An 871,945-nucleotide genomic window follows, 5' to 3' on the forward strand; every position below is an offset into this window, starting at 1 on the left:
ACTTTTCTTTATCATTAAAATTACATTTTTCTGTATGTAGAGTCCCTAAAAGAAAAGTCTAGCCATTGCGTTTTATAAAAAATAACATCTATCTAAAGTTAATATCTAGATGTGATCCTTAAAAATCTATATTTAAAATTGTTTCGTTATTTATTAGGCGTATGCAAAAGCTTTAGTTCTTTTTTCCCTATAAAAAAATTTTTTCCAGTTAAAAAAATTTCTTTTATATTAAAGAAATTTATGCATTGCTATGTAATTTTTTTGATTTAAAGAAATTTTTTGGTTGTTTCTTTCATTAAAATTAAAAAAATAATTTGATTATGTAATGCAAACATTTTTTTTTTTTTAATTAAGAGAAATATATTTTTAAAAATCAAAATAACTAAATTATGTTTTACATTTCTGTCACTACTCTCTTTAAAATTAAAAAACCATTTGTTTAAATTAAGTAAATGATTTGAACAAATAATTTATTTAAAATAGTTTAAAAAAGTCTAATAACGTAATTTCTTGACATTAAATCAATTTTTATTTCTTCGAAGGTATTTTTACTTCAACTTAAAAAAACCAAGTTAACGAAACAATTTCATCAATTTAAACTTTATTCATAACTTTTAACTCATCGTTATAAAGACGGTTATCGTGAGTGATCGTTTACGCTCTGAAACGCCATGAAAGCTAGAGACTGATAATTTGGAAGCATTATTGAGTGAAAACTCATCCCAAATGCAAGTAGAATAGCTTGGAGTCGACCTAGCAACAGTTGCAGGACAAATGAAAAGAGAAAATTCTAGAAGTCCGAAAATGAGCATGAATTGTCGCAAAACAACATTATCTGTCGGTTAAGTACGTGAGAGTCATTTCTAGACAGCGCAAAAAAAGATTTTTTGTAGAGAACTTTTACTGGCGATGAAAAGTGGATTATGTACGATAAGCGTAAACGCAAACACATTCGTGGGTGGACCCCCAACAGCCTTTCGGATATCGATGAAAAAAAAAATAATACCAAATATTCACCGCAAAAAATCTTTTGTGTATTTGATAGAACGTGAAAGATGTAATTTATTACGAGCTTTTTCGGGTGAAAACGGTTTATACTGAATGCTACAGTCAACAATTGAATGATTTGACCGATAAAACTGAGAAGAAAAAGCCATTTATTGGGAAAAGAAGTCATTTTGCTGCACGACAATACTAGGCCGCTTATTGTGTTCAAATCACTTTTCAACTATCATTAACTTGGGCTGGGAAGTTTTTTTTACACACAACATCTCTTTGGCGCCTTCGAATCATCATCTTTTCCGGTCGATGCAGCATTTCTTAACAAGACAGTTTCGAAATGTGGCAGAAATACGAAAATTGTTTGATAAATTTGATATCTTTTTTTACATACATACATTTCTTTCTCAAAGGAATTCAACAGTTAGCCGAAAGGTGGCAGAAGGTTATAGAAATGAAGAAAAATATTTATAATCACTGATGTATAGTCGCTATACTTTATGATAAACAAAAATAAAAATCGTAAAAAATTTTTTAAAAGACTAAAACTTGCATACATCCAATTTTATCTCTTTCGTTTAAATTTATCTGATTTTTAGTTTTAATTGATTCCGTCATTTTATTACAAAGGTTGATTAGGCTAATACGCGCGAATCCGATTAGTGACTAGACTCTTACTTTTATGGACTTTAGACTCAGCGAAAAAAAAAAGAGCGCATGGTGCATCTGCGTCGGTATCTCGCCGATATCTTTCCCACCGAATGACGGAAGAGCGCATCGCGCGAAGGAGAGCTGCGAAAAGATATGGATCATGGACGCAAATCTAAACTATCGATCTAAATTACGTTGCGCAACCTCCGCGATTCTGGCCGGGGACCGGCGAACCTTTGCCTCGCCGATCCGACTGAGATTAGGCGCGAAATCCCACGGAGAAGAGAATCGCCCCTTCCGGTTCGCCGGAGCGAGCTAATCGCAAATACTAACGACCGCACCGAATTATTCGACCACCACCATCGCCACCACTACGGGTCCGATGGTTAAGCATCGCCATTCGCTGGATTGTCCGCGAAGGGAACAGCACTGATTATCTTCGAAAGAGATATCCGTCGTGATTAGCCCGCTAAGCTCTATATTGTTGCGAGACAAATTTATCGAGCACCAAATCGTTCTCGGCTACTTGACTTCACTTTGGTTTCTAATGAAAGAATTAATTCTATCATTCTACACATTGAAAAATGTTAATTCTATACTGTTAAGAAAAGCAATTACTTAATTTATATATTTTTTTTTTAAATAACAAATATCTTTAACAAAAAATATTTTTTTGATGATAATCTTAAAATATATTTATTCTACAAATTTTTGAAAAACTAGTTATCATGTACTAAAACAAAAACAAAATTTATATTTTTTCAAAGTATATTATAAAATTTTATAAAATATGTTTTATATTACAAATGTTTTATAATACTTTTATACAATCAAAGAAAAATCAGAGTAATAAACAAAACTAATTTTTGTTTTAATTTAGTATTTTTAATTGAAATATTAAATTATTAGAATAGAATATATTTTGAATTTTAACAAACTTATAAATTTGCTAATATTTAAACTTATAATATACTTGTAAAACAAGTAATATTTACTTAATTCAAGTAATTTGCAGGACGCATTTTTCTATGTGTATTTTATACGCAGGTGGATTAATAAATAAAGTTCCTATCACTTTACAAATGTAATGGAGATAGAAATATTGATAATCAGCATTCAAAGTACCTTAAGTATTTAGTCTATGCATTTAAAGTTTTAATTTGTTTTTGTCGTTGTGTAATAGTCGCATTTAGTCATAGGTTCACACAAAGAAATGAAGTTTGGTTATTACTAGTAAAAATAATACTGTTGGCAGAAATAAAAATTACTGGCATTGCGTTTTGTTTCGCTCTTATTTTCTTTTTTTAATTTTTTATTTTAAACTTTTTTTTTAATTTTTTTTTATAACTTTTTTTATACAAATAAATTTTTAACTTTGGTACAAAGTTAATAAATTAAAGTTTATGTGTTTCAAAAATAACTAATTAAAGTTAAAAATTAAATTATTTAAAATTAATTAAGTTAAGTTAAAAATTATTAACTTTATTATTTAACTTTTAATTTGTTAATTACCTAATCTTGCAAATAAGTTACAAGACTTTGTAACAAGGTGCGATGCAAGAAGATCTCCCTAAAAGTTCTTGCGGTAGTCTCGCGCAACGAGACTCCGCTAGTGCAAGGCGTGCGTGCACGTCTCTGTTAAAGCCTCACTCGGGTCATTGACCGCACATGGCTTCATCAGACAAGCGCACGTGCTTGCCGGCTGGGCCGCCTCCCCACTCTTCTCGATCGACGGAGAGTGGGGAGGCGGCCCAGACGGCAAGCACGTGCGCTTGTCTGACGAAGCCATGTGCGGCCAATGACCTGAGTGGGGCTTTAACAGAGACGTGCACGCCTTGGGCTACCGGAGTCTCCCTGCCCGAGACTACCCTAACGACTTTTATAAAGAAATCTTCTTGCATCGCACCCTGTTACAAACTTTGCTATCCACAAACAACATAAATGAAATGTATTTACAATGAATCTGCCGCAGCAAACCTGCCCGCATTAAAGAAAAAATAATTCCAATAAAAGCATATTTAATGTTAAACGGGTGCAATTCCATTTTAAATAAAATAAAATTTGTTTTTATTTAAGAATATCTTTTCGCTTTGTTTTAAGAATAATTTATCCTTAATCGAAGATTATTTATTATTGGTGTTATTCTAAGCATAAAATATTCTTAGATTAAACTATTTATGCATTTCTTTAAGAATTCAATTTTTTGTGTGTTCTTTTTTTGTTCGTTCCGTAGTATTTTTAAGATTAAAAATACGTCTATCTCAACTTTGATTTTTAAATTTCCTTTTCTAACGATAACGGCAATGTATTCCAATTAAGAAAAAACAAAAACAATTATGAATCTAAAATTTGTGATTGTTCTGCACCCTCTATATAATCTAAATTTATTGTAAATATAACTTCCAAAACCCTCTATTTTCATAATTAGAAGGTGTTGAAAGATTAATTCTTTTCGTTGGATACCAATTTGTCATAAACATAGGAAACTCAAAAGATGGACGGAAAGAGAAAGAGAGAGAGGACAATAAAAACGGATTAACTTATAAAAAATGTGTTTTATTAAACGGTAATTATATCAAACAATAAATTTGTAATTTTGCAAAAAGATACATTTTTACATTTTAAAATCGGTCTTGTGTTTTTTTTATACCAAACTTTTATTTTATAAACATGAAGCGGATTAAACTTTGTTTAATTTAATCCAACGTAGCAGTTCATAAAATTAATTACTACACCGAACCAAAACTGTTTATAATGCAATCAAAGTATTCACTGTATTAATGAAAAATTCATTATAATTGGTCCAACAATGAATTTTATTATCATAATAAATTTTATTATCATAATTTAGGTTTTATATAATTTGAGTTATTAAACTACTACTAGAATTCATTATAACAACTATGTACATTGTACATACTTTAAATTATATTTTTTACATCAATATTTAAATAAAAAAAATATTTTTCTCTTTATTTCTTTAATAAATCTTATTTTCTTATATTTTTATAGATTACTAGACACAAAGAACGCAGTTTTAATTTTTAAATCTTACGTTTGTGTGTTACAGTATCACCGCAGCTTCGTGGCCGAGTAACTCCGCTCATTGCGCATCAGTCGGTAAGTCAAAAAACAATTCTTATTTTCTTATTTTAATGCTATGTAAATATCCTGCGCAGGACAAAAAAGGACATTAAAAAAAAAAGTTTGATAATAACTATAAAATATTAAGTGAAATAAATTTTAATAAAATTAGAATTGAGACAGATAGAAAAGATATTCATGTAATTGGGACTTTTGCTATTTGTGGAGACAGATCACATAGACCGAACAGACTTGACAGACTTTATAGGGAAAACATTTGTGCTCACGCTTTAGAATAAAATGGTGCATCGGCGGGGGGTATGTAGACCCTACTGAGAGGAGATTCTATCTCGTAAATCGTGCCACGCATTCAGGATTTTTCAGGAGAATCCGCAATATTATAGCCGCACGCCTCATAAACTGTTATAAATAATAAACCTTGTCACCATATTCTGTACAGATCAATAGTGAACACTATTTACGAGTTAGTTGATTCTTTTCATTTCTTTTTAGCTTTAAAAATTGACCATTGCAAAGTTTTTTTGAAATTTGGCCCGCAATTGATCCGAGGCCACGGATTATCTGTTCGCCTAAGAATTTTTTTACATCTTCCGACCTTTTTTAAGAGATTCACTTTTTAAGCTACGCGGTACGTAGAAAAGCGTACTCTCCGAGGGACACGTAGGAGTTTCTTAAAAATTTCTATTTTTTTTGTACCGCTATGTATTTGTAACAGTATTTTTTACCAATTTCTAATCTTTTGTTCCTATTGTTCTAATTCGTACAAATTCCAATTTTTTTTCGGGTCAAAAAAAACGTACTGATTTATTGATCGTGGGCAGCTTCGACCTAACGTTCATGTAAAAATACGATCAATTTAAAAGAAAATCGTAGTCTCTCAATGCCTCCAGAGGATCTTTTTAATACCTAAACTTTTTCAGGTTCCGCGAATTTTTGATAAAAATAGTTATTTAGAATAAATTTTGAAATCACGTTTACGATATTGCGCTTAAAAACTCTCGTTTACACATTCGTTGAATCCAATTGGATGCTAATTTATCTTGATCGTACATCAAAATCACGTGCTACAATTATCGTTATTTATTATCGAAATGCGCAATTATGCATATCCATGCCGAGCATAAATGTGCGAATTTGCTGGAGAAGTATCGAACGGAAGAGGGATATGCGAGCGTGCTCGAAACCGCTCGGATCTGTGTTGAGTTTAAATCCCATAAGCGGCCATAAATCTGGACGCGCTAAGCGCATTATTGTCACATAGTTGCATCATAGAAAATCTGCATTTACGACACGGTTTGCAACAACGACTCGATGATCCTGACAGATGGCCGCCGAAGAGAGAGACATTCTTACCGCTAACTATATAACTAATGCAAATCTAGATAAAGTATCCGTAATTGACCATTAACGTATATTTTAGTGCGTCTACTTAGCACTCTGTCTTTCAGTGACTGCCGTGAACAGGCATCCAATTATTCTTCGTATAGCTATACGAAAATAGAAATCTTCATCAAAATTCGTAAACAGAATTATTCTTCAAATCCATAAAAAAATATTATAATCGTCATTCCACAAATAAAAATAAATACATTACAAATACAGAGTATTAGAAAGTGTAGGATTAAATGGATAGAAAATGATTAAGAACTTTTTATATGTATATAAGATGTAGTTAATATAATAACGAAATTTTGTAATTATATTTTTCTATGAAATTTTACGAAATAAATTTGCTACTCGCTTGTCTATTTCAATGTATTTGTAATGCAAATGTCTATAACGATTTTTTCGGGCATTAGAAAATTAAAATACAACCTATTATTATAGTCTACAGCTGTTAAAAAAAAATTATTGCAATAGCGTTTTTTCGGAAGATTAATTTTTCCTGATGAATAATGTTATTCGACTGAATTAATCGGTTAGAAAATTTGATCTACGATAAAAGCCTATTTATGCTATCGTCTCGCCTAAACCGTAGCTAGATTATAGCTCTTCCAATTATCATCGCCGGCTGACTTCGAGGACAGTTAATTCTTCTCCGTCTCGTACGAGCAGGTGCGAAGAACGACCCAGCTGACGACGAGGTTAATCGCTGCTCTCGTTATTCTCTCTTCTTCATCTTCCATCGGTCCTTCGAAGTTGCCGTTCGAGCGGCATATAATCTCTTAAACGAGCTAATTAATAATCTGTCGACTGACTAGCAAACTCTGCTGGATCGTTCTCTCTCTTTCTATTAGTTATTTGTTCTCTCTGCATCTCTCTCTCTCTCTCTCTCTCTCTCTCTCTCTCCCTCTCTAAACAGTTTTATATAAAATACCATTTTTGCTCAAGGCACTGATTTTCTATCGAACTGAAATTAATTTAACAATTAATGGGGAAAAATACACGGGCAAGTAAGAGTCGGCGTAATAAGTACGCAGGAATTTTTAGTAAAGAATAAGTAAATGATATACTTTAATCATTTAATACTGTAATTAAATACAATATTAAATCATTAAAGTTTTCAACATCATTATAACGATGTGTCAAATTTATTTGTTGGATTACTTTATCTCATGAAAATCAATCCTGATGCAGTCTCAATAAAAAATCAAGGATCGCACACGCTGGATGGTGCAATCCAAGAGATAAATATAAATAATTTACATACATTAATTGTTATCGGGGTACTAATGATAACAAAAACCTGAAACAAAACGTTTAATGTAATATTTGATTATAAATTAAAGAATGACATTTCTTATTAAAAATTCTTGCACACTCATTACAGCGCCGATTCTCATTTGCCTGTATTTGTTTAAATTTGTTGGAAGTCATTTATTATTAAAATTATTTTATAAATGTTGTAATACTTTGTTTAGGGAACTTTATAGACAGGGTGGCGCGCAAATTTGTATCAATTTCGCGTAATCACGATCGATGATGAGTTTCTGCGGCTAGAGCATGATCAGATTGTAATTGATCGCGTTTCACGGTTACTTTTATAGCGTGAAAGAATGCGTCGTAACCACCTGACGAAGGCGATGAGAATAAATTCAGTATCGTGGCTCGTAAAACATATAATAATACGAAAGTAATAAAGTCTTCCTGAAACGTTTCTCTAGCTCATGCACAAATATATTGTCTGTATAATTTACATTTGAATTTGCGCCGCAATAGAAATTTTGCATCATTATACTTCTGTAAATTATCACAATGTGTTTGCGGTGTAAATTATTACGAAAACTAATGAATAGAACGCGTGATGAAGTATTTAGACAGTCGGGTCATATAAAATGAAATAATAATAAAAATTCGTTTCGCCAAGTTGTCCTATCTTAACAATCAAACATGATGCGCAGTATCTTTATATTTTTTTTTGTTCTAGCATTGTCTCGCATGTTGGATTCTTTCGAATTTTTCCCATTTAGTAATGCGAACCGACTAGGCGACACAAGTATTGTTCCGTCTTCGTTATTTATGGATTATGCCAACAAAGACAATTTGTGTCAACCTAAAAGGAAAACGCCCATTGTCGCCTTCGTTTTACGATTTGTAGCTGTTTGCATAATTCTTTTCTCTGTATAATTCGGCGTTTGAGCAAAAAGCGACAAAACTATCAGGCGTCACCTCTTAAGTAGCGTTAAGAGAAACGTCGCCGACTCCGCGAATGTATGCATATGTGCGAAAGGAAGAGAAAAGAAAAGGGAGATCTCTCCAGTGCCACCCATGGAGTTTCTGGTGGCTCCATTCCTTGGATCCTACCGTTCTCATGTTCTCCCCTCGCGTTCCATTCTTGCGTGTTTTCGTCATTCTTTACGTTTCTTTCATCAACGATGATTGCAATAATATAAAACTGGAGTTCTTGAATTTTGAGACGATAATTATCAAAAGTCAATCTTTCAAAAAGATACCAGGCGGAATAGCTACTTTTTAATTATTGGCTTATTATAAAAATTATTTTTTGTACGAAGATCTTATTAAATATGTTCCTCGTTAATTAAAAGTAGATTGACTTGTGATATCTACAATTAATGCTTTATTTATACGAGTTATACTGATTGCATTTCTTTTTTTTTTAAATATTTTACGAATACTGGGATAAATTCTCTATCTCCTTCCTAAAGAATGTTTAATATAAAAGTTTGACTAAAGAATAGACCTACTGTTGCGTTGTCGACCTGAAGCTTATTTCACAATAGTAAAAACGTAAAGTCGTAAGGTTGTAAACCGCGATTGTACGTCTATTTCTACCAATTAGCTTCTAGCTTTAAATTACAGCCTTATGGCCTTATGTTATGTAGAATAGACTTCAGTTTGAGAATGAACTTGGACCAGAACGTTTCGGGAAACTTCCTTGATGTATGCGCGGCCGTATTATATATGGAGTGAGTATATCTTTTTATACTATAATTTTTTCTCTTTATTTTTAATTAATTCTCGTTTATATTGAAGAGATTTCATGAAATATTGAAAAAAATTGAACTTTAAGCAATAATTTTAAATTAAAATGCGAGAAATGTCGGTATCACATTTGCATTAAATGAAGAAATAATATTAGCCATTAAATGCTATAAATAATATTCAAAACTGTTTTTTGTAATTAACTTTAAATTTTTGTAACTCTTTCATACTCTTTTTTTATAAAATACATTCTTTTATTAATAAAATTGTTTAACATGTACATGCAATGCTTTTAATTTATATCTATTTATACATATTAAAACGTCATTTTACTGAATAACTTACTTTTTTTTAATAGTTGACGTTTAAATTATTTTTTTAAATAATTTGTATGTTTCTCTCTCTTTTAATTTTAAGATATGATGAAAGTATTTTTATCTTAAGTCGTTTTTGTTTTAAAGTTTTGAATCTTATTTGAAAACGTGCATTTCTCTTATCTTGTCGATTATAACAATATATACATTTAAACATTAGATACATATATAATTTCTTTTAAATAAACAATTATATAAATACTTTCTAGAAATGTTAAGTATCTATATACAAGAGACGAAAGAATTTTTTAATACTTTTAAAAGTAATAAAAATTAATTTTAACGAATAATCTTACGCAAAAGATTAAAAATAACGTGTTGATTGTGAGTTAAGGCAGTCAAATATTTGACTGATAAAATTTTGTTGGGCATAAAATCAAGTGGGAGTGCATTCGAACAAAATTTTACTAAATAAAATAAAATAAATTTTTATTTTTTTTTAATTTTAGATTCAACGTTAAACGTACTTTTATGCCTTAAATCAAATTAGGAATATAATTTTTACCTCTAAAAGGCTACGAGTATAGTGTAATATAATTTAGGAACTCGAATTCTCCATCCTCATACCGATGTCGTGATCGACCAACATTTTTTCCCCGACATTTCTCCGACGATCTTGTGCACCACGCGGATGAGCCGCGGTTGGTGGCGGCATTAGCGGGACACTGGTATTAGTGATGCGTATGTATATACTTACAGAAAGAGAATGAGAGGAGGACCCGATCCGGACGCGCGATCCCCGCGCGTCGCTACTTACTGATATTTATTGCGCCCAGAAATGTGTACGGGCCGCCATAAATCTCCGCATTCACACGAAGTTCCTAATTTACATATTCTCCGCCGAATGCTTCTCTCTATTTCTCCCGTTCTCTCTCACACTCTTTCCCTCACTTCTCCTTCCTCCATGACTTTCTTGCCGTCCTCTTTTCTCCTTGTTGCATCCTCTTTTCTCCTTCTGTACGCGATGTTTCGTTTTTTTTTTATGACTCTCTTCTTGAATTTTCTGTTTTTCTCGTCTGTCTTGCGTCGACACTAACTTAGTTGTTCTATGTCAAAAAAAACCTTGCTCACTAAGTCGAGAAATGTCGCCGAAATTGGAATGGATAAATGAGATAATACGTGAAATGAAGAAGCGCTTGGTTAGACGAAGCAACTCGACTCTCTTCTCTCTGTCTGGCTACAAATGACGCTTGCCGAAATTGCAATTTCGTGTGATCACCGAGAATGGCGAGTGCCAAAATTTAGCCGAAAAACGTCAGACGTTTGGCGGACGAGAGATTTCGAAGACAACGAGAGTGGACACCGTCTTTCGTAAACGCGCTTCTTAATGGTACATTAACCTTTGCCGGCCCTCGAAATAGCTCGTTCGATTGCAATTAAGGTATCGATCGTAAATTCGTTCGCCCCCGAAGAACAACTTGTAGCGACGCGAAACGAGCAGCTCGTAAGAACTCGCCCCCACCGTACACTTCTCTCCGTCTCGGAGCTGTCAGAAGCGGCGAGAGTCATTTTTACAAACCGCTAATTCGTTACCAACTTTTATCACTGCGCTCGTAATTGCATGCCGCGCCGTCGGGCCTTCATTACGAACCTAAGCACTTTCAATGTTCATCGATCAATCCCGTAGCTTCTAATTTTTCCCGCGTCAACGCGCGTATACGTTTATTTCCCGTTAGGGTACGATCCTAGCTTTTGTCGGCTTTCCTTTCTCAATTTCTTAATCCAATAACAGATTATCCTACTTTACATATTCATCGTTACATTTTATTATTAAAAGATACGAATAATCAAGTGTTACAAATGTTAAAATATATAATGCCCTGACATTTGAGGCGGCCATCTATTGGATATAAATGTTTCTCGTAATTTATAAAAATATCCGTCAGCATAAATAGGAAATGACTGTTAATTTCGTCGTCGGCTTCGTACCGTATCGGCTTCATCGCGATTTTATCGCAGTTAATCACCGGCAATCTCAACGATTAACCCTTCCGCACTTGCAACTTGCGGGAGGATGAAAACGCGTCTCTCCCGCGCGAAGTACGACGAGGTGGGCAAGGGTTAATACCTCACCTCCATCCTTCCAGCCGAAATCATCGCGGAACGAGGCGTGAGAAAACGATTATACCCGGCAAGGCCGCTCTCTCTCGTCGAGGGGCACCCGCCGATACATTATAATGCGTATTTATGCGTTCGATGTTGCGCGCGGGTATACGTCGCACGCGTGTGCGGCTGGCGCGAGAAAGAGAAGAACAAAAGTATAGTCGTGAGAAAGAGAGCATGAGAGATGCGACACGACAAAGAGAGAAAGAGAAAGAGAGAGAGAGAGAGCGCGCGGGAAGGAGAGGCGCGGATGCAGGACAGGCTGCAACTGCTCGGGGGTGGGAGTGCATGGATGCAGCGCAGCGGGTGGAGAAGCGTCTTCCCCGAGAGAGCCTCGTAAAATGGAAATCAATTATATCTACACTTAACCACTTAAACTGGTTTCGCCACGGTCCTAAAGCCCGGTCCTCTCTCTTTCTTTCTCTGTCTTTCATTCTCGTCGCGTGGGGATGAGCAATGCGCACGGAGAGAACGTTACACGCGGTGTCAAGGAAAGAGGGAGGTGGTGAGGAGAAAACGAGGGGAGGAAAGTATCGAGAGAAATGAGAGGTAGAGAAAGAGACAGAGAGAGAAAGCAAAAATATGGGGGGTACGTGTAGAGCAGCCGGTGAGCACCGCTAGAGGCTTCACCCTTTTCTTTCTCCTTTTCTTTCTTCTCCTCCTTCCACTCGTCTTCTTCTTTTTCTTCTTCGTCCTCTCCTGTTGCTCTTCGTCGGTCTGCGGCAAGCCGCAGATCATTCGTATCAACATAATTACAAGCTCGGGAGCCGCCTCTCTGTTTCTCTCACCTCGCTCCACCCATCACGACGTAACACACGATCGCTTTCGCGCCCCGGTGAAACCTCCGTTGTCTTCTTCTTCTTCTTCCTCTTCTTCTTCTTCTACGCCGTCTTTTGCTCCTTTCGCGTTTCTTCCGACCGTGGATTCTTTCTACCTGGCCGCCGCGTCCTACGTCGCTAACTCGAATCCTTAAAAGACTCTCTCAAGTACTCGCTGAATGTCTTTGGAGTAATTGGTGAACGTCCTACATGCAATTTAGATGTTCAACTTTGGTTTCCTTGTTTTCGCAAACCAAAAGAATATTAAGCTATTCTTTCTTCATGGTGAAGATTTTAGATTGTTGTTTATCAAGTTGAAAGGAAGATGCAGAGATCTTTATCACGAAAACTTTGAAATCCTTTAGATAATAATTTTACTATTTCGTAATTTTATTATTTTATAACCTTTAAAGGTCATTAAAACTTGGTATTTTTAACATTCTAAGTATCCTGTATAACTCGCTTAAACAATAAAATATGACGCGGAATGGAAAATGTATAATGCACTTCGCTTACCGTTCATTAATTTGATCACGCTGTTCCCCTTCTCTAATTGAATTACTTGTTATGGCGGGAAGTGTCATCATATATGTGAAACAATGTTGATGACTGTGAAACAATGTGCGTTTTCGTTATTGGCATTCGGTTTAACGCTTCATATTTCGCTTCACGTTCGATGTGAAGGATTAAAGGGCACCTCATGTCGCCGCGGTTGCGCTTGATCGCGCGAAACAGTAGGTGCGGCGATCCGACATGACCTACGAACGCGACGTGAAGCAACCGTTGCCAGAAGGACTGTACATTGCCATACGGCGATAGCAACATGCTCCCGATGCTGGACCGAGAGTTCGAGTGACAGAAAGAAAGAACAAGAAGAAGGGAGAGAGTTGGTGAGAAAAGGTGTTAGTCATGGAACGAACCGAGCCCTTAAAGCGACCGCATCTGAGAATAATTGCTCGCTGACAGGCCGTGAAATGAATTTATTTAATTTCAGATAGGTATAACAGAATTACACGGCAGTTGGAGGTGCGATGAAGCCTGGGTGGCGTGGCGAGGGCGTACATTGGGTGAAGAAAGTGTGGGTGACAGAAAGGACGCACGGCATTCGCGAAATGAATGTAAAACGTACCAAGTGCCGCGATCGTAAGAAAGACGATATTGACATGATACACGGAGGAAACGATTTCTTTAGACTCGATAAATTTTATTGTAGCCAAACAAAATTTCGAATGGTCCAAACAAACCAATGCAATGTTTGAATTAATAAGTAGGATTAGTAATTTATTAGTTATTTTCGTCGAATAATAGATGTTTGAATAAAACAACTTTCAGTCAAATAAATAGGAATAGTAATTCCTGAAATTCATGAAATCTTTTTCTTTGTGTAGAATTTACATCCTCGCAAAAACTTGAATGAAAAATAGAATAATCCTGTTACTAATAATTTTGCTCAAGCGATATAACGCTTCGTCCATCAAAAAATATTTCTCACATTAAATTGGCATGTAAGTAGAAATTAATTGACTAATGCTAGTGAGTTTAATTAATAGGAATTTCTTATATTGTATTAATATTTTTATATCAATATTTTAAGGACATTGTTCGTTAGGGTTTAAGTAAAAATAAACTGCATGCACTTAGATAAGTTTCTCAATAACGATAAATAATTTATTTATAAACGAAAAAAATACAAAGAATATAAATAATGGAGGAAGGAGATCGATAAGAAACGCAAAAAGTACAGGCGATTGAGTGATCGAAGCCGATTAATGAAAATTCATTTATTTTCGTCGTGCTACATCGAGGAGATACGGCGCTGAACTATTCGCTATCATAAGGTTCCCTTATATGTACAAATTGCACCGTCCTGTGGCAAGACGCGCGTTAATACTATCGCGGTATATAATACAATTACGTCGAATCGTTTACTCTTTCACGCACGATTTCACGTTCGCCGTTGCATTTACATATTTAGCATACATACATACATACATACATACATAGTCAATCGTCACGTTACAACAGATACTTGTTCGTTCTATGATGAGCACGGAATTATTATTTACAGTTCGAGATCGAAAACCAGAGTACAAAGATCCGCGTGCTCCGCGATCCTTCTCTGATACTCGCAAATCTCTACGATGAGATATTACGCGGACACGGAGCGAGACGCGTCCTGCCGCTAAACCGTTCGCAGCGAGACGTCGAGATTTATGACAACACTGATCTGCGAATAAATTCGATTCTCGCAACCTCGAGTATCCGAATTGCTCAGATTCTGTATATATTTCCTATTTTCCTCAAATCTTTGGATATTTCAATGCTTGTTTCTCAAACATATTTTGATGTAACTTTCTCGATCATTAAAAATTCGAAATAAATATGCAAACTCGCATTTTCAGTTCTGTGGGACTTCTCGATGCCCAAGTCCGCGTATTCGGATACTTGATTCGTGTTGCTGACACGGAAACTTTAGCTGCCGATACGCTCGCCCAGCGTATAGTATTAATGGAACGACACATGTATACACAGAATTACATTTATATATTATATAAATATCTACGCGTTACACACACGGTCCGCAGTTAACACACTGGGCGCTAGGGATAGTTCTTTGGTTGCACGTTGGTGTTGAAGAGTAAACACGAACGTTAAGAACACCAGACACGCTTAGCTCGCAGTCGCAAGCGACGCGCTGCGACACATCGTCCTCTCTGTATACATATGCGATATGGGACTAATTATAAGCGACATCACAAGGAATGGGAGCAATCGAGAAAAATCAGCTTGAAGCTTATACTCCTCTCGCTCTTCTTTATAAATTGATTTAAAAACATATAATGTGCAATCCTTTATCTCATTAAAGAATTAAATCACTAATATATTATTAATGATTACACACAACATTATAAAATTATACAATCATACATTATAACATGATAATAATAATATTAATTCTAAAAATTATTTACAATAAAGGATATTTATATTAAATAAATATAAATTAAGTTCATATATTCAATATAAATTTCCTTTCTTAATTCACAATTATTACATGATATAATAACAGAGAACTCTGAAAGATTAAAAATTGAAATATTATTTTAATGCTGATAAATTCATCACCGATAAATGGAAATAATTTAAGTAAATTAATAAAATTTACGTCTTTCAGAGGCTATAAAATTAATTGAAAAATAATTTTTTCAAGATGCGTAACACTGAAAAAAGACTTAAAAATTTATTTGTGAGATATACATTTATTTCACATTTAAATAAATTTTTATTTAAATTTGGCGAAATAAAATTATATCCTTAGCAAATAAATCAATTAATTAAAAAAATATTTTACAAAACTGAAATATGTTTCAGAAATATATATATATTTTGTCATCACAATCAAATTTTCTTATAATCACAAATATCAAAGAAAAGATCACAAGTAACATTTGCTCTTGAATATTTCGATTGTTTCTTTTCAGTGTAGGAAAACGATTTAGTGCCTTTAACAAAAATGTTTAGTTGCATTTTTTAATAATAATCAAATATTTTGTTTTATGTACAAAATTTAGTTACTTCTGCAAAATACACGTAAATAAAAAATATTTATTTATACTAACTAAATAGTTTTGTTCGGTACATTTTAACCAAATAATTTTGTTCTTACAACAAAACATTTTTTTTCCTAGAGTGCAAATGTCAGTTTAATTTTCTATTCAATCAATTTCAATAATAATAATAATAATAATAATAGAGACTAAAAAAATGCAATAACAATATATAGGGTACGTCACGGAACCGTAACAGTTGATATCTGCATTTTTGATGGTAGAAAAAAATGGTATAAGAAAAGTTGGAATGGCATAACAAATTCCATTTTCTCATGAAGGTGTAAAACCATTTTGTTGACGCAACTATGCATCAGAAAAGTGCAATTGCATTTTTGTTGCAAATAAAATCCCACTGTATTTTATAAATCGATTCCTTAGAATATTTCGCGTGAAAAAGTAATAAGGTAAGATGAAAGGAATGAATATTTGTGACATATTTTAGGTCTTTATATTTTATTAGAGAAGTTGTTCCGTGGTGCGCACACTGCATAAAGTTACATTCGTAATATTTGTCATCAATTGTAACCGATAATGGTCACGTTCAGCGGACTCGACAGTTGAGTGAGCGCTCGCTGTTATTGGTATATGCTTCTAAATCTATAAAGGTTCGATTGGATGATCTAGAAGAATACTTCAACATGTGGCATCTGCTGAACGCGGCCATTATTTTTTATTTACATCTCACTTACGGCTACAAGTAATTTGATAATCATTTTTCGATTTATTTTCCATCCTGAATTTTACTAATATCACTACAACAAAAAGTGCAACGAGATGCCACTTATTTCCATATCGCCACCAGCGATCCAATTCGTCGACGATAAAATGCGTTGTACGCGTGCCACCGTACCCCTAACGAGATAAAAACGTGTCGGGACAATTCCGATTCCCAATTTCGGTTGCCGGTTCCATGATCACAGAGAGAGGGAGGAGGAACGATAATGCCGCAGTCGCCGAATCGCCAGCGCCAGCGGGGATCGCTAATTGGGGGTGGACGGGCGTGCCCGTAGCGGCGGGGGTGTGCTGGCCGTGGGTGGATAGGGGACATACCTCAAACTGGTGGGGGGCGAGGATCGTCGCGAGATCATCGCGACGGAGGGTGGTGGTTGCCAGGCCCACGACAGCGTCGACGGATACGGGAAGCTGGGGGTGGCGGCGGTGGGATAGGGCGATGGCGAGCCGGCCGCACTCCTGGTGCCATACAAGAGTGGCGACAGCCAGGGCACCAACACGTGTCCGTTGGTCTCCTGCTGTTGCTGCTGTTGCGCGGACGGCTGATGGTGTTGCTGCTGCTGCTGTTGCTGCTGAGCGTTCAGCGTCGCGGCCGCGGCCGCGGCCACCATCGCCGGTGATGGTAAACCGATATGATCGTAAAGTCTTACTGGGGGCACGCCGCCGCATCGTACTAGTTGCTGTTCCATGAGTTCCATGGGATCTCTGAAATAATCAAAGATAAAAGGGTATCTTTAGCGTACAGAACGGATAGAAGTGCATTCGAAATGTAGAGCGACTTTCCTGACTCCTTTCCTTAGTTTCCAATTTTACAAGTGGAAAAGATTTTTTTTTTCACTCTCTTTGTTTTACAAGTGATATAATTTGCATACTGAATTGCGCGTATTATGTACACTAGCGGTTTCAGATATTATAATATTTCTATTTACAAACATTGAGCCTTACGCACAATAGAGAAATATTAGATTAAAATCAGTTTTCTCATTGAATATATTAAACGTAACGCACAATAAATACGAATAGAGTGTAAAACAAATATGCCGTACAAGATACCACACAACTTATTATTTATCTGTGGTGTTTATTGAGGAAACTGATTCTAAAATTTTATATTCCTATTCCTAATATCTAATATTCTTCTATCTCATATTGTGCACAGAGTTCAATTGCAGCATTTATGAATGTAATACTCCAGCGTACCTTCACCAAAAGATATTGAGCGAGAAAGAAATCTTCACCGTCATCAATAATATTAACGGAATAATCGAATAGACAGATAAAATCGGATGGACGGATAAAAGACTCGTTTAAAATCTGGCACACGAATCGTCTGGGCATCGGTGCTCGGTCGAGACCAGGATTAGACGAGGAATCGAACGAGCGACCTGCGCGATCGTGCGACCGAGAGGTCGCGATCCTGCACGCGGCGCGGCGCGGCGGATCGACCGAAACGGCAAAGATCGCGCCGGGCGAGCAAATAAATCGTCTGAAGCCGCGGGAACGCGAGACAGAGCGAGATAAAATCGTCCGTTCTTAAGGCGCGAGAGGCGGCCCTCGCCGGCCGGCTGATTAATCGATCGACCTTATCGGCATTAATAGCACTTAAAAGGGAGTAAATCAATGAGATTCCTTCACGGACGCAGAGTCGACAGAGAGACAAGACAGAGAGAGAATGGCGGGTAATTAAGACGAGTTTTTCTCTCATAGAGAGACGTACGCGCGAGGAGCGGCCAGAGGGAGGGAGGGAGGAGGGGGGGACGATCTCGCGAGAACCTCTTTCTCCCCCAAAGCAACAAACGTGATGGATGATTTCGTGCGTTAGGTACGGGGCTTAATTAGGGTTAATTACGCGCGATTGTGCGCGGACGCGCCTTCATTGCTTCGTTGCTATCGCAGGAGAAACGCTAACGAGCGGATTATTGGCCGATCACGGATGAAAACGCGTCGCGAACGGCGAGAGGGTCATTTTGTATTTCTTTCTTATTCCTTCCTTCTCTCTTTCTCTCTCTTTTTTTTTCTTTCTTCCTCTCCGTTGACGCCGACGATAATTAACGACCAAGTCTCATTGCGCGCGGAATCACGGCGAGTCACTTCCTACTTTCGTGATTACGCGCGGGAGCGGCGTGTAGAGACACGCCGATTATCGGCCGGTCTATCTCAATTATTAAGGCTTCATTACGATATCGCGAATCCGAGGCGCGAGGCGGCGCTTCGTAATTGCTTTCGATTTCAAGCCCGGCGAGGTAAGACCGATTGCGCAAAGCCGAAGACCGTAGGAGCGAATCAGAATGCTTGATGGATTCCCGACGTGGTCTGAGAAAAGTCTCTGTTGTTTTCCGCCATTTAAAGCGAACGAGTCAAATCGGTTTGACGCTAGGTAAATTGAGACGTTCATTTTGTTTCAATTAATAAATATCGAATCAATAAGCCGTTACTTAAACTTTTACACTCGTTTGATTTCATAACTGATTTCTTTAATCATCCTTTTTCAACCCGTGTAAGTTCGTAAGACTGAAGAAGGCACTCTTCTATATTTCTGCTTAATATTAATACAGAGGTTGATCGTGAGTGAAGAATAATTCAATGATGTTCTTATAATTATAGAAAATAATTTAGTAATATAATTCTTAATAATTAAAGAACAGATACAAAAGGATGAATCTATCCTATGAATGTTTTAACGTTAAAGAGGTCAATGAGATTTGGTCAGAGAGAAAGAGATTATAGCACTCTAACTTAACCAATATTTAACTTAGGGAAGATATAAGAAGAGCATATGCCTTATTGTAAAGATTAAATGTCTTTTAAATAGCAAGATATTTATTCCGCGTACTTTTAACATCCTTCCAGATTTACCGCAAGTCTCGTTGTCTGTTTGATCTCAGATCTTAAGACGCAGGCAGTCGTCGATGGATAGCTGCCGGTTCTTCGCGCTTCTCGGAAGTCAAGTGGTTGAGAGACAACTTGATACTAGTATTCATTCTCTTTCTCTCTCTCACACCCTCTTTCTCTCTCGGCAGAATAATTTGAGCACAGGCTGCTCACGAATGATACCTCTTATCGATCATCCAGTTCCTCGAACCGGCGGCCGTCGAGATATCCGAAGACGCCTTTCACAACCGGCGTTGTTCGATAGCTCAGCATTTCGTGCATAAAATAATTTAGGGGTGTGCATAATAAAGAGATTCCGGAAAACATTTGTTTTCACTCTCCTGGAACTTTAGGTCATGTCTTCGCAATCCGCGCTCTCGTGCAAATTTATATACATACATGAGCTTTTACTCGTTTTAAGAAGTAGTCGTAAAACATATTCACAATTCGCAGGCAAGATATATGATAAAAAAAAACATAACAAAAAGATGATTATTTCAACAAAAAAATTATTACTCTATGTAGAAAATTGTAAAAGAAAATGAAAAAAAATTAATGTTTTTCATATAAAATTGTTGGCTAGCTTTGTTACGTCGAAACGTCATTCGTAAAACATTCGGCGCAACGAAGCACTTCATCATCTCGCGCGACCGACGTCGTCGGGACCATACAATTCAATCCCGGCCAACACCCGTAATGATTCTGTCTCCATGGACCGAAGCCAAGGGGAAGAGGGGGTTGACTCTCGCGGGTCTAGTTACCCTGGGGGTCACCGGGCCGGGCGACACCCAGTCAAGGAGAGAAGGGTCAACCTTCGTACGGTAGTTGCGAGCCGGCACGTCGACGACGAGAGAGTCCCGAGTCATAAAGTCGTAAAACCATGGTGTGAGGGCGAGACAAAACCACCGTGACTGTGCGAAACCCGGTGCAGGAAAAATAAGAGAGTCGCGAGAAATAAGGCCTGCCAGAGGTGAACTCAATCGCAATGAAAATCCAGAAAGATCTTTAACTATGCTATACAAGGTACTTGAGACAAATAAGGTCCAGTACTAAATAAGACCCACTTAAAAATTTAAAAGCACACTTTGTGAGTGTGAATGAATGCTTAAAAGATGGGTCATAGGAAGCAGGTAAATGAGTCGTTTTTATAAAAATTCGCTGTAAAGTTTATTAAGTATATATTATTTTATGTTTTATTACAGCATATTATAATATTATTTATCTTCCTAATTATAAAAAATAATTAATATATATATTGATTTTTCGGAATAAATTTATTTTTTTTAAATTATGTACTTATTAAATACAATTCACTTATACATTTATTATTATAGCCAATGTCATTTGTTTGTGTGTGGTTTGCATAGAGAATAACGATTTTCAATGCTGCAAGCATTTGAGAAGTTAAAATTGCACTCACATGGACAAGAATTTTCAAAAGTTAAAAAATTAGTTACAGACAAAATTAAAGATAATTGTGACGTTTAACAGTAGAATAAACCCTGAGACATTTTGTTTTTGTGATTAATAAATCAATTTAAGAGTGATTAGGAAGATAATGTTTAGTTATTTTTTATTTATTTTTTATTTAAGACTTATTAAAAACATTTACAAATGTTTTGTATAAAAAATATTTTTATTTTTGTTAGTGATTAAAACAAACATTTTATTCTTGCTTAATTTATTTCAACATCTCCATAGAGTTTAAAAAATAAAATAAGTTAGGTGGACCTCGTTCAGCTCAGGTACCTTATGTCTTTATTAGAATTCTGAGAGGAAGAGAGTATATGTTATTTAGATGTGAACAAAATTAAGAAATTTCAAATAATTTCAGGAAAGTTTCTACAGACATAGAGTATAACAGCTAAAATGTCACAATCATACTTTTCGCATGAATAATTGTACAAAACTAATGCCGTTACTTTCAAAGATTATATCATGGCGCAAAGGCGGCTTTATCTTAACGTTCTTTCGAAAAAATCGCCCGATAGCTGAAAATGCAACGGTAACAGCTATTCGCATCCGATGCCTGCAATATTCTATACCGCGTACAGTATTGATACCCGATCAAATCGAGAGGCGGTGAGGAAGCGAGACGGCAAAGAGCAAATCGACTCGAACCAAAAGACCCATTCGCGAGCCAGTTTGAGGAGCGCGACGAACATGAGCGGGGGTGGACAAGGGAACACGGCGGTCAGGCGGGAGCCAGGCGGTGAGACGTAAGGAGGCCCTGGGAACAATGGGTCCGGTGTGCAGTCCGCGTCTCGGTTACCGTTCGGTCGTACCGCTTAGCACGTAACACGACACCCGAGGAGGCGCACGAGCGTATACACATGCACACACCCTCGCATCACACAAGACGCGCACACACATACACACACAAAGCACGTATGAATGCACGTACGTGCACGCGATGGTACATGAATGCATGAGAGTAAGCTTCGAGCGGGGAAAAAGGAAGAGGCTGGGTGGAAGAGGAAGGAGCCTGGGCCCCGGAGGGTGAAACCAGTGACGGGGAAACGAGGGAGGGATTAGGGGGCCCGGGGCTAATCGCCGTCCACTCGGACGTGCCGGACCACACACACCGGCGCGGCGCGCCCGTCCGCGGCCATTCCTCTTCTCGTTCTCGTGAAATATCGCTGTCAAGGGCCCGAACTCTATTAGCCGAGTTCCGCGACTCTACTGGCCTCGCGTATCGATTCGCCCGGATCGATCGTGATCCGAGATCCCGCGGATAGCAGGGGATCGCGAGGGGAGGATAGGGCGGGGCGAGCGAGCCGGTGATTTAGGCGGATCCCGAGCATGGATCTCGATCGCGATTACGCGAGCGCGCCTCTTTGGAAGTCTTAAATGTGTATACGAAAGTGTTAGAACTCCGCGAGGCAGTCGACAGTCTCGCGCCGTGTGATTTAGATATACTAAAAAATTATTGTAATTTTTAATGCACGATGTACGTAATAACACCATGGTTCGTTTGAAAGTTGCATTAATACTACACCGTACATTGATGCACGTGTAGAAGCAATTCCCTCCGCACGGGATAGCCATAACTATAACGAGGAGAAACTACTGACGTTCGGAATAGTAGCAAGCTAAAGTTTCGAAGGTGTAGGGGATGCGAATCCGAGGCGCGCGGAAGACGTTATAGGCGCTGCCACCGTTCGCCAGCGGCGCGCTATCTCTCTTAACTTCGAAAATAGCTTAATCACACGGGGGCTCGCAGAAAAATCCAGAAATCAAATTACACTGTTCGTACGCGGAGAGGAACAGGTAGAGGCAATCCCTGTCGCACACCCAGAAGAGGGGCTCACGTCGCGCCGTCGCCCGTTCCCGTGTGTATGTGTGTGTGTGTGTGCGTGCGTACGCAAAACGGAAATGACGCAGCGCGGCAACGCGGTCTCCTGTGCATTAAGGCCCAGGCTGCAATTCACGGCGGAGTGTGCTAGCGCTGCGCCTCTCCCCGGCCTTGAATTATATCCTTAATGTTTTCATAAAGCTTCCTTATGTACAGACAATAAAAGCCCTAATTACAGTCGTTCGCCGGGCGAGAGAGCGGCCTCCGGGGCCGGCCGCCTATTACTATTCGCGCTATGCCGGGGCTCCCGTAATTGTTACACCGCGATAAATATTCCTCATCGATCTGACGAGTCCGCGTTTTCCCCCGTAATGGCGCGGTTACGGTCGAAACGTTCTAATTAGAGGCCACCGCCGTTACCCATTAAAATGTCCATGACGTTCTCGCGGCTACACCCCTCGAGTGTCGAGCCGCTGCGCCGCGCCGTTCAGAAAACGGAAAGGAGGAGAGAAAAAGAGAGGCTAGTTTATAAATAAAAAGAAAACATCCGGCACACACAGGCGACTCCAATTTTTCCCCAATCGCACCGCCACAGCGCGTTCGGACAATTAAATCTATTAGCAAAAGTGTCCTCTGAGATAAAGCTCAAAATTATTGCTAGGGAAGATTTAGTTTATGTGGGACAAGATAAAATTTTTAACTTGAAAAGTTTCTTCGAAAATATATATTTGAAATTGTTACGTCTATTAAGTTAACGTGCACTCGATAAATTCCTCTCAACTCTAACTGACTTACAGGATCGCACTAATATAGAATCCGATAAGCTAGTCGACAGCTATAATCGGGGGAAAAAACATTTCCTGGGCGTAGCAAGCAATAAGGCGTTTTTTAATGCGTAATCACGTACGCGCTGGTCCGCTTTTTCTATCGAGAGGAGAAAGAAATAGGAATGGATCCGTGGAGGGTTAATTGGAGCAAAACTGACGACTTCGTGACGGCTTTTAGTCGTTAATGGCCACATCCGTAATTTCCGAATAGTATCTATTCCACGTTCCCCGAAGCCGCTCTGACAAGGAAATATGGCATATTCTCGCATGGCTTAATGTCCCGTAATTTCTCGGGGCCCTCTTCTCGGCAACGTCGTCCGAGGGCCCGCGGTGCCAAGTCAGGTGCTACGTGAGCACCGCAAAAGGGAGGACCCTTTTCGGGAAACGAAATCCATCGTGTTCTTTCTCACGCGAGCCTCCTTAAGTCCCCGATCATCGCATCGGCGGCGCAGAGCAGCGTCTAGCGGAATCCGAGAGAATGCCGTCCTTGCCGCTCTCGCCTTCTGCGTCGCTCTATCGCGTGATGAAGCCTCGACGTAATTTAATTAGCGATCCAATTACACGCGAACCGCACCTCTCGTCTCGTCTCTCGGCCCCGCGAGTTTACGCGTTTACGCTGATAATTTGCACATAATATTTGCACGCCCGCTCCGTGAGCGCGCAAATAATAAAATTGCGGTCGACCGACGCATAAGAATGCAATCACTTATACGCGCCGGTGACTACTGCCAAGTCGATGTTAATTGCCGAGAATCGCTACCGGTGATTATATCGCGCACGAAGATTATCCTCGGTTAGTTACGCAGACAGTTCGAATTAAAACCCCACGAGTCCTGCTTCTTAACGTAAAAATTTCCTTGAATCTTTATCTTAAAGTTCAGCGCAACGAAAAAATGCAAGTGTATTAAAGTGAAAACTAGCTACTGTACGTGTAAAAATAATTGATTGCCACACCCGATATCCAACCTCGATTTGATGACAAAGAATTGCACGGTGTTTCGTGCTTCTCGATATATATTTCACGACTGCCCTTAATTGATCATCTTTTTGACACCTAGTCGATAAATTCCCCAAAATCGCGCGCTGCTCGCTCAGGCGACGTGAAATGGCTTACGATATTAAAGCGCGGGGAATTCCGTCGAATGGAGAGAGAGCCTGTTATTCTCCGTCTACCCCCGGGCTGACACAGGGCATTAGGTAAGTGGTAGATAATAATAGGTTACACCCCGCTGATGGCCGAAGGTAGTTTATCGAATGCTGCGGTTTGGCTCATCTCGGTTCCTCTCGCACGCATCCCACGGGGACTATCGAGCACTCTCGTGGAATGCTTCACCATTCTGGTGATACTACCATGATTCTGGAAACGGAAACCAGCTCAGGACGTACGAGAGACAATATTCCGAATATAATCGAATGAATAATGCGCACTCTAATCCGACATCTTAGTTTCAATGGTGTTCTGGCGCAACTAAAAAAAAAGTAGCTGCTTAATTGCAAGACTCGGTAGCAATTTTAAACCCATATATTTTAAAGGTTTAAGAAGATTAATATCTAAATTTTATTTCCTCGACCATAAAATTAATCTTTTTTAACCGCGTCTTCTTTTTTAAAGCGAGAAAATATCAATCAGTAGGCTAAAGTCTATAATGTCCAAAAAAAATTTCCTAATACTATTTCCTAATAACATATGTGGAGGTCGCGGGCCGATGTCTACGAAAAGGCGGTCAATTAAATTCAGAGGAAAAAAAAGAGAGGAAATGAGGAAGCTACATTAAAATTATTGAGAGATTTATGACTAACAACTCCACTCACGGTACTAACAGCGAGCGAGCTGTCGTCGCTCAGGATGAGATTTCGTGATGACGAAACGTGAAGGGAAAAGCGAAACGCGAAGAAAAGAAGGGAGGGTTGGCTCACAGGCGAACACTGAATGTCTCGGCGAGCGACGTATCGCGTGAAGACTTCGACAAAGGAAGAAACCCCGATGGGGAGAAAGAAGTGCGAGGCCGAACAAGTCCCGCGGATTCTTCCCTCGACATGGAATGCTGTTAAGAGAGAATATTAGGAGGTAGATGAAAAAGAGGGGGAGAAAGGTGTAAAGGAAAAAAGCGAGGACAGAAGCCGGCAGAAAGAGACACTAGAAAGGTGGGGGGAGAGGAGGAGCACAAGAGGAGGCGAGAGGAAGGGTACAACGCGAATTGGGGAGAGGCAAAGAAAAGAATTGCAGAAAAGGAGAACGGAGCCCAGAGGAGAGGGTCGAAGATAAAAAAGAGATGGAAGATAGAGAAGACAGTGGTAGAGAGCGAGGTGAAGCGAGGAGCGGCGAAGGGGGGCAAACGGGCAGAGAGCGAGTGTAACAGCGAAGAAATTAATAGCCATAAAATATGAATAGAAATTAGCAGGTTCGGGGTGGCGTGACGCGTTTGCTCGCTCATTTCCTTTCGGCGCGTTGAAAAACAACAAGACAACACAAAATACGGTCGAGCCTGTAATTTACCCGGCTGCCGCCGAGCGGGCCGACGCGCGATCGCCGCTGCGTCGAACGGACGAGTGTGCGAGTGCGCGCACACCTACACGCACGTACGCACACGTGAGCGAACCCACACTGAAAGGTACTGAGACGTTAACGCCCGAGACGTCGAAGCTCTAGGTGTGAGTAGAAACGCGCCTGTACGTGATGTACGTATTAGCGTGTATGTGTGTGTGTGTGTGTGTGTGTGTGCGAAGAGAGTCTGTCGGTGGTGCTCGCAAGCTCGGGCCATCATCGTCGTCGCACAGTAGGTATGGTAGGTAATGATCCGGTAATGACCCTGATGCCTCGGATAGCCGGCCGATACATGGTACGCGGAGTGCGTGCATGTATGCATGCATGCATAAATGTGTGTGTGTACGAGTCTTCTCTCCCTGCTCCATCTCCTCCCTCTTGCTCTTTCTTCTTCCCGCGGGTACCCCTGGCCGGACCTAAAGCCCCGATGATGCACGGCGAGACCTTTGTTTTTGCGTTTTAAACGGCGGTTATTAGCTCCGTAGCAGCCACGGCCACTGATGCTGCCTCTCCACCTCCCGTGTCTTCTCCCCCCTTCTCCAACTCCCTTCCTCTTCTTCTTCTACTTCTTTTGCAGAGTTTTCTTCATCCTTGTCCATCGCCATGCCTCGCGACTAGCTCCGTCTGTCTCCCTCTGGCACTTTGATAATGCGGCCCGCTAATGGGCCAGCAAGGAGACTGGCGGTATCGGTCGAAGGTGTCTGCGTTGTCGGAGTTGATGCTGGTAGTTGTGTCGAGGTGGAGGAAAGAAAGAGAGAAACTGAAGGAAGATGCGAGCTGCGAAGAAGAGGTAGACCGAGCGAGACGGAAAAGATAGAGAGACTTCGCGAGGAGAGGTGAGGAAGAGGAGGAAAAAGAGGGCCAGAGCGGCAGCGGTAATGACAGGCCGTCCGCTCTCGAAGCTAATATAGATGAATGCCCTGCCCTCCTCTTGCCCTCCAGAACAGGGGGAACGTGAAATCGCTCTCTTTCTCCTACGTTACCACCCGTTTCTTTCTTCGAGGCGCTTCCATCCACGGCGAGCCGCGAGCCCAAACGACCGGGCCTCGAGACTTGCGACTGGCGCGAAACTGCGAAACCGAAATATATGAGATACGCTGGCGAATGCGTATCTCCTATATAGACGCAACGTGTAACGAAACGTCGAACGATGAAAATATAGACTGATAGATTTACGTTCGCGTGTTCAGAACTTTCAAAGTTTGGCCCCGACGATTCCATAACGTTCAGCAAATTCTAACGTTCAGCATGCTCCCTATTTCGACAGGACATATTTTGTTAGAGTGTCTTGTTCAATATAAATAGAAAAGAATCGAACATACGTTAATGAGATTTAAATTTCTTCGAATGTGAATACAACGCTTTTGAATATCATTATTTCGAGCCACGCCGCATAACACCGTACCAACTTCGGAGTCTACTTTCGCCGCAGACCTTAACGACTTTACCTAGACCTGAACCATCAATCTGTACCGCGAAACGGCGCCTCTCGGCCGCCATCGCGCTTTCGCATGGGCAGCCGCGGGTCCCGCGATCCTCGACTGACCGTGCTGATGTTTTCACGACGTTGACGGCGGTGCCGTGCGCGCCGCGAACACGTACGCAAGGAGGAGGCCGAACGTACGGCGCGAGAAGGGAAGGCAGAGAAAAGGGAAAGAGGGAGTGAAAGAAAGAGGGCCGGAGGGGCATCTATCTATCAGCGCCGGCGTGAAGTGGGCGGGTGCATGCGCCGTATTGCTCCGTACGGCCGCTCTCTCATTAACTCCGGACGCCGCCGGAGCGGCGCATCCGTGTACGGCTAACGTGGAGGCGACTGCCGGCGTTCCTCATCGAGAGCCCTCTCCGATCTTCGCGGCCGTACGTGCTTATCTGGAGCGAGCGCGGCAACGGCCGGTGTCATCGGCTGATGGAGAACGCGAAGACGCGCGCGAGTTCCCTCAATAATTTCCGCGCCTGGAACGCCCGACCTCTTCTTCGGCAACCTGAACCCTTCGTCGAAATTACTGTACTGCCGCCTGTAGACTTATGGATTCATCGGTGCATTTCTAATGTCGTATATTATTGTATCGCGTTGAAATAGGGCGCGATTTTGGTGGCCAGAGAATATCGATCGATCGACGAATTTTTACATCTATCGAATGCATAGCTTGGGAAATGTAAATCATTTTGGTTAAATCACCTTGATTCATAGATCGCTAAATATTCCTAATACTCATATATCTTTTAGATATATATAATCCCAAAGCGGATCCATAGATTATTGGACGACGTATTTACGAAGCGCTTGCTGCCCAAGGCTGTAAATTTATATACTGATAAATTACAGCGCGTCTAAAAGGCTACGATGATGCGTACTGCTACTTTCTCAAACGCAGTTTGTATTTTCCTTCAATATATTTCGTTAAATAGAATCGAATAATTAATTTGAAATTTCTAATTGTGTCTTTGCGCCAACTAACATTTGCCAGCAAAGCATCGCTGGCTCGAATCGGCGAGGCGCGAGGGTGTAGGGAACTGATAAAGAACCTGCATCGAACCATCATGCCCCAAATTAGTTCTGCGATAACCCGACCACCCGGAATGATTTTCGCCTATCGATAATTTCTGATCAGCTATGCGCACGCCAGCACCAGCTACGAAGCGTTGTCGAACCAACAAAGTTGGGATCCCAAGCGGGCACACCCAGCGCCAAGAGCGACGTAGCGTTATCGCGGTAGTGCCGGTGACCCTAGAAGATTTTATCGGCCACGGAGTCTCACGGTAGTCTATCTCGAGCGAGTTTTACGTCGGGGACGTTTCCACGTGTAGCAATTTCGAAAAACGAGGGGTAGGGTTGGGAGCAGGCGTATAATTCTCGATAGGAAGGCGTCGATAGCGGTGCAGCTCGATGGTCGTGATTCTCTTCACCGACGACGCCCGGAATGCAAAGCGGCGTGCCGATCGACTTTTCGAGAGCTCGAGAGATAACGGACGAGTCAACGGACGAGTCTTAGAATGACGGTGCGGGATTTAGGCGGCCGCCTGTTAGGCAGGTGCTGATTTGGGGAGGATCGCGATGTGGCAGTGATTCCGGGGCGAGATCATGCCCGCGTGCAACCGAGATACGGAGTCATTAAAATGCACACGCTGCTCGTTGTTATTTGATTCGCCGTGAAATCGTCCCGATGCAGCGATGGAACAAAGCTGGATGCGTGAGCAAAAATATACACCGATGGTGAACCATTCCAAAGTCTCGCGGTCATCCAGATGAAAGAAAATATTAGTTTATTAGATAATTATTGCTGATTTTTAAATAATACATCTCGTTAGATGAAATTAACTTGTATCATTTAGTAAATCTAATACAAAAGTAAGTAATATCACAATTCTGTCGCTCACGAATGTAAAGCGAATTACTCGCTGTCAAATGGAAAAAGAGATTAATTTGTTACATAATTATTGCTGATTTTTTAACAACAAGTTCTATTAGACAATTATTTATCGGAAATGCAAAAAATCTGGAAATGTGAATAAAATAAATTACTCGCTGTCAAATAGAAAAATTGTATATAATTATTGATTTTTAAATGACAAGCTTTATTGGATGAAATTAGATAATTGTTTAAAAAAAAAAGATCTGGAAATGTAAGTTATATTGAAAATCATAATATCACAATTCTGTCGCTCGCTAAGTCAGCGAAAAGCAACAGCATCCATTGTGCTCATCTCAGTTCAAGAGAACCCTCTAAAACCTTAGAATATAATTGGTAGAAGAATATAATTACTTCTCTCTAAATAGTTGGTCTAGGGATCGGTCCAAGGGACGGACCAAGGATTTTAGCATTCACGGAGCCCGGGGACCATTACCATAAATTCATTGCGACCTCTGGTGTTTACATCCTGCGATCCTTGGACCCGCGTTTTCCGCCGACCTCCCACGCACGCCTCCTTTTAATAGAGAAGCGGCATAAATTCGCTTTGATATACGTCCGGGGCGGTAGCACTCGTACATGAAAATATCGCACGTACGGCTCGATCCATCACGAAACTTTCCTTCTGCGCGCCACGCGCAGATCGTCCAGAGCGGCGAGCACGGTTCGCGAGTGGGAAGATCGCGCGCTTCGGCTATTAATAATCGTAAACGAGAAGTTCGCGTGTTTTTGCCGGACGCGCTCGCGCGACTTAATTTTTTAACGACCAGCCTCGCCGCGCCGGCCCCGGCGACGAGGCGCGCGGAGCGCGGAGGATCGAGCTCGTCGGGGAGATTTGAGCAAAAAAGATACGCGAGACGATAATCCGATGCGCATACTTGACAATAAACCCAGCACCCGGGAGAGAGAGAGAGAGAGAGAGAGAGAGAGAGAATCGCTTTAATAATATTCGCTCCAAGGGCGCGCAGCGGGACGACGGTGCTGAAATCGGTTCGTAATTAAAAGCCGCGTTACTTTTATCGTCGTGCCCTTCCCCCTCCTACTCCTCATCTCTCTCACCGGCTCGTAGGTTTTTCTCGGGGGTCGATCGCCTCTTCGCGCCGAGGACCGACTTCTCCATCCTCGTGGCGAGGCGGTTATCGGGCCGTTCGGCCTCATTTAATAAGTAAGAACGACACGCCGGTAGCCGGGCGCGCATCGACGCGAGCAACGCCCACTAAATTGTTAACGGCGCGGTCGACTCGCGGCGATCTCTCGGGGATCGCGATGCAAGGTTTTTATGCAAATCGACTCGTATATACTGCGTGTCCGCGAATCGATAACGGACACCCAATAAAGTCGTCTCCTACCCTGCCTAATGTGAGCTTCTCGTTCCTCGCCGTGTTTCAGCCTCCTTTTTCCTTTTAATCTCGAATAAACTTTGTGTCGCGCAACTCTTTTGGAGAGATTTTCTGTGTTGGGTTAATTTTTACATCTATTTGACTATGCATTTGTGACGGAAGTGCACCGTTCGCGACAAGAGCTGAGAGATAAGAGTCTCGTATTTTACAGTTTCGAATTGATAGTCGAGAACCGCATGAATTTATTATAGATTTCGACGTTCGGAATGCGTAATTCTGAATTAAACCCTCGAGATTCAATAAACAAGTCTCGAGATACGGGAGAGAATTAATAACTTAAAAATGGAGGCTTCACATACGAACAAATTTCCGTTCGAAATGATTCTATTTAAGTTATCTGCGTTATCTCAAGTATCGTGCATGTTCCCCGGGAATTAAGTTGTGGTCTTAGGGCATTAATATAAACTGCGTCTCTCTCTCTCTCTCTTCTTCCTCGTTTCTCCTCCTTTCTTCGGACGCTCTCAATTTTTTGTTTGTTGCTGCTCTCATCGCTTTTGCGATCGCGAGAACCATCGTCGTCCGCGTACCTGTCGTGAGCCACCTGCTCCGCGAGAAGCAAACCGCAATTAAATTGTTTATCCGATCGTAATGAGGCGGTAATCGCGACACTTAAATGCGCCGTTAGGGTTTTCGATGCCGATCGAGAGTGTCATTAGCGATACCACGGCGGGGCTGTGTGTTCGGCCGAGTTTCGCTCGGTTTCGCGGATTTTTCAGAGAAGGGGCCGGCCCCTGAAAAAAAAAGCACAGCCGTGCATTAATTGCGCGAGTTACGAGCGGCGGCGTTCTGAAATATGAGCTTAATTAATTGCAAAACGATCTCGCGCGGGAGATAGGTGCGTTCTCGTCCCCGACCGGGGAGAAAATTTTCGTGAAAGTGGCATCCAGCGGCCCAGCTGCGATCACGTGCAAATTGGAAGAGGCGTGACGAGAGTCCCTGCCTCGCTTAACGCGCGCCGCGTTCCTTAATATATTTCTGAGGATCGGTGGGCGGTGCGAGGGCACCAGACGGTTTTTCGTAAAATATGGTACCGAATCCGAGACCCCGCGACCGAGGCCCTTGCCTTCTCTCCGAGCGGACTAATCAATTTTTAAACGCGAGGCTATGCGGCGAGAAGCCTGGAAGTCGAACATAAAACTCTCAATCTTGATACGATACGGCGTAGTTTATAACAATGCGAGAAGAGGTGCGTCTATCGTGCGCTCCTTTCGAGTGGTTACATTTAAAATCACTTTACATTCAAAATCGATTATTCATGCTAATTTGTTTTAATGTATTCTATTTCTATACTGAAAGAATGGAAAGAACGATTTTGTTGAAAATTATTATGTGAGACACTCAAACTGATTGCTACAATGTTAAAGTTTTTTACAATGTTACTCATGCTTCATTCAGAGAAAAATTTCTTCGAGTTAAAGAATATTTCTTTGAATCAAAGAAATTTGTGCATTGTTCAACGATTAAAGAAAAATTTCTTCAATTTGAAGAAGTGTTTTGGTCGTTCCTTTTAATAGAATTAAAGAAATAGTTTGGTTGTACAACGCAATCTTTTTTTTTAATGAAAGAAATATATTTTTAAAACAAAACAACTAAATTATTTCTTATATTTCTGTCAGTATTTTCTTTGAAGAAAAAATTATTTGTTCAAATTAAACAAATACTTTGAACTAATAATTTATTTACTTTGAAAAAAAACTAGTGTCATTTCTTGAAATAAATTTTTATTTTTTCAAAGATGTTTTCATTTAATTTAAAAAAAAATCAAGTTAAAAAAACGATTTCATCAATTTAAACGTAATTTTTCTCTGGGTATTGAACGTCCTTCATAATTATTTTGACAATCCAGCAAAATTATTTTCAGATGTGTTCAGCTAAATCTTTAGATATTTTATAAAACTCATTATGTCTTTGTCTGAATTATGCGATTTAAATACGTACATTTAAAAATTTTTATAATAAATAAAAAAATCTTAAGGATTCAAATTGATTCCTCCGTGAATAATATATCAGTGATTTTTCATGTCTGAATTCCAAAATCAAAAAGTGTAAATATCCCGTTGAAATACTGACAAATTATATAGGACCGAAAAAATTAAAATACTTTTTTTATGCAGACACGATGACGGGCGAACAACGTTGATCATCGATTAATCGTACGATTAGCAACGTGACGTCGGTATTAAAGATGATCTCGCGATGACGGGCGATGTGTATGTCGAATAAAAAGAATATACAATACATTCACATATATATAAATATATAGTATATATTTTTTTGTCGTGCGTGTATCCGCCTCGTAGCCGTAAACGCGGAGAAGAGATAGAAAGAGAGAAGGAATGCACACGAGCGGGCAGGTGCGTCGTCATTCATGCAGATAGATGATCACGGATAATTCGGAATCGGCCGCGTGCGCACGTCCATTTCGGCGCCGATCTCGTCGCTCGCTTCGGCGTTTAACGTTGTTGTAAATTTCCGCCTCGAACGCGAGAGATCTAAGCGATAATTTAGCCGGCGCGGCATGCGATTAAGGTGCCGACGTTCTAATGGGATGTAATGATCACTCGTGACGCCACGATCGAGAGGATCGCCGCGTGTCGATAGGTCGGGATCCTCGCGATGCGAGGCGCGATGCAAGAAATAAGAAGCGAGCCGGATGGTCGCGCAAAAACCCATCCCGGAAATATAAAATGGCGGAATGCTAGTTGAAACGTGGGGCGTATATTATTATAGGTGGAGTTGAGAGAGGAAATATATAAAAAAACGAAACCTCGATCGATTTTTAGAGCCGATCTGATAATCAGCTTTTAATCGCCTCGAGTCGTTTGATCTCGCAATTTTGTCCGAGCGCTTTTCAAGGGCAATTAATCCGTTCCCTGGATCTGGAGGTGATTCGCGTGAGAAAAAAATCGAGGAAATCGCCGCGCCGAATGACGTATACGCTGACACTCTAATCGCATTTTAATTAACCCCTTCCAGTAGGACGTCGGCGCCGTGCCGACACGGGAGTTATAGATATTTCATTCGAAAATATAGGTTTTAATTTAGCGGCCGCTCGATCAACGTCCGGCCGTTATAAATGGACGCTATGATTGCTCGTTACACCGCTATGCAGAAAATACGTTCGCCGGGACCGGAACGGTTTGGAACTCCCGGCGGAGGAGAGACGGCGCGGCGCAGACAGATTAGCTGCTAGCCAGTCTGAGGCATATTTTAATCGAGTTTTGTGAATTATTATTCGATCAGTTACCGATATGACTCCGGCTTGAATTTCAAGCCGAAAATCCCTTTCTCGGCCTCGATTCCGAATATAAATAGAATCGAGAATATATTATAATATTATTGCGTCCTTCGAGAACTACTTACCGATCGAAGTCGGTGAGTCTAGACGAGTCCCTAAAACCCTTGGCGAATGGATTACTATCGATCTTCAATCTCGTTATCTGCAAGAAACATATTTTTTTGTTAAGTTTGATATTTTTCTCAAGACATTTAAATAAGATAATTGAAATGCAGAGAGAAGAAAGTTTTATATTAACCTATTCAATAACAGGAGGTTTTTACGGTCTTTTCTGTTTTAAATCCTTGTAACTCGAGTTCTAATCAAAATTTTTGGACCGTAATACGTATTTGAAAGAAAAAGTAATGAGTTTTCTTGCTGAAAATTTAGTCGACGATAAGGTGGAATATCTCAAAAAAAGATTTGAAAGCGTAGATAAAGAAGATAAGAGATACCAGTCTTTTTAACTTTTAACTTTTTTAAAATATTCAACAAATACGAGTAAGTGATTTTGGCTATATTTTTTAGAAGAATGACTTGATATAATTATTATATAAGTGATCTAGTAAAAATTATAGATACAAAAAGATGGAAAAGGATAAAAGTGAATAAAATTATAAATTTTTTATGCATTTCGATGTTATTTCAATAAAAATTTTGAGATTAAAATTTGTTTCATCCTTTACCTCTATAGGAATTGAAAAGGATAAAATAACTTTTTTAATTTTTTTATGCATTTCGATGATTGAAAACTTCAAGAAACAAAAAAAATATTTTATTTTATCCCTTTTCTTAGTTTTCTTCCAACACATATAAAAAGTAGAAAAAAACTTTTAATCTAAAAATTTTTATTGATTTAATATCAAAATGCATATAAAAATTTTTAAAAATTAATTTTACTCTCTTTTTACTACATGAATTTATAATTTCTCTTATAAATCACTTAAGTAATAATTAATCTATTTAAAAAATAGATAAAATTATTTATGTTAAATATTTGGCAATAAAAAGAAGAGAATTTCTTAAGAATCTCCTTTTCTATTTCCATTTTCAATCTTTACTTTTTTCTTTTCACCTTAGATATTCCACTTTATTTCTAAATACCAATTACGGTCTAAAAGTTTTGATTAGGTCTTTGCGAATTTAATAGGTAAAAAAAAGAAATATTATTAATTATTATAAATGTGTGTATATATATATTTTTTTAAATATGAATTGTAAATTTTAATAATTTATTATTATGACATACATATTATTAAAAACTTTTTAATAAATAAAAAAGAAAGAGTGTATTTCTATCTAATGCGACAAACTGAAAATTAAGTGGCGTAAAAAAATCGAGGCTCTCAAGAATTCTCCACGTCGAGAGCCATGGCCTCAATCTCGCGATGCAGATATTCAGCGGTCCGCTCGTCGAGAGTTAACGTTACAGTGTATAAATTGACTGTTATTCAACCAGACGCATCTGGACTTACCAGCTGATTCTGATACGCCGTGACGGCGGTGAAAATGGCCTCCTTGAAGACAAACGTCTTGTGCTCCTCCTTCTGGAGATCGGTGATGTGCAAGCCGTTGTCGTCAGTGTGTTTACAGCGGACCAAGTGTATTCTCGGCTGATACCTGTGCATCGAGTTCAGTACGATCTGCAACAACGAAGAAGATCTGCTATTCGATTATCGCTTCTCCCAACAGGATTAAGCGCGAAAAATTGATTCCCGCGGTCTTCCCCTAATGAATTCCGTGAGAGCGGGATTGCGCGGTGGTACTGCGATATCCCCCCCCATAACAATAAAATACGATTATCATCGCGATCGGCGACGATGTTCCGCGCGAACGCGCGCCTTAAGTCGCCGATTATCGTAAGTTACCGGGTAATTATTTAGCCTATGTGTCTCAATACTTAATTGCGCGTTAATATATTTCCCGTCCCAAGGTGGCTGCGGTTTATCGCGAGTAGATTATCAGCGGAAGGCAGCAGCGGACGCCTCTATCTTGCTCGCCTGACTTTTACGTTTCTAGAAATGGGTCACAGTGGTCCACAGTGTAATCTTCCTAATGGATACGAGAGATAATAAATACAGAGGTCGAGAAAACTTGTATACGACGGCACAGCAACGCGGAGCGGTCGCTACCGAATTTTAAGCCCGCTTCGCCCGCGGCTTAGCGAAAATGCCTTTCCATGCGCAGCTGAATTTCAATCTACTCGAAATTAAGCGGGAGCAACCATTTTGCTACCTCGTCTCGCAAAGTCCGATTCGGGACCTTTAAGTTGTCGAGGAATGGATAAGCGATCGCGTCTCGTTAGAGCGCAAGTTTTTCTCGAATATCTCGAGACCTTCATGGCGCGCGTGACTTGGAGAAGTCGCGCAGATAGGTGGGTTAAAGTTTCAAGCGGGAATCTCGCTGCCGCAGAGAGAGAGAGAGAGAGAGAGAGAGAGAGAGATGCTCTGTCGCAGGTAGATACCGTAGATAGCGCGCGGCGCTACGGCCGGGGCGAAGTTCCGTATCGATTTCCTGTCCGAAACAATGTGGCGCGACGAAACAAATTCCCCGCGACGGTATCGTGTAACGCGCGAGCAACCGCGCGCGCATCGCGTCCCGCGTTGCCTCCGCCTCGCCGTTTTCAGGGGTGATTCGCGGGGCGGGACGTACAGGGGGTGATTAGGATCCGGGGGATGGTTCGGATTAAAATTAACTCCTGAGAGAAAGAGAGAGAGAGAGAGAGAGACAAAGGGAGTAATTAGACGTTGAGGATAAAACGCGAAACTCGTATCTTGCAATCTGCGAGAATATCCAAATTGTGCTTTCGAGCAAATTACGCGAAGCAATCCGCGGCAAGAGAGAAATCACGAAATTAGAGGGGATCGCATTCCGTATCGCTTGTACGCGTATTCGTATAAACATACTTTCGAAAACAGATGTGAATTCAATAGAGCTCGGGACGATGAGCGGCGGGCCGCTAATTACCGAAATCGAGCCGGTCGGACGGGCTCGTTAGCATACATCGGGAATGATCCTAGAAGCGAGAGAAGCCGGGGCCTCGCGCGACGAGAACGAACGGACGAACGGAGGCCGAGAGCAGGAGCGAGTGGGGAAAGGGAGAGTGCGACGGTAGCCGGACTTATATATTATCGCTAATATGAAATATGGAGGCGGCTGCGGTGCCGCAACTGTTGAGACTTAACGGCTGCAGGTGGCCCGGTAGAGTCTTTGGGCATTTCTGGCCCTTCTCGCCCGGCCCTGACTTTTTAAGTCCCGTTCGCGCGACCGGCTTCGATCCCGGGGCCTATATGTACACGCATACGCGCGTCCCGCGCGAGCGAAACGGGCAGCGGTGATCACGTATTATGCATACATATGTACGATCGGTTGCACACGAGCGTGCATATCCGCGACACGGCCGCCCGATAAACCTGTCGCGCGCACGTCCGATCGGATAACTTATTCCGGCGATCGAGCGCGGCCGGTTTGGAACTCGATTATCTCGATTTCCCGGGGACACGCGTGCGAACAACGCTTCGCTCATTCAGGAAAATCGCTATTGTCAGCGATCGAGTCATGAAAGGAATACGTTGGCTCCCCGCCGGAGTCGAAAGGTATACGATCTCCCCCTTGTCGCAGTGGAGCTGTTCTACACGGAAAGAACGCTTTTGCTAAAGTATCTAAAAATTTAGTTGGACACAGATCTAAAAATAATTTTGTTAAGTCAACAAAACTATTAATTATGTTAAACTCTCAAATTGAATTGCTAGAATGTCAAAATTTTTTCAACATTGCGTCATGTTTAAACGTCCGTCACGAGTCACGATTATTTTGATTGTCCAATAAAATTATTTTCAGATCTGTATCCAGCTAAATATTTACACTGACAGAAAAATTCCACAATTTTAATAAATATTTATTCGAACAATACTAATAAAATATTTACTTGTGGTACATAAGTATTTCCTATTAAAAAAAAATGATACTTAAATTAGTGGTTTTTGGACTAAATAAATATATATTTACATTTAGTAAATATTTCACTAATACTATTCGAATAAATATTTATTAAAATTTAGTAATTTTTCCTTTTGGTTTAGATACTTCAACGAAATCGTTCTAGTCTTTTTTCCATCTGATCTTTTAATTGCATTATCGCTATAATTAATTCATAATCCGGTTGATTGTTATTAGCCCTTATGAAGTCTTGACGCGTACAAATTGCAACTTGGACATCTTTAAAAATAAAGATTTGCTCATCGTCGTACGGGATGCGGGAAGACGACGGCTCAATGCGGGTATACGTTTTATTCCGGCAAATTGTTATCCGTAGGAGTTTACGACACATTGTAGATTACAATCATAAGAACACACCTCGTCGATATAGAACGTGTTCTCACCACGATCATCCGCGTTCAAAATAAATAGCCACGAATACATTGTACCAGCATCGAAAAACACGGGTAATAATTTATGAAGCACAGCTGACACACAACTAAACGATAGTGTTCATTAAAATCAATTTTTCTGTAAGATAATGGCATCTGGTCTATAACGATAATTATGATATACATATTCAAAACTCTTTTTTCACAAAATGTTTAAGTATCAGAGATACACGGAAATAAATTATTATCAAATCAACAATCATATTCTCATGTATAAGCAAGAGTATAAAATCTTTTTGAAAAAATTTGATAACCTTAAACAGACATTTATTTCTTACATAAAGAATTTTATTTCTTCATGTAAGCACAAGTCTGTTTAATGCTATGATATTCTTTCAAGAAAATGTTATTGTTGATTCGATACTAGTTTTCTTCTGCGTACGAAGACCAAATAAATTTAAAATAAAACTTGAATCAGTCAATTCCAAAACAAAAAACAATCCAAGATGACGCGACTTTTAACGAATTCGAAATTAAGAATTTTTAAATTTAATATATATTTGCTAAGATTTTTTTGTTAAAAGTTTTCATACGATATTTAATATTATATAACGATACGTAGATAGCCTATATCTCAATATAAAATTCATCGGAAAAGAATCGTGTTGTTCGACGAGATTTCCTATTTTTCCGCATCGTCAGGTTTCTCACGTAAAACCGCTTTCCGGAAAAAAAGAAGTCTCGCTTTGCGTATCGTAAGCCGTAAACGACGCAAATACTTTTTTTTCTTCCGTTCAATCGATTAGAGTCCATTTGTAATAATTAGCTACGAAAGGCTACCGAGAAACCGATCCGCTCTCTGTCCGTGATTTGCATGTGGCGATTTATCAAAGATCGCGTCATCCACGTAATACATGTTGATAGCGGCATTACACGGGCGATTTATTGGCATTTTTCTCCCCGCGCCCGTTAGATAGCAATCACGACGGAATGCCAGGTCGATCGTTAATCCGAGTCTCAATTAATATAAACGTGTTTCTAGATATGTATACTGTAGATAGCGTAAATAGGTGGAATATCCCGGCGGTGATTTGTAGCGAAAATCAAAATTTAAATAACGCCGCGGATGAAAGGAGAAGATCAATCACAGCGGGGCTAATGATGATTTAAAAGACTATAAATACCGCAGAATCCGAAAAAATCAAGAGGATTTAAAAGTCTGTTAAATTAAGAATTTAAGGTTTTGCGGATTAAAACAGACGCGGAAAAAAATTATACTTGTAGGATCTAAATTACTTAAAAATTATGTAGAAATTAACTTTTGCGGAATTTTTTAATTAAAGAAGATTCTGAAAATATATTCTAAAAATATAAGATTATTACACACAAAATTAAAAACTTTAAAATTACGCAGGCAGAAAAATATTATTCTCGTGATTAGTAAAGCGATTACTTAATTCTAATCTTCTTTTTATGTAATGATAATCCTTAAACAAAAAATATTTTCTTTTAATAATAATCTTAAAATACATTATTTATTTATTTGAAACAAGTAATATTTACTTAAACATAATAAACATACAAAAAAATACATATTTAAATTAAATTAATATTATTTACTTTAAATATTTTATAAGTTTATTTGTAAATTGTTAAAAATTCATCATAAGCATCAAATTTACTCAAAATATATTCTAAACTCTTGTAATTCAATACTTTAGTCGAAAATTAAGTTAAAACAAAATTCTATTTGCTTCTTATTCTGATTTTTCTTTGCTAAAATTTTATAATATACTGTGAAAGAGTATAATTCTTTTTTTAGTATATGATAGTGAGTTTTTCTAAAATTTATGAATATATTTTAAGACAATTATTAAAAAATTATTCCTTATAAAAAATAACTAATATTAAAACAAAAAATAAATTGAGTAATAAAGCAGAATTAAATATTTTTTGTGTGTATCACGAACAAAATGGTTTCGTTGAAGTATCTAAAAATTCAGCTAAATACAGATTCTATCAAAACAATTACGTAAAACGCTCATGATGATCAATGTTGCAAACATTCTTGACGTTTTAGCAACCAGCTTGAGCGTCCTACATAATTATTCTAATAATCTAATAAAAAAAAAATATTTTTTTTTAATCTGTCTAGCTCAATTTTTAGATACTCCAGCCAGAAAACGGTTCTTTTCGTGTACGAATATGATTACAATCTAATGTCGCATCTGATTGTCGCAAAATATGCAGAGTGCCGGAACGCGCCGCGGTAGGGACTAAAATTTTCGAGCCTGTCACGAGCCGAAATAAATGACGGACGAAGGCCCGCCCGAGACGGAGGAAGTCGCGTTTAGGGTACAACCAGTGGAATCTGCCGAGCGTGCTCACTTCGGTAATTTCGCATTAATATCACACACGCGATTCGCCGGCAGTGCGAGGCAGGTCGCACACTACCGGGCGAGCGCAAACTCGCCGCGCTTCGGCTACCTGTCGCGAGCATTAAACCAGTTTCAAAAATATCGCGGCGCGGCGATCTCGCGGTCAGGCGAAAAACAAACGTCGCGTCGCGTCGCGACGTCCGGAATACGTACGCACACACATACGCGCGCCTGCGTGCACCTGGAATGCTCGCGAAAGCGAGCTCGGTTGTGTGTTGCGGCGACGGAAATCCTTCGTCTTCTTTTTCCTCCATTCTCACGAGATCTCGCTCTTGCCTTTCCGTTCCGTTTCCACTCCCTTACTCACTACCCTGTCTCTCTTTCAGGGCAGGCCGTGGATTATCCGGATCTACACGCAGGGTACCCACATTGTAAGTGTATATAATTACGCAAAGGCCGCGAATTATAGGCGTATTAATTAAACGGCCCAGGGGCGTAATTGAGCGAGACCTCGCTCGCAGAGAGGTGTCCGGTGCCACTTCATTGATTACAACGCGCGTTAAATTCACGCGGTTTCGCAAATCGCGCTCGCCGCCGCCACCGCCGCCGCGCTGGTCTCTATCGTATGTTTCAGAATCCTTCGTCAACAATTTTGTCTCTTGTCACTGCGCGATTCTCTCTTCTCGTTTTAAACTAACCGAGAATATCACGTAAAAAAAAAATGATGCTCAGAAACCTGCGGATTTTAGGAAGGTATTAATTATGTTAAAATATCTCATTTCGCAACGGACTAATGGAAGGAGAAAGGCTCTCATTGGAAAGCAAGAAAGAAAGAAGTAAACGTGAGCAACTATAATGGCAAATATAATCGCGCGAAGCGCCGCGAATATCGTTCGCACCACGAGGCGTTGGCTGGAATAATGTTTCCGGTCGATGAAGATCCGAATTTAATTTTACGAAGAGAAAAAAAGAAAGAGAGAGAGAAAGAACTGGCTTCCATCGAGGAAGGTTTGTTTCCGAAGGTAGCAGCTTTATGGCGAGAGAGACGATCGCGTTGCGGTATCCCGGGGTGTCCCTATTCGTTTTCTGCGCGGCCGCCGCGTGTGGGACAACCCGCGGTAACCTGTCGGGACAACAATTCGCTTCGCTCCGCTTGGCCCCACCGCGGGGCAACGTGTGCGTACATACGTACACTACCGGTCAGCAGGCGCGAGTAGCGAGCGATATTATGTACGCACACGCGAAACGCGTTACGCGCGTTTCTCTCCGCTTTTTTTTTTCCTTTACATAGCTTTTCGCTTAATTTATCAACCCCGCCGCGCCCCGCGCGCGCACGGGCATTCCCGCGGGAAGCCGAGGTAGGAAACCCAATACCTTGCCCCTCAAGCGAGAGGACTTACTTCTCGTGAGATCGTGAGAACGCTTTTCCCGATAGCTGGGATACTCGGCGAGGTCGATCGCGTTTTTTTTTCTTTTTTTCGAGTAAATCGCGAACGTAAGAAACCGCGATTGCTGCGTTTTATTTTTCACCGTTTTCTTTTTCTTTTTTTTGCTATTTTTAGATTATTAAGCAATTATTACTGAGCAATTAAGCACTGTACCTGTATATTTCCGAGTTAGATTGTGTACCGATTAAAAGAATTAAAACGTTATTGTCGCTATTAATAAACTGCGCGGTCATTTCTTTTCGTTTAAAGACATTGACAATTTTATACCATGCCAGAATATGGGGATAAATTAATTTTCACGCTTGTGCGTAGTAGGTAACTGCATAATACCTCATAAATAAGTTATCAGATGCATTGAGCATTACTTTATATTATTCAATATATTATTTATTCATAAGTTTACATTCCAGTGTATTTATAAGACTATATATATATAGACGTAGGCATGTGCGTAGAGCTGTCATTAATTTTTTATGTGCCTTACGGGCAAAACTTTATCTCTAGCAGTCTCTTAATTTTTGGAAAAAAAAATAAAAATGGAAAACAAATACGATGTAATAACTGCTTGAATCGTGTTTAAATAATTTTTGTATACACAAGAAATGTAAGATGTTATTCACATATGTTAAGAAATACAAAAAAGAATAATTATTTCAATTGCACTCTCTTCTTCCTTTTATTTCAGTGAATTCATTGATCGTATCGTCATAATTAGTATCTAACGATATTATATTCAATTAAAATTACAGAAAGATTGGATAACCGTTCTTGTCTGATAGTCGATCTAAAATAATTCTTAATTAAATTTAATGTGCTAAAACTTCTCCTTTACGAAGCTGTAAAAACAGAAAGAAGTCTGAGAAGTATTCGAAGAGCAATATTAATATTCGAATATGACTTAATTAATCCAAAGTCACGAAAAACCTGTAAAGTATCAAACGGAGTTACAGTTTTAATATTTTGTATAGTGTCAAGGCTTCAAAGTAAAAGTACGGTGACGTAATTGAAAATTTGAAAATATTACGTTCGATTATTTTTTAATCGATTCCATTTTAAGGCCATGGGCACTTGTCCCTCTGTGTTGTCTTCGCATAGTTACGGCTCTGCACGTACACTGCTAAATTCTCAAATAGCCCGCAAATTGCTAGAAGTTTTTCAACTTATAAATTAATAAACCGCAAATTCTTGAAGTCAGTTTCTCAAGTGTCTTGAAGCTCGTCTACTCGCAGCTCGGCGATTCGTCATTGCAAAATCCACTCGTCCGTAATACGTAATTCTCATAGCAGTCAACAGAACTATCTAAATTACGTATAATATGATAGGCACATCGTCGGTACTTATTTATTAGCTGTTATTTATGTACTGCGGATTTGAATACACACACCGTGCCCGCTCTCCGCGGTCGGCTCGTAAAAATTCCGTCGCTCGAAAATGACTTTCTCCTCCGTGGCAAGACCGCGAAAGGGATCGAAAAAAAGGAAAGAGCGAACGAGGGAGAAGGAGGGAAAGACGGGGAACGACGGGAGGGAGGGGACACGGGGAAGTAACAACGCCACAGAGTTTCGAGAAACGAGTGTATAGGACAATCGCGCTGTTACGTTTTTCCCACCTGTCGATCAGCGTTGCACCGCGCGCACTTTATCCGCGTGTTTACCGAGCAACCGGTAATTACGGCAAATCCTTCTCGTCCGCGATATTTCAAGGAGATTAACTTTACATCTCTCCCGCTGTAACTTCTTTTCCGCGCTCGGAGAAGTACCGGTTTCTTCAAAACTGAACGGTGCAGCGGCACCGTCCACATTGAAATAAAACTTGCCGACACCGTGGAATAGAAGTCATTGGTATTGTTGGCTCGCACTATTGTTTTCTATTCTCAGACACATGCTCTTTAAAACGCTTACGGCGTTACTGCCCCAGTCGACGAACAAAGAAAAAAAAAAAAAAACAATTTAATAGAATTACATTTTCGAATAAAAAATGATATTTTAATCAAATCTAAAAGGTATTAGTTAATTTGGAATTTATTATTTTGCAGTCTTATTATTTTAATATTTTTTCAAACAGTCATTTACTGGTGATTATTCAGCGACTGACGCAGCGAGCTACTCTTATTGATAAAAAAAAAGAAAAAATTGAATCAATAAGTATGTCTTAATCAAAAATCCTGTAAAAAAATGGTTTGTGTGATTTATTAGGAATTTTATTTTTATATGAAAAATATGGGAAAAGAGATGCAGGTCTGGTCTTTACTTATCTGTCCTGTCATAAAACGCGAGCGTGGCATGGCGCACGCCATTCTTGTAATGGAGGCGCTACGCTATGACCGGAAGTGGAGGATTAATACTCGCGTTCCTATGGTACAAAAACACGCGTCGAACTGACAGCCGCGCGAATAATTTCTAGATGAAAGAGAGCAGCTAACGAATTAGCAGCGATAACGGAAATAAGTAGCGGTAACTCTGGCAGCGGTATAAAAAAAAAATAAAAATAAAAATACGGACAAAACTGCGCCGGCGTAGAAACGAAGGTGAAATTTTACACCGCGCTCGCCGACATTGCGAATTCCTTCCGTTTCGTCGAGGGTAGCGGGAAGAAAAAGATCCGAGGGCGTTCGACTCGGGAGAGAGAACTCGCAGGTGGATGACCGCTTTTGGACCACCGTGTAGTAGCCGAGTCGCGCAGGCGGGGGTCTTATAATATCGCGTCATACGAAACGATGAAATAGTGGCCGTAGCGAAGGAATGTTCCCTACCACTCGAGTCGTCGAGTTGAGTTGACTGGCGCGTTGCGTGGTTCGCCCGGCTCGACCGACCGCTTTCAACCGGCGTGTCTGTTCTCCGTTCTTCGCCAGTGTTTCTCTGCGCGCGTACAGGATGTTTGGCAATTGCCCGGATACAACCGGGAAGGAGTAACCGGGTTCCCCCGGTCACGAAGCCTCGACTCGATCTCCCCCTTCGATCTCCTCCCCCTCGAGAGCAATCCCCTTTCGTTTTCTGCCTCTTCTTTTTTTTCCTTTCCTCTCTTCCTCCACCCTTTCCCCTTTCGCAGCCTCGACAGCACTTACGAATTGTTTCCGATCGCAGTTTAACTCAAATCGACCGTGACGGAGAATCAAAACGTCTTTGAAGGGATTGTTACAAGAACGATTGAACCTCAAACATCTCGAAAAGCGCGTCGGGAATTATGCTCAGTTTCTTAACCGAGAGAGGCCGCGCTTCTCTCGGACCTACTTGTTATTTTATGCTTATTGACAGTTTGTATTTGCGTATTCGCCCACTCGACGGCGGGGAGAGACCGTAGAATTCATATACTGACGCGTATTATGACTACTTTTACGAGCGGTATCAATGAGCGAGCATCGCGACGAGCATTACGATACTGGACGGCGATATCGCCGTTAAAGATAACGCGTGTGTAAAGCATTAAGTCGAAACGGCAATATCCAGGCGAGAACTGTTAATAATCTTCCTCTCCCGTATCTAACGTCAACGTTGATTTATATGTAGAACGCCATTAACTGCGTTCAGTTACACGTAGATTACGCGGGATTATTCGAGGAAAAGTGGATTAAACGAGACAAACGCGTTTGCGCGGAGAAAGGTCCCGGACTTTTGTCGAGAAAAGAAAGAAGATTTTCCATTCCTTGATCTTTCTCGCGGCGAAAAGAAGAATGAACGTTGGACAATTAACTTTGACTGTTTCGATAAAAGGGATAAGTCTACGAAAATTTCACGAAAATCTCTTTGGTTCGTTCCCATTCGTCGGAGGCACTGAACTCGCAATCCTTCGCTAGATTTCACAAAGTTAACAAAAGCCTCTGCGCGGCAATAAATCGAGGCACCAATGGAGTCACGTTCGTTTCCCTCGCAACGGCGCCGAAGAGCACCGCGATCGCAACAGTTATCCGAGTCATCCGAGTAAATCGCGTAAAGGAGGAGGGAAGAGGAAGAAAGGGGGAAAAAAGGACATTCGAGGCAGCGAAGAGACAGGAAATCGCCCATCGTGATTATCATTTCTACGATTTATCCTCCTCTCTCGCGGATAAAGCTCCGAAAAGCATTCACGCGCGCGTTTACACGCGCGTCCTCCGCTCGTCGTTTGAGAGAGAGAGAGAGAGAGAGAGAGAGACGCGCCGAGGCGCGGGCGCGGCAAGGAACGGCCGGAGCCGTCTCGAGAGAGATTCAAAAGGTGCTCGACGGGGCCAGGCGTGGGCTACCCGTGATCATCATGACAAAAGCTCGGGGCAAACATCCGTTCAATTTATTAGCTTATAGGCAACGCCGTCTTCGTACTACCTACTATACACCACCTACGACACCAGCCACAGACCGCCTATAATACCGGCAACATTATGGGCATGCTCCCAACAAGCTAGCGCGGAGCGGAGTCCCTCTTTTCTGCCTTCCTGTCGCCCGGTGGCCCGCTGCACCCTCCCGAGGCGAGCGATCCCGCGCTCCCAATAGAGTCCCAGTTTTTACGGTCGCGAGAAACCCGTGACATCTTCCGAATCCCGCAGGGCGGGAGACTGTCGCGCTCGCTCGGGGATTAACCCCTTGATAATATTTTGTGATAAATTTGCGTTAAATGGAGCAGCGTAAAGAAGAGAGAGAAGGTGATCTTTTTTTTTTTAATAAATTGAAATCTTCTTTTGTTAAGGCATTAATAATTTTCAAGTTGAGCCTGGGAGTTTTGACGGTTGTTATAATTATTAATTACTTGGATTATTAAAGTATGATATTGTTTTGGGATTAATCGAGAATTTAAATAAAAGTCGAAAGTTAGTAGCGAACATCTCGTGGACAAACAGTTGAGCGTATAAAATTATCTCTCGGACATATTTCATCGTCTCGTTACTCGTAACGAACGTTACAAGCATCATTGTTTTTAACAAACTCGATATGTCTCGGATTTAACAATCTCACGATCGTTCCTCGTCCACGTTCGTGCCATACGGACACGCGTGAAACACGTGTTTCCAATTAAGGGATAAAAGAGATATTTCAGGCTGAGGATTAACTTTTATCGAACGTTTACAACGGGACGTCGGGAGAGATAGCGGAATATTAAGTTTCGCGCGGTTTATCGCCACTTCTCGCGGTAAAGGTGGGAATCGCGCCGTAAATTTGCGCATTTATTCTACGCGGTTTCGAATTCCCACGTTAATAAGCAAGAAAACGCGTCGACGAAGAATCGACGCGCGTATCATTCATTCGCGAATTAAACCACATCGCCGCAGTGACGAAATTTGTCGAGGTGTTTATTTCATACGATCGCGCCTTTCATAACGCAAGTGTCATTGAAAGCTTTCGTATGAAAGATGTGTAATACATGAGAAACGTGATAATCTTTTTTGCCATTAAAATAATTAATAATGCAAATCTTAATCCATCTGAGAAGAATCTATCAAGTTAAAATTCCGTACTCAAAGAAAAAAGTCGTACCGGCAGTTATAAATTTGTGAACAAATTACTCCTCAACTATGTGTTATAAATGTTGTAAAATAATAATAAGTTATATGAATTAAGAACATATAATAATATTAATCATATGTAATAAATTATTGGATAAATTATAAGAAATAATAATTACAAATGTAAGTGATGGAAAGTTTGAACTGAGATTCGAACTCGCGAGAGCCTCGTTTTTGTTTCTAGCACTTAAGATACTACAACCGCTGTTTCTCTGTTATCATAGTTATTCCGGTCGTATATTTAATCGGCTGTACGTAAACTGAAAGAATGTAATTATCATCATTTATTTGTTCAAACTGTATATAATTGTGTAGTTATAAATGAGATGCTGTTTCACTGTAAATTAATAGTTGTACAAATGCCGTTGCCATGGTGATACATGCTATTTTATAATTATTGCAACTAAAACTTTACTACGTACGTATATTAGTTCTATAAAAACTTGTATATTTGTCACTTTTATAGTTGCCATCACTGTGAATTTTTTTCTAAGTGCGGTAACTCAATATTATTGCAATCTTTTATTGGTAAAAACAGAGTATTTGTTAAATACTTATTGACTCAATTCTTTTGATACACTAAGAAAAAAATGATTACGATCGTCATAATTTAATTTTAATTTATAATTATTTTTGGTGCTAACTATATATTTCTAGTTATTTCATCTATGTGAATTATAGTTATTATTACTATATAAGTAATAAGCAATATTTAAGAAAAAAATATTTATTTTCATTATAAATGCGTAATTGCATTTACTACATAGAAATGTTTATTTTATTTTCACTATCTGTATCTCGATATTTTATGATATTAATATTTAAAATTATCATAATTTATAGTAGTTTTGTCACAGTTGGCGGAACTATAAACGTAAGGTTACTACTAACATTATAACAGTAATAACTATAAAAATAAAGCTCTTAGCTATAAGTATTTTACCACAATTGTAGTCACAAATACCAAACACTTTTTTCTCGGTGTACAAATGCGCAGGAAGAACAGTTTTATTGAAGTGTCTGAAAGTTTAGCTAGAGATACAGATCTGAACATAATTTTGTTGGACCGTGAAAATAATTGTGCAAGACAAATTGGTTGCTAGAACGTCAAGACTTTTTGCAGCCTCGCTCTTCACGCTTGAGCGCCCTGCATAATTATTTTGATGATCCAACAAAATTCTTTTCAAATCTATATCTAGCTAAATTTTTAAGTACTTCGGCTAAACCATTCTTTCCGCTCTTTCCGTGTAATTTTATACAGATAGTTTTAAGAAAGTGCGCGCGTGTGTGTGTGCGCAAAATATTTTCAACTCGACATGATCTAAAACTGCTCATCTGCGACAACTATTCAATTAACAACACTTCCCGTTGTAATACCCGAGTTCTGCCGTCGAGCGCCGTTACTCCGCCTCTTTCCCATGAACTTCAACTTTTCATTATCGCGCAGTGACTTTGCGTCTGCCTCTTTATCGGGAAAGGAGACGGCGTTTTATCGCTGTGCGGGCTCGCGCGCGCGGTCTGAAATTTTCTTCTCAATATCGGCTTATCGGTAACGGCGACTTTGCGCGTAAATGCTCAAAATTATAGGCGATCGACCGCGATTTCGCGGCGGAATTTTCGTCCCCTTAATCCTGACCATGTGTAAACAGCTCGTCTGTTTTTTTTTTCCCCACGAGTCGCTTTATCACTTGACTATCTTACGCATAACTTTAAATCTTTTCCGTTACATTGCGGATTACATTTTTGTTCCGAATGAGACGCGTTTCCGCGGACGACGAGAGATTGGTCCGTCATCGATCGGCCAGCGACGACGTCGACAACGGCGAGGACGGAATATTATGTTCCATAGGACAACATCGACGCCCACGATTAACGAGCCGCGCCGATGATAACCCACGGGCCCACGCACCCACCCTGATGGGGTAATGTCCCGGCGCATTCGTTTTACGAGGCCATTTTCGGCGCGCGCGCGCGGCCACTCGAGGACCCGTCAACGATCGCACGGGCGCGTTGAACGAGAGGAGGCCGAGGGAATTGATATGAGGGCGTGAAAAACGACGCTATATGCGAGCAACTCGACAACTTCGCTAGTCGTACGTTAAACTGACCCACCCGCAGGTCGCTTAAGTTCGCAGCCATCAAATTTACAAAGGCGATGATCGCGAGCGTCCGAAGAGTCGATTATTTCAACAATGTTCCATTTTAAGGCCCAATTTAAGATTTGAAGTTGTGCGTTTCAAAGAATCGTGAAGAAAGTGATCGAAATTTTCTCCGAAGGAAGCCCTGCTGCGTGGTCCGTTTTACATTTTCTTAAGCCAGGAATTTCTTTAAAATCTGAATATAATCGTCGGCGGCGGCGGTGTTATATTCGCGGATTATATATCCCCGAGGCGGTAATCGAACGCGAAGGGAAGAGGGTTCGCCGCGTCACGTAATAGCGGTAGCATGTCCAACGGTTCCGACATTTCGCGTCCGGCGGCCATTGTGCGCTAAACTCCGAAATAAAGGGGAGATACGCCGCGCGGCCCAGGAATTACGCATCCGCTGAAAGGCAGGCGCAAATTACAGAACGGCGTAATGGCCGGGGTGCATGAAGCGCCTTATCGCCGACAATTTCTGCGCGCGGGCCGCCGGAGGAGGAAAATCTTGCGAAATTATTCTACGAAGATTATATATGGAGATCGGTGGTCGATCTTGCACGCTTCGTTGGCGACGCGTGAATGTTTAACCGTTTTGACGCCGAACTTGACTCGCTAGAAGTGTATTAGATGCACAGTAAATCTTTAAAAAAAATCGCTCAAATATTTAAATCGCATAAATATCTTATTGAAAAATCGTAAAATAAGTTGACATCTATTTTGCATTCGTAAACTCCCACAGGAAAATATCATTCTCGTGCTAAGAAAAGCGATTCTATTTTAGTTTTTTTTTCTTTTGAGTAACGATTATCTTTACAAAGAATAATTTTTTTATAATGGTCTGAAAATACACTCGTCACTTTGCAAAACTAGTAATGTTTACTTAAAATAAGCTTCTGTTAAAATACTTGCACTTCAAATAATTATTTATTGCATAAGTTCATATATTCGCAAATTTATTTATAAATTTATCATAAGTATCAAAATATCAAAATATATCCTTTCTAGAATCTAAATAATTTAATAATTCATTCAAGAATATTAAGTTAAATTGATTTGCTTAAACATAAAAAAGAAAGAGCCAATGTATCTTGCGGTGCAGGTCTGCAGCGATGCCTAATAATATTTTGTGTGAATTTTTGCGCCTTTTCTTCTTTATGTTTTCATCATAATTTTATTATTATTCTATTTGCTTATTATTTTGATATGTTTTTTCGATAAAGTTTTTTAACATTCTTCAAAAAAGTAAAAATTTATTTTTGGTTATGTAATATTGAGTTTTTCTAGAATTTGTGATGAGCATTTTGAGACAATTATCAAGAAGATATTTTTAAAGATTAATTACTAAAAGAGAAAAAGAATAAAATAATTTCTTATCTCAACAGTTGAATATTTTTCTGTGCCTAGGTAATAGTAAATGAATTAAAATAATCTATCATCTAGTTGAAAAAATATTGCTACAGAAATAAATATAAAAATATAATAAATATAAATATATAAATATAAAGGTGCCAATATTTCTTCGCAGTTAATTGTCATTCAATTTTAAAGATTCAAAGATATACTGTCGCAAGAATTAAACTCGTAGACACCAGGAGTTGATTACAGGTGGGTAATTTAGATAGATCTCTTACCTGGCCGTGCTTGTCCATGTCGTTGTTCGTCAGCTTCACTTTTTCGAAGGAGACGACCTGTTTCCGCAGTTGCTCACCGGTGAAGGGTGAGTCGGGATGAACGTAAAGTCGGGCGGGTGCCGGCGGATCCGCTTTGCCGGCTTCCAGCCAGCAGCTACGATGATAGGCGTACCGATACCTCTTGTTGTCGACCGGTATGATGTCCATCAACACTGCGTAACGGCCCTCGGACTTGAGCCCGGTGAAGGATACCCGGCACGTTGGAAACATCCGTCTGCGAAACAATGCACATGCAGCAATTATATAACAAATGAATAACAATCGCTGTAAATTAAGTCCATTTGAATAACATTGAGAATTTCTTCTGATAAACAAATTATATTTCGCAAGAATTAGAATTTTCAATTATCTTTTTAATTATTATTATTAATTTTAACACTTCACTTACGCAAGGTCATATTGAATATTTTAATTTTAAAAACAGAATGAAAAAAACTTAAAAATTTTAAATTTTTTCAATGTATATACGTAATTATACTTATGTAATTATATATATTTGTGAAACGTGATAAACTCTAAACTTCAAAGCGACAAACAAAAACGAGTTTCGATTTTTATCGTGGCAGATTGATATCTGGCGTATGTAACCTAGTAATCGCAAAATGACGTAGCAAAATCAAGGTAAAACCTTTGCACTTCGTGACCGCTTTCACGATCGTTGCAGTCTCGCAACGGTAGAAGTTATTAATTATAGAACACAGTGCCTGCAACAAGTTTTCCTCAGCGACGTAAACGTTTCACCGCGCGTGCAGTATAACTTTCTGCTTAACAGTTAAAATGCTCTTTTAAATTTTATAATCTCGCTCCCCTTTCTAAAAGCGGCGCGGACCTAACGGATCATTCATTCGTCACAAAAAATAAGAAAACCTCAAATCTCTTTATCCAAAACTCTTTACATTTGTATTCGTCATCTTCGTTATATTTTTTTTTATACTTCTCGGCGCAATTGTGTCAAATTTACGATTAACTGTAGACAATTTCGATCAAAGAAAACGTCCTCGAATTTGTCGGGTTTCGCGTCACAAAAGCTTCGTAACCGGTCGCACCTGCAGTTGATCTTTCAACACTTTAAGAAACGTTTAGGGGACTGCGTGCGCCCCCGTCGACTACGCAAAGGCGTGCTCAAAATTTCCCGCTGACGTAGCAGGGAAGACTGCAGTCTGACCTTCGGTCCTTGAGTTCCCGACCGAGAGCTTTCACTCACAATGTACGTCCTCGTTGCGACCGCACGCAACGGACTCACGCCTGTGATTTACACAGCGCCTCATGGAAGAACGCCGGGCAATTTTCTGCGATTATACGGCCAGATACGTCAATAGCGATTTTTTTCACAGTGAAAAGCCGGGTTCCAGTTAGTTTATCGCTGAAAGTGCTTGGGCCGGGCGCAAGGGACAGAGAAATACCGTTCATTCTGAAACGCAATCGCGCTATAATTCGCTTCGTAATATTTATTACATAATTGCGCACTATGTGAAACGTGATACGATGAATACTCGGTGTAATATAAGATCCTTCATTATTTTGTTTGAGAGAACACTGTATTGTACGCGTATGCAAATTCTTGATAACTTCGCAAGGAGCGCGCGCGCGCGCCATAATTCTGATCTAATTATTCTTGCACCAGACGCAGACTTGATCGAACGCAACAGGGAAGATTGAAAATGATGGATCCACCTCGACATGCCTGTCGAGGTCGGCCAATGGTGTGTCCAGGTCCGTGCAATCCACTAAAGGCTCATCATCACCACCGTCATCAACGTCGTCATCATCATCATCAGAGACACGATATAACTGGGGTTGCCACATCGGGAAAAGACACACTCTTGCCGGACGACGAGTTTTCTCAAATGACGCTAGAATCTTTGAAGGCAGACACTTCTGTCACATTCGTGACCTCGACGGAAGACACGTCGATCTCCAGAACTTTATCCTCCACCAGAATCGCTCTGATCAGAATCCCGAAAACTCCTCGAGCCAAAAGAACCGACGTCCCTGCGATCATACGGCAAATCCTGCCACCGAGAAAATTAGAGATGTTCGAAGAACCGTCAAGACCAAGAGCTGAGAAAACGAGAGAGCTGCCAATCTCGAGAAAAAATGAATCGCCGATTCCACCGATACCCTCCGCGAGAGAAACAGCTGCGAGTACACCGGCGTATCAAGCACGGAGGCATCTGAACGACGTGACAGGCGCGATTATGACGAGACTGAACTGGCTGACGCCGAAGACGCCGAAGTCGCCTCTTTTTCTGTGTCTGACAATCCTGGTTATCTACGCGGGAATTCACGTATTATTTGCCGTAATCGCCTGGCGAACACCTGCGTACCAGTTTTTCGCGTCCAGTCAGATCTGCGGGGTCCTCGTGTTTCTTATGTGGCGACTGACCGGCACGATATTAATCTGAGCCTTGCGAATAGATAATACATCGAGATAATGCTCTGCCAGACAAACACCGAAATTACTCGACGTGTCTTATACTAATTTATCATAATTACATATACATACGTAAAACAGTTACGTAGGTTCTTAAAGCGAGGATTAATTAATTGATGATCGGTGCTAAATTGATGAGTACCTACGGAAGTATGAGATAAATATTCGAGGGCCTAACGAGCAAGATTATATTTGGATACCAAGAATACAAACGTCTATGAAAATCGATTCATTAATATATCTTAATTATATTGAAGAACGCTGTGATTAATGATGCTACTGAAGTAACCACCATGTTCCATTCGCTCTTTGGCATCCGCGGTTGAAAAGGTACCTTGGTGGTGTTAGAATGTACAGAAAAATATTCTCAAGAAATATATTCCCTCATCTCTCAATATTATTCAATTACATAAAATAAGCTTCTACTAACAAGTAGACCTAGCTTTGTGTATTTGTCGAATTTATTGAAAGTAAATCAGTACATTTGTAGGGATTGTAAAAATAATAGAAATATATTTTTTTATTGACAGCCAAACATATTTAAGAAGTGAAATTAGTTCTCAATTATCGGCTAAATTTTCTTTTTTTGACTAAAAAAGTTTTTACCAGAATAGCTTTCAAAATTCTACATATTTCGTACATTTATTGAATTATATTATCATGCTTTGTTCAGAAGTAGCCATAGTTAAAAAGCTTTAGCCGATTTTCGAGATCTCATTATACCTCTTAAATGTTTGATTGCAATAAAAAAAAATGCGTGTCGATTATTTTTCGAGTGCCCTACATGTGTGCTCAATTTCAATAAATTCGGTAACACAAAAAAAAATAATTTTCAGCGAAACATTTGTTACCCCCCGTGTGAAAGAGCTAAAAGCACGCGCTTTTGTTCGCCCCGAGTCCTTGTCGCGCACGAACGCTCGTTTGCCAAGACCGCAAGGGTAATTGTCGCGATTTTCTAGATCTATTCATACGACGACAGGCGTCCTCTTTTCGCACGACGAGGGGCCCGAGGCTACGAGATGCGTTCACGACGGAGCCACTGGACAAAAAAAAACGAGATTGGGATACTTAAGCGAGCGCAGATAAGAAAGGTCCGCGTTGCGTCACGCGAGTGTTGGTCCTGTCGTCTCGTCCATTTGTGGGGCCCCAATACTGCGGGGGAGGATGGTCCCCCGCGGCCTCTCAGAAATCGGTTTTATGGTTTTTGAACTTCGCATAAACGATTCTCCCTTCTCCGCGGCACGTACGCGTTCGGTTAGGTTCGTGCGGTTTTTAACAAGCGCATTGTCCAACCGCGCTGAATAGTATCGTCGTTACGTCGCCCGGGGACTCGACACACCTTAACGATACGATTGTCGGCCCTTAGGCGAGGAATTAGCTCGAGCGGTGCATTCGAAATGCGCACACATCTCTCTAGCGCGCGAGAGCCAAGCTCTTTATTTGCCAAGTCAACGCCGATGTCCGCGGGACTCTCCGCGCGTCTCATCTCTCCGCGTATGTAATTCGATTCCGAACGCGTCATACCTATGAGATTTAGATTCGCTTCTCGATTTCACGGTGACGACGACACGACATTTGATACGTAAAACTCTAAATTATCGCGATTGACTGGCGACGATGTCGTGAAGTTTAACTGTCATAAGGAAAACGTTTAGGGAATTGCGTAGCCCTGAGCAACTAAGAATTCATTTCAGAGATCATAAAGAAAGAACGAAAAATATTTTAATTCCTGAATTCAAATAAATTTTTATTTTTCTCAAAAGTATTTTTATTTTAACTTAAAAAAAGGCAAGTTAAAGAAATAATTTCATCAATTTAAACACAACTTTTTTCTAGGTGTATGTGCCATATTTCAAAGTCTCAAAGCATTGTGAAAAATATAAAAATTTCTTAGATTGCTCTTAATCATTTGAGTATCTGTGTAAAATTTTTAAGCATAATTCTCTTATTAATTTACAATAAATATTATTCATTTTTTTATTCTTAATTTTTACGGAAAATCGCATTTTGTAGTATTTATTTGCAAATTTGATGAGCAAGTAGCCTCGCTAATTAAATTAAATTTTTTATATACTATAATAAAACTCTGATAAATATTCATGCAAAAGTTTATTTGGATTACTCGTTTAAAAGTTATTTACTAAAAACTGCAGCAAAATATAATCATTTTCGCTATATAAGCTAAATTTTTCATCATTTTGTTCATTGCAGTTAGTTTCAAGGGCAAAATTCGAGTGTTTATTTCACGACCAACATTTTTTGTCACTGATAAAAAAAAATAAAATTATAAAACCTGCAATTTTTTAATTTTGATAACTTTTAGTTTGATATTTTATAGTCGAAGTATCCTTAGACTTAAAAATGATTACAATAATCTCTTCTTGATGCACAGGGTAGACTCTGTTAATTAGCACATACAGAATTTTTGTTGTTTACTTAAGGCAGGTGCGCTAAATATTCGTATATCTCGTGCTTCATGTACGATTGTTAATATTACAAAACGAATAGCAACCATCTGTGGCCACGCACGTTGCCGTAACGCGAACATTAATCTCTCTGTCGAAAAACGTCGCGGTCGCGCGCACTATCGTAATTACCCCGAGTTGACACTCTATAAAATCATCAGGATCGTTTACACCTCTTTCAGCCCTGCACCCCGAGGCAGCTGCAGCTAACTCGCTTATCGCCCGAAGCCGGCCTTGACGTGGTCCGACGTTTCCTCCGTTCCGAGGTGCTCGATGCTCGACTTTCACCTGCTGCACGCGCGCGCGTGCACGTTATATGCTAAGAATAAATTTCGCAATCGTGCGTACATGCAACGCACCGCCATTCTCACCGGATTGTACACGCGCGGTTGTGTTACGCGATCGTGGCGTTTCCGTAAACTTTAGGCGTGCGACGCGCAATAAATCATCCGGAAAATTGCCATTACGGGGAGCGGACTACGGGCGGATAAGCGCGCCGACTATTTAAGTATCGATGGCGAACCGATCGACGCCTCGTCCCTCGGGATCCGCCACCCTCGTGATCCCTATCGCGCATTACGCTTGTACCCCATGAATCCCGTGCTTAGTGACTCATGTTTTTACGAGAATCGCGCGGCGCGGCGAACGAGTCAATTTGTGCGCGGCGCGTGTCACTCTCGGATGCGAAACGCGTATCGCTATCGAAATTGCCGCGACTGTATCAAAGTTGCGTTTCTCCCCGTTTCCCTTCGCGTCCTCCGAAACGGCGGCTCTAAAAAATTAACATTTGTAAAGGAAATTTTGCTTCGAAATAACGTTTTAAAAGAATCGTCAGAGCATACGATATTTAAAAATTAATTGTATGATAATGCAAAGTTTATTAACATATGAAATAAAGATTTTAATGCGCTCTCGATTCAATTCACTTAAAAATTAATCGGCTCCCAACTTCCATTAATTTCAATACGTATTAAATGGCTCTGTAAAATTAACTCGCGACGTTATCGTCTTAGTAAATGCGCATTCGTTCCTCTACATTAATTTTTTCGGCAATCAATTACGTCACCGTCCGGGTTATTAAGACCATAATAATAGCTGCAATTAAAATGAAACCTTCGCTCGCCACATGGCCCTGCCTTATTGCGCCTCGAGAGGAATTATCGCGACTTAACCAAGTATTTTCCACCGTCACTTTTCACCATCGCGATAACGAACGTCCTAATTTCACCTGCGGCTAATTTATTTTTGATTCCCGACGCCAACGGCTCGTCCACCTCTAATTCGTCGTAGGCTAGGCTCCGCGTCCAATGACATTACGGCGCATTTCCCCGTCAAATTAGGCGAGAACAAACAAGCCCTCGATGGCCCGTGGCTAACGAGGCCGTAATCGCAGAAACACCTCGATCCCTCGAACCCCCTTGAACCTCTCGTATATCTTTTCCGTTTCGCGAGGGGAGACGGGATGCAAAAGGGACCGACTGCCCTCTCCCCCCTCCCCCTCCCCCTCGAGGAAAGGTCCGTCGCGCCAGTGAAGTTAGTACAAATGAATTACGGAAGTGCGTTGGATATTATACCGATCCGACCTGAGCCTGAGTCAAACCTAAAATGTGTTTACCGAGCTAACGACTTCGTGCGCCAGGTGGGATCGTTGCCTATTGTAATTATGCCGCGGCTGTCGCGCGTTTCACGTCCTGACGATCGTGACATCGCCCGGCAGGATATTCCTGTCGCTATATGAAAAAAAAAGGGAAAAAAATAACGAGGAGAAAGCGACTACTGACTACATTGTACGTGCATACGTTGCATACGTTCAAACTGTTCACTGTATAAAAGTTAAAACATTGTTCTTTTCGAATTGAAAATGGAAGAAGTAGAATTAATTAAAAATATTAATATTAATAAGTCTGGAAATTAATATGGAAATTTATATTCTACATAGGGGCAAGTTGCCGAATGCATACCATTTAAGTTATTTTTTATTATATTGGATCGAAATAAAAGTTTGTAGTGGTTTTCAATTATTTCGTCGCTCAGAAACGTGCCAAGTTCTGAGAGGATGAAATCACAAAGTTGTCTCAAAAATAGTGAAACATAATGGCACATATGTGATTGAATAAGTCTATGTACAAATTTCTACATTATCTTTGAATTTAAAAAAAAATGCTATAGACTTTTGTTCCGACCCAATATTTATTATATTTCATTTGATATTAATTTACACGCAAATAAACATTCGAAATTTATAGCTTAATGTTTCATGCACATATTAATACGATATTTAATCGTTCATTAAATTTATTTATTACAAGCCCTGTTTGCCTTATGCTGCAAAAGGTACGATTTTAGACAATTAGTCTGTTAATCGTATCACTTTTGAAAATAAAATTTATGAATTACAATAATTAAAAATAAAAATCGTTAACAAATTTTATTGACAATTTATCAAAAATATAGTATTATATACATGAACAACTCTTCTCTACTGCAGACACGTTCGCAAATTAACAAAAACGATTTCTAATTTGTCGATCTCTAACCATTAGTTTGTTAAAATTATAATTGTCTAAGATCAACGTCAGATAAGTTTATCGCTTCAATAATAAATTGGAAAAGATTCTACACTTATTAAATTCCGCTGAGCTACACGAAACACGCGAGTGTTCCCGATCGCGCTTGGTATACGCCGCGCCGCTTTGATATATTTGATGCGAGACGCAGTCTCCATCCTTAATCCACCGCGAGTTTTCCCAAAGATATTATCTCTCGTATTTGTTACGTGCATTAGTGTGTTTAGTCCACTCGGAGGCCTTCTAAGGCTGTTATCCCTCGTATTTATTATGTGCACTTCGTGTAACCGCGCGAAAACGGGGTCTAAAATGAAGAGATGTCTATCTACCTCTCCCCTCTCGCTCCTCCCTCCCTATCTCCACCTCCTCACGGCTTCTCTATCTTTTATTCCCTCTCTCCTTCCCACCTTCTCTCGACATGCTGTTCTCTGTGCATGTTCTCCGCGGTGTAACGTGCACACGATCGTCCCAAGCCAGGTCGCGTGTGAGTGTATAATGTAGGTTGCTGGCACCTTGATGAAGGGTTCGCGTGACGAGTACCCTCTATCCGCCGGTATCCTGTCTCTCTCCTGACCTGCTCGTCCGCACCTCCTATTCCGTGCGGTTCACAGTCCACGGTTACCCACTTAAACGTTGAAAAAAACGCATAGCCGCGACGACGGCCTCAACGACAGCGATAGCGCTCTCCTCGCGTATAGTAGCGACCATTTCGCGCGCGCTTTCCGCCGAGTTTTTGAAAAAAAAAAAAAAAAAAGAAACGGTTTAACCGATCGCCGCGCCGCTGCGTCATCGGTAAATTACAACGCGGCACGTTTCGATGAGTGGAACGCCTAATTGGAGCGAACGTCGTCTCTTCGTCAAATCGTGGAAGAAACGTGATATTCGAAGAAACGAGAAACTGTGTGCCACTTATATGGTTCAATGATAATGTAATAGGTTCCACTCGATTATCTTCTGTACCCTTCCTTTTTTTTCCGTTTAAATTACAAATCGGTTGTTTGTACAACATTCTTTGTCGGAAGATCTGCCTTTTCTTTCGGAAACGTTTGATGTTTATTTACCGTTTAGTCGAGTTTATATATGTATTCTTCGTTTCTAAAATAGCTGAAATATAGAGAATGCAAAGGAAGCGATAAATATTGGAAAAGGAGGCCAGGGGGAGGGGAGAGTTTCAAAACGTGGCGAGTGCGAACGTGGGAAAGAAGGAACCCCCGGGACGCTCGAGATGAAACCAAAGGAGTTTACGGTCCTGGCACCCCGTAGGGCCAGACAATTCCACCTGATTGGTCGAATCCGAATTCGTATTGTCACCCGTCGGACTGACGTTTTAGCTCGCTCAGCTGGGATTTCGTGCCAAGTCGCCTCGTGCTAACGACGCTATTCGTGCATCGCCACGTTCTTGATATATCGATCGTCGTCGCCCGGTCGTGGACGCGGCGACCGGAGACACACCCTGGGATTACCTCGAAATTTTTATACAAAACTCAGTAGCGCTTTGTACCCAGAATAGCCCGACACCGTACCTCTTCCGTACCTAAATGCCTAATATTCGAGGATCATCTATATCTGTAAGCAGCTAGTTCTGACAAAAGGGTGAGGCATCGTTCGTTAATGCGCTACAATTTGTCTTCCTTTCGATCATTCGTTTCCACGATTACTCGAATGAAAATGCGTGAAATTGAAAATTTTATTTGCTATAAAAAATATGCGTATCATCCAGCCTGCTCCCGTAGCACGAGAGCTTTTCGCACGAGAGTGTAAACTACGGGAGCAGGCTGATGACGCGCATATTTTTGACAAGTATATCTTTGACGAAGTTCTCAATTTCACGCATTTTGCTCGAGTAATCGTAGAAATGAATGATCGAAAGGAAGACAAATGGTAGCGCATAACGAACGATGCTTTCCACTTCTTTGTCAGAACTATATAGCTGGTTAAAGATATAGATGATCCTCGAATATTAGACATTAGATGTCAAGGTTTCCTGGATACAAAGCGCTACTGAGTTTCGAAGAAAAATTTCGAGGCAATCCCAGGGCGTGTGTCTCAGGTCTCCGTGCCCATGTTAGTTCGAGCGATATCGCGAACGGTTTCTAAACTCGCGATATCGCTTTCCACTTGCCGACGACGATAACGTCGGCAGAGCGTGTTTCGCGCGACGACGTCTCAAGGTTGCACGGATTGCGGCGGGTTATATTCTCAGGCGATCATCGCTCCTCCCCGCCCGAGGCTCTCTCGCGGCGTTTTGTAATTACGCGCCGTCCGTCTTATCCGAAATCATCCCGCGCGTATAACGCGGCTTATCCAATTATCATCTGCTTTCCGCGCGCTGGCGTAAACACACACGCTTCGCGGGGCTGCTATAATGTAGCAGTCCGCCGCCGCCGATCGCGCCGCGCCGTCCCGAAGTTTCTGCCCGCTGGAAGGTGGCCCCTCATCCCCGACACCTTTACGTTCGACGATAATTACCCGGCTCCCCGAGAGCCGCTAAGTATTTCGTAATTAGAGGCCTGCCGGCTTATCCGAAATCGCACTCTCGATTACAAGCTCACGCGGCTTATCGATTATCATCTCTCTACCTCCTGCATAACGTGCGCGCGCGCGCGAGAGAGCGAGCGAGCGAGCGAAGCCTCTTACTCTTACCTTCTATAACTCGTACCCTTCCGATTTCACTGTTTCTCGCACGGCTGTACCTTTTATTACGAACACCGAGGCAGCAAGAAGCACGTCACGTCAATCAGTCGAAACTCGAGAATGATTCGAGGGTCATTCGTTCGTTGCTTCGCAGCTGAAGATCCGGCAAATTTGCCCGCACACCGCGAAGACCGCTATCGAAGCGATCGCAATGACCAAGTCGAACGAATCAGCGTGTAATTTATCTAACACACGTCGCTTTCTCCTCTCGATAACGTAATTGTACAGCGCGTGTCACGCGTCACACAATTGTTGCGCATAGAGGAGGAGAGGAGTCGTAGGCGTTATATAATGGCGACGGTTCGCGGGGTTTATCCGGAGTACATCTAACACTCCGAGCGGGCTCTCGACGAACACACATGTGGCGTACACTCGACGTTGATCACCTCGACGGTAACACCTCAAGGTTGCACTACGCTAACAGCTACATTTCTACCGACAAACAGCCCGCGGTTGTACGGCGAGCCGCGGGGCGCTCGCACCACACGTGAAAGTACACATTCATAGAAAGAATTAACTCGTATAATGCCTTTAGAGCGCAATGGTGGGCTTATCAAGGCGGCAATCTGAACAGTCGCTCGAGGCCGCTCGAGGAGCTTCAGGCTCTTCCCCGATCTCGTAATTTGTTGCTTGACGAGCGATTTAAATGAACGTAGAATAGAAAGATTAAAATGAATTGGGTGGATCTTATCGATAGAGCTTCTTCTCTCAAATATGTGAAATATTTCGCGGAGAGACGCGGAGATCTCTCCGAGATGTTGCAAGTGGATTCCACGTAGGTAAGACTCGATCGGCAGGCGCCTGTTTGCGCAATTCTCGGAGCGCAATTCTCGAAGCGCGCCTCGTAATTGCGCATAGCGCGACTTAACCGCAATCGCATTCACAGTTACAACCGCGGTGGCTTATCGGATTATCGTCTACTTTCTGCACCGCATAAATATATACCGCGGCGCCGCCGCCGCCGTCGCTGGTGTACGTCGCGTTACAAACCTCGCGGAGCAAAACGCTGGCTGTGTAAAATAAAACGTCGGTGTCCAGCGGAGCACATAATTAATACACATTTAATTGTAATTAAAGTGCGCGGCCTAAGTGAATTAAACGGGACGCTCCGCAAAAATCAAGTCACAGAAAGATCGTAATTGGCGAAGAAATTTTATCAGCGTGGTGGTTTCCATCGTAAATCCAGGTTTTGGAATTATGAATGGCGTATTAACTGTCATTATTCGAAGAGGATATTGGAATCAAATACTGGAAGACATACTAAAAATAATATTAGGTGAGAGTCACAAAAAAAGCATTAAACATTAATTTCTACAGAATAAGAGGTTATTATTAATTTAATATCTCAAGTTATATAAACTTCGAAATTAATGAACTGCAGTCTCCTGCAAATATTGGAAACGGTTTTTCTTCGAGACTGAGACGACGTTTCTGATATACTTATTAATTATAGTAATCGGAACGAGATGCATCCGGATAGTAAATATCTCGATACCGAATAAAATATAGATCTATCTGATACGTGGCCTAAAAGAATTAGACGAGACGCTTCGTAAAAATCAAATAATGAAAAGATTACAAATGGCGCAAAAATTTTATCGGCAATATCGATAAAATCCAGATGGCTTTAAGATTATAGATAGCAGGTCAACTATTATCATTGGAATAGGTTACACGTAAAAAATACTGCCAATTCTACTAATAAGAAAAACGATTATTCAATTTACTTCTTTTTCATTTGACATAAAATAATATTTTCATAATTGTCTTGAAAAATTCATAATAAATTTAAAAAAATTTATTATTATACACTTGAAAAGAGAATTTATTATTTATATTCTTTTGAAAAACATAAAATTGTTAAAAATTAGAAATAATAACCAAATAGAATGTTCGTTTTAACTTAATATTTATAATTAAAATATTAAATTACTAAGATTCAGAATATATATTTTGAATAAATTTAATGTTTATGATAAACTTATGATAGATTTGCAAATATATGGATTTATTTGATTATGCATTTACTGAATTCAACGTACGTATTTTTCTTGTACAGAAAAAAAGTTGTTAACTTGACTGAATTTTTCAAATTGATTGAATTTCTCCAGTTCAAACATTTGCATATTTAAATTAAATATATTTGTTAAATTAAATATGTAAATGCTTAAACTGAAGTTTAAATATTCTTTGTATTCAAATCAAATACATATATAATTGAACTGAAAAATTTAATCGAGTAGAAAAATTTAATCAAGTTAATAACTTTTCTCAGTGTATGTATACAGAAGTTTATTTTGAGTAAGCGTTAAATCTTTCAAGTGAATGATGCATGTATTTTTAGAATGTTATCAAGAAAACATTCTGTGTGAAGATAACCGTTATTTAAAAGAACAAAACGAGAGAGCAATTAAAATTGAGTAATTACTTTCCTTATCGCGAGAATGATATTTTTCTGCGTGTAAAAATCGAATATTGGCGAGATATCAGAGATAACGTTGGAAGTTATACAACATAACGAGTATTGAACATAAATTTCTGCAGAGAAGAGATTAGATTATTTATTTATCTCAAACTACATAAACCTCTAAATTAATGAATGCTCTCTAACGATGCTCTCTACAAACATCCGAAACATTTCTTCGTCGTGACTGTGTGCAAGAGAGAAAGAGAGAGAATACTCTTCCTGGCCCTTATTAAAAATAATAATAATTGAAACGCGCGTCCGGTTCGCGAACCCCTTAACGCTGATGAGCAAGAGGTACAGTTCGGATCTACCTGCGCGGTATTTCGCAATTAGCCTGGAAGCTTATCTCGATCGCAGCATCTACGGGAAGTTTCTAAAGAACGAAGATCCGACGTTCCGCGGATTCTCGATCGCGATCGCGGACATCGGACGATAATGCGACGCATCGATCATCGCGGTAGCGCCTCGAGTCGTACGCGCACGCACACGCACCGTCGCCGTCGTCGTCGTCGGGATGGTCCGATGGTTAAGCTTCTGACTAACCCCGTGCCCGTGCGCACGAATATCTCATAATTCCGACGTGGTCACGCATCCCTGCCGCAGCTGCGGCTCTTGCCGGCCGAACTTTATTAGCATACCTATAAAAATGCGCGCGTCCGCGCGTAAATGGGCGCGATAAATTATGCCTGAAACTCCCTTAAATATCTCGTAAAACGTCAGTCAATGAAATCCATTAGTTCAGCTACGCCGACGCGACGTAGCTGGTCGCCGCCGCTCGTGCCGCTACCGACAGCGTCGTCTCGTCGGCGTCCGGGGGTTCTTGCCCGCGTCTTTTCCCCGCTATTTGCTCGCGAGTTGAAGGCGCTCGTTTCGACGTCGTGGTTTTTAAATGCGGTCGATCAACGAGCGCGTGAATATGAACGTTTGGAAATCGCGTTACGATAATTGCCGAATACCGATGCAAACGGTGACGCTGAAAGAGCGACCTGAATCTATCTCTGTTCAATCTACGTTAAAAGTGAGATTAATCCTCTGAGACTAGTCCTATCAATTTACAAAAAAAGTTACTTGAATAGAAATTTATTTGCAGACAAATTGCTGCGCATAAAAGCAAAAGCAATAAAAAATAGGCTACTAATATGTAATAGGGATTTATTTTTTAACGAAATTACTGTATTCAAGTGGCAGTCGTCGAAAGTTGCTGCAAAACATGCCATAATGAATAGTGAAACTTGTGCGGTAACAACTTTCTTCGATACAAGTACTTATTTATTTTTATTGCTTTTAAAGATGTCATAGCATTGCAGCATGGTCTCAGTCGTGTTCCCACAAGCTCAAAGTAAATTTTTAGATGTTTAGAGTGTATATGACGCATCTACAACTTAATTTAAGTATTATTGTGTGTGTAAGTATTATTCTGCAGCGTGTATACCGGAGGTATCTCGTTTTTGAGACATTATTTTTCACTCATTTATTTTTTATTAATATTGAAGTTGGATTGAATGTTGGAGACTTTTATTAATTGAACATTACAGCTAAAATGTTTCTTAACACTTCTGTATAAATTGAAAGTCTTAATCTCTGCTTAAAATCTGCATAGTAAAATTAAGAACAACAAATTCTTACGGAACAGATAAATTATATGTACGACTTGCGTATTCTCTCGAAATTCTAGAATCTCTGTAAAAGGTGAAGTATTCAAATTACTGATTCTATAATTAATTAAAAATAATTAGAAAAGAGATAGAAATGAAAAAGAAATTTTGGGACACCATCTTTAAAGAGATTCATCATCGAATTGTACGATTCTCTCGAAATTTACCCCGCGTGTTACTTAGCGTGTCTCGCTATCGAGTTCTTCGAACGTCTTCGAATCGAAACCTTTCTCCCCCCCCCCCCATACTCTCCCGATCGACACGCGTCACTTACCGGCCGGTCTTCGTGATGATCATCTCCGTGCCGAGGTCGTTGAACTTGTCCCAGAGCTCTTTGGTCTCGAGGTGGCACTGAACGTCGGTCAGCTCGACGGAGTTGCAGCTGGTCCTCAAATGTTGCTTCTTGTCGTCCGCGTTGCTACCGCCGTCCGCGCCGCGAATCCGCGAGGGCGTACTCACTCCGGCAAGGTCGTCGGCCACCTCGTGGACCGGCCCGTCGTCGACGCTGCTGCACTCCTCCACGTCGACGTCCACCTCCTCGTCTTCATCGTTCGCGGACTTCTCAGTGCTCTCGCTCTCACCCTCGCAGTTCTCAGCCTCTTCGTCGGCCAAGAGGGCCTCCTCCGTCACCACCGTCGCTGTCGCGACAATGTTCACTGGTGACGCTTCAACACCTGTAATAAAAGATCCGCTATTGTTAACGATCGACGCGAGAAAACTGCTGCGCGAAAAAGAAACTCAGGTTTTGTTACGCACACGAAAATGAATTTTTACAGTAAGTTGTAACAAATATTTTCATCCAGAGAGAAGTTTTTTTGATTCAAAAAGTATTTGTTTGAATCAAAGAAATTTGTGCATTTCTATATGGTTAAAGAAAAAATTCTTTGATTTGAAAAAATTTCTTGGTTGTCCCTTTTATTAAAATTAAAGAAATAATTTGATTGTGCAACTCAAATATTTTCTTCAGCAAAAGAAACACATTTTTATAAAAACAAAACAACTAAAATATTTCTTACATTTCTTTCACTACTTTCTTTAAAAATTTTTTTGTAATAAATTAAACAAATAATTTATTTACTTTAAAGATCAAATAAATTTGCTTTTTCCTCAAGGGTATTTTTACTTCAATTTAAAATCAAGTTAAAAAAATGATTACATCAATTTAAACATAACTTTTCTCTGAATATACAATTATGTACAGTGAACATTGAAAGAACGATGTTGATAAAATACAGATGTGAAAATAATTATGTTGAATTAATAAATAATTACATTGCACTGAAAAAAAGGATTTGGTAACTATTACTAAATTTGATTTTAACGATACGACATAATTATTTTCGTACGTATATTTCAACAAAAATGATTTTTTTTTCTATTCCTCTCAGTGAAGCGAATAAATTTTCGCCAAAACACATGTCTTCGTAACGGAGTGAGATCGAACGCGGCGAAGGGTGAACTCGAAGCAACACTATAGTACGCGACTCGACGGTGGCACCTGCGACAGAATTGCGACAAACCGAGAGCTTTTATTATCTCTCGTTTTTCGAAGTCTTACTGCGCGGATCTCGACTCCGATAAGTCTCTTGATCTCCCCAGGTGCTAATTAAGGCAGACATTATCATATTAGTAATGTTATTACTCGAAAACGGTTAGCCTTCGAGTACCGCTATTAAATGTTATCATTAAAAACATGTCCTCGCTGACTTTGTACGTGTAAGTGAAACGCTACCCGAGTTTTTAACAACTGTGTTTGAGTGTGTTAACTCGTAAGCTCGTAAGCAGCTCGTAAGAAATACAGTTTACGAGAGACCTACTATTAGCATTCTGGTGATTGTGGCATAAGAGAGTTGCGCATCTGCTCTCTGGATCCAAAGATCCAGGTCAAATCCACCCGGAACATATCAGATTTTTAATTATCATCTTAAAGGCAATGGCAAATCCCCAAGAGTACCCTTGCCGAGACAGTCACAAGAGCATAAATGGCTCTTCAGTCATGAAAGACTTAAGAGAGACAGACTATTAGAATTAATTTAGTAACATTATTCATTCATCGTTGAAACGTAGCTTCCAAATAATTCTAATTTTTATTTTAATTGTAACCCTTGACGAATTTAGTACGTTTGTAAGATCAAATAATTCCATGTTTAAATTTCCACCTCATAAACACTTCAATAAATATTTAATAAATCTATTATTGTCGCCAGGGATGTTGATAATAAAATTGATAAATCATCTGTTTCTGATAAAAATTTTCGTCCAGCGATTTCCTCGAGATTATAGTCGATCGATCGGGACTCGCTAGGTCGAGATTTATCGCGAAATAACGGCGTCAACGACCGTCGCGTAAGACGCGGAAACGAAATCCCCGGAGAGCAGGCGCGCGATTATCGCGAACCGCGTCGATTTAAATGAGCGAGATGAGCCGGGCCGATATCGGAGGGGGCCGCCGCCTGTTTAATTAATCGACCAGGCCCCGCATCTGCCACAAGGTGGTGGCCGGCGCCTAATTAAACCGTCAGATTTTCAAGAAAGCCGATCCGCCGCGCCGGTGCCGGTGTGTACACAATGTTAATTGCGCCTGGCCCGCGATATCGATCTGTTAATTTGTACTATTCCGCGCGAACAATGTGCCTTCCGCTTGCGCGCGTTTATCTCAAATTGGATCCGCCGGCCCGCGTTGTTCGCGAGCGCGGTTCACGCACGTGCGTGAAAATTTATCGACGCGGTTGTCGTCGAGGAGAAACCGGCTCTTCTCTTCCTCCACGAACCGCCTGTCCACATGGAAAAACACTGTTACCGCCCGTATTCTTATTTCCATTTAACATCGCTCCCGCTCCTGCCGCTAGATACGGCCGTCCGATACGGAGAATTTATTCGCTTAATGTGAAAATCGCGTATCGGCTTGAGAGGGTTGAGAGAAAGATTCGTATTAGTGCCTGAACGCGCGAACCTGAGCCTCTCGCTCATCTCGCAATCAAGATAGCATTCAATGTTAACTGGAAACAAGACGTAATAAATATTTTTCAAATATTTTTCAGGGGCTAGAGGGGGGAGGAGCAGAAGGGAGAGGATAATTATCCGCGATACAAGTATACCTGTCGTATCATTTATGAAGATGGTTCTCCGATAAATGCGGGCGAGTCTCTTTCGTTTCCGGCGAGAATGGACTTCACGCGCTAACGACTTAATGTGTTACCGGGCGCGCTTCTCCACTGAAACGGGATAGGGGAGCTTCTGTTTTTCGATGGAGTAGTCGAAGATGCTTTCTGTCGCGCGGTGGCTTTTGCCAAGTCAGAAAACGCGACGATGATCGGCCGTCGATCGCGTCGACAGACACATTAATTCGATGAGCGGTGTGTCGCTCGCTGTTTTCTTTCTAAGCTTCTGGTCGCCACGCTAACTTCATCACCTTTCCTCCCGATCGCGCTCAAACCGGTTCCGCTAAATTTTCGACGATAATATGGCGACGACGACGACGACGACGACGACGACGACGACGACAACGCACATTCGACGGCGATTACTTTCGCCGTCTCGTGCGTCGCGTTGCAGCGCGCAAACTCAGCAATTTGCATTCCGTTTAGGTGAAACGAGTTGTCTTCTTACGGGACTTTATCGCAGACTGCCGGGGATTACTTAATTGTCGCGAGATTATCTTTCCTCGCTGCTTGAAATTCATAAGAGAGCTATATATCTTTCACGGAGAACTTTATAAAATTTTTATTCCGAAATACGAGAACTGTTTGAATTTAGATTTTCAGAACAACTGGCGTAAACAAAAATACGGTGTCTTTCAAACAGAAAACTAGAGGAAAAAATACTTAATATTAAAGGAACTTTTAACGCTCCAAGGAATTGGAGTTTTTGTTAATAATTAATTTTGTAAATAATTTCACATAAAAATGCTTTGTTCAAAACGCGTGTGATTACTTTAACTACAAATATTTCGAATAAAAGATTATATTTTTATATTATTTAAAAAACTGCGCTCGGAGAATAGTATGTATTACACGCTTTCATTAGCCTTCTTAGCAATTCGTTAACAATTTCATTGTAAAAACATTTTTCCGCAACACTAGAACTACGAACATTAACATATTATATGTTTCTGTTATGGAAATATGCTACATATAATACTTTTTTTTTCAAAGCTGAAAGGAAAAAATTAATTGACCGATTTAATCACTTACATATCACAATGAAAAACGCGCAGCAGCTGCACAACTGCGCCGTCATAAAAAGAATTATAAACCAATTGTTTTAATTGCTTTAATAATTCTGATATTAAACGCTTTTACATGTGCGTTGATATCTGTTTTCCCAAGAAGAAATTATTAGCGAGCGAACAAACAGAACGCTAGGAGTTAGAGCTCGCGCGTGTGGAAAATATTTGCGAAATGTGTGCGAGTAGAATGTGCGAATTTCACGAGATTTGAACGCGAGGTGCTGGTAACGCCGGGAGGCGAAGCGCGCCTTGAACGCGCACCGTAGTTACGCGCATCGCGTGCTGCTCGCGCGTTGCGTGCGCGCACATCTGCGTGCACGCACGCACGCACGCACGCACGCACTCCCGTATTCACGCACACACGCGGCCGGCTAATAATAATGCGCCGCGGAGGCCACGTCCGTGGTTCGCGTCGCGGCACGCGTGTCACGTCGCCTCGCGAGTTACGTGTAAAGAGGCGCGCGAACGAGCGAGCGAACGTGAACATGTATACACACACGCACGCGTGTGCATCTATGCATTCCCGGTTCATTTCTTCTCGCGAGGTTTCGAAATCGTTCGATTTATCCTCGTCGAGCTATCGTTACGGCGGCGCCGAGGACTGCGCGATTCTGGGGAGGAAGGTTCTCGCGCGCGAGAACAGCCGGTGGACGCGCGCTCGATAGGGGGAAAAAAGAGCCCGGTGTGTTTAAAATTAACACCTCGACACGCGCGTCTCTCGCGTGAGCCGCGAATGCATCGTCGAACGTCGTCGTCGTCGTCGTCGTCGTCGGCGGCGGCGGCGGCCTTCCGCGACGTCACGCACGCAGAAATTGCCCGGACGTGCATTTTGCCCCGACGCCGCTCGTTAATTTGCGAACAATCGGCTTTCCGGTAGAAAATCTAGCTATTCCAGCGACGACACGTTCTCCCCCGTTTTTCCGAGAAAGAGATACATAAACAGATAGTGAAATAAAAGGAACACTGATAAACAGATAGTGAAATAAAGAGTGTTGTGTGGAGAACAGCAACGGCACATTGTAATAACTGATTAATTAATTTCTTGAGAAAACACAGGGTATATCCAAAAGATTTTTTAGAAACATCATTAGATTAGACTTGCGAGTCGTATAAATATATCCGACATCTTCACACACATTAATTAATACTTTAGCAATGTGCGCCTGTAAATGCAAAGTTTTCAGTTACTGTAATTATAGAAAACAATCTTTTATAAACACAAAAAATTAATACAGCTCGTTCCAAATTAGTTTACGTAAATTCAATAAGAGATGCAAACTAAATATATCAAACTAGTAAACACCCCGTTAAACACACACACACACACACACACATACTGTTCTCTCTCGATAAATTTTTGTTACGTTTATTTTTTGATGCGATTATTTTTGTTATAACGCTCAGTCAGTCAGTCAGTCAGTCGCTTACAATTGCTCATCTTTTTATTTCTTTTCCATTTTCAAAATTTTATTTCTTCATTTTTTTGTGCGTTATTACGATTTTTATTGTATCTCACTTTATCTTACTCATCTCTAGTTTATTGTAAATCCGTATAAAGTCCGCAAAAAAGATTTCAACCAATCAGAAGTTGCGAAACCTATTGCCCGTTGTTATTCGCTGTTCCCATTGCCTGTGCTTTTCGCTGTACAATAGGCTTTACTCTCCAGTTTAATATATTTTGTATATTCTTAGAAAGTTTGCCCTAGAATTCGTTTCATTTCATTCATTCGCTCTGTCTCCCTTCTCCCCCCCACGACAATAATGTCCCTCTGGAGAAGTCTGCTGGTCTCTTGGTTTCTTTACGTTTAACAATTGTTACCCATTGTTACAAATCGGTTACAAATTGTTTCGTTATGCATTTTTCAAAGAAATAGAAATAAACTCTAATAGAAACAAACGTGTCAATATGATATATTGATTTTTGGCGTCTTACTTCATTCACTTACAATAATCAGAATGCGTATTATGAAACTGTTCGAAATGAAATTATTCTGTTTCTCTTTATTTCTGGAAAACATTTATCCCTCCTCAGGAAACCTTAACCACAGGGAATAATTGGGTAATCCCGATCTTGCCGATCGGAATTTATTTCAGTTGCATACTGCGCGTCCCTATTTCTCTTTTTCCTTCGACTCTTTCATTTCTCTAATAGCCTTAACAAAAATATATAAACGACGAATATATAACTTCAGGCACAATTTCAAAAGACACAGCGTGAAGACTTCGTATGAAAACCGGGATACCAAAACACATTCCGCCTTTATTTAATATTCAGTGAGAAACAGATGATTCTTGTGTGCATTTGTGCCTCTTATTGGGAAAATTCTCAAAATAAGCCTGAATCACGCAAAAGGGACACTTTCAAGTTTTTCCATGAGAGAATCGACCCACATAAGTATACGAGCACATAAAACAGCACCGCGGAGTAGACTGAATACTCGATCGGAAGCTTTTCAGGCAAATATGCAGAAGGAGTTGAGAAAGAGAGAGAGAAGAGGAGGGAGGGAGCAAGAGAGCCTTGCACAATGTGTGCGCGCGCGCGTGCGAGAAGGTGGTCCCATGTTCCATATGATCTTTTAAGACCAGAAGAAATATGACCGCTACTGACGTAAGCTTCCTTTTGCTGAGACCGACGGCCGACGACCACCCAGAATCCTGTCACCACCCGGGCCCCGCTCCGAAGGACGTCGCCGCTCGAGAGGATCGACCCAAGCAATCCGGCAAACGATCGCGTTACCGGAATCGCCGTTTTATCCCGGCCAGAAAAAGGGGAACACACCTCCGCGTCGCGAGAATTGGGGTCAAGCTCCAATTCCGCGCGGAAGGAATGACTCCGAGAAGAATGTATCGACTCATTCAGACTCGAGTGGCCTCTCTGTGAATCAGATGTGGGTTTTCAAGCCGTGGCTGTGCTTCAAACCGAGAGACGAGCTGATCCAATTTCGGTGACTTTCCGTGTCACGAATTCGATTAACCATCTCGAGCTATTTATGTGTGCACAGCTGGAGCTACAACCTGGAGTTGCCGTTGATTATTTGCGGATTATCGCCGTTCGCGGAGAAAACGATTTTCAAATTATATAGTGCGTAACGCCAGTTGCTGCAATTACGCGACGGAAAATTGTGATAATTATAATTCGTATCGCCGCGGCGAACGCGTATTAGCCGGCGTTCGATGACGATGCGATCCGAAGTGTGATGACTCTTAATTAGGGTGCTTTTAAAAGAAATAATCGACGTGTCGACGGAAACGAGGCAAAAAAAAAGAAAAAGAAACGGGACAGCGCGCGTGTAAAGCGACGGAATTACGCTTACGGTTTCGCAACGAACCGTCAACACGACGCCATTTACCGCCGACGGATTAGAGAGAGAGGGGCGCGTTAAAAAATAAATTGCATTTCATTTAGATCGCGAGACACGCCGCGCCGCTATACTCGATCACGCGAACGCGACTCCGCGTCTAATTACATCGCTATAATCCGGCCGGAGATGGAGTTTAGATCGAGTACATGTGGCGTTCCTCCGTCAGGATTGGATTAGTTTTAAGAGATTCCGCATGACAATTAAATTACGCGCGTGCTATTCCTGGAGCGAGTTATTTTCGCGCCGTGTGTTATTTTCACGTCAAGTTCAGCTCGATTTTCAGAGCTAACCCGGAGTGCATCTCATATATCTCTTGCAATATCAATCGCCGTATGGAAACACGGCTGTCATCCAGAACTCGAGAAGATCGAAAATTAAGTTTCTATAGTTTAACATACATCCATACGTACAAATATACATTCGTCCTTATTTCGACAGCTCGCTCCGTTAAATTCCATAAATATTGAATTGTGTACGTGATAAACGAGTTAATTAAATGTGATTCATCTCTCACGTGTTGATTAAGGATGTACAGAACATTTCCCAAAATATTGCAGGCCCGTCTTATCGCAGGCCCGAGAGCGAATTTACGTAATTCCTTAATCCGAGTGCCCCCTCCTCCCCCCCCCGTGCACGGGGGACGCGCTCGCAGGGCGGGAGAGGGTTTAAACCGGTTTGTAACGGATCCGCTAATTTCGCGCATGCGAGGGTCCCTCTCGGCGAGCGGGTCCGATTTCGCTAGCTGGGAAATTAGACGAGGAAGCGCGCGGGGATGCCCCCCACATATCCACACCCGAACGTCCGTCGTACACGCGAACCGGTTTCGGATCTCGCGCGCACGCAGGAAGCGCGCGCTCCGCCGCGCGATCTCGAAAATAACACGAAAAAGGACGCGATATCCTCAATCCGCGCGAGGAAGGAACGAGATTTAAAGGAAGAAAAAAAAAGGGAGGGAAGGAACAGGCGAGGAGCAGCTCGCTCGGGCTCACCTCGTAATCGATTCAAATCTGGGTTAAGCCGGCGATCGTTATTCGCGCGCGGCGGACGCAAATTTTTTTTCTTTTTTTTTTTTCTTGCCTTCCTCTCGCGACCGCGAGAATAACGGACGGATTCGCCGGGAACGATTGCGATCTCTCGCGCGAGGCGACATCGCGGATCCCATGAATCTTTAATTGCGCGCGACCGCGGTATTTAAATGGCCGCCCACACCATACCTCAGAGCGCAGCCGAGAGCGCCCCGCGAGCGCGGGCGACGATTAAGAATCCTTCGGATCGCCGGCGGCGAGCATAATGGCGTCGTTAAGTGCGCTAATGTGATTACTGGCTGAAAGGCGATGGACGAGTCTCTGCCGGCGACAAAAACGCGCCGATGCGATTTACGTTCGAGCGAGCCGAGAGCGCGCGCGGCCTGCAAAAGTGCAGGTCGCGTGGAAAAACTCGGAGAGAACTCGCGCGTGTTCTTCTTATTTCTTACTTTTTTCCCTTCTCCTCTTATCGTCGCTTCTTCCAGTTCGCTTGTACCAGATGCAGATAGCGCGAGATTATCAAGCGGGAAAAAGTGTTATTAGCGAACCGCTATCGCGGGAAAGACAGCTTTTTTTTTACTCCAAGCTTATTCCGCAAACTCGACAACGCGACGTGCGCGCGGTTGCGCGTTTCTTGCCGCTCTCAGCGGGTGTAATTCCTCCTGCTATTGTGAAATGTTTTTTCGAACGCTACGCGGAATTGCTGGCGCAAATTGTATTCGCGTGACTCTTTCGCGAGTGCCGCCGGAGATAAAAAAAAAAAAAAGAAACTAGGCACATTGTAAACATTTTTCAGAAACGCTGAAAAGAGAATGGAGTGATAACACGTACCAGCGCGCGCGATCCCCATTTGAATATATTAACACATTTCTTATCTCGTAATTTCATAATTACGCCACGCGCATCGATCGTTATACACATCGAGCATAAACATGAGAGAATGCACACGCGACAATAATTTCGCAATGTTGATAGGTGCGCGCGATGGAGCTTACGCCGCTACGGCGATAGCCCCAGCAATGGCGGATGACAAATGCTACTACCGTCTGGCCGCATTACTTGATTTTTATATTCGTACTCACGCGCGCGTCTTCCGATCGGCGACCAATTGTTTCTCGCTATCTCGTCTCGCAACAGGTAGCTCAAGAATTCTTTTGCAATTAAGGATGTATGGAACATTTCTCAAAATATTCAGAAAAGTGTGAAAACATTATAGATTATTTTATATTACGTTTGAAAGTAGTAGAAAAAATTGAACGGTGATTTTCTATATTTGGATAAAAAATCAATTCAATAAGAAGTAGACATGTGCTCTAATAAAAACACAATTAATAATTAAATAATGAAATAAGAAATAATTTTAACAACTAGAATTTTTTTAAGTATTTTAAATATTCAAGTCCGATAAATTTTTAAACGCACAATTTTTCTCATTACATAATAAATGATGCTAACAAGCATTTAATGTGGCAATAATGACAATGAGAATCCGTTCTCCCTAAAAAAAATTTATAAAATCATAATAAATCAATAAATCTAAGAATTAAAATCTAGCTACGATTAATAAGGCATTTTGGTTGTTTATATTGGTAATTTTCTAGCAAGAGACACAAATCATCACGAAAGTCACTTTATCTTTGTCTCTCGATCATTGAATATCAAACAGACAGAGTGACTTATTAAATGATTTATTTACTAGAAATAAAATTCCGTTTCATCCTATTGAAATAAAGATTTATTTCAATAAAATAAATTTATATTCCACAAAGAAATTTTTAAATATCTCTATCCTTTTTTCCGTGCAATATTATATATTTTTAGCATAAAGATACCAGATCGCGAAATATGTACAATAAAATTAATGTAAGATAGATCGAGTCGGTCATAGCAAGATCTTCGTGCTGAAATAATATGTTATATATTTCTATTTATTTTTGAACTGCGCGCCGTTACTTTCAGATTCAAGCACAGTTTTTGAAAATAAAACATAATTAACTTGAAAATTAATTTAATAATTAAACGGATTTCTTCCCTCCTTCCTTCTCTTTTCCCCGACATGTATTTCTTCAGATGTGTTTTTTGCTGCGCTTAACTAAGACTACAGAATTTCTGTAAAGCCTATTGTATAATGAAAAACACAAGCAACAGAGACAGAGAATAACAACAGGCAATAGATTGCGCAACTTCTTATTGGTTCGCGGATATTTTTCGCAGTTTCTGATTAATTGAAATCTATTGCCCGTTAGTATTCCTTGTTCCTGTTGTCTGTGCTTTTCATTATGCAGTAGGCTTAATTAACTCTGGAATTTTTTGTCGGACTAGTGCGCAGAATAGTGCGCAGTTTCTGTACATTGAATACACAGTTAGTAATAATAATCAAGCCTAGATAATAGTTTTGGTGAAATAATTTTAATTAAATATTCAGTTAATAATAAAATCAAATAATTATTAATATTTAGTAATCATGTGATAACTTAATCGAATATACTATTACTACATTCAGTTACTATTAATATAATTATTAAATATGACTAAATATTTAATTATATTAATGAAACGTTTAATTGAAATTATTTCACCAAAGCTTGATCATTATTATGACTAAATTCTTTTACTCTTTTTTAGTATATCCCTATCAGAAAACGATATTTTTTAAATGTTTTTTTAAATATTTAAAAAACGTCATAATGAAAAATACATATTTAAAAAAACATTTAAAAAACATTGTCTGCTGATAGGGATATGGAAACTTTTAGAAAACTGATACTCTCATAACGCATGATATATTTGGTTTCTCTCGACAATGGTCAACTCTAAAAGTAATGTATGTGTAGAAGTTCGTTTGGGAGTATTTAACTCTCCAAAGAATTGTTCAATCCTCCTCTATTTATACGGCATATTTCTATTATACGTTCATGGAAGTTTTGTAGAAAGATAGGCCTTCAGCACGCACATTAAGGAATAGAAAACTTCCATATTTCTAAAATATATCTAGTTATGAGATCAAGATTTCCATAAACTTCGCTATCGTGTATTTTAAGTAATGACACAAAGCGCATACATTACAATAAATAATTGTATATTATTATTAAATATTTCCATACAATTTGTGCGTTGATATCGACTCTTGCTTCTTTTTTTATTTTAACTTTCTTAATCTCAATTTTTGTTTTTTTATTTTTATTTTATCTTTTGTTAATTACATATTTCTGTTTATTTATACTTTAATATTATATTTTATTATTATATTTAAACAGTGTCAATCTTAATGCTGTGTAATTTAATTGTGTAACTCTTGCACGTCACATGAAAAATAATCAAAAGGGATAACTACATTTTTAACTCAAATTATACGAAGATAAAATTTTCCACTGACAACGAATTTGTAACAAGGCCATTTTTATCTGAGGAACGGCAAAGCGCTTGCGTAACTTCACAGCTCTGCACGTATGTTTCTTGGCTGCCGGTCCCGTGCCCAATTTGCATCGAGTTTCTTTCGTCACCGAAAAGCACCATAAATCTATGAAAGGGGCCTCGAGTATCCGATCTCGCTAGATCACTATCTGCTTAGCGTGTCTAGCGGACGCTCGTTAATTCTGGTGCGAACAGGTAAAATTTACGCGCGATTTGCTGGCAACGATTCGCCGGTAGCAGCCGTGGCCCGGCGTTCCCGTTGCATGAGCATGACCCGCTATTTCGGACGCTAATTATCGCACGGCTTGCCAAACGACGCTTTTTTTCTCCTTCCTGCGAGCTCGCTCGATGATTCGCGTATTCCTTATTAACGGGACAGCGCGCGATCAACGCTCTTAAGACCGGAAAAACCGAAACCGGGCTGATCTGCCGCTTATCCGACTTCACGATCGCGGTTTTAATTATCTGTTATTTTGAATTTGAATCCTTTCATAAAGTAATTATTTGAGATAATTATCAAAGGATTTTACAAATCTACACTGAAACAAAGTTTAGTAATTTTAATCAGACTTTAGTGAAATAATTTTAATTAAATGTTTTATTAATATAATCAGATATTTAATAATATTTAATAATTATATTAATAACAATCAAACGTAGTAGTAATAACCAATAGTATTACTAAATCGTCACCAAATGGTTCCTAAATATTACTAAATATTATATTAAGCGAACATTTAATTAAAATTATTTCAGTTATCAAAGCTTAGTAACTACACAGTTGGAAAATTTCCGTTAAATTTAGCCTCTATTGTATGTCCCAAACGGTCCACTTCTTTTTTTGTGTTAATTTACCACAAGATGAATATATTAGGCAGTAACATAGATATTATGTAAAAAATTAACATGAAAAGTGAAACATTTCGCCATGGTTTGGAAACAAAATATGGAAATATATTTCTTCCGTGAAATTAATATTAACATGCTGATATGCACATATATTTCATTCATTTATGGACTCTATTGTTTTAAACCACATTATTTTTATGTTATTTGCTCATTTGCTCATAGTTGCATTATTTTAATACTAATAAATGTTAAATATTAATTTAGCAAGAATTTTAACAAAAACCGCGGTTCTAACACAAAATGTTTTCTACTATGTACCATCTAGATTTTTTGATTACTATTACTAAACTATTTTTTCAGTGTAAAAAGGAAGAAATTAAGAGTCTCGTGACCTTGAAATCACTAGACTTGCATACTCAACTAACTACATTTGATTTGATTTACTGATAAAAATTTTATTAGAAAAGTTTCTTCCGATAACGTTTGCCTCACTCTTCAAATCGGCGTAAACAATAATTATATGCCGATTGCGTTTGTGAAAATGTTTGCGGATACATTATCGGAGATGACTATAATTATCTTCGACTTGAATATGCCAGCACGTTTCGCCAACAGTTAGGCTAATAGCTAAAATGTTGAAGTTAACAGATGCGAAAATGTAATAGCCCGTACGCTCGGACGCGGAGTCGCAGGCCGTCGGATGGAAAAGCCTTGCCTGTAACGTGGTGGACAGAGCTGCGCCGTACACTCTCCAACACCAACAGACTCTAAATAAGCTCGTTAAATCGTAAACTCAGTTACCCCTAAGATGAACCCGTAACTTAACCTCTTGCAACCCAAAAAGACTTTTACGCGGCGCTAACAACCGCGAGATAGTTTGATTCGCTAAATCGAATTTTCTGTGATGACACATGATGAAGTACGCTTCCCAAAATACCAGACGTATGAGCAATTAGAATCAAATTATTAGGAACAATAATAACTTTTAGTAGAGTAGAATTGATAAAGTAGATAAATAAGGCAAGAGAGAGAGAGAGAGAGAGAATGAGAGAAAAGAAGAGACAAGAAAAGAATCAAGATGAAAGAAAATGCTACACATTTCAAGATTACGACTGCGTTCGCTTTGACGTTTATTGCACTTTAAGCATAATTTCATCCTTGTTGTTTGTCAAATATTAAACAAGAACAAATGATGTTTGCAAGTGCTGTGAGCGCCAAAACCTAGCTTATGTCTACATGGATTATTTACGTATTGTTCATGTTATGTTTATATATCTCTTCCATGTATCTCTTCCATGTAGGTAATACAAACAATGTAAACTATCTTAAATTGAGATAACACAAAGAAAAGTAATTATTTTTCACTTTCTTGGGAGGGGGGGGGGAGAGGACTTTAGAAATGCAAGTTTGCATCAGCATTAAATTAATTTTCAAGTTAATTATGTTTCATTTTCAAGAACTATGTTTAAATCCGAAAGTAACGGCGCGCAGTTCAAAAATAAATAGAAACATATATAAAACATTATTTCAGCACGAAGATCTTGCTATGACCGACTCGATCTATCTTATATTAAATTTATTGTATACATTTTGCGGTCTGGTATCTTTATGCTAAAAATATATAATATTACATGGAGAAAAGGATATTTAAAAATTTTATCTATGGGATATAAATTTATTTTATTGAAATAAATATTTAAATAGGATAAAATGAAATTTTATTTCTAGTAAATAAATCAATTAATAAGTCACTCTGTCTGTTTGATATTCAATGACCGAGAGACAAAGATAAAGTGACTTTCGTGATGATTTGTGTCTCTTGCTAGAAAGTTACCAATATAAACAACCGAAATGCCTTATTAATCGTAGCTAGATTTTAATCCTTAGATTTATTGATTTATTATGATTTTATAAATCTTTTTAGGGGGATTCTCATTGGCATCATTGCCACCTTAAATGCTTGTTAGCATCATTTATTATTAAATTGACTTTCAAATCACATGAAAAACAGTGTTTTGCTAATTCTAAAAATTTAGTTGGATACAAATCTGAAAATAATTTTGATAGGCCATCAAAATAATTATGTTGAATTCTTAAATTGAATTACTAAAGTGTCAAGATCTTTTGCAACATTGCTCATCATATTTGAACATCCGTCACAATTATTTTGATGATAAATGGTCCAATAAAATTATTTTCAGATCTGTATCCAGTTAAATATTTAGATACTTCAACAAAATCATTTTTTTCCATGTACCTGACTGATGGGGTCATAGGTATTTTGATTATTTATATAGTTTCTATAACTTACACTGTACATGTATGTGTGTAATGTAGATTATTTATACACTTATATTGAGCGTAAACACCCAATCCATCCAAGCCATGAAAAAATACTCTATGATTTAGTAACTCTTTGTTGACAAAGAGACTGATACTTGATTTTCAAAAGAATTGGACATATTTCATGAACACTTTCCAATATTACATTTTTAACAAAAATTATGTAATGTATTTCAACAAAATATAAAGAACTTTTTCGAAAATCGCTGTGCTTCTCGTGTCATCTCACTTTTTCATGCGGAATTACGCAGATTACTAAAAAAAAAGTTGTTAATCGTCTGCTCTAAAATTGCCGTGAAGTCTTTTGTGACAATGTATTGACACCGTGAAGGTTGCTGGTTCACTGTGAGACAGACTACAGTCGCGCGATGAAACTGAATATAAATTTACTTGAGCACATTTTCGTCCTCGACTGTACGGAATTAGGACCTGTCTTCGTGACGGACTACATTTACGGTGCCTTACGACACCGTGAAGATACGATTAAATTGTTTTACGACGATGTTGCAAAGTGCGTTCCACCGTTTACGACCATCGCTGCCGGCAGCGATGCGCGAAACGCGCCGCGCTCGCGTTTATCACTTCGGCGTCTGACATTTCCATCAGCTCCGCTTCTTCCTCCTCGCGTCCGCGTTTCGTTTCACGACAGTTTATTTCTCTCACGCTTTCCATTGTCGCAACCGCGCCTCGGAAAACTGTCGAATGTATAAGTGCCACGGTAAGTGTCTCAGAACTAACGTCTCCATCTTCGACCGACGGCCAAACGTTCACAAGATGTCGATTGATAACAAAACGAAGTGTAAGTTATAAACGAGATAACGGCTCCAACGAATAACTCAATTAATAAGTATAATAGCCAATGCAAACTAAACGCGTATATTAGACCAAAAAAGAGTCTGGTAATAGATACCAAATGTGGACTAAAATGTCAATTAAATATTTGGTTAATATAAGCAAAATAATTTTAAAGTAATAGAGAGAGATATTTTGACCGTTGCTGTATCAACACATTGAACAAGAATGCCTACTATGGCTAGGTAGCTAGGTCTTCGTGCTCTGTATTGTCTATGTGATTTTATATACTTTCTTCACTCTTGTGTAAATAATTTTACTTTTCTGAATATTTAGCAAATATTATCAAATTTATAAAATATTTAGAAAAATGTAATTATTTTTAGTTATATTAATCAAATATTCAATTGGCATTATTTCACTTAACATTTAGTAGCTGTTGCCAAACTATTTTTTTCAGTGTAGAGCGTAGCATGAAAGGACAAAAGACTCTTCTATAAATAATCAAAATTGTATTGAAAAAAAAGAAAAATTGCACAGAAAAAAAATTAGTACTAAATTAATAATTTATTGTTTCATACATAAGCAAGAATATGAAATCCTCTTGGAAGAATTTATTATCTTAAACAGACATAACTTGCTTACAATAAGAAACAAAATTTCTTCACGTTAGTTCATTATTTTTCTGTTTAAAATTACGAAATTCCTTCAAGAAGATTTTAATTTTCGTTGGATACTGATTCTTTTCTGTGCCAAGTGTATAGACGTTTCAATCCTCAGAGGCCCCAAATTCTAGAATTTCCATTGACAATGTACGTATTAACCCAAAAGAAGTATTGACTCAACTTCTAACAAAGTGACATTTACGCATTGAATGAATGTCTGCAAAACGAGTGAAGACTTCCTGTTTGCGAATGTTCTTATCTTATCGTTCGAATGGTATTATGTCAGCGTGTGCTATGTCAATAATAAAACGATGCACAAAGGATTAACGTGTTAGCCAGATGATCGATAAGTAACGGAATAATCTCCCTGTATAATCGGGCTACTCCGAAACGCGGCTGTTGCTTCCGCTTTTCGAAAGATCTGCCATGAAACTGAGATAGAGTGGTGGGTTCATGAGAGAAACATTGCGTCTCGTGAAGTCGACTGAAGATGCAAACGCTCAATTTCATAATGCCGCGCTGAAAAAAGTTGAAATATATAGAAACAAATGTTACGCGTGACATTTTCTTTGATATAAAAATGTGTAATAACGGAGTATACATTTTTCTGTAAAATATATTTCAATTCCTTTACCATCTGGTTCGTTTGCTGGAAATAAGATTTTATTTCATCTTTGAGTAAAGATTTATTTCAACGAAGCAAATTTAAATCGCGCAAGTTAATTTCAAGCATCTTTTTCTCAGTGCGCGTGCATTTTCACGAACGACACGTAGCGCGACGGAGGAAACGGAATTCACCAGGGTGCGAGGGAAGATCGCGCGCATACTTTCCCGACAATAAAAGTGTTCGAAGAAATGATTGTTTACGATTAAAGGAAAACAAAGGACTCACGGTGATCCAAGGTAGACCCAGCAACGAATTCCTTGCCGGCTTGGCATTCTAGGCTGGTGTCAGCGGTGGCAGCAGCGTTGCCGATGCCCTGCAGGTGGTAATGCCCGAAGGACGGACCCCTGGGCGCCATGATGGCCGCGATGCTGAAGTCCGTCGCTTTTCCCCTCTCCCCCTTCGTAGGCATCCCTCCTCGCGCGAGCGACGACACTTACTCGTACGCGTTCAGTCTCTCGTTACTCCGATCTTCTTATTGCGATCGATCTGTGCTCTCTTTCTCTCTATCTCTCCTCTCCTCCTCCTCCTTCTCCTCCTCCACCGCCTCCTCCGTCTCCTCCTCCTTTCGCGTCCTTTCGATGAATTTTTTATTTCACCGTCGCGCGCGAGGTCCTCCACTTTCTTCTCTTCTTCAAGGAAAGTCGAGAGAGAGAGAGAGAGAGAGAACCACCACCCTCACTTAGGCATATTAAGTCTTTGTACCGTTCTTCTTCGTGTCGACATGACGGCTCGCGGCAGCCAGAGAGAGAGGCGCCTCGCCTCCACCTCTCCCCTCGAGGCAATCGAGAGCGCGCTTCTCGTTCTATCTCGCGATCGATCGATCCCTCGAGATCTCGCGCCGGACCTACCCGCGCGAACAACCGTCACTATCCACCCTGACTGCGAGAATACGTCGTACGTGCTTCGTCACGGCGATTGATCGTCGTCGCTGTCGATTAACTGCAGCAGTTCCCAGGAACCTTGCGAGGAGAAACGTAAACGGCGCCACAACGCGTCTGCGCTGCTCGACTTCCCGGACTCCACTGACTCGCCGTGCCTCCTCCCACGCGCACCGACTGCCCCACCACCGACGGCCGCGAAGGCACCGGTGCACTTCGCGCAGCGTGGCGCAGCCGAGGCCGAGAGAGGAGCAGAGCTTTGCGCGCGCAGTATCGATCGACTCCGGAGGCGGGATTACGACCGGCAGGCAGAGACGCTTTCGGCCACTCGAGCCTCTCTTCCTCCCCGGCGCCGGCGAATCGTTGGGCGAGCCGCGCGGTCACGTGACCGCGATAGAGGCGCTTCCCCTCACGCTCGCCACACCCTGTAAAATCAGTGACGGCAACCACCACCGCCGCCGTAGCCGTCACGGCCGCCACCACCACCACCACCACCACCACCACCATCATCGGCAAACCCCCGACACCGACCTCCCTACCAGCGACGACGACGACGACGACGACGACGACGACGACGACGACAACACGGATACCTCGGAGTGCGGCGTGGCAGCGACACGGTGGCCGCGCAACGACGAAAGAGAGATCGATCGACCTCTCGCGCCGGATGGCCGGCGTTCCGTACGTATCTACGTATGCACCTCCGCCGCGCTCGCAGTGGCGTAGAACGTGGCTGCGTGGCGCGCGACGCGCGGCGCGCCGGGGAAATTGCATGATTCGCGTTGTCTGTTGCAGATTAACGCGAGCACCTAAACCAGCATCGCGCCACGGCGCGGTTTATAGACGCGGTTTATATCTCTAATCAGGCGATTCACCTTCTCTTATCAAGGTAAGACGAAGATCGGGAGAGAGGAATGATCGTTGGCAACTTGTTCGATCCGACGAGCAACCGCGGTGGATCGTTGCCGTTGCCCGAATTCGATTATCGCCTACGACGTTATTCCAACCTAAAAATTGATCCGCGTGAGATGAGAAAGCGGGTCTGAGGATACGCTCGAGAAAAAAATCGACTCTAACAGCACGAGATATCGTTTGAATATTTTAGATATCGTACAGTATCGTGATATTTGTTACGATATCAAGATATTCGTTCGAGATCATGTGTTATCGTTAGGGGACACTTTCGGCAGAATGAATTCTCGACGTTGCGTACATGACCGTACTCCACTCCGATGAAGATGTTCCCGCGTTGATTTTCGCGGAGAAGGCAGCGATAGCGCGAAGAGAATTTATTTAAGCCGAAAACCAAGAATGCGATGGGCTACGCCGGCACGTAATACGTAGCTAAAAGCTTTCGCGAAGGGTTCTTGGAAAACGAGGAGGGTTGTTTGTGCCGAGAATAATCATGAGGCGCTGCCCGGGTGGTATAACCGTCGACAGTGCACAATCCGTTTACGCTAGTTGTATACACCGTAATTTGCACAGAAAAGATCTTATCTTTGGAGTTGGACCAGCGTAATACGCGTGTCTCTCCCGTCTAGTTTTTCCGTTTGACGCTAACTCACGTGTTCCATCGTTACGCGCCAGGATTGCACCCGACCTTTCCATCATCTGCGACATGATTGATAATGCCCTCAACGCGATTTCCATCTTCTGGAGTATTACGAGACCGACTTGTCCCTTTATTACACAAAGTATACTTATTCATGTGCCATTTAGCTATCCTTAATTATTCAATGTAGAGCTCAAAAGGTAGACTTGAAATGTGCAGGAAATTTCCATATAGATAATAAAGTACGTACAGGCGGAAAATTGCTGAATATATGTACCGATCTCGTAAAGCGTATTCAATATTTTATATTTTTATAAGTAACATTTAGTGACAGAAATAGAAAGGAAATAAGAAATAAGTAGTATAAGCAAAAATTTAACAGGGTTCATTTTGTTTTATGCTATCAACATTTTAGAAAATTAGGTACATCTGTAAATTTTTTATCTACTTATATATTTGATAATAACATAATTATGCAATTTTATTTTGAGTTACTTATATTTTCATAAAAAAAACTTGTAGAATATTTTACATTCATTTCATATACACATATTTATAATCATTATAAAAATTAAATCGTTTTATAAACTCTATCAAATTCTCTAAACCGTGAACAAATTTTACTATAAAGAAATGATACTAATGTAAAATTGTTAAGCGATTATGATAAAACTAGTACATGCTATAAATATACGTTAATGGCAAAAATTAATTCAAGCCAAATTTCAGTGTTCTTACCTTTTTATTATTGTTATTTATTAATTATTAAATATTTGATCACTTTTTTGATAATAAATATTAGTTAATGGTTCCTTATATTTATAATTATTGTAATTCACGAATTTGATATTTTCGAAAATGATACGATTTAAGAGAGATTTAGGTGGTCGATTTTCTAAATTATCTTCTGCAGCATGTTACAGAAAAGCCTAAAACATTAAATTGTTATCACTGAACAGTTTAATATGTAATAATAGAAAAATCAAGCTACAATTTGAACTTTGATATGTATTCAAAACAGCATCAATGCAAAATATAATTAAAAAAATAGCTTAAGTGGCATTTGCTAATTCTCCCCTAAGAACTTTTTTCGAAATTATGTTGTATATGAATTTGTTATCAAAATTTTAAATTTAATAATGACGATTTTGATATAGCAAAACATTTTTTGCAAAATTTGTAATAAAATAAATATCAGTAATTATTTCGTTTATTTCGTTCAATAATGTATATTTAATAATATTTTCGAGATTGCTAAATACGAATTTTTGAAGAGTTGTGATATTTAAAAAAAATGACGATTACTTTTACAAAAAAATACACCTACGTTGTTAATCCTCAAGTTGGAGATTTATTTGTAAAGTTTATTTTTAACACTCAATTTGAGTGTCATTTCGGATTGCCAACGCCTAGTTGGATGTATTTTTTTCATAAGAATAGCTTTATGATGTCTAAAGGTTAACATGCATCTATTCTATATCGTAACCATTGTAAGATCACTGAGTTAATTTTTCAACTTTTATGATTACGTTGCTACAATAACCAATGAGAATCAGTTCCATTTCACCATTAGTCCCGGTCTATAATAGATGTGATAAGCCTTCAGCCGTAAGAAATTGACTAATCATGGTCGATTATTCTTCTCATATTTAACTGTGATTGATCAATTTCTTACAGCTTACAGCTTACTACACCTATTGTAGACCGGGACTTAGCAGTCATAATATTTTGCAATTTTACATAAACAGACAATGAGTGAATTCAAGCACAGCCGGCGAAACGACTTGTTTGCCAAAAGATTGAACCTGATTAATGGATAATTGAATCTATAAATAAAAATTAATCATATTTGGTCATTCGATAAGCAGATCTATCGACTTTGCTGACTTGAACTTGCCCATTATTTAAGACAGATTCTTTCTTCTTTTTACGATCATGATTATTTCTGATTAAAGTGTTAGTTGTAATCTTTAAAGACGTCATGTACATACTATGGTTTAACATTAAAACTGTCGACAATTTTTTATTTAAATATAAAACTATAAAATACTACAAAATATTAACATATCTTTGAGAAAAGGGTAGACAAAGAAAAGTTATAAAATTCATCATTTAATCATTTACATATCGCGAGAAAAATCACGAAAAGTTTCAGAAAATGTTTTATAAATTTAATATAACATTACAAACCAAGTGTTATGATTGTTTTGATAGTTTTTAGTATTAACATATTGAGCTAATTTAATACAACAATTATGCAAAGAAAAAGAATAATAAAAATAGTTTATCCTCTTGAAATATCTGCAGCTAATTTTAAAATGTTAATCAAAAATTGTAATACTTACTGTAACATCTATAATTATAAATGGTTAGAGCTATTAAAAGTTGATGAATACGTCACACTGAAAAAAGAGTTTAGCAATAATAATCAAATTTCGCTGACAATTAAGCTTTGAAATAATTTTAATTAAATGTTCAATTAATATAATTAAATATTTGAAAAGATTTAATACTATTATTACATTTTATTGCTATTAATATAATTACTGAGTAGTACTAAATATTTGTATCTATATTATAAATTAAATTCGAGAATAGTAAGCTCAAGAACCACGCTGGATGTCGGGTGCGAGTAAATAAATAACGAATAAATGTAATGTCAGACAAACGTTTCGACCTTTAATGACGGTCTTTTTCAGTGGTATTACAAGTCGAACAGATAGAGATTGTGCATAACCGCGGTGTACATCTTATTTCAACGTCTTAGCATAATAATATTGTGAACGACCTCACAGAGCGTGTGCAGAGACAAGAGTTTCGTAAAACCACGTAGATTGGTTGCTCTAAGCACCGAAACTCGTGTCACAGCCTTGAGATGGGGTGTTACATCTCGGTGAAAATAGATACAAAAAAAAATGACCTTCGTTTTGTATTGTTTGTTAAATATTTGTACTATATTAATCCTACGTTTAATTGAAATTATTTCGTCAAAGTTTGATTATTATTACCAACACTTTTTTTTCAATATCGTAGCGACACCGTCGACATTTCTCTACGTTAGAAGCTGATGTTTCCGCTCCAGTGTTTCGCGGTGAATTTTTACTCAAGGCACGTACCGCGGATATTCGCCGGGAAACGGTAAAACGCAATCGAGTACCGCGAGCATTATCGTCGTAAGCGAGACGAAACGGGGTGGCGGCGGAGGGACGGAAAGTTGGATAAACGTTACGGCGAGCGGTAATAAAACCTCTATCGAAAACGCAACGGGGACCGTTCGAGACTGCGTCTGCGTCCGAGGTGCATCTCGATCGATCAAACCCCACAAAGTGGGCCTCGACGAGACAATTTCGGCGGATCGACGAGACTAGCCTAGAGAAGCGGAGGCAGGGAGGGGAGATTTACAGCGTGTGTTTAGGCACTTAGACGCGCTTTACCTAGAGCCCTTTATTATACTAATTTCTCGGGCATGTCAAAATACCTATCGCGTATACTTATATACATACACCCAGCCTTCTGAATTCTATTCGACACGCTGGTTGCCCCCGTAGTCGAGCACATAAAGAGCCCCCTAAATACATACAATACGAAGCCCGGGCAGTCACCCTCAGTCTCTTTCCCTTCATCTTTCGGGATCGCCTTCAGGTAGCCGAATAGAGGAGTTGGGTCACGCGCGAGTCGTCAAGTCGTCTGTCCTCGTGAACCGCAGGAACAAGCCAGTTCTTCAGAGCAACCACCCTTCTCCCCTCCCTCTTTGCTTCCTGTCCCCGTGCCCTGCAACACTTTCCACGATGTTTTTTGAAACGGTTGCCAAGACATGTCACCGTCGTCTTTCACAGTCGCCATCCGTGGCGAAGTCTGCCATTTAACGGACTACTGTAACCACTTAACTGCGCGCACGATCGCGCTTGGAAGTCGTGTGGGTTTACTTGAAGCGCGCTGTTAATCGGATATTACGACCGTGTGGTTACAATATCGATTCAGACAGATCCTTTTCGTGGATTATTGGCGTGAATGGGTTTTGTCACGCGTGAACGTAAACATAACGCATAATCATCCTTCGAAACTCAAATTCGACACCGCTATAATTTTTTCAGTTATAATGTAATAAATTACATTAGAATTTGTTTTGTATATTACATTAGAATTGTCAGAGTAAATTGCATCTGTATTGTCAATGCGAAACGCGTTGACGAGATACCGATTTAAAATAGATAGAAAACTCATCTTGTACTTATTATTACAATAGCGATCATCGCTGATTGCGTGCCAATTGTTTTTTCCCTTGCACTTCATAGCGAAAAAAGTAATAGGACAATTCGCATGAACGTTTGTAATCTCTCGATCAAATTTACTAAAATTTTCTTTTCTCTGACAAACAATTTCCCCTGGTGGTGAGTCGCTCGCTTCTACGTCGGTTGTTGCTCGCGGCAACCGGCTGGGACGGCGGCAACAGCAGCAGCTCGGATGCAAATTGCATCTCGACGGTTCGCGGGTGGGAAAAATAAACGAGAAATAAAACGAGCGTGCCGGCAGAGGGAGAGGAGGCGAGCGAAACCCACCAGAGCGAGGCTGCTGCTCGATGACGGGGTCGGGGGATGCGAGAGGGGAAGGTACATCATGGTGGAATGGCGCGGGGGGGAAGGAAGGGCGGGAGGGCTCTGAGCGCGTTGGCCGAAGGTGGACGCGGAGAGCCGGTAGGGCCACGACAGGGTGCGAGTCGCGTGGAGGAGGGGACCGGGGGTTACGCGGGGATCATTCATCATCCGAGGAGAAGAGAGGCCTGCGCGTACACACCACCGTACCACACCACACGGTCGATGGTGGTGGAAGGCTGCGGCATTGGAGGAAGTGGTAGGCCACCCACGCGGAACGATCGGGTTCGGTGGCGATCCCGTAGCCGAGTACACCGACACCAGCGAGACTGATCTTATCGCGGCTCTCTACGTACACGGCCGGCGCCGTGGCCAGGTGATCGGCGTGTTACGCGACGCGCGTTAGGCCTCTGATAAATTATTTAACAACTTTCGCGTTATCGTAGAAGCCGTGCCTGAAGCCGTAATTCAGAACGATAACTGAGACTGTATGTTGGCCATCCCGTCACCCGAATCCGACAAGCTGAAATAAAAATATTAGTAGTCGATAGTAGTCACATTCTGTGACTGAAGTATATTACGATAGAATGTCCGCCATGTAACTGATGTTGAAGATATAACGGGAAAACTACTGTACGTACACGGCCATTCCGTGTATCTGAAATAGTCGAAAGTAATGTGCTATTAAAATTTAACTTGATGCGGATAGTTTTTTATGCTGAGCAATAAAGAGACGTTACTTTATCAGTCGCACTTAAATCAGGCCTATTCACAGTTGGGCCTCTTCTCCCAAAACGACCGCGCGCCAGAAACCAGTCGAGCGGAGCTACAAACTCCGAGCTCTCGTGGCACGAGCTTCTCGGCTGCTCTTTCGAGGAGTTTCCAAAGAGGGTAAACACACGGTTCCTCTTTACCCGAGCCACCCCCGCTCAGCCTTGGGCGCGATCCTAATAATAACGACGAAATTGCCATTTGCGGCGATAACGAGGAGACGATGTCGGGAAAAGACAACGAGTATTCTGTCGGAGAGAGAGAGAGAGAGAGAGAGACATGAAAGCGGAAACGGGGAGGATAGAAAAGGGACGACATCGGCGACTCGTGGAAAGACACGGGACCGCTTTTGACGACTCGAGGACCGCTAAGAGGGCTCGATTTTGCTCGAGAGTGCCGCGGCGCCAGCAGCCCTTTCCAGAAAGCCCCCGGAAAGTAAAACATAACGCCGTGTAAAATGAGAACTCGTGTACATAATTCTTGAGGAATGTGTCTCCCGTGAGAAAACTATGGCCCTAGAAAAAAAAATAAACTCGAGGGCACTTTGCTTAATTTTTATGTAAAAAAAAAGTACGATCCGAAAGATACGATTACAGTAACTACAATTTATTCTGACTGGGAAATAAGAATTGTATGCTAATTAAATGCTAATTGAGTCACACCTGAAAACTAGAGTATTATAATAAGTAAATTTCGATTAGTGCGTTGTTTACGTTTCTCGAACGTGAAACTCGATTTAAATCGAATCGAAAACACGTAGGGGAGAGTTGCTAAATGCGTACCACTTAAGTTATTTTTTTATTATATTTTGTATTGGGCACTGCTTTGGATGTAAATCAAAAATTGAAATAGCTCGAATTTTCTATTATTACATGTTAAATCTTTCATTAATAACAATTTAATTTTTTATAAGCTTTTCCGTAATATGCTGCGAAAGATGTGATTTAAAAAATCGATCGCCTAAAATATATCTGTGGTCTCTTAAATCGCATCATCTTCGAAAATATAGAATTCACGAACTAATTATAAATATAAAATAATTATAAATATAAAGAATCATTAACTAATATTTATTGAAAAAGCGATCAAATATTTAACAATTAATAAATAACAATAATGAAAAGGTAAGAACCTTAAAATTACACTGGCTTGAATTTATTTTTACATTATTGGCATATTTTTATTCATAGCAATTATTAGTTTTACTACTATCACTTATCAATCTTACATTAGTAGTATCATTTTTTTATAGTAAAATTTGTGATGGTACGAATTGGAGAATTGAATAGAGTTGATAAATTCAATTTAATTTTTATAATAATTGTAAATATTTATATACAATAAATATAAGAAAATTTGTTTTATTAAAGAAATATGTTTTCACAATCTCTTAATTATATCGAAATGTTGCATTTCATAAATTTTTTTATATGATGCTTATGTTATTTTCTAACATATTCATTTTATGTTAAATTAACATAAAAATTTGAATGGACCGTTTGCGACATGCGATAAATTTTAAATTCAGCAGATTTTTTAAATATGTATACGCTCAAATGAAGTAAACGTAAAAAAAGAGATCGGAGAAAGTACGAAGAAGGGGAAAGTAAATCGAGGAAGAAAAGAAGAAGGAGATGAGACAGAAGAGGCGTAAGAACACGTGTAGGGGGCAGGAACCGGGCTATGTATCCCATGAATAACACATGGCGAGGCGCATACAGAACGCTCGCTTTCGTGTATATCCGCAACCATAATCATACCGGGGAATGGTAGCACTGGTACTCGCCTCGCATTGACGCCGCGACGAACGATGTGGATATATGGGAGCCATCGGGGCGTACGCGTTGCCATAACTCTGCTTAGGTGGGTGAGAGGTTCGCCACGCGGAGACGAGATCGACCCCGAAGTACCTGGAGAGAAACGCTGACGAAACCTCCTCCTCCTCTGTTGTGACTCGTGACGCACCGTGAATCGCTGAATCTTGATGATCGAACCAACCTCGTCGCATTTGTTATTCCGATGAAACGAAATCCAGATATGAAATAAAAGCTCGATTCTGCGACAAACTAACATTATAACGTGACAAAATTAAAGCGTAAAAGAAATGATAAAACGACAAACATCCGGGAAATATAAATTATATACTAATTAAATGCTAATTGAGTCACATCATATATAAAATTAAAAATCACGCTTTTTTGCTCTTTTAATAATGATTGGAAGTCAAATAAATTTTTTTTAAACTCTATGATTATATATATTTCTGTCGTTTCGGAAGTGAGGCTTCTTTTACCGCAGTCATTGGACTGGAAAGGGTTAAATACCTGCCTAAGTTTGCGGTGGACCGCATCATATACTACAGTATACCTACCTACACCTACCTGCTGGCGTTGTTGCTGGTACATAAGCGCATCACGCCGGTAGGTATATCGCCTTGGGCCCATTCGGAATCATCTACCTGCCACGACGATCGCACGCGGGGTCCAGTGTATTAAACGTCGCACGATGCTTATCTAGGACCGCTAGCGCGAGTTAATCCTGTGTACAAATCTACACTCACGTAAATTTGCAACACAAATTGTACATGAGCAATGGATATCACGAAGGTAGCGCGATTACTTAATCGGTTCGTTAATTCGCGCATCTTTTCGACTTGATTCTGTCGTTACTTAGTCTTTCTATTAGATGCTATAAAGCAACTTGGAATACTCGTCTAACTATATTATAAAATACATCGGGCAGCGTTAGGCCAATTAAATAGCATCACCAGCTCTAAATTCGGAGATGTTTAAAAACAAAAATAGGAGGAACGAGCTGTTAGTAGGAATGTTAAATCGGAGCACGACTGCGCCAGTCGAAATAATATCCGAGATGCCTACGTAGAAATGCTTCGTAATATGTGCGAAATATTTTTATCCGAGGAGTATTCTTATCATTTTTCCCCTCGATTCTGCCTAGAACGAATCTCTGAACGCGATAAGAGCAAATTAATGTTCCGCGAGAACGTCGTAAATAGTAGCGTTGCTATTATCGTCTACATCGTATAGCTCGCACCGCATCGGTAAAAGTTTGAACGACAATCGCGAAAATACCGCGAAGTTGAATTTTTCATGCATCGCGTATTTATGAGAGAGCCGGTCGAAGATAAAATCTCACGCCGCAGTAGGCTCGCTCATTTTCACTGTCTTTCTTCGACATCCCTTGCGGACTCTGAATAAAAATCAACGACAGTGCGAGGGTCATTACACAATCGAGATTAATACCGGAAAAAATACATTAAAATATACATAATAAATAATAATAATTTAATTGATGCAATAAATTAATTTGGTACGAAACAGAAAGAGAGAGAGAGAGAGAGAGAGAATTAATAAATACGAAATGCGGAGATTAAAATATTAATTTGGAAGACGGAAAAAATGAATAAACTAGAATTTATTACACATCCGAGGACATCCATCGGCACGAAACATTTTCCAGCGAAATATTTTAGATTGGAAAAATAAATCGTAAAAGAATAAAATTCGGAGAACGAGTAGGAGCAATGATAAATCCGCCTTTTTATTGAAAAAATAGAAAGAGGAGGAAAGAAACGAAACGCGCTGAGCGGATAGATATCACCGAAATCGACGGAAATCCTTTCAATGGGCACAAAGCCCACGGTCACGTGGGTGAGCCCCGCGGGAGGATGGAATTCCAGGAGGACCGGCGTTACAACGTGTTTCACACTTCGGGTTTCACCCGCCCACGCCCAAACAAATATATAATGCGACATTAGAATAACAAATGGCGGCTGAGGCGTCCACGCCTGAGAGCCACGGGGTGCCGTAGGTGCACACCTAACATAAATACTAATACGGACATAAATAAGTGCATGCTTACCGCGCCTTCTCCTTCGTGGCTCGAAGAAAAATTCTGCGTAGAGCAGTCTCTGGGGGGAACGCGATAAAGAGAAAACGCGGAGGAAAAGTTGTGAGAGGTTGTCTTGCATTCGGATAGGATTAAATTCTAAAACCTCCACGAAAATCTATTCCCGGAGGAATTCCGGGAATGTTTAAAAATGTTGAATCTTGAACAATACGAATCGGGTTCTCTTTTCTCAATCTGATTAACATTTGAATAGCGATCGTTTTACAAGCTAAAAAAATTTCTGACCAGTCACAAGACGGTTTAACTTAATAAAAATATCCTAATCGGATTTTATTTAATTTGATATAAACTGAAAGAATGTATTAAATAATTGCCAACAAGTATCACATTATCATAAAATTCGCTACTAATTTCACAAGATTTTACTTATATTTAAGTAGAGAAAGAGTAAATATTCATTTCTTTCTTTATTTTCTTTGCAATCTGATATTTTATTTTGTATTTTTTATTACGAAAAAAAAGAGAACGTTAAAAAATTCTTCCACAGACGTGACGAATAAAGCTCGACTGTCTCTTTTCGTCTCTCGCCTGAATAATATCCTAATAAAATGCAATGTATATTCCAAGATGTCAAATTTAGGTGTCCCCGCTGTTAGAATGCTACTAATGCACGCCCAACCACAGGCGGATGATAAAACGCAACAACGACGGACAGAAGTCGCGGCGTAAAAAAATAACGCCGATCATTTTCCTCCCTTCGTCGTCCCGGGGCATATCGCACTCAGCGACTTCCCTTCCATTCCTGCCAACCCTTCGCCGCTGCTATCCTGCGGGATGTAGTTACACGATGCCAAATGGCCGCCCGGGGACTCTAATCGAAATTAGTTTTTTAATTGAGGGGACTTATTTAGTCGTTAAGACCTGGAAAGGGCGAGGGGAGAAACGGAAGAAGCGCTGAACGACGCGAACAAGCACTTCGACTTTTCTCCTCCGGTCATTTTCCTTCAACCGCTCAATCTGCTTTTTATTTAAACCGCCGTCTCCTTTTTACGCGCGATATCTCAGCTGGATTGTAATTATTGTGGTATCGTTATGGCCGCTTATCGCGAGGTACATCCGCGTAATTATTAAACTCCTTACGTCTATGAATATAGTTAGAGATATAAGTTAATACGAAGTATGTATAAATAAAGTCTGCGGAACGAAAAATAATAGCATTGAAAAAACTGATTGAATTATCTTTCCAAAAAAATAGCAGATTGATATTTATAACCATTTTGATCGAACAAAAATCCAGTTTATTACATTGAAAAAAAACAATTTTTAATGAAAAAAACATATTTTCTTAAAACTATATCCTTTGATGCAAGTGTTTGTTTTGATTAAGTAAAAATTTTTATTTTTAAGTAAATAGGCATATTACCTTAAGTATATAATTTTGTATTCTTATACTTAAATAATGATTTTACAACGAAACTAATGATATTATTAAACTTGATTAAATTGTTTTTTTCTTAAATTAAAAATTAGTTTTTTATTTTTTTTACATAAATATTTTAATTAAAAAATTTTGAACTTGACTGCAAGTAAACAAACTATTAAAACCCGTCGATTGAATCATTTTTTTGTTTTAAGATATTTTTTTCTCTCAATGTGAAAATGAAATCATCGGAATAACCGGAAATGAATGGATCATTTGTTTAAAAAATGACGGACAAATATTTCTTTTGTCCGATTTAAATGGATCGTAAATATCCATTTGTTACGTTTTGACGGAAAATCCGATCGTTACTCTTCATTTTTCTCAATGAATGCATTGGATATTACGTTGAAAATATGAAAATTTGTAGACATTTGAAAATTTTGTCATTTGTCTTTACTTTCAATATTTCGTTTATTTTTGAAGATTAAATAGGATCTTATGTTATAATTTTATATACATCTTATTTTGTATTTTTATGACAGTGTATTGTAAAAGTAGAACTATTATAAACGCTCTGTGGCTGTCATAAATATTAATTTTAACATACAGACTCTTATGATTTTTTATTTCATAAATTAAGCGATTGGACGTTAATTTTTAAGCAGAATTTTGTGAATCATTCATTGAAACATTTTCAGTCAATATTAATTATTTATTTCTGACGGTGGCTTGTTTACGGCTTAAATCGCGAATCAATTAGCATAACTCGCCGGGCCGTGCTCAAAATAGTCTGCGAATTTCACGAATGTTACGGAACAAGGCCGGGCCATTAACCGGATAAGTTTCTCGACGCCAGGACGACGAGGAGAGAAAGGTCACGAAGGATGAGGTCGGCCGGCAGGACGACAAGGAGAGGAGAGCGGGGAGAGGAATAATGAGGAGGATGAAGAGAGTATCCGGCATAATTCTCGCTCAAATATCGCTCCGGAAGATGGAAAAGGAGGACGGGCGAGAGAGAGAGAGGAGCCCGATGGTACGGGACGTTCCTGGGTAATTTCATAATTAGCGGGAGGCAAAAAGCGAGCGGGTCTCGACGAGTTCCATCAAGTGCGATCTCCAGCCTCGATTGGACTCGGACTATTAAAACCAGAGGATCTCAAAAATTAATAACGCGGTCTTCACACGCGACGCTTGATTGGATGTGAAAAAATATACGCGAGATGATTTACATCCTCCGGTAAAAGGAGGAAAGGAAAGGAGAACTTTCTTGTCCGCAATTATTTAACGATTTCTGAAAAGTAGAGAGAAAATTATTTTTATTGAATAATTAAAAAAAAAGAATTACAGGAAACCATCTTAATTTCCAATAAAGACTTACTAAACGGCTCACGTCTCGTTCCGCGGACAAATCTGTTGGTTACGCGTCTCTTTAGTTTCCGTAATGAGTTCGCCGAAGATACCAGTCGCACCATTTCGAACCTTTCCACCCTCGAGCGAAATTAAAGCTACCACACCTCCGTTCGAGGCCTCGCCTCTCTTCGGGCTTTTTTCGAACCAACGAGAAAACAAGCGAAATTTACTTTACGAGTCCTCGCCAGCCCCCCGTTTAGAATTACTCGTAAATCTGTGCCACGGCTTGTCCGAGGGGGAACCAGCTCTCGACCCTCTGTTTCTCCCTCTTCGCCACTCTCCCCCGTAGATTCCGCCTTGAACGGGACAGTCCGGTCGATAAAACAATTGCCGGGGGGATAATCGGCATTATTTACGCCGGATTCGGCGTAAGATACACAACGGCACGGGGAGGCAGCCAGGGATGCAGGGGTAAGGGGTAACGTTTCGTGTGTGTAACCACCACGAGGGTGAAGACCCGCGGAAGAGATCTCTCGGCCGGTTATAAGCCCAGGAGGGGAACGACTGATCTCCCAGCGGCGGTGGATGGCTCACGGTTTATCCCACCCTGCCCGCCCTCGTGGTTAAAGTGGCTCCAATTAGACACGTCGCTAGATCTCGATGTCAACCGAGTGTGCAAACCATTTCCCCCCCTCCCTTTTACCCGCAAACCTTCGTTGTGCCGAGTTGTCCCCCGAGAACGACGCGACGAGCGGACGCGATTTTGAAAGCGATACTCTATTCCGCGCGCCGGATATATCCACCTACCGCGCGCCTATGCCCTCCCCACGATCCCGAAAAGCCGAACTTTACGAGGATTTAGCGGTCGCGCGTGTCTATTACCGACGCGCATCGATCAATTCGCCGCTAATGGGTCGCCGTGTGTAATCACGCGCGAAAGGGGTTGCAATTAGCTCCGCAATTGAGTCCTCGATGCGTAGGAGAGGAACAACGAACGGAGATCATTGTCAAATCCTGCGCGTTAATAATAAACGTCCTAGACGTATTTCATCAGTTTGGAACCAAATCCCAGTCGCAGTTATGTGTTCACTGTAGAATGTAGCTACAAGCTGTACATACTTTCAATATTACATTTTATGTAACGTGAAAGTTGTTACAATGTTATATTATAATTTCTCCTTTTTTGAAAATAATGACGATGGTATATTTATATAACTTCTTTGTGTTATGTAAATAATATGTAGCATTTGCACATTTATATTACATAAAAGGAAGCCTTAGATACATCTAACTGTGATATAAAAGTATCAAGTATATTTGTTACATAAAGTATAATTCCCAAATATATAACAGTTACACGGTGAGAACAATTTTAGCAGCATCTAAAACTTATTTAATTACACATCAGAAAATAATTTTATGTTAGGCTATCAAAATAATTATGTAGGATGCTCAAGCATGAAAATATTGCTGCAAACAGTTTTATCAACCAAGTTAAACATCTGACACAATTTTTTAAATAGTTACATAAATATTTGCAGATCTGTATATAAACTTATACTTACTACTACACGGAGAAAACAATTTTCTGCGTTATCTAAAATTTTAGCAAGCTACAGATCAGAAAATAATTTTATGTCGAGCATGATGACAACTCTGTAGAAAGTTTCGACATTCTAACAACTAGTTTAAACGTCCAACATTTATACATTTTTTATTATTTCAACATAATATTCTGATCTGTATTTCAGCAAGATTGTTTTTTCCGTATGTAGATACCATCATCATCGTCATAAAGTAAATAACTATGACGGATTCATTCCGCGCGCTCTACTGTTGCCCGCGATCCTCAGACCTGTTCCCAACCGGTGGCTTTACGCGCGTCACTGCATTCCTCCTGCACCGTCGCAATAAAATCCGGGTCCAGTGGACCCGGAGCATCAGGTCCCCGCATTCGCGGTAGTCGCGTGAAAGCTGCCGTGAATTATTTTCAGAAACTATAATGCCCCGTAAAAAAAAGAATTCAATAGAAAGTGTTGGGCGAAAGCAGTCCCAACCAGGTCTACGAGTGCAGAGTGTTCATTATAGTCCCTTAAAGATATAATTAGTCCTGACATTATTTCGAATTTTATCTAATAATTTAATGCAAAGAAATGGAAATTTTGCAACATCTTCAATTCTATAGTCTAATGGATTACAAAATAGTTTTATAGAAACGAATTATATTTGCCTAACAATATAAATTTATGTGTAAATTTTCCAAATGCAAAATAAAATCTTCTAAGAGCATAAATGAATTAAAAATTTGAGAATGGAGAATTCATTAGAGATGATAAAAATCCAAGATTCTTAGAATCTCGTCTTTTCGAGCGCGGTAACGTCGGAGATTCCGAGGACTCCGATGTATTATACGAATTCACAGGATTCAATTTAAGAGAGAGGACGTTATTCCTACGCGTCGCGGTTTTGCAGTCTCGCAGCGCTCCGGCGCCGACAAAGGGCCGGCCTTTTTCTAGTCGTCGAGTATCACGGGAGACGGCTGACAGATGCCACGGAATCGCGTGTCGGTGTTTAGCAGTTGGGCATGATTTTCGTTTAAGCACATGGCTAAACGGCCGTGCGAAAGGGCCGTGCGCGGCCGGTTACTCGCGGCCATTGTGTCGGCCATCTTTGTCGATCGGGGCCCTATTACGCCGGGTATCAAGCCGGTTAGGTTTGCGAACGCGAAATGATAGGTTTTGACAGCCCGCCGGCCACATTACCGGCGACACGCAAAAAAATCCCTCGATTTCCTCTTTTATCTACCCGACGACAATGGTCCTTCGCGGTTCGCTCGAAAATGGCGGTCATAATTGGCGTGACGTGGTGGCTGCTTCCGTTATAGATCGCGTGTCCTAATCGTTTGTCGCCCAAAATTGCCGCCAATTTCGGGTCGCGCACCGTGTGTCGCCATTATGCATCGTAATTGGGCCGTAATTGCGGGCATCTAGTCAGGAAGTGATCTTCTTTCGAAAAAACCCAGACGCCGACGGAGGAACATTTGGCGGTCCATCAGCTACTTTGTTAACGACCTGTTAATCTCGTCGACGCTCGCCAGACTGTCCATTATTATTATCGCACTTATCACGCTGTCTACTATTGTCATGCCAGATGCTATTACAGTCATCGGAATCTGATACATTAGTAATACTTTATTCTGTATTAATAAGTAGTCATATATTGATTTTTATAGATGCCATTAAACGTTCAACATTAAAATTTTTTTTCATAAAACACGCATTTTAAATTGTTTGATATATATTAGAGTTACATTTAAAAAACATAAAAGAAATTTTATTTAAAATTTTATTTAAAAAATTATTTTTTATTTAAATAAATAAACAATTTGTATTTATTGTTCCAACACAAAATTTTAAATAATATTACAAGCAAATTGTGTGGTATATTATCTAAATTTCTAGCAATGTCCTTATAGAATTTTTGTCATTGTTTTAAAGTAAAATTCATATGTCATACATATTAAAACAAGGTTTGTTTTAATTATTTTAACCTGCAAGAATTTGATTAAAACACAAATCGAAATAAAGCGTAAATGCGACGACATGAACGTAACGTTCGATTTAATAAGAATCTCAGATGCATTGTTAAAAAGTCGCTCTTTATCTTTTATCTTCGCTACGTCAGAAGGTGTCTCTCAACGTGCGTAATTGGCGTTAAGAAAGATCCGCGATACTTGTTCTCAGCTTTCACCCCTCGGAGGGGTGAAAAGGTCCGCGCGCAGTGAGGCAATTTCCGCGAGAATCTGCCGGAGCCGACAAAGAGCGAGTCTTCGATCGCGACGCAACCCCGAACGCGCGCGGGAGAGATTGTCGAGGGGGTGAGCGCGCTCGCGCACACCGGGACCCCATTACCCAGGAGATTATGGTAAAGTGACTAGCTGCCAGGACTGGTGCAATTAGGGCGCCGCAAGGGTGGAGATGGAAACGGTGAGGAAGACTGTCGAGGGTTGAAGGATCGAAGGGAAGAAAGGAGAGGAGGGAGAGAAGGGGTGGAAACGGTTTACACAGAGGGCGGATCGTGACGCGCCTTAGTGGCGGTTTCGCCAAAATTACTGTATACACACGTCGCTATTTTTGTGTCGGGGTTTAGGTAGACACGCATGTGTGTCGTCTCTTAGAAAGAGGGAGTCTATTTAAGTGCTCATGTGGCTCCGACGATTCAATTCTCATCAGAATTTTCCTTTCTTTGCAACTCAATTACAACTTTTGAGTTACGTCGTTGTTGGGCGATATATCAACGCAATAAAAAAAATATCTAAAGACGGGAGTGTGAGATATTTATATACCACAGAACTTAACTTACAAGTTGTGGTGATAAACATAACAGGCAAAACAGAAAGCCTTCAGATGCTACTACGAGTTACAACTTTGACTGATATCTCTTAATAGCTATAACAACGACGTAACTCGAAATTTTCTGGTCTGAATGTTTGGAATAATAAAAATTTTGCAATAGTACTTTCAAATATGATTTTGATATATTTGATCTACTGATTGTAAAGCAATAAAAGTGTCATTAGCTCTTTACTCATTTTCAGTGTATTCAATTCTCATTAGATTTTTCTTTTCTTTGCAGATAACCCAAAAATGTCAATTCGGAAGAATGGAAAGCGGAAGAGAAATCACTATAAAACTTGCGAAGTAAGTAAAACGTAACAGGCAAAATGTCTTTAGACATGAGTGTACACTGAGAAAAAAAAAGTTGTTGATTTGATTAAATTTTTCAACTTGATTAAATTTCTTTATTTCAAATATTTATCTAAGTTGAATATATATGGAGTTAAGTTAAATATATAAACATTTAAACTAAAGTTTAAATATTTTATGTATATAATACATAATACATAAATACTTCGTAAATAAATATTGAAAAAATTTAAATTAAAAAATTTAGTCAAGTTAACAATTTTTTTTTCTTAGTGTGATTTTGCAGCAATGACATCTAGTACGAAAATAAAACATTCTTTTCAATCGCTTCGTATATCTGACACAAATATATTTTGACGCTTCAACAATTCAAAAAAATTAGGACAATTAACAGTTTAAAACTTTGATATAATCACTCATTTGCAACAATAACGACATAACTTAAAATTTTTTAGTTTGAATGTTTTGAATCATTAAAATTTTGTAGTTCTATTTTTAAATGCGATCGGAATGTTATGATTTGGTCCACTGATTATAGAGCAATGAAAGTATCATTAGCTTTTAATTTAATGTATTTAATCTTTATCAGAATTTTTGTTTCTTTGCAGACAACTCAAAAAATTAGGTTTTATTAGAGTTACGTCGTTATTGTAGCAAAATGAGCGATATGTTAATACAATAAAAAAGTATCTAAGCGAAAGATACTACCAAAGAACTTGTGACATAAGTAAAACATAACAAAATGCCTTCAAACATGATCACAAATGTGTCTTTGTAACAATTACGCCTAGTATAAGAATAAGACACATTCTTAAATTGCCAGTCGCTTCTCGCGCCTGTCCGACAGATTCGATTACTCCGAATCTTACATTCAATTACAATCAGATATCCGGAGTCGCGTTCCGTCGCTCCGGATTTTCCTGTGTCTTCCAGCCAGAATTTGCACCCCGCCCCTCGGCGCCGCGTGAAAATGAAACCCGACGACGCGGCGCTGCCACAATGCACACCGTGTGCACGACCGCATACCGGTCCTCCGCGTACATACGCGTAACCCCTAACACTCGACAAAATAGGCGTGTCTGCGCACGTGGACGCGCGCGTTCCCGCTCTCACGCGTGAGTGTATGCGTGACGAGGAGGTACGTCAGTCAGTCACTCACTCTCGGACCCTTCTCGCCCGGGGTGCATGCGTAATGAGGCATCCGCGCCATTTCTCGCCCCCTTTTTATTCTCGCCCCTCTGCCGCCACCCTCCCTCCTCTTCCCGCCATCGCGCCGTGGAGGACCGAGAAGATCCCTCCTACGACCCTTATCCAAACCCGCCGCCGCCCTTCGTCGACGATACGGACGAAGTCGACGGAGTATCCAATTCACCCTGCGGCCCGGCTCTCGCCGGGGAAATCCTCGTGCAAATACGCTCGCAACTGCCAGTTCTACCTATGTAAACATCCTCCTCTCCCTCGCGAACGCGCGCGCCTATGGAAATTGGACCTCCGAATTCGATACCGCGAATTTCCATACGCGGGAGGAGATGTTATGGCTGCTCCGGCTTTATGAATTTTTCACCATTTGCAGTCGGACTGCCGCCTAACGATATCCCCAAGAATCGAGCGAAACTGCAAGATGTTACAGCGGGCATCAATTAGATTATCTTTTTATTAAATTATTCGCGAGCCATTGTTGATTGTGAATTCTCTGTAACCGGGACCGGGAGTCTTTTCGTTACATAGATAGTAGGTTTACCTAGATTAACTTCGAACCCATCGAGGATCATTTTCTAATCCGTCAAATTACTACGCCCTTCGTTATTATGCAGTCGGTTTGCTCTCGCCCTTTGTTTGGACAAACACGATCGGCGGGATGTCGCTGTGCCGAGCGCAGAAGTGCAAATAATAAACTGTCGGACGGCCGTCATACAGGCAGATTGACAGGAAACGATCGCGTAGCAAAATCGACCTCTCATACCCTCCGTTTCAAACTGATGGAAGTACTCGATACATGCACGCAGATACATTTAGAAATCGTTATTTTGTATTTTTGAAAGAGGAGGCTCGAGAGGCACGTGCGACGTGAAAAAATTATTCGACGCAATCGTTGCAATATTACGTTGCAAATTGTTACGTTATAGTCACACAATATTATTCTATTTATTATAGAATACATTAACATAAATTATAATGTATTAAGCTACGGCTGATTAATATTAATGCGTGTTGCTAGTCGCGGATTAACATTTCGCATTGAATCGTTAAGCCACCGGCGGTTTGAATTTGGTTTTTGACTTTTGCTCCCCCTAAGACGAATAATTCTAGAAACGCAATGCAATCAACGTTACTGCAATTTGAAGGAATGGATTTGCGACCTAAAAGATAAACGAAAAAAACGTAAAAGGACGGGACGGCGCTCCGTTTCACGGCGTTTTATCGCAACGAGTTTTCCCGATGATGGGAAGCATCAGTTGCAATCATCGCGCGCGTGCAATTGATATTTTAATTAACATACAATGGACAATACACCACTTGCTGGCACTCACGATTGATCGACAGGAAAGACGCAATCTCGCGTTATCCTTACACTCCGTCTTTGTTTTTCTTTTCTTCAAAGCAATTATTGCGATTAATTTCTACGCTATCCATTGAGTTGCACGATTACACATTTTTTTTGCTGCATTATCGATGTTCCACGAGTTATCTCTCCGAGAAGTCTTGAATTAATGAGATCGTGTTGACTATAAATCGTGCTCATTTCTTTGATAGTTACGAAATGAGAGTTCTGCCATCAATAATCATTCTAAAATTAGGTGTAATTATTTTAACAAATTACACTTGAATGAAATCTACTAGACTAAAATCTCGTGGCCATTTATATAAATTGAGATAAAAAAAATTGTTAACTTGACAAAATTGATTGTTACTTTGACTAAATTGTCCAACTTGATTGAATTTCTTCATGTATTTATGCATTTAAGTTAAATATCTAAATGCTTAAACTGAAGAAATTCAATTTAACTTAAATACATAAACACTTGGATTGAAAAAAATTCAATCAAATTAACAACAGTGTAATCCTTAAAAAAAAGAACTGATAAAGTATTTCAATAAACTGATATAGCAATTAATTTGTTGAAACACTTTATCAGTTTTTTTTCCAAGAAATTACAAAGATTTAATTATTTCTATAAAAAAAAATCTTTTTACTAACTCTTCTCTCAAGAAAAAATTACATCAAACTCCTAAACATTTTGCATCATCAAAGAAATAGGAAAATAATTCTAAAATTCAGAATAGAAAAATATTACAATAAAACGTAGTTTCAATGTAAAATAATTTGCGTCATACATTAGAAATGGAAGACAAAATCAGTGCGTCAGGATTTGATAGCTAGATGGAAACGCAGTCGCGCGAGAACTCTCTACGATGCGAGGTGTCTAATCGCCTAATAAATGACGGAAGGAGAATATGTGGCCAAAAGACACTTGGCCAGATTGACATGTCGACCGTAACGAGTGAGCCATTATGGATTATTGGGGTCACGCGCATTTGATGCCATCCCCGATTACGGTTGTATATGATTGGCAATAAACTGTCAGCCGCTCGCGGTACAGCCAAGCCTCATCGCTGATCGATCGACTCGCGCTCGGACACTTTCGGAAGCCATTTCGCTCCTCTCTTTTATTCGCGAGAGAGACGAGAGAGCGTGAGAAAGCATGAGAAATCGCGGAAGAGCCCCGTAAAATCGCGATTATCCATCCTCGTGATTATCCATCAAAGATTGCAATCCGAGCGTTTGTAAATTTCACGAGTTACTTCATTTTGAAGCAGTGTCAGGAAAGACGTCGCGAATCTATCACTCTAGCACTCTAGCAATCTTGACGCTTCACAGATGCAAGATTAACTGTATATGTGAACGCAATTTGAAATTCATGTATGCAATGATAACTTTAATAAGAGTGTTTTTGTTGCCAGAATTAAATTCTCGTAGTGTTGCAGCATTTGCTGTAAGTATTATGTGCTGCCATCTAGGAACAACTTACGGTACTAAAATACGTGAGCACCAAAGCGATCAAATATTTTACAAAAATTTGTTTATAAAATTTCAGTAAGTGTAAAAATTAAGTAACATTTACATTATTTTATACTTGCGTTTAATTAAAAATTATGTTAAACGACAAAGATCTATTTAAAGTCAGTAAAGCCATTTGGTACACCTACCGGAACATCTACCGGTTTTCATCTTTTATTAATTGGTACCACATTCTCGTGACTATCACACTCCGCTTGAGTGGCATAAATCTCTTTGTCTCTACAAATTGAAACGACCGAACCGACGATCTCGCTCCGACGAGATAACTCATCCGGGAGAATTCCGGAGTCGATGACCAATTTTCCCAAACCCGTCGCTCGGTCCGGGGGCTCTCCTTATTCGCCGGGTGCATGCCGGGGTGAGCACCCGGATTATTTATATCGCAGCATGCGCTTTTCTACCACGGATCAACGTCTTTCGTCGTTCTCGTATGAGGCCGAGACAAGACGAAGACAGGTACAAATCTACAGGACGACGTTTCCCGAGCGTGCTTATCCCTCTGACCCCGCGGCATTAATAACATTTCACGAGATCTCCTCGAATTCCTTCTGCTCCTACCTCCACCCCTCACGGGGCCGCGAGGACCCCCCGTCGAAGAGATCGCGTCACTGACGTGTACCCTTCGCGCGGCGATCCTGATGGATACGCGGGATTCGATGGGAACAAAAGGATGTTGGTTTAACGTGGAAGGCGTGTTTGTTGTTTTGATGAGGTATAATGGGATGGATCCCGGGTGTTGATGCATAGCGCGTAGCGGGGTGCCGCGGGCCCCGGCCGGGCCCCCGCTCGTCGAGACCCCCGTAGACAGCGGCCGCAACACGTCCATCACGTGTCACGGTTATGTATTTAGACATATCTCACTATCATCTTGCTATATCTCCCTTCTCTTTTTCTCTCTCCTTCTCTCTTTTTCTCTCCCTCTCTTGATCACTCCGCGCATCCTGCATCCTTGAACCCTCTCCCACGATTCCTTTTACCTCGCTTGACGCTTCGTCATACGGCCGTTCTGTCGCATGTTAATCAAAATTTTGTCCCGCGTAGGAGAGAACCCATCCACTCTCAAGGAATCGGTTTTGTTTGAAAGACAGTTTAGAGAACAATAAACGCGATAATTTAAAGGTCGGTGCTCGAATATGGAATGTTGAAGACGCGTGAAAAAAATCGTAAATTACGCACTGGAAAAGATTTTGCTTTGATACATTTTCAGTCTGGCAGTAGCCTGAGGATGATTCGCGGAGGATAAATAAAGCCTTACTCGCGATCAATTGTGAAGCATAAAAGCTGAGCGCACGCGTTCACATTTGCTTTCCAATCACTCGTCCAACCTGCTTCCTTTCATCACTCATCCCTTCAACTCTCTGTCCAATTTGCTGCGCCGGTATATTCCCGTCCCCTTACTTATTTTGCCCGACGATTCATTAATCGATTCCATAACAATCTCGTCTCCCCTCTACATCCTCGGCTGTCGTGCAATCCTCTTCTTCGCCACTCTCTGCGCGCTTTCTCGTTGGTCCCCATTGGTCCCGCCTGGGCGCCGCGTATCGTTCATCCAGGCCCATATTTCAACATTAATTTCCCGGATGGTGATACATCGTTCGCATCAGCCTGGCCTCGTATCAGCTCGAAGCTCATCATCATCCGCATCCCCTTTTTGCTCCCTCCCGCTGTCGCGCGCGCGTAAGATTCTGCTCTTCTTTTTCTCTTCTTCAGGGACGAATGGCAACTTTTCTCTTATGTCTGAAGCTAATAACTTTAAAGAACTTCCAACAAAAACACAACTAAGAAGAGAGAAGTTAAGTCAACCGCCAGCTACTCTGTGAAATATAATATAAAACAATATTATCATTTTATTTGGAAATATCAACCATTAACATCTATCTGAGATAGAGAAAAATAACTTAAATTCATAAACATTGAATGATCAGATTTATTTTTTTACTTCATTTTTCCTACTTATATTTTTAAGATTTTAAATAGCAACTTCAAATTTGATACAAATTGCTCTGCGTAACTTTCAATAGTTAGTATGTATTTCCATCTAACAGGATTAGTCGGCGAGAGCCGATCCGAAATCAAATTCCATTAAGTTTTACATGTATCCGTCCCTGTCCTTACTCTTTATCTTCTTCTTCTCTGAATAATCACGCACTCGCCACAGCGACCCTCTCAATTGCCGGTCGTTAATATCGGCCGCCAGGTAGTCTCTGTCGATTGAATTTTTTACTGGTGCCCACCGCGGAAGCCGCGGCTCGGGCCGCTGCCCCATTCGTGCAGTTGCTTCTTAAGAGTAACTGACGTTCGCCTTAAACGCCTGCCATTCGTCATCAGGCCCGCGATGCCAATACGATCTTACAGGAAATAGGACAGTATGGCTGCGATGGGGTCCCTCTCTTCGAGATCGCGCAAAATGTGTGTGGCATTGACGATATTTCCCGTCGTTATTTCAATGATATCTGCGTCCGTTAAGCGACTCGCAATTTACAGAGATAAATGCGTCCCCAAACGATCTCTGACACCGATCGTAGACAGAACGTCAACCGTTCCGAAAGGATGCATGATTATCATCAAGGTTGATCGGCCAATGAGAAGGTCAGGTTGCAATCGAAGCAAAAATAATAAACGTGAACGATCAAATGAGTCAAAGATTATTTTCTTCACGTACAAAATAACGCGTGTATGTTAAATGTTGCGATTTTACATTCTATGAACACGTAGAAAAATATAATAACGACTATCATGCAAGATAAATAGAAGAAAAGATATAATAATACATTAAAAATAATCTTCATTATGGCTCGGCTTACCTAATTCACGCTAATTAGCATACACATACGCACACGCATATACGCACTCTGTTCACATTTAGAGTTTTAATTTTTGCACTCAAATTGCAATAAATAAATGAATATTTTGCGCCTCTCACAGCTTGATACTTTCTATAATATAAAACAAAATTTTTGGCAAAATGTTACACTCATTTTCTTGACTTTACATTTTCACGCTTTCTTTTTTTTCCATTAAAAAAATATAAACTTGATTTATCTCTAAGAATTAATTTTATAATTTCAGAAATTCGTGCAAATTATTACACAAAGTGTCAATTTTTTTGGCATCGAGCAATTACAATTACGAGTCTATGTTAATTTATGTTCTTTTCGCACTGAAAAATTATTATCACATTATTAATGAACATATAAAACTAAATGTAAATATAAATCGAAAGTAAAAATATAAAAAACGCGACATTATTTGCTAAAAATATCATAGAAAATACATGAAAATCACTCATAGTCAGAATTACTGATCGCTCTCGTCGCTTTAACTATAAAATTGTTCGAATGTCCGTCAACATCCTCCAATTCCCGCGAATAAAACTTCGCTGCTATCCTGGCGCGTCCTTCTAATTTTGGCATCATGGAGAAGCTACACTCCGCGTCTGCGTCCACCTCGACGGGTTCCGATAACTTCAGCTTCAACTGCTCGTCCAGACCGGGTCCCTCGATGAGGAACCTACCCTTTCTCAAAGGAATCGGTAGCGGATTGCGGAACTTGGCCGAAGCGTGGAGAGTCTGACCGACGACTGCGTCGTTATGCAACTAAAGATCGAAAAATTCAATTTTTTTAAATAATATTTACTATTCTCCCAGCTTTACTCTCATCGCTTATAAATGTTGGTTACACGCGTTCCAATAATTACCATGATCCTAATGTCGGGTTTTCTAACGCGAAAGTCGTCCTGTGCGAAGTATTCAAAGTTCGTATCCTTTACGGTAGCAAGACAGGCGATGTTGAAGGCGCATTGATCCAACAATCTCGGACCGTATTCCTCCCAGGAAACGTCCATGCGAATTTCGTCTAACACCCCTGGTCGGACCAGTCTATCGATGTGCAATCTCTTCACCGGGTCGCCTACTCGACCGGTGTACAGCACAGTCTCCACTCTCAGAATTACAGATACACGATATTCCATCGTTGGGTGTCGATTTTTTATCAGTAATACGACGCTGTCGGAAAATAAAAGAAGTTGCGAATGAGTATCAGAGTGCAGTAAATAAGAAAGAAAGCGTTAAAAGTAAATGGAGACGACTAAATTAAATTTTAAAAGAAAATAAAATAGATTTAAAGAATTTTACATCATCTTTATGTTATATTAAAACGTTATATTATCACATATTATCAGAAATCTTACCGTGTAATTTGATCAAATAATCGCTACATTATTTAAAGAGCACTTGCGGGAATAGTAAAGTAATTCAATCAAAAAGCAAATACCTGAATGGCTGCCCGATTATGATGTCATCGCGCAGTTCGAAAGTGAACATGACGTCGTTGAACTCCTCGTTGAGATAATAACGGCTAAATAAAGATTCGCTCTGGCGCAATGCCTTCAACATAGCCGCACGTTCTTCATCGGACTCTATTAATATTAAGAATGATTATTACTACATTTACATTTGACATTAATAATCAAGCAGATGTCGCATTACATTGATATTTTGAGATTAGACAATCCAATACATCGCAAACGCTATAAGAATTTAAATAAAATGATAATCGATAAGGTAACATGATCCTCTTTATTGTTACAAATATAGATCAATGCGAGTATCGAAGATTGAGAGGTGGGAGAGAAGAAGGGAGGAGGTAGAAATGTTCCACTTACTTTCTGGATACTTGTAAGTGTGCGTGATGTCTTCTCTTGTCCATCTACCAATCGCTTTCGTGCTGATCAGCTGGCCGATGCTACGGAGTCATCATCGACTCATTATTCAACGCAATCAATGCTAATAATCGTTACGACGATTAGTACAATAGAATAATTCGTCATACGTACCCGTACATATCCTTGCGAACTAACTTCAACGGCTGCGTGGGCCCGTTGTAACGCCAGTAGACTTTATCGGCGTTCACCTCGGCGAAAACGAACGCGTTGTCGTAAGGACGCAGGACTTCTCCCTTCTTCACGGCGGCCACCGATGCCGGCCCGCAACGATACGCGCCCTCGCTCAGTTCCTGAGGAGTCGCGTCGATCACCTGCCATCCCGAGTAATCCGGCGACAAATCCAACCGCTTCATCCAAACTTCGTTCCAAACGTGGAAATTCCTATCACGATAAAATCAATCCCGTCAATATTTTCTAAGTTTCCAATTTAATTTAAAATCAACTGTATCGAAGTAGCATTACGCTGATTATTTTGAATAATAAGATTAAGATCGCTTAGTGTTTCTATTTTGATCTTGACTTAATCAAGAGATTGACCGTTTTCAGTCTTCGAATTACCAGATAGAGTCGCTGTTGAGCTCCTCCATGATCTTGCCTTCCGAATTCACGAAGTAGTCCACGGTCAGACTGCTCTGAGTATCGTGCGCACTCGAGTAGTTGGTCACTACTCGACATGGTATACCGAGAGTACGGCAAATAGTCGCTAGCACGCCGGAGAAGACCCAGCACTGTCCGTACTTGACCGGTTTCTTTGTCTTGTAATACTGCTGGAGTATCTTCTGCGAGCCCATCCATCTCGTAGGTGGTGTCCCGCCCCCGTAATCGTCCGTCCAATTTCCCATTACCGCCCCATTGTCATCGGGGGAGTTTACCTAAAACCAATGTCGTTTAGCACCCCGGAAATTCCGAGACTTTGTTACACGGAAAGAATAATTTTACTGCAGTATATAAAAATTAAAAAAAAACTAGATATAAATCAAAAAATAACTTTATGTTGAATCATCAAAATGATTATATTATGTAAGACGTCCAAGCATTGTAATATTGTTGTAAAAAATTTTGATATTTTAGTACAACCAGCTCAAACATACAATATAAATACTGTAATGCTACAGCATAATAATTTTCAGATCGGTGCTTTAATAAAATCGTTCTTTTCGAGTAAATCGAAAATTTGAATTCGAGTATTGCTTTTCTTAAAATACAGCTTATAGTTTGCGGAGAAAGTTGTTTCGCGAATGGCTTACCGCGGCGGATAGACAACGCGTTATGACGATCGGGTCATTCCTGCCGGAGACGCGAACCCTGCCAACCTGATTCATCAGGTGCAGGGCGCAGTCCAAGATATCTCGTTCGAATTGCGCGTACTTCCACACACTGGGCCGCATACGATTGTGACTGCCGCGCCAGATTAAACCATCCTCCGCTAATACATATTCCTGACATTCGGCCTCACCGTCCAAGTACACTATGTCGTCTAAAAAGGAGAAATACCTCGTAAAAATCAGGGAACATTAACACGATATCGTTATGCAATTAGAAAACCGAATGCTATAGGCCACTATTTATTTTTAGCAATTATACACAATATGTACGTTTTCACTTATGCACACATAAATGTAGCAAATGGACAAACGGAGTATGTGACATAATGTGTGACAGACGTATGTGACGTCTGTTTTCAAGAGAATTGGTGTGTCACGCATATGTAACGTGGTCGCAAACGTGTTAAAACATAAATCTTTAGCTCTCCGACGCGTGCTTGGACGAAGAATGTCTCTTGTTCATTGTTTCCCTAGAAGAAGATTTTGCTAAAGTGTCTGAAAATTTTACTAGATACAAATCTGAAAATAATTCTTTTAGGGCCATCAAAATAATTATGTGAGATGTTCAAACTGAAGTGTGAAGAATTTTTGTCTCATCAGGCTTGAACTTCGTTTGTAGTTATTTTGATGGTCCAACAAAATTATTTTCAGATCTATATCTAGCTAAATTTTTAAATACTTCAGTAAAACTGTGCCTTCTCTGTGACGCTGCTCGAATCTTGGAGAGGTTGGGAAACGAAAGATTAGAATATCTGCTAATACGCACCTTTGCACCAGGGATTACAGATCAAGTAAAACGGCTGATCCATTGTGTAACTGACAGCACCTTCGGATTCCTTGTTCTTGGTATCAATTTCCATGTTCCATTTGCCTATAATCGCATTTGCGGATGTCACAACCTGAAGGGCGACAGACTTTGTTAACAAAAAGCTTTTTCCATCTTATTTCTTCTCTCGCTTCGCACGCTTAACGTTCCCAAATTAATCAAGACGAATGTCGACGGTTTTAATATTACAATTCGCGAGACATCGGCGATTCAATATGCAAATTTAATTATTTCAAGTCTATTTTACATTAAGAGAGAGAGAGAGAGAGAGAGAGAGAAACTATAATTCTAATTTAATTGTAAAACTGTTTCATATATCGAAATTATAAATGTCAAGCACATCAAATTTAATCGAGATCAAATCTTCAGCAAAGATCTTGCAAGATCTCGCAACATTTTCTACTCGCCCTTATTCTCAAGAAATTTGGTCCTTTGGCGTCTATGGTGGTCTGCCAAGCGGCTTCGGAAATCTCTCCGGGATGTAAGAGGGCGGTTGCCACTAGTGTCCCGTGTCCATGTTGCGGTCTCTCGATGCCGTCCACGGTGAAGACGAAAGAAATACCGTCGATGGAAGAATTATAGTCTCGAGATAGACTGAGGTGCAGATAAAATTCCTGACCACGTCTGACGACGAGTCTTGCTCTGTCATCCTGACGGGTCATCAGCTCATATCTGGATGTCCGATGATTCTCGCCGTTCTCTTCGATGCAAGTGTCTACATTGTCAATCGTTAATACTGGAACGCCAAAATCCTCCCCTGCAAACGACAACTTTTTTTAGGATTACGAACCATCTCTCATACAAAAAGAAGAAAATTGCAAAAAAGCAGAAAGCTATGAATTCGAGGAGGATAATATTAACTAATAATTAAATTGGGAAAGTTACTTTTTGAAAGATACTTGTTACTATTACTTGTTACCGAGTAGAAAAAGTAATTAATTATAGTTGTACTAATTATTAATTTTAAAAAGTAACTCATTTTCATTATCGTTAATTAAAAGGTAACGGTCAAATTAAATATATTTTTTTGTTAAAAAATATTAATGAAAACAATGATACTTTGTATCTTAAATTTGCAAGACCACAAAAAATTGAAAAAAATATTTAAAAATGTCTTAAATAAAAATTTATAAACGTAGCGAAATTTATACTGACGCCCTCAAGATTATGTTTAAAAATTTTAACATGATAATTTAAAACTCAAAATTATGAATACGACGCAATTTGCGTCTTATTTTTTTTATACGATTGTTGGTATTATACAATGGTTCATCCGCGAAGAACGCGAGGGACTCACAATAGAATCTGAACGGAAACGGTCGGGTACGCCGATCGTTGAATATCCGGTAGCGATCGTAGAATCTGTAAAACATCCCGCGGCGGTCCGGGTGCACCGGATGCACCGGATGCGGATACGAACGAAAGGGCGCGGGATACATGGTCGAGGAACGCGAACGGACGCGAGTTCACTGAATGACTGAAGTGCCCGCCAACGACGAGGAGGAAGGAAGAACGTGCAGTTAAGGTGGGCCGGTGCATTCTAGGAGCAATCTCAAGGACGCACGTGCTGCAACATCTTGCGCGACCATACATGGCGTCATCGGTGACACCCGCTGTCAGTAGGAGTCACCCACTTTTTCGTTCCCATAAATTAGTCGGCGATTTACAATTGCGACCGAGTTGTTATACATTTTCCACCATTTACCACCATATTCTCTTGAGTTTCTCGAATAACATTTAATTAGGAGATAGAAGGAGATGAGGATTAAGAGGAGATTGCAAATTTACTACCTACGATACTAATTCTTAAAATTGTTATATGAATTTTTATATTCAATTTAACGATCGAAATTATTTATTATTGACATTATACCTAATATATATTAAAATTTATAACAATACAGTGCAAAATTTAGTTTTACGAGATGAAGATTTCTATATGTATCAGAATCTATCAAAAAACAAAGAGAACAAATTTAAAATTTATATTTTGAATTGTTATGTATGTCTCACTCAAGAATAATATTATTACGTAAGTTTTATTGAAACTATAACATATATTATTTATTTATGCATAATTGTAGGAAGAAAGAGATTTATAATAAAAAATTATAATAAAAAATGCTCAACCCTTGTTTTTAATATCTCACTCAGAGACATTAATGAGATGCAGTATTAAAAAATTAAAGCTGCCGTCATTCTTGGCACCTATTGTTCTCGCAACTTACAACTAGAGTCCGGGAATATATTTACAAGTTACGAGTTGCAAATGCCAGAGAAGTGATTCTACCAGATGAATCGGCTCAACAACATATAACTTTACAAGCTAAATGAATTACATATTTTTTTATTTAATTCTGTATTATTTTATAATCTTAACTTTCAAGAATTATCTTCTTCTTTGAATTGCAAACTTGACATTTTTATTTAGAATTTACAAATATTTTTCTGAGATAAAATTTTGCGAGTCTTTATTTTTTTAATTACTTTTGATTAATTAATTTCGACGGGCAAAACGTAAAAATAATTAATGTTTGTAAAGATGCCAATGGCGTTTTGTAATTATGGATTGCATACCTATGCAATCGGTTTAATATCGTAAACCTATATTCATTAATTATACCTATTCATTAAAGGGAAGCCATTAAAACCCACGATTTGAATAATATGGTATTAGTTGTTTTCGAAATCTATAAACAATCGATTTCTTAAATAGACACATCCCACATGTTAAAATGGTATCTCGATGATTAATGATTAGAAAAAAGAAAAACATCGATCATTAGCCTGGAATGCGTGTTCTAACATGCAAGATTCTCGCATTTAAATTGCCACGATAACAAAAACGACAATTAGGCTTCGATATCTCTGTGAAATCGCGCGTTACTTGCTATCGGATCTTTGTTCAATTCATTTGTTTCAATGCAGCAGGCTCACTTCTCTTCAAGAACACGTGTAAGAAGAAAATCTCTTTATCACCGCCGACTCTCGCAATTTCCATTTCGGTTGACGTGATACGACTCAATTCGGTTTGTAGGATTTCAGGTCAATTAAAGAGATCAAGTTCTTTACCGTTTACGGGAAGACAAGGCGGTATTCCGTATTAGTCAGGACGATGTGCGACAATTACGTGCGATTTGAAAAAAAATGCCTTTCTCAGCGAGACGGTTTTCAGTGATGCTTCTCATTGACACTGATAATTCTCGATGCGTGACGCGAGATCTCATTCAGCTTTTATGCGACAGTGTAATAGCTTTTGATTTTCAAATTACTTCTCGCGCCGACACAACATCATTAAGAGCAATTGATCGACGTCATGTACTTTTTGCTTGCATTAGTCGACTACAAGGTGTTGCTTAAGACTTGAATTACTGCAGATTGTTGTTTGAAAAGAAATAAGGTATTGATAGAAAAGGAAGGATGGTAGAGATATCTTAATTAAGTGGAAATACTTTAGTATGTTTCAAGTAGAAATATTATTTTATTATCAGATATTGTATCTTAAGAAAAAGGACAAATGTTAATAACGCGGCAGGTAAATACGTCAGACGAAGTCACGCTTGTATTCAATCCGCTAAAAATAATGCTCCAATTGTCATTGTAATCAGCTTACTTCATCGGTCTTAATACAAAAATGATGGTACTCGAATGACTCAGTCACGAGATACATATCACAAGCGTGTATACATAAGTATTGTTATGACAATAAAAATCGATCGATCGTACAGAATCCTCCAGATTGATTGCTTGATTTCTGTCGATTTTCTTTTTTCAGTAAAGTTAAATTTAAAAATTTGACTTTTTCAAATAACGTTTTAAAATAACAGGATCATAAAACTAAATTTGAAGCTAAATAAAAAATACAGTCATATTTTTGTAAACTGCTACCTGTAAAAACTGCGTTCGCTTTGGCGCAACCAAAATGCTATGCTCATTTTTTTTTGCACGATAAATGCAACACAGGACGTGAATAATTAATTCTCGGAAGGACGCTGCAGTTTTTACGATGCATTATCTGCGTCAATTCCTTCCGAGTGTTGCAATTAGAATTTCTATTGAGGTGTGTCTTCTACTGAACGACGTACAAGCGAGATACCTGTCTGCGAAAACTTGATATGCTCTGATAATAGATGCATGTCGGAATATCTTAACGATTGTGCGTAATGAAGAAGCATTGTCTGTTATTAGAGATGTGTAAATCAAAGTTTTTATGCCAAATCAAATTAAATTGAATCAAATCGTTGAAATATGACTTTTTATTAACAGCTTGTTGTCGATTAGAGTTTTAATATACGTTGTTAAAAATGTTATAAAATTTAATGTATTTTTAAATTTTACATATTAAATTTAATGCACGCATGAAATTTGGTACACTTTTCACAATGTTAGAATTTACATTAAATGTTTTACATTAGATGTTTTAATGCGCATTTAATGTAAGAATTTATATTAAATACGCATTAAATGTTTTTAATGTATCTGCTTGCAATTTGCTTCCGTGACATTATGTTAAATTCTGCTATTGATTTTTAACATAAATAAAAAATTTCTATGCAAGAAAAGTAATTGATTATATAATATAGAAAACATTTTTTAATATAATTTTATGAAACATTAAATATGTGATTTGTCTTTAAACTTCTTAAATTCAAAATTTTCGAATAATTCGAAAGCAAATCATAAAGATTCAGTTCAATTTGTATTCAAATAGATCTGACACCTCTACCTCACGCGATAATGGTATATAAACTTCTTATCTCAGATGAGAACCAGAAGCGAAAGGATAAAGTCCAAATAAAAATACATACGTGTCTAACGTCGCGCGTATTTACATATTTATATAGAAGAGGATGAATCAACAAAGAAAGTTATCTAAAAAAGCGTGACATAATGAAAAGAATCTCTGATGAAGCATCTCCAATGAGTAACCACGAAAATCATGATTCGGTGAAGTCTGATTCATCTTCCGGTCAGCTTGCAATCCATGAGAGAAAGCACTAAAGAATTTTGTAGAATTATATCTTGCACAGCACTTTATTACTAACGTAATAAAATATTAATAATAATGTAGTCATTTATTTTTAGAAATGTGATGAATTAGCAACATTTACAAATGCTTCTTGAGAAACTCGCATTTTCATGTCCTGTTGGAGATACATAAAATATCCTTTTATAAAAAAAATTCTTTTTTTATTCCTTTTGAATTTTTAATTGATAATTCAAATTTATCTAGCTTGTTCAAGATTACTTCGGGAAAAAGTGTCGATAGTAAAAAGTTGATAACGCAGCTTCACGTCTCGGCGTGAAAGTGACGTCACCGTTTAGCGGTCACGGCACCGCTTGCGTAATCTCACTTTCATTCATAGCAATAAACGAAGCCACTAACGCGTAAGTTCAACATCCCATTCTGATAGGTCAAATTTTGAGCTATACAAATTTTTTCGCGAAAAAAACGCGTAAAGAATTGATTTACGATAACACGCACACACGTACATATTGATTTATAATAATACACACACACATGCATACATTTTTCAAAAAAATTTGCGGATTCTATGCACGTGTATCTTTAGCGCCTGTGTGATGAACGGGAAACGGTAACTAATGAATAATATTATCGTTTTAAATGCACATAATCATAATGAAGGCCGGCGCCTCGCAAGAGAGGCGGAAGTTAAACACTTCCCATGCTAAGTATATTTTCTTAAACGGAGGACGCGCGATAAATCCAGAGTGCTTGAATGAACAAATCGCGCATTGTACCAATAGAATCTGTATTTATTTACACATGATCGAAATACTAAAAGCGCTGAGAAAATATGAAATAATTCAATATCTCTTCTCATGTTATTTGAAAAATGTATTTTATTAATTTAAAGAGGGGAAAAATTTTTCTAACTAGGGCAAAAACGAAAATTTACAGTTTATAAAAAATTGATATCTTAAATGTCTTATTTTGTCGCAACACTTTATAATATCATACTTTTCAATTTTTATTGGTACATTTAGATTTATACACATTGATTAATGTATGCACTTAATTTTTTTCACTTTATGTTTTGCGACAATGGAAAATCAAAGTTACATAATAGTATAGTCAAGTTGACACTTGAGACATGAGTGTGCGATAATAAACGAAGGATATTCTACACCTACTTTTATGTCGACACTCATCTCATCAATTGTTTTCGTCGATCAATTCCTATAATCACGATAATAAAATCATCGCCTACGTATCAAATTACCGACCTTGCAATTTTTTCTTTTTCTATGACGACATCATATGCTACATATAGTCCAACACCAACTGTTCTTTGTAATTTTTGTCATTCCAAAAATTGTTGACTAAACACACACGTTTCTTCGGCACGCGTCGCATAAAACTTATAGTATATCGGCGGCCTTGACCAATATTCTGAAAATAGGTTTTAGGGAGAGTACTTCGCATCTTGACTGAAATGTTGAAGTTAATACGGTTGTTCAATTCTTGGTCATTATATTCAAGTTATTTTTTTATGTTTTATAGCAAATCTAAAAACTTGTTTAATTTTTATTGAATGACGTTCTAATTAATCCTCTTCGTGCGCTTACGAAAAAGAAACCAAATGTATTTTTACGAACAAAAAGGAAGCGATAAAATTGGTGTACCAAGTATTCTACAAAATTTTAACTAGCGAAATTCAATCGAGATAAAAACTTGTTTAATTTGCACGTTTTGATTAATGTCTTTTTAGCATCTAACCTATTTATTGAAAGAAATACGATATATCTTCAAGGAGGTAGAAAATAAAACTTCGATAATCCAAAAACAAATTTATTCAATAAATCAAAACTTTTATGTAGACAATTCAAAATTTTTTTAACTAACGAAATTCTTGAATATTGTAAATAAAATATATCCTAATCAAAAAATTCTGACGCGTTAAAAAAAACCATCTCGTGATAATTTGCATCGCGTTCGTTTACACATTTTACATGAAAAACAGGGAGCTCTCGCTTCTATTTATGGACTATTACTTTTAGACATATTTATTTTAAGCAATAAGGACCACATTATTTTACGCGCTCGTGATTCATATCTCCGACATTCGCCTATCTTATCGTTTTATTAATTGATTTCTATCCCACCCGCGCACGCGAACTCTGTCCTCAGAAGGGTCAATTGGCTACGTGTGGTGTCAAGCGAGATATCTCTGGGAGTGTCCCTCGTTATCGAGATTCACTCGATCGTGGATTTTGCAACGTAAAATTGCATATACATTAAAAGCAAAAAAATTGTTTATGACAAATGCAATTAACTAAAAAACACAATGTTGCGTTTCCGCGAGAAAATAAATGAAAACTTTTACATTATAATACAGCTTCTAAATAGATAGATCAATATATATAAGCGCATATCGCTATTTATGACTATTCTGGATGATTAACAAAGCTATAGCTTGCTACATAGAATTAAGATTGATAATTAACAAGGAGAAATTTAGATAAATTGCGGATTTTGGAAAGTTCAATATTAAGATAAAGAGTTGAATATTATAAAAGAAATATGTAACATTTTCAGATACAACGGTCAGGGGATTGAAATTACAAGATTTTAACGTTTTAATTGACTCAATGCGTGACAGATATCACAGTGAATGACCGAAGCTTCACAGAATCAGTCTAGCCGTAGTGCTTAAGTGCTAACTAACTAACTTTCGAGCTCGCAGTTTTTAATCAGTACGTATTTAAGAAATAATTTGATATGTTTTGATCTTTTTAAATAATTGGTTTTATTTTTGTTTTTAATTTCTAAATAAAGAAATTTTAATAATTAAATTAATTAATTAGAAAAATGTATTTTGTAGACTTGTAAAACAAATTGAGAACACACACAAAGAAAAATAAATAATCTAGGAAAAAAAGTGATATCAATCAGTCAATCTCGAACAGTAAAGAAAAAACCTTGAAACTTCAGCACTTAATGTTATAACGATAACGAAGCTGTCATTAAGAGTTACAGAATAGATCTGCTGATTTATTTTTTTTTTCTGTGTAAGATTCTTTATGGATGCGTAATCACTTCGCTTTTAATATTCTTAAATGTATCGTCAGTTCTCGGTAACGTGAAATGAGACGTCTCAGAGAGAGTTCTGTAAAAATTCATTGAATCACGTACTGGAAGCGAGCACGCAAGAACCATTCAGAATGAGGGGAACAAGAAAGATATTCTTATCTTTCTTGCGATTTTTTAACTCCTCTCTCTTAATGCGATCCGAACTTTCAGTAGATATTCGGCAGATAATCGTAATCCTGCAAGAATATTTAGCTCGCCCCGGGAAAAAAACATTAAGGATGTAATCTATTCGAAAAGTTACTCCTTTCTCCGGAACTTTTTAATCAGCATTAATAACAGCCTTGTAATTAGGATTTTTTCCTACACTTTATATACAAATACGAAATACAATATACACACTGATATAACAACATTAAAATGAATATAAATTATATTATAATATCTTTAATATGTTTTCAATATTTGTAATCGGTACATTTTACTAATAATTAATAGTAATTAAATTACAAAATTAACTTACCAGGGGCAATAGAAGGCGGTCGTGGTCTCTCCCAAGGCCTGATCTGCTGCGGCCTGAATATAGAGAGGCACGAGCACGAACAACACCTTTTTATCATAATTAATTGAAAATACAAACGCTATTTGTATAAAATGATGTTCTCAATATCACAAGTTGATCATGTGTGTTACAAATTGTGCTTCACAAAATGTTTATTTCATCCATCATTTTCTAAATCTTGTAAGCTTCTTTTGGACATCAGCATTTATGAAAATTCTACATCCCCCCCACCAGGCGTGAAATTCTAGAAACATTAAACAGTTTCTAATTTGTAAAATTAGAAATGATTAAACGATGTACTTGTCGTGTAAATATCATTTAATTATCTTTTTTTTTAGTTTAATTAAAAACGTTTCTTAATTTGAATATAATGCAATAACAATGTGACTCTTGATAAATTTATTAATTCTAAACGAAAACGGCACTTTCATTTAAAAATTGTTGACTGCGTAATTGACAAATCATTTAATGTGCTTTACGAAACGTGTCATCAAGTAATAACGATATTATCACAAGAATGAAGAATATTTTTAATACTATTTTATTTTATAATATTATTTTAGTAATCTCTTTTCTGTATGACTTCAATTATAATCTATCTTAAGTAAAAGATAATAAATTACAACGTAATATAATAATCTATTTTAATAAATCACTACCTTAATAAATAATAAAATAAAATTTACAGAAGTTTCTAAAAAACTTTAACTTTTTGCAATTTGCAAAGATTATTATCAGAAATGTGTAATAAAATTTTTGAACAAACATAAATATTAATTTTTCCAATATCATCAAATAAAATAAGTATCCCGCAATAAAATTTCTTTTAAAACAACTTTGAAATATAATTTCGTATCTGCAAAATAATAATCTAAAATATTTTTCTTTCATAAATGAGACTTTGTACGATATCACATCACTATGCACATCCCGAGCGCGTGTGTGCGAGATGATTAAAACAGCGTGTCAGTCTCCGTGCCGAGTTGTCGAGCGACTGTCAGTGAAAATCGACTGCCATTGGCAGCGAAGCAAACGATAATATCTCCCGCCAGTCTTCGGTTAACTTTTAGGAGAGTCATTTAACAGTAATGATATGCGAGTGTGCACTAACGTAGGCACCTTTTATGCAACATTGCGAGACACGCCTCTTCAAATAGTAAAGTGGATGCTGTGCTCGTTAATGACTCCGTTGCATAGTTCCTATGTACTTTTTGTCCTGTTTCTACTGCCGTTTATAAAACAAGCACTCGTAAATAAATATCAATCTTCATCTAGAAATTGGATCGTACTTTATCATTAATGACAAACCGGCATCATTAGTGATGGCTTTATAAATCAAAGGCTTCAAATTCATGTTGCTTATTATTAATAGCACATACAATTAAATTAAGAAATTTGTTAAATCAAGTTATGTTAAAATCAAGTCAAAATAATTTAAGTAAAAAATAATATTAGGAAAATATGAAATGTCGATTCACAGAACTTCTGTTCATTTCTCTTGTATAGGATGAAAGATCACACGCTTGCGCGGGTGCAAAATTATTATTCAAAGTAATGTAGGTTCCTATAAATAACGATTTAATATATACATTAATATATACAATGAATATAATAAATAATAAAATATAATTAATAAGCACAAAGAAACAAAAATAATTTGTATAATATATACTACTAGTTTGCACATATTAATAATTATTAGCGTCTGATAAGGCGAACACTAATGCGAGCGCCCGTAACGGCATGAGTAAATGATAGCGAGGATAATATATATTTTTAGCTCTCGCGTAATACACCACGCAGGAATTCATTCCCTGAAAATTTCGTAAGTCAATTCTGTTTTCGTAGGACAGACGTGCCGATATGCTTACGAGTTTCTCCCCTATTACTCTCGCGATCAAATTTAGAACTAGAAGTGCCAAATGATGAAAGCTCCTAAATAGTTTCACAAAAAATCGAGAAGAAATGATCTTTTTTTCATATAATGAGAGGTGTTACAGAAAGACTAGAAAAATGAGATAAAAAAATACGAGAATTCTCAATATTGATTGACTGTTGCTTGTATTTAAAAAAATGTTTATTTTCACCAATGTAAATTGACTTTGATCTCAGTTTAACTTTTATTTTTTTTAGTTCTAAAAAGAAAGACTGAAATCAAAGTTAATCAACATTAGTGTAACTGGACATTAATCAAACTTTCTTGCTTAGGAAGTAACGATTATTTAGCAATCTTCTATCGTCTTATCAATACAATATAGAAGAAAGTAAATAAAAAAATTAATTTTTATATCAAATTTTATTTTATTTTAAAAATTAAATTTTATATCAAATTGCAATTTAGCAACGTTATTTACATATCAACGTAATATTATACACTTAATGACTATCTAATACAAGGTCATAACCTAGTGTGGATTCATGATCTTGCCGTGCTGTAGCAGTGTTTTGGTTGTCCTCAATCACAATCGTTCCAACATGATTCACCGTAACGTACAAGTATGAATATTCGTAACTGCCAGACGCGTTCTGTAATTAAAATCGAATGAGCGCATATGTAAGTATAAATAATTCTCGACTGCAAACCATATTCGCAAACTCACCTCCTTCACTTCTGCATACACTGTTCCCTTTCTTCTCGTTCCTTGCACATAAAATCTTATTCTCATGTACTTGACGCCATCCTTCATGTAATATATGTGACTAAAAAAACAAATTTGAGGTATTAGTTCAAATGTCACTTATATATTTTAAATAGACAGATAAGAAAATATTCTTTAATTTTGAAATTCAAATTAGTGTCATGATTTATTATCTTATGATTCATAAGGTATCCAGTAGTAATAACCACTTAAGTAATCTGAAAATCCATTGAATCAATAAAATGTGATTGTATCTAAAGATTATAAATATTTCAAAATCGTACTTATGATGATCTTGAATCAAGATCAGTGAATCATCTCTTGTGGTGATCACTGATTTTGTATTTAAATTAATTAATGCTCATGAGAGACGATGCGATTATTACTAGACACCTTGTAAATACAAAATGTTTAATATTAACAATGCCATAAAAAATCTAAGCATACGTAATGTGTCTTCTACGTCCACGTCGAGTTTCCTCTCCATAAGCCTTTACAGGTGCTCCGAGAACATCCATAACCTTTGGATGTTCTATGCAACGAACACGAGCTTCGCTGTAGACACCATATGGACTTTTGCTGGAAAACAGCTCTGAAAATAGAGTATATAAAATCAAAGCCGTAATCCCTATGCCACCTATTATTACACCAAGGTATCCAGCAGATTTCAGGTTTTCTTTAACTGAAAAAAAGAGAAGGAAAGAATGTAGTCATTATATGACGGTAATATGTAACATAGATTTTGTGAAATTTACCTACTTTCGCAGTGCCGATCTGTACCTGATTATTGGTTTCATTGCAGTCGACCTTGGTCACAGATTTCTTTGTCGAGTAACAAGCACTGTGTTTAATGCTGGGAACAATACTAAGACAATATGCTGTATTTGGCATATGGGTGATCAAGTGCTTTCTCTGAAGAAGATGATTTAGTGCTCTCGCCATGTTCTAAAATATAAATATCTTTTTTAATAATGAGATATATATATTATTCTGTTACAAGAATTTAATTTAAGGTTAGCCGGTTCTTTACCAAAAATATTAGCAAGCCAATATAAATACAGTATAATCCTTCGTTCTATTTAAACTATATTATTCTTATTATCATTATTCACACTTACGCGATATAACTAACGTACTAACTCGTGTACAAAAAAAGAGCAACTAAATGTAAATTCGTATAATACAAGTGCGATTTCTATCCCCAAACATTCGATTGCACTTTGCAGCAGCCAATGGCCAATACTGTACTGCGTTCGCTTTCATGCGGGCAATTTTTACATTCAAATCTAATATTTATTATAAGATTATCGTGTGATGTTGAAATATAAGAATGATGGATTATGAATACCAGCCTAAGATCTTCTCAATGTAAGATCAGATTATTATTAATAATTCAAAAATTTTATGATCAATCTTAAGTGCAATTAATCTTAAAATTCTATCGAACCCATAATAAAATGATCGTATTTCAACTTACGATGATCTTGAATAGATCAAGTCATTGCTAATAATTATTAAGATCGTGTCTCAAAATATTTCAAACAACGATCTTGAGGGAATCCCCCTTCTAAAGCAAATTACCGACATTTTTTTATTAGAAAATATCTTTGAATTAACTTTACGGAATCCCAAAATCTTTTATACAATTAAAATACGGACAGAAATGAACACAGTAGAAGGTGATTTCGCGTTAATAAAAAAAAATTTTTTAAAGATAAAAAGATTTTTTTGTTATTAGCACAAAATCATTTCTTACGCTGTTTATCTTTGTGTATATTTTAATTGTGTAAAAGAATTTTGAATTCTATAGAGCCAATTTAAATATATTTGCTAATAAAAAAAAATGTCGATAATTCGCTTTAGAATTTCCTAATATACCGCCTCGTGTTATGGCAGTGTTGAAACGGAATCCAGTGCATGCTGATTGGTTACAAAGTACAAACCTGAAAAATCCTATAAATTCCCTATCTCATAACCAATTAACGAATTCCGAGTTGAAATACCGGCTTAATTGTTACCTTGCGACGCTTGTGACTGCTTGCGACCTTGGCTGCGTTCCAAAATTCACTGCCAGTACTGAAAATCTATAGTATACGTAACGTGAACTATAGATTTTCAGTACTTGCAGTGTATATCGGAACGCAGCCCTTGCGTATCAAAACAACTGAACTGCCTTCAATCGCCTTGTTTAACTTCGTTATTGTTGCTGTTATTGCATTATTAACTTGATAGACGGAGCTTAACGACGGAAAAATAATTAACCAAAAGCCACGTAAAATAAATCACGCAGACCAGGTTATTGATGAAGACACCACATCAGAGATTAGTTATGACTGGCGATCGCGATGGGTAAATACAATTGTCAATTTTGTATATTTTCAAGATTTGTTAGCTTCGAATAACTTTCGTGAAAATAAATCCCGCTGCACGAATTTTGTAATATTATTAGTCAGAATTTTTGCCAATATGTCCATGTCTACTAATGTAGGTTAACTTTACTCTTGGTTTAATTTTTTTTCTCTTTTGGTCTATTTTTACCAAATATAAATTAACTTTTGATTTAATTAATTTTTTATCTTTCTAATTATTAAAACTAGAAAAGAATAAAGAATAAGTTTTAAACCAAAATTGATCTACATTAATAGAAATGAGCATTAATTTTCAAGTAGTCATTTATCAAAGGCAAAATGCTCCATTAATACTGCATATCTGTATAAAATTGATTTGTAGGCTGAAAGAATTGTTGAGGCGCAGACTGGTCGAGTGTGGATGGCGAGACCAAGTAAAGCTGATTTCAAAAGAAATAATAAAGGAGCATGGTCATGATGTCACTTATGACACGCTGCTGTCCACAGTAACTAGCAGGGCTCGCACACTTGTGCCAGATTCAGTGAAGAAAGAATTGCTGCAAAAGATAAAGAATCAACTGTTGGCTCAAGAGGAGAAGCTGAAAATTGTGACAGATCGTTAAGAATCTTGTTCAAATTGTCAATATTGATCATCAACAATTTAGAAATCTTATTTGTAACACCGATGTATTTTCCATCGACACAATCGTGTTCAGTACACGTAAAAAATTGTAACAGAAATCTCTTCGCAAATCATTCTCCTAACAATTTGCTATATTACATGACACATTTGTTACTTTAAGTCACATCTAACACAAACATAATTTTTAAAAGGCGCAAAATGTGATACTTATTTAACAATAAATAACGGGAATAATTTAATTATAATAGGAATATCTATATATAACAAAATAAAATTAATTATATCTAATCATATTTAAAATTAGTGGAGTAAATTTGGAAGATATTTTATATATGTATCTATATTCTTAATGACTGTACAAATTATAAAAATAAAATACGACTTAATTTCCTAAGTAAATTTAATTCACATTATCGCGGCTTCAATATAAAAAATAAAAACTAAATATTCGTTAATAGCGTTTGTTGCCGGCAGACGGCGACGCGCCGCAATTCTGATTGCTAGGTTAGGTTTTAGTCGCGCGGTTGTGACAGTGCGACTCATAGAATTTTTGCTCGTCCGATTTTTGTGCGACGTCGGCGTCTCGGCCGGTGACTTCATCGATTATAATTTAAACGTAGTCGTCAATAGCAGAAAGATGTTGATAAAAGTGAAGGTAATTATGCTGATCGCGACCGTTTGCGCCTCTAACAGAGATTCACGCCGGCAATTGTAATACCGATTTTAATTGCGTTTCAGACCCTCACGGGGAAGGAGGCAAGTATCCCGAAGTCACAGACAGGTTTTACAAAGATCAATTGACGAACGTGATCAGGATACAAAGTAGTTTTCCTATTGGTAAAAGGCTTCGAAGGAAACGACCTGACACTTCAGCCCATTTTGAAAACGTTGATTGTAGCCTGAGAATTCAAACTCTAGATTTAAAATATTTGAAAATTTGTAAAGCTTATATGTTGCTACACGAAAACGGATAGAATCAAAGTTGTCCTTTTTGCCACATTGAGGCAACCTTTTTTTGTATTAGTCAAAAAGCAAGTTACATGTAAATTGGAAAGTTACACTTCTGTTTTTTTTATGTTTCCTTAATTATAATACGCTAGTTTTCGTGTAAACGTTTTATTCATTAATTTAATATTGATTGATAAGTGAAAATGTCTATTCATACAGTCTTTGGTTACTATAAATGTGTATTATACAATTGTTTCAGATTGAAATAGATATAGAACCTACAGACAAAGTAGAAAGAATTAAAGAGAGGGTAGAAGAGAAGGAGGGAATACCACCGCAGCAACAACGATTAATATTTTCTGGCAAACAGATGTACGTATAAATATTATTTTGATTTCGTGACTTAGTTATGTCACCATGAAACAAAATTTCTGTGACTTGTGATCGGCGAGGAATTCAATTTGTGATCCTGGATCTGCTGTATTAATGTCTATTTCTACTAATGTAGATTAATTTTAAAGATAAAAGTTTGTTACATTGAGATCAAAATTACTGGAGTTAAACGTAGAACGCGAAAAAGTTTGCCTATTTTTGGAAATTAAAACAAACCGCTGCATATATTTTTTACGCTTTTACATTATATCTACTTTTATATATTTAGTAAGTATTGACAAATTTTGATATAATTAAATGTTTATTAGTTTATGTTATATAAATTTAAAAACAAACACATTTTTCAAGTCAACTAACATGATTTCTCACAACCTACTGAGATTGTTGATTTTTTCATATATGTAAAATATATATGTCTGTTTATTGCATAAACTAGGATTATTCTGTCTAAATTTTTTTTCACAAATGTTAAATTCAATTGATCCTGTTAAAAAGGATTGATACTTGTTCTTTAAAGCGCCATTTTAATAATTTGTCATATTTTTTATTTATCGTCGCTTGTGCTATAAACAGACACGTATACGTAAAAGTTGAAGTCGGATAGTAGCTGTACTACATAGGTATATCCAAGTAGATATATAAAAGTATAAAAAAAATATATGCAATATTTTTAAATATTTTTTTAATTGCTTTAAAGAAATTTAAAAAAATTCAGGAATTAACTAATTTATTAATTTTTTCGTGGCGCGTTTATTTTCACGTGAAACTCCTTGAAACATGGCGTTACGCACAGTGCAACATTACAGGTAACACAATAGTAACGTGTCTCTTTCCTAAAGCCCTTCGACGTACATACTTTGCACTTTCTCATGGCACAGATCTTCCTACGAGTCGCAGGTATATACTCCGGGTAGTGATGCACTATGCTCCATTCCTCCATTTGCGTTCCTTTAACAACAATATCCACATTATTGAATTATTGAAATCACGACGTGTATGTGTGGCCAATTAATGACAAATATAAAACATTGAAAACAATATGAGGAAATGTTGTATTTTTGTCAGGAACGATGAGAAGACGGCGCAAGATTACAAAGTCCAGGGCGGTTCAGTGCTGCATTTGGTGCTCGCGTTGAGAGGAGGCTGCAGATACAACATTCCTCATTTATAAACGACAGCGAGAGGATATTAAAAAATTGTGAGGGCCGCACAGGAAGAAAAAAAAACAAAAAAAACATGTTTATCATCAAGTATGTGCACTCGAGAAGGATAAGCTCTATGTTATTTTCTCTAGAATAACATGGTCATGTGATCTTTACAACCTAAATAAATATTTAATAAAGTAATTTAATCATAACAAGTGCATATTTCTATTTAAAATAATTTTTCATGTAGGGGAAAAGCATGTATGCATTACTTTTTTTGTTATCTTTCTATTATTTTTGCATTATGCCATATACATCTATTTTACAGCATTAAATATGTGAGAGATTTGAATTATTTATTTATGTGGAATAATGCAACATTCAAAATCAATTTTATATTGGGGGGGGGGGGGAGCATTATATTGTCCAAACTTGGTAAACTATTACATAATTATTTAATATATGATCATAATGATAGATACAAATTATAGCGAGCATATAAATAAAACCTAAGAATCATTAAATTATAATCTTTAAAACATCATTAATTTTTCTTCTTCTGAAAAGAGAAACTATCACATTTACAATATAAGAAATTATTTAAGAAAAAGAGATAACCCGACTCGAATTCTATAGCATTAAATAAAAAACTTCTACGAGTAGCTAAATCCCATCATTTTTAGAATTTATTGTTTATCACTTCGTAAATAATAACTAGCCTCAATTTATGTAATACTAGGGAGCCTTGTTAAGTCACAAGAATATATGTAACAAAAAAATTAATAACAAGTAATAGCAAATATCTACAATACTAACAAATTACTATACTAACTAATATACTAACAAATTAATGGTTTTAAAATAATTTAAATAATATTATCTATAATTTCAAGAATCATGATTCAAGGAATTGCTAAAATATTGAAATTGTGAGATCAATTCGTAAAAATCTTGAATATTGTCAAAAAATGTTAAAATATTAGAATAATATAATTAAGACAAGAATACAAATTAAAATTCTAAGCAATATATTTTTCCAAACATTTATCATTTCCTTTCTATTGTCTCTGTCTATATTATGAACATGATCGTTGGCCTAAGAGGGGCCAAAATGCATAAATTAACTGCAATATGTTTTCAGTCTTTTCGAATGATTATTATAATATTATTCGTCACAAGCAGAATTTACAAACGATTTCTTGTTCTTAAAACGAGAAAAATAAATTAATGATTGGTGTTTCGCATAAGAATAAGCACTCTTCTCCGTATTTTTTTTTTTCCCCTTAATAAATCGAGACTTATTTTACGATTTATTTAAATCGAAAGTATAATAATAATATACAAAAAAATTCTGATTATAAATTTTTCTAATAATACAATTTATCGACAGTTTGGGACAAAACTGGACAAAGGACGGGAAGAGAAATAAAGCACTTTATTAATTATTTATAGAATCGTCGCCTTAATTCGCTGTTAATACTACACGTTGCAAGGATGCTGCGCGAAGCGTTATAACGTCTCGGTCGTATCTCGCATCGCGAGGGAATCGGCTTGAACTTCCGGCTCAGTTTCTGTGGTATCTGCTGTTGTGCGTCGCTCGACTCCACTTGGTCTTAAAGACGCGCTGGCAGATGTAGCAGTAGACCGCAGAGTTCGAGGAGTCCTCGTGTTTGGACGTGATGTGCCGCAGAAGTGCGTGCTGCGTCGTGAACGTGACACCGCACTTGTCGCAGTACGTCGTCGTGTGGACGTTCCTGACGTTCACCGTCGGCGCCTTCGACAATTCTATAAATGCATTCCTTATTTTACCCTAGGTCTTGGTTCTCTTGTTCTAAGCTACGTCCGCTGGCTACCGTGAAATACTGTAAACATATCAGACCCGTGATATCGAAATGATCATCTACGAACGAGTCCTCCGCAACTCGCAGAAGAATAGAGTCCCGGCAAATTAAGTACCGCACGAACAGCAGAATCTTGTTCCTTCGTTAATTTCAAGTGAGCTTTTGGCAAGGGGACAAGTCTAGATAGAAAAAAGATCCACGATAATTAATGCGAGAAAATGGGTAAATTATTTCTTTTTAGTGCTGCGGGAGAGGGCCAAAAATTAAAACAGATTAATAAAAATATTTATTTAAAGAGTATATCAATAAAAATTACTGTTTGAAATAGGTATTTTGTATAATAAATATAAAGAGAGAAAATAATATTTAGTATTTATACATATATACATTTACTTGAAATCTTTTTTTTAAAAGAAATATATTTTTAAAACTAGAACAACTAAATTATTTATACATTTTTATCAATACTTTTTTTTAAATTTAACAAATAATTTGAATAAATTATTTAAGAAGGCCAATAACGTCATTTCTTGAAATTAAATAAATATAATTTTTATTTTTCTCAGAGATATATATGTTCACTTCAATTTAAAAAACCAAATTAAAGAAACAATTTTATCAATTTAAACATAACTTTTCTCTAAGTGATATATCATGGATAAATAAGTTTTCTTTATTTTTTATTCTTTTTTTAAGAGTACAAAATAGAAAATAAAAAAAAGCAGCACACATTTCACAGATAAACGTAACTCACTTTTTAAAATAATAAATACACTTGTTATTAAGTAGTTAGATAGCTATACTAGGTAATTATTTTAGCTTATTTTCTGTTTTGTATTCTTAATAAAAAATAGGAAATAGTAAATAAACGATGGAAAATAGAGAAAATTTATTTATCCATAACGAAAATATAAAATAAATATCTTATTTCAAGTAAATGTACTCTTCGCTTTTTTATATTTACTACACAAAATATATTACTTATAAATATTAATACTTATTTCAAATAGTATTTGTTATAGATATATCCTTAAATTATTATTACTGTTACTATTTTCTATTTCAATTATTTTTTTCAACACTTTCATCCCCAACGATGTTAAAAATGTTAATATTACATGGTAGTCATGCGATTTGATGGCAATCTCGAAAAAGAATGATGGTCGTACGATATTAATTTATTTCTTTCAACACATGTTGCAAATAACAATATTGGTTTACACGAAAATTAAATTATATTCCAGTTAATGAAATATCAATTGAATGTATTTCTACATTTTAATCTCGTTGTGCTCTCCTTTTTCTTATTTGTAACGTTTCGTTCACTCAACGTCGTTCATTCCAATTCATCGTGCAGGTGTCCTAGCAAAATTCGTATTTTTTAAAATCTGATAATGTAAAATGTGAAGCAATTTCTATTACCTGTTGGCCATAATAAGATTCCGTAAAAGTCCCGGCTGGTCATCATTAGCTTGTCGCCGTTCTGAATTTACGACAATTCTTTCAATTGCCGTCGAAAGAAATGGCAACGCGATTAAATCATGATCATAAAATGAGTTTATTTATTGAAATAATTAGAATGTATAAAATTAATTAAAGTCCAAAGAAAAAAAAATAATGGAAGGATGAAACATTTATTCGTCTTTTCTCTGAAAATGATTAATAGGCATTTCTGAAAATAATCAATTTAACGTATTAGGGGCGCAAAGCAATGTTAATTGTCAAGCACTAATTCTCGGTACACGGGTGTCCATCAGAAATTCTTTTATTTACATTACTGCGATAACATCTGAAAGCGTAGTCTTACACGATCTTTTAATTAAGTTACAAGCTCACAGTTATGATACCGAACGTAACACGTACCTGAATAGAGAACGCATGTTTTTTTTCGTGCTACACAGACAATGTCTCACGATATCTACAGTTAATTTCTAAAATCGCTGCAACTTCCGCTGTATTTTCCTTAGAAAGAATTAACCCTTCCGGGCCGAGACGGATATAATTTTTACTCTGAAATCACTTTTTTGCGATCTTCTTGTTTGAATCCGAAGTTTGAACACTCGGTAGATTCTGTCGACCGGGAGATCCGAAATTGTTGGCTGAAACTGCGCCTCGAAGGGTTAAACAGCTTTTTCTTGCGACAGCGCGTTCCCGATTTCATAATCGCAACATACAGAATGGCAGCATGTTCTATCAACAATTTTTTGGGATCGATAAAGATGAGTACGATACGAACGATCTTTGTAGAAGAGTAAAATTCGCATCCATTCATATAAATCTATTAAATTGTATTATATCTTTGTATCGATTTCAATGAAAGTCCGATATTAACATTGCTCGAAAAATTGTTTGTTTTCATGTATTTTTATCGATCCGAGAAACTTATGGGTAGAAAATTTTGTATTCTGTACGCTGTACGTATAAGTGTATCCATGTCTAAATATTCTTTATCAATTCTAAATTCTGTAAATTGTTACATCTCTCTTTCTACGATACACTAATTTCCTGAATCTTTGCATCAAAAACTTCAACTTCGAAAACACGCCCGCGCAGGGCCACGTTTCGGATGTTCCTCACAAGACCGAAGACATTCCTCCGCATATTCGTTTCTTTCCCTGCGATTTGCGCAAACTGTACCTCACGCTACGCGTGTCCTCGTAATTTTATATACGCTCATCGATCATTTTATTTTTACCTCCGTTTATCTTCGCACGTCTCGTCTTACCAACAGTATGATGCTTTTCCGCTTCGTTGGTCAAGATTTTCCGTCGAGATTCGTTTGTCTTGATCCTTTATGTATCTTTTACTCTTCTCGTGCGTTGAAATCTGTACACTTTCTTACTATCGCAATACCGCTATCATCGCGACTTATCTGTTGCAGGGATACTTAAATCTCATTGCACAAAAAGTCTTTTTGATGCTACTTTTATGAGATATGTTCAGAATTTATATACCTTTTAAATTCTTTTATATTATTAAAAAATTAAAAAAAATATTTACGCCAGGTACATAAAAAATACTGAACCTCTATGAAAAAAATCTTTCTAAAAATGTTTATTAAGACTGTTTAAAAATGAATATTAGATCATACAAGTATTAGTCAAATATTTGATTAGACACAAAAGCATTTTATACACAACTTTTATATTTAATTTTGTTTTTATTATTAGCCAGTATTTTTTCTATCATAAAGAAAATGTTACTTTACGAAAAAAAAATAAAAGGAAATTAAAACAACCTTCTACATATACAAAATTAATATTTCTATACATGATTGACTTCAACTCCAAAAAAGGTATGAAATAAAATTAACAAAATGATTCTTAATAAAAAAAAATAATAAGAAAAAAAGAAAGATTAATTTTGTTGTATTTATATAAAAGCTTTGGTAATCAATATTTCCAAATAATAAGTTCAAATTAATTTGAACTGAGCTTGAGGATCCCTGATACAGTTTTTTCCACGTACGGCCTTAGATACTTATGTGTGTTTTTACGCGTGTAGCTTTGTATTAACCCATTAAATGCCAATTGTTATCACGTCGTTCTACAGCGTTTGGTTCAGGACGTAATTACAACTGCGTCCCGCAGTGCGATTCTCTAAGCGGCAATTAATGAGTTAAACGAGACATCCGTTCTAGACGCGGACCTTCGTGCTACGATCAACAACTATGATTACGTTCACTTATACCTACGAGTAAATAGTTAGGTGCACAAGTGCAGTGTCACTCTCGAAAAAACAAAACGAAATGCAAACGAGCGCACACCGTGCGCGTCGTATTCTCGATTATTGTACTACTTGCATAATACTCTTGAATGCGCTCGCTTTTAAATATCCTCGCTTACGATATCGCTCCCGTGTATGTAGATTACTTATTTAATAACAACAACAACGGTAACGACGACGTCTTATATTCAGATCTGTCTTTGGATATATATTGACGCATTTCGCAGACGGTCATTTCGAAACCAGCGTTTCCCCAAACGTTAAACTGCGTATTAATCTCTCAAAGATTATGCGTGCATCGTCGAACAAGTAAAATAACGGCTTAGAAATAATGCGACAATAATATGCGACGTAACAAATAAATAAAAAATAAAAATAAAATAAAAACAAATTCAAAATATTTCAATTGCAATCTTCAAAAATTAACACGTGCAATTCTTTTTTCTATGAGATCGTATATCTCTATACCTAACAATAAGATTTACATTTCTTGAAATTTACTTTCAGAAATTCTTACACACTGAAGCGTGAACAATAAGATTAATTCTTTTCGGCGGTATTGCATTACAATAAGTAAATAAAAAAAAACTAATAAATTAAACGAGATTCTAACTTAATTTTTAACTTATAATTAAATTGTAACACAGATATCAGCGAGTCTGGTAAATATCTTTAGATTCGCATTTTTGGAACTTTTTGGTTTTTTTTCTTTCTTAAGAGCACGAGATGTAAAATGCGCGCGAGATTTTTCGCGGGGTCGAGAAACGCTGCTTTCGCGCTTTTTTCCTTTTTTTTATTTTTATACAAAGACAATGTTTACACGAGGCCGGTAACAGAATTAACGGCTACTTTCCGGATGCTTCGCACCGCTAGATATATTCTTGTCTATGGTAAACATCTGGAGAAGTCAATGCGTAAAATGTAAAACCAGATAATTGTATAAGGCACTGTATCTATGCTCTGTCTCGACAGCTGAAGCTGAGGCTCGATGTACACGTAAAAGCTCTATCACCGAGAGCTACGAGAGCCCTCGACGCACGTTCAACGTTAAAAAACTTGTCCAAAATTGTTTTCAATTTGAGTCTACTGTAGAGTAGACTGTCTTGTGTGCGTTCGCAAAATTAGGCTTAACAAAATCATACAAAATCGAGTAAAGCGAGCTTTTTAGGTATATACCGAGCCCAAGAATCGTTCGCAAAGAAACTTCAGCACGTGGTGTACGTAAACGTGTAAACAGAGTCCGTGTAACGTGTCGGGAGTTGTGGCTGCAGAAAGAGAGAGAGAGAGACAGAGAGAGAGAGAGAGAGAGAGAGAGAGAGAGAAAGAAAGGATTACGACGCTGCGATGTCCTGCGAAGACATGACGGCCGCGAAGAGAGAGAGCTCCCGGGTGCATCGAGGAGTATAAAAAAATAACTTCGATCCGTTATAGAGACCTGTGTGAACGAGCAATAGAGATCTCGATAATTTAATGTCCCGTATAATAGTGACTAGAATTCTTCAAGATCGCTGATTCTTGTTAATCCGAAGGAGAGGCGACTCTAACTACGGGCTCTACATGAAAATATCAGGCCTTTCGCTCTACCCCGAAAAAAATCCTCGAGAACGCAAGAACTTTGCAAGGAAAATCCTTTCGCACAAGAGACTCCTTCGCGTTTCTCTTACAACGAAGGATCCTTGCAAAAGAACGTTTGATAAATGCTTTCACCTATCGCGCGCGAGGATTTTACTCCGCAGCGTATAGCTATTACTTAATATGCTTAATTGTACTGAATTCTTCTGCGTGCAAGATCTCCCTTTTAATCCGCGTTCGTGCACCCTCCGATAGAGTCGCCTCCTGCCTTCATCCGCGACGTATACGATACTTAGATCCTTAAACACGTATCACTTAATCCTCACTTCTTAACACGCCTAAGGCGCGAATTTACGCGGTCCGCTAATGTATAACACAATCGCCAACTGCACACTTAGCAGAAGATAAATACGCGCGTACAGCGAAGCTAGACACATTAATTTTCTCGCGGAAAACGCTTCTAAATCGGGGCCGTTCGGCCGCGCGCGTGCTGATAAAATTTACCGAGAGGGTGACGCGCGAAGCGTCGCGATCGGCCTCTCGCCGAAATCAAATGTCGAAAAGCGCAACTATCCACTACTTTTCAGCGAGTCGTGGCACACATACGGAGCGTATCTACGAAAATATACAGCGATACTCCAACGCGACGTTCCACGAGGGAAAGACTCCACGGTAGTGAATAATGAACGATCAAAGTATCGCTGTCTATCGGATACGCTCCATATAGTTACGGCGGATGAACAGGCTCGGCGAACTTTAAATTAAATCGGATTGTTTAAATTTAAGAAACGCTCGCTCGCTCGGTTACTTCCACTCACGAATCTTCCCCCGAAAACCGTCCACTTTCACATTTCATTCACGTGTCTTTCCCGGGACATGAATTTTTAACTTGTCCTTCAAGTTCATTCACCCGCCGTTTTCTTTTCCTTCTTTTTCCTTATACTCGTTAAGACATAACGAATACGCCGATGATTCTCGCGGATCTCAGCGCGTTTAAATGCGTCGTCAACGAAGATGCACAGAGTTTTTGCGCACAGCTATATAAATACTTAGTACTCCAGTAGAAATCCGTTGCATTAAAATTTTCGACTAAATTAAGACGCACGTTCAGACAAAGCACAATACCACTCATCGAATCGGCTTGCTCTCGTAACAATATCTCGAGTGCCGCTTGAACAATGTAAAAATCATTTTAAAAAAACTCCACTTCCAAAATACTTAATTTTTTTTCGAGAGAGGAAGAGGATACAGGACCGAGACGTCCCGCACTCAATCACGATCGCGTTTCGACCGTGAACCTCCTTTTCTATGTTATCTGGAGAAATGAATGCTGTTTAGCGACAATTGTATCCAATAAAAAAAAAATCAATGTATCGAATTAATAACATAACTCCCGAGGAGAGCGCATCCTCCAAGGTTCAATCTTACTCGCTCGCACGCATCGCGAGAAGAAATTAGCAAGCAAAGAGGCGCGTAAATTTTTATCTGCGAGAGTCTCGTTCTCAAAAAGACTTACATCTCTGAATAATTATGAATATGAATGATCGTCATCTTAACACTAGCGTCAAGCCGCAGTGCTGCTCGCACGTTTATCTCTAATCTCGAAAATATAGGTATCTCTTTTTCTCTTATTTTTATTTATAAAAAAGAAATTAATGGATTGGATCTCTACGCGTAAAATGTGAATAGTCTAGATTGCGTGCATACAATGTAAACTACGTACGATCAAAGATTCAGATTGTATCAGAAATAGGAAACTGAAATATTCTGTAAAATTTTTTTTAATTTTTATAATTTGTAATATTATATATTACATTTTATTTAATCGATAAAGTCAAATTAACAATCTCAAAATTTAATTATTTTTTCTCTTTACGTTATCAATTGTGTAATAACTTTAATGATAATAGCGTGTTATTTGTATTGTCTACGTGAAAAAAATGTATGCAAATATAAACGTAAACACGTAAATGACAATCTACTAGGTGTAGACAATCCATGTAGTAATCTCGTTTTTAAAATGTGCGGCACAATCCTGAGATCTTAAACTTCAAGTGTCGATGTGGATACCTATCTGTCCTGTCGATAGCAATATTAAAATCGATCAAATTTGAATTATTCAGATCGCGATAGAGAAACACAGTATTAAGGTGACGAGATCGATACACACAGAGAGAGAGAGAGAGAAAGAGAGCGAGCTCTCGCATTGGCAAACGCACAAGGTATCCGCGGCTGGGAGCGGAGCAAGAAGTGATGTCGCTCGAGCGTTCAACAATAATAGTGAAATCGTCACGACGAGATCGATATCTATTATCTCAGAGAGAAGGGGCTATAGAGAGAGGGTGCGTGTGATCTACGAGTCCAATTCGCTTAGCAGGTTTCCCCTACTCGGGTTGCGCTGCCGCCGCACGATCGTTTTTGTCCAGGGTACTTGGTGTTTCAGGCGCATGTGACGCCGCAAGTCGGTTCTACGACTGAGAGTGGTGTGGCAGACGATGCAGGTCGTCTGGTTGCGATGCACTTCGAGGTGCTGGGTCAGCGAGGCAAGGTGCCTGTAAACGTTTCCGCAGAGTCGACACGGAAAACGCCCCGGCCCCGCAACCTTCTGCCAAGTTGCCTCGCCAAAGTTCTTCCGATTGCGTCCCACCCCCCCTGCAACACATTAACACAGCCACGTGACCCGCCGGTTCCTCATCATCAATTATCAACGGGATCATGGTCGGTGAGGAGATCACGGGTGGAGGAAAGGGCAGGACGGGGAGATTGAGAGAGGGCAAAGGGGAAGAGGGGACACGGTGGTGACACGTTAACACAGGCCATCCATTGCGAGGGGATCGTCAGTCGATTACTGGTGAGACTCGGATGACAACATGTGGAGACCTCGGGCGTGAACTTTAACCCTTTATCGCGATTCTAAACGGTATCTCTTTCTCTCTCTCTCTCTCTCTCTCTCTCTCTCTCTCTCTCTCTCTTTCTCTCTGATAAGCCACCACTATCGCGAAATCCATCGTAACGCACCAAAACGTTTCTAAAACTCGACTGCATAAATTACAAAATTATCATCCAATGTTTTGTTACAACAAAAAGAAATTTCCCGTCAATGATCACAAGTATAATCGCAAATAAATTTCAACATATCAACCGTTAAATAGAGCCACATAAATTTTTATATTTTACCGTGCTCTTCTCAGTTTACTGGCCTCGTGGGGAATCGGGTGAAATTACTCCCGCAGGTAAAGGGTTAAAATCGCGCGATTGGGTGCTCCAGTGTGTCGAGGAACGCGCGTTCAATCATTGATCATGGTCATTGATCCATATATACGTGTGGGGTCAACGTGCACTGTATTAGCCGATGTGTTAGCAGGCGCCGGGTAGGACGCCCCCGAAGAGCGCGCGATCGACTGATGATCCTCCTCGAAGTGTATATCTGTATGTGTAAACTACTCCCTTCGATCGGATCTCACCAAGCTTAATTAATCGGGGCCCGTTGCGCCCGATTGAATCCCGAGCGTCGGATTCGATTACACACAGTACAACAGTTAGACTGTCATGCACAATGTCGCCTCTCCCCCGTCAACTTCTTATTCGATTGCGACCCTTGAAAGCAGTTTTGGGCAAACGTCCAATTATTTTCGCGATCATTATTGCAGATAATGAATGCAGTAAAAATCGTAATTAAAGTAATCAGCATTAAATTTATAAGATGTAAGGCGATTCGACAAAATTGCTCCTGTCTTTTCGTATCCATCATTGATTGAAATTAGATGAATCGTACGTTATTTGAATTGTACAATACTACATAAAAAACGAGTTATCTAATTAAAAATTTTGATTATATCAAGATTAGTAGTATTCGTCTCACTAATAATGCTTACTGATTACTTTAATTAATCATCATAATAACTAATCATTGACTCGATTACTCGTTAATCGGATTACTTTCTGCCCACAAGCTTGCTTGAAACATATACGTCACAAGTATATACCAACACCGCCTGAGAAATGTTAACAATGAACAATCGTTATGATACAAGACGCAGACGTACCGCAATAAGTACTGTAATAAATACGATTATAATTATATACTTCACATCGGGGACAACGAGACCGGCGTGATCGTTGTGTGCCGATGAGTTACTTGCTGAAGCGCCGGGCACAAGTTAGCACTAAGAGCGTAAGTAAACTCATTTGAAATTCACAACGGATTAGGTGAATTAGAAGGTGTCGTGGTGCAGTGCTGCAGCTTGTCATCTAGTCACTTTGTGTCACTTCGACACATGTGTATGTATGTGTGTGTTGCGTGAACGAAAGCGCAAAAGCGGTCCATTCCAGTCAACCGTTATCTCGCGCGCAAACTGTCCGTGCAATTTGTGCTCGGGGAAAGAAACAAATTGAATCGGAGATGATTCTCAAGCGAAGTGAAACAAAGTTTCGCGCGCGACCGTAAAGTCGTCGCGAGTCGTCGGACGTTTCACGAGAAGGAAAGAGGAGAGTCTCTCGCTTATGTGAGTTGATGGTTTTTCCAACTTTATTCACACATATGTCCACTTACATTATTTAGCCTGCATAAGCCAAACATAGGATTACGTAATAATATATTATATATATATATTTTTTTTTCATATTTTATGTATACATATATATGTCTCATCTCTTTCTTCTTTTATAAATAATCAACTAAGGGAATATTAATTCATCTAGGACAATATTAATTGGCGGTGTTGTACTTATTTCGCATTCGTGGCTTTTCGAGGAATGTGCACATTCGTTTTCCCACATCCGTAACAGAATAATATTGTAATAGTTCGTGTTCGTACGCGCGCGTACATGATCGTCGCTCGATTAATTAACGCGCGGGATCGTATCACACATACGCGTATGTATATATGTGTATAAATAAAACGCGAATAATTATGTATATATACGTAATATGTATACGTGTATATATGTATAATTCTCTCTTGTAGCTCCTCGAAGAATTTAAAACAAGTGACGTCACGCAGGACAACTTAAATAAGAGATAAATTTCAAAAACATAAATTATAACGTTTGTGTAAATTAACAGCAACCGAACCCCGTTGTTAGCCCGAATCGTTGTAAATGGCGCGCCGTTCCGCAACGATCGGATATTATAAAAAATACAACGGAAATTATGCGGTTTATAAATTTATAAGAATTATATGCTAAGACAATTTATTCGCACGAAAACCAATTCCTTTAAAACTTCCTCTATCTCCTTTTCTTAATTCTCTCTTTATTTATTAGAAATTAATATAAGAAACTTTCCAATATTAAAAAAATATTGCGACAATTTTCGGGCGCTACGGGTCTTCAAGAAAAACCGATTTTAAATTCATTATGGAATCTGAAAAATAACTCTATGCGCGTAAAAATATTCCGTATATTGTATGAACGTTTTTCCCTAAACCAATATAGATAATTGCGAAACACGAAATCCATCTCGTACGTCTCATTGCACCAAGGTGTAAAAAAGGTGAGAAAACTAATCCGTAAACATATGAACTAGATGTAATTGCACTAAATTGCAATCCATTCGTAAACTAGCGTCAATTTGTACATTCCCACTTCGTTTCAGAGATTCCGATAACCGTGGTTATCGGTGAATATCGTTCTCGAAAAAGAAATCAAAGTGTGGGTATGACCTCATGTAATCATTCTAAAACGAAAAATATATAGCCTCTCTACGGAAGAATCTCTTGTACTTATCGATAGCCACCTCGTGATCGAAAATGAGTACTGCGCATTCGATTTCTCTTCTAATGTACAGCGTAAAATTATATTTGCACTCACACATACAATACTGTCCACAAAGTCCATAAAAATAATTTATATTATTATTATATATATATATTATTTAATTTAAATATAATTTGGTAGATTTAATATTATTACATTTACTACATTTCTTTAATTTAATATACAGGGTGCATCAGATCATCCGCCGTACATCCCTTAGAAATGAAAAATAACTCTTTTTTTATTTCAGATTCGGGTACAAATAAATTAAAAAAAAAAAACAAGAAACTTCGTCCCAAAAATTTTTTTCTGAAAAATATCTCCATTATTCTTTCATTTAAGTTTATTTTTTCATCACATTTATTTTAAGATTATTTTAGGTTTAAAAAAGACATTTCCAGCAAAAATGTTTAAGACAAAAGTTTCTTTTCTTTTTGCGTGTGATACAAATCTGTAATAAAAAGTACGTTATATTAAAAAAAATTTAACATTTGATTGGAACAGTAACTTGAAAATATCGCTATTCGATAGAACATATCGACTTTCTTGTGAAAAATTTTGTGGAATTTTTAATACAAATTACTTCCTTCTATTTTAAAAGGGATGTACGGATGGTCTTGGACACCTCTTGCATATAATATTATATACAATATATAATATTATATATATTTAATTTTTTATTGTATAATAATATTAAATACATATATTATATACTTAATATTATTATTATATTATAATATTTAATATTATTACTTTAAATATAATTTTAGCTTTCTCTAAATCTGTTAATGTATAATTTTATATCTTTTGTATAAATAAATTACAAATATTAATGTATATATATATATATATATATATATACTTTTTAAATAATCTTAGGTAATCAATTTGTTTTGCTTATGGACAGTAAAGTAATGCGTAAATAAATAAAATAATTTAAAGCTATCATTATAAAAAAGACGAGCTACATTCACATAGCCTTATCGATTCATCAATTTAAATTTAAAATTGCGAAAGAGCACATATAGGCATGACTATCGATGAACTCCGAGACTCTCTAATGGCAAAGTAAAATGAGCTCATTGCACCGTTCGTTGCATAATAATGCTATCGCGAAATCGGAGCTGATAAAAAAAATAGAACAAACAATAACGACAACAAAATAAAGAAACGAAATATAATATAGTACGAGATACTAACTTTATTGCGCGAAACTAAAATAAAAAATTAGGATGTACTCTATACATTAGGTATAATAGATATTTGGCAAGTCTCCGAGACCTTAAAAACTAGTGCATGTGAGTATGCATAATATCATGTAGACTCGCGGTCGGAGAGTGATAATAGAATCCGAGAAACATTATGACACGTCGACTGATTGACATTATGACTTGTGACACGGCGAAAAATTCAGCCAGTTGTCGAGACGTTGTGAAAAACAAAATTCGACATGTTGACACATCAACTTAAAAAAAAAATGGCACTGGATAGGCTAATCGAATGTTATCTCGAAGCGGTATCTCTCAATCATGGTAAAAATGCACCAGTAAATGTGTAAAATTATCACTATTGCTTAATGTATCATATGTCAATTAAAAAGACACAATAAAATATAATTTACAACGTATGAATAATAATTTCAAAATCGTATTGTAGCGAATGTGTAAAAGTAATTTGCTTCTGTTTTGCTAATTAAATTTAAAAATTCCTTTCTTTTAACAAAATCTCAGATTAATAGATTAATAGACTTCAATATTGCTGCAGCAATTTTACCACAATTACGTACACTGAAAAAAAAAAATTTGATAACTATTCCCAAATCTGGTAATAATTAGCAAATTCTTTTTTCAATGTAGAACGCCGATTTTTGGCGATCATCGATCGCCCACGAATCGATGACCTAAGGGTAGCGAAATTACATCGCTGAATCGCATCGATCGCACGAAAAAAATGCACATTCCTCCTTATGCTATTAAGTACTGAACTTTCGAAGAAATTTGACTAGATAAAATAAATCGTTTCTGTTCTCCCTTCGTGTCTTTGGTTACAAAAAAAATGTATACGCACATTTATACGTGTACGTGTGTGTGTATAAGTGTCTCGTGTTCCTTCTTATGTGCATTATACACATATAGATACATATATATACATATATATGTATGTGAACGAATGACTAGGTTGTGTGAAGTTCAAGACAGGTATAATATAAATTCCTCGTCGACGACCAAAGCAGGATAGGCCCAATACGTTAACGTCACAGCAAAATAATAATTGCTACGATTTTCGCACGTGCTCCCTTTCTTTGATTAAAAAAAAAGAGGATATACCACGAAACAATAAAAAAAAATCGGACGCAAAAAATATGGCACACAAGCCGGGCTCGCTCGTTAAAAATTAATATAATGATCGCCACGCTCACGGATATGTCAATCTGATTGCAATTAGCATGATCAATGATTATCGACAATAATCGAATTCACTGCTCCGAAAACTGAACCTTTAGCTTTACCTGGCGTACCACTGCACGAAAAAAATCGGTTCTTTCGCATAATACTACTTTGACACGTATCAATTTTACTGGCGCTTATTAAATGCTAACTAACACAATGACAGAACAAAAATTCTACTTATAATTTGCTGTTTTTATCACGCTAATCAAACGATTTCGTGACGGCCGATCGTAGCTTCTTCTTTTCCACTTGTCCGACTCAATCGCAAAAGTTCTACTGCGGCAGGCTACGCTTGCTCTTTTCACTATTTTATTAATACCATGGTTACTTCACTGCAGTTTTCTGATCAGTTGCGACCGTAGATACTGATGCGCATTATCAAATTGAATATTAAGCAACAAGAAACTAATTTAATAAGAATCAGAAAGTGTGAGAGAAAATATTCAAGTATTACCTCATAATTCAACAAAGATCCTTGATTATTAAATAAAATAATTTTCATGTTTTTATTTTTTTTTAACGAACTGTTTAATTTATGTTACTTTAATCCCATTATTTAATAATGTTAGAAAAATCTTAATTCTCGTGGTCCAGCCGAGGATTTGAAAAACCTAAGCGAGTCTTCAATTTTTAATTATTCTGCCTCAAATTCGGACGTGTACGTAAAAAAGTGAAAACCCGTTTCGGGTCAAACAATTCTGAAATCGTATTCTGGAATGTTGGAAGAATGTATTTTTTATCAGATTTTTTATAGTCCAAAAACCCTTTCAAAAATATTATCAGGCACCAGTGACTCAGTTGGACTAGAAAAGCAACGGAAAAAAAAAGAAAAACGTTGGACCACTAGTATTTTCAGGTTCAATAAATATCGAATAATTCTTTACATTCGTGCATTTCCGAGTCTAATAAATTATCGAGCGGCTTTTGAGAAAATGCTGACGATCACAACCGAAGTATTTAACGCGAAACGCGGCACGTTCTAAGAATCGTACGATCGCGAAAGAATCAAATTGGAATGAACGGCGAGGGCCGATCGCCGGTCTATCCTCCCTTGCGTCGACGGGATTCTTTCTTTGGTAGGGCGTCTTCGCACTAAGGAATAGGACTAGAGGTGATTCTCTCCACGCTGCTCTCCCTAATGCGTATCGTCGTGAAGGTCGCGTTCGCGTCAATGCTCGTCGGACTGCTGGCGTTCTGCTGGGCGAGCGTCTGGGCGGTCGACGACACGGAGATCGGCGCCGGCGTCTCGACGCCACCGACCGGGGCCACCCCGACGGCGGCTGCGGTCGCGGTCACGGAGGCGGCAGCGGCGGCGGCGGCGGATGCGGTCCCGACCCCGCTGAGCCAGCCGTGGCGGTTCTTCAAGTGGCGCTTCATATGCGTGGTGCGGCTGAGCACTTTGTGGCACACCGGGCACTGGGTTGTGCCCTTGTGCATATTCATGTGTTTATACATCGAGTCTCGATTCCAAAACGATTTACCGCAGAGTTTGCACGAGTGCGACGGCTGTTCGATGACCACCGTGTGTGAATCTAAATCAGACACAAACGTTCATGCTACGTCGTGGCACGCACGCACGCACCGGTTACGCGGCTTTCGCTCTCTCGCGATGCCCTACTTCTGGATTTCGTGTTACGGGACGCGCTACCGGTTCGCTCATCACCTGTACCCGAGTACGCGAGAGTATCCTCACGACCGACGACGTGACATTTTTTTTTATCCTACGAATTCTAAATAAATTCTCACAAATTTTATATTTCTATTAAAAGTATATATATGTTTATCTTCTTATAAAATTATTTAATTATTAATATAAAATATACAAATAGGTATATATTATAAAATGAAAATTATATTTTCGTATATGCAAATGTACATGTATGTGCCTGCAATTTCAATAATTGCTATTAAAATAGAAAAAATTTAGCACGTTGCAGAGTTTCAAATTCTTTTCCTTTACTTTGATTCCCTCTATTAGAATTTTATTGTTTCCTATATATATATATATATATATATAATCAAAGAGTTAGGACAAATGCCTCGTCGTGGATCACGCGGTACGCGACGCTGCGAGTACAAAGGTGCCTTCAACGTTAAGAGGAAAATAGAAGAGGAACATCGAGAAAAATCGCATATCAGTAGCAAGCTATTCGTACACTCTGAAGAATCTCGTCTCACTTTCGTTTCTCTACCTACTTTTCCACTCGTTCACTCGGATCTGAGAACAACAGCAGTAGCAACAACAAAAAAAAAACAAAAAAAAAGAAAGGCAACACACATGGTGAGACTTACAAACAGGAGGAAGAGAAAGAGAGAGTAAAAGAGAGACAGTGATCATGAGAATGGCGACACACAGAATGGCAGTAAATTGTAATGTAATCTCGGAGCGAACATGCTACTGTGAACTATGAATATGCAACGGCATAATATGAACAACAGCGAAAAGAAAACGGAAACAAGAAACGAATACACGTAATGTTCAATATTCATGCACAACATGGTTCGAGGGACCAAGTTCGTGAGTCGTGATTGAAAGCCGAGTATCAGGCTCAAGGTTTCGTCAGACACGAGATATACTGCCAACTCGCATGTTATGTGTAGTGAACCGACAATCATGTATTCCTTTGATGAATCGCTATTAATCGCACGTGAGTCGTGTGCCGTACTTTAGCACACGTGGAGCGATGTATCATGCGCGAGGAGTCAACAATTCGTAAATTGACATTCGCGTGTCTAAAGAGGATGCTTCACCACTGAAAATGCTGCGAAATTTCGTTATTACGAAATTTCACTTTTGCGTCGAATCATGCGTAGATTCGATTATCTCAATGAAATAAAGTCCTTTTAAATTCTTTGTGATATTTCAAAGATCCTTATTAGCATCGGTAATTATTAAATTGATCAATTTAATTTGCGATGTTATTACTTCAATTTTTCAGTATTGGATTGTGTTTTAAGACGAAAAAAATATTCAGCGCGCAATCTGCTGTAAGAAAATGTATATAAATTTTTGCAGAAACATTATTGTAACAAAAGATCACCGAGCAAAGCTCAGTTCTATTTTTAAAATTTTTTTATTGAAATCCTTATTCAATGAATCGTCGTTATCAAATCCGTAATCATCTCAAGTAGCACATAAAGCTTTAAAACATCTGCGATAGCAGTGTTGCAAATTATAATCGCAGCATTTTTGTTTAGCACACGTTTCAAGCATTAAAAACATGTTTTAAACAAAAACTATGTGCTTAAACAAAAAAATAATAATATCTTGTTCCTAAAGTTTTTTTCCAATCCTGATTTCTATCTATGTGCATTTACGGTGCACGTGTATAATAAAATTGCGGTGCACGTATATAATAAAATTGCTGTAACTGAATTTTCGTTATTGTTGTCGCGACTTCATATCAATTAATACAGCTAAAATAACAGTTTTTTAGATAGCTCTCACAGCGATTTTATTATTATAGCTAAAATAGCTGTGTGGTTGCATTTTTACTTTTTTATTAACTGTCACATCACTTTGCAGTCAAATCAAAATAACATTTGCTGGCAAATAAATAATTGTAATTAAAGTTGGTAGGATGCTGTACGAGCCAAACTAGTTTTTGTCGTCACATCGAATATTGCCAAACTGTATTATTTGGGAAGATTTTTGGAGCATGATCTCGAAAAGTTGTTCGATCGTTATATAAGAGAAAATAATTCCACGGGTCAATAGACGCACGGTTTCGATATAATGACTTTATTTTTCTAATTGCAAAGTACAAAAAAAATATATAACTCAGCGCTTTCTTCTGTATATTCTATTCGTCAATTTGTCACACATAACGTCCTATTGATTACAGCGGAAATTATCACATTGTAAATTATGAATGAAACTACTTTAAAGACTTAAATAAAATCCCGGCTTAACGCTACCTATTTAAGAAATTTTTTTATATATGCTTCTAAGAAAAAGTTACTTATTACGAGAGGTATTTATCCGGCCTCAATTTTCATGAAAATAAAGTATTCTATCTCTGCGAATTATGATATGAGCTATATAAAACAATAAAATAAAGAGAGTAATGAAAATTGACAAAGTTAATAATGAAAGAATGATGAGTGAAGAAATAATGAAAAATAATTCCCTCATAAATGAGTTCTCACGATTAAAGAGATATTTTAGCTAAAGTATGAAAAAATTATTTATTTTTAGGAATTTTTTAAAAGAAAACTGTTGCATATATTCTTTTACTCTTTTACACAGCTACTTGTACATATTTAGCAAATATCTACAAATTTTGTTTATTATTTGTTAATATTTTATTTTTGTTTTTATGTTACGTAAATTTCAAAATACATTTTTCAAGCTGGCTAATTTCTCAGTAATTATCATCAACATCAAGTTTTGCATATATATTAAAAAATGTCCATTTATTATTTACTAGGATAATTGCAATCAACTATTTTTTTTACGTTATTCAAATAAAAAACACATTTCCTAAATATCTACAAAAGTAGATATATATAAAAGCGTAAACAAATATGTGCAGTAGTATTCTTTTAAAAAAATTCGTAAAAATATGCAAATTTTTTCATCGTCTAGACTAGAACACCTGCTTAATACGCTTTGTCACTGATTATTACCGAGTATACTTGAAAAAAGTGTGTCATATAGTTTTGTCAATTGTCGAAGATTATCGCAATTCAATTCTGTACACTAAGAATCTATTCTGTTTGTATTGATGCTTCGCAATTTCGTACCGATAAACAATAGTCACATTAATTAGATATACAATGAGATCGATCGATCCGACTGCGAGCAACGATTGTCTAATTAATAAGTTTTGCGCCGAAACAGAAACATAACATAAATGACAACTTTATATATATATATATATATATATATATATATATATATATATATATATATATAATGTACATATGTATATAAAGGGTGTGTTTTGTCAATGGTAATTTAATCGTCTCGTAAATATACGACGATTACGTTTAAAGGAGGACGACGGATGGATTTCGTGCTGCCTGGAAGATGTCGCCCTAGATAAATTGTGCACGTTTAACAAACTAATGAAGTTTCAAACAAAATTGCTGCTGATGTATTTACGAATATTCGCGATGCTCTGATTTCGCCAAGTAGTGTGGTGTAGTAACACGGTAACCCCCTTTTTGTGCAGTTAATCGAGAACGCTCGATAACACTTAATACGATCAGTCTGGTTACGTAGAGTTCCTGTGATACTCGAGTATCATCGTTTATCGCAAACTCGTTCGTCGTCGAAAGAGAGGAGAGTTTTTTTATCTTATTTTATATTTATTATACATGTATATGTACATACGCATATCTCGAATTCTTCTCGCGTGTATGGAAGAATGTGAACACAATTCTGTAAAAAGCAACCAATCGAATATCGATTATTAAAGGAACAAGAAGATATAAAAAGATTCTTGTACCCATGAAGAAAATAAAATTGTAATTTTGTGCGATGTTAAAAGTAATAAAAAAATACTAAATCTCTTCAGACACATATGCATTAAAGCGATTATTTAATTATGTACAAAACAATACAAGACTATTGTAAACCATTGATATAACAGCCGTCGACGTATGTCACAATTGTTATCTATGGAATATTTTTATTGTACATGGACGTGCGTTTGTTAATACAAAAAACGCACAAAAAAATTAAATCAAAATCTCATTTCATAAAAATCTGCGTACAATCAACTTCGTAGGAAAAAATAATCGTGATACATTTAAGTAATAATATTACTTAAATATTTTAATTTTTTTGTTGTACTGTTATTATAATGAAATCTAGACTTAATAAGATAAATGTTATATGACCGCGAATAGAACTTTTTTTTCAGTATGCACGATTCATATATAATTTTAATGTATACATACATATATATACATATAAATAAATTATATAGTATATATATTATAATTATATAAATAATATTATTATATAAATATAGTATATTTCTATTATATATCAAATATATATGTATATATAAATATATATATAAATATAAAATTATTAATATTATAATTATAATGTCTAATCATTTAGATATGTTTGATTCCTCAGTGCAGTATTAATTTGGGATAATTAACCTTTATATCATGTAATAATTTTTGAGGAATCATATTTAAATTAATCTTGAAGAATTTTTATAAAAAAAACAAAAGAATTTAAACAGCTAAATATTTCAGCTTCAAGTTTTTAACTTGAGCTCAGTTTATCAAGATAATTCAAAATTGCTGTACAAACGAACATTGTATGTTCTAATTACCCAAAAATTTCAAATCTCCGATCCAGACCGTTTACGTAATTGGCTACCACCCACGAAAGACTAGTCAAAGTCCAAAATGAGTGTACGCTACGTCTTTTGACGTCGATCGTACATTCGTGCATAAGTACGTTTAACATAATCTATCGCCTTGCACAGGCGATGCAGCTTAATATCTTTTTTAGGCGTTCCAATTGTTCACTAATGACGTTAAAAATTAGATGAACGCTAAAGAGTCCTCAATTCTGTACGAAGACCGCGACCTCATCCCTCGAGTTTCTCTATTACGTCCCCGTTCCCACAACATTCGTCATTCGAACGATTATTACTTGACCCCGTGCACGTTCAACATGTGGCAGCGCATGGTGTATTTTCGCGTGAAGACGGTCTGACAGATCGGGCAGATCGTGTCGCCCCTGTGTATACTGCGATGATGGGCTAGGGAATCGCCACGATTGTAGGTACGGCCGCAGACGTCGCACACCCAACGACCGCTTTCCACCACGTAGTGCAGCTTAGATCTGCGCCTGATCTGCGCTCCATCGAGAACGAGGCTCATTTGCTGCGGTGGCACAGGTGGTGGTAGTTGTTGTTGTTGTTGTGGTTGTTGTAGTGGTTGCGGTGGTTGATGCTTCCCGTAATTGTGCTCTGATTCTGCGCACACAATCCAAAGTGTTTCCCATACACACACGGTCTTATACTTTTATTGTAATAATTTCGTCGTGCGCGAAGAGATGCTTTTCTCTGGTCTTTTCTTGTCTGTTTTTTTTTTTTTTTTTTTTTTCAAATGCCTCATCAGTACGCGGTTTCGGTGTGTTGATTGTTGTTTTCTCTCGGAGACACGACAATGAGACAATCCCGATAAGCACACATCGGTCCCGATAGTTTCTTTTAGTTAAAACACCGATATTGCATGACATTCAAAATATTAGAATGTTAAAGACTAAAAACAATAATATGCTCAATAATATGAATTAAACAAATTTAACATCGAAAAAACCGACAAAGTTAATAAATCACTGATTAAGTTTTGTGCAATAATTCAAAATATTTAAAAAAATTAAAAAAGTAAATTATTGCAGTGGCATAATAGTATATAAATAGTACATAGCATATAAATTTGTTATCAATTTGTCTAAACGTTATTATATGCCATTAAATTAGGACATATATGTACGATAGAATATAGATATTAAATATCGAGATAAAAGATATTATTTAGAAATCAAAGGAACTTAAAAACAAGATCTTGAATCTTTCTATATAACATTTTCTACGTAAAATCTTAAAAGATTGCCAAATCCAAAAAAAAATCCAAAGACCACTTGAATGAAATGTTTAAGTTGTATAAAAGATGTGTGCTTATAAGATATTAATGCACGGTTAAAACATGAATGTTGAATTTAAATAATTAATTATTTAATTAATTACGCTGCATCGCACTGAATCGTGCTTCATTTTTAGTGCGGATGCGTGAAAGTTTGGTCTCAGGCCGTCAGGGACATGTTCGAAAAAATAAGAGGGGACGACCCATCGTGAAAATTTAAAAGAATCATACAATGTATAAAAAATACATCTAGTGTATCATAAAATAAATTATAGAATATTGCTATATTTTCGGAAATTTGAAAAAATCAGTAAAAAAAAGAAGGAATGTAATATAATATATTGTAACAAATTGACTTGTCTTAACTCAAATTAATTTAATATTTTAATAATTGAATTATAAAACATGTACATTTAATACTGACCTTTCTAAAGATACAAGTACTTCAATAAAGATCCATTATAATTAAAATTTGTACTACTATAAGTGTGTATGGGGGTGTGTATGTATCTAAAAAAAAAAAAAATAATAATAATAAGAACCATTAATGTGTAATTTATTATTGTGTTAATTTCAATAGATAGGTCGGCCCCTCATACATCGTACTGGCCAACGCATTCTGTGTCGAGTATGTGTACCGTACATTGATACAACTGTCGGGATTCTGTGTTAAAAGTTCGTAACCAATGTAAGTAGTAGGTACAGTCCCCATAAGCATATTCAATGAAGCCTCCAGCCAGAAACGAAAAGGAGAATTCTTTGGGAGTGCCGAAATGTCAAAAAGCTTGCGGATACCGAGACATGCGGAGTTCAATATATAATCTCCTGTACATCAATAAAGAAACAAACTCTTCTCCGTACAAAAGTGTAACCTCTTGAGATTCTTACGACAGACCCGGCGTCATTTTTAAGCATCCAGGATTCCTGTCATTAATTTATTTTATCCCTAATTCATCGTTCGCCGCGCGCTACTACTCCAATTAGTCCAACAATGCATTAGATTATGCAGTTTTGTTCATTGTTAACTCAAGAGATACAGTTTCTATTTTACAATCTTTTTATTATAAATCATAGCAATACTCGAGGTAATTGAGTATCGTTAAAAATAATCGCACTTCCGATAATACGCAAAATCGTGTACACAACTTACTAAATATGTATTACTACTAAACATACAAAAAAACTTCCAAACGCGCGACGCAAGATCATTATGGACACACGTAGGATATATGACACAGCAACATTCTGACAAACATATTTATATACATAATATATATTCAATTCAAGTTGTTCTCTAAAAGTAAAATATCCGACGTTCTCGCCTCTGTTTTAAAGATTTTGTAACGCTATAACACACGGTTCACCTTTTCATTACACATTTATAACTAAACATAGCTATATCTTATTGATACTATATTAATCCACTGAGTCTCATTATTCCATTTTATAAGAAGAAATCTTTCCAATCTTTTTTCTCCATGTATATCTAACAATCTTTCGAAATACGTTTTTTAAGGATCATTATAAATATCCAAAAAAATTGGAAACTCGTAAGTTAATTAATATTGCATTAATATATTACGTTGTAAGGTAAAAAAAATTAAATTCCAGAAACAATGTTTAGCTTTAAATATGCAATGACAAAGAGTACAAACCAAAAATAGAATGAATAAGTATTTATAAAAATTAGAGGACAAAATTAGATTTATTCGCGTTGCTTAAAATCCTCGAAAAATTTTGCACTTACAATGAAATAAATATATATTCGAGTATTGGAGAAAGAAAAAAAAAATACTGGCAAGGGAAGGATCGGAACTACTCTTCATCGATTTTGATGAGCTTTGGATATGTTGTAGAACAAAATATTAGACTCATATTTTTTTATCTGCTTATCTCAAGATTTATGGGTAAAACATCACTTCGAAAATAATGGATTCTTTTCGCTTTTAGCGAATATCTTTGAAACTATGAGAAAATGTTTCATACAAAAATTTTATAGCTTTTTTATACTCTGTATAAAAATAGCATATTCATCTTTTTTTAAAAAAATCAATTTTTTTTTTAAATCCAATATTTTGAGGGGGATGTTTTAACCCCTAAATCTCAAGATAAGCACATAAAATATATAAATCTAATATATTTTAATGTTCTACAACACATCCTCATCAAAATTGGTGAGGAATAGTTCCTTCCCTTGTAAGTACAAAAAGTACAAACAACGCGAACAGACCTAATCTTTACGTATTTACGTTTTGCAATATTATGCGCAGTTTTAAATACCTCTCTAAATATTACAAGAATAAAGTCCTGCGTACAATGGAGGAAGATATTAAAAATAAGACTTAAAATTTAAAAATCAGTTTCCTCAATAAACATTAAACACAATTACGAATAAAATATGAGGCATAAATGTGTCGTACAAGACAACACAATTTATTATTTATTATTTATTATTTATATATAGTGTTCACTGAAGAAACTGATTTTTAAGACCGGTATTCATAGTCGATTCTTATTTCAAAGCCGTCTTAAGCAATGTCTTAAAATACAGTTAATATGGCTTTGCAATTTGGTTTAACATCTTAAGACAATGCTTAACACAATCTTAAATATAAGAACCAACTATGAAAATTCTAATTCCTAATATTTAATATTCTTCCATTGTAAATAGGGCTTAATGCATCATTATACACCCTTAAATAGACTTAACATTACATTTCCATTCATGGCACGTCATTTAAATTGTTATACATTTTTGCAAAAGAAAATTTTAAAAATAATAAACATAAAAATATTTAAAAATAAATACAAATATTTCAAATAGAACTTGGCAAGAATTTTTTTAAGCGTTTATGTTAAAATATAAACAATTTAGTTATTTATATTAATGAAACAAATCTAATCTCCTTCTTTTGCTATTAAAATTAATATTCAAGCTATTGTAAAAAATAATCAATGTACTTGAGGCAATGTAAGTCAGCTGAATTTCAGCTGAAATTTCTATTTCAATGTGTAGTACATTTTTAAGTGCAAAAGGATTGCAGTATAAGTATAGTCTTTTATAAAATCTTTTTTAACACTTGGCCACTAGTAATTTTCAGCTCATGTTCTGTCTTTATAGAGAAGATGTCTATTATTTTATCACCAAGATATATTTTGGTTATATTACTCTTTTCTCAAAAATCTCTGGAATAAATCTGCCCTTAGCTCATATTATTGAACGAGATACCTTAACTTTCGATATTAACATGTTCGCTGCCATGGTAATCATATCATCGAATAAAATTAAAGTATTCACGCACATATATGTGCAAACAAATATATATATATATATATATATTTGCGCGTTTCCGTAAAGATAATATCTAATGCTGCAAAAATAATATCTAATTCTATAAAAGTAAAAATCCAATCGACGTGTCAAGGTAAAAAGTGCGATCTTAAAATACAGCGGAGCAAAGAGTAGAGAATATTAATCGCTTAAAGAGATTTCTCGGAGGAACTTTCAATCGGTCGTGATATGATGCACTATGTTGAAGCAACGCAGACAAAAGTGGGGTCTGCCAGCGCAATCCGTACAGTACGTAGTTACTTCGACAGGCTTATTATTTTTGAATACCGTAATGTTGTTCTCACAACATCTCTTACAGGGTTTCTTTACTTGCCTAGCCGGTCCCTTCTTTCTTTGAATCTTATGATGTGACATATTCCTTCTTACAGGACTTGAAGATCTATCATGTGGCTCGTCTTCTAGAGTATCTTCTAGAGTATCTTCTAGAGTATCTTCTAGAGTATCTTCTAAAGTATAGTAGGTATCTAGGTGGGATCTAGTAGGTAGACATCTACTCAGGTAGATTACCAATTCTTTTAGAGACTCTACAACAGACATACGATTTCGTACCATTATATGCTATGTATAATAATTTAGAACGTTATGTATGATAATTTGGAGGCTACAGATTTGATTGGAAATACTATCGTACGGTCTAATATTTTAAAAAAGAATTTTTGTTCGTTGTAATTATAAGGAACTTTTAGCCTAACACATGAATTCATCTATCTTTTGTTTTTCCCTTTAAGCGTAATTCTCTTCTTATCATAATGTAATGAAGGGTACATCTCGCTTGTTCTTTCATTTTCAAATACCAACGTTGTAATATTAATCTACTTTTATATATCATCGATGCGAAAATTGCTTGACAGCGAACATATCAAATACGTTAAAAATTAAGCTCGTTCTGCTAAATTTGTAACTATCTGGAGAATAAATCTCCGTTATTTGCACTCTGTTGAAACTTGGTTATACTTTGAGTTGTTCAAACTTTCATTATTTAAGTACTTAAGCCTCTTATAATATATCTAACAAATACTCGGCTAAAAATACCACAAGAAATCTGCCATTAATGAGTATCTTCTCGCGACAATGAGATATTCCGCGTAACAATCAACTTCGCGTAAAATCGTCACGAGAGAACCGTCGATGGAAGAACCCGGAAAAGAAGCCCGGGAGGCGAAGGACAGAGTCATGTCATCACTTTCGAAAGTTTGACTGGACGTCGAACACACTGAACGTGTGCGGACGCTTGTGGATGCGCAGCAAGTGTGCCTTCATGTCGTAACTTCGACTGAAGATGCGCTGGCAAATCGGGCACCTGGTCTGGCCCGTGTGCAAGTCCTTGTGCAGTGTCAACGACATCGGGTGCTTGAAACCCTTCCAACAAATTCTACAGCGAAACAAGAGGCCAGCGTCCGCCGCAGCGCCGGACTGACCGTAATCGTCATCCGGGACGAGCTCGGCGACGCCGCTGGCAGAAACGGCGTCGGCGTCGTCGTCGTCGCCATCCGTGGCATGTTCTACAAAGAAAACAACAAACACACAACGTCACCACGCATTGTTAGCTGCACAACGCCGGCGAATGTAAAACGCGCGCGCGCTCATCCTTTCCGTCTTCCGGAGCAGAGTCTCGAAGGCTAAATGGTAACGCGTGTAACATCCTCGTCGTGTGTCGTTCCCTCTTCCCCTCTCGGAGAAGCTAGATTCTAATACCCATCCCGTGAAAAACTGCGTAGCCGATCGTTGGAGCGAAGGATGTCAACGCCATCACGACTGCTTGAAAGACTTGAGCTGTGTTCCAAAATTTACTCTGCGAGTACTGAAAATCTAGCTCACGTTACATACACTACAGATTTTTAGTACTCTACACTCTAAATTTTTGAGAGTGAAATTCTCCACACTCCAAGAGAATGAAATGTCATTCCTAGCGATTGTGAAAGTTGCGCCAGTTCGGCAGGAGTGAATTTTTACTTCAAAGAGGGAGTGAAGCAATTTTTCACTCTGCTAGGAAGTCACTTGAAAAAACATTTATTCTTATCAGACTGAAATTTCACTCTTGTAGGAGTGAATGTTGATCAGGCATCTAAACATCGCTTCTACAGTAGGAATAAGTTTGTTCACCATTGCAAAGAGTGAATACATTCACTCCGTAAGAGTGAAAAATCAAATTGAATGATCTCCTATTCACTCCAGCAAAGAGTGACACATTTCACTCATAAAAATTTAGAGTGTGAGTGAATAACGGAACGCATTTTTGGAAGCACTTATCGGCAAAGGTCGCGAAGTAACGAGCTGTAGATATAAATGCTGATCTTTTGGCATTCGTCATTTAAAATTACATATACGTAGCTGTTTCATATCTTGTATATAAAAAATCAATTTATTATAAGTTTTTCTATTTTTCGATAATATATAACTGTTTGTATTTTAAAGAATGATATTTCTTATTTTCTTTCGTTATAAAAAATTATATATTCTTGTTGTGTATTAAATAATAAATTTCTAAACCAAAAATAATTTGAAAAATCCGCGCGATTACATTTACATTACATTATAATCATTTATTTGATACTTATTGAAACGAAAAAATATCTCGCGTAATCTATGAAACACAATTTTTGTATAAGGAAACGCAAATAAAACGAGATAAAAAAAACTGAGTTACAAAGTGCTTCCAAATATTTGCAAGACGATGATATCATATCTCGCCTCTCTCGTCAGTTTCTGGCGCCTTTTTCCTACGACGTGCGTGACAAGCGCAAGCTAAGTAGAGCCAAGCCTAATCAGATCAGACAGAGGAAACAGAAGACACACGACACCATTGAAGAGAGATTCAGAAGCTCGTTAAGCCCCCAGGCGTTCGAAAATATCAGAGAAGGATTTGTTCCTCGTGATTTCAACGTTTTAAAAAAACGTTTGAAAACGTAGTTCTTAAGAAAAGCAGTATAGGGGTTCTTAAGAATACTCGTAATACTTTTATTAACATGTTGCGCCTCGTATATCTCGACTGTATATATTTCACAAGTCGTTCTCATAATCATTTTGTAAAAAAAAGAGAGAAGATTTCATTGTCCCTGTGCACGCTTTTAAATAAAATTTTCAACTTAAATCTAACAATAAGAAAAGAGAAATTCTCAAATTATTTTCCCATATTTGCTTTAAAATTACAAGACATCATTTATAATAGATAGTACGGTAAAGCATAAGTGTAATAAAAATATCTTGAACAAAATAAAAATTCACTTCAAATATGATTTAGAATTTTAAAACAAAATAAAAAGTAATTTAATCTAAAACATTTAATCTTTTATCCTTCTTTCAGTGTGTAAACAATAAAAATATTCGATGAACATTTTAGTAGAAATATCAGTCCACAATTACTTGTTGCGATAATACTGCAATGCGTGATTTGTCTTACAGTTAAATCCGATGCTAATACGAGAATCCAAACGATCTTGCTTCGCAGAATAGCCGAACTTAATCCTAATGGGAGATCTTCGGAACTGTGCAGAGTATTAACGGATAATACACCAGATTAATTTGGACGCCAGTTGCGTTTATATATACCGTACGAGTTGCTTGAAACTATCTTACAAATATAACGAATTAATGGTAGCTGTCTTAATCTGTCTTAGCGGATAGGAAATTGCTATACTTTGTACTTAACATTTTCTTAACAAATCGGTTACATCTAGATCTTCAGGGTAACGAGATTCTATACGATCCTCTCCAGCAAACACCAAGTTACAATTATATAACTGTTAGTTGTAACTTCCCATTCAACAATACAATACACTCGCTATATGTATATATTGAGTAGAAAATTATAACTAACAGTTATACAACTGTAACTTGGTGCTGGATCGGCAGATCCTGATGTATTCACGCAATAAACCTGACTGATAAAATTGACGAAAACGTCAATACGTTCGCGCGTATCGATAAGGCTATACATATACATAACAGTCTTACAGAAAGAATCGAAATTAAATTGACTTTATTTTATCGTAAGCCAGAAGTTGTTCGCACTTTGCTGTTGAATTAAATTTGTTAAATTTATTAAAATTAAATTCCAAATTTATAACGTTTCGATGACAAAATACAATAAAAATAAAACTAGTAAAGTACAACAGAGATGATCTTTATTAAATGCTTGTGAAAAATAAAATGCTATTTTATTAATCTGTCTTTTATTTTGATGTAAATGTCTACTTCTTCGAATAAATGTCAAATTAATTTCGACCATACTTTTGAGCGATGAATGAAACACTAATCTTGTAACTTACAGCGCAGCGTTATAAATATCATAATTCGTTAAAAATCGTCTATATTGTGTCGATCGCGATCAACTATTGGTCGCAATCAACATGTCCATTAGTCGTATAATATACATTAACAATATACATTATTGACATGCACGGAATGTTTACGAGATGTCACGTAATTAATGTTTTACCTTGATCTGAATAGCATTCCAGTACATAGTATTACAAATACAACTGTCGCAAATTATAAATACTAGTTTGGCATGAACATCTTGTATGGAGTACACGTTGCCTAATGCCTAAGTGAGGTACTAAGAGCCAAAGCGCGAAGGGAGAACTCAACAAATAATGCTGATAAATTCGTGTTTAAAAAAAAAAGTATCATGGTTTAAAAAGATTTAATATAATAAATAAAAAAATATTTGTCACATCTTTTTGACTGCGATAAAAATTTCTCTGGCTGCAATATAAATTCGGAGGTCAACGATACTCTAACGATATTTTCAGCCGATAAATTTTTAACAAAACGTATACTATCACTGCCAAATCACGTCCTGCTGGACACAGGTTCAATTTATTAATTCGATCCTAAATGAAACGACATTCTAGAAAATGCTCGTTTTCGTAAAAAAAAACACAGAAGAGGCTCGCGTCATATAATAGGCAGACCAAAGCTCTCTCTCTCTCTCTCCCTCCCCCTCTCTCTCTTTCTCTCCTTTCTTCTTTTCTCTTTCTCTTTCGGTGTGACGGACCTGTATCAAGGGTGTCCCTCTCATACCAATCTCCTCCACTCGTGGTCCGTACGATTGGTCGATCGCGCGGAGCGGACGGAACGTCAGTCTTTTTTTGCTGCCGGCGGGGCGCTAAGATGGGGTTGGTGCTAGGGGGGCGGGATGTGCGGAATCGCGCGCATTTTGTGATAGTCGACGAAACATGGCCAGCGGCACAAACAGGCATTGCAGGGCCAGCATTTGAAGCGGGTCTGCCTGAGCTTACCGCGTGACGTTACCATGCCGCGCTGCTTGCAGTGCACGCACACTTTCCCGTGGCCGTTCGCTTTGCTGAGGCTATGCGGCTGACCAGATACGTACGTAAACCCTCCTGGAGAGAAACACAGTGTGGTGGCCAACAACAACAAACACAATGCGCGGTCGGGCTGTGTCGGGTTAGTCAGTTTCCTTAAGAAGTAGTAGGCGCGGTAGGGGCATGCAGGCAACCATTAGTTATTTAGTTATACAATGAAATGGAAAAAAAAAATAATAAAGAAACCTCTCCGTACATCATCCACCGGGTAATAAGAAACCGTGAACGGCATCAACAGCAACAGCATCAGCAGCAGCACCAACCCCCAGCACCAACCACAACAATCCCATAATCGCAGCAGCGAGGTAGCCGCTTAGAAAGCTGTGTCTACAGAGCGTGTCTCATCGGTGATCTGACATAGACCATCGGGCGCCTGCCTTTCTCATATCACGATCGTCGCTACATCGCGCTAATTACGACGCGTTCGCGCGTAAATTTCAATCAATGTGCGGTTTCTTATTATTGCAATGTCTCACCCCCGTCTTCCGCCTCTGCGGAAGAGAACTCACACGATGCTTCTTTTTTTTTATTACGTCCCCCTGTATGCCAATCTAGTCGATAGGCAATCATTAATTTGTTCGGGAGCGATATCAGTTTTTCTTCGATTAACACGAGGACACGTGGGGACACGTGGACGCATGAGGATTAGCGCTTCCGGGTCGTTTCCGACTTCCGTTCCCTTGAAATCTTTCGATCTTTTCACAGATCTATCGTCAAAATTGTTGTACAATGGCGGAAACGATGGGTAGGATAATTTAAATCGCCTTTTCTGTCGATCGAATGGTCTATCTAGTTTCATTGTTCGTCGCAGAAGCTTCAGAAGAAGACTGCCTTCTTTGCTCATCGGCCATCACAATAAAATGCGGTTCGAGAGAAAAATTATCTTTTTCGTGCGGTCGATGACGCTGATAACGAGGACGCTGATTGCACGTTATTGCTTAGGACGTTCGCGTATCCAGTCTCCCGTGTTTTTCGACGGTGAGCTTTGTCGACCTCCTGCTGCGCAATTCGCGAGAGATCGATACCCCAGACGCTTTCGTCGCGAACAAAAAGACGGTGTCGATCGGCTTTTATCGTAGGTTCATCGTTGTACCTCGCCTTGCGATAGCAGGTGACTCAAGTCGGCTCTTCCAAATGCAAAACGCAAACTTCCACACAAGCACTCATCGTCCGTTTTCAGTATGTTTGTTTAATTTTTCCTCAGTCTCAATCGTGACCTCGACCACGCGAATCTCGAGACAGCCGCAGGACTCTCGGCTAAACACTCGCGTGTCGACGAAACGATTTTCAAGAACAATTCAATATCTTGGAGATAAAGATATAATAGCGATTTGGAAGTAGGAGGCAACTGTGCGTTCGATCACGGAGCGTCAGTTCTCCTACCTCCAAGCTACAATTGTGACCTAAAACTCTTGCAATTTTTAATTTCCATCTAGAATTTATCCAATGGCGTTTCCGTCTCTTCACGAGATAAAGATGGGTGAACCCATTGTTGTCTCATGATTTAGATATGGCGGCAGATATTAGAAATTTATTCTTTTTTTTTTATATCAAAGCACATTACTTAATTAAATATTCCACATCCAAGGTATCGTATTGTTCAGTTAATCCGCAGCTTCATGCTCATAGATGGATTCACAGTCGAGATTCAGCAAGTGAAAAAGACCGCGCGACGAATCGACTTCGAGGCGTAACGCAACGGGTCACATTACGCGGAGACATTAACGACGTTCACGTGAGTGATAATAACGTTAGCACTTGAAATGAAGGAACAAGCTTTTTGATATCGTCGTGACTACTAGAAGAACTCGTGCTTCTGCTTTAGCGATCGTTGCTGAGATCTTGTATTACCTACCTGTCGAAACAGTTCTTTCTTTCTTTTTCCTTTCTCTTTTTGTTCTTTCTCCGCCCATATCCATATGCAACCATAGAATTTCGAGTCGGGTCAAGATACGTTCGCAGATTTGTGAGATTTTCGAAGAAATGGACCAAACATCGATATTTCTCCGAAATCCGTCACTGCTTTCGACTAGTGCATTTTATTTTCGATTTTAATCCGAACGTATATAGTACTGTAATTAATTGACAATGAATGTCAACGTTTCAATAAAGTGAGAATGTATAATAACGCAGGAGGCAACCAAGTTTCCTTACACATTCACGTTAATATACAATTTATTAATAGGAGAGATTAAGAGAAATTTTGAAACTTACGTAGGCGACAAATTAACAGCGAGCCAAAAGTCCGAGATTTTTATCATCCCCCGTTTTTGGTAAGATTCATTCTTCGTTGGAAGATCCACCTTCATTCGCGCAAATAAATATTTATAATAAACAAAGCTACACACACACACAGACGTAATTAATCTGACAATATCTGTCTATTTCGATACAACTTTGTATGCAGTTGTTGATGCAATCTTATCCTATTGTGTCATTTAAACTTGGATTTCCCGTTTAATCATGTGAGAAAAGATTTATTATCAGTATCTTTCTAGAGATCTATCTTTTCGATAGAATATCAGCGATTAATTAGAGTATCGATGAATACCGGAAATGACGGATTCCGGAGAAATATCGAGCCAACTCTGATCGCTGAACTACCCATACGCATTATCCGTTAACCATGTGGAGTTTTGCATCGTACAAGGAGGGAAAGAATTGATCTCAAGTTACTAAGTATTAAGGAAAGATTGCACGCGCATGCCACTGTCACCAGAGCACCACCACCACCACCTGACTACTTCAGAATTAGTTTTGTATTTGCACGAATGTACATCTCGCGACTGAGTAACGATACATTCTGCAAGTTAATCTCCACATTAATCGATCCTAATCCGGATGCAGCAATCGTTGCGATTGCTGGAAGCCCAAAGAGTACTCGAACGAAATTCGCAATTATGTCCAGGAAGTTTTCATAAAATATCATATATATATAAATAACTAACTTATTCTTGTAAGATTGCGTTAAAATTATCTTGAAATATCTTCAATCATATATATTATTTTAACGCTCATAAATCTATATTTCGAACTAAAAGTAAATAAATTTGGACGAAGCTATTCACCGGATCGTAAAGTATAGTTCTGGTTTGAAAACATTCATTTATATATCGAAATAGTTGTATTTCAGAAAGTTGGAGCATGATTACTTCATTCCGAAATAAAACAAAGGAATTTTAAAATAATAGCACATTGTATTCGATCATATTTATCAATTTTCCAAAAACAAGCTTCGCCAAAACTCGCAGCAAATATTAATTCTGTAAATTTGACTCGCAGCGTTTCGTTCTAACGTTCATAAATCGATACCCGTATTTAACGTTTCATGCAAATAAACAATGTGTGTGTATGTGTAGTAGAATTCGCGTTATACACACGAATTAGATATTTTCACGAAGAAGTTGCCTTGAACCAGTATCAAAAGGTATTTTTTAATTTAGTATATACACAGAGGTATGCTTACAGTTAGTGCGTATAAGGAATATAGTGGTGGCTTTGATCGAGTTATTAAAAAAAAGGAATTGATGATTGTCGGCACACATACAGCACTTGGCAATGCTTACTAGTATCTACAGTTCAACCTACACCCGAGTGCCTGTACCATACATTTACATCCAAAACACCATGCACTCTGTACATTGAAGGTAAATCTCGATATGATCGGTGGAAATAAAAGTAATCTTCCCTGTTACAAAGCAGGGAAAAAAATCGTAAGTTTTTCGTTCAGAAATTTGCTTAAAATAAGATTACGAACCTGATTTCCAATTTAATAATCAAGTCGAACAAGAAAACTACAATTGATAGCATTTCACAGAGCATTGCAAAAACTAGTAAAGTTTTAATAGCGATTAAATTACAGGATAAAATGTGATGCCATTTTTGTATAAAATTGTGAAAAGCGTTTGATTTTTTATGTTTAAATATTTCGTCATGCTAGTGAGAACCAGGTCCACGCGTGAAAAAAAGATCATGATTGTGACCTGAGATATTTTCTTGAAATACTCGTCGTGAAGTAATAGTAAACGTTTCCACTGTAAAATCTTACGCATTATTGTGTTTAGATTTAACCTAATCTCTTCCTCTAATTATCATTTGTGTGCGTGTATAAGTAATGCAAAGCTGCATAGCTACCAAACCATCGTACAGTTTGATGTGAAAAATCAATCAACTAACTACCCCTCAAACTTAATAGATCACAATGTATCGCAATAGGAAAGAATCCCGTTCTTCCTTCTTATTGCGAAAATAATCGTTACAGAACCTTAATCCATGAAACCAAGTAACTTCCATGTATCAAGGTGTGTATACTATCGTTTTGGTTTTGTACCCACAGTAACATGCAATTAATCCATCACCACTAAAGTTAAAATGCAGTTTTGTGTATCACAGAGCAGTTTTCATAATTGAAATGTATATAAAATTTTCTTGTATATCAATATATTAACATCAGGTGCATACAGATGCATGTTTTTAAATATTAAATAATTGCAAACTTATAACTAAATATGTGGATCATGTGGATACAAAACTAGATGGAAGTTTGTTGTACTGCCATTACCATCACATTATTTACTGATATATGCATACGTTGTAAACGATTTCATGAATAATAATAGACTATATTGGACACTGAATTTAAATGAAAATAATTTGCTGTATATATTACAATTTGTAATATATTACAGATTGTAATAATATATTACAAACTGCTATGTACGATACAATTCATCTTAAATGCTAATTACAAATGCTAATTTTGAAACGTTATATAAATGAATGATAATTCAAATAAAATAATAATAACAAATGATTCTATTGAATCTGTTACAATTTAATGTTATAATTACATCGTAATGACAGAACAACAGACTATATCATAGAATTTGTACGTAATAAAAAAGAAGAGGAACAATCACTTACCCTGTACTGCATCCTGTGAAGCCCTCTCTCCCGAAGTACTTGGTTTAGATAGCAGGTGTCCTATAAACAAACATAAAAAAAATTGCGTAAAAATTGATGTTACACAAGATAAATAGATAAAATATATTTCAGCAAATTCTAGTAATTATCGGATATACAAAGATACTTACCAACATCTGACTGATGTTTGCCGTCCAAACCGTCCGATGCAGATTGACTCGAATAAAATGTTTGACTGATATCGGGCTTCTGGTCGTGTTCAGGCGTGGTCGACGACGTGTCGTCTATGGCAATTTTATTCAGTGTGTTATCGCCTATACTCTGATCTTCGTAACTACAACTGCTACCGTCTTGCTCCAGATATTCCGGCATCTCCAGCTTCAAATTCGGCATGAGAGGAATTATTTCGACCGGATCGGAGCCTGGTCCCGACTGACTGTCCGACGTTTTGCCATCGGAATCCTTCGCGTTAATTCCCGATGAATTCTTCTCCGCGTTCATATTCGTACTCTCTCGAATTTTTCTTCTTTTGTTTGGCGGCACTTCAGGTTGTAGGTCGACGGCATGGTATGGCATCGGAGACGACGGGGACTTATTCCTTTTGTTGTCCCCTGTGGATTTACCAGAAGTATTCTGCAGTTGAACTTCAGGCTCGTTGGGAATTTCTATGTCATCCTAAAAAAATGTGACATAATAAATAAAGGAATTACCTATAAAAGATTCTAGTTCAAAATTTGTCATTCTATCGGTATAATACTAAAATTTTTAAGCAAGAAAATATGAAAAATATGTACAGATGTATTTAATCCCAAATATGTATTTAATGCCAAGCTAACTGAAATAAAGGAATTACAATTATATAACTCCTTAAACAGAAATTTTCAAATAATAATAAACTAAAAAGAAAAAAATTGGTCCAAATCTCCCAAATAAAAATCAGGCAAGAAATTTATATTCCCTTTTTCCAAAAATTGTAATAAAATAAAATTTTTTCCCAGTAGATATAATTAAATAATGTCTGTTGAACTGTATATTCTTGCATTACTTTATACACTCACCTCTGCTAGATTGTCATCCTTTCCTGTGCCATCTGTAAGACCCTGTACTGCAAGAAGCTCTGCTGTTGTGAGAAAACTCGCTAATTGTTCTTGGACAACATTTACTTCGCCTTGGTACATGAAATCGACCAAGGCAGCCAAATCATCAAATTTTACATTACGGAATATTATGACGGGGTGCTGGCACGGATTTTCCTATGATATAACAAGTAATGGTTACAAAAAAATATCTCCACATTTAAAGCATGTGTAACAAAGTGATCAAAATTGCATTTACCTTAAACAAATCTCTAAAGTATGTACTACATGCTGATAAAAGCATTTTGTGTGCCCTGATCCTCTTGCCTTCACAGCTCAAAGTGACATCTACGAGATCTTCGTCTGTTCTTAATGTGTCGAAAGCACAGGTAATGTGTTTCAAATAATTGTTCCATCTAAGGGAGAATTGTTGACTGGAACCCATTCTGCTTTCCTGAAAATAATAAAAACAAAGAACATAAAGCTAATGGACTATATGGATCAACGTTCCTAATATATTAATTTATATTATGTCCGATTTTAGCAAAAATGTGCAAAATTTAATTAAATCAGATTAAAATAGAGCTAATCAACAATGTGTCGTTTGCATTTACAATGCAATTATCTTCGGTCTATATTAATCGTAACATTGATGCAATATAAATTATTCAAAAACTCAACTTATATATAGAAAGCTCGATACTTATGAAAATAATATTAAAACATTGTTATTTGAAAAAATAACCATCAGAAAAGGTAAAGATATCATTGTATACAAAGCGAGACTCGGACGAGGGTCGACACGAATTGGAGCAATGGTATCCAAAAGGTTATCCAGAACACTAACATTATCCAACAAAAGTTTACCTTAATTATTTCCTCGCTGGAGGAGTGTAAAAGCGAATCGAGAGAAATCCCAATGGGGGAGGGCCTTGTATCGCGACAGCCACGCGGGGCGAGGAGTATCGGGAGAGTCTCGCGGCTGCCGAGAGACCGATTCGTGAGCGGATCGAAGTGAAGGAGGAGGAGGAGGAGGAGGAGGAGGAGGAGGAGGAGGAAGAGGTGGCGACGGCGGCGGCGGCGGCGGCGGCGGCGGCGGCGGCGTACGATTCGGCCGCGTTACCGCGCGACCAACGACGGACTAGATTAGCCGCGCACTTCACGGAAAACGAAAACCAGCAAACAGCCGCGGAGCTGGCCGCACTCTCATGGCACCGTGGAGACAACACCGTCGGAGCACCGCCGTCTCGCCGAGCACACTCTGCACTCTCGCGTTCCCCGCTTCGTTTTTTTTTTTCTTTCCTTCCTCTCCTCCGTTGTTCGTTCCCTCTCTCTCACTCGCGGCGAATCACCCGTGCGATCTCGGCCAACGTGTCGTCACACAAGTGCATAGCGTCGCCGCGGCGTGCTGCGCGTCTCGGAATAACCGTTCCGCGACGAGTCCGCGTCGTGTTCCTTCACAACAAGCCACACTTCGCAGGCGAGTGACAGCTGGCGGCCATTTTCAGTACGGGGATACGCGTACGGCAGCGTACGGGATGCGCAAGGAAGCCCGACCACCCTCCTTCCCGTCTACCACCCAGGCAACGCGCAGCCAGCGATTCGTGCGATGTCACGTGATCACGGGCAGGCGCACGGGATGCGTGCTCATTGGTCGACACGGCGACGTTTGCCGCGCTTCTTTGAAATGCGAATTAAAATGATTTTTTGTTCTAAAAAAAATCTGCCAAATTTTTCACGCTCAATTTCTTTCCAACGCCAAAAAAACTACTATATATTAGAAGATAATTCAACACAAAGGCACAATATATGCAATTTAATAAATCAATTATGTAAATTTCGCTAAAAATGTGATTATATTTTATCAGTCAAAGAATATAATAGCATAATTTTTAATTAACGTTTACATTGTTAATGATTGCATTCAGCAGAAAAAACAACTTTTCGACTATTGGAAAATTTATTAGTATCATTGATTTTTGCTTTTAATTCTTGCCGGATCTGAACGTATCAATCATATTTTACAACATTTGTAAAGCTTTTTCCGCTAAACGTAACCGATTTTAATAAATAATAAAATTATATTAAAATCGCATAGACGTTATAAAAACTATCGTTGTATAATCAACATTAATTTTTTAGTCGTCTAATGTTTAATATGTAAAATATACAAACATTTGATGGAAATTGTAAAAATTTTCTTATAATCTTGTGCTCTTTGTGTACTTACTTTTTAATTAATATTTTCTGTAAGATGCAAATGCCTAAGTACAAATTATATATTATCTACGTTACGCTTTCATCATTAAATATTATAACTTAATTCATATCACTTTTGAGTTGGAAAGTAAAATAAAAAGTTAAAAGTTAAATAATACAGATAAAAAGTTATAACTTTCGATTTAACTTGATTAAGTTTAATTTAATTTTTAATTTTAACTATTAACTTTTTTCGTAAGTTAAAAATTTATATTCTATATTTAAAAAAAATTATAAAATATATTTCCATATAAAAAACAATATTTTCTTGCTATTTCATATAAACATAATTTAAAAATAAAATATTAAATTTGATGATCAATATTATAATTGTTTTATTGAGTGATTTAACTTTAAAACTTGCAAATTTTTTATTTAATATGAATAATGTTTTTCAAGATTAACTTTTAACTTAATCTGATGTTACTTTTGATAAATAAAACTCAAATAGTGGTATCTTTATTTTTTTAATAAAAGACAAATAGTAGTATCTTTAAATTGTTTTACAATAAAACCCATGTGATATTATCTTTGTATATATGTATTCTTATTTAAAAATCTTCCTATTCTAACACAAATTGAATGTATTTAATTTTAAAAAATTTCAATATAACATTTAATTTCAGAAATTAAAGAAAAAATAGTATAAAATGAGAAAATGTTATAGAAATAAAAAAATTTTTAATGTACAAAAACTTGGCGCTGCTTGATATAACAAGATTGTAAAATCTATATTGAATAAGAACAATGAAAATATTTTAAGGAAAAATACAATAAATATAATAACAATATGCGTACATGAGCGAGTAAGCTTCTTCATTGTCGGTATTACAAAATTCTTGGCATTGACGAATCCATCCGTGCTGTTGAATGACAGGCGACAAGTTTCTCGTTTGCTTAGCTTTATTAGGTATGGTGACGTCTTTCTTGATGGCATTTATAAATGACAGTTTCTGCATATCTCCTTATATCTAAACGGAAATTTTGCACTAATAGTATTAACCGAACTCTTTAATTCCCAGTGCTGCAGTACAAACCTCAATTTTCTTAACAGGTTTCTCTCGGTTTCGGACCCATATGACCGTTTTGGTGCAGACTGTTCGCTAAATTCACCATTTTATCACATATTATTTCTTTTCTTTTATCTAAACAAGGAACAGAATGGACCGCTTCGCTCTCAGGCACGGTCTTCTCTTTTGTGTAATTGTAAATATCTAATATTTGTCCAAACAGTAGTTGTGTGACATACTTCACATTCCCAATTATAAATTACCTATCTTCTTTATCTTAGGATTTAAATTAAAACATTAAAAAAGATTGCATAATTAAGGATTGTGTTGTGGAGATATAAGACGCGCCTATTTTTCTTTATCCAAAGAAAATGAAATAAAAATAAACTCGCAATGTGACAAAATTAATCAATCAATTCTTTATTCATCTTCTTGATTTTCATCTTGATTTTCATCTCGGCTTTCATCTCGGTTTTCATATCGGTTTTCTTTTAATATGTGTCTAGTAATACGTTCGGTAGCATGGGCTAACCATATTTTAATTGGAGCTGAGATCTGGTCATCAGTAACATCTGGATGTGATTTTCGTATCACACCTGAAAAAGAAGACACATTCATATTACTTCTATAAGGTTTCTTGATAAATTCAAAATAATATTACTATAGTATTGTATAAATAAAATAACATTTTTATGCTACATTTGTAATGTATATAAAAGATAGAATTGCAAAACATTAATATTTAAAAAACCACAAATTAGAACTTTTGAAATTTACAAAGTAAACAATAAAAATCACAATGAGAGCCAAACACGGAAAAATTAAATATACAATTACGTAATTTTATAATTCATAGAGATATAATATATGTAACAATTTACAAATATATTTGCGTATTATGCGAGCTTGGCTCTTGCTTGTCGTGATTTATATTGCTTATATTTATATTTGTAAACATGTACCATTATTCTTTTAACAAATGATATAGATATTCATAATGCTATAAAAATATTGTATCATACAAATCATAACAGATTTAACAGATTTCATTAATAAAACAATGAAGATCAAATATTTAACTTACTCATAATAACTCTGCATATATGCAAAGTAGAAAAAATCTGTTTCTTTTTTGCTCCATACCAACTATATTTAGCAGCTAGTTCGTTCGAAAATATTAGCCTCATTAGACGAATACAAGAAGTTTTCATTAATCCGCTTCCTACACGAGACAATTGTTTAATCTAAAATAAATTGAAATTTACATTATTAATGTTATAAAAATAATATTATAAAAATAATTATAACAAAAATAAGAAATATAACTGTATGTACAATAAAATGTTTTAACAACTATTTTTAGTGTACGACTTCCAAAAATGAAAATACCAGTTTTACAATAAAAAAATATCTATAAATATATATTTAAAAAATACTCTTTTTGATACAAAATTGCTATTATAAAATCGAAACGGTAATTGTTTTCAAAATTTCATTTTTGCCATATACTAAAGTATTTTATCTTTAAAAAAAAAAATACTTTTTAATCAAATATTAACGTTATTGACTTACCATTTCATGTCGATAACTTGCATCATTTTGTAATTTATCTTCTAAAGTATCTAATTCGGTTTGGTCCTTTAATGGAAAATCTTTTAATGTATCAACGTATTCATTTTCTTTTTTGTCAGAAGAATCAACTGACAATTTTTCTGAAATAAGCTTTATGCTTGTTTTAATATCGTTTATCGCTGACTCCAAATTTATTATTTTTGTAATAACAAACGGTGTAAAATTTTCTATAAAAAGAAGAGATATTTATGTTAGAATAAATGGTTTTTAAAAACTTCATATACGCACGTACACACACGCAAACACACACGCAAAAAAATTGCATTTATATATAAATGTATAAATGCAATTTTTTAATATAAATGTATAATTGCAATTAGAAGCCATTCAAGGATACTTGCTCCAGCAAGTATTATTATCAATCATCTAATACCTACAATGATGGAGTAACATCCAACATTTGTATTCCTAAACTTCTTTTCAAATGCGACATGTCTTTACAACTACAAAAGACTTCGCATCTTTCCTCCGATATCTCCACCTTTTCCAACCTGAAGGCATACCTTTCTATGTCTTTCCAAAAACTCCAGAAATACTCACTTTTTCATTTCAATAATTCAGACTTTTTATATAACGACTTTGAAATACACCAATACTCTCTAAATTTGAAACAGCAAAATCTTACTGATTTACAAAGTTATACTTATAACTGTAATCATTAGTGATTATTCACTGTCTTTCAATGATTCTGCTTAAGAGGAGGGTACCCTGATCGGAATCATGTATTAACTAATCTCACTGATCAGTATGTTATCACTGAAAAGCATCACTGTCATCGATATTTTTATGTTTATAAGTCTATATCTCAAACTATTAAAAATAAATAAATTTGAACAAAGCTATTCCCCGGATCGTAAAATATAGTTTTGGTCTGAAAATATTCATTTATCGAAACAGTTGTATTTCAAAGATATGGAGCACGATTATTTGTAAATTTGACTCACAACGTTTCATTCTAACGTTCAAAAACCGATATTCATATTTAACGTTATTTGCAAATAAACAATGCAATATGCAGTATATATGTGTAATAGGATTCGCGCTATACAAACAAATTAGATATTTTCACAAAAAAGTTACCTTGAACCAGTATCGAAAAGTATTTTTTAATTTAGCATATACACAGAGGTATGCTTACAGTTAGTACATATAAGAAATATAATGATGGCTTTAAGTTATTAAAAAAAAGGAATTGATAATTGTTGGCACACACACACAGCACTTGACAATGCTTACTAGTACAGTTCAACCTACACTCGAGTGCCTATATCATACATTCACATCCAAAACACCATGCACTTTGTACATTAAAGGTAACTCTCTCTGTGATCAGTGGAAATAAAAGTAGTCTTCCTGTTACAAAGCAAGGAAAATATCATACGTTCAGAAATTTACTTATAAGATTGCGAACCTGATTCAATTTCAGGGGTTACATACTTTCTCGACACTGAAAAATTATCGATTTTCGGAATCTTTTTTAAAAACCTGGGAAAAAATTTCTCATATATGATCATGTTTAAAGCGTCGTATAAAATTATATATAAAATATGTCTATATATAATTATTAATTATGTATACCAGTGGATTTATATACAATTATATATATTCTTGTATATTTTTGTATGGATTGCCGCTTATACATAAGGAAAAATTTCTGCATTTTATTTAAAAAATAAATAAATTTGTAATTTGTATTGAACATTACATATAAAATACAATACTTATGAATAAAAACATAAATTTATTGCTATATAATGTATTCATTTATATTTTAAAGTTAAATGCTCAATCTAGTTCATTGTAGTAAGGTAAATATCTCAGTGACATATCCCTGTACCCGGACACTTACGTGTAAACTTATTATTATTAATCTTAAATGTATTTTTATTGTAATATAAATATCATATAAATATAATTATAATCTGCAAATACTTAGATATTTATGATCATTATAAATATTATAAAAATTAACATAAAAAAAACTTAATTTATTAAACAACTTAGATCAAGATTATATTTTAATAATGTCCTTACAATTTTCTTAAGAAACATCGTTAATTTGTTTAAATAATATTTATTTTATTTTTATCATTTATCGCTCATAAATCAAATAAAAATGTATGTTTCTTCTACACTGAATCACAAGATGCGGTAGTGTCTCGCGCTAAATAAACGCGCAGCGCGTCGAATTTACTGTGATGTGCGCTTTTTATGTCTCTTAATTTCGCCTATACGTTGACTCATTGCGTGAAGAAGCGATTTTGTTGATTGTTTTTTCCAGCCTCTTTTTTTTGCAATGCTTTGTGAATATTCTAAAAGTTGAAAAAATTATTTACATATGATGTATACATTATAAAGTTCAAATAGTAATGTATTTAAGAAGGAAAACTCACTTATTATCGCAAACTTAGCTCTGCCATCTAATGAAAATAATTGTGAATCATTTTGTTCACGACCAGCAGTACGTGATGCCCGTCCCGTCAGTGTTAAGTGACAAAAGGCATCTTTCCTAAAGACTCCTAATAGAAGACGCCTGACTAAATGTGACGCTTTCGAAGAAGCTCCAAGAGCTTCATAAAGTACCGATTGGCAACAATAAACTTCGTTCCGAATCATAACCATCTGAAAAATTAGATGGTTCTTTAGTGTTTAAAAATCGATATTATAGAAAATTGATGCCGTGTGTAAAAAAAGCAAGAAAAAAAAATATCGGTTTCATAAAGTTAGAAAGCAAAAATTATAGAGTGTACACAAGTAGCTTGTACTAGTAGATTATAAGAGTAACTCTATGGGATATATCAAATTCTTACAGTGTCGTTAGGCCAATCTTTTCCATATAACTGTTCCAAATGTCGAATTTCGTCCTCTCTTGGATCCAAATTTTGTGATTGCAATTTATTTCTCTTAGGGGTGTTTACTGTGAGAATAAAGTCAAGATATGAAATGAGCACTTCTTTAAAGAAATAGAAAAAGATATATTTTTTTAATTTTAAAAAACAGAATAATACAATTCTCTTCAGGATCTTCGTTATTTGGTGAAGTAAATCTTATTTCATGAATTAAATCATGGGATGTCTTCAAACTTATAAAATAAAAAGCATATAGGCTAGTTTTTCATAATCAATTTTAATTTCAAGATCGTCTTGAATAATATCTTAAGATGCTAATACAGCTCTTTGATTAGTTGATGATATCTTAAAACGATATTTGAGACGGTCTTAAATACAAGAATCGAAAATAAATACCGGCTATAGAAAATAATACATTTTATTTGCAAAAGTCGCTTCTTATTTTAAGGTACCTAGAACTTTAGAAGTTGATGTTGTACATGGTATATCACTTTTCGGTGATAAATCTTCGATAGAATTATTTTTTGTGGAAGTTGAAGGTTCAGTGGAGATTAAATGAGCAGATACATTCGTAAAATGTCTAGTTGGAGTAACATCTATATATTGAAAAAAAATACAGGCTGTATTATTACTGTGGATATGTTTATTTAACAATTATACAGTTTTTCAGATTTCTATCATATTAAAATGTATTATCAATACTAACGATTCATGAATATTGCAATTCATCACAAATTCACTTCACTAGACCCAGATATTTGTTATCTTGATAAAAAAAATTGCAATATTTAAAAAATATTGACACTAATCTGACATTTTATGCTTTTGTAATGTGGATAAATATTCAGTCTGGTTTTGGAATTGGCATTCCATCCTTCAAGGATTTCTTTCCAACGTTTCGTGATATTTCAGTTTATTTCTTCAAGAATGGTCTGAAACACTTTTAAATTGTTTTTTACCCTAAAGAAGTAAATTGAAATGTTTACAAAACGTCGAAAACAAATTCATGAAGAACGTAGCACCAATTCCTAATTAGATTGACTCTAATAATACATCTTGATATAGTAGAAACCTGTCCGGTAAAACTGTAAATAATTATGTATAAATTGCATATTGAAATTATGAGAAAGAATCTAAGACATAAAAACATTTTTACCGTTTTCTGTGTTATTTTTAGTTTTTGTAATCCTATTTTCTAGTTCTGCAATGGTTGATAAAGCATCTTGCAACATTTTCTGTAGGTCTTCTTTCTTTGGACTCTTATTATTAATTTTATGCTTTGATGAATTATATTTATTTTTTAATGTTTCATTTTTCTTTGTTTTTTTCTACGGAAAAATGAAATACAAAGTTGCAAAACATTGTCAAATTTCAACAATGTAACTATTACATACCTTCTGCGTTTGCGAGAGGACTTTATGTTCATAATATTCGTCGGAGGATGTAGAGGATAATTCATCCATAGATGTAGAGGATAATTCATCCATAGATGTAGAGTCTCCATATAATAACTCAGTCAGTTGAGTATTTTTTGCATTTTTTGTGTTATAAACTATGTCACATTTAGACTTTTTCTAGAAAATAAAAAAATTCGAATCTATGTAATATCTTTTAGCTATCAAATATATCTTTAAATATTTTTAATATTTACAACAAGATATTGTTAAATGAGAAAATAAAGAAACCTACTAATTTTTTTCCCATATTCTGTTGACTATCTGTATTGCGTTTAGACACAGATAGCATAGAACAATCCTTATATTTACAATTTTGTGTACAATTTCTTTTATCACGAAGATCTTCTAATTCTTTTTCATTTTCTAAAACATTTTAAAGAAAAATGCATGTAGTAATGTATGTTGAATATTGTTTGGACATCAAAAAGTTAAACATCTTTTTAGAAAAAAAAATTAAACCGTAAGATATACATGAACTATACAATACAAATAAAACCTTCTAAAATATTATTACTTCAAAAAGCTTACGATTCAGTATATATTTTCTTCCGTATTAGTAACAGAAGTGTCATTTTAATACTCAATCATAAAACTTCTACTGTTATGAAACAAGAAGTACATACACAACAGAAAAAGTAGCTTGGAGAGTGAGAGCTTTTCGCTACACTGCTAACAGCTTTGCAATTATTATAAAATTTTCTTTTAAACAACACTTAATTACGAGTTGAAAAAGTGTAAAAACATAAACCGTCAGCGTCATCCAACAGGAAATTTTACAAAAATTGTAAAGCAGTTAAGAACATCGCAAAAAGTATGTACTTTTTCTGCTATACGTAGCCATTACTTAGACTTACCTGAATGTTAGATTAGTATTCCCATATATTCTTTTTACTATAAAGACATAACACTACGTCACCGCCCAAGAAAAAAATTTTATATATAATAATATGTCTATATATATATATAAATATGTATAATTATATATAATTATATGATATGATTATATATAAAACATATTCATATTATATTTTAAAATATATATAATTATACATATTTTATATATAATTATACATAATTATGCATTTTTTATATATAATTATATACAAAAAATTTTTTCTGAGCTTTCTTAACGTCGTCTTAAAAAATAACATGTGATTCACTAGATACAAATTACAAGTAAATCATCATCGTCACAATGTAATAGAAACATTGTCACACTAGAAATCTCTCTCGCCATGGTTTTTAGGGCTTAAGTAATCATCTTTTTTCGATAAATTACAATAATATGCCCATTTTTGTATAAGTACACTAGTAATAATTAAACATATCCTTTTTTTAGATATCAAATTTATTTATTATCCTTCTCAAAAAAATCCAATAAATCGGTTATTTTTCGGCGTTGAGAAAGTATGTAACCTTTTAATAATTAGGTCCGCAAGAAAACTACAATTAAATAGCATTTTAAAAACAGAGCACTGCAAAAACTAGCAAAATTTAAATAGCGATTATAAATTACATAAAATGCAATGCCATTTTTGTATAAAATTGTGAAAAGTGTTATTAATTCTTGTCTTTAAATATTTTGTTACGCTAGTGAAAACCAGATCCACAGGTAAGTAAAAGATTATGATTGCGACTTGAGATATTTTCTTGAAATACTCATCATTATGATAGTAAACGTTTCCACTGTAAGATTTTACGTACATTGTGTTTGGATTTAACTAATCTCTTCCTCTAATTATCGTTTATGTACGTATAAGTAATGCAAATTTGCATAGCTACAAAACCATCAGTTTAATGTAAAAAATCAATCAGTTAACTATCTCAAACTTAATAGATCACAACATATCGCAATAGGAAATAAGAATCTTCCTTCTTATTGCGATCAAAAATAACTGTTACAGAATCTTAATCCATGAGACCAAATAACTTTCTCGAGAAAACTTCATGTATCAAAGTGTGTATACTATTATTTTGGTTTTGTATACCCACAATTACATTCAATTAATTTATCACCACTGAAGTTAAAACGCATATCCCCTCCGCTTTTACCAATCTTCGGTTGGCAGCAGTCGGTCGTAAAAATGCAGTTTTGTATATCACAGTAGTTTTTATAATTGAAATGTATATAAAATTTTCTTGTATATCAATATATTAACATCAGATGTATATAGATGCATGTTTTTAAATATTAAAAGATTGCAAAATTATAACTAAATATGTGAAATATGTGAATACAAAATTAGATGGAAGCTTCTTGCACTACAATTATTATTGATATATGCATACACTATAAACGATTTCATGAATAATAATAGACTATTAAATAACAAATTTAAATGAAGATAATTCGTTGCATATATTATAATTTGCAATATATTACAGATTGTGATTTATTATAATCTGTAATGTACGATGCAACAATTCATCTTAAATTATAAATAATAATTTTAATATTTTATATAAATAAATGATAATTCAAATAAAGTAATTATAATAAATAATTATATTGAATCTGTTTGCAATTCAATGTTATAATTATATCGTAATGACAGAGCAACATACTACATCATAGAATTTGTATGTAATAAAAAAAAAGAAAAAATAGTCACTTACCCTGTACTGCATCCTGTGTTGCTCTCTCTCTCGAAGTACTCGGTTTAGAGAGCAGGTGTCCTATAAACAGATACAAAAAATCATCAAATTTCATGAAAATTGATGTTGCATAAAGTTAAATGGATAAAATAATTCAGCAAATTGTAGAAATTATTGAATACAAAGATGCCTACCGGTATCTGATTGATGTTTTCCATCCAAACCGTCCGATGTTGATTGACTCGAATAAATTGTCTGACTGATGTCGGCCTTCTGTCCATGTTTAGGCATAATCGACAACGTGTCGACTGTGGCAATTTTATTTAGCGTATTATCGCCTATGCTCTGATCTTCGAAACTACAACTGCTACCGTCTTGCTCCAGATATTCCGGCATCTCCACCTTCAAGTTTGCTATGGGGGGAATTATTACAAGTGGATCAGAGTCTGGTCCCATCTGACTTTCTGATGTTTTCCCATCGGAATCGTTCGCGTTAATTTCTGATGAATTCTTTTCCCCATTCACATTCGTACTCTCTTGGATTTTTCTTCTTTTGTTTGGAGACACTTCGGGTTGCGCGCCAATGACATGGTATGACGTCAGAGACGACGGGGACTTATTCCTCTTGTTGTCTCCAGTGGATTTACTAAATTTACTGAATTTACTAGAGGTGTTCTGCAGTTGAACTTCAAACTCGTTGGAAATTTCTATATCATCCTAAAAAATAATAACATAATAAATAAAGGGATCGCTCAAAGATTCAGATCCAAAATTTGTCATTTTATTAGTATAATACTAAAATTTTTAAGCAAGAAAATACCTGAAATATATATATATATATACATAAATTTAATTCCAAGCTAATTGGAGATAAGCAAATTGCAATATTATGTCCTTGAACAGAAATCTTCTAATAATGATAACTAAAAAAAAGAAATAAATCCTAATTTTTAAAATGAAGAGAGAGAGAGAGAGAGAGAGAGAGATTAGGCAAGAAATTTATATTTCCACTCTTCATAAAAATTATAAAAGTAATAAAATCAAAATCTTTTTAGTAAGTATAAACAATGTCTATTAAACTTGCATTATTTTATACACTCACCTCTACTAAACTGTCATCTATTCCTGTGCCATCTGTAAGACCTTGTACTGCAAGAAGCTCTGCTGTTGTGAGAAAACTCGCTAATTGTTCTTGGACAACATTCACTTCACCTTGGTACATGAAATCGACTAAGGCAGCCAAATCATCAAATTTTACATTACGAAATATTATGACGGGATGCTGGCATGGATTTTCCTACAATATAACAAGTAACCATTACAAAAAAATGTCTCTACATTTTAATATGTGTATAACAAATGGACTGAAATTGCATTTACCTTAAACAAATCTCTAAAGTATGTACTACATGCTGATAAAAGCATTTTGTGTGCCCTGATCCTTTTGCCTTCACAGCTTAGAGTGACATCTACAAGATCCTCATCCGTCCTTAATGTGTCAAAAGCACAGGTAATATGCTTCAAGTAGTGATCCCATTTAAGGGAGATCTGATGACTGGAACCCATTCCGTTTTCCTATAAATAAAAAAAGCAAAGTTATTGCACTATTTAAATCAACATTCTTGATATATAAATTTATAGCATTAATGTCAGCAAAAATAAAATTTAATTAAATCAGCTTAAAATAAAGGTAAATAGCAATGTGTCTATTTTTAGCATTTACAATGCAATTATCTTTATTCTATATTAAATATAACTTATAATATTGATACACTATATTTATGCAAAAACTTCACTTATATATAAAAAACTTGATATTCGAAAAGTAATATGTATATTAAAACACTTTTATTGCTATATGTTAAAAAAAAAAACGTAGAAAAGATACAAACATTGTTATATACAAAGCAAGATCAGCGCAAATTGGAGCAACCCAAAGGTTATTCAATAAATGATTACCTTAATTATTTTCTTGCCAAACACACTGTGTATTCTCTCCGCTTCGTTTTTTTTCTTTTTTTCCTTCCTCACTTCGATTTCTTTTTTTTTCTCACACTCGTGCCTGCTAATCACCCGTGTAAACTCGGCACGTCGTCACACAAGTGGATACTGGATAGTGGATAGCGTCGCCGTGGCGGATCGGCGTATTGTTCCTTCACAAGCCACACTTCACACTGCTCCACATTTTCACAGATGAGTGATTATTCGCAATTATTGGCGGCCATTTTCAGATAAGCCTATTATTATTTGAAGAATTTCTGAAAAATTCTGAAATTTATATAAAAATTCCGAAAAATGATATGAAAACTTTTGAGAAAAATTTTCACCAAGGCCACAGAATCAACTTTTACTGAACATCATATTTTTCTGCAGGTATTGTTATTATGCAATAAACGTATTAAAGAACGTTTGAGAGAGTAGAACTTGTAAAAGTATATTGGAGTATGCGATGGAAACAATAATGTTTTTCTATTATTTTTGAAGTGTGGCGTTCACAAAGCAACCGCAGACATCCCATCAAATTGGACAAACCATCCCAGCAAATAGAAACCTGTTCTTTTTTAGCTGAACTGGCTGCACTATTTCAGAGTTTATCTTTTTTCGATCAATGTGAAAGAAAAAAGATAAACTATGAACTAGTGCAGCCAAGAGTAGAACTTTAAGTGTACTGATCACACCAGGGAAAAGTATCTTCATTTTTGTTTACAATGCGATGAACGTGTCAACGTGGGCGTAATAATACGTGGAAAATGTCAATTGCTCCAATGCTATAAAATAAAAAATTGCCAATTAATTAACCCACTGATAATATGGATCTGTCGGTGAACGAAGAAAATTTGCAACAAATACTGGACAAGTTGTCAGAAGATGAGGTTTGAATACAATTGCACATATTAATTTTTAATTAATATTTCTAAGACATAAATCTGTACAAATTAAAATTAAGATAGTTTTTGTTATTCTCTGATATTTTCTCTGGATTTGTTGCATTGCATGTACTACTGAGGAAGCTGCATTAGACATATTGCAATTTCTCCTGCAAATATTCTACTGTATATTTTTCTTACTGAAGACAAATTTTAACTACAGGTTTCTATAAAGAAAAATCTGGACACGATTCTTGCCCGGCGATGTCACGTGGAGGCAAAGCTGCAGAATATTGGCAAAGTATTGCCAAATGTTATAGTGATACGGACAGAAGGAGAAAAGTTTTGCGACATGATCGCTCGTACTAACGAGTTAGCTAAGAATGTTAGCGCTAAAGTGAGACAATTGGATTTAGCAAGAGTAAGTTACTATGATTGAAAGAACATACTTAGATATGTTATTTACTTACAATTTCTTACTAGCATGTAAATAATTCTGTTTTACAGAGCAGAGTTTGTGAATGTCAAAGTAGAATAAATGATATACTAGATTTGCAATTATGCAGTGAAGGGGTAGCCACTGCACTGCGCAATGAGGATTACGAGCAAGGCGCCGCGCATGTTCATCGTTATTTAGCAATGGACCAGCAGTTGCTGGAGAGAACAGCTGAAGATGTATCAGGTGATCACATTAGTATTAGCAGTTCTCTGCTTACCTTGCAACAGGCTGCGATGGAATTGAGAGCTGTTGTTACACATAAATTTGATGAAGCGGTGAAATCCGAGGATCTAGCATCCGTTGAGAGATTTTTCAAGATATTTCCATTGTTGGGGATGCACTTGGAAGGATTAAAGAAATTTTGCAGTTACTTGTGCACCAAAGTAGATACATTAATTTTGTAAAATTTTATCGTCCAAATTTTGTTAGGAAAATGGCACTTTAATCTTTTATTTTTGATATTAGCTACATGAAACTGCTCAGAAAAATCTACAAGCAGCACTAGAGATTAAAAGTAATGACAAGAGAGCAGCTGTTATTTTTTCTGACACCATGACTCTATTATTTGAAGGAATTGCACGTATTATAGAAGTGCATCAACCAATCATAGAAACTTATTATGGCCCTGGTCGACTGTTAATGACAATTTCGATTTTACAAAAGGAATGTGATAGGTAAGAATAGCACAACAAGTACATTATGGCACATCAAATTTTAGAAAAACTAAAAAACTAAACTAAAAAAACTAAAAAAACTAAAAAACTAAAAAGAACTAAAAAAAAAAATACTAACTTATTTTTAGGCAAGTCAAGAAAATTGTTACAGTATTTACGAAACATAGAAGTATATCTAAGAATGTACAAATGATAAATGAGTATTTGCGAAAACCAAGTCCAGAAAGACTCGATCCTAAAGAACTTGATCTTCTGTTAGGAGAAATTACTATAATGCATTCGAGAGCAGAACTTTATATACGTTTCATAAAAAGAAGGGTTAAGGTAAAAAAAATTATTTACCATCAGTCATGCAATGTTAACAGAAAACATTAGCAATGCAGCAATGTTTATGTATTGTATGTTTTACAGAATGACATAGAGATCAGCACGACAGATGAGGCACAACGTACAGAGTTGCTTAACGAATTTGAAATGACTGTAAACAACTCTGAATTGGCACATGGCATGCAAGAGCTGCTCGGTGCTTATCTTGCATTAGAGAGATACTTTCTCGAGGAGAGCGTGAATAAAGCTCTGGGAATGGACGCGTTAGATCCAGATCAACAAACTTCCAGTATGGTTGACGATGTATTTTTCATAGTACAAAAATGCATACGGTATATATCGCCAGTTGATTTTACGCAGCTGATATATATTATTCAAAATTGTAATGGCATATAATTTTTCTACAGGCGGGCTATGTCGAGTTGGAGCATAGACGGCGTTTGCGCTGTCGTCAATATGTCTTGTGGCATCTTGGAAGGCGAGTTTGCGAACAGATTAAGAAACCGACTGCGTCAAGGTTATCCAGCAGGCTATCTGGACCTAGCACAAGCGTACAGTGCTCTCCAGACAAGCATACAGCATGGTCGTTTACAAACATCAGATACAGAATGTGCCCGTCTTATGTTCTTGGTACAATTCTTAAAATTTATCGTTTTACATGTTATTCATTATATATTTTAGTACATTACTAAACAATTTTAATATTCATATATCTATAATTATTATCTGTGTTTACTTGTTATATAGGCATATTTAAATAACACTGATGTAAGCACGGAGTATGTGGAAACGTTATGTAAAAGTCTCGGTGCAGAGATAGACGCGACGTTTCCCAACATGCAGAAAAAAGATAGAGGCAAAATTGACAGCTGCTTATCCAGTCTGAAAGGAGTTATATTGATATTACGAGGCATTATCGATTGTGGCTTGGAGCAGTTACGCGTCAGTGCTGTAAAACCCAGAGTTACTCCATGGGTTGATGCATTTCTATCCATAGATCATCACATCAATGAGGTATATTCTGTAGGAACAAGTAAATTTGATATATATATATATATATATATATATATATAAATAAATGATTTATATGCAGGACGAGTTATTAAGATACGAAACGGATGAGCCATTTGTACAGACATTAATAATGAATTTAGAGGGTTTACTTGGAGGATTCAAAGATAGCCTAACAACCTCTAATTACGATGCACTTATTGGACTTCTGACTGCGGAAGTTACAGCCCGTTTAGAAAAGGTGGTTTTGAAATCAACTTTTAATCGGGTACGTCTACCAGATTCAAAAGCTATTATATTTTTTTAATAATCCGTTATGGATAGTTTATCTCAATTTCATCTCTACTCGTAAATTTAATTTCTCGTGTAAACACAATGTTAACGAGTGATCTACACATTTTAGGCAGGAGGTCTGATATTGGATAAGGAAATCAGATCGTTAGCCAGTTACTTGGCGGCTGCTACGTCTTGGTCAGTGAGAGACAAATTTGCGCGTTTAACGCAGATCGCCACTATTCTGAGCATAGAGAAGATGGAGGAATTGGCCGATTACTGCGGCGCGGACGCAATAGCGTGGCGATTAACGCCGTCGGAGGTACGGCGTATTGCTTCCTTGAGAATAGACTTTCGACCAGAAGACATCAAAAGATTAAAGCTGTGATTTATTCTTCCTAATTAAGCTGCGATATCGAAAGCCACGTGCTTGCACAACTACATCAATTATTCATATATTATGTTTTACATAGAATGTTTTACATACATTGTACATACATACCTACGTTCGAACCCGTAACAAAAGTCTATTATATATTATGTGGAATTTAGAAAGGAATATAATTATATTTATTCTAATTCGGGTCTATCTACCCGAATTAGAATAAATATAATTATATTCCTTTCTAAATTCCACATAATATATAACGTCATGACATTGTACGATTATTCGTATAACATCATTTGATGATATGTGGTGTTAATAATGTTGAATAATGTTGAATGTAACCGGAAGCCATCCTAAGCCGCAAGGCAAACGGCTTTAAATAAAATAATAATATAGATGATTCAGCAATGGGCAAATGAATCAAATACAACAAACGTTAATGATAGCAAAGCTCGTAAGTTTATCAATATTTTATTCTTTTGCCTTGTAGTATTGTATAATGCTTCCAATGTAGATTAAAAATAATAAATTGAGAATTGTATTTAAAATACTTTTATTTTCTCTTTTTTATTTCTCTTTTATCTTTAACATTATATATTTTATTTGTTCAAAATTTATTTTTACCATAAACTTTTAAAATAATATACATAAAAATTATCACTATAAATATATTGATAAGTAATTTATACAAACCTTTTTTTTTTATATAACATTATAGATAAAAAACTTGTGGACATTTTAATGAATTCAACTGATAAAGAATTCATAGAAAAGGAAATTTTCTACAATTTGTTTACGATGTTAGTAACGGTATGTAGAATACGTACTCTTTAAATTTTTTAAAATTAAATGTCATTCAAAAATTATACGGACACAATTTTCACTCTGGTACTGCAGTGACAAAATTTACGAGATTTAAAAAGTATGTAACTATTTTCAAACTAATTATAAGATATTATTTTTATTTTTTATAGGCCAGTGACACCACTGCTGTTACGATGTACTTTGTGATCTTTATGTTAGTAAACTTCCCAGAAATACAGGTACGTATGCAATAGTATTGTTGCCCTCAGGTTGAGTCGGTTCTAAAACATTGTATTCATAATGCTAAAATCGGTGCAAAATTTCAAAAAAAGAGAGAATTCACCAATCGCATTTGTACAATTTAACCAACTAATTAATACGACTGATTAATTCCAATAATTAGTCTAAAAGTTAAAAGTTAATTAAAAAGTTAAAAAGTTAGTAATCTTAATCTGTTATCTTAACTTAGTTAATTTTAAATTATTTAATTTTTAACTTTAATTAGTTATTTTTAAAATACAAACTTTAATTTATTAAATTAAATAAATTTAATTTAATTTATTAAATTAATTTTTAACTAAAAAGTTAAAAATTTATATATGTAAAAGAAAAAAATTACACAAAAAAACACATTTTCAAATAAAAAACAATATGTCTTTGTTATTTTATATAAACGTAATTTAAAAATAAAATATCTGGTAAAATTTTTTTTACCGATAATTATACATATATCGTTACACTTATGCATATAATTATGTAATATTAATTATATGTCCACATATATAATTATATATAATAATTGTATATATTTTATATAAAGATCATACATAACTATAAATGTATAATTATACATACAGGGTGATTATTAATGAATGTCCCCACTTTTTACCATTAGAGCACGCATTTGTAATTTCTAATATAATAATATGTGTGAAATACGTATCCGTCGGTAAATCATGCTCCTATGATAAAAAATGGGGACATTCATTAATAATCACTTGTATATAACTATACATATATAATTATATATACATATATGTACAATTTTTTACGGGGTATTAAATTTCTTTGATAATCCATATTATAATTGCTTTGAGTAATTTAACGTTAAAAATTACAACTCTCTAATTTAATATAAATAATATGCTTTTCACAATAAACTTTTAATTTAACTTAATTTAATGTAACTTTTAATTGAATTAGTTTTTTTGTACATATAACTTTAAATATAACTAAATTAATTTTATAAGCCATTAACTTAATTTTCCTCAAAATTATGATGTGATAGTCTTTGGCCGTCGGATTTGTTTTTAGCAATCAAAAATTCATCGGAAAAAGCTTTATTACATTTCAAAAAAATGTTAAACTATGTTTTAAAAGAGAAGAAAATTTTAATATAAGTTAATAAAAAATGTATTATTATGTACATATTTACTTTATTTAACTTTATAATAGGAAAAAGTATACAAAGAGTTGTTGGAAATTTATGGTACACAAACTCCAAAGGCAGCACCGGTTAAATATGAGGATCTACAACATATGAACTATTTGGAACGTGTTATTAAGGAAACTTTGAGAATTTTTCCTACTGTTCCTATTATCGCACGACAAGTGACGGAAGACTTCAAAATAGGTTTACTAATTTTTATAAATGAGCATATATTAATTGTTAATTTTTCTTGAAATTTATTAATTTGTCATAATAAAACATGAACAAATTAAGATTCAAAAATCTTAATTTGTTCATATTTTATTACGACAAAAATTTCAAAAAAGGTTAACAATAAATACATATTTTCATAGAAATTTATTTATTTTAATTAATATACTGGTATTGATTCTATTATTCTAATAATATGACTATCAGAATATTAATTTTTATTTTATCTTAATTTTATTTTAATAAGAAGATTGCTACGTTTCTATCATACTTTTCTTTGCAAAGTTTATATCTGGATATTATTTTTAAAAATGTTTTAGGAGATATGTTTTAGGAGAAATCTATCCGGATCAAACACCAATGGATTCGGCCAATACTTTTTATTTCGATGCATTTGAATAAATGAGATAAGAATATCAGTATGTTTTACCAAAATTTAATCTTTACAGGTTCTACAGTCGATAACACGATGTCCATATTTAATTTTATTTTATCTATTTCAATGGTTTCATTTACTTTAAATATGAAACTTCGTATCAACGTCGCTAGAATAGCTTTCATAGACATCATTCCATATTTCATACCTGCAAGTTTTTCAATTATATGTAAATCAATCTCATTATAATACATAATAATTTATTTATGTTTACCTATGCAATTTCTTGGCCCGTCGCTAAAAGGAGCAAAATAAAACAAATGATAATTTTTTATATTTTCCGGAAGAAATCTATCCGGATCAAACACCAATGGATTCGGCCAATACTTTTTATTTCGATGCATTTGAATAAATGAGATAAGAATATCAGTATGTTTTACCAAAACATACTGATATTCTTATCTCATTTATTCAAATGAGATAGGCCAATACTTTTTATTTCGATGCATTTGAATAAATGGGATAAGAATATCAGTATGTTTTACCAAAACATACTGATATTCTTATCCCATTTATTCAAATGCATCGAAATGAAAAGTATTGGCCGAATCCATTGGTGTTTGATCCGGATAGATTTCTTCCGGAAAATATAAAAAATTATCATTTGTTTTATTTTGCTTTTAGCGACGGGCCAAGAAATTGCATAGGTAAACATAAATAAATTATTATGTATTATAATAAAATTGATTTACATATAATTGAAAAACTTGCAGGTATGAAATATGGAATGATGTCTATGAAAGCTATTCTAGCGACGTTGATACGAAGTTTCATATTTAAAGTAAATGAAACCATTGAAATAGATAAAATAAAATTAAATATGGACATCGTGTTATCGACTGTAGAACCTGTAAAGATTAAATTTTGATAAAACATTTGGTATAACATCATATGATGATATGTGGTGTTAATAATATAACAGCTGATTGTCTCGCTTTTTCTTCATATCTGAGTGCTCTTTTGATCGCCTGTATTCTGATCTCTTCCATTTTTGTCTCCTCCAGCAGTATATAGTTCGGTGTTCCTCTGTCCAGATTTAGTATCCATTTTGCATATTTCCTTTTTATTCCGTCTAATGTTTTTTCGTCTCTCCAGCCCCATACTTCTGCCCCGTATAGGGCCACGCTTCCTACTAGTGCTTCAAACATTTTTATTCTTCTTCTGAAGTCTTCTTTGAATATTCTTTCTCCTAGCTCCATGTCCTTTTCATTGCTATTGTTGCTCTTCGTAGTCTTTCCCTTGTATGTTTCTCCGCGCCTCCGTTTTTTTGTAGCGTGTAGCCAAGATATCTTATCTCCTTGACTTCCTCTATGTTTTCTTCTTTCCATTTCCATTCTCTCTTCTTTCTTCTTCCTCTTCCGTTTTCGAAAACCAATATTTTCGATTTGTCTGCGCTTAGGCTCAGCTCCTTCTTCTCTAAGTATTTTCTGAATCTCTTCATCATCTCTTTCAGTTCCGCTTCTCTCTCTGCCAATAAAAATTTGTTGCATATATAAATAGTCATATTGCTGCATTTGTATTCTATTTTGGTGCTATCAAATATACGACAAGAAATATGTAAGGACACATGCAACAAATTAGTTTGCTCGATATACTATATCGCGATTATCTAAAAAAGTGATTTAGATTTTTTATTATAGGTTATCACAGGTCCCTGTGAGATATTTTAATTGCAAGTTTATTGGAATGAAGTTCCAGATAAAAGTTATTTGCGTTCCACTTAACGCTTAATTGTAACGCTTGCAGACATTACAAAAAATTCCATTTTATTAAAAGATTTTTTGAAAGAGAGTCCCCAAAATTGGACTTCAAATTAAAAGAGAGTAAAACAATTTTAACAGTTCCATTAAAGTTTAATTAAATTAAATATTTTCCAAATATTTTCACTCTAAAATTATGCTAAAGTTATACTAAAATTATATTAAAATTTTGTTAAAATTTTACTGAAAAATGTTGTAAAACGTGGAAAAAAATTCAGAAAATTCAGAAAAGTTTTATGGTTATTTCTCCAAACCTTTCTTAAAAGTTTATTTGCTAATTTCTGTACAATTTCACCACATATTTCTCCGCAATTTTTACATAAATGGATTCTATTTTTAAACAAACTTTGGAGAAATATACAGAATATACAGAAAAAGTGCAACAAAAATTTCAGAGAAATTTTTCATCAAAATACATATATATAATAAAATATTATAAATGTTATTTCTTTACCTGTACTTCATTTGGTTCATATATGACGATGATTAGTTGAGGACCCATCCAAAATTGAAATGGAGAAGAATACTTCTTACAGATCAGCATGATAATATCTAGAAAATCTAAAAAGTTTTGAGATGTTAGAAATTTTATATTGTAAATAAAATATTTTCATAAAATGATTTTCTATTTATTGTATTGTTTGGATTACATTTAGATAGATAGTTTTAAAAAGTTTCAACATAGCTTAACTTGAATCTCGGTTTAATTTACTTTCTATTTTTTTCTAACTCTTAGAACTAGAAAAAAAAATAGAAACTTAAACTGAGTTTCAAGTCAATTTACGTTGATGTTACATATTGTAACATATGTTACATATTCTATTACATTTTGATTTGTTTCTTTACGTTTATTAAATTAAAATTTGATAAATATGATGTTATGTTTCTATAACATTAAAATAAGAACAATATAAATATATACCTTGTGATTTTTGTTGCAAAAAGATGTATGAAGTACCGACAAGTGGCAGTCGGACTGGACCTGGTAATGTGTTCAGTGCTTCAAAGAGAAAGAATTTTCGAATAAAGTAATTTATTATACACGCAAGAGTCACAATTAGTGCCACAATAATGAACAACATTGCTCTTAGTACATATAATGACGAAATACTAAAGTAATATTGAAAGTTATTATTGAAATGCGAACACTACTTACTTGCTAATGATCTTATATAATTTCCCCGGGCGGATCCCGATAGCGCACAGGACTGATAGACTGATAGCACACCATCACTCTCAGCGATCGATGTTTATAGAGATTTTCCGTTGATTAGGTTAGGGCTGTGTTCCGTTTTTACTGGCAGTACTGAAAATTTATAGTTCACGTCACATATACTATACATTTTCAGTACTGGCAGTTAATATCGGAACACAACCTAGGGTGTTTACGATAATTAATCGGATCTCGGATTGGATTGAACAATGGTACTCAACGTAAGTATAGAAAATTTCCCTAGGCTAATCGGATTGACGATCTCTGTCTCAAATGTGATCCGATTGATGACGAAGCGTGGAGACGCAGAAGCATGCTTGAAAAGTAAGTCTCTTTATTTTTTTAAATAATCACACAAAAAATCAAAGATAAAGTTAAAAAGAATGATTTGAATTTAGATTTATTGTAATATTTTTTGTCTAAACACTAAATTTCGTTTAAATTTCTATTTGTAAAAATTAATTAATCTATCCTAAAGTTTGTGGTTATATCGGAAACAAATCAAAATTAATAAAACAATTATTAATTGTTAGGTACAAATTAAAGCATATAATATTTTAAGCACATCATATAAAATTCCTGTTTATTATAAACTTAGTAAAAATAACTTTGAAATCATTCAACTACATTACACATTAATCAATATTAATTTATATGTTAAAAATCAATAATGTTTCTAAAAATGTTCTTTTTATTCTTTTCCAGATCGTAAATAAACTTCAATTCCTTGAATAAATAAAAATTACTGGAAAATGTATTTATATGAAGAGGGCATTATTGAACAATATCAATTTGTGCTAACTTAAAATTTATAAAATCTACTTTTCTTTATTAGTTGTTTATTAGAGAGTAATAATATACGCATCATATATGCATACAATTATATTAATTTTATTTATGTATATTCCGTTCTTATATTATTACTCTCTAATGAACAACTAACAAAGAATAGCAGATTTTACAAATTTTAAGTTAGCACAAATTGATATTGTTCAATAATGCCTTTTTCATGTCAATCCATTTTCCAGTAATTTTTATTTATTCAAGGAATTGAAGTTTATTTACGATCTGGAAAAGAATAAAAAGAACATTTTTAGAAACATTATTGATTTTTAACATATAAATCAATATTGATTAATGTATAATGTAGTTAAATAATTTCAAAGTTATTTTTACTAAGTTTATAATAAACAGGAATTTTATATGATATACTTGAAATATTATATGCTTTAATATGTACCTAATAATTAATAATTTTTTATTAATTTTGATTTGTTTCCGATATAACCACAAACTTTAGAATAGATTAATTAATTTTTACAAACAGAAATTTAAACGAAATCCAGTGTTTAGACAAAAAAAATTACAATAAATCTAAATTCAAATCATTCTTTTTAACTTTATCTTTGATTTTTTGTGTTATTATTTAGAAAAAATAAAGAGACTTACTTTTCAAGCATGCTTCTCGGTCTCCACGCTTTCGTCATCAATCGGATTACATTTGAGACAGCAATCGTCAATCCGATTAGCCTAGGGAAATTTTCTATACCTACGTTGAGTACCATTGTTCAATCCAATTCGAGATCCGATTAGTTATCGTAAACACCCCTAGATAAGTCAAGATTGGTTGGTAGACTATAGCACCGTGCGCTATCGGATCTTGTCCAAAGATCACAGCTCTTTTTACAACAACATTACGTGATATTTATTACATATAATGTGATTCCTTTATTCTGCACATAAAAGTATTATCAAGATAGATTTACTGAAAAATTAACAGTTTTTTCGATTTTATATTATATTCTGGTATATTTTGATATAAAATATTATGTAAAACATCTCGAAAACTATTAATTTTATAGTAGTTGTACCTTAACTTACTATTTTTATGCGCAAAATAATGAGATAAATCAATTGATGTAAAGAAAACATCTATAACAAAAAAACATTTGCGAAAATTAAATTATTACGCAAATAATTCTTTTAAGAAAGAATTTCGCTTAGTAAACTAATAGCAGCAGTGAATCAAGAAATTAGAAACAAACTAATACTTTGCTCAGCGATAACAGTGGCGATATGGCTTGAAAACATAATATTTTATATGTAGGTTCGATTTCATGTGGGTTAGAAAATATCCTACTTTTCTTTTTCTATAAAATGGTATTCCTAAGTTGAAGTGATAAGAAACTCGCGAGATTGTTTTTCTCATTTTAAAATATGTAAAAGATAAGAAGTTATTAATATTCAACAATCTTAATCTTTAATATTCGCACTTAAATCTCAATCGTTGAAAATAAAATGACATTTTCAAGTGGAAATGATAAAAAACTCGTGAGAGTGTTTTTGTCATTTTAGAAATATAAAAAACAAAGTTATTAATATCCGACAGTCTTAATCTTTAATCTTTGCATTTAAATCACAATTCTTGAATTCAAGTAGCCATTAAATTAACCTTTGCATTGGAAATTAATCCGAGTAAAGGTAAAATTAAATATAAACAAATCAAATTGATTGAGTTAATTTTTTATTTGAGTAATCAAACTTTAACTTTTACGATCCATAAATAATAAATACCATAAATAAGTATATATACTTCTAATGCTTTAATATATTATATAATACATTATTGTAATAAAATTACAATTCTTTTTAATCAACATCCTATTATGAATAGAAACCCACTCGGCACAGAGAACTCAAAAAGAATTCAAACTTATGTCGTCATTCAAAATTCATTTTCAAATGCAAAAAAAACTCTTTTGAGAAAAAGAATTCTTTCTGCTTTTCAAAATAAACACTAAATTGATGACATAAGTCTGAATTCTTTTTTAATTCTTTTTGAATCTGTGTGTCGACTGGGAAGTGTATAAATTTAAATTAAAAGAACTCTGTCACACTGTGTGTTGTGCCCAAGTTGAAAGTTGAAAACAAGGCAAAAGTTTAAAAAATTTCACGCAAGAAAAGCCCAAAAACAATACTGTCGCATATACGTGAGCAAGTAAAAAAAATTCAGTTTGAATAATAAACTAAAAAAAAATTTTATACAAAAAAAGAAAAAAAAATTGAAAGTATAATACAAAGAATATTCGACACGATATGTCTCGCGCGCGTTAATGTGCCATCAAGAATGAATACTTCACAACATCTTATATGTTTCTCAGTTCTTTGCGAATGCGTTTTATTCTCTACTCTCTCGTAATTCTTTCGCAAAGCAGTGTACATATGTATGTACATAGAATAATATATGTAATATATTATTTATTATGCTTAAAAAATGCATGTACTTATACTCTTTAATCACTTTAAAATATCATCTTTATTTTAAAGCTTGTGTTCTTTCTACTCAACATTAATCTAGCAGATCGAATTTTGTATTTATGTAGAAATCGTTAAATTACAAATTAACAAAAAATATTATATCTAAATAATTTTTTTATTTTTTAAAAACTTTTGGAATTTACTTAAAAAAAATTTTATATAGGAATGTTTTTTCTTTTACAGTTGTGAAAAAAAAGTTAAAATTTGTGTTTTTATTGATCGTCGGTAATATAAGTTTCGACGATGTCGACACTTGCAATTTTGAAAACAGAAAAAGCGCGCATGCAAGTTCCGGTTTCTCCGATTAACCTAATTGATCGATTAATTTATAAATTGCTAATTGCAAACCTTAAAACTGAAAATTAAAATTTTAATTTTTTTAATTATTTTAAAAAATTAATTATTAATTTAAAGCATTATATTTTACATAAATAAATTACAATTTGCAGAAAACGGACAAGAAAAACAAAGTAATACGATCTATTTTAAGTTCTGCAATTGGCTGTTCTTAAACCTAATCGGCCGATTAAATTAAACGGAAATGATGAAACCGGTTCTAATTAAGTCTAATTTTGCCGATTTTGATGGAACTGCGTTTTGCAATTGGCGACCCTGTTTCGATATATTGCGCCGCCATTTTCCGTGTGATATTCTGCGTGGTTCTGTGCTTCGACATTCCGGTGATTACAGCGAGAGCACGATGTCCTCAGCGAGCGGTGACGAGTCCGAGGTCGCGCTGGTCGAACCAGGTAAAGAGATAAGCTTTAAGAAATGCGTCGATCACCTGTGATCGATCGTCAGGTTGTTGCCGAGAAACCACTCGTCACAAAAGGACAAGACGGTGCCGCCCGGCGCGGTCGCCCAGCCCACGAGACCGCCATTTCGACGAGACGGCGGCGTCTCTTGCATTTGGAATATTATAAATATTTGGCTGTCTTTTGCAGTGAGACGTACCAGGTCGGGTCGAGCTCGAAAGACAGCGGTGGTAGCTAAAAAATCGCCCGTGAAAAAGCTCCTCGCCCGGGCGACGCGCTCCCCGAGAAAGATTCAAGAGATCGAGGAAGTTGAGGTAAGGGTTGAACATTTCGACACCGGTTGCATTGACACAGACTAACATCATTGGTGATTGATGTCATCTCCATCGTCTGACGATAAGACTAAAAGCAAAATAGCGAGGCGTCTGTCAAATCTTTAATTTCTCTCAATGTCAATATTTGGAGTTGCAATAGAGAGTAAAGGATTTATTAATTGGATATATTTTATTAAAATAAATATAAAAGAATGTTTATTTAACTTTAAAATATTAGATGATTACATTAATGTTGCTCTTTGTATACATATTGCCATACAATATATGTAAACTATAATTTGTGTAACTGCTGTAGAAAATAATGTAGAGAACAGTTTTTTTATAACTAATATAAATAACTATTTGTAATTGTAGGAAGAAACTGCATCTACATTGGAAGAAAACGTGATGGAAAATATACCTGAAAATGGAGTACAACGTTTAACAGAAGTTATTGTGGACCAACGCAGTGAAGAAGACACTCCCATGTTGCACTTGGAATTGGAGGACGAGTCTGAAGATGCTAATATACATGAAATGAGTATGACTCAAAGTGATGAAATAGAGCAAGATGTAGAAGACGTGGTAAATATTATATACAATATTTAATCTAATTTTGTTGATGTTTACATCTAAGAAAGATTATGTTACTATTTTATCACTGATCATATTTTACTTTAAAATACTGTTTATTTTTAGCGGCATTCCAATATAAGATCAGAGGGCATAATTATAGAAGACAGCAGCATGGACAAGGTAGAGATGCTGGCAGAACATAGTGAAGACATTGAGATGGAAGGTCAAGATGTCAGCAACGATGACTCAAATCAGCAGCGTGTGCTGATAGATTTTCAAGATGTTATCAATGAAGATGGCAGCACAATGACACAAGAGATTCTAGAAACGGAAGAGATAGACGAGTCAGAGAACATACCCACGCATACTGGTACCACAATCCAAATTATGGAAATTGATGATTCGCAGCAAGAAATATCAGAGGATGTGGACGCGGTGATGGGTAAGGTTGAGGAACCAGACATGGAGATATTACAGAGTGATTCCCTGCCACGTATAGAAATCACTGAAGCTGAAACTGAAACAATACATGAATATATAAATGAAGATGAAGCAAAGAAAATCGAGCCTGATACAGAGGCTGTATCAGAGGATGAGTTACCTACTGAAGCCACGGCCAAGGTTAATGTCATTCACACATTTTTGATATACATAATTATTTTTTTATTTTATTTTATTTTTTTTTTTTTATATAAGTTGATGGATTTATTAATATACTACTGTGTCCAAAAAGTAAGGTGACATTGCATTTATTTCGAAAATTCTTTATTTATTCTTGCAAATCAATTTCGACACTCGAAACGGTGTCCCCATAGCCAGAAGTCGCATGGAGCCAAATCAGGTGAATACGGTGGTTGTGGAACGATATTAGTCGAGTTTTTGGTTAAAAAATCACGAATCACCGTTTCGAGTCGATAGAAGAGATTCAAGCCGCTGCGAAGAAGGAGCTAAAGGCCATTCCTGAAATCGATTATTACAACTGTTTCGAAGATTGGAAAATCCGTTGGAATAAGTGTATTATATCAGGGGGGGATTACTTTGAAGGGGACGAAATTGATTTGCAAGAATAAATAAAGAATTTTCGAAATAAATGCAATGTCACCTTACTTTTTGGACACAGTAGTAAGTTTTGTGGATTGATAACATACATAAATTTGAATGCACAGGAACCAGAAACTGAAGCAGTTTCTGATGAGGAACTGCCGGTTACTGCTCCAGCAGACTTAGGTGAAACCGAGTCTGTGTCCGAGGATGAATTACCACCGGACAGTGACAAGAAGAAAAAAAGTGGGGTGAAATCAACAAACAAAACACCTGAAAAGAAGACTAAAGTGGAAAGTGGAAGTGAGTGTACTTCTTCACAGTGTTCTATAAAGAAAGTTACAGTCTAGAACTAGTTGTCTTATGTTTTCTTATGCTTTTAGCCAAACGTAAATTGAACGCGGAAGGAGAATACGATCCCAGCTCTCCGACGTCTGAAAACAATGATGAGGCACCGGCAAAAAAGCTCGCCTTGTCGAGCGAAGCAGAAGCGGGAGATAAGCAAGAAATCAAGCCAGCATCGCCGAAAAAGAAAACATTGCCCGAATTAGAAAAGTATTGGAAAGCTGTTAATGAAGATCCATCTGACTTCACAGGGTGGACATATCTCTTACAATATGTGGATCAAGAAGTAAGTAAAAGATTCAGAAATGATTTTTCTTCAGCGCATCTATATCTAATATAAAATACAAATTAAATCTTTTGTGTTTAGGATTTTTTTTTTATCCAAACGTTTTTTAAAAACTAATGGTATTAGACTTTAGATAACAGAATTTACATATAAAATTTGAATTATTTTATATTATTTTGTTTATTCTTTCAAGCAATTATAAAATAAAGAATATGAAAAGCAATTTCTTAATAAATTTTTAATATTGGGTCTATTTTGAACCTGAACATATATAAACATATTTAAAAAATAGAGAAATATTTGAAAATATCAAATGTAATATATGAAAATGTTTTTTAATTAATTGAAACTAACATTTGAGTTTTGCTGTTTTTGTCACAGAATGATGCGGAGGCAGCGCGCGAGGCTTACACAAAATTCTTGGAGCGTTATCCATATTGCTACGGTTACTGGAGAAAGTTCGCCGATTACGAGAAGAAGAAGGGCAACCCCGAAAATGTCCAAACGGTGAGTCCGATCGTATATTATGTTTGTTAGGCTATATCTCTCATTATATGATATCATTATAATTAACGCAATCTAATGAAAATAGCTCGAGTTAGGAAGACGCGTGGGCAGTGTGCACGCACATAAATATGGTTTTCCCTTCCAACAGCATAGCACGTCTTGCGGCACCTATTCGACTTTCTTCGTTTACAAAATAGTTACTTATTTAATTAATATCCTGCGACAAAAATGCTATATTACATATTTTACTATCTTACCGATATATCAAATACATCAAGTACTCTATCGTACGATACGTAAGTCGAGCGAGATGGCTTGTTTCCGAAGCGCCTTTATCGCGATAGAAAGAAAGAATACTATGTTATACTTACTGTAAGCATTTGTACACATAGCTTACTACAGAAAGTATTGTAAAACTTAAGCATAAGATATATGCGCTACTCTTACTTTATGTAAGTAAGATATGTCGGGTTGGGTGTTAAGTCAAAGTCAGAAACAAAGACTTAGGACACGCGCACGTGCCAGAATGGGAGCAAGAATGAGTGGCGGAAGACACTGTGGCGCCCAGATCGGAACACTCCCTGACTTTTAAGGTGAATGCACAATGATCTGCAATCTCTGTGTTAATTAAATCTCTTTATTTACAGTACGCGTACGATATGTGAGTATACGTTGCTAAAAAAAAGACCGTAATGCTTAACGAAAGCTAAAAGCAAAATAGGTATAAGATCTACCCGCCGATAAGCCCGACCCAGTTGTAAACTGTTCTAAATACGATCCACGAATCCGTTACCACAGGTGTTCGACCAAGGTCTGAAAGCTATTTCGCTAAGTGTCGACCTCTGGCTCCATTACATCAACCACTGTAAAACCGTCTATGAGAAAGATGAAGAGAAGCTCCGGGAGCAGTACGAGCGAGCCATACAAGCTTGCGGACTTGAATTCAGGTAATTAAATTTAAATTTTCTTTTCTATTTGCATAGATATACATATTTCTATCATTGCCCACAGAAAAGTTATCAATTTTTTTTAGTATTGTATCTGTTACAATATAATATACTAATAGATTTACTTTGATACACAGCTAGGATTAAATGAAATAATGTAACGATTTATAATGTAAAACAGATCGGATCGTCTTTGGGAGAGTTACATAAAGTGGGAATCAGAAGCAAAACGCTTGAGCAGAGTGACAGCACTGTACGATCGTTTGCTATCGACACCTACTCTTGGTTACACATCCCACTTCGAAGCCTTCCAAGAATTCGTGTCGTCTAACTTGCCGAATCGTATCCTAAGCGTGGACGATTTTCTCGCGTTACGTGCAGAAGTAAAAGCCCTTCTCAAATCAGACGATGCCACCGCGACATCAGCTGCCGATGACGCACCACCCGGTGAAGAACCACCACCTCACGAGGTACCACCTACCGATGAGGAGACCCGTGCCATCCGTGAGAAGATCATTAGCAGCAGGCGTAAAATGCACAAAGCGAACGTCAATGCGGTGGCAGCAAGATGGTCCTATGAGGAAGGGGTACATAACATTCAATTATAATTTATATATGCTCATTATGATCACACTTGATTATTAGGAAAATGAAACTTTTTAATTTCAATTACGTTGAAATGTTTTACTGCTGTAAATAGAAAAAAGTTTTCACTCATTTCGATCCCTCACCGTAGCTCTAGAACTACCTATTCGCGCAGTAAATGTGGATTCGTTGTAGTACAGAAGTCAATCTTTTACAATGTTTTATGTTGTAAGTAAAAAAAGTATACACCAAATTAAACGATTTGGATGCATTAATTAATTTCACATGGAAGCAAAATTCAAATTAGTTTACAGCCTAAAGAAATTAATTTATAGTTTAATTATACATATATTGTATAATTAACAGATAAAGAGACCATATTTCCATGTAAAACCATTGGAACGATGCCAATTGAAAAACTGGAAGGAGTACCTAGATTTCGAGATTGAACAAAAGGATCAAAATCGAATAATCATCTTATTTGAGAGATGTCTAATCGCTTGTGCACTTTATGATGAATTTTGGATGCGAGTAAGTTAATCTATGTCAATACTATTGTTGTATATAAGCTTATTTTGCCAAAATTAACAATCGCCTATGTAATTACATCTTATTTCGAATGATACTAAACATTTATTATTTTATATATTTTATATATATTATACATTTCATAATTATATATATCATAGCAATATAATTATGGTATATATATATAATATTTGATATGTAATTATATATATTATAATTTTTTCCATTTGAGAAGTATTATTACGAATCGTTCGGTACATATATAAATAATTTTTGTTTTTTTTATTGTGCAGTTTGTGCGCTATTTGGAATCGCTAAAGGGAGATAACACAGAAAAGATCCGAGATGTATATTCGAGAGCTTGTATGGTTCATCATCCAAAGAAACCAAACTTACATTTGCAATGGGCCATCTTTGAAGAAGGGCAAGATAATTTCGAGAAAGCTGCTGCCATATTAGAAAATATCGATAATGTATTACCAAATATGCTACAAGTGGCGTACCGACGAATAAATTTGGAACGCCGTCGTGGGGATTTAGAGAAAGCGTGTACCTTATATGAGAATTACATTAGCAATAGCAAAAACAGGACGATCGCCAATAATATTGCTGTGAAATACGCGCGATTCTTGTGTAAAGTCAAGGATGACGTTGACAAAGCAATTAAGGTGTTGATGAAGGTATGTTTTAATGCAAAATTAATTTTTTTTTTTTCAACTATTATATATTATGGCGATTTGTGTCGAGATTAATATTGTAATACATGTTGCATTTTTTATACAGGCCACAGATAAAGATAAAGACAATCCTAGACTATATCTGCAATTAATAGATTTGGCAATGCAACGAACACCAGTCGACACTCAAGAAATAGTAGGCTACATGGATCTGTTTATAGAAAGAGAACACGCAGATCTTGAGCAGAGAGTGCTTTTTGCGCAACGCAAAGTAGAATTTCTAGAAGATTTCAGCCCTGACATCCGGCAAGTGTTGAAGGCTCACGAACAGTTCCAGAAATGCATTAAGCAAGCGAAAGAGAGGAAAAAGACGAAGGGCGACGATAACAAAACGTAAGTATTTATAAAAAAAACTGAAAAATAAAGATTAATTAGTCTTAAGTAATTAATTGTCTTACAAAAATATTAAACATAAAATATTTTAATGATAAAATATTCGCAATTTTAGCAAATGTATTAATTAATGTATGAAAAAAATGTTACTACTAAATATAATTTATCATTTTTCTAAGTAAAATTGTTCTAAATTTAAAAAAATCTAATAGTTTTATCATTTAGTTGAAATTGACAGATGCATTTACTTTTTATATTTATAAAATTTTTAAATATATTGAAATTGCTTTCATTAGAAAATTATTTTATGATACCGGGTGTTGCAGCGATTCTTCACCTCCGAAGAAGAAAGCTGATCAATCAAATGTTCCACCTTCGCCGTCCGTGGGTTCACAATCTTCATATCAATATAGCAGCGGTCCAAGCGGGCCTTATCAGTCGCCCCAACAGTTCCAGGGTGGACAGTATGGCGGTCAGAGTGGCTATCAACAAGGTTACCAGCAGTATCCACCTCCATCGGATCCCAATTATGCTAACTACCAAAATTGGCAGTATGGTCAAGGCGGACCACAAGCTTACGGACCTTATAATCAGTGGGGACAATACAATTATTATTAATATCGATCAAGTAATCGCCCCTAAGGATTATCATACTGTTAATTGTGTCCTGTACTGTACATTCTCTAGTGTTTTATTCGAAGTATACCGATTTCGAAGTTCGACAGACAGAAGAATTATTAATTGTTTAAGTATTTTGGTATCCTGACATGTGAGAGCTTAATGCTGTGTTTCTCTCTCTCTTTCTCTCTATGTATATCGATAACTGATACCTTGCATGAATACTGTATGTGTTGAATAACTGTATACCGTTAACAGAACTTTACTCTTCACATTACTCCTTTATATTGCTATTTTGTATAGTAACGATCCGAGCAGGTCTTATCAGTTGCCCCAAGAGTTCCAGAGCATTATTAATGATCGACTAATATAATTGTTTTATTCTTATTTTATAGAATTTAAATCATTCTTATAATATATATATAATATTAAAAGCTCTGTAGCGCGCGCCTGTTTTGTTCTAGTATATAAAAAAATGCTAGATATAATAATATTCAGTTTTCACACTGAGAAAATGAATAATTAAAATTTCTGCTACTGGTGTACAGTTCTTCTAGAACTTTTGTGTGTTCACATAACTTCAAAGCATGGCGGCTTTATAGTATTACATGTGAAGATTTGATGAATTTCGCGAATTGTGTCTATGGCTCTTAATAAATTATGGATTCCGAAATGACTGTTGCATAATATTACATTTAAGAAATATGCTGTTATAACACACTGCATCATGTTGAATATGACATAACGCATTTCCAATTCTCTATATAAATTGATAGCTACTTTTCTTGAAAAATCATAATCGTAGCTTGTAATTTTCTGTAAATTCCTCATTAAATTTATTTACTGTACCAAACTTATTTTTTCGAATTAGCTGTATTCGATGCAGAATATTTAGAATTGTCTTTTTACATCAATGTTGAAAAAAGTTTTTTGTATTATTTTGAACCTATGATTCTTTTATTTTGACATGTCAAATATACAAATATTACATGTCAGTGATGTATTTATAAGTAACGCAATGCGAATTAATAAAGAGTTCATAATATCCAAAAATAATTCTTTCTGCTTGTATAAGATAATGAGTTAATAGTTTTCATAACTTTATGATTATTTCGATTTCAATTTTCTAATATATACCAGAATACAACTTATAATTAAAATTAGACTTATAACTAAAACTTTGTGAGCCTAATAAACTTTAATCATTTCTGCTTTATGTAAATTTTGCAATTCAGCGTAATCACGTTAAGAAAATCAAATTTTATAAATTTATTTCAAATACGTTTCTCATTCAACATTTTCACACACATGCTTTTATCGGGAATTTCAATGACATATCAATTTAGATTTCAAATATATTTACTTCAGAAAAGATTTCAGGTATATTAAATTGACATAGTTTCGCACAGTTACCTTTATTGCGTTCAATAAAAATCAAATCCCTACTTATTTCTTTGTTTCGCTTACTTTCTTATAAATGATTTCTTTCGTTTCTTAAGTTAATACATTGCATATATAAAACTGTTTTCCAAGGCCTACGCAAAGTTAAAAAGTTGTAAAACTTTTAAAAAATACCAACAATCTATAACAAACTTAAAAACTGTAAAATATAGAAATGTTTCGGGGAGAGGAAAGATTACATTTTCATTTTTTACTTACTGATTTTTATACACGCAATTAAAATTTAACGAAATTAATTAAAACATTTAACATCTTTACTATAATTTTAACATTATTGCATATTTTAACACACTTTAAATATTTATATATTATCTATATTATTTTATAAAGAGGTTTGCAAAAGATTAGTGAACTATATAATTTAGCTTTGGACTTTTTTAACGAACGAATGAGATTGTCGTAAACGAATTACATCGTTTTTATCCCAATATAAATATGCGGAGAACAAACCTAGCTCAAATCGCACAACATATGTTTAACTGGCTCCAGACGATTCATACGCTTGTCAGATACTCGCGCAATTAAGCCAATTATCATATTGAATGGATACTATAATACATAGTGTAGATTGACAATGGGGTCAAGTTGCATTCGTCAAATATTTGGCAAGCGTATGGATTCAGTTTTAAAATCGACATTAATTAGTAGAAAATGATATTCTATGTATATATCTATATAATATATAACTTCGTTTGGAACGAGTATAAGTTAATTATGAAAAACTTATTTACGTAGTCAGTATTAAAGAACCACGGCGCTCGAGGCCATCGTGTTAAGTCCACAAGTACCATCCCCGCGGTAGACTCTATAGTATCCTTGTTCACCCCAGGATTTTCCCCAACTGTTCTTTATGATCCAATACGGTAGTTTTTTGTGGAAAAGCGGATAATCTGAAAAGAGAACATTAAATATATCTTTTATTATAGTAATCAATATTCAATAATCTCTTAATAGTGTAATCTCCAAAAAAATGCAAGTTAAAAATGTTTTTTAAAAAGGGCATTTATCCTTTAAAGTTAAACATGTATCCTTATTATTAGATTGTATATGGTGTTATTATTAGTAACTGTAAAGATATGAGATGGTTAAGTTATAAAACTACAATTATTAACGATGATGATTAAAATTAATTTCTCTGGATCTCTGTGGGAAAAAAATACAATGTAAATTCCGCTTTCTTTTACTGTGTTTTTCTAATACTTTCCAGGGGTTCGTTCAAAACTATTCTAGCGTGATACGTACTGCTTGTGCCATATCCGACGATCAACACACCGTGGTCCAGATTTTTGGGATTACACAGAAATTTGAAAGGATGCGAGACGCCGCCCATGTAAAACTGCATAGCATTAGCGTTAATGCCGATGGAGATTGGACCGTTTTGCACCAGCCACTGCGCCATTTGCGTCTCATCCGACGTAACGTTGACAGCGGAGGTCAGCTCTACCTTGACCAAATTCTTCTTAAAGTGACACTTCTCGTTCTCCGCCTCGTATGGATAGTCCGACTCCAGCTCGAGACCACCCAGCTTCTCAATGGCTCTGTACGCATTGTCTGGTAATCCTCCGCCGCAGCCGTCGTCGAGATCGTCGCAGTCCACCAGCTCCTGTTCGGACAGAGACAGCAGTTGACCGTGCTTGATCGCGTATTGACCCTCGACGTTGCCCGTCACTGAGAAAGCCCAGCACGAACCGCATCCGCCTTGATTCTTCACGGGCGTTACGACACCCTTCTTTCGCCAGTCAAAGGTGGGCGGTAGCTCGATATTCGGAAACTTGGCCTCTTGCAGAGGGATTTCGTTCTCCGACTGCAGGTCCGGTCGCAGGCCAAGATAACGCGTACGGAACTCCTCGCGCGACATGTCAGCGAACATGTTCACGCCGTAGCGGCCAGTTGCCTGCTCGGTCTTCTGCAGCAACTCTATGATCCCGAGATTCTCACGGAATATCTGAAGTCGCAGATTCCTTTCGTCCGGCGAGGAGTACGTTCGATTATAGGTCGCTACGAAATCGTCGAACAGCCGTTCGGTTCTCACGTCCTCGGCGATCTGCAGCATCTTCCTGTTGTAATCAACGCCGCGCAGGGATCGCTTCCTTCGGTTGCTTTCCGATGAGGGACACTCCACCGTTATTTCGGGTGAACCTTGATCGATCCATGGTCGTGACCACACCGTTACCAGACACTCCTTCACCTCGCTTCCTGCCTGCAACTGGCAGTTGTCCTTGGTGCCTTTTGGACAATTACTGGTGCCTAGTTTAACTTTGATCTTATAAAGTTTACCGGCAACCACTTGAACGGTTGCCTCGGTGATTTCTACTATTAGAGGCTCGTTCGAACTGTTTGATTCCGCAGAAAATTTGTGCAGCGCTTTATTAGCATAGGTTTGAATCTCGGGATCGTTTATGGACGTTGTCGTGGGAGCACCGACGCGCTGCGACCGTTTCCTCCTGTTATTAACATTTCCTCTATCAGTCGCCTTTTCGAGGTTTGCCTTATCCTCTATGACCTTCTTTCGTTGAAATTTCTCTTCTATGACTTCTTTCATAGTTCCACTTGTATTAGGTGTAGCATCTTCCACCTTAAGATCAAAGTCCTCCAAGAACTCTCTGAACTCTTTTGCTTTGTCTGTAAAGCCCAAGATCTTTTCGTCGTTTTGACTCTTGTTCAACACCACCTTTGTGACAGCGGGTTCTGTTACCTCGGTTTCCTCGGGCTCCTTCGAGGGCGTCGAAGGCGCGTGGGTATAATTGTCCAGCATTTCCTTCAAGCTCTCATAGACGTCAGCCATCTCGGTGCCGATTTTCGATTGTCCCTCGTCATATTTGATCGTCACCAAAGATTCGCTCTCCAAAATCGATCTCTGCGGTTGGCCGTTTGCGCTGGACACGTTTTCGGGATCCGTACAGTTGTTCTTAGTGATCCTGAGGGACGTTTGCTGCCACGGTCGTTGCTCGAACGTGACCAAGCACAACCTGGTAGGAACGGTTGTTCGCAATGAACATTCCTGTTCCTGCTCGAGAGCGTTCTTCAGGCATTCGGATTCGCCTATCAGCAGCAACAACTGATACTCTATCACGTTAGATGAAACCGGTACCGAGCGAGTGACCCTAACAATGCTCATCAACTTGTGCTTGTAATCGCTCGTGGTCTGCTCGTCCATCGATTTCAACGCTTGCTCGCCAAAGGTAAGAAGACCCGGCAGATTTGGATTTAACTCGTATGGACAACCCGGACAATAATTGCCAGAGGCTCGCATGGCGATAAATGGCCTGACGTTCTCATCACCGGTCTCTTGAATTTCATGATCCAATTCCACACTCCGATTGTTGTTCACCTGTTCGGCCAGATTTTCCTGAGTAACTTGAGAATCCTCTTGCTCCTGATAATTCTGCTGTTCTTGTGACATGTCATTTTGTGCGTCGGCTGGATAGAAGTACATGCACTGAATGGAATCATTCAGCGTTTCTATGTCGCCGTGCTCGTCTTGCTTCAGGTCAATAGTACAGGCCTCTCTAGGACAAGACTCAGTGCCGCATATTGGACTCAAGTCATATGTAAACTTGTACACTTTGAAGGGTGGCTCCTCCTGCAATAATATAATAATATAAATACTGGAACTGTTTATATGAAAACAAAATGCAAATCATCTTACAATTTAATCTTGCTTAATGATATAATTATTATTAAAATAATAAGCCTTATTTGTAACTCTAGTTGTGGCAGGGATTATTTTGTTGCTATGTATAAGTAGAAAGCATATTTTATATAATTAAAAACAGAAATATGATGCGCAGTAACGTCTTTCACATTTCTTCAGCTAAATGCATTTCAGCTTGGCCTGAGAGTACAACTTGGGCTGATAACCCAGAACGTTATTATCTCAGTTTATCATTGCCTTTGGAATACATGCACAGAAGTGTATGTACCTTGACACCCATTAATAGAATACATTCTTCACATATTGATACGCATGATCAAAAATAAAATAAAAAATTATCTTATCCATGTTTTTAGAAGCAGTTTCGTTCAATATTACCCTGAACATAATGACGCGCCAGAATTCAAGACAGTTACATATTAAAATCTCAAAGTTATTTATTTACATTTTTTAGCTTTGCTAAAATCAACTTTATCAATTCTGACATATTTCTTTTTGGTTTTTTTTCTCTGAATAGTGTTGATTATTTATATCAGCTAAACATTATATGAACATGTTATGCAAAACATTAGAGGAATACTTAAAGATAACACATCTTTAAAATCTTATAGACACGCAACTCTCATTGTCAGAGAGAAATATTCATCACACATATCCTTCCAGGAAACAAATCAAAATCATTATAATGATGCAATCAGTTGATACTGCAATCCTAAGTTTCTTAGATTTTTCATCCTATAAGATTATATATAAATAGCAGGCAATATGTGCAATACCTATAATTTATTTCTTATTGCACTGACAGACAAAAGGAATCTTTATCTTTAGAAATTTATGAATTTTTCCATTACGTCCTGAATATTGTTAAATAGTTATTCTTAAAAAAAGAAAATATATTATATTCCATGTTGACAATAATCTAATCTCTTAATAGGTTTATGTACTAAGTCTGTGATATTTACCAAATTTAATTTTCAATCTCGTTGATAACCCAGTGGCAAACAGTTTAACTTGATTTGCAATTTAATTTTCGTCAGTGACACAATCAATGACACAAAGAGTAATTTAATTAACTTCATTAATTTTATAAAAATCTCTGTAAATATTTAATTACTTATTTGAAGAAGATAAACTACCCAACGAATAAAATCATTCTTCACTTCCGGATGCTACGTGTTGTTGCAGTTTATGACGCATTATATTTGCAAACAAAGTCATTTTTGCTGCTGACAACAGTGATCGCTAAACAAAGAAGAATTAGCTCATCGGCTTGGCTCTCATGACAGAGCGTGACACACACAGCTACGTCAGAAATAAAACACAAACGCTGCGAAGGGCAACACGATCGGAATTTCCTGGAGCTTTCCTACCCTCCTGGGAATATCCTGGAGGTCCCGCGAACGTCCGCTGAGAACTCACCAATTCCTGCGCGTTTATCAGATTGCCGTGCGCGTAGAGGTGATGCGTCGGTGAGTGATCGTTCAGAGCCCTCCACGCCTTCTCCTGCAGCTGCGAGGACACGCGGTTCAGGGGGATGTTCACCGGGTTCGCCCGCGCAGCCTGCGCGACTAGGCAAGCCAAGTAAAGGAGCGCGAGACAACTCGCGCGGCTTCGTTCTGCCATTTTGCGAAAACGCGCGTCGTCGCGCTCGGACTTCTCTCCTTCGGATCGACCGTACTACGCACTCTTGAGTGATCAGATCAGGACTGGACACTGGATCAGAACGATCCTGAGCTGTCAGCGACTGACCGCCGCGCGCGCGGCCACTAATTCCCCCGCGGACTACTCGTCCCTCTCTCGACCCTCTCGACTCGACTCAACTTGACTCTCACAATCAGCTCAGCTGCGCTCGATCGCCCATCCAAACGCTTGGAAGGAGACGGGTGATGGAATGTATGTGGAGAAAACGAGAAAGACAGAGAGTAAGATGAGGAAGTGCAAGAGGTGCACCTAATGCATTTTTTTTTATGATTGTAATGATTGGAAATCGTTTACTTCAGCTGCACATTTATGAATAAATTCTTGCGTCATTTATGAAATTTAAATGCATCATACAGATGTGATTCATTCAGAAGAGAAAGAATAAGATATACAGTTCAGCGTTTGATTTTCTGTCCCATCATTTTTCCTTTTATCCAATTGCAATTTTCCCTGTAGAAAAGATGAATAATAAATAATTAAAGTTCTCAAGACTTTCTTAAAGGTGATTATACATTCGATTCTAAAATGTAAATATTAACGAGTAAAATGGTTCTGATGTCTTTCTAAGATAATTAACGAAGAGAGAACCAAGGTGACGACGTATGTGATATATTTGCGCTAAGTTACCAATACCATTGCAGTCATATATATGTCACGCACAAGGTAAAATGGAATGTACGTTTAAGCAATTTATAGCCAAATCCAATTAACGCAATCAGACAATTGGCGAATGCGCATAATATGCGAGGAAAACTCAATTGTCCGCGTTAAAACGAGATTTATTTGCATAATATAGGTTGACGGATTTCCTCTGTTTATAATAATTGTTAGGCAAATATCACACCGCGAATAAAAGTATGAATAAAAGCGTATTTATTAAAATTGATGTATTTGTGTCTCACGAATAAAGACTTTGTTATCACTGCTTTGATTACTATAATTTTCTGAAACACGATAACAAAAACTGCTGCTTTGGGATTCTTTGTTATAAATGAAAGTATAAACATTTCAGTATCTTTATTTCAAAAAATTAGTTTTAGACAAAATTTGGGTAGTAACTAAATAGTTTTTGTTTATATAACTTTTAACGTAATTAAATTAATTTTATAAGCTATTAACTTTTTTACCTTAATTTAATTTAAAAAAATTATTAATTTACCCAACTCTAATTTTAGATGTTTTTTTTCCAAACAGCAAAACATTTATCATAAATATTAATAAATGTATTTTGAAAATTTATTTCAAAACAACGATGTAGTTCAGATTTTATAGAATTTTTTATTTACGTATTTTTAAAATATTTAATTCAATTTTTCTTATAAACGTTTTAAAAGTATTTTATCAATTGCTGCCCGGGTTTCATATGCTTCATCTTTTTTTTCCTCTCTGAAATACAAACTGAAATATTTAATTCGTGCTGCGCCGTATACCACATTTCCGCCCCGCAAAATAAAGTGCGAAGATACGATTATTATGATGTCTGCAGTTTCGCGTGAGAAGACGGAGATCTTGGCGTGCGCTCTGCTAAAAATAATGATTCGTCGTCTCTCGTGCATGACACGTGTCGTCAATCTGCGTGTTAAATATAATAGCATAATATCTGGAATCTGGAGTGTGTCATCGAAAACATGAGAGAGCAGTATCTGAAATAGGAGAGAATAAAACGATACGACGCGGTAACTGTCATGCGCTAATTATTTCATTTATCGACAATTAATTTTTCTTTGGAGACAATAACAAAATGATCGATAAAATTGCTTGTAACAATACATATACCTGAGTAAAATATTTTTAATTATAAAATTGAGAAAAAAAAGAGAGAAAAAGAGAACAATTATTTTATGATAACCAATCATTTTTCATGAAATATATGTAGAACTCTTCGATATCTCATTGTTCAACTCGATGAATTTTCTGCAGTACCAACTGAATTATCCACTGTAAAAATTAATAAAAAATATTTGTTAAGTACTCTGCTAGATGGCAGCACACATCTGGTTTATAGCCGCTCGTACAGCTTCGCAAGCACGTGGTAATCGTGGTTATGTCAGTAACCACTGGAGTAAGTGTGTCGGATAATATCACGTACCTTCTATCAGTACCAAGTAAGCGATTATATAAAAAGATTATTTAAATAAGGGCAGGAGTGGAACGTGACTCGGTGCGAGAGCACGACCGACTCGTAGATAGCGAGTCTTGGTAATGATCATGTACTTTTTTCTCTTGGGTAGAAATGTAACAAGTGAATTTTTACCATTGAAATTAATGAAGAACTTTTTTACTTTTTACATTTTCACCTTGGAGAAAAAGGTATATGATCATTATTTCATGTCGATTTTCCTCCCTTCTATGCCTTATTTTATAAAGAGTTGATTGAGGAACAAAAGAAATATCGAAGTGTTTTGATACTCTCAGTGGCTCAATGGCCAGTGTGCTATAGGATAAAAGAAAAATAAAGGAGTATTGAAGAAGTATGACATAAACTGTTTTGGGATATATATCAATAAGATGAAAAAAAATAATTTGTGTATACAATGCGACTAAATAAAACATAATTTTATCAATCTTTGACACGTTCCCAAGTTTTGTGAATGATTATTTCTAAGATTATTATTAAAGATTATTTCTGAAATGATTTGAATGTATATGATTGAAGATAATGGAGAAGTATCTTGATATTATATTTAAACATATAATTGAGAAGAATGTTGATATAGATTTTGATATCCGATTGAAGAAAGAGAGATAGCGAGGAATCTTGATATTACAGTTTTTAATTCATAATTAAAAAGAATTATGATATTACAGATTTTATATACATATATATAATTATTTTTTTATCTTTTTGAAATTATCTTATGATTCTCAAAACAGGTTGCAGAATTCACTTTCATTCTCCTTTATTTTCCTTTATTAAACTCTTGTAATATCAAAAAATACGTGGGCCAAAGGAGCAAATCTACCAACTACGAGTGGATTCTCATGGAGCTACACATCATCCTTATCAAATTATTATTATTAGCCTTAATAATGTTGAAAATTACCTTAATGAAATCAGGAATTGAATGTGCATCTCATTGCAGTGCGATCGAAGACAGAAATAAATAATGCTGGTGCAACACTGGCACAAAATGATAACGAAGATGACAGTGACTATGAAGAAAATGAAAATGAATTGGATAGTCCAGAAATGGAGGATGATACGAGTGAGACATCACATGATGCTGGATCCACTTCAAATGCAGGCTGGGCTGATGCTATGCAAAAGATTCTAAAAACAAATAAACCGAAGAGAAAAAAGACAATTGTACTTGCCAAGGCAAAGAGGTTGTGCGATGTAAAAGTACAGGAGAAAAAAGATTTTTCTTTTGAGATTGATAGCGTCAAAGAAGAGATCAAAACTGAATCAGAGGATGATACTGAGGAGACAAATGCAGCGAATATTGCAACAATTAAATCGAGAGTAATGAAGAGAAAAAAATGTGGCATCAGAGTGAAACCGACCATTACAGACCGGGAGCACGAAAGATTGTTGCAAAAGATAGCTACAAAGTAAGTTAGATTATAAATTTTCTGTCTTTTATTGATAAAAGACATTACATTTGTTATATAAATTTTTCGAGCCTTGACTGTAGGATAGAAAATTTCTAGAGACTGGAGAATTTCTTTATCTTATAGCCAATTAATATAATTAAAAAATTTGAATTTGTCATACAACAAATATAATAGTCCCCAAATTTTTTTATTATGTATTTTACAGAGGAGTCGTGCAACTGTTCAATGCAGTAAGACAGCAACAATTGGAGATTAAAAAAAAATTATCGGATGCAGGGCCATTAGAAAGAAAACGTGAGCAAGTATTCAAGAGCATTGACAAAAATGCCTTCCTTGATGTTCTCATGGGTGGCAGTAAAAGCATACCAGTTGATAACACTGTTAAGTTTGAGAAGCCTGTTGAGCAGAAGGACGATAAAGACAAAGTGAGTAAAGATTTCATTTACATATAAAATAAGTTGATATTAATATATTTAATATTTTTATATTGTATTAATATTTATATATAAAAAAGTAGCTATAAAGTGCTACTTCTTACTTTTTTTTTTTAATGAACATTACATTTTATAATGCGTTTATCAAGGCCATATATAATTGTGTTTATTGATATTGGTACATATTCTGTTTTACATTGCAATGTACAATTGTGTATAACAATAAAAACATATCTATTTTAAGGATCACAAAATGTGGAGTGTTCTTCGAGATGACTTTGTCATGGGGGCTAAGTTGAAAGACTGGGATAAGAAGAATCTAGAAGAAGAAGATTCTTCAGCTCCTGAGGACATGGACAGCGACGTAGACTGAAAGTAAAATCTTTTTCCTATGAATTTTTTTTATATATGACAATTTTTTTAAATAACTGTAACTGACATAAAAATGTCAATATTGCTTATGTGTACATAGTTAACTGCATTGATATTTCTTTGAATAAATATGTAAATATTGTAAATTGTAAATGAACTGGATCCTCAAAATGAGTACTACTCTCACTTCATATTCTTCACACTCATAGCCTTTAATTTTCCAGTCAATCTCTTATAAAACCGAGGCTCGATATCTGTTGACTACAAGCGACCGCTTTCGCACCGAGCTATACCTAAATATTGTGAATTAAAAATAACAAATCATCAGTTTATTAATTTGTGCATTTGTATAATTGGCCTTGCCTTCCGTTTTTTTTTATGATCCAGTGTTTGTTTTAATTAAATATAACAATATATATGTACAATGTAAAGTATGTTTCTCATTAGGGGAAACCATTTATATTGATATCGTTTATTAATTTATTGATATCGCGTCTGTATTCGGTATTCGATTTTCCATAGAATAACATTATGTCTTACAAAGTAAGTTGCTTCTTATCGTTTTATTACATTCAAAATAAAGGAAGAAAAAGAGCTTGGTCAGAAAAATCGATCAGTAAAACAAAAAGTTCTGTTGTGTCTACACTGTTCGTTTAGCAATCTAAAAACTAGGAAGGCACACAGTATCATATATACTTCACGCAGAATTTTTTTTTATTCTCTTAGTATCTCTCGGTCAGTGATTTGTCCTTATAATACACGGTAACAATGATAACGTGTACACCTTTTATCATTTCTTTTCTATATTTATCTCACACATATATGTGTACGTAAGAAGTGTATCTAAAGCCCAACCGTTGTTCACTTTCTCAAATATCTTTGGTTCGGTTTGACATTTTGATACTTTGCTGTGTCCGATTATCTAGTCACAATACAGATTTTTCTTTGGTTTCTGAAACTTTCACTAATATGCGATACATTCCATTTAGTCTTTATTTTATTTATTTTTTTTTTTTTAGTGTAATTTTTGCGAGTTTTATTTTATTTTTTGTTTTTAGTTACCACAGATTTATTTTCGTCCTGTCACTTTTCGCAAATAAACTAAAATCATTCGATGTATCCAGTAGATAGTACCATTCAAAATTAGTGAGGAGAGTGTATTATAAATAATATAAGAAGCATACTATTTTTTAATGGTCATGGCATCTGCTTAGCTTATCTATAAAATATCAAAGGGAAGGAAACCGCTAATCATGATTAAATTGCTATCGGTGATGCTCGTAAAACTTAAGTGCGCTTGTTAAAGCCTGGACGGACTGAACTAACTTCGCTATGATTCGTTTGTTATATTTGACAACACAATGTTTCGCGTGTAAACTCACGTTTATATAAAAAAAAATCGTTCAGCTTTCCCTAATTTCTTGCGATCGATGTTCTTTTTTTATTAGGAAGGATTTCGATTATGTAACAATTTATCGTACGATTGAAATCTTTATCTGCGTTATTTTGTAAGAGAATAAAAATTATTTGGTATTTTTCGTCATTTTGCTTATCTCAAAAAAACAAGTGGTTTTCTTTACTTAGTTTGTTCTCCTTTCTCTTTCTCTTTCTGGCTTTATGTAAGAGCTGTACTTTCAAGATTCCGTTGAAAAAACTCGTTCAATTTCACACTGTACGATCATTTGTCAGAAATACGTTGCATGTGTGTGTGTATATATGTGTGTATGTGTATGTACGTGTATGTGTAATGAATTTTACTAGACTGTCACGTACAATTATATTGTCACATATATATATATACATATACAGTTATAACATCATCTTATATTTTCTGCACAATGCAATATTTATCTTGTAACCATAACTTCTCGACTCAATTTCCATAATTTTTAATTTTCGATATTAATTTGTTTCGTATGTGAACATGATTGAAATATCCTAATAACTTATCGTAGAAATTTGTCGCGGATTCTTTATCCGTCACGCGAGATACTGTATAACGCTTATCAAATTCACATAAAGGGCATGAACCAATTTCACTTTTTACGAAATTAAAAGAAGACATTAACATCAATTACAAATTAAAATGCTATAGTTTTTTCAATAAAGTAAAAATCCTAATAAAAATGATAAAGATAAAAATTGTTTTGTGGCCATAAAAGTATTTCTTCAAATTTAAACTGTGTCTTATTATTTGAAAGAATCAGACGAAACCTTCTACGTACTTTTAAACAACACAAATTTAACGATATTCGGTTTAAGCCCTTTTCAACAATCACACGAAAGAATTATACACAATTAAAAAGTCTGGATTACACTCTGCTCTCACGAATATCAGCGAGCGCGCCGAAATTGTTCGCCTCTTCATCGACATATTGGATTCCCCCGGCTTCGTCTTGATTCCTATCTTCATTTTCCAGTCGCCTGTTTCTCGCGAAATACCTGGGATCGTCGTCGACGATGTTGCGATTGATCTCGTCTTGCAACTGGGGATGATCTAGGTGCAGATTCCTGGCGTTCTGATCTTCGCGGTACGCTCGAGATCGCTGATCCTCATCGATACGTCTATCACGCGCGGCATCTTCGGGCAACCTGACGAAAATTTGATGTTGATCCACGTCACGATTCAACGAACTCCTGCGACTGTCCTGACTCAACCTGGAAGCGCTGCGGGCGCGATTTCTCGTGTTCATCAGCTCGTTACCGGCGACCTGGTAATTGTTACGACTCGCGTGCCGATGGTTCTCGTTCTCGTCGAGCGGAACGCGGAACGACATCTCGTCGTGAGACGCGCGGAAGGTCTCGAGGTTCGCGTCGTTACTGGAGACCCGCGGCACCGCCTCGCGACTGAGCCGATAGAGGCTTAGCTCGTTGTCCACGTAAAAGTTGTCCAGCGGATTACTGATAATGGACGGATTGCGCGAAACGTTCCGTCGCGGGTAGGTCTGTAGACTGGACAGGCTCGTCACCGTGGCGTAAGGGTGATAGCCGGGTATCGAGTTCAACGGGTTACCAATGATATGCGGACAGTTGTCTAGACTCTGCATCTCGATCTCCTCCTTGCCGTAGCCGTGCATGTCAATGTCATGCGGTAGATTGGCGAATCTGCGAATAGAATTGAATTTAAGATATAATCAGTAGTCTTTCCAGCTTATGTAAAAGTGATGTACCTGTGTAGAAGAATGTCGGAATAAGAGGGAGGCATGTCGGTTTCCTCTTTACCGTAAATACTCTCGTAGGTGGGCGGCGGGAAACATCCGACGGAATCCAAGCTGTCCTTGCTAGGTGTCTCGGCATCCATTTCGAGGATACTGCCTTGACTGTTTTGTAACTGGTGACGATTTACGCTTCGCGGATTTCTCTGAGCGCGCAGCACGCTATCGCCAAGCTCCACCAAGTCTAAACCTGCCAAAATTGTTATGCTCGTTTATTATTTGTCTTAAAGAATTTATTCAAATTTTATAGGATACAAAGTATATGGTTACGCAGGATTCCACGATTTTTCTTTTCGCGAATCTAGCGATTTCTTTAGAAAATAGTAAATTTTACCTGTGGGATCAGTTTGGAACTGAGTGAAAATTGTGCCGTCGACGACGAGCATTCTGCCATGCGGCAGGAGGATGATCGTCGGCGTCGCTACCATGGCTTGATCGCTGCCGCCGAATCGCGGATCCGGGTCGGGATCTTCCAAGCGGCAGCAGCAATGCCGTCGGCATAGGGATCGGCAGAAGGGCGCACCCCAACAGCAATACGCGAAGATGAAGCACAGAACGGCGAGCATCACCATGAGGGCGGCCACTCCTTGGCCCTGCTGGGCGGCTGCGAGGGCCGGCCCGCCGGCGACGCCGACGCCGACGCCGACACCCAATCCACCACTGCTACTCATTTCACCTGTAATTAAATAAGTTGAACTTACTTGTAATTTATGAATAATAATATATAATTAATAATAATGTAGAGAAAAGTCACCAAATTGACATATTTGGCGACCTTTCTCTACTTTATTATTATTAATTATATATTATTATTCATCATTCCACCTTTGTTGTGATTTAGCCTTATTTTGTATTAATTTATAGCCTAAATTGCTATAAATTGAATAGATAATAGATGTTGTAGATTGAATAGATGTTTTGTTCGTTTCTTTCGTTTAATATTTTTTTCAGTTTCTCTTTACTTTTTTCAGGTAATATTAATTAAAACTATACATATACACACACACACACACACACACACACACAATGTCTTTAGATATTAATACATTATAGAACAATCTATAATATGAATAATACGTAGATAATAGCGATGACTTTTAATTGGGGTGGAAAAATTACCTCATGTGATCATTTCGCAAAAAAATGGAGTAACTATTCCCAGGTTAACTGATACATAATATTATGTCATTTATATTCTATTCTATATGGTTTTTATTATTTTATAATCGATCTTATTAATAGATGTACAGTTTACGTTACACCCTGATTTTATATTTAAAATCATATTATAAGAAAAATAAAAAAGAAAAAAATTTGAATAACACAATTTTAAGACGCTACAAACATGTAAAATGATCTAATATTATCAATAATGTATTTACTATTGTTTAAATTATGCAATTTGCAAATGAATATTAATTAAATTTTATTCTCGCTTTAGAATTCATTTTTAGCAGATTTTATATAGAAAAGAACAGATATATGAATTTATATTCTATTTATAGTTTAAAATAGGTTTCTACTTCTTTAATTATTTAAGCAGATCGTGTTTTTATTTTAATATTAATAAAGTATAATTTAACAAGAAATTCGAAAAATAAGCGAGTACCGTTTTAGCAGGTTTCTATCGGTATTGGCGACTTTTCTCTAATTATTAGTAACGATATTGTAATTATTATATAATTATATATAATATCTTAATAAATTAAAATTTTTTTAAAATTAATTTGGAACAATTTTCAAATGGAGTCTTAACATAAAAATTAATTGAATATTTTATTCTTTTCATGATTTTACATTTTTTGTGAAAGCATTTAAATTAAAATAAATTTTAATTGGAATAATATGAAAATTAAGATTTTTGTTTACTTTTTATAATTATATACTTGAATTGATATTTTATTATCATTTATCATTAAATCATTCATCTCAAAAAGGTCTTTTTCATCAATTTCTTTATATAATTATCATTTAATTGTGTATATGTTATAATTGTGTATATAATTTTGAACAAATTAACGCTTAAAAATTTATATGTATATAATTTTCTTGTAACTATTTTAATAGACTATAAATTCTCTAATTTTTTAAATCAATTAATTTAAATAATTTTTTTTTATTTGCGTGTTACAGATAAAAGTGTAATTTTATTTGTGATTATTAAAATAAGGCTATTAAAAGTGCTTTAAAAATCACTGCTAAACGAGATAACTCATTATTGATTTATAATTACACATTAAAATTTTATATATGTCATTTCCTGTTGCCGTGTACCTTATGAAATAATGATGGATATTACGTAAATGTGGACGAAACTGTTTTACGTGTGTGACTCTCTCTTATGCTAATAGGCCGAATTTCATAGTTCTCCCCTTTGACGACGGTGAAAGTAAAGCTTTTGTGCGATCATCGTAATATATTACATAGGCACCGAGAGAGTAGGGCAAGCATCGGACACAGTCGATCAATCTTTATGCGCGCTCGCGTGTAAAGTTTTACAACACCACCTAATCTCTATGGCCGGCTCTCTATACGATTAAAGATAACGCTAAAAGACACAACTTGATAAGAAATTGGTCAATCTTATAGCTCATGAAAGCAACGATGCGAGTAACTTGTATATTATTATTAATCTATGATATGGTAGCTACGAAATTATCACTTCATCAGCTTTAAAATTTATAACACGAGCAGTTATTTTATACAACGCATATTATTAATATTAAAAGCATTATGTATTGTAATAAATCATAGTAAGGATTTGTTAATAAATAAATTTTTTTCACGAAAGTGATAAAAAGTTAATCAGAAATATATACATTATTAATTCGATAGCAATATTAATATAATTGTGCTAATCTTTGTTCGTTAATATTCTTAATATAAACAGAGCACATGAAATGACTTCGTTAAAAATCCATGAGGAATACCATATAAAATTTCTCATACAAACATTTTTTATTATTATATAAATAAAATAGAACACGGACATAAATAATTTACCTTGAGTGGTGATGTTGTAGAGCCAAGCGATCCCCGTGATGGTTGTTGACTCTGTGACTCTGTGCAATCCGTAAACCATAAAAAATGATTGAAGATTGTCAGATTGTTGAATTTGTCACGGCTCGAGAGAAGACGGTTACGTTTCCCTGAGAGAAACGGCGGTGATGACACGATGATCACATTTGACGGATTTCTAGTTTTCAACACGTGGACGACGACCGGTTACGCTTGTGCCGCGATAAACGATGCATCTCTCGCGCGATGCACCGCCGCATGCAGCGAGCTAGTGTACCTCGTTGTGATTCTCGTTGTATTTTCGATGATCTCGAGTTTGTTAAGTCGTATAAACTAGTTCTTTGGCATCACTGCATTTCTTTTAAATTCTGTTCTCTTGAAATTAAAGGTTTGTGTTTTCATAGTTGAACTAGTACACTTACAAATAGATAAATGCCTGAAATTCAGCGAAAACAAGAAGGGAAGTTCTAGTGCAGAGTTCAGAACAGGAATAGAAAACGATTCTCAACATCTAGAATAATTTACGGACTTTTAATCGACGATGGAATAAAAAAGATGCTAAATACAGTTCGTGTCACTTGAAATTTAAATCAATTTAATTCATGAATTTTTTATTATCTTCTATTGGATCAGTTAATAGAAATAGTTATTTAAAGATTTAATTCGACTGTAACTTTAGTTAATTTCGTCAAGTCACAAAAACCACACAATTTGATCAACGTTGCATCAACAGCACTGTTAGGATCTCCCATCCAAGAAAGAATCCGCCTCTATTAATCCCCGCACTTATAGCGTCCGATGTAACGCGCGTACCGATTTCTCGCACAATTCAACGTGGGACACGTTAAGTAGAAGCTGCCACACTGCCATCGTCAAGACACTCTTAACCCATTTCTACAACGTCCCCACTTTGTGTGTATCAACCTGCTATGCTGCTTCTCCGGCGATATCTCTATTTCTCAATCGAGAAATGGCCACTTGTCTCGATCTCTCTCTTTCTCAACACTTTTGCCCCTCTTGCCAACCCTGCACTTGGTACACTGCAACCCTTTGGAACGCTTTGGAACTCTCTGTCTCTCTATCCCTCTGGGATTTATCTTGATTTATCTTTACAGTTGTCTCTTAGGTGTTACCGTCCTATTATTGAGATAGGATTGAGATTTGAAGTCTTTCAAGTGAAAAATCAATACGTTTGGCTCGAAGATTATCTTCTCTCTTAAGAAAGAAACTTCCACATTTATTTTGCGTAAGTATAAAAAGAATTCTGAAAATGTCTGTGAAAATTGAGAGGGAAAGATTCTCTCAAAAAACGCAAGATCGATCGTATCACTTTCCTTTCTTCTCGTACAAAGCTCGTTAATATTCTTTAAAATATCACAGTGCTCAAGTTTCGTTATTTGTAGAAGTGTTAAAGTATTTAAAAAAAAGTACCGGGAGATGAACTCACTCTAATTTTACGAAATAACGAACGAGGAGTTATCTCCTTTCTATTCGGAAGTGGAATTCTTCCGAAACAGCTGACGCGTGCACTCTCTAATTTACAAATTATTGGGAAAGTTTTTATTATATATATTATGATCGCCGCGAGAGCCCATTTCTCACCCCTATTTGCGCAACGCGATCGCCGATGCCTCTTCCCTTTGGGAAATTTGTTTTCCGTCCTTTGGGAAATTTCGTTGTATCCACTTTCGTTGCCCAGCCTCTTTCACATCGAACCGTCTACATGCCCCTTTCGCTCCTTGACGTCATCAACTGCGGACTAACACGCGCCATATTATTTACCGTCGATACTAATCACCCAGTGTGTCCTTGTACTCGGAGGATGATACAAAGGAGTCGCTATCTCGACGCGACGAACGTTACAGTGGATATCATTTGTCTTGGTCCTATTTTCACTGCGTTAACTTCTCTGCTGATTATCCCGCGCCATTTGTACGATATATCGTAATCAAATAACGTGATAATTAATGTTATTACGAGTAAATGTAATTATTACTTGTAACTGTCACTAATAAATGTAGTTAATGGTCTTTCGCGTCTTTCACTGTACATCCTGTGAATTTATTTTAGAAAGGCTTATTTTAATCTTGGGATGTACAATACGGTTCTCCGAACGTCCGACGTTGTTTTCTGCGTCCTCTTGCTCTCGTAGATAAAAACACACTTCACTGACCTAAATCCAGTTCCAATGTGCTCAATAATGCACCCAATTGTATCCACTCCGGCGCGAGTCGGAGTCAAATTTTCACCCGTTTACTTTGGTAGAATAAAAAAAATGTTCGTTCTATTCGTCGATGAGAGATCCATTCACGATGACCCAGATTCACCCTCGACGACACTTCGTTTGAGCTGCATCCACCACATAATCACTTTACAGCACGAGCATGTACACGCTCCCTTCTCTTCCTAAAATGTTATGGTTCACGTTCTCACTCTGCAGAACTTCTCATCGCTAGTATCGATTCTACGTTTTATAACACGCGTCCACCCCGCCTATGTTTAAATGTATATATGTATTTTGTACGTGTGCGTATGTGTGTATATATGTATATATATGCACGTGTATATTGAGTCTTCTTTCTTTTTAAAGATTTCTTCCTACAGTAATATTCTTAGCTCAAGGGACGCACCGATTCATTCCCCTTTCACGCGCCCGTTCTCCAGAGGCGACTCGTCGTTGAACATCGATCCCCCACGTCAGGTGTACGTCGCGAGGTGTGTTGCGTGTCGCGCGATTGATAGCATATGCGTTTTACATCGCTCTCGCTCGAGTCGATAGTACGACAAAACGTGAACGTCGGTGTCACGACGCGACGTCGGTGGCGAGAACGACGCCAGGCCACCAGTCGGGCCTACCTACCACCCAACCCACCCTCCGCGAAGCCACTCGAGGGGATGCAGGCAATCCCGTCGCAGGTCGCCCCGTTCGTTTCACTGCGCACACGTCGCACACGGTGGACTCGCCGGCGCGATTCCACCTTCCTTGCCCTCGTCAACGTCTTGATGCTGATGTTAGAAGACAAGAAATAAATTGAGAAGGTGCATACTAGGGATGGGCAATTTTTTTAAAAGAATCGATCTTTTGGATCGACCTATAGATCGGAAAATTAAAAATTGATTAGCTAAAAAATCGACTGACAAAAATTGGTTCAAAAATTGGTTCATCAAAATTCGAGCTTTACATAATATTAAATATTACTTGAGATAATTACACAATTTTGAATAATTACAGCATATTTTTATTTAAATATAAATCAAATGTAAAATATATTTATTTTATATTTTATTAGAATATCATAATTTTTTTTTAAAACTAGTTTAATCTCAATAATAAAACAATCGCAATATCATTAAATCTAAAGCGCCTTATGTCTACAAATGTAATGAATTAGTAATCGCGGCGACTAAACTCAATAATATTTTTATTTGGGTTGGATAATTAAACTAATTAATAATTTGTAACTTAATTTAATAGTTAATTTTAAACAAGTTAATTTTTAATTTCAATAGTTATTTTTAATTTATAAATTTTTTTTAAGTTAAAGATTCATCTATAGAAAAGTGTGGATATGTTATTTATATCAGAAAAGAAAATATTCTTATAAAAACAAACAATTTTTTTGTAATTTTATATAAATATAATTTAATAAATAATTTAATTTAATTTAATAAAAAATAATTTAATTGTAATTTACAATATTAAATTTATTTAATAATATTTTAATTGTTTTCGTTATTTAGAGTAAATTAATTTACCAATAACTTTTTCAAAAAATTACGACATTTTTATTTAATATACATATAATAAACAATACTTTTAAAAATTAATTTTTAATTAAATTTCATCCATAGCAAGCTGACGCTATTTGTCACTTTAACGTCAAAATAATGTCTTTGACGATATTTGACGTCAAAATGATGACAAATAACGTCAGCCTACTACCTAGAAATTAATTTAATCTTGACACAACTTTTACCTGAGTTAGTTTTTTATTCATGCACTTTTATCGTAATTACTAACTATTAGAAGCTAAATTAATTTTATAATCCATTAACTTTAATTTAATTTTGTTAAAAAATATTAACTTACTCCCAAAACTAACTTATTTTGATTTTTATACATATATACAAAATGAATCGTAAAATATATAAAGTTAATAATATGATAATCGAATTAATACAATAATATTTTTATACAGGTATAGGTATTTTCCATAAATATTGTGCACTTTTATGTAATTTATAAGACAAAGTAAAACCTGTTTTTTTATTTGACGATATGCATTAGTTGAATGAAAACGTTCTGCTTTTAAACTGCTAACATATTGCAATTTATTTTAATAATCGATTGGTATTAAATGTTGAACATGTAACTTGAGAATTTCATTTGCCTATATTGGAGAGATAATCCATAAAAGTAAATATTTAAACACATGAAATAAATATCGTATGCATATTTTATAGACTTGAGGTTCTGATGAAAAAAATCGCGTCACTCATGCTTTAGAGAAACAATAGTGTAAAAGTCAAAAAACAAATTGATTTAGCGAAAGATTGCCTGTGATAAAAGCACGTAATAAACGCGAGTGGTCAACATTATGGACACGCTCGTTCGTTTTCACGTAAAAAGCGGGTCAAGTGGATAGCATCGATTTTATTCAAATTCCCAGTTTTACCTAATGAAGGCTGAAATTTAATAATGAAGGTATTTGCCGAAGAAAAATATCTAGATTCTATGTAATTACGCCAACAACCCAGACAACATTAAATCTCAAATCGGAACGTCTTAAAGATACATTTCCGAAAATATAATCTTAAAAATATCTTATGATAATTTTAAACTCTGTGTTGCCGTGGAATGAGCTTCAGTCATTTTTACTAGCAAAAAATTGTTAAATCACAAATCTTGCGACAGATCTTTTTAACTTTTGAATCTATTAAGTCGATTAAATTTTTTAGAACAATATTATCATTTTTAATTCATCATAAAACAATATTGTATTAACATAAATTTTTAATATATCTTGACATATTTTGCTAAAATAACATACTATCTATGTCTTACAAAAAAATTAAATTTATGTAAAAAATAAAATGAATTAATAAGATGCGGAAAGATTTAAATATTTTGAAGGTCGGAGCCAATTTATCGATCTTGTGAATTAACATTATTCATGACATGCATGTGCCATATAATCATCTAATGATGACATAATGACACGATTCATCTTGTCATCATTGTAGGAGTCAGGGTCTTTCTTAAATTTATCACTTTTCAGCAATTGATATGGCTCTTGCGTTGCATTATAACAAAATTCGATTTATTGTTATCATTACATATATATTATTTATCATAGATATAAATTTCTAAAAACAAATAAAACAACAATTGCACTACAATTCAGATTGTAGTACACCAACAACGATTTTAAAATCAGTATTTAACAATTTATCAATTGTCCGGCAAGATATCGAGGAGCCAATTTTTCCAACTTTCAATCTCCTCGCGGCTCAACTCATGTTCAACATTTTTCAGTGGAACAAACTTCACGTTCACTCCAAGATCCTGCAGATTCTTAGCACTCTCCTCTCCCCATTCAATAGGAACCAAACTATCTACTGTGCCATGGTATTGAACAAGTGGCACCTTACTATGCTCTGGATTCATTTTTAAATACTGTAAATGTAAATAATAAATAAGAAATAAAATAATATTAAAAATTGAGTTTTAATACCGTGAAAATCTTTTATAAATCTTCTAATAAAGTTAAGTATTTTATCTTATATGTATGATTCTTTTTACTAAAGCATACTTTAGGAGTAAAATATTTCCTATTATGTATCCTTATTGTACATATTTACCTCATATATTATAGATTTCTTGTTCAGGAAGGAAGACATGGCAAAACAGCCAGCTACGTCTGTTCGATGCCTGTATGCTAAATGCAACGCTAGACAGCCGCCCATCGAAAATCCACCTAAAATTATTCTGCCAGGTGGAATTCCGTCAGCTACTTCTCGGTCGATCAAATCTGATACATTCCCGCACATGGAATCAATCGAATTTAGATGTTCTGGTACCTGATTAGTAATCGCTAGGCGATCGAACCACACATTTTGTTCCTACAACAAAATTTTTGTGAATCCTATCAGTTAGCACAAAAAGTTGCTGAAAAAAAAGAGATCTTAGAACCTTGACTAATAAGATCTCTGAGACTTGCCTCTGAGACTTCAAAATATACATATATATATATATATATATATATATATATATATATATATATACACACACATACATATATATATTTTTCTTTTTTTTATGTATATCAATTAAGAACTCTGTCAAATCTTCCAAGATTAAATAATCATAATTACAATACATCACATTACCATTCCATTAATTGGTGTGTAAGGCTGACTAGGCGCGCTAGGATAAATTAACTTTATATGTGGAAATTGCAATTTTCCTCTGTTAAGAATGTTAACCCATTCTTTTAAATCCTCTGCTGTTCCACCTGTAAGAATAAAATTAATTGAAGGCAATTGGCAGTTGCAGCAAAAGGATCTGTGTTATCTTATTTTATAAGTTCGATTTCATTGTCTTGCTTATTGATACGATTAAGAAAAATTATTTTATTTATTATCTTACCCGAACCATGGAAGAAAAATATGGTTGCAGTGTGTTTCCGCGTGGCTTGCACGACATTTGCTTGTGAGATTCTTGCGATCGCTGCCATTCTCTTAAAACTACTGATTTTTTGCTTATTGCTTAACTTAGCATCTATTTTTGAAGACTTTTATGGAAGTACAAAGATCAATTCTGTATTAAATAAAATTCTCAAGGCTATATGCTTCACAAAATGCATAGTGTAATGTAAACACAAAGCTATTTGACCAATAGTATTCTTTCATTTTACTTGCACTTTATGCACATTCATCTCGCATTGACTGCAGATAGAGTGCAGATAAAATCAATAGTTTTAAGACCTACACTCAATGGAACAATATAGATGTATTATGTAGACAGTATTAGAAATAGGAGTTTAAGTTTTTTTTTTTAGAATCAGTTTCATCGATGAACACTGTAGATAATTATGTTGTATTTTGTATAACATGTTTATGTTTTACACCTTATTTATTCTTTTTGTGTTATATTTAATTTTTATTGAAAAAACCAATTTTAAAATTCTAATTCCAATTCTTAATATCTAATATTACTCCATTTTGAGCAAGGTCTTATATGCTAATAGCAGAAAAACGTAAGCAATCAGCGAATTGACCAATCATAGTTGAGAACTTAAGTAGTAACATACATAAATTTCTTATCGTTTCCTACTCAAGTTGTTCTATGTGCTCCGAACGTTATTACTGCCAGAGAGAAGTCATAGCGATTCAGACTTTAGGTTTGTTCTTTTTTCATATCCTAGAGGAACTTCTTACACGGTTTATATTTCACGCATTTTTTTCTGTCCAGTGTGAAAAGAAGGAGAAATTCTTCATTAGAATTTAAACTTTTTTTAGGACATCAAGTATCTTGAGTAAAAAGTTTTGTTTAAATTATTGACAAAATTTTCCAATGCAAAAAATATAAAACAATAATGAATGTTTATTCCTCAAAAAGTTTGACTTATGTGATTTCATGGACGATTGTTAAGATATCGGTTTTTAATTTTTTATTCACTGCGTTGAAAGTTTTTTTCATTGAGCTGCTTTCTAATTTGCTAGAATAAATTTAATTGTGTATATATATTAGTTATTGTGTATAGTTAATAGAAATGATGTAATTACATTATAAATTATATAAACGAGATATATTTATTGTCATCAAATTGAATAATAATACTAAAATGAACAGTCATTCGAAAAAGTTGCTAATATTTATAATTAAAAATCAACGGTTGACTAATCAGTGCAATTTTTTACTATTAACCTAACAAAAATCTCTTTTATTAAAACTTGCTAAAAATTTAATTATATTACTTACATATAAATATAAAAATAAATATAAATTTAATTTACTGGTATTCAATGTGGAAATAGATGCACTTCAAATTAAAATCAAAGCTAAATTGGGTTTCTCTTTGCTGCGACATGATTGGTTCACTATGACCGTCTCGATACTTACGATCGAGAGTCGCGATATTCGATACTGCGATTCTCGAAGCGGCCATTTCCACTTCCCGCCGCGGCGGCCGTACACTCGGTTTCGTGTCGGTCCGTGTTCTTGCAATCGTCCACAGGTCCACAGGTAATTCCACGCGTGCAACATTATAGCGAATGTCTCGTTAAGTGTCGTGCCTTCGTCGTGATGTATCGAGTACCATAAATCGCCGCAAGTGTACGCCAATACCATCGATGACGTCAGGATACCGATAATCTGCGCGTCTGTCGGTCCTCGGCGCGTGTCGCAAATGGCTCTCTCGCCGAAGTGTATTCAAAGCGCCCAAATGCCATCAGGTATGTCGCACATCGTCGCAAAATATGATATATCGATCGCGATCATTCATCACAATGTACTACGACAACGCGCGGACGCGTAACCGTTTCGTCAAGTGGACCGTAGCGTTTCTTTGCATTATAGATGTCGGTCGGTAAATCCGTAATGGCGCTGCGCTTCACGTTCCATACGTGAATTCGTCGTTTTCGCGAATGCTTATTTCACAAGCGTTCTGCTTATCAGTGCCTTCATTTATGAATGTTTCATGCGCGTTTTTATAAGCGTCGTGTGAAATACACAGTATAATAATCAGAGACGGGAAGTGACTCGTACCGGGTTTTCCCGCAACATTCATTATGCGGACAAGTCTGTCAAAACACGCGTGATAATGAACGGTGATCGTGAGCGTTTCCTTCAACGGTCACCATTATCATTTTGATATTTGTTCTACCGATATTACATGAAATAGCGCGACCATTCCAAGTGAACATTCGCGCATTTGCAGCGGTACTTGGGATGCATTTGAGTTAAGGTGCGATTTCACGTAGCTATAATATCCAGATATTTACCTCTACTCTACCGAAATTTCCCATAATTCCCCATAAATCTCCATAATTTCAGTAGAGTGGGGGTAAATATCTGGATTTTTATATCTACGTAAAATCGCACCTTTAGGCTCGCAACGTTCGTGTACATACGTCATTTGTTTAATGTTTGTTGATAAATAGTAAGAATGAAATGATTCCAAAAGCTTTGCGAGCGTCAAGTAAAATGCGCTCTTTGATTCCATCCGTATTTGTGACTGTCTCTATTTTTAATCTTTTTGTCTTATTAATACTGAACTTATTAATATTGCATTTTTTATTATTATTCAACAGTACTTTAATTCAACAGTACTGTCTCTACTTTCAATCTTTTTGTCTTATTAATACTGAATTTATTAATATTGCGTTTTTTTATTATTTGTTGTGAATTTAACAGTACTTTTTTTCTATGTATGCATTTGGTTACAAAATTCGCTGTAAATTTAAAGTCTATTGTTAACGGTTTTTACAATAACAGTGATGTCGTTTGCGTAATGCTCAAGTTGCTTTTTTTGAAGACTTTGTAGTTAGAATCTGAAAAAAATATAAACTTTGAAAAATCTTTTTTTCTAACCAGAGTGATACGTATAAATTCTCAAAAATAATAATGGTATCACAAAATTGTGCAATCTAATTCAACCTAAGTAATATATATATTGTTAAAAAATATTTGAAATTTTTTAATTGCGCTAATTACAAAAAAGATATATTATTCTTTGAAATATATAAACTATCGTACAACTTTTAATAAATTTCACAACTTTTAATAAATCCAAGTGGTATGTAGTAAACTAAATCCAAGTAGTAGTCTTTGTATTTTGATTCAAAATCTTCTGAAACTGTGATATTATTTTAATAAAATTTAACCAATATGATTATCTTTATTTTTTAAATAAAACATAAGTGATAGTATATTTAATTCATTCACAATGAAATTTAAATGGTACTATTTTCGTATTCTGATTAAAAAATTTCCTATCCTAACATGCGAGTTGAATGTATTTAATATTAATTTAGAACGTTCCAAAAACCATCCTGGAGATATACATTTCAAAGGATTTTTCGACTCTAAGCTAAGATCAAAGTGTAGTGAAAATGTCCACAGAAATTACAATACCCCCTTCTCCTTTATTATAAACTATTTTTTAGCATAAGTCGTTTATGGAATTAACAATTTAGAAACAGAGAGATTGTGAAAAAAACGTTAAAGAACTTTTTTAATTTCAAACAACTTAACTTTTGCAAAAACAATACTTAAGCTTGTTTTCTGTTGAAACAAATAAAATTATTGCATTTGAGAAAAAATTATATGAATAAAATTTGGAGCGCAAAAAAAAGTTCTATTAAGTAAATCAAATAATAATATTTCGGTATTTTAATATCAAAATGAATATTTATTTAATGAAACATTGTTTTCTTTTTCATCAAATATCAAAATATTATCTCATTAAGAATCATTAAAAAATTATTTTATTTTTTGTTCTTAATGAAAAATTTCATTACTTTATTTGTTTATTATCCTGCATATACTCTTTCTTTTTTATTTATTTTTATGTATTTTGCTCTTCTTCCATCCTTGTCTTCCTTACATAATTTAAACTCCTTCTTTCTTTTCCGTATTTTAAAACGCCTTTCTTCCGTCTACTTTCTTTTTTCATTAACTTATTCTTTTTTTATATCCCGCGTTTTATGTCTTTTCTGTTTTATATCTAACATTTTATAATGTCCATCTATTACATGTAATTTTTATTGAAAGACAGAAAAGAAAATGTTTTATTAAATAAATTTTTATTTTTGTATTAAAATTTTAATATATTAAATCTAATTCGGCGGTTATTAAAAATTTATATCATTTTTTAATATATATTTGCTTTCCTATTTTCTTTTTCTTTCGTTCATTTTAAATTCTTTCTTTTCTCTTCTTAAAATTTTTAAGTTATAGATAAAAAGTTAATAAATTAAAGTTTATATATTTCAAAAATAACTAAAGTTAAAAATTAAATTATTTAAAATTAACTAAATTAAGAGTTAAAAGTTATTGATTTTATTATTTAACTTTTAATTTTCTAACTACTCAACCCTGCAAATGAGTTACGAAAGCCTGCAATGTGATACGATACAAGTAGATCTCCCTAAAAGTCGTTGATCAAGAGACGCAGTAGTCTCGCACCAAGTAGAACGCGCAGAGAGCTCCGCATTACCCGAGGTATATGCGCACTCGGGTTGTTGACTGCGCTAGGTCGCGTAAGCAGGCATCACGCCACGGCCGTCTCCCCACTCTTCTCGTAAACAGGTGCCGCGCCGGCTCGGGCGCCTCGGCCGCTCGCTCATTCAAGGCCGAGGCGCACGTGCTCGCTGTCGGCTGACGGGTTGTTGACCGCGCAAGGTCGCGTGAACACGCGCTCCAACGTGCCTCGCTCAGCCGCCTCCCCACTCTCCTCGTAAAACAGACGCTGCGACGACTCGGCCGCTCGACCATCTCCGCCGGCGCTCGGCAACGATCGCCGAGCGCAGGCGCCATCGCCGCCATCGCCGCCATCGCTACGCAGTTCGCTGTTACCGCCAAAACCGCCGCCATTGCTCGTGTTCTACCGGGTCTGTCGGGAGTTGGACGTACGACGTATCGTTTCCGTGCCTCTCGTATGTTCAAAGTTTTGATTGTGCGCGAATAGTAGCGAGTGATTACGGTCGGTTACTCCGATACACAGTGTCGTGCGTAGAAGTGATCGTATTCGTTTGTGAAGCCCAGGCAACGTGTGATTGTCGAGTGGCTTCGTCGAGATTTCGCGCACGGGTGTTCGCTCGGATACGTACAGTGGAATATCGTGAATGTCGCGTGAAACGTCTCTAATCGTCGTGTTAGATACAATAAGATCGGGAGTGAGTGTGTTTCGTTTCTACGCATCATGTTTACGTGTGCATTCGGACCACTCTCGTTGTCTCGGTTGATGTCACGTACCGGCCGCTCGTTTCTCCTTGTCCTGTCATATTTGGTGTTTGGTCGAACGTGCCGTATTTTCCGTGTTTTTCAAGTACATGTATGCACTGTCGAAAATCATTCGTCACTTACGAATATAGCAACGGACGATTGTGATACACGAGTTAGTATGATGCGTAGAAACGATCGCGATCTAAGTTCTGTTAGTACCTGGTGCATCGCGACAAGCTGAATTTTCGCCAATTCTCGCGTGTGTTTTGTGTTCGTTTGTGATATGTTAGACCGGTATTATATTTATCGTACGGTTCGAGAAGAGCAGTAAAGCATCAACAGAATTTAACGAAAAGATGATATTAGTGGAGCAATTCGAGGGGGGTGAGTGTATTATTTTATTAACGTATCTCTATGTTTCCTGCAATTCTATTTTCACAATTTAGCAAAAATAATAAGAAGCATTTGTATATCGTTTGATAAAATTTAGAAAATATAATATACAATATTTGTATGTGAAAAGAGTCATAAGATTACAGTATTGTTCGTTTCGTCTCTCCTGGGTCTACTAAGTTCATCTAGTTCACTTTCTGTTCTACGATTCATTTTCAAAGTTCTTTTATCTTAACTTAAAGATAGCCAAGTCTACTGGGTCTGTTCCGAGTAGACTCAGAATGGAAAAAATGAACAATACTATAATATCATAAATTAAATTGATTGTTAATTTAATAATGATGCTACGCAAACATCATTACCTTAAAAAATTGTAAATAATTGTGAAAATTCGTTTTATTTATGTAATAATTCATTTTTATATTTTCAGAATCAACAGGAAAGGGAATACAGCAGCAACAGTAACAATTGAGTGAGTAAAATAAATTAGCAATTTGTTTAAATAAAGCAGTTATTATTTGATTTTCCTTCTGTTCGAAAATAAATATGGTTGTTGCCAGTAAGGTTATGTCTTGAAATTCACTGCCAGTACTGAAAATTTATATTATACGTATCATGAATTATATAGACTTTCAGTACTGGTAGTATATATCAGAATGCAGTCTATAAGTAATACAGTTGTTAGAAAAATTACTGGCGTTTTTGTTTCATTTTTTCCATCAGTAAAACCAATAAATTGATATGATTCCAAATGGTCTAAAACAAAAAAATTATTTTTAGGTTACACATTGTGGACATTTCAATGTTATACACAAGCTTGTAACATTGCAGAAATCTTTTGCAGCTTCCATGCAGTTTTACAACAATATTTTAATATAAAGTTTATGCAATATGTTTCTGCAATCTTTTAGTACTACATGCGTTGGTATCATTCTAACTTTCACTTTTTAAACAAATGTATTGATGATTAATATTATTAAAATATAAACTATTACAATAAAGTAATGCTATTATGATGATGATTATATATTTTTGTACTTGTATCATATTTTTTACATTAGTTACTTTATCAAGTAATTTTAAGTCAAGCAATTATTGTTCCGTTTATCATGTAAACAGATACTTTTGATTTGTACAAATGTTTCCATTATTTTAAACTTTTAACACATGAAAAACAAATTACACATATACTTCTAAATCTAACAATTATCTTTCTGACACACTTGGACTATTTGAGACAAATGTAGAATATATTATACTAAAGGAAATGTATAATTGTGCTCATAATTTATATTTTAATAATATTTATTATTAATATATTTGTTATAAAAAGTGAAAACTTAGAATTATAAAATTCATAACCCAGCACTGAAAGATTCAAGAAACATTGCATAAACGTATTGAAACATTGTAATATTGTATAAAAATTGCAAAAGATTTTTGCAATATTATTACAAACTTGCGATAACATTAAAATGTCCACAATTTTAAATCTAGAATCTTTTTAACGTTTTGGACTGTTTGGGATTTTTTACTTGTTTTACTGGTGAAAAAAACGCAATGCCAGTAACACTTCTGCCAACTGCATTACTTTTACAGGTAGTAATCAAATCCATTTTCGAACAGACTAAAAGGTACGATGATGAAGAAATAGATCCAAGATCTTGAATGAAGAAAGAATAGACCAATCATATTAGTCAGTTGGCCGAATTGTACAAATGTAATTGGCTAATTCTCTCTCTGTTCGAAATCTCTAATCATTTTCCAGTATCGTAGACACAAAGTTTTATACATATTTTTAAAAATATTGTAATATTTTGTTTTAAACTTTTAGGTGCTGAAAGAAGTAAAACTGTATAGTTGTAGAATAGTAAACTTTTAATAAAAATTTAAATTATTTAAAAAATATGAATAATCCCTTGATTTATTATAATTACACGATTTTATTTTTTATAAAACGTGAAAAATACAAAAATCACTACTACAAATTATTTTTTATAATTACTTTTAGATCAGAAACGTAAAAATGCTTATTTTTTTCAAATGTAAAACTATTAAATATTTGATCAATTACTTAACATTTTTGTGTTAGAATTTTTTACTTTATTTTATCTCCAAATTATGCTATTAAAATATTGTACGATGACTGTGAGGCATCCTAATAGATGTTATGGTACAATAATTTGTTAAAATGTTATACATACATATAAGGTATATTATAAGGTGTATATATATGCGTGTGTGTATTACTGTTTTTATGTATCATTGCAAAACAATTTCTATAATGAGTATAACATGGAAAGTTATTAATATAACAGATATTTACATAAAGTAAATTATAGAAAGTTTATAATAGAAAGTAAGTCTGCATATGTATACATTAAAAAAAATTTTTTTTTTTTAGATGACGTTTGTGGGACAATATGTCGACTGCTACAACTAAGTAAGTAAAATAATGGAATTTGGCATAATATCAATTATCATATGACTTGTCTACACAATTTATTTTATATACTTTTTTTATCATTTCCAAGAATTTTATCTTACTAATGAGTAAAAAGACATTAAAAATCTTATGTAATAATAAATTTTTAATAATATAATTTTGAATTATTTTGTAAATAATTTAAATTAAGTATATTTTTTGTTATATATTACTTTGTATCTTATTCTATAAATATTTTGTTTGACTATTTCAAGTTTTTAATTATTATTATGAAAAAATCTCTTATGGTAAGTCAAAATATTCATGACAAGTCATGTAATAATAGGTAATATGAATTTATAACACAATATTTTATAGTGATATTATTTTGCGCGAAGAAAAGCTAGAAAACAATATTGAAAAATACATTAAGAAATGAGAAACTAATTCTATAAGTTTTTATTTTTGTGTGATTAATTATCTGGAATGATTTCGTAATATGACCCGCGACGACTGTTATAGTCTTTCGTCGGTGTATAAAATAAATAAGACATATAGTGACAAGATTGATGGTAATAAAGGAATTATCCATTTACAATATTTTAATATGAAATATGAGAATGATAACGGCGAAATTACTCTGATGAAAAAATTCTACAACCTTAAGAAAATTACTATAAAAATTCAGGAAGAAATGCTAGAATTGATACACTTTTAATTAATTAATTTGAATACTTAAATGGTCTACAAATAAATAAATATATGAAAAAGAATATTTTTAAATTATATGAAAAAATATAAAATTTATATGAAAAAAAAATAATTTTAGAATTTTCTATTTTTAGTGAAACTTTGTACTTATTCTTTGAAATTTTTTCCATTAAGATAAGCTACTTAGAAATATGTAGCTCGTTATATTATAGTTTAATGTAGTTTCACCGAAAAATATTGAGAAATCTCCAAAACAATGCACTACAAAAATACAAAAATTAAAAAAAATGTTCTAGCATTCTAATTTTAATACATTTTTAATTCTAACATTTTTATGTAGATTTTTATAGCATTTTTGAAATTTGTATAGGATTTTGTAGAATTTTTTTCCGCTAGGATAAAGAGGGATTGCGCTGTACACTTCGAAATTACGTAAATTATTTACATATTATCTAAGTTATGTTTACTCGAAATTTTTTTATATAGACAATACAAAAGCAATGTAAACTATTAGATAACACAGTACAGAAAAAAAGAAATTAAGTTCTAAGATTGTTAATATATATCTGATTTTTTAGTATTGCTGAAATGAAAATGTATAATATTAAAAATTAAAAAGTGGAATAAATTTCTTCACAAATTTGAATATTCTATGATCTATTAATTATTATTTACATCAGGGTTGGGTAAGTTAATATATTTTTTTAATTAATTAAATCAAATTAAAGTTAATGGCTTATAAAATCAACAATTTTGTTACGTTAAAAGTTGTACGAATAAAAAACTAACTCAATAAAAAATTACATTAATGTTAAATTAAGTTGAATTAAAAATTAATTTTGAAAATCATTATTTATATTAAATTAGAAATTCGTAATTTTTTAAAGTTAAAATACTCAAAATAATTATAATATAAATCAAATAAACTTTTAATATCTTATTTGTTAATTAAGTTTATGAAATAACAAAGAAATGTTTTTTTACATAGGAATATATTTTGTCTTTTATCATTTTTTTTCTTTCACATAGATAAATTTTTAGTTACAAATTAAATCATTCAAAATTAGGTTAAAAATGATGAACGTTTTAATTTTATTATTTAACTTTTTAACTAGTTACTACTCAACCCTGATTTATGTAGCTGACACGAAAATATTGTTTCTATAGTTTATATTGCAAAAATTCAACTCGTGATTACAATTTTGTCTAGGTCGATAGGTCGATTAATCGTCGATATCGAGCGAGGTTATAGGAACGTGCGCGTGCCTAGCCCTCGAGATGGCGCCACCATGTCCGTCGGCGTCGCGATACGGCCGTGACGATACGCGTACTACTCCGCCGTGGTGTTGCTAAAATGGCCGCGACCGTTTCCGCGAATTCGAGTGCAGTGTTGTGAGTGTGCGTGCATTTCGACGAGTGGACCATCGCCTGGCAAGGACCTCGCCGACGCGGGAGGCTATCGCGAGGCGTGACCGACAGTTCTGCGCAGCTGGTGAGTCATGACATTTCGTACGAGACGAGATCGGGCGACGTGACGGCCGCGGTACCGCGGCGAGGCATTTATCAGCTGTCATTGCGACGCCCTCCGCGGTCCCCGTCGCTCCGCGCCGATGACACGCGTGTAACCTCGCTGTTCGCGAATCGTCCCCCTCGGCTCGTCGTATTTCTCACGCGTGGTATCGCTTCCGCCCGTGCAAACATCACGTACGTGCATATTCCGTCCCACGTACGGCACACGGGCTCTGCGCAAACTCGCCGGTCGAGGTTCGATGTCCGCAGTCCGCTCCGCTTGACGTCACTCGCTGACAGCGGTTGTCACCTGTTCCCGGTGACGTCACTGACAATGATGACGCCAGCAGCGGTCCTGCAGCCTCCCGGTGCACCGTGGCGGTTTTTTCCTATCCCGATCCCGGCCTCGTTCACAAACCTCGCGCCGTCAACAATGCCGGTTCCGTCAACAATGCCGGCACACCAGATTTCTCCAACGTATCAATTTTATTAATATTTTACAATATCTTCGAGCTGCTCAATTGACGCTATCAGAGTAGGTTTCTTTTTTTAAAAGATTTGAAAAATTTGCCAGAGTTGAAAGATGAAAGGTACGGTCGTTATGATTAATGAATAATATCGCGAACATGACAGAATTCGATGAGACATCGATGATGAGAAAGGGTGAACTTGTTTCTTATATTATTCGAGAAAAAGATATTTCAAAACTGAGACAAAAATTAAGACTAAGGACACGAAAGATATCTTAATTAGAAATAATAACAAATTTTAATTAGAGTTATTTAAATTCCGTGAATATCGCATTGATCGTCACCCTATCTTTCATCATGTGATTCAACATGTCGCTACATTATCTAATTCGGAGCATGACGAAATTGTCAGAGACACGCTGCACTGCGCGAGGGCGGGAAGAAATTTCTTCTGAAACAGGGCACGTTGGCTGCTGTAAATAGCCGAAGATTAAGTGTCTCGCGGATTATGCGAAACGTTATGTAGTCAGAAGTGACAGAAGTTCTCTACTGAGCTATGACATCATACCCGTGGTATGACGTAGGCGAGAGAGCCATAATACAGATGATGCTGGCATTACGCGATGCTTACGTCAGATGGCGATGTACGCGATTGCATCACGGGGCGTCATGATGTTGCATAAGGCTAAGCAACATTCTTGTTAAGGGCTGTTATGCACAGATGTTGGACTAATGCGGTTTTACCATATTCTCTGGGAAGTCGACACGCGCTCTGACACCTTTGCTTTAAATTTTCGATAAAAACAGTAATTTTAATTGTGCAATTTTTTCCAAAATTAAAAACGGAAGCATCGATGTATTGACAAATTCTGATAGATTATTATAGACTTTTTTGATACTTAAAATCAAATGGAACTCACAAGAAAAGGCCTCCAACTCGGAAATTTAAAAAATTATGAAACTTTGGCAGCATATAAAGTAGATCCTGACATATAATAAACAATTTTTTTGCTGTCTGAATTTACACCTTGAACACCGTGAAATCAGTCTCTGAAGATTAATCTGTTTTTCATTTTTATTTTATTATTTATCAACAAAATGAGATAGAACAAAATTTTAGAATGAAAATTTCTTTTAATAAGGTTTATCGATTAGGAAATATATCAATTATTTAATTAATTTTAAAAAGTGTATAAAATTAGAAACAATGTCAGAATATTAAGAATATTTGCTCCTGTTTTTGTTTATATATTGTTTTTACAATTTTTTAAACAGTTGATAAGTTTCTTAATAAAAAAAAGTCTTATTAAAAGAAATAAATTTTTTTTTAAATTTTGTTCTATCTCCTTTTGTAGGTAAATAATAAAATAAAATGAAAAAAATGAGTTAATATTGAGAAGTTGATTTTCACCTCTTCAGGATGAATTTGAGCAGTAAAAAAAATTGTTTGGTACAGGAGCGATATACTCTATACACTGCCAGTTTTATAATTCTTTGAATTTTTAAGTTGGAAAGTTTTTGTTAATATAAAATTAGTATGATTGATAACGTTAAAGATAATTTATTTAATGTTAAAGTTGAAAAAGTATATATTTTTAAAACAAATAATACAAAATTCATTAACATTTGCTATATCGTTTTAAAGTTAACGGAGCTTCGTTTAGATTTGCGTGATGTACGACACGAATAACGGTTTATTTCTCGGGGAGGATAGAAACGCTAAAACAACGCTAACATGGGTGTACATACGAAGAGTGTACGGGGGATGCGAAATTATGGACAACTTCCTATCGTTTGGACATGAGAAATTTACGATTAGCCGCCGGTATACCGCGGTTGCAGTAATATTCCAATTCACGGTCCAAGATATTGATCTGAATTTGAATCTGCTGGACGCCGCCTTAATTCGGATCAATTGACCCGATCAATTAATAGGAGTGTAACGGTCGATTGACCACTGTGGGAATAATTAGGGGACGACTGCGTAGCCTAAGGCCGCAAAAAAAATAAATATAATTGTGTCTTCTCACGTTTCCCCTCGACTGTCGTCGAAACGTGTCGATTATTACCGATTAAATTGATATTTACGTATAATTTAATTGATATTTAAATAAATAAATTACGCAGTAGAAAACATTTTGTATTTATGCTAAAATCGGTCCTCGTGAAAATTTTTATGTTAAATTTTTGATACATTTAAAAGTTAATTTAACATAACGTTTCTGTGTTTGAATATTTTGTGTTATTGATATTTAACATTCCTTAGTGTTAAAATAACAATCTATAAGTAAAGAATAAATAACGTAAAAGTAATGTAGTTTGGAAACGCAATTTTTTTTTAAGATAAATAAATAAAATGGTTGTACCCATATTATAAATGTTAATTCTACTGAAGAAATATATTTCCGCAATCTGTTTCCAAATTATGTTGAAGTGTTATATTTTTTCACATTAATTTTTTACATAGTATTTATGTTACTTTACAACATATTCATCTTGCGTTAAATTAACATAAAAATTTGAGTGGACCGTTTGGGATGTAGATACGTTAAATTTAACACAAATTTTTCAACTGTGTAGAAGTAATGCACAATTATAAATGTGTGTAATTTATGTTTCTATGTTCGTATTCGCGTATACGCAGTCATCTCCATGGCTCTGATTTTTTTTCTCGAAACGTAAAATTAGCGGTAAATTAGAGTTAATCCATTTTTATCTGTGAATTTAATTTATTAGTTTTTGAAATCCGTCTGGAGGGGTTTCTCTTCTTAAGCTTTTCTTACCCAAGCAAATATCGTGATTAAATTCCTTCCTTCGTAGTTTATCCGGAGACGCTGCAAAACGCTCGGCATGCATTTGCCATCGTAGAACCGCAATGTGGTTATACGGCTCAGAGGAAAATCGGTATGGAGTGATTTATCGCAGTCGATTTAAAACATCGGCTCCGGTATAGCTGGATTAGAAATTGCAGTTAGTTTACTTCGGCGAAACGTACGGGATTTCCGGGTTGCCATTAAGAGACAAATTGCGTGACCATGTTAGACAAATGTCTGCGAGCTATCCCGCAAGATTTCCGGTTTATCCGAGGCTTCACACTCGAAACCAGTTCGATCAGGGCGATTCGAATACCGAGGCGCGAACATTTTTAGCAAAGAATCGCAACGCGAATCGCGCTTCGGCAAGCCCCACGTAGATGCCGCCACGATCATCGAATTCTCAAGCTTTGTAGACTTAATTTAAAATTGTCTTAATCTAAGTGACACGATAGAAATTTTAATTAATATGATGAAATGCTTTGCTGGTTATGATTTAGTGTGAAATAAAATGGCAAGATTAAATTTAAACAAAATATTAGTAACGCGTTCCAAAGGACAAATTGCAACTTTGTCATTTGAATTATCATGTAAAAATTGTTTTTAATAGATTATTTTTATTATAATAATTTACTTGCGAACTTTTGGATTTAATTTATTAGTTCTGAATTTATTTAGTTTTTCTTAGCATCACTCGAGTATAGCGTCCTTAGGTCTCTTTAAACGTTTACCATTTGAAACTATAAGAAGATACAGCCACAAGGTTTGACGAACGTGATGCACGAGTACGGTAATCGGATTTAGGTAAAGGTCGGGGAAAATAGTCGGCCGCGTCCAGGTCGCGTCGGGGATCGCGTGCAAGACTGAGCGATCGTCAGCGTTTTCCAACGAGAGATCAGCCGATATAAAGGTATTCGCGCATACGCTTATCGTTATTGCCTACACGATGATGCTTTATCTTATTACTATAATTAAATAACTGTACTCCACACTGAGAAAAAGAATTGTTAAATTAACTAAATTTTTCAACTTTATTAAATTTCTTCAGTTTAAGTGTTTGACTTAAATATTGGGTTATTGTTTGGTTGGAGCACAAGTTTGTTCGGGTTTTTTTTATCTTTTCAATTCAAGCGTTTACTATATTTAATTTAAATACATAAATATTTAAGAAATTATACCGAAGAAATTTAATCAAGTTTTCAAGTCAAGATGACAAATTTGTTCTCAGTGCTCAGTGATTTCGTTCTAATCGTAAGTAGTTTTATCAAGAAACGAATCATCCTCTTATGATTGGTATCGTTTTAGATGGGTCACTATTTTCCGTTTCGTGGCAGTTTCGAACTATTTGCGATCGTTGAGATCCGTCGAAACGCGATTTACGACTCGCGAAGATAATTTTCATTTGTACGCTGTTGTCGTGAATTTTATCCGAACGACTTGTCTAGATTGTACAAGAAGATAATACGTTTAAGAACGGCAGATATACACGTTTCGCGACGTTAGAAGAATGGGAGTAAAAGTGCGCCGGAAACGGCGCATGTTATTTCAGGCACCAGTCACGCTAAGTTATAAGAGATTACATCGTGATTATGTGACGTAGAATATAGATCGCAGAAAATTGTGTTCTTGGAACTTGCCCAACTTGAGATGCTTTTCGATTAACAGCCGACAATTTCTCTTTTATTGTTACGCTGAAATCTCAGCTATATCAGAGTATCATTCGCGTTATGAAATACTAAATTACATTTTAATGCCCTTCCGACGCGGCTAGTTAATTTCCTCCGAGCGAAATAGTCTCGAATTCACACACAAGCCCGTTTCAACGCTGCAGACGCAGATTCGACTTCTGCTTGAATTTACCGAATAAAAATTCAATCGCGACCTGATAATTCGTCGATCTCGAATTTCCTCAGTTTTTTCTTCCCCACCGTCGAAATCGTGAAGATTTCAGATCCTCGAATTTGCATTTCGCGTACGCTCAAAGAGGAGAGGAGAGAGACTCACTGGAATCGAGATTTTCGCTCGATACCTTTCTTCGTTAGCGCATTAGGAAGGACGCGGATTGCACGAATTGGAGCAGATGGAAACGTGATGAGGAGCCATCCCGGTTTCGCGTTCGAGAATCGTGGGCTTCGATAGAAGAGACGTGGCCGTGCTCTTCTATCGGTTGATTTTTCTCTCTCTTTTTTATTTTCTACCTGTCTGCTTCTCTCTGTCTATATCTATCTATTTATCTATCTCTATATATCGAGACGCCCGTACATGTACGGACGCCTCCGCACTGAATGATGACGCTCGCTTGCGCAATCGCCGTTTGCGTTTCGCGTGATTCACTCTCGTAAAACGTTGGCGGCGTCATCGATGTCGGTTTCTCGAAAACGAGGTCGTACGGTGATTGTCACCGGACGGATCTGTCGATGATTCCCCCGCGGCTGATGCATTCCTAGCGATGATCGGCTGGAAATAGCGACGGCGCTCCGCGGCGCATACAGGGTGTTCGTAATCGACCTGACCTACTTGAAATTCGAAAGCGGATGTTGAATCCGAGAGAGCTATCCCCGTTTGAAAGGAAGATTCAGCCGGGGTTTCCGACGATATCCTCGAAAGAGTCGCGGCTTAGCTTCGCCATTTATTACGATGATTAATGTATTGTATCGCAAGATATGGCGCGCCCTTGCGAAAGATTTACGCGGAATTTGAAAAGGAGAGGGAGACTTGTATAAATTGTGGACTAGATACGCCTTGATGTCCCCGCGTTTAATTCTCAATGAATCGTATTTGCGTCTGAAAGCGAAATTCGCTAAGCTCTCACGAGTGCTATTGAATTAATCTCTCGATGAATATTCCTCAATATATATTTCTCTTGTATTCTTAATTGATATACGAGTGTCGTTTGTATGCATTGAGCTTTGTCAAGCGAGAGCTCGCAGGCTCTTTCGGTATTAATACATGTCTGGGCGTACTCTTCTCGAAGGAGAAGTACTAATTGTATTTAATATTTCGTCAAGTGGAAATAAGGAAGATCCCTAGCTCTAACAACGCGCATAAATTTTAGATATCGCTCGTGTCGTCCTTTTCAAATCCTGAAGTCGTTGCTCAAAATTGCAGCTCTATCTGTTGAAAATGTATCACAACCGTCGGGGGATACCGCGCGCTTTTTATTCTATAGACCCAGAAAATTATCTCAAGTACCAAGTGCATTTAGTTTCGGTCTTCCACTATCAATAACCGGCTCGATAGCTGCAGCTATCGATCAGAAAAGTGCGACGTTGTGATAAGGGAGAGAAAATATGGATGGGACAGCGTCGCCAGGAGTGATTCAGAAGCTTCTCTCAGCTCCGCCGTACCATCTCGATTCCACGTATTGCATCTGCATGTTAAGTTAGATTGACTCCGAGAGAACTGAACCGTGAGCCACTCGAATACGCGCGCGGTCTTCATCGTCTCTCTCTCTCTCTCTCTCTCTCTCTCTCTCTCTCTCTCTCTCCCTCTCCCCTCCTTCCTTCGCGATGCACACTCGCCGAAGCGTACGCACTCTCGCGTCGCGCGCAAATGCGTGCATCAATTGTATTTGCATATTTCAAATTATTTCGAGGAAGAGACGCTAAGTGGAGCGTCGCCTCTGCGCAATGGAGCGATCCACCCGGTTTATCTACGCCGGTCCTTTTTTTTTATTTGTTTCTCTATCTCTCTCTTTCTTTCTCTCTCTTTCGCGCTCTCGTTCGCGTAAGTACGCAGATGCACGCGGGGCGACCCATCGTGTAATCGATACCACAAATGGAGCCCATCGTATTGCTCCGCGAAGCTACCGCGCCGCTACTCGCCCACACGCGAGCACATTTTGAACGAAAGAGCATTCTCGCGCGCCTACGTAATGGACAACTCTCGAAACCGTACTAGCGTCATTTAAATATTTGCTCGCCACGGCTTTGCACTGCGAATTCTATTTCGCGAAATCTTGAAGAGAGCGCGCGCCCGAGGAGTTTCGCAGGTGAGTTTTCGCTTACCTAAATGTTGAGGAAATTTTGTTGAGGAACGTCAACTCAACGCGCGCCCGCGCACGACTCTCCCGCGCGTTTATTTGCGTTTTTCGCATCCGCCGCCAGTCCCGGCGAAAATAAATAAAAATTACGCGACGACGACGACGATGACGACGATGACGACGATGACGACGACGACGATGGCCCGACGGGCCGTTGCTGCATCCCCGGGCGAATTTATATTTGCGAATTTTCACGCTCGACGGCCGAAGTCGTTATGAAGTTGTTTACACGCCGAGTTCTCGTCAAGCATCAGGCACGTCTACCTCGCGTATCGGCACACAGTCACGGGAAAACGATGAGGCGCGATTTGACGAGGGGGAACGACAAGGCAAGGGCGGAAGGGAGACAGGGAGGAGATTACGCGGTATCGGTTCCTTCTTTTTTTTTTTTTTTGCCCGCGGGATATTTCGGCGGATTGTGTCTGCGAAAAAGTTACGTGGAAATACTCGCGGCGTGATCCCTGAGATGGAAACTTGCTCGCTCGCGTGCGCGGGTACAAAAGAAACTTTTCTCTCGCGAAAAAATAACATGTATCGCGCGCGCGGTGTCTTTTATGTGCACGCATCTTATCTGCTATTCAACATGTATAACGTTCTCTCTTATTGTCGCGGAGAGCGTTCCTGCAAGAGACAAAGTCAGGTTTTTTTTTCGAGCTATGACACGTACCCCGCGAATTAGAATGACTCGTTCGATTTTTCGTCGCTGTGAGGTTAAATATTCCAGTAATCGAACGTGTAATGATACTGATGCCAAGATTGTTGGATTTTTGTAAGAATTTAATGATTTAAAATAAAGTATAATTAATTGAAAAAGGAAATATAAAACATTGTTATTATAATAAACAAAAATCTGAAAAATTTTTAAATTATTCTGGAAATAATAAAAACATGCAAAGCATTTGAATGAATATTCGAAGAATTTTAAATGTTTGTCTTTAATGTCTAAATATTTGTTCCTAATATTATTTATAAAGTAAATACAAAAAATATTATCTTGACAACTACATAATGTTTCTTAAAAATTAAAAACATAAAAATATAAACTGTAATCTATTTATGTAACAAATTAATTTTTTTTTATTTTTAACGTTTTTGTAACGTTAATATCTTAAAGTTTGTAAAGGTTACAATTAAATTAAAATTTTATAAAATAGATTATTTTAAATATAAAACTATAAGAAAATCACATTTAAGATTTAAAATAAATATTATTTTATTATCAAAAATATATTTAAGTTTAATAATACAAGTTTTCGTATAAGTGTCCGGGTACAGAGATATGATCTTTGGGACACATTTACCTTAGCATCTTTTTATGTTATCTGATCACCGCGACGTTATTGAGCAAAGCAGTGCGTTACAATCGTCGGCCTCTTTTCTGATTTCGTAACACTTTGTTTTTCTCGCGAACCAGAATATAGGACAGCTTTCAAGGGAATGCGGATGCGTTGTTGCCTGGCACGTGCCGCATAATCTCCGTGCGTTATGCAGCATATTAATAGCCGTGAAAATCAAGAGGTAGAAATGATCGAAATGTTGGCGCCAACGGAAACAAATCTTTATTGCGGACAATGTCACACGGTAATCTCATTCTGCAACGGTCGCTCGGTGAAACCATCCCGCGCGTCATTGAACATCGTGGATGCTGCCCCTTGGCTCGATAATATCTGTTTGTAAATTAACACGCGACACCGGGCCAAGTCGCCTGTTCAACGTTTCTATATTTGGCGCACACGTCGACGCTGCTGTGACGGAACGGCATTTGCAGGATGGTGATGTCGAAGTCGGTGTTGACGAGAATGGCGTTCAACGAGGGTAGCTGTAACTTGTTGACGATGTCGTCCTCCTGCAGCTCACCGGTCACCGGATTCATGTAGGAGCAACGGGTCTTTGCCAGCACGCACACGGTGATGTTGAGGAACAATTGCGCGAGCTGCGCGTCCGTTAAGTTGACGTAGGTGTTGTCGATGCTAGGAAACACTGTTGCGGCTTCGCGAACGCATTCCCCGAGCTGCGGAAAGTATTCGTCAGCGGGGAATTCATTGCACCCTCGCACTCTCGCGTCAGATTTTGCGGTGCAGAGATTTCGGAATCCGGTAAAGTGCCCTCGTCGTGCAAAGAGAGAGAAAGAGAGACACAGAGAAACTGTACAATATAGAGTATGATACAGGCGATTGCGGAGTTCGGAGAATCGTTCACGAAACATCCTCGTGGCCGTGCGATCGTCAACTCGTGCGGAGATACCGTCGGTGCATTCCCAACGGAGGAGGAAAGTGTTGCGTGACCTCGAAAATACGTGTAGAGATTACAGTAAAAAATCGCGCGGATCAATAAGGACCCCTCCGGGGCGAGGGGTCGTTGTAGTCGTCGTAGTCGTCGTAGTCGTTGCAGTCGTTGCAGTCGTTGCAGTCGTTGTAGTCGTTGTAGTCGTTGTAGTCGTTGTAGTTGCATTAATCTCTTTAATTATGCAGACACTGTTCTGTATTACACTTTTAACTTTCAAGAATTTAAAAGGTCTTCGCTGTTGAATTTGCCTTGCTGCTCCTTGTTGCCAAGCTGATCTGATGTCTCTACTCTGGATAATATTTGTAATAGGGGTTTTCTCATTAGCTATACAATATTTACAATATTATTTAATAAATTTCTAATATTATCGAGCATTAAAAATAGATGAGTAAAAAACAGATTAACCCTCCGTGGCCCAACGGTTTTTTTTTTTTGCTACTTTTCTAGTCCAATCGAGTGCTTGAGTGTTTTTAAAAGAATTTTTGAACTTTAAGAAATCTGAAGAAATTCTACACTTTTCTAACATTTCAAAATACGATTTTACAATTGTTTGATCCGAAATGTTTTTCACTTTTTTTTTGTACGTTTCCGAATTTGAGGCAGAATAATTCAAATTTGAAAATTTACCTGGATCTTCAAATCTCCGATTTGTTTAACCACGCAGGGTTAATAGATAAGACTTAAAAATTATTTTATTATTATAAAAAAATAATATATAATTAGTAAATATATGTATAATAGTTTTCTTTTTAATATTAGTTTGTATGTGTTGATATTAAAGAAATTCGTGAGTACGTAATGTGAGCGTAATGTGAGCAGAAAGATAAGACGATAGCGTTCAATGAGGAGGCGTTGTATTAAGAGCGTTGAAGCATAAAGAGAGAGAGGCAATCGTAGAATGGCGTATCGAGTAACACGTCTAATAGCTATTGGTTCAGAGTTCAATCTTACCAAAGTGTTCTTATTGACTTGACGAATGCATTCTAAGAACGAGCAGTATATTAACGAAGGACTCCGTCCATTGGGCACGCTGGTCACATTCTAGAGAGACAAATCGGGACGCAACGAATTGTAAAATTTGTGTTCGGGGAGAATTACCGAAACTTTTATATTAGAGAACGAATGAAGATGAATGAACGATCGTTTCATGCACGTACTCGCAAATAGGCCTGACAGTGGCCGTAGCTGGTGTTGTTGAGATAAGTGTTGGCGCACATGGACATGGATACTAGCATGGGATAACCCTGCGGTAAGACGCTGGCACGGTAGAAGCAACCGTAACAAGCGTCACGTAGCGTCGCGTTGGATCCCTGCGACTGATTGCACACCTGATTCAGCAAATCGGGTATCTTCACTCTGAAAAGGAAAGTCACGTTGTTACACAACGCGAAATAGGCGCACTCGACTTTTTTTTTTTTTACGTTAAAGGTAACAGTATATATAAACAATCGGGATGTACTGTTTAACTGTGCCGCCGAAGGTCCGCAGAAATTTTCCCACGCTCTCGTGTACCAGCAAGGAGTCGACAAAACTCACGCTGAAGACCGAAAAGAGTATTAAAATCACAACTAACGTCGCTCTCGTCATCGTTGCACGCGACTGTTTGACGATTTCCCCGCAAACCGCATCGGGTCAGTACTTTTATACCGATGCCTAAATCTGATAAGACGCGTCAGGGATGTATTTGTAACCGTTCGTTTGTAAAAGTGTAATTTAGCTCATTTCCGTTGTATTCGTTTTAAATTAATTTTTTTGTTGAAGCATCTCAGCGATCTACTTAAAAAAAAAAAGAAATGAATAATTTGCGAACGTCAACTAACAGCTATGTCTGAAGAGCTAAATTTTCTTTCTCTTATAATCTAGATTACGATTTAGACTGCAGTTTGGTAATTCCGAGTTTGATAGCGCAATTTATTGCACGATTTCATTGACCTCGTTTAGTTTTAACTCATAACTCCACTTTACTTCTTCTCTCTTTCAACTTGTTAAAAAAAAATGTAGAGTTTGATTCGATGGTTGTAAGGTTAAAGTTAATCGACGTTGAAACGAGTCTTCAATCTGACTGCTTCTCCGTTTTATTTTTTTTTTTTTTTTTTTTTCACGACCGGTTGCTTCGCGGCCCTGGCTGCGCCGAAGTTGCAGCTAAAGCGTAACGATTCCCATTACTTGCGACCTCGCACACGAGGCCGTGACACGTGGTTGATCGTCGTTGTCTCGTGAAAATGGACCGTGAATGGGATATATCTGGGACAGCTAGTGAATCCCACGGCTACGCCGACGCAATTGTAATATCGGACGAAATATGGCCGGTTGCATTATCGCTAAATCGTGGAATGCATTCAGCGTCGGCCAGTCATCGCGCCGCCGCATTTTTGCATCGACACACGCGATATGGCGTGCACGGACGTTTCACTGTTTATTTTCCGCCCGTAGCCTCTCTCTCTCTCTCTCTCTCTCTCTCTCTCGTGCACAAAGCCAAAAATCACCTTTTTCCCAACGATTGTTTCACGCCGGAAGTGGGAAGCTCATGTCGGCCATGGTCAAAAATACACGGAGACGGAGTAACATTGTTGCAATCTTCGGTAACATTGTGTCGCCTTGCGTAACGAACGGTAATCTTCCCTAATTAACTTAATTCATTCAATATTTCGCCTGTTTCGAAGGTCGAGCACCGTGAATCGGAAACGTATTACGCTCCTCCCCCTTCTTTCTTTCTCACTCTCTCTTTCTCTCCCACGGTCGGAAATACCCGTATGGTAAACTTTTTTCGAACCGCAGCATCTATGTAATAACAGCGTGTCGCGTAAAATGCACGCAGGGACACAATTGTTGATATCTCACGCACGTCCCGCCGACGCGGGAACAAAAGGCGCGAAAGTTTCTCCATTCCGTCGCTATCTAGGGAGCTTTTAATTAGATACTACCGAGCGTGCCATTTGGGAAGGATGTCAGGAAATCAGCGCGTTGGCCACGACGAAAATGAATAGGCGAACGCGGCGCTCCCGTTGCGGGCGCTCTCTAATTTCAGGACCCACGTGGAAAAGTGGGCCATCGTGTGTGCGAGAGACACGACACACGCGTCGCGGCTATTTGTGCGCCAGACGCAGCCGGCGGGGCGGGAATGGCGGGATGAAGGCTGAAAATGCGCAAAGGAGGGAGGATTATAAGAACATGTAGATAGGTAGAGGGGCCGGGGAGACGATCAGTGGAAAGCGGTGCAACCCCACCGGACAAAATTAGAATGACTCACGAGATTATTTAGGTTTATGTAATCCGAGAAATTCAGCGCGGCAACCGTCGTCGCGACCGCCGCCGCGCCGCGCCGCGCCGGTGACGTCTCCTCTCGGTATCACTGCGTCACACCTCGGCGTTCAGCATCGTCGGCCGCCCGCCGAGAGCCCGCTGGAGGAGTTCACGGTATCATGTTGCATCTTTGGTACTTGCACGAAACGACCCTTCGTGATCACGCTCGGAATAGATTCGGATAGTCGCCGCATCGTCAGGATAAGGCGACACGGACTCGCTAAAAGTATCTCGCGAAATCTCACAGATTCTCTCGCAACTCGATTATAGTTTGTCCTTAACGATGACGTACATAGGAAACTGCCACGAATCCAATTCGCGTCCGTATAATTATTGACGCAGATCGCGTATCGGATGACACAAATGCTCGCGAGCATTTGAAATCGCATTTCGTCGCCGATCGCCGGTCGGTACTTAACGAGCGCAAAGCGGCGAAAGCACATATCGCCGCGTCGTAAAAATATCTCGCTCGCATTCCGGTTTCCGCTTAGCACACATTCGCGTTCGAGAGCGTCGCGGATCTTCGAGGCATAATACACTCACACACACAACGCCTCTCTGTGTTCTCAACCTCCTGCCTTATCCGATTCCTGCCGCCGAAACTCGATCAAAGCGCAGATGAGGCTTAAGGATTCGGGTTGCCGCGCGTGTAGCGTAGCGACATCGACGATGCCTTCCGTAATTGCTCTTTGGGCCGTTCTCTGCGACGGAATCTAATTACGACGGCGCGTCTCAAAGAAATATTATGTATATGCGTCGTAACGCGCCCACGCGACAGCTGCATTCTCCTCCCAATTTCTTCGCGCCTCGCGTTCTTTGAGCTCTTTATCGGGAAGGACCAATTAAACGGAGGCGTCTTTGAACGATCGTCGCGATGACAGGTGCGTCGGTCAAATGTCCCGTGATCATGACTGTCTAATTCGGTAAGCTAATTCATTAGGCGGTAGCTCTCGAGATCCCACATCACTGGCTCTGCGAGCTCTTTATCTCAACTTTCAGCGTGAAACTCGCGTCGCACACTTTCAGCGCGTAGGTAAAAAAAAAGGGTGAGCAAGGAGAGGGTTAAGCCAAAGTTTACGAACGCGTTTACGACACGAATGAAAGATTAATTCCCGGCTGAGGTTGTTCGAGAGCGAAGGGGATGCTACCGGGGGTGTCGTCTCCACTGGATACTTTCCAATTACCGGGGACGAGAGTTCGCAACTCTGTTGATCCGTCAGCAATCTCTCTGTTGGGCGTACCTCATTGCCGAATTAGGATGCGTACGCTCGTGATTATAGAAGGTTAAAATTCGTTTTGCTTTTTACCGCGCGCGCCGCGTCCTCCTTCCTCGCCAACCGCGTCGCTTTCTCCGGCCGTGACGAGAGAGGGACGTCTCAATTATTTTTCCTCCCCACGGGCCTTCCTCTCGGGATCCTTTCTGGCCGTCTGATAAGTGCATTAGTTGAACCCGGAAATTGGTCGACACCCCGTGGCGTGTGCGCGCATTAACCCCACCATTTGGTTCCCGTCGTTTCAGAGGCGCGAGAAGCCGAAGACGAAAAGAGAGAGAGAGAGAGAGAGAGAAAAGAAACAAAAAGAATCGCGCGTACGCGAGAGGAGACAGGAGGGTAGACGATGTTACGTGGACGAAGGAAAAGGTGATCCCACGTGTGAGCTGTACATCAACAGATTTTAACCTACATACACTGGTCGCTTCCCTTCGCGCGCGTTTCGCCCTTGTGGAATGCTTTTAGCTGCATGGTGCGCGCAATGCCGAGTGCTTTGTGTCGAATCGTTGAAAGAAGTAGCCAGCCAACGGCCTTTAACGTCGCGGTTCTCTCCTCTACGCGGAGGCAATCTTAAATTACCACCGAATCGATATATTTATCGTTTATTTTGCCGCGGATTCGGAATAAAGTTCTAAAGCTTATATTCTCGGATATTTGGAATTTCAGATGCACAATTTCCGGTGTGCAGTTTTGTTTGACGACGTTAATATTAAATACAAGTTTCTTCGCACACATTCTTCGCGTTCTCTGCTCGTACACTTGTGTGCGCGCGCGCTTTTCCTTTATTTCTCTCGAAATATCTTGAGTTCGCGCCAGACCATTTCAGAAAGTCGCGGGGTATTTGCCGCCATAATTTCCCTCGTCATTCTTTAACGTAACGCTCAGCGAAGGAAAGAAATGTAAGTCATTCAGGTGTTCTCGGACCCGAACGTCGGAATCGACGTTCCCGAACTCGATCGTGGGCGGGGTAAACGCAGATAAATGCGAACATGTAATGTGGCGATAAAGAAGGCAGACCTTTCCCCGTAATACAACCATATTCATCACCGCGCGACCTGACATATATATATATAGTATATATCGTCACACGTGCACATACATTTTCCTCGGCCGCATGCACCCTAATTCGCAGGGATCCCCGGCCTATGGGCAACGGCAGTCTCGTTTTACGCGCACGGGTCGTTAGGTTTTCGAGAGAGCACGGCCCAACCCCGTCTATGAGTATTATAAGAAATTGGCGGTGTAACGTATGCGGTGATAAAAATCAGTTGGCCACGCAAAGGGTGCTCGATATTGGCCCTAAGAGCGTAATTCAAAAACGCGATTTATGTCGTTACTCTTGATAGATGTATTAGAGATGCAGTAAATCTTGCAGCAAGGTAAATGTTTCAATAACGTGTAACGGTGCAGAGGAAAGATTGTTGAATTTTTGCTGAAAATTCACGCTATATAAAACGATCTAATTATATAATTAATTGAAATACGAAGTACAAATTCATGTTATTATTAACATACACAAATACGAAGAGAATTTTTAAATTATTCCGAAAATAATAAAAACTTTTAAAGCATCTGAACGAACCAATGTCCAAACAATTAAAAATTTAATCGTTAATGTCCTAAATACTTGTTCTATAATAATGCAAGTCAGTCCTACACTGACTGAAAAAATATTGACTACATTTTTTATCTCAATTAAATTTTTTTGAATTAAATATTTATGTATTTAAGTTAAATATTCTTCACTTCAAGTAATTTATGTATTTAAGTCAATACGTAAATACTTGTACTGAAAAAATTTAATCGAGTTGAAATTATTTGATTTTGATTAATATTGAAAATATTAATCAAGTTGACAACTTTTTTTTCAGTATATGTATATGTTATTTACAAAATACAAAAAATCTCATTTTGACAAATACATGTTTCTTCTAAGCTAAAAACTTCTAAGAACATCAAAATATAAACTCCAATCTAGTTGCAACAAATTTATTTTTATACATAACATGAATTTTTATAATATTTCAAGTATCCTGCCTTGTTAATATTTTAAAATATTCAAAGATGACAATTAAATTTTTATATGACACATTAAAGATTATTAATAATAAATTTCTGTGCAATAGTGCTTGTACAGGTACATATTCATAGGATGTTTATCTTTAACTACTCGCGCCGCGAGTAGATACCCGAATCTCGCGTTTATGTAAAATAATTGTAAATTATTGTAATCTTCATCGTGCTCGTAGGTTACTGTATTCATAACTCGACGGGATTTTACCGTAAATACGTTATACCGCGAAGAGACTCCGCTTTTATTGATATTGCGAAAGCATTACCCGCGATGAGAATGTCCCGGTAGAGCGCCGGAATTTTTAACGAGCAACATAAATTATATCGCTCTTTGCGCTACACACCGTTCGTATGCGTCGAATGGGAAAATTTGACTAAACGTATTCACGCATGCGAATTACGTTTCAAGGAGGTCGCGTGCAGATTATTAAGTCGACGTGACTATATAAGCCGCTAATAGATGACTGTTTATTACGTAAACCCGCGGCAAGATTAGCTAGCTCCAAGGCATTCCGCGGGAAGTCGACACTTTGTACGAAACGCGTTACACGCCGCTGTATTCGACGTTGACGCATACCTGGACGTTGCATCGAATTAACATTCTCAGTGACGGTGCACATCCAGCGTTTTGATGTCACGATATTTGCGCGCCCACCAGCCTTATACTTTGCGTAAAATCGCATGTCATGTACCGGAGGCCGTGCATTGTACACCTGTCTTTGGAAACGCCGGATTAACAGCAGCGTCTCGATATCCATCAATGCGACATTATTTTCGCCGTCTAGCCGCGCTCAACGCGATGACTTACCCTCCCGAAAATGACTTACTCGCCGTTCGTTGTACGAGAAAGAGAGAAGCACGCGACACTTTCAAGGAGCTGGAGTACGTGTTCGTTAATTTTAACGATCCTATCGACATGGCAGCGACGCGCACATTCCCGTCTCTCTTCATTTTCGTTCGCATTTCATTTCGCCCTTTTCACTTTGCCTTTCGCCGCTTACACAGTTTTGTACATGCGAAAGTAGAGACTTTTCGAAACTCCGCCGTGAAACGATTTTGCCGTCCCCATCGGACGAGTCGGTAGCTTTAAGTATTACAACGACGGATTTCTCTTTGATTTTCGTAGAGATGATTTCAGCGCTCAAAGCTGAAATTATACTTTTCAACGTATACTTTCTAAAAGCGGATCGCTACGCAGCATTTCTGTCTCTAAATAATTACGGACCAATTTTCATTTCTCCCCTTCGACGCGACAGGTCGATCGTTTGGCACGTGACTAAATCTTCTCTATTTTCGCCGAGAAGAAAAAGACGAGAGACGTTGTTTTCGCGTCGCTCTACATCAGCTGTCGCCTGATCCACGCGATAGGGTCAGATCCCCACCCCCAAAAATTCTCTTTAAAAGTTTACACAGGGTGCCGCGGCAATTTATTGAGATGCCTCACGAGTGCTCTTAACGAAATTAAAGCTGTTCAGAGAAGTAGGTACGGCAAAGAGAATATATTTCACGCCCGTGGAAATTTACGAAAACGCCCGCGTAACTTCCCGGACGATGCGTGTGTTATGGTCTTCGAACGGCGGAGCGGTTCGTCTCGCGACATGTAGGAATCTCGTGCGCCCTCGAAATTAGGCTCGCAAGAGCCCTCTTATCGCGGGGGACGTGAATCAATTTCAACACGCGCGGCACATAACTGATTTGATGACTTTCGTTTTATTCCGACATTAAGGATCTCGCTAAACAATATTAGTCGTCGACACGTGTCACAGGCGTGTAGCTGTGTACGGCTGTTCCTCGACGATGGCCCTTTTCTGACGATGGTCCTTACACGCGCGGAAAAAAAAACGATACCCGAAATCGCGGGTATACCCTCCAAGTCCCATTGTTATGGTTACTGTTATAGCTCCGCCGATCCATCCACCCGGGATGAAGTGCTATTCCACTTCATTCTACTTCGTGCCGCGCTGTCCGCTTTCGCACGAGTCATCGGAAATATTTCATCTAAGGGACGAAAGCATTTCTCTCCCCGCCCACTTAGTTTCTTCCTCCTCGCTCTTTTCTCATTCCGTATGACAAATAACGTGACGCGATTTACTTCGCGACGAATTATCTCATGGGAAAATCCAGATACGCAGGACAAATAATGCGGATGATTTATTAAGTGAAAAGTGTTCTTATTAACTGAGCTGATGATTATTGCGTTTTATTGGCGAGTGGAAAAATTTTGATGGATTTTTGGTAGATGTTATATGTCTCTCTCTCCTCTCCCCCCCCCCTTTTTTTTTTTTTTTTGCTGAAAGGCGATCGATCTGTCAACGTTTGATTTATCAGTGACCTCTATCAAAATTCGTAGGTTTGTATCCACTAAATTGCACGTTGTCGTCAATATCAGAAGACTGTCCAGAGCGTGATTTATCTTCGAGGTTGAAATCATCTCATTTAATTAAATGTAGCGAAATATCTTTCGAATTGACACAACATTCCGAATACGTCACAAATATTTTTTCACGTTATTTTGAATATTTGTTTCTTTCCGAGAAATTCATATAACTTTATAACACGTATACCAAGCCTTTTATCGCTGATTTTTACTTTTATTTAAAAAGAGCATAATTTATTCGAGTTTAACCAATTTTTTTTTTTTTTAACAACAGTTGATAGTGTTGTCTTTTTAATGGCAATGATAAATAATATTAACATATCTGCAAATAGTGCAATAAAAAAATACTTGGTTACGACATTTGTTAAAAATCCATCAAAACTTCTGTAAAATTGATCTAATAATTGTTTTCGTTTACACTGAAAAAAATACTGTAATAAGAATTAAAATTAGGACTGAGCAAATTACTTTATAAATATTTGAAATACAAAATATTGGCAATCTTAGTATTTGAAACATAAAATTGGATTTGAATTGTATTTGTATTTAAATCACAAAAATTTTGCATTTCAAATTAAAGGATTAAAAGTATGTTGTATTTTGTATTTCAAATACTTTAATGATGTATTTTGCTCAGCTCTGATTAAAACGTTATTTCATTCAATTAAACGGGTTGCGTTGAATCACTACATGTAGTTGATTCAACGAAATATTTTATTCATTCAACTATATTTATTATTGCCTTAACTTTTAATCTTTTCCTTTCATTATTACTGTTATTGAATTAAAAAAATATTTCCAATTAGACCGATGCTGTTGTTGCAACTGCATTTTTTTTCTCTGTGCATTAAATTCTATCGCCGTCTCGCCAAATTATCGATGCAGTTTTGAGAAAACGTTTAATGTTCGCATTTCAGAGTTAAACAATACGATCTAGTCTGGCAGTAACGTCCGAATATAATAGAACGCCTTCGCGACTCTCTTTTACCTCGTAGAGATTGTTATGCAAAATTCATTGAATACGAGTTCGCAAAATGCGTATCAGTTTTCAATTCACCTATGACCCCGTCTTTCTCTCATCTCTTCTCTCCTCTAATATGGCGGCGGGTCAGCTCACCGATCCGGGTATTAATAACGCACAGGGGGATACAACGTACCGTAATGTAATACAATAAATAATAACACGCCGCATTATAAAGAGCGAGCGGCGCGCTGTACCCGGGACGCCCTAGGCCGGGATGCATCGTAGCTTTGTGCGCAGGTACTTTTGAATAATGCACTCGCCGATGCGATAGCGGTCGGCGTCATATTATCGCGATCAAGAAACGTTGTAATGTACGCTGCGCGCGAATATGCAAGCGACACAATTCGCTCTGGCAAAATCCGGAAATCGCTCCATTTATTCGTCAAAGCTCTCCCATTATTCGACTTCGTGCGATCGATCGCGATGATCCGCGGCTTCGATATCTGTTTAACGCTTATCGCACGCCGGATGTTTTAATTTTTGCACAAGAGATTAAACGAAATTCACTCGTTAAGCGCGTATATACGCGCGCGTCCCTTTCGCGTGAATGCAGCCAGGTGCATTCGCGCAAACGCACTGTGAGCGATGCGTCGCGTGACGTGAGGACACTTAAATCGCGGTAATTAGGGGAGTAACGAGGGAAGGGAGGGAGGAGGGAAAAAAAAGCATACGATAGAAGTGGAGGAAATCAAGCGAAACCGCACCATCACGGCATTGCGACACGTGTCGCATGCGGTTCACGTGCCGTTCTGCGTAGTGCATTTGCAATGTAATAAGGGTGGAACTATGTGGATTCAACGATTACTAATGAGCTCTAACGGGAGGAACGGTCCACAAAGCGAATTGCTTCGTAGGCTACTGTGTGGCGATTTATAACGGCACTGTCCACGATAATGAAGCTGTCGCTTGTCACTGGAATATCTGCCAGCGCTGACCTGTTTGTATCATACTATTTTGATAAGCGTCACTTTGCTTATTGAGAGACGTAATTTGAGGGGAAAACTACTTATTGTTAGTAAGCATCTACTTTGAAATGGCGATTATAAGAATGTTAATTATCACGTTACCCTTTCAAAACATTTTTTTAATTCAAAGATTCTACTGGAAGAGGGAACACTGTTATGTAAATAAAGAATTTTTAGGAGATTAAACTTCTTAACAAAATAGCTTTATAAAGTTTACAAGCCATCGCGGCGAACGCTCGAGCGCAGGGCAAGCTATAACATTATGTCGCGCACGCATCTCTCCCGCGCGTTTAAAGGCTAGGTATTTGCCACTTGTCATCGATAAAAAGCGCGAGGATTCATGCACCAGCCGCGTCTTAATTGTTTTCTTTCGGAAGCCGCCGAACGTAATGGAATATCGACGATTTGAGAGACGGATAATGAGCAAAACAAACGAAGCGAGGAGAAACAAAAGACCCAGCCCTTTCCTTGCATCGGAGAAGGGTTCGCGTCGGTGTTGCTGTCCTGCGAGAAAAATGGAGGGCGAATTTTCCCGCGCTCGCCCCCTCGTCAAGTCGAGTCACTCGCTCTCTTTCTCTCTCTCTCTTTCTCTCTGTCTCCCCTCTCCCTCTCTTCTTCCGCCGTTCCCTCGCGGCTGCGCTCGCGTTTATCCTTCTTCCTCCCGCGTGCGCCAGAAAGGGCGGGAAAGGGCGACGAAGGGTGGCAAAGTGCGGAGAGAAACTACGGCGGGAAGGTACGACGACGACGACGACGACGACGAACGCGGTGGGGGTAGAAGCCGCGAGTGGGGGGGACGAAGCCGATCAATACTTTTGCACTCAAACTCCCTCGGGTTCAGGGCCGTGGTGCCCCGTGGTGCTCTCGCACCTTCCGCAGCACCCTCAGAGATACACATTCTTAACCCTTATCTCCAGTTATTGTCGGGGGCTTATATATTCATTTAAGTATGAATAAATCCGCGAGAGCGTCCTTGAGAACGGCCGCGCGATTTATCAAAGGAGGACGTCGCTCAGGGAGGATTGCGAAATAATCTCTCTGAGGATTTCCCGTAAAGCGCTGTCAAGTACACGCGTCCATTTGTATAAATTTTTCACGCATCGTTATATATATGGGACATTTTATTGTTTCGCACGTCCCTCTGGAAGCTCGCAAAAGTGGATATAACAATTGCTCTCCTAAATTGGATCTCTCGTGGAACGCGCGCTATATCACTTGTGGCGTCTCCATTACGGGCACACCGTATTCGCGCAGTTATTAAGGCGAGCATACGTCTCTCTTTATACTGAAAACGTTGCATCTGCAAGTAAGGGTTGCTCCCGCTCCGCGCGCATACGTCCCGCGGTTATATCACCGTCGGCACCGTTGCAGAGCGCAACTCCCGTCGTACGCGACGACTCCTCTCTCGCGCGCGCGTTTACTGTCTTTAAAAAGGACCATTGAGATGAAACCGCGAAATTCTCCCCGAGGCGATAAAACGGGCGCGTAGCACGACCGCGCCGGCCATCCCGCGGGCGTTAACGCATCTGATTCCGTATAACTACCGCCGTGGGATTTTCGCTGAGCTTTCTTATCTCTCGTCGCCTCGTGGCATAAGTAAAAATTGATGTCTGTCAAATCACACGAATAATCGGGTTTATAGTGAACGCGCCGTGAGTCCGCAATAAAAGCCGGCGGTGGTCGTCGCTCTTGGTTTAGGATCCTAAATCCCCACCCCGTTCAACCCCGTTCCAGAAACTCGCTACGGCACTGCGTCAACCACCACTACCATCGCACACCACCTCGCCTCGCCTCGCCTCGCCGACGGCGAAGCGGCGGGGTATACGTGACGTAGTTTAGTGGGGATGAATGACGTCAGTGGTCGATACACGCGGTTCTCCTCCTCGAGTATTACGCCACCCCCGGTCTGACGTGGGCGGAGGGGTTGGTCGGTCGGTCGGTCGGTCGGTTGGTTGGTTAGGTTCGCGCTCTCCTAGCGCGGGGCGCTCTCGCGCTGTCGCCCCGCACCCGTTCTATTCCACGCCGCAATACGAGGAGTCTATGAATGGCCCGAGAGCTACCTGTATTTCGCACTTTTTCGCGACGCGAGTCAGCTCGGCCTTCATTATTACGCCTAGAGTGTGCTGCGAACGGAAAGAAACGCTTTTACGTATTCCGCGGGAGAGCCACATCGCTTCGCATCGCATCGCATCGCCCGTCGAGAGGGGGTTACCGAACTCTTTCCCGCTCTCTTCTTTGCGCGTGAGAAACTCGCTGAAATTCGTAACATGGGCGCGAGAAATAATCCGAGCGTAAATTTCATTTAGATATCACGCCCGGCGGATTTATACTTGTAGGATAATTCATAATGGATACGACGTAGCCCCACGGTAAAAGTTAATGGGAACCGTGGTTAATCTAGGATTATCCTAACGCACGCGTGATCCTCGGCACCCCCCGCGGTCCAATAGATCATAAACGCGCGGGATATGGGAGCATAAAATCATCGCGTAAAAGCGATCATGATTTCGACTACTTTCCCTGGAGTGGATAGAAATGTCGCCGCGCCGGCACAATTGGCAAATCGCGAACCCCGGCGCCGAGACGTTCGTAAAATCTAAATTGGGCTTTTTAGGGCCCACTAAAGCCTCGATGATCCATATACATCCCGGTAGTGGGCTGGATCATATTTGCCGCCGCGTTCCCGGCCCGGAACCACCGCCATCCGCCGAACATCCTCATAATTGGACATAAAATCTGTTTTCCATGATTGACTGGATGTTACTGCCACGGCCGTGGTCGGCCTACGAGGCGATAAAGCCTGTAATCGAGCTTTTAAGGTTTCGCCGAGTCGCTTAATGAACGATCAACCCCTCCTGCCCCCTTCTAATTCCTTCCCCTTGGCCGTTACACTTTTCTTCCTCCTTCCTCTCGCGCTCGAACATCTCGCCGTTATCCAAACTTCGTCTAGAAACGCGCGCAGAAGGTCGGCGACTAGAGGACACTTTTAACGAGGTCTCGCCGCGCGTACTACGACGCTGCCTGCCTCCTCCTGCTTCTACACCTCCTTTGTTCACCTCCCCCGTCGCCGTATTCCGCTATAGCGACTTTTTTTTCGCTTGCTTCGCACCCACATGCCGGCGGACGATTTCGTTGCGCTCGAGTCTGGTAATTTGATGGTAACGACGGTAATCAACGGTAACGACTGCGCGATCTCTCGAATCTCCCGGAGAATTAGGTGACTCGACTCTGATCGCGGACATTCCCGTAGTTCGAGTACTCGCGGACGATAAAGCGCGAGGATTCGAGACATTGTTATTCTCGAGGAAACTCCCGTCTTTAGTGCTGCTTACGTATCAGTGTTGCGTCACGTTTTTCTTCGACTTAATCTAGATGCACTAACGAGTGTTTGTATTGCATAAGAAACGTTGCTAAATGACTATATTTCTCAATAAACAAAAATTCAATTTTAGCTCAATTTTTTTCTCCTGTCATTTGTAACTGTGTGCAATAACATTTGTCTACAAAGATTACATTAATTTTAATGCAAGAAAAGGAAACGACATATTTAAATCTATCTTGGAGCGCTGCGTTCGAATCAATCGCCAGAAAAGTTCCATCGGGTCTTTTTAAGATAGTAACATGTTGATAGCACTGTTTGATTGACAGTAATATTACAATGTGTTATTGTTTTTTATTTTATAAAAATATCACAGAACAGCGTAAAGTTGTACTTGTGAATAATGCGATTGATTAATCGATGAATGAAAAAACTTGCCTTATAACACGAAAATGTCGAGAAATTAGACTAAACTATTTTTGCTATGTTTGTGGGCAATACATTATTGGAAAGAATTGCTGAAAGTCGGCTATTTACATTACTTTTTTATATAAAAACAAATTAGACGCTCATCATTCCACTTGTTTTCCAGCTTTAATAAAATTTCACTATATTGTGAAAAAAATGTCTTATATTTAAAAAACCGGATTTGAACGGAAGTATTGATGGCAAATTCGGGCTTTAGCATAAATTATCTTAGTTTTCATACTCTTGCATAAAATCTTGTAAATTAATGTAATCGAATAATAATAAGTGTATTATGTTCTCAAATTAAAAAATAAAATGAGATTGTTTCGTGGAGTCAATGAAATAAACCTTTTGATCACTTGCTAGTGCATCTTCTTCATTCTATACATGTTTCCAATTGTGAAGAAACACAGAAAAAAGGCAAGTAAAATTACATATAATTATTAACGAATTTTGGAAAATAAATTAGGTTCTTCCTATCGTATTATACTTGGGCACTTTAAGTGAAATACAGTCATCTCCGTCGGTTATGAAAACATCACGTTGTAATATACGGTCTCGAGACTGTATTTTCGGAAACACCTGGACGCATAAGTGAATTCGTCATTAGATTGAAGGGCCCACCAGGGATAATACTAAGTTTTTGTCCCTTGGCTAAGGATCATTAGGTTCCTCCCCCCCTCCCTTTTAGCCTCGCCAGTGTGTTTCGCGACCCTTTCCCGTAGGGTCACGAAGATAGATACTCTGCTGAGATTTCAGTATCGTTCACCGCCGATTTCCTCGTCGATGTCGGCAGCCCTCGAGACTGATGACGACTATTCAACGTGACGCTCAGACAATATAACACGCTTCGTTTCTCGGATCTTGATGAACACGTGTCCTTTAGGTCGCTCCCGAGATAGAATGAGAGCGAGAGCGTTAAGGTTGCTAAAGATACGAGAGGAGAATACGTCACGACGATAATTTCGATGGACGTAAAATGTATCATTATCCGGAAGCACGGGCGCTGGGTTATCAAATCATCGTAGGGCTCACTCCATTATTATAGTCTCGGATTCCCGACAATTCTAGCTTAGCCCGAAGGGGGATCAGTCGCAGAGCGACGGAGGGTTGCCCTTTGCGCGCCGCGGCGATACCGTGAGTGACAGAAAATGATACCGCGATGATGATAATGCTTCGCGGCGGAAGAAAGGAAGATGAAATGGCGGGCGCGCGGCGGAACGAGATCTATTGTGCTCTAGGTCCGATTATACGCTTCTCGCTCGTGTGTGGCCGCGCTATATAGATTTCTAGACTCATGCGCGAGTAGAACGGCACGGCAGCCTGGGCGTGCTAATTCGCACCGGCGGAACGGTGGATGATCTACGGCGGAAATATCGCGGGAGGTAAAACACGCGAGATGCAATTTTATTAAGGGTTAAGTCCATTTTCTCCGGACGCGTACCGAAATTTATATCTCGGCGGCGGCGCGAGCCCGCTCCAAAAACCCGCAATAAACCTCGCGCAATCATCGTCGCAAATCCCGCGAAATTATTATTGCCGTCGTGTGAATATTATTAGCGCCTCGTAGCAGAGAGATGGTACACGTCTGTGGCGCGACACGCGGAGGAGAGGGATGGATTTACGATGGCTAAGTGCGAGTGCCGTATTCTTAGAAGTGACACGTGGCACACGCACGAGTGTAATCTGCTCGGCACTTGTGTCTCGTGTGCTATTCAAAGGGCGGCGCACGCGAGAATGCGCACGGAATCGTAATTTTGGACTTAGCCGAGGCTTCCCCGTGACCCTCCCGTTCCCCCCCCCCCCTCAAACCCTCACGCGCCGTGCTGGTTTTTTTTTATCGACGACAAATTTGAGTATTCAAATGCGACGTATACCGGGTCACGTGTGTGCTTTGGAAAAATAAGCGGCGGATGGCCGTCCCTTCGTCGGGTCTTTCCGTCCTCGATAGATCGATTATTGTGTGTGTACTTACGGGATCGTCCCCTTCCGACCGCTCGGTTGTGGTTTGGCTTTCACGGGGCAATCCCGGCGGCTACCTTTTTCCCAACGTTAGACTCGATCGATACGTAATAAATTGACTGAGGTAAAACTTTAAAAAGTTATCTCGAGATCGCTTAAATATAAATCGCGTAATCTTCTGTAATCTTTTTCGTAGTATATCGAGCCTCATTGTTCCCCTCCCCTCTCCCCCTCGTCGATCTTTTCACGATTATCGGACTCGGAACTACGTCCATCCCACCATTCAATCACAATGACACGTCTGGATGGATTTGACAATGCCGTGGCCTAAATCAGGGAGCATTAGTCCTAATCGCCGCCATTCATAAGCAAATTTGATTTCCTTTCTAGTCGTTGGGCATTCCTAATGTTTTCGACCAACTCTCCCCCTTTCACGCCTCATTTTCCCCGTGCCAATTTTGCTAGGCAGTTTCCTTCGAATTTCCTCTTTAAGGCGCGTTCGAGTTTTGGTCATTGACCCAAAAAATAAATGACTCTATCCAAAATATTCCCTCGTTTAGTCGAACGTGTAAGCCTAAGACATCGCAGTAAATACGTGATTTAACAATGGGTTTGCAGAAAAAATATTTCTAATATTAATTGAATGTTTTGAAAATATGATTAAATGTACACTTAATCTCTTATTTTTTATTCAATTATAAATGTAATATTTAAAATCTATAGAGAGAAATATAGAAACGCGTTTCAAATTAATATTGAAACTTCGTACAGAGCTTGATTCAATTAGTTCACACCTAAATTAAATCACATCTTGGTTAGATAACGTCAAATTTGCGTTGTCAGTTAAGGGTCGTTTGTCGCTGCTGTTTCTTACGCGGTTTCGCACGTCAACCAGCGGATTGAAGATATCCCACGATATTGGATAAAGTGCGTGTGCTCGCAGATAAGAAAGGCGAGAGGGGCACGTGGCAGAGGATAAGCCGTAGACGAATGGGCCAGTCACGCAATTTCGCATCAAACGGAGCCCCCCTCCCCCTTCCACCGTAGTTCCCTCTTACAGTCCTCTCTGCGGTCATTCCAATCACAACCTCGCCGCGCGATAGAGGCGTCCGAGCATTTCTTACCCTCATCGTCCAGCGCCGCACCGCACCTGGCGTCCACCCCAAAAACACCCGGTTCCGCGAAGCTTCTCCTGAAGGATTACGCTGTAACTCATGTCCTGGCGCCGAGGCGCCCTGCCTGCCGGGAAATGTGCTGTATTACCGTGTCCCGAGCCAGTTAACAATTAAATAGATAGCCCGGACTTCCCCCCATGGAATTATAGACTGCGCGTGTTAATTAAATCCGGCAGCAGGTAATATCGTGGTTAGCATCGTACGTGGGGTCTTCAGATCGAAATTATCCTCAATTCTTATACTTCGACATACGTGCTACTTTCTAAATTGGAATCGGTGAATTATTCTTAATTTACAGTTCTATACTTATAATTATGATCATCAGTGACTATTCACTGTCTCTCAACGATTCCGACTGATCCATTAAGTTCCAGAAAGCCCCCAACGTGCTTTTCTGTTTTAAATCCTCGTAATTCGGGTATTAATTTAAATTTTTAGGTCGTAATTAATATTTAGAAGAGTTGCTTTTTCTGCATCTAGTGCAGCAATAAAATAAAATATCTGGAAAAAAGTCACAAAAGTTACAAGCAGAAAGAAGTAAATAAAAATCTTTGTTTTTTTTTATTGACAAATATTCAATAAAAAGATTTTATTTTTCTTTTTTAGTAGAATTTTATATAATTATTATTTGAATGATATAAAATAAAAATTATTGATTCAAGAAAGTGGAAAGGAAGAGAAAGAACGTAAAATTATAAACAATTATTTTTTCGCTTTTTTGTGTATTTCGATTGCGGTTTAAAAATTTATTATTTGATTCAGGATCCGAGTTACACGGATTTAAAACAGAAAAATAGGTAGAAGCCTCCTGGAAAAGACAGTACATATCACCGATTGATTATAAATATAGCATTGAAATCAGTAAAATTTCACTAATTCCAATTTAGATAATAATCTGGCAGGAAATATTTTTTAAATAAAATCTTTCGTATAGTTCGACAAGTGTCTCTTCATCAATGTTCAGCGCCAGAGTACGCGTGAATTTTCTGCGTATTTCTTGAAAGAAGCGGGATATCAAAACTTAGAAGCGATCGTCGATATAGAAATCTTGAAAAAAAAAAGGAAAAAAAATGAGACGCGCGTCGAGAGTTCAAGAACGATTTTGCGAGTGAAGAGACTCTTCGTCTTCGCGAAGGAAGTGAGGGGAGACGTTTTACACGGTTGTTGCTACGTTTGACCCGATTCTCGTTCGCTTATGACATCCGTATCTTTCGTGGAAAACGGAGGACTTGCCACGTTTCGTAGAAGATAGACGGTGGCCCGGAGGATGAGATTTCCTCGGGGTGTTCCTCCGGGCGAGAAAGGGAGAGGGGAAAACTATCCGGAACTGGAATAATATGTATAGCTCGCGTAGTAAGGACACGTAAATTCGAGACGCGTATTTTCCGAACGGGTGGGACCCGATGCTAACCTTCCTCTTGCTGAGAGGGAAGGAGACGGAGATAGGGAAACTGTATATGCGCACGCGGAAGTGCCGAACGCATATGCATGAATTTCAATCGTAAAAGTGGCGCTGCCTGCATTCTCATCTTGGAGAAATGTCCGAACGAGAAATCGATGCCCCGATATTGTTAGAATTTTATTGCAGCGTGACTCGCGGCGACACTACTCACGGCGGGGGTAACCGCAAGGGATGGTATATAGTTACGGCCCGGGGACTCGTGTTTACGAGACCAAACTGCCCGGTAAATTGATACACGACCAAGGCGGGGCGTTTCGTACGGTTTAACCCTTCTGCAATCGCATAGGAATCCGTAGGAAAAATATCGGTCCTCCCGCGCGCTATTCGATTTTTACGGGCGGAAGTGTGTTTTTGGGTGCAGCTATGAAATTGTCGAAAGTCGAGAAGAGGGTATATCAAGCGGTACTGCATCTCGGATGCAATAAACGTTAATGCCGCGTGAATGCTCAGAATTATTAGTCGCAGTAATTTCGTTTATTTACGGATCGCACAAGCGATTTTATTTATGTCGCGTTTAAAACGCAAGCAGGAAGTCTCCACTTTGAATTGTAAAAGAGCATCAATTTTCTCGTTACATATAATTGACGCTAATTAAACGCTCGATTGAAATATTTAGACACATTCGCTTTTTTTTCGGATAAACGGATGATTTACCATTTAATGCTTTCATTTATCGCCGCCCGCGGCAGATACGCCCGCCGTTGCACGTGTGCATTATTTGAATTATCCACTTTTCAGTTGCCGGCAAAGAGAGGCTATCCGATACTGCGGAAGTAGCGCTTCCACTGACCCAGATAATTATTGCACGTTCGGCTCTCTCGCCGTGGCATTATTAAATGAACGCGGGATCTCTTTTATTTCCTCGTGGCGCTTTTGATCTCGTTCGTTGCGCGCTCGCAATGAATTTACCAATTGGTAGTCTCGGCAAAATGCATCTGCATCCGCATCGGCGCGAGGCGGCTCGCTGCGCACGCGAACGTTCGGACGTTAGCCCGATCGATAGCGCCGATATACGTTATTGCTAAACGGCAATTGCCCCTTATCTAGATTATCTCGGTCAATATTACCGCCGATCACGACAGTTATTATGTCTCGAGGTCAACCGGGTGACACAATCGTCCGGAAAGACACTCGCGCTCTTCCCGCGATTCTGCCGCGATCGCGTCAGCACGCACGTCCTGTCTGTGCGGCGCCCTGACCTCGCACGCCTTCGCCGATCCTACTTACGCGTGCGTGTGCAGATATATACCTGCATACGCCTACGTATCCACGTGCGTGCGTGCGTTGCACATGCGTGCGTGCGTGCGTGCGTGCGTGCTCGCTCGCTCGCTCGCTCGCTCGCTCACCCGCCCGCTGCGTGACATCTCTGCCACGCGCGTTACGCGCCTGTGGGAATGCGGATGCCCGTGGTTTCCCGCTGGCTTTCATAGAGCCATTGTGAAATTACCTTGCGCATTGCGCAGCTGTCCAAAACAAATTCGCACCGCGGCGCCAGTGAAATCTCAATCGACTCTGCGTCTTCCGTTCGTTGTATCGTAATCGTGATTAATTCCCAGAGACTGCGGACCTACGGAAAATGAGATGCGCGTCTCTCTCTCTCTCTCTCTCTCTCTCTCTCTCTCTCTCTCTGTCTCTCCCGTAACGCGTGCTACGTCGAGATATTATAGCTGGCGTTGTTGGTGGTACATTAAAGTACATCCACGAGTGAAAGAAAATCGATATGTATAAAATTAAGATACGATTCTCTTGAGAAGTGGACTATTATATGAAACGGATATTACAAACCTTTGCGATAGTAATTTGTTTGAATGTAACATAATTATTTTATTTAATTTACATTAAATATGCGCTGGCACAAATATTGAAAATTACAGTTATTAAATATATGTAATTATAATTATTTAAATTGTGCACATTACATATATTTCTTTGTATTTTCAAATCAAGCGCTATTAAAATGTACTATTCCGTTAATGCATATTAAACGTTAATGTTAACGCAAAAGTAATTACATCGCTGCGTTAACGATACATATACGGACAAGTTTCGAATATTCTGTGTACTACAGCTTAATTATACGAGGGATGATCTGTTAGTTTATTCCCTCCGAAACTTTCCATCGTTGATCTTGATCGCGGTAATCTCATAAGCTCGGGAAGGCCACGCCTCATGAGAAAAAATCGGTAGATCGAGGGTGCGGAAGATGAGCGAAGGGCGCACGCTGGGCGGGGGGGAGATGGGGCATTAAGAAACGCGGCCTCGTCCTTCGTGGAGATTTGCATAAACGCTTCGAAATTAGGACAACCTTGGGCAACCCAAATTATATTAAATCGACCCCCATTCGCGTAAGCCGGAGAGCAGGGGAGCAAGTGTCCAATTACGAATGTCTGCGATACCCCCATGCGAGCCACGGGATTTTGAAGCGGGTCGCCGACCCGGGGATCGAGGGATATGACTGTCGCGTCTCGGTCCTTTGGGGCATTTTCAGCCTCTAATACGATTTATCTTTCGACGTCGCGTTAAAATATCTCACGATCTGGACATATATTTTCCTATATTTTTCGCTCGTCGTTCGAAATGTTATTGTTCGAATCCGTGATGCCATTAACTTGCACGGAACGGGACGGGCTTGGCGTGCGAGCGCCGTTTAAATTCTCGACCCCGGGCAATTCGCTTAAAACGGCAGATTGATGAAAATGCACTCGTAATACCGGCAAAACGAGACGGAAGCGTCTCGTCGCAGCCAACGCAGCGGCGCGCTATATCGGAGTCAGTGGGTCGGTTTCACGATCGGAAAATCTGCGAAATTTAGCTGTGTCTCGCGGAAAAAGCGTGGCTGCCATAACAGTCACGAGTACCGTTGCGAATAATGCGTCACAGCTCCCCCTCCCTCCCCGGCCGGAATACTTGCAATAACGATTCACCCTATGGCTTGCTAATGGTCTAAGTTAGGCGGGTTTCCGCCCTGCGAGCCTGCGTCACGGGCGGTAGATAGGAATCTTGGAAGTTGCCGAAGAACTTTGAGACCTCCCATATTTGGAAGCGAACCATGGTTTTTTTGCATTGGCAATACGACACGCGAGCTTTGCGGGCTTCGCGGGCCCTCGAGGATGCCAAGGCAATTTTGAATCGTGCGGACTTGATAACGGTTTGATTGACCGTTTAGATACAAATCGTGAGGTTACGTTCAACGACGCGTCATCTCTTAATAAATACGATCGATGATTTTTAACTTGACAAACGACGATTCATCACTGTCCAGATTTTTTCTGCCGTTGTTGCCTCGTAGAAAGTTGACGAGCCCGCTTCTTTCCACGCGACGATTGCGTCACAAGCGTCAAGCGGTACATAACGTAAGGAAATAACAAGCATCATCGTTAATATCCACTCGTCTCGATGTAGTTGCAGATCAATGTCCATTGTATCAATTTGCGTGGCGAACATAGGCGTGACTCATAGCGAACTTCGTTCTCAGCGCATATTACGAACGTGCCGGATAACGGTTGTCCGGCGTAACCGGACCCAGAAGTGATCCCGATTAATTATTAATCAAGCGTGTAAGTGCCCTCGTATAAGGCCGACCCACTGCTCGCGAGGTGTGTCCGCCTGATTGGCAGCGAGGATGATTTCTTCGGGAACGGATGATGCGCGTGTCGCGCGATTCCGGGGAATTAAGCAGGACACACCACCGTGCGAGTACAGCCACGAGCGGTGGCGTCGATTTCGCCAGGGGTTTCTGGGCAGGTCGGATTGTTGGCAGAGTGCGAAGGGGGGTTCGCGAAGTCGCCATTCTGTCTGGGTCATTGCGTGCCTTCCGCGATCGCCGGCGCTGTTGCAGGTTATACGTCGCGACGTGGAAATAATGCGGCGCATTATTGTCGTCTCGTATTAAGCTCCACGGGCGGCTCCCCGACCGTGATAGCGAGAGGTCGGACCGACGCGCGACGTCTCGTGTGCTAGAGGGTGTTCAAAAATGTCGCGATTCGAAAATCTCGCCTTACGACAATCGCATCAATCGAATTATCCGCTCGTTGCGGCGCACCCGCCTATAATGGCACCTTCGCCGACGCGGATCATTTATTTCGCCGAGTTAAATGCTGTTATATCGATAACACTATATCGTGTCGGTCGACCTATATCTCCGCGATAAAAATAGGCCTCGGTCGCTTTTATTATTTTCACCGACGCGACATTCTCCCTCTTTCATGACGTCGGATTCGCGTACGGAATTGCGTGCTCGTATAAATCAATCATACGTCTATGAATATCTCCGCGAATATCTACAGCGACGACGCGACACGTTGCGGAAACACGAACGTACGATGGCATTTTGCGCGAGGGCTCTTTTTTCCACCGGTGACCACAAAGGTTAGCTGTAAACGAATTTCTCCGATAATTGAAAACAGCTGGGGACAACGAATGGCGCGGGAGGAGTGCGTCGAACCTGAAAGTTCACGGGTCAATAGGAAAGGTGTTACGTGAACACGATGGAAGTTCAGAGTTCATGGGGACGACGAGGTTGCGACGAGTTGCACGTTACAATCGATCATTGGACGCGATTGAATTCTCAAAGATTTTCTTTTCAAGTGCACACGCGAATCGCTCTCGCAATCGTTCCTTTTCGCTTCGTTTTAAGCATCGAAAAAAAAATGTTTACATTTTACGTGCATCCAATACGTCTCTCTCTTGTTGAATCTAGCCTTAAATTCTCCGCTAATGATCTTTTCAAAATAATGGAAAATTATTGCGACATGGTTTTAAATTTATTAAACTAAAACATGCTATTTGATTTAATGATTAATTAGGAAAGTTTTTGTATGTTTCTACCCAGTTAATCTATTTTTATCCGGTCCGTTTATACCGTATTGTATTAACGTAGCTAAGGAATCATAAGTCGTTTAATCCTTCTAACCTGCACCGTCTCTCTTTCTTTTTCACTCTCTAAACATAGAGAGCAGGAAACAATTATTCTCATTTTACATTTAAATACCTTTACTTGATCTCTCTTAAAATAATGAAAAAATTTATAAAGTATTTTTTAAAAATGTAAAATATTTATGTAATAAATTTAATTTTAATTTATATTGAATTAATATTAAATTTACGCTCGACTTTAGCAAAGCAAAAGGGAAAAGTGGTCGAAAAACGAGCAATGATGAATAATAATAATAATCATTGTTTTTAATTTATTAAGTTACTATTTAATTGTAACCGATGATTGAATAAAATCGAAACATACCGTATTTATCATTATTAAAAGTATGGGTGAATAACATTTTATTTTATATTTTAATCATTGTTTATTTTTGACCTTTTTTCGGGTTAATATTTAATTAATTTAATTAATAGTTAAGCATTGTACATTTTATTTATACATATTCCACATTATTAAAATTACTTTTTTTTCTAATATACATACTTACCAATTCTATTTTAAAATTAACATGTTATCTAATTTGAAGCCTCTAATTTCAGGCCTGTTTTCCGCGTTTCTGATTGGTTAATTTGTTAATTTAATAATTGTTTAATTGCTTAATTAATATAAATATAATAATTGTATAATCGATTTTATTACTATAATTATTAAATTAAATTATTATGTAGTTGATTATAATTGTTATAAATATTTATCAAACTTGTAAAAGAATCATTGTAGGAAAAGAAGGCGCCCGTGTAGCACGCGCTGTTATGTTCTGGTACAGTACATATTTCATAAAAATCGAGGAAATAGAGAAGACGTCAAATTGCTTAATTGAAATCGTGAGAATCTTTATGCGGGAAAACTGTATTAAGCACGTGCGGATCGTGCGAATTTAATACGCCTACAGAGTGTCCCGGTTGCAACCGAGCGCTCGTTATTCCACATTCCTGATTAAAGACTACGTCTTTTTCGCGGCTGCACGGTGCACCGTTAACACCCACACAATTGCAGAAGGTCATCAGCTCTGCACGCCCACGGTCCCGCGCCCACACGCACGCTAGTGTGCAACACCCCTCAGACGACATCGTTCGTCGCGGGGTTGCAGGATGCGAAAGAAGCCCCACCGATGCTTCGCAGTATTTCTTCCCTTTGCGTGGGCCGGATCAATTTTACGGAGGAAATTGCATAGGCTATTGCAACGTCGTTGCTTCAAACGGGAGAATGTCATGCCTCCCTCGATGGAATTGTCTCCCTAATAACCTTACGCGAGACACTTTCATTACGAAGAAACGTGTAATGCGATGCACAAAGACGCAATCGGGGCAAACTTTATTACTGCCCCGAGGATAGAGTCCCCGCTTTAAAATGTAAGAAACGCCCGCGCATTTGCAATGATAATAATGCCCGTTCGCTATTCGACAGCTCCCTGCTTTGCTCGGTAGAAATCAAAGCGCAGTTTGTTCTCGAGTATTTCGATACATTTAATCGATGAGCGTTATCAGGGACTATAAAGATTCTAGAACGGAATAATTTACGACTCCTTTTATTAGTAATTTGTTACCATCTTTAGTGGAATCTTTACACGGTTCGTTGAAAATTTCGATCGTCGATCTTGTAAAGTCATATTCGTAAAGCGACGTCGGAAAAACGGTAAAAATCTAAGGAGCTTTCTGCCGATAAAAACTCGCAGGATACACTTTCGAAAAGTTCTTCTCATTTTATCTCTCTGCTTAATCACTCTGATCAATCTTTGATTCTTTTGCTTCGAGGCTGCTTCTTATCTCTCTCTTTTTTTTTTACAGTCGCGCAGATCACATTCTAAGCGCCATCAAACGGGTTATGCACCATTCCGCTGAAAGTTTTTAAGTATAAATGCAAATTTGTTTACACTTTTATGCGGCCGATCCATCGCCGGGGCATAAAATGCGCAATGGATAACTCCTAATATCGCAATTTCGTATTCATCGTAATGCCGGAATGGCTGGGCTTTATGTCGCGGACGGAGTAGCGTCGCACTTGTGTCGCAAACAGGAATTCCTGTGTCGTCGGACGCGTTTTACATCGTCGGGCCCATCTGCTGGCCGTTTAAAGACAGAGCGTCTGATGTACTCGTCCGCGCTTGCTCGCATCGTCGAACGGTGATGGCCTGTTCGATCGTTATGACGGATGCTTACTCGTTCGCATAACTCGTCGCGAGCTTATTATTCCGAGTGGTCGTCCATGTATATGTGCCAGACTCGTATACTACGCTCCCTCCGCACCCCCTCGTTGCGTTCTCCTCGCTCGGCTTGTAAATCAAGTGAACGCAAACGAATCGTGCCGCCGCTGTTAGCGGATTAAAATCGTACCTCTACGTATACTGCTGGCGACCGGCGGCGGTGGCGCAGATTTTACGCGGAACGTAAGAAACGTACAAAACGCTCGGAGTTACACTCCGGGATTCTCGTAAAGCTGCCTACTGTTTTCTCCCCTTTGCCTCCAAACAACCGACCTCTTACCCGTCCCCCACGCCCGAGGTCGCGACGCATAAAACGGGAGCGGCGACGCCGATTGGATTTCCCGGATTTTCTTCGGGAAACGTAGAAATGAGAAAGAAAGAGCCGGGCTAACGCTGAGGAACGGTATATTTTGATAAGAAGCCGCGTAATCATCGTAAAAAAAAGCGCGCGTAGTTATTAAAGTCGGAAAACGAGGGTGGTATCGTGAGCTAGCCCACGTCGGAAGGGGTGGACCCGACGACAGGTTATATTTACCGTGCTTTATTCTTTACGAGATATATTACGAGCAAATTAATTCTAGTCCGCGTTGGCGCATCGTGAATACAAAACGCTGTCAGGGTTACACTTGTGTTACCGACCAGGGATACCCTCGTCCGTGAAATAGAAAACCGCGACCACATGATTACGTTACGCGTATCTGGACAGGAAAATATTTTCCGACTGATTCCTAATCCCCCAGAGTCGGTATGTATTTGAATGTTTGTAATTGAACGTTTTTCACGGCTATCGTGTGCCTTCTCATTCCCAGATTCTTCGATAAATTTGCGATCGTCTTCAACGAAAAAATAATTTTTTATATAATACGTGACGTTTATATAAATGACAGGGTATTTCATTTAAAATTAAGAAAAAAGAAAGAAAATAGAAACCTCAATTTACGCTTCGGGCTTGGCACACACATACGCGAAGCAATTGCCGTTCCTTGCGCGTTCTCCTTCTGATAAAGTTTATCTGGAAATCTTGGCGCCCGGTATATGGGACTTAGGTGACGGTCGCAAGGTACCTCCCTCATTGTTGAGGTCAATACAGAAGGTGGAAGATGAGGGATGGGACAGCGAGGTGCGGCCAGGGTATGACAGAGATGCGCAGTGGAAGCACGTTACAGGGAGACGCCCCAACATAAATCACCGTAGATTAACAATAAAAAATATATTACCCCACGCGGACTGACTTACTTTCCCGTCGGTTAGAGGAGGCGTCTCTCGCCTTCTACGGTGTATCTAAAATAGTAAACGCCGACGTATTTTCGCGTACGTGTCGGCGTATAGGTTTTACGTGGAGGGCCGTCGAGCACGTACGGCCCGTAAAGGGGACCGTAACGAGGGCCGTGAACTTAGTGCGGGGGGTCGTGCGACCGTGTTTCCTGCGCGGCTGCAAATTCTCGGTGACGACAAAACTGCCCGAACGCCCGAATTCCATCTCTTCGATCGAACGTGCAATATTTCCTGAAATTGTCTCGTTCGATCTCCGTGAATTATTCGGGGACACCTTGCTTAACCCTTCTAGTCACATAGCCGATACTCGAAGCGCCTGGACGCGTCCTAATTGCTCCGTATGAAATTTTAATCGTTACCCGGCCCGTTACTTATCTCGTGCTCAGCATACCGTCGATTGCCTGAACACCCGGACCCGGTGTTGACTCGAAATTATTCATGTCCGTCGATGTGACGAGGAAGACGACACGATGGTGGGTAGATGGGTTATCTCATCTCTTTTCGCACCCATGGGATGATGTTGAAGCTAGCAGCGGATTCGCAGCAGCAGATTCGTCAAAGCAGGGATTCTCATTCAAAATAAAATACATAAGAAACTTTGACATATAAAGGCAAACTAGCAAGTAACTGCACAAAATACACTTATACGCTTCTAAATAGATCAGACTATCCAGAACAATTAACAAAAATGCGCAGGTCTACTAAATTGTTTAAATTATATAACGAGTTATTGCAGAAACAAGGGAAGGAAGCCTCGGTCGGGGCTGCAAATTTTTTTAGAACATCTTTATAGCCTTCTAAATCAATCCCGACTAGCAAGAAAAATTAAAAAAAATGCGCACTCCTACGAAAAATTATTTAAACAATATAAAGTTTATTGCAAAAACAGGAAAACGAAGTCGCGGTCGGGGCTGCAAATTTTTTTAGAACATCATTATAACCTTCTAAATCAATCCCGACTAGCAAGAAAAATTAAAAAAAATGCGCACGCCTACGAAAAATTATTTAAACAATATAAAGTTTATTGCAAAAACAGGAAAACGAAGTCGCGGTCGGGGCTGCAAATTTTTTTAGAACATCATTATAACCTTCTAAATCAATCCCGACTAGCAAGAAAAATTAAAAAAAATGCGCACGCCTACGAAAAATTATTTAAACAATATAAAGTTTATTGCAAAAACAGGAAAACGAAGTCGCGGTCGGGGCTGCAAATTTTTTTAAAACATCATTATAACCTTCTAAATCAATCCCGACTAGCAAGAAAAATTAAAAAAAATGCGCACGCCTACGAAAAATTATTTAAACAATATAAAGTTTATTGCAAAAACAGGAAAACGAAGTCGCGGTCGGGACTGCAAATTTTTTTAGAACATTATTGTAGGCTTCTAAATCAATCCCGACTAGCAAGAAAAATTAAAAAAAATGCGCACGCCTACGAAAAATTATTTAAACAATATAAAGTTTATTGCAAAAACAGGAAAACGAAGTCGCGGTCGGGGCTGCAAATTTTTTTAGAACATTATTGTAGGCTTCTAAATAAATCCCGACTAGCAAGAAAAATTAAAAAAAATGCGCACGCCTACGAAAAATTATTTAAACAATATAAAGTTTATTGCAAAAACAGGAAAACGAAGTCGCGGTCGGGACTGCAAATTTTTTTAGAACATTATTGTAGGCTTCTAAATCAATCCCGACTAGCAAGAAAAATTAAAAAAAATGCGCACGCCTACGAAAAATTATTTAAACAATATAAAGTTTATTGCAAAAACAGGAAAACGAAGTCGCGGTCGGGGCTGCAAATTTTTTTAGAACATCATTATAACCTTCTAAATCAATCCCGACTAGCAAGAAAAATTAAAAAAAATGCGCACGCCTACGAAAAATTATTTAAACAATATAAAGTTTATTGCAAAAACAGGAAAACGAAGTCGCGGTCGGGGCTGCAAATTTTTTTAGAACATCATTATAACCTTCTAAATCAATCCCGACTAGCAAGAAAAATTAAAAAAAATGCGCACGCCTACGAAAAATTATTTAAACAATATAAAGTTTATTGCAAAAACAGGAAAACGAAGTCGCGGTCGGGGCTGCAAATTTTTTTAGAACATTATTGTAGGCTTCTAAATAAATCCCGACTAGCAAGAAAAATTAAAAAAAATGCGCACGGCTACGAAAAATTATTTAAACAATATAAAGTTTATTGCAAAAACAGGAAAACGAAGTCGCGGTCGGGGCTGCAAATTTTTTTAGAACATCATTATAACCTTCTAAATCAGTCCCGACTAGCAAGAAAAATTAAAAAAAATGCGCACGGCTACGAAAAATTATTTAAACAATATAAAATTTATTGCAAAAACTAAAAAAGAAAAAAATTCTAATACCAAAAACGCAAATAAATTTTAATATAAAAAAGTCAAAAAAATTTTAACATTTACAAACAGTAAAAACAAAACAATAAAAGAGACCATATTCTCGCCACCCCCTCGTTGGTTGGTCTTGGGTAGCGCAAAGAGAGAGAACAATATGTATGTTTAGCAGTCAAATTATATTTCTGATCTATAATTTACATTCAAGTAGAAAATTGGGAAATCATACTATTTCTTTTCTATAATGACAATATTATATTCCTATACGGCGCAAGCAAGCAACCTTAATATGATTGCTAATAAATTTCCAGCGCCGACCAAGCCCTTGTTTCTGCAATAACTCGTTATATAATTAAAACAATTATTAGCCGTGCGCATTTTTTTTAATTTTTCTTACTAGTCGAGATTTATTTAGAAGGATATAATGATGTTCTAAAAAAATTTGCAGCCCCGACCGCGACTTCGTTTTCCTGTTTTTGCAATAAACTTTATATTGTTTAAATAATTTTTCGTAGGCGTGCGCATTTTTTTTAATTTTTCTTGCTAGTCGGGATTGATTTAGAAGGTTATAATGATGTTCTAAAAAAATTTGCAGCCCCGACCGCGACTTCGTTTTCCTGTTTTTGCAATAAACTTTATATTGTTTAAATAATTTTTCGTAGGCGTGCGCATTTTTTTTAATTTTTCTTGCTAGTCGGGATTGATTTAGAAGGTTATAATGATGTTCTAAAAAAAATTGCAGCCCCGACCGCGACTTCGTTTTCCTGTTTTTGCAATAAACTTTATATTGTTTAAATAATTTTTCGTAGGCGTGCGCATTTTTTTTAATTTTTCTTGCTAGTTGGGATTGATTTAGAAGCCTACAATAATGTTCTAAAAAAATTTGCAGCCCCGACCGCGACTTCGTTTTCCTGTTTTTGCAATAAACTTTATATTGTTTAAATAATTTTTCGTAGGCGTGCGCATTTTTTTAAATTTTTCTTGCTAGTCGGGATTTATTTAGAAGCCTACAATAATGTTCTAAAAAAATTTGCAGCCCCGACCGCGACTTCGTTTTCCTGTTTTTGCAATAAACTTTATATTGTTTAAATAATTTTTCGTAGGCGTGCGCATTTTTTTTAATTTTTCTTGCTAGTCGGGATTTATTTAGAAGCCTACAATAATGTTCTAAAAAAATTTGCAGCCCCGACCGCGACTTCGTTTTCCTGTTTTTGCAATAAACTTTATATTGTTTAAATAATTTTTCGTAGGCGTGCGCATTTTTTTTAATTTTTCTTGCTAGTCGGGATTTATTTAGAAGCCTACAATAATGTTCTAAAAAAATTTGCAGCCCCGACCGCGACTTCGTTTTCCTGTTTTTGCAATAAACTTTATATTGTTTAAATAATTTTTCGTAGGCGTGCGCATTTTTTTTAATTTTTCTTGCTAGTCGGGATTGATTTAGAAGCCTACAATAATGTTCTAAAAAAATTTGCAGCCCCGACCGAGACTTCGTTTTCCTGTTTTTGCAATAAATTTTATATTGTTTAAATAATTTTTCGTAAGCGTGCGCATTTTTTTTAATTTTTCTTACTAGTCGAGATTGATTTAGAAGGCTATAAAGATGTTCTAAAAAAATTTGCAGCCCCGACCGAGGCTTCCTTCCCTTGTTTCTGCAATAACTCGTTATATAATTTAAACAATTTAGTAGACCTGCGCATTTTTGTTAATTGTTCTGGATAGTCTGATCTATTTAGAAGCGTATAAGTGTATTTTGTGCAGTTACTTGCTAGTTTGCCTTTGTATGTCAAAGTTTCTTATGTATTTTATTTTGAATGAGAATCCCTGCTTTGACGAATCTGCTGCTGCGAATCCGCTGCTAGCTTCAACATCATACCCATGGGACCAGAAATTTATGCCGTCGCGGGGATCCACGCGGGGTGTCGCGTCGACTGCGTTCTCAGGGGCGGGGTTGAGAGACTTTCTATCCAACCATCTACTGTTTTTTTTTCTTCGCTCACACACGAGAGCCGGAGACGCTCGGAGAGATAATGGCACAATAACTGGAACAATGTGTGTTGCCGAGGGAGGATGCTTTCGCCATCACGGATCTTTCGCAAAAGCACTGGGCGAAACGAGCCGTCGTCCACTTGCGGACCTCGTGCTGGACCATGGCTCCCGCGAGGATACGCGTGTCGTTATTTCGAAAGAAGCGTGACGTTAAACACTTTCTGGGTATGTGCTATCACGCGCAATGTGCGTAAAATATTATGGATAGTAAAAAGAGCAAAGTCGAGGGGGCTAACGGAGATTATGAACGTAATATATAGTAACGTAGAGTAACGCAGTGCTTTTTTTCTTAGTAATATACTATCAAATATCGAAGGATCAAATTTCAACCAATTTCTTGAGTTAAATAACATTTTGTTATTTTTAACTTTTATGTGTGTCGATATTTATAATTTTAATACTAAATATGTAAGAACAACCTCATCTAAGGGTGTACTAAATCTAGGGTACAGGTCGACGTTACAAATTTAACAGTGTAAAATTAGATGATACTGCTATAGATAATGTTATAATATTCTTGAAATATCATGATTATTACATAAAATTTTATCGAACTATCTTCTTTATCTAAAAGACCTCTTTTTTTTCAATTGCCTTCTGTTAGTAGTTCGTAATCTACCGTAATTCGTAGTCTAAGGCTTGACAGAATGATGATTGTTTCCGGACATAGAGCGGTCTGCATATCGTTTCACGGAACAAACGAGGGATACCGTACTCGGCTGCGAGAGAAAAGCCTCTACAAGATATCCGGCATATAGACCCGTAGGGTTATTCGTTAGAATCGATTGTGCGGAGAGTATCGCGCGTGTGACTCCGTGTTACGTCGGCGGCGACAACATTTCCCGACGCCTTTTGAAAAATCATTCGTAGATTCTATTTCCGGTGGTCGCAGCTTAAAGTGCGAGACGCAGTGGCGAGCGTAATCCCGGCTGGCACGGTAATAGACTGGAACTTACGCCGAGTTTAAGGGCGCCGGCACCGACGAAGCAATGTTACGAAATGGGGCAGTTTTACAGGCAGTAAAATGTTGATTGGAATCCTGCCGATCGTTCCCCTCTCTCCCTCTCGCCTCAACCGCCGAAACCCTTCCACTCTCGCTTTAACCCGTTACAACCGACCTCAACCGCCACCATCACCGCCACCGCCGCCGCCGCCGCCGCCGCCGCCGCCGCCGCCATCGCCGCCGATGCCCCCGGTCCCCGTGCCCTTCGTCTTGCGCCCCCTCGTAACAATGCACCCGTTGCGCTGGGTTTCCAATGCATACCAAGCGTGCATATACCGCGTATCTACGTGATACGTAATACGCAACGCCATGGGTACCCGAGTAACGTTATAGAGAGAACTCGGATCTCCCGTCCTACCGTATTCCAGAATATCAAGACAAGAACGTAACCTCGGCCCGGATCTACGTGGCTGCGTATGTGATATCAAATTTCACACCATTTACTTTACATATTTCTAAGCTTTTCGTTGAAAAGATGATTTAAAAATGTGTCTCTTGCGCGCGCTCAGGGTATTTAACGATGATTCATTCAGCTGAATCAGCGCGTGCAGCATTTTCTGATATCTCTTCTCCTTATAATTTTGATCAAGACGATCTTTTTTTTTACACTAGGCATTTCGATTTTTTAATAGTCTCGTGCACGATAAAATAACAAAATTGATAATATAATTAAGCTTTCTATTAAAACGAGATAGATATCGGTAATTTTCAATTTGCACGAGAAAGTGCCTTCCGTTAAAGGGGATTAAAAAAGTAGGGCTAATAGAAACAACAGAGTAAATAAAAATAACATATAAGAGAGGGGGGCGGGTTAATAGCCTCGTGGAATTAGCAAACGGGAAACTCGAATGTTTCTCGGCAAGTTGCACTCAAGACTCAGCCTTATAACAATGTTTCAAGAGCGGTTTAACGTTGTACGGCACGATATCTGCCCACTTCCGGCGCACGTGTACGAAACCTCGTATTACTGTACGTGTACGCCCGACGCCGCTCATTGTCTTGGATACGCTCGGGCGTATTTCGTTGTCATCTCTCTTCGTAACGCCGCGACGTACGGCCGGCGGGTTGGAAGAAGGGGAGGGGGGCAAGGAGGGAGGCAGGGTTACGTGAGCATTGACGCGAAAACGTAAGCGACGAGAGAAAACGCGAAAACCGGGACGTGGAAACGGGATGTTTCTGACAGGGTAGGGGCCCGCCGCCGCATCCTCGCTTCCTTCCTCCACTTTGTTCGACACGCCATGCGTTCGAGTGTCCCGTCGGGGTATGACGATACGTGTTATTGCGCCCAGTTATTACCGTGGTTATTACCGCGACACTGAGTTTTACGATCTGATCGTCGCTACGGGGTTGGGCGCGCGAGCGGTCTACCCAGAAAAGCTTTGCATTCGCATACCAAAAAAAAAGAACTTTAGAGGTGGTTGGAATCTGACTCCGCGTCTGTCTCCACTCCGTCCCCTTCCGTTCCGCCTCAATTTCGAGCGCAACCTTTTGGTACGCGCACTAAAAACTTTATAGAGGGATATTTCGCCCCGCTGTAGCGACGTCGATCGGGGAAGATCGTCATATAGACAGGATGTATCAGATATCGCGCGATTTACCTTAAGTACCGATATTAGATGCCGAAGTAAAAGAAAACTTGGCTACCGAAGGATCGATAGGCGAGCCAACTTGGACTCTCTTTCTCTTTCCCCGTAAGTTTAACAGAATTTGAAAATTTGTGGTTTAATTACTAAGATATTTAAAAGCTCGTGCCCAATCACGCGGCCTCCGTCAAACTTTCGTCAAGGAATCTGCTATAAAGTACCAAACTTCTGACGTAATACCCTGCGCGTATTTATTATCAACAAGCATCACTTATGTATGTAACGCGGTGCATGCTCCTAACAATGCTGTAGGGGGATCACAGTGTAATTAAGGCGATCCTTGCATCGGCGGGGCATTAATACTACTAAACCTCCCGTTGATCCGCATACATCTTCGTCGAGAAATTATTCTACCGTACGCGTGTATCTCTCTCGAATACAAAACTCGCCTTCTTGATTATTATCGTCTCTCGCGTTCTACGTCGCGACGCACCTGGTGCGTGTCGCCGGCGGAAGCCGACCGATGACGTTGGGGGTAGGGGTGGGGGGATCGTTAATCGAAAGTTCTGTCGCGTACGCGCCGTATCTACTTTCATCTACGGAGGGCCTTCGTCTACAAACGCCCGGCGGCGGCGGCGGCGACGACGACGACGCGACGCGAGGCGACTCGGCGCGTGGTACGTGCGAGTGCGCGCATGAAAAACGACGACGGCCATTACTCTCGCATCGGAGAAACCGTCTGGCGTCTACCGACCGGCGTGGGGGCCATTAACAAAGTAGGGCTCTGGCGTAAAAAGGGTGGGAAGACAAAACAGGTGAAACGCTAAAAAATGGGTCACTCCGCGCGCGGCCGCCCCTTTGCGCCCACGTGTACCCTCCGTGCATACACATACACGTGGCGTAGGCGCGCGCGCGCGCGCGCGAGCGTACGTACGTATCGTACATAGACAGACTCGTCTCGAGTACGAGAGCATACGTCTCCGCGTGCAACCCCCCCCCCCTTCCCCGTTATAAAGCCACGAACGCGCGCACACCGTCGCAAGCCCCTGCTCGTACGTGTGCCTGGATATATATGTGTATGGTATCTGTGGGATGCGTATAGGGATGGTAAAAGCGGTCTCACGGCGGTGGAACAGAGAGAACAGCACAGCAGAGGAGAGACAGATAGGTGGGAAGCGAGGGAGGGTGCGGGAGAGGGTGAGTTTGGAGTTGAGTTGTCGGCGAATGAGGGCACTGAGGCTGGCGGCAGAGGGTGAGGCCAGACAGAGGCTATTGATCCACCAGGATCCACCTACCAACTCACGTTAGTGGGATAGGCTCGGTCTGAAACGTCGATCTACGCTGTGGGGGAGACGTGGAAAATGTTTCGGGCGAGCAACCCTTCGCGAAGAGTACGCCGTGTTGCGCGCCCGCAACGATGATGTCGGTCGCGACGAATACTCCGGCGAGGATCATTTTTCTAACGCGAGATAGAGAGACGCATCTGCGTAATATCACCGCGTTTCCGCCACCTTGTCTCCTAGGGATGGAAATAATTTGCTCCGTGGTAGGCAGCCTCTCTCCCCGGAGGCTTCGAAGTCGCCAAGATGTCGGCGAGATCGTTTCCGCGTTTTTCTTTTCGTCGCCTCTTCGCCTTTTTTACAGTCCAGAAGAGAGAAGGCACTTAAGGTGGTAAAATGAAATTTGCATGCTGAACGCGGCGAGGTTTTACTCAGTACTTGGACGAAAAAATAACAACCGCCGGCGGTTTAACCGCATACGCGCGCGAGCGTGCCTACACACATATAGACACACGCGCGCGCGCACACGTACGTACACGTATTCACGTACACGCGCACACATATATTTTTTCTATTACGATAGCCAGTAACGAGCTCCCCGCGGGATACGAGGCCTGGTCTTGTCGTGGTGTATCACATAAAGGAACGGGTGTTTTGCATAAATAACTGTCCCGGGAACGGATTCAATTTTCTCTAGCCGCTCTTAAGAGGTCAGGCGGTATTTAAAACACGGGGGCAATGGGTTACGAACCGCCGTTCGGAAAGCTATATTTTTCATTCTTTCGAAACGTGACCTCACGATGCACTTCGGGACTCAAGATGTTCTTCTCATAATTTCCTTATCGCGCATACGCGACTTTCGAAATATTGAGATTTATTTTATTTCACATTCATGGGATTATCTTTTGTACGCTGAAAGAACGATTTTGCTAAAGAATCTAAAAATTTAGCTGGATATTGATGTGAAAACCATTTATTAAACCATTAAAATAATTGTGTATAAATATTTTTTTGCAGCATATTGCTCATTAGTTAAATGATGAACTTCTTTCACAATTATTTTGATAGTCTACTAAAATTATTTTTAGATTTGTACCTCAGCAAAATTTTTACTTTAGCAAAACTGTTCTGTCCGTGTATATGACTATTATAAAGATTCTATTGTATTAAATTATGTAATTTTTAAAAATTTAAATTTCAAAGCGTATGCGAGAATCACGTATCATTATATTATCAAATATGAGATCAGAAATCGAGATCGATGGAAATCATAACATATCTCGCGATCTCCCTTTCTATATCAGTTCGGTTTCCCCCTTTAATTGGGCCGCCATGTGATATATATTCACGAAACCGTCTTGCCGGATCTTAATATCCTCGTTATCGCCAACACGATATTTCTTCCGCGCTCTGGGCAGGCGACGTCTCCTGACAGACTGACAACCCTTCACTGGAGAACTAAACAAATTCGAAGAGGTCTTTCGTTGTCCCTACGCCCCATGGGAGAAAGAGTAAGATAGATAGATAGATAGAGAGAGAGAGAGAGAGAGAGAGAGTGCAGAGATAAATAAATTGCGGGGGCGAGCACCCTTGTGTCAAGGGGAGAAGGAGGGCAAATTGCGTGCCGGAGGAGACAAAGGAAGCGAGACTCGCGGCGGAAAGGCGGAGAGATATAACGTTATGAATTTATTTATGCAATACAACTTGGCCCATTCGGATTACAATAGCGCGAAATTTAATTGGATCGTTTACTCGCTGCGCTCAAGGTACGATCAGAGTAAACGCGAATCCCGGCCCGCCGCTGCTTGTCTCTACTTCGCTTCTTTTTCACCCAACCCTGTCCTCTCGTTGCCGAGAAACAAAAGAGATTTCATCGAGTTTCCTCGGAAATCTTGGGAACGCCTCTTAAACCAGGCGCGGAGAGGAGGAATCGGTCGTCTTCTTTCGGTTCGAGGACATACTTTTCGTCAATTTTGTGATTTCGCGTGCAAGGAGATCTTAATTAGGATCGGCCCGCTTAAAGGGTAAAACGTTTGTCTTTTCTTTATCGAAATTGATCCTCTGTTTTGCCCAATAAATGAATAATTCTTTCAGCAATTGAGATACCTCTAGTTTGTACATATAAATATATACAATGTCAATCTTGAGTCGAAATTTGATTTCTATTTTTGACCTCAAATCTTTTACTATTAATAGTTATTAGTCTATTTTGATACTTTAAAATAACTCAAATTGAGTTCTTTTGTGACTGTATCTAACGACTATAATAGGATCTGTAGAGAGTTTCAAGGATGTATCAGACTATAGTCCCTGTAAATAAAAGTAAATTTGAAAATGTGTTAATATTAACACTTTAAATAAATTATGCACATGTGAAAGTTGTGCGAACAAGATAATATTTTTATTTAATAACATTTTTATAGTTTATTTATTTAAACTTTACATAAATTTATAAATAATCTTAAATATTTAAAGAACTTAAATAAAAAAATGCAGATATTTTCATTATTTTCATTATTAATTATATTTTTATTCATGAGCACATGTCTGCTTTTTGTTGAAATAACTTTTTATCCAGATAGAAAATCGCCGCCAATTTTTTTCCTGCTACTTTCAAATGCAATATAAATGAATCTGTAAATTTTTCATAATTTTCTTAATATTTTGAAAATGTCCTATACATCCTTAAATTAAGTGATTTTACTGAAAATTTTTTCGATAACATTTTGAGGCACAAAATAGAAGCACAAAAGGTTTAATTGAAATCGACAGTAAGATTAAAATTTCATCTCGAGATGAACTGTGTTTTAACGAAGAACGTGCTTTCTAAGATCATTAAAAAAAAAATGATTGCAGTTCCGTAGAAACTCCTCTCTCGCCTATGCTTCTATGGATATTACTTGTAATATATCTCTAACCTGCGTTCAGTTTCACTCCGTCGCGCTCGTACAGTCATCCGTTTTTCGTATAGTCACAATTTTCTCTATCCTCCTCGCTATCTCTTCGCTCTGGTTTCCCTTTAGTAACCGCGACGGCGGCAGCGGCAGTTATCCCTCCCGCGTTCCAGTTTCATTAATTTTATCTGCACGTTTTACGAGCGGCATCCGCAGCTCGAAACAAATTAATTGCGCCACGCCACTCGAATTAATTGGCGAGCTCGTGATTCTCAGTGGAAACTTTCGGCACAAGTTTACCGCGTCTTTCTCTGTTTCCCTGCGGATTGAGACCGCTTGTCGTACAATGGCGCGAATGGCCCCTCCATCCTAAGGTAATTTGTAACGTGTTAAGACGGCATGCGTTTGCGATTTAAACAGTGGTTAGACGAGAGGAAGCCAACGTTCTATTCGCGTGCTTCGCATGCGGGGCGTATCTACGCGTAAACAACGATGATTAGAATCACGAAATGAAAATTTTTTCATTAACTTTTATAGCCAGAAGAGCGTATCTGCGTGAGATCTGCATATTAATACAAATAAGCGACATAAATATTTCTGAGTCGTTATATTGTATCTTTCTTATATTTTTATCTTTTTAAATTTATTCCGTACAACAAAAAGTAATGTATGCAAAATAATATTTATTTAATAACTAGTTTACTGATTCACGAGCTTGTAAGAATTAAAAACGTAATTAATTTTCTTGTTATCGATATTAAAATAAGATGACGCGAGTAATCTTTCAACAAATTTTTATAATCCCTTTGCGCGTCATAATGATAAGGGAATGTTACTCGACCCTAGCTATCTCTGAATATTAATTTCTGCGGTAAAACCAAGAATTGAAATTGCCGAAACGGGCGTAGCGGAAGCGCGAATGGCCCATCTTTCGTAACGAGAGCATATTTTTGGTTAAAGTAAATTTTAGACGGTTAATCACGGTTATTAGGGCAGTTGAGACGACAACGAGGTTCTAAAAACGTAATTCTGAACGGCAATACCGAGGGGACGAGATGAGTTGAGTTGGGATCGCCGAGGCAATAACTGGGCATGACCCCCGGTTTACATCCGGATTTACATGTAAACGTACGTGGATCGTCGAAACTGCTTTCGCAACTAGTCTCGGACCGAGTAAATTGGTAACTAAGTGCTGGAGTAATATCGGTAACAGTTTGCTGCGGAAGCTTGTTGCTGCTGTTAGAGCGCATGTAGGTACCAGCACACATCGCGTTCGGATGTTCTCCGAAGAAAGTGGTAGAGCCGGCGAGTAACTAACTAACGATCGTCATGAGACTCTGCGTTTACGTTAGAAACGGTTCGCAATTGCAATTACTCCGGGTAATCGACGCCGCCGCCGCCGCAATAGTGGCAACGGACGGCGCGGCGGCGCATGTAGCAACGAATTCGTGCCGCGAGCGTCGTTTGCGCGATGCATTGTATGCATTAGTTTTTGCATTTCGCTCTTTTACTGCTTTCTCGTTGATTTACATAACGATCGTGATAGGCGGCGTGTGCCACATTGCAATTCATCGTTTCGCGATTTCGATTTAATCGCTCGCATAATCAGGCCGTCGCGTGCAAGGTGTATGCTCGTACGCGTAAACAAAAAACATTTCGCGTGCAAAATAAAGCGATTTGTCTTGTTACATATTCGTGGCCGTGCCACGCGGTAAACGTATACGGCTTTCGCGGATATTTTCGCGATCCGGCTTGGCGGATACATTCGCAGATATTACCCGGGTTACGAATATTTCCGTTACTGCACAATGATGTGGCTGCACAATGAGATCGTTCTGCTTTTCCGACAGAACGGTATCTGATTGCAGTGACGTTTCGGTACTTTGAAGAGGGCACCTTCCTCGATTACGACCGCATGAAAAAGCCCATTAATGAGCGGCACGCATTCGTCACAAAGAACTGGAATAACGGAAGCGACGAGAGGAGAAATAATGGAGAACAACGATACGTAGTTACGTCGAACGAGAGTACTTACCGTGATAGATATCCGAAATTTCGTTATACGTTCCGCTTTTATCGTATTATAGCTACCATTTCGCTGGCATGATAAAACGAAATCACACCGCAGCGGTTTAATTTGTGTGTTTAAAGTATTTATAAGTAAGATGGAAAATCACCGAGCGAAGAGAGTTAACTAAATTATATCTATATATTCCACTTTCGTTATATCTGCACAGAAAAAAATGAGTGCCAAATCAACTGTATCTATTAATACATGTAAGCAAGAGTACATAAAATCTTCTGGAAAGATTTGATAATCTTAAACAGACGTAACTCGCTTACATGAAAAATACTTGATAATCTTGAACAGACATAACTTGCATAAAGAACAAAATTCTTTCTGTAAGCAAATTACGTCTGTTTAAAATTATCAAATTTCTTCAAGAGAATTTTATACACAGAAAAAAATTCGTATCAAATTAACAATCCATTGTTTTTTCATATTTTATAATCAAGAATATAAAATCTTCTTGGAAGAATTTATAATCTTAAACGAACATAATTTACTTACATAAAGAAAATTGTTTAAAATTATAAATTCTTCCAAAAAGATTTTATATTCTTGCTTACATATGAAACAATGAATTGTTAATTTGATACTAATTTTTTTCCGTGTACTCTTGCTTAGATATAAGATAATGATTGTTGATTTGATACTAATTTTTTTCTGTGTGTATAAATTTATTTGTTGTAAAGTATAAATATCTATTGAAATTCATATACAACTCTACGTTTGACGTTTCGTGCATTTAAATGTATTCGTGTGACCTCGATCTTTTTATGTTCAAAACCCTGTCCGGTAAAACAGCCAGAATCGAAACTGGAGCATAGACACTTTTAATCTGCCGAATAAAAATACGATTATTATTATAATTAAATATTTATCATGCTATTTGCCGAGGAAGCAATAGCACGATGCAATAAAGCTCTAAGAAAACTTGATCATCTGACTTAAGGCGGTGACGGCTGCATCCGTCGCATACAAATTCTCACATAACCGGCCGCATTCGATGCTCTCTTCTCAACCCCTCCTCCGTCTGTCTCCTCTCGTCCCCGTGTGTACCCCGAGGATGGCGAGTCGTTCTTTTATATGCCCGTCGCTTTTCCTCCCCACCGGTCGCAACCCCTTCGCGTTCCCCCTCGTCCCGTCCGCCGAGGACCTATCCTACCGCGACAGGATATCGCCAAGTAACTTCCCGCTCGTTCGTGCGGAGTCTCAATCCAATAACCATTTAAGAGCCTTACACTCGTACCTTACACGTCGAGGGAGCCGCTCTTACACGCCGCCTTGCCGTCGCTACCCTCCGGCCACTCCGTTCTCTTCTTCCCCTAACATGCCCGCGGATGGCAATGCCGTCAGATAGCGCGCATGTAAACGTACATAAGTGTGCCGCCGAACGAGCGGCGGCAACGGTTTGCGAGATTAAAAGGCATTTGTTTCGATATCGAAGATGCAGCGTGATTAGGCCTCGTAAAACAGCCCGCGCGAATGCGTCGTTTGTGCCCTCCTTTACTCTTTCGATAAAATTGTGCTTATGACGTTACGATGTATATACAAAAATATATCAATTCTGCTGCTAAGAAAGGCGATTATTCAGTTTACTTTTTTTTCTTCTTAATAAATAACGGTCATCTTCAATAAAGAATATTTTCTTGATAATTGTCTTAAAATACATTTATCACAAATTTTAGAAAAATTAATTGTCCATTGTACACTTAAAAAAGAATTTATATTCTTTCAAAGAATGTTATAAAATTGTATCAGAATAATAAACAAATCGAATTGTTATTTTAACTTAATATTTTTGATTGATGTATTAAATTATTAGGATTCAGAACATATTTTGATGCTTATGATGTATTTATGATAGATTTGCAGATATATGAACTGATGAAATATTTGAAGTAAGTAATATTTACTTAAATCAAGCAATTTTTATAGGATGTATTTTTCTGTGTATACACGGAAGTTTATTTTAAGTAAATATTACCTGTTTCCAATAAATGATGAGTGTATTTTGAGACTCTTATATTAAGAAAATACTGTTTATGCTGTAACTGTTATCGAAAAGAAGAAAGTTAAAAATTGATTACTCGTTTTTCTTAGCACATTTTTTGCATACAAAACCTTGGATGCTCTCACAAAATCAATTTTTTCTATAAAGCGGTCAATCACTATTAAATATCTTTCTTTAATTTTTCTTTGAAAATAAAGGAAGTAAACAAATATATAAGAGATAAGGAATAATTAAATGGAAATTAGATAAGCTGTTAGATTAACATATGCTAAATGTATTATGTCTTCAACATTTGGAAATAATTTGAGGATGAGAGGATTTAGCATGCCACCTTGCAGAAATTTTATTCGAGGATTGCGCAAGGATTTGCTTGGCTACTTATGTAAAATTATGTAGGAAAAGAATTTAATCTTGCGCTTATATCCAGCGCTTCATTCCGCGCCCTCCTTGATTAGTTACCTGCACTTTGTCTAATGCATTAAACGTTGCTTGTTGACGACTACACTCGTCTACTTCATCTCGTTGAGATATTTCAACATTTTCGCAGTAAATATTATTGACGCCAATATCGCCATTTCGACATGAGAAATCCCCTTTTCAATTAATAACCGCTGAGTCAATATTTACGATCCATCGTCCACGCAATTAATTAAATACTTCCTATCAGCTATTGAGTAATTATGTTACGATTAAATTTTTTTCTGTCGCTGTATAACATAATTTCGTCAAACTCGTCTATTATCTGTCGAAAGACATCTACTCATAATAAAAAAAGGCTGACCGGAATGGCACAACGTGTTTAATAAATTATCTCATAAATTATTAACATCGCTAATATAAAGTTTGCCGCGAATTTCCTTTCGTAGGCTATATTTCTACCGAGATATTTTTACGAAGTAGTCTGTCGCAAGCTTCTCTCGTTATTCACGTCGAAAGGACGATAACCAGTGCGTACCGAGGCAATGAGTTATCGATCACAATCTATATGATAATAAAGAGCCGGCGAAAGCCGTTTCGGTGCCCCGTTCTCTTTGTTTGTCCCCCGTATTTGCCATGTATGACAAGTTGCGCCCGTTCGCAGAATCGAAAAAAATGAGGGAAGGGATCTTTGCCTGTTATACAGATTGCTCCTTTCTCTTGCCGCGTCCAAAGTTTGATATTCTTTTTCTCCTCTTTTTGCTCTCCTTGCTCCGGTCCGTAACGCGTGACGATGTCTTTTGATTTCACGAGCAAATCCTGCATCCAATTTCGGCGGGTCGACGAACGGGCCGTCCCTTTCCTGTCCGAGAACGATTGGGGATTTCTGCCAGAAGTCAAACAAATCTTGTCCATCGCTAACCGTGAAACGAATTTCTAGCCCTTTCTAAGGAGATCAATCTGTAGTTCTCGACGTCTGCACTCGATCAATTCGATGGTTGCTCCGTTTCGCGTCGACAGCAGCTGATGGAAATTAATTGAGGGACAGGAATACCGAAGGTGGAAGCGTCGTAGAATATGACCCTTAACTCTTTTTTTTTTTCGACTTTCTGACAAAGTTCTCGCAAATAGAATCACAGAAAATATAAAAACTTTGCAACGGTAACGTAATAATTAGAGGAGAAAACATGTGCGGTTTATAAATAAACGACGAAGAATTTCCTTTGTAATTATTTGGATGGATCGAGGTTCTTTTGAGGAGGCTCGAGATGATGAAAGACGTAATCGCGTTTTGCCGGGGAGAAACATCTTCGTCTCGCATTTGATTTATCCAGAAGCAACGATAGTTAACGACTCGAGTGACCCCACCGGCAACATTTTGCTCGAACTTTGAGAACTCTAATCAGGCTTGAGACGCTTCTGATCTCCGTGTTCTCGTACTTTCGAGTACTTTCCTCTCCATGTCAAAACCTTCTTCCTAATTAAGGAGCAGACATTCAGTGGGAGTCGTCGTCGCCTCGCGAAATACGATTTTCATTTCGGCAAGCGAATATGGCACGCTTGACGAAAATGTTCTCTTCGGCTTTTTTTTACGGAGGTTAATTTCCTTAAGCACGATTTCCTTAAGCCTGATGCTTTCTCGTACGAGGAAACAGTACGTTAAAGTACGTAGCCTGACTTTATTGGATGACTTTCGGACGAGAGAGAGCGCAAAGTTTTCACGGTTACGCAAGGGGAAGTCTGAGTCGTAAAAATAAGTGTACTGTGAGGTGGTTTAACAGTGTCTTAAGCAGCGAGCAACGTCGCGTTAAAATTCCTCAAGTATGCCGAAAACTGGTCCGCGGGGAAACTGGCCATAAAAAAAAGGGCGCCGTTTTAGCCGCGTCCTTTTTCACGAAATCTCTTTACAAATTATGCCAAGGCTTGTCCTTTTTTTTCTCGCGATTCTCAAGAAGCACCCTCCTGACTGTGCGAAATCGTCTATTCGCCTTCTGGCAGCCGTACGGTAGATTCAACACTGTCACCCGTACGATCACGTTCGCGGCGGAAACTTATTCTTTCAACATTTATGTATACATATGTATTTATGTATACATATACATATATATATATATATATATATAATATACATACATACATGCATATAGATATATAAATGTTGCATACATATGCACTGGGTACGTTCCCTCGCGAGTTTTCAAATAAGCGGCCCTCCAGGAGGAACGAATCGACCAGTGACGCGGAAGGGCCTGGAAGCTCCGCCATTAAAGTTGCACGCGCTTCGCCCGTTGCCGTCCTCGCATCCTCGCGGCGCAGGCAGGCATTGCCAGTCTGATATCCATATGCAGCAGCCCGAAGAAATAAGCTCGCTCGTAAATAAGAAAAGTTCTTACCACCCGGGTACCCTTTCTCTCTCTCTCTCTCTCTCTCTCTCTTTCCCCGTCTCTTCGAAGGGTTCGCTCGAAGCCGGCGCGGAGCGCGCATGGCTTCCAAGATATCGGATGATTTGTTGCGAGTCGCCCTCTTTTTCGCTCCGATCCGGGACGCATCGCTTCATCCCTATGAGCACCATGAATACGTCCGATGTCTTGCGTGCGCGCACGGCGATGTCATTTCCCGGCACTTTAACGCCATAATGGTCGGAACGGTCACTTAGCTCGCATTGTCGCTTTTTGTCGCCGCAAACATTATTGGGGCGGGAACCACGCCGTTTTGTTGCGTCTCATTGTGAATTATGAGAAACGTTTCTTTAGAATTCTCGTCGGAGTGCATGGGGCGAGGAAAGAATTAACAATAATGTCGTTTAAACTCTGTAATAATCACACTATTTGTTACATTCTCTTAAAATCATTAAGCCTCTTAATAATCACGTTGTATATAACATTTCCTTAAAATTAATAAATGTATATTAAAAAATATAATATTAAAGATTAAGAATCGCAAGAAACTAGGCTCGAACGAATTAAATTAAATTAAACGAAATATAATGGTTGATTAAAATATTGCAAATGAGAGTCAACGTCCATAAGTTAGTTTATCTAAACTATTGTTACTTGATACTTGGAACGTAAACTATGATTCAAAATGTCAGCCAAGTTTGTACAGTGAACAATGTAAATGAAAGTCAAAAAGTGTTAATCTGAGCAACCGTTAAACAGTGCGTAATACGCACATCAATTTTGAAAATGATCCCAACTTGGGATATGTCAAGATAATACATATTTTGTTGTACACGCAAAGATCTTGCGGTTTACTTGTATTGGCGTTATATCCCGTTTAATTTGATTAAAGATTATAGATTCAACAAATTGTATTCGCGTTAAAAGCGTTAATGTCCCGTTGCTCGGAAGAACGCGGAACTGGAGGAAAGATTGAAAAGATGTGATCCAAGCAGATGGAGAACGGAATTGAGCTCGAAATCGAATTCGCATTACTGATCTATTTTCGAGCTGGCGTTTTTTTTTCTTTCGACCTCAAAAGAGGATAACCGTCCTCGCGATTGGTCAGCCGCGGCCAGGTTACATTATGGAACTAGCAAGATTGATTTACGAGTCGCAGTATTTCATTCGGATTTCATTCGAGTGTCCTCTTGCATCGAGAAAGCTCGCGTTCTCGGCGACGAGGACGCTCAGCGTCGCAATATCGCCTCTGTCGCGTTGCAGCGCGCGGCCTCTTCGCGCCGCAAGATTTATGGTTTGCGCGGTTCGCCGATGTCGCGCGAAAGTCGGTGAACGATAATCAGATACAATCGGGACAACGAAATAGTATTGCGGCACGTGCGCGCCTTGACCGGCGAGAATCCATCAAACGCGGCTCGCCGGCGAGACGCGCGTCTCCATCGTTAATTCAACGAGTTGGATCCCGCGACATTGCGCGCTCCCGCTTTATTTTTGCCCTCTACGTCGTTTATAATACCCTCGGTCGTGCCGCGCCGCGCCGGTCGAGGTTCCGCGCCAAAGATAGAAATGAAGCGAAAGAAATCCCGTTGGCGAGACGGCGTAGGATACGGCGACGCCTCGCGCGCTTCTTATCGCGCGGAATCTCGTGAGTGATCGCCGGTGATTTACCGGAACCCGCCGACGGTATCTCTCAAATCTCAGGACTTATGGCACCGTCATGGCGCACCCGTCCTCTCCCGCGAAAAATTTCGATTCCTTTTCTCGGCCGAGCCGCGAGAAACCGCAAGTCCCGCGAAAGTCGCACGAGCAAGACGATCGCGACGCGTATGTGTACAGCCGACGCGAACCGTATCCATACTTGGCGTATCTTTAACGTTAAATTAAATCCTCAACAATTCTCGTGTCGTTCGATCAACACGCGAGCTTCATACTTTACGAATTAAATTGACTTTCCCGAAAGATCTTTATGTCATCGCATGGAACTAGTTTTCTTTCTTTATGTAACCTACGACGTCGGGGAAAGATTTTTACTTCGCTGTTACACGCTCGTTTTCTAACGTGGCGTGTCCACTGACACAGTGATAGACAACCCGATAAGGGTTAATAAACGCGTCCCCATTTTCCCGACACGAACACGAACCGCGGCTTGCTGCGTCAGGAGTTCGCGGAATTCCCCTCCTTCTCTTCGCCGACAAAACCGCGGATGGGTCGAAGGGAACTTCGACGTATCGATAGGTGATTTCGCCGGGCGAGAGTCTCGTGAGCGACGACGACCGGGGAAGTCCGCGGTGTGTGTGCTCTGAAGAGAGAAAGAGAGATAGAGTGAGAGAGGAAGGGGGGGGACTCTGGATATATAAAATAATCCCCAGAAATGGAGGGAATAAATCACTCGTGTCGTGAGAGGCTTTCCTGATCAGACGGAGGGGTTCGAAACGGGATAAAAACGTTCTGCCTCCCTTTCGAATCGCAAGGAACTTTGCTCCTGGCCGACCAACATACCCTTCAACACGCTTCGTCCGCATCTCTCTCTCTCGTTTTTTAAGTCACCCCTCCTTCGCCACCCTTTGTGCCCATCGGCAGCACTCCATTATTCGACCACGTCAATTACAGCCTCCGCGGCTAACGACTGAAGAATTCGATGTAACGGGAGGGGGGGAGCCCTTACGTTCCTCTCGCGCTGGCGGACAGCGAGTGCGTCGGTGCAATGAGAGAACTGATAGGCGAAAAGGAAAAGGGCTCTTTCGGCCCGACGATGGCGACGACAACGACGAAACAATCCCGTTCGGTCCTCTTTCGTTTTCCATCGAGCGTTAATTTGTTTTCCGGTTATTTGTTGTTCTGTATTGCTGCCCTTTCTCGGCCGAGCCGAGCTGCGTGCAAATATTTGTCCGAGTCAATCGCCGGGGATTATTTGAGATAAACATTCACGGCGCGTAATAAACCCATCCGCCACCCTCCCTCCCCCATCCCCGTTACGTACGAATTTTACGTGGCTACGGATTCGCGACGCGACTCAGCTTTGAGATGTATCTAACGCCGGCGCGTCGCGCCGCGGAGTCCCCGCGTGACAGAGCTCATTTTGTACGCGGGATTAACGACAACGAAGTTATCCCGGCGACGACGTTGAACGCGCGACGCGAAATTTCTTAATACGTGTCGCGAAGACTTATGAGGACGTACGGACGGGCCCCGACCGAGCGAGAGCACCGTTAGACAGATCATTCCGGTTTTTCATTTCGACGCCCGCGCCTCGCAATTTGTTTAATCTCGGCGTCTAATGAAGCCTATCGCGGCGAAGGGAACGTCGCGTCGCGCCGTTCGATCCTAATCCGCGTGAAATTGCGTCGTTCGATTTTCCTTCGTCGAATTAAATCGCACCACGCCCTTTCCTGCTGCCGTCCACCCTCGCGTCCTGTGTTGTTCCCTCCCTCCCCTCCCCCGTTCTCCTCCCCTGTCCGTCCGCCGACCCGTCGACCTGGCGACCCTTACACCCGCTTGTGCATCGTCGACCTACTTACCTTCCCTCGGAGCGAAGGAGGAAAAAGTGGCGCGCATAGAGGAGTGCGTTAAACAAAGACACCGGTTTAATTTTTCAAAAGAAAATCGTTTTCCGGCGGGACGGAGACGCGCGAGTCGCGCGTGGGGACTGTCGATTTGAAAAATAATTGATTAAGAGCCACGAGGGTGAAGACAGGGCACGGGACTACCCTCATTACTTTGTTAGCGCACTCTCCCTCCCTCCGCTCCGTTTTCCGTTCCGCTTGTTCTTCGCTCCGCCACTCGATCCATCTGCTACTCTTAAGTGGCTGCTACGTCGTGTCTTTATTTATGCAACTTGATACTGTACTTTATCGTGCTTTAACTCTCCTCTCTTTCTTCGAAAAGAATAACAAAACAAAAGAATAACAAAATAATAAAACACGTAACTCTCATATCGTACTTCGGAAAGAATAAACATGTAATACTTTTATTTATAACTTGGTTTTAATATTTCGTTATTTACATGTCTCATACACATACGTAGCTCGTAATTATAATTTTATAATATACATTACCTATATAATTTTAAAGAAAAGACAATTTTTATTACAACGTTTCAAAATTTAGCTAAATACAAATTAGAAAATAATTTTATGTTGAGCCATCAAAATAATTACGTAGGATATTCAAGCGTGATAATATTGCTGAAAATAATTTTGACATTCTAGCAACCAAGTCAAACTTGCAATTTTCTAAATGGCTCAACATAATTATTTTCAGATGTGAATTTCAGCAAAGTTGTTGGAATGTAATTAAATGTTACGCGAATATCTAACAGTTTCTATTTTTGAAATATTCATTTATTAGCCACGGTAAAAAGCTTCTCTAATTCACGTTATTTCATCGCGGGCTGCTCTTTTATTTCTTTTCCCACTTTTTTATATGCGTCATACCTATCGTATTTATTAGCCGCCAGCTTTCTGCTGTACGTGTCGAGAATACCTTGTAAATCCATCTAATTTAAAAATGTGGTGCGAAGATTTTCGCGCACAGATGTTCGCGAACACGTTTCTCTTTACCGGTGGCTCATTAGGTAGGGATCCTGAACTAACATCCGAGCCGCGTGATATTTCTAGCGCGCGAAAAACCTTTCGCCGTCACCTATTATGGCTCGCAAGCTGGCGGGGATACGCCGCCACTCCATATGTCGCTATCCAATATCGGTCGAGCATCGATCATTTCCGAGTAGCTCCCGTCGGTGGACAGTTGAGGCGATTTGGGGCACCGTGTGGAACGCGCGATGCATATTCGGGCCAATCTAACTGACCGGTGTCCCCCTTTGGGTTTTTCACAAGAGCCCGAGGAGGGAGAAAGAGAGAGAGAGAGAGAGAGAGAGAGAGAAGCAACCGATGAAAGGACGCGTCATTGGAAGACTTGATGGATTATTTGTCCGGAGAACGCGTTGATTGCTACCTTCCCGGGGTTTCGGGGCCTTCCGCATTATGATTACATCGATCTTGTATTTGCAGCGCGAAAGGTCCCTCGTCCGTGTCCGGAATCCTAATCGCTCAGCCGACCGCCCGCGGCCATGTATACGTACGCTCGCACACGCACGTCTGATTTATGCGTCTTACCATCGGAATTTATAGGTTCGCGGTGAGCGAACTTGTAGGAGGATAGAGGGCAAGGGACGAGAAAGGACCGGGGAAACGAGGTGGAGTCGGTTCCCTCCTCTCCCGAGGAAAAGTCCGAAAGTCGTAAACGAAGGCGAAGGTCACTCGACACACATCCCCGCGCATAGCGCGCGACGAACTTTCCGGCTCGGCTGATCCCAAATCGGTCGCGGATCCTCAAATTTCCCTTCGACTTATCACAGTTTGCAACTTTTCGCAAAACCCTTCCCCTCCCCGCGCCCCCGGTCTGCTGTTCTAGCGAAGAAATACGATCGTCCGTTTTCGTTACTTCGCGACTGTAATCGTCGGTCCTCTTGTTTCTTATTCAACGCGTGTAACGCACTTTTGCGCGCCTCGAGGATCTCCGTCTGAGCAAAGTCCGCGCGGAGGAGATACGCGACTGCTTTGCAGAGAAACGAGGGAGAATTCATGGGAATTGGATAAAGTCATAAGGTAGAATAAGGGTGTGAGACTCGGTAGCGCGTAGAGTCCCCTAACGTAGAGTCCTCTACCCTTAAAGGCGCGGAAAGGACCTTAAGCTGTTTTCTTCCGCGCTACGTGTTACATTGCGCGGGAATATACGCCATTCGTATATACCTACTTCACCATTTTATGTATACGTGTGTACATAGGACGCGGAAGAGACTACTGTGCCTACTAAAATTCATATTTCGCGCAGACGAAAATATTCGAAGGAAATGGAAAAAGATCATTATTGCACTTTAACGTGTGTGCGACCCGCAATAAACTATAAAAATATAAATTTTACCTTTGACCTTTTCAGGTTCTTTGAAATGTGCAAAAAGATAAGAAATGTTTTGATTTTTAATTAAACGGAATCAATTTTTGTTCACGTAAAACTTTTGACTCACGTCACGAACGTTAATATCAAAGTTCACGTTTATCAAACAGGTCATCGGTTTGAATATTTCACGTTCCTTTTTGGACACAAGACGCAAATTTCAAATATCGTCGAGAGCCAATGTAAATGCAATTTTCAACGATTACGGATCTATTTATTTTAGTCTAACTTAATTGAGTCTCTTAATCTCCATCGTCGCGGGTAAAGTCGATATACGAAATACTACGGAGTGCAGCGTACTATTTTGTTCGTTCGTTTGTATTGTAAGAGAAATTTGACCCGTGCGCGAGACCAGATTTGTCGGATATTGGATCGTACAAGTGCCTCCTCTCTCCGTCCTTTCATCCTGCCGGCGGCACTGCTTTCCCTTCTCAACCTTTTGAACAAGCTCTCGTAAGAAGTTTGGCAATTTGTAAGCTGACGTCGTCCGCGGAGAGATCAGGGATACACACGCACGTGCTACACGACCGCGCGCGCCTTCATACATACGTACATGAATCATGCATGTATGCATAACACATAATATACCCATGTACATGTACACGCGCGTGTAAGTGGCTGCCTCGCGGATATACCGAGAAGGATCACTCTCGGCAGGATAACCGCGCGAGAAGTCTCTCTCGAAAGTGTCTATCAAATTCTCATCTCGCGTATATGTCTCTCTATAATTCGATACAGCGGACACCCGGAGTCGCTCGTAATAATTTCGTTATCAAAATTTGAGACACGTCGCCGTGTCTCGCGCCGGCGTATTTTTTTTTCTTTTTTTTTATACCGCCGAATAATACGAGCACTATAAAATTCTGGTACGGCATGCTATACGGTATATACGGCACGACATGCGTTGCCGAATTGACGGTAGTGCGGCATACAGAAAGCAATTTGCGATTGATTCGACTGGCATTGTCAAAGGGTAGCCATACGAATCCGCGCGCCGATGCGCTTTTATCGTGCTCGAAAGCAGATAAACGAAAAACAAATAAAGCAAAACGATCTTGTGTTAATCGACGCTGTCCAGTTCGCGGATTTGCTCGGCTGCTATTTCCATGTTGGCCTCTCGCATTCGCCCGGCCGTGTATATCCTACATTTTTTACCGGCGCGTTCTAAAATTCCATTGCCGTTTGCTCATATCGCGAAAGGTGTTGATTGCTAATATTATTACGCAGCGTGACCCAAGTATTCCGCCTTTTTGTTATCTCACTCGATTTTAAATTTATCTCAATCTATTTCTTTTTCGTTAGAATAATATAAAAATTTAAATTACAATTTTTTAGGGGAAAAGGGTACATTTATTATTAAATTGACTCTCAATTTAGTAACGTGATATTACTATTTCTTGTTCAACTTAGAGCTGCGTGTTAAGACCGAAAATATTTATTTCGGAGCGCAGTTTTGCAAACTTGAAAAGGTATATGAAATTACACAATAGATATCAGAACTAAGCTATGACCGATAAGACGTTTCGTTTATATTGTGTTTTCACATATCAGTCCAAGTTTTCTATTTATTATGATGAAAATTCAATCTTTGACAATAACTTTTAATTTTTGAGCCATGAATGATAGAAAACCTCGTGGCTCGTAGATTTATATAAATATATAAAAATATGTAATTGTGTTTTTTGCAAACGTTTTCGAAATCTGTGAAATCGTAAGAAAGTATATTTAAATCCTTCTATAAACTTTGGTTAAAATATGAACTAACACATTCGCGTATACGTGTAGGTGAGAAATTATCTCTTTGCGCTGGAACAATAGCGTAGCGCGGGCGTAACCGTGGATTTCGCCTTTATTAGACCAATATTGTACGTTTTCAGTTCACGTAGAGCAGTTTCGCGAACGCGCGAGCAGATGCGAGTAGTCTCGGTAAAGCACGTGTCGGTATCGCCGCCATTCATGTACGCCACGAGTAGTATATGTGCATACACGCTGCACTTTTTTACGACCAGGCGCAAAGTGTTCGACCGTTGCGATTTCATTCACATAGACGGGGCACACGAGCATACGCCGCGCCTCCATTCTCCCTTTCTTCGTTCGTAATAATCCCAGATGAACGCTGCCGGCGCTTCCACCATGAAATTTTCAACGGCGCGACACGCACTGACGAGAACGACTGGATATTAAAGAAAGAAGGGCGCGATCGTTCTTAGAATAATACAGTGTCGTATCCTTTTACGTTCTCACTATCAACTCGGATACAGGGAAGTGCGTCCTGAAGACGCGAGTAATCCGCATCGCTATCCATTGAGCTCTTCACGCGGACTCTTTCAGAGTTAGCGGAATTTTTATTACGGCTTAACTTTAATCGCTAAGGAAAAGATGGAGGAAGAGGGAAGAGAGAGAGGGGGAGAGAGAGCTCCTTAATTTGAAAAGTTATAACCAAAAATGAATATTTCTTACGCGTTTCTATTAAAGAAACAATTGATTCCAATTTTCTTAAAATATTTATCTAAAATTCAATAATAAAACCCCATGTTGGCCATAAACTTTCAACAGCTTGTCGATAGGAGCATCGAAAAGCAATTAGAGCAGACTTTCGCAAACTTGCGTGAACCGCGACCCATTTTTAAAAATGGCAAACATCCACGATCCAATTTTAATGAAAATGGAAAAGCGCGGGGAGGGGATAAATTGATTACTTATTTATACCGCATACCATTTTACTCTTTATATTTTTTATTAAATATAATTTTATAAATTTATTTGTCTAATGAAGACGTAAAAAATGCGGTAATTTTCAATTTCTGTCGACGATGCAGCTTTGACGTTGACACTGATGCGAATCAATTTCACACACTAGGCGTTTGATACAATTGCAGTTTGTTTCGAAATTCGGTTTTCATTTCTATTATCGCTGAAACATTTTTCACGACCCATACTTTGGGAATACCTGAATTAATGAACTTAAAAATCCTCTTTCTCCCCTCTCGATCACATTAACACTTGCTATCATAATTTCTGCGTGAATAAAAATGAATAGCTTTATTAATATTATGATTAACTTTAATCACTCAAAGGAAAAAAATAGAAAAAGAGAGAGCCATTTAATTGGAAATGTTACGACAAAAGATGAATATTTCTTAGGTTTCTATTAAAAAAACCAATGTTCCAAATTTCTTGGAATATTTATCTAGAATTCTGTAATAGAATTTCTATTTTATCCTACATTATTCTGTTTTCGACAGTTTGTCGACATCGGGATATCGAAAAGCAATTAGATGCCAAAATTTGTTCTTGTCCCGATCAAATTATCGCTTGCTGCCTGATAACGAGTATTACGAAATTACATCCACGAAGCGTACTTATGAATGAGATTACAAGAGCGCGGTCCTGGCGGCTGGCAGCTGACGGTTTAAGAAGAACTGCCACCGGATATGAGCCGCCATAGTTCGTGGTCGGTGGGATACAAGAATGTCACGTGGCGAGCATTTTGCTTGTCCATCCGTGCATCGCGCCATCAACTTTGGCCGTAAAGCCTCGCCTGCTCGAGAAGTTGGACGCTTCGTCTTGGAACGCGGATTCTCCCTCCGAACTCTTGACACACATGCATCCACCCACGACCGCGCATTGACGTGTTGTCCGTCCGTTCGATCTACCCTTCGACCTTGCCTAGATTGAATCGGGGATGCCGGCGGCGCCAAATGTAAATTACATATATGATAAAAAAAGAGTACGCGCGTACATAGTTGGCTCGAATTCTCCCTCGAGTTCCGTCATATTTTTTTAATGCTATTGATAACTATTGATAGAAAATTTTAACTGCGATACGCAAATTATTCAGTTTTTTTCAATCTCATGTCCTTTACTTTCATTTTTAGTTTCGAATAATGTAAGAACAAGTTATCGATAAATAATATATGAACGGAATTGAGGCGATAAATTTGTGACAATTGTATGAATTGTGTATGGCTATAAAAGATTAGAATAGACTTGGCACGTTATAAAACTAATGCAATCAATCATTGTGTAGACCATTTACAAGTATATACACATCTCATAATTTTCAATGCAATACATTCGCATACATACATCGAACTGATTTATAGTGCAATCTGGCAAATACAAGTGCTAAAGTGAAATCTTTCTGTTTCTTCGTCATAGAGAGAAATCTGTGAAAAATGATAATCTATGATAGAATCATTGTTTAATAATCAAGAAATTTGATAAATATAATGACATCTGTATTTATACGTATTATATTATACATGGCTCAGATTTTCAGAGAACAGCAACTTCAATTTCTGAACTTTATAAGAGTTTGTTTTAATAATATTAAATGATTAATTTTATTAATGAGTTTTCTAAAAATTCTTTAATCTTTAATTTTCTTTATTTCCACCTAAAGTCAAGTATTAATTAAATATAAATTGACGCAAAAATAAATTTTGTATATTTACAGATTTTTTTAAATACATCTCTGTCTTAAATAAAAGAAAATATTTTACAGTATAACAAAAAAACTATTTTAATCATTTTATTTAATAAAAGATGTATCAAAGATTATTTGTATCTTGTGTTATATAACGAGTGAAATTTATGCTAATTTTTTGTCATGTCTATTTACCTATTTATGTTTTTGATAACTTATTTTGATGTATTATATTTCTATCGGCAGACAATATTTTTTAAATGTTTTTTAAATATTTATTCTTCATTATAACATTTTTTTTAAATATTTAAAAAACATTAAAAAAATATTGTTTCCTGATTGGGATCGTACATATTTGCTTGAAGCAATGAGGACTTGTCTTTAAGTATCGAAAAGGTTCTGAAAAAACAATTAACCGATAAATTGACAAACATCTTACCTATTTTTGCATTTGTACATTACGAGTCGCCCACAAATCGTGCAATTCTATTTCAAGTACATCGATAACAACCTCTGCATTTGCAATAAAGTAGGCATTCTCGATGAGTCAGCTCATACACATTGCGGCGCAAAACTGTTATTACACGGAGGCTATTTCTGTACGCATCAGATCGTAGCAACGTTGTATTTAACTGGTTTAAAAAGTATTCCGTCCGTCCACCCGTCCATCCGCCCGTCCATCCGTCCGTTCGTCCGTCCGTCCGTTCGTCCATCGTCCATCTTAGCGTATGCCGTTGGTAGATATGCGCCGAGTGACCACGGCGAAACACGTAATTACGAACGTGTAACGCTGAATTAGCCACATGCTTTTGGCGTGGCTGCAGTTGCGCGATTGCAGCGAGCATGATTTCCCTCGAATCGCGCGCGCCGGTGGACGGTGACGAATTCAATTTCAATCGCCATAATTTTCCAGCGAAGTTGATACGCGCTTAATCACGAGTCCTATCGCTTTCTCTTAATATACGTCCTGCATTTAATGCGAATTAATGCCCGCGTATTTATTTCGACGCTGCGCTCTTGATATTCAATGGCATCGTTTTTATGCGTCTAGTCGCGCCTTACAATTTTTATCATAGCGCAAATAACACAATTTTAACGTTCGCGTAATAACGTGGAACCATGGATGTAATTGATAAATCCTTGAGACTGAAATTAGAATAGCTCTTAGGCTCGGCACGTATAAAAAGATTCTCATAAAATTATCAGCGTCGTTTCCTCCACCAGTGCTGGAGAGCTATGCAAACGATCGAATGTTGCGTCGGGTTTACTTGCATTTTTATGCCCCTCACGGTTATGCAAGCATATCATTTACCGTATGGTATACGCGGATAGACAGCAACGTTCTAGACCCTTTGCATACGTGTGCATACACCAGCGTTGCATGCAGGTACGTACGGGCAACCTGTTGCGGCGCAATTTTTACGGAACTTTCCGCCTCGTCTACCAAAACTGACACTTACTGTAAATCACTCCCTCAGAAAGGTCTATGCATCTCCGAATCGATTCCCGATTTATGACGCAAAAACCGTTGCGGCCGGTTGCTCGGTTATTTTCATCTTTATGACACCTCTGAAACATTCGCGCGCCGACCATCATTTTTAATCGCCAAAAAAAAAGTTTCCACTCGTAAAAACGACGCGTAGAAATGAGAGAATAATAGCGTTAGAATCAGAGGTCTCGCGCCACTTTGCAGTCGTGAGCGTTGTATTAAGCGGTATCGGGCGAAACGTTAGGCGTTAATCACGGGAGAGGCGTGATCTGGAAAAATCAAGAATGTATAATTTCGCGAAGGAAGAGACGGCGAGACTCTCGCACACCTCGGACGATCGTGATAACTCACTTAGGCGAAATAATGGATTTGGCACCCTTCCGCGCGGGGGCGGGGGCGGGGGAGGGGAAGGGGATCGCTCCTTTAATTCAACCTGGTAACACCGAGGGAGGATCTCTTCTTCTCGAACTGGATTTAAGGCCCTGAATAAGAACGAACGAATTAACACTCTCGGAGGCTTTTAATTATGGACGTGAAGCCAGAATCGGCGGAGATTGGCGCGGGCTAATCCTCTTCCTCGCGCGGGAGGAGCGACCGCGGCGCGCGGCGCCGCTTTCGACGTTTCGTCTCTCTTTTCGCTGCCATATTTGACGCGGTCGGCTTGAAGCGGCCGTCGCCGTCGCTCGTATATCCGTAGGCGAGAGATCAAAGTTGCGAAGCCGCGAAGTATACCGACGGCCAGTGTCTTAATAATAGGAAATAGGTCGCGTGCTCCACGTGCCGCGTTTCCAACGGCGGCAGAAAAGCCAGGAAGTGTCACTCAAGCGCGCCGTTGGGTCGCGTCACTCCGGAATTCTCGATGTGACAGATGCGCTCTCCCTCGCTCGCTCGTTCGCGCGAGATGTTTCTGCAGGAAATGCGTCTCTCTGTCTCTCTCTCTTTTTCCTCCGACCGCGCGCTGGATCCATTACGGGGATGAACAGATCTTTTTCCAGTGCCGATATTCTTAGGTTACTTGCGCGGGCGGGGTCAGAGCGGCGATCGATCTTGTCTTCTCGGGTGTCGCGATAAAGCACCTAATGTCACGCTGCGTTTCGGAACGTTTCGACGGAGATCGGGTATCGATTCCAGTTCTCGAGATGACGTCTCCGTAGAGATCGCGGGGGACGACGAATCGAAGAAAGGAGGGAATTATGACGACGTTATAATTTGTTCCCCTTTTTTTCTCTCGTATGCCATTAAACGCTTGTAGCGAGGGAGAGAGACCGGGATGGAGACGAGAGCGTTTGCTCAAGAAGGGTTTCGCCGTAAAATTGGGAACTCAGTTGCGAGGACGACGGTGCGTGGTTTATGCTCATAGTCGCGACATATATCGCCGGCGCAGTAGAGACATAAACGCATAAAGAGGGGCGTATGCAGTCATCGGCGAAACAGCGCATCGCCCCGATCGGTCGGCCGATCGGCCGCGTACGCTTGCACCCGCGTACGATTTTTCCGTGTGCAAGGGGACGTCGGGCGTGTGTAGGTATACACAGGGAGATATGTAAGTACGCGTGTAAGGCCGCGGGATAAAATCCTCAAGTGTCACGTTTTACTGCCGCGTCGCCTTTATGCCGGCTACCCTTTATACCTCGTGGGACGGAAGGAAGAAAGAAGGATACTATTTCACGAGTATTACGATCCGGCAAGCATCAGCGTCTGCGAATGGCCATCCTGGTCGCCTCTCATCTTTTTCTTTCTCTCTCTCTCTCTCTCTCTCTCTCTCTCTCTCTCTCTTTTACTTTGCTTCCTCTTTTACCCTGGAGCAACCACCCCCCTCCCCCTTCTATGTTTCATCTTCGGTTTCTCCTTGCCAAGACGCGACTTTGCAAATTCTCGTGACCGCCGCACGTGTGTGGACGAGTGTGTACGTGTTTAATGCAATGAGATCATCGCCTCTCCTCTTCATCCGCTTTGCACGCGACTGACATTTTACGGTTGTCAAGCCGGATGACTTCTGCCGCAATTCATTTATCACGGACCCTCACGGATGCTGGACGAGACGAATTTTGTTTTATCGGTCGCTATCGATGTCCGGCAGCGGCTGGCCGCACATGAAAGTATTATATACGCGTGTTATACCGATTGCTCTAGTCGACATTTTTCTGCGTCAGCGTAATCCCTTCAGCCGCGTAGGAAGGGAGGGGAACGGCTCCGGTGGATCCGGGCGTGATCTTCGGCCGAGCTCTCGGGATCGACGCGATCGATCAACCCGGCAACCAGTTCCAAGCGGCAACGTTTGGTTACCTTGTTGCTGGCATATTCCGCTTAATTAGTCCGTCTCGCGAGATGAAGAGCCCCGATTAAAACCTGCCAGCCGATTTGTTGCTCCTCATCGCCGCGTTCTCTTGCGGACCCTTTTTCTGAATACACCCTGCCACCAGCCGACCGGCCCCGATGTGATGCAGGACGCGCTCCTCGCCGTGACGCGGGATCTAACTTTAGATGCGCCACATCGTTGCAGCTCGCTCTCTTTCTCCACCTCTCTTTCTTTCTCCTCTTAGGGCGTTAAGCCGCGTGTTATGACTGCGAATACTCTCGCGATAAATTTCTGCGGCGCGTCCGCGTCCAGGAGCGGATCGGTCATCGGGACTCGGAGGAAGCCCTCTCGGCCCCGGCCCGAAGCTTAAGGGTCATGGGGTCAGCGTGATCTGAATATTGCACAAGTCGCAAATGTACTTTATCTCTTGATGTCATTTGACCTTTGGACCTGTCGCGGGGGAAATACAATTATTCAAAGTAGTTTTAACCCACGACTTTTTTCTACCTCTCGTAAAAAATTCAGAGGGGTGGGGAGGGGAGATCTGCAAATTTTCTACGCTAACAATTTCTTGGCCAGGTCGCCTCTGACCGTCTTTTAGCTCGGTGCTCTTTTCGGGATCGAGGTTTCGCGACTTTCTTCACGTCCTCTTTCGAGTTTGTTCGACGTGGATTAGCGTAGCTTGAGGGAACACTGTTGTAACGTACCCTTTCTCTCTCTCTCTCTCTCTCTCTCTCTCTTTCTCTCTCTGTGCGAGGGCGCATAATTATCTCACTCGTAATTCACGGCCGTTACGGAGGGCGCCTCGGGTTTACCATCTGAGAGATTTCTCGGCTGTCTCGTCGAGATACAGTAGCGAGCGGATATGAGAACGTTGCTTAACGAGATGCGGTTTTAATTACGATGCGATTGTTCCATTGCCCGGACTTATCGCGAGGACTATTTTGATCGCGAGGATTTAGCAGTTCCCACGTAACGCAGGATGCGATTGGGCTGCGCAATTTCAGTGCGGTACGCACGTATCTCGCGTATGATAATTTCACGTATTGACAATCTTTATGTTAGACATCCGGATGTCGTTTCGCGTGCTGTAAAGAAGAGTACCTCCCGTCTTTATCCGCGCTTTTGTATATTGAAAGATCATATCGTATTACATAGAAATGCAAATTAATTCCCGTATTTGCGGATTACCAAGGGAGACAAGTTCACCGCAATTTTTTACCGGTTACGCAATGCCTCGATGTTTACCATCTTGTCTCGTTTCAAAAGGTAAAGTTTGAGTGGGTTTGGGTTAGAAGTGTAAGCTTCTCATTCGCGTATCGGTGCTGGCATTCCCGTCATTTGTAGCTCGCGGCGAAACGCTTCTGCTTTATTTATCCTCGCATAGCCCACACCGTTAACGGTGAAAGAGAAGAGCTTCTTAAACGCTGGGGCTGTATCGCATCGGGTTCATGACCCCGCACGTCTAGACCCACTGATTCACGCAGACGTACATTTGTCGTTCTTTTTGTCAGGCGTGCCACGCGTTTTGAGAGGCCAGACGATGATTTCACGTGGTGCTCCCCTCTTTTTTGCTGCCACGAGTACAGAATATCGCTGACGGAGTTAGCGGCGGGAAGGCGAACTTCGTCGCGTCGCGATTTCGACGCGTCGACAACCACGAGAGAGCGATGGACCGTAGATTATATTTAAATGCCCCGATGCCCCCCCCCCTCCCCGAAAACACATTGCAAATCACGCGCCGGATCTCGTGTCTCGCTCGCATCTCGCGTAACGTTCGAACGCGATTAGGTACTCTTTTTTTTTTCTTTTTTTTTCCACCAAAAAGATACGCTGAGAAATATATCGAGTTCAACGTGGACGTGAAATGTTCCACGCGTGGTTCCACGCGAGAGAAGTTTGAAATTGCAGGATCTCGCGCCGCAGGAAACGAATCGCCGGTTGGGATGGCCCGATTGCTAATTCCTTCCGAGTTGAGGAACCCCTTTCCATCCAATTCATTGAACTGCTCGTCCTTTTCCTCCTCTCCCTCCGTTCTACGTCGGCTCCTCGTCTTTTTCGTCTCACCTTTCCCGACTATATACCTCACTCTCTGCCCGCGTCGGTATTCAAAGACCTCATAACAGACTTCTCACTCATTCTATCTTTCTTCCCCTATTCTCTCTCGCTCATTCTCCGCTTTTCTCTCTCTCTCTTTTTCTCTTATCCACTCTCGGCGCTCTTCTCCTTCCACCATCGCGCGTCTTGGCCGCATCTTCCATCGGCACAGGAATGCGGTCTTCCCCTTTCTACGGAAGAGAAACGAGATTGAGGAGGAGAGGAGGTAAAAGGAGGAGGCGAGAGAACACGAGAGAGGATCAGCGGAGATGGAGGAGCACAGCGACGGCGGCGGCAGCGGCAGCGGCGGCGGCGGCGACGGCGGTGGTGGATAACGAGAGAAGTAGGAAGGCACGCGGACGACAAAGAGGCCGACACAATGACTGGCCTTTTCTCGGCAAGGTTTGAATATATCGGCAGCCTATGGAGGGGCATGAATTGGTAATAGAGGAAGTCGAGATCTCTCACCTCCCGCCCCCTCCCCTTCCCCTCTCTCGCTTTGCCCCCTTTCTCTCTGTCGCTCTCTTATTTTCTAAGAGGTCGACCTGACTCCTATCTCTAGACAATTTGTGCCCTCTCTCCTCCCCCGTCCTTAGCGCTCCGCCACCTCCAAAGACCGTTTTCTCACGATCTTAAAGGGAGAAGCTCGTGTGAATCGTACCTGTCCATTTTCTCGCTTAATTGATGCACGCCGGAATAACTTGGGTCAGATTTATGATAATGAAACGAGATGTGATAACGAGAGAAAGAGAAAATCGCGACTACTTCAATTGCTTTATGCGCTTAAATGAATAATATTTGTGCCATATCTATCTTTGTAACGTCATCGATTTTTCTTGAATATCACTTTTCCGAAATATTTTTAAAAATTTTAATGAAATATGAATGTGCTCAGGAAATATCAATGCTTCCTGAACTCGGCCATTTTCTTCGATTTGGTGAATTATAATTGCCGCGCGCGCCCGTAATTAAACGAATGTCTCTTAATGCGAATCGAGATCAGATAGTTCGCGGCGCTATAAATTTTTCCAAAGAGCCAGTCGAAGGGTATATACCTGGATGAGAATCCCATTTTTGCTCTTAAGAGGGTGCCGTCTACTCCATCAGGTAGCGAGAAACGGAGACTTCGCCAAAGAAGCTGCTCATTATCATAACACAGATCGCGCATTCGAGCTGCCCCTTTTATCTGGGAATTTTAAGGGTATGGAAATGAAATTTATGCGCGTCGAATTCTTATCCCCATCCGCATAGGCCGCCCTTCGTCTTTTCGACGAAGTCAGTGAAAGGAACTCGCATGTATATAACATGTAAAATTCAATAACTGTGTGATGATGACCTACGAATCGCAAAAGGATACACTCTCGAGTTGAAGAGAGGAGAAGAGAAGTGAATAATAACTTGAAGGACGGAACCGTAATATATTTTCTGCTATTGAAATAAATTTATTTTTCACGCTGTCTTTGAAGAAATATAAATAAATATACATTGTTTTAATTATAAATTAAAGTTTCAAGCAATGTTACGTAATTTTCTTTTTTAATATAATAACAAAAAATAAAACAACTTTATTAATTATTGATAATATCGATATTAACGTTATTTGATCTATGAATTTTATCCTACGAGAATGTCAGAGAAAAGGGCAAAAAGGAAATTTTATCGGTACTCAAGATACAGAATCGATCGATCGGAAGTGGCTCGAGTTTGGTTTCGATAAGTGGTTGTTGAGAGAGTAAAAGGTGATGGGGAAGGACCAGATTCGAGAGGTAAAGGCTAGCAAGAGACGAGGATTCGTTTGTAGCTCTCTTTTCGCAGCGAAATTATTATCGGATTCAAGTTTCTCGATTCTAGAATAATTCGCCGGGTAAATCTATCCAGTTTGTGTAATCTTCTGCGTAAATTTGAAGATGGTAGCAAATGGCGCGTATCTCAGATTTTCTGGTGGTCTGATTTGCCAAAGGTAGAAACACGTTTCACCGTGAAAAGGACAGCTTTAAATAGCGAGAAATTCGAGAATGTAGCGTGCGCAGTCCCCACAAAATATTCACTTTTTTTATACAGTCCTTTCCCCAACCCTCCCGTAGCCCGCATAATAAAATTTTGTAGAATGGCAGACGCACGGAGAGGATAAAGTTTCTTTTCTTAATTATCGTCGCTTCGTTAATTCCTATGCCGGGGTCATACCGCGAGCCCCGGCCGGAGTTAGTCCGCAAAAAGGACGGACGGGCTGGATGGGGAAAGGGACGAGATGTGAGGAAGAAACCGGAGAGCGAGGACGCGACGCTAGAAGGTAAATGGCCACGCTTTCCGGAATTAAGGGTTGAGGAACGTAAACTTGGATCGCTCGACTATGAGTAATAAACCCACGCTTCTCGTAGAGAAACGCCCCGTTTATGAGACGCCGGAGAAAGTATCGTCGCGATATCGTTCGCCTCCGTATGCGGAACACTTACAAAAATCGAAAGTTTATCTCGCGACGAAAGTATATTCGCCGGATATATTTATCGTCCCGTTGTAATCGAACCGCGCGCGCACTGTGACTTTGGCCTGGCCGAGGCGAACAAGCGCGCATGTATTTGCTGTGGAAATTTAATCAACGTCGAGCACCGAACGCTCGAAAACAATCGGCGATGCTTTCGATTTACGGTCTGAAGCGACTGAATACGTTATTATGGCTATGTTAGGAGTAAAAGAAGATGGGATTAAGTGGGCGACTGAGACTGGTCGGACGAGGAGCGTAACGCAATTTATTCAATGATGAAATTCTGTTGTAGAGTCGACAAAAATTGTATTTGTTTAATAGCCATTGAAGGAAATGTTAAAAAAGATAACTGTTAAATTTGCCGTAAAGAAATTATCTCGGCTTATTCCGGTTTTATTTATTCTCGATCAAATCGCTCGATCGATATTCGAAAATTGTAAAAATCCGAATTATTCAAAATATAGATGATGTTTGGTTTATAACAAAGATTTCTTTCGGGTAAATAAAGAGCCGGAAATTGATGTTCCGTGTAAAGAAAAGCGCGGTATACATATCTAAGCGATTACGGAAAGTTAGGTCATAGGATAAAAAATTCCCGGAGATTTAACTTGCCCCTCGAAGAAACCGCTAGCTCGGTGCTGAAAGAGTACGGGATGAAGAAGTAAGAGGACTCCGATCTGAAAAGGATGAAGCCGGACGCTGGGCTTGCGGAATTAAGGGCAGAACGTTGTAAAAGCGGTAGCCCTTGACTTTGTCGTTCTCTCCCTCTATTTTCTCTTTTCCTTTCTACAGCTCGTTTTCAACCAATATTATGATAAACCTATAAACTATTTGGAAAATGATCTTTTCCATAATCTCGGATAAACGAGAGCTGCGCGATGCATTATCCTTTTATTTTTCTGCGATTTTTCGAATTAGAAATTAAACGTTGTGTGATTATATCACTTTCCGTGTAGCGTCTAATGCCGTTGCTCGGTTTACTGAGATGTAATTTTATCGCCTTTAGCGAACAGGTGACAGCGAGTATTTTAACGGGAATCGTTATATCGAGGTATAGCAAGGCAAAAATGTGTCGTCTGCTTGGAAAAGCACACTCCCACGGATGCACGTCGCTGTGGATAATCCGGTGGATATGTTTGCGCTTGTTTCCTGCTGCGCAGACAGCGCGACAAAAAAATGCGGATGCGTGGACCCTCGCGGAGATCTTTCTCATGAAACAGGAGTTGATATTAATACTCCTCTCGCACAATCGATGAAATTACATTTCAGAGGAAGAATGCAACCCGCGTAATACGATAAGCCGATTAACGATCTATTACACGAACACACTACTTGAGAAGCATATCGTTTTTCGCATGCACGAAACTGTAATACTATTGCGCACGTATATCGTCATCTACAAATGGCCATACGAATCATTTTTACAATCTGTTTAAGATCGTGTAACTTCAATACGAGTCATATTCGTCATGTTCATTAATCAAATTCCGCGGATTATAAACGCGTTTCAAAAGCGTATTTAAAAATTACATCATATTTAGTACTCGTTTTATTCTCTAAATTGTTTTTGAAGGGACTTTTTCCCTTTTAATATTGACTGTAATAGCGAAGTACATGTTTTAAGTACATTTTTTTTAAATATTGTAACTTATAATTTTTTTTAAATTATTGCATCAATTGTCATGTTTACATATTACATTTAATATCTATTTAAATTTCTAAATTGTTTCTCAAGACTTTTTTCCATTTAATGTTAAATACAATAGCAATGTATATGTTTTAATATTTTTTTAAATTGTCGCACAAATCATCATGTTTACAAAGTAAATATTGCATTTAATATCTATTTAAATTTCTAACTTGTTTTTTAAGAGATCTTTTTTCCATTTAATATTAAATACAATAGCAACGTATGGTTTAATATTTTTAAAAGTGTTATATAAATTAACATAAAATATATATTACGTATCACATTTAATATCTATTTAAATTTCTAATTGGCTTCTCAAGGAACTTATTCCATGTAATATTAAATATGACAACAATGAATATGTTTTAATATTTTTTTATATCATTGTATAATCTTTTTCAGCATTATGAATTGGAATGAAGAAGTACGTAATTTTCTTGTTTATACAATTATTATTGATCGAAACCTCATTTCGTTTCATTTATATATTTTTTAAATACATAGCTATACACAGGTTACTATAGTGAGATAATTAAACGAATTGTATACACGAATTTAAATTGCAATAGGAATATATTCATGATTTAATGTTCACGTTCAAAAGCATAGATTAAGTTCTTTTCATGCGATTGAAAATCTCCAGAACCAAGCTGGCAGAGATGAACGTCACAAATGAATGAACGAGCGTAGCGTACTCTTTTTCTTTGACGCACCAAAAAGATGTAATATGTATTCGTCGATGCAAATTCGGGTTTTCTACTCGTTTGGTGTCGTCCTCCTCACTGAAAGCAAATTCGTTCGTTCGCGCTCTTTGCGGATTCGGAAACGCGACATACGTACATACGTACTAACTGCGTACTATACGTGCGACACACGTCTCGTGTCTCGTCAGCATTATTTTAAGGCATGTACGTCAGATAGATCTCTTCTCGATATTAGCGAAGCCACACTTGATGACAAAGTAAGGCGAAATAAAGTTCCGGCTAATTGACAAAATTACATTTCCCCGTAAGGCTAGAAAAAGCTTACATCCCCGGGAGTAGTCGGATAATCCGATTATCTGGCAGCCACCGGCGAATATACTTGAGACTGAATTCTCATCTCCAGACGGGGGACGACGCCCGCGCGCGTCCGTCCACCACCTTGGGATGTGTATCCGACACCCGTCGCCCGCGTATCTACGAGCTCGCGGAGGGAGGAGGGGTCGCGCAGGACAAGGGGGGAGAGAGAGAGAGAGCGCCGCGCCGGTGCGTGTATGCGTGGAGAGATGAGTTTTCCCGCGCGCGGCAACCTACGCCTCGTTGCCATTGGCGGATCGAAGTTAGCGCGGGAGGCCGTGGGTGCTCGTGTTGCGCCGACGAAGGGGGCGAAAGGGAGAGAGCGAGAGATAAAGAGATAGGCAGAGAGAGAGAGAGAGAGAACGAAGTTGCGCGAATATAGCGTGAGGTTGCGAGAGGGGAAAGTGCGCAGTCGGCGAGCGGCGGCGTCGGCGGCGGCTGGTAGAAGAAGAGAGGGACGGACCGGGGAGATGAGAGGAGACGCGCGCGGGACGGACGGACGGTCGGCCGGTGTAATAGCGGCGGGCGTAGTACGTAGCGGCGGGCATAGTATTACTACGCAGTGGCGGGCTTACTACGTAGTATCCAAGAGAGTGTAGTGCCCCGCGGGGTTGCGTCCATTGATCCCCAGGACCTCCCTCTTCTCTCCGCCGCCGAACGCGTCTCGGACGGGCTCGTTCGCTCGCTCGCTCGCTCGCTCGCTCGCCGCCGCGCGGCTCGCACCCCACCACCACGTCGCGTGTTCTTCCCCGCCGTTTCTTCCTCGCGTCCTCCCTTGCCCACCCCCTCGTCACTGGTACCGCTGTGCACCCCCTCCGGCGCCCTGACCATCCTTCCTGGTTTACTTCCCTTTTTACCGTCTCGCTCTCGCACTTGCCCGCGCCTCTCGCACACACCGGCTCCCACACCGTCGCCGCCGCCGCCGACTTCTCTCTTCCGGCGATGCCAAACCCCACCATCGTCATCGCCACCACTATCCCGACGGCGGCGCGGCGTTACTTCGTCGTTCGATAGAGGCCGATGCCTTGAGCTCGAATCACGCCGAGTCAGACGGATCCGACGAACTTTTGCGGATCCGGGGCTGGATCCCTCGGCAACCCTTCGAATGGAGATCAAAGCCGGGCCGCTGGAAACGAGGGAGAAGCACCGCACAGACGGGACTTTGGCTTCCTTCCAGAAGACGATTGCGTTAAATTTTTGCGGCGACCCGATTTTAATCCCGTTCATTGAAATTAGATATACCAAATTATACTACTGTGTGCATGGATTATCGAGATGAAAATATTTACTTTTCTGCTAAGATCACTTCTCATGCTATATTGACAAATGTTTGATGCATTTGGCGTAACCCTATACACAAGTCATACAGAGTGAGGAAAAAATATGAAACTGATAAAATTTCTCGAAATCAAGGCATCTGAAAAAGTGTTTCATACAAAAGTTATATTTTATATTTCTAACAAATATAAAATGCGATACTCGTTTGACTTTGAACGTAGGTATGAAGAAACTATTAAAGTCAACTTAAAAATTTTTATTATTAATTATTTTTTGCAACGAATTGTTTACAGTTTTTTGAGGGTAGGGGAGATCGTTGAGATGCTTATTGGCGACGGTAATATTAAATTGATTTTCAATTTAATTATAATATTACACAGTTCTAATTCAAGCTCTAAGAGCTGCGTTTGAAATCGAAAGTAATGGCACACAGTTCGAGAGAATTAGAAATTGTATATAAAATCCCACAAGAAGCATTATTTCAGCACTAACAAGATGTGACTGTTTAAGCTTGTTAATTATTTGTGCTTATCACGTAGCGATTGATGTATTCTTATTAAATTTTTTTTTAGATCTCCGTTTTTTTTTTTTTTTTGTATTTATGTAGTTGATATTTGAATCTTTTCAAAGCACTGTAACGAAAATTTTTTTTGGAAATTTTCAAGCAATTTCTGAGATGAGTTGACAAAGTTCAGATACCGCCGGCATTAGCATTATCCAAGGTGTACCGGCGTGGAAGTAGTTCGATCAGATTTACATCTTTTGTGCGTGTGAGTGTATCAGCAGAGATAAGCATCTCACGCCGGTTTGTCACTTCCATAGTATTTAATGACTTCAAACCATTAGTTACGCGACGATACCTGAACTTTGTCAACTCATATCTCGGAAATTGTTCAAGAATTTTTAAAAAGAATTTTATTGGAGCATTTTGAAAAGATCTCAATTACGTAAATAAGTATGCCGAGTAAAAAATGAGAGTTTCTAAGAATTTTTAAATTGACTTTGAGAAACTTTTATCTACCTGTTCTCAACGTCAAATGGGTATTGCCGTTTCATGCATTTGTTGAAAGCTTACAAATTTTTGTATTCAACATTTTTTCTCAGCTGCCTTGATTTCAAAATGTTTTTCTTAATTTTTTAATTTTTTCTCACCTTGTACATACATGAGAACAATTTATGTACTGAAATAAATCAAAACTTTAATTAGAGACATATTTGATTATTATTTTGTCGAACTATCAAAATATATATATAATTGTATTTTCCAAACTTATCTGGATCATGACCTATTTTTTAAAACTAAATATCCGCGATTCATTTAATTATATATAAAAGATATGAAAAAGCGGAAGGAGGGCAAGGGACAGAAATAAATTGATTGTTTATTTATATTATTTTATTTATACTTTTTCATTTTTTTATTCATTACAATTTTTTAATAAATCTATTTCTCAAAATATGAAAAAGAAAGGTAACAAATTTGCATATTTCTTATTAATGATATTTTTGACATTGCAGCGAAGTGAATCATTTGTATTTACAAAGAGTTTAATAATAGTCTTTATTTTTTTCAAAAATTGATTTTAATTTCTATTATCGCTGAAAAATATTTCATGTTCCAACAAAAATTAGCTTGTGATTCAGCAGTGAGTCACGATTCGTACTTTGGGAATCCCTGATATAAGAGTACGCTCAAGTACAATGCTATAAAAAGTTTTGACATTCTGGTTCCGGTTCGAGTGTCTTGCACAATTATTTTGGTGATCCAACAAAATTATTCTCAGATTTACATCTACACTGTAAACAAATTCGGTAAATTTACATATAATAGTTTAAAAAGTTACACGATTAGTCCCGTAAATATAAAAAATCATGTAATTTTATAAAAATTATGTAATTCCACAAAAATACGTAGATTTGCTTTTATTGAATACATATATCCTATTTTATACGGAAAATTACGTATATAACAGAATATTTAAATATTATATATATTTAACTAAATTTTTGTAACTTTACGTAATACAACCACATTTCATATATCTCTGTGAAATATGATACGATTAACGTTCACTGTGCATGTGTGAAAACTCTGCCCACCTAGCATCACTATGCACAGTAAGTAGTTATTTTATTGTTTATAACATGTATGATAGAGAGACAATATTTGAATGTGTAATACAATTGCAAAACGTATTGACCTTATCATTTCTATAACTTTCCATACATGCAAATTTACTTCTGCAATCTGTTTAATTACAATTTACAAAATTAATCTTACCCTCGTATATTGGAAATTTACAAATGTACGTGCAAATTACAATTATTTAGTAATATTTATTTACACCTATTACAGTGGGTAATATTGAGAAACATTTTTTACAGTGTAGCTAACTTTTTAGATACTTGAGCTAACCATGTAACGATTTACCTTTTTAAGTCGTATTTTCTAGGAATTTAAAATAACTCGACAACTTCCTGTGCGGAAACGCAGATAGCATAGGACGTTTGTTTCTTATTGACGCGATTTTAAACGCGGGCATCAATGATATTCTTACGAGAGATCGAACCACTCGTAGAATGGAACGTATCGACGCTCGCTGGGCGACACGAGATTATCTGCGTCCGGTGGCAACGATCGATCGTCCCCTGTTACGCTGAGTTTTCCTGCCGATAGCGTTACCGCGCGAATATTGCAGAATCGATCGTCGATGAACGATATCTCCTCTACGACATCGACGTCTACGATGAAACCTTTCGTTTTTGCTCGGTTCAAGGCGCCTTCGCCGTGCGCTCGTAATAAAGTTCAAGGCGAGTTCAGGGATTAAAGGCGTGCACATGTATGAAGATAGAACTTTATGCAAAAGTTGGCGAGCGCCTTGTGTGAAAACTCAGGTCAATATTTCAACGCGTCAGTGCTTGCGTAACAAACGTACACGTAACCGTGCCGCTTTAATCGCCTTGTTTATGCACCTTAGACGCGTTGCGCACGTGGATATTTGACCTATCGAGTAATTATGTCAATCGATCACGCTGTACGTCTTACTTTTTTTTTACGTTAAATTAAAATCCCGATTGCTACACATTCTATACGCAAGAGAGAAGAGGAAGTAGGGAGGGCGGGGAAATGGTGCACGTCGCAATTTCCCGTACTCGTTACACAGAATTTTAGTAGCTGATATTGAAATATAATCTCGCCATGATATATTTTATTATCGCGCAGAAGAGAGTACCGTCGTAATTGCGCAATTACGCCGGTAATGGGCCGGCATTTAAGTTTGCATAATACAGTCGAAATCTTGATACATTAGCGACACCCTCGGGGGACTAGCGGACAAAAGATACCAAGTTTTTGTCTTAAATTGCGATGACTTGTCGCCGTTAAGCGAGATATAAATTACGGGATTCTCGACACCTCCCGGCGAACTCATCGCGCCGGGTCGTCCGGCTATCGAGGTTGCCTCGACAATCTAAGTAAGCAGCCGTTCAAATTAGCGTAACTTTTTAATTGCTGTTTTCGCCTGTAAGCAGGCACATTACCCGTCGAGTGCCTATTCAGATCGCGATACGGAAATACACCAAATTATACGAACGTGGAATTATCACAACGGGATATTGTATAAATTATCATAGACATAATGTGCCTACGGACGCTACGGATTTTGCCCTTAAAAATCGATTCTGCAAATTTTCATCCGGCACAAAGTGTCCGTGGCCTGTCACACGTATACACGTCACACGTGAGCGTCATATTGAAGTCATATGCACCCTGGACGTGACGGCTATCGTCGCTGAAATGGAGCTGCATTCGAAAGTAGCACGGCTGTGTTTACAAACAGCAAAGAGGCCGGGCGTGGGCGTGAGAGGGTCAGGGAGGGATGAAACGGGGCGCAAAAGCCCGCCAGGTCTATGGCCTACGTACAGCCGTTTATTGTCCCTTCCTTTGGTGGAAACGTTACAATGGTGCAAGAGAGGCCTTTTCCTATCTACCACGTTTCGCCACGGTCGTTATTCGAAGCCATTTCCAATATTTTTCCGACGAATTCGCCCTAATAATAAAGCCAACGAAGGGCTTCCAACGGCACCTCTTCAAGGATCTGGATATGTTTCAGTATTCCTAAAAAAAATATATGCTACAAAATTTTGATACGATAGAGTACTGTTGGAAATTTTACAAGTCATTTTGTAAACTTAAAATGATTTTAGGAATTTGCATATTTAAGAAAAGTTAGAGATTTAATTAATTAGACTAGAAATTTATATATAACAGAATGAAAATTTTATTTCTTAATGCATTTTTGTTTATTGCTTTATTTATTAAATTACTAGATATTACGATCCAAGTAAATATCTGTTGATATCATTACGATAGTTTCCAACTTTCATTATGTTAATACGCGCATATGTAAGCATCCTAAAATTTCTCTTTTACACGCTCTTATCTATGTTCTGGAGTATTAATAAATTATGCTACTTCTCTCTCTCTCTCTCTCTCTCTCCCGCTTTCTCCTTCTGTCTTCGATCGGCCGCTTTAAAAATTTTATACAATAATTAGCACGCATTACGATCCTTGTAGTTAATTCGTGAGGATCACAGATTGCCTATATATAACATTTGTCATTGCGGTTGCGCGTTAAACGCTGGATTCCAGGCGCATAAACGTCCGCCGAACGATGCATTTAAAATATTAAAAGGACTTACGACCTTGCCTCGTTCGGATTAGATACACATAGAAAACCAGTTTGCCCGCTCGCGAGCTAATCGCGCGATTTATCGCCGGCACTCGCGATGCACCTGTGCTGCGTGGATTACCTATCGCCAGCGCGCGGAAGGCGTAAGGACGGAGTCGCGGCAGAATGGAAAGATAAAGCGATCTCTTACGCGTATATTTTGCGGCGGGCAGTCGTAAGCGGGACAGAAATTGGCGCTACGCGGAATTTCAATATAGCGTTCCTCGTAAATGTAATCTCCCGGCGGTTTGTCCGATCCGCAAAAATTTTAAAGGAATTTAATCGAACTCCGCGCGCGCGCGCGTGTGTGTGTGAGTGTGTCGCGCGATATCCGCGCGACGCGCGTGGACCCTTGTGGAATACGGCATTTACGCAATGGCGCGTGCGAGTCGTAATTCGATTGGAATATCTCCTCTCCGTTCCGAGAGGTAACTTTAACGTCGGCGTTCACGGCCATGTAAAACATGTAGTTGCGTGAAAGTTGAAAACTTTCCGCTATATATGTGCGCATCGGGAACTAATGGGAAGGTTCATACCGCGCGGGTATATATAGCACTTGGTTTTCAACTCGCGCACATTGTCGCAAGGGGTGATTGTCCTCGGACCCTTCCACATCAACCCTCCTCGACCACCGATCTGTCTCGCTCCCTGCCCATGTTCTATATCGCATCCCCAGTTTGCTCAATTTCTGACCTTCTGCGACCCAGCAGCGGCACTCCACTTCGTTATCATAACATTCGCGTTCGAGCAAACGAAAATGGCTGCATCCCTCGCGGGCGACGGCAACGACGACGACGACGACGACGCAACGCAACGTGTAATACAATTCCCATATCGAAGCCAAATAAATCTAAACGCGCGTGACGCTCGGCGCGCCCCTCGCGTTTAGATTTAGCGGAGCGATGTTTTTTCGATTTTTCCGTAATTGAAACGCGGTAGATAACGATTAGAGGATAGGAAGTGCGCGCGTAGACGCAGACGATGATACGGGAAACGGCCGGCCATAAATCGAAGCTCTTCGCGCGCCGGCCTTGTTGAAACTCCGCGATATTTATGGCGGTTATTCGTTTGGCTTACACCGGCGAAACTCACCGAGAGAAGCCTTACACGCGTGGTACCGCGTTACTTTGCATTCGCGTTTACATTATTAGGACCGCTTTCATAAATCGCCTCGTTTACGGGAAAACTTTGCGCTTATTCCACGAGCCACCCACCCGGTATATTGTCGCCTAAATTTCGCGCCTTATACCTGCCGTTAATTAGTCGCCGCCTGCTTCCCGACCGAATCGATTACACTTTCAAATTCTTGAATCACGGTTGGAAGTCTGTCTCCCAGAAGGGCAGAGAATGAGATTCCGTTTTTTTTTCCAACTGGACCTTCGACACTCATTTTCGGAAGAACAGATTTAACTTCAATAAAATATAAGTTTATCTTTATCAAAATTTTTATTTGACTCTTAATCTATTAGAGAGACAGTAATGTCGTTTGTATAAGTGATGTAAACAGTATATACGTAATTTGATTAGTACCATATAATTTACATTATAATCGTCATTATTTTCTATAGTTATTCATCTATTTGTTAATTTTTTAATTACTTTCTTGTAGAAATTAATCGGCTTTGATTCGAAAAATATAGATAAAACAAACATCACTTTTTCAGGAAAAAAAAATAAAAAGATTAATAAATAAGTGAACGACTATCGTAGAAAATTATTATTATATTATTTAATAAATAATAAATTAGGTGAATAAACTACATATTGTTTTACATTATTTATAAAAAAGACGACATTACTTTCCATCCCCTAAAAAATTACAAGTGCCGCGAAAATGAGACATTTCAACAAATGTCAGCCATAGAAAATCGAGAGATTATTAAAATCGTTGCGTCTCTATCGCTGACTTTGAAGCATCGTGTGCTCTGTATCTCCAGGCAAACTCCAAGTCTGGAGAAGTTTCGACTTTTCGCGTCGCGATTCCGCTTATGGGGAAATTTACCGGCGGCGTTATCGATGAGTACACAGTCGATAGTCGCGAGAAACGTGTTGGCCACGCGCGAATAAATCTAAACATATTGTGAGGGAGAGAGAAGCACGATGGCGAAACGGAGGAAGAATCGGCTGGGCGCGTTCTAAGCCACATCGCAGACGCGCCTGTGGGAATAGAAAATCCCTGGTGGAACGGGCCTACACCCCTCAACCCGCCACCGAGACTCCCTTCCTGCCGTTTCATTTATGTCCAGGAGTGTAGACACCTTGCGGAGTCTGTCGGAGCTCCAGAGGAAACAGAGAGAGAAAGAGAAAGAGACGAACGGACGAGAGGGAGAGATCGGCGGCGGAGAAAGAGCGGATGTAGACAGGACCGAAGTGCCTTGACGGGAACGAGACGAAAAATCGTCTGTGCGCAGGGGTTCTAGGGCGTTCACCCTAGGGTGGGTCCAGCGCCAGACACAACACTCACACCCCCGTTTTATGGGGTGGCAAAGTACCTATCTTCCTCTCTCTCTTATCGTATCTCTCTTGCTTCACCATCCTCGCTCTCTCTCTTCTCCCTCCCCCCCCCTTTCTCTCTCTCTCTCTCTCTCTCTCTCTCTCTCTCTCTCTCTCTCTCTGTCGCTCGTGCTCTCCCCTCGCTGACTGTGTCCCTTCTTCTCTGCGTCTACCCTCCGTCCTCTCCTCTCCCTTCTCGTCCACTTACTTCATCCCTTCCAGAAGGGTGGAGTACTCGCGTTTACGTTGCGCCATGCGTTATTGCGTTTCGGTGCGTGGCACAAGCGCAAAAAGCGTGTCGTGCTCCACCCTTTTCACTGCTTAGAAAATTTCTTAACGGCCGTTATCTCGCGTTGATTTTCTCTTATTTCTGGATTTGCAAAAACTGTATCGACCTAAATTTCAACAACTCACTTTCTGCACTTCCGTCTCACTTTTTTTCTCGCGTAAACGCGCTTCGAGTCTCGCCTTCCGGAAAAATCATAGATGCCGAGTTGAGAGCCCCTGTAATTAAACACCGGCAAATCCAAAGCGGCGGCCCATTAAAACATCCCCTAACGAGTGCGGGGCTCGTAGCCGCCCTGTCTGGCGCAACAATGACTCACGTGCACCCCCGTGACTTTTACACGGCGTCGATCATTAACCGCTCGTCGGGTTAGACATTGCAAAAAATACGGTCGTCTAGTTGCGCCTAAGACGGATGAAAGAGCTAAAAACGATGACTTTAATCGGTGTACGACTTTGATTTTCCTTTTATTTTTGTCGTTTACTCAATTACGTGTATTAGCATCTCAAATCTCTTACGGCTACAGGTGAAGCGGGGACTTAACACGGTTTAACGGAATCATGGCTCTGTTTACTTGATTTACGCGCACGAGACATGCGCGCGAACGTCAAGTGGTAACGTGCACGCGTAACTCAAGCGCATGTGTACGCACTCCATACGAAGCGACAAAAATCGCTCGCATCGCCAGGAGTATTATTTACTCTCCTGCAAGACATCGGCTATATTTATACGCGCTGACCACACGGCGACCACATACGTTCTCGGAATCGCTCCTCGCACAGTTACCTGGGTGTACATAGCCGCGCTACCGATATTTCTGCCCGTTCGTTCGCAGCCCTCACCTGCGGCGATGGCGAAGGCAGTTTGAACCCGTACTCTCTTGCACGGCATAAGTGATGTAAGGAAAGGTGCTCGCGACAAGCATGGCCGTTCGGGAACAAGCGCAAAGCGATTCTTGGAATACATTTGCTATAATCAGACACGGAAGTAGGGTGGTAAGCTTTGCGGAAGTAGCGAGAGGAGAGGAATTGGCGAAAATGAGGAATTAACCGACTGTTGATTCTGTTATGTTCCTCATGGAATACTTTCTTCTTTACGACTGTTTAACTGATTCCCTCTGAGAAAAAAAAAGCTGTTGAATCAACAGCATCAGTCTAATTGGAAATATCTTGTTAAATCAAAAACAATATTAATGAAAGATTTTAAGTGAGAATAATAACAAATATAGACATAGGATGAGTGAAATTTAATCAATTATTTGAATCAACTACTTATTTCCGTGACAACTTGTGATTCGATGTTTAATTGAATCAAACTACGTTTTAATTTGTATTGCAGCACATTTTTTCAGTGTAATTATAATTAGACATTTTTAATTGCAACTCACAAAAGAATCCTGTACGATAAACATCTATTTATCTTGATAAGTTACAAATTATAAGAACCAAGATCACTTTAATACTATTATTATATTTTTCGAGAGAACTTTAAAACGCGAAAGCACCGTAAAGTCTCGGCGATTACGTGTACTTCTAATTAAATACTTTTCTCTCGATTTGAGGGCTGGAAAAAAATTATACCAGTAATTTTCCGGCATTTTGCGATTGCACCGGATGGAACAACTGCGTGGCGGAGAGTTTATCGCGGTATATTTTTACAAACGTTTCCAACGTAGTCGTTGTCGTTATTCGCTCGTTGAACCGTCAGCTCGCACCTTAGCCCTGGCTTTTCCATCTCAACCCGACATCGCGTCCCTTCTAGTCCACCCATACCTCGCCCCCCCCCGCCCCCCCCCTCCTCCTTTCTCTCTACCGACGTATTTTTTGTCGTTTCGCGGCCCTCGCGTGATTTATATCCCCCGTGAAAAAGGGTCCGTTTCCTAATTACGGGATGAGAAAGAATTACCGCACCGCCGGTTACGCGCGGCTCTCCCTCGAGGAGGAACCCGGGCCGTCTGCGATGCGCGAAAATGTTACTGAAAAATAATGTATATTCATAACTCGGCATTTGCGGTGCGGGAGCGTGTGTGATGCGCGCGCGGGTTAAACGCGGCGAAAATAAATATGCCGGTCCCTGCGGATGAACACCGCCCGCGTTCTCGCGAAGTGCGTTACGTTTCGTAGAAAAATATTATCGCGCGAAAAAAATAGAAGCGCGCGCTTATCCGTGCGCTTTATCGCTAGAGTCGACGTCAGCTTTTGTTAATATCTCATAGAAATTGATTTTCTTGAAGAACGGAGGAAAACAAGCCGTGTCGATTGCAAATAGAGGAATGACGCCGATGTTATCGCGTCGTTAGAATGGCATCATTTTTCTTTTTTTTTTTTCTTTTTTTATAACAGGAAGTTGCCGCATATGCTAATGTCTCTTGTTTTAGCGCCTTCCGTGTCTATGAACAAATGTGTCGTGCACACGCGGCAATTTGGGGCTTGATAAGCCGTCTAATTAGGACAGCGACAGATGGTACTTAGGAGCTGAATTGAGAGAGGATTCGAAGGAAACTCGGAATTTGCTGTTACCCGAGTTTATCGTGAGGCTGCGCATGAAAGTGTAATTATATTATACTCAAATTAATGATGGATGATGACAAGACTGATGATTAATATCATGCCATTAGTATGAAAAAAAAATATATATAATAAAAAGCCGTATGTAGGAGATGAGACGTCACGAAGTAGAAACACGAATTCCATTACACATAAATATATGAAAAGAACTTACTCTAGTAAGGTAAATGTCTCAGCGACCGAACATGTCTCTATACTTGGCCACTTATTATTAATTTTAAATGTATTTTTATAGCATTAAAATTTAATTGTAATCTTTAAATATTTAAAGATATTTATAAGGTAGATTATTTTAATTATTATAAAAACTAACGTTAAAGAAATTAATTTGTACAGAAGTAAATTAAAGTTTATATTTTCATACATTCTTAAAATTGTTGAAGAAACATATATTTGTTATAATATTTTTGTATTTTTATTTATAAACAATACACGCATTTAGGACATTAAAGACAAGCATTTTAGATTATTCGAATGTTTATTCAGATCACGTTATAAAAATTTATTGTTATTTTTAGAATAATTTAAAAATATTTTTACACGTTAATAACATTTTATATTTCACGTTTCAGTTAATTTCTAAATAATTACCAATTATCAACTTTTGGTAATTAGTAAAAGTTAAAAACAATTACTAACAACCATTGTATATCGTGAATTTTTAAAAAAATTCAACATCTTAACTCTGTATCGTTCCGGGTCCAATTATTGGGATATTTACTTTAGATGCGGATCCATTGATCGTCGAGAGGATTTAAACGTAGTTAAGGGGTCAAATCGATCCTGCTCGCTTCAGCGCTAACATAAGGGAACTGTCACGAGCATAGGGGGCTGCCGGCTGTCCGGTCGAACGTTCCGCGGGATAAAATCCATACCGCGGCGGCGTTCCTTCCCCGAGCGATCTGCATCGCCGCGCGTCCGCAGCTTCGTATGCAAGGCACGAAACTGCATGCTGGCAGCAATCCGCCTCGGATACCCCATACATCGAAATCGGCGACCGCGTCGCGCGCGCGTTGCCGACGCTTCCCGGAATCTCCGGACCCGAGAAATGCGACGGGGCGCGGTAATAATGTCGGTGTGCAGTAATAAGCCGGGTCGGTCAGCCGAGGTCAGACGGACATACGAACGGACGTGGTGTTTCCACGGGGAGGGTGGCTCCGATGGGATTCGAGACTCCGTTGGCCCTCTTCCTTCTCTCACCACCGCCACCGCCGTTGCCGCCGCCACCGCCTCCGCCGCCGCCGTCGCCACCGCTGCCACCCCCGTAGAGTAGTAGGTCGTCGAACTACGTGGAAACGAACTTAACCCCCCTGATACGCAGCCCGAGAAGGGGAGAACTGGCTGGCAGACGTGGTGCCGCGCTCCGGAGGGATTCTCGTAGCAATAAAGCAACCGGATTAACACCCTCCTGCTTTCCTTCTCTGTCCCCTTCTCCTCCTCCCCCCCTCGCAGCTCCGCCATCTCGACCTCCCATTCAACGCTCGCTCGTCTTCGCTGGCAGTTGCTGGTAGCTCGCTATAATTTACCTATCCTAAACACACCGAGCGCGTCGTACATGTGTACTGACGAGTAGCAAAATTGGGGGGAGGGGTTGAAGAGAGGGATGGAGAGAACACGGAGAGAGCAACAAGCGAGCTGGGGGCGGGGGGTGTTGGGACCGACGGGGCGACACGTCGACGAGCAAGCAGTTTCACAAAGGTGATTTAACCCGCGCTAACTCGATCCGGCTCCTGTCGCGCGCTGCGAGAGCTACTTCGCGGGAAAAACGGTGGAATCGACTCGAATTTAACACGATTCGCGTTTAACGATTGCGCCTGGTGCGTCTGCAAATGTGGGGGGAGAAATTAACAACAAAATTAAAAAGATAATTTGTCAATGTTATTTAGGCACGATAAAGAAACGTTGCTTTAAATGATATTCCAAAATACATATGTTAAAGACATAAATAATATTTAATCTTAAATAATTCGATAAAATTTACGTATACATTACGCGCGTGAATAGATTTTGAAACAGATTATTTATGATTATATAAATTATTTTACTAAATGGTCTTTTTATAAAGTTCAAATTTTCTGACAGAAGATTAATCGTGGCATCACATTGTACTGCGTTGAATGACAGGGGGAAAGCTTTTTTCTTAATAGTATTTTATCTAAAAACGTACATCAATATAACGATTTCCAGTATATTTTATTGCATATTTGATATCTAATATCTAGTTGTTATCTTGCCATTATATTAATTCCAAGATATCTTTGCAGATGGTCTATCCGTTTCGTGGAAGGTAATTAATAGCGGCTGTTTAATTTTATCCAGGAATGACTAATCGAGGGGAGTCGGCCTTGTTTGGACTCTCTTCTCCTTTTTTTTTAATCCACCGGCAGCCTTATTCGAGTTTGCGATGAGTCAATTTTTAGGGAACATCCTGCGCATTGTGTCGGCCGAATGACCGAAGAACCTACTGTTAGTCACTTAGCAGGCGGATCCGTGATGATTTTAATTGATGCTCCTTTATAGTCGTAATACGGTCGTAATGAGACCTCGAGTGATTGATAGCTACTTACAGAAAAGGGGCGGAAGTCTTTCTTCCCTCAATCCGGCTTTAATGAATGCGACCGGGCTCGCCTAATAATTCATACCGAAAAAGGGAACGACATTTGGTATATTTACGTGCATTGATAATATATTAGATTAACCCTATATTCCTATTTTCCATTCTCCCCTTTACCCCTCTCTTCCTACATTGTCCAATAAAACACGCGATGCTCGCTAATATATGTACATAATATAATCGCGTTCAAGAGACAGGAGTTAAATTATGAAAGTAAACTTCGAAACAGCGGTTATATCAAGATACAATACGTACGCGGGTCTCATATGTTGAAAAAAAAATTGCTGAGGTTTTCTGTTGTCAGTCTGAATTTCCATAACAATACCGCTGCGCCGAGTTGACTGACTGCTGTGTCGGTATGCCGCAGGTAATAAAAAAAAAAGAAAAGAAAAAAGTGCTCTCGTCCCGAAAGAATGGTAATCAACGTCTAATTATTTAATGACGCAGCCGAAGACAATGGACGTCGAAAGGGTCGTTCGCACATCGGTGTGCTCGTCACCCTCCGCGGTCGTAGACCACGCCAGTCGTTTCCCGCCTGCAGTCTGAAATAATCGTCGTACCCCGAAAAAAGTTGCCGCTCTTTTTTTCTGCAACAAAACCACCCTCGCCGTCACCTCGGGCGGCGGCGTGGGTGGTTTGCCGCCCCCGTGGGACTCGGCGCGCCGGTTGGAAAACGCGCGACGGGGCGTCGGACAAATGCCGTAGGCTTTGTTTTAATTGCGGCGTTTGTTCGCTCGCGTTATATAAATGCTCGTCGTTCCGCTCCACTTTTCGTCTCTCTCTCTCTCTCTTTCTCTCTTTTTTTATTCTCCCTTTCTCTCTCTCTCTCTTTCTCTCTCTCCCGTCGGTATGCCGCTACGCGCGGCGCCATCGTGAAAAATCATCAATATGTATATAATCGCATGGAGAATAGAAATCTTTATCGCGCGATCCCCACTAGTTATTCGTCATCGCACATTCATTAATCACTTTAGCATCTACCCCCAGCTTTGTACATGGTGCGAATTAGTCTGGCTCTCTTCCATCTCTTCTTCGATAACGTCGACCTTGCGACATTCCTCCTGGTCTTTGATACTCCTGTCTCGGGTACTTTCCAGAAAATGATTCTGGCCGCCACGAGGGCCCCTCCGGTGATGTACCATCAGACACGTTCCACTTCAAAGGTGTCTCTTCGTTGGTACGAACAAGTTAAGTGATTAAATCAACTGACTTCGTCTGAGAGGTCCTTACTTCTGCCACGAAGTACGAGGCGCCATTAAGATCTTATCTTGAAGGATTCTTTGAAAGTATGCCTAGAATTAACTGCGTTTCCATCAACGACAGAGAAATGCAATTACTTTTGACGTCACTCCCGCGTGTGTTGCCCGTGAGAGAAGTATCGCAAAAATTCGCGAGCGTAAAGTGTCTCCTCGTTTAATAATATTCTCGCTATGTGAACGAGAAGAAAGCAAGAGAGAAAACGTTGCTCTTAAATCTGTCTTTACATTTCATGTTTAGTGCTAATTTTCATCATTTCATTCCGAGATCCGGTTTGATATGAAAATCTTACCGTCTGTTATATGTCACACGCAAACGCGGTGCGTGGAACGCCTTTACAATGCATGCCTACTCGGTACTCTCTCTATCTCTTGTTTCGCAATCAGCTAGACCCGCTTTATGATCAAGGTTGTCTCATTTCCATGGAACAAAGACCTCGGCAGGACCGGCGGAGGAGAGGTTATTCCGGCTTTTTTCTCTAGACCGCTTTGGGGTCTCAGATTCCGCTTAGTAGCGCCAGACCAATAAATATCCTTAATTTCGGCCGATGCGAAGTGCGTTCTCGGAAACCTCGTCGGCGGATCAGGCCTGCGGAACAAAGACCGTAACATGCGGGACCGTGGGTTAGGCCCAAAGAAAAAATTTCTCAAGGCCACGGCGGCCGAAATACGAAGACGGAAATCGCCTGGCCTAGATGACCGCGAGGGAGGTAGATAGAAGGATGTGAAAGCGAAAGTATAATATTGTATGTTGCTCGTGACCCACTTCTTTAGCAATCAGCATAAAAAGTTTGTACTTTTTTTTAATTTATAAAGGTTAACGTAAAATTTCTTTCCTTGCAATATACAGATACGCTGTGTGTGTGTATGTGTGTGTGTATGAAAGAGAGAGATTCAGTAGAACAGAAAATTTTACACAGAATTTGTTTGTTTTTTGAATTGAATAATATTATTTCTATCGCTGTAGGTTTCTTTCTTGGAAAACGCGACATAATTTACTTATTCTATTTTCTTCGTTTATCGCCGCACTTATCTCTTTTTAATACTCCACTTGGAAGCAACGGAGGTGTCCGTTATGCAAGCCTCGTCCAAAGATTAAGCGATACCTCGCAATAGACGCGCGCCGTTCGCGGAACGTCTAATTTACGAGGTTGTGGAGTCGCGGCGGGTTCGTCCTATTCCTTGGCGGCGCGCGGCGGAATGATTTATCGTGGAATTGATACGGCGTAACTTCGTGTATAATGGAACGCCAGTACCGGGAACGGAGTGAGGCAATCGTAGCGCGGTTACGCGAGACCTAGACACGAGCCTAACTGCAAGCCAGTTAGAAGCGCGAGCGCGTAGAAAAAGTTGGCCTGTACCAAGAATAGAGCCGAGAACGTACACTACCTAACTAGGCTATCTATTTCTAGCGGTAAACAGCTCAGCTCTTTCGCTATTGCGAAATGGAGAAGGACGGTGAAACGGACGTCGAAGGTCTCCGCAGCTATTCGCCGAGGCACCTTCGGGCAGGCTCGTTGTACAGTACACGCTCGAGAGACATAAATTGCCACGTCGTCGATGACGAGTGGAAGCCTTCGCGCCGGCCGCTTCTATTATTATTCGCTAATACGTCTCGCAATCAATGTCACCATGAGTTAGGTCATAGGATACCGAAAAACGGACGCGAGCAAAATTCAATTTGCGCTCGAAGTTATCTCATGTCGCTGTTCACGTTCAACTTTGCATAGAAACAAACTTACCTTTGAATAGCTGTCCACATCGAACCTCGCATTAAATGGCTTAATTTTTATGAACACTACTTTTTTTTCATCTTTCGAGATAAACGAGAATTGATTATTAAATTAGGACGTGAAGTAGAAGCGTTTAATAAGCTAAGCGGGCGGCGATTTGCACATGAACAGGTCGTTTCGCGGATCCCCAAGGCAATTGTTTATGTACCTGCCCATACCGACAGACGATTTCCTGTTGCCTTTGCAAATACAACACGGTTGCGTTAACACGTGGCGCCGAACGGCGGTACGTTAATTAGCTTTTACTTGCATATGTGCATTTATGTATACGTGTACGGACGGGAATTTCGCTCGCATAGACGTTGCTATGCCCCTACGAAGCTCGTTTCGTTGAACCCTTATAGGACAAAACGTAAAGACCAGACAGACAGATTCGCGAATCCATTATGGCCGCTGGAATTCCCGCGTACCCCTAATCCTAATAAAAGCCCTCCGTACGCCGCGGAGGACGACAACGGGGTCCCATTATACGCTGAAAATCTTTCCCATGGGCGATCGAGAATGCTCGCTCGCAGAATGCATGGAGGAGCCGACGTAGGGAGAAATAACTCATTCGTATTCGTAGTCGTACCAGTACCGTAGCAATCCCAGCTACGATCCTTATCGCCCGTTTCATCCTTTTTTCAGAAGACGAATCACGATATAATTCGTATTAAACCTCTCGGGGATATTGCGTAGTATATTTCACCCTTATGTCACATCAAATTTTAATGGCGAGCTTTCTCGTTCCAATTTTTTTTTCTCTTTATGAAACATTTGTAGAGGGTCTTTTATATTTACTCGCACGTTTCTCTCGCTTTACTTTAATCACATCGAAAGTAGAAAGTCAAGTCAAATTTGTATCAGAGTCTATTTAGAAATTATTGCGAGACAGGGGATTTCGTTATACATTAAAATCTCCCGAGGCTCGATTCATGAGAAACTTTTGACTTTCAATGTCCAAACGTCTCTTTAATTTGAGCTTTTCTTTGGAGCCAAAAAAAAAGAGTGTCATTAACGATTAGTCCCTTTGTCTGATACGAAAATTTATATATTTACATCGACAATGCTGGTATAAATCTGCGATCATCAACTGCCTTCTGGCACACGTATCGCGTATCCACAGAGCAAATATCGATTGTAAGCAGAAAGCGTGTTCGAAGTTAAAGGATATAAATCGAGACGTGGCGACCCCGCGTCTCTCCACTGGACTCGGTCGGTCCTGCTCGCCGTTTGCGAGCGTTGAAGCAAGGCGTATGCGTCTCTCCTCGTTCCATACCCCGTAAGTATATTCGCATGCGTATTGGTAGCCCGTCTGACCTCTGACCCTGAGCCTCCTCGGTACAAGGCGCAGGTCGTTAAAGTGGCACCAGACTTCCTTTGAAACGGTGCAGTGTCGTTGGCCCGACGGTGACAGAAGGTCGCAGGTGATGAGGACCGTGAAACCAGAACCGGTTGTTTCGATGGAAAGGAAGCTGTCCGCTATCCCCGTCCGCCGATTGCCTTTCCATCATCCCTTCATTACGAGCACATCGTTGCCGCTTGCAAATTACGCGATCGGCTTTACGATTGCGATCTCAAATTATGTAATGTTGTTAGAAACCGCTTGAAACGCGCGACATATTATCGCGATAGCTCGAGCCACGAGACGCAAATGAATAAACTGTTAGCTAATGAGAGTTAATATCTTGGAACGATAATAGACAATGTTGGTTTTTAACTTTACGAAGATAAGAGAGGAGGAAGGGTTCGTTGTACGTGTAATATATTATTTCCTTTCTCGTATATTTTCAAGTCGTATACCATTCATAATCTTTATTATTACAGATTATGTAATACTACTAGATAATGTACATAACCGTAAATTAATAAAGAATGTATCTTTATTCCGAGGTATAGAAATAAATTGTTGTAGGAAATTGCAGTCAGCCATCTTAAGGCAGCATTTGTATTCATGAAAGAAAAATGAAGTGGGGCATCGTTCGTCTTCCTCCGAACGCGCCTTGACTGGTCTCGCGTAAATTAGCGAATATTCACACCTGACCCGGTTCGGCGCCGTCAAGAGGAGGGCCGCTTCCACGTAAAATCATCTATGACCTTCAACGAGGAGAATCAGAATCGGGCGCGCCCACTTTCGGTGATTCTCTCTCGTTTGCGCGGAGGAGAGAACCGTTCTGAGAATCATCCGGCTGCCCGCGCATCCGGCGGACACGCGGCGTTACTGCGACGTATCGTCTTCGAGTTCAAGGTTCCGTCGTGGACGACCTACGTCGACGCACGCGGGACGAGACACATCGTCGTGGGGCATTTGTCACGCGATCGAAGAGCGTCTCGTCGTCGTCGCGCGGTGGCGGTCGATGAAGGGCGGCGCGCGCGATTGGGGAGAAGAGCAGCCGGTCGCGGCGCGGCACCTCGTCGAGTCGCACGCGTGTGAATGACCGACGTGTGACCGCCGCCGCCGCCGCTGCCGCCGCTCTTCGGTCTAGACTCGTCGAGACCGAAGGTTCGGGATTGCGGTAGGTCTGGAACACAGAGTGGAACATAATGCAACACGCGGCGTGGCGTGGCGTAGCGTGGCGTAGCGTGGCGTAGCGCGGTACGGTATGGCTTGGCGGCGCGGAAAGAGAGAACGACAATCTCGCGCGCGCGGCGAGCCGCGCAGACAAAGCGCCGAGTTGTACCTTCTTATTGGCCGCACGCCGGCCATTTTAATGGCTTGACCTCTTTCTCTCTCTCTCTCTCTTTCTCCCGAGCTATTTATACCTTAATTGAATTTCCGTTGAAAACGACGGGCCCGACGTTAACTGTCCACGAAACGAAGGAACGCTTGTCGGGGCGGCCGCTCCGTCGAAACTGCCGCGCCGCCAATCGACTCCTCGATTTCCGAGTGCTCGAGTATCGTCTTCCCTCCGACCGATCGACCGAGTCGATAGGATTCGTTTGACTTCTCTTTTTGGGCCTCTTTCCCACTAACTGACGCTCGCGGCGGTCTTTTTTGGCGAAACGCATTGTGTCTGTAACCTTATAGAATTTGTCTTGAGAATCGCGTTCTTTGTTTCCTAATTGAGAAACAGTGATTAGCTCTAGATTTACTAAGAGGATAACACTGTGTGTGCGCCTAATTTGGAATGAGAAAAAACTCTGAAGTTTTTTTAAAAAAAAAAACCTCTTGTTAATCATAAGGTTAGCAGGCCCGTGTCAGTCACCGGTTCTTAGTGCTGAATAATAATTTCAATTTTATTTTTTAGCCAGGATTAATATTACGTATTGCTAACCTTAACCTTGTGTTTAATTTCGACAATCCGATGTGACGTATTATTGCTTCTTATTAAGTTGTATTTTTATGGAGGAATCGACTAATTAAAAACTGATCTTTAAAGGTTATAAATATTTCAGTCATAAAAAATTACAAAGAAAATTTTGTTCTTTGATGCTTTTGTGAACATAAGATAACTATCCAACATGACCTACTTGCCGTTTGTAAGTAGTCACATGGTGATTTGAATAAATAACGCTAGTATGCCATAGAGGCTGTTAATATGACTTGTTTGCAAAAGTTGACTGTTCAGTTAGTGTATTCCTTTGTTGACAGTGAGGTCAAAAGTAGAAATGTCGTGATTGAGTTTCTCATGATATTTGCGTAAGTAAGTTACTGCTTTCTATAACTACCAAGTGATTATTAATTTCTGCAGTTCATATTAATGTAGCTCTATATTTATGTTTACTTTATAACACTATTTAATTTACATTCTCGTCACAACGTTCCGTTTATAACGGAAGAAAGAGAGATTTATTACAAGGTATCGGAACCAATATGGCCTGTCTAGATCAATAATAAGCTCACGCATCGATTGCAATATTTTATTGATACTTTTATTATTCCAAATTACAAGTTCTAGTCCATCCATTAAACTGCTGTTATTCATAAGCTGTAATTTCTCTAACATTTCTCTTTCTTTGTTTGTAAAAAAAAAAAGGAAAACGTATAATTAGGTCATATTAAGTACACATGTACTCAATACAACTTAAATACTCTTTCTAAAAAAATCTTTACTGCATCTATGTAAACATTTGAAATTGTCCCGTATTTTAAATTAATATTTTCTACTTTGAATTCGACCATCGGTTTTCAATTTTGGACTCGGCAAAAAAAAAATTCGTAAAAGTTCGCAAAGCTTAAGTAGGCCATGCAGGGGGTACAGTTATTTATTACATCTATTTCGAGCTAAAATGCTTTTATATTGGTATTTGTCTTATATATAATACTATCGTCTTAATTATATACAAAATATTACTATTGTCTTATATATATAATACTCGTAGCATACGCGCTGTTAGTCTGCCATAAATCTCTTTTAAAGCGTAATGATTATACTTAAGAGATTATCTCGCAATAAAAATGGGCGCGTGCGCAAGCGGTAAAAGATGCAGATTGGCCGGACTTTTATTCGGCAATATGCATCCGACGCACAAGAACCTCTTCCTGATTTGAAACGACCGTTATCCGCGTCCATCCCTGTCAGGGTCAAAGAAACCGTCGTCGCCTTCTCGGGAACGGGAAGCGGATAGTCGGTCGTCTCGAAACTTTCGTTTTGATGAGATGAGAGGCGAGGCGAGGCGAGGCGAGAACGAACCGAGCAGAGCCGAGCCGCGCGTCGCTCGGGAGGCCCACGGCGTGGGACGACGACGTAGTACTACGTCGCCGCGGGTGGGAGTCCTTTGTTCGAGAATGGACGCCATGAGAACCACGTGTCTGGTTTCCCGCCAAGTTGCCGGGAGGTCGGTGCGACGGGTTGGGGAGAGGAAACGGAGGAAGAGAAGCGAAAGCGGTGAGACGAGGGGGCCAGGGGGCGCGATGTGTGCGCGCGTAACCGTGTGTGTGCGTGCGTGCGTGCGTGTGTGTGTGTGTGTGTGTGTGTGTGTGTGTGTGTGTGCGCGTGTGTGTGTGTGCGTACAGTGCGTCGGCTGTTGGTAGTACGTCGTGTTGCCGGTACGGAGGGAAGAGGAGAGGAATCGGGGTGAGAAGGGCCGACGCGCGCGCGGGTGCGGGAAGGGAGAGAGAGAGAGAGAAAGAGAGAGAGAGAGGATCTAACTAACCGGCGTGCCTGACCGCATGACTTCTCTCCCCTCGTCCTCTTCTCCGCCCCTGTACACAACGCTGGTGCAACGTACTCGAGGGCTTCTCTCGTCTGCCCGCGTCGGCGAGCAGCGCGCCCCGAGAACGGGTTCGGGAGATCTGCTTTGTGCCCGCGCTTCTGTGTTCGCGGCGAAAAATTAATCGTCGGATTCCTGAGCCGCGTACTTGGCGCAGGGTCGTCGCGCGTGCTCGCTCCTCGTCCCGTCTCATTTGGCTCGCACAGCGAAAGAGCTGGGCCGGTTGCGCCCGGTTGCGTTTCTCGCCCTCGTTCTGTAGCTTTAGTTAAATAAGTTTTCGTTTTCTGCCGTATCACGACTTGGGACTACAATGTGCTGAGCGAGAGAGAGAGAGAGAGAGAGAGAGAGAGAAACGACGAATCGCTAAAAGCCGGGGTTACTTACCCGGGATTGTTGCCTCAACCGAGTTAGGTTCGAGTGCAGGCAGACAACAAAGAGCGAACCGCGACGATCGGACGTTAGGTTTCCGGAGCTCCCAGTCCGCCTGGGGCCGACCGGGGCAAAAAACACGTCTAGACGTCAGCTCGCCCTCTACGATCGTTCGGGGTTTATCCTGACCCGTCGCAGTTAGAATCTTTCAGGTCTCGTATCGTTCTCGATGATTTACAAACACCGTCACCGTGTTCGCTTTATCGTTTTTCGCATTCGAGAATGTCGCTCGTTCGCACGCCATTCGTTCGATGCGATATTCTCGCGTATTCCTCTGCGAATTGTTCCTTGTCGCCAGCAGGTCCCTACGCGCTCACTTGTTAAAACAGGATGTCGCACATGGACGGACATTCGATCTCCGTTTTAATTATCGTTTATAGTCCAGCAACTATTGTCCAATCATTCGCGTGTCGACGCGCATAAATTCTCGCACCGCCTTAATGATGAATCCTAATGGAGCATGTAAACATGTCGCGATGTTCTTGTCAAAGCACATCCATTATTAATGCGGATCGATAATAAAATATTGCGTCCGGAGCTGAACTTTCAACGTAACTTCATTATTAAAACGCGGATATTTCCGTCGCCTACGTCCGAAGCGTCAATTGTTAGTTTAGTATTAGACATTAATTATTAGTTGGTTCTTCATTCAGTAGTAAAAGCCAAGTATCGGACAGCCTAGAGTAGATATCGAATATTTAATCTGGTAGTAAAAGGTGCTACTGCACGTGCCAAGGAATCTTGCCAAGATTCTATACAATTTTCTAAAAAAATGAAACATTTCAACGAGAAAGTAAGACTCGTTAGATTCAAAAATAAATAAAAAATGCAAGTAAAATCTCACGCGGACGACGTTGCGCAATTAAATTTTCTAAATTAATAGGAATTCTAGATCTCCTCACGGTTCATCATAAATCAATGTTTTTATAATTATTTGTCGTATTTTTTTTATTCAGTTCAGTTTCGAAGATTGGGATGTTTGGGATGTAGGGAGTAAAACAAATAGCAGGAACGCAGAGAGGGAAGAGATTATAAAAGGCAGTCTTTTTTTGATACCATTTTTATCGATGTTATCGCTAGGAGTAATTTCGCCCGGCAGTTTGTATCGCGCGGCCGAATGGTCGGGAAACGCCTCGGGGCATCGGCGATGACCACTTCTCGGCTGCTTTGTTGTTCCCGCGACGAGCAAGGTTGAGTACCATCGGCGTTTCGCGTTCCCGCCAAGAAGGTGGTGCTTTCTGCCGGTTGTTGGCCCTTATTGTTTCCCGCCAAGTTGCGCGCGCAGATGCGTGCCGTGCCGTTCCTCCGACGTCCCTCCGGCCGAGACGTCGGCCGCTTCCACGATCGCTACTATCGTACCCTCCTGCCTCCTCTCGTTCCCGCCGTCCCCTCCCCCAATTCCCCTGGCCCGTCTGCCGTCCTGCCGCCAAATAGGGCAACAAACCGCCGACTACGCATAGGAGTTTCGTGCGCGCGGTTCGATCTTCTTCGGAGACCTTGAACCCGATCACGTGTGTGCACCGTGGACAGAAGACGTCTTTATTCGCGCCGCATAACATACGACGCCCGGCCACCCGCTCCGTGGCTGCCGCGTGTAGACACGCGAGTGCATCGAACCGGCCGATTATGCGCGTGTTCTGGCGTTGATTTTGGCAACTTCTTCGCGCGAGACTACTTTTATCGCCGCCGGCGACTTTTTTCTTTTAACCGGTGGCGATGCCCCCGTTTGGACGACATACGTCACGTATTTCCGGTTTCTGCGCGCGAGAGAGAAATTAAATTACAAATAAATGCTGCGAAGACGTCGAGGCGTCACGCGTCAGCCACCCTTTCGATTTCGCAGCACATAGATTATTAACCCGTGAAGAGTCTTTTTTTTTTTTTTTTTTTTTTTTTTTTTACGCAATTACCTAAGATGATTTTTATCTCAGTTAAATGTAGTTGTTAATTACTAATTACATATTGCATTATTCATTGTTCTGTAATTCGTTTAAATATAACTAAAAGGATATTATGTACCCGGAAAGAACAATTTTGCTGAAATACAGATCTGAAAATAATTATGTTGAGTCATTAAAAAAATTGCATTGGATATTTAATTGGGTTACTAGAATACCAAAACTGTTTGTAGCAACATTATGTTTGAGCATCCTACATAATTATTTTGATGGCCCAATATAAAATTACTTTCTGATTTGTATTTGATTTTAATTTAGCTAAATTTTTAGATGCTGCAGTAAAATTATTCTTTCTATATAGATTTAATATTATTCTGGAAAAAATAAGGAGAAACCAAGAAAATGTTAAATAAATGGAAGAAGCATATTAAACAGCTTATTATGAGAGCAGATATTTCTAGAAAATGAAGGCGATTAATAAAATGTTTTTATATTGCCATTAGAAGAAAACAAAATATTATATAATGTTCATTTTATAGCAATTTAAAATAAGGCTAAGTTGCCATCGTCTAAGGTTATTTATATTTTGCTTGCTCTTACAGAATTGTTAAAAATGGTTTATTTTTATTATATAGATATAGAAATTATATTTTTATATTTATATAATACAAATACATCATTTTTAATAATAAAAGTAAACCTCAAACCTCTTTCGAACTTGTATCATTATTTCGAATTTATGATACAAATTCTTATTACAACATTATTTGAACTTTAGATTACGTAAACGATCAGCTGGGATAATTTCTACACCCCAAGTTTCAACAGATTAATTTTATGAATATATAAATCACAACTTGTTTTTTGTACAAATTGGGTCTTAGAATCTTTAAATAAAAGATACATGGATTTTGGATCAGTGAAAAAAATTACTGTGATGTAAATTTTATTTTTTTCTAACCCCAAGATGTAGAAAACACCCCAAATGATTATTCTCAGATTAATTGAACGTAGAACTCATTAGAAACGACTATAATCAATAGATATGAATATCAGATGATACACATTCAAGAAAATTATATCAGATTTCATGAAATTGTTGAATAAATTTATTTTTATACAACATTTTCTTAATAAGCGTTGAATAAATTTTTAGATTAAATTAATCTTGTATTAAGGACATTGGTTGATATTCGACCGCTGAATTACTTTTTGAAAGAAGCGGCAGGATGTTTAATCACTTTACTTTAGCGAGAAGAGATTCCGGTCGTCTCTTAGATAAGTTATCAAAGCATAACGTTCACCACTTTGATCAGAAAGAATTTTCGGGCGTAGATAGATCGATCGATTGACAATGATTGATTGGCGAAGGAACAGGCGCGGCTCTCTTATTTTTTCTTCCTTCTTTTTTTTGCAAACCATGAGCTTCCATATAGGGAGGGCGAAAAATGAAGGGAAGACTGATGATGAAAGTTAGGGCACTGCCGCAAGCGTCGCGCCTTAGGGATTTCATGGTGTAATCTTGGCGCCATTTGCCAAGTTATGCAAATCGCTAATTTTACTTTGGGGTGTTATAACGGGATTTATAATCTGCAACGTGCCGCCGCGCCGTTGGAAATTTCGCTGATTGATTTCGACTCGATTTAATTTTAATTCAATTTTAATTCAATTACGGAATTAATGATGACCCGGGGCCGTGCCGCCATGTGGAAAGAGCGTACGTGAATACGCGGAATAAAAGCGCGGGGTGAGAGGGGGGAGGGGGTCTAAAGCCGCGTGATGTGGCAATGCAATGCTTTTAGTAGATGAAATGTCCCCCTGCGAATTAACACTTTCGTGCATCGCCTTAATCATCGGACTGATCTTGAAAAACCAGAGCAGAGCTCATCTCTCGAGTTCCCTGTTCCGCTTCTCACGGTCGGGACTCGACTGAAGTATTCATCGCTGTCCAATTTTCGTTAGCGGCCATTAGGCTCTCTCTTCCCCCCCCCCCCGCTGCTGCTTGCCCTGCAAGTTCGCGTACGTCAAGTTCCGCAGTCTCGTGCCGCAGTTCCCGGCAATAAGAAATGAAGTGGGCTCGCGGAGCATTATAACGAGCTTCACGATGTCGCGCACGTATATCCACCGCGCACCCTCTCTCGCTCCGCGCCATCGCCCTCCGAAGGAAGTAGTCGTCGGTATCCTCCGAACCACCACCCTCCCGCCCGACTTTGCGTTTTAAAAAGTTCTTCTGGCCCTTCTGGCTGGCGGAGGGGTGGGCAGAGGCCGGGTTAACCCGAAAGCAGCCCCGCCGGCCCGAGGGAAAAAATTAAAGTTGCGACGCGTACTGCTCATCCATCTCCCCTCGGGCGCCGAGTTAACGCAACATTATGTACTCCTCACGGCTCACCGACGTTAATGTCGGCCCAAGATGACGTTACCGGCGCCGGGGATCGCCTTTTTAACGACCTACAAACCACCCGGTTTCCCTCTTCCCCGTCACCGACGAATAAAAGTCGCGCAACTGCGCGAGGGAAAGAGAGACAAAGCGAATTTTCACGACGCATCTGACACCGCGAATAGTGTTGGCCGCGACTCGAATATATGCTGGAACCTCGTAACGTTTTCTTAGTCTTTTTTCCCCTTCACAGCACGAATACGTATTAAAAAAAAAAAAAAAACGTTACGCTATCGTATTGTTCAAATGGAATTATCTTCTGCTTTCGATAGGACAAATTCTTTTTATGTGTAATAGTAATTTTATATTTGTCTTTTTTAATACTTAAAATTTTTTTCCATCGCGCATTTACGAGTAATCTCTAATCAAAGTTATAAATTAATAAATCGGAAAACATTTTGTACTCGTGGTATAAAATCGGCGTAATTGACAGGCGCGTAAAACGAATTACAATAATCGCGATCGCCGATCGTGTGAAATCGTAACGGTGCCATAAAATTTTTCAGCGTTATGTACGTACTTCGTAGCACGGACGTCATTCTCCTTAATCAATCGTGGCGTATCTCCGCGCTTAAATGCGCGTATATACGTTTTATGGTGTCTATAAAATCCCGCGATGTCACTGCGGCGCTTCTGAAAAAAATTGCCGGGAAACAGTCGTAAACGGCGAGCGCGGGGCACAGTCGCCTGTATTTTCACGTAATCACGCCGCATGCGGTGCTTATTGTATCCAATCGGTTTCACGACAATCCGTCGATGACGCGCGCGGGTAAGCCTTTAAACATGCACTCGTCAGGCAGTATTAAAAGCTCACCGTGACGCACGGCGTTCGCACTTTCCTCTCTTTTTCCGGTCGCTACTCGTTTTCGCGTGTGCGGACGATTTTTCTGCCTTTTTCTCTCTTTCTCTCTCTCTCTCGCTCTCTTTTTTTTTTAAGCGGCCACTAGATAGAATCCGGCTGGTCCCGCGCGTCGAAAACATTCAACGAGACAAGCGGAAAAAATATAAAACAAAAAAAAGAGAGGATCTTTACACTCCGCGTACCAGCGCGAATATTGCTGACAGGCTTGTACAGTTTATCAGCTACGACAAATAGCAAGTTTGATTGGTATAAACAGAGAAAAAAGGCGCGACCGGAGAAGAAAAATGAATATCGGCCGCGTGAATGGGAACTTTCGGTGTGCGATTGTCGATCGAAAATTGCCGTCCTATAACGAAATCGCAAGACTCGGCCGGTTCGATCCGTAATTTATCAGTCCGACTGGGGAATTGAGTTATTAAAGTTTCAGTGATTGATACCGCGCAAAAATGGAAAGTTGAAACCCTAAAGCGGAGTCTCATGAAATTCACCGGCGCTCTCTTTGTGCTATATTTTAAAGAATCACCGATACACACGCGGCGTTACTGCAACAAACCGCATTAGGCTATTTGTATCTATTGGTCTTGTTGCCGATTAAGGCTACGCTCGTTCCACGCGATTCTTCCTTTCTCGGCGACTAGAGAATGTCGTCAGATGAAGTCGTTAAGAGGCCGTTGTTAGGCGGACCGTGGGAGAAATTTATCGTAGGTCGTTTATTAGAACAAATCGAGTTTTCATGCGGCCGATTGGCCGTTGTTCAAGATGATCGACGAGCGAGGACCGTTCTCGCGTCAAGTCGATTCGGGAAGCGATCTTTCTTTTCCTCCGCCGAAGCAGCGACAATTTTCTAGTTCTAACGTAATAATAGCACGCAAACGGGAGAAAACATGACGTAAAAGTATTATAGGTTGTAAATGTTACGCCACGATTGTGATACGCTTTCAATTCTATCCCCTTTTTTTTTTTAAGAAAGAATGCGCCACAAAAACTAGTGGACGTTATTTATAAAAGCACTTCTAATAAAAACAGCGTATTTTTAATTCATATAAAGATGGAGAATAAATGTTATGTAATATGTATAAGTGAGAGACTTTTTTATTTTTACGCTTTAGCGCTCAGATTTTCTTTGTCAAATCCATGCACGCATTTTTGAATTGTCTTTAGTCGACTCGGGGAAACATTAGTATCACTGACGTACGTGTAATACTGTCGCGTCCACTCAGGGTATCTTTTTTCCTCTCTATCGCCAGTAGGATTACAAGGGCGATTATGATCGAGCGCGACGAGCACTGGAAATTCTATAAGATACCTCAACGAGCGCGTTTACTCGTCGTGTAACTTGCGCAAGGGTGTGTGTTCGTGTACGAGGGGATCCAATGTCGGTCTGTCAACTTGCAGGTGGAGGTGTAGAAGGAGGGGGAGGGAGGGGAATTGGTGAGAGCAGAACAGAATGAGAGAGACGGGTGAGAGTGAGAAGGAAAGAAATTCGCGGGATTCGAGCGCGAGGGTGAGACACGGAGGGGTGGGTCGGGTGACTGGAAAAGCCGCGGGCTCTGCTGGCGTGTGCACGACGGATACGTGCCTGGACTCCATTACGGAGCTCGGGGAGCCACTCTTTTCTTCCGATAAAAACGGAAAAAACTGACCCCTTCCGTCCTCCGCTTTCCCTCCCCTCCTTTCTTCCCTTCGCAAGTCCACCCGCGTAAGTCCTCCTCCTTCTTCATCTCCTACTCTACCCGTCGTATCGGTAACTGCTTCGAGCCACCCGATGCCGCCATCAACCACCCTCTGTTCGACCCCTCTTCTTTTTCCTCCTCCTCCTTCTTTTCCTCCTCCTCCTCCTCCTTTTCCGTTACGGTCATCCTTCCTTCTCGAGATACGTCTGCAAAGTCGGGGAACACGTTCGCGGGTGGGTTCCGAATGGGTAGAGGTCTCGCTGACGCGTTCCACAGCTTTATTTCTTCCGTTATCCACTTATTTCCGATCCGCGGTCTCGACCGGCGCGGCGCGGCGCTCGCAAAAACGCGAGTGCTCCCGCTGAAACATTTCGATATGTAGTGACTGCGATGGCAAATATATTGTTTAATAATTTCTCGACGATTAGACGTGAAATACATAAAGCGAAAAGGCCGAGTAAGGAGAGAAGCACGTTTTGGTATTAAATAATATATTTCGATAATTAGCGGACATCTCATTTATCTTGCTTTTGTGTTTCCCTCGTATTCCGATATTTTCAAAGGCATCTGTTTACGGTAGGCTTATATCCCCTCAATGGATTCTCATTGCCTGAGTTGAGAAACCACCACGGTTTCCTTCCCCTTTCGCGCGACCGCCTTTCTCCGCCGGGTTTTCAATACTTCACGAAGTCTGGCGATACGTTCGTGTACTGGGTTTCGAGTAAGCCGGCATTTCTGACGTTATACATCTCTCAGCTTTCTTTTCCGCACCACTCCACCTTGCCCCCCTTTTTTTCCCTTTTCCCTTCGCCGTCCGCAGTTCTTTATTTCCTACTTACAGACGATGCTTGTCTCGATCAGCATTCATTGCGCGAGACACGTGGAGAGTGAAAGACGTCTTTATTGAAAAGTTGCGCCGCTACGACTCAAGTAATTTAACTGTTACGATGGGAAATGCCGAGAGACAAATATGAAACGTGAATTTTTGCGAAGTGCTCAACCACCGTTCCTCAGGAAGACGATACGCTTTCACCAAGCACGGGAGCCGTACGTCACAAATAACGTCGACATTAATTTCGTCCTGAAAACGACTCCTCGATATTTTATACGGTGCAACCAGTTGTAGCCACATTAAATTACACAATTACGATTAACTAGCGTTCGCTAAATTATGAAACATTTATAATGTTTCCCAGACAGTCTGTCCCATACGCGCGAACATGTACACATCTGCAAGATTTATAAGAATTAAAGAAAAAAGTATATACTATTTTGTCATTGCCTAATATGTTGTCCCAGTCTTCAACTGTTGTTTATTATAGCCTAACAATGTCTCAGCAAGTTTTATCGTTTGACTAATTTTACTGTTTGAAAGTTGGAAAATAGCATTATAGCTAATTAGGAATCTCCTGACACAAACATTTTTGGACACGGAAAATGTAATCAAAACCAATTATGCTATCAAATCATCTGGCAAATATAAAAGTTGCTTCTCTTAGCTACGTTGCACTGAAAAAAATATTTTTGTATTATTTAGAAATCTAGTAGATTCAACCAATACGTCTGTTTAAAATTGACGAATCAGAAATTTTGTAAGTTACCAAATTATATAATAACAAAATTTATCAAGTGTTCTGAGTATAAAATTTCGAGTCCTATCATAATAATCAGAAATGGTTTCATTAAAACGCGCTTAATCATAAAATTGTCTTGATATAATAATTTAATTTCTCTCAGTATAAAAAACTGGTTAATAGCTCAACTTAGCTAGATACAGATCTGAAAATAATTTTGTTCGACATTAAAATAATTATGTAGATTACTCCAGCTGGTTGCTAGAATGTCAAAATTTTTTTACAGCGTCGTTCATCATACTTAAGCATCTTATAATTATTTTGATGATCGAACAAAATTATTTTCAGAAATAGGACATTAAAATATATGTATTTTAAAATGATATATATTTTGTTAAAAAATTCTCATAAACTTTCTTGTACAGATGCGTCGTATACGCTCTTGTGGGACTGACTAGAAATCGATTTATACAGATTTTGCGCACGTTTTACTTGCAGCGAATACGATAAACAATTTAGGACGTTAAACGAGCGTAACTATAGCGTCGCGAAACTGCGTTTCCATTTCGAACACGTTGATTGACGTATGTGAGACACATTCAATCGAAGGCACTTCCCAACTGCGCGCGGCGATTGACTTTTGGGTAGAAATATCGTATGCGGATGTGATATCGAAATCGAAATAGCTCTCACCCTTAAACTGTCAAGATAACGAATTACCGTGGAATCAGGTGTGCGTTCTACTTCAGACGCTCCAAAAAGAATTCTTTGACTCACACACATAAAATACATCCGATTTATCCGCGTTTGATGTATAAAGCGCACTCGCCGTAAGCGTCCATCCTGTGTATCATAACATAAATCATACAAGGTGGCAGAAGTGATAAATAATTTACGAAACTGTAATTTAATACAATGTATAATATATGAGATATAATTTTATGTTATAATAATTATAAAAAGTTGCAGACGTATAACGGTAGCAATTATCAATTATTAATAAACTATATAAATTACTTTTACTCGTGAAACATATATATATAAAATGTATGTATGTATGTATATATAATCGTGTCAAAACGCATCCACGAATTTACTGCAAGTTAAGAGTTGATCCGCCAGATCTCTCGTCCAAGTTAGAAACTTGACGTTTCTTGCGATTGGTGGTTCGGAGCCATTTCCGTGGAAGCCGCACGCGCAGAAAGGTTTTTGAACTCGCGAGTGAAGAATCCAGCGGATGCGTTATGCACGAGAGAGGAAGGTGCATGCCCAGAAAAAGAGGCGGAAAGAACGAGGAACGGCGAGAGAAAGAAACGGCGAGGGAAGAGATAAAGATGTTCGGTATTTCCTTTCGTCGTACACGCGGCCAGAACGTCTGCGCGCTTCCGTTATTTTTTCAGAAAACAATGTCGGACAGCTACGGTCGCGTAGAATCTTTTTGACTTTCTATTTCCGGTAAGAAGCTCTTCCGACGAGTTCGGGAGAGGGGGGGAGGAGGAGAGAGGAAGGGGGGGGCGGATCGATGGAAAAATATAGCCGCTAATAGTCCCTCTCGAAAGGGTTCGACAGTTTGATCGACAGACTTTTTGCCGTCAATTTCGATGGCGCTCTCTTCTAGTCGAGAGACTCGAGGACGAGGCGTCCCTAGCGATTTTAATATTCGATGAATTTTTATTCTCCCCAACGGAGATGACGCAAATAGTGTCGCGAAAAATATCGAGGAAACGAACACTTAAAGTAACACTTGGCTTAAAGCGGAATTACGCGCGTATAGATGCGCGCGCCGCACATATGCGAATGCTTTTAATATTTCTACTTTACGAGTACTAAATTTTTATTATCAGCGAAGTCGAATTTTTCTCTCTCCCTCTTCCCCCTTTTCCCTTACTCGCGTCGTAAGCTGCCTCGACGGTGACTAAAGTCCGTGAGAAGGAATCTGTCGGTTCTCGCGATCAGAACGTTAAAAATTGATTGCACGAATGAACTTCTGCGAATCGCGATAGATACCCGGAACGAGCGAGCGCGTCAAAAATTAATGCCCGTGATTAAACTTATGTCCCGAATGAGAGAGAAGGAAGTAAGTGGTGAGGTATATAGCCATTAATCGCACGTGCGGACTTGTATTTTTAGGTCGATTCTATACTCGATTTCGCGTCGCGAGGTGGCACATGCACGAAGGTATTCTACCATGACGCGCGGCTTATTGAGCTGTCGGCAAATTGGAAGCTCTAAATTTTTAATTCCGCGGAAAATTTTCCGCCCTCCCGCTTTGCCCGATATTAGAAGCTACTTCCCCGAACCTCCATAGATATTAATGCATGCTAATCCGCTGTCATTACAGCCCGCGAGTTTTCAACCCTTGCACTCTGCCATTCTCTCCCGCGGGAATAACATTTCCATGATCGATCGCCGATCGCGGTTAAGAGGCGTATTAATTGCCCGTCGATCGGTACCTCTAATTATCGGTGTGCACCGCGCGGGCTGATTAATTACTATCGGCTGCCCACGGGTGGTAACCAAAGTGAGATCAATGTTCGACCGAGGGATTCTCTTTAATTCGAGTCGATCGAGTGATTATTTTTCAGTCCAACGTCCGCACGGCCGTCTCCTCCGTTATTTCGCATTCTTTTACGGCATGCTCTCTTTTTCCCATGCCCATCTTCGATATATTGGTATTTTAATGTTTCGCGGTCGATCCTCTTCCGCTTCGGCCGATTAAGCGGCCATTTAAGACGCGGCCGTTTAAGTGTAAAAAAAAAGTGCCGGAGCATTTCTGTGACGTAATTTTACTTGGAATTTAATTTTCTCGAGGCTCTCGATAATTACGCCGAGAATTTCCAACTCCCCTGTTTTGATTGCATCGAACCAAGTTATCGCAGTTTGTTTACAAAGTTCACCATTTAAACGAAAAATACCGCTTCTAAAATTTACAATATCTACATCGCGAGAGAGTCGGATATTTCCTTTCTAAAGAAATCGTGATCTAACTGTAAACAACAATCCAGCTCATAAGTACGATTTTCGCAAACTTTAGCCAACTCCGGGGAGTTCTTCTATTTTCGCTTGAAAAGCATTAACGCACGGTGAGCGCAAGAAGAATTTCTTGCTGCGCGCGCGGATTCCGTTAAAGAGAAAAATATAGGAAAAAGAGAAAAGAATTTGAAAAGACACACGAACGCGCCACCGCCACCGCCCGCCGTTGCCGGCCGCGGAGAACGCCGCTAATTTGCGTACTCGGCACCTCGGCTTTCGGGATTCTCGCGTTTCCGCGGGTCGCCTGTCTTTGTCTTTTTTAAAACGTGACTCACGGAGAGTTCATTAGCACCTAGCCACGCGCCATCGGATGAACGAACGAGCCCGGGCCGGACCGGTTTCAAAAGAGAAAGAGAAACGGAGAGAGAACGCGCACTTGAGATTCGGTCTCGATGTACTGCCTACGAGAGAACGACTATCCGTGAGATAATTCCATTACTATTGTCTCTCTTCATTGTTATTCCCCACCGGTACGTACCGACGACTGTTTGAGTCCTCTTCTCGGATTCCCGTTCGATTACGGAGGGATTTTGAGGAGAGTCACGTCTCCGCCGGCGATGCGACTGAAATATGGCGTAAGAATCCCGAAATGTTCGCATACACAAAGATTGCTTGAAATTGCGGTCTTACGCGATTTTTTTTTCTCTTCTTCTCTTCTTTTGGTCGTCTGGTATACTCACAGTCATCGGCTGCTTTGCGACACAGAGAACGTTCGGCCATTACGGAGAAGTATGATGACGGATTCTCTGATGATTAGAGTCGCTTTTTTCACGAGATGGCTATTTGAATAATAAATTTACAATCCTGAAGATTCCTTCTCGCCACGAACTCTTCTTTTATCACCAGACATTTTCGTCCTTTTATCGAGAAAATCTACCAGGGCGAGCGAAGTTCTCGTTAGTGATCAAAAATAAATTTTGTGTGAGAGGGAAATGGACATTTAGTATTTCAAACATATATTCCTTTCAACGTATATTACCACGAACTACTTCTATTACTGTTAGACAGTTTACCTATGTAATGATATCATTAGTAATTGAGATCCATTTCAGTAGAATAGAATAAAATTATTACTTCAGCTTATAAAGCCATTAAAGCCAAGATGAGACTTGATTTATAACATTTCTTAACCATACACATACCTTAACTTAATTTCAATTTAATAATGATGATATCAGTCTATCTCCCAAGCCTTGTTTTTGCCCATACAATTCTCTTTATTTTATTCACTTATCTAACACAACTTTAACATCTATAATATGTCTAAACTATATTACATTTTCTTTATCGTGCACTGAGAAAAAAGAAGTTATCAACTTTACTAAATTTTTCAACTTGATTAAATTACTTCAGTTTAAATATTTATGTATTTAAGTTAACTACATAAATACTTGAACTGAAAAAATTTAATCGAGCCGAGAAGTTTAGTCAAGTTCACAACTTTTTTTTCTCAGCGTTATTATTGCAATATTAACACAGACTCTACATTTCCACCCTGTTCTATTATAGCAATATTTTCTAGCATATACACGACCTTCGGAATTTTATCTGCGCGATAAAGCTCGCAATGTATTTTCTCTAATACGATATAGAACGCGCTAGGCGTTGCATCTGTCCATGCTTAATTTACTGCTTATCGATTGAGGAACGCATCTGGCGGTTTCGTCACGAACGCGCGGAATTTAATTAATAATACTGTTATCGCGCTGTCCTTCGCTCAAGAATTTCAACTGAACTATCCAATCGCTCTCTCCGGCCTGTTTTCAGAATTAACGCAACGGAGAGTTAATGCATTATATATCACAGATGTGTTAAATCCGGATGCAAAAGAGCCTATTCAAATAGACGTTAGATTTAGAAATGATGGCGGCAGTGAGGGAGTCAAGGAACAACTTTACCGTTTTGCAACGATGATTTATTCAATTCAAACTCCCGAAGTTGGTTTATTTGGCTTCCGGAATTACCGCGCGAACCTTCACGCACGCATACGAAATTACCACGTGCTTTTGGGTAACGTGCTGCCGAAGTTCATTAGCACCGCCACGCGCCAACGACCACGGTCGTTGCACGCTGATGTCGAATACGAAGGTCTGCGGACGTTGGCAGGACAGCAGCAGAAGAAGCGGGAGGGAGGGATTGACCGTGCAGAAAAACGTCCTTCTGTTGCACGATATGTCAATGATCGTTAAATTCCATCCGTAAGGAATTTCGCGACACACGGGAATGCCTCACGCTCCTCCTCTCGTCACGTTTCCGTTTCTGCATCAGTAAAAAAGACACGAATTCGCGCTCGTATCGAATCCGATTTCGAGGTTCGTTGACCCGCGTTTGCCATTGTTGCGTCTTATTTCCATGATCAGTAGATTTTCAACGCGTGTTCTTTTTATCGCTTGGCGAGTAAGTTATGTGATCCGCGTTTTATCTCTATCCTCAAAGGTATTTTACTTACATCGTTTCTCGCAGCAATAATGTTCGCATGTGTAATTCAATAACCTTCTTTTTTTTTATTAACGTCAGTTTTTTCTTTCGCTTACAGATCGAGTATTGCAGCGCAACGTGCAGCTATCCAGTTAAAGTGAGTCCTCATCAATATTCTCTTTATATTAGAATTATTATAGCTTCTCTGAGATTCAGATAATTTTGCGAGTATATCAGTACCATAAGTGTCGGAGTGCCAAAGTGATGCATTTAATAAATTCAGAATGAAACAAAAACATTTGCCAAGAAAGAATATCGCTGCTTTCTTACCTCTTTATTCGATTACAACGTCAAAAGCGGTGTTAAATAATATCTCTTCTGCAGTTTTGTGCCCCATCATTTTATTGTAATACAGTCTCTCCATTCTGTGCGATATCGTTTGATCGCTTTATATTAAATATAACTGCACTCGATACATGCCGCGTATCGTCTTCGAGTGGCTCTAGGAAATGCAATCGCAGGCGTATCGACGGCGAAAGTAGGCCATCCCTTAAGAGACGCCGCTCTCCTCAGGGGTTGAAAGGGGTTGGGACGACGTTCGCCAAAGGACGCGGTGAAAGAGAAGCTCATACAGTCAGTTGTACGCCCCGGTACTTCTCTGAAGAAGGGCCCACTCCGAGAGACCGAGTGCTGCTCGAGGCTCTTCTACCTGTTAGAGAATATCCACGAGGTATATGCGCGCTTATTTTCGCTTTAGCGGATCCACTAATTGACCAAAAATACTAGACTCACATTTAAATCATTCGCAATGTCGCCGCTTAGACCCACTCGATCGTTGTTTTACATATATTTTTTTATTATATATATTTTTTAAAATTAAAGCATCTGAAAAATTATTCACTTTATTATTTACTAGACTTTTTTCCAAATTATTTGGACGATTTATTTCTGTTTTGTTTGCGTATAAAGTATTCCTCGGTAAAATATATCTCTCGTTCGATTTTGAAGAATGCGGCTCGCTTCGAATCGAAGCTCCCGCCGAAGCAGTCCTTGAATTACTGTAGCACCGACACATCCCTATTTTCTACCCCTTTCGTACGCCCGTCTGCGTCTCCCAAGCGTAAAGTATGACGCGCGGAGTAATTTTAATTACACGATGCAGCGGCCCTGAATTGTTGCTACCTCGGGGACCTCAGACATATTGGACTAATTCACGTCATTCAGGCGACACTTATTAAACCCGGGAATGCCGTCGGCCTTAATCCTAGCAGAATGCAGGACGTAGCCGGGAAGGGGATGAAGGACGCAGCGGCGCCGGTACGCGATGAACATCTCCGCGTCGTGGCTGCTTCTAAAAACCAAGGATTCAAAATTACTATCGTAGCTTGTGATTACTAAATCGAGAATCTCGTCCTGACTGCCATCGTGATTATCTTTCACGTTAGAAAAATGAAACGAGTCCGAATTAAAGCGATCCGAATTGAACGTATTGTCTAGATAATTGTGTGTATCATGTTAATTTTGGTAGAAAAAAAATAATATCACAGAGGAATGCGATATCGCGAAAACGGAGCGCTCCTTGTGTCACAGCATAAAATTCGCGAATCAGTTAAATTTCTGAAAAGAACTCATCAGAATAATCGTTTACAGCGCGAAAGACCAAAGGAGAAAAAAAAGCCGACGTCGTATTCGGGTACGATTTCACACAGCGGTAATCAGAGCCACGCATGCTGAGCATTAAAAAGCCATCGTCAAAAAACAAGGCAGAGAGGAGGAGCGGGGAAAGAAGGAAGGAGAGGGGGCAAGACGATGAATTCCTTCTGTAATCGTCCTGCTTCGGGGTTCGGTAACGAAGGCGAAACAAAACGCTGCACGATATAATCGGCGAATAATAATCGGTGCCGCTGCGCCGTTATCGGATGGGCATAACGAGCGCTATCGTTAAGTTTTAATGAGCACTAGCCCTAAATTAATATAACGACCTGCGTGGTCTCGGGACCGTGACGGCCCGTGCGTAGGACCCCATGACGTGACACAGTGACTAGACTGCCGTGACGATTTTTAGACGAGCGTAGACGTGGCGAGAGGCACGTTCCTGTTAATATCCATAACGATTGCCGCAATTAGTGATAAATTATTAATTGATTGTCGTACGACGCAATGGACACGCAATTTGTTATGATTGCTGATAATGATAACATTGGTAACGATAATTTGATAATGACAACTTTGGGGTCGCTTAGACGATCGCAGGCTTACAATTAGACGATCCCTTCCCTCTTTTCCACGTGTCATTCAAAAAAATATACTACTGGAAAGAGTAATGCGACGTCAATTAACAGTGCGCTTCTTGATTGAAATTATCAGTCGGCAATTAATGATTAATTAAAGGAGCGTCTCTTAAGGGAATACTACTTTTGTGGCAAACGAAAGAAATGTCGCGAATCGACTGCAAATTGATCGTAACTAGCGAAAAATAGTCGATTTTTCGTGTTATTACCGATTACCGTGATTCTTTACAACAACTGACAATTTAATTACGTTGCATAAATAAAAGAAATGGAATGCGAGAGGGAGAGAAAGAGGAAAAAAGAAGAAGGAGCGGAAGGTAAATGGATAGCCGCGGAGGAAACGAGCTTTCTCGTTTCTTGTTGCTCTTTGCCTGGCAGATTCATTAATTAATAGTGTCGTATACGCGAAACTTGATGCATTCATGGTGCGTTGACTTGGTGCACAAATGGTGTACCGCCACGTTGCAAATGCATTTTTGGACTATTCAGTAAATAAAGGTGTTGGAATCTGAGGTACGAGTACAAGAGAATAATACTACACTAGCTCTTTTTGGTCGGTTTATATTCTTGTATATATTTTGAAATAGTATACATACTGTTTCAAAATATATACAAGAACATGATATTATTACTAATATTGTTTCAATTTAATTATATTATTGTTTCATGTATTACAAGAAAAATATTAATTGCTAGAAATAATATTCGATGCTTTGCTTTTTTAATAATAATTTAAGGATATATTATACATATAGTTTATGCAAAAAGTAAATTAAAGTTGGAAATGTGTTAACATTTATTCTGTAAATAAACTATATACATATGAAAATAGTGTGAACAACATTTTATTTTTAACAACTCATTTTTATAGTTTATTTGCTTGTTATTAAAAATTAAGATCTTTTAAAAAATAATGACAAATCTCGATTTTGTTGTATTTGAGTATTTGATGATTTATGCAAAATTTTATTACGATTCTGATTTTATTTCTGTAAATAAATAAATGAATAAATTTTGTACAGAACAATCTTTGCATTGCAATAAAATTTTTTGTAAATTATCTTGAATACTTAAAATATAAAAAAATTTCAGTTTTTGTCATTGTCTTTTAATTACATTTTTATTATATCACATTTCTATTTCTCATTGAAATAATTTTCTACGAAATCGTCATCAAATTTTTTGTTTTTTACTTATTTTACTTTTGTATTAACAATCCTTTCATAATTTATCATTACTTTATAAGTTCATATAATACAGCCTTAAATATGACATATATATAATCGTTCTTGAAAACGCGACAGCTTGCTCGAAACACAATGACTCATTTGATAATTAATTCAGATCTTAAGAGAGGCCGTGTTATTCAAATTACCGTGCAGTATTATAAAGTCGATGAAAGAAAAAGAAAATAATTTCTTGCCGCATCAGCAGCGCATCTAGGAAGATTTTCCGTTGCAACACCGCGTAACATAGTAGCGAGGAATAATGTGCAGTTTGATGCAGCCGGTACATGCTGCTCGAGACGGCACGCAAGCCTGCACTAACATCAGGCTTTAGACGTCGTTTCCGGAGGGTGGGCGAACCGACTTCCCTTCTTTCCGAGTCACCTTGTATGCTCAATCTTGTTCTCCTTTTCCTGTATGTATGCATGGGTAAGCGTCGCGCGCTACGATGCGTTGCGTCGGAGTAAAGAAAGGATGCTGTCCCCACTCTTTCTCTTCCTCTCTTTCTCGTCCATTTTCTCTGACGATAATCTTACCGCGAACTCGCGCGTCTTTACGCATCGTCGTAATCTTGAGATATCATTGAGATTGAGTAAAGAGAAAGGTTGCTGAATTCATACAGATCGTTCCTCATCAATATTTGAATAATTTTACTTAATATAAGCAACACTTATTGTTAGTGACGAAAATATAAAATAAATAAGAAGTGAATAATATAGACAAAAATTTAACAGATTACATCTGTTTTCTACGTGCTAACGACACTTTTAATTTTTGATCAATTTGTGCTATAATAATAACGCAATCATGCAATTTTATACTGAATTATGTTTTCATAAAAGAAGAATTATTATAAAATATTTTACATTTATTGTACAATATATACATATTTGCAATTATTATAAAAATTAAATTGATATTGTTATAAAATTAATCATAAATTTTATTACAATAAATCATATTAATGTAAGACTGATAAGCGATAAGTAAAACTAGTAAATAATAAGAATGACAGTGATAATAGTAAAAATAATAATTAAATGAAAATATGTCGAGTGCGAAAAAATTCAAATGGAAAATATAATAAAAAGTAACTTGAATGATACGCGTTCGGCAACTTTTTTCTACATTCGCGCGAGATAACATTATACGTTTGGATTTCATCATCTCGTGTTTAACTACGCGAGATTGTTAGATATGATTTATCGTAATTATCGACGGCCCTGATGCATCGAAGTGCGCCGTAATCAACAAACAAAGATGATTATCTCAGATTTCTTAGCATTACATGGGCACTCAGGCACCAACTTTTTTGCATAACTCTGTATACCGCTGTAAGAAATTTTAATATTACTCCACTACTCAATGTTTAAGTATTATATCACTCGCAACATTATTTCAATCTGATTACATGTATAGTACTTCCTAGAAACTAAAGTTTTCTCGGAAGTCGGGGTAATTCCAACTAATTATAATATTAAATAAATCGACGGAGATTTATCGTAGAATTACACGCGCCGAGGAACGCACGTGCGTTGCCTAACCTAACGATGACTTTTCGTGACCGAGAGATCTAATTTTTCTCGACGTTCGCTTTATCGATCAAACTGTATTTTAATATTTTCTGATATTCATACGAGCTAGATGTCAAGATTAATTGTAAGTATTAAGACGAACCTCGATCCAGCGAGCGCTATCGAACTTTCAGCGTCACGATAGCGTCACAATATTTTCGCTGCACCTCGTATATAATTTATGAAAGACTTATGGCATTACCAACCGACATCGCCGCATCGTACAAAGCGCGCTACCAGCGGGCAATAGCGCATCCTAATGCGTCATGATGCACAATAATGCATCATAATGCGTCATGGTACGCCATAATGCACGAAAATGATTCTCCGCCAGGAGGGGAGGGAGTTTTCTTTATTTCCTCGCGACTATTAAACGCGATTTCCCACCAATTTCACCGCCGCAAAGTAATCGCATTTGGCGGACCGCGCTACTAATTATCGACTATACGATCACAGGCCACGTCGGAGGGCGACGTGAAAAAATGGCCTTGTGGCTCGCGCGCGAGCGTCATATATATCTATCCTATCAGTCGGGGAAGGTTTTTCTTTTTTTAAGTATACCGAATTATCGATTCTATTTTTAATTGGAAGCTGTATCGGGCGAAAACGGACGAGCGATATTTAACCCGATTATAAACAGTTATCCGACTTTTTATCCGTGGGCGTTTTTACCGTGCGATGCACCGGCCGAATTAACTCGTAATTTCCAAAGCGAATTCACGCATAGATCCATCGCATCGGGGCGGGTTACGCGGGGCGCGCGCGGACGGATGTATGAAATGCATTTTAAACGCTCACGAGCGCGAGCACGTCGCATCGAGCGCGATTTATAGTCCCCGCATAGTAATCTCCTCCCGCACTCTCTTGTATGTGTCACAGACCCCGGCGTGATGTATACGTCGTAGTAGCGAGACGAGACTAGCACGTACAAATACACACGAGCGCGTGATAGTACGTAGCGGCCTCCCCTGTATACGCGTCGAGCGCATACTGCATTACTGTACGAAAATTCATAGCACAGTACGACCATGTTAGCGTTGCCCACCCCCTCCCCCGCCCGTCCGCCCGCCCTCTGTCCCTCTCAAGTTAGTCCCATTATAGAGTCCCCTAAGTACTGATCCAGCTTGTCACTTCTCGCGAGAACGCTTGAGATATGTATTTATGCCCGCTCTATCTAGCAAGCGGCCATACTGTAAAGAAAATCCTGGTACAGTATTACCGAGCTCTCGCCCGGTCCGTTGTCTAATATTTTCTCGTCGACAACGCCGGACGATATCTCATTTCGACTCTCGCGCTCAGAAGAGCGCGCCGGAAGAGAGGCGAGCCCCGGCCGCGGTTACACACGCGGCACGGCGGCGCAGCCGACACGACGACGGCTTTGACCATGAGACGAGCAACGATTACGTTAATCGTGGAGCCAGGCCGTCGTGCTTCCCATGGGAATCGCTGTCGTAACGTGCTGGGTGTGTGGGTGTATGTGTGCCACACGTGACGTCATCGGTCATACTGTTTTCTAGTCGATGGTCACGAGGATGTTGTCGCCACGTGTGACTACGAGGCTTGCTGTACGATTAAGGTTTTAATTACAACGTTTAAACGCGACTGGCCTCGGCCCCCGAGGCATACACACGCACACGTGGCGAACATGCAGAAGCGCGCTGCTTACGAACTATTACACGCGCGCGCATCGTTGATAACGAGCAAATTCCTCGCGCGTGTTCGACACGTCGCGGATAGATGCAGTTTGCGTTTTCTCTGCGGTTGCCCGCCTCTCCGGGCGCGACGACGACGGGGATTAAATCGACGGAACGATCGGCGTTTCCGATCAACGATCAACGACGACGACGACGACGACTACGACGACGAGGGGCGGCATCGTCGTCGTCGTCGTCGTCGTCGTCGTCATGCGACTCTTATTTTCGTCATTCGCGTACCGGCACGTCGCGTCGTGTAAATTGGATTGGCAGCGGCCCCGCCGCCGCTGGATGTGCCACCGTGTTGTTGTCGGTTCTATTAATATGCCAGCGGTGTATGCTATAAATTCTATTCCAACCCCTCCCCCCTTTCCGGGAGGGTACAGCAGCCTTGAGAGGCAAGGACAATCGATCTACCACCCTCCACGTGGACGAAACACGAGTGCGCGCCGCGCACACCTACACGGTAAAATACTAGGTGGAAAAACGCGGGCGCACGTATACGTGGGCCGTATATACGTGCGCGCCCCGTCCGCGCCGCAAATTACCGAGCACCACAACCCACTTTTTAAAATATTTACTCTCGTTGCCCGGTTGGAAAACCAATCGACCGGTACTCCCGCGGTGCGCTCCCGCCGACGATTAACTGGACTCTTTGTCGGCGGCTCCATCGAAAATCGCCGCGATGCGGTATTTAGCTACCGCCACCTGTCGAAATTAATCGTATCACGGTTTCCGCGTCCGACCGTGATCTACGAGCCCGATCCTTTAAATCACCATGTGGATCCGCGTAGTAAGCGAAGCGCTCTCGTGTATTCGCCATTGTGCTCGCCCCGCGATAAATAGCCGTCCGAGAGAGACAAAAGTCCGCTAATGCGTTGCCAAGGAAATCGGTATCTAAGATCGAGCAATAAATAGTCATCCCTTCTCACGCGGCCATGTCTCGAGCCAAACTATATGGACATGCGGCACACATGTACGGCGAGAAAATGACATGGGATATTTAAATTTTCTTCTGGACGCATGTCCATTCACTCGAGAGTATGTTATCATGCCCTTTTTTTTCGCATGGATCATTTTTACTTGTCGCCGCAGCAACTATACAATAGATATTACGCGAATGTCTGCGCGGCCTGATTCGACGAAGCAGCTAGCCCGCTTCTATCGCCGCCGCCTTGCCTTTGACCAGGCCCATTAGCATCGACGAGTTCCAATTGCACGACGTCAATCCGCCACCGCTGACGTCATCGTGCCACCGCTCCTTTAACGTGCATCCGCGCAACGTGTATTTACGCTTTCACATACGTGTCCGCGCGGTACGGTCAATCGCGACACGCGTGCCTGCACGCATTACGTGCAAAACTCGTGGCAAAACATGGCTATTTATAGCGAGGCGTATGCGTCCCACTGGCGTAAGCGTGCTCTTCAATTAACGCGAATGCATTCCGGTTGCACCGATAGCGACAGCCATCACTCGATCTGAATTGCTTTATAAACGTACATATTTTTACAAGCATTCCAAAACTGAATAACTGCAGTTTTGAGTGATTGAACCTTTGTTATCGAATCGAATGCCTGCGAACCGTTGTGTTTGGCGAAAATTGGTTATCAATGTTAAAAAAAAAAGCAGTAAAAAATGTAACAAAAAAAACGAGGTATTATAACGTTATTTCAAACATGATTGCGGTCAGCTTCATTTGATGAATCTGCCTTTAAATATGAGGTAATTACTCAGGAGAATCATTGATGAATTAATACACGGACAGAATGGTTTTGCTATTTAAAAATTTAACTAAATACAGATCTGAAAATAATTTCGTTAGACCATCAAAATAATTATGTAGGATATTCAGACTGGAAGTAGAAAGTTGAATGCTACACTGTCCAAACTTTTTATATCATTGCTCATTATGATTGAGCGTCCTACATAATTACTTTAATGAATCAGCAAGATTATTTTTAGATCTATATCTAGCTAAGTTGTAAGATACTTTAGCGAAATTATTCTTTCCGTATAAAGAATTAATCTTTTTAGACATCGAATTATCATCAAATGAATTACATCCTATCGATCTTTATTGACCAATAAATCACCAATAAATCTCCTATTTTAATTTTTAGGACCAACGTTGTAATTATCACTAGACGTCAACCATAATTGTCCAATTTTACTCATTTGAATGTGCATAATTAATATGTTTAACGGACGAACAAATTCGTTTATTCATACATACCATGTACGAAAATACGCACAGACAAATTAGCAAATTCTATTCAGGTCAAAACTAACGGAATTTTAGGTTTGGTCGCGTGAAATGAGAAGGAGTTGGGCTCGGCTCGCTTTGGTGAGATACGTAACGCAAGACGTGCCATTCCCGTTGGACAAACCCCCTCACTGGTACAGACATCGAAATGCCGGTTTCCTTTTAATCGTCGTAAACTTTCGCGCGACGGCCCGTTCATGCGAGAGCGGCGCGGCGCGGCGCACGGGCCTGCATCGCCGAATGGAGAACGAGCCGGGATATCAAAGATCAGAAAGACGTCCCACGGCACGCCTCGCTAATTTCAGCTGAAACGCGAGCGCTTCCCTGTGCTGCAACAACACATTGTATCGCGGCGGCTAGTGAATACCGCGATCGATGAACTTTCGAACGCAAGGATGCTCGCAGACAATCAGCCTGAGATCGTGACGCAAGATGAATTCCCCCGCGATCGTTCCGGCTCTGTTAAGCGTAAATTTATTCGACTATCGAGAGGCTTCCTTCCATACTCTTTGGAGACTGATTTATACGTTTAGTACGGCGACGCCTTAACACAGCGAGTAATTCTATAAATAGATCTTTGTTTCCTCGGAACAGAGAGGAGTTTTGAAATGAGAAAGAACGGATAGGCGAGAGGAGGAGAAAGCGTAGCAATTAAAAAAGACGACTATGCATTGTCTGAATTTATTAAACATATAAAAGCGATTTACATTAGTATGCATTGTTATCTTTTACGCATGGTTGTGTACAATATAGCGTGTGGAGCAGCACGCATGTATCATGATCGCTAATCAGGATTTTGTGCGCTAATACCTTCGCCTCTAAATCGATCGCGAGATCGAACGAAAAATCGCAGACGAAATACGTCAAATTGATCATTAAATCTCGCTTGCCGGATTCGTCGTTGACTCGGACTCGTCGTCCGTTGGTTGATTCGGTATTCGTTAGAAAATTCCGGCGTTCACTTGTCACAATTTATTCGATGAGACGTATCACGATCACGTGCGCTCCGCGAGAACGCGCGCTAAGCGCGAAGAAACGAGTCACGAGGCAAATCATTGTCACTTACGGGCCGGGAAGACGGCCCCCCTCTCCCCCTTTGAGGATGTTGTTATGTTTCTCGTGATTTCATCATTAGGACGCCACTCAAACACTTAATTTATTAGCTCGTCCCGCGAACTCGCGGTACATCGGCGGCGCTTAGCTCTGCCTAGCACGTCCTGGCACTAACACTATCTGCCTTTGACCAGCTGTATCTGCTTTCTGGCGCCACGACACCTCCTGAAATCAGAGCTTGATTTGGTAATGACGCTAGCAAGTGATAGCTCGGTACTGAAAAAATGATGGAGGAGACTGTGCAGTTTATTTCTCACTCCTTCCTCTGATTATGTAATAGATGTAGCTTTAATCCCCGAGAGACACAAGAAATCACGTATTTATTATTGTTGCTAATTTAATATTCATGAGCCACCTCAGACTTTCAATACAACTAAACTTCAATTTTATTATCATGTGACGTCGCAAATGTTTGCGTACTGAGAGAAAAGAAAGAAAAAGAAGCAAGTATTATTTGTGACATTTTCTTTAATATTTACTGGTTGTATTGTAAAAGAATAATTTGTGATGATAAAATATGGACTCTATAAAGCTCATTTTTCTTATTAATTATTTATTTGCCAGGAGTAAAATTTTATTTCGTTCTCGTATTTAAATAAAGATTTATTTTGTTTTTAAATATCTCTTTCTCAGTGCACGAATGAAAAAAAGGATCTCACACGGGAATCAATAATTATAAATAATACAATAATAATGTAATTGGTACCGCTGTCCCATTTTGCACCTTTTGATATCTTCAAGTCAGTTGGGCAAAATCGCTGTGAACAGTGGATAATTGAGTCCAACACGGTAGTAAAATGTAACGAACGGTATCTTTTTATTGACGTTTGATGATCGCTTCTAATGATTCAAACGATTCACGATCCCATTAGAGACGAGTCGCGCTAACCGCGCGAGTCCGCTCGACCGAATCTTATGCGCGCATCTGCATAAGAAATGCATAGGGACGAAACGGCAGCCGCGTAATTAACGAGCGAAGCCGAAGTCACGTCATCACCGGCGTCGTGACCGGAAAACTTGGGCGCTGCAATTTCCAAACGATACATATGCAGGCCGCGATAACGTCCGCCCCGATTTACTCCCTGGTCTGGTAATTTATTTGTTATGGCGGGATTAACCTTCTTCTCCTTCTGTGTTAGACCGTGGTTGGTTTATCCGGGCGTACCAGAAGGTGACGTAAGGGACTGTTGGAGGGCGGGAGTGACCGCGAAAAATAAATGACTTTGCGTGTTCGTCGAGAGGTAGGTGGGTGGCCCTCTCTTCCTCAAGAAGAAAGAACGGTATCCTCCTCTTCCTTCCCTCTCCCTTTTCTCTTCCGCCTTCTCTCCTTTTTTTATTCTCGCGTGCCGCTAGATTTATGTCGACGCTTCGCCCTTTCGGCCGACGATTCGCCTCGACGGTCCTCCACTGATAATAAATATACCGGGCCCTTATCGTGTGTGCGCGCGCGAGCTCTTTGAGAGCATTGAGGCGCGAGCGTGCGTGGGAGAGAGAGAGAAAGAGAGAGAGAAAGAGAGAGAGAAAGAACGCGCACGACAAGTGCGTACGTATTAACGATGCGTGACTTCCGTGACACGCGATAAATGCAAATTCGGGGGAGCCATCCGTGAAAACGGTACCACGTGGCGCTGAATGAAAAAGAGTTGCTGGGAGGGAGCCGGTACAAATATTATGCCGACTGTCTATATGTAATAAAATGCGCGGTGGCACAGAGGGATGCGTGCGTACCGCTCGTTATTGTTCCGCTTTTTATCGACGGGCATAAATCCCAACGCAATTAACGGAAACACTGATTTCCGATTCGTTTACGCGTCAGTCACTGAAAATTAGTAAAATCGTCGTTATCGAGGGGATCCCTAGTCCCCCCTAGAGATTACGATCTCTTCTCCGACGTGAGTAACGAACCGCCGCCGTGCCGGGACCGTTCCGTGAACGCATTCCGTTCCAGAACACCCTTACGCTGCGGAATAACGTCAACGCTTGGCGCCACGACGTTGCCGTTATTGGCCGTTACCGCTGGAGAGTAATAACGAGCGCGTCGTGGCGCCAAGAGTAGTCGGCTCTGCTCACGACGAGCATCATACGCCGCGGCGAATGAATAATTTTCCAATCATCGGGAGGTAATTATCCTAACTCGTTCCGGCAAACCAGGCTGCCTCGCGAAGAAAGCGGGAAGCGATCGTTAGAATCCAGAGCAATCATTTTCCACGCCATACTTCATTTACTGGATGGCCGATAATCGGCAGCAAATGACAGAGAATAGAATAATGACTTGTTATACCTCGGAACCCGTAAAGGCATCGTTACAAGAACATTCGTAACATTATCTTTACGCTGTACTTACATAAGGCATTTACTGCATATTCATTCAAACTTATTAATATTTACGCCTAATAAATTCCCTCTGTCAGCTTGTTTTACGTGCGTCGCAGATATTAATTATTTTTACATATCTTTTTTTTCTACGCTGTTTAATATTTTATGCGACGTTAGAGTACTAAATTTCTCCCGAGTACTAAATTCCTCCGCTTATCTGCGACTACATTTGCCGTATCCATTCAAACATTACGGAAAGTACTTGTTTCGCCGGAAACTACGGTATTATGAGGCACGAGAATAACAGCGGAAAGCCCCGCGCTTGGAAAGATAGTGCGTAGATTCACGTGTAACGGTATAACGTGCCCGGGAGAGACAGGGAGATGACAAGAGAGAGGTAACTCGTGATATTCGAGCCGTGTTCGCGAATAAAACTATCGCGGTGGACGAGCGTCTGAATGCCGTCGTCGTCGTCGTCGTCGTCGTCGTTGTCGCCGCGACGCAGATGCGATTGCAGCAACGGAAGGAACGTCGGATCGAGGAAGAGAAGAGGAAGGCGATGAGAATAGCACTTAAATCGTTTTACGGACGTCGTCGGTAACTATTTCTATCGCGTCGCCGGCACGAGCCGAGACGACACGCGACACGACGACGAGATGGAGAACACACGAGGCGGTAGGAGAGGAGAGGAGATGAGACGAGACGAAACGAAATGAGACGCGGGTTTTTGTCGCGCGAGATCGCGCCTTTTACGTCTCACGGTGTGAGGCGGAGGGCGATGTGCGTACGACGGCGATGACGACGACGACGACGACGAGTGGCCCCGGGGCCGCGACGCGAGGTGCATTCGTTGTCGTCGTCGTCGTCGTCGTCGGCGGCGGCGGCAGGGTGACGGCGCAGCCTGCAAATGGTGGGACGGGAGATTAATGAGGTTTGTGTCGCCGACGTGGAAACCAGACACCTACGGCCCTGTTTCCATTTCACCGCCGGGGAGACATACGAGACCCGGTGCTCCGAACCGAGATCGCGCAGCGTGCGTAGGCAGACGACAAATATCGTAATCGCACACGGCAATTAAGAGTCGAGAAAAGTGTCCGTCTGTTGAACGGGCCGATCGACACGGACGTCGTCGTACGAAATCGTTTTTTTTTTCTTCCCCTCGAGGCGACGCGCGACGTCGAGGGGGGAAAAAAAGAGAATAAAACGAGACGGGCAATAACAGCCGCGTTTCGCGTAACATCCAATTTTGTAGTTTCTTCCACGTTCCAGGTTTTTCCTACGTTCATATTTCATCTTGTTATATCGACTGATCGTAATCGTACGTTAATTGTTGGCGATTGCGATTGTAAAGATGCGCAATAAATATCGCGTTTTATTCGTTTCGTCGCTGTAACGCGTATTTTCTATTAAGCACGGTGCCATAACAATGCAAATTGACGATAATTTTACGTTAATATTCCGAGTCTCACCGCGTATTTTTATACGTCGCAATTGAACATTGCCGTCGGTCGATAGATAATCTCTGAAATTTACACGGAAAGAACGATTTTACTGCGGTATCTAAAAATCTAGCTAGATACAGATCAGAAAATAATTTAACGTTGAGCCATCGAAATAATTATGCGGGACGATCAAACCGACAAAGTTGCTGCAAATACTTTTGACATTCTAGCAGCCAAATTAAACGTCTGATGCAATATTTTAAATAGCGTAACACAATTATTTTCAGATCTGCATTTCAGCAAAATTAATCCTTTCCGCGTACGAATGTCTCGAGGACTAAGCCGCGCTATAAATTTAATCGGAAACGACATTGGGAAGAGGGAAGGGGAGGGCAGGGGCGACCGTCGACGGTTTTGCGATAGTCGCTGCGTGTCTAGCAAGCAAAACGTTTAATTGGTATTTGTTTGGCCCAACGGAAATGTCACTGTTGCGAAACGGTGCCTCGTGAAAGTGCAAAACGCTCGTTGGGCTTAAGCTCGTGACGCACGTATATACCGGGTGTCTGGCTTAAGTCCGCCTGGAAGCGGGTCAAGGTGTAAGTCGACTATCGCGGTAACTCGCGCGGACGACTTGCATAAGACGGCCGCCGGGGGCCGGCTTCGTCGCGCGTGGATTAGCGCGGCAGGAAAGAACGCGGCTATCGCGCGCCCAAGATGAATCGTTGTCCTCGTCACGTCTTCGCGTCCGGGCATTCAATCTTCTTGTATTATCGAGCGAATACGGGAGAGAATCTTAATGCCGATACTCGCGTCATTCCGCGTGCCCCGCGTCAGTTTACTGAAGAAAATCTCGCCGCTCGTGATTCTAACGGAGCGGCCGGCGCGGCGCGCGGCTCGCGTTCATCGTCGAGATTTAATCGCCGCGAGGCGATTTGAAAATTGAAATGTTGCGAACGACGCCGTCGTAAAATTCCCGCCGGGAGAAAACAGGCGCGAAAGAGCCGCTCATTGAAATTTTAACTAGCGGTTGTGAGAAATTTCATGCGGCCGCGCTATTCATCTTGGATGAGCATTCATAACGGTAGATCGAGACGCAATTGTTGCATCGCGCCTGTTTACATCGTATTTCATTAGCACGCGTGGTACGCCGCGCGGCAAGAATCTCGCATTCCTAGTGCGCAGATCGAAGCGGAGTGCCGTCGTCGCGCGAGGCCAAAGAACGGGAACGATAATTGAAATAACTGCAGCGGTGATCGGCAAACGTCTCTGTCGGTGCGCACACGCGATACGCACGTAGTACGGCCGAGTAATGGGGATCGCGTTTTGTCGTTCGGCCGCCGTGCCTCGAACGGATCTCGTTGCTTGTTGCCCGTGAAAGAAATTCGATTCAATGGAAATTGAAGCGGCCGTTGGAATTCCCGGTGCGTAATATCGGCGCGTTGCGCGAGGGTGAAACGAGACGGAGAGTGGAGGAGAGTGACATGAATGGAGAGCACACCGAGCGCGCCAAGAGAGACAGAGAGAGAGAGGGGGGGAAAGAGAGACGGCACGACGACGATGACGATGATGACCTACTCGATAAGAAACGGGGTGGAATAATAACGTCGTTATCCGCATTGCACTTATGAAACCGAAGCGAGAGCGAGGTCGCGCGCGGGGCCCTGCGATTGTTTCGAATCGGACTCACCGATGAAGCGGAAATGTTCCCAGCGAACTTTAGAACTGTTCAATTGGAATGATCTGTAACGCGCGTGTAATTGTAATTTTACGCAGCCCACGTACGCCGCCATTCTCCGCGCGTTAGAACATTTCACGTGATATCTCGTATTTTTATGACATTAATAGGCACTATCATTTCAACGACTAGAAAAAAAAAAGGATATTTTTATGTAAATTTTTTTTGAAAAGTATGCGTTTGTTTTGAATTTTATACACATAATAATATATCTTTTTATTTATAATTAGAAATTTTTGCAAGTGAAAATAATGAATATTATAATATTCACAAAAATGTGTTCGAGCGAGATTAGAAACAAAAAAATAAATTATTAAAGATTATTAATTTACAGTGGTTCGGTTATCAAACCAACTATTTTTGCAATAATTTTTAGGCATATAGAAATTGCATTCACAAAAACTGAACAGTTTTACAGTTAGATATAAAATGAAAGAAACAAACTGTGTACACAAGTTTAAAATAAATGGCTGTCGTAGTTTCTGAAAAAATAAATAAACTAGTAGTTTCAAATAAAAATCGGCTTTTTCCTAGCTCTCGAAACGACAAAGTGCCTCCTTAAATTATTTCGTTCAATCATTTTTATATCGAATTCGTCCAGTGTCGTTTGATATTTGCGATACTCTGAAAATAAAGCAGAAATCCCAGTCTGTTATCGCGGCACTTGGCGGCGTGGTCACGAAGGAGTTGTAAAAATATTTCAAATATTAATTTTGTATTTTAGCACCACAGATACGACGTGGGGTGACGTAAATTACATACATTGACGGTCGCCGCGTGTACACACGCCAGCTTTTACACAATACCGTTGGCAAATCGCTCCTGTAAAAAATAGACCCCTGCGTCACGATCTAACGACGACGTTAACGCGTGCACCGATCCAGGAACTTTCCAGCCATCGTTACGTTGAAATTGTTTGGGCTTTCCGACCGGCCTCTCGCAGTGTAGCGCGCATACAAATGGTCACCAGTTAGCGAAACGATGTAGCCATGAATAGGTGCACGGCCGTAATGTTGTTCCAGGAAAAAAAATGTTACTGCTACTTCGCAGGCAGCGTACTGTTCGGGGTGCGCGATACGCGCGCAGGATGTACAAATTCGTACAACTTCCGGCCGTGCAAACGCATCCTCTCGACTCGCGCTCTCTTTTACCCTCTCTCCCTCTCGCTCCTTTAGCCTCTCGCTTCTCTCTCTCTCTCTCTCTCTCTCTCTCTCTCTCTCTCTCTCTCTCTCTCCGTTGCACCGACGACCATGTTTCGCATGTAGATGACCATTTACGCGGCGCACGGACACGCGCGTGCTTCGCCCGCGAGCGTGTACACGCGCGTGTACGCATGAGACACGAGCACGAGGCGGTCGCTGCCGATGCGACCAATCCAATGCATTTTAATATAGGAAGCTTTAACGACTTACATAATGAGGCAATTTGTTTCCTCTCTTCGCGAGCGCGCCCGGGAAGGCTCTCGCGCAACAGAATTAGAAAGTATATGTATACCTACGTGCCGAGATGGCATCCGCGATATCAGCCAGCCGCACAATGCATGTAACACCCTGGACGCGCAGTTGCATCCTGAAGCGGCGCATTATTTCCACATGGCGATTATATTACAGCTAGGACGATAAGGCGAATAGATGCCCCTACATTTTTTTCATGACATTTTAATTTTTTCACGACGTCCTCGAGCGAAGAAGCCTCTCTACCCACAGAGTTTTTATATTTTTCCTCACTTGCCGACCGACGCTCAAACGTTTTTCCCGTACACGAATATCGCATTTCGCATTTATAACTCTGTCTTATTAATACTTCAAAGCGCCAGTGGAAGAAATTATTAAGCTTTATTTCAATTCGAGTTTAATTTCAACTCATTCCGCTCGGTTCGTACAGCTGTTGTTTATTTTACAGGAAAGTAGGTTTATCAGGTAAACATTAATCGTTGTTTACGCAAGCCTGCGCTAATCGCGAATGCGTATACACGGACTTCCGGTTTCCGTCGATGAAAGAACGAGCGGAGGAGGAGAGAAAGAGAGAGCGAGAGAGAAGAAGGGAAGGAAAGAGGAATACGGAATCAACCGTCTCGCTCTTTACGCTGAAACGGAAGTCGAACCGCTTCGACAAGTTCGGGACCGTCCGCTGAACGCAATTCCTGTGCGATTCTTACGCGGCACGTCCGGTTTCCGGCTTGTTAGACAGTCCGGGACCGTTCACCTCGCATTCCTTTCATACTCCTCGTTTTTCATATAGTCTCCTGACTTCTTTTTCCAGCTAAATACGGAACACAGAACGAGCGAGGCATTTTCGGCAATTTCTTCTTCTCCCAAAACGAATGAAAAATAATGTATCAATCTAACACTTTGCACACACGTTGTTTTTCGGCACGTTCTCTACCAAAATTGAGTCGACTTCTCTAAGTTACTTTTCGTTACTTTTACAAGCGTGAAAAAAATTTTCAGTGATCCCCTACTGTAACTTACATGTAACATATCTGGAAAGTATTTGCCTGATTGTCTATTAGAAAAGAAATTGTACATAAATGTTAAAATGAATTACAGTGCTCTTAGTTTTTTCAACGACGAGAGGTTTGTTGGACAAAATCGTGTGTGCAGAGTGTTAATTTCTCGTAGGAAGATTGACGCTGATGACAATGTTGCTTTAGTTTTTTTTTCTTTTACGAGAAATTGCCTCTTTCCTGTTTATACTCCAATCTCAGACTGCACGTGCAACGTGTCATTTAATTTCACATGTTGTACGTGATCCAAATTCGCGCACGTATGCCCTCGCGAAACTGTTTGGCTCTATGACTCTAATAATAAAGCGTTATTCTATTCTATTCTATTTTCGCGTGCGCTGCTCCGACTTTTAGCGCAGCGTGCATAAAACTATGTATAGATTTCGCGAGGTGTAAGCTAGTCGTTCCCTTGGAGAGGCATCTGCGATAAGATCGCCGTTTTTAAATAGCGCACACGCGCATAACGATTGTCCCGTGAGATTTTACGAGACGAAGCCAGTAAAAAAAAAAGCTTTTTCTGTTTCACGATTTTTGCGTCATAATGATATTCCGAAGGTCCCTTATGTCAGACGTTTATCTTGCCGGCGAGGTGAATATCAGCGAACTAAACAAATAAAATATTGTCGTGTGCTACCTTTTCGCAGCCTGATATAGCGAAGGTTATCCAGTATCGTTTATCGATTCAGGCTGTGTTGTACTTTGTAAAACTGCTCTGAAAAACTACGTTTCGTTCTACATTTCACGCCACAACGAAATCCCGAAGGTCTGCCCGCTCCTACGTATTTACGTTGTTCGCGATACGGAATATTTGTAGATCGCACCGATAAACCGCCTCCCAACTGCACCCGATGGCAGAGATCTGATTGCAAGTGCGACATGTAGATTACGGCTGCATACAACGCGAGTGAAAAAACTCCCGTTTAAAAAAAAAATAAAGAGAAATAATCGCGCGAACGCATCGCATTGTGCAAGCGCGCGACCGCCTTTTACATAATGTCGAATGTCTGCCGGAAACGTATGTATTTTTAGAAAATAAGGAAGCCCACGCACCCAAGGTCTCGAGAGCGCGTAACGACAGCGTATAAATATTAATAGAACCAGATAAGAGAATCAATCAAGTTTAACGACGTGCGTGCCGACGAATCGTTAACGTGTACACCTGGAGTAGAGCCGGAAGGATTTTATTTATTCGCTTTCTTTCGCGTATGTGTGAGTATACATTTTTTGTAAAAGGCGCACGCCGTCCGAATTATTCTCTTATAATCGTTATCGTTTTTAATTTGTTACGTCCGCCACGGGGGAGAGCAGGTTTAATTTTTTAGTGTCACTCGCGCCGACCCCCGATCTACACCGGTGCGCGTCGACAGGAACTCCTTGTCACGCGAGGGAAATCATTTTTCGTTTCGCCATGAAGGATCGAACGCTACGCGTCTACGACATCGGCGATCCATTATCGCTGCTCTATGGCCGGCTATACATAATGCATCGAGACTCACATACTTTCGATTCTGTTAATAAGGTCGCGTTTCTATTTTCCTTTGAAATGAAAATTTTATTCCGGCCAATCGTCCGCAGAGAGACAGATATTTGATTTTTGGCACGCTTTACGTCTACTTTCATAATTTATTTAGACATTTAAATCGTGATGCGATCGTTGAAGCGACTTCCAACGTGTTAAATAATTTAAATCTATCTCTCGTAGAGGAGTTGCCCAACTGTTGTATATCAAATTGTCATGCGTCCAGTCCGTACAATGTCGTACAGTCAGATTTCGCGACGTTTTGCTCGGGGAAGTTTTCACGGTCCGCCAGCGGCATGAAAGCTTTAGAAAGCGTTCGCGAAGGAATGTTGAAAAATATTTACGCTGCGGCTCGTCCTGCCGTGACCGGCGACTTTCCATGCCTCTGAATGGCCATTGTCCCTAAGGAAGAACGAAAGCCGTGTGTGTAAACGAAGAAAGAAAATGCGCGTTGCTCTTTCGCACCGTGTTAAACACGCGGCAGCGCCGACCTGGAACAGCCTTGGGCCGAAGGAAGGAAGCAACCATTTGTTAGTGCTTAGGTAACGAGCGCGCGGCGGCATGTGATGCCTCTGTGTGTGCGAACAGCTTGGCTCAACGTTGCACCCGCCTCTCCTCCTCTCTCACTCTTTCGTCGGCCCGTCGAGAGGACCCGCGATTTAGTTTAATCTCCTTTGCTGGCGTGTAACGAGCCCGTAACGCATCTAATTGTTGTTATTATACGCGAACAATTTCGCATATCCCGACATTCATTATAGTAACGCCGCGTCATTCGCGGTTATTGCGCGACTAGCGTTTGATGTTTCGAAATGTTATCTCCGCCGTTTCGTATCTGATCCGTACCGTTAAACTACTTAGAGGATAATGACGCGTTGCGAATCTCGTCAAACGTTCTTAGTGTAGGTAGGTATTCGCGATGAGGATTCTACGGGAGCTAAACCGCTAATCGAAAATACCCTAAATCTCTACTCACTCGTTGTACACTAACTTCTCATCAGTAATATGCAATATATTGTTATATGAAATAACCCATAAGAATTCCATAAGCAATTTTTAGGCTATATTTACGCATCGATTATGATGGAGATTCTCTTTATAATTGAGAAATTAGAAGCAGATGGTATTAAGAATTAACAGGCGAAATTATATGCCAGATTACTAGAATTAATATGCGAGGAGTTACCCAAAAGTTTCCAGAATTTGAATCTCCCGTACTGGAACTAACTCAGGGTTATTCCGCTATATATTTCGCAAGTCTACAGTATTGTGAAACGGTCTACCGCATATCATTATACTGAGAGCATCTTATATCAGAAGCTTCTTTTTCATCGTGACTGCAATTTATACTCAATGATTTTCTCATAAGACCCAAATGACTAATATTAAAAATATTTTCTATTTCCTTTTGAATAATCCTGCTGAAACTTATTCAGCTAACTATCAACAGTACTCGAGAGAAAATTTGTAAGGATATAATGTCGTGAAAGAAATTACGAAAAATATATACAAACTAAAAATAAATAAACCCTTTGCAATAGGTAAGTAGCGAAAAATCGTTGCTATTGGGAAAATTTCGTTAAGAAAAATTTATTGACCTTGATCTTTGATTCTTTTATGGTCAACTGACTTGACTCATATTTTGCTTCGGTTGAGCTAAGATCCTTGGGTTTTAAAAATTAATCTGATTTCGAGAAATCTTAAACTGACGATTAGATATAAAATTATAAAAGTAGTTTACTACACTGCCCCACTTAATAAAAAGAATATGAAAGAATACGAAAATAAATTTAAAAATACTATTTTTTTTTAACAATTCCAGAAACTTTTAGATACTCCTTCGTATCAAAGAAATTAGTACTTTTTAAGTAATCTTACTTTAAGTAATTAGTACTTTTTAAGTAATCTTGAAATGGTCGTTCATTTATCTACTACCACCATGATCTTCCGTGTCAAAACTTTCTGGAAACTCTTATCCTCCGAGAGGTTCCCAATCGAATTAGTCGAATTATAAATGAGCTAGTACATCTCGTTTAGAGGCACTTGAAAAATACTCATTTGTCAAAAACGTCCGCAGTTAATGAAACAAAATCCATACGCGTCCGTCGATCGTATCGTATCTTTGGCGCGATTCTCGCGCGCTCTCCTCGAATTTTGACAAATTTCTTCACTCTCAGATAACCTCGAGACACCTCAAGGTCCCACGAGGCGACGCTATCTCTGAGAATAAAACGTGACCGTTCACCGATCGTCGAGGGTATCGCAGTCTCGAATCGGGATTTCTTCTCGAATCCCCCTCGACTTATCGATGTCCATCTCCATTCGCTCGCCCGGCCGAACCTCTGGAAACTCGGGATGCATTGTGGTCTATCTTCATTCAATGGAACGCGCAATGCGGACCATCGCTCCCCGTCCCGCAGCTACTAGACTCCAAAAATGGAAAATGGTCGCGCGACGGAACGGGAGGTTTCCTTGCAGCGACGTGCGCTGATCGCTTTTAGAATGTCGCCGATCGTCTTTCCGCTGGATACAAACGCGCGGCCGCGAGCGTCCAAGTGATGCTTCAATAACGACGATTTTCGCAGTCTGCAAAGACGACGTATGTCGTACACGATGTACCCAGAAAAAGATAAACACATTTTTATGTCACGATTGTGAAACTGAGACGTGTAAAACCGTATGATGAATTGACTTGTTTCTCGCAGAGATTCGTATAGCTTCAGGGAACATTTTCCGTAAGGAGATGATGCGCCAGCATTCCCGGGGCTTCTTCACACCCACGGTCGGCCGAAACTCGGTCACGTCGCGTTAGCGGATCGGTATGACGACAAGATCGTTATCGATGGCGTCATTGGCCCGGCCACAGTCCGCCTCGGTTCGGATCAACGTGCGCTATCCGTTCATCTTGTCCTAAGCCCGAAAGACCCCTCGTTCCTCGAGGAAATAATGGGCCATTCACCGTAATGCAGCTAGCGTACGGCCGACCGGCCAGCCGTCTCTGTATCAACGTCTCGTGATTTCGATCTGAATTGAATCGACGAATACGCGCGCCAACGACCGACCACTACCACCACCACCACCCTCGCTCTCCCTTAGCTCCCGGGGATCACGAAGCGTTCTTTTTGCCTCTCGCTTCTTATTTTCCCACTCGAAAACCCCCGGTCAGAAATGCTGCCGGGTCGCGACGCGGCACGACGCGCGGGGCCTGGACGTTAATGGAATGAGCTCGGACCGTGCTGTGGTAATCCAACGGGAAAGGGCCTATCCATCTCGCAGTACCGGACCGTGGAAACTCGAATCCCCAAAGTTGCTTCACCCTACACGCGCGTTAACTCCTCCCCGTCTCATCTTTACGCGACTTTCTCCCGTTATGCGGCAGCGAAATGTCAGAATGTGGCGTGGAAATAAGGTACAATGAGAAGCAACGACGCACAATTTCGCAGAAATTCGCACGGAGAAGGAATACGCGTACCGCTTTTAACAGAAATATATTTCACTTATATTAAGAGATATTTTATGTGTTATGTTGCAAGTATTACGTGCATTAGAAATTACGATTGATATTTCACAACTTTTTATGTTAATAATAAAACGAGTGTTGTAGCTGATAATTTTTAAAAATAAACAAATTTCTTAAGTATTTAAATGATAAATCTGCCGCTTCTGAATACATAGAAAATTTCCTTAATATAATAGTTTATACAAAAAAATATATTTTTTTTTGTCATGTTTAAGATTACATTGTTTAAAGAGACCAATATAACTAAGCAAAAAAAAATTTGTTGAAAAACTAAAATATTTCGTCCGATACATGCAACTAAATATTGAATTGATTTAATTAAATATTGGTTAAAAATATTGAATGGTTGACACGAATAAACTACACCTTTTTTTTGTGCAACTAAATAACTGTGAATCAACCCAATGGTTAGTTGTTCGTAGTGGACTAAACATTTTAATTTTTTAACCAATTTTTTTTTCTTTGTGAGGAAGCAATTCACATATACAGATATTTATTACAGGTATTTATTTACGCCATTTACAAATTTTTCTTTATAAAACGCCAAGGATCTCTAATAGTAAATGTAATATCAGAATGCATGTAAGTTAGACGAGGGATACATTTCTTGTCTTGAATCGTCGTTACGTTAAAGCACCTGTACAGGTTTGCTAGAGAATTGTTCACCGCGCGGGAGCTACGTGCCTCTTCGCTAGCCGAAGCGCAATCTCCCTGTATAACCCCAGCTTGTACCCGGCTGTACACTCCCTCGTCTGCATCTCCCTCCGGATGCCACCGTTTGGCTTCCATCGTAACGAGCTTTGATCTTGCAGTTCCCGTATAGGCCACTCGACACCTTTGTGTACTCGCGACATTGGTAAATGCGCAAACAGCTTCGAATGAAGTGGAACAACGCAAATTCTGCGGTCGCGGCCAACAGTCCCCAATTGTGCTATCCCGCGTTTGTGTACGAGAAAAACAAAGTTCAAGGACCGGAAATGGGGTGACGCAAAGTTCGCACTTTCTCGCGGGGATGAATGAAATTATTGGGTAATCGCATCGATCCTCCGAGTGCTGCGAATCGGAACTTTTTACGTCACGTTAATACCGAAGGTTTTCAGGGTGTCAGATTCGTAGCGGGAAACACTATTTAGTTAGATTTTTTAATTAACTTGACTTATTACAACAATAAAGCATCTTTCAACGTACTTAAAGCTTGTAGGGCAATTGTGAAAGCGTATTTTAAAAGTCACATCTCTTGAGCTCTGAGAGAGAGAGAAAGAGAGCCTCTTAATTCGTCAAAACCCTTTAATCCTAACTGGGCGGGCTAACCATCTAACGCCAACGGTTAAAGGCTTAAGTTCCCTTTAAGGGCCTGTTCACCGAACGACTCTCGTTCTTTCTCTCTATCTCTCTTTCTTCCTTCATCTCTCCTTTCTCTCTCTTTCTCGCTCTCCTTCTCTCAAGTCTCTAATTGAAACATTGCCCGGGCCCCGTGGGGTCCGGTGCGAACCAGCTTGTTCCAGGAATCGAAAGAGATGAACAAAAACGCCTTTGGGCCTTCCATCTCGTGCTTCCTTTCTCACTTGTTCATGCTCTCTCGACCCTTTATCTCTCCCTTTCTCTGAAAGAAAAGAGATTGGACCGTCGGTTATGTCCGAATCAAGAGAGAAAGGCAGGGAAAAGGAGAGAAAGAGAGGACGACGGGAGAGAATGCGGACAGGAATGCGTCGCACCACACACGGCGTTGCGTTCGAGGCTCACATAAAGCTCCATTCACAACCAGTTGCCTCGAAATGAACTCTCGTCTGTTAAGTAATTATGGCTGTTGCGCTGGCTTGAGGAGCTCGAAAGCAAGTGTGCAAGAATATGCCGACTTTTATACCTGAGCTCTCAATGTGCAAATAAAAAAAAAAAAAATAACTCTTGCAAATAATCCCGCCGTATAGTTTGAATACATTTCAGCGTTCTTGCTCGCACGAAAGGATTTAAAACCCAGCTACAGAAATTACTGACTTTCGGACTAATTTTGTGTCTGACGATCAATTCACGAGGCAAGACACTCGTCTTAAGCATGCTTTGTTACGCAAATATTTTAATTTTATTGTTCAGGGAAAAGAGATGAAGCATTTTTAAATTTCAAGATTTATTTCAAAAGCAAGTTATATAAATTTAGAAATGCTCAAATCGCAAATGAATGCCTCGTTTACGTCATTAGTCTAAAAATGGTGCGGTTTGTATTTCTCGTGCGTGGGTACGCTGGAAAGCCTAGAAGTAACGATTCCCGATTATAAATTCCGACCAGACCGGTATCGGTTTTCGCGCTCTAGTATCACCCGCACCTACGGGGGATTTAATAGAAGTGAACTCCGACAAGCGAGTAACGCGAGGGAGAACCACCGCGCGCCGCCGCCTACACTGTCTCGCGGTGCTGCATTCCGCACCGTTTTTCCATCACCTAAGAGACCCAAGGGATCCACACGCGTATATACCCACACGCACACGCACACGCACACGTACCGACACACGCGCGTGTGTACGTATTTTTCGCGTGCGCGGCGTACGATTGCGTGCGCGCCTTTTCGAGGGATTTCGCAGAAGCTCATTTAGCTCGATCCGCTCACTGATGAACTCTTATTTATTTTTGGATCGAGTTCCATCGGAGTTGCGCGCGGAGGCGCGCGGAGGCGCCCGGATCCGCTCGCTTTCCTCTCCCGAACACTGTTCGCCGGCACCGGAACTCGCCACTTTCGGCGATCGTTTCTCGTATTTCCATCGCGTGCTCCCGAGATCCCATCGCTAAAGCCCCCGGCATTATTATTTCGCTTTAATCCTACATTAGCAGAGACTTAAGCCACTGGGGTACGCGAGAGAGTCCAGTGCATTCTTTCGCAATTTCCGTAATTATACGTAAACAACATATCGTGTCCCACGAATGCTACTGCCGACTTTGACACGCTACATTGTTGCTGTTGCGTTACGTCGCTCCGAGGGCCGCACGAAACGATTTCCATTTCGCTATCTTTCGCATTGCTAAAAAAAAACTCTCGCGTTCGTGTATACGGCGTGGCGTGGCGGCGCGCACGCGATTGAGAACCGCCGGCGCGCAGTATGACGAAAAGAAGTTCCTCGCATTGTCCGTACTTCCTTATTATGACTTGACCGGTAGTCCACGCTCGCGCGGTCGCTTTTGTGTGTCACTTTAGGTGGCACGCCGGCTCTGAATAGACCGGCGACGCAGCCCGAGTCTCGGTGAAATGTCGTCGGCGACGCGACGCGGTTGCCCGTGGCCCGTCCACAACCGATAACGCCGCGAGAAGAAATCCTCATCTTACCCGGGCTCTCGAGTTTTCGCCGAAAAGCAAAAGTACAGCGTTGCGCGCACGACCAGCCACCGATCGCCCACACGCGGAAGTGCACACGCCGAGCCGTCTCGGTTCGGTGGACGGTTCGGTCGAACGGCGAACGGCGCATTTTGCGAACGCGCGTATCCGGATGCATCGCGTCAGCAGCACGCAACCACGCGAATTTCACCGGCTTACTTGGTCGTTACTTACTCGTTAGACACATTACGCCTTCGTCGGTCGACCGACCGGATCGTGAATCGATCGTTCGTAATCCCACGCGAACGAGTTTGAATTCGCCGACGCTCCAACTGTCAAGTCGCTGGGTCTCTCCTCGGAGTTTAATCGTGCTCGAATACCTCACGAATAATCAGCCGTAATGATGTCACAAGGTTAATGAGCCTTGGTAGCGGACTATTAATTAATCGCCATGCAAGACCAGACCGAGACGCTGTCCCTTCGTTATTTCTCCCAGTTTCTTTTCGATACGTACCGAACGGCGTAAATTAACGTAGTTTCGTCAAACGTAGGTAACCAGCTGTGTGTTAATTAACGTGCGCCGCTTTTACGTATGCCGCTCTTTTCTTATATATTGCGCAATAGTGATTTTGTAATGAGGCGGACGAAGCGGAACATTCTTTGTTCTCTACTGTGCTTTATATTCGATTTATCGATTTATAAATAAATAAATTTTATGTATACGTATATAATTTATTTATTTACTTTCATAAAATATATTTTAAAGTATAATGCAAACGATATCCAAAATTATTATAAATTATTATAATATAATTACATTATATTATAATAATTATAAAATAATTTTATTGGGTCAGCAGAATTATTATAAAGGATATTCAAACGTAATGAGCAGTGCTGCAAAAAGATTTAACATTCCAGTAATCAATATGAGCATATTTCATAATTATTTTAATAATCGAATTAAATTATTTTTACATCTGATTATCCAGTTAAATTTTTAGATATTTCAACAAAACTGTTTTTTTCGCGTTTAATATATTAATGTAATATTTTTGAATGTGTTATTTTATTTTATTACCTGTAGCCTACATCTGCGCAACATATCAATCGATTTAACGTTTTCTCTTCTTTCCGGAAAGAAAATTAATGTAAAAGGGAAGGGAAATTTCCAGTAAATGGAATATTACTTTTCGAAAGTCTCATTACAGCAAGGAGGATGACGTTAATGGACAATGACATAATCGCGCGGAAATAAAACGCGGCGAATCTCCGACTTCGAGGAGACACGACCAAAATCTAGGAAGATTCCTACCGGGATCGATCGATCCCATTACCGCGAATTCCTCATTTTCCTGCTCCTCTTCCTTCTCCTCTTCCTCCGCTGTTTCTCCGTCTCTCTTTAACACACACACACACACACACACACACACACTCTCTCTCTCTCTCTCTCTCTCTCTCACACACACACACACACACTCACACACGTCCGAATGGGTGCGACCGACGACGGTGAGTGTGTGGCTCCACCTAACTCGTACAACGTGCAGACCAGAGCTCGCCATTCAGGTTTTTAAAGGCCATTACAAAAGTGACAAGCCGGACGGAGTCATTCCTAGCGGGGAAGCGGAAGTCCGCCATTATGCAATGGAAACGTCAATTTCCGGTGGTATTGTCGCGACGATCTGTTTCTCTCTTTCTGCGCGTCTCCCGCGTCTCCCGTGTCTCCCCGTCAACGAGCGGCGGCAGCGACGACAACGATGACGATAGCAGCAGCAGCGGCGGTGGCGGCGGCGGCAGCGGGAACAGGGCCGGTGGCCGCGACTTTTTTTTTGTAGGAAAACCAAAGGAAAATTCCGGGGTCCGGATACTCCCACGTTTTAATGCACGCCGGTCCCGCTCGACGCATTCCATCGCAATTTGCGTATCGACGGTACGATGCGATACGATACGTTCCCTCCGTCGCGTCGCGGTGAACGCGCCATCGCGCGCCCGATCGACGTCCGCAAAACCGACGACGCAGTTGAAGCCCCTTCCGATGAATGAATACAAATTGCTACGGTAACTTCGCGTCTACTGGCGGACGTCTACGTGTAGGCAACGACAGTCTACACGTAGCCTATCTAAATCATCACTTTATATGCGCAAGCCAAGTAGACAAACAGTAAGTAGTCGTTGCTTCTCATTGCTTTGTTTACTTAAACTTGCCCGGCAAAAGCGATGGTTTAGATATATTCTACGCGTATATTACGGATACTTGGCGCCAACAGTTGCAGTCGATCGCAATCTGCTTTTCACGTTCTCGCGAAATTGGGCGAGAGACCGGGTGGTATATGTGTCAGAGAAGAAATAAGGTCTTTGCATATCATTAGAGTTTTCGTTAATTACTTCACTGCAAGGAAGAAATGAAACATAGCCGAAATCTACTCTCGGCGAATTCTCCGAGTCGATAAAATGCAGTCGTAGTACAACGAACGCGAAGAGCGAGATGATTTTTCAGGCTGACATTTCTGACAAGAGCAATCCACCCTGAAAAAGAGGATTTGGTACACCGAGGAAAAATTTACTAAATTTTAATAAATATTTGTTTGGTACAAGAACTATTAATTTAATTTAAACATCTTTTTCTTATAAACATTTATATGCCGTAAATAAATATTTTATCAATATTATTCGAATAAATATTTATTAAGATTTAGGAATTGTTTTCTTTTCAGTGTAACTATTACCAAATTTGGTAATAATTACCAAATCTTTTTTCCAGCGTGCCACATCGCACGGAGGCGTTTCCGCCTTCCTTATTTCCGCGTCGAGCTTTTGCGCCGTCTCTCGCGGCTGCGATCAACGCGTTATGCGCGTCGCAACCTTCTCGCGCCAAGTTACAAGAGAGCTCCCCGAGGAGAGCCTTTAGCCTACCAGCGGCGACATCGACGTCGCAGCCAAGCATTCGCGACAATAGTGGCACCGGTCCCCGTCCGCCCCCGTTCGTCCCCGGCGACTCAACGCGACAGTTTATCATCCGGCAGTGTTGGCTGGCCCACCTTTTTCCCCGCGGCGTAGGATCGCACCGGCGAGACCCGGGTGTTTGCGTAGGATCCCGCGACGAAATCTTCGAATACACACTCAACCTGGATTAAGGATCAACGCCCTGCTGCCTTCGACGACGCGCAGCTGTCGCGCGTCCGCCTCTCGCTCCTCGCCTCCGCGGTGTTTTTCTTTTTTCTTCCTCTCCATCTCTCTCTTTTTTCCTCTTCGCTCCTTTCCGCGTTTTTGACGTTTCTTATCCGGTGATAAATCTTCGTAGTCATAGCCCGGCCGAGATTTTGACGCGCGGAGCCGTGTGAACGCGCTGACGACGACATTCTTGGAGTCCATTAGAGCGATCTTGTTGAATTTTATTAATAGAAATCAGATACCGAGGTGTGATCTCTTGTAGCTACGTTCTCAAAACCAAGTGCGAAACGACGTGAGACGTGGGAAAAACACGTCAAAAATCTCTCATAAAAGTTTGGCACCAATTGCTTTCATTAACAATTACAGATTAATCGGTTAATTTGTGTCGCTGCACGGATGAGGTAACTCAAATCCGAAAGTCGCTTCTCATTTATTCCTCATATCTATAGTAGCGTAATTTTGTAGGATGCAGTTTCGTCATAATATCGTCATAATACCATGCTCGTTCGGTGTAGCATCCGAGAAACGCCCACGATTGAGAACCTCTCAATGGCTGAGGACGCGCTATCTTACGCGGCGCGGCACATCCGACCATATAAAGTACTTCCAGGGGCCTCCTCGCGTGGCGGGCTTTGATCCTCACGAATACCGCATCGCGCGCGGAAGGCTATAAAAAGACTTGGGGTCTTGCCGAAGATTACCTAGGCGAGTGCCTAGGAGAGCGGCGCCTAGGCGATCTTTCTCGCCGCCAACGTCTCGCGAAGCAGGATGCGCGTGTGCGTCGCAGGACGCGCATCACGCGGACATCGACGGTGCCATTTATCATGTCACGTCATTCCCATGAAATGACAAGCGATGTACGCATGCCGCGGGGTTCCCATAAAGGGGCGCACGAGCGCGTTGCGCCGTAGAGAAGCCGTGAAGGAAGAAGTCGCGTTGCCGGACAGCGCATTATGAGTTCGCTAGGAGGAACGTCAGGTAGAAAGTGCGCTAATGTGGCAACAAATGGCACCGCGTGTCTCCGAATGACCGAGCGCGGATCTATCAAACGCTATTAATAGCTCGTCCACCGGACTGTCCGTAAGATATTATCATCGATGTCATTAGACCTCGATGGCACAATGAGCTTAACGTATCTGCAAATACGCGTTTCGATTCACACGCTGCTGAGAGACGCCTAGAATGAAAAGGTTTTGTTGAAATATCTAAACATTTAGATCTGGATAGAGATTTGATAATAATTTTGTTAAACTGTAAAAATAATTATGATGGACCATGTTGGATAATGTGGGACCAGCTGAAGCTGACTGCTAAAGTGTTAAATCTTTTTGTAGCATTGCTCATTACGCTTCAACGTCCTTCATAATTATTTTGATGGTTTAATAAAATTATTTTCAGTAACTCTATCTAGCTAAATTTTTAGATTCCTCAATAAAATCGGGTAAATGTTTAATTAGAATTCTCGACGTTACAAATATATTATTTGCAGGCTGCTCGTACGACGCTTTCATTCATTTCGAAGAGGTTTAAAGTCCATTTCGACGTTAATACTTGGCGACAATCTACGTCATTTGCATAAGCATAAATTGTCGTTTGAAATAAGCTCAATTGATTCGCATTGCGGGACGATACGTTACTTCATTATTCCACCTAAGATGTTAACATGCAATTACTATTGCTGAGTCATTAAACGCATCGTTGCTACGTATCGTTAAATTATCGTCGTTCAGACATCATCGCGTTCACAATGTAGCGCGTACATACGAAACGCTTGAGCCGAGCTGCGCGATAATCGAGGCCGCCACGCTAGCAAGCTGGCATCAATATTTAAAGAGTCCGTGGATACGAAGTGAATTTCCATCGTCGTGCGTCGTCGACGCGACGGCGTCAATGGCCGGTGGTTATTTCGCTAGAAAATCGTATCGGACGGGCGCCGTGCGCGCGGACAATACTGCCGACTTTATTTACGGCTCTCGTTTACTCCTTTCGTGCGATTTGACCGCCGGTGTGCTGGCGGTACCGCGGGGAACGCGAGAAAGAAGAGTGGAAAGAGAGGCGGGAGGCGTGCAGGTGTGAGAGTTAGAGTCGGGTTGGCGGTGGCCGCTGTGAGAAACGTCGAAACCATAAATTCCCTCGGGAGTAGCCACTTCTCTCGAATATGCCGTACACGCGCTTATATTTGCTGCGGTATAAACTTGCGCGGGCGTTTTAATCCCCGCCGCTTGAGTGAGAAACGCTCCCCGCGAAAGTATCTCGTGAGAATGAAAGGAGATTGTTGAGTTTCGACCGTTTTTCGGCTAACGTGAGCAAGTTCCGAGATGTATACACGATGACAATGCTCTCTTATTCACCTAAAATTGTCGTAGTTACATTCCAATATTTCATAAACTGTACGATAACCACATATTTAAAATAAATAAATAAATAAAAGACATATGAACATTTTAGGACTTTGTTTCTACATGTTTCTAAATCAGTTGGTGACTGTTAGAAGTCTTTGCATTATGAAATTTTCTTCAATACCAAAATGAAATACTACGTAGTTTTCTGATAATTTAAAATTATGTTAACAAATCCTTGATTTAAACCTGAAATAGATTTGAAATAATAAAAAATGAAAACTGCTATAATCTGAATAATTTTATTTAAAAAAATAAAATAATTCTCACAAAAATAAATTTCCATAAAAATTTGCTCATTAGTATGACGTGAGACATTAGAAAAGAACTTGTCGTAACATTGTTAAAATAAAGAATAAAATTAAAATAGAGATAAATCTGAAAGAAATAAATAAATTACAGAAAGAACAATTTTACTGTAGTATCTAAAAGTTTAGCAGATACAGATCAGAAAATAATTTTATGTTGAGTGTTCAGAATAATTATATAAATAAGCATGATAATAGTGCTGCAAATAGTTTTGACATTTTATCAACCAAATCAAATATCCGATACATTTTAAAATGTTTCGACATAATTATTTTCAGATCCGTATTTCAGTAAATTTGCTCTTTCCGTATAAAAAAAAAATAATAAATCTAAAAGTCCTCAATCTGAAATAAAGGACTTGCAATGAAATGGGTAGACATTTAATGTAACAATTTATCCCCGTCTAGACACAAATTATATATCATATTAAAGGATTTTTTAAGCGTAGTCGAGTAATGTATCACGTACCTTGGAAAAACGTCAGGAATATTGGAGAAATCGTTATCAAAGACAACACGGAGACAACTACTTTACTAAAGTACCTAAAAATTTAGTTGGATGCAGCTCTAAACATAATCTCGTCAAACCATCAAAATAATTATGTAGGACGCTCAAGTTGGTTGCTAAAATGTCAAAACTTTGTACAACATTGCTCATCAGGCTTGAACTTCCTTCATAATTATTTTGATGGTCCAGGAAAATTATTTTCAGATCTTTAGCCAAATTTTTAGACATTTTAACAAAATTGTCCCTTTTTCCATGAATAAATCTAATACTATCGCATCATTAAAAAAAGTTTTTAAATAACTCATTCTGATTTAAACAACAAGGAATGTATTATTTAAACGCATAATTTGATAAACATGTTTGTCATTCAATGCCAGGCTTTGAAAACAAATGAATACTTCATATCGAACTCTTTGCTCGTCAATTGCGTAGTAAAACCTGTAGTGGAACACATAGTAGAACATTCGTGGCAAGTACCATCATTACTTTTTAATAACTTCTAATGTGCATTGCTGCATTTTCTGACAATGCGTATTTATGGCAATTTGCTGAAGTAATTCTAATCGCTTTTTTTTTTAGATCAAACCTAAAGATTTTGAAGGCGATATTTCGATGTTTTCTCAAAATAAGCGATACACCAATATCGACTTCGTTTTAATATGATATAGAATTGTACGTCTCGGGACTTGTTCATGTTAGCTAAAGTACATCTAAAACTCAACATCCTCCTTTGAGAATCATCGTTAGATGTGCCTGCCGTCACGGTTCTTCCAAGCATTCTACCCGAGATCGTGGAAAATCTCGTGTGAATTTGTTAAGCCCCAATTAATGCGCGATGAACGCAGCTCGGTGACCGCAATTGTACTTTGTACACAGTTACGTTTCACAAATAACATCGAAATGCAATTACGACACATTAAATTTTATAAGCGAATTAGATCTTTGTCCTTCGCCGAGAGCAGCGGCGCGGCGTCGAAGCATTACACTTCTGTAATTAAGAGATTGTGATAAGCGCTATGGAGATGCAGTAAAATTAATGTAAATACAGTCGGACGATGGTATCGAAAATCAAATATCGCGTACAATTATCTAAAGTAGGATGGGACGAGACGAGGCGGGAGAATGAAAAAGAATCATGCGCCGGAATAATGCATATTAAACGTGCAACCGACGATGAAGTGATACAAGAAACACACACGGCACGCCATCGCACGGCGAGTTTTATTTTGTATTCGGGAGCGCGATCTAGGCGATTTTCGCACGTCCCCGAGAAAGTCTTTCCCAGGACGACCGGCGCTCTCTCTCCCTTCGGGGCCGTGTAATAACGCATGTACGTACGCACGCACGGTCGCGCAGCGGCGAGGTCGTAACCCGGCGTGCGATCTCTTCTCTTCTTCCCGGTTCGAATCGCTCGCCCGTGAGAGAAAAAGGAGGCAGAGGAAGCTAGGAAAAAAAATAATGTGGTCCCGCCGCAATTTCGTGCATACGCGTCGTCGCCTTGGTCGTTGCGCGGCTTGGCTTGGCTTGGCTCGGTTATAAGCCGCGCGAGCGATCGCGTGAGAGCGCGAGCATGCACGTAGGAGAGGGAAGAGAAGGAGGAAGTGATGGAAGGAGGAGGAGGGAAAAGAGGGCCCCGTCGAGTGCGTGTGGGTAGCAGCGTGCGGCCCATTGATAGCCCACGGACCATTCATGGATCCGCGGATCCGTGAGAGGAAGTCGGCGTCGTCGTCGTCGTCGTCGTCGTCATCGTCGTCGTCGTCGTCGTCGTCGTCGTCGTCGTTGGTGTATAGTTTCGTGTATACGCTGCGGCGTGCACGATATGTGGGAGCCGCCGCCGTATGTAGGTATGCACGCTGCCTTATTTGTACCGAGCGCGCGGCGCGCGCGCACTTTTTCGCATTTCCGATCCGGATCCAGTATTAGAGATTTCGCCGGGACGGGATAAATCATAGCCTTGAGGATCGATCGTAGGAGACGGCATGAAGAGGGAAGGGGACGTTTTTGTCGTGGAAAGAGGAGGTAGAAAGTAGGATACACGATAGAGACAATTACGGTGAAATAAACGTGGAATGCGAAATGACGGGACGCGTATGTGACAAGAAGGATAAAAAGAAAATGTATTACATGCGTGCTAAATAAGAAGAGAAATGGTGAGAGAAAGAGAGAGAGAGGTATTGTCTAAGGGAAATAGTTTCTTGCGAGCATCTCTTTGGGAAATGAAGAATTTTCCATGCGGAGTCACGAGCAGACGAGGTCGTGGGAGTAACATTGGAACGGTAAAGAGCTCGCTAACAAGAATGACGTTTATCGCGACGTCTATTCGCGCGTGGAGTGCCTCAAAGCCAATTCATCGTTTAGCTATGAAGTCCAAGTTTCTGCGCGATGGCGAGACAAACTCCGCGACATAAGGAACACAACTTTCCTCGCCTTACGGCCTACACGAATCTTGCCCGCCCACTTATTTGAAAGCTGCCTCATTGCTTTCTCCGCCGCACCGTGAAATTCGTGGCTAGCGGAAGCACAAAAGCACAAAGAGGCGTTCGTGTATGTGCATACGATTCGGAAAATAAAGGCTGCATGTACTTACACGATCGTTCGCGCTGCTGCTCTCTCGGCAGCACAAACGGAGAACTCGGCATTCTCACGGCAAGAAGCATTCTCTTCCCTTTATCAAATTAAAGTTACGACTGCGCGAAGACGACAAAAATTTAACTTTTTTTATTTATGAAATAAAAATTATTATTTAATCCGATTATCTAGAAAGTAAATATTTTTTAATACAAATTAGCGTGAATATTTAGAAATACGTGAATCTAATGTGATGTAACATCCGTGCGCTAACATAATTTGAAATGGATTGTCAAACCAACTATTTACTTTGCAAATTACGCTATTCCTATATACGCTAAAATTTATTGTAAATTTACCAAGTTACTATATAATAATACGTATGGAGAGAATAAATATCCGATGGAACGATTTTGTGTACGTTCCGACGAAAATGTAAAATATTTACCGTTTTAACAGAATTAAACGACAAGGAGCGACGTATCGTAAAGCGCATCCATCAGCGTGCTTACCTTTATGACATCTAGTGTACATGGCTCTGCACATACAAAGTGAAGAAAATCGAGATATCGAATCGCGAGGAAGACGTAACGTCAGGGGAAAAAACCCTTCTCGTGATATTTCGTTCCGAGTCGTAACCAGCAGACGCGTTATCCGTAAAGCCGTAAAATCGAATGACTCGTCATTTTCTACTCTCTGCCCCTCGCATGCCATGAAAGGTTTAGGCCTCTCACGAAGGCGTTCTGCCAACCCCCCTAGAATCCGACGACATGTATGGTTTCCCGTACCCGCGCGGCGTAAGGGATCGCGCGGCCGATTTTTCATATTACCCTCGTAACATGGATAACACGAAGCTTTTTTCCTACCTCCTCCCCGTTATTACCGCAGAGACAATGAAATTTCGTGCACGAACGGACGATAAACCATCGAGACAAAATATTTGTTTACTCTTCACATTTTAGCACACACGCAATGATATGGGAATGTCATGTTTTTTTCCAAAAGCTTTATTCAATCTTAACCCATATGATCTAACCGAACATCGTGTGAATTAATAATTCTTCCACATTGAAATATTTTGAATGCGTGATCCCCACGTGTTGTTGGGGTAAAGGTTGAAAGGTTGCAAATGCGAAATCGTGAAATCTGTAAATCTTTATATCCGGATTAAAAGCAATCGTAGCGATTTCACGAAGATCTGTTTACAAGTTTTCAGATATTACGTGACTCACGCTCTTTCTATGCAACGCTATAACGATGCTTTTGACCTCGTGCACGCGTTCCCGCGTTTATTACGTAAGGAGAATTACCGCGGGAGAGAGCACGAGCTCGAGCGTCTTGTTTTATTCGCCGCGAAAATGAGGCAGGAACTCTCGTAGGACAAAGACGTGAACGGATCGAGTCGGGCCGGCTGCGAGTCGCTTTAATTGCTCTTAATTTGCCCCGTAGATTCTATGAGATTTATTCTGGTACCGGCGCTATCTAAAAATAACGCGTAAGGCGACGGGCACGCAATCGTTTCATTAAAAGTGCATTAATTTGTGGCTGGTGGCGGCGGCGGTCGACCCTTGATGCAATCCAAGGCGAACTTAACGGTTGCTCAACTGCACCGAAGATGAGAACTGCATAACGCGACGGTCTCAGGACTTGAAGTTGGAAACTTCGAACTCGGTTTTGCCGAAGCCATATTTTATGCGGCTGTCTCGTTTCCTGACGAGATTACAAGTATTCAACTATTTTCCTGATTAATACACGGCCACGGTAGAGCTGTTGCGTAACATAGTTACGCTATGTGTGCCAAATAGCTCTTTTGCCGCGTGATTTTTACTTTTTTTTAAATATATATATGTATACTAATGCATGCATAAGTCATTAATTAATGACTTGGAAAAGTTCTTATCTGCAGCGAAGCGTGCATAATATTTGCGTGGTATGTCAACTTGAAGAATTTGATACGTTACATAAGTAATTACATCGGTATTTTGTGATACGCACATGACAGCCGTACGTGAGTGTTATTTGAATAAGCTCAATCATAGGGAACGTTTAATATTACTTTTAACAGTGGCATGAAATAGTCGGTTTACACCTCGGCTTACACACACGCGTTTAGGTATCTCTCATACGCACATCTTTTTTTGCAAAAAGATTTGTTCATCACCACTCGAAGTCGTCTTTGAAAGGTACTAAACGTAACATCATTTTTACAAGTGCATATAAAAATTATCAAGTGACTCTTACATAATGCTTAAACATTTTTAGAAAATATTTGTTTGTATGGTTGTGTGTATTATAAAGAAAATATTGGATATATAAATATTACAACTAATTGTAGCCGACGCACGAGAAATTAAGAAAAGAAACACGCGGAACACAAATATTGTAAGAAGTGCGTTAAGTGTTAAATCGAGCTAACGTTCCGAGAGAACAGGGTTGTTGAATTAGAGCATCTCTGAAATATGACTGGAGGATAAGAAAGCTTTGTGTAAGTTTCGCTCCATGAAACGAACGATACGGACAATTACGCGCTTCTTGTGATGTTTAATAGGGGGGAAGATACGCCGCCGTACTTCAATGGGAGACGAATAGAGACACTCGGGCGGCGGCTACCGTTCCTTTAACTCGGCACTTCCTCCGGAGGGTCGAATTCTAAAACACGGCCGCGAATTCCCGCGTTCGCGCTTATTGTCGGTTGTTTAAGGCCTGCATTCCCAGAGCGTGAGTCTCGCTCTCTTTTTCTCCGTTCGTTGCTGCTATCCCCCACCGACTCCCTCGTACGGTACACGCATTATCTTACGTAATCGTGTGACGCCCGCTGCCGCCGCCGTCTCCGTCGCCACACCAACTCTCTCGCCCAGACATGAATGAGTGACTCACGCCGCACCTCGATACGTCCACGCACACACGACGCACGGCGTGTACGCGATCGTTTTTCGAGTACCGTTCGTTCGTGTCGGCGGTATCAGAGACAGCTTACACGCCTGCTCTCTCTCTCTCAACGGCTGATACTCTCGTACGCACCGACAGAAAATTACGGTATTTTGAGTTATGCAAACAAACATAATATTAACTAATTATCCAGAGGGAGAGAGATAATTTTCTCAGAGATAGGCGAATATAAGGGATTAAACGGTCGATTATTAATCAAAGTTGAGACGGCGAGATAACAAAGCGGAAATTGCTCGAGAAAATCGATAACCGGTCGATAATCGGCGTTGCATGCGTGAGAAGGCCGCGGAGTGAATATTTTCGTGACGCGGGAGAAAGAAGTGACGAGGCGAAAAAAAAAGATAATTCAAATTTCAGGCGTACCGTAATTTACAAGGTGAATTACATAGTACGCCATGACGAAATTACAGTACACAAATACCGCAATTATAGTAAGCTCCGCGCAGTACATGCGTTCGCTGCAGGGACTCTCTCGTGTAGAGTCACCATCGCCGCAGCCGCGTTGTAAAGTTGTACCACGCGGAAAATGCACTCGCGGTTGCGCGAGACACGCGTGAACGTAGGTATTTCCTCGATGAAATATCTTCGATATCCCCGTGCGCGCAATCTCTCGCCTCATAATACGTATATCGGAAAAATTGCACGAGACGAACGTTTCGCGACAAACATATTTGCGATAGGGCGTCTCTCTCTCTCTCTCTCTCTCTCTCTCTCTCTCTCTCTCGACCCCGGCCACAAATCCGAAGCACAGGACTAGTTGTCCTACGGCTCGTGCGATCCGACTTGGAAATTTCGCGTGGCTGTGGCAAACAGGAAGTCTGAAACTCGCCGAAATTATGGCGGTGCATCGCCGCTTGTGGCTCTAGCACGTTTGTAACGTACCTGTAAAGACACATGGAGTTATTTATCGGCGTCGATTAGCGGAGAGTTATCTCTCTCTCCGTCGTTCTATTTATCGTATCTGCGCTCAGATTAATGGCACAACTAGTTTGTAGCTCGGAGGCTGCGTATATTTAAATAAACTGCGAATTATAACGCGCACGCCGACACGTACGCTAACGGCTATTTATAATCCGCGGAGTCAAAGGCGGACGTGATTTTTTAAAAATTCTCCATTCTCAAAACGATACGCTATAATAAATTACGGGCCGGCGAACGATCGTCCCGCGTGTCCTGTCGTTATTAATGCGATTTTTTTTACAACGCTCTACTCCCGTTCTAAACACGAAAAGTCATTTTGAAATCCTGTTTCGTGGCTATGTGCGCTTGATGTATCATCGAAAATATCTGACGATAATTGCTATCTGAGAAACCATTTTTCGTGTCGCTCGTTAATCGTTTTATTAATCTCGAAACCTGTTTACAAAATGTAACTTTGTTAACGATAAAATATAAAATCGACTAGTATATCGAGTTCTACATGTGTCGCAATATGTTAGCAGAGAATAAATCGATGTTATCGATTAATGAATGCTCCCACAATCTTGCACATTTATCTCGCATCAGCAACGATTTCTCAAATAACGTAACAAAAATAGAGTGACAAAAATAGCGCGATGTAAACAAGCCTACGACCGCGGACTTTGGAGTTCGCATGGTGAGTTTTCTGCACGACGAACGTTGGTCGTTTAACGAGCACTTAATGTCTCCGGTCGAAATGGATATACGCGCGTGTATAACGCCATAAGCAGCCCAGGTGCGGGTCTATCGACGATGGGACAAAAATCGTCGGGAGTTGGGACAGCGTATAGAGTTGGTACGTTCCCATTGCATAGCGGATAGAGTCATTGTGGGCTATTTATGGTCTCGGCACCAATGCATTTAGAAAGTGGCTTATCTGCAACGATGGGGGCATGACTCAACCGTTCGTGTAAACGGTATTAATACCTTCGCGTGGTCCGATCGCAACTTGGTGACGAAAGGAAGGAGTCCCATGTTTTATTATGGGCATCTTGTGCATGGCATTGCATCAGTCGACGAAAAGGGGTGGGAAACGTTAGTATTGGATGGTCACATAGAATAATGAGAAATAAACATCCTATAATCGTATCTTTGTTTTTATTATTATTTTCTTTGCTTATTGTATGAATATTATTTTAAAAATGTATTATTCTTTGAAACCCAATCATAGATGTTCCATAGGTCTCGTCGATTTCTATCCATGAAAATTTCTCGAAATTTCAAAAGTAATAAAATTACACTACATTTTATTTTTTTCAAAAAGAAGTACAAACATTTGTTCTAGAAAATGTGTTAATAAATTAAAAAAATTTTTTTTGACGATTTTAAATAGATAAAAAAATGATCAGAGAGAGAGAGAGAGAGATATCCATGATTGAATCAACAAGGTACCTTTTTTTCATAAAAAAATATATAAAAAGAATTTTGTTATCACTGTAAAATTACTAGAACAACTTTTCTAATATAATTTAGCAAAAAAGAGATAACTTTTATTAATTTTCTCAAAATAAAAACTTTGATGTTTTTCCCTGTAACTTCTAGTATTATATAAAATATGTAGAAGTTACGGGGCAAAATATCAAAGTTTTCATTTTGAGACAATTAATAAATTCATTTCTTTTTTAATGTATTAGGAAAGCTGTTCTAGTAATCTTATAGTGATAACAAAATATTCTAGCTTGTGAACCTCGTTACCGCGATTTATCGAGCGAGTTGTCAGTGTTCATTAAGCGGCGCGATATGTGCGTTTATTAGGAGAACTAATCGGATTCCCTGGTACATATGGGTGTTCAGCATAAGAATGATAACCGTTGCGCTCGCGCGACATTGCAACGCGCGCGTTGTGAAAATTATGTATCATGAATTCATTATCACCAGCACTATGCTAATTTCGAAGCGGAAAACCACTCGTCTCGGATACGCCGGTGATAGGTGTTAAGCGAAATCGCGAGAGCGTCCGTGACTTCGTTCAAGCTATCAACTCGCTCCGCGATAACATGACTGGTTTGGGTCGCAGAATTGAACGGAGCAGTGCGTTTCTCTAAATGATGGTAATACGATTCACGAGTAAATATCGAGACATTTAACACAAATTTCGAAGTCATAAGAGATAACGTTGCTTGTTTATGGAAATAATGTGTTGGTAATTACATTAGTCCGAATTCTTAAACAATCCCGATTGTAAAAGTTTGCTATCGCTGTAAATATACTGTAAGGATGATTATTTTATGGATTATTCGCGCTTTGAGTCTCCTTGACATTGTAAAAAATCGGAAAAAAAGTCACGCGTCTTCGTTTATATAGTCACAGCATATATTGAAAAATCGTTTGGCTCAACGGAGTCGGAATTAAACTTGAGAGACGCGACGTGCAAGCAGGAAATACGTGAGAGGGGAAAGATGTTCGCTTAATGACACATTTCCGAAAGACAGCTCGAGAAAATTTCAACGGCGCGGCAGCGGCGGCGAAATCTCAAGGAGAGAGAGAACGCGCTCCTAAAATATTAGTATAAGCGCGATAAAAATATTGTCCTCTCGCACACCGTACGTCAACGTCGCGCAGCAAAAGGGATTACATCGGATATTATTTTTTAAAGTACAGTCTCCTCGCACCCTCCCGCACGCGAAGATCCACGCGCGATCGCTCGCTCGTGCGCTTTATTTTTTATTTCTTCGTCTCTTTCTCCACGAGCGTACAAGAAAATTTACTCCCGCAGACAGACCGGGGGCGGCTTCTTTTCCCGTTCGGCGATCATTTTTCAATTTGTCAGTGTCTGCCGCCGCAAGAGCGCGCGGACGCTTATTTTTACGAAAAACGTCCGCACCGACGTGTCCGCACCCGTGTGGACATTACATTAATACTTGTCCCACGTGAGTTTGCGGGTGGTCCGAGACTTAATTTCGGACACTGTCCACTCGGTAACGGACTCGCATCGCCGACTAGCTCGGAGTGCCGTTACCGAGTAACGCTCAGCGGGAATAGCACGCGGCGGAGGGATCCTCGAGACACTTCTGGCGGTCCGAGACGACCCGAAATGCCTGAGAATAAACCAGGTTCATTCTCATTTAGGCGCAACTATGAGAATCCCCCCGCGATGCGAAACTTCAGAATTAACCTGTCAACTGGCACAAACAAACCCGAGCGCTAACATACGTTAGCGAAGTAAACTCTGATCGATTCGTTGTCTAGCCAGCGCAGGGACAAACGTCTACTCGCCAAACATTAGAAATCAAAACAATAATTTATAAACATTTACTTAAACAAATCTAAAAAAAATTTGCATAGAGAATGATAAAATTATTTGACTTGCAAATTCTCTCATTTTAATTTTCTAAACTATATCTCTAAATAATGTCAGATAATGATTACCTTAGTATAATGTATGTTTTTATTAATAAAGTAATATGTGCGATTTTGCTTGAAATTATTCCTTTTCAAGTTCAATAGTTTGTCAGTATTTCGTAAAGAGTAAAATTTTTATTTTCTTGTAAAAAAAGGTTTTAGTAAAATATATGTTTCACTTGAGGTCTCATTTATCTTAATGCAAAAATATAATATTACCCTCTTTACTTTTTATATATTTCTTTGCTATTTAATATATATATATATATATATATATATATATATATATTGCGTTTTTTATATTATTACAAATTTACTAACGACCTTCTTAAAATTTCACTGAAAATGATGCAGCGTATAACGCATTCGGGTCATACTAACAATAAGCTGACTAAAATTAACGATTGCTGTAATTAATATAGAACATAGTTTGAGCCAGAATTAGCGGTGTGAAATCAGGTTTCACGTGTGAGTAATCGTTCCGCTTCTCGGCTGAGCGCAGTCCCGATTAATCTCTAATTAAAATGTGACTATTGAACTGTCCGTGTCCAAAAATATGACACTCCATTCTCAACCGGTACACTCCTCAGACGAGATTCAAGCTAACTGCGAAAACGGGCCTAAGTAATGGATGCAACCTTCGATTCCAACGATGTTTACAACCGAGGTTTCACTGAACTAGTTTCCCGCCGAGTGCGAGTGTGGTGCAAGGATATGGCACACATACCGAAGCGCACGGAAAGGTGTATCGCCTCCAAGTCACGGTGTGCATCTACGTAAATTAAAGGGGTTGCGAAAACAACGGTTTAACATAGATAACTAGTAGCCAATTTGCCTTAAATCGAGGTCGAACCGAAGCTACCGTGAAGAAAAACAAGCGCACTCGTTTTATCTCATCAGTTTGACGATCTGATTTCCTTGAATTAGTATTATAACAAGTTTGCGCTTTTACCAATAGGAATATGCCGCGATAAAAGTGGAAAAATACCGCATTTGGATATTGCTTAGCCGTTAGTTCTCGGCGCTCGTTATCGACGATTTTCCATTTGCCGAGATGTCATTCTCCTTCTCGGCAAATTTAGCCGCTGACATTTACGTTCTATTAGAAAACGCAATTGACGTACGAATTATAGATTACTTAATCACCCTCAATCCGACTAGTTAACAAGAAGCTCTCGCCGACCCATATGCTCCTCTCTCTTTCTCTTTTTCTTCCGTCATCACCGTTGCGCTGTGTGATTCGCGCGCAATCACAGTACACCAATAATACACTGGCAAATGCTAAATCAGTGCCACCTGGCCTGAATAATGCCTCTAAAAATAACGTGAACTCGTCTTTAAAAAGAGACTCGGAAGCTCGACCGACCATCAGCTTCGCCGCTAATCCCGAATATCTATCGAGCTAGCCGCCTCTCTCCTCCACCGCAAAATTAATTTTTAAATATTTAAAAACTTTGCGCTAATTAGGTGCTAATTTTGTACTAAAGTTCGAAATTGGCTGCTCCGGCAAATTTGGTATTAAAAAGAGAATTTTATAACCAGCCAGCCATAACTAATTTTTTTAACTCCTGTCAAACAGTTCGAGCACCTAAATTTATACTTTAGCACCAAATTAGTACTTAATTTTAAAATATTTTAAAATCAATTTTGCGCTGGTGGGAGGGACTAGCTTAGGCAAATGATGCTTATTTTGACGATGCGTGTGAAAAAATTTTAGCTTTGTCTCTCTCTCTCTCTCTCTTTTTTTTTTCTCGTTAACACGGAATAAGATAATCATTGCGATGTTTCAAACTGTTTGGGAATTTTAACTCACCGAACCGATGCGCAGCAGCGAAGTTGTAACACATCTGCATTAATCTGTAAAGTACATATAAATTCAAATTATAATAGCATCCAAAATAATTTTTTTTAATTTATATTAAATTAAAATTGTAATTTTTTAAAGATAAATTATTCAAAACAATTATAATATGGATAATCAAATAGATTTAATATTTTACTTGTAAATTAAATCTATGAAATAACAAAAACAATATTTTGTATGGAAATGTTTCTTTTTTCTTTTTTTGCATAGATGATTTTTTAAGTAGGAAAAACAGTTAAACTAAAGTTTATGTGTTTTAAAAATAATTAGTTGAAGATAAAAATCAATAACTTTTTAATTTTATTATAAAACTATCTACTCTGATTATTTGAAACATCTACGTCTGTCTTTAAGCAGGCACTGTCATTTTAGCACACTCAAATGCGACTCGTACATCAGGAGATAATTTGCTATATTTTCGATCTATTTAAAATTGTTTACGGCAACTGTTTCACTACAATAACTGTGCTAGCCTAATCTATTAAAGTACATAGTCAGATTAGCAAAGATAATGAAAAAATAAGAATTAGAAATAGGATCGGAGCATGAAAAAACATCGAAATTAATTGTAAAATAACATTAAAGTAGTTTATAAATCTCGTTTATATCTCGTGGTTGCTCCGCCGTTACCTGTTGTCTTCCAGATCCTCTCTTGTTGCTGCTTGTTGTTTTTATGGCAATAACATTTACTTGCGAAAACACTACTACTTATAATATGGTCAGCAATAATTACTTCAATACAACGTTCGCGCGACATCCTGGACGGCATTCCCGTTGATGGCACATAACGATTGCGCGACATCCTGGACGGTACTTCCGTGCACGATGCGCAGTTCATTACATTGCGACAACGAAAAGTTAACGCGAAACGACAAAAACGTTATCCGCATCCACTCGTCATCCGTGAAGCCGTCGGGGAAATTAACGCGGCAGACGACGAATCTCGAGCGCCAGGGGTACGCGCGGCACCTTCACGCTGCGCCGGGAAGCGTAACTTAACCTAACTTTTTGATCGGTTGACCACAGCCGCTGCCGCTGTTAACATACACACACAACATGCGTGTCTCCGGACGATTATTATGTCCGCATTATTATCATGTACGAAATAACACTGAAAACAAACACCTGCGGATCAAAAAATACGATCGACCGACGGACGATGGATAACTGACACCGTCGCTTGCACGACGAATTTCAGTCGATCGGACTCTCACGAAATTCTAGCAAATTCTAGCAAGTTGCCAGTCTACTTGCGAGTACAGCGATAATCACCTTGATAACAGCCCTGCCGAAGTGCGCGATGCGCAGTTTATTATGTGGCGACAGCGGGAAATAAATGCGAAACGGCAAGCAAACAGCGATTCGCCTCACTCGGCAGCCGACGGCAATGACGTTAGCCTAATCTCGAACGATAGGGACGCGCGGACACCTTCATGCGACATCCTCACCTAACCGCAACGAGCGACTATTATGTTCGCGTTCTCGCGTACGCTGATAAACATACGAATTGAGATCGTAAACAAACACGATCGACCGACAAGCGACGGATACTGACACCGTCATTCGCACGACGAGCTTTGATCGAACGGCTCTCACGAAACTCGCGGTCTAACAACAGATTGTCCGTACACTAGTACGACGATAATCGCTTTTATGTGAAAATCGCACGACATCTCACACGACGCGCTGTTTATTGGCGCCATTAGCAATCAGTGTGGTCATCTTTACGAAACCAGCGCGACCCGCTACCAACTAGGCGCCTAGTCACTAGGGGCCGCGCTCGTCGCGCGAAAGTGATCACACTGATTGCTAATGGCGCTAATAAACTGCGCGTCGATTGACATCGGAAGCATCGTGCAAGATGCCGTGCGATCTTCACATGAAGATGATTACCGTCGTACCAGTGTACTGGCAATCTGTTTGTTAGATCGCGAGTTTCGTGAGAGTTCGTTCGACCGAAGCTCGTCGTGCGAGCGACGGCCGACGGCGTCAGTGATCCGTCGCTCGTCGATCGATCGCGTTTGTTTACGGTCACAATTCGTGTGTTTATCAGCGTACATGAGAAAGCGGACGTAACAATCGTCCGGAGACGTACGTGTGCTTAGCGTTAGCAACGGTTGCGGCCACCGGATCAAAGATTATGTCGCTCGTTGCGGCGAGGTAAGGATGCCGCGTGAAGTTGTCCGCGCGTTCTCATCGTTCGAGAGTCGGCTAACGTCATTGCCGTCGGGTGCTGAGTGAGGCGGATCGCAGTTCGCCTGCCGTTTCGAGGTTAATTTTCTGTCGCGACGTAATAAAGTGCGCATCGCGTACTTCGGCGGAGTTATTATCAAGGTAATTATCGCCGTACTCACAAGTAGACTGGTAACTTGTTAGATCGCAAATTTCATGAGAGTCCGTTCGATCGAAACTCGTCATGCAAGCGACGGCATCAGTGATTCATCGCCCATCGGTTGATCGCATTTTTCGATCCGCGGATGTTTGTTTTCAGTGTTATTTCGTACATGATAATAATGCGGACATAATAATCGGCCGGGAACACGCGTATTGTGTGTGTTTGCAGCGGCAGCGGCTATGGCCAATCGGCCGAAAAGTTAGGTTAGGTCAAGTTACGCTTCCCGGCGCGGCGTGAAGGTGCCGTGCGTATCCCTGACGCTCGAGGTTCGTCGTCTGCCGCGTTACCTTCTCCGACGGCATCACGGCATGACGAGTGGATACAGATAACGTTTTCGTCGTTTCGCGTTAACTTCTCCTTGTCACAATGTAATGAACTGCGCATCGTGCACGGGAGTACCAGGATGTTGCGCGATTGTCGTATCGAAGTGATTATTACTGACCATATTATAAGTGGAAGTGTTTTTGCAAGTGAATGTTAGTGCCATAAAAACAACAAGCAGGAACAAGAAAGGAGGAGGAGGACCTGGCAGGCAACAGGCGACGGTGGTGCAACCACGAGGTAAGCGAGATTTATAAATTACTTCAGGTTGCTTTAAGATTAATTTCGACGTTTTTTCAAGCTTTGGTTCTATTAACATTTTTTATTTTTTGGTTATCTTTGCTAATCTGATTATAGGCTTTAAAACGAAATTGTACGAATTTGTAACGGCTGTTGCAAGAAATTTTAAATAGAGCAAAAAAATAGCAAATAATCTTCTGTATGAGTCGCATTTGATTATGCTGAAATGGCTGCACCAACTTAATAATAGACATAGATATATCCAATAATTAGGATTGAGTAAATAGTTTTAACTAGTTAAAAAGTTAACTGAAGTTAAAGAGTGATTGATTTTTATCTTCAAGTTTTTTTAGTTATTTTTAAAATGTATAACTTTTAATTTATTAACTTTTTTCCCAAGTTAAAAAATCATGCAAAAAAAGAAAACCGTTAAAATAAATACATTTCCATAAAAAAATATTTCTTTGTTATTTCATACATTTAATTTACAAATAAAATAATAAATTGTTTGAATATCCATATTATAATTGTTTTCAATAATTTATTTTTAAAAAATTAAGATTTTCTTTAAATTAATACAAATAAAATTTATTTTAAACGCTATTATAATTTGAATTTAAATGCACTTTACAGGTTAATGTAGTTGCGTTACAACTCCGCTGCTGCGCATCAGTCCGGTGAGTTATAAAATTTCCTTACAGTTTGAAACATCGCGATGATTATCTTATTCTATGTTAGCAATAATAAAAAAAAGGAAACAAAACTAAATGGAGAGACAGATTTAAAATTTTTATGCATACAACATCAAAATAAGCATTATTTGCTTAAGCTAGTTCCCCCCATCAGCACAAAATTAATTTTAAAATATTTTAAAATTAAATGCTGATTTGGTGCTAAAGTCTGAAATTAGGTGCTCGAACCGTTTGGCAGAAATAAAAAAAAATGGTTATGGCTAGCTGGTTAAAAAATTTCTTTTTTATTAATATCAAATTTCTTGGAACACCTAATTTCGGACTTTAGTACGAAACTAGCGCTTAAGTTTAAAATATTTTGGAATTGATTTTGCATTGCACGATCTTGAGCGCATACCGATGATGTCAGAGATTCTGCGTCGCGTTTTTCGTGTTTTATGCGTCACCTTAATATTTTTAGAGAGAGAAAACGTTGGGTGTAAACCGCGGGGGCAAGGATCCTCGAATCATATGTGCGCTCCCGGAAAGATCACGTGAGATGCGTTTGCCGTACCCTTCATCTTCGCGTATGCTCTCCTCGCGAAAAGCCGTCTTCTTCTCGTGACCATTGCAAATCGTCGCATGACGACGTAACTACCCGCCCGATCGGGCGAAGACCAGGAAATAATCGCGCGGGAAAATAGTAGTGATCTCTCGTGGAAATTGAAAATTGATTATTATGCGCCGAGCAGATGTTATTAAGGTAATGAGTTTTCCTTATACGACTCCGCTTGATGTGTCCTTTGCCCCCCCTCCTTTTCTCTCTCTTTCTCTCTCTCTCTCTCTCTCTCTCTCTCTGTCTATCTCTGTCTACTTTCTGAGAGGGAAAGAGGGCCGCCCACCAGTACGGCGAGCAACGACGAAATTTCCGTCAACTACTACTTTGTCTGTGTACCGAGCGATAATAATAGATCTGGGTGTACCGAAATAATTATACGTAGGCCTTTCTGTGTGTGACGGTCTAGTGGACGAGGGTCAGGATTAAGTTCTGCCACACGGCGAGGCGACCTAAGCTGGGGAAGAAGGAGGTCGCGCGAATAAAAGCGTCGGACGTATAAGAAGGGAGAAGTAATTTTCCGAGGTTATAACTGCGGGGAAAACTCTTTGGAATTCTTTCCGCTCTCTCTCTCTCTCTCTCTCTCTCTTTTCTCCCTTTTTCTTCTCTCCGTAGGATAGAAGCTAGCTCCAGACGGTTTTTACGCGAGTCTGGGGGTAAAGTGATTTTATTACTCGCGTGCCTCGCGCGCGGTGCATAAAATTTAGCCAACAGTTTCGCGCGAGACTCCGTTCCTAGAAAATTGTCGAATCAGACACGAAAGCGTTAGCGTCGCGATTAATCAGCGCGATAACGGCCGATGAAAAATGGGAATTATCCGTGCGTCGTCGTAATTTTGCGATCATTGATCGGGCCCGGGTGTCCATTAGCCGTCCTCTGTTCATTACCGTCGCAATATGGGAAAGCGACTCGGCCGCGACCCGATGGTTCCTGGCGGTTGATTAATCGATTAATAAAACGTGCTTTCGAGACCGGCCTTGGGATACCTAACGACGACGCTCCGCTAGCCTACAACGGCTCGCTAATAGACTAATAACCTTCGTCACGAGTGAAGCGTTATCTAAATACGCTTAGCGGCTATTACGCCGTTTGCTCGCGCTGGAAAAGTAGAGCGATCGATCGTCCACTTGATCTAGTTTCTTGCGCAGAGTTGCAGGCGATGAGCGTCTGGGCGATCGAATACTTTCAGATAATTGTTGTAATGTTTTATTTGTGAGCCTTGTAATCTACGGTCTGGCTTCTAACAAGCTTCTTGACCTGTAATTACCTGCGAGGAAACCTGACTTTAGCGCGGATACTTTGTAAGGAAGAAATATGTTAAGTTTAATTTCAGTTTATTATTTCTGTGAAATGATTGTTATATTCATATCATGGTGTTATTTATGACTATTTTTTTATTCATGAGGTAACACAAAATAATTTATGTTATCGTGATATTTTATTTGTCGGAAGGAATTAATTTTGTTATTATGCAACATTAGTATCAGAAGAAGTTTATTATAATATGAGATTACATTATATATAATTTATTTTCACCAGGCGTTTTAGGCTATTTAGTAGTTATTTATACATCTCGATATTTTAATAGAAACTCTCTTGGAACAAATATATCATATGAAAATTATTTATAATTAATAATCATTATTATTAACAACAATATCAATAATATCGATAGTGATTCAGAGTGTCTCTATATAAAATACTATTTCAGAATTGGATAGTATCTAGTTAAAAAGTTAAATGTTAATAACTTTTAACTTAGCCTTTTCGCAGCCTTTGTTGCCCTATAAATCAACAATCTTCAGATTCATGCAGACGTCAAATTATTCGATATTTCAACAATAACAAAGGCACAACATTTTGATTTTTCCAAAACCGTTAATAAGAAAATTATTTAAAAAAATTTAGGTACCATCTATACACTTAGGAACAATAATAAATAGAGAAATAAATTTTTTCAAGTAAAATCATTCTTCGGGATTGAAAGGATTAATGTGGTAAATTTTATATGAATCAATTAACTTCAATTAGTTTTTAAAACTTAACTTTATTAACTTTTTTCTCCAAGTTAAAAATTTGCATACATAAACCTTCTCATTTGCGTACAAAAACAATAATTCTTTGTTATTTCATACAAACTTAATTTAATTTTAATGCAATTTTTAACTGAGCTAGTTTTTTGTGCAATTTTTAACACACAAATTAATTTCGTAAGTCATTAACTTAATTGAGTTAAAAAAAAAATATTAACTTAACTTAACTTGAATATCACTAAAATTTCTTGTTTGTTTTTCGAATAATTTTTAGCGGAACTACAAGTTGTCATTTGTTTTCATTCCATCTTCGTCGGTATTAGGCTGAAAACGATTAGCGTAGTCGAGTGTCAGTGATCTCTCGGCACCGTCTTATATCCCGCAGACGACAATCGCAGCCAGACACTGACTGGAAATCGATTCGGTCTGGCCAGATCCATTGTGCGTAGCGCGACGTAGCACCGGTCCTGAGCTCTTTCCCCCTAACGCGCCATCCGGACTCGTTCGAGTAAGTTACGAGGGCAAGGATCGGCCCGGTCGTCGTCTTATTCCACCACCCTGTTCCCCGGGGTGCGAGAGCACGCGACTACCAGACGGCAGGTGTTCGAGATTGTTGCACCCGGCAGATGTTGCCCCGTCGCGTCCCAACCTCCTTTCCCGCGCGCGCTCCACACACTCTTTTCTTCTTGTACGTTCACGTCGCGACGTGCCCTTACGCCCCGTTCCCTTTTACCGTTCCTCTCCCGACGCCCGTCCCTTTTCGTGACCGAGCCACCGCGAGTCAGATGAAGAAATAAATTCATCGTGCCTGCGATATGTTGCCTCAGCATCTCGCCAGGTCATCCTTTCGAACGGCGCTTTCCATCTGCCTCTAGTTTTTAATCTCGGTTTCGTTCGGATCATGTTTATTTTATTTTTGTCAACACCTCAATATTTTTTATTCTATTTTTCGTATTATTTATATTTCAAACTGATACTAAAATTGATATACACACGCAGAAATGCGAGTATTTAGTTACATTTTTATTTAGTGAAATCGCAGAATTCTTCCTTGAAGAAATTTGATCTAAAACTTTTTATAGTCTCTTCAGGATTTATATCTTTTATTAAATTTCTTTCTATTATAAAAATATGCAGTCATCCGTTTACTTTATTAACGAGCGTGAAAATTAATTATTTTACATCGTAATTTTATATCTATATAAAAAATTATTAAAACGCCTTTCGCAAATGTTATCTCAGCTGAAATTTTATAAACTAAATAACACTTTTACGTCATTTCTTTTGCGTCGCATATCTTTTGACAAGGTATCCATAGAAAATATACGTTACAGAACATTTAGTAAATTTCCTTTATCTCCCCTCTCCCCTCTCCTTTTTCCATTAGAGTTGCTCCTCGGACCGATCCAGACATCTATAACGACTTAATTTAGTTATCTAACATTTTATCAGCGGGAAAGACTCGTCGACTTTCGTGAAAGTGAAAGGCATTTCCGCGCGATATCGTTCCCGTGTATACGTCCGGATAAAGCGCGTGAATTTTCACTACGAATTATCGTATCACTATCGCCCACCGTGTCGTCGCCCCGGAGCTAATGACACGATCGATCGAATCGAGAGCACGAGCCAACGACGAACGGCGAGGCGGTCGCCGCGTCGCAAGGCAGCCTTGACGTATTTCGAATTCATGCTCGATGATTCGGGAAGAATCGAATAAAGGTCCTAGCCCGCTTCTGCCCCCCCCCCCCCGATCTTGTACCGAACGATCTATAGCCCTGCGCGCGGTGATCCCTCTTCTTTGATAGATACACGAGAATCCACCTCGTTAGTTTTCTTTCAGCGAAGTGGCCCGGAGATCCCCGGATCTCCCCGGCTGGAAGTTTTCTAAGCGATTCGACTCTGCGCTATTTGTCCAAGTTCCTATCTTTCTTCTCTTTTCTTTACCTGAGGAAAGCCGAATGCGCAGCATTGGGGAACAAAGGGGAAGAGGCACCGCTCGCGGGCGAGACGCGCCGCGGAGGAGAAAGGGAGGAGATAAATGCCGACTGTTATTCGAGAAACCTCATGCGCTCGCACCTGCCTGGCACGTGGCCGTGGCGCTTGTATGTGCGAGCCTCGTAGTCTCCTCTTACTCCCTTTGTCGAAATGGCCGAGGATGTTCCGGCCGCTCGCTCGTTGGGTTTCACGAATTCTCCTCTCTCTCTCTCTCCTTCTCTCTCTTCCTCGGGCTCGAAGGAGTCTCTCCTCGCCTCGTTTTGACCCCTCGCTAGCTAGACCCGCGCATCCAAACCGCTTTTTTACGACGCATCTCTTCTCTGGCAGAGATTTTAAGGATTCCCCATTAGGAAATCCTTTCACTTCGACACAAAATCAAATTAATGCGCTGTCTTTTTTTTTCCTCGCGATCGTCAGGCCGATCGAACAATAACGTTACGGTTCATCTGCTTTATAACGCGATATCGTCATTGTCTCACGTCCTCGTCGGCGAGACGCTGTTTTTCGCGTGCGTGACCACTGCGCGATTCGTATTGTCCCAGACACGACGAGCGAGACGAGGAACGCTCGATCGATCCTTCTTCCTCCGATCACGCTCTATTAATCCAGACGAGCCGACGGCCTTTCTCGCGAGCGAGATTGGAAAGTGGTTCCGCGATCTCGAAATATCTCCTGGCCGGCCGAGTGAATCGCGAGCGGATTGGAGAACGCGGGAAGATGGCACCGTATTAACCGTAGGATGCACAAGTATTCCGCACGTATTGTGGAATCGATTCCCGATATATCGGTTCCCGATTGAGCTGATATAAGTGCTCTTCAGCATTAAATGTCTACTCTAGAAACGAGAGCGGTCCTTAAGATTGTAGACTGATTTTTAAATTTCGTTTTCTTTTTTATTTCCCGAAGAGATACATCCCTTTCTTTTGCTTCTGCCCTGTGTACTTACCATGTTTAGTCTTTATATAATCGTGAAAGGAGAATTTAAAATGGAAAGAGATTGTGCCGTTTTTGTATTTTAGGCTTTCGTATACACGGCTACATAAATCGATGGCTCCATTCTTACAATTGCAAACTCAGCGACCGATACATTTTAAAGAGAAAGAGAGAGGCGAAAGGATGCAGAAATAACAAATATATAAGGTGGGGAGGTGGGCATTTCCGACCGGTGAAAGTCTAAATAATACCTAGGTTCCAGGCTAGACGGCGGAGAGACTGCGTCGTACACCCGGTGAATCTCGACCGACGGGGGAGGGGAGGCGGGAGGGAGGGCAGACAAAGGGGCAGGGGAATGGAAAACACGGTGGAGGAGACTGCCGTAAGAGAAAGTGAAAGTATAACGGAGAGGAAAAGATCTCGTTCCTTGTCTTCTCCAGACGTTCCCTCCCATCGGTGAGGCGAAACGCGATTCCGAAGTGTACGCGCTTTTAAACACGGCTATCGCGCGGGTAACATCGAACGGCTTCGTAATTGGTCGTCCAGAAAATTGCGCCGGCGGACGTCGAAATCAGACGTTAGCTCGAGACCACGAGATAGAATGTAAAGGACTACATTAGATTAATTAATGGTACGAGGATGTTTCAATGTGAAATATAAAGGTTTGGGAACATGAAAATATTGTTTTTTTTTTTGCGAGAGATAGATCTAATGAAATTAATAGTTTGCCATCTTCTTAGTCACTCAACATGAAAATAGACGTATTTTACAAATTTATTCTTTGGCATAATTAAAATTTGGAGAAGGCCAACGAACGATCATAGTAAGAACCTAGTGCTGAATAATATTACCATTTTTTATTTTTTTATTTCTGACTGAGATAATATTTTTTGCGATAAATTTTTTGTAGTATTTTGAAGTGGAGAGGGCTAGGATCTTGACATTTGTATATTGTTACGATATTGCGACTCTCGATAGCAGCAATATTTATTAAATAGATCATTAATTTAAAATTGTGATAATACTAGTCTGGTTTAATTTAAGAATATATAGAACATTGCTCAAAACATTAAGAAAATTATGAAAAAATTACAGATTTTCTTATATTAGATTTGAAAGCAGTAGAAAAAATTGAGCGGCGATTTTCTATCTGCATAAAAAGTTATTTCAATAAAAAGTAGACCTAATGAAATAATGAAAATATCTGAATTTTTTAATTTAAATGCTTTGAATATTTAAAATGATTTCTGTAGAGTTTTATTGCGATCAGTTCTGTAAAATAAAATTTTTTTATCTGCAAAATAACTATACAATAAAACTTTGTATAAATTATCTTGAATACTTAAAGTACTTACACAAAAAAAGATTAAGATTTTTCTTAACGTTGTAAAAAAATAATTAAATTTTTAATAACAGATAGAGTAAATAAACTATAAAAATATATTATTAAATAAAAATATAATTTTATTCATACAACTTTTATATGTATACATATAATTTATTTGAAGTGTTAATATTAAACATTTCGAAATTTTATTTACTACTCGATACATCTTTAAGAACTGCGTTTCAAAATCGAAAGTAACGGCGGCGCGCAGTTTGAAAAAAATGTATAAAAAATTTATAAAAATCTTGCTACGATAGTGCACTAGCCTTCTTTAGATGTTAATTATGTTACACAACGTATCACGGTCTTATCTCAGTTATTGCATTTATTCGCCGAGTTAAAATTCAATGAGTAAAACTTGCAACATCCGCGTACAGATTGCAGAATTTTCCGTGGGATCTGAATCGCGGCTCGTTTTATTTTTCAGAAGAGTACTCGTTATCGAGACTCGCGGGAAAGACGCAACACTTATTTCATAATTCGCAGCGGAATGAGTTAAAGCTATTTTCGTCGACGGATAAGTGCGTACGATAAGACAGTCGGTACAGCGCACCGTATGCAATACAGTTAAAGGCGTGCAGTATATCTTTTAATTGGCGTACAACCGTCGGCCAATTTTCTATCGCACGTAGGCGTTCTCGTGAAACGCTTTCTCGTTTCGGCCGCAAACAAGAAATCCGAGAATACGCGGCGTCGATACATCTTCGTCAACGTCGATCTCGCCGAGCGACAGCGCGAAGGACAGCTGTCGCACACCGGAAACGGTGGCATCTTGCGAACGACTCGCGGTCGTTCTCGGGCGAAAGAAGGAAAGAAAGCAAGCCGTACGAGTGTAGTAAGCGTCCATCGCGTGACTCGCGCCATTTTCCAATGTTGTTGTCCTGTCCTCCCCGCGTTTGCCGACCCTCTTCCGTTGTTGTGGGTTTCGACGGCCCTCGAACGAGAGGAATGGCGAAGATCTGCGATATTCTTTGCGCGGGAATAATTTGTTTTCCTGTGCGATGCCCGTGCGATGACCGAGAGACGGAGAAAGAAGGGGATAAAGAGAGAAAGCAGGCACGCCGAGTCTGAAATTCGTTCAATGACACCTCGCGAAACGTGAAAAGGGAGGAATACGATCGTCCCGAAGGGAGAGGAGGGAGGAGAAGAGAAATATCGTCCGTCGCGTGACTCGAGGTCCTTTCCACGCAGGTCTGCAGATGTTGACGACTGCCATTTTTTTCGAGCACGCAATATTTAATTTAGAGCGGCTCGCTCTCCGCGCACAGAAATCCACCTACGGGTCACACTCGGGGGATCCGCGAACCGCCGCCACGGCTACGGGCGAAGGCGAACGCGGGCGTCACGCGATGGCCCTGGTAAACACAAAGGCTGCCGGCGTCATCGCGTACCCTAGGTTATTTTCTCCTCCGTTTGCCCGCTTAAGCTCGACTGTCCTTGCTCCGTCTTCCCTCCACGCGACCCCCATTTCTTGACTCTATTGTTTTACCAATAATTAACCCAACCTCCGGCCGTTTCGCAGAAAAATAATTAAATATTTGTTATACCGGGATGCTTCGCATCAACCAGCCTCCACGCGCCTGGAGACCACGCGCAAGATGTAGGAAAATACGACGGAGAAAAATGTTTTTGACCATATTTGTTTTTTTAGACAGATTAACTTAATTCTTTCTCGTTAATTCAACAAAGCTCACGATAATGTACAACCTCGGAGATTAAAAACCTGAAAATATCGTCTGAACACCTTTCTCGGGACGCGCACTGCACTCGGAGAGTGGAACGCGACGATCCGAAGGAGGTCCAGAGGCAGGTGGAGAATACTGGATGCGATTCACATAAGGCGGAGTGGCGGACAAAGGTTCTCGGTGCAGAGAGAATTGGAAGGTTCCGACGCGTCAGGAGCAAGTGGGAAAGATAGAGAGAGAGCACATCCAGGTAGAAGGAGGAGAGGAGAGGAGAGGGCGGGTAGGGCCCCGGCTGAAGGGTAGCAGCGCCAGGGTCTCGGTCGCTAGACTCAACATCTGTCGGCAGGTGGCCCGTTTCGGACATGCTCCGTGGCTTGAGCTCTTTGTGCATCCGCGTGCATCGCCCTAGCCCGGCCGGCGCGCACGCAACGCACGTGACCCCCCGAATGCAGCCGCCGCTGATTGCTGCAACCATCTTTCTGCCGGCTGGTTCCTTAACCCGAGATCGTACGATAAAGGGACGAACGTCGACGCGAGCCCCATCGTGCTCATCCAGAAATTACTGCCGCAACTTGTTGTTTGCTCGTGCAGCTTGTGCGCAAGAGTGTCATCTTGCTGTAGAATGCGCGCGCGACGCGACTCGTCTCGTCTCGTCTCGTCTCGTCTCGTAGATCGCGCGAGAGCTTCCCGATCTGGGAAGCCGCGCGCGCACGTGCTTGCATCGCTCGTAAGTCAGCCCGTCGTTAAAATCCCGCGGAATTATGGCCCCCTAACGGAACGCTGTTTCTCTCTTTAATTGCGATGCCGTTAGCCACTTCGCGAACTCTCTCGGGAAGAAACCGCGGTCTAATCTTCGCGGTTAGGCGACGTACGATAACTCGCGCGTATGCACCCCGGCTTTCGCCGCATGGCCTGGCATTAACCACTTTGCCTCGTTTATATATTACCGGCTCCGGCGTTGATTATTACGTTATAAACGTGTTATAGCGAAGACTCCGCGAAGACCGCGATTGGTACGAACTCAACTGCAGTTAATTCCACCCGATTAAAGCCTTTCCCAAAGTGTTTCGAGAGCAAGTAAATCTTATTGATAATTTAGGAAGGATCTGGAGTACCGTGTCTACCGTCCTAGTTTAGATCGTCTCACATTTCATTCGTTTCTTATTAATTATTATTATAATTATTTTATTATTATCTAGGTTGTCTCTTATTAATTATCGTTACAAAGTCACTGAAACGATACATCGATAATTGAGAATTTTGTCACATATTGCCGTATAATGATTTAATATTAAAATTTAATTTAATTGGCATTTAATACTATAATATCCACTTATTTATTCGTTATTTTACGTATACATTTATTTCACCTATTTAATATTTAATATTTTATTCAATTGTTTCGTGTTTGATGAATGCAAAAGTTATGCGAGAGATGAAAATTTCACGTGCCATTTTCTTCCTCCGAAGACGAGTGGACCTCTCATACCGCGGTTAAAATAAAGCTACAGGAATTGCCTTTTGCCTCGCACACCTCGTTTCTCGCGTCGTTTCCCTATTAATCTATCACTTTGATCGTAAGTTTGTACGTAACTTTTTCAATTTGGCAGAAGGCCATCCTCCGCCAGACCAATAATCCAGCGTCTATCGCGGAAGCCAGGCGACGAAAGGGTTGAAAGATCGTCCCAGAATGAGCGTTTATCCAGGTCATATCGCGTCTGTTCGCTGCTCATTACGTTAAACAATACTGAGCGACAATAATTAAATTTGTTTTGCCCTTTAAATCCCGTTAGCGTCGTAAACAATGCTGCAATGATGCACCTGCACGAACCGGGAGACTTGTAACTTCTAGCTTAACGTGCGATATCTTGCCGATCGATATCGAGGGGCCGATACTGATGCCTTTGTTAACCAAGTTATTAAACTTCCGCCTGGCTGGTCGACGCCCTCGAGAGTTAACGGATAAACGCACGTAAGATAAGTTTTACGCCCAATTTAGTGCTCGTTATTTACTTTGGCCGCGATTTAACCGAGGGTTTCACTTTGATCCTCGCAGTAAAAATGAAGGTACATAAGTTATTGTACTTTTATTGGTCCTTACCTACCGCCACCGGGGGCATCAACGGCGCGAGAGGGTTGAACGACCACACCACGTTTCCACAGAGGGAAAAGGCAAAGGGAAAGGGAAAGGGCAGAAGCAGGAAGTGTGGCAGCAGCGACTTTACCGTCGATCGCCTGATAGACTTCCGCGAGCGAAAAAGGGCAGCCCTGGTCGTTTGATGTGCATCGCGGAATATTCACGTACAGCGGACAAAAATCTTTTTGTCGTTTTTCCCTCCCCCTCGATGAATATTCCATTCTGAAGTCAGCGAGCGAGCAAGCGAGAGCTTAATTTTTTTATGTCGAGTCCTGGAATATTCAACGGAACGATTTATGGGTCTCTGTCGTCTCGGCCGGCCTGAGATATCGCGATTTCTCGCTGTACACGCCGTTTCTTCGCCTCCGTCTCCGTGCAGATCGATCCTTGTTTGCCTGAATTCTCTCGCGGGACCTGCGGCAATATTAACGTGTCCGCGACGCGGCGTGGCACCCTCTCGTACGCCCCGGTCGTCAAGTAGTCTGTTGTACGCGATGCGCCTGAAAATTGCGCGTAAGTATCGGTTGCGGGACCATCGCTAGCCGGGCACGGCTCGTTCCGAGCCTCTTTACGTACGGCTCTTACGTACGTACGGGGCCGGTGGTCGCGAGATAATGAAGGAGGAGAAAAAGAGGGACGAAAGTAGGAAGGAAAAAAAGAAGCATATAGTTACACACCGGCCGCCTGCTGCTCGCCTGCAGCGGCGCGCACCGGGTTGCTTTCGGCAGGTGGCACTTTGTAACCTTTGTGCATCCGGGCGCGCGTTGCATTTACCTGCATACTCCGCGGACGGCGAGCAACCTGCCGGCCACGCCACGGGATCGTGCCACGCACAGGTGCGAGAGTTGATTTCGGAGGCCCGCCGCGCGCCGTAGCGCAAAGAGTAAAACAAAACGCACACCCCGCATCTGGCGGCGCTTGACGAAACGCATCGGCTGTCATTCTACGAATTTGTGTACACTGCCAGGCAGCAGCAGCAGCAACTTTCTTCCACGCGTACATCTCGTTTTGCAAGACAAATTTTGGGACAGTTGTCTCCTTAAATAATTTATGCGCTTTGAAATCGTCTCGTTGTACGTTCTTCCAAATAATTTGAGATAATTCTCCACTTTTTACGTTCATTAATTATGTAAAATTCACTGGTGACCTACGGAGCGCGTGGCTCGCGCGATTTTAAAAATGTCACAGTGACATGTCAGCTTTGCGACTTTAGAAGAAATTAGCTTGGAGTTAAGAGAATATGGTACTTGTGTGGAGAACACCGGCAGCTGGTGGTCGTCGCACCTGCCTGCTGCGGTCGCTGATCCTTTAAAGAACCATTTGACAACTTCCCAGACATCTGTTCTCCATCCGAGAGAGAATATTAGAGAGACAGAATACGCGGAGGAAGTCAATGACCGTCGTATAATATACTGACTTTTGTTTTTAATAATGTACATTTCGCGCGCTTGAGTTTCGAAAACCTATTAAATTGAACCGTCATTTTGCGAGAATACGCGATGCTTCCCGGAAATAACGCGACAATCGTAATCGCAATACATCAAATTTTACTGTCGTATAGCTTAGCAAAATTCGAATACGACGCGCACTCTCGGAAAGGTATACAACCACGTCCGGTGTTTAAAAGCTATCCAAGCTCTTTGACGGCGAAGAGAATTACATTCGATGCAATGCGCGTGATAGACCATCTGTTCTGATTCCGGTTAATTACTTGTTTAATCTAAACACCTAAAATAAAAAAGGTACAATGGAAGGTAAGAGGAAAACGAGGAGATAGATCTCTTCTATAAAATATAATGTTTAAAACTTCTTACTACATCTCTTTTGTAATGAAATATGTAATTTTATATGTAATTCTGTTAACCAATGTTACAATAATTAATATCATAAAAACCAATAATTTTTTTAAAATAATTATTTTATTGAGAAATTGTCTCATTGTTATTCAAAAGTCCTTTTGAAATGACATGTATTCGCATATAATTGCTATTAATATAGAAGCAAGTCACTCTTAGTGGCCGTACAAGAGGTTATTGAGTGAAAATCAGTTTGCAAACGCCACGTGTGTGCTGCCGGTGTTTGGAGTTTCTCGAATCCATTGCGGCCTCGCATCTGGGTACCTTTCAAATATATTCAATGGACAATGCACAATGTCAAGTTTCCTTGCGCAATCGAGTTTCAGCCCCGGGGCTTCTCTTCGCCTGTATCTCCGGCACCGAGCAGGTGCAAACGTTGATTCCCGCAGCTGCGGCCGTGCACCGGAGAATTTCGTATACGCGTCCCCCGTCTCTCTTTTCTTTATAATCTCGACGAGCCAATCTGGAAAGTCCTCTATAGTTGGGACTTTCAATCCCCGTCTTACGCTCTTCAATCCGTGCCTCAGCTCCAGCGATTCCACCCAGGACTTTCCCGGCGCTAGAGCGAAATAATCTGAAATTACTCGACGTATTCCTATTCACTCCGGCGCTTCTTAACGCTCGCATAAAAGTCTGTTATTTCAAAAATGAAATCTTTGCATCGAGCCGGGCCGACTCGACCCGGCTTCGCTCGGGGTCACTCCAAACTTTTCTCCGCAAAGTGCGAAACTTTTAAACTAACAATATTAAATATTGCTAGCCGTTATCCCTCGCGACGCCAGGAGAGAGATCGTTACATACGAAAGCTAATTTGCGCGCCTGCAACTTCAAACACTGTTATCCTAATTATGAAGGTTGACGAAATTTTACCTGAGACTTTGTACGTAGCTGCGAGATTTTTACTTAATTTCAGAGACGCGACGCTATTAGACCAGACATGTTTGAATTTTTTTTTTTTTTTTTTTTTTTGTAATAAAGTGACATTTTAATTTTTTGAGCATTGATTTATTTAATTGTCGAAAAAAATGTTATCTTGAGTAAATAACATCTCTCTGTCAAAGGTAATTTTAGAGAAAATCGAGTCTGAGTAAACTTTACATCTATGTCACTAATTCAAAGATTAAAGCCATCGGAAACGGTACGTTACATAATGCAAATTTGAACAAGATACTGCTGGAGATTCGACTGGAATGCTTCGCTAGGAAAACATCTCCCTGGCATCAAATACGGGGCTCCGAATCTCCTCGGGTCGCAGAGACGGCGGCGTGTCCGTTGGCGTGCGCACGCCGAATTGCCGCTCGATAGTGTCTCTTATCGAACCATTCGTACATCCGTCGACGGGGCTTATCGATAGCGATAAGAGTGAAAACGACCCCCCGAAGGCGTCCCCTTGGAAGAACGCCTTTAATGAGCCGTCAATAGATATACTCATCGGCTCGAATTTTTTCGAGTGAGAAATTGTCTTGTTGATTTAAATTCGTGGCCCGAGCAATTCTTATCGCGCCCCGATTATCGAACGTGCCTAAATCGACCGGCGGCGTCCCTAGATTATCCTCTCAAGTTTGCGGACCATATGGCGAGACTTGAAAGAAACACGTCCCTCTCGCCGATATAACGTCTCCTCCCACGAGCGATCAGATAAAGTCCGATATATCGATCACCGAATAGAAGTGGAGGATCCTCGGTAACGACGTCATTTTCTGTCCGACTCTCGGCTCGCCTTCGCGCACGTGTTATTATCGTATTTATACGCGTATCGCGTTACACGAATTATTTTTATCCACTATCGGTTAGTTCTAAATATAGTCGAACCCTTTCCTTCGGCGTACTCGTGCGGAATTAATGACTCTTCTCCTGTATTAATATATAGGATGCTGTTAAAGAAACTATCGTGCAGATAAATAACAACACTTTACTCTTTAGTTAATTTCACGTAAACATTGCCGCAGAAGTTTAACTTGAGTTTTGCTTAGAGAAACATTTCTTTAACATAAGGAAATAAGATACACGGAAAGAATCATTTTATTGCAGCATCTAAAAATTTAGGTAGGTTACAGATCAGAAAATAATTTTATATTGGACCAGCAAAATAATTATGTAATACAATAATGTTGTAAACAATTTTCACATTTATAGTAACCAAGTTAAACAATTTTTAAATGGTTTAACATAATTATTGTCACATCAGTATTTTAGCAAAATTATTTCTTACGTGTAGATAGCAACGGAAAAATTTGTTTTAATTATAAAAATTATTTGGAGACGCATTTTTCGCATAATACATTTCTTCCTACTTTTCTCTTTTAAAATCAATTGCTTATATTTCATATTGTTTTACGAAGGACTTAACTACGAATTCAGCTATACGATCATCAGACTTGAAATGTGCCGCATGTTCTCTTGAGAAGAAGAACGCCAATGTTCTAATTTGCCTGGTATTTTCTTGATGAGACGACAAAAAGAGCGAAAAGTCGTTTCGCTCAAGGCGCGAGGCGGCGTCTAATAAGCCGCCTTGCTCGCCGTCCTTGAAAAAATCGAACGCATCACGAGTTGCGTAACCTAAATGTCCCTCCATCCGTTCGATCGGTCCATTATTCTCGCCCCGACGAGCCGTGCGATAAACAAAGCCTCGTGGAAATGGCGCGGCGACGACGCGATGCCTTGAGGCTGCTGTACATGCGGTACCTTGCTGCTGCTGCTGTTGCTGCTGTTGCTGCTGTACGTGGATACGGGCGGGCGTACATGTGGCTACTAATAAGCCTGTCACATATGTGCTTAGCATTATGCCGGAAAATTGTGAACGATGTACAGGGGACGCGAATGCGGGTGCCATGTCTGCGTTACGTCATACATACCTCTTCGATTAATTAACTTTCCCGTTATGCATTTTCTGATTGACCCATGTCATTCCTGCGTGCGAGATAATTAGGGTGTTTATTATCCGAGGATAAACCGGAAATACCTGATATTTTTAGGAAATTAGTTATTCTTGAAAATCATGAATTTTCACGGGAAGTTATTAGGAAAATTTTTTAAATTTTACTTTCAAATTTAAATTCCAACTCTGAGAAAAAGATGAGCAAAGAATCTTTTATTTTTCTTGATAAAATAAAATCGATTAGCAACAAATAAATGACATAGACAATCCGTGTATTTTCTCGTGTAACTTGCGAGCTTTTATTAAAAAAATTAATGATAATAGAAAGTGATTCATCGTTTTAAATCGGCGTTGCGTGTTTAATAATTATAATCTAGATCTGTTTGTGAACAGATTGTTATATGCCACACACACACACATTTTCAATTCATATTATTTATTTTTAATATTTTCTCAAATTTAATATTCAAAACTTGCACTTTTCTTAATAATTAAAAGATTAACATTAAAAGGTGCAATGTAATAAATGTATTTCACAGCTGCGTTAAAAATTTCTTTATACTTACCTGAAATTGTAAATAAAATCTGGGAATTCTTAAATAATTCTTTTACAAAATTTGAGTAACCACTTTAATAATATATGTATTGCAAAGAACCAAATACCTGTATTTCGACTAATTTGGATCTTCAATTCATCAGTTACTTCTTAATCTAAATTTCTCAATCTCGAACTAAATTCAAACATTCTAATCAGTTTAAGCGGTTAAGCGGGAGATTCATAAAACGTGTTATGAGACTTATGAGCTATAAAACATAACAAATGAATCATTAACTCGTCGTTTGAACAATTATTGTAAATGTTTAAATGTTTAGATCGAGCTCAATAATGAAAGTAAAATAGTTGGCCCGCTGTGCTCGGAAGGAAAAACTTCATTAGACATTTACGCCATGTGTTCTTTCAGTTCTTTTGCGTTGCGTATGCTCGTCCATTTCGAGATCTTCCGGGTTTAACAGGAGATCTTTCCTTACGTCGTGCCAGCGCGGTAGACTATTTAAATTTTCACGGGGATTAAATTTATAATAACCCGACTGGCGCATCTGCCCTTCTTTTTTTAAAATGCAGCGCTTTCTTGCATGCGGGATTAAGAGTATCCTAGATTCACTGCATATTCTCTTGAATAATTAACGGATTTTGGAGAATTGAGCTATGAGAACGTAAATATATAACATCAGTCTTAAAGATATTATAAAAAAAAGTAGTATCGCGCAAGAGCTTAAACTTTCGATTTTAATTTGTGAGTAGGGAAATGCACGTTGTTGAAAATTCAAAAGTTGTAACGAGACGAAGGTCGTCATGAGACTCTCTTAAAGAAAAAAATTCGGCTACATATTCACCAGGTATATAGTACGTTCTTGGAGAGCAATGAATCTGGGACATCCTCTATGTGTGCGTATCGTATGTGCGCGAGTGTACAAGATTTTTCTCTAAAAAATAAGAGAATGGAAGGAGATTTCGTTGATTCTAATTGCGCTCGACTAACGCACCGACCGGCACCTTGCCTGTTTAATTATAATTCCAACCATCCCCGCGGAACTTCGCTCCAAAGTTTCGGGTTACGTTGGGGAACGATCGTGGCCTCTTTCGCCGCAATCATAAAATTTAATGGAAATTAAATTATGGCGCGCCGTAGTGCAATATTTCGCGCCAATCTTCCCCGCGGATGAGAGTGGGAGAGGAGGGGAAAGAGTTACGAGGAGGAATGAGATGGACGAGGTGGAGCGAGGAGGAGAGCCGAGGAGAAAACCGGGGAAAAAAGCGCAAGCCGCTATTACGAAACGTCAAGAAACAATTATTATCGCGCCATAACGCGGCGTAGACACGCCAATTAGGAGGCGCCAGTCGTTGCGATTGCGCCCAGTTTTTACGGTGCTACCACAGCCTTACATAATCTCCCTTGTGCTCAAAGAGCTTCCGTAATTCTTGGTCTAATCAAGCCACGCTACTTCTTCTCCTCTACCTGTTTGCTTCGCCTCCCTTTTTCATTGTTTCTCTTTCCCTCCCGTCCCTTCGCTTTTCCGCCTCTTCCTCGGCCTTCCTCCCGTTTTTATTCTTTAAGGAAAAATAACGTTATTAACATCCGACGTTGACGAGCCAGGCACATTCCTTAAAAGGTTTCTTATCGCATGGTCTTCTGACGAATGACAACTTCCTTTCGAAGAACCCATACAATCTTTTGTTGTATTACAGTCTCTGCTTTGAAAGTTCTTACAAATAATTTACAACCTGAATATTCTTAGATTTCGCTTTATGTGTCCAAACATGAAGAGAAAACTTGTTTTTTGTTACACACAATTTTTCGCTCTGTTGAGCTTAATAATACAAAATTTACGATGTTTTGCATTCCAATCAACTAAAATATTCGGTAACATTAATCCAAGAGGATCACTTGTTTTTTTACATCCGTCAAAAAGATGAAGCTCACGTCGCAACAAATTCTTTTGTTAATCCATGCCTATCTTTTTTATTCAAAAATTCTAAAACCAATCTTGAAACCAAATTGCAAAAATCCCTGGTAATAATTTATTATTTATGTTATAAAACTAATCAAGTTTGATAAGAGTTTATATTATAAATTCGAAATACAAAAATATGAATTTGAGGTTTGAAAAGTGTTAGAAGCTATTAATATTTATACAAAATAAAATATATATTTATACAAAATAAAAAATTTATGTCATATTTTTATAAACGTTTATTTTCATTGAGAAAAAGTTTTATATAATTTTTATATAATTTAATACATAAATATAATAAAAAAAAACCATTTTTAATCTGTAAGAAACAATACAATATAAATAATTTTACATCATAGTGACTTAGTCTTGGATATTAAAATTTAAATAACACAATATAAATTGTAGAACAGTCAATAATACACAATATGTAGTTAATAGCGATGATTCTAAACTGGGGTGTGAAAATCAACCTAGATGATTGTTTACGCAGAAAAAAAAGGGAGGGTGATTATTCGCGACGCAGGAGACAACGAAGACGCGGCCGCGCGGTGAAATCGTATAACGTTATACGACAATCGCGCTTTGAGAATTCTACGATCAGAGCGGAAAGTTTCTCGTCGCCGGTCGGGTCGACCTTCTTTCTCTAGTTGCGCGCAATTCCGTGACGTCGCGACAATTCCGTTGCCATAGATGGTGCAATCGGTGAGCTGCTGCGCAATTTGCACAGCGTACAAGCAGTCGCGTACGTACCGTACACGTAGGTACCGTGTACGGATACGTGCCACGTGTGTGCGCATACGTACGTACGTGCGTGCGTGCGTGCCTGCGTGCGTGCGTGTCTGCTTGCGTGCGTGAATGCGTGTACGTCGCAGGCAGTGGCAAAGATTGATGTCACGGGCCGGCCAACCGATGATCTTGGCCCGGTTCCCACTGCCGATATATCAACGGCTTCGAGCGGTTCTACGTACGAGCGAGCGTTCTCCACTCGACGCGCATACTAATCCCCGGTGTAAAACCGTAAAAACGTAATGCATGCAGGTATAATGCATAAGCCGCGCTTGACGCAGAATTAACGTGACGCAAAGAGAGCGACGAGTAAAAAATTGCCAGTGGCTAAATCGCGCTGCTTTTACGTTACACCGCTCGAATTTAGTCGTGTAATGACCGGGAAATTAATTAGCATTCCAAATTACACCGCGCACGTATAATATTCTCGTAAGATAGCGGGAGGGGGGGGACCGGATAGGTACATCGGCAGGTTAATAGTTACGACTCGAGTACACGATCCGCCTCGCGCAAGATCCGTAAAATGTTCCCGCGCGTGGTTTGCGGATTTCAGGTTTTTCCCAGACTTTACAACGTAATTTCGAAACGACGATTTCGAAGCTGAGAGATTCCGCTGTGCCACGATCGACACGAGGATATTATCGATGAGAGAGGAGGGGGGGGGGTCTAATTGGCCTTAGGCGCCGATAGAGGAAAGTTAACAGTCTGCGTTCGCACGGCACATTTCATCGATGGGGGTCTAGCGTCACGTTCTCGCACGCGCAATCGCGCCGAACAACCGAATTTTCGCGACCGTCTGCCACACATTAGAATCGCGCGAACAATCGTCGCGATTTCTAATTGCCCGGCGTCGATGTCGCGCATCCTCTCCCGCCCAACGAGAGGCGGCGGGCGTCGACAAAGCACGACAGGTACGCGATCCTCGGCACACAGGTGCGCCCGCCATCCGTCGTTAATTAATGCTAATGCGGCTAACGAGCGTCGGTTACTTTGTAATTCGACGACGGTTTAGCGGCGCGAAAACCGTTATCCGGAATTATCCGAGGATCTCTCCTCGTTCTTTCTCCTCGCCGCATCTTGTCTCCCGTTTCTCCCTTCTCATCCTGCGGCGCACCGCGCCGTCCGGCGGTATTGCGTGAAGAGGTGCGCCGAAAGACAAACAACCGCTACAAAGAGCTTCTTTTAAAGAGTAATCGTTACCCGACGTGAGCCGCAAAAAGGCGTCGACTTCATTCTTCTCAACCTTTCGTCCCTGTAAAGAGCCCCTCTCGCACCTGTAAATGTAATAAATTGCTCACCGCGAATTACTGTACAACTTCAACGATCGTGGTTCTCGATCGACATTCCGTTCATCAATTGGAGAATCGCGGCCCTAATATCGCCCGCTAATTCTGTCCAACGTCGGACGTTGATATTATGTGCCGGAAAGAGGATTGAAATCCGACGTCGATGACGTCATTCTACATAGAGCTATTCACAGGTGTCCGTCATTCCAGCCTGCAACCGTCATCTTCATTCGTCGGAATATTGACGCAAGAATTCCATAGACTGTAATCGGCTTTAGATTAGTAACATTTCGATCGCTCCGCAACCGGAATCCGATTTCGCGACAACCGGAGCACCGCTTTTCCGGCCGTTAACGCGGATGCTGCTGTATCGAATTCCATCCCGTACACTGATCCATTTTATTTTCGTATCCTCTTTTTAGCGTACGATAAATCTGGAAAATTATTTGTAAATTTAAAATATCCGAAAACGAGACCGTGGGGATTCTTCTACCGAGGAATTAAAATTGCAAGAAGGGAGGAAAGTTCAAGTAAGAATTTTAAGAAATAATTGAGATCTCTTGGTAGATTGAGTCTTGAAATTTGTGGAGAGCATTATAAACGAAAAAGTTATCGTTTATGAGCAAAAATAATTTGTATTAATAATTACTTTAGTTAATTAATCGACACCAAAAAAAAAAAAAATAAGATCGTGCCATTCGATCACCGAGTTTCCATTTTTGCACCGCGACGAGTTCTCGCCGTTTACGAGTGTGTAATTTTAATTTCACGACCTTGAGACGCAGAAATGATCTTACTCGGGTTTACGAGTTTTTAATGAAAAAATTGTGGGCACATCGGCGATAACCGCGCCGCGCACACCGAAGCGACGAGCACTTGTCGTCGCGGCGTGATCGCCGTCGGTTTGCGATTGATTTGCAATCAAGCCGGAAGCAAGCGGCTCTCGGCGACTGTCTCGGTGAACGCGTCGAAACGTTTTGGATTCCTGCAGTCGCACGTCACGCCTCACATTTCACGCGCGTCTCGCGCCGCTCCATTCCGACACCGCGCGCTTCTGTTTCTTCGCTTCTAGCTTTTAATCGGATCGTGTTGACATTCCGCGACGCGATGACCGCATCGTTGCCTGGCGGCGCGGCGCGGCGCGGCGCGGCGCGTTGCGGTGCTTGTCGCACGCTACCTACGTGCATCTGCTTTGACATCCGAACGCTGAAACAGGCATAAACGCGGAAAGAGACAGCCGGATCACCACTCTGCGATCGCGGATCATAAATACGATCGACAGCGGCAGTTTATCCCAATTCGTTTGCATAAAACGATAACCGGGCGACACCTCGCGGGGCGACGCTTATCGCGGGTACAATTTCATCCACTTCGTACAACGTCGTAATGCGCAATTGAAGGGGGTTTTCGACTCAATAAAGTTGTCAGAGGGAAGGCAAAGTGAGTTTACGCGGCGAGCTGCCAGTTGGAGTGCGCGAGAAGAAAAAGGAGGAAGAAAGGAGAGGAGGGAAGGAGAAAAAAAAAAGAGAAATTGCACCGGCGATGCACGCGGACGCGCGCGTATATGCGGGCTCACGGGCCCGCAATAATAATTTACCACCTCTAATTACATCCACGGTACTTTCCCCCGAAGTGCACTAATAACCCCGCCGGCCGGCAGCAGGGGCAGCTGCGCGCCGTTTTACAAATCTCGCATTTACATTTACGACTCGTAACTTACGAGGTAGCGGCTCGTAAAGGAGCACAGCGTTAACGATAATTGCAACCTGGGCTACGCGCCGGCTACGTATATCGTTTCTGATAAATTCTGCCTTTAATTAATCCGCCGAGTCGCCTTGACTCTCCGCGCGAGAGTCTTTTCTTTTGCGTTTGCCCCGGCGTTGTCGTGTCACGGCGCACCGATTTCACAATACCCATCGTATAACGAAGCCTTCGATATCGGACGTGGGCGAACGCAATTTCCGTTTCGCGACGACGATCCAAGTTACGTGTGGCTGCTGGCGAGAGCTATGGTTTATCGATAATTGCCCTTGTATTTACAAGTAAGATTGCACGATGTACGATCGCATCACGAGGCAGACGCTGGCCGATGAATTTTTCAACGAACCGAGGAAGACGGAGATCCGGAAGGAACAAGCGGACGAGAGTAGAAGGAAGTGTGATATCGTAGCGTTCCACGATGTGTAACACGACCCATGCCCGGAAAGATCATGTCGGCTCCGCGAGGCGTCTGGCCTTGAATCGATAGCCTAATGATAAAAAAAAGCTGTGGACACCACAGTCGCGCAGTGTGGCGTCTAGACGAGATTGTAAAGAAACTGCGGTCGCCAAGGCTTTAATGCGATTCCATCCCAGACCGTCACGGATGCACCGTTCGCGCTCCTCGCGAACGGTACTAACTTCCTCTCGGATTCTCTCGTTCTCTCGTGCCTTGCAGTCTCTCAGATGACACCGTCTGGCTGTCAAGCTCCATCGCCGACTTGTAACTGCTAAGGAAGCGGCGTAGTTTTTTTTTCTCCCTCTCTCCTTTTCGCTCTCTTTACGACGTCCGGCGTGGTGACTTTCTTCCCTAGTCTTTAAAATGGTAAGCACATCTTTTATTTCGCATATGATCCTTGGCGCGATCGGATCGCGGGTTTGAAAGAAAACGGATGTTTTGACGAAAGTTAAAGAATATAACGAGACATTTATTTTTATAATTTCCGTATATCGTTATAGATAGCATAATGATGTAGCGCTCTACGTTAGAAAACATCATTATTGTGACATACTCTCTAAATCGGAATCATGCAAATTTTACTGATTTATGTATTATATTTATAATCATAATCATCAGTAACTATTCACTGTTTTTCAGTGATTCTGATTAAGAGAAGGGGACACGCTCTTATTGAAAGACATTGCATCGCTGATTATTACTTTCTAATCCGAGTCAGTGGAATATTACTGATTTGCACTACTATACTTGTAACTGTGGTCATCAGTGATTACTCATTATGTTTTACTGATTTCGATTAAGAGGGTACTTTCACTGACCGAATCAGTGTATTGTCACTGATGAAAGACAGTGCTTACATCACTGATTGATATCGCTATGACTATAACACTGAAACCAAACTATTCACTGTCTTTCAAGTGATGTTACACAGATTCTGATTTACGTTCACCATAATGACACATGTTTTTCTAACATAAAATACTAGGTTTAAAATAACATTGTAACATAAATACCTTGTATTTTGGCAAAATTCTTATCTGCATAAGTCTCGTTTGACAATTGGGGTGTAGTAAGTCACAAAAAATTGATCAAGCATGTAATTGAATTATTTTCCTTACATTCGACTGTGATTGGTCAATTTCTTACGATTTAAGACACTGCTATTGTTGCTCGAGACTAAAGCTGCAATTTTACAAATTAAGTTTTAGATAAAGTATATAATATTCTAATTGCTAAAGCATATAAATCCATCGACTCTGCATTTATCTATTTTAACATACACGTATCAGTGTTACCTTTTTGCTATATTGCATTACCTAATTTTTCTACGTTTATTATATAAATTTATATCCAAGCGTGCAATTTGATTGGATAAGAGATGATGACCGATTTGAGAGGAGCCGGTTAGAGGAAACGGGCATTCACCATAATTCGATGGCTCCGAGGGTGCTGGCTAGCTCGTAATGTCGGCGCCTAAATTTCTGAAGGGGATCCCTGACTGATGATGAGACTAGCCGGCCGTGAAGATAGGCGCGCTCACACATAAATAACGTCCGCGTGGCGAAGTCGCGTTGGAATGCACACCGTGCAACACGGTGCGTACGTTGGTGCGTGTACGTGTGTGAAAGAAATGGTAACACACGCACGCAGGCGTACGGTTTTCCGGCCTGGGACTCTAGTCACGTATCTCGTACCTGGCTTCCGGGAACCACCCGGAGTCAGCTCCTTTTTCCCCGATGGGTACGCGTGCACTCGAGCACGCGTCGTGCGTGTGTCTTAATAGGATTTCGAATGTGCGTACGCATGCGATTGACTCGCTCTCGCGTTACGAGAGAAAAAAAGCGACAGGTGGTGGGTACGCCTGCCCAAACAACGCGCCGTCGGGTTGCTGGTGCCCAGCGAGAATATCTTAACCGCTGCTCGCGAATTCAATCTCGCCGATCTCGTACCAGTCTCGTAAAATTCGATGGCTCGGAACGAGAACGGGTGGAAAGGGGGGGTAGGAGACGAGGGGGGAACCGCAACTCGTGGATGATCGCGGTCCTGAGATATTCATACCGCGAGATACATTGTGCGGCGGTCGAGAAGATCGGCTCCTTTGAGTCGTAACCTTCTCTCGTTCCGGGCCATCGAATCGCGCTTTCGAGATGTAATAACGTACACGTACAACGGCCACTAACGGCCGCCACTCTTCTCGGCTAATGCGCGCGATGTGTACCAATGGCGCTCGGCGGCTTAATGGAATTCCATGTTCCATAAAACCGTGAAATTGATACTAAAAGGCAAATATGTACATACTGTAAACGCTTTCGACTGGAAGACGAGTATCGCATTATGTATATTGCGTGGCGTCGGCTGGCCTCGCGCCGGGAATCACCTGGAACGCCTCGCGGACCGCGCGTGTGTCTCTTAAATATCTCTCTACGCCCCGCGCCGGCCGGGGGGATTTTAATGGGACTTTATGCGTCGTAAAACGACGCAATCGACGTTGGGCTGGAACCGTGGGTTCGGTCTTAAAAACGGGATGAATCGGACTTTGGCGACGAGCGTCCTGCTTCCGCCGAAATGTACGAGCTTATATCTCTCCCCGCTACCATTTCTTCTTGGGGAAGGTTTAATGAGACAATCATTCCTGCATCAAAGTCTTTTATTTTTGGCATTAACCCTTAATACATGGAAATCCTTCTGAAATTTCAATCGCTCGCTGTGCGAAGACGAAATGAGAACAAATGTGCAGGCTAGGCGGAAAAAAATGTTTCAAGTCTTCCCTATCGATCGCTATGGTTGACCAACTTCATTGCTCAACTAAAATAAAATGGCACGAAAGTAAAGTTTTTTTTTCCCCTCCCTGAGAGAGTCTCTCAGATCCCATTGCGTGTTTAAGGGTTAAATGTACACATATACATACGTGTGTTAAAAACATATAATACTGTAATGTAATACAAATTGTATGAGAAAACAAATAATGAGATACGTAAGTCTTTCATTCATCATTGCGTACAAACAAATGGCATTTCGAAGCTTTGTCCAACATCATTGGAAACTCCTGTGATGCCTACTACTCTTTATCTAGATTACAACGTATCGACGTGCGTGCTGCTTAATGGAATGTCATGTACTATGAAGCGACAAAGTCGATACTAATAGGTAAATGCGTCCACAGTCACTCCAGGGGATCTGCAGAACGAACGTCGAACGCGCGTTCCCTCTTTGAAAGCGGCTACCTGCAATACGTGAATCCTTAAGCACTTGTATCGTGCAGTTTTCATGGAATTTCTTGCTTCGCGAAACAGCGAAACAGAGTAATAATGGTCGCGATACGATAATGTATTCCATGTCTATATGACGTGTTACGTTTAAATTCGCAATTTAATGACGCTCCCGCTCTCTCGCACACGCGGATCTCTCGCGCGCCGCTTTTAAATACCGCGGAAGCGCCGAATTGGACATTATTTTCCTGCGGAGGTTCCCGACATAAATCGACGCAACGTTACGGCACGTCATTTTTATCTGCTCAAGAGCGGAGCGGCGCGGCGGCGAGAGCGCCTCTTACCGCATAAAACAAAGCGGAATAACGCGCGAGCCAAGGCGCATTATCGAGGCAGATGCCGGGGATTCCGCTGTACAATTCGCGAGCCGGAGAGGGCAACATCGATATTCTTGACGGCGAGAGAGAGAGAGAAAGCGGACGGCAAGTTGCGCGTAGGTAACCGTAAACACTGTAGACGAGAGATGCGTTTTTAGGTAGGAGAGGGGGGGGGCTGGAGATGAGAAACAGAGAGAACAGACAGACTGCGAAGAGAGAGGGGGAGGGGGGGATCGGCGCGAGAGGCCCCTGAAATTCCGACGTCGTCGGCCGCTTCTCGGATTCCTTTGTTTGGTCTACGCTTTGCAAGGGAGAGACGGATAAGAAACGACGTGCTGGAAGGCCAGGAGAGTTTCTCGACTCGTTGTCGGTTGGTGGTCCCCGCCGCGGAGACGAGTGGTATGCGAGAACCGGTGGTCTCCGACGGTCCCGAGGAGTGGGACTCACGCCGCCAAGAGGGAGTAAAACGGGACCCGACGGAGATCCGACGGGGCCCCGACGTCGGAGATATTGAGTAGAGTGGGGCGTCGCGTTGAAACCGTGGGGGTCTTGTGAATGAATCTACCTGACTCTCCCCTTCTCTCTCTCTCCCTCTTACTTCTCCTACTCTTCCTCCGACCGCAGCGAGACGACGCGGCGCTTTTGGTGAGCACTCCGATTTCAAACTGGAATTCTTTCGCCTCTTCTCCCCCTCGTTCGACCTCTCTCTTTCTCGCTCTCTCTCTCTCTCTTTCTGTCTTTCTTAGCCTAGCGTTCTCCTCTTCATCGCAGCTTTCTTTCCGCCCGACTCTCCTTTTTCTCCCTTTCCTTCATTCCATCGCCTCCTCAGGCGCTTCTCGGTTTTGCGTTCACCAGGATGATCGAAGATGGGTCACGGAGATGAGACAAACTGCCCGCGTGGGAAGACCGTGCGAATCTTTGGCACGCTACACGTTTTTGTTGTGTACCCAACGTAACAATATTTTCTCATCATCTGGTCGCAGCGATCATCAACGAACGTTTCATCTTAGGGTGCCATCGCTGCTTTTGCCCAATGACGCGACCGCGACTCGTCGATTTCCATCTGCACGTCGCGGCGTCGGTCCATTTGCGCAAAATCTCCAAGTTTGAAAATTTCACCTTTCACTCTCTCACGAATTATACTACCTTATATCGCGGGAACTCGTATTTCTGCGTGTTATACCCACAGTGCGATTCTCACGCGAAGCATTATTGACTTTTTTCTCGTGCTGTGAAACGGTCCACTCTTCCTAACTAAAAAGGTGAAGTTGAGTAGGAGTGCCCTCCTCGGATTTAATACGGTGATCTTCTGAATGAATATACCTGCCTGTGCGCCCTCCGTGCGTTTCTCGTTTGCTTCCTTTTTGCCCCACCGCCGGTCCTCGCAGCACGGCGGCTCTTTTGGCGCTCCTATTTCAGACACCGGCATCCTCTTCTATCCGCTCGCTTTGCTTTTCCTCCTGTCGTTTTTTCTAGCAAGTATCGGACTTCTCGGTATTCCGTTGTGAAGACGATCAAGGGCAAGGGTTCTGGCCGAGAAGTCCGCGTGGGCAGGGTCAGTACGAACGTGTGAACGCAGCCAGAGGCAGATCACAGAAAGCACCTGTTGGTTGATAAACCGTCTCTCGCTTCGCCTCGTAAATTTCTCAACGATGAGCGCGAGACGTTGTATATTATTGTATACGCGACATACGTATACATGCTGTCCCAAAACGCATGCTCTTCATTTTAATAATATGTTTTTTAACGAGTACGAAATTCTCCTCTTTCCTCAAAATAATTTTAAATTATCTTGCGCAACGTGCAAATATTTTCACCATTAAATTTCGATTTGATACAGTATTTTAAAAATGTAAAGCTTATTCGAACTTCATGTACATATGATAATTGTAAAGTTACAAATAATTATATATATTCATACAAAAAGATTTATTAAGACATTTAATTGCGGTTAGATAATACGAAGTATTTTACGAAATATTATCTAAAAGAATCTCTCTGTTATAATTAAGGATTAAATTTTATGAGATAGATCTACCAAAGATTTATTAAGACGTTTAATTAAATTTATATTACAAAGTATTATCCAAAAAAAATCTGTTATTATAATTAAGAATAAATATTATGAAATATTCTGTAAAAACATTATTCACATAAATTTCCATGCGAGTTGATTTCCAGTCTCTTTAGCCTGTCATGTCTCATCCATGACTATACGATGTTTAGAATAGTCCATTACCTCTTTTTCTTTCCTCAACGGATATAACCGTGCTAGGTCATAAACTATCTGTATGATAAATTTTTAGGTATGGATCCACTTTTGATTTCTTGCGTGAGAACGAGTTCTGGATCCATTTGGCGAGCTCCCCCCGCGGCGCCTCTCTTTTCTTTTGGCCGCGCTCGACGGCGCTCGACGGCGCTCGACCTAATCTCCATTTTCCCAGTGTTACCGGCGGTGTCCCTTTCGAAATCGTGAATTATGGACTGGCACGTAAAGCCCGTGTGTACACGCGGGCGAACCTAACTAAATGGTAATCGACGACGATTTATCTTCGGCCTCGGTCGCGCCTACCCGTTCCACTCGGGTATTTCCATGTCAGTGTTCGATCTGTGTAAGAGGCACCTGCCACTTGTTGAACCGCTGGAAAACGGAGGAGCATTTAGCCGGTAATGGAGAAAAATCGGAAAGTCGACTCGGGGACGAGCAGCTGTCGCATAATCCCGAAGTCAAGGATTTCGCTTCGATGAACAGATAAGCGGACACCCGTGAAGCGTGTGGCAATAGTATCGCGTTCAAAGCTTCAAATTGCGTTCAAAGCTTCAAATGATTCTCGCTTCTGATCTCTGATATTAGGGAGCCGAATATAGAGGATGTCTTCGCGACACCTAGTTGTCCGATTGAACCATAATGATCATTCGCACTGTTCGCAACCTTCGTTCGATCTCCGCGAATTCCAATTTAATCATAGTCACCTCACCTCCTCATCTAGAGACCTCTCCCCTCGGTTCCCAATCGATACGTCTTTCTTTCGCGGACACCACTGCGAGAATGACTGCCGGAACTTTCGTTGCAAAGTATTCTAACGATCCCTCTTCCGCGAGAGAAGTCCGGGGGGACACCCTATTAAACAAACTTTTGAGTCTTATTAAAATTTTCCGACCGACGCCAGGCGTCTTGCATCTACCTGGCGATGGCAACTCGTCGTCCAAGAACTCCGGACGTTTAATTCTCGATAATTGCTACCACGGTCACGGACTCTGCGGGGCTCGACTTCAAATTACTGCGACTTCGTGCTTGCATCCTGCACACCATCGTCACCGCCCTGCTCGTCAGACACTTTCTCAAAGGGTTTCCGTGCTGTCCGTACCCACGGCGACGCGTCCCGTTAAGCCTTGTTCGCAACTGCGTTTACAGTAAACGTGGCAGAATATATAAAACTGCCTTCTTTACTCGAAGCCGGAAAATTTATGGGCGGTTTATGCTCGGGCCTTGAGAAATATTGTTTCTTCCACTTGAATATGTTAGTGGTGAAAAGAAAGAGAGAGAGAGAGAGAAAAAAGAGGGTGAGGTGAAGAGTCGAAGAGCCTCTGAGGAACTTGAAAAATTGCGTACGAGCGAACTCGTTCTTCCGTTACGCTATATCGCGGAACGAGGAGGAAGAGTCGTTATTACGGGGATTCAATGGACCCCTCGAAACTGTCGCCCTTTTTTTCCCGTCGACCGCCTCCTAGAGAGCATCGTCTTTTACTCCGGGAAAATGTGGCGCGCGCAAGGAAAAAATGACGCGGATGAACGCCCGATTCGTTCACTCGTAAACTCGTTTTCCCGAATAATTCGTCACGAGATGTAACGCGCGCTGAAATTACCGAATCGTTGACGTGCTTATGCGGAAAATGTCTTTATTCCGGGGATAAACGACGGACGAATTTACGAGAGAGGAAACTAGTTAAAATAATTTTATTATTCTCTTTCTTTCCCATGTTCTCTCTTTTTTGTCATTTAATAATACTTATTTAATAACTAAATTAAAATTGTTGATTTTTCGAAGCCTGCACATGAAATTTAATATCGTAATGACATATAGTATTACATACAAAAATGCAATTAAGCGAGTTTTTAATATATTTAAGTATATTTTAGATATTTTAACCATAATTAAAAATATTATGGAAATTATAGAATAGTGTAACATCGCATTTGTGCTTGTGATTATCCTAAACACGTATTCTATTTTGTTATTCATTGATTTTTATAATATATTAGTGATAAAAACATTTATATTAATATATTTTTATAATATATCAATATCTATATAAATAATAAGGATATTGATTTTCATTGCTCAATTTATTATTTTTTTATTTTTTATGTATGAATGCATACACTAAAAAGAAATTGTTAAATTTTGCTAAATATTTGTTTGAATAGTTACAATGAATATTTACTAAATATAAATAAATATTTATTTAGTATAAGAACAATTAATTTAATTATCATTTTTTTATTTAGTAAATATTTATGTACCATAAGTAAATATTTCATTGTAATTATTCAAACAAATATTTATTAAAATTTATTATTTTTTTCTCTCATTATATATTATATCAATTAACGAATATTACTAAATTGATTATTAATTGCAAATTATGTTACATACATGCAAATTATTGCATTTTTAAAAATTTGTATTTAAAAATTTAAAATAAATTATTCTTTTTAAGAATTTTATTAAATCTATATATTTATTTAAAGAAACATATTTATGAAAATATCAAATTATTATTACATATATTTTATTTTTTTTTTACATCTAGAGAGAAAACAAATTGTGTGATTTTAATACATCAAGAAAATATGAATACGAAAATGAGAATACGTATATTAGTCGTCATATTATTTGCGTTAATTAATTTTTATTTTATAAAATAATTATACATGTGTTTAATTTATTAATATCATGTAATGTCACACGTTTTCAAATTTGTCAAACAGAAAGTAATATTTATTTTTTAATTAAATGTAACAAAGATAAACTTTATTCAAATTTAGATTTAATATTAATCCTTGACATTTCTACATTAGTGGATGTGAAATCCCAAGAGCTCTTGCTTTTTGTATTTTTATTTCGGAAAGGAGCAACTGTTATTCAAAAATTTTCATAATTATTCAACTTTTTATAGAAAAAGACTTGAATAATTTACACATTAGTTTACGCATGGGTAACAATTAATTTTTCCCATAATATAACATTACATACAGATTTATTAAAAGATACTAACACACATCTCTTATCTAACAACATAGATTATTTCCTCCGCACGTTTCCGCATTAGGAGTCCGCAGAACAAAGCGCAAAACGTGATAATAGTCCTTTCACCGAGGCTGATACGAAATACAAGATACACCAGGTATTCGGCGTCTTATCTGCTTCAATAACACATAAAATATTTCGTAACGGCTAGCGCGCGACGTTCGATGTTTGTTATTGTACGGCGTATAGCACGCCGTGTTTATCAAGGCTGCTTTGCTGTTATCATTTGCTCGACTTGACTCGAGGCGCGTGCCCCTGCCCTGTGTCGTCACATTATCCTTTGCGACGCGGTCACGGCAACTATCGCAGAGGAGCGCGATGCACACAATCGTTCTCTACGAACAATTGGACATCGTTAGATCAATTCATTTCCACCGACTGGACAATATCCTTTAGCTTATCGGATCGAAGATAACCGCGATTGTTCGCTGAAGTAGGTATTTTCGCGTACTCGTTTCGTGTAGAACGATGGAAGAGACGGGCGTAGTTTAACATATGTGAGATGAATGCGAATTGTCCTGCATTGTACTTTGAGGTTTTCGTAAAATCGACGCGAGCGGAATTAGGGTAACGGAAAAATTGAAATAAAAATTTAATAAAAATATTTATTAAAAAAAAATGTATCTATAAAAATATTATTTGCTTTTTTTGTATTTGCTACACAAAATACTTATCAAATGGTATTTTTTATAGATATCCTTTAAATAAATATAATATTTCTATCATCCTTTAAATAAATATTTCTGTTATTATTTTCTATTTTAATTGTTTTCTCTAATGCTGTAATAGAATAGATAACATGCGACGACGCGACATTTTAGCACATTTTCGGATAGTCTATTTAGTGTTGTGAAGGAGGGGAGAGGCCGGAAACAGATTTCGAGAAAGAATAGAAAAGAATGTGAAAGAAAAATCTTTTTTTTCTTGGAAGAGAACTCGTAAAGGAAAAAAAAATGTTTTTCTCTTCCTAAAAGATATCATATTACTAACAATATATTGACAGTATCTCTCAAAAAATGTCTTTAAGAGAAACTTGACTTTTTTGAAGACATTGATTATGAATTCTTTGCATTCAAAAATAATGTTTTGCTGATGTAAATAGATTTCCAGATGTCACAATAATAAAAATTTTTATTTTAAATTTTTACTAAAATTTAATGGTATGTAATTAAAAATAATTTATTTTATTTAAAAAATTTATATTAAAGAAAACATACAGAAAAATATTTTATGTATATATTTTATTCCTCATTTATTGATACAAATAAATGTTTCATATTTAAAGAAATGTTGCGTTTTTTTAGTTATTAATAAAAATAAGAAACAATATAGTTCAAAATTACATTTTCCTAAAATAGTTTTTTTTCCAAAATAAAAATTATAAAATGAATTTTATAAAATAACTTTGTAAGAGATATTGTTGTATTATTTCTACCTGGATAATTTAAAACAAAGACTTTTAAAAATAGTTAACAGCAAAATAAGTAAAAAAACCTATTTAAAATATGTTTTTTCCAGTATCGCGTTTTTTCCTAGGAAAAAAACCATACATGTTTTATATTTAAAGAAATGTTGCATTTTTTAGCTATTAATAAAAATAAGAAACGATATAGTTCAAAATTACATTTTCCTAAAATAGTTTTTTTTTTTTTTTTTTCAAAATAAAAATTATAAAATGAATTTTATAAAATAACTTTGTAAGAGATATTGTTGTATTATTTCTACATGGATAATTTAAAACAAAGATTTTTAAAAATAATTTAGAGCAAAATAAGTAAAAAAAAAACTTATTTGAAATACGTTTTTTCCAGTATCGCGTTCTTTCCTGGGAAAAAAACCGAGAATGATGAGTTTCTTTCTCGGCGATTAAATTTCCCGTGAAAATAACATTGGTCGCATTTGAATTCGTCTGAAATGCCGCGCGACACAGCGGGGTGAAATTGTCGCACGCGGGTCAGCGCGCGATTGGCAGTCCTGATTGACATTCGCGCCCGATAGCAGACCGGCCATCTTAGTTCGGAGGAGAAGAAAGAAGAGCACAGCGGATCTCGTGGATTATCCGTGTCGGTGCCTTTCTCGCGTATTTTCGGCTCGATGAAACCCGTGGGTCGCACGCGATTAGCAGCGGGAGTCTCGTGCAAACTGTCGCGCGATCGTTAGAGTCCGGTCATTAGTGCGCGCGCGTAATCAACCGTGTTTTCGCGAGTGGCGTACGTGTGTGTATATGTGTGTGTGTGTGTGGTGCAACGTGGCGATCTGAGAGGAGGAGGTGGCCAGGGAACAGGCATCGGGCGACGGCGGAGTGACCATGGGGTGAGTTAGTCATCTGTCTATCTCCCACTTGCGAAAATATAGAGCCGTCTCGTATGCGCGACAGTTATTTTTCGGCAGGTTGATTGTTCGAGCGCCGCTGCTCTAATTGCGATTTACGTATTTGCATTTTGCAGATCAACGCAGTTTCAACACGATTGGCGACTCCACTGCTGCGCGTCGTGCCGGTGAGCGAATTAGATTTTATTTCGATTTGATGCGGTAGAAGTCCCCGTGAAAACTGGAGACACGCAGGTTATGTATTTGTACGAAATTCAGAATATTTATTTACGTGAAATTAAGCAGTAGGTAAAAAAACAGCGGCAATATGTAGACGGTCAGTATTCGGATTGTCGCTCTTTTTTTACCTATTTATTAATTTGACACTGCGTATGCACATATAAAGCTTGTATCATATTTTATGAAATTAAATTTTATGAAATAAAAATATATATCTACATTTAGGTGGACATGAAAGATGTAGATAGGTTATCATTTCTCACGGATTTATTGCTTTAAAACAGGTGAACGAAGGAGACTATTGCCAATGTTCAATATTGATATGTAATACTTAGTTATCTATCGCTTTATTTTCCTATTTTGAATGCAAAAGTATAGACTATCTTATAAAAAAGATATATTTAGTAGCAACAATATCAGGCGCGAAAAAAAGTTTTTCATTGCGTTTGATATTTTTACTAATAAATGTAACATTTTTATAAGATATTGTAACAACATGATGTATCGCTGGAGTAGTAACTAATTAAAAAGTTAATTTTTAACTTAAATTTATTCACTTTAAATGATTTAATTTTTAACTTCAACTAGTTATTTTTTAAAAACACAAACTTATTAACTTGTTCTAAATTAAAAATTTACCTATGTAAAAGAAATAAAATTATAAAAGAAAAAAAACACATTTTTGCATAAAAAGATAATATATTTATTTCTGTTATTTTATATGAACTTAATTTACAAATAAAATATTGAATTTGTTTGACGATCCATATTATAATTGTTTTGAGTAATCCAACTTAAAAACTTGCGAATTTTAAATTTAATTGATAATGTTCAAAATTTCTTTTAATTTAACTTAAATTAATTTAATGTTAACGTCAGTTTTAACTTATTAGTTTTATGTTCATGTAATTAAATTAATTTTATAAGCCATTAACTTTAATTTAATTTAGTCAAAAACATATATTAACTTATTTGACTCTGTGTATCATGTTGAACTTCGCCAATATATTTACTGTAACAACTCGTCCCGTAAGTAGATACCATTACTGCTAACTGTTGTTATATTTTGTAATGTAAAACAATTTTTAAGTATTACGTGATTTTCTTCTTTCTTAAATATCTCATAAAAATCTACATTAGATCTTCTCATTTTATTAGGATTAAACGTTATATGAATTGGTATGCAAGAAACTTATGCATTCATATTTTTGTTTACGTATGTAAATCATAGACGTTTGAATAAAAAGATAAATATTTTACAATTATATAGCATGTGTGAATTAATTGATAAAAAATATGTAGATAATTATTATATTTATTCATTTTTACAAATTTGTCTTTTATCCAATTTTATCTGAACTTTTTATTACCCATCCATTTAAATGTGTTAATTTAAACGGATGAGTCTCTGCAGTAATAAAAATATTTAAAAAATCGCTGTGTGAATATAATTTATGAGAGATTCAAAAGTTACCGTTAAAGTCCGACAATTGAAGTATTAGATAATGATTACGAACTGTGTGTGTTTAAAATTTGAATAATTCTGGTTACAATATATTTCACAAAATCTCTCCTATTCGATCTATTCCACTATAGTTAAATAAACGAACGTTATTGTAAGTTACGCGTACGATCGCGGATTTTCAACGTTGTAGTCGAAGGTTCATTAAAATGCAAGCAACCGCGTTTTACCGGACGATCAACTGGCGTGTATTGCGCTGTTCAGCTTAATAATTATCAGTTTCATGCGTTCCCTGACAACGTAACAATCTTTTCACAACACTCGGTTTCCCTCACGCCATTCGGTCTTTTTCTCTTACGGTTGATCGTATTCGTGTAATATGTCTATTTCCTGTTTACTATCAATCATAAAATGCAAGTACCCTTTGAGCGATTCAAAGAACGCGTTGCAAAGTAAGAACGAAATGTTACAAAGTGAATGCCACTTGCTAAACTGAAAAATGTTAATGTCAGTTGTCTGCTAATAATAGTCACCACACCATTCAATGAATAAATAAGAAATTGAACCAGTCAATGAGCAAATAAAAATAATTTTATGTAATTCATTTTTAAAGTGAAAAAATATTTTTAAGTGAAAAATGATACTGTAATCAGATCTTTATCAAAATTAGATCCAAAAAATTACAATTATATTGCAATTAATTATTTTGAAGGCTCATTATTTCAATATTTTTCTTAAACAGTTACTTATAATTGTTCAGCGACTGGTGCAATAACCCAGTGTCAGTTTAAAAATAGCTGAGTCAACTGTCAAAATTTTGCACAGTCACTAATTAAGACAAGAAAGATCTCTGTGCGATTAAGATCTGTCTCTGTGATGCATTTAGATGCTAGATAGACTAAGTACCCCAATTTAAACGAAGATAGATAGCAATTTATTCTTATTATTAGTAATTTTCTTGAAAATTTGCAGTCTTATTAGTCAGAAATATAAGCGGAAAAAACCTTAGAAAAAAAAAATAATTTTGCTAAAATACAGATCTAAAAATAATTATGTTGAACTAATTAAAAAATTGTATTAGATATATGTTTAACTTGTTTGCTAGAATATCAAAACTGCAGCAGCATTGTTGTGCCTGGGCACTCTATGTAATTATTTTTACGACCCAACATAAAATTATTTTCTGATCTATATTTAGCTACATTTTAAAATGCTGCAATAAAATTGTTTTTTTTCCGTGTATATTTTAGTACCTATTGCAGTTATCTATTTGTCAATAGAAAATGTTTTTTCATATTTTGTAACGTAACGTAAACTCTTGTAATTGAAACTTTTTTCCTGACTATTTCGTTCGACAACAGGATGTAACCTTACGTCGCTCGTGCGTAACTGAGACTCATGATTATTCCTATTACAATCCATCGGCGGAATCGTTAAATTGTAAGCGCTGTTTACAGGACGTAACGTAACGATTGTACCATTATTTCCGGTATTACCTTCTTATGGTTACCTTCGTGTTTCTTTTCCTTCTTTTTTTTTTCCTTTCGGGTGATTCACGACAGGATACATCGGCTTGTCAACAGCTAACGGTACCGACGACGCATGCCACCGTAAAAGAGAGAAAGAAAGAAAGAGACGCTCGCTCGCTCGCTTCCTGCTTGCCCCTTTCCGCAATTTCCGCGTAAGAATCGCGAGTGATTAGCATTCCTGCTGCGGCGCGCGCGCGGCCGACAATGAGAGGAAAATAATTAAGCGATGGACGATAATTAAATGCTGAAACGTGTATGCCGCCCAGAGGCTCGTTTCCTCTACCGACGAAGCTGTTTATTCTGGTGCACGAGCTGGCTGGCGCTGCTCTTAACTCTTACGTCTGACATATCGGTCTGTGGTAGGTTTAAGTACGCGATACTATTTTCTCTTACGAAATTGACTCGCTTTATGACTTTAAGTATCTTCATGTTCTACCAAATGGAATATTGCTTATTCTAAATATCGCTCACTCTATATTTTTCCTCTCTTCGTTTCAAATTTATAATCATTTTGGTTCTTATCGCGTAAATTAAGTTTCAAGTTGTTTCAAAGTTCACACTTCCACTAACACTCTTTATCGCGTTTAGGATGTTATTTGAAATATTATCATTGTTTTCGAGAGAGAAATATCTCTTTTCGAAATTATGAGAATTTGCGAAGATTTCGACAGAAATAATTTAAGAGGCTTCAGGTTTTAGGCCATAACCTTCTCTCACGCAACAAAGACAAAGGAATTTAGAAATCTGAAGTTTCCCTTATCTTTTGTTTTTGTTTTTTTTTTTTTCAATGTCAATCTCCAACGAGCGTTATCTAATGATATCTTTCTGAAGGAAAAAAAATGGACTGGCCGATACCTAAAACAACAACTCATTTTCGGCCGATAATTTACCTCACGCTACGGAGGTCTGCGCCTCTCATTCTGAATTTCCGAAATAATCTGGCTTCCTAGAAAATCGCCGGACATTGCCAAACGATCCTTTGTGTCAATAGATTAGAAAGAACCATCGCCCTTATTTCCCCACGTTCGGCACTATCGACCGTACTCATTCTTTTTTCTGGATTCGCTCTTTGTAGGTTTATTCTTCTATTTCTCGAGTAGTATTCCTTTACTGTTATTTTTATAAATTCTCGTTGTCATTAATGCTTTCGGAGCGCTCTCGTAAAGGAGGCGCCAAAGAAATAAAGAATGCACTCTTCGTTTTATGAATCGACACATGCAGGAAACCTAGGATCTCAAGGGTCTAAGGATTTTAGAAAGGATCCTTTTTGCCAAGTTTAGGCCAACATATGCCTTTATGCCTTTAGCATTCAGAGTTCTATTACCGTTGCAAATCTCTAAGCGGAGATTATATGTCCGACTCGAAAAATGAATGGAAATTTCAAAGTAAGGTCGAAAACCTTGTATTTCGTCGAATTTTACTGTCATGATGCGTTTGGTTTTTCGCAGCGGCGTGTCTGGTTCCGTTGCCGACGTTAATTGTCGTAAGCTCGCCTCGAGATATCGGCTGTCGCCGGCAACGAGCGAGGACGAAGCGCGGAAAAAAAAACGATCGAAGACGACAAATCGTCGCGACTCTGACGTGACAGTTGTTGCAAGAGGTCGTTATCGCGTCGCATAGCCGCAACAGATATTGTTCAGTTAATTCCCGGTGCGCGTCCGCACGTTGCGTGTACGTCAATGCGGGAACACCGGAAATTGGGACTGTCGTCTACGTCAAACGATAATAATTAATGCATTAGAGGAAAAATAGAAAAAAATAAGAAATTAGATTTTCTGCGTTTTTCTTCGCTCGTTCGTCTACGTTAACGCGACTGAGCGAAATTGCTCTAATACGTATAAAACACTTTTTATCAAGCAATTCTATAAATTTTATAAATAGTCTAAAGTAATCTAAAATTTTATATTTATGTCGCAAAATATTTATACGTAATAAAATTTGTGCATATAAATATTTCATAATACAAGTTTTATTATATGCAAATTTTATTACGTAAATAAAAAAATTAGGTCACATAAAAATATTTTACATTGTAAAATATTTATTTTTAATTTCCACTACGACTTTCAGATTTTTTATTTCATTATTTGTTACGTAAAAAAAAAGAAAAACAATTCTTCTAGCTCTTTACTTCAAATGTGTATCAATTTGTATTTATTGTCATCATTGCATCTTGCATATTTCCTTCGTGGAAGAAACGAATAATTTCTTCGTTAAACGTCAAAAAGTTTGCAGTTGACTCATACCGGTATTTTTTTTTCTTCCCGCTTGTTTATACCGTAACCGTCGAGCCTTTACGATTCCTTTATTTTTAATTTGGCCTTTGTCTTTCGCCGCACGAGCGGCTAGCCCGTCCGCGATCGCCGTCGGCGGGTTCCTGAAAATAATTGCGTTGCAAATGTATCCGACGTATCGCGAACCTGAATCGATACACACGCGGAGCCGTGTAGCTCGTACACAAGCACGTGCCCCGCTTAAGCTCGCCAGGCAAAAGTATCGTCTCGTATAATTGACCCGATACCGTTAATTGCCGTGACGCCCGACTTCTAGATATTGGCTGTCACGCGCGCGAAGATCGGTATACGGCGAGCGGTGAAGCGCGGCGAGGAAAGGATGGAATTAAAGAAACGCTGGTACCACGTTCGGCTCGCTTTCTTGCGTGATCTCGTGATTAACGCTCGCAGAAACGATTGCAATGCCAGACGGGGAGATTAGGCAATCGATCGCGATGTGTTTAACCAGCGTACAGCACGCGCACGCGAATAAATTTGGCATTTATCCTTAGAGGAAAGAAACCTCGCGCAGTATGTTAATTCATGATAATAAGGCTGTTCCTTTTATGGCTACTCTTTTTTTCTCTCTCTCCTCCCTTCCCCTTTCCGTTAACACGACGATAACCGCAAGGCGCATCTATTTGAAGATTTGGTTAAGCTTTTTGCATAATACGAGACCGATGCGAACGTGTGTGCAGGAGGGTGGGGAAACCGTTCTGCCATTTCAATATTAGTTAACGTCGCGAATAACGTAATTCCGGGAAGTACAGGAATATTTATTAGTCGCTCTTCGTACTTTCCGCTTTGCGACGCGCCGATATCTATTCCATGCAAATTCGCACGCGCACTTTTTGCACATATGTAAGTGCGTTTACGTATGTCCAGTAAGAAAGAACCGAGTGGCGAGTCTTCCTCTTTCGCTTCTTTCTTTTCTTGCTCTCTCTCTCTCTCTCTTCTCTCTTCTCTCTTTCTTTCTTTCTGCGACCAAGAATTCCATTTGGGAATACGAAGTGAGAAGGCGCGTTCTCGTACTTTTTGGAACCAATAAATATTCCCTAGATAAGATATCTCCTCGCGAAGAGGAAAACGGCTTTCGTCGAATTATGCTCCTCTCCTAATTTCGATGCGCCACGTTTCATCGCCCTCAGCGGCGCCTCGGGAAAAATCCTCCTCCGGGCTCTATTATGCGCGACGCGATTACGAGACGCCCGCGCGCGTCTCGTAAAAATGTCGCCGGACACGTAATGCGTTCGCGATAAATATTCCCGGCAGAAACTCAATGCCGTTCGGACAATTCAATTTCGTTCCGCCGAGATGCGCGTCCCCTCTATCTCTTTCTTCCTTTCTTCTTCTTCTCTCGACGAGTTTTATCAAGTGACCTGATCGCTCGCGTTCTCCATTCGCATCCGTTCGTCGATAAGCATTTCGCCGTACTTTCTGCTCGTACCTTGGTCCTTACTAATTCATGCGTTAGTTCAAGCGATTAAAAAATATATGTATTTCCGCTGAAACGTCTAACTGAGTATTTTCGTGAATTTTAATTCTGAAATTTCACTAACCTGCTAAATTAAAAAGACTAATTAGCGTTCTTAGGTCCCCCCGTTTGTATAGAATTATTTTTAAGTCGAGGAATTTTTAAGTAGATGTAAAAAATGTTAATTCACAGGAATAGGCGTGTTGTATGTTCCGCTGACGCGTCTGTATAAAATAAACGTAAAGGTGGAAACATCAAATTGGGACACTGCAATAAAAAAAAAATTAACATCAGCACCGTTTTTTATATTGGTACGCTTCCTTTTCACACAAGTTTTATTTGTAATCAAAATTGAATAAGTTAACATACTTTTTAGCTAATTAAAATTAAAGTCAGTGGCTTAATTAGAATTAATTTAATTACGTTAAAAGGTATATGAATATAAAACTAAGTCAATTAAAAGTTACATTAAAATTAAATTACTCAAAACAGTTATAACGTGGATCATCAAACAAATTTAGTACTTCATTTGTAAATTAAGTTTATACGAAGTAACAAAGAAATTATTAGTTTTTACATGGTGGGAATGTATTTTTTTCTTTTACATAGATAAATTTTTAACTTGGGGAAAAAGTTGATAAATTAAAGTTCATGTTTCAAAAATAACTAGTTAAAGTTGAAAACTACTATCATTAAAAATTACGTTAACTTAAAAGTTATTAACTTTTCAACTAGTCATTACCCAACTCTGATCGTAACACGTTGAGAAAGAAGAAAAGTAGGGAAAGGTACATATATTATATATTCTATAAATATTCTGTGTAATTAATTCTATATACGTGTTAAACGAAGTGGTTGCCAGCTTTCTCTCCGCCGTCCCTTTTCCGAACACGTTTACAGTTGGCTGTTGCCCCCCGTGATTCTAAATTTCGGCTCTTCGCACGCAACTTGGTCGTTACCCACGTCCGTCGTACGCGAATAACTATCGACCGTTATCGCTTAATATTTTAAACACTTCGGCATTTGTGTGTCGGCGCGGCGCACCGTTACGTAAGGAACGCGGGCACTTACCGCACGTCAGACTACTTAAGCAAGACCCGTAGATAACGCTAAAAGCCGCGTACCTCATAGCGTTTGTTTACGAGTTTAATAACGGAATACTTCTGCATATGCTGCATTAGCGTGTTGTCCGAAGGCGGCGGAGATTAGAAACGCGAGATATAATATCCTGTCTATCGCGTACAATGCGTCCATCCATCCTATTTAAAAGTTTGCCGTGTCGCCGGAAAATTGCACCATGCCACCGCGTGGTCGCGTGTAGGCGCGCCAACATCGGTCGGTGCGCGGGATGAAAATAAAGATCACCGGTCGAGATACTGACATTTCGAATCTCGTATTTCGAATGCATTAATGGGAAACGCAAGGCGCAAGGTAGGAGGGAATGTGGATCCTTTCGAATATCCGGGACGTCGGACATTCAACGCGCTCGAGAGAGCGTTCTGTTGCAGCCGTTCTCTTCAGTCAATACGCGATCTCGCGAGATCCTCTCACGATGTAACGCGCGACATCGACGCGGCGGCGGCGGCGGCGGCGGCGGCGGCGTCCGCCGAGTCTGGAGGACTCCGATCGCGGGAGAGACCTTGAAAGGCACGCGAGGAATCTGGCTCTCTCTCTCTCTCTCTCTCTCTCTCTCTCTCGCCGCGTACGCGTTCTCGGCAGTAAAACGAGCGCGCGCGGATTTCCTACTCTCGTGAAACAGAGCGACGATAAACCCGTGTGCGACGGCGGCGGTGGCGGCAGCGGCGCGCTGGTACGTGCGATTAGCCGGTATTTCGAATTAACTAACGACCAAGCCGGCCGCTCGTTAAAGTCTCGTGCCGCGCTCTCGCGAGAGCCGCCGCGCTCGAAATAGCTCGCGGATTCCTTCACGCTCGCGCTCGCGCGTTTTACGCAACCCGACGCGGCCCGCACGAAAGAAAACGAGGAAATCAGAGTTATCGGTGCGTTAAGATACAGGAACGGGCGCATTTTTTCAACGGAGAAACCACCGAAGCCGGTTAGGCTTACAATTAGATAGCGGTTCAATACGTTGTTTATCGTCGCACGCTCTAATCTGACATCGACAGTATACTTATCTAATAATCGCTGGGATCTCAGCTGAATATGAGATTCATACTATGTTGATGTCATTTAAATATTTACATTTATTATTCACATTTATTGCATTATAAATTATAATGATATAGTACATTTATTAATATTTTTGCATTTTTTGTCATGAGCGTTTTTTTTTATTATGCGTATGATTAAAAATTGAAAAATTTATTAGACTTGTTAATAGACTAATTAGCCAAGATATAGGACACGATATAGAGCTCAAACCACTTTTTTTGAAATAAAGGAAGTTTTATAAAAAAATTTTAAAGATTTGGCAAGTAAATTGGGTACACTTTATCGAGCAGTGATATTTTCAGCTTCCGGTTCCGGAAATGGACTGTCTAGAACGGATGTTGAATTTTTTAAATGTAACGTGTACTTTTTATTACAGATTCGGATTATATATAAAAAAAAATAAGAAATTTATGTCTCGGACATTTTTTATGGAAATGCCTTCATTAGCTTAAAATAATCTTAAATGTAAATGTGATGAAAAAAAGTAAGTTAAATACTAGGTTAATGGAGATATTTTTAGAAAAAATGTTTGAGACAAAATTTCTTTTACGTTCAAATCTCCAATAAAAAGTATTATAATCTCCTCATTTTGAAAAGATCTGGAACACCTTGTTTAGTTTATTCCTAAATAATTTTTGAATACTTAAAACTGTTTTGAAAACTTATATCTGTTTATGAAATACCTGATATCAATTTTCTAAATTTACTGTATATTTATTTAGGATTCACTTATCTCGAAAACGATAGATTATTTTTCTACATGAGCGTGACGAGAGATCCGGCAAGAGAAAGAATTATTTTGTTTCAGGTATCACACGATTTTGACTCATTTCCGGGCCGGGCATTCTAAAAGTGGCTTTGCAGGCCGTTAAAACCGAAAGTTTATCTGAACCGTACCTATGGGCCGTACATTTGTGACCACAGGATGTGGCCTTGCAAAACGTTCGACACGGTCATCGGGGAATTTTGAATGAATCTGCGGTTTCTCTCGGCACGATAAGCCTCTCGTTTTTCGTCCTTCTTTCTCCGTCCGGCGTAAAGCTCGCGCGCGCACGCTATGTGGTTCGCGATAAGCGCACCTGATAACAGAAGAACGTATTGGCCGGATTTCTGGTCCCACTGGAATTTCCAGAGATAGATTTTTCCGGATTTTCAGGTCCCCTAAAACGCGCGTCTATGTCCGCCCAATCGATAAGAGAAGAAAAACAACGTGTTTGGATATCTAGTCATCGTGTTACTAAGAAGTTGCTAAATACAAAAGATTAAACTTGTTTTAAATATGAATTACTCTTTTTAATTTTTTGATGAAAATATATATATATTTTTTTTTTAATATGGGAAGCAATTTAGGTACCTTCGTTATTTTTATTTATTTATTTTTTCTTTAATACTTTTATTATTCTTATAATTTAATGAGATATATTCTCTCTTTTTCTCTCCTTTATCGCTCTTTCTCTTTAACTAAGATTACTTTTATATTAACTTTTACAATAACAGAAATCTATGTTACATAACGTAATGATTCATACAAATGAATAAATTATGTAATTGAGGCATATTTTTATCTTACATAACACTATTGACTCATGGGTTCATAACATCAAACTATGCATTCTTCAGAGGATAATTTTTGCATGATTCATTCACATACCTATGCCGTGAATATAGCAGGAACGATGCTAATACGTGAACAAATTTATTTTTAGTACTTACGTTATTATTAACAATTCATCACACGTTTTTTGTATTATATTTATTTATTATATTATTTTATTATTAAAGCTTATATAGATTTATTTCTCGCATGGACAAATTAGAGTTTCGCGTGGAAAAGAAACGCTGAAATAACATTCGCTGAAGATAAGCATTTTCGTCACGACTAATTGCACTGTTCAGAATTCCATATTTTCACGATTTATCACAAAATTATGGTCGTCGCTTGTTCCGAGGAATTTGCCCTACAGACAAATTTGTTTGAAAACGGAAAAGACGGCATGTGAAGGGAGCGAACATTAAAAGGAACATATGCGTGTAGCGAGGGTGTCGTGTAATAATAGGAGCCATGTTAGACGCCACCATTAGCGTGTCATTAGACCGCCATTAGCATGTCATTAGTGCACGATACCCGAAAACGAGGAACTACGCAAGCGTGTCTTCCTACCACTTTAAAAAAAAAAAAGACGAAACTTCAAAAGGGTTAAGAGTAAAAAGCATAGCGGAGCGTGTGCTTCAAATAAATTTTCGCTATCATGTCGAAACCCACTTCCGGTTTACATACATACCAGTTGGTATGACCGTTACCGCTGGCTCCGACCAATCAAAATCAAATAATCAATCTTACATTAACGCACCGGTATCCTCGTAAATGTCACGTTCTCGATTGCGAGATATTCTTAGTTTGATTGCTACTTTATTGCGATTATAGTTGCGATACAGATAATTATTTCCTACTCAACTATCTGAGATTCCGTACGCTCTTCACTGATTAGTAAAAAATATGAGCTGAAAATAGAATGTGCCGAGTGGGGCCTCTTAGAACGTACCGGTCTAAAGTTAATGCGTCGTACCCTTGACTTCCCCCTCGAATGGCTTTTTAGGATGCTCTCTCGCGGTTTCTCAGAAGCCGACGCCACTGATCTAGATTGCTTAATCTCGCGCAATCTAATGTAAACAGATAAGAGCGAGCGTTGTTTTACACGCTCTCGCTTACGCAGCACGTAGGAATGTAATAGCGACGAGATGACAATCTCTCGTAAACACTCGATTGTTTGTCGTTTCGTTAAAATATCGGGCCAAGTCCGGTCGAATATTTTTGTTTTATCGACTCGAGGGCCTCTTCCTACCGATTAATCCCAATTTTTTTTTTTCATTGTTACCGTAATTTAATTATCGTTAAGATAGGTACACAAGTTTTATCTTATTCAACGGTCAGATTCTCATTATTTAGAAATACCATAGCTTATCTTATTAACAGCCAAATCATTCTTTCTAGGCCTACTCTTATCATGTTTAATTCATATTATCGTGAACGTTACTATTATTATCATCACGGTTATGAAACGTGATCATTAACCAAATGTATAAGGAGGCTCGCCCACACATTGTAATAAATACTGGTGGCCGCCTATCTCTACCTGTCATCCGCCTTTGTCCACCTTCCGAAAGTGGACGGCCGCTTTCGAAAACCAGATTTCCGGCGTTCACCCAACGTGCTTGCGGGTCTCTGCGTGTGTTTCGTGTTCCTCGAGAGCTCTATGAATCAGCGCCCTGCTCGTTCCTGCGACATTTAAATTTCAGATCACGAGCGGCCCGCGCGCACCCGCAAACCTCCAGATTTCAGATTATACCGAACATACGGGGGCCCGTTGTTAAGCCGCAGAATACTCGTGTCCACGCCGTCGATATACGGCGACTTCAAATCCACCTACGTATAACGTTATAATTTAAGAGCGTTGTTACGTCGCGCACGGGAATTACTGCGCCATAAGACTGAATTACTTGACGAATGAAAAATTAAGACAAGTTACTGAATTCTTAATGTACTTTTTTTTTTGTATTTCCATATCCATTCGGAAATCGCGTTGTGAACGACTGACGAGAAATTTTTCAGAGTTAGAATCGAATTATTAATAGTTTCTGGAGATATGTATATGTTTACATTATTTTTTTAATGATATACGTTTTGCACGTTTTACGAATACAGTTAAAGAGCAAACGAATGCAATCTACACGTGCCTGGCCTGATGATGCATGAGACATTCCAAGGCATCTGGAAAAATCCAGGTTGCTCCAATATTGACACACTCCCGACCCTTTTAAGGGTTTGATTACGCCACTCGCATGCCTACACGCTCCATACACAAACCGTCGTGATACAATATTTTTTCTTTTTTATGTATTAATTGACTAATGCTCTTTTCTCTTTCTCTATCTCTTTCTGTAAAGAAAACTAAAAATACTGTCAAAAAAATAAGACTCTTTTTAGTTTCTTCTAACATTTTTTGAAAATTTCTGAAAATGTGTTTTATAAAACTGTTTAATATTTTTCTCTTTTGCAAAACGCTTTGTAGTAAAAAAAATTAGTTGCAGCAGCAGAAATCTATGTGATAGCTAAATTTCAATTGTATATAGAACTAAAATTTAGCTACCGCACATAGATTTTTGTTGTTACAACCTTCTTCCGTTCACTTAATATACTCAGAGAAAAGTCTCTTCGAGTAAAAAAAAAATTGTTTGAATCAAAGAAATGTGTGCTATTATTATACTGGTTTCTTTGCTTTCAAAAAATTGTTCAGTTGTTTCTTTTAATAGAATTAAAGAAATAGTTTGGTTGTGCAACGCAAATCTTTTTCAAGTGAAAGAAACACATTTTTAAAACCAGAATAAAAAAATTATTATCTAACATTTCTGTCAGTACTTTCTTTAGGTTAAAAAATTATTTGTTTTAATTAAATAATTTGAACAAATAATTTATTTAAAAAAGCCAATAACGTTATTTCTTGAAATCAAATAAATTTTTTATTTTTCTCAAAGGTATTTTCCCATCAATTTAAAAAACAAAGTTAAAGAAACGATTTCATCAATTTAAATATAACTTTCCTCTAGGTGTAATTTGCGATATACTATACAATAACTTTCGAGTTCAAAGGCGTATTAAACGCGTCACAAAAGCGTATAATTCGTCGCAAAGTTATATCGCTTAAAGAATTATATTGTCCGATAAAGAATTATTCCTTTCGGGCGCGTAGAAACACTTGAATTTCACGGCGAAATAAAAAGTCACATCCGACCGAGCGTTTATGGCACAACGATGCAGCGGCGAAACGAGCGGTTTACAAAGTCGCTGTCGTCGTCGCGTTTTACGTCGGCTGTATAAGACGACGAGCGTTTCCGTCGCAGGATTTTTAGGATACTTTACCGCGACACGTCTCCGTTCTCGGGCACGAGCTTGATCCGAAAGCGTGGGGAAACTTTGGTGCGAACCTCGCGGCGATATTACGAGTCGATTTTACGCCGCGACGCGACTGGAAATTCTCAATGTGCCTTTTTACGATGAAGCATCGTTGTCATTGTCGTCGAGGATGGACGCGGACGTCGAAAATGTGCCGGCTCGTATCGGTGACATAAAAGACGCCGAGCCGCGATGATGCGCAATAGTCCTGATAAGCGATCTCACGCGTGGGACGTTCCCTGATAACGTGTTATTGCGTATGTGCGTACGTCGTATCGTCCTGATGCAACTTGCTCGATATTTGCAGAACAGAGACGCATTTTATGTATATGCAAAGTGGCTACGTATATATATATTTGTGTGTGTATGTGGCCTCATTATTTATTTTAATTGTATATTATTTTCGTTAGCTATTTTGTTTAAATAATTTACTACAGTGTGCAACTGTGTCAATGCCATATCTTTGGCGATAGTGTACTATCTAATATCCAATCATACGTAATTTATTCAATTTTATTGCAAATTGTGTAAAAGAGAGTAAGAAAAGTCAATTAATTGGGAAAGAAGAGTAGTCGATAGTAATAAAAAGATATATAGATTTGTATTATATAGATATAGAGATATGTTATAATCCTGTTTACGATTAAAGTTTCCCAAGTCGCGTATAGTGTATGATAAGGATAAAACATTTCCACTGCGATCAGCGACGACCGGTTTAACACGATTCTCGAGCGCCAGTTCAAATAAGCAATAAAAGATCGGCTGCAATGGCTGTCCGAGGATAAGCGCTGTCTGATTTATTTTTAGATATCGTATATTTGCGATACTATTTTGAGAGTGATTATAAATTTCTCGCGTTATTTTAGTCAGGATGCCTCACAGAAGTTGCTAAAACTTTGATGCCATATACCTATTGCTATTGACAAGTCTCGATACTTTCTGGAAAGGTTGATCTTTAATAATCATAATGTTTCGCTTAAGGGTTTTAAAAAATTACGGTATACAATTTCTTTTTTTTTATGCAGAGCAATAAAATTTGATTGGATAATATTTACAAATCTGAAAATTAATGTTAATGAGTCGATACTATTCAACTCGGTTATCCTTACATTTTGCTTGTAAATATGTTGCTGACGATGTTGCTATTTTTCCAAGTGGCACTTTTTAATCCCTTGAACCTTTGGGCTTTCGGCACGCGGCAAATCGCGGAAAACACAAGAATCGCAATTAGTCTCCGTTAAATTTAGCAAAGCTGACTCGGCGATTTTTTATTGCTCCACACGTGCGCGAGACAATACGTCCGCAGTTATTCTCCGATTGTTTTGCGAGCGCTCGAAATTTTCCATGGCCTCTCTTCCGTAAAGCCGGCCATTGTCGCCCGTCGCATTCGTCTCATTCGCGCGTCGTACGTGCGTCAATTCACTTCGTGGAGGCACACAAGCCTGTTATATGCGCCATGCATATGCATAAGCCCGATCGAGGATCCCAGCATGTTAATGCCGTTTTCGTGGTCACCGGGAAATCGACCTTAAGTGTCGCCGATTATGCGTGTTGCCGCACAAGCAGCACCCCGACCGGCGCTTCCGTTCAGAATCCGACCGGTGCGATATTGATCAGTAATTGAACGACCTTCCTCCCATGCACGACACTGACATCGTGCTATCCTCTTATCTACAGTCCCTTCGGCCAATTTGAATTTGCTGCTAATAGAAACGTAACCGAGATCTCTTGTCTCGTAAGTTAAAGTTTAACGAAACTTAAAAAAGAAACGGATACTTCTGTACAAATTATGTTTTTTATTAGATAAAGATTATCGTTACTGGAGTTAGGAACTCAATGTGCCGTAGCGAAAGATTTAATTTATTGCGCGTGAACGGTAGAAAAACTCGAGGTTAAAAATATTATCTTCATCCTTCGCGTTATTTCGCAGAACTCAGCTACCGGCGCCTCGACTATCTCGCGTCACAGACATGCTTGGGTCAATCACAACCGAGCTGCGTGATCGATAAAACGAAAATATTATTTTCCACTTCACATTGTTTACGTCGATACATCTTCATAGACAATATCACAGACAACATTTAAAATTACTACTTGCATTATTAGTTAAAAGTCACAATGGGTTTTTTTATTTAACATTAATGTTACTATTTTAAAACTGGCATATTGTTATATTATTAAAGCCTATTTTTTGCGTATTCAATTGGTTGTAAATTTGTTAATTTAATAATTCTTCAATTGTTCAATAAATATGAATATAATAATCGCATAAAGTTCATAAATTCTCTTATTAAATAATTATATAATTTTTTAATTAATATAAATATTTATTAAATTTGTAAAAGAAGGTGCTGTTTTGTTCTAAGTTTGTTCTTTTAAATTTTATATTGTCTACGTCGATCAATGTGTCTCTTTAAATAATAATCTCTGAACAAAAATTCAAACAACTGTATTGATTGATATAAAATTAATTTAATATTGAATGTTGTTCATTTTTTAATGAGTTTCCTAAAGGACGATGGGTAAAATTAAGAAAATCCTTTGCTTTTAGATACTAATAATTTTTTTATTTTGATTAATCAAATAGAACATAAACTTATTAGAGATTATCGCATTTTACAAGCAGAAAAACACGAATCACACATCAATACGTTTGTAAAGCTCAACAATAATAATTCACGATACTAGATACTTAATAGCTTCATATGTTAAATTTTAATACTTTTTCGACAAATTATAAATTATAAAATCTTTTGAAAGTCAGAATTAGATTCATCAGCTCAAAAAATATGTCGTCCTTTGTTCAATTGAAAATCGTCGCTGGAAACTCGTTTCCAACAAGGTTGTTGCGTACAATACCGAAATAGTGATTCACTCTGGATCAATGTCAATTTTACACACGTGTAAACATACTTTCCACGTGGATATAAAATCTTCTCAATTGATTGGAGTTCACATGAATTAAACAAGCGATCGTAGCGACGAGTGACGGGAGGTTTGAGCTATCGTTGCCAGAATCCAGGAAGATTAACGAAGTACACGATGATGTGGCCGGGGCACTCCGGTCCGGATTTAAAGCTTCCTTTTGCGATGGTTAGCAAAGTAGAGAGTGGCGCGCCGGTAGGTATCGGCGCCGTTCAACAGGTGGTTCGCGATTGTCATCACACATGTGCGGATTAACCACCTCCTTTCTCTTTCTCTCTCTCTCTCTCTCTCTCTTTCCCTTCTTCATCCTGTCTTGTTTTCTAGTGTGCTCGTGATCGCGTGAGTGTGTCGACACATACGCTTGCATACGTCAGTGCTCACGTGAGTGCATGTGTTTTCACAGACGCACGAAGGAGCGAAAAGGGAGCAGAAGTGAAGAGAGGAAGAGGAGAGGATAGGAGAGGAGCGTAGTGTGCTTGCGGTGCGGAGGAGGCGAGCATATGTTAGGTTCAGAATGTAAGTGCATTCAAGAGGTCCTCGCCTTTTCGCCGCGTCATTGGACACCAGTTGCGCGAAACGCTGCTGCGGCGTCAACCGCGTTGTTGGAAACGACCGCGTGACAGTAACGATCTCTGAATACGGCGAGAAAATTTGGTGAGATAGGACGCGCGGTGTCACGTCGCATGAAATATCGTTGTCGAGAGACCGCATCGCCCGCGTGAAATTCTCTTCCGCATGCGAAAATGCTTCCATCCCTGAAAAGGGTTTGATGTATGCACCAGACGCTTGTGAGCCTTTAATTAATTATATGATATCATCTTGCTCGGACCGAGTGAGGGACAGAAAAAAGAAAAGACACAGAGACACGGAGTATTTAACTCTGGAACAAAAATCCGAAATCTGTGTTTTATAATAAATTTTTTCATACTCTGTTTATATTATGAAAAAATGATATAGAAAGATGTTAATAATAATAATAATAATAATAATAATAATAATAATATAATATTAAGAGTATGATAGAGTAGTTACACTTTTCAATATAAGCGCTGATCTTCGTATTTCCTCGGAACGAATAGACCATGATATATCGTACAATCTTCGGAAGCTCCAATATCCACATCCAAGCCCTGAGAGAATACTCGTATGCTGCGACAGGGACAAACTTTTCGATTTCGAAGTTATACGACAATCGCTCGCGCTCTCCCCGAGAAATACGAATATCCGAGGAGCGGCGAATGCTCTTGGTAATTATGAGGCGTTTTCACCCCCGTCGGTGGAGGCGGAGGTCGGAAGACAGAGGTAGTCGCTAGATAGAAGTGGAGACGTGTCCTTTGCGGAAAAACGACTCCGGATAATCGATTTCAATTAGCGAAACTGCCGTACCGGCGGACATTCCTCGCAAGTATCTTTTGCATCGAAGGGCCTGGAGGGCCTTCATTTCTAGCTCTCCCTTCCCCTCCCCCCCCTCCCCACCTCCCTGCGCCGGAACTTTTTATCGCGCGCGCCGTCGTGTCGTCCGTCGATTTTAATTGGCGAAATTCCCTGAATGCCTCCACGAATGGTCGCGACTCGTCGTCGCGTTTACCATGCTCTTTGCCCATGACTCCCCAAAATTTCGTTGAAATCGAAACTAATTCGGAACACACCGATGTCGACTCGGAGGGTACGTACGAGGGTCTTCCCTTCGGTCATAAAATGATATTGCTGGCTTTCGATGTCGAACAGATGAACCGAAGCTTATAAAAGATGTTCGTACGAATGAAGGATGTGTTATTATAATAACTGTATTCATTTCTTACAATTATTTATTCTATTTTAAACATATGCAAAAATTTTCAACGAAAGAAAAGAGAGTCCGATAGTCAATTCTTTAATTGAAAATGATACCACCGCTTACAATAATAAAAATTATCACTTTTTACTTTTATTATTTTTATTGTAAGATATACATTTGTAAAATATATTTCTAGAAATAAGCTGAAAAAAAATATTTGAGTTGAATTTTAAGATTTTTCGACAATTTTAATATTGCTAGCGCTTTTCATTCTTGTCTTTTAAATATTTATCATCTGAGACACTTTACACAATTTCTGTCGAGCGCTGAAGGAGTTGGCTTCATTCCAGAATGCTGAACAAATATTTCTGTCTATTCATCTATTTAACGTAACTTTATTTCACTGATCGCGCGACGTCATCGTGAAACTACGGATTTATCGGGCTACAAAGTCCAAGAATAAATTTGGTCTCTCGTTGAAAGATACGTCTTAAAAGATTCGATTTAAGAGCTTCGGTGTCGATAAGTAATTCTTGACTCCAGGTCACAGCGGAGATTATTTTTTTTGCACCACTCCGTTTGATCTTTAATAATGCACAAAACATCGTTGATCAGTTTCTTGATTGCGCCTGAGAGAAACGGCTAGGAGGAACGTAGTTAACCGAAACGGGCAAACAATCGCATAAAGCGCGAACACAGTGTGAACTTTTCCCTCGTAAGGTAGATTAAACACAGTTAATAATGGACTATGGAGCTTTTTATAGCGAATCCTTTCTTTTTACCCTTTTGTATCGATTTTTTTATCGTAGCAGGATTTTTGTATGATTATTTCAAATATGTATATATATATTTGTACAAAGATTATTTTATTTTGTACTAGATATGATTTATTTACACTTATTTACTTTATATTCTCCCGTTTAAGTAAAAAAATTATAATATTACATTTTTCTCTTTAATTTTCTTTTCATCTGAATTAAATCTGATATAATTTCAATTTGATAGAAGTATGTTTCACTAAATGATTTTAAAAGTAAAATATTTTTCAGTCAATAAATTGCAAGTACACGAAAAATCAGGCAAACACTTTTAATCTGCAAGTTATTGAATATAAATACATTAATTAAAATGAATAAAATTTTCAGTTTCTGCGATAACGCTCCCTTTATTTTTGTGAACATATCGTCTTAACTCTTTATCTCCCTTCTTTTCTCTCTTTGGTTTTCGTGGATAAAGTCCGAGAATAAGAGAGAAAATCTTCCACGTACTCAGTGCTCTTCCGAGCTTGAAACCCGCCGTGTAATTGCCACGGCCGAAGCTTTCCTCTAAGACCGGTCAGTAATCGATTCGTGAATAGAGGGTGAGGTCGTGTGAGACATCCGAAGAAAGCCATTGGCAAATCCGATCAATGCGAGTTATACGTCGCTGCTAAGGCTTCTCAATACACGCGAAAAATCAATGATTTTTATTGCTCGATGCAGACGGTGGAAGTAAGCGCACGACCGATCAACTGATTCGAAGAAGAGACCAAAAGTGGTACGTTTATCCTGTTTCACGAAATTCGTTTCACGTATGGTGAAACCTGTAATTCGGGACGATTGTGTTTCTTTGCTTACCTTAGAATCTGTTTTCATATAAATATACATTTTTATATCAATTTTTAATATATTTTATTAGTAAAATTTGTATAACTCAAACAAAAAAAAAATTGAATATAAGTTTGATATTAAATAACACCTACAAACATACAATAAAATTTATATGAAATTTTTCATAACATATACATATAAAATATTGAGTGCAAAATAACAAGTAGCGAACTAAAAATACAGAAATATATTTCAAATAAATTTTTTTTTAGTAGAAAATAATAAACTTTAAAATTACAATCACCTGTCTTTCCCTCCTCTTTCTCTCTTTATGCGTGCGTGCATTTTATAACTTATAAATTGCTTATTACCAAGAGAAGTAACATCTAAGAAAATACAATGTTTTCAGACCCGATAATTGTAATTTTAATTTTACTAATTTCAATAATGCATATAGCAGTGGAATTAAAATTGATATTTTGCATGAGAAAGGAAAGTAATACAAGATACATAAAAAAATGAGCACCCCACTTATCTACTTAGATTAATGTGGCAATTTAATGAGAGAAAATTGATTCAATTTTTTCATATTATCGAAGAAAATTTTTTATTTTATGTGCAAGGTGAAAAATTATATTTCTTTAAAAAGTTGTGTTTGTCTATTAATATCGTGCTGCGTCTTCAAGCAAACTTCACGGATTGATCGTAAAACTGTAGCGACTTAATGACTCATCCACGTACTAGACACTTTCTATATAAACACGATGACGTCGTGCATTATCGACTTTATCGTAAACGAAGTTTCCCGGGAAAAAGGTGCGAGACGGTTTCGCGGAAGGTGCATAGGCGAAGTTACGATTGCGGTTTTATGCGCGCTTCGCTCTAAAAGCACACGTTCGCGAGAAATGTTTTGAAGTCCGTGTCTTTCCGACGAAACCGCGGAAAAACAGAGTCCAAGATAAATAAACGTGAACGATGCATATTCGATGCACGATCGCGCTATGACCGCGAGATCTGTTTACCAAGACGTTCGCCGGCTGCCAGAAAAATCGATGATCATTAAAATGCGAGGAAAATATTCCTAAGATCCTCGGAACCCATAAAATTCTAACGTCAACTATGCATGTATTCTTAGACTTGTTTAAAGAGAGAAAAAAACATTTTCTCCGTTGTTTTAATTTTCCCTGATTACTTTCTCTGTTATTACTAATTAAAAGCAATCGTTCTAATAGCTTTTGAATTGCAAACGATCGAAACTTTCTCGTACATCGTAAGTTTCTTCGTAAAACTGGCGTCTAACACATCTTTGAAACTTTCCGTCTTCGATCCTGGAAGTGTATACGCGAAGTGTGAGATACAACAGGTTTTAATTCTGCGAACGCGAAGTCGCCGTCAATGCCAGGGGGGGAACGAAAGCGTTTACCGTTACTCCGCTTCCAGGACCTCGCTTCGGCTTGATCCTGACAGTCGACCTTTGCAGGATGTCTATATACACGTGTGTGCATGTAAAAGGAGCTCTGTTGGTTGTTGTTTGCGCAAAACGCGGCCTAACGGAACTACCGGCAAAAGTTTTGTTGGCCGATCGCGCGCGCATTCCTCGCGGCTCCGCGAACGTTCAAGGACTCGCTTTTAGCAGTGCTGCATATACTTTACGAAACTCTCATTCAATGAATCATGCGCGCGCCACGGTACACAGCTTTGCGGTATTTCTTTAGAAAACGCGCGCGTTACTGATGCCAGATCGAGGGAAACCGCTATCGGTGCAATAATATTTTTCGCGCCGTTAGTTTCTCTTGCCCCGCGGGCGCTATTATCTTGGCAATTAGGAATCCAACGAGTGTTTGCGTCTGCTTTCGGAGAAAGCAAAGCTTTCGATCGTTATCGATGTTTAGCCCTCGAGTGGCCGCGCCGAAAAAAGAAATGCAATCGCGCACCGTGACGTAATGTATATACGCCACTTGTACTCGTATTCACTTATCGTTTTCGCGATAATGCATACCAATTAAGAAAAATTATATCTGTGTTATTTTTTATATATTTCTGGCGCCCGATTACGTGTGCGCCGAGATTGCATCAACACGATTATATAATTAGTCATTCTTTTTTTGTATCAGAGAGGCAGTAAGATGGAATGCACGGGCTGTTAGGAAACGAAGCCGCAACGGAAAAGCAATTTTCTATCCGACGATATAATGCAACATTGACAAATGTATGTGACAGCGAAAAGGTTAACCGCTCGATGTGCTCACGGTGCAATCGTTTAAGTGTTAACTGCCGCGTATTCGGTAGAACATCGAGAGGCGCCAGTAAATTCGCTAGATTGTTGCCAGAGTTTTTGCAGCGATTACCCGATAGCGTTCTACCGATCGTATTTTCCCACGAAGAATTCCGATTTCTTTCTCTGCGCGGGCGGTTTCTTTCGCAAAGGTCGTGTGCCGGATCGCGGATTCCGACGGCCTGTGAGATCCTGAGAGAAGTAGGTCGGTGATCCTTGAAGGAGTTTCTTCGCGAGCTAACCGATCGTAAGAAAATTTTTGCGCACAAATCACGAATAACGTGAATAGCGCGATAGCGTTCTGTAGAAATATTTGTGTTCCATGCCTGTATCACGTTGCAAATAGCGTTCGAGGAACATGATTATTTTCAGGTATATACTCAAAAGGAGTGGCTTACTCGATCTGCTATCGATGGTGCAGTAATACGAGTTTATTTATATATTGGCTACGTGCAAAAGTACATAACGCGAATGGCTATCAATGTTCAGATAGATGATAGATCTTGGATAAGATTGGCTGAGTCTAATGCATGATTTTGTCCCTGGAAAATCCCCGCTAATTATTTTTCATGTGAAAAATTTTTATCGATCGTATTTAACAATAATAGAAGAACATTGACCGATACGTGAAAGCACAACTAATTGAAGATCTTGAGATTTTGTTGATATTTCTTGTGTTTCAAAACCAAAAAATTTATTTGTTTCGCAGTTTGTTGAACTTGAAAAAAAAAAATATATATATATATATATATATATATATAATTACACGAGAAATATAAGTTAAGATCTAGTTGGGACCGAGTAAGGGTCATCTTTAAGTAATTGTGATCGCATTTAATCTTATTGGATAGAGCTAACATGCTAAGCTTATATTTGTATATTTTCATTCTACTCTTTATTTAATATTTCTTTGTTAAATTATATTCTAAAATTATCTTCTTTTTCTACACAGAAAAAGTTAGTATCAAATCAACAATTATTGCCCCGTACATTGATTTATGTATTTAAGTTAAATATATAAATACTTAAATTAAATTTTAAGTATTTTATGTATTTCAATCAAATATCTAAGTACTTGAACTAAAAGAATTTAATCGAGTTGAAAAATTCAATCAAATTGACAATTTTTTTCTCAGCGTATATAAATAAAGATATATAAAATCTTCTTGAAAGAATTTGATAATCTTGAACAGACATAACTTGCTTACATGAAAAGATTTTTTTCTTTACAAAATTTCTCTCGAGATTTTTTATACTCTTACTTATACATATGAAACAATGATTGTCGATATAATACAAATTTCTTCCAATGCATATAGAGAAGGAAAAATATACATTGTTAGTCGCAACTATTGAGAACTATTTGCAGTTGTTTATATTGATTTATCGCGAATGGACGTTTATGCATATTGAAGCGTATTGAAAATGAGGCAGTTAAGTTTCCTTGAACGTCACATCTAATAAAGCTTCTTACGAACAGTTAGACAGCCCAACAGACCTCGTGTCTGGACCAGCGAGCTGATTAAGTGCCGATGCATCTTTCCCTGACGTAAGAAGTGACCCATCCTCGTGTTACGGGCTGATGATGACAGTACCATGCAAATTAGCCGTGCACTCCGGTCGGATAACACCAATTGTATGTAAATACAATCGGATTCTGGCGGTAGATCCGGATCGCGTTTCGTGCGCGTTTAGTCCGGACGAAGCCGGATGTCGTCGATGCTGCCAAATTCGGAGACCCCGATATTCGGCTTATCGTTATCGTCGTTCGTCTGTTTACAGACGGCTTCCCATGACGCGCCGAGAGGGAGGAAATAGCGTCGAGTCTCTCGCGAATTAATATACAAGGAAAACCATGGTTTGCGATGCGTCAGGCTCTCGTGCATTTCTATAATTAATATCACACTAAATTTATAACATTTTAGTATAATCTCTATTTTTCATTAAAGGGATTCCTTGAAATTTATATAAAAATTGAAGTTTGTCGTTAGCTCCAAAATTGTTCGATTAGAATTCAACTTGATATTCATCGCGTTATAAGGTAAAATAAAAATGAGACGAAGACAAAAAACGAAAAAAGAAAATGCTCGCAGAGGATCGTAGAGCGACTTCGATTTTCCGGTGAAAGAGGAGCGAAGGAGTTAACGTGAGACGCGACAGTAGGACATGGACGTATATGTACGGGCGGCGCGGCGTGCGCGCGCCCGTGTCGAGGAAACCGCAATAGTTAAGAACGTCCTTGCGAGCGCGAGCGTAGTATGCGCCCACACCGCGACCGTATGTATGTACCCACGTACTCATAACCGGCCTTATTGCCTCGCAATAGTCTTTCAGCCTTCTACGGTCTACGGATTAGCGCGGTTGTTGGTTTTACGCCACACGGCGTGTCTCTCCGTTGTACTCCGTGGGCGTGCATATTCCCGCGCGCGCGAGAGAACGATGCACGACCACGTTATGTCGCGAGTAGGCGCGCAACAAGCACGTAAAGAGGAAGCGAGAGGGTAACGCTACGTGGGGTATCCCGCCGTTCGTGTATTTACATAATTGCGGGCTTGCACAATTTTCCTGTCAATTTTTCCAGCTCATTTTTCATGGCATTTTGAGCCAGAATTACATGGCACCGTCGACCACCGGTCGACTAGATTATCTCATAATAGACGATGACGACGACGAGGATGCCGCGAGGAGCGCTTAAATTCATTCTATCTCTCGCAAGTCGCGCGGTGTGTGGTATTGAAAGTCGGTGGAAATACGATACGCAGGAATTCAGTGCGTTTCCTTAATAGTCGCGCGAACGCTTCCGCGCGCAATAAGCTCGCGTTTCTGTTTCCTTTTGCGTTGCCGTTTGCATTATACCGTATAAGGTGATCATATTTTCTCAGAGGAAACAGAGGACAAACCCCTGAAAATTTAGAGCTTTGGGTCTGTGTTCTTACATGTTTCCAAATTAGTTTTTGTGACTGTCAGGAGCCTACGCATTTTACGAAATTTTCTTCCCCAGAGTGACTAAACCAGACACTGTACAGTTTTCTAATAGTTTGAAACCGTGGTGCAACACATCCTTGATTTAAATCCAAAATCGAAATAATAAAACATGAAAACTGATCTAATCTGAATAATTTTACTTGAAAAATTAAATATAATTGACAAAAGACAAAACAAATTATATGCAACTTAATTTGTCAGTTTTGTTTTTGTAAAAAATTTACTCATTAGTACATTAAACATTGGAACGCTAATTAGAAAAGAATTCCGCGTGATATTGTTAAAACAAAGGACAAAATTGAATTTTGAAAAATAAATAAATCTAAAAGAAGCACAGCTACTTGAAATAAAAAAATTGTCCTTTACAATAATAAACGTATGATTATCGTACACATATAGATGGCTTGTCACAGATTTCATCGTAATTTTCACAGCTCGAGTTTATTGTGGAATGTGTTTATTTTATACTATCTAAAAGATTGTGTCCTTAAAATTCCTTAAAATCTTGATTAAATCAATACATCTCTACTTGTTACTTTATGTTTATCTTATCTCTTACAGTCATAAATAAAAAACATTAATGCACAGAAATAAATTCATTGGAAATTCTAAGTTATGAGAATCTGACGTGTCGCAGATACTTAAGACTGACGTGATCAGCGATCGATCGCGTCAGCGCGTGCGAGTATCTATCAAAATATTGACTTCCTGTCGCCGACGATAAAGCTCGACGTTTCCCAAAATTTAGCGATGCCTGGTTATCTACACGCGCGTATGCCCGCGAACTTAATTAGCTCTCTTTCCTGCCTAGTCATGCGAACCGGTTTTCACCGCAAGCGCGTTTACTTTATTAACAACGTAAATGCCCGAGCAAGTGTCTCGAAAAAAAGAAAAAAAAATTAGCCGTGCTTATCATACGAACTTTGAGAGAACTGCAAATGGTAACGGTACCTGAGGTTCAAATATATTTATTGGCTCAAGAAAATATTATTTATTAGTAGTTATCTTTACATACGAATACATAAAAAAAGTGACACGAATATATATTGAAAGTTCAAGTAATATTCCATTTAGTAATATTTTATTCAGTTAGTATTTCATTTTTGCTAATTAAATGTCAATCGTAATTATTCCGCCGATAAATGGTAGAACATTCAATATTATGATTTATTAATGCTAATGATTAAAGGTATTCTATATCAGATTTATCTACGTATATCTTGATATTATTATTGACAATATAGTGAATAATATAGCAAAACATTTCGAATTAATATGAAGTGCTAACAAACCTACGGAGTTTATAAATTGCTGTCGTCTTCGTTATTATATCTCGCTCATCACTTTTGTTATCTCTTATGAAACCTCTTGACGATCAAATTATGTATTTTCCTTGGCTGGAGGTCCGTCCTCTCCCCGGAGACAGAATTGGCAGTCCCGAAAGCTAACTTCCGGCAACGGTTTACGTTTAGAAAGAAGCAATGTTTAAAGTCTGTTAACGTACGCTTTTTTCACGCTTTTCTTTTGCTCGACTGATGTCCATCGTCTCGCCTGAGAGAGCGGCCACCTACGTAGTCAAATAATCGCGAAACTAATTTACTTTCTAGCGCAATTGACGCTTCGAGTGGCCTCGGTGGTAATTGCGAAACCGCAAAAAAAGGGCGAGAAAAAAAGAAACGAGAGGAAAACGGACAACGCGCTGAAATCCCGACGCGATGGAGAGACAATGAGAGAGAAAGAGAGAGAGAATCGCGTGAGTCTCGAGGATACTGGAATATTCGCGGAACTGGTCGCGCAACCGAGAACTTCCGTTGTGCCGTTGTTTGAGTAGATCGTTTGTATACCAATGAGTCGTGAACTTGATCCTGAAATAGCTTGTCGTCGTCGTTCTAACGGTAAAGAAAGAGAGAAAGAAGAGCACGAGCGGCGACGAGAACGGAGTCAACTGCCTATAGCCCGCTTAGCTTTTAACCCTGAAGAGCTTCTTGACTAATATTTATTAACCCTTCTTGAATTTTGCTTAGAACATAAGCAAAATAAAAAAAAAATAAACTTTTTATGAGGCACGATGTATAAATATTATATGGATACTTTGATTACACAATTTCACGTATACAGAAGTTCAGTATAATTTCGCCACGCGTATTCTCAATCCATTGCTAACAGAAAAAATTTTAATAAATTAAACGTCTATTATATTTACTTGGAATAATGATTTTACGCTGAGTCACAATGCAATATAAATAGTAGGTATATAAACACGATATCGTAACACTTGATCTCTCAACTCACGATCAGATGAGTTATAAATTCAAAGATCAACGAGTTTCGTCGAAAGCAAGTTGTTGATCTTCGCGTGGCTTCGTATCGCGACTCGGAGAATTTCTAACGTCGACACGTCAGATCATTCGATGACGTATCAGCGTCGGCGCGATTATCGGCGATACAAAGTTTCCAAGATATAGCGCATGTACGCTATTGTCGTATCAACCATTTTGTTGCGTAGACGTTATCACATGCCCACACACCAGAAGGTTGGTTATCGTTCACGTGATATGACGAGCTTGTAAAACTCTATGAGATTAGCGTCGAGTCCCGCCGGGCGGCGGTCCGTAAACAACAACGGCGACGTTTTTACGCGCGACGCATTCCCAGCCAAGTTGCAGAAAACCGGCGCCTGCCTCTGCATTTGCACACACACGGTAGATGTTCGCGCGCGACGTCAGGGCAGCGCGAAATTCAGCAATCAGGAGCGACGAATTGCCGTCATCATCCGACTGGAACCGGTTCCAGTTGCCTGACGATGATTCACGGTTTCAAAACGATTGTTAGATCCGTCACCTCGTTCACCTTGTTGACGCTGACAAGACATCTTTCGGCGACAACAACGCAATTATCACGTGGAAGTTACGAGCTGCAGGGCCGTAATCGTGATACGACGACCTCGCCGGCGCTGCTCGCGCTCATTGGCCTCCGCGGTCTGGAAAGCAATGTCGAATGTGTTCTCAATCATGTTTAATTCCGCTCCTCGTTAATCGAGCATGAAAAGAAGAAGTTTGCACTTGATCCTACGAGATATCTCGGCAATTAGTGAATCACGCAATGCACATTTACGGAAGATTCCACGTTCGTTGATGTAAATTTCGATGTTATTAGTGTTTAACAATGTGTAACTAGAAATTTTCCAAGAATTGAAATTATCCAGGCAGTAATAACGATTTATACCGTTTTTAGCATAGGAAAATGTATTACTTTTGTCTATTTTCAGGACGACATTTAAATATCATCGCGTCATGCGTATACTTTTTGTTTATTTTCGAAGATTTGGATGATTTTGAGAAGCTGACTGATTTTAATTAATACATTCCATCCGACTGTTTCGTGGCTCACGTCGATTCGCGGTCGCACAAGGATGCGAGAGGCTCCTTAAAGAATAGCCCTCCGTCAGTATCCAAAGTACGAAACGGCGGATTCCTGTCGCCGGGCTGTTGGAATCTCGAAAATATTTTTCGGTCTTAGCGCGCGAGCAACAGGTGCAGCCGCTCCTACGGTCCATTAAGGTGTTTACACGGGAGACAAGAACTTTGAACCGTCCGGTTTAATCTCTTAAGCGCTTCCCAGACCGCCGCGCCGCGCCGCGCCGCTCGCGCGAGAGGAAGAAGGAAAGGAATCCGTGGTCCTCGCTCGTCGTTTCCCTTGCTCTCGTTCCCTTCCCTGCTCTCCCCCCTTCCCTCGTCACTATCCTGAAGAATATTTATGAATTACCTCGGCTCCGACAATGTGCTCGGGCACTTATCCGGATACCGATTCGTGGTTTCAACACCATGGGGAGTTTACGGTTCGCTTGGCCTTTCGTGGAATTCGGAAAACACGAATCACGATGTCCCATTAATATTGCGTTTTCTGAAGGGAACACTCGGTCGCGGGACCGATCGTCGAAATCCTTTTCGGCGTCTATACCGGTCACTTTCCATGCCCGTTTAAATATAGAAAGATTTGAAGAACGGATGAGAGAGAGAGAGAGAGAGAGAAAGAGAGACCTTCGCATCTCTCTTGGTGGTCGCCACCGCGTCTGTCGATATATCTCCACCGATCTTAATCGGATATTTAAATATTCGCAGTACCGCTAAATTTAAATTCAGTTTGCCCATTAATGCTCTACCGCGGCGACTTTCAAAGAATTCCTTCTCCTTTTTTGCTTGAGATACCAGGGTTATTTATTAATGGCGTAATGCGATGTAGCATGACACATTATTGGATTATTTTCTTTCTTCGGCAATGATATCTTCACGTATATCTTGTATATTTACATACATCAGTTGTATATTCACTCATATCGTCGATTTTCGACTTTACATATCAACGTTTATCACGAATTTCATTTCTGTCCTTTTATTTCTTCGCTTATTAAGGTTTATAGATATTTTTCGTTGATTATTACATTTTATCTTGTTAGCATTATGAATAACGTATATCGAAATAATTCATTTTTGTTCCAATAATAATTTAGAAATTATTGAAACAAATGATTCATTTTTGGAATTATGTTTTGGTACAATATTTAATCTTGTGGATTGTGTACGTGTGTGTGTGTATGTGTGCTATCGTCGTCAAACAGACGATTTATCAACTATTATGCTCTCGAGTATCATAATATTATCTTACTAGATCAGATTGTCTATTCAGTGACGCAGCAGTCTAACGACGTAGAATTGTTCATTGTAAATTCCATCGGCATTATCTTTCATAACTAGTCTACTTTCCGTTGTGTTTGGGTAAGGCGAGTAATCAAAAAGATGGACGTATAGCGGTCAGTTATCGATCACGCGACACGTGCCAGCGTCTAGACAGATTGACATGGTAACCTATCGGTCAGCCAATAATAGCGAAACCTTAGCGGCCGGTCTTACGCATTGTGGAACAAGTCAAGTGTGTCAACAAATCCTATTTGATGCGCCGCATTCACCCAGACGATTCCCAATTTCCGGTATATGTATACATCTCGACGCGTTAATGTCGCCGCGCTAAAGTTTTCCGCTTAAAATGCCGGAATCGCCTGGATCAGTGGAGCGCTTGGAATTAAAGAGATTCAACGATGTGCCATTGATCCAAAGCTGACCGATATGGCTATTGTTGCCTTATCGCTAGTTTATTATTAGCCATGTAAATAATTACACATTTGTTTACGATCATTAACCAAACAATCATATATTTAGCAATATATACATAATGTATACATGTATTTAATTATTTATATATCAATAGTTGCTTTTGTTTAATTTTTCTATCGAAGATTTATGATGAGCGAGTGTAGCTCTTTCTTTCCAAAATCTCTAAACGATTTCAACATTGCCCAAACGATTGTCGTGAAAACAAAAACCTGAGACGCGCTACAAAGCAGCTGCGGTTTCTCCGGTAAATGTAACATCAGTCAGCCTTCGAAATATCGCAACGCAAGAACACAGCCGTCACGTCGACGAAACTGCGCGAGAGACTTTAATGGCGCTAAGAAGCCGACGTCTCTGTGTATTCTCCGCGTACTCTCATCCGGCTTCGAAATCGTGCGGTTTCGTTAACGGGCGACAGTCATCCGTCATGCGGATTCGGTTCGTCGTCCAATTAACCTCCGGTATACGAACGACTTTGTTTTATCTCCTCGCGTACGGGGCTTCGCTCGCTCGTTCGTTCGTTCGTTTGCTCGCTCGCTCGCTCGTTCGTTCGTTCGTTCGTTCGCTCGCTCGCTCGCTCTATCCCTCTCGCTCTCTGTCTTTGCGAGTGCAACGTTGAAACTCGGACGCCTCCGCGCCACGATTCATTCATCATCCCCTTCACGGCGAAATCCACATAACTGGAACACCTTTCATCCATCACGCGTTCGCTGGCGCGACCCGCTGCCGGAGCTCCCGAACGACTTCATCCGGTTCAAAACTGCCATCACCGCGCGCCGCGATCTACGGCCCCCGAGTCGGTAATTTCGTCATAATCATCGTTATTAACATCACGCCGCGTTCGTTGACGAACCTCCGCGATTATCTCGGGTATCATCGCGCGGATCCGTTTGTCGGCACCAAGTGTCGAGGTGTTCGACGCTCTCCCTCTTCCCACTTGCGCTCGTTTTGCGAACGGCGGCGCTTCTCTCATTTCCGTCGTAACAATTACTTAGGAATGAAGTCCGAAAGAGCGAGGAGGCGAGGAGGAGATTAAAGAAGTCCGCGGAGAGGAATCCTCCTCGCTCGGGCAAGCGGCTAAGTACCCGGTAATTTATCGCTCCTTGCACGCGTATCGCGCGGCGCTATTAATCCTGCGCGAGCGTGAATATTAATCCGACAAAAACAAATCTCCGACGAGCGCTCTCCTAGGAAATGGTTTTCATGTAAGAACTTTCTACCCTCGAGTGACGCGCGTCTCTTAAAGATCACCGGAATTTCTCCAGACACGGCAAGAAATTTGAGTGGCGAATCACCTCTCTCGTATTTGTACGTCGTCATTCTTCGCGTATCGACGACGAAAGTTTGTTGCCAAATTTTCGCGCACGGAACGAGAGAGAGAGAGAAAGAGAGAGTACCTAGCGTAATAAGCGACGGATTTCATTTCGAGATTATATTGCGCCCAGACGCGATTTAGCTCTCTCTCTCTCTCTCTCTCTCTCTCTCTCTCTCTCTCTCTTTCTACAGCGTATCCTCGCGCATCCTCGCGGCTAATAAACATCCGACCGCGAGCTCTCGGCGCTCCGCGAAATTTCGTTCACGAATATGAAGCGGCCGAATCAATTCCGGTGCGCCGTCGCAGCCGCCGGCGCCGAGATAAAATCCTCATCTTCCACGAACCGCCGTAAAGCCGTTTATTGCGCGCCGCTGCGCCTTATTATCCGCGCGGCGCGGCGCGGCGTCGCGTTGCGCCGCACACCGAAATACATCTCTCGGTCCTGCATCTCTCATCCGCGGACTTATGCATTGCTCTCGCACCTTGCAACGAGGTCACGGACAGTTTCGGACCGGTTGGACCGACAGATCCGAGGAACGTAGAAAGCTATGAGTTGAGGAAGGCATGGGATAGAAAAACGTAGAGAAAAACGTGGCATAGAAAAAATTCTTCCATTTAATTGTGAACTAATTTTACAAGTTTGACTCGTGCAATTGTACTTATAATGAAGCACAACCAAGTGTGTCGTTCTTTCGATTTTAATTAGCTCTTAATATTAAAGTATAAAAATAAAGATATAATAGACGTATTTTTTATTAATGCGTTCTCACATGTTGAAAGGATAAAATACCTCTTGAAAAAATTGGTTATTTTCTTTCGAAGCAAACATCGAAAAGATAAAGAAAGCTTGTTAAATAAAAATTGAATAATTTTTCTAAAGTACTTTATAATAATGATAAATTTTTTTTTATTTGAAAAAAAATTATTGTTATTATATAGTGCTCCTAAAAGCATTCAATTTTTATTAAAAATTTGTTTCTGTTTTTTATAATTTTGACGATATTTGTTTAAAAAAAAAATAAACGTATGACAGCGTATTAAAAAATTGGTCTCTTATTTTTGACTATATTTTGTCTTTAACATATCCAAAACTTATTAAAATCGAAAGAAGGACACTTGGCTATGTTTCATTGTTCGGGAATGTATTGGAACAAAATTACTTTATAATATCATTATTAGAAATATATCTTACATAAATGGATTTATTTCGTTTAGAAGACAATACTGACTGACGCTCCAATAAACGCCTATAACTAATGTATAGCGTAAACTCACACACATGGGATTTAAACGTCAATTTCACAATGACACTTCCCCATCTCTCTGTATCACGAGGCGAGTCCTACTTTACGCGTCGCGGCGCCCGATTTCCGAGATCAACTCAGCTCGCGAAACTTGGAAGGAAGGGCCCCCGGCGGCACCGACTGCATTCGCGAGCACATCCAAGTTTTACACGTGTCTCGCGTTAGTCCTAAGACGTTTATCTTCCAGACCACCGTAAGCCCTCCTCTCTCGCCGTATCCAACAAAAGCCATTGTTCCGTCGAAGCGCGCTGCGGCCCGAATAATTGCCTTATCGACGCGGCGCAACTTTCCTTGAATTATGTTACTTGTTGCACCAGGCGTTTCTGCCGCTGCTGCTGCTGCTGCTGCTGCTGCAGGCTCTTCGCTCGCGGCGACGCGGTTACGACGCGGCTCCGTCGCAGTTCGTTCAGCGTGAAAGTGCGCGGAATATGGGGACGCGATACGTTTCTCATATTTCAAGCCGTCTTCCGTTCGTCGACGGCCCGCGAGAGGCACTCGCGCCTGAAATAGTCCGTCGCAGAAAACTAGAAAATAGGATTTCACGCAACGGAAGAGCAACCTCTCTGAGAGTTTCTCGCGCGAGGATAGTTCTGAATTAGGTTGTATGAGGTTTCGTCACGGCGAGAGCAGGGAAAGAGAGACAGAAAGAGCGAGAGAGAGAGAGAGAGAGAGACACGACTCGCCCAGTTACGGTTTGAATGGGTTTAATCCGCGAGGCGCCGCGGAACGTTCGCCGAATTCGTAATAATCCGAAAGGGAAGATCTCATTTCTTCTTAAGCTATTATTCCGTCGAAAGATTTAACGCAGTTGAAATATATACGCAGCGTCTATAAATTACACCGACAATGGCCGGTATTTCTCTCACTGATTGTAAATTGGTGAGTGCCAATGTGCCCCACTTTCGCACCTTCGAGACTTTGATTATTCATGAACCTACGAGTCGACTATAAGTATCGTTCTAAATATTTTAATGCGTCCGTTCACGCTGGCGGAAGTTGAGAATTAAGATTTAGCTTGACCGTTTCGCATTCAGTCGGGGCCATTTGCGGACCTTTTATCGCCACCGCGTAGGAGTGCACGCGGAAGTGCACAAAGCGTTTCACATGCATTAAGCTTTCGCTCGTGTTCGCCGGGGCACCGAACTTAACACCGGCGATAACTCGTCACGAATACCTTTAGCCTTTCTTTCTATTTTTTTTGTTCGACATATTGATACCACTCTCGACGCGACTCTCTCACGCACGCACACGCGCGCGTATGTGTGTCGAGGGAATACGTCCACTTTCGCGTTTTAAACGCATATGTCACGGACGAAGACCCCGCGCACACGGGTGTCACTGAAAATTCCCCTCGGGACGGCGGAGTGCAGAAAGCTAGAAATTAGAATTCGCGCAGTGATATCCATGTGGGGTGCAGGAGCGCGATAGGTCTCTCATATTTCAACCCCCCTCCCCCCGGCGACGCTCGCTCGCCTCCGCTCGTACCTTCCGCCCGTGTACGACGCTGCGACCCACGGAAAACCAGTTACTAGAAAATAGGATTCGAATGGGGCGACGTAATAGCTGCTTCTCCAGCTTAGCGACATGTGGCGAATCTTTTCAATTTCCGAACGCATTGTGTGTACGTAGAAAGCCATTTTCTGGAATCTCCTGTGAGATTATTGAACCGTCCAATAAAGCCGCGGGACTGTTCTACTGACGTTAATCTGATAAACTGTCGCGGCAATTGTAGGTGGGCGATGCGATTTTGCGCAAGATTTATTACACCGTGGTTCATTTTACGCGAAATGTTTATACTGCCGCGACTTTAAGTTTAATAAAATGAATGCGACTAAGGAAACTTATCATATAATTATATCATGACTCGTCTGTAATTTTTTTTTTTTTTTTTTAATCTGCTCTCCATCATATTAAGTATTTCTAAAGTTGACTACAACTGTCATTAAGAAACATTTGAAAGAGGCACGTAACCGCAACTTGTATAACACACATCTAAATTTTAAATCATAAATTGTTGTTCCAGGCGACGAAAGGCAGAGATCTGTCTTGTAGAGTACGTTGGCAAGTTCGGAAGTTAAGAGAGGCCGACTTTTAATCACACACAGACCGAAGAGCGTGGTAAACACAGGAGGCAAATTCCGTTCACCGAGCTATTTCTGAGAATTCGTCGTCTTGTCGGTACGTGTACATCCAGGTTGAGCAACACTGCGTGCATTGGGGGGCACGTGGGTGCAGGGGCGAAAAGAGGTGCGATAGGGCGGGCGTGTAGAAGAATAAGAGAGAAAGCCGCGCGCGAGAGAGTAACGGACTCGGCGAGTGTAACTTATCTGCGACATGCAGGCGGCACGCGTGCGTTTACTCGTGTAAATCGTCTAGTTTACCTTTTCCTCGGTCGCGCTCTGTCTTCTTTCTCCCTGTGACTAATACCCAACGGAAAGGGGACGCGTAAACAGTGTTACGTGACACGAGCGCAGCGTGCACGAAATTGTGGTGGAGACGGTAAAGACAATCCCCCTCTCCCCCTCGGTTTTCTTTCACAATTGGATCAGTTTTGCAGAAAGAATGTCACTCCGAGATCATTACTTTTTCTAGGGAAATTAAAAAAAAAACAAAGATTATTTAAAAGCTCAATATTTTAAAACGTTTCAGCCGGAAATAGTGCAATTTTTTTTTTTTTTTTAGAAATAAACGTGTCTGCATAAAAATCCAACTGTGAAAGACCACTCCCTAAAGAGAACGTGATTTAATCAACGATTATTTATACTTCGTAATTTATTCATTATTCTCGTTGTGATTTATCTCGAAAATATTTTGCCCATCCGCGTTTGAAATGTGCCGTACGAATGAATGATGAAACGAAAAAATAACGCGTAATAACGATAATTCAATCCCTTTCGTTTGATCTTGTAAATATTTTTCCCGGGAATAAACGCGAAGATAAAAATCAAGGTAAAATAATTAATTGCACTGGACAAGTGCGGTCTCTTCTGTTACGTTCGCTCTACTAACGTATAATGCAATCCCGTTTAGTTGTGATTAACGTTTTAATTGCGCGACGATCGGCGCGCATTTAATGCGCAAAACGGAATACGATGAAATCGCGGCACATAATTTTGCTATATATCCACCTTGTTTACGCTGAACGTTATTGGTTGCATATATCCGGTCCGGAACTATATGTTCTATCGACGAAAAGTGACGGGTATTTCCTCGTGGAGGAAATAGCGAGGATGTCCGCGGCGAAATTTTATGACGACGATTAAATTATGCAAACAGACCAATATTTGTCGTACCACATCGATTTGCTGTTTTACGCGTTATCGATATCAAATAATGGAATTCCGCAGCCGGGCCGCTTTCTTCGCAAACATTTATTTCGTCTCATTAACATACTCGTATTATTTAGTAATTTATTAGCGCGGGCAAAATTCTAAACAATAACGCCCCCAAGCACACGATTCTGGCTTAATCAAATTCGCAGGGTTCGTGGATATCGATCACGGAACTTTTATTCTTGGGACATTTGAAATTCTAATTTGCGAATAAAACTATATACGGTAATCAGATTATCCTACTTTTCGTGTTGAATATTTTTACTTTCTTGCCCAAAACGACAAGATTGAATGTTAGAGTCTGGGGCAATAAAGAATGGGCAATAATTCATATATAACTCTCCTATCGCATGCTATATTATTACATAAAATTATTGTGTAAGTTCAGAATCAACGATTCTGAGAGAGACAAGATCAGGAAGAAGAAAAGGAAAAACGTAAAATAACTTGTAGAATTTTTTTTATTATTATTAGATACATTTCTCTCTTGTACGAAGAAAGATTGGAAGAGGGAAGTGCGCACGAAAACGCGAGACGCGGGGATGAGGGCAATCCTCAAATCCTGTACCTCTTGAGCAAACCCGATAACGTCGATTCCCCTAAGTGTAAAATTAAAATCACTCGGTGCTGCAATATTGGTTCTCGCCGATAGATTCCGGAGAGACGAAAAACTCATAATTCTTACGGAAACGAGAAATGAAATAGAGAACGTGGAAGAATTACTGGGACAACATCGCTCCCACAAAAAAAAAGATAACGAAAATATGAGAAGCACGGATTGTTCCACATTCCAAGTAATTTATTTCCATTAATATTATCGGCCCCTCCTCGCGTATTATTGTAGTAATATTATCGGGCGCGCGATAACGTTACCACGCGCGCGCTACATCTCCAGTCTTATCTGGTCTTCGATTAGTACCAAAACATCGCTTCTTATCGAACACGCGTAAAATAGCCAGAGTATCGCAATCGTATCGATAAAGAAAAAGCACATAAATTTGCCCTAGTGTCGTCGCCGTCCAATAATAAACAAACCGTGTACAACGTCGTAAATATGATTCTGTAAGTTGTTTATAATTACATTGATATATTTTTTGAAGATGTTTCCGTTACCAGTAAGACTCAAACTATGTAGATACGCATTAAATGCTGCGTATAATATCGGTCGAGTTTACGAGATTCTTAGAATTTCATAACGTACTTTATTCGATATCTTAAAAACGTCCGGTTTCGTCACGGTTAATAGACGATGAGGAGTCCATTCTCGATATTAACCCCGGACACACTTGGCGCTAGAGATAATGGGAATGGCTTCGCGCCGGGCTACTAACTCGAGATGAAATAATTCCACCTCCATCAGGGAATTAATCTCGGGGGGCTTAATCAGCGAGAAAGACCAAGAAAGCTGCGCTGACATTTGAGCCCGGTAAACTTATTCTACGGACGTGCCAACTTCAAAAAGGAGGTAAGGGCAACCCCGTGTAATTACCGGGACCAGGACCAGTCCTCGGAGTCCGTCCCTTGGGTCATGCCGCTCGCGAAGAAACCTCATCTGTAAGGGATGATCTTATAACCCCTTTGTTTTTCTTCCGTCCGCGACAACGATTTCCGAGTTAGTCGTTAGCGCGTGACGAAACTGACAATTTGTCAATAAACGCACGAGTCGCGTTTAAATCTCGTACTTTGTACGAAAAAAAAAAGAATTGGATGAATTATGAAGGAGACAGTGAGATAAAAAATTCCGGTAAGAGCCGACACAAGTTCTTAGTGTGTAACAATACAATTATTTATTAATTAGTAACAATTCTTCGAGATTTGATTGCGTCTTGAGAGCCTTAATTTATTTTAATTACGGAAAAGATATTTTTATCTATTTTAATTCGCTTTTATATTCTCTCGGTATATAATTCTTACATATTAAATTATTTTGTCTATTTTTATTTTTATTGTCACACCTATCTATTTTTACACTCAAGGTTCGACATTGAATAATTCCACAGACAAGATAGACGCGTAAAAAAAAAGAATAGATCGAACAGATTGAAAAGAGAATAGATGGAAGGATGATGAGACGTGTATCATTTCAGTTTGCGAAAAAATCTTTATCCGCTCGGCTTTACACGTTGCATTAACGCCGCGAGAAAAATAGAGGCGCAAATGCCGCAACCCGAGAAGACTCTCTCGGCAAGGAGAGACGTCGATCATCAAGATTACCACGGCGCCGCCGTCTGCAGCGGGCAATGTTTATTTCGTCGTAAACGCTGGGCGGATTACATCGGCGCGGTAATGATCGTGTTTTATTCGAGACGCTATTGCATCGCGCCTGCCGCGCGCGACCGGGGAGCATAAATCTCCTCCCCTCGCGCGCAGTTTCTCCGTCCGCGAGAATTTTCCTAGTCATCGAGAGTGCTTGTAATAGACGAGCGGCATGTAACAGTCTGGAAAATACTTTATACGGAAGATTTTCTTGATTGAAAGCCGGCAGACGCGGCGACGGATACGCATTACGTCTCGTTTACGTGCATCACGTAACAGGTTGCTAATTTACACGTTTATCCGCGCGGAAGGCTGGGCGTGACACCAAGTGTGTTTTACTAACGAATAGCCGAGGCTCACCCTTTTAATCATTTTTTTTTAAAGCTAAATTGCAATGATTAAATGCACAGATGTAATCGAGAGCAAAAATCGCGTCACGATTTTTGCGCTCCTCCATGCTTTAATAAGAAAAAAAAAGAAAAGGGAAAGATCATGTGGGAATTGCGACGGAGTTGCGCAAATCGCTCGGAGAAGTTTCGTACAAGCTACTTTACGTTAGAACGAATTCGTCGCTATTTCAGGAAGAACTGGCTAGCGCAACTTGTCGAGTTAAAAAAAAAAAAAGCCTTGACACGCGATGCGTGTCATTCAGACAGCGGCCACGTACTCGTTTCCATTGAGAGAGCTGTTGCGCAGATAGTTGACCTTATTTTGCCTGCTGTGCGTGCATTATCTTCAGGAAGTAAACTATACGCCAATGCCTGACATATGGGCATCATAAGCGAACTATTTTCCATTGTGCGATTAAAAGTGCACTCGAAGCAAAATGTAATGGAATTTCATCATATGCGTGCGCGATGCGACGTTCGACAATTATTTCACCGGACCCGAAATAAATGTAACCTGGGGAACGAATTATTTTCGTTATAGTACTAACAATAATAATGACTTGACCCAAAATATATATGATAATAATAATAATGAAGCCTAGATGATAGTTACTAGTATTATTTTAAATGTTGGGATAATGTAATCGAAACTAGTAATTAGTTACCAAACAGTTGATTATTATTATTACAGTATGACTGTACCATGCTGTGTGTGTTATTATACTATGCTAACATTATTTGATTATATATATATATATAATATTGCACCTAAATATATTTATTAATTATTAGCAGATTTTTTCAGTGCATAAGTTACCTTATCACGATTCTCAATACTGTCTTATAATAGATTTTCTCTTTTTGCGATTTAATCTAAACGAATGTAAATATATTGCCATTTCAACGCTCCATAAACTGTTTAGCAATGTCTCTTTTTATCGAAATAAATGTTATGTTGAAAATCTAATAATTAATTACAATAACGTAACGACTGCAAACAAGTCACTGCCGTTTAATTGCAATTCTCAACATTTTAATGCACTGTCTTCTTTTTTTGTAAATTAACTTGAACGATTTTAAATATATTGTCGCATCTTCGAGGCTTCGCGAAAAAGTTTAGCGATATTTCTCTCCATCTCGCGCGCGCATACGCATAGATCTCACGATGCGCAGCAAAAGCGCAATGAAAACGTCAATCGAACGGACCGTCGAGAGTCCGAATCGCAATGGAAAACAAAAAATGGAATACAGATCGTTTGCGGACCCGTGTACCGCCACGTGGCCGTAGGCCATTGGAACACGGCGGTGCGCCATATGACGAAATCATTTTCTCGTTTCGATGTTCCGTGCACGTGTTGCGGTCCGCCGAGTCGAAGCGTCAGCACCGAGGTCGGCGTCAGGGAGCTCGGATACATTTTCCCAAAACGCGCAAGGATGCGCACCGCGATGCGACGTGACGGAGTCCGCGGAGACGAGCGCGAACGGGGACAAGATGCACGCGACGTGTGTGCAATGGTAAAAGCGACCCGTGCGTGCTTCCATCCGGCTTTTCATTCACCGCTATAAATACGAGTGAACGTGTATATCGCGTTCTGAATGACGCTCGCGATCCATCTTTTCTCTTTCCCGTATCCCTCTTTCATTTCGGTTGAGCAACGAAGTTACGTGCACTCGAGAATGCGGATTATTTCGATACGCGCGGACATAACACGCGGAGATTACGGAGGTCCGCCGCAAATCCAGCGAGACCTCGAAGTCGCGGGAGCGCGCTAAATGCGGCGCTAAATGCGTGCCGCAGATGCGTCGGTGAAAATCGAGAAATCGTGACCGCGGTTCGCTCGAAAGAGCATCGCAAACACAATAGGATGTACGTCTTCTCTCTTTTCTAATATATTTGATGCTTGGTGTTCGGTCGAACACTTTCTCCCGAAAAGGTAAATAAACACGTGTGCGTCGCAGCCTGCTAGAAATCACAATGCAAATAACTTTGAATCCTCTTGATGGCGGAGCAATTGTCTAAACGATTGTAAAATGTCGGCGGGAGAATAAATCGCGTCCAAGAACCTCTTCTGCAGATTGCAGCTATTGTGCACCGAATGGAAAAAGTTTCTTGTACGTGGTGAAACCGCGCGGCGCGGCGCGGCGCGGCGCGGCGCGGTGCGGCGGCGGCGGCGGCGGCGGCGGTGGCGTCACGCGTGTTTACCTCGCGCAAGTAAACACGCGGCGTAAAAAGAAAGCCATTGACGTGCCTCGCGGAAAGTGGTAGGCCGCATGCTGAAACTGTTACGTGACACACTTATGTAATTACGATTAGCCGGTTATATCGCTATTGTTATTACGCCGTGAATGATGTACGGCGTACGAGGCTCGCGTCCTCGCCTCGATGTCCGTGAGGAGGCGAAATAATATTCCATCGCGCGTCGGAAAGACGAAGAAAGACTTCGCGGGCAAATGCGCGTCGCGTCAGTGTTGCACGTATCGAGACGCACGAAACGCGGCGTACACAAAGCGTGAATTTAATATTGTAGGCGCTCTATTAAATCACACTTGGTGTTAGTACGTACATGCGGCAGACATATCTCTCGCTTTATCTCCATTAACCATCAATTAAAGTTGCCGTATCTTCATTAAAAGATAATTAACCGTAGATAAAGTCAAATGGTATGCATTAATTTGAAAACATCTGATGAAAACACCTCTGAGCATCTCCGAGCGCGCAGATAAGGGAAACATTTTTGTACGGATGGAACGTTTCAGGGAAAGGTAATTCCCTCCGTGCTGCGCGCGGGTAATTCCCCGGCGGATATCTAACGATCGTCCGCATCCGCAATGCGTGCGATATCGCGGCGTCTATAAATAGTCGGACTCCGCGGAATTTCCTGCGCGTCATCGCCGTTATTTACAACGGCGTCGGTAATGAGATGCGAGAGCGGCTTTCTTCCGAGAACGGCGGCGCGCGAGATGCATCGCGATGCATCGGCGCCGATCGGGGATGGCGCGTAGGAGTGAAAAGAGAGGGTGGGGAAGCGGGAGATAGGAGGACGGCGCACTATTATTATCCGAAATGCAACACGTTCGCTCTATTATCGCGCATCCGCGTAATCGGCGTCGCGCAACGCGATAATCACTTCCGGGATAATTTATGCTTCGCGCGCGGAGACGGGGACTTTTCTTCTTCTTTTTTTTCTCTTTTTCTCCTCGCCCGCGCGAACTCGCGAGAACAACAGTCGGCGCGCGCGCGCGCGCGCGTACGAATTACGTCTCTTGCGCGGACCATAATGAAAACGTAATACAAACATACGGCTAAGTACGCGCGAAATAACTGTGTTAAACACGTGTTTTTTTCTCGAGAGTAGCGGCGACTCGGCGCGCGTAACTCACACGTTAATCCTTAATACTGCGCCGCTACGCACGGCCGTGAAACATTACGAACGGCCCGGTATAAGTGCGGGTGTATTTCTCCTCCTCCTCTTTCTTCTTCCGCGCCGCGTAAAAAATATACGTCGCGTAATCGTATTAAACAATGTGTATTAGAGACGTGGGTTTGGTAAGGAATCGCGTCTGTAACGTCTCACGACTAATATTTCGCTCGTTGCGGTACAATCACTTTAAGAATGTATTTCAATCCCTCACTCAAAGAAAAATTACATTTAAATTGATGCAATTATTGAAATCGTTTCTTTAACTCGTTTTTTTTTATTTTTTTATTTTTTTAAATTGAAGTCAAATTACCTTTGCGAACAATAAAAATTTATTTAATTTTGAAAAAGAAATTACATTATTAACCTTTTTAAAGGTAAATGAATTATTTGTTTGATTTAATTTAAATAAATAATTACTTAATTTAAAGAGAGTACTGATAGAAATATCAGAAATAATTTAGTTGTTCTGACTTTAATAAAAATATATTTTTTTTATTTAAATATAACATATGCGTTGCACAATTAAACTATTTCATAATTATACATATAAATATTATAATTTTATTTAATAACACATTTTTATATTTTTTTAATTTGTTATTAAATATTAAACTTACAAAAAATGAAGAAATATGAACTTTTTTATATAAATACTTCAAGTATTAAAGATGATTTATATAAAGTTTTATTGCGATTCTGAGTTTAATTGTTCCTTAGTAGCTTAGTAAATAAATAAATTTTGTTTATTTGCAGAACAATTAATCTCTGCATCGCAATGAAACTTTACACAAATCGTCTTGAATACTTAAAGTATCTACACGAAGAAATTCAGATTTTTATCATTATTTTTTAATTACATTTCCATTACAGCACATTTCTACTTATTAAAATAATGTTTGATTCAGGCAGAAAATAGCAGCTAAACTTTTCTTATTTTCAAATGCGATATAGGACAATTGGAAATTTTTTTTCATTATTTTGAAAAAAGACGTAATATATTCTTCAAAATAGAAACGCTCTGCTAAAAATAGAGCTTCTAAATATGCGTCTCGACGCTTTGAAAAGAATAAAAGTATGTCAGGACAGAATTAGTATTATGTAAAAAAAGACTACGTCAAAATTATTCTTCCAAACTTTAGATTCTCCAATTTTGATTTACATTTTATTCGTAGATTTTTATGTCACTCGTATTTTGATTTAAATCTAAGACGTTTTCTTCAGAAGCCCCAACAGAAATATTTGAAAGTACTGTTTAGTGGAACAGCCTGCGTTATAATACACAGGTCTTTGAATATGACGATTGATATCGACAGATAAGTACGCTCGTATAATTACGGCGTTTACATATACGAGCTCGCCGGTCTTCTCTCTCTCTCTCTTTCTCTCTCTCTCTCTCTCTCTCTCTCTCTCCCTCTCCCTCTCATGGAGAGGATTACGCAACCTTGTGCAACCCAGATCTACGTATGGTGATGCATAAAATTACGTAATTCTGCCGTTCTGGGCAACAGAGAAGATATGTTCTCGAACACGTCTCGATAACGACGACAGCGGTTGAAGCACAATCAACGGCCGTCGATTGCGGCGATTGCCAATATTGAGAATCGATAGCAGGCGATAATTGTGCCAGCTGTAACGGCGGCGTTTACATACCGCCATACACTAGTCGTGTGGCCGAGTTACACGATATTGCGTAATCGCCACGAATCCCGTTGAATGAAACTTCAGCGAGGATGCTCCCGTTCACCGGATAGCATTGCACGAGATCGTAAACGGCAAGAATCACGTAGATAGAAAATCCATATGGTTCTCTTGTGTCTACTACGATTTTATGTCAATAACGGCTCACGGTTTATACGATACCGGCGGATGTGTTACGCAACATCGCTAGGTGAGAGAGCGGTGATCTTGTGACAATACTCGCGCTCAGATTATTGGAAATACCGCGGTATAAATAATTCAAACGGAAAGAAATCGTATATCTTTGTATTAGTCTAGAAAATGAGGTTTCGCACGAGTGTGTACAAGGTCCGCGCGAAGTGACTTCGCATTTTTCATCGGAGCGTCAGTTGTTTATGTGCGACTATTGATTCGACTACGCGGCTCCGTCGTTGCGTAGTTGCGTCAATCACTGACGAACGTTGCACAATATTGCGTAAGCATCGCTCATCTTCCGGACTCCCTTAGGCGAGAAATTTCGCGCCTGCGTTTTCTATTTCCTCCTAAATATTTTCTATATTTGAATCAGTAATATCTTGATGGTTTGCAGTACTATACTTATAACTGTAATCACCAGCGACTATTCATAGTCTTTCAGTGATTCTGATTAAAAACGAAGTACTCTCACTGAGATCGAAATCAACGTATTGATCAACGTACTGAAAGACAGTGTACATATTACTGATTGATGTGATTATAAATATAGCTCTGAAAACAGACTATTTACTGTTTTTCAACGAAAAATACATTGACTCCGATTTAGCGCCAGTTGTTGCATCCCTGGATAAGTTACGTGCTAAATTATTTAATAGATAAATATCTACACATTTATTATATGTCTGTGTATAGACGTAGACATTTTTATTCTTTAGATTTGCCACATAATTTATTCGAAGGTGGAATAACAACCGGCCCTTAGAGAGAGAGAGAGAGAGAGAGAGAGAGAGAGGGGGGGATGTCACAAATATCGATATTGAGAAGCCAACATTCCGAAGATTGTTTCGACAATGCGTAACGTGGCAACAACGTAGCGGTGACATTTGCACAACGCTGCAACAATAATGCGCGCCGGCGTTCGTCATGAATTGAATTCTGCTTCTACTCTTTGTCTCTTGTCTTTTGCGCCGTCTTACGCGATTAAGCGACGACGACGACGGCCTCTTTGTTCGCGTGCACCGCACGTGTATCTCTTCTTCTCCAGCGATTCGATTTTATGAAAGGACGTGAATGCGGCCGCGGACAGTCGACGAAGCGTCGAGTGCGACTCCTCGCAGTATTGTTCACGCTGCTATCACGATACCAATAGTAATTACAGGGGATAAATAAAATAATGTCAACACCTGAGAATACACTTTTTTTTAATTAAGAGATTAGTCGACCATTTGTCTTTAATACAAATTTAATCTTCGTTTGGAATAAAACGTACAATGTTTAAATAGTCCTCAGTACATTGTTATATTATTCTAATAGAATAGAAATAATGGAGAAGCAAATCTGTTTTTCATTCTACTCTTCAAAACTACTCATGATGATGCGACGATATTAAAACAAGTAGTCACATTAATAAAAATCTTGAAACCTTTGAAGAACTAATGGTAATTTTGAAAAGTAGTGTGAGAAACAAATTTTTTCCTTCAACATCATTTCCGTAATTGAAAAATATTCTGTTGAAAGAATAGTGCAACATATAAGTGCAAAGTATAAACATTATATAAATTCCAAATAAGGATAAAATCTGAATTAAAAAACAAACGGTAGATTAATCTCTTATTATTATTATTATTATTATTATTATTATTATTATAAAAAAAAGTAACGCATTTTCTAGGTGTTTGCATTTCGCCATCCTGTATATAACGTCAGACCGACTATTCAATCGTCCTTATCTTTTGAGATATCGGAGCTATTCGCGGCACATTCCGCGTGCGTTTAAAATTCAACGAAACCATCCGCGGCATAATCGCATCCTTTAACCGTGACCGGCGCCGTTCGTAACTTGCAGCGTTGCAACGTTGATAGTTACACAATGCTGCACGTTGGCACATCCCCGCGCACACGTTCTCGCCCTTTAGCGAAACTATTTGCGGTATTAGCGCCGCCGCTGCGGGATCCTAAAGCTACGTGATACGCAGAGGTACGTCGACATTCCACGATTTCTTCCTCGCAATCGTCGACGTTGACCGCGAACACCGGCTCTTAACTCTTTTATGTTAGCGCGGAACGCAATAACTTATGGTAATTTTACGTACGAGGCATTCCACAGCGCGTACTTACTTCACGAATTCTTTGTCCAATTTACTGTGAATTTTCCCCTTAACAGATAGTAAAATTTATTGATAAATAATCGAAAATTCCACTTGGGAATTAAGCACGGATTTAAGCAGGTAATAAAATTTCATTCTCTTTATTTTTCTCGACTTGAAAAATGTTTCAATAAACTCGTTGAGACAATCGGAAAACGTTTAGTATTTACGAAAAATTGAAATAGTTTCGAATACATATTCTGAATTTTATTTTTTCCAGTCAAAATAGCGTACAAATAACTACAAAATTTTCTGCTAAATAAATAATAAATAACAAGAGGTTTAATCTACACAAAAATAGAACTGAAATGGGATCAAAGTATTTACTACTATTCGGCTCTCGAAGATCGCGAGAACGTTAGCTTCGACTTAGAAAATGACGTTCATATTGACGGTACATTAACGAAAACATTTACGCGATATGTTGCACGTTGTTGAGGTGCCGCGCTACTTTCCGACCTTTGAAAAGTTATTCCAAGTGATGGTCTCCGTCAACACCCCGCCGTCTAAAATAACAGAAAACGCGACTATGACATCCACAAAGCGTCACGGGACGTCGCGACGACCGGTTACGCGATCAATCACCCAGGTACACGTCGCTCACGATCATCTTCTTCTTCACCCTTTCTCTTCTGTCTGTGTCGGCTGAAGCCGAGGCCGATCCTCTTCTCTCGTCGATTCTCTAAATTCTAACGAATCGTTGAAAAGGTCACCGCTTACGTCGTCGTACGTCCCGCCGTTCTAGAAACCATTACGCTGGCCTGATACAATTTTCCACGGTTTATTATTAGTATCAGCCAATGTTAAATGAAAACAACGAGGAGCTCTTATTTCACGATAATCTATAACGAATTATCACGTAGTTGGTGTTCGAAAGCAAATACATAACGGAACCTAATTCGCTGTTAAACTTAAAACCCGTAGTTACGAAACATCCTGCGTACTTGCAACGACTATTGTAACTCGATTATTCCGCGTTACTTTTTTTTTTCTAGAAATATATATTCTAATATATCAGAGACCAGCCTAAAGCTTGATTAATAGTCGCCATCAATAGGTTCACGACCGGGGTGAAATCGGCGATATTTTAAAGGATTAACCGACATCTGTCATCGTCGAACTCGCGTCTGCAGGATCACCGCGACCAAGAAAACCGCGCGGGGTCTTCCGTAAAAACCTCACCTGCATTTCAATACGGCCGACGCGCGCGCGCTCGCGCTCGCTCCCATTGGCCTAACGGCGCCGTAGAATGAGGAGCGCACCTGTATACGCGAGCGGCTATTTACGCGCGAGTATACGTGCGCTCGCTCGCGAATCGGCGCGCGGGTAAAAACATGGAAGTAGGCCAGATAGTCGGCGAACCGGGGCCTCCGTCTAGATATTGCGACGCAATAATTCACCATAAACTTTCGACACACAGGGACAATTTGTGTCGAACGACCGACCGACCAACCGGCAGTATCTTCGTTGTACGCATCTTCGTCCTCTTCTTCCTCTTCCCCCGCAGCACACGACCATCTTACCTGCGTGTGTGTGTATGTATGTGTGTGCACTGTACATAACGATGCACTTACGTGCAATACGAACGACGGCTCGATGCCATCTTAGAGCGCGAACAAACGCACGCTTGAACGGAACTTTCGTCCGGGAGAGAGGCAGACGCTCCTTTCGACGCTCAAAGAAAGAACCGGCTCAACTATGTCGTAGCGACATCGCCGTCTCTTGTCTACGATAGCGACGCTGGACTTTATGCCGGAACTACCCTGTTGCACAAATGGGGAATTTCAGTTGCCGCAACGACGAAGTTATGTTAATGCGACGCGCACATGTTGCAGCACTGAGAAGTATGCATGAACTTCGCTGTTGCAGCAATTTCGATTGCTGTTACTGGAATAGCGAAAATCTCTAACACTGAACTTAGTTTGACGTAACTCGCTGTTGCGATAGAACGGAGTTTGAATTTGCCGATCGCTAATATTGCGCGGTCAGTAATTGTCATTGGTGCAACGTATTATTTTCCTGCGTAAACGACAATGCATCAATGCATACAAATGGTATAACAATACTGTCCACGATATGATCGAAATTATTAAATTAATGTACTTGGAGAGACAAGTCGGTTTAACATTCATCCAGTTTTTGCATCCATCGCGAGGCAACGATCTTCAGATACATCCAGTCGTCTAATCGATCTAATTATATTTGAACAACATTTTGATTTCTTCAAAATCAGTAGCAAAAATTATGAAAAAAATCCGATACCATCTTTATATTATTAGGAACAATAATAAATAGAGAAATAAGTTTTTTTTTAATAGAATTAATTTGGGATTGCAAGGATTAATATCGCTCTTTGAATGTGCTGTTAGGAAGAATCATAAAAAATCCTGAAGATATATTTATTTTTTACTCAGGCACATACACTCACACAGACAATTTCTTCAGATTTTAGCCGCAATTTTTTTTTACTCTATTTCAAATTTAATTTAATAAATTTTTAGTAGAAAGTATCATCAAAAATTCTGTAAATTTAATTGGAAATTTTAATATGTAACAGTATTTATAAAATAAACAATCATAGCTTTCTCTTCCGGCTGCATCGGAGGATCGATAACAGCACGCTTGAAGAAAAATCGCGCGGGGGATGATTCGGAAAAAAAAAATTGCGCCATCATTGTCGCACACTGCCTTCAACCCTTCGCTCTGTTCCTCGTATGCATCTACGTATGTAACCACGTGCGGCGCAGTAGTAGGCACCTAGTTTACGTAACACCGTAGGTACATCGTTCCATCGTGTGTACGTGCATACACATATACACGGCCATCTCCCTCTCTTTCTCTCTCTCTCTCTCTCTCTGTCTGTCTCTTTCTCTTTCCATGCGCACGTCTCCGTACGTAAGCACCTCATAGACGTATGCGCGCACACACGTGGATATAACTCGCGCACGCGAGCCCGAGCAGGGAGAACTGCGTCGCGACCTACTTGTCTAGGCCACTGTGTCTGCGTTTCTATATGCGGGTTATGTTTTGTGTGAAATTCCTGTCCGGCCATCCGTTCGTTAGCTCGTCCGTCCGACACTTCTGCGTGCAGGAGTCGGACGGACGTGCGACGGACGCGGAATCGGCGCTCTCGCCCGCTCTCCGCTTCGCGAAGCTCGCGCAATCGACGACGCGCACAGCCGACTTTCCTGCGGAGGAGATTCCGAGGAATCGACAGTCCTCGACGAAACGGATGCGCCGCGGCGGATAATTGTGATATTAACGAGTCTGGTCTCCCCTGCCCGATATACGCTCGCTCTCGCCACCCGCTTCCCTTCCCCCGTCTTTTCTCGGCATAATCGAGTATCGATCGCGCTCGTTTTTCTCTCTCCTTCTCGTCCTTTTTGTCATTCTTCTTCTCTTCTTCCGAGCTATCCGCAAAGGCTAACTGCACTCTCCCCCGTGACGCGATCGCGTCTATACTGCACGCGCTCGCGGCGCAGTAAATTATGCAACGATCGATCGCGGACTTCTCTCTCTCTCTCTCTCTCTCTCTCTCTCTCTCGTTGTGAGAATGGACGGACATCTAATCTGAGGAGACAGTTGTTAACTTTCTCAATAATTTGAGAAACTCGAAAAATAAGGCAAGATTTATATGGTGCGTTACGTTATACGACGTGCTCTTTTGACTTTATATATACATATTAAGATGTAAATCATATACGCGAACGACGAAACAAATTACTGAAAGAATTTTTACACCGCGTTTCATTAGTTTGCGGATATATTTTCCATGTGATTTGTACGACTGCTGAGATATAAATCGTATACGATAAAAGTATTCACAGAAAAAGGTTTCACGCTACGACCCACAGATTTGATAAATTTGATAAATTTTTTCTTACAAATTATTCTTTTACGAAACCTTTTCATTTAGAATCAAATAAGATGATTGAGATAGATTTTGAAAGAAATCGTTTCTCGACGTTTTTCATGTTAAACTGAAATTATATTTTTATTTCACGTCTCCTCCCTGCCTCCCCATCGATTCGTGAGAAGTCTGTCGATCCGGAAGCAGCCGGCGTTCCGTTCGACCGTTTCATCTTTATTATCCGCCGCTCATTGCCACGAAGAGGCATCGCGACCTAAACAACAATTAACTACAGTTATGAACGCGCACCGGATTCCGGGGAATCTGGAACGCGACTGTAAAAAGCAAAGTAAGCGGAGTTGCGCGTTCGCTCGTCCCGGTCTCTTCTCTACATCGACCACCTCCTTCCCTTCCTCCTCCTCCTGTCTTTTCATCCTATCTCACTCTCGAAGGAGTTTCGCAGTCAGCTTCAGGTTGAAACGACGACATTTGCGACGGCGGCGTTAAGTGGGATGGGAAGGAGAGAGAAAGAGAGAGAGAGAGAGAGAGAGAGAGAGAGAGAGAGAGAGAGAGAGAGAGAGATGAGGGATGAAGATGGCGGTAAAGAGAGGTATCGGCGAGAGAAATAACGGTGGTGAGGAGGTGAGGAGGACGGGTACTGTACGTAACGTGCAGAATGGAACGGGATCGAGTTAGACATGGACGGAAGTGTGGCGGGTGGAGGAGGAGGAGTTGGACAGTTTCTTAAGGACGCGTTCAGACGGGAGTCGTTTTCTTTGGCCGGCGCTTTCTGGCTCCCTGCAATTTTGCGCAATGCAGTCTGCTCGGTGAGTTCCACCAGCTGCAGCGACATTGCCGCCTGCACGATTCAGTCGACCGTTCCTTCGTTCGTTCGATCAGGTCGATCCGGGGAGACAGCCCAGGCTGTGGCATACGATCGTAAAAGCCGCTTGGAAAGGTGGGAGGATTTGTTTGTAAACAGTCCATGGCTGAGGAGGTGAGGAGACGATCGTTGGTGAAGGTGCGAGGTGGTGGCGAAGGAGGAGGAGAAGAAGAGGGAGATGACGATAGCGGTGGTGGCGACGGCGGCGGCGGTGGTGGTAGTAGGGGGAGAGGAGAAGGAGCGCAGACTTTCTCCCTCCGAGGGTTATGTAATCTCCGCTTGCGCGCTTGTCGGCCGTCTGAGCGTTGCGGGAACGACCTACTTGACCCACTGTCCCTAAGCCGCGACGCGGCACCGAGACCAGGTCGCCCCTCATCGACATCCATAGCCTGGTGCAAATGCACTCGACGATCGACACCGGAACGTCCGCGCGCGCCACGTCCGTTTCGCTAATTCGCGAATGAGGAGTAGGTCGTCAGCGAACGCTCGCCTTCTCGCCAACGAAATCCGTCGTGTTGTCCTCGTCTCTACACAGAAGGCGCCGTGTTCTGGCGCCGTAGTGGAGATGTACGAGGGTAATAATTCTCTATGGTGACACTTGAGACTTGTAACTGTTGCGATAATTTAGTTTAAGGAATTGTTTAGAGATCAGTACGCGAGCACGAGATGTAGAGAAAAATCTAGGTCGAGGAGAAGTGTCGCCCACGGAATTGAAATAAAAATAAAACGGAAATAATATATTTCATTTTTGTGTTTGGAAAGAATCTAATATATAATTTTATTTATTTTTATGTATTTTTTTGTTGCAGAATCTAACGTGTTGTAAAAACATTTAGTAATAATAATCAACGATATATTTAGTTTGCTCTGTTAAAGATGCAGAAGTATATATAAAATTGTACATACACAGATATTTGGACTCGTATTGCGTCTAATGTACAAGATGAGTCATAAGTATGTTTTAGAGCGTCGAGAGCGTTTTCCTGGATAAAAACGAAGAATCTTGTACAGTAATGTTGCTGTAATATTGCTGGAATGTTTTATGCTACATGGGGATGTTCCTATGAACATTAAAATGCCAAAAATGCTTCGTTATCAAAATAACTCTGTGATCATTTCAAATCTATTTGTGTCCAATAGGATGGATAATGAAGAATTTTCGGCCTTCACATTTGTTCTTGCTCTTCATCCAGGAACACGCTCATGAAATTTTGAAACGTACCTACCGATTCGTCCTGTGTACATGCAAAATATTATATTACACTACTTTTACTTTACGCTAATCTGTCATCCGTTGGAACAAACCGATGACCGCTTTGTAACGACCGACTGCGCTCGACTTGCTGGGAGGCCGGAACGAATCCCGTCGTACCGTAAACGAATGTGTTTAACGGGAACTCGTAGCGGCGCGATATAATATAACACCGCAGTGTATTCTCTCTCTCGTAGTGATAAACGCGCGGCGCAATTATAATGACGCTATCTGGCGCAACGAGCCGATCATTAGCAGCAGGCCGGTCGCGTTTTTTCTTTGCGTCTCGTAGGAAGTCGCCGACTGACTAATAGGAAAACTCGATTGTCTGACTATTTCCGGACTGACCTACTCGATGAGAGCGCGCCCGTCGTCGGCCTCAGCGCCTTCGGTCGCCGCCGAACACATCTGCACTCGACCCAGACACGCGGGAATGAGTCGCGTCCGGTCTGATGTCGCACTCCGCAAATAGACGGTCGCGCAGTCACCAAAAGGCTCGTGGCTCTCGGGAGATGTTCCCGATGGAGAGAGCCGTACACCTACCGGCGCTACGGCGTTATAGACCTCGCTCGATAGGTCGCGCGAAGGAAAGTATCCGTTCGCGCGTCGCTAAATATATATCGCTCGCTATCGCGTCGCGTTACGAAAATCAACGCGGTATCGGGTTCACGCGCGATATGTTATTAGCGGCAATATATTGTCAATTGGTAATTATTATCGTACGCGCGTGTGTACGCGTCGCGCCGTTGTCGGTTCTCCTGTCATCCGGCGACGGGAAAAACACGGGATGTAATTGCTTAGGCGCGAGGCCGCGCGTCGTAAATTGAGCGGCGCCTATACGCGTCGCGGTCTTGAAACGATTTTTTTTCTCTCCTTTCCTCGGCCGCGCTTAATACCACCTCGGCCCCGTAATTCCTTCTCAGCGCGTGCAGCGTGTGATTTGACTTACGATCCGGCGTCACGTACCGTAACGCTCACCCGTCATAGATAAATGCGAGCGCGAGCCCGCTAACTCGCGGTTTCGGCAATTAAATATGACCGCGCGAACACGCAAACGTGAGCGCCGCGGCGCCGCGCCGCGCCGGCCGCATATGCCAATGTTAACGGCTCTATTTTACGTAGGTATACTCTTTCTCTCTCTCTCCCTCTCTCCCTCTCTTCATCTCTCATATCGTTTTCCTCGCGCAAAATACACCGCGCCACCTCACTTTCATGAATATTGCACGCGTCCTGAGCGAGATTATTATTATGCGCGGTATGTTTGCCTCCCTTTGACAAATGTCGCTGTATAAATCAACTAGCGGCGGTTCACCTAATGGCGTGTTGCACATATTAATGTCGCCTAGATGCAGTCCTGAAATATTCCATAACTTTCCAGCAGCGAGCGAGCGCGCGTGTTACCGTCGTTATTATGCTCGCGATCGCACCCCCGCTAACAATCCACCAATTTAAATAATAGTAATCGGCGGCAGTTAAAGCATGACCGCCCCCGCGCGCGTCCTGGATCGATAGGACGTCTGACCGTTTCGGGGGCTGACCTACTGCCCTTAAGCGTCGCCACGTGGAATTGCTCCGATCGGATCGCATTCTGCGGTGTAATCAGCGCTGCATATCTGGGCGTGTTGTATACACCTAGATGCAAGCGCTTAAACCCCCTATTTTACCCCTAATTAACTCTGTTATTTTGAGTGACGGACATCTAGATACCTAGACTGCTGACTCGCGAGCGGCAGACAAGGAGTGAGAAACCGAGCCGTGTTTTCCGCCATTATATCCCACTTGTCGGGATGGGAAAACCATTTCAGGAATATCGAATGACTTAAGGAAATTGCGCGAACGCGTCACTTTCACAACAAATGAGTCACCTCTCCGTTCTCCGCTTTCCGGATCATGTGCAACGCGATGCGATGCGACGCGACGCAACGGTCTAGACATTCTACGTAACGTAGACGCCCAATGCTGGTAATAACATTCTCGGAATCTGTGGGAGGAATCGTGTCACGCCTCTATGACTACGATTCGAAGCCTACCGTGGCCGTTCGATTGCGCATTGCGCGAGAAGACCCGGGCGCCAATCATGCCAAAGTAAACTGCGCCGGATTTCTCACTCCGGAGCGCTCTCGCGTCCTCGCTTCGTGGAACATCCGCTCGACAGTGAAACGAATCCGTGTCCCGCTTATCCGCGGGACGGAGTTCTCACGTTACGAGGGAAACGGACGAATCCGATAATCTTGACAGCGCACGTATGCGCGATACGGAATATACGTACGAGGAAGGAGCGGTACTCATTTTTTTTTTTCTTGTAACTCGCGTATCGTCGTGTATTTCAAAGAAATTCTCCATAGATAAGAAAAAAAATGCAAGCTATCGCTTAGTTTACGCGCGAAGGAAACCTCGAACGATTCGCACAACTCGGACTCGATAACAAAAAAAAAAGAAATTAGAAATCGCGCTCCCAAGACTTGGTTGCTGCACCTGGACGTTTCGTGTATCCTGTGCGACCTCGCGCATCGGCATTTCTCACGATCCTCTGGCCCGGCCATCCTTCCATATTTGCCGAACCGTCCGCACTTGTCAGAAACTTCCTGTGCGCGTCGCGGCCTCCGTTCGCGACAATAGACGTCCTTGCCTTGACCTGGGTCAACTGTAAACCGCGCTATACCCGCCGAGACGTAATCTTTTCCGCTTGGAAAAACGTGAGATATTGCAGAGGGACACGGAGACCCGATGAGGATAACGTCGGCGGCGTTCATAAATAACAATGTAACACCTCATCACGTTTGCATCTGATTAATATTATCGGTGATGCTCGAAGATCACTCGTGCGCGCGCCTATAAATGTCGCATTTGCATACATCATTTTATTTGAAATTCATAAATGTGTTCTGTCTCATGCTTTTCATCTTCCCGCACGGCGATTGCAGCATTTAATTCGAGAGAACTTCAGCCTCTAACAATTTTTTTATCTCTAGTGTTTCTTTACGAAACTAAAAACATCTTCGAGCGAGAATCTTATTTATAAAAAATTCAGTATTGCGTTTTCGAAGCGGGATTTGAAATAAATTTAATTAAAACAATTCATTGAGATATAATACGTTACTTTATAAAAGTATCCAATGCGCATATATTGTTATATAAGCGCAGATATATTTTCAGATATATTATACATTATTCAATATCTTAAAATACATGTGATATATTGCGTAAATAATATGAATGAGCTTGTTTATGCGTAAAGCATTAATAAAGAAAATTAAAGCTCCAGACGAATAAATTGAAATGTTAAATTAAACAGTATAAGCTTTATTATTAATACATTGAGAAATGGAACGGTACATCATGACATGTGTGTCCGGTTTTAACTCGTAGTCTTTATCAGAGAGCCATATCAAGTTTAATATTAAATTTAATATTTAATTTTATTATTTAACATAGTTTTTTTATTTATTTTATTTTATTTATTTACTTTGTATATTTTATTTTATTTTATTAATTATTTTATTATGTTTTTAATAATTATAATCATAAATGTATCTCTAAATTAAAAGTGAAAATAAACGTGACTTTTGTGACGTTTCTATAAATTTATTCGCACTCTTAGAAATCGACCATAATAAGCCGGTATAAAACCGGTAAAAATGAGGTGTGAATATAGAGCTATTACCAAGTTTTATTTTTTTTAGTCTTTCATTGGATATAGTAACAATGAGAAAAGAAGTTAATATACAGAAAATGATAAAAGAAAGAATAATGCGAATAAAAAATAATACAAATAAAAATAATGCAAATAAAGAATAATGCGAATAATAAGTAATGCAAATAACGCGAATAATAAATAAATAATTAATAACATGAATAACGCATTATATGAATAACGAATAATTCGAACAGGGAATAAAATATTATTTAAATAATCATCTAAATAAAAAATTATTCGAATAACGCCCAATTCTAGTTTTCATAATGTTAAAATATATAATAAAGTGTATTTAGTTCAATAGTGTAAGATTAAATTGAAAGAAAAGGTGATAGCAACCATTTCTCAAATGTATATATTGTATTATTATGGAAAAGAAAAACGTAAATAGGACAATTAGATACGTCAGAATAAATAAAAATATAATAAATTAACTGATGCATGTTCGCTATCGAGATTAATAGAAAAAATATTTAATTTTCAGAGTGTTGAAGATCATCAATAGTTGATAGTTTAATCGTTGAAAAAGTCAAATTTTTCAATGTCTGTTTATAAAGTATTGTAAAACCGATGATAATTATTTGTAGACGAAGTAATGATCTATCGTAAAGACGTGCATCGGAACACCAGAATGCAGAATAAATATCTTCAGAAAACGTATCTTCGTCTTAGCCTCAAAAATTGTTTCCATGCGGTGTAATTGCAACGCTTACTCGGCTTGTATGCATCCGCGTCTATTAATATCCCTTTTAATCATCGACTATTGTAAACTGTCATTCCATACGTCGTAAACAACTTTTCTATATTTACTTTTCCGCGTATACAAGTGGCCGCACGGCCGCCGACAGCGCACGCACGTACACCTGACCGCGCTCCGATAATGAGTGCGTGCACACGCGCATGCACGTACGTGCATTTCAGTCGCGCGGCACGGCGGTGCATTGTAAACAACGCCCGTGGGAGCACCGCGCGCAGCTGATTCACATTCCGTGCTCGCGAGGCCACCGTCTAGGTCATCAACTAACGAGCGGTGTACCAGATTTTATGGAACTATAACAATCAATTCCCCTTCGTGGAGAGAGTGCCGAAACCGCGTTCTCCCGCGCGTGCACGCGCGTCACCGAGCGTAATATTTTTTTTTTTATTTTTTTTATAGAGGGTGCCCTTTCGTCCAAATCGACAGCCCGCCCTCGCAAATTTCTCGAGCGAAGAACTCTCGTCCACTTCCATTTCACTGCACCAATATGTCACATCGTACTTACGTTCTGCACGCGCGAGGTCACCCATAAGTTATTAATGCCACCAAAACTCGGTGTGATCTCTACCGAGCTCTGCCGGATCATCGAACATTTGCTGACCCTGCGAGACATTTCCGGAGCAAAATATTATTTATATTAATAAGAGACTTTGACCCGACAGATAAAAGGTTAGTGATACTTGAGCTATTAAAAGACATCGGGACTTATCTGTATCACAGTCAACAATTCGAGCATTAAGTTGGATTAAATCTGCATTTGATGCTGCGGAGCATTAAATGTCACTAAATCGAGCAAATGTCGCTACACGCGTATGATTTAGGAGAAAGCGAGAGCCAAAGGCAGAAAGGATATCTATCTTTTTATTTTACTAACCTCTGGTGTCACGATCAACGTTCCTTATCGCGATCGCGGCCGTGCAATTACTTCTCGCGCGCGTTTCACGCGGCGCACAGCCGGGACGCGCGTGATTAATTAGATTTCGTCGAGGTGACATTTAAATAAAGGAGTCCGTATAATAGCGTTTTAATGACTGTATTCAATAACGAGTGCCTCGTCGACCGGTTGATTTATGTCGAGGCTATTAACGGTTAGCGCCATGTAGCGCATTTCCGAGGTGAGGCGTGCGCCGGCATTCCGCGGAAGAAGAGGAAGCGTGTCGATTCCCCTAATTCTCTAATCGCGATGACATAACGCAGCTACTTGCCGCAATCGCGCGCCTTGCGAGCCGCCGGCCTTGCCCTTTTTTTCCTTACCTTGCCTACGCGGCAATACGCGCATGCATCTAATTATCGGCGCTGCTTGCTATTATTACCGTTTGCCATTACGTCGTGCCGCGCTCGCGCACGCGCACCACGTGCCAGTAATTAACGCACATGGCGAGGCCACCGTATCGGTTTTCTTTTTTTTTTTTTAATTTTTTTTACGTTAGCAAGACAAGCCCCTGTACTAGGGAACTCCCGGGAAAGGAAACCGACATCTTATCGGCGACGAGCGAAACCGGTGTGTACTCGATAAAAACAGGTACCTACTTCCCGCCAATATTGACGTTCCGCGGCAACGAAGTACAACAGATATCGAATAAAGGCCGGCGCGAAGACAAGGCGATGGAAAAAGACGACGGAGAAGAGGCATTGTTTTTATCGAACCGCGCTCCGTCAGTCTTCGAGGAAAAAGAAGGATCAGGCGTTAAATAATATTGGAAAAAAGAATAATATGTACATACTTGCGTACTTTTATCAGGCGTACAAGTGTAGACCTAGCGATAAATTATAATGTGTAGATTTATTCAGATATTTAGATAGGCGATTTATGTACATATTTAAACATTAATTGAGATATGTATGTATGATGTAATTAAAACCGAGACAAGGCCAACAGCAGGATAGCGTTGAATAATATTTTTATGCTATTTTATGTACTTACATTTTCTAGCTCTTACATAATATTTTTCACAATAAATTGTAGTGTTTTGTAGGGAAAAAGATGGGAATCTTTCTTATTTATAAAACTGTCTAGTAACTATTTTTAAAAAACACATGAAATTTCTACTGGAATAATAATTAATTTAATAATACTGATGCTAACGATGATATCCATTAACTACTGTCATATTAGATACTCGTTAGCATCAGTATTATTAAATTAATTAACATTCTAGTAGAAATTTCATGTGTTTTTTAAAAATAGTAGACAGTTTTATAACTTCTATCTAATAACTAAAAAGTAAAACTAACTGAGAATCCCAAAGATGTAACGCTTTTCCTGCAGTTACTACGCATAAAAGATGTGCAAAATCTGAATTTATTTGAGCACAAACGGAACAATAAATGCACTATTCAATTATTTAACACGCAAGCTTGAAAACCTATCTATTAATACTAGACAATAACTAGGCAAGTGTCTATGCATATTTTTATCAGGAAAACTATTTCGGCCACTGAATAAAACTCTCTGTCAAGTTCTTGTCCGTTTCCTACGCAATATTGTTACACCTAATATGAGAATACAGCTGTAAACAACGACTGGATTGAATGTTTAAAAAAACTGCATACATTTCTACCAGCGCAATTTAACATTGTAATATTTATATTTTGGTTCAATTTAAGAATTGCATTTCAAGACCGAAAGCAACAGCGTGGAGTTTAAAAAACAGTTTGAAGAAAAAAGAAATACATAAAATCAGATGAGAAATATTAAGCTTTAAAATCTTATTATAAAATCGTTTGTTGGTCTTCCCTTTCAATTATGCGAGAGAGCCATATATTATTTAATAATAATGCACAATATAATTAATATTGTTTAATATATAACAATATGGTTGATTAATTTTATTTTTGTATCTAATTGTCGTCATACATCGAATACAAATTGCATGAAAGCGCAGACTACCAAGTAGCAAATGCTCGGTGCTCTCAGACGGGTGGGTAACAGACGAGATCGCATTAAGAACCCCATAAAGCACATTGGGGCCATAAACGCGACTTCGCGCATCCGGATGCTCGTTCAATGTCCGCGCTTTGTGAATATCACCGGAAGTCGGCCAAGAATCACGGGCGCGCTCGCGAAAGACTCCGGCCAAATCGGAAGGGGCGTGCAATCGGAACTCCAAGTCTCGTTGTAAATATTGGTCGAAGCTGTGCAAACGCTTCCCGGAAACGGGAGCGGAATCGATAGCGCGTCGCACTCGCGAGGAAGACGGAGGGGAGGGAAGGAAAAAAAAGGGAGTGAGAGAGGCGCTCTCTACGTGCAAAACTTGCACGTATCCACGTCGCGATTTGCACGGCCCTCGGCCGAGCGGATATACCTGGAATCGGTGAACGTGAAGATGCGTGTAAAAGGTGCAAACTCGTTTCGCACGTTACGCACGTACGACGCCAATCGCAGCCAGATAGTCTTCCGGGAATGAAGCGAGGAGATAGCCCAGCCATTTTGCGACAACTAGCGGGATTAGTAAAGTCCACCCGCCCGTGCAAATCCTTCCGCCGTTCTCGGATCCTTCCCGTTCCGCGAAACCTAGGCGACAAATGTGTCGTATCTAATTCAAGATCCCGATTACTTTTTCATTCCGCTCACTCCCGACCAATACATTATAATTCGTACGTCTCTCGAAAGGTCACGCGTTGAGAATTGCCGGAAAATGAGAAATGAGGGAGGATTTCGTCGAATAAAGTTAAAGCCCACACTCATGAGCGAGTGCCACGTGGCGCCCGGCGCGACCTTGACTTCGAAATTCCACGAACAAAAGCGTGGGCGCGTGATTTTTACGACAGCCGCCGCCCGGCCGCTCGAATGGAGGGAAGACCGCGGGCACTCTGACATTTCACGATTCAGTGATACGTTATTGCGCAAGTATGCGCCCGCGGGCAGCCTACCAAGTCGTGTGACTTGAAACACGCGCGCATCCGTCAATGGGTTGCCCGCCAAAAATATAGCGCGCCTTCCAGTCACGCCCGCTTTTAATAGCTCTTCTTTCCGCGGCGGTAGTTTGCGCTGGGGAAGCCGTTTCGAGCATCCCCGCCCGTTGTGTAACGCGAGACCGTAGCCCCGGATAACGACGACCGGAGCGATGTAACCCTTGTAATCCTTTTGCCGTGACATAAACGCGTTTGCCGAAGAACTCTTATACAAACGTATCGTCGCGTACGTTCGTACGCCGTACGGAAAGAAAAGATCGCGGGATACGATTTCCTCCTCCACTTAAAAAATTGCGTCTGAATTTTGTATCTCTATAGCCGCCTTTTCTCGAATAAAAATTACATTTTTTCCCCTGTTTATTTTTATAAGGATTTACGGGAGCCACCACGGCTTCCGCGTTGCTTTCGCGTCGCGCGCGTCCCGTTCCGCTCGCGCACGTGGTGCGCCGGGAGAGCAATCTAATTTCCTTGGTGTTCCGGGTGGAATAAGGGCGAAACCGTGGGGAGCATCGGGAATTGTAAAAGTAAGCCAACTGATGTCGAGGACGCGACGCCACGTGGCGATAACTATGTCGGCGTTTTATCGGCGCCACGTCGAGTCGTCACATCGCGGCCGAGGCGAGTGCGAGTTCGTTACGATTGATAAAGGCTGGTGTGTGCGTATGTGTGTGAGCCGCGTATCCGGCGCGCGTTTCATTCATGGAAACGGACGGATGGACGGCTGTATCGTGCGTGCGCGTTTGTACGCGCCTGGCGTTTCTATTTTTTTTTTTTTTTTTCCCCGAGACGAGAGTTCGATATTGTGCGGCCGATAACGAGCGCCGCGCGCGAAGTGTGACGAAGCGCTCGCGTTTATTTTTTTCTCTCTCTTAACAACGACGATGTAACACGTAAGGATCGATGAAACACGCGGACCGTGTTCTCGCGTGCACCGAAAGCCGCGAAATGAATTATGTTAATGAATTCGCTAATGAGCTTCCTCTCACGCCCGTGAGATCCGGCTAAGGAATAGACTCATATTCTCACCTCTAATTACACGCTGCGAGACAGAAATGATATTAAAGGAACTAATAGGAATTTTGTTACACTACAAGTGTCTTTAAGACGTTATGAGACCCTGACGAATAAAAAAATGCAGTATTTTTTTGATTAACATTTTCATGTAAAAAAATAAATAATTTAAACAAAAAATAAAATGTAAAATTAGAGTAGATATGAAAACAAATAATAGCGCGTACCTACGTTATGATCACGATTCAATGATTATTTGAAATTTAAAAAAAACCTTTTTTTTACACTTGTCATTTTCGGATCATGGAGAAAATATTTTTTTTTTTTGTATTTTATTTTCCGCAAAACTGCACACATTTGAATTAGAAAATTGCATTTTTCCGAAAATTTTTTTTTTTTTGCATAACTTAAAAAAGATTAAAATAATTAAAAACATTACTTTCAAATTGATCGGATAAATCATGTTCGTGTTATCGTGGCTACCGCTTTGAAAAATGCGTTTAAAGTTTAACAACGCTTTTTCAATGTAATTTTGCATCTTACTTTTTTCACAAATATATATATATATTTTTTTTTTCAAAATAAAAACACGATACATCTCGCGAAATAAAAGTTTCACATCACGTTGAAAAATACTCAATTTTTTCAATTCTCTAGGGTCCTATAATGATCGTCCCCTCTCGATCGTCAAAGTCAGGGATCGGTCTGAAGGGGAAAACAGAATTCAAAGGCAACTAAAATTAATATTTTATTTTTGCATTACATGATAAATTAACCTTATGCATTTTTAACGCGAATCTCAACATAAATGCAAGATACACATTTAGTATATCAAACATGCGCTCGAAGCTGCCCGAAAGGCATGCGAGCCAAAATATCTCTCTCATTCGAAGGCAACATCCATCCCTCGAAACGCTCGTCGAGATATTACCGGTGTTCTGCACGCGTGTGCGCTCGGCCTCGAGCAGCAGTACCTGCGGATACCTGGAAATACTTGGCGAACGCGCGTCGTTCTCACCAATAAGAGTCAGTCCGGGGAGCATTCCACACCGGACTTGGCTTGCCGCGGCCAATCGGGAGTCAAAGGTTCACCGTACACATCCCGTTTATCGTTATTGCAGGCACGCACTAATGAACGAGGCATTTGTCTCCCGGTAGTCCTGCGGTAGGTACTGCCCTGGGGTCTTTCTCTCCCTTTTACAATGTAGCACCGACCGCGACTTCCGAAATATCCTAATTAGGACGCAGGTGCCCCTTAAGACGCGACTTACGCGGTCGCACGCGAGTTTTTCCTCGCCGCATATTGCGCCGCGTTGGATTTAATCGCCTTGTTAGAAATCTTATCGGATCCGTCGATGATTTATTATTATTAGTCGCTCGTTTTCAGATGTTTTTTTTCTCTCTAAGCAAACATCGTCATCTTTGACAATTTAGATTGACGACTCATCGCGAGGGCATATCTCGAGGATGATCTTTGCGAAAGCGTCATACTCTCCGCGTTTCTGCGGAAACGCGTGGCAAAGCGGTGAATAACAATCCAGTCAGTTAGTGTGTCAGTGACGATGACTCATGTGTTAGCTTCGCGATGACGAGACAATATTCATGACGGATGCAGCGTAGGTATGCATCTAATTATGCTTGTGTCATAACAATATAAAAAGTAAACAATAAATTTATATTTTCAATAATAATTCACTCGCAAACTCGCGGTACATGTCGAAATATTTTAGACCGATATAGGTAAATGATACAATGTAATATGATATGATGATAATTCACCTAAAAATAAGAAACTTGTTATATACTTTCATACACGAGTTCTCTATCTCAGCTTTATAATTAGCAAAGTGATTAACGTTATACTTATAATTGCATTTAATTTTCAGTTTGTTAAGTAAGTAGATTTGCCAGCATCGCTAATTTTAAATAATGCGGTGCAACATGTAGAAACTCTGTGTTAGAAACGCGTTACAATCCGCTCATTCCGAATAATGAGGAATGTTAGAATCGGCAGACATGTCATTTACGATGATTCACAATGATTTTTACGATCGGTGACGGCAACGACGCCTCGCCGTTGCGTTAAATATTGCCGGAGGTTTTATTGCGGAGGTGTCGGTACGCGGATAAATTTATAACATCTCGCGAGAGCGAACGGGCGCGAACGGGCGACGACGAGAGAAACGAGACGACGTTTTTCTTCCGCGACGCGCTCAAAGGTTTATTGAGGGTTGCACGCGCCGCGGGTAACACACACACACACACACACATACACACGAGAGCGATCGTAGCGCCGGGCAATTCTGCGCTACATATGACGTTGCATAATACGTCCGGCTATTTATGCAGATCGGGATTTGCGCGTTACATAAATAGATCGCCGCCACCGAGCGCTCTCGGCCGCTCTTTTCTTTTCACGCGTATATACCACGGCGGCGATTGTCTGGCCGCTTGACTGCCTGGCACCGGGCTTTCGCAACTCGTTCTTGGACGAGGAGCGAGGAAATGTGACAATTAGAGAAAATCTGGCTACGCCCCCCTTTCGCACCGATCTGTTATTTTCAAAAAGCCCAGTTACATGATTTCATTGGCTTTAGTCAGTTGATGGACGACGACTTTTTCTCGCTACTAAATCGCGCATAATATTGCACATAATTCTTGAAAGCAATGTCTTTGAGATATATGTGTTTTCTTTTCTTTTATATTTTGTAGTTAATTCTAAACGTTTTTCTTATGTTTTCCGGACATTTCTCCGGATTTATTAAATTGATGAGGTTTTTGCGAGTAATATTTATCTCGATCCCGTCAAATAACAGGAGAATTATACTTTCGCGATATATCCTATATTAAATTTATTAATAATTCAAGAAAACATGGTAAATGTAATTTTAGACAGTTGGCGTGAACTAAAGGAACGACCGAAAATAATGTCGCGGTAAAATGTAGAGTTATTTTCGTGGTTTACACGGTTCAATAATAGCAGCAGTCACGCGAATATTATTCAACGAAAATGAACTAATGTAAAAATAATCTCTTAAATTTATCCGGGGCCATCTTATCGCGTCCCTCCTTCGCTTTTCGGATCTCAGACAGCTCTCTCGAACAACACAGAGATCGCAAATATCGTATTAAATTATACGATCGGATCGCGAGCATGGCGTGCGACGCGACGAGGTTCGCGACTGGCAGCGACTGTTACGTGGAAATCTGAAATTTCGCGATTCGATTCTGGATTTCGGTACACCTTCGAGATCCTCGAAGCGTACTCCGTACGCGTCGCCGGAGATCGACGTCTCACCACGACGTCCGTTGATCGGCTTCGCGTGCACGCGCGATTTTTGCGGTCACACGCGTCACGCTACGGCTCACGGCGATCCATTCGGCTGGAGGAGGCGCGGTGAAAGAGGTCGCAGTCAATTAGCGGAGGCTGATCTTCGCGCAAGATGCAAGGCCGAGGCTCATCTCTTCCACGAACGGCGGCCACGCCGCGCCGTAACCGCCGCGGTGTACCCATATTGGATCATTAATCTTGCCGGTTGGTTACTTGGTAGCGCCGTGTTGCATCGGTCCGGGTCCTCACGCAAACCCTACGCCCCGGGAAAGTGCATGTTTCGTCGCCGCTCATGCGGGACCACGTGTCGCTCGCGCTCGCGACGATATCGAGATTTACGATCACCGTCGAAATCGGGGGCGAGGGATATCCCCCCGACACGGTGCGGTTTCGCGCCGTCGCTACTTTGCGGAAAACGTGTCGCGAGAGAGAGAGAGACGCGTCGAGCGACGTGTTTATCTGAATTCCCAATCGCCTGATTTAGCGTCTTGCGGACTCATCGCGTCGAATCGAGGTAGGAACGAGCGGGGCGGCTTATCTCAGACATCGGAGAAAATTATTTACGCGATGATCGAGTGGAGAGACTCGCAGAAAAAAAAATCCTAAACTCATCGTTAAAACGAAACATCATCACTATTGAGAGCCCCTGCGACAGCATACACATATGCGAATAACAAGCCTCAAATAACAGGAAACTCCGACTTATTTATGGACACGCGCTAATTCCTAAGGAAACAGACGCGAGAGTGACCGTCTCGTGTCTAGACTGTCGTGACAAGTTTGAGGTATCGCGCAATATATATTTGTCGTCTGTACAAATACACTCCTCAGCGAAATTAAAGGGCGACTTTGATTCCGCGAGGTTGCAAAATTGCCGTTTCGTCGCTGATTTCAAGTGGACCTGTAATTGCGCTGAAAAGTGCAATTGCGAAAACGTCTTAGCGATGCAATTGGCAAGATTATTATCGCTTTGAATAAATACTTTAACGAGTATCAGATAACATTAATTAAACCACCGTTCGTACACTGAAGCAAAAGAGCTTAGTAATAATAATCAAACTTGGGTGAAATCATTTCAATTTAACGTTTGATTAATATAATTATTTAGTAATACTTAGTAATCATATTAATCGTAACCAAATATAATAATAATGACCAATCGGTTATTAATGGTTTACTAAATATTACTAAATGTTTGGTTATATTAACTGAATATTTCATTGAAAATATTTCAGTAAAGCTTAGTAATTATCGTGTAGGTTTGATTATTATTACTATCTTTTTTCAATATTGGACGTCACGATTCTTTTAAGAACAACGAATTGAGGAAAAAATATATCTCCCTCGTTTTTCGTGTGAAATAAATTCTCGAACGACCAATAATGCGTTCGATAAATACGCTTTCGTTGTTACAAAGTACACGATAAAATTTTTAATAGATCGAGAAGATCTTTTTTTTAGCATTACCATAACGCGGACGAATAACAGCGCTGTTGAAAAATATTTACAAATGTGGACATCATCTCTGAATATGCAATGGATGATAGGAAGGTGGGGGGTGCCCCGGGGTATATACTAGATATATTCATGCTGTGCACGGCTCTATTTCGAGCCTTCCTAATTTACTCTCGTTCCGTGACGCTCTCTTGCCGCGGGTCAAGGGGACCCGCCCCAATCCCGGAACGAGTAGGTCGACTTCCGGCTCGAGTAAAACCGTCTACGGCTCGCGAGGGTCGTCGCGAGCTTACGCCGCATTTAGAAACGCGTTGTAAACAGCCGCGCGTAAATTTAGAGGGAGAAAGAGCGGCTGAAATTCCTCTTATATTGACTACGGCGATGCGCACGCTCACTTAAAGCTCGCTTGTTTACGAGGTCGCGCCGCGCTCCGTCCCGTCCGTCGTTCGCGTCTTGCGTCTTCTTCCTGGTTTCACGACGGCCACGGCGGCAGGCCGCCCGCCGGAATCTTCTTAATTTTTCCGAAGCCCCAAATAAGCCGGCGGTCGAGACTCGCGGAATTCAAACGCCGGAGGCCTCGCGCGGCCACGCCGCGCCGCACCGGGTCTCGTTTCGAGTTTCGAACGAGATACGACGCGTTTGACAAAAAGAGGGCGGCGAGCGTGCGAACCAACGCGGCGAAAGTGAATTCCATCTCGGGTTCGACTTTCAAAAGAGCGACAGACAGCTCACCTTATGTCTCTCGCGCACGCACGCACGCACGCGCGGTCGTACGTGCGTTTGCGCGATTTATTGCGCGGCATTGTCGAAAGAAATCAGCCCCGGGGGCACTGAAACCGTTCCATACCGCGTCGATCTTCGGTACTGCGTCGTTCTTTTCTTCTCTTTGCGTCTCTTTTTTTCCCTTTTTTTTTCTTTCGACGGCAAGCCGATCGAGTCGCGGAATAGAAAAGCTATTAGACGGCTTCTAATAGCACAGATTGGTCCATCGCGGCCAGATTCGTATCTATCACGCCAGCAGCAACTCGTTACCCTCGAAATTCTAACGGGATCTGTCCATCATCACGACAGTGACCGTTTCTCGTGCGATACACGTGAACTAGTAGCCCTAAGCACAAGTTTATGCTACTAATATCATTATCCGAGTCCATTCGAGCGATGGGAAGCATGTGTAAATGTAACACGGCCGTAAAATTCCAGCAATAATACCAAAGATATTATAACTTGTAAAAGTTTAGTGGAGAGATGAGACGCGGTAAGGAGTGTTAGAAATCCGGTTTGAAAAGTTAAACGGTTATGCGATAAATTATTTTAAAGCGACAAAGCCCCGGGTAACGTATTTCAGAATAATGCGTTTTTTATATCCACGGTGAACGATAAGTCACGGCAGCAGATATACATCTGCTGCAATTTCTTTGAGATAAGAGAGAATAAATAAATTCAACCCACTTCGCAATCTTATGTGCTAGATGCGGGATAAATCCTACCGCGCGCGCACTGCGCCGCGGAGTGTGTCTACGAGGTGAATCTCGGCGAATAGATCTTCCCGGCTCGCGACAGATACTCTCGCGAGAATTCCTGCGCCCGTAATAAATTCGCGAGCGTAATGATACCGTTTGGCGGGTTTTTACGCAATTTAGAAAGCACACCGACCGGCGCGGCGCGGCGTTAAATCGACGGGCCGTTAGATCAGCGGATGACAAAGGGGATCTATGCTCGAAGGGAAATCTAATATTTCTAATTTATGAAGCCAATTACGGGGTAGGGAAGAGAGAGGGGGGGGGACGATGATGTCATAGCCATTATTAGTGGTGCAATTCCGCGGAATGTCGGCCGCTTAAGTTATGAAACTACAGAAATCTATTCGCGCCGCGCTACTCTGTATATGGTACACTTTCTTCTCTAAGCGAGATAAACATCTCACGCGTAATTGCAGCGCCGGATTCTAAAATGCGCCACCGCGCGCCCAGCGATTCCAGTGATAATTGGATCTTGATCCCTTCCGGTCGACGAATTCGATTGAAATACGCGCTTTTGGTACATTCATAAATAATTGAAGGTTTTCTACAAAAACTAAACAGAAAATGAAAAATAGAAACATAAATAACTAGTAAATATAAAATATCTAGCAAGAATCTCAAACAAATTCAGAAGATCCTTTCATTTACTTTTTTAAAGGATTTCTCAAAATATTAATTTTAAAACCTAAATCCTTTTCGTATAGCTCTCATATATTCGAAGGAAAATTATCAAAATACAAAAAGAGTTTGTTAAGAGCAACTTGTAAAATTTCATAAATTAAAAGTGAAAAAATTGTTGCTTTATATTTAAAATAATATTTTCTTTATTTTTTATCATGATTAATGTTATAAAAAAAAGTAAATTTAAAATGTTGAGATAATAGTAAATACAAAATTCCCGCAAAAAGTAAACAAATTGAAATGTATTTTATTTGTTTCTTTTAAACGGATCCTAAAAATATTTTTTAAAGCCTACAATTTTGTTCTTGTTATATCTATCATATGTACAAATAAAAATTATGCAAGGAACGGTTTAAGAACGAGAGGCTCTTTTATTTCCTGAAAATGCAATTTTACGAACCTTTTCATTTTTGTAACTCTCCGATTAAAAATGCTGTCTTCGAATTCGTCAATCCCTTAGTCCTTTTATTGCAACAAGTTTCGTTACTTTTTTAACATGAACAAAAAATGAATTTAGCATCAGATTTGCATAGTATAGAAAAGGTTATAAATCTTATTTACTATCAAAGGCCTTTAAGATACGTTTACAATGTAGATTAACATTAATCTAATGTACTTTTTAATTCTTAGAAGTTGGAAAAAGGTCAAAAGTGAATTGAACAGACTTTAAAGTTAATCTACATTGATACGGGCCTAAACATGCCTTTGAGAAATTGAGGACAACTTTTTGGATTCTCCGTATGTACTTCGTGTATACTGCGTTTGCATATGTCGCCGCAAACACGATCAATTGAAATTATTGGATCGGAAAGAATTAAGAATCCGTACGTGAAACGAGGAACAGGTGGCTTTTAATCCCGTAATTTTATAAGCGAAATGTTATCGGAGAGATAAATAAAGATAGATCTCATACCGTGCAGCGCAACTTGAAAGCGGATTAAGGCAGCTGCGGGCGAATTATCGTTCGATCGAGCCATAATTCAAGCAACTTTATTTCGAGAGTCGATTCCCGTGCACATCCCGTGCAAGGGATTCGACAGCGTTCGCCGCGTTGTCTCGCGACGATAAATTCGGCAGCGTCTTCGCGGCCCGAGAACGTTTCAAAGCGGCACGAGACGTATTCCGACTGACCTAAATCTCGACAGTGCCCACCGCCCACTTCCTCGCCGAGGTGTCTCTCGGTCTCTCTATCGATTATTCACGCGGATATTCCGCTCAGCTTCAGTGGAAATCCTCCCAGCGAGTTTTCTTGTAACTCCGTAACATGAAAGACAACGACAATCCCCCGGCCGGTCGTCCGTCGCGAAAAGTGATCCGAGTCGCGCACGTTTGCTCGAACTGACCCAGATCTCCGTATCGCGAGAGGATACGCGTCTAATATCCGAGGATAATTGTGCTTACAGCAGAGAAAAGGAGAATCGTCCCGGATTCTGCCAGTTATCGTAATCCTTGACGTTTCTGAATTTCCAACGAGCTCGTGCTCGCCGGGGCGCGACAGCCAAACGACCGTGCAACGCGATCGCAAATTTCCCGTCAAATTTCTCGACGGACTTTCAGCCGGGAAAAAATATCGCATTAATTCCCGGTATTTTCCGGGAGCGGCGGACAACGGTCCTCCTGAGATTCGATAACGATCGGAGCGAGAATGGCGAAATCGCGGAGAGTATGGCGTTCTTCCTCTCGCATCGCAATTACACCTGCAAAATCGTTGAAATGATATTCAGAAGGATAACGATATGTTACATACATAGCGAATCAGTTCTTTAACATTCGGAAGTCGGTTCGTCGAGAAACATTTCGACGAAAATATTCAATCTGTCTTTGAAAGTGGAGTAAGACTATTAGTTTGAGTTGTATCGAATATTATTGGGAAAGAACTAGAGATAGCTATTTTAAAATGAATATCACTTTATTCATTGATATATCGACAGCGTATAGGTCAAATATTAATATTCTATTCTGGCTCGAGGAAACAGAATTACCAGATATCTCGCTGTTATGATCGAGGAAGGATATCGAGTAGGAATAAAAAGTGCAGATATTTCTTATATTATTGTAATATTATATAATAAGTAGAATAATTCAAATAAGTTGAATGTTGAACTGATATGCGAATAATGTAAGAAATAAGAAGGCTTACATTTCTTACGGATTTTTGGTGGCTTAGTAAGATTTTTTATATCAATTATTAAATACATTTTTCAGTACTATAAATTGTCTGCCGATACAGATTGTTGAACTTAAAACGCGATCGTACAAATTAAAGTTGGAAATAATATCTTATCGTACAAATTAAAGTTGGAAATAATAATATCTAAATTAAATGGAATCGTCAACTTTAGTAATAATAATAATAATAATGCTGCAAGCATCTTAAAAAAACTGTAAAGAACTTGTGAAAAATATCAGCCATGATATAATTAAAATAATTACATCTAATATTTTAACCTTAATGAAAACGAGGAGGGAAGGTATTACAAATTAACAACATATTTCAGGCTACAAACAGAGAATAAATAAAAGATGTTTTTAATTTTATTTACTTATTCATTCACTTATTTATAATTTCAAATTATATTCATATTTCAAAACAGTAAAAAGATCTGGTAAAAGATTAAACACTCGGTTTAATAAAACAAAATACCACACTGAAAAAATGATATAGTTATATTAACAAAACTTGTATGATTGAGTGTTTCTGGTGAAACCAAGTGGAATTTCTGGTTTTAATCGGAACGTTTGATACATTTCACTGGAATCTGGTAATTCCTACAAGATTTCCGATTGGTTCGTTTTCGAATAGGCGTATTGGTTGAATCTACCAAATTTCTAGATGATGCAACAAGACTCTTTTTCCAGTGTATTTATCGAGAAAAGAATCATTGATACCATAATGGTATAAGTACATATTTACGTAAAATACGTCGCAAAAGAAAAATGTCACATACACATACACACGTTACTAATTCTAGTGTTAGATTATCGGTGATTGTTTCTACTTTCGACAGTATCACGTCGACGAAGTGAAACGATCGCGTCCCGAGGCCGTACGGCGCAATTCCTAGCGGATCGGTATTCGGCTCTGAAATTCGCGCGCGGGGAGATAGTCGCGGCGGCGCGGAGTGGCGCGGCGCGGCGCGGAGTGGCGCGGCGCGGCGCGCTGCCTTTGCAGAAATCCGGAGAGCCTTGCCGAGCTCTTACCGCGAGTCGCGCAAGGCCGTTTCAACGGTGGTATTCGGGCCAGCCGTTTCTCTAGAAAGGAGCACGCCGCTTATGCGGCCGCGACACGACTCGCACGCAGAAAACAAAAACATTTCACCGCCGCTCGCGCGCGCGCGCGCGCGCTCCGAGTTTCTCGCTCCGGAGAGCGGAGATCTTGCGCCGTCGCTCCGTGGACCTGTACCTACCTGCCCGCATACGTGCGCATACCCGATGGATCTCGGTATTTTATTATATACATGTGGATCACCGTTCGCACACACACATACGTTCTCCATGGCTGGGCCACGTGTCGCGAAAATTTTCGTTTGCGTTTGCAACAATGTGCGAGATGCCGCTAAACAATGCGCCTGAGAAACTCGCGGTCAAAGTATGAACGCCCACGTACGCCGCGGCAAATTACTGGCATATTTAACGAAATCCGTTACATAAGGAGATATATTACCCATACTTTCGAGAGAAATCCCCGTTCCACGCGGCGCACGGAGTCTCGGACGTAGTCTCGGACCCGCGCGTCGTGTGTTGGCCTCTCCGTGCGCGGGCACGGTATATGCGCGTGGCCACGTAGTCAAAGGCCATTGTGCCACTCCAGGATTCCGACGTGAGTCACACACTCGCGGTGCCCCCGGACGTGGTACTGTGTGCCCGAAGTAAGTAAAGCGCGCAACATGCCGCGCTTGGCTAATCGAGATCACGCTGACTCAGAAAAGGAGAAAGAGAGAGAGAGTTTTTTAAATATGCTTGCCTAATAAAGCAAGCCTTAGGCACAACGCGAACACATATGACAGCCCGCATGCTGACCGAGGGGAAATTATTGAATCCTTGTCCCGCTGTCCGAGGGACAGGCACCCGGGGGTCGATCGCTTCCATAGAAGGCCATCGCTGTCAAAACTCGTCTCTCGACGTTTGACACATCTTCCCTTATAAATCAAGCGACGCCGTCGAATATTGCCGGACGTCGGCGACACGTGAGAACGCGAAGGTCGCTGCGTAGGTTCGAGAGTGAGAGAGAGAGAGAGAGAGAGAGAGAGAGAGAGAGAGAGAGAAAGGAGACAAAGATCGTGATCTCGTACGAAAGGAGTGGTCCACTTGGTGGTGAACCCACGGTCACCTCGCTGTCGCGTCTCCCGGGTAACGAGATTCGCGCGCGAATTACTTTTACGCGTCCTGTTATTAACTTGGCTCGGCCGCTGCGTATCTTCCTGTCCACAACTCACATTACGTAAACGAACTCCTGTTATATAAACCGAAGCCGATTCGACGCAATGAGCGAAGCGGGGAATTATCGTCGACTTTTCTACGCGACGTACACCATGTCGACATAAGGGTATATTTGCTTTTTAACAGCGTGTTCCCCCGCGTCTCCCTCTTCCGCGTACGTTTAGCGACGTGGAAACCATTTCTCGTACCGAATATCAGGAAATCGCTGATGGAAGAAGAAACGGTTCGCCTTATTTCGCGAACTGCCCGATTCTTCGGAGGCACTAAAAACTTAAGAGTCTCGTTTGGCAGGCCAAAGACTTCCCCAATTCCCGGCCCTCTCGCGCTGTATATACATTCCCTCTCGCCGATGGGAGGGAAATGAAAAGACTGAAAATTGCAGCGATGCACGTTTCGCTCGCTCGCTCGCTCGCTTCGTTAAAGTCATCGAGCGGATCTCTTGATTTCGCGGCTCGGTATTACCAGCTATCTCAGCCATTTCCGGTTTTTGCCGCGCGTATCCGTCGGTATCAGTTATGCGAGAGGGACGTACGGAGAGCATGCACACTCAACGGCGCGCGCGCGCACGCACGCACGCACTCACGCACTCACGACGTCGACCATTAGCATATCCTGCTTCTCAGCGAGCCGATCATTTCGATCGGCGATCAAAGTACCTCGCCGAGTTACGCGAAGATTGTACATTGCAAGTACACTGCCGCGCGCCGCGTCTTTTCTCTTTTACTTGCTACTATACGTCCATTATGAGTACTATTAATGGACGTTATGTATATTATTGTGTATATTGCATACACGTCGCTTACATATACGTAAGTTTTACGTATCCCGGATGCGTTGTATAACAGTGAAGGCGAGCAACACGAAAGACGGTGCACGCACCGTTGCGGATCGCGCATGATGTAGCCGAACGGAATTCCGGAGGACTCGTCTTTTCTATAGGCCGCCTTCCCTTGCCTATCCAGCGGCCCACGGAAACCGTTCGTTCGTTCTTCCGGAGAACGAGAAAGACGTACGCGCGCAGCTCGCGCGCAGCTCGCGCGACGCTAGACCGTAAAGAGGGGTTGAAAGCTGCAGCTCGTGCATTATCATAAACGACATCTTGAAATTCTTCGACTCGGACATACGAGATCTCGTATTCTTTTTCTTTGCGAAAATTTAATCGCGATTCGCCGTGTTGGTCGTCGTTATTTATCGCTTTCCAGCGAAAGGGATAAATCTCTCCGACACATGTCTCGAAAAAATCGCCTTTTCGGCGACTCGTGGGTCGGCCGGTCGTCGCTCGCTCTCGCGCGCATCTCGTCGCGCACGCGAAAGAGAGCGAGAGAATTCGCCAGACGATGCAAAGAGAGACGATGCAGGTCCGATACCCCGATAAGGGCCAGACGGAGGCGGGAGGTACAGGGGAACCTGCATGCCTTACGCCTCTGCGTTAGGGGCGGCTGGTAGCTGCGAGCGTGCTAAGAATACCGACGAGGAGAGAAACGGCCGGGAAGAATGTAAAAGACAATGGAATGTGTCGCGTCGCGCATGCGTGGCTCGGTGGAATGCGGCCCCGTAACGGCACATCCGTTAGCCACGGCGTCTGCCACGAAACGCGGGGCCTTATTGCGCGCAATTCGCCTTTCCCGCCGCCGCCGCCGCATCCGACGGTGCATCGATAAGTTTAAGGGCCTTCTCTCGCACAATGCCGCCATGATTGTCACGATCGCCGTCGCAACTGCCGCGGCCGCGATTTACGTACGTGTTCCGTTTCCGTTTCTTTCTGAGACGGAGCTTGATTTCGTGAATAACTGCCGGCGAGGAGGACGATTCGCGCGCGGCGATGTCGATTGCCGTAATCTGCATTCCTCGTTAATTTTTGCAGGAATTTATGGCTTAACATTAGAAGACTTGAAGCGCGAAGATATGACCTGTGGACGCAAGAGAGAGCACGATTGTCGGGATTTTATGTTTCGCGCAGTCTTAAAACCGCACATTACCGGGTTCGCAGGGTCGAATTTAAAAATCGTGGTTTCACGTCGCGTGGAACGTGTTATGATAATTATACTTCACAGCAATTTGACGACGTCGCTTAACATATAAAAGGATCAACGCGGAAATGCGGATCGGAGACGAGCGATCCATTTACCGGCCATCAAACGTCTCGAAGAGTTCCTTTATCGGAGAGTCTCTCTCTCTCTCTCTCTCTCTCTCTCTCTTCCGAAAGTCCAAATTCCCTCGTCTCGAAGTTGTATAAAGTAACCTGTTGAATATTTGCACGTCGCGTTGCGTTTTGTCAGCGTTGCGTTTTCGATACTACACTGTGCTGTTGAATTTTATTGGGGGAAGCGTGTGTCGTCGGCTCGTCGACAGGAGTTGCGAAGGTATTCATCGAGAGAGAGAAAGAGAGAGAGAGAGGGAGAGGGAGAAACCCGTCAATAGAATCGCCTCGCGAAAACATCGCCTCGCTATCAAATTGACTCGGGGGATCGGCATCAGGAATGCGAACCCATCATCACCGGCCCGTCGGATTATCGGGGCCCGTCTTTGCGCGCCGCGCTTCGATTGAAGCCGCGAATCGATGATGATCTCTCGGAGTGTTTTTCGAGAAACCCGGCTCCGACACGCCGGAACGTTCCCCCCGCCCTCGTCTCCTTATTTACTCCACATCACGAGATGTATACGAATGAGCTCGTTATAAATTTCGCGATGGCCGAAGGCGCGCGCGTCCTGCGAGGCCACGTGTTTTCGACGGAAGGGGCCCTTGAGAGCGGTTCTCGATCGAGCTGTGAGACCATTGACGCATCGCGTCGCGATTCGCAATCGGAATTTCCTGGCTATTTCGCAATGTAAGCCACAGGTGCTTTTAGCTCTTCGGGTAGAAATTTTCGATGGTATCCACGCTGGAGAAACTCGATATCGTCGGCTTTGACGTGCGCGCGCGTGATCATCACTGCTGCCTTACGGGAAATCGTATCGGTGTTTGTGTAATCGCCGTGTGTCGCATTTTTTCACCGCGATATCATGTCGAAACGTTAAAGGCCACTTTTACCGCACAACAACGCTGCTGGCTTAATCCGATTCATCAGCTCTCTTCGGATTATTGCAAGCATTAAGTACACAGAGAGTAAGTTGAACTATGATTAGAATTATAGTCGGCCGATTTATCGAAAACGATCGAGCGTACTTCGTTCCCAGCCACAAATGAATATACATTCTTCGCCGAAACGCGAGAGATCGCAATTATCGATTAGGGACCATTGCTTACGATTAGCTCATCGGCTGCTAATTGCAGCCTCGCTTCAAGGAAAACATCGACGCTTCTATTCTCACGACTTTCCACTGATATCAACTTTGTGAGGGAGCACGAACGTTCTCGCAGATTTCACGCTTTCACTCTTGTCAAGTCAATACGGTGCATTCAAGTAAATATCGCTTACACGTCTCGGACCCATAACAAGAAATCATGTTTCAAACGATACTTGATCTCGACATTAAAGGATTAATATCAAGTCAGTATTACCTTCCAGTTTGTATTCGAGCCAGAATATACTTAATAATTTACCATACAAAGATCTACAAAGCGTTAGATACAATCATGTAAATAGTATCTACGATAATTAGTTTATTTATTATTAATAGGTAAAAGTGACGCGCGCGCGCGCGTGTGTGTGTGTGTGTGTGTGTGTGTACGTTGACATTTTATAAAAATTGTTTTCCATGTAAAATTTGTCAAGTTTAAAACTTTATCCATTTTTCCTAAAAATCTACATCTTTTTTTAATATCGGTTTAGACATACGACATACAATATTCAAAATTATTCTAAAAATGTTACGATGCATATTGCAATTGTTATTAATCTAATTATTTTTTGTTTTTACTCAATGAGTTGATTGTCAAATATGTCTTGCGAATTTTGCTAAAAAAATGGACGCCTGACACGCACCGGTCACCGGTGTTTCCGACGATAACAGAGATTATTCGCCTTTAAATCAAACGGTATTTCGTCCCCGTGTCGCATCGGCGGCGATCCTCAACCGTGTCTTCCCGCTCTCGTAAAGTAATCGCAATAATGAAATGATGTTGCACGTTGTGCCGTTCCCGATCGGGTTGGCGGAGAGACAGAGCAGGCTAACCGTTTCTTCGAAAAGTGCCGTAAACACGCTAAAATGCGCTCGCGGACTGACCGCCGTCGACATGTAGCGAATGGTAATGGCTGAACTAACGGTGGAATTCCTCGAAGTGCAACGCCGCCGGCTCGAAAGAGAGAGATATATATCTCGCTCCTTCTCGTACGTATCGCGAAAGTCGCACGGAACGAGGCCCTTTTTCACGAGAGACGGAAAAGGGTTCCGTGATGCTCCCCGACTTCCCACGAAATGACGTGCGAGCAACGAACGTCAATCGCGTGTTACTTTGTATTCCTTCAGAAATTCCCGCTTCGGGTCAGAATGCGCGTTAAGACTTCGAGTTCAAGCCGAGACGCTTGACGAAACTCGATGTGGATTCGTGACTTTATGCGTGGCCTGCAGTCGGTTAGATTTCTGAAGTGTGAACAAAATAATTTAAATTGCACTTCTTCGAAGCGTTCTCTGATTTCGCTAAACACTAGTTATGCTAACTCGAGAATAGTCACCTGGGGCATTTTTTACATCCCAGCGGATGAAATTCACAGCAAGTTTTTTTTTACTGATTTTTACTGATCCAAAATTTATACCTACCTTTCATTCCAAGATTCCAAGACCTAATTTGTACAATAGAAACAAATTATGCCTTGTATACAAGGTAGTACTGATCTGTTGAAATTAGTTGGAGTTTAGAAAATATTCCAAATTTATGTTATAAAATCAATCAAGTATGGTAAGAATTTATATTATAAATTCGAATAATATAAGTTTTTTAATGAGGTTTGAGTTAAATATTATAAACTATTAAAAAGTTTAGATCATGTTTCTATAAGTATTTAATTTTTATTGAAAAATACTTTATATAATTTTTAAATTTATATAATAAACGAATATAATTAAAAACAAACAATTTTTAATAATTCTGCAAATACCTTTAGTATAGATAACTTTATAAGATAGCGACTTGACTTTATTAAATTATTATAAAATGATGTTGTTTATAATGTCTTTTTCTAATAATTATTCTTTATCTGAACTTTATCTGAAATACACAATCCCAACTAAAAACTTCAAAAGTGTTTCATTAACTAATTTTTTTATTCTTAGAAATACTGTCATAATAAGCTGCTTAATGTACTTTTTTTATTTAATATTTTTTTATTTCTCCTTACTTTATAAAAATATATTGATTAAATCTATATGCGTAATGTTCTTTGATATTAATATATAAAAAATAATAATATACAATACGTAATTAATAACAATGACTTCTAATTGGGATGTGAAAATCATTCCAGGTGATCATTTATGCAAAAAGGTAACTATTCTAACCGGGTTAAGTTTATTCACCTAAAAGTTAAAATAAATTTTTGATAATAATTTTTTATACAGAACTTTTTTATGTGTACATGAATCGATCAAGACAGATATTCTGCTACGCACCAAATATAATTGAAACATCCGAACATTTTTCTTCAATATTTAAAGATATTTCAGAAGTAAATGGAAGGGTGAAAAGATAAGATCACGACTATTACAAGAGCAGACGCATAAGAAACGGAACAAATGTCGCGGCTTGCCCGAAGGTTTCACTCCGCGCGTGGCGTTTATCTCTCGCAAAGTTTCCGTTAAATTGAAGTACCGAGAATTATTGCCTTATGATTATATAACACCATTTCACAACGCGACGACCATAGTCGTACCGGCGCGTGAACCTTCCCCTTCTGCGATACGCGCCTCTCGTGAAATTTAATTAAAAACTTTGTGGGCAATCCGCGTTGTGTGGGACACGATTTTCGTGTCTTCGCTCGCGATAGAAAACTCACGTTACAACTGAAGCGTTCCGTGGGAACGCCGCCGACAGTCTACTCTCGTTCCTCACACTATTGTAATACACTTTAGAAAATTGAATTTTAAGCGATCGTTTTCGAATTACGACTTGATCATTGAACGTCCATTATCTAGATTACATCGGCGATTTTTGGGCGGACGGCGAAAGTTGAGCGTGTCGTTTGTAAAAAAATTTAAATGAAATTGATTTAATATTATCGGAGCAAAGGGCGCGCGCTGTGGTGTGCGAGTAGGTCCAGAGACTTTGCAATAGCAATCGCGAAATGACGTCAAAGTCACGTTGCGCCGCGGCACCATGTTTCAACAAAAACCGACAGCGACGAATTGCCGCCCAGATCTTGTTTTATTTGCGAACTGTTGGTTCAACATTTACTCATGAGACGACAAAAGATATATATCCCGGACGAAATTTGAGATAAAAGCGATCCATTATCTCATTCGCGAAATGAGGTAGAGCCGGGAGATTATCCCGCGTGTGCGCGAAGCGTTTTAATGCGTTTCGATCTTTATGCGGTCTACATTTAAGGTAAATGTCCCAGTAACCGGACATGACGATGCAGAACCAAGATTGTTCAATTTTCGTAAAGATTCACGATATAAAATAATCTAATTATAATAATAATTGTTATAGAATTAATTGAAATGTAACATGTAAAACGTCATTATTAACATACTAAAAATACAAAAAATTTTTTAATTATTCCGAAAATAATGAAAGCTTGTAAAGCTTTGATGAGTGAGCCAATCTACACGTTCGGGCACTCTCTTTAATGTTTTAAATGCTTGTCTTAAGTACTTGTTTTTGTTTATAATGCAAATGTAAGTACAAAAAAATATTATCTTGACAAATAACATTTCTTACTAAATTTTATCATCAAAATATAAACTCTAACCTAGTTGTAGAATAAATTGATTTTTTTTACATTTTTAAAATTTTTATATTGAAAATAATTAAGATAACCTTACAAATAAAAATAATATCTTAAAGTATTTGAAGATTACAATTAAATTTTAATATTATTAAAAAAATACATTTAAGATTAATAATAAATTTCCGTGTAAATGTTCGGGTATAGGGTAAGAATGTCCGGATATGGATGTTTGGTCATTGGAACATTTACAATCTCACTCACAGAGATTATTGCGATATCCGGCTGCAACATTGGCGACATCACTTCGCGATTCGAGGGTGTTATTTCGTATCTCTTGTAAAGGGGTTTCTACGCGGGTCAATACGCGCGGCTTATAACGCTACCCGAAGCCAGAGGCCTCTTAGGCGGCATCGCCATGAAAGTTGGGGAAATGGGAGGGAAGGGTACACAAAAGCACCATCCCAGCTTCGATTTATCTTCCGACTGAGTCGCGCGAGGATCTCGTTGAAGAGAGAACTTCTGGCGGGACCATTAAATTCCGCGCGCACACTCTTGGCGCCCGCTAAAGATATTAGCCTGGGAACAACCACCGCCGCAGAATCTTCGTTTTGATGCGCGGGGAGAGGGATGATATTTTATTGTTAATCGACGTTCCGATCGACATTGTTCCCAGTTATCCCCCTAAATCAAATTTACGATGCTTGAAGTGTGGCTCGAGGCAACGCGTTAAGCTCGATCCGTCTAACGAATTTCAGCATGAAATGTGCTTTCAATTCATCGCTGCGCAAGTTGGAAAGTTTCGAATATCTCAGACCGCAATACCACTTAATCATCCGATTATATTGGACGATAATACAGGGTGTCACCAAGGGCTCGTCCGAATCGCGCGCGATCGACGCGGACGTTTTCCCAGAGCGAAGTGGACACGCATTAGCCAAGTCAGGGACGTCGAGTTTAATTTCGCTGCACGGAGCATTGTTCAGAGTTCCTCACTCCACGCGGGTATTACTCCACGTGCCAAGGTTGTCGGTAACTCACGAGTTAACGGCGGAGTAATAAAAGTTATTTTACGTCGCGTCAGCCAGGCGCAAGTCGCTAGAATGCCATCGGTGACGCCCGTTCGCTGCACGTATCTTAACACCAGGGCGACCGGGTTGATCATTTCGTCGATCCTTAAACGCTTCTTCGTACATCAGCCATGAAGTCTCGCATTTTTCTTAATTTTCCTCGTCCAATCATCAGAAACATCGCGACTCATACGGAATTCATAAATGAAAGAATATACGAGAACTGCAAGTCATAACCTTGTGTTAACTCATCCAAATCATACATGTGGAATAGCATATTTGTAGTAAGTAGAATTCTCTTCGCGATAAATTAATGCCAGCGGCAGAAAAACCCACTATGAATATTTATTCATCGATTGAAAATTAATTTTGTTTTTTTTCCTGATACACGAGACAGGAAACCGCCGTTCTAAAACAAGCGTTCTCGTTCCAAAGGCTAAAAGAACGGACGTTAGCTGAGTGTATTATATTTCGAAAGACAATTCTGAATGATATCGACTTTTTTTATGAATTGCGAAACGCGGAATCGGAGAGAAGATGTAAATACTCGTACATAAATATTCGCGCACGCGATAATATCGACGCGAACGAAACACAATTTGCAATGTATCGCGAGACATTTTTACGTATCTCGTTGAAATACAAGAACTCTGTAAAGGATACCGGCGGATTACACAGTCGCAGAAAATCACTGGAAGAAGGAGTCGGTACGGAGAGGATGTAGGAACCAAAGTCGGCGTCAGCGGTAAGACACTGGAGGATGCGGGAGAACGAAATAAGGTGATTTCGATGTCAAAGGAATATAATACGCTGAGCTGCGTGAAAAAGAAGCGAAGAATGAAATCGAAAATGAAAATTTAGAATTGTCAGGTCGGAGGCGCTAAAACTTGGCATCTATTCGGTAGAAGTTACGCAATAGGTTTATCCATGATGCCGCGAGAGCGAAAATTCAATTCCTGGCGACGAAAAAAAAACAAGGGTAAGAAGAATCTTAATAACAAAAATGCAAGAGAAATCTATATGTTAATTTAGTTGTCAGCAGCAGTAATAATTTGATAATTAAGACAGAATAAATTGAAATTAGTGTCATTGTTTATATATTTAATATACATATATTTATAAACTATATTTTAATATATGTGTTATGAATAATATGCAACGTAAATGCAACATAAATTATATAATAATATAATGGAAATAAATTATAATTATTCGTGACTATTTTAAGTAAAAGGCATATTTTAAAAGTATGCGGGCATATTACTTGATTGTATAAATTCAAAATATTAAAGTTGATTAAAGATTGCCAGGAAATTTTCGCATATAGAAAACAAAACTCGGAGAACACCAAGTTCACAAACAAAAGGATTTTATGCATCGAACGCGATGTTAAGCTGCATCCTGATCCGCAGGTAACGAAAGAGTAATCCGTGCAAACAGAGCAAGACAATCGCGCGCGGAGAGGAGCCACAATGCCGCGAATTAAAAACGCATTGCGGCCGACAAAGAGCGAGTGAATCCTTTGGAGGCGAGATGCGTAAGAAACTGTGAATAAAAAAAAAAACAGGAGGAAACTTAAACAATAGACCGATTTAAACCGAGTTATCCAACGAAGGATCTCCGAGACATCGCCAGCCACGAATCTCGTTACGGACGCTCACCGTCCGGTTTCTGCCGCGCACGCGACATGAAATTTATAAAAGATTTTCCTCGGGAGATTTAATCTCCGGACTTAATCGAAAAGTAAGCGTAAGATCGAGAGATCCACAAGAGGACGCGGGGAATCCGCGAAAGAAGAACCGAAAGAAAGATGAGAGAGAGAGAGAGAGAGAGATGCATTCGATAAAGTCTGCGGAATGGATTCGTCCGCAGTGTCGCCGTAAGGAGGAAAGTCCGTCGCTCGAGTCGGCGAGCGAGCGGAAACTCAAGAATGCGGAGGAGCGAAATAAAAGGACTCTAAGTCCAAAGGAGGATGCTGAGCTTCGGTCTGAGAGGGATGAGATCGCGGCGGAGAAGGAGAACGAAGATTGGGACGGGAGAAAGAGTCGCGCGGGAGAGACAGAAAGACAGAGGGAAAGAGAGAGAAAGAAAGGAAGAAAGAGAGATGAGAGAGTGCAAAAGGATGCGGTGCGGATACAAGAAGGAGAGAGACGCCGAGGATGCTGAAGAACAAGAAGAGAGGGAGGGGAAGCAGAGAAGGTGGGATGGCCTAAGGTAGCGAGAGTGGAATACTGGAATGCGCTCCCAGAGGCCATTTCAGTTCGATGTCCTCCGTTCGCTCTCCTGTCTTGCCCACTCCAAGCATCTTCCTCCTTCCCATCCCCTTCTCTTTCTCTCTATCTGTCTTCTTTTCTCTCTGTCTCGCCACTTTGCTTTGGGTCTTTCCACGGCCGGTGCGGTCTCTCCTCCCCCCCCCTCCCCCCTACTCTATCTCTCTCTGCCTTTCTGTTTCTTCCTTGCTTCTTTCTATCTATTTGTTCGCCTCTCTCCATCTTTTTCCTCCGCGTTCCTTTCGCGAAGCTACGCAGCATCTTTCACCTAGAGCTTAGACGATCCTTGGCCATTAATCCAAGGATCCACTACGGCCTACGGGGTCCCTATTGCTCCTTCTTCGCGACATCCGCACGCTGCCTGCTTGCCCGCCGATCTGCCTGCTCGCTGCCTGCTTGCCCGCCTGCCTGCTTGCCTGCCTGCGCCGGTCATCGGCTTCGCTTCGCTTCGCGGGACCACCTCGACGATCCAGACGCGTCGTCTTTCGGGTATGCGACGTCATTCCCGGTCATTGGTCCGACGCGGGTTTTCGCGAGTACCGCCGTAATTCGTACATTGCTGTTCTTTGCTTGGCGCACGTTGCTCGTGTATATTTCCGAGAGCTCACAAGCCAAATATATACACACACGCTTTTACAATACGTAAGGATTAATTATCCTTTAATTTTTATAAATACGTGTGAAATCTATTTGAGAATTTCATGCTACTTTCCCCATGCATTTTCTCGCATGCTTCTTCACATTTAGATTTTAATCAAAGCTATGAACAGAAAAAAGTAAAAACTGAAATTAGATTGATTATTAATTGATATTTATTACAAGAATAAATTAGAAGAAACTCAATACTAAAATTACAAGAAAATAAGAAAAATTTGAAAAATCTATGAAAATATCCACTTTAAAGCAAAGATAGGATTTGCAGTAACCAGAACGTTTGACGATCTCCGAGTATTCCCAGCTCGAAAACCTCCTTCCGATCGATCAGTAATCGGCATTTCCCACGGTATTAGCCTCTCACTGATTCTAACAAGCATTCTTTCTGTGTAGTATAAGTTTGCTCCCTCAATCGCGCAACGCTCGCCCGTGACTTCGTCGGAAAGTCGGCAGAGCTTTATCATGTCGGCGACACGTGTCGCGCTCGCGGTACCGCGAGTCACCTCGTACGTGCGGGGCGTGCGTTCGTGTACGTGCGCACTTGCGTACGTGTGTGTCGCATGTGCAAACTGGTACGCGCAATCGTACCTTATCCCCCGGAGTATTGTTACCGGCGTCGCGAATCGTACTACGCTAGAGCTATCTCTACGTGCGGATTGTGCCTGCGGTGTCAGCAGCGTCGTGTCGCGATAAAATAAGAAAAAAGGAAAGAAAGAGGGAGAGAGAGAGAGGAGCATTGACTTCGCGAAGCGATGAAGCGTCATGAATTCGCTCTTCTTCGCTTGGACAAATCCGCAAACTGCCTTCTTGTGTCAGAATGCGTCAGTTTTCCGAGCAACCCTTCCGTTTTATTGACAGATTCTCTGAGTAATTTCGTGCGGATGTCCTCTTAGGCAACACGAGGCACAAACAGTACATAAGTTACGAGTCGTTGAAAGCTAATTCCTCTTTAGTCAAGATTTCAAATGCTTAATTAACTCTGGAAGGTTAATCATTAGGCCATCAGATTATCATTCTAATTAACTATTATCTGTAAGACTAATGGTAATTAATGCAAATAATCTCGATGTTTATTTTATTTCAAAATTCTAAGAAAAATTCTAGGAATTTTTTTTTAACATTTTTAATGCAACATTGAAAGAGATTTATCTATCGAGATATCTAATCTTGAATGTATTAGTACGACGAATAGCATCTACGAAGTAGTTTTTTCGAAATCATTAAATTTATGATCGAACAGTTTTTTTAAACAATTTTGAAATAAGAAGTATGCAAATCAAACGGATGTGCGCGCTAAATATTTATAATAAACAACAATACAGGTAATCAAAACACAAATTTTTGTTTGACTTTAATTAAGTTTTAAACTTTAATTTATTAATAGGTCATCATTGCTGCACTTAAAAAAATTAAATCGCAATAAAGTATGAATCTGCCTGTTAAATGTCATATTAATTAAAAGTTGAAAATTGCAAACCTCGATGTAGAATAAAAAATTCACATTCTGTCGAACGTAATAAAATTAACATTAAATCTGTAAATTAGAACGGAATTTAAAAAAGAGAAAAGCAAGGCGACGGAATAATTTTTTTTATATTTCATCGCACGTGGAATTAATAACAAAGGAATAGCTTTTAGATAAAAATTTAACGCAGGGTAATCTATTACCGTTATGACGTAACAAGCCGATTGTACACAGCGTGGCAGCGATAACCAACAGGAATTCCATTCTTGTCGATCTTCATTTACGTCAATAGTTTCCTTGGTACGTGTACACGGGTACATACGTCCAAGTGTCATAGCCGACGTACGATAGCGATAATGGAACGTATATCGGCCGTGGTGGACAAGAGCCGAGGAGGAAGCGCTTATCGATGCATTTTCAAAGTCCGTTTTACGTGCACGCGTCACGAAAGATATCACGAGGAAGTAGATAAAGTAGAATTTTTACGCAAGTGAAATCGAAATAAACAAATTTCCCTGAACGCGCGCGACAAGTAGTTAAAAGACGGCGTCGTTACGTTTATACTCGCTTAGCCAATACCGCGCGGGCGAAACGAGGAAGTTGTAAAATTTCTCAATTTGTTTAAACCGCATACATTAAGATACGACGCTGTCGTAGATAGGGCGGTGCAAGAAGAACGAGAAACGTTGCCCAAGGTTGTCTGGAATTAGCGTCGCCAATTTTAAAAATAGTTCAGGGAATTTCCTAATTTAGCCGCGACGCTAATCGGCTACCTCGCCGAAGTCGTTTCGCAAATGAAGAGCGAAGATTTCTCTGTTCGGGGAAAGATAAGCAACAGTAGCAACTGGAGTTGAAGCAAATTCGCGCGCGCGCGAAGAAGATAAACAGTAGTAGCAACGTGGCAATGAAGTTAAAGCGCGCGAATTTGACTTACTACTCGCTAATCTCTCCTCGCGGGCCTACCGGTCAAAGACCATTCGGGCGGCTATGAAAAATCGCGCTACCACCCGGCCTTGAAATATTTCATGTGCGATCGCCACCTACGTATGCGTGCCCCGCGCCGAGCGGAGCGAGCGTGCACACGGGGATTCGCGAAACGACGCGGGCACGCGTGTTTATATGCGTATGCAAGCGGGAGTGCATCGGCACGAGGAGGCATCAGCCTTGGAGGTGCAGCCGGCAGCCTTGATCTCCAGCGGCGGTTCGTTAGCTGAGCTAATGGCCAAGCGGGTTATTAGGATACCACCGCGAATTTATCGATATCGAGACGCGCAGTATTCGAGTCGGCGATGCACGAATGAAGACGTATACAGGGGGGAGAACGTGCACGAGAACCCTGTTAGCAAATCTGATAACTTTTTCTGCACTGACAGAAAAAAAATCTGACGTCGCAATATTTTATATCGAAACGAAATGTGCATTAAATTGAATCGGATTATTTACCTAAATGTGCGAATCAATATTTTATGAATAACGAAGCTTTTGACTCGAAGATAGAAAGAAGATTTAAACGTTCGTCTGATTTTATAATTTGACGGAATTTAGTTCATGGCAGGTACGTCGTGTATGAAAATTGACTTTCCGTTGAATATATTCTGTTTCAAATTTTATCTGGGGAATATCCCGTAGAGCACTCGAGAAGACTTTTGATAAAAATTCGTAGAATCGATTTGCGAGGTCATCCACGAAACGGAAAAAATTCGTTGCATCTCCGCGACCGAATTCATCCGCGGAAAGCGGAGTCGATCGTCATTAGCAATCCTATTGGGAATAGGTGAGCGAAAAACAAATAAGTGGCATTGCAAAAATCATACACTGACGTGAATAATTCATTTGTAGCACGTGGAACTTAGTATATCGCGCGGAACCGGTTTCTCGCATTATTCCCGCGTTATTTATCCCACGATAATTATGTGCGGAACCAGTTGTCGTGCCGATGGAAGTCGAGATCGTCCCGAATTCCTGCGGACCGATCGTCTGCCCGCGTTCTTCGGGTAGTTTATGTCTGCGGGATCGAAAACTTAACACGAACGAGAGAGGACAGCTGTGACGGCGACGACGACGGTGAAGCCGAAACGGCATTCCCCGAATGCGTTAACTCGAATAATTTATTTACCGGGCGTGTGCACGAAAACGATTATGTATACGTTGAGGCTGGGCAGAATTCGAACAGGCGGACGAGTTCCGCCGTTAATTCGATGGCATTTAGTCAACTTTGTTAATGAACGGAGACACGTGTTATTATGCCGTCCGCCAAGGACGACTTCAAAAGCATCGAGACTACCATCGCATAGCATGTTATGTTGTTACCAAGCCGAGCGAGCGGATCTTCGTATCCTTGATCTCTCTCAATACCAAAGACAGGGAATATCAAAGCGAGCCAAGGCTGATACTGAGGATGATTCGATCTGTCCTCCATATCTTTATGGCATCGTCCATCTAATAAAATGTATATTTGAAAACTTTTCGTGTGCAGTTCACGATATCGCGAATAACAATCGAGACTAAATAAGCGTCGATTATGCAATCGTTAATTTTGATATTTTTAGATAATTTCTATATTAACTTGCGTGTTAATAATGAAAAATTTTTATTGTTAGAAAGAATTATATGATTTTAATTGTTATAATATTAATAATAGTTATAATATTAATACTTTATCATTCTAAAAGTAGTTTACAATCGCGTCGATCTCTTGCGACAGTTCGTCTTTTCGTTTGAGCTTCCCTCGAGTGACGAGAATGATCTGATTCTCTGTGCGTCGCGTCGGCGATAGTCGCCTGCATCTCACGATCTCAACTAATTATAGTGACAACCTGATAAAGAGACGCTTAGCACTGCCTATTATGCTCGCGGCGTAGCTTTCTATCACGCTTTCTATTCACGGAGAGAAATATCAAAATCTGCGATCGAAATCATTCGATTTGACGGTCGTACGGACGATTAATTGACCGAAAGCTCTCCAATTTATTTTTTATAATATAAACAGCTAAAGATATTAATCTTGGAACGTTGCTGTAGGTGAATTTTCACAAGTTAATTCATAAAATCAATATTTAATATGACTTTGCTTGTACATATTAAAATAGCATTAATTCATTATGCTAGCATCTTACAGTCTATACGATAAAAAAAAATGTAAAAAATTTTCAAAAGTGTAAATATAATTCTCAATTTTGTGGGTAAATTTTTACCAAGAGAGGTAATATACGAAAAACATGAGCATTTCAGAGTTAATATAAATTAAAAAAAACAATTACATTAAAAATTGAACTTGCTCGAGTTAAGTTTACTATTGCATTTCTAATAGTCTGTCAATCTAATAATTAATGATCTGGATTTAATTAGCATATGCACGGTAATCCTACACCGAGATTTTATCAAAACGACAAGTTGTTATCCCAAATGTGGAATGAGATATCCCCGAATTCTTAATCGCAATTTTCAAGTGCGAAATCGAGACAGACACGTCACATACAACCGAGAATACGTGAGACAGACTTACGGTACACTCACGAACGATGAAATTTTATCCGTTGAGAGTGGGACAATAATGAAGCATACATATTTAGCGATAATGGAATTGGCAGCGAAATCCTCGCCGCCGCCGCCGCCGCCGCTGCGACGCGTCGCACCGATTACGTAAGACCGCCGCGACAAGGCTGAGAGGAAAGAGCGAGGATGCCTCTGGCGAGTGAGGAAGAATTATGGTTCTTGGACCAGTGCACAAAGGTGTCGTAGCGCGAGAGTAAAAAGCCGAGTACCGATAAGCCAAGTTGGCAGAGTCCGAGTCGCGCGGGGCTCAAGAAGCAGGAGGATATCGCCCTCTTCTCGCGGTAGGAAGGGAGGGGAGGGGGGAAGAGATAGATAGAGAAAGAGAGAAGAAAGGGGAAGAAGGAAAGAAAGAGAAAGAGAGAGAGAGAAGTCGAGCGATATCATAATTTTTAGCGTTTCAAGATTGCTACACTCCATGGAGAGGAGCTCCGGCTCCCCTCGTGAACGCAAAAATACATCCGGCGTAAGGAAGGAGAGAAAAAAAAACACGCTTCTGGCACGGCCGCGGGAGACATTCAGATATTCCCGTTTGGCTCGATCGAGAATGCGGATACTGAGCTCCGGAGTAAACAGTCGCCGCAAACTAATTCAATTGCGTTACGCGGTTATGCTAATCGAGCTATTAACGAATGCGGAAGGGGCGGCTGTATATCAATTTCGCGTTTCCGATCGATGATAACCGCCGAGAGTTAAACGTCGCCGCGCCAGTAGTATTCACATTCGCTTATCTCCATTTACCTTGGCAAAATCGACGGTATGTAAAACCGCGCGGTCGTCCCCGCGCGGCAGAATTTTTCTTCCGTCGCGATCGTATTTAATTATCATTACATTTTCATGCACTCTTTGATTAACACTTTATATTCGCGCTAATCGACTGTCTCATACACGTATCGTACCCACGTACGTGTTTTTCATCCAATAGATCAGCGTCACACACATACACACACACACACACACACACACACACACACACACACACACACACACACACACACACACACACACATGTACGCCTGAAAGAAAAACCTGTCAGCCGATTTGCCATGTAGCCTTGATAGTGAACGTGTCCGAGTAATGTACGGACTTTTTGAAAAAAAAGTCGATAGAAAAAATGAATTAGAATAAACATTGAAATAAACAAGACACGCTATAAATGCGATACTTTATATGATAAATGCTCTATCTGATACAAACCGGTGTGTTTGTGTGTGTCTAATGAAAAACAGATTATTTAACATCTGGATGCTCGACACGCGCTCGCATGTTTCTTTCGACGGGGGATTCTCTCTATTAATATTCGAAAATAGCTTATTTGCAAGTCGATAGCCGTTGTTATTATGCGCGAAATAGGCTCCACACGGATTCCGAAATTGTGCGGACGATAAATTCGACTCGGCTCTCGCCCCAGCGGATCACCGATGTATACCCTCAGCCGACTTCCTCGATTTTACAAGCGTCTCGCGCGCACTCAATTAGGCCACTTGGGTGCAGCGCTATATCGAACGGCTTTAACGGCCTTTATAATCTTATCGCTCGTTAAATGAAAAAGAAAAAAAAAGAGAAAAAGGAAAACGAACATTGACGCGACCAGTGAGAAACAACTATCGACAACGTAAAGAAGCAATCGTGCTCTGGCGGAGTGCGCCTCGTTTGCCTCTCGCGAGAGGCGCGAGATCGATCATACACCTTTTTCGAAATGTCGGTCATCGACCGGGAGAGGTCCAAATGTATTCTTCTCAATCGCGAACGCTCCGTTAGATTCACTCCCCCTATTGTCCGAATAAATCATCGGCGTGCTAACGAGTGCGATAGAAAGATAAATCGCGTGTTGTTTCCTTTTCCAGCGAATAAACCGAGGCTCGTATATTATCGTTCGCGCGCGAACGAGCGTCTTTGAAGGATAAACGGCGCGCTATTACCCTGTCTTTCTTTTACAGTATCAAAAATTAATCACGTTACTCAAGGCCCTCCCTCGGCATGTGAGAAATGGAGATAAAAAATTGGCGCGCACGTGCGATCGCGCGAGTGATTTTGCTACGTTCGTGGGAAAAAAAAATGGAAAGGGAAAAGAGAGGAGAAACGTATGAATGGCCCCGTGTATCCTTTACTTGCGCCGGATTACGAAATCGACGAACGCTGCCCCGAGGTCAACAGACAGAGAGCGAAGTGTGACTCATGCGTGCACGCGTGTATCTCGTGAGCGGGCGTCTCGGGTTCTGGGACCCAGCCGCGGCGCTCTGGAAGAGCACTGTCGATTGTCCGAAGTGGTGAGCGACGACGTCGCGTTCGGGCGCGTTGCACTCGAGGAACGGCAACACGAGTCGACTATGCATCCTCGCATTCCTCTCTCACGCTGCGGCGGCGGTGGCGGCGGCGGTACCGGCGGCGGCCGACCGACCGGCCAACCAGGGCCGGCGGCCCACACACAACTATCAAACATTAGAGGGGGCCCCCGATGGCCACCGCGCTCGTATAAGGCCTGTCTCGCCTCCGTGGGCCCCTCCTGTCCCACCTTATACTGGTCTCCATCCTTCCTGCATCACCCTCCGGCCCCGCGGCGGGTCATACGTACGAATACATCGATGAAGAAGAACGAGAAAGATCGAAAGAGAAAGAGAGAGAGAGAGAGAGAGAGAGAGAGAATACATGTACCTTGATACGGCCTCGGCCGGCCAGCCGACCGGCCCGGTCGGACCCAAGTTCCTGCTGGACCCTCGTCTCTGCGTTCCGAGAAGTCGCAGACTGCAACGAGGAAAGTGCCAACTCCGTTGCAGACACAAAAGAGGTGGCTGTCCACGCCGCCCATGCCGTGACGTAGCTCGTTTTGCAACAAAGTATGCGAATAATATTTTTCTTTTGCGTTACATGGCACTCTCTGTTTAAGTCCGCTCGATACCCGATGAAATCCCGAAGAAGCGAAGAAGAAATATTTCGCGTTAGCTAACAGTAAAAGTAAGAAAAGAATCTTTCTTTCTCTTTTTTTTTCTTTCTTCAACTACAACAAAAGAATATTTTACAAATTCCAGGTATAAAAATTCTATTCTCTAATCCATCACAAGGCTCAAACAATTTAGGTCACGCGATATTTGAAACACTTTGCTCGTAACTTCGACTATTCGCTTCCCTTAATAATTTATAGCTACATGTATCTACTTCGTCTGTCGATACCTTATATATCATGCAACGAAAATTATTCGTGCGGCACTAACGACATACCGCGCAGAGAAAGCACACGAAATACGTTCGAAGGTCGTTCGGCAAAGACGAGGGACCCCAGAGCGGAATAGCAGGTAATTCGGAATATATAATATGTTTGAGTTTGGATTAAGGAGAATGTGTGTCGAACGGATGAAAAGCGATTTGTCGTCGATCGCGAAAGCATTAAGCAACGTCAGCTGTCGGCAGGACAGATAGGACAGGGCAGGGCAGGGCAGGGCAGGGCAGAGCAGAGCAGGGCAGGGCAAGGCAGGGCAGAACAGGAGCGACTATCGTAGCCTATACCGCGATTCATTAGTTAAATAATGCTGGCACGGCCCGGTCATCGGCCGGACGCTCGCTGCAGTTGTTCGACAGACCGCCGCCGTCGACCGGGTCGACCAGTTTTCGCGAGATACGACCGCGAATAAAACAAAAGCCAGCCGGCGTTACATGGGGTAAGCATAGCGCGGATCGTTTAGTCGAACCAGCTGGCCGCTATTCGCACGGAGATTAAAGACAAAAGTTATGATCTCGTTCGGAGATTACGGGTAGTTATTATTCGCCGGCGTAAGGGAGTTTGATCGTACATGCTCCATCCCGCGGATCTGAAATACGGCTGTTGTATATCGCTCGAAAGTGGGTTGCACATTGTCAGATTTAAATCCTGTTTCACGATAACCTACATCGGCCGCGCTAGAGAGGCTCTCTCTCTCTCTCTCTCTCTCTCTCTCTCTCTCTCTCTCTCTCTGTAGACAGGTATACCGCACAGTCACGGGAACAATGGACGGTTAAACGAGGACGTAAACACTGGCTTTTCGAAGAGATCAAACGCGGTCTCGGCCGAGCTGCTTTGCGATAAGAGATTTTTCGACCGCGATAAAGTCCGATGGTGTAACAGCAATCACCTCTTCCGCGCATCTCCACCTTCCGCCACATGAGCCGCATTCGCGTGCTATTTTCCAGGATGATAGATTACATAAACGAACAGCATAAATGCGTATTCCGAATTATAATCTTTTACGTCGCGTTATATACTCTTGCATATACAATGTGTTTTTATTGCAAAATTTCCGCTAGACTGTAGAATCAAGTAAAATTCGATGCGAACGCCCTAAATTCATCTCTGCCTGGCTCAACAGCCGGGGGGATGGTCGATCCGGCCGGTGTGCGTTCGTTAACTAGACTTAAATCGAGTCCCCCGATAATTCGCGTCAGACAGGTCTGGCGGCGGAGCTGCTGGGCCTGGCGCGCGAGTCGAACAATGGAAAGGGCTGAATGAGCGCATGAACGCCTCCGCTCATTCTCCGATCGGATTCCGGCGGAGAGGGAGGAGAGGAAGAGGAGGTCCTTGACTCGTTGGCGCGGCAGACTGAGTCCGGAGGCTGGCTGGTCAATCTAAATACCGTGGTAGATACGATCGCACGTCCCGTGGAGATTCTACGCGCCTATACGCTACGTATCCGTCCGGTTGCATGCACGTGCCACTTCCGACGTAACGATAACACGGGCGATAGTTAACGATCCCACCTAGAGACTCGACGATTGATCGAACCGAGATTGCCGGGGGGGGGAGCAGTTTATGTAACCGGTGTAGATGCGACGCAAAACTAACACCTCGGAAATTATTTTGTCGTTTACCGCAATTTTTTTTCGCGGATATTCTATCGAAGACCGAGTGGCTTAGTCTTTTGTGGTTCTACGCCGAGGCTAACGGATCGACCAGTTACTTGTTGACCGGTCGGCCGCAGTCGCCTCGTCTTTTCGCCGTTACCGAAAGGGTTGGGCGTCGAGCGAGTTAACGACGGTTCCAACGCCCGAAGTCGTCCGGCCTGAGGTCCAACAAAAACCGTCGAGTCCTGAGTCCGATGACTCGACGCGTAAGAAGCTTGTTTCTCCCGTTAAACGCGCCGCACGGTTTATTACCGCGCCGTTCTATTTACAGCATTGCAATATCGCGCGTGTACTGCGCCGCGTGTAGATACATTCGAAAAAGCGGATATAGCCGAGAACGTAATCGCCGAGTCAAGAATAAAAGCAGGAAGTGCTTCATTCCTATGTAAATCCGTAGACGGCGCCGCGGCAGCGCACACCTCCCAGACTTCCTTTCACTAACAAGTAGACAATGTGATGGTAGCCTGGAAGAGCATGGAGCGTGTGCGCTCGCGATTAAACATTACACTCGAGAGCGTGTCCTGTTTCTCCTTTTTCGATTCCGATGACCGGGAAAAGGAGGCGACGCGGAGGCGCAGCTGAAAAAGATCCCGCGCACCCGGCGCAACGAAACCGCGTTTCTCCCCCGAGAGTGAATATGATCGACGATGGCTCGCCTCGTGGGTGACTTTCTCGAAGCTTTCTCGATGCCGATCCGAACGACGGGCGGCTGTGTGCCTCGGCGACAGGGAAAGATTACCGAGGAAAGTACCCGTCGCCGCGTACTAAGGTCACTTAGACGGACCGAGAACACGCGTATGCGCGCAGCAGTCAAGTCAATCGCCTCCCCTAGAACGGTGAACGGTGACTTTCACGAGGAGACTGCTCGTCGAAAGCTCGAGCAAAACGCGCGAATCCTGAATACAGGGCTGTTAGGAGCAATTGCCGTTTCTTCGATACTTCGAGCTTTCCTTAAATTGGACATAAAACGAGAATTGCGAGAATTTTATAGGGTATCTTGTAAGAATCGTAAAAAGAAAAAAACAGGTTGGAATTGCTTATGCAATTATTACGTTGAATTAATCGTTAAAAGACTTTGGTTAGTCAATCCTCGGAATTATAATAAATTATAAAATTTTTTTTCTTCTGTTTTTATAATCTCAATTTATTTTCTTTCGACAGCTGTATAACTAGAGATTTAAATTTTAAAATATCTCGTATATCAAAGTACAAAGTGCATTATAATATAATATATCAACATCAGCTCTTCTTTTCAGCCTAGAATTTATAAGCATTTGATTGCGAAGGGCACGCTAAGAAAAAAAAATCGGTATAAGCTAAAAATGGAAAGTATCGAATTTCCTATTTATTTTACATTTGTCATTGGATCGTCTGTCACAATCATAAAGCCTGTCCGTTTACCATTTAAATATTTACGAAGCTCTCGCACCACGAAATAATAATTGAGACGTCGCAATCGTACTTCGAAAAATGATATATAAACGTAATAATGTATGGAGAAAAAACGTTTCGACTAACGACGTAACGATGCAATGATTAATCGCCGTGTGCGACACTTGAGGTTCTCTCGTACAAGACTCGTTAAATCTAGCGGACTTTCCGTATAACTGTTGCCATTATTCGAGGATCCACGATAAAATTATTCGTGTCGTCGTTAATAATCACAGGTTAAAGGTACATCGCTTTGACAATTATTATTGACTGCTGTTCATCCAACTTATATTTATTGTCCCCTGACTATTTCTATTTTTTTTTCTTTTTTTTTGCGTGTTTGCTTGGTCTGATCCTGTGAATGACGCGGCTCTTCTTGGTGCCGTAAAATCAAAATTTACAACCGCGATTCGCCATTTAACACCGCCGGCCGTGCGGCTTTTCGTGTGGATATTAAAGTGGCACTCGGTAACGAGACAAAAGGAGAATTTGGAGGCGGAGGTTAGTGAACATCTATTGTGTTTCATCACGTCTTCCTCCTCCTCCTCCTCCTTCTCCTCGCCTCGTTCCTCGTTTTGTCGCGATCAGCGATAATGCACGATTTCGTGGCACGTGTTGCATTCCGGCGAGGGTCATCCAACTCGACAAACACGTCATCGAAAACGATAATCCAAAGAATTTGCGATGATTTCACGCACACATTCGTTAACATCGAAAGGGCCATTGTACTTTTTGCACGGCCATTAATCCCACGTTCTTCGAAGCTTTAGGTCGACTCCGCTAATTCAAATCGAATTCGTTGGATGAAATGGCACCGCCAACCAAGTGAAACTTTAATTAAAAATTAATTTCTGGCGTTGAAACTGCGACTCGTAGCGGCATTTATTATATTTTCTTGTTTTTCTTTTATTATTATCATATTTTATATTACAAGTACACTCCGCTTATATCTTACATCAGCCCGTTTATATTTGTTATCTGCATTTACTCATAAGCTGCTTGCATATTTAACGGCCAAGTTCATTCCGGTAAAGCGATACGAAGAGACGCTTAAAGGCAGCGTCCCTTTAAAAGTACGCCAAACACCAAGGATGTTAATCGCCATTGCGATAGCGGTAGATCTACCTGCGCGGGAGGAAGTCACGTTGGCAGTTTGCGATAAGAGCCGCGCGCCGTAAGAGGCAGCCGCGTTATAATAGAAAGCACACAGTCGGCCACCGTGTAATGGAGCATAAAGCTGGCTTACGTGCACGATTTGTGCGAAACTCGATAGGAGGCGGTTCGCACGATCCACGAAACTGGATCGGATGTGTATCGAGGCGCGAGGAAACAACAGCGGCCGGCCGTTTTACTGGTCGCACGGAAAGAAGCAAGAAAAGAGACGATCTTATCGGAGCCGCCGATACGGATCGCGAATCCGTATTGATCGACGGATAATTGGATCGTGCCGCTCGCGGATGACCAATCACCGGTCGGCGAAAGTGGATGAATCGGCAAACATCGGCTTCCTTTGAGCGCGGTATTATTTCGCCCGGCGCGGTTTCGCCATGTTACTCTCTTGTAAGGAGAAACAAGCCCGGCGACTCGCGCGATCGCAACACCGGCGATCGATCGAAATTATCTGACGGATCTATCAACGAGATCGTACTTTTAAGTGTTACTTGATAATAGCGCCGTGAAACTCGAACGTCGGCGTATGTCACGCACAGTTAAGTGTACATTAACATTACGCAAGATGAAATTTTTCCCTTTTTAGAAAGAGAGTAAAAGAAGTGCGTTAAAATAATTAAATGAATCTAACATTAGATATTTTTCTTAATTTTCTTTTTTCCTAAATAAAAAAAATACGATTTATCTTTCCATCTAATATACCTATGTTCCGTTAATCAACAATAATAATCAAGTAACTGAGAATTAAATATTAGATATTTATATTTTTTTTATTCCCTTCAAGATTATAGATATCAGATATCTTTATAATTTTCTTTATAAAAACAATGAATTTTTTTTATCTAGCTTGTATTCATAGTTAAAATTAACCCTAAAATATAATTACAAACTCCATTTTTATAGTTATTATTGCTATAATATTAGTATAATAATAATAATTTAGTGATAATAATTATATTTACAGTTTTACAAACTATGAAAAACTTTGACAAATTATAATAATTTTTAATTATTAATATAGTAAAATATCGAGATATTTAATAAAATGAAATTAATATTTTAATATTAGTAAATGCAATCACAATTATAGTAAATGTAACTATTTTTTAAACATTCTCTTATTATTTACGTAGTAATAACTAATAACTATAATTTGCATAGTTAAAAAAATAACTAGAAATCTATACAGTTGGCATTGAGAATGACTACGAATTATAGTAATTGCAATTATTTCTTTCTCTCAGTGTAATCTCGAACATTGAATAATTTCGTAACTATCCATGCTTATTGAATCAAGCTATTGAATCAAGCCCCATTTTTCTTAATTTGTCTTCTCTTATCGATGGTCCCAGGATACCCAGTGTGTACTTTAGGCCGTGTCTCGTGGTTTATCCCGGCTTCCGGCTCAGCGTTCTTAATTACGAGGCGTACGGTAAGCGTCGATCGACTCATCCTGTATCCGAAAGCTGAGGCCAAGCGGTCATCCCCGATATCTTAATTCACTTCCGTCGATTGGATCAAGCGCGGTTCTCGGGTTCCCGGGGCGGCCATCAAAGAACCGGCGGGCGGCCCGCACGAAACTTTCCATCCCCCCCTCTCTCTCTCTCTCTCTCTCTCTCTCTCTCTATCTCTTTCCGCCTACCTTCTCGTGATCCGTTAATCGGTGACGCATGGGTTCCAGCCCGAAATCCGGTATGATTCACGGAATCATCCCCCGTGTATGTACAACCACGCTACAGTTCGATGACCCTCCGGCAGCGATCACCTGCCTTAGTCGTTCAGATTCCATTCCCTCTTTGCTCTCTTTCTATCTGTTTACCTTCTCTCCTTCCCTCACATCCTCGAAAGGACACAGAAACTTAATTATATTTACTATTAATTACGTCTAATTATTTGTTCATTGTCTTTAAGAAAACAGAGAAATTGTTAGATTGAAATATTTCAAATTTGCCATTGTTGAAAAATTATTTTATTAAAAAACGTAATCATTTTATTCTGCCAAATGCTATATATCTTGATCAAAATCTCCAATTATCATGGCCGAGTTTGTGAATGAAGGAAACGCGGATGGATTATTGTCGATTAGTTGAATTTTAATGCCAGAAATCCGACGGTCGACATTAGTGATTCAGTGTGCTGATGCTATATAGCGGCTGGATCCGCCGAGCATGTCGTGGGTGGCCACGTGTAGCATTAGCTGCATCATAAATATGAATATTATATGCGATGTTTGCCACTTCTTCTTTCACTCTTCGTCTTTCGTTTTATCAATAGTTTCTGCGATATTTTGCGACTCGTCGAGGCGGTTTTTAAAGCCGGACAGAGATCGTTGAGAAAGCCCACGATATTGTGCGCAATTCTGTTGCGCGTTCGACGACGACGCATCTATTCCGTTCGCGTTAACTGACGCCATTCGCCGCAATGTTCTTAATTAATTTGCGTTTTCAATTCGCGCACGCGAAGGATCGCTCGTTGAATTCAGTTCATAATTGGCGCGGCACGAGCGTAATTAACGTATACGCGAATATAATTTTGCATACGGTAAGCTGTACTTAACCTTTATCTGGTCCTTATCGCGTTGTGTCTACGACACGCTAATTGCTCTTAGCTAAATTAAGCTCCGTTATACAGAATTAAGTATAAAATATCGCGCCGTGTATGTTTGTGACTCATGTCGACGAGTAGTGACCTATTTTCGCGCGGGAGGGTGACGCCGCGCAGTGTTATTCGAACTAATTGCTTTATTTATTTATTTATTCGCAGGGTGAAGCCCCTTTCTTTCCTTTCTTCTCTTTATTTATACGTGCAAGTATTTTTATTATGATCATCTGAAATAGCGCCCGGGGTTGAGCCCGGGATCCAACTGTGAATTAATCTCGAGCGTTTCTTTAGCCAAGCTGATCGAAGGCGTCGATTCTCGCAATCGGTTCCTGACTCAGAGTACAGTCCATGTAAAGCTAGATACACCTAAGCCACGCGAAATAGAAGAAGAAGGAGGATAAGAAAAGAGTCTCTGACCGGTGCACCTTGCATCCGGATACTCGGGCGCAGGTGCATCCTCCTCCGGCGTTTACTCGCTTGCTCGCGGTCGTATCTCCATGAAGTGGAGACGACCGAGCGAGTTCAGACCGTGGCAGCCTCGAGGTCAGTTCACACGTGTATATGTGTGTGTGTGTGTGTGTGTGTGTGTGTGTGTGTGTGTGTGTATGTGTGTGTGTGTGTGTATGTATGTGTGTGTGTATCGAGTGCACTGCCGGTTGCAGTTCGATGTAGATACATAGACGGTGGTCTGATCTCGAGGCTGTGCATGCCGAGAAAAACGGAGAAGGAGCGAACAGCGGACGATCACGAGAAAAGGAGAAAGAGGAGCGAGAAGAGAGAACGCGCGCCGCGTGCAGGATGCTAAAGAAGGCTAGCTCGAGCTAGCGACCTTCTAAGGCCGCGTCGAGCAAATGCTCGCCGCTCTCCTCACCTTTTTCCACTCACTTCTGCCTCTATCTACGATCTATCTACCTCTCCCTCCTCTCCTCCTCCTCTCCCGTCACACCGACGTCGTCGCCGTTCTGATCTCCTCGCTTCTCCTCGCGCAGCGCAAGATGCTTCTTACCTCGTTGGCGATGAAAGGTATCGCGTCGTGCTCTTGTGCGAAGCGAAGTCTTCTGCAAAGGATAGAGACAAAGAGAGAGGGAGAGAGAGAGAGAGAGAGATCCACATCTTCCGCGATGGTTTTTCACGAGCGAGCGAGTTCAAAGAGACGCTCTCGATCGTCCTCGAGAGATGGATCTTCGCTTAAGGTGCACCACCCGTCAGCAGCGCGAGACGCGCGTTTATGGCCTTTCGCTGCTCTTTTTATGAGTGACACCCGAGATGGCGAGAGATTCTATATTTAGCCGACGATGATTCGACGAATTCCGCGACTACACGCTTACGTCGTTCTCTCGCGGAACGGAACGAACGTTCGGAGAGACACATTTCGTCGTCGTTGCCCTCGTCGTCGTCGTCGTCGTCGTCGTTGTCGTCGTTGGCAACACTCACACGCAACTTAGTTTCTCTTCCTGCGGCCAACGGAAAGTAAAAGTGAGCGAGCGCAAACCATAGCGTATGTTTAATCGAAATTTATGCGCCTGTTATCGGCAGGGATTGCGCCGCGCGCCACGGGCTCCGCAAGTGTAGGAAACGCATTCTAGAAATGATTGTTTAATAATATTCCGTTGCACATTCTCGTCGGACGTACAAGGTGAGCCGGTGTGAAAGGTGATTGCAACGCGGATGCATTTTTCTTTTTCGTCTACTCGCTTCCAGCGCTTTCAAGCGACACACTCGCATTTGTTACTCTATCGCGAGCGAGATTCTCGTCAGATTCTTGTCGTGCACAGCTGTTTGCTATCTTCTGTCTATCGGTTCCTAGAACAGATTTGAATCTTTATTATATTTCGAATATCGCTCTCCAAAAACTTTAAGTAAATTTCAAACATGAAGCAATCTTCTTAAAGATTGTTGATCGAGCACTTAATTATCATGATTCTAATTATCGATCAGTCTATCAGCATAAGAATACAGATCTATCGCCTTGTATTGTCGTCGAAAAGAACGCTCTCCCAAGCGAGACCGCGTCGTCGAGGATTCGTGCCACTCGTCGACAGTGACCGGAGGACTCGCACGCAGTGACCCGACGCAGCGTTATTACTGTTATTACCTGGTGATGCATCAGATGGTCGTGTCTCTACTCAGCGGCGGCTGAGGGGGAAGCTCAAACTTCGCGCCGCGAAGTTCAATTTCTCGCGCGATTCCTCTTGGAGCGCCTCGTCTTCGGAGCGAATTCTTGGACGCGTCGGAACGTTTTATTGACAGCTCCGTTATTGTTAAACGCCAGTTTCGCCAGTGTGTCGATTGATTGAAACTTAATTAAATTACAGTCTTGAATTCGTAGTTAGACCGCGGTCGGAATTAACTGACGTTCCCGCAACTAGCCTTTACTTATATTTACGGCATATATATATGGAGGAAGGATGCTGGATTTCACAACAACAATCCCGGTGATAATTGATACCTCAGATCTAAACGCTACTGTTATCCTGCGTTATGTGCCGATAGGTTGACCAAAATCATCGATACAACGAGTCGCGATTTAATATTAGATTCGTTCGGCGCGCCACTTAGCCGTCTCTTAAACTCGAGGAGGAATCCAAGGAGCTTTATCACTATCATTATCGATCGGATCGATCAGTCGATCGGGTATCCGCAGCCTCGCCGCAGCGTTGCCTACTACACGAGCGAGAAAGGCTTCGCTTTTCGGCGGGACGATTAATTTTCTGCGAAATTTACCTGGCGCCTCCATCTTCGACGGTTTCGTAGACGCATGAGGCAAAACCGGGCTCGAGAGAGAGAACCTAGCAATTTCCTTCACCACCGCTATATATCAATCCGCGAAATTCGTGGAAATCTTGGATCCACATTGTGCGCGAGATTGTGCGATGCCCGCTGATCAAAGGGCGCCCCGCGAAAGTACGCGCGATCTCCCGTGCAATCCCGTTGCCCCGGTCGCCGGGCCTCATCGCGCGCTCGCTAGGTGCACAGTTAGGGCAGTCTAGCGGCTTTATTACTATCATCAACTATCAATATATAAATTGCTGGATATTGTGCATCCGTAATGGCCGGCGATACCGACGACGGACGAACGGTCCCGGCGAGGGCGTTTTAAGCCACTTTGTTCGGGCGATCATAAACTCGGCAGAGAACGTTTTTAACGGCGTTATTACTATCATTATCGATTAATAGCTCAATTGATGAACGCCGCGATGAATCCGGCGCGCAATTTTTTTCAAGGGAGCTTCCAGCCGACGACTTTCACGGGAAAGCAAGTAATAATAAGCACTCCCGACCGCTAATTGATAACTCACGGCGAAGTCTCTCGCGAAGTCGATTAGCGTCCCGTTGCCGTGTTTTGCACGCTGCCGCAAAAATCGGCGGAGTTTACGGCGCGAAGTTTCGCCCGGGAGTGTAAGTGCGCCTAACGACTTCGCCGCCGTTAAAGGTGCCGGGGTCGCGAGGAACGACGACGACGACCCGCGTGTGCGCGCCGCGATCAAAGGCCGAAGTCGAACGACTTCACCTTGCAAAGACTCCCGCCCCCGGCTCTTCTCTCCTCTCCTCTCCAGAGCCCTGTCCGTCCTTCCTCCTTACGTTCCCCGTGACGAGTATGCACCTTTAACGACTTCATTGCCATCATCATCCATCAATGTGTGGCAATCGGATGGCAGCCGCGCGTCTACCAACTGCCTTCGCCGATAAACAATCACTCACGACGATGTATTTAGCGACGCGTGACTGAGCTCTCGATCGAACGTACCTTTAATGATTCATCGTGTCGCGGGAAAAAGAATAGTTTAACGATTTCATTATGTTATCGGTATCGATTAATGATGGCCGCCCGCTCGTAATATTCGTTCTTTTACTGTTCCAATTTAATTTACGGTCATTGTCGAACTATGTCCTCGTCGTTCTCGCGTTTTGACTTATCGTCTTGACTTTCGTTCGTCAGTCCGCTGCAACGTACACTCGTACCGAAATTACAAATAGGTAGGACTTTGCGTTGTGTAAAGATCAGATTGGGTGGTGGCTCAAAAGATTCATGAATTATGGATCATCGTTTCAAGAAAAGACCGATGTGACCCGCGGTTACAGTTTCTATTTATCTTCATGAAGATAAAAAAAAATATTATCTCACGACTTTTGGAGAAAATTGTCAGACTTGTATAATAAATTCGCCAAAATAAATAATAATTTCGAAATTTTTCTAAAATAATTTACATATATCTGAAATCGTGACTTTAAATCTGACAAATTACATTAACATTTAAATGCAAATATACGCGTGAGCATAAATACATATTAATATTGCAAAATTGTGCCGATGACGCAATCTTACATGACATCATAACGCCTCCTAACATTTTTGAAAACTGACATTTTTAGCGTCTATGATTAATTAGACCTTATGGAATAACAATTAAAATAATTATCCTAGCTGCTAGGCTACTGGCCGAAAGGCTAGACCATAACTTAATTCACGGATCTAGCTCGAAGCGACTAACTCCTCGGTTAAAAGGATCTTCGCGTGTCCTGGCTGGCAAGGGCCGCTCCTACCTAGACAGCATTCTCGGGATACCAGGCGTTTTCTTCGCTTTTGCTCCGAGCAAAACCGTGGCTCTCGCGTGTGGGGGCACATCGATGACGAAAGTGCACGCGAGATATGCGCTCGCGCGCGGCAAGTGCAGCGAACCTCGCGTTCCTGCCTCCCGAAGAGACAGCGGGAGCGTCTTGTGAAGAGCATCTTGAATGCATTTTCGGAACGCGTGTCTTCATGTGGGTGTGGACATGTTAAGAACGAAATGTAAATGATAGATTTAACAAATCGGAATTGACGACTATCAACCACTACCTTCAACTCAAATAACGCATTATTTATTTAAAAATTTTAGCAAGCGTCTGAATGATTCGTTACACGCGCAGGGTTATGCTTAGATAATTTAAAGTTATCTACATAAAAATAAGATACATTACATATAAATATTAGATAAGATAAAGATTATTTTATTTTTAACTTATCTAAATGGAAGATTAAATTATATCATTTTATCTAGATAATTTTAAAATATCTCGCAGTTTAACAAAACAGGCTATCAGAACAATATCTTTCTTAAAAATAAGAATTATTCAAATAATTAAATATGACAAAAACTGTTCTTCTTCTTCCAATTTGAATCATTACGCAAATTAAAGTTGAAAAATATAAAAGGAATATACAATTCCTTTATACACATTATAATGATTGACGAAGATTCTTGTAAAAGTTTTCCAATCACTTGTAGTATTGCGACAATTTTCACATTGCGTTACCATTTTTTGATCTGTGCAACCGATTTATCACTTTAGAAAGTTCTCCTGTTAGGCGTTAGAATAAATGAAAACTTGCAGGTTAAAACTAAGAACAATACTTCATATTCGCTAATTTAGATAAAAAGCTAATTTGAAAACACTTATCTAAGATAAAGATGGAAATGATATAAACATTCTAATAATCGAGATAAAGATAAGATTAAGTTCTTCGTTTTTTCATCTAGACAATTGGCTAAATAATTTGATATAGATAAAATTTTATCATATACACCGCGAACGTGTATGATAGAAATAAGTTTAGTTAATAATCGTAAAATGTGTATATGGATATATATATATATATATATATGTACAATTGTGAAAATAATGAAATAATACAGTTGGGGTTTTTGCAAATGTCTCTATACGAGTGATATAAATAAAACTTCTGATGTTTTGCAAGAGAAGGTCCTCCGGGTACCTTAAATTAGCAAATTCGAATAACAACCGCGTTGGCCATGACGCGGTTAATGGCGTGGGACATGTGTCACCCGCGCCAACGTTGGAGAGTTAGCGTTGACCGAGATTCGCCGCGGCGTCACGAGGAAAAACAGTATTCGGATATGCGAAACCGCATCCGCGCGATGCTAAATGTGTGCGCGTGGCGCCTCGGCATTTTCCTCGTGCGATTAAAACGAGGGGAAACGAGGAAAGATCGTTCCCTGAGAAAAAGAGAGAGATGGAGCGAGAAAGGGGGGAGAAAAGGCATGGAGAGAACAGAGGAGAGGGAGAGAGAAAAAGATTGAGGAAAAGAGCGGCGGACACATATTACTCGCCCAGGTCACGTCTCGCGTACGAGCGACGCGATCAAATGGGACGTTCGAGTTCGGCCGGCTTCTTCTCCGAAATGCCCGCGGAGAAAACAGCGGAGAGCGACAGCGACTAGAATCGCGACGCCGATTGAATGTCAGCCACGCGCGTGATATCGAGTGACTCTGAATTCTCAGCGAAAACGGACGGCGGCTGTGAAGGCGATCAAGTCAAGCAGTCGTTCGCATGGGACGTGTAAGTAACGCGCCGCAGATGCGCGTCACACAGTTAAAACAGTTTTCTATACAAAAAGCTATTGTTCGTAAATGTACGCCGACTTTCGATCTCGCTCTTTCTCCTCCTCCTCCTCCTCCTGTAAACGTGAGTTTCACTCAAATGAAAATGGAGAGCTCTCTTACGGGACGCCTACGTGACGGAAAAAGTTAAAAATTGTAGAAAGATGCGGGAAAATGTTGAATGGTACGAACGTGTGATTTGAATTACACGCGTTCAGAAAGATGTGTACGCCGCGCGGCATAAAACCTTCGAAAGCATCCGCGATACTCGTGTTTGTGTCGCTCATGCGGAACGCTCATGTAAAATTCCTGTTCAGCCTCCGCGAAGTTACGATTGTCGCGGAAACTCTGTTAGGATTAGAAACGCGCATAATGAGCACCTCGTATATTCCGACCTTATCCACTGAACCTAAAACACCGCAAACGCGACGGTATTTGAGAACGGACGGCGTATGCGGAAGGCGAAACCGTGCCGCCGCCGCGCGCCGCTCGCGGCGAAATCGCTTACATCGCGCAAATCGTCGTGACGCGAAACGTCCTCCGTCGTCCGCGCGGATATGCCTCGAGAAAATACCGATGCAATCGGAGACGCCGCGCGAAGGAAGCACGTAAGCGTCGTAACTGCATTTAAATATCCGCCAAAGTAAACGGAGAACCGATGTCATCTGCGTTCTAGCCCGAAGCGAGGAGGAGGAAGAGGAGGAGGAGAAGAGAGAGAGAGGAGAAGTTGCTCGGCTTGCTCTCCTCCCTCGGGCTCGGAGAACGAAGGACGAATACGCCAGAAGTCAGCGGAATCGGGATCGCCGTTCGAGCGCGCGAACGAATGCGATGCGGGATCCGCTCCTCCTCATCCTCGCGCGCTGGAATGCGCGAGTTGCAGCCGCGCGCGATGCTATAACCGGCTCGTAATCCGCTTCTTCGCGCGGTACATTGCAAGTGGATATCGGTTTATCGTAGACGTGGGACTCTTCGCGGTAACGTCGCTCTTGCTGCGAATCCGCGAGTCGGATAGCGAGTGCTCGGGGTAAGATCTTTCGCACAAGGGATAAAAAAAAATTTTTACGCTCTCTCACGAGTGAGTATTAGAACCGGAAGGGTAAAGCGTGGTGGGGAGGAGGCACATCGCGTGCCGTTCGTAGCCTCGGTGTTGCAGCGTGCTCGTGAAGAGGAAGCGATACGCGAAGAGTAAACTGCACGGGGGAAAAGATAACGTGGCCGGCATAAGAATCTCCCGTAAGAGAGAAGGAAAGAGCGAGAGAGACTTCTCCGAGAGAATCGCTGTCTCAGCACGGCATCGCGCTGTGCGAGCAGCGAGGAAATTTATATAACGATCTCGGGCGAGTGGCGCGCGATCGTTTGTATCGAGCATGTCCTGCAGGATGTACGCAATTTGTCTGTTGTGTGAGGAGCTGATCTCGATCTTTTCGAGAAAAAATGTCAAGGGACAAGTTGATATTAGAGGCTAATAAGAATTGATAAGATTTAAACGAGACGCATCCGGATTGGAACGAAACTCGCCGTATTGCCCCCCCCCCTCCGCTCTTCGCGTTTCCGCTCTAGAATCCTCCTTACTTAAACACAAAGGATATGTGCGCGCGCGCACGAGAGAGCACTTCTTCCTGTCATTCGCGCATACATCTTTCGCAACTCGAAAGTTTCCTGTTTACTCCGTCGTAGCGACACGCGATGCGGAGATAATTGTAATACGCGAAAAGCACGTGACGCGCTTGAAAACGAAGCGCTCACCGGCTTAATCGTCCGAGTGCATCTTTCGCAACTTTGAAATTTTCCTGTTTACTCCGCCGGAACGCGCGGCGACAGCGGTGGCGGTGGTGGCAACCGCCACGGCGCGGGGATAATTTCAATAAGTGTCTCGAAAAACATCGTCCTCGGGGAATAATCCGTGCAATTCGTGCCAATTAGCGCCGTGCTATGGCGCAGGTGCACGCGCACCCGCGTGTGCCCGCTCGGGGCCGCGCCAACCAGCGCGCGCGCGCGCGCGCAAGTGTGAAAAGGTGTGCACCAAAGGCCGAGGCGCGGGACGGCCCGTACTAATTACCGCGATGCAAACGAAGCCACTTTGAGTTTGCTCGGAATTTAACTGCAACGAGGCCGATCGCCCCCGCTAGCGCTTTCGAGGGATCGAGGTCACCGACGGGATAACGCGAATGGAGTGAATCACCCGCCTAGAAAAAAAGCTGGATTTCAGCGGAACATTTTTATTGATTACTGCTGACTCGTAAATTGAACTCCTCAATTCAGCAGTTGAAAAATCGCCGTATTAGAAAGGCGATTGCGGAATAATTAACTCTTAGCTGGTATTCCCGCGTGAAAAAATAAAACAGCGAAGCCACGACTCGCTACGCGAGTTTAACATTTGTAACTAAGCAGATAGCACAGCAAAGAAAATTATGTCCGAAAGCAATTATAATTGAATATAATTGAAACGTTAAACTTGCGTAGCAAGCTTTTTGCTGTATCAACCAATCTATTTTCCTGTGTACGGAGTCTCCCCAGTAATTCCCAACTTGTACAATTTTAATTTTTCTTCATGGCCAGCATTAGATATTTTAATTTTGTTCAACTGTCAGCTGTAGTTATTTTTTTAGACGAAATCTCATTAATTTTAATTCTTCCAAAGTTATCTGTATACAATAAAATTGTGACGAAAAAATCACAAGTATTTTGGCCTAAAGCGAATTGATGCCCCGCGATACTTCATATGTAAGGACGAAAGATTATATAATAAAGAAAGATTATATAATGCCAGTTAAGAGTTAAGTAAGAATTGGAATTGTTCTTCCGTGAAAGAGGAAATTTTCTTAAACGTGAATTTTGTACATAAAGTATTTTTTATTATCATAATTAAATTTTATACGAAACTTATTTTAAAAGCAGAAGTGCCGAGTTAATTCTCGGCTCTTTAACTCGAAATCGATTAAATTTTAAGTAGAAGAAGCTATTCTATATGTCCACATTACAGCAGTGTCAGCAGTCAATTTTTTGTCTACATGCATATCGCGCAATCTCCTAGAAGGCTGATTAAAATTTTGCGAGTTAACGACTAGTCTCTCGGGCCATACCGTGTAATCTCGTATCGCACAGTGTGCTCTCCTTACTGCCGCGATAGGCCCCCTTGCGAAAATGTATTCCCACAACGTCGGCATCGCGTTTGATTACACGTCCGGTGCGATCGTTTTGACGGCAGGGTGAATGGGATGGGGTGACGAAGCGAGAGAGAGAGAGAGAGAGAGAGAAAAAAAAGAGAGAAAACCCCGAGCCGGAGGTGGACCTGTGTGCGGTATCATGAAAGGCGCGATTACCTCGGCTGCTGATTGGCGTTTACCCTAGCACCTTGTTATTTGGCGAGCACGCATCGATGCGTACGCGCATATTAGCCGCGCGTCAGAAAACTGCAGAATATCGCCGCATACCGGCGATGATGGGACTCTGACGGCGGGCCCCGTTGCGAGCAAACTCCATTCCTCTTCGTCCTCGTCCTCGTCGTTTTCCCGCTCGGCGGAAACGCGACGTGGTTCGGGACGCTCACCAGCGTCGGGTCCCTGGTCGGCCAGCCGGCCGGCTGCTCCATAGCCGCGCTCTCGAACGTTGGCCTCGAATAACTGTCCGGGAATGCCGCAAAAGGCCCGCGAGGCATTCCACGCGAGCCGCGCGCTATAAGCGATGCAGAGAGCCTGGCTCTCCTCTCTTCCCGACGGCGTTGCTAATTATTTGCCGTTCTGCGCGATGACGCCGGCGACGACCGATACCGTTCGGCACTTCGGCCTCGTCGCCGTCATCGTCTCGAGTGCGAAACGTTGCGCTACAACGAGGAAAACTCGTCGCGTGCGACGGTCGTCCAGGAATGCAAAGTGAGCAAGCATTTCCGCAGATTCGAAATGCCTAGTAAATTTTTATAAACACGAATGACCTGATTATAAACTTTGACAGAGAGTTGGATCCTCTCTGCTGACCAGTGGGACAGCTCAGCGTTTAGAAACGGCGCTTACTAAAGTAGATTAGGGTAAAAGGAGTATACGTGGGGGGTTGTGTACACGTAAAATTTACATTATCACATTCTAGGGTATCTAACTGTTTGTTGCACATCCTGACTGGATTGGAGACTCGTCTTCATCGAGGTTTACCAAGCAAGGCAAGAGCGCGACGCGACGTTGCGCCGCGGTGGAGAAAATTGACTTGCGGAGTGCACAATTTCGCGAATGCCGTCACGGTCGGAGCGCGCGCGTCGTACGTGCGCCTCGTAACACATCGCGGATCGTGCGGATATATATATATACAATATCGATATAAGCCGCGGCGGTGGTTTTAATGCACCGTTGAGATCGTCGCTCGATGGGGGACAAGAGAAAAACCGACCGCCCCATCGTCGGCCGCCAACCGCGGATAAGGTTCCAATAAAAGACGTCTGGTATATAACGAGGCTGATTTGTCGAAGCGTTTGGCTGTAACACGAGAAACCGCTGATAGCGTCGACCGTAGCGGCCACCGTATGCGGGTATTATTTATTAGGAACGCAGCGAACGGCGGCGGCGGCCGCGACCGGCGGTGCGGCAGAAATGCACCGTGTACCGGATGTGGCTTACGGGCTCTCGTATAAACGTACTACGTAGCGAGTCCTCGTGGTGAACGACCATCTGACTGTACTGTCGCCGACTGTATGGTGGTGTGTATACTGGTTTCTGCGCGCCGCGGACATTGTTGGTTGCACCACACGCTCTCCTGACGCGTGCAGCAGCCAGATGACGTGACGAGTGGAAAATAGCCCGGCAGCGAGCACATGCAGCGAGAGGTGGTAGAAATTGCGAGGTTGACGAACGCGCCCGCCCGCGGGAGAAAGAGCGATAAAGAAAGAATGAGAGAGAGAGAGAGAGAGAGAGAGAGAGAGAAGAGAGCAAAGGGAAAAGGGAGGCAGAGGATTCCGAGGGGGAAGAAGAAGGGGAGCGAGCGCGTATTTATTATGGCCGGCGTTTGTCGAGAATCTTCCCGGGAGGAAAAGAGGAGCGTATGCCACCTCGTTCGCTCCTCGCGGCGTTAACCCGCATCTTCTAAGTGCGAGAGCCGGCGCGGCGCTTGTTAAATTGCTGGAAAGACCGAGGGATCCTGATTTCCCGCGAATATCAGCCGCCGTGTCTCGTGGGAGCGAGCTCAACAACGCGGCTGCTCGCTATCGAGCTGTTAAATGATCGCCCGTGATGTAGTTTCCAGCGTAACGGTTGTACGAAATTGAACGGGCGATCCTCGTTGGGATTGCGGACGTATCTCGCGGGCTGACTTTCCGTCAGAGAGATGAGGTGCAAATGGCCAATGAAAAATGTATAATGAAATGAAAACGGAATAAAATACGCGCGATGAATGATATTTAAAAAAATAAAATAAAATAAAGTTGCGAGATGTCGATGATACGGTCAATGTTTTCGAAACATTATTTCTGGCTACAGTCGAGAATTAAATTCACGTGGCGACTACAACGTCAACTAGATTTCCAAACGTTATTCGTAAAACTAAACGACGATTTCCGATCGTGAGACATCTGTCAAATTGAATTCGTTCAAATTCGAAGGTTAGGGAGAAAATGTTGCTTTTCGTATCTGCCCGTGGCTTCGATGACGTCGCGATGCGCCACAAAATTGCTACTTTGCACGTCCGCACCTCGGAACGGTCGCCGACAACACGGAGGACGGAGTTTAATTTAACCGCCACTTGGCCCCCGGAATGCCGTTCGAAGACACCGTATATTCGACAGGTCTCAGACCGGGATGGACCACGGAGTCGGGTGGAATCGAAAATGCGGGAATTCTCCGCCGAAAGGTTCGCCACATCCTCTTGCCGGTGTCTCTCCACGAATTTCCCTTCCTTACGCGGAAACGGAGAGACGGACGCGAAAGGGTTCGCTCTCGTACAATTTCAACACGTACACGCGACACACACAAGCGCACATTCGCCGCTCGTATAGACTTGAAGTTCGTGCGATGGCAACTCGAGAATCTGGACGCTCTCGTCCCAAACGGAAGTAAACAAATCGTGCGCCTAAGGTACATATTCTCGGCTCTCGAATTGAAATTTATCCCGATACCTGGCGATGGATCAGCATGCGCTTTCCCAACTTTCGCCCGGTTTCTCAGTTAATTATCGCGCGCCCACGTTGTTAACCTCATTGAAAACGCTAATCGCAGCTCGCGAAGCGCTCTTCGCGAGTTTGTCGATGCCTTAGGAGATTCTTCGCGGAACTTCAGCGAGCGAGCCTTTCTCTTGATCTCGAAAATATGAAAGAGAATTCTGCAGTGTGTGCTCGCGTGCGCATAATTAAGACATAATTATATAAAATATAAGTTAACAAGATATATATTAAGCGTTTATATTCTTTAGGTAATTGGATAATTATATGAGCCTTTTAAGAATAATTTAATTACAAGGAAATATAAACGCTTAATAATATATATTGAGTGTTTATATTGTTTAACGATAAATAAATCAATAATTATATAAATTAAATACCAACAATAATTTAATCGCAAGATAATGGACTTTCAACGTCAGACCTTTTTTCGATCCACTCAAATCGGACGGGACATATTTAAGAGATTAACGATTTGAGGAGGGTGCTCCTAACGTGAGAGGCTCTCTCGCCGAAAGGAGTTGTCTGTCTATAATTGTTATAACTGCTACAGTCCAGTTTAAATCTGGCCGAGTACAATTCTTCGTCGTTCTCCAAGCTCGACTTCACCTGCTGCTCGTCACGGCGACGTATTACGTCACGGGAGTGCCTTAGCTCGTGAGTACCACTCGTGAACTCTGTGAGAGAGAAAGAGAGAAAGAGGTCTGACGGAAATAGCTGATCCAACTCTCGTAATACACCGCGAGAAACTAAACCCGAGAGTTGACTACTCCGCGATGCTATCTTTTTCCCCTCGCCGGGGCCCAGGAATGAATTTTAAGGTCCCATTCAGACGGAGAGCAGAGTTTCTGATCGCGCGCACGCTCGTCCGCTTGCGTCATCCAAAAGCACTCGCGCGTAAACGGACCGGAAATCGGTGAATAGAATCCGCTGTTAACCCGCTAATGCATTGTCGCCGTCTATTTTCAGATCGCCGCTAGAAACGCGCTTCATATATTACCGCGCCGGCACAATAACACGGATACACACGGACCGCATTGACCGTAAAGTTTAAGAGCCCACTCCAATTCCGCATCACACGCGGCGATATATACGAGGGACATCGGGCTTGACTAATGGTTATTAATTCTCGTGTTATGTCTGGCGGACATAACACGGGAGAATTGACGCAACCGTGAGTGATCGCAAGTGCCAGAAATATTCCCGGGCGAGGCGCGCGCGACGATGCGAGTTGTCGTTGTCGTCGTCGTCGTCGTCGTCGTCGTCGTCGTCGTCGTCGGGTCGCGTCTCCCTCGGGATCGATCGCCGATATTTTCGGCCCCCTTGACATTTCGGACCGCGAATTAACAATCCGCGAACGCTAATCTGATCTCGCGAATCATCGGAATCGCATCCGTTGCCGCGAAACGAGCCACCGTGGAAGTCGCCTCTCCGCGTTTTGTCTCCGGATGGGCTATGTTTATGCCCCGCGTCGACGTCCTCCGGCATCGAACCGGATTTATCCGGCGGCACTCTCGACTCGGTGGTGCATCGGCTGCTATACTCTCGCGCGACACCTTACTCGACTTGGCAAGACGACTTTTCCTACGATAAATATAGCGACCGCGCCGCGGTACACTCACGCCGTTCGGCAGGCGATGCCAACAACGCGCGACGACGACGGCGGCGCGACGCGACGCGACGCGACGCGACGGCATAGTTAATATATGCGGGAAAGGGGACGGTAATCGGCGGGGTTGCTCCTCAAAGGATTGACATTTCCATATCGGCGGATGTAGCCTCCATATTTCCCGCACGCTACCTAGGGAAAATTGAAAGTCATACATTCGCTTTTTTCACGCGCGTCCTTTTACCCGAATTGTTTCCGGGTGACACATCGACTTTGCCGCTTTCGAATTTTCAAATTGGATCTCCTTTAACTTAATCGAAATTTTTTTTTAATATTTTTTATGTATTAATTATGCAAGATGCTTTCTAAGTAGAGTACAAAAAATTGAAGGAAATATCCATTTCTTGGCTTATTTTAGGAAGAAAATGTCCTGTAGCTATGTCATAAACTGCCTCGTTAAAAATTTAACATGATTACCTTTATGCACGCTCCTGATGAATGTAAAAATGTTTTTTTCGCGTTACTAAAATAGTAAAATGGCTCTTAAAACCCCACACGTACGTACGCCAAATTTAAATAAAACATCTCTAAGCGTTTTGCAGATTTTCCAAGAATTTTCATATTGTTTTCTTCAACCTTGACACCTTGTATTTTGAAAACGCAGCAGTTTAGGATATATGTTTACAGGACATTTTCTTCCTAAAATAAGTCAAGGAATATCCTCTTTATAATTTATACATTCGTACTTATTTATCACCCTAAATAATTACAAGTGAATTAATTATTTTTATAATTAAAATCTTTTTTTATTTCTGAGAGTTTGACAAACGAAATATGGTACGTAATCTACGACACATGAAATAATTATTTTATCGAATATTTTCCTCTATCTCTTTCTCTCACTTTCTCTCTCTCTCTCTCTCTCTCTCTCGGTTAGCTTTCATACGAAATGGACCAGGAAATATCGCTGTCTGGCTGGCATTTCGAGAACGAGCCGGGCTCACCAGGGACCGAGTACACGAAATAGATTTTCCAGTAGGCCTTATCTCTTTATCTGTCGTCTAAGCCGTGCCGCGCGTTCCTACACGGTGACACATAATTTCCCGCCGAACGACCGCACACCAACGCCAGAGCAGACTTGCACGGAAAAGTCCACCACCACTCGTCCTCTCCTTCGAGAACGCCCGTCTATATGATATACCGCGCGCGGTTTTTCACTTTCCTCCCCGGTGATTTTCCACTGCGTCGTCCCCGCGTTCGCGAGAAGGCACGGAGGCTTTGTTCGCAGTCGATCTGTGTCCGTGAGAAATTTAATTATGCGCGCAAGAAACCCTGGAAAAGAAAGTCCACCGGGCGGACGGGGCCGGGATACTTGCGCGCGAGCGCTGCACCCCGCCTTTTTATTCTATCCCTCCAGCAAAATTGCAAACCGGCATGATGCACCGTAACCGGGTGGTTTTTTTCCGTCGGGCCCCGGCGGACTTCTTGCCTCGCTTAAGCGGGGCGCGCGGCACCGCGCGGCAAGATTGTTAATTAATTTTCAATTTTACGCGACTCCGATCGTGCGACTTCGTTGCGCCGGTTTGCCGGATTTTGCAGCGTAACGCGGCAATTTTCAGCCGCATTCAATACACGTACGTGCGCAAATAATGCGGCGCGTTGATTAAATGTTGCAACACATGGCTCGATACTATTTCATAATATCGCCGCACAATTTAATTTTTATTCTATTATATGTAAGCCTACTTCGTGTCCCCGCCAATTAGCATTTTAATCTCGGCTTTCACGTTTGATTATGCGACCTGAACATTTCAATAGCCGTATTATTCGATTACGTCGCATACAACTTTATATTATTATTATGTAACTTAAGATTATCCCAGCCTTATTCAAATTAACAATTTCATTAAATTTGAGGTAAACCCGACCCGAGGTAAATCCACTTGGCCGTTTAGACGTTAGAATTTTAACTAAGTCTAATTAAAGAAGTGCCCCCCTCCCCCCTCTCGAATACATTAGAAATTCGTAGGAATGACTTTTAATTCCTTCTTGTTTCCTTAAGCGAAAAATCAACTGAAAAACTTAATTAAGATATATCGTGGGAAGCACAGTCGAGTAGTCACGCAGTCTCTGGTACGCTCAATCTATTCCGCATCGCTATCCGCGCGCTGTCGAACGCTGCCCGATTCGCGAATTCGTCCGCCGGGGTGGTCGCAAACAAGAAAAATAATTGGAGCGCCTTACGACCGTGGCGACCGACCGGCCAGTGTACCGATCAACCGGAATTGACCGTGATAACGCACGGAGAATGCGGGGAGTTTTCCACTGCGGAGATAGCCGCGCGTGATAGGTGCCTGCCGCGCCGGAGAGCCGCGGAACGCTGTTTATTTTTCAATTGGCGATTTCCGAGAGAGAGAGAGAGAGAGAGAGAGAGAGAGAGACTCGGTACATCTCTCCACATTCAAAGGCGAATAACATCCTGTTTTCGCAGGCGATATCGTCTTCGACGATGATGCCGCGCGAATCGTATCGCGCATATTGCATCCGAGCGAAGAGTCAAGAACCCGCGAAGAGTTAGGGAGGAAACTCCCTTGTGTGTCGCGCGCGGAGACAAATCCGCATTTTTCTAATTGTTACGCGAGATTAGATACGCGCGGCGATGCCTGTGCCCGGGAGTTTGTTATCGTTTAACATGCGGGGGAGCAGTTCGCAACAAAGTTTCATCGATTGTACGGCGGCTGACGTCACAGATTTTTTTCTCTCTCTCCTCCCGCGACATTATCCAACGTCGTAGCCACGTTGACGTTGTTGGCGGCATAATCGAATCCTATCTGTCCGCCCACAATTTTATCTCAGCAGCAACTGCCTCGTGTAAACGACGTTTCTGCGTTACACGATTTCCGCCGCCGGAAATATTCAGGAAGCTAATGGAATTTTCTGATATCAAAGTAAACGTGCACGGTTTTACTTCGGAGCATAACAAATAGACTCTTTCTCTCTCTCTCTCTCTCTCTCTCTCTCTTTCTCTTTCCTTCTCTACCACTTGATCCGGCGTTATTAGACCGTTCGAGGCAATTTGGGGATTTCACCTTTCGAGATGCCTGTTATCTAGCAGATATCTTTCTGATGTTTTGAAACGCTAACCTATCTAATCTTTATTTTCAATAAACAAGTCACGGAATTTTTAACAATGTAATCTTCCAAATATTTTTAGCATTGCGTAATTGACGGTTAATCTGTACAAACGTGTTACATTTTCGCTATTTGTCTTGTTCTTATTTTCCTTTTTTTTTCTTTACTCTCTCACTTCGTATCTGAGACTATGTAGCTTAGTGTTTTGCAGCTGTGTTATTTCATTCGCGTGTTGCTTTATGCTCTCTAGGTTCCAGAGCAATAAATCGATCCCTCCCTATCCTTAATTCTCCTTATCGCCGTGACGCGTTTGCCGCTGCCCTTCTTGTCAGAAGCCATCGGCACTTATATATCCACCCACGGGAAGGCAGCCTGCCACCAATCGAGAAGCGATAAGAGACTCTCTCTCGCGTTGCAACGCTCGTGGGAGGAAGTCGACGCCGTCGAAGCTCTCGCTTACGTGAACGGCGACGCGCGCTTTCGTCACGACGGCCGCATGACGCGGATGTCGTCACCCACAAACGACGAGGCGACCGCGAGTCGCACGGTGCATCGTAATCGCGAACGCATAATTGCATCGCGATGCTACGTACGCAATCGTGGATTCATCGATAAGCGATCCGTACTATCGATCTTTAGTATTTCGATATATCTTAAGTATTTCTATTTCAGTCTGTAGTGAAAAAAAAACAGAACATTCTTGTTTTGAAAATATCTTTATTTTTGAAATATTAAATATTGAAACGAGATTACGTAACGTTAGATAGACGTAACTTGTTTACGTGAAGAATTTTATAGCTCCAGCAAAAAAAATATATTCTCATCATTGAATAACAATTTTCATAAGTTAAGAGGCAAAAATATCGAGTAGAGAGAAAATAGTAATACCTTTAAATGACAATATCTTTAAGAATTACAATTTTTTAACAATGATTAGTACAAAACAATTATAGTGTGTTTCTTTAGATGACTGTTATAATATTAAAAATAAAGTTGGCACGTACATCTTATTCATTTATTTTAAAGTTTGCGTTTAAAAATTTATTTTTATACTGTTTATTTATTTCTTCATAAATCGTGTTATTTTAACACGAAAAAATGTTGAATATATCGATTTAATATAAAACAGTTAAATAATACAATCACATTGAATTAGTACTTGATAGTACTTCTACACTTTAGTGTGTTGGAAATTCAACCCAAAAATTTTAACAATCAATTTTCATATAAAATATTTTTATTGTTCACGATTGGTTTTTTATCGAAAAAAGATGGAAATGGATATATAGATGCAAATCAGCATCAATTATTATATTAAATTAATTAATTTAATAAAAATCGTGATATTACTAATTCTCGTACGACATGTTGTGTTACGACCGGAAAAAATTCAACATTCTGATTGAATTCGAAGAAGTATATAAAATCGCACGAATAAATATAGGCACTAAGATCTAGTTGCGACCGAAGAAAGTTTTCTTATTATCATTATCGAAAAAAGCTTTTCCTTCCTCCTATTTGTGTTAAAATATTTTCTTTCGCGAATTTACCATTTCTAAATTTGCCATTAATATTATTTTTATTACTATTTACTGTTGTTATTACTGTTGTCGAGTGAAAGATACCATTAAAATTGTTCCTGCGCCGTTACTATTAAAAGAATCGATTGGATCGTTACGCCATTAGGATCCTCGAACGTCGCTCTGCCGAACGTTCCGGGGATCATAAATCCGCGACAGTATGCGCTGCGGCGACTGTGGGACTTTTACGTTCCATTGTGTTAGTCGTGACAATCGGGGGCGATAAAAATGTGACGGAAACGTGTGACGTGTAAGTCCGACGTTCGCGCGATGACGTCGACGAAACTTCCTATCCAACGGCATATTTAATTGCCCGGTCTACCGCAACGGCTATCAGTCCCCGATGACGGCGCTTAGTTTGACGATAGTGCAAGAATATGTTGAAGGCACCGCGAGCTTCCGAGCAATTGTTCGCGCGCGACACGACCGGGGATTGAATTTGCGAGATTCCGTTCGCGTCACGTAGTTCCTCGCGTAGGTCCTGGTTTGCCCCGTTTTGTTAATTGGACCTCGGCCAAAGCATTCGTCGGAATCCCGTGTTTACGCTTTGGCTCGTATAAATTTCTTAATCTTTCGGACGGCGTCTTAGACGGCGGCTATCGCCGATGCGTGTCGCGTCCACGCGCTATCGAGACCCCGGTCGTCGTCGGTGACACTCGAGAGAGTGTGCAGCGTACGTACAACAACGTGAGTTCCCGTAAGGACCGATGGGCGAGACGTAGAGTCAGCGGATCGCGGTTTCCGATGAGAAAAATTTCATAAAAGTTCCTCCGTCGCTCCATCGCGATGGCCTGCAAGAAGTGCCATAATGTATCCTCGTATTTCAGGAAGACATCACGGAGACTGTTCTCGGTGAGTCACAAAGATTATCAAGTTACTACCCTTTTTTTTTATTACGTTGACCGTTTACGTATAAGCTGTGAATAAAAGTATATTATTGTGCGTTTACTTATCGGGGGCTAAATCGACACAGTTTCGTATATATCCTTATAAATTAGTCGCCCGTATAGATCCGTCTGGTGGTCTAGACTTATTTCCGAAATACTATAACGACTACATTGATGATAATCACAGGTTACGATAATTTTAACTTTCTGTTGACACGTACGATTTTCCAAGGACCGTTCGTCTCGGACTCGCACGCGCACGGGTTTTTTGGCGATTAGCCCGGTAACCAATATACATCCACGAGTATATTTTACGCGCGCCTCCGCTCACGTGACGGCACGACGACACGCGACGTCACGTTGGAAGAGAGACGTACAGTGTACTTAATGAAACGATCAACGCTGATCGTTTTCGATCAAATTTCGCCTGTCTCGCCGGCTCTAAGACTCAGACTCGCGAATTATGATGAAATCGGGAGCGGGATGAAAATAAAAACGGCACGGGACGAGATAATAAGGCTCGATATATAACGCTCGAGTTCTCGATGGTTAAAAATTATATTAAGCGCCGTTGTTTATCGAGCCGTCGCGTCGCGTCGCGTCGCGTCGCGCACGTTGGCGACGCGACGCAAACGATAACACAATGCTATCTCTCGCACGTGTGGAAAAATATAAATGTATCTGATAATGGGTCGAGCGATAAATGCATAAACGCGCGAATGGGCAAAAATTATGCAATCCACAGGTGCATGCAGACCTGCGTCGTGATAGGTGTTTGATCGGCGCGATGACGTCTTTTCGTCGCGCGAGTCCTGCGATAAACGCTTTTTTGCTCATTAATAAGAGTTGTGCGCACGCACGCACACGTATATGTGCGTATGCGTGTGTCACGAGAGCGCGACCAGAGGACCGAATAACATTTTCTTGCAAAACACTCGGATTTCATTAAGCTCCATTAAATCCATACGCTCGAGGTGACGCGTGTTCTCGCACGGTCGGAAACTTTTTACAAAAAACGCCTGGAGACTCGCGGGCGTAAACATCATGAATGCCAGTGTGTTCTCAGGTGAGCTCGAAACCCATTTGGCTCGTCGCGCACACTCGTGTACAATTGTGTACTACGAACCTGTGTACTACGTACGAGTATTCATGTGCAACCACCTCTACAGACTTAGACCGGCCGTCCAAAAATAAAATATTATATCGAATCTTATTAAGCGGTGCTCTGCAATCGAAGACCTAGTTCTCACCGCCTAGCGCCGGCTCTCTCCTTCTCTCTCTCTCTCTCTCTCTCTCTCTCTCTCTCTCTCTCTCTCTCTCTCTCTCTCTCTCTATCTCTCTCTCTCTCTCTCTCTCTCTATCTCTATCTCTATCTCTATCTCTCTATCTCTCTCGGAATCTCTTGAGAACGAGATCGTCGAAACGTCAACGCCGTTTACCACGGTGCGTAAAACCAGTGTGGTCGTACAACGTAAAGTTAATTGAGCGTACGGCAATCGATTAATCACGAATCGATAAACGTGTTTACGTGAGAGATTGACGTATATTGCGCGGGACACCTGTGAGTAAAATTCCCAGGGGAATCTTTTTCAGGCAGTGGAAGAGTTTTGGCGGTATTATTATTGCGCACATTCAATCGTGCGAGCACTGCATCAATGCAATTATTGTCTACTGATAATAGTAATTTGTTATTATAAATATAATATATTCACAACGAACTATGCTATCAGAATGTTTATAAAAGTAGTGTGCAAATTACTAAATTTTCTACAGCAAATGCACACTGAAAGAAGTGTTTGGTATTTGTGATATAACTATATGGTTGAAAAATTATAAATTAAGAGCTCTCTTTTTTCATGTAGTTATTACTATTACAATGTTAATAATAATAATCTTGTGTTTATAGTTGTACAAAGTATGAAATAATTTTACTGTAAATTATAATAATTTCAAGTATTAACAATGTAGTAAAATGTCACGATATACATATAAATGCAAAAATAAAATTAACATTTTTATGTAGTAAATGCAATTACAATTACAGTGAATATCACTGTTTTTTAGACTTTTGCTTACTATTTATGTAATAATAATTAATAACTATAATTTGTATAGTTAAAACAACTGTAAGTATATAATTACTATGAATTATAGTTAAATTATAGTAATTGCATTTGTCTCTGAGTGTAATAAACTAAATCTTTCTACAGGCAATGTATATAATAATTGATTGTATTATTATCTGAAAAATAATTTAAATTTATATAACAAGCTATTTTTCTTTTTAATAAAACAAAAGAAATTTTGTCAAATTCAAAAGTCTTCAAAAATAATTATCTAAAAAGAATTATACGATTTTAATTAATAAAATAAAAATTATGTTCTGACACAATTTCATAAATTAAAAGATACATAATAGAAATGCAGACTAATTAGGTTCTTACATATAATTTTAATTCATTAATAAGAATCGTAAGTCTTTTTAAATAATTATTTTTTTCTAAAACTTACGTTAGACAAAATTTCTTTGATGCTATTAAAAAATACAATGATTTATCAGATAGATTTAGAATGATTTTTAAAGTTTATGTTAAGTTTATATTAAAAGTGCATTTTTTATTCTAATTTTAACGGTAATAATTAAAGGATTAAAAAAATATGTTTGCCCCTTTCTCCCTCTCTCTCTTTTTCTCCGATATAAAAATTCGATATTTTGTATCGTAATATAGTCGAATACTGCATTATAATTTGATATTTCGCGTCACAATCACGCCGGCTTGAATCATTAACAGTGCGATTTTGTAACAAAACTCGACTTTACGCTCCCGGGTCGTGGCCAACGGACGCGAATATAATTTAACCATCTTCGACCTGTATGTTAGCTCGTATAAATTTATAAGCCCGGCCCGTGCACGCGCGCGGGCAGTTACACAATTTGCATGTTTACACGTGGCTGTCGAACGTTTGCCCCGGGTAAACGTCGTGAATGCAGGCTGCCGGTGGTGGAGGAAACGCTTTCCTCCACCCTCCGCTTTCTCTCCCCGCGGTCGAGAGGCGAATACAGAATCCCACGTGGTAGTTGCACGTGCACAACGGTGCCGTTTCACGGTGCGTAATACGTAACGCATCGCGCGCGTTAAGTGAATTCCACATATGTGAGTAGCGCATTAAATATCCGCGGTCGCAAGATGCACGCTGCAGACCGCATGCACCTGTGCACCGAGTGCCATCGCTCCGAGTGAAGAGAGCTGGCGAATCGCTGCGGATTCACGCTTCGAAAGCGCGATAAATAATTGACGAGAGAATAACGGGCGCGCGACTGGGACTCGGCAAGCCGGTAGTTGGCAACGAGGGGGAGGATGCCGCGATCGATCGCGCGAAAAGTGAACTCTAACGCGATACTATCGACACATATTTATACACACGCGTCTCTGCGACGCACCCTTGGATCGCGATAACGCGTTATCACGAGCCCGCGCGACGAACCGTGAGGGGGTGAGAGCCGCGCCGAACAATGGCCGCGTGATTAATTGCTTCGAAAGCGCCAGAAAGCTAGAGGGTGATGGATGTTGTTCCGCGCGCGCCAGATGCCTCGGACCCGCCGAAGTATAATCACGCGGATGCAAGTGGCCGCCGCCGCCGCCGCCGCCGCCGCCGCCGCCGCCGCGCGTGGTTGATCCGGGAAGATTATCGCGCGCGGGGAAGGAGAAGAAGAAGCGTCAAGTAAAACCGCGTCGGGAAATAAAGCGCGTACCGATTCGCACGCGGATTATTCACGGAAAAACCAGCCTTTTCTTTCCTCCGACGACGACGACAATTCAAACGACCTCTTGTGCAAAATTCGCTAATGAGACCTGTCCCTTTGCTTTTTATTAACATTCCATTTATCATTTTTCACGGCCATAAATTTATATCGTTGTTATTATTTATTATAACGCGCTCTCCTCCGTTCTCAGAAAGCGTTATATAAATTTACGTAAAGTTGATATTAATGAGTGTACTGTGATTCGTGTAATATATCTTCTTTCGAGATAAAAAGGAATAAGGAGACAAAAAATATAGATAAGGAGAAAAAGATTGAGGAGAGAAAGAGATGAGAGTCACGACTGATACGCTTCTGATTTCATCTGAGAGACGGAAGAAAACCGAGAGAGAGAAAGAGAGAGAGAGAGAGAGAGAGAGAGAGAGAGAGAGAGAGAGAGAGAGAGAGAGAGATCCTTGGGTGGAAGCTTTACGCCCTGCTTAAACGCTTCTCGTAATTCTCGGATTACGAAACGGAAACTGCCCGGTTGATAACGCAGCGCGTGCATGTGTCGTAAATTATTCGGCTTTATCGAGCAACGACGAAATTCGTTTCGTGCGTTCCATGCGTGTACGCCCGACGACGACGACGATGGCCGTAGGCCGCCGTCGATCATCGCGCTCGTTATCGTGCGTCATGGCGACATCGCGATTAGAAAAATGTAAATATTTTCACCAGCGGTGTGGCTAATCAAGCCTCCGGAGTTTACCGGCACCTTACGAAACGCAAATCAGTATTTACGAAAATCCCAAGTGAAACAAATAAAAACGTTTCTCGTGTGAGAACCTGGAGTCAACCCCAGCTGGCGTGAGATAACGAATGGAATTTAGATGCTTTTATTCTCGGCGGTGCGCGACGTCGAAAAGGACGTCGACATGACGTATCTCGCTGCGCCTCGCCACGTTAATTAGATTCTTATTGACTCTCGCGTATCGATTCATTCTACCCGAGCGATTATGCGTGTCGCGATCGTGAATAAAGCGTTATTACAGAGTAAAAAGGCCCACGTTGACACATAGTAGGGGATATAACGAGGCCTCTTGAGCGTACGAAAAATAAAACCAACAGTTTTGGTAATTAACTTTTGAATTAAGGATGTATCGGACGCACAGTCCCTGCAAAGCAAATAAAATTTGGAAATGTGTTTAACATTAACATTTCAATTAAACTATATACATGTGAAAGTTATGTGAATAAGATGATATTTTTATTTAGTAACACATTATGATTAAACTCTATATTTGTTATTAAACAGTAAATTCTTTTTTACAACATTAAGAAAAATCTCAATTTTTTGGTGTAAGTTCTTTAAGTATTCAAGATGATTTGTACAAAATTTCTTTTATTATGAATTTCTTTTATTATCTGTTTTGTAAGTAAATAAGTAAATTTTATTTTACAAAACTGCATCGCAATGAAACTTTACACAAATCATCTTGAAAAAAAAAATTTGAAGTATTTAAACAAAAAAAATTCAAATTTTTTTCATTATTTCATTATTAATTATATTTTCATTACAACACATGCCTACTTCTTATTGAAATAATTTATTTAGATAAAATTAAAGTTTCTACTACTTCCAAATGCAAAATAAATTTGTAAATTTTCATAATTTTCTAAATATTTTGCAAAATATTCTACACATCCTTAAATATTTCCTAGCTCTCGCGAAGGTCGACGTGGATGGATCTCTCAATACCTTCGGAAAGGTACCCTACTGCCAATTTGCTTATCATTAAGATTAAGCACGGTGGAACACAAACATTCGGTGAAACATTCAAAAGGCGTTTCTCAGAAATTACATGTTTCGGCGCACGAGGTGATATATTATTATGAAGAAAAACAAACGTGTACGGTGTTCCGTACCGAGAAGATCGATACCCTGCGAGCGCTCTTGCGGTCGGGTCAACCCTACTACATAGGCCCCCTGCTCCAATCTTAGCCACTGCCCCGACGTTCCATACAAATACCGGAAATGCGCGCTCCCTTAACCCAATCGTCGCGCGCCGCGCCGTAGACGTACCGAAGTCATTGTTTATATGGTTACCATTAGCCGGGGCCTCTTTAGCCGGAGCGTCGGGTTGCATGCGCGACTTTCGTGTGTGCGTGCGCATAATGCACCACAATGCTTTATGGGATAATATAACGTTAGAAACGAGAGCTGTGAGTTCTCGGCGGTATGCAAAGTGTCTGGCGCGGTACTCGGAGCGCGGTGCCGCATTTTTTTATATTCCCAGGCGCATAATTTCGCCGACTGCATACACGGTATTATTAAAACGACGGCGGGGAGGGAGGGGGACAAAGTTTCCCTGGTTCTCCCCCGGGACGCTTCTCGAAGGATGAGAAGCGCCGATGAAATAGTCGGAGTGCATCGAAAAGCAGGACGCGGACGACGGAGCGGCGGCGGGTCGCCGCGCGTCGTCCCCCGCGCATTATCGTTCGACGCACTCGCACTGAATGACGCGCGACGAATTTAATTAATGAAGATCGCGCCGCACACGTCGTTCCGCGCGTTAAACGTCTAAGAATGTGTAATACGTGACCGACCGAGGAAAATGAAGGGTATACCGTTGGCTCTTGTGCATCACGATTCTACGCAGTTGCAATGCACGATTCCGCGCTTCTCGTCCACACACATACACACACACACACACACACACACACACACACACGCTTCATCCCACTTTTAAAGCCGTTAAATGACGCGCACGAGTGCGTCGGACCGAAAATTTCAAGGGTGCTGAGCGGCGGTGGCGGCGGCGGCGGCGCCACACGATGCGCCTTAACAAACGAAAAATACAGCTCTCTAAACATCGATTAGCGTTATGAATTCACGTGCGAGCCGCGTGTATTAAATATGCAACGACGAGGCTGAGCGGCATAAATACGCAATGGGAAGCGTGCAGCTAATGTAACGGCATTATAAATATCGTATCAGAGTCAAGCCAGGCATTATACACGCTTCACTTTTTAGTAATGAAGTTACCGTCTAGTTTCTTTTCCCGAAACTACGGTCCTCGCGGAGTCTTAAATAATTCCGAATGGCTTCATAAATAAATCAATTATTGCAGGAAGGGAGTATGAATCAGTTGTGCGTTGCGCTTTACGGATGCGCGCGCTCGCCGTGACTCAGAAAGATAAGTTATTATTCATTATCTTGCGGTATGTATCGCATACCAAATTTGAAAATAGATAATGCTTAAACCTTGTTGTTTGCAATTCTTCCTCGTAATTCTTACAACGTTAATAATAAATAACGTCGCGGGCCTCTCTCTATTCTACCGCGTATCGCGACGACGACGCTCGATTCCTTCATCATCCGACGACAGACGCAGACTAGTGACTATCGACGGTGAAATTAAATTTTAAACGATTAACGGCACCGTTGTTCGCTCGACGATTATTTGCGCCTCCGAGCATCTGAGCCTTCGCGATAATTTTCATCGAAAAACGAAACGGATCCACTTTTCCCTCCCGCTGTCCTTCCATTTGCAACGGCGCCGGCGACTTAATTTCGTTACCAACGGGGAGGCCAGACGATATCTCTCTCTCTCCTCTATTTGTTCTCTTTTGATTTACGACGCTCACCTGACCAGCGCCTGTGCATTGAAAAAAAATATCTTTGCCGCACGAATTCCATCCAGCGCAAACAATCGACCTCCCGTTTCTTTTTATACCTGCTCACGGGAAACAAGCGACAAGGGCAATCGGCTTAAACGTGCCGCTCGCAGAGATATATTCTGCTGGGTATATAGGCGTGGCTACCCCGATAATTGTTGTCCGAAAATGGACACATTTACTACGCGCAGGACGACGTGATCACGTGAAAACACATTTTTTTGAGTATTTTTCTTTTGCCTGTTTACGCACCACTCTTCTTCCTCGATCAACGATTTCCGAAAAGTGCATTCTACTCTGCTGCCCTTCGTCGAACAAAAACGTCATGGAAAATACAAGACAATGAATACACAGGAGATGTACACAGGAAGAACCGTTACGCTAAAGTGTTTAAGAATTTTTAACTAAATGCAGATTTTGGAAAATTATTTTTTTAAATAAAGATTATTAACAATGTTACACTGTTAAATTTTATTGAATAATAAAGTTATATATTACACGAATAACCAGTGTACAGATAATGCTCTACATGAGCATTATCTGTACACTGAAAAAAATTTTTATGTTTAAGTAAATATATTTATTTTATCGTTTTTTTTATTTAAAATATATTTCTTAAGTTTAAAAATAAATTATTTATTTAAATCAAAGAAATATTAAAATAAATATATTTACTTGAACATAAAAAATTGTTTTTTCAGTGTATACATCTAATACATCTAATTTAATTTTCTGAGCCCAACATTGTTAAGTTAATAATAATTAATAATTCTTAATAATTTCTTTGTTAAAATATCAAAATTATGTAGGAGCTGGTTGCCGAGATGTTAAAACCTTTTGGAGCATTGCCTGAGCGTCGCTTGCATAATTATTTTGATGGTCCAATAAAAAAAAACACTATTTTCAGATTTATATCTAGCAAAATCTTTAGATACTTCACAGTTAAATCGTTCTTTTTGTATACGAATAAATTACATTTTATCTAGTTAGTGTTTTTTTTTTCTCAAGTTACTCAAACGGCAACAACCAAGATTTATTTATCGAGAGATAATGAGTGGCGTATCATTATTTTACATTCTTATTTACATCTCTTATTTTTTATCTGCCGCGTCTTAGACTTTGAATTGCGCCTTATAGCTCATTCGCGAAATATGTCATGGCAGCTATTTATTAAGCGTTTGTTCCGATCGGCGATGCGGCGATCGATAATGCGCGCAAAGAGTCGTCAATAATCGCGATTCTCGCGTGTGGCACGTATCGCACGCACCGTATCGATCTTTGTAACGCGTCGCTTGTTGCTCAATCATTGTTTGCCGCCGGGAGTATCGTACACCGTCGTTCTTCGACGGCGGTCTGTCTCTGTTATTGCTAAGAGGCGTACGATGACGCACACTGCTCGAATAAACCGCGAGTCCGATGTCCCCCGCGTGATTCCGACCAGGAAAGAAAACACATCGCGTAGCGGGACGCAGAAGGAAGGAGGGCGGGAAGGGGACGAAAAAAATATTTTCTCGTTCTCTCTCCAGGCCGTCTGGCCGGGCGCGCCGAATGCGCCGAGCGCATCAATTACTGGCCGACGAGTGGTCTATAAACCAACTTGAACGCGTGATTTCGACATCGCCGCGCCAGACGGCCGCGAAACGCGATGTTATCGAGTTACCTGATAAAAATTATGCGTACGAAATGGGCAAATTGCGTCGTGAAGAGTCATACGCCAAGTGCCGGAGTTAACGTTGTCAGTAATAACGGAAATTAGGTTCTAATGGACAGTTAGAAAAAAAAACCATTCGCATGATAATAAGAGGAATATTTTTGTTTCGGTAAAAGATACGATATAATGTAAAATATAATATCCAATGTTTAAGGATGTATTACACATGTTTTCAAAATGATGAAAAAATTATGAAAGAATTACACATTATTTTATATTATATTTGAAAGTAATATAAAACATTACTTCGGCGGCGATCTTCTACCCGATTAAAAATTATCAAATGAAAAATTATTTCGATGAGTAGAAATGTACTCTAATGGAAATGCAATTAAGAAATAATGATAAAAATCTGAACTCTTTTTTTTATAAATATTTGAAGTACTTATACAAAAAATTGAAAATTTTGAAATTATTTGTTAAAATAATTTCATTTTTAATAGCAAATAAAATAAACTACGAAAATGTGCTATTAAATAAAAATATAATATTCATCACATAACTTTCATACGTATAGTTAATTTAAAATATTAACACATTTCCAATTATAATTTACTTTACAGAGACGTAATACGCCTTTAAATTTTTGTTTTATTAAAGCTCGATTAAAAGCGAAATACTAAGAATAAAGTAAAACTATAGATACATCGTATGCTCAACTAAAACTACTTGTGTCTCGTTTCAACATTTGATATGTCTTGATATTTTTAATATGGAGACGTTAGGAGCTAAATCGAATAAGTTCAGAGAGGGACGTCCCGAGACCTTTAAAAAGTAGGATAATTCGCGTTATTTGTGTCGCTGATAGCTCCTCATCGAATATTTCGTCGGGCGGCAACGGGGGTTTGGCGTCCTTTATTTTTACGCGCGCGTGTCTGTCCTCGAGGCGAAAGCGATATTTCTAGCCCGGCTTGGCGTCGCGCGTACCGCGGGGATCCGCAGAAAATTACACGCTCCTTTGTCTATGCAAGACAATTCAGTCGCTTTCGCATTCAAAGCGTGACCAATAGCGAGAGGCGCCGGAACTCCGGAAGATGTGGGTTTTCGTCGGAGTTAGCGAACGCGGCGCTCCGCCGGCGAATACAAATCAGGTCATTCTGTATGTGGCTCTGCCTCGTATACCTACGTGTGCATGCATACACACATACAAACTTGCACACCTCGGCTTCCTCCCACCCCCTTCCTGTCCCGGTGTACCTGTCCGTTTCTGTCCACCCACCGCTGACCGCGATGTACCGGAAGTCGCCACAACGAATGTGCGGCCACCCACGATCGATCGAGGATCTCCTTCGGCGCGACGGGATCGTTTACTTTGTTTCGCCCCTCCGCCTGAGACAAGGCACAACGCCAGTAATCCATTTTTGATGGAGAAACAGAGACTAGGAAGAATACCCTTCCTCAAGAAGTGTTCCGAACTCGAAGCTCAAGTTTCGACGAATCCATCCCTTTCCCTGTGTATCGTGCGTATGTCTTTGCCGTCACGGCGATAACGATCGGCAATTGCTGCTGTCGCCGTGTGCAGAATCTCTATCGCCTTTCACGTCCGCTAAATTATCGGGCTTAATTGCGAGGAAGATTCGGCCGGATTTCGAGACTTGATCTTGCTCAAACCCCTGCATCATTAAAGCGATTCAAGGCCCGTAAATTCGCGAGCACGGAAATTAGGTCGCAACCGCCAATAAGAAGGCGCCAATTTGACCTCCAAACTCCGTCGAGGTTTTAACAATTTGCCGTTATTAACAAAAGTAACGAACGTATCCTATTACGTACGGGTCTTGTAATCGATAAGCAAGGTGGAATCTTTATAGCGAATCTATGTGCCGCTAAATGTGTCATTCGGTGTAGGTAAAAGTAGGAAAGTGTATATATCGATCCCAGGCGAGAAAACCTATTGATTAGCCAAACCCGGCGATAACTTGGTTAATCCCTTAGGATGCTTAACACGCTAATTACCTGGGAAAATTACACCGCTTAATTGCTGCTCTTATTCGCACGACAACCGATCGTTACGGGCGCGACGCGGCGTGGCATCATTGTCCCAGTAAGCCGCGCTGCCAAATTTCCCGTTGGCGGTCCGGCGATAAATAGTAGCCAATTGAGGGGTCGACGCCGCGGAGGGTCGGATCAAGGATCGAGACGCGATCCAACTGCAGTCGGTACAGCGACAGTTTCGTTAGCGGCTGTCCTCCGCTCCGCGGCACGTCTCTCTCTCTCTCTCTCTCTCTCTCTCTCTCTCTCTCTCTCTCTCTCTCTCTCTCTCTCTCTCTGGAAATGTCACGATCTACGACCGTCAAAGTCAGAGCGTTTTCACGTTAAAATGGCGTCCAAAGCGGAGTCCCGTCCGTCCCGATAAATCTCAGGGGGTGATTGATCAATTCCGCGAAAGATCCCGGATAATCCCGGCTCTCTCTCTCTCTCTCTTTCTCTTTCTTTCTCTCTCCGCTCGATACCCGCTCGCGCAATCGCGCTCATTTTAGACCGGCGAGTTGTTTTTAACGCGTTCGACTAACGCGCAAATAACATACTACGTATATTTTTACGCCGGCGTAATCCGCATTTTTCTTTCCTCCTTCGTGAACGGCCACGACAATTCGTCGCTGTTTACTAATTGATGTTTATTCACTGAGGAGTTGATCGTTTGCGATTTTTTCAACACACATATATACACTCACACACACGCACGCACGCGCGGTTCATCGTAAATAACATCAATGTATACCATGCGTGCGTGTCGATTATTTTCACTGTGACGTAACGCGCCGGAGTTTAATTAAAACCACTATAAATATATACGGCGTATTTTTATTTCACATGATCCCGGGAAAGGAGACAGAGAGAGAGAGAGAGAGAGAGAGAGAGAGAGAGAGAAACACATAGGGAAAGGAGAGGGAGATAGAGTCGAGAGATGAAGACATTTCCCTGCAGCCAGCGTGTGCCGTAACGCACGGGTAAACGCGAGGCAACTCGGTAGATATTATTTCGTTGCCGATTCAGCTTCCCCTTGCTCTCTGCCCTCAAGCTCGTTCACGTGCGCCTTATCGGACCCATCGACCGGACGAAGTTCGCTCGCTCGGGGGATTAATTAAGAAGCGTGATTTCTGCAATTCCGACGCCGCCACCGCCTCCGCCGTCGCTGCTGCTGCCGCTGCCGTCGCCGCCACCATCACCGTCTTCGCCGTCGCCATCGCCACCATTGTAATCAACGTCGTCGAGTATCAGACTGGTGAATGAGGATCGAAGAACGTCGCCTGCCCACGAGAATGATTCACGCTGCCTACGCAATTCACTACGTTGCTGTAAGTGAGAGTTCGCCCGCCCGTCATAAACAATCGATAGACCGCTGCAAGCAGCCGCTTGTTTATCACAAACAATCGGCTTTGCCGGATTGATTTGTCGTACCTCATTGTCACTCCTTGGTCACGCCGATCACACGTGTCGATACGGTGACGGTCGTGTTTCTCGAATGTTAAGTATTATCATATTATTACGTCACGTTCTTCAACTTGTATATTTTCGGATAACAGTAGAGTTAAAATTTCTTAAAAATCCATCGTTTCAATCGCTATCAGCGAGAGAAATACATCAAAAGATCGACGAGCGTATTGTGTCGATACAGTGACGGTCGTATTTCTCGAATATAAAAATTATCATTGTATTACTACGTCACGTTCTCCAAGTTAGTTTATTTTCGGATATCAATAGAGTTCAAATTTCCTAGACATGTACGAAAGAATTGAATGATTATTGCTAAAGTATCTAAAATATTTTTGCTAGAATCAGTTCTAAAAAAAAAATGTTTGTATTGTACATTACCAAAATAATGATTGTAGGACGCTCGAGTTGATTGTCAGAATGTCTGAAAACTTTTTGCAGTATTGCTCATCATGCTTGAGCGTCCTTCACATTTGTTTTGATGGTTCAACAAAAGTATTTTTAGATTTGTATTCAGCTAAATTTTTGATATTTCAGCAAAACCGATCTATACTATCTATACAATTAGCCAAAGGAGAACATTTAAAAAATCGTCATTATGCATGGCCATTAATTAAATTAACCCTCCTAGTGTTCTTAGTCTAGAAAAATTCTTGAAAAATTTGGAAAAAAACCGACTATAATAGTAAGGTATTAATGTTTTTAATTTTCTAAAAAAAATAAAATCGAAAAAAATCAGATCTTTTATCTTTAAAAAAAAAAAAAAAAAAAAACGGAAAAATACAATTGTGATAGAGACTGCAGATTTTATTGATCAATTACATCTTGAGCCTCAGATACAATAAATGAAATAGAGAATAGAGAACAAGGAAGAAGTAACAGTTCAATATGTGTGTATTGAATAAAGATCGTTTTATGTGTTTTGCTTATTTAACATATCGAATTGTTCTTTATTTTCTATTGTTATTGCCTATGCTTTTCATTGTGTATTAGGCTTTAGATGTGAAAGAAATCTTGAAACCATTGAAACCAAGAATAGTAAACAATTTTTACGATCGTTTTCTTGTCATGTTTTGCCTGGTTTTTTTTTGTCTTCTAAGAAGAGTCTTTGAATAGGGTCACTTTTATTGTCCTTTAAGTCAATGGTTTTGAGATTTCTTTCACATTTAAGAGTTCTAAAAAGCAAACAATCCGTCAATGAAATCCATTGTTTTATCCAGTATTTTTCCACATTGTATTTTTGTAATTGTATTTTTCCACATTTTTCAGAAGAAAATTTAAAAAACCCTTTTTTCTTCGACTTTATTTTTCTAGAAAATTAAAAACACTTCTATTATACTCGCTTTGTTTTCGTTTTTTTTTTTGTTTGAAAAACAAGCGTGAAAATCTGATTTTTTCTTCGACTTTATTTTTCTGAAAAAATAAAATCACTACACTGTTAAAAATGTCATGAAATTCAATATATTTTTAAGTTACACGAGTACATTAAATTTAATGCATCTATAAATGAAACGTATGTGCATAAAATTTAATACGCTTTTGATAACATTAAATGTTTTTAATGTATTTGCTTGAAATTACTTCCGTTACATTACATTAAATTTTACTATTTTTAAGAGCGTAGTAGTGCCTCACTATTACAATTCTTTTTTGTATATTTTTTGGAAAAATCTGGTTTTTTTTTTTACTTAATTTTTCTGGAAAATCAAGAACACTAAACCGTTTTCATGTTAATTTATACTGGGGCACTTGCACAAATTCGACACTGCTCTTCGATGAAGATTAGGATCTACGGTCATCACGCCGCATTTCTCTTCACGATTAACGCACGAATTAACACGATCACGCAACGAGCGTGCTGTATTCCTCGCAGCTAATTACCGCGACCGGTTTTGTGTGTGCCTTCTTCGTTGTGATCGATAAAAATCACCAATCCCGGGGCCGAGGGAACGTTTATCGGGACGCCTCGTAACGCGCGTTCAGCTCGCTATCGCGACCGATTTCCCTCGAAATTCTCGATTAATTAATCACGTAAACGCTGGATACCGTATCCGGCAATCGGCGCTCTGGAATTCGATGATTGGGACGGCGGAATTTTACGCCGCGGATGTCGATCGCGTAGATATCACTTGGATGTGTGAAATTTTAGCGTGCCCGAATTAAAACAACAACGTGGTATCGGGAATACCACGCCGATGACGAATCCTTCGTTGTTACGCGCTAGAGACATGCGCGTAATATTTTATCCGTCTTTGCGCAAGCCAAATACGCACCGTATGCAAATTGATACAAAAAATTTCACATTGTCACACGGAATTTACCGTATACGCAGAGTCGAGAGGAAGGGAGGATCGACTTGCTTGTACGATACGCTTTTTAAAGAATTAATGCCATTTCTTTCGTGCGGTGATAAAAAGAGGGAAAGAGAGTGATTGGCCTTTAATTACCGCGGGAGTTAATGGCGATCGTAAACTCGGCGGAGAAGAGAGGGATAAAAGCGGAAGTGATATTAACGCTTTAGGGTGGTGTGCGTCGCAATCGGCGTAATTTCGATTATTATGACAATTGCGCGCGGCTCTGTTTTCAGGCGCTCCTTTATTTGCGCCGCGTGCCAGCTGCCCCCCTTCCCCCTTCCCTCGTGCGCATCCATTAATTAGCCGGGCATTTGTTTAGCGCTATTCGAATGCGGCCGTCGCTCTTTCGGACCGGCGATTCAACAAAGGCGAGGTAGTTATTGTTACGATAATTTTATCGCGTATCATTATGACACACGGGCGTCGTGTGACGGTGCACCTTGTGCCGCGCGACGTCGCGCAGCGTCGCGCTACGTCTCCCGTGCTGCACGGCTATACGAGTTCGAGTTACGTTGCTGCGGTCAAAGAAAGCCGCTGCACAGCGCATGTTATTTTCTTCGCGAAGCGAAGCCGGTAGTCCGCTCGCCGCGCTCGTAATAAACAGTCTTGATAAATGAATAATGACGCGCTCACGCACGGCGCGGCCGCGCGTACATCCGCGTAGCGGTTTAATGCGGGGGTTGAAAGAATTATGGGCGCTTCTTCGGCCGCTTCAATTCCTACCAGTTTCGTCGGGAATTCGTACAAATCTGAATGAAATTACCGTACAATTATCATCAATAAATCAGCGATGCAACTAGACCTCCACGTAGAGCCGTAGTTGCCTTTTCGTGCGTCGCTCCAAATAATTATGAGGTGGGAGGGGGGGGGGCGGAGGAGATTATATTTTTAAACATAAAACGTTCTCGTGCGTGGTATTTCAAAAATATATATCAACGTCCAATTTCGCTCCTCGTTAAATATTTATTCCTCCTAATTGCCGGCCCGTAATTGCTCATTCCACCGAACGGGCATCGGAATCTCTTTAGATCCGCCCCAAAAAGCTCCGTTCTTCCACGACCTATCCACACGTCTACGCGCGGAACCCATTCGTGGAGAAAGAAATTGTAGCGAGGCGAGAAGGGAGAAAGAAACAAGTACGCGGCGCGGCGCGCGCATTATGACGCGTTAATGCGCCACGCATTTCCGCCTTGGGCACTGACGTTGACCTGACGATTATTCGATTTCCCACGATTCGCACCGCGGAACAATCGCGTACGCGCGAGCGTGAATTCCGGCCGGATTAGTCACTCGTGACCGATTTTCCAGCGGATTTTCTGGCACCGGCGCGTGCATGTGTGTAATGTACGTGTGGGCCAGTGTGGAAGACGCGCGCTGCGTCCGTTCGCGCGTGCACCGGGTGCGCTAAATTCGCGCTTCCGCATTGCGATGCCACGCGGTCGCGCCGCCGCGGATAGAGTCACGACCCCGATTCCGTACATCCTTAATTGCGCGTCACATCCAGCGGAGGCTCGCATCTGCACAGTTTGCCCGCTTCTCTCTCTCTCTCTCTCTCTCTCTCTCTCTCTCTCTCTCGCATGCGACTCGAAGCAGAAGGAAAGTCGTCTACGACTGAAATTTCGTGACCTATTTTTATCTACTCGTAAATTTCTCCTTGATGATCTCTCTTGTCTTTTTCACTATCATGCCTATCTAATTCAAAATTCAGCAATTAAATTTTGGAGCACGTACTGAAAGATTGATTTCACACTGTTTACTGTCGTCAATGCTTTACATAAAAAAATTAGTATTAAATTAAAAGTAATATATTCTATTCAACAATTATATATAAACAAGAATATAAGATCTTTAAAGAATCAGATAATTTCTCAAATTTTAGAAAAATATTATATTTTTATTTCATCACTATGGTAGTATAATAAAACATAATATGATTGTTTTAAGGTATAATGACCGTTTAAAAAATTTTAATTCTTGAACTATTATATATGTATAGGGTAAAGTTGCTTATTACGGTAGGCTCCTAATATGAGATTTCTGCTAAACGAATAAGCAATGTGGGTGGTTTCATGAACGTATTCCTCTTGAGATGAAATATATACTAGATCATGCGTGCAGTTATTGAGAAAAAAGATTTGTGAAATTGGATGTTATTAATTTTATTGAGATGAGTGTTTAAACTTTATTTATTATTTTAAATGTTATAATAAACAAATATTTGATAATAAATTCTATGTACAGATAAAGTAAGATCGTATTAATACCGGATGATTTGCTTAATTGTAAAGGATTGGATTTCGTGATCGTGAAGCTTGTAATATGACTATAATATAGATACTTTAAAAAATCTCTATTTTTTTATTGCGTATTCTTGTAGCTGACTTTGACAGGTTTCAAAACGCTATAATAAAGCTATTTTTCATTGAGGATTTTTCAAATTATACTTTAGAAAGTTATGGCCTTCAACATTAGCACTAAGAAATACCTAAAATACTTCGAAAAGAACAGGTTTTGGAGAAAAATGTTAAGTACAAGAGTTTTTGAGTATCAAAAGAGTTATCTGATTAATCAACTAGATTTTTAGTCCGCAGTTTGGACTCGGGAAATCCCAAGTCAATAAGATTCATCTTATATAAGGAAATCCACATGTCTCATGTTGAGAACCTTTTTTGAATACAAAATCAGAAATTTTGATAAAAAATTTCGTATATAAGAAAGCATAGGTATTATCGATTGCTAACTTTTGGCTAAAATTTAAATATATTTTCATAAGTTTAATATAAAAATGGAAAAATTAAGGTTAAATTAAATAAATTATAAGCCCTTAAAAAAGGTATTTCATATTCTAGGCACGTTTACCCTGTTATATAATTTTCAACTCATGAAAATTATTATTGAATAATGAATATATATTTTTTTATGAAAATACAAAATTTCTTCGTGTGAAGAAGTAATGTTCACTCTCAATTTTGACTTTTCAATATTTATATATTTCGAAAATAAGGAACTCCTTTTTACACAGAAAACAAAAATATTCTTTTTTCCGTGCATAGTTATTTATGCCTCGCATTTGCATTCATGGCGCAACATTTTACACTGATTTGAGCACATAATAAGAAGGAATACTGCGTTATTGCATCAGTCTTTTTAATCAGATAATTTAAAATTGTCGTGTTTCGCTAATCCCGCCTTTTGTCGTCGCCGGGCAACAATCTCAAGACCGCGCGATCTCTGTCGCACGTCGCGCTCCGAAAATATTCCGCGCGTTCGAATTTCGGAGTCTGCATTATCATCATCTCGTCAAGGTGGGGATCGACGACGACAACGACAATGACGTGATCATGCAAACAATGATTCGACTGTTCTCGCTGCGCAGCGCGTATTTGAAAGTCGTGAGCGGCCTTCGTCGGGAGAGCCGAGATCGAGAGAAAGAGAAAGGGTAGCTGGGGAGGGATGGGACGTGACGGCGATCGCGGGGGATCGTACAAAGGGGAACAAGGATTTCTGTTCATTGACATACCAGAAAGGCCGGCCGTTGCCGATTTCGCAAAAGTGTATTTTCACGCGCTAATTTGTGCAAAGATACAGTGGGCGAGAGAGAGAGAAGGAGTTAAAAATGTTCGTCTCATCCTACGACAACAGCCGTTCGCGTCCCTTGCCTGCGTCGACGCAGCGAAGTATACGACTATGACGATAGCGTGAAGTTCGATGACTGCGCGACAAATTCTGCGGAAACCTTCCAAGAGAGTGTCAAGTGCATTAAGTTGTTGACGCCACGCACATGGGAATTTCATCCTCGATGTAAAAATATTTTGAATTCGAAAGGCGACGTGGAAGAAAATATTATTACATCATCAATAATATTTTCCTAAACATGAAATCTTTTGGTGATACAGAGAGAGAGAGAGAGAGAGAGAGAGAGAGAGAGAGAGAGAGAGAGAGATCATGATGGTGTTATTTACAGAGCATATTTCATCGTATTCTTGTTTTCAAAACATCTTGATATCATGCTGCCGGACCTTGTCAGCATTGATTTCCTTCGCTTGCTTCGACTCCATAATAACAACAGTAAAACCATTTTTATAAGACTTTTGACCGCTCACAGTTCACGCAGTTCTTACCTTCGCTCCCAAGAGATTATCTCGGGGGAAAAAGAGTGCGAGGCAATTTTTTTTTCTTTTGTGTCTTCTGTGTCATTTCCGGTCTTCCTTTAATAGGTTTACGGCAAACCCGGGGCACATGTGGTATACATATTTTGCGTTTTCATTATCACGTGTCAGTGGTCAAGAAAGCAAATGCGGGCCTGCGGGCCCTTTGAACCTGAAAGGGAGGGTGCTTATATCCGCGTTTTATGTACATTCGCATGGATGGCGAGCGAAGGAAATCGTTGAATTCGTTGCCGGCTACGCCGATTAATCTGCCCCGATCTCGTGATGACACGGTATTTTTCGCGATTAATAATATCCGGCCAGTTTATTTAATAATAGTCCCAGAGCATGCGGTATTCGCACGTCGATATCTTATTTACACAACATGCGCGCCTCATGGGCGACAAAGTCCAAGAGAGGATCTCTCGCCGCGTTGTTGTTGACTCTTCCGCGAATCACAGGCATATTATCATACCGTTCGGTGAATAATTACCGCGGCCATTTATATATCGTTGTTATGCACACGCCGCAGCATCCCGAAGATCTCTTTTTTCTCTCTCTCTCTCTCTCCCTCCCTCTTTCTCGCCGTGGAAACGTTCAGACTCTCGGATATATCGCGTTGCGTGGACGTTTCCCCTGCCAGCGGCCAGGTCTAAAAACTAGATAAAAAGTGGAAAACAACGAGGAACAGCTGGCATTCTCGGCCGCACAGGAAAATCGATGGATCGACTGCGCAATTTAAGAGTTTTGTTTGACATTAACTAAAATCTCCTTCGTACTTGTGCATATTTGTTTAGGAGCGCGAGAGTATGACGTTACGAAAGCGTAGGATCTCAAATCACGAAAGTTTTTATGAAGTTTCAATTATATAAAATTATTTATAATATAGTATATGTTATTACTGTTTTACATTATTATATATATAGCGCATATATTTAATTACAACAAAAAAATAAAGCAATACAAAATATTAATAATGACATGAATAAAGCAACTAAGAGAGCATAAAGACACAGTAGGAAAATGCTACACTCAATATAAATATGCTGTGTTGATTTATTTAACTTTCTTCATTTTTAAATTTACTATTTTTCTTATATTTTCTTACATTATTGTGTAATTATCTCTTGAATGATTTCTACAATTTTTATAGTTATATAAAAAAAATCATTTAAGGGATAATTGCAATAATATAAGAAAGTACAAGAAAAGTAGTAAATCTGAAAATCAAGTAAATCAATCAACATTAACTGAAATTATTACAAGAAAGAGGAAACGGAGAAACAGATGATCTGAAAGCAGAAATGGAAGAGGAAGATATGTAGGATAATGGAAAAATTGGAAGAATCAAGAGAGATTCTCCCATGTACGGGCTCCGAAAGATTTTCCTCGCGAAAGCGTTCCTTCCGGCGAGTCTTCGTGTTGTTTCCGGCTTTTCATCGCGGCTCCTAATTAACCGTCATCTTTGACGTTATCGTCGCATCGTGTGGGCTTCGCTATAACGTATTCTCGTACGGGTCACGCGGCGTCGCCATTACGCGTCATTACGCAACATCATTGTACAATATTTACCGTGCGATCTGCAGACAGGCGTACACGCGCGCGAGCGCCCGCACTCACTTATGTGTACTGCGGATTGTACGCTGACGTTGTGCATTCCCGAGATTACAGGTGGACTACTTTTCAGAAATGCCAGAGCGGCGATAAACGGCCGCGGCGCGTTCTTCGCTATCGATCTCGTACGCGCCTCTCATCCGCCGCGCGACTCTCTCTCTCTCTCTCTCTCTCTCGGTGCGAGAAGAGAGGATTATCTATCGGCGCGTTAGGAAGATTTACGGAAGGGAACCGCGCGCCGTGGCCACCGCGGCATCGATGATCGACGATCGCGACCGCGCGCGCCCCGTCTATATTAATAAATTATAAGCGCGCACGGATCCGAAGTAACTGGACTGCACGGTATCGAAACTACACGGGATATCGGCGAGAAAAGTCTAATGCACAATGAAAAGCACACGAGCAATAGCAACAGGAAATAAGGAACAATTCAACATGTTAAATAAGGAAAACATATAAAGCCTTCTTTGTTCAACATATTCAACTATTTCTCATTTCCTGCTGCTATTGCTTGTGTTTTTCATTGTGCATTAGGCATAACTGTAGTACGTGAGCATGCAAGGACGCAGTATGTGACCGTTTGAAATGCACACGTGGCGTAGAGAATCTTTCGGAGTACGTAAACGTAAAAGAAAATCTTCTTGAAAACTCGTTTTTTTCATAAATATTTAAAAAATGTGAAAGTTTGTCAATGTACGAGATGAAGCATTCCCGCTGCGCTTTCGGAACCGTTCCTATCCTTAGACGCACAGCGGGATCTTTCTTGTGAGGAAATGTACCTGCTTGACCTATGGACTGTCATTTCGACAATTGTTCAAAAGCTTCTCCGTACCGCCACAGAAAAGTTGAAAGGCAAAGGTAGCTAGAAAAAGAAAGGGCGGGAAGTGTCCATTCCGACTCGAATTCTTGAATCGGAGGTAGCCGCATACCACCACCACCACCACCACCACCAACCGGCCACTTTCCAAAGTCTCGGAGGAATCCGAGAACCGACCGGATGCAACTCCAGAATGGGAATGCAGGCGGCTGCGCGCGCGGCGTAACGCGGCACGGCGTGTGTATGAGACTCCGTTACTCGCGTATCGGGTATTTCCCAGAACGCGACTATAAACAAACAAACACGTCGAGTTGGTGGGATAAAGAGGGAACGAGAAACAGAAAGAGAGAGAGAGAGAAAGAGAGGGTTAGAAAGAGAAGGGGAAAAGGAAGGGGGACGGCGTAGGGAGAGAGAGGGCACCGCGCCGCGCGTGTGATCAGTGCACTCCCTTCCAAAGTGAGAGAGTGCACCGACGAGAAGCTAGCCGCCACCACCACCACCACCACCACCATCGCCGCCGCCGCCGCCGCTGCCGCCGCCGCGCGCTGCCGGACGTAGGAAAGGGAACGCGGGGCGGCGGGCTTGATTCTGGCGCCGTCGGTTGAGGAACCTCCCCTCCTTTCCTCTCGCGTCTCCAGCAATTGCACGACCGGTGCATGCGCGGTGCGTGGGGTTTCCCTGGTTTCCCCCGCCGGTCGCCGGGCGCGAAAACTGTCGGCGGACCCCTACCACGCGGCAGGCGCGCACACACGCTTCCCCTCCGGCGCTCGCTCGTTCGAAATCGCAACGTAAAGTCGTCGCGGACGAAACGCGGCAGCAGCGGTGGCGGCGGTGACAAACAGTCGACGCTGTTTACCATCGATAATGCGAAGGTATCGAGGGGGATGTCGGACGTGCCGGGGGCGAGCCTCTCTCGCTTTGACGCCCTACGTCGTTGCCGTCGGAATTCGGACCGACAGGATGGGTACGCTCTGCGGCGGCGGTGCTGCGCTTCCAACCGCGGCAGCTGCGCCCGCGCTGGGGTCATTAATCTCGGCGCTAACGCGAGAGAGGCCACACTCGTAAATTTGGGCGTTCTCCCCCGAAACTCCAGGCGACGCGCGACGGACGCATTCCTGCGCGATCCTCGTCGTCGGTACGGAATGCAAGGGGGGGAGGGGTAGGGAAATACGTGCGCACGAGGAAGCGATCCCGTCGGGGAAGAGGTGTTCAACTTTCGTTGGCAATTTTCGCACTTGATCGCAGGGCTAAAGCGTGCTTTACGACCCGCGCGCAGTAAGATTACCGGCGCGGCGCGGCGCGAGGCGACGCGTTGCGACGGCGACGGGGAGGACGACGGCGTGGCGCGGTGCGGCGCGACGACGGCGGAGGAAATCGTGCGTGTTACCCCACCATCGCTCCCGGATGCGGACCCCCGCGTCGATGGTGGGGCACACTGGGTCGGAGTAGGGCTGACGGGGAAGCGCTTGCCGCCAACTCTTCGGGGCGATCCCCGAGGTGGTGGGGAGAAAGCGCGGGTTAGCAGCCCGGACACGCCAACCGTCGGATTTAGTAAGCGAACGGCTCTCAACGGCCACGAACGTGTTTTTCGTTCTTCGGTTCCCGCGCATGCATATATATATTACACGTAACGGCGATATATATATATATGCACCTATCCGAGACTGACCCGCGAGAAACAACACTCTGTCGTCGGGAGTAGTCGGTGATCGGCGACCGCGACGACGTGACGACCAACAGTTAGTCAGATTCGTACAACTGCAGCAACAACAACAGCTACCGCGACACAGATCCGCTTCTTTCGAGTAATCAGCACATTTAATCCGTCTACAAACTCATCCATCCTGCAATCGCGATCAGATAACTACTAAAAAAAAAACAAAAAAAAAGAAATAAGGAAAAAAAGTTGTTCTTCCATCCCGCTCTACAAAACCATCATCACCCCCGTAATTTCGGTTTCGGTCCTTCATCTTCGTTCCCGCAACTGTGGCTTCAATCAATCAAACTGGATTCCAACAAGCAGTACGTGTCGCGATTACTTCGCGGCTACCGGAGGCTTAAGAAATTATTCAAGGTAAGAGATTACTCGTCCACCGTGTATCGCGAAGCCTCTTCTCGCTATTTTTTTTCTCCGAAGTCGAGGGGATCGTAGGTAAATGGATTTTCGCGCGCGTATCGTGCACAGTGTGGAAGGGTGTAGCCGCCGCGCCAAGTCGCGCACGGTAGTAGTGCGAGTGCGAAATCGAGTGCGCTCTCGGTGGCGGAAGGATGTGCGGTGAGAAAGAACTCGCCGAAGAGTCACCGTGCTCCGCTAGATACGCCCGAGACCGAAATTCGTCGGGATAGAGAGAAAGAGACGACTCGGCTCCGTCTTGGCTCGCGCGTGCGACGGAGAGGATGACGAGGCTGTTTGTTACGTCGCCGTCGCGAGAATCCGCGGCTTTCCGCTCTCCTCTCCGAAAAGTTGGCGGGAAGGTTGACTCTCTTTCTCTCTTCCGCGGGGTAAACGTATTATTGCGACGTGCGATCGGACGAAGACGCGCGACGGCGTTCGCGACGCCCACCGTCGCGTCGCGAGCGAGGTCCGCTCCCTTTCGCAACGCTGGCGAATAATGTCAATTATCGTGACAATCGGAACGAGTATACCCGCCACCCGTATGTACGTGGATCGATCGATAAATAAATATGTAGACGGTCTCTGTTTACGCTGCGCGAATTATGGCAGGCGAAGTACATGGCCTCGATGAAGTACGCGAGATCCGAGCAGGAGAGCGAAACTTGTCCATTTCGGGGAAAGGGGAAGGCGGGCGGCTCTCGGCGAAATAAATAATAGACGGAGAAGCGCGGGAGAGCAAGAAAGAGAGAGAGAGAGAGAGAGAGAGAGAGCGAGGAGGTTATTATACTGCCTCGCGGCATGAATAATTTACACTCGCTCGAATTTAAATAAATTCGCCCGTCACTGCCGCCGCCGCCGCAGCCACCACCATCACCGTTCGCCGTTGTCGTCGTCGTCGTCGTCATCGGCTCGAAAACGCGTAATCTCGACTCGGCCCCGAAGGTTGTTTACGGTCGTACGCGCGCAGTTAATTTTAAACGAATTCGCCGGATATCGTCGCCGAGTAGTATCTCCCGTCTCGTTCGTTATCGCCCCGGTTATTTATGTTATTCCGCGAAATTACTTAGAAGTCCGTCAATTAGGTCTCCGGCCGATGCAGCGGCGCTCGTAAACAACGTGTGACGTAAGCTAGACACATAATGCCGTATTATGGCAAATAGCGAGGGATACGCGCGATACTAGGCGCGCGAGCGATAAACACACGCGCGGACCCTCTGGCAAAAAAATATTGTTCGGTGCTGGCGCGCAAAAAAATAAAAATAAAAATAAAAAGATTCGACAGGACGAGAGAGAGTCGGTCACTGATACCGATAATCGATCGCGGGGCGTACTAACTTGGTCTCGAACACGCCGCGTATCCTTGTTTTCGGGCGTGTTGGACGACGGATTCTGATAGCAGCCGGGATGTCGCGACCGAGTATCAGTTGGCGCGCGCGCGCGCGCGCGCGCGACATTATCCTCTCTCGGCCAAAAATAAAAGAGAGAGGGGAAAAAAAGAAAGAGGAGAGCGCGGATGATTGTGAAAACCGACGACGGAGGCCGTAAGGTCGTCGCTGGCGATCGTGACACATGAACCGTGGATGATCGAGCGAGATTCCGTCACGCGCCCGCGTGTACGAGGAAAGTGCCGCTGTATATAAGCGCTAGATGATGTCTCCCGAACCGAAAAACATGTTTGGTCGGTTGTTTATACGATATATATACCATGTGAAAGCAAACACTTTAAAGGTCTCCGAAGCCGCGGCATCGGGAGCTCGATCTTCGTCCCGGGACGAAGGCGGGCGGCGTTATCTCTCCGATGACGGTCGCGAGGTGAATAAAAAGGGAAGAGAGAAAGAGAGAGAGAGAGACGGATGGGGAAAATTGTAGAGAGGAAGAAAAAAGTTGGAGGAGTTCGCGATTCGAAACGCTTATTCTCGTCGCTGCGTGAAACGCTCCTCGGAACGCGAGAAAACCGCGTACGGCGAGATACAGCGGCGCATCTGCTTAATGTATCGTAATACGCAAATACCGACGCGGGCGAAGTTATGATCTACCGCGTGCCCGCGGCACCTTTGGATTGAACCACCCGACCACCAACCCTGACGCTCGCGCGCGTTGGCAGTGCATAATTCTCGGAAACTTCTCGCTCTCTCTCTCTCTCTCTCTCTCTCTTCGGCCGTTGACGTGAGGCAGGCACGCGGGGAGGAGGCTTCGGGCGCCAGCCTTCACCTCGATGCAATTGCATACGAATCGAAAAACAGTTCGGGCGCGCGTAGGTAGCTAACGGAACTATGCACGCTTTGTCGCGCGCCCACTATAGCTTTCGGCAGTAACGTCACTACGTATCATTGTATTTATCTATGACTGCATCTCTCTAATTGTCCTTCCCTGCGTTATAACAATAACGTTAATGGAAATATATAATTAGCGTGTCGATGATTAGAAATCAATTAATACAGTCCCTGTATTATTTGATTGTATTTTGTAACTCACATCGCATGTCGCTGCTCCGTCAATATATAAAAATATCCCACATTTAGCTCGCTATGTATAATGCACGCTTCACGGCAATAACGGATACACATGTGCATTAGAAACGTTATTGCCGCGCCTCTTGAACTCTCTTTCCGCCCTCTTCTTCCTCCCTTCCCTCTGCGATTGGAATGCACACCACTGAACGGACGATGCGTGCACATTCCTCAGATCCGGCAGAAAGACCGACAGGGTAAAGACCCCTCGGACTTCAACCATTGTCTGCTCTCGAGGCGGATCGCAACAAAGTCGAAATGTGTTTAAGGTCGACTGTTGCGCCCTGTCGAGAGTCTATCGTATATACACCCGAATTCTGGCTCCAAGGCACACACAAAACGGTCGCTTTTCCATCCATGCAGCGAGAGAGACTTCGCAGCCTCTCGCCTACCCTTATAGCAGCATTCAGTCTCACGCTTTAAACCCCCATTGTACAGAAACATGTTTCCCTCACCTTAGCCAGTAGACCCTTAATTAGAGAGGAGCCGATGGAACGAAATGTGTATAATATTGAATTTCGTTTACCTGAGGAGGAGATCGGGAACAGAGCTTAACTACCTTAACATTTTTACAAGTATATTGTTTCGCGAGGGAGCAAAACAGAAAGAGAGAGATATATATATATAGAGATAGTATCCCCACCGCGGGATAAATATAAAAAAAAGGCTGCGATCGATACAAACACTTGACACAATGCCGCGCGCGCGGAGTTATCGCATTCCTTCCACGAACGTGATATTGCTGATCTGTACTTTGTACTTATCACCAATTTTTACTTGACGGCTTAACAGCTCTCTCTCTCTTTTCCTCCCCCTCGCGCTCTCTATTATCTATTATATCATCACTCTGCGCGCTGTCGCGTACACTGTGTACTTCGTACTTTCGTTTACACGCTTGGAAAATATTTATCGCGGCGCAGTCTAACAAGTTCTCTTTCTCTCGCTTTCTCGCTTGTAATCAATGGGCTTTAATTAACGAGTCTTGCGCACTCGAATATCTCGATCTTTACGTTCTTTTTTCTCCTATTTTAATTCGATCCTGCTCTATCGATATGCTTATTTTACAAGTCCACCTTCGTCTCGCACAGCCTTCTCGAGGGTTAGATGCCGTAGAAAACAGTCTGTGCGTGTCGCGCGGACGAACCGTATTCTATTCTATTCAATTCCGTTTGCGCGCTCGTTCTCTCCTCGTCGAACGAACGCTTTTATTCGTCGGCATCGGCGGCGCGTGATCCAATTTAACCGCGCTCGTTTTCGCCCGCCCGCCCAACCGCTCGCTCGCTCGCTCGCTCGCTCGCGACATGTTTCTCAGCGTCTGCGAATGCAAAACATCTCATTCACGGGCAAAAGTGCTGCTGGCCGCCTGCGCCAATAGGCGTAGTCCCTTACCTGCGAGAGCGGCAAAAACGAGAGTAGTGGCGCGCGCGTGCGAGAGAGAAAGAGAGAAGAGAGGACAAGAAACGCGGGAGGAGCGAAGGAAGGAGGCAGACGACGACGACGACGACGACGACGACGACGACGACGACGACGGCGACGACGACGGCGACGACGACGACGACGACGACGGCGACGGTGGCGGCGGCGACGGCGGCGGCGGGTATATAGAGAGAGCATCGCACTCTCCTTCGTCTCCCTTCGTCCTCCGTCCGGGAAAGGGAAAGGAGGGAAGGGTAAAACCCGCGTACCGGGAGAGAACGCGGAACGCCATAAGATGGAGTAGAAAGAGAGTGTGAGAGAGAAAAAGAGGGAAGGGAAGACGGGTGAATGCGCGCGAGAGGAAAAAGGGGGGGGAGAGAGAGAGAGAGAGAGAGAAGACGCGCGCGGGGCTAAAATTAGAATGTCCGTTGGAATGCCGCTGGTAGTGATGGTGTGTACAGGATGATTCAGCGAGTGAGAGGAAGAAAAACAAAAAGAGATGGAGGGAAACGGAGGAGAGCAGATATGCGCGGATAGTTTATTCCGTTCTGGGCGACGAAGCCCCTAAGGTCGCGCGGCAGATACTCCGCGCGTGCACTCGCGTGGCAGCGAGGGCCACCGGAAAGCGGCCGATCTTGTGCTACACAGCACACTCTCTTGCTCTCTTTTTTCCCGTTGCTCCTTCCTCGCGCGCCTTTTATACTGCTGTCGCCGGAAATAGATTCGCGTATCGACGCGCTCCGAGAATAGTCCTTAACTTTTTTATCGCGAGATTTCACGAGGTGGATGATAGTAGTAGTAGGAGTAGTAGGAGGAGGAGCAGCAACAGCAGGCGATAGTACTATGCGATTCAACGGTGCTATTTTCAAATGGGACATTATTTTCGTACGTACGCTGCTTTCGCCTTTACGATTGACTCGATTATCAAAGTTCATAGATTCGATAGTAGCACAAAATTATTACCATCAACGTGATGTTTCCAATTAGCAATATAACAGCACGAAAGATATCTACATTCTGAATAGAATTAAAGAGCTAAACTTCTTCAATTGTAGAAGCTCAATGTCACGTTGCTTAGAGAGCTCGGCTCTAAAACCTCCGCCGCCAACTGTCTCCTCCCCGCGCGAATTCGTTCTATAAATAGCATAGTCACCAATTTTGTGGGACCGTGGGCCGCCGTTGGTCACGTCCTCTCCGGGGGCCTTCGTGCTCACGACCACGAAATTCAAATACCAGCGATTGCTTTTCAAATACTTCAGCAAGACCCTGCCCTGCCCTCCCTCCCTGCGCGGATCGTTATCTGCGATCTAAGCAAATCTTTCCCAGGTCATTCCACGGCGGACTGTCGCCCGCGTATCGATTATTTCTGCGGGATTCCCCACCTCGTTCCGAGGATCGAGGTGAGGCGCCTCGACGCCTTGCGAAATACTCGGTGCTGATAGTTATACTCCGTCGTCGTCGTCGTCGTCGTCGTTGTCTTCAATGTTGTTGCCGTTGGGCACGCAGGGGGGAGGGGCAGAGGGACGAGGAATAGATAAGCAAATAAATAAATAAGCGGGGCAAGGCGAGTCGAGGCGAACGCGCATACGAGAAAGAGAGCAAGAAAGAGAATGAGACTGAGTAGGACCGGTGATTCTCGGGCGAACGTTCGTCGACGAGGTCGACGGCCTGACACGGATGGTTGACGCCGTGGGGCCCGCTTCGTAACCGGCCTGGGAAGAAGAACGAGAAAAGGTAGATAAAGAGAGGAAAGGAAAGGGCCCACCGCTGTGGAGCAACGACGCGTTTTCGCCCTCCGCGAAGACGATAGATCCGCCGCCGTATCCCCCCGGCTCGATGATCGGTCTGGGTCAGCTGGCAACTCCCCTCCTACTTCGATAATACTCGTTCTCCCTTTCTAGACTACGGGAGAAGGATCGGGATGATCGTACTGCATACAGATCGCTCTCTTCGAGCTACTCTGGGTGGTCTTGAAGATAAAAAAAAAAAAAAAAAAAACGGGCGTTTAGGCAGACGTGAAATTTTCGACCAGTTTCGAGTGGATTTTCCGTAACGTTGATAACTCTTTACCTCAGTTCTTCTTCATTGAGTACACCGCGAGTGTCCCAGAGTATACCGAGCCCTCTTTCTCTCTCTTCTCCCTTCTCTCTGGTCGTCCCCCTTCTTCCTGCGGTAAAAGTGTGATCGATGGACGACGAGACGGGACGGGCGGCAACGAAATTGGGGCGTTGCGTATTTATCGCTTCTATCTCGCCGCTATTTACCGTACCTGCGGCTTTTCGCCGCCAGCCCGCTCTTTTATCGTCCGCTCATTTTATTTCCCCCCCTTTTTCTCACGCCGTTATAACTTGTACAACACGACCGGATATTTTTTATTAGATTTCTTTTTTCTTTCGCCGCTGCTAATCCTCGCGTCGCGATTTATTCTTCCCTCTCGACCTCTCTCTTCCTTTATTCCCTCTGTTATTGATTCTACTCAATTAATATCTTTAAGAGGCGTCGCGTTTATTTGAACTCAATTAACAAGAGTTCAAGAGAGCAACATTTCATTTTTTTTACGTTTTGTTATTTATTATATTTATTTGCTATCATTTTTAAGCATGTATAGTATCTCTATCATTTAATTGTTCACGAATTTTTAAATCTAATAACTGCCTTTGGAGAAAATTTTCTTTCTAAAATACATAAATTTTGTTAGCTTCTATAAATTTCATTAATGACTCTTTTACTTTCTTATTTCACAACTTTTTTCTTTTGTATATATTGCATTTAATCTTAGAGGCAACAGGATTAAGATTAATGGAAACGTCTCTCTTTCCCTCTAGCTTGCCTAAAAAAAATTGCATGCCGGAATAATTCGTTGCCATTGGTCATTGTCGTCCCCGTTCCGTTTCTAACAAATGCGAAACGCTTCATTACGGCGGCTCGGGAAAATCATAAAAGCCGAGAATGCTCGATGAAGTGATAAAACTTAATTCGCCTGCACGGCCGTCGGTTGTACAAACAACGCTCTCTCGCCCGTGTTTTTCGCGGCGGACGCCCCGCTCCGTCCATCCCTGGTTTTACGATTTTTGTGGGAATTTTATGGGAGCGGGGGTTTATTTTTATTGGCGGCAGGCCCGAAATTACGACGGGCCGCAAGAAAATCCGGCGTATAAAACAAGAGGAACCGTTCGTTCGTTCGTGCTGCTCGCCGCCCGCGTTTATTGCCACCCGCCCCGTCGACTTTATGCAATTCCCGCGAAAATCATTCGTCAACCTGGCACGTGGAAAACAGTTACGAGAACATCAGTTGCGGTACATTGAGATTAACTCCGCTCGCGAGCAGATTAATTACTGCGTTCGCGTTATATCATTCCTCGCGCGACTAAGCCGCCTTATTATTTGTTATTGCGTTTTCGACCCCCGTCGAAGTGTTTTCTCGTTGCCGAACATCTGTCGCAAATAATCGTAAAGCTGTGGATTCAACGAGCCGCGCATAACTTCGTCGCCAGTCGCAAACTTTACGTCATCCATCACGCCACGATTTCCAGTAGAGTAGACATAATTATTCAATCATTATTTGGTCTCGATAAGATATCTGCCAAGATTAATGGACATGAATACAACCAGTACACAGATGAGTTTGTAATGTTTGGATCGTCGTGTTTATTATACGACAGGTGTTTGCGAGTAACGATGGAAGCCGGGTGATGGGATTTTTCCCTTAATTAACATGTCGAGCCGAGCTTGGCGCCTTTTGAATCGAAAAAGTTCCATTACAAAAATCTCATACAGCTGAGTAATGAAATTACAATATCGCAAATTTCGCTACGGTGTACTGAAATTTAGATATCATTAAACAGAAATCGTGAGAACAGATTTCAAAATCGTTAAAGAAACTCGTGACAAAATTCAATTTAAATTTGAATTGCCGCGGGGCGTCTCGTCTATCAAAAGGCGAAGATTAGATTTACGCATTCAATATCTTCGTCGATGACGAAGATTCTTGAAAGGGATGGAAGAATCGTTGATCGCGAGAGGCGGGAAACCTGTTGCGGGAATCCTTCGAAACGTTTCTTTTTTCCCTTCGGCGGAAGTGCAACGATAATGACAACGGAAAGGAAAGAGAGCACGATCGTCTTTCGAGACGGAAACGAGGGACGATTAGGATCGCACGAACGAAAGAGAGACATTTATCTCGCGCGGGGACTCCCGCGATCGACGGGATCATCCTCTCTCCTCGATCGGAACGGAAATACTCGAGCACACGGCACTTTCTCGCCGGGCCGGTTTTCGGCTTCACCCTTCGACCATTGAATTTCATACCTCTTTCCGAACGTAGTATTTAATCGTCTTCAACCCCCCGGCAAGATTACCGAGCAGGTACCAGGTGGAACATCTGTTGCTCAACCTGTATCGCGCTATAATGCCTTTCGCTCCAATACCGATCCCTTTTGCGATTTTTTTGTTGCTGCGATGAATAGGAGGAACCAGAGAGCGCGCGTGAGAGAGCACACCCAGTCGTTCGGTCGCGCATTATAAAAAGCGTCTGCTTGCAAACGGGTCGCAATTACGCACTACGTCTCGTGGAGAGGTAGCCAACAATAATCTCTTCCGTTGTAACGAGGGAAATCCGTCGGGGAAAACGTTTCTTGCTTGTCTCGCCCGAGTCTTGTCGTTCCTGTTCCCCCCGATTTTGCATCGCAATCTTGTTAACGGATACGAATTCATCTTCTGCGATCCAACCGTTGCTTCGAATTCTCATAATTAAGGCCGTCCCGTATTCAGGAGATGTCGAGAGCAGCGGCTTGTCTAACTAGCGATTAGAATATTGCTTCGTATATAGATTCACATGTATTTTTTTTTTTTTTTTTTTTTGTATATATATTTGCATATCGAAAGAGGATGTACTTCCGCAAAGCAGTATATGTAAATAACGGAACACGTGTGCGGCTTACGAAAGCGCGCGTGATTAACCCCGTAAACTTTGGACTTCGGCCGCGTGCAGCCTTGATCTTCTAGTGCGTGTGGGCCGTTCGTGTCTGCGTAAATGCGTTTCTGCGTGAACGACAACGTCTCTCCCTTCCCTCTCTCACTCTTTCTATCGTCGTCTCTGCCGCCGTCATCGTCGTCGTCGTCATCATCATCATCCTCCTCTGATCCGCACGACGCGACCACGTGCTAGTCGGTCGCGGTGACGTCACGCTTCCGGTACGTGATTTCCTGGTACCGGACGACCGTTGGCGGATGAGAGGAGTTAAGTGCCGGACACGGGAGGTCCGTGCCTCCTCCTCCGCCTCCTCCTCTGCGCGAGCGTCTCTCGCGTCTTCCGGAGCGGAAAGGATAATGAGTGCCCCGCGAACGAACGAACGTTTTCGTTGGTGGAAGGGCAGCGGTTGTCTCAAACTCCGCGTTGTTTTTTTTTTTTTTTTTTTTTACTATTTATGAAACGATCGAGGAATATTAGACCTGCCTCAATTTTAGATTGATATAGCCGTTAGAAATAATGCGACGTTCACTTTTGATCTCGCGTGACATCTGACGCGACAACTTATCAAATTTATAGAACGTTATCGCCAAGAAAGTTGGCGACAAGGTTATAGATCCTATTTATCAATTCGTTATCGACGCTTGAGAAAGTAGAATGGCCAGTCGATCACGGACAGTGTGCCTGACGAGTCGTGTTTTCTCTTTTGCAGCGTGTGGCGAACCAGGCGCTTACCGTTTCGCCACAGCCGGCAGTAACGGTGGAGGGGCCGGTGTCCAAAATGTCTCCACCGACGAACGACGTGAACAACGGTGTGGTAGCGTCTCCCAGCACCCTGGCGCCTCGGGTTCCACCGACCACGAACCCGTCCCTCACCAACCCACCGACGCACAAGCGTTCCCCGAAAGACTTCATCTTTGGCAAGGTGATCGGCGAAGGAAGCTTCTCCACCGTAAGTCTCTTTATTTCTATCCAAGAATCTTTAGTAATGAAATAAATGCGAGAAAAGGATAATAAATCAAAATCGATCCTTTGATCCGATAGGTTTACATTGCCAAGGATATCCACACCACCAAGGAGTACGCAATCAAGGTGTGCGATAAGAGTCACATAATCAAGCAGAAGAAGAGCGAGTATGTGAAGCGCGAGAAGGAGGTGCTGAACATGCTCGCGGACGCCAAGCACTCGTTCGTGCGCCTGTTCTGCACTTTCCAGGACGCGGAGAGACTATACTTTGTCATGTCGTATGCTAAAAACGGCGAGCTCCTGCCTCACATCAACAAGGTGGGCTCTTTCGACATCGATTGCACCAAGTTCTACTCGGCTGAGATCCTACGCGGTCTCGAGTATCTGCACGGGCTCGGTATCATTCACCGAGACCTCAAGCCAGAAAACATCCTGCTGGACGACAAGATGCACGTGCTCATCACTGATTTCGGCTGCGCCAAGATCCTCAAGGACGACCCGGAAACGCCCGCGGACGTGGACGCTCAACAGCAACCGCGTTTCAGGCAACGCAGCGGCTCCTTCGTCGGTACCGCTCAGTATGTGTCACCAGAGTTACTGACCAACAGTAGTGTGAGCAGAGCATCCGATCTCTGGGCCCTGGGCTGTCTCGTCTACCAGATGGTCGCCGGCCTGCCGCCTTTCCGCTCGAGGAGCGAGTACGTAATGTTCCAGAAGATCCTAAAACTCGAGTACGATATACCAGACGGTTTCTGCGAGCTTGCCAGGTCGTTCGTTAATCAGCTTCTCGTATTGGAGCCGACGCAACGACTGGGCGCTTTGGACGAGCACGGCGCTGGTTATCCCAGCATTCGAGCACATCCTTTCTTCGAGGGCGTCGACTTCGAGACCCTTCACGAGCAGACACCGCCGCCGATTTATCCGTATCTACCCGGCACGTCGGAACATGAGGAGCTAAGGTCGCAATACAGGGTACCCGATAATCTCGAGCCCGGTTTGGGCCAGAAGCAACTCTCCAGGCTCCTTTGGCTGGGACCCGAAATAACGACAACCAATAACGACAACACCACCGCAGCGGAGCAACTCGCTGTTAACGAGTTCTTCAGCGATATGCCACTGAGAAAGTGCACCAACAACAGGCCCGACAACGTCTCCAACATCGCCAATTTGACGCCGGAACAGATTAGAATGCGGCTAGAGAAACAGCGCACTACGAATCAGTGGCACGCTTTTGTCGATGACAATCTTATACTAAAACAGGGCTTCGTCAATAAGAGGAAAGGCCTGTTCTCTAGGCGGAGAATGCTCCTCCTTACTACCGGACCGCACCTATACTATGTCGATTCTTATAACAATGTGCTCAAGGGCGAGATACCCTGGAGTCCAGAACTGAGGGTCGAGCCAAAGAATTTCAAGATCTTCTTCGTCCACACGGTAAGCATTTTTAGAATATCTCTTAAATCGAAATAAATTGTCAGACATCCAATACCTTTACATCTCTCTGATAAATAGATAGACGGAGATTATAAAACCGTATCTTTTCATGTCTCCGCTTCTATTCAATCACTATGCATAAGAAAAATTTTTTAACACTTGGAATATATCTAAACTTTTGTATTCTTTCTATTACAGCCAAACAGGACGTACTATCTTGAAGATCCCGAGGGATTCGCATTGGAATGGTGTAGAGCGATCGAAGAGACGCGAGTTCACTGTTACGGCCTGCAGGAGATGGCCGCTTAAAATGAAAACTGGAGAGATCCAAAAGACAGAACACGTAACGAGTGGTAAAGTCCGCGAGTGGCGATCACTAAAGGCCGATTTGTTTCCGACGAGAAGAAATAGCGAAATCGATTGTTCACGTATCAACCGATTGTAAAAAGTAGACTAGTAGACTTTATCGCGCGCATTCCGGATCGCGCGCTCTGTACAGTTATAGGCAGAAATTCATTAGGCAAAAAATTCTGAAACGCGATCTCCGTCGTCAAGAATCACCGTATCGCGCGCGGTGTTCATTATCACTTACGTTCGCTATTTATTGACGACCCTTCAGATCGTATCATCTGCGCGCACACGCGAGAATCGCACGGTGCTTACGAAAGAGGAAAATACGGAGGATTAGAGAAATTTTTAGCCAAGGCTTCGCTGTGTGACGTAATTGCGTGAGATCGAGATCGCCCCTGTGGGAGGCATAGGAAAATAAAGTTCACGCACTCGTAAATTTCAATGTTTACAATGCTCGCGATACGTATCATCCGGATCTTACGCACAAATTTTCACGTGATTCAGCTCTTTGGTGGAAAAAAAATTACGAAAACAAAAAACCCAAGAGACCGGATTGTCCCAGGAAGAAGCTTCCCATCTTAAGGCGGTCTTGGTCGCGCAAAACACGCTTCGCATGGCGCTATTATAGTACTTTATTTCTAAGTAATAGTCCAATTTCGATAAAAACGCGATGCGTATTTAGGTGAAATTAAAAGCCACGCGCGGCAGCAGCTCGTAACGTCGCCGTACGAATTTAGACGTCAATTTAGCCTGGTTAGTCAAAAAAAAAAAAAAAGAAAAATACAGTGAAGGACAACGAGACGCTACGCAGCTTTAACGAAATCGTTTTACGTCGCCTGTAAAGGATCCTCGGAATCTCGCGACCTTCCGGGCGATCTTTGCTCTCTTCACGGTGTACAGACAGTAATTGTTTGTCACGTCGTTCATCGCCATTCCCTTTCTCCTCCGCGTATTCGTATTCGCGTTTCCCTTCTCGTGAATTTTCTCTGTAAATATCATAAACGCGTTTCTATACGAAGAGCAGGCCGCGTAAAAGCATCTTGTAATATAGTAGATATGTAAGTAGAAGAAAAGGAAAAGTATCGTTGTCCTGCCACAGCATTTTTCACTCGCTTAATTATGTCTCTCGTCGTTTGGCCCTCGCGGACTCCCGAGCGTGCGATCGGTGATTAGGTGGGAAAATATCGAGGGAAAGAATGAGATTGGTGTTCGCACGGTTTTCCCAGCACGTTCGTACGTAAGAGGAAGCGGTGGAGAAAATGGGCATAGGAAACAAGGGGAAACCTTTGTTTTTTCCTCCTGCAAAAGACTTTTAAACTCTGCCTGATGAGAAAGGACTCTAGGACTAATATAGACTCGTTTGATAGCTTTAAGAGGCGCTATAGTAAAATTTGCTTAGAGCGCGTATCGCCGATTCGTTACACCGTTGTCATTAGCGCGATTATTATTTACGATATGATTTATAGCGCGTTCGAGCGAAAATTATCGCCCGCGTAATTATCGCCGCAACCGGTAACGCGGCACGAGTATTCATTTTCCTCGCATATGTATAAATTAGATATTTAAACATGGCCTCGCGCTTCGTTAATTTATTTCTACTGTTACTTGCCTCGAATTATTTATTCTCGTTTTTTTTCTCTTTTTTACCGTGCGTCGGGGACCGCATCGCGCGCGCGTTCATACATAGAGATTACAGACTAGTTAACTATCTCGCTACACCGCGTTCTATATATTTACTATATTATTATTATTATTATTATTATTATTATTATTATTATTATTATTATTATTAGAGAATATAGCGCTATTACTACTATTACTACCATCACCACTGCGTTGTTGCTACGTTATTGCGTACATATATATATATTATATATATTCTATATTATACGTCAACTATTGTCGTTAGACTTAGCTGTTTTTAGGTATATACCGTTTACTGCGAATACGTACTACCGCGTTGATAAGAGAGGGAAAGGAAGAAATTGAGGCGCGATTCGACCCGTGATATCGCGAGCGAGCCGTAGTCCGATCGTGTATAAATCTGTACAGTACTAAACATATGAAAATATTTATATATATATAGATATATTGTACGGTATATATATAAAATATTTATATAATGTGAATAGTGCGTAGTTAGGGGGGAAAAACTGTATAAATGTTCATAGGATAAAATCGCGTTTAGGTTTAATTCTCGTTGATATTCTCGGCACGGCTTGTTCGCGATTCCGCTAACGAAAAGCTTTATTTAGTCTCTCCTGTTTATATATCCCTCTCCTCTCGCATGGCGCAGACATAAACAGGGTATTCGGGGGATGGCCGAGGTGGTCGGTGGTTGGCGCGTGTTGCGTCGTACGATGTTCGAAAAAATGGTGATCTGTTCTTTTATGGATCGGCATTGTCCTCGCTACCCAGCGGCTTTGCTTAAAATGACCGCTTTTGGCGGGCTGCGTACGGTGCGGGCGGACGAGAACGGGGAACGAGCGAGCAACCACCATCAGCGTTCCACGGTCAAACTCCACTTCTTTTTTCTAGTGAGAATCGTTCGCGAGGGGGAGAGCTTATCCCTTTAGTTCCAAGTTTCGCTTCCGGCGAATCGCGCCTCGGTTTCGCAACGTAGTCTCTCTGCCGTGAACGAAGCACGTGGGTCGTGGTGAATTTTGGTTTATATATACATATATGTGTATATATATATATATATATATATATATATATATATCGCGTGAAGTCATACATAAAAGAAAATATATATTTTTCGACGTAGGAACAAATATATTTCCGTGCATGTGTAAATATATCACGCATCGATGTTGTGCTTCTTTTCCGGGGAGAAAGAGTACGTACTACTACAAAAGTCCGATCGCCGATCTCGTATCTCGCAAACACGTCGAAGTCTTTCTTCTTTTCTGTATACGAGATAGGGAGAACGGATCGCGCGCGTGTCGTTTCCATCGCGGGGAAACTTTGCAGGTCCTATGTTTTGTGCAGGCATTGCAAACTTTCAGATGGGAACGCGCGCGCGTACGTTTTTCTTAGGAGGTACACAACGACGCGTTTCCGATTTTCTTTTTCCGAAAAGGGCAAGAGAGCGTTGTCGAGCGTCTCTCGTTCGTCGTCCGGCACCGTTCCCGAGATTTCTGCCGGCTCTTTGGTCCGTGCGCTTCGGACCTTCAGTCTCTGTTATATCACAGCGAAGTAATCGATTTGGACGTGACTCCGTTAAAGAGACATGCCAAGGCGCTATGTTCACTAAAAGAAGAGATAACCAATTTAACTAGGCTAAAAGTTTTTCAAAGGAGACGTATACTTAAATCGGATCTCTTACACCAGAAATCGTTTATAAGATCTGCGAAACACGCAAGTAATAACAGCCAAGGCCTTGCGGACGTTCAGATGCCTACTAAAGCAGAAACGCGTTTCAACTATTGATTGCAGTATTACTAAATGTATACAGATTAAATGTAATACACTATACATACATACACAGAAAACACATGGAAACACAAACAATATACACTCGCGCAACCTATGAGAAGACTTTGTAAATAGTTAGAATATAATTGATATTATAGGCGCCAAGATGTATTAAGGATAACATCAAATTTATTCAGAATAAATCTTCCGAAATATCGCATAAATATGTCTCTATTCAATGTACCGCATATCCCATTTCCAAATCCGCTGCTCGAGGCTGAAATAAAAACTGATTTGAAACTCACCGGTGCGATGCGCAGCAGCGGAGTTGAAGCACGACGTTAATCTGCAACACGCAATTGAAGAAGCCGAGTTATGCCAACGGACAAAGTGTTCAATTTAGAAAACAGTTGCCGCACGCGTTGAATTATTAGCTATAATATATAAATTTATATAAAGTTGATCGAACGGTGCGAGAGGCAAAACGCGAGGAATGCTGGTCCGTTTTTGCGCGCGCGTTGTTGACCAAAATTCTCAGAAATACAGACAGCTGCCACTTCTAAGAATCTTCTGTCAATAATGCGTATGCAAAAAAACGGTAGAAAAGGACAGCGATCCTTGCGATTTTGCCTCTCTCACTGTTCTGTCAACCTCAACTTTCAGACGAGTCGAACGAGCATAAAAGCCGATCTATCTTACATGTTTATGATCTCCCTTTACAAAATTGTTAAGAAATACTTTTCTCTCGAACAGGCAAAAGGACGATCGATCGTGAATTCGAATAATATGAAAATATGTGTGATAACCGGAGCTGAATCTCGGATGGCGTTTTCCTCCACTTCGAACGCCGCGCGTCGCGTGAAGCAGGGCCGCGCGCGATGGTATCCCGTAGGTTATAGTCGACCGCTACAGCGTTACCGGCGACCCTGCTTCTCGCGGCGCGTAGGAGTGAGGGAAAAAGCCACCGAGATCCGGACTCTGGTGACAACCGAAATCTACAATCGGAACGTGAGACATCTTTTAAGACATCTTAAGATCCGATGGAGACTTCGTGTTGTGCTTGAAAAATCATTTACCCAGGGTTGCCCCGCCGGCGCTCGACGTCCCTCCTGGACCTCCTCCTCCTCTCAGCCTCTCGGATAGCTTCTTCGTGGCGGCACTCGTGCAACATTTACGGGATTACACTGTGCATACGTGCATTTCGCATTTACTTATCACTCAGCACACTTCACTGCTTATATTTTGCATGATCACTCTCACTCGCGACAACGCCATTACAATCGTGCACTGATTGTCGGAGCACGGCGACACTGCATTTCGGTCGAGACACATTTTGAGGCATTCCCGAGGGTTGCCCACCCATTTACGTGTGGCGATTACGTGATTACGATCGTACGACGTTTTCCGCGATTCTTGCAACCGCTACGCACTTTCGTAACAACAAAATGACACACTAGAATTCGCGAGCGGCGAACGGTTACGACATGATACCATACCACGGAAAACTAATGGCGAATTTCAAATTTCGGAAATAGTGTCGCGCGATTAACTTCACACCGACGCGATGCTACCCAACTGCCCTTGGTGGCTCCACCTTGCGTATCGCGGCAATTTTGAATCGATACAAGAAAGTTTGACTGAATCACTAGAATGTTTATGTAAATTTATATAAAAGAAATTAATGGAAATTATAAAATTATGTAATACTAATGCTAGATAGACATGAAATCGACAGAATACGTACAATGACACAAAATTTGTTAAATTAGCATATTTAATAAGTATCTGCTTTTACAGTTCTTTGAATGTTCAGCAGTTATTATTAATTTAGAATTCTGCAAAATTTCAAAGATCATCATAATTATCATGATGTTTATTAAAATGAATAATCATTGTATAAATTTAAAAAATGTATTGAGTGTCAAGTTTGATTTATAAAATTATAAAATATATTTAATTAAATGTTAAAACGTGAAGATTATTGAAATAATTTCTTGATAATATATCTTAATAAAAAGTGTATTAATACAAATAATAATAATTATTATTGAAATTCTACAGAACCCTGAATTATGAAATTTTAAATTTACCAGATATATCCCTACTACTATAAAAATTTTATATGTTGCATTTTACATGCATGTACAATAATGTTATACACACTTCTTTGCTTGTCGGTACACATACAGTATTAAATGTTTCAATAATGTATTACAAACATACGATAAGAATTAATTTATTTTCTAGAGACATAATTTATAATTGTTTCATTAAATAAAAAAGAGTTCTAAATTACATATTTACACATTTTGCTTTTGATTGTTTTGATTTATCAATGTGTGTTAACAAATGCCTCTTCAAATCCGGCATATTTTTTGGCTGTGTCGAGCACTTGTGACACTTTAATTTTGTATTCAAATATTCCATACACTTGTTTGGTTCCTTTTTTTTAATTGTGCCTTTTTCGCGCAACTGATGACATACATCTAAAAATCAATATAACTTATGTATTTAGCCTGTAATTTAAAAAATTTAAATAAAAATATTGATACAAACCTGATGAAGGTAAGAAGAACGGCGTCGTGAAGGAGTTCCAATGATATTTGGTTTTAAGGCAAGGACTATTAAAATCCGTACTTATTACGTGTAAGTGCAGCCTCTGCATACTGGGCTGTGCGTGATAACCCATGCTGCTCAAGAATTAAAAACAGTATTTAAAATTCCTTTACGATTATCAAATGTAGAAGAAAAACACTACATTATTTCATTTTCATTATTTTTATTATAATTTCGTTAGTTTTATTTGTTTATATAATTATGTTATTTTAATATTTTTGAGGTAACTTAAGTTTACAGTACAGTAAGTTTACAATAAAAGTTTCAAAATTTAAGTTTACAGATTTAATCTGAGACTCACATGAATTCGTGATCCGCTTGCTCTTCTGCGAGACTACACGCAATATTATGCATGTGGGTTAACAACTCCTGATGTTCAATTTTGACATGCCATATAGAGTTAATATTTTCTTTTGGTAAAACCAAGTAATGAAATTGGGCTTTAGGATACTTATCTTTGATGACAACTATTTTATCATCTTCTCTGATTTTACATTCAGGATCCTCTATTGCTTGAAGCAAACCAGCTGACCAATGAGGTTCTTTTGCATTCGCTGGTTTGTTCGTATTAGTTGTGATTTGACGTTTCATTGTCACAATCCTAAATCGTTTTGTCATAAAATGCTGTCAGAGAAACCCATCTAAATTTATATCAAAGCTGTATCATAAACTTCAAGATTACGTTTAAGTCATTTACATATTGTTTACATTAAGTTTACACAAATCTTTTTCATGTACAGAGACAATATAAGCAATATAAATTATTATAAATTAAATAACACAATAAAAAAAGTAATGAAGTTATACGATTATTAATATATATGATTTTAGTATTGATAAAATAAAAATACATATCAAAAATAAAAAATGTAATTTTTACTATTTCTGATAAAATCTAAATATTTTGATACATGTTAACCAATGAAACATAGTTTATACTGTATGCGTATAAAGTAGATTATTTTATGCATAACTATCAAACCTTGATTTATATACATATAAAATAGTTGTATCTGCATAATTTTTATACAATTAGCACATTACTGTTCATGTATATATATTATATTAATATTTATACATGTATACATGTATATAAAATAATATAGCACATAGAAAGCAATGTGCCCAGTTGTGTAAAAAATTTACATGACGCCAATTAATGACAAAAGCTCTATTATCGCGAAAAATAATTAATATTATAATTATCATACCTGATGATTGAAATGTCACACTATCAATTGATTACAAGATAGAGATTGGTTCGTCTAACCTAGAAAGCGCATATTGTTTATCAAATAACATGCTTTGCATTTTGATTTCTGGTGTTAACACGTAGAGCATTTCTTTGAATAATATATACATATTGATGAAAACAAAAAGTGAATTAAATACTATGAAGAATTTAAGAAAACGAATGTAGAACCTAACCAACAAACAGCAACTCCAAAACAGCTTCGAAAACAACTGAGCATGTGAAACCTGTTCAGTAGCGCCTCAACGTGCACGCTGAACTACGTAGCCACGATTATCATGAATATTTTCAACGGATAATATACTTATGATTATTATACTGTATTATAATATTAGAATTAACAAATTAATATTATAGATATCCGCGTAATTCGCAATATCCGAAAATATAATCGTCGTCTCGTCGATTACTGTAATAATATTAATTCGCTTATTTTAGCGTCATAACAATAATCATCATAAAAAACCAAATGCATATTATTTGTTGTTCGATACACGAAAAATTAATTTGAAACATGAATTCAAAAATGGCGCTTGCTTCAGCGTGACGTCTGTCTTGCTACGTGAAGTTGACCGCGCAGGGTGACGTATGTACCCCTTGCTATCGTAACTGCATTCGCGCGCATTCTTTCCCTTGCGCGGCGGACCGCGGGACGGATCGGCTCCGGAACAAGTGGCATCGCGGATCATTCAATTGGTAAGTATAACGTATTTAAACCTAGTGCCGTAATTCGCTCGAACGCGTATCTCTCAGTACTCATTCGAGAAAAGATTCACGACGCTGTTACGCTGTAGCACGGCGCATTAATTACGGCGCGCAAAGTTGACCGTACGAGAGAGGGGGGAGAGGGGTCCCTTTCTCCATTTCAATTGCGTTCCTTCTTTCGTTGCAAAACGTGTCGTGATCGAGAGTCGGACAGTTCGGGGATGGATGTTATCGTGATGTCTAACTTGACAATGAAACACTAAAGCTGCAATGCAATACTTGATCAGCCGAAAATGTGACAAAAGCGATGTCGCGTCGCGGCGGCGTTATGCATGTACAGATGCATGTATGTGTGGCGGCGCGCACCACCGCGACACGGCGTCACTTTTGACGCGTGAAGTTGACCGTGCGAGAGATCGAGACGAAATCGATTGCTTCACGCCATACTAATCACGTATTCTTTCCAGAACGAAGCGGACGCACGATGGACCGGGTCCGGATCGAGTGGCATCGCACATCGTATAATTGGTAAGTATGACGTATATAAACCATGCATTACAATTCGTTCGAACGCGTATTTCTCAATACCCGTTTGAGCGCTCGGGATCAGGAGCGCTGCTATACGCCGCGCGAATTTCATCGCCCGAGAGAGGAACCCATTCCACCATGTCAATGGCGTTCCTTCTTTTGTTACAGAACATCAATTGAGATCGAGAGCCGAAACGATTCCGGAGATGGATGTCGTCGCGATGCCTAGCTGGTAAGTGAAGCCTACATTAAAGCTACATTGTAATACTTGATCAGCCGAAAATATGATAAAAGCGATGCCGCGTCGCGGCGGCATTTTATGCATGTATAGATACATGTATGTGTGACGGCGCGCACGCCGACGCGACACGGCGTCACTTTTAACACATGAAGTTGACCGCGCGAGATAGACGAAGCCATTTTACGCCATGCTAATTGTATTCGCATATTTTTTTTAGAATTCGGCGTATTGCGGGGCGGATTGGCTCCGAAACAATCGCGACTCGTTAAACAGGTGAGCGAAACTTACAATCGCTGTAATTACTGGTATCATCAGTAGATAGACCATTTTATGCCTTATAATTTTTATCTGAAACACTTTTTTGTAAAATTTCCATTTTACTTTTATACGTTACAGAATTATCAATTAGCTACATACCTGATAACTCCACTGTTGTGCATCGGTCAGTGAGTAATGAAAAGCTTTATTAATCATGTAAAAAATTTGTGAAAAATATATTATGTATACACTGAGATAAAAAAATATCTTGCAACAAAAACGTTTTATTTAACACAAAAAAGTTATTTACTTTTCGAGTCTCCATAGCTCATTTACTCGAAACCAAGTTAAAAATTTCTTAATTAAAATATTTATGTAAATAAAGAAATAATGTTTATTTAAGTAATTTTTTCTTGCAGTTCTAGAAAATATTTACTGTTAGACTATTTTTATATACAAGATAATCATATTTTTTAATTTAAGAAAATAATTTGATTAAGTTTGATAATATTATTATCTATAAAATCATTAGTTAAAAATAAAAAATATAAAAATACAGAATTGTATACTTAAGGTAATATGTCTATATTTACTTAAAACTAAATATTTTTACTTAAACACAATAAATAAAAGTTTGCATCAAAATGGTTTTAAGAAAATGTATTGTTTTTATTTAAAACATTTGTTTCTCAGTGTATATTTGAATATTAAAGTCATAATTGTATTACAAATAAATTGTATTACATATAAAACCTCATAAAGATCACTTATCTTAATATTGATCAGGTATAAAGAATTATAATGGATATTACGTATTTAAAATGATTATAACATACAGTATTTTTGTTCTAATAGTTTTTATTTCTTTCTATTTTCTTTAAAAAAAATAGGTATGATGTATTAAAATCTATATCTCTTTTTTTAATTTTGATCGATTTGTCGTTGCCCGAATTTTACTTCAAACATATGTTAAGTTAAGAAGTAAAAAAGTTAAGATATAATGACGTAAAATTTTAAAAGATAAGAAACTTTTATGGCAATTATTAATATAATTGTTGATATGAAGTTTATATTTTACTAGACAAAACAAGCGCGCGCTACAAAGCTTTTGATATTATATAATTACGTACAAATTACAAATTTAATATTACGCTATGAACCTTTAATACACATAGTCAAAATATGCAATCTTATTGATGACAATCGCTCACCAAGTAAGCGCTGAACGAGAACCAATCAGCATCACGGAAAAACGACAACAAAAAACTTCGAAAAATTGCGAGTATTGATACAATATACTTTTTCAGATAGGAATAAGTGTAAGAGACATTGCGATTTGTCAAAAAAATAATTTTTGCGTTTGATTGAGCACATGTACAATTACGGGATACGATTCGATATTAGAGACCGTTGCAATGTGCACTCTATCTTATCGTCACGTTATCGGTTCGATGAGACCACGTCTCATTGGTCTTAGCGTCTAACCGGCCGATCAGCTAGATTAACCATGGTTGTTGAGTTTGTCGCGGGTTGACAAAAGCACCCCAGAAAGTGCGTCTCCTTTAAGCGACTTGCTACCCTGCGACTATGGCTTGTAAGATACAAGTGTCGTACGAATCATGGTTGAGAAAGTTTAGTTGACGTTAAACGTGCGTTAAACGTGATACAAAAGGCAGAACTCATTCGCAACGAGCTCACTATCGATCCCGTATCCATCGCGTCCGAACTCCTAAGTCGTTATTTTGTTAATTGCGTAATAAGCATCGTCTCTTGCAGGTGCCACGAGAAGATGCTTGCAGCGCTACAAAATGATTTTGTAATGCTAAATTTTTTTTATCTTTATGTAGAATTTTTATTTCTATTTCAAGTTTTCGTGATAAATGCATTAGACATTGTAATTTGCCCAGAAAATAATTTTTGCGTTTGATTGAACACATCTGAAATTATGGGGTACGATTCGGTATCGGAGATCGATGCAATGTGCACTGTGACTTTTCGTCACGTTATCGATTCAGTGAGACCATGTTTCATTAAATTTAGCGTTTAACCGCCCGATCAGCTGGATTAACCATGGTTGTTGAGCTTGTCGCGGGTTGACAAAAGCACCCCAGAAAGTGCGTCTCCTTTAAGCGACTTGCTACCCTGCGACTATGGCTTGTAAGATACAAGTGTCGTACGAATCATGGTTGAGAAAGCTTAGTCGACGTTAGACGTGCGTTAAATGTGATACAAAAGGCAGAACTCATTTGCAAAGAACTCACTATCAATCCCTTATCCATCGCGTGCAAATTGCTAAATCGTTATTTCGTTAATTGCGTAATAAGCAATATCTCTTGCAAGTGCCACGAGAAGATGCTTGCAGCGCTACAAAATGATTTTTTAATGCTAAATTTTTGTCATTTTTATGTATAATTTTTATTTCTATTTTAAGTTTTTGTAATAAATGCACTAGACATTGTAATTTGTCCAGAAAATAATTTTCGCGTTTGATTGAACATATCTGAAATTATGGAGTACGATTCTGTATCGGAGATCGATGCAATGTGCACTCTGACTTTTCGTCACGTTATCGGTTCAGTGAGACCATGTCTCATTGAACTTAGCGTTTAACCGGCCGATCAGCTGGATTAACCATGGTTGTTGAGCTTGTCGCGGGTTGACAAAAGCACCCCAGAAAGTGCGTCTCCTTTAAGCGACTTGCTACCCTGCGACTATGGCTTGTAAGATACAAGTGTCGTACGAATCATGGTTGAGAAAGCTTAGTCGACGTTAGATGTGCGTTAAATGTGATACAAAAGGCAGAACTCATTTGCAAAGAACTCACTATCAATCCCTTATCCATCGCGTGCAAATTGCTAAATCGTTATTTCGTTAATCGCGTAATAAGCAATATCTCTTGCAAGTGCCACGAGAAGATGCTTGCAGCGCTACAAAATGATTTTTTAATGCTAAATTTTTGTCATTTTTATGTATAATTTTTATTTCTATTTTAAGTTTTTGTGATAAATGCACTAGACATTGTAATTTGTCCAGAAAATAATTTTCGCGTTTGATTGAACATATCTGAAATTATGGAGTACGATTCTGTATCGGAGATCGATGCAATGTGCACTCTGACTTTTCGTCACGTTATCGGTTCAGTGAGACCATGTCTCATTGAACTTAGCGTTTAACCGGCCGATCAGCTGGATTAACCATGGTTGTTGAGCTTGTCGCGGGTTGACAAAAGCACCCCAGAAAGTGCGTCTCCTTTAAGTGACTTGCTACCCTGCGACTATGGCTTGTAAGATACAAGTGTCGTACGAATCATGGTTGAGAAAGCTTAGTCGACGTTAAATGTGCGTTAAACGTGATACAAAAGGCAGAACTCATTCGCAACGAGCTCACTAACGATCCCGTATCCATCATGTCTGAATTCCTAATTCGTTATTTCGCAAATCGCGTAACGAGCACTATCTTTTGTATGTGCTACAAAAAAGTTGCTTTAGATTTAAAGTTCACGAGTAATGTCGGGAATTTGCCGAAAGAATGCTATTGGAAACTTTATTGCAACAAGAAATCGAATGGAAAGCATGTAGAGAAAAGACAATGCATTTTATTGCTACATTATAAAAAATTATTTTTTCCGCAACGAACAACCAATATAACCTGATGTCATACGTTATTCTGTTTTATTTATTATAAAATCAATTTGTCAATTAATTAGGTAGATGAACTGCAAAACATCATATTTTATTAAAATTAAAACTTTATAAGAGTAAAAAGTAATCTTAATCTGAAAAAGTGCATGTTGAATCGATACTCGCATCTCTCGAAGTTTATTATTATTTACGCTTTTCCGCATTTCCGTAATGCTGTTTGATTCTCCCGCCATGCTTACCTCGTAAGCTGCTGTCATTGCGGAGATCGCGTTTTGACAGTTATATGTATCAAGGGTTAATAGTAAATTTGTAATTTGTAAATTATCTAATAATAAAAGCTGTGTAGCGCACCCATTGCTTATGCCTGTTTTGGCAGTTATATAAAATATTGCATCAAATATAAGATACATATGTTGTGAATAGCATTTTCTGAACATTTCATTTGCGTAAAAAAATGCATTGCTTCTATTTATTTATCTGTTCACAAATTATACACTAATAAATATTGCTGTCTTGTATCAATTTATAAGAACATTTAATTTGGAATAAATATTTGAGAAAAGAATCAAAAACACAAATTCGTGACTAACTAATTTAAACATATTTTATGTTTATGAAAATATTTTTTATTCCTTTTTCATACATGCATATGCATTATATAAATATTTTGAAAATTTGTTCTCTAAAAAATAAAGATCTGGTTATATTTCTAGATATTATACAGCTTATACGAACTACACAACTTTCGGTCAGTATATATCAAATCACCCTTTGATTGAGTTTTTTTTCTTTCGGCCAGACTGGTCTTACTTTTTGTTGATCGTGGTCAAATCTATTCCGTCTATATGTCAACAAGATAATTTGAGTAATGACGAATCGAATAAGATTGCATTAAAAAAAATACAAACATTTTTATATATTTATCGTACAGATGTGTGGTGTATTCTGGGCAGAAAAACATACAAAAAATCATGTAATGATATAATTAATATTTTAATAACTTTTAAAGCGGAATTCCTTCCTTAGAATTATACGTTAGTTAATACGGAAATCTGCTCTCCCTAGTATTTCAAGACTATTAATAAAAAAATATTCTTTGTAAAAGATAATTGATTATTTGAAAAAAGAAAAATTGATTGAGTTACTGCTTTTTTTAGCAGAACTGTTATTTTTTTAAATACGTAATATAAAAAATGTTATATTTTATATTATAATTATTTTTATATCTTACAACACTATTTTAATATATAACTATAATTTATTTTTTTATATACTTTAGCAAACTCATTTTTTCGTATATAAAACTAACGTACTCTCGTCGTTGATTTAATTGGAAATAAACGAACTGCAGCCGGTTCGTCGCGTCGCGCGTTTTACTTCGGGAGTGCCGTTCAAGTTATCGGACTAAAATTTTTCTAAATAATTAGTCCGCGCGCGATTGTGTAATATAATATGTGTTTTTCGCGAGTGTTTTCCGCGAGTGTGTAATGGGAAAAGGACTAGGAAATCTGACAATTTAAATGTCCTGAGAGGAGGAGGAGGTCTAGGAGAGACATCGGGCTCCAGCGGAGCAACTTTGGGGTAAATATAATTTCTTATTTATATAAGATTAATAGTCTTTTCTCTTTTTACTCGATTTTATCTTAATAAATTAAAAAATACTTAAAAAAAATTATATAAAATTTTATACAAATTGAAATTTACAAAGGTGTTATTCGAATATGATTACATTATTAGATATGTAATTAAAAGTTGAATTTTGATGTGCATATAAAGATTAATTTTTGAAATATTATTGTGAACGTATTTTTAATTTACATCTTATGTTTGTGTTACAGTATCATCGCAGCTTTGTGGCTGAATAACTCCGTTTGTTGCGCATCAGGTCGGTGAGTGACGAATTTTTTATAATAGATTAACGAACCTATGAAATTAATTTTAGATATATATTCATGTGATATCAATAAAATTAATAATGGAGATAAATGCGTCTTTTCATAGATTTGTTGTCTTAAAACAGACTAAGTAGATCAGACAGGGCTAAATAATAAATGATCTCATATCATTTATTTCGAATACCTCATTTTATGTATTCGTGCTCCGGTTCGCGTTACGGTTCGTTATTTGGTTCATGATTCAATTTCAAATTATTACTAAAAAATTAAAAGACAGGTTAAGTTAAATTAAATTAATATTCTATTAACATTCGCATAATCACATTTTTTCCGCGTCGTGATTATTTAACGTGATTATCTAAATTACCAATAGTTATTGGCAATTTCTTGTATTTTTCACGGTTAGATAATCTCGCTGGATTTAACCAGAGATGCTATTCTGTAACTCTTTAGCGATAATTTGGTATCGTTACAGCGTCGTTGCGCAGATATTATACATAGTAGAAAAGCTGCGCAACGACACGTAACGATATCCTTAGCTGTTATTAAGAGTTACGGAATACGCCTACAGTACATTATAGGTCACTTATGTTTTTTTTATGACAAATGCTTTTAATCCATGTCCAGTTGATGTATTCTTTCAATCTATGTCCGTTTGACGTATTCTTTTCAATCAATGTCCGTTTGTTTACATGTGTCAACCCACCAAGTAATTTTTTTTCGATTGTCAATCCACCAATAAATTTTTTCCGAGTGTCAATCCCCCAAATTAATTTATTCCGAGTGTCAGTCTACCAATTAATTTTTTCCGAGTGTCAATATATCAATTTATTTATTCCGAGTGTCAACTTACCAAGTAATTTTTAATTAATGTCCGGTTGATGTACTTCTTTCAATCAATGTCCAATCGACGTTTTTTTTTAATGAATATCCGATTGACGTATTTCTTTGAATCAATGTCCGATTGATGTTTTCCTCTCAATCAATGTCCAGTTAACGTATTTTTTTCAATTAATGTCCGGTTGACGTATTTTCTTTATTGTATGTCCGGTTGACGTATTTTTATCAATCTATGTTCGGTTGACGTTTTTCCTTTAATCAATGTCTGGTTGATGTATTTTTTCCAATTTATGTCCGGTTGATGTATTTTCTTCAATCTATGTCCGGTTGATGTATTTTCTTTATTGTATGTCCAGTTGACGTATTTTTATCAATCTATGTACGGTTAACGTATTTTTTTCCAATTAATAGATGAATGGAAGGAAAGAGTAAGAGTATTGAAATAGGACTAATATAGAAAGGAAAAAAGAATGGCGGAGAAGATAAAGAATTTAAAGATTTTTAAAAGGTGGATGTAAATTTTTTCAAGTAAAGTACGAAGGAAATTAGGAATATAATTGAACATGAATTTGAAGGTTTTTTTAATAATTGATGCATATCATATGATATTTTAACATTTTGTGTTTTAGGAGTCAAAATTTCATTAATCAAACATTAACTCTTGTAGTAAAGATTTTAAAAAATGTGTGAAATAATTTAAGAAAAAAGGAGGAAGTATTGTGAGAGTATAAAATAGGGAAAAAATAGAAAGTGAAAAGAATTTAAAGAAGGCTGAGAATGTAAAGATTTTTAAATAAAGAATGAAAGAAATTAAGAATGCAATTGAAGGAAAAGAATAAGATTTATTTAATGACTACGTGTATCTCAGAAAATAGAATTTCAGAGAATTGAACTTTTTATTGAACCTTTCATTGCAAATTTTTATTATTTAATTATATGTAAACATGAAATAAATAAATGACACATGCGTAGCGCACGCTTGTGTTGTTTTAGTATAATATTAAAGTATCACGTTTAGGTAACAAAACCTTAGTACGACTAAAAAGAAGTAAAAGATTAATTTTACAGATCCTATATTATTCTATGATTTATGTGAAAAAGTAAATATAAAATAAATAAAAAATTAGTACTACAATTAAAATAATATTGTATTAAAATATTCAAAAGTAACTTGTTACAAGTGCAAAACTTGTTAATAGTTGTAAAATTTACGAGAATAATTTATGAGATGTAAATACATCATATTTTACGTCGAAATATATTAGACTAATTATAAGGTATAAAATATTTTACGAACTAAATTAAAATGTTTCGAATTTTGCCTTAATTCTTTAGAATAATTAGAAAATTTAATTATGTAAAAAGTATCATTATGATTCCATTAAAAAGATTAATATAATAAAAAAGAATTATATACGTGGGTGTGGACTGATTAAATTCATCGAACTATTATCTTTAAAAGTTTGCCGTTAATTTCTGTCTTTGGAGCACCATGTATGCGTAATTTCCAATGAGGAAGGTTGCGTTTTTGCGTCGTCTATTGCTCGTTATGCGGTAGTCATGCCTTGCTGCTTGCCGGAATACGTTCGTGTGCTGTTCGTTTGAAGTGGTTCGCAAAATCAAATATAGTGTTGGCTTTACCATCTTATTCACTATTATATTTATCGCTTAATGTTAATCATTAAAACAGCAGTGTCATTTTTTATTTAGATTTCTTCACATTTTAATAATTTATTGAAAAAAAATGCACGGTAAATAAGCTTTTTCACTTCTTATAAAAACGTCACTATGTTTTGTGCATGAATATTAACTAGTTGTTGGTGACAACTGATCAAGCACAAATTTTTTTTATAGAGTTTTTGTTAAATAAAAATTATTTATCAAGTTTGTGTTATTTGTTACATACAAATAATATTTATTTTTCTCATGAAATAACATACATTATTTAAATTATTTAACTTTTCTCTTATCTTTTACAGCCATTGTTGCCATTTATTAGATATAATCAGAATTTTGTGTACATATGCATACATGAATAAGCAAAACAGCAGGAAAGAATATTTCTCTTGCGAATTTCCTTATTTAAGGAAATACAAACCGGTTATAAGATGAAAAATCAGACGTTCAAGTAATTACACTGTAAGTTTCTTTAATAAATCTTTAAATGAGTAATAGCCATAAATATAAAATAAGTGTTAATACTAACTAACAAAAGATAATTTACGAATATTTTCAAGAAAATTAGTATTTTTATTGCTTATCTATCAAGATAAACTCGACAAATTGTACATTTATTGCGATTATCATAATTACCAATCATAATTAATTAGTAATTTACAATGGCGTTAAAATGTAAAAGAAATGACATTAACAAATAGCCATACAATCTTAACTCTAACTTATCCAAACCTTTAGCCAAATTTAACTTGCAATTTTCGAATGCTTTTGCATAATCGACACTAAACACTTGTGTTTGCTTCCGTTCTAACAAACTCTGTACCTTTAGACTTTTAGACAATGGCCTTCAACAACGATAATTCCGGAAGACTCGGCATGCATGACTATCGCTTCGATGTTTTCTGCATGGAAAGGAACGATTGCGTGGAAGGCGTGACAAACGAGATGAAGGCAATATGATTGTCAGTAATCTTAGAGATTAACCTTGCATTAACGCGAACATTATCTTGAGCGAGGAATGAATTCTTTGCAATTTCAAACCTCCTTATTCTTAACATATCAAGATCAAACAAATTCCTCTAGCACTCTAAATTCTTTTCCTTAGTACTTTCAGCACTTACCTTCTTACCATTTATCTCACTCTCATTCTAGTCTAATGGTAAAATGAAAATATCGTTCTGAAGACTATAGAAATGTTAAGAACACAGGGGATTTATCATAATATTCTTAGCTAAAAAACATGAAAAAGACTTATTTTACTTCATTGAAATATCGTCAATATTATTTGATGAGAGTGAAAGTACAAGGGGCTATACGATGCCATTTTCTGAAGAAGAACAGTATTAAAGAACTCTTATACTCCCATTGAATTTTGTTCACGTCATTCCTGACCGCCACGTATGTCGTTTTCAGAGATTGTTATTCGCGATACGAGGAATGTGCTTGCGCAAATACATTGTCTATCTGACGTATTTTATGATAACATATCTGATGCCGTAAAAACGGACTGTGGACATCCGGTGTATCGTAACTTATTATTTATAGATTGACGCAATGCTCCTTAATCCTCTGTTTACACGTTATTTCCAGACACCCATATATGATTAAATCATTAGCGTTAGAATTAATTTTCATTACTTTTATAAGAATAAGAAAATTCTTCAGTGATTCTTACATGTATATTAACGTCTCTAAAAAGTACTTGTATAATTAAGTAAAAGAAAATTGTATATAACGTTTTAATTAACTCATATAAAAATTTATAACTTTAAAACAAAAATAACTTCAAAAAAATACTTTTGTATCTTAAAGTTAACATTCAACACTACAAAAAGAAGAATAATTCAAGTCGGCTCAAAGAGTTATTCTTTAATTTTTAATATGTATGAATGGATATAAATTGGAAGTTTATTGTATTTACGTTATTAACCAATGCATTTTATTACTAAAATTACACAAAACAATTTTTAATATTATTCATCATATTTAATGTAAATAGAGTAGCAATGTTTCTCATTTTAGCTCAAAACTTTTTATTTAAAGTTTAATTTTTTTCAATATTTCATAAAAATGCTAAACTTTTTTTGAGACCTTGTTGTTTATTCCGGTGTTCGTAGTATTTCAAGAAAATGTGGGTCATCTGTGTTGAAACGTGTAGACAGGGGATTAATATTTGTTATGAAGAGAATTACATTATTTTGAGATGAGATCACCAATCCGGAGGAATTAATCTTTTCACACATTTCAATCTTCGCTTATAATTCAGTAGTAATGATTTCTCGTACGCTTTTTATAAATAGTTTTATATTTTATGTATAACACATTCTAAAGAGATCACCTGGATTCAAAGGGATTAGAATCTCTCCCTCGTTATCCATAGCCGAATCAAAAACCTGCCTTGTCGAGGTACCTTCTTATCGGTGTCATCAATTTTTTCAACATACGTTCGCCTGATTAAAAAGACAGGCTTATCCTTTGCTTTTCAGACAAAATTGTTTGAAGAATTAAGTTTGTTTCCGTAATTGGCAATATCACATTGGATACACACATTTACTTACGAGGCATAAAGAGCGAAATCAATTTTTTTTTGTGATTTTGACACGACAATAGTTTGACGATGTATTCATCAAGCATCGTACTTTGGTGTCACGTGCTCCTGTTTATCATTTCGTCCTCGGACTCTCTGGGAAATTCTACGAACAATGATAATCAGAGAGACAACTCAACGGTGCGGTACGATTTTCTCGTAAATCCTAAAAATCGAGATGACAAAATGCAGTTGATGCTCTCCAATTTGCACGAAAATTCTACTCAAAATGACGATGAAATACAATATGAGCTTCATATTAATTCTACGGCCAACGATCGCAAGAACTCGCTACGATACGAGACTCACGAGAATATTATGATGAGTCACGAAGAGAATAATCAGATGCGCACGGAATCCCACATGAACTTCGTCAGAGTCAATGACGAGGACGATTTCACGTTGCGGGCATTGAATGAGAGTCTCGCGAAGACAGAAAACAAAAGCAATTCCACATTGTACGAATACGGAAATTTCAATAGAGGTAGCTATAACGATAATGTGGGTATCATTGTTTCACATGAAATGTGTGGCAACAAGACAATCTGCATTCAACTCTGCTGCCCTTTTGGCGATCGTCTAACGTCAGGAGGGAAGTGCATCATTGGGCAGGACAATTACTCTTTTCCATACGTCTACCAGAACGGTTCCGAGAAAAAAAAGTTGGACCAACTGTTTCAACTGACCGTCCGCGATCCATGCGTTCTGCAAAGAACCGCGCATCGCACTCTTAGTCCTGATGAATACTCGTTTCTCGTCAACGGCTCTTTATACCAAGATTCTGGCAAGCTCGTTCCATCGATGTCTTACTGCCTCGCCGCCTTGGACCGAAACATTTACGATGCGATCGTTTGCATGTATCCGATTGGCTTTCCGACATATATATCCGTGTGCCTCTTGGTGTCCTTGCCGTTCCTGCTGCTGACGTTCGTGGTATATTCCATATTGACGGAGGTCCAGAACATACATAGTTACACGTTGCGTGTATACGTCGCCTCGTTATTCATCACGAATTTGCTCATATTTTGCGTCCAAGAAATTCCCGAATTATCTGAATGGAAATATTGCATACCACTGGGTACAGCATGCATAAATTATATAATAATGTAGTAGCGTAGCTTACATCTATAAATTAGTAAATTAGATGAATCCACACATTCATTTTTTTTTAATAACAATGTGGAAATTTTTAATCATGAAGAAATGCAATAATTATAAATTTATAAAAGAGAATAAGAATAACTATACTTTATCTATTTAATCTAATACATGCTTGGAGACTAAAACAACATTATTATCTAATTGATTTTTCTAGTCTACGTTTTTAATGTCACAATGTTATCCGGTTGTTTTTGGCTAAACGCAACATGCTACGACATTTGGTGGACATTCAGGTAAGTAATCAGAAATATATTTTATGTAATTATTTTTGGTAGTAAATATACTATCAAAGGAGAAATTAAAGCGTTATATATATCTCACCTCTTTAAAAAATAAGTAAATTTCTTGTAAGTTTAACTTTGGTAAAAATAATAATGTTATTGATTTTTCACGAAACTATAAGAATACAAATGAAGATTTATTGAATCTTCATTTGTATTTATTACAAACTTTGAAAAGTTTCATGCTGCAAATAAGAAATTGCATACAAATGTAATTTAAATTTTGAAGGAATCAATCTTGATCTTTAATTTGAGTACTTGTTAATTGTTGTGCGATTTTTATATACAAATCTAAGTGAAATGTAAGATTGAAAATTGAAAGAGTTACACGTTTCCATTCAACTCGATTTATTCTTGTAAGAAAGAGCAGGAGTCTTATGAAGTTAACATAGATTTAAAGTTCTAAACCTGCTGACTCCATTCAATCCAATGTGAAACGAAGCAAAAGAGCGTGAAGTGATGTTTTAATTTACGCGAGTATGTTAATTGAGTTGATTCACAAGTAAATTCCGCTATAGATAATTACTGGGAAATCTGAATCACTTCTTCTAAGAAATCAGTCTTATTCACGGCATCAAATTAATTTATACATTCCACGTAGAGAATAATAATTGAGAATTTATTTATGAATTAATTCATTGCATTTGCTGTATAAAAATTTAAATAATTAATGCTTTACAAAGTGTTAATTATAAAGATATTTTCATTTGTTAACGCATATATTCAACAATAATTTGTTACTGGTTAAATATAAATAGGTAATAAATACTAATTAAATAGGTAATAAATAAATAGCGATAAGAGCCAGCATACTGAATTTCATGTGCAACGTAAAACTTATTAAAACAATTGTAATTAAAAAGGATGGATACAAAACGCTAAATTCAAGGACGCATATAAATTAAACGCAAGGACACATATGAATTAACTGGCGTAAACAGTTCGTCTCATATTTCGAAAATTATTCATTAAAACAAAGTAAATTTTTTCCAAGTCTAAAACTAAAAAAGAATCCTCTGGTGAATCACATTTAGTGATATTCTCCTTTAATTTTGTTAATCAAGTCAAAATAGTCGACTTGTTTCATGATAATCCACATAATTTCATTTTAAAATTTTGACTGTCTGGATTTTTTAACATATTGTTGAACACAAAATATATACCTTTGACTCATTGGATGACTTTCTTTTGAAGATTTGTATTCAGAAAAACTTATTCTGTTTTAATGAACCCAAACATTATTCACTTCTAATTTATACTGTAGTCGAGAGAAAATGTTTGCGCCTGTTAATTCATTTATACGTCCTTGCGTCTAATTTACATGTGTTTTTTTTTGCTTTTAGTGTTTTGTATACGCCTTTTTTAATCGCAATTACTTTAATTTTATATATTGCACACAAAAATTGAATTTTGGCATTTATTAAGAAAAGCTAAAACAATGATTACTCAATTGATTTATATCATAGAATCCTATAAATAAACTGTTTTAAACATAAATCTTGCATTTCATAGAAAACTCAATTTACATCGAAGAAGCGTAAAAAACAAGAGAAGAAAATTCGTAATGTATTCCATCTATGCCTGGGGAATCACCTTTGGTTTAACTATCGCTTGTGCTATTATGGATTATGCTCCCGGCATACCGAAAGATTTAATTCGACCGGAAATGTGCACAAAAAAATTTTGGTTTGGTCGTAAGTGACAATGGAATCTCTTCTAGCTCTAATTGAACATTTTATTGAAGACTTGATTGAATTAAAAAATTTCCTATATAAAATTGCTCTACGTTTATTAACGTGTTATTACGAAGAATTTGTTTCTCATTTCAGGAGATGAAGCCCTAACGATGTATTACTATGCACCCACAGGAGCCGCTTATATTAGCAACGTTTGTTTCTTCATAGCCACGGCAATAGCGATTCTGTATCATAATAAACATACCGCTCATCGCCTGAGTGATTCAGAGAGCCGGCGCTACGATAAAAAAAAGCGCAAGTTTGTATCGTAAGAATTCAATTTCCACATTCGCGAAAAAACTGCATAATGATTGATTTATCGATATTTCTCGTTCTTGTTCACAAAACAAAATAGCCGAATTATGTAGAAATATTGTTATCTATACAAACAAAAACATACTTTACAAATATTATTATTATTAGGCATGACATGATCGCATATTGACATACCGCATAATATTAACATAGCGTTTTTATTTTAATAAAACAATAAAAAACACAGATAGGTAGATAACACGTAATATCGTGCCGATTGGCTTTTTATTTCCTCAACTAAATGATTAATTGTAGACAGTTTTATTGCATAGTTTGTTTTTATGATTTATAAATGTAAAAATTGCATTTTTAAAATTTCTTCAAAAAAACTTGGAAATTTTCAATGATTATAAAAATTATCTACTATCATTTTTTAAAATTGATTTAAGATTATTATTTTTACCGAGACTATCTAAAATAATGATCTGATGCTCAAAAGAATTTGTTTTAATATATTTTTTTATATTTCTAAATGACTATATAAAACACATATATAAAATTCACAGTAATTATTATAATTGCAGATGATACAGAAATGTTTGTTTACAGATTTAATATGTATCTGAAGCTGTTCGTAGTGATGGGAATAAGCTGGAGTATGGGTATAATATTATGGTTGATCAACGCCAATGATTCTATACCGCAAATCGTCTGGAATATTAGCTACACGATAGATATCTTGCAAGGAATTCCTATTTTCATCATATATGTATGCAAAAAGAAGATCTTGCGACTATTGCTAAAACGATTCGGTTATCATGATCGCGATCCGTTTTGGAATATTTCAAGAAACACTCAGCGTACTGGAACATCCTCAAATTTTTCCTCCCTCTCTTCGATATCGGGATCAGTGCACATGCAAAAGATTAATACGTCTGCCATTGAGCAGACTAATCATCAACCTAATGCAACACAAAGGGAGAATTTTATTATGAATGAGCAGTAAATCAACATCATAATTTAATTCTCCAATCGAGGAGGATTAATCTTACATTTATGTCTTGCTTTTTTTGGATACATTAATTGCATATATGTGAAATAAAACTTCATGAAGGTCTCATAAAGTATGTATAATTATTATAAATTGTATTGTATTAGAAGTATGTAAATCACTAATGAAATATAATGATAAAGAAATCTTAAATAGTTTTTAATAATTTCACGCCAATTTCTATGCTAAGATTGTTTTGTAACATTATTTATGATTATAATTATGCAGGAATATTAAGTTTATTCAAATGTGAGCGAAATTTTTCGTTAGAAATTTTTCCTTTAATCAAATCCATCGAGATTGGCATGTATCAGCTTATATAAGAATGTCTTTATATACAAATCTTGAGAGATTATAATTAGAAAAAATTTTGATTGATCTTATAAATAATAAGCACTTTTATAATATTTAAATACTGACCAAATTGTAATTCTTTCTTAATCACAGTTTTTCTCATAGAAACAATTATGACTGAATGTGAAAGACATTCTATCGTCGAATGTTGACTTCTATAACATTCTATTTTTATATGTTTACACGTATTTTTAGAAGGGTTTAGTTTAGGTAACAGGTTTAGTTTCTGTTACTACAAATGTAATTAATCAATTTTTTAAAGTTCTTTTTGACTGCCACATATCGCAGATAAAAAGTCAAGTATTACTATATGATTTAAAATCTAAATTCTTAAAAACTGATAAAATATTAGAATATAACCAACAAAGAGGTTTCGCTATTTAAAATTCCAAGAATTCTTCAAAATTTCCAAGAATTCGGAATTTCAAATCGCAATAATTTAAAATCTTGAAAATCGATAAAGTATTAAACGAACACAATTGGTAAGAAGGTTGTCTCTGAAATTCCAAGAATTTTCCATATTTCCGGAATTACGAGCCAAGGAAACAGGGTGAAAGGATAGGAACGGAATGGCAAGAGAATGAAATAACACTTTAGCGAATAACTTTATATTTATTTATTTTACTCAAATGGAAGGCAATCGATAAATTCGCAACAAATAAAAATAAATAACACTCTCTCTAGCAATAATTACGTGATCGTTACTTAAGAGTATATCATTACAATAAATTCAATGATACTTAATAACAAAAGCTTATATGTATACCACTCCTCACGCGCGCGCGCACGCAATGCGCATACCAATTGTGTATTGTGTATATATGTGTACGTGTGTTTGTGTGTATCTATGTGTGCGATGCTATTGCATCATTTCGTTTTTCCCCGGATTGCAATTGCGCGGTTTGTTATATACTCGACGAAGCTATGTATATATGCATAGATGCGATCGCGGTTTACATACTTTACACCTTGCTCGGCTGCTTCATTCTGATTCGCACTCGCGAGTTATAAAGATTTAGTATTCATACGTATACGCACATACACTGCAGATGCACCACACACGACAGACTACCAGATTCGCACAGCCTGACAGATCGATCACTCATCGGCAAAATCATGATGAACGACTCGAACTTAAAATAATTACGCGATTGCAACGTCTCCAAGCATGATGGCTCGTTGCGAGTACGATGAAATAGGGACGCGCTGTTTTACGATATAATACGACCTTTTTAGTTAATAATCGCCTTTTAATTACCCTAAATAAATTCATTAAATTTATGTCAAGCTCGCTACTACAAAACACACATTATCTCTCTTTCATTATATTTTACACATATATGTACAGTATTTTACAGAGAACAATAAAATCCTTCTTATTGTCATGAGGCAACGGATGGTGACGAGTGTGACGATTTTCTACGTGATGCTTGTAACAAGGGATAATTTTTTTGGCACCTTTATTTCTCACCCCGATACCATGTTCCGTTTGTCGTGACAGATGAGTTTGCAGGCCATGTTTGTCGTTTATAAAAGCTTCAGACAACGGCGGGAAAAAGCAATATAGAAGCGATATCTTAAATGCAGGTATTAGTAAAACGCAATTAAAAAACGTGGCTTTTACAACGAATCAGTAATGCTGCAAATTGATTAAGCGTGAGCCGCTTGCTACGAATGAAACGACACCTTCGCGACCGGTGGTGTGCAATTTACAGAATTATATAAGCGATCCATTCCCTTGGCACTACAAATAAATTACGAAATTTATAAGATTTATGGAATCGATGCTTATCAGCTTGATAAAAAAAAAGAATGATTCTGCAACTGGCTCCGGGAGTCAGAACATGAGAGGAAAGAAGACAAGAAGGCAAACCGGCTCCTTTAATTAAATGCACTAAGTTCCAGCTTAATTATTTCCGCGCGTGTCTCGACGGATTCGGCGATGCGTTACGGCGCCTGTTTGCGCTCCTGGTCTCCTCTGTCAGGTTCTCGCGCACACGGAACATGGTAGTACCTCGAGGTCTCTTTAGAATTCTCCATGAAGTGAATATGTTTGGAATGTTGCATTTTTTTCCTTTGCTCTTTCTGTGGTGAATACGGAAAAGGAAGTGACGATCGCGGACCAATGTACCGTGTTTCGTTAATGAGAATAATGGGAACACACCTCATTAATTTTTCTCTCACTCGAAAACTTAACAACATAAATACAGCACTCTTTCTCTATTCGTACTACGTAACGTCAGTTCCGCGCGGAACTAAAAAGCTCGCAAGGAAAAACAACACTTCGAGGCACGTTGGTTGCGAGGAAAATTCGAAACGTTGCGGTATTATTACAAGTTTTTTAAAAAAAGAATGAAGATAACCGCGACGTTTTTTCTTTTTTTTTTTAAGAAAAATCATCGATCGCCGAGTATTGGGGTTTCGATTAGCACCATCGCTGTCCATAAACATTGATACATATCACATTCATCCATGTAAGGAAATCTCAAGTTGCAAGTTGACAAGTCACTTGTTACATATCATCATAAATCTATATTAAAAAAATTTTAATTATTTCAATTTTCAGGTAAAAAGTATTTAAAAAATTAAAAATAAAACTATAACAAATATTCTTTATGCATTGTTTTGAAATTTTTTGCAAAATTTTTATTCAAAGATATGATTTATCATCATAATCATCGTACCATAATTTTGTTTTGCCTGAGCTTTCCTTGCGCTTTCTCAGATAAGCATCCATACTTTTTAAGATATATCTTCCATTCACACATACAAACACACTTGCACACACTTGCACGCGCGCACACACACACACACGCACGCACACACACACACACACACACACACACACACACACACACACACACACACACACACACACTCTCTCTCTCTCTCTCTCTCTCTCTCACACACACACACACACACACACACACACACACACATTCTTGCTCTCGTTACCGAGTTCGGCAGCGCGGTCCTTCGTCGTTACGTCAAAGTCCGAAGCCACTTGGTCTCCGAGGAGCGTCTCAGAACAGTGCAGATTTCAAGGCATGAAGCAATTCTTGCTTGACACAGCGTTCCGAGACGGGATTCTTCGATTCACGTAGCGATCGCTCGACACGTGTGGCTTCGATCTCCCTTGTTCGTACACAGATTGGAAACATGGAATGTCATATAGCAACAAAAAGATTACTAGTCGCAGTGGAAAGATCGAAGGACCGCGCCGTGGCAACTGATCCCGGTGACAATAGTGCAGCTCGCTCGTGCGCGCAGCCGTTCTACGATTTCATCGCTATTATAATGATTATCAATTAAAATACGCAATAATTCCTAACATCACATGCTCTGTGGCTTAGAAAATATGTATAGCTGCGCTGGAAGGCCCCCGAACTCGCGTATCCGAACGTTACACGATTCGCAGACGTCAGGCGCACGTATAGAAGTATATTTTACATATGTGTATATATGTATATATATGCGTATGTATGTATATCTTTACAATAATTATCGTTATATTAGATTCTGTAAATGTATAATTATGTAGTTATGCTACGATTAATTACGGTTGCGGAAGAGGGGCAGGTATTTGGAAACAGGGGATCATCCAAGAGGATCATGTACGCAATATTTTTCGTCTCCTTGTTTTGACACACACGCTATTTCTCGCGATTATTAAACTTCAAGCAACACACGATTGAACAGTAAAAACTAGCTTAAAAAACCGTAAGCTGACTCTTTGGAGAATTTTGAAAGTTAATTTAGGTCCCGGAATTGTAGGTCCTTTTCCTTTTTATATAAGCGATCTGTCGCATCCTCATGCACATCGTTATTTCAGATTTTAATTCGCACAGATGTACGAAAAAAAACACTTTATGTATAAGGATAAGATTTATATATATATATATATATATATATATATATATATATATATATATATATATATATAAACCTTATATATGTAAATCGAATATTATTTTTCTGGTGGAACAATCGATGATATCGATTAAAAGAGTGATATGCGTTAACGTTCATTGATCGAAGAGGACCGAAAGATGACACACGCATATCAGACACTGGTCCATAATTCGACAGCCTTCTCGTTCTTAATTGTTAATAATGATAACGATTGCGCGCGATTATGTACTTATTTTTTAAAATGTAGGTATGCTTTCAAAATTAACGCGCACTTCCCGTGTTGACGCGCGCATATAAGTACACATTTGATGTAATGTCGATACATTAAAGGCAAGGATGTCGCGAAATGGTTTATATAAAATGCATCGGACAGATCCGAAATGGCAATGGTCTTACTGTCCGCGATTTTTTATTTACCTCGAATTTTATTTTTGATTACCTGCCGAGGATTAAGTACATAACGCCGGATTGCAAGAGAGTATTTCGGGCTAGGTCGCAAAGTCTACCTTGTCCCAGGTCATCGGGGATAAGTCGGACGACATCTTGAAGTCAGAGTCCTCCATGTTAAAGAGATCAAACGAGTACTGACTGCTGCCTAGTAGCGGGTCATAGATATCTGTGGTGGATGACAGACTGATTGACGGATTGGTATGATGATTCGATGATGACATTATCGAAGAAGATGGTGGCGATTGCGGCATCAGAGAATCCAACCAATCGGGATCGTCCATATCCATCGGCATGTCACAGTCTAATTGACCAAAGTCCATTGGATCTAATGTTTCCAAGTCCAATCCTAGTTCCTAAAAAATATAACATTTAATTTGAATAATTGCGCTAATTTCATCTGTAATAATATATTTTGACGAACTCTCTAAGGAAACATACTTTGAGATCCAAATTAGCATTGTCCGAGGAAGTTACTTCTTGTGGCGGTTGAGGATCCGGAGAAGATTGTTGCACCGACTGTGGACTGAGTAACATTGCAGCATCCAGGTCGGCCTCGGAGGATAAAAGATCTGTGTTGAAGGAGTTCATATCCTCCTGTTGTTGTAGTTGTTGGAGTGTGTCAGGTAACTGAATGGTGAATGCAGTTAATGGCAATGGCGGCGGTGGCGGTGGTGCCGGTGTTGACGGGCTCGAACAACCACTCTGAGACACCTCCATTGGTATCGGACTGATCGGACTTATCGGACTCGCGGCCGTAAAAACTAATGACTGAGTTGGACTATCTGCTGCCGCGGTGAACACCAAATTCTGTTGTAGCTGGCGATTCGGAGTCGTCGGAGTGGCTGGATCTTGTGCGGCACTTGGTGGTAGCTCGCCATTCTTGATGAGAATCTCTAATACGTCATCAACTACTTGACTTTTTATGTGACTCTTTTGAACCGGTTCTATTTTGACCTATAAGTAAAATGCGTCAAGTAACAAGATTAGAAGATTACAAGATCAACAGCATTAGAAGAAATTGAACTATAACCTATTGTATAATATTGATTATACACAGAGAGAACAATTTAACTAAAGTATTTAAAAATTTAGCAAGCTATAGATCTAAAAATAATTTTATTAAACTATTAAAATAATTATGAAAGATATTCAAACGTGATGAGCAATGCTGTAAAAACAGTTTTGTCATTCTACTCACTAGTTTGAGCTATATAATTTTCATAGTCGAACAAAATTATTTTCAGATCTCTGTATCTAATTAAATTTTAGATACTTTTGAAAAGTCATTCTTTGTGTATAGAATTATATTATAATACTCATTTTAAAATTATAATTTTGTTCTTTCTAGAATATAAAATAATCGTACCTTTAGCAACTTAGCAGCTTCGTCATACTGCGGTGGCGGCGGTTTAGTATCGTCAGTAGTAATTGTTTGCTGTTGTTGTTGTTGTTGTTGCTGCTGTTGTTGTTGAACTTGCGCTTGCGCAACAAGAGCACCAAGCAGCGAACCATTTAGCTTGGTTGGTTTCGCCAGATTCAGAACGATAGCCGTGGGTATTTGAACAGTAGTGCTGTTTTTGGATTGATTCTTCTTATTGTTGATCGCTGTCAGAGTCGCGGAGTCAAGAATGGCAGTTGCGTTGTTTGGTTGCGCTTGCAGAAAAGCCGCGAGACTCGCCTTCGCATTAAATTGTTGAATTGTAGCTTGTTGCTGTTGCGTTAGTTGTTGATTTTGTTGTTGTTGTTGTTGCTGCTGCTGTTGTTGCTGTAAATGCTGAAGTTGTTGCAATTGTAAAGCCAGTTGCTGTTGTTGCATTTTATTGTGTATATGTTGTTGAAGCGCCAGCTTCTCAGCGCGCACCGTGGCCGGCTGTGTTTGACGAATCTGCTGGAGCTGTTGCTGTGACTTGTACAGTTCACGCTGTAATTCCTCTATCCGTTTCCTCTGCACCTTGATAATATCATCTCCTGAAACACAAACTGCGTCGTAAAAACATCCGCATGTGCCATCTTTCGAATCAATGGTCTCGCTCGAAAGTCTCATCGTGCCTCTCGTGCATACACTACACACTTAAAGCGGCGCTCAATCTAACGAGGAGATATCGAGATGACTTTTTACCTGGTGGACTCAATGGATCGTCGTGTTCGCTATTGTGGGGCGAGGAGGTACGTGGACTGTTTGGCTCCTCCTTCACGATAGCACACGGACTCTTAGCCTGAGAGCTGGAGTCGTCCGTTGCCATCGGGCCAGGTGTGTCCATCAAGATATGACCCATGTGCGTCACGTGCGGTCCAGTAGAGTTGGAAGTCGAGTTGTTGTTGGACGACTCCGTGAAGGGCTTCAATCGCTCAATCAGCTGTGGTTTCGAGCCCGACACCGGTAGATTTCGACGTTTCAGTTCCACCTTGAGATCGCTCACTGTAAACGCAATACACAGAATTATTTTCCGTTTTTCGCAACGGATCTTTCGCTCGTATCTTCGACTTCAATATACCTTTCATCTCTTCTAATTTCCCCAAAGGCCTCAATAGAGGCTGCTCCGAAGGATTGTTCGAGGAATTCGACGGAGCTGGGCTGGCGGCGTTCGCGCTACTTCCGCTCACGCTACCAGCATCGCTCGCGCCGCTACTTGTGAGCGATAGCGGTTTTTGCGCGGCCGGCAAGATGATCTGTGGATACTGATTAAAGAGAAAAAAAAAAAATTCTTTAATTTTGTATTTATATATATTTGAGAAGCAAATATTTGAGAAAAACAATTACGAGTTTTTTTAAAGATAATAAAAAATAAACACAAATAGTTTTATCTGAAATCACGAGATAAAATAAATACATAGTATATAATTCCTTTCGCTTGCAAAAAACTTTGCTATAATGCTTATGCTATTACCTTGTGTTGCCACTCGAGTTGCCATTGGAGGAACAGCTGTTGCTGCTGTAGGAGCAACTCGTAACTGGTCTCACCGGGCTGTGCACCGCCGAGACCGGAAGTACTAGACGATGACGACGTTTTTTGAGCGTTTGGCGGACCCTACAGCAAAAATCATAAGAAAATGTAATTAAAAAAACGCAATGAGTTTGACCATTTGCAGGCAACAGCCGTAATGCGATTCGCAATCCGAATAAACCCCGCCTTTATTCATCTCGTTTTACGTAACGCTACCCGCGATCCGTGAACAGATTTGAAATATATTTCCTGACATCACTGTCTGGTGTCCGGTACATTGGTGAAGAGGAGACCAATGTAGGTAGGTGACGTAGCTCCGGTTCAGACCAGGCCGAGTGATAAATGATACATCAAGATGTTTTCTGCGCCCTCATTTGCACGCCCATTCCCGGCTCGCTTTCACACCGGCCACGCTATATCTCGGGTGTTTTGGGCCGTGCGCTGTTCGGGGCCCGGCGGCTCGATTCGGCTCGGCATCTATCGGAGCCCGGGGGAGAAGGCCCCTCGCAGCCCGCTCCCTGGCTTCCTCGCTCTTAGGTGCAATTAGCGCTCGAATTACTCAGAGCTAACGAGGTGGGGTCTTGAGCCCCTCCTCCCCCCCTCCTCTCTCTTTCTGTCTGAGGAGATCGCGAGAGTTAATCACCCGATACGATCTCCCTCCGAGACTCCTCCGGGCCCCAAAGTCGGGGCTCTCTGCGCCTCTTCGCCGCTCTCTGCGGCGACCCACGGAAGCTGAGATTCACGGTCCGTGCTCCGTGCTCGTTTTTACCTCGTCCTCGTCCTCCTCCTTCTTCGCGATCATCTCTTCTTGCTCTCGTGCCTTTTTGCTCGTCTCGTCTTTTTGCCCCGCTGGTTGCCACGCCGAAATGCGGCCCTCCGTTAGCCCACACTGGCGGGAGTGCACTCTGCCACGGGAACTAGTTTGTAGTGCCACCCAGCAGTCCCGGGTACACGATAATTATCGCGCACCTCTGTGTACACTTTGGCCGGTATCTCGGATCGAAGACTACTTTGCACCTCGCGTTTCACCCGCATATTGAACTTACTGTTTTACGATTGAACGGAGCATTTTCGGTAAAATTTTTTGGCTCGAGTTTACGCCGAAGGATAATTCAAGCTTAAACTAGAAAATTTTGAAGAAATTGACGAAACGTGAATACATAGAAAGAACAGTTTTGTTGAAAGATCTAAAAATTTGATCAAATCTGAAAATAGTTTTATTGGACTATTAAATTCATTATGTAAGATGTTCAAGCTCGAAGATAACGATGTAAGTAGTTTAGATATTCTGGGAAATATTTTGAACGTTCTACGTAACTATTTTAATGGTCCAACATAATTATAGCTAGATTTTTAGATACTTCGACAAAATCGTTCTTTCCGTGTACTAAAAGTTACGTAAAAAAGAGAAAAGAGAAGCAGTGACATTTCAATAATAATATCTATTAATTTTCAGATCAATTAATTACTAAATTAAAACTTGAAATGATTTGAATTCGAATGAGGTATGAGTAATTTAAATTGCTTTCCTTTAAATATTTCTGTAAACTACTATTTTTTTTAATATGAAAAGAGCATGAAAATAGCGTGCTAATTCTTGATCGGCAATGAAACTGTCCATTACACAATATCTATTACGTTTAACAATTCGTGCGATGAATCGGTGGAGCGTGGACAGTGATGTCAGAATCTCGCGATGCTCTGAGAATACCCTTTAATAACTTTCATCGCGATTCAATGGCCGTTCTGTGAAGATATAATGCCCCACGTAATAAAATCGATACCTCCCGACGAGAGAGCCAACAGTATCATTCTGCAACTCGGCGATAAAAGAAAAACGACGTACGCTCTCGCGCTGCTCTCCTTCGTGCAAGTCACAGAGAATGACACAGTTGTTCTCGTCGCCGAATTGTTGACACAATAAATTGAAAGCGAACTTACTTTATACTCATGGAACTTGATCGTACGAGTCTTGGGCTGGCTCTTGGTCTTCGACTTCTTTCTGTTCTTGTCCTTCCCGGGAGCGTCGCTCCTTTGGCACGTGGTGGCGGCGGCGGCTATCGGACTTGGCTGGGGCCGCGGGGTGATCGCCGCCGGCGGCGGCGCCGGGGGCGACGCTATCGAGATGTTGGACAGGGGGCTCAGACTGGACGTCGTCGAGCCCAGGGACATTGGGCTCGGCGCCGGCGCCAATGGTAGGAGGGTCGTCGACGGGCCATTCGTCGTTTGGCTCGCCTATTAAAAGAGGGAGAGATATCGTTCAGTGGTTTTTTCAAACTACCACAATACAACCGACACGCGGTATCGATCGCCATCGACATAATTGTCGGCGGCTTCCTAAATACCGAATTGTGGAGTTGTCGTTGGGAGTCACGATTAATTTTCGTCGCGCTTGATTAATGCTTTCATTGGCCGCCTACATGGAAAGAATAATTTTACTGTAGAGTCTAAAAATTTAGCTAGATACAAATTTAAAAAAATAATTTTATGTTGCTCAAGTGTGGTAATGTGTTGCTACAATCTTGACATTTTAGCAACCAAGTCAAACGTCCAATACAATTTTTTAAAATGGTTCAATATAATTATTTTCAGATCTGTATTTCAGTAAAATTGTTTTTTCCGTAATAGATGTTTAGAGAGCTCAAAAAAACTGGACGGAAAGAATAATTTTTGTTAAAGTATCTCAAAATGTAGCTACAGATTTGTGAAAATTCTGTTGGTCCATCAAAATAATTATCAAGTTCAAGCACAATGAGTAACGTTGGAAAAAGTTTTGACATTCTAGCAATCAGTTTGAACGTTCCAATTATTTTGATGATCTAACAAAATTGTTCATTCCGTGTAGATACGCGTGTATGTACATAAAGGGATATTAGTAGCCATTCTTGGGGCGAACTTACCTGCGTAGATGTGTGTTGTTGGCCCTGTTGAACTTGCTGCTGACCCTGCTGCTGCGTGCCTACAACGGTGTTGCAAAGTTCGGCGAACGTCTGTATCGTCGATTCCGCAGGCGATTGCTGGAAGACGGGGGACGTCGACGAGACCACAACGGCACCGCCGGTTGTTGGTATACTCAGGGAGACCGTGACGATGCCCGCGGAGGCCGCCGCGGTCTCCAGAACGTCTGACGACCGCGACTCCAGCTGCGGCGAGGGCGCGCCCTCTGAGCTCTGAGAGTCATCCTCGAAAGTGATGTAGTGATCTGGGTGCTGGGGTTTTGTCACCTGCCCCTCGCAGGTGGCCTTGAAGGGAATGTGACCCTCTGGGGGAGGAATTTAGTTATGGAAAATCGCATTGATGTGCAGCATAGGCTATATCGAAAGGCTTCAAGGCAAATTGAATTTGACATAACATTACTAATGACTTAACTCTGGAATGCTACTTTATTTTTCTGATGTTAATATTACTCTGGATGAAAATTTACTCACATAATTAAAAATTGTTAAAAAATTTTGTTCTACTTTATAGGTTGCAAAATGTTACATTAACATTATTTTAATGTAAAAAGTTTTATTAAATGTTTTAAATTTAATGAAAATTTTGAACAAAATTGCACTAAACTTGAATTATCACCTGGACGAAAATTACCCACATTAGCATTCTATGTAGTTAATGTAAAGTAAATCTTGCAGATTTTACGCTGCGATATTTGCAGATATATCTTTCATATATGTCCGTTTATGCGCTATTTTATTTTAGTAGAGGTTATCGCGAGATACCTTTGACCGCCCTCTCGATGGGCTCTTCAGTATGAAGGATGTTCTTCTGGATGAGCTCGAGCGGCCCGGGTCGATGACTGAGCTGATCGTTGAGCTGATCAGCTAGCCTGGCTTTCTTCAGCATTCGCTGTCGCTCGGCCAGACTCGGATCCACGTGACCTACATCCTCGAGGATGTGCTGCCGAACCAGCTCGTCCCTACCTGGTCTCTGCTGGATCTTCGCCTTCAGCAGATCACCCGTCTTCGCCCTCTCCAGCTGCTTCCGTTGCTCGTGAAACGCCGGTGGCGTCTTCAACGCTGCGGCATGCGGGAAAAAATATTTGTGTCTCTCATATTGTATTTTACTTGCTCGTTTGGACTCTATCAATTTTCACGCTAAAACGTCGCGAGAGCTACTTCGAATAGCATCGCAAGAAATCGAAACGGGGCTGTCATTGCCTTCCTATTCGTAATTTTAGATCGCAATTTTCGCTCTTTCGACCAGGTGGACTCTGCATTAAGGAAAAGAAAAGAGAAAAAAAGCAAACGCCGAATTTCTTAGTACACGACGCATGCTGCGGAACATCAATTTCCGAAACGATGGCCCTCAGAGGCGCCGTTTTGGTGTCAGCGTGACGCGTCCTCTGATTCCCGCATTCTCCAGCGCCGTTAAATCGGTGGATAAATGACCCCCGAAGTGTGTCCCTATCACTATTTCCGGACGCGGATGCGTTGCACGCAGACATCATTACGCGGAATAAAAGACACGTACCACCTACGGCCGATGTCGCGCGGCAGCGGAAATGTGAAAATACACGGACGCCCTGGTATTTTAACCGCATGCCGTAAGTTTCCATCCAGCCAGTCGTGGAACGGGGCACTCCGCGTAGACTTTCTCTCCTCCCCTCGTCGCGGGTTTTTTTTAGCGTCTCTTCGAGATTAATCGTGGATGTAATTCCCCTGTGCGTCGTCGTGGTCGCGAGAGATGCAACGCGTTTCCTCGGATATTACTCTTCGGCTCGTTACGGAGAATTTACGGTACTTTTGCGAAGGTACGAGGGGCAAATGAAAAAAGAATAGGAGGAAGAAGTTTTTCGCGTGGAGAATTATCGCGCTAAATTCGCAGGATGCTGTAGGATCCGCTTATGAATCGATCTATAATTTGTATCTTTACGCAGCACGCATGTTTCGGTAGCAGTGCTCGGAAACAACAGATCGAATAGCTCGAATCTTAAGCTCAAATGTCAAATAGTTCGAATTGCGTTCAAATTGTCTGAACTCACTTCACATTCGAAAGTGTGAAATTATTATAGTTCAAACCTAAATTTTTTTACTTTGGTCGCGTTCAGCGAACAGTTGAGTAAACGCTCAGTAATTGTTGCTTTTGGTTGGACTAGATCTCTAGATCTATCATAAATCTAAAAGATTACACCAATAGTTCAACTATTAATAGTCAACTGTTAATGCTAATAGAAAAGAAAAGACTCGCGAAAAACTGTTCCTGTTTTGCTGTCAATACATACTGCTTTTTCCAATGTTCTTTACTGTCCAAAATTCAGGCGAATTAAGATTACAGATCGAGCACTCGAGTTAGAGTTGTTCAAAATATTCAAACTAGATATTTATTTATTTATTTTTTACTTTGCGAGCTATTAAAACATACGACATCTTCGACACGTTTGAAACTTTTTGTCTGAGCTTTTTAGTTTCTTGCTTTGAAATGCGTTACCGCGCGTTTCCGCCGTTTCCTTTTCGAAAACACCGTTATTTCCTTTTGAGAGCGAGATGTCAAATGCCCGATGAGACGTGCTCCAAGACGTCTGACGCCCTTGTGACGCCTATTCTAATCTCAGACAAACTGTCCGAGGGACGTCGTTAATTTGCTGCAATAAACGTCGCCTTCCGCGGTTGGAGTAGACTCAAGATTCGGGAAATAAAATAAGAAACTGCAGTTTCTACACGACGATTGACATGTCGGAAGAAAAACGTGTAAGTCTATTTGCATTTGCTCGTTGTACTCGGGATGGATATAGCAATACGCATGTTGATGTACGATTTGGCGCACATCTCGCCGTGGAGAAGCGACAAATTTAGCGGGTATTTAATACCATCGTAAACATAACGTATTATTATATAATTGCATTCGATTCCGTATTTATAGAACAATTTTCTATACGTTTTATTTTTCCACTGAACAACTTTCATCGTTTCCAATATTTAATATATTTCGCTTCGCCACAAGAAAAGTGACGCAAGTAAAAAGATATAAAACTATTCGGGAGAGAAAAAAAAAATTGCATATTTTAAAATTAATCTAAATTGTATTAAATCGTAAGAAAAGACACAAATTAGAAAATAAAGATATAAAAATAAAATATAAAATTGTTCAAGTAAGAGGAAAGAAAATTGCGTATTTAAACAAATTGATTAATTATTTAAACAATTAACTAAATTTTAATTCTCACAGTTAATCTCATAAATACAAAATAAAACAATATTTTTCAAATCGCAAATGATACGAGGAAACTAAGACGTTAACTTTCATTGATGATCTTCAAATAGTGTTGTTCAAATAAAAATACGAGTAACAGTAATAGAAAAAGGAATGTCGACGAAAGAAATTTTCCGGTTTTGAAAAACGTTTCGCAGAAACCTGTCAATTTTCGAGAGTAATGAATTTATAACGTAACCGGCTTCTGCGAAAACGGCTATTATTTTCAGACGTGCCGACGTGTGTCCGCAGAGAAGGAGGGAGGGCTTGCTTTAAAGCCCCAGAAAGTCGCAGATGAATGAACCCTGCGCGGTATGGCAATACACGTGCAGTTTCGCGTGTGTAAAGTCGAAACGAGGCCTATCAAACCGCGTATTTTCATCATCCTGACGATATATACCGGGCGTTATAAACGCGCCGGGGCGCGCGCGCACGATAACAAGAGCAATATTTTAGGGTGTGACCCAAATAATTACTGGATGCTCGTGCTCTCGTTCTGGTAAACATTTGGTACCAATCGTAAATCTACCGAGCAACTAGACTGCCGCTCTTATATCGTTGATCGCTTCGGGAATTTCGGGATCAAGCGCGCCATACGCTGCGCGAATGTTTTTACTTTTGCTTCTTCATTTACCTCGGAGCTGCATACCACGGGAATTTAACTCATTTTAGCTCGAGATACGGCGAGGAAGAACGATCGAATCATTTATTGCACAGACGACACGCTGTGAAAGAGCGCCAGAAATTTGCGATTGTTTATTATTATCTACATTTTACAAGAACATAGATGCAATACTAGACCTTGACTATTAAAATACATTTATAAATAATTAAAAAATATATACTTTTTCTTTTGAAAAATAGAATTTATTGTGACAATTTTCTAGGAGAAAAAAAACTGCTTTATTTTTCTTGTAGATTTGTGTCCTTTCGGAGTGACCGATTTAATTGTTAAAAGATTAATTGACCGACTTGAAAGCGACCTAATTCGTTTCGCTTCAAAGCTCACAAAAAAACGATCGCTAATTGTCAATTTGTTTAATCGTTGCGAAGCAATTTACCACAATTTAGATGTGTCCTAGATATCAGTCCTATACTTCTTACGATCCTTGAGAACGGCGCGATAATTAACTCGTGCGTGTATCAATCGATCCCCACGTGTTAGCGAAGATGTTTTTAAGGCCGCAGAGACGGCAATGACGTTCAATAACGGTTGTAACGAAAGTTACGTCGATCGCAAACCATCGCAGCCATCGGCGAGGGTTTAACAGCCGCGAGTCGTACAGGCGCAATTTTCCGCGGCGCAAAGAGAAAAAAAAAAGTATGTAAACGGTGTAATAAACAAGCGGATCAACACTTACGTGGCATGATGCCTTGCGCAACCAGCTGATTGATGGGTCGCCTCAGCATGAGCTTCACCTTCAACGCTGCAACAGAAAAAGGGAGCCGCCGGTCATAAAGTGTGCCTCCTTAGTTATGGGGAAGAAATTAGGGGCCAATTCGAGTGAGCGGCCTCCTCTTCGTGGAACTTTTATTCGAACGAGTGCGTTGCACCTCTCGGCGAGACGCGACGCGACGCTGCGCGGAGGGGGCCGCTCTCGCTCGTGAAATCCTCTCGGTGGCATCTCGCTCCAATTTCTGTGGGATTTTCGCGGAGCAGTCGCGACAGCCGCGAAAGCTCAAGTCGCGACGCGCGAGATGCATCTATAAAAATCGCGGAGATCAAAGTCGATCATTCGCCTTAACACTCGATGCGGATCTTTCTCCGCTGTGTTATTTTTCCTGCGTATATATCACGCGTGTATATCTCTTTGGTCCTTTTAAAGACGAAATGTCATTTATGACAATTCTTATAAGAGTTAATTAAGCACGAAAAATGAATTAGATTTTATTTTTATGAGCATTATTGTTTTATTAATATATATATACAAAGTGTTGCGCGTGTAACAATAACGTAATAACGTAAGTACACTAAGAGAAAAAATTCTTAAATTTTAATAAACATTTACTATAAAAAAATAATAATTAAATTAAATTAATGGTTCTAGTACTAAATAAATATTTAATGAATATTTTATTAGTACTATTCAAATAAATATTTATTAAAATTTAGTAATTTTTCTCTCAGTGTAAAATCAAGAATGAAAATCTTACGCATTGGATGTGATATTTTTAAATAATAGTTTAATTTTACAAAAAAATTAGATCAATTTTTTATATTTTGTTTAGATTTAGATGATATTTAACTCTTTTCTCTTATATATATATTTTTTTTTAATAATTGTAAACTTTTGATTAACACAACGCTGCTATTAATCGAGCATTATTAATGTTTCTCAATTAATACTTGCTTTCCCGTAAGTCGAGAAATGCAAGCGCAAAGATGCCAAAAATGCATTGGATCGATCAAAAAAGATCGAGGAGATTCACGATTTCTCCTCCGCATAAGAAATACCCGAATACAAATTAACACACAAAGGGTCGGCGGTTATAAATACGCGCACGACGCGGGCCAGATTGCATAAATTGCCTGCGAAAGAGGAAGAACAAAAACGCGGAGGCCGCATGGCCGTGCAATCTGAATTCAAAGCAGCCAATGTGCCGGCGAAATGCCTGGCGCACTGCCTTTGAGCATAATGGCTCATCCGCGGTGGGATTTGTTACTTTAGCGCTGCTGCTAAACTCGAGTTCAGGTTCCCTCGAATCGTCAACGAACGTTAAATTGGAAGTTTTCTCTCTTTCGCTCTGGATCCCTCGCGTCTTGTTAAAATTAGTCAACGTTGAATGAAAATTGCCTACACTCGCGTCTAGAAGTTTTCGACTAGACGCCGACGCTGATGAGTAATGATTAAATTTCTCGCGTGCAGTTACATTTCGATTACTATTTCGGGATTGAAATATGTTTGCCGAGAATTCGGGCAACAATGTACCTTGGCATTATATTTTGGTATAACTTATAAGCGCGACACGTTGCAAGTTCGGCTCGTTCGGAGTGATGTATCGCATCTGTATCTTGCATTCCTTACGTAAACAATGTACGAGCAAGACAAAATTATCACGGAATTTGATCCTTTATGTTTCCTCCTCTCGCTAGCTAAGGGCCATCGTGGCCATTAGCGTTTGTGCCTCCGCGTCTTATAGTTTCTTTTACTTTCTAGCAAGTTCTACTTTGGCATTTATTTCGTTTTTTCGCTCCGCCCCCTTTGTTCCATCTCTCGACGTGTCTCGAGAATTAAAACAATATTTTTCTCGTGTCGTAACCAGCGCGCTTTCGTGCAGACGCGACCCTCGTGTATTTTAATATTTCCAACCTCTGAACGCCCCGATGCTATCCTTCGTACAACAAAATGTGCAATCACGAGTACAGCTACGTTCCGAACGTGATTCCCGGGATCGATAACGGGGATACCGATCAAGAATGCTCGTTAAGGGATAAGACCATCGCGATTAAAGCGCGTTGATAAGATTCCGTAGTGTTTGCTTGCACCTTGTATCTACGGTTATAATTCGTACTTGATCGCGATTCCGAATCGACGTGTTCCGCGATTATCGCATCGTAATAATAATAATTCGTGTTAATTAGCGATTTCGTTCCGTCGAATTAAATCAGATCGGGATTGGTTGCCGCAAAATAATAAGTTTGCCAACTCCGCTCTACCTAGTCTCTTTAATAATACTGCGGCGCAAACTCAACAATATGTCGTAACGACAACGCTGCTCTTTATGGACAATCGACTTTGCCCTGCAATGTCGCAATTGTGACCGCGTTTTATAAATCACCGGGATATTTATTAGACTAAAACCTCGAAGTATACTCAAATTTTAGAGATTTTTAAATTTTTATACCTTTCAGAAAGTTTCCAAATATTTCAGAAATTATCATTTCAGATTAACAGTGACATTAAAAGTTCGTTGACTGGTATGATTTCAATCTCCATTTCCAATTTTATAATTAGAAGATGGATAATGTAGATTTAGGTAAGCCGCCGAGTCGAGCGAAACGAAGCAAAGCGTAATGTAGCAAATCCAGATTGGGGAGCACCAAAGAGAGAATAAGAGACGCGGAGAAGATAGATGCTAACGACCAGAGCGACGCTAGCTATCGAGAGAAATGCTGGACCAAACGATGGTCCTCTCTCTCTCTCTCTTTCTTCCTATCTCTCTGTTTCTCAAATACGGCACACGTGCATCGTTGCGCACGTGCATAGTTGTCCCGCGTAACCGGTGGCACGGCAGGTTACGACTTTGTGGCTCGTGGTCGATGGCGCTTACGTAAATTCCCACTGTGTTTCGCATTTCTGGGAGCTACCGTCGTTATTTCGCTTCGGTGAGCCACACCGCGCCGCTGTGGTTAATTTCTTAACCCCATGGGGTCGAGCATCCTTCGAGTTCCGCGCGAAATCGAGTTTCATCGCGCCGTAATTAATGGCGATACGTACGAGAGAACGGGAAGTATAAAATTCGAGAAAATAACTTTGAAATATATTTCGCGACTTAAAGAGTAGACGTTAAAAAAATATGGGGCAATGAATTTAGATCATCTAGTAAAATACTAATTAGCTCGTAAAATATTTTTAAATAAATAACTTGTATCGAGTCTTTCTTCTAAAGTACACAAAAGTATTATTTAGAGATAAAATGTACGCACGCGATATTATCGAAAGTTATATCCATTTTTTCTTTTTCATAAAAATCATTCAGATCTTATCGATCTGAAGCAGCTGTCATTATTTATGTGGATCTTACGCGTACAAATATGTGGGTGATTAATGCGTCGGAACATTGCTGAGGTTGCTATTTATCATATTCCAGTATTTGCAAATGTTTTCACAGTAAACACAATAAATCTTTACGGCAGACACCTTTTACTATTGCAATAAAACTCTCACAACGATAATATCGCATCGATATTATGATCTTTATTATTACTACTTCTCTGTGTAAATCCCATCGACTCGAGTGACGCGGGACTACTTACGCGAGCGGTTTGTAATTACACGCACGCGTTTGTGCGCGCGGACATATATCGGGAGCGTGTTCACTTCGAACCAAATTCATTACCGGCCTCCCACGCCGCATCGAGAGAGTGCTAGTGTTAATTGCAAAGTTTCCGGATGCCGTGAGATATGGGAACCACGCGCCGCCGCAGGCATTCGCGCCATCCGTAGAATGCAGATTTGCGCCGGTGCATTCTTCGGGGAAGGGAGGCGATTATTCCTACGTGCATCGAAGGCGTACAGCCTTTGCCACTTTGATTCTCGCCTCGGCCGTTTCTTCCTCTCCGCTATGCAACGCGCTTACGAGCACTCGCGTTAATTCAACGGTAGTTGGTAATCGACCAATTCGTAAGAATCATTGGATAATATATTTGATTCGTTGCTTAAGTACTGTTATATTCGATGCGACTTTACTTCCTGTCACAGCTTGCATACAACTAATCGTAAAAGTAAGAATGAAAGTATCAACTTTCAATGCCTTTCTTTAAAATCGTTCAAGTACATTTGATAGCAAAATTAAAACATTATCTATTCTACTCTTAAAAAATAGACTTTCAAGAGAGTGTGATTTCGTAAAAAATGATAGAATTTTTCAAAATTCTCATAATAGAATTTTTCAAAAAGCATTTTACAGCTTGAAATCTCTAATTTTTAGATCGACACTTCAGTTCAATGATTTGCTGATTTTTTTACGAAGCTACTCGGATACAAATAAAGATAAGTTAAATTTCAAAATTTTTTACAAAATTTTTGCAAAATTCTATAAAACGAATTAAAAATTGCACACGAATATTATTTACAGCTTTCGAAAGTATGAATCTTTACTTTGAATTTGTGTATTTTTGGTAGACAAAATGTAGATGATGCTTTTGAGTGTGTAGGTACATAAAAGTTGCGCTTACGGCCGACATTCTCTAAGCGATGGTATTATTCCGATTCGCGAATTTCTGACTTGCGGGACGCAACTGAAGGCCACCCCAAAGCTGTCGTCGGTTTTACGACATCATCTCGCTAACGCGTTCCTTACGCGCCTGCTTTACGCTTTACGACGATGAAGACGACGGTCGGCAAATAAATCAACGCGACCGGAATTCTGAGCGCGGCGTTAAAGCGTTAAAGAGTTCCGGAAGACACCGGATTCCTTCGGCAGTCCCATAAATATTATGTCTTCGTGAATTCATTCCTACCGGTCTGACCCCAATTTTCGGTCTTGCTCTTCAACCGATTTCGACAAATTATCGTCTGCGTTCCAGCATCGATAGCTAACCCTCGACCGTGTCGTAAGAAGGTACATAAAACGCGACGCTGTCGCATCCATTTATCTCTACAACCGGAGGATATCGGCATTTCTAACAGGATAATTTGCAGCAGGCATTATCAGGTCGATATTATCTAGAAAGGTCTATAAATATTAGGGAGCTTTTGCAGTATATCATGCTGAATTATGACGCGTTTACAGGAGACCCTTACGATCGCAAGATATTGCATTTCGATAGGATAATAACTCCGGCAAACAGAAATTACTCTCCGGTTAGTAAAGATGCAAAGGTCCATGAATGTTGAATGCCCTCGTATTTCTGTGATTTGCGTACGATAAATGTTATAGATCTCACTTGTACGTTGCAACGTTTAATACGCGAATTCATCAAAACGCCGGGGGGAGAGGAGAGTCAAAAGATTTCTATTTCACGCAAGAATTTTAATGGAGTCATCGCGAATCCGATTGAATCCTCTTTAGCCGTGTCGTCTCCGGGACACCGAGTGGATGGATAGAAGTCGGGCATTCACGAAATAGAAAGGCCTGTGTTGTAAGCCTTCGCGTAAGCTACGTTTACGTTGGGCGGGGGTGATCCAATAATACGGCAGCTTTGGGTATAAATAAAGCCTGCGAGCCCGGAGATCGCGAGAGAAGTTGTCTTGTCGTCTCCTCTTCTCCGTCGTCCTCTCCTCGGCACGCTCTTTCCCGTGCAAACGCTTATCTCTTCCGTCCACGGCTCCGCGGTCTTCGATCTTCTAGTTCGACTCTGTCTCACGCTTTACCGCGCGCGATCTTTTCTTCCTCTTCCTTCTTCGTCGCGTCTTCCCCGGTGGACAGGCCGAAACGTGACAATTTTTCTTTTCTCTTCTCTCTTTTTTCTTCGAAATAGAAACCAAAGGAGCCCCCCCTCCCTCGCCCCTGCCCCTCCACGCCTACGTGATTTTCGTGAGATGAGCAGCGTAAACATTTCGAACTCCATGGAATATTCCATTCCCCAAATAACTGGCCACTCTATCACCGCGCTCGCGGAACCCTCGATGGGAGCATTGTCGTTCTATACGCCAACTATTTCGATCTTCCATTATTTTCTCGTAGACGAAGAGAATTTTTCTGAAAAACCGTGACTTGGAGGATATTTGATTTACGCGATATACGTCCAACGGGAAAAGAAGAAAATACAAATCCGTTGTCCTTTTAATTAAAATCGTGCGCGTATGGAGTGATTCTCAATTTCTCAAAGTGTGCTCTAACTGTAATACCATTCGTGAAATCGGCATTGAGCATATTTTATTAAATTTCGTTTAATTTCTGCCAAGCGGTATGCCCGATGGTCGGCCTTCCTATTAGAATATTAATTGAAATTCGCCGACGAATTTATCGGCGGCCGATTGAATTTTTCAAGTGGCGCATTTCCCGCCATTGTTTCCCGACGAGCACAGCTGGGCGGAGAATGCATGACTGTGTACTTGCGTCAAAGTACGGGGAAGGCACAACCGTGAATATCGCCCGAAGAATGCCCGATGGCGTCCGTTTGACGTTCGTCGTATTTTATATTCCGCTCATTACGGCATATTTATATTTAATTGACATTCCCGCGCGCTATTTCCTATTCGCATACGAGCGTTACGGATATAGACTTACGCATAGACTTACAAAAGACCACATTAAAGACACCATAACGCGTTTATATGATGAATTCGATCCTGTAATAACGTACCTATAAATGATAATCGAAGAATAATTAGAAAGAAGTATCTTTTCGAAAACAAATAAAATTACATAACAAAGTATTAAAATTAATGATGTTAAAAGAATTTAAATTTAATGAAGTAATGATGAGGAATAGAAAAAAAAGCAAGAAAAGTTGAGGTGGTATAAGAATCTTTCGTGATAAGATAATCACAATAACGAAAAAATAATTAAATAAATTTTCTTCGGGGATAAATAAAATTATACAGCAGTTTTGTATTAAAGAATACAAAAACTATGATGTTAAATATGAAAAGAATGAAAATTTAATTGCATAAAGAAGAGTAATGATAAAGGATGATTAGGAAAAACGATACGTAATATTGTGCAATATCGTTAGCAAATGTTTCGTATCCAATTATATTTGTCCACTGCACACAACAAACATTATCACAGTTAATTAATTACTAGTTATTATCGAAAAGCCATTTTAGCGGAAATATACGACGAGCAAATTGAACTATGCATAGAGGGAAATTATCCTATCCTTGATAAATTACGAGCGCTCCGCGCTTCGCGTATCTTCACGGTCGAGGGGGAGGAGAGACGCGTGTAATATGCTTATAATTACCTCGCTAGTTAATTCGCTTAATAGGATAATCAGCGCGCGAGATGCGATTTATTTCGTTTTCACGTCGGAGGCAGCGAAGCAGCAGCGCCTACGTACCTCCAGCTGTTCCAGCCGCGCGGCCATGGATCGCATCGCGGAGCGCGGTAGCCGGGAGGGACGCCGTTTAATGCGCCGATCGTGCGATACGCATACAAACGCACGCGCGCGCACGTAGTTAAAAGTGACTTATAGAGCTCGCGCGCGTCCGCTCCGTGTATATTAGCGCTCTATGTAAGCTTAACACGGCTTCGGGCACGCTCCGCCTACCGGCTACGCCTTCTAATCGACGTGCGCACTTGTTTCTTTCGTAATGTCCCCCCTCGAGGAGCGATAATGACGCGTGGATTTACATTTTTCCCCTGTGTTTATGACGAGATCCCCGCGCGTCGTGCGCGGATGCAACGCACCTTGAGTTTGCTGCGCACTTTGATTTATCCCTGATATCGCCGATTACAGCAAACGGCATTATCTTTGTTGGTGATCGATATTGAACGCAGTATCGTGCAAATCTATCATTTCCTAAAAAAAAAAATAGAATCTTTCGATTTTTCTCTGCGACTGGAATGTGACTGGTATTAGATCATTTGTAGCAAACGTGAGAATTGTTTTTATGTAGTTTAGAGTTACGGAAGTGTTTAAAATAAAACAATTATTTCCTCGCGCAGGTATTAAGATTTATCGCATTTATTACATGCATATTACGGATTAATGCGTCGTGAATTTCGAATTGCATGGTAATAAACAATTGTCTCAAATTACTTGAAATTAGATACTAAATTATTTAAATATTGAGTATGTAAATAGAAATATTAAATACCATTATTTAAATATATTCAAATAATTTTCACACGTTTTCTTCGAAATCTGCTACATGTGCGTCTATATTACATCGAGAAACTAGTATACTATTAACTGGACTACATTTTTCAACTTGATTAAATTTTTTCAGTTCAACTATTTAGACACTTGATTTAAAATGCATAAAATACTTGAACTTTAATTTAAGCATTCATATATTTAATTTAAACACGTAAATGTTTGAACTGAAAAAAATCAATCCAGTTGAAAAAATTATTCAACTTTTTTTCCTCAGTGATATGTATCTCGTGCGTTTATTTAGATGGTCCGAATATTTCAGAAATATCCTAAAGCGTGACGGATTTAATTCGCTTTGAAGTATGGTCTCTCAGATCTCAGGTGGTTACACGAGTTTCCGGCTTATCCTCGTACTCCGCGTTTAACACGGGTACGCGCGGGCCCCCGGATCGAGCGATCATCGCGTGCGATGGGCGTGGAAAGAATTCCGGAGTCAGCCCGCTGGAGACGATCGGTCCATCCGACATCTCGCCGTATCTGCACCATTTACCATGTCGCTCGCTCCGAAAGAAAGAGAGAGGGACACACCGAGTCGACCGTCTGGCGCTCGTAAATTCTGCCCGAAATTCTTAAATATCACGATTCCCTCTCTATTTCTCGCCTCCCCGTCCCTCTCCTCCTTCGAAGAGGAAACCAGTATTTTTAATCGCGCGCCAGCGCCGTTTCTTCCCGCGCTCCACCTCCCACGACCCACGCACAGAACGTTGCACCACACGCTCGCAGCACGATAGCACGGGCCACGTAAGTCGTCGCGGGAGGATCCAGGATGAGAGACGCGCGTGTGTGGCACGCGCGCACGCGCGCGCGCGTTGTCCCTGCTAAAAACGGGGTTAACAACACCGAAATCTATTTATTTACCGGGATAAATCACCGGGAGCTTTACGACGGAGCGTATATTACGCAAATCGGGGCGTTATATCAATCGACGAGAAGTACGCATCCCCTTTTCCTCTTTCGCGTTTCTCGCTCCTCCCGCTCGCGATCTCTTTCCGCGACTTTTTTACTTTTTTTTCTTTTCTCCTCTTCCGCCGTTTCCTCGACGACCGGCCGCATTTCTCGACCGTCGATGCTCTCGCCTCTTCTCTCTTTGCAAAACGGATGCTGCGTCGAAAGCTTGTGTCATATTTGACAGGAAAAAAAGTTACGCTACCTCAGCGGATGATAAGCTATTATTTCGCTTCTTTCTTTGCGAAAAGCATTTGTTTTAGAAAGCAATGCAAGTTCACTTTGGACATTTCTTAATAAAATCAGAGCGTTGAGTCTCTTTAAATAAATTAAATATCCAATATGTTCCTCGCACATTGAAATATTTTCAGCACCGAATGCGCCTCTATTTTTCGTCTCTTTTCGGGTTTTCAAATTTTTTTACTTCTCTTCCTTGATATCGTGTTTTCTTTTTGGTCTTCTTGGAGGACGACGACGCACGAGGTGCCGAATGGACGTCTGGCACGTTGCATCGTAGTTTCGAGCTTGTAAAACTTCGCCATTACCCCTGATATTTCACACATGACGGTTCGCATTTTTATCGCATATCTAACGCTCATACACGCGAAACATGTCCACAGTAGATATTTTTGAAGAGTTGTAAATGATATAAGAGATGCAATCAAATGCTATTTATTAATGAGCTTAACGATGATTTTTAATCGTAATTTTTCAATACAATAATTTCTTCATTGGCACAAATAATCGAGAGTTTCGAACAATATTACTGCTTGAATGTTGCAAAAATTAGCTTTGCGGTTCCAACTGCGCACGTAGACAAATACTGCCAAAAAAAAAAAAAACGATTACACAATTTATTTTTTTTCTTTTGGTAAGTAACGATTATCTTTAACAAAAAATATTTTCTTAATAAAATAAAATTCTCATAAAATATATTCATCACAAATTAAAAAAAAGAAAATTTTCAAAGAACACTTTCAAAGAATATTATAAAAAAGACAAACGGAAAAGAAAGCTAATTTTTGTTTTAGCCTAATTTTCTTGATTGAAGTAATAAATTAAATTTTAGAATATATTTTAAATTGAATGCTTATGACAAATTTATAATAGATCTGCGAATATATGAACTTATAAAATATTTGAAATAAATAATGTTTACTTATAATTCAAGTACACATCTTTCTGTGTATACACGAAACTTTAAATAAATATTACTTTCTTCGAGTAAATAATGAGTTTTATTTTAAGATTATTGTCAAGAAAATATTCTTTATAAAAATAATTAATTGTTACTTAAAAAAAATGGAGTAATCACTTTTCTTAGCACGAAAATCATATTTTACGTGCGCATCGATTTAGATTTAGGATGCTGGATCGGCTGGAGGAGGAGTTCAGAAATCATCGAGAGAAATCGTTCGATATCTCTGTTACGATAATTATAGCGACGTGTGGGCCGACTAACAACGTCTATACTACTGACAACGAGACGGACGTCAGTCATCGGCATTGTTTCAAGCGTTCGTTTGTCGCGTTTCGACTATCGCGCTGGTAAATCAATCGTTTTTGCGTGATAAACACCTGCCATCGAGAGACGCGGCGAAAGTCGGCCCCTGAGGCATATTAATTAGCAATTGCAAGAAACGAATATCGCCGGCGAGCGCTACTTTGTATCACATCGCGAACGCACTCACGGTGTATATAACGTTTTTGTCTCACGCGATTTCGCAAAGGATTATTACAGGAACAGGCGCGCGATGCCGACTGATCGGAAAGAGAGAGAGAGAGAGAGAGTCAATCGCGCGCAATCGTCATTATCCCTTAAAAGGTAGGATAACCGTAAATAGGTGTTACATTTCAAAATGCGCGAAAATTGCGAATATTAGAGATAAAGGGACGTAATAAGGAAAAAAAATGTCCAGCTTCGAAAGCAATCCGTGATCGCGTCAACTTTTTCCTTTCCCAAATGTGTTGTTCGTGATAGATTCGCGGCGTTACAAATATGCTGTCGCAATGCAATAGTGAGTCTCCCCTCGAAGTGAATGGATTGCGTCGTAGAATTTCGTAAAGTGAGCGACGTTCGAGAGTTGTGGTCGCGTGTCACGAGTCTGAGACGCCGCCTTCGCCGATCATCATCATCATAGCCCGAGCCTCTCGTCGGGCGAAGTCGCGGAAAGCGCGGGTCGTCAAGAAAGCGATATGCACGCATCGCGAGTGCGCGCGCCCACCCACGTGTCCGTCCGCGCGCGTTTAGTTTCACGTTCGCTGGCGTGCTGGATGCTGCGCCCCTCCAGGTGAAACTGTTTCCTGTGTCGCAAGCCGCATCTCTCATTCCTGAAGGGTCCGTTGCCACTCTCTCTCTCTTTCCTCTCTCGGCTTCCCCTCCCCGCGGCCCCGTCGCGTTCGCGTGCGCCGTCTTCTTTCTCTTGCGGCGTAGTAATATATCTGGCCCGCGTGGGCGGCCCACGTGGGCTTGACAGCTAAGCCCACGGGAAACTGGTTACACCCACAACTACGTTCCGACTTTATGCCGCGAAGAGAAGAGGCACACGCCAGGTAGGTATACACACTTTGTTCGAGCACGCCGGCTGGCTGGCATTTTGGTAAGACGGCAGCGACACGTCTGTTTCCGATAACCGTGTCTTTTTAACCGAGTTATTGGTGAACTCCAATTTTCCGGCACGTAAAAATATACGAGAACGAGAGGAAAAGATAGGAAGTACCGCTTCTAATATTTTCTTTATCAATACCCGGCATTTTATACATTTTTCAATAATTGTGTTCAAATTTGATCAAGTCTATTTTTATCACTTTCGTTTATAATGATCGAGGAAATTGGTAGAAGAAGAATGGCTCTACTGACATCTCTAAAAATTCAGTTGATACAAATCTGAAAAGATTATTGCGCCGAATCATCTAAATAATTATTATGTAAAATGGTTCAAGTATGATAAACACAAAGTTTTGATATTTCAGCAATTAGCTTAAGTATCCTACATAATTATTTTGCTAATTTAACAAAATTATTTTCAGATCTGTATCTAATCAAATTGTTACTTTAGCACATATAAATTGACAAAAATAACAGAAACGTACAAATTTTACTTTGCTTTAAGAATTCATTTGTTAAAAGGAATGATTATTCTTCAATGAATAAATTCGAATAGTGGTAATTGGATCTCTACATCACATATATCATGTTTATGCTGTAATTTCTGTAAAGAACAGTTTTGCTAAAGTGTTTAAAATTTTAACTGAATAGAGATCTGAATATAATTTTGTTAGACCAAAATAATTATATAGACCGCTCAAACTGATTGCTATAATGTTAAAATTATTTCAGTGTTGCTCATATTTAAGTGTATCATAATTATTTTGACAGTCCAGCCAAATCATTTTTATAGATCTGTATTTAACTAAATTTTTAATGAAGTCGCTCTTTCCGTGCAACAAATTTTTAATGAGCACTCTCTGCATTGAAAACAATTTATATATCAAAAAAATAAAATATTTACACCAACATGTTCAACTAAATATAGAGTTGGTTCAATTGATTCTTTATTAAAAAATTTCAATATGCTGTTGACATGAATAAACTATCATTTTCTGTACAACTAAATAATTGTTGAATCAATCCAAGTTTAGTTGAACATATCGCACTAAATGTTTCAGTTTTTCAATAAATTTTTCTTTCGAGTGTGTTGATTCGTGTTAAAGACACATTAACGAGGCTCGAACAACGCATTCGTGCCATTTCTCACGAAAAAGTGGCAGCTTTTCAGTGAGAAGAGAGAAGGCGAGAGAGAGAGAGAGAGAGAAAGAAAGAGAGAGAAAGAAAGAGAGAGAGAGAAAGAAAGGCCTCGTTTCCGCGGAAAGCGAGCAAGCTCATCTAGCGTGTCTAATAAACACGAGCGCCTCTTCCGTCTTAACGTTGCGTTTTTCTCCGCGCGCGAGCGTGCGTGCATGCGTGAGCGCGAGCTCGTACTTACGCACAACACACGCTTCGCGGACAATTAATTTATCTCTCGGGGCGGTCTGAGATCGCGCTCGCTCAGGCTCACCCGCAGACGTACGAACAGGACGGATGGACGGACGGACGGACGGACGCGAACCGTTCCAGAAATGGAGTTGGTTTCGCCGGTTGAGATACGATCGTATACGTACGTACGTTCGTAGCGCACATATCGTACGGCGACCGTACGTGGAGAAAAACGCCATAACTTCGCGTCGTATATGGCGGCAATGCACAGGTGCATGCCACCGTGCGTGCACCCCGCACTCCCTCCCGCGTCGTCGTTGCCACCCTGTCCTCGTCCCTTCGTCCCTCGATCGGACGTGCGTGCAGAATGCCAATTGTTTCTCCGCCTCTCTGCAGGTCTCACTCGCGCTCGCGATATCAGAACACGCTTGTTGCCTCCGATTCGCGCCGTCCTCTCTTCGTCTCTCTTACTCCACCTCTTTCTCCTCCTCGCATCTCCGCGATGATCCCCGTCGCTTTCCCCTCGTTCCGCTCCCTCTCGCTCGCTGAAAACTCGATTGCGATACTCGGATCATAAGTATCGTATATACCCTCCTATCCCCCTACGATTCCCATTTCTCTCTCTCTCTCTCTCTGTCTTTTGTAGGGAGACCCGGTTGCGATATCCTCGAGAGTTCGTACGTACGAGATACTTCTTCTGCGACTCTGCATTATCTGGCTTCTTATTTCAGCCGCTTCGCCAAAGACGAGCGGCACAAGCGGATGTGATAAAAAATAATTAGTATATACATCGGCGGCGCGTTTCTAGAAATAGACCGGTCGCATAATCGCGCGCCCGATTCCGAGACCACTTTGGAAACCTGCAATTGACTTGAGCGTATAATGCCGCCGTGGGGTCCATGCGCGAAGGAAGTTAACGCGATCGCGGTCCCTTGCTTCATCTCAGAGAACCATTTCTCAAAGACGGCGCCTCCTCCTGAGAGATCTAGCGAGCCGCGAGAGAAAGAGAGAGGAGCAAAATTCAATTCTGTCAGACCCACATGACACATGGACTGCCGTCTGTTTATCACGTCAACGTGACGGACCTTTAGAGTAGACCATATCGCATTGTCATCAAAATCTCACGAATATTGAATTGGACTATGTTCATCTAACGTCTCCTTATTCGTAGTCAAGAAGATTTCCAAACACCTTTTGTATCTCTTTTTATTCGCGACTCCCCTCCCGACTTTCCTAGACGGATTTCGACTACCGGATGAAACTTGGTGCTACTTGGGGGGGACACGCCTCATCGAGCAACGAGGTGTAATGCGAGAGCCACCGAAAGACACGTTCGCTCGCTCGTTCGCTCGCGGTGAGAGTTGATTTTATGAATGAACACGAGCGAAGGGCGAGCGTGGGCTCGCCCACGCGCTTTATCATAATCGAGACCTCCCCGGCCTAGTCGCGCCTGCCATAACTGCCCAGGCGTAGAGCAAGGTTGCTCGTGAAATCGAACGCGTTCGCTCGCCCATTTGACTACGATTACGCGGTTGCGTGCGCGTCGCGGATGAATGAAACCGCGCGGCCGTCCGTTCCTTCATTCATGCGCGCGCCCGCGCGCGATTTCGTAAGCGCCCTTTCACGCCTTCGAGGGATCCTTCCTTGGCGCGAATGCCGCGGAAAGGTTTCACTCGCGATCGTGACCGACCGATTCGACGATTTGTGCGAGTATAATTCAGTTGCCTAATAACTTTTCAACGCAACATTCAATTGACACGTAAACTTTTGTAAAATATACGCAGAAAATAATGTCGGAAAACGTGCATCAGAAAACGGATGTGAAATAAATTGATTCCGTTAACTCGCCTTGTAAAAGTAGAATTTATTTCTCTAAGGAGGAAAATAATTATAACTGCAAGAGATATATCGACTTTTCAACGTTCGCGCGGTTCTATCCGCCGAGAGATTCCCTCGTACTGACAGATCGAACAAGACGGACAGTTATTACCCCGAGGCGCAAGAGGTACCTCCCTTCGTACCTTCGCTTCCCTCCTCCGTCAGTCCGTCAGTCAGTCTGTCACCTTAACACGAATACGCCACGGGGATGAATAATCCATGGGGCCCGGAGAGTGCGCGCCAAGAGAAAGAGAAAGAAAGAAAAGAGAGAGAGAGACAATGTACGCGTCCCACACGGGAATTTCAGGTGTTTCGACTAACGAGCGATTTGCATGAAACAACGAGGACGTACGCGCGCGACGGTGAGGAGAGGGGGAGCGGGAGAGGAAGACGAACCAGTTTCGAAGTCGCGCCGGTACACATTCGTAACTACGTAACGCGTGTATAAGTAGTCGACGTAAGCGTCCTGTCGTCTCCTCTTCCCAATTTCCCCTTTGGAAACGGGGCGAGAGAAAAAAGGACCGTAGCGAACGCGATTAAACGAGATAATAATAATAATGATAATGACAGTCGCGCTGCGCTCCGGACAGGACCTAATTAATTCTTCCGACCGTTAATACGCTTTACATCTTTGCATAATAACACAGCGCTCCGCGCGCTTCTTGCGCGGATTGTTAATGTAAAACGGTAGAAGATTTTTTCGCCGCGTAAAAATATAGCTGAACGTCGCGTCGACGGATGTTGACACTTGTGGATTCCTCGAATGCCGCCCGGCGATCCTGCGATATTTTTGCCGAGAATATTTCACGGAACGCGTTCATCGCGCGCAATTATACCGCGAGCGGTGACAGGTGAATGCACGATTCAATGCGGAAAGTAATAACCAAAGATCGAAGGGAGGAGGGAGAGGAGAAAGGGGTCACCTCAACACACACACACACACACGCACACGCACACACACACACACACACACACTCTTCCCCTTCGTTACATAAATTGCGCGAAACGTTCTGTCACGCGTTTCATTCCCTCTCCCTGGCTACGGCACTGCCCGCCTTTATGCAACGCACGCTATGAATTATTGCGCAAGGGGAAAAAAATAATTAACCGCCTCAATAACGGCTCTTAAAATTCCGCGCGGAACGAGCGCGAATTGCCGTCGAGTTTGTTGTCGATGGTTAACGGGTCAGGCGGATAACGAGGGCCGTTTTTAAAGCGGCCGACGGAATAACGTCCGGCTCCGCTTTTATTTCCCACCCCGCGGGTCACCCTCGTGAGTCCCAATTATTATACGCGCGTGGAGCTGGAGAAAGAGAAGATGAAAGCCTCCAGAGAGATATCACTTCGCGGGGCGAAATCCCTGCGCTAAATGCTCGCGACATGATGCGGCATTAAGATAAAAATCGTGTCGTTCATTACCTTTATCTCGTTTGATGCGTCTGCAAATGGCGCACATACGTCGGCCGCAGTGCTGCCTCTCGGGCTTCTGCTCGGTGTCCAGGGTAACCATGGTGCTCGTATACGTGATGCACGCACAATAAATTATATTTCCGTCTTATCATACGCGGCAGGACATATATTCCTGCGGTTAACACCTCACGCTCTGCCCGTGCGAGTCATTCTGTGGGACATCCTCGTCCCACATTTCTTTTTCGCGAGATACACTTCTCCGGAAGAAACGAGACGATGACGCGCGCATAAAGACGCGCTGACACCTTTCTTTTAGGGTCGCGTGTTTATTACGAAATGTTTGGGGTTTGGTCAACGAACGTTGATTGGCTTAGTTGATGAGTAACGTGATTATTCTAGGTCCATCCCTCGGAACGATGAACGATGCTCCTGCATTTATCGGTTCCTGCAAGTCGATTCGTGTCGGTTGAGTGTCGAACGTGACGAAATGAAGATCTCGTTCACGATCGCCACTCCGAGCATCGCGAGGCATTTGACAAATCACGTAATCTACAAATTTCTAAATACAATTTTCATAACGAAGAAGAAACGTTTCCTAATTAGCCAATGCCTCGTAATACTCGTCAACTTTTCTCTGGATCGATATTTCCTGTCGATCTAGCTTCTGTAAAATCGCACGCCGCACTCTGGAATCTACTGCGGCATACTGAGATTTGCGCAGCAATTCAGTTAGCCCTCGATTAATCCCGTGTATTTTTAAACAATCGTCCCTCGTGACGTAACGCTTTCACCCACGTTCCCGTGTCTCAATTGCTTCTTGCACCGCGCGGTCCAAATTTCACGCGCGTTTTCTCCCCGACGAGAGGCTCGGATGTACAATGCTCTCGAGAACTGATTTCACGTTTGATCCGTTGATCATCGCGCTTAATGCGTCAGCGGTTACACGTGCCTGCACACGCGAGCCTCGCGGACCGCAAGGTTGACGTGGCACAACATATATTTTTTTTTTTTTTATCAGCTAGATCGCTTTATTAGCATATCGCTTCGATATTGCGATTCGGGGAAACAAATTATGATAATGTGGCCGTGTCCCCATGACATTAAACGTTTTAACGGACAGGTCTCGACTCGCGCGATTGATATCGTCACGCTAAATGAACGGACACACCACGCGTTTGTTAGCTCCTCAGATCACTTGTTATGCAGGCGTTATATCCGTCTTTTATAATTTATATGAATCATAACTGAGAGATCTGCATCCTCGCACGCGATGACACGACGCGCGAATAAGTTGATTAAAAAAAAAACCGTCGACACGCGTGCCGAGTAATCGTCATTATTCCAGCACTCAATTGACAAACGCCGATTAATTCTTTGCATACATTTTAATTAGATGATTTTTCAAGATTAACTAATTTCAAAACAAGATTTATGTCTCGTTCTAATTGGATTTAAATTTATGTGTTCTAAGCAAACCTTCAGTTTACATATATTATCTGGTGTTACACGTTTACTTCTTCGAGATAGAGTTATCGATTAGCAATCCTTTACCTTTTACTTTAATCAGATGATTTATAAGACTGTATTGATTTCAAAAGGAGATTTATCTCGTCCTGGCTGAATTCCACTGATTCATATTTTCTAAAGTTCCCTCAGTTTACATACGTATTATTCGTTACCTATTATCCGATCAACGAGCAACCATTTACATTTATTTTATTTTAATTAGATAATTTTGTAAAATTGCGCAAATTTTTAAATGAGATTTGTCTCGTCCTAACGGAATTCAAGTCCGCATTTTCTAAGCTACAAGTTCCCATAGTTTACATGTATTATATCGTTTGCCCTCTTCAATTAAGCGTATTTCTCCTCGGGTACAGGAGGATTAATGGCGTGGCAAATATTCAATTCATCGTCGAACTTTTCATCCCGTTTGTCATTTTACTGCGCCTTAGGCGGACCTCGTCGCACCTCGAGGAGTCACGAGTGGTCACGGCTAATTAAGCTTGATTCAATTTAATTAAACCTCTCGATAACCCCCCAACCGCTCCTCATCCAGGGTAGACCCTACCTCCCCCCCCCCCTCGGGGTAATTAGCGCGAAGAATCGTGGGCAGTCGTACGGCCTAATCGTATCGAATTAATAGAATCGAGGCGACGAGGCCGGGCCGCGGACTCGTTCTCGCGTTCTCTCCTTGCTCGACGCGTGGGCGAGGATTCATTCCGCCGTCGTAAATTACGGTAAAATTACCGGCAACGTGAAAAGAGCCGAGCGACGGACCGGGCGGCGGGCGGGCGCCGCGTAACTTTCGAAAACGTGAGAGGCCGACGTTCGCCGCACGGCTCCTCTCATTGAGAAAAATCGGGAGAGGTGAAAGCGAGACAAAAAATATTTCACCGTCGGTGAATAAGTTTTTGAATATTCCTGCCCGGCCGCGCGTCCGTCGCCCGTTCATTGCCGGTTTTAAACACGTTGCGTCGGTATACGCGCGCCAATACGATAAGTGAAATCTCCGCCGTGAAGGCCCAGCCGTTTATATCGGCGATCGATCGGCAAACTGCGGAATTGTATCGTGTAATCCACGGTAAATACTGAACTTTCGATGTAATTCCCCCCGAGGCAGCAAATTGATATCGGGCCGCGGCGAGGAATTATTAAGCGATTAACACGCGGTATTGATGCGCGAGGTGAAATTTAATTTGCCACTGCAGATGCGCGCGACGGCCGTCGCGTCGCTGTTTTAACAACTAGCGTAACGGAGGAGGTCATCGGGGGAAGACCGGAGGTGGTGTGGAGGAGCCGCAGTGAAAGTTGACAAAACCAAGTCAGGATTCTCCGGCGGACTGGTCCGCGACGGCACCCACGCATCGGCATTTAATTAACGCCGAAATTATTAAAGACGGCTCCGCACTGTCCACACACTAAATAACCGCCCACGCGTGTATTCCTCTGTACAACGTTACACCCATACTATGCGATCATTATGTAAAATTCTTCTTAATTACGGTACCAGCAATTAATTCGGACGACCGCCTTAAAAAAGAAAAAGGAGATTTAATATTCGGGGGAAAGGTCATCCGTACGCGGAACCGATGTAATATTTTCGTGAAAAAAATGTTCAATTGTAATTGAAAATATTGCTCGATGTCCAAAGAAGATTGGAACCGATAATATTTTTCATCGATTCGTTTCAAAATACAGAACAGTCGTTTTCGCAATATCGCGGGCGAAGAATTTCCTCGCGCGTCTCTCGCGTCCCCAGCTGCCAGAATCACGACAATGTCGTCGAATTAACTCGTTCTATGGCAGAATTATGTCATTATAATCAAGTTTATCGGGCTATCTCTACTTTAGCCAAGTACCCGCCATGCAATTAGCGTAATTACTATCATAATGCGCTCGCTGCCGCCGGCCGTTCGTTAATGTTACACTCCCGCTGGTCGGTCCACAAAATTATTTCATCTCCATTTTCAACCTACTTATTGCGCTCATGGTTATTAAAGGACGGACGGTAGGCGCGCGCGCGCGAGGAAGAAGAGGAGAACGATGGGGGCGGAAGAAGCGATGCGCGCGATCAGGCTCGATCGAGCATTGATTAATTCGCGAAGCTTTTCTGCCATTTATAACGCCTCCCCTAATTAACCGTGGCCAGGTTAATAGCGCAATTTGTTACTTTAATGACGTATCAAGTTACGAAATTAACGTGGCAGATCTAGATGAGGAGCGTACCTTGCCGCCGCGGCGAACCTCGTTTAACCCCGCGCGCTCTATTATTTTTCATTTTTGCACCGTCGCCGGATATTTAGCTGGATATCTAGCAAGGGAAAAACGAACAGCGAGACAGGTATACCGTTTCTTAAAATTTCTTAGTTTCAGAGTAATGGGAAAAGCTCTTATCATTTGTAAAATAAGGTGAAAGATGAGTGCGATTAATGAACAAAATAATTCCAGCGTTATAACATTCGAGTAAAATAAATAAAAATAAAGCACTGAAAATTGTAGTAAAGTTAACGATAAAAAGATACAAGTGTAAAGTATGACTCTCATAAAATTTGCCAACTTTCCAACAGTTATCGCCAATTTAAATTAAAAAGAAAAAAATGGCACAATTCAAATAAGCGAAAATGAATAAGATCTAAAGATTGCAAGGAATATTTTCAAGAAATCTGCCAGCCTTTCAAACGACTTATTGCCAATCTAAATTAAAAAGATACGTCAGATCGAATGAGTATACAGATAATAGTATTAAATCGTCAATATCTTTAGTGTTATTCACGCGCATTAATTTCAACGGCAAGACGAAGGCGGCTCTCAAGCGACGTGACAGTCACCGGGCGCTAATTTACGGGACGTTTTTATTGTATGACGACTCTCGAGCGCTTTCCGATAAACAAGCGGCCATTGGTATGTTGGTTACGGCCCCATGAAGAGGGTTGCGAAAGAGAAATCAGGGAACGGACCCCCTGCGCTGGAGAGAGAAATAGTCGGGGGCCCCTCCCACGAGGCGGCGGCCTCGACACGCATTTCCAAAGAGTCTTTTCGTCGTCACGGACCCATCAGCCCCCGGAGTACCGTCGATTCTTATCTCGTCGCGCCGATCTTCATGATCTTTCACTATACGGCCCCTCACGTATGAATTTATTCGCGCGAAGCGAGAGAAGCGGCGCGAGCCCGGCCAAAGCCGAATCACGATTTGTGATATTTAACTGTTGACGTTGACATCGGACTTTATATTGATACCGTGCAACCATGGCCGTAATAACTTTTTACGACGGGACGTTAATTGGCGATTAATGCGTTCGAGGATTTTCCGATTAAACGACGTAATGCTTCGAATTAATTACGAGACATTGCGCCGCTACGGGAATTAGCTCGATTTGTCTCTCGCGACATCTCCGTCTCTTGTACTTTTTTTTTTTGTTTTTAAACGAGCGATCATAAAGTTTGCGCAATACAGCCCGGACTTCTCTTAAGGTCGAAATACGACTGTGGGAAGATCTGTTTCTTTTGACAAATAAAATAGAAATACACACAGAAAAATGTCATTCTTTTGCTAAGACAAGCGATTACTCAATTTTTCATTTTCTTCTTTTAAGTAAAGGTTATTTTTGCAAAAAATATTTTCTCAATCTTAAAATACATTTGTCATTTACTTGTAATATTTACTTAAAATAAACTTCTGTGTATACAAAAAAATATATTTGAATTCAGTTAAATTACTTACACATAAATATTACTTCAACATTCATAAGTTCCTATATTCGAAAATTTATCATAAGTCCAACATAAACAGCAAATTTATTTAAAATATATTTTGAATCCTAAAATTTATTACTTGAACCAAGAATATTAAGTTAAAACAAAAATTTTATTTGCTTATTATTCTAACTTTTTTTCTATACGATTTTATATTAGTCTCTTTTTCAGTATGCAAAATAAATTTTTATAAAACTTGTGATGAGTATATTTTAACACAATTATCAAGAAAAAATTCTTTGTTAAAGACAATAATTACTCGCAAGAAGAAAAAAAATAAATTGAGTAAATGCTTTTCTTAGAAATAGATATTTTTCTGAGTGTAGCACAGAAATGTGACTAAAATAAGATCTTAATAGAGGAAAGTCACATTTTACAAAGATATCGACTGTGCATCAATTAAAAGTAATTATAGTGCAGTAATTAAAAGAAATTATATACTAGAAATGTGCGAATCAAAATTCTTTGATGTTGAATAAGATAGAATTGTTGAAACATAACTTTTAACGAACACAATTACTATTAGATTAAATTTTAGATTAAATTTTAATATATAGGTAACAAAAGAGATTTTTATTTAAAAATATAACATAGATAATGAAGTTATTTTAAATACGATTTTATAATATGTCAATATACTAATTTGTGTTAAAATCTCTTAGATTCGTAATTTTCGAATCTAATTCATTGAATTCATAGAGATTCAAATAAAATTGGATTCAATTCCATTTGCACGGGAATAATTCGCAAATCTCTACTACGCATGCTAATATTTTTCTCAAGGCTTTTCATAAAGAGTACCAAGTATTTTTACAAACGTGTAAAAATCTCTATTAACTTTTAATAGAAAACTACTATAATTGTCCATACAATTAAACCAATCTATTAATGAATTAATTACTTAATGTAAACTCATATTAACTCTTCTGATTCCTAACGGCCCAGCATCTAAAGCGAATAATCATTATTGAAAAGAGGAAGTTCATCTAAACGATCGGTAATCATTAAGCAAGACGTACGGTGTTAAATAACGCGGATTCAAATACTTATCGTCAGTTTATCTCTTACTGCTTTACAGTCTGCTGACTAATGACGACCCGAGGAATGTCGTCAAAACGTCTGACATGGACGCACGAGTAATTAAATTCACTTGAGTTACGTTACAAGTGACGTTAGTGGTGAAGTTCGACTAACATTAGCGAGCTCCTAACGTTCTCATAAATATCCCGTAACGATCTAATCAACATCCGATGCGGCAAACGATGAAATAAAACGGCGACGCGAGCCTCCGGTCAATTTCATTCAGAGAACATTGAGGAAATAATAACGAAGATAATGTTTAATAATGTATGGAGTTTTACGCAACTTTTATGCAACGTACCAAAGAATCCAAGATCCTCCAACCTATGGTTCGTTCACCCGACGAAGAAATATTTTCATCTTAATGGCGCGTTACGTTCGCGTCGCTTTCCCCGATACACACCCGCTTTCGCGAATGACTGACAATCCCGAATACGACGACTGGCAACGATCATATCGCGGCTATTAATTTTCCGAATGGAGAACAGGACGGTCATGGAGACTATTGAATCTGTCCATTATTCGAACGAGACCGTTAATACGCCCTGGCGCAAGATCGAAAGACGGGCCACTCGTTGAAGGGTCGGAGCATATCGCGGTACGAAGGAAGGTACGAGTGACCAAATCGAACGCAATCGGCGGTGCGATCTCGCGACGGAGAAACGCACACCGGGATCGTCATGAGCCGTCGCGAACGAGCTCCGGCCTGCCTGTCGGACGTGTTTGCGAAACGAGGTAGATCGAATCCGAGGGATCGCGATTCAATTAATATCCGACGCCGTGGCCCGGCGCTTGATTTAATTATCAGATTCGACCGGTGCCGATAGGAATCGCTTCATTAAGTGCGCGCCATGTTTTCAGTCAGAATGCGACGCCCGGGAAGAGGGAAAGAGAAACAGCATTGAAAACGTCGCGCTTCGACGTGAACACCATGTAATTATCGCGGTCCATTAGTCCATCCTTGGTTCGCGGAGACGCAAATCCGGGGTTCAGGCGCCTGCATCGCGGCTCCCCTACGCCCGATTTTATCTGGTCCATGTTGACCGCCAAGGTGGTAAGAGTTTACGCTTCGTGTCTCTTTAACGAGCCTCAAACGCGGGTACGGAGGGCTAAGCTTTAACATGCGCTTTTTATTGTTGACACCTTTTTGGCGTAAAGTCCAGCGGGTCAACGCCGTAAAAAAAAAAAGTTTACCGGGCTTTAAATACGACTCGGCGTTCTAGGTTCCTCCCCCCCTCCCGCTCTTCCATTACGCGCCGCTAGGTGATAATAATTTATCACGATTAAAATCGAATTTCCCCACGGGCGATCCTTCCACCTTCCGATTCTAGGAACGCCAACGAACGACCCGCCCCGTCACTGCTCGGATACAATTAGCGCACCTGGCGTGTCCGACATCCGACGGCACGTTGCCACCGCTGTCATCTCCACAAAGACCAAAGCCGTCACGATCTTGGCAAGTCTATAATTCTCAATGGGCTAGAGACGCTCGCGCGGTGAGGCGCGACGCCACGCTCGATTTGCATCTTGCGATCTGGCAGGTGCCAGTTTTTTTTTTCATTCATAACAAGAATGTAAAGCGTGACCATAGTCAACAGAAATATCTTCTTCGCCGCTAGTGACATAGCGAGTCGATATGTCAATTATTCACGGGACGTGGACAACAACAGCGACGAATAATTCTGCCTATCTCTCAGTTTTCAGGAAGACGTATACAAAATTAGTATCGATCTACGTTACGTCAAAGGATGATCTTATTAATCGAATATACCGACGACGTTACGTCGTTGGCACAATCCGGAATGCCGCGGTAGATCTCAATGCCTCTCGCATTGACGATCGTCTATCTTCATCGAGTCTTACTCGAATGGGACATTTAACGCGTTAACGTACGAGTGCGCGACGAGTGCGCGTTTACAGAGGCCGACGACGATCGATCTCGTGCCGATCGGTTTCGTAGAATGGAGCAGAATGCACACCATTCATTTTCATCCGTGAAGGCCAGTCGGAGCGTCGGTCGTCCTAACGAGAGAGTGCGGTCTCCGCTGCACCACCGTCCTCGTGACAACGTCGCCGGTACAACACGCTGACACACTACACCGATTGCACATCCCACAACGACGACGCACTGTACATCGGCACAGCCGACTCACACTACCGCTCGTTCCCATCTCGGCATGATGCCGAGGAGTAAACGCGACAGAATGTTACACTTCTCACGACTGGCTCGCGCGATCCTCTCGCGCCAAAGGAGTGTTCACCTGCGTCGGGGTGTCACACAAATATCCCAATGCTCCAACGATTCTTCTCGCGGTTCGACGCGGGCCTCACAACGTAAACACACAACACTGGGGAATTGGCACGTGGCCGCGGGAACGTCAGATGGTAGTAGAGACAACGCGGGGGCGCACGTGAGTGGTCCCAGACCATGACATGTCGCGCGTGGACCGCGAAGAACAGGGGGACGGAAAGGGTGGAAGAGAGAGAAGAGAGTTGTACAGGAAGAGAGTGCGAGGGAAAGAGGGACGGAAAAGGAGAGAGGAGATAGATAGATAGATAGATAGAGAGAGAGAGAGAAAGAATCGGAGAAAGAGAGGGAGGGAGAAAGCACCACACGCGCTTCCTGGGAGAGAGAATGCGATCTGTCGGTTCGGTCTCTCGGTTCGTCTCTGACTGGTGTCGTGTGCGCGGCTCACGAGAGAGCACAGCCCGTGCTGCGCGCTGCGTGCCGTTGCGGCCTGGGGGCCACGTGACACGGTCCCCTGCAGGAGGTAGGACCGCACACTCCGCGAGTAAGAGTGGCCGATCGGCCATGTGTGTTGTGTAGCTCGCGCGGGACTCGCGTGTGGGCCGCATCGCACGGGTGTTGGAAGAGGAAGAGGAAGAGAAAGAGAAAGGGAGGGAAGGGAGCGCAAGAGAACGAGAAAGAGGAGGCAAGGAGAGGAGAGAACCAACGAAGACAATGAGAAGAAAATTAGACGGAGTGAGAGAAAAAGCGCAAAAAGAGGGTGAGGGAGCGAGCAAACGAGCGAGCGAACGAGGGTGGGTGAGCGAGCAAGAGAGAGAGAGAGAGAGAGAGAGAGAGAGAGAGAGAGAGAGAGAGAAAGAGGCCCCGCGAATGCAGTCGGCCTGCCGTCGCAACCCGCGCAAAGGGAGCGTAGCGGCGCATAGGCGGGCCAAGGGGGATCACCGCTGATCGTGGGTCAGAGTGGTGGAGTTGTTTGCGAGAGAGAGGGAACGGGAGAGTGTTGCGAGGAAGGGAGTAGAAGCATCGAGTGGGAGGACTGGGGCCACGGGCCCCGCTACGGGTACCGAATGGAAGTGGGGTCACCTTCCTCGATCTCTCTCTCCCTCTTGTTCCCTCTCGCAAACGTTACTCGGCAAGGCGCAGGAAAATGAGGGGCACAAGACCCGAGATGAGGAGGTAGGGCAGCCTACGACCCCGCCAGGCGCGTGCCCCGAGTCAGCTTGCATGGTCTACCGCGCACGATTGATAACGAGCCGTGGCCGTACCGCGGTGCTTTACAGTCGCCGATTTTTATCCAGGCTATTTGTATGGCAGATAGGCGGATCAATTGTACAGGTTGTTCTTAGCACTTTGAAAGCGGAGTATCGATGATCGAGGCGTTCGAATCGATCATTGCTATTATTAACCGACACAGGCTACTAGGGTTCGCAGTCATCAGAAACTTATACAATATATGTGCATTGTTTGTCACGTTATAATAGATCGTTTTTTATACAACTTAGTGTTTTATACAACTTGGCACCTTGAAATGTTTTCTGTGTATATTTAAATTTCATATTTCAAGCCATCTTTCATTTCGCAACATATTCAATACGTATTATATTACCTATAACGTAATCACAAGATCATTAAGATTCTTATTATTCAATATTGAATATATAAAAAGAGATGGATGTACGACAAGTTACATCATTAAGAAGAAATAATTTGAAAATTTGAATTTTTACTTTCCCTTAAGAAATACTTTCACAAGGGAAAAGATACTATCTACAGATGAAACGTCATGCTGGTGAATAGCGGAAAGCGCGCGATCGCCAACACGCGAAAAAGCCGAGGGAAACGCACGACGCGATGACGTGTGGGCGTTAACAGCGTTAAGTGCAGGAGAGTAACGGTACACGAGATACACACGTAGGTACAACTGCTAGATAAGATACGCTAGATATTAGTGCGACGAGAGAGATGTGTCGCGGCGATTAACGTTGCCGCGCGTGTACGACCAAACCGGACCCCAGCCGGCTGTAAACCGCGATTGACGACGACGCGGCGCGGCGCGGCGCGCGATCCGCTCCGAAATAATTCTTTATAGTTTCGTGCGTGACGCAACTAACCGGGGACGCGGAACTAATGATCCCGCGGAAGTTTTCGTGGAAGAAGCGAATTAAAGGGAAACCGGTCGGGCACGTGCCCTTCGCCCATTCGCACGCGAGATGACTTCGGCGAGATGATCGCTGCGCGGGAAGCTGCGTTACGGGGCTCATGCCTTATTAACACTCTTCGGAATATATAATACATCCACATTCCTCGTAAGAAGATGAAACTTGAAACATGCCTTGCAGATATATAATATTTTTGACAATATATGTTAAAACGTTACACTGAAAAAAAAAGTTTTTAAATTTTAATAAATATTTATTTTATAAAAAAATGATACTCTTAAATTAGTGGTTCTTATGTTAAATAAATATATATTTACATTTAGTAAATATTCCATTAATACTATTCAAATAAATATTTATTGAAATTGACTAATTTTTCCCTCAGTATAAAGTAAATTTTCAAGTAATATTTCAGCTTTAAATACAGAGTGTTTTTTCTTCTCTCCTGAAAAAAGTGATAAAAAGTTTTACTTATTTAAATTTTAAAAAAACAGGGAATAAATCAATCTCGAATAAACCAGAAACATTTTTAAACTTATCCTTATCTTCCTCCGTATTTCTTTTTGATCTCAACGGATAAAATGTTAAGCCTCTCATTATCCATGCTCATTTCTTCAACATTTTTATCCTGAACTTCTCTGATTGGGATTTGCTTGTATAATGTAGGGCCAAAGACACAGTTAACTTCTTCGTACTTTCATTATGATCTCTGTTTTCAACTTCGCTTGATTGGCGAGGAATAACGGAATTAAAAACCGTGCCGGTGGAATTTTAAGTTGTTCGCGGCGTTATGGACTTTCCCGCGACGACACGGCGAAGAGCGGATAGGAAGACGCTGTCGAGACGAGAGCCAGGTTTTACTGTCAGAAGGATTTTACGAGAGTCGCCGCGCGCCGACGAGTGATGACGAAACGAGTCTACTGCACCGCGCGATGCCGCGTATTTATAGAAACGTAGACGGAGATTGTACGCTAATGGTCGTATAAATAGTAGCTCTTACTAGAGTTTTTAACCGGAAGCAAAAGCCTCAGGTGCTTTAAAAGCGGCTCGTAAACGAAGCCCGTAAATACGAGTGTCGTCAAGCGTCCGCGGCAATTCATCGCGCGAGCACGACGTTGGTCACAACGTAATTATTCGTTCGCCGGTGAAAAAGGTACACGATGAGCAAGGAGTACACGGCACGTGACGCGATTGCTTGATCACGGCCTCGATGATCGGGTGCCCCCTCGAGGAAGTCGAAATTTTCGTGGAAGCCGGATGGAATCTTAAATGAAGCAGTTTGGGCGAAAGTGCGAAAAATCGGCCTCGAAATTATTCGAAATAAAGCTCTGCTGAGCGGAATGCCGCAAAAATTCTGATATTTTAATGCTTTTAACGCCTGTCCAAGTTTCGTAATTCCTTGGTAGAATTTTGATTATTATAACACGTTTTTATAGTAGATAGAATTTATTTTTTTAGATAAATGTTTTTTCGTTGCTTTTAAAAAGACTTGCATAAAATTATTACAAAATTCTTTTTTATTAAACGCAATTTCTAAATTAAATTATTTTTCAATTACATAAGGAAAATGAAGTAAGGAAGAAATTTTAGAATTTTCATAAACACGCACGAGCAATTAAAGAATACAGAATTTATTAAAAATGAAATACGTAGGGACCATGATATATTTCATTCATCACCTGTTGATATCTCTTTTTTCATCGAGAATTACGAGACCCATATATAATTGAGTGTCGAATAAATTATGCGATGCAACGAGTCACGGAAAGTCTGTTGAGAGTTAACATAATAACCCTTCTTTCGCAAGGAGAGTTTTAAGTGACGACTCTCTTGTCCTGTGCACGCATCAGTAGCGAGCCCTTGACGGAAAGTTAGTGACAAAGTCACGTATTTATCCGGTTCCATGTGTTAGCGATGCAAACGATTTGCCGACGAAAAGGTTAAACGTGTCGTGGACGGGTACTTAAATGATGAATACGCTTCGCTTCTGTATCCCTGCTGCGAGCAGAGATACAGTCGCAACCAAAGAAAGAATTAATCTCATAAAGATAATAGATAGAGAAAATTATTAGAACGATAAATTCAATTTCTTCTTAGAATTACGTGCTTAATATTGGACAATTATAAATAATTATCTACAATTATCGAACATGTAATGTCTCTCCTTCGTATGAAATAATGGCAAATAAGTCGATTCCGTTTCTCTAATCAATTAAAAAAAATTTTTTAATAATCTTCTCAATTTTAGTTATTATTTTTCTTTTACTTAATGAAATGACTAATTCTACGCTTTTATATTTTACTAAAAGAAGAAAAAATAGCCGCGCAAAATAGATAGCGGACAACCGTTAAAGAGGATGATTAATTATTCACAAGCAGCTCCACGTATTTCCAGTTGGCTAAAAAAAACATTTGAATATAAGCCGGAAATAATCACCCAATCGAATCGCGATCGCGATGATAATGCAGCATTGAAACAGGACTCCGAATACGCGGATACGTTAGCAAAATATACGTCGTGCTCTTCCGTCCCTCCCCGTCTGCGATTGGTCCAAACTTCGCCCACCGATATATGTTTTGTAAGTCGGAAAGTCAGTTTCGGAATCGTTCAGTTGTTCCTGAACAGAGCGCCCACGCAATGAATCGGGGTCCGATGGTTGCCGAAATAACGTCTCTCTGAGCTTCGCCCACGTCGTACGTTTGGTCCCATTGGCCGCGCAGGCAGAGGGCCACGCATAACCAACGATACCTCTGCGGGGAGCGACTTCTCCTCTTTCCCTTCCTGTTAAACAGGAGGGGGCCCTATATGTGGCACGTCCGGCGTTTCCGAAATTATTGCGACATATTGAATATTCATAGAGATGTCGCCTACTAATTCCGACAGATGACGACGATATCTCATTTATCCTTTCGCAATAAAAAAAAAACGCTAGATTTTTATGTTTATTGAATCTCCGCGAATACGAGGGGCTATATATGGATCGCCTGCCTGCGTATCTCTCCCGAGAACATCGCGGCGCGTTGAATATTCGATCGCCCCGTTGCCTAATATCGATTATCTCCATCCGCCGCGTATCGACGCAAAGCAGCTGATTTTTCTTTTACTAGAAATCACCGTGAGTATCTTAATACGCGTGTTAAAAAGCATGTTCGTGTCGGGCTGATCTCCGTCTGCAAATCACGAAAGAGCCGCGAGACGCGTCGCGTCGGGGCTCCGCCGCGCCGGATTAAGAAAATAGGACTCGCGGTGAGCCGAGCTGACAAATCGCTCGGATTGGCCGTATCGCGTCTCTCTATCGGCGCATCTCACGGGGCTTGGGGCGTCCAATCGACGCGTACACCGTGTGCGTGCCGTGACTAATGTCTAATGATGCGTGTTCTCTCCTCGCTTCTCCTCGTTTTGTCGTCGTCCGCCGTAATCCGGCGTCCGGCTTCGATTCTTAAGTGCCACTCGCTGAAATCTCGATGTCACCTCGAGAGACACTCGTCGAAAGACCACGCTCGCGAATTTCAGCTCAGCCGGAATAACCACTCGGTTCGCGCGCGGCTCTCGATCGACGAGAGCCCACGCGTTCCCCTAAACCGCTTCCTGCTTCATTACCTCCTGCGAGCGACGTCGGTCGCGCCGCCGCGCCGGTGTGTTGTTACATAAATATAGTTATGTTCCCCCCGATGTGATTTCACGTGGGAGTTCCGCGGACAACAACAATCGATCATTCGTTTGCATCAGCGGCGATTGTTAGAACCCGGAACGCCGCGCCGCAACAGCAGGCCGCGATTTCGAATTATCGTGAATATCTCCGGTATCCTGCGAGCTATCGGAATGACGTTTTTCGTTATCTCTGACATCGCGATACTCTCGGCGCCTTTGGCGCGTTTCTCGGCAGGTTTATCAGAATCATTCGCGACGAAAGAGCTATTCGAACGCACGGGCGATCGTAAATTTCCAAGGCGTCGTTAAGTGCCGAGAGAAATTCCGAGCGATAAAGCATCAAGTCACCATATTCCAAAAATAAGGCGAGATTTAACGGTCGCGTCTCCTACCTACTTAATTTACGAATACTAATTATGATAACGATGTGGCAGCATTAACATTAATTCTTGCAAATTGCCATTACCGGCCGTGTGGCGCTGTAATTAGTCATCCTTACCTCGTGTAATATTTTCTTTACTTTTCACTGTTAAATTTTAATTTGCGACACAAGTGAGTCTCTTCATTCATTGTGACAAAATTCTCTTGCAAACGAGTAACGCTCTCCTGCAAAGTTATTTCGGGTGCAAACAAACTTTCTCTCTTGCATGCGTTTCGCACATTGTTTAACAAACGGAGTGGATCAGTTTAGAGTTACGTAACGGAAAAGAAGAGTGAACGAAAACCTTTTCTCACGGATCAAGCGCGTATTCTCGACGGCACTTGACCGATATCCGGAGCCAGATTTCTACGCCGCGATAAGAATCGACGGCCGTCGCAGCACATGGAAGCGTTGAAGAGGCATGCAAACAGGAGGGCTGGTTAATTGCGGGTGTAACGCCAGTGCAAAGCCAGACAGCCGCGACAATTTCGAGAGCCTCGTAATGTATGTACGAGCTGGTAAAAATGTCCCCCAATTAAAACGGGTGACTGAAATCGGCGTCGCGGACGACGCGGCGACGGGAGATCGTCGAAGAACGCTAGGAAGTGCGCCTCGCGCGATTGCAACGAGAAAATGATTTCATCGCGGCTCGGCGGCGGAAATATGTAAGAGTCGAGGGCACTTAAAATACCGTCGTGATAAAAAGCGTATTTACCGCCAATATATTTCGGCATTCAATGCGCGAGATAAGCGAGTGCGCGAGCGAGCGGAGAGCAACAGTAGTGCAATAAAAGCTCGCCGTGTAACTGATGGTCTCCAATAAACAGCATCGACGATCTTTTTATAGGGCAATTAAATTTTACCGGGTTGCGCGCGGACATCGCGATATTATAACGCTCTCGTACTGTGCGCGCGCCCGTGCTATCCACTCCGCTAAAAACACATCTCGGGGAGTTGTCACGACGTAAAACCGTGCCGGTAACGTTGCGCGAACCAATTACATCTCCGCCTACGCGAGACGCTTAGCGAGTCCTTGATAATTGGACGGAATAATCTTTGCTACAATACGTTCGGTGTGGCAGTTAATAAAATTATCTGTCGGATTTATGGCCGCGCGTCGTGCATTACACTCGTGCGACGTAAAACAGTTGCAGCATTAATATACTCGTGCATAATAATTATTTAACTCTTAATAATATGTACATGGAGAAAATGGGATTTGCTAAAGAAATAAATCTGAAAATAATTTCGTTAGACCACCGAAATAATTATATAAGATACTCAAGCTGATCGCCAGCTGATGTCGAAACTTTTTCCAGCATGCTTCATCACGCTTAAAACTCCTTTACAATTATTTTGGATTCAACAAAATTATTTTCAGATCTGTATCTAGCTAAATTTTTAGATACCTCAACAAAATAATTTTTTCCATGTATAAAAGTATTAAATCGGTTAAACAATCAAACTTAATTAATAGAAATAAAATGACTTTTAATTAAACTTTTAATTCAAATGAATTTTCCTATTGTTCTATTGTTCAGCACAATTTTTGAAATTTCTGTCTAAAGGTCTCTATAAGATACTTGTTTAATACCTTAAAAAATGAAGTATTATTCCTAAAAGTTTTTTTTTTCAATCAAGTTCACCTTATTTCTCTCGCTTCTTTATTGCCCTTTCGCGCAATTTCCATTTCACCGAATCAGATTATTTCGCGCTTCCATTTCAGCTTCTCCGCGAGCCCACTGAAAGCCATTAGAACTGCGAGCGCGAAAATCGATGTATTGTGTGGAGTGCACTTCCTTTGCATTGAACCGTGCGATCTCTTCATCGCATCACTTCTTCTGCTCGCGGAGTGGCGAAGGTGGACGGGGCCGGATGATCGAGGCGAAACGATAGTATTGCGGATCCTCGGGCAGTCTCGCTCCTTCTCCTCTTCTTCTTCTTCTTATCCCTCGTAGTACAGATTCCACTGCGCGCGTCCGCCGCATAACCGCGATAAATTACGAGGGTGGAAGGCCGAAAGGGGTAGCAAGGAGAGAGGAGGTAGAAGAAGAGGCGAGAGACGGGAAAAGAGAAACGGACGGCGGGCGCAGCTCGCTTTGCACACAATTTCCACGTGGTCGGGGCCGACCGGCGGCGGTATCTTTGCGCGAAAATAAAGTGTCGTTGCGCGCGCGCGCGCGCTAGCACACGCGTACCGCGAGATGTTGCCGAGCGGAAGAGGACGGCGAAGGTGGTAGTAGCCAGGGGCCCTTATTAACATTTTCTCTGGGATTCGCGGCGAGATTAAATTGACGGCGAGGATTTGCGAGTCGTTTGTTACCGGCTACCCCCGTCCACCCTTTCCCTCTTGTTCCCTCGCACGCTGCCTGCCTTTGAGATTCTCTCGTTCTTGCTCTCACCATGCGTCGACTGCGAAAGCCAATTCTTTCCTGATCTCGCTCGATTCCCCTCTTGAGACCACTCTCGCGATTCTCGGCGTAATGATCTCGATGATTTTCTATCGACTTGAGAAGCAATTTGAATTTACGCGATTGATTTTTCCCTAATAAAAGAGAATAGTGTAAAAAATCTAGAAAATTATATAATAGGCGAGAATTGCAACTTTTAGTAATTTTGCTCTTCAACTTTCGTAGATTATATTTTCGTATACGCATTTACATTTTGTTAATGTCTCTATGAGAAATAATGGGCGCGTAATAACATTAAACGTTTACTTTAGCCGCCTTCGGGAAAGTTTGATGACGCAGAGAAGAAGATGAGGAAGATCGAGACGGTTCTCCAAGTTTATATGGTCCTTCTATTATGGAGCAGTCTCTCCGGGGCGCAGCTGTTAGCCCCGTTGATCGTCAGAAGTATACTGTACACTCACGGAAAAGCGGAGAGAGAAGCGCCGTTGCATTAATAAGACGGCGGCGTTCGCGCGCTCATCGGTCGCGTAGACGGACTTGGGATAGCTCTCGGAATAGATTCCTAACTCCGTACAGTAGGCCACATAATCCGCGGGAGTGGAGAGAGGGGCGGCGGGCAGAGAGGGAGGGAAGAGAGTGACGGAAGTTTATTTTCTCTTTGTGACTATTCGAAGACGCTACTCGTCCCAACCCAGAATTCGCGAACTCGCCTGACTCGCGACGAGCCAAATCGTAAAGCGGGGCGTAACCGCGTGGGCGACCGAGGGGAAAATAGCAGCGCTATTGTAGCGAATCTCCGGAAACGCGTTTAAAATTGTGCACCCTTATGCGTGACGCAATATAACGATCCCGATAACGCGTTACGCATTATTAAATAAGAGTATTTTTTTAATGTGTCAAAATCATATAAAATATTTAAAAAATTATGCAAGTACGCAACATTTTAATATTTACATTCTTATAAAAAATATATAATTTAAATAATAATTTTTATATACATAATTTTATTACATAAAATTAGATCTAAAATGTATATAAATATCTATAGTTATATAAGTTTAGAAATATGTATTTTTTTGTAAAGAACAATTTATTCCGTCTGCTCGAAGACTTCCACTAGTCGACGACGGTGGTAGTCACGAGACCGTGAAGCACAACGTTGCATCCGTAACATCGGACCGTGCAGCTTTTTATCACGCGCACTCTCGCGCTCGCTCTTCGGGACTTTTCGCGCGGCTCCTACGCTTCATTAAGCCCGAAGAGATCATTCTTTCAGCGCGGCCCGCCCGCCTCACGGTTTCACGGGGCCCCGATCGCCAACAGAAAAAGGCAGAATCGAAGTTTAAAGGGAATCGCGAAGAAAGGCGACTTGAGCTCCCTTTCTCTCGAACGCCGCGTCGTCGGTGCCTTTGACGCCTACTAATGAGAGGGCAGTGATTAAGGGAACTCTCGCGGTGGAGAGTGCCGAGAGCGAGAGGGAATAAGCGGGACAAGGTATAAAGCAGCACCACGGACAGACAGACGGGCGGACAGCTGCGGTGCGACGCGGGCTTTTTCGTGAAGTAACGCGATCCCAAAGGAATCACCGCCTCGTCGATCGTTAATTCGACGGCGTGTCGAACGAACTTATTATCGACGCCTTCCATTATTCTTCCCACTTTCTTTCGCATGATCGAAAGACTGACGTTAAGCATCAATCCCACGCGTGTCTCGAACGATCTTACGATCAAGATCCAAATTTTTATGTAAAGAGGCCAAATTAGCTAAGTAATTAATTGTAGCGAAAATTAATGTAGAAAATTAGCCTGTAAATTAATCATAAAATGTTTTATACAGTCGGTAGATATTTCGTAAATTTTGTCTTCGGAAAAAATATCCTAATTTACTTTCCTCTCAAAGTATCTTCTTGTAAAGAGACACTATGTCTTCTCTCTAATTCTCGCTTCATTACATTTCCGCTTTTTCTACATCGGTGCAGGAAACCGGTGGATCTTCATCGCGCCGGAGAAAATTCCATTGGTCACGCAATCGATATCGCTACGATGATTGAATAAAGTCCGGTCGGCATTCCGCGAGTTCCTGCAATCGTTAGCGGAGGTATGCGAAATATGACGTTTCATTAATTAATTGATCCTATTAGGAGCTTTATCGCGACAGGCGTTTGAAATATTGCCGTGCTTACAACAAAAGATATTTATGAGAGCATATAACGTAGACAAGATCCGATAAGGAGTGAAGCGATATTGATACGAGAGACGCGATGACAAGAAGATCGATCGGTTTAATTAGGTGTGGATGTTAAAATATACTCGTTATCGCGTTTACGTATCTATACTCATAAATTTTTTTCTTCGCAAAAAATAAAGATATGTAAAAATTACAAAGGAAAGACAGCTACTTAGGAATAGTATCAAAATTTCAGGAAAACGCGTGGTCCAAAAATTAGTAGACAACAAACCGTGACTTCTCCGTTCGTTTGATCTCAACTGCAGAATTAATGTTTCCGTTTCACAGAATTTCGTTCTCTCTCTCTCGTCCATTTCCTCGGAATAACACCTCGATTGTCCCCGTTCCAAACTATTGATACAGTCCAGCCGGTTTCATAGGTCGTGACGAGTGACCGAGCGATGCGACGCGCGTATCGGCAGTCGGAGATATTCTCGCAGGCCGCATTTCACTTAATTAAAAGCGTCAGCCGGCGTGACCTAATTAACGAGAAGCACCTCGCGAGTGGACGCATTCTCAGACCGAGCAGAATGCGCCTGGCGTGCCCGCGCGCGATTTTTCCTCCCCGATGCCATCGGCGGGGAAGGAAACGCGAGCGTCGCGCGCGACGTTAACGAACGGGTTATTTACCGCGCCTACGGAACGCGGCATTAATTCTTCGTTATCGCGATAAGACCACTCCGTAGTTGGCAGCTGGCGTCGTGGCGATTGGCCAGCTGCCAATGGTTGCGACTGCCGTCGATACATTGTCGAAGAGGTCGAATCGCGCCTATCTCACCGTTGCGAATCGGGCTTTGCGAGAAGAACGCACGACCACCGCGAAGGCTTGCTGAACAAGCTGTTGTTGTGGCGTGTCAGATGGTATGAAATAGCGATTTCATTCCTGCATTGCCCTTTCTTGAAAATTGCATCGTAATATACTTCAAAAATCGGTCCTCATTTTGTGTAATTGCCTCTCGAGAGTCTCGATATCATCATTAAAAATAAATTGTATAAAGGTAAGATAGAATCTGTATACAATTTATCCATCTATATAGTATTTTCTATCGGATATTCTAAGGGTGTATTATACACGTTCTTTTCAAAATAATAAAAAAAAAATTACAGATTATAACATTACATTACATTTAAGAGTAACACCAAAAATTTGATGGTGTTTTTCTACTCAAATTAAAAATTATTTTAATTAGAAAAAATGTTCTAATGGAAATATAAATAAGAAATAATAAAAATTTGAATTTTTAAAAATTTAATTTAATTTAATTTTAAACAATCTTTATTTATTTATAAAACAACTGAGTTAAGAATCGTGATGAAATTTTAGATACATCATCCTGAATATTTTAAGTACTTACACAAAAAAAGTTTTTGTGTAAGTCGAGTTTTCTATCATATTTTGAAAAATAATTTAATTTTTAATAACGAGTAGATAAATTATAAAAATGTGTTAATAAATAAAAGTATACTGTTATTTATATAACTTTCATATAAATACACGTAGTACATTTACAGTGTCAACATTAGCATTTTTCTAATTTCAATTTACTTGGCAAAGACCGTACGTGCAATACATCTTTAAACTCAACGACGTGCAGAAGGTTTAGTCGTCTGTAAACAATTTAAATTGATGTGCAATTTTAATGCGCCTTCAGCAGGTTTCATGTTGTTTTCGACGCTGTCGTATTTATAGATCACAATAAGACGATTATGTCGTTGCCGATGGCATCTATTATGAAAAATTTTAGTGCAGCCGCATATCGCGTTTGACACGCGTTTACGCAACGATTAAAAAGAACAGGAGGGAGAAGAAAATCGCTGCGAGAGACGAGCACCGCCCACGCCGCGTCGTTTAATTACGCTTCCGAAAGTTACCTTCTGGGTGTCTCGGGCAGAGCGAGCGTACATGATTTATCGCGCGCGTACGGGAGGTAATCGCGAAAATTCGCCCAAAACTGCGCGCTTTCACCACCAGCCTGCGATTTATCGAGATGTTATCTCTGTCGAGCTTCCTTACACCGTCGACAGTCATCATCTCGCGCGACACGCGTTAAAACTGGTAACGTCAATTACGATACGGTCACTTGTAGACTGGTAGTACCCGCGCGATGGCGACCGCCACATCCGCAACGGAAAGCGCCGAAACCGCTTGTCCCGCGGTTTCTGGGACACGCGTCATCCGGGATTGATGTTAATAAGGACTTTTACTTCGTAACCGTAATGATCGAGTAAATTTGTCGCAAATACGATTAAAGTTACTTTAGTAATTTTAGAAAATTTATAGACAGGCCTATAGAAAGCAAACAAATTATCGTAGAAATATCATTTAACATTAGCTGAATAATGATAATTTTATAATATGTATATTGCTTGGCAAAAATTTTTTGGCGTATCTATTCTGCACGCAGGCTGCGCACGACTTGTAAGAGTGAGCGAGTTTTCTGACAAAAAAATCGCTGTTGAAGGGGTTCCAAAAGGATTGTGTGTGTGAGTTTTAGGCTCCAGTTTATTTGGAGTTTTTCATTAAATTTTGTAAATGCTATTAATCATATAAACTCTGCATAAATGCTTTTATTACTTTCTATAATAAAATGTTGCTATTGCGATGATTAAATTTACGAAAGTGCGCAAGAGAAAGCCGAACGCGGAAAATACAAGCGAGACTTTGTCAGCTGAAAGACAAAACGATTGAAGGACTTTCCGTGGGCTCTAGATAATTCCTCGACTTACTAGATGGGTCAAGGCCTTTCTCTCTCTCTTACAAACAACTGCCTACGATCGAAGAAAGAGCGCTGCGTAACTCACGAGGCGCAGCGCGGTTATTTAGTCACGCTTCGTCTCAAGGAAACTGACCTATTAATCTTTCGGAGAAGAGCAAGCAAATGCAACAAATTCGTGCCTCGTTCTGATAAAGATTCGATAAAAATAACCCAGATAGTTTTTTATTCAATAAATTAGTAGAGTATACGCACATTTAATATTATATTCTTTATCATAGATTACATTTTATGTAAAACAAATACTCCCTAATAAAATGTCAAAGTAACAGATTCTCGTAAAAGTAAAGTTCAAGAATTGCGAAAACTTGTGACTATTTAAATTTCAATAACTCAACCGAGTGCGCTCATTATCTCACCAAGCCCTTAATGCTGATTCATTTCCTGTCGTGTTATAAATTGATACCGAGCAGATCTCAGTGATCTGAGGATTTTTCGCAGATTTACCGACAAAGTCAGCGCGGCCGATTCAAACGAAAAAGTCATGCGGCGGTCAAAGCATCTGCTTAGCTTTCATCTCGAGTCCTCGTTTGTTATCTGAGCGTTACCTACGTGTACATGTACACCCATCTGCCTATCTGCTTATCTGCCGTGAAAGAATCACCAGCACGCGTTTCTACAGCGGTTAGGATGCAAACGCAATGTAAAGTCGCGATAACGCCCTAGTCTACGCGACATTAACGTTGTTTCACACAAAAAACGCAGTGGACTGCGGTAGAATAAAGCTTCTTCAAAAAGAAAGAAAAAAAAATGAAGCGTCTTTCATCGTTTTTCGTCTCTCGTAAAATAGCAACGTAAAATTTATCTTCAATTTCAAACGAGGCTTTTAAAAACTACAAGAATTGTTAAAAATCATTTATTCGGGAGCAACGAACAAACGGGAAAATATTATTGGGTCGAGATTTTCCACGGGGGGGGGGGGGGGGGAGAGAAAAAAGATTTACGTCCAACGCGATGTGAACGAGGCCTTATCGCCGCGCACATGCGCTACCGCACGGGCTCATGCGCCCACGCCTCGCGCGTATACAGCACACTCCGGAATAAATGCGTGTTTATCGCGGCGGTGGCGGTGGCGGCACTGCTTTTGATGCCGGCAGCAGCTCGTGCTGTTCCTTCTTCTGTTCCATCGTGCAGCTTCTCGTTCCTTCTCTCTCTCTCTTTCTTTCTTTCAGCGCGGGAGAAGGCCCTCGCGCAGATGGGCCCGACCGATTTACATAAGGCCGAGAGAGCTCTGTGCCCGTGCACTCGCATCGCGCTGGGGCCTTCCTCTTATTAAACGCGCTCGCGAGTGCGCACGCACACGACGCACGCACGCACGCACGCACGCACGCACGCACGCACGCACGCACACGCGTATCCTTTATTAAGGGCGCAGCCGGCGCACGAGCGCGCATCGCGCGGACACAGAAGCGCCGCGCATACCTTGTTGCGCTAACAATACGACCGCCCACGTACGAGATATCTCGTTTTATTATTATCCCCGTGTCCGTTTTTTCTCTCTTTCTTTCTTCCTCCTTCGCCGTTACCGTCTCTCCAGCTACTTCTGCCTCGGCCCTCGCCGCCCTTTCGCCGTTTCGCCGCGCGCGCGACGACCGCTAGTTCACCGCGTCCACGACGCAGTGAACTTTGCATGCGCTGATTCACCGGTATACTTTACTCCACCGACGCATGTGCTTGTCCGTCCTCGATATAAGACAATGTTCCCTTTACTCGAGAAACGAACGTACGTAATAGATGTACGGTAACGATGATCCGGAATAATCCAGATAATGAGTAAATATTCGAAGAAAGGCGATTTAAGTAGAAAAGATCAACGATTCTACAGAGATTGTCTTTCAAGAATACTTTGAATATAGTATTTACTGTTGAATTAATACTCGTTATTTTAATTATTCTCCGTAAAAAAATATTCAAAAACGTCTACGAACCTCTACGAATTCTCTACAACGTGATGTACTAGGGAAAAAGTGTTGGACCGATGGCCGCAGCTGAGATATCGCGAGTATCGATGGAAGACAGCAGGCAGCAAAAGACAGATCGCGAGGAGGTGAAAGAGAGCAAGAAAAATATCGTCCGGATAATGCCGGCGTATCACGTCCGAGTTTGAGAACGACGCCAGGGTCGGCGTCGCTGTCAGTGCGTGAAAGTTCGGAACAAAGATAAATTTGTACCAGGGCTCTCTTCCCCATCTCGCATGGGTCCCTCGTGCGGTTACCACACACCGTATCATCTCCCTCGCGTCCCGCAGCGTCGTCCACGAAAGATATGCGTACTGGGCAGGATATTTGGATAGACATAAAGGTGTCTACGGGGTGTCGGCCGAAGTGAAAACGCAACCGATCATGTTCGCTAGATTTATGCTGTTTTTTTTCTCTCTCGAGATGTCACAACCTTGCCGTCAACAGGTTACGTTCTCTCTCTCTCTCTCTCTCTCTCTCTCTCTCTAGCAAGCGAGTTTCTAAACTAAGAGAAATGAAAAACGATTTCGAAATATTCTCTTAATAAAATCGAATCGTATCTTAAAATGTTTCGAGATCCAGAGCAGTGCGCTTCGCGGTTCGAAAGATCGATTGGTGATTCTAACGTAAATAGATATGAACACGGTCTAAGTATCATCGAACGCGTCATTTAGATGGCACTCGCTGATACGCGCTAATATCGCGGACTTTGTACACGAGTCGCAGAACCGGGTCTTTATTAGCGCGACAAAACGGCCGATTATCTCGCGGTGCAACCCCCGGAAGCCGCGCGATACGTACGAGCGATAACAGTAATTGCTCGCGTGACCGTCGTCGGGCGAGGAATTTCTGGCATTTACCCAAAGTACACCCGTCAAAAATACACGAGCATTCAGCACGCACGCCCGCGTCTCGCCGCGCGACCAACGATCGTGTTACCGATGCACAAACGTTTATATTCACCCGATGATTTCTAACGCGTGGACAACAGAACGTGCCTACTCGCTATTATATTCCTCGTTCTTCTTAAACGGTACTCTCTCTTTTCCAAAACGGAAAGAAGTGACCGGGAGGAAAAGAGAGACCGAGAGAGAGAGAGAGATGCGGCTACAAAGGCATCGCACGCGGAGCATTGTTAGTGACAAAACAAGAGAGCCGCGGGATCACCGACGCCACTATCATAACGTACGAGCAACATATCGCATGACAAGAGAAGCCCCGGGAACACAGAGGGCCCCGGTACTGACCCCTCTGACCCCCGCTGTTTTTGTGCCGACCGTGCCCGTCGAGAGTCGGACGCCGCGCCTTTGGGCCTCCTCCGGTACCAAATCGCGAAACATGCCGACACGGTACGGTGTATGGATATACCCCTGGAGGGCCCGCTCTCACGAAACTCACCGGCGACGTACCGCCACGTCGGATTTCAGACGCGAAACGCGATATTCGTCGTGCCGGTGAACGGGGAAGACGCAGACGCCGCTTTTCTCCTCTCGTTTCCTCTCGCCCAGATGTCCGAGGGTACGAAAGGGGTTACAAGAAACATGGCTTTCGGCGACACGTCGTATTAATTCGGGAATAGTCACCCTATTCTTTTTTTTTTATGTGAACGATCAATGCCCGAGGGCGATTTTACACCCCAATTAAAAGTCGTTAATAACTACATATTGTATACGATACTGTTTAAATTGTTATATAATTTATTAACACACTGATAAAAAAAGTTAAATGACTAAAATTTCCAACTCGATTAAATTTCTTTAATTCAAATATTTATTTAAGTTAAACATACGTGCTTAATTTAAATACAAATACTTAAAGTTCAACTATTTTATATATTTGAGTTAAATACATAAATTTTTGAATTGAAAAAATTTAATCAAGTTGAAAAATTTAGTCAATATAATAACTTTTTTCTCGGTGACTCTAAGATTATTATATACACATATTTAATTACTATTTTCTGAAAAAATATAAAGAACCAAGAAAATATTAAGCAGCTTATTATATTTCTAAAAAAATGAAATTAGTTAATAAAACGCTTTTATATTGCAAATTTTCGTGAGAATTATATATTTAAAGATTCGTAAAGTATAGTTACTAGGGAAAAAAAAAGAAATACATCATACAATATCCATTTTATAACAATTAAAAAAAAAAGACTAAATCACCATCATAAAGTCATTTATATTATATTTGCTCTTGCAAAATTATGAAAAGTGGTTTATTTTATCTCCACATAAAAAATGTTTTTCAATAAAAATAAAAAATAAATATTTTCGTTTTCTCCTTTGCTACTTTTTGTTTGCTCTTAGAGGGCTTGATCGTTAATAAGTACTTTATCCATCTGTTTTCAGTAGAAATATCTCCCAATTCATGATTAATTCGTCCAAATGTGCATCCTTCTTGACATATAAATAATCACGATGACAGTACCGGTTTTTAATAAGACCTTTTACGGCCTGTTATTGTATGCTCTATTCTAATCTGTACCCTGCAGAGCGGGTCTTGGCTATAGGATTTATGAGCTTACGCATCGACACGTACACGCTTCGCCGATCGACCGGCCGGCCGGCCGGTCGACCAGCGTTTACCAGCAATAAGTAACGATAATTACAAGCTAATGGAGGCGATGCTCGCGCGTCCGGTACGCGCCGCGGTGGCGGCGGCGACGTTTTGCATTCGGTATTTAAATTAACCGATCGATCGACCATGTTCACCTCGCACATTATGCAAATGCCGCGAAAACACGTAAAAGTATTCTGCAAAACCAATTACGCCGACGCGACACCACCGCACCCGCCAGAAGTTAATTGCGAATTTTTTCGCCGTGCAGTCATTACAGGCCCTCGCCTTCCCCTTTCCCTTTATCCCGATCTCCTCGCGAAAGAGAAAGGAAGAGAGAGCGAGAGAGAAACAGGGAGAACGAGAGGTGGTACGGGATCCTTTGCAATTTTGAACGGTCAAGAATGCCGAGCACGAGCCATCATTCCTGAGGAGTAAATTCGGGCTGACGGTGTATACACTACTACTGTTTAAAGTAATGGAATCTGGGGGGATAAGAGTAACGAAATACTTATAAGCGTTAAAGCGCGCGACGTTAATACAAGACGTTCTCCCCGTCCGCCGCCGGTAGCAACAAGACATCCGACGCTGACAGTTTACTGTTCTCCCGCGCGTTTAACATATCTGACCGAAGTAATAAAGATATGTTTCACCGCGCGCGGTACAAGCCCCGGCTGCACCGGCGTGGAACGTCTTTCAATCACGATGCACGAAAATATCTCGGGTACCTTCACGCTACTTTCCTGCTACATGTTACGGCGCACGAAGCGTATACGAATGTGAAAGGAGACACGATATACGCGAGATGTAACCGGCGCAATTACCAGGAGATATAATGACGAAGGCATATTCAAAATTACTCCGCTCTTGTAAAGAAAGGCTTACACGTTGCGTGCTCTTTCAACGTTCAGTTTCTTTCCAAGTGTGTACAGGTGCTCTTAACAGTAACCGAAGGGTTTGCTTAACAGCTGGATCCGAAATGCGACTGTCACTCTAACCCGAGTTTCATCAAATTCGTCGTACCCACACGGGCACCAGCCGTGAATGACAACAAATCGAGCGCGAGAAATCAGCTTCGCTCTCGAGAGAGTTCATTCATGGCGATCGTTTGTCACGCGGGTTCACCTATTTAAACGTCACGATCGGTCGACAAGTGTCGACAGCGTTAGCCTTGATACATTTCGCCTACACGCGCGCGGAGAACGGCTTTTCCATCTTCCGCGTGTCGTACACCACCTACGTGGCCTTTAGCTGCTCAAGGACAGCGTCCCCCGGCACCATCATTACCGCGACTCGAACGCGTGGACAGCGGGCACCTCGACGACGACGACGACGACGACGACGACGACGACGACAAGCCGTAAAGCTCATCTGAGGTAAACATCCTCCTCCGCTCGTTCCCGTTTCTCCGCGCGCACGCTTGTAACGCGAAAACAAGTCGTGAATAAAATATTTCCCCCGGGAGAGACCAACCGCACGACGCGACATATAATGCCCCTATAATTTCGTAAGGAACCACCGTCTCTCCGTGCGCACGTGCATTTCGCGAAAGAAATTATTCGACGATTGCGCAACTCGTAATCGGACGCTTAATTGGATTGCGCAACGATAGGTAAGGCGACATAAAAAGTGGGCGGTAATTAATTCCATCGCCTCGCGCCCGTATCCTCCGCTGCTGTGTAACAACGGTGTTGATCACGGGCTATTACTAGACGTTACGGCAACAGATCTCAAACTGCGTTATACGGAATGTGATTCGTTTTCTTTGGGGAACTCGCAAGTTTGCAGCAAAGTGGCACGCGACATAAATATTATTGTCCAGAAATATTAAAGAATATTTAAAATCACGTGCTTTACACGTACAAGGAATGTTCGAGATTAATTTTGACGAGCTATAAATTATGCAATCAAAATTCAGCTCTAAAATATATTCATCAAAAATTGAATCGTATAAATAGATCTCTAATCATTCTATTTCTAATGAGAATTTCAGAAAACGCGCTCTTACGCGTGCGTCACAAACCCTGACACGAGGCCGCGCACGTGGGTAGCGCGCCGCAAAACGCGTGGGCCAAAACAATTCCCCAGTTAATTAAGATAATCGTCTCTTTATGACGACATAGCGCGGCTTATCTGTCGCCACTCGGTGGCGAAATTTGTTTTCGCGCGAGGAGAAAGGATGCGCGATTTAACGGGTGAATTTTAATATAAACGAGGTTGCGCCCGTGTCCTTATCAACGAGCGACCGCGAACGGTGATTTAAATTCATGAAAAGAAAAATGAAAACGCACGAATGGCTCGCGAGCCGAGTGCGGTGCGTGACGATTATTCGAGACGATTACTCTTCACGCACCGATTAGAGAAATCAGCCGTTTCGATGTAAAACGATTAAAATGATTTAAACGTATCGATCTTAGAATTGAATACTGTTTGTCGTGCGGCCCTAATGTGCAATTACGCAAGGAATAAATCAATGATCCAGACGCGCGTGTAATTTGCAACGCAATCTTTGTCCATGTGACACGATGCATAATTTTAATCGCGGCGATTATAATGAAACGTGATGGGTTTGAAACAACCTGTTTGCTTACATGAAAAATATCCGCACGAATACAAAATCTTTAAAGTGGACGACGCTTTCTCCCGGTGATAGCATACCTATAAACTTGTAAATAAATATGCAAATACGAAATATCTTCAGTCTTATCTCGTTATTGAGACATTCTATATCAAAATTGAAATTAATTATAAATTTATCAATAAATTAATAAAATTGAGATGGGTTCACGACGGTTTAAGTAAAAAAATATTATGTTCACACATAGCACCACTGTTATATTTAAACAAAATTATTTTAGAAATATTATAAATAAATAGGCAGTACGGGACATTTTAAATTTTAGCTAATTGTTAAAATATTTTGAATTAGGGTTAAAATTAATTACAAATTATCAATAAATAATTAAAATTATTTTAAAAATATTGTAAATAAATATGCAAATAGGATATTTTAGCACTTCATCTAATTGTTAAAACATTCTATATCGAGGTTGAAATTAATCATAAATTCATGAATAAATGATTAAGGTGGTTCTCTAGAGTACTACAGGAACATGTAAAATATTGTTCATAATGCCTGCCATTTACAAAATTGTTTTAGAAATAAGAATGCAAATACGCAGAAGTCATACAATCGTATTTCCTCAATTACAAAATTGTTCTATCAAGCATTGTAATTTCATATGTCGAGTGCATTGCAGGCGAATGGTAAAATTGTAATCGTAGAATGTGATATTACCGCGAAAATTGCTAGAATAAAGATGATGAAAGGTAAAGCGGCGAGGCGAGGCGGTCCTACGACGTGATTCGCACCATGTGCGAGGGCATGCCGGGTGGTCGCCCGGTCGCCCATTGTGGGTCAGTGGGTCTAATTACGTATAATTAGCAATTTGTATCTCGCCTCAATCAAAGCCCTTCCCCCCTTGCATAACCAGCACGGCGCTACGCCGCTCTCGAGACTTTTGCGCCGGGGAACTCTCGCGGATCGCGTCCTCTCCCTCCCCCCTTTTCACTCCCGTCTCTCGATACCCAATCGCTAAACCCGTGAAAGTGTCCGCAAAAAAGATTGAGCGGAAAAACGACGGAAAAAAAAAACCGAGATTGTGTCGTGCGTCATTTTTTCGCCCGGTGCTTCCCCGACTCCCGCACGGCGCGGCGCGTGTAATTACTCGCAGGCCGGTAATTATTTTCCTCGTCGTCCTTTTTTTCTCGCCGCGCGAACCGAAGCTCCCGTGAAGAGAGAAAGAGAGAGAAAGAGAGACGCAACGTGTCGATCGAGATCGCGCGTGGTGTGTGGTTACGGTATCGCCGGCTGTGGGTGTCGAAGCCGAGCGTCGCGCGTTTGCGCGGGAGGGTCGCGACTCGTGACAATTAATCGCAACACTCGAGAAAAATCTCCGCAGGTGCACCGCCCGCGTGCGCGTCGACGCGTGTACGCATACGTGTAGACGTGTGCGTGAGTGCATGCGTGTACGTGCCTGCGCGAGCGGCAAATTGGGCGTACTTTATGTCACGAAGCGTAATTTACGCGTCGTTCGCCGCCTTTTCGCCGGGAGGTAATGAAATGGTAATAACTATGTTGCGATTCGGGGACGAGCCGCCGCCGCCGTCGCCGCCGCCGCCGCCGTCGTCATTACGCCGCTAATGTGGGAAATTGTGTGCGCGACCGTGGCCCGGCAGAAAGAAATCGCCGCCGTGGCCGCATCGGCGGCGTGACGGGTTTAAGCGCTTAAAAGTGACATGAATTCTAAGTAGCCGAGCGAAAGCGACTCGTTCCAATTTTCGCGCGACGATATACCTTAAGGAAGAGGGCTCTCGAAGGATTATTCGAAGGTGCAACGTCAATTAAATGCAATGAATAGAGTAGAAAGTAAGATAGAATAAAATTTTTAAAGCGGAAATTTTTGACACAAGAACGAGAAATAGGGAATAAATGCGCACTTGCATGAAAATCGCGATCTCGAGTGCGCTGCATCTCGAGATCCTTGAGAATTATTTTCCCTTCCAATAGCGTAAAGATACGCGACGTTCGTAATTCTGTTAAGTACAGCGCGGAGAAGACAATCTCTTTTAGCCATCAGATTTCTTCTCAGGTGTACGGCGCACGACGATTATCTCCCGCGGATAGAAAGGAGGGAACGAGACGGCGAACGGAAGAGGAGGAAGGCCACTGTGCGATGACGCGGACGCGCCGGGATCGGGCCAGGTGGCCGACCGATTTGCCGCGACCACAATAGCGCGTGGGCCGTGGAATTGTCCTGCGGGGACACGCGGAGCCACCTCGCTTGTACTTATCGCCGCGGTGACGAAACGCAGCGAGTCGCGCCGTTCTACCGCTGGATCTTCCTGGTTAAACGCGCCATTCTATTTTTCCAATCTCGGTAGAGCTCATTCCGCAAAACTTGACGAAATTCGTGCACATTCATTTAAATGTAATTATTTAAATTCAAACAAATACATTTTTATGATCAAAAGAAAATATGATAAAGCGATTTAAATAAATTGAATTTATTGAAATTACTTTATTACATTTTATTCCTGTAATTAGTTAGATTCAAACAAATAATTTTTTTTATGTATAATTTGATAAAAAATAAAAGATAAAGTAATTTCAATAAATTGAATTCATCGAAATTACCTTATTACATTTTATTTTCATCGTAAATAATCATTTTTCAAATTTATAGAGATATAATTATTTATTATAATTTATTACACTTTGTCTTTAACTGTAGGCCAAATAAATAATCATTGAAACAAACATTACTATATTATCAAATTGAGCAATGTAATTTTGTTAGCGTTAACTACGGCGGAGTTTATAGACATCTCCCATTTCACACGCGATAGTATCGTATTCACTGTGTGAAGATAATTGGTAAGATGAGACGTGGATGAGAAGCGCGACGAGTGTGTCGTATTAATCGACGTGTCGGCGAACAATCGAATTAGGCGTCTCCGGGCACGATCGCTCGCGGAAGGAAGAGAAGATGTCCCGTTTAATTCGCTGCGCGTGGGCATCATCGCGAGAGCGAGAATCAGTTTCGAGCGGTGGCGGCGGGCGGTTAACACTCGGTCACCGGAGTTCTTTGGCTCAAGAGATCCCTCTCTTTCGCCCCTGCCCCTGCCCCTCCCCCGCTCGTCCTTTTCCTCCTCGCCATCGTGCTCCTGCTCGTAGCCGTTCGATCGTGGCCAGCCTTGAATACTAACGATCGCCACTTCCTTCCTCTCGTCGATGCTTTCCGTCGCCGTTGGCCGCTGAATTTCAATTCGCCGTCCCATTTCGACGCACGCATTCTTTTTCGCGTCTCGATTCGCGATTACGACTGCTCGGATCAACGAGAACTCGACCGCGACAAAATGGATTCAATTTCCATTCATTTCGATTCATTTTGTAGCTCTTCCCCTCATAAATAAAAAAAATTATTGCTCCCCGCAATTTACTTGTAAAATTAAATATTCGCCGGGAACTGGTCGACGAACCTTGAACCAGGACCTCGTTTTTTAAATCTTTACGTTCTTTAAAATGTGCATGCATAAATAAAATATTACTCTCTCCCTGTAATATACGACGGCTAGTCGGTAGATTACGAAATTTCGCTTGCGCTCGTTGCACACACGAGACGCGTCGTCAATATTACGATTTTTTTTTACAGTCGCGCGCGAAAAGTTATAAAATCACGGCAAACCGTCGCGCAGGAAAATAATCGTCTCGATCGTTTGAAGGCACGTGGCCGGGGCAGTGCGCGTTTACGTGCGTGGGCCGTGCGCGTAACCACCGAGCGTGTGCCTCTCTTTTTTTTTTCTTTATCTCCCGCGTGCACGCGCGTGCGCCGATTTTTGCGTCCGTGCCGCGCGGCGTGGCACACTCGCCGATTTCAATGCATACTTTCTGGCCACGAACGGCTCCGATTCGACATATCTCGATCCGGTTCGCCCACGAATACCCGGGGCACCACGGTGCGCGTATGAATATGCAACGATAAAGCGCGATTTATTTATAAGTATGACGCCGGAGATCGATCCTTCCACGACGCGATCGCTGAGGAAAAATTTCGCGCGTTTATGGTCGAAATACAAGATCGCCTCGCTCTGTGAAGTCTATATCTGACGAAGATAGTAGAATATCTGACATTTTTTATTTTCTTTTATTTTGTCATATTTCACAAAACAATTAAGATCAACAGAAATAAAAAGGATCTCTGAAAAAGTATAAAAAAAGTAACAAATTTAATTTTTTTCTCTTCTTACAATGAAAGAAAAAATTGCAATGGTGGCAACCATAAGGAGATAATCATACAAAATTTTGTTAATAGAATTATAATATATAGTTAAGTGAACTATAATAATATAGTTATTGCAGCTACGTTAATAGTTAAGAGAATTAATAAAAAAATAGTTGTAATAATAATTAACTCAGCTGCAATAATTATTGTATTATAGTTAATAAAATTTGTATAGCTGACCCCTTATAGTTGACATTATTACAATTTTTGCTCCAAGTGTACAGAGAAAAGATTAGTTGAATTATAGTCATGTCAACTAAGATCCTTAGAATAGTGATAACTACCGTTGTTGCCAAAGTTTAACAATCATTATCTTATCTTTAATAGACATTTTTTTAGCAATGATAGAAAAACTTGAATTAGGTATTAACGCGCTGAGAAAACAAATTTGTTAAAAGACTAAAATATTTAGTTGCATAAAAAAAGGACATAGTTCATTCATATCAACCATTCAAATTTTTCAACCAAGACTTAATTAAACCAACTCATATTTAGTTGCACGTATCGGATTAAATATTTTAGTTTTTCAACACAAATTTTTTTTTCCGGGCACTAAGTTGATATTTCTAAATTCACTTTTTTTCGTGTAAATAAAAAGAGTACGAGATAAAATTGACAAATTATTATTATCATTCTTAAAGAAAAAGAGAGATAATCTGTTATTAAAATTCTCTCAAAGGATTCACGCTGCGAAAATTCGCGGACAAAAGAGCTCACGTGGAGGGTTGCGAACACGAAGTGGGTTACTTCGGTGACGAGCGTGTTTTCAGGGCCGCCTCGCCTCGCCTCGCGTCTCGGCGAGAGACCGTAAAAGCGCGTTGCTGGCCCGCTTTTACGGTCCGACAAAAGCCGAGAGTTACGATCGTGCTTTTCATTTAATTAATTTCACCGTCACTGCCGCGAACCCTCGAAAATCGAGCGATTGTGTTGCGCACCGGGGTCCCGTTTCACCGCGGCGCGATGAAAAACGCGGTTTTCGCAGTCGCGTAATTGGCCGTTGCGCCGGCCAGTGGACTTTTCAAAGAGTTGGTCACCAACGAGAGCGGTCATATAATTAAATCCGGTAAAGGCGCGCCGTATACCCGCAAACCGGGTCGACACTCGACGCCGATAATGCGCGCGGCTTTCGGCTACGTTTAGATGAAAAAGCGCGAACGGCGGGTACGTGCTGATCGAATCGGTTTTTCTAGATTTTAACCGACCTCCCGGAATCAAAGATACGACCCCGTAAATCCGTCTTGTTAACTTGCTTACACGAGGAAACACCGTTGGTGTAACGAGCGATCGATAAAAAGTGGATGCGCGGAGTATCACAGCCCGTAATTCGAGCAGGTGAGCAATTTGTTACTCGGTGTGACCGCCTAATCTTCATCTTCATAGGTTAACGTAAAAAAAGGGCAAAAATTCGAAAATATACAAACATGCGTGATTAACCACGTCACGGAACTGTTTTTCTCGTAGGTGCGTAGTTGTTGCCATAAATCGTCGAGAACATCTTGTCTTATTGTTAATAACGCATTTTTCTTCGGTACGCTAACTAGTACCCGTCAACTAGTACATTGCCGCCTTGATAAATGCAACGGTACGAAGGTCGCCGTGCGGTACCCGTACGAAAGGTAAGATGGACGGAAGCCAAACACATCGGTGAAGCTCTCCTGAGACGCTCGCTTGAAGTAATATTTGTCGTCCGTATCGCGCTGATGTTCGTACAGATAAGCGTAACAGATAAGCGTAACAATCGGCGAGGAGTCATCGCGATACGGGTTTATGAGGAAGAGGAAGTTCCTTCCTTTTAATTACACGAAATCTCTGTAGACGTCTCGTACGCATTATCACTGACGTCAATTAGCGCTCGTCAAGAAATTCGTTTCCCCGCGATTCGTTTGACGATGGAGATACCTTGTGCTTTCGCTTTTCTCATCGTTCACTGGTAGATTTAGAATTTTACATCATTAAAGACAGAGCGGCGACTCTGAAGTCTTGGAAATACGAGATAATTTGCGATACACTTAATAAATAGAATGAAATTTTATTCGCAAGGCATTTCTTGCTTTGAAAGAATTTGAAAATAAAGCTACTATAGCTTTTAATGAACACAAGTAATTATGAAATGAGAAAGGAGCTAACATTATAGAATCCACAACAACGAGAATTTTATATCAATCTTGTTCGTAAAAAACCTCGCTTGATAAGAAAAAAAAGAAGGAAAAAAGCACGCGTCAATTTTTATAACGACCGAACGAGCTTGTCGCGTGAGACGTTTTATTAATGATGATGTCTCATTAAGCGCGCGGTCGCGGAGCTACTCGAGGTTATCAGTTTTACGAGATGGAAAGGAGGTCCCTCGAAGCGCACGGCGCATAATTCCGACATAATTTTCCATTACGAAACGAGCGCGCAAATTCGCGCGCCGCCGGTATAACGAGTGCATGCATCGTCGTCGTCGTTTAGGGCGAGATACGCCGACGATAATTAGCTCGGCATAATCAGTGACCGGTGTACTTTCGCGTTTCAAGTACACGCGATACACCCGCGAATGAGCACCGAGAGATTCATTACGTTGTTTTGCAACGCTACGAAATAATGGTAACATCAAGGAACAACAAGGCACATCCTAATTTTACCGATATGATGTTTTCGTAGAGAAAGTTAATACAAATTATGAAAAATTATGCAAATTTAGAGGCATCAAAAACAAATAAAAATCAATAGGTCAACTAACAGTGAATATGAATTAAGTAAAGAATTTAGCGATTTTTTTTCTCAATGTTTAATATCATCGTGCAGTAATAAAAATTTATAAATTTATTCCTTTTTTATGTCAATCTTCTGTTATTTTCTTTTTATATAGTTTCTATTCGCTTTACTTAAAATATTGAGAACATGATCAGGATAATTAGCCTGCGAGAGCCAGTAAAAAAAAGAATGATTCAAAGATTCTTGATTAATCAAACTGTTTATTTGTAAATTTTGAATTATTCTTCAGTATCAAGCAAATAAAGATAACAATTAAAAATATATGTTAAATATATAAAACATATAACATTAACAAAAAAATATATATAATGAGATAAAAACAAAATTAAAAGAAGGATTGCGACGGATATTCGGTAAGGCATCAAACCCGCACCCTTCTGCTACGAGAATTTACGATTGTCCACGCGAAAGCGTAGGTAATCGGCGATGATATCACCGTTATAAATAGGCACGCCTTCTGTCTCTTGTGTGTGTGTATATATATATACATATATATACACGCGTGTACACGGCTCTCACACGCGAATCTGCACCTACCTGTCTGCACGAATGCCCGGCACTGTCTCTTTCCCGTAGACAGTCGCATATATACACACACACATATACGTGCACATGCACAGGTGATCGGACAAACGTACAGATCGAAATTCATTTGCCAAATTTTTCGGGGATTCAATAATATCGGCATACACATACATAAATTTACTATTAAATGTATTAAAATTGATTCCTAACTTTTCTCTAGTAACACAATTAAACAACGTTTTTTAAACAGAACGTTATAGTTACGTTTAAAAAAACATATAAAATGTATACACGGAAAGAATAATTTTACTGCACAGACTCTAAAAATTTAGATAGATACAGATTAGAAAATAATTTTATATTGGGCCATCAAAGTAATTATGCATATAGAACGCACAAGCATAATAATGTTGCTGCAAACAATTTTGACATTATAAAAACCAAGTTAGACATCTGCTATAATTTTTTAAATAACTCTACATAATTATTAGTTTTCAGATCTGTATTTCACCAAAATTATTCTTTCCGTGTATAAATCAATATGTTACTTTAATAAAAGCGGTCTTATCTCGAATAAACCGCTTAAACTGCTTATTTAAATCTTTATAGACATTCCACTTTTTTTTATAGACTCACGTGCCTCATGATAGATCATTTCGAAATCGCGTGTCTTTTGAAATCTTATTTAAAAAAAACTTTCAAAAGGCCGTTATATAGTTTTTTCACGGCCGTCCACGGGCACATTGTGTTCCTTCGTAAAAGTGGTACGTGCGCATTGTTCAGGCGTGCCGCGTGTGCTCTCGTTGCAAGACGCGCGTCCTTCGCGCAGACCGTGAAGGGAGAGCACTTCGAGAGCGCCTGATGGCAAGTAATTACAGAAAAAGGCGATCGATAAACGCGACATTATGACTGCGTTCTAAAGACTGCGCACGCGATGGCCTGTGGCTTTAACGAGGACCACGACGAATCGACGTATATATGTATACACCGCGGAATTTGTGGACGTAAAGAAAAAAAAGAAAAAAAAAACTGGGCACGCGTTCGATTCACTTGCGGAAGGAACCCGCCGCGAAGTTTTTAAAGCGGCATCGAGATATATTTACACGCCTGTCCTCGGGCGATCTCTTTGAAATCATTTTCGTTTATTCAACGTACATTAAGAACGTCAGATGTATCTTTGATATCCTGAATGGAGACTGGTTGTATTTAAAAACTGAAGAGTAAATATTTTTAAGCTGGCTTTTCGATTTCTTAGGATTTGAAAGAACTATTATGTACGAGATTCAATTTACAACAAAAAAATTATTCCTATGTAAAATTAAAATATTATTCCTATCGGGATACCGTCGATTATTCGCGTGTTTAAAGAGTCAATATTAAATACTCTACTCTGGTAGCGTCGATGTATGACTGATGCTTGTACCTGCCCGTGGGAAGTTGCGTACTGAATACAAACGGGGATCTAAGCTTGAGGAACGATCGACCGATCGCCGGCAGTAGTAGCGGAAGTGGGTAGCAGTAGCGAATGAGTCGGAGAGCTGCATTTTGCACGACGGTTAAAAGCCCCGCGCGTTTCTTTATTGGATAAAAAATCGCCGGATTCCGAATCGATAATCGCGGGCCGTTCGCTATGCGCCGAATAACGAGCGGATGATTACAGTCGCCGTGGGATATAATGGCAAGTTGCCCGCGAATGTTAAAAAGAGCCATCTGCGCGCCTTCCTCCTCGATTACAGGCGCCTCTTGCCGAGGAGGTATACCGCTTGGTGCCGCCGGTATAACATCGCGGGGTATGTAACTGCGGCGACGAGCACGCAACATGGACAACTCGGAGTGCATCGCATAATAATAGCGAATATCCCGCGCGCGATTATTCGATCGGAAGCGATCGTCGCGACGGGGACCGTTAGGTCTTTTCATCATTTATTCCGGACGTCGAGAGGCGACGCTTCCGTTTCTCGGGGGGGAAGTAGATGCGCCTCGAGAAACGGTGACAGAACGAATTGCAAGAAGGAAGAGCGAGTGTCGGCGAACGGAACTTGATGTATCACACAAAGTGTCGCGGACGATTCCACCATTTATTTTCGTTGACCGACACGCGAATTAATCAATATAATTTACAATCAAAAAGCTGAATAGAATTCTGCTGAAAGTCGGAAATCCAGTTACAAGAGAGTTTGTCTCTTAAGGATTCATAAATTAAAAAATTTAAAGTTAAAAAATACTTTAATTTTTTATTTATATGTATAATTATTATATTTTTATTCAAAATTATGTATAATTTTGATTCAAAATAATTTACCAAAGAAGAAAGAATTGGACACAATTAAAAAAAAAAAATTATTTATGCCAATGTTTCCGAAGAAATTAACGAAAAGCTTGTTAATTCTTTCTACATAAAAGTGGCTGAAGTTTAAACAGCTTTTCTCTAGAAGACCCTGCGAAAGGTCTGGGCGACACAGGCGATCACTTCTCAAAATTCTTACACTAAACTAAGATTTTGGGACGCAATGTTGAAAGGAAAGATGTACTCACATTCCTTGTTGCGATCCATGGAGTGCTGGAGGGGTGAATCGTCGACCTCCGCCTTCGGCGGCGACTGATTGCCCTCGGCCATCTTCAATTCCGATCCTGGAACTGCACTCGCGGCCTTCCTTCCTGCCGCGTTCGCCGCTGCCTTATCCTGCTGCGGCGAGGGCTTCGTCCCTTTCTTACCGTTTCCAGTGTCCCTGCAGGCCCGAAGAACGGACCGAAACGAGCAAAACGTCGCCGTTTTGTGAATTAATCTTTCATACGTCGCGTCGGCTCGAAGAGAGGACCGATCGAGCCTGCCGGAGTGTCAATCGAACCCCAGATCCTTCGCGGCATGTTTTTGCTGCGGATGACGGAATGACGGATCAATCGACACTCGATCGGACGACGTTTTCATCAGAAAGTAAAGTCGGAAACGGCTGGCTCTTTCCTTCTCTTCGAGCGCGGGGCGAATCTTCACCGAGCAAGAAACGTCGAGTTGTATCTACGTCGAGAGTTTATATCTCGAGTGTATATCCTCTCGCGCGAGTCTCTACTCGATCTTGAATAAAAATATATAGAAATAATACGTCATTTCTATGTCGAGAATTTCCACGAACCGGCTCTGTCTTGAATAAACTATAAAGATGAAGTATCTTATTTTGATATGTGGAAAGAGATTTATTTAACGTTACAAGGACATGAATTCTTTAATATCACAGTATATTGAATTTTTATAATACTTTTATTGTTAGAGCAAATACACATTTCTAATTTTTGTTCCTGCATAATGTGAACATCGTGTAAAACAAATATGACGTAAATACTGTAAAAATAAACGTGCACGTTGCAAATAATTTTAGCATAATAGACGAAGAAAATATCGAGTCGCGCTCCTTCTGTGGCGAAAGGGTAAGAATAAGCGTCCTAGTCTCTTCGAAGGGTAAAAACATTTATCTTGATGGGTCCGTGAGACCGTCGCGGATCCAGATGGCTCGCGAGCGAAATGTCACGCAAAAGATTCGCCTGTTCCGTTTATCTCGGAGAAAAGTTCAGAGAGAAAATTACACGCGCGGAATTCATACGTAGAGAAGTTGGCGAGCCGATTAAAGATTTTAAAGCGTGAAGAGCCCAACGATCCGGCGAGGCAGTTTAAGATGCCGAGGGGAAAGTTCCGAGAAAAGATTACTCGTCACAGCTGGAGATAGGAAGCCGGTCGTTAAGAGCGTTTATATTCTCGCGTAACGATTACACGCGGTACTGATACTAAATTGCGGGTTAATCGTCCGCTCGGTTCTAGCATCTCGCGCGATCTCGCAACTCGCAGCGGCGAATTGAGGCGCTCGGAGACCCGCGAGAGAACTAATTTTGCTGCCCCCCGACTCAAGGGAGTACAATAGCGATGAAAAAAAATAAGACATTTTGAATTTTTTGAGAAAAAAAAATAAATTTTTTTAAAAATAAAGCTTTTTAAATAAAAAAAAATATATATATAATATGTCTCAAAATATTTTTGTTGCAAACGTATTTAAAATAGCGATATTATTCACATCACATACCGACTCTCAACACTTACTTCCTTAGGTAATTTATTCCAAAATTGTCACGTAAACTTTGACTTAATTATTATTTGAAATCAAGTATAGTTTGGAGCTTGTTTCAAGTACTCAAATATTTTTCCAATTAACAACATTTTAATTCAGAGTTTTAACATCAATCCTTATTTGATATTGCTACAATTAAATATTATTTTTGAATGTTAAATAACACTTTAAGTATTAAGCTGTAAATGTTTTAAACATCTAATAAAATTAATCGTAAATAAAACTGTCATCCACAAATGGATGATGAAAGAAAGTCATACGTCATTTAGATATGAGTGATACGGCAGAGACAAAGTGTTGACATCACTAAACTATTTTTATGTTAAAATATCGTTAAACTGAGGCGCCTGTCGAAAAGTCCCTGCGAGTCGTGAAATCTCAGACAAGAACGTCTGCCGGGCCGGTGCGATAATCCGCTACTTAGCAAGTTGTCTTTTTCCTGCTGCGTTTCTGCAAAGTCGGCGCGGTGCGTCCGTCGTCGTCGCGGACTAATAGAAATAACGTCTCCCGAGGTAATGACGCGGGCGACGCGCGACAAAGCGTCGGGGAGGAGACCGCGAGGCTTGTTAAAATAATCGAGGCAGGTGCCGAGAGCAACGACGCGTCTATTTCTCGATCGCGATAACGCCCTGCGTTAACGCCCAGCGCGCGATCGGCGACACGCGTACTTTGTCTATTATTTCTGTTTGCACGCGGGACGCGTGTATACCGGTTATGATCGCGTGGAAACCGGTGGAAGGTGATAACGTGACTCGGATATTCTCCTCATTTCGCTGTTTCACGAGGTTTTATTAATATTCGTTCGATACAACTCGAGCCTCTTGTATCTCGGCGAGCTCTCGGCCTTTTTGCTCTCCGCCGCGTCGCGTAATCTGCATACGGCGCGGCAAATTATCTCACCTCTCGTCCTTGGCGTCGCGCCTAGGGTCCTTCCTGTCCCGGTCCTTATCCTTATGGCCGTCCGCTTTTTTCGCCTTGGACTTCGACTTGGCGTCGCCTTTGGCGACCTTGTGCTCACCGCCGCGTTCGGCGACGACGACCACGGTAGCGCTGCTGTCGTCGCAGGATTGCGCGCCGGAAGCGTTTGAGGACGTGGTGGACGACGTCGATGCTGCTCGACTGTTAGTGTAATCCTGCACGAGGAGCGTACCTCGTTATCCCGCATTCGTTCAACGAGCACGCCGATTCTGGTGCGGCGCGAGGGTAGGATAAAATAGGCCTTACCTTAAACCACTCCGGATAGATCGCGCTGATGGTATCCAGAAGGTCCTGGTCAAGCTGAATCCTCCAAAACGGGGAGCCGCTGTCCAACCTGTGGCCAGACTCTGAAACCAAAAGTTTCCTCGAGTTAGCGTAATTTAAGGACCACGTGTAATACATCATTAAATTGAATATACAAATGCAAATACGCAATAGCATGATGAAGTATGACTATAAAGAAATACAAAATAATCACATATGTAGAGTAAAAAAAAAAAAAAAAAAATGCAAAGACGTCATCGCGAACAAGTCGCTGCTGGCGGGCAGGATTTAAAATGTGCAAGTTTCGAAGCCGCGGCGCGAAGGATCGCGGGTCGGGCCCTTAAGAGTCATTCCTGCCGCATAAGGACTAATAATGCTCCACGAACGCGATACGCCCAAAGACGTATCAAAACCTCGCGGAATGCCGATCTCGTGGTTTCTTTCGCGCATTCCGAGGGATTCCCTGCCTAATTTAAACGTTCATCGGTACCGAGGGGATCACCCGGTGGGATGCTGAGGAGAACGGCGGTGTCGAGGAGTCGCAGTGCATCCCCGCGAGGACGCGCGCGGAAGGAGAGACGAAAGAGAGAAGGAGGAGAGGGCCCCCTCGTTACGGCGACATTCTACGGGTAAGACGCGTGTCCTGCCTTCGTAATCGAGGATCGAAGAGAGCGAGAGATGAAAAACGAGGAGCACCGCTCCCAAGGGACTTTCGAATACTCCGATCGGCGACGGAAACGCGATTTTTGCGACGCCGTTAGGGTGAACGCGCTTTCTAAAACGTAACCACGCTGACTGCCGTGTGCCTGCACTGTGGGCTTTACATAAACGCCGCGAATCGAGTACGTAACTCCGATTCCGTAATTCGATTTCCCGAGAAATTTTATCAATAAATTAATTATCAAATTTCAGGAAATGTAAGATATTTAAATGCGCGTCGCGTAAAGAAGAGAATGACGTAGAGCCAAGGAGTATTTAAACGCAGAAACTTGATCTTTAAATCGAGTTATTTTAAATCCGTGATATTTCGATACGATATTTCTTGACAAATACATTGTTTTAATAATTTGAACAATTTACTTTTAATCAATTTATTTACTCGTGATTTTATATCAAAATTCTTGCTTGTAAAAGAACGATTAATTTTTCAGTGTAATCATAATTATCACATATGTTTGAATACTCGATTATTTCAGACTAATTAAATTTGTTTAATTAAACATCTTTTATGCGTTTTTTTTCACTAATTTATTCTTTCTTTGCAATAGTTTAATTAATTCTTTTTCTGCAAAAGTCTTCGATTCTGTGCATTTGCCACGTATCAAAATGCTGTAGGCCAGAGCAGAAAGCAATAAGAAATCCGAATGTACCCTCCGGCGGAGGGAAGGAGAATTTCACCTTAACCCAATAAATGATTAGTGTGCCGCACGGTGCCGGGAGAGCGGCATAAATGCTCAATCAGTATGCGCGCGTACCGGACAATCCGCTGTAAATCACGTGCCGTGAATCATTCGCCGACATAAATCTAGCCTCGGTCTCTGATCAATACGCTCCTAACCGGTCCGACACATTAGTTAAACGCAGTACTAGTCCGCCGTCGTTTACGGGACACACATGGGACACGCGAGGTTCACCTCGCGTGACTTCCCCTCACAAAAAGTATCGGCAATGTCGATGGCCTAATAGCGCCGATTCGAGAGAATCCACGACAAAGCGATACATCATCGGCGAGACGCACGTCTCCGATCGTTGGTCGGATATTGATTTATCGGATATCGTCGCGAGAGCCAGCTCGGGAATAACGATCACGAGTCCGCTGATAATAATCAATTATTTAATTTTGAAAATGAATTTCGACGCGTTGTCAAGATGTTTCTAAATCCAGGATGCATCGTGATTTCAGAATATTTTTTATGTATTTTCTCATGAAATATAAATCACGAAAAATACGTGAAATATTTTCCCTTCGACATCGTCCATTAAATAAAATAAACAAGCACGTTCATTGTTAAATATTGAAAAAAAATAACATTTAAATCAATTCTTTGATTCAATTAAATAACGTTTTGTTGCCTTTAATTTCTATGTATGTCAATAGTTATTATTTTAACACATAATGTATGAACAATCTCTCTCAACTTTTGTGATTGAATCGCTTAGTTTCAAAGTAAACAGCGTTCATGTGTGTTTCTAGTAAATAGTAAACTGAATTTGGATTTAATTTAATATTTCTTGAATTAATGTATTCAACTCCATTGTTTTAGCTGAATTAACGACATACTGAGCAACGGCGACTTAAGTCAGGAATGATTAAAAATAACTAAAATTGGATAAAATTCGACATTATGAATTTAACAGTGTTGAATATCCTCGATGCAGCGAGAGCAAACTCGACGGCGGAAAAGCAACGATCGAACACTCGAGGGGAACCCCCTCGGGAGAATCTGCCGTAAGATATATTCCGCGAAAGATTCCGAATGCGAGATGCATTCTTCGGAAGCGGCGCAGCCACGGCGACGGCGGCGGCGGCGGCCATCGAAATTCGGGCAAATAAATCTCGCGCTCCCCTTCTCTCTTTTTCCTCTCCTCACCGCAATCTCTCCGCGCGATCCCACAGGCTGCGCGTGCATACACGTGTACGCGAACGTGCACGTAGAGAAGAGACGCGTACGCGAGGGAGCACGTGCGTGTTGTTTCGCCCTTGCGTCTACCTCGAAGCCTCTGAGTCACTCGCTCGCTCGTCACAGGCTACCCGCCGCTGCACCGGTAGCTGCGAAAAACTGCACGCTGCACTTCGGGAATGTCGTCGGCATGTACAGGGTGTTCCCCTTCGCCGCGCCCGGTTCGATTCTCTCGACAAGAACGGTGCGGCGAGCTCGCGGGTTTACTCGAGTCGGGTCGTCTCTCTCCCGTTGCGTCTCAACCTTTTTTTCTCTCTTGCTTCGATCGCTTCGTGGAATCACCGATCTTCCTCTTGGCGATGACCGCGCGGTCATCGCGACCCGCGGAGATTCTGCGCGAAATGTCGCGGTTCTTAGCATCTGATCTGTGATGTAAGTCACGAATCGAGTAAGAATTTATTCCAATTAAATATAGAATGTATGTGTGTGTGTGTGTTGATACTAACATCCAAGTCAATTCTCTTTTAATTAAGAATCTATTAATAAAATATATGATCTAATGACCAAACATATCCCTGTTACATTTACATAGAGACTTATTATTATTGATCGTAAATGTATCTTTTTACAATATTAAAATTGTAAATTTTAAATTCTTTAATTTTTAATATTATAAAAATCAACGTTAAAAAAATTAATTTGTTATACAACTAGATTAAAGTAATGTTGATAATGTTCTTAAAACTTTTTAAGAAACATTATACACTTGCCAAAATATTTTTTGTATTTATTTTATAAACAGTATGTTAAAAACAAACGTTTTATATTAAATATTGATTCATATTTAGATGCTTTACAAGTTATTATGTTAGGAATAACAAAATGTTTGTATTTTAATAATATTTTTTATTTCAATAAATTTTAGATCATTTTTAAGTTATAAATCTTTGCAAAAATTCAATAATCTCGATTCAGCATCGTCACATGTCCGATTACTGGAACATTTTTGCCTTATCTCGATTTTAGCAAGAAAATTAATTCTAAATTGATAATAAAATCTATTGTTAAAATTACGGAAGTTCCGACGCACTTTGCATATCAATCCTTGAACGGAGATATTCTTTTTAATCTCCTTTTGTAGCGCGGGCAAGTTTTAGCATACGTAAGCTATGATAAATGTACCTCCATGCGGAATCATACGGACGGAGGAGGATCGAAACTTCTTCTGCCTTATTGTATTCGAGTTAAACGTACGAGAGCACGGCCAGGGGGCCGGAGAAAGGATTCGGGTGGAGGGCAGAGCACGAAGAAAACGGAGAGAAGCCCTCGACGACGCGGTAGGAGGAGATTCCCTTACAATAGCCGTAAGCTTTGCCGCTCATTAGAGGCGAGGTCGTGGGTCACGTGGAACCGCCGCTTTGTACCTTGTTCCTGTATATGTAAGTTACGTACAAACAATATCCACGCACGGAGATTCCTTTTCCCTGAATCGTACCGAGGATCGCCTCCATCGCGGATTACATCGGATATGATCTCTATGATCTCGAAAATCAGCAGAGTTTATCCTCGCGCCGATTTTCCAGCGAAAATCTCTATCGAAATCGTACACGTCGTATCTCTAGTTCACCCTCGATAAAAAAATTCTCTTTCACAGCAAACAAATTGGCGCACGTAAAATATAGATAAAACAGCTGCGACGCTAGAGCCGACGTCGTAGAAGGAACGTCCGGAAGGAAAGTTCCGAGGAATGACTCCCGAGGAACGTTGAACATTCGGCTCGGTGGCGGAACGCAAGTACAATCAACCGCACGAGCAAGAGACCGATCTCCCCCTCATGCACGCGCGCGGTTGGTCGCACAAGTATTACTGTAAAGACAATAACGACGCGTGAAACACAAATTAATCGCGGAATGCGTCCCCCGGACGTACCGCGCGCCGCAAGTCGTAAAGTTTTAATTGGAATCGAGGGGCGCGCGACGCGCGACGCGGCCACTCGTCGAGAAAAGTCCCCGGGAGTGTGGTATCAACGTCCGGGAAGTCGAAGAATCGCTCTAACGAGTACTCCACCGCGCGTACTCAAGCGACTAATCAACGACGCGTCGGGCGTTCCGCCGTTCCTCCCGACGAGATCCTTCTACCGCGAGGAAAACCGCCGAGAGAGAGAGAGAGAGAGAGAGAGAGAGCCGCACCGCCTCGCGTTGCGTCTACTACGGGGTGTCTCCCTTTGTTCTCGGGCGTCCCACACGGGCTCGCATTGAACCCGTACGATTATAAATTGCCCTGAGAAAGCGCGGTCGGCCCTGTGGCCGAGCGCATCGTGGCCAGTGTGCACTCTCGGAGGCACGCGAGAGACAACGGATGCATCCATGCATGCATGCATGCACATGGGTCCGCGACGCTCACACGCGTTCGCTCGCTCGCGCGAAACGCGTACTCGAGTGAGCGCGGGGAGACTTATTTACCGGAGGTACAGGGCCCACTTAACCCGTAACCCCCAGCTTCGTATATCTTGTCGACAATGCGTACCGATGAATTCAATACTTCCCGCGGCTCTCCTCTCCTCCACCTTCGCCAGCCCACCACCCAACTTCCTCAATAAAATTCGTCTTGAGAAATATGGCGCAGCGCATCAGTAGTAGCTTTTAACGCGCCCTTTCGCCGTTGCATTCTCTCCCGACGAGACCTCCGTGAGATACATCATCGTGTCTTTTCTATTAAATGTATTGACATTGAACGTTAACGCAAAAACGTTGCATCAACTTTATAAATTGCATCAAATTATATCAATTATCAGTTACCTATATTGAGTATATAAGATAAATTAAAAGTACAATGAAACCTTCGTAGTCTTCTAAGGTTGAGTGGAAATTTTCGAATTCACTCGATGATGCACGAAAAGTCGACGGCACCGCTATATACCAACTCAAAGTCTCCTTCCGCTCGGCTTATTTCTTCATCATCTCGCTATCTCGGCGATCGCGCGTAGGCGGGACGCGAGCGGAGATCGTCTTGATCAAGGCGCACGTTCGATCGACCGGATCGAGCGCGCTACTGATCCCCGCCGCGCGGAACGGATCAACGATACCATTGAATCGCCGCGCGATTTCTCCTTGGCGATGGTAGCGCGATGATGGATCGTGGGTGGACGCGGTCGCGAGGTGATCGCACGGAAGAACTCCGGCGGCCATCAAAATCGTAAAGTTTTTAAAGCGTACGCTGTTATAGGATTTCGTGTGGCCGGCCGCATCGACGTCTTCGTTGTTGTCGTCGTGGTGAAAGTCTCGCTCTCGGTCGCGCTGGATGATTGATATCGTTGGCGCAGCTTGCTGCGGCTCCGAACGCAACACACAAACCTCCCTTCACTTTGTCGCCGACATGAATTTCGTCCCGTCGGGGTTTGTCGAGCGAATTTACTGAGATTGACCCATATAACCGGCACGTTATTGCAATTATCGCGGATGTAAATAATCTTAGAGCATTAATTCTGTGATAATGACGACGTGTCTATAAAAAGAAAACTATGCAGTTAATTTAATTAATTACCGTGAAAAAGAAAGATGTATGAGATGTCCCGTAAAGATAATAAGTTCAAGATCAGCTTATTGATATTCTATACTAAATAAAATATATATTATTTCTTATAATGTGTACACATAGAAAAGCGTTGTTGAATCAGTCTAATTGGAAATATCTTGTTAATGCAACATAGTATTAAAGAGATTAAAAGTAAAGACAATAATGAATAGTTGGATGAATAAAATTTAATTGAATCAATTACATATATATTACTGACAGTCCATGATTCGATGTTTAATCAAATCGAAACGCGTTTTAATTCATATTACAGCCTTTTTTTTCAGTGTACCGATAAGATAAAAAATTGTATATGAGCTGTCAGCTACAAAGAGACAAACTGAGAAAGACAGCCGATTCTTCACGTGAGTTGTCTCCGTTATTTCCTCGCTCGTTTTCTCTGAATGGTAAAACGTGCCCCGTGCCTGTTTACAAGTATTACCGAATCGCTCAGTGACTAATTGAAATGCGTCTCGCACTAGTTACGAACCGATAATGAAATTTGCATGCCCCATTGAAAGTTTTCCTTGCCGCCGGCGCCCTTCGTGTCCGCGACAAGAAGTGCGTATCTATAATCGGCCAGCCAATGTCCTGCACTTGGCTCGCCGTGAGTATATATCTATAGTCGAGAATGACATCATCGACAATCTTCGGCGTACACCTAGCGCGCGTAATCGGCGGGCGAAGGCGTATCAGCTGTGCCGTATCTTATTTCCGTCTTATTCCCTTATGCCATCGCGAGTTCTCGCCATCCGTCGCGTCGAATCGGGTGGGTGGCGAGAGGGACGGGCTTCTCTCGTCGCGAGGGTCGAGGGAAAGAGGGGAAAAAAAGGACGCTCGGCGTCGGGCGAGTGCCGTTCCTCTTACGCGAGCGGAAAAAGGACGGCGGGGAGAGCTGTCGCGCGCCGCCGTGTGTAGGTCGCGTGTCGGCAAAGCGGGCTTATGCCGCGGCAAAACTAGCCAAGCGTGAGATGACGAACAGCCTTGCAACGATTCGCCGATAGGCCGCTGCTACCGATGATATACCTTTCGATTTATCCTCCGCATTCTCGCGATATCTCCGGGAACGTCCGAGAAAAATGACGAGCGAAATGTGGCCGGGAGCGAGAATAGCGTTTAAAAATAAAGAAGTTTAAGTAACTCTAGTTGTTTAATAGGGAAAATCTTTCTGTGCTTTTACATTAGTAAATTTCATTAATTTTTACACGAAAAGAACAATTTCGCTGTATCATCTAAAAATTTAGCTATACGATACAGATTAGAAAATAATTTTATGTTGAGCCATCAAAATAGTTACGTAGGCGGCCCAGGCATGATAATGTTACCACACAGACAGTTTTGACATTCTAGCAACCAAACTAAATATCTGATACAACTTTTTAAATGATTTAACATAATTATTTTCAGATCCGTATGTCAGCAAAATTATTCTTTCTGTATGCCATAAATATAAGTTTAGAAAAATATGCATTTTAATAAATTATTCCTGATGAAACCTGTTGCGAGAGAGAGACTCTATATTCAGAAATTGTAATCTTTACATAGTCACCTGTTCCCACGAATCTCTTAAAAATTTCGCTTTACGAATCGATAGCGCATAAAGAAGACGCGAAGCCGAGAATCGCAGCGGAGACACGCGAATTGAGCGGTACACGCATTCATGCGCCGCCACGCAAATGCAGTCGGACTGAATTCGAATCGGCTCTTCGCAGGCTTCTTCGCCTTTGCAAAGCCAGGATATTCACAGCGCCGCTTTAAAAACTACACTGCACGCACTCGGTTTCGCGGACAGTGGCGGCGACCCACGCGCCCGCGAGAGGTGACAAACAGCCTAACAGCGCCTCGATAGCGATCTCGTTTCGGCTTATCCCGCCGCTTTGCTCTCCTCTCGCCAGCGCCAGCGCCAGCGGTTACAAGACACCGATGCACAGCTCGAAACCTTGTACAACACTCTCGTTACGCTCTGCCCCTCCGTCTTCGATTGCACGTTGCAAATGATAAATGGCAGGATGCGCGTCGAAGTAGTAAAAGCCAGCTCGGCGGCCGGAGACCGGCGCGGCGCGTTGCGAGTGGAATAATTTGCTACCAGGCTTGCCGCACATTGCGCGTCCTTTTCATTAAAACTTCCGAAACGCCGCCAATAATCTCGCGGCTATTATTCCGTGTATTTACGGTAATTGAGCGGCGGAGAAATCGCAACAAGAGTGAAACTGGCAAGGAGAACGAGAGAGAAGGAGAGGGAGAAGAGGCCACTTGGAACGAAGAGCGCTCGATGACGAAGAGCTTATCGACGATTGACTAATAACTCGTTATCGGACCGGACTGACGGCCTTTTGCCCGTCCCGTCAGATAATTCTAGATTTGCGCCGACGGATTTCACTAACCGTGATAGAGTTTCGCATAATTGGCGTAATTCCGGATAAGACAAGTTGGCCTTATATATACTGTATATAATAACGCTAATGACTTGCACGACAAGCGAAACATCGCCCGGTTCCATATAGAGAGAACGGTTTTGCTAAAGTATCTAAAAATTTAACTGAATACAGATCTGCAAATTTTGATGATTTAACAAATTTATTATCGAGAAAAACATATACGCGCACGTAGAAAAACAGTGTTACCAAAGCATCTAAAAATTTAGTTGGAAATAGATCTAAAAATATTTGTTGCATCATCAAAATAATTAGGACTTTTAAGCATATGATGAGCAATGCTGCAAAAAATTTTAACATTTCAGCAACCAGTTTGAGCATCCCACGTAATTGTTTTGATGGTCCAGCAAAACAATTTTCAGGTCTCTGTATCCAACTAGATTTTTAGATACTTCAGCAAAACCGTTTTTTTCCACATTTAATGTTTCTCTCCGTCGCATTTAAATTTCATATAACTATTCAAATATAATGTCCATCCCCCACAAAATGTTTTGAAAGGTGAGATTCATACGTTTTATCTTCCCCGGAGGGTGTATATATTAAAGTTAATTCTATCGCGAAGAATTCTACTGCGATTCATGCTCGCACACTCGGTAAATGCACATCAAGCCGATGTACGATGGGTCTTACGGGGGTGGCATGCGTGCTGTTGACCTGGCGTGAACCGGTTCGGGTCACTCCTTTTTTCTCCCTTCATCGGGACCTTTTTTTTACACTCGCCCTTTCACTCCTCTCCTCTCTCGACGGATCCCCGGCGGTTATAGCCAGGTGTGACGTCACGCGAGGAGGCGTGATAGGCCGGTACGCGCGTGCATGTGTGGGCCCACGCGTGCTCCAGGTGTGTACCTGCTACGAAATCCATCAAATCCTTTTCTAGAATCGCGCGAGGGAATCGAAAGTCATTCCGTCGCGCGCCTTTAATGATAACGAGATTTACGCGCTAGGTAAGAGGGTCTTTCCGCTTTCGAGCGGCACTTCGCGTATCGTGAATTCGTAATTAAATTCCCACTTGGCAGAAAGAAAGACATCGCGGTTGCACCGTCATTCTTTTGGGGAGATAATTAAGAGGAGAATTAAAAGAAAGGGCGGGCGAGAGAAAAAGTCCCACCGCGCTGTTGATACCGGAGATCGCCCCACGGGCGGGCAAGAAACCCGCCCAATAATCGATATTGGCACGAGTCTGAGAATCGGCCGGTCAGCCGGCGGCGGTGGCGGTATATAAAATTGCTAATTTTATATCTCCGTGGATCCCGCGGCACCCGTGCCGCGCGACGCGGACATAAGAACTGCCTAATTAATAATTCCGATGCTTTCGTATCCGCTGCTTTCGTCGTTAAAATCGTGCGGAGCGCGCGAGCCTTTCTTCGGCTCCGCTCTTCCACGAAGAACGGTCGTTCCGTGGATATTCGCCCTGGATTTTTGAGACGGTAAATCGACGAGAGACAGGGAAGAGCGATGGGACCGATCTCGATGCACGCGCATAGAGCATAGAAGAAAGATCGGTATGCGCGAGGCATTTCAATTTCCACGAAAGAATGGAGTAGAATAAAACACACATTGCACAATGTTTAGGAAACAATACGAATCAGAAACTACAAGAAACTAGTGGAATGAATTAACATAGGAATATGCTAAATATGTAGCAATGTTTTGGGAAATTTAGAAGCAAACTCTCTCACGTGCTACTAAATCACTAACGTTTGACTTTTTGTCTAGGGTAACTGTCTCAATTATTTAAACATATTGTTAGTGACAGTTAATACATTTTTTAGTTTTTTAAATTGAATTTATAATAAACATTTTTTTCATCGTTATTCAAAACTTTAATATACAAAAACTAGAGCGACAAGTTCGAAGACTGATTGATTATTTAAATAAATGAGATAGATAAAAATATAAAATATTAAACCTAGTATTACCTAGAATTGCCTTCCTATTTACTTTTATTACGCATTTACTTATGTTTATATAATAATTTTAGTTTAACATTAAAGTATTTTTAATATATAACTCCCTCATATTTTTTATCCTAATACTATAATTGCAAAAAAAAACGACAGCAATTAGGATAATTACTTTAACATAAATATGGCATTTAAATATAGTGAAATAAAAAAATGAAATCAGCATCGGCCACATTGTGTGGAGTACGTTGACAAAATGCGCGCATTAGGTAACTGGCTGTAAGTTCCGGTATATGGTACGAGTGGACCATGGCTCGGCGTGCTCAAAAAAACTTAGTTTTGGACATATCAAGAAGCACGAAACGCGGGCCTCGTTGGTCGAGGCAGGCCCGCAACTTACGGCTGCATTAATTACCTCGTAAGTTACACCCACGAGACTCAGGAATCTCTGGCAGTCCCCACGGGTGGTTCCCCTCCGGTTAAATCGCCGTACAATTAAGCGCTTCTTTTTAGAAGCCGGAGGATCACGAGGCCGGACAAACGGGACTGACTTAAGAGCGACGTAACGCTTACGAATAAGAATAACGAGCGCCCCGTTCGTAAAAGCGTCGCGTAACCAGTCAGGCTTTTCATAGCTATTGTAAACAAGCTTTAAGGCAATGATTAATATCGCATTGTGCTCTATCCGTTTCCGCTCGCTGATCGCGCAACGTTCGTATGTTAATAACTGCTTACGAATATCTACGAGGAAGAAAGAGACGTTTCTGTAACCGGCAGCTGTGGCAAAAGATACGCAAGAGAAATTCCTTTCATTGTGCTGATAATATATCTCCGAGTGACTACACGAAAAGAATAATTTTAAAATCCAGCTAGATACAAATGAAAAAAAAATGCAATTTTACGTTGGACATTCATAATAATTGCTTGAGCAGGAAGCTCAAGCACAATATTGCTGCAAAAAGTTTTGACATTCCAATAAACAGTTTAAGCGTTCAATATAATTATTTTTAGATCTGTACTTCAGCAAAATTGTTCTTTCTGTATACAAATAATTCAATTTCACAATCTTTTTTTTTCCGAGAATCTTTGTTCGGAGAAAAAAAATTCTCTACGTTCATGAAACTTGTTTTAAGGATTCATAAAAAAAAAAAAACAGTGAAAAATGAGTGGCAAAGAAGATTTCTCTTTGCTCAACAATCTTAATCTCCTTAACATCTTTGCTCAACAGTACGGTGCTCTTAGTGTTGTTATCTCAACGATGTGTATACATCTGTATATATCTGCGACGATGTGATTGTTTGAGGAACGCGAGAAACAAGGAAGGAGCAAATGAGAATCGTGGCACGAGCTGCACGGCCGTGAAATCGTGTAATTCATTCCGCGGCCGCGGCGTTTTCAGAATCCACGAAGAAGACGGACGTCTCAATCGCCGTCGCGGAACGTCCGCGGTGGTCGACAATGGCGGCCAATCGCATATATATCTCCGGTGAGTCGGTGTTCACGCCTGCTAATCACCCAAGAGTTCAGGCCTCGTACGAGGGTGATTAATGGATCGGGACCGAGTCCCAGGTACCGCGGGACAAAGTTACGAGCGAACCTACCGCAGCCCTATATCAATCCTGATTTCCTGACGCTGCTTTCACAAAGGAGCCCTTCTTCTTCTTCTTTTCCTTCTCCTCCTCCTCCACCACCTTCCTCACGCCGGATTCCCCCCGTGGTACAATACAATGAACCTTGAGGCATGCATCACCCTGTCTCGATTATTCGCTCGCCGGTATCCAACCAAATTATATTAAAATCTGCACTATATAGTCGGGAAATCGCCATTCTTCATTGCGGAAGAAAACGAGATTGCGCCATGGTTTCTAGAATTTTGAAACGTCCGAAACACGATTGTCGAACTTAATTCTTTTTTTTCTTTTATCGTTAAGTCTAGAAGCTCGATCGTGTTGTTTGGAACAACATTTTGCCAAAATATTTTACATTGTAAAGGAAAAGAGATTAATTCTGTATTGAAATAAAAAATATTCCCTTTTCTCATTTACTCTTCCTCTCGCACTTAATCTTTTTTTTTTTTTAATCTGCCACGTCCTACGGATATTTCAGAAACTTAATTGAAGTATCTCGTTAACCGTGATCCCGAGCACAAAAGGATGTTCGCGAATATTTCAAGCGGGTAATCGCATTATTCGCCTTGCGGCGCCCAGGAGCGCGCAATATCCGTGTGTCCGAGTAATTTTACAAGGAATTCTAAGGATGCCGATGCAGCGGCGAAGGATTCAGGAATTCGAGCGATCCCCGCGTCTGAAATTTCTACAGTACGTTAGAAACGCCGAACTGGGCCGCCGGGGAATTTTTCGCACACGCGCGCGTGCCTCGCTCGAGTGCGGGCGCGCAGACGGCGTTTTTATTCGAGGAGAAAACACTATTCAGCGAGAGGGAGAGAGACGCGCAGTCGGAGAAATCTCCTCGCGGAAGAGAGAAAGAGGGGTCCCCTTCATTAGCATCGATCGACGATCCCGTGGCGTGGGAGAGATTGTTTATCTTACGCGCCGGGAATATTCCGTGGGGCATCGCGCGATATTCCTGAATCTCGACGCGCGCGGGTTTACCGCCGTCGTAACTTGCCGAGATTTAGGTACCGTCCGAGGCCTCCGTCGCGCCACGACCACAACAACCACCACCATTCACCATCATCCACCGAGACTCCTTTCATCCGGCACTTCTCTACTCCGCTCTGCCTCGACCGCGACGTTCGGGCTCCTTATCTCGTTTCACGCTCGCGCGCGTCCACGGTACGCCCATGGCCGCGGCTCGCCCATGGTAACGACCGTATGTATGTTTTGTGGTAGTAATATTGAGTCGTCAGGAGACACCCACGCGGTCGAGGACGGAGGGAGCCGGAAAGGGCTGCAGGGATGACGGAGGTGAAGCGGGCGTGTAGGAGACTCATTCGCTCGCGCGCTCGCGCTCGCGCTCGCCTCGTGGAAAATTGTACGCCCGATAAATCTTCTTTCGCACGACGTATAATTAACTCTCCGACTTGCTTTCCCTTTGCCTCACACGCGTTCTCTCACATTGCACTTTCGGACGTTCGTTCTTCTTTCTGTCTCGCGCGCTTTTCGAGATTCGTGCCGCGGCAAAAGGACCCCGAGAAACGCGGTCAGAGAGAGATGGAAGGTCCCTCTCCTCCCGTCGAAGAAAAAAAAACTCATTATCGAGTTTTTTGCAGGGAGAAAATTAAATGATGTACAGTGACGTCCATTAAATTATTCAGTTTGAAGAAGAGTGATAAACGCAAATTAATGTTCGATAATTAATAAAATAATGTACACTTTCCGTAAACAATATTGAAACAGTGATTTCAAAACTTTCTATATCTTTTCGATAAGAGTCGATGACCTATAACTGTTGATTGCCTTTCTTTTTAATACATCTACGGCGTTACGAGCTAATTTTCTGAAAAGGTCAAAATCCGTGATGCAAGCGACGAATTGGAATGGGCGATGGGGAATAACTTATTCCGATATATCGGTCGATCTAAACAGTCGGAGAGGCCCCCACGGGGGAACACGAGCACCAATGTTTACCCTCGCACAGGTATGCCGGACGCGCCGATTGAGCTGTCAAGTTCTAGATTACATTTGTCATAAGCTATAACCGTTCCTCGTGTCTTAATCTATGATCGGCCGTACGCTCGGAGCGCTACAGCGTGCGGTTACGTTTATCTGACACTCGGCACTCGTCTCGTGAATGGGGTTCACACGAGACTCTCTAGATTGATCGTTTCGTCCGCTTAAACGCGCATCGCAGAGACATCGCGGCGTCGCATTTAATTTTCCAACGAAGTAAATCCGTGTAATCTATCTCCCTCGTTAATCTAAATATGCGTACGTAATGCATCGACGCAGCCTTTAACGCTTCGATACGGCGCATATAAATTAAACAAGTGGATTGAGCCTTGCCGCGGCCTCGATGGAAAGTTTGCGCAAGTGGCTAAGAGAATATTCTCTTTTGCATCGAGAAAAAGATTCGCTCTTGAAAATCAGCGAATTCCCAGCAAGTCAAAATTTAAGCGTCGAGATAATTGTATAAGAAATCAATCCTCAAGATTAATTTATGTCCCCGAAAAAACTCTCTCTTTAAAAACAAAATTAATCAATCATTAAGAAGAAGGCGATTTTTTATCCGACGCTCGCGCGATTTTTAACCTATTCGCGGGTTTGAAGATTAATTTTTTTTTTTTTTAAACATCCACCTGTCCGTTCTACTCGACGCGCAAACAAATCATGCTAAATTACAAAACGTCAAGTGTCAGTCAAACGGATTGTTGACGCCGTGTCACGAGCTACGAATAGCGCGGTTTGATAACCGACGAGCGTGGAAGACGACAGTGTCGCAACAGCGTCCGTCAATACCACGCTGCGGGTGCGCCTGTTATTGCGGTAACATCGCGAACGCGTCGCTCGACGACCCGATGCAAATTAGCCGCGCTCTCTTAGACGACGGATTCCATTACGCCGCGGATCGCGCGTCGATTGGAGTCTCAATTTAAATTGGGTACGTGCCACAATCGCCCTTCAGGTCGCCGCTGCGCGGTGTCTTAATCATCGCCGTGACACTATTGTGTACTTGCAAACCCGCTTGCACGCACTTCCGCGGATAGCTATTAATCGCCAACGATGATTAATGATTTGGTGGCGCGAACTCGATTTTCGACGCCGACGACTCAATGCATGATCGATACGAGTATAGGTTCATCGCGTCGCGGAAGATGATTAAAAAGAAACGCTCTCGGCGTGAAAAGGCCAGCGTACGTTGTTCGCTGGCAATTAATTGCATCTAAAGTGTCAATATTGCAAGAGCCGCATACGAGAACTAAGGCTACGCGCACCGGATAGAACTTTTCCTGATTTCGTAATCGTCACGTGACAAAAAACAAATCACGAGAAAGTTACAATTTCTTGTACTCCGTGTACACTCCCGTGTAGTTTATTTCTTCTACGCAAAATTATTCTTTTTATTTCGGAGAATTATTCACCGCCGTAAAGTAACGCGGGATAACTTGACCCGTGGAAAAAACCTGAAGGAATTAAGCGTCAGTCGCGACGCGCAACTGTGCGGAACAACGCCGAGCGATCATTACCAAAGAGAATCGATTCGCTGCTCGCCGCTCGTGGAAGAAATGAAGTTATAGCTCCGGAGATTCTTCCGAGTCGTAAAACACGTTACTCACCGGACGATCGATGAAAATCGAATGCAGGTATTGCGAGAGAGAGACAGAAAAGCCAGACGCCGCTCGGCTGCAACCGCCGCCGTTTATACGAGAACACATCGAATGACATTCCGGACGTTTAGCGAGCTCGCATAAATCTGTGGAAACGCGCGCGACCGACGTGACGTATCTCGCCCACGTTATGCCCATAATCGCGACAAAACGGTCAATAGGCGCGCGATCCGTCTTCAGAAGCCATCTTGCAGAAACGAAAAGTGCGCGAGGAAAAAAACACGGCGGGAAAAAAGGAAGAGGAAGAAAGAAGAGGGGGAGCGCGAACGGAATCTACTTTCCAGCGATCGATCGATCGCTTGATCTCGCCCGCCCACGACATCCCCCTCGTCACATCGTAATCATCGATAAACTGTAGCACCGCGTCATTAGTCGAGCATTCCGTTCGGAGCTGAATATTAATGCGAACGCGAGCGATTTCGTATGTAATCCGGCTGTGTCAGTGTTGCGTAGATCCGCTTCGAATTAATCGCCGTATTACATCAACGTACGCAACACGGATATGTTTCCTTCCTACGCGATGTATCGGTTACATTTGGGTATATTCTAACGAAGCAAAATGAATAAGGTTTTGTTATTTAATTGCGGTTACTTATAATTCAGAGATCCCAATTAAATCTTCGCAGACCAACCTGTTTTTCGCAGCTTAGTCAGATCAACTGGGTCACTGATGGAACATTGTGTTTTATTTGTTTAGCTTTCAAAAAATCAGAATAAATTCTGGCGTATACTCTTTTAACATTTAAGAATATGATTGTACAATTTAGTTCATGTATAAATTGAAGTAAAATCGGCAAAAGTGGAGAAAAATCGTTTGAGTCAATATGAGGGGTTAAAAGAAATTGGCTTCAAGTTGAAGAAAGTTTGCCGTCAAAAATATAATTGAATTTCTTCAAACATTTACCATTCTACAATTTAATTTTTGCGAAAGTAAATGTAATTAATATTAAAAAATCAACGAATAAGAAAGATAAAAAAATAGCGTCTTGTTAGCTGCTCGTTATGAACGAGCGATAATTCTTTCTTTCTTGACACCGCGAAAGAAGCTTCTAAGCCTTTGGATAAACGAGCACACGAGCGGTCGCTGTGCGAGTTATTTTAAGAGCAATACCTGAGACCTCACATTGCACTATGACTATTTAAAGAATAGACATTGAATGTGTCTTTACTCAATATGTTATAAAATGCGATAACTTATATCATCGTCGGCGAGAGACACGCCAGACTCGTCTTACGTCATAATTGTCTCGAAGAGTACACAATTTTCTGTGATTAAGTTCGTTGAAAAAAAAAGATAAAAAATAAAATAATCAACATCGATTTATCCGTCAGACATGTGATGTAATGAGTTTCGTGAGAGGCATTCCGTCGCGCATGCCGACGCGTTTGGATCAACAGAGCCGACGAAGTGTCCTCTTTATAATTCACGCGGAGCGGACAGGGGAGTTACACGGCGAGAATCCGTAGTAAATTCGAAAAGGTCATTTTCGCGCCCGGGCCGTCGAACGGTGGCAAATTACCGTCGAACGATTTCACGGCGGCGGCCGCTTAAATGTCGGTCGCCGACTGACAGCCTAACGATCACGTGGCCGAATTGATGACTACCGTTACCTTAATCACAGGTCGGCAATCCCGGCTAACAAGTTAAGGATCGGGCCCGCGTATAGTCACGCGTTGCAACTACACGGGACCATCGATCAGAAGTGCCCGTGCCCGTGCCCGTCCTCGCGATCGCGGCCGCCTTCGTGCCGATTTCTGCGCGTGTCTGGCACTCCGACCTGGCGCAACATCCAAAATACCCGACAACATACCCAATAACGATCCAACCGCGTCGCCGAGGCAGGTGTTAAAAAGCGGGAGACTTCGTTACACGGGCCCCGGGCTCCGAGCCGAGATTCTGAAGATCTACCTATTTCAATAAAAAATCAAATCTGCTGTCAATTAAGACCGTAATTTGCTGAACAATTACTGTTTGTAAGATGCTTGCAATTAACAAAATTTCTTTCCACAATTAAACCTTGATGAAATATCGTTCAAGTTCAAACTATTATAGAAACATCCTGTATGTTTATCTGGATCCTAAACGCGCTTGTAATTTCTTTTACGATTACGGTTCACGTAGGCCGATCTCGCGCGCGATCGTTTCTTCTTCGAGAGATCACATCTCGAGATCAACCGGACACGACTCCCTGTAAATCGGACTCTCGTTGCGTCGCTAATGTTGTCGTTAACGTGTCGCGTTTCGAAAGATTGCCGCACACACGGCTAGTTGCGAGCTCACGCAGTGCCGCGCATTACGCTCGGCGGCGTTTGTTCGACGTGATCGGCGCAAACGAGGAGATACGTTCCCGTCCGCTCGGCGGCTTATCTGCGATCTATCGATCGTTCGTAAAGGCGCGTCTTTGTACGTCTCGGAGGACTCGATCGCATCCTCCTTCTCTACACATTGCGCACGTCGGTCGACGTCGTTTGCCGTCATAGTTTCGACGCATGTTGACGATGTCGAAGCGGTGTTATTCTGCAGAGAACAAACCGCCGTTTTTTTTTCCGTGTCTCCTTTTTCTCCGTTTTGCAATTGTAAATAACGTCAGGGGCGAAGTTGAGAGCAGAACTTTCTTATACACTTATCTTTTTCAACCCTAGGAGAATAATCATCTGGAGTTTTTTGCACCTCAGCGTCGGAAAAATGAAACTCACGTAACAGCAATTTTTTTACTGATTCAAACTCTATACCTATCTTTCATTCGAAGATTTCGAGATTTAATTTATACAATAGAGATAAATTATGATTTATATATTCATAATACTGACCTCTTGAAATTAACTGGAGTATAGAAAATATCCTAGATGATCGTTTATATTATAAAATTAATTTATATTACAAATTCAAAATAATTGAATTTTTGAACAAAGGTTAAAAAATATTATAAGCTATATCTTTATATTTATACAATACAAACCATTTATATCACGTTTCTATAAATATTTTTATTTTTATTACAAAATACCTTACACAATTTTTGTATTTATATAAATAAAAAAATATAATAAAAATAAACCATTCATAATAATTATGCAAGAGCAAATACAAGATAAATAATTTTATATATTGGTTTTATTTTAAATTGTTGTAAAACGGATATATATATTTCGTTTTTTTTAATAAACTATTTTATATAAACCTTTAAATATATAATTCAAATAAAAACCCACAATATAAAAACATATTATTAATATTTTTTTAGAGATAAAATTGTGATAATAAGCTACTTAGTGTACTTCTTCCATTTTTAATTTTTTCATACTGTTTTCAAAAATTATTAAGTCTACATACATAATAATATGCTTAGATAGTAATAAATTATAAAACTATTAATAATATGTAATGTGCAGTTAACAATGACTTTCAACTGAGGTGTAAAAATCAGGTGGTCGTTTATACGCCAAAATTTGGGATGACTATTCCTGGGTTGAGTATCTCTCTATGAGGTCCAGATTTTCTAGAAGCATTTACAAAAATTAATTCACGATTCTTTTCTTAAACACAATAGCTTCGCATCGATTCGTACATTTGTGTTATTTCATGTAACTTGTGCACTGCGAGATTTAGATCCGTCTGAACGTAAACTCGAGCGCTGGATCGAGAGATGGATCCTAATGCGAGATGTATACTTGAACGTTGGCGTTTGCTTCGAGAGATCGGACAATTAAATCCGCTGTTGCGGGTGCGCGGGGACGGTGCCACAGATTCCGCGAGTGCCTCGGGTAATCTCTCTCTTTCGCGTCGATCGCGCGGCGACGTTGGTTGCACAATAGCGCGCGCTACGAAGACTCGACTACGAAAACGTCGACGTGAAGAGATCCATCAATCCGAGGCCAGCGTGTATCTCTCTCCGGGACGGCAGGGTATCGATCGTATCGATCCCGCTTGTCGAGGTGCGCGTAGGTACGCGCGAGTCCGACGAAAGTATCGGGATTCCTGTCTGCTCGCTTGACCACCAGAGGCGATTCCCGCGTCTCTCTCCCTCTCACCCCGTCTCGCCATCGCTTCCTCTCCTCCTGATCCAGCTCTCTGTTCGCGGATACGTACGATACATCGAGATCACAGGCGGCGACTTTCCCACGATCTTCTCACCCGGGCTTTTCATTAATCGCGATAAGAGCCGCTCTATCTAACGCTCTCCTCGTTGACGCGTGTCTCGACACGGTTCTGCTCGGCGATACAGCGATAAGTTTTAATTGTCCGGGCGTCTCGATAAAATTAGTCCCTGTTCGCGATTGTTACTCGATTATTTATTCGATTTATCAGCGCCACGATTAATCATCAATAGTACCTGTGCCATGTAATAGACAAAAACCTTTGCCACCCGTATTTATCGTACGTCATTCATCATACGCGTTTATCGCGAGTGCTCGGACGTGCAGTAGTGCCCCGCACGAATATAAAGCCGTAGATTATACGTGGCGTGGTCGGGCGAGTCGCGTTTTTTTTTTTTATTTCGGCGTTTCTTCGATCAAACTCGCGCATCCGGAGGATGCGCGATACACCTCCTCACCGGACCTCTCGTGAGTGAGTTCCTCCGAGAATCGCGCGGCGATATTAACCCATTAACGTTTATAAATCGTCGCCGAACGGCGCGTGAGTTGCCTGCGAAGTGCGTTCCGCGACGTGCATTTTCAATGCCGAATATCACGTGGGCTCCCGGTATCGATCTTGGTCAGGGGCGGGCTAGCAATACTCATGAAAAAAATTTTGAGAGAGAAAAAAAGCCCGACGGATCGGTGTTACCAAGTGTGTAATTATACTTTTTGTTATATTAATATCATATGTCATTTCATTAGACTAATAAAAGGACGATGAATATACATACATTTATATTAGTATCAAACGCAAAAAAAAAAAACAATGTATCATACTCTTTAAATTTTTTCGAGTAAAATTTCATCTAAAAGAGTGGAATTCCACTCTAAAAGTGTGAAAATCCTGCCATTTTTTATCAAGATCGGCAGGATTTTCACACTTTTAGAGGAATTCCACTCCAAAGAATTTAGAGAGTAAATAAAAATATTTCTAGAATAGAAAAGAAAACATTATTCGAAAAAGAACTCGTGTAAATTATTTCATGTCTGCCTGGCATCCTTTGGAGCGCGTCGCGAGCAAAAAGTTACGTACGAATTTTATGCAGACAATTTTTTTTTAGCCAATCCGTGCCTGCTTCCCGACGAGGCGGAGAGGATGGCGGGAAGAGGACGGAGAAAGAGAAATGACGCACGAGCACGTAAGAAGGTGGAAGAGATCGCGTCACGTCTGCGGAACCGCTGCGGAAATGCCTGCTCGTGACTTGTCGAGTGTCACGTGCCGCGCGCGGTATCGTGCCTCGCGACAGACGATTATTTCCCTTTCATCCTCTTATTACGCTTATTGCGTGGTCTCCGAATACAGGTGTCTGAAATTACTCCTCCGTCGAGAATCGCGTATGCGTAAAAAATAGCGTATTTGCAATAGCGAGATACGTCCCCGGCTTCCTTTAATCGGGCTCCCTTCGAGAGAAGGTACGCCTGTGTACCGTTACACGGCGCGCATCTTACGTTCGTCGACAACAGCCACGAAGATAATGCGTTGTCGAAGATAATGCGTTGCAACGAGGACGGGAACGTCGCGCGTAGAGGTTCAAAACATCTCCGGGCGCGAGGCTCCCCCATCGTAATTAATACGTTGCCGGAAAATACCCTCTTACTTCACTTGCGTCGGATAAAATGAATTATCACCGACAATTATTATCGAGTGAAATACGACAGGAGGGGTCAGGCGCGAGGTGAGGCGCGTGACAGCCGACAATTATTCCTAATGCGCGCCTTCTAAGCGGAGCTGGCTGAAAGGAGAGGAAGAGACGCGTGTAACGAAAGGGTAGAGAGAGGGAGAAAGATCATAATTATTATCCTCAAGCGGGTTTTCAATCGAGGATTATTCGGCGAAAGACATTCTTTGCGACCGTGCCGAATCACAAAGATCGAAGCACATAGCGTCGACACATAGCGTCTCTAATAATATCCCACTCTTCTTCTACAATAATACCGATAATAGTAGGATCGAACGACAGACGACGAAATTTCCGACGTGATTAATCATTATCCGCCGTCCGCGCGCGGATTAATTAGTGAATTCGTCGAGCGACGACGGTACGTCGAATGCCAAGAAAACGTCCACGACGAGGTGCTCTAGCCGCGCGAGATGTTATTAATTGATCACGGACAGATACTAATTGCGCCTCTATCGCGTCGGAAAACAAGCCGCGCTCGCGCACACGTGCGTTGCACAAAGTCAAGTTTACTGATTTACGAGTACCCCGATTTCCGCGACGCTAAATGATTCGGGTCGCGCCTTTCCATCATTCTGGCTGCTCCAGATCGATCTCACTTCGATCCTACGCGCAATCAGATGCAAGACGCGTTCGAAGTAAGCAGGAAGTATTTCTAACTCTTACGACCTTTATAAATGCATAGATTTTCAATGTTCTTTATGATACATAAAAACAATAGTTTTGCTGAAACATTTAAAAATTAAGCCAGCTATAGATCTGAAAATAATTTTGTTGGACCATTAAAATAATTTTACGAAAGACATTTAAGGATGTTTTGGCTATACGATATAAGCTAAAATTTATCATTAAAAAATTGAAGGCTTCTTAATTTTGTTTCTTTTTCCTAATCGACCAGAAATTTTAGTCGCAAACGTCTGAATTTTAGCCCTCCAATCAACTGTAAATATGAAAACAATGAAAAATTTGATCTATTATGATTTTTGCAACAAAAATAACTACGTTTTATTGCAATTTTAAACAAATAAACGAGTATAAGTAGAAATAAATAAAATTTTGCATGAATATTTATTAGTGTTTTATTAATATAAAAATTTCGATTTAATTTATAATGCTACTTTCTCATCAAATTTATAAATAAGTACTAAAAACCGCGTTTTGACATAAGAATTAAGGGTAAACCAAAAAGTAAATAAGTTTTGAACCGAGAAAAGAATCCTTAAGCCCATGCTGAGCAATGATATAAAGTTTCGTCATTTTCGAGCAGCTTGAGATTTCAACATAATAATTTTGATAGTCTAAGAAAATTAATTTAATCTGTATCCAGCTAAATTTTTAGATACTTTAGCAAAGTTGTCTTTGTAAGGAATCAAGTTATTTGGACTCAAAACTATTTTAAAAACGTAATATTAATAATTTAAATATGGTAAACAAGTGTCTTAAAAAAAAAAAACTCGAAAGTTTATTGTTGGAGACATTGCGAGTAGCATTTATCAGCGAGGATGATCCCGGCCGTCCGTTCGCAAGGAGTCCCCCGATAACGTCAGCGAAATTACAAAGTAACGAAGAAGTTCCATTTGACGTGTATAATGGGCCGGCGGCGTGGTCCATCCTTCGTGAAGGCGAGTGCACGGCCGCCGTGTAACGCCGCTCTTAAACATAATGAGCGGTGTGATTGATCGTAAAGGTAATGACCATCGAAGCTCGCCTGGCAACGCGGGCCGCGCGCGAAAAAAGGCGAGCTTGCCTCGTCGATTTCGAAAACTCCGCGGGAGGCGACGCGTCGCTCCGTTTCATCGACGATGCCGCGCTGTCCGTAAAGATTACGAGCCGTGCGATAACACTTTTACGCGTGTGTTTTTCATCTTGACTGAAGAAAAGAAAAAGAGAGAGAGAGAGAGAGAGAGAGAGAGAAGAAAAAGGCAGAAAAAGACAAAGAGAGAAAGGCTATGTTCGGTAACGCGCCCACTAACTCACCTGGAAAACCTTGATGCGCGACAAAGTTGTTTGTAAACGAGGAGGAATATCGAGAAAGAGAGAAACGCCTACACTCACCCCCGTATATCTGTGAGCGGGGCAGACTCTGTCTAGAACATCTAGCCGTTTACATACATTAAATTAATTTCGGGACGGTTATGGTACCCTAAGTGGCGGTAATGAGCGACGAAGGCGGGAAAGTCCGTACGACAGACATTTCGTCGAAGTTCATTCACCAGCCGATTAGATGGATAAAAAAAAAGCGCGGCACCTTTGAAGATCACGGGCACTCAAGTTAACAGACGTTATTTATCACGTACAGCGGACTATTAAATACCGCGGTTACGCAATCTGTATGGTCTTCTCGTCTTCGGTATCTGGAGCGGGGATCAAGATCGATGGAAGGTAGAGGAACTAATGTACTAATCGGAACTAATGTACTCTACCTAGCTCGCCGTTTCTAATTCTTTTTCTAAGCGCGAGAAGATAAAAAAGAAAATACAAATCTAAAAAAGAAAAAAAAAACGACGCGGTTCTCGCATATAAATGCAGGTGCGCAGAACCCTCATTACCATTAGACGCATCGCCTTCACGCCGCAGGAAATTAAATCCCGCCGCAAATAAAAATGTGAAATCGAAGATATTCATATGAAACCATTTCTCGGATGAATAATTAGAGCAGAGATTAAATTCTTCGCGAGTAATTTGTTACGCGGTATCAAAAAGAGAACATGCGTTCAAATCGGTAGAAGCACTTTTCTAATTAAGTAATCATTAAATATTATTAGCCATATTAATCATTAAATATTAATTATCTATCAATATTATTTAAATGTTTGAGAAATTATGAAAGTTATTTTTAAGCACTTTTTAATCTTTTATTTTTTCCAAGTTCGACTATGAAGTATATAACTTTCAAATTCATAGGTCGCGAAATTATTAAGATTTCTTATGAAATGCTGCTGGATAATATTAGTACATACGTATCAATTTTAAGTACCTACATATAATACAAAATGGTAACTTATGCGAACTTATTCAATTGGCAGCTGTTAGCGTAATGTGCGTAATCTATCGGGATGACCCGTCATCTGCTTGAATATAGGTAGAAACACGGTTCTCTCGCGAAAAAGTGAAACTTCGTTTCTAATCCTGGAATCAGTTCGGAAGCCGGCGGATGCGTAGCCAGGGGTTGCTCCGGAGCGCAAGGGAGGATAAGTAGAAGGTAGCGTCTGCTGACTATAACGTAGGTGATTTCAGCAGAATTCATGGTTGCTTGATTACGAGTAATAAACCGAGCGTTAAGACAAGATTTATGAGCATCTCCGGGCACCTATAGTCCCTGATCGCCACCCCGGGGCCCCGTTTCGTTGCCCGTTCTTTCGCCGCTCGCGATCCGCGCCACAGGGTCTTACCCCCGTCTGCCGATAGCTTCGAGAGCAAATCGAAAACGAACAAGATCGGAAAGAATTTTGAGAAATATCTTAAATATCTGCCACTTGTAATTGGTAACACTCCATGTACGTACAAATCATGGCAATAAATATCGAATTCAGTTTGACAATATAAAAAAACTTGTTTACACATAGTACATTGAAAAAGAAATCAATATTTTGATATTCTTTTATTAGTATGATAACACATGAGAGCAAATTGATTTGGAAAGATAATAAATAATTGGAAAAGTAGTAATTTTGAAAACTTTGCACGGATTCGGTTTGTCTTCATCAGTTCAATCTGGCGGACGATATCGAGGGGCTCTGCTGACGTAGCAATAGCGATTATTCTTCGAGACGCTTAGCTTCATCGCAATATCCCTGACACCTAACGTTACCTAAGTCAAGAAGCCGATTACGTGTATGTATGCCCCGCCATTCATTCCGCTTCTCGTTCGTTAGTAATGAGGCGACCGATAAATTACTTAACCACCTCGTAAAAAGAATCTCGGCAGCCCCTACTCGCTCGCTCTCCTCTCCTCTCCGCGCACGAGAATTTCGGCGTGGCCGATCAGCGGTTTTCTGACCGCGAAAATTAACTCGCCCGCACTATTTGTTTTATGCAAACGACTCAGTACGCAATACTTCTCCGTCCAAGTACTGTCGTTAAACCGCGTATTCACTTACGGGGGATAATAAGCACTCGCTGAAGAAACTTGAGCCGAATATTTTTAGGTACCTCTCGGAATCGCGTAGCGGCTCTCAAGTTCGCTGGGTGGTCGCGCGAGCCGGGACGAGCGGGTAAACGAGTGGAAGTGCGATTTTGCCGCGGTAATGCACACGCGCGTAAACTATCGATTAATTGAGAAATAACTGTTTAGCCGATGATGTACACGTGGCTTTCGAGTTCGAACAATCGAACTGCACACGTTTGCACGGCGAACGATCGCGGACGGCAGGCTCGAAGGAAACGTGAGGTGCATTTTTAGACGATCAATTACCACGAGGAAGTACGCTCCCTTGGGTGGTCGTGAAATCACCGCTGATAAACGGTTGGATCCTTCACAGTGAACAGAGTTTGCGCCTCTAGGGACGGATCTGTATGAGAGCTAACGAAGTTTATATCCCTTTCGAACCCTAAGTCTCTCGCTAACAAGAGTTCAGCGAAATCATTTTCGCTGCTCGGAAAGAGATACGCGCCGATTTTTTAAATCATACATTACGCGATAAAAAAAACCAATATTCTGCCTCTCAATATTTTTTCGCTTATTGTTAGTTACGCTGTTATCTTATGAGTACTAATTATCTGAGCATTTCTTACTTCAATTCGCCACAGGCGATAAACTGTCTTTCACCGATGCGTTTGATTTTATAGTGCAGTCAACAAGATTCACAAGGATCATTCGTAGGAAGGGATAAACGTCATTTTCTCTCTATCTCTTTCCAGAGACCTTAAAAATTATTAACTTCACACCCTGAAAAATCGGTGCCCCTTTATACGCGGGTCGAGTTCGGCGAAGATCTTTCGTCTAACCTCATTACCGACGATTATACGTTATTTTCTCTTCGATCGGCGTATCTTCTTCGAGCCGGTCCGATCGAGTTACTCTTGCTGTTCGCGTGGCTCTCGAAATCTCACGGAACCCGTATCCGAAGCGGAGGCGTGAGACTCGGAACTCCCATTCCTGCGCGCATATATAAGTGCGTGTACGCCGCGCTCGCTTTAAACTTCACGGACGGGATTTATCTCTGGATATATTATCGGAACGTCGGAGTCTCCTCGTCGTAAACCGCTGAATCGTGACCTAAACTTTCCTCTGTCGCCAAGTAATCTCGTCATCTCGTTAAAGAGGCTGTTTATTAACGATCCTGTATGCGGCGGAGAAAGGAACATATTTTTTTTCCCTTCTAAGAATCTTTTTTTTTTCAACGTTCCCAAGATCCAATGCGGAAAATTGCATATGCAAAATCGATCGCTACGCGGCGGAAAGCAAACGGCGCGAGCGCCGTTTGGACGAAGGTGTATTTTCACGTGGCAAAATGAGAGGCTCGCTTTCGAAGGGCGATGTAAAACTTGGTGCTACGTAGACCGGCCATAAAATTCAAGTGTTACAAAACCTGGCGCAAACTTGTATACCTTGCGCGAAATTATATAGCCTGTTTAAATAAAGTAAAAAGCGCGGCCATCGAACAACGATTGCTGTTTTCGTAGCGATGCGCGATTTCGAAAGAAGCTGAATTGCAAATTCGCACCTACTAGCTGGCACGAAAAACACGAGTGTCTAAAAAGTAAACGCCGATGGTAATCTCGTCTCGCATTACGCTGTAAGACAGCGATTGTTTTGCGAGCGCGCAAATCACTATCCTTCTCTGAGAGGCCGACGAGGACGGCGATCGAGCCTCCACCTTGGAACATCGTGCTCTTTGAAAGCGAGCCTCGCATAAAGAGATTCCTCTCTCGCGCTGGGTGTACCGCGAAGAAAATATATTCTTGGGTTTATCACTGCGTACGTCCTCCTTCGTACGAGCAGCGCTGTAACATTCGTTACATCACGTCTCATCCTCGGGACGATAGTGCGCTAAAATTTCGTATTTAACAGCGATTTACAAGCAAAGAACTCGCACGAAAACTCCCGCGTGATTTTCAAAATTAAACTTCTCCAAATGATAATATATTCCCACGATAAATTAAAAGTAATTTTTTGGCATACCTTGAGAGATTCTTAGGAGAGAGTACTCTCGCGATCGTCTTCGATTATCTCCCGAGTGACGGCTGATAATCGGACGAAATTTTGTACTTAGGAGCGATTTACAAGCAAAGAATTTGCACGGAAACTCGTGTGATTTTCAAAATTAAATTTCTCGAGATGATAATATATTTCCTCGATAAATTAAGAGTAATTTTTTTGGCATACCTTAAAAAATTCTTAGGATAGAATTCTCGAGACGAAGCGCCATTCTCACGATCGCTTTCGATTATCTCCCGAGTGACGATGATGATCAGACAAAATTTCATATTTAACGGCAATTTACAAGCAAAGAACTTGCACGAAAACTCGTGTGATTTTCAAAATTAAATTTCTCGAAATGATAATATATTTCCTCGATAAATTAAAGATAATTTTCTTTTTGGCGTATATTGAAAAGTTCTCAGAAAAGAATTCTGAAGACGAAGCGCACTACTCTCGCGATCGTCTTCGATTATTTTTTCGAGCAACGCCTTAAAAATTTCTCAATGCCTGAATTGCACGGATTAAAGCTTTCGCAGTAAATTAAGAAGGGCGCGTGAGCCTCCTTTAGTTCCGTCGATCCGTGATAAATTGGATAACGTGGCGTTGTAACGCGATATCTCGCACGGGGCGCGTCTTCGGCGCGTAGCGCGAGGAAGGGTGCCGGCCAGCGCGTATATTGCGCAACGCTGGCGCCAGGCCGCAATGCCGCGGGGCCCGGGAATGACTCACCGAGACGAACAACGCCGGCCAAGAAGAGACGTGGCCGAGAGGTTGACCCACCTATCGCGCAACCGAGGACCCGTCCAAGGTGCTTCGGAGACAGTTCGTGAGAGTGACTCTCTCGTCCTCTCGTTGCTCAGGACGACTCGCTTCGTTCTCAGTTGACCCATTTTTTACGATCGAACAATACCCGCGGCGCACCTATTCGAACGACGTTCGTTTCTCGCTATCTCAATTAATCCACAGGATAGAGGCTATTATTGAACTTTTATTTTCAATATTAATGATGCAGCGTCGCCTGACAAACAGACTTTCTTATTCGAAAACTTTTGTATGGGAAGAAGAATTTTTTGCTCAAGCATCTAAAAGTTTAGCTAAATACCAGATTTGAAGATAATTTTAAAGGAAATTCAAACGTGATGAGAACAACTCACTAAATTGGAATCAGTGTATTATTCACTGAAAGACACTGAATAGTCTGTTTTCAGTGATATAACTGTTTCATTCAGTGATATATATATACTGTTTTCCAGTGACAATACACTGATTCCAATATATCCAGTAAGAATACTCCCTTCTTAGAATCACTGAAAAATAGTGAATAGTCACAGATAACCACAGTTACAAGTATAGCACTACAAATCAATAAAATTCCACTGATTCAGATTTAAAAAGAATGCTGCAAAAAGTTTAGATAATTCCCGCATAATTATTTTGATGACCAAACAAAATTATTTTCAGATCTGCATCTAACTAAACTTTTAGCAAAGCCGTTCTTCGTTGTATGTGGGAATTCTGAAAAGATAATTATAGTTATAGCCATTCGGTGCTCTGAACTGTTTGAAAAATATCACGTTTGCTTCGCATTAACCCACATTGCACGTACTGTTTACAATATATAATTACAATTTATAATTGAGCGTTGATCGCACCGTCTCTCCCGTAAGCGCGGAGAAAAAATCGCAATTTTTAGCACGAGCCTGCGAGATTCCACCTCGGTCGAGGATTAATCGCGCGGATGTTAAGGTGGCGAGAGTACGTTGTATTTTCTCTTAACAAGAGGATGTAAAGTACTTGAACAGCGCGATGCGTCGCGTCAACGCGATTTCGCATAAAATCCGCCCACGAGTGCCCGCGAGAGACGTGAGTAACTGCGAGGTGGATTTTGCGAAATTTGTCGCCCGCTCGCTCGCCGTCAGACTGTCGCCGATGCAAGTTTTGGGGAAAGTCCGCGTGTTAACCTTCGCGTGCGAACGTATCGTTACACGGCGAAGATTCTTGACCTGAGACACTCGCGGCCGAGAGATATTTCACTCCGATACAGCGCCAGCGTAGCGGCCGTGTGTGTACGTGCGATGTGTTAAGTAATTATAGAAATCCCCTTCGAGGCAGCAATGAGCCAGCGTATGCACGACCGATGCAGTTGTTCCATCTATTATTCAAATTGAATTTCGCAAAACCTTCTGCGCGAAATTCAGGAGTAAATTTGGAAACTTTTTGCCGACTTTTTTAAGAGTTAATTCGTGTATCGATAGCGAGAGGATGCTAATCGGTATATCGATTCTCACTTAAGTGAGAATACCCTCTATACCCTCATTGTTGAATCAACAATTAGCCATTAAATTTATCGAATCTCTCGATACGAGAAATGAAAACGTAAAAAAATTCAGTGATTCCATCACGAGTATTACCCGTAATTTAATGGCATATTATTGATTATAATTAGTATTTAAATTTTGAAATAAAATTTTATGTCAGCATTTGTTTCTCGCCCTTTGCCCTATTGAAATTCTGTCAATTATATCGAAATACGTCGAGAGAAAAAAAAATCGGAAATTAATATAAAAACATCCGTAAAATAACAGTGAATTGACGATCCGAACGATAAAAGATATACGGCGACGGGCAAGGAAATGAGAAGAAGGGGGGGAGGGGGGAGGAAAGCGGGAGGACAGGTCGTAGCGCACAGAAGCCGAAATGCCGACGAAGGGTTTTATTGCATCGGGCGGGATATAAAAGTCCGGGTTACAAGCGGGCACTCGCGAAACCGCCCGGAGCCGGTCACCTCTGCTCGCCCGTGCGTCCACCGGTTTGCTCATGCTTTTGCTCTCGCACACGGTTCACGACCGAACGAGTGAACTCGCCGCTTGCTTTTTCTTTTCTCGGTCCACGAAAAGCACGCTCGAGACGTCACGAAGTAGCTGACCTAAATGATCGCACCTACGGCCGCCGGAGGTACGCTTTTGTCGCCGAATTACGCATGCCTCTGGCCGCGCGCTCCGTGATTTTTAAGGGGTCGACCTTTTCTCTCCTTTCCACCTCCCCGTCTTGCCCACCATTTAAATCTTACGCGCGCTCGCAAAGTCCCGCTTTGTCGGAGAAAGTGGATCGGCCGAACGCGATGTAAATTCGCGAGCTCAAACGCTGCGAGAGTAAAAAAATACGACGTACAGTCGGACGGACTTATTTCGCGGAAGCGAAACATTATTGAGTATTATTACATCATTCTTGGCAGATTTATCTATCTGCTGGTTTATTTGCACGCAAAAATTGAAGCGAATATATCCGGCGAATGAATCCGTCTGGACAAATCTAAGACCACAATTTTCCACGCAACACAAAACACGCACGGAGGCGCGAGCGGGCACAAAGTGGAGGAATACAAGACGGCGGTTTGATCGCCGCGAAGCGCCTCGCGGCGATAGATTAAGTGGGCGAGGTAGTATTAATCACGGTTTCCTCGCGAGGAGGGGAAGATTATTACGGCATAAGGGCGATCCGCTAGTTCGTGGCGCCCATCGGCCGATAGCGTCGCTATCGATCATCCTACACGTCCGCGGTGCCGTTGTCGTGTATGACTAATTGCCGCAACGACCGCGCCGCGCACTGCGTTTGCCAATTGTAATTAACCGTCGTCCTGAGAGCGAGAGAGAAAGCGAGGGACCTCTTCGTAAATTCCCGGTACCTCCTCCGGGCGACAGCCTGGAGATCGAGAGCGATATAAGCCCGGATACGTATTAAAAGCTCCATCATGTCTTTCAGAATGTATATCAGTATCAGTAGATTATATGTACTTCTCGAGAGATTAAGATTAATCTTCTTTTTTAGAGGGAGAATTAATGATTTTTTCAGATTTGAGCGTAATTTTCTAAGACTATCAATGAGAGCACAGCTAAGAGTAAAAATTTTAAATATTCATCTTGAATAAATTTAATAAAAGATAAATATGTTATAGTAGAAAATAGGATAAATATTATCCTACGATTATAATACAAAAAAAATAATACTTTGACAATTTAGAAAAAAATTGTAGAAACATAGTTTTTCAATAAAATTAACATTTATAATATATTGACACATATACTTTAATTTATCTCGAAATTTGCGTTAAAAAATTTTTTTTTTATTGTTTGTTCATTTACCTATAAATTGTATCATTTTAACACAAACTGTTCAAATAATACAATTCTATTAAATTAAATTAACACTTGAGTGTTTTAAAAATTCATCACAAAAATTATAACAAAAAGACCGATTTTAAGGCAAATACAAAAATTTTTACTATTCAAGTAAGAAGATTAAAAAAGCACCGTATATTTTCTTATCATTAACGTATAATTCTAAAAGCAATGGCAAATATTTTCTTGTCTGACTTCTTGACAATTGCATTTAACATTAATTTATTAATTGCTAGCAATATGTTAACATAAAAAATTATTGTTACAATTATTAATTCATGAATTTATACTGATTAGCCCAATATCTCGATATAAAATATAATATCAAGTGTATGTGCAATCATAGTTAAAGATAAATTAACCACGCTGACATTCCCACGGAAAAACTTAAACGAATGATAAATCCTTAGGATCGATATCCTAGAGAAGAAACTTCATGAGAAAATACGAGGCAAGGGAATGTTCGTCTCTGGGGATGTGCGCGTCAGTGATGGTACTGGAAGCTCAGAAAGCAGCGGACACGGAAAATTATAAAAATCGATGATTGCCAGGGCCGAGAGACCGCGGTGAGCAACTACGGTGATCGTTGCCCGTCGTTGGGTAGGCGGGCAAAAACTAACAAACGAGTTCCCCCCGTGGTACTCGACCGTCTCCTCCTCTTCCTCCTCGGCTGCCTCCTTCGCGAGGACTCGAGGAGCCAAGCGGCGCGAGCTTCAAGCTGGCGCGGACCCCAACGAGGCGATTCGTAAACGATCCTCGTACTGGCCGTTCATCGCCGGTGGGACGCATCGACTCGAAAATGCGCACCGGCGAAGAGCAATCGATGTACAACCGAAAGAACCTCCGCTATTTTTTCTCCTCCCTAAAAAATATGTATGAACGAAGTACAACAAGGCGACTTCGTAAAAAGTGGAAGCATCGCGATGAAGTAATCTCATTTCCAATTCCTGATCTTGTATATGAGAAAATCTCGATTTTTCGAGCATAATTCATTTCGCGATGATCGATCGCGTTCCATAGTTTTTTTTATGGAAGAAAAGAAGACATTAAATGTTTTCAAAGAATTATAAGTAGAGAAAAAAAAGAATGCCATTTGCTGATTGAAAAAGGAGATAATTCAATCATAAATTTTTTTTAATCAAAATTCTTCTCCCATATTTTTTCTCACAAGACCGGTGGTGCTCATTGTTGCTACGTGCCGTAACAAATGAAAAATACGTTCGCTGTCGCGCGAACATCGTATAAACTCGTTTCGGCCGACCTTCCCTATCGCGTCTTCCGGGATTCCACCTTTCCAAGAGACGAAGAGCGGAGACGGTGTACGCACGAGTGTAGTCGATAAGAATCTGCCACGGTGGTCAATGTCCGTGGAATGTGTGCCAAGCAGCGGTAGTACGTCACGCGTCTCTCCGCGTGATTCGCGACAAAATAAAATAACGATTGATATTCTACGTACCCCTTCGCTCGCCGCGGGCTCGCGATGTTTTTAGGCCTGATGGAATTCGGACGCGCTAAAAATTTCGTCAAGTTCCTAATACGCACAGTATTGGTTTGTTCAACCGAGAGGTTCTACGGTACTTCAAAGAAACGCATTCTAAAATTTTACGATTCTATGTAAGAGAAAGTTTTTCGAGGAAAAAGTAGATATAACGCCATATAATTCAGTTTCTACGTAAAATTAAAAGTGTGCTATCTCTATAATTAATAATTGGTAATTTATTAGAGCGTAACTAATATTGCTTATCTTTATAAATTTATAGATACGTTTATAATTTACAGAGATAAGAAATATAAATTACTCTGATAAATATATTAGAATATATAAATGTAAAATTTAAATGTGTATAATTTATATTGCTCTTATCTCTATAAATTTATGAAGATAAAAGCAATATAAATCTATTCTACCAAGAACCTTTCGCGTACCATACTTGCCTTAATTTTCCAAATTAATCGTAATAATAGAAAAAACACGTTTGTCACGAGATGAAACAATTATATGAAATAACTTGTCGTAATTTTCTCTCTTACCTGCTCCTTCCGTCTTCTATCGAAGGAGCGAGCAGTAAATTACGTGGCCCTCGTTTCTTTTTTTTTTTAATCCCTTGCATACACCCGATGAAGGCATTACAAAAAAAAGACCGTTGCGGGCGCAGTGTACACGCTGTGCAAAATTGCCGTCAAAAGTAAGACTATCCTTCATTGAAGCAAAAGTTTGAAATGGTAGTAAATGTTTCGTGTCGCATGGCGAATATATAAATTAATCGGCGCTGCAGTTTTTGATCCACCTTCTCCAACCGCGTGCATTCAGTATCGACTGTAATCGGCCGCGTCGTAAAGGCGACTTCACGGTACCGCGATAAGACACTCGGGAATCGAACGGTCGCATTTAGCGTTAAATGTACGCTGAAAAATACGACTCCCCCGGACTCGTGTGCGACGACTTATGATCTCGAAGAGGGATAGTCAGCGGGACGCGGCCCTTCGGCGCGTCGTCACCCACGGGGAGATCCATCAAAAGCTCGGTTCGAGTAGCTCGCGAGGCAGTAAAGCATCGGTTACAAACGTGAAATGTCGGCCCCGATGTACGAGCCCGTAGGCAGCGGCATAACGAACGTCAGATAAAACACGGCGAGGGACTCCCCTGAAACACGATAGCGTGCCCCGACCGCGGCAAACGGACGCGGGGGCTCTCTCTCTCTCTCTTTCTCTCTCGGGCTACTACTCGGCCGAGTCGCGAGTTTAGGAATTGATTTGCAAGTAAAACCCGATAGAGCGGCCGAGGCTCGCCCTCGTCGTCATCGCGACCAACGTCCCGAAGAAAAAGGGACGCGCGCTGAATGCTCCTCTCCCTCGCGTACCTCTGTACCACGGGTGCCCCCGGCAGCGCGGCAGCGCTTCTGAATTTACGATCCGGGGGAGACTGCGACGAGGATCGACGACCGATACACGTCGAGATCCCATCTAACGGGTGTCGTGTACGAAAGTGACTTACGAACTGATGCGACGACCGACGAGGTAGTCGCTATTGCCGCTGAGAGAGCCGCCGCGCTCTCCTTCTCCCCATTTCTTTTTCCGCGACGCTGGGAATGATCAAGTTGAGGATCTGAGTAACGACGGTCGTACACCGTGGAAGAACATCTCTCCCGAGAACGACGGACGGACTATTTTCTGTGTTCGATCGTTTTATGTTTCACGGGAATCGTTCCGAATCTCGAGGACATGCCGACGCGGCGGAACCGCGGAACGTCGTTCGAAGGAGAAGAGGAGACATCTTCAAGTTGACCGCGCAAAAAACTGCCGCTAAAGTGCAACTCGGTTCAAGGCCGAGGAGCCGCGTGTCGCGAACGTTCGCTCGGATTAACGCGACCACTCCCCGTCACGCCCTGCGTTTATTCCGTCTCTCTCTCTCTCTCGTCAGACATATATAATTCGCATATCGGTCCACATGTCTCGCGGTCCAGTGAAAGAATGATGATATGACAAATCTGGATCGTTAAAAGTGCGTGTCGTACAATGTGAAATTCGTTGAAAAACAAATCTCTTACATTAAAGTGTAATGTTCGTAATGCGAGGGATAAAGATCTTTGCGTAAATCATAACCGCCGCCGCGGTAGCCTGCGACGTGTCATCGCAAATGCGCAATTAAGTACGGATTACATCTCATCGGCGATACGTCGGTTCGATAACGCGTTACGTAACATCGCCATCGGCCGTGTCCTCGCATCGCGCGAGAGGACGTGCTTCAAAATAAGATCTCTTTCTCTCTCTCTCCGACGTCACATATTCGTAGGAGAAAGTCGAAAAAATTACTCGATTCATATGCATCAGTGCAGCCTATTTAAAATCATTATACACCTGTCTTATCATCTGACATTGTTATTACAAGCGATGTTTCATCTAAATAAAAACAGTAACTGTATCTGACGTTTATACTTTCTCTACATCATCCGCTATCTTTATCTTAGAAAGATAGATTCGAAAGAAATGAATTGTATTCATTAAATCTACTATTAATAGGTCACTCACAAAAAGATATTTTTTATGTGTTAAATGACCATGTAAAAAGTTTTTTAATCGCATTTAGCGCTACTGAGAGTATGTCAAATTAAAGATGCTGATTCGGCTTCTCGAGGATCTTCGGGAAGAGAGGGAGAGAGAAAGAACGATCGAGATCAGAGAAGACCCACCTTGCGCTCGATGTGAGGACGAGGAACGAGTCATCGAGATAGTCCCGATGATTCTCGGTAGGGAGAGACGTGCCTCGAGAGACAACGAACTCCGGCAGAACTTTATGCCGTCTGAACCAGCTTCTCTCCTCGATAACGCTTCTTCTCTCTCGTCTCTCCCGCTTCTTCATCTCTCTCGTTATCGCGCGGTAAACTTGACAGACAATTCTCCTCTCCGTGAAGAAACGATCGTTTGCACGCACAGATAGCAAATCATCGAGCTCCGCCGAAATGCGATTGGAAAATGCCGCTCTAATTTCCCAGAGGTCCGAAGAAATGAAAGTTAAGGACAATAATTGCGTTCGCGAGAAAATTTTTTTACATAAATTATATAGGTATAAATTTAATAGGACTTAAAGTAATTTTCTAGATAAACAAATTTACCGTTGCATCAAGTAGCTATCATAATGCAAACGATCACGGAAAAATCACGGAAAAAGATTTTGTTGAAGCATCTAAAAATTTAGCTGGATATAGATCTGAAAATAATTATGCAGAACTATCACAAAGTAATTATGCAGGATGTTTAAACAGAATGATAATATTATAAAAAGTTTTAGCATTGTAGTGAGCAAGTTGAAAGCAATTTAATTTTAAGTTATTATTTTTATATTCCTATTTATCTAAATTTTTAGATGTTTCAGTAAAATCCTTCTTTTTACGCAATAAGAAGGGGACAAAACTGAATTCAGGCGCCATATACCTGCGGACCGTGCGAAAGGCACGCGAGCCCCCCCGATCGCTTCTTTCTTTCCCCTTTCTAGCGTGAAGCATACGCACAAGTGAGACGAATGACGAAGAGTCCGTGAAGGCAATTCTTCGTGCCGTTCTAGCACAATTATCATCCATTTACCGGCCATCAGGCAGTTAGGAGCGATTACAGCTATCATAGCTGGTTTCGTCAGCGACAGCGAGGAGCAAACGAGGGTGACAGACAGTCCAGCGTATACCGTAATGGCGTCGCGCCGCGCGGAGGCCATCAAACGATTAGCGGATCCACCTGTCATCGTAGATCCTAACCGCTCCCAGTAACGCAGACCCATTATCATCGCATCAAGGCGCCCTAATGCCGCGTATCCGTTTTCAGACCGTCGTTGATTGCTCCTCGCCGATTCTCTCTCCTTCGAATAGCTCACGCGGGCCTTACGAAATCGTTTCACGATCTGGGACGCACTTTCGTCACGAAATATCACGGGATGTCAAGTGTCGGATGTCGGGGATGACGCTGATTCGTTTTTACGCGGTAACAAGCAGCGAGATCTTTTGTCATTAATCTTAGAACAATCATCGTCTTGGAAGAACTTTCTTGTGACGGTGAGATGGCAAGAGTATCGAATAAAAGTAGAAATTGTACATCGAGCTTTGCGACATTCGTTTGAACAAGATAAATATTTTCAATTGTGCAAGATTTTATTCTCGTCAACCTTAAATTGATGATTGCATCGTAAATATCTTTTCTTAATAAATCTGAATTCTGAATTAATGTCAATTGATATTTAAAGAACGTTTCTATACAAATATAATAGACATATAAAATTATTTATCCATGATTGAATTTAATTTCATAAAATATCAAGTGTTGTAATTTTTTTTTTTTATACAATTTTTAATTTTTCCTCTACAAAGTAACTTCGCAACGCAAAGTTAATCCAGGACATTCTCATTCCACGTCGGTCGACATCAACGTCGTCAGGAGAGCCGCTGCGACGGGGATCCTGAGGTCGTCGGCACACTTAAAGACGGAGAATCGGTCGTATCAGAAGTTCCCGTACTTACGAGAATATCGTTAGTTTTGACAAGGCACGTTCGCGTGCTGCACGCTCGATGAGAATATTTACTGCGCCGGCTGATCTGTCAGCTGATTGTACCCGGGTATTCTTACCCGGCTTCTTGCCGGCGCGATGCGACGCGACGCGACGCGGCGCGGAGAAGCTGCTACCGTATGCGAGCTCGCTACCGGCGGGAATCGAAGGCAGAAGAGAAGGTTTTGTGTAGACGAACGACGACTCTCGCGAAGAGTCTCTTCTCCTCTCTCCTTCTCTCCGCCTCTCGTCTGTCCGTTCGTCGTTCGGCCTTTTCTCTTTCTCCGTCCGTGGCCAATGAATGCCGATCCGCTGATGCGCGCCGATCCGGCTGGTTTGACGAGGCCTGATGGATGCTCCTGGAATCTCGGGACTCCGCTCGACTCGGGGCGTGCAACGAGCAAAATCGCGGTTTAAATCGGCGACGCGAGCGCGCGGTTAGATATTCCCGACGACGACGACGACGACGACGACGACGACGACGATGAAGAGGAGGCCGAGAGAGACCTCCGATACAAACGATCGCCGCCCTATTGTATCGGAGGCACCTAACCGTTTCGATATAGCTGGAAATACCGGCCCGGGCCCCCGATAGCACTCCGCTCCAGCGATCAGCCGAGACCGGGATTCTTGTCAGGACTGGTTCCTCGGCGCGGAGAATGCTGCCCGTGACTGCGGCCGGCGACACCGACACTCCGCCGCGAGTTGGATGTATTTAACGCATACCGAGAATAATCGAGAGCGATTTGTTTGACCGTATCTAATCCCTTCGGATTCGGATCGACGTCAATTTGCCCCCCGGCCCGAAATGTACTAAATATATAAATGCCGAGGCGTTTCGTGTTTCGGATCGTTGAAATCCATTGCTCGTAAGCATCGCGTTCCCTCGCATTAACATCTTGTCCAAATTAATAAATGAGATGAGATCTACCTCGCCGCACCTCAGGGTCTTAAGGTCGACCAATCGGTAGCCTCGAGGAATCGTTTCTCGTCGAGAGTCGCTAATCATCATCTTAACGCTCCAATCACTTGGTCCCATCGACTCGCAAGCCTATAATTATCGCGCAAGGTTGATGGTATGGTTACTAGCGTTAAGGAGCACCAATGGAGTTCTACATTTTCGAAATCTCCGGCTCGTACCTCATTCGATGAAGATACAATCGAATGATTGTGGGAAACAGTAGTATAACGGTAGTATAAGAATCAATGAAAAACTTTGCAAAATTATCTAACATATAAATTAAATAGGTATCATATTCCGATCTTTTCATAATTCTACGTTAAAGTATAAAAAGTTCTTTATATCAATCTAGAAAAATAAATAAAATTTTTGTTTTTACCGTCTTATATGTTATATCACCCAACGGCTCAATTAACGACGCAGATCGTTATCTACTCATGTTTTCAACTTGTATCATATTATTACCTCTCACTCTTCTTCCTCTCTCGCTTGGCTTGGTAATCGCAACTAACATCGTAAACCTGTGTAAAAATGCGCTCAAAGAGTGTCGCGTTCGATCTCCTGGGCGTTTTATTGCGAAAGCTATCGTTCCGCGAGAGCGCAAATCGACATCGGCGAAGAAAAAGAGGAAGATGAAGAACAGGTGGACGCGAAGCAACGCGACGGCCGTTACCTCCGTTCTCCGTTTCCGGGAACTCGCGGAATGCACACTCCCGGGAGCACCTATGATGGGACTTAAATCCCGCGGCAGAGCGCTGCTGCCTCCTACTACTAGTTGCCGCGGCACTGCGTCAATAGTAGCGCATACCCAAACGACCGACCGACCGACCGACGATATAACCCCCTGTACGTGTTGCCGATGTGAAAAAGGGGGGTCAGCGGGTAGGAAGTACGATCTTCCACGTTTCCAAGTCGCGTTATTATCGCTGATCACGTAGCTACTTAGAAGCGGCTCCTCTTCGCTCTTCTATACCATAGATATCTCTCCTATACGCGGCAAGGTAGCCGGGTGAGCGAGTCAGCCTGGTTTTACTCGTTCCTCGCCGTCTCTCTCTCTCTCTTTCTCTTTTTCCTCCTTCTCCGTTCTGCCTTCATCATCTCCTCTGCCATCTCTCCACCGCCTCCGTTTCTCACCCTCTCTGCGTTCGCCGGCATCTTCGCGCGCGGGTATTTGTGCCTCGGTAGGTATACAAGACGAGCGGGTCCCAGCTCGGCCAGACAGCGCTGCGCCTCCGCCGAGCTTCCCAGAATCGCGCGAGCGCGCGCGCGAAGCGAGAAGATGCAACAACGAAAGAAACGAAGGTGGGAGAGAAGGGATCCGCCGCTTTTCCCCCTTTCGCGAGGGGAGCACCCGGATGACTAGACGGTGGGAACTGTTCCCGACTACGGAGGTGAACCGGCACATCGCATCAGCCGGTCTTGTTTTGACGCCGTGCCACGCCACGCCGCGCGACCGAGTGCACGGGAGAAGTGCATCGACCTCTAAGGTCGTTGCGCTATCCTCGACCTACGGTCATCGTGCACCGCGGCCGGGGGCGAGGGAAACGCTTTTCCCTCCCCCCTCCGCCGGAGATAGGTAACAACACACCTGGGACGCTGGGAAAATGCGATTAGCCGGCTTCAATGCGCTCGAACTAACTACGACCAGAGAATTACATCGCGAAACCATTATAGGAGAGTCCAGTTTCAATAATTCCAACAGAAGCGTGAATAACTTATAAACTCTCCAGCATTATAAGCTTCGAAATTGTTAAAGACTCGGAAATATTCATTACCTTCCGCAGAGCGTCGACCCCTCCCTCCCTCGCCGACTCTCCTGAGAAAAGACACAAACTGAACTACAATAACCATCAAGCTGCGCTTATTGTCCTTCCTTCAGGAGGACGCCGGCCAGAGCCGCGAGGCGGACCCTATTGTTGAAGACGTACGCGTGTACGTCCGGCAATACGCAGTCGCATCCTCTCTCGCCGCTTAAGATCTATCGTTGGAATTTGCGTATGTAGATTAACCCCCTCGCCGGCACAGCTATTGTTTTCGAAGCAGGCGAGGAAGAACCGGGGACCGAGGCATTCGGCAGGATGTATACGGACGCTCGTTAGAAGGTAGATTCTTATGACGAAGCATGCACGCGTCGATCAACTCGTATGATAGCTTCCGAAAGTGATATTACAATAATCGAATCAAAGTATGTAATAGTGAACTTGCAACATTCAGTTAAATATAAAACAAAACATAGTAAATAAATTACGCATGCACTTATCGAATAATTCCATAATATATCACTCTAAAATGCGTGCATGCGTCTTTTCAAAATGTAAAACTTATAATATTACATCTGATAAATGTAAATTCAAATTTTTGCGTTTTCCATTATTTTAAGGCATTCATTAAACACTGTTATTTCTAGCTACATATAGCGTCGTGATAGCACTCAACAGTGACAGATACAAAATAATACGGTTCGAGAGGTCAATCGAGACCGCGGAATCGCAATCCGTGAAATCCGATGCGAAGGAACTCTCCTTCGAGCAATTCCTTCAAGCACGCGGCGTATCTCGAATCCTTACGTACGCGCTCGTGTGCGTGCGCGCCTGCGCTCGTGTTCGGACTCGTAATAAAAAAATTGACGACATCGCCACCGCGCCGGCGACACGACGGCTCCCCGCCGACCAATAGCTATTGATCAGCTGCTCTCTTGTGCCCGAGCGCCGATGCCTCGCCGGCTCTGGAAAGTGAGCCTCGGACCGATCTCGGCGCGGCCGGCTCGACGGGGACAACAAGGAGGTGCTTTATTCTGTCCGAGAACTTTCGAATTCGGACGGAGCACAAGACGCGATTCATTAGTCCTTTTGATAGCGTGTCCGTCCTTCAATAATATTGTCACCGCGCGAGACCTGATCTCTTTCCTGACTACGTAAATATTTTTCGCAAGATCCGTGTCGAAATATGCACCGGAGTCAAGAGTACGCGGTGATCGCGCGAGTTGGAAATTCGTTGAATACCATTAATCATCTGTCAGCCTACAACTTGTACACTGAGAGAAGTGTTTCGTAAGATAGACCAAACGTTTAGTTAAATAGTGATCGAATAAATTATAGTTATAATTACTAAATATGTAGTTGTTTTAACCAATTGTTTTCGTAGAACTTGTAATCAAATGTTTCATTAGACGTAACAAAGTTTTTAATACCAGTAACTACGAAATTTATTTGATTATTATTTAATTAAACGTTTGAATAATATTTCTTTCAGTGTATTTGCCAACAATACAACTTTTTCCACGTGTATAAATATATATAAATATTTTTCTGCTTTCTAATTGAAGTCAGATCAATTACAAGATCTTATAAGCCATAACAAATTATTTTAATTAATACTGCTCAATAATAATTTAAGTGGACTAGGTGTGACTCGAACTAGTGTGATTTCATTAATTATGCTTTACGACTTGAATATGTATCACTGCAATGGATAATTTATGCCAAGACGAATGGCGTTTCCACACGGTCAAACGTGTTTTACTATTGGGAAAGTCGTAGGTCAGCGCAGGTGACGATAGGTGCGTTCGAATCGCTCATACGTTATCCTTAACGTTGTTATACGTCATTTACCGGTGGTAACTGGCTCGATTACTGTCCGAGAAATCGCCAGCTCCAAGGTGGGTCCCGGCGAGCATCGTCGCGCATTGCCGTGCACTCGAAGTGCACGACGATGTCTTTGATCTCCGAAGAACGCCCGTTCTTTTTGCCGCGACGTCAGCGAGCCCTTCGACACGGCACCGTTATTCCTGTCAAGCGTGGAATTGTCTTTTTTTTTTTTACGAAATACAACACGGCCGCGTCGTAAAGTCAACTTCGATCCGCCGCCGAAACATCGAAAAGATTTCTTCCTCGTTAACTCCTGCAATCATCATGGTTATTGCGCACGTGGGATTTCTTTAGCGTATTTCTTTAGCTTTGCGCCGTGCTCCGAGACATAATTTAGAAATTGTTTAACGTCAGAGGAGATAATTATTATTTAAGATTTATTATTATTAACATTTCTTTTTAATTACAATATAAAATACATTATAGCTAAATAAGAATCTTTTTGCAAATAAATTTATAAAGTTTACAAAATATTTTTCTCCCCATTAAATAATTGCTTTCATTAAAACTATGTTGCAAAGTCCGATCTACAAAGACAAAGAAACTTCATCTCGATAATTCCCCGAGGATCGGTTTCCGCTTACGCTAACACAAAGAGAGCTTTCCGAGGTTCCGACGTGGGAACAGCGAAACAATTTGTTGCTTCCTGTTTTCACGGGTAAACATTTAGTCCGCCGCAATTAGGGATCGTTTCACCAATTAGGGGTCGAAATTAGAAACGTCGTGTGTTTCAAAGCTAAGCTCGAGTAGCCGATAATTTGATCGCTAACGCGATCGAGTTTTCGGCTTGCAAAATCAACCCGGTTCAATAACGATGTCCGATAGCGAACGACGTCCTCGGACGTGGCATGGCGATAAGGCTAATCGTCCTAATTGGAGCTGACGACTTTATCGTCTGAAATTATGCTTCCCACTAGCAACGTCATTACTTAGTAAGCACGCGATTACGCGTGATGCGCGCGCTAATTGAAGCGAGGTCAGACCGAGGAAATGATGCTTAGATGAAAATACGATAAAACGATTTAACCACTTAAAAGAGTTATTTATCGATCGTTCATTGTGATGCTAAACCACAACGGAGCAACGTTCCGTATTTCATTCATCCCATTCGTGAAGTACGTGCCGCTTCCCGTTAGAGTAATGATCAATTACTGATGAATGAAAATGTCGCTTCTCAGCGCGTTCGAGAGAGAATCATAAGCGAGGAGATTTCCTCGATAGGTCGCGCGAAGATGGCATTCAATCAATTGGCAAATAGTTGGTAGGAAAGCGCGAGGTGAATTGTGGTCGTTGAAATCCGGGTAAGTAGAATAATACCCAAAGTCTTTTGGTGACAAAATTAATAGTTGTCTTACATTTCCGATGCTTTCATAATTAAAAAAAACTATTATTGCTTATCGTGCCAATGCCATTATAATAAGCTATCAAATTAAAAGTATTGTACTACCCCATTTGCACGACAGATTCATTTATCCCGCTCGCAGTCTTAAATAAATGCAACATAAATCTTCCAAATGTATTTATAGTATAACGGCAAATCTCTTTAAGCTCGTACATAACGCGGCGTACACACACGGCATAAAGAATAGACGAAGACTCCAGGACGCGAAACGCGCGAGACCAAGCGTGAAAAAAGAGCGACGTGAGACACGCGAGAGAAGATGCGCGTATGCGTGGGAACGCATTTCCATTAAATCACTCGACTTCTTGCGCTACCGCGGCGGCGACAACGATCCTCGACGTCGGAAACGTCGAAGCCAGCCATAAAGCACGCCGGACGAGCGATTCTCGGTCAGGATGTCGTAGACTTTCTAAGGTGTCTTCTAAAGAGACTCTCGACCGTCGCCGTTTAGCAGCTTAACAACCAAGATGTTATCCAAACTCAGGAATTTATACAATTTTAATCGACCGTTACGATATGATGATCGCAAGCTGCGTTATTAACGATGAAATTATCGATGATTGATTAACGCCTAACACACTTTCATATTTACACCGTTAAAAATGTCAGAAAATTCAATTTATTTGTAAATTACACATAAAATTTAACGTGTATAAAATTTAGTGCACAACACTTTTAACAATATTAAATTTACATTAATTGTATATTAAATGTTTTTAATGTACCCGCTTAAAATTTGCTTGCATTACATTACATTAAGTTTCGCTGCCGATTTTTGATTACCGAATTTGTTAATTATACGGAAGATATGGAAAGTTAAAATATACGAGAGTCAAGATACTGATGCGAAAAAAAAGATGAATCTCGTCAACGCAATTTCCCCGAACAGCTTCGAAAACGTATCGCGACCTCATCATCGAGGACGACACGTTTTCACGTCCGTTTAGCGCGAAGAACCTTCGATCCGGCATGAGACACTCGTCCCGATCTCCTTTGACAGAGCAGCCAGCTGACCGATGACTAAGATAATCGTGCCATCGGCCGATTGTAATTGGCTCGTGTAAAACCCATCTGCGCGTGCCGCTAAACGCGGTAAATCAGCGCCGGGTTAAGAATCGCTTATAAATAACCAATTAGAGACACCTGCGTGCGAGACACCGGAGCTACGGCTAAGTTAGGCTTCGACCTTATCCCGTCGGAATGCAGATGCGCGACTCGCTTCTTTGATCTTTGTTCCTGCGATCTCTTTGTAATCGACGCGCCTGCGTGACATTCGAGAGTTAATGGATTTTATTTAGAGTCGCGATATCGATCGCTGTACTATCTCGCGTACGATCTTTTTGTTTAAAAAGAATCTATCAAGAGAGTGATGAAAAAAATTAATGCAAATACGCGAGTATTTCTTTAATCTACTTCTCTTTTTGTCCTCGGAATTTAAAAGAATCAATTTTTAAATTATTGAAAATTACTTAAGTATATCACAAAAAAATTTAATGCAACTTTCAACGTTCATTTCTATGATCTTAAATACGTTAAAAAAAAAACAATTATTAAAAAATCCGTTGCTTCTCAAATCGATCGTCGTATGCAGAAGAAATGAGATCGATAGGCACGATCATGTTCGCGTATCGTTTGTCCCTGCCGCGACGTAAAGCAGCGAAGAGAACGCATCTGCGGTCGCGTGGGAAGATCGCGCTCCCATTCCGCGTACGCGGCGAAATCCCGCGTACAGCAGGTTTTCCGGATTTATGCAAAATCGGCGGTACGCGCGCGTCCGGCGTCCATTACGAGGCGCGCGCGTGAAACGAACGGCGGTGAACTGACCCTCGCCTCGCCACGCATTCAAATTCCCGGGGCGACGCGACAACGTGCAACGTTCTCTCGACGTTGCGCACGACCGAAACCTTTGTTCGCGGACGCACGCAAGAGGAATGATGAGGCCCTTGCTTGAAATATGATAGAGTGCCACGAGACGTCGGGAAGTGCTCCAGCAAATGTATGTCAAACACACACACAGTCAGAATTTACAGCGAGTGAAGAAAATATTCACATACTGAGAGAAAAAGATTTCTTCAGTTTTAGTATTCCTATTTATTTGATTGAAAGTTATCAAAGGTTGTATTATTGAAACAACACGTACGAAATATTATTTGTTTGAATAAAAAATGTTGCTTAATTCAAGAAACCTCTATTATTTGACGAAAATAACTCTATTAGTCGTATTTATCGATTCAAACGCTAGTTTGTTTGCATCATTTCAAACAAATTTCTTTGGATACAATAAAATTTATCAAGTTCAAAGAAATCGTTTTCTGTGTAAATATATTCATGCAGATGTATACGAATATACAATATATTTTTTATTACGCTCACTGTAATTCATTAAAACTTTTAATACCCTCTAAATCCTATAAAGTGAAACGCCACTCTAAAAGAATGAAAATTGAGCTTGTGCAATTTCAAGTGCATTAAAGATCGTTAATCTAGATTACGAACGCATTGTGCAAACGTCACTCGTTCGTCGATCAAGTCTGAGAAATCACATCGACGCTCCCAAACGTATTCTCTCATCTCCTCTCATCCGAGAAGCGACGCTGTCTCGCCTACTACCTACTAATTGAATTAAGCACAGCTCGTATTTCTCACTTTAATCTCTCTCCGCCACAGCCGTCTCGGGAACAGCTTGTAACGCCGATACAATTTGTCCGGAGCGCATTTTATTTATCGCGGCCGCGCCACGCTTCCGAGAACGCGCGGAGGCCCGGCATCCCGCTCGATAAGTCAGTTGAAAAAAAAGAGAAAACGAAGAAAAATGAGGGGAAAGGGAAGAAAGGAGATACGCGGCCAGGCAGCGCGCGAGGGTAAGGCGGTCGCTTTAATTTACGCCGTCCATGATTTATCCCGCGGGAACGTCGCTTCCGTCTCCGATCTTCTTCGCGCTAACTCCCGCGTACCACGGCTCCTCCCGTCTTTTCGCTCTCCCTCGCGGCGTCGTTCCCTTCGCTACTTTTCTCTTCCTCTATCCTTCTTTCGCCTCGCGAAGAGAGTTTTCGGGAGAGTCGCGCTTTTTGATTTACGACCGTCCGCTACGTCGAGCACCGGTAGAGTGGCCGCATACGAGAGGCAGAGGCGAGGAGAAGGAGAAGAAGGAAACGGAAAGAGGACAGAGGGTGGAAGCGAGGTTCCTCCTGTCGTTTATTTCGAGTCACTTTCGACGGTCGCCTCGTTACCCGCCTGAATTTACGACGTATCGAATATATCGCTCCGACGATACCTATACACCTCGCAGCGCGCGCGAGCGGTTATCGGGACGCTCCGAGGAGGGAGCTTTCGAGGGGACGGAGGGCAGCTAACTTTTAATGCTCGCTGTCCCGAGCAGTTTCGGTGTCGCGAAATTTCGAGTTTGCACATAACGATAGGAGGGTCGACAAGCGATCGCGAGAGAAATCAGTCGCGGCGCGTTATTGCGATATCAGGAGCGACGTATCGAGAAGGAAGGCGGCAGGGACGGCGGCGTGCAACGGCCACGAAAGTGCCACGAAGATTGACTTTATCTCGTCTCACAACGAGCCCGGGTCCCGGAGTTTTGATTGCCGATGTAACCAGGAGCAGTCTCGTTGTGCGCACCGGCCCCGGCACCGGCGGTTCCCTTTAAATCCGACAGGAATTACCTGCGCGGGACACAATATGTCGGGATCCATTAAAATTCGGACGGTGCAAATTAAACTTTCGCTACGGCCGATGTCTGACAGGGAATATCTGCCCGGTTGCGAATTGCCTCACGTCTACTCACGGCCACGATGTGACAGCAGAATGAGGAGAACGCATCCGCATAATTGAAGGTTCGAATAAAATTAATGGGACAGCCGCGCGAATTCATCATTCTTGCGGATATTTGCGTTTTCGCGATACGCAATCGCGAGACCGACGCGACGGTGCAGCGGTGGCGGCGGCGACGGCGCGTCGAGTACAGGCCCGCCAGGCTATCATCTCCCGTCGGGAATGAACGTGAGGACAGAGAGAGATTTAAAGGAATATTCGCGTATATGGGATAATGACAATGGCGCGTACGTCAAATTTTTCGAAGGAAAGTGCAGCACGTTGTTGCAACAGCGTGGCGTTTCGATTGAAGTTCTGAGGTCGCGAGACCGCTTGCATAAACGCATGCACTTTTTTCGCACGAAACCGAAACAACGTGTTCATCATGCAAATCATGTTATTAAGGTGTTACCTTTTAGCGAAATAGAATGTGGCGTTTAGCCTTTTATAAGCGCCCATCTCTTCCACATATGCTTACCTGTAACAAACAAAATTATACATATAAATATTTATGTATAAAAATGCCATAAATACATTTAATTTTATTTGTTTCAATATTTATTGGTTCCGATTCTCTAGACGGTACCAGAAGCACATCTAGAAGTGCTTTAATTTTTAAATATAATTTAAAATGTTTCAATTTTCTCGTATCCATTTTTTAAATACTTAAAAATGTTACACTTTTAAACAGTGTTTAGAACACTAAAGTGTTAAAGCTGGAACACCTGTTATTATTGAATGTTGGTTTTGGAAAAAATGTTTTCAATGTAAATATTTTCTCCACTGCACTTCTTAGTAAAATCATCATTAAATATCTGACAAATCTAAAAATTTAGCTGCATCTGTAAATAATTTTGTCAAACTGTAAAAATAATTATGTAGGACGCTCAAGTTGATTGCTAGAATGTTACAACTTTGTAGCAACTATTTTCAACATCCTTCATAATTATTTTAATTATTTTAATTAAACATAATTAGTTTAAAAAAAATATTTTTAAGTCTATGTCTAACTAAATTTTTAGATACGTCAATAAAATTGTTTCCTTTCGTGTGTCTCTGTCATAAATTGAAAATCACAGGATATTAGACGGAAAAAACGATTTTATTGAAGTATCCATAAATTTAACTCGATATACATACATCTAAAAATAATTTTATTGACCATCAAAATAATTGTGTAGAACAGTCAAATTAGTTACTAAAATGTCAAAATATTTTGCAGCTTTGATGATCATTCCTGAATATCCTGTTAAAAATATCATGAAATTTAAGTTTCTTTAAATTACATAAGTATATTAAAACTTAATGTGTCTACAACTGAAAAGTATAAAATTTAGTGCATTTTTAATAATTATTTTAGTGCATTAAATTTTTTTAATGTACTATTTGAAATTTGCTTCCATTACATTATATTAAATTTTGCTGCGTATTTTTAACACATGTACATAATTATTTTAATGACTTAACAAAATTATTTTCAGATCTGCATGTAGCTAAATTTTTTTATACTTTATCCAAACCGTTCTTCCCGCGTAGAAATCGATTGTCGCTTCAGTTTGTTCACTTAACGCTCGCGGATCCAAGCCGAAAGGTCGATTGGCTTTCCTCCGTTCTTGCGAGACATTGCACAAATACGCGATTATCGCGCGTAAGGAACGATAGACGCGCCGATCAATTTGCACTTCGTCCCGCCCGCACTCGTCGAAGGAATTTCGCGCGCGGTCACCACAAAAGAAATCGCTTCTCGGCCCATTCATTTCTTTGACGAATGATTCTGAATGGGCGGCGGACAGCGCGGTTTCGAATTCAATTACGATTTGCAGAATTACCCGTGCAAATGAGACGGGCCGCCGCGCCGCGCCGCCCGCTTCCTCCGCGCGTGCAATTCGGCCCGCACTCGCGCGACGCCGCGCACTCTCGCGTTTTACTCTGGTTCCTTAATTAATTTCGCTCGAGATTTACGATCTCATCCGTTACGTTAAATTGCGCCGTATCAATATTCATGCAGCGGAAAGAATAAAACAAACGGCGACATCAATAACATGGGACTACGACGACGACGAGAGCGAGAGCGAGAGCGAGAGAGGGAGAGAGTAGCGAAGGTAGCAATATTTGTACACGAATTTAAATGCGATCGCGATGGCGATCGCGTGATCGGGCCTAATTAAAAGAAAGACGAGATCGCGCGGTTTATCGGACTCCCGGACATTCGTGCCGATTCCACATAAAGGTTACCCTCTGGGACGGAGGAGTCACCACGCGGGAATTCGATGGAATTTATCTAACGAGTCGTTCGAATCAGCATTTCATTTCTAACGTGAAATTGCCTTAACCGGTTATTTATATTTCAAGAATATGTAGGAACGAGCGCTTTAAGGAGACGATCAAAATTCCACTTCCTAGCTCGTTACAGAAACCCCCATTCGACGTCTCGCGCGTGCTTCGCGGTTTTATTTTATATAAGGTATAAGCGCGAGTAATCCGTAGCGATTAACATCGCGATTTATATGCAGATGTGTCCGGTCATTTTGTATTTTTCTTTTCTTTTTTTTCTTTTTATAACGAGAAAAACGGCCGCGCATGATCGGTGATTATCCCACATGACTGCGCCGGTTCCGGCGTTTAAATTTAATACCTTGAAATAAGACTATCCCGCAACTTGTAAATGGAACGACTGTTTCATACCTCCGGATACTTAGTACCTTTATGTATCAAGAAATGATACCGAGATTCAAGATTTAATGTATATTAAACTGCAACTAACAAGCGAATCTGCAACGGCAGCCTCCTTCCCTCCCCCCCGACGTTCCCCGAAGCGTCCTCAATTTCCGGCGAGAAATTACGTGCGCTATACCATTTCGGAGTCCGAATCGTCGGCCACGTGGCGCAGCGGTTGCTAATGATTTAACGACCCCGTGGCACGCGATGGGCGTGGATTACGGTAGAAGATTCGAAAATTAAGATGTAACCCGACACGAATACCTCCCGAACCTTCTATCTTTCGCGGAATCTCCCCGTTAATGAGAGTCACGGAAACGTGCAGATCGATTCTGCAGTTCAAATCCGCGCGAGCCTCCAATTGGTCCAGCCTAATGAACTTTGGTGAGTAATTTCCCGAACCTACCACCCCCCAAATTTTATTCTATTACGGTATCACGGTTCCACTATAAATCCAGCTCATTATGTAGATTAAAGCTAGCAGCTCCGCCTCGTAAGCGTTGAAAGGTAAATATCGAACGTATTAGCATAAATGCATAAAATTTTCAGAAAGATGGTCGTTAAGAAAGCGAGATTGTGGAACGTCGTATTCGATAAGCGGCGCAAAATTGTGAGAGCCGCGTTTACGAGAGCACGCCGGTAGAAACAACGTCGATCAGCCGCGGACGTAAATCATAAGCGACATTAACGAGCGATAAAGCCGAGAGGGTTCTTTCTACACGCGTCTCGATCGTATCTCTAAAACGCGCGGCGGCTACCGAGTGGTGCGGAGCGGAGTCCGCCGCCGAGACGTGTGCGTACGCGCACGTATCCCCCGCGCGCGTATCGACAACGACGACGACGTTCGGAAAATCTCGGGCGTCTAGATCTATCTAGGCTTAATTTCGAAAGGCGCGTGTTGCACAGAAGCCGCCTTAGATCGAAGCCAGGCCGATAGTAGAGGAGGGTATACCTCCGCGCGCGTCACCTTGAAGCGATCGGCCGTAGGTTGGGTGTAGGCAGCGACGACGTTCCCCACCGCTCGGATCGCTCGGCCGATCGATCCTCCCTATTGGACGATCCTTTCTCAGCCGCCTTTTGCTCCTCTCGTCTCCGCGTGCGCGCGCGCGCGTCCGCTCCTTTCCGATTTCAGACTTTTCTCGATTTTTGCCTCACTCGCCGAGCAAAGTCGCCGCGCGTTTCTCCTTATTCGACGTTGCACTCCGACGCATTTGGATTATATTATCGGACTATTCCACCCGCGAGTGACCGGCGCAGCGCGCGGCGGTCCTTTAAGCGTGATTTATCGCAATTACGATGGCCAACGCGCGGCCAATCGTAGATTTTTATCTACGGGTGCCCCGTAGATTGCCGATCCGCCGATATGCATGCGCCTTATCGTCACGAACGCACGACGTTACTCGCTTTTCTCTCTTTCTCTTTTCTCCCCGCGGACTCGAGAACGGCACTTAAACACTGCCGATCGCGTGGTGTACTTCCCGCGAGGTATCGCGCTCAATTCTTCCGAAGCTGGGAAGGGCAGAGACTGCCTCTGCGACGACCCACGCGACGAGTTCTGCCTCCGCGCCTACCTCCGCCGATCGACCGATCGACTGCCTCCGCAATTTGCGTCTAACGGATGGCCGCGATGTTGTGGACTAGATGTGATTAACGCGAATCGAGCGAGATATGTACTTTAAATACCCCGTGTCGTCCTGAGATATTTTATTCGTCATTTTCAACCGAGCGATCTTTCGTTTAAATTGATTACATGAATTGTAGATTAAAGCGGCCGTATATCTGTCGATGAGAGTTACGCGTTAATTGGTGACTCCTTATAGTACCTCGATGTCGCTCGATATTTCACTCAATTTTTTCCCGACTAAAGTCCGCGCGTATATTTTTCATTAACGACCGAAACGGATAACAAAAAAGCGTCCGATTAATACTTTCCGTTCACCCGTTAGGCACTAGCAAAATATTTTCACGGCGCAAGGATACCTGTTTATAAGGCGGCAAATTATGGCTACGCCGTCGACCGCGGAACGGACTCGTGCACGCCGACGCATTCACCTGTATGACGTAGTCCACCAGATCGGATAGGATCGGACGCGCGGACTGCCACTAGGATTGCCGTCGATTAGCGATCGTGGGCGACGATCGGTGCTCACGGAGGTGGAAAGGCGCCGTGGAAAAAAATGACCCGACAGCGCGATGTAAAACTAGTCGATGACGTCGTGCGCTCGAGAGAATTCTCCCGTTCGGAGGAGGCGTCTCCAAGTCGAAATGTCGAGGCTGGCGCACAAACGCGACAATTAAACATTTTTCTTCCTCCTCGACTCTCTCGATTTTTCAATTTGCACAGGAAAACGAGAAAGTCTTACTTATTCCGTAGGAATAATCAGTGCATTGTTATCACGAAATCTTTTCGCTTTTTAAATATGTATGCGAATTATATTATATTTTCTCATCTTACTTTTCTGCCAGTAATAGAATCGTGCCAAGCGCAGATTAATATTAAATAACATTAATATTCAAAATATATTAAAATAAGTAATATATTTAAATATGTATAAGTATTGAATAGTATATATTTAAATTAATATTAAATGTTTTGTCTGTAATATATTATCACCCATGTCGACAATCAATCTTTATTACCTATGTTTAATTCCGCGCAAAAGATCAAAAAGTATAATTAATTATAATTATGGTAAATTCTCTTTTCCGCTAGAGTATATACCGAAAATGCTACTACAATTACATGGAAGAGGAACGAGAGAAAAATGATCGAATGATGATGCACCTTGCAAAATTGCATGCAAGATCGAAAAAACGAGGAGTGTCAAAATTTGAGCGGGCGGAACGAGTATCGAGAGCGCGCGATTAATTTACGGCTTCTCTTCGTCGGTGGCAGTGATTTAAGACCGGAATTAAGATGCCGGTGCGCGATAGCGTGGAAGTAGAGCTGCAGAGCCGGCAAAAGGAAACGCGCGCGTATCCACGCGTGTCCAGCACGCGTATCGAGCCGTTGCAGTCGTCGCGTCGCGTCGTCCGGCGCGATCGGTGCGTTATCGGGGAAAAAGTCAAAAGGACTCTCGCGCGAACCGACCCGCGATTTATCTCGACCAGTCGCACGCCCAGCCGAGCGTGAACGTGGCGAAAGAGAGGAAAGGAAGCGAGAGAAAGAGAGGAGAGCAAAGACACGGACGAGATTCGCGCGAGGAAACACGTGTTAAGGTGGTGTATCCGACACCATAAAATTGGAGCACTTGATTTTACTGTCTGTGCGCGCACACACTTGGACTTCCTCCGATAACATAAACCTCGCGATCCGAACGAACGGAGACGAAGAGACCCCGCAATAACCTTCCAACGACGCGTACCCGCACGCCGGACGCGCGTAACGCGCGTCTGCGACTTTTTTATCGTCGATATCTCTCGCGGCGACGGACGGCGACGTCGCGAGAGAACTGCCCTGCCGTAAGTCCGCGCCGCAATAAAATTCGCGATATTTACGATTCACCCGGCCCCCGGAGAGATCTCGAAAACGCTTCCAAAGGGCTGTCCCGCGAGATTCCCGGGTGAGACTCTTTTATTCACCGACAATGGAGGGCATCACGCCCAGCGGAAATAATTTGCGGCTGTACAAAGTGTCCGTGCGTCGCCGTATTTTTTCGTAAGAGAAAAGATTCGCAAGAGGTCTGTCCTCGAGGAACCGGTCAGCAGACTTTACGACATGAAAATATCGTATATTGTGTTATACAATGCGTTTCGCCTGGCGCGATAAAAGAAAACGCTACGACAAATGGACGCTCGTCGCAGAATTAAGTCTCACGTTCCTTCCTCGCTCGCTCGTTTCCGCGCGCTCGCAATCTCGCGCAAGTGCGCAACGGTTCGAGTGCGAAAGCGACTCACCGGCTTCCAAGAAAGTTTTGTCATCGCCGGCAGAGCACGAGCCTTCTCGTTTTTTTTTTCCCTCCTCAGACCAATTTCTCAATCTTTTGCCTGTTCAGGCTTTTAATCGAGAAGTCTACACTAACCGTGAGATTCGACGATCGCGCGAGTTTTCTCGAACCAATCCAATTGCGCGTCTGATGCAACCGCGCAGCAACTGGCGGTGAAAATGCAACGGTCCTAGGAATGTTTAATCGCCATTATGTGTTGCGGATCTCGCGTTAAATACTGTATATCTCGCTAAGTGCTTTCAAATTGTCATTCATAATGGAAGTGACAAATGTACTTTCTCTTGATAAATAAATAAATGCTCATACATTTCTCTTGAATATTGATTTATCTTTCGCACCCACTGTTAAAAGTGTTATAAAATTCAATTTTTAAGTTTAAACTGATTAAACATTAAATTTAATGTATCTACGACTGAAGAGTGTACTTTTGGTAACATTAAATATTTCAAATGTACCAGCTTGAAACTTGCTTCCGTTACATTACATTAAATTCTGCTGTCTATTTTTAAGAGGATGCTAAAGTACCATGAATTATCGACATTTACAGTGCACTAAATATCTTCAAATTGGCGTTACAGAATCACAAAATTTTTTTTTAGAATTAAAATACGCGTAAAAAGAAAGTGCGCTAAAGTCAATTTTACAAGAAAATCGAACAAAAGTTTATAAATCATTAAAAATTCACTCGTATAGCCATCACCTGAGGTTAACTTTACTTTAACAGAGAAGTTGTGTAGCTCGTACGTACAAAATGATAGTAGAGCGCACTTCAGAAAACATGCACGAATAACACTGACCGCGTGAAATTACGATTAAACACCTAATAAAAAAGATATCTTAATGTGTTTTTACCACATGCGTATTTCGTTCAGCGAAGCTAAACTGTCATAAACAGAGCAATATGGTAGTCAACAGTAGTTGATAGGACTTTTCGCAGATGGCGAAATAATCAAAAAACAAAGACAGATCTATGCAATGGACAAAGAGCAATAGCCTGGTCTTGCTCGAAAAATAATTAGCAGTGATCTGTAGGACCGACGTTGAGGAAGTTCTTCTGTTACTTTAGCATCCTCTTAACAGTGCAGTTAAATAAAATAAAAATAAAATCTGCAATCGTCGCTATTGATCAATATGCACGCACACAAATGCATACGAGGCGCATGACAATCTCTGCTTTTATATCTGTAGTTTCACAGGAAACAGCCATTACTCACATTACCTCAACAACGTCTTATAAGACTGAAAGTATGCGCATCAAAGGGTTAAGGCCTAATGCGACGAACCGTTTACTCGGAGAGTCTACCTCATTCTGTATATATTATCGCGTTCTACGAAATCGCAGTCGTGTCGACACGGTCCGCACGATTTCTGTCGCGAGATCGACTCGATCGATTCGACGCACGTACAACCCCTCCGTTCCAATTTCCAGGTAAAAACACCGAGCGCGACCGAGCAGCGGGTCGGGAGCAGCACTTTCGTCGCGCGGAATTAATCGCTGATTAAGGCAGGCAAGGTTAATCGTCGGATGATTCAGCCGTGAGTAAGGCGTCCATCGGTATCGGGCTCTTCGGCTCGCGCGAGAGAACGAAGAAATATGGTCGATTAAAAAAGAACAGTTGCTAAAAGGCACGGGAGATAAAACGAGAATTATGATACTCCTCAACTTTTCAACAATTTATAATTATAGTGTGTGTGTGTGTGTGTGTGTGTGTGTGTGTGTGTGTGTGTGTGTCAAGAGCAAAACGGAACTTTAGATAACTTTAATTTCTACGGAACGAATAAAATAATATAATTTCTAAATAATGGAAATTTTATTTTTCCTTATAGAAGCAAAGACTATAAAGTCTTCAGACTTAAATAGGCGGCTGCTATACGCATATGTGAATATCATTGCTTTTTAAGTGCGCACGCGTACCTCGCCTCGGCTGCAATTTCGAAAATATTTGGGCGGCGCGATGCGATGCGATGCGGTACGATGCGATGTGGCGCGGCACGGCGGCGAGTCACTGCGATTGCGAAAGGAATCCTCGAGAGCACCGAGAGAGTATTTGCTCTAATTAAGCGCGCTCAATTGCGCGAGCGCGATTTACGGGGCGGCGTGAGTGTTGAAAATTCGCGAATTTCGCTTTAACGAAACGCGCTTAATTTGGGCCGGCCGTTTCGCCACCAGTAATAAAGCGAAGTGGACCGATAAAGGAGAGGCCGGGGAGGTGTCCGTTTGACTGTCCATCGTGGCCGTGCTCTGTAATAAAGGCGGCTTCCTCCTTTGCCCTGCCCCATTGTCTTTACCCCCCTTCGTCTTTCTGCCTCCGCGACCGACTCGTTATCCGGCCGCGCCGCGCCGTCTCTATACGTTTCTCTCTTTTCTGTGCCGGCGCAGACGCTTTCTGTGCGTCTTCCCGCGTGGGCCCTCAGCTACGTAAGAAAAGTTACCGACACTGTTAAGGGTCATTTTACTCCGCGGAGTCGCCGTTCGTAAAACGGCACGGATCGCCTCTCCTGGCCGTAAAAATGGCATTTAGGACCGTAATACGCCCGAGACTCGCGCGGCCATTTAACCTCACGTACGCGCGGCCGCGTTGTCTCCCATGCGAGCTGATTCGAGAAGCACGGAGCGACATTGCACTTTTCAATATGTTTTTATGCTCGAGGGGCTGGAAGTTTAACGGAGAGAATCCCGAGTTTGAATATTGGTCGAATATAAAAATATTTCTCCAAGACTGCATGCGCAAATCTTCACAGGGATCGCCAATTTCGAGAGAGAGGATTAAATTTAAAGTAAAAATATAAAAATATTACTCTCTTTGTCTACAATTTAATTTAGAAGTATTGCATATCTTTTTCTTGGCAACGGCAGTGCGTTGCCAAAAAATTTCAAGCAGTCGAAAATAAAGACACTGGCGGATTATACCCGCAATTTATCCTCGCCGCCAATTAACGGTGGAATGTAATTCACGGGGCAATTATTTTTGATACCCGTTACACGGCCAAGTGTCGACAGTCGTGCAACGGTCGGCGTGGAATCACTTTCCTGTTTTTCGGAAGAATCGTATTTTATCAAAGCGGACGACATTTCTAAGTATAGAGCTCTTGAAAGATTTTCAATTAAAAAAATATATTTGCATTTACTCGCTACCAGGTGTGTCCTATTTCTGCAAAATTGTTAGTCCATTTTCAAGATTTTACTATGATTAAAATTTTGATTCTTTTACAAAGAATTTTAGAGCTCCCGACACAGTCCACAATTATCATAAAAGGAATTTTAAAATGTGGACGTGATTTCATCGATGGCGTTTTGCAAAAATTAATAGTAACTTTATTTAAATCAAAATTTATTTCATTAATCAAAACTTTCTTGAGGCGCTATCCTGAATTTAGAATTAAGAAAACATCAGCTTTTCGAGACTGGAGGCTCAGATTTTTGGGTTCCTAATTTTACATTTAATCGCCAATTTTTTTTCAAACGTATCAAGAATCTACAGCTTCACAAGTTACATCGAAATTCTGTAAACGGGGTGCAATCTTCACAGAGGTCATCCTATCCTTCTCTCCCTCTTAGCCATCGTCGTCCCGAGAATCCGGCTCGGTGCATTCGGCGGCGGTACCGGGACTCGTTGCAGTTCTGGTTTCTGGTACTGGATTCTGGATCGTCGCCACCAGCACCAGCACCAGCATCACCACCACCGTCGCCGTTGGACGGACCCCGATTAAAATGGAAACAAATGAAGTTGGACGTAATGAGGTCCTGCGGTGAGGGAGAACCCGTTCTTTAATTTATTCCCCCTCCCCCCTCCCATCGCGTTACGGTCTCGCTCTCCTTATCTTTCTCTTTCTTCTCGGCAGTCTCTTTTCTTCGTCGCCCTCCCTTTCGTTCTCCCTTTCCCATCAACATCCGCGTTCGCGGAGAACTTCTACTTCTTCGAGCGCCTGATCTCGAGGGAAGATCCAGTTTTCCCCGAGCATGAATGTATTTGCAATGAATGCCTTTCGTCAATTCTCCGCTCAATTTGGTGTACTTGTCTCTCGTCAATTCTCTGCTCAATTTAGCGCGCTTGTATTTCTGACAAAGTTATCGAGCCGAAATAAAATTTAAGAAATTAAAAACCCACGGATTTTTGCAAATTAAATGTTAAATAAATAATACTATAACTTAATAATAATAGAAACTAATAAAAAATAATTAAAAACTTAAACGTTGTTTATAAGACTTTAAAGTTAATAAATTACAATTGGAAAGAATTTAGATTTGAAATTAAATGAGGAATCGTACGCGCGCGTGCGCATAGGAACACGCCCATGCACGCCGTTCAGATGCTACCGATCGCTTTCTACGTGTGAGATCAAAACCGATTCTCTCGTTCCCGCGACAATGGATCGGGGATTCTGGCCGCGTCGGGCCGGTTGACATTATAAATCGCAATCAGCGAGCGCGCTGCCACAGAAAAAGAATGAGAATGGAGAGAGTCGAGGGAAGATAAGTGAGAATGAGGTGGAGAAAAGAAGATTCATTCTGTAAGCTCGGAAATATTTGTGACGCAAAAAGTAAATTTATAGATGAACAAAAAAAAAAATGAGAAACGGGATAAGATCTGCGACTACTAAAACTCGAGGGCATTTATAATGTTCTACGATTGTAGTATTTGAAGCGCTATAACTTTTCTCGCGTTCAGAAAAATATTTCTGATATAAATTATATTTAAAGAAAGTAAGTGTTCGTAGCAATGATTGTTTTACTTTGCTCAGAAAACGACGAGGCGCAATGACAATATCCGAGTTCTCCAATGAGAGAGAGAGAGAGAGAGAGAGAGAGAGAGAGAGAGAGAGAGAGATGCACACGGTTAAAAATACTTCTTTTAGGCGCTCGTGTGCTCTCACAGGATTATCCATTGGCATTCCACTACGCGATATTGCGCGTGCAGTGCAATCTCGTTGCCCGTGTGCTAGTGGGATGAACCTCGACGTTACGCGCGCCGCCGGGGTGAGACGCACGTAGGAAAGCTCGTACGAAATCCTCTTACGTACACTCATAAATTGATATATCGATGTATCCCAGCGAACGAAAATACACGACGCCGCAGATGCGAACCAATCTCGATCCACTGGGTAAATAAAACAAATCGTTACTGCCTATCGTCAGAGTGAGTCGTTGCGTCGGGGCAATTCGCTGCTCGTGCAATATATATTCTTTCTGCGCGTGCATCGCGGAACAGCACATTGTAGCATGCTGTTAACATCTATTCTATTTATTTCACGTGATAGAATAAACTGTCAAGCTGAGCCTCGCGGATCGAGATACGGATAGGACTTTTTTTTTTTTAGTAATGGCTTTCGGAAGGAAAAAAAAATGGATCGGTAAATCTTTTTCTCTGTCTGATTTCTATACGATGCACGAGGGAACGGCGAGAGAGACGGTGATCAATTACGAGGGGGAATGGCGGTCTCGCGAGGCGAAATTCAATTGCGTTAGAAAAACAGGCTGATCCGCTCGTCACGAGCGCGACATGGCTGTCCACTGGCGCAATCAGCAACGCTGCTACCAAGTTCGGGTTATGCTTCCTCGTGTTCGGAGCTCGAGGCACCGGGACCGGTCGAAGTTCCATACGAATCTCAAGGCGGCGTCCAGGCGAGCGAACGATCGAACGCAAGAAAAGGCATAGCAATGTAGACAAAGCGGCAAAATAGATTCAGGTTCGCCACGCAAGTAGAAGAACTACCTTTGTCGGTGGACACAAACGGATGGTGATCGTTTCACATGCGTAAAAGCGAGCCACTGTCCCGGCCGGGCGAGTAATAGGCACGCGATAACTGGCTATCTGACAGGAATGGTTGCGAAAACGTGATAATTATATTTATTAGACACGCGCGGAGAGAGAAGTCGTTAAATCAAAGCCTGTTCGCTAAAACGCTGCCAGAAGTCTGCTAATGTTTATCGCGTTGTTTGCAATAACAGCGATACATTAACTCGCGGAACTATAAGTCCTTAGAGAAACTATAAGTGATAAAAAGGTGATGTCCACGCAATAATTTTAACTTGCGCAATATTACAATTTAAATAAAAAAATGTGCAATAAATTTTGCATCTCTCTGTGTAGAATCATTAATCAATTGTAAAGAAAATATATAAATATATAAATGTATATATTACGTATATACATTTGTATATTTTATATAATTTTATTTATAAAATACATCAAATTTTCGAAAGACTAAAAGACATTCTTTCTTTTTCAATACATTGCCTCATTATTGCGGTAGGAATTCGCGAATCGCGAATTATCGCAATTGTCGCGTGTTCGAGATTTCAATCGCAAGTTGTTTCTCGGTATTGTTAATGTAACTGTTACGATCCTAAGGCCCAATGTCCACTATCTTACGCAATGAAACGCACACGCGCGTGACGACGCGCGTCGAGGATCCAAGGAGCAGTCCACTCGAGGCGCAGATGGCACGTATCGCGTCGATAGTAACGAACGAGTGAATTTTCCACCTTAAATAGACAAGACGATACGTCTCGCTATGGCGAAAAACGAAAGGCGTAACCTTCGGGTCGATCGATCTTCTTTTTCTCCTCGTGCTTTGCGCGAGAAAAAAAAAGAAAAGGCCGATTTAGCGCGTCTCTAATAAACTTGTTTTCAGAATTGCGAACGCGCTGTGAAGCAAACCGCGATACGTCATTTTCCACGTGCTGAGAGAAAAAATAGATTTGCGTAATTGTTATCATACAGTACGCATTTTTTTTAGTTACAAAGAAAAAAAATCTAAAATTTTTACATCGTTCAAAAGCAATAACTTCAGTTTAGTTTTTTTTTTAACTTTTACCGACGCAGCTATGTCAAGCAATTTAAGCGTTTGCAATCGAAATGATAACACACATTTTTGACATCGTACATTCTTTTTTCGAACGTTATTACGGATCCTGTCACCGGATCAAATTGTCACAACGATCGCCGTGCTCGCCTAACTACCTTTCCGATCTATTCCTAGATAGGTCTCACTTTCTCCGCGCTCATATCCGCATCCACCTCGGGCGGACGCGTTTCGTAGAGTCATGCTAATGAAGGATGATTATGCCAAAACACGCGCTATCAGCGTCTTCGATCTGACAACGTGAAATCGGTGATCGACTGCTGGTCATGACGAGTCATTGACGTTTACATCTAACCCGTTACGGTGCCATTACACAGCGTACAGAAGAATGTTGCAATGTAACTTCTCGGTCGTTCGCTTACGATCGGTATCGAGAATCTTTTGCGAAAAATCTACTCTCGGTGCGGGATTGACGGGAGATACGAAGGACGCAGGAGACGGGGAATTTGAAAGTATTTTGATTATTTCGTTACCGCGCCTCGTTAGCCCGGATTAATTGCGAGTCGCTCCGCTAACAGCCATCATTTTCAACGCCTCCTTTACTCCCGTTTAACGCGGGCATGTCTTTCTCTCTTTATTCTCCCCCTACCGATCTGACGAGAGCTCGAAAGCAAAGAGTGCGTGTGCATCGAGCTACCGTCGGTGGCCTCGATTTGTCAACCCATTAGACAAATCCGAAGTAGGAACGAGAAGTGTCGGGGACTTACGTCGGATTGGTAAGCCGTCGTTTATCTCGCAAGGAGACAACTTTCATTATCGTCGGAAATACCCCTCGCGGTAGGAGAGCGCTTTACGAAAAATTCACGTCTATTCATCGGTCGCGGTAAAAAAAAAAAAAAATTGGGCGACGCGTATTAGCCGAGGTAACTGAGAGAGCCGGAGTTTGACACGTGTCACGCCTCAGATACAAAGCTCTCCGAGGGATAAATAAGGATTACTTTACGTCAAATGAGGGGAACAGCGCAAAATAGGTTTACGTCCTTAACTTTGACGGATGAGACCATCCATAAAGCGTGTGTGTGTGCGCCAAGTGATATCAGAATTTAATTACATATAGTATATTCTAGAACGATACCGATATACAGATATACATCGTATTTTTATACGCGATGGCATTTATGACACCCGGCGTATGTATCCATAATAACATGTCGATTCCGGTTTTACAACGCGACTGTGTATATTACTTAGCGAGTTTGACAGCGCGTATATCGCGTCCGGCCTGCTTTTCCTCGAAGTAATCGATCGATCGTGACACACACACACGCACGCACGCACGCACGCATTCATGCGTGCACGATTCACCTTCGACGATATCTTAATTGCACCGACGAAATTAATTCGCCGTTGCTCCACCGAGATACTGCCATCAGATTAATCCCCCGATGTCTTTTCCCCCGAGGCCCCGCCCGCCTGTCCGTCCGTCCGTCCGTCTCCGTAGCGGTTTCGTAATTATTTTTTCAAGCTCGGGAATTGGTTAGGTACCCTTAATCTGTTTATTACGACGGTGCACCGAGGCGTGCTGCGCGTCCGTTAATCCAGTTCTCAAGCGCAATCGCCCTGATTACTTCGGTTAATGAAGGTTTAACACGAAAAAACGTATGCGGCGTGAGATCGCGTTCGTTTCGCCTTTGGGACTTCGAAGTTAGCAGAGATCTGCATTCACGAGCGGGGATTACGCGGAGCCGATTCTATAGCTGTCCAATTAGCTGTCAATTAACATTAAAAAGGTGTACAAGTTGCCCCTTCAATTGAGAGGCTGCCGCGATAAACGGCAACGAGAGAGAGAGAGAGAGAGAGAGAGAGAGAGAGAGAGGAGATCGGAGCGTGCGCTCGCCACAAACCGCAAGATGCGATAAGAGAGACAGAGAGCAAAAACGTGCGCCGGAAAAGAGCCGAGGGTGGGATCGGAAGAAAAAAAAAAGAAAGGGACGAAAAAAAGGGACGAGAAACGAGAGTTGCGGGACGAAAGAGCCGCGGACAGGTGGTTTGCATACGCGTGCTCGGCGCAACGTGCTCCCTACACGCGGGCTGAATTTTAATTTTCACTCAGCCGCGGCACGACATTAAGGGCCCGTGGCGCGTCACGTACTTCCGCTTTCTCGACGTGTGCGCCCCCCTCGTGAAAATTCAATTCGCACAGCGAGAAACGTAAAAGAGGGAACCGGGAGGCGCGGCGCGGCATGCGCGAGAGCCTTCGGGCGCGCGATCGCAACGGCTCGATCAATCGGCACGTACAGCAACGTGGTCGCGGTTACGCTTCGACTACCAGGCTCTTGTCAATGGACGCGCCCACGCGTGCACTCGAGAGATCGACATGCTGTCCCTCTTTCCCTCTCGAAGCGGGCCGCAGTCGAGTCTCTCGCAAGGTCGTTTAATGCTTGTGCGCTTTCAGAAAATAAATTTCACGAATGCAAATGAAAGAACGCCGCTCTGGTTCGCTCTCTCTCTTTTTCTCTCTTCTTCATTTTCTTTCTCTCTTTACATAACGAAAATGAGCAGCGCGTGGCGATTGAGATTCGTAATATGGAGTATGTGTACCAATACTCTAGCCGTAGGAAAGTAAAGAGATACGCGAACAAGCAGAAATTTCAAACGTCAAAATAATTTTTCCTTTTCTCGGTAAAATAAAAAAATTTACTGGTATATGAATATAATTTGTATTCATATCACTGAAATCCCCATTTCCTATCGCGATGTTCCCCGCAGCTTAATCTCACAAGTTACGTTCCTGCGGTCTTACGAGAGCAGTCAAGATAAAAAAAAAAAAAGAACACATAACGAGTATCCTCTCTCTAGCATCCTCCTCTCTAGTTGCGCACAGGTACACGTGGTGCGCGTACATTCAGTAATGTCTTGGAGAGTTGGAAATCGACGCTGCATCGCGCTCAGTCGTCAGCTGTCGGATTATCAATGAGCACGCCCACGCGCACTTCTCTCTCTCTCTTTCTGTCTTTCGTCTCGGGATGAATTTTTTTTTCTTTAGCCATCGACACTCGCACGCCCGATCGATTACGCGCGAATCGTTTCGTAAACGTAAACTCGTAAACTCGGCCGAAGAAAGAGCCAGCGCGTCGGGAAAGCTTCCACCGCTTCGCCCACGCGTGGAAATTATTCCGAGGTCGATAACCCTTCTCCAGGAAAAGAAGGAAAAAGCGATTTCTCTGGCTGACAATGATCATTCTGTTTTCATTCGCAGGCCTTTCAAGCATTGTAAAACTTCTTTGGCACGTACGTCCTAATAACGTCTAGAAAATCAAGGAGATATCGAGTTCGTCTTAATAGGCCGTGCAATCGTATCAAACAGCTGCTGTCGTTTTAAAGCACTTTGCAAAAAAAAAAAAAAAGAAATAAAAAATTTTTATTCAAATTTGGCGTGTCTTCAATAATCGATTGAAATGAAGGCTGTTGTGCGTGAGAAAAGTTATTAAGCAATTTTATCGCCACAAGTGAAAATATTCGCATTAATATTCGCGATGCGTAACGCAAAGGGCGCGACGGACAATTGGATTTTTAACGGGCGTAATTGCCAATCGCAAGTACGGACATTAAGCAGCGAGAGCCGAGGCGATCGCGTAAGAAAGGTCGTAAACGCACCGCCGGAAGTACGCTAAATGATATTGCCGACACACTCCCGCGGCGCGGCCAATGTCCCGGCGCATAATTAATTCTGCAATCCCGCCTGTGTAAACTGTGCGGCGAGGAATCGCTTTCACGAAGGTGAGTTAGGAGCGCTTCTTTCCGCGCGGTCTGGCGCCGCGTCGACGCCGTTCTTTTGAGACAATCGCGCGGTTGCCGGGGCCGATTTCACGCCTAGGCAAACCGGGAGAACGACGGGTAGAAACAAGCAGAACCGATACTGTCAACAACCAGTCCCGCAACATTTCTTTATGCTAATTTTAGATTCATGTTTTCTTTCTTCCTTTTTTTTTTCTTTTTTCAACGAAATACAAGACAGAGAGAGAATTTTTGAGGATGCCTCGCGCATCGATCGACTCGACTTTTTTCGCGAATTCGCGATCGACAAGAGTCGTCTAATAGCATCGCGCCTCGGAGAGAAAAATATCGATTACGACAGCCTGCCCGTGGCTGCCAGGCCACGGCAAACGGGTGTTTGTCATTAACGCTCGAGATCACCGACGTGAATTAATATAAATGGCCACCACCTCTCGAGTCGAGGAGCGATCACGACTGATTTTGTCGGGGTAATTGAATACGCGTTGATCCGTCGGGGCCGGACCGGAGCCGGGCCCAAGAAAAGGAAAGGAAAGGAGACGACGGGAGGCTAACCGGAGGAAGAAGGATAAAGAGGGCGAGATCGATCCATGGCCCGGTTTTCTCCGCGACCGGGCGGCCGAAGAGAGGGACCGGTATAACGCATCGTGTCTCGTAGGCCCCGGCCGAATTATTACCGCGGCATGCAGATGAGGGCACGATCGAGATATCGTGTGTACACGCAGTCGTACGTATGTGCGCCGGTTCAAGATAAGATCGGCGTTCCGTACGCCGCGTCGGCTCGAGCTTCGCGGAGGAGGCTGAAGGAGGGATCGCCACTATCGTCGAAACGAGACCGCGTGATATATCCTGTTTTTCGCGTTTCAGGGACGCTTTATCGCCTAGGAGACCACAGTCCAGAGGGCCCGAGAATTTACGATGATATAAAACTTGCGAAACTCGGCTTCACTTTTTTTTTTTTAAGTTCCTTATAATCGCGAGAGCGCGAGATGCACGATAAATGGACAGATTTAGCCTTTGTGTGCGTTAGTTGACACGTGATAAATTACTGTCACGATTTATTATGAAAAAGGGAGCGCGAGGATGACGACTTTGTAACGCCCAAACTGTTGATAATAAAATCCTAGTACGCGACAGATTGGACCAGGTGTGAAAAATCGCAGCGTGCCTAACAGGTCCATTTATAAAGTTAATTAAACGTTCGAGCGAAATCCGACTTTCAATCTGCACATCATTTTTCAATTACTCGACATCGTCCGTCACTCAACGTGACGGTAGCTAAATTATTTCGCCAGTCCAATTATTTGACGACGCGACGCGTCCTGATTAATGCAAATTGATTAATTAAAATCGGACGGACCGTGACAAGTGTTTACCGCTATGATTATACCGTGCACACTCTTCGCATCGGTATCCGTAAACATAGCCCTATATTTTAAACTCACTTTCATCGATAATTCATGTATTTATTTCTGAGATCCTACAGTACATATAAGATTTGTTCGCGTCGCATGCTCCAAAAGCACTTGGATCACTTGGATCACTTTTATCACCAATCACAGCATTAGTTCTAATGCTGTGATTGGTGATAAAAGTGATCCAAGTATTCTTGGAGCATGCGACGCGAACAAACCTATAACTATATGCGTCCAAAGGCGCATTTACCAATAAAAGTTGTGAATATGAATCATTGTATCTCGCTTTACGAAATCAGTTTATAAAACGAGCAAATACTTTTGTTATATCGCTATCATAATTGTATAAAAAAAAATATATCTGCGTATTGTTCCATATAATAATATGTACGTCATTCCGCATATTATATCTGAATGCAGAGCTCGACGCAATTGCACTGCTCGCTGCATCAGGCCGGCCCTGCTTCCTCTGAAGCGGTCCCGCGGTGAATCAGCCGCGCTCGCTCGCCGCGAAGTTACGTAATCGGCGAACACGGTGTGCACACACAATATCTCCGTCGGATATCACTTTGTAGTCCGGCCGCGGGGCCGAGGTGCCCTATCTGATCTCTGCTCCGATGCCTTTGAGAGCGCGAAAGGGAGGAAGCCTTTCCTCGAGTTCCTTTTGCCCTCCTGCATGCAGCTTGCGAACAACAACCGGCCGTCCTTCTTTCCATCTCTTTCTCTCTTTCTCTCTCTCTCTTTCGTATCGAGAGAATGTAACATACACGAATCGATTCGAGGAACATGATCCTCGGAATGATTGAGCGCTACAGATAACGAATTTCGCGGAAGGAAGGTATCGGTGTGCCTCGTTTTCAATCGGGTGAGTTACTTCCGAATCGATGAATCAATTCGCCTTCGTGTAACAACCGCATCAGAGCTACTTTTTTTTACGCTGAATCGTATAGGATGCATTAGTGAATGAATGGTTGCAAAATGTTCTTAGGTAATTCAAAACTTCTTTGCCACATAAAGATATGAATCTAAGCGTATCGTATAGTTAAACAGCGAAAAAAAAGAAAGAAGAAGCTCATGGGCAGCATTTTACTGATATAACGTATATCGTTTATATCAATTATAATAGTAAAAAGTAAGACTGTGACGAGTAAACGCACAACTTTTTCCATTCCGTAAATAAATAAAAGGAAAATTATTATTGGATTCTATAAAAATAAACAATTTCAATGATCGATGGCTGCTTATTTAAATTGTCAATCAGTCATTTCTCTTTTTCAAGCATTGTTACTTCCAATCGTAATATCGTAATATCGCGCGAAACGTTTACAAGCGCCGAGAACGGAATCGCGGAACGGTAGCAAGATTCTCGCGATTATGATATCTCGGACGAAAATATTACCCCGTGTTCGCGGATTCGCCGCGCCGGCGCGTAAAACACGGAGTACGCTCGATTTCCTCATAAATCAAAGTCGTCGCGCGCTTAAACGGTACAACGTTATCCTCGCGAGTGAACGCGAGAGGAGAACGCGTGAGGACGCCGTGCCGCGCCGCGCCGGGAACGCAGCGAGAGAGGAGAAGGAAGACGAACGGCGAAGAATCACTCGACTGCATTTATCGCGCGAGCATTAACCAGCTCACTCGAGGCTACGCAAACATCGCAAACACTCGTCGGAACCTGACGAGATGACTGACAAACACTGGCACCCGAAGCGACGAGACGACGTTTGCGAGTTTGGCGTGCGCACACCGTGGGCGATGCGTACGCCAGCGAAGGATAGGATACAAAGTAATGGCTACTTGGGGAAAATATAAACAACAATTACTCCTTAAACAGCGGTGCACGTGCACGTGAATTGGCGTCTCTTTTCACCGTAATTACAATTTGTGATTTGCGATTGTAAAAAGTGAAAAACAAACATTTCTCGTCTCTCCTTATTCGATCGATCAATACTGACGTTTACAGATAAAAATATTGAAGACTAACAACTTTTTAAATTTTTTATTAATTACAGTAATATTTAGTGACGTTTCAAATTAATCTCATAATTTGTAACTGTTACGCTAAAAGAAAAAAAATAATTGTAATTGCCATGATTTAACTATAATTTATGATTATTTTCGATGCCAACTATTTATTTATACATGTTTTATGAACGCAAATTTTATAGCTATTGGTGGTTATTACTATGTAAACAGTAAGCAAATGTTAAAATAGTTATCTTCGTTATAACCGTAACTGCAATTATCACATAGAAATAGTCATCATATCTTTTGATACTTAACATTAAAATTTGAAATCATTACAATTTATAATAAATTTTTTCATAATTGTTACAACTGCGAGAATAGAGCTCTTAATTATAATCATTTTAGCATGCAATTATAGACACCAATACCGGACACTTCTCCCAGTGTTAATATGCACGCGCGATAATAATGATTATGAATCTAGACTACGGTTATGAAAAATACTACGGATAATCAGGACAGAATCTAGAGATCACGAGTTGAGTAATATTCCTCCGCGGCGAGATTTCAGCGCGCAGTTGAGTACATCGCTACTCTCGCGAGTATGTAGGAGTCGCATGACGTCATCTAACCAGCTGTTGCATTAGCGAAGAAAATAAAAAGCGATGCTAGCCAGCGTCGCAATACCTTGCGGGATGATATTATTAATGGCAACAAGCGCGCAGCGCTCTTCAAAGCGACGAGCGCCACTAGACTACCCAGTTACTTAACTGATGGGTTTTGTCACGCGTATATCGCGCGATGCATTTGCGTAACAAAGTACAACTGTTTATTGTGCAAAACAAGAAATCAAACAGAAAGTTTTAAAAAAATACAAAAAAAAAAAAACTAAAATTCTTTTATTCTTGGAACTAGCTTGGTCCTTGCATAAATAATAAAAAAAGTATGAAAAGATATATGAAAGAATCTGCAAAAGTAAAAAACAATGTAATAATCAGTAATTAAAGAATTATAGATTAAATTAAATGTAAATGATCTTTGAACGTCGGGGAGAAGAATAAATGTTACCAAGAGTGGAAAGGGACGTGCAAATAAAATAAGGACATCGAGTCTCAATGGGGGAGATAAATCGAAGAGCGATAACACGTGATGTAACGAGGGATCAGAATGAACGAATCATTTTTCTTCGACGTGCACACTTGAGCGTTCGCAGTACGATAACATAATGGAGCAAGGATGCACGCGAAACGCGAACAGCACGACGACCGAGTGTCGTAAATGAGACGCAGTTGCACGCGAAAGGATCGTCTCTAGGTCACTGCCCAACGAAAGTTACGTCAGGTTTGGATATGGTAATACCGCATTCCAGCACTGACACCTTCGCCAAGCCAGCCAGCCAGCCAGCCTCGCACGAAACCCTCGCTTTCGTCGTCTCTTCGCTCCTTCTCCCTCGCGTCCGCCGTAATCGTCTGTCGCGAGTCGCTTAGAGAGTGTATGCCTGCGCGATTATCTCGAAAACCCACTATTACATCAGCCGCGAGCGCGCGCGCCCGGTACCTCATTAATAACGTCCCCTTAATAACGGTATTTCGTAGATAATCTCTCGCTGCCGCTATGCGCGCGCGCGCTTCCGGTACACTCGTAAATTATTTACACGTAAATCGGTAACGACGGCAAAGAAACACGTCGTGCATTAGCCGTGGCTAATGCCACGTGGCGGCGCGTGGCGCGCGAGTGATTGCTGCAACAACACGAAAGAGACACGGAGCACAGAAGAAATCTTGTAAGAAAAGAGCGCGAGTTTGAAAAGCAATTTCTTAAAGGATGTCTCAACTTTTTCTTTACACCCAGATAAAAGTTTCTTCAAAATAAAAAAAAACATTTGTTTGAATGAACAAAATTTGTGCATTGTTACACGGTTAAAAAAAGTTTCTTTGATTTGAAGAAATTTTTTTGTTACTTCTTTTATTAGAATTGAAAAGAAATAATTTGATCTTTCTCTCAAATAAATTTAAAGAAATATATTTTTAAAACCAGAACATTTAAATTATTTTTTACATTTTTGTCAGTACTTTCTTTGAATTAAAAATTTAGCTTAAATTAAACTATTATTTATTTAAATAATTAATTTAAACAAATTATTTACTTTAAAAAAGGCTATTAATATCATTTTATAAAATCAAATTAATTTTTATTTTCCTCAAAGGTATTTTTACTTCAGCTTTAAAAAAATCAAATTAAGGAAAGAAAAATGAAAAATAACGAGTATGGGACGCGTTTTTTAATAAAACTGAAATTAAATCTTTGAACTGGTCTCATTGTAATTATGGAGAATTTTGTGATAATCTTTCAATTAATAAGGAATACGCCAACACGGGATTTTATTCACAGGAATATTTTGCGCGGCCACGCGTGGATGATTACGAGGGACATTTGGAACGAGCACCACCAGGAAATCGAATACTACCGTCTCGCGTGGAAATAAACGTCGATCTCGAGCTACGGTAGAGATACCGATCGCGTAAATAACGATTCGTGCGAGGCGAGTATCGGCCGGTCCGATAAGCGAAACGCCCCGAACTTTCAGTTCTAGTAAGTCATACCACTATATAGTCGCGGCCATTAAATTTCACGGTTGCGTTGTCCCACATCTTTTATAGACCTCTAAATTATTTCCCTCCCTCCTCCCCCTTCCCTCGTCGCGTTCCCTGCTGTCGGCGACCGGTTCACAACGCTTGACGGACGTCCGTCGTTGTACGCGCGGGGGCTCTCGACGAAATCGCATCTCTCGCTCCCCCTTTTTTTTCCAGAACCACGCCGGATGCCGGACGATGAACAAACGAACATAAAATGTAATCAGAGTCTCGATGATAAATCGCCCGCGAGTGTACGTTTTCGAAAGTACGGGCTCACGGGCGGCCTTCGTGTGACTCGTAAAGAGCAATCGATAAGGCCGGTAACTAATTGCAAGCAGGAGTTACATCAGCTTTATATCTCAAATTAAACTAATAAGCGGCGAAAGCGACCTCGCCAAAAATGGTGCGAAAATGAAAGCGCGCCGACAAAAGATCTCCGGGCGCGAGATTTCGGGCTCGCATCCGCGCTCCTCGAGGGTCCCGCACTTGCGGCGGACGGGAAAAAGAAGGATCGCCAAAAGATACGCCGAAACACGCTGGTTTTCCGTGACGGTGAATCGCCCGGCGGATCGATCTAGCGCAGATTGGCGGATCGTTGACCGAAATCTGCGATTTTGGCAACGCGCTCGTTCCCGTCCGCCAAACATTTCGTGCTCGCCATTGTCCGAACTCGTACCGCATTCGAATACTGTAACATGCCGTGCTCCTTAGTGCGCTGAGTGAGCATTTTCGTGTGTCCGAGTATTCTACTTGCAATTGCGCACCAACGCATCTTTTAACAAAAAAGGATTAAAGTATCTCAATTATTAAAATAATAAGTCTTTCGTGTTGCAACGGGAGAAAACAAAAGGAAAGAGAAAAAAACCTTAAAACCTTATTGCCACGATAATTGCACATTACATCTCCTACACGTATGACCTGTTGCTACCGATAGACATCGCTATTTCTCCAATTACACAGGACAGCTATAATAGCGAATCCAATATGTATTGCGTTGCGAGCGTAGAACGTGCCGTGGGTTTCGCGTAAGTCGTCGTGGAAATATTACGCGCGTCGAAATTCGAGCTCGTTAAACGTCAGTTATCGCACGCACGTCGCGTAGTACGGCAGCGTTGGCCGGCTAATTCGTAATGGGCGTGACCGCGAATCTCGACAGAACTCGAAAGCGGTCTCCACCTTCTCTCATACCTCGCGGGATGGACAGATCGATCTGCGCGATGTTAATTATTTTCCGGCGGGAGTACGACGAGTACGCATAAATCAACGCTTATCTGCGCTCTCGCGTTGCCGCGACGACGCGCGGCCACGTAAGCGCGGTCTCGCGCAGGCGGAGCCGAGAGAGGACGCGGAATTTTAACAATAACACACGAGTGCGCGCGGGCGAAAGAGCGAAGGAGCGCCTTTAAACGATAATTGAGTTGCCGGTAATGGCTTTTACTGGCGGCGTATACGCCGAGCTCGTTGTTTAGGGCACGGCGAGATAAGATCCGCGGATATAAGACGTTCGCTTGTAAATAACGTAACATTTTGCGGGACGTGTGGATAATCCGCTGCGCGAAGAGGAGAGGGCCCGTTCGCGGGAGTAACCCCACCCCGGGAGTGGCATTTCGCGGATTGGAGCACGCGGTAATAACGCGCAGCATCCCGCTGGAGCCATTAACACGTTTATGCCGACGTTATCAGATCCACGCCGGATGCGAGTACGCGGGGGATCGTGCTGGTATCGCACGGAACGGCGTCGTGGGCGGAAGTGACGAGCGTCTGATAAATGAAGGCGCCGCAGGGAACAAAACTAGTTGTTGCACGTAGGTATCATAATTGTAATCACAATAGTGTACGAATTTTGCGCTGAAAATAATTTGCTCGTTGGATTTAAGAGAGAAAATTATATGTAAATATTGATTACGATGTATACTTTTAATTATACGTATATTATTCTGTGTAAAGAACAATTATTCGTATTTATTTAAATTTATTTCCTTACGTGTCTTTAACATCCATAACGTCGTTGCTGTTTTTATTATGTTCGTCGTTACTGCCGACTACTTTAAATTAAAATGCAATATATCTTACGCAAGGAAGAGAAATCTAATAAATCCATTTCCTAAACTGGCTTTGATTTACCGATCGGGGTAACAATCCGTGCATCGATCGCGATGATTAAACGCTACATAAAATTCGGGCAATAATGAGGCGCGATAAGAAAAACGAATTCGCAGACCGGAAAGTACGGCGGTATCGAAACGCGGGTTCGGGTACTATATCGTCGATTAAACGGCACTTTTGTCGGCGCGATAAAACTCGTTACGGTACACCTACCATGGTAGCGAATTAAGCGGAATAATGAACGGCGGAGGAGCCGTTCGTACACGGTCGAGTTTTGATTAATCGAGACCAGGCCACCATCGATTGGGCGCCAATTTGTCTTGTCGAGGCTCGAAAAATTCGTACGTTATTAATGGCATCAGTCGCGGCGCGGCGGCCGAATGGAAGAACTGGAAAAGGCAGAAGAAAGGAGTCATCGCTCCATCGGATTTTCGAGCGCGTTCTCCGTACGCGCGCCGATTTCTTTTTGCCCCATCATTTTTCAAAACATGCACTTTAGACCGAGGAAAGAAGAAAGAGAGAGAGAAAGAAAGAGGGGACGGGACATACATCCAACGAGAGATCCCTCGATAACGTTCGATGTTCTCACGTGACTTCCATTGCGCGATTTCCACGTGGGGGTTCCCGACTCCGCAACAAGGACGTCTAGTAAAATAGTAAAATATCACCGTCGAGTCTTTTTATCGTCGTTTTACGACCCTTAAAAGTTCTCAAGCTCCGAAGCAAAATCGATAGTGCGGGTCGATCTCGCGCAGACATTTAAAATCGTGACAAACGTCACCACCCACGCGCACGAGATATCCGGCCGACTCTACATTATTATACCCGGCAATTTAGGAACGCGAATAAACTCCCCGTATTTACAATCGCGCCGATAAAAACATAAATTGCAACGTTTTTTTCCCTCCTGCAAAAACGACTGCGTGAAGAAAATAAAAAAAAAGTGCCGCGAGGCTTGCGGAGGCGTTTTCAATCCCTCCCGCTTTTCGCCATTTAAATCTTATCAGTTAAAAAGATGTGCATAATTAATTAGATGTTACGTACGGGTAAAGGAGATCGGACGCGATCGACGAGTAATTCATAAGTCGTACGATAAATCTGGGCAGGCAGAAGGCGCGGCGTTAGCGATTAGTCAAGTACTTCCTTTGGCCCGCCGGCGATAATTGGCCTCGCAATGATCAATGTCGGACGATTACTAATTATCGTTAATTAAGCGAATGCTTTCGGCTCCTCATTCGCTCGCTCGCCTCTGGGACTGTTATGCCGGCGCCACGGCTTCGCGAGCCCACGCTTCCTGCCTACGCGTGATTACATTAGCCATCCTTAAGGACGATGATCTCATGCGTGGTAATACACAAAGCACTTTGTTATCGGTTGTCGCCTGTCGAAAAATATGCGTCGTTACTAAACGTCCATAAAGCAAATGTATTAACTTTCTAATCGACCCTAAGCTTCCTCGTACTTTCCCTCGGTCTAATGAAATTCCTAGCGAGCCATTCCCGCGAAGCGGAAAAATCGTGAGGTTTTCGCGTTAAACCGTTAGCCCAATAAAACGTATCTCCAATTACAATCTCAATGCCGCATCTCCAGATCGAGATCGCCGATAACAAATGCTCGCCTTTATCCGAGAACCGCTGGCGCGGCGGCCCCCGGGACGGTTAAAAATGAAGCGGTAGAATCTTGTCCCGAATCTATAACGACGACCGGTCGTACAAATTTCCTCGGCTTCGCGGTGTCGAGCATAAAAAAAAGAAGGAAAGATCAATATCTCGAGGCCGGGGATCGAGACATAAAGTGGAGAACAGAATTTCTATGCGCTTCAGGATATGTATCACGGCAAATCGTCTTAATAAATTGTCGATGCTTTGTATTATCGACGCATATTTAAAACACCGAACGTCTCGTTCAGATTTCGTATTAGATAAATGCAATTTTCATTCTAAAACAAGTCTCGATGTTCGTCTAGCTGCAAACACATACAGCTAGACGAACATACAGCTGTACGATGTTCTTCTATCGCGATAAAATCGTATTTCTAGAAGGGCGCGATATTATCTGATACTGGCTCTCATTTACATTATATTTAGCCGAGAAGAGGTTAGCGCACATCAAAGATGGATTTGTCGGTCTAAATTTTGTCAAGAGAAGAGGAACGCTCGCGCTGCTCATTGCCGCAGCTGCTATTGCAGGCAATGGCGAAAGGGGGTTGTTATCTTGGCGGCGCGACGACGACGACGACGACGACGACGACGACGACGACAGTGGCAGCGGCGGCGGCGGCGGCATAAGGACAGGGCTTAAATCTCGCCGGTATCTCCTCCTCTTGGCGGTAACAAGTTTCAATTCCTACCAATTCCACGGCCATACATCACTCCCCGGTAGATACAATGGTGACTTCGGGGGACTCGGGCCACGGCCTCAGCCCTATCCAACGCGAACGATAAATATCTTATTGTGTGCGAGAAAGAAGTACGCCGGACACCCGTGGAAGCCGCGAGAGCCCGCGTTGATGCCGATATCGAGCCCCGACCCAACGAGCGACGATCGCGCCTCACTACTTTACGCTAAAATCGTCTGACCCTATCGCGTTCGCGGACTCCGTACAACGGAGGAAGAGCTAAGCCGTGATCTGATAATGCATCGCGCTTAATCCTTTCAACTCGAGTCTCTATCTCTCGACGGAAAGATTGAGATTTTTCGCGGCGTTATTTCTTTACATACGTAAATCAAGATTTTTTTTTAGAGTTCTCAAATAAATCAGTTTCGAGATCTAGACTGCCGTGACTGGGAGGGCAATATTTCTCTCAGCGCCGCGCCGACTTCGTTGCACTTCGCGACCGGAAAATGCAGGCCGCGATGTTATGCGAGCGGCAGCAATTAGTCGGCGTAATTAGTTTTCACTCGATAGTGTTTTCTATCATCGCGCGTATTGTACCTATAAATACATCGACTCTAATGAAGGCTCGCGGGGCCAGAGATCGAGATCGAGCATCTCGATTCACGACGTTAAGAATAGCTAAATCGTCAGCGCCCCTTGGCGTACAATACAGCCCTTTGATAAATAATCGGTATGCTTATGAAGACAATTATCGTTAATGATTCTAATGTGGGGATAAAAAGAGTTCTCTATAATAACATACTACTCGTTGAAAGTGCTTTTAAATAAAATATAAATTCCAATTTAGCACAATTATGTAAGCATTTCATGTTAAGTATAAATAAACAAGATCATAGGTGAATATTATAAATTTCTTTCTTTGAGTATGAACGTTACTTGTTAACTGATGCACTCAATAAAGTTATTATTATGAAAAAATTATTAAATTATTAAAAAAAAAAATTAGTCATCAAAATTGATATGGTGGAAATTTCGCAATATCTTTTTGCTTCTTTTCATACGTTATCTTATAGAGATAACATTTATACTTAAAAATTTATAACTATGCTTTTTCGCATATAAACATAATAGAACATGATGGCCCATGAAATGCTCCATCTGCAACGGCGCAGTTAACAAAGATAACGCATAGAATGCGCCTGCTAGTCAGCAGGTAACACGAACCAGATATCATTTCCTCGCACAACCGCGATTGTTTAAAAAATAATCCGCGAAAATCACCATAGGTGGCGGCCGGGTTTGTTTGGAGACTTTCCTTGACTTGGCTCCTCCCACGCGAAGATGACCACGTAATTCGGTCGATTACGAGGTCTCCGCAAGTATTATCGGAATCCTGTCCGCGCGCAGTTCGCACTCTTTGGCGGCGCTGCGAGATGGTCACGCTGTAAATTGCATAACGGATAAAATCGGGTACAGCTGTATGCAATGGTATAAACTCGGGAATTTATTGTCGAACGATCGCGTCCAAATGGCCGGTTCATCTTCGCGCAGTTTCTCTCCCTCTTTCTCTTTTTTTCTTCATTACATCCATTCAGCGGTATTCTCGTCATCGATCGCTCTTTAACTTTCAAAGTTACGTTAATTTACTATAAAATTTTATATTACATAATTACACGCGTAATTATATAATTAATTAAGTTTTACAACGTATTACTTTTGTGTTATATTCAATTTAATTATGTATTATATATTACACTTTATATTACTTTCTCACGATTGTCTGCTCCTTGCGTTAACTCTTTCGTTTAAAATCCATACATCGAATAATTGCCGTCGCTAAACGTCGCGTAATTTTCCACCTTCCACTCTCTCAATGCGCGATTGCTTTCGTTTTCTACGTGTCTACACTCGGCTTTACGGCTCGTTCGCGCCTCCGCGGGCGAACGAACGCGAGATCGACCGATAAAGCGTTCCAGCATCCGAGAATCGCGAGCGCGTTATCTCGCGGCTTGCGTAAGCGCGGGTGCATAAAACGACCTCCTATGCCCAAGATTAATACGAAGCACTTTCGAAACGTGCACGTTAATATGCCGAGCGAATTATACGAACGATTCGGTACCGGTACCGATAGCGATCTATATCGCTCCTCTGGAACCCGCGCTGTATTAACCTGGTTATTTTAATACCGGCCGTTTACGCGTACGCACGATGCTGTTTCTCTTGTGATAAAGACGATGACCATAACTTTTTCGGAATTTTATTGTAATTATATTTTGCATACGTGAGGCATATAACAATGTAATGATGATTGGTTCGTGTGTAATAAAGATTATATCACATGTGGCTTATCGTTCGGAAAACTCGTATTTCATGTTGCATTAGTCTTTGTAATGTTTAAAAAAAAACTACAAATTGACAGAAAATTATTTTGACGCCGCCGATTCGAGTATTTTCTATGTCTACGATTGCCGGACTTTCGTATCGCGATCCCATAAATGGCACCGAATGCACTTTAGCGGTAATGCCTCGCAGCATTCGTCACGCAAACGTCAAATCAATCTCATGCAGCGTCGGCTAATTTGTTATCACGTGGAAAGCGGCTGAAGAAATATTTGTTACGTCGCTTCGTTAACATTGTTTCACGCAAGAGAGTAACGTTAACAACGTTTACTAATGCCGTCGTAACTACGCGGCTACGTTCTAAATTACGTCGCTCGGTTTTGACCCGTTTCCAGTGACGAACCGTTGAAGGGTTAAAACGCTGAAAAAGTTAAACTGCGAAAATTTCATCGTTGGAAAAAGAAGGAGCCTGCAAAAAGATAAGTGTCAGCGGATATTTATCTACCGAGCCTCTAAAAGCCTAGTCGAGCCACAATTTCCGACCAGGTTACTGACGTAAAACATTATTCCGTGATTCGTACACGGAAAGAACGATTTTATTGACATATATACATTAGCTGAATATAAATCTGAAAATAATTTTATTGGACCATTAAAATAATTGTGACGGATGTTCAAGCATGATGAGCAATGCTGTAAAAAAATTTTGATATTCTAGTAATTCGGTTTGAGAGTCCAATATAATCATTTTGATGGCTTAATAAAATTATTTTCAGATCTGCATTCAACTAAATTTTTAGTCGCTTTAGCAAAATTATTTTTTCCGTTTAAAAGCCAGACAAAGCAATTGTTAACAAACAATTGTAAGATAATTAAATTGTAATAAGAAAATTATATGTAAAAAGGTAAAGTCTTTACTATTATCTCCTTGTGAAGAAATAATGTGCGAATAACATGATAAGTAAACAAAAACAGTCAATTTTCGCTTTTAATTCATTGAATACAGAGGAGTCAATTGCAGCGGTGGGAGTAAATCGCACGTCAAAATTAGCCGGGGAATCAAACTCGAGTATCTCCGGATCCTACGCGGGTTCTCCGTACGTGCAAGAAAAGCCAAGCAGATTCCACGGAACGGATTGCGCTCGAGAGATCGATGCAGTCACGGGATCGGGCATCGACGACGGGCGTGGAAGATGATGACAGAGAGAAGCGACAAGTTTACAGAGTAAACACGATTCGACGCACGTAGAACGTTTTACGAGCTCTTTCCGTCACTGCTCTCCGCTGCACGTGAAACACCGGAGGAGGAGTGCGCGCCCTATCCTTTTTCGCGTTCGCGTATGCGCGCACGTGCTCTGGATGGAACGCTGTTACGCGATCTAAAAATAAGGGGATCGACACTCGAGGGATGCATTTTAACGATAGGACGAGATCGAATGTAATTTCGGCGTCGTCGATCCGCCATCCGCGGCGTGCTGCGTTATGATCGTTCGTTCTATCGGAGGGCTGGAATTATTTCATCAATTAACCCGATTCGCGGGCGAATTAACGCTCGTACGACACGCGAGTAAAGTTCCATTCATACGAACGGCGCGCGGACTCGTTCGCACGCCCGAGCGCATTAAGCCGACAGCTGTTTTTTTCTCGCTTCCTACCGGGTATACAAATCAAGCGCCATGAACCACTTTCGCGAGCGTGTTCACGTGCACACGCTCGAGCGAAAACACTGTTACGAAGCGTGCGGTCAAAGTCGCATAAATTATACTGAGCGGAGTTTATCGGGAATTTATCGGCTCCTCTCACATTTAAGTGGTAACATTCCGGCGTGGCCAGACGAGGCTTGGGCACAATTCCGCCCGATCGCAATGAATGAACAGACGTTTCGTTAGTTATTCAATTATATATAAATTAGACTCGTTGCAATTTCGGTGAATTAAACCTCCAATTTTGTAAACGTCGCTGCATCACGCAAGTAATATCGAACAAAAAAGCGGTGGCAATCACGTTAATTGACAAATTTGCGGCACCAATGACGATCGTGTAGAAAGAGAGAATCGCTTGCGCGCTGACAAAATTAAGTCGACGATATTGGTCAGATGCCCCTTCTTTATCGGCTATAGAAGCCGCGATGCGTGCATCGCAACCATTCACCCGAGCGCGCGTACACATACGCTTGCCAAAGTACCGGTCACAAGGTGCAACTTAACGTCGGCCATAATCTTAATGATCTGGATTTCCTCCTTTTATAATTACACCGTGGATTAACCGCACGGTTGCCGCAGTTGCCGAGCGCGCGCGTTCCAGCGCCAAGCGGGCCATGGGAAACGATTTCCTCGCGCTAATGTACACTCGGCATCGCACATGGTCTTCAACCTCCTTCGCGTCTACCTATCTCTCGTCTAGCGCCATCACGTGCGCTGGCCCTCTCGGTTGTTAGCGAGCGCACACGACGCCCACGCGCGATATCCCGCTCGGGGCTCACGCATGCGTGCGCCTAGAGCGAAGAAAATAGGCTCTCGTAGCCTTGCTTACAATTGTTTAACTCGCACGCTCGCACAAGCGTACGCCTATTTATTTTTCTTCGCGCTCGACTATCACCTGAGTTGCGTTACATCTGTGATCTAGGCTAACTAATTTTGAGTCAGAAAATGGCCAAGGTCCCCCTTCCAGGCTGCAGTTGTGTAACGCGCATGGAGAGAAAAAAAAGGTCGTTTCAAACGCAACGCGTTTCGTGCGAGCTCGAAATGCAATTCTAATTGAAAAAAAAATAATAAAAAATAAAAGAGATACAAGATAATAACCACAAAGACCAAGCTTTCCTAACGTTGCCAAGTGTTAGGACTTGAAACACCACGTTTGCCTCGAATTACGTGAGTGAAACAACCTTTAACGTCGGAGTAATCGACAAAAAAAAAAAAAAAAGTAAGATATCCCTGGTCAACAAAATCGAAAAGCCATAAAGTGCACAGTACATTCTATCACGCGACAGTCGATTGTCACTTGACAGTCGTATCTGGGCGTTATCAGCCGTTACAAATCGACGTTTGTAGATCGCGTTTGCGGTGCCGCTGGAACGAGACGGGTCCCGCGCGCGCCGCGAGCCCCGGGCCCCCTTTCCTGGGCGAGGCCCGCGTCGGGTCTCGCAAAAAGAAAAACCACATTCCGCGCGGGATTCCGCGTGAGGTGTACCGATCTCACGCGTGAAATCGCATCCACCACCGGTACGCATTATCTGCCGGCAGCGATCACGACCGATCGCGCGCGAGCTCTCGGCTATTGATTTACGATTGCCGTGAATCGTAAAGCGAACCTCGGCTTTCCCTACGAAGACGTCGCGTCGAGGAGCGTGGCGTAGTCCAGTCTAACCCTATCGGCAACTTGCGTTCGATTTTACTATAAAATTCTAATATCTCAAGTGATATGGCAAAAGTTTGATTTTTGAAAGTAAACATCCGAATGTTACGAATCGAAAGCCTGAAAGTCACACGACTCATTCAGTCCAATGTATGCATGTATGTTTCGAAGACAGTCGCATTTCTGGCAAATCTGGCACAATTGAATTAGGTCTACGTGACTGAGAAAGATCAAGTATTTTGTTAGAAATAGCAGCAAGAGATACTCCAGATAATTTGTCAAGTAAGAATAAAAGAAAACGTTACTTGTTTTCGTCAAGCCTATTTTCGCGTACCCTATTTTTAAGAGGAGCGAGATCGTTGAGTCGTCATTCATCATTGTTGCAACGACAGATGCACGAGGCCATTGAAAATTTTTTTCAGAGCGTTTTACTGAAAGGGAAGACACTACGCGTGCTCGGCGATTTACGCAGTGGAATCACAATGCATTCACCAAAACAGAAATTACGTAAAAGCGGCTGTGCGTTTCAATATAATCAATCCGAATGAGAGACGCTTTCTCGTACGTTTTGCACGATTGTGTAAATATTTTGCGCGATCGTGATAAATTCCAAGATATACGAGCGATTTCCTGCGTATCGACCGTCCTATCTCACGTGCTTTACGTCGCTTTCGTCTAGACAAAAAGCGAGGAAACGAGACGCGGCGGTGCTTTCTGGTTAGAAATAGGCGCGAGATCCGACAGGCGGTGCGAGCCGTTTATTCCAATAATTCGCTCGTTAAAATACTGATCGAAAGATCCAGCACGAGATTTTCACAGACACCGTCTCGCCTTCTGTCGACGTGCGCGTTGACGCCGGAATTCTCTTTTTCTCTCTCTCGCTCTCCTCTCTCCGGAGCGCGTTCGCATAAGCGAAATAGCTGGGCGAGGCGGCCGATTGGTTTCTTGGCACTATTCCCCTCGGCCCGTGAATCGTTCCTCATCCACGTCAAGGTAAAGCCCGCGCCTCATCCCCGTGTCCGGCGAAAGTCTCGAGATGGGTGACACAATTGGACGAGCCTCCACTTTTGTCTGCCTTCCAAAATGCCCTCCCACTCTCTCTCTCTCTCTCTCTCTCTCTCTGTCCGCGTTCGGTTAACACGCATAACTGTGTTAATCTCAACGCGAGCGACGAATCTCCACTGCTCGTGATGATCAATTGAGTTTATTTTTCGACCACCGAAAGAATATATCTTTTCAGATTTAAGGCAGAAATACGTCGGGTAATTTTTTTCAGGCGGACCTTGCAGTGAAAATTAAACACAAAATTCACGAAGTAGATCCTTAATCCTGCTAAAATTAATCAAATCTTATTTCTTCATAAATTAGCGATTTATTAGCGATTTCAGGATCATAAATATTTGAAGCTTAAAATACGCGCGTGATTTTTTAACGTGATTTATGCAAGAGTTGGAGAATATTTAAAAAGGAGGTCAATTTTTTTTTTCTCTATTATAAAAAGATACAACGGAGCTACTCGATCGATTGGCCTATAAGGCTCGAATATATATTACATGTATTTTTTCGCACGCATGCGAGTCATATTTATGAATTACGCAAGTCTGCGATATCGGTTGCAGCGTGAAAAATTGAGATATTATGAAGGGCACCGCGACAGAAAGAAAGAGAGAGAGAGAGAGAGAGATTTCTCCACCGACGAGGAAAAATAATTATCGATATCGCGGGCGCGAGCAGGCAGGTAAAGAGAGAGCCTATAACGATCGATATAAGATATTTTTCTCGTCGCAGTGCTGCGCGGAGGACCGGTCCACTCTCGACAAGACGTTAAATCACCGCACGCCGTGCGGTTGCGTTTGCGGCAACGGACGGCACGGCGTTGTATATCGGCGTGAATTACTCGGCATTCCGGCGACGACGGTGTGACGAAAGTCGTCAAAATTCGGCCGGGAATTCGCGAATATGGCCGGTGGACGGGTGCCATGCCGCCACGCTCGTTAGCCATTATTATGGGCATAGCTGAATCACCGTCCTCGTCCTCGTCCTCGTCGTCGTCGTCGTCGTCGCGCATATCGGGGTTCCGCGGCGCACGGAGAATGAAAAGTTTACGATTGGGAAGAATCGAACAATGAACAAGAACGAGAGAGAGAGAGAGAGAGAGAGAGAGAGGGGAGGGGGCGAATGTTCGGTCAGTGAGATACGGCGGTAATAAGCCGGGCGGGGTTCATTAAGCGCATTGTTGCGTTGCCGAGGGCGAGACTCATCTCTCTCTCTCTCTCTCTTTCTTCGGTACATTCTTTCGTCCTCTCGTTTCGCCCTCAGGAGAATTTGAGCGCCTTTGACCCGTCGTATCCTCTCGTATCGATGCGGGGGTCACGATGGCACGTGAATAGGGAGACAAAAAAATGAACGGGCGGACCCCGGGCCTTTTTCTCGATTTCGCGCGTATTCGCGTTGACACGCGAATTCTGAAGAGCCGGCCACTCGCGACTAATCGAATAGACCTTATCGTACCCAACTCGGTGACTAAGCGGATTATTTCGAAATATATATTAAAGAATTGTAAACATATGCAGATATAATATGTCATAATTCTACGCGTTATATAAGCAGATTATTGACATCAAGTATGGAAAAATTACAAAGGAAATGCTTCGTAAGACAATTTATAAAAATATGTATCTCGTAATATGTTGAACACGTCAGCTGAAGTTAGCCGAGTTCTACGGGCGAGACAGGTATTCATTTCATATTAATCGCAAAGTGTAGTCAACAGCGTCGCTCGAGGCGCCGCTTTGCTTATATTTGCAAACGTTGTTAGAACAGCCAGCCCGCAATCGCTGATTTCGCGTCGCAGTCGCAATGTTAGCGACGAATTCGTGAAGTAAATAATTTTGTAGGAGGCAACGACAGAACGATGTTCGCAAACGCCCAAAGTAAACAACTGAAATAAATGGCCTCCCGTTATAATAATAACGACGACGGTGCACCATTACTCGTTTGTCCCCGGAGTGCTGGTAAAATGGAGCAAATGTACCGAGCCGCCGTTATATTCGCTCACGTTCGCAAAACCGGTACGACCGGAGGATCGCATCATTTATAACGTTATCCCTCGGAATTAATCATTGTAAAATCTATGCAAGCAGAAAAACGCTACCAACACGACAGTTACCTCGTCCCCCCCCTCCAACCCTTTCTCTTTTCATCTATAATATATTAATATAATTAATATAATAATATATTAAAAATGATTCTCATACTTGGTCGCATTTCTCGAAGCATTAAATATATTATGCCTTCAAGAAAGATTCTATAAAAATCGAAAACTATAAAAAAAAAAACAGAATTTTTAAATCGTTTAAATTTTCGACGGAGAGTTAGAAACACTTTCTAAACGTGGAACGAGAGAGAGAACGAATCGATCTAAACAATATCATTATCTGTAATCGATCGAATAACAGCGAGATAGTCGAGCCTAGTCGTTGCCGTCGCGCCGCTTTAATTATGTCATTCGAACGTAACAGGAGGTTGCACCCGGAGGTAGGAATTGCAGAGCGCGAGATAAGTGCGCGCTACTTGACCAGGTAATTAATATTCGAACGGGCAGTTAATGACGTCCGTGTGGCGGCGGCGGCGGCGGCGGCGGTATTACGCCGGGCCGGGCTGATTGAGCTCGACGCTCGCTCGCTCTCTCGAAAATTCGCTGACTCCTCGCGGTTCATTTCAAGCCCAGGGTCGTAACACACCGAGCTCCGTTTCTCTCACCGAGAATTAAACGGCTCCTTTGCTCCTTCGATTCGTCGACTCGCACAAGCATAAGCTCGCACCGAAGCGCGCCCACCGTCCCACTTCGTCATTGCGCGCCTCACCCTTTGTACCTTCCTCTGAAGTCACCGATTGCGATTCTTATTATACGTTTAATGTACCAAAAGTCGATTGTGCTCGAAAATCAACAACGATCGGACCCGTCAGAAAGGCGAACGAGAGAAAGGCATATTTATATTGTATCGTTATAAAAGCCAAGGATATTATTGTTCGGGTATCATGATAAAATACACCGTGATTATCATAAACGGAGTGGCAAAAATATATCAGGTGTTACTTACGGAGCACCGCTTCACGTTTTAACGTCGTCGAAAAGATATTTCCGGAAATTGCTAATGACAGAACGACTAGAAATGTAGTACGAGGACTAGGAATATATATCTATGCATTTTTTAGGTCAGAGACAACCTCGACGTGTGCGAAAAGACGTCTCCGACATCGAAAAGCCACGAAAATCACACAAGCCGCATATATATATCATAAAATCGTAGATATGTCAAAAATATTTTTCACGAGTATCTTAAAAGCTAGACGTCGTAGCGGATGTAAGGAATGCCCTAGGCATAACGTGCCTCGGATGTTTGGTAGTGCAGACCCCGTTTGGGGATTGGTTGCGTAACAGGTGAATAGAAACGGGAATAGAAAAGAAGAGACGAGTGCTTTGTGCCAGTGCTATATGCGTAGCAAAAGGTATTATAAGGCATTTTTTCGTAATACATGCTCAAGCTTCGCTTTTGTCACAAATTAGCTTTGTATTCTGAATAGAAATTCAATTTTTATATTATATACGGATACAAAAAAACGTTACCATTAATTTCAACATTAAATCCTGAGATTAGTATATTTGATTTATCTAATAATGCTTAGATTCATTGTACCATCGAACATTTTTCATATTAAAATTGATTAATAGAGCAAATTGATTACTTTTTTTTTTAATTAAAAATAATCATTCTTGCTCGCATTTTTAAGGAATCGTGGAAAATGTTACGCGAACACGAAGCTAATAAATTTATATCTATTTGTTACATCTACCAATGGAAATTGGAGCACGCTGACGCGCGACTTCCGACACGGAAGAGAATTCGGGACGGTGATCTCTTTCGAAACACGCGGAATGAAAAAAAAGCTGATCTCGTATAGTTTTATTCCTGCTTTTCTACGACGAATCTAAGACGACTCTTCCAACGGAGGCTGACATACCTTATCGACTCCGAATGTACGCCCACGTGCCAGCTAACAAATGCCCGAATAAAAAACTCATTCGTAGAGTCGTCGACAAACTCGTTATCCAGACACGAAAATAGAAAATTTCATCTTGTCCCTTAAAGCCGCTAGTAGTTGGCTGTTAGGCTCGTGCCGGAGTTTCAGATGACAGAAGTGAAACCGATGTATTAGTGAATGCCCATGGAAGAAACGCCGTTAGATAAGCCTTTATTGAAAAGAGAAATGCTATCTTTATAAAATATTAATTCTTCCGATATATTCTTGCGAGGTTAACTTTACATGAAAATGCTAATAACTCTAATTTAGAAGTGTATGACAGATAATAATTTAGAGCCCTTGGTTTTTTTTTTAAGATACGATTAAAGATATTAATTTATAAAGTTGCAAGGACATAATCTTGCCAAAGCATTTATGCTATTCTAAACAGAATTACGCATCGATTCTTAGAGTGATAGCGACATTTGTATGTACGACATTAACAAGATCGATGTCACCCGCGACACGCGCCGCATTATTCATTCGCAACGGAATGTCACGCGTTCGTCTCGTTTCTAGAGCGCAGCTAGTTGCAAGATCCTTGGAAAGTATCGGCGTTAGAACATTATCATCGTCCCTTGAGAGGATCGGTATGATAAACGATTGCTGCGCGTATACACGCGCATGCCAATGAACAGCGAAACCGCAAATACGTTTGACTGTAGTACATAAGTGGTCGCCATCTTTCGGTTATTTGCGTTTTACCTCTGCACACCCGAGGAACACTTTGTTCCGCTCGATTAATCTCCGCGAATCGCGCGACTTGGATCCCCTTCGTTTTATATACGCGGCTCTATATTCGGAACGCGTTATGTATCTAAAAGAGAATGTGTTTTCGCGATTCCTCCGCACTCGCCTCTGCCCCGAATCCAAGCGCCGATTTTGCGAGCTCAATAGCGCGAAATGTTAATCGCGATCCTCGCGACACGTCATTACGGAATTAACATTCTCGGGTTAAGATTATAGGGATCGCGGTTTTTCTCTATTTCACGCTCAAGGACCGTTCGGTAGGAATCGCCTCAATTTCAAGAAATTCCTCCCTCGGCTAATTTGCGGTTTTTCACCGCAGCCAAGGATGTACCTTTCTAACTCGCTAACTCCGGGGCACCGGCAGCGCGGCGGCGCGACCTTTTTCCGCGCGCACGTCATTGAAGACACGAAGCGAGAATTCTGAATGACTGCGCGACGCGAGCTCGGAATATCGCGTCGCCAGATTTAACGAACTGATTAATTGCCGAAAGCTATTTCGCGACCAAAGTACGGGGGCTCCAAAAGCGGTGAAGAGGAACAGAATGTTTAAGAGTGGACATACGCATTCTCCTCGGGAGTCATTACACGTCGGTTATGTAAGCGTTGTTATTTATCTTGGTGACGATCGCCAGAACATTCACGTTAAAATAATAACGCGGAGGCTGCCAATGGTCCGCGAAAACGAAACGCTCCGACAGAAACTCACTTGTTACCCCACTTAATATTCGGCGGCGTTCTTTGATACCGGCGCAAATCAATTTGCAAATTGTATCAGCAGCCAGTGATTAACGATCGAAGGTGTTTCCGATTCTTGAATCAACGTCTACTCGCATAATTATCACCATGTTGTACAAAAATAATAGACTCGAGATATACAAAATACGAAAAAGATTGAAGAAGCAAGTTTGTCACATTCACAGGTATAAAATAATTTCCATCTTTTTATTACACACATATCCTATTACTGATTTCCCATCGTTTCACAAAGTTCTTTCCGATCCATGTAACATGATAATTTATACGCTAGGTAAACATACAGAGTGCATTATTAGATGCGATATACGCATCTTTGAAGGATGATACTCGTGGCGCGGGCGGTCAGGTCAAACGGACTTACGTAGGCTTGCGTAACACGTAATACACCGTCGCAAGACGCGTGCGTACGTATACGTAGGTAGATGTGTAAGATCTGCTATCCAGAGACCGACCTTCCGATCCGTGCGACTCACCAACATATGTGCGATTTCGCGGAAACGGGGCAGAGGCCGACGCACGGGCCAGCCAGATTTTGAACGGATGCGGTCGTGCATGACGAAATTATTTTTATTTCGTTTTCCTTCATGCACGAGAGAGAGAGAGAGAGAGGGGGGGGGGAGTTACATATCTTTTACCTGTATTCTCCACACGCGCGCGATACCACCAGTTTCGTGCCAGTTATTTCGTAACGATCACACACCGCGGGAAATCTCGCCGCCTTCGCACGCGAACTCGTCGGATTCGTATACTCGTTGAGAGATCGTAGTATGTTTGTAAAATCTCTACTTTGAACGATTCTCCGCGTATGATTCGCGTGAATAATCAAACAATAATCCCGCGATAAAATCATCTTGTAAAAAAAAAAAAAAAAAAAAATACCAAAGCCTGCTGTCGTCGGTAAACATCGATATAAAGACGTGCGTTCTCGAAGTATCGAGATTGAATTGTGATTGCGCATCGGAAGTTGGAAATCAACCAATAAACACGATGCCAGCTAAATCGATCGAGTCACTGACGCATAGTCGCAACGCCTATGAACTTTCGGCGTGTCTGTATTGACATCTGCTATCAAACTTAAGCGTCAATATTTTCTGCACTTTAAACTACGAGCGATGGACCGCGCTCTAAACTGCATCCGGCAAAGATTCGAGTGTTTGCTTGCAGGTGAGAGCGGAGCGTGGCGAATCGAAAGCTCAGGAACGTTTTGATGCTTTTCGCTCGATAGCAACGGTAATTCGGGTTAGGTTTGACCGCGTTGCTGACCGGCCGTTGCTAGAGGAGGGTTCTCCGAGGGATGCTGAAGAGGAAAACGGGAGGCAGGCAAGGTGGAGGGAGATGAGGGGGAGTGAGACGTAAGAAGTCAAAGACGCAAATAGAACGCCCAAGTTAGCCTAACGGTCTCGCTAGGCGGATCGAAGGGGAAGTTGGACCAGGCGCGCGCTTACCAACCAAACGTCTCTTCGTCTGCCCATAGCTTTCCTCTTTCTCCTCGCCCTGCCGACACCTTTCGCATTTGCCTACATCCGACCATCGTTCATCGTCGCGATCGAGCGCGATAATCCCTCGCGATAAAAACTCGTACGATCATCTTACAATGAGATAGTTGTTAATGGCGAGAAAGATTTGTTGGAAAAATTAGAGGAACAGATATTTATTATTTGATAATAAATACCGCGGCAAATAAACAGACGCGAGATAAAGAAGCAATGAATAATATTTGACGACATATTCACACACCTGCATCGAGAGCAAAGATTTTGCTAGTTCAACAAATGTCAGCGCCTGTAACAAATATTTGTACATGTAGTGACAACAAATCAGGGTTGTGTATCTACAAATATTTGTTGTGGGTACTGACATTTGTTGAATTAACAAAATCTTTTCTCTCAGTGTGTATCTGTAAACCTACTATTAAATTATAATCCATCAATAAATATCGTAAGTCCAAAAATATGATAATATCTCAGGAATTAAACTCAAAACGAGCGAGTGGAATGCATGTCGCGAGATACTTCGGCGCGATAAACGGGAGATCGAGAGCGAACGAAAGAGAAAGAGAGAGAGAGAGAGAGAGAGAGAGAGAGAGAAAGAGAAAAGAGAAGCGAACAAGAAAATTAATGAACAATGACTCAGCCGGCCGAACTATCGGCGGATCGAGGTTTATCCTTTCTCTTCTCTTCTCTTGCCTTGATATTTACTTTCCACCGCCGCGCCGCTCGGTATCGCCCGTGATTTCTGTTACGCGGAGGACGACGGCGACGACAGCTTTATGAAATCAACGCTCCGCGCGATTACGGAGCTTTTTCCTCACCCATGAATAAGAGAAAGTCGAGCCCCCTCGCGCTCTATTCGCGTTTCGGCGAATAAAGAAATCGTCGATCTGAAACTCTTCCATTTCTTTCGCGCCACCTGACCGTCACATTTCATCGCGCCTCACGGAGATACCTAAATTCGGCCGCTATCGTTGGCGCATCGATCTTTTTCCTCGGCGACAGGCGTGTGCCGTAAAATGCAACACACGTAAAAATGGTTCGCCGGAGAAAAAAATAACGCTTTTATTTGCGTTATGAATAATTTCGTCGCACCGCTGTGTATTTTCTTTCTCTCTCTCTCTCTTCTCCTTATCGGAATTTTAAATTTATGACATAATTCGGTGGCACGAGAAACTGGTTAGCACCTCCGAATGAAAACGTCAGATGACGAATCTCCGACAAGAGAGATTTCTGGAAGCGCCAATAAATAAAATTTCAAGGGGGCGTCGAATTGAATTATTATACCCGAACCGTCTATAGCGCAGACTGTCACGGTCACGAGGAACGATTTAACGACGAGACGGAAAATAACGGTTGGCGATTATGCGAGAAAGAAGTGTCTCCTCGAATTTAAGCCCGATTCGCCGAGCAACATCAGCTGTGCGGAAAAATATATGTACGTCATGTGTTTTCGAGACAGTTGGAATTGCGATAAATTTTTTGGTTAAACGATAAACGTCCCTAGATCGCGATGTTATGTCTAATTCTCTATTTCTTGCATGGAGCGACGGACGATCTACGGGGAATGCGACGGACAGTGTCAAGTTTCACGTATAAATGGCAGAATTCATGAAGCCGTTATGTCGTTGAAATTACATGTATCTTGGGTTTTCGCACCCGCGCGACTTCGACACGCGTCGCACAACAATCCGCGTCCGCGTTCGCCCGCGTAAAAATAGCGGGGATGGCATCGCGAAAAGAAATATTCCCGTAGATTTCACGAGCGCGATCTCGTTACGGGGGAGTTAAATAAAAATATTAGCCCACGCTCGCGGCAAACACGGCCGAGCCGCAAAGTGAAATGTTTGCACGAGTTTCTGCCCTTCCCATTCCGTCCGCCTCTCGCCTCTCCTTTTTCCATCGGAACGCACGCGCGTGCATAATCCACGAACGCGTGTGGGTTCCCCGGGGCCAACGCATATATCCGAGCATGCAGATGAGATCACGTCTCGGATCCTGAAGAATCAGGAACATTCGTAGGTAGTAATTCGAAAATTCTCTTCTGTATTCTTCGCACGCTCCGCTCTGCGCGTTACGCGCGAATCACTCCAAACGCGATGGGAATCCATCTTTTCGGCGTATATAAAGAAAATATTGCTATATAGAATGGAAAAAAGTGTAGCACAGGATGAACTTTGATTAATTTTAAAAACTTTCTTGGAATGTAATATTATAAATGTCCCAGTGACAAAACATGTTCCTACACTGAGAAAAAAATTGTTGATTCGATTAAATTTTGGAATTTTGAAATTTTGATTAAATTGAAATTAAAAATATATGTAGCTAAGTTAAATATATAATTGCTTAAACTGAAGTTCAAGTATTTTATGTATACAAGTCAAATACATAAATATCTGAACTGACAAAATTTAATGGAGTTGAAACATTTAGTCAAGCTATCGACTTTTTTTCTGAGTCTAAAATTAAAATTTAATTGTAATTTTTAATTTTAAATACCTTAATATATTTATAAGGTAGATTTTTAATGTTATAAAAATTAACGTTAAAAAAATTAATTTGTTACACAACTAGATTAGAGTTTGTATTTTAGTGCTTTTAAAATTTTGTAAAAAACATTATACACTGTCAAGATAATGTTTTCCTGCATTCATTTTATAACCAATAAGAATTAAAAATGTTTTTAAACAAGCATAAAACATTGAAGCGTAGAATGTCCGAACATCATTCAGATTCATTCAGATGCTTTACAAGTTTTTATTACTTTTGGAACGACTTAAACATTTTTCTTATTTTTGTACGTTAATAATAACGCTTTACATTTTATATTTCGCTAAATTATATAATTAGAGTATTTCGTATCCTTGAATCCTTAAAAAAAATTCCACAATCTTGACTCTGCATCGTTACACGTTCGGTCATTGAGACATTTATCTTTCGTTAGATTTTCAACCTCAATTTATAATATTGAAGTAATATTACTTCAAGTCGATAATATTGAATGCAAATGACAGGAGATAAGTCAAGAAAGAGAGAAAGAGAGAGAGAAAGAAGAAGAAAGAGAGTGGCATTTATTTATGGGGTATGAAGTTATTTCAAAAATAACACGCTCGGCGGGCGTTGCCTCGTAAATTGTTTCCTCTATCAACTCGTAAGTCGCGCCGTATCCCGCGCGATACGGGGCGACGAAACGGATTCGGGGCGATCCGATAAGAAAGTACAAATTTACGTCCATCGACGAGACGCGAGCCAGTCGGTCGTCGTCGGTGCGTTGCGTAACGGCATGTTTTTTTACAAAGCGCCGTCGGGATAATGTCTTAACTGGCCGCCACCAGGAGCCGTTTACACATCGATCGCGAACGAACGGGTGTGTAAGTAGTCGGTAGAGTCGTTTGCACTTTGCGCCAAAAAGTTGTCCCGGCGCGGCTCGCTCGCTCGCGTGATTACGGAGGAGCCGCGGCCGGCCGGCCGCCTCCGTATACCCACAAAAATTTGCATACGAGACGTACGATGCTCGCTTTTTTACGCGTCGCTCCTTACGGGCGCCCCGATGAAAACGCACCGTCGGATAATTAATAATCGCCGGATACCGACGCGCTTGCCCGATTATTTTTAACGGTAAAAACGTCCCGCGCGCAATTATAAACGTAAATACGCCGCGCGTCCAATGGCGCTCCCGTGAAGTAACGGTGCAAAATAATAATCGCGATGAAACGAACGATCATCACGGGAAGAAACTTCGCCGTTCGGCTCGCGGCGACGGAGCCCGTTTTCTGCAACTGAAATTCGTGCGCGATTACGCGCCGCCGTCGACGCCGCTGCGACGGCGAGAAAATTACTTTCGGCCGGGGAAAGAAGCCCCTTCGAAGGAAATATCACGTGCCTTCACACTCTTCGCCTCGCCCAATTTTGCACGCTCTCGCCTCGCCTCGGAACGACGAACGAGGGGAGGACCTCGTTCCCTTGATGTTTGTTCCGCAACGCTCGATAATGCACTTAATAGCCCTCGAATTACTTTGCGAATGATCGATCGATCACTGTTTAACGAGCGAAACCGCGACTATATCCACGTACCCATTCGTTCTACGTGTAACAGCGTGCACGAGAGATGCTCGAATCATTTCCGAAAATTCTCAACTACATCAATCAGATTGCCTGTGTTTAAAAAATTCTTTCAACAATCCACGTTTTATGAAAGTATGCATAAAAGAATTACGATTAAAATAAAGAGCATGAATATCGACCATTGTATAACAAAAACTCATTTCGAGAAAAGATATCATGATTGACTGTGTGTGTGTGTGTGTGTTATATTTTGATATGTCTAACATATAACCTAGAGTCTCTAGAAATAATTTTAATAAAAATTATTCAGCTACATTATTAATGTTAGAAGCAGGGAAATTTCCTCTAAACTTTTATAAAAATTAACGGAAGAGATTATAGTATAAAAAGATATATACCCATATATTAAATTAAAATGTGATTAAAGTTCTGCAGGTAGACAGACCAGTTACGAGATAATACAATCAGGGAAAAAAATTTTTATGTTCAAATAAATATTTATTTTAACATAATTTCCTTGATCAAAAAAAAGATTTCCCAAGTTTAAAATTAAATTATTTTATTCTAGTTAATATTTATTTAAATCATGAAAATGATATTAAAATAAATATATTTACTTGAATATAAAAAATATTTTTTCAGTGTAAAGCAAGTGAAAATTATTGTCATTTCAATTATTTCAAGTATTCTTTTCACTTTTGTTTTAAATTGGATATTATCTCATAACAGGTCTCTAAAACTAGAACCATGTTTAAAATTTTTCTCATACCACATTCTACTACATTTAGCTTTTATAAAAGCTTGGAGAAAATGTTCCTGTTCCTGATGTTATAAATGTAGCTAAACCCACTAGTACATCGACTCACGCTTGCATACCTATCATAATTGCAAAATATTTTAACGATTTTATCACCGATTGAAGGTGTTGCTGAAACTATGAACGCGTGTTGGTAAACGCGCCGAGAGGAACTAGCAAGCGTGATTACAGCGGACCCGAACGCTCGTCGGAACGCGAAAGAAACGAGCGTAAAGGGGGGCAAGTGAGCTCGCGTTCTGCACACGTACTCATTAACTCAGCGAATAGGCTTCATATAGCACGGCAATGCAAACATTAAGACGCACGTACATACTCGCCAATGAGATATCTAATGCCTAACGTATATTTAATGCCTTAACTGCAATCTAAAACAGGTTTGAGCCCCGGAAAAGCCTGTGATCGCGAATGCGCCGAGCGAATTTGCTAAGCGAGAAAAGATGAACGAAAAGATCGTCGTCTTTGTCAGACTCGCGTCTATCGACAAGGAGGAATCTCTATTTTTCTAATTAAGAGATATGAATAAAAATGAGTTTCAGCTTTGGTTATCCTGTTCCATCTATCAAATATCTTGTACTTGTTCCTCTTATTAGTCATCGTGTGTATTTTTTAAAATAATTCTTAAATTCAATTACATCTACCTTCTCTCTCACAAATGTTTGTTAATGAATATGCGCGCTACAAACATTAAGTTTGTGCTTTTAAATTTGCAAAACCTAAATAATTATGCGGAAATAGAGAAACTTTACAAATCTCACAAGTCGCAATCAAATTTTATTGACGAACAGACACGAGAGTATAAAAAAAATCTCACTCCTTGCACAAAGTGGCATCGCAGATCTTGCACGTGATTATCTAGTCAACTGCAAAATTTTAATACGAATAAACACTAATCTCGAAAAACTTGATGGACGAGTACGAAGACTTGTCAAGGCTGGTAAAAGCCAATTATAAAATTAATTATCAAATCATATCAGTAATTCTTCACGTATGCTTCTCTTTGGTAAAAAATAATCATCCATTATTAGAAATCGAAACTTTCATACATTCTGGACTAACATCGATACTTACCTATCGCTACGTATAAATTCACGTACGGTGGATTTGTATGTAGTGATAAGTAAATACAAGGCAAGATATTAGCGCATACATTGGGTGACGAAAAAGGGACGTTATTCGTTGCCGGCGCTTAAAGGCACAAAAGGGGCAGAAAGGCGTCGCTCGGACGCTTTACATAGCGTTTGCCAACGTCTGGCCATGCCGGGAATGGCAGAGGGGAGACCTTCTGCCTTTATACCGGCTAATACTCTGGACGGAAATATCCGTAATGCAAGGACAAGCAGGCGGCTCTAGCTCAGCCGCTCGCACCGAACGCCAAATATTCGCCGAGCTTTCGGGTCGAGCGAGATAAGCGACTCTCGCAATTGCAACCGAGCCAAATTTGACAAATTTGAAATCAAAGCGATAACAAATATTCCGTTTAGAGTAAATAAACGTCCGAACAAAAATTTCAGTTATCAATCGGATCAGACACGAATAATGGATCAGACTCGCAAGATTCTTTTTCGCATTGTTTGTGTGCATTTAAGAGCAATAAATCGCCATTCGATCGCGCAAACGACTTCCGCTTACGCACACACGAAAATTCACCGACGTCAGAGTTTCCATTTTAACGCCTGTTCTTGAACCTGACGCTCGACACCCTCGACTGAATTCGGCATGCGATACGTATCCAATGCGACCCACACGTTCGCTCAAGCGAATCGCAAGCATTAAATCCAAAATATCTGTCATGTTGTTGTTTCCGGGACTGTAACAGCTCATCGGTTTACAATGCGCCGCGCGAGAAAGCGTCCAAAGATACTCTCTACGCGTAGGTGAAATGTCGAAGGGTCCTCCCGCGCGTGCTCCCGCCATTAGACCATCTCCTAAAAGCGGTAGTAACTCCGCGTGACGCAAGTTTATATTTTCTTGCTGATTAATCGCGCACCATCTGCGCGCGAAATCGAATAAACGCACAAGACATCAATCGTGCGGAGCGGCGACTCGCGTACGTGTAGACCGCGTCCGCGCCCGCGCGCGGGGCAATGAGACAAATTCCCGTTTTCCGACGGAGTTGGAGCGGATCAGCGGTCGCACGTGGGTGGCGTGTTCAGTAATTCGTGAACGTCGCATAAAGATGCCCGAATTGCTACGAATTGCCGGATTTCGAAACCGGCTCGACTTATATCGGCATCGCGACACACGTCGCAATAGCCCGAATACGAATCTACTGAACGAACACACCCGGTTAATTACGCACAAAGCTCGCATCGTCCGCCGTGTCACAATCCTCACACAAAATGCATGAAGTACGACGTTATTCGAGAAAATGCGATCTCAAAATTGTCGCGGACCACGGGAATTTAGACGCTTTTCAACATTATCACGCGATGGACCAACTTAGTGCCAACTTGTACATCGGCGCCTTTCGAAATTAGGCCAACTCGTAGCAACAATGTAGTCGAGAGCCAAGTGAAGAAACACGGGGGACTTTTAATGAAATCGGACGATATTACGATCTGCGACGGGCAGCGTTCATTACTTTCAAGATTATGAATATTTCGGACAGCATCGGAACTAATTAAAAATATTAGGAATATAAAGATTGATATTTTCGGATAGCTCTTTACTGTACGAATTAAAATTATAAAGATATATAAAATATATTATAAAATCACGTTTTCAAAATATTAATGAAATTATTTTCTCTTTTATTTTTCTCGTGCATTTCTATGTTTTTACGATATTACGTAAGATATATATTTGTTTATGTTAATATTTGAAACCTCTGAATGTAAGATTACCTATTAATATGCGAACGATTGTTCAATGTTTCTGCGGACATACTGCGCGGGGTAAATTTAGAGGAAGTTTAGAGCAAATCGGAGAATTGTCGTAGGGCAGTGCGAGGGAGGGTACACCTGCCATCGTGACAGGAATATACTTCGTCGCCTAATTTTCTAGGAGCACGCTATGCTCCACGGCTCGATAAACTTGTTTATTTCGCGGCGCCTGAGTCCACGATTCGCCAAAATATCATGACAGATGTGTCATACGCGCTCCGTTCTCATTCGCCCTCACTATAACGGCGTTTGACACTTTTATCTCGCGATATAATAAGTAACAGTGCGCGGGAGTCAAAGACAGACGTATACTCCAAAATGTTAAAGATCACGTTAAAGATACGGAATAACGAAGAATTACGAGCGACGCCCAATGAAACGTGGATGACGTTCAACTGCGGTGTTGCTTCCGTGATTATAAAAATACAAAAAAATATGCTTTTGTTTAACGATAATTTATAATCTATCTCACGTCATTTGACAAAAGGAATTACAAAATATACGAACAAGTAAGGATGTTCAGGATACCCGTAATTTTCTCTTTCATAGAGCTTTCTATCGACAAAAAAACAAATTCTGTCTTGATACAACAAATAATAAAATTTTTTCATAAAAATATATAATTAAAAAAATTACATATACTTAAATGAACGTATGAAATGGCTCTTTTATCAGAATATTCATTTTAAAGCATCAAAAAGCATCATTTAAAATTTAATATTAGTAAAATGTTTAAGACAACAATATGGTATGTGATCTTAATTAAAAGAAGGCTCCAATTTTAAATTTTAATTGAGAAATGGCTAAAGGAAGTAAATTCCTCGAGGAAGTGTTAGAGAACGTTTCATATGTACATATGTAATGCCTTCTAATTATCGACATCCGGTAATTCACGTATCCTCTCGGATATTTATACGCTCTAAATATTCTCCAACACATATTTCCGTCGTCTATCCACTTAGTTCTACCTAGCCTAATCCGCTTAAAAATACCTGAAAATATTTGTCGCGAAAATTGGCCGTCTCCGTTCGTCGAAATGGCAAACTTTCGTGTCGACCAACTCGACTTAGAACGCAGCCCGGAAGGCAGCCAATTCGTCGCTACAGTTTACCGCTCGCTAGCGAGCATACAATGACGCTAACAGGAAGTAGATAATGGGAAAGTTTATCGCCAAAACACGTGCCAGATTTCGCGAACCCGCGCATATTGCCCAACGTTCAATTAATCTGTCACACGACTCCATGACAAACGTCGCGGTCAATCAGGACTGACCAGTCGTGATGGTCACGAGTACGACAACCCTCACGACTAACAGTTACGTAGGTATCAGCAGAGATCAGTTCATTGGCACTCGATAGTACTCAATGACGTCCATCCGCTTAACTGAATTACCAGTGAAAAACGTAAGGTTATTCAATCATCTTTCTGGCACGTCGCAAACGCGTTCGCTCGCCAACGCCAATTCACCACGCGATTGTTTATATTCTCGAGTGGTAAATGTGTACAAAAAATTTACTCTCTAAATCTTTTGATGTGTGTACAGTTAGTATACGTATATATTATGTTTAAATAAAAAAAGAAAAATCGAAATGTCACCTATGTCTAGATATATCATTATAAATGTTATTTACACAGCCTCTAAAATAAATGGATATTTTTTTAGAATCATCGTAAGTTTTGTAAAAAAATTGAAAAAAAAAAAAACCAGTTGTGTACGACGGTTGTTTGCGTCTTAAAGGGTGAAAACGAGGTTGCATCATCTCCGCTTGGTAGTCCTAAAGCGTTATAATCCAAGAAAGCTGGAGCGACAACCGTTTCTCCAAAATGGCTCGTGAAAAAGGAAGCAGTGAAGGTGGTATTTCGTTTGGGTACCATCCAGGTCATCCTCCGGACGACGTGCCGCGGACGAGAGTGGAGAGGCGGAGGAGGAGACGAAGAGGACGAGTAGAAGAAGAAGACAGTGAAAGTTCTTAGCGGACAGAGACGGTTGACAGAAGCAACGGAGTTAAAGAGGCTGGACTGATCTCACGTTGGGCTCATTAAGGGCTACAACAGCCGCGTCGCTTCCTAGACTCTACGCCAAGTCCACGCCAAGTGTCGTCATATCTTGTCTAATCATCGTTTTTCATCTCGAATTCCGTTGTTGTTCCATTCGTGGAATCTCGTTATTAGGTATATATAGGGTGTTTCGTCGTCAAAATGGTGCCAGAAGACCTCCAATTCCCGTCGCGTTGTTTACGGTCCAGATTCGTTTAAATGTTTGTTAAATTTAAAACATTAAAATATTGTCAAGCATGAAATTAATGCCTGCTCAATTTTTTACTCGACGAGATATAACGAACTAGATATCAAGAATAAAAAGAAACGATAAAATAAAATGTCGTATTTCAGCTGAATCTTTCCCGTGACATTTATCTCTGAACTCAAGCTCGAGATTTTGTTATTCTAACGCGTTTACGATCTCCTATACACTTTTGACGTATTCTCGCCCAATTTATCGACGAAAGAACTCTGCAGCAATGTGAATTAGAGTGATGTGTCGCGGTCTTCGCCGCTCTCGTCCGCTGCAAAAGGCACTCGTTCCGTTCTAAGTATAGCGAATGATGTACGGCGATAGGACAACGGCGACGAACTAGTCCGAACGACGGCTACCGCATCTTTTGACAAGTACGTGCAATTTGCAAAACGTCGCGCCGCCGAAAAATTACCGACAGCCTCGATTAACGCGAGACGACAATGTAATAGGTGTGACCATACGTCGTAAGAATGCGTCGCGTCGAACCGCTGAATCAACACAGGTACGTTCCAATGATGCAAATTGGACGGGAACAGCCGGACGTCGCCGGTGGTCGCGCGTAATAGCTACGCGATCTAATTTCGTGTGCCATCCAACTCACTGACTCACTTGGCACGTATTCGCGATAGCGTATTCTTTTCTTCGCTTATGTTTCGCGGAAAATACTAGAGGATTGCCGGATCTCTCGGCAGAGCTGGCGGAACTTTTCGCATTTCCCGAACTAGAGGAGAGTTTCTCGAAGAAGAAACGCGAGGCATCCTCGAGCATCTCGAGTGCCGAGACTTGGATTAAGATCTATCTTGAACCGGATGTATATAGACGCCGTCGTTCAGATAGTGGGGAAGAGGGTTTTCCGTTTCGTAAGCCCGAAGTATCTATCAGCTTTCATCGGGTCACAAAGGTCACCCGCTGATTTGAGGAAACCGCGAGATAGGGGTGAGCTACGTCACCTTCGGTTCAGTGGTATCGTAAATGAAACAGAGACCTCTGAGGAGATGAGGCGGGTGTGCAGCGTTGGTGATCCGTTTATTTTTACAGCAATGCCAGGGTGAATGCTCCGCGGAATGTTTAGCTTCGGCACATCGGGTGCGCGCACATATGCACGCGCATCGCCCTGCACGTACGCAGCATATCTATATACCGCGGCCGCGCCGCCGAATTTCATTGGCGTGCGTAATAAATACGGTGATTCACGCCGCGCGATACCATTCACCGGCGCGTGCGGAAACGTTCGGGGCTCAATGACAAAATCGAACGTGCCGAATTGCGGAAAACGAAGCTATAGCTTATAGATAAGGAAGCGTGTTTGCACGTGAACGTGTTTTCATTTCACTTCTTATTTCGCGCAGGCTTCCCGTCGGAATTCACGTTGTTAATACGAGAGTAAACCTCCGTAGTGCTTAAGTATACATAGTCGACGGTTTATTGATGGAAATTAATACGAGTTATTTGAAACAGTCTCTATTATTCATTCGTAGCACTAATTTCGATTTAAATAATGACCACTAGTTTTATTTTTACCCTTACGAAGTGTTTTGAGAAGAGGTTACTTGAAAATAATCTCCGTACAGATGTACACAAATATCGTTCAAAGTTATTATATAATAGTATTTTGTGTGTGAGAGAATTACTATCTAACGTTTGGATATTACGAAATTAGAATGTAGGTTTTCGGTTCAACTTGGCGTATTATTTTCATACGTCGATAACAATCTCAGGGACGAGAAAAATACAAGCGAAGTGCGTAAAGTGCATATATACGTACGCCTAAGCCGGGACTGGATTCGGGGTTGTCGGTCCATTAGCGATGTTTTGCGCGGGCAAAGTGCGTGCGCGCACAGCTGTTACGGCGTAAACCACGCTTGTATCTGCCAAGAGCAACAGAAGAACGCGGCGTGTGTGCACCGAAACGGGAGGCGGAAAAGACTACGGGGATAGGAAGACGGCGGATATTACGTTACTCTATCGGAATCAATCGACAACAGTGTACACCGTTAAATATACCGACCCTAACGTCATATTTCGGGGATTACTCTCATTCTGTGCCACCGTCATAAACAAGCCTAATCGTGACGACGGAAATAGCAGGCTCAAGGCACAAGCCTCGCTGTCAGAATGAAAAATAAAAGTACTGTTGTTTAATGCAGACTGGTAAAAAGACGTAGGTACGTTTTAGCGTCGTAAAAAAGAACGATGATTAATACTTTATTGCATCTTGCGTCCGGTTTATTTTATGTCTTCTCGAGTCTATTTTTAATTTTGTAATCATCGAGTACATTTTCTCTTAGTTATCATCTCTGTTCAATACGTTATTCGCCAAATTTTGCAAAATTCAACGTTTTTACGTAAATTATCTAATAAAAGCAATGTTTAGAAATAAAAGTGTATTATTAATGAAAAATATTATATGAATAATAATTAAATGTGCAATGTGCAAACGCATTGCAGCTAATGTTGCAGACGAGATACATAGTCAACAATAGTATAAATACATTGAATTCGCATACAGTTAGTCTTCCGATTTCATGGTATTATTTTTGTAATGACAACTGTTCCAATTTACATTTCGTAAACACTGCTATTAGACTATTCTCCGCCCCGACGATCACAATTTCAAAATACCGAAATTTTCATCTAATAAAACCGAGTAAAACACATAATTTGAAAGAGTGAAAAAAAAATCATTTCAATCAAACGTTATTGTACTCATAAAAGTTTTTTTAAATAAAAAAATGTGTATAAATACAAAAATTTATGCATTGCTATACAGTTAAAAAAAAGCTTTTTTAATTTATAGAAATTTTTTGGTTGTTTCTTTCATTAGAACTAAAAAGACATGGTTTAAGATCTTTTTTTAAATAAAAGAAATTATATATTTTTAAAAGCAAAACAACTAAATTATTTCTTACATTTATGCTATGACGTTCTTTGAATAAAAAAAATTATTTGTTTAAATTAAACAAATCATTTGTTTACTTTAAAAAAGGCTACTAATATAATTTCTTAAAATCAAATAAATTTTATTTTCCTCAAAGGTACTTAAAAAAAAAACCAAGCCGAAGAAACAATTTCATCAATTCAAACACAAGTTTTCTCTAGGTGTGGGTGAGCTGTGGGTGATCAATACCCACTTCGTGCACTTTTGTTGACGTTGCGAGTGTGAATCCGAGAGTCTGCAAACGCGATGCGAAGGATTCGCGAAAGATGCACGTAATCGCGACGACGTAATGCGTAAGCCTGTAACCGCGCGTGCGTGCGTAGGCGTTCGCACGTAAGACTTCCACTCGAAGGCGTCAGTATGGTAGACGCGTTAGCACGTATACGCGGCCGTGTCGTACGAGAAGTAAATCCATAGGTGTGAGGGTGTCGCTGCCGCTTGGAGTTCGGCCAGAAAACGGAAAAGAGGTGGAGCAGAGAGGGGACCATCGCCCACGTATCGCGCATACCGTGCCGATAAATAATCGAAAGAGTCATGAGCCATGAGCTGCCAAATTCTCATCCCGCGAACGACCCGTCGCGAATCCTGCGAAGGTCGGCCACGCTGGACGAGATTCTGTTGTTCGCGGATACCACGAAAACCGGTGTACGCGTGACGATTGCGACAGAAACGACCGGCGGCGATGTGATAATGACGGGAGGTGGATAAAATTGATGCACGGTCCACCTGTTAGTGCATGTTCGTGATTTCGCTCCTCCCCTCCCCTCCCCTACCCTCGCCTAGGCTGGCCTAGATTTATAACGTTTACACAGTAAAAAGTCGCTTAAAAGAGTTGCTCTTTAAAAGCCATTTAAATCTACGCTGACGTGGGCGGCCATGTCGCCCGTCAATGTCCCGAAATTCTTAGACCTACTTTCATAATATTTGGACGCGGCATTCTTTCCTGGCTCTGTTATTGACTGCCGCTGGCCAAGCTCTGGAGCGTCGATTTTAGGAAACGATTAATCACATCTGTGTTTCGATTACGCACGCGTCTCGTAAGCCGCGCACCGAGCCGAATGAATTTGTGTCCGATCTATTGTCAAGACTGGCCATGGGATACCCAACGCAGTCAGGCTTAAATATAGCATGTGTTTTCCATCGACAGCTGCTCGACCCGATGTTTATGAGAGCCATTCGCGTATCTACGAATCACTTTTATGCCGTTGTGAGATGGGCGCTAGACTTCGCGCCGGCACCGGCCAAAAGTTAAATTCCAAAAAAAAATCAAACGAAACGCTCCGAGAAAGCGCTGTAACGATCACTATGGCGGCTGAATAATTGCCGTGAATTTACAAAGTAACGTGCGATAATGTATGTTTACGCAATAGCGCGGAGCTGTAAAACTGTAGTTGGAAGACGCTGGCCATAAATCGAAAAAAGCAACGCGGATTACGAGCAACACGTTCCCGCGAGGAAGATAAATTTAGATCAAGATTTATCGATCGTCTCGTCCGACTCGGACGATCCATCCCGCGATCATGCGATTGTCAACGCCCACGAGAGCCGACGATTTTATACTTATTGACCACAAATTCGGTGACCATTGCGAAAAAAAGAGAATATGAAAATAAGCTTCGCGTTGCGTAACCGCGCGATCAGAAGACGAGGAAATAAAAAAAGGGGGGGGATACGTCCGATAAAACGAGAATAGAATTTCGTTGTCACTCGATTACCATTTCTCTTTTAAAATACGAGAAAAAGTGGATACAAATGGACGATATATTATGCGTTTGAAATGAGACAAAGCTCAAGCATGTAACCTTCAACTTTTTCAGCAAGATCACATCATCGTTTCTATATTCGCGGAACGAGCAGATTCGTTTGTTTTATGTTCATGGGACGTCGACGTAAAGTTTTTGACAAGCATGTCCAGAATGAAAGCTAAATAAGTTTTCAGAAACATGAGTGAATGTTAGAAATTAGAATTACGAAAAAAAAAGAACAATTTTCAACAAAATCTGAAGCTTCAGCTTTAAAAAGGTTCCATAGGTCGACTGACATGTGATTTTGCACGTGAGAGAGCTGATTTTACTAGATTCTAGAATTAGAATAGCACAGTTAATTAAAACAACGGACGCTGATTGAAAGACCAAGATTTCCCACTAGAGTGAAAAGAAATGCTCGACTTTTTAAACATCATACATCACCGCGTTCGGCTAAAAGCTTTTCCAACTTACATTTCCGACTATCGAGAAAATCGATTTAACGTACATCCTACCTATATATATAATTAGCTCTTCGAAGAGCCTGCGGAAACACGGTTCATTTGTCATCCATGAAGTTTCTTCCTTGGAAACGCGACAGGTCCCCTGCCTAGTTAAAGAACGATGTGCATTTTATACTACGCCACTTGACACTTACGGCGAATGTCTGGCTGTACTTTGCGACGGTGTTTATTAAACTACCAACAGATGCAGCAGTAAAGAAAGCGAACGCGTATCCGAGGTAAAATCGTTGAGAAAAGTAAGTAGGTCAATACCAGGAATCGGAGTGATCGTTAGCATACTTGTAGGGTTCCGTGTTTACAGGGGGATTTAATCGCAAAAGAAATTCAAATAAACGACCAATTCGGTACCAAAAGATCTTGATATCTCAAATCTGATTTTTAAAATAGCCGCTATATTCCTAAAAGCTCTCTCGGATGATCGCTCGTGCGCATCAATTCCACGTAATATTCGGAACTTCCGCAAGGTTACGGAAAAAAATCTCGCGGGATTGATACGTTAAAAAAAAAGGGGGGGGGGCAATTAGCACAGGTGGATAATCGTCGAGCGTCTACAGATAAGAGGGTGAATAACCGTGGGTAAAAATACTGGCAGAATGGAGTGCAAGAGGTGACGGGAAAAAAGGGCAAGACGAAGACAGAGGGATGAAGAGAAAAAGCCTGAGGAAGAGAATGAGATGGGTAGAGAGGGAGGAGTGCAGTTGGACGTGGTCGCCGCCCGATCCGGAATGCGCTTTGTGCATTCATTCGTCTCGGTCTGCCTCAAGCCTGGTCCAAATGTCCGGTCGCAGTCGTGGAATAAATGACCCACAAATAAAATAGTGCTATCCCGATTGGTATCCCCTTGCATTCGTGAAAAATCTATTACTTTTCGTCGACTCTTAACGTGGACGGCCAAATCGAGCTGTTCGGTAAATGATAACGAGTCGCAAGTTAAATCATGATATCATAAAATTTAATTAGAATTTGTATTCGTTAAAATTCTTTATTTCTCAATTTTCTCATGTTTTTCTCCCAATTTTATTCGAAAAAATTGCATCAAAATTTTGCTTTCGGTATAGAGGCAGTGTGACATTTAACGAAGTCGCTAAAGAAGGTCAGTCAAGCGGATTGTTGCTTTAGCTATATACGTTCGGCAAGTAACTTCGCCGCTTGACTCGCATACTCATCGACTTCGCGTAAAACTCGGCGTGACGGAGCCGATGTTCCGTAACTCTTACACGGACACAATAGCGGTAGGGGGTTAATGGGAATGAAACGCAATCTCGGCTCAAACGTAACACTCTTTATTAGTCGACACAGATGTTAGTCGCAAGCGATCGAGGTGTGTTAAGGGTCAGCGAGGTAACCACTCATCATGACGTGTTGCAGTTCAGCTAGCCACGCGTACCGTACCGTCACAGTGTTTACAGCGCTTTGCCCTCGGCTCAGGCATTCTGCGGTGACCTCGTGATCTCACCGATATCCCATCGTCGCTTTATGCACTTCGCGCATAGACACGCACGAGCGCGCACATTCACATGCACCCACTCTCTCTCTCTTTCCCTTTCTTTTTCTCTCTTTCTTTCTCTTTCTCTCTCTCTCTCTCTCTCTCTCTCTCTCTCTCTACACTTCTCGCAACGCGACGAATTATTATCCTAGTTAGACACGAGAGAAAATTGTCTTGGCGTGCAGCGCGCAGCCGTATTACATGCACTGTCCGCGTCAATCATCGATTATCGATCGCGACTCCGAGGATTATCCTCGATCGTCCACCGTCCCTCTAAAAGTTGCGTTATGCTTCATCGAGAAAACTTAAATTGACATAATTCGAGGCACTTAAAACTCTGGCGATGTATATCGCTGTAAGCAGTTTCAACAAAGTTCAACTTTTCGCATAACAGTTCACACTCTGGCGCCACGGGAGCCAGCACTAAACGTGGGGAATCTTATTGATTAAATGATTAACGTTCGATTAGGAATAGATATGCGCTGATCACGCACGCTTTCCGCGCGCGCATTTATGTACAATTTTTCGAAAACAGTCGCCCACTGTTTCCGCCGAGCGATCGAGATTAGTGGGAATGCAGCTTCATCTGTCTGTGGGAATGGTACGTTGTGCTTGATACGCGCGAGACACGATCGCACTCTCGCCAAGGATCAATCCTTCCGACTTGCCATCTTGTTCGATTTGGGTCACCTCGCACTCCTCTCTTACATCGTTCCGCCTGCTCCTGTCCACGCGTTTCGATCTCCCGACGCGCGATCGCCGTGCCGCCGTGACGTTTTGACGATCAGAGACTCGGCATGACTATCGACCGGAGTGATCGAGCCTCGAAACAAGTCTCCGAGACAAGACGTTCGTCCTGATTTTCCGTCACGCGGATGACCGCCTTTTATCCCTGTCTGCACAAATCTCCAGACAATTAACAGCTTTCGCAATATCACCGATATGAGAGAGAGAGAGAGAAAGAGAGAGAGAGGGAGTACAGCTGTGGTACGGCGTACCATCGACGATAAGGATAACGTAAAAGAACGAGAAGGAGAGATCTTCCTATTGAGCGATACTGATTTCCTCTTCCTGCTCTCTGATGTATGAATAACTAATCACACGGCGATCGATCGCATTATCGAGACTGCAGTCTTTTGTGTTGCGCTCGACCACTGTGACTCATCTCCGTGTCGGCTTGGGTAACGATGTACCACTTGCGTGCCCGAGGAGTCGCGCAAGGATCGTAGGCGAGGGTGTCGCGGGCGGGTGCGTTCACATCGCGAGGAGGGCGTCGTCGTCGTTTAGGTCGCCGTAGTAGCGCTTCGCAGCCATGTCACACGCGCACTGACGGACGTCCGACGTGCCGACGCCGACGCCGACGCCGACGCCGGGACGCTTGCCTTCGGTCGGACTCGGTCCACCATCTCGGCAAGCGTCGGGATGCCCGTGCTGGCGTCGCGCCAACGTGCGACCAGGCTGGCTCGATCAATTGCTCGGTGGAAGGCGTTAACGCCGCCTTACGAAATCTCGCAGCGTGATCTTTATGAGATCGCGAACGAGTCTTGAGAATCGGTTAAACGGCGCGAGTCGCTGTCATATGATTTTTCATTAAAAGCGTTTCGGTATAATATGGACCCGATAACGCGAGATAACGCGAAAAGGAAATAAAATTACAGGCGAGAGATTTGATGCGAAATTGATGCGTTAAAATTGATAGGATCACCACTCAATCAAGTGCTATCACTCGAGTGTAGCATTTAATGAAAACGAGATTGAGTATCAAAGAGAATCTGGTCGATCAAAAAGATCAGGTCAGTCAAAGAGATCGAAGAGATCTGGTTTGTAGAGATGATTTGTAGAGACTATGCATTATTTTAAAATACTATAATTCCGATAAACATTTTATTATGAAAAAGTGTCACGAAGGAAAGAAGCAGTATGATAAATAACTGAAAACACAAACATCGATCTCTTTTCTCAGAATTAGATTCGATCGATCGAATCGTATGTATGTGAAGTTAGCATATCAATTGTCAGCATATCAAAAAAAAAGTGGATTTCTCTTTGCATACAACTGAGTTCTATAGTTCCTGATAAGTTATAACAATAGTTCTGGTCATTTAGCATAAATAAACGGAAGTTAAGTAATGATATGCTAACTTCGCGCGAAGTCAGCATATCATATAATATTTTCAAAATTTAAACCAATGAATTTTATAGTTTTTGACGAGTTCTATAGTTCTAAAACATAGTTCTGACCATTAACTATCTCAAAAATAATTAATAACAATTATTATCAGCATATCGCCCGTGCTAGAGTGATATGCTACGCTCCTGCGACAAGTTCTCGGCTCGTTCGAGATTTTAAACAATAGTACTAAACCCCCTGACGATAGTTCCGTACAGTTCTGACAATTAACAATCTCCAAATAATTATTAATAATTATTATCAGCATATCGCTCGTGCAAAAGTGATATGCTATGCAGAAGCGACAAGTTCTCGGCTCGTTCGAGATTTTAAACAATAGTTCTACATCCCCTAACGATAGTTCCGTACAGTTCTGACAATTAACAATCTCCAAAAATTATTAAAAATTTATTATCAGCATATCGCCCGTGCTAGAGTGATATGCTATGCAGAAGCGACAAGTTCTCGGCTCGTTCGAGATTTTAAACAATAGTTCTAAACCCCCTGACGATAGTTCCGTACAGTTCTGACAATTAACAATCTCCAAATAATTATTAATAATTATTATCAGCATATCGCTCGTGCAAAAGTGATATGCTATGCAGAAGCGACAAGTTCTCGGCTCGTTCGAGATTTTAAACAATAGTTCTAAATCCCCTGACGATAGTTCCGTACAGTTCTGACAATTAACAATCTCCAAATAATTATTAATAATTATTATCAGCATATCGCTCGTGCAAAAGTGATATGCTATGCAGAAGCGACAAGTTCTCGGCTCGTTCGAGATTTTAAAAATAGTTCTACATCCCCTGACGATAGTTCCGTACAGTTCTGACAATTAACAATATCCAAATAATTATTAATAATTATTATCAGCATATCGCCCGTGCTAGAGTGATATGCTATGCAGAACGACAAGTTCTCGGCTCGTTCGAGATTTTAAAAAATATTCTACATCCCCTGACGATAGTTCCGTACAGTTCTGACAATTAACAATCTCCAAATAATTATTAATAATTATTATCAGCATATCGCTCGTGCAAAAGTGATATGCTATGCAGAAGCGACAAGTTCTCGGCTCGTTCGAGATTTTAAACAATAGTTCTACACCCCCTGACGATAGTTCCGTACAGTTCTGACAATTAACAATCTCCAAATAATTATTAATAATTATTATCAGCATATCGCCCGTGCTAGAGTGATATGCTATGCAGAAGCGACAAGTTCTCGGCTCGTTCGATTTTTTAAATAATAGTTCTACATCCCCTGACGATAGTTCCGTACAGTTCTGACAATTAACAATCTTCAAATAATTATTAATAATTATTAACAGCATATCGCCCGTGCTAGAGTGATATGCTACGCTCCTGCGACAAGTTCTCGGCTCGTTCGAGATTTTAAACAATAGTTCTACACCCCCTGACGATAGTTCCGTACAGTTCTGACAATTAACAATCTCCAAATAATTATTAATAATTATTATCAGCATATCGCTCGTGCAAAAGTGATATGCTATGCAGAAGCGACAAGTTCTCGGCTCGTTCGAGATTTTAAACAATAGTTCTAAATCCCCTGACGATAGTTCCGTACAGTTCTGACAATTAACAATCTCCAAATAATTATTAATAATTATTATCAGCATATCGCTCGTGCTACAGTGATATGCTATGCAGAAGCGACAAGTTCTCGGCTCGTTCGAGATTTTAAACAATAGTTCTAAATCCCCTGACGATAGTTCCGTACAGTTCTGACAATTAACAATCTCCAAATTTATTAATAATTATTATCAGCATATCGCTCGTGCAAAAGTGATATGCTATGCAGAAGCGACAAGTTCTCGGCTCGTTCGAGATTTTAAACAATAGTTCTACATCCCCTGACGATATTTCCCGTACAGTTCTGACAATTAACAATCTCCAAATAATTATTAATAATTATTATCAGCATATCGCCCGTGCTAGAGTGATATGCTATGCAGAAGCGACAAGTTCTCGGCTCGTTCGAGATTTTAAACAATAGTTCTACATCCCCTTACGATAGTTCCGTACAGTTCTGACAATTAACAATCTTCAAATAATTATTAATAATTATTATCAGCATATCGCCCGTGCTAGAGTGATATGCTACGCTCCTGCGACAAGTTCTCGGCTCGTTCGAGATTTTAAACAATAGTTCTACATCCCCTGACGATAGTTCCGTACAGTTCAGAAAATTAAAAATCTCCAAATAATTTTAATAATTATTATCAGCATATCGCTCGTGCAAAAGTGATATGCTATGCAGAAGCGACAAGTTCTCGGCTCGTTCGAGATTTTAAACAATAGTTCTAAATCCCCTGACGATAGTTCCGTACAGTTCTGACAATTAACAATCTCCAAATAATTATTAATAATTATTATCAGCATATCGCCCGTGCTAGAGTGATATGCTACGCTCCTGCGACAAGTTCTCGGCTCGTTCGAGATTTTAAACAATAGTTCTACATCCCCTGACGATAGTTCAGTACAGTTCAGACAATTAACAATCTCCAAATAATTATTAAAAATTATTATCAGCATATCGCTCGTGCAAAAGTGATATGCTATGCAGAAGCGACAAGTTCTCGGCTCGTTCGAGATTTTAAACAATAGTTCTAAACCCCCTGACGATAGTTCCGTACAGTTCTGACAATTAACAATCTCCAAATAATTATTAATAATTATTATCAGCATATCGCCCGTGCTAGAGTGATATGCTACGCTCCTGCGACAAGTTCTCGGCTCGTTCGAGATTTTAAACAATAGTTCTACATCCCCTGACGATAGTTCCGTACAGTTCTGACAATTAACAATATCCAAATAATTATTAATAATTATTATCAACATATCGCCCGTGCTAGAGTGATATGCTATGCAGAAGCGACAAGTTCTCGGCTCGTTCGAGATTTTAAACAATAGTTCTAAATCCCCTGACGATAGTTCCGTACAGTTCTGACAATTAAAAATCTCCAAATAATTATTAATAATTATTATCAGCATATCGCTCGTGCAAAAGTGATATGCTATGCAGAAGCGACAAGTTCTGGGCTCGTTCGAGATTTTAAACAATAGTTCTACATCCCCTGACGATAGTTCCGTACAGTTCTGACAATTAACAATATCCAAATAATTTTTAATTTATTATCAGCATATCGCCCGTGCTAGAGTGATATGCTATGCAGAAGCGACAAGTTCTCGGCTCGTTCGGATTTTAAACAATATTTTAAATCCCCTGACGATAGTTCCGTACAGTTTGACAAAACAATCTCCAAATAATTATTAATAATTATTATCAGCATATCGCTCGTGCAAAAGTGATATGCTATGCAGAAGCGACAAGTTCTCGGCTCGTTCGAGATTTTAAACAATAGTTCTACATCCCCTGACGATAGTTCCGTACAGTTCTGACAATTAACAATATCCAAAAAATTATTAATAATTATTATCAGCATATCGCCCGTGCTAGAGTGATATGCTATGCAGAAGCGACAAGTTCTCGGCTCGTTCGAGATTTTAAACAATAGTTCTAAACCCCCTGACGATAGTTCCGTACAGTTCTGACAATTAACAATCTCCAAATAATTATTAATAATTATTATCAGCATATCGCTCGTGCAAAAGTGATATGCTATGCAGAAGCGACAAGTTCTCGGCTCGTTCGAGATTTTAAACAATAGTTCTACACCCCCTTTACGATAGTTCCGTACAGTTCTGACAATTAACAATCTTCAAATAATTATTAATAATTATTATCAGCATATCGCCCGTGCTAGAGTGATATGCTACGCTCCTGCGACAAGTTCTCGGCTCGTTCGAGTTTTTAAAACAATAGTTCTACACCCCCTGACGATAGTTCCGTACAGTTCTGACAATTAACAATCTCCAAATAATTATTAATAATTATTATCAGCATATCGCCCGTGCTAGAGTGATATGCTACGCTCCTGCGACAAGTTCTCGGCTCGTTCGAGATTTTAAGCAATAGTTCTACATCCCCTGACGATAGTTCCGTACAGTTCTGACAATTAAAAATCTCCAAATAATTATTAATAATTATTATCAACATATCGCCCGTGCTAGAGTGATATGCTATGCAGAAGCGACAAGTTCTCGGCTCGTTCGAGATTTTAAACAATAGTTCTAAATCCCCTGACGATAGTTCCGTACAGTTCTGACAATTAACAATCTCCAAATAATTATTAATAATTAATCAGCATATCGCTCGTGCAAAAGTGATATGCTATGCAGAAGCGACAAGTTCTCGGCTCGTTCGAGATTTTAAACAATAGTTCTACATCCCCTGACGATAGTTCCGTACAGTTCTGACAATTAACAATATCCAAATAATTATTAATAATTTTATCAGCATACCCCCGTGCTAGAGTGATATGCTATGCAGAAGCGACAAGTTCTCGGCTCGTTCGAGATTTTAAACAATAGTTCTACACCCCCTTACGATAGTTCCGTACAGTTCTGACAATTAACAATCTTCAAATAATTATTAATAATTTTTATCAGCATATCGCCCGTGCTAGAGTGATATGCTACGCTCCTGCGACAAGTTCTCGGCTCGTTCGAGATTTTAAACAATAGTTCTACACCCCCTGACGATAGTTCCGTACAGTTCTGACAATTAACAATCTCCAAATAATTATTAATAATAAATTTAAAATTTCGAGCGAATGCTGATAATAATTATTAATAATTATTTGGAGATTGTTAATTGTCAGAACTGTACGGAACTATCGTCAGGGGATGTAGAACTATTGTTTAAAATCTCGAACGAGCCGAGAACTTGTCGCTTCTGCATAGCATATCACTTTTGCACGAGCGATATGCTGATAATAATTATTAATAATTTTTTGGGAGATTGTTAATTGTCAAAACTGTACGGAACTATCGTCAGGGGATGTAGAACTATTGTTTAAAATCTCGAACGAGCCGAGAACTTGTCGCAGGAGCGTAGCATATCACTCTAGCACGGGCGATATGCTGATAATAATTATTAATAATTATTTGAAGATTGTTAATTGTCAGAACTGTACGGAACTATCGTAAGGGGATGTAGAACTATTGTTTAAAATCTCGAACGAGCCGAGAACTTGTCGCTTCTGCATAGCATATCACTCTAGCACGGGCGATATGCTGATAATAATTATTAATAATTATTTGGAGATTGTTAATTGTCAGAACTGTACGGAACTATCGTCAGGGGATTTAGAACTATTGTTTAAAATCTCGAACGAGCCGAGAACTTGTCGCTTCTGCATAGCATATCACTTTTGCACGAGCGATATGCTGATAATAATTATTAATAATTATTTGGAGATTGTTAATTGTCAGAACTGTACGGAACTATCGTCAGGGGATTTAGAACTATTGTTTAAAATCTCGAACGAGCCGAGAACTTGTCGCTTCTGCATAGCATATCACTGTAGCACGAGCGATATGCTGATAATAATTATTAATAATTATTTGGAGATTGTTAATTGTCAGAACTGTACGGAACTATCGTCAGGGGATTTAGAACTATTGTTTAAAATCTCGAACGAGCCGAGAACTTGTCGCTTCTGCAAAGCATATCACTCTAGCACGGGCGATATGCTGATAATAATTATTAATAATTATTTGGAGATTGTTAATTGTCAGAACTGTACGGAACTATCGTCAGGGGATTTAGAACTATTGTTTAAAATCTCTAACGAGCCGAGAACTTGTCGCTTCTGCATAGCATATCACTCTAGCACGGGCGATATGCTGATAATAATTATTAATAATTATTTGGAGATTGTTAATTGTCAGAACTGTACGGAACTATCGTAAGGGGATGTAGAACTATTGTTTAAAATCTCGAACGAGCCGAGAACTTGTCGCTTCTGCATAGCATATCACTCTAGCACGGGCGATATGCTGATAATAATTATTAATAATTATTTGGAGATTGTTAATTGTCAGAACTGTACGGAACTATCGTCAGGGGATGTAGAACTATTGTTTAAAATCTTGAACGAGCCGAGAACTTGTCGCAGGAGCGTAGCATATCACTCTAGCACGGGCGATATGCTGATAATAATTGTTATTAATTATTTAGAGATAGTTAATGGTCAGAACTATGTTTTAGAACTATAGAACTCGTCAAAAACTATAAAATTCATTGGTTTAAATTTTGAAAATATTATATGATATGCTGACTTCGCGCGAAGTTAGCATATCATTACTTAACTTCCGTTTATTTATGCTAAATGACCAGAACTATTGTTATAACTTATCAGGAACTATAGAACTCAGTTGTATGCAAAGAGAACTCCACTTTTTTTTTGATATGCTGACAATTGATATGCTAACTTCACATACATTCGAATCGTCGACTGCTGTTGCGCCTACTCGCCACGGACTAACGGACTAGCGTCGAAATGAGGGTAAATGATTTACGAACAACAATGACATTCATGGCAATAAGCGTGCCAAAAGCAGGAGATTTTCCGCGAAACGCGGTTCACGACGATTAGACGAACACTCGTTAAAGTCCCATCGCATAACATCGCGCGTCAGTCAATGTAGCTCGTTGAGGATTCGACGGCTCCTTACGAAAAACAGAGGAGGAGGCGACGGCGGCGAGAGCGGCGGATCAGAGGGGGCGAGACAAAGAAGATCGCAAGGTGTTACTCGCGATTCGCGGAGTGGGCGTCCATTTCGTTTTATCTCGGCACGAAAGTGACGTCACCGTATGCCAGTATAAAGGAGACTCTAAAAGCGAACAGATGGCCTTTATAGTTGATCATAGACCGCGCCGTTGTGTTCGCCAATGTACCGATCGTGCTTTACGGAATCGCGAAAAGCATAATACGCGCCGTCATTATCACGGTCGGTTTGCGTCGCCGACGTCGAGCGAGAGAACAATTCGAGATGCGGCGCCCGTCGAATATCCACCGCGCCACCGACCTTCCACGACGCGCAAACTTACGTAATCCAAGAGCCATGGGTGATCGCGCATCTAGAACATCTGTGTGCACTTGCTGATCTTACATAAGTAATAACACGACGTTCGTTACGCGTCGTCGCCGACACAACCGAATTTTTCTCGCTCTCTTTCGTAGCTCGTCGCTTCGTGCGTAAGGACTCGCGAAAAGGAAAGACGCCAGGAGATACGAGAACGGTGTAAAAAGTGCGGAGAAACGTATACTATGTACCTGCCTATACGTCTACCAATCGACCACCAAAGGGACTGCATTTTTATATCGGGCTTAATTCCCGTTGCAATCGCGAATTGTGTACGTCGTACGTCAGCGTCAAAAGACGCGGTTAAGTGCGATCGTTAAAAAGGGTATCTCGTAACTGAGTCGAGTAAGCGGGGACTTTTTCCAGCATTATTTCTTACGACCGGCAGACAGTTTAAATGAAAAGATCCTGGTAGAGAGAGAGAGAGAAAGAGATGCACCAACATGAGAAGAAGAAACGGAAAAGAGAGAAAGAGAGAGAAGTTTTATCACGCGGCCAACAAATAAACGAGCGTGCGGCGGAACGGCGTGGAGAACAGGGAAAGAAAAAGAGACCGCGAGAAAGTAACGAAAGTACATTTTATTGAGTTCTGGGTGGCTGTGTTGCCCGGCGCACAAGAACGTACCTTACAAGTTAATAAATTTCGGAGTTTCCCTCGCGAGAAAGAAAAAGAAAGAGAGAGAGAGAGAGAGAGCAACGACACGTCCCAGACTACCTCCGCCGCCGCTTTTATTCTCGCTCCGACGCAACGCGCTGTAGAAATTTCACGTTACAGCGAAATAACGCCGGTCCACTCTTTTACCGAATCGCGCTCCCGAGACAGCGTACCTTACCTGCGAATTAATAAAAACGGCGCGGCCGTATCGCATAAATCAAGCGGCGAAGTGTCACGAGTTACGACCTGATGTGCCATAAAGGTGGCGTCAGCCGTATCAAAGTGCGTACGAAAAATGCGATTTCGATTCGCGTGAAAAGAACGTGTCGCCAAGAACGCCGACTGCAAACGTACGGCAAATGCTACGTTGCATTGTATCGTTATGGCACTTTTCGACGCGCGAGAAAAAAATTAGAAAGAGAATTAGAAAAAGAGAAAGAAAGAGAGAGGAAACATTTTAGAAAGAGAAAAAATAACTCTACCCGAGTGCGGTAATCACGGTGCTCGTTCTCCTCTTCTCTTCACGGGTCAACGGCGATTACGTGTACGCTTTTCGAAGAGATACACGATGGGTCGTATCTTCGCAAGGACAACGGGCGCGCTCAGACGAACGCTTAAGGTAACCGGTGCACAAGAAGCATTGCCTAACGGTTACTATACCAAACGGCCTAGAACAGCCTTCGGTGGCTGCGAGTACGCAACGGCTGACCAACCAGGGCGTAGAAGGCGGTTACTACTTAAACCGACGGTTAGAGTGTCACGCTTCGTTAAGCGTCTCTCTTTCTCTCTTCCTCACGAAGAGCCGGGCCCCGGTGTGTAAAGCTACCAATGAAGCGTAATAACGGCCGCGCCGGCGAGCGCGACGAAAGGATACTAACGAAAGGCGATTAATTAGGCGAGCTTAGTAAAGTTTCCGCGGTCTTTCAGTCGCTATAACGAACCACGGATGTTTTACACTAAGCGGAGCGCGCCGAGTAAATTTCGCGGACGAATCGGAAGCTCCCCTTTCGTCTTCCTCTCTGGTAGAGCGAGCAACAGCAGGACCAAAGAGCCTTAACCTAATTAAGGAAGACAACCCAGGCGTAAATCACGCCGCCAGGGAGAAAGCGATGACGAGAGATAAAGACGCGAGGAGAAGCGCGAGCGGCGCAGCGTGGATTTATTTTTCACCTTTTCTTGTATTTCTTCGCGGTCCTGCTTTTTCTTCTTTCTTTTATTTTTTTTCTTTTTTTTTATTTCTTTACACGATCACACGTTGTACGTCGTGTATCTTCGTGGTGTGCCGGAGACCCGCTCGAAGGAAGCTCGAGAGAGTAGGGTTTTCAAAGTTAAATTAAATTCACGTGAGAAGAAACATTCGCGGAATTTAAGCAGAGAGATAACTAAATACCGTTTCGGAAGTCATTTTTCTGAGGTTATCAAACCCATTTTGCAAATTCCAAGTTCAATATCTCGTATACGAAATTCCAAATAAAATAGTTAGCGATCAATAGTCAATATAGCAAATGATCTGCAATTAATTAATTAATTAGTTTACGTTCAAACAAATATATGCCGTATAATAAACATGTCTGCGCGTTTCTCGAGTCAACCGCTTATTTATGGCGCGAATTGCGCGAAGATCTTCTCACGGATCTCTTAATTTTTCGCGTCGCGGCGCGGCGGCATCGTTGCGCTCATCGCTTCCGGACGCGTGCGATGATCATCCTTCTTCTGCGCGAGGAGACTTGGTTTTTTTTTCTTTCTCGAGCGATTAATAAATTCTCCACGGCTTCGCCCGCTCACGCTCGCGCGCGCGCGCGCCAGTGCCACTCGCGCGAGAGTTCGAGATTCTCGAGGATTAATGTACCGCGAGGATTTATGTGCGCGATGTCGAGTGCAACTAGGTCATAATAGCGTTCATTAAACCTACGTTAGGCTTACCTCCACGCGCGTGCGTACGTGCGTACATGCGTGCTTTCACCCTTTTCGTAGGCACGCATATACACGGACGCGCGAGGTGTTTTCTTCGCGTCGCGTGGGAGGGCCGCGAGCGCCGCGAACGAAAAAAAGAAAGGGTTGAAGGCGTAAGAAAATACGACAGGGTCGTAGATGGCGCAAAGAAGGTGGGGGAGAGCGGGTTGAGAGAGTGCGGAAAAAGGACGAGGCGAGAGACAGCACCGAAAGAAACGAAGTGGAGGCACGCGCGGACAAAAATACGACGATCGCAGGAAACGGTGAATCAAACGGACAGCAGCCGGCCGTTCCGAGGGTGTTTTTGTAACGATCACGGTCCATTCCCTGCCCCTCCATCGCGGCACGCTGTTACGTCTACGAATAAATTGCTCACTGCCAATATCAAGAGTAAAATTTTCAATATCGCATATTTACAATATTTAACTTCATTATTATTCGTTTATTATTCGTGCGCAAAAATTCTCGAGTTACACGCACAAAGTATCTCTTTATGTTATCTTACTGGAGAGTATTATGTAATATTAATCCACATAACATATAAAATATATGTATAATCTCTGAACTTTTTATATTAAATTTCGGAAGATTTAGAAATTTAAATGTATGTTCTTATTATTAAATATCAAATATTTAAAATTGTTCAAAGTGCAAAAGGTGTTTTTCAAGTTAATAGATTTCTTGGCTGTAATAGCTGCAATAAATTAACTTTATAATGAAATAAAGTAATTTAAATCGTACAGTTCCTTATATAGGTACATTTGGCAAAAATCTTCTTCCTAACAAGCACGTACCCACCGGAATTTGAGTTTCACCAATTTGGTAGATGGTGAGACGATCCAGCCTACGATTTCATTATCTTCCGTATATCTAAACGCGACAGGTATACGAAGCTGTTTCGTCCGATTACATTCCTTTTGTGTGACACAATCTAAAAGATTCTCTTTGAAAGATTTCAGCAGCATCGCGGCAGCCCGCAGCATTTAAAATCATTATCGCAAACCGTTGTTGCAATATCGAGAGCAATGGCTTGCTCTCTTCTTCAGAGTTCACGAGTATAATCGTAAGAATAATTTGTGCGCGTACGGAACATCGAAATTTCAACTTGCCGAAATCATACCGGTTTTGATTTCTGATTGGACGGGTCTTAGCGATCTGTCGCGGTGATAATACGAGATGAAATTACATAGTCGCGTTATCGGTCTTTTGCTTGTCAAAATCTATATACGCGTACATATCGCCGGGTTTCGAAAGGCGTTACACGTGGGGGCGTGAGAAAGGAGCGTGTGAAAGCGCGACAGGTTATCTCTCGATATCTCGTGGCGAAGTCGGGACTAATTTCATATTTGGTGGAGCGACACGTGCCTTTCCTGTAATTACGGAGACGTCAGTCAATCGCCGCATCGAGATACCCGGCTCGATAACATCTTGATCGCCGTCGGTTTCGGTGTACACCGAACGAATCAGTGTACAGAAAATTTCGTATCGTAGAGTTCGAACGTAATGAAAAAAAACTCCAAGAGAGCAGCCGAGAGCTTCGATTATAAGAATCACCGTTTCACAGAAGGGAAATGTGATGTGCTGTGATGTGTAGGAAAAATGTCCAACAATGACGCACCATGAGTAAAGCTCTTGGGCACCAAAAAGATGAGTATATAGAGCCGGATGAAACATCATTTCGCGGTATTTGACGCTTTGTTGATTATAGAACACCAGAAGAAGGTGCTAAACACTTTCGGCAGCCAGATATACTTGTAGCGAGTAGGTCGGGCCAAAAGTCCGAAATAAAGCGGCAGCCAGACGTCGCCGTGGCAGTATAATGCCGAGATTAATTTCTCACGAGCCGCCCTCTCGAATACGAGCGGACTATTATCCGCGCGCGACATCACGTCAACGACCGAACACTCAGCGCGTTATGAAGACGCGGGGATTCGCCATCACCGTGGCTGACGAAATTTTCTTAATTGTAAACGAAAAATATTGTCAAGGCTAATTGTGTTCGTGAAATTGTATAGCGTATAACAAAGGATAACTCCCTCTAAAACAAACACATAATCGATGTGCTAGGTTCACTCCGTTTGACAAGCGCATATTTATTATACAGAGAAAAAAAATGCTCTTGAATCAATTGGAAATATTTTGTTGATTCAATGAGGTATTAATGAAACAAAAAGGTTAAAAGTAAAGACAAGTGACATACAGTTGAATGAATAAAATGTAGTTGAATCAACTACGTATAATTCAATGTTTAATTGAATCAAACTACGTTTTAATTCACATTACAGCATTTTTTCAGTGTTTTTTTTTTATAAAATAAATTCAATTTGAGACTTTAAAAGAATCGGAAACGGCTATAACAAGCCACAGAAGAACAATTATTATAAAAATACTCCTTCGTTGACGACTGTCATGCGGAGAATTAGAGGAGGCATTGATAAGCACGTAGCGTGAAAAAAAATGCAGCTCCGCAATCTTTGTCAAAAATACATCACGTGCAAATATGAGAAATTGACGATTTTGCCGGCGTAATGCGTCAATTTTTTTAACGCCGACCACCCCGGGGTGAAGTCCCGCCGTGCGTCGCGATACGCTCCAATTTTCCACGGTGCATCGCTCGGTGTATGAATTCCGGGTCGGTGTCGGCGCGGATTTACGATCGCCGCCCGATTTAGAGGCGCGCGCGCGCAGGCCGCAAAACTAATTGCGGCAAAACGATCCGCGTCCCCGAATGTGGGTGAACGTAAAACGACGAGACGCGCGAGAGATGCACGAGTGACAGGAGGAGGAAACAGGGGCGAGGAAAAAAGGCGATATGGAAAGTAACGATAAAAACGTGAGTGAGAGAGCGCCTGCGAGCGGACGTGCGCCCGTCGCGCGAGAATCGAGAGAAGGCGCTCTTCTTCTTTTCGCCCTCGCGTCGTATTTAAACACCGACGGTTATTACGAGAGACAGACAGTTCCCAGAGTGGACAAAGTGGTGCAATAATTCAGGAAGAGTTCACGACTTAACGTGCGCGTCTTGTCAAGCGTTGCGACGTTCCCCTGGTACGTCCTATACCGTACCAGCGAGTATCCTTTTTAACGATTCCACGTGCGTGAAACGCGCGTGTCTCTCTTAAACGACCGCGCGGTCCTTACTTCCCTTTCATGCCGCGCGAAGCGGGAGCCAAGAGTGGTTGTCGGACCGCGACGAAATTAATACGTTGCACTCGCGCGTTTTGACGATTGTAATAACGGAAGATCGGCGGCGCGGGGCGATTACGTTCCTTGCGATCGTCTTATCGGCAGCGCTTGAAAATTAAGTAATTCTCGCGCCGCGCCGCGGTATAACTCACGCGCCCGGAGAACTCGGAGAAGGCGCAGCGCAGCGCCGCGCCGCGCTTCGCGGTCGTAAATAATCGCAGGCTCGTAAAGGATAATCACGAATTGCATCATTACAAATGGTCCGCAGTCGAGTTGTGCATTACCAGAAGCGGTTTCTACGTCGCAGACACGGTGCCGGATTTAAGAGCTATCGAGTCTCGCGCCGAAGCGACGGCCTCGCAAATTAATCGCCGCGCGAAGGAGCGCGGAGGTAAGGAGAGGGAAAAAAGGAAGGCAAAGAGGCGAGACGAAAGGAAACGTGGAACGGAGGAGGACGACGCGATGCCCGCAGGAGACGAGAGGATGCGTTTCATTCAGCCGAGAGCGAGAGGAGAGCGAGAGGAGGGCGAGGGGAGGGCGAGGGGAGGGCGAGATGAGGCGGGTGGATGCGTATCGGAGTTATTTTCGGATCGACCCAGATATCGCCGACGTATTTTCTTGGACGATGCTTTAAGCTGTTTCGGGTAATTAGCGAATCGAGTCGCGGCCACGACGAGTACTCAACGCCTTATTGTCCTCGAGGTGCTGCACGAGACCTCGTTTGCTTTTGATCTGGTGACCGCGGCGTGGCGTGGCGTGGCGTGGCATGGCGTGACGTAATGATGCGCCAGCATCCACTCGCCGCCGCCGCCGCCGCCGCCGAACGAACGAACATACGCTCTTTCTTGCGCTCCTCTCAACATCATCTACTCGACGTCTCCAGAACATTAACGGACTATATTCGTTATTGTAATGTGATGAGGTACGATGACTGGCTCCGTCATCGCGGTACAAGTGGAATAAGTTCAGTTCAAATAAAATTCAATGTACGTCAGCTTTTACCTATAATTGAGAGGTAACCATCCAACCAGAAAATTCACGTATTAAAATTTTCGAGAAACTGACAATTAAAATCTTCGATAAAAAAAATTCTTTTTTCAGAACAAATTTTCAATGAGTTGAGCTGAGAAAAAAATTCATCTCATATTTTCTGATCTCTGCTCCTTTATAGATGTAGTATTAAGACTTTTTATTTCTATCTTCGTATAAAATCTGGAAAAGATAGCGAAATAAATGGCTTCGCTTCATATTAGTGTCAGAAAGTGCAACAACTCAACATTTAATGAATAACATTGTAAAATTATCTCCGTCGCTGATAAAAAAAACATAAGGTCATATTAATTTATAATCCTGCGAGAACTCTCACGAATTTAAAGTAGCATGTATACGCGACGTGCGCGAGCGTTCGTTATCCGACCAATTTTTTAAACGCGCCTCAGAATGCCGGGGCCTATTTATCGAAAGAGACGAAGCGACGTCGGTCGCGAAGGCAGGGTGGCACTTAAATTCGCGGCAGCGGCGATAAATTCGTCGCTTGTAAGCGACACGTCGGACTGTAGCGACCCAGCTGTTTTTAATATCTTCTTGGGGAATCTAACGCCACTAAGTGCACTGGCTTATGGTACCGCTACGTAAGTCTACGGAAGTTCGACGAACTCCAAACGGCTAATTTCGTTAAAAAATATTTAATACGAAAACCCGTCTTTTGATTTTCCTCAAGGTGACATTAATTTTTCTTATTTTTATATATTTTCTCCGGAAAGTGTCACATTAAAATTAAGATAGGAGAATCTAAATATTGAAACAGTTTTGTAAATATTACATTAGTTTTTAAATCATAAATGATAAGGGTCTTACATACTAATCTGTTACCCGTTATTAATTTATGATATTGAACTGAATATTTTTTACTGCTAGATAAATTAGTTATAAAATAATTGAAGTGAAATTGATGCGCTATGATTTTAAATCTATCATTTAGCAACAAGCAATCCATAATAATAAGTTTCGGATACTAAATGAAAGATGCCTTTTGATGAAGATATTAATCATATAATCAATCTCTATATGATAGAGAAGAGTAAAACTTACAGGAAACGTTATTCAGAGAGAAGATATAATACATTAATAGTATTAGTTCAATAATTTTATTAGTGCATTACTGTTGATTAAATCGTCATTTAAAAATAAATAAGAAAAATAAAACAAAATAAAATAATTGAAAATATAACTACAAAATACTGAGAATATAAAGTTTTTAAATTTATTCGCATATGATATTTTCATTTTATGGATAAAGTACAGAAGATAACATTCGTATATTATTAACAAAATATATTAAAAATATATTTTTATAAAATATAGTAGGAAAAGATATTCATGTGTTGCTTTTTTCCTCTCTTGAATATTATTTTCACAGAATTAAAAATTTGTATTTAACTTTCTTATAAATTTTCAGGATTAATAAAAAAATTGATACAAAAAAAATATTCAAATTTTAAAATATACATATAAAAGTTAATAAAAATTAATTAAGAGGATAATTTTACTATTACATAAAATTTTAAATAAGTAATTTATCCGATTATAATCATTAATTATGTTTGCTTTTATGAAATTCTAATTCTTTTTATTAATTTTTTATCTTTATCCATCTATATATTTATCGATAATGTATTTTTATATAAATCTTTGTATGTAAAATATTTTACACGTGTTATCTCTCGAAATCAATCAATTACGTTAAAATAATTAATCATTAAAATATTATTGTAATAATGCATGATATTTTATATTTACTCTCCGCATTATCTTGTCGTGTATTCTCATATCCTGCGTTTAGTCTTAATTACGATCATTTGATCCTGAGCTCGAGATAACATTGTTTGCGATTCTCGCGTGACACGAATAAAACTCAGAACCGAATTGCCGTACTTAGCGGTAAATATGGGGTGCGAATACGGAGCTTAATCTTTAATTCTAAAAAATGCCCTGCCCGAGGCTGCACGCGCGAGTGCAGCAAGGTGAATACAAAATTACGTGTACGTGTTCCTGTCTCTCTCTTTCTCTCTCTCTCTCTCCCCTCGTTCTCTGGCATGTCGCGATTTGCGTGTGTGAGATTGCGTGGGCGACATGACTCACCGTGGTCAGAAATACCCTCGCCTTTCCGACATTCACAACAAACACGAACGTCATCGGTGTCTCCGCCCCTCGATTTTTCGCGGTTATTACCCGTGATGATGGCGTCATCGATTTTTGTGACACGCATCGATACGTCGCGTCGCCGTCCGGTAAGACGAGTAAACGCCAGTCGCGAGAGAGGCTCGTGTGACAGTTTAGCGAGGCAACGATTCGTTTCGACATAATCGTAATTCATGGATCAAGCGTCGGCTAACTGTACGTGACGTTGCCAAAAAACATATATGACTTCCAATATACTATCGTTAATATCTTGAAATATTTTCATTCTAACGTCTTTACCACTGTATCTTTAAATACTCGTTGAAGTCTCACTCGATATGACGCGATCATTTTATCCCGAGCGCGAGATCATTAAATGCCCATGAGCCGCATCGTTCAAGGATAATAGCAGCTTACTGCGTTAACAGGGCTAAAGCGTAAAATACGCGAGATCACGCTAGAATACCACGCGATCGGTATCGAGCGATCGATATCGAGCTCGCCATTAAATTCGTATTAACACGTCATTATCGCGTAATACCCGTAATTTCTTGCGGCCGCGCCGCGCCGCGGCGCCGCGTCCGACCGCGATGATTCGTATTCCGGCCTCATCGAGAGCAGATAATCTCGCGCGCGAGCGAGATAATCCGCGAGAACACGCGATGAGTCACGATCAAGTGTCAACTCGCGCGAGAGGTCCAATTACTCGCGAGGTCGCGACGCTCAACCCCGGAGTCCCTATAAAGCGACGGCATTAATTCGCAAATAGCCGGCACCATCTCATCCTTAATCCGTATCGCGCTCCATTGTGCGCGCGCGCGACGTAAAAGGCGCTAATAGCGATAAAACCGCGACGAAATGCGCACCAATTCGATCGTGGACAATAGACGGAGAGTATCCCATTACCGTCATAATCGTGCGGTTACGGTATCATCGGCTGCGACGGCTGAATGAAATGCAGCTTATAAAACGTGGATAATCCACGGTGAATCGCGGATCAATAGTTCGTGACCAGTCCCCTGTCGTCACTGAATCATTAAGATATTCTAATGTGCAAATGAAACGCGCAAATTGAAATAAATACACGAATAGAACTGTGATAAATGTATTTGAACAATTTTCTACGCGGCATTTTCTTTTAGAATTTATCCTCAAAATCATGATAGTCATGAGACAACACAAACTTTCGATGAATTTGATTATTTTTTTAATAAAATTTCATCAAATTTCAACATAAAAAAAAAGTTAAAAAAATGAAAATATTTAATCCAATACGCAACTAAATATTAAATTGATTTAATTAATGCTTAGTTAAAGAATGTGAATGGTATGAATCAAGTGGGTACCTTTTTTTGTACAACTAAATAATGTTTGAATTAACTCAATGTTTAATTGATCGGACTAAATATTTTGGTATTTTAACAAATTCTTTTCTCACTGTAAAAAACCAAACTATTTTGTATTATAAAATAGTTTGGCTCTGTAATATAACCTATTCTACAATGTAAAATGGTTTAATTAAATTTAATTAACGTTTTATTAAATTTTACTAAAATTAGTTAAATTCATGGAATGTCACGTTGTCTTGCAACTGTGAAGGGAAATTCTAAAAATTCTAGAGAATTTGAGAAAATTCTCTCCGTGAATAGATTAAACAAACAGATATCGCTAATGATACGTACCAAGGCGTTGCAAAGAAACTGAATCATTCGATTTGAAATAAAAATATTCCCCGGGAGTATTATATAAAAGATTAAACCGCCTTTCGATTTCTTTTTTCGGGAGAGGAATTCAATAGGATTTGGTATGGAGAGAAACTGATGCAGCGAGGCACGGTTTCGGCTAGCAAGCACGGCGTAAAATTAGCCTTTTGTCAATAAGCAACGGCGGAATCTTTCGCCGATGAACAACGAAGTATCATAGAAGATATGGAGATTACGTAAAAAGTATTTTTATCGCTTCTCCTCGGTTATATACGCGTTTCTTTAAAACGGCATTGTACAATATCTCACGATTCGAAGGTGGCCCCGCGACGTCCTCGCCCCTTCGATTTCGGACAATTTGACAATGAATTCGTTTCTCCAAGTTACATCACGCGTTTATGCCGCATGTGGCGTATTATAAAGCGCGCTTTTTATACCCTTTCACGAGAAGAACGCGCGGCACCTGCGAGAAGCGCACGAAATTATTGGTCAAGTGTATTCGCGCCTCGATTATTATCTGTCGAGAGACGTGTGTGAGCCCTCGGTAAACCAGCTTAAAAAGTTGAGTAAAACTCTCGCGAAAGCTCGCGTAACGCGAGGGTGTCCTTCCTGTTCCGAAGGAGACTCCGTATTAATTGCCGCGCGCATTAACGAAATTCACGCGACGCGACGCAGTCCGGCCGGGTCGGGGCGCCGTGCCGGCCGTGGGATAAATAATTACCTCTTAATTAAGGCACTCGGTCCAAACATCTGTTTCTCGGCCATGTAATCTGCAAAGAGGCTCGCTCGCGTTCGTGTACATCGTTTTCTCCCGTTCTTTCTTCCCGCGAAAATAAAGTCCTGATTTACGGCGTTGATCTCCCGGTAACGCGGCCGGCCATCGCGCGACGAGGACAAATAGCACCCACGGTTATTTCCTTTCGTATTATCGCATGAATTATATGTGAGGCATGAAAAGAGACCGTGATCAGTCGCTACCGAGTGGGACAGGACAATAATTTTAGTCGCGTACTTTGTAAAAAAAATTCCAACTACGTTCGATTCGACCGGAGTACACAGAAAACGCCGAAGGCGAGGAGCGTGCGCGTAGAAAAGCGAGAAGCTGTGTTGTACATACGAGTACAATGCGCGACGCTTCTCCACTGTCGTATTGAAAATTCGATACTGGCGAATAAATAATGTCGAACTATCGGAACTTGCGCGCGCGAGTATATTCGCGCAAAACTGGCTATGCATCGGGTTGCATTATGCACGTGCGATATCGCGTGGGTGGTAATACGCGACGTTAGAAACGTAAATGCATTGGCAATGCGCATGTGCTGATCTTTATGGATGGACAATAAGTGGCTGTGTAAAATTTATTACGTTACAGCTAGAAAATAAATAAACTTTTCGCGAGAAGATTGAAACAATCCCTAATCGTCAATTATAAAATACAACTTAATTATCACATTTCTGTAATTTAAAGACGATCTTGCGTCATAACGCAAAAAAGTAACAATCGTAAAAGGAGAAACGCCTTTTGCAAATTAATTTAATTATATTAAATCTAGGTGTGCCAGACACGGATGAATTGATCGCTTAATTCATATTTTAAAAGATATCGTATCACGTTATCTTTTACCAAGAATTCACCAGCGATTTTATCAATTATCTCGCTCCACGTTATGTTTTCCTCGCGCATTAGCCGCAACGTGGCGGCACGGAAATAGTTTCCGACGAATCTAGAACGGCCTTGGCGGATCGACGGAACGGACCTTGGGGGAAAAAAGCAAAATCCTTGAGTGTCGCGAGTTCACGAGGCGCACCCTTAATTTTTGCATAAAACAACATATGCACATGCGCGTATACACGTGACGTGGTCGTTGCGATGCCAACAGGAATTTACTGCCGACGATCGTAAAAGCCGAGAAGATGCATTTATACGTGCCGACTTTATATGTTTACGTCTACCGAAAGTTCGGCGAAAAGGGACGTCCCGTCGAACGAGAGAAACGGGACAGAATTATGTGTGGCCGCGGCGCGAATCTCTTGTCGAAGGCGACGTGAAAAGTTATCGATAATCTAATTTATCGTATTATTTAGCTCTTTGCGAACGTTGCTGAAAAAAAGTGGTTGAAAAATTTATTAACATTGAAATAACCCAAGCGGTTATATAGGCGCAAATATGTGTTAATTATAATCGAGAGAGAGAGAGAGAGAGAGAGAGAGAGAGAGAGAGAAAGAGAATCACTTTCTTTATTCAACATTTTCGAAAGAAGAAAGTTCAATTCTCTTTCACTCTCTATCTCTCTTTATTGTTTGGAAAACCAATTTTTATTCTATCTTTTTTCATCGATAAAAAGGCATACTATTTTTTAAATCGACTTTAGCCAAGTGCGAAACGATTAGACACCCATCCTGCATTCCTGACCTAGTCGTTAATTCTCTGACGTCTTTGCGTCGACAGCCCGACGGTCGAAATGATGTATTTCTCTTTCTTCATCCTCCATTCAAAATAAGGCTCGGTCTTATTTTAAAATTTCACGGGGTAGAGAGGCCCGGTGGCCAAAAACAAGTGCGGGAAAGCGCTCGCGTGAACTTTGCAACAACCTATTTATTATTTTCAAAACGCTTCCGAGAGAGCGCGAGCAAGCGAGCGAGCGAGCGAGCGAGCGCGTTACATAACGTTAACTGCGTATACGCGTTCGCGAAAGTTTTAACGACGGGATAAATATCGACGGGCGAAATTACCTCACGCTGATAATTATATGAGACAACTTCCATTTCGCCGCTCTCGCGCTCTCCGTTTGTGACCGCGAGATAGCGGGCTCTAAATTGAAACGCCCGATGCCATCGGTTCAACGGGACAAACGACGCGTGGCGGCGTCGTGTCGCGTAATTAGATTAGTTTAGGATTATAAATAATGTAATTGGTTTGCCTCCTGGGGCGCGCAAAGAAGAGAGAAAGAGGAGAAAAAGATTGATGAGACGCCGGCATTTTTTATTTCATTTTATATATATAGTCCGCTTCCAGTGGGTATCCGGTGGATTAACTTTATACATGGGATTACCCGAGTGTTCCAAGTCCAGCGGATATCCTCTGTCGAGCGAACGTCAGGTGACGAATCAACACAATCAATTTGTAAAGCATATCCGACAGCTCCGCGATACTTAAATATTTGCCGTCTTACATCGATGGCCGGTAAAAAAACTTTGCACGCGCGCATCATACGCGCGAATCTACGACCGGCTGTCCTCGGAAACTGGTCATTTCCACCTGCCAAGCTAATCCATCCGCATACAGAGTGTAAGTCGTATAAGCTCAGTCGCTCGGAAAGCTAATAATCCGGGCTAGCGGTTGACGAAGCCGAACAGGTGCGCGGATTCTCTAATATAAGTCTGAACACAGCGACTTGCGGCTCCAATTTTCAAAATTGCGAGTGTCGCGCCGTGCCGCGAGATCCCTTAACCGAAACGTCTTTATCGCGAGATTCATGTAGCCAGCGCGCAATAATTCAGTTGGCCCAAAAATGCTCCATAAACAGCCGGACACGTGCGCGATGTGATAAATAAGTAACGAGAGAATTTCTCGTACCTTGGCAGCGAGCTACAATGTTCGACTAACGACATGCGTGAAACGACAAGGTTGTGCGCCAACGCGTGACGGAAAAATTATTCAAATTATTCACTGCAGAAGGTCAATCTGATTACAAGTGTCTACGAATATTTGGGTACGGTGGCACGCCTCTGAGAGAAACAACGAAGATATAAATAAAACAGATATAAATAAAAATATTTTCAGAAGCCATCTTATTTGTACGAAGTACTCTTGAACTGGAGGATAATTTTGAAACTATTAATCTCGTATACACATTAAGTACAATCTTCTATTTTGTTGTAATTCTTTGGAGGCATCTGTTCAGGCACAAATATCTATTCTATTCTATATATCTCAGCTTTAATCAGTCCGTTAATCATAGCAGAGCGTTCACTAGACGGAAACTTGCAGCTCGATTTATGTTCGAATTTAGAAGGAACGCCGCGACTTTGGTCTCGCAATATCTGGCAAATCGTCCTTCACGAGACTAGCCTCTATGTATCCCAGTCACAATGGTTCGCGTGTCTCTTTTAATGATTCGAGACATTGCAGGGCGGAAGACAGGTGTGATCGATCTCCCGGAACGCGAGTCGCGAGTATCTAATTAGAAGCGAAGTCAGCCCGAAATACGGCCCCGCCGTGCCGATGACTAAGCCTGATAAAAGTTCGCAGTTCGCTCCTTAAGGTAATTGTGATTTATCGACGTGTATCTCGCATTTTACCGCTCTCGCGGCCAGCGGAATTAATAACAACGCGTATTACGTTAAATTAAGGCCCCCAGACGGATCCATTATCGCGTTCTCGCCGCATTACCGCACGAGCGTTGACAAGGCGAGAGAGGGAGCGTGGGGGGAGAGTGAGATAAAGCAGAGAGGACCAATTTGAAAATAATTTAATACACGTTTTACCGGTGGACCCGGGCACGCAATACACCTCGCGGGGTCAACGACGCTCGACCTTTCGCCGGGAGATTTGTGGCAGTCTCGTTTCAGAAGAACGACCGAGAACGGTGAAACGAAAAAGTGAGAAGAGGCGAAGAAGATGCCTTCTCAACGACGCCCACAACAATTTGCTCCGCGACGATAAACGGTCGATCGTTGTGCCTATACATATTCCAAGTTATGTCGTGTACTATTAACGCGAAGTGTCTTTTGAAAGCATAAAGTTAAAATAGAATGGATATCGAACTATTTCGAGATACTCCTCGAGTCGAGCTGTATTATATTTTTTGAACATAACAGCGCTGTGAATTATGTAGGTTATCTATCACTTTAACAAAATGATCAAAGTGTAGAAAAGAAAAGTCACTCGTTTCCTAATTTATTAAAAAAAGATTTTTAAAAAAAGCTAAAAATGTTACATTTTACAAAATTATTTATCGTAGGAAATAAATGTGTTTATTGCATGAATTCAAAACTATTTTGATTTAAAACAATACTGAATTCAAAACAAATATGTTTCCTCTTCAAAACAAGCATTTCTTTCTCTGCATATAAAAAAGTAATTTTTTCTGAAAACTATAAATTTTTTACGATTACGTTTGAATTATTTTCGATCACTCCTAGCGCAAAAATTACGGTGACAAAGTTTGCATCCCACATCAATTACAGAATTGCAATAGAAGTATAAAATTGCAGATGCAAGGATTACTAAAACGAAAAGATCGCGTGCATATGTTACCGGCGAACAGAAGTGGGCCTTTGCGCCCTCTCTCACCTGCGTTAAGTTTATTCAATCTGGCACGAATTATGCACGCCAGAGTGCATTATTACGCGAGATGCATGTATACACGAGCACAAACGTAAGGCCACACCGGCGCGCGGTGCACCGCTGAGTATTACTGTCGTTTTGGCAGCACGTGTGATTTCCGTGATTTACCGTAGTGGACGCTTTAAAGTACCCGCGATTCAGTAAACTCTCATGGAGAACCAGCACGTAAAACACCGACGAACAGGATAACAACCAGTTTAATTTATACGCAGGGATTTAGAAAGGAAACTATAAAAGCGAACTTTCGCGATTTCCATTCGTAAACGCGTCTCAAAGATTGGAGAAACCTGCGTGTATCGTTTTGAATATTAAAAGGAGTTAGGAGTTAAAGTGGAAACTAAGGAAAAAGACGTGGAAATTTTGCATTTTATTTTGCAGTATTTAAACTTTTTTCGAGAATTTTTCTTTGAATTTATTCTCAAAATTATATTAATTAATTGTAACACAACATGATATTTTGAGAAATTTTATTACATCGGTAAAACAATTTTGTTAAAATATTTAAAAATTTAATTACAGATCTGAAAATAATTTTTATTAGACCAGCAGAATAATTATGTAGGACGTTTAAGCTGGTTGTGAGAATATCAAAATATTTGCAGCATGCGTAAGCGTTCTATATAATTTTAATGATCTAATAAAATTATTTTCAGATCTGTAACAATAAAATTTTTAAATATTTCAGCAAAATCATTTTTTCTGTATATAATTTTAGTCAAATTTTACCAAACTATTTTATTGTGACGGATATTAATAAATCAGAGAAAATCACATAAAATTCTTCGAAACATCAGATCTTGTTCTACAGTTACCATGATTTGAAGAGTAAATTCGAAGAGAAAATTCTTCTCGTGTACATGAGAGAACGTCTATTCACATTTTCTACAATTTTCTACAATGATTCAGCCACGACTGCTTTTAGTTCTATGTAATTTATTTAAATAATAATAAAGTATTAATATATTTTATAACTTATCACACACACGCACATTTGAAAATAATTTCGATAAAGAGCCATTTATGTGAAGTCAGAAGCATCGTTTTCGCGCATCTCCTCGTAATTTTCCTGTTTCCAATGTCGTCAGTTAAGCTGGCTAAGCCGGAGAGTGTCGTCGAATGTACGCCGAGGGCAAAAAGCGAGCGTCACGAAACCGTCGACAAGACGTTTAAAGATTCTGTGCGTGATGCAGATCTAACTTGAATGTTCCGCGAAGCGCGTCCACCCCCGACACCTCGTTGCTGTCGTTCTAGCAACAATTCTCTCGCGGCTCGACATCGTTCTTCTGTCGGCTGACGCTTTGTCGGCTGTCCCGAGTCATTGCGTAACAGGCAACGAATAAATAATCGGCCGTGCCGCCCGTGCCAAGGAACGGGGGACGATTTGTCGCGCTTCCTAAACCGTTGTTACTGCAACGCGATTTAAGCTCAAGGGAGAAACGCTTTTGTAAGTAAAGTGCAGCGCGACGGACAGGTGTTAATCTCTCTTTCTCTCTTGTCGGCGCCTAATAGATGCGCCAATAGTTACACGCGTCTATTCGACCGTATCCGAGTGATCTATCCACGTCTTTAGCGCCAGGGACATACAATAAAATCTTGCGTGTTATACATTCGCGACGTTTTCATCAAGACGATAAATAACATCTGTGAGAAGTACAAAAGATCGAATCCCGATTTTCAAAGAATATAGAAGAAGAAATGTAGAAGTAAAAATTATTTGCTACAACGCAGAAAGTATTTTCTTTCTTTTTTAATAGTTTATGGCATTGCGTTTTATGAGGGTTCAATAATTTTTGTGAAAATTGATCCCTGAAGTTAAGTACTTCCGACAGCAGTAATGGGACTAATCGAGGAATTACATCGTAGATCCTATCGCTCGCAGCAAGGCGTTCGTGCAGGTGTAAACGCGTCCGCGTGTAGGCAGATTCATGAATAAATCAGCTCAACATAACTAGGTGCCACATATCGACTACGTGGACGTATCTATTCACGGATCTTGCGTGTGAGTACATTCACAGAGGCTTTCACTAACATAGGTTCGTCAACAATATTTCTTTAATAACATAATGAAAATGTGAGCTCGCAAAAATACAGGACGTCTCTCGTCCATTCGTATGAAATTTCTGGTAAAAAAAAAAACTTTTTTTAACTAAAAAGATTTTAGTTTGCATAATTTTCTCCAATATTTTTCTTGTTTTGTTTTGATAACAGGTTGCGGTTTTTGCACACCTGTATCTCTTGCGTCAGTGTCGTAAAGTAAAGAGCATTCGCATGCCGAACACGAAAACTAAATCTAAGCGCCACGAGAGATATATATCTTGTCCCTTCGTTTGCTTGGAACCACGTGTGTGGTCTAAACGAAGCACGTGTCGAGCGTGACGCGAGCGCAACTTTTTCTCGCGCGCGAGATGTGCTTTTCGGCACAAAATCTCGGAATTTCAGCGGGTTGTGTTGCTCGCGCTAAGGGATTCTCCCAAACCTGACGGAATTTGTGCGACGATCGTGACAAGAAACGCTGAAGATTATTGCCTAGCAAAACCCGAACGTTCCCATCGATTTCTGTTCTCTTCATTCATGTTCGTCAAATATTTTCAGCAATAAAGTTGTAAAATGATACATGCAATGTAATAGTATGCATGTTACTACGAATTAGTGCTTCCTCAATTTTGCAATGAGTTTAATATGCAAAATATCCTAGAAAATTAGTATCAAATCACAATTTCACGTATAAGCAAAAATATAAAATCTTCTTGAAAGAATTTGATAATCTTAAAAATAATTTGTTTAAATAAAGCAATAAAATTTTTTCATGTTAACAAATTACGTCTACTTAAGAATATAAATTCTTTCAAAATTTTATATTTTTGCTTACATGTGAAACAATAAATTATTGATTTAATACTATTTTTTTTCTGTGTAGCAAGATATCTTTTACTTCAAATATAAGATATATTGTTCTCCAATAATGTATTTGTTATTCTTTAATACACTAACTAAAAAATTTGTTAAATAACTAAAATATTAGATCGAACACATTCAAGCGAACATTGGGTTGATTAAACAATTATAAAAAAAATATAATTTATTTAAGTCAGCCATTAACATTTTGCAATCAAAAACTAACTAAAGCAATATATTGTTTAGTTGAATGTGTATATCAGATTAAACATTTCAGTTCTTCGACCAATTTTTTTTCCAGTGTAAAGGCCTCTTGGCCGAATTAGCACTATTCTCGAGTTATTCATCGTCATAAAATCCTGTACGCCAAAATGTTATTTTTAATTCACGGACTTTATGTAAAGACAATAGTGTGACATAAATATCAATCTTCTGGCACATATACCGCAATACAGAAATATCGCGCATGCAATTCTGTTCGCGTGACATTTTCAGCATCACAAAATATTTCGGAATAAATGCCTGCAACCGACAATCTCTCAAAGACAGTCGTAAAATTCACACGTTTTCGTTCAACGCCTTGTTTCAAAACCGATTCAGACTTCTTTGCATCAGTTTTGTTCATTTATGCATGTAAATTCGTTGTTCCTATGTCACAGGTACATCCAGAGAAAAATAATATTTAAATTGATGAAATCATTTTCCTGACTTGGTTCTTTTAGTTAAAATGAAAATACCTTTAAGAAAAATTCAATTTTAAGAAACGATTTATTGTGAGTCTTTTTTAAAGTAAATAAATTATTTGTTCAATTTATTTGTTTAATTTAAATAAATAATTTTTGAATTCAAAGAAAGTACTAACAAAAATGTAAAAAATAATTCAATTGTTCTGGTCTCTAAAAGTATATTTTTTATTTAAAAAAAAACATTACGTTGCATAACCAAACTATTTTTTTCTAGCACAATAAAAGGAACAACCAAAAAATTTCTTCAAATCAAAGAAATTCTTCTATGGGTGTAAGACAGTAATCCAAAAACAATGCAATCAAACTTACTATAATCGCTGCTGCAATTTATTTAATAGGTAATAATAAAAAATAAAAAATAAAAATAGAAAATATTTAAAACGTATTATATTAATTTATATTCAAAAATATATAAAATATGCAATAAATAAAATTGCGACTTATTTGACGAGTATTTTATTTGATGAACATAGTTATTTAAAAACTATAAAATCGTTAAAATATACTGCGATTATAATAAGATAAGACTCGCATTTTGTTAAATTTTCATAATAATAAGAGCCATCGAGTCACTCGCCGGCAGCCTTTTTCGCAAACGTTATTAATCAAGATAAAAGCAAATGCAGCCGACGCAGCACTATCGCGGAAATCGCTAAACTGCAACAAGATAAGATTGCAAGATAAGCCGTGTTATTTAAATTCACCGACGTAATCTGACGATTGTTTGTTACGCAGTTCGTGTCGTTGGCAATTACGCGCGTGCACTAACGACGTTAGTCAGAACGGATGTAATAGTAAAAAAAAGAGAGAGAGAGAGAGACGAGAGATGAATAAATCTAAACAAAAACGTGGGGCAGCCTCCAGCTAAGAAGTAGCTTTACGCCCAGCGGTTTTCCTCGTAGCGACATCGCACGGCACGATGCCAATTCACCAGGATGCACATTCCAACCGACGATGTCTCGCTCCGACAATGCGAGAGGCCGAAATCGCTGAGAGATGCGGTAAACATGCCGGAGCAAAACTCTCTCGTTCCATCTCTTTCTGTAGCTTTCAATTCCTCGTCAGACCGATCGAAGGTCTCTCGCGTACCCCACTGGTAATGTTGCGCGACGCGCCGAGCTCTCCTGAGCGAAATATTTTCGCGTAACGGGTATTCGCCGTGTGACATAATTGAATCGCGCCGTTCCGGGTTTTGATTCCGCGCGGTGCGGCGCGCCGCGTCGCTCGATCGCTCGCCGTGCTCTCGTTCACGATGATCTCGGGATCTCGTGCGAGAGCGCGACGACGACGACCGGCGCACGGCGATATACCGTGCATCCTGGAACAATAATCGCGAAAAAGAGCTGCGTGAGAAGCTATTGGCCTGGGGTACCCCACGGGCGGCTCGGCCGCTCGTGGTGCTGCGAGGGCTGCCGGCGGCCTCGTGGCCGTCAAATCGATTGGATTTTGTCACTCACCGAATCATCGAGGTCCGCCAGGCTTCGCCGCGCGTGCAGCGGTCGGATGCGCTCCCCACGCTCGTCCCCGGACCTGCAAAAACACGGAACGATTCACTTGTCACTAATTAAAGATATCGCGACGGCGGCCATACTGCCGTGCACGAGGTGACTCGCCTTCTACTCGCCAGAGGGCGACACGTGCCGCTCGAACGATAACAAGTCGCGACCAAGCAGGCGAGTTTAAATTTAGATTTATGTTTAGCGCTTAGTTCTTAGTTTTAAATTGTAAGATTCGATATTATTTACGAACGAATAGCAAAGTTACAGTGTGGATGACTTTGATTAAAGAACAAGTACAAAATTAAACGCGATATAATAAAACATGGGGGGTAAGATGTAAAAGACAGGAAAAAAAGCATTTTTAAAGATATCACTGTAAAAAAATTTTTTGTCAAAATTACCCATTATCATAGATGTAAAGGTACTTAATAGTTGCAAATTTCCACGCATATGTAAATTTGCAATATACGAGGGTAAGATTAATTTTGTAATTTGTAATTAAGCAGATTACAAAAGTAAATTCGCAACATGTATGGAAAATTATAGAAATGATAAGGTCAATACGTTTTGCAATTGTCTTACGTATTACACATTCAAATATTGTCTCTCTATCATACATGTTATAAACAATAGAATGACTACTTACTGTGCCCGCACATAGTGATGCTAGGTGGGCAAAGTTTTCACAAATGCACAGTAAACGTTAATCGCATTACATTTCACAGATATATGGAATGTTGTTGTATTACGTAAAGTTACAAAAATTTAGATAAGTACATAATATTTAAATATTCTGTTATATGCGTAATTTTCCGTATAAAATAAGATATATATACTCAATAAAAGTAAGTCTACATATTTTTTGTGGAACTACATATTTTTTTATAAAATTACATGATTTTTTTATATTTACGGGACTAATCGTGTAACTTTTACATCTATTATATGTAAATTTACTGAATTTTTTTACAGTGCAGAGTTAAAGGGCAGCATAGTTTACATGAAAGAGAGATAGAATAATAGGGAGTGACTTTATACACCTTTTAACGCTGTGTACTAAATTCAAAAAGATATGTGATGCTAACTAGAGACATAGTATAAATATAATATGAGCCTGGTTGGCATGTACCTAATGGGTGTACTCTTTTTCATTATAAACAAACTCCGACACAAATGTATGTCGTATTATTATTTTTATAAGTTTCATTTAACTTTACAAAAAATAATTTAATGTAATGTTTGACTTGTTTCTTTTCCTAGATAATTGATATTAGAAAGAATATTTAATCTTTAACTTTTCAACTAGTTATTACTCAATTTTGCATAAATGTTTATTATAATTTTTTGACACATTTTCCGAACATAAAAATATGTAAAAAAAATATATTTGTATGAGCGTGCGCGTGCATATAAAACATTGAAACATTTAAAATATTTTGTCTTATAAATACTTAAGAAATATTGTATAAATATTTTGTAGAGATCATATTTCGCACAAACGTATGCTCATCGGATAAGTACGAGTCTCGACAGTATCGACGATATCGGCGCCAGCAACGCGCAGAGCAGAGGGAACAGCTGACTCGTTCTTCCTAACCTCGAACGTGCGATCAAGACACTCGGTCAATTTTTTTCCTCCAAATCAGACGACGTTGCGCGATCTTCACGTGTCAGTAAGGATCGACGATCGCGAGTACTAGACGATCGCGATTGATTCGAGTCGAGCTCGGGTCAGGTTGAATCGGCAATAATGGTGAAAGTCAACACACGATGGAAGACCGCCGAGGATTTCAACCTTCTGCGTGGGACCAGCGCTTGTAAGAACCGAAACACGTGTAAAATTTGTCTGAAAACGCGTAAAATACGACAGCGCGGGTAAACGTTCGTTCGTTTTGTTTCAGGGACGAAGGTTCAATATTTCTGGCGCAAAGGGTGGATAGAGATCCCGGTGACGATGGGAACCTCATTTCTCGCACTGTTAGGAACTGGTATGATTTTCTACACGGTGTATTACGGTGTCACGCACGATATGACACCGAAATATTATAACACGCTGAAAAGTAAGTAATCGAAAGTAGTTGGTTTATTCGGCTGTGCGATTGTTATGCAATTCGTGAACGTCCGTCGATAAAGCAGAATCGCTGATAAATTAATACTAATTGCGCTAATACTTCAGTTTACAGACCGGATGATCCGGAAGTTAAGAAGATCCGTCACACCTCGTTGTTTGACGACAAATAATTTTCACTTAACAAATATCAATAGCATCTGAGATAGTCATTATATATTCCTCCATTGTAAATTTACGTTTCAAATAAATGAATAAGTATTGTTATCGGTGAGTCCCCTTTCTTTCTATCGATCTAACTCTATTTTCAAATCGATGGCTTCGCAGAATCGCGAATCAAATTTATATAACACGAGATTGCACAAAGAACATTTTATACGTAATTTCCTAAAAACATTATGCAATTTTATGTAATGTTTTCTGAAATATCTATGGTCGCCCTGTACCGCAAATATATTAAATACATAATCGCGGTAATAGATCCCGAGTAATCGTAAAATTTTCTCGTAGCGTTGCAGTAAAGAAGAAACGATTGACGTTTGATAGCGCTTGGAGATATGAGACTCATATATTTCTTTTATATTCCACCGATGTCGAGAAGCTATTGTATCTCTCGATCTTCAGAAATCTTTAAAACGCGCATGTCATATGCGTGTTATGTAGAAACAATCGCATCCGCGAAGAATTTCTATCCGACTAATCGCGTAACGCAATTATGATCGCTTAGCTATATCGCGGAAAATTAATTGTTCATTTTTGCAATTCCGCGCGAAAGGCTCAAGAAAAGGAAAGGTCTCAAGAGCATCTCAATGCAAAATTCATTCGCACATTCTTCGAAAGCTTTTCGATCGCCCTTTTATATTTTCGCGCTGTATTGTGCCGCGACCGTCGCGCGGTTTTATTTTCGGAACTCCATGAAAGAATTCCCCTCTTTTTCTATCGCGCCAAGTCACTTGCCTTAGGTCCTCTTCTCGTCCCCTCGATATTCTATCCTCATTTTTTAGCATTAAATTTCCTGCCCGGCGCTTCGCAACGGGGGTGAATCCTCCACGTGTCGCGTCCGAGGATTACAGCGCAGAACGAAACTTTTCGCCTCGTATCACATAAGTCCAGCTTATGGCTATCTCCCTTAATGTTCGCTTATACGGCAAACTGTTTGCTTACATATCACCTTTCTCGAGAAACGTGAACGCTTTGGGGACGGCTTTCTTTTCATTTAAAGGCAGTATTTTATTTCCATCGCATTTAAAGCTGATGTGCCAATATGGCGAAAATCGTTAAATTTTTAACACGTGTAAAAATGTAATAGTTATATAAAAATATTAATTTCTGCGTCAAGTTTTTTTTTTCCTTTATAGAATCACTCGTATTAAAATTGTTCGAGACTAATCATAAACTCAGTAGCGTTAAAGCAGTTCAAGCATTTGAAAATTATTGGACTCGAAGGGAATCATCGCGCGGAAACGAAAAAGTCTTCGTTTTTTGTTTAAGAACTTCCATCTCAAGAACTTTGATCCTACGCAAACTCTTGAAACTTGGGCGAGCCGTGAGATTCCGTATTTGTCATTTCGGCGTAAGAACAACGGTATGCGAAATCATGTCGATTAAGAATCCCCATCGCTGTACAGTATACACAAGGGGAGCCCGAATCTCTCGCCGACTTGACTTTCGCGTGCGAGAGAGGGAAGAAGAGGGAACGGACCTCTCCTGCGATATATTCGTACGAGAGAGTTTAGGGCGCAGGATCGTATAGGATCGCGCAGTGCTGATGGTGCTTCCCTGTGTGTTGCGTGTGTACGCTATTACAACCAGACGAGGACGACGGCGTAGCGTAGGGTTGTACGCGCCGCGGGGGCGCACGACGAGGAGAGAGGAACGAGAGAACGCGCGCACGTTCGGGAGAGAGAAACAGCGAGAGAAGGAGGAGGGATGCTCGGAGGGGGAGGAGGAGAGAGAAGATGAGTGAGAGAATGAGAGGGCCGATCGAGAGAGGGTGAGAGCAGCAGGGGGAAACGGAGCACACGGTACGGAGCAACCCCCATTGCCTCGCCAGTGGTTCAGTCAGCGTTTCGCACCGGCGTCGCTTCGCTCCTCGCTCGGGATCTCCTCCTCCTCCTCCTCCGGGTACGTCCTCGTGCACATCGTCGCGTGCCCCCCGGTTGTCTCGCGAGATCAATGAGCCCGCGACATATCGGCAGCCGCGTCCGGGTCACGTTCGAGTAAATCGCGCTCGTAAAGCCATCGTGACGCAAAGCTGTCGGGAGAAAGAGCTGCTACATCGATAGTCAAGCTTGACAGTTAAAACTGCCACTTGTCGCTGCAGCTGAGGATAGAGAAAGCGAGAGGGAGAGAAATCTGGGCGAGAGAAAGGGAGAGTGCGTCGTGATAAGTGCCAGAGCGTGGGCACGAGATCGAAAGAAGGAATCGAGGACCTGTACGGGTCCTTAACGTACAGGACGGTGCATGTCTCGGACCTCGTTTCCCAGCTTTTCCTCCGGCAACGCTTTGTCCACGTTCCTGAGGTAAGCAGCGGACATTTGTGATAAGATAATGTCGAAATCTATGCTCCTCGGTCGTATCGTGTTATGCCGTAATGTAGAACCATCTCGCTCTTGCACTAACGAAAGTCTTTTAAAAATCAGTCGGTGTCCACGAAAGCGATTCAACTTTAATGTTTACGCTCGGCGCGAATTACTTATCGGACATTTTCTTTAATAACGCTGAAATTATTTTTTTTTATATGAAAATAAAAATAATTTGCTTTTCCTATTTCTCTCTTTTTGTACGGTAATCGAAATAATATTTATTCCGCGTGATAACGTTTAAGAGAAAGTAAATCCCTTTTGGAGGGAATAAAAAACAAAACATAGACGAAAATCAATTTGTCCAATGCAAATATAATATATCATAATTGTTGGCGACTGTGATTGAGCGTGCTCATAAGCGTGTTAAAATGTTCCGCTTTAACCGTTCGCTCTAATATCATATATCCGTCCGGTGATATATTGGCGATGAGAGATGTCTTGAAGGAAAAGCCCTCAGTTCGTGATTTGATCTCCTATTTGCTCAATGTCCTGTCAGTCCGTCTGGCAATCCTTTCAAACTCCTCCCGTGCTTTCGGCTCTTTATATGACGTCTTAACCTCATTGCGCCGAAAAAAGGAACTTTTCAAGCGTCTCATTGTTGAAACTGCAAAAACCTTGTAAGTGGCAAGGAAATAAATTCTTTGAAATGCTGCAGCACTGGCCATTAATTACACCGAATATTATCGTTTTCGAAACAGTTAACGTTTTGCAAAAACAATGACATTTTAAAAGAGGTATTTACGTTAAATAAATCTCTTTTATTACAAAAGAGTATTTTATTCCGGAATATTTATTGCTGATTGTATAGATTTATCCTATATCCTTTTCTCTCTCACATTTGACATATGATATAACGAATTGGATTGCATTAATCTCTTCCTAGAATTTTGTCCATTTTCTTCAAATAAATATGTGAAATTATTGGACGATGTGCTGCATTGTTCCTTTAAAAAAGAAGATGTATATCCGCGATTTACGGCGACATTAAGCTCTCATGTATTTATTCTGCAATAAAACGTAAATTCCTTGTTTTATTTAGAGTAGCTTTTTGTACAATAGAATTAAAAGAAAAACATAGGATTGAAGAACGATGAAGTTACGTGCGCGGCATGACAAATACAGTTTCTGCAAAGAGCAATACGAAAGCGAGCTAATTGATATTTCTCAGTAAACGTCGGCTTGAAAAGTTGGCCGTTTTTTTGAAATTTTACATCTCGCTGTAAAACCGATTTAACCACACGGAAAAAGAAAAAAAGGGGGCATCCACTTCGCGGTCGATCGTAGATTTTCCGTTAAATGGTCGAGATAATCCCTTAAAACTCCATATGTACGCACGTTATACACGTTTTCCACAAATAGCGCAAAATCGACACGCGTGTGTAGCCAGCTACTGCGCGACAGTTTTTTTCTCTTTACAACAAAACCGCGCGGCTTTGAAAGAGTTAATAATTATGCCCGTGTGTAGCACGGACTTTATTGATTCCGCGAGCCGTAGGTCGCATCGTACGCCTCGTAATAAGCCATTAGGACACGTGCTCGTATATGAAAAACGTGACATTTTAGCGCAGATTCGAAATATCGCAAGGCCGAAAGGAGCCGTAAAGCCGAAGCTTATGCCGGTACTTTTCGATAATCGATACATATTAGGTCAGTTTGCGAACGGAATTTTATACGTAAGCTAAAAACACTTCCGATAAGGTACAACTCATAATCGCAGAGTTGTCCAGTTACGAGAGACAATTACTGCGAGAAGTAATCATTTTCTTATTTACGAATTCATTAGAAATATGAGAGAGGGTGCAATCTCACGTTTAACCGAATTAAATACGATCACGTGACGGAATTGCATTCTTCGAAACTTGAACGTGGGTGCAAAATACTTCGGTCGCCATATTAGTTATAGCGGTTGATATTGCGGCCTGCTACTCGACAGACGTGACGCCCAAGTTCACTTAAAGCCTCGTAAACTCGGCCTGGACTTGGGCCAAATCGAAGTGCCATGGCACCAGGCGTCGTCGTGCACATAACTATATGCGCCCGAAACAGCTGTTAACCCGACTTGTTGCACCGTCAACAGACGTAACCGCGCTGCAACTGGTGAACTTCGCCACGCAAACACGTAACTTCTTTGTTGAATATAATTGTACGCTATAAATATTGAAATCACAATATCCGGGTTTAAAGTCGAGGTACCGATGGCCGGAACTGATCGAAAGCTATCTCGCGATACATTATTAAATTAGATCTATTGGAAATCAAACTCGATCGTTAAACAATTTTTTAATATATTAATGTGTTAATTAAAATAGAGAGGAAGGTAATGGAACACGCATGCGTTAATTACAGTGCTGCGTTGTATACCGTTAGTAAAATTTAATTACACAATTAAAATAGCGATATGTTATTACTATAACAAAAAAATAAAAAAATATACGTAATTTTTTTTAAGAGAGAAAAATAAAATCTTTGTTTTTTTTGTCCTCCAATTAAAATGTAAATATAATACCATCAATTCAAGAGCAAAAAATAATAAATAGAAGTTATTCGGAAAATTCATTCGAGAAGCATTAGCTGATTGCCGATGCAAATGACGTACGATGCATATGACGGCAAACGCAGATGCACTTTTACTTATCGATTTGCTTTCTTAAGTGCAATATCGATTATTTTCTGTTAAAACACATTTGGCCGCAACAAAGTGTCCTGAGAAAGCAGGGATATTATTTTTGAAATCCGCTCGACTTCTCGACCCAATAACCGAATTTATCGCACTTGCGGGATAGAGGTCGTGGAGAAAACTCTAGCTATTTCAGGAAGTAGGCTACGCGCGAAGATAATCTTGCAATGCTTGTAAATGCATTCGTACGATTGCACAACGTCACTTGAAACGTTACGATTATACCATTGAGATACAAAAGCGACCAAGTGCGGCTTTAGTTTGGCGAAGAGAGTTTCCGACGGAGCGAAGAAAACTATTTGCGATAAAAAAAAAAGAAGACGCAAATTTCCACTAGGCCGCGCCGTCAAATTTCTCGCGGTACGTCGAGCAGCGCGTCTCTGTGCGATGCGCTTTTGTGCATGCCTCCGATGCATCGTTACGATCGTTACGATACGCGAATTTTCGGTTCAAATGACAATCACTCGGTCGAACGTTATCGCTATCCTGTTACACGTGTCGCAAAAAATAACGTCAAGCGTATACTATGATGCAACGGCAAATAAAAAAATATTTGTGTGCTCCGCTGCCTTCATTCTTAATTTAGCGTAGTTTATTTTGTATTGTATATTGGTTATCGAATTTTTGCGATATTTCCTTGGGGGAGAATTCCTTCGCTACTTAATATTCAATATCGAATATCTTGGTGCCTCGAATTAAAATTCTCAAGAAGTAAACTTGACTTGAGTTTAGATGGACAATGAAGTTTCGTTATTCAATTTCTCTTCGAAAGCTTAGGCCGTGAGGAAGGTCCTTTGCTTTCAAGCGCTTGTAACTCGGTAGCTGTCGATGCCACGACATTTTCGCGTGAGGACGAGAAAAGATTGATTACAAATTACAGTTGTCGGCGTGCCACGAAAATCAATATCAAAATTTCCAGCACACTTTATATAAAAAAAAAAAAAAATTTCACATTTAACGGAAATCCGTCGTGATTCGTTTCGATATTAGGCAATTAAAAACAACAAGAATCCTGAGTAAATACTGTCGATTATCGAATCATCGACGCCCGATGTGGGGGATCATCGTGCTCTTTTTGCGTTCCATCTGTCGCGCGCGTGTGTACACAATACGTCCGAGTGGGTGATAAAAGCGTATGAATAAACGCGCGAAAAGCGTTCGTCCGGAGTGGCGACGACGGGTGCGGTTGTTTAGCCGCGCGCGATTGTCGATCAATAGAGACAATCAAGCTCTTAATTACCGGGACGTGACTAAACCGTCGGTTGGAATTCGGTGCCGAGCTTTTCGGCGATTAGCCCACCGCGATAAAAGCTCGCGCTCGCTAACTCGGGCGACGCCGCGCTGGCTGGAAATAAACTCGCGTCGCTTAGACGTCGTTTCCTCTAAAATTGCGCGCCTCACTCCGCGCCGTTATATTATGCCAGATATACCGAGTTTACACGCAAAATCTCCCGCTTGCATAAGGAAGTATAGTCGCGATGGAAATTCGCGTTTAACGACGACCCTATACAGGGTGTCCTCGCTCCCGCTCTCGCCCACCATTTCCTTGATCTCCCTTTCTGGAGACTTTCTAATGAAAATTTAATCAGACGTAAACCGATTCCAGTATCTCTTTCTACTTTAAATATCTAATGTAATTAACCTCCATTTAAAATTGGCCGAAGAATAATGCGATGATATTCTTATCCCGCGACTGATCCAGATTTCAATTTAAAAGCTGTTGACGCGTCTATAAACATTTTTTTTTCCTTTTCACACAAGGCGAATTTTAAACTCGTTCAAGTATTCGTACGTATATGTAATCCACGGGACATCCTGTATATGCGCATTATATACGCGGGTGCTGACAAAGTTACTTCCGGCACGTTAACCGCACACAGGCATTCTTCAGTCATCGCGGTTGATGTCTGGCGCGTCTATCTATATGACGCTCGCTCGTAAACTCGTGAATCGCTCTCAGCCCTTACTGCTATCAGAGATGGTTACTTACGCTCAGACATATGTGAGAAACAGCGATAGCAACAATGCCGAGCGACAACAGCGTGTAGTCGTGGCTCGAACTCGCAAATGAAATAACAGTCGGCGAGAGCCCAATCAGATTACGGCGCGAGCAAGCAAAAGCACTCAGTGGTAGAAACGCTAGCGAGTAGTTAGTCCCGAGTTAAGTAACGACGCGAGACGCGAGTAGCAAAAGTGCCAGAGGGAAAGAGGGGAAAGACAAAAATGGAGAGAGAGAGAGAGAGAGAGAGGCGGAATTACTTTTCTACTCGGAACGGATGGAATAGCGTATCCGTGCCGTCTAATTACGACGGGCAATTTATTGGCAAATTGAGAACTCCGGGGATTCATTTGTCTTTACTTGATTATCATGCATTTAGACAAATCTCTGTGACAGTATCCGACATCGTCCTCGCGATATTGGATGCGCGCGCGAAAAATGGTATACATAAAATAATAATAACGGAGATTGCACGCGCTGCGCGAGAGAACATGTAGAAAATATTGCGCTGGATATTTCGGTTTTTCCAGCAGTCTTGCCAGATTTCAAACTGGATATAAAATTTTTAGGAAAGAGAAACCGACGTTTCCCTCCCTAGAGGGGAAAGTCTTTTAACCGACGGCTTTAACCGTCTTGCCTCGCGGCTCGCGCGATATCAGAACGAACGACCTGCTGGCGGCAAAGGGTATCAGCCTGGTATTAAATGGGGCGTACTAATCGTTTATGCCGTAATTATATACTTGCATAATTCTAGGTTCATATATAATATCATTGTTCTTGCCGCGGCGAGGATTATAGGGGGGGGGGGGATCACGCCGTGCTCGGAAGTTTTTAATCGCTTAGCAAATATCATACGGCTGAAATACGCGGCGGCAATTAATGAATAAATTAAATATCATGGTGCGCTGTCAGCAACAGTTCGCCGCTCTAATCGTTTATGAAATAAAACATATACAATAGTAGCTAAATAATATATATCGGCGCGGCATAAAACGCACGTACGACACGCAAATGGCACGGCACAAACGTTTAAAATTTATAAATGCAGGTGAGAACAAATGTAGGCGCACAACGCGCGGACAGCAGAATTTCGTTCTTATATACCTACCTACATTACGGCGATACACAAAAACGTCGTGTGGCATAATCGATCGCTTCGGAGTGACACGTAATGATGGCGCACATTATCGTAAGTCTCGTTAAGCTTCGGCCGAGCCGCGCGAAAGATCTACCTACTTCGGACGTAAACTCGGCCGAAAAATAATATTGAATTATTTACCGAATCGTTAAACGGATATTTAGTCAACGTTGACGGCCGAATCCGCTTAGTGTGATTAAGGCACATGTAGCATTAAGAGGATAATGCTCCGCGATACACTCGGAACTTTGTTCGACACCGCCGAACGTGTGTCCCGTCCGAGAGGACGGGCGAGTAGCGCCGTGATAATCCGATTGCCGATGTTGCTGGCATGGTTCGGACACAACCGATGTACTTTGTTGCTCGGCTGTATCAGAACCCGACGGGTCGCTGGCGTTACGAGATCAATGTTTCTTAAACCTTCGCGTGCCGACGAGAGCTTTGTCGTAGCGCGCAATCGTAAAATCAATAGCACACGCACAGCGTGTAGATATTTGTTGCTCATTTTTCCTACGTTGTGCTACGTCGCGATAACGAAACCATACGGCAAACATAAAACGTATTAAGCCAATAGGCTTTGCAACTGTAAAGTGTTGTTTAGGATATAGGATTTTATTGATAGAAACTAGTCTTTTTTTAAATATTATTGTTAAATAGTGAAACAGCTAACGGAGCGTGTAGCTTTATTTTTTAATCTATTCTAGAGAAGTCGCAATAGAAATCTGCAGGCTTTGCCGGCAGGTCTTTTGGCTGAATCTCTCCAATGTCGTTAGAATATGCGAGTGATGCGCTCCGATCAGATAAACCGGCTCTAATCTGTATACCTTCGATCGGAGCAATTATTAGCGGTAGATCGGAGATAATGATACGAGCTCTAACATCTGCATTTACATAGTTCCCGCAAACGTGGCTTCTACCCTAGTGCCGTCACACAGTCTGCCTATTACCATTTGCAGTATTCATAGCGAGATCGTAAGCAGACCGTTATTACTTCCCTCGAGAATCATCACTATTTTCGACTGAGGTCGACGGATTAAAATGAAAATCAACACGATCCGAAATTGCTGCTTCAGCTCAGTTATACACGCGATTACTAAGCATCTAATCGTAGCACACGTTAATTCGCATTTTTACAGTTGTCGCACTTTAGCGAAACGTAACGCTTGTTTGTTAAAAAAAGAAACTGGCCAAAATTCGTTGGTAATGAAAGGTAAATTCTAATTTAATGGAAACTGAATTCTTTCTGGAATTTCGCGCAGAAATAGTCAGAGAAAATATAAATCTTGGTTTCTTATGTACTTGATCTAATTCTAGAAGAAAATAAAGATGTAGTAGATCTCCGAGATTAAAGTTAACCGACTTTGCTGAAATCGTTCATAAATCCTATAAATAGTAACAGGGTCACGTTCGACTTTTATTTTGAAAGCTATTTGCACGGCGGGAGGAAAGGATACGCGAATGAAAGTACAGCAGCAAATGTCGATATCAGAGACGTATCGCGAGACGGATAACATTCTCTCGTCACACGTGCGCCGAAGTAAAACATAATGTTAGAAACGTTCTCCGACGATACATACGCGAAACCCTTCTGCTTTTGCTTTCCGCGCGTTTTCAGTTAAAGGGCGATGAAAAAGCATAACCCCATTTCCCTGGCGTGGAACAGAAATAAACCATTATCGAGGTAACAATAGCCCTCGACACTGAAACAATTGCGGTCAGTAATTGCGATCTTGCTCGAAAATTTAGGAGTTGAACGACGCGTTAATGGCCTAAATATTGCAAATACAAGTCCGAAAGGTATACGAAAGGTAAAACAAAGTTCCACCGATCGTACAATTTATACTGCCATTTGCTAAACGACAACAAGTGTATCGAAGTTATTCGTATAGTTATCGTCGTGAAGTCATTGTAAAGATAAACTACAGTTTACGTTCTATTTCGCTCAGAACAAGTTACTACGTACTTGAAAAAAGACAGAAAGACAAAGGAAAGAGGAAGAGAGAGAGAGAGAGAGAGAGAGTAAAGAAAGAAATGCGACGTATTTTAATGGAGGCTTTAATAATTGCAGCCCACACCCTTGACACGCGGGCATCAGGTGTCCCATTTAAATATTTATAAAGCCTCACCTCTTGCGTATCGTCTCGAAACCGAGGCTTCGCGAAGCGGCACGCTGCCTTGTTCAGAGATAAATTTGCTAAGCAACAACGACAAGCATCAACTTTACTTCATGTATTTTTCAGCGAAACGCGTCCACAAAGGTTTTCGTTTAACAATCCGCGTCCCTCTTTTTGAATTCTTTTCATTTGTATCAAATTTTCAAAAGAGAAAATTAATCAATTAATACTTGACAGTGTAACAATAAATTTCTGTGCTTCCGCAACGGGGTGCTACAGTCAACGAAAGTCCGAATATTATTTCTGAAAAGTCATTTACAAACAAAGATAGCGTTTACAAATTTAGCGGCATTAAAATTTCAGTCTTCAGTAAATATGCCCTTTACCCGATTTCGCCCCTTTTGAGTTAAAATAAACGGTTCAAGTAGCTTTGCCATCTTTCATGAAGTAACACCGTTTCTGTCTTTCCTAATAGGTCTTCTCTAACTATCGTGCGTAAAGCGGTGTTAAGCAGTATTCAGAACTTGCTTCGTTGCAATCATTAGTCCTCTATTCAGCGCGACCGAGTTAGAAATGCACGACGTTATGGTAAGGATATAACGCATTCTATTATCCTACCAGTTTCTGCATCCAGATCGTGACTGCGAATATCCAAGTTGGAGAGTGAACTTTCTGAAGAAGAATGTTATCGTTTATCGTGTATGAAACTCGTGTTTCTTGAGTGTGAATAAAGTCTTTCTTGACACTGACGTTACAGGATCCTATCAGTATTCAAAAGGGATGCAAATTTTCTTACAATAGAAATAAATTCGCCGTTATTTTTTAAATTAATGTATAAAGATTTGTAACCAATTCGATTGCACGAATGTGCACTGATGTATATTAAAATCGTTATATTCTAACTTAAGTGTAAAAGTGACGTATCATACATCATTTTTCTTTATATTGATTTATGTACGACGACTCCAAGAATTTGCTATTGAAAATAATATTTTTGACTCTATAATACTAGCTAAAAGTTATCAAAATTTAAAAACTATGAGCTTCTTAGACTTATTTTTTTTTCTTGATGCAAAATTTTGATCGTGAATTTCCGAGTTTACAACCTAAAGCACCTTGGAAAGAAGAAAACAATGAAAAATTTGGTTTACAGTGGCTTATAATGGGAGCGAAAATAATCCTATTTTGCTGCAGTTTTAAATTTAAAGTTTTTAACTTTTAAACAAATAAGTAAATCCAAGTAAACTCTCTTTTGCATGAATATTTATTAAAGTTTCATTAATATATAAAAAAACTTGATTTACAATTCGTAATGCTACTTCTTCGTTAAATTTGCAAATAAGTGCTACAAAATGCGATTTTACATAAGAATCAGAAGCAAATAAAAAATTAAATAACGTTTAAACCAGTAAACGGATTATGTTCAAATTTTACTCAAAGATACTTAATAATAACTCTATTTTAAATTTTAAATTTTTGTTAATACTTTGAGACTGTATATCCTTAAGATAAACAATTTAAAATTTAAAAAAAAAAAGAGCTTTAGCAAAATTTATTTTTTTTCTTCTACATAATACGTATCGACTTAAGGAAGTACAGAAAAGATATTGTTCATCTTTCTCTTTACTTTATAAGGACATGGCTTTATAATGGTTTTCATAAATTGCATTCACTGCATTTGACAATGTCTTTTGGAATCTCTTTTTAATGAAAAAGTTGATTGCGAGGCTATAGCATTTGCAGCCTGGTTCTCTTATTCTATGTTTTATCATTACACTGTCATTTAAATAAAAACAAAAAAAAAACATGAGGCAGACGCAAATATTTTTCAATTAAATGAATTATAATGCGGGACCTGCATATATTTTTCTGTGTGACGTAGTAAGGGTGCACGAGAATGTGCAAAGCGTTTCAAATTTGTCTTAAAATATTCCTGAACATATTTGAGGAACCTGAACCCTCCAATTCCCATGATACCTATATCCTCTGCGCGAGGTTCGCATTTATCTAGTACGCCTCCTTTAAGCTTTTTTGTCAATATGACAAGCATTCTCGTTAAACTACGTAAAATATGTAATATAAAATATGAGAATATCGAGCGCGCGGCATTCAACGAGGACTTATCGAGGATTGTATAATTATGGAAATTCTATTGAAAAAATATTAATGCCGATGGAGTGTGCACCGTGTGTTCCACCGTCGCGTTTCATATTCTCTTAATCCCCGGGAAAATAAAATGTTTTCCACTGTTGTCGCGAACAACTTCCGGATGTTCTGATATCGGAACAAAAGGCAACGGAAATATTCAAGAGTGCTCGCGTACTGAAATGTGTCTGGTGCATTTGCCTCTTCTCTTTATTCTTCCTCGCCGCTTTAATAAAAGTATTTTTGCCGAAGTCTTCCGCCACGAATCAATTCGAGAAAATCCAATCGGGATTCGTGTTCCATGCGTTCATGCTTGGATCTCGAATATCTCATTCTTCTTCTTGCACTTTGCGATTTCTTTGGAAATACGACGTCATCTTATGTTTAGACATCTTTTTTATTTATTGGAAATTTCAAGCTCGAAAATATACTGAAAATATTCTTTGTTGCGCGAAATATGTCGGATGAGCCAAACGCTTTGTTATATTTACGAATCTAATGTTTATGTTTAAGGAGGAAATTGGTAGGTTTTCCGAAATCTGATGCAGTCTCGCGGAAGCTGCACCTCACTGAAATTCTATAGGAAATGTAAATGACCCGAAATTTATATTGAAAATCAGAAACGCAAACGACACTGATCCTTCTAATTGAAATTTCTTCTTAGCATCGCGTCAGTTAACATTCGTATTGTTTTTACAAAAACGGTATTATTCCAAATTATTATATAATTCTTTCTACAATTTGAAAACAAATTTAGGATACAAAGAGATAATATTTAGCTTTATCTAGCGATAAATCGCATAAAATACGAGATATTGTGCCACAAATTCCATCTCATTTCGACTAATTAAATGGGAATGCGGAAAACTTTGACAAACAACTTCGAGATACATGTGTCCCGAGAGTGGCAAAAGTGCTATGGGATTAAGTGCTAATGTTGCATTCACGGACATGTAATCCCGCAGCTGGAGGCGTGCGGCCGACTTCTGTGCTGCGTGCAGAGGCTCTGCAGAAGCGGAAGTGCAACCGACGAGCCCGCCGAACATCGGCTCAACGCTCGCGGTCGACGGGGAGCGCAAGCGGAGCCCGAGCTGGTGGAGGGTCAGGGTCCCTCGGGCCCGGAGGATGGAATGCTCGCTATGCCCGTCAGCCCGAGTCCCGCGTCCACCTCGTCGCAGGAGGACGCCTGCAAACCGCTGCCGCGCAACTGCTATCGTCTCGTTATGCTCGGCAGTGCGCGCGTTGGAAAGACCGCCATTGTAGCACGGTAAACGTCTCAATCGGCAATCACCAGCTTTAAAGCGCTCTTTCTTCCATTATCGTTCGTTATCCTTCGTTGCGTCTCGATCTCTACTATGCTTTTTCATCATCATAACTTTGCAAAGAAATGTGATATACTGTACATTATGTCTTTATATTTTCTAAATTTAATTACGTCAAGATACAGAAAGGTTTTTTTCCTAAGGTTTTCGTGCCGTTTGTTTATTTCTTTAACTTTTATTTGGGCTCGACGTTTCCCATTAGAACTCGATCAATCCAATACCTTTCCCTGTACGCCCTGTGTTTTAATATTCCGTACGCTTCGTCCGTTCGGTTTCCTAAATTCTGCCCGTCGTGCTCTCTTTCACAGATCGATTACTAATAGTAAGCGAAACAATGTCATTCAATTAATCTTTCAATCGTACCGGCCCACCACCATCTGCCGCATTATTGTGTTTCCTATTGTTGTATGGTCGCTGCCACTGCGCGATAGGATATCGAAAAACTGGCCGCCGCGTGTTCCCGGGAGCAAAGCGTAATCCTTCCAAATTGGATCGATCTGTCAAAATTGTGACCTAATCATATTTCTTTGCTCAGCGTCGAATAAAATCGGAGTGGCCGCGAGTTATTAAGGAGATGATAAAATCCACCGTCCCGCTGCCCCGATATTGCGCGTCAATTAATGCCGCGGTTCTGCGAAATGTCGAAAATTCGCGGTGCAGCCAATTTGAAGTTGCGTCGATTATCCTAAATTGACCGCAATTACGCGATCCCTGCATGCTAAGTATATTTTTCGTCCAATTTATGCGCGTAGATCGCAATCGACTAACGAGCTCATTTGAAAAAAATCGAGACAGATGCTTATTCTCTCGTTCACAAACATGACTCTCTTCAAATACTTGGTTACGATTAGCACCCGTGTTTATCGTTCCCGTTCGTCGTGCCCGTATCCGTTTCGGCAAATACGTTTACATAATTAAATTCCGGAGCTTCTCCCAATTCTCTTTAAACCTTTTTTTTTAAAACTGTCTTCCACGAAAAAATAAAAATTATCAAATTTCATTTTATTAATCGTTAAAAAAAAATGCCTAAATTAAAACGAAATTGAAATTTAAAACTCGAAAACTAACGGACAAAAGAGAAATTTAAAAAGTTGTAAAAACTAAAATCAGCCACATAGAAAGAACAATTTTACTAAAATACAGAAAATACCTGAAAATAATTATGTTGAACCATTTTAAAAAATTGTATCGGATGTTTAACTTGATTGCTAGAAAATTGTTTGCAGCAGCATCGTCATGCTCGGGCGTCCTACATAATCATTTTGTTGGCCCGACATAAAATTATTTTCTGGTCTGTATTTAAATTTTTGATGCCACAGTAAAATCGTTCTCTCCCCGTGTGAATAAAAATCTGTTCGCGTTTCAGATTTTTGTTCAACAAATTTGAGGAAAGCTACACGCCCACGATAGAAGATTTTCACAGGAAGCTCTACAGGATCAGAGGCGAGGTTCATCAACTTGATCTTCTAGATACAAGCGGAAACCATCCGTTTCCGGCGATGCGACGATTGTCTTTCCTGACGGGTAAGTCCATCGGCTTACCTCCCCGGAGAAATGCGCTGCTCCGTTTCAAGTAGACACCGCGTTCAAGGCGCCGCGCCGCAAAGTGTTCGTACACATTTCCGCTAAATATAAAATTCTAATTCTTGCCTTCACATCTCCCGCTTTTATCGCAGCGAAAATTGGTCCGAGGAGAATTAATGGGTATTTGACTCTTGTATGGGCATATAAAAAATCGCACGTTAGCGAGTGACGTGTTGCAAATGCACCGCGATGCATTTTATATGAGAACACGCCAGACTGTGGTAAGTGGAAAAAAAAAGTCATAAAGAACCAGACGCTCTTTTTCGCCGTAAATATAGTTTCGTAAATCTTTAAGTGTTCGAGAGAACGCGGTAGGTATATACGAGACGACGACGCTCTCATCTACAGATTAGCATCGTACTTTTATCTTAATATTCTCGCTCGACAGCCCAAGAAACTTTTGTTCGCGGTGAAAGAATACCTAACCATATACCGATGTTATACGGGGGAAACTGTACCGAACATTTCTGTTGTCGGATTCGCGTTTCGCAAGTTTCAGGACTTTCGGTGAAATCTCATAGCCTCAACAACGATAGTTCGCTACATCCTGCTCGCGGGAAAAGTTCGAGGTAGATCGCCTGGGGTGAATGTTGACTGTTACCGGAATTTCAAGCGACGTTCAAATACGAAATTACACGGGTATCATGTGGTTTCAATTAATTTCACAAAAGTCTAAGCGAAAATTACGCGTTCAACGTTACAGTTATAAATCCAATTTCTGTCACATTAAAAGTTTAAGGTCAAAATCGATTCTACAAATACAAAAGTAGCAGCTACTTTAATAATTTATTTCAAGTCTTTTTTCATGATACTGTTTTTAAAAGTAGTTTATTAAAAAACTGGAGATAATCGAAATTAGCATATCTGACAAATCACAACTATTTTTATTCTTCGGCGACTATTTCCTTATTTTTCTCATTTCGATAATAATACAGTATTTATAGGCTGATTGGTAATACGCTCTTCAATATCATTTCGTCTAATTGGGGCTGTCTACGATACATGCAATCTCTACGATTGATTGCATTTCACCAGTATATTAGAGAGACAGTATTATAGTCAATCTCCGTCACAATATTCAATGTGTTAAGTGAAAATGGGATAAAATAGGATTCAACGAGTCGAGAGGCGAGGAAGAGAGACGAGATGAGATGGTGATAAGTGGTCGAGAAAGAACGTTGTGTTTGTGAAAACGTGAGGGACTGTATGAGAAGGTACGCGTCCGCTCGATAACTCAATTTCGTCTACTTTCCCTTTTCTTCACCACTCGATAGCCTTGCCCCTGCGGAGCACACGAGACCATTTGCGCTTCGCTGATTTTGCATGTAGATCTCCCTTGTCTCTCGTCAAGTCGCGTTGCCACCTGTACCCGATAACCCGATATCGTATCATACTGTCGGATGCGCGACAATTGCATCGGTATCGCGCTTGTCAAGATGGAGGGCAGGCCCTCTCAAGTGAAAATACATATTTATGCTCGGACATATATACATACAAATGTCAACCGGCACAGCGTACGGAATATAATCTAAGTTATGATCTATGCATATAGTATGCAATTCCCAAAACGACACTATCTGGCAAGACAATTGCAAATTACTACACAGCTTGACACACTCGCCTGGGATAAAAAAAATTCTACACACGCGCACACACACACAGTCCCTTCCGACTCAATATATTCTCCATATGTAAAAAGTGATCCCAACGTGTGCTGTAAAATTGCTGTAAAATACTAATCAACGTTAGTAATCTCTCTGCATTCAGCGATTCACGCTACAAAGAGCGATTTCCATTATTTAATAAATTTAATATATTTTTTTTTCATTTTTTATATCTTTTTAATTTTTTACATTGAAGAGGCTCGGTCTTTAGGTACGTGCCTATCAGGATTATCTTTCTAATTATTTAATAAAAAGATTATTAGCGTAAACTGCGGTAAACTGCGACAATTTAAATACATTTTTTTTTAATAAGTCGGAGGGGGCTAATTCTGCATTTAAAAATTTGATAAGCGTCAATAGATTAAAAGTTATTTAATTTGATTTTATTATATCGCCAGTCGTATATTCGTATGAGATTTTCACAATAATTTTATTCTGAAAACGTAATAAAAATATTTTAGATCAGAAAAGACCTTTCATAATTTTATAATCATATGAAAAAAAACGTTTGATAAAACTTCTTGAAATTTACGCGATCCGAAAGTTTTGGCAGCAGCAGTTTGCTCCCGGGATTTAGATAGCCCGATCTGCTGTTTTAAGCGGAGTTGCACAAATTGCATCGGACAGAGCCGATACTCGCCTCCCAGTTATTGCACTACATGCGCCTGGAAACGGGCGATGTATCGTCGCATGTTGCCAGTAAAGTTGACCTCACGTAGGAGTGCGCGATAAAATTAGACACGTAAATCCGAAGAATTTTTAAATTGCCATTCGCGTGTGCGGGAAATCAAGAGAGCCACCGTCGATGGGAATTTCATCGCGGCGTGTTCAGTTTTGTATTCCGTCCGACGCCGTGCCGTCGGAAATTCCGCGCATTCGACAAAACGAGTCACGACTCCTCGTTTCCCCCATTCGCATTTTTCTCGGCTCCCCACTGAGATCTCTTAATAATTCACATATCGGCCGATTGCCGAAAACATTTCGCAAATAGATACACGTGCAATGGCGAGCGCTTCATCTGATGACTATCGGTATCGGTAACTCACGTTAGAAATCTTTTCTCCGATAAATGTAATTGAATAAATGTTGAATTTCTTTTTCTCCGATTGCAATTGCAGATTCTTCTGCTATTTGTAAATGTAGTGCAAATAACCAGTTGCAAAACGTCGTCGTTTTTTCGCAAACGCGATCGCTCACTTTAAGATCGATTTATGCATCGAGAGCGAGAAAAAGATTTCCGCGTGATGCGAATCCGTCGTCGAATGCGCGCTTGAATACGGAGGAACGCAATATGACCCCGATTCGAAGACAATGAGCCTCCAGACGAGGCTCCGGCTGTTGCGAGAAGAGGGAATTCCTTTCGACACCAAAGACACGAACTTTGCGGCATAATGGCTGACATATATTTTCATCTCGCAGCGAGGACAATATCAGGCCTGCCTGGCGTGTTTCGCAGGAGCGAGATGTAGTTTCCCTTCATGTAGTAGCCACGAGGCGATACAAGATTTTAGAAATATAGAGATCGAATCTCTCCTAAAAAGTTGTCGAGCACACACGATAAGGCGGACGAAACCAGGCTAAATGAAAATTATACGGATCGTCGTTTAAAATTGTTTTTGTGAAAACAAAATAAATTTTGTTACGATCGAACGTATCTCAAGGATATCTCGTGCAATTCAATTAAATTTCTACACGTGTAATTTTGTGCCAACTGCATTTCGTGACTCAATTAGGTATTTAAGATATATCTCGACAAAAAAATAAAAGACTGACATACCTTTGTATGTCACTCGATCGATAATTAGTGAGAGATACGTACGCAATTAATATATACATTAAACTATTCCGCCGCGCGCTTCGTAAAATTAATAAGAAAAATAAAAGTAACGAAATGATTAATGACATATAATAATGTGTAATAATTATTCTACATTATTAATTAGTAATTATAATTACTAAATTTGTAATAATAATATATGTTAATAATGATAAATTCCTGACGGCAAAACGAGAATGCCGAGGTTCTTTCAGACCCTCTCTATCCACTTCTATCATTAAAGCACAGTTAACGACAACGTTGTTATTATTACATGCGACACTTAACGGCATCTTTTAGCGGAGGATACGCGATAATAAAACCAAGTGGAGCGGTGTGTGTGTTGGCAAAGCGACGTTATTACCGAGCTTATGTTCTATACGCTCGACTCGTCGAGTCTCCCATTGGATGAGCTTTTTGCCCGTCCACGAGAACAGCCAGTTGATCCTACTCGCCCTTTTGTTCGCGGCGCGTTTTTGTCGGAAACAAGCGGTAACAGCGCGCTCTCATAGACACGAGACCCGGAATTGCCGACACTATCGTAGTCAGGGTAGATTTATAAATACACTAGCCGCGCCTCTCCTCATGGAAATAAATCCGTCAGGATAAATATTCATAATCCGTAGCAGACACGCGTGTCGCGTATGTGACTCGCGTGACCGTTATAATTAGCCCGTATGCAATGACGTGTAGCGACTTCCGTCCGGTTAGGAATAATTGCAACCGATGTCGCATAATGGCGACTCGAAAGGGGCGTGCGAGAAAGAGAGAGAAAGGAGTCGAAAATTTAAAATCGTGTTGGCGCACGTGTCACAGAAAAAACCAATAACGTAAACTTGCGCCCGAGAAAACGTATAATTCGCTCGGCTCGTATATATTCATTCCCGGTACCACGTTACTATTCAACGGTTCAGCGTATTTTGAAAATAAATTCTCGCCCCGCGCACTCGAACTCACGGGACCCCGTCAATTTCGATACGATAATCGATTTCACAGGGGACCTCTTCGTCGTGGTGTTCAGCATGGATTGTCGGGAGTCCTTCGAGGAAGCTATCAGGCTGAGAGAGGCAATTCTCGAGACCAAAGTGAGCGCAACTCAAAGTGCCACGAAGAGCAGACGGCCTCACTACAGTTTGAAAGTCCCTATGGTCATCGTGGGAAACAAATGTGATAAAGATGTTAAGTACGTTTTTTTCGATCTTTTCGATCCCTTAAATGTAGAACGCCCGAATCATCTCGTTTCGTTGTATAGCTTCGAGTTATATAATTATTTTTCTAACAAGTTTTCCACCCTCGTTCACAGAACGGTCACGGTGGAGGAGGCCGAGCAATATTGCGTGAGTCAGGACGAGTGCTGTATCTTCGTGGAGGCTTCCGCGAAGCGGAACTATCACATGGACGAACTTTTTTATCAGTTATTCGTAGTGGCCGGTCTACCTCTGGAGATGGCTCCGAATCATCATAGAAAAGTACCGCTCACCTTTGGCTCGCCGACCATGTTCCCGCCGTCGCAGGTACGTATAATAATGCTCAATACGGCGTGAAGCGACTCGTTGAAGTATAACTTCCTCGAAATTAATCAACCGTTTCTGTAATTGAAATCCGTTCGCGGAAAATCCGATTAGAACTGACAAAGAGTGGAACGACGCGATGTTGTTCGCCTGGTGTCGCATCGCGATCGATTGAACGAGGATTACCTCTTGCGATATCGGGAGGGCTGAAAAGCCTAAAAAAAAACGACGCTTTTATTTCCAGCCGCGACACAAAGCCACCCTCAGTATAAAGCGTCGACTGAGCGACGCTTGCGGCGTCGTGGCGCCAAATGTGCGCCGTCCCAGCATAAGGACGGACCTGATGATCATGCGGACGAAGACGTGTTCGCTCGCAGCCGGAAACGAGAACAATACGCCAGGATCCAGGATCACGCTTAGAACCGGAAGAACGGACTCCAGGAAGGCCTGCTCGATACAGTGATATTGCAAACGATTCTCACACACGCGGACAAATCTCTAGAAATATGATAACGCGATTTGAGAGCGATCTTCGGAAACGAGTATTGTTATTTATCCTAACGCATTCGCATCTTCGTTTTATTATAACTTTAATACGATCGTTGCGTGAGATATTTTATTTCATAATTTACAAAAATTCACTTGGGAAATTATTATTGAGCGCTGAGATCAGCTTTCGATAGACGTAGCCACTTTCGTAATTTAAATAAATTGCTACTCCTCGCGGTCATAGGTCGATTACATTCCATCTTTGTGTTGACATTAATTTATTATAATTGGCACTTATTATCATTATTGAAAATCTTTAATAAAATAATCACTTTCTTTATATATATATATATACACCATTTTCAGCGAGACGAAAAAGAAATAACCAACTTTATCCAAACTTTACGTACACCATGTGAATCACGTGCGAATGAAACTTTTGGGTTTACGATTGTCAGACTCACACTGCGAATACAAAGACAAAGCGGGTACTCGCGAATGAAGATCGCCAAAGGGAAATCATATTTAAACTGACCACGCTACTCGCCTTAATTAATTAATGGAATATAGCTTTAGCGTAATATCCCGAAGGTAACACGTATAATTAACTTAAGACCGAGCGAGAGAAAGAGACAGAGGGAGGTAAGCCGTTAATTAATCGTTGTCGATCAAACAGTAAACGGGAAATCGATACCTCGACTAGCGACATCGTTTGACATTCGATCGGAGGGTTCTCCGGTAGCAGCGAGATGATCGAATCGCACGAAAGAGAACGCGCGTATTCCTCTTATCGGGTAGAACTTTTTATCGAAATTATTCTCAACAAAAGAATCTTCGCGAAGAATAGGTCAATTTGCGCGATCGTGAGTGAGAAGTCGAGAAGTGTCAACGTTGTATCAGTAATGAGAGAGATTGCGAAACGTAGTGAGAAAGCTTTCTCCGGGATTAGTTAACTGCGCCCATCGTCGCCTTACTCGAGCTCCGGACACGCGAAGGAGCGACGTTTATATTTCCGCGTGAGATCTATCTACAGCTTTGTAATTCCATTAATAGTACTTGATTCGAGAAACGAATATTTGATCGTAGTAGCGCGCGTCTTTCTTCTGCTGAATCTTTCGCGCGTACACGAATATCATTTCGTTAATTAAGGATAAATAGTTCTCTCAAATTAATCTTATTACTTTCACGGCACATCTCGCGTCTAGTTCGCGCTCGGTTTGCCGTTTTCGCCGCGCGCAACGACCAACAAGACCGCATTGTTAACGACGCGACTCGCGTTTACATACCACATGCGTACGAAATCAATCGATATTTCCGTGTATCGGCTTCCTTTTCCACACATCTCGAACTTGTTGAAATGCATCGGGCGAGCGCGTGTAAAATTGTTGTATCGTCAAGCTGCGCGTGCATACGATTTAAACGCAATCAAGTTAAAAAATATGTATACAGATTTAAATCTTTCTCTCTCTCTCTCTCTCTCTCTCTCTCTTTTAAAAAGCTCCGTGCCCGGTGTTGCAACAACAAAGAATTTATTTGTAAATCTTCTACGCAGTTTTAGCTTTTCCTCTATGAAATTACGTGGTGGGGAAAACGGGTAAGTATATTTATCCGACATAAGCGGAGGTTAGTCAACGAACGGGATCTTGTTGAAATTTTGTGAAATTTATCCGTTTCGGTTTACAGAGATATACTTTTCCTACATACGGCTCATCCGATAAAACTGTCGAACGATAAAATATTATAGGCACGTAGATCTCTGTGTGTGCGCGCTCGTGTGAAATGTGAATAAGCATTCTTTCTCTTCCCATAGACTCGGCTATAGTTACTATCTAAGGTATAAAATCGATTTGACCAATTAGGCAGCTCGTAAGTCAACACCGAAAAACAAGCGCGAGGCTTCGTTCGGTGGAGTTACATCGCGCTGCAAGTGGTAAAGATAAGCAACAAAATAAAATTAAAAAAAAAAAAAGAAAAAGAAGAAACGGTTAGTCGCGACATGCACAATCGTGTTCGCATTTTGTATCGAATAAATGACATTTTCTCCACGACCTTGCCACGATTTTCTTAGTACTTTTTACACCCATTTCCCGAAGTAAAGCAAACGTTAAAATATTTTTGCACCGCCGCGCCGGCGTTAGTACTTTTGATCCGCGAATTAAGTGATGAGAAATCGCTTTCTCTGATCGCCCCGAGCGGGAAATTGACTTAAACCAGATTTCCATCATTAGCACCGCGAGCTACGATTTGTCGATTATCACCTCCGGCAAAGTACTCTATCTTATTGGTTTGATCGATAACTCGTTAGTCGAATTTTCTCAGATATTAATCGCGCGCTCTTCGATGCGGTTAGAAATAGTCGCTAGAATGAGATGAATACGATACGGGTCTGCGCGGGCGCCCATCAGATTTTTCGATGGATAATAACGCTGCGTACTGAAGTAATTTCAACGAAAGCACTTTCGATCGTGATTACAAGCCAAACAATAAAGCTCGTATAAAACAGTAGATATTTAATTAATGTTCATTTGACGTTCAATTGACATTTAATTGATGTTTAATTGACGCGATATTTAATCGACATAATTGATACTCGAATAATGGGAAATACAATTTTCGTAATTAACATTGACCTTTTGCGTTTCTCGTTGTATTCTCCCGCTTTTTTTTCCAATAAGAAAGAATCAATACGTGTTATTCAATGATATTAAAAGCCCTAGAAACCCTCTCTGTTACCTGAAAGCTAATACAAGTTTCAGTTCAATAAAACTGAAACAAAGAGACGTGAATGAGTTTTCGTTGTTCGATTGAAAGCGACGACGCACAGAAATAGGTATACTCCAGATAACTCGAGTATAAAAATACGACATCAAAGTACACTAGGATCTTCTTTTAGCTTGATAAAAGATTTAATAACTTTATTTTGCTCAGCATATAATTATTTATTATAAATTTGTAATATTAATATTTTAGTTTTATCCAAAATAATTAAACTTTGAAAAATAGCCATTTTGTGATAATATATGCATTTATAAATTGCGATATGATTCTTGTGATGCAATTGTAACGCAATTGCATGCGTAATTAAGCAAATCGGATTTTAATTTATTCATTTTGTATTGTTTTACTTTTTTATGTCACTCTTAACTTGTGAGCTGGCTCTGTTGTATTGATGTATGCATATTTCGACCTAATTGAGTTGTAAGTTTTAATTGTTTCCTGTCCTATCACCTAGCCTTTTTATTAGACTTTTATTACTTTTTGCTATCACTGAAAGCTCTGTGCAACCAAATGTTCGAGAGTTTAGTTATTGAATTTAGCAATAAAACCTTTTGAGATTAATTTAAGCTAATAAACGTTTAAATAAATAAAACTTTATTTCAAATTCAAGATTTTATTTTTATGCTCGTTTATTGTGTATTACCAATGCCAGCTTGATATTTTATTAATATAATAAGAAAAACAAGCTTTTGGCAAAGTAAATTAAACTCTCCAGTAAAGTCCACATTGATATAAAATGTATACATGTGCATAATTTAATTTAATTTACTTATATTTGTTTTATCTTACTTTAATTTCTCATCTTGTCTTATTTAGATCACAATTTGTTTTCGTTTTATCTAATCTAATGCTTGAGCAGGATAAATAGACACACAAGCTACATAAATATTAATTTCACTGACAACATGTATCATATAAAAATTTCCCCCAAGAGACTTTCAGTGAAAGATTTAAGATGGCTATTCCGGCAACTTATGCAATCTAAAATTTATGCTTCCAGAAAAAGATTTACAGTCCGCAGGATGTTCGAAAAAAAAGGGCCGTTACCACACGCGTTGACAGCGGTTTCGGTTTAGTAGAAAAGCATAAATGCACTACGCGTGCATTCTACTATCGTGGAATGTTTAATTAAACTCTGCCGAGAACTAGGAGCATTCCAGACACACTGTGCGACACACTGGAGGTCTCTATACGTCATATAATTTGCATCTTTGCAACGTACGTTGTTAAGACGATATTGGTTTTAAAATTTTATACGGTGTTTACGCGCCTGCAGCGTCGTTTTTCTAAGAAGCCTTACAGAAGAGAGAAAACCTGATATTAGAAAACGTTGCTTAAACGTAAAGTGAAAATTTCTTAGCTTTACAAATCGTTTCTAAAAATAGAAAAAAGTGAAAAACTGTAAAAAAAAAATTATATTATAATCTTATTCGTGATTGTAATAAGCATATTATTAATTATTAACAAACAAATAATTAATTCTCTATCTAACGAGATTACTAATGTAACTAAGCATAAATTAAAATATTTATATTTGTACCTACATATATTTTTCTGTTTGTTAAGATATTCGTTAAAAATAAAATAAATTGTAAAATTAAAATTTACATTAAGATACAAGATATTAACACTTTGCGGTCTGCCAGTATACTAAAAATAAAACGGAATACTTTAATTTTAATATGTGTTTATGGTAAAACTTCTGCGGCTTAGGTTGTATTATACATACAGAAAAAAATCAATTCTGCTGCTAAAAAAAGCGACTACTCGCAATTTACCTTTTTTCTTCTAGTAAGTAATGTTTATCTTTAAAAAAGTACATTTTCTTGATAATTATCTTAAAATATATTCATCACAAATTTTAGAAAAACTTCTCATAACTCATTATCACATAAAAAATAGAATTTATATTCTTTCCAAGAATATAAAATCGCATCGAGGAATAATAAGTAAATCAAATTTTTGTTTTAATATTTTTGATTGAAGTATTAGATTATTAAAATTCAAAATATATTTTGAATAAATTTAACGCTTATGTTAAACTTATGATAAATTTGCGAATATGTGAACTTCTGAAATATTAAAAATAAGTAACATTTATGTGGGAATAAGACTGATTAATCAAGTCATTGAACTGATTGAGACGTGAATGTTACGACATGCATTCGTAAGAGCGTTTGGACGATTACTCTACGAGTTTAAACGTATGCACGTTTATGATCCTACATTTACTTATGTATATAATTAATTCAATTAATTCAATTAATAATCATTATCAATTAATTATATAACTCAATTAATTCACAGTACGTATTTTTCCGTATGCACGCAGAAAGGAGAAGTTTATTTTACGTAAATATTCGTTTCAAGTAAATATGATGAGTATATTTTCAAGATTACTATTTTAAGAAAACATTCTTTAAAAACAGTAAAAATAATTTTATAAAAATAACTTAAAAAAAAGAAAATTAAAAATTGAGTAATCGTTTTTCTTGAGTAAGCGCGAGAATGTATTTTTTTTTACGTGTAACTGTAATTCATTTAAGTCAGATGGTGCAATAGAGTAATTATATTTGCGGACCGCAAGGTGTTAACACATAAGTAAATAATATGCATAAATGCATCTCTAAAGCATGAATTATCACATTTGAAAAGTGCATTGCGTCACGTTTTACAATTGTTTGATTTGTATTTTTTTTTTCAATTCTTCCATACAACTATAGTATGTTGCATGAAAGTGTGAGAACTACAATTAACATTTAAAACACAAAGTGTCGCACTGTCAACGAGCAACATATCTGCTCGCAATTTCCGCGTTCGATTTCTTTTCCTTCATGTTTCAAAGATTTTCAAAGTGTATAAGCGTCGTGACTTTGAATTACATAAGAATGCTAAAATCTAAGTTTCTACAAACATTTGGAACTTTGACATTGCGTTTCGAGAAAGCAAGGCGTATTTTCGCGCAATTTCCGCGCTTCGAGATCTCATTTGACCCTTTTTTCCCGTTTCGAAGCACAGAGGGACTAAATTGCTAAAACCATCGACAATCATCCCCTCGCTAACGCGCATGCACGCCGCTACCTACATCGACCTCTCCAATCATAGGCACACGCTTTGAGAGCGCAAGCGTGTTGGCCATTACATGCGTTTGCTGACCACGTCGAGGAACCTCGGTGATCGCTCGAGCAAGTTAAAATGTGAATGGACAACGGAACGCAAAGGTAGTGTAACCACGAAACCAATAACAACGTTTCTATGTGTTGTACCGAGATAGCATACATGACGCAACGTTAAAGCAGCTCAACGGCTGTCCGTAAGCCAAACGCGAAGTACGAAGGCCGGAACGCGTGTCATGGTCTTCCTCTTATATAAGTGCCGTTGCCACGGAATTGCACACGGTAGTGTCAGCGCGCTCGTCACGCAGCGAGCACTCGCGCGGTAGATAAACGCTCTCCAGTGTATCGCGTAATCGAGAGACTAACTCGAGCTGCAAAATTTGCGGAGTTTGACTTGAAATGAATATAACGTAACATAACAGTGTAAGTACAATAGAAGACGACGATGATTTTACTTAAATTTGTGTCAAATCCACAAGTTCGATAAGGTAATTACAAATGCTACGTTTTATGCTGGGAAAAATCAATAAACTCATGGGCGTGTATTTTTCATAATACTAATAACTTTCGAAAAGAGCAATTAATTTTGTTGAATAAAAAATTAAATAAAAACAATTGAATAATAGCTGAATGGCTCTCTAGCATTTCTTAAATTAAATGTTTACAACAATACAGAGAATGAAATCTCTTATTTAAAATATAAAAATTATTTTATTCACTATTAAAATTAATTAAAAACTTTAATTAAAATCAATTAATAGCTTTTCCATTTCACATTTAATTATTATGTTACGTTTAACTTATATCGGAATTTTAGAAACAATTTCCTGATTTGAAGTATTACACATTTAATTTTAAAAGACCTGTCTTTTTTATGAAATAATGTAGTCATCTGTTTTCTTTTACAGAATTACCTCGCAGAAAAGTGTTTTACAAGTGCCATCGAATCGATTGAGTTTTTTCTGCCGAGTGACGTGTCATAACGTTGCAGTACGAATCGCATTTCCTGCGATATTAATAATTGCTTCTTGAGATAGGTGTGTTGTAACAATTCGCGCGAGACCGATATTGCGTTGGAAACGCCATAAAAATGACTGGTGGCGCACACAATAGAAGCATATTTACATATGACACGCTGGTGCACGCGATATCCGGCGCAGCGGTGAGTTTATTATTTTACCACGTCAGAAATCTTATACACGCGTTACCCCATCGTCGTGGGATAACTTTGACATTTCGACATTTCAGGGTAGCGTCATCGCGATGGCAGCCTTTTATCCCTTAGAAACCGTGCGAAGCCGTTTACAATGTAAGCCATAATATATCCGCATTTGTTGGAAAGATGATAAATCAATTATGCGCTCGTTTCCTCCGCGATACATTGAAATGAGGCATCGGCAAGCATGCCTTCAATTTCATTAAAAGCGCGATGTTATTCCAGGACAATATTCAGCTACACTGTAAAAAAAATTGTCTCAAAATTACCTACTATAATAGGTATAAAATTACTAAATAGTTGTAAATTGTTACGCATTTGTAAATTTGCAATATACAAGGATAAGATTAATTTTGTATCTTATAATTAAACAGATTGCATAAGTAAATTTGCAACACGTACGGAAAGTTACAGAAATGATAAGATCAATACGTTTTTTGCAATTCTATTACGTATTACATATTCAAATATTCTGTTGTGTAGGTAATTTTCCATATAAAATAAAATGTATGTACTCGATAAAAGCAAATCTACATATTTTTGTGGAATTACATAAATTTTATAAAATTACATGATTTTTTATATTTACGGGACTAATCGTGTAATTTTTACATCTATTATATGTAAATTTACTGAATTTTTTTACAGTGTACTTTATTGTTATGATTTTGTTACCATTATTATTTGCACCAGTAAAACTCAATGCATGCTATATTTTATTATTATTTTTAATTGCCGACATTTATTATTCAAGCGCATGTGTTCACAGGTCTCCTTAGTTATGCAGACTTTAATTTAAATATATTTGTATATCATCATGAATTGACACATAATTTTTGTATTGAATTGAGGGAGAAAACGAGTTTTACGTATTATACGTTTGAAATTGCAATCGATTCAGAACTAAAAATAGAAATTTAACAATTTTATTTGTGCATCATAAAACACTTAAAAGGATAATTAAATAAATATATACATATTGATAAATACACACCGAAATTTTACTAAAATATAGATCTAAAAATAATTATGCTGAAACATTGCAAAATTTATGAACGTTTAAACTGGTTTCTAGAATGTCAAAACTTTTTAAGCAGCAGTGTAATGCTCGAAGATCTAACATTACATAATTATTTTGGAAGCCCAACATAAAATTATTTCCGATATGTATCTAACTAAATTTTTAGATATTGCAGTAAAATTATTAAACTCTTTCCGTACATAAATATTATATATATTAAAATAGATATAAATATTTTTTAAAAACGTGATTTATAATATAGAATTCTATACCGAGTCTAACGCGAACTGTCTGATCTAAACGGAACTTGAAACATGCAAGACATATAATATATATTATAACAAAATATATTATATTGCAGTATAATATTAAAAAGTGTTTTGGAGAGAAATATGTAATAGTAAAGATAGTACTGCTTACGTTCACAAATTACGGCATGAATTTTATTTCTTATGATAATTAGTCACAACTTTCATTTCTCACTTCGTTTAGTAATCCGTCAACTTGCTCTTCTGTTTACAGTGGAAGAAGGACGCCAATCGAAAAATACATTGGCGATCATGCGAGAACTCATTGCGAAAGAAGGACCGTACGTATATATGCTTTGACAAATATACTTTCTTAAAGCGGATCCGATGCGGATCTCTCGAACAAATGAATGGAACGCGTCGTAAAAATTATGATAAACATTTCGAAAAACCAGTTTCTCGTCGGTTGTTAAACCTTAATATAAACACGTGAAAAGGTTATTTACTCATATTATATTATATGATATAAATTTAACTTATCTATCTTTCGTTTCTTCAAGGTGTACGCTATACAGAGGTATTGTTCCCGTTTTGCAGAGCCTATGCGCGAGTAACTTTATTTATTTCTACACATTCCACGGACTAAAAGAGCTAAGAAGTAAAAGGGATCAAACGGCTGGCAATGATTTGATTCTCGCATCAATCGCTGGTACCGTTTCTCGTTTCTCGTCAAAATGACTCTCGTTAACCAATGTTTCACGTAGTAAAATTCGACTTTTTTTCGCAAATGATCAGAGCGTTGGAATTTTTTTACAAATAATGGAAAAAAATACAAAAGCTCTAATTAAAATAAAATAAGCAATACTTACATTTCAATTTAAATAGATTTCATTTGAAGACTTTCTAATAAAAAATTGAAAAATTAAAAAATTAACAAGAGAGGAATAGTTCAAATTTTCTTTCAAGAGAATTTAGATTTCGGTTTGGCGGAAGAATTTTGCTGCGTGTAACATTGATAAAAATTTTTGGAACATTTTATAATTATAATATACATGTTCGTATCAGGTGTTATCAATGTCCTCACCACAACACCCCTGTGGGTTGTAAACACGAGATTGAAGATGAGAGGCGTCGAACTTGTTCCAGAAAGAAATAACAACGAATATACCACTCTGTGCGGTACGTTAATATTCCGTACAAAAATTATTCGCGAGTATTAATTTAGATTAATAACTTTTATTTTCAATTACCTTTGTATTTTCAACACTGGCGATTCCAATCATTTAACTATCAAACAGTACATGTCATGCATAATGATATTAATATACATACATATCTACTATTTGACGATACATGCATTAAATGTGTCAACATATGCAATCACGGAAATATGCTTCGTTATATGTCGCGCATTTGCTTTATTATTTTGAAACGGCTATGATATTCGATAAGCGTGACGTTGCTTTATCGCGGATAAATAAATCTCACAGAGTCAATAATAAATAATAAATGGATATTGTTATTAAGATTACTAAAGGAGTCATTATTTTTCTTCTTCAGAAGTGTCTCATTATCATAAATGTCTCATTATCAAATCTCATTATCATAAATAAATTTACTGATTCAGCTTATATAACATGTATGCTAATGAATGCCGTAAAAAGAGCCTCACGCGATAAACAGTCAACACGATAAAAAATTCTATAAATAATGTATATTACCTGAAACCAATAATTTTTTGAAAGTATGTGATAAATAATTTGGTGATCCAGAGAGAAAATAATTACTCTTTGTAACGCGTAATCTTAAAAAGATAAATTTAAATCTGATACTGATAATTTTTAAATTAAAAATATTTCTGCACGATAAGAGTCCACATTGCATTGGTTGCCAATAATATCGTTTGTGCATATTAATTTCTCTCGTTAAATTTCTGATGTTTAATGCCATTTTACAGATGGTCTCTTGCATATATGGAAGTATGAAGGTTTGAAACAGCTGTGGGCGGGAACAATACCGAGTCTTATGCTCGTTGCGAATCCGGCCATCCAATTTATGACGTACGAGAGTATTAAGAGAAGGGTTATCGAGACCTTTGGCGATGCTCAACCGCCGGCATGGATTTTCTTTGTTATGGGAGCGGTAGCGAAAACAATAGCCACGTCGATAACGTATCCCTTGACGCTTGTGCAAAATAAGTTGAGGGTATCGACTGTTACTGACATTCTTAGTTTGATAAAAATAATAAATTTAAGTAAAGAAAATATAACAAGATTTTTATATGTAAATTAAATTATTTTAGCACGGGCACAAATTTCCTAATCTACCTCCGAATGCAGGCACGTTGCAAATACTATTTCACGTTCTGAAGTAAGTATACGAATAATACTACATGAATGTGTAACGTACCTATTTTAAGTTTAATGGCACATTAAAAAAACATAAACGTGATCGACCAATCACAGTCGAGAACTTAAGCGGTAACGTGAACAGTAGTAAACATGCTGCTTACTGCTTAAGTTTTTCTACTAGCTTTATCGTTGCAATTTATAAAAGTAATAGAGTAAAGTAATCGCATAATTTTTTTGCACGCAGGAAGCAAGGGATAAGTGGCTTATACAAAGGAATGGAGGCTAAACTTTTGCAGACGGTCTTTTCAGCCGCATTGATGTTCCTGGCTTATGAGAAAATCGCACGCTTTGTTTTTCGAATACTTTTGCATAAACCTCATCTAAGATAACGGTTCATTCCCAATAACAGTATTACGAAACAAGCTTGAGTCTCGACTTTTAAATCAAATTTTGTACATTCCTACATATGTTATCGTCTGTATTGTAATTTCACGGACAAATAAAATGACACTGAATTTACTACTGTAAGTGATACGATAGTCAGCTTGAACAAGAGCTTAAATTAATCTTTATTTTATTAACGTATGCAATTTTTTTCTGAGTTTAGCATATTTTTAATGGACCTTTTATAATTCTGTTTAATAATTTTTTTAGAGTTTCAATTTAATTATGTGAATATATTTCATTTTCATAAAAAAATTATGTCACATAAATCGGTTTTAAAATGTACTAAAAGTTTCAAAAATCCACAACATATGTAATGTAAACTATAAATTTTTGATATCGTTAGTATACGTTTCAAAACGCAGATGACCACTCAAATTAATTAAACAAAATACAATCAACACATTTCGATCATCGAGATACTGAAACTTGATCGATTCCAATGACAACGTCATTGGAGTTAAAAAAGAAAAAGTTAATCGGGCGATAGAATTTGCAAAAGTGCCAAGAAGAAAAATGTGACCATAATCGCGCGAGATACTGGCGAATTTACGAAAATCGCACCATCGGTCGCAATTACGGTACAAGTTGAATCACTTGGTGTCACCGCTTCTCCAAGCACGTAAAATAAATGCGGGAAAGCAAGATGAAAATGCGAAATATGTAAATGTCACCGCGCGTAACGAACACTCCCGCAAGATTGATCGCAAGCGATCCGAGGCGATATTAAAATTTTTGACTAAACTTAAAATACGCAAGTCGAAGAGTCAGGTGCAATTTAACGATTGCAAATCCGCGACTTCCAAGTAAGTATCAGTACAGTAAATGAAACAAGATACATGTGCATTTTCAATATTAAAAGTAGAAGCGTAAACAGAATGCATTGATTCCTTCGTGTATTTACAAAATATTTCTATTAGTGAACTAAAATGAGAAAGAAGGTATTTCATATATTTATAATATTTCCATTATTAGGCTCTAATTTGTTACAATATTACTGTTTCCGTTATTAAATTTACTAAAGAAATGCGTAAATTAAGTAAAAGATAATTAGATATTAAAAACTGATTTTAGTTATAGCATTAGTCATGCTGGAAACACGATGAATTCACCATTGCGCAATATATGCGAAAATGCGATTAATAAAGAACCGACCGGATCGGCAGTCGCTACGAAAAGTAAACCGGAACCGAAAACTCCGGTCATATCTTACGATTACGAAGCAACTACTCGCCAACCTGGCATTTCCATATGTTCAAAAGTCGACAATAACACACAGAACGCGAGTTGGTCGGAATCCAATGACGAATTGTCAGCGCCAGTAAAGAAAAAAAATGTTTATGTTCGTGGAAAAGCAAGCGTAATTATTAAAAAAAAAGGAATTGTTCATACATCAAAGTTACAAGCAAAAAAGGTTACAAAAACTTATCCGACAATTTGCAATGCCGCCGAGATTAAAAATGAGTCGATAACTCCCTCCGAAATTATTCGAGATATTGAAAACTATAGAAACTCGTATAGAAAGGAAACTAGCGATGGAGTTACTATGAGTTGCAAAACGTCACCTAACCAAGTTTGTCCTAAGTTTTTTTTAGTTTAAATCTTGGCTTTTCAAATTTACTTAACTTTATAATTATTTCATGTAATATTCCGAAGAATTTGATGCATTCTCGAAATGTTCAAAAAATGTCAGAAATCGTAAACAACGACAAAAATCTTGTGAGCAAAGCTGCTGAATACGTAAATCAGGAAAATTCTATGAAAAATAATAAATATAGAAGATCGTGTACTCCGCAAAATAAAATCAGTAAAATTCCACGCAAAAAACCTTTGATAAAACCTGATTCCTTTCTACCTAAATATGAAGAATCTCGCATTTATCCGGTATAATTATATATTTGTCCAGAGTATTAATGTTTTAAATACTTATATCTTTAATTAATTTTAATTAACAGAGTGCAAAATTGCCGGTGGGGAATAAATTAAAATATTCTACAGAAAGGAAAGTACCCGCAGATAATAAAAAGGAAAAGTTAATGTCCGAGTACGTGAGTAAAATAAATATAAATTAGTTATTACTCTGCACATTATTGTAATTATTTAATTTGTGAAAGTTACGTATAATAGTTCTGTTTATAGAAACATCGTAATATTACAAAATATATTTAATGTATCAATAAATTAAAAATACTAGAATAATTACTAAAATATAAATTAGATATTCTTATAATTAGATATTCAAAAAAATCGATTATTTAATGGATGTATAATTTTTTATATTTAATATTTAATATAAAAATTTATATAATAAATAATCTATTTTTTAATAATATTCAGTTATAAGTAATAGTGATTTTTTCACATTATTATTTATTCTAGTTTTTTAGTGTACTAACCTAGTATGACAAGTATATATCATTTGTATAATTTATAACGTAATATTACGTAATTTCTATTAAACACATACCTATAAATTCAGCGAATTAGAAAGCAGTTCAAAGAAAAAAACTTTGAATAGTGAATTACTAAAAATTAAAAAGCAATAATTGTTAACCGTCAATGAAAACTCATGTCTTTTAAAAAATAAACTCATTACTTCATATTTTTATAATGAAAAATTTTGTCAACGATTTAAGCCAAATGTTTGTGTGTGTGAAACTGGCATATCATTTGGTGACAAATTAGTAAACATTGACAGTTCTGGGTTTATTTTCAATAGTTCTACAGTTCCTGATAGATAAAACAAATAGTTCTGGCCTTTAAAGTGAAAAAAACGTGTAGGACAAAGTGAGATGCCAGGTTCACGCAGCATCTCAGTTTGTCCTAAGTCATTTTCCAGACCCAATTCTTGTAGGATTTTAAAAAATCTATAGTTCTAGATGAGTTCTAGAAAGAGTTCTAGCATTTAACATAATTTATTTAATTAAAAAAAAAAAATTATTATAAAATATATAATTTATAATATTACATAATAGAGTTCCGTAAACAAAAAAATATTTTTTCTACAGTTCTCAACATATTACAGCGTTTTCCGAAGAGTTCCAGTCGATTCCGATATTAGTTAATCAACAAAAAACTAATAACTTCCAAAAAAGCCAATTTTCCGCATATATGAGTGAGATGCTGGTCTTTTTCGAAGAGTTTTCTCGTTCTCAGCGTAACCCGGAATCAATAACGTTGACGTAATAAGATTATGGTTCCTTTTTTTGCTCTTTCTATTCTTTGGGAATTTTTGTTTTTTTTTGTTTTTTTAATTTTTTTGTTGTTATATTTTAAAAATTTTTTAAATATACGCAAATACGACTTTAACGGAAAATAATTATTCTTTTTAATTAATAAATAATTGAATCGACCAAAAGTCCTCGGAAGGATCTTGGCTACGTTCAAAACTACAAGAAAAATATTTTTTCGTACACAGAACTCTTCGAAAAAGACCAGCATCTCACCCACACATGCGAAAAATCGGCTTTTTCGGAAGTTATCAATTTTTTTATTATTAACTAATATCGGAATCGACCGCAACTCTTCGGAACACGTTTTAATATGTTGAGAACTGTAGGAAAAATATTTTTTCGTACACAGAACTCTTGGAAAAAGACCAACACCTCACCAATATATGCAAAAAATCAACTTTTTCGGAAGTTATTAATTTTTTGTTGATTAACTAATATCGGAATCGACCGCAACTCTTCGGAACACGCTTCAATATGTTGAAAACTGTAAGAAAAATATTTTTTCGTACACAGAACTCTTCGAAAAAGACCAGCATCTCACCCACACATGCGGAAAATCGGCTTTTTCGGAAGTAATCAATTTTTTTTTTTATTAACTAATATCGGAATCGACCGCAACTCTTCGGAACACGTTTTAATATGTTGAGAATTGTAGGAAAAATATTTTTTCGTACACAGATCTCTTCGAAAAAGACCAGCATCTCCCCTATATATGCAAAAAATCAACTTTTTCGGAAGTTATTAATTTTTTGTTGATTAACTAATATCGGAATCGACCGCAACTCTTCGAAACACGCTTTAGTATGTTGAGAACTGTAGGAAAAATATTTTTTTTGTTCACGGAACTCTATTATGTAATATTATAAAATATATATTTTATAATTTTTTTTTTTAAATTAAATAAACTATGTTAAACGCTAGAACTCTTTCTAGAACTCATCTAGAACTATACTTTTAAAATCCTACAAGAATTGGGTCTGGAAAATAACTTAGGACAAACTAAGATGTTACGTGAACCTGGCATCTCACTTTGTCCTATGCGTTTTTTTCGCTTTAAAGGCCAGAACTATTTGTTTTATCTATCAGGAACTGTAGAAGTATTGAAAATAAACCCAGAACTGTCAATGTTTAGTAATTTTCCACCAAATGATATGCCAGCTTCACATACACCAAATGTTTTCCTCAGAAATCGTCGATATCCCGAAAAAAGTTCTGAGACAGATGCTGATGAGGAATTCGAAGGAGATATACCAACAGATATACCGACAAAAGAATCGCGAATTATCACAAGCGCTGGCGACGATCCGCGTTCTGTCACATTATTAAAAAGCTTGGCTTTAAAATGCGAATGTCGTTCCTGTAATGATAAATACGCATCTACTGTTCATACTGAACAACATACTGAGACTGAATCTTGGAGTTCGCCCGGGATAGAAAACGCAAAAAAATGGTAGAATAATATATTTAAACGGTTAAATTATGAACTGAGAAAACTATCCGATTTAAATGACCATAAATATCCATCGTAAATCAATTAATTTTTGACCGAATAAGCCGATCATTATTTTTCTCCAAATATTTTTTTAATGTGATTAAAAGATTATATCTGCACGCTATAATTTATATGCAGGAAATCAATGAGTCATCGCAAATTCGTCGATACGAGTTCTGAAGATTTGGATTCGTCAGATTATAACGTTATTAATTATAGCAATGGAAAAACAAACAAGAAGACTAATGGACCAAATCTGGCGAATCATATTACGAAACCATCCCAGATAATTAATCACACAAAAATGAAAACTTATCAAACGACTAATTTCACATTTTTCAATGTATTTTTCGATATTGTTTTCTGGCCCTTCGTTTTTCTTCGCGCAAAACAATGATATCACTACGAGATATTGTATTACAAATTCATATTACATATTATTACATGACTTGTTAATACTTTGACTCACCATAAGCAATATTTTTTCACAATAATAACAAAAAACTTAAAATAGTGAAACAAAAGATTTGTAGAATAAGATCTACAAACTAATTTATAGAAAAACAACCGGTGTGAAGTTAGCGCCCAACTTTATAAGAAATAAAAATGCTTAATACATTGTATTTCGATTGTATCTCGTTTGTACCCGTTTGTACCACTTTTCTTTTCGTTTGTACCTCAAGGAGTAAAGAAATATTAAGGCACAAACGAAATTTAAAAATCTGTTAGTTTGGCGCTGGCCACTTTTTTAACCTCTTATAACATTTTACACCTTGAGGTACAAACAAAAAGAAAAGTGATAAAAACAGGTACAAACAAAGTACAATCAATAAGTATTAAGCATTTTTGTTTTTTATAAAGTTGGGCGCTAACTTTTCACCGGTAAAAACATATGCTTAATTTAAATTATTTATAAAACAGGTCAAAAATATATTATTAAAGATTTATTATTACATAAGACATTTATTGTTAATGTCTTTTTATTTATTAGTAAGATAAAAATCTTGAAAATAATGAAAAATGTAAGTAAATTGTGTAGACAAGTCATATAATAATTGATTCTTGTGCCAAATTCTATTATTTCACTTACCAGCAGTAGTAGCAGTCGACATATTGCCCCACGTCATCTGGAAAAAAAAAATATATATATATATATTATATATAGACTCACTTGTCATGAACTTTCTATATTTCTCTATGAAATATCTGTTATATTAATTTTCCATGTTTTATATATCACAGAAATTTTTTTGCGATTATAATTGAAAAATAAATATAATGCATACATACACGTATATACTTTATAACATATGTATGTAATAACATTTTAACAAATTATCAAATGATAATATCTAACAAGATGCTTCACTCATACAATATTTTAATAGTATATTCTGGAGATAAAATAGAGTATCCTAACATAAAAATGTCAAAGCTACAATAGTTTTTTAATTATAATTAATCAAATAAAGTTATAATGTCCCATAAAATATATATGCTCAGACTCTATTTCTAGCAACATGGATATAAGGCTTAAATCATGTTCAAAACATTAAAAACATGTTTTAAACAAAAAATGATCTTTCATTCTTCAAAAAACATTTTTATGTGTCTTTCAGTTAAATAGTCTGATTGAAAATGGGTTTAATTGCTACCAGTAAAAATAATGCAGTTAACAGAAGTAAAAATTACTGGCATTGTGTTTTGTTTCTTCCACCAGTCAAACCAATAGATAATCCCAAATAGTCCAAAACATCATAAAAACTTTCAGATTTAAAATTGTGGACATTTTAATGTTATCAAAAGCTTGTAGTAGCATTGCAGAAATTTTTCGCAATTTCTATACAATATTACAATGTTTCAATATAAAGTTTACACAATATTTCTTCAATCTTTTAGTGGGTTATGAATTATGATTCTAGCCTTCACTTTTTATAACAAATATAATATTAATCATCAATGCATTTGTTTAAAAAGTAAAGATTAGAATCATATCAACTGAAACCATACAGTACTGAAAGATTTCAGGCACAGATTGTATAAACTTTACATTAAAACATTGTTGTAAGATTGCATGGGAGCTGCAAAAGATTTTTGTAATGTTACAAGCTTGTGGTAATATTAAAATGTCCACAATTTTTAACCTGAAAATGATTTTTCTGTTTTAGACCATTTGGGATCACATTGATCTATTGGTTTGACTGATGGAAGAAGCGAAACAAAAAGGCCAGTAATTTTCATTTCTGCCAACTGTATTCCTTACTGGCAGCGTTCCAATACATACTACCAGTACTGAAAATCTATAATTCATGTTATGTACACTATAAATTTTTAGTATTGGCAGTGAATTTTAGAACTCAACCTTAATGGTAACAATCAAATTTATTTTCGAACAAAAAGATCAAATAATAACTACTCTATTTAAACAAACTGCTAATTTAATTTACTCATTCAGTTGTTACCGTTGCTGCTGCTACTGTATTCCTTTCTCTGTTGATTCTGAAAATATAATAAAAATAAATTATCACATAAATATTAAGAATTTTCACAATAATCATTTATAATTTTGTAAGGTAATGGTGCTTGTAACATCATTATTAAATTAACGATCAATTTAATTTATAATATTATAGTATCGTTCATTTTTTCCATTCTAGGTATACTTGGAACAGACCCAAGCAGACTTGACTATCTTTAAGTTAAGATAAAGGAACTCTAAAAGTGAATCGTAGAACAGGAAGTAAACTAGGTAAACCCAGAGGAGACGAAACAAACAATACTATCCTCTCATGACTTTTTTCACATATAAAATATTGTATATTATATTTTCTAAATTTTATCAAACGTAGATATATAAATTTTTATTATTTTTATTAAACTGTGAAAATAGAATCTCAAGAAACATATAGAGATGTTAATAAAATAATATACACTCACCCCCTCGAATTGCTCCACTAATATCATCTTTTCGTTAAATTCTGTTGATGTTTTACTGCTCTCCTCGAACCGTACGATAAATATAATACCGGTCTAACACATCACAAACGAACACAAAACACACGCGAGAATTGACGAAAATTCAGCTTGTCGCGATGCACCAGGTACTAACAGAACTTAGATCGCGATCGTTTCTACGCATCATACTAACTCGTGTATCGTAATCGTCCGCTGCTTCGTAAGTGACGAATGACTTTAGACAGTGCGTACATGTGCTTGACAAACACGGAAAATACGGCACGTCCGACCAAACAACAAACATGACGGGACAAGGAGAAACGAGCGGCCGGTGCGTGACATCAACCGAGATAACTGGCGTGAGTCGTCCGAATGCACACGTAAACATGATGCGTAGAAACGAAACACACTCACTCCCGATCTTATCGTATCTAACACGACGATTAAAACCGTTTCATCCGATATTCCACTGTACGTATCCGAGCGAACACCCGTGCGCGAAATCTCGACGAAGCCACTCGACAATCACACGTTGCCTGGGCTTCACAAACGAATACGATCACTTCTACGCACGACACTGTGTATCGGAGTAACCGACCGTAATCACTCGCTACTATTCGCGCACAATCAAAACTTTGAACGTACGAGAGGCACGGAAACGATACGTCGTACGTCCAACTCCCGACAGACCCGGTAGAACACGAGCAATGGCGGCGGTTTTGGCGGTAACAGCGAACTGCGTAGCGATGGCGGCGATGGCGGCGATGGCGCCTGCGCTCGGCGATCGTTGCCGAGCGCCGGCGGAGATAGTCGAGCGGCCGAGTCGTCGCAGCGTCTGTTTTACGAGGAGAGTGGGGAGGCGGCTGAGCGAGGCACGTTGGAGCGCGTGTTCACGCGACCTTGCGCGGTCAACAACCCGTCAGCCGACAGCGAGCACGTGCGCCTCGGCCTTGAATGAGCGAGCAGCCGAGGCGCCCGAGCCGGCGCGGCACCTGTTTACGAGAAGAGTGGGGAGACGGCCGTGGCGTGATGCCTGCTTACGCGACCTAGCGCAGTCAACAACCCGAGTGCGCATATACCTCGGGTAATGCGGAGCTCTCTGCGCGTTCTACTTGGTGCGAGACTACTGCGTCTCTTGATCAACGACTTTTAGGGAGATCTACTTGTATCGTATCACATTGCAGGCTTTCGTAACTCATTTGCAGGGTTGAGTAGTTAGAAAATTAAATGTTAAATAATAAAATCAATAACTTTTAACTTTTAATTTAGTTAATTTTAAATAATTTAATTTTTAACTTTAACTAGTTATTTTTGAAATATATAAACTTTAATTTATTAACTTTTTATCTATACTTAAAAATTTATATTTAAAAAATTATAAAAGAAACAAATTTTTAAAGAAGAAAAAAAAGAATTTAAAATGAACGAAAGAAAAAGAAAATAGGAAAGCAAATATATATTAAAAAATAATATAAATTTTTAACAACCGCCGAATTAGATTTAATATTTTAAAATTTTAATACAAAAATAAACATTTATTTAATAAATCATTTTTTTTTAATATGAAATAAAGATTTACTTAATACAACATATTCTCTTTTTTTTTGTAAATTTTATAAATACGCAATCGCTAATATGCATCTGAATTTAAAAAAGCAATGAAATATCGAGAGAAAGAAGGAAGAAATTTGCAATAAAAAAGAATGTAGAGACGAAAGAAAAAAAGGAAGAAATGTCTTGTTAGTATAATATTAATAAATTCAGTATATTAATAAAACAAAAGTATTAATAAAACAAAAAGATTAAAAGTAGAGACAATTACAAATACAGATGAAAGAATAAAATTTAAGCAATTCAACTACTTATTTTTGTGATAGCAGGTAATTCGATGTTTAATTTAATAAAATTACGTTTTAATTCATATTACAACATTTTTCAGTGTAATAATTGACTAGTATACATAATAAGTAAAACTTTTGAACAAATTATAAGTTTTTATTTTTATTATCTTATTTAAACGTAAAAAACTATGTTGCTAAAATACAAATCAAAAAATAATTATGTTGAACTATTTAAAAAATTGTATTGATGAATTAACTTATTGCTGGAATGTCAAAATTGTTTTGCAGCAACATTATTATGGTTGGGCATTCTACATAATTATTTTAATGGACTAACATAGAATTAATTTCTGATCTGTATCTAGCTAAATTTTCAGATGCTGCAATAAAATTATTCTTTCGATGTAGATACATATATTATTGAATAATGATAAGTTATAACTACTAAATGTTAATTCTTATCAAATATCTTACTGTTTCGGTTGCAAAATCTTATTATATAATATAAGATTGACAATAATTATTTTTAAAATAACTTTATTAAATTTATATATATATATATATATAATAAAATTAAAATACAAAAAGTTAAATTAATATTTTTTTCTAAAAATAATTTTTTAACATGCACTCTTTAAAAACGTTCAGAATAGTGCACGTAGTGTCGTAAAATGATTGTATATCAAATAAACTAATGTCTCCCATTTCACTTTTTATTTAGCACAAAAAGGAATCATAAAATCGTGGACATTACCTACGAGATTCATTATCATTGACTACGTAGTACTATATAGTACCACCAGAATTCTCTCTCTGATTGAAATACATGAAACATAACCACAATCAACCACAATATCCGCTATCGTGTCACGTAAAAATATTCCGCGAACGCTGCAAAGCGATTCATGCACCTTGCATACTGACCAATACTGACAACGAGCGAATTAATCAAGAGAGAATATTAAGAAGAATTACGATGTCACAGGGAAAAGGTAAGTCGTCGATTGCGATGCCACAAATTGTCTCGTTTCGTCTTCGTTGTCTACCTAACTGCGAAGAAACATCGTTTCCACTTGAGATTGCGTGACAGCTGATGAGCGGTACATTTCAAAGTTTGTGGCAATAGTGGTATAAATCAGTATAAATTCGTTTCTAATGATCTTGAGGAGAAAGATTAAAACAAGATCAAAAGATCTTCTCGAAAGTACAGCTATGAATTGCTCTTGCGACAATCAGAACTGTATCCTTCCAAATTAAAGATAACAATTGTTTTCTTTTTTAAGATAATAAATATATATTTCAATGCTTTTCATATTTTTGTGCTTCATACACTATCACGAATTAGATATGTATGTTAATAATATTAATTAAAACTCTTAAAGCTTTCTTTTAGTATTTACTACTATAGTAGATATGTACATATGTGTACATTTACTCCTTCAAATAATTACAATTTTGTCAGTGCAATATATTATTTTCTCACATTGGTGTTGCTTGCAGGAGGTAGGAGAAATCGTAAACATTATGATAAGGATAAAATCAATTTTGGTGACAAAGGCAGGGAAGTGGTGGAGGACATAAACGAAAACAGTTGCGTGGTGCAACAGTTTCGCGCTTACGCAGCCGAACTGGACGCCAAGCACGATCGTTACGAGAGGATTTTTAAGATCAATCGTGACGTGGGCATCGAGAGCAAAAGAATCATCTTCCTGTTGCACACCATTGACAAAGAGAGCAAGCGAAACACCATACTGGATGCAGCCAAGGCGAGATTGGACAATGTAGCACAGAAGTTATTTCGAATTATCGCGAATGAGTTGGATGGTCAGGACCCCTATCAGTTTCACAGGGCCTATCGCGCTGGTCTGGAAGAATATGTAGAGGCGCTCACATTCCACGAGTATCTACAAAATGGTGGTATGCAGAACTGGACCAGCCTGGAAAAGGCACTGACATACAGCACACCCTCATCTCCAGCCGATTCGTTGGAGGAGAGTGCCTCCAAAACTGTGCAGGTAATGGTCACACCAACGAACTATATCCTAGGAATAGCCGATCTGACTGGAGAACTGATGCGAAAGTGTATCAATAACTTGGCAATAGGCGACGTGACCAGTTGTTACCAAACATGTGACTTTGTCAGAAAGATATACATAGCCTTCCTGGGCTACACTAGCGTAGTGCACAACAACGAGGTGAACAAGAAAACCATCACTCTTAAGCACAGTCTCACCAAAATGGAGAACGCGTGTTACACTATCAAAGTGCGAGGATCTGAAATACCAAAGCACATGTTGGTTGATGTTGCCATTGCGGCGGCCGAGGATTACACCACCGAGGACGATGAGGGATATCAGGCGTTTTAATATATGAAAGCGCAAATTACTTAACGCAGATTAATTTAATGTTTTTTATTTACTGTTTTTTTATTTATCGAACTCACTAATCTGATGCGAGACGAAAGCAGTTGATAGCATTTGATATAATCAGAAATTGATAAAATATTTTTTTTTTTTAGCATTATCTTCGATTATTTCATTTAATTTCACGAAGATTATGTAACATATAAGATTATTTCAAACATTTAAAAAAATATACTGTATTTTCAGTCATGCATCAGATTAATGTATTGATCATTTTCATTATTCAGATTAATATATACATACTTTCCGACACGTCAAAGGACAACGTCGGTTGTGATATATTATTAACGTTTTTATATATTTCTCTTCAAATAAAATAGATATATGCATATAGGTACAATATTTTTAATCCGTGTACAAAAATAAATATTCCATAACAAAATAGATCTGCGCATTGCGGACACATTATAATTTAGACACCTTCGAGAACGTAGGACTGTTTTTGACAAGAGACAGATAATCTTCGTCAGCCAGTTGTACCGTCGTCCAACTCGCTTCCCCCGTCGTCCCAGTCGTCCGAACTCTCCGTATATACGGATGGCTCATAGTCGGACTCATCAACAGACTCTTCCGCGGATGATCCGTCCGTTTCGGACGTGTTGTCGACGATCACCGAGTGCACAGGGGTACCGGCTCTGCGACGATCACGTGACGCAATCGAGTGCTTGAACTGCGCCTTGTGTTGCGGGTTCTTACGATAGCATTTGATACCATACGGACACTCCTCCCGGTCGTCAACCTCATCGTAATCGGAATCATTTGGATGACTATAGTTGTTCTTGTGATTGGGATTTTTTCTGCAAACAAGTTTAAATATGTTTTATGTTTTTAGCCAAAACTGCATTATACTTATTGATTGATGGAATTATTGAATTATGAGAAAATGAAACTGCATTGTTCCTTACCGATAACATTGAGCACCGTATATACACTTTTCTCTAGGGACTCTGTCGGGATTTGACGCACTTGCTTGATCTGGAGCTTGATCTGGAGCTTGATCTGGCGCAGCAACAGGCGACTGAGAATCGTTCGGCGAAACTGCTTCGATCTGATCGCTGAAGTGAGCACCACAATTCCATTTGATCTTCTTGCTTGGTTCGCTGTTCGTTGTACCTTTATTCATTAAATTTATATTCTTTGCTTTTCGTTTTCTGTTACTCTCGTGCTTGACAGAAGGTTTAGTTACATCCTGAGAGTCCGTCGACATCTTGGAACTCGATGCAGGCATATCATTTCCTTCTGGTGAGCTAAAAAATAAAAGCAGATATGTTAAACAATAATATTCTCATCGTCAGATATTTCTACTCAATATTGCACTTGGAGTAAAACCTTGCGGGATAGATTTGTGAAACTGTAGCAGCCGCGTCTCCATGTTCCCCATTTCCATTAACAGGATATTCCTTAGGCTCATCTGGTGGATCTTTGTCATGAAAAGTAGCGTCTAAAACTTTATTAGGAGACACAGCAGCTTCCATACTGGACAGTAAACAGGCTTTCTTACTGTCTGCTTCATTATTCAAATCTTGATCCATCTAGAATGCAGAGAACTATAATAAGAAGACCCATCACACAAAAATGCAGATATCATTGACTGTTTCTCACCTTTCTCTTCAACGCCTGATCACCTTCCTGCATTGTCTCTGGCACTGAGATGATCTTGAACCAACATTTGTCAGGTAGCAGAGAGCAAACGTCGCCTGGCTTTATCGGCACACTGTTTCCCAATTCAAGAGCTTGCCAACGAGCGCTTCCAGCAGGTTTCATATAACATGGTGCCACCTAATACTGGAAAATGGTCTCTATAGAAAACTGATACTGTCAACCACTACAGTCGCAAAGCTGCTTCTTTTGCTGGGGTACATTCAAGAATTACATTCAGATAACTCTGGTGCATCTCTAAGCTATACATAATGTAAATTATAGCCTAGAGTTACCTAAAATTCCTGAACGCACCCCTGAATGCAATCATTGTAACAATGCAAAAATAAATATACCATTACACCGTCGCGTAATCCTGTACTTTGTATGTAAGCTGCGAGTCATTAATTTGCTATCGTTACATATTGTCAACTGAATTATCACAGAGATTACTGGACAAGTGTTATTATCAGAATACTAATATGTGCTAAATGATAAAGGAAGACGCAAACCGGGAGACCTTACCGGAGTAATCGTCATTTCATCGTTGGGCGAGACGTTGATGGTCACGGCGTGTTTGAGCACCTGGCCGTCGTTGCACTGCGATAATAGTAAGGATTGTTAAGTTTCAATCCTTCAATTAATCAACGGCGTCATCGATGAAACGTCATCAATGAAAAAAATAGCCGGCACGCTGTCGTTTGTGTTTAATGACTCTGAGTCACTCTATGTTTCGATTTGCCGTTATTCGGTTTATTTATCTTATCCGTATATTTTGATAAAAAAATCGCAGAGATCACCATCAATTCGACGCGTAGTCACGTGTAACTTGGCGCTCAGAAATTTACTGCGCCGCACAACAGTCGTCGACGAAACGTGACGCGAAAAATCATGGGTACACACATTTGTGCGACGGAGATAATTAAAGAACGCCGACATTATCGACCATATCCGATGCGATCAAGATTGAGAGCGTTTTATGATATTTATGATATTTTTACAATTTATAGTATATTCATTTCTGCGTATTTTGTAAATGTATTTCGACTCCAATAGTTTTTTTCAAAATTTTTTAAAATTTCGGTATAATTTTACAACTTTTTAGAAAATTTCTCAGATTCTTTAATATGAAACGCTTCAGAAATATTATATCTTTTCTTAGAATTTTTTATATATGTGAATTCTAAAATAACTTGAGATTTCTAAGATTTCTTATTCTATTTCTGATAAAATATAAAATCGTAAGAATAAAAGTAATTTGTAGAAATAATGGGATAAGAAATCTTGGAAATTTTAGAATATTTCAGAATTCATATAAATGAAAAATTCTAAAAAGAGATGTTGACTTTCTCACTATTTTTGAAAATATTTCAATTCATATAAAAATTCTGAGATATAAAAATTGTTTTTATCAGAGTCAATCTTCTGGGAATCGACGTCACAGTTTTACGTTATCATTCGCGTTTGAATTATCACTTCGACGACTCGTTCCCACGCGATACTAACTAAATGCATGAATTTTACGATGAAGACCGATAAGCATTCTTTATAGCAATGATGCAGTCAAATGCGGGCCGTTATCGGCTATCATCGGCGCACGTGACGCTCGCACGTACGTTTCACGCGGCATTTGTGTCGCCGCGTGTATAATTTTCCACGAACGTCAACGCCAAACGGTAAACTTTGAATCTCTCGAACGCAATGACTCACCCAACAAAAACGATAGCATGGATAATCTTGACGCGTCAGCTTTATCCTTTCGCGCACGTCAACGCCAACCGCAAGCCGAATCGGAAATGCGAGAAGAATATTTAATGTCGCTTTATCTCCCCAAGCAGAACAACAAGTCAAAATGACATCAAAGTGATTCACAATTGTGTCAAAACGACATCAAAATGAATCGTAATTGATTGGAAAGTGACTTTTAATGATCATTATGCAGTCACTTTGACATCATTTTGACGTCGTGATGACTCCCTGTTCTGCTTGGGTCAGCTCAGATTAAAATTCGGATTGATAGAATTTCAGTTAGTTTAGATCTTATCCTGTCTGATTGCAGGTTTTCATTTGACTCTTTGTAAGATGAGCTCGTTCGTTCGGAATGACATTTAACATGACGTTTTGATAAAGTATCTCTTGCAAAAAATATATTACGCAACTCACTCCTGTTGCGGCTCCGCGACCGATGATGTTGTTGCCGATCAGCAAATTCGCTTTCTGCACAAGATCGTTATCCACTCGCACGATTTGCAGCTTTTTAGTCATGATAAAGTTTTTGATAATTAAGTTAACGCGGCGCAGAACATTTCGGGACTGTTTGTCGGAAAAATTTTTTTGTCACTTTGATAAAAAAAACTGCGCAACGACAGGCCAACTTCAGAGTTTGGACGCAGTTGACTGTTAAGGCTAAAGAATTACGAATAAATTCTCATCTAACATTCGCCTTTTTGTTTAGTATACAAAAGGTCTCTATCCTGATTGTCTAATTTTGAATTCAACGGACGGTATTCATAGTCTTAGATTTTAACTTCAAGATTGCCTGAAGGCTGGTCATGAGCTATCTTAAGACTTTATCCAAGCAATTAAATAATCATACAGCATCTCAAAATCGTATATAAGATATTCGTGAATAATCGGACAATTTTATGAATACTAGTCTACGAGTTCCTTTTTAAATAAAAAAAAAACTATCAATTTTCTTTTATCCGTCACATTAAATTTTAACAATATACACTTGGATTTCTTTTTACACGTTATTTTTTTACAATAAACAATTTTTTTTAACACGACGATAAATAAAATATCAGTTTAAAGAATATATACATTTTTTTATTTTCCTTCACACATTAGCTGTTTTTTTATGTGTTTATTAAATAAAATGTTTTTAGTGAATGCATTTCTATATTTTAAATTGCCTTTTGTTTGCGTTACTTTAACACAAGTACAATACCTTGTTGCAAATCAATTTTTACATGA

The 871,945-nt window shown here is 40.6% G+C and overlaps 25 protein-coding genes and 2 long non-coding RNA genes across 75 annotated transcripts; 14 read left to right on the plus strand and 13 right to left on the minus strand.

Annotated features, from left to right (window-relative positions):
* Positions 1-16,665: 16,665 nt before the first annotated feature.
* LOC105202650 (T-box transcription factor TBX20) lies at positions 16,666-84,601 on the minus strand. The gene is made up of 6 exons (XM_026132005.2): positions 83,752-84,601; positions 66,456-66,855; positions 51,840-52,113; positions 35,877-36,044; positions 34,488-34,564; positions 16,666-17,481 (listed from the first exon to the last, which is right to left on the minus strand). Exons 1-6 carry the CDS (start codon positions 83,933-83,935, stop codon positions 17,025-17,027), a joined length of 1,560 nt encoding a protein of 519 aa, XP_025987790.1. The 5' UTR covers positions 83,936-84,601; the 3' UTR covers positions 16,666-17,024.
* A 98-nt stretch (positions 84,602-84,699) lies between these two features.
* On the plus strand, positions 84,700-111,589 carry LOC113003260. 2 transcript variants are annotated; one of them, XR_005576555.1, is made up of 4 exons: positions 84,700-85,085; positions 85,200-85,293; positions 102,598-102,662; positions 111,345-111,589. It is a non-coding gene; the product is annotated as an uncharacterized LOC113003260 (long non-coding RNA). The 2 variants fall into 2 exon arrangements; XR_003268361.2 differs by lacking the exon at positions 111,345-111,589 and having other exon boundaries at positions 102,598-102,790.
* Positions 109,372-123,332, minus strand: LOC105202658 (annulin). 3 transcript variants are annotated; one of them, XM_039458812.1, is made up of 11 exons: positions 123,154-123,332; positions 122,200-122,482; positions 114,031-114,380; positions 113,564-113,696; positions 112,720-112,949; positions 112,031-112,344; positions 111,584-111,853; positions 111,413-111,492; positions 111,022-111,166; positions 110,447-110,753; positions 109,372-110,345 (listed from the first exon to the last, which is right to left on the minus strand). In XM_039458812.1, exons 2-11 carry the CDS (start codon positions 122,294-122,296, stop codon positions 110,031-110,033), a joined length of 2,241 nt encoding a protein of 746 aa, XP_039314746.1. In that variant the 5' UTR covers positions 122,297-122,482; positions 123,154-123,332; the 3' UTR covers positions 109,372-110,030. The 3 variants fall into 3 exon arrangements, with proteins under 3 accessions (XP_039314746.1, XP_025987812.1, XP_011169553.1); XM_026132027.2 differs by having other exon boundaries at positions 122,898-123,332; XM_011171251.3 differs by lacking the exons at positions 122,200-122,482; positions 123,154-123,332 and adding an exon at positions 114,921-115,589.
* A 1,183-nt stretch (positions 123,333-124,515) lies between these two features.
* LOC105202663 (mitochondrial import inner membrane translocase subunit Tim21) lies at positions 124,516-126,164 on the minus strand. 2 transcript variants are annotated; one of them, XM_011171283.3, is made up of 5 exons: positions 125,996-126,164; positions 125,633-125,822; positions 125,325-125,559; positions 124,839-124,938; positions 124,516-124,764 (listed from the first exon to the last, which is right to left on the minus strand). In XM_011171283.3, exons 2-5 carry the CDS (start codon positions 125,817-125,819, stop codon positions 124,615-124,617), a joined length of 672 nt encoding a protein of 223 aa, XP_011169585.1. In that variant the 5' UTR covers positions 125,820-125,822; positions 125,996-126,164; the 3' UTR covers positions 124,516-124,614. The 2 variants fall into 2 exon arrangements, with proteins under 2 accessions (XP_011169585.1, XP_011169577.1); XM_011171275.3 differs by having other exon boundaries at positions 125,908-126,135.
* Positions 126,165-127,023: 859 nt separating this feature from the next.
* Positions 127,024-128,156, plus strand: LOC105202677 (transcription and mRNA export factor ENY2). The gene is made up of 2 exons (XM_011171304.3): positions 127,024-127,226; positions 127,608-128,156. The coding sequence occupies exons 1-2, from the start codon at positions 127,180-127,182 to the stop codon at positions 127,846-127,848; spliced, it is 288 nt and encodes a 95-aa protein (XP_011169606.1). The 5' UTR covers positions 127,024-127,179; the 3' UTR covers positions 127,849-128,156.
* A 176-nt stretch (positions 128,157-128,332) lies between these two features.
* LOC105202705 (NEDD8) lies at positions 128,333-130,569 on the plus strand. Its single transcript, XM_011171349.3, has 4 exons — positions 128,333-128,523; positions 128,607-128,624; positions 129,076-129,188; positions 130,275-130,569. The coding sequence occupies exons 1-4, from the start codon at positions 128,506-128,508 to the stop codon at positions 130,378-130,380; spliced, it is 255 nt and encodes an 84-aa protein (XP_011169651.1). The 5' UTR covers positions 128,333-128,505; the 3' UTR covers positions 130,381-130,569.
* LOC105202690 (broad-complex core protein isoforms 1/2/3/4/5) lies at positions 129,875-170,088 on the minus strand. Of its 9 annotated transcripts, none has more exons than XM_026132011.2 (6): positions 168,872-169,836; positions 168,264-168,458; positions 167,987-168,181; positions 167,099-167,603; positions 166,929-166,988; positions 129,875-130,157 (listed from the first exon to the last, which is right to left on the minus strand). In XM_026132011.2, the coding sequence occupies exons 2-6, from the start codon at positions 168,447-168,449 to the stop codon at positions 129,940-129,942; spliced, it is 1,164 nt and encodes a 387-aa protein (XP_025987796.1). In that variant the 5' UTR covers positions 168,450-168,458; positions 168,872-169,836; the 3' UTR covers positions 129,875-129,939. The 9 variants fall into 9 exon arrangements, with proteins under 9 accessions (XP_025987796.1, XP_025987795.1, XP_025987797.1 ...); XM_026132010.2 differs by lacking the exon at positions 129,875-130,157 and adding an exon at positions 130,757-132,139 and having other exon boundaries at positions 168,872-169,834; XM_026132012.2 differs by lacking the exon at positions 129,875-130,157 and adding an exon at positions 132,146-132,374 and having other exon boundaries at positions 168,872-169,823.
* Positions 170,089-170,975: 887 nt separating this feature from the next.
* On the minus strand, positions 170,976-181,908 carry LOC105202719 (protein tramtrack, beta isoform). Of its 4 annotated transcripts, XM_026132014.2 has the most exons (12): positions 181,766-181,908; positions 181,187-181,381; positions 180,909-181,103; positions 180,001-180,523; positions 179,828-179,887; positions 177,444-177,574; positions 177,149-177,328; positions 176,911-177,082; positions 176,207-176,350; positions 175,716-175,822; positions 175,299-175,527; positions 173,940-175,217 (listed from the first exon to the last, which is right to left on the minus strand). In XM_026132014.2, the coding sequence occupies exons 2-12, from the start codon at positions 181,370-181,372 to the stop codon at positions 175,096-175,098; spliced, it is 2,049 nt and encodes a 682-aa protein (XP_025987799.1). In that variant the 5' UTR covers positions 181,373-181,381; positions 181,766-181,908; the 3' UTR covers positions 173,940-175,095. The 4 variants fall into 4 exon arrangements, 3 of the variants coding, with proteins under 3 accessions (XP_011169675.1, XP_025987799.1, XP_039314756.1); XR_851112.3 differs by lacking the exons at positions 173,940-175,217; positions 175,299-175,527; positions 175,716-175,822; ... (2 more) ...; positions 177,149-177,328; positions 177,444-177,574 and adding exons at positions 170,976-171,234; positions 171,301-171,869; positions 172,358-172,517; positions 172,846-173,072; XM_011171373.3 differs by lacking the exons at positions 173,940-175,217; positions 175,299-175,527; positions 175,716-175,822; ... (2 more) ...; positions 177,149-177,328; positions 177,444-177,574 and adding exons at positions 170,976-171,869; positions 172,358-172,517; positions 172,846-173,072.
* A 482-nt stretch (positions 181,909-182,390) lies between these two features.
* On the plus strand, positions 182,391-189,227 carry LOC105204085 (conserved oligomeric Golgi complex subunit 4). 3 transcript variants are annotated; one of them, XM_039458819.1, is made up of 14 exons: positions 182,391-182,679; positions 182,897-183,094; positions 183,181-183,555; positions 183,638-183,846; positions 183,975-184,170; positions 184,258-184,505; positions 184,581-184,803; positions 184,921-185,187; positions 185,267-185,452; positions 185,588-185,779; positions 186,242-186,299; positions 186,564-186,655; positions 186,820-186,888; positions 188,105-189,227. In XM_039458819.1, the coding sequence occupies exons 1-14, from the start codon at positions 182,617-182,619 to the stop codon at positions 188,330-188,332; spliced, it is 2,604 nt and encodes an 867-aa protein (XP_039314753.1). In that variant the 5' UTR covers positions 182,391-182,616; the 3' UTR covers positions 188,333-189,227. The 3 variants fall into 3 exon arrangements, with proteins under 3 accessions (XP_039314753.1, XP_039314754.1, XP_039314755.1); XM_039458820.1 differs by lacking the exons at positions 186,242-186,299; positions 186,564-186,655 and having other exon boundaries at positions 188,105-189,226; XM_039458821.1 differs by lacking the exons at positions 186,242-186,299; positions 186,564-186,655; positions 186,820-186,888; positions 188,105-189,227 and having other exon boundaries at positions 185,588-186,238.
* Positions 189,228-189,393: 166 nt separating this feature from the next.
* Positions 189,394-191,879, minus strand: LOC113006126 (histone-lysine N-methyltransferase, H3 lysine-79 specific). The gene is made up of 4 exons (XM_039458823.1): positions 191,662-191,879; positions 191,428-191,505; positions 190,960-191,066; positions 189,394-190,212 (listed from the first exon to the last, which is right to left on the minus strand). The coding sequence occupies exons 3-4, from the start codon at positions 190,977-190,979 to the stop codon at positions 189,633-189,635; spliced, it is 600 nt and encodes a 199-aa protein (XP_039314757.1). The 5' UTR covers positions 190,980-191,066; positions 191,428-191,505; positions 191,662-191,879; the 3' UTR covers positions 189,394-189,632.
* On the plus strand, positions 190,167-191,126 carry LOC120359780. The gene is made up of 2 exons (XR_005576557.1): positions 190,167-190,302; positions 190,386-191,126. It is a non-coding gene; the product is annotated as an uncharacterized LOC120359780 (long non-coding RNA).
* Positions 191,880-195,562: 3,683 nt separating the features above from the next.
* On the plus strand, positions 195,563-203,461 carry LOC105202735 (pre-mRNA-processing factor 39). The gene is made up of 13 exons (XM_039458824.1): positions 195,563-195,785; positions 195,981-196,105; positions 196,481-196,690; positions 196,805-197,302; positions 197,848-198,025; positions 198,106-198,353; positions 198,735-198,860; positions 199,659-199,807; positions 199,989-200,394; positions 200,759-200,923; positions 201,214-201,600; positions 201,704-201,990; positions 202,317-203,461. Exons 1-13 carry the CDS (start codon positions 195,578-195,580, stop codon positions 202,606-202,608), a joined length of 3,279 nt encoding a protein of 1,092 aa, XP_039314758.1. The 5' UTR covers positions 195,563-195,577; the 3' UTR covers positions 202,609-203,461.
* A 488-nt stretch (positions 203,462-203,949) lies between these two features.
* LOC105202727 (putative cysteine proteinase CG12163) lies at positions 203,950-209,558 on the minus strand. The gene is made up of 3 exons (XM_011171390.3): positions 209,144-209,558; positions 205,312-207,652; positions 203,950-204,959 (listed from the first exon to the last, which is right to left on the minus strand). Exons 1-3 carry the CDS (start codon positions 209,345-209,347, stop codon positions 204,811-204,813), a joined length of 2,694 nt encoding a protein of 897 aa, XP_011169692.1. The 5' UTR covers positions 209,348-209,558; the 3' UTR covers positions 203,950-204,810.
* A 1,841-nt stretch (positions 209,559-211,399) lies between these two features.
* LOC105202759 (RRP15-like protein) lies at positions 211,400-214,263 on the plus strand. Of its 3 annotated transcripts, XM_026132964.2 has the most exons (5): positions 211,400-211,530; positions 212,509-212,977; positions 213,186-213,405; positions 213,659-213,789; positions 214,011-214,263. In XM_026132964.2, the coding sequence occupies exons 1-4, from the start codon at positions 211,470-211,472 to the stop codon at positions 213,785-213,787; spliced, it is 879 nt and encodes a 292-aa protein (XP_025988749.1). In that variant the 5' UTR covers positions 211,400-211,469; the 3' UTR covers positions 213,788-213,789; positions 214,011-214,263. The 3 variants fall into 3 exon arrangements, with proteins under 3 accessions (XP_025988749.1, XP_011169727.2, XP_025988750.1); XM_011171425.3 differs by lacking the exon at positions 214,011-214,263 and having other exon boundaries at positions 213,659-213,939; XM_026132965.2 differs by lacking the exons at positions 211,400-211,530; positions 214,011-214,263 and adding an exon at positions 211,606-211,624 and having other exon boundaries at positions 213,659-213,939.
* Positions 213,553-223,075, minus strand: LOC105202746. Of its 2 annotated transcripts, none has more exons than XM_026132963.2 (4): positions 222,650-223,075; positions 217,336-217,677; positions 216,957-217,191; positions 213,553-216,891 (listed from the first exon to the last, which is right to left on the minus strand). In XM_026132963.2, the coding sequence occupies exons 2-4, from the start codon at positions 217,670-217,672 to the stop codon at positions 216,099-216,101; spliced, it is 1,365 nt and encodes a 454-aa protein (XP_025988748.1). In that variant the 5' UTR covers positions 217,673-217,677; positions 222,650-223,075; the 3' UTR covers positions 213,553-216,098. The 2 variants fall into 2 exon arrangements, with proteins under 2 accessions (XP_025988748.1, XP_011169713.1); XM_011171411.3 differs by having other exon boundaries at positions 220,005-223,075.
* A 2,243-nt stretch (positions 223,076-225,318) lies between these two features.
* LOC105202768 (lysophospholipase-like protein 1) lies at positions 225,319-226,927 on the minus strand. The gene is made up of 4 exons (XM_011171437.3): positions 226,669-226,927; positions 226,410-226,534; positions 225,882-226,142; positions 225,319-225,696 (listed from the first exon to the last, which is right to left on the minus strand). Exons 1-4 carry the CDS (start codon positions 226,754-226,756, stop codon positions 225,472-225,474), a joined length of 699 nt encoding a protein of 232 aa, XP_011169739.1. The 5' UTR covers positions 226,757-226,927; the 3' UTR covers positions 225,319-225,471.
* A 9,922-nt stretch (positions 226,928-236,849) lies between these two features.
* LOC105202789 (3-phosphoinositide-dependent protein kinase 1) lies at positions 236,850-590,391 on the plus strand. Of its 4 annotated transcripts, XM_039458957.1 has the most exons (7): positions 236,850-236,990; positions 350,590-350,628; positions 467,667-467,821; positions 563,643-563,919; positions 584,712-584,951; positions 585,044-586,399; positions 586,598-590,391. In XM_039458957.1, the coding sequence occupies exons 4-7, from the start codon at positions 563,851-563,853 to the stop codon at positions 586,706-586,708; spliced, it is 1,776 nt and encodes a 591-aa protein (XP_039314891.1). In that variant the 5' UTR covers positions 236,850-236,990; positions 350,590-350,628; positions 467,667-467,821; positions 563,643-563,850; the 3' UTR covers positions 586,709-590,391. The 4 variants fall into 4 exon arrangements, with proteins under 4 accessions (XP_039314891.1, XP_011169772.1, XP_039314892.1 ...); XM_011171470.3 differs by lacking the exons at positions 236,850-236,990; positions 350,590-350,628 and having other exon boundaries at positions 467,649-467,821; XM_039458958.1 differs by lacking the exons at positions 236,850-236,990; positions 350,590-350,628; positions 467,667-467,821; positions 563,643-563,919 and adding an exon at positions 550,958-551,457.
* Positions 245,519-257,900, minus strand: LOC105202777. 2 transcript variants are annotated; one of them, XM_011171449.3, is made up of 4 exons: positions 248,078-257,900; positions 247,776-247,974; positions 247,570-247,659; positions 245,519-246,343 (listed from the first exon to the last, which is right to left on the minus strand). In XM_011171449.3, exons 1-4 carry the CDS (start codon positions 248,203-248,205, stop codon positions 246,011-246,013), a joined length of 750 nt encoding a protein of 249 aa, XP_011169751.2. In that variant the 5' UTR covers positions 248,206-257,900; the 3' UTR covers positions 245,519-246,010. The 2 variants fall into 2 exon arrangements, with proteins under 2 accessions (XP_011169751.2, XP_039314894.1); XM_039458960.1 differs by lacking the exon at positions 245,519-246,343 and adding an exon at positions 246,504-246,907.
* Positions 590,392-592,387: 1,996 nt separating the features above from the next.
* LOC105202804 (aprataxin) lies at positions 592,388-594,275 on the minus strand. Of its 6 annotated transcripts, none has more exons than XM_011171489.3 (5): positions 594,212-594,275; positions 593,995-594,053; positions 593,085-593,424; positions 592,724-592,857; positions 592,388-592,653 (listed from the first exon to the last, which is right to left on the minus strand). In XM_011171489.3, exons 3-5 carry the CDS (start codon positions 593,399-593,401, stop codon positions 592,460-592,462), a joined length of 645 nt encoding a protein of 214 aa, XP_011169791.1. In that variant the 5' UTR covers positions 593,402-593,424; positions 593,995-594,053; positions 594,212-594,275; the 3' UTR covers positions 592,388-592,459. The 6 variants fall into 6 exon arrangements, with proteins under 6 accessions (XP_011169791.1, XP_011169814.1, XP_011169800.1 ...); XM_011171512.3 differs by having other exon boundaries at positions 593,085-593,384; positions 594,212-594,274; XM_011171498.3 differs by having other exon boundaries at positions 593,085-593,407; positions 594,212-594,272.
* A 9,353-nt stretch (positions 594,276-603,628) lies between these two features.
* Positions 603,629-611,046, plus strand: LOC105202828 (probable G-protein coupled receptor Mth-like 3). Of its 10 annotated transcripts, XM_039458802.1 has the most exons (9): positions 603,639-603,773; positions 603,854-603,894; positions 604,123-604,282; positions 604,650-604,782; positions 606,307-607,485; positions 607,723-607,801; positions 609,362-609,543; positions 609,679-609,844; positions 610,450-611,046. In XM_039458802.1, the coding sequence occupies exons 5-9, from the start codon at positions 606,438-606,440 to the stop codon at positions 610,844-610,846; spliced, it is 1,872 nt and encodes a 623-aa protein (XP_039314736.1). In that variant the 5' UTR covers positions 603,639-603,773; positions 603,854-603,894; positions 604,123-604,282; positions 604,650-604,782; positions 606,307-606,437; the 3' UTR covers positions 610,847-611,046. The 10 variants fall into 10 exon arrangements, with proteins under 10 accessions (XP_039314733.1, XP_039314734.1, XP_039314738.1 ...); XM_039458799.1 differs by having other exon boundaries at positions 603,629-603,894; positions 606,431-607,485; XM_039458797.1 differs by having other exon boundaries at positions 603,631-603,894.
* A 791-nt stretch (positions 611,047-611,837) lies between these two features.
* Positions 611,838-821,216, minus strand: LOC105195902 (myocardin-related transcription factor B). Of its 4 annotated transcripts, none has more exons than XM_039458796.1 (14): positions 821,060-821,216; positions 684,654-684,754; positions 684,330-684,562; positions 681,850-682,043; positions 626,103-626,168; positions 622,272-622,568; positions 621,453-621,814; positions 620,494-620,787; positions 618,496-618,636; positions 618,103-618,286; positions 617,727-618,026; positions 616,974-617,575; positions 616,046-616,561; positions 611,838-615,960 (listed from the first exon to the last, which is right to left on the minus strand). In XM_039458796.1, exons 4-14 carry the CDS (start codon positions 681,929-681,931, stop codon positions 615,646-615,648), a joined length of 3,159 nt encoding a protein of 1,052 aa, XP_039314730.1. In that variant the 5' UTR covers positions 681,932-682,043; positions 684,330-684,562; positions 684,654-684,754; positions 821,060-821,216; the 3' UTR covers positions 611,838-615,645. The 4 variants fall into 4 exon arrangements, with proteins under 4 accessions (XP_039314730.1, XP_039314727.1, XP_039314728.1 ...); XM_039458793.1 differs by lacking the exon at positions 821,060-821,216 and adding an exon at positions 790,658-792,731; XM_039458794.1 differs by lacking the exons at positions 681,850-682,043; positions 684,330-684,562; positions 684,654-684,754; positions 821,060-821,216 and adding exons at positions 642,450-642,885; positions 650,756-653,423.
* Positions 821,217-822,624: 1,408 nt separating this feature from the next.
* Positions 822,625-823,436, plus strand: LOC105202838. Its single transcript, XM_026132938.2, has 3 exons — positions 822,625-822,918; positions 823,003-823,161; positions 823,278-823,436. Exons 1-3 carry the CDS (start codon positions 822,852-822,854, stop codon positions 823,340-823,342), a joined length of 291 nt encoding a protein of 96 aa, XP_025988723.1. The 5' UTR covers positions 822,625-822,851; the 3' UTR covers positions 823,343-823,436.
* Positions 823,437-824,951: 1,515 nt separating this feature from the next.
* On the plus strand, positions 824,952-849,443 carry LOC105202848 (GTP-binding protein Rhes). Of its 3 annotated transcripts, none has more exons than XM_011171537.3 (6): positions 824,956-825,691; positions 836,793-837,094; positions 838,516-838,673; positions 843,210-843,396; positions 843,517-843,727; positions 843,969-849,443. In XM_011171537.3, exons 2-6 carry the CDS (start codon positions 836,958-836,960, stop codon positions 844,185-844,187), a joined length of 912 nt encoding a protein of 303 aa, XP_011169839.1. In that variant the 5' UTR covers positions 824,956-825,691; positions 836,793-836,957; the 3' UTR covers positions 844,188-849,443. The 3 variants fall into 3 exon arrangements, with proteins under 3 accessions (XP_025988742.1, XP_011169839.1, XP_025988743.1); XM_026132958.2 differs by having other exon boundaries at positions 825,177-825,293; XM_026132957.2 differs by lacking the exon at positions 836,793-837,094 and having other exon boundaries at positions 824,952-825,691.
* Positions 849,444-849,959: 516 nt separating this feature from the next.
* LOC105202854 (peroxisomal membrane protein PMP34) lies at positions 849,960-855,475 on the plus strand. Of its 3 annotated transcripts, none has more exons than XM_011171552.3 (9): positions 849,960-850,212; positions 851,016-851,269; positions 851,356-851,416; positions 852,867-852,933; positions 853,153-853,301; positions 853,658-853,771; positions 854,550-854,797; positions 854,895-854,962; positions 855,188-855,475. In XM_011171552.3, exons 2-9 carry the CDS (start codon positions 851,198-851,200, stop codon positions 855,330-855,332), a joined length of 924 nt encoding a protein of 307 aa, XP_011169854.1. In that variant the 5' UTR covers positions 849,960-850,212; positions 851,016-851,197; the 3' UTR covers positions 855,333-855,475. The 3 variants fall into 3 exon arrangements, with proteins under 3 accessions (XP_011169854.1, XP_011169843.1, XP_011169848.1); XM_011171541.3 differs by having other exon boundaries at positions 850,137-850,595; XM_011171546.3 differs by having other exon boundaries at positions 850,179-850,530.
* Positions 855,476-857,348: 1,873 nt separating this feature from the next.
* Positions 857,349-861,857, plus strand: LOC105204105. 2 transcript variants are annotated; one of them, XM_039458808.1, is made up of 3 exons: positions 857,349-857,431; positions 859,807-860,070; positions 860,251-861,857. In XM_039458808.1, the coding sequence occupies exons 1-3, from the start codon at positions 857,424-857,426 to the stop codon at positions 860,507-860,509; spliced, it is 531 nt and encodes a 176-aa protein (XP_039314742.1). In that variant the 5' UTR covers positions 857,349-857,423; the 3' UTR covers positions 860,510-861,857. The 2 variants fall into 2 exon arrangements, with proteins under 2 accessions (XP_039314742.1, XP_025988725.2); XM_026132940.2 differs by lacking the exon at positions 857,349-857,431 and having other exon boundaries at positions 859,688-860,070.
* Positions 861,858-865,722: 3,865 nt separating this feature from the next.
* LOC105202896 (translin-associated protein X) lies at positions 865,723-867,664 on the plus strand. Its single transcript, XM_011171586.3, has 2 exons — positions 865,723-865,900; positions 866,409-867,664. The coding sequence occupies exons 1-2, from the start codon at positions 865,735-865,737 to the stop codon at positions 867,272-867,274; spliced, it is 1,032 nt and encodes a 343-aa protein (XP_011169888.2). The 5' UTR covers positions 865,723-865,734; the 3' UTR covers positions 867,275-867,664.
* On the minus strand, positions 867,661-869,963 carry LOC105202871 (aprataxin and PNK-like factor). 3 transcript variants are annotated; one of them, XM_011171569.3, is made up of 5 exons: positions 869,495-869,963; positions 868,934-869,110; positions 868,661-868,863; positions 868,237-868,578; positions 867,661-868,128 (listed from the first exon to the last, which is right to left on the minus strand). In XM_011171569.3, exons 1-5 carry the CDS (start codon positions 869,507-869,509, stop codon positions 867,798-867,800), a joined length of 1,068 nt encoding a protein of 355 aa, XP_011169871.2. In that variant the 5' UTR covers positions 869,510-869,963; the 3' UTR covers positions 867,661-867,797. The 3 variants fall into 3 exon arrangements, with proteins under 3 accessions (XP_011169871.2, XP_011169882.2, XP_011169876.2); XM_011171580.3 differs by having other exon boundaries at positions 868,934-869,130; XM_011171574.3 differs by having other exon boundaries at positions 868,934-869,116; positions 869,495-869,959.
* Between the last annotated feature and the right edge of the window lie 1,982 nt (positions 869,964-871,945).

Source organism: Solenopsis invicta, chromosome 16 (assembly GCF_016802725.1).
Source record: "Solenopsis invicta isolate M01_SB chromosome 16, UNIL_Sinv_3.0, whole genome shotgun sequence".
Taxonomy (NCBI): domain Eukaryota; kingdom Metazoa; phylum Arthropoda; class Insecta; order Hymenoptera; family Formicidae; genus Solenopsis; species Solenopsis invicta.

Excerpts from the sequence above, each read along its gene's own strand:
- LOC105202650 (XM_026132005.2), bottom strand. The coding sequence starts at position 83,935 with ATGCCTACGAAGGGGGAGAGGGGAAAAGCGACGGACTTCAGCATCGCG. Across the intron at positions 36,045-51,839 it reads ACATGGACAAGCACGGCCAG|ATCGTACTGAACTCGATGCA; the intron begins GTAAGAGATCTA and ends TCGTTGTTGCAG. Across the intron at positions 17,482-34,487 it reads AGACTCACCGACTTCGATCG|AGATCCCATGGAACTCATGG; the intron begins GTAAGTAGTTCT and ends TGATTATTTCAG.
- LOC105202658 (XM_011171251.3), bottom strand. The coding sequence starts at position 115,062 with ATGTATCCCGCGCCCTTTCGTTCGTATCCGCATCCGGTGCATCCGGTG. Across the intron at positions 112,345-112,719 it reads CGCGTTGTCTATCCGCCGCG|GTAAACTCCCCCGATGACAA; the intron begins GTAAGCCATTCG and ends CATTGGTTTTAG. Across the intron at positions 110,346-110,446 it reads AACCCGACATTAGGATCATG|TTGCATAACGACGCAGTCGT; the intron begins GTAATTATTGGA and ends TTCGATCTTTAG.
- LOC105202663 (XM_011171283.3), bottom strand. The coding sequence starts at position 125,819 with ATGGCGAGAGCACTAAATCATCTTCTTCAGAGAAAGCACTTGATCACC. Across the intron at positions 125,560-125,632 it reads GATCGGCACTGCGAAAGTAG|TTAAAGAAAACCTGAAATCT; the intron begins GTAAATTTCACA and ends TCTTTTTTTCAG. Across the intron at positions 124,939-125,324 it reads GGACGTAGAAGACACATTAC|TCACATATATTACATGAAGG; the intron begins GTATGCTTAGAT and ends TTGTTTTTTTAG.
- LOC105202677 (XM_011171304.3), top strand. The coding sequence starts at position 127,180 with ATGAAGACACCACATCAGAGATTAGTTATGACTGGCGATCGCGATGG. Across the intron at positions 127,227-127,607 it reads ATGACTGGCGATCGCGATGG|GCTGAAAGAATTGTTGAGGC; the intron begins GTAAATACAATT and ends ATTGATTTGTAG.
- LOC105202705 (XM_011171349.3), top strand. Across the intron at positions 129,189-130,274 it reads ATATTTTCTGGCAAACAGAT|GAACGATGAGAAGACGGCGC; the intron begins GTACGTATAAAT and ends TATTTTTGTCAG.
- LOC105202690 (XM_026132007.2), bottom strand. The coding sequence starts at position 168,449 with ATGGGTTCCAGTCAACAATTCTCCCTTAGATGGAACAATTATTTGAAA. Across the intron at positions 167,604-167,986 it reads AGGATGACAATCTAGCAGAG|GATGACATAGAAATTCCCAA; the intron begins GTGAGTGTATAA and ends ACATTTTTTTAG. Across the intron at positions 166,989-167,098 it reads CAAACATCAGTCAGATGTTG|GACACCTGCTATCTAAACCA; the intron begins GTAAGTATCTTT and ends GTTTGTTTATAG.
- LOC105202719 (XM_026132014.2), bottom strand. The coding sequence starts at position 181,372 with ATGGGTTCCAGTCATCAGATCTCCCTTAAATGGGATCACTACTTGAAG. Across the intron at positions 180,524-180,908 it reads TAGATGACAGTTTAGTAGAG|GATGATATAGAAATTTCCAA; the intron begins GTGAGTGTATAA and ends ATTATTTTTTAG. Across the intron at positions 179,888-180,000 it reads AAAACATCAATCAGATACCG|GACACCTGCTCTCTAAACCG; the intron begins GTAGGCATCTTT and ends ATCTGTTTATAG.
- LOC105204085 (XM_039458819.1), top strand. The coding sequence starts at position 182,617 with ATGGATCTGTCGGTGAACGAAGAAAATTTGCAACAAATACTGGACAAG. Across the intron at positions 183,556-183,637 it reads GCAGTTACTTGTGCACCAAA|CTACATGAAACTGCTCAGAA; the intron begins GTAGATACATTA and ends TTTTGATATTAG. Across the intron at positions 184,506-184,580 it reads ATAGTACAAAAATGCATACG|GCGGGCTATGTCGAGTTGGA; the intron begins GTATATATCGCC and ends ATTTTTCTACAG.
- LOC113006126 (XM_039458823.1), bottom strand. The coding sequence starts at position 190,979 with ATGAACCAAATGAAGTACAG. Across the intron at positions 190,213-190,959 it reads ATGAACCAAATGAAGTACAG|AGAGAGAAGCGGAACTGAAA; the intron begins GTAAAGAAATAA and ends TTTTATTGGCAG.
- LOC105202735 (XM_039458824.1), top strand. The coding sequence starts at position 195,578 with ATGATGAAACCGGTTCTAATTAAGTCTAATTTTGCCGATTTTGATGGA. Across the intron at positions 196,106-196,480 it reads AAGAGATCGAGGAAGTTGAG|GAAGAAACTGCATCTACATT; the intron begins GTAAGGGTTGAA and ends TTGTAATTGTAG. Across the intron at positions 197,303-197,847 it reads CTACTGAAGCCACGGCCAAG|GAACCAGAAACTGAAGCAGT; the intron begins GTTAATGTCATT and ends TTGAATGCACAG.
- LOC105202727 (XM_011171390.3), bottom strand. The coding sequence starts at position 209,347 with ATGGCAGAACGAAGCCGCGCGAGTTGTCTCGCGCTCCTTTACTTGGCT. Across the intron at positions 207,653-209,143 it reads TGATAAACGCGCAGGAATTG|GAGGAGCCACCCTTCAAAGT; the intron begins GTGAGTTCTCAG and ends ATATTATTGCAG. Across the intron at positions 204,960-205,311 it reads CGTCGGATATGGCACAAGCA|ATTATCCGCTTTTCCACAAA; the intron begins GTACGTATCACG and ends TTCTCTTTTCAG.
- LOC105202759 (XM_026132964.2), top strand. The coding sequence starts at position 211,470 with ATGTCAGTAACCACTGGAGTAAGTGTGTCGGATAATATCACGTACCTT. Across the intron at positions 211,531-212,508 it reads GTACCTTCTATCAGTACCAA|TGCGATCGAAGACAGAAATA; the intron begins GTAAGCGATTAT and ends ATCTCATTGCAG. Across the intron at positions 213,406-213,658 it reads AGAAGGACGATAAAGACAAA|GATCACAAAATGTGGAGTGT; the intron begins GTGAGTAAAGAT and ends ATCTATTTTAAG.
- LOC105202746 (XM_011171411.3), bottom strand. The coding sequence starts at position 220,083 with ATGGTTTACGGATTGCACAGAGTCACAGAGTCAACAACCATCACGGGG. Across the intron at positions 217,678-220,004 it reads CTACAACATCACCACTCAAG|GTGAAATGAGTAGCAGTGGT; the intron begins GTAAATTATTTA and ends ATTTAATTACAG. Across the intron at positions 217,192-217,335 it reads GTTCCAAACTGATCCCACAG|GTTTAGACTTGGTGGAGCTT; the intron begins GTAAAATTTACT and ends CAATTTTGGCAG.
- LOC105202768 (XM_011171437.3), bottom strand. The coding sequence starts at position 226,756 with ATGGCAGCGATCGCAAGAATCTCACAAGCAAATGTCGTGCAAGCCACG. Across the intron at positions 226,535-226,668 it reads ATTTTTCTTCCATGGTTCGG|GTGGAACAGCAGAGGATTTA; the intron begins GTAAGATAATAA and ends TTATTCTTACAG. Across the intron at positions 226,143-226,409 it reads ACACACCAATTAATGGAATG|GAACAAAATGTGTGGTTCGA; the intron begins GTAATGTGATGT and ends ATTTTGTTGTAG.
- LOC105202777 (XM_011171449.3), bottom strand. The coding sequence starts at position 248,205 with ATGACGAGAGCGACGTTAGTTGTGATTTTAATACTCTTTTCGGTCTTC. Across the intron at positions 247,660-247,775 it reads ACTGTCAGGCCTATTTGCGA|AATGTGACCAGCGTGCCCAA; the intron begins GTACGTGCATGA and ends TTGTCTCTCTAG. Across the intron at positions 246,344-247,569 it reads AAGTCAATAAGAACACTTTG|CTCGGGGAATGCGTTCGCGA; the intron begins GTAAGATTGAAC and ends TACTTTCCGCAG.
- LOC105202789 (XM_039458957.1), top strand. The coding sequence starts at position 563,851 with ATGAGGATCGAAGAACGTCGCCTGCCCACGAGAATGATTCACGCTGCC. Across the intron at positions 563,920-584,711 it reads ACGCAATTCACTACGTTGCT|CGTGTGGCGAACCAGGCGCT; the intron begins GTAAGTGAGAGT and ends TCTCTTTTGCAG. Across the intron at positions 584,952-585,043 it reads GCGAAGGAAGCTTCTCCACC|GTTTACATTGCCAAGGATAT; the intron begins GTAAGTCTCTTT and ends TTGATCCGATAG.
- LOC105202804 (XM_011171489.3), bottom strand. The coding sequence starts at position 593,401 with ATGACAAAACGATTTAGGATTGTGACAATGAAACGTCAAATCACAACT. Across the intron at positions 592,858-593,084 it reads CAAGCGGATCACGAATTCAT|CATGGGTTATCACGCACAGC; the intron begins GTGAGTCTCAGA and ends ATTCTTGAGCAG. Across the intron at positions 592,654-592,723 it reads GTTCTTCTTACCTTCATCAG|ATGTATGTCATCAGTTGCGC; the intron begins GTTTGTATCAAT and ends ATTGATTTTTAG.
- LOC105202828 (XM_039458799.1), top strand. The coding sequence starts at position 606,438 with ATGTATTCATCAAGCATCGTACTTTGGTGTCACGTGCTCCTGTTTATC. Across the intron at positions 607,802-609,361 it reads GACATTTGGTGGACATTCAG|AAAACTCAATTTACATCGAA; the intron begins GTAAGTAATCAG and ends TGCATTTCATAG. Across the intron at positions 609,845-610,449 it reads TACGATAAAAAAAAGCGCAA|ATTTAATATGTATCTGAAGC; the intron begins GTTTGTATCGTA and ends GTTTGTTTACAG.
- LOC105195902 (XM_039458793.1), bottom strand. The coding sequence starts at position 790,697 with ATGCCTGAGCCGAGGGCAAAGCGCTGTAAACACTGTGACG. Across the intron at positions 622,569-626,102 it reads TGCGCAAGGCATCATGCCAC|CGTTGAAGACGCCACCGGCG; the intron begins GTAAGTGTTGAT and ends CGCATGCCGCAG. Across the intron at positions 618,637-620,493 it reads TCAAGTTCCATGAGTATAAA|GGTCCGCCAAACGCTCAAAA; the intron begins GTAAGTTCGCTT and ends TTTTTGCTGTAG.
- LOC105202838 (XM_026132938.2), top strand. The coding sequence starts at position 822,852 with ATGGTGAAAGTCAACACACGATGGAAGACCGCCGAGGATTTCAACCTT. Across the intron at positions 822,919-823,002 it reads TCTGCGTGGGACCAGCGCTT|GGACGAAGGTTCAATATTTC; the intron begins GTAAGAACCGAA and ends GTTTTGTTTCAG. Across the intron at positions 823,162-823,277 it reads ATATTATAACACGCTGAAAA|TTTACAGACCGGATGATCCG; the intron begins GTAAGTAATCGA and ends CTAATACTTCAG.
- LOC105202848 (XM_011171537.3), top strand. The coding sequence starts at position 836,958 with ATGCTCGCTATGCCCGTCAGCCCGAGTCCCGCGTCCACCTCGTCGCAG. Across the intron at positions 837,095-838,515 it reads AAGACCGCCATTGTAGCACG|ATTTTTGTTCAACAAATTTG; the intron begins GTAAACGTCTCA and ends TTCGCGTTTCAG. Across the intron at positions 838,674-843,209 it reads ACGATTGTCTTTCCTGACGG|GGGACCTCTTCGTCGTGGTG; the intron begins GTAAGTCCATCG and ends TCGATTTCACAG.
- LOC105202854 (XM_011171552.3), top strand. The coding sequence starts at position 851,198 with ATGACTGGTGGCGCACACAATAGAAGCATATTTACATATGACACGCTG. Across the intron at positions 852,934-853,152 it reads CTCATTGCGAAAGAAGGACC|GTGTACGCTATACAGAGGTA; the intron begins GTACGTATATAT and ends CGTTTCTTCAAG. Across the intron at positions 853,302-853,657 it reads GATTCTCGCATCAATCGCTG|GTGTTATCAATGTCCTCACC; the intron begins GTACCGTTTCTC and ends TGTTCGTATCAG.
- LOC105204105 (XM_026132940.2), top strand. The coding sequence starts at position 859,745 with ATGTTTAGTAATTTTCCACCAAATGATATGCCAGCTTCACATACACCA. Across the intron at positions 860,071-860,250 it reads ATAGAAAACGCAAAAAAATG|GAAATCAATGAGTCATCGCA; the intron begins GTAGAATAATAT and ends ATTTATATGCAG.
- LOC105202896 (XM_011171586.3), top strand. The coding sequence starts at position 865,735 with ATGAAACATAACCACAATCAACCACAATATCCGCTATCGTGTCACGTA. Across the intron at positions 865,901-866,408 it reads TACGATGTCACAGGGAAAAG|GAGGTAGGAGAAATCGTAAA; the intron begins GTAAGTCGTCGA and ends TGTTGCTTGCAG.
- LOC105202871 (XM_011171569.3), bottom strand. Across the intron at positions 868,579-868,660 it reads TCACAAATCTATCCCGCAAG|CTCACCAGAAGGAAATGATA; the intron begins GTTTTACTCCAA and ends TTTATTTTTTAG. Across the intron at positions 868,129-868,236 it reads TACGGTGCTCAATGTTATCG|AAAAAATCCCAATCACAAGA; the intron begins GTAAGGAACAAT and ends ACTTGTTTGCAG.